Raw genomic sequence first — 1,153,433 nt, 5'->3', positions numbered from 1 at the left:
AGTAATTCATTCCCTGTTGACAGATCTCAAATCTGGCTGTGTTTGTCCTACAAATTTGAAATAACCTCCAGTGTTCTTGTGTTTGCTGCAGCACCCCAAGCACAGTCTGAGAGGTCGGACCTTAGCTGTCTCTTCTCTGTGCACTCTGTTACAGGACCCTTCCTCCTAATGTTATCCAGGCCTCAATCCCCACATCTTGTATTCAGGTTTGGATGAGGACTGAAGGGTTCTACTGAGTCAAAATTGTAGACTTGGAATTGCCAATCAACTGAATCAACATCAGTTATGTTGAACTGAACTGTACCTATGGCATGAACTGTCAAATCTGGAGGGAATAACAGAATACACTGATGACTTAAATCTACAGTCAATGCAGCTTGATGTATTTTTATTTTTCACGGTTCAGAAGCACTTCCATATCTTGAGGCCCTCATGTGATCATTTTTAACATGGTTTGAGAGAGTTCATTGGGGACAATTTATAGATTTATGTCACCAGAATGTCAGTTTTGTATTAGTTGTACTACAACAAATATCATTTCTCTAATTTGAGTAATTTCAAATTAGTTTAGAGCTGCAGATAACTTTGGAACAATGATGTTTTCTGGCAGCAGTGAAAAGGTATGAGACATAGGTTTGTGACAACAAATAATTCTAGTGCAAATGAGGACCCAATAGACGTGCCAAAGTTTTCTTTCAGGGTAGGACATGAGTAAAGGGGTTAATGTTTCTGAAACATAAAGTAGGTCTATTTTTCATTTAAGTAAATCTTGTTGCCTTGTGATTCTGCAACCATGAAATCCACAACATTCATTGGATTAGCAGAATGACAGGTACCAAACAGAAGAAAGATATAACTGCTGGGCTTTGTGGCTCAGAGAGAATATTCTGGGGCTCAAACAGCAATTGTTCTTCAACTTCACTGAACATGAGAATAACCTGAAGGTTTTCTAAGAGACAGATTACTGAGCACCATTACAGAAATCTACCGAGTTTCTGATTCAGTAAATATGAGGTAGGAATCAAGAATCTGCATTTCTAGTAAGGTTCCAGATGACACTGATATTGATGGCTTTCAGACCAAACTTTGAGAACCACACAGCTGTGAGTGACAATAGTTTTTGAAAGTCAAGGGTTGAGAAAGGAGATTTATAAATTTGAGAGCTTCATTTCCATGTCCAAAGCAAAGCCTGGAGTTCTAGAACTGGGGTTTTACCATGAATAGGCATTAGTGGTATCATAAGACAGAGGTTCTTTCTGCTGCTGTGACAAAAGGGTGGGAAAGGAGACAAAATAACATTAAAGTGACAGAACACTGTCACCTCTTTCCCTACCACCCCCTTAGAGTCTAAGTTAAATTTCAAGAAACAACTATCCTTAGATAATGGGGGCGTGGTGGGCAGAGGAATCAAATATTATCCAAAGTTAGTGCCCATTTTCCTGCCTGGAGAGATGTCTGGCCTCTCATGAAAACTACTCTGTTGAGTGTTTCAGTTGCTATTAGATTTTTTTCTTATGCATAAAATATTTATTCTTGCTTCTGAATCCAAGGCACAGCCTCAGAAAAGTTTCACATCCATGAGCAGTGAGTTAACCAGTGACTTAAAATAAGGTATTATTCTACTACTGAATAAATCACAATTTTACAAAGCATAAGGTATCTTTACCCCTATACCTTTTTGTGAATAGAAAGTGCACTTAGAACTTTTAATTATTAAGAATCTTCCTTTTGTTTCTCACCAAGGACAAAAGCTATATTCTTTTTGTAATGGGCACAATACTGTAATGGTATTCTTTTCTATTTGGGTATTACTGATACCCTTATGGGAATTAAACTCATTTCTGCACGATGTGCTTGAGACTAGAAGAAATAAACCACAATTAATCTCCTCCAAACCTCTCTCCCCAGTTTAGAGCATGAGGCAGATAATCTCAACCTGAACTTTGCCTATGGATGTTTATCTATGACCTACAAGTAATATGGATTTATCTGGTAATATACAGACCATTTTGCAGATAATGTCAAAAGAAACATTTTATTACTGATTTCTAGTAAATTACACATGGCTGTGTTTTAATGGGATTTCCTTCCAAGCCTCAGTCTCACAAGAGGAGTTATACAGATTTTTATTATGATCTTGAATACTGACTTTTAATTATGCACTGGTTAACAAAACAAACAAGGCTGGCACTTCCATCAAGGGAGCGTTAAGGATGAAGGGTATATTTTTACATTCTCCTACCGTTCCTTCCCATTACTACGTTCTTTAATATCACCCCTGCTAGGCATGAAAATGTAACAATCTTGAATTACTTTAAGGAGACCCTGGAGCAGTTTTTAATTATGTTTATCACAAAGGATACATGGCTTACTGTAATGATAAGTGAAGGGCACCTAACAGCCATATTCAAGAGTCAGAAAGATTTTTCAGTGGGGCATAGAAACAATTATTTTTGTCTTGGTAAAAAGCAGACTGGAAAAAATACCTTAAAATTGAGAAAGAAGGTAGACAATTAAATGAACTTCCTGGCCACAGGACTTCAGAGGAAACATGTCATTAAAAAACTCCACTCTTTCTGATACATTTCAGTTTTTAAAATGGCCTTACAGAAGACAGCATCTGAGAGCAATGGCCCAAGAGTCCTGCAAATCTGAAGTCAGCATCCAAAAATGGTGACCCTCTAACACTGCTCCCTTTCTAAGACTCATCCTTTGAGATAAGAAGTGGTTGTGAGGAACTTCTATTGTACGTGTATATTTTTAAATTCTGTTTTTAAGTATGAGGAGGGTTGAAAGCTTTCAGATTTCTTTCCTGGCCATTCAGACAAGAAAATAGGTCAAGAACGCAATGAGAGCAAGGAGATCAGTGGTATATTTCTGTATGGCAGTTAGCATTCTTTTTACTCTTTCTCCCAATAATATCTTTAAGTACATTCTGTGAGGAAGTGTTAGTAGTAAAGACAAATTCAGGAGATTGAGGTCTTAATGAATGTTGATTGCTTAATAAAATTTGATAGGAGATAAGAATAAGTGAATAATAAAATTGTGACAATCACATAGCTGGGATCAAATCAAGTTAATGTATTTTATTTGGAATCTCCTGAATAGGAATAGAAAAGGACTGCAGAATAGAAATCTAATATATTTTTTAAAATTCACAGGGAAATAATTTATTTATTTACTTACTTACTTGCTTATTTATTTTAGTCATCTGAATAATAGTGTCAGAACTGGAAATTTAACTTGGTACTCTGGTGTTTCCATCACATTATTTTTTTCTGAGATTTCAGCTTTCTTCAACTTGTCTTATGGGAAAATCTAGAGGTATTTTTTGTTTGTTTGCTTCTTATTCCTACTTGCAAAAATAATCATCAACACTTAGAAAAAATAGAAACTGCTCTAATGCCTTATACCATATTAAAATTCTTTCATTATTTCTGGTACCATCATGACAACTTTGCAAAGCAAGGACCACTAATAAGATAGTTTTAATTACTTTAAAATTATTACTACAGTAAATGAAATATTTGTCACCATTATAAAACAATACCTTTACTGACCATAGCCAAACAACAGGAAAATACCAACTAGTGAGTCAATGGATTCCTTTATATTTTATCAATAGACTGTTCTTTAATTTGCTGATGGAAATGAAATTAAATGCACACAGTACTGAGGAAAATTGGTGAGTCCATGGTATCTTTGAATGGAGAATGTGTATAGTTAGAATCAAAGGTAAAACTGGAGCATTTTTCTAATACAGATGAACTTTAAGGTTGTCTTACCACTTTTGGAGAAAAAGCACCTGCTCAGTAGAATTTCAGCCACCCTGGCCAATTATCAGAAATTCCTTCCCTCCTGGTGTTGGAATCAACTCCTGAGGTATGAAAGAACACAAGCTAACTGCAACCTGAGAAACCTGTTTATTTCAGTGTCTCAAAGAGCCACGTGTTTTTAAACAAAATATAGAAAATGTGCTTTCAACTTTAAGTATAAAGGACTTTGCTGGCTATAAAATTTTATTTTACTGCTTTCATCCTATGGCTAAACATGTTTAAGATCAGTAAAGTGTTAAACTATCAAGATGATAGAACCTGAATCCTAATTTCAGAACTATGGCAATGTGAATGTGTGGCAAGGGGCAGACATAGAATGTCTATGCTGTCATGGTACAAGGGCAATCATTTCAATATGCACTTAAAAGAATACAGAGAGTGGAGTGAGTGTCCTTAATTAACCATTCCTGTTACTTTCTGCACAGATACCCGTTGAACTGAGCATCACAGCTCTGAGCCAGAATCTCCTTTTTCCAATGAGTCCCATGCAGGCACTTGCAGCTGAAACACACAGTCAGGATGTTGGAGAATTTTTCTGAACCCCAAACTGTTGTTTTCATAAGTCTGTGGGAGCTCAGAAAAATACATACTGTTTTAAATTCCCTGAATGTTCAGGGAGGCAAGCATTTATATTTTAAAGTAGAAAAATCTCTTACACACTGTGTAAAGAAATCCTTTGTTAAGGAAATAAGTCTTTCTGTGAAGAATTATAGTTTTCAAGGGAGCTATCCCTAATAATCAAACTCAAGATTGATTTGGACATTGCAAAATTGTATTATATCCCCTCAGGATAGAAATTACTAAATAAAGGAAGCACTAAATTACTGAACCACTCGCAAAATAGGAGAATTGGAAAATTTTGGCTCTTCTGTTCAACTTAAAAACGTGATTAAAATGACTGCCAAAACCCACCATTTTTGTTGCTTTTGCAGTATTGTTGTTATGTTTCAAATTGATTTCCCAAGTTCCACCTTTTTGGTACGTATACTTGGTTTATTGTGGGTTTTGTTGAGATTTTTTGTTATTGTGTGTATGTGTGTGTAGGGGTCTTCTCATTATTTTATCCTTAGTTTCTAACTCAGGGGCTGGCACAAACTAGGCTTTCAATCAACATATCTTAAAGAAGACATTTTGAAACACTTACTTTTGTTCCCTATTTATAAAAGTTATATTTATTTGTTATAGAAGAAATACAAAGGGTAATAGAAAAATAGAGAAAACATTTAAATTTATTCATAATCTTACCATCCAATAATAACTGGTATTAATATTTTGGTATGATGCCAATTATCTAATTTGTATATGTATACATGTACATACACAAGCATACCCACAAACACAGAGACACACATATAAATACATCTATATTAAATACAATTGGTATTAAATTAAATATTAAGCTACATATTATGTTTTCAATTAATTTTAATGAGTTAGGAAATATTGTATCCAATGGAATACTCATAGAATTCACAGTGCCTACTCACTAGAAGCCTTTCAGTCTGTGGACTTGCAAACTGGGGTTGAGGAAGCTCTCCTAATATTTTCCTTACTGGCTAGTAGTAACGTTTATTGAGTAGTAACTAAGTTCAAGAAACTCTGCTAAGCACTTGAATCATAATATTCTCTTTAATCTTCACAATAACTTTTTGAAGTCAGTGCTATTAGGATCTTTTTTTAAAGACCTAAAAAGCATAAGTAATTTATCCAAGTTCATCCAATAAGGGACAGCAGAGCCGGATTTTGAACTCAGGCCTGACAAATCCAGACCCCAAGTTCTGAACCCCTGGACCTAGAACTACCTTTACTATTCCCATGCCTATGTTACATGTTATACATCTCACACAACTTTGATCCCTCTACCTTTTGACTAGTTGGTTCTGTTGATTCAGTTTCTGAAGCATCCAATATTTCCAATCTCCCATCAATGCCTTAACTCACTAGTTCTCAATCAGGTACAGTTTGCCCTCCAGGGGGACACTTGCAATGTCTGGAGACATTTTTATTCATTGTACCTTAAAGTGGGATACCACTGGCATGCTTTGGGTAGAGGCCAAGGATGTTGCTAAACATCTTACAATACTCATGATAGGCTCCCACAACAAAGAATTATCCAGCTGAAAATGTTAATAGTGCCAATGTTGAGAAACCCTGTCTTGGCTCATTTTCTCAGTCACTCTGGTATAAACATAAACACTCTCCTAATTAGTTTTTCTATCTTAAATTGCATCTTCATCCACACTACTGCAATGGTTACCTCTTTAAAAAGATAAAATCATGCCACTCTCTTGCTCTGTCTAGCTCTGTAGCTCAGGAGAACTGCCCAAGTCCGATACAGATTCTAATAGTTCTAGACTTTATGACTTTAGGTAAAGAGTTTAACCTCTCTGAACCTCATGCCTGCTGACACAAAATAAATATTCAATAAATATTATCCATCATTAAAAAAGCAACCTTTAGAGGTTTTCTACTGCCTGCAAGAGAAGGCCCAAACTTAGTGTGATATTCCAGACCTTTCACAATGTAGTCCCACTCAGCAGCCTCTTCTCTGGGTGGAGACTTGTATGTCTGTGTCTGTGCTCATGCTTTGCTGCAGCCTGGGAAGTCCATCTCCTTCTTCTCCACTTGAAAACATCTGTCTTTTTCAGGACTCAGGTAAAATGTCACCTTTTCTGTTTAGCCTTTTCTAGTAACTAGTCAGATTTACTCATCCATTCCCCCACATTATAACAATATTTTGCTTATTCTGTTTACCAGTCCACTCATCCATCCATCCATCTTTTCATTTACACATTTTTATCTATTATCTATCTATCTATCTATCTATCTATCACCTATCACCTGTCAACATCATCATCATCTATCTATATCTGTCATCTATCATTCAGTTATATCTATTATCTAATCTATCATCTATCTACCTATCATCATCTATCTATCATCTATCCATCAAGCCATCTATCCATTAATTGACTGTAATTCATAGTAATTAAGATCATGGCTCTGGAAACAGATTTCTTTGGTTCAAAATCAGGTTACAAAGTCAAATTAATGTAACCTTGAACAAGTTACTTGTTTTATGAAAACTTAATTTCCTTGTCTCTAAAAATAGGTATAATAATATTTTATATAATTGATAAAACTGTTGTGAGGATCAAAAGTGTATAAGCCATTTATCATATTGCCTATGATATATAAGCCTTAAATTATTAGCTCTCACCCAAATTATATTTGTGAGAACCTACTCTGTGACAGGCCCTCTTCACATTGTGCCTTTCATCATAACAGCTCGTACACATGTCCAAATCTCTCATTAGATAAGGAGTTTGTTGAGGGAGGGTAATTTTCATTTTAATATCTTCTTCACACCAACACTTGAAGGTGACAATAATTCTATTTTTGTATCAGCATCTAGCTTGTGTTTCATAAAGTTACGCTGACCAATATTTCTCTCTTTACATGCTGTGTAGCATGTAAAGGTGTGGAAAGTATGGTTGATGAAAGGAGTCTGCTATTCTTCTGCAGTGGTAGATTCCCCTCCATTCCCAACCCAGCTGCTAGGCTGTCTCTCTGGGTATGATACAATAAAAAGAAATTTCCTCATGGTTGTAATAATGGCCCTCAGCCTTCTCAAATACCTTGGAGCTGGAGAGATGATGTCAACGACATATTCCTATAGAAGGAACTCAGTGACTGCTTCATTTTACAAGTGCATTTCGAATGTTTTGTATTCTGTTAAAATCCAGATTACATTCTTCTCACTAAGCAAGTGGTCTAATCTGATTAATGTAATACATTCTCCTCTGTTGCCCAGCATTGCTGAAGGCAAGGTATTACTTAGGGAACCACCCCCTCCCCTCAATATATACACACATAAATGCAAAATAAATAGAGCTGTACAATCATTATTGAGCTAAAATAGCACTTAGAAATGTGCTTTCATTGTGAAAAATGGCCAAATAAAAGTTGCTGTTTGTAGCCCTGTAATGTAAGTCAGATAAATTGGTGCCCAGAAGTCTGACATTTCAAAAGCCTTAGAATATGTTGCATTTTTTCTGATATGCCATTTTTGTAATTCTCCTAGATATTTTCTTTTAGCAAGAAGCAATTCTTTTGTGTCCAGGCAGTTCAATTAGAGCACTGTAATAGTGGTCAGAATGACTTCAACAGAAGTACCCCTGAGCAATAGGCATGATTTTGGAGAGGAACATGTTCTGCTCTTACTACCCCGGAGTGGGCAATGGTGTTAATTAACCTGGAAAAAGAGTGTACCATCTGTACCTTCTCAACTCAGTTAACCTACCCAGGGAATTAGAAATGTACCTTCTTGCCCTGGCTGGTGTAGTTCAGTGGATTGAGCATGGGCCTGCAAACCCAAGGGTTGCTAATCTGATTCCCAGTCAGGGCACATGCCTGGGTTGTGGACCAGGTCCCCAGTTGGGGACATGTGAGGGGCAATCACACATTGATGTTTCTCTCCCTCTCTTTTCCCTTCCCTTCCCCCCCTCTCTAAACAAATAAATAAAAATCTTTAAAAAAGGAAATGTACCCTCTTTCCTCAGACTGTTATTTGGGTCAGTGTCCCATGATCTCTTTAACCAACAACAGCGCCCTCCTGAGCCTCTTCATGCACATGCACTGCGGGCTGGCTCCATCTCTCCTGGGTTTTTAAGAACATGTGCATATATCCTTCTCTTGTTAAGTATGGGCTGGCCTTAGATTTTACTTCTAGTGAACAGAATGTAGCAGAAGGGGCAGCATGAGACATTTGAGACTAGGTTGAAGGTCAGAAAACTTTTTCTGAAAATTTTCAGATAGGAAATGTTTTTGGCTCTTCAGGTCATATCTATACAGCCTGCATTGAAACTACACAGCTCTAACATTGCAGTGTGTAACAGAAATGGATTGGCTGTGTTCTGATGCAACTTTATAAAATTAAATGGAGGGTCAGATTTGATCTAAAGTTCACAGTTCGACAAACAGTGAGTTAGGGCATAAAAATGACATGTCTTCTGCTGGGCTCTTTCTCTGTTTCTTTCACTTTTTTAAACGGACTTTATTTTTTTTAGGAAAGTTTTAGGTTCACAGAAGAATTAAGCAGAAGGTAATACATATTTTTCATATGCACCTGACCACACACATTTATAACTTCCCCCCTCAACAACCTCACCAGAGTAATACATTTGTTATGATTAATAAACTTATAATGACATGTCATTGTCATTCAATATCCATAGTTTACATTAGGATTCATTCTTGGTGTTGCACATTCTAGAGATTTAGATTAATATAATGACAAGTACCCACCATTCTAGTGTTACCATTATAGTTTCACTGCCATAAACATCCTCTGTGCTCTGCTTAACCTTTCCTTCCTCTTCCTAATTCCTGGAAACCACTGATCTCTCTCTCTCTCTCTCTCTCTCTCTCTCTGTCTTTCTCTCTCATTTTTGCCTTTTCCAGAATGTAATATAGTTGGAATCATACAGTATGGACACTTCTCAGATTGGCTTTTTCACTTAATAATATGCATTTAAGTTCCCTCCATGTATTTTAATGTCTTCATAGATTAGATTATTTTGATCACTAAATAATAATTCATTGTTTAGATGTGTAACACTTTATCCATTCACTTGCTGAATGACAGTTTCAGGAATAATGAATAAAGCTGCTATAAAGATCTGTGTGCAGGTTTTTATGCAGCTATAGTTTTCCAACTCCTTAGGTAAATAGTGAAGAGTGCCATTGCTGGACCATGTGTATTTTTTTAAGAACTGCCAAACTGTCTTCCAAAGTGGCTGTACTATTTTGCACTCCCACCAACAATGAATAAGAATTCCAGTTGTTCTACATCTCCTCCAGCATTTTGTGTTGTCAGTGTTCCAGATTTTGGCCATTCTAATAGATGTGTAGTGGTGATTTTGAACCCAAGTTCAGCTGCCTGCTACTCAAAAGCCAATAATTGAGATACAAGGGTTGGTTAAAGGAATGTAGGTTTATTCAAGGAACAGCAGCCTGAGAAGATGGTGGACTAATATCACAAAGACCATTTTAACAACTGGACTTGGGCAGGGGTTTTTAAAAGGAGTAAGGAGAAAGGGAAAACAAAAAAGAACAAACAAATTAGAAAGAGGGGTTTCAGAGTTCTCTGTTGAGGAAACTACATGCAAGTCAGCACAGTCTGTTCAAATAAGTGGTAAAACAATGGTCTAGTTTGCATCATTTTGATTTTATGGTTGAAGGTCAGCAAGTCTTCCAGAGCTGGAATGTCTGGAGGTTGGAATTTGCTTCTTTTGAAGTTAGTTTCTAGGATTCTTAAGCAAACAGACAATTTATTTATCATTACAGGTTGTCATTTACAGAAACAATGTTAAAAAATGGTGGGGTGGGTTACAGTGGTATATCATTGCTGTGGTAATTTGAATTCCTCTGATGACATAAAATGTAGATCATTTTTTCACATGCCTCTTTTTTTGGCCATCTGTATATATTTTTGGTATTGCATTCACTCTACAAGCTACCAAGTCTATTCACCCTAAAGCCACCATCTAGCGAAGCCACAAGTAAAGACTACCTAGAGACATGTGGAGATGCCCTAGATGCACCAGCTATTCATGTCTTCCCTCACATGCATGTTAGGAGGACATCTTTAAACTGAGTCCAGTGTAGCCACCATCTATCTGATGGCAGCCATTCTGTGAGACACTTAAGAGACATCTTAGCTGAGTAGGTAGTCAAACTCCAGAACTGAGAGATGGTAGAATAGACATATGACCTAGTCCTTACTTATCACTATATTCTAACACCCTGCCCACACTACTTTGTGTAGGATGGACATGTGTCTCAGTTTGAACCAATGAAACTCGATTCCTTGATCTTCACAGTAAGAAAGAGTGGAAGATTTCTCTTTTTGCTGTATTTCTACCAGGATATCATGTAAGCCTAGGGCTGATGCTGGACATTTTGGCACCATATGAGTAGAGCTTACCCAAGACACGGACCAATGAAGAAAAAAGCAGGGCAGACAAGGAAGAGAGAGAGAAAGAAGAGATTACTTTTGGCATCAATTGTGTATCAGTATGGAGCTATTCCTCAGAATTAACTCTGCATATTTTAGTTATAAAAGCCAATTGTTGTATTATATATATTTATAGATCATAAGTACACAGGTTGATGGACCTTTAATAAACTGAACACAACCATGTAGTCAGAACCCAGGTCAAGAAATCAAAGTTTAAAAAACTTTCCAAACACCATGCCTCTTACATCTTTAAATTTTTTTTTATAAAGGTAGTAACTATCTGGAAATTTAACACCATATACTAGTTTTTCTTTTAGTGCTTTTTATAGAAATAATATAATATAATATAAACTCTTTTCACCTGACTTCTTTCACCCAGCATTCTGCTTATGAGATTTCTCCATGCTGTCATATGTAGATTTAGGTAATTCACTTGTGCTACTATAGTAATTTTTTATTGTGCAATTATTAAAACAGTTTTTTTTATTCAGTCTGTGGTTGGTGAACATTTCCAGTTTTTCCTATCATGAGCATTTTCCACATGTCTTTTGGTAAATATATATACACATTTCTACTTGGCATGTACCTTACAGTGAAACTCCTGGGTCATAGGGAATGCATATGTCCGGTTTTGCTACGTAGTGACAATTTTCTGAAGTGGATGTTTTTCCAGAAATGTATGAAAGTTCCTGTTACTCGGTCTACTTTGTCATCAGCACTATTTTTTGTTTTACTCATTTTAGAGTTTCCTGGTAGGGATAGTGTAATATTACACTGTGTTTTAAATTTACCTTTCCTAGATGACTCATGGAGTTCAACACCTTTTATTTCTCTTTATTCACCATTTTGATACCCTTTCTGATGAAGGGGCCAAGGCTTTTGCCCATTTATATGTGCCCTTTTCAAGGAAGTATAGGTATGTTAATATATTTTAAAATGTGTGTTTGAAATGGGACTTTGTCACTTAAAACTGTGACTTTTTTAAAAAGTTGCTTGGGTGAAACCCTAAGCTTGGACACCAGGGAAGCAGTTCACTTGCTTTTCCAGGAAGGGGAAAAAACAGACATCATGGTTTGCCTGAATGACAACTAGGAATTCCTCTGACTCTCCCAAGTGGGCCTTTACTATTAACTACAACTTCATCAGGCATGAACAAAGAGTGGCAGCTTATATTTGCTTCTCTGCTAAAGCAGGGGATTTGAGGAGGAAAAGATATGTAATTCAAAATGGATTGCAGGGGTGAATTCCGTGTTTTCTACCTTCTCTATTTGCTGAAGTAGGTTGCCCTAGATGTACAGCATTGTTGTAGACTGCTCTGCCTGGTTTTAGGAATTGTATCTCAATCCCTTGTGGCTAAGGGTGAGGGACAACCTTTGGAATTTGAGCCACAGCAGACAAAGCTTGTCTCTGGTAGCAAATGCTGCTTCAGTTTCCTCTCCCTGCCCCCAAAGCTTTGTCAGAAGTCAATGACTGGTAAGACCCCTCACAGCAGGGGGCAACCTAAGCCAGACTCCATCACTTGGGAGGCCTTCATGGAAGTACTTGGGGAGCTGCAACAAAGAGCAATGGACTCTTGCCCCCCAGCTTTGACAAAGCCAGAGTCCCCATGTTCTCTGGGAGAAGTGCTTCCTGGCTCTAATCCCCTTAAGCCTGAATACCTGATGGGGAGAGGTGCAGCTCCCTGCCTTGCTAGAGTGTGTACTGGGGAAAAATCTGGCATCACAAAGACTTCCTGATAAACCTGTGAAATCTGCTCTGCTAAGAGTACTTTCATTCATATGATAAAGGTCTGAGAGGAAATGAGTATGTCTCCCAAAGTTTCTGCAACTCTCTTCCTGACAGACACTGACTCATAGTAAGCCCTCAGATTTCTTTGAAATGTTATCTACTATTTGATCCTTGCCACTCTGTATTCCTGTGTATTACAGCCCAATAAAAAGGCTATGGAGCAGGGGGCTCAGGGCCTTTTTCTCCTCAGAAGAACTGGCTGCTACTGGCCTTTGTCCCCCCTGAGAAACTGGCCACAGCCCACTTCTCCTCCCTAAGCAGATGCATCGTGTCTCGGTCATATTTATTCACTCGTGTCTGTGGCACTCGGGGGGACTCTCGAGGAAGTTGCTCACACACAGCGTTTTTACTATGTTCCTGTGTCCACCAGAATCTCTGACAGGCCTCAGGTTGGTTCTTGATCATTCAGAAGCCAGTGTGAAGAAACCAATGCATCACTGATTCCAATTATGAAAAAGTAGGCAGCAGGACCTCTAGGTTCTCAGATTTTTCAGGAAATTGCCTAATCCTCCGACATTTGTCAAGTTTTCCTTTCTTCCATGGTATTAGAAGCAAGACATAAATCAAACACAACACTTATAATCAGTGGGAGAAAAGTGTTTTTCACTCTCTTCTGAACTCTACCTTATCTCCAAGTAAGAAATGTAAATGTGGATTTTTAAATCTTACTATCACTACACAGCCTTGACATAAATTCGCCCTTAGAGCTTTTAGGGGAGTCAATTTTTAAAAATTAGGTGGCCAAGAGACTAGAAAGAAATAGACAAATTGACTAAAATGGCAAATCTAAAATAAACAATGCATCAATAAGTAAGACCATATCTATCTTAGGATTATTAACATATTTGGCTCTTTAGAAGTCAAATATACTAAAGGGTTAAGAAATCAGATAATGCACACGAAATATTTTATTAACTACTTGCTGACTTGAATTAAATTTTACACCAATAATAAAAAAAGAAAATTGAAGTTAAACTTCAACTTGCTGTGAGAGCAATGGCTTTTAATACATCAAGCATGAAAACCTAGTTCAATTCTCCTCAACATGTTGCTTTTAAGTCTTGAGATCAAATATAGTTTTCACATGGGGTATGATTGGGTATCTTGGGAGAATCAAAAGATTTACAGAGAAATAGTCATTCTTCCTTACCTATTCTTCCCAACAAATGGATGAGCAAGCAATTATATGAGACTGACACATCCTAAAGAGATCAACCTTGTTTATGTGGTTATACTGATACTGCCTTTAGTGTACCAGGCATGGCCAAGTGCCTTGTCTTTTCCTTGGTAACAGGAAAAAGATGATCTCATTGTAAAACCTGTTTACTTTGATATGCTCATAACCAGAGAGTTGATGGCCCTGCCTCTTAGGACAACAGTTAACTGCTTTACATCAATAATTTGACAGGAGAGTATTTTTGAAATGCTACACTGACTTGTCATCCCTTGCTCTACCAAAGCTATTTTTCCATATTCATTATGACCTGGTAACTCAGGGTGTTTAGTTACACTTGGTTTAGTTAAAGTTTCTCAAGACAAAAAACAAGAAGACACATCAGCTTAAAATACTACCTGTGGACAAACTAGAAAAATGTTAACTAAAACTTAAGCATCAAAAATAGATGCTCATTATGAATTCATTATAGTATAAGTTGAAAGCAATTGTCACATCTAAGTTTGGTTAACAATTTTTAACAACCTGGTATCATTAAAATTTATAATTAAGGTAATGGTTGAAGATAGTATGATCGCTATTTGGGAGGGGGTGGAATATTAAAAATGTGAAATGGAAAAGTAGCAACAAAAGAATCAGAGTTTAATGATACCTACCAAAATGACAGTAACAATTACCCCAATACATTGGTGAACATTAATTTATGTCAGTTCTATCTGCAGCCTTTCCCTGTGGCATTTGATTGAGCAAAGAGTATTATACCCATTATATAAAAAGGGACATTAGACAATTTGACTAAATTCTTTTTAACAGCAGGGCTAGGCATAGAATTGTACTCAAACTTCTTGTCTATTTAAATACCCAATGAAAACGTATCAAAACAAAAACAAAACTTCTAAAGAACTATAATAAACTTCAGGGAAGATTTTATTATTTGTTTCATTTTTAGTTGTTAGTATCATTTAGAGCTACTTTCAAAAACTCCTCACCTGAGGTTACTTTTATTGATTTCAGAGAGAAAGGAAGAGGGGTGGGGGAAAGAGAAAGAGAGTGACCCATTGATGTGAGAAAGAGACATGTATTGGTTGCCTCCCTTGGATTTAACCTGCAACCTAGCTATGTGCCCTGATTAGGATTTAACCCTCAGCATTTTGGTGCATGGATGACACTCCAATGTCAGGGCAACCACCAAGGACAGAGGTACTGTTTTTTTAATTTAACTTAATAAATGTGACGTGTAACATTGTATAAGTTTAATATGTACATGTGTAATATGTTATATTTACATATTATAATATGAGTGCTGATATAGCATTATTTTTACATGATATAATTATGGTACAATATTATGTCTATATTTATTATACTGTGCGTTAGATCTATATGGCTACTTGTTTCAGTTTGTACCATTAAACACCATAACTGTTATCCTCCCCCACCTCTATCCCCTGGTGACCACCGTTTTACTCTCTTTTTTATAAGTTGAACTTTCTTAGATTCTACATATAGTGATATCATACAGTACTTGTCATTCTCTGACTTATCCCATAAACATATTTTTTTTATTTTTACTCTATGCATTGTGCTGGCAACTCCATTTGAAATACACAACAACATTATGATGCAGGAATTATTACTCTTATTTTCTAGGTAATTTGCCAAAGTTATATATAGTGACCATTGGAGGACACATTGTAACTCTTCCATGAACAAATACATAAGCTAACAAACATAAAAACCCTGTAGAACCTAGTGCCAGGACTTTGGTTTCTAATACTATTGTCCACAAAACGACAAGTGTTTCTCAGAAGAATCTAGAACTGGGGTAAGAAGTAAACAAGATGAGCCTAGAGCATCTTGTGGGTAAGGAAGTAAAGTGCTTTGAAAAAGGGGAAAAGCCCCCACAACAATAGGTATATGTCCAAAGGGACATGGAAGTCAAATGAAGAACTTCCAATGGGTTAAACTGGAATAATTTAAGGAAAAAAGAAAATAATACTAGATTATAACACAGAGGGTAAAATAAATACCTAGGAATCCATACTGATATATAAATGATTGGATAACTAACTAACTAACTAACTAACTAACGAAATAAATAAATAAATAAATAAATAAATAAAAAGTTGGAGAGAATAGATATATTTCCTGTGCAGAAAACCCCAAATAATTTCTATAGATACTCTGCTCTCAAGTATGTAGAGCGTAACTCTCCACTGCTTAAGTGTGGGCTGTGCACAGTGACTTCCTTCCAAAAAGGCAGTATAGGGAGGGGAAAGTTACTTTACAGTGGGGAAATATGATGAGTGGTACTTCAGCCAAGCCACCAAAGTTAACATTATTAGTAATAAGTCTTGTTCATGGCATATACTCTTGATGTGATGTGATCAGATTGACTCCTTAACTGAGTGGTCTTCTTTCTTTCTAAGCCAATAGTCCCAGTATAATCATGATAAATATGTCAGAAAAAGCCCAGTGGAGGAGCATTCTACAAATATGACCAGTACTCAGCAAAATGCTGAAGGTCATTATAAACTTTGCTGAGAAATTGTCCTAGCAAAGAGGAGCTTAAGAAGATGTTACAACTACATGTGATACAGTGACAAACATATATTGATACAAGATGTTATCAATAGGGAACAAATATGAGATATATGAAAATGCTGTACTGTCTTTGTAATTTTCATATATTTCTAAATGTGTTCTATAATACAAATTTTATTATAAAAGTCCTATAGGCTTAAAATAAAAAGTGGGAAAAGCCAACAAAGTGGAAATTAACTTACTCATCAATTAATAAATTTATCTGTTCATTAGTTAACTTGTTCATTTTTTCACTCATTAATATCTTAATTATTCAGCAAGTGTTCTTTTATGTCTATTTTGTGACAGCATAGTCCTAGGTCAGGAAGATTATTTAGCTCTACAGTTAGCATCTTCTCTACTGAGTGATTGGCATACCCTGAGGGGAAAAAAAAAGCTGTATACCATATGTGCAATTCAAAATTCTACGACAGTGCAGTAGACAAACACTATTTGGTAGAATTCATAAAAAAAGGAAGAAGAACCATTGAAGGTGGAGATGGCTACTCAAAGCCATCTAGAGATGGCTTAGTGTGGATGAAGAATTTAACACTGGATTCTGATTATAGATTTATTGCATATACTTGTCTATTGAAATTAGCTTCAATTACTTTTTTTGACTGCATGATATTCAATACACTGTAGTATAAGTACTCAGAACTTACAGTGACTAACCATTACTGGTTGGTTATAAATTTATCATTTTCTGATAGTGGCAAATAATCAAGCCACTTTAGGAAGCTCACTCCTTTTGGTCTACAACATAATTGAACATAAGTTGATGTCATTTCTTGAGGCCCATATTTTAAAAGAAATGACTGAATTATTCTTATGGTCATTTTGCCTTCCACTAGGAGTACACTTTGATCATCAAACTCATTTTCCTACTAAAAACATTGAGCACATATGTAAAGTTGTTGAAACATTTAGATACTCATTCACTTTGGAGTGACCACGGCAATGTGATGATGGCTAACTAGAAATATGCCCTCATTGCAATGATCTAAGCCATCCCCCAAGCCTGCTGCGAGAACACATGACATAAATCTATGTTTTCTGAAAATATCGCATTGTGTTCTTAAGGACTTCACCATGAAAATGATCTTCAGTGTAAAACTTATGAGATGTATGGATTTCTTTACAAGGAATATTGGATTATTCACACTCTTGTAACTTTGAAAACCATCTTTCTTGGAGGGCAGCAGAAAGCTTCAATATACTTGCATAAATTATGGATGATACCCAGTATACTTGTTAAAGTAGTTACAGGATGCTTTGTTAAGAAAAACCCTTCTTTGTGGAGGGTCTTTGTGGATTCATTATATACATCTGTCACACCGAAGATTTGCCTTTGGAAATACTTTAGCATTCTAGATATTTTTTAGTAAATTAAACATAGTACTCAAAGATTGATTTTCTTTTTTTCTGTTTTATTTTTTCTTTATATCCTGAGAATAATACAATGTATTTAACCTGAAAATGAAGTCATGGCTTTTAAACAATTAGCCCAAAAGAGAAATTGATTTTTGAGAAAGGCTGTTTGTGAAGGGGTGGGAGACAAAACCAACATTGATTCTGGAGTACAGCTTCTTAATAGTTCAGACTTCTAGGTGCCTTAAAAGGAACATCTCTACTGTCAGTAAAGAAATGGGGTAGCACAGAGATCACAGGACCCAGATCAACACTTTCTTTTTCAAAAAGGTAAAGACTTACCCCTGGCTTAATTCACATTATTTTCCATAGCTATTCTGATGTTCTATCTAAACAATACATACATTTCTAGCAAGAGTGCTTACATTTTAGCAATTTTCTTTAGTGACAGATGAAATAAGTAAATAAATAAATAATCAGTTGTATTTTAGGATGTATCTATTATTTAAAAGTTAATGAAATAAAATCAGACTCTGACTATTTTAACTGAAGGTCATTCAATTAAAAATGGGATTTTATATTGTTGATCACATTCATTTTTACTCTAGCAAAAAGCATTTTTTATACCTTAAAATGTTTTTCTCATTAGTTATAAAGTGATAGAGTCTCCAAGGAAGAGGACCAAATAAATGTGTATAATCTTGGGTTATATAGATTTACAATAATTTTTTAAAAAATAGTGCAGAAGATTAGCAGTCTTACCATCTTTTATTGTTTTCCATAGAAATTATGAACTAAAATTGCACTTGAAAGCATACAGAGACAGGGCCACTGAATAATGAGATCAGAAGATTAAAAAGATTCTAGTTTTTTTCTCTGGGGTTAATTTGTTGTGTGACTGAGGGTGTGTTCCCTCTATTCATAACTTCAGCATCCTCATGTGTAATAATTTTTTCATAGACTTTTTGCACATGATTAAAGTTTAGAATAATGCAGTTAAAAGGAAGCTGGCTATAATTACAGGGTCACCCACAGTAAGTATAACTAAAGATGAACAAATTTGTAAATTAAATAAAAAATTATAAGAGAGTTCAGAAAGGATAAAAATGAGTCATCTAAAAATGTAATTCAAGAAGTTCTGGTTTTAGTTCCAACAGGTCAAGTACTTGTCAGTCATTCATCAACTATGTCCATTTTTTTTACAACAGCAATAAAAGGCTGTAAAGACTGAAAATCTGTGACCTTTTTTAGACCCATCAGAGTATCGAAATCCCAAAGCAAACTATCATCTTGAAATCGGAAGTCAGATACAGAGAATCAGAGTCAAGATCAACTTACCTGGAGAAGACACTGGAGTCATAAACTGGAAGGAATTAATTGTTAAAGGCTGAGTGTTGACTAAGCTGAGAATACAAAACTTTTGGGGGCAGCCTTTTAAAAATATATATATTTATTTTTAGAGAGAAGAGAAGGGAGGGAAAAAGAGATGGAGAGAAACATCAATGTGTAGTTGCCTCTCACATGCCCCCTACTGGGGTCTGGCCTGCAACCCAGGCATGTGCCCTAACTGGGAATCAAACTGTCAACCCTTTGGTTTGCAGGCTGGCACTCAATCCACTCCAGCCAGGGTATGAGGGCAGTCTTAAGAGGGTCTTCACAGTTACATGGATTTTATCTTTAAGAAGCCCACTAGATTTTAATGGCAATGATCCTAGAGAAAATTTCTCTTGTTTTGTTCAGGTGGAGGAGAAAAGTAACCCTTCTCAGATATCCCCAGGGCATTATTTATAACAAAGCCTTCCTCTTCAAGGGAAACAGCTTAACCAGAACCTTATCTGACCTGGGCAAAAAGTGATGAGCCAACTCTGGCTCATTCTAGTCTTCCTTTATCACATAATGGAGGAAAAAAAGCTAAGAGACACTTCTGAAAGTCACAACCCAAAAAACTCAGACACACTAAAAAACTGAGTTATAATATTATCCCCATTTTACCACCAGATCAACAGGCTATAGGATAACAGTGGATTACAACAGAAGAGCTGCAAGACACTTTATTTAAATCATTAAGAAAATCGAAGCAGGGGTGGGGGAGGAAACAAACCAGAATACAGAGGAAACTTAAGCCCCTGATATCTTTAACTACAGATTCTGTATTACAAACAGATTAGATAATCTGTCAGTTCTTAGACAGATTGATATAAAACCTTATGCTAAAAGCCTATTAACCTTAGTTTGTATTACATGACACACCATGTTTGACTTTCAACAAAAATATTACAAGACATGTTTTAAGGAAAGTAAAGGCATAGTCTAAGACAAATCAAGCATCAGAACAAGATTCAGGTATGATACAGAATTTGGAGTAAGAATGAGAATTTTAAATAACTATCATTAATTATGTCGAGGCCTAATGAAGAAAAGCAATGAATAAATAGTACACAATAACAAATGTGTAATTTGAGCAAAGATAAAACTCTAAGAAGAATGAAAAGAAAATGATAGAAATCAAAACCACTATAAAGACATGAGAAATACACTTTAAAAAGTCATAAGTAGTCTGGACACAGATAAAGAAAGAATCAGTGAAGTTTAAGATATGGCAATGAAAACTTTACATACTAAAATGTAAAAATAAAAAGGAATAAAAAATAAACCCAGAATATCCAAGAACTGTAGGGCAATTACAAAATAAAATGTATAACATAGATATAATTGAAATACCAGAATGAGAAGCAAGAGAGAAAGAAGCAGAAGACATAAGTAATAGTGGCCACGAATTTTCAAAATTAATGACAGATGAAAAACAACAGATGCAGAAATATCAGAGAATATCAAGTAGGATGCCCTTAAGCATATCATAATCAAACTTGAAAAAATCAATACGAAGGCATAATCTATAAAGAAGATTAGGGTAATGAGGAGGAAAAACCTCACTTATAGAAGAACAAGGCTAAAAAATTCAACAGAATTTTTTCACACTTTTTTTATTATTGTTCAAGTACAATTGTCTCCATTTCTCTCCAACACTTTCCCCCATCCAGCTATCCCCACTTCCCTCCCTTAATCCTACCCCCCTTTAATTTTGTCCATGCGTCCTTTATACATGTTCCTGACAACCCTCCCCACTTTTCATTCCATATAACTTCCCACCCCCCTTCTGGTTATTTTCAGTTTGTTCTTAATGTCAATGTCTCTGGTTATATTTTGCTTGTTTATTTGTTTTGCTGATTAGATTCCACTCATAGGTGAGATCATGTGGTATTTGTCTTATACCACCTGGCTTACTTCTCTTAGCTTAATGCTATCCAGTTCTATCCATGCCGTTGTAAAGGCCAGGAGCTCCTTCTTTTTTTCTGCTGCATAGTATTTCATCATGTAAATGCATCACAGTTTTTGATCCACTAATTTACTGATCGACACATAGGCTGTCTCTAGTACTTGGCTATTATAAATTGTGCTGCTATGAACATTAGAGTGCATAGGTAATTTTGGATTGGTGTTTCAGGGTTCTTAGGGTATAATCCCAGCAGTGAAATTGCCGTATCAAAAGGCAGTTCCATTTTTAGTTTTCTGAGGAAAATCATAGTGTTTTCCACAGTGGTTGCACCAGTTTGCATTCCCACAAACAGTGCACTAGGGTTCCCTTTTCTCCACATCCTCTCCAACACTTGTTTGTTGATTTGTTTATGATGGCCATTCTGACCAATGTCAAGAATGGTGTTTCATTGTGTTTTTAATTTTCAACTCTTTGTATAACAGAATTCTTATCAGAACCATGCAAGTGGAGAATGGAATAAAGTATTATAGTTTTGGAAGGGGAAAAAAACTAAGCTACTCTTCTGTATCAATTAAAAGTATCCTTTGAAAATGAAGGAGAAATACATATTTTCTCAGACAAACACAAATACATACACAAAGAAAGTCATTATCACCAGTAGGTCTACTCTGCTAGAAATGTTAAGAGAAGTTTCTCAGAAGTAAATAAACAATATAGATCAGAAATTTGGGTTTACATTAAAAAACAGCATTGGAGAAAGAATGCATAAAAGAAAAATATGACATATTTGGAGGGTGCAGTAAAAGCAGTGCTCAGAGGAAAATTTATAGCATATACTACACATACTAGCAAAGAAGAAATCAATCATTTAAACTTATATCATAGGAAAACAGAGAAAGAAGAGTGGCTTAAGTGTAAAATAAGCAGATTAAAAGATATGAGAAAAATCAGACCACAAGTCAATGAAGTTGAAAAATAGTAATAAGTAGAAGAGGCCAATAAAACCAAAAGATATTTTTTTAAATATCAATAAAATTGATAAAACTATGGCCAGTGTAATGAAGAAAAAAGAGGAGAGGCACAAATTATTAATAACAGAATTTAAAGATGGCCCATTCTTATTGATCTTATGCAAATTAAATGGATAACAAAGAAATATTACAAACAAAATTATTTGACAAATTTTATAATTTAGAAAAAAATATACTACTTCCTTGAAAGACACAAACCATCAAAACTCATGCAAAAATTTAGATTATTTGAATACAGCTATATTTATTAAAGAACTTATAAAGAGTAACCTTTCAAAATAGAAAGCATTGGACCCAGATGATGTTACTGGTGAATTCTACCAAACATTTAAGGACAAAATGATACCAGTTCTCTACCATCTCTTTAAGAAAATGGAAGCATAATGTACACTTTCTAACTCATTTCATGAGGTAAGCATTATCCTAATATGAAAACCAGAGAAAGGTATTATAAAGAATAAAAACTAGAGCCCAATATATTTAATGAGCCTGGATGCAAAAATTCTCAATGACGTATTAAGAAATTGAATCCAACAATGTATAGAAGAAATAATGATATGCCACAATTGGTGGGGTTTTCTCAGGTATACAAGACTGGCTCAACATTCAAAATTCAAAATCATCATCAAGTTAAGTAGCTAAGGGAAATTCATGTAATTTTTATTAATTAAATATTACTTGATGTAGAAAACTGACAAAATTCATCATTCATTCATGATAAAGAAACTCTTAAAATTAGGAATAGTAAGGGGCATCCTTCATTTGATGTAGAACATCTAAACAAATACAGTTAGCAACATATTACTTGTGATAAATAGTATGTTTTCCTCTTATTATCAGAAACAAGGCAAGGATGTTCTACCTTGTCTCTCTGAGTCTACATCCTACTTGAGTCTTATATCCTAGCCACTGCAATAAGGCAAGAAAAGGGAATGAAAGGTATACAGATTGGGAAGAAAGAACCCTGTCTTTTTTCACGGATGACATGTGAATATATCTATTTAGAAAATCCTATAGTATCAATAAAAAACCTTCTGGAACTAACAGTAATTACAGAAAGATTGTAGAATGTCAACTAATATACAGAAATAATTGCCATTGTATATACCATGATCAATTGAAAATTGAAATTATTATAAAATTTATATATGCACCAAAAACAAAAAAAGAAGTAGAGCATAATAAGATATTTATGAGATTTTCACTATATATAAAAAGCTATAAAAATGATAAAAAAACAAGAAATATCTAAATAAATGAAGAAATAGGCCATATTCATGGATAAGAAAACTCAATATTGTTGAGATATCAATTCTTCACAAATTCATCTGTACATTCAATGTGATCCAAATCAATTCCAAGAAAGCTATTTTGTGCATATTGGAAAACTGATTATAAAGTTTATATGGAACTATAAAAAACATAGAGTAGACAATACAGTATGAAAACAGCAAACAAACAAAAAATAACCAGTACCTGAAGTACTACTGTAAAACAACAGTAATAAAGACAGTGTGATATAGGTATAAGAATAAACAAATACCCAATGGAACAGAAGAGACACACTTTACACTTTCTACAAAAACTAACCCAAAATGAGTCATAATTCTAAATATAAAAAATTATAAAATTTCTGGAAGATAACACATGAGAAAATCTGGGTGAACACAAGTTTGACAATGAGGTTTTTAGATACAACATTGAAATCATAATCTATGAAAGAAAAAATTGTTAACTTGGACATCATTGAGTTTAAAAACTACTTTCTGGTAGAAGATATTTTTTTAAGTTACTGAAAAGGGCACAAATATTTTTCAGAACATATATCTGATAAAACATGTATCAAAAAGTATAGAAAGAACTCTACATAATAGGCAAAATATCTGAACAGGAAACTCACCAAGTAAGATACAAAAGTGGCAAATCAGCATATGAAAAGATGTTCAACATCTTATGTCATTAGAGAATACTAAATTAAAACAAAAATGTGTTGACACTAAATACCAAATGCCTCATTCACTGCTGGTAGAATGGGAAATGGTACAAGCACATTGGAAGACAGTTTGTCAGCTTCCGATAAAGTTAAACAGAGTTTGATCATATACCGTATTTTGGACTATAAGATGCACTTTCCCACCAAATTTGGGAGGAAAGTGGGGGTGCATCTTATAGTCTGAATGTGGCTTACCTGGGTTGCTGTGGGGAAGCGGCGATGATGGAGCAAGGTCACAGGTTATTAAATATTTTACCACATTTTTTGTTTCAATTTTTTTTCTATTTTCCTCCTCTAACACCTAGGTGTGTCTTATGATCTGGTGTGTCTTATAGTTCTAAAAATACAGGAAATCTTTAATCATGTTCTTAGCCATTAATAAACTCGAAAATGTATGTCTACACAAAAACCTGCAAACAAATGTTTCTAGCAGGTTTAGTCATACTAACCAAAAACTAAAAGCAACCCAGATGCCTTTTAATAGATGAATGAATGAACCATATAGGTGTAAATCCATACAATGGAATATTATTTGGCAATAAAAACAAATGAGCCATGGCTGGTGTGGCTCAGTGGACTGAGCACTGGTCTATGCACCAAAAGGTCACGAGTTGGATTCCCAGTCAGCGCACATGCCTGGGTTCTGGGCCAGGTATCCACTTGGGGGGCAAGCAAGAGGCAATGGATTAATGTATCTCTCACATATTGATGTTTCTCCCCCTTCTCTCCCCTCTCAAAAAGTAAATAAATAAAACCTTTGAAAAAAGTTTCTAAAAAGTCCTCAGGCCTTGCAGCCAAGATGGAGGCATAGGTAGCTACACTGCCCCTCCTTGCACAACCAAAATTAGGACAACAACAAGTTTTTAAAAACAAAAAATAACCAGAACTGCCAGAAAATTGAACTGTATGAAAGCCCAGAAACCAAGGAGTTAAAGAAACATTCATCCAGATTGGTTCACCAAGACAAAAAATGGCCCAAATGAAAGAACAGACCAAAGTTCCAGAAAAAATAGAACTAAGTGATGAAGAGATAGCCAACACATCAGATGCACAGTTCTAAACATTAGCAATCAGTGGGGGTTATCCGATAAAGTTAAACAGAGTTTTATCATATGAGTGATATCATATGAGGTTATCAGTGGGGAAGGGGAGGGGAGGGAATAGGGGAAAAAGTACAGGGAATAAGTAGCCTAAATGGTAGGTACAAAATAGACAGATCAAGGTTAAGAATAGTATAGAAAATGTAGGAGCCAAAGAATTTATATCAGTGACCCATTGACACAAACTAAGTGGGGTGGGAAATGTGGATGGCAGGAGGGGTGGAGGGCAAAGAGGAATAAGTGGGGGTAATGGAACATCTATAATAGCATAATCAATAAAATATATTTTAAAAAATTTAGATGGTTTAGAAGATGGTGGTGAGATAGGTCAAAGTAGTGTGCAGTTCCCCCAGTGCAGAGGTAGAAAACCTGACCAATCTTCTGAGGAACAGAGTGAACAGCCAAAGGTATCATGGCATATATGAAGGATGGAGGTCAAAATTGTATAGGACATTGAAAAATCAGACAGTAAGGAGATTGCATTGGGATAACAAGGTTCCTAGAACCAGCTCAGGGACTGGGGCTGGGGCAGCCCTGGTCCCAGTGCCTGCTGTACCAGCAGCAGAATTCTTGGAAAAGAAATGGGTTAACAGCTCCCTCCCCTGCCAAACAGGGAGGTTTGAGCAGCACCAGGATGGACCTGGATGCTTGAAGTTGCTGAGGGGAATAGAGATGCTTGAAAGCACTTGAGGGCCAATGTGCAGTGTGCACCCACTAAGACTGTGAACATCAGCTCGGTCATTACCATGGAAATTGGGGAGCCAGGTGACATCTGGAGAAAGGAGAAGAATTGGGTCATGTTGGACCCTGACTCGGATAGTCTCTGATCTGGCTGGAGAGTTGGGCTGTGTGAGAGGCTAGCAACTTGTTTGGAGCAGCAGGCTTGAACAGGAAGAGTTTTTCAAAAATAAAAAGAAGGGATCTCAGTGGCTATTTAAGGAATTCTCCCATAGTTGCCCCCTCTGCCTCCCCCAGCTGTGCCACTGCAGCCTCTGCAGCCTCAGCAGCAGGTCTGCCCCTGCCACCAGGATCCTGGTTGTGCCCCTATTTTCCCCCCGAGCTGTAGTGGTAGAGGCTGTGCCAATGTGCGCCATTCACAGGATCCCATCACCCCCGTGTGGATCCACCCCCCTCCCCTGCTGCTGCAGCAGCTGAGGCCTGTGCTCCACCACAGCCCCAGAGGGACATATGCTCGATCCAGCTGCCCCTGCTGCAGCACCAGAGGAGCCTGTGTGCAGATTCCCACCACCCCAGAAGCAGGCACCCACATCTGCTATTGCAGCAATAACAGCATTCCTACCTGTGGGGCCAGACTGGCTGGCTAAGAGGAAGGCAGATGAGCCCCTTTCCCCTTTTGCCCTCCCCAAAGGAAAGCAACAGGGTTCAGGGAGTCAGTAGTCCCCAGAAAGACTTAACTCACTGGGGGAGCCAAACTACCCTGAAGAGACTTCAAGAGTCCCTAGCACCTAGGACAGCAAAGAGTGAGAAGGTGGTGTATGAGTTGCTCCTAACTGGTGCACCTCAAGGATAGCACAACTGGTGGACTGAAGGTGTAGGCCTGGCACAGAAGAGCACTGGGGGCCCAACAGCAAACTGAGGAACTCGGCTGGATGCTGGGCAACTGAAGAGTATAGCTCAGAACTGGTCCCCATCCACAAATTCACTGGAAGGGACAAAAGCAAAACCTAACGCCCCTCACACTTCTGCAGCCAGGAAAACCAGCAGAACTCACTTGGCCAGTTTAAAGCCATCAGGAAGCTTTTTTCTTTCTTTCTCTCCTTTTTTTCCTCTCTTTTCCCCCACAAGTGAGACAATAAATCCTAGAGTTGTGAAAGGACCAGAATCAAACCCAAAGAGGGGTCATCCCAACAAATGAGAAACTGAGACAAATTTCACTTTGCTATTTCAGAGAACTTGCAAGTTATTGTTAATTTGTATTATTATTGTTTCTATTATTTTAACTTCTTATATTTTATTAGTATTTTTATTTCCCTTCTTTATGTTTAATTTCCTTTGCTTTGTTTATTTAATTGCAGTGCTTGAATGGTTTTCCTTGTTCTCTCTTTCATAGCATATTTTTAATTCTCCTTCTTTCACTTCACTTGTGTTCCAATAGCACATTACTATAGGTCATGTACTTCCTATTCTTGTTATTCAGATCCCATAGATTCTGTCATATGAGTGTTGTTCCATTATTATTGTAAATAATTATTGTTCCATACAACTGTAAATACTACACAGCACACCTCTCAAATATCAGCTCATTTCAGTGTCTCCCTGATCTTTATTACTGTTGTGGTTAACTCTATTCTCTTGCACACTACACCTATTTTCTATCCTTTACTCTCACTATATCTCACAATCTGACCTCCCACAAGCTATCTGGATCCAACTCACAATTCTTTCCCCCACTAAAAAGATTCTTATCTTTTTTCCACCCTGTCTAGAAAGTGACTAGTTGGGTAAAATATCATAATTAACACTATACTTATTCAAAAAATCTCCTGTCTCTTCTTTATGGGTTGGTACTTTAAGTCCCATAGAATACACTCCTGCTGTCCAAATCCGTTTTGCCTTCCCACTCCACTGATCACATAGAAGAGTAGATGGGAGCTATGCACACCAGTATACCTGCTGGAAGAGAGAATCCATCAACAAAGAAACCACCAGCAGATAATAATGGAAGAAGGTGAAGGAGTGAGTGGAAGGCACACTAACTTTCACCCAGGACTAATCTTGAATTATAGCTAAATGGTGGAGAAATTACCCAGAACAAGCACTGAACAATAGTGAGAGAAAAATATCAAAACCTTGGTCATACAGAAGAAACAGCTTCATCACAACCTGTCCATATCTGCACAACAGAATACAAGATGTGGTGGGTGGAATGACCCTCAGTTAACCAGCTGGAGTGAAGGACCCACCACAGAGAGACCCAACAATAATCAAAACCCAAACACTAGCACAGAGCCAACATAAATGACAGCCCAAGACCAGTGAGCTCAGGAGATAAAAAAGATAGCACTACTGAATCTTACAGGTATTCTATCATAAAAGTTCACACTGTATTTCAGGGGATCAGAGCAGATCAATTTAAGAAGCAGAGGCTAACAAGAAGAGTCTCACAAACAATGGGAAGACAAATAAACAATCTCCAAATGAAAGGAAAGGAGGAAGCCTCAGAAAAAAATGGTAAATGAAATAGAGACAAGTCAACAATCAGATACTGAGTTCAAAGCAATGGTTATCAGGAAACTCAATGAGCTCACAGAGAATTATCAGAAACTTCTGGGGAACTACAATGAACTCACTGCAAACATATCAACATGAAAAAGGAAATAGAAACTATCAACAAGGACCAAGAGGAAATGAAGAGCACAATTTCTGAATTGAAGAACACAGTAGACAGAACCAAAAGCAGGCTAGATGAAGCAGAAGATTGAATCAGTGAACTGGAGTACAAAGTAGAAAAAAAAAAAACCCAGACAGAGTAAGAAAAGGAAAAGAGACTCAAAGAGAATGAAGACATGCTAAGGGAGCTGCAGGACAACATGAAACATAATAATATCCATATAATAGGGATACCAGAAGGATAAAAAGAAGAGCAAGTGATAGAACACCTGTTTGAAGAGTAATGACAGAAAAATTCCCTAATTTGATCAGAGAAGAAACCACACAAGTCTAGAAAGCAGAGAAGATACCAAACAAGAGGAATGCAAAGAGGATCACTACAAGACACATCATAACTAAGATGGCAAAATTCCAAGTCAAAGAGAGAATCTTAAAGGCAACAAGGAAGAAACAGAAAGTAACAGTCAAGGGAGCCTCAATAAGACTAGCACCTGACTTCTCAATGGGAATGTTCCAAACCAAAAGGAAATGGCAAATAATATTCCAAGTAATGAAAACAAAGGACTACTACCAAGACAACTATATCCAGCATGGCTCTCAATTAAAGCAGAAGGCCAAATAAGGAGCTTCCCAGACAAAAGAAGCTTCAAAGAATATACCTCCTTCAAACCAGATATGCAAGAGATGCTAAAGAGTCTGCTTTATGAAAAGGAAAAAAATAGTGAGAGAGAGAGAAGAACTCAGGTATGAAAAAATGTCAATGAATAAGTACCTACCAATAATAACCTTAAGTGTAAATGGATTAAATGCTCCAATAAAAAGAAATACAGTAGCTGAATGGATAAGAAATCATGACCCACACATGTGCTACCTACAAGAGACTCACCTCAGAACAAAAGACATACACAGACTGAGAGTGAAGGGCTAGAAATAAATATTCCAAGCAAATGCACAGAAAAAAATCCAGGGTAGCAATACTGTTATCAGAAAAAATAGATTTCAAAAAAAGAGCCATAAAAGGAACCCAGAAGGCCATATCATAATACCCAAGAAAAGAATCCATGAACAAGATATAATCATTGAAATATATATACACCCAACATAGGAGCACCAAATACATAAGGAAAATCTTGAAGAACAACTAGAAAGATATTGAAAGAAATGCACTTGTACTATGGGGATTTTAAAATTACACTGTCAAAAAGGGATAGATCTTCCAAACAAAATATCAACAAAGATATTGTGACATAAAACAAAGCCCTAGGTCAAATGGACTTAAGTGATATATATAGAACCTTTCATCCCAAAGAAACAAAATTCAGATTTTTTCAATTGCACATGGAACATTTTCAAAGATAGGCCACATCATAGGACACAAAAAAGTCTGAACAAATTCAAGAAAATTGAAATCATATCAAACATTTTCTCTGATCACAAGAGACTGAAACTAGAGACCAACCTCAAGGAAAAAAACTAAAAAAACCCTCAAACTCATGTAGATTGAACAGCATGCTACTAAACAATGAATGGATCAAGAATGAGATCAAGGAAGAAATCAAAAAGTTTATGCAAACAAATGAAAATAAACTCACAGCAATCCAAAACATATGGGACACAATAAAGGCAGTCCTGAGAGGAAAGTTCATAGTGATACAGGCCTACCTAAAAAAAGATACAAGCATTTCAAATAAACAACCTAACCTTATGCTTACAAGAACTCAAAGAACAACAACAATGGCAACCTAGAGCAAGTAGAGGAAGATAATATCCCTGATCAGAGCAGAATTAAATGACATAGAGACTAAAACACAATTCTAAGCATCAATAAGTTCAGGAGCCAGTCCTTTGTGAGATAGACAAAATGGACAAGACTTTAAGCAGACTCATCAAGAAAATAAACACAATCAGAAATGAAAGAGGAGAGATTACTATTGAAACCACAGAACTGCAAAGGATTGTATCAAATCACTATGAACAAGTATATGCCAAGAAATTTGAAAACCTACGTGAAATGGACAAATTTCTCAAAAAATATAATCTACTAAAACTGAATGAAGAAGCAGAAAGCCTAGACAAATGAATAACAGCTGACAAAATTGAAGCAGTAATAAAACTCTTGACACACAAAAGCCCTGGACCAGATGGTTTTACAGGAGAATTTTTCAAAGAATGTAAGAATGAGCTAACCCCTATCCTTCTCAGATTATCCCCCAAAATCCAAGAAGATGGGAGATTCCAAAATTCTTTATGAAGCCAGCATTATCCTAAACATAAAGACAGGTAAAGACAGAACAAAAAAAGAAAACTTCAGGCCAATATTGCTGGTGAACAAACATGCTAAAATCCTCAACAAAATATTGGCAAACCGCATCTAGCAATAGGTTAAAAAAAATCACACAACATAATCAAGTGGGATTCATCTCAGGGATGCAAGGATGGTACAATATTCACAAATCAACAAATGTAATACATAACATAAACAAAATGGAAGGCAAAAACCACATGATCATAGCAGTAGGTGCAGAAAAAGCATTTGATAAGATGCACCAGCCACTTATGATAAAAATACTCAGCAAGTCAGGATAGAGGAAGCTTTCCTCAACCTAATAAAGGCCATATACTAGAGACCTACAGCCAAAATTATACTCAATAGGCAAAAAATAAAAGCTTTCCCACTATGACCAGGAAAGGATGTCTGCTTTCACCACTTCTCCACAAGAGTATTGGGAGTCCTAGACACAGCAATCAGACAAGAAAAAGAAATAAAACCCACCAAATTGGAAAGGAGGAAGCAAAACTGTCATTGTTTGCAGGTGACATGATAGTGTATATCGAAAATCCTATAGACTCCACCTAATAAGTGAATTTGTCAAAACAATGGGATACTAAGTCAATATTCCTAAATCAAAGGCATTTTTGTACACTAACACAGAAATATCAGAAGCAGAAATCAGGGGAAAATCCCATTTGATAATAGCAACACGAAAAATAAAATACCTAGGAATAATTCTTTACCTTTTCAAAGAACCAGCTCTTAGATTCATTGATCTTTTGTGTCATTTTATTTAGACTCTATTTCATTTATTTCCACACTGATCTTAATTATTTTCTTTCTTCTACTCATTCGGGCTTTGTTTGTTGTTCCTTTTTTAAGTTCCTTTAAGTGTGAAGTTAGATTGTTTATTTAAGCTTTTTCTCTTTTTTGAGATAGGAAATTCCAATGCTTTGAATTTCCCTCTTGGAATTGCCTCCCCAGTGTCCCACAGATTTTGGATTGTCGTGCCCTCATTTTCATGTGGTTCAAGGTCCCTTTTGGTTTCTTCCTTGATCTCATTGCTGACCCATTCATTGTTTAATAACATGTTATTTAGCTTCCATGTCTTAATATGTTTCTCAGTGTTCTTGTGGTTGATTTCTAGTTTCATAGCATGATGGGCAGAGAAAACACTCAATATGATTTTAGTCTTCTTAAATTTACTGAGACTTCTTTTGTATCCTAACATTGGTCTATCCTAGAAAATGTTCCATGTGCACTGGAAAAGTATATATATTCTGCTACTTTGGGGTGAAATGATCTGAAGATATCAATTAAATCCATTTGATCTCGTGTGTCATTTAAGACTTCTGTCTCTTTGTTGATGTACTGTCTGGAAGATCTATCCATTGAAGTCAGTGGAGTGTTAAAATTCCCGACTATGACTGTGTTTCAGTTTCACATTTGATGTCCATTAAGATTTGCTTCACATATTTAGGTGCTCCTATGTTGGGTGCATAAATGTTTGCTAGGCTTATATATTCTTATTGGATTGTTTCTTTTATAATTATGTAGTTTACCTCTTTGTCTCTTACTATATCCTTGGTTTTAAAGTCTATTTTGTCAGATATAAGTACTGCTACTCCAGTTTTTATTTCTTTTCCCTTTGCATAAAATATCTTTTTCCATCCTTTTACTTTTAGTCTGTGTATATTTTTCTATCTGAGATGGGTCTCTTAGAGTCAGCATATATATAGGTCTTGTTTTCTTATCCATTCAGCTACCCTATGTCTTTTGGTTAGAACATTTATGTCATGTAATTTAAAGTGATTATTGATAGATATGCATTTAGTGACTTTTTATTGTTAGGGTATTTTCCTCTGTTTTCTTTTCTTTCTTTCTTCTTCTTTTCCTCTTTATCCTTCCTCTCTTCCTCTTTCTCCTTATCCTCCTCTTCTTCTTCCAAGTCCTTTAGCATTTTTTTTGTAGTATTGGTTTGGTATTGAAAAACTCCTTTAGCTTTTTCTTGTCTGAGAAGCTTCTTATTTCACCTTCAATTTTAAATGATAGCCTTGCTGGATAAAGTAGCTTTGGTTGTAGGTCCTTGCTTTTCATCACCTTGAATATTTTATGCCACTCCCTTCTGGCCTAAAATGTTTCTGTGGAGAAATCAAATGCCAGTGTAATTGGCCCTCCATTGTATGTAACTACCTGCTTTTCTCTTATGGCTTTTAGAATACTATCCTTGTCTAACCCTTGCCATTTTCATTGTGATATGTCTTGGTGTAGACTGCCTTAGGTCCAACTTGTTTGGGACTGTCTGAGCTTCCTGGTTTTGGAACTTCACCAGGTTATTTTTTCTTCACCAGGTTAAGAAACTTTTGAGACATTATATTTTCAAATAGGTTTTTCAATTCCTTGCTCCCTCCCTTCTCTTTCTGGTATTCACATGATGAGGATGTTGTTACGCTTCATGTTGCCCAAAATGTTTCCTAAGCTCTCCTCATTTAAAAAAATTATTTTTTATTTTTATTTTGTTTTGCCTGGGTGTTTTTTTTTTCTACCTTGTCTTCCAAACCACCAATTCGATCCTCTGCTTCATCTAATCTACTCTTTATTCCTTCCAGTGTATAATTTATTTAAGATATTTTATCCTTTACTTCTGACTTTTTTATGGTTTCTATGTTGTTTTTCATGCTGTTTAGTATCCTTATAATTGTTACTCTAAATTCTCTGTCTGATAAATTGCTTGCCTCCATTTCATCTAGTTCTTCTGGAGAATTTTCTTATTCTTTCATTTGTGGTCTGTTTCTTTGTCTTCCCATTTTGGCTGCTTCTTTGTAGTTGTTTCTAGGTGTTAGGTACATCTACAAGACTGTGGTGTACACCTATGTCAAACCCTGCCTGTCACTGGCCCTGGGCAACCTGTTTGGGGCTATCAGTGATCCACAGTGTCTCTGTCCCTCTGCTGAGTTTGGGTGTGTGCAGAAAGAATGAGGTCATGCACCAAGTCCAGCTTTTACCAGCACCAGGCCTGGGGGAAGTGGTGGAGGGGTGTGTCAGCTGAAGCCTCAGAGTTCCCAGCAATCTTCCTTTGCCTATAGGCTTTCTGTTGGGTTAATCAGTGAATGTCTTCCAGCTGTACTCCTCAGCAACTGGGCTTAAGCAGCACAGGTTGGGGCAGAGTAATTCTTGTGGGCAGGGCTATTGCTTCCCTTCAAATTGATGCCACTTAGAGGGGGATTGCTCTACCTGTGGCTCTGGAAGTGTGAGCAATGACTCAGTACAAGGATCCTGGTGGCTGTTCCTTCAGCTTTCTCCCTGGAGCCACCAGCCACAGACTGTCCTCAAGCATCTCTAGTTTACTCTGCCCTCCTTCTGCCAAGGCCCAGGGTAAGCGGCTGCAAGTAAAATTTTGTGCATTGACTCTTTAAGAACCTCTTAAAGTTTAAGAGGTTCTCTGAGTCTCCAGCTGTCTCTCCCTGGTGGACAGAAACCCTGCTGTTTTTCACAGCCATATGTTTTGGGGGGTTTGTTTCCTGGTTCTGGTGCTGTAGGTTGGGGAGGTCAGTTTGGAGTTTAGACCCCACACTTTTCAGGGAAAATCCCCCACCACCACTGAAATATCTCTGTAGGACTTCAACCTCTGCCCATGGGATCCCAGCTATCCTTCTGACACCTCCTCCAAACTCCCTACCAGTTACACTGCAGTGACGTGTCTCCTTCCATTTGTCTGTGTTTATAAGGCTTCTCTCCAGCTAGTGTTCAGTTGGTTATTCAGGACGATTTTTCTATAATTTAGATGTAATTTCAAATGGGTCCTGGGAAGAGGTTAGTGTAGCTTCCACTTATTTCTCCACCATCTTAGGTTTCCTGCAGCTCAGCTTCCTGGTGGTGGGAACATCTAGCAATATTCCTGCAGCCTCACAGCCTGTGCCAGCCTTATTGCTCTCACATCAGTTCCAAGATGCTAATAGGCTGTCACCATTCAAAGGCATAGGGAACTGAAGTCTGGTGCTGTGTGATGGTGGAGGGCTTGTGAGTAAGGTCCGGAGCGTGCGTGTGTGTGGGTACGTATTTCCTCCTTTGATGGCAACCAGCTCAGGAATCTCTTGATATTCACACTGGAATCTCCTTAAAGCAGGTGGAAGGTGGGGTGCATGTACCTTGTCTCTTTCCCCCATCTTTATTCCACAGAGTCAAAGTAATCAAAAATTTATTTACTGAGGACAATCCAAATTCCTGCAGCACTTGTCAGTATCTGAGGTTGCTTGCTATCCTCACTGGATGTTTGTGGTGTGCTCAGCTCCCCCAGTTTGAGAATCAAGGTGGTCTTACAGCAGTTACTGCCCTTATTCCATCCCTGATTTGCTTGCTTTCAATGACAAGTACAGACTCTTCCTCTCACCTTGCATTGTCTCTCCTTCTTACACACACTCACACATCCTCTGTTCTCTCTCACTCTCCCTTTTGCTCTTTAGGGAAAGGCAATTGTTTGGAACAATTAACCTTCAGGAAAGCAGCCCATGCCTCCTACTTCTCCTGTTCCCTGGTGTTGTAGATCACTTTGCCTGGTTCTAGGAATTGTATCTCAACCCCTGTGGCTAACGATGAGGGACAACCTTTGGAATGTGAGCCTCAGGAGACAAAGCTTGTCTCTGGTAGCAAATGCTGCCTCAGTTTCCTCTCCCTGCCCCCAAAGCTTGGTCAGAAGTCAATGAAGGGTAAGACCCCTCACAGCAGGGGGCAACCTAAGCCAGACTCCATCACTTGGGAGGCCTTCATGGAAGGACTAAGCGGGGCTGCAGCAAAGAGCAATGGACTCTTACCTCACTACCACCCCCGGGCTTTGACATAGCCCAAGTCCCCGTGCTCTCTGGGAGAAGCACTTACTAGCTCTAATCCCCTTAAGCCTGAATACCTGTTGGGAGAGGTGCAGCTCCTTGCCTTGCTAGAGCATGTCCAGGGGAAAAATCTGGTATCGCAAAGACTTCCTGATAAACCTGTGAAATCTGCTCTGCTAAGAGTGATTTCATTCATATGTTAAGGGTTCAAGCAGGAAACCCTAAAATTCTGTTTCTGACAGACTCTGACTCAGACTAAGTCCTCAGATAGCTTTGAAATGTTATCTAGTGTTTGATTCTTGCCACCCTTTATTCCTTTGTATTACAACCCAATAAAAGGCCCTAGAGGAGGGGGCTTGAGGCCTTTTTCTCTTGGGAGAAACTGGCCGCTGCTGGCCTTTTTCCCCCAGAGAAACTGGCCCCTGCCCACAGCCTTTTCCCTCCAGGAAAATGGCCATTTCTCCTCCCTACGCAGATCACATCATATATCTGTCATGATTACTCTCCATCCATGGCACATGGGAGGGCTTGTGAGAAAAGTTGCCCTGACACCCTGGCTTTTACAGGTCTGGGGTCTCCAACATGGAGGAATCGCTGAGGATATAAGGGGCAGGAAGGAGAGGCTCTCTCAGCTTCTTCATTTTAAAATAAGGGTATGACCACTTATCTTTGGGATGGCTATTGAGTGAGCTCATGTATATTATGCATGTAGCTTCTTGCCTGATTTTCTAAAACTGCTATACTACTATTAACAATAATGTATTGTGCTGTCTGTTTTCTTTTTTCTCTAGCCTTGTTAAAGGCAAAGAGTGAGTAGGTAATAAAGATAAAGGTCACCATGTAATTTTCATTAGTCAAGACTGAGTTTGAGCAGTGTGGCTTCCAGATCCCCAAATTGTATTTATTTGCTTAAGCATTTATTGAACATCTCCCATAGTCAAACCTAGATGAGGCATGGTGACTTATGGAAAGATGAATACAGCCTACGTTTTGCCCTCTAAAGAGAATACAACTGTATAAATAATTTAAGAGGATACAAAAAGGATATAGGAGCAGAGGAGATTACTTTGTAGTTGTATTACCGAACAGAGGTCCGGGGATGGGGAGGCGGGCAATATTTGGCCCACCTAGGGATGCCAAAAACTGCTACAGAACAACAGGGGCCCCTCCCAGTGACTCAATACTAATATCTACTGGGCTCGTCTGTCCTCTGCCAATTGGAAAGACATCTCTCAATGCCAGAGATTTGTGAAAAGGAAATGAAATGTTTATTTAATGCTATTCAGGCCTAACGCCTCCATTAAAATATCAAAGTCCTTTAGGGTATACACCTACACACACACACACACACAGTTCTCCCTTCTCCCACTGTCCCAACTCCAGGTACCGTAAATCAGCAAAAGAGCACACGTCTGTTTTTCCAGGCCACTGGCACCGTCAGCTGTGGTACCGTGCAGGCAGGATCTCTAGTTAATCCAAAGTCATGTGGTACCCTCTCATGGTCCACTGGCAAGAGTTCTTTGTACCAAGTTCCAGGCAAAGTCTCTCCTGCTTCCCAGGCCATGTGGCCAAAGGGGGTACCCCAAAGTTGCGTGGGCCTCTTCTACCAAAGCTGCAGGGGTCCGCACTCCACCAAAAGCATGTGTCTTTCTTCTTCACCTGGCTGCAGGGATCTCCATTCTGGCAAAACTGCATGGTTTTCCCTTTCACCTGGGAAAGAGGGGGTCCTCACTCTGCCCCAAACCACGTGGTTCTCCCCTCCCTATGGCTGCTGTGCTCTGGGTTTTTAAATCCTCGTGCCCACCTTTCTCTGTGCCCCTATTTCTGACTCCTTTCATGATCAGTTACACCTGCCAGTATTTCTGTATTATTACAAGTTTACTGGGCTGCCATTGTTAGTCTGGGTAGTTATGGCCCCATGTCCTAGAGCCAATCTTCTCCAAGCTCCCACACAGGCACTATAACTTGAGGGACCTGCCCCCACTTACATCTTGGGGGAAGTGACTTCATCACCCTAGCTCCAAGCCTGGCCATAGCCATTTAACATATCCAAGTGACCTGCCAAAGGCTATAGATATGTTAAATGGCCATGCCATGAATTAGCTGCAAGGCTGTGGCTATACAAAACAGCCCTGCATGTTCCTGCTCTATGTGTCCCTTCCCCCAACTCACAACTGTGGAGGAAGGGGTGAGGACATCTTATATGTCTCTTCAATATTCCTATACACTTTGAGTTCTGGACACCATTCCAAATCTTTTTTTGAGCCCCTCCCAGCTGCACCCTGTATCAGTTGTAACAGTAGAGAAAGAAAGCATGCAGGACTCATGGCACTGGAGCGGAGGACTTAAACAAAGAGTAGAATTAGGGTGGCATAAAGTTTTGAGCTGGATATCCACAATTGGGAATTTTCAATTGGGTTACAGACTGTATTTCATGCTTTTAAAATTATCAATAAAATAATTATTTTTATATAGCAAGCTGACAGTTCTGGGTGGAGGTGGTTAGGGGGTAGAGGGATGGAGGAAAAAGGACTCATAGACGTGGACAACAGGGTGGTGATTGGGGGGAGGAGGGGCTAGGGGGAAAATGGCAATGGAAAAAATACAGTAAAAATAAGTTTAAGATAAATGAACTATAAATTCTGTTCTGTTACATGTTTTCATTATGCTAATTAGTTCACACAGAATTGTTAATAAGTAATGATGTCATTTTAACATAAAGGTGATGTAGGCGTTTATGTTTTTTCCTTAAGCAAGGGAAGCTGGAATGACAGGGTGGAATGACACCAGCAGGAAAGGAAAGGCCTTCACTTCATCTGCTCTGCATCCAGGACTCCTGAAAGCTCTGCTTTAAAGAACATTAAAAATGAATCCCCACAGAGAAGGCATTGGACCTCGCCAAGTGCCGGTCCAGCAGCAGGTCCTACTTCCTCCTGAGCCTCCAGAGTCCTGCTCATGGTCCCTGACGTGAGCCCAAGTTTGCACTCTTCTTTCTTGCTCATTTCTGTTACTTGAAAGTAGTCTCACTGACTGGCAGTTTTTTGTTTTTCAAGTTCTCTTCAAAGGTACAAATTGTTTTGTTATTGATTTGGTTATAACGTTGAATAGGTTTGGAGTGACCTTAACGATATTTTTTCCACAAGTTAGTTATTTTTAATACACTATTTTATAGAAGACAGAAGTTTTGTTCAGACAGCATACCATCCTTATGCCATCTGAACAAATGGCCTCTGGGCCCCTGGGCCTCATGCTGCAGAAGGCCCACAGGCTCTCTCTGGGGTGTGGACTTCACGCAGCAAGGGACATGTCTACATGGGGCTTCTGCTCCCTTAGTCTAGGACACGCTGTGTGTGCCCAGACCTAGAGTCCCCTGCAGATGGTCCCCTTGGCTTCCAGAGCCTGTGCCAGGCCTTTTCTGAATCTCTCTCCTCCAGGCCAGACCCTGCTGCCAGTAAAAAAACCTTTAGAGCAAAGGGTGTTAGAGAGCATTATTAGTAGGGACCACCAGTGGGCTGGGTGTGCAGGCCCTGCTGAGTGTGAGACTGAGCCCAAGGGTGGGACAAAGGTGTACAGGCCTGGCTGGAGTTGGGGGAGGGGGCTGGAGTGGGGCCTCCCCATGTTACCTCTCTCTGCTTCTTAACACCAGGACTTTGATAATTTTAAATTGAAGTCTGATCTTCCAGGTCCTTTCTTTTTTAAAGAATTTTATTCATTCATTTATTTTTTAGAGAGAGTAGGAAGGAGCGAAAAAGAGAGGGAGAAAAACATCAATGTGTGGTTGCCTCTTGTTCACCCCCTACTGGGGGCACAGCCTGTAACCCAGGCATGTGCCTTGACTGGGAATCAACCAGTGACCCTTTGGTTCACAGGCCAATGCTCCATCTACTGAGCCACACCTACCACACCTGACCTTCCAGGTCTTTATGAGAACATATATGTCTCTGTAGGAAGAGAGAATATATTAACACTTAGTGTGCTATGTAAGATTTAAATATTTAGCTATATGATCTGTGACCTCCATTTGTAGTCTTGTTCTGGACTGCATAATTATTAAGGGTAGGCCTTTTTAACAGCAAAAATACCCATTGCTAGAAATTGGGCACTAGAGGCATAAACTTTCATCTGGTTTGAAAGAGCCTTCAATCTAACCAGTAATGTCTAATAGGTTTTTATGAATTTGTGATGTAAATTAGAATAATTATGTTTAATTATTCTATCATGTCAAAGCACTGTAGAGGACATTATTATCATTGCTATTATTGCGCTGATGATGAGCACCCCTCACCTTTCCCCACAATCCCCATGCTGGTGAATACAGAACTGCCATACCCTGGCCATTGGGTCCGACACATGATCCATTCTGGCCCAATCATTGTCCTTCTAGAACTTTCTTAGCTATAAGTGGCAGGATTTTTCTTTGTTGCCCATGGATTTTGGATTGTAAGGAAATGAATCTAGTTCTGTGGGACAATGTCCACTCTCAAATGAAAAGCCTGAGAAAATAAAGCAAACAAGATAGAACTGAAAGAAGAAATGGAGCAATGGAGAGACCCTAGCTGCTCTGCTTTCAGTCAGCCTAGGGCCTGCCTCGGTGCTTTGCATGCCAGGGAATGACTACATTGTTTAAATTAGTTTCAGGTGAATTTCTGTTGCTTCAACCTGAATTCTAACTAGCACAAGTACCTATTAGGCATAGAATCTTGTATAGATTGTTGCACTGGAAATGGAAACTCTTCTCTATTATTCTCACTCATTGTTCATGTCAAAAAGTAGTTCAATACCAGTCCTCACTAGTGGAGAGGTGATTTTTGTCTCCAGGAGACATTTGGCAATGTTTGTAGACATTTTTGGTTGTTAAAACTGGGAAGAGGAACATGACTGGAGAGAGACCAAGGATGCTAAATCTGACTGCAAAATTAGAAATTAGAAATGACAATGTTAAGAAACAGTGATATACAAGAAAAAACATTGGGAGGGTAGGGGAGTTATTTTCTAATCATATGTCCTTAACCATTGCCTAACCTCTGGCAACTCATTTCAACATTTTGGGCAGAAGTACTTGCCTACATCACACAAAGAGGCTGAAATAAATTATAATAGGACCTTCCTCCTCCCCAGTTCTTACTGTATTTTATTATTATTCAGAAAAATATGGTTTGTTTTTTCCTACCTGTCCCCCTTTTTTCTATCAATAGATTCTCCTTTATGAATTTTTGTTCCCTATAGATTTTCTTCAAACTCAATGCTATACAAACCAAATTTGCAATGTACAAAGTTATCTCTAAGGACTCTACATAAAACAATATTCAAGAGCTTTAAACTTGGGGTGACATTTAAGGATAAAAGTCAGATAAAAAGATAAGTTTTGATTTGCACTAAAATGAATTCTCTGAATCTGCATTTCTGAAGTCTAGTGGCAAAGTAAAATCCTATAGTCAAGAGGATTTAACAAAAATATTTCCTTGTTTCTGTGAGTTGCAAAATATTTTCCCCCTCCCTGATGATGAACTTCCCATTAAAATGTCTTTCACTTGTGATTTACATAGTCTTTGTGACAGCCTTTACTCTCCATGTCCACTAAAGATGAGAACAGTTGACAGATTCTGTGTCTGGGGAATGTGAGTGGGCTGGGTGCTGAAAGGTCATATTCAATCACGTCAGTGGAAAACCATGAGTAGCCACAGTGCAGTTGGCACTCAATTATATTTGAAAAAGAGACATGATCCTCATAAGATTAAAATATAAAATAGATCAAAGAACACTATAGAAAGGATCGTGAAATCCAGGAATTGAAATAAATCAAGAATTATTTATCTCCTGAATATTTGTAGTGTGCTTTGATCTCTGCCAGTGATGGGGGAGGGTAAAAGTTAGAACACAGCTCTTACTTTTGAGCTTCTAATTTACTTGAGAAGACAAGCCATAGGTGGGAGAATTAGAACAAAAATGAAGCAGTGGGGATTGTGGAGGAGTGCATGAATTCAGTGAAGCAGCTCTGCTTTGTGTAAAGGACTGGGCAAAACAGGACTGTGGCTTAGGCTTGAAGGAAGAGAATTGTATTAAAATTTATAACCAGTATTTTCTATTATGGAAATGCCTTATTTGTTCTTTTCAATTATTTATTCAGTCAGGTTTCAAAATGAATATAGAGTGCCTTTTATGTCCCAGGAAGGAGGAGGGAGCTTCTGGTATTTTGACATTCAAGCAGACACCTAGAGGTGGTGGGAAAGTTAGTCATGTGCATACCTTAGAGAAGAACATCAAAGATAGAGGGAACAAAAAGTGCAAAGGCCCCAAGGAAGGGGTTTGACTGGCATATTTGCACAAGAGCAGAGACCAGTAGTGGTGGAGCTGCAGAACTGAGGTGTGGAGAGTAGCAGACACAAGGTGAGACAGGTACAGCAGGAGTCAGATCATGCGGGACATGAAAAGCACTGGTAAAGATTTTGCCTTCTCCCAGTGATGGTGTTTGTTTGTCTTTAGAAGCCATTAAAATGTTTTCAACAGAGTGATGTCATGATTTAACTTATGTTTTCTTTTATCTTCCGGAATATGTATTGATTTTTTTTAATTTTTATTTTATTGATTATGCCATTATAGTTGTCCTGTTCCCCTCCTTCATTCCCCTCCTCCCTGAACCCCCCTCCCCCACCATTACCCCCCCTTCAGTTTATGACCATGTGTCTCAAGTTCTTTAGATTCTATATTTCCCATATTATTATTGCCCTCCCCCTATCTATTTTCTACCTACCATCTATGCTACTTATTTTCTGTACCTTCTCCCCCCTTCTCCTCCTCCCACTCCCCTCTTGATAACCCTCCTGAGATCTTCATTTCTATGTTTCCACTCCTGATCTAGCTGTCCTTTTAGTTTGCTTTTGTTTTTGATGTGGTTGTTAATAACTGTGAGTTTGCTGTCCTTTCACTGTTCATGTTTTTTTTTTAACTTCTTTTTCTTAGATAAGTCCCTTTAACATTTCATATAATAAGGGCTTGGTGATGATGAACTCCTTGAATTTGATCTTATCTGAGAAGCACTTTATCTGTCCTTCCATTCTAAATGAAAGTTTTGCTGGATAGAGTAATCTTGGTTGTAGGTCTTTGGATTTCATGACTTGGAATACCTCTTTCCAGACCCTTCTTGCCTGTAAGGTCTCTTTTGAGAAATCTGCTGACAGTCTGATGTGGACTCCTTTGTAGGTGACTGTCCCCTTAGCTCTTGCTGTTTTTAGGATTCTCTCCTTCATTTTAATCTTGGGTAATGTAATTATGATATGCCTTGGTGTGTTTCTTCTTGGGTCCAACTTCTTTGGGACTCTCTGAGCTTCCTGGATTTCCTGGAAGTCTATTTCCTTTGCCAGATTGGGGAAATTCTCCTTTATTATTTGTTCAAATAAGTTTTCCACTGGTGGCTGTTCCTTTCCCCCTTCTGGTACCCCTATAATTCAGATGTTGGAGTGTTTAAAGATCTCCTGGAGGTTCCTAAGTCTTTCCTCATTTTTTTGAATTCTTGTTTCTTCATATTTTCCTGTTTGGTCATTTTTTCCTTCCTTCTGGTTCACTCCCTTGATTTGAGTCCCAGTTTCCTTTTCATCGCTATTGGTTTCCTGTGCAATTCCCTTCATTTCAATGAGTTTAGCCTTCATATGTTCCTCTAATTTGTGACTAAAATCAACCAGTCCTGTGAGCATCCTGATGACCAGTGTTTTGAACTGTGCATCTGAAAGTTTTGCTATTTCTTTGTCGCTTAGAGTTATGGGCTCTGGGGCTTTGAGATCTTCTTGAGCCATTTTTGGTCTTGAGCCATGTTTGTGCCTGTTAAGTATGAGGAGCAGAGCTGTAGGGGCGGGGCAGGGCCACCAGGGCAGGGTCGCTGGGTTGTGATGCTATATGTGGGGGCGGGGTCAGAGTGGGGAAATGGTGGCCCTCTATGCTGCCTCCTGCCACTGGGGCCTGCTGGTCCCATCTCACTGCCCACTCCCTTGCCAGTCTATCTGCGCAGGAATGCACCACTACAGTCAACCCGCCACCCTGCCCGTTGCTCACTGGGTCACTCACTGGGTCTGCCCATTGCAACCCCATGCCTGGGATCCGCTCGCCTGAGTGTGTCTTACTGAGTTTTCCTGTGCAACCCTGCTCTGCCAGTGGCTGGCTTCACCCCTCCTACCAGTCAGGCTGAAGAATTTGTTATTATCAGACTTCTGAAAAGTTCAATTTTCTGTGTTCTGACTGTGTTTTCTGTTGCTAATATTTTATTGCTTTAATCTTGGTTGTGTGAGAAAGCACAGAGTCTCCACCTATGCCTCCATCTTGGTGGAAGTCTGGGACATGTATTGATTTTTGAGAGAGAGAGAGAGAGACAGAGAGGAAAAAAGAGAGAGAAACATCATTGGTTGCCTCTACCTGGGGATTGAACCCACAACCTATGTGTGCACCCTGACCAGGGATTGAACTTGCAAACTTTTTGTATACTGGATGATGCTCCAACCAACTGAGCCACCCTGCTAAGGCTGACCTACCTTATGTTTAAATAGGTCCTTCTGATCCTTTAAATGGACTACAGGGCAATGGCAAGACTGTAGATGTATTTATGAGGCTATTAGGATAATCTAGGTAAAAAATGGTGGTAGTGGCAGAATTTGTTAAAAAGTGGTCATATTGCATTAGTGCAAACAGTATGGAATTTCCTCAGAAAACTAAAAATGCAACTGCCTTTTGACCCAGCAATTCCACTGCTAGGATTATATACTAAGAACCCTGACACACCAATCCAAAAGATCCTATGTTCATAGGATGCACCCCAATGTTCATAGCACAATTTACAATAGCCAAGTGCTGGAAGCAACCTAAGTGCCCATCAGTACATAAATGGCTCAAAAAAGAGTGGTACATTTACACAATGGAATACTATGGAAAGAAAGAAGGAGCTCCTACCATTTGTGACAGCATGAATGGAACTGGAGAGCATTATGCTAAGTGAAATGAGCCAGGCAGTGAAGAGACAAATACCACATGATCTCACTTATAGCTGGAATCTAATCAACAAAACAAACAAGAAGCAAAATATAAACAGAGACAATGAAATTAAGAACAATCTGACAGTAACCGGGGGGGGGGGTGGGAGGGGATAATGTGGGGAACGGGAGAAGGGTTTTCAGGAACAACAATAAAAGGCATATGGACAAAACCAAGAGCAGGGTGTGTGGAAGCAGGGAAGGGAGGTGGGAACGATTGGAGTGGGGGAGGTTGATGGGGGGTATTTGCAGACAACTGTAATTAAACAATAAGATATATATGTATGTATGTATATATACATACATATAAACACACACACATATATATATAACAAATGTGGTTATCCCAGGTATATTTTGAAGGCAGAGATAATAGAATTTGCTGATAGAATGAGGATGAGGTGTAAAAAAAATTGAACAATCAAGGAGAAGTCCATTTTGGTGTGTTGGATATAATTTTGGAAAGTCTGACATGAAGACAAAGCAATACTTCTCCAAATGCATACTACACATATGTACACTTCTGCAAATATTCAGATGCTGTATTCATACACTAACTTTTCTTTAACATGCAGTTTGGAGCCAAGCATAAATCACTTCAGCTTATTTGCTTGTAGATATTAACATCTAGTAGTGACCCACTGAGAATTGGTAAGAATCTGAGTGTCTTTGTTTTGCTTTATTTTGTTTTTACAAGTATTCAGCCTTTTTATGACAGCTTCAAAGTTGGGGAAGGTTCTGCCTGTCCCCCTCTCTCTCAATTTCTTTTTTCTCTCTGTTTCTTGTCTTAAACTTCTTATTTTTAGAAAGTTTTGTATTCACATGAGATAATTCAGAAACCCTGTGTATCTTTTACTCAGTTCCTCCATATTGCAAAACTATCACAGCCAAGATATTTACCTTGATAGAGGCAAGCTACAAGTTCATCAACAGGAAGATCCCTTGTTTTAGTTGTCCTTTTATAACTGTGCTTATTTCCCTTCCTCACTCCCAGTCTTCAACCTTGGCTGCCATAGCTTCTTACTCACCACAGTTTATATCATACTTAAAATACTACAATCACATTAAGAAAAACCTGGTGACATTAGAAAGTGCTCACAGAAGAACCATTTATGATGAGGAAAGGCCATAAAAGAATGTTTATGGAGGAAAATAATTTAAAATGTTAATCATAAAAAAAGTTAAACTCAGAGAAAAAAATTAACTTCCTTAAAGATTTTAAAGGGCAACCATGTATTGTGAGGGTTTAGAGTGGATGCAGCTTCTTTGAAAGAGATTCCATTTTCAGTTTTAGAAAAAACTTTTTAGATGGAGGAAAACTGTCACTGATTACCTCAGGAGGAGGTAAATTCTCTCATGCTTGAAGTAATTAGAGGTTATAGCAATTACCAACTAATAATTCAAGAATTCTCTAGGGGTTCCAGCATTATAATTTCTTTCAACATCGACATTATGTGAAGTTTTATTTTTAACCTTTTACTTTTATTAATGGCTTTATTTAGTTTATTTTTAAATTGAAAAATATTTTTGTGATATTGTGGACTAAGATACAGTTGTAAGAAATAACATGCAAAGATGCCATGCACATTGCACATTTTCTCAGTTTTCCCTAATGGGAACATTTTGCAAAAGTATAGTGTAATACAATAACTAGTGTATTAACAGTGATACACCCCAATGATTTTTATAGATTTTCTCAATTTCACTTATTCTCATTTGTTTGTGTTCAATTTTATACAATTTTATCATATGTATAGGTTCTTGTATCCACCACCACACTCAAGATTGTGAGTAGCAACCCCACAAGGATTTCTTATGACACCCTTTAACAACCAAACCCACCTTACTCCTGTTATCCTACTTCCCACTTCTCTCCCCCACCAATTCCCAACATCCCATTTAAAATTTTTTTCATTTCAAAAATATTATAAAAATGAAATCAACAGAATGTATCCTTTGGGATTAGCTTCTTTTCCTCAACATAATTCTCTGAGATCCATCTAAATGATTGCTTGAATCCGTAGTTTGTCTCTTATTGCTGAATCATGTTTCACGGCCTGGCTGTGCCACAGTTTGTTTAACCATTCACCTGTTGAGGACCATCTGGCTGATTCCAGTTTTTAGTTATTACACATAGAGCTTCTGTGGATTTTGCTATACATGTTTTTTTGTTGAACATAAATTTTCATTTCTCTGAGAAATCTGTACAAGGGTGAACCACAGAGAAACATGATAATTTCATGCTAACTCTTAAAAAAACTGCCAACTGTTTTTCCAGAGTGGCTATACCATTTTACACTCAGTCTCTTTCTTCTTAATACTGTGGTTTATCTTCTGTTCATGAAATTCTAATTGGGCTAAATTAACCGCAATATGGGAATTTTAGAAACCTTGCTGAGACAAAAAGAGGTAAAGTACTCTCTATACTAATTTGGAGAAGAGAAAATTCTGTTTAACTAAACCTCTCTATTTAATAAGGTCATAAAAGAGGCTACATAATAACAAAGAATATAGAGTTCCCTTGGATTTTCAGAAATTAGTTTGTTAAAATTCCACATGACCAAACTCTACTTAAAACCAAAACTATGGGCATTAAGGGGAAATACAAAGAATCAAAGATCTAGTTTCTGTGAGTTAAACAGCCTGCTTTATGCCTGAATTTTTATGTAGAGTAGTCCCTACTTACCCCCATTGGGGGATAAGTTCCAAGACTCCCAATGGTGCCTCAAACCATAAATAGTACCAAACCCTATACATACTATGTATTTTTCCTGTATGTACATACTTATGTTAAGGTTTACTTTATAAATGAGGTACAGTAAGAGATTAACAACAATAACTTATAATAAAATAGAACAATAATATTATATTATAATAAATTAAGTGAATGTAATTTTTCAGAATATCTTATTGTATTGCACTCATCTCATAATGATATGAGATGATTCAAGGTGTATGTGATGAGATGAAGGAGTGTGAATGACAGGCATTGTGACATTGCACTGAGCTACGTAAGGGTGACTTGAACACAAGCAATGCAGTGCTGAGATAGTCAATTTGATAGGTGAGCTGGTTATTAAGTGACTAGCAGATAGCATGGATACAATGGAAAGGGGATGATTCACATCCCAGGGGGGACAGATCAGGACAACATGAGATTTCATTATGCTCATCACAAAGGCATGTAATTTAAAGCTTATGAATTGTTTGTTTCTGGAATTTTCCATTTAATATTTTCAGACCATGGTTGACTATGGATAATGGCAGGGATGGGGGGACTACTGAACTTACAGCTACTTATAGCATACTCCATTTAGAGTTGCTGAAAACTCTCCCTGAGGTTATTTAGCTTTCCTTGACCTGCCTCAGTGTCCTAGACCTGCTACTATGGGCAGGATGAGATGGGCTGCAAGGAAAGATGAGAATACTGAGAAAGAAAGTATTACACCTTCAATCCACCCCATCAGAGGAACTCTTTGGAATTAAAGATAAACTTTAATAATTGTTCCCATTCTGGAAACAATAAACAAGTGTTAGTAATTATAATACTTATAGGTAGAGCCAGCATTTTTTAGTGTCAACTATGTCAGGAGCTGTGCTAAATAAACTATATACATTACAAACAACCTCCAAAAAAAACCTGCAAAGGAAGCATTTTTTAATCTCTAATTTATAAATGAGAGACATTAAGTCATCAGAAGTTAACTACATGTACTTACTACACTAGTTCATGAAGCTGGTTCAAGAGATATTAGTAATTTTTATGTCGCCATTACTCCAAAGGACCCTCAGTTCTCTTTTTTACCTATTCTTATGGCTTCTCCATACTCTGTGACTCATTACAGACTGTGGGAGTAGTGGACAATAGATGTAGAGTGGGTTAGTGCACACAAATATAATTACCACAGTTATATTTTTATTATGTTATCATTTATTAAGGTTCTGCTGTATGTCCTTCCTTGTTATAGTATTAACATTTCCAAGAGTGCGACCTTTAAATCAGTTGACATTTACTTTTGATTTACATAAAATAATGGTATTGGTTAGAGAATGATTACACATTATGTTTAGCAAACATTTATTTTTTTACTTGACTTTCCATTCTTTACAAATGAAAGAACAAATCCCAGAGTCATATGATGGGAATAAGAAAGAAGCTAAAAATTGGGGGAAATTAGGATGAAATTCTTGAGTTGAATTTATCTGGCATACATGCAAATTGGAATAATGGGCAGCCTGCCTTCAGGCTGCCTCACTGTTGATCTCTCTTCTCCCAGTTGTTGGGTTGCCTCCACCCAGCCTCCCCTCCTATCTTCAGAGAACTTTGAACAGGAAGTGAGTATCAGTTTCTTCCTCCAGAAATGCTCCCAAACTTAAGTTATTCATGTAAAACTTCAAGAATCTTGTCACTGAACTTTGCATAGGGAGGAGCAGGGAGAGAGGACAGAAATGCTAAGACTTTCTGTAGACCTGAATGCAGTTTTCCCGGGAATGAGACCTTAGTTTTCCATCTTCTACTCAGCCTGAAATCTCCTCTTGAAAGCTCCTTTACTTGGCTGGTAGAATAGCCACTGGCCCAACAATTGTTGTGATTGAACAAATCTTTCTTAACTCTAGTCTTCTTCTTATATGAACTTGATAGGTGTTAGGGGTGAGAGTCAAAGGACCAGATTGGCCATATTTTTTAAATTAGGGGTTACTTATTGCCTTTTGGCACTTTGGGACTTAGTTGATGTCCAGAAGCTACAAAAAATTCTGCTTAATATTCTTTTATATATTTAAATTAATAATTAAATTACTCGCTAAATTGTAGCTACTCTTCTAATAACAGATTTAGCTTCTAGAATTTTTCAAAAGCCATAAAATTTTAATGTTTATTTTAATGATGTGACCCATCATGCTTGATGAAAAAAATATGTGTCCAAGAATCAGGAGACCTGTGTCATTGTCTCAGCCCTGTGACCTGTTATTAATCATTTTGCCTTCTAAGGCTTTATATTCTTAGCCATCAGATAGGATATTAAAAGTTATTTACCTATTCCATAGGGTTGTTGTAAGTCTGAACTAAAGGATAACATGCAAAAACATATTTGAGAGTGTAAAATAATAAAATGTCAGCTAAAATTAACCAAACAACTCACCTTATATCTATCCAACCAGCTGCTGTGGCTGAGACCTGACTCATTTTAGGCAAACAGATGCCATGCTAAATGATGACGAAGTGATAAACATATGTAAATATTTCATATGGAAGTGAAGTCGATATGGAGAAATGCAAAAGATACAGTTCCAAGACTGGGAACAGCAGAAAAAGACACAAGCGTCAGAGTGAATCATAAGCTGAAAAGAGCTGTGTATTGTTACTTAAAAGCTAACCAAAAATTATTAATAGGCATGGGCCATAATAATTATTCCACTTGTCTCAGACTTTATGATGTCATAGGCTGTTAATTGGGCAAGTGTATATAGTATAGAGGACAATGGGCTGGGTTCTAATTCCTTGTCCTGGTTACATCAGATGTACCATCTGCCTCGTTAGGTTCTTTGCTGGTGAAGTTGGCGTGATTATGTATGTCTGTTCACCAGAAAGTTACAGATATCATGAGATTCTATATGTGAAAGTGTTCAAGAAGCACAGCTATGCCTCAGAGGTATAAAGTAATATTAAAAGTGATGCAAAACTCTAGAAAAAAGTGAGAAAGCCTGAAGAAGAGGAAGTCAGAAGGCATCTTATTTTATCAAAACATCATTGAGAGAGACTGAGAGAGAAAGAGGGAAAGAGAGATATGGAATGAGATCATTGAGACAAAAGCAAAGATCAGAGACCTCATATTGAACTCCCCAAAGCTGCAGCTTTTAAGGAACATGTGTGCTAGTTTCACAATGTCTCACAAGTGCAGCCTTTATAAATGGCCCATGGTCAACACATAAAATCAGACATTTAACTAAAAACCAATGACACATCAAACCATTTCTGAAAAACAAAAAGCTCTTTATTGTACAAAGTAAGCAGAGTGAATATTAATCCTCTTATGTACTCATAATCCAGCTTTGATATTATCACCATTCTGGAATGACCATTCCTTTAGTAAACAACTTCTGAATTGTAAAAATTTTACTTGAAAATAATCTCAAATAAGATAGGGTAGAACAATGTAATATAAATGGGATAATTTTAAGTAAGAAACAAGTATAGTGTTAAGAATAAGCAGAGACCCTTTACCCAGATGCATCTATTAATATTTTGTTTTTTCCCTTTGTCATTGGCACATGCACCCTTTATCTTGAACCACTAGAGGATAATGCATACCTATCATGGCTATTTACCCCAAAATATTTTGCTGTGTATTTTCTAAGAATTAATATATGCTCTTCTATAATGATAATACAGTTATCATTTTCATAATTCATATTGATATAATTCTATTATATTTCAAGTATATCAGTTGGACCCAGATGTCTTTTATAGTATGTTCTCCCTCCATTACCAGGTCCAGATTAGAGTCAGGTGTTGCATTTAGCTGTTACTTCTCTTTGCCTCTTATAATAGGAAGCATTTCCACAGCTTTTCTTTGTTTCTTACAATATTGATCATTTTAAAGGGTATATTAATCCACCATGGCCATTGGTTTTGATGGAAATGTCCCTCATTTGAACTTTAAAAAATGTTTCCTCATGATTGAATTCACGTTATGCATTCTTGGCCAGAACACTGAATAGTTGATGGCATGTTTCAAGTGTCATGTTTGGAAGCAGAACACCTACCTTCCTCAAATTGGGGGAGTTGTATGATTTCTCCACTGTGTAATCAATATATTTTTATTAGCTTGCAGCATTACAGACCTTTGGGAGACATGTTAAGAGCATACACAGATTCTGTTCCTCATCGAGTTTTCCTAGATTCTAGCATCCATTCACAAGTCTTTCCTGATACAATATTTATTACAATAATTGCAAAGTGCTGATTTTTTAACCTAGTGTTTCTTTTACATTTTTGAGGTTGTTTATGGAATTCTGCTGTAAGCAAAAGCCTCCTTTTTCCTCCAATATATTTATTATTTATTTTTTAATGGAATAATGAATTTATTTTTCCTCCCAAAATAGTTTCCAATAAAGTACTATAGTTAATTATTTTGGTACTTAAATTGTCCCATATTGGCTAGTGGGAGTACCTTTAAGCTGCCTTCTAGGTCTTTAGGCACGTCCTCATCAATTGTTTGAGAACTTAATTTATATACTATAGGAGGAAGTTCTAGGCTCATTTTGTATCACTTTAGCCAATCCCTGGACTAAGCAATTGCTCTGAGGATCCTGGTTTCATTTAGTGGGGAACCAGTACCTCTAGGCACTAGGTGTGCTCTGTGCTGCTGGGGTGTTGTTTTTGGCCCTTTAAGTGCACAGAGCCAGGAAATGCATGCATGAACACACATTTATTATATAATATACATTATATTTATTGCATACCCATATACATATATGCTAATACACACACAAATATACATGCATATGCACATACATATCTTCAAAATTTTGAATTCACACCAATATCCCTAATTTCCAAACTATCCCTACAGGGTTCTTTCTTGCCTTTCCCATTTCATGTTTTATGTACTTTTTTCCTGATTGAGAAATCTGGCTCCCAACTTTATTTATTTGCTCTTATAATATATCTAAAATCATTTACCATTGCTTTGTTCATTCATTATAAAAAGCAAGTCTTATTAAAAACAGTTCAGAACTTGTTTGAAATTCTTGCCTTCACCTCATCTTATCCTATTTTGCCCCAAATAGAGAGCCCAATTACTTGGATTAGTTTCTTCTTTTATTTTTTCTTCCTCTCCTCTTCCCCTCCTCTTTCCTTCTTTTCCTTCCTTTCTGTCTTCTTTTCCATTTCACTTAGTTTGGTTATACCATTCATTTGAAATACAATTAAATTTATGTGGTTCAATTTGCTTTCCGTTTTAGGCTCCTTTTCTTTCCATCTGTATGTATATGTTTGTCTGTCTGTATGTATAAGATTAAAGACTTCAGAAAGTTCAACTATATACAAAAAGGAATATTCAAAGGTGTCACTTACTTCTATATCCCCTCCATGCCCTCCCCAGTCCAACATGACAATATATATGAACAAAAACATGCACATTTAACACAGGGATATGGTTGTCTATATGGAAATAAAAAGGGGATAATTAAGGATGAATTGATCAATTAGTCAACTGATCAAGATGGCAGCTTGGCACCCCAGGTCACTTATGACAATGTACTGTGGACTGAGAGATATGAATATTTGTATAATCATGTACTTAAGGTTAAACTAAAGTTTTCCAAAGCCCCACAGACATTCAGTAGTATTTCCCAGTATATGTTCTGCAGAACACTAGTCTCATGAGATATCCAGTAGGAGAAAAACTGTTTCTGGTCACATAATGATGAATAAAATTACATAGTTGATCTCCTTCTTGGACGTATTTCTATTAAGAAACTATACTTTTGTGAATTATACTTTAAAAAAATTCATAGAAACTGAGAGTAGAATAGTGGTTAACAAAATAAAATAAGCCAGACGGAGAAAGACAAATACCACATGATATCAATTGTATGTAGAATCTAATGAGCAAAATAAACATACAAGAAAAACAGAACAGACTCATAGACACAGAGAATAAACTGATGGAGGCCAGAAGGGAGAGGTGTTAGGGGATGGGGTAAAAAAGAGATTAAGTACTAATTGGTAGTCACAAAGTAGTCATAGGGATATAAAGTACAGCATAGGGAATATAGTTAACAATATTGTAATAAAAGTGTATGCTTCCAGGTGGGTACTTGAATCATTGGAGGGAACTCTTTGTAACCCAGATGAACAACTATCTGCTGTGATGTACACCTGAAACTAATAAAAATAGTGCTGAATATAAACTGTAATAAAAAATAGAATTAAACAGGAAAAGAAAATTGGTTACCAGGGGCTGGGTGGTAGGGAAAATAGGTACAGGTTGCTAAAAGCATACCAACTTTTAATAGTAAGATAATTAAGGTATGAGGATCTAATGTAAAACATGATGACTATAGTTGATAGCACAGTGTTTGTATAACTAAAATTTGCTGAAAGATTACAACTTAAATGTTCCTACCAAAAATAATAAATATATAAGGTGAAGGATGTGTTAATTAAGTAGATGAGAGGAATCCTTTCTTAATGTATATGCATGTCAAATCACCAGGATGTACATTTTAAATATCTTAATATTTTATGTACCAATTATAAGTCAATAAAAAAAATAAAAAGAAACTAGGCTCTGGCTGGTGTAGCTCAGTGGATTGAGCACAGGCCTGTGAACTATGCAATCGTGGTTCGATTACCAGTCAGGGCACATGCCTGGGTTGCAGGCCAGTTCCCAGGAGGGAACTCATGAGAGGCAACTGTACATTGATATTTCTCTCCTTCTCTTCATCTCTAAAGATAAATAAAAATTTTTAATTAAAAAATAAACTAAATATGCTCACTTACTTAACATGGATATCATTGAATGAATATTTACTTAACTTTTTAGAATTAGTCTTCAGAGGGACACACTTTAGAAAATTTGGGTCTATTCACTCACTCAGTAAGCATTTATTGGACACTTAATTTGAACTAGGTGCTCTCTTTGGTGTTGTGGATGGACAACCAACAAAACAAATAGAGCACCTGTCCCTGTGGAATTTATACTTTTGGAGGGTTTGTTGGGGCGGCGGAGGCAGACAAAAATATCATATCTGATAGGGACATGTGGTATCTACTATTGTATCCACTCAGGAAAGATGATGAAAGCCTGCTGGTTTCCTTTCCTACTTTGGGAAAGCTTCAAAATGACTTTGAAATGCTGACCCAAAAGGAAAGAAAATGGAGAAATATATGCCTCAACCAACCTTGATGCTAAGCATTAGGTTAAGAGGGAACATACTGAAAGCTTTCCCCTTCTACTTCATCTGCATTTATCTGCACAGGCCCCAAATTAAGGGTATAAAATTTCAATATCAAGGAAAAAATTCTTGAGTTTTGAATCACATTCCCATGTTGATAAAATATTTATGAGTTCTTTAATTAATTAGAATAAACTATGTAACATTGTAGGAAACAAATTGAAAATTTAATAAAGTAAGTTCACTTCCAATTTCTTTTGAAGAAAGAACCTAATTATATTTAGTTCTGTAATTATAACTTTAATTAAAATATAATGCAAAATATTTCATAAAGTGGGAACAGTGCTGAGTAATAAAATGAGGCCTTTAAGACAATTTGCTCTTTAAACAAAAACTTATTCTTGAAAATTAAGCCTTTAGTGTACCATTCCTCCCAAATATTGCCATTTCAGTAAAAATGTAATTTTACAGCCTTCCTATAAAGACTAGTTAATGTTTATTTACTGCTTAAAATCTATTTTATGTTTGTTCTGTGCTGAAAAATTTCTTTTGCATTTGTCTTAGTCATCTTCCTCTTAGACCAGGTTTAAAGAGACACTTATTCCCCCTGCATATCATAATTTACAACACATCCCTTTTGAGTTAGAACATGGCTTGAAACTTATAGTGACTTAGAGCTTGAAACCTCAGATTCTCTTACATGTGGCCACGTCAGTCCCCTTCACCTGGCTGGCACAGAGATGATTTGACTGCTCCAGGTAGGTAGACCGGTAGAAGGAAATTTAGATCCTCTTAAATGAATTTAGGAGGGTAATGAAATGACCTTCTGGTGATATTTCTAATAATCATAGGCTCTCAAACACTTCTCAGAAGAATAGAGTTGACTAATAGTGTGCCCAGATGTTAGACTAAATTTCCAAAGTCTACCAGAATTTGGGGCCATTTGCCAAAATATTAAAATCATATTAATTTCTAAAGGACTTTTAGATGGCTCTCCAATTTAAAAGCTACTCTGCTTTTACTGAAGTCACAGAGGTTCATGGAAGGGAAATGCCAAGCTTGAAAAATTAGTACTTTTTAAACTCAATATATCTTTATATTTCAGTATTCAATGTAGGATTCACGTGGTTTTGTCTGAATCAATTTATACAGCTAAACATATTTATTAAATGCATACTCTATAAAAATGTTATACTTTCTGGGCAAGAACATTTCTCTGAGTAGTTGCTGAAAATTAGATTTCTCAACCATCAGTGTCCCTACCCTCAGGTTCAGATCCAGTTAGTTATTCAGTAGGTTTGAGAAACATACTAGGTGTTTGCAGGATTCTAGAGTTGAGTAATACAGCCCTGACAGAACTTACACCTTCAGTGGCTGATGTTAATTGAATGAGGGAGCATACATAATCATAAACTCTTTCCACTTTTACTCGGGTAGATCGACCCTGCTCCTGCAAATGTGGAGAAGATGGCCAGGTAACAAAGGAGTAGGTAGGGAGAGGGGATTGTCAGCCTGTTGCATGTGGAAAATAAAGATCCTGTTGACTATGATTTGGGCCTCAGTACCTTGCAGGATTACATGGCCATCAAGAATAAATGTTAATTTGGAACTGCTGGGGTGCAAGGCAGTAATGCAAGGCAGTGATGCACTCAGAATTAGCTTTCACTTAGTGCTTTGCTTTAGGACCCATGATCTTGAGTGTGCATTCCTAGAATACTTCAGAATATTCCAGGAACATTCTGAGAACACTCTCTCAGCTTTTCAAACCTTCTAATTTTTCCAAAATGATTGGTGGCTTCTGACAGGGACTTTGTGTTCTTCACCATGGTGTCCTTCACCGGAATGTACACATACTGGGGGCACCAGTTTTTACTGCTGGTATAGTTGTAATCAATAAAATTATTTGAAAACATATTTGGAAAAGTTTTGCTCATCCTACTAAATCAAACCATAGCAGAAACACATTTATAGAAAGCTCATCATCTCTTCTATTCTTGCTCCAGCCGATGAATACAAACAGGCTGGTAAGCATGCTTTCCTAATTTTTTGCTGTAGGTAGGTTTTAATGTTTTTAAACCAAAAACTTTGGCATACTAAATATAATACTCTGAATCTTCCTTTCAGGCTTTGTAAAGGCATGCACTTACCTGCAGAGGCTATCTTCTGTCAGAGAACATAGAAAGCTAGTCAGGCAGTTGTAATGAGGCTGAATATTATGGTCATAAGAGCTCCATCCCAGAGCCAGAAGCCTCCTGCTCAGTGGCTCAGTGAAGTGGTGGAGGGAGACAGGAAGATAAATCTTGCCCTGCAGGGGACATTTGACAATGCCTAAAGGCATTTTTGGTTGTCACACTCATATAATAAGGGGTGTTTAGCAGTGGATAGGGACCAGAAATGCTGCAAAACATTCTATGATGCACAGATCAGCTCCCTCCCCCTAAGCAAAAATTATCCATCCCAAAACAGCAATAATGCCAGGATTAAGAAATCCTAGAATGAGAAACTTTGAGAACCCACTACCAGAAGGAGGGGTTTTTACTCATGCTTGTAGGAAATTCTATAGGGAAAAAATATACAGCTATACATATTTCATCTATACAGTGCCTTTTAGTTTATAATGTACCTTATTGTTATTGTGGATATGTTTTTGCCCCTCTTCCCAGATTCATATTTTGTAACCCTCAATGTGGTGGTATTAGGAGGTGAGGTCTTTGAGAAATAGTTAGGTCATGAGGGTGGATTCCTCATGAATGGGATGAGCTCCCTTATAAAAGGGACTCCAGACAGCTCTCATCTCTCCTTCTGACAAGTGAGGATAGACCTCACAGATCAGCAGTCTAGACTTAGAAAGAGAGCCTTCACCAGAATCCAACCATGCAGATACCCTGATCCTGGAATTCTAGCCTCCAGGTCTGTGTGAAACAAAGTTGTGTCGTTTAGGCCATTCAGTCTATGGTATATTGTTATAGCAGCCTGAACAGAGTAAAACACTTATTTAATTCCCACTTTGGGGCTTATAAATTATGTACAAATTACCTCTTTAAGCCTCAGCTTCCTCATAGGCTAAATGGACCAGCATTTACCTTACAAGGCAATAGTAGAAGTTCGATGAAATGGTGTACCTGGAAACACATAACTGGTTTTGCTCATGCCCAGTGTTCAATATGCATACATTGCTAATGTTGTTAATATTGTATGGGATTCAAACAGAAACCACTCTGTGTGAGCCCAGTATAAGGAGAAAATAATATATAACTCCCTCTATAGGGAACTAGAGGCTTGTGCAACTTTTGAAAAGTATGTGGGAAGAAAGATCAGGAAAGTCTCTAATCATCTCAGCCTGCAGCCTCCATCTGGCTGGTCTAGACACTCACTGAAAGGTGACTTGACTCTTAGGAGTCCAGGCTGACCAACTCAGCTGGCCACACCAAGGGCAGGGAGTAACAGAAGACACAGCTTTCTCCCTCAGGTACTTGAAGTGAGTGACTCATGGGGTACACTCAGCCACTGCTGCAAGCTGTGCATCTGCTGCAATTCCTCTTTAATTAGTCACCTGATTTTCCTCCTGCTCCCCACTTCTTGTACAAAGAGCTTCTCTCTGGTAGAATCATCTTGGAAATATTCTGATCTGGAGATTCTGGAAATTGCAGTTCTCTCTTCTGCGCAATGCAGAAGATACCCCAGAAGGATGTGGCAATGATGTCAAGGTGACTACATATAATTTGGCTTACTTTGTTATTCCTTTTATCTCTGTAGTTCTTTCAAGTATGTATTGTCTTCACTATTTAGGTGAGAAAACTGCCACTCAAAGAGTTGACAATTCTTTTCAAAGCATAGTTTGTGGCAGACATGGACTCCAAATTTAGTACCCTCTCCACTACACCATTATCCCCTAGATGTACTCCAGAAAATTAGCTACCATTTTGGAGTCATTAAAGGGAATGAAAACCTTATTTTTCCCAAATATCTTTTTGTCATAAGTATAAATATCTTTATTATTAATTTGATTTAAAATATTAATGCTTTAAAAGTAACAGTAAAGTAATAGAAAGGAATAGCCGTGAAGACATTATTGATTATTGCTACATTAGACAAAATTTCTTTTCATCAAATTCATATGTTATGTCAGAAAGATTCTATTGACCCTCTGGCTGGTTTCCCTACAGTAGAATGCAATGAAAAGAGAGTGGATTTTAAAGTTTGACTTGACCTGGGTTTTATGATTCACTCTCTAAGAAATTTTAGGAGAGTTATTAGGTTCCTTAGGCTCTGGTATTTTTATATGTAAAATGAAGATGATATTATATACCTCAGAGGTTTGATATAAAGATTAAATAGGGCAATATCAAGACAGCATAGAAAAAACACTATATTTCTTTCCATATCTGCATGAAAACATTTGAGGTACACTACTGTGTTAGGTTTATGCTAAGAAATATGAGGACTGATGAGGTCCTGGCCCCCATGGATGTAGTGTTTTTGGGAGGACAACATTATAAACAAATAAAATAGTAAATAAGTTAGCACAGATCCTTATGATTGCAATAATGAAATAAACAAGGTGATGAGGCAGGGGTGACCAATCTACAGCCCAGGATGGCTGTGACTGTGGCCCAACATGAAATTGAAAATATACTTAAAACATTATATGATTTTTTGTGATTATGTGACACAATGTATTTAATATATGGCCCAATACAACTCTTCTTCCAGTGCAGCACAGAGATGCTAAAAGATTGGACACCCCTGGAGAGAGTGAGGGTGTGGAAGGGCATTTTAGGTGGATTAATCTACTCTGAGGAGGTGGATATTTGATCTGAGACTTGAAGCACTGAGTTAATTTTTTGCATATGTTTATTGAAAAACATTTTAAGTGCTAGACATTATTCTAGGCACTGGAGATAAAATAGTGAATAAAACCACAGTATCTTCTCTCAGTTCTAATAAGGAGAGATAGATAATAAACAGACATGTAAGTAATTATATAGTATCTCAGAATACTATATCTCAGGTGATAAAGTCTATGGAGAAAATAAATTAAGGCACACATTGCTTCTAACAAGACATCTGAGCAGATTCTGAAGGTAGTCATAGAGGAGCCATGAAAATATCTGGAAGAAGAACACTCGAGGCAGTTGAAGAAGCAAGTGCAAATGTCCTGAGGCAGGAGCACAACTGTTTTTGAGGAAAGCTAGCAAGCCAAGTGAAAGCAGTGAAGGGAACAAAGGTAAGGGTGGTAGAGGAGAAGCTCTGAGAGATAACAGATGGTCAGATAATGTGGGCCTTTGTGGTTTATTACAGAAAACATTATCTTTTCCTTTGAGTAATGTGGATGACTCTGCCTGTGGAAAATTGACTCAGGAGCAAGTGTGAGACCAGGAACATTCACTAGAATTCTAGACAATTATTCAAGTATGGTTTAATGGTGGCTTGGGTCAGAATGGTTGTGGTGGTGGTAGAGGTGAATAGGTGGATAGGTAGTTGGATCCTAGGTGTATTTTGCAGCAAGGCCAACATGAGGCATATACTAAGAGGCTGGATGTAGAATGAAAAAAGAAGGGGGGAGGGAGTCAAGCATGTCTCCAAAATTTCAGTCCAGAGCAGTTTAGAAGATGAGGTTGTTATTTATTGAGATTTGGAAGCAAGTTTTAGGGTGAGAACCAGACATTAAGGTCTTGTAAAATGTAAGATACCTGTTAAGACATCTACATGACAATGGAAGTCTGAAGTTCTGGGAAAAGTCAAATATAGAAACCTAAATTTGAAAGTTGAAAGCATATAGATAGTATTTAAACCCATGAAAGAAAATGAGATTCCTGAAGAAGTGACTGTAGATGGGGTAGAAAAGAAGTTCTAAGTCTAAGCTCTGGAGCACAGCAATTTACATGTGGAGCACTTAAAGGGAACACACCAGAAAGGACTCATTAGTAGGTAAGGAGAGAGCCAAGGGGAGGAAGCTCTTCAAGGAAGCAGGTTGGTCAATTGTGTCAAATGCTGTAAATAACTCAAATAAGACAATGAAATCCTTTGGATTTAGCAAAGTGGGGTCATTGGTGATTTTGGCGTAAGCATTTTGATCTAGCACTATAGACATAAAGTTGATTGGTGTAGGATTAAGAAAGATTGTAAGAAAAGAAAGTAGACTCTTTTAGGAGCAAAGACATGAGAAATAACTCAGTGGTAAGTGGAAAGTTGTGTGGTTAAGAATCAGCAGAACCATAAGGTGCAAAGTTGCCTCTGAGTCACTAGGAGTGCATCAGAATCACTAGAGGGGTGTGGAATGGTGCATGTTAAAACAAGTTGACTGGGCTTGCCTCTCCTCCAGAGATTCTTATCTGCGAGGTCAAACGGATGGAAAGAATTTGCATTTTAATAATGATATCAGATGATCAGATGATGCTGGTCCAGAGAACACATTTTGATTACCACTGCCTTTGGGTATTGATTCTTTTGCCAATCCTTCTGTCCAAAGTAACACCCTATTGTCCTATCCTTTTCTGTCACTCTCTCATTGTGTAAATCTGCCTTATTTATAGTTCTTTATTTAAATTCCCATTCGTATAGTCTTTGTAGGAAAGGAGAATTATCAGAATTATCACTTTTTCACTATTGCTTCCCTTGTGTGTCACACAGTGCTTGGTATACACTTGAAACTTAAAAAAAAAAAAAAGGACAGTGGTATAAGTTAATATATATGAAGAAATGCATGAATAAATTAAAAATTTCAGAAGAGTCACCTAAAATGGAGAGACAATAAAAGAACATGCAACCAAAAGGAAGGGAAGACTCCCCCCAAAAGATCAAAATGAAATGGAGGTAACAAAACTATCAGATATAGAATTCAAAATAATGATTATAATGATGCTCAAGGAACTCACACACAACTACAAGGAACTGAGTGAGAACTACAACAGTATGAAAAAGGATATAGAAACTATAATAAAAAACCAGGAGAAATAAACAATACAATCATGAATTTAAAAAACACATTAGAAGGAATTACAAGCAGGCTAGAAGAGGCAGAGGATCTGATCAGAAACCCAGGGGACAAGGTAGAAGAAAACACCCAGGAGTACCAAGAAAGGAAAAGAGACTCAGATAAAACAAAGAGGTGGTAAGAAAGCTGCAAGACAACTTAAACTGTAATAATATCTGTATAACAGGGATACCAGTGGGAGAAGAGGAAGAATAAGGGATAGAAAACCTGTTTGAAAAAGTAATGATGGAAAACTTCCCTAATTTGATGAGAGAAGTAGCCACACAAATCCAGGAAAAAGAGAGTACCAATCAGGAGGAACCCAAAGAGGCCCACTTCAAGACACATCATAATTAAAATGGCAAAATTCCAAGTCAAAGAGAAAATCTCAAAGGCAGCTAGGGAGAAACAGGAAGTAACAAACAAGGGAGCTCCAATAAGACTAGCAGCTGACATTTTAGTGGAAATGCTCCAAGCCAGAAGAAAATGGCAATAAATATTCCAAGTAATGAAAACCGAAGGGCTGCAACCAAGACCACGATATCTAGCAAGGCTCTTAATTAAAATGGAAGGCCAAATAAGGAGCTTCCAGGACAAAAGAAGCTCAAAAAAATACACCTCCACCAAACCAGCTGTGCAAGAGATGCTAAAAATCCTGCTTTAAGAAAAGGAAGAAAAAGAGTGAGAGAGAGAGGAACACAGGTATAAAAAAAATGGCAGTGAATTAATTCTATCAATGATAACCTTAAGTGTAAACAGATTAAATGCTCCAATCAAAAAAACACAGAATAGCCAAATGGATAAAAAATCAACCCACACATATGCTGCCTACAAGAGACCCACCTCAGAAAAAAATTTACAGAATGAAAGTGAAGGGCTAGAAACAAATACTTCAAGCAAATTAATGGAAAAAATGCTGAGGTAGCAATATTCATATCAGACAAAATAGACTTAAAAAAAAAGCCATAAAAACAGACCCAGAAAGTCACTTCATCATACTCAGTGTAAGAATCCACAAAGAAGACATACATATTGTAAATATAAATGCACCCAACATAGAAGCAAACAAATACAGAAAGAAAATTTTAAAGGACTTCAAGAAAGAAATTGACAGCAACACAATCATAGTAAGGGCTTTCAACAGCACACGTCAAAAAGGGATAGATCTTCCAAACAAAATATCAACAAAGATATTGTGACATAAAACAAAGCCCTAGATCAAATGGACTTAAGTGATATATATAGAACCTTTCATCCCAAAGAAACAAAATTCAGATTCTTTTCATATGCACATGGAACATTTCCAAAGATAGACCACATAATAGTACACAAAAAAGCCTGAAAAACTTCAAAAAAATTGAAGTCATATCAAGTATTTTCTCTGGTCACAAGAGACTGAAACTAGAGACCAACCTCAAGAAAAAAAACTCAAAAAAATTCAAACTCACGTAGATTGAACAGCATGCTATTAAGCAATGAATGGTTCAAGAATGAGATCAAGGAAGAAATCAAAAAGTTTATGCAAACAAATGAAAATAAACTCACAACAATCCAAAACTTATGGAACACAATAAATGCAGTCCTGAGAGAAAAGTTCATAGTGATACAGGCCTACCTAAAAAAAAAGATAGAAACATTTCAAATAAACAACCTAACCTTATGCCTACAAGAATTTGAAGAATAACAACAATGGCAACCTAGAGCAAGTAGAAGGAAGATAATATCCCTGATCAGAGCAGAAGTAAATGACATAGAGACTAAAACACAATTCTAAGCATCAATAAGTTCAGGAGCTGGTCCTTTGTAAGATAGACAAAATGGACAAGACTTCAAGCAGACTCATCAAGAAAAAAAGAGAGAGGACCCAAATAAACACAATCAGAAATGAAAGAGGAGAGATTACAACTGAAACCACAGAACTGGAAAAGGATTGTATCAAATCACTATGAAGAAATACATGCCAAAAACCTATGTGAAATGGACAAATTTCTGAAAAAATATAATCTACTGAAACTGAATGAAGAAGCAGAAAGCCTGGACAGACCAATAACAGCTGACAAAATTGAAGTAGTAATAAAACTCCCGACACACAAAAGCCCTGGACCAGATGGTTTTACAGGAGAATTTTACAAAAAAATTAAGGATGAGCTAACCCTTATTCTTCTCAGATTATCCCATAAATATCCAAGAAGACTGAAAATTCCAAAACTCTTTTTATGAAACCAGCATCATCCTAGACACAAAGCCATATAAAGACAGAACAGAGAAAAAAAACCTTCACACCAATATTGCTGATGAACAAAGATGCTAAAATCATCAACAAAATATTGGCAAACCACATCTAGCAATAGCTTAAAAAAATCACACAACATGATCAAGTGGGATTCATTGCAGGAATGCAAGGATGGTACAATATTCCCAAATCAAAAAATGTGATACATCACATAAACAAAATGGAAGGCAAAAATCACATGATCATAGCAGTAGGTGCAGAAAAAGCATTTGATAAGATGCAGCACCCATTTATGATAAAAACACTCAGAAAGTCAGGATAGAGAAAGCTTTACTCAACCTAATAAAGGCCATATACCAGAGACCTACAGCCAAATCATACTCAATGGGCAAAAAATAAAAGCTTTCCCATTATGATGAGGAAAGGATGTCTGCTTTCACCACTTCTCCTCAACAGAGTATTGAGAGTCCTAGACACAGCAATCAGACAAGAAAAAGAAATAAAACATGCACAAAGTGGAAAGGAGGAAGCACAACTCTCATTGTTTGCAGGTGACATGATAGTGTATATTGAAAAACCCTATAGACTCCACCAAAAAACAACTCCACCTAATAAGTGAATTTGTCAAAACAACAGAATACAAAGTCAATTTTCCAAAATCAAAGGCATTTTTGTACACTAACACGGAAATATCAGAAACAGAAATCAGGAAAAAATCCCATTTGATATAGCAACAAGAAAAATAAAATACCTAGGAATAAACCTAACCAAAGGAGGTAAAAGATGTATACACACAAAACTATACAACACTGAAGAAAGAAATTAAGGAAGACACAAACAAATGGAAGCAGGTCCATGCTCATGAATTGGAAAAATTAACATCACCAAAATTTTTATAATATCCAAAGCAATTCATAGATTCAATGCAATACTTATTAAAGTACCAATGGTGTATTTCACAGATATAGAAAAAACACTTAAAATATATATATGGAATCATAAACGACCCCCAAAAGCTGCAGCAATTTTGAGAAAGAAGGACAAAGTAGGAGTGATAACAATACCTGATATCAAACTGTATTACAAGGCCAGTGTAATCAAAACAGCCTGGTACTGGCATAAGAATAGACAAATAGACCAATGGAACAGAATAGAGAGCCCAGTAATAAATCCAAGTCTTTATGCTCAATTAATATTCAACAAAGAGGGAAGCATCATAAAATGGAGCAAAAATAGCCTCTTCAACAAACGGTGTTAGGAGAGTTGGACAGCTATATGCAAAAAAAAAAAGAAACTTGACAACCAACTTATATCATACACAAAAATTAATTCAAGGTGGATAAAAGATTTAAATATAAGTTGTGACACCATAGAATTCCTTCAGGAGAACATAGGCAGGGAAATCTCAGATATTCCTTGTAGCAACATATTCACTGATATGTCCCCTAGAGCAAGGGACATAAAGGAAGGAATAAACAAATGGCATGTCATCAAAATAAAAAGCTACTTCACAACTAAAGAAAACAGCATTAAAATTAAAAGAGAACCAAATGTATGGGAAAACATATTTGCCAATGTTACCTCAGACAAGGGTCTGATCTCCAAAATAAATAAAGAACTCGCACAACTCCACTCTAGGAATACAAACAATCCAATTTAAAAAATGGGCAAGAGATTTAAACAGACACTTGTCCAAGGAAGACATACAAAGGGTCCAGAGACATATGAAAAGATGCTCAGCATCACTAGTCATTAGAGAGATGCAAATTAAAACCACAATGAGATACCACTTCACACCAGTGAGAATGGCCATCATAAACAAAGGAACAAACAAGTATTGGTGAAGTTGTGGAAAAAAGGGAACCCTAGTACACTGTTGGGAATGCTGACTGTTGTGGCCACTGTGGAAATCAGTACGGATTTTCCTCAGAAAACTAAAAATGGAACTGCCTTTTGATTTGGCAATTCCACTTGTAGGATTATATTCTAAGAACACTGAAACCCCAATCCAAAAGAATCTATAAACTTTAGTGTTCATAGCAGCACAATTTACAATAGCCAAGTTCTGGAAGCAACCTAAGGGCCCATCAATAAATGAATCAAAAAACTATGGTACATTTACACAATGGAATTCTATGCAGCAGAAAAGAAGAAGGAACTCCTACCCTTTGAGACAGCATGGATGGAAGTGGAGAGCATTATAGTAAGTGAAATAAGTTAGGTCATGAAAGACATACACCATATGATCTCACCTTTAATTGAAACCTAATCAACAAAACAAACAAGCAAGCCAAATATAACCAAAGTCATTGAAATTAGGAAGAACCTAACAGTAACCTGAAGGGAGAGAGAAGAGGATAATGGTGGAAAAGGGTGATGGTTTTATAGGAACAACTATAAAGGACACATGAACAGTAACAAGAGGGGGTGGAAACAGGGGAGGGAGGTGGCAAAGGTGGGGGATGAAGAGTGGTGGGGAGAAGAAAAGGCAGAAAACTGTACTTGAACAACAATAAAAGTCAAAAGTATTAAAGAAAGTTTTAACAGTGAAAAGATTTTTTTTGTGCAAGCTTTGAAATGTTTAAGATTTCTTTACAAATGTTTGTGAGAAAAAAAGTTTTTTTTGCCAAAAGGCAAGTCAAAATATTGAGTTAGTTGAATTTCAACCTCCAAGACATCCTGAGGGATCTGAGCTCGTTATTTGCATTTCAAAATTCATGGTAACAAGCTCAGAGATCCCTAATGTGGCTGCTGTATGATGTTTCAAATATGGTCACATAACTTAAAAAAATGCTGCTTGAAAAACAATGGATTTGTTTTGTCATTAACTACATGTAGGTCCCCATTTTAGAAAATTCCCTTGTGTAGGAGAAAACCGTGGAATTATGCTTTGGCCTTCGATGTATTAATTAGCCTATAAGTCAACCCATTTGTAGCAGGCTTCATATAACACATTTAAGTTTTACATAAGGGCTATTTAAGGCCCCTTTAGTTGGAAAACAAACAAACAAATAACAACAAAAAACCCATGGTAGCCAGGTTCCTGGTAAAGTTTTTTTCAAGAGTATTAAATGAAAATATCTGTGCTTGATATTCATCATTTGGCAATGACAGTTTCATCACTCAGGCAACATGAATAAAAGACGTTACTCTTAATCATTAGCAACTCAGTCAGGGAAAAAAGAAAAATTGGACATTTAAGAACATTTTACTTTTCTGTCATTTTAGGCTAAATGACACTCTTAAATGATGGCTAGTCAAACCCACAGAATCTATTAGTAACTCAAAAATAAATGTAAAGGGATGCCAAAACCCAAGGAAATCTTAAGCTTGCATTTATCAGGCCTGTCACATCATGGCTACTTGTAATAAAAGCATTCTTGTTTTATGTTGCAACATCTACAGAAAATAATGTTTTTTTTTAAATACCAGAGTAAAAAGTGATATTGCAACATTCATCACATTCTTTGATGTACAATAATTTTAAAAGGTTGAAAATTGAGGTTTATTATTTTAAAGGTAATCTAAAAACCTGGTGCATTTACAGAAGTTTTTCTGGTTGCTTTTTATAAAGTTCCATATTCGGTTTTCAAAATCATCACCTTACATGAATTTCATGGATTTTGTTGGGTTCCCAGGAGTAATCAGGTGTTACTGATGATGACAGAACCTGACCAATTTTCTGGTACATTTATTTTCTTATAATCACTCAGCCACTGGGTTTGTTGCACTGCAATAACTAAAGAAACAAAATATTGTCATTTCTCAGTTTCTGCAAGATTTAATCAGAGTCCAAACTTTTACTTTCTTCTTTTTTTTTTCCTCAAGAGTTCCAAAGCATTGATCCTATGAAACAAAATTCAGGGTAGGAGGTGAAAAAGAACCAAGACTCTAGGCACAGTTGACATGGACTGCCACAATCGTGTTTATATTGATTTTACATGACTGTATTCAGAAAGAAAATACCATCCTCTGTGATTTATTCAGAGTTTCTTTCTCAGATAAACTAAAGACAAAGTGAATCCAAAGTGGCCACTCTCTCTTTTAGTGAGAGTTATGAATCATTTCTCAAGAAGCAAACCTGTATTTATATGTCCCATGTTTGATGAACAGCAAGGACAACAACTGAATTTTCTAAAACTACTGAAAATTTGTATAGTAAATTAGGTAAAATTTCTCTTACAAATTAATATTTAAGACAAACTGTTATACTGGAGAAATAAGAGATTCTAATTCTGCCACTTAATTATCTTCCAAATATTAGAAAAGGAAAGAAGAGATAAAATGACTCTAATTTTTTTAGGGTACTTCAGAGGTGTTTATGTACTTCTGTCCATGACTGTGGCATTATCAAGCTAGCAGAGCAGAGCAGACATCTGGTAAAATGCAAGTTGATTTAAAGAAGTAAATGAACCAATGCATTTTACTTTACTGGTTTGAGGTTCATTTATATATAAATAAAGTATTCCTTGAACATCTTTTCTTTTTGACTTCATGTATAATATTATTAGGACAAGGCTAAGAAAAAGAATTAATTAAAATAAAGTTAAAGAAAATAATAGAATAGGGTATCCAAGATATGTGTGAAGAAGAGTGAAGAACTGAAGTATAGGAAATACTTCAGTATTTCTATTGCTAAGGTATAGTTATTTTTCTCAAGACATCAGTCAGCTGTGTTCAACATGCATAACATATTTGAAGAAGAGGGTGGGAGGAGAGAACAAGAGTGAAGGAAGGAGAAAAAATAGACCTGGCTGTTGGAGAGGTATAGCTATTAGAAATTCATCGTAAAAAAAGAGAGGAACCATTAGAAACCATACTTTGAAAAAAATGTAAATAAATACAAAAGTATGGAGAATAATATGCTGAACACCAATGTATCCATCGTACAGCCCAAGAATGATCAAATCATGGCTGGCTGTATTTAATCTCTATCTCCATTCTCTCAGATTATTTTGAAGTACCCAAGATATAATATCACTTCATTTGTAATAAATATTTCTTTATGAATATTTTAAAAAGAAGAAATATCTAAAAACAAAGTAGACTTCTTGTCTGTGTGCAGAACTTCCAAGTTGCCACTCTGTTCTCACAAGAAAAAAGCCAAATAAACTAAAGAAAATCAACTTTTCTTATTCTTTCAGGAGTGTAACTTCACAAGACAAACCATTGCCCCAAAGTTGGGAAAACAGACAAATGAATACAGACAAACAGACAAGTGAACAGAGAATCACAACTTACTGGAGCAGTAACCCACAAGCAAAAACATCCTCTGGAGCAAGTGTCAGGTAGGAAAATCTGAACAGTAATGGATAAATTGCTGGAGGCTCATTGTAGACAATTCTGAGAATTAAAAACTCCAGGGGGTCACAGTCATATGAGGGACTCTCACATTTTTATTTTACCTTCAAAAGTTCTGTTAGGTCTTCACAGTGAATATTGGAAAAATTCCCCGTATTTTTTGGCAAGAGTGATGGGGAAAAGAAACCATTTTGAAATATACCAGAATTCCCTGTTCTTCTTAACAAGGCCTGCCCTTGGTAGAAATTATTTTATCAGAGCCTAACCTACTGAGATTTTATCAGATCTGAGCAAGGAAAATACCCAACATCGCCAGCTCTAGGCTTCCACATCAGGGAAAGGAAATATAGAAGTCCAGTAACTCAAGCCATCCTGCCCCCACATACAGGTTGTGAGAAAAAACCCTGAGAAGTACTTGTGCAGTTAGTTCATGGTCCAGATGCACAAGCTTAGCAAAAGATTGCAGACTAATCATAGACTGTTTATAGACTGTTTCATACCCCCTTCTTATGATCATATCACTAAAAACCTATTTAGTGCAGTCTCTTTACCCAGCACATGATATTCACTCTTTAACAAAAACTTACAATATTTAAAATCAAAAAACAAAGTTTGAAGAGAAAAAGCAAGCATCAGAACTGGAGTCAGACTAGACAGGCATATTAGAATTATAATAGCAGGAATTTAAAATCTATCATTAATATGCTTAGGGCTTTAACAGAAAAAATAGACAACACACAAAACTAATTGACTACTGTAAGAAGAAAAATGGAAATTAAAAAAAAATCCTAAATAATACCAGATACCAAAAACAGTTACAGAAAAAAAAAATGCCTTTGACAAAAAGAGAACAGAATACCCAAGAACTGTGAGACAACTACAAAAGGTTTAACATACACATAATGGGAATACCAGAAGGAGAAGAAAGACAGAAAAGAATAGAAGCAATATTTTCCTTAAATTAATATCAGACATCAAACAACAAACCAGAAAACTCAGAGAAACACCAAGCAGGATGAATTCAAAGAAACCTATACCTAATCATATCATATTCAATTTTTAGAAAATGTAAGATAATAAAATATGTTGAAGAAAACCAGATTAAAAAAAAAACACCTTACCTACAGTGAACCAAAGGCAAGAATTAACCATAGAGAATATGGTACAATATTTTAAGTGTTGAGCAAAAAAGACCCTCACAAACCTATAATTCTGTACCCTGTAAATTTATCTTTCAAAGGTGAAAGAAAACTGAAAGCTTTCAGAAAAAAAATGGAGAGAATTTGATTTGTCAGTAGACTGTCATGGTAATTCCCCAAGCCCCTGCCTTGACTACCCAGCCTTTGGGCTCTTCCAGCAGCTTTCCACACTAATGGTCTCTCTCTTTGCTAGGTGGACTTTTCTAAAATCTCTCAAAGCTCCACAAACCCTAAGAAGCAGCTTCTAGTCTTGGTGTGTTCTGTACTTCTCACCAGCAGCCTAAAGCCCAGCACTGATGGTGGCTGTCCTTGGTTTTGAGCTTACGTCTCTCAAGCATTCAAGACAAGCACAGGTGGCAACCATCTAAAGATCATTTTGTACCTCTTGGCAGGTGGTTCCAGACCAGAGACAGGCAGTAGCTGACCTGGGCCTGACACCAGAGCCACTCCCAAGAGGCCCCACAACCCACATGATGCCTTGCTTTAGACTATACCAGATCATTACCCAATTAGCACCACAAATGAAACATGCAAAGGTAGGCTCAGCAGCTACCAGAGGCTTGATAAAGTAAATCCCACTTCATAGTTCATCCCACACACAACAGCTTGTCTGCTATAATTATGCTCATTCTTCACAGCCAGTGAGCTTGAGGGTCAATCTCTTCCACTGATGTCCCAACAACACTCAACACTCAACTACAAAAGATTTCACACACAGTGCATACAGGGACACCCACTGAGAACCCTGCTCAGGTAAACAGGCAGACTGTTTACCTGGAGCCATGGGGCTCCACAGGACAATTACTATGAAAAGCTACTCTGCTAAGACTGGGAGACATAGTAGACCTATCTAATACATACCAAAAAAGAAAAATGAAAGAAAAGAAAACACAGGGAGTTAGCAAAAATAAGAAGACAAAGAAACACATCCCAAATGAAAGAACAGGACAAAACTTCAGAAAAGAAGTAAAATAAATTGAAACAAACAATCTGCCTGGTGCAGAGTTCAAAACACTGGTTATAAGAATGCTCAATGATTGTAGAAGAAGAGTAGATGAACTTGGTGAGAACTTTAACAAAGAGATAGGTAACATAAAAATGTAGATAGAAAACATAAAAAATAGCCACTCATAAATGAAGAATACAATAACTGAAATGAAGAATATACAATAAGGGGTCAATAACAATTAGATGCATTGGAGGATTGAATCAGCAATCTGGAAGATAAGATAGTAGAACACATACAATTGGAACACCAAAAAAACCCAAAATCTTTCTAAAATTAGGATAGTTTAAGCAACCTTTGGGCCAATATCAAGCATACCAGCATTTGAATCATAGGGGTCCCAGAAAGAATAGAAAGATATCAAGGAATTGAAAACCTATTTCAAGAAATAATGATGGACAACTTCCCTATCCTCATGAAGCAAGCAGAGAGAGTCCCAAATAAGATGAATCTAAAGACACATCATAATTAAAATGCCAAAGGTTAAAGGTAAAAAGAGAATCTGAAAAGCAGCAAGAGAAAGGTATTTAGTTACCTACAAGGAAGCTTCCATAAGATTGTTAGCTGATTTTTCAATAGACACTTTGCAGGCCAGAAGGTATTGGCACAAAGTATTCAAAGTAATGAAAAGCAGGGACCTACAACTAAGATTAATCTACCCAGCATAGCTATCATTTAGAATCAAACGACTGATAAAGAGCTTTCTAGACAAGAAACCAGTATTACAAGAAATGTTAAAGGGACTTCTTTAAAAGGAAATAGAAGAAAAATATTAATATATGAATGATAAAATTGCAATTAACTATAGATCTATTAATAATTACTGTAAAAAGTGTATTAAGTGTGCCAATCAAAAGACTTAGGGTGTTCTTCAATTTCTTTTAAAAATGTTTTGTAGTTTTTAGGTGTATAGGTCCTTTACATTTTTGTTAAGTGTATTTCTAGGCATTTCATTCTTTCCGATGCAATTGCAAAGAAATTGTTTTATTTCTTTTTCTGAAATGTAATTGTTAGTACATATTAATGCTATAAATTTTTGTACATTGATTTTGTATTCTGCAACTTCATTGTAATTGTTTATTGTTTGTAATAGTTTTTTGGTAGAGGTTTTAGGGTTTTCTATATAAAGAATCATGTCATCTGCAATTAGTAATAATTTTACTTCTTCTTTTTCAGTTTTGGTGTCCTTAATTTTTTTTCTTACCTAATTGCTCTGGCTAGGACTTTCAGTAATATGTTGAATAAGAGTGGTGAGAATAGACATCCTTGTTTTGTTCCTAATCTAAGAAGTGAAAGATATTCCATGTTTATGAATTGGAAGAATCAACATAGTTAAAATGACAATATCACCCAAAGCAATATACAGATTTAATGCAATCCCCATCAAAATCCTACTGGTGTTTTTGAAGAAATAGAACAAACAACTATTTATAAAGAAATAGAGAAAATTATCAGATTTGTACAAAAACACAAAAGACTCCAAATAGAAAAAGAAATCCTGAGAATAAATAACAAAGACAGAAGTATCACACTTCCTGACTTCAAATTATACTATGAAGCAACAATAATCAAACAGTATGATATTGACAGGATAACAGACACACAGAACAATGGAACAAATATAAAAGCCCAGAAATAAACTCACATGTATGTAGGCAAATAATTGTTGACAAAGGAAGCAAAAACATATAACAGAGAAAAGAAAGAATAGTTAATAAATGATACTGGGAAAATGTAAAAGGATTTAATGAATTTTACCCAAAAGATAAAGGAAGTAAACACAAAAGTAAATAAATAGGACAATATCAAACTAAAAAGCTTCTGCACAGCAAAAGAAACCATCAACAAAACATAAAGGCAACCAACCAAATGGGAGGAGATATTTGTAAACAGCTTTGATAAGGAGTTAATATTCAATAAAACATACAAATGGCTAACAAATATATGAAAAGATATCCAATGTCACTAGCCATTACAGAAATGAAAATCAAAACTACAAAAAATACCATCTCACATATGTTCAAATGGTTATCAATAAGACAAGTAATAACAAGTATTGGAGAAGTTTTGGAGAAAAAGGAACCCTCATACACTACTGGTGTGAATGTAAACTGGTATACTCACTATGGAAAATAGTGTTAGGGCTCCTCTAAAAATTAAGAGTAAAGTAACCTTATAACCCAGCAACCTCTCTTATGGGTATTATCCAAAAAGTTTGAAAATACTTAGATGTAAAGATACATGTAGTCTTATGTTTATTGCAGCATTTTTCCCTGTGGCCAAGACATGAAAACAGCCAAAGTTTTTCCTTTGAGGATTGTATAAAGATGTGGGACATACTACTCAGTTATAAGAAGAGATAAAATACTGCCATTTGTGACAATATGAATGGATCTTGAAAATATCATGGCAAGTGAAATAAGTCCAACAAAATAAGTCAAGAACCATACAATTTCACTCACATGTGGGATATAAAACTGAAAGAAACAAAACTCATAGACATAGATAATAATTCACTGGTTACCAGAGGAAAGATATGAGGAGGGTAAAGTGGGTCAAATATGCACTGACAATATGAGATTTGACTTTGAGTGGTAAATATACAATGCAATACACAGATGATGCATTATAGCCTTTTATGTTTGAAACCTATAAAATTTTATGAGCCAATAACGTCACTTCAATAAATTCAATAAAAATTTTAACAGTATAAAAATAACAAACAAACAAAAACATAGGGTGGCTGAGTGAATCAGAAAATAAGACTCATACACATGCTGCCTACAAGAGACCCACTTCCTATTGAAAGATACACATAGACTGAAAGTAAAGAGATGGAAAAAAGTATTTCATACAATAGAAACAAACAAAAACCTGGAGTAGCAATAATTGGATTATATACACCCTAAAAAAGCTATAATAATAGACAAAGAAGGATATTACATACTGATAAATGGATAAGTCCAACAAGAGAATATAACCTTTGTAAACATTTATGCACCCAACAAAAGTGTACCTAAATTTAAACTCTTTCACATTGCTGTTAGCAACACACACATACACACACACACAGATGGATTGCTAGTACTATATATGTGTACATATGTCTATATGTACATATGTGTATATGTGTGTGTGTGGAGAGAGAGACCAGCACAAATAGCATCCTTTTTATTACATAAAAATATTTTATTACAAAATTATAAGCATGTAATTCTGTAACATAACAATATTACACTCAAACATACCATATGACATTTTAGGTGAGATGTTCAAATTGCTGTCCATCTCATGCAGAACATTCACATACCCTGCCAACCACACTAGTTATTTCTAACTATTCCAGTTATAACCAGTCCAGTTATTTCTACTGGATTCTGTATATCTCTTTGGGCAAAAAAAAAAAGAAAGAAAGAAACAGATAGGACCAGGTCAAACTGAAGAGTTTTTGCACAGCAAAGAAAACAATCAACAAAATGAAAAGACAACCTACTGAATGGAAGAATATATTTCCTAATATTACATCAAATAATATAACACCCCAAAGCCCAAACACTTAGTAAAATAAAAATGGGCAGAAAACTTGAATTGACATTTCTCCAAAGAGAATATGGCCAATAGACATATTAAAAGATTTTTCAACATCACTAATTATGAGGGTAAAACAAATTAAAAACATAATGAGTTCATATTTATTAGAATGGATATTATCAATATATCAACAAACGACAAATTCTGGTGAGGATTTGGAGAAAAGAAACCCTCCTGCATTGTTGGGGGGATATAAAATGGTTCAGCAACTATGGAAAACATTATAGGGTTTTCTCCCAAAATTAGAAATAGAACTACCATAGGATCCAGCAATTCCACTGTTAGCTATTTATCTGAGGAATCCCCAAATACTAATTTAAAAAGACAGATGCACCAATTTTTGCATTGTTATGTGTAATAGCAAAGATATGAAAGCAAACTAAGTGATAGACAAATGGATAAAGAAGTGGTGGGCTTACACAACTCAACTCTAAGAAGACAAGCAACCCAATTAAAAAGTGGTCAAAAGACTTGAACAGACATTTCTCCAAGGATGACATACAGAAGATCTAGAGACACATGAAAAGATGCTCAGTATCGTTAGCTATCAAAGAGATGCAAATTAAAACCACAATGAGATACCACTTTACACCGGTTAGAATGGCCATCATAAACAAAGAAACAAACAAGTGTTGGAGAGGTTGTGGGGAAAAGGGGACCATAGTTCACTGTTGGTGGGATTGCAGACTGGTACAACCACTATGGAAAACAGTATGGAATTTTCTAAGAAAACTCAAAATGGATCTGCCTTTGGACCCAGCAATTCCACTGTTAGGATTCTATCCTAAGAACCCTGAAACACCAATACAAAAAACCTATGCACCCCAATGTTCATAGCAGCACAATTTACAATAGCCAAGTGTTAGAAGCAACCTAGGTGCCCATCAGTAAATGAATGGATCAAAAAGCTATGGTACATTTACACAATGGAATTCTACACAGCAGAGAGAAAGAAGGAGCACCTACCCTTTGCAATAGCATGATGGAACTGGAAAGCATTATGCTGAGTGAAATAAGCCAGATGGGGGAAGCCAAATATTATATGATCTCACCTTTAACAGGAACCTAAACAACAAAACAAACAAGCAAGTAAAATATAACCAAAGACACTGAAATAGAAAACAGGCTGACAGTGACCAGAGGAGAGAAGGGAGGGAATTTCAGGGATGAAGGGAAAGGATTTACAGGAACTAGTATAAAGGACACATGGACAAAAATTAGGGGGGTGTGGAAATGGGAGGGAGGTGGGAAGCACTGGAGGGATGGTCTAGGATGGGAGTAAAAGACAGAAAACTATACTTGAACAACAATTAAATTTTTTAAAAGTGGTGGTACATATATATAATGGAATATTACACAGCCATAGGTATTATGCTAAGTGAAATAACTCAGAGAGAGACAAATTCCATGTCATTTCATTCATATGTGGAATGTATAAAAGGAAATAGACAAACAAAACAGAAACAAATTCATAGAGGGGACATTTTGATAATTACCAGATGGGCGTGGGGTTGAAAGGAAGGCAAGAAAAACAGGAAGGAATTAAGGTGTATAGGTTGCCAGTTACAAAAACAGTCATGAGAATGCAAAGTACAATATAAGGAATATAGTCAATAATATTATAATAGGTATGTAGGGTGTCAAATGGGTGCTAGACTATCAGGGTGATCACTTTGCAAGTTATATAAATGCTTAATTATTATTTATTATACCTGAAACTAGTATAATATTGTGTGTCAACTGTAATTGTATATAAAGAAAACAAATGTTAAAAGAAATTTTTCAGAGAAAAGAAAAATTATATATGTTGGAAACTTCAATCTGTGTATCAAAATAGAGAACATCAGAAAATGAAAAGGTGGATTTCCAACAAGATGGAGGCATAGGTGGAGATGCTGTGCTTTGTCACACAACCAAGGTTAGAGACAATATAATATTAGCAACAGAAAACACAGCCAGAACACAGAAAATTGAACTTTTCGGAAGTCTGATAACAATGAATGCTTCAGCCTGACTGGTAAGAGGGGTGAAACCAGCAGCTGGCGGAGCGGGATTGCACAAGAAAACTCGGTCAGACAGACTCAGGCGCGCAGCAAGGGCGCAGGGCGGCTCGTTGACTGTGGTGCCGCATTCTTGCACACATAGACTGGCGAGGGAGTGGACAGTGAGACGGGCCCAAGCGGGCCCCAGTGGCAGGAGGCAGCAGAGAGGGCTGCCATTTCCCTGTTCTGACCCTGCCCCCACATACAGTATTACAACCCAGCAACCCTGTTCTGGAGGCCCCGCCCCACCCCTAAGGCTCCACTCCTCATACTTAAAGGCCACGAACAGACCAAAAATGGCTCAAGATCTCAAAGCCCCAGAGCCCATAACTCTAAGTGATGAAGAAATAGCAAAACTTTCAGATGCACAGTTCAAAACACTGGTGATCAGGATGCTCACAGAACTGGTTGATTTTAGTCACAAATTAGAGGAACATATGAAGGCTAAACTCATTGAAATGAAGGGAATTGCACAGGAAACCAATAGTGATGAAAAGGAAACTGGGTCTCAAATCAATGGAGTGAACTAGAAGGAAGGAAAAAATGACCAAACAGGAAAATATGAAGAAACAAGAATTCAAAAAAATGAGGAGAGACTTAGGAACTTCCAGGACATCTTTAAATGCTCCAACATCCTAATTATAGGGGTACCAGAAGGGGGAAAGGAACAGCCACCAGTGGAAAACTTATTTGAACAAATAATAAAGGAGAATTTCCCCAATCTGGTAAAGGAAAGAGATATTACATTAATGTAATGTAATGTCTATTACATCAGCCAAGATTGGGGCTTCATCATTACATTAGCCAAGATTAAAATGGAGATAATCCTAGAAGCAGCAAGAGATAAGGGGACAGTCACCTACAAAGGAGTTCCCATCAGACTATCAGCAGATTTCTCAAAAGAGACCTTACAGGCAAGAAGGGGCTGGAAAGAGGTATTCCAAGTCATGAAATCCAAAGACCTACAACCAAGATTACTCTGTCCAGCAAAACTTTCATTTAGAATGGAAGGACAGATAAAGTGCTTCTCAGATAAGATCAAATTCAAGGAGTTCATCATCACCAAGCCCTTATTATATGAAATGTTAAAGGGACTTATCTAAGAAAAAAAAGATAAAAAATATGAAGAGTGAAAGGACAGCAAACTCACAGTTATTAACAACCACATCAAAAACAAAAGCAAACTAAAAGGACAGCTAGATCAGGAGTGGAAACATAGAAATGAAGATCTCATGGAGGGTTAGCAACAGGGGAGTGGGAGAAGGAGAAGGCGGGTGAAGGTACAGAAAATAAGTAGCATAGACAGTAGGTAGAAAATAGATAGGGGGAGGGCAAGAATAGTATGGGAAATATAGAATATAAAAACTGGAGATACATGGACATGAACTAAAGGAGGGGAATGGTGGGGGTAGGGGGTGCAGGGTGGAGGGGGATGAGGGGGGAGAATAGAACAACTGTAATGGCATAATCAATAACAAAAATTTTTAAAAACACTAAAAAAAGAAAATGAAAAGGTTAGTGTAAAAAACCTTATTATTTTTGATTACTCTAAGAGATGGATTTGTTCAAAATAATAATAGCAAAATGTATTTAAATATACTATATCCCATGTTGTATATTTGAATACATTTGAAAAATATTATATATATGCTTTAAATGTATATTGCAATCAAATCTAGCACTAAAATTTTTTTATGGAGTATACATGATAGGCTAAGAAAAAAAAAAAACATGGTATCATATAAAATGCTCAATTAGAACCAGAAGTGGCAGAAAAAGAGTTGAAGATAAAAATAGGAAAAAAGAACAAGCCCAACCAATATAAATCAGTAACAAATATTGTATGTATTAATCCAGCCATCTAAATAATGGTTTTAAACATCTGTGGTCTTAATACTCCAGTTACAAGACACAGCTCATCAGAGTGGATCTAAAAATAAAATACAACTTGCCTATAAAGGCACATATAGATTAAAGGTAAAGGGATAGAATGGAGAAAAAGGTGGGACAACTGCAGTTAAAAAATAAAAAATAATAATAAATGAAAAAAAGGCTGTATGCAGTAAAAAAGTAAAGGAATGGTGAAAGATATACAAGGGTAATGCTAATAAAAAGAAGATAGGATTAGCTGTATTAATTTTAGATAGAACATAGTTCGGAGCAAAGAAAGTTATCAGGGAAAAAGAGAAGCATTACATAATAATAAAGAAATTAATACTCAAAAAGAACATAAAAATCCTGAATGTGTATACATCAACAACAGAACATCAAGAACATACACTTAAAAAAAAACCTGATAGAATTGCAAAGAGAAATGGATAAATCCAATCATAGTTGAATACTTTTAACACCCCTCTATCATAAATGGACAGATACTGCAAGCAGAAAATCAGTAAAGACATAGCTGAACTCTATACTACCAAAATCAATTGGATTAAATGGACATCTATAAACTACTTCACCACCTATTACACACTGTTTTCAAAGTCATGTGAAACACTCACCAAGATAGACATATTCTTTCCAAGAAAAGATACCTTAACAAATTTAAAAATATAGATCACATGTCTTTTCTCATACCATGATGGAATTAAACTAAAAATCAATCACTGAAGGACAGCTTTAAAATCTCAAATATTTCGATATTAAATAACATATTTCTAAACAAAGCATGGGTCAAACAAGTAATGCCTAGAAAAATTTCAAATTATTCAATATTTTGAATTAAGTGACTGTGAAGATATAGCATATCAAAACTGTGGAATGCCATGAAACTAGGGGTTAGGGGAACTTCTAGTATTGAATGAATATATTAAAAATAAAAAAGATCTAAAATCAATATCTAAGCTTCCACCATAGAAAACTAGAAAAAAAATAAAGTAAATAATAAATGAGAAAAAATATCAATAGAAGTAACAGAGCAGAAATCAGTGAAATTGAAAATAAGAAATCAATAGAGAAATATCAACAAAATCAAAACTTGGTTCTTTGAAAAAAAATCAAACAGTCGATAAGTTTTTACCCAGGCTAGTTAAGGAAAAAAGAGAGAAGACACAAATGACTATGTCAGAAATGAGAAACCACTACAGAAACTATGGTTATTAAAAGCATAATAAAAGAAGCCAGGTGATGAAAAACAAATACCATATGATCTCACCTTTAACAGAAACCCAATCAACAAAATGAACAAGCAAGCAAAGTATTACCAAAGACACTGAAATTGAGAACAGGCTGACAGTGACCAGAGGGAAGAGGGGAGGGGATTATAGGAGGGAAAGGTGAAGGGTGTGCAGGAACAATTAGAAAGAACATAGGGACAACAACAAGGTGGGGTGGAAATAGGAGAGGGAGATAGGGAGGGCTGGGGTGGTGGGGAGGGGTCAGGGGAAAAGGCAGAAAATTGTGCTTGAACAGCAATTAAAATAAAAACAATTAAAAAGAATATTATGAACAATTCTATTCCTATAAATTTAATAGCCAACATAAAATTGACTAATTCCTTGAAAGCCTATCATTTACCAAAAGTCACATAAGAAGAAATAGACAAGCTGAATAGGCCAATATACATGAAAAAAATTGAATCCATAACTAATAACCTTCCAAAACAGAAAGCAGTTCTAAGTGGGCTTACTGCTGAATTCTACCAAACATTTAATGACAAAATTATATCTATTCTCTACAATTTCTTTCAGATGATAGAACAGAGTGAGTACCTCTTAATTCACATAATACCAAGATGAAGATATCACAAAAAAAATTACACACAAATATCTCATATAAACATAGCTGCAGAAATTCTCAACAAAATATTAAGATTGATTTCCACAATGCATAAAAGAATTATACACCATGAGAGTTTGGGATTTTTCCCAGTTATGTAAGGCTGGCTCAACATTAAAAAATTAATTAATGTAATTTATGACCTCAAAAGGTTAAAGAAAGAAAATCACATTATCATAACAAAAGGGGCATAAGAAGCATTTGACAAAATCCAACACTCATTCATGATAAAACCTCTTAAGCTAGGAATAGAGTGGAACTTTCTCAGCTTGAGAAAGAACATCTACAGAGCCTTGTTACTGACATCATACTTAATGATGAGAAATATGAAACTTTCCTGCTCAAGTCAGAAACAAAGCAAGGATTTCCCTTTCACCACTGCTTTTTAAAAATAATAAGTTTTATTGATTTCTCTATTACAGTTGTCCTAATTTTCCCCTTTTGCCCCCCTCCACCCAGCAACCCCCACTGCCTCAGGCAATCCCCACACCATTGTTCATGTCCAGGGATCATGCATGTTAGTTCTCTGGCACTCCATTTCTTATACTGTACTTTATATTCCCATGGCTATTCTATAACTACCAATTCATACTTTTTAATCCCCTCACCACTTCACCCATTCCCTAACAACCCCTCCTATCTGGCAACCATCAAAATGCTCTCCATATCCTTGATTCTGTCTCTGTTCTTATTTGCTTAGTTTGGTTTTTAGATTAAGTTGTCAATAGATATGCATTTATTGCCATTTCATTGTTCATAGTTTTTATCTTTTTCTTAAATAAGTTCCTTTAGTATTTCATATAATAATGGTTTGGTGGTGATGAGCTCCTTTTGTTTTTTCTTGTCTGGGAAGCACTTTATCTGCCCTTTGATTCTAAATGATAGCTTTGCTGGGTAGAGCAATCTTGGCTATAAGTCCTCGTTTTTTAAAACTTTGAATATTTCTTGCCAAACCCTTCTAGCCTGCAAAATTTCTCCTGAGAAATCAGCTTGCAGTCTTATGAGGATGCCCCTGTAGGTAACTAAGTGCTTTTCTCCTGCTGCATTTAAGATTCTCTCTTTATCTTTAACCTTTGGAATTTTCATTGTGATATGTCTTGGATCAGCCTCTTTGCATCCTTCTTACTTGGGACTCTGTGCTTCCTGGACTTGCACGTCTATTTCCTTCACCAAATTAGGGACATTTTCTTTCATTTTTTAAAAGTAGATTTCCAATTTCTTGCTCTTTCTCTTTTCCTTCTGTCAATCCTGTGATGTGAATATTGGACCTCTTGAAGTTGTCCCACAGGCTGCTTACACTGTCCTTGTTTTTTTTTGGATTTGTTTTCTTGTTGTTCTGATTGGTTGTTTTTTGCTTCCTTATGTTCCAAATTATTAATTTGGTTCTCAGCTCCATTTCCCTGCTTCCACTCCCACACATCTCAGCCATCCCCATAACCCACCCTCAATACTACTTACCCACCTTTGGCTTTGTCCATGTGTCCTTTATACATGTTCCTTGATGACCCTTCCCTCCCCACCACATAATGCCCTCCCACCTTTCCTCTGGTTCATATGAGTTTGTTCTTTATTTCAGTGTCTCTGGTTATATTTTCCTTGTTTGTTTGTTTTGTTGATTAGGTTCCACTTATAGGTAAGATTACCTATCATATAGGTAATATGGTATTTGTCTTTCACTTCCTGGCTTATTTCACTTAGCATAATGTTCTCCAGGTCCATCCATGCTGTTCTGAAGGGTAGAAGTTCCTTCTTTATTTCTGCTGCATAGTATTCCATTGTGTAAATGTACCATAGTTTTATGATACACTCATTTACTGATGGGCACTAATGTTGATGCTTCCAACATTTGACTATGGTAAATCATGTTGCTATGAACATTGGGATGCATATGTTCTTTTGAGCTGGTATGTCATGAATCCTTTGTTTATGATTAGATCTTTTTATGCTGTTAAGGTCTTTACTAAGTTCCCCGAGCATCCTTATAACCAGCAGTTTGAACTCTGCATCTGATAGATTGCTTACCCTCATTTTGTTTAGATCTTTTTCTGGAGTTTTGATCTGTTCTTTCATTTGGGCCTTGTTTCTTTGTCTCCTCATTTTGGCAGCCTCCCTGTGTTTGTTTCTGTGTTTTATATGAGCTTCTATGACTTCCTGTCTTGGTAGTGTGGCCTAATGTAGTAGGCATCCTACACAGTTCAGTGGCACAGTCTCCTTTATCATACAAGCTGGGTGCTCCAGGTGTTCCCTTCATGTGGGCTGAGTACACCCTCCTCTTGGAGTTGAGCCTTGATTGCTGTTGGCAGGTCAGTGAAAGGAATTTATCCAGGCCAGTCAGCTGCAAGGACTAGGTCTGACAGCAACCACCAACTTCCACTCTCCAGGGAGGAGGAGCTGTGCAGGGACAAGGTGGTGGTGCTCCAATATGGTCTGTAGTATTCCAACTGGGTGTGCTAGGTCTGGGGTTTCCCAGCTGATGCAGGCCAAGATCAGACCTGACCACTGTTTTGACAGGGCAACTCTGCATAAGCTATAAAGCTGTCTGAGATGGCTGGTACTTGTGCTGGGCTTGGAGATTTCCAGGTGAAGCCAAACTGTAAATGTAGGATGGCTGCTGCCAGTGCTGGTCCTTGGGCCACTAGGCAAGAAGTACAGGGACTGGGGGTTCACGGAGGCCAGCTGCTACTTATTTGATAGAATATAGGAAGTTGTGAAGCATGAGACATGACCAGCCATTCATAAGGAAAAGTCACAGTTTAGAGTTTAGGTGGGCCTGTAAGTTGGGTGTGAAGGAGTCTCAGGGGATCTCCAGGGCAGTGTAAATAGTGTTAGCCAGGTTGATGGAGTCTCAGATGTGGCATTCTCACATATAACCTGCTGACTGTGTGGCTATGTGAGGGCAGAGCTGAGAAAGGGACAATGGCCTTTGCTCACCTTTTTATATCTGAGGGAAAACTGTCCCCCTGCTCTTGTCTTGATGTTAGACACTTTAGTTCCTCCCCATATGCCATGGTGGGTTTCAAGCTGCTACCCCAGTGCTGGAGCTCAGAGAAAAAGAATCTAAGTCTATGCATGGGTTCCTTAAGGGTTAGTGGGTTCTTTGTAAACATTATCAAAATTCCAGCAAGTAATTTTGTAGATTAAACAAACTATTTCTAAAATTTATTTGTTAAGGCAAAAGACACAGAATAGTTAACTAAATGTTGAAGGAGAAGGACAAAATTGGAGGATAGACACTACCTATTTCACTACTTACAATAAAGGCATAGTAATCAAGATAGTGTAGTACTGGTGAAAAACTAGCCAAACAGTTCAATAGAACAGATTGCAGAAGCCAGAAATAGACCTACATACAAAAACAAACAAACAAACAAATAAATAACAAGGGCATACCCTGGCTGGTGGGGCTCAGTGGATTGATCATAAGCTTCAAACCAAAGGATAGCCAGTTCTATTCCCAGTCAGGGCACATGACTGGGTTGCAGGCCAGGTCCCCAATAGAGGGCGCATGAGAGGCAACCACATATTAATATTTCTCTCCCTCTCTTTCTCCTCCTCTTTTCCTCTTTCTAAAAATAAATAAAAATATTTTTTAAAAAAGCAAAGGCAATACAATAAAGCAAAGATAGTCTTTTCAACAAATGGTGCTAGGACAACTGAACATCCACATGTAAAACAATAACTCTAGGCACAGACTTTATACCCTTCACAAATGAACTCAAAATGGACCAGAGACCTAAATATAAAATATGAAATTACTAAGATCCTAGAAGACAACATAGGATAAAATCTTGGTGACTTTGTGTATAGTGATGACTTTTGAGGTACACCACAACCAAATTCACATCCATGAAAGAAATAACAAACTGAACTTAATAAAAATTAAAATCCTTTTTTCTGTGAAATACAGGATCAAGAGAACAAGAAGGAAAAACATGGGCTAGTAGAAAATGTTTGCAAAAGACACCTCTGATAAAAAACTTATGCAAAATATGTAAACAACTCTTTTAAAACTCAAAAATAAAAAAAACAATCTCATTAAAAAATGGACCTTAATAGACACCTCCCTGAAGAAGATATACAGATGACAAGTAAGCATACGGAAAGATGTTCCACATCATTGGTCATCAGGAAAATTCAAATTAAAACAACAATGAGATATCACTACACATTGATTAGAACAGCCAAAATCCAAAGTACTGACAACACCAAATGCCAGTTAGGATATGAGGCATCAGGAAATGCAAAATGGTACAGCCATTGTGGAAGACCGTTGGGCAGTTTTTTACAAAACTAAACTTACTCTTACTATAATATCTGGTAAGCATACTCCTTTGCATTTACCCAAATAGTTTGAATACTTTAAAATCTGTACATGAATATTTGTAGCAGTTTTATTTATAATTGTCAAAACTTAGAAGCAAACACGGTGTCCTTCAGTAGGTGAAAGGATGAATATACTGTGGTACATTGAGACAATGAAATATCTTTCAGTGCTAAAAGAAATAAACTATCAAGTCATGAAAAGACATGGAGGAACCCAAAATGTACATTATTAAGTGAAAGAAGCTATACTGAAAAAGCTAGAGATACATATTGTGTGGTTCCTACTACATTACATTCTGGACAGTAAAAAAAAATAGTGGATTATAGAAGGGAGAGAGACATGAGTAGGCAGAGCACAAAGGATTTTGGGGGCAGCACATCAACACTTTTAGAATGTAGAGCACCAAGCATGAACCCTAATGTAAATTATAAACTTCAGGTAATAATATGTCAATGTAGGTTCACCGATAGTAACAAATATACCACTCTTGAGGGGGATGTACATAACAAAGGAAGTTGTATGTGTGTGGGCACATGAGGTATATGGATACTCTTTTCACTTCTGTTCTATTTTGTTGTTAACATAAAATTGCTTTAATAATAAAGTTTACCAATAACAAAAAAGTACCAGTGTACAGTGAGAATGGCCATCATAAACAAAGGAACAAACAACAAGTGTTGAAGAGGTTGTGAAGAATAGGGAACCCTAGCACACTGTTTGTGGGAATGCAGACTGGTACAGAAACTGTGGAAAAGAGAATGGAATTTCCTCAGAAAACTAAAAATGGAACTGCCTTTTGACCCAGCAATTCCACTGCTGGGGTTATACCTTAAGAATCCTGAAACAACAATCCAAAAGAACCTATGCACCCCAATGTTTGTAGCAGCACAATTTACAATAGCCAAATGCTGGAAGAAACCTAAGTGCCCATCAGTAAATGAGTGGATTAAAAAAATTGTGGTACATTTACACAGTGGAATACTATGCAGCAGAAAGAAATAATGAGCTCCTACCCTTTGCAACAGCATGGATGGAACTATAGAGCATTATGCTAAGTGAAATAAGCCAGGTGGTGAAAGACAAATATGATCTTACCCATAACTGGAACCTAATCAACAAAACAAATAAGCAAGCAAGATACAATCAGAGACATTGAAATAAGGAACAAACTCACAGTAACCAGAGAGGAGAGGGGAGAGGGATAATGGGGGGAAATAGGGGAAGGGCCATCAAGGAACATGTATAAGGGACACATGGAGAAAGCCAAAGGGGGTGGCTTCCTTGGTGGGAGGCACGGATGGGTGGTTCAGAGGGTTTTGGTAGGGTGAAAATGGAGACAACTATACTTGAACAATAAAAAAAAAAATGTACCAGTGTAATTCTTATACCAAAAAATGACAATAATCCCAAATGCCATCAAACTTCAACTTAATACATGAATGTTCCTGATTGCCTTAAGAATTTATTTTCAGTTCTGAAAGTTTGCTTGAATCATGTTCTAAATAGGGTCCACATACTGCTGTTAGTTGATTGGGATTGTCTATTTATTTATAAATTATCCATTCCCTCTCTTATTATTACTATTTTTTACTCTCTGTTAAATTAATGTAGTTCCTTAGGTCTAGAGTTTGCTGTGTGCCCATGGTATCATTTAACCAGTTTCTCTGTCCCTTGTATTTTTGAATGGGTGGTGAGATTTTGGAATTATAGACTTGACTAGATTTAGTTTTGGTTTTTTTATAAGAATACTTTAGGTGATATTGGGTATGTCAATCAGTAGATGATAATAACCTGGCTTTGCATTATTTTGTGGAGTTTGTGACAACTGATGCTTATCAAAGTCATTATTTTATCAGATGTTACAAAATGATATTCTAATTTTATCAATTCTTTTACAATCATTAGCTGAAATACGTCTATAAAGGGAACTTTCTCTTTATCAACCTGGAAATAGAATTCATACAAGAAAGAATACATCTTTGATTTTTTTTTCTTCCTTATGTAGTTTCCCACATAATTATGGCTGTATGCTTAGCAAAAGTGCATGTTGGGGATTGCCCTGCCTTGTTTCAGAAGCTGTAACCCCCCCATGACTAAGGCTGGGTAAGAGACCTTGGGACCCTAAGCCACTAAGGAGACAAAGCTTACCCCCTGGCAGAGGTACCACATCTGCCCAATCTACTTCACCCTGCCTGGCCCATAGTGGATGACCAGTTAGCCAATGATGGGTAAGATTCCTCAAGGGAGGGATGACCTAAGACAGGCATGGTAATGGAGGGGCCCTCAGGGAAGGACTTAGGGGGCTATAGAAAAATGGGGTGATGGATCCTCACCCCTCAGCTTTGATATAGCCTGAGTCCTCATTCTGTCTGCAAGAAGTCTCCTAATCTCTTGGGTGCCTTACTTCCCCTGCCTGACTTAAGCCTGAAACAATGCTGGAGGTGGGTGCGGCCCTGTGCTGGAAAGAGAGGTTCCCTGGGGCAATCAGGCCTAAGAAAGAAAGCATAAAATCTTGTGAAACCTGTTTTGCTAATACCCTGAATTTACATGGTAAGGGTCCAAATGTGAAAAGAGTTTGTTTCCCTAGTTTTATGGCCCTTTATCTATCTGACCCTGACTCAGAATAAGCCCTCATAGTTCTTTGAATGTTATCTATTGTTTGATCATTACTGCCTGACAATGATTGATGAGGTTTACATATATGCCCTGCATTCCTATGCAAATAAAGCCAATAAAAACCCATTGAGGAACAGGCTCCTGGAGTCCTTCTCCTTTGAGAGTTTGGACACCTTTCCTCCCCAAGCAGATCATGTCTTGGTTGACTTATTTGCATCTGCAGCAACTGGGGGTGGGAGGGCTGTGGGAAGAGTACCTTCACATGACCAACCACGTAAGAGGTGACACTATTAATTTTTTCCTAGCAAGACAGTGTCTTTGAGCTATTCTTTGAATCAATTATTAGTTGTAGTACAAGAATTTACTCTTAGTTTTTATTTTTATTTTCATTTAAAAATAAAATGAAAAATTTTAAGCTATTGTAAGGGTCTTTAATATTAGGATTCACATTTCTCATTTTTTAGGTAGCAGACCCTCAAGTGTCTCCAGGAGCCTGGCATGTCATATCTACAATTGAAGTGTGGTTCAGGTGAAGGTTGTGGCCAACTGGGCAGAGAGTTCAGATTCTCTCTGAGGTGGCAGAAGGTATTCAACTCTGGCCATCACTGCCCCAGAGGTAATGGGGTGGGGGAAAGTATAACAAGCTATTCAAAAGAAGCTTCTGAAAATAAACTTTTCTAATATCTCTTGACTTTTAAAGGTAGCCAAATAATATAAAATTTTAAGCTACCACATCTTGTCAAAAAATCTGCAAATATGTCTAGCTGTGGCCTGCCAAAACATTTATACTTAAAGTAATTTAATGCACTATTTTGTTTCTATTTACATGTATATTTTGCTTTCAGAACCAAGGGGGCACATCCCCTTCTTCTTATTCCCCAGGGTCCCTCTCAATTCTAGACTGCAACCATCCCTGAGGAAGAGCTGATCTGGCCCCAAAACTTCACTTTCCTAACAGGACACTGGTGCTCAGAGAGGAGAAATACCTTGTGGATGATCTCAACCTTGAATCCAGATCTGGTGCCAGTGCTGAGTACCTTCCACTGAGTACCACAGCCTTTTACTAGCAAAGTGATAGTTCAGTACTGTCACCCCCCTCCCCCAGTAGAAGCATCGATTTTCCCAGGCCTTTGCCTCTCATCACTGTTCCATCATTTGAAAACAGAGACCAGGAACCTGTCTTAGATGTATATTTGTTACTTTAATAATTAACTATCACACAAAATTTCCAAGTTGTGGGTACTGTTATGTTTTAGAACAGATGGCAAAACTGAGGCTCAGAGATAAGTAACTCTGTGAGGTAGAACAGTACTAACAGACCCCTGTTAGTGTGACCCACAAGTCTGTGTTTATTCTATAACCCCAAACTGTCTCCTCTCTCCAAGCTCCCAATGACACCCAATGCCATTTTCTTAATTTCTGCAACAGCGTAACCTGACCAGATGGCTTTCACAGTCATGCTGTTTCCTAAGAGGACAGCCAAGGACCACAGTAAGCATGTGGCCCTGGAGCTTTCTCTCCCTTCACCACCTAATTACTCTTTTTCCTCCTCTTCAAACTGCTTTTCTGGAACTCATTTACTAGCCAGAACTAATTTACTACCTAGGTTAGGGTCCTGGGAGGAAGCAGGTAAAACATCCAAACTGGGTAATTGAATGGAGTATTGTATGGGGATTGTTGCTGAGGTATGGGCAGTGTTAAGAGAAGTCAGGGAGATGGTGAACCAGCCCTTGGTTAGCCCCAGCAGCTGTGGCCTTGGGAGAAGAATGTGGCCACTGCTGCCTCAGAGCTTTGCAGGGAATGAGCTGAGAAATAAATGTGATGAACAGTCCTGCTTCCATAAAAAAAATTTTAAATAAAAATAAATAAATAATAAATAAATAAGAAAAAAAATGAAAGAAGAAAGAAAGAGAGAGAGAAAGGTAGAGAGCAGAGAGACAAAGAATATGCCAAATGTTCTCCCTGCTTTTTTACAAGATACTGCCACCGAAGTAGACAGGAACCCTGTTCTGAAGGGCACCTCTGCTAGAAAGGATCAGCATGCCTCCCCAGCTTCCAGCTTCACTTCTGCCTCCCTGGCTGGTGGCCCAGCCAGCTTGCCTCGAGACAACCTCTTCAGTTCTACACTGGCAGATATGAGAGGCCCCACCATCTGGGTCAGGCAATTGGAATGTTCAAGTTTGATCTTGCGTAGCCTGAGTAGAGAAGCTATATTCTTTCCCCAGCATCTGTGCACTGTTAACACCTGCATGTTCCTGCTCTACGCAGAGGCTTGACCTGCTTTCTCACTTCACTCCTGCTTTCTCTGGTCCTGTCCTTTTTCTTGAAAATCCAGAAATATTTCTCCCACAAACCCCTCTGCTTCTAGGCCCAGAGTGCCAGCAAACCAAGTTATTTTCATTTTATGAATATGCATATACAAAACACAAGCTATTTCTGAGATAGATTACAAATTTGATCTGCAGGAAACATGTTGCCATTTCTGCCAATGGGTAGAAATTCTGTTAAATTACACCAGGGGCAACCATTTTGCCTTTTGGGGAGAACTCATTTTTCAGAGTGCATTCGCGGCTTGGAAAATGGCTTTCCACTTCCCAAACAAGCAGATAAAGTTGGTTCCCATCTTCAAAATAGAAAAGTTGATGTCCAACCTTCTTTATACTGAGGAATAAGCTAAGTACTTGCTTTAGAAATCCAAATTTCTTTCCTTGATCATCTCAGATCTAGCATTTTCTTCCTCCTCTTAAGTCTTTTCTTGTGCAGTCAGCAAAAATGCTATAAATTGACACATTCCAGGTTCCTCCCATTTTCTCCCTTCCCATCCCCATTAAGTTTGTTTGAAGCACCATTGTACAGAAAGGAGCAAATGAAATAGACCAATCTCAAAAGGTGGAATGAGTCATGGAATCACTTAAAAAATTAAGCTTATGCCAGTTGAACTTTCTTGCAGTTATTTATGTAGGCTGATATTAAGTTACTTATGTCATTGTTATATGTGCCCTCCATTTGTCTCCTAAGCAGGAAAACACCCTTACAATTTTTTTTGCAAAGGCAAAGGCATTGTTTGACACTGAAGCAGTATGCGCAGTGGGTAAGAGTACTGGCTCTGGAGTCTGATGGACATACCTGAGTCTGTGCCTTAGTCCTGCCATTTGTTAGCAGCATGACTTCATGTAAGTCCTTAACCTCACTGAGTTTCAGATGCCCACCTAAAAAATCAAGGAGATAATAGTTCCATTGCAGAGGAATTCTGTGATCGTTAAATGGACCAATGCAGGTAAAACATTTAACACCATCCCTGAACCACAGTAAGTGGTCAGTAAGGATCAGCCATTACTGCTAATTTCCCCTAAGGTAGAAAAGCAGTGCCCGTGGGAAGAGCTACCTGTAGATTCATCCTCCCACTCCCAATATGAAATGTCTTCCAAATCTGATAGTACTTACAATAAATTTCTGCTTTTAAGTATCCTATTCCTTAATGCTTTGGTTTTGCCTCATTCTCTAGGAATTCTCTAGGTTTTTCCTTTATTGAGTGCTATATTCTAAAATGCTCTGTGCTTTCATTAAAGCGACACTTAACACTGAAGTGGGTTAGCACATTTATTAATGGATAGAGTCTCCTGGGTCTTCTCTACCCAAATGGGAAAGCACCCATCTGATCTGAGGCATTGGCAGATTTGACCTTTTGTAATTGTTTTTCCAAGACCTAACACAATGTCATTTAAAAAGTGGTTGCCTCATTTTTAACATTAAATTATGTTCCCCTTTCACCTTACTGTTACCTTGTCTCGAACTACACTCTAATCATTCTTCTATGTCATCTGTACAGAAGCTGAACGTAAATTTGAATCTTAATTGCTAAATGCACTGCTTACTTTTTATTTGGATTATTCATCACATATTACTGAGAGCTATGGACTTTTTAATTTTTAGTTTATTGTTGCATTGAAAATATCCTTTAAATATATTAAAATGAAAGATTTTATTACATTAAAAAGAACTTAAAATTAAAGTAAATATTTTCAAAAGAATGCTATATTTATAACAATGTGTAAGGAATAAAGAATAATGATACAATAAATATCGGTATACTTACTACTCAGTTTATGGGTAATAAATATAACCTTTGGTTTGAAACCCCCATAAGTGCCCATCCTGAAGTCGTCTCTTTTTTTCAGAGATAATTCTGTTACTAAATTTATCTTTTGCATTTGCTTTCATTCCAATGTGTAAATGAATATATCACAATTTATTTTTACATTTTACTGATGTTGGATATTTGAGTTCTTTCCAGTATTTTTATAATTAAACTTTTTGTTTTGAACTAATAGATGAGTGTAAAGTTATAAGAAATGATACAGAGAGGTCCCACATAAACTCAATTTTTCCTATCAGAATGTCTTATAGAACTCTAAATATTACAGCCGGGATATTGATGTTTCCCTCAGCTCACAGATACAGATACTTTCACTTCCCTCAGACCCCACCTCTGTTTTTAACTGAGGGAGGCAACCAATAATCTGTTCTCCACTTTTATAACAGTTTCTTTTTAAGAATGTTACACAAATGTAAACATATAGTATGTAACTTCTCAGGACTACTTTTTTTTTCTCAATATAATTTTCTGGAAACTCATCCAGCCTGTTGCATGTAACAATAGCTCCCCTTTCCTCACTGCTGAGTCATATCCTGTGGTATGGATGCACCATACATAGTTTGTTATACCATTTACCTGTTGAAGACATTGGTTTACAGTCTGAGGCTATTACAAATAAAGCTGCATTAAGCATTTTGGTCCAGGTTTTAGTGTGTACTGGAGCCCTCATTGTCATATGATAAATGCTCAGGAAAGCATTGCTGTGTCATGGGATAATTTCATCTTTAGTTGTCTAAGGAACTGCTTAAGGTTTTCCAGAGTGTCTGTGCTTACATTTGTGCCTGCAGTGTTTCATTAACAATTTCTCTTCATCCTTGCCAGCTTTTGGTGTTATCAGTGTGTTTTATGTTACCTATTCTGTTAGCTGTATAGTGGAATCACATTCTGGTTTTGATTCATATTTCCCCAATGGCTAATGGTGTTGAGAATCTTTTCATGTGTTTATTTACCATCTGTTTATTTTCTTTGGTGAAATGTCTTCTTTTTTTTAGTCTTTTGCCTATGTTCTAGTTGAATTATTTGCTTTAAATGTTGAGTTTCATAATTCCTTAAATAAATAAAATAAGTAGATAAAGAAAGTTTCATTGTTTTACATGAAACTGTGTATAAAGTGTGTAATCCATTTTGAGTTAATTTTTGTATAAAATGTGAGACTTAGTTAAAGGCGTAATATTTTGCCTGTGCATGCCCAGTTGTTTCCAGCATCATTTGTTAAAAAGGCTATTCTTCCTCCACTAAATTATTTTTGTACCTTTGTCAAAAATTAGTTGGGCTTATTTGTGATGGTCTTCTTCTCTGTTTCCTATGCAGCTTATTTATCTATATGTTTTTCTTTTCTCCAATACTGCACAGTCTTGACTACTATGTGCATTGAAATCAGTCAGACTGAGTCCTTCCATTATTCTTTTTCATAATTGTTTTAGCTATTTGAGTTTCTTTGCTTTAACATATAAATTTTAGAATAATCTTGCCTACAGCTACAAAAATTTTGCTTGAATTTTTATAAGAATTGTGTTAAACCTGTATTAGGAGAATTGCCATCTTTACTATGTTGAATTTTCCAATATATGAGCTTAGTATGCCTGACAATTTATTTTAATTTTTGAAATTCTTTATCAACATTAAGCAGTTTTCATGTATGAGTCCCATGTATAATTTGTTTTATATATATATTTAAGTTTTTCAGCTTTTCTTTGAGCTACTGAAAATATTATTTTTTCAAATTTTGGAGTCAACATGTTTTTTGCATATTTATCTTATATTCTCCAATCTTGCCTAACTCAATAATTAGTCCTTTGTGATTCTTTGGAATATTCTACATGACAGTTATATCATCTGGAAATATAGTTAGGTTTATTTCTTCCTTTTAGGCATCTATGTCATTGATTTATTTTCTTACTGAATTGTACTGGTTAGAACTTTAGCACTCTGCTGAATAAGAGTGGTAACAGTGGACATCTTTGCTCATCTGCTCTAAATATTAAAGGGGGAAGCATTCAGTCTTTCACTATTGAGTCTAATGTGCACTGAAAGTGTTTTGTAGTTTCTCTTATGAGTCTGAGGAAGTTCCTATCTATTCCTATTTTTCTGAGGGTTTTTATCATAAGTCAGTGTTGAATTTTGGCAGATTATTTTTTTCTGCATTGATGGACATAATTGTGTGATATTACTTCTTTAGTTTGTTAACATTGTGGATTCCATTGATTGATTTTGTAATGTTGAACCAGCTTTGCATTCTGAAATAAATCCCCCTTGGTCACTGCGTATAATGTTTTTAATAAATGAATTCTGCTGTTAATGCTTTGTTAAGGTTTCAGCCTGCCTATACATTCATAGAGGCTATTAGTCTTTTTTTTTTTAATTTAAATTATACTTTTCTTTATCTCTGGTTTTAAAACAGGTTTATACTGGTTTCATAAAATGAATTAGAGAATATTCCTTCCATTACCATATTTTCAACAAGACTGAGTACAATTGGTGTTGATTTTCTTCATAATTTTGTAGAATTCTCCAGTGAAACTACTGGGGCCTGGGGATTTCTTTGTGAGGGGAGTATTTTAAATCTATTAATTTAATTCCCCAGTATTTATATGGCTATTCAAATAATCTATTTTAAGTTGGGCAAGTGGTAGTAGTTTGTATTTTTGGAGGAATTGGTCCATTTCACCTAAGTTAACAAACTATGGGAATAGAGTTGTTCACAGTATTTCCTTATTATGCTTTTGATGCCTACAGAGCTTCTAGTGAAATCAATGGTTTCATTCAATTAATATTATAATTTGATCTTCTTTTGTTTTTTCTTAACAATATTGACCAAGGTTTGTCTATTTTGTTGATTTAAAAAAAAACAGCTATTTATTTCATTGATTTCCTCAATTTATTTTTGGTTCTTTATGTCTGATTTCTTTGCTAAACTTTTCTATTTCTTCCCTGAAGAACTTTTTTTTTCCCTGTGTCTCAAGCATACTCATAATTGCTCACTAACCTATTTTTATGATGGATACTTGAAAGTCTTTGCCAGATAATTCTGATATCTCTGTCATCTTGGTATTGACATCTATTAATCACATCTTTTTATTCAGCTTGAGATCATCCTGGTTTTTGATGCAGTGAGTGAATATTTTTTGTTTGAAACCTGGGCTGTTTTATATTATTTTATGAGAATCTGAGCCTTGTTTAAGCATGCTGTTTTAGCTGCTTTCTTGACACCATTCTAGAGGGGTTAGTAGGAGTCATGGCTTTGTAACAACTGGAAGTAAATGTTCCCAACTTAGCCTCTGTTGACCCCCATGGAGGGGTTCCTCATTTGTGAATCAGGGTAATAGTGAGCACCCTGGTTCTCCACCCAGTCTCCTTTCACACCACCTCAGTGTGGAGATGGAAAGCACCTTATTACTGCCAGGTGAGGGCATATGTCCCCTCTGCACGTGGCATTCTGGGAGCTCATCTTGGTAGAGGTATTGTGGCAATTCATTACAGACCTGTGAGGGTGAAAGTCTAGACTCACCACTTGGCTTTTGATAGTGTGGGTGGAGTTGGAGCCACAGGTTTTTAATATGTTGTTTGGCTGGAGTGAAAGGATATTGTCATGTTAGGATTCTGTCTCGTTACATTTATCTTTCCCTTTGGCTAGTGAGAGCAGGAATCTCTTGAGGGGCTCCTTTTTTTCAGTCTGTTTTCTTTGGCTTTTTGGGATTGCCAGATTCTTAGCTTCAAGTCTGGTGTATATGAGACAAAAAGAAAATTCAGGAAACTAGTCATTTTTAGGTCTTTTTCTCCCAGCCAGTTTGCCTTCTTCTCTCCATTGTTCAAAGTCATATATATCTCCTCCACCTTCTCACTATAATTTTAGTTGTACTTAGTGAGAGGAATATGAAAAACTACATCTATTTTTTTTCCCAAGAAGTTTAAGCAACTCAGCTCTGCTTCTTCACCCCCAGAACTGTGCAGTCCAATACACTAGCCACTAGCACATATGGATATTTCAATCGAAATAAAAATGAATTAAAATATAATATTTATATACTTTATCACAGTAGCCACATTTCAAGTACTTGGTAGGCACATATGGCAAGTGAATACTGTATTGAACTAACAGATTATAGAGTATTTCCATCATTGTTAAAGGTCTATTGGGTAGCACTGGACAACGTGCTACCCACTTTGTCCTACCTAAGTGCAAAGTTGCTGACTTGAAGATTATGAACTTCTTAACCTTCATTAGTTAATGCTAATCTGTTTTCCAAAGCAGTCATATTAATTTATACTTCCAGTAACAAGAGATGAGAATTCCTATTATTCTACATTTGTATTAACACAGGTAATATGAGGCTTTAAAAATTTGACATATTGAATGGAATGGAAATGATGGGGTACCTTTTTCTTCATTTACTAAAGAAGAAAAATATTTTTATGTTGCTAATGACCATTATGAAATGGACTGTTCAGATCTTTTGCCCATTTTCCTATTGATATTTATCTTTTTCTTGTTAGTTTATGGGAGCTTTAAAATATATTGGCTACTAATCTTTTATTAATTAGATCTACTAAAAATGTCTTCTCTACCTTGTAGCTGCCATTTTTTGCTCTGGAGCTTCTTAAACAGTATAGAACAGTATAGAACAGGCTAAACTAGGACTAAAAAATAAATCTTGAATCTTAGTGGAATAACAAAATCTGATGGTAGTAGGGTGGTTTTCCATCTTGATGTTGTGCATTAGAAAACATATAGCCTTCAAAGTTACTAGGTGCAGTGAAGGAGAACTGGAGAACCTATATAAGATGTCTTCACATTCTAGGCCTTGAAATGGCTTTTATCAGTTACTACCATGCAAATTACAGCTATTTATGAGGTCCCAAGGGAGGGTGAGAAGTGTAGAGGGGCACATTGATAATTGGGAGTACTCATAGTCTTCACCATATGATACTTTAAATAAATGGATTTTCTTAATTATAATGTTATTGAGTTTAGCTGTCTTTCTTTATGGATTCTACTTCTATCATATTTAAGAAATCCTTCCCCACTCCAAAATCAACTCCAGAAAAATTGGAGAATTCTTCTAATGGAATGATGTAGATATTTTTCTATGTTGCCTTTTTATATTGTTATACCTTTTCTATTCTTATTTAGGTCTTTATAAATAGGAATTACCTTTCCCACTCCAAAATCAACTTCAGAGAAATTGGAGAATTCTTCTAATGGAATGATGTAGATATTTCTCTATGTTGCCTTTTTATATTGTTATACCTTTTCTATTCCTATTTAAGTCTTTTCTATTCCTATTTAACTCTTAAAGTCTGGTAAATCAAATATCTCTACTGTATAGTTCCTGTTAGGGGCTGCTTTGACTATTCTTGGTCTTTGCTACTTAAACTTCATATTTTTTGTCAAGTTTCAAAGTAAAACCCATTTGTATTGAGTATACAGATTAATTTGTGGAGGACTGATATCTTTACAATATTGAGTCATCCTATCTATGAACCATGGTACAGTTCTACATTTATTTAGCCCTCATCTAATATTTCAATAATGTTTCAAAAGTTTTTGATGTTGTTAAGTTCTTGTATATATTTGGTTAGATGCTTTCATTGGTGTTATTGCAAATGTTATTTTTACAAAATTACATACTTCAACTGTTTATCCTATGTGAAAATTACATTTTTTGGATATGTGTACCCTTTTTAATTTTTAAATATTTCCTCCTGGCTTCCATTCAGAGACAAAATGTAGATAGCTAGTTTCATTTCTTAATCCTAAAAGGTACAATTTTATTACTTATTTGCATGTTGAGGGTGTAATTTTTTAGGTCAGGTATATGTTTAGAATCTCCTTTTAGGCTTTCCTCTCTAAAAGATTTTTATTATCCTTTCACTATCTGTGAGGCAATACAAAGTGAAGCCCAAAGTTACCTGGGTTCAGAAGATACAGTTGGGGTGAAAGTGAGCTCTTGTCCTCTGCTTACCACACCAGACTCTTATTTTTTCTTAACTTCAGTTTTGTGGACAATCCATCCCTGCTTGCCAGTTTGTCATTGCAGTTAACTATGGTTTGGGAAAAAAATTTTTTTTTTCCATAAGATGGCTCTTCTAGTGCTTAATTGTTTTTGACTGTGGGGGGCTCCACCTGCAGCCCACCCCCACCCTGGCCTCCATGGATGTGAATAAGTGTACCAAGACATGATCTGCTTAGGGAGGAAAGGTGGCCTATCTCTCAAAGGAGAAGGGCCCAGAGCCTGTTCCTCAATTGGCTTTTATTAGGTTCATTTTGCACAGGAATACAGGTAAAGCTCATTAATCATTGTTAGGTAGTAAGGATCAAACAATAAATAGCATACAAAGAACTATGAGGGCTTATTCTGAGTCAGGATCTGTTAGCTAAAGAGCTTCAAAACTTTGGAAAACAAACTCATTTCCAGCTCAGACCTTTATCATTTAATTGAGAGCATTCTAAACAAAGCAGATTTCACAGGATTTTATGTATTCTTTCTTAGGCCTGATCACCTGGGGAACCTGCCCTTTCCAGCACAGGGCTGCACTGCCTTTTTCATTGTTTCAGGCTTCATTCAGTCAGGGGAAGTAAGGCAGCCAAGAGATTAGGAGACTTTTTCCAGGCAGAATGAGGACTTAGGCTATGTCAAAGTTGAGGGTCGAGGTTCCATCACCCTTTTTTGCTATAGCTCCCTAAGTCCTTCCCTGCAGACTCCCCATAATCGATCGTGCCTGACTTAGGTTGTTTCCCCTTGGCAAGTTTTACCTGTCATTGGCTAACCGATCCTGCATTGGAGGCCAGGCAGGGTGAAGTAAAGGGAACAGAAGTGGCGCTCCTCCAGGGAGATAAGCTTTGTCTCCTTAGTGGCTATGATCAGGAGGTTACTCACTCAGCCTTAGCCATGGGGAAATTACAGCTTCTGAAACCAGGCAGGGCAGTTCCCAACATTTTGTTTGGGCAAAAAGTTTGTTTGCTTTTCTATAAGATGGCTCTACTAGTGCCTAACTGTCTTTAAGGTTATTTAAAACAATTTAGTTAGATTTGTATTATGATAGCTGTCATATCAACATACATTAAAAAATCAGAATTGGTCAATTTTTGTGTAATCAATTTAATATTGAAGATGGAAAAAATAAGTGACACTTTTGGCATAATACATTTATTATTTCAATAAAGGTAAAAATGCAACTGCAACACAAAAGATTTGTGTAGTGTACAGAGAAGGTACTATGACTGATAGAATGCATCAAAAGTAGTTTGTAAAGTTTTGTGCTGGACATTTCTTGTATCATTATTTTTTTATTATTTATTGTGTGTTGAAACCAGTAAGAGGTTCCATGACACTAGATAAACCAGTTCTGAGGTTTTCCCCACAAGATAAAGTTTAACAGTTCCAGCTCTTTCAGTGTTTATCAAAATACAAAAGAAAAAAGTTAAGGTTGTTGATTTTAATGTCAAATCTGACCATTGCAGGCTGAAGGAGTGAAAGCACATGTGGATGGGGCCTCTGAAAAGCTAGGCTCTAAGATGACTGGTCACATGTCCAGCTCCTACTTGTAAGACCCAGACAAGCTATAGCAAGTGAGCAAGTGAGCGTGCATGGGGACCATGGGAGGACTCCTGCTCTGGCCAACACTCCAGATCAGTACAGATCTGTGTTGGACTGATCACTTTACAGAGTGATCCTGCAAAGCACCTACACCACCCCAAGAAAAACCTGTGGTCCCTCTCATGATTCCTTCAGTGGTGGTCATAGCCCCTAGCCCTTCACTGGGGCAGTAGTGTAAGCATAGGTACAAGCAAACACTATAGGTTGTGGAAAATCTAGTAAGAGAGTCATTCAGGGACTGTAAGTGACCATACAGAATGTTTTGTGGCTGGTTCTGCCCATTGCATGCTCCAGACTGGAGAGAGACCATGGGTAGACTGGACTCAAGCCATTACTACAGAACCTACACTAGGCACATTCCTCCCTTCTCTGTGTTCAAGTGTTTGTTTATCTTGTGTTTGTAACTACTTTAAAAAATGCACTGAATCTGGGTTAAAAACCCACTATCAAAATGGATCTCAACACAGATCTAAAGCTCAGAGGAGTGTTGTACTGGTCTGACAGCACCCCATAGGGTCCCAGGTGCCTAAATTCCCTTCTCAGTAGTAGGCAGTAGGTTGATTTGATTCTCATTTTACAGTGAAAGAAGCTGAGTAATATTGCACAGGAGTGCCAGAAACTGCCTCATTGGAAACAAGAACTATTTACATTAAATAAAAACCCAGTTGAAGGCTGCATCTGCCCATGTACAGAATGGTGAAGCACACTGGGATGGACCACACCACAGGGGCATGGCTGCCCCAAGAGAGTAAAGCAAGGGTGAAGGAGAGAGTGAAGAGGGAGAGAAGACTGCAGCTCACTTCTGGTTCCGGAGCTGATTGGACAGCCAGTCCAGTCCCTCACAGAGCCCATACACACTGGTGGCACAGGATACCTGAATGTGCCAGTTGCTCTGGCACAGAAAGTTCAGGACCAGCTTGTCCATGTTCTTGGCCATGTTCATGGCACTGGGGAGGTCCTGCTTGTTTGCAAACCTGAGCAGAACTGCCAGCATCCATATGAGCTCCTCTCAGGCCTTGTTCATGCACTCTCACTCATTGCTGTCAACCACAAAGATGAGCCCTTGTGTGCTCTGGAAGTAGTGGCACCACAGAGGCTGGATCTTGTCCTGACTGCCCACATCCCACATGGTGAAGCTGATGTTCTTATACTCCACAGATTTCATGTTGAAATCTATGGTGGGGGTGGTGGTCACCATCTCACCCAGCTTTAGTTTGTACAGGGCCTTCTTCTATAGCATCCAGGTTCACCATGGGAATACACATTTATTTTTTGTGCCAAAAGAACCCTTAAAGAGGTTTGCAAAAATATTCTCCATGCTGTAGATGGGCCGGAGAGACACTGAGCAGAGAAACCCTTTGCCTCAGCAGCATTGCTGCTCTAAGCCAGGCGGTTGTTTTTGCTCCCTGGTGCTAGAGATTTCTCACTGGAAGATCCATGGTTGGGCAGACCAGTTGAAGTTGAGAGAGATCAAATTGACACATCATTTGAGATCAGTGTTAAACTACACAGAAGATAGCCCACATACTCAAAATATCCAAATCAATAAAGTTGTCAAAAATGAAAAATGTGTCTTTCATTTCAGGAAAAAACTGAACTTTTTCAGTTCAGAAAGTGGACTTTTTGGCCATCTCACTATATATATATTAACCACATTGTTGTCTGTGTCCATAAGTTTCAGTTTTATATCCCATATATGAGTGAAATTATATGGTTCTTAACTTTTTCTGACTGACCAACTTCACTTAGCACAATACTCTCAAGGTCCATCCATATTTTCACAAATGGCAGTATTTAGTCTTTTCTCGTGGCTGAGTATTATTCCATTGCATATATATATATATATATATATATATATATATATATATATATATATATCACATCTTCTTTATCCAACCCTCTGTCAAAGGACATTTTGATTGTCTTCATGTCTTGGCCACTGTGAATAATACTGCAATGAACATAGGGGTGCATATATCTTTAAGAATACATATTTTTGAGTTTTATGGGTAGATACCCAGAAGAGGGATTACTGGGTGATAAGGTAGCTTTATTCTTAATTTTTTAGAAACCACCAGATTGTTTTCCCTAGCAGCTATAGCAGTCACATTCTCACCAGCAATGAATGAGGATTCCCTTTTCACCACAACCTCTCCAACTCTTGTTATCACTTGTCTTATTGATAGTAACCATTCTAACCATTGTGAGATGGTATCTCATGATAGTTTTGATTGGCATCTCCCTAACAGCTCCTGAGCTTGAACATCTTTTCATATATCTGTTCACCATTTGTATGTCTTCTTGGGAGAAATGCCTGTTTAGATCACCTGCCATTTTTTTTCAACTGAATTGTTTGTTTGGTTTTGAGTTTTATGAATTCTTTATGTATTTTGGATATTAAACCTTTGTCAGAGCAATTGTTTGCAAATATCTCCCATCTGGTTGGTTGACTCTTTGTTTTGTTGTTTGGTTTATTTTGGTATGCAGAAGCTTTTTAGTTTAATATAGTCCCATTTTTTTTTTACCTTGACTTTCCTTGCCTTTGGAGTTAAATTCATAAAACATTTTCCACAAACAAGATCCATCAGTTTAGTACCTATGTTTTTCTGTATGTAATTTATTGTTTCAGACCTTATGTTTAAGTCTTTGATCCAGTTTGAATTAATTGTTGTACATGGGGACAAACTATAATCTAGTTTCATCCTTTTGCATGTGGCTTTCCAATTTTCTCATCACCATTTATTGAAGAAATTTTCTCTTCCTCGTTATGCATTTCTTACTCCTTTGTCAAAAGTTACTTGTCCATATATATCCATGTGGTTTTATAAATCGGCTCTCAATTCTGTCCCATTGATCTGTGTGTCTGTTTTTCTTCCAATACCATGCTGTTTTGATTATTGTAGCTCTGTAAGATAAGTTAAAATCAGGTAGTATTATATCTCGGGCTTTGTTCTTTTTTTCTCAGAGTCACTTTGTCTATTTTGTTATTTTCATGGTTACATATAAATATGATTTTTTGTGCTATTTCTTTTTAAAATGACATTGGGATTTTGATGGGAATTACATTAAACTTGTATATTGCTTTGAGTAATATGGATATTTTAACTCTATTGATTCTTCTAATCCATAAACACAGAACATATTTTTATTTCACTGTATCTTTTTCTATCTATTTTAGTAATGCTTTGTAGTTTTCAGTATATAGGTCTTTCACACCCTTTGTTAAGTTTTTTCATGGGTGTTTTATTCTTTTGGTTGCAAATTCAAAAGGAATTTTCCCCCATTTCTTTTTCTGAAGTTTCATTGTTAGTGTACAAGAAAACTGGTTTTTGCATAATAATTTATATTGTGCAACTTTGCTGTATTAGTTTATTGTTTCTAATGATTTTTAGTGTAGTCTTAAGGGTTTTCTTTGTACAGAACTAGATCATCTTCAAAAAGTGATGCTTTTACTTCTTCCTTCCCAATTTGAATGCCTTTTATTTCTTTCTCTTGCCTTATTGCTCTAGCTGGGACTATGTTGATTAAGAATGGCAAGAGTAGACACCCTGTTCTTGATTTTGGAGGAAATCTGTCAGTTTTGCACCATTGTGTATGATATTGGTGAGGGTTTGTTATATATGAACTTTTTTATGTTGAAGTACTTTCCTTCTACTCCTATTTTATTGCATTTTAATCATAAATAGATGGCATATGTTATCCAATGCTCTTCTGAATCTTTTAATAAGATCATATGATTTTATGTGTTCTCTTGTTAATGTGGTCGGTTACATTGATTGATTTGCGTATGTTGAATTGTATATGTCAGATTTATAGTACCAGCCTAAACATTACTCCTGAACTCTAGGTCATCTGTCTGCCTTCCATTTAGAGCTTTGACAGGTTTCTCAAATGTAATGTGTCCATTACCAAATTCTTATTTTTTCTAAAGCCTGACAGTCTTTTTGTTCTATTCAGAATAAAAATCAAAGTGTAATTTTTCACTAATTCTCTGATTTCATCTCCTACCACTACTCCTTTTACTTTATCCTACTCTACACCAAGTACAACTGTATCTTTATACTTGCTGGTCCTTTGCCCGGAATTCTCTTCCCCAAGATAACAATGTGACTTAATTCTCTTCCTTTAGGTGTCTGGAGAAATAATTTTCATCAGAGTAGTGTTTCCTGACCACTTTTATAATATACAAATGTTCCCCACAACACCCTTATCACTCTTTATTCCATTTTTCTAATTTACTTGTTTTTGTTACACTTATAGTCCTAAATATAGTTTTTCTTTCTACCCCCTTCCCTATTAAAATGTTAACTCCATGTTCATAGAGACTTTGCTTTGTTTAATTCTATATGTACAACTTTTAGAATAGTCCTTGGGTCATAGTAAGCACTCAATAACTATATTTTCAGATCTTTTCTATATGTAGAAATGCCACCTTAAAAATTATTCAGATAATGTTCTCTCAGTGGTTCTGCCAGTTGCTGTTTTAGTAACATGTTCTGAAGATCTTTCAACATAAGCAAATATAGATCTAAATTTATAGATCTATAGATTTATAGATTTAAATTTTTAGATTTTAAAATTTATAAAATTTATAGATTTTATAAATCTATTTATAGATTTATTTTTTTGCCTATTTCAAAGTTCTGTAATGAATAAGCTTACAGTGAAGTCTTTTTGTAATCCAGTTTGTCACACAACTATTGAGTATCTGGTACATGCAGGTCATTGGTCTGAGCAAAGGATGCAAGCAGAAGCAAATGGACTGTGCCTTTTATATTCAGGGAGCTCCTGACATGGTCAGGAAGATGGAGCTTAATAAGTGAGAATGGGATATTTTACAAAACTGTGAATACCACAAAGTTGGTAAAGAGGTGCAACGTGCAAGTAGAATCCAAGGATAGGAACTACTGGAAGGGATAGAAGAAGATACAGAAAAACTTCCTGGAAAGTTTACAAATTTAAATGGGGCTTAATAAAGTTTTTATTCAATTAAAAGAGGGGCTGGAATAGAGAGTGTCACATATTCAGAAGATGGAGACAACTATTGCTAGGTTATCAGCTCTCAGATTTGGCTAGAACAGAAGGTGGGGCAATAAAAAGGCCAGAAATGTAGGCCAAGGCAGGAACATATGGCAGGCCCTAATCATTATCAAGCCAAAGGATCCAGGGATAGAAAATAACATAGAAATAGATCCACTTACCTATCAGACTTTCCTTTTGGGAAAAAGAATTGATGTGGACTATCCTGGTTTGTAAAACGCAGAGTCATTATTTCCAGATGATCTGGTTATTTGAAGAGAAGCTGAAAATCTGTATTTTATTGGTAGTTGCAGAATAGCCACAAAGATGTGAATTGCAGTATGGGGAACATAGTCAAAAATCTAAAGATAACAGGATATGGGACCAGGTGGGTGCTTAGAGCAGCCAGGAAACCACTCTGTAGAGTGCATGGTTAAAAACAAACAAGCAAACACACAAACAAAAAAAACTAAAGCAAAAAGAAACTAAGACATATTTACAAGACTGGTGAAAATAAATATAATAAATGTAAAAAAAGTGGGACTATTTGACATTTAACTGCTGGCTATTCATTTATATTTTTCAAAATCTTTTTTTTGTGAAATACAGAACAAAATAAACAATATTAAAACCCCTAATCCACCCAACATTAATGGGCCATATGTATCCTATGAGGTACCAGTTTGTAAACTCTGTCCCCCAATATGGTGAATTTATTCATTTTCAGACATTGAACCACACCAAAATATTCTATTTTACATCACAACCTAATATATGCACACATATAAACTTCTGTAAGTGAAGCAAAGCTTTTAGAAAAAAATACTTTACACTAACACTTTACTTAACCAAAAGGGAAGCACTCCAATCTAGTCTGGTTCAGTGTAGTCAATTCAATTGTAAAACACAATGCTTGTCTTGATGTACTGAATTAACTTCAACACTCAAAGTGGTCACAAACTTATTGAAAACACTATTTTGATTACGATGCTATTTTTTGCCGTCTAAATCTATGTTATTTTGTAGTATCTATTAAGAGGTGTTTTCTCAGATATTTAGAATTGAGAGAGCCAGGCAGAATACAAATAGCTCTGGGCAGGATCTGCTCTTTTCTCTTTGACCCACAGTCTAGACAAACATAGCAGGTATTCAACAATTGAATGTTGGGACTGGGGCCTCTGGGAGTCTATACAAGTTAGTTTTCATGCTGTGAGTCCTAGTAGCCTTGTGTCTATAATCCTATTTCCTGATTTAGCTGGTAAAATGGTCAGTGGACTTCAGTTAAACCCAACTCCCCTCTAACAATGTATCCATGAACCTCAACCAGAAATGAAGATCTTCATAATCTTGAGGCTAAATTTGATTTGATTGACCATTACTCCAGTTCCTATCCCAACCCAAGTCGATGTCCCAGTTGGTAGATTCATTATGAAAGACGAGTCATACTAGGCCCTAGCATGTTAGGCTTTCTGTGATAAGAACATTTTCTGGTTATGAAGAAACACAAGTGACTTTAGTTACCTTGGAATTAAATGTAATCTAGAACACTCAATATTTGTCAGCACATGTTGCAAATGAGCTACTGTATTCATAATGGATATGAATACAGTAGCTCATCATAAACATAGCAAAAAGACATTTTCAGAAAGATAATTATCTACAGTGACAGGAAAGAAATACAAGCTCAAGAAATTAATATTCTCATCACTTCCTGGCCTCTCTTTGATTTTTATTACTTAGGGATCTCTGGTGACTTGACTGAAATCCTCCCTGCCCCACAAATTCCCAGCTTCTGGGATATATACTCTCCCCGATATCAAAGGAAGTCTCTATTAGAAGAGTTGACATTTCCCCTCTGATCTCTGGGTTAATGGGAAGAACTGTATGCAAAGACATCTTTGTTTCAGTGGGAAAACCTTAGACATCTTTGGTCTTGATTTACATTGGTTGCCAGTATACCCTGCATCAAAGCAGCTGAGAGAGTGGGAAAGGAACCAGATGCAGAATAGATCCAGGGCAAGGACTGAAATACAGAATGTTTTACTTCTTTGTTTTGCTAACTGTGCAATAGTACGTGGACAAATTTATAATGTATTATTATATTATTTATTATACATTTATTATTTATTACCATTATTTATTATCAAGCACTTGCTGTGTACAAGACTAGTATCTCCAACCCTCTTGTTCATTTGAATCCCCTGCAGAGATTTTTAAAACTACTGCTATCATGGCCTCAACCCCAAAGATTCTGATTTACTTGGTCATGGGTGAGTCCTGGAAATGGCATTTTTTTTAAACAGCTCCCAGGTGATTCACATGTGTGGCCAGAGTTGAGAACCATTGTGTTACCTACTGTTTTAAATCTTTTCAATTATTAGCTCATATACTCCTAATAATAGGTCTTTAAAGTTGGCATTATCATTATTCTCAACTTTTGCTGCAGGAGACCATTCTGTGTGGGGTGGGCCCAGCCCCCAGTGGCAAACATTTAGTGCAAAGTAACTTTCCTAAAATCCATGCTAAACCTTCCTAGGACCAGTGTAACTGGTCCAACTGCTTTTGCCTTTTCATTTGCAAATATCCCTCTTCTGTGATGTGATTAGCAGCACTGCCTCCTTTGTTTTCTGTAAAAAGTAACTGCCTAAAACAACCCCTGCACAGTAAATGAGGACCATTATGTAATGTGCTAAAAAACTGAATAATGGTCGGTCACTGCAAGGGCCGACGCTTTTACTCCCCTTGAGAGAAAAGCCATGCCTGCCCTTCTCTTCAACCAGACTCAGTAGTCTGTATGTATGTCTCATTTCATCCATAATGCGGTCCAATGTCTGCATCATTTCACAAAAGAAAATAGAGGTAAAGAGAAGTTAAACATTATGCCTATGGTCAAACAAGCTAGTAAGGGATGTAATACAAATTTAAATTCAGGTAGTTGGATTCCAGAAGGCAAAGGAAGTTTGATGCAAAGATCAAGGGAGAGAGGAACACTTCTTGCTAAGCTTTTGGGGCAAAAGTAGCAGAAAGATGACTATTGAGGAAGATGATAAGGGGAAAAATAGGATGTTCAAAGCCTCTGTAGGAATGGCTTCAACCTGTGTATGTGCTCAGAAGGGTCCCATACTTAGTTTAATGCTCTGTTGTTGCTATTTAAAAAAATTTAAAACACTTCAAACAAAGAGCCCCACATTGTCATTTTGCATTGCACCCCCAAAGTTATGTGGCCAGTCCTGAGTCTCAGACTCATGGACATGGAATATTGGACATTTTCCCTAGTTTGAATCATGCGTGTGATGAAGCAGGTGATTGCTTTCAGGAGTTATTTCAATGAAGCAGAGACCACCTATATCCTTTTTCGAGAAAGCTTTTCTTAAAGCTGGGAAAGCAAACATCAGGTCTGACAGGGAGCAGCAGGACTTGAATACGCTCAAATGCAAAGAGGAGAGGGTTGATGTGGGAGAACCAATGGAGACATATCGTGTTCTGAATGACAACTTCTTCTATGTTCTAAGCACTGTTTTATGTTGTGTACTTGCATTTTTCCTTCAACTTTTACTTCTTTATTAGATAAATACTTTTATCCATCTTTTATGGTTCAGGGAAATGAGGTACGAAGAGGTTTATTAACTTATCCGAGGTCACAGAAAGATCTGTAAAAAGAAGAACTGAGGTTTTCATCAGATCTGTCTTTCTTCACTGCTCTTAGAACTTAATGAACCTTATATGTTCACCTGAGCTTCTGACCATTGCACTCTCTGGATATGCTTCTCAGTAATCTCCTCTTGGTAATCCCTGAATGTGGAGGGAGGGAGTCAAGTACCACATGAAAAGTTTAAAAAAGATCAGAAGTCAGGAGACCCAAGTTCTTGTTCAGTTCCATCTCTGCTGTTTACTAGTAAGAAAACTCTAACCAAGTCATACTAACTCATTTATTTTTACTCCATCATTACCCATTCAATAGTCATGGGGCACCTTTAATTGTTGCACGGAAATGAAGCGACCAGACACCGAGGGATTCTGGAGTATGAGGTTTATTATTTAACGTGCATGGGCCCAAAGGAGTCAGTCTCCAAATTCTGAGCCCCGAACAAAGGATTCTTGGGGAATATATAGATTAGGGGTCTTCCTGTGTACGTGACAAACATGGGGTAAAGAAGCAGAATGTGATAATCGTTCTATCAGTGAGGGTGCTAGTTCCAGTCCTACTGGCTATCTGCTCTCCAGACAGCCCCATCGCTCTCCTATTGCGCCTGGGGCCTGGGCAAATAAAGGTTAAACAGAGGTTTTTCAAAGTTTCCCATATCATAATAAGGTAGGGACTGTGCTCCTTTCTTGACTGTAAATGGGAAATAAGAAAGGTCTTTTTCTTCTTGGAATATACCTCATTTTGAAAAAAGATTTGAAGTACTTAACTACCAGCCTCAGTTTCCCTGTTCGTTAAAAAGGAGGTAGATGTGAGTTGGGTTGAAGATGGGGGTGAGGGAAGATAATAGCTATTTAAATTATAAATAGAAGGATTTAGTGAGATGCTTCTGTGCAAATATAATTTGTTATTACATATCCCCCCTTATACAGGTTGGGCTATTACTGAGTTCCACAAGTTTGACTTGTGATTACATTGCTAGCTACCTGCTGTTTGAATCCTACACTTCAAGACTGAAGCCAAATTCTATCTATTTCAATTGATTTATTTTTCTGGAATTTTGTAAAATTGAATCATAATGAGGATGGTGATTCTAAGAGCCTTTATGGAATACGTGATATGCCAGACACAATGATGTCAGTTATTGCGCCAGCTCATTCAATTTAACTTTTAGCAACAACCCAATGAGATAGGTACATTTTACAGGTAAGGAGATTAAAGTAGGGGAGGAGTAATAAATTATTCAGTATCACCCAGATACTAATTCTAAAGCAAGTATTCAATCTGTACTTTACAGGGCTCTTAAATACTCTCTCAATGAACCAATTATTTAGCATTTCTATCATTTAAATATATTATATATACATATTTATATTATACACAAATATTAATATTTAACTTACACTGTTGTTGCATGTTGATACAGTTCCGTTTATTTAATACCCAACTTATGTTGTTATTGAAACTTGACATAGAACACAAGTTGTGAGTTAGCCTCCAAACTTTTAGAGAAAGGAAGCTGTCATTTAAACTTAATGTCTTATGCAGCATTTTAAATCATGTCTCTTGTGGTACAGACACTAAAATATTGACCAAAATCTAACTTGAAAATGTACTATAATATCTAATCTCATTTTAGGTAAAAAAAAATCTACAAAATACCTGAGACCATGTTTCCTCTTGGTTTGCCATCAAGTCTTTCTTGCCCGAAGTTCTAGAATTTTATTTAGAAAAATAGATGAGTTTGTTTTAGTCCCAACAAAACAGTAGTTAGTGTTATTGAGCACTTTCCATATCCTCAGATATTGCCTAATTGTCTAAGTGCTCTACCTGTCTGAAGCTATTTTATCTTTATAAGTAAAGTGAATATAGTGTCCCTTTCTGCCTGACTTATTCTTTGGGATTTATAATTCTTCCTTGATGCAGCACCAGCACCTTAGGGGAAGCAGGTGTTTCCAGCTTCTGAATAAGTTTGATTTGTCTCCTATTTTCTTGACAGCAGTTAGTGTGGGAACCCAGGCCTAAGACAACCAACCATTCCTGGACAAAAGAATGGGTTCAGGAAATGGCATAGGATTCAGTGCAAGTAAGAAGACTGGGTGGGATGTTTGCAGGGGTCATGGGAAAAGAGAAAGCCATGAAAAAAGATCTCTTTTGGCTGTGGACATAGTCATGGCAGAATACACAGCATTCCCAGCACTTGCTCACAGATGAAGCCAACAGTGAGAAGAAGGGAGAGGTGAAAGACTCACAAAGAAAACAGAGCCTCGGTCCAGATTAGTCACCCTATCTGTGGAACTTTTCAGATATGTGAGCCAATAGATTCCATTTATCCTTTAAAGATATCTTGAAATGAATTTTCTGTTTCTTGTCTTCAAAACCATTGCAACTCTTACATGAATACTGTTTGTTATATTATATGAGTATTAATATAAGCAGGTATACCAAAAATTAAAATATGAGAATATAAAGATATTCTCTGAGAAATTTATATATCACATTTACCTGGTGCTTGATATTTTTAAAAGCACCTATTATACATTTTAATTTCGTTGAGTTTCTATAAGCCTAACAAGTTAGGTGACACAGATACGATTGCAGTGGAATAATATATTACTCAGAAGATGGGTTCTAAATATATGGGGTGAAAATTGTGTGTAGTCAAAATTATCTTTGGAAACTTCTACTGTTACAGGAAAATGAAGCAACCAGACACTGAGAGATTCTGGAGTACGAGATTTATTAACGTGCACTGGGCCAGAGGAGTCAGCCTCCAAATTCTGAGCCCCGAACAAAGGATTCTTGGGGTTTATACAGTCTACGGGGTCTTCCTGTCTACGTAGCAAAGCGGGATACAGAAGCGGAATGCAGAAGTTAGTTCTAGCTACTTGGCAGAAGCAGAGTACTAAGGCTAAATGTGAAAATTAGTTCTAACTGCGGAGGTGCTAGCCCTAGCCCTTGTGAATACCCTGCTGTTTGCTTTTCCCAGATGGCCTTATCGCTCTCCCAGGGCGCTTGAGGTTTGGGTGAACAAAGGTTCTTCAAAGCTTCCCATATCACTACGAGTCATAAAGAGGGTACAGAGTTATGATAAGATCTCTGATCTCATAAAATTTAGTTTTTAGTGGTTGAGAAAATTATTTAAAAAGACGAACTCTTAAAAAGGTTGGGATTATTGAGATAAATAAGAAGCAGAGGACTTGTGTTGAAGGTAGTCAGGGAAAGCTTCTATGAGAAGTAACTGAACTCTGAAGGATGAGAATGAGCTAATCTGTTGACAAGTGACCAGGGAGGATTCTAGGCAAAAGAAAGAACAATAATGACAAAGACCTTAGTTGAAAAACTGTATGATATATTGGAGAAAGAGAGCAACAGTCTACCTGAACAGTAATGAGTGATAGGGAAAAGGTAGGAAATGAAGTCACAAAAGTAAGCAATCTTTAAAATATGCAAATATTTCTGTAGGGCAAGGTATGGGAATTTAGATTTTATATTAACAGGAATAGAAGAAAACCTATTAAAAGGCTTAGAGCAAGGTAATGGGATGCTCTAATTCAGTGTTTAAAAATAATTACTATAACAAGGGATAAGAAAGAAAAACAAAATAGTTAAGTGGGTTTGAAGTTCAAAAAATATATAGTAGTGTGTGGTAGGGGGATGCTAATGAAGACAAAGAGAAGTTTTTAGAAATCAAAAGTATTTTGGAAGAAGAACTTACAGAACTCAATGGTGTTTGAATGTTGGGAACAGGTAAAGGAAAGGAAGGTGTGAATGATGATTCCAAAGTGTTTGTCTCAATTACCTGAGGGTAGAGAAATGTCATATAGGACTGCAGTATGAGCATTGGGGTGGGAACTGAAGAGTTCTATTTAGAGCTTATTAAGTTTGATATGAATGATAGACATGCTATTTTATTGTTGAGGAAGAGGACACAGAGAGGATAAAGGACCTATCCAAACTCATATGACAAATAAGTAGAGAACTTTTTTGACCTTAGGTCTGCCTGAAGACACAGGTGGCTCCTTTAGATATTACTCTACACTGTTTTAGCAGTGCTTGATGTACTGAGTTGTCATTTGATTACAAAACACCTTCCAAATAGTAATATATATGCTTACAAGTTCAACAATGGTAGCAACAGCTTTTAATTGTGAGCATTTCCACTGACAAAGCCACAGAACCAGGATGGGAATGTCAGTAGTGCTACAAGGCTAAGTTGGGTGATGGAAAGATTAGCAGATATTTCTTCCTTGGCTAATTTTTCTGTCCTCTGGGTATCATTATCTCCAGTAGTTCATCTGTAAAAATTCCTTTTGTCAGGCAACTACAGGAACTATGTATAGTAGTTACATGACAGAGTTCTATATAAGAGGATGTATTAGTGGGTGAAGTCAGATAATTATAAAAATAATTTTACCTTTCATTTGCATGCTACAACACTATTTTTGCAAAATGCCATTTTATATTTTAATCTATTCAGTTCTATGAACCTATGAGTTTGGTTATACAAGTATGCATTATTACAATTATCATTACAATAGAGTTGCATCTTACTTGGCAGATAAATTCTAATGTATATAAGTAGAAATTGTGTGTAGCCAAAATTGCCCCAGAGAATTCTGTTTTTCAAAAAGTTCAACACAGCTAATTTTCAGACGAGTATTAGCATTCATTGCTCTTTTCCCACTCACACCTGGTAAAGCAAGTGACTTCTCTTTGGGGTCATGCCTTAACAAAAAATAGAGATACACTCAGCACAGCAAAATACTATTTTCTCTTCCTTTCTTTTTACTTCCCTCCCCTCCTTCCACAAATATATATGGACTCCTACATTTCAAGTGTTATTCCAGACACTGAAATTGCAGTGATTAGCAAAAGGGATAAGTTCTTGACCTCAGACTTAGTGAGGCACACAGACACAGGAATAGTGATGCAGCCTCTACAGCACACAGCAGAATATTAATGGCTAGCAGAACTCTTGACCTAATTCAATTGTTTCTTTCTTTTTGCTGAGAACTTATGTTTGAATTTTCATAAGCTATACTATTAGATACAATTCTGTATTCCCATTATACGTGCAAATAAACAGGCTAAAAGAGATGACTTTCTCAATAGTCTTATGATTGTAGTAGAATTAGGTTTCAAATTTGGCTTCAAATTTAAAGTCCTAACTTTCCTCTTCTCTACCCCCATAAGCATCTTTCCCTCTCTTCTAACCCAGTCTTTTTTTTATTTGTTTGTTTTACTCTTATTTTTATTTTTTCAGTACCATGTATCCCCCTTCTAAACCTCTACCCACACAATCACCACACTGTTGTCCATGTCCATGAGCCCTTTTTACTTTTTGCTCAATCCCACCATTCCCCAACTCTACTACCCAGTACTGACAGCCTGTTCTCTATTTATGGGTCTGTCCCTCTTTGGCTTGTTAGTTCAGTTTGTTCTTTAGATTCCACATATGAGTGAAAGCGTATGGTATTTTCTTTTTCTGACTGCTTTTTTATTTAGCATAATGTTCCCCAGGTCCAGGGTTAATTTTTCTTTTATATTTTTATGGCTGAGTATCTTATAGTTGTTTTATCTACAGATCCACTAATGGGCACTTGGTCTGCTTCCATAGCTTGCTTGGTAATTGTAAATAATGCCACAATGTACATAGGGGTGCCTATGTTCTATAACTGGTGTTTTGTGTTTCTTTGGGAAAATTCCCAGAAGTGGAATCACTGGGTCATAAGGGATTATGTTTCTAATTTTTTTGAGGCATCTGCATACTGCTTTCCACAGTGGCTGCACCGACTCACATTCCCACCAACAATGAAGAAGGGTTTCCCTTTCTCCACATCCTCGCTAGTGTTGATTTATTGATGATAGCCATTCTTATAGCTGTGAGGTGATATCTCACAGTAATTTAATTTGCATTTCTCTGGTGATTAGTGATGTTGAGTATCTTTTCATATGTTTATTGTCTATCTGTATGTCATCTTTAGAGAATTGTCTATTTAGGACCTTTCCTCAATTTTCAATTGGATTGTTTCTATTTTGAATGTTGAGTTTTATAAGTTCTTTATAAATTTTGGATATTAACCCCTTATTAAATATATCAGCAAACATGTTCTCCCATTTGTAGGTTGTTTTTTTATTTTGTTGATGGTTTCCTTTACTGTGGAAAAATTTTTAGTTTGATGTAGTCCCATTAAATTTTTTATTTGCTTTTCTTGCTCGAGGAGATATATCAGAAAAAGTATTGCTATGAGAATATGTCTGAGATTTTACTACATATGTTACATTCTTGGGCTTTTATGGTTTTGTGTCTAACATTTAAGTCTTTAATTTATTTTGAATAAATTCTTGTGTGTTGCTTAAGAAGGGAGTGTAGTCTCCTTTCTCTGGACATATCCATCCAATTTTGCTAACACCATTATTGAATTAACTATCTTCTGCACATTGTATGTGCTTACTTCCTCTGTCAAATATTAATTGACTATAAAGGCATGGGTTTATTTCTGGGTTCTCTATTATGTTCCATTGACCTATGTGTCTGTTTTACGCCAGTACCATGCTATTAAGATTATTATGGTCTTCTTGCATATATTTTTTCTTTTTTCCACATTTTTATTATTGTTTCAGTACAGTTGTCTCCATTTTTCCCCCATCACTTCCCCCAACCCCAGCCATCCCCACTTCCCACCCTTGACCCTACCCCTTTTGGGTTTGTCCATGTGTCATTTATACATGTTCCTGAAAACCCTTTCCCCTTTCCCCCATTACCCCCTCCCACCTCTCCTCTTGTTACTGTCAGTTTGTTCTTAATTTCATTGTCTCTGGATATAACCAGAGACAAGCAAAATATAATTTGCTTGCTTCTTTGTTTTCCAATAAATACATAAATAACTAAAAAATCATATATGTAAATATCACAATGTTTATATTGATTATATATTGAAAAGCTTTCAATATGTAAGTTAAATACATATTGAACTTTGAGTTCAATAAAATTTATTATTAAAAATAAAGATTATTATGGTCTTATAGTGTAGCTTGACTTTACATAGCGTGAATTCCTCTGACTTTGTTCTTCTTTGTCAAGATTGCTATTGCTATTGGGGCCTTTTAAAATTCTATATAAATTTTTGAAATATTTGGTATAGTTATGTTAAATAAGTCATTGGCATCTTGATAGAAATGCATTGTATATATAGATTGCTTTGAGTAGTGTGGACATTTTAATGGTGTTAAATCTTCCTATCCATGAATATGGTATGTGCTTCCACTTATTTGTATCTTCTTCAACTTTTTTTCTTCAGTGTGTTATAATTTTTTGAGTACTGGTCTTTTATATCCTTAGTTAAATTTATTCTCAGGTAATTTATTCTTTCTGAAGTAATAGTGAATAGGATTATTTTCATAATTTCCCTTTTGATAGTTCATTATTGGCATATAAAATGCAGCTGATTTCTAGATATTAACTATGTGTGCTGCTACTTTATTGAATTCAGTTATCAGTTATACGAGTTTGTTGGTGGAATATTTAGGGTTCTCTATGTACAGTATCATGCCATTTGCAACAAAGGCAGTTTTACTTCTTCCTTTCCAACTTAGATGCCTTTTATTTCATTTTCTTGTTTGATTGCTATGACTAAGACTTTCAAGAATATGTTGAATAAAAGAGGTGAAAGTGGACATCCCTGTCTTGTTTCCTGTCTTGAGGGGGATGCTTGTAGGTTTTGGCATTTGATTTTGGTGCTGGCAGTGTGTTTGTTATATGTGGACTTTATTATATTAAAGTATGTTCTCTACCCATTTTGCTGTGAGTTTTTATCATATATGGGTGCTGGATTTTATCAAATGCTTTTTCTGTATTTATTGAGATAATCATGTGTTTTTTATCCTTCAATTTGTTTATGTTCTATATGACATTTATTGATTTCTGAATGTTGTACCAACCTTGCATCCTCCAATGAATCCCATTGATCACTGTGTATGATCTTTTTGTAGTATTGCTGTATTTGGTCTGCTAATATTTTGTTGAGGATTTTAGCATCTATGTTCATTAGGGATATTGGTCTATAATTTCCTTCATTTGTAGTGTTTTTATCTGCTGTTGTAACTAGGATAATGTTGGCCTAGTAAAATGAGCTTGGAGTTATTTCCTCCTGTTGAATTTTTTGTAATACTTTGAGAAGGAGAGGTGTTAGTTCTTCTCAGAATGTTTGGTAAAATTCACCTGTGAAGCCACCTGATCCAAGGCTTGTGTTTGTTGGGAGTATTTTTTAATATTCTTCAGTTTCACTAGGTGTAATCTGTCTGTTCAGATTCTCAGATTCTTCCTGATTTAGTGTTGGAAGACTGTATGTTTCTAGGAATTTATCCATTTTGTTCAGGTTGTCCAATTTGTTTGCATATATTTGCTTATATATTTTCATACAATCCTTTGTATTTCTTTGGTGTTAATTGTTATTTCTCCTATTTTATTACTGATTTTATTTATTTGGGTCCTGTCTTTTTTTTTCTTAATGAATCTGGTTAAAGGTTTGTCAATATCATCTTTTCAAAGAACCAGCTCTTGGATTTATGAATCTTTTGTATGGCTTTTTAGACTTTATTCCATTTATTTAGGGGGTTGTGTTCTCATTTTCATTTGTTTCAGGGTATTTTTTATTTCTTTTTTGATCTTGTTGACCCATTCATTATTTAATAACATGTTACTTAGCATCCATGTCTTTGTGTATTTTTCAGTTTTTTTCTTGTGTTTGATTTTTAGTTTCATAGCATTGTGGTTTGAGGAGATGCTTGATATGATTTCAATATTAAATTTATTGAGACTCATTTTGTGTCCTACAGTATGGTATATCTCACAAAACATTCCTTGTGCACTTGAAAAGACTTTGATCTATATCCATTGAAGTCAATGAGATGTTAAAATCTCCCACAATAACTGTATTTCTGTCTATCTGTCCTTTTATGTCCACCAACATTTGCTTTACAAAACAATAAGGTAATAAAAAAGTTTTAAAAAGATTTTTTTACATATATAGGTGCTCTTATTTTGGGTGCATAAATGTTTACTAGGCTTATATCTCCTTGTTGGATAGTTCCCTTTATCACTAGGTTGTGTCCTTTTTTGTCTCTTACTATAGCCTTTGTTTTAAAGTCTATCTTATCAGATATAAGTATTGCTACCCAAAGTTTTTTTTTACTTTCATTTGCATAAAATAGCTTTTCCATCCCTTTACTTTTAGACTATGTGTATCTTTCATTCTGAGGTGAGTCTCTCAGAGACAGCATATATATGGGTCCTATTTTCTTACCCATTCAGCTAAGCTATGACTTTGATTGGAGCATTTAAGTCATTTACTTTAAAGTGATTATTGATAGGTACATATTTATTGCCATTTTATTTATATATTTAAAAAATTTTTATTGCTGTTCATGTACAATTGTCTCCATTTTCATGCCACCATGCCTCCCCCACATATCTCCACCTCCCACCCTCAAACCTATCCCCTTTGGCTTTGTCCATGTGTCCTTCATGCATGTTTCTTTATTAAAAAATTATTTAATTGTTGTTTTATTACAGTTGTCTGCATTTCCCCCCACCACCACTCCCTGCCACTCCAGCCAAACCCATCTCCCTTCCTTGCTTCCACCCTTCACCTTGTTTTTTTCCATGGGTCCTTTATAGTAGTTACTGAAACCCATTTCCCACACTGTCTTCTCCCCCTTGCCCTATGGCTATTGTTAGATTGTTCTTAATTTCAGTGTCTCTGGGTATATTTTGTTTTCTTTTTTTCTTTTGTTGATTATGTTCCAGTTAAAGGTGAGATTTAGTCCCTCACTGCCTGGCTTATTTCACTTAACATAATGCTCTCCAGTTCTATTCATGCTATTGCAAAGGGTAGGAGCTCCTTCTTTCTCCCTGCTGTGTAGTATTCCATGTGTAAATGTACCATAGTTTTTTGATTCATTCATTTACTGATGTGCGCTTAGGTTGCTTCCAGCATTTGGCTATTGTAAATTGTGCTGCTATGAACATTGGGGCTCATAGGTTTTTTTGGATTGGTGTTTCAGGGTGTAATCCCAGCAGTGAAATTGTTGGGTCAAAAGGCAATTCTATTTTTAGTTTTCTGAGGAAATTCCATACTGTTTTCTACAGTGGCTGCACCAGTCTGCATTCCCAACAGTGAACTAGGGTCCCCTTTTCTCCACAACCTCTCCAACACTTGTTGTTTGTTAATTTGTTTATGATGGCCATTCTGATTGTAGTAAAGTGGTAACTCATTGTGGTTTTAATTTGCATGTCTCTGATGGCTGGTGATGCTGAGCATCTTTTCATGTGTCTCTGGGCCCTCTATAGATCCTCCTTGGAGAAGCATGTGTTCAAGTCCTTAGCCCATTTTTTAACTGGGTTGCTTGTCTTCCTGGAGTGGAGTCATGTGCGTTCTTTAAATATTTTGGAGACTTAACTTTTGTCCAAGATATCATTGGCAAATATGTTTTCCCATATAGTTGGTTCTCTTTTCATTTTAACGCTGTTGTCTTTAGCCATGCAGAAGTATTTTAATTTAATGAGGTCCCATTTATTTATTCTTTCTTTTATGTCCCTTGCTCTAGGGGACATATCAGTGAAAATATTGCTGCATGAAACATCTGAATTTTTCCCACCTATGTTCTCCAGTAGGACTTTTATTGTGTCACAACTTATATTTAAGTCTTTTATGCACTTTGAATTTATTTATGTCTATGGTTTAAGTTGATAGAGTTTCTTTTTCTTTTTTTTTTTTTTTTTTGCAAAAATCCATCCAGCTCTCCCAAAACCATTTGTTGAAGAGGTGATTTTTTGCTCCATTTTATGCTTCTGCCCCCTTTATCAAGTACTAATTGACTATAGAGACTTGGGTTTATTTCTGGGATCTCTGTTCAGTTCCATTGGTCCATGTGCCTATTTTTTATGCCAGTACCAGTCTGTTTTGATTACAGTGGCCTTGTAATACAGTTTGATAACAGCTATTGTGCTCCCTCTTACTATGTTCTTCTTTCTCAAAAATGCTGCAGGTATTTGGGGTCATTTATGTTCCATAGAAATTTCTGAAATGTTTGTCCTATATCTGTGAAGTATGTCACTGTTATTTTAATAGGTATTGCATTGAATCTATAAATTACTTTGGGTAGTATGGACATTTTGATGATGTTAATTCTTCCAATTCATGAAAATGGTACCTGCTTCCATTTGTTTGTGTTTTCCTTAACTTCTTTCTTTAGCATTGTGTAGTTTTCTGAGTACAGCTCTTTTACCTTCTTGGTTAGGCTTATTCCTAGGTAATTTCTTTTTCTTGTTGCCACATCAAATGTTTTTCCCCCTGATTTCTGTTTCTGATATTTCATTGTAGTCATACAAAAATGTCTTTGATCATATATGTTTCTTGATGCCTCCCCCATCATCCCCTATTATCCCTCTCCCTTATCCTCTCTGATTGCTGTCAGATTGTTCTTTATTTTGAAGTTTCTGGTTGTATTTTGCTTGCTTTGTTTTGTTGACTATTTTAAAAATATGTTTCTATGTTACTTTTTTCTTTTCTTCTTAAAGCAAGCCTTTTAAGATTTGTGGCATTACTGGTTTAGTGGTAACAAACTCCTTTTGCTTTTTCTTGTCTCAGAAGCTATTTATTTCTTCTTCAATTTTAAATGCTGACCATGGCAGGTAATGTAGTCTTGGTCGTAGATTCTTGCTTTTCATCACCTTGAATATTTCATGCCAATTCTTTCTGGCCTGAAATATTTCTGTGAAAAAATCAAATGTCAATTTAATGGGAGCTACCTTATAGGTAACTGGCTGTTTTCCTCTTGTAGGTTTCGTGAGTCTCTCAGTGTCTTTAAGCTTGGCCATTTAAATCGTGATATGTGTTGGTGTGGGTCTCTGTGGGTCCATCTTGCATAGTACCTCTTGAACCTATGGACTGGTATATCTTTTTTCTTCACCAGATTAGAAAAGTTTGTGGTCATCTTTTCTTGAAATCTGTTCTTTTTTTTTTTTACTTCAAACATTTTGCAGATTTTAATGAATACATTATTATATCAGCTAACAGGTTTGTCCAGGATAAAACCAAATTACTATAGCAAAGGCCTCTTATATGTCTGCTTAAGATTAAAGGCGATTTTCACTGATTATTTCCATAAACAACATATTCAAAGTATTTAAACACAGAACGGTATCTTTCATATATGTGTTTCTAGACAATGGTCAATAGCAATTTTATTAAGAAACTATTTAGTTCTGGATTTCTACATCAATTTATTTTTTTAATGAAAATATAAACATTTTTGTCATCTTTTTCTTCTTTTTTATTTTATTTTCTTTTTCTTGTTTTTTAATATATTTTATTTACTATGCTATTACAGTTGTCCCATACTCCCCCTTTGTTTCCCTCCACCCTGCACATACCCTCCCACCTGAACTCCCCCCCTTTTGGTTCATTTCCATGGGTCATATATATGTTCTTTGGCTTCTACATTTCCTATACTATTCTTAACCTCCCCATGTCTATCTTGTCCTTACCATTTATGCTACTTATTCTCTGTAACTTTTCCACCTCTCTCCCCATCCACTTCCCCACTGATTGTTATTGTTAGGGGGTGAGGAGAAGAGCCCAGATGTTTGCTTAAACTAGATGTTTATTTTTAGACTTAGGCAGAAAACCACACCTGGCCGTGGGCAGATGTTCCAGGGAGTTTAGCCAAGGCCTTGAAGTATCTCAAGACATGGCCTTGTCTTTGAAGAAAAGTATCCATTGTATATGTGCCCTAGAGCAAGAAATATAAAGGAAAGAATAAACAAATGGGATCTCATCAAAATAAAAAGCTTCTGCATGGCTAAAGAAAACAGTATTAAATTAAAAAGACAACCAACTGTATGGGAAAACATATTTGCCAATGATACCTCAGACAAAGGTTTAATCTCCAAAATATACAAAGAACTTACACGACTCCACTCTAGGAAGACATCGAACCCAATTAAAAAATGGGAAAAGGACTTGAACAGACACTTCTCTAAAGAGGACATACAGAATATCCAGAGACACATGAAGAGATGCTCAATATCGTTAGCTATCAGAGAGATGCAAATTAAAACCACAATGAGATACCACTTTACACCAGTCAGGATGGCTATAATAGACAAAGCAACAAACAGCAAATGTTGGAGAGGGTGTGGGGAAAAGGGGACCTTAGTTCACTGTTGGTGGGATTGCAGACTGGTACAACCATTATAGAAAACAGTATGGAATTTTCTCAGAAAAATAAAAATTGACCTGCCTTTTGACCCAGCAATTCCACTGCTGGGATTATACCCCAAGAATCCTAAAACATCAATTTCAAAGAACCTATGCACCACAATGTTCAGAGCAGCACAATTTACAATAGCCAAGAGTTGGAAGCAACCTAGGTGCCCATCAGTAAATGAATGGATCCAAAAATTGTGGTACATATACGCAATGGAATTCTATGCAGCAGAGAGAAAGAAGGAGCTACTACCTTTTGCAACAACATGGATGGAACTGGAAAGCATTATGGTGAGTGAAATAGGCCAGGCATTGAAGGACAAATACCATATGATCTCACCTTTGACAGGAAGCTAAAGAATAAAACAAACAAGCAAACAGAATAAAAACAAAGACGCTGAAATAGAGAACAAGTGGGCAGCGACCAGAGGGGAGAGGGAAGGGAACTTAAGGGGGAAAAAGGGGGAGGGATTTTGAGGAACAAGTATGAAAGACACAGAGATGAGGACTGGGGGGGGGGGATTGGAGGGAGGGGGGGAGACCGGGCGGGGGGGGTGGGGGGTGGGATGGGAGAAATAGATAAAAAAAAATGTACTTGAAAAGTAACTAAATAAAATTTAATATTAAAAAAAAAGTATCCATTGTAATAAGCAGAGATGTGTGTGTGTGTCCTCTCAAAATAGCCAATTGCTAACAGCTACCTCTGCTTCTGTATTTGCTTGCTTGCTTGCTCACCCCAATAAAAACCCCAGGCTGTAAGCACCAGGTGCAACTCTCATTTGCAGCCATTTTGGCACTCGTGTGTCTCTGGAGGCACCCCAGGAGTTCGCCCCTGCGCAGGTAAAACTTTGAAACTGGCCAATAAAACACCTCTGACTACCCAGCAGTCTCCGACCTTCTTGCTCGCAAGGACGGGATGTAACATTATCAGTGATCTCAATTTCTGTGATTCTGTTACTATTCTGTTGTTTGCTTAGTTTCTTTTCATTTTTGTTTTATTTTGGTTTCAGTTGTTAATAACTGTGAGTTTGTTGTTATTCTACTGTTCATATTTTTTTATCATCTTTTTTTTTCTTAGATGAGTCTCTTTAACATTTCATATAATAAGGGCTTGGTGATGATAACTTGACCTTATCTGGGGCACACTTTATCTGCCCTCCCATTCTAAATGATAGCTTTGGTGGATAGAGTAATCTTGGATATAAGTCCTTGCCTTTCTGACTTCAAATACTTCTTTCTATATCCTTCTTGCCTGCAAGGATTCTTTGGAGAAATCAGCTGAATAGTCTTATGGACACTGCTTTGTAGGTCAGTGTCTCCTTTTCTCTTTCTGCTTTTGATTTTTGCCTTATCTTTATTCTTGGCTATCGTAATTATGACGTGCCTTGTAATTATAATATGGTGTGTTCCTCCTTGGGTCCAACTTCTATGGGACTCTCTGAGCTTCCTGGACTTTCTGGAAGTCTATTTCCTTTGCCAGATTGGGGAAGTTCTCCTTCATTATTTGTTCAAATAAGTCTTCAATTTCTTGGTCTTTCTCTTCTCCTTCTGCTACTCCTATGATTTGGATATTGGAACATTTAAAGTTGTCCTGGAGGTTTCTAAGCTTCCTGTCTTTTTTTTCTTGAATTCTTGTTTCTTCATTCTGTTCCGGTTGAATGTTTCTTTCTTCCTTCTGGTCCACACTGTTGATTTGAGTCCTGGTTTCCCTCACATCACTGTTGATTCCCCATACATTTTCCTTTATCTCACTTAGCATAGCCTTCATTTTTTCATTGAGTTTGTGACCATAGTCAACCAATTCTGTTAGCATCCTGATTATCAGTGTTTTGAACTGTGCATCTGATCGGTTGCCTATCTCTTCATTGCTTAGCTGTGTTTTTTCTGGAGCTTTGATCTGTTCTTTTATTTGGGCCACTTTTTGTTTGTTTGTTTGTTTGTTTGTTTATTTTTGGCACACCTGTTAAGTAGTAAGGTTCAAAGCCTTAGGTGTTCACCAGGGTGGGGCAACCCATGTGGCTGCATTGTGATGCTGTATGTGGAGGTGGGTTCTGAGAGGGAACAATGATGCTGGCTCCACTGTCTGCTGGCTTTTAGTCACTTCCCCTACTACTCACTGTCAAATTGGTCCATTCTGGTGATGATTCCAAGATGAATGGGTTTGTATACATTCTAGGACCCTGTTGGTCTCTCCAAAAAATGCTCCTATGAGGCTGGGAGTTTATCCTGCTGCTGCCACAACCCCCACAGATGTTTTCAATTATTGGTGTGAGGCTTTATTTCCCTATGCTGGGACTCAGGATTGAGCTCCCAAGTTGTTCTTCCCGGTTTATCTGCCCATGAATGTGGGACTGCCCAGTCCAAAATCCACCATTTCACCAGGTCAGACAGCTGCCACCTTGCCTACCATCTGCAGCCTTGCCTACCCCAGTCCTCCAGCCACTACCTTGCCTGGGGTACTCTCTGCCCAGCTGCCTGTCTCAAGCCATCTTACCGGTCTGCATGAATATTTCTTCTTTAACTCCTTGGTTGTCGGATTTTCATACAGTTCAATTATCTGTCAGTTCTCATTTTTTTTAATTTTTAAATTTGTTGTTGCCCTTCTTTTGGTTGTTTGAGGAGGCAAAGGATGTCTATCTATGCCCCCATCTTGTCCAGAAGTCTCTAAAAATTTTAAAGAATTATCATTCAAGTACAGTAGTCTCCATTATCCCCCACAACTTCCCCCCTCCTGAGCTATCCCACCACCCATCCTCAATCCTATGCCCCTTTGGTGCTATCCCTGTGTCGTTTATACATGTTCCTGAAAAACCCTCCCACTTTCTCCTCTTTATCCCTTCCCATCTCCCTTATGGATACTGCCATTTTGTTCTTAATCTCACTGTTTCTGGCTATATTTTTCTTGATTGTTTATTTTGTTGATTAGGTTCCACTTACAGGTGAGATCATATGGTATTTGTCCTTCACAGCCTAGTTTATTTCACTTAGCATAATGCTTTACAGATCCATCCATGTTGTTGCAAAGGGTATGCAGACATTCTTTTTTTCTGCTCTGTAGTATTCCATCGTGTAAATGTATCTAGTTTTTGATCCATTAATTTACTGATGGAAACTTAAGCTGTTTTCAGCCCTTGGCTACTGTAAATAATGCTGCTATGAATATTGGGGTGCATGGTGAATGGGCTGTTTTGAATTGGTGTTTCAGTGTGTTTAAGGTATAATCCCAGCAGTGAAATAGTCAGACCAAAATTCAGTTCCTTTTTTCTTTTCTGATGAAATTCCATACTGTTTTTCATAGTGGCTTCACCAGTTGGCATTCCCACCAAGAGTGTGCTACAGTTCCATTTTCTTCACAACTTTGCCAGCACTTCTTTGTTGATTTGTTTATGATAGCCATTCTTACCAGTGTGAAATGGTACTTCACTGTGGTTTTAATTTTTATTTCTCCGATGGCTAGTGATGCTGAGCATCTTTTCATATGTCTCTAGGCCCTCTGTATGTCCTCCTTGGAGAAGTGTCTGTTCAAGTCCTTTGCCCATTTTTAAATTGGGTTGCTTGCCTTCCTGGAATGGAGTGATGTGAGTTCTTTATATAGTTTGGAGATTAAACTGTTGTCTGAGGTATCTTTGGCAAATATATTTCCCCATCTATTTGGCTCTCTTTTCTTTTTAATGCTATTTTATTTAGCCATTCAGAAGCTTTTTATTTTGATGAGGTCCCATTTATTTATTCTTTCCTTTATGTCCCTTGCTCTAGAGGACATATCAGTGAAAATATTGCTGCATGGAATATCTGAATTTTTCCCACCTATGTTCTCCAGCAGGACTTTTATTGTGTCACGACTTATATTTAAGTCTTTTATCCACCTTGAATTTATTTATGTGTATGGTGTAAGTTGGTGGTTGAGTTTCATTTTTATGCATGTAGCTCTTCAGATTGCCAAACTTGTTGGAGAAGCTATTTTTATTCCATTTTATACTTCTGTCTCCTTTTTTAATATTACTTGACCATAATGACTTGGGTTTATTTCTGGGCTCTCTATTTTGTTACATTGGTCTATGTGTCTGTTCTCATGCCAGTTATAGGCTTCTTTGATTACTGTGGCCTTGTAATACAGTTTGATATCAGTCATTGTGATCCCTCCTCCTACTTTGTTCTTTGTAAAAATTACTGCAGCTATTCAGGGTCATTTATGGTTCCATATAAGTTTTTCAAAATATTTGTTCTATATCTGTGAACTATGCCATAGATACTTTAATAGAGGTTGTGTTGAATTTATAAAATGCTTTGGGCAGTACGAACATTTTATTATGTTAATCCTTTCAGTCAATGTCCATGGTATATGTTGTCCATTTGTTTGTGTCTTCTTTAATTACTTTCTTCAGTGTTGTTTAGTTTTCTGAGTAGAGGTCTTTAACCTCATTCCTTATGTTTTTTCCTAGGTACATTATTTTTCTTGCTGTAGCAAATGAGATCTTCTTGATTTCTGATTCTGATATTTCATTATTGGTTTACTAAAATGCCTTTGATTTCTGAATATTGACTTTTTATCCTGCTGTTTTGCCAAATTCACTTATTAGGTCGAGCAGTTTTTAGGTGGAATATATCGAATTTTCTATGTACACTATAATGTCATCTGCAAACAATTACAGTTTAGCTTCCTCCTTTTCAATTTGAATGTCATTTATTTCTTTTGTTTGTATGATTGCTGTAGCTGAAAGTTCAAATACTGTGTGGAACAGAAGTAGTGAATGCAGACATCATTGTTTTATTCTTGAATTTAGTGGGAAAGCTTTTAGGTTTTGCCCATTGAGCATGATGTTGGCTGTAGGTCTTTTGCATATTGCCTTCATTACTTGAGGAATGCTCCCTGTATTCCCACTTTGCTGAGTGTTTTTATCATAAATGAGTGCTGCACCTTATCAAATGCTTTCCTGATCTATTGATATGATAATGTGGTTTTTGTCTTTGCTTTGGTTTATGTAATGTATTACATTTATTGATTTGTGAATATTGTACCATCCTTGCATCCCTGGGATGAATCCCACTTCGTCATGTTGTGTGATCTTTTTAATGTATTGCTGGATATGGTTTGGCACTGCTGTGTTGAGGGTTTTAGCATCTATGTTCATCAGCCATACTGACCTGAAGTTTTCTTTCTTTGTTGTGCCTTTATCCGGTTTTGGTTTAGGATGATGCTGGCTTCATAAAATGAGTTTGGGAGTCTTTCGTCCTCTTTGATTTTTTGGAATAGTCTGTGATTTATAGTGGTTAGCTCTTCCTTAATTGTTTTGTAAATTCTCCTGTGAAATGGTCAAGTACAGGGCATTTGTGTGCTGGGAGTTTCTTGATAACTGGTTCGATTTCATCAGCTGTTATTTGTCTCTTCAGGATTTCTGCTTCTTCTTCATTCAATTTTGGAAGATTATATTTTTCAAGAAGTTTGTCATTTTATCTAGGTTTTCAAATATCTTTGCATATAATTCTTCATAGTAAATTCTTACAATCCTTTGTATTTCGGTGGTATCAGTTATAATCTCTCATCTTTAATTTCTGATTGTATTTATTTGGGTTCTATCTTTTCTTGATGAGTCTGCTCAAAAGCTTGTTGATTCTGTTTATCTTTTCAAAGAACCAGCTCGTGGATTTATTGATTTGTAGAATTGTGTTTTACTCTGTATGTCATTTAAATTTGCTCCAATCTTTGTATTTCCTTTCTTTTACTTGCTTTGGGCTTAGTTGTTCCTAAAGTTACTGTAGGTGTAGAGTTACGTTGTTTGTTTGAAATGTTTCTATCTTTTTTCAGTAGTCCTGTATCACTATAAACTTTCCTCTCAGGACTGCCTTTGTTGTGTTCCATAAGTTTTTTGTTGTTGTGAGTTCATTTTTATTTGTTTTCAAAAATGTTTTTATTTCTTCCTGATCTTATTCTTAAACCATTTTTTGTTAAATAGTGTTCTATTCAATCTCCATGAATTTAAGTGTTTTTGAGTATTTTCCTTGAGGTTGGTTTCTTGTCCCAGGCCCTTGTGAGGAGATAAAATGCTTGATATGATTTCAATTTTCTTGAATCTGTTGAGGCTTGTTTTGTGTCCTACCATGTGGTTTATCTTTGAAAATGTTACATGTGTATTTGAAAAGAATGTGTATTTTGCTTCTTTGGGATGAAAAGTTCTGTATGTATCAGTTAATTCCATTTGACCCAGGATATTGTTCAATCCTGCAATATCTTTGTTGATATTTTGTTTGGAAGATGTATCCATTTTTGACAGTAGGGTGTTAAAAGCCCCTAGTATAAATGTTTCCTTTCCATATCTTTTTTGAATTTCTCCAAGATTTTCCTTATGGATTTGGGTGCTCCTATGTTGGGTGCATGTATGCTTATAATGTTTACGTCTTCTTGATTGATTCTTACCTTGAATATTATAAAGTGTCCTTCTGGATCTCTTCTTGTGACCTTTGTTTTGAAGTGTATTCGTTTCATAATAGTATTGCTACCCCATATCTTTCCCTGTGCATTTGCTTGCAATATTTGTTTCCAAATGTTCACTTTCAGTCTGTCTAGGTCTTTTGTTTTGAGGTGGGTGTCTTGTAGGTAGCATATGTGTGGGTCACGATTTCTTATCCATGCAGCTACTCTATGTCTTTTGATTGGAGTATATAATCCATTAACATTTAAGGTTATTAATGATAGGTATTTATTCATTTTCCCCTTTCTATGTGTTTCTTCTCTTTCTCACTCTTTTCCTTCCTGTTCTTATGATTCCCTTTATCATATCTTGTAGTGTTGGTTTAGTGGAGATGTATTCTTTCAGCCTTCTTTAGTATGAGAAACTCCTTATCTGGCCTTTCATTTTAATGGAGAGTCTCACTAGGTGTAGTAATCTTGGTTGCAGGCCTTTATTTTTCACTACTTGGAATATTTCTTGCCATCTCTCCAGGATTGGACTGTTTCTCCTGAGAAACCAAATGCTAACCAATCAGAGCCCCTTTGTATGTTATTATCTGTTTCTCCCTTGCTGCTTTTAAGATCCTCTCTTTGTCTTTAAAACTTCCAATTTTAATTATATGTCTTGGAGTAGGCCTCTTTGGGTTCATCTTGTTTGGGACTCTTTGTGCATCTTGCACCTCCATGATTTTTTCCCCTTCCAGGTTTAGAAAGACTTCCATCATTATTTTTTCAAACAGATGTTTCTATCCCTTGTTCTTTTTCTTCTTTTTATGATATTTCTATGATTTGAATATTGTTGCATTTTATGTTGTCTTGGAGTTCCCTTAAGCTATCTTCATTTTTTTTTTCATTCATATACTCTACCTTGGCATTTCTTTCCACCTTGTCTTCCAGCTCACTAATTTGGTCCACTGCTTCACCCAGCCTGCTCATAATACCCTCTACTATGTTCTTTTTTTATTTCTGCAATTGTATTTTTCATTTATTCCTGTTTGTTTATAGTTTTCATTTTCTTTTTCTCACTGTTGTAGTTCTCACTCAGTTTCTTGTAGTTGTGTGTGAGTTCTTTGAACATCCTTATAAACATTATTTTTAATTCTATATCTGATAGTTAGCTTACCTCCATTTCATTTAGCTTTTTTATTGGGGAGTCTTTCATTTCTTTTGATTGAAGGTTCTTTTCTTGTCTCTCCATTTTAGGTGAATCTTTTTGTTTGTTTCTACACTTCTTGATGTTCTACTTTGATAGCTGACTTTGTAGGGTGAACTATGGTATAAATTTTGTGGGATTCAGTGGTGTGGTCTCTTTGATCTCCTTGTCTGGATGCTCTAGGGTTTCCCTGTCTTCTGTTTGTGTGGGCTCTCTTGTTCTACTTGGGTTTTTACCCATCGGTGGCTCCTTTGTTGGTGGGTTCTCTCCTCCAGCAGGTATACTGATGTTCACATCTCCCACCTCACCTTGTAAGTGATCAGTGACATGGAGAAGGCAAAATGAATTGACAGTGGGAGAGTATTCTATGGGATTTAAAATGCCAACAAGCACAAAAGAGATAGAGGATCTTTTGGATAAGTATAGCATTAACTGTGATATTTCAACCAACTAACCACTTTTTATAAAAGGTAAAAGAGAGATAAGACTCTTGTTAGAGAAGAGGATAATTGTGAGGTTAATTCAGAAACAGAGTGCTTGTGGGAGGTCAGATGATGAGATATAGTGCGAGTCAAAGATAGAAAGTAGGTGTAGTGTGCAAGAGAATAGAGTTAGCCACAACAGTAATAAAGATCCGGAAGATAATGAAATGTGCGAAGATCAGGGAGGGGCGCTGTGTAGTATTAACAATTATATGGAACAACAATATTTACAATAATACTGGAACAGTAATAATATGACAAGAAATATATGGTCTGAATAACAAGAATAGGAAGTACACAACCAAGAGTAGTGTGATATTGGAGCATGAGTAAAGTAAAAGAAGGAAAATTAAAATACAATATAAAATAGAGAATAAGGAAAGCCAATCAAACAATGCAATTAAACAAATAAAAGAGAGAAAACTAAACATAAAGAAGAGGAGAAAATACTGATAAAATAAAAGAAGTAAAAATAATGAAAGAAAATAATAATACAAATAAACAATAAAATGCCAGTTTTATAGGATAGCAAAGTGAAATTTGTCTCAGTTTCTCAGTTGTTGGGGTTAGCCTTCTGCTCCCTGTTTGGTTCTGTCTTTGGACCTTTCACAGCTGCAGGTCTTATTGTCTCACTTCGGGGAGGGGAAACATAAAAGTCTCCTGCTGGCTTTCAACCTGCCAACGGATTTCTGCGCTTGTCTTCCTGGATGCTGCAGGCCGAGTGGGGCTGCACTTCAATTTTCTCCCTAAGTATGGTTTTGTAAGAAAGCAGGTCGGTTCTAGGCTATAATATTCACAGTTGCCCAGCCTCCAGCCTAGGTCCTCCATGTGATACCAGTCTTCCACCATCCATCTGCACCTGGCTGGAGCCTTTAATCCACCAGTTGTGCCATCCATTAGGTGCACTAATTAGGGTCAACTCACATACCACCTTCTCCCTCTTTGCTGGTCTAGGTTCTGTGCACTGTCAAAGTTTGTCAGGGTATTTCAGCTACCCCACTGAGCTAAGTCTTTCTGGGGACTGATAACTCCCTCAGCCCTGCTGCCCATTTCTGAACAGTCTGTGTGGGGCATCTCTGTTGGAGACTCTGTCCAGCAGAGTCTACCTATTGTGGTTGATGATGAGAATCAATGAACAGGTGACAACAATCCTGTGTGGAAAAAGGGAACAGGCAGGACTACTCTCTCAAGAGGAGAGTGCCTATGGTGCCTTGGCCACTCTCTCAGGAGGGGAGCACCCCGACCCTTGCCTATAAAGGCTTTTATTGTTTTCATGGGGTCTTACATCATAGAAAGATTTATTATCTATTACATAGAACATTATTGTCTACATTCTAGGTACAATCAAGGAAATAAAAAATAGCATGCAGAGGGGGATGGCAATGAGCTGATTAGCTCTGTCCTTGGGAGAGCTCACACAGGCTTTGGAAGTTACCTTGAGGATAAACAATATACATTTGTTGCTTTAGACCAGGGTGAGGGAGTTTTAGCAAGAGCAAGCTATAACAGGCTGTAATTATTTTCTAGGCCTGATTCCCATGGGAAAACTTGGTTTGAAGATATGGCTTCTGCCCACCACTTCACATCTGTAGGTTTTTTATACAGAGCTGAGTCACATTTGCCAGGTCAAGGCAAACCAGTCCCCTACACATCTCCTCCTTCATCTTCACAAGCCAGCCATGGTTCAAGCCAGCATCAGCAAGAGCCAGTGGCAGTGAGCATCAGCCAATGCATGAGAGTTCCTTTAACAGCTATTGAGGGTTCTTTTTTGAATAAAGATCTCTTGTTTAAGCCTGCCATTCTTCACAAGCACCTGGCTTTTCACACAGCCCAACTTTCTAACCAGAGTGGAAACTATCCTGGTCAGGGTCCGACACAGCCCGACTCTTCTCTTTTCCCTAGGTGCCACCTGGCTCCCCAGTTTCTCTGATAATGACCTAGCCAGCATCCACAGTCCCAGCAGTCCCACCTTTGTGCATCTCACACTTTCTCTTTATTTCCTCCAGTTGCTTCAAGCACTCAGGTCCATAGTGGTGCCACTCTGTCCTCCCTGTTTGGCAGGGGAGAGGGCTGTTGATTTGGCTCCCTTTCAAGGATCCTGCAGCAGGTACCAGGCCAGGGGCTGCAGCAGCCTTGGTCCACACTCTGGTCTCAGGGACCTTACCATCCCAATGCAATCGCCTTACTGTCTGATTTTTAATGTCCTTTACAATTTTGGCCTCCAAACTTCATATAAGCTGGGATTCCATTGGCTATTCACTCTGTTCCTCAGAAGATCAGCCAAGTGTCCCATCTGTGCACAGGAGGATGTGGGCTCTACTCCCACCTACCTCACCACCATCTTCTTGAAATTGATTCTTGATCCTTTATTCAATCTCTTCTCCTTTTGGAATTTCTATATTGCAGATGTTGTTACACTTCCTGTTGTCCCAGGAATATCTTAAAGTTTGCATGTTTTAAAATTCTTTCTTCTTTTTGCTGCTCTGCTTTGATTTTTTTCTACCTTGTCTTCCAAAAACACTGATTTGATCCTCTGTTTCCTCTAACATACTGTTTATTCCTTCCAGTGTATTATTTATTTCAGGCATTGCATTATTTATTTCTCATGAGTCCTTTTTTATGATTTCTTTGTCTTTATTCACACTGTCCTGCATCATAATAATCATCACTCTAAACTAGTTTTTGATAAATTGATTGTCTCCATTTTATTTAGTTCTTCTGGAGAATTATCTTTTTCTTTCATTTGGGGTCTGTTTCTTCTTCCATTTTGTGTCTTTGTGGGTTTTTTTTTCTATGTATTAGATAGATATGTAAAGACTGGTTCATTCCTGTGTCACATGCTACCTGTGACTGGCCCTGGGCAATCTGTTTTGAGTAATCAGTGATCCACAGCTTGTGGTTCCCTCTGCTGGGCCTGGGTGTGTACATAACAAATCAAGCTGAACATCAAGGTCAGCAGCATGGAGCTCATGAAAGTGTCAGCTAAAGCCTCAGATCTCCCAGAGATCCTCTTTGACCTGTACACTTTCTTTTGACTAGATAAGTGAAATTGCCTCCAGCTACTACTCTTCACCAGCCCAGCCTATGCTCTACAGGTATGTGAGAAGGATTTCTGAGGTGGGGCTATTGCTTTTTCACAGGCTGATGCCACATGAAGGGGTGTGCTCTTCCCAAGAAAGATGGCTTCTGCAGTAGGGGGAATGACTTAATACAGGGATCCTGGTAGCTGATGTTTCACCTCTCTCTCCAGAGCCATCAAATCCAGAATCTTCTCAGGTGGCTTTGATCCTCCCTATTCCAGAGCCCAGGGTATGTGGCTGCAAGTGAAATTTTGTGCATTTTACCCTTTTAGTGGCTCTCAGTGTCTCTAGTCACTGGGCTAACAGACACCTGGTAAATAGACACCTTGCTGCTTTTCACAGCTGGATGTTATTTTTGTTCCTTTCCTGATTCTGGTGCTCTCTTCTGAGGAGGCCAGCATGGTGTTTAGACCCCACATTCTTCAGGGAGAACATCCTAGCCTCTGAAATATCCACCCACTATTTCAGCTGCCACCCAAGGGAGGACAGTCAGCCATTCATGCCTCTGTAATTCCTACCAGTCTTGATGTAGTAATGTGGTTTCTTCCGTACGTCCTTCATTATAAGGCTTCTGTCTAGCTAGTTTTCAGTTGGTTATTCAGGATGATTTTCCTATAATATAATTGTAATTCCAGTTTGGTACTGGGAGGAGGTTAGTATAGCCTCCACCTACTCCAGTGCCATCTTGAATCTCGGATGTAGAAATTGAATTTTGTATAACACATTTAAAATTATTTTGAGACCTGGGATGCTGGAATTCACACACTGATGTACTCTGTCAGAAAAATTTCATGATCTTGGGGAATAAGAATGGCGTTTGGGAAGATGAGACTCTTGATTCATAGCCACTCTAGGATTTAGGTTAGCTTGAAGTTCAATGAGCTGGTTATTTTCCTTTGGCTGTTGGTCAGTCTTTTAGACCTAACGTCTATGCTTCCCTTTGTTCATCCTAAAACTGACCTCTTGTGTCTCTGCTCTTGACCCTTTTTTTTTTTACTGATTTTTCTCTGCTGAGTTATGAATTTCTGTTTCTCTTTTGGTCTTAGCCTTACAAAAGGTAGGACTTCTGATGCCTTCATTGTTTAATCTTTTGCTTTTGAGATCCTGACTCTTAGTCAATATTGCCCTAAAAATAGCTATCTAATAGGAAGGACCTGACATCACCCTACTGACATTGCATGTTTTCAACTTTCCTAGAGATTTCATTATATTCCTACAACCCAGTAGAGCACTGTCATTGTTACTTGAGGATAAAGTTACTTAAGTGAACATCCCTCTGCAGAACCATTTATCTTCCATTCCAGTTTATAGTGTGTACATGGATCTGACAAAAAACACTATGATTTACTAGGGTTCCTATTTAGGGCTGTGTTTAAAGACACTATGCCCTATATTGTGTGACTGCTAAAGTTGAACCACACATATAATTTAATTTAGAACAAAATAACTGCCGTGGGTGAGGAAAGAATGGTCTGAAATACAAAAAATTCTTAGGTTGAGGCTGTGGAACCCTTTGACTGTGTCATATCAGACTGTCCTTTCCTATTATGGGGTAAATGTAGAAAGTTTAAGCAATGTTATTTCATTTTTCTTAATGTGTTATATGATAGAACTGCTTAAATGTTTTGGAGTAGTTGCCATTGTAGTTTTATGATATAATGACCGATTTAATGTCACAATCTTTCAGTGCAGTTTTCAACTTTACCTAAGGTAAGCTATGAGAGAAAACAAATGATTACTTGAAACTTGGTTTTTAAAAATAAGAGGAATAAAATGATGTCTCCTATAAATAAAGGTGTATCTTTAGGTAGAAAGGGTTCAGGACTGCTGTGCCCTTAATTAACTGTGGAACCTTGGGCATGCTGTCACATTTCTGGGCCTCAGTTTTTCTTAGGGTAAGTAACACTAGCTGCAATAACAACCTCAAAATTTCAGTGGTTTAACATGAAGTTTCAATTGTTTCTTTGTCACTCCTTTCAGCATAAGAAGTGTGTATAAGGAGGTAAGTTCTGGCTTTTCCATGTTGTGGCTTCACCATCTTCAAGCGCATAGTCTAGAAATAATACTATTTGAAAGTTTTTAAAACGTTAACTTCATTGCCTTAATGAGGAAATCATCTTTCACAATTAACTTGTTCTTTGGTTATAGGATTTTTTTTGTCTTATGTTTCTCCTACTCTGGTAGATGACAACAGCTTTAACTTGAATAATAGTGAATCATATTCCTTTGGTACTAAATTATTAGCTTCCAAGAAAATTCTTAGGCTGCAACCATTAATTGTGTAACATTTTAGGCTTCTTAATTACTTAAATGTGTAAAATAATATATTAGCTTTTTAGTTCAATGATTCCGTATGTGTTCTTCAGCAACAAAAACAAAGATGTCTCGGTGCTTTAGAGCAAAAAAGATATTTTTTTCCAAAAATGTAAACAATTTTTACTACTACTAACTTATTATTAATTACCTGCAATAATACTTATTTAATAAAATTAAATGTGTATAAATTTAATTTTAAATTACTTATTTTTGTTTCTCTTCTAAGTAAAAAAAAAACCCTAAAATACTAGGTATTTATTTTTGTTTAAATGGAATATGTATTACCATTTCAAGAGGCACATTTTGGATAATTCCTCTGTTGGGAGTAAGGAGAATTAGAAGATTATAAAATGAGGCAAAGAGGAAATAAATAGTACTGAAGTGTATTAATTTTATGTTATGTTTAACGAGTTAATAGAGGTGGGATGAGAAAGGCAGACAACTATATTTAGAGTTTTTAGTTAAAAACAAACAAACAAAATAACCAAACACAAGTAAAAAAAGAAATAAAAAACAAGGGACTGCTGCATATGCTATTTCCTGCCCCCCCAAATAAAAGGAAAAGTATGAGAGATAATTTTGAGTAATTAAAAGGGGGGAACAATGTATAAAATTATAGAAGACAGGAAAGCAGAGTGGTTAAAGACAATGGCGTTGAGTAAACATAAAATAAAAAGGTGTTAAGTGTGACATCCAAAGCATAAAATATTGGGTGAGAGAGTAAAATTTAGAGTTTTATAATGTGTTCAAACTAAAATTGTGATCTACATAATAGAGAGATTGAGGAAAGGGGGAAAAGGACTTAGAGACATGGATGACAGTGTTATGATTCCTGGGTGGCAGGATGGGGGTATTAAGAGACTAAATGGTAATGGAAAAATGCAATAAAGATAAAAAGAATACATAAATACAGATTTTTAATTGTAAGCTTTATGGTAGCCACAAAAAAACCCTATAGTTAGTACACAACAGATAGTGATAAATGAATCTAATCATAACCCTAAAAAATTCACTGGACCACAAGAGAAGAAAGAAAGAGAAGAAAGGAACAGAGAGAAACTTACATATGAGCCAGTGAACAATGAACAAAATGCCAATAGTGTATACCTATCAATAACTATTTTAAATATATTGGATAAAATTCTCCTTTGAAAAGCGCCAAATGTTTCATTTGACTGACAGAAAAACAGGAACTATCTGCATACTTTCTATAAGAAATTCACTTCAGATATAAGGACACACAGACTGAAAAGTGAAGGAAAAAGGTGTTCCATTCAAATAGAAACCAAAAGAAAACTGGGTAGCTATCCTTAATGTCAGACACAAAATAGACTTTAAAAGAAAGACTACATAATAAAAGACAAAGAGGGTATTACATAAGGATAAAGGGTCCAATCCAATCTAAAGAAATGCAATTTATAAATATTTATGCCCCTGACATAGGAGTACCTAAATATATAAAGTAAATATTAACAGACTTAAAAGAAGAGATAGATAGCTTTACAATAATAGTAGGGGACTTTAATAATTAACTTGCATCAAGGATAGATCATTCATATAGAAAATCAGTAAAGAAATATTAGCCTTAACACAGGCCAGGTACGCTCAATAGCTATATACAGAACATACCATCTAAAGACAACAGAAAACATATTCTTCTCAAGTGTATATGGAATATTGTCCAAAATAGATTACATGTGAGACCATAAAACAAGTCCTAATAAATTGGAAAAGATTGAGATCATACCAGTTATGCTCCCTGACCACAAGTGCAATAAAAGCAAACATAAACAAATAGGACTATATCAAACTAAAACTTCTGCATAGCAAAAAAAAAAAAAAACATCAACAAAATGAAAGCCAGGATACTGAATTGTATATATTTGCAAATCACTTATCCAATAAGGGTTCTTTAAACTGAATTATAAAGAACTCATAAAAGTTAATGCAGCTAATAAAATACAATTAAAGTATGGCCAGAAGATCTAAATAGACATTTTTCTAACAGGCTAACATGCATGTAAAGAAATGCTTAGCATCACTAATAATCAGAAAAATGAAAATTAAAATAACAATAAGATAGTACCTTTGTCAGAATGGATATTATAAAAAAAGACAAGAAATAACATGTGTTGGTAAAAACGTGGAAAAAGAGAACCCTTATGCACTGTTGGTAGAAATTTAAATTGGCACAACCATTATGGAAAACAGTATGAAAGTTTATCAAAAAATTAAAAATAGAGCTACTATATGTTCCTGCAACTTCATTTTAGAGGTCTATCTAAACAAAAGAAAAACAATAATCTGAAAATAAAAATACACTTCTGTGTTCACTGTAGCATTATTCACAATAGCTAAGACATGGAAACAATCTAAGTTTCCATCAACGAATGAATGAAGAAAGACTGTTTCTTTCACACATCTATTTATCCACTTCCATCTGTACTTTCATGCAAATATTCATTCTTTTATCCTCATTCCACCATTCATTTATTCCTCTGATATTTATTGAGCATCATTAAGTGTCATGTGTTGAGGGAGTCAATAGGTACATGAGAGTAAATAAGACCCAGTATCTGTCCAATGAATTTATAATAAATATTAGGAAACAAATTTTATTAGGAATAATGGAAACAAATTCTGATATCAATAGTCAAGTATATTGCTCATTCACTCTTTCTCCTCTGTAGAGGTAGGAGTTCAGCTCTTTTTTATTTTTTGTTTCCAGATGCTTTACATTGGATAGTATATATTTATTTGTCTCCGCTTTGATGTGCTCTATTGGGAAACAGATCTCATTCTATCATGAGCTTCTCACAGGTCATCTCAGAACTGCCACTGTTTCACTGTTGTTTTAATTGAAATATAATTGGCATATAACATTAAATTAGTTTCATGTGTACAACACAGTAATTTAATATTTGAATACACTGTAAAATGATCACCACAATAAGTCTGGTTGCCACCATCTCCATAAATAGTTACAATTTTTTTCTTGTGATGAGAACTTTTGAGATTTACTTATTTAGCACTTTCCAATATACAGTAGAGTATTATTAACTATAGTCACCATGCTTTACAATACATCCCCATTACTTATTTATTTTATAACTTTTGAACTTCTTTACCCATTTTGGTCACTCCTATAACCCTCCCTTCTGGCTACCACCAATCTGTTCTCTGTATCCATGAGCTTGTTTTTATTTTGTTTGGTTTTGATTTGTTTTCTTGTGTTTTTTGTTTTGTTTTGTTTTGTTTAGATTCCACATATAACTGAAATCATGTATTTTTCTTGTTTCTAGAGGTAGGCTTGTGTTGCTAAGAACTTTCCTCTTAGAACTGCTTTTGCTGTATCCCACACATTTTGGTATGTCGTATTTTTTATTTTTATTTATCTCTAGGTATTTTTTGCCAGGGTCCAGCCTTGGCAGGTCTCAGGGTCCCCGAAGGGTGGATGGTGCAGGTGACGAATGAAGTCAGACGCCTGATTGGACGCTGGAGAACAGCCAGCCTCTATGGGTCTGACCGAACTCACAGAGTTTGATTTAACCTTTATTTTTATAGAGATTGTTACATACCATTAAGGGAAAAGGTGCATGGTCTGATCAGTTAAGTAGAAAAAATCAGTACAGGTAACTAGGAAAAGTACAGAAAATTCCATAGATTCAGTTATGCTAAACAAAGTTTATTTTGACCAGTAGAGCCATTAATCAGACAATTAGAAATAGCTGTATGTACAGAGTTTGAAATGTCTTATTGATGAATAGATGTTTATTAAAGTTCTTAGAATTTGGCATGGGTCAAAAGGATATGCTAGACTGAACAGTGGTTATAGGAAATTTATTACAAGGCCTTTGTGGTGTCTAACTTAGCTATCTATCTTCCTGTCTAGAATCTTAATGTACTTTGGACTCTAACTCCTTAGTAATTGTTTTGCATGCTTCGTTTTTAATAGTAATAGTTAACCAGCTTCTCCTGCTTCTTTACCTGTCTAATTCCATTAATATATATTCTTGTCCAAGGTAGAGGAGGGGCTGCTACTCTATCACCTTTTAGACATTCATTGGCTACCCCATCAGGGGAGACTTTTGTTCTATGGCCAAGAAATCATTTTGTACAACTTCATTGGAATTCTGTGGATCATTGGGCCTGAAATACAGGTGTCTAAAAATCCCACCACCTATTAATCACAAATACAAACATGCAAAGGAGAGATAGACGGGAAATCCAGCCACAGTTGCCTCTGCTGTGCAGACACATCTCATCCTTCCCTACTGCGTCAAGTGACAGCTGTTGGTTGGCTGCCAATAATTTTTAAATTTTTTTTTCTTTTAGGACACAATGATATGCAGTAACATCTTGTTTAATTTCCACATTTTTGTGCTTTTTTCTATTTTCTTCATGTAATTGATTTCTGGTGTCATGTCACTGTTTAGGAAAGATGCTTGATATGATTTCAGTCTTTTTGAATTTATGGAGACTTGCTTTGCAGCCTTATATGTTTTTTATCCTGGAGAATGTTCCATGAGCACTTGAGGAGAATGTGTATGCTGCTGCTTTTGGATGAAATTTTTTGTATAAATATATTTTATACATATGATATAATGTCTTTGCTTTTCTGTCTGGATAACCTACCCAATGATGTCAGATGTTAAAGGGTCTTGCTGTTATTATTATTATTGCTCTCACTTTGTTTCTTTAGGTTTGTTCATATTTGTTTTATATATTTAGGTGCTCTTCTGTTGGTATTATGTATATTTATCAGTGTTACAGGTTCTTGCTAGACTGACCTCTTTACCATTACATAGTTAATGGCATTCTTTGTATCTTATTATATTTGTTTTAAAGGAAGTTTTGCCTTATTAGTATAGCAACACTGGCTTTATTTTTATTTCTGTGAATTTTTCTCTATCCCTTCACTTATAGTCTGTGTGTCTCTAATTCTGAAGTGAGCCTGTCATAGAAAGCACATAGATGCATCTTATTTTTACCAACTGAGCTACTTATGCTTTTTGACTGGAAAATGTCATCCAATACATTTAAAGTAATTATTGACATCTGCACAGTTACTGACATTTTGTTTATTCATTGTTTTCTGGCTATTTCTGTAGTTCTTCTCTGTCCTTTTCTTTTGTTTTCCTCTGGTTTGAGGACTATTTAGTGTTATGCTTATATTCCTTTCTCATTTTCTTTTGTGTATTTACTGTAAGTTCTTGCTTTGTGGTTCCCATGAGGTTACATATAATTTTCTGTGAATATGAGTCTATTTCAAGTTTATAGCAACTTGAATATGAACACATTCCAAAGGTATATAATTCTCCCCCCATTTTATGTTTTGGATATCACATTTAACATTTTAAAATTTTATCTATCTCTTATCTATTTGTTGTACTTCTACTAGCTTTGTTTTTTGATCTCATACTAATTTTATAATTTGTTAATACACTACTTTTATTCTATTTATTTTACTTTTATATGATTTCCTGTTATTAATTAGTACCATTTATTTTCAGTTTAAAAAATACCCTTCAACATTTCTTATAACACCCATTTAGTGGTGATGACATCTTAGCTTCTGCCTATATGGATAGCTATTTCTCCTTAAATTCTTAATAATAACCCTGACAGGTACAGTATTGTTGCTTATAGGTGTTTGCCCTTTCATCATCACTTTGAATATATTGCACCACAATCTTCTGGCTTGTAAAGTTTCTGCTAAGAAATCTGCTCACAGCTTTATGGAGTTTCCCTTTTATGTAATAAGTTGCTTTTTCTTGCTTCTTTTTAACTTTTTTTAATTTTTAACTTTTCACATTTTATTATAATATGTCTTGGTGTAGGTCTCTTAGGGTTTTTCTTACTTGGAATTCTCTGGGTTTTTTGGACCTGGATGTTTGTTTGCTTCCCCAGATTAGAGAAGTTTCCAGCCATTATATCTTCAAATACATTTCCTGGTCTTTTCTCCTTTCTCCTTCTGGAATTCTATAATGCAAATGTTATTCTGCTTTATCTTGTCTTATAGATCCCTTGATTTATCTTCACTTTTCTTTTTTTTCTCTGTCTAGGTGAGTTCCAATGCTTTGTCTTAAATTTGCTGATTTGCTCTTCTTCTCCATCCATTCTGATGTTGAATCTTTCTAGTGTACTTTTCAGTTCAGATACTCATCTGATTTGTTTGTGCCTTCAGTTTGGTACTTCTTGTTTTTGTTTTTTCACTTTCTTTCCCTCTGTTGAAATTCTGTGTTTATCCACTCCTCTCCCAAGTTCAGTGAGCATTTTTAGCAATTTGTCAGGTAGATTACTTGTCTCTGTTTCAGAAGGTCTTTCTTTAACCTTTTATTTTTTTTGTTTGTTTCATTTTGTTTGGAACACCTTGCTGTTTGAATTTACCCAATTCTATGTGTTAGGTGAATCAGCTACCTCCCAGTGTTGAAGGATTTGCATTATGTAGGAGATGATGTTTGAGGCTTAGAAGCACAATACGCCCCTGGTCACCAGAGCCAGGCTCCCATGGGGTGTTCCCTGTGTGGGCTGCATGTGCTCACATGCTGTGGAGGGTCGAGGATGCTTTGAGAATGTGGGTGGGGTGCTCACCCAACTGTCTAGGAAATTGTTGTGGCATGAAGGTTGCTGAGACATTCTCACAGCTGCTAGGGATTTCAGAAGGAGAATTCTAAAATGGTGCCAGGCAGCCAGAACTAGAAAAACAGGGGATTGCAAAAATAGTGCCCATTATCATCCCTGTCCCTGAAGAGAATCCCAATAGGTTCCTACCTCTCTGAAGATGCTTTAAGATTGGTAGTTGTTTCTCTTTCGCAAGTATTTTAGGCACATTTGAAACTGCAGCTTTTGTACTGGGTCAACGGGGCAAGTGAGTTTGTATGCATGCTATTTAAGAATGATTCTCCATTCCTTATATTTCTATAATTTTCTTGGATCTAATCACTATTGGTTTTCAAAGCAAGATATTTTAGGGACTTGTCTCTGTATTGCAGGACCCATGATTTGGTGGTATCTCATGCAAGGCACAAACTCTTTGCTTCTTGGTGCAAAGTTCTATATTCTTAAGGTTTCCCCAAATTGTGGGTTGCCCCACATGGGGTGGGGCTTTTTGGCAAAAGTTTATCTTTGCTATGCTTACCTGTCTTGACATGTCTCTTTCACCCTATGCTGTGGTGTCACTGTTCATCTAGTTGTCAAGTCTTTTCCCAAGAACATTATTCCATATGTAGCTATAGATTTGCTGTGTTTGCTGTGCTTGCCGTAGGGAGGAAGCAAATTCAGGCTCTCCCTACACTGTGATCTGGAATCCCGCTGTCTCTTTCCATGTCTTTTTGTATGTAATTTTTCTAGCATTTCTGTGATATAGATCTGGGATTGGCAAACTTCTGTAGGGGACCATATTGTAAATGTTTTAGGCTTTGGGAACCATACAATTCCTGTCACAAAAACTCAACTTTACCATCGAGATGGAAAATAGATGATATGGAAATGAATAGGAATGGCTTCATCCCAACAAAATTTTATATACAGGCCAGATTTTCCAACCTCAGATGCAGATTATCACTTTAGTTTGTTGCTTTTTTATCTACGGGGACAAGATGCTAAGTCAACTCTTCTGTTCCAGAGCCTACTATCTTAAACATGCCGTTATATTGCTTGAAATCAGGCTTTAAAAGGTAATCTAAGCAGAGGAATAATGGCAGGGTTGGAAAGGAAAAGTTTGTAGTTGGAGACAGGGAGACCAAATGGCAAAAAATCCAAAGACAATCCTTAAACAGCTGAAATTAGAGTGAAAATGCATCAATGGCCAGGAGAGGATGGGTAGAGGTCCACTGTTGGAATAGAATATCAGTGATTTTGCAACTTGTTTGGATGCATGATGGTGTAATAGAATTGGAAATGCACATATGAGGGTTGCCAAAGCATTATGTGAAACCAGCTCTTGACATGGTGTATGTAAGTTATGGTTATTAGAAAAGAGAAAACACCAAGGTGAGCCAGCCCTGCCTTTATAAATGAGTTATAAAGCTGCTTCTCCCAAAGCATGAAGAAAATATATGAAGTGTGGCCTCAGTGAAAGTCTGAATAAACGCCCCGTCTTACCAGACTGGCAACATTGTGCCAGGTATAGGGCCATCTTCTTTACTTGAACCAGTCCTGACTATGCTTAATCAGGATATACTTGGGTAACCATTCAGTGCACTTGTCCACAGTTGCTCCCTGTAAATCCATAACTAAATGGTTTTGCTTACATAAATGCTCTCCTAGCTGCAGACTGTTTGTAGGGCCCAATAATATGTTTTGTATGTTTTCAGAGTAGTGCTTATGCTTTTGTTGGTCATATTGCCTATCTCTGATGCTCAAACTTTTTCTGATACTCTGATTGGGAAGAAATCCTTTATTTTCCAAGTTTCCTGCTTTTTGTACCCACCTTATAGTATTAGCCAGAGCCCTTCTTAAATCAGAGGAGTTTTTTTTAACATACATGATTGTCTCCAAAATTTGATTGAAGGTAAGTTGAGGGTCTAAATCAGTGTCTCAGTTTTCCTTCCAGTCTTTTATTACCAAAAGTGGGTCTGCTGGTTGAACCTAACATCAGATAAAAAGGCCATAGAAATCTCATGAAGATAACAGAGCTGAGGAGCCATGAGGGCTTATAAATAAATTTTTAGAACCACAGTAGTAGAGACATATTCAAGCTTTCATATGTTTATGTCCCAGAAGAATATGAGTTTAGATATAGTTTGTTGATAAAAATACTGAGTAGCAAATATTTATTAAATTTTAGTATATATATATATATATATATATAAAGATTTCAGCTGCTTGGAGAAGATAGAAAATCAGGATGCTACAGAGGTGAAAATGACATGATTACTCTCCCTGTAGAAGCTGAAACTGCCAGGCACTCAAGTTTCCCTTCCGCCCAGAAGCAAGGGCAGAGGCTAATGATTGATGGTTAAATCAGGCACATCCAACCCTGAATTTGTATGTTTCTTAGTCTGGGATCTTCCAAGAGCAACCCTTGACACATGGTTTTGACTTATTTGTTTACTTGGGAAGTATATTCCAGAAGCTCTAGCAAAGGAATTGGGAAAGTAAGAGAGGAGATGGAGAAAAGCCAATTAAATGGAGGTAGATGAGCAGATTCAACTGTAAATACCCGAGTCTCAATCTTCCTGACTACCATCTGAGGAATCTTCTAGAGAAGATTGCAGGAGGCAGTGCAATATCATCGCAGGAGTGGAAGGTTAGAGATCTAGTAATGCCAAGTTTAAGCTCTCCATGTTACTTTTAGGTGTAGAGATCAGAGTTGCCTCTTCCTGTTTCTTGGCTTGAGTTTATTAAATTGTGAAGGGTGACAATATAACATGGAGTTAAACATTGCAGACCCTGGCTTCAAAGAACTGGGTGTGAATTCTGACCTGGCCATTCACCAGGTGTGTGACCTCAGGTTAATTAAGTACCCTTTCTGACCTTTCATCTCCTCATATATAGTGAAGGTAATGATAGGATTAAATAAGGTAATAAATCTAAAGTGCTCAGCTCAGTGCCTGGCTTTAAATGTTGGATATTATAATTATTAACAAAAATTCAGGTCTAGCATAGATGATTCTAAAGAAGCTTTTCTGCTTTGGAATTTTAGGACACCTTCTGCAATTTTGTACCAGAATTTTTAGTTGCTTTCTTTTCTAAGAATTCAACATTCATCCTTATTCATTATTGAGCACCTACTATGTACCAGAACAATTCACAGCACGAGGGCTACGCCGAATATAGGAAAAACTCCTTGCCCTTCTGCAGTTTATGTGCTAGGGAAACTTATCTACCTTGAACTCTTCTAGGTAGATAGAAGTGCTAAATATATCTGGGTTCCACTGAATGAAGTTCCTTCTTTTTTGGACTGAAAAATCTTCAATGCCAACAGGAAGCTATTTTTCTTGGTCTTCACCTATTCAAAGGAATAAATTTGTTGCTTTGATGAGTGCCTTGCAACTTTATTTCTATGAGGTGATAGCTCACCTCTCAGTGAATGTGTAGAGAACTGTAGGAAGGGGGTAGGTGTCTCCGCTTCATCTTGCCTGGACTGGGGGAAGAGATAACAAATCAGGGTGGGTTAAGAAGGAGGACATGTCAGCTCAATTAACAGGGAGCAAAAGACATTTTGAAATCCATCTGTTTAGCTGTTGGTCCCTGTTTGCTGCTTAAGAAGAAAGGGGTTTTGAAATTTGGCCTCCTGTCTGTATAGAGGTATTAATCTATCTAGAGGCCTGGGGAAATATGAAATGATGCAGTTCACTCCTGTTGGGACAATGGTATTATAAAACCTTTTTGGATTCACACAGAAAATCTTCCTTCTGAGGCTTTGTCTCCACAGCACAGGACCAACCAACTGTGCCAGGTTTCAGCTGATATAAACATCTTAGGAAGGAAGCAGTGTACTTCTTTCATTTCTTACAACATAAATTAAACATCACAGCAGACATCAGCTGGAAAATATTACAGGAACTAAAGGCACTTTCAATATTTTTAATGTAGTCTGGCTAATGAGTTCCAAGGGCAGTGAGATCACCAGCAGGTATGGAGCCTGGGGTGGTTACCAGCTGGCCCCAAAGGCAGGCTAGGGCTTGGAAAGCCATCTCTGGCTCTGGATCCTATAGCACATCCAGCCCACTTAAGTCTGAAGACAGGACCTAAGAGCCTTATTATCAACTCTCAGTAGCACTGAGCTGTGGGCAGAATAAGCTGGGAAGTATCAAGCCCAGAGACCAGGTTGGGCCTGTGAGGGTAGTGGCCAGACTTAGCAGAGGGTGTGCTAGGATGCTTGTCCTTGTGGAAGGGTTGTTTAGCTATGATGAGGCCTGCTGTCAAAATAAGCTCAGGCCCAGATTGTTGGGCCAAACTGGAGACCAGTTTTTGTCCAAAGAAACATCAGGCCTTGGCAGATGCATTTAGAACTTTAGAACCATTATTTTGAATTCTATTTCGAATGCCGCTGGTAGTTTGCATATCTCCATTTCTTTAATACTTTTTTTGTTTTTTTAAATATATTTTATTGACTATGCCATTACAGTTGTCCTATTTCCCCCTTAATTCCTCTCCACCCTGAACACCCCTCCCCCATCATTCCTCCCCTTTAGTTTATGTCCACGTGTTTCAAGTTCTTTAGATTCTATATTTCCCTCATTATTCTTGCCCTCCCCCTATCTATTTTCTACCTACCATCTATGCTACTTATTCTCTGCACCTTCTCCCATCCTTCTCCTCCTCCCACTCCCCTGTTGCTAACCCTCCATGTGATCTTCATTTCTAGGGTTCTGCTCCTGATCTAGCTGTTCTCTTAGTTTGCTTTTGTTTTTGGTGTGGTTCTTAATAACTGTGAGTTTGCTGTCCTTTCACTGTTCATATTTTTTATCTTCTTTTTCTTAGATAAGTCCCTTTAATATTTCATATAATAAGGGCTTGGTGATGATGAACTCCTTGAATTTGATCTTATCTGAGAAGCACCTTATCTGCCCTTCCATTCTAAATGAAAGCTGGATAGATCAATCTTGGATGTAGGTCTTTGGATTTCATGACTTGGAATACTTCTTTTCGGCCGCTTCTTGCCTGTAAGATCTCTTTTGAGAAATCCTCTGACAGTCTGATGGGAGCTCCTTTGTAGGTGACTGTCCCCTTATCTCTTGCTGCTTCTAGGATTCTCTCCTTCCTTTTAATCTTGGTTAATGTAATGATGATGTGCCTTGGTGTATTTCTTCTTGGGTCCCACTTCTTTGGGACTCTCTGAGCTTCCTGGATTTCCTGGAAGTCTATTTCCTTTGCCAGATTAGGGAAGTTCTCCTTTATTATTATTCAAATAAGTTTTCCACTTGTTGCTCTTCTTCTTCCCCTTCTGGTACCCCTATAATTCATATGTTGGAGAGTTTAAAGATGTCCTGGAGGTTCCTAAGCCTCTCCTCATTTTTTTGAATTCTTGTTTCTTTATTCTTTTCTATTTGGTCATTTTTTTCTTCCTTCTGGTCCACTCCCTTGATTTGAGTCCCAGTTTCCTTTCCATCACTATTTGTTTCCTGTGCATTTCCCTTCATTTCAATTAGCTTAGCCTTCATATGTTCCTCTAATGTGTGACTAAGATCAACCTGTTCTATGAGCATCCTGATCACCAGTATTTTGAACTGTATATCTGATAGGTTGGCTATTTCTTTGTTGCTTAGAGTTATTGGTTCTGGGGCTTTGAGTTCTTCTTGATCCATAATGATTTGGTCTGTTCATACCTGTTACATATGAAAGGCAGAGCCCCAGCTGTTCACCAGGGCAGGGCAACTCAGTCGCTGGTTTTTGATGTTGTATTTGGGGGCAGGGTCAAAGAGGGGCAATAGTGGTCCCCTCTGCTGCTTCCCGCCACTGGGGCCTGTATGGTCTGTCTCACTGCTCGCTCCTTCGTCTGGTTTATCTGCATGTGAATGTGTGACTGCAGTCAGCCAGCCACCTTGCGCCCTCACTAGGTCTGCCTGTCGCAAGCCCACACCTGGGATTTGCTAACTGCTGCCAGCACGCCTGGGTCATTCTGGCCAAGTTTTCCTGTGCAACCCAGCTCCACCAGTGGCTGGCTCCACCCCTCTTACCGTTCTGGCTGAAGGTTTGTTGTTGTCAGACTTCCATATAGTTCAATTTTCTGTGTTTTAGTTGCATTTTTTTAAATTAAAACTTTGTTGTCTTTAAACTTGGTTGTGCAAAGAGACACAGTGTTTCCACCTATGCCTCCATCTTGGCCAGAAGTCCATTTCATTCAATTATTTTAATGGGGAGCCTCCCATTCGTTTTGATTGCATGTTCTTTTATTGTCTCCCCATTTTAGGTGACTCTTATTGTTTGTTTCTGTGGTTCTTGATGTTTCACTTTGATAGCTGTGCACTTCTATGGCAGGCATTCTATAGGGTTCAGTGGTGTGATCTCTTTTATCTTGTTTGGATGCCCTAAGTATGCCTTTTCTTCTATTTGTGTGGGTTCTCTAGTTGTATTTGGGTTTTTACCTGTTGGTGATTCCTTTTTGGTGGTTTCTCTCCTCCAGTAGGTATACTGATGGTTTCAGCTCTCACCTATTCTTGCATGTAATCAGTGGCAGGGGGTAGGCAAAATGGATTAAGACAGGGGGAGACTATTCTATGGGATTTAAAGTACCAGCAAGTAGATAAAAGATAGAAGAGACTTTGAATAAATATAGCATTTACTGTGATATTTCACCCAACTATTCACTTTTTATAAAATGTGAAAGAAAGATAGGAGTTTTGTCACAGGGGAGGAGGGTTGTGAGCTGAATCCAGAAAACAGAGCACTTATGCAAGGTTAGATGATGAGACATAGTGAGAGTAAAGGATAGAAAGTATGCATAGTGTGTGAGAAAATAGAATTAAAAAGAACAACAAAACCACTCAGGAATCAAATGAAGTGGGCTAAAATCAAGGAGAGTTGCTGTGTAGTAGTTACAATTATATGGAAAAACAATTATTTACTATAGTACTGGAACAACAATAAAATGACAAGAAACATGTGATTTGGATAATCAGAATAGAAAGTACATGATCAAGAGTAGCGTGTTATTGGAACATGAGTGAAGCGAAAGAAGGAAAATTAAAGTACAATAAAGAGAGAATAAGGAAAACCAGTTAAACAATGCAATTAAACAGAAATAAAAAACTAAACATAAAGAAGAGGAAAAATACTAATAAAATAAAAGTAATAAAAATAATGAAATAATAATAATAGAAATAAACAATAAAGTGCCAGTTCCATGGGATCTCAAAGTGACATTTGTCTCAGTTTCTAAATTTTGGGATTTAGCCTTATGTTTCCTCTTTGGATCTGTCTCTGGGCCTTTCATAACTCCATGTCTCATTGTCTCACATGGGGGAAGAAAAAAAGGAAAAAAATGAGAGAGGAAAGAAAAAAATAAGCCTCCTGCTGACTTTAATTCTGTCGAGTGAGTTCTGCTGGTCTTCCTGGATGCCACAGGAAGAAGGGGGCTGATTTTGATTTTCTACCTTCCTATGGTTTTACAAGGATGGGGGCCAGGTCTGGGCTGCAATATTTACAGTTGTCCAGCCTCCAGCCCAGGACCTCAGTGAGCTGCCAGGACCCCACTGTCCATCTGTGCCAGGCCTGTGCCTTTAATTCACCAGTTGCACCAAAGTCTATAGGGTGCATCTCCTCCTTGCTCTTTTCAAGCCCACTGTGGCTGGACCCCACCGCCAGGCAAGTAGTGCCGGTTAGCCTTCTGGGTCCGTGACAGCACCCAGCATCTAGGTGAGCGGCACCGGTCAAGTGCTGGCATGTGGCTCACATCAACCACTCAGACTCTGGGTGAGCAGCACAAGTTAAGCTTGGGTATATAGCTCGAATTACCCTTGGGGTTAGCCAGCTGCTGGGAGAGATTTCCTTACAAAGCATCTGCATGCCATTCTTAACAAGCACATGGCTTTTCACACAGCCCAACTTTCTAACAAGTCTGGAGACTATCTGGGTCAGAGTCTGACATGGCCCAATTCTTCTCCCTTCTCCAGGTGCTTCCCAGCTTCCCAATTTCTCTGGTAATGACCTAGTGGGCATCCACAGTCCCAGTGGGTATATTCCCACTCTGTGTGTCTCCAACTTTGTCTCTGTTCCCCCCAGGGATATCCAGCATTTCTGTCCCTCCTGGTGTTGGGCCCTTCTCTGTGGTCTTGCAGGGGAGGGAGCTAGTCCCTATTTAAGTTTTTAAAAATTTATATTTTGTTATGAAAAATTGCAAACTAACAGAATTAGAAAGGATCATATAAAGAACACAAATATATGCCTAGCACACATATTTAGCCTTTTAACATTTTGCTGTATTTGCTTGATCTATGTTTTTTTCAGGTATTTGAAAATAAAACACATTTATTATGACATTTTGCCCTAGTACTATATAGTGTGTCTCCTAAAAATGAGGACATTTTCCAATACAACCATCATACCATTTTCATACATAAAATTAAGTATAATTCCATAATATAATCTAATACACTGTTGGTTATAAAATTTTTTAATTGTCCAAAATGCCTTTATATCTTTTATAGTATCTTTTTTTTTTCAAATAAGAATTCAGTCAAGAACCTGAATGACCTTTGGTTGTTCCAGTATTTTAAGGTTTTTTAATCCAAATTATTCCCTATCATCTTTGATTTTCCCCTTTGGCATTAACTTATTGAAGAGCCCAAACTTGTTCATCTTTCCCCCTTCTGACTATTAAAAACCTCTTCTTGAAAGAAAATTCTCATATTTGAAATTGTTGGACCAAAAGACCATTCTGGTGGTAGGTGTGACCTCTTGGTGATTGCCTGCTACACCAAGGCTGCTCCAAAGCCAGGCCCTGCTAGATACACAGAGGTCCTTAATGGTAAAAGTTGTCTTTGGCAGGCTGCTGGGGATGCCCCTCTCTTCCAGCAGGGTTTCAGGTGTCTTTTGTTCATTACCAAGCTTCCTAAGGGTAAGGGGACCATTGTAAATTAGTACCAGAAATGACACTTTAGTTTAATGGAAAAGGTGGCCCGAAGTTGAAGATGAGAAAAGATCCTTTGAGGGATTTCATTCTACTCTATCTTCAGAGGGCAGGTGTGTCTCTCCTGGATACTTTTCTGTACTGCTGGTGGAAAGGCTGAGAGCAGATCTTAACAGTCACAGATTTGTATGAAATCCTGTTTCTTCTTGTTACTAGGGTAACCTGTTACCTTGGAAAAAAACACTTATTATTCTGTTCTATTTGGCATTCTGATATGTGCAAGGAACTGTGTCCTTTCTGATGGACCCACCTGTCTTACATGCTGCTGAGCTGCAAAGATACTGCCACAGAGCAAAGGGCAGGTCTTTTAACCTCCAAGACCGGGCTTCTATAAGCATTTACATATATAAGGATCACCCGAAAGGCAGGCAAGGCTTGCAACTACCAGAGAGTCCTCTGAGACTCTGATTCAGTAGCTGAGGCTTGAGAATCCACTTTTCAATAGGCATCCTAAGAGATATTGATAAAAAATCCTTTAGTATTGTTCAGGGATCATATTTGAATAAGCTTCATGCCAGACCCCCAGTTTACTTGTCAGGAATAGATAACACTTTATAGCAATTACTGTGTTCCTTAGGCACCCTTCTAACTACTTTATACACATTAATTCAATTGTCACAGCCACTCTCTGAATGAAGTACAAGGTACTATTTGCATCTATCGCCATAATTTACAGATGATAAAACTGATCTCACCTTTAACAGGAAGCTAAACAACAAAACAAACAAGCAAGCAAAATATAACCAAAGACACTGAAATAGAGAATAGGGGGACAATGACCAGAGGGGAGAGGGGAGGAAATTTCAGGGGAAAAGGGGAAGGATTTACAGGAACTAGTATAAAGGATACATGGACAACAACTAAGGGGGGTGAAAATGGGAGGGAGGTGGAGAGCACTGGGGGTGGGTGGGCTGGGACGGGAGTAAAAGACAGAAAACTGTAGTTGAACAATAATTAAATAAAAACTAAAAAAAACTGAGACACAGAGATTAAGTAACTTGCCCAAGGTTCACAATGCTGTAGATAACAGAGTCAAGATATGATAATACATATTTTAAATTAATTCAAAATTCACAAATTCTTAGAGTAAGAGGTTACTTTTATTTGGTGGTGTGTAAGAAATACTTCCCATTATGGTGTGGTATGTATAAAAACTATTTGTCATTCAATTGAAACTGAGCTAGACTATGTAGAGAGTGGATGAATGCTTGTAAAATAGAGAATACTCAATGCATGCTTGTTGAGTGAATGAATATATGTATTTTTATGTTTTCCAGTATACTGTAACTATTAGTCCTTGAGCACTTCCTCAGATGACACATTTCTATATGTTCTCTCCAGCTTTTTCTTCCTGTCCAGACCTGCTGTGTTCACATAAAATCACCATCTGGACGTCAGACTGTTCATTCATGGCAACCAAGGGATCTTGCTGCCTTTGTTTTCTCCTATCTGTGCTGATAGGGTGTGCGTAAAACTTTGACTGGAGCTCTTCAATGCAGAGTTCTGGTATTTATTGAGTCACTGGTCATTGTGAAATAAGAACATGGTCCCCTTAGTTATGTAAGGCTTCTAATTTGTTCAAGTAAAATATGCTGTTTAAAAGCACAGGCTTGGGTTCAAATTTCAGGTCTGACATTAGGGAAATGTATTAATTTTTTTCTCCTTCCTTCCTTCCTTCCTTCCTTCCTTCCTTCCTTCCTTCCTTCCTTCCTTCCTTCCTTCCTTCTCTCCCTCCCTCCTTTATTTATTGTTAGTTAAAGTTGTCCCATCTTTTTCCTCATGTTCACTTCTACCACATTTCCCCACCAAAGCCACAGTCAATCCCCACATTGTTCATGCTCATGAGTCCTCTATTCGTGTTCTTTTGCTTTCCCCCTCCTCTTCTGTCCCCCATTAAAACCCTCCCATCTCCCCTCTGTTCACTGTCAGTTTGTTTTTTATTTCCAAATCTCTGGTTCTATTTTGCTAATTTGTTTGTTTTGTTGGTTAGGTTCCACTTATAGGTGAAGATCATATGGTATTTGTCATTCACCAGCTGACTTATTTCACTTAGCGTAATACTCTCCAGTTCCATACATGCTGTCGTGAAGAATAGGACCTCATTCTTTCTTTCTGCTGCATAATATTCCATTGTATAAATGTATCACAGTTTTTGGATCCATTTATTTATCGATGGACACTTAGGCTGTTTCTAACACTTGGCTATTGTGAATTCTGCTTCTATGAACATTGGGTTGCATAGGTTCTTTTGAATTGGTGTTTCAGGATGCTCAGGGTATAATCCCAGCAGTGGAATTGCTGGATCAAAAGGAAGTTTCATTTTCTTTTTTGAAGAAATTTCAGACTGTTTTCCATAGTGGCTGCCCCAGTCTTCATTCCCACCAAGAGTGTTCTAGGGTTCCCTTTTCTCCACAGCCTCACCAGTGGGGAATTACTCCCTAATTTTTGTTTCTGTTATTTCATTGTTGGTGCACAAAAATGCCATCAATTTTTTAATGTTGATTTGTATCCCTCTGTTTTGCCAAATTCATTTATTAGGTGCAGTAGTTTTTTTTGGTGGCGTCTATAGGCTTTTCTATGTACACTATCATGTCATCTGCAAATAGTGACAACTTTACTTTCTGTTTTCCAATTTGTGTGCTTTTTATTTCTTTTTCTTGTCTGATTGCTGTAGCTAGGAGTTCCAATACTATCTTGAATAGAAGTGGTGAAATGGATACCTTAGTCTTATGCCTGATTTTACAGGGAAAGCTTTTAGTTTTTGCCCATTGAGTATGATGTTGGCTGTAGCTTTCTCATGTATGGCTTTTATTATGTTGAGGAATGCTCCCTCTATTCCCACTTTGCTGATTGTTTCTATTATAGATGGGTACTGTACCTTATCAAATGTTTTTCAACATCTATTGATAGGATTATGTGTTTTTTGTCTTTTGTATTATTTATGTGGTGTATTACATTTATTGATTTGCAAATATTGTACCATCCTTGCATCCCTGGGATGAATCGCACCTGATCATGTCGTATGATCTTTTTAACTTATTGCTGGATTTGATTTGCCAATATTTTGTTGAGGATTTAGCATCTATGTTTATCAGTAATATTACCTTTATTTTCCTTTTTTGTTGTGTTTTTATCTGGTTTCAGAATTAGCATAATACTGGCCTCATAAAAGAAGTTTGCGGGTATTCATCTTGGATTTTTTTGCAATATTTAGACAAGAATTTGGGTTAGCTCCTCTCTAAATGTTTGGTAATATTCTCCTGTTAAGCTGTCCAGACTAGGGTGTTTATGTGCCAGAATTTTTAGATTACTGCTTCAATTTCACTAGCTGAAATCTTTCTGTTCAGGCTTTTTGTTTCTTCTTGACTCCGTTTTGGAGGATTATATGTTTCTAGAAATTTGTCCATTTTCCCAGGCTTTCATTTCTTGGCATGTTGTTGTTCACAGTAATTTCTTACGATCTTTTGTATTGCTATAATAACAGTTGCGATCTCTCCTCTTTCATTTTCTATTTTATTTATTTGGGTCACCTCTCTTTTTTTTCTTGATGAGCGTGGTTAGATACTTGTCAATTTTGTTATCTTTTCAAAGAACTAGATTATGGATTTATTGATCCTTTAGATTGTTCTTTAGTCTCCATGTGATTTCATTCTGCTCTGATCTTGATTATTTCCTTCTTTGTACTAGCTCTGGGCTTTCTTTGTTGCTGTTCCTCTAATGTTTGTAGATTTAGGGTTAGGTCATTTATCTGAAAATTTTCTATCTTCTTTAGGTAGCCCTGTATACTATGAACTTTCCTCTCAGGATGTCCTTTGCTGTGTCCCACAGGTTTTGGGTTGTTGTGGGTTCATTTTCATTTGTTACAAATCACTTTTCGATTTCTTCCTTGATCTCATTGTTTACCCATTCATTGTTCAATAACATGTCATTCGGTCTGCATGCATCTGTCTGTTTTTGAGTTTTTTCCTTGAGTTTGGTATCTAGTTTCAAGCCTTTGTGATATGAGAAAATGCTTGATATAATTTCAATTTTCTGAATTTGTTGAGGCTTGGTTTGTGTCCTATCATGTGGTCAATCTTTGGTAATGTTCCATGTGCATTTGAAAAGAATGTATGTTTTGTTTCTTTGGGGTGAAAAGTTCTGTATATACCAGTCAAGCCCATTTGATCTATCATGTTGTCAGTGCCACAATATCCTTGATGATTCTTTGTTTGGAAGATCTGTCCATTGTGGACAGTATAAATACTGTACTATAAGTATGTTGTTGTCTATATTTTTCTTAAGTCCTCTGAAATTTTCCTTACATATTTAAATGTTCCTATGTTGGGTGTTTATATGTTTACAATATTTATAGCTTCCTAATGGATTCTTCCCTTTAGAATTATGAAATAACCTTCTTTGTCTCTTTTTATGGTCTTTGTTTTGAAATCTATTTGCCTGATAAAAGTATTGTTACCTGGGCTTTTTTCCCTCATCCATTTGCTTGGAATATTGTTTTCCAACCCTTCACTTTTCAATCTGTGTAGTTCCTTTGTTCTTTAGTGGGTCTCTTGTAAACAGCATATAAGTGGGTCATGTTTTCTTTTCCATTCAGCCACCCTGTCTTGTGGTTGGAGTGTTTAATCTATTTACATTTAATGTTACTAATGGAAGGTATTTATTCATTGCCATTTTTTCTTTTGTACCTGTGTTCTCATATCTTCTCTCTCTTTCTCATGGATACTTTCATCTTTTTAAAGTAGTCCCTTTAGCTTGTCTTGCAATGCTGGTTTGCTGGAGGTGTATGCTTTCAGCCTTCTTTTGTCTGGGAAACTCCTTATTTTGCCTACAATTTTAAATGAGAGCCTTGAGGGGTAGGAGTAGTCTTAGTTGCAGTCCTTGCTTTTCATCACTAGGAATATTTCTTGCCATTCCTTCTGGCTTGTAGTGTTTCTGTTGAGATCAGTTGTTAGCCTTATGGGAGCTCCCTTGAACGCTACTGTCTGTTTCTCCCTTTACTGCTTTTAAGAGAATGTCTTTATCTTTAAAAGTTAGGATTTTATTACTGTGTGGAATATCTGAGATTTGCCTGCCTATGTTCTCCTCTAGGACTTTTATGGTGTCATGACTTATATTTAAGTCTTTTATCTACCTTGAATTTATTTTTGTGTATGTCATAAGTTGGTGATAGAATTTCATTTTTTTTTTGCATGTAGCTGTTCAGTTCTCCTAACATCATTTGTTGAAAAGAATTTATTTATTCCATTTTATGATGCTTCCCTCTTTGTCAAATATTAATTAACCATTGACCCTTGGGTTTATTTCTGGGCTCTCTGTTCTGTTACATTGGGCTATGTGTCTGTTCCTAGGCTAGTATCAGGCTGTTTTTATTACAGTGGCCTTATAAGGCCACTTATTTGATATCAGGTATTGTGATCCCTCCTAATTTGTTCTTTCTCAAAATTGCTGGAGCTATTCAGAGTTATGTATGGTTTCATATAGATTTTTGAAATGTTTCTTCTATATCTGTGAAATATGTCATTGGTACTTTAATAGGTATTGCATTGAATCTATAAATTGCTTTGAGTAATATGGACATTTTGATGATGTTAATTCTTCCAATCCATGAACATGGTACCTGCTTTCATTTGTATGTATCTTTTTTAATTTCTTTCTTCAGTGTTGTGTAGTTTTCTGAGTACAGGTTTTTTACCTACTTGGTTAGGTTACACTAGTGAGAATGGCCATCATAAACAAATCAACAAACAAGTGTTGAAGTGGATGTGGAGAAAAGGAAACTCTACTGAACTGTTGATGGAAATACAGACTGGTGTTGCCACTGTGGAAAATAGTATGGAATTTTCTCAGAAAACTTAAAATGGATCTTCCTTTTGACCCAGCAATTCCACCGCTGGGACTATATCCTAAGAACCCTGAAACACCAATCCAAAAGAACCTATGCATCCCAATGCTCATAGCAGCACAATTTACAATAGCAAGTGCTGGAAGCAACCTAAGTGCCCATCAGTAAATGAATGGATCAAAAAACCATGGTTCATTTACATGCTGGAATACTATGCAGCAGAAAGAAAGAAGGACCTCCTACCCTTTGCAAGAGCATGGATGGAACTGGAGAACATTATGCTAAGTGAAATAAGCTAGGTGGTGAAAGACAAATACCAGATGATCTCATCTTTAAGTGGAACTTAATCAACAAAACCACCAAGCAAGCAAAATATAACCAGAGACACTGAAGTTAAGAACAAACTGACAATAACCAGAGGGGAAGTTGGGAGGATATTGGGGAGGAAGAAGAAAGGGTTTTCAGAAAAACTCTGAAGGACACATGGACAAAAACAAGAGGGGTGGGATCAGGAGAGGGAGGTGAGGATGGCAGAGGTGGGGGGTGTAGTAGCAGGGGAATGGAGACAACTGTATTTGATACAGGGTGTAGGCAGAGGGGCAAAAAAAAAGATTTGGAATAGTGTTCAGAATTCAAAGTGTATAGGAATATTGGAGAGACATATAAGATGTCCTCACCCCACCCCAGGGGGAAGGGATGAATGGAGCAGGGCCATTGAGAGCTGTTTTTTATAGCAACAGTTTTGCAGCTAACCTCTGGAATGATTATTTAACATATCTATAACCTTTAACTGGTTTCATAGATATGTTAAATTGCTGTGGCCAAGTTTTGAGCCAAGGAGAAGGGGGTGGCTTCAACCGAGGATGTAACTAGGGGCTGCGCCCCTGAGTGCGTGCACCTGTGTGGGAGCTTGGAAAAGATTGGCTCCGGGACATGAGGGAATAACTGCCCAGATGAAAGAGAAAATCACGCAGCTTTGCCAGAATGGAGATCCCTGCAGCCAGGTGAAGAAGAAAGCCACGTGCTTTTGGTGAAGTGCGAAGCCCTGCAGCTTTGGTAGAAGAGGCCCATGTGGCTTTGGGATGCTTCCTTTGGCTATGTGGCCTGGAAAGCAGGAGAGACTTTGACTGGAACTGGGTACAAAGAACTCTTGCCAGTGGACCATGAGAGGGTGCCACATGATTTTTAGATTAACTCGAGAGCCTGCACATTGACACAGGTGACGGTGCCAGCGGCCTGAGAAACAGATGTGTGTTCTTTTCCTGATTTATGGTACCCAGAGTTGGGACAGTGGAAGAAGGGAGCACTGTGTGGGTGCAGGTGTATACCCTAAAGGACTTTGATATTTTAGTGGAGGCGTTAGGCCTGAATAGCATTAAATAAACATTTTGTTTCCTTTTCACAAATCTCTGGCATGGAGAGATGTCTTTCCAATTGGCAGTGGACAGAAGAGCCCAGTAGATATTAATATACTGTCCTTGGGAGGGGCCCTCTGTTCTGTAGAACTTTCTGGCATCCCTAGGTGGGCCAAATATTGCCCCTCCCTTGGACCTCTTGTTCGGTAACATATTTGAACAACAATAAAAAAATAAAATTTAGCATTTTTATTATAATGTGTCTTAGAGTAGGCCTCTTTGTGTTCAACTTGATTTGGACCCTCCATGCTTCCTTAAGTGTTGGGATCCACCCTACGTGGTTTCAGAAGCTGTAAACCTCCCCCCCCCCCCGGCTAAGGCTGAGTAAAAAGACCTTGAGACCATAAACCACTATGAGACAAAACTTATCTCCTGGCAGGGGTATAGTCTCTGCCCTCTTCACCCTGCTTGGCCTCTCTCTGGATGGTGGGTGGATAGTCAATGATGGGTAAGATTCCTCAAAAGAGGAACAGCCTAAAACAGACACAGTTGTGAAAGAGCCATCAGGGAAGGACCTAGGGGGTTATGGAGGATGGACAAAAGACCCTCACCCCTCAGCTTTGTCATAGCCTTAGTCCTCATTTTATCTGTAAAAAGTCTCCTAATGTCTTTGCTGCCTTGCTTCTGCCACCTGATTCAGGCCTGAAACATTGCTGAAGGGGGTGCAGCCCTGAGCTGAAATGGGCGGTTTCAAGTGGGGGATGGGGGGTGATCAGGCCTCAGAAAGAATAGACAAAATCCTGTAAAACCTGCTTTGCTAAGAATCCCCTAAATTTAAATATTAAGGGTCCAAACTCAAAATGAGTTTGTTTCTCGAAGTTTTATGGCCCTCTGGCATCATTTTATCTGTGTGACCCTGACTCAAAATAAGCCTTTGTAGTTCTTTGAGTGTTATCTATTTCTTGATCATTACTGCCTGACAGTGAATGATAAGATATATATATATATATATATATATATATATATATATATATATATATCCAGTATTCCTATGCAAATTAAACCCAATAAAAGCCCAGGGAAAGTGGTGCTTGAGGCCCTTCTCCTTGAGGCTTGAGAGATTGCCAGCCTTTTCTCCCCAAGCAGATCATGTCTTGGTAGATTTGTTCTTATATGTGGTGGCTGGGAGAGTTCTACAGGATAGAGATGCTCTAGGGTTGCCCTTTATTCAGTTTGTGTGGACTTTCTTATTATACTTGGGCTTTACTTGTTGGTGGGTTCTCCCCTCCAATGGGTTTACTGGCATTCAGCTGTATTACCAGACAACCAAAGCTACACCAGCAGAAACAACCCCACTATCACATCAGCAATCTTGACCACAATTGAGCTAAGATTAATATAGGTAAAGAGAGATTACAGATATTATAAGATATGACAAAGGGAATGTAAGATGACTAAAGGATGTGAAAATGTTATTGATTGGTAAAAGGGAGGAAAATTGATAACGGTTGGGATAGAACTGAGGTGAGGAAAGGGAGAAAACAAAATTTAAAACATAAGCAAAATTAGAAAGGGTGATGGGAACAATGGGGAAAGAAAAGGAAAAAGTATACTATGAGGTTTGAAGTAAAATTTAAAAGGTATTGGACTAACAGCGGCAAAATTGCTGAAAAAAATCACAGCAAAGTTGATAGCAACAACAGCTGAATGAAGTTTAATAAAGGTGGAACAGGAATAAGAATATTGTATAAGAGAGAAAAGTGAATATGAGGTATCTAGTATAAAGAAAAATGATTTTGAGAGGATAGGGGAAAGCAAAAAGGAGTAAGAAGTAAAGCCCAAGGTGAGAGAGGGGGGGAAAAGAGACACAAAATGAAATAAAATATTTTACTCAACTGATCCAGGACAAGGGGAAGGCAAAATAGAATAATACGGAAGAAGAGTATTCTATGGAATTTAAAGTACAAACAAATAGTGAACAAATAGGAGTTCCACTGGAGAAGTACAGTATTAACTGTATTTCACCCAAATAGCCACTGTTTATAAAAGATGAAAAAGGGACTTCCAGCCAAGATGGAGGCATAGGTGGAAATACTGTGCCCCCTCACACAACCAAGTTTAAAGACAACAAAGTTTTAGTAACAAAGATGCAACCAAAACACAGAAAATTGAACTATACGGAAGTCTGACAACAACGAACCATTCAGCCAGACTGGTAAGAGGGGCAGAGCCAGCATCGGAATGGGGTCAGGCAGGAAAAATTGGCCTGATCAACCCAGGCATGCCAGCAGCAGTTGGCGGATCCCAGGTGTGGGGTAGCAATGGGTGGACCCAGTAAGGGCGCAAGGCAGCTGGCTGACCACAGTCAGACATTCGTGCACAGATAAACCAGGCGAAGGAGTAAGCAGTGAGATAGACCATACAGGCCCCAGTGGCGGGAAGCAGCAGAGGGGACCACTATTGCCCCTCTTTGACCTTGCCCCCACATATAGCATCACAACCCAGCTACTGGGTCACCCAGCCCTGGTGAACAGCTAGGGCTCTGCCCCTCATACATAACAGGCCCAAACAGGCCAAAACATTATGGATCAAGAAGAACTCAAAGCACCAGAGCCAATAACTTTAAGCAACCAAGAAATAGCCAACCTATCAGGTGCGCAGTTCAAAAGACTGGTGATCAGGATCCTCACAGAACTGGTTGATTTTAGTCACAAATTAGAGGAATAAATGAAGGCTAAGCTAATTAAAATGAAAGGAAATGCACAGGAAACCAATAGTGATGGAAAGGAAACAGACTCAAATCAAGGGAGTGGACCAGAAGTAAGGAAAAAATGACCAAACAGGAAAATATGAAGAAACAAGAATTCAGAAAAATGAGGAGAGGCTTGGGAACCTCCAGGACATCTTTAAATGCTCCAACATCTGAATTATAGGGGTACCAGAAGGGGAGGAGGGACAGCAACAAGTAGAAAACTTATTTGAACAATAATAAAGGAGAACTTCTTTTTTTTTTAAACTCTTTTATTTTATTTATTTACTTTTAGAGAGAGGGGAAGGGAAGGAGAAAGAGTGGGAGAGAAACATCAATGTGTGGTTGAAGGAGAACTTCTTTAATCTGGCAAAGGCAATAGACTTCCAGGAAATCCAGGAAGCTCAGAGAGTCCCAAAGAAGTTGGACCCAAGAAGAAACACACCAAGGCACATCATCATTACATTAACCAAGATTAAAAGGAGGGAGAGAATCCTAGAAGCAGCAAGAGATAAGGGGACAGTCACCTACAAAGGAGTTCCCATCAGACTGTCAGCAGATTTCTCAAAAGAGATCTTATAGGCAAGAAGGGGCTGGAATGAAGTATTCTAACTCATGAAATCCAAAGACCTACATCCAAGATTGCTCTATCCAGCAACACTTTCATTTAGAATGGAAGGACAGATAAAGTGCTTCTCAGATAAGATCAAATTCAAGGAGTTCATCATCACCAAGCCCTTATTATGTGAAATGTTAAAGGGACTTACCTAAGAAAAAGAAGATAAAAAAGATGAACAGTGGAAGGACAGCAAACTCACAGTTATTAACAACCACACCTAAAACAAAAGCAAACTAAGAGGACAGCTAGATCAGGAGCGGAAACATAGAGATGAAGATTATATGGAGGGTTAGCAACAGGGGAGTGGGAGGAGGAGAAAGGGGGAGAAGGTACAGAGAATAAGTAGCATAGATGGTAGGTAGAAAATAGATAGGGGGGGGCAAAAATAGTGTGGGAAATGTAGAAGTTAAAGAACTTGAGACACATGGACATAAACTAAAGGGGGGTAATGGTGGGGGTAAGGGGGGTAATGGTTCAGGGTGGAGGGGAATGAAGGAGGGGAAATAGGTCAACTGTAATGGCATAATCAATAAAATGTATTTTAAAAAAAGATGAAAAAGAAATAAGAGCCTTATAAAAGGGGGAAAAGACTGTGAGCTTAAGAAAGAACACTTATGCAAGGTTAGATGGAAAAGAAATAGAGTAAGGAATAGAAACATGATGTAGTATGAGATAAAATAAAGTTTACAATAACAGTAATAAAGCTCAGGAAGGTGGTGAAATGGATTAAGACCAGGAAAGGGTGTAGCATGGTGTTTGGAAAAAACAATAATATAATAACAAAATATATATAATCTGCACTGGCTGGTGCTGCTCAGTGGATTGAGCACTGGACTGCGAACCAAAGTGTTGCTGGTTCAATTCCCAGTCAGGGCATATGCCTGGATTTTGGGCCAGTAGGGGATACATGAGATGCAGCCACACACTGATATTTCTCTCCATCTTTTTCTCCCTCCATTCCCCTATCTAAAATTAAATAAATAAAGTGTTTTTAAAAAGTAAAAATATATACATATAATATAAATAAAAAGAATAAGAAGTAAAAGACCAAGAGTAGTGAGTTATTTGCAATATGAGTAAAGTGAAAGAAGAAATATTACAGTGCAATATTAAAGGGAGAAGATAAAACAACAAACAAACAAAGAAAACTAAAGAAACTAAAAGAAAGAGAAATTTTTTTAGAAAGCCCTGGCTGGTGTGGCTCATTGGACTGTGTACTGGCCTGCAAACCCAAAGGTCACAGGTTCACTACCCAGTTAGGGTGTGTGCCTGGGTTGTAGGTCAGTGTTTCTCTCCTCTTTCTCCCTCCCTTACCCTTTTTCTAAAAATAAATAAATAAAATCTTTAAACAATGCATGTTCTGTTGAAGAGCAAGGTAAATTTTGTCTTGGCTCTTGGTGTTCACCTTCTGATTTTTTTCTGGATCTGTCTTTGATTTTCTCTCAGCTCCAGGTCTTACTGTCTTACTCTTACGGGGTGTGGGGGAAGCTTCCTGCTGATTGTTAAGCCTTCCCAGCCAGTTTTGCAGATTTTCCTGGTTCCCGCAGACAGTTGGGGATTGTGCTCCCTTTTCCCTTTTCTGTGGTTAGGCAAGAATCGGGCATCAGTCTGGGCTAGATAATCACAAGTGCCCAGTTTCCAGCCCACATCCTCAGAACACTGTGTTGCCTGCGCTCTCCACTCTGCACAGTTGTGCTGGGTTGGTGCCAGTAAGCTACCTCCTTTGCATCCTTTTGATCAATCCATGAGGTGCACTGAGTGGGAGCAAGTCATACCCACACTCCTCCCTCTTTTTTGACCATTCCACTGCACAGGCGGTCCCTGCAGGTCCCTGCAGGTCCCTGCACAGTGCACCTCAGTTTCGTTTTTGAAAAAAGTCTCTTCGGATACCAAAGCTGCTCTGAGCCATGGCCTCACTTTCCACACACTCCAACTCTCTAGGAAGTCCGGGGTCTATCTCAGTCATGGCCAGTTGCAGCCCACCTCTTCTCCAAGTTCTAGGTGCTACCAGGATCACCCCCAGTCTCTGGCACTGTCCTGGACAGCAACTACTGCCTTAGCTTGGGTGCTCCTTCAGCTCTATGTGTGTGTGCTCATGTGCCTTCTGAGACTTTACGTGTTCAAGTCTCTCCTGGTAAGGGTATGCAATTTTCCTGCCTTGGGAGGGGAGGGAACCACTAGACTATCACTGACCCAGCTCTCCTTCCAATGTTGCCCCTGCAGCACATGTGGTTTCTGGTGCCATGCCCAGGACCTTTCCTCCATCCTCCTATAAAACCTCCTTACCGCCCTTTTTGAAGTGTCCTTTGCACACTTTGGCTTCTAAACTTCACATCATCTACAATTCTGTTTGTTGTTCACTTTGTCCTTTGGAAGATCAGCTAAGTGTTCACATTGGGTGCATGAACAAGTAGGCTTAGCTCTCACCTACTTTGCCTCCATATTCTCTCTGAATATGAAACCTTTAACTATGAATTGTCCCCTCTATCAGGTGAGGAGTAATTGTCAGTAATTAGCAATGTGGGCTTTGGGGATGTTTTGCTTCTGTTTGAAGCTCAGCTCAATTGTTTATCAGCTCTGTAAACTTTTGAAAAACAACTTGCTTTATCTGTAAAATGGGGAAAATAATAATACTTACTTTAAAGGGTTAGTGTGAGGATAGAATGAGTGAATATACTAAAGAACTTTAGCACAGTTCCCAGTGAGTAATCACTAACATTAGCCATGTTATTGCTATGAACATGAGGTCATCATACCTACTCTTTGGGGAGTTTGAAAAAATGCTTGTAAATTATTCTGATGTTTTGTAACTGCTCTATAAACAGTAATTATGACTTCTATCACTATACTATGGGGTTAAACTAAAGATTTACAATAATTTTTCCAGTGCTAACATTCTGTGATTTAAAAAAAAAATAAGGTAAGTGACCTGCCATTTTAACTTTGAGAGCTACAGTACAGCGGTAAGAAATAACCACGTGATGTTTTCAAGATTGTTTGGGTGATGAGGAACTCTGACATCAGGGCTGCCTTCAGTAAAACGAGCTGTCAATTTTAAGGTTAAGGATTAACACAGATGTTTCCAGTGAGAAATTTCAGTACCTGAAGATTAGACAAGATCACAGAGATTTTCTAGTCTTTCAACTAATGGAACTGCGAGTGCTTTTGAGTGTTGTTATATTATTCAATTTGGGGATAAGAAGCACAATCCTAAAGGATGCTTTTAGAAACCAAAGTTCAGTCTTTCACTATTGTATGCTCACATCATTCTGGTGAACTGATCCAATGTTCTGCTGAACCCTTGGAGAGAAAGCTACCTCTAGGACTTGCATGAGAATTAAATGTGTGCAAAACTACTGTTTTGTGCTTGGTGAAACATAATCACTTTATACATGGCAGATGTTTATTTACATAATTATACATTAGAGTGTGTTATCATTCTCTGCTTGTTTTAAGATTTTTTTTTCTTTCTTTGGTCTTCCTAACTGGATAACCAAAAGATGAGGTCTATTTTTAATGCAAGTACTTTTACCAGACATACTGAATAGGTCCTTTTTTTCCTTATCTTTAAGTGATAAGAAAACTGAAACCCAGTTTAAATAACTCAACCAAGGTCAACCAGCAGGTTGTGACAGATTAGAATTTGAACACAGGGACTTCCGCCAAGATGGAGACGTAGATGGAGGATCCACCTCGCCTCTGTGCACAACCAAATCTAAGAACAACTATTTTTAACAGCAGTCACAACTAAGCCACACGGAAAATCGACAATACGGAGTCCAAAGGACAACTAGATACTCGACTGGACCGGTACGAGGAGCGAGGCCAGCAGCGGAGCAGGTTAGCAAGAAAAAATTCCCGGGGCGGTGCGCGGTGCGCGCAGGGAACCGAGGGCGCGATTGCGAGCGAGCTGGCTGCCAGAGCGCACAAAGAAGGGGCGCGGTGGGTCGCTCAGTCGCGCGCATTTACGTGCGGAGAAGCCAGTGAGAAGGGAAGCCGGCGCGGGGCAGCAGGCCCGCGCAATTCCGATCGGATAAACCCCAGGCGTGCGGAGTGACTGGAAGCGCTGGGCTAGCGGAGAGGACCGCCATTGCTCCCTCTCTGACCCCGCCCCCACACACAGCGTCACAAACCAGCGACCTGGGTCGCCCCGTCCTGGTAAACAACTAAGGCTTCACTCCGCTCACTTAACAGCACGAATAGACCAAAAATGGCTCTAGGACAACTCAGAGCCCCAGAACCGATAGACCTAAGTGATGAAGAAATAGCCAGTCTTTCAGATGCACAGTTCAAATCACTGGTTATAAGGATCCTTACAGAACTGGTTGACTTTAGTCACAAATTAGAGAAACATATGGAAGCTAAATTAATTGAAATGAATGGGGATACAAAAGATTCCAATAGTAATGGAAAGAAAATTGGGACTCAAATCAAGGGAGAGAACCAGAAGGAAGAAAAAAATGATCAAATAGAAAGGAATGAAGAAATAAGAATTCAGAAAAATGAGGAGAAGCTTAGGAACCTCCAGGACATCTTTAAACGTTCCAACATCCGAATTATAGGGGTGCCAGAAGGGGGAAAGACACAACCACCAGTTGAAAAATTATTTGAACAAATAATAAAGGAGAATTTCCCCAAGATGGCAAAGGAAATAGACTTCCGAGAAATCCAGGAAGCTCAGAGAGTTCCAAAGAAGTTGGACTCAAGAAGGAACACACCAAGGCACATCATAATTACATTAGCCAAGATTAAAATGAAGGAGAGAATCCTAGAAGCAGCAAGAGCTAAGGGGACAGTCACCTACAAAGGAGTTCCCATCAGACTGTCAGCTGATTTCTCAAAAGAGACCTTACAGGCAAGAAGGGGCTGGAAAGAGGTATTCCAAGTCATGAAAACCAAAGATCTACAACCAAGATTACTCTACCCAGCAAAACTTTCATTTAGAATGGAAGGACAGATAAAGTGCTTCTCAGATAAGACCAAATTCAAGGAGTTCATCATCACCAAGCCCTTATTATATGAAATGTTAAAGGGACTTACCTAAGAAAAAGAAGATAAAAAAGATGAACAGTGAAAGGACAGCAAACTCACAGTTATTAAGAACCACACCTAAAACAAAAGCAAACTAAGAGGATAGCTAGATCAGGAGCAGAACCATAGAAATGAAGATCTCAGGGAGGGTTAGCAACAGGGGAGTGGGAGGAGGGGAAGGGGGGAGAAGGTACAGAAAATAAGTAGCATAGACAGTAGATAGAAAATACATAGGGGGGAGGGTAAGAATAGTAGGGGAAATACAGAATCTAAAGAATTTGAGACACATGTTCATGAACTAAAGGGGGAAATGGTGGGGGAGGGGTATGCAGGGTGGAGGGGAAGGGAGGGGGGAATAGAGCAAATGTAATGGCATAATCAATAAAAATAAATAAATTTAAAAAAACAAAAAAACAAAACAAAAAACAAAAAAAAAGAATTTGAACACAGGTATCTAACTGCAAATATCATCATCTTGAGTTTATACTCCTCCTGTTGTTCTTGGACTCAAGGTTTACAGTTTTTTGGTTTCAATGTTAAAAGTGATACAAAGAAAGGATGTACAACTCGCTGATGTTAACGTGGGGCAAATCATCCAGCTGATTGGTTAGTAAGTGCCTTTGTCTTTTTCATACTAGTCTTTGGCTATTGGGTCCATTAATAATTCTGCCTGAGATTTATCAGTTTTACAATTTGGAATTCTGGCTAAGATGTAAAGTCTGAATGAAGAGTAGAACAAGTCTTGTGTGCCAAATGGGGTTATGGTATTCAAAACTTCATCAGACTGGGTGCTGGAGTGTTAATGCTTTAGTTAATCTGTCTAAGTGTTAATGCTTTAGTTACCAAACTGAAAGGGTTCTGGGAAGATGGGGTAGAGGTTTGATACTTGGGAGCTTACTTAGGGCAGTGACCGTTTACTAACTAAAAATGTTTAAATCTTTTAACCACTGGCACAGCAATACTAACATGAACAGGGTGGATATCTTACCAGTTAAAAGACTAGGTTCCTAAATATCTCCATTTCTTTGGATAATTGATGAAAATTGGTGTTAGTGGTACAAAGAGAAATTTTCATCAAGATTTTTTATTTTTCTGGGTAAGTAAGAATTGTGAAATAAAGGTTAAAATTAGAGGTTTGAACTAAAAATACCAGCTATTCTTAATTAAAGGTATGCATCATAATTATCTATGAATTATTTCTAAAATATATGTGCCTGGGATCATACTGCTAATATTTTGATTTAGTAAAAGTGGCTGTGTTCCTGGAGTCTGTGTTTTTGTGTCTTTCCTGTGCATGATCCCTGATGTATTAGAGATCTACTTTACCCTCTAGATGTATGTCAACATTTTTTTTGACCATGCTCTATTCTCATGAGGTCAGGTTCTGCAGACTGCCTTAATTAAAACTCTCTTGTTTTCTGGCTATTAGGAATAGCCAATGGGAAGCCATAGAAGGATGTGGAAGGAGGAAAGAAGAGAAAGGCTAGGGAATTTTATTCTCTTGGCTCCCTCCATAAGGGATCCATTTGGACTGGGTATAACTTTGACCAAAGATCAGAGCTGTTTGGAAGGTGGTCCTCTCCATATGTGTCTTTCCACGTTATGATAACTCTTTCAGCCCCTTCCAGCTAAGAGGTGGGAACAGCTCTGTTGACACTAACATTAGGGCATTCTTACAACTTTTATGATTTTCTCACACTCTTTGTAAACAGTTCCTTTATTAAAACCCCTAATTATTCTATTTGATAGTGTCATTTATTTCCTGCTGGTACCTTGTCTAATAGACTCTGCCTTATTCATTTCTCCAACCTTTAGAGGGACTTAGAAGATCTTTAAGAAACTTTCCATTGCCAATATGCTGACTCTGTCCATAGCTCAGATAAGTCAGAGAACATTCTGTCATGGTTGTGTCTCCAAGGTAAAAGAAGAGATATGGAAAACCAGCTGGAGGGCTGTCTACCTTCTAACATCCTTCCTCCTCTGTGTAAAAACTCTGAAGGAAATATGGCCAATCCCAGATGGCAAAGAACAAATAAACTGGTGATGATCCTATGGAAAAAAAACCTAAGTGAATGCCAGAAGTCTTCTACAAATTATATATCTGATTAAAATATAAAGGAGATTGCTCCCAAGGAGAAATACTTAAAGGTGCCTTAACTAGGTCTCTGTTTGGCAGCTGGGTTTTATGCCTCTCAGAATTTTCATGGCCAATTAATCCCTTAAAGTGGTCACTAGTCAGCAATTTATTTGGATGGTAGAAGAGGCTAATTAGCAATATTGTTACACAAAATCTTGTGAGCAAAAATTATGCTTGTCTTCTAAAAATGTGCCTGTGGTATTTGAAAGGAGAGCTCTAGTGCCTTTGGCCTCAGAGGAATTCAGTCTGCTGATATCAGAATTAATGAAGAATATAGAAACTTTTGTGCAGGATAGATGAAGTGAAACCTACATTAAAGATTAATGACATGAGACTAGTGGGAGATCCATGTTTTCTGGTGATCAAAGATGCTGAGGCTTTTATGTGCAAGTGCCTGGGAGAATGTTGAACATTTTGGAATTTGTCATATCACCTTTAGTTAAGTTATATCAGCCTGCTATTCAGCAACATATTGTAAGAAAAATCTCCAGCTCTGACCTGTTCATTTAGTCAGCAAGTGTTTTTGAAGATCTACTCTGTGCTAGGCACCCTTTAAAAAACTGAAATCAGAGATGAGTCAAACACATAAATTGCCTTCTCTCAGGGAGATTGCAATACAGTGAAATGGACAAGTGTTCTTAAGTAATAGAATAAATACACATGTATATTATGAGGTAGAATATTATATTTCTTATAATATTGTGCACTAGAATAACAAGAAATCCTCCAATTTCAGAATATCCCAAACATTGGATGATATATAATAAGAAATATTTTTTATTGTTGTTAAAGTACAGTTTTCTGCATTTTCCCCAGAAACATTTTGAAAGTGACACTGAGCCCCAGAAGAGTCAGGGAAATTCTCAGAGGCCAGGAAACAAGGTGTAAATGAGAGAGTGTGTGCTAACATTCTGGTTGCCTTGTTTGTGGAGCAAGAGAGGGGAATTCACATAGATAACCACAGAAGGGGAAAAGAAACCAGGAGTACAAATTAGCAGTCAGAGGATTGTAGCATTTGTCCCCAGTAAGGTAATGTTCTGAAAGAAAGCAAGATTGCCCTCAGAGAACTGAGCTGAATAATCTAGCCTAAAGTGGGCCAGGCCTGTGGTGTGGAAGTTTCCCTGAAGACATTGCTTGGAGTGGGCTCTGAGGATGAGCTTGACTGTGGTGGGCTAGGCCACGGATGGGCACTCAAGCAGAAAGTCATCCTGGGGTTCCTCGTGGAAGATAAGAAGTGGAAACTCAGCTAGTAAAGGGTCAGACCTTAGGGGTCAGGATTTTCACCTACACCTGAAACACAACTATCAATGGTTTAAGCAGCATGATAACATAAGAATTACCATTTTAAATCTACTTCTTGCTATTTTGAGTAGTAGGGACTGTGGCAGGGCAAGAATGTATATAAGATGGTCCATGTGAGAGAAAATGGAGCCAGAACACTGTGCACTGAATGCCACCAAACATAGTCCCTAGAGAGGGATGGAGTGCTGTATTCAGTGTTTCAGTCCTATGTCTGTTGTTTAAAAAGAGTAGACAGAATACTCAACTGTGAGCAAAGAACCTGCACTATACATGCACTCATTTTTCCAGTTGAAGCATTTAAAAATAAAGCATGAAATACAGAGCACCAAAACAAACCACCACCAATAAAACTTGTTTTTATTTAATGAAAGAGAAAAATACAGCTGCATTAAGTTCTAGAGCAGAAGTGGATATAGATTGTAGCTATAAATCAATTTCAGGATTAGTGTATGGTGATTTTCTGGTTTTTACTTCTTCTCCCTGCCCTGTTTTCTCACCAGCTGAATCTCCAGGTACTTTTTTCTCTGTTTTGATCTTGTCTCTTAGTAACCCTCTTCTTTTGATACTTTGGAGGTATATGCTTACATTCCCATTTGCAGATGAAAAAATTGAGACCCAGGGAAGCCAAATAACTTGGAAAAAGGTCCAACTGTCAGTAGTGGTAGAACCATAATGGTAACTCAGGCAACCCATTAAAAAATTAACATTAGTTCTTCCTGTGGGTATACATAGACATCTATATCAGTGCTCCTTAAACTTTAAATTAGATATGTATCACCTTGATAAAATGCAGATTCTGGGGCCTGGGAAAGGAGCCCATATTTACTGGTTCATGGACTCCACTTTGAGGAGCATTAGAGCATGATAGGCATTTAGTGAATGTTTATTCAATAAAATAGTGAATGAAATAATCCAAGGAAAGAAATTTCTAAAATGTGTATACTAACTAGTATTGGTGATTTTTCTCTCTGGAGATCCAGTTGTTGCCTGACACTTGTGGTTATCTGAATAGTAAGTTTTTAGTTAAATGCTAACTGAGAAGTTATTGTAAATAGGGCACCATGGAAGATGCAGAAATAAATGAGAGATAACCTCTTTCTGGGCTGGGAGCCCAGGTGACATTTTCACAGGCAAGCTCTCAGGCACAGCAGTAGGGTCCTGGGGTACAGTCACCAACTAGCTTCTTTTCCTACCACTAGTCATCATGAAAGTAACTACCAGGGCAAATCTTAGTGCACACACATTGTTTTTCATGCACAATTTTATTCATCTCCTTCAACATCCCTACATTCAAGATGCTATTGCTTTTCCCCTTTTTTCATGTGGGGAAACTGTGGCAGAGAGTAGTGAAAATAGCTTGCCCAGAAAAACACAGCAAGGCAGATGTTGGAATCAAAGCAGTTCTAATTCCATAGTCCATTTTATTTTTACCATGGTGCTCTTTTGTGCACCCAGACCTCAAAGTAGAGAATGATGAAGAGGAAAACACTGGAGGCTGCAAACATAGAGATATATATATTTTTTTTAATTTTAAGAAATACAGAAAGTTACATATAAAATTATATAATAAACACTGGGATTTTCACATTAATAAAACTTTACTTTTTCTTAGTCTTGTTTTGTGTTTTTTTAGGATAAGAGAAACAAAATATAACATAATATTGACATTACCTTTACCTCTCCCTATTCCCACTTCTTCTCCCTCCCATTCCTAAGTTAGTGAAGTTAAATATTTTTATTTCAATTTATTACTTTCCTATTTTCTGGAAAAAAATTTACTTATATGTATATATGTAATATATGCATGTAAATATATAAGTATATATAGATACACTATTTAAGTATTAAAATATTTAGAAATTATAATATGTCATATGTAACCATCTACAATGTACATTTTTTACTTGAAATTATTATTTTACTATATGTTCATATAGATCACATAGGTACAGCTTTTTTATTTTAAATTTTGCTGCATTTTATCTTAATTATATATTTTCCTATTTATTGGTTTTTAGATTGTTTGTTATACAGTTTCATGAATGCTGGTGTAAAAATTCTTCAACAGTCTTCTGGATGCTAGTGCAAGTTCTCTGTTGAGAATATACTTAGGAATGAAATTGTTGGGGTATAGATTACAATATTTTCTTTTTAAAAAAGTACAGATATGAGGAAGTGCAAGATGGCAAAAGAGTGAATGGGAGCCACATTAACTTCCTCCCAGGATCAATCTGGAATTACAACAAAATTGTGGAGAAATCACCTGGGACAAACAAATGAACAATAGATAGAGAAAAGACTTATAATCTCGGACAGACAGAAGAATCAACTTCATCACACCCTGACTGGTAAGAAGTATGGTGGAGAATTGAGAAGGCTGGCTAGGTTCCCCCAGATGTCACAGCTGGAGGGATAATTAAGCAATTGGTTGGATCCCCCTGAAAAATTTGAGGTCTAAACCCTAAGTTGGGATCCCCATCCTAGAGTATCAGAACCAAAAAAGTACACAGATAGCACCCAGAGGTGAAAAGTGGTAGGGTTGCCTTCTGCAATATATGGACAGCTGGAGACAAAAGAGCCATTTAAAGGAACATTGCACAAATTTTCATTTGCAGCCATTTACCCTGGGCTCTGGCAAAGGTAGGGGCAGAGTGGGCTAGAGACACCTGAGGAGAGACTGGGGATGGGAGATTTGGGGAGAGAACTGAAAGAGTAGATGCTGGGATACTGGTGCTGAGTTATCACCCATATGGCAGCAGCCATCATGCTCAGTCACACCACTCCCCTACAAGAGGCAGTAGCCTGAGGGGAAACAAAAGCTCTGATCCCAGGAGGGGTTCTTCCCTGCCCTATGGGGCTTAAGCCCGACTGCTGAGTGCAGAGTGACTAGATTAAAAACTGAAGGAGTCAGCCACAGACAATAGTTCCCTGGCAAAGAAGGGCAGAGTGGACTACAGATGCTTGAGGAGAGACTGGGGGTGGAGGCTTTGATGAGAAAACTGAGAGAATAGCTGCTGGGATCCTGGTGCTGAGTTATCAACCCTACAGCAGAAGCCATCCTGCTCAGACAGAATACTCCCCTCTGAGAAGCAGCAGCCTGAGGGGCAAAATGGCCCCAACACCAGGATGAATTCTGCCTCACACTATGGGGCTAAAGAGTCACTGCTGAGCACACAGTGACTAGATTAACACCTGAAGGAGCCTGTCACAGAGAGTAGATCCCTGGCAGTCTCAGAGCACACTGCGTAAGATCAGATGGAGTAAACAGCTGACATCCCCAGAGGCCTATCCAGAAAGAAAAAAAAAAAAGGTAAATACTAGAGGCTATCAGGACAAAATACACTGTGGTCTTCTCCATGACTTGCAATATTTTCTTTCTTGCATAGCTTTTGACATTTATTTCTTGTCAATCAAGTTTATGTATATTAAGTCACTAGATTTTATACTATGGTTTATTTCTCTCCTTTATTATAATAGACTTAATCACCTTGTAGCCTTATTAATACTGATTCATTTACTACTGATAGTGGAATTGTAGTGTGGAGTTATTTTTCTGGATGTGGGTTTGTTTCCTGGGTTTTGTGGTTTTGTTCTGGCAGCACCTGCACAACAGCATACAACATATGGTGGGCAATGTTCTCAGTCAACCAGCTGGAGGGAAAGACCAATAAAGAATGAACCAGCAACGATGAAAACCCAATTACATCCAGAGAGCAAACATAAACAGCATAAAGTGCATCACAAAAACATCAAGTTCAGGAGATCAAGGAGACTGAACCACTGAAATTCATAGGCCTGCTACCATAGAAGTTCACACCAAGAGTCAGGGAGTGAAAACAGATCAATTTAAGAAACAGAAGAAAATAAGAGTCTCACAAACAATGGGAAGACAAACAACCCCCAACTGAAAGGAAAGGAAGAATCCTCAGAAAGAGTGCTAAATGAAAGAGAGGAAAGTCAACTATCAGGTATTGAATTCAAAACAATGGTTATAAGGAAGCTTAAATGAGCTCACTGAGAATTACCAAAAACTACAGGGACACTATAAGGAACTTACTGAAACTATATCAGCATGAAAAACAAAACAGAAACTGTGAACAAGAGCCAAGAGAAAATAAAAGTACAATTTCTGAATTGAAGAACACAGTAGAAGGAATCAAAATCAGGCTAAATAAAACAGAGGATGGAATCATTGTATTGGATGATAAGGTAAAAAAAAACAGAAAGAGTAAGGAAAGAAAAAAGTCTTAAAAGGAATGAAGAAGGATTAAGGGAAATGTGGGACAATATGAAACATAATAATATCCATACAATAGGGATACAAGAAGGAGAAGATGAGCAAAGGATAGAAAATCTGTTTGAAAAAGTAATGATGGAAATTTTCCCAAATTTGATGAGAGAAAAAGTCACACACATCCAGGAAGCAGAGAGGGTCCTATCAAGAGGAGTCCAAAGAGTTCCACTGCAAGACACATCACATTTAAAAGGGAAAAATGCAAAGAAAAGAGAAAGTCTTGAAGGTAACACGGGAGAAAAAGAAATTAACATACAAAAGAGCCCCAATAAGGCTTTCACCTTACTTCTCAACAGAAACACTGTAACCTGTAGGGAATGGCAAGAAATATTCCAAATAGTGAAAAGCAAAGGCCAGAAAGCAAGACTACCCCATGCAGTGAGGCTCTCAATTAAAATGGAAGGTGAAATAAGAAATACCTTCACCAAACCAGCATTGCAAGACATGCTAAAGGGGGTGCTTTAAGAGGAGGAAGTAAAAGAGTGAGAGAGAGAGGGGAACACAAGTACAAATGAAGTAAAATGGCAATGAATAAGTACATATAAATAATAACCTTAAAGGCAAATAGAAAATGCTCCAATTAATAGACATGGGGTGGCTGAATGAATATGAAAACATGATTTGCACATATGCTGCCTACAAGAGACCCACCTCAGAACAACAGACCTACAGGGACTGAAAATGACGGGTTGAAAAAAAATATTCCAAGCAAATGCACAGAAGGAAAAAAGGAGGGGTAGCAATGCTTTTATCAGACAAAATAGACTTTAAAACAAAAGTCATAAAAAGATATGCAGATGCACACTTCATAATATGCAAGAGAAGAAGCCATCAAGACATAAACATTATAAACATATATGCATCCAATATAGGAACACCCAAATATATAAGGAAAATTTTGGAGGATTTCAAGAAAGATATAGACAGCAACACATTTATACTAGGATATTTTAACAGCCCATGTCACAAATGGATAGATCTTCCAAACAAAATATGAACAAGGATATTGTGGCATTGAGCAGTGCCCTAGATCAAATAAACTAAATTAATATATATAGAAACTTTCATCCTAAAAAAGAAAAAACATTCTTTTCAATGCACATGGAACATTTTCAAAGATAGACCACATCATAGGACACAAAAAAAGTCTCAACAAATTCAAGAAAATTGAAATCATATCAAGCATTTTCTCTGACCACAAGGGTCTGAAGCTAGAAACCAATCTCGAGGAAAAAACTGAAAAACACCCAAACTCAAAAAGATTGAATAGGATGCTATTAAATAATGAATACTTTAGTAATGAGATCAAGGAAAAAATTTAAAAGTACCTAGAAACAAATGAAAAGGAACACACCTCAGTCCAAAACTTATGGGACATGACTAAAGCAGTCCTGAGAGGGAAGTTCACAGTGATACAGGCCTACCTAAAAAAGATAGAATCTTATGGAACTATAGAATATTACGCTAAATGAAATAAACCAGGCAGTGAAAAACAAATACCATCTTATCTCACCTTTAAGTGTAACCTACTCAAAAAAAGAAACAAGCAAGCAAAATATAATCAGTGATATAGAAATTAGAACAAAGGGACAATAACCAGATGGAAGATGGAAGGGGATAATTCAGGGAAAAGGGTGAAGGGTTTTCAGGAATAACTATAAAGAACACATGTACAAAACATGTACAATACAAGGGGGCATAAATAAGAAGAGGGAAATGGGGGAAAAGCAGATAACTAACTGCACTTGAACAAAAATAAAAATTGTAAAACAGATAGAAACATTACAAATAAACAACTTAATGCTACATCTACAAGAACTGGAGGAACAAAAACAAACAAACAACAAAACAAATAGAAGGAAGGAAATAACCAAAGTCAGAGCAAAGTTAAATAACATAGAGACTAAAAAAACAATTCTAAGGATCAGTAAATCCAGGAGCTGGTCCACTGAAAAGATAAACAAAATCAACAAGGCTTTAAGAAGATGTGAGAGAGAGAGAGAGAGAGAGAGAGAGAGAGAGAGAGAAACACAATCAGAAATGAAAGAGATTACAACTGATACTACAGAAATAAAAAGGACTTTAAGAAATTACTGTGCATAACTATATGCCAAGAAATTTGAAAACCTAGGTGAAATGGAGATATTTATAAAAGACGTAATCTTCCTAAACTGAATGAAGTAGAAGCAGAAAGCCTGAACAGACCAATAACAACTGGTGAAATTGAAGCAGTAATCAAAGCCCTGGCACATAAAAGCCCTGGACTGGACAGTTTCACAGGATAATTTTACAAAACATTTAAGGATGAGCTAACCCCTTTCCTCCATAGACTATTCCAAAAAATACAAGAAGAGGGAAGACTCCCAATCTCATTTTATGAAGCCAGCATCATCCTAATTCCAAAAACAAATAAAGACACAGCAAACAAAGAAAACAACAGGGAAATATTGCTGATGAACATAGATCCTAAAATCATCGACAAAATATTGGCAAGTTGTATTCAGCAATGCATTAAAAAGATCATACACATGGTCAGCTGGAATTCATCCCAGGGATGCAAGGATGATACAATATTCACAAATCAATAAACATAATATATTATATAAACAAAAAGAAAGACAAAAATCACATGATCATATTAATATATGCTGAAACAGCATTTGCTAAGGTAGAGCATCCATTTATGATAAAAAACACTTAGCAAAGGGTGAATAGAGGGAGCATTCCTTAACATAATAAGAGCTATATATGAGAGACCTACAGCCAACATCATACTCAAGGGGCAAAAAATAAAAGCTTTTCTACTAAGATCAGGAACAAGACAAGGTTGTCCACTTTTACCACTTCTGTTCAACATAGTATTGGAAATCCTAGCCACAGCAATTAGACAAGAAAAAGAAATAGAAGGCATCCAAATTGTAAAGGGGAAAGCAAAACTGTCATTGTTTGCAGATGACATGATAGCATATATTGAAAATCCTATATACTCCACCAAAAAATTACTTGACCTGTGAAATGAATTTGGAAAAACAGCTGGATACAAAGTCAATATTCAAAAATCAAAGGCATTTTTGTATACCAACAATAAAATATCAGAAACAGAGATCAGGAAATAAATCCCATTTGCCATAGCAACAAGAAAAATAAAGTACCTAGGAATAAGTCTAACCAAGAAGGTAAAAAACCTGTACTCAGAACACTACACAATGCTGAAGAAAAAAACTAAGGAGGAAACAAATAAATGGAAGCATGAACTGTGTTCATGAATTGGAAAGATTAATAGCACCAAAATGTCCATACTACCCAAAGCAATTTATAGATTCAATGCAATTGCTATGAAAATACTAATGACACATTTCACTGATATAGAACAAATGTTTTAAAACTTATATGGAATCATAAATGACCGCAAATAGACACAGCAATTTTGAGAAAGAAGAACAAAGGATCACAATGCCTAACATTAGACAATATTACAAGTCCACTGTAATGAAAAGAGTTTGGTACTGACATAAGAACAGACACAATGATCAATAGAACAGAGTAGAGAGCCCAGAAACAAGCCCAGTTTCTATGGTCAATTACTTAATATTCAACAAAGGGGGTAGAACCATAAAATTGTCTAAAAATATCCTCTTCAATAAATGGTGTTGGGAGATCTGGACAGTTTCATGCAAAAAAAAAAAAAGCCAAAGAGGAAAGGAAAGGAAAGGAAAGGAAAGGAAAGGAAAGGAAAGGAAAGGAAAGGAAAGGAAAGGAAAGGAAAGGAAAGGAAAGGAAAGGAAAGGAAAGGAAAGGAAAGGAAAGGAAAGGAAAGGAAAGGAAAGGAAACTTGGCCATCAACTTACACCACACACATACACACAAAATCAAGATAGATAAAAGACTTAAGTATAGGTCACAACACAATAAAAGTCCTAGAAGACAACATAGGCATGAAAATCTCACATATTCCATGCAACAATGTTTTCACTAATAGGTCCCACAGAACAAGGAACATAAAGGAAAGAATAAACAAATGAAACTTCATGAAAATAAAAAGCTTCTGTAAGACTGAAGAAAACATCAACAAAATAGAAAGGGAACCAACAATATGGGTTAACAGATTTGCCAATGATACATTGCACAAGGGTTTGATCTCCAAAATATATAAAGAACTCCTGTGATTCTACGTGAGGAAAACAAAAAAACTTAATTTAAAAAATGGGCAAAAGACTTCAACAGACACTTCTTCAGGGAGAACACACAGAGGGCCCAAAGACATATCAAAGGATGTTCAGCATCATTTACCATCAGAGAGATACAAATTAAAACCACAATGAGATACCACTTCAGACTGGTCAGAATGGCCATCATAAACAAATCAGCAAACAAGTGCTGATGAGGTTGTGGAGAAAAGGGAACCCTAGCATACCCTTGGGAATGCAGGCTGGTGCAGCCACTGTGGAAAACAGCATAGAATTTCCTCAGAAAATTAAAAATGGAACTGCCTTTTGGCCCAGCAATTATATTGCTGGAATTATAGCCTAAGAACCCTGAGATACTAATTCAAAAGTACCTATGCACCCCATGTTCATAGCAGTAGAATTCAAAATAGCCTAGTGTGGCAAGCAACCTAAGTGCCCATCAGTAAATGAATGGATGCAAAAACAGTGGTATATTTGTGCAATGGAATTCTATGCAGCAGAAAGAAAGAAGGAGCTCCTACCCTTTGCAGCAGCATGGATGGAACTGGAGAACATTATGCTAAGTGAAATAAGCCAGGGGGTTAAACACAAATACCATATGATCTCACCTTTAACTGGAACCTAATGAATAAAATAAACAAGGAAGCCAAATATAACCAAAGACATTGAAATTAGAAACAAGCCAACAGTAACCAGAAGGGATAGGGGAGGGAATAATGTGGGGAAAAGGGAAGGGTTTTTAGGAACATGTACAAAGGACCCCAGGACGAAGCCAAAGTGGGGTAGGATCAAGGGTGGGAGGTGGGGATAGGTGGGTTGTAAGTTGTGGAGGAAAATGGAGACAACTGTACTTGAATAACATTAAAAAGAGAAAATAAATAAAAACAAGTGTTAAAAATAAAAACTAAATTCCAGAATAAATATTAAAAAATAAAATGTACAGATATCATGCCATATTGTTCTCAATAGTGTTTGCAGCAGCTCAGTTTCCTCCAGAAGCATATACTACTAAAACACTATAGTTTCTATTAACACTCTGTGAGGTCAGATGTATGCAATAGTATTCTATTGTTACCTTAATTTTAGTACTTTTGTTGCTAGTATTTTTGGCTACTGGTTTTGTACTTTCCCTATTTATATCATTGCCTCATTTTCTTAAACTCATTTATAGAAATTCGTATCTGTACTGAATACTATCTCCCATTTGTGTATGCATAGAAATTACTATTTATATTGTTACTTATTTTTATTATCTTATATTATTCATCAGTTGATGCTTTTTATCTGTGAAAATCTAGTCTTTTGTGAATTGTAATTTTTTAAAGTTAAGGCCTTCTTTGGTGAGAGGCAGCAAGGCAAAATGGTTGGGAGCTTTATCTCTAGAGTCAAATTGCCTGAGAAAGGAACTAGATTGTAATCTGCCTACATCCTATCCTATCTTATCCTGTCCTCTTCTGGTCTGTGTTGTCCTATTCCCTCCCCTCTGCTCTTCTCCCTTTACTTGCTACCCTATTCTATCCCTCTTATCTTAATCACATTGAATTCATGAAGACATTCAATACAGCTTTGAAGTGGTGGAATCAGTGAAGTTCCTTTTGAAGCAGCAGCACTGTCTTGATTGGGAATTATGGGATTCTTTTTTAGGCCTGTCCTGTGTAGCAGGCACTTAGTGAAGGATAACTCTGTTGGTGGTGCCTAATTCTTTTAGGGGTTTGGATTAAGTAATCATTTATAGGGAGTAATAATATATGTGAAGAGAGCATACTTAAGTCAGAAATTCTAAAAACTATTCTAGGTCCCTCATGAATTTGCTGTTTGACTTCATGAGTTTTTTTTAGTTGCCATTTTATCTACTAATGCCTTTCACTAGAACCATAAAGATAATGCCCAGGTCAATATTATTGTTCTAAAAGTATCATAAATAAATATGTCATAGGTAGATACATGTCACATGTACCTGGCATAATATCTGACATATATAGGTAGATGTTTATTGAATGATTAAATGATTGTTCTCATTTTACTTCTCTGTTCAGTGATTTCTGTGTAACGGGGTCTGTGGAACTTGCTCTACCTCTCACAATGAGTTGAGAAGATTATATCAAATCATGTGCTTTGAAAACTGCCCACAGTTTACTTACTATGACCATGGATCATGGTTGACAGCAGCAGGCAAGGAAGCACAAGTAAGTGGTAGATTTGTCTGTCTCCCTGACCAGATTTTGAATTCCATGAAAATAAGAATGTTATTTGACTTGTTTATGGCTTTGACCCAAGTGTCTATGATAGCACCCAGAACTCAGATAAATATTTGTTGGATAAGTGGAGTAGAGTAGAATTAATCAAGATATTTATTTGACTCAGAGAACATATAGAAGAACATTAAGATGAATTCAAAGGTATGATATGAGAATATATATATATATGTATGTGTGTGTGTGTGTGTGTGTGTGTGTGTGTGTAAGGGTGTATATAAGAAGAGTAGAAAAGAAGAAAACAGAAAAAATGAATGAGAAAATTTTCATGAGAATGAAGGAGACGTGGTCTAGGACTTTAAAAATCCTAGACTAGACAGCCCAATTTGATGTTTGGGGTTGTCTTTCTCACTGAATAGGACTGAGTGAATGACCAATTTGATTGCATAAAACTGGTCATTAAGATGTAACTGTAAATGCTTGATTTTGTATTTGTAAGTCTGTAAAGAGAGACAAGAGTCTGAAGAACTCTGACCTTTTACACTCTACAGAAGTGTTATAAGAGTTGGGCCATTGCCTGTACTTTGAAAACAATAGTAATGTATCCTGAAGGACTTTGAATTTATACTTGGGTTTTGTCCATTGTAACATTCTCTGTATTCTTATTAGTTTTAGTAGACCTCTGTTGATTTTGCTTGTCCTGCATCTATTTCCTTCTCCCACCTCAACAAAATCTCAATTTGGACTACTATCTCATCTCTGGAGTTGCTATGTAAACCAGCTCAGACCAGTCAACATAGACCATTTTTCTGGTCACAGTGACTGAAGGTGAAACACAAAGCCCAAGACAGCCAAAGACACTCAGTCTTGGAATTTTGGTCTAACTCTTGTAGAGAAAAGTTATCTTTCAAGGAAGGCTGCTATATTGACTTTTATCCAAAGTAGAGAACCTACCCAGAGAAAGCTATCCCAAAGGAAACCAAGTCCTACTGATAATGCTTGAGTATCTGAATTCTTTCTTTCTTGAAGTTCTTCTAGCCATTTCTATTAGATCATCAGTAAATTCTGTACTTTATTTAGTTTGAGTGATGTTTACTTACAAATTAATTCAGAATTACCTGGAATAAAAGCTACTCATAAGGGGAAAAATAGGTCTCAGGTAACAAGGAGCACTGCTTATATTGCATAGCTTCTTAAATAGTTGATGCCATATAAGATATTGTCAGCTTCTATCTAGAATGTGGCCTATTTCTTAATATAGTTATTGACAGATGGAAAAAGTCTAAAATTCTAGAATGGCTTTATGTAAGAAAGACCTGGGGTTGTTATTCAGAGATGTAGAGACCAAGGTGGCGAGCATGCTTGCTCCTGCTCTGGCCTGTGGATACTTTTTACACTCAGTATGTCATGGAACTGAAGATCATTCTATCTCAAATTTGTTTCTTCTTCAGCATTCTGAAGTATAAAGGGAATACCATTGTTAATATTAAAAGAGAAAATGACCACTTAGCTCTGAGCTTGATACAGAGTAAAATCAATGAATAGTGGTTTAGAGTTACAGCGATTATTATATAGCACTTCATTTAATCTTTCAAAGTACCTTTTGTAAGGTACTAAGTGCTTCTATTACCTACATGCTTAGATGAGAAAAATTAAGTGTCATAGAAGTTAGTAATTGATTCAAGACAGCCTAGGCTTCAGAGAAGGAGGAAAACTGAGGTCTCTCTGGCTGCATAGAAAGCTTATACTCTTAACCAAAAATCTATACAGCCTCTCAAGCATGTCTAATACAATTAGATAATGACTCTGAAGTAAAGAAGATGTTATGATTTCTACATTCCTTTTTCCTTGTTCTGGAAGGTTTGCTGTTTTCCTATGGGTCTTTAAAGCTTCCGGCATCACACACTTTTATATGGAGAATGTTCTTAACTAGGTACAGAACTGCATTAGCTCTTAAATTGGATACATATTCATGTAGTATGTTCTGATTGAACTTCTTAGCACTTCAAATACCTGAAGTACTAAGTTTAATGGTGTTTTAGCTGTCACTGGAATTAAAAGTTGAGTGCTATTGTGAGCTGGTTTTTGCACTCCATTTGGTTAGTATTTAGAGAATTATTGTACTTGAGGGTTGCAAAGATATATGTTTCATGAAACAATAAAAAATAGGCCTTCTTAGGTGGGCCCTGGATTATTTATTTTTCTTTAATATTTCTCACTGAGAACAACTTGCTGCCTATGTTTTTGACCCACTGTAACTTTTTTCCTTAATAGAAAGGAAAAGAGACTTTAGATCTAACTTGCTTAAATTTATATCACCAGTAAATCACACAGTAAACAATAACAAAAAAAAAATTTCTTGTCCTTAATGTTGCCAACATGGGAGTGTCACAGACTCTGGCCAGCAGAGTCTGCCTGTTGTGATTGACGACGAGAATCAATGCACAGGTGACACTAATCCCGTGTGAAAAAAGGGAACAGGCACAGCTACTCTCTCAAGGGGAGAGTGCCTATGGTGCCTCGGCCACTCTCTCAAGAGGGGAGTGCCCCGACCCTTGCCTATACAGGCTTTTATTGTTTTCCTGGGGTTTTACATCAGAGAAAGATTTATTATCTATCATATAGAACATTATTGTCTACATTTTAAGTACAATCAAGAAAATGAAAATAACATGCAGAGAGAAATGGCGGTGAGCTCATTAGCTCTGTCCTTGGGAGAACTCATACAGGCTTTGGAAATTACCTTGAAGATAGACAATACACATTTCTTGTTTTAGACCAGGGTGATGTAGTTTTAGCAAGAGAAAGCCATAACAATCTGTATGCATTTTCTAGGCCTGATTTCCACAGGAAAACTTGGTTTGAAGGTCTGGCTCCTGCCCACCACTTACTTGGCTTCTGTAGGTTTTCCATACAGAGCTGAGTCACATTTGCCAGGCCAAGACAAACCGGTCTCCTACATGGGAGCAAAAAGCAGAGTTAGCTATTGCCAAGTGCTGAATAAACACATCCAAAGAGGTCATTTTACAAAGAAGTTCATGTAATGGACTGAGCAGACTCACTTTTGCCAGTGAGAAAGGCACATCTCTCTGTGTTCCCCCTCTTTGACCATACCAAGGAATGGACATATGTCTATGCTTAAACTTTCCAAGCATTTGTCTCATATTTTTGCAGTTGAAATTTTCTCTCCCACTTACAGCAGCAGTTCTATTTGCTTTCTTCCATTTGCCATAGATGTGGAGCAACAATTGTGTGCGTGGTACACATAGAGGCATTGGGATGAACAAGAGGCTCAGCTCCTATCTTCTGTATTCAACACAACACCTTGTTTGAGACACTTGAGAGATGTGTAATAGATACTTGTTAACCTGATATGCTTAAAAATAAGTAAGAAAGTGATGAAGCACCAATTTTGTCAAGTAATAACCATGAGAAGCTTTCTGAATCAATGCCATCTGTGGTTTACAAGAGGAGCAGTATCAGTAGAACCAATTCAAAATCAGGAATCCTTGTTGTGTTCTGGGAGCCAGGACGCAAATAGGTGAAAAAGGGGTGAAGGGAACTGAGCTTTAAGACAGGATGAAATTGTGGGGTTTGTGGGAAACCAAATGGGGCCACTACATCTAAAAGTATTCAAATCAAAAAAAAGGAAAAGAAAGGTCCACATACCTGTAGGCTGCTGCTTCTTTGATTATAAAGAAACTGAGGCAAGTTCAGAAGAAAGTAACAAGGGTCTCAGGGGTTCAATAGTGTCTTTTGAGGCACAGTTGGAGCTGGGTGCTCCTTCCTACATAAGAAAGAACTCAAATGAAAGATAATATTTCCCTCAGATATATGAGTTTTTGAATAAATTCTGATAAATAATGAGTTCCTGTCACTGAAGGCATTCAGGCTCACCATGAACTTGTATCTAGAGTGTGACAGAGGAGTTAAATTTGAGGATATTTATAGTCTTTTACCAGTTTTGCTACATTTTGATTCCTTGAGGGTCAAGGTACAAGGAGATATTCTTGGAATGATGTGAGCATTTCTGGACAGTAACTTGCACATGGAATAGATGACTATTTGTCCACTCTGCCAAAGTGCCCTGGAACTGAACATACTGAATGAAGGTACAAATGCCCTCAGTCTTAGGTTTCTTTTAAATATCAGGTGTCATATGCATAGAGCATTGAAAGAATATTATGGGCTTTGTATCTCACTGATACTCAGCACTGATGAATATTTAAAATATTATTCACTTGTGAAATCCAAGATGGCAGAGGAGTAGGTGGAGGCTACACTAACTCCCTGGGACCAAACTGGAATTACAGCTAAATTATAGGGAAATATTCTGAATAACCAACTGAATACTAGCTGGAGATAAGCCTTATAACAAAGAACATATGGAAGAAAGCACTTCTCCACATTGAGACTGGTAGGGAGTACAGAAGCACAAGAGGGCTTCCTGGGCTCTTGCAGGTGGCTGCTGAAGTTCTGGAGGTAAATTTAGTGGCCAGGGGAATTTCCCATGAGAAGTGTGGAGTCTAAATGCCAAGCTAGGCTCCCTAACCTAAGCACCAGAGCTAGAGAAGGAATGTAACTAACATCTGATTGTGAAAAACAGCAGGGTTTCTGTCCATCATAAAAAGATGGCTAGAGACACAGAGAGCCTCTTAAAGGGTCAACCCACAAAAATTTTTTTTGCAGCCACTTACCCTAGATTCTGACATAAGGAGAGCAGAGTGGACTAGAGCTGTGTGAGGAGAGCTTGGGGTTGGTGGCTCTGGGGAGAGAACTGAAGAGTCAGCTGCCAGGATCCCTGTGTTGAGTCATCCCCCTACTGCATTCCTCTTACCTGGGGAGAGCACACCCTTCCATGTGGCATGTACCTGAGGAGAAGTAATAGTCCTACCTGTAGGAATCCTTTTCATACCACTCTCTGGAGCTTAAGCTGGGCTGTGAGGAGTACAACAGAGGCGATTTTATTGATTAAATCTAACAGAAGGACTGCAGGTGAAGGGATCCCTTGGAGCTCTGAGACTTTAGCGGACACTTCTCTGGGCATGGTGCTGATAAAAGCTGGCTGTGGTCCATAGCTTGGTTCTTTCTGCACACATTCAAGCCCAGCAGAGGGAAGCAGAAGCTGTGGAGCACTAATAGGTTCAAACAGGTTGCCCAGAGCCAATCCCAAGCATGCGCCAGAGTTTTTGCAGATCTATATAATACATAAAGGAAAAAAACCTCAAAGAGGCAGCCAAAATGGGAAGACAAAGAAACAGTTCCCAAATGAAAGAAAAAGAGAATTCTCCAGAAGGACTAAATGAAATGAAGACAAGCAATTTATCAGAGAGTTTAGAGTAATGATTATAAGGGTGCTCAACAGCATGAAAAAAGACACAGAAATCATAAAAAAGACCCATGAGAAATAAAGAATGCAATATCTAAAATAAATAATACACTGGAATGAGTAAACAGTAGGTTAGATAAAGCAGAGGATCAAATTAGCAAATTAAAATATAAGGAAGAAAACACATCCAGGCAGAGCAGTAAAACACACAAAATTTTTTTTTAAATGAGCAGTTTAAGAAATCTTTGGGACAACATCATGGGAATACCAAAAGAAAAGGTGAGCAAGGGATTGAGAACCTATTTGGGAAAAAGAATGCCCCCAAATATCTCTAATCAGGTGAAGAAAAAAAACACACAAGTCCAGGAAGTGTAGAGAGTCCCAAAGAAGATAGACCCAGCTTCCAGCCAAGATGGAGGCATAGGTAAACACACCATGCCTCCTCACACTACCAAAAGAAGGACAACAATTATTTAAAAACAGAACACAACCAGAACTAGTGGAAAATAGAACTGTATGGAAGTCTGACGACCAAGGAGTTAAAGAAGGCACATTCATTTAGAACAGTAGGAAGGCCAGAGACGGGCAGCCGGGCAGAGAGGACTCCTGTCAAGTCGGCAGCTGGAGGACCCAGTGAGGCGTCAGCTGGCAGACTCAGCGGCCCCACATTCGCACACAGATAAACCAGGAGGAACAACTAGGGAGCAAGATTGACCACACAACCCAGGGTTCTAGCCACAGAAAATAAAACCTAAAACCATTGATTGAAAACAATTGTGGGGGGTGAGGCAGAAAAGGGAGAAACTTCCAGCCTCACAGGAGAGTTCTTTGGACAGACCCACAGAGTCCTAGAAAGTACACAAACCGACCCACTTGGGATTGGCACCAGAAGGGCCCAATTTGCTTGTGGGTAGCAAAGGAAGTGACCAAAATCTGGCTGAGAGCAAAGCAAGTGCCACTGTTCCTTCTCAGACCCCTTCCCCACATACAGCTTCACAAAGCAGCAATGTGGGTTACCCTGCCCTGGTGAATATCTAAGGCTCTGACCCTTACTATGTAACAGGCATGTTGAGACAAAAAATAAAAAATGGCACAAATGAAAGAACAGATCAAAACTCCAGAAGAAATACAACTAAGCAACAAAGAGATAGCCAACATATCAAAAGCACAATTCAAAACACTGGTAATCAGGATGCTCACAGAATTGCTTGAATTTGGTCACAAATTAGATGAAAAAATAAAGGCTATGCTAAGTGAAATGAAGGAAAATGAACAGGGAACCAATAGTGATGGGAAAGAAACAGGGACTCAAATCAACAGTGTGGACCAGAAGGAAGAAGGAGACATTTAATCAGAAAAGAATGGGCCCAGGCTGGTGTAGCTCAGTGGATTGAGCATGGGCCTGTGAAGCAAAGAATCACCCTTCCATTCCCATCCAGGGCACATGCCTGGGTTGCAGGCCAGTTCCCAGTGGGGGACACATGAGAGGCAACCACACTTTGATATTTCTCTCCCTCTCTATTTCCCTTCCCCTCTCTCTGAAAATAAGTAAGTAAATTTTTTTTAAAAAACAATTCGAAAAAATGAGTAGAGGCTTAGGAACCTCCAGGACATCTTTAAACATTCCAACATCCAAATTATAGGGTATTAGAAGGAGAAGAATAAGAGCAACAAATTGAAAAGTTATTTGAATAAATAATGAAGAAGAACTTCCCCAATCTGGCAAAGGAAATAGACTTCCAGGAAGCTCAGGAAGCACAGAGAGTCCCAAAGAAATTGGACCCAAGGAGGAACACACCAAGGCACATCATTATTAAAATAGCCAAGATAGCCCTGGATGGTGTAGCTCAGTGGATTGAGCTCAGGCCTGTGAACCAAGGGATCGTGCATGGTTGGATTCCCAGTCAGGGTACATGCCTGGGTTGCAGGCCAGTTCCTAGCAGGAAATGCACAAGAGACAAACATACACTGATATTTCTCTCCCTCTCTCCTTCCTTTGCACTCCAATGATAAATAAATAAAATCTTTAAAAAATAGCCAAGATAAAAATAAGGAGAGAATCTTAGAAGCAGCAAGAGAAAAGGAGACACTTACCTAAAAAGGAGTTCCTGTAAGACTGTCAGCTGATTTCTCAAAAGAGATCTTATAGGCAAGAAGGAGCTGGAAAGAAATATTCCAAGTCATGAAAGGCAAGGACCTACATCCAAGATTGCTTTAGCCAGCAAAGCTTTCATTTAGAATGGAAGGGCAGATAAAGTGCTTCTCAGATAAGGTCAAGTTAAAGGAGGTCATTATCACCAAGCCCTTATTATATGAAATGTTAAAAGGATTTATCTAAGAAAAAGAAGATAAAATATATGAACTGTAAAATAACAGCAAACTCACCGAGGGGGGGGCAGTTACAGAGAATAAGTAGCATAAATGGTAGGTAAAAAATAGACAGAGGGAGGGTAAGAATAGTAGGAAGAGTAGAAGCCAAAGAACTCATATGTAGGACCCATGGACATGAACTGAAGGGGGGGGATGTGGGTGGGAGGGGATGTGCAGGGCAGAGGGGAGTGAAGGGGGGAAATGGGACAACTGTAATATCATAATCGATAAAGTATATTTTTTAAAAAAGAAGAAGATGGACCCAATGAGGCTCACACAAACATATATCACAATTAAAACAGCAAAGCTTAAAAACAGGGAGAATCTTCAAAACTGCAAGAAAAAAGCAGTTAGTTACCTCCAAGGAAGCACCAATTAGACTGTCATCTGATTATTCAACAGAAACATTTAAGGCCAGAAGGGTGTAGCAGGAACTATTCAAGGTGATGAAAAGCTAAGAGCTACAACCAAGGCTATTTTACCCAGCAAGGTTATCATTAAAAAGTAGAAATAAGCAACTTCCCAGACAAGAAAGAGCTAAAGAGTTTGTTACTACCAAGCGGTATTGCAACAAATGTTAAAGGGGTTGCTTTAAGTAGATAATCTGAAGCAAGAAAACATAGGAAAACATTTAAAAAATAAAATGGCAACAAATATGTATTTATCAATAATCATGTTAAATGTAAATTGCTTAAGTGCTCCAATCAAAAGACATAGGGTGACTGAATACATAAGGAAAGAAAACCCATGTATATGCATCTCTACGAGACCCACCTCAGATGGAAAGATAAACACAGTGTAAAATTACAGGGATGGAAAAAGCTATTTCATGTAAGTGGAAAGGAAAAAAAAAACAGGGGTAGTGATATTTATATCTCACAAATAAGACTTAAGAGCCAAACCTATAGTATGAACAAAGAAGGATACTACACAATGATAAAGGGAACAATTCAACAAGTGGATATAAGCCTAGCAAACATTTATGTGCCCAAATAGGAGCAACTAAATATGTGGAGCAATTCTTGATGGACATAAAGGGAGAGATCCACAGATACAGTCATGATAGAAGATTTTAATGTCCCATTGACTTGAGTGGATAGATCTTTCACACAGAAAATCTGGAAGAGTCAGCAGCTTTAAATGTGACACTAGATCAAATGGATGAGATTGATACATTCAGAGCATTTCATCACAAAGCATCAAAATATACTTTCTTTTCAAATGTACATGAAATGTTTTCTAGGATAGACTACATGTTAGGACACAAAAAAGTCTCAACAAATTTAAAGTTTGAAATCATACATTGCATTTTCTTGGACCATAATGCTATGAAACTAAAAATTAATCACAAGAAGAAAAACTGAAATAATACGCAAAGACATGGAAGCCAATTGACATGTTAAAACAATGAATGGGTAAACAGTGAGGTCAGGAAAGAAATCAAAAGATACCTTGAAACAAGTGAAAATGAGAACACAACCAACCAAAATCTGTGAGAAATAGGAAAAGCAATCCTAAGAGGGGAATTGATAGCATTATAAGCTGATCTCATGAAACAAGAAAAAGTTCAAATAAACAATATAACTATACACTTAAAAGAACTAAAAAGAACGAGAGAAACAAAACCCAAAGTGAGTAGAAAGAAAGAAACAATAAAGATCAGAACAGAAATAAATGAAATACAGTCTAAACAAACAATAAAAAAGATCAATAAGTCCAAGAGCTAGTTCTTGGAAAATAAAAATAATATTAACAAATCTTTAACCAGACTCACAAGGACAAAACTTAGAGGAGGCAAACAAAAAAAATCAGAAATGAAAGAGGAGAAATAACAACTGACACCAAAGAAATACAAAGGATTGTAAAATCATTATAAATAACTATACACCAAAAAATTGGAATACATGAAGGAAATGATAAATTCCTAGAAACATACAATCTTCCAAAAGTAAACAGGGAAGAATCAGAATTAGAGTAGACATAAAATATTGAGTGAAATTGAAGGAATAATTAAAAACAAACAAACCAACCCATAAAAGCCTAGGAACAGATGGCTTCACAGGTGATTTTTACCAAACATTCTGTGAATAATTCTTGGTGTTTTATCAAACCTATCAAGAACAACTAATACCTCTTCACAAACTATTCCAAAATATTTAAGAGGAGGGAAGACTCCCAAGCTCATTTTAGAAGTCCAGCATTATGCTAATTCCAAAACCACATAAAGACACTGCAGAAAAAGAAAACTACAGGTCAATATCCCTAATGGAAATAGATAATAAAATCTTCAACAAATATTAGCAAACCACTTATAGCAGTACATCAAAAGATTACAAACTGTGATTAAGCGGATTTATTCCAGAGATGCAAGGATTGTACAATACTCACAAATTAATAAGTGTGATTTACTACATAAAAAAATGAAGGATAAAAACCACGTGAAGTCAATAGATGTAGGAAAAGCACTTGATAAAGTACAACACCCATTTGTGATTAAAAAAATTCAGCAAATTGAGAATAGAGGGAGCATTTCTCAACATAACAAAGGTCATATATGACAGACCTACAGAAAACATCATACTCAATGGGCAAAACCTAAAATCTTTTCCACTAAGATCAGAAACAAGACAAGGTTGTCCACTTTTACCACTTCTATTCAACATAGTATTGAAAGTTTTAGCTACAGCGATCAGACAAGAAAAGGAAATAAAAGGCATCCAAATCAAAAAGGAGGAAGCAAAACTGTCATTGTTTGCAGATGACATGATAGTGTACATAGAAAATCCTATAGACTGCAAAAAAACTGCTTGACCTAATAAATAAATTTGGCAAGACAGCAAGATAAGCAGTCAATATTCTAAAATCAAAGCATTTTTGTATACCAACAATGAAACATCAGAAGCCAGGAAAAAAAATCCCATTTGATATAGCAACAACAACAAAAAAATCTAGGAATCAATCTAACAAAAGAGATCAAAGACCTATACTCAGAAAACTACACAACACTGAAGAAAGAAATTAAGGAAGACACAAACAAATGGAAACATATACCATGTTCATGGATTGAAAGAATTAACATCACCAAAATGTCCATACTGCCCACAGCAATTTATAGATTCAGTGCAATACATATTAAAGTACCAATGACATATTTCACACACATAGAACAAACACTTCAAAAATTTATATGGAACCATAAATGACTCCGAATAGCTGCAGCAATTTTGAGAAAGAAGAACAAAGTAAGAGGGATCACAATACCTGATATCAAACTGAATTACAAGACCAATGTAATCAAAACAGCCTGGTACTGGCATAAAAACAGGCACATAGACCAATGGAATAGAATAGAGAGCCCAGAAATAAACCCAAGTCTCTACGGTCAATTAATTTTCAACAAAGTGGGCAGCAGCATAAAATGGTGTAAAAATAGCTTCTTCAACAAGTGGTGTTGGGAGAACTGGATAGCTACAAGCAAAAAAATGAAACTCGAACACCAACTTACACCATATACCAAAATAAATTCAAGGTGGATAAAAGACTTAAATATAAACCATGACACCATTAAAGTCCTAGAGGAGAACATTGGCAGGAAAATCTCAGATATTCCATGCAGCAATATTTTCACTGATATGTCCCCTAGAGCAAGGGACATAAAGGAAAGAATAAACAAATGGGATCTCATCAAAATAAAAAGCTTCTGCATGGCTAAAGAAAACAGTTTTAAAATAAAGAGAACTGACCATATGGAAAAACCTATTTGCTAATGATACCTCAAACAACAGTTTGATCTCCAAAATATATAAAGAACTCACATGACTCCACTCTAAGGACAAACAACCTAATAAAAAAATGGGCAAAGTACTTGAACAGACACTTCTTCAGAAAAAGAAAATCCTCAGCTCCTTCCTACTTGGCTTTGTCCCAAGGGCTGCTTGAGGGCCCTCACCATATAGAGACTGACTTTCCCCTGAGTGATTGATTCAAGAGAATGCAAAAGCTTCAACATTTGTATTGATCTCTCAATTCACACTTCTTCATTTTTGTATCCTATTTATTTTACAGGGCAGTCAATTTTACATGGTGGGAAAGGACTGACTACACAGGACATAAATACCAGGAGACAGGACTCACTGGGGTCAATTCTGGAATTTTGCTACCACATCTAATAAACCCTACCCTTGTGAATTCATCTCTCACATATTTCTCCAAGTCTGAAATATCTCAAAAAGAGCTCCATCATAATTCTCTGTTTCAGATTTCTTTTAATTGTATTTTTTTTCTCTGAAGTCACTCTTTATAAGAGTATTTTGAATGATAACTTGACGGTGATTCATTGTGGATCTCTTGGAATGCAATTCTTCAAAAAATCTTTTCTATTTAACTACCAAAATACAAATGGATTGGGAAAAACTCCTAAAACCAGTTAGTTACTAAGCAATCTAATATCACTGGTCCTTTATTTAAACATTTTTAGTAAGGGTTAAAAACTTTCAGCTTTTATAATTTCTGATATGTAGTGAATGTATATATATAAAATGCATTAAAATGTCTGTTTCCTTTCTTGGTTACTAATATTAATTAATCTACTGCCCAAATCCTGACCAACAATATTTTCTCAGTAAGAGAGCCATAAAAGGAAGATTTTATGGAGTCCATTCCAACAACTTTTTGATGGGTTTACTAAACCTATCAAAGAATTGCTGTGTCAGCACATACCACTTTTAAAAAATGGGCACTTGGATTAGGTATTTTTATTTCCCTGATTACAATTTTGCAACATGTCAGTTGCTCAATTTTTTCCTTCTACCACAGATTATTATAGTATTTAATATTTATGTATTAAATATTAAAGTACCAACTGGGGCCATGGTCAAAATTCTGATTGGGAGTGGGTAGTGAGTTGGAATAAATAAATATATAAATATAAATATATAAATATATAAATATATATGTATATATGTGCATACACACATATATATATACACATAATAGTTGGACAGCTGTGATAATCTATGTTTTTGAGGCACTAATCATGCATAATTCAAATTTAGCTATTAAAATAGAAAGGATGACATCTTACTGGGTGGGAATTTGAAGGAAAATTAGTTTTAGAGTTATAATAATAATAACTATGGCTAGGTGTCAACATTATTGACTTACTGCTCTCAGTTTGAAATAAAAATGAAACTTTTTTTATTTAATCCCTGAAGAACAGGTAATAGGGAATCCATTTGATGTTGTCTTCTCTGAGAAGTCTTCCACTGTTGGACTCTTTGAATTGGGTCAAGTGTTCCTGTTGAGTGGTCCCATAGCTTCCTGTATTTTTTCACTGTCAAAAGTATTTATGACTAGTTGACATATTGTTGAAAGCTCAGCACTGAGCATACTGTAGGTATGTTAGACAGTAGGCTTTAGTAGCAAGTGAGGAAAAAGTAACTCAAGAAGGCTTTTGCACAAAAAATCATTTGCTACTCAGTATAACTGAAACATCTCTTGGTTCATGGCTGTAGTCATGACTGGATCCAAGTACTCAAAGAGTTGTCTTCATCTCTTGAAACTTTTTCTCCTCAATGCTGGTGTTAATTTTGGGTGTCAGTATGGGTATCAGGGAGCCCCAAGCTTACTGATAAAAGAGTCTAACTCTGTAGTGTTTCAAACATAAATATAAGGTGCTAAAAAACTTTGCTTTGATGAGACCATCTGGGTCCAAATATTCTTTTGGATGATGCGCTGTCATTGGAGTGATAGAAATATAGTAACTGACAGAATTGTCTACAGACAAAAGGCCTGAAACTTAAAGTCTTTAATGATTTGGCTTAGGTAAGAAACAAAAAAGGATAAAGACATTCTGTCCAGACAAACTTCAATAGTAAATACAGAAAGGACCATGGGTATGGAGAAACTAAAGGGGCAAATAAGTTATGCAAGTAACATTTGAATCCCAGCATTCTAAACATGAATAACACCTACCATTATGCCACATTGTTCTCTTATAAATTCTTTCTTACTAATACTATTTTATGCCCTTCTTTATACCTTTATAGTGTAAAGCAATTTCAAACATTGGGTAGGGTAAGAAATCTCCCAACCATCTGGAGAAGGATGAGGGGGGTGATGGTTTTAGCACCATGTATATTGGTTTAGCAAATTTTACCTACCTAGGTAATGAAGTTAGGTATAATTCTAAAGCTTCTGAAACAAAAGAAAGATAACGAGTGAGTTAGCGTCATTTCTGAAAATAGAAAGCAGATATATTAATTTATAGAAACAGTGATTTCCCCAAATGAATCTCAAAACAGATGTTAACTTACTAGTCTTACACTAAGGATATTGACATGAGGGGAGGGGAAAGATGGCAACAGAGTAGGATGGAGTGGATTCCATTTCCCCATATGTATGGGAAAAAATCCTGGCTAATCTATGGAGGAAGAGCACAAACAGCCAACAGTTCCCCAGCATATATGAAAATAAGAGACCAGAAATCTTAATGGACACTGAAAAACCAGACAGTAAGGAGACGGCTGCAGGACAGTAGAGTCTCAGGGACCAAAGCAAATACAGGAGCAGCAGCAGCCTCAGCCAGCACCCAGCACCCAGCACGCCTACCACAGACTCTTTGGGAGCCCCGGACCTGCGGAAGGATCCTTGAGAGAGAGCTGGATTATCAGCTCCCTCCCTCCCAGGTCAAGCAAGGTTGGGCACCCAGGAAAGGCCTGTGGGCTTGAGTTTGCAGAGAGGGTGTAACAGGGCGCACCAAGAGGGGGGCCCCCAAAAAGGATTTGGGATGGGTTCCAGAGCTCAGGGTGTCCAGGAAATATTAAGATGTCCTCACTGCCCCCACCCCCGGGGGAAGGAACAAATGGAGCAGGGCCATTGAGAGCTGTTTTGCATAGCAAATTTTGCAACTAACTTCTGGAATGGTCATTTAACATATCTATAACCCTTAACTGGTTTCATAGATATGTTAAATAGCTGTGGCCATGCTTTAAGCCAGGAAGAAGGGAGTGGCTTCTACCCTGGATATAACTAGGGATTGCTCCCCTGAGTTACCGTGCCTGAGTGAGACCTTGGAATTGATTGGCTCCACGCCATGGGGGCCATATCTGCCCAGACTAATGATGGCAGCCCCGCTAAGCTGGGAGGATACGGGAGTCCTGGCAGGTGTAACTGATTGTAGGAGGAGTCGGAAATGGGGCCGCAAAGGAGGATAGGTGAGGAGATTTAAACCCAGAGGCAGCAGCCATTGGAGGAGAGAGCCATGCGGTTTCAGCAGAGTAAGGATCCCCTCTTGCCTAGGTGAAGAGGAGAGAGTCATGCGGTTTTGGCCAGAGTACAGACCCCTGCAGCCATTGAAGGAGAGAGCCACGTGGTCTCAGCTGAGTTAAGACCCCCTCTTGCCGAGGTGAAGAGAGGGGAGAACCATTCAGTTTTGGCCAGACCCCTGCAGTGAGGTGAAAGGGAGAGCCATGCGGTTTCAGCAGAGTAAGGATCCCCTCTTGGCGAGGTGGAGAGGAGAGCCACACTGTTTTGGAAGAGTGCAGACCCCTGCAGCCAGGTGAAGAAGAAAGCCGCACGCTTTTGGTCAGAGTCCTGACCCCTGCAGCTTTGGTAGAAGAGGCCCACGTGGCTTTGGGGTGCCCCCTTTGGCCCCATGGCCTGGAAAGCAGGAGAGACTTTGACCGGAACTGGATACAAAGAACTCTTGCCAGTGAACCATGAGAGGGTACCACATAACTTTGGATTAACTAGAGATCCTACACGGTGACACAGCTGATGGTGCCAGCAACCTGAAAAAGGGACGTGTGCTCTTCTCCTGATTTACGGTACCCGGAGTTGGGACAGTGGGAGAAGAGAGTGCTGTGTGAGTGTAGGTGTATACCCTAAAGGACTTTGATATTTTAGTGGAGGCATTAGGCCTGAATAGCATTAAATAAATGTTTCATTTCCTATTCACAAATCTCTGGCATTGAGAGATGTCTTTCCAATTGGCAATGGACAGAAGGGCCCAGTAGATATTAGTATTCTGTCCTTGGAAGAAACCCCTGTTCTGTAGCAGTTTTTGGCATCCCTAGGTGGGCCAAATATTGCCCACCCCCCGGACCTCTTGTTCGGTAACAAGGGTACTAGGGACAAAGGACTGGGATCAACCACTGAGTCTGGTTGCCAGCTTGGGAGAATTGAGAGGCATAGTGTTGAGCCCTGACTCTGATAATCAACAGTCTGGCTGGGGGATTAGGCTGTGCTGAGAGGCAGGCTTTCTTAAGAAGAAATTTTTTGGAAAGTAAACTGAAGGATTCTCCTGAGACAGCCTCCTGGTCTGCTCTCCACCCAGTTTAGCAGTAATCCAGAGGCTGGGCGGAAGCCTTGTGTTTCCCCACAGAACTGGGAAGGTCTGTGCCAGATCCTGCAGGACCCAGGCAGCCTGGCAGGGGCCTGTGTGCACCCCTGCACCCCAGCCGACAATGAGGACCCTGCAGGAAAGTGCTCTGAAAAGGACCTAGTTCCCTTTCCTGGGGCGCTGGGGAGAGGCACCAGATTAGCTCTTGCAAAAATTGCCCCTCATCCTGCTGCAGCCATAGAAACCAGAAAAACTAGATTGGTTGGTTTGAAACCAACAAGAGATTTTTTTTAAGTAATCTTTTATCTTTTTAATTTTATTATTGTTTTATCTCTCAATACTTCTCTCCTCTCTTTTCTTCTTTCCTCTTTTATTCCTTCCACCTTTCTTTCCAAACTTATAGCTTCTTCTTTCCTTCTCCTGCCTTTTTTCTTCTTTTACCCACAAATGACACAAACAACTTGGAACTGTTGAAAAGAATAGACTTGAAAAGCCTAGAGTTGGATTCAAAGAGGTAGACAGACAAATTTCAGTAGAGATAGAAAGACAAATTTCACTTTGCTATAGCAGAGAAGCCACAAGTTGCTGCATATTTGTATTATTATTATTTTTTCATTATTCTCACTTCTTTTATATTTGAATAGTATCTTTGTATTCCTCCTCTTTCTGTATAGGCTTCTTAGCCTTCGTTGGTTATATTATATCATTTGACAGGTTTCCCCTGTTCTCTCCTACACAGTGTATTGCTAATTTTCTATACTTCACACCACTAGTTTTTGTTTAGCATACTACCCAAAGTTCTATACTCCATACTCATGTTGTCCTGATCACAAAGAGTCTGTCATATGATTGTCGCTCTAATATTATTGTAAATAATAGCTGTTCTATACAATTATAAATACTTCACAACACATCTCCCAGATCTTAGCCCACTTCACAGATTCCTGAACTATATTACTGTAGTGGTTAACTCTATTTCCTCATACACTATACCCATTTACTATCCTTTACTCTCACCTTACCTCAGTGCTTTCTAGATCAAACTCACAAGCCTTCCCTCTCCAACGAGAGACTTATCCTTTGTCCATCCTTTCTTCAAAGTGTCAAGTTAGGTTGAAGATTATGGTTGATACTATACATAATCTAAAGATCTTCTATCTCTTCTTTACCTGTTGTGACTGTAAATATCATAAAATACTCTTCTGCTGTCATAAACCATTTTCTCACCACCTCCAACTGATCACACACACACAAAAAAGGAGTAGGTAGAAGTGGAGAACACCAGGATACCCACTGGAGGAGGAAACCCTAAAACAAAGAAACCACCAACAGAAAACAACACAAGAAAGTGAAGGAGACAGTAGAAACAACAGAAATGTCAATCCAAGACCTATCTGGAAATACAACTAAACTGTGGAGAAACCTACCCAGTACAAACAACCGAACAAGAGCAAAAGAGAATCCTCAAAACCTTGTACAAACTGAAGAACTAGCTTCAACACAACCTGCCCTCACCAGTACAACAAATTAATACAAGTGGTGGACAGAGGGACCATCAATTAACAAGCTGGTGGGAAGGACCCACAAAAGAAGGACCCCAAAACAACCAAAAACCAAGACAAACACAGAGCAAACATAAAGGACAGCCCAAGACCAGTGAGCTTGGGAGATCAAGGAGACTATACCACCAAACTTCACAGGTATTATTCCACAGAAGTTCGCACAATAAACCCAAGAAGCCAGAACAAATCAATTTAAGAAGCTGAAGCAACAAGAAGAGTCTCACAAACAATGGGAAGACAAAGAAACAATCCCCAAATGAAAGAAAAGGAGGAAGCCTCAGAAAGAATGTTAGATGAAATAGAGGCAAGTCAACTATCAGATATTGAATTCAAATCACTGGTTATCAGGAAGTTCAAAGAGCTCACAATGAGCTACCAGAAACTACAGGGTAGGTACAATGAACTCACTGCAAACTATATCAACATGAAAAAGGAAATAGAAGCTATCAGCAAGGGCCAAGAGGAAGTGAAGAATACAATTTCTGAACGGAAGAACATGGTAGAAAGAATCAAAAGCAGGATCGATGAAGTAGAAGATCAGATCAGTAAGTTGGAGGAAAAAGTAGAAAAAATACCCAGAAAGAGTAGGAAAATGAAAACAGGCTCAGAAAGAATGAAGAGGGATTAAGAGAAATTCAAAATAAAATGAAACATAATAATATCTGAATAATAGGAATACCAGAAGGAGAAGAAGAAGAACAAGGGATAGAAAATGTATTTGAAAGAGTAATGAGAGAAAATTTCCCTAATTTGATGAGAGAAAAAATCACACAAATCCAGGAATCACAGAGAGTCCCAATCAAGAGGAACACAAGGAGGCCCACTTCAAGACACATCATCATCAAAATGGCAAAATTCCAAGACAAAGAGAGAATTTTAAAGGCAGCAAGGGAGAAAAGGAAGTAACAAAACCCTGGCTGGTATAGCTCAGTGGATTGAGTGCAGGCCTGGGAACCAGAGGAAGTAACATACAAGGGAGCTCCAATAAGGTTAGCTACTGACTTCTCACTGGAAATGCTCCAAGCAAGAAGAGAATGGCAAGAAATATTCCAAGTAATGAGAACCAGAGGCCTACAACCAAGGCTACTTTACCCAGCAAGGCTCTCAATCAAGATAGAAGGCCAAATAAAGAGCTTCCAAGACAAAAGAAGTCTAAAAGAATACACCTCCATCACACCAGCTCTACAAGAAATACTAAAAGGACTGCTTTAAGGGAAGGAAGGAAAAGAGGGAGACAGAGAAGAACACAGGTACAAAAATGGCAATGAATAAATACCTATCAATAATAACATTAAACGTAAATGGATTAAGTGCTCCAATCAAAAGACATAGAATAGCTGAATGGATAAGAAAGCATGTCCCACACATATGCAGCCTACAAGAGACCCACCTCAGGACAAAAGACCATCACAGACTAAAAGTGAAGAGCTAGAAACAAATTTTCCAAACAAATGGACAGGAAAAAAAAAAAAAAACTAGGGTAGCAATACTCATATTAGACAAAATAGATTTCAAAAAAAGGGCCATAAATAGAGACCCAGAACATCACTTCATAATACTCAAGGGAAGAATCCACGAAGAAGACATTAACATCATAAGTATATATGCACCCATACATATAAAGAAAATCATAGAGGACTTCAAGAAAGATATTTCATCTAGGTTTTCAAATTTCTTGGCATACAGTTCTTCGTAGTAATTTCTTACAATCTTTTGTATTTCGGTGGTGTTAGTTGTAATCTCTCCTCTTTCATTTCTGATTGTGTGTATTGGGTCCTCTCTTTTCTTTTCTTGAGGAGACTACCTAAAGGCTTGTCAATTTTGTTTATCTTTTCAAGAGGCAAGCTCCTGGATTAATTGATCCTTAGAATTATGCTTTTAATCTCTATGTCATTTAATTCTGCTCTGGTGTTGGTTTTTTTTTTTTTCTTCTACTTTCTCTGGGCTGTCTTTGTTATGTTCCTCAAGTTCTTGTAGGTGTAGGGTTAGGTTGTTTGTTTAAAATGTTTCTATCTTCTTTAGGTAGGCCTGTATTGCTATAAACTTCCCTCTCAGGACTGCCTTTGCTGTGTCCCATAAGTTTTGGGTTGTTGTGAGTTCATTTTCAATTGTTTCCAGAAAATTTTTTATTTCTTTTGTAATTTCATCCTTGACCCATTCTTTGTTTAATAACATGCCATTCAATCACCATGATTTTGAGTGTTTTTTTTTTTTAATTTAAGGTTGGTTTCCAGTTTCAGTTCCTTGTGGTCGCACAAAGTGCTTGGTATGATTTGAATTTGTTTGATTTTGTTGAGGCTCATTTTGTGTCCTATCTTGTGATCTATCTTTGAAAATGTTACATGTGCATTTGAAAAGAATGTGTATTTAGCTTCTTTGGAATGAAGGGCTCTATATATATCAGTCAAGTCCATTTCATCTGGCGTGTTGTTCAATGCCACAATATCTTTGTTGATATTTTGTTTGAAAGATCTGTCCATTTTTGATAGCGTGGTGTTAAAATCCCCTACTATAATTGTGTTGCTGTCAATATCTTTCTTGAAGTCCTCTAAGATTTTCTTGATATATTTGGGTGCCCCTATGTTTCGTGCATGTATATTTACGATGTTAATGTCTTCTTGGTGGATTCTTCCCTTGAGTATAATGAAGTGACCTTCTGGGTCTCTCTTTATGGCACTTTTTTTTAAATCTATTTTGTCTGATATGAGAATTGCTACCCCGGCTTTTTTTTTCTTGTCTGTTTGCTTGGAAAATTTGTTTCCAGCCTTTCACTTTTAGTCTGTGATGGTCTTTTGTTCTGAGGTGGGTCTCTTGTAGGCAGCGTATGTGTGGGTCATGCTTTCTTATCCATTGAGCTGTTCTGTGTCTTTTGATTGGAGCATTTAATCCATTTACGTTTAATGTTATTATTGATAGGTACTTATTCATTGCCATTTTTATACCTGTGTTCTTCTCTGTCTCCCTCTTTTCCTTCCTTCCCTTAAAGCAGTCCTTTTAGTATTTCTTGTAGAGCTGGTGTGATGGAGGCATATTCTTTTAGACTTCTTTTGTCTGGGAAGCTCTTTATTTGGCCTTCTATCTTGATTGAGAGCCTTGCTGGGTAAAGTAGCCTTGGTTGTAGGCCTCTGGTTCTCATTACTTGGAATATTTCTTGCCATTCTCTTCTTGCTTGAAGTGTTTCCATTGAGAAGTCAGTAGTTAACTTTATTGGGGCTCCCTTGTATGTTACTTCTTTTTTCTCCCTTGCTGCCTTTAAAATTCTCTCTTTGTCTTGGAATTTTGCCATTTTGATGATGATGTGTCTTGAAGTGGGCCTCCTTGAGTTCCTCTTGGTTGGGACTCTCTGTGATTCCTGGATTTGTGTGACTTTTTCTTTCATCAAATTAGGGAAATTTTCTCTCATTACTCTTTCAAATATGTTTTCTATCCCTTGTTCTTCTTATTCTCCTTCTGTTATTCCTATTATTCGGATATTATTAAGTTTCATATTGTCTTGCATTTCTCTTAATCCCTCTTTCTTTCTGAGCCTCTTTTCATTTTCCAGCTCTTTCTGTGAGATGCTTTCTACTTTGTCCTCCAGCTCGCTAATCCGATCCACCGCTTCAACTATCCTACTTTTAAAACTTTCTACTGTGTTCTTCAATTCGGAAATTGTATTATTCATTTCCTCTTTTCCCTTGGTGATATTTTCTGTTTCCTCTTTCATGTTGATGTAGTTTGCAGGGAGATCATTTTAGTTCCCCTGTAGTTTCTGATAGCTCATTGTGAGCTCTTTGAACTTTGTAATAACCAGTGCTTTGAATTCACTATCTGATAGTTGATTAGCCTCTATTTCATCTAACATTCTTTCTGAAGTTTCTGCTTTTTCTTTCATTTGGGGATTGTTTCTTTGTCTTCCCATTGTTTGAGACTCTTCTTGTTAGTCTCAGCTTCTAAAAGTGATCTGTTCTGACAACCTGGGTTTATTGTGTGAAATTCTGTGGTATGATACCTGTGAAGTTCAGTGGTGCAGACTCCTTCAAGTATCCTGATGTTCTCTGTCTCCACCTACTCTCACACTGGTCCTTGTGCTGGTCCCCACGCTGGTCCCTGCGCTGGTCGCCTACCACTGCTGAATGTCCTGGCTTCAGTAGCCGACTCTTCCAGCGCCCAGTCCCGTGGCTATGGCAGCAGCACAGGGGCTGAGAATTTCCCAGCTCCCGTAGCTGACTCCTCTGGCACCCAGGACTGTCACAGGAGCCTCCAGTGTGCCAGCTCCTGTAGCTGACTCCTCTGGCACACAGGTCTGTAGCTATGGCAGCGGCACAGCAGCCGAGAATGTCCCAGCTCCCTCTGGCACCCAGGACCGTCACAGGGGCTTGGAGTGTCCAGCTCCCGTACCTGACTTCCAGGTTCCTAGGCCTGACTCTGTGCTATGGCGGCGGCACAGGGGCCGTGTGTGTCCCAGCTCCCATAGCTGACTCTGCCACTCTCTGGTGTTTCAGTGTCAGTCACAATCTCTGGTCTTTTAATTTCATAAATGCTGGGTAACTGATGGTTTATTGTGCTCTTTCTCTATAGATCTGCCAGGATTTTCACCCACAAGTACAGGAGCTAGAAGTCACTCCGTCCTACTCTGTCGCCAGCTTCCCAGCATCCCCCTCTATGTGTCTGTTCTTACACCAGTACCAGTCTCTTTTTATTACAGTGGCCTTGTGATACATTTTGGTATCAGGCATTGTGATCCCTCCCTCTTTGTTCTTGTTTCTCGGAATTGCTGGCTATTCATGGTTATTTATGGTTCCATGTAAGTTTTAAAATATTCATTTTATATCTGTGAAATATGCCATTGGTACTTTAATAGGAATTGTGTTGAATCTATAAATTGCTTTGGGTAGTATGGACATTTTGATTATGTTAATTCTTCTGATCCAAGTACATGGTACATGCTTCCTTTTGTTTGTGTCTTCCTTGATTTCTTTCTTCAGTGTTGTATAGTTTTCTGAGTATAGATCTTTTACCTCCTTAGTTAGGTTCATTCATAGGTACTTTAATTTTCTTGCTATAGCAAATGACATTTTTTCTTAATTTCTGTTTCTGTTATTTCATTGTTGGTGTACAGAAATGACTTTGATTTCTGAATATTGACTTTGTATCCTGGTGTTTTGAAAAATTCATTTAATAAGTCAAGTAGTTTTTTGGTGGAGTATATAGGATTTCCTGTGTACAGTGTCATGTCATCTGCAAACAATGACAGTTTTACTTCCTTTTTTTAAAATTTGGATGCCTTTTATTTCTCTTTCTTGTCTGCTTGCTGTGACTTGGACTTCCAATACTATGTTGAACAGAAGTTGTGGGTGGATGAAGTAAAATTCTTGCTGTTTTGTTCCTTATCTTACTGGAAAAGCTTTTAGTTTTTGCCCCTTGAGTATGATGTTTGCTGCAGGTCTCTTTTATATGGCTTTTATTATGTTGAGGAATGCTCCCCTTAATCCCCCTTTGCCGAGTGTTTTTTTATCCTAAATGGGTGCTCTAACTTATCAAATTCCTTTTCCTTATCTATTAATAAGATCATGTGATATTTGTTTTTTTGTTTGTTTGTTTAGGTGATGTATTATGTTTGTTGATTTGCAAATATTGTATCTTCCTTGCAGCCGTGGGATGAATCCCATTTGATTATGTTGTATGATCTTTTAAATGTATTAATGGATGTGGTTTGTCAATATTTTGTTGAGGATTTTAGTGTCTCTATTCATCAGTGATATTGGTTTGTAGTTTTCTTCATTTGTTGTGTCTGTTTCTGGTTTTGGGATTAGGATGATGCTGGCATAAAAGGAGTTTTGGCAGTCTTCTGTCTTCTCATATTTTTTGGAATAGTCTGTGAAGTATAGGAATTATCTTTTTCTGAAGTGTTTTGTAAAATTTGCCTGTAAAACTGTCAAGTCCATGGCTTTTGTGTGCCAGAAGTTTTTTGATTACTGCTTCAAGTTTGTCAGCTGTTACTGGTCTGTTCAAGCTTTCACTTCTCTTCATGCAGTTTTGGAAGATTACACTTTTTTCTAGAAATTTGTCCATATCATCTATGTTTTCAAATTTCTTGACATACAATTCTTCATAATAATTTCTTAAAATCCTTTTTATTTCTGTGGTATCAGCTGCAATCTCTCCCCTTTACTCTGATTGTGTTTATTTGGCTCCTCTCTCTTTTTTTCTAATGAGTCTACTTAAAGGCTTGTCGATTTTGTTGATCTTTTCAAAGAGCCAGCTCCTGGATTTAGTGATCCTTAGAATTGTTCTTTTAGTCTCTATGTCATTTAATTCTGCTGTAATCTTGGTCATTTCTTTAATTCTACTTGCTATGGGCTGTCTTTGTTGTTGTTGGTCCAGTTCTTGGAGAGGTAGGATTAGGTTGTTTATTTTAAAAATTTCTCTGTTTTTTTAGGTAGATTTGTATCTCTATGAACTTTCCTCTCAGTGGTGCCTTCACTGTGTCCCATAACTTGTGTACTATTATGAGTCCATTTTCATTATTTTCAGAAATGTTTTGATTTATTCCTTAATGCTTTTTGATCTCATTCTTAAGCCATTCATTGTTTGATAGCATGTTCTTCAATCTCCATGAATTTGAGTGTTTTTGATTTTTTTTTTCTTGAGGCTGGTGTCTAATTTCAATCCCTTATAGTTGGAGAAAAAGTTTGATATGATTTCAATTTTCTTGAATTTGTCGAGTCCTGTTTTGTGTCCCATCATGTGATCTGTCTTTGAAAATGTTTTGTGTGCATTTGATAAAAAATGTGTATTTTGCTTCTTTGGGATGAAAGTTTCTCTCTATATATATCAGTTAAGTCCATTTTATCCCAGGGATTGTTAAATGCCTTTGTTGATATTTTGTTTGGAAGATCTATTGATTCTTCACATTGTGAGGTGTTACAATCCCCTCCTATAATTGTGTTGCTGTCAATATCTTTCTTGAAGTACTCCAACATTTTCCTTATGTATTTGGGTATTCCTTTGTTGGGCACATGTATGTTTATGTTTATGTCTCTTGATGGATTCTTCCCTTGAATATTGTGAAGTGTCCTTCTGGGTATCTTCTATGGCCCATATTTTGAACTCTATTTTATCTGATATGAGTATTGCTACCCATCCTTTTTTCTCCTTGTGCATTTGCTTCGAATATTTTTTTTCTAACCCTTTATTTTTTTGTATGTGTAGTTTTATTGTTCTGAGGTGGGTCTCTTGTAGGTAGCATATATATGACGTTTTCTTATCCATTCAGCCACTCTATGTCTTTTAATTGGAGCATTTAATCTATAAATATTTAAGGTTATTAATGATTGGTATTTATGTTCCCCTTTTGTACCTGTGTTCCTCTCTTTCTCACTCTTTTCCTTCCTCTTCTTATAGTAATCTCTTTAGAATATCTTGTAGTGCTTGTTTGGTGAATATATATTCTTTCAGCCTTCTTTTATCTGGGAAACCCCTTATTTTGCTGGGCAGAGTACTTGGTTGCAGTCCTTTTGTTTTCATTACTTGGAATATATCTTGCCATTTTTTTGTGGTTTGGAGTGCTTCTGTTGAGAAATCAGCCCCTAGCCTTATTGAAGCACCTTTGTATGTTACTTTTTGTTTCTCCCATGCTGCTTTTAAGATTTTCTCTTTGTCTTAAAAACTTGGCATTTTAATCATGATATGTCTTAGAGTAGGCCTCTTTGGGTTCATCTTGATTGGGACTCTCTGTGCCTCCTGCACCTCTGTGGTTTTTTTCCCTCTCCATGTTTAGGAAGACTTCTGTCATTATTTTTTTGAAGGTGTTTCTATTTTTTGTTCTTTTTTTTCTCCTTCGGGTATTCTTATGATTTGAATGTTGTTGCATTTCATGTTATCTTGGAGTTCCCTTAACTATCTTCCTATTTTTTGAGTCTTTTTTCATGCATCTGTTCTACCTGAGTGTTTCTTTCCACCTTGTCTTCCAGGTCACTAATTTGGTTCTCTGATTCACCCAACCTTTTTGTAATTCCTTCTCCTGTGTTTTTTATTTTGGAAATTGTGTTTTTAATTTCTTCCTGATTTTTTGTTTATAGTTTCTCTTTTCTTTTTCATAGTGTTGTAGTTCTTACTCAATTCCTTCGTACAAAAGTGGCTTTCTGTAAGCTCCTTAAGCATCCTTATAACCATTATTTTAAATTCTATATCTGATAGCTTACCTCTACTTCATTTAGCTTTTTCACTGGGGAGTCTTTCATTCCTTTTGATTGCAGGTTCTTTTTTTTTTCCTCTTCATTTTAGGTGACTCTTGTTGGTTGTTTCTGCACTTCCTGATGTTCTGCTTTGGTAGCTGTCTTTGTAAGGTGAATTCTATGGTAGGAATTCTATGTGATTCAGTGGTATGATCTCTTTGTTCTTGTCTGGATGCTCTTGGATTGCCCTGTCTTCTGTTTGTGTGGGCTCTCTTGTTCTACTTGGGTTTTTATCTGTTGGTGGTTCCTTTGTTGGTGGGTTCTCTCCTCCAACAGGAATACTGATGTTCACACCTCATACCTGTGGGGGGTGTTCTGCCCACAGGGCCCCCCATCTGCCATGGATGAGAATAATTCTACCAAGATGTGATCTGCTTGGGGAGGAAAGGTGGCCAATCTCTCAGAGAAGAAGGGCCAGGAGCTTTTTTCTCAATGGGCTTTTATTGAGTTTAATTTGCATAGGAATACAGGCCATATATGTAAAGCTCATCAATCATTGTCAGGCAGTAATGATCAAACAAACAATAGATAACATTCAAAGAATTATGAGGGCTTATTTTGAGTCAGGGTCAGATAACTAAACGGCCATAAAACTTTGGGCAAGCAAACTCATTTCATGTTCGGATCCTTATCCAAATTGAGGGTATTAGCAAAATAGGTTTCAAAGGATTGTAAACATTCTTTCTTAAGCCTGAAGTTCCCAGGGAACCCACCCTTTCCAACAGAGGGCCACACCCACCTGTCATTGTTTCAGGCTTAATACAGGCAGCTGAGAGATAGGGAGACTTCTCACAGACAGAATGAGAGTGAGGACTCAGTCTATGTCAAAGCTGAGGGGTCAGGGTCCATCACCCCCTTTTTCTATAGCCTCCCCCCAAGTCCTTCCCTAAGAGCCCCTCCATTGCCGTGCCTGTCTTAGGTCATCTCTTTTTTGAGGAATCTTACCTGCCATTGGCTAATTGGTCATCTGCCGGGGACCAAGCAGGGTGAAGTGAAAGGGCTAGAGGTGGTACCTCTACAAGGAAGATAAGCTTTGTCTCCTTAATGGATTATGATCCCAAGACCTTTTTACTCAGCCTTAGCCGTGGTGGGTTACAGCTTTTGAAACCAGGCAGGGCAGTTCCTAACACCCACCTCATTTTGTGTGTTATCAGTGTCAGAGGGAAGGCAAAAATGGATTAAGACAGTGAGAGAATATTCTATGGGATTTAAAATACTAACAAGTAGAGAAGAGATAGAAAATCTTTTTGATAAGTATAACATTAATTGTGATATTTTATTGAACTAGCCATCTATTATAAAAGGTGAAAAAGAGATAAGTGTCCTGTTAGAAAGGAGAATTATGAGCTGAAAATAGAAAACGGTGTGCTTTGGGGAGGTCAGATGATGAGATACAGAGAGAGTCAAAGATAGAAAGTAGGTGTAGTGTGCAAGAGAATAGAGTTATCCACAATGGTAATAAAGCTCCAGAAGATAGTGAAATGTGCAAAGATCAGGAAGGGGTGCTGTGTAGTATTTATAGTTATATGGAATAATAATTGTTTACAATAATACTGGAACAACAATAATGTGACAAGAAATATATGACCTGAAAAACAAGAATAGGAAGTACACAACCAAGAGTAGTATTATATTGGAGCACAGTAAAGTGAAAGAAGGAAAATTAAAATGCAATATGAAAGACAGAACAAGAAAAACCAGTTAAACAATGCAATTAAACAAACAAATAAAACAGAGAAATCTAAACAGAAATAAGGGAAATAAAATGTGACAGAGCTGTTGATTTGGCTCTGCTTCAAGGATCCTGCAGCAAGCACCAGACTTTGGGCTGCAGCAGCCTTGGTCCCCACACTGGTCTCAGGGACCTTCCCATCCCAATGTAATCTCCTTACCATCTCATTTTCAGTGTCCTCTACAATTTTGGCCTCCAAAATTCATATAAGCTGGGATTCCACTGGCTGTTCACTCTGTTCCTCAGAAGATCTGCTAGGTGTTCCACCTGTGCACAGCAGGGTGTGGGCTCTCCTCCCACCTACCTCGCTGCCATCTTCCCCCCTCCTCACATTTCAATTTTCCCCCCTCACTTCCATAGTTGCTGATGTTCTGTCTGTCCTCCTCAAACACTCATAATGTTCATACATGGGCATAGGCAGGATACCTGATCTCCCCAGATGTGCAAAAGATTACAAAGAGCACTTTGAATTGGTGTCTTTGCACTCAGGTCATCTTCTGTGTTGCAATATTAAATGCATGAAAAATATCATCAAATAGTCTATAATATAATTTATTCTTAGTTTACCATTAAGATTTACTATAAGTTTTACTATGTGTCAGGCCCTGGTGCCAAGCACTTTACAAGTGTAATCTAGTTTAATTGACAGTATACAATTGATTATAAATTGATAATGTACAAATGTATAGCTTAATCATGGTTTGGATGTAGTGGAGAAAATTTATTTAGCCCTTCCTTGGAATTTCCATTAGGAACAAGGTTATTACTTTCTTATCTCCCTCTTGAATTAAAATAAGTGCTCAGGACATTGGTGTGTATTTCCTCCCCAGACCCATATCATTCAGAATCTGCCTGGCAACCATGAGCAAAGTAGCCATGAGTTTCTGTCCCAGCCACACTCAGGGGCAGACAAATATGTGTCCAGGGGAGCAGTCACCATATGCACTGATGACCCTTTGTCTTCTTTGCAGAGCAGAATAATTTCCTTGAGCACTTAAAGAAATGCCTGAGCTATTCTTTGTTTGGGGGTAGGAGATTGGGGCCCTCTCTTAAAAAAGCAAATAGCCCAGGCTGTGTGGCTGAGTTGGTTAGAGTGTTGTCCCATACACCAAAAGGTTATAGGTTCAGGTTTAATGCCCAGTCGGGTCTCATTCCTAGGGTATGGGGTTTTATCCCTAGTCAGGGTGAACACAGGAGGCAACCTATCAATGTTCCTCTCTCATATCAATGTTTCTCTCTCACACACACACACACATCAATGTTTTTCTCTCTCTCCTCCCTTTTCTCTCTCTCTAAAATCAATAAAAACATATCCTCAGGTGAGGATTAAAAACAAAAACAAAAGCAACCACCCCTCCAAATCTCAAACAAACAAATGTTCCATTTTAGTTCCAAGACAAAAAACCAAAAGACTGAGTTTCTAAATCATAAATATTTATGTAAAAAGTATAAATGAATTCCCTAATGCAACCAGTGACTCTTGTCGAGCTTGGAACACTTAAGTTTCCACTTAGTGAAAAGTTCTTGTACTAAAATAAAATTTACAATTTCCTAACTCCCAGTGTTCATCAAATAAAAGAAGTTAAAAAAAAAACCCAAAGAATTACTGATCTGGGGTTTTTACCTTGAAGCATAATGATCCACTCCTGTGACATGGCTTTCTTTGCAGGAAGGAGGATCACTTCTGGCCAGCTGTTGCACTGTGGCATTTTGGGTGTCTCTGACAGGAGGAAATGCTTCCTTCCTTCAGGCAGAAAAGAATTTGGAATTTGAGGATATATTTAGGAAAAGGTCAAGACTGACTAGAAAGGGATATAAAACAGCTGTTGAATGCTGTTTTGCTTTTATGAATCATTGGCTATTTTATATTCTAGAGAGCACTTATGCAAATTTCTGCAATTTACAAAAAAGTATTAGTTTTTGTTATTCAAAAATTCAGATTATAATATATGTACTGGTGAATTCAAAAGTTTATAATGGTGATAATTTTCAACTTTCTCAGATAAAGTAAAATAGTGAGTCACTTTTCTAGTACATAAACCTAGCTAGCTGTCCAGTATCAAGATTTCAATGAAACTGTGATACTTCAACTTTCTCATATTTAGAAACATTTATCAATTGATTAAAATAATAACAGCAACTTTTTTCTTTGGGGAAATGGCTACCAACTGAAGGTGAACTTGAGTAAAAGTTGAAAGGTGGGGATTTGTGGATTGAGGAAATACAGGGGAAACATGTGTTTCTGAATGTGAAGAAAAGAAGACAGTCAACCTATATTTGTCAGCTTGAGCAGTTGTGATGGTCTCATTATGTATTTGCTTCTCAATGTCAGGACATCAATGTTATTTAATGTGCTATTTAGTAGATAGTTTCATTTTAGTGTAAATTAAAAAAAAAACAAGTTTATTTACTTGTAGAATGATCATCATTTGGGATGAGGCAAAATGAATAAGAACAACTTAGCCTACAATGATTCCCATCTTCTAAACCCTGGTCAAACCTGACACTGGTGTCTTTATACAACTGTGATATTTTGTATTTTTTAGGTGTAAACTAAGGGGAGGACAATTAAAAAGAAAATGATAAGAAAGAATCAGCACAGTAAGCCAATGCTGCATTTATAGATGAAGAAAGAAGGACACATTACTGCAAATAATAGAGGTTGGAATTTAAGAAGTTCTATTCTTTAGCCCTGGTTGGTGTAGCTCAGTGGATTGAGCACAGGCCTGTGAAGCAAAGGGTCACTGGTTTGATTCCCATTCAGGGCACATGCCTGGGCTGCAGGCCAGTTCCCGGCAGGGGACACATGAGAGGCAAATGCACATTGATGTTTCTCTCCCACTCTTTCTCCTTCCCTTCTCCTCTAGCTATCTATAATTAATTAATTAATTAATTAATTAATTGAAATGTTTAAAATAAAAAAAAAAGAAGTTCTCTTCTTTATAAAAGCAATGAGAAAATTGGCAAAGATTGTCTGAACCAACTTTTCCAGAACTTTGGAAATTAACAAAGTCTTACAGAAATCTCAGGAGTACTCATTCAAGAAAAACAAATTAATCTTCATAAAAAGAGTGAGCTTTGTCAGATTTTTAATTTGCTCTAGTTGGATCTTCCTCTCTACAGCTCCATACAATGACATTGAAAACCAACAGACTTGGTGAAAACCAGTGGGCTTGCATCTGTTGGAGGAGGCAGAATGTGGTTGGAGCTTCGTTGAAGTGACATTCCCAAAGAATTGTTATTTGACCTATTTGGTCATTTCCAGGAAGAACCTACTTGCAAAAATGGAATTATTCAATCTGAGTTACATCTTATCCAGTAAAGCAAGACTTATTAAAGAAAGCCTTTTTCCTGGGAATATTTGTTTAAAATATGTAGAGGCAAATATTTTTAAATTTGTGGCTGCCTAAAGCAATTGACAGGAACAGGGAAAAAAATAGGCTAACCAAAAAGCTTAAAAAGCAAAAGGCTGGGGAGTCCATAAAGGCTTTGAAAAGCTTCAACATATATCTGAGAATTTAGAAAACCATGCACACATGTAGGGCTTTACCCATGCACAGGGCTGTGTGCATGCTCAGGAAATATGTGAGGTGCATTACCTAAGCTCTCACCTCAAGCTGATATTGAGGATCTATATGAACATAAAGTAAATAGTAAGATAAAGTTGTTAACTGGCTGGATAAGTGTTATGATGAGCCCCAACATGCACACACAGCCTCTCAGCAAAGACTGAGACACTTGTTGATTTCAAGTGCTTAAATAAATGTTTGTTTAGTAATTAGCAACCACTAAGCTAACTGAGCAGGTATTTCATTGGCCAGATAAGACAAGGTATACAGACTTTACAGAATTAGTTTCAAAAAGTCACTAAACAAACAAACATCAATTACTGATAACAACAAACCCCAGGATTGGGAGAATATCTTTTTTTTTCAGATTCCACATTATAATATTTAAATATCCAGTTTTCAACAAAAATTAGGAGACACGAAAAGAAATAAGAATGTAGAACACATGAAAAAGCACTTAACAGAAACTGTCCCTGAGGAAGACTAAATGTTAACCAAAGTAGATGAGACTTTAATCATCTCTTGAAAAATATTCAAAATAGTAAGAAAACTATGTTTATGAAAATAAAGAAAATATGAGAATAATTTCTCATGCAATAGAGACTTCCAATAAAAATATAGAAATTATGAAAAAGAACAATGTAGAAATTCTGGAGTAAAAAAGCACAATAACAAAAATTTTAAAAACATCAGAAGGGCTCAATATCAGATTTGAGTGGGTGGAAGAACCATTAAACTTGATGATACGTCAATTGAGATTATTCAATCTGAGGCACAGAAAGCAAAAGGAAGAAAAATGAACAGAGTCTCAAAGACCTGTGAGACACTTAAGTACATTAACATACACATAATAAAAATCAAAAGGGAGACAGGACAGCAAAAGGAGTAGAAATAATATTTAAAAAAAACAATGACTGAAACATACCAAATTTGAGGAAAAACATTTATCTACACATCTAAGAAGCTCAATAAGCTCTAAGATCTACTCTAAGACATTCAACCTTGACAAAACATAATTAAAATTTGAAAAGCAATAACAAATAGGAAATCTTGAAAGTGGCAAGAGAAAAGTGACATCATTTACAAGGGATTATAAATAATATTAACAACTGATTTCTTATTGTATATCATAGAAGCTAGAGACAGTAAGATGGTTTATTCAATGTGTTCAGAGAAAAAGTGTGTGAACCAATGAATTCATCAAAGCTATCTTAAAAAAACAAACAGAAATTAAGACACTCTTATATGAAGAAAAACAGAAAATGCTTTCTATGAAAATGAATTGAGAATGGATCAAAGATCTAAATGTAAGATCTAAAAACTATAAAACCCTTAGAAGATACAAATCTAAGTCATCCTGACCCTGTATTGGGCAATGTTTTCTTAGACATGACACCTAAAGCACTAGCAACCAAAGAAAAAAAGATCAAAGAGCTCCTGAAGGAAGTTAAACATAACCCCAGAATGGAAGAAAATCTTTGCATGCACACACACAAGATAATACATTCTTTACTGATATATGATGAGTTCATTTATGTGTACGGTATAAGGTGTTTTGTATGTAGATATTCAGTTTGTTCAGTACGATTTACTGAAAAGACTATTATTTTCTAATAGAATTATCTTGGTACCCTTGTTGAAAACCAGCTGACAAACATATGGGTTCATTTCTGGATTTCCAGTTCTATCCCAATTGATCTATATGTGTATCCTGTGCAATTACAACATGGTCTTGATTACTGTAGCTTTATGGCAAGTTTTGAAATTGATATGAGGAGACATTTAAGATGTTGATTTGAAGGATTTACAGGAACTAGTATAAAGGACATATGGACAACAACTAAAGGGGGTAGAAATGGGAGGGAGGGAGGGAGCATTGGGGGGATGGACTGGGATGGAGTAAAAGACAGAAAACTGTACTTGAACAACAATTAAATAAAATTTTTAAAAAGATGTTGATCTGAGGGAAGTGATAGTCAGTTTAACAAGCAGCTCCCATGAAGACACATGACAATCTTTTGTTCAATCTCCCAACTGAGGAATTTCCCAAATTATATTTTGAAAATTGGATCCCTGTCAAGACATAAAGCTGAGAATGATTGTGTGATAGGACAAACAAAAAAAAATCATGTGGGCATTGAACATTTTGGAAACTTGAGTCATGCAAGCACAACTGCAGTATTTTTTGCTTTAGTCATTTTTTAACTCCTTTCTTTTTTTCTATTGATTGGTTCACCTAAACACCTAATTGTTTTAAGTAGCCACTCTATATTAAGTATTTCATAAGTGTTATACATGAAATCATGGGCTGTAACACATATTAAAATAAGACATAATTATTAAAAATAAAGATTGTCTACTCAACACCTAAAAAAATTAGGAGCTATAAGGCACATGCAAAAGGCACCCTACTTTGGGATATATTGCTGTTTGGGGAGAACATTATATGAGGAGTTATTTGACCAGAATTCTAATTTCCATTATATCGATTTTGTGATTTTTGGTGAGCAAGGCAAATTCGGTGTCCTTATCTGAAAGCTGTGACCAAATAGGTTATCCTGTGTTAGTTATTGATTGAATCCTCCTGGAAGCAATAGTCTTGGGATGGCCTACCAGACGATACCTACTGTTGTGGGTTGGATTGTGTCCCCTCCAAAAATAATTTGAAGTCATAATCTGTTACCTGTGAATGTGATCTTATTTGGAAATAAGGGTCTCTTTAGATGTAATCAAGTTAACATGGGGTCCTACTACATAAGTGTGGGCCCCAAACCCTATGAATGATGTTCCTATAAGATGAGGGGAATTTGAATATATGAACACCCTGAGAGAGTTCCATGTGACCATGGAGGCAGAGATTGGAATGATGAGTCTATAAGTCAAGGAAGCCTGAGAATTGCTGTTAACCACAAGAACACAAAAGAGGCAAAGAAGGGTTCTTTCCTAGAGCCCTCAGAAGGAGAATGGCTCACGGAGCACCTCAATTTCACACTTTTAGCTTCCAGACTGTTGAAGGATAAAATTTTGTTGTTTTCTGCCATCTAATTTGTAGTAATTTATTACAGAGTCCTAGGGAAATAATATACCTAACTTTTCTATGAAATCAGATGATACCAGAGATATCTCATTTTCTTCACTGCTAATACTGAGATCCTGTAATAGTTTTTCATATTTAGTAAATACTCAATTCATATTTTCTTGAATAAATAAATCAATAAGTCCTCTTAACAATCCTGAAATTTATACATTTATTGTATTATTGAATAAGCTAAGCCTAGCAGAGCTTGAGAAACATGCCCAGGGGTTACACAGCTAGTAGGTAGTGAGCCAAGATTCAATCCTAGGTCCATCTAATTCCAAAGTCACTGAGATACAAAATATGGTGCTGAAATCAAATGATTTCTTAAAGTCCCTTGAAGCAGAGACCCATGGTTCTATGATAATATGCAAACCTTTTAGAAGTCATTGATCAATATGAAACCATTGCTTATAAGAATATTTATTAAAGTTGTAGCAAAATTGAGGCCTCTAGAGACAAAACTATTAACAACTAGTTTTTGTGTTTTTATTCAATAAATGTTTAGTGAGGATTTATTATTTACCAGAACCCAAATGTATTTGATTTATTTTTAAGGTTTATTTTTTATTCTTATTTAAGAGAGAAGGGAAGATGGAGAGAGACAGAGAAACATTGATGTGAGATAGAAACACTGACCAGTTGCCTTCCATACACACCTGGACTGAAGACTAAACCCACCACCTAGGCATATACCCTGGCCAAGAATCCTTCCATATATAGGATGGCGCTGCAAACGACTGAGCCACACTGATAGAAAACTTCATAAGACTTTTTACAGCAGCTGAAATTATCATTTCTATTTTACACTGAAGATTATAAAACAAAGTCAAGTCATACAAACTGCTGACATTCACAGTTATAACGGAGCCAAACCTAGATACAACCCAGACTCAAAAGGACAAATTTTTATTACCTGAAATGCTTGTATCCTCTCCTTGCATATTCCACCCCTTTGACAAGTCTGAGTTCAGCATCTTGTAACCCAGGAGCCTTCCTTTTGTGGTGTACAACTTATGGTATATCCCTCATGTGTACCACTACTCTGCACTTCTCTCTGGCAGATATCTTTTGACCTCTACAGCCATACTCTTAGCTTCCCATGCTTATACATAGCATATAAGCAATCAATGTGGCCTGAGTTTGTGATATAAATGGTGGAAAAGAAGGTACTTCATAGATACCTGAGACACATTTTCCAAATTTTCCAGGATGACCACATTCTGAACTTGTTCAAACTACCATGTTGCCTCTGACCTCAAAGTTTTTAATCACTTGCATTAGAATCTCTTGGGGTGGTTTTTCTGCCTGGGCTTATTGAATCAGAATATCTCAGGGTGGGATCTTCCCAAATTTAGCATATGTTGTTCCAAGTGTTTTCACATCATTGGAGAAAATCTCTTTGTGTTTTGGGTATTAGCTTAGAAGTCCCAGTCCCTATGAATAATTCTTTTTACCCCAGGCTAAAGGTGAAATGCCCCTCTTTTGGGATCTCATTGAGTGCATTGGTATTTAGCAATTTGCAGTATAATTGCATCTTTACTTGTAATTCTCCCTTTGAGCTCCCTGAGGCCAGTTTCTACAGGTATCAATCACAATCCCTGGTATATAGCAGTTGGTCAACAATAAAATAGACAAATACACAAATTTAGCATGGACATCACATTTTGCATGCCCCCACCCTGTCCCCAGGCTTTTCTCAGTTGCAGGATTCAAGTTACAATTACTAGTCATAGGAAAGCAGACAGGAACCACAAAAGTTGATGGAATTGTTTGTCTTACTCATCTAGTTTAAGAAGGAGACAAATGTGATAGATTTAGGTGTTAATGGGACAATAGTTCTAGCCTCTTAAATAGTTCCTGGGCAAACTTGGCATGGCTCCTGTGAAAACGGATGATGAAACCAGTAATGACAAACTCATAATTTTGCAAATCACAGTATTTCAAACAAAACACATGCCTTTGGCAATCCAAACTAACTTACAAATTAAGGGAGCCACCATCCTTTTCTTTTAAAATCTAGAATGTTTTCATTTCCTGAACATAACAGGTGCTTCATTCATTGTGCAAACACTTAATAAATGTTTATGTGCTGTAGCTAGTAGCCTTCATACTTATGTATGTGGCAAAGAAAAAAATCCTCTTGGGATTTCTATCCTTTGTGGTCTGCATGTTCACATAAACCTGTGAAGGAGAGGGAGGAAAGGAAAATTCACTTCATTTAAGTAACCAGTGAGCTGGTGGTTTTAGAAAGATTCTTGAATCACTACAGAAAACATTCTTAGGTTTGGTCTTAAGTTTATTTCTAACTAGCCAGGTAACCTCAGATAAAACACTTGGTTTCTCTTAATTTTTTAAATTCTTGTTAGAGGAGAAAAATTCTAGTTCTTTTGTTAGCTCATTGCTTTATTCTGATGATTTAATAAGACAATGTTCTAATGAGAGTTTATCTTGTATATAATAAGCAGTCATGTAACAAATATGAAGACTAAATAAGCAAATAAATGAATGCATATGAAAGATCTTTAGAGGTACTTGCCAAAAGATTAGAAATTTCCAAAGAAAATTATTCCTGAGGAATTCAGGCTTCTTCCTACTCAGCCAGGATCAGTCTATTTCATTATCTGAGCATTGTGCTATATAGAGTAGGCCATGATTGGACCACAGTTGGATAAATTTTAGTATAAATGGAAATAGTAAAGACTTACTGAAGGAAGGAATGATTGGAGCCCAAGTGGGATGTTTCAGGGTGAGGCCACAAATTGTCAAACCTTGGGACTCATGGTAACTAAAAATGGTGGTCGGTGGGGGAGAGCAGAGAGGAACCTCATCTGAAGAGCCAGCTTCTTGTGCTCCTGAAAGTTTCCTAACTATATAGACAGTTCTGTACATTAGGCATGAGGTCATAAGCAGTTGTGTGCTAGTGTTTAACAATTCATTCTTTAGGAAAAAAAACAATCCCTGATGAAGCATTAACTGATATCTATGGTGGCTGATTTCAAGTCACCAATGTTTTAACAACAGGTTCATAAAACTTCTGAAATTTAATGATCAGCTCTCATGAGCCATTGTAACCAACTCAGAGACATGGGATAAGTTAACTATAAAGCTGTAAAAAGTTATTACAGAAGATTTCGAAGAATGGAGATAATTACCTAACAGATTTCCATGTTCCCATCACCTAGTTTTAGTAATTATCAAGCGAGGTAAAATTTTGTTTCATCTATACTTCATCTTTTCCTTCCATCCCTGGATGGATTATTTTGAAGCATGTGCTTCAACATACATCTCTAAAACATAAGGACTCTAAAAATAAACCACAATACAAAAAATTCTAACAGTAATTCCTTAACACTGTGAACTATTCACTCAGTGTTGAAACTTGTCCGATTCCATACAAAGGGAGTGGTGTATGTAGAGCTGGTCTATTCAAATAGGGATTTAAACAAGACCTACACATTGCATTTAGTTGATAATTCTCTTGTTTATTATAACCTACAGGTTCCCTCTTCCTTTCCTCATCCCTTTATTTTTCTTTGCAATTTACGTGTTGGGAGAATTAGTTCAATTGTCTTGTAGTTTTCCAGTCTGGACTTTGCTGATTGTACTTCCATGGCATTTCTAATGTGTTCTCCTGTCCCTTATTTCTGTCTTTAAAGCGGTAACTGGATCTGAAGGCTATGTGCTTTATGTCTTGTGTGTGTGTTTATGCACATACATGCATAAAGGTGTTTCACAGAAAGGGTATAACTTTTCCATTGCCTCATATTATGGAATGTATTGTGTCCAGTTGTCTCTCTTTTAGTGATATTAAGATTGATCAGTGTGTTGAGCATGAAATGGATGACATTTAATGTTAGTAAAAAAAAATATCCAAACCTGAGATATTTTCTTAGTCTTAAAGATGACTTTACCACAAACACATAAATCAATGTACAAACATAAACAGTTACTAAATCAACCCATCTATTTTATTCATGATTACTCCACATTTGAAAGCACTTGCTGTCTATGTTTTCTTTGAACTAAAGTTGCAGCCTTGAGTAGCAAACCATAAATCCCATATTTTATGAAATATGACTTCATCAGTAGTGCAGATTAGAAGGCATTCCTTGCCAGTTTTTCTTAGCATTGGTTTGGTAAGTAGGAGCATTCGCTTTTATTTCTTTCAGCAAAAATACACCAAAAGTTGCTTCAATATTTAAGATACTATATTTTTTTAGTATTTAATTTTTGATGAACAATGTATTACTAGGTACATTTGAATCTGCCAGGTTGTATTGGCAGAATTTGAAGGGTACCTAAGATATGGGCAGGTGAACAAGTCCTATCACCTGGACTTTGGCTAATGCTTCTAACTTGCTCTAGCCACTAGTTATGCTTTAATACACTGAGAGTTTGCTCTTCTCATTTGAACTGTGCGAGGCTTTGGCTGGAGGGTAGTTCTATATCCTGGTGATAAAAGAACACATAAAACATCCCAATATTTGATCATTCTCCCTGGCTGTAGGGGCATCATGTCTAATAGAATCTCCATGCAGTTTGTGCCAATTTGCTTGCAATGGTTTCCTTTTCTGTGGGGTTGCTGCTCAGCAGGCCCTGAAGCAATCTATGAATAACTTCCCAACAGATGCTGTTTATGAATTGAAGCAAATGGTTTCCCTGTTTCTCTTTTTCTCACTTCAATAATTTTCAGTTACATTATGATGAATATTTATAGTCCTGTAGCAGTGCATAAAAATGGAGAAAAGCAGACCTGGGCATTGTTTCATACGTGAGTACTGTTCTAATGGGTTTTGGCTGACTGGTTTTAATAATGTTCTCTTGATGGACTGAAAAGAGGATGCAAATTGTAGATCAGTCATTATCATTCACTGTATCAGGATGGACATTGATGGAGCAGTGGTTGCATCCTCCCCCCCCACACAGCACCTAACTTACCAAACAACCTGGTGTGCTGTATGTCTGTCTCTTCTTTGCACTTCTTGTGAGCCATTTCAAATACTTGACTTCAACAGAGATTCTGACACTAATATTTGTGTTTATCACTTTCTACAGGTAGTATCATTTGTGATTTAAGTAACTAACTGCATTAGAAATTGGAGACCAACTAACATATCTCATGAATTAAAATGTAAAATCACAAGGAATTTGTGATTGGTTTTGATCTGTGGATCTTTTATAGAAAGTTATTGGGCCACATTTTACTCTAAAATATCTTTTTTAAATGTTCCATAATTTTGTGTTCTCTTCAATATTACAAAAATAAGAGGACTTTTATATAAACATATCTCCTAAATTTGATTCTAAGGAAATTACTCAAGTCTTCAGTGGCTTATATTTTGAGTAGCTGATATATCTTACTTGCATTTTCTATTTACAATAATAATATAGGTAACCAGGCTATAGTTTCTAAACAATTTACTGTAATATGTTGGCCCACAGACAAGTAATTGCCTGCTTGTCTATTTGCTTATAAGAGTGGTGAAAATTGTATGTACATATGTATACACATGCACAGTGAATGTAAATTTAAGCTTCCAAAAATATTCAAATTCCGCCATTTTCTACTCCTGTATTATGAACTACTCACCAACTGAAATTAAACCATATTCATTATGCATGCAAACCCCCAATATTGTCACCACCTATCATTTATATGCTATACACAAGTGCTGTACTGTAACACAATAATAAAAATTTTAAAAAGGCAATATGAAGAGGAATGTGCTTCTTGCTCTAACTGCAAAAGATGTAAAGAATGATTTTCCTTTGGAAAAATGAAGTATAAGCCACCATCATGATATAGTCTAAAAACTCAAGAAAAGCTAAAGAATTTAATATTTGATAGAGCAATGTAATTTTTAAAGAAACTAATATACAACATAATGCTTAAAAGTGATTATCCTGATGCAAAAATACAAAAGTAAGAAACTCTGGAAAGATTTCCAGGCCTGAAACAAAAGAGCCAAGAATAGACTGAAGTCGTACTCTTGAGAAATAATTCACTGTAGTATGTTTCCATTTGTTTTCAATAACAGCAATACATTGTAAAAGCAACAGATATAAGCAGTACCTAAAGCTAACGTGAAAATTGTTCCCCTCACTAGGATAACTATAGTTGACAGTGATTTGTATGTGATTTTAGGTGATTTATGGAATAGGTAGCATTCATGTAGGAATACTTTTCTTCATATGCAATATATTCTTTCATGACTGGACATTTTCAGATCTTTATTTCCTTTTTGCCTCTAAGTCTGTGATCAATAACTGTTCTTATTTCTAGGTAGGCAAGTCTTTTATTCAATTTTTTTCTTCTAGATTACTCCTCTACCCTAAAGTAACTTAGAGCTTCATTTTAAGTATAATTTTCAAAAAGCAGGATAAGACTTTGGGAAAACTGTCACATGCTCATAGTGGATACAATGTCAAGGAGTGAGTTCACTTCCCCATGAATGAGGGCTGCAAAATACTATTTGGATATAGAGACTTGTGTGTGAGAAACTGAGGCCTAGAGTGTCCCAAGGTCATGCTAGTCCTGCTGGGCTTTGAATGTAGGTCTCTGTGATGCCAAAGACAATCTTCTTGACCAGAGTGCTCCACCAGCTTATCTGGAACTCCCCAGAGCCTGGAAGTGGGAAGAGCACATGATAAAAGGGGCTATCCTATAGGTAGAGTGATTCAGATTAACATTCTGGTTCAACCTGTTCCTATCAACAAATCCTCCCCTTTCCCTGACTCAAAAGGGTTGCAAGTGTCCTCACATTAGGCAAAAATTGTGGCAGTATAAATTTTGAAAGTCATCTGCATAATACTTATGTATATGTTTGACCCAAAGTCTAGAAACATAAGCCAATATATCGCTGTATAATATTATCAAAGAAATTTTCAAATTTTAGGAAATAAAATATCTGTGTTTCAGACTTTATGGGAATTCTAGAGATGTTTTCTTTCTAGAGAAAAAGAAAGAGAGCTTTTCTTTTTTAAAGTATGGTTTGATACATTGTGGCATTATATATATTATTCTTTTATTCCTTATCTAATGTGACTAAATAGCCTTGTCATGTCTTTCACATCTGTATTTTCTTATCTGTTCTATCATATTCCCCCCAGTAATTCATTTATCCATTCATCTCTTCATTTATTTGACAAATAATATTCGTTGACCAATTATCGGCAGGCAGTATAGTAAGCACTAAAAATTTCTAGTTAATAAGAAAGACCTTAAATCCACCCTAAAGGAATTGTACCACTAATAGGGTTTACAGCAAAACCTAAAGCTTATTATGACACAATGAGATAAATGTTAGAATAAATGAGGGAAATATTATATAAATGTCCCTGAGGAGGTTGGCCTTGGGGTGGGAAGGCTGGTATATAAACAGAGACCTGAAGGACATATAAGAATTTGCAGTGAAAAATGCAAGAATGAGGTTAAAATGTTTTATGCAGAGGGACTAAAATATGTAAAGTCCAAGTGGGAGAAAAACCATGGCTTATGAAAGGAATGAAAGGAGGTCTGTGTGTCTGTTGCCAATGTGTAATGGGTGAGTGGAAACCTGGGTGGAAATGGAGTCAGAAGAAAGACATCATTAGAAAGCCTTAGGGAGGTAAGGAGTTGTGAATGGGCCTGGCTTACAAAGGTTGAAGAAGCCTTGGTAAATACCCCGAATCCCATTATTGAGGGTAGTGGGAAGTCAATGTAGGTTTTATGCAGAGTAATGATATTAATTTTCATTTGGAAAGATTGCTAGGAACACAGCATGGCAGGTACATTGGGAAAACAAGCCTGAAGGCAGAGAGGCCACTTAGAATGCTATTGTGGTCCAGTTGAGAGGTGACAGTAGTCAGAATTGAAAGTCTCCAGAGAATAGACAGACTAACATCCTTAGTCAGAAGCCACATCATTGCTCACTAGCATTTTCTTCAATCTGACCTTCAAGAAGATTCCCAAGTGAAGCTTGCTCCCTCAGACCTTAAAGTGCAATAGAAACATACAGTTGGGATCTGTAGGAATTCTTTATGGTCTCCTCAAAAAAAGTTCCTTTTTATCTTCCAGCCTTTTCATATTGTTCTTGTTTCCCTTGTCTGTCTTATCTATATCCTTTGTCATTCTTTCATATAAATTCATAAATTTCACATAAATTTGGCATATCTTCAAGTACTGTATTGTTGGGTACACATGGGCCTAAGTCCTGGGCTTGTTATTAAATATCTAAGTGACCTAGGAGAAGTTTCTTAAACTTCTGCACCTCAGCTGACTTACTTTTAAAATGGACATCGTCATCATCACTACCATCACCATATTCACCTTCCCACTTTAAAATCAAACATAATCCATCCCAATAACCTTTAGTGTCTGGTTCACTTGGCCTGGAGAGGGTCACATGATTTGTAACAAGCACATCCAGGGAATTCCATAAGGTAGAAATATTAGTCCATGTTTCTTTTTCATTAGGTACACATACTATTTTAAATACTTTGAGATAATATAAACTGAAGGTTCCAGTGTTGGGAAAAATCAGTTAGACTTAATAAAACATTAATGGCAATTAGCAAGATAGGTTCTAAGTTATTTTAGAAACTGTATGTAAACCTGATATTTTTTATTAATATAACTCATTAAATAGAAGTTTAGCTATACTTGCCCCAGTCATCATAAATATATACATTTTTAAAAACATATTTTAAAAAGTGCAGACAGTAACTAATGGCAATTTCTTTCTACATATATATATATATACACATATATATACATATATATATTTAATATTAATTATTGTTCAAGTAGAGTTTTCTGCCCTTTACCCCCATCCCAGCCCACTCCCACAGCTCTCCCCACCTCCCTCCCATCTCCATGCTCCCTTGTTATTGTCCATGTGTCCTTTATATTACTTCCTTCAAACCTTTCCCTCCTTCCCTCTTCCCTCTGGTCACTGTCAGCCTGTTCTCTATTTCAGTTTCTTTGGTTATGTTTTGCTTGTTTGTTTTGTTGATTAGGTTCCTGTTAACAGTAAGAGAATATAGTATTTGTTGAACAACTTGGCTTATTTCACTTAGCATAATGCTTTCCAGGTCCATCCATGCAGTTGCAAAGGGTAGGAGCTCCTTTTTTCTTTCTGCTGCATAGAATTCTGTTGTGTAAATGTATCACTGTGTAAATGATCCATTCATTTACCAATGAGCACCTCAGTTGCTTCTAGCACTTGGCTATTATAAATTGTGCTGCTATGAACATTGGGGTGCATAGGTTCTTTTGGATTGGTGTTTCAGGATTCTTAGGATATTATCTAAGCAGTGGAAGTACTGGGTCAAAAGGCATATACATTTTTAGTTTTCTGAGAAAATTTCATACTGTTTTCCATAGTGGTTGTACCAGTATGCAAACCCACTAACAGTGCATTAGGGTTCCCTTTTCCCCACAACCTTTCCAACACTTGTTGTTTGTTGCTTTGTTTATGATGGCCATTCTGATCATTGTGAGGTGGTATCTCATTTTGATTTTAATTTGCATCTCTCTGAAAGCTAGTGATACTAAGCATCTCTCATGTGTCTGTGGATTCTCTGTATGTCCTCCTTGGATAAGTGTCTGTTTAAGTCCTTTGCCCACTTTTTAATCGGGTTGCTTGTCACCTCAGACTGGAGTCATGTGAGTTCTTTATTTTGGAGATTAAACCATTCTGAGGTATCATTGGAAAATATGTTTTCCTATATGGTTGGTTCTCATTTTATTTTAAAACTGTTTTCTTCAGCCATGCAGAAGCTTTTTATTTTGATGAGATCCCATTTGTTTATTCTTTCCTTTATGTCCCTTGCTCTAGGGGACATATCAGTGAAAATATTGCTGCATTGAATATGTAAGATTTTCCTGCCTATGTTGTCCTCTAGTACTTTAATTGTGTCATGACTTATATTTAATTTATACTTGTGTATGATGTAAGTTGGTGCTTGAGTTTCTTTCTTTCTTTTTTTTTTTTTTTTTTTTTTTTGCATATATCTGTCCAGCTCTCCCAACACCACTTGTTGAAAAGGCTATTTTTGCACTATTTTAGGTTGCTGCCCCCTTTGTGGAATATTAATCAACCATAGAGACTTGGGTATATTTCTGGGTTCTCTGTTCTGTTCCTTTGGTCTATATGCCTGTTTTTATGCCAGTACCAGGCTGTTTTGATTACAGTGGCCTTGTAATACACTTTGGTATCAGGTATTGTGATCCCTCCTACTTTGCTGTTCTTTCTCAAAATTGCAGCAGCTATTGGGGTAATTTATGGTTCCATATAAGTTTTTAAAGTATTTTTTCTATGTCTGTGAACTATGCCATTGATACTTTAATAGGTATTGCATGGAATCTGTAAATTGCTTTGGGTGGTAAGGACACTTTGATGATGTTAATTCTTCCAATCCATGAACACGGTATACATTTCCATTTGATTGTCTTCCTTGATTTTTTTCTTCAGTGTTGTATGGTTTTCTGTACAGGTCTTTTACCTTTTTGGTTAGGTTTATTCCTAGGTATTTTATTTTTCATGTTGCTATATTAAATGAGATTTTTTTTCTCAATTTCTGCTTCTGATGTTACATTGTTGGTATCAAAAATGCCTTTGATTTCTGGATATTGACTTTGTATCCTGCTGGTGTGCCAAGTTCATTTATTAGGTCAAGCAGTTTTTTGGCAGAGTCTATAGGATTTTCTATGTACACTATCATGTCATCTGCAAACAATGGCAGTTTTGCTTCCTCCTTTCTGATTTGGATGCCTTTAATATTTTTTCCTTGTCTGGTTGCTGGGGCTAACACTTCCAATACTATATTGAATAGAAGTGGTGAAAGTGGACAACCTTGTCTTGTTTCTGATATTAGTGGAAAACTTTTAGTTTTGCCCATTGAGTATGATGTTGGCTGTAGGTCTCTCATATATGGCCTTTATTATATTGAGAAATGCTCCCTCTCTTTTCACCTTGCTGTCTGTTTTTTTAATCAAAAATGGGCATTGTACCTTATCAAATGCTTTTTCTGCATTTATTGATATGATCATGTGATTTTTATCTTTGCTTTGGTTTATGTGTTATATTACATATATTGATTTGTGAATATTGCACCATCCTTGCATCCCTGGGATGAATCCCACTTGGTCATGGTGTATGATCTTTTTAATGTATTATTGGATCAGTTTGCCAATATTTTGTTGAGGATGTTAAGGTGTATATTCATCAGTGATATTGGCCTGAAGTTTTCTGTGTTGTGTCTTTATCTGGTTTTGGAATTAGGATGATGCTGGCTTCATAAAAAGAGTTTGGAAGTCTTCCATCATTTTGGATATTTTGGAATAGTTTGTGAGTGATAGGGAATAGCTCTTCCTTAAATGTTTTATAGAATTCTCTTATGAAACCATCTGGTCCAGGGCTTTTATGTGTTGGGATTTTTTGATTACTGCTTCAATTTCATCAGGTGTTATTGGTCTGTTCAAGATTTGTGCTTCTTCTTCATTGAGTTTCGGAAGATTATATTTTTCTAGAAATTGGTACATTTCTCCTAGGTTTTTTAATTCCTTGGCATACGGTTCTTCATAGTAATTTTGTACTATCCTTTGTATTTTCCTGGTATCACTGTTAATCTCTCCTCTTTCATTTCTGATTTGGGTTTATTTGGGTCCTCCCTCTTTTTTTCTTGATGAGCCCGCTTAAATGCTTGTTGATTTTGTTTATCTTTTAAAAAAAACAGCTCCTGGATTCATTGATCCTTAGAATTGTGTTTTAGTCTTTATGTCATTTAACTCTGCTCTGATGTTTGTTATTTTCTTTCTTCTACTTGCTCTGGGCTGTCTTTGTTGTTATTCCTTGAGTTTTGTAGGCACAGGATTAAGTTTTTTTATTTAAAATATTTCTGTCTTTTTTAGCTAGGCCTGTATCACTATGAACTTCCCTCTCAGGACTGCCTTCACTGTGTCCCACAAGTTTTGGGTTGTTGTAAATTCATTTTCGTTTGTTTCCAGAAACTTTTTGATTTCTTTCCTAATTTCATCTTGACACATTCATTGTTTAATAGCATACTAGTCAATTTCCATGATTAGAGTGTTTTGGGTTTTTTCCTTTGGGGTTGCTTTCCAGTTTCAGTCCCTAGTGGTCAAAGAAAATGCTTGATATGATTTCAGTGTTCTTGAATTTGTTGAGGCTTGTTTTGTGTCCTATCATGTGGTCTGTCTTTGAAACTGTTCCATGTGTATTTGCAAACAATGTGTATTTAGCTTCTTTGGGATGAAGGGCTTTATATAAATCAGTTAAGTGTATTTCAATGCCACAATATCTTTGTTGATATTTTGTTTGGAAGATCTATCCATTTTTGACACAGTGGTGTTAAAATCTCCTACTATAATTGTGTTGCTGTTAATATCTTTCTTGAACTTCTCTAAGATTTTATTTATATATTTTGGTACTCTTATGTTGGGTGCATATATATTTACAATGTTTATGTCTTCTTGGTGAATTCTTCTCTTGGGTATTATGAAGTGCCCTTCTGGGTTTCTCTTTATGGTTCTTTTTTGAAGTCTATTTTGTCTGATATGAGTATTGTTACCCCAGCTTTTTGTCCTGTTCCTTTGCTTGGAAAATTTGTTTCTATCCCTCCACTTATACATTCAGCTATTCTGTGTCTTTTGATTTGATCATTGAATCCATTTATGTTTAAGGTTATTATTGATAGATACTTATGCATTGCCATTTTTCTATTTTTCTCTTTTCCTTCTTTTTCCCAAAAGCAGTCCCTTTAGGATCTCTTGCAGAGCTGTTTGCTAGAGGTGTATTCTTTTAGACTTCTTTTGTCTTGGAAGCTCTTTATTTGGCCTTCTATTTTGATTGAGAGCCTTGCTGCATAAAATAGCCCTGGTTATAGGCCTCTAGTTCTCATTACTTGGAATATTTCCTGTCATTCTCTTCTGATTTTGAACGTTTCCATTGAGAAGTCTGCTGCTAACCTTATCAGGGCTCCCTTGTATGTTACTTCCTGTTTCTCACTTTCTGCCTTTATGATTCACTGTATCTTGAAATTTTGCCATTTCAGTTATGATGTGTCTTGAAGTGGGCCACTTTGTGTTCCTCTTGATTGGCACTCTTAGTGTTTCCTGAATTTGTGAGACTTTTTCTCTCATCATATTAGGGAAGTTTTCCCTCATCACTTTTTCAAAGAGGTTTTCTGTACCTTGCTCCTCTTTTTCTGGTATCCTTATTATACAGATATTGTTACATTTCATATTGTCCTGCATTTCCCTTAATATCTCTTCATTCTTTCTGAGCCTCTTTTCCTTTCTTGCTCTTTCTGAGTGTTTTTTTTTTTGCTTTGTCCTCCAACTTGCTGATCCAATTTTCTGCTTTATTGATCCTTCTTTTGATTCCTTCTACTGTGTCCTTCAGTTCAGAAATTGTATTCTTCATTTCCTTTTTGCCCCTGTTGATAGTTTCTATATTCTGTTTCATTTTGATAGAGTTTGCAATGAGTTCCTTGTAGTTTCCCTATAGTTTCTGGTAATTCTCTGTGAGCTCATTGAGCTTCCTTATAACCACTGGTTTGAACTGAATATCTGATAGTTGAGTTGCCTCTATTAACACTTTGAATTCTTTCTAAGGCTTCCTCCTTTCCTTTTATTTGGGGATTGTTTCTTTATCTTCCCATTGCTTGTGAGACTGTTCTTGTTATCCTCAGCTTCTTAAATTAATCTGTTCTAGTTCCCTGGGTTTATGGTGTGAACTTCTGTGATAAAATATCTGTGACATTCAGTGGTGCTGTCTCCTTCATCTCCCGAGCTCACTCTTTTTGGCCTAATGTTTAAGTTGGCTCTGTGTTTGTCTTTGTGTTTTAATTCTTGTTGGGTCTTTCTTTGTTGGGTCCTTCTCACCAGCTGGTTAACTGAGAGTCACTCTGTCCACCACTTTTTGTATTTTGTTTTTCTGGTGTGGGCAGGTTGTGTTGAAGCTGGTTCTTCTGTGTGTATAAGGTTTTGAGGATTCTCTCTTTCTCTTGTTCAGTTGTTTGTTCTGGGTAATTTCTCTACTATTTAGTTGCATTTCCATATAGGTCCTCAATTGAGGTTAGTGTGGCTTCTACTCCCTTCTTCACCTTCATCTGGTGTTATTTGTTGGTGGTTCATTTGTTGTTAGGTTTCCTCTTCCAGTACATATCTTGGTGTTCACAGTTTCCACCTGCTCTTTTTGTGATCAGTTGGATGGTGAAGGCAAAATGGTTTAAGACAGCAGGAGTGTATTCTATGATATTTAAAGTAGTAGCCAGTAGAGAAGAGATAGGAGATCGTTTTGGCTATTTATAGTGGTAATCGTGGTGTTCCACACAACTAGCCACTTTTTAGGAAGGATGAAAAGAAGATAAGGTTCTTGTTGGCGAGGGAAGGACTGTGAGTTTGATCTAGAAAGTGGTGAGCTTGTGGGAGGTCAGATTCTGAGGTAAGGTAAGAGTAAAGGATAGTAAATAGGTGTAGTGTGTGAGAGAATAGAGTTAACCACTACAGTAATAGAGTTCAGGAAGCTGTGCAGTGGGCTAAGGTCTGGGAGGGGTGCTGTGTAGTATTTATAAGTGTATGGAACAGCTATTATTTACAATAATACTGGAGCAACAATCATATGACAGAATCTATGTGATCTGGATAACAAGAATAGGAGGTGTAGGACCTAGAGTAGTGTGCTAATGGAACACAAGTAAAGTGAAGGTTATTAAATTTACTATACACCATGAAAGAGAAAACAAGAGATAGCTGTCAAACAATACAATTTAACCAGCTAAGGAAAGAAGGCTAAACAGAAAGAAGAGTAATACAATAATACTATTAAAATAAAAGATAGAAGAATAGTGAAAAAATAATTATAACAGTATGCAATAACTTGCACATCCTCTGTAGTTGCAAAGTGTAATTTGTATGACTGTCTCAGCTGTTAGGATAACCCCTCTTTGGGTCCAACTCTGGTCTTTTCCCAGTTTCAGCTTTTTTTGTCCCACTTGTGGGAATTTAAAAAAGAGAGAGAGGAAAAGGAAGGAAGAAAAAATAAAATGGCAAAGAAAGGAAGAAGGAATAAAATAAGAAAGAAGGAAAGAGTGGAAAAAGAAGTTGAAAGATAAAAAAATAAAAATAAAGAAATAAAGAAGTAAGTTAAAAAAAAGTGCCTCTTGCTATCTTTAATCTGGCCATACTGGTTTTGCTGCTCTTCCTGCCTGCAGAGGCTGAAAGGCAATTGGTTTAGCTTTTTTTCCCTTCCTGATCTGCAGTCAATCAGCCTCCAGCCCAGATCTCTAGCAGCCTCTGTTTCCTCAGGTTCCACAGTTTGGGTGCACACTCTCCCCAGGGCTAGCTGGGTGCCTCTCCCTGAGGCTTTGGGTGTTGGGGCCAGGCCTTTCTCAGAGCAGATTCTCCCTGTGGTAAGGGGTATGGGCTCAGGGCCTTCCTCAGAGAGCATTCTCCCAGGGTTGTGGGCATGCTCACTCAGCCAGGCTGCCTCCATTCCCTCAGGTGTAGGTGGGTATGCACCCTTCCCAGGCCTATGGCAATGCATTCAGGGCCTTCTGTGCCACCTTGGGAGTGTAGCACAGCTGCTATAGGAAAATGCCCCAAACCGTGCATTTTTTTCAACTTTTTTTTTTTTTTTTTGAGAAATTCTCCTGCTCAAACCTGCCACTCCAAACAGTGTCCTGGCCTCTCACACAGCCCAACTCTCCAACCAGACCAGGGACTATTAGTCCTGTCATGACCCAACTCTCAACTCTCCCCAGCCAGCATCCACAGACTTTGTGGTTGTTCACAGCCCATGTGTGTTTGTCACTTAGTGCTTATTCTCCTGTCTGCGACTTTGAGCAACTAGGTCTCTCCCAATGCTGTTCAAACCTTGTTTGGCAGGGGAGGAAGCTGTTGACCCAGCTCCCCCCCAAGAACACTGTGGCAGACCTGGCAGGCACTGGGCCTGGGTCTGCCGCCACCCTGGTCCCCACAGTGGTCCCAGAGACTTTATTGTCCTGAAGCACTATTCTTACTGTCTGGTTTTTCAATGTCCTCTACAATTCTTGGTCTTTTATCTTCCTATATGCTGGGGTACTGCTGGCTATTTTCTCTGCTTCTCCATTGATTGGCTAGGTTTTCTCCCATGTGTAAGGGGAAGTAGAATTTGCTCCCTCCTAACTCACTGCCATTTTCTAATCCTTGGCAATTTCTTATAAAAATGATTTTTTTGTCCTTGGACAAAGAATTCAGAGTCAATAAAAAACTAATAAATATAAATGGTAATGTAAACCATAATTTAAAATGACAAATAGATTCCTGTATGATGTTAAATAATGCATTTGTAGAAATAAAAATCCAAAGTAACACTTAAAACCCAAACCATCAATGTCTAAAGTATGTATACTGGTAACATTCCTGCCAGTATAGTCAGTCAGCAATTGACTGTAAATGCCTTATGCAATTTCAAACACTGGCAGTGTGAGTCCTATGACATTTTTAAGGTAATTTAGATTTTCATGTACAGAAGAATTATTTTAGCCAACTCTTGATATATGCTGATTGTAGTGACAGGCTCATAGGGCTCTGAAATTGTCCTGTGGAACAGGTAGGGAAACTTCTGAGGTATATGAGTCTCTTAGAACTTGAAGGGCTAGTGGACATCTCTCATGTGATTGCTGAAGTCAACCCCTGTAAGGATTCATACAAAACATTCTGTCCTTTTCAAAATGAGGTATTATGAGAAATAAATAAAACAAGCAACAAAAGCTTAGAATAATTTTGGATAGCATGTCTAACAGGAAGCTAACTTTGGCAAGCAAACAGGGCTGTCTTACTGCTACTGGACAGCAAGTGGGATCCTGCAGTCCTTTGCTCCCCTCTAGGCAACACTCAAGAGGCAAAGCTTTGGTGATAAAGGAAAGTAATCTTTATTCAAAAGCTGCACAATTGTGGAATGACAGCTTTCCACTTGTATTAGTCACTTAAGCCTATCAATTAAGGCTAAACTCTTCCAACACCTCAGTTCTCTTATCATTTCCCCCATTAGTTTTTTTTAATATATTTTATTGATTATGCTATTATAGTTGTCCCATTTTTTCTCCCCTTTATTCCACTCTGCCCTGCACCCCCCCTTTCACCAGCATTTCCCCAACTTAGTACATGTCCATGGATTATACATGTCAGCTCTTTAGCTTATCCATTCCCCAGAATATTCTTAACCTTCCCTAGACTGTTTTGTACCTACCATTTATGCTTCTTATTTTCTGTATATTTTACCCCATTTCTTATTTTCTCCCACCCCTTCTCCACTGTTTACTGTTTAAATTTTTATCATCTTCTTTTTCTTAGATAATTCTCTTTAATGTTTCATATAATAAGGACTTAGTGATGATGAACTCCTTGAACTCAACCTTATCTAGGAAGTACTTTATCTATCCTTTCATGCTAAGGGATAGTTTTTCTGGACAGAGTAATCTTGGATATAGGTCCCTGCTTTTTATGACTTTGAGTGCTTCTTTCCAGCCCCTTCTTACCTGCAAGATTTCTTTTGAGAAATCAGCTGACAGTCTTATGGGAACTTTTCTGTAAGTAACTCTCTCCTTTCCTTTTGTTGCATTTAAGATTCTCTTCTTGTCTTTAATCTTGGGTAATGTAATGGTGATGTGCTTTGGCGTGTTCTTCCTTGGGTCCAACTTCTTTGGGACTCTCTGAGCTTCTTGAACTTCCTGGAAGTCCATTTCCTTTGCCAGATTGGGGAATTTCTCCATTATTTTTTCTAATAAGTTTTCAATTTCTTGCTCTTCCCCTTTTCCTTCTGGCACCCCTGATTTGGATGTTAGAACATTTAAAGTTGTCCCAGGGGTTCCTAAGCTTCTCCTCATTTTTTTTGGAATTCTTGTTTCTTCATTCTGATCTGTTTGAATGTTTGTTTCTTCCTTCTGTCCAAATTGATGATTTGAGTCCTGGTTCCCTTCCCTTGACTGTTGGTTCGCTGTACATTTTTTTTTGTTTCAACTTTGCATAGCCTTCACTTCATCCTCTATTTTGCACCTGTACTCAACCATTTCTCTGAGCATCCTGATTACAAGTGCTTTGAACTCTGCATCAGATAGTTTGGCTATCTCCTCATCACTTAGTTCTATTTTTAGAGCTTTGATCTATTCTTTCATTTGGGGCATATTTTTTTCTCTGTATGCCTGTTACATGGTAAGGGGTAGAGCCTTAGTTACTCACCAGGGCAGGGCAACCCACATCACTGCATTGTGATGCTATATGTAGGGAAGGGGTTAGAGAGGGAGCAATGCCCAATGCCACTTGCTCAGCTCTCAGCTGACTTTCAGTCACTTTCCACACTATCCACAAGAAAATTGGACCCTTCTGCTGCTGATTCCTAGGTGGGCAGGTTTGTATACCTTGTGGTATACATTTTAAGACCTTGTGGATCTCGCCAACAAACTTTTCTATGAGGCTGGGGGTTTCTCTGGTGGCCACAACCCGCACGTGATTTTTCAGTCAGAAGTTTTGAGGCTTTATTTCCCCAGGGTGGAGCCCTCAGTTGAGCAGTATGCCTCACTCCCTAGTTATTCCTCCCAGTTTATCTGCATGCAAATGTGGGACCACCTGCTGCACCCACTGCCACCCACCGCCTCACCTGCTCCAGTCCTCCAGCTGCTGCCTTGCCATGAGTCCTCTATACCCTGTCTGCCTCTCTCTACCCCTCCTACCTAAAGAAGAAACAATGAATGTTTCTTCTTTAACTCCATGGCTGTTGGACTTCCATACAGTTCAATTTTCTGCTGGTTCTGCTTATTTTTTGTTTTTTAAATTTGTTGTTGTCTTTCTTTTGGTTGTACAAGGAGGTAGAATGTATGTACCTGTGCCTCCATCTTCACCAGAAAATCCTCCCTCTTAGTTTTAGTTACCTTATTTCTATAAGATTAGTTTACAAACTAAAACAATATAAAATACAAAAGCCACACAATTTTTGGAGAATGGCAGGCTTCTGTCTCAGAGCTTGTCCCCTCTAGAACACCCCAAAAAGAATAACCCCACCACCCTCTGCCAGGCCATCCTGATCCTAAGCTGTGACAAAAGTTCCTTCCCATCCAAAATACTGTCCATTGGGAAATGCAGGCAGCTGCAGCATGATCATCTAGAAATCCTCCACAACAAAGAGAGAGCCAGCAAGCCAATCTGAGGGTCCAAGAGCCCTTCTTTTATTTCAAATCTTCTAGCCTATAATTCCATGTGCTCTGGAGGCATTCAGCTCCTCAGCCAAACCCATCCTAGTCTGTTTACATTGCCTTGGGCAGCCTCCTCCTATGGCCCCTATCTACTTCTCCCCAGCGATCTGATCAATCTCTCTGTATCAGTACTGCACATCTCCAGGTGGGCTCCAGTTGCACTCTTCTTCAGCAAACATCACTGGGAAACACTGGGAAATAATTATTCTCATAATACACAGTAAAGAAAATAAAGGGAAATCACCAGTGCATTCAGACCTGATAAAGCTGTCATGAAGATCAATATATTGGTAAAGGGGCTGAGCATTTGGGGAAAAAAAAGATATACATCTATTACACCTTTATATCACATAGTTTGTATTTAAATAGGAGTCGTATATGAGAAGCATAGCAACACTTCTAAGCTTTCAGTATTTTTAATGAGTACTTAAAGTTTACTTTATACTTTACTTAATACTTCTAAATATTCTACCTGATCAATAGATATAAAAGGTAACATACAAAGTTACAGCCTATATTATTAAAGCACACAAACTTAAGTTAATGACTAGTTTTATTACTTAAAAGTAAATTTCTGTTTCAAGTCACTAGTTGTTTATTTTGTATTTCACTGTTTGAAGGTAATCTCCAAAGGGCTCTGCATATCCAATGGAGGCAGTCTACACGAAGACCATTGCCTTTTAAATATTATATCTGCGTGTCTGACTCAGAATTTGCCTGTGTGAATGACTTTTAGGCTTTGGGCTCTTTGCTTTCATTAGGCATCTGGGGAGTTGAGGTCATTTATGAATCAGAGCTTCTGAATGCAGAACATAGTTGTACCAAAACTAGCTGGCAAGATTTACTTTGTCAGGAATAAGGATAAAAATACCTTGTTCCTCTCTCCCACAGAGATTTAAGTGCTAGGATCATCCCATCAATCTAGTTAGTTCTTTGCACACAGGCAATCCTGAGAACATTTGCTTTGTTCTTTGCCTTACTTGGCTTGGAAGATCTTGTTAAATAACTTGTTATTTAAATTGTAAACTGTTTTGGGTATACTTTTAACTCTCTAAGGCACATGTTCCTCATGGACTTGGTAGACATACACAGAAAATGATGAAGTCTTTCAAAGCTAGACTTCTTTGATTTTCTTCTCTCTCTCTCTCTCTCTTTTTTACTGTATGTGCAGAAATAACCTTTTATAGTGAAATGGCTATGTGGGTTCTATTTTTTTCCCAGCTCTACTCAAGCTGATAACAAGAACTATCTATTGAGTATACACTATGAGCAGAGGGCTGAGCCTTGTCTGTATAAATATATTGCCTGATTTATTTGTTTAAGAAACTTATAAAAGAAAACTCTGATGCTTCCCCTTCTTATAGATGAATAAACGGAAGCTCAGAATGATTAAATAATTTGTTCAAGAATAGAAATCCAGTGTTTTAATCTGGGTATGCTAGACCTCAAAGTTTTTCTATAACCTATGACGCCATTCTGCTAATTGTGTAGACTTGGTAGGTATTTTAATTTTTGTGGGTGCATTTTTGTCATCTATGTAATAACAGGTCACAGTAAATTATTTTTAGTGCTTCTTTTAACAATCCAAAAATCTGGATTTAATTAATATTCTTCCACAGGAGGTAATTCAGTGCAATGAGTGTCTTTATTCAAGGGATTTAGTTTAAAAAATTACTAAGCACCTTATTAGTACCTGTTATGGAGGTTAGTTTTGCCTATTATTAAATTTTCCTCATGGCAAGTATCAGGAAAACAGCATTGTTGTGTGTTTCTGATGCTTGGACAAAAAAGTCCCCCCCAAAACTGAAAATCTAGAGGTAAATTTATATAATTACAAGACTTTAAGTGCTCAAGTTTTATCACAGGAATTGTCAGTACAAAAAGTATTAAATAGGTTGTAAGAACTGATTCACAGCAAACTGTAATAATCAACTAACGTTTTATTTTTAAATGACACCTGTTGAATCTCTAGGGCCTACCCTAGAAAGATAAAAAAAAAAAATACAGAGTCCTTTCTAAACTCAATTAAGAACACCACAAGTGATATCTCCTTTTCTCTGTGTTTCCTCCCAGCATGAAACGATTCAGCCAGAAATGGCATGATAATATCACAGATGTTCCTTTGCTTGGATAGCTGGTTATTGCTTATCGCAATGATATTTTAATACAAACACACAACTGTTCATCCTGTTTTATGGCTGTCAGAAATTTACTTCATATTTAACACATGGAAGTTTGTGAGCAGATGTATTATTGAGTCAGATTCACTTTTTCCCTCATTATGTTGCATGGAAAAGCTAAATGCTGGTGAGAATTAACCACATGTGCACTGACTATGGGAAGCAGGTCATTCATTTGTCAGTTCCAACCAGTTCTATACCTCTGTAAGCTTTATTTTCCATTGTTAAGACCAAAAGGTCAAAAGCTGATTCCAGGATCCTTAGCAAAAATCTCCTCCATTCTTGATAATGAACTCTACTTAATAGCACTACATTCTCCTTTTGCATTAAGTGCAGCATTACAGAAACACAAAAATAGTTTCCTCAACCATTGTCGTATTCAAATTATATCTTTTTCTGATCTGGTTTAGTACAGTGAGCAAGGTTTGGAACCAGGTGCATGTGGCTTCAAGTTTCCACTCCCAATGATTGAGTGAGACAACATTGGTAGTTTCACTTCGACTTCGATCTGGTCCCTTTCTCTCCTCAAGTCTCATCTGGGTTCATTTAATCTTAATTTAGTCACTCTGGCCATTTATTATTATAAATAACTGGTATTATTGAAACAAGTTGTGAGGATTTGTCTTCAGGTGGGCCTGAAGCCTCAGTCCACCCACTCGAAGGTACACTGGGGATATTCCCACTGATTGGCACTGAGCAGGGTGCTGGGCTGTTAACAATGACTCTACTGGCTGGAAAGTAAGTCTTTCAAACCACTACAATGAAGCAGAAGGTTATTAAACAAACAAACAAACAAACAAACAAAACCAGTGAGACTGTCAAACAGAGACCCTTGCAGATAATCTGCTATAATTCTTACTCTAATCACAGGATTATCTGCAGCTGGGAAACTTTAGGGGAAAATTTAAGCCAAAAATATATATATATAGCTCTAAAAGAATATCGAGGATTCTGATTCCAGGTCCAAATTCGATGTATGATCTTTCATCCAAAGCATAGGCAATTACAGGGGGTTTCCTGCTGGCATCACGGGGAGTTGCCACCCCCAGTGCTGATACCTCCTGATCAGGGGCCACTGCTGAGTATTTCTTCTCCACTTGGACTTGGTGCCTTTCCACTCCAACCCCTCCCGCTCTCTTCCTCACCCTTCACTCATGGGCCCATAAACATTCAGGAGCTTCTGGTGAGTCTCCTGGACCATAGCATGATTTCCTTCCTCTGCACTGCATCTTCTTGAGCCTTGCCCAGTAACAGGTCCACTCACAGGGAAACTGAACTAGGGTCAGCCAACCTCTTTCTTCGCAACTGACTCAATCTGTCCTGAGTGAGTGAAGGCTTAACTGTCATTTTGGCTCATTGTTCTAATTGGCAAGACAAATATGTCACCATGTTTCCTGTTCTGTGTGCTTTAATAATAATAAGAGGGAAACCTAAAATTTACTAAAAATAGATTGTTTACTAGGTACTATTTCACTGCTCTATGAAAATAACCCATGTAACAAAATTCTGAGGTAGGCATTATTTCTATTCACATTTTTAAATTGAGATAACAGACAATAAGAGGTTAAAGAAATTGCCTTATCTTGTACAGATAGTAGGTGGGAAAATGAGGATATGAACCCAGGCAATATAGGCTCAGAGCCTCTACTCCTAACCTGTAGGCTTGTTTAAGTCTCTTAAAAGAACTTGTGTCATCTGCCTGTGACTGCTGACATATCTTTATCAATCAGTCATATGACTATGTTGCTGTGAAACAGACACTGCGTCACTTCCCCCCTCAGGCCTTTTGCACATCAAGTCCACCTATATAGTCATTCTGCCTTCTAGTCATGTTTGTCATATTTTAGCTTAGAAATTATTTTATCATGACTGGTGAGAATTCTACCACTGAAGCATTCTGGTTCCCACCCCACTATTGAAAGTAAACTATAAGTGAAAAAATTAAAAAATACATATTTTAGAATTCTAGGAGTTTTGGCCAAGACAGAGATAGACATAAGTAGAAACACTTTGCTTCCTCACACAACCAAAAGAAGGATAACAACAAATCTAAAAACAATAAACAATCAGAAGTGCCAAAAAATCAAAATGGATGGAACTCTGACAAACAAGGAGTTAAAGAAACATTCACCCAGACCAACAGTGGCACAATGCAGCAAAGAGGGATGCCTTGCCCTGGAAAATACCTAAGGCTCTTCCTCCTTACAACATAACAAGTGCCCAAAGACGAAGAAATGTGGCCTGAATGAAAGAACAGATCAAAATTCCAGAAAAGGAGCTAAGCAATGAGGAGATAGCCAACCTATCTGATGTAGAGTTCAAAACACTGATAATCAGGATGCTCACAGAATTGATTGAGCTTGGTCACAAAATGAAGAAACAAATGAAGCCTATACAAAGTGAACTAAAGGAAAATACACAGGGTACCAAGTGAGGGAAAGGAAACCAGTACTCAAATCAATGATTTGGAACAAAAGGAAGAAATAAACATCCAATCAGAACAGAATGAAGAAACAAGAATTCAAAAAATGAGGAGAGGCTTAGGAACCTCTGGGACAACTTCAAGTGCTCTAACATCAGAATCATAGGGGTGCTAGGAGGAGAAGAAAAAGAGCAAGAAGTTTAAAACTTATTTGAACAAATAATGAAAAAAAATTCCCCCATCTGGTGAAGGAAATTGACTTCCAGGAAGTCCAGGGAGCCAAGAGAATCCCAAAGAAATTGGACCCAAGGAGGAACACACCAAGGCACATCATTATGAAGTTACCCAAGATTAAAAATAAAGAGACAATCTTAAAAGCAGCAAGAGGAAAGAAGAGAGTTACTTACAAAGAAGTTCCGATAAGGCTATCATCTGACTTCTCAAAAGAAACCATACATACAAAAAAGAACTGGAAAGAAGTATTCGAAGTCATGAAAGGCAAGGACCAATATCCAAGATTACTTTATTCAGAAAAGCTATCCTTTAGAATAGAAGGACAGATAAAGTACTTTCCAAATAAGGTCAAGTTAAAGGAGTTCATCATTATCAAGCCCTTATTACATGAAATGTTAAAGGGATTTATCTAAGAAATTGAAGAAGATCAAAAACTATGAACAGTAAAATGACAACAAACTCACAGCTATAAACAAATGAACCTAAAAAAAAGAAAAGCAATGAAAAAAAACTAAGCAAACAACTAGAACAGAAATAGGATCAGAGAATCACATGGAGGGTTTTCAGTAGAGAAGAGGAGGGGAATAATCAGAGAAAAGGTACAGGGAATAAGAAGCATAATTTGTAAGCATACAATAGATGGGGAGAGGTTAAGAATGGTATAGGAAACAGATAAGTGAAAGAACTTACATGTAAAACTCAGAGACATGAACTAAGTAGAGGGAATGCAGGAGGGTTGGGGGTGCAGGGAAGAGGGGGGAGAAAGGGGAGAAAGAATTGGGAAAACTGTAATAGCATAATCAATAAAATTTGCTTAAGAACACAAAAATATATATTATAAAAATATTTTCTCAGAGAAAAATTTCATTGACTTACCTCTACATTTATTCATATAGCATCCTGTACCTCTTCTTTTAAAAAATAAATTAGTGAGCATTTGTTATGTTGTAGACCACTCTGCCTGATTTTAGGAATTGTATCTCTACCCCTTGTGGCTAAGGGTGAGAGATGACCTTTGGAATGCCAGCCACAGGAGACAAACGCTGTCTCTGGTAGCAAACGCTGCCTCAGTTCCTCTCCCTGCCCCCAAAGCTTGGTCAGAAGTCAATGACGGGTAAGACCCCTCACAGCGGGGGGCAACCTAAGACAGACTCCATCACCTGGGAGGCCTTCATGGAAGGACTGGGCTGAGTGCTGCAACAAAGAGCAATGACTCTCACCTCCCAGCTTTGACATAGCCTGAGTCCCTGTGTTCTCTGGGAGAAGCACTTCCTGGCTCTAATCCCCTTAAACCTGAATACCTGCTGGGGAGAGGTGCAGCTCCTTTCCTTGCTAGAGTGTGTGTGTCCTGGTGGAAAATCTGGCACCACAAAGACTTGCTGATAAACCTGTGAAATCTGCTTTGCTAAGAGTGCTTTCATTCATATGACAAGGGTCCAAGAGGAAATGAGTATGTCTCCCAAAATTTCTGCAACTCTTCCTGACAGACACTGACTCAGATCTCTTTGTAATGTTATCTACTGTTTGATCCTTGCTGCCCTGTATTCCTGTGTATTACAACCCAATAAAAGGCTATGGAGAAAGGTGCTTGGGGCCTTTTTCTCCTCAGATAAACTGGCCACTGCTGGCCTCTTTCTCCCCAGAGAAACTGGCCACAGCCGACTCCTCCATCCCCAAGCAGATCTCATCATGTGTCAGCCATATTTACTCATTCACGCGTGTCTGTGGCACCAGGGGGACCTTGCAAAAGAAGTTGCCCCCACATTGTTACAAATGTAATCAAATAGTTACTTGTTAACTAGTCTCCTGTGCTAATCTCAGGTGCCCTGTGGGTAAAGGTCCTGATTCTCCTGGTCATCACTTTTCATCTACAGTGAGGTGCAATGCAAAGCTAGCTCATCACTGAGCTCACTGTACAAACTCTGGTTGTCTGAATCGCACTTTCTGTGTATAAGTTTCCTTATTTCTAGAGAATATATCAAAACAACTGCCTTATATGGATTTAAGAAACATGAAATATGTTTCTAACAGCATATAAAGTAAGGGTTGGCATATAGTACTTGCTAAATAAATACTATTGTAGGTATTAGGTATAGTAGCAATAAGGTTTTCTTCAAAATGTTTTCTACTTTTCTCTGTGGGACAATTATACATTCCTGACTCTAAATTTAGGCTAGGCCTTATGACTTGTTTTGGCAAGTGAAATGCAAATGGAAGTGACTTGTGTTGCTTTCAGGTTGAAACTTTAAATGTCACTGTGTGATTTCTCAGGACTTCCTTATTTCCCTCTGCTAAGAGGCCAGCAAAAATGAAATATGCCGGAGATAATATGCTACCCAGGTTCAGTTGTACTGACATAGATGGAAAGCACAATCCAGAAATTAAATTTTGTTCCTGTAAACCAATGAAATATTTGGAGTTGTTTTACGGAATGGCAAACATTTACCTAAGCTAATTAATATCTTAGCCTTATGTCAGTGCCAGTAGGTTAGAGTATACATAGTGATTATTTTTGGAAGTAATTTTTGAGGGTAGTTTTCTCAGTATCAAATGCTGTCTTAACAATTTGAGGCATACATGTACATTATAAACAAAATAAAAATAATAACTAACATTTATCAAGCATTTATAATTTAAGAACTTAAATATTTACAAATATTAACCCTTCAAAACATTGTGAAACTAAGTATAAACTATGATATCTTTTCACAGATGAGGAAACTAAGTCACAGAGCACTTAGATTACATACTCCAAGGCCATACAATTAGTGAGTCTCAGAGCCAGAATCTGAGCTCCGCCATTGTGGGTTTAAAGCTTGTGTTTAACCACTGTGCTCCATTGTGTCACAGGTATATATCCACAATGTGCAGACACAAAACACCTATAGAATGCTAATAAGAGTGTATGTCATTGACTGCATATGATTTACCTTCATCATATGAAAATGAAAGGCTGGACTGTATTGAGATTCTTCCCAGATCTCAAGTTCTATAATTGAACTTTATTTTCTTCTATAAGATGAGTGTGATTCAGGCAATGAAAGGACAAGTCCCACTCATCATCATCTTCCACCTGCTGCCCTACAGGAGAGTGTAGAGGACCAATGGCTCAAATACACAGGTGCTCAGAAACAAAACCTTCATGAGGGATTATTCAACACCATCCCTTTATTTACTTATTTAATAAAATTTTTAGGGTGATATTTCACAGTAAATATCCAAACAACTAGCCTGAAATTTGTTACATAGCCCAGGGTTTTAAGAGTTGACCCTCAGCTAAACTTTCTAAGTTCATTATGATAATTCAGAAAGATTTGTGCTTTCATTTTGTTGCAAGTGTAATATATGAATAGACACACATTTTGAATCATTTAGGAGTAAATGTGAAGTTGAGGAAAAGGCAAAATATTAGCAGTGTTGGAAGAAATAAGTTTTGAGTCATCTAGACCTAGTGACAAATCTTAGCTCTTTCTCTGTGTGTTCTGAAGCATTGCTATAGTCTCAAAGTTTTAGGCTCCTTACCTGAAATTGAGAATGCTGAATTCCTAAATCATAGGGTTACTGTAAAAATTTAGCTAGCATGTAACAAATGCCTAATAAATTAATAAAGTATCTGTTATTTATGATTAATTATTAATTAGGGAACAAGTCTCTTAAAAATTATTCCACATGGTAATATGCTGGCTAGGTACTTAATAACCCAGATATCTTCCAAAGGACTTTTCCATGGGTTAATAATATCATGAATTTACTGGCTTTCTTATAGAGATGTTAGTCCTATTTGACAAACAAGTAAAGCCCAGCATGCTGGACTAGGATTGCGCTTTGACACAGTGCCTAGATAAATAGATATTCCAAGGAAAAAGCTGTTTTAGCATAATGACAAAAACAGATAAAGCAGAGACACTAAAGTTCAAGACACCATTTGAAAACTAAAGTAGGGCAAGAGAAATAGGTTCTATAAATATAAAGTAAAAAACAAACTACTCTGGCAATTTCAGCTTTCATGTGATTTATACCTTTAATTTGTCTAAATCAGTGACCCATGGAGTATTGGCATAAAAAATTCAAATTCAGCAAAACCTAAATCATGATAAAGAAATACTGAATTTTTATTAGTTATCTTTCTTTCATTGACTTCTCCCAAACAAAATGAATTCTTCTTTGAGTGAGGCAAATGAAGTATTATACTTTACTAAGATATTATCAATCTGTGATTATTAGCACCCAATATGTCATAGAAACACAGAAACATGACTTGACTGAAATCCACAGTGCAGAATTACTATTTAAAGCATTTTTCCTTTGCTCCTGTTTAACATTAACACTAGATATCAAATTCACTTGATAGAATGCAACAGAATTAGACTCTGGCTAAGTTGGGTTAAAAAAATACAACTTGGCCCTGGCTGATGTGGCTCAGTAAATTGGAGCGACATCCTATAAGGTGAAAGGCTGCAAGTTCCATTTCTTGTCAAGGCACATGCCTTGGGTTGCAGGTTCAGTCCCAGATCAGGGTACATACTGGAAGAAATTGATGGATGTTCTCTCATATTGGTCTTTCTCTCTCTTTCTGGAATCAATGAATATCCTCTCTATGAGGAATTTTTAAAAAATCTATAATTAGGAACGATAAGGTTCAAAGAATCAAGAGGATAGGCAAATATCCGGGTCTTGGAAAAGGTAAAAATCGATGTCTGGGATCTAGGTGGCATGTATAAGGAATTTCAGGAACCCTGAAATTTTCAGGAACCCTGGCATTTCAGGTTCCCTCAGAGGTGGTGAAATAGTTCCAATGGACTCCAGTCTTGAATTTCTCCATTCAGAATGTAAGTACTTGGGGAAAACTGATTTTCCTTCGCTTGCCAGAGGAGGACAAGGCACCTTGATTAACAATGTTTGTGCAGAGGAGATATTTCCCACATTGGACGTCCCCACCAGTCTGTGGAAATTATGACATTCCCATCAGCTAAAACCTTGACTTTAGTCCTGTGAGACCCATTTTGGATTTCTAATCTACAGAACTGTAGGATAAAAAAATTGTGTTGCATTAAGCTACTATATTTGTAGTAATTTGTAATGGCATCCATAGAAAACTAACACAGTGATTTTTATTATAAAATCTCTCCTAATTATTGCAAGTGACATACTTATATTAAAAAAAAAACACAATAGACCCTAAGCATCCTCATATTCTGAAATGAGAACCTGTATCACTGAAGCAGGTATGCTAAGAAATGGTTGCTCTGTATTTCCTTAGATTCTCTATTTGTCTATTTAGAATCCATTCATCACGGGGCCAATTAAATTAACTATATTTTCCTATTTTCTCTATTCTTGATGATTTGGCATCTGGGGGCCTGGAAAGAGATGCCTACCACCCAGGGCTAGATGATTCCTAGAGGTGGCATAGGGCTCAGCCACGTGTCTATCATATCCACACCACCCAACGCCTAGTCTGCAGCCCCAGTGACCTCCTTATCCAAGTCTCACACACCAAGCCAGTATCTCTCCAGCCCTAAATCATCCCAGGGCAGTACAAACAATGAGAGATGGCCTAAAAACCCACTGGAATTAAACTTTTCAATCCTAAACTGTTTACTCTGCCCTGACTGGCTTTTTCTACAGAAACCCCAGTAAGGTCTCTGGCCTAGATTTCCCCCCACCACTCTCTACTGCTTCCTACCATCCTGATGCTCCCCCCTGTAGTACTGTGTGACTTAGTATGTCCCTTTCTCACAGGAAATATAAATAATACTTTATTCTTTCTTTGACATTGCCTCTCCATGTTGTCATTCAGACCACTATACATTAAATCTCAGGTATAATTTTAGAACTATTTCAAACCTGATTCTGACAAGTTTTGGGATGACCCCTGGAGGGGAAATGGAGTCAGTCAGTCTTCCTTACCAAGCCCAATAAGCAGTATTCACATAACCTTGAGAATGGGCCTCACATGCACAGAATTGTGCTTTGTTATATAATATCATGGCATCCTGTCATCTTTGTGTGCATTTAGCATATAAGGGAGTTGGGACTTCCCAAGGTTGTGGAATGTGTAGATCACTCCACCCTTGAATAAAGGCGAGTCAGGCATTCCCATGGCTCTGCAAATTTTCTTCCATGTGCCCAAATCCTGAAAGAGATTTGCCCAGCCTTAAAAGCCTGCAAGGCAACCAACCCCTCTCCGGCTTATCTAGGCAATTAAGGTTAGAAGAAACTATAAGGAAAATCATGAGGCTGTGAACACTTTTGTTTTTGTACCAGCCCTCAGGGGGAAAGGAATGGCTATTTGTGCTTCCAACTAAACCCAGGTAAGACAGGATGCAAGGGGAACAATAAGAAACCTGAACATCTCTTCATCATATGGTGGGAGAGAAAAGAGGAAGGATGGGCTGTGACTTCACAGAAGCATTGTGAAAGACATTTCACCCATAAGAATGTCCGGGAAGGTCCAGATGAGCGAAGAGAGGGATAAATGGTCTTGGGATGGAAAGAAAGTTGAAAGTGCCATGGGAGCTGTAGTCAGAGGCTACCCAGAGGAGAGTGTCCCAGGCTTGACTACTAAAGCACAACATCTTCTTGGGTTAGCTAATTCAGACCTCAGAGCCCCATCTGGTGAAACAACTGTGGAAGGGTAGGCAGGTAAAAAAGTTGGGCTGGCCATGCCCCTTTTACTAACTACAGATATTTCTGTTTGAAGTCTCTGCTTGAACTGGGAAAAGAAAACCATGTAAAATTTAGAGTTACTCTGGGCTTTTTATTTACTGAAATAAGACAGATCTTGTGACCTGAAAGGGATGGGAGAAGCTATGAGACTTGTCTAACTTTCCAGGTATGAATGAGAAAAGATTAGCACACACTACAGGTCAAGAGAGACAGTGGAAGGAAATATAGCAACTTGTTTCATGGTTATATCCTGTTCAGTCCAGCATTTTTCATATATCAGATAAACAATAGAGTAATTAGTAAACTCAAGAAAACAAATGTAGTCCTCAATGTCATTTCAGAGAAGATGCAATAATTCCAAATACTAAATAAGGGAATTAATATTTAAAACTAAATTATTGCATATTATTGACATAGAGGGTAAAGTAGACATAATCCTAATGAATACTGATGAGATTAAAACAATAAAAGTGCTACAGATAAATAAGATGAAAACAACCAGCAAAAGAATAGCTGATCTAACTAAGGTAGATATTCCCCCAGGAGCAAAAGGAAAAAAAAAACATTCAAAGATATATTACCAAAGAATTTCTCTGAAATGAAGAAAAAGCCACCTCTGCAGGTCAACAAGAACACACTGATTCTGAAGAACAGCTAATAATTCAAGTTCTGGGTAGAAAAAGAAAATCATGCACTGGAGAAAGAAGTCTGGCTGGCCTTAGACCTTTCTTTAGAAACATCTGACACCAGAAGACAGAAAGCAACGTGTAGTTTTGACAGGAAAAAAAATACCACCCAAGGAAATATTACCTGGCCAAGTTGCTTTTATTTGTGATGGTCACAGAGAGACCTCATCAAACATAAATCAAGGAATAAGTTCATGTTGGAAGCAAATTATCTTGAAAACCCACATCCAGTTGAGAGAATAATGAGACTAAGAATTCAGAAATGACATGGGCACTGATTGCATTTGAATACAAATATATCTCTTTCAGATAGAGAAGAGTAACAACCATAATCATTGATAGTGCAAAGTTGTGGTTGTGAAGCCATCTTCTCCCAGCATCTCTTGGGTTAGATTGTGTTAACTGGTGTTACAAACCACCCTGCCTGATTTCAGAAGCTGTAATCCTCCATGGCTAAGGCTGAGTAAAAAGATTTTGGGGCCATAAGCCACTAAGGAGACAAAACTTATTCTCCCAGCAGGGGCACAGCCTCTGTCCCCATTACTTCATCCTGCTTGGACCCTGGAGTATGGCTGGATAGTCAATGATGGGTAATATTCCTCAAGGGAGGGACAACCTAAAATAGGCATAGTTGCAATGGGGTCATCAGGGAATGACTTAGGGGACTATACAGAAGGGGTGATGGAGCCTCACCCCTTGGCTTTGTTATAGCCTGAGTCCTCATTCTATCTGTAAGAATTCTCTTAATCTCTTGGCTGCTTAGCTTCTCCCTCCTGACTTAAGCCTAAAACAATGCTGGAGGCAGGTGTGGCCCTGTGCTGGAACAGGTGGTTCCTGGGAAGTGGAGGTGATCAGGCCTACAAAAGAATGCATAAAATCCTATGAAACCTGCTTTGCTAAGAATACCCTCAATTTAAATGATAAGGGTCCAAGCATAAAATGAATTTGTTTCCCAGAGTTTTATGGCCCTTTGATATCACTCTATCTATCTAACCCTTACTCAGAATAAGCCCTCATATTTCTTTGAATGTTATCCATTGTTTGATCATTACTGCCTGACAATGATCGATGAGCTTTATATATATGCCCTATATTCCTATGCAAACTAAACCAAATGAAGGCTCATCTAGAAACAGGCTCAAGGCCTTTCTCCTCTGAGAAAGTGGTCAGCCTTTCCTCCCCAAGCAGATCATGTCTTTGTAGAACTGTTCTCACCTGTGGTGGCTCAGGGTAGCTCTGCGTGTGAAGCCCCCCCAAACTGGATTCTCCAGAGGAGTGTTCAGAGAACAGATATGAAGTGTAGGTACACTTTTCTGACTTCTGCTCTCTTTGCCTGGTGGCCCCAAAGGGGAATCTTGAAAGTTTCTGTCAAGATACCCCAGGGAGTAATCATAAGGTTGTGGTTTTAGGCAGGGTGAAGGGTGTCCCATCTTGTCTTCTTCACAAGGTGCTTTTGGAAGCAGGGTGAAGCTAAGACAAATAGTTGTGATGGCAGCAATTTTTTGATATCTGTGTCTATTTCGGTCTGGATTTGGCCATTCCAATGTGGTTTCCCAATACCTCTCCTGACAGTGTAGAAGCAGTAATTCTCATTTTGACCTTCTTTTATATTCCTAAGTGTTGAGGTCCAAAACAGATGTTGAAAAGGGACAATCCCGAACAAGCCCTGGATAAAGTTAAGCTGACCAGGAACTAAAGTTAGGCTGACCAGGAGCAAGGAAATTTTTACTTCCTAAAAGGGCTAACTGCCAATTTCCCTAATAAGCCAATGGCAATCAGCTGTTTAGAGCTAGCCAATAGCTAACAGCCACATCTGCTTCTGTTCAAAGCTTGCTTGCATACCCCTATATAAGGACATAGCTGTAAGCGCCGGGGTGCGGCTCTCATCTGCAGCTCTCCTGAGCATAGTGTCCTCGGACACTCAGAGAGCTCGCCCCTGCGCAGGTAAAACTTGGCCAATAAAGTAACATCTTGAAAATTCTGAAAGTCTCCGAACCTCTGTTTCTCGTGACGGCGGATGCAACACCAAGTAATGTTTCTTAACCTCATTAATACTGACATTGAGTCAAGTAATTTTGTTCTGAGGGCTCTACTGTACTTTGTAGAATATTAAGCCTCTACCCATTAGATAATGATAGCACCTGTACCCTTCCTCCAAATATTGCCAAATGTCCCCTGGGTGTTCAAATCAATGCTTCTTGAGAACCCCTCTTTTAAAATCATACAGACTGTTCTACAGTCCTTCTGATCCTCTCGTTTGGTTTTGTGTTATGTAAGATTTAAAAATGGAAGAAGGTTTCAAATGGTTCTACTAAACAAGAATTTGGAACAAGGATCACAGCAGGACTCTGTGTCAGGAGACCGAATGAAAATCTAGCTGGTGTGTAGCATGAGAAGTGGCTGTGCACATTATTACCCTAAACCCTCATTGTCCAATTCTTTTAGGAGTCTCTTCTATGCCCACTAATTTTGTGAGGCAGGTATTGAGGGTAGTAAACAAATATAGCAGAAGCATCTCCTGCTAAACAGAGAATTTACTCTGCCTCACCCTAATGTCCAGGACATTATTTTACAAGGTTCGTCATTAGTAGTAGCACTACCCTACTAGGAACAATTCTTATGGTTTGATAGGTCATAAAAGGACTATATATTATTAGACTTCCCTCTAACCTTCCCTTTATTGAATTTTTGGAAGACTTTTATAGCATCACCTTTCAAATTATAAATTATAATATATACTGATTTTAGAACTTCTGAAAAATATAAAGAATACAACAAAAATTACCTGTAATCTAACTGGCCAAAGACACCCATTGCTTATGTTTTGTTGAATATTTTTTAAGTGTTTTCCTTTACAGATTTCTGTGTGTACATTCATATGTTTGTGATTATAAACTTTTTAAAACTAAATTGCTATGTTAGCATGTTTGTAGGTTTTATTCTGCTTATTCACATAGTATATGTAATGTAATATTTCACCTGACATTATTATAAAAATATGAATTTTCTTCCCCTAGTGCTTTTAGGGCCAATCTTCTCCATCTTTTCTGTGCCACTCATTTATTCAACAATTATTTATGGTAGATTTTGGCATAAGCACTGATGACACAAAACTAAGCAAAAGAAAAGTTGCTGCCCTTGAGGAGCTTTTTACCCTAACACACATGAAGAAACAAATGACTTTAATGCCATTTTCATTGCTGCTACTGCCACTAAAGCAGCTGCTTTGCCATTATTTTAAAAATAGGTGTTAAGCTTCTGATTGCAAAAAGGACTTATTTAGAGAGGAAGCTAGAAATCTCAAACAGACAAGCTGATACAGACAGACATCTCTACATCAGTGAGCTACTCACATCCATCAGAGGCCGAGGTCAAGTATATTTTAGCAGAAGGCTGGGGTCAGTACCTAGTGCAGAAGACAGCTGGAGAAGTGGCATGGTCACCGCAGGCCAGTCATCTGCCCAGCCAGACCCCAGAGAGGCTTTGAAGGAGAAGAATTGTAAGAGAAGGACTGACTAGTAGCACCAGGTGGTGGAACATATTTTATGCAGAACATTACCTGTTGCTTTAGATTTCAATGTCTGTGAAGATTCTTAAAAATAGAATAGTAGGAGAAGTCATTTGCATCCATTTACTGCTCCCAAGCAGTCCTGCCCCTCAGCCATCATAAGCAGAAATGCATGACTTGGACTCAGATATGCATTTGAGGGGAAGGGGTTCTGGGGTCAAAAATACAAAAGTCAAGCAAGTTGTTGAAATCTCACTGCAGTTCTCTGTATCTAGGGTTTAAATTAGCTAAACAATAGTGCAATTGGCTCTTGTTGATCATGAGATTTTCTTGCTCAAAGATACCTTAAAAAGTATCAGTGACTTGAGTCTTCTATCTGTGGGGAAGAACCACAGATAGAAGACTCCAGTTCAGGCTTCCTTACACAGATTCCCCGGGTCACATGATTCAGCTTTACATACCTCCTCATACCTGTTCAGCCTACTTGCAAACTCTTACTGTAGGTGTCAGCTGCTTGCCCAGCTTCCTGTTAGAATGGCCACCATAGAGGCTGCTATTCTTATGGTTCTAAAGTTTTTGTAGACTTCCTTCCCTTGGAAACAAAGGCTGGACTACTGCATGAACTTCACAGTGTTCACTATAGTAGAAGCCACAGCAGTTTCCCTGCTCCAGTTCTGGATCCACAAAGTTCTGGCTTTCTTAGTAGCTGCCCAGAAGGGTTTTGTATCCTAACACAAAGGTTCAGGGAAGATCATAGCCCTAAATCTCCCAAAAGTTTTCATCTGCAGAACTTTGGCCTATTATTGACAGGAAAGGGAAAGGAGTCAGCAGATAAAGTGTAGCTACTCTTGACCTTGAGGGATTGTTCTTAGGCATAGCTGTTCCATACGGTTTCTGAGTGACTGCTGTCACTATGTTCTATTGGGAGACTGAAACTGGGTGGGTAATACACCAATCAATGAATGAGTCTTGGTTTTCCTCCCTTTTCTCTCTCACTCCCCCCTTTCACTCACTCTGGCTTCCCTAGGAAAGCATGACTCCATAAAGTTGTGAAACACTGAAAACTGTGTGAACACATTTTTTAAAAAGTATATCCAACCATCAATCATGGTTGGACAGTTATATATAATTCTTAATTTTGAAATTTAATCCTTTTTAAAGCTTAAATAAGAAATGTACAGTCTATTTTCCTGAACATCAATGGAAAAACAACAGATTTCACCAGCAGTGATACTGTAACAGAAGTCAGTGCCAGCAATTTGCCTATAAGGTCAGTGTCAGTGGAGTGGGAAGGACTGGAGTTAAAGACTATCTGTAATTGAAGTTTCTTTAGAGGCGTGTGTCATAGGATGCTGTGTTAGGTCAGTGGCATCACTGTTGGGGATAAACATAAGTGTTTATAATAAGAGAGCTCAATACACCAACACATTAAAATCTCTGAGGAAAGTGGGCTTTGTGCATTCCCAATTCTTAGCATCTGTGTCTGCAAAATGAGTCATTAAAAAATGAAAAGACAAACCCATCATACTGGTACACACCATTTTCTAAACTGCCACCTGGGTATTTCAAAAAGGAAATGGCATCAAGAGGAAAAAGTCCTTAGGCATGAACTCATTATACATATTCAATACTCAATGGGATGTTTTCAAATTTTATTAGATGAAGTAAGTTGAGGATGTCAGCTGTGAGAGACTTCCCGAATTATGTAATATCAGTATAATCATATTACAATATTTCACTCCTGTTGAATAACTTAAAAAGATTTTTCAGAAGCACTGAGTTGAATCCCCTACTCTTGGAATTAGGCCACTGCTCTATCTATGGGGACAGACTTTTCAGCACTAATAACAAATAGTCTTAGTACTTGATTAGACCTAGCCCCAAGATTATTTACTGTGACTTTTCTTCGGCACCTTATTTCCTTAGAGTAGTTGTTATAAAAGACCAACGGGAAATGAATAATACATAAAAATTTAAAACTACCCTTTTCAACTCCTGCATCTTGGCCCACTGTTTCTAGAAGCATATGTGTTAATGGAGAGTTTGCAGTATTCATGACTTGAACTTTATTTTTGGAACAGAAAGCTAATTACTTTATCAAAAGGATAGTGAGGTTTAATGAAATAAATGCTCAAGTCTCCTTTTATTTCTATATAGCATTCTAATTGCTATTAAATTTGGTCATTTGGGGTAAAATGCTCTGAAACTGCATATTTCAAACCCTAATCTTCAAAAACACTTGAATGTCACAGACAAATCAATAACACTTTAAACCACTCAGCGAAGCTCATTAGTGGTCTTCCTTGGAGGGGTAGTGGCTGCATCTGCCTACTCAGTGCTAGGCCAGCCTCCAAACAGGTGTGAGCTGACCTTTCCTTCAAACTCACTTGTTCTCATATGGGTGCTTCTTTCTGTAAAATCTCGGAAACTTGAAATTGCAATGGCTGATATTTTTTAAAGATATGTACTTTATTTTTATTTTTAAAAGATTTTATTCATTTATTTATTTATTTTTAGAGAGGAAGGGAAGGAGAGAAATATCAATGTATGAATTGGCCTGCAGCCCAGGCATGTGCCCTGACTTGGAATCGAACCATAATCATCTGGTTCGATTCCCAGTCAGGGCACATGCCTGGGTTGCACTCAATTCACTGAGCTACACCACCCAGGGCTAAAATACATATTTTATTGATTGTGCTATTACACTTGTCCTTCTAACATAGGCAGGAAAACTCAGATATTCCACATAGCAATATTTTTACTGATGTGTCCTCTAGAGCAAGGGACATAAAGGAAAGAGTAAACAAATGGGACCTCATCAAAACAAAAAGTTTCTGCACAGCTGAAGAAATTGTCAGCAAAATGAAAAGGGAACCAAATATATGGGAAAATATATTTGCAAATGACATCTTGGACAAGGGTTTGATCTGCAAAATATATAAAGAACTCACATGACTCCAGTTCAGGAAGACAAACAGTCCAATTAAAAAATTGGCAAAGAAACTGAACAGACATTTCTCCAAGGAGGACATACAGAGGGTCCAGAGACATATGAAGGATGTTCAGCATCATTAGCCATCAGAGAGATGCAAATCAAAACTACAGTAAGGTATGACTTCACACTGGTCAGAATGGCCATCATAACCAAATTGACAAGCAAGTGCTGGCCAGGCTGTAGAGAAAAGGGAACTCTAGAACCTTGTTGGTAGGAATGCAGACTGGTGCAGCCACTGTGGAATTTCCTCAGAAAACTATAAATGGAACTGCCTTTCAACCTGGCAATTTCATTTAGGACTATACCCTAAAAATCCTGAAACACTAGTTCAAAAGAACGTATGCACCCCAATGTTCATAGCAGCACAATTTATGATAGCCAAGTGCTGGAAGTAGCCTAAGAGCCCCTCAGCAAATGAGTGAATGAAAAAACTGTGGTACATTTACATGATGGAATATTATGTGGCAGAAAGAAAGAAGGATCTCTTACTCTTTGCAACAGCTTGGGTAGATCTGGAGACCCTTATACTAAGCGAAATAAGCCAGGCAGTGAAAGACAAATACCATGTGATATCACCTATAACTGGAACCTATCAACAAAACAAAGAAGCAAAGCAAAATAGAATCCAAGACTTGGAAATAAAGAACAAACAAACAGTAACCAGAGGGAAGGTGGGAGGGCATAATGGGAGAAAAAGGGGGAAGGGTTTTCAGGAACATGTATAAAGGACACATGGACAAAACCAAAAGGGAATAGAATCAAGGTGGGCAAGTGAAGATGAGTGGGGTGGGGAGGCGTGGTGGTGTGAAAATGGAGACAACTGTACTTGAACAACAATAAAAATATGTGAAAATAAATAATAAAAAATAATATATGGACTAAGGGGGGTGGAAATGGGAGGGAGATGGGGAGCACAGGGCGGGTTGGCTGGGATGGAAGAAATAAACAGAAAACTGTACTTGAAAAATAAGTAAATAAAATTAAAAAATATATATATGAGTTCTTTTTTAAACTTTTTACATTTTTATTTTAATTGTTCAGGTACTGTTTTATGCACTTTGCCCCATCCCAGCCCCCCCCCCCAATATATGAGTTCTTAAAGGTACACTGACAATTAGCTCAGCAACTATTAATACTGTACTCTGAGAATTTTCTCTCCTATTCTTATTCTGGGAAAAAAGAAAACTTTTAAAAAAAGATTGTATTTATTTATTTTTAGAGAGAGGAGAAGGGAGAGAGAAAGAGAGGGAGAAAAATCAATGTGTGGTTGCCTCTCACATATCCCTTACTGGGGACCTGACCTGCAATCCAGGTATGTGCTCTGACTGGGAGTCAAACTGGTGACCCTTTGCTTTGCAGTCTGGTGCTCAATCCACTGAGCCACAGCAACAGGGCTCAATAAGAAAACTCTTAAAAGTAATATTTGACAACTTCAAGAAACAAGTCAGGTTGGAACATGGGTCATTTTCATTGATGTGTGGATGGTAGTGTATTAGACATTATTCACTACCAGAAATGCCAAACTTGCCAACGTTTAATGTGAAATGGTGAAGATGAGGAAGGCCTTATGGTGAAAATGGAGATTTATGCACTCTATCAAGGGACTAGAGAATTTTGTAATCTTAGTATTAAAATGGTTTGATTACCTAATAAGTCAGTTTTATTTCTTTTTATAATTATAGGAATTTATGAACTTCTATAAAGTTAAAAGCAAAATTTCTGGAATTTATTATATAATAATGGAGTCTACAAGACAATTTAATATGCTAAATTTATAGATTTGGGAGGAAGACTGATTTGTCTGTTGGGTCTGGGGGAAAAATGAAACAACATAATTTTTTTAATTTTTATTTTATTGATTATGCCATTACAGTTGTTCTCTTCCCCTCCTTCATTCCCTTCCACCCTGCACCCCACCACTCCCACCATTCTCCCCTTTAGTTTATGACCATGTGTCTCAAGTTTTTTAGATTCTATATTTCCCATACTATTCTTGCCCTCCCCCTATCTATTTTCTACTTACCGTCTATGCTACTTATTTTCTATATCTTCTCCCCCCTTCTCCTCCTCCCACTCCCCTGTTGCTAACCCTCCTTGAGATCTTCATTTCTATGGTTCTGCTCCTGATCTAGCTGTCCTTTTAGCTTGATTTTGTTTTAGATGTGGTTGTTAATAACTGTGAGTTTGCTGTCCTTTCACTGTTCATATTTTTTATCTTTTTTTTCTTAGATAAGTCCCTTTAGCATTTCATATAATAAGGGCCTGGTGATGATGAACTCCTTGAATTTGATCTTATCTGAGAAGTACTTTGTCTGTCCTTCCATTCTAAATGAAAGTTTTGCTGGATAGAGCAATCTTGGTTGTAGGTCTTTGGATTTCATGACTTGGAATACCTCTTTCCAGCCCCTTCTTGCCTGTAAGGTCTCTTTTGAGAAATCTGCTGACAGTCTGATGGGAACTCCTTTGTAGGTGACTGTCCCCTTATCTCTTGCTGCTTCTAGGATTCTCTCCTTCATTTTAAACTTAGTTAATATAATTATGATGTGCCTTGGTGTGTTTCTTCTTGGGTCCATCTTCTTTGGGACTCTCTAAGCTTCCTGGATTTCTTGGAAGTCTATTTCCTTTGCCAGATTGGGGAAATTCTTCTTTATTATTTTATTTGTTCAAATAAGTTTTCCACTGGTGGCTGTTCCTTTCCCCCTTCTGGTACCCCCTATAACTTGGATGTTGGAGCATTTAAAGATGTCCTGGAGGTTCCTAAGTCTCTCCTCATTTTTTTGAATTCTTGTTTCTTCATATTTTCCTGTTTGGTCATTTTTTCCTTCTTTCTGGTCCACTCCATTGATTTGAGACCCAGTTTCCTTTTCATCACTATTGGTTTCCTGTGCAATTCCCTTCATTTCAATGAGTTTAGCCTTCATATGTTCCTCTAATTTGTGACTAAAATTAACCAGTTCTGTGAGCATCCTGATCACCAGTGGTTTGAACTGTGCATCTGAAAGTTTTGCTATTTCTTTGTCACTTAGAGTTATGGGCTCTGGTGCTTTGAGATCTTCTTGAGCCATTTTTTTAAAAAAAATGTATTTAGTTATTTTTCAAGTACAGTTTTCTGTTTGTTTCTCCCATCCGAGCCCATCCCGCCCCATGCACCCCACCTCCCTCCCATTTCCACCCCCCTTAGTTTTTGTCTATGTGTCCTTTATACTTGTTTCTCTAAATCCCTCCCATTTTTTTCCCCTTAATTTCCCTCTCCTCTCCCCTCTGCTCACTGTCCCCTTGTTCTATATTTCAGTGTCTTTGTTTTTATTTTGCTTGCTTGCCTGTTTTGTTGTTTAGGTTCCTGTTAAAGGCAAGATCATATGGTATTTGTCTTTCACTGCCTGGCTTATTTCACTCGGCATAATGCTTTCCAGTTCCATCCATGTTGTTGCAAAGGGTAGTAGTTTCTTCTTTCTCTCTGCTGCATAGAATTCCATTGTGTATATGTACCATAATTTTTTGATCCATTCATTTACTGACAGGCACCTAGGTTGCTTCCAGCTCTTGGCTATTGTGAATTGTGCTGCTATGAACATTGTGGTGCATAGGTTCTTTGAAATTGATGTTTTGGGGTTCTTAGGATACTTGGATGGGAGCCATTTTTGGTCTGTTTGCACCCATTAAGTATGAGGAGCGGAGCCTTAGGAGCGGGGCAAGGCCACCAGGGCAAGGTCACTGGGTTCTAAAGCTGTATGTGGGGGCGGGGTCAGAGTGGGGTAATGGCGGCCCTCTCTGCTGCCTCCTGCCGCTGGGGCCCACTGGGTCTTGTCTCACTGCCCACTCCTTCGCCAGTCTAGCTGCTCATGAATGAGCCACCACAGTCAATGCACCGCCCTGCGCCCTTGCCAGATCCTCGGCTCACTCACTGGGTCACTCACTGGGTCTTTCCTTTGCAACCCCACACCTGGGATCTGCATGCCTGAGTCTGTCTGACCGAGTTTTCCTGTGTGCAACCCTGCTCCTCCACCTGCTGGTTTCGCCAGTCAGGCTGAAGCATTTGTTGTTATCAGACTTCCGAAAAGTTCAATTTTATGTGTTTTGGTTATGTTTTCTGTTGCTAATATTTTGTTGTCTCTAAACTTGGTTGTGTGAGAAAGCACAGCGTATCCACCTATGCCTCCATCTTGGTGGAAGTCCTGAAATAAAATAATTTAAATTCAATTATATGAGTTTCTCTAAGCAAATGTAGACTGTTCAGCTGCATTTATAAGAAATTCTAAGTGACTCACTGTACCTTGAAAGTATCATCTTTAGCAAAGTAGACAGCTTCTTCTAAGAAACTTTGCCTAAATGACCATAAAAGTATAGTTCATTAGTTAATTTTGCTTTATTGTATGTGAAACTACTTTTTTTAAAACTTTTTTATTGTTGTTCAAGTACAGCTTTCTCTATTCTCCCCCCACCACTTCCCTGCTACCCCAGCCATCCCCACTTTCCACCCTCCATCCTACTGCCCTTTTGTTTTGTCCATGTGTCCTTTACACATGTTCCTGGAAACCCTTCCTCCTCTCCCCCACATTACCCCTTCCCATCTCCCCTCTGATTACTGTTTGTTTGTTCTTAATTCCAATGTCTCTGGTTATATTTTGCTTGCTTATTTGTTTTGTTAATTAGGTTCCACTTATAGGTGAGATCATATGGCATTTACCTTTCAGCACCTGGCTTATTTCACTTAGCTTAATGCTGTCCAATTTCATCTGTGCTGTCACAAAGGGTAGGAGTTCCTTCTTTCTTTCTCCTGCATAGTATTCCATCATGTAAATTTACCACAGTTTTTTGGTCCATTTACTTACTGATGGGCACTTAAGTTGCTTCCAGCACTTGGCTATTAAAACTACTTTAAAAATGTTCCACTCAAAATATACCTCATATTTCCCTGGCTGGTGTAGCTCAGTGGATTGATTGTGGGCCTGCGAACCAGAAGATTATGGTTCGATTCCCAGTCAGGGCACATGCCTGGGTTGCAGGCCAGTTCCCAGCAGGGAACGCAGGAGAGGCAACCATACATTGATATTTATCCCCCTCTCCTTTCCAACTCTCTAAAGATAAATAAATAAAAATAAATTAAAAACTATATATATACCTCATATTTGTATATTTTATAACTTTTTTGTTTTATTTATTTATTTTTAATATATTTTATTGATTATGCCATTACAGTTGTCCCATTCCCCCCTTCACTCCTCTCCACCCTGCACCCCCCACAATTCCCCCTTTCATTTATGTCCACATATCTCAAGCTTTTTAGATTCTATATTTCCCATACTATTCTGACCCTCCCCCCTATTTTCCACCTACTGTCCATGCTACTCATTCTCTGTACCTTCTCCCCCTTTTCCTCCTCCCACTCCTCTATTGCTAACCCTCCATGTGATCTTCATTTCTATGGTTCTGCTCCTGATCTACCTGTCTTCTTAGTTTGCTTTCGTTTTAGGTGTGGTTGTTAATAACTGTGAGTTTGCTGTCCTTTCACTGTTCATATTTTTTATCTTCTTTTTCTTAGATAAGTCCCTTTAGTATTTCATATAGTAAGGGATTGGTGATGATGAACTCCTTGAATTTATCTTATCTGAGAAGCACTTTATCTGCCCTTCCATTTTAAATGAAAGCTTTGCTGGATAAAGCAATCTTGGATGGAGGTCCTTGCCTTTCATGACTTGGAATACCTCTTTCCAGCCCCTTCTTGCCTGTAAGGTCTCTTTTGAGAAATCTGCTGACAGTCTGATGGGAACTCCTTTGTAGGTGACTGTCCCCTTATCTCTTGCTGCTTCTAGGATTCTCTCCTTCATTTTAAACTTGGCTAATGTAATTATGATGTGCCTTGGTGTGTTCCCTCTTGGGTCCAATTTCTTTGGGACTGTCCGAGCCTCCCAGATTTCCTGGAAGCCCATTTCCTTTGCCAGATTGAGGAAGTTCTCCTTTATTATATGGTCAAATAAGTTTTCCACTTGTTGCTCTTCCTCTTGCACCTCTGGTACCCCTATAATTTGGATGTTGGAACATTTAAAGATGTCCTGAAGGTTGTATAATATCTTTTCATTTATTTTATTTTAAATGATTGCATATTAATTTAAATATTTTAGGAGGCTAATCTTAAAGTCCTCATTTTAAGATATGATTAAACTTGTTCCAATTATTTATGAAACATTATCATTAATAACATGCTATATGCATGTTATTTATATGAATGAAAATACTAAACCTGTTAGAAATCATTACCTGAACATTTATTTAATAACAGAAAAGTTATATGCTCTCTTCTGGAGTTATTTGCAGTTTTAGGAGATTTAGGGAAATATGCTCCCTTATCAAAGGTAAGTTCATAGATTAGTTAGAAGTTTCTGTATCTATACATAATATTCCAGTTGAAATTTTCATTCATTTCTTTGAGAAACACATTTACAGCAATGATTAAATTGTGATCTATTAAAAGTGCTAAAATAATTTAGTAATTATGGAAGGTAACTTTATAACCAACTAGTAGCTCAAAAGAAATGGAAAATAGAAAAATCAAAATTGTTCATGTTAGTTTCATCAAAGATAATCATTGTATCTTTTACAAACTAATATACAGATATTAGTTTTTATCTACACAAAGCCTGTTCTTGTTTATAATAGTGCTATGTTCAAATATAAAATAAAATTCCATTCTACATTATACTTATGCTATACATATATTTCTATATAATTTTAATTCAGTAGTGGTGGCATGAAGATGTCAGGTAATTCATACTGCAGAGAATAGTTTTAAAAGATTAATATCTAGAACTTGTCATCTGTATATCCTCTTCAGTGCAAAGTCTTTCATGTCTTTTGCCTGTTTCCTGATTATATGTTAACGTTATCTGAATGTTCTAGTTCGAGTACATCAGGAAATACAAATTAAAACCCCAATAAGCTATCACTGCACACATTTAAAGAGTAGCTAAAATAAAGAATGGTGTCAACACCAAATGTTGATGAGGATGTGGAGGAACTGGATCACTCATACTGTTGGGAATGAGAAATGGTACAGGAACTCTGGAAATATGTTTGGCAGCTTCTTTTGAAACTAAACAAGAAATTACCATATGACCCAACAAGTAAAGACTTGGGCACTTATCCCAGAGAAATGAAAATCAATGTTTTCCTACCACATCAACCACCCCCACCACCACTATCTATACACAGATGTTCACAGTGGCTTGACCTATATTAGTTAAAAATTGGAAACAGCTCATGTGATATTTAACAGGTGAATGGTTAAAGAACTGTATCATATTTATTTTATGCAATACTACTGGACAATAAGAAGGAAATAACTACTGATATATACCACAACTTGGATGAATATCAGAAATTATGATAAATGGTAGGTTTGATGGTGGGAGGTGGGGATAGGTTGGGTGAGGGGGCATGGGGTGAAAATGGAGACAACTCTACTTGAACAAAGTTTAAAAAAAGAAAAAAGCCAATCCTAGAAAATTACATAATACATAATTTCATTTGCATAATATTTTGAATTGACAATATTCTAGAAATGGAATACAGACTAGTGAATGCCAACGGTTTAAGAAAAGATGGGGTGAGAGGGAGGTGGATGTAGTCATAAAAGGGCAACACAAAGGATCCTTCTGGTGAAGGAGCTGTTGGGTATCAGGACTATGGTGGTGGGAACAAAAACTTACACTTATGATAAAATTTTATAGAATGAAATACAAACACAAACACACATGAATAAAAGTAAAATTGAGGAAATGTAAATAAAATCAATGTAATGTGTCAGTGTCAATATATGATTCTCCTAAAACGGGACTATACAGGGTTCCTATAAAACCTTTTATAAGGCAAAATGATATTAATGCAAAGAAGCAATTACCTTAGGACTCAAGTTGCTAACAGATATGCAAAATAAACTGAGATAAAGCACACATACTCACAGACCTAGTTCAAAGCTATGGTGGCTTGAAGCTGACACACTGAGTATAGTTCCAGGGGAAGGAGCTTGGTGGGGCCACTTTCTGTGCTTGGGCTGTGCATGGCCCAAGCAAAATGGGCAGCCCCCTGCAAAATGAATGCTGAACACTGGTTTTACTTTTCACCTTCTTTCATAAAACCAAAAATCCTATTTGGACTTCTGTTAATGAAAGCAGGGACTAATGTAGGTCCTTCATAAAAGTGAAGTGTTATAAAATGGACTTTTGAAAATTGGGGGTGGGAGATATCTGTATCCTTATATCATACTGTAACAGGGCACAGCCAAGAGCCCCCCCCCCAAAAAAAAAACAAAGGGATTTGGAATGGGGTCCAGAACTCAAGGTGTCCAGGAAATATTAGAAGGACATATAAGATGTCCTCACCCCTTACCGCCCCCCACAGGTGTCAGTTGGGAGAAGGGACAAATGGAGAGGGGCATTGAGAGCTGTTTTGTAGAGCAAAGGCTTTGCAGATAACCTCTGGCATGGTCATTTACCATACCTATAACCTTTAACTGGTTACATAGATATGTTAAATACTGTGGCCATGCTCTGAGCCAGGGGGATGGAAGTGAGTTCCACCCAAGATGTAGCTGGGGGCAGGTCCCCTGAGTTACAGCGCCTGTGTGAGAGATTGGAGATGACTGGCTCCACCTCATGGGGCCATATCTGCCCAGAGTCATGATGGCAGCCCAGTAAACTTGAAATAATGCAGGAATGCTGACAGGTGTAACTGATTGTAGGAGGAGTCAGAAATGGGGGTACAGAGGAAGATTGGCTCAGGGATTTAAAACCCAGATACGGTAGCCATTGGAGGAGTACCAGGCAGCTTTGCCAGAATAGGGACCCCCGCAGCCATGTGAGAGAGAATCACCATGTAGCCTTAGCAAAGAGTACCACACCGCTTTTCCAGAATGGGGACCCCGGCAGCTGGGTGTAGAGAACATCACCACTCAGCTTTGCCAGAGTGGCGACCCTACCCTCTCCATAGCTCTGGTGAAGGAAAGCAAGGACTTTGCCCGGAAGAAGGGTGAAAGAACTCTTCCCAGTAAGACATGAAAAGGTGCCACATGGCTTTGGATTAATTAGAGATCCTGCCTGGATGGCGACCCACCTGATGGTGGCAGTGGCCTGAAACATGGATATGTGCTTCTTTTCCTGAGATACTGTACCCCGAATTAGGGCAGGGGGGAAAAAGCACTGTGGGGGTCTGTGGTTATCCTAAAGAACTTTGATATTTTAATGGGGACATTCAGCCACTACTTTAAGTCTGTATAGCATTAAATAAACCTTTCCTTTCCTTTTCACAAGTCTCTGGCATTGAGAGATGTCTTTCCTCCAGCAGTGGACAGACAAGCCCAGTAGGCGGTCCAGATAGTATTAGTAAACTGTCCTTGGGGTGAGGGGTCCTGTTGTTCTGGAACAGTTTTTGGCATCCCCGAGTGGGCCAAATATTTCCCCCTTGGACCTCTGTTCTGTAACAATACGATAGTTTTTTTTTTTTTTTAATGTTACTATTGAGTGAGTATACATGGCATCTTTCTTTTATATTCCTTACAACTTCATATAAATTACAATTATCTCATTTAAAACTACCCCAACCTCTTTTACCAGTTAGGAGGAGCAGATGATGGAGTTCAGAGGACAGAAATGTTGGACCTTTAAAGAGGATACTTTGGAAGTGAAAGAGCTGCAGGAGTCTTATGTCCAAGATCAGAGTATAAACTCCTCCTAAATCTGTTGCTGAACAGAAAACTATATACACTTGTGATGTGGACATCGGCCCACAGTGTTCGTGTCATTATGGATGAAATGAGACATTCACAAGGACTACCGAGTCTGGTGGAAGAAAAGGGACACCCTGGCTTTTCTCTCAAGGGGAGTAAAAGCTGTGGTCCTTGCCATGACCGGCCTTTATTGGGTTTCTCGGCAAACTACATGATGGTCCTCATTTACTATGCACAGGTTGCTTCAGGTGGTTACCTTTTACAGAAAACAAAGGAGCCAATGTTGCTAATCACATCACAAAAGAGGAATATTTTCAAACAAAAAGGTAAAAGTGGTTGGACTAGTTACAGTGGTCCTAGGAAGATTTAGCATGGATTTTAGGAAGTTACTTTGCAGTAAATGTTTGCCACTGGGGGCTGGGCCCACACCAGGCAGAATAGTCTCCTACAACTCGGAATAAAGGAGCCCAAGGGAAAAAAGTGAACTAGAACCCAGAGGGTTAGCTACCATTAAAATTCAGAACTGCTGATGCTACTGAGGTTTGTGAGTTTGCTGCATTTTTGATTGACTGTGTTCTCCAAATTATATCAAGTGACAGAAAGTAAAATCCTTCCTGGTCTTTTTTCTATCAGAAGTAAGAAGTTGAGCATGAAAAAATAATTTGAAATTTAGAGAAAACCCCCCTATAAATAAAAGAACCAAGGAGATAGTTAACCTTAAATTCTGAATGTAAAATATTCTGAAAGCTAAACTATGCAGACATAGGGGGACACTCAGGGGGATAAGCCAAATAAGCAGCTAACTGGAAGCCAAAGAAAACTTATCATGTACCAGTGGCTGATCATAGCAGGGAGGACTATTTCATAGTTTGATTCTGGGCAAGTAAATCATCTACTATCATGACACTAAAAAATAAAACAAACAAAAAAAGAATCCTCAGAATATTCCAGAATCACTATGAGGTACAATCCACATGTAGTTTCAAACCAAAAATTATTAGATATGCAAAGAAGTAGGAAAGTGTTTCTATGTTGGACTATAAGTGATAATCAGTAGAAACTAACACCAAAGGACCCTGATGGGTACTGAGCAAATATTTCAGATGAAATTTTAAATATATTCAGATAATTAAAGGAAAATATCATGTTAATGAGTAAACAGATAGGAAATTTCAACAAAGAGATGTAAGCTATAAGAAAACATCAAATAGAAACACTTCACTGTGTGAGCTCAACCAAAAATCTGAAATAGCAGAAGAAAAATCAGTGAAATAAAATTGTGTCTTTAGAAATGACCAAATATGACTATGGAGAAAAATATTTAGCAAAAACAAACAAAGTCACAGAGAACTCTAAGGCAATATTGAAATGTCTAATAAATGTGCAAATGCTGTTCCACAGGCAAAGAGAGAGAAAAGGACAGAAAAACTATTTGAAAAAAAATCAAATCTTTTAAATTTTTCTAAGGAAAAGTCATTAACTTAGAGATCTAAGAAGCTCAGTGAAGCTGATAAGATACACACACACACACACACACACACACACACACACACACATCCAATCTCAGTACAGCATATTAAAACATCTGAAAAACAATAAATATAGAAAAATATTGAAAGCAGCAAGAAAAAAACAAATACATATTTCATGGAGAGAATTAACAATATGATCAACAACTGACTTATTACCACTACTTATATAGACCAGAAAAGATTGGGCTTATATATTCAAAATGCTGAATAATTTAAGCAAACGAACAAAAACCTGGTAGCCAAGAAATCTATGCCCAGTGCAAGTATTTTACAAGTACAAACACTAAATATAATTTCTTGACAAAAAACTACAAAATGCATTGCTACCATACTGGCACTATAAGAAATACCAAAGTAACTTTATGCTCATGTGAAATGGCAGTAGACAGTTAACATAGATATCCAGAAAGAAACAAATAGCACTGGAAGAGATACATATGTGGTGAAATGTAAAGAATTATAGAGGTAGCCTTGGCCAGGTGGCTCAGCTGGTTGGAGCATTGGCCTGTACACCAACAAGCTGTGGGTTCGATCCCTTGTTAGAGCACATATGTAAGATGTATGTTCAATCCCCAATCAGGACATGTATTGGAGGCAACCTATCGATGTTTCTCTCTCACATTAGCGTTTCTCTCTCTCGCTTCCTCTCTCTCTAAAATCCATATTCTCTGGTGAGGATTTTTTTAAAGTTTATGAGTAATTTTTTTCTCTTCTCAAATTAAAAAAAGGCAATGTAAGGTTTATAAGGCACATTGATATAGATGAAAAAAAGCACAAAAGAGGTAAATAGAATGATATTTTTTCAAGATTCTGATATTGTAATACAAATAACAATATTAAATATAAGTAGATTGTTGCAGATTAATAATGCATGTTGTTATTCCTCAGCAACCACTAAAAAATAATGCAAAGAAATGTAGTAAAAAACTAATACAAATTAAAATGACATGCTAAAATATTTCTATAAAACTAAAGAAGAGAGAAATAAAAGACATGGACAAATAGGAAATAAATAGCTCAATGGCAGACAAAAATCCTGTCATATAAAAATCTCATTAATGATAAATAGATGAAATATTTTAATTAAAAGACAAAGCGTGTTGGATTGGATTTAGAAACAAGATCTAACCCTATGCTGTCTACAAAAGATTACTTTAAATGCAGACATACAAATAAATACACTTACTTTTTGGAAGTAAAAGGGTAGAAAATGATACAGTATTAAAATAGTAAACACAAGAATGGGTGGATTAGTTAGAGTATTAGTAGAGACAAGGAAGAATTTCATCCAAAACTCTTTCAATACAACAGTGATACAAAACAATAATAGGAGTGTATGCAATTAGCTGTCTCCACAATACATAAAACAAAAACTGATGGGAGTTAAAACATAGACAATTGAAAAATTATTAGCAAGTATAATTGGAATTTCAATACTCCTTTCTCAATAACAGAGAGGACAAATAGAACATCAGTAAGGATGCAATAGACCTAAACCAAGTTGACCAAATTGACATTTGTAAAACACTACACACCTAAATAGCAGAATACATAATCTTTTCATGAAAACATGAAACAGTCACCAAGCAACAAAAAGCACAGGGTCATTAAATACAAACTTTTGAAATTATACAGAAGATGTTTTCTAACTATAGCAAAACACTCAGAAAAGGAGAAATATTGTATAATTCCACTTGGATGAGGTATCTGGAATAGTCAAATTCATAGATACATAAAGCAGAATGGTGGTTACAAGGGTATGGGTTGGGGGAGAAATAATAGTTACTGTATAATGGGTACAGAGTATCAGTTTGGGACACCAGCAAAGTTCTAGGGATGCATGGTAGTGATAGTTGCACAACAATGTGAATGCCACCGAACTGTATGTTTAAAAATGGTTAAAATGACAAATTTTATGTCATCTCTAATTCACCATATTAAGAAGAAGAAATTATAATAAAAATTAGACAATATTTTCATAGAATAAAAATGAAAATGAAACATTAAATTTTGTGGAATGTAGCTAAAGCAGTGCTCATCAGCACTTTCATAGATTTAAGTGTTTCTGTTTAAAAGAAGAAACATCTCAAATGTTGCAAGCTTGCATCATTGAAAGTTAGCAAGAAAGAGCAAATTAAATACAACTAGAGGTGTGGAAATAATAAAAATAAGAGCAGAAATCAATAAAAGGAAATATTATAAACAAGTTTCTGCCAATAATTTTGAAACTTTTGAGGAAGTGAACAAATATGTTAAAAAGTAATTTACCAAAACAACATCAAGAAGAAATAGAACATTCAAATAATCCTATGTCCATTAAAGACCTTTAATTAATAATTTAAAAATGTTAAAAAAATTGTGGAGCCATGTGGCTTCATTAGTGGAAGTCTATCAAAAATTTAATGAAGAAAGTATACCAATCTTTCCTAAATGTAGAAAAGAGAGGACTCCACTGTCCAACACATTTTTATGGGGCCAGCTATGGGGCTATCAAAACCCCCCCAAAAATTATAGACCCATAGCTGTCATGACATAGATGCAAAAATCTTTAACATAATATTAGAAAGTTCATTTAGCATTTCATAAAAATAATAGTTTATCATAAAAATGTTTAAAAGCAGGAATTCAATAGTTTTAACATTTAAATTTAAATCAATGTAATTTATCATTTTAATATAATAAAGGAAACTATTTGATCTTCTCAATAGTAGAAAATATTTTTTGAAAAAAATTGAACACCCATTCCTGACAAAAATTCTTACAAAAGAATTTTAAATCTTGGTAAAGATCATCTACAAACAATTGACTGTAGATATCCTATTTAGAATATAAAAAACTTAGAATATTTTGCCTAAAATCTGGAATGAATCAAGAATATTTGCTTTCAGCACTTTTATTTAATATTGTTTTGGAAGTTCAAATCAGTGCAATAAGACAAGAAAGAGAAATAAGAGACATCTTTATGAGAAAGGAAGAAAGGAAATTATATTTATATGCAGATGACATTAACATGTATGCAAAATCCTAGTAAATATATTTAATTGTCTATTAGAATGGGTAAATTTAGTAACTTTTTTGAGATAAATATACCAAAAAGCCCCTGCATTTCTAATATTACTAATAATTAAAAAAGAAATAAAAAATATAGTTGCATATAAAATAACACCCAAAATAATTAGGAATGAATTAACAAAGATTGATTTGTAAGAATTGCATGCTGAATATTTCAAAAAATTGCTGAGATAAATTAAAGGCCTAAATAAATGGAGATACCATGTTCACAGATGAAAGACAATATTAAGATGTCAATTCTCTCACAAGTATATAGTTTCAAAGCAAATCCCACCGAAGTTCTTTTGAATTTTGTAGAAAATGACAAAGTGTTTCTAAATTTATAAGGAAATACAAAGGGCCAAAATTGCCAAAATAATTTTGAAAAGGGGCAAAGTTAAAGGAGTTACATTACCTGATTTTAAGACTTAGTATAAATATCAGTATACATTTTCAGTGAATAAGACAGTACGGCCATATTTAAAAGGTAGACAAATAGATCAGAGGATCCAAGTAAAATCCAGAAATAGAACCATACTTACATGGCCAACTGATTTTTCAACAAAGATTTCAAGATAATTCAATGGTGGAAAGGAGAGTCTATTCAATGTTGATGCTAGGCATATTAATGACACCACACCACCTAAGATGTCTGCATCCTAATTGCCAGAAGCTATGAATATGCTTGGTTACATGGCAAAGACTAATTAAAGTTGCAAATACAATTAAGTTTGTTAGTTAGGTGTCCTTCACATAGGAAGATTATCCTGAGTTACCCAGGTGGGACCAATGTTGCTGGTTTTGTTTTATTTTTTTCATCCCACAAGAAATCATAACTTTACTGACAGAAACAGTACAAATTTCAAACCAGGCTGCAGTTACTCTTTTGAAACACAAAAAGTTCCTCATTTTTAGATTATTACATTGTTAATTCCATATAGCATTTACAAAATAATTATTGTTCTTCAGTGCTCAGAGTGCCTTTGCTCTCTACACATTCGCTTGTGACATGATCAATTTTATGTACTAAATTCCACACCTCTTTCATCAACCTCTTTCTCTTCACTCTCCTCTCATAGAGTTGGAGTTGATGTGTTTTCCTGAATGTTGGAGACAGCCTCATTTTGAACTTTGAATTTTCAGCAGCTGTTAGCTGTGTTTGCTAAGATGAATCCTCAATCTTGGTTTCCCTCCAAACTATGTAGGTATATGAAGTTGGGCTCTTGTAGACATCTGGTTTTGTGATGACAAAGAGGATATTTTTCAATTTCTGGACAGTGACTCTAATAACCCATGGAACCTGTCAAAGACCCAATATAGCCTTTCATGCCTTATTTTCACTCCAGCTCTGTTTTGCTTTACTGATTGGTTCTTCATTGATTTCAGCTGTTGCAGCTAGCTGGGCTTGTGTGGTTGCCTGTGTGGGATCTTGCTCCTGGAGCTCTGGTACTGATTCATTACTATCAGATTCTGCTTCAGATCTTGTCTCAACCTGGGGCTGTGGTAACTCCTGCTCTTTAGCAGGGATGGTTTCTGTGGCTTCACCCTGGCATTTCATGCAAGGAATGTGGAACCAAGATGGTGGTAGAAGAATAGCCAGTGAATGGTAAGTAAGTTCAATGCCACTGGTTTTAGATATGGAGGAAGGCACTGTGAGCCAAGGAATAAGGGCAACTTCTACAAGCTAAAAAGGTCAAGGAGATGGATTCTCCTGAAGTTCCCCCAGAAAGGAAGTCAGCCCTGTTGACAACTTAATTTTGACTTAGAGAGAGTCATATTGAACTTCTAATCTTGAAAACGATAAACTAGTAAATTTGTGTTGTATTAAACCAGTAAGTTTATGTTAATTTCTTACAACCATGAAAAAGTAATGTAATCAAATACAGTATAGGGATGAAAGGGTGTGGAATCACAACACTTATTATATTCCAGGGGTTTCAAACTCATTTTCACTGAGGAGCCACATCAGCCTCACAATTGCCTTTAAAGGGCTGAGTGTAATTCTAGGGCTGTACAAATATAACTACTCCTTACCTAGGGACAAGGAGCTTGGCACTGCCACGGGGTGCCAGGCCAGATAAAACAAGGTGGAGGGCTGGATTTGGTCTGCAGGCCTTATGTTTGCCACCTGTGTTATATGCCATTTACAAATCAAATGTAAATGAATCATAAACTTAAATATAAGGCCTAAAACCATAAAACTTTTGGACAAAACCAGACAAATATCTGTTCTCTTGATTTCCCCAAAGGTTACTAAATTTTGATACAAAACTTATGAACCACAATTGATAAATTGGACTTCATCAAAATTTAAAAACAATTTTGAGAAATTATTAAGAAAATAGAAAGATTATTGACAGATTTGTAGAAAATATTTGCAAAACCATATATTTGACCAAGGACTTGTATCCAGAATATGTAAAGAACTGAGAAAACTTCCAATCCAATAATAAATGAGCAAAATTTTGAATGGACACTTTACCGAGGAAGATACTTGATGAACAGTAAGCATATTATGAGGAGAGACCCCCCAAACCACAATTTATTTATAAAAAATTGTGTATTTATTTTTACATGTTTAAACTTCAGTCACATTCATAGTTCTATCCAGCTGATGCAATATACCTATCGAGATATTTTTTTCCACTGCTCAACTCAATTTTGAGGCCTTTTAGTACTGCTGTTTTTTGTTTCATCTCTTCCACATCAGCAAAACATTTACCTTTGAGGTCTTTTTTCATCCAGGGAAACAAAACAAGTCACTTGGGACAACATCAGGTGAACAGGGAGAGTGGGACATGAAGACCATGCTGTCTTTATCAAAAACTGCTGAACACTCAGTGTTTGTGTGCACCCATGCACTCATCAGTCATCCATCTTGAAGCGGGCAAATACCTTGAAGGAGTCTCTTTAAAAATTAGCTAAAGCCAAATACAGCCTTTCACAACAATGGCAACCAGTGCACTGATACAGATAGGTTCCTAAAACACTTGCTTAGTGGGGGAAGCCTGAACTACAAAAGGCCCACCCTCCAGAAAATAATTCCATTTTGGGAGGGCTCTATTTCAGTGTACATCAGGGAAATGAAAATTAGATTAACAAAGAACAATCACTGGACACCCACCTGAATGCCTAATTTGAGAAGACTAAGAATACTGAATCTTGGCACAGATGCAAAGCCAATGGAACTCTAATTCATTGCTAACAAAAATGCAGAAATGTTACAGACAATTTGAAAATCAGATTGGCAACTCTCATAAAGTTAAATACATACTTATTTTATGACCCATCATTTCCTTTTTTGGGTATCTACCCAAGAAAAATGAAACATAATTCTACAATAAGATTTGTAGTGCTCCACAAATATTTATAGTACCATTACTTATAATATCCAGAAAACAGAGTAAACCACAAATTCCAACACTTGGTAAATAGAGAAACAAAGTGGTATATCCTAATGATGAAATGATATTCAGCAATGAAAATGAGTCCACTACTGATAGATGCAATGGTATAGATGACTTTCAAATCATTATGCTGAATGATAAAACTTGGATAGAGAACACTATATATTTTATGCTTTCATTCATATGAAATTCAAGAAAAGGCAAAAGTATACTGACAAATCATTTTGGTGGTTGCCAGGGATAAGGAAAGAGAGGGATAGAGCAGGGACAAGAGGGAATGTACTAAAATGGGGAAATGTTCTCTGTCTTAGGTGTGTGGTAGTTATGACACTATGTAGTTGGGCAAAACTCATCAGACTGTGCACTTAAAATGAGTGCATTTTATTATATGTAAATTATACATTAAACAATTGAAAGATTGTTATAATGAACTTTCAGTATTTGCCATGTCTATGCTCTGGTGAAATTAACACAAATAATGAATAACATTTACTGAGCTCCTACTAGTGGGTTTTTCCTTACTCTGTTTACCTTTTTTAATTATGTGATTGCATGAATCTCAGTTGTCTTATGGAAATATTAGAAATAACCAAGATTTCTCATTCAAAATACATCAATTGTATGCATTGGAACCAGAAAAATTGAAAGGATCCCAGGGCAATTATAAAGAGTCCTAACATAAATAACCAATATAGGTGAATTGGTGCATATTATGCACCATTTTGGGAAATAATAATGGTAATGTCTACCACAAACCAGTTACAAAGATTCAATGAAGCAAGGCATGTGAAATGCTTAGCACAGTGCTGGACACATAATTAATTAGTCCTTGATACTCAGTACTTGTTATCTTTATGAAATGTGAGCATTCTCACGAAGAAGTGTGTGTCAAGCCAGGCCTTGCCAAATACTATTTCTGCCTATCCACCATATATTTCCCTTTCTTTAAGTAATGAAACATTCTCTTTTTTTTTTCCTTTGGGTAATTTCTTTGGGTAAATTACCACACCAAAAAAAAAATTGGGGGGTAATTTTTCTTTGGGTAAATCTCTTCCCCAATCAGTAGCATCCTAGTCAGGCAGTTAATCCCACAGGCTTTTAGGGGAGATTTTCTTTGCTGTGATAAGATAAGGAAAGGGACCGAGGTCCAAACCAGACTAATTAGAAATTTACTGAGATTTAGTTACTCAGTGATGAAGAATGTTAGGGTTACTTGCTGCTGTATTCAGTGCCCTGCAGAAAGGTCAGCCTCAGAATGCAGCCATCATGTGGCAGAAGAGTTAGAGGCTGAGTGCCACAGAGCCCAAGAACATTGTTCTAGGGTCAGTTGTACTTGTGCCTTTTCAGTTTGATGAGTGAATAAAGTATGTCCTTCTCACCCACTGTGCCTAATCTAGTTTTATTTGGGTTTCTGCCATTTACAACCAAAAAGAATCCAGAGTTTCAAACACCGATTTTAGCAAGAATCTATTTTCTCATCTCTGAGATGACCATAGGTAATAAATTTGTATTTATATTTTCCTAAATATCTCAAATAGTCTGTATTTTCAGTGATTTAATCTCAAGTTAGGATTTAGGGTAAAATCTTCATCAGGTCCTCCTGCAAACAGCAATAGGAGATAATGAGAAAAATAAACTATTACTTGTGTTGAGCTATATATGAGCAAAGTGAATCTCCTTTACTATGAAATACAACAAGCTATTATTTAAAATAAAGGATGAAGAAAGTTCAGTGACAATGACATGCACACCTGATTTAGAACTTCTTTTAATTTTTACTTACAGTGTGGGCTCCAGGCTATAGTTATGGGGGTTATAATGGCATTTTCATAAATGCTGGCATGCCTTCAGAGGAGACTTTCACAAAATGGACAAGTCACAACTTTCACCATTAGTTTAAAACTAAGGGATCTGATTATGTCTCCTCTGTCACATAATTTTCATTTTATGTTAATAGAGGTTGTGCCTAATTATCAAGGGAAGAGTAGATTTCTAAATTATAGTCTCTTCTAGAAGAGTTATGAGTGTAACCTCCATTAACACTGCAAAATATAAAGAAGGCAACTCTTCAAATGTTGAGATAAAAATATGTTCCTCTAGTGCAGGATTATATTTTATCCATAACTGAGTAATTTTGACTCAAGTGACCTATATTGAGAAATAGGTTTAGTAGTGGAAAAGCTGTGAATTGATGGATCCCTGCCAGGCAGGAACAGAAAGTTGAGGGCATTAATAATAGTACTAGAGGAATATAGGACATGATGTTATTCTGAAAATTATCAGGAAAAGAAAATATAATAGAGGAAAAAATAGTATAAACTATTTTCCACCTCCACCTTCCAGATATTTCCTTGAATGGAGCTTTTGTTTCAGATTTCTCTTTGGAAACTTTCACTGTTTTATAGGCTCTTGTCTATTTGAGAAATAAGCCTAAAGCTTTTGTTATTTTTGTAGCCATCACCTTGTCCACAGTGTGTAGTTCTCTGAAGCCCATTTGTTTGTGTTCTATGAAAATTTGCTGCCTCATCTGTGACAAAAACAGCATACACAGTAATTTTCAAATTGACAGTGTAGATAAGAATCTTCTCGTGCTCAGAAGCAAGCTAAAGATCTCTCTCTAATAGAGTTGCTTCATGGAGCTGTAGTTTGGGGAGTGAGATATCTTGGTTCTCTTCCTTCTTTCCTCCTCCTTCCCTCTCCCCTTCTTCCTCCCACATTAGTTCCTGTAACATTGCTAAAAAAATCTGTCCCAGATATCAAGCTCTTTGAAATTTTTATGATAGAGAATGCACCCAGAATTTAATCTGGTTATTTTAAAAAAGAACTGAAGATTCAATTTCTTATAACTTGCTACTGTTTTATTGACTTTATGTTTTCAGAACTTAGTCACTACTATCTGAAGGAGGTGGTAAAATTTAAAAAAACAACCTGTATTTTTTTAATATCATAAACAGATTGAAAACTGTTTCAAAAAACTTAGGAACTGTATTACTGATATTTTGCTGTACTGGGTGCTAAAAAGAATTTAGGTGAATTCGTGGTGCATTACACTATTTTTAAGGGTTGTTTCAAGAAGGTTAATTATCAAGCCACAAACTTTCCTCTAAAGGTGCAGAGTCCTTAGCTGTGTAAACTTCACTACTGAGTAAGCATGGTTTTAGACTTTTGGACTCAAGACTGTTGTACCCTCACCTGCACGATCTGTTTCTGGAGTTTGGACACTCGATAGCTCAACTGCTTCCTTTAGCACCTTTCTTTTAAGGGTGTAGATCGACTCTGCACATAGACATCCTTAGAAAATATAAGACTTGCTAATATCATTAAGGCAAAAAATGCTTTTTTTAAAAAGGAATTATACACTTAAAGAATATGATTCAAATTGAAGTCCACTTTTCTCTGTCCTGACAAATTTTGGGGATGATTTTATTTAAATCAGTGACTACTACTAAGCATTGTATGAATTCATCAAATGTTGGTTTAAATAGAGGAAGATAAATGGTCTGTAATGAACCCAGACTGTCTGACAATCATATCCTGTCTCTTCTGTGAAAAGAATAAAAAAAGTGAAATGTGAATAGAAAATCTGAAGCTTTAACAGTGTTCCAGTCACTAAAGAATTGTGATCACACCTGCTCAAAAGCATTAATAACTGTGTACATTGACTTGCTTATTTTGTTTCAGGTTCTGCCTTAAAATCTATATATACTGACATGTTTTGATTTTCAAAATAAACTGCTGAAAATAAATGCAAAATTTATAGGACCAAATATGCACACAGGCACACAAACATACATATTGTATATTTAATTTTGCCTGTGCATGTGATGTATACAGATTCAATATCTCTGAAAGGGTACATAAGAAATTGGCTATTATATTTCCTTTAGAATGAGACAGAGTAAGAGTATAAATTTAATTTTACTATATGTGCATATTTATTTAAATCTTAAAAAAGGAGAATAATTGATCTCAATTAGATGTCTCCTAATTATACATCAAATCTTAAATAAGGTACTTACTCCAACACCTTGACAAGAATCTTGTATATGTATGTTTATTAAATAATTTATTTATAACATGACAGATAGTGACCAAATTACACTATTAATTAGGGCTTAAGTTTGGCTTCATCACAGTAGGGCTACAGCAGCTTCATTGAGAAATAAATGTAGAAGATTCTGATGCAAGTCAATAAGAGATATTTTTATTAAACCAGCTATGGTTTTGTGTGTGCATATGTCTCACTGGAATATTATGGAATGTCTGAACATATAAGAACCCACAGGAATATTGTATCTGTACTTCAAATTGTAACTAATGTTCTAGGGTTAAAAGAAAAATTTGAAGAACTGATGAGAGACTACTTGGTCTATATTAGTTAAGTATGACTGTGTTAAAAAAAAATAAACACCCAAGCTGTGATGACTTAAAATCAGAAGCATTTATTTGGCTCATGATTCTGCTGGACAGTTCTAGTGAGGACTGGTCTCCCTTATGTGTCTGTGGCCATTTGGAGGTGACCACAATAGAGCTGCAGGGTGGCTTTGCTCATTAATTTGGGGTTTTGTACACATCTGGGACCTCAGTTAGGCTGACTTGTCACTGACCCACATTGTCTACCCTGTTCCTGCAGGGTGGCCTGAGGTTTTTCTTATGACTGAGGCAGAGTACCCAGTAGCAATATGACAGCTTATATGGCCATGTGAGGGCCAAGCCAGGAATGGGCACTGGGCCCACATCTGCTGCACTCTGCCGACCAATCCTGTCCCAAGCAAGCCTGGATCCAAAGGGCTGGGAAGCAGACAACACTTGCTGTGGGAAGGCCTTTTAAACTATGTTCCAGCCCTTGCTGGTGTAGCTCAGGGGATTGAGCGCAGGCCTGCAAACCAGAGGATCCAGGTTCACTTCCCAGTCAGGGCACATGCCTGGGTTGCAAGCCAGTTCCCTGCAGGCCAGTTCCCAGCAGGGGATGCACTAGAGGCAACCACACATTGATATTTCTCTCCCTCTCTCCTTCTCCTCTAATGATAAATAAATAAATAAATAAATATTTAAAACAAACAAACAAAAAAACTATGTTCCAGGGAAAAAGATCCTGGAAAGCAAACCACTGTGAACACATGGGCTTGAGCTTCAGGAGGATCCTAAGTTGGGGGAAATATATAACTAACATTACAAATTTCTTCCAACAGTTTGAAAAAGGGTAATTAACTTTAAGTTAAATTTGTTTTGGAAATATATCATAATAATTCTGTGTCTTTTATTTATTTTCTTATTCTTCCATTATAGTAACAATAGTTGTAATTTACTAAATACAATGTGACAGATACTATACAATATATAAGGTATTTCATATACATGTAAGGCAGCGCTACACACTGCAATGTAAGGTAGATATTGTTTCCACTTTTCAGTCAAGGAAATTAAAGTTCATCAATAGGTAGTAAGTGGCAGATTCAGCCATTAGTTCCATATCTGAGTGGCTATAAAAGTTAAACCTTTTCATAGTACAGTAGGGTCCTATATCTGAAACTCATTTATGTGAATTCAACTATGGGTGCACCACACTGGGGCCAGTGGTGGAGATTGAAAGAGAATAAAAGAGAAAATAAATAATAAATATAAACAGCCAGCTATATCATCTAATAGGTGTATATCTTATAGAAATTCTGAGTTGGGCACTATAGATCAACTGTTACTTCAGGTAAGTATAGCTCCCAGGTGTCTCTGAGGCTGACGTGATTCTGATATATTTTTTTTAATAATGTGCTTCTAAATGTAGGCCAGTTCCTTTATCTCATGTTTCATTAGAGAAAAAATGGCCAAATTAATATTAAAGGAAAAGTCATCTATCTTGTAGGGACTGTGAGTCTAAACTCAATATCTGGTGTGCCACATTACTGGGGAATTTTCAAGAATGATTTTGACTTTACATACTTACTGATTTAAGGACAAAGTTATGACTTTGAACTTCAATAGGATGCAAATTTAGTTAACTATGTCGTATTTTCTGGAGGAGTGGATTTTTAAAAGCTTTTATTGATTTATTTTTAGAAAGAGAAGGAGGAAGAAAAAGAGGGAAAGAAAAATCAATGTGTGGTTGCTTTTCATGCAACCCCTACTGGAGACCTGGCCTGCAACCCCGGCTTACACATGCCCTGACTGGGAACTGAACTGGTGACCCTTTGTTTCCCAGTCCGGCACTCAATTCACTAAGCCACACCAGCCAGGGCTAGAGAAGTGGATTTTAATATTTATGAATAGAATGACTGTGGTATAAGGTATTTATTTTGCCCTCTTTAGGTGTGTCAATCTAGTTAAGCCTATCAGGAGGAATAGTGATATCACTACTGCAGTGCTGATGCCATGCAGCGAAACCACACTGTAGACCTCAACTTTGCATCCTGTTTCAGGAATGAGTAGGTAGTTAATTTATAAAAGTTCTCTGCAAGGAGGATGATGGCTTTGTTGTTAAGTACAATTAACTGCTGATTATCATAACATTAATATGAAAAACTATATATGAACTAAAATGAACAAATGAAATTATCTTACCAGAAGAATTTTATTTTATAATACTATTTATTGAAAAGTAATTTACACAGAGATATGCACATGAACGTGTACAGCTTACTATCTTCACAAAGCGTACACACACTTGTGAACAACACCTACAAACAAGCATAATAGAAATCCCTTCATCAAGATGACAGCATAGACAGACATAGCTCACCTCTTTACACAACCACATCAAATTTACAACTAAAATTTAGAGCAATCATCACTGTCAGAAATCAAGTTAAATGGAAGTCTAACAACTACAGAATTAAGCATCCAGAATGGTAGGAGGGATGCAGATGCCAAACAGGCTGGTCCCATACCCACATGTAGTAGATAAATATTTGGGAGGATACCTCTGCAGTGATGAGTCCTAGCTCCACACCAGTGTAGTAGACCGCTCTGCCTGATTTTAGGAATTGTATCTCTACCCCTCATGGGTAAGGGCAAGAGATGACCTTTGGAATGCCAGCCACAGGAGACAAAGCTTGTCTCTGGTAGCAAACACCGCCTTACAGCGGGGGGCAACCTAAGCCAGACTTGATCACCTGGGAGGCCTTCATGGAAGGACTCAGGGGGCTGCAACAGAGAGCAATGGACTCTCGCCCCCCAGCTTTGTCAAAGCCTGAGTCCCCATGTTCTCTGGGAGAAGTGCTTCCTGGCTCTAATCCCCTTAAGCCTGAATACCTGATGGGGAGAGGTGCAGCTCCTTGCCTGGTCAGAGAGTGCCCTGGGGAAAAATCTGGCATCACAAAGACTTGCTGATAAACCTGTGAAATCTGCTCTGCTAAGAGTGCTTTCATTCATATGATAAAGGTCCGAGAGGAAATAAGTATGTCTCCCAAAGTTTCTGCAACTCTCTTCCTGACAGCCACTGACTCCGAAGCCCTCAGATCTCTTTGTAATGTTACCTACTGTTTGATCCTTGCCTCCCTGTATTCCTGTGTATTACAACCCAATAAAAGGCTATGGAAGAGGGTGCTCGGGGCCTTTTCTCCTCAGAGAAACTGGCCGCTGCGGGCCTTTGTCTCCCCAGAGAAATCAGCCATCCCTTCTCTCCAAGCAGATCACATAATATCTTTGTCATATTAATTCTCATCCGTGGCACCGGGGAGACCTCTCTAAAGTAGTCACCTCCACACACCAGGGCCCCCAGCCCAGGGTTCCAGTGCCAGGAATATAAGTCCCACAACTTCTGACTGTAAAAATTAGTAGGGATTGAGTCAATGGAAAAAACATGTGGGACCCCAAGCAGTTCCTATTAAAAAACCCACACATGGACTTACTCAGATTCACTCACTCTGAGCTCCAGCACTGGGGTAGTAGCTCAAAAGGCACCAGTGACATACTCGGAGGAACTGAAGTATCTGACAACAAGCTGAACAGAGGCCATTTTGCCTTTTCTGGGCCCTCTCCCCATAGAACAATGGATCTGGCAGGCTGGTACCAGAACTGAGACTCCATCAAGCTGGTAAACACTGTTTGACCCACTTTGGAGATCCCCAAGACTCTGCCCCACCCAACTTACAGACCAGCAAAACTGTTAACTGTGACTTTACCATATGAATGTCTGGTCTTGGCTCATGCTTCACAACTTCCTAAAACCTATCAAATAAGCAACAGATGATCTTAGTGAGCCGGAAGCCTGGTACAGGCAGCAGCCAGCTAGATGCACAGCCTTGCTCTAGCTAGGACTCTCCAAGGCCAGCACAAGTAGCAGCCATCTCAGATCACTTTATACATCAGGCAGGGTGTTCCTTAGCAAAATAGGTGGGGGCTGTTATTGGGCTGTGTCACCCAGGAAAGCCCAAGGCCAATATACCCAGTTGACAGCTGCAGGCCATGTTGGAGAACCACCACCCTACCCTTGCACAGCTTGCCCTCTGGGGGTTGGTGGTAAGTGGTCACAGCCAATGCTTGCAGCTGACTGGCCTGGGTAAATCCCCCCACTGATATGTTAATAGCATTCAAGGCTCAACTACAAGAGGAGGGTGTACTCAGCCCAGATGAAAGGCATACCTTGACTGGGGAAGCTGTGCCACTGAATGCTACAGGGAACCTACTACATTACACTGCTCTACCAAGCCCAGGAGATGTAGCAGCTCTACCTAATACATAGAAACAAACATAGGTAGGCTGCCAAAACAAGAAGACAAAGAAACATGGCCCAAATGAAAGAACATATCAAAACTCCAGAAAAGAGAAATGAAATAGAGATTAGCAATCTATCAGATACAGAGTTCAAAACACTGGTTATTGAGTGCTTAAGGAGCTAGTGAGGACCTCAGCATCATAAAAAAGATCTAGTCAGAAATAAGGAATACTGTGATTAAAATAAAGAACATTTTCCATGGAAATAACAATACAGTGGATGAAGCTGAGGATCACATCAATGATTTGGAACATAAGGAAGCAAAAACAACCAATCAGAATAAGAAGAAAAAAGAACCCCACCCCCCCAAATGAGGATAGTATGAACAGCCTGTGGGACAACTTTAAGAGATCCAACATTTGCATCATAGGGGTTCCTGAAGAAGAAGATAAAGAGAAAAAAAATGGAAATCTATTTGAAAGAGTAATGAAAGAAAACTTCCCTAATTTGGTGAAGGAAATAGACATGCAAGTTCAGGAAGAACAGAGAGTTCCAAAGAAGATGGATGCCAAGGCCCACTCCAAGACAATTATAATGCCAAAGATTAAAGAGAAAGAGAAAATCTTAAAAGCAGCAAGAGAAAAAAGTTAGTTACTTACAGGGAAGTTCCCATGAGACAGCTGATTTCTCAAAAGAAATTTTGTAGACTAAAAGGGATTGGCAAGACATATTCAAAGTCATGAAAAGCAGGGACCTACAGCAAAGATTGCTCTACCCAGCAAAAATGTCATTTAAAATAGAAGGCCAGATAAAGAACTTCCCAGACAAGAAAAAACTAAAGGAATTCATCATCACCACACCATTATTATATGAAGTATTAAAGGGACTTATTTAAGAAAATGATGAAAACTATCAATAATCAAATGGCAAAAATACATAGCAATTGAATATAAAAAAACAACTAAGGAAACAAGAAGAAAACAGACAAAATCATGGATACAGATAGCATTTTGATGGTTGCCAGATGGGAAAGGGTGTGGGGAATGGGAGAAGAGGTGAGAGGATTAAGAAGTACAAATGCATAGTTACAGAATAGCCATAGAGATGTAAAGTACAGTGTAGGACACATAGTAGCCAAAAAATTTATACACATGACCCATGAATGTGGACAATGATGTGGAGATTGCCTAAGGGAGTTGGGGGGTGCTGAGTGGAAAGAGACAAAGGGAGGGAAATCAGGACAATTGTAATAGCATAATCAATAAAATATAACCAAAAAAGAAGCCCCTTCATTTCTTTGTTCTAGACACAATTTGTCCCATCCCTAAGAGAAGCTGCTATTCTGACTTTTGCCTATACAGAGTAGATTACTTTTGCCTACATTGTATTTTAATTAGTGGAATCATATCATATGTATTTTGTGTGTGTGTGACTTATTTTATTCAACATTGAGTTTGTGAGTTGGTGTGTGAATCTGCATACCATTTGAGTTAGCTCATTCCCATTGCTGATGAGTGGCTATTCCACTGGAATGAGCATTTGGGTAACTCCCAGTTTGGGGCTATTAAAAATAATGCTGCTATGAATACTTTAATATATTCTTTTTATGAACGCATATGTACATTACTGTTGTGAAAAGTACCTAGGACTAAAATTTTTTGGTCACAAACCATATTAGTTTTCATCTTTGGGAGAAAATGTTAGCTTTCAAAGTTGTTGCCAGTTCACACTTGCACCAGAAATATATGAGGATTTTTAACATGGTATTCTCAACCTCTTTAATTTAATGTATTATGGTTAATTCTTACCTAAAACAATGTAATGATTGATGTTTCCTATAACTAATACATCTATATATATAAAATATTAAGGTTCCAAGTTAGCAAGTCTGAGACAAATAATTATTTTTTAAACACCCTCTGATTATTAGAGGGAAAATATTGTCCTTAACAGTTACACTGAAATTCACCTTTAAGGAAACAGAACAGAGAATAATTATAGAATTAACTGAAAAGTGATGGTAGTCAGTTTGGATATATTTTATGGCCTTCTCCTTTATCGCATAAAACTGTTTGAAATAACTAACCCATGTTTTGTATTCATTAAAAGAGCCAGACTTTAAATGCAACAAACTTTTTTCTACTTATCCAGTGACTTTTTTTTTCAATATGATTAAGGTCTTATTAAAGTTATAGAAAAATTCTTTCAAAGCAGTCTTGTGCATTACAATCTTAAGACAAAATTCTATGCAGTAGAAATAACTGTGCTTTTATTTTCTTAGTATATACTTGAAGAAGAGCCTTTATATATGCAAGTTTCTATTTTGTATCTCAAAAGATAAGCATTTCTCTAAACAGTAAGTCTCTAAGAAGCATGTCATTTTCAGGGAATTTAATTTTTTTAAGTATTTGGTTAGGAACCTATGATTTATAAAGTCAATAATAGCATCTTATGAGTTGCTTAATAAATTATTAATAGATAATAAAAAGTTAAAATAATAAAAATTATAGAGACATTATCACTCTACAAAATAAATGGTAGTAAGACATTAAAGTTGGTGTTTTCCGATTTTAAGTTTTGTGTTGCTAAAGGCTTTATACAATCATTTAAAAATGACTGTATGTTTTGACTTGATTGTATTAATTGGTTTCTTTCTAGTAAGTATTATTACAGTTTAATCACTATTTTTATTGTTCCTTATATGAAGAGACTATTTGTAGTTATATGCAGGTCATGAATTTTATGAAGGATGTACTGTAAGCTTATGAATGAATGGCAAGTAGTTTGTCTAAGCAGAGTTGAAATTATTAAACAACAGAAAAGCCACCTTTTAACATAACTAGATCTTCAGTCAGATGAAGGCAAACTAAACATAAATGAGGAAAGTGACTGTGATGCATGTATAAAGATATGCAAAAGGAGGCGACATTAACAAAGAAAAACTCATATTAAAGGAACTCTTGGAGATATTTCCTGACATTGTTGAATGGTGATTCATACTTACAAAGGAGTATGACTATTTGCCAAGGCATAGAGAAGATGCTGGCTCAATATCAAGTTCAACAATGAGAAGAGGAAGGCAATCACTGTTTAAAACTACTCTTGACATAACTATTTTTTATGAAGAGATAAAACATCTCTTATTGAGTTTGGGCTGCTATAACAAAATACCATAGACTAAATTGTTTAAACAATAGAAACTTATTTTTCACAGTTCTAGAGGCTCTAGGACCAAGGTACTGGCAATGTGGGTTTTATTCTGGTTCCTCTTTCCTTGCTTTGTAGGTGACCATCATCTTCTGTGAGCACAGGATCTCTTGTTTGTGTGGTTGCACATAAGAAAAAAGATGTCTTTCTCTTCCTCTTCTTATAAGACCACTAATGCTAACAAGTTAGGGCCCAACCTAAGTGGTCTATATTAGGAATGGGGACACATTTATCCATGTGTTCTCAGCTCCCTGTAGTCAAAAGTAGCCCCAGGAAGTTTAACTATCTCACACTTTCAGTAATTAAGCAGCTTGTTATAGGCACCTAGTGCCATGATCTCTTAGATTTTGGGTAAGAAATTAAGTAGGACATGGAGTGTGACAAACTACATTAAAGGGACTCTTGGAGCTATTTTATGACATTGAAAGTGCCAAAGCAAAAATGTTGAAAATTGATTCAACCTTAGGCAGTGTAGGTAAATGTGGTACTGAGAACCTCCCACACCCATATCAAAAATCACAACAAAACTACAGAACAACCATCATTCAGTGTCATATAAAATCTAAGAGAATAGAAGACCTACATCCAAGGATTTAAAGATGAAGCCACATTGAGCCCTAGCCAGGGGGTTCAGTTGGTTGGAGCATTGTTCAATACACCATAATATTGTGGGTTTGATTCCTGGTCAGGGCACACACCTAGGTTGCAGGTTTGATCCCTGGTCAGGGCATGTATAGGAGGCAGCTGATTGATGTTTCTCTCTAAAAATCAATAAATACACCTTCAGGTAAGGATGAAAAAATAAAGAAGCCACATGGAGATGGCTAGGAGGGGCAGACATGAGGACCAGGCAGGTTTCACACCCATATGTGGTGGTGATAAATTGGGAGATATATCTTGGACAGCAGAGGTCCCACCTGAGGAGAGATGGGTATCAGTCCCACACCAAACCCCAAGCCCAGGGTTCCAGTGCTGAGAAGAGAAGTCCCAATAACTTCTGGATGTAATAACAAGCAAGAATTGAGGCTGAGTGAGATGGAGGGCTTCTTAAGTCCCGGGCAGTTCCTCTTAGACCACTTACACTTCAGATTTTCCTAAAATCTTTCATAGAAACAGCATCTGTTCTCAGCATGCCTCATAACTCTTACTAAGTGGTCCTAGGCTGGGCACTAGGAGCAGCCAGTTGCAGCTCAACTTCAGATGAATACCCTAAGCCCAGCAGAAGTAGCAGCCACCAGCAGATTGCTTTGTAACTCAAGCCAGGTTGCCCTGGCCTGAACACAAGTGGTGACTGACCTTGACCTGCACCTACTGGGAGACACCAGAGCCAGCACACCTGGTGGACAGATTCAGACGATGTTGGAGAACCACCCAACCACCGCCACAGAGACACACTTAAGGGGAGGATTTAGTGGGCACCAGAGCCCTGCTGAAGTAAGTGTGGAGCTATGGGATGGGCTCCTGTACAACTGATGTTGCACAATGGTTGGTAGTCACAGCCAGTCCTGCAGCCAGTTGGCTTAAGGGTAAATCCCTCCTATTGGCATGCCAACAGCAGTCAAAGCTCAACTACAAGAGGGTGCACAGAGCCCACATGGTTGGGGTAGTGTACCTGGAATGCCCAGCTTGGGTGATTGGGGAGGTTATGCCACTGGAGCTTGTAGGGAACCTACTACTTTAGGCCACTCTACCAAGCCCAGGAGATGTAGTAGCCATACCTAATACATAGAAACAAATATAGGGAGGCTTCCAAAATTAGAGACAGAGACACATGTCCCAACTGAAAGAATAGAACAAAACTCCAGAAAAAGAATTAAGCAAAAATGGAGACAAGGAATATATCAGATACAGAGTTCAGAATACTGGTTATAGTGATGCTCAGTGAACTTAGGGGAAGAGTAGATGAACTTAGTGAAAATTTCAACAGAGAGAAAGGAAAAAAATACAGATAAAAAAAAATAAGAAAGAACTACTCAGAAATAAACAATACATTAATTGAAATGAAAAAAATATCTTACAGGGAATCAGTAGTAGAATAGTTAAAGCTTGGAATCAAATCAGAAACTTGGAATAAAAAAAGAACACATAGCCAATCAAAACAGCAGAGACAAAAAATAATTAAAAAGTTAAAATAGTGAAAGGAGCCTCTGGGACAACTTCAGACATATTGACATTTGTATTATAGGGGTGCTAGAAAGAGAAGAGAGAGAGCAAGAAATTGAAAACCTATTTAAAAAATAATAGAAAACTTACATAACCTAGTGAAGAAAATAAGCATACAAGTCCAGGAAGCACAGAGAATCCCAAATAAAATGAACGCACACCAAGACACATCATAATTAAAATGCAAAGGATAGAGACAAAGAGTGAATTTGGAACTGGAGAGTATTATGCTAAGTGAAATAACCCAGGCAGTGAAAGACAAATACCATATGATCTCTACTATTAGTGGAACCTAATCAACAAAACAAACAAGTGAGCAAAATAGACCCAGAGGCACAGAAATAAAGAACACACTTACAGTGACCAGAGGGGAGGGGTGAGGGGGATAATGGGAGAAAGAAGGGGAAGGGTCAAGTCAAGGAACATGTATAAAGAACGCATGAACAAAGATAATGGGGGGAATTTAATGTGGGAAGTGGGGGGTGGATAGGGCAAGGTAGAGTAATGGGAAAAAATGAGGATAACGTGACTAAACAAGTTTTTTAAAGCAGCAAGAGAGAAAAGCAGTTAGTTACTTACAAGGAAGATCCTATAAAACTATAAGGTGATTTCTCAACAAAAACTTCATAGATTACAAAGGATTGGCAAGAATTATTCAAAGTGATGAAAAGCAAGCACCTTCCACCAACATTACCTAGGAAGTTATAATTTAAAGTAGAAGGACATTTAAAGATCTTCTCAGACAAGGAAAAGTTAAAGGAATTCATCACCACCAAACCCATACTACATGAAATGTTAAAGGATCTTAAGAAGAATACAAAAAAGAATAAGAAGAAGGAGGAGGAGAAGAAAAGAAGGAAAAGGAAAAGGAGGAGGAGAAAAAAGATAAAAAATATGAATAATAAAATGGCAAAAATACATATCTGTCAATAAATGATTCTAAATAACAAAATAAATGAATAAACAGAAGAGAAAAAGACTCATAGATACAGAGAACATTTTGATAATTGCCAAATGGGAGGGAGTTTGGGGGATAGATGAAAAAGTTTGAAGGGATTAAGAAGTATAAATTAGTTGTTGCAAAATAGTCATGGGGGTGTAAATTATAGCACAGGGAATGTAGTCAATAATATTCTAATAACTGTATGGTATCAGGATGAATACTAGCTTTATTGGGGTTATCACTTAGTAAGATATATAATGTCTAGTCACTGGGATGTATACATGAAAATAATATAAGGCTGTATGTCAACTGTAATTAAAAAATAAAAAGTGATTTAAAAGCATTAAAAATGAAACTTCTTTATGACTCAGCAATTCCATTTGTGGGAATATATCTAAAGAAACCCAAAACACTAATTCAAAAGAATGTGTGCACCCTTATGTTCATTGCAGCATTATTTACGATAGCTAAGATTTGGAATCAGCCTGAGTGCCCATTAGTAGATCAGTGGATAAAAAAAGCAGTGGTATATTTACACAATGGAATAATATTTGGTTGTACAAAGAAGGAAACCTTATCTTTTGAGACAACATGAATGAACCTGGAGAATATTATGCTAAGTGAAACTAACCAGTCAGAAAAGGACAAGTACCATATGGTTTCACTTATATGTGGAATCTAGTGAACAACATAAACTAACAAGCAAAATAGAAACAGACTAATAGATCTAGAGTACAGACAGACAGCTGTCAGAGGGGAGGGCCACTAGAGCTGAGTGAAAAAGGTAAAGGAATTAAGAAAAAACCCTCATAGACCAGAAGGAAAAGGGGGTAGGGAATAAATAAATAAAAATTAACCATTGAGAAAAAAATGAAAGAAAATAAATTGATTTAACCTTAGACATGAGTAAACCACTGTGAGGTTGCACCAGCAAAAAATTGGTCAAACATTGAGAAAGTTATCATGTGAGTGGTTGGATTGCAATGGAACAGGAGGATATAGTGCTGTAGAACAGGTGCCTGTTACACTTAAGAATTATGTGTGTACATACTTGTGTATTGTTTATTTCTACATTTCACAAGAACATGACTGTCAAGGATGATTAGGTTAACAGAGCATGAGATTCCCACATTAGGCTTATGAGATAAAGGGGTAAAGTTGGGAAAGCTCTAATAACATAACCAATAAAATATACTTAAAAAAACTAATAACCCCATTAAAAATGACCAAAGTACTTAATAGACATCTCTTTTTTCTAATTTATTTATTTAATTGTTGTTCAAGTACACTTTTCTGTTTTTTAATCCCAGCCCAGCCCACCCTGCTCCCGACCTCCCTCCCATTTCCACCCCCCTACTTTCTGTCCATGTGTCCCTCATACTAGTTCCTGTAAATCCTTTCCCTTTCCCCCTGAAATTCCCTCCCCTCTGGTCACTGTCAACCTGTTCTCTATTTCAGTGTATTTGGTTATATGCTGCTTGCTTGTTTGTTTTATTGTTTAGATTCCTGTTAAAGGTGAGGTCATATGGTATTTGTCTTTTACAGCCTGGCTTATTTCACTCAGCACAATGCTTTCCAGTTCCAGCCATGTTGTTGCAAAGGGTAGGAGCTCCTTCTTTCTTACTGCTGTATAGAATTCCATTATGTAAATGTACCATAGTTTTTGGATCCATTCATTTACTGCTGGGCACCTATGTTGCTTCCAACTCTTGGCTATTACAAATTGTGCTGCTATGAACATTAGGGTGCATAGGTTCTTTTGGATTGGTATTTTAGGGTTCTTAGGATATAATTCTTGTAGTGAAATTGATGGGTCAAAAGTCAATTCTATTTTTAGTTCAATATATTGAATAGACATTTCTCAAAAAAAAACATATAAGTGGCAAATAGGTATATGAAAAAATGCACAACATCACCAATTATCAGGGAAATGTAAATTAAAACTACAGTGAGTTATCACCTCCCACCTGTTTGGAAGGCTATTACTTTAAAACAAAAGGTTACAAGTGTTTGGAAAAGATGTACAGAAAAGGCAACCATTGTTTAGTGTCGATGGGAATGTAAACTGGTAGAGTTACTATGGAAAACAATATGGAAGTTTCTTAAAAATACTAAATAGAACTACCATATGATATAGCAATCCTACTTCTAGGTATATTCCTCAGAGTTAGAATTGGGATCTTAAAGAAGTATCTGCCCTCTCATGTTCATTGCAGCATTATTCAGAACAGACAAGACACAGAAGCAACCAAAACAATGGTCTGTGGATCAATGGATGACAACAGCAGAATATGTACATACACTTGAACATTACTCAACATTATAAAAGAATAAAATCTTGTCATTTGTTTTTTAAGTTGCTATAGGTGTAATATTTAGTTCTAATTTTGTGAGTCAGCATGATATGGTTTGCCAGATTAAAATCAATGTCAACTGTTTCAAGGTTATCAATTCAGCATTTACCTAATTTATTTTGACAGTGTGGGGCTGTCATTGGGCAATCACAAAGCACCTTAGAAAATTCACTGTGAATGTATGTATTCTCAAAGAGAAATGCATCAAGATGAACATTTTAAAAAATTTTTCTTGTAGCAGTTAATATGCTAGGAAGTCCTATCATTTGTGACAACATGAATAAAGGACATTGTGCTAAGTGAAATAAGTCAGACACTGAAGGCCAAGTGACACAGACACTAGCCTGCTGTCCGTAGCATTATGGATGAAACACGAGACAAATTCACATGGACTGCCAAGTCCTGTGGAGGAAAGGGGACAGTGTGGCTGCTCTCTCAAGGGGAGAGTGCCTGGGAGCAGTCTGGCCACTTGCTCAAGAGGAGAGTGCTCTGACCCTTGCCTTGACAAGTTCTTACTGGGTTTCAGTTTGCACAGGAGTACAGGTAAAATTCATTAATCATTGTCAGGCAGTAAGAATCAAACAATAGATAGCATACAAAGAACTATGAGGGCTTATTGTGAGTCTGGGTCTGTTTGCTAAAGGGCTACAAAACTTTGGGAAACAAACTCACTTCCTGATCAGACCCTTATCATTTAATTGAGAGCATTCTTAGCAAAGCAGTTGCTAAGTTTCACAGGATTTTATGTACTCTTTTTTAGGCCTGATCTCCTGAGAAACCTGCCCTTTCCAGCATAGGACTGCACTGCCCTCTATCATTGTTTCAGTCTTAATTCAGGGAGGGGAAGTAAGGCAGCCAAGAGATTATGAGACTTTTCACAGACAGAATGAGTACTCAGGCTATGTCAAAGCTGAGGGACAAGGGCCCAACACTCCCTTTTTCTATAGCCCCCCAAGTCCTTCCCTGGGGCCTCCCTGTGATTGTGCCTATCTTAGGTCATTGCCCCCTAGGGGAAACTTACCTGTCATTGGCTAACCAATAAAGCACTGGGGGTCAGTTATGGATGAAGTAAAAGGAGCAGAAGCAGTGATCCTTCCAGGGAGATAAGCTTTGTCTCCTTAGTGGCTTATGGTCCAAAGGTCACTCATTTAGCTTTAGGCATGGGGGTGGTTATAGCTTATGAAACCAGGCAGGGCAATTCCCAATAACCAAGAATCAATAATACTACATACATAAAGAATTTAAAATAGGTAAACAAATAGAAGTGGAGAATGGGATGGTGGTTGCCAGGCACTGGGAGAAGGGTAAATGAGAAGGTGTTAGTCAAAGGATACAATGTTTTAGTTATGCTAGGTGAGTAAGTCCTAGAGATGTTGAGTACAGCACAGTGCCTAATAATACTGTACCATATACTTAACAATTTCATAAGAGGATAGATCTTATATGCTTTTTTTTATAACAGGCAAAAATAGGATAAAGAGAGTGGGAGAAAATTTTCAAAGTGATGCATATGTTTATGGCATAGATTGTGGCGATGCTTTTATAGATGTATTCTTACTTCCAAACTCATGGAGATGCATGCATGAAATGTATACAGCTTTTGGTATGTCAATCATGCCTCTATAAGCTGCTTTTTAAAAGTTTATTCATACATTATTCCACACTAATGCAACTAATGATAAAAACCACCTTTTAATAGATTTTAATACATGTCAAATAAGGACTTAAAATATTCCATATACATTTATGATAAAACTTTTAGTAAAATATGGATGGAAAGAATTTCTTTAATATATTAAATAGTACCCCCAAAACCTACATCAAACATAACATTCTTAACAGCAAAACAATAGATTACCTTTAAAACTAGGGACAAGACAGGATGTCCACTTTTACTGCTACTGTGCAGCATTATAATAGAAGTGGTCTCAGCCAGTGCAGCAAGAAGAGACAGATACAAAGAATACAAATATTGGAAAGAATGAAAGCATGTTCTTGTTATTTTGGCATGTGATTATCTGTATAGAAAACTGAGAGGTATAGGGCCAAGATGGAGGCATAGGTAGATAAGCTTTGCCTTCTTGCACAACTGAAACAAGAACAACAAATTTAAAAAGTAAAAACAACCAGAACGGCTATAAAATTGAATTGTATGGAACTCCGACAACCAAGGAGTTAAAGAAGAAACATTCATCCAGACCAGTAGTAGGGGCAGAGACAGACAGGGTAGAAGACTCAGAACAAGGCAGCAGCTGGAGAACCAGGGCAGGCAAGGCAACATCTGGCAGACCTGGTGAGGTGGCAGCTAGAAGAGCGGGTGGTCCCATATTTGCATGGGGATAAACCAGAAGGAATAACTGGGGAAGGAGACAGACCACACAAATGAAGGCTTCCAGCATGGGGAAATAAAGCCTCAAAACCTCTGACTAAAAAAACCTGTGGGGGCTGCAGTGGCAGGAGGAACTCCCAACCTCACAGGAGGGTTTGTTGGAGAGATCTGCAGGGTCTATCCTAGCACATACACAAAATCACCTACCTGGGAATCAACACTAGAAGGACCAAAATTGCTTGTGGGTATGTTTTTTGGTAGTGGAGGAAGTGACCGAAAGCCGGCCAAGAGCTGAGCAAGGACCATTGTTTCCTCTCAGACCCATTCCCCACATACAGCACCCCAACACAGCAACATGGGTTGCCCTGCCTGGGTGAATACCTAAGGCTCTGTTCCTTACCACATAACAGGCATGTGGAGACAAAAATATGGCCCAAATGAAAGAACGGATCAAAGCTCCAGAAAAAATACAACTAAGTGATGAAGAGATAGCCAACACATCGGATGCACAGTTCTAAACATTAGCAATCAGGATGTTCACAGAAATTGTTGAGTATGGTTGCAAAATAGATGAAAAAGTGAAGGCTATAAAATTAAAGTAAAGAAAAATATACAGGGAACCAAAAATTACTGGAAGGGAACTGGAACTCAAATCAATGGTTTGGATCAGAAGGAAGAAATAAGCATTCAACCAGAACAGAGTGAAGAGACAAAAATTCAAAAATTGAGAGCCTTAGGAACTCCCAGACAACTTTAAACATCCCAACATCTGACTCATAGGGGTACCAGAAGGAAAAGAGGAAGAGCAAGAAATTGAAAGCTTATTTGAAAAAATAATGAAGGAGAAGTTTCCCAACCTGCCAAAGGAAAGAGACTTCCAGGAAGTCTAGGAAGCTTAGAGAGTCCCAAAGAATTTGGACCCAAGGAAGCATACACCAAGGTACATCATAATTACTTTACCTGACATTAAAGATAAGGGGGAGGTTAAGAATAGTACAGGAAATGGAGAAGCCAGAGAACTTTTATGTATGACCCAAGAACATGAACTGAAGGGGGGAAATGCTGGTGGGAGGCAGGTTCCAGGGTGGAGGGAAATAAAGGAAAGAAAAAGATGGGAAAACTGTAATAGCATAATCAATAAAATATATTTAAAAAACAAAACTGAGAGGTATATATAAATAAATTAATATAATAGTAAAATTTTGCAAAGTGGATACAATACCAATAGTCAAAATTTACATTTATATACACCAAATATAATTTATAAAACATGATTTTAAGAATATATTATATTAACAAGAAAGAATATATGGTAGTTAGGAATACATTGTACCATAAATGTGCAAGACATGTGTAGAAAATTATAAAACTTTAATACTTAAAATTATAATCAGTATACTTTAATACTTTAATTTATTTAAAAAACAAATTAAACCATACAATCATTTCATGAATAGGGCAGTTTAACATACAAATGTTAATTCATATAAATTAATCTATAGATTAAATAAAATTTTATTAAAAATCCCAACTATCACCACAAGATTTATGAGGAACTTTACAAACATTTTTAAATTTTAATGGAGGGTCAAATGCCCAAGAATAACCAACACACACCTGAAGAAAAAAAGTGGAAGATAGGAAAAATATTAACTTAACAAAAAGAAAAAACTATAATAATATTACAATAATTAGCACTGAGTAGGGTAATAAACAAATTGATCAATGCAAAATACTTAAGAACCCAAAAAGAAACATTTTTATATATGGTGGAGCTTTTGCAAATTAATGGAGAGAAGATTAAACATTCAATGAACGGTGCTGGGACAACTTATTTTTCAAACAAAAAAAATTCCAAAAGAAAAAACCAGAAAAACCCAAAATGGTATTGACTCAGACACCGGCATGCAGTATCCATTGCGTTGTGGCTGACACAAGACAAACTCACATGGACTACCGAGTCCTGTGGAGGAAAAGGGACCTCACAGCCACTCTCTCAAGAGGAGAGCACACCAACCCTGCCTTGAAAAGCTTTTATTGGCTTAATTTGCACAGGAGTACAGGGCATATATGGAAAGCTCATCAATCATTGTCAGGCAGTAATAATCAAATAGATAACATTCAAAGAACTCTGAGGGCTTATCTGGAGTCAGGGTCAGATAGCTAAAAGGCCATAAAACTTTGGGGAAAAAAAACTCATTTCATGTTTGGACCCTTATTTAAATTCAGGGTATTAGCAAAGCAGGTTTCACAGGATTTTATGCATTCTTAGGCCTGATTACCCTGGGAACCCTTCCTTTCCAGTATAGGGCTGCACCCACCTTCAGCATTGTTTCAGGCTTAGGTTGAGCAGGGGAAGTAAGGCAGCCAAGAGATTGGAGACTTCCTGCAGACAGAATGAGGACTCATACTATGTCAAAGCCAAGGGGTGAGAATCCGTCACCCCCTTTCTATATAGTCCCCAAGTCCTTCTCTGAGGGCCCTCTCATGACTGTGCCTGTGTTAGGTTGTCCCTCCCTTGAGGAGTCTTATCCATCGTTGGCTAACCAGTCATGCACTGGGGCCCAGGGTGCAGAGGCAGGGTGCAGAGGCAGTGCTCCTGCCAGGAGGATAAGCTTTGTCTCCTTAGTGGCTGAGGGTCCCAAGGTCTCTCACTCAGCCTTACCTATGGGGGGTTATAGCTTCTGAAACCAGGCAGGGAGGTTCTCAACATGGTATCCCTAATTTGTGCCCATAAACAAAAGCAGTATTCGATGTGCTAAAATCTTAAATGTGAAGGCATATGTTTAAAATTTTAGTAGACCACTTATAGAGTATCCTCAATTTTAGGATGAAAAAGTTGTCATAACAAAAATTATTTATCATAGTATTAATTTCTTGTGGTTGTTCCACCAAATTGGGTGACTTACAATACAGAAATTTATTCTGTCACAGTTTTGAAAGTCTGAAATCTTGATTTCTTCAGGCCCATGTGACTTCAGAATGCTCTAAGAAAGAATCATGCCTTGACAACTCCTACCTTCTGGTGGTTTTTGGAAATCCTTCATGTTCCTTGGCTGTAGCAGCACAATTCCAATATCTGTCTCTCTTTTTAGGTGGCCTACCTCCCTGTATCCCCTTTCTCTTTGTGTCCAAATTTCCCCCTTATTAGAATAGCAGTGATCAGATGTATGGCTTGCCCTAAGCCAGCATGACCTCATCTTAACTGGATTATATCGGCAAGGATGTTATTATCAAATAAGCCTATATGCAGGCTCTGAATGGTCATAAATTTAGGAAGGAGGGACACTATTAAACTCAGTACAACTGTGAAGGAAAAGATTGATCGAAGAATGAAAAGACAAGACACAAACTGAGAAAAGACATTAGTGATATATAAAATGGACAATATTTGTATAAAAATTACATTAAAAACTATATATAAGACATGAACAACTGATACATGCCAATAAGGAAGACAAATATCCAAGAAAGAAAATAAGCCAGGATCATGAATAAACAGTTCACACAAGAGGAAATACATTTGGTAGATTTGCCTAATGAAAAGGTGCTAGCCTTTCTTAGTAAGCAGAGAAATACAAATTAATAACAAATAAAATATTATTTTGCTTCCTCTAAATTATGGGCCTGATAATACCAAGCATTGGCAAGGATGTAGCATAACAGGAACTTTCATACATTACTAGTTAGATTATTCATACAAACTACTTTTTTAATAGTAAAATTTTATACACAGCCTCATATTTATTGATACAATAATTGGTATATTGCATATATTTATTATTATACAATAAAAAGTGAATTGACTAGAGATGTGTATGACCACACAGTTGAAGTTCAACCACGTAAAGCTATTTGACATATGATTGATGTATATTTTTAAAAGCAAGAAAATGAGAAATACAAAATTTAAAACAGCAGTTACCTTTGGGGAGATAGAGAAAGTTGATACAGAGAAGGAACTTATAATGACATTGGTCATATTTTAGTTCTTGGGTGATAAATTTCTATATGTCCGTTTTTATAAGGCTTCATATTGTAGATGAATGCTACATAGGCTTTGTGCATAGCAAGTATTTTGTGATCTAATTAAACAAAAGTCATATATTTATAGTTTTAAAGTGTCATGGTCTGAGAACCCAGATATATTTAATGCTTTGAAACCAGCCCCATTTCAATGTGGTGCTGAGGATTGGGATATGAGCAGTAGATAGAATGTACTAGCAAATATACTGTTCCTGGATTCCTGCTGCTTGTACTGGAATCTACTAGCTTCAGCATTTTGGGTAGGTTTCTTACCTTCTATCTACCTCCATTTCCTTGTTTTTAAAATGAAGATTAAAATGGGCCCTTCTTCACAGGGTGGTTGTGAAGAACATATAAAAGAGTGTAGGTAAAGTTCTTAGTATATGGTTGCTTAACACATAGTAAATGGCTAGTGAATATGACCTACATTGATTAGAGCAGAGGACTGAGATGTGATTGCATTCAGGCTTTCTCACACTTCCGTCTTTGCCCTGAACAGGCCTTTCCTCCAGGTACCTGCTGCCTTCTCTGCCTGGTTTGCAGAAAGAATGAACACACATGAACCCAAATCACAATGAGAAGCCAAGGCCAAGTGGGCCTGTAGTCTAAGGCTGAGCTGCCTATCAGAGTCCAGTCTGGATGAAGCAGTCTCCAGCTAATATGAAGCTAGAAAATTGGAACTAAATAATTATTTATGAACCTATGAGCCTTAGAACATTTTTTTGCACAAGTAGTTGACTGGTACATGAGATACTATTATTGTGGTTGTTGTTACTACTCTAATTAAAGATTTGAAAGATACTTCCTCTAGGTCTGCAAAGTTTATCTCACTCAAATTGTAGCTAGGCAGGTTGAATTAGTGCTTTAAAACACTGAGAATTTTTAGTTGCTCTCCTGAGTAGCTGCCTTAAGCATAGACATCTTACTATTGTGACCTGCTCTCTCTTCCAGCTCCAGCACACACTGGCTTGAAGCACACTCAAAAAGACCCCAGGATAGAGAAGAGACACAGTATTCCTTTTTCAGTAGACAGTCAACATTGTAATTAGCTGTTTGACATCTCTGTTCTGATGTTTCCCTTTGCTGTCAGAGCACTGTACTGGCCATAAACCACCCAAGCACAGAATGTTTTGTTGATTTGCACTGCAATCTTCCTGGTAGTCAGGGTCAGGATTATATTACCCCCTGCATAATGAAGAACCCTAGTCTTGAAAAGGTTACAGTGACTTGCCCTAGGCCACAATGCTTGTAAATGATACAACTGGACTCAAACCTGCAAATTCTGGTGCTAAACACTAGGTTTCTTTCACTGTTTCATAGATGCCTTTTAATAACTCCAATTTTCTTGAGAATACACACTTTTTCACAGATTGGGTCACCAACAGATTGCACAAATCTCTTGTGTCAAAATGGTGCCATGAGAAGTGTGCTAACACAAAAACACAACAGTGTGTCATACCCATGGCATATATCACTGGAACGCAGACGAATACATAGATTCCAAACAATAGCTTCTGTATCTCTAGATCTCTGCTGATTTCTAAATGTGTCTGGTTAGAAGATCTGGGGTTAGGGTTGCAGATAATGTAGGCAAAAATCTTTTCCTAAAGTAACTTGGAAATGTCTGAACTTATTAACTATCTTATGCATTAAAAAGAGATTATACAATCAACACACCAAGTTCTCTTTTCATATACTGTACTTACTTGAAAATTAAGTTATCATGTGAAATAAATTGATAAATAAATTTATTATATTTAAAAAAATCTTCTGCACAAACAAAAAATAGTGGAGGCGTTCCACCAGATTGCCTCACAGGGTTATTCAACCTTTTGGCATCTTTGGGCCATACTGGAAGAAGATTTATCTTGGGCCACACATTAAATACAAAAACACTAATTAAAAGTGATGGGCCAAAAAAAGGTTTTAAGTAAATTTATGATTTTGTGTTGGGAGGAATTCATAGCTATCCTTTGCCACATGTGGCCCATGGGCTGCAGGTTGGACACCCCTGGATCAGATATCCTTATTTGTAAATGCTTTAAATAATTTTGTGCAATTTTAAATAATACACCTTATTTATACAAATAAGATCAAAAGAGTTTCTAAGTCAGTTCCTTGTTGTTGGAAGATAGCTGGGTTCTGTAATTGAGTGCTAGGAGTGAAGGCCTCTGTATTTGATGGCTAAATTACAATCTCAATTCCACTGCTTGCTGGTTCTGTGACTTTGGAAAAGTTACTTCAGATCTCTAACCTTCAGATTTCTCATCTATAAAATGAGACAACTAAGACATTTTTCAAAGGTTCTTGTGAAGTTTGGAAAAGAAAATTCATATACAGCACTTAGAACAGTAACTGGCACTAAGAAGGTGTTCCAGTGCTAGCAATTTATTACCAATTGTTTCTCGAATAGACATTGGTTATATATGACCTTTGGCAAGGGATTTCACCTTTATTAGTTGCTTCATCTGAGTAGTCTATGGAATTGATTGTTTTACTTGAGTATTTTATGCTGGTTAAGAGATTAGACTTGAGGCAGACTGCTCAAGTTTCAGATTCTGCAGGTAAGCAACAGAACATCTCTGGGTTTGAATGCCTGTTTTTATAAAAAAATATAAAATGCTGAAAGTAAGATAATCTATCTGATAGGATTGTTCAGAAGATTGAGATGAAGAAATGAATGCAAAACAAAACAATGTTTTACACATGTCAATACTTAAAAAATGGTTACAATAATACAACAATGAAGAAGTTGGAATAGAGCTCAAGGTGATTATCCTTGTCTCCAATGATTTTGAAGTGTTGACTCTGTAAATTTCTAACAAGAATATTTTAGAATCAAGCCATTGATATGTTTGTTCTGGTAGTCACCTGTCCCTAGGTTGTTGATCTCCAGCTCACCCTGTATAGTGCTCACCCTGTACTTGGCTTCAAGCCAGACTTCCTAATGGGCCCTGTTTGGGGCTGAGCCAGAGTCCATACACAGGCGGTGGGTCCTACAGCTCACAGCTGCTGCCAATCTGTTGCCTAGAACACACTCTCCTTGGAAAAGAGCTCCTTTGAGTTGTCATCTCTGTGGTGGCAGGAGGGAAAGATGTCCCTCAAAAGTCCCTTCTTTCTACATTATAATCCATATTTCTGACAATCCTTGAAAATCATTCCTGCACACTGCTTGCCTTACCCCTGACAGGTTTTATCACCTATGATCCCCTATCTATACCAGGAATACTTCTGTCTTTGTCCCAGACTATAATAATTTAGGCATATGCAGTTTTAAAGGTATACCTAGAAACATTTTGTCCTATATAACCAAACAGAAACTCTCTTTACTGAAACTTTTTATAACACTAAAGAAAAAACCCTGAAATTACTATGACCTGTAAGGCTACTGTGATCTTATGATTGGTTTTTTCTGCTCTCTGGTACAATCTCTTACTTCTGTGCTTTAGTCACATAAGCCTTCTGTCAGTTCCTTTAGGACTCCAAGTTTATTATCACCTTACTGCATTAGTACTTACTGTTCAACTCTGCCTGGAAAGCTTTCAACAAAAACATTTCCTGGTTGGCTTTATTTTTCTTTCATTTTTTTAAGCCTGCAAAGAGGTCTCTCCTGAACATCCAATAAAAAGGGAAGCCCCCTAAATATTCATTCTGTCATTCTGGTCACTCTTTCATAACAACTCTAAACTGGGTTGATTCAGCCCCTCCTCCCTAGAGGACATTTGTCAATATCTGGAGATATCATTGACCATCATAACTGAGAAGGTGCTCTAGGAATGCATGAGAGCTGGGGAATGCTACTTAGCATCCTACAATGCATAGCACAGCCCCCACAATAAAGAATTTTCTGGCACAATATATCAGTAGTGCTAAAGTTGCAAAATTGCATTTAGCACACAGTCCCGGGTTATTTTTGTCAAGGAATTTGGCATTCTTGGAAACTACTTCATTCATTTATTCTTTTTTAAAAATTTTGCCTGTGTCCAAAATTAGGATAAAACCTCCATGACAGCAAGAATCTTGTCTGTCATGGTCTGTGTCACATTTCCAGTGCCTATTATAGGACCTGACAGTTGGTAGAAGCTTTAAAAACATTAGTTGAATTAATAAATCACTCAGTGAATACATTTTGGCAGAAACGTCTACTAACCACATTGGGTACTTAACCACATAGGGTCGGGTCATGCATGGTGTGCATGAATGTGTGCAACTGTGTTGGTTATTTGTTGGACTATGCCAAGAAAAGGGATTATATACTTGGCAGCAGTAGTATGACCCTGCAGTGACTAGCATTAATAGGCAATACACAATGTAAGAGTACTTTGCTTCCCCTAGGTGTCTAAGTAGCCATGGACCAATCCTCTGTATCATACTGGTGGTTTTCTTAACTGTGCTCTGCTGAGAACCCTTCATGGGTTCTTAGTACATTTGATTATGATTTTATTTTGAACTATATATTTAATTACTTAAAAAAATAAAATCTTTCCTGGTTGGGTGGCTCGGTTGGTTAGAGCATCATCTCATACACCAAAAGTTTGTGGGTTTGATTCCTGGTCAGGGTACAAACCTAGGTTGTGGGTTTGATCCTGGTCTGGGATGTGTACAGGAGGCAACCAACTGATGTTTCTCTCTCTCTCCCTCCCTCTCTCACTCTAATATCAACAAACATATCCTTGGGTGAGGATTTTAAAATTATAAAATCCAACATACATTCTCATTATACCTGTGAACAAGTTTTGAACACATTGAAATTTCTAACATTGAACTTTTTTGACCAGGTTAACACACTCCTTTTGTGTAGATTTTGAAATACCACCACACCCCCCAGGTTATACATCTTATTTCCATGGATATACATCACTTGAAAATCTTGAGAACATTTTAATTAATGTTTGTGCACGGTGCCATTTAATTAAAATTCAGAAATGCTTTTCTCTTCTTATTTAAAATGAGGCAGGTGAGAAATACCTCACAAAATGCCAGTGATGTCTCTGGCATAGTTATCCTAAGGACAGAATAGCACACAGAGCAATGAGAAAAATATGTGCTATATGTACTGGCATTGTTCTGTTTTGGGTAATTTCAGCAATTATTTTAAGCATGATAGAATGTAGGATTGGTTTTGGGGTGGGCAAGATAGCAGAGAAGTAAATGGAAGCCACACTAACCTCCTCCCAGGATCAATCTGAAATTACAACTAACTTTTGGAGAAATTACCCAGAACAAACAACTGAATAGTGAGAGAGAAGCCTTATAATCTTGGACAGACAGGAGAATAAGCTTCAGCACAAACTGTCTGGTAAGGAGTATAATGGAGACTCAAGAGGACTGGCTGTGGGCATATAGGAGGCGATCCAGAAGGATAATTAAGCAGCCCACTGCATCCCCCTAAGAAGAATGGAATCTAAACCCTAAGCTGAAATCCCCAGCCTAGAGCACCATAGCCCAAAAAACACAGATAATAACCAGCAGCAAAAAGTGGCAGGGTTGCTCTTTGCTGTTTGAACATCTGGAGTTCGAGCAGAGTCAGGAGCAGAGTAGGCTAGAGATGCTTGAGGGGAGAGTGGGGACAGAAGTTTTGGGGATACACTGGAGAGAGTAGCTGCAGGGATCCTGGTGCTGAGTCATCCTCCAAATGGTGGTAGCCCTGGAGCTCAGACAGATCACTCCCCTCCAAGCAGCAGCAGCCTGAGGGGAAACAATAGCTCCATCCCAGAGAGAGATTCTGTCTTGCTTCTGTGGTGCTTAAACTTGACTGCTGTGTGCAGAATTACTAGATTAATAACTAAAGGAGATAGACACAGACAATAGATCCCTGACAAAGGGAGGGCAGTGTACTAGAGATGCCTGAGAAAGACTGGGGATGAAGGCTTGGGGGAGGGAACTGGGAGAGTGGCTGCTGGGTTCCCTGTACTGAGTTGTCACCCATACTGCAGCAGTCATCCTACTTAGACAGACCACTCCCCTCTAAAAAGCTGAAGCCTGAGGAAAAACAACAACCCCAACCCCAGGAGGAATCCTTCCTCACCCTATGGGGCTTAAACCTGACTGCTGAGTCCAGAGTGACTACATTAACAACTGAAAGAAACAAACATAAACAGCAGATCCCTGGCAGTCTCAGAGCAGGATACCTAAGGTCATATGAGGTCAACATCTGACATCACCACAGATGGATCCAGAGAGAAAAAAACAGTGGTAAACACAAGAGGCTACTGAGACAAAATCCACTATGGTCTTCTCCATGATTAGTGATATTTTTGTTTCTTGAATAGCTGTTTAACATTCATTTCTTGTCCAGCAAGTTTGTGGTTTTAAGTCACTATAGTTAATTTCTGTCCTTTCTTATAACAGTCTTTAACTCTTTACACCCTTACTGATATATTTGCTGTTGATACTGAGATTGTGGAGGGAGATATTTTTTGCAGATGTGGGTTTGTTCCCTGGACATTGTGGTTTTGTTCTGGCAGCACATGCACAACAGCATACAGGATGCAATGGGCAGAATGATCCTCAGTCAACCATCTGGATGGAAGGACTCACCAAAGAATGACCCAACAACAATCAAAACCCAGTTACATAAAGAAAACCCAATTACATTCAGAGAGCCAACATAAATGGCATCTCAAGAGCAGCAAGTTCAGGAGGTCAAGGGCACTTAACCACTGAATCTCACAGGTCTCCTACCATAGAAGGTCACACCACAAACTCAGGGAGTCAGAGCAGATCAATTTAGAGGAAAACAAGAAGAGTCTCACAAGCAATGGGAAGACAAATAAATAATCCCCAAATGGAAGGAAAGGAGGAAGTCTCAGGAAGAATGCTAGGCAAGTCAACTATTAGGTATTGAGTTCAAAGCAATAGTTACAAAGAAGCTTAATGAGCTCACTGAGATATACCACAAACTACAGGGAAAGTATGATGAACTTACTGTGAACTATATCAACATAAAAAAGGAAATAAAAACTATCAACAAGAGTCAAGAGGAAATGAAGAATACAACTGCTGAACTGAAGAACACAGCAGAAGGAATCAAAAATAGGCTAGATGAAGCAGAGGGTCAAATCAGTGAGCTGGAGGACAAGGTAGAAAAAAACTCCTGAAAAGGAAAAAATACTAAAAAAGAATGTATAGGTGTTAAAGGAACTTCAGGACATGAAATATAATATCTGTATAATAGGGATACCAGGACAAGAAGAAGAAGAAGAAGAAGAAGAAGAAGAAGAAGAAGAAGAAGAAGAAGGAGGAGGAGGAGGAGGAGGAGGAGGAGGAGGAGGAGGAGGAGGAGGAGGAGGAGGAGGAGGAGGAGGAGGAGAGAGAAGGAGAGAGAGGAGGAGGGGAGGGGGAGGGGGAAGAAAGAAGAGCAAGGGATAGAAACCTGTTTGAAAAAGTAATGATAGAATGTAGACTTAGACTTTAATTATTGTCATGGTATCCGGCCAGTATGCATCCCTATGTTATTATTGTACTAATATTATATATACCATTACTTTTTGTATGAATTATTTTTGTCTTAGACTCTATTTTATCTGATATTATATATATATTTTTCTTTTAGTTGTTGCCCACCTGATATATCCTTTGTTTTTCAATCCCCCATTTTTAAATTAGATATATCTCCTATAATAACAGATAGTTGTTAGATTCTTAAAAACCAGTAGATCAATTTTGTAAAACTAGACTAGAGAGCTCACTAGAATTTAGCACATTTATGTTCATATAATTTTTAAAGCATTTGCAATTATTGCTATCATCTTATTTATGTACTGTAGGTTTTCTCTCTTCCTCTTTCTTTTGTTCTCTCTCTCTTTCTTTTCTTTTACTCTTTCTCTCTTTCTTCTCTTATTTTAGATGGATAAAGACTTTTTTTCTCATTACATTTTTACCTCTTTACTTGTTTGGTACTTCTATGTCATTTGTGTATTGTTTTAGGAAGCTATTGTAATATAGTTTCATCTTAATGATACCCGAAGTTAAACAATATTTTTGTTATACCGCAGAATCATACAGGACCTTATAGCCATTCATTCAGATCATCTTCTCCCAACTTAAATATTACTATTATCCAGTGCTTTAGTTTTAATTCCTCCCAAATCAATTTTATATTCTATATTATAGTATTTTTCTTTTCTTTTTTCTTTTTTAATTTTTTAATATATTTTATTGATTATGCCATTACAGTTCTATTTCCCCCCTTCATTCCCCTCCACCCTGCACACCCCTCCCCCACCATTACCCCTCTTTGGTTTATGAACACATGTCTCACATTGTTTAGATTCTATATTTCCCATACTATTCTTGCCCTGCCCCCTATCTATTTTCACCTACCGTCTATGCTACTTATTTTCTGTACCTTCTCCCCCCTTTTCCTTCTCCCAGACTGTCTGTGGATTTCTCAAAAGAGACCTTACAGGCAAGAAGGGGCTGAAAAGAAGTATTCCAAGTCATGAAATCCAAAGACCTACAACCAAGATTGCTCTATCCAGCAAAGCTTTCATTTAGAATGGAAGGACAGATAAAGCGCTTCTCAGATAAGATCCAATTCAAAGAATTCATCATCACCAAGCCCTTATTATATGAAATGTTAAAGGGACTTACCTATGAAAAAGAAGATAAAAAAGATGAAGAGTGAAAGGACAGCAAACTCACAGTTACTAAGAACCACACCTAAAACAAAAACAAACTAAGAGGACAGCTAGATCAGGAGCAGAACCATAGAAATGTAGTATTTTTTATTTACCCGTGTATTTCCCAGTATTTTTTCTCATATTTCTTCTTGCAATTCAGCCCTTTCATGTGATATAATTTTTCTTCTATTTGATATACACCCTTAGAGCAGCTGACTCTAACCTTTTTGGCACCAGAGACCAGTTTTGTAGAAGACAGTTTTTCCACAGACTAGGGGATAGTATGGTTTCTGGGTGAGTCAAAGGCATTATATTTATTGTGCACTTTATTTCTATTATTTTACATTGTAATATATAATGAAATAATTATACAATTAACCATAATACAGAATCAGTGGGAAGCCTGAGCTTGTTGTCCTGTAACTAAACAGTCCTATCTGGGGGTGATTGGAGACAGTGACACCCAATGTGTGTTGCTTATGTCCACTCAACTCCATGATCTTGTTTTGTTGCTGTCACTGCAGAATACCCTCCTTCTCAAAGATAGGAGGTTGGAAATGAAAGCAGCCTTTTTAGTGCTTTCATGACAATCTGAGAATATTCTACCTTACATTTAATCCAGAACATATGGAGATTTGAAGTTGTCTGAAACATACTTTTAAGGCCACTATCATTTGTAATCTCAAGCAGATGATTCTCTTCTAGCACAAAGCTGATTTACCTGGCTTACTCACAAATGGGTCACAGATCTATTCCTTCACAATCTGGGGGTCTTTGTGCTTGGGAAGTAATGCTCAAACTCTTTTGAAAGCTGAGGTAGGTGATCATGCACCAGCTGGGAGGAAGAAGTCTCTGGCTCAGTCTCTGTCAAAATCTCTGCTATTGTTCGAAACATGTCAAAAATCCCCATGTTCACTCGTTGCCCCCATAATTCTAGTCTGGCCTTGAATGCAGCCACTTTATCTGGTTACTCCTCCAGAATTTCATGTGGTTTATTCTAGTACTTGTAGCTATTCATGTATAAATGTACAAACATAAAGAATGAAATGCCAATATTAATAATAATCTTAAAGTTGTACAATATGTTAACTTATCAAACTGCCTCATTTTGATTGGTATTAATAACAAAATATAAATTTGAACATAAAATTAGCTTGCACTAATAAAATATCAGTTTGGTTTGTTTTACATATTGGAGTTTCTACAAAATATTTCACTTGAGAAGAACTCTTCTAAGTAAACCAAATAAAAAGATGAAGGATGCATTTTGTTCTTAGATACATTACCCATTACCTGTTTGCTATTCTGATATAGATTTTTAAAATATGAGGCCTATCCATAAAAAGTCCAGCCATTGTTAATATAATGAGTATGGTTTGTGGGGCATTGATGTAACCTGGCAACAAAGGAGAGTGGACTGAAATGCACATGAATAATGATAACTTCACTGTACCAGTCAGTGGGGACAGTAGACACTGTTAAGTGAGCATGTGTACTGTATGGTCATCACATTCAAAGTGACTGAGTGAGTAGAGCCCTGAATGTGCAATAAATTTTGTGATAAACTTGAACATTCATCCACAGAAACTATTTGGGCAATTCAAAAGGTTTTCAGGGATAATATAATGAGTGCAGTACAAATAAAAGTGTGGCACAAAAACTTCAAAGATGGTCAAGAATCTGTTGAAAGTAATCCATATTATGGAAGGCCTGCAACAAGCAGAATACCTGAGAATGTTGAACGTATATGGGGTGCAATCAACAAAGAACAGCAACTGACAGTGCAAGAACTAGAGGTTGATCTGGGGGTTCCAAACAACTGTGTCTGAGATATTGACACAGGATCTAGGCATGAGACATGTCATGGCAAAACTTGTTCTACAGCTTCTGCTATCAGAGCAGAAGGACATTATGCTGCACTTGCTAATGACTTGATTCAAATTGCTATCAATGAACCAGATTTCCTCAAGACGGGTCATAACTGGAGATGAGTTGTAGGTCTATGGCTCTAATTTGGAAATGAAGGTCCAGCCATCCCAGTGGAAGTTGCCTGGTTCTCCACGCTCAGAGATGTCACAACAAATTTGCAGCAAGATCAAGACCATGTTAACTGTGTTGTTTGGGAAGGTGTCAATCACCAGTATGCTCCTCCAGGCCAAATAATTAATGAGGAGTATTACCTCAGTGTACTTTGTCAGTTGAGAGATGCAATGTAATGAAAATGTCCCCAGCTGTGGGCAACTGGTGATTGGTAGCTTCATCACAACAATGCACCCGCTCATGCATCATGTCTCATACAGAGAGTTTTGGCAAAACATAAAATCACCCAGGTGACTCAGCCCCTGTAGAACCCAGATTTAGTGTTCTGTGACTTTTGTCTTTTCCAAAACCTAAAATCACCTTTAAAAGGGAAGAGATTTCAGGCCAACAGTGAGAATTAGGAAAATATAAGGAAGCAGCTGATGGAGATTCCAACAAAGGATTTTGCACAGTAATTTGAACTGGAAGAGATGCTGGAAGAACTGTGTGAGATCCTAAGGTGCCTACTTTAAAGAGAACTGAGGCATCATTTTCCTATGTACAATGTTTCTTCAATAAAAGTCTCTATTTTTCATAATACATGGCTGGATAATTTCTGGACAGACTTCATCAGACACTCTTGTTTTTATTTTTTAGTTTTTAAGAATTTATTTATTTATTTTTAGAGAGAGGGGATGGGAGGGAGAAAGAAAGGGAGAGAAACATTAATGTGTGGTTGTCTCTCACACACTCCCTACTGGGGGACTGGCCTGCAACCCAGGCATGTGCCCTAATTGGGAATCAAACCAGTGACCCTTTGTTTCTCATTCTGGCACTCAATCCACTGAACCACACCAGCCAGGGCTAGTGTTGTTTTTAAAATAAAAGTAAATATTCTCTGCTTTACCTTGACTGATAGATACAAAACTTTTGAAAAAAAACTTGTATCAAAATGTGAGTTAATTCAGACTTTTCTCTTATACATCTAGCCTAATACTTATCTCACCAAAAGTGAAGGCTCAATACAAAGTACAATTTAAAATCCATGCTTTTCATAAAATTACTTAATTACTTCTAACATGCAATTATATACTCTTACAAGAGGATTTGATATTTATGCTAAACATATCTAGAATAAATTGTTATCAATCTAGCTGTCAGTAATTGATTAATTAAATTATTTCTTCTTAAAATTTCCTGCTTCTTGGTAAAAGATAATGTCTTTCTACTTTATATGTTTTATTGACATAAATATTAATGTAATATTTATTATAATAGCATAGTTAAAATAACTTTTCCCTTGCCTATAATAGTCTTTTCTTTCATATAACTCCTGGAAATGTATTATTATTATTATTAATAGTTATTATTATTAATATTGGCATTTCATTCTTAGTATGTTCTTCATGCTTACCTTCTTTATCTCTTGACACAGTTTTAGAACTAAAGATTTAATTTTTGTGAATAAATTAAGGGCAACTGTTAAGCAAATTCAATTATTATATAACTTGTCAACAATTCTAGTTTTAATGATTTAATAATTTAATGCTCTATATTTTAGAATTATTTTCCTTTGGAAGGATTATTTAATATAGATTATAATAAAAAAGGAACAGTGATGCTGACATTATCATCATCACTGACACTATCACAGTTAACATTCTTTGTATTGTAGTATTCTCTACAAGTTCACTTAAATTATTTTATTCAATCCTCAAAATAATCAGGGAATTAGAAAATTTAGAGATGAGGAAAATGAGCTGCATGAATTGGCATAAAATGACTTAGCCAAGCCAAGACTCGACTCCAGGCCTTCCAACTCTCCCTTTTGTTTTTTCCTCTTTATTGCAATGCCAGTGTTTGTGAAGCCCCAAACTATCACCTGTAGCAAGCAATCATTCTTATGTAAGCTAGATATACCTTATCAAAAACAATTTTTATACTCTCCAGGTACATTCATACTGTTGCAAAGAGTAAATTTTAAAAATTATTTTACTGCTGGGTAGAATTCCATTGTGTAAATGCCCCATAGTTGTTTTATCCACTCATTTATTGGACCCTTGGGCTACTTACATATCTTGGCAATTGTAAATAATGCTGCAATGAACATAGGGGTACTTATGTTCTTTTGAATTAGCGTTTTTGGGTTCCTTTAGTTATATACCCATAAGTGGGATTGCTGGGTCAAAAGGCATCCACTTTTTATTTTTTGTGGTATCTCCAAACTGCCTTTCAAAGTGACTTCACCAGTCTGTACGCCCACCAACAGTAAAAAAGGGTTCCCTTTTCTTCATATCCTTGCTAGCACTTATTGTTTGTTGATTTATTGATGATAGTCATTCTGACAGGTGTGAGATGGTATTTCACTGTGGTTTTTATTTTCATTTCTCTGGTGATTAATGACATTGAGCATCTTTTCATATATCTTTTGGCCATCTATGTGTCCTCTTTGGAGAAGTTTCTATTCCAGTTCTTTGCCCATTTTTTAATTGGGTTGTTTTTTCTTGGTATTGAGTTTTGTATGTACTTTATAAATTTTGGATATTAATTCCTTAATAGATGTATTGTTGAATATGTTTTCCTATTCTGTGGGTTGTCTTTTTATTTTGTTGATGATTTCTTTTGCTTTGCAAGAAGTTTTTAGTTTGATGAAGCCCCATTTGTTTATTTTTTTCTTTTGTTTCTTTTGCCTGGGGAGGATATATAGCTGATAAAAAATTTCCATGAGCAATGCCCAAGATTTTGCTGCTTTTGTCTTCTTCTAGGATTTTTATGGTTTTGAGTCTCATATTTAAATCTTTGATCCAAGGAGTGGAAAGACGGCAGTGAAGTAGGAGAGAGTGGATTCCACTTCCCCCTACACATGGGAGAAAAACTTAGCAGATCTACTGAGGAACAGAGCAAACAGACAACAGTATCCCAGCATACATGAAAATAGGAGACCAAAAATTGTAGAGGAAATTGAAAAACCTGATGGTAAGGAGGGTGCTTCAGGACAATAAGGTCCCTGGGACCATGGTGGCTGCAGCCCCAGGCCCAGTGCCCACTGGGTCTCCCACAGGGTTCTCCGGAGAGAGCCAGGTCGACTCGCTCCCTGGCCAAACAATATTTGAGCAGCACCGGGAGAGACATAACTGCTTGAAGTCGCAGAGAAGGGAATAAGGACTAAGTGACAAATTCACAGGGGCTGTGAAACCCACGGAGCCTGTGGATGCCAGCTAGGGAGAATTGAGAGTTGGGCTGTGTTGGGGCCTGACCCTGGTAGTCCCTGATCTGGTTGGAGAATTGGGCTGTGTGGGAGGCCAGGGCTCTGTAGGGAGCGGCAGGCTTGAGTAGGAGGAATTTCTCAAAAAGAAAAAGTGAAAAAAGAGACACCGTTTGGAGAATTCTCCTGCGGCAGCCACTCTGGTCTCCTCCCCACCTAGGCAGACAGTGCTCTCAAAGTGGCAAGGAAGGCCCTGCATACTCCCATACACCTGGGAAGAGTGTGCACTCGAACCTGTGGGACCAGAGGAAGCCTAATTAAGTGTGCACACCCACAACCCAGGGAAAGTGCACTCTGCAGACTGGCCCGAAGCCCACACCCAAAATCTGAGTGCACTCTGAGGAAGGCATAGATCCTACAACCAAAGTCCCTGGGAGAGATTCCCAGCTAGCCCTGAGGAGAGTGCATGCCAGAGGCTGACTGAGTGTGGATCAGGAAGGGAAAAAAGTGAAACCAATTACCTCTCAGCCTGCTGCAGTCAGCAAGACCAGCAAAACTGGTTTGGCCAGTATGAAACCAGCAGGAAGGTTTAAAAAAAATAATCCATGAGTTGAGTAATTGTTTCTTTTAAATATATTTTATTGATTATGCTATTACAGTTGTCTCATTCCCCCCTCTTCATTCCCTTCCACCCTGCACACCCTCTCCCACCCACATTCCCCACTTTAGTTCGTGTCCATGTGTCTTAAGTTCTAGCCATACTAAAGAACATTTCTCATACTATTCTTGCCCTCCCCCTGACTATTATCTATCTACCATCTATGCTACTTATTCTCTGTACCTTTGCCCCCTCTCCTCCTTCCATTCCCATATTGCTAACCCTCCATCTGATCTACATTTCTGTGGTTCTATTCCTGTTCTAGTTGTTTCCTTAGTTTGTTTTTATTTTAGGTGTGGTTGTTAATAATTGTGAGTTTGCTGTCATTTTACTATACATGTTTTTAATCTTCTTTTTCTTAGATAAATCACTTTAGCATTTCATAAAATAAGGGCTCGGTGATGATGAACTCTTTGAACTTGACCTTATCTGAGAAGCACTTTATCTGTCCTTCCATTCTAAATGAAAGCTTTGCTGGATAGAGCAATCTTGGGTGTAGGTCTTTGCCTTTCATGACTTGGAATAGTTCTTTCCAACCCCTTCTTGCCTGTAAGTTCTCTTTTGAGAAATCAGCTGACAGTCTGATGGGAACTCCTTTGTAGGTGACTGTCCTCTTATCACTTGCTGCTTCTAGGATTCTCTCCTTCATTTTTATCTTGGCTAATGTACTTAAGATGTGTCTTGGTGTGTTCCTCCTTGGGTTCACCTTCTTTGGGACTCTCTGAGCTTCCTGGACTTCCTGGAAGTCTATTTCCTTTGGCAGAATGGGGAAGTTCTCCTTTATGATTTGTTCAAATAAGTTTTCCACTTGTTGCTCTTCCTCTTCCCTCTTCTGGTACCCCTATAATTTGAATGTTGGAACATTTAAAGATTTCCTGGAGGTTTCTAAGCTTCTCCTCATTTTTTTGAATTCTTGTTTCTTCATTCTTTTCTGTTAGGTCATTTTTTTCTTCCTTCTGGTCTACTCCATTGATTTGAGTTCCAGTTTCCTTCCCATCACTATTGGTTCCCTGTGCATTTTGCTTCATTTCACTTAGTGTAGCCTTCATTTGTTTATCTAATTTGTGACGAAATTCAACCAATTCTGTGAGCATCTTGATCACCAGTGTTTTGATCTATGCATCTGATAGGTTGGCTATCTCTTGGTTGCTTAGTTGTATTATTTCTGGAGCTTTGATCTGTTCTGTTTCAGCCATTTTTTTGTCTTGTCGTGCCAGTTATGTACTGAAGGGTGGAGCCTTAGGTTTTCATCAGGGAGGGTCAACCCACCTGCTGGGTTGTGACCCTGTATGTGGGGGCAGGGTTTGAGAGGAAACAATGGCTCTTTGCTCTACTCTCTGTTGGACCTCAATCCCTTCCACCACTTCCCCCAAGCACTCTGGGCCTTTCTGGTGCTGATTCCAATGTGGGTAGGCTTGTGTGAATCCTAGGACCCTGTAAGTCTCTCCAACAAACTCTCCTGTGAGGCTGTCTCTTCCTGCACCTCAACCCCCACAAGTACTTTCAATCAGTGTTTTGAGGCTTTATTTCCTGGCATTAGGACCCTGGGTTGCACTATCTGTCTCACTCCCCAGTTATCTGTATGCAAATGTGAGACTGCTGCCCATTCAGCCAGCCACCTTGTGCACAGTGCCCCGCTTCTCAATCGCTGCCTTGTGGATCTGCCCATTGCCACCCCATGTCTGAGGACTGCCAGCTGCTGCCTGAGCACCTAGGGTCTGAGCGGTGCCATCTTTTGTGCCTGAGGTGCCTTGTGTGACCAGTGTCACTGCTTCCTGTCCCAAGACCCCCCTCTGCTTGGCTGTCCAAATCTGCCCCACCTACTAGTCTGGATGAATGTGTCTATTTCAGCTCCTTGGCTGTCCCACTTCCATACAGTTCAATTTTCTGTCAGTTCTGATTCTTATTTTGTTTCTAAATTTTTGTATTCCTTATTTTGGTTGTGTGAGGAGGCATGGTGCATCTATCTATGCCTCCATCTTGACTGGAGTTTCACTTTTTTTAAAGTAATTCTTTATTCTTTATTTTTTATCTTTCAACTCATTTTCCCTCTCTTTCCTTCTTTCTTTTTTTATTTCTCCTTCCTTTTTTCTCCAGTTTTAATCATTTTCCTTCCTCCCTTCCTCCCTTCCTCCCTTCCTTCCTTCCTTCTTTCCTTCCTTCCTTCCTTCCTTCCTTCCTTCCTTTTCTTCTTCTTCTTCTTCTTCTTCTTCTTCTTCTTCTTCTTCTTCTTCTTCTTCTTCTTCTTCTTCAATTCCCACAAGTGAGACAAAAAACCCTGAAATTGTGAAAAGACCAGAGTTGGACCCAAAGGGGGGTCATCCCAACAGTTGAGACAGTAAGACAAATTTCACTTTGCTATTACACAAAACCTGCAAGGTAATACATATTTGTATTATTTTGTTTTCATTATTCTTACATCTTTTATTTTAGTATTATTTTTGTATTTCTCTTCTATCTAGTCTTTGTTGCTTGGAGGGTTAAATTGTATTATTTGACAGGTTTCCCTGTTATCTCTTTCATAGAGTATTGCTAATTTACTGTCCTTCACTTTACTTGTGTTCCTTTAGCACACTACTCAAGGTCCTATACTCCCTATCACAAAGTGCTATCACAAAGTCATCATAAAGGACTCCCATCTCTAGTGCTTGATTCTGCAGGCAGTATATCATGGAATACTCTCTTGCTGTCTTAAACCATTTTGCCAACCTCCTTCAACTGATCACAATACGAGCAGGTGGAAGCTATGAACACCAGGACAGCCACTGGAAGAGGACACCCAACAACAAAGGAACCACCCACAGATAACAACAGAAGCAGGTGAAGGACTGAGTGAAAGCCACACTTACCTCAATCGAGGACCCATTTGAAAATACAACTAAATGGTGAATAAATTACCCAGAACAAACAACTGAACAAGAGGAAAAGATAATCCTCAAAACCTTGTACACACAGAAGAACCAGCTTCACCACAACCTACCCAAACCAGCAAAACAAAATATAAGAGGTTGTGGACAGAGTGACCCTCAGTTAACCAGCTGGTGGGAAGGACCCACCAAAGAAAGACCCAATAGCAATTAAAACCCAAAGATAAACACAGAGGCATCATAAACAACAGCCCAAAATCAATGAGCTTGAGAGATCAAGGAAAGAGCACCACTGATTCTCACAGGTATTCTACCATAGTAGTTCACACAATAAATCCAAGAAGTCAGAACAGATAAATTTAAGAAGCTGAGGCTAGCAAGAAGAGTCTCACAAACAATGGGAAGACAAAGAAACAATCCCCAAATGAAAGGAAAGGGAAGATTCAGAAAGAATGTTAAATGAAATAGAGGCAATGCAACTGTCAGATATTGAGTTCAAAGCAATGGTTTTAAGGAAGCTCAATGAACCCATAGGGAATTACCAGAAACTACAGGGAAACTACAATGAACTAATGGCAAACAATATCAACAAGAAAAATGAAATTATAAACAAGGGCCTAGAGGAAATGAAGAATGCAATTTCTGAACTGAAGAACACAATAGAAGGTATCAAAAGAAGTATTGATGAAGCAGAAGATCAAATCAGTGAGCTGGAGGACAAAGTAGAAAAAACACCCAGAAAGAGCAAGAAAGGAAAAGAAGCTCAGAAAGTATGAAGAGGTATTAAGGGAAATGCAGGACAATATTAAATGTAATAATATCCATATACTAGGGATACCAGAAGAAGAAAAAGAAAAGCAAGGCATAGAAAACCTGTTTGAAAGAGTAATAATGGAAACTTCCTTAAATGGATGAGAGAAAAAGTCACAGAAATCCAGAAAACACAGATTTCCAATCAAGAGGAACACAAAGAGGCTGACTCCAAGACACAGCATCATTAAAATGACAAAATTCCAAAACAAAAAGAGAATCTTAAAGGCAGCAAGGGAGAAACAGGAACATAGGAGTAACATACAAGGGAGCCTCGACAAAGTTAGCAGCTGACCTATCAATGGAAATGCTCCAAGCCTGAAGAAAATGGCAAGAAATATTCCAAGTAATGAAAACCAAAGGAATACAATTAAGGCTACTCTACCCAGGAAGACTCTCACTCAACATAGAAGGCCAAATAAAGAGCTTCTCATATAAAAGAATACACCTCCACCAAAACACTTCTGCAAGAGGTGTTAATGGGACTGCTTTAAGGAAAGGAAGAAGAAAAAAGAGAGTGACAGGAACACAGCTAAGCAAATGGCAATGAATAAGTACCTATCTGTAATAACCTTAAATGTAAATGAATTAAATGCTCCAATAAAAAGACATAGAATAGCTGAATGGATAAGAAAGCATGACCCACACATATGCTGCCTACAAGAGACCCACCTCAGGATGAAAGACCTACACAGCCTGAAAGTGAAGTGCTGGAAACAAATTTTCCAAGCAAACAGACAGAAAAAAAAAACCCAGGGGTAGCAATACTTGTATCAGACAAAATACACATTAAAAAAGGGCCATAAAGAGAGACCCAGAATGTCACTTCATAATACTCAAGGGAAGAATCAACCAAAAAACATAAACATTGCACCTAATATGAAAGCACCCAAAAACATAAAGAAAATCTTAAAGGACTTCAAGAAAGGTATTGACAGCAACACAATTATTATAGCAGGGGATTTTAACACCCCACTGTCAAAAATGGCAGATCTTCCAAACAAAATATCAACAAAGATATTGTGGCATTGAACAATGCCCTAGATGAAATAGACTTAACTGATATATATATAGAGCCCTTCATCCCAAAGAATCTAAATACACATTCTTTTCAAATGCACATGGAACATTTTCAAAGATAGACCATATGATAAGACACAAAACAAGCCTTAACAAATTCCAGAAAATTGAAATCATATCAAGCATTTTTTTTACCACAAGGGACTGAAATTAGAAACCACCCCCCCAAAAAACCCCAAAACACTCTAATAATGGAGATGGAATAGCATTCTATTAAACAATAAATGGGTCAAGAATAAAATTAGGAAATAAAGAAAAAAGTTACTGGAAACAAACGAAAGTGAACTCACAACAGCCCAAAACTTATGGGACACAGCAAAGGCAGTCCTGAGAGGAAAGTTCATAGCACAACAGGCCTACCTAAAAAAAGATAGAAACATTTCAAACAACGTTAACACTTCACCTACAAGAACTCCAGGAACAACAAAAAAGATAGTGCACAGAAAGCAGAAGAAAAAAAATAACCATGATCAGAGGAGAATTAAATGACATAGAGATTGAAAGCATAATTCTAAGAATCAATGAATCCAGGAGCTGGTTTTTTGAAAAGATAAACAAAATCAACAAGCCTTTAAAGCAGGCTCATCAACAAAAAAAAAAGAGAGCCAAATAAACACAATGAGAAATGAAAGAGGAAAAGTTACAACTGATACCACAGAAATACAAAGGATTGTAGGAAATTACTATGAAGAACTATATGCTAATAAATTTGACAACCTATGAGAAATGGACAAATTTCTAGAAAAATATAATCTTCCAAAACTCAATGAAAAGAAGCAGAAAGCCTGAACAAACCAATAACTGCAGATGAAATTGATGCAGTAATCAAAAAACTGTCAACACACAAAACCCCTGGACCAAATGGTTTCACAGAATTCGACAAAACGTTTAAGAAAGAGCTAACCTCTATCTCTCACAGACTATTCCAAAAAATCCAAAGTGATGGAAGACTCCCAAACTTCTTTTATGAAGCTAGCATCATCCTAATCCCCAGACCAGATAAAGACACAACAAAGAAAGAAAACTTCAGGCCAATATTGCTGATGAATATACACACTAAAATCCTCAACAAAATATTTTCAAACCACATCCAACGATACCTTAAAAAGATCATATACCATGACTAAGTGGCATTCATCCCAGGGATGCACAGATGGTTCAATATTTGCAAGTCAATAAATATAATATATCACATAAACAAAAGCAAAGACAATAATGACATGACCATACCAATAGCTGTGGAAAAGGCATTTAATAAGGTACAGCACCCATTTATGATAAAAGCACTCAGCAAAGTGGGAATACAGAAAGCATTCCTCAACATAATAAAGGCCATATATGATAAACCTACAGCCAACATCATACTCAATGGGCAAAAACTAAAATCTTTCCTATTGAGGTCAGGATCAAGACAAGGTTGTCTACTTTCACCACTCCCTTTTTAAAAAAATATTTTTTATTGATTATGCCCTTACAGTTGTCCCTTTCCCCCCCTTCATTCCCCTCTACCCTGCACACCACCTTCCCCATTGTCCCCACTTTAGGTCATGTCCATGTGTCACATGTTCTTTAGCTTTTACATTTCCCATACTATTCTTGCCCTTTCCCCTGTCTATTTTCTACCTACCTTCTATGCTACTTATTGTCTGTATCTTCTCCCCCTCTCTACTCCTTCTACTTTCCTGTTGCTAACCCTTCATATGATCTCCATTTCTTTTGTTCTGCTCCTGATCTAGCTGTCCAGTTAGTTTGCTTTTGTTTTAGGTGTAGTTGTTAATAACTGTGAGTTTGCTGTCTTTTTACTGTTCATATTGTTTACATTTTTCTTCTTTTTCTTAGATAAGTCCCTTTAACATTTCATAAAATAAGGGCTTGGAAATGATGAACTCCTTGTACGTGACCTTATCTAAGAAGCACTTTATCTGCCCTTCCATTCTAAATGAAAGCTTTGCTGGATAGAGCAATCTTGCGTGTAGGTCTTTTCATGACTTGGAATAGTTCTTTCCAGCTCCTTCTTGCCTATAATGTCTCTTTTGAGAAATCAGCTGACAGTCTGAATGGAACTTCTTTGTAGGTGACTGTCTTCTTTTCTTTCAGATGTTCTCTTTCAGATCATTTTTTAAAATTATTTTTGTCTTATAGTTTTATTATTGTTCATTATAATTTTTATTATATAACTTGCATAACTTAGATTTTTTAAAAATTTATTTTAATTGTTGTTCAATTAAAAGACAGTTTTATGTCTTTCAAGCCCACCTCCCCCAGTACTCTCCGCCTCCCTCCCACTTTCACCCCCCTTAGTTGTCATCCATGAGTCCTTTATAATTGTTCCTGTGAATCCTTCCCCTTTTCCCCTGAAATTCTCTCCCCTCTCCCCTCTGGTCACTGTCAGCCTGTTCTCTATTTCAGTGTCTTTGGTTATATTTTGCTTTCTTGTTTGTTTTGTTGTTTAGCTTCCTGTTAAAGGTGAGCTCATATGGTATTTGTCTTCCACTGCCGGGCTTCATTCATTCAGCATAATGCTTTCCAGTTCCATCCATGCTGTCACAAAAGGTAGGAGCTCCTTCTTTCTTTCTACTGCATAGAATTCCATTGTGTAAATGTACCATAGTTTTTAGATCCATTCATTTACTGATAGAAATCTAGGTTGCTTCCAACACTTAGCTATTGTAAATTGTGCTGCTATGAACATTGGGGTGAATAGGTTCTTTTGGATTGGTGTTTCAAGGTTTTTAGGATGTAATCCTAGCAGTGAAATTGCTTGGTCAAAAGGCAGATCCATTTTTAGTTTTCTGAGAAAATACCATAGTGTTTTCCATAGTGATGTACCAGTCTGCAATCCCACTAACAGTGAACTAGGGTCCCCTTTTCTCCACAACCTCTCCAACACTTGTTGTTTGCTGCTTTGTTTATGATGGCCATTCTGACCTGTGTGTGAAGTGGTATCTCATTGTGGTTTTAATTTGCATCTCTCCAATAGCTAGGGTTATTGAGCATCTTTTCATGTGTCTCTGGATCCTCTGCATGTCTTCCTTGGAGAAGTGTTTTTCAAGTCCTTTGCCCACTTTTTAATTGGCTTGCTTATCTTCTTAGAGTAGAGTCATGTAAATTCTTTGTGTATTTTGGAAATTAAACCCTTGTCTGAGGAACCATTGGCAAATATGTTTTCCCATACAGTTGGTTCTCTTTTTATTTTAATACTGTTTTCTTTAGCTGTGCAGGGGCTTTTTAACTTGATGAGATCTCATTTGTTTATCATTTCCTTTATGTCCCTTGCTCTAGGGGACATATCAGTAAAAATGTTGCTGTGTAAAATATCTGAGATTTTCCTGCCTATGATATTCCACAGGACTTAAATGATATCATGCCTTATATTTAAATATTTTATCCACCTTGAATTAATTTTTCTGTATAGTGTAAATTGGTGCTCAATGTTTTTTTAAATTTTTTTTGCATGTAGCTGTCCAGCTCTCCCCACACCATATGCTGAAGAGGCTATTTTTACTTAATTTCATGCTGCTGCCATTGTTGTCAAATATTAATTGACCATAGAGTCTAGGGTTCATTTCTGGCCTCACTGTTTTGTTCTACTGGTCTATGTGCCTGTTTTTATGCCAGTACCAGGCTGTTTTGACTACAGTGGCCTTGTAATACAGTTTGGTATCAAGTTTTGTGATCCCTCCTACTTTGCTGTTCTTTCTCAAAATTGCAGCAGCTATTTGGGGTCATTTATGGTTCCATATAAATTGTTGAAGTGTTTCTTGTTTGTGTGTGAAATATGCCATTGGTACTTTAATAGGTATTGCATTCAATCTATAAATTGCTTTGGGTAGTATGGACATTTTGATGATGTTAATTCTTCCAATCCATGATCACAGTATATGTTTCCATTTGTTTGTGTGTTTTTTGATATCTTTCTTCAGTGTTGTGTATTATTCTGCATAGAGGTCTTTTGCCTCCTTGATTAGGTTTATTCCTAGGTGTTTTGTTTTTCTTGTTGCTGTACCAAATGGGATTTTTTCTTGATTTCTGCTTCTGCTGTTTCATTGTTGGTATACAAAAATGCCTTTTATTTCTAAATATTGACTTTGTATCCTGCTGTTTTACCAAATTTATTTATTAGGTTTAGCAGTTTTTTTGGTAGAGTCTATAGGATTTTTTATGTACACAATTATGTCATCTGCAAACAATGACAGTTTTGTTCCCTATTTTCCAATGCCTTTGGAAATAAGGAATGCCTTTTATTTCCTTTTCTTGTCTGATTGCTGTGGCTAAAACCTCCAGTACTATATTGAATAGAAGTGGTGAAAGTAGACAACGTTTTCTTGTTCCTGATCTTAGTGGAAAAGATTTTAGTTTTTCCCCACTGAGTATAATGTTGGCTGTAGGTTTCTCATATATGGCCTTTATTATGTTGAGGAATGCTCCCTCTATTCCCACTTTGCTGAGTGTTTTCATCATAAATGGGTGCTATACCTTATCAAATGCTTTCTCCACATCTATTGATATAATCATTTGATTTTGGTCTTTGCTTTTGTTTGTGCGATGTATTTCATTTACTGATTTGTGAATATTGAACAATCCTTGCATCCCTGGGGTGAATCCCACTTGGTTATATGGTATAATCTTTTAAATGTATTGTTGGATGTGGTTTGAAAATATTTTTTTGGCAATTTTAGTGTGTATATTCATCAGCAATATTGGCCTGAAGTTTTCTTTCTTTATTGTGTCTTTATCTGTTTTGCAGATTAGGATGATGCTGGCTTCATAAAAAGAGTTTGGGAGTCTTCCATCACTTTGGATTTTTTGGAATAGTCTGTGAAGGATAGAGGTTAGCTCTTCCTTAAATGCTTCACAGAATTCTTCCATGAGACCATCTGGCCCAGTGGTTTTGTGTGTTGGCAGTTTTTTGATTACTGCATCAATTTCATCTGCAGTTATTGGTTTGTTCAGGCTTTCTGCTTCTTCATTCAGTTTTGAAAGATTATATATTTTTAGAAATTTATCCATTTCTCCTAGGTTGTCATATTTATTGGCATACAGTTCTTTATAGTAATTTCTTACAATGCTTTGTATTTTTGTGATATCAGTTGTAACCTCTCCTCTTTCATTTCTCATTGTGCTTATTTGGGTTCTCACTTTTTTTCTTGATTAGCCTGCTTGAAGGCTTGTCGATTTTGTTTGTCTTTACAAAAAAAATAGCTCCTGGATTCATTTATCTTTAGAATGGTGCTTTTAGTCTCAATGGCATTTAATTCTGCTCTAATCTTGCTTATTTCCTTCCTTCTACTTGCTCTGGGCTGTCTTTGTTATTCCTTGAGTTCTTGTAGGCATTGGGTTAGGTTTTTTTGTTTGAAATGTTTCTATCTTTTTTAGGCAGGGCTGTTGTGCGTGAACTTTCCTTGCAGGACTGCCTTTGCTGTGTCCCATAAGTTTTGGGCTGTTGTGAGTTCACTTTCGTTTGTTTCCAGTAACTTTTTTCTTTATTTCCTAATTTTATTCTTGACCCATTTATTGTTTAATAGAATGCTATTCCATCTCCATAATTAGTGTTTTGGGGTTTTTCTTGGGGGAGGTGGTTTCTAATTTCAGTCCCTTGTGGTAAAAAAAATGCTTGATATGATTTCAATTTTCTGGAATTTGTTAAGGCTTGTTTTGTGTCTTATCATATGGTCTATCTTTGAAAATGTTCCATGTGCATTTGAAAAGAATGTGTATTTAGATTCTTTGGGATGAAGGGCTCTATATATATATCAGTTAAGTCTATTTCATCTAGGGCATTGTTCAATGCCACAATATCTTTGTTGATATTTTGTTTGGAAGATCTGCCATTTTTGACAGTGGGGTGTTAAAATCCCCTGCTATAATAATTGTGTTGCTGTCAATACCTTTCTTGAAGTCCTCTAAGATTTTCTTTATATATTTGGGTACTCCTACATTGAGTGTATATATATTTACAGTATTTATGTCTTCTTGGTTGATTCTTCCCTTGAGTATTATGAAGTGACATTCTGGGTCTCTCTTTATGGCCCTTTTTTAATGTGTATTTTGTCTGATACAAGTATTGCTACCCCTGGGTTTTTTTTTCTGTCTGTTTGCTTGGAAAATTTGTTTCCAGCACTTCACTTTCAGGCTGTGTAGGTCTTTCATCCTGAGGTGGGTCTCTTGTAGGCAGCATATGTGTGAGTCATGCTTTCTTATCCATTTAGCTATTCTATGTCTTTTTATTGGAGCATTTAATTCATTTACATTTAAGGTTATTATTGATAGGTACTTATTCGTTACCGTTTTCTTACCTGTGTTCTTATCTTTTCCTTCTTTTCCTTCGAGCAGTCCCTTTAACATCTCTTGCAGAGCTGGTTTGGTGGAGCTGTATTTTTTTTAGATTTTTTTTTTTGTCTTGGAAGCTCTTTATTTGGCCTTCTATCTTGATTGAGAGCCTTGCTTGGTAAAGTAGCCTAGTCTCCTTTATCTCCCAAGCTCACTGATTTTGGGGTGTCATTTAATTTGGCTCTGTATCTGTCTTTGGGTTTTGATTGTTTTGGAGTCTTTCTTTTGTGAGTCCTTCCCACCAGCTGGTTAACTGTTGGCCCCTCTGTCCACCACCTGTTGTAATTTGTTGTGCTGATGAGTGCAGGTTGTGTTGAAGCTAGTTATTCCATGCGTACAAGATTTTGAGGATTCTCTTTTGCTCTTGTTTAGTTGTTTGTACTGGGTAATTTCTCCATTATTGAATTATATTTTTAGATAGGGCCTGGATTGAAATTTGTGTGGTTTCCACTTCTTCCTTCCCCTTCTTCTGTTGTTATCTGTTGGTGGTTTCTTTTTTGTTGGGTTTCCTCTTCCAGTGGATATTTTGGTGTTGACTATTTTCACTTACTCTTTTTTGAGAGTAGGCAGAAGGCAAAATGGCTTAAGGCAGCAAGAGATCAGCTGGCAGGAAGGCAAAATGGTTTAAGGCAGCAAGAGAGTATTCTATGATATTTACAGTAGCAGCCAGCGGAGAAGAGATAGGAGATCCTTTGGCTATATATATTATTAACTATGATATTCCATCTAACAGCCACTTGTAAAAAAGAATGGAAAGAAGATAGGTCTCTTCTTGGGGGGGGAGAGGATTGTGGGCTGGATCTAGAAAACAGTAAGATTCTGGGAGGTCAGATTTTGAAGTAAGGTGAGAGTAAAGGATAGTAAATATGTTTATTGTGTGAGAGAATATAGTTAACCACTACAGTAACAGAGTTCAAGGAACTGTAAAGTGGGCTAAGATCTGGGAGGGGTGTTGTGAAGTATTTACAATTACATGGAATAGCTATTATTTACAGTAATATTAGAACAACAATCATATGACAGAATCTATGTGATCTGGATAATAAGAATAGTGGGTTTAAGAATTTGAGTGGTGTGCTAAAGGAACACAAGTGACATGAAGGACAGTAAATTAGCAATTCCATATGAGAGACAGAACATGGGAAACTTGTCAAATGATATAATATAACCAGCCAAGCAAAGAGGACTATACAGAAAGAAGAATACAAAAATACTATTAAAAGATGTAAGAATAATGAAAAAATTATAATACAAATATGAAGTAACCTGAAGTTTTTCTGCAACAGCAAAGCACAATTTGTCTCACTGTCCCAACTGTTTGGATGCCTGTTCTTTGGGTCCAACTTTGGTCCTTTCACAGTTCCAGAATTTTTTCTTGTCTCACTTGTGGGTTTTAAAAAACAAACACAGGAGAAAGGAGTAATAAGAGATAAAACTAGAAAGAAAGGAAGACGGAATAAAAGAAGAAAGAAGAGGGAGAAAAGGTATTGAAAGATAAAACAATAATAAAAATTGGAAAAATACTAAAAAACAAAAACAAAACAAAAACCTCCTATTGGTTTCAAAGTGGCCACAACGATTTTTCTGGTCTTGCTGGCTGCAGCAGATTGAGGAGTAATTGGTTTGGATTTTCTCTCTTTCTGACTTGTACTCAGCCAGTCTTGTTGCACTCACTCTAGAGCTAGTCTGGCACTCTCCAGCACCTTTGGTGTGGGATCCAGGTCTTCCTCAAAGGCTCTTTCCCAGGGTTACCTCTCTGGGCTGGTGTGCAGGCACACTCAGGGGCTTGGCCCAGCTGCCTGGGCCCCTTCCCAGTGCTATGGGGGTATTCAGGGTCTTCCCCAGGCCTTTCAGGTGCAGCCTTCCGGGAGCAACCTTCCCTGCAACCTCGGGATCACTGCGTGGCTGGGACAGTAGTAAGCCAAGTGGCTATTGCAGGAGAATTTCCTAAACAGTTCTTTTTTTTGAGAAATCCCTCCTACTCAAGCCTGCTGCTCCATACAGCTCAATTCTCCAGCCAGACTGGTGACTACTGGGGTCAGTATGTGTCACTGTGCAACTCTCAAGTCTCCCAAGCTGGGGACGACAGACTTTGTGGGTGAGGCCCCTGTGTGTTTTCCTCTTTGTCCTTATTCCCCTTTCTGCAAGTTCAAGCAACCAGGTTTCTCCTGGTGCTGCTTAAACCTTGTTTGGCTGGGGGAGGAGGGAGCAGTTTACCCAGTTCTATCCCAAGGACTCTGTGGCAGGCCTGCAGCTCCCAAGGAGTCTGTGGTAGACCCAGCACTGTCTCCAGGTGCCGGGCCTAGGGTTACAGCCACCTTGGTCCCGCACTGGTCCCTGGAACCTTATTGTCCTGAAGCACTCTCCTTACTGTCTGTTTTTTCAGTGTCCGCTATAATTTTTCCTTTCTTATTTTCATATATGCTGGGATACTGTTCGCTGTTTACTCTGTTCCTCCATAGATCAGCTACAGTTTTCTCCATGTTTAGGGGGAAGTGGAATCTGCTCCCTCCTACTCCATTGACATGTTCTTTCTAGAATAGTTTTCTTTATTTATTTACTTTTTCTGATCTTTAATAATTATTATTTGTAATTACTTTATTTATTTTAAATGTTTCTGATATTCATGGTTGTTCATGTGCAGTTTTCTGCCTTTTACCCCCACCGCTCCTGACCACCCCAGCCTTCCACACCACCCTCCCCTATTTTCACACCCCTGTTGTTATTGTCCATATGTCCTTTTTAGTAGTTCCTGAAAACCATTCACTTTTACCTTCATTATCTCCCCTCCCCAGCAGGGAGGTTCCTCCCCTCTTTGTTCTGGTTACTGTCAGCTTCCCAATTTCAGCGTCTTTGGTTATGTTTTGTTTCTTAGTTTGTTTTGTTGATTAGATTCCACTTAAAGGTGAGATCATATGGTATTTGTCTTTCACTGACTGCTTATTTCACTTAGCATAATGCTCTCCAGTTTCACCCATCCTGTCTCAAAGGGTAGGAGCTCTTTCTTTCCTTCTGCTGTGTAGAATTCCATTGTGTAAATGTACATTCATTGACTGATTGGCACTTAGGTTACTTTCAGCATTTTTCTATTGTAAATTGTGCTGCTATGAATATTGGAGTGCATAGGTTCTTTTGGATTGGTGTTTCAGGGTTCCTTGGATATAATCCTAGCAGTGGAATTGCAGGGCCAAAAGGCACTTCCATTTTCAGTTTTCTCAGGAAATTCCACACTGTTTTTTGTAGTTTTTCTACCAGTCAGCAATCCCACCAATAGTGCATTAGGGTTCCCTTTTCTCTACAACCTCTCAAACACTTGTTGTTTGTTGCTTTGTTTGTGGTGGCCATTCTCAGCAGTGTCAAATGGTACCTCATTGTGGTTTTAATTTGCATCCCTTTCATGGCTAGTGATACCGAACATCTTTACATATGTCTCTGCACCCTCTGCATGTCCTCCTTGGAGAAGTGTTTATTCAATTATTTTGCCCATTTTTTAATTGGGTTGCTTGACTTCCTGAAGTGGAGTCATGTGAGTTCTTTACATATTTTGGAGATCAAATCCTGTCTGAGGTATCATTAACAAATATATTCCCATACATTTGGTTCTCTTTTTATTTTAATGCTGTTTTCTTTAGCCATACAGAAGCTTTCAATTTTGATGAGATCCCCTTTGTTTTTTTCTTTTCTTTACATTCCTTGCTCTAGGGGACATATCAGGGAAAATATTTCTGTGTAGAGGATCTAAGATTTTCCTGCCTATGTACTCCTGAAGGACTTTTACGGTATCGCAACTTATATTTAAGTCTTTTATCAACCTTGAATTTATTTTTGCGTGTGGTGTAAGTTGGTGATCAAGTTTTTTTTTTTTTTGCATGTAGCTGTCCAGATTTCCCAAAACCAGTTGTTGAAAAGGCTATTTTAAAACTATTTTATGCTGCTACCCCCTTTTTTGAATATTAATTGACCATAGAGACTTAGATTTACTTCTGGGCTCTCTATTCTGTTACATTGTTCATGTGTCTGTTCTTATGCCAGTACCAGGCTCTTTTGATTACAATGGCTTTGTAATACAGTTTGATGTCAGGCATTGTGATCCCTTCTACATTGTTCTTTTTTCTCAAAATTGCTACAGCTATTCAGTGTCATTTATGGTTCCATGTAAATTTTTGAAGTGTTTGTTCTATATCAGTGAAATATACCATTTGTACTTTAATAGGTATTGCATTCAATCTATAAATTGCTTTGGGTAATATGGACATTTTGATGATGTTAATTCCTCCAATCCATAAACATGGTATATGTTTCCATTTGTTTGTGTCTTGCTTTCTTTCTTTTTTCAGTCTTGTGTAGTTTTCTGAGTACAGTTCTTTTACCTCCTTGGTTATGTTTATTCCTAGGTACTTTATTTTTCTTGTCGCTATTGCAGGTGGGTTTTTTTCCTGATCTCTGTTTCAGATATTTCATTGTTGGTGTACAAAAATTCCTTTGATTTCTAAATGTTGGCTTTTTATCCTGCTGTTTTGCCAAATTCATTTATTAGGTGGAACAGTTTTTTGGCAGAATCTATAGGATTTTCTATGTACATAATCATGTCATCTGCAAACAATGAAAGTTTTGTTTTCTCTTTTGAATTTGTATGTCTTTTATTTCATTTTCTTGTCTGATCACTGCGGCTAAAACTTCCAATACTATGTTGAATAGCAGTGGTGAAAGTGGACAACCTCGTCTTGTGTATGATCTCAGTGGGAAAGTTTTAGTTTTGCTCACTGAGTATGATATTTAGGTTTCACTGAGTAGATTTCTCAATTATGGCCTTTATTATGTTGAGTAATGCTCCCTGGATTCCACTTTGCTGAGTGTTTTCATCATAAATGGGTGCTGTACCTTATCAAATGCCTTTCCTGCATGTATTGATATTATGGTTTAATTTTGGTCTTTGCTTTTGTTTATGTGATGTATTACATTTACTGATTTGTGAATATTGTACCATCCTTGCATCTGTGAGATGAATCCCACTTGGTCATAGGGTATGATCTTTTTAATGTATTTCTGGATGGGGTTTGCCACTATTTAGTTGCTGACTGTAGCATCTATGTTCATCAGCAATATTGGCCTGAAGTTTTCTTTCTTTGTTGTGTATTTATCTGGTTTTGGGATTAGCATGATGCTGGCTTCATAAAAAAAGAGTGGGAGTTTTTGATCTTCTTGGATATATTGGATAAGTCTGTGAATGATAGGGTTCCATAACTGATTCTCCAATGAAAGCATCTGGTCCAAGGCTTTTGTGTGCTGGAGTTTTTTTTTTATTAGTGCTTCAAGTTTGTCAGCTGTTATTGGTCTTTTCAGGCTTTCTGCTTCTTCTTCATTCAGTTTTGGAAGATTATATTTTTCTAGAAATTTGTTCATTTCTCCTACATTTTCAAATTTCTTGGTATATAGTTCTTCATAGTAATTTCTTACAATCCTTTCTATTTTATAGTATCAGTTGTAATCTCTCCTCTTTCACTTCTGATTGTGTTTATTTGGTCCTCTCTCTTTTGTTCTTGATGAGTCTGCTTAAAGGCTTGTCAATTTTATTTGTCTTTTCAAAGAACCAGCTCCTGGATTTATTGATTCTTGGAATTGTGCTTTTACTCTCATGGCATTTAATTATGATCTGATCTTAGTTATTTCCTTCCTTTTACTTGTTCTCAGCTGTCTTTGTTTATGTTCCTCAAGTTCTTGTAGGTGTAGGGTTAGGTTGTTTATTTGAAATGTTTCTTTCTTTTTTAGATAGGCCTGCATTGCTATGAACTTCCTTCTCAGGACTGCCTTTGCTGTGTCCCATAAGTTTTGGGTTGTGAGTTCATTTTCATTTGTTTCCATAAACTTTTTGGTTTTTTCCTTGATCTCATTCTTCACCCATTCATTATTTAATAGCATCCTATTCAATCTTCTTGAGTTTGGGTGTTTTTGAGGTTTTTGCTTGAGGTTGTTTTCTAGTTTCAGTCCCTTGCGGTCAGAGAAAATGCTTGATTTGTTTTCATTTTTCTTGAATTTGTTGAGGCTTATTTTGTGTCCTTTGATGTGGTCTATCTTTTAAAATGTTTTCTGTGTATTTGAAAAGAATGTGTATTTTCCTTATTTGTGATGAAAGTCTCTATACACATCAGTTAAGTCCATTTGATCTAGGACATTGTTCAATGCTGCAATAACTTTGTTGATATTTTGTTTGAAAGATGTGTTCATTTTTTACAGTGGGGTCTTAAAATCCCCTACTGTAATTGTGTTGCTTTCAATATCTTTCTTCAACTCCTCCAAGATTTTCTTCATGTATTTGGGTCCTCCTATGTTGGGTGAATATCTATTTACAATATTTATGTCTTTTTGATGGATTCTTTCCTTGAGAATTATGAAGTGACCTTCTGGGTCTCTCTTTATGGTCTTTTTTAAAAGTCTATTTTGTCTGATAGGAGTATTGCTACCTCAACATTTCTTATTTTTTTCCCCCTGTTCATTTGGAAAATGAACAGAAATATTTATTGGAATATTTGTTTCCAACCCTTCACTTTGAGTCTCTGTAGTTCTTTTGTCCAGAGGTGTGTCTCTTGTAGGCAGCATGTGTGTGGGTCATGCTTTCTTATCCATTCAGCTATGTCTTTTGGTTGGAGCATTTAATCCATTTACATTTAAGGTTATTATTAATAGGTAGTTATTCATTGCCATTTTTCATACCTCTGTTACTCTCTCTCTCTCACTCTTTTTCTTTCTGTCCTTTAAGCAGTCCCTTTAGCATGTTTTCAAGAGCTGGTTTGGTGGAGAATTATTTTTTTAAGTCTAAAAGACTTAAAGACTTTTGTGTGGGAAGCTCCTTAAGTCTCCTTACATTTTAATTGGGAGCCAGCTCTCTCTTGCTGGATAAAGCAGTCTTAGTTGCAGGTTTTTGTTTTTTTATTACTTGGAATATTTCTTGCCATTTCCTTCTGGCTTGGGATGTGTAGAGAATTCAGCTGCTATTCTTATTGAGGATCCCTTGTATATTACTTCCTGTTACTCCCTTGCTTCCTTTATGATTCACTCTTTGTCTTGGAATTTTTCCATTTTAATTATGAAGTGTCTTGAAGTGGGCCTCTGTATTCCTCTTGATTGGAACTCTGTTTCCTGGATTTGCGTGATTTTTCTCTCATCGAATTAGGAAAATTTTATATCATTACTTTTTCAAGTAGGTTTTCTATGCCTTGCTCTTCTTCTTCTTCTAGTATCCCCATTATACTGATATTATTACATTTTATATTGTCTTGCATTTCTCTTAATCCCTCTTCATTCTTTCTGAGCCTCTTTTTTGTCTTTCTGCATGTTTTTTTCTTCTTTGTCCTCCAACTCTCTAATTCAATCCTCTGCTTAGTACAACCTGCTTATAATTCCTTCCAGTGTGTTTTTTATTCCAGAAATTTTATTGTTTATTTCTTCTTATTTTTTGTTTGTAGGTTTTTTCCTCTTTCATACTGGTGTAGTTCTCATTAATTGCCTTGTAGTTGTCTGAGAGTTCCTTGAGCATCTTTATAACCATTATTTTGGATTTTATATATGATAGTTTGCTTGCATCCATTTTATTTAGCTCTTTTATTGGGGAGTCTTCCATTCCTTTTGATTGCATGTTGTGTTTTTTTTTGTCTCCACTTTAGGTGACTCTTTTTTTTTCTGCTTTTCATAGTGTTTCACTTTGCTAGCTGTCTTTGTAGGGTGAACTTCCATATTAGGAATTCTGTGGGGTTCAGTGGTATGGTCTCTTTGATTTCCTTATCTGGGTTCTCTACGTTTGCCCTTCTATTTGTGTGGGCTCTCTTGTTGTACTTTAATTTTTACCTGTTGGTGGTTCCTTTGTTGGTGGTTTCTCTCTCCAGCAGGTATACTGATGTTCATAGCTCCCACTTATTCTTGTATGTGATCAGTGGCAGGGGGTAAGCAAAACTGATTAAGACACAGGGAGAATATCTTATGGGGTTTAAAGTGTCAGCAAGTAGAGAAGAGATAGGAGATTCCTTGGATAAGTATAGCATTGACTGTGATGTTTCCCCTGACTAGCCATTTTTTAATAAAAGGTGAAAGATAAGACTTTTGTTAGAGGGGAGGAGGATTGTGAGCTGACTCCAGAAAACAGCACTTGTGCAATGTTAGATGATGAGATATAGTGAAAGTAAAGGATAGAAATTAGGCATAGTATGACAGCAAATAAAGTTAACCACAACAATAATAATGCTCAGGAATAAAGTGGAGTGGGCTAAGATCAGGGAGTGTTGCTGTGTAGCATGTACAATTGTACAGAACAACAATTATTTACAATAGTATTGGAACAACAATAATATGACAAATGTATGATTTGGATAACCAGAATAGAAAGTACCTGATCAATAATAGTGTGTTGTGGTACATGTGATGTGAAAGAAGAAAGATTAAAATACAATAAAAGGAGGATAAGGAAAACCAGTCAAATGATGTAATTAAACAGAGCAATAACATGAGGAAAATTAAACATAAGGAAGATAAATTAAACAAATACTAATAAAACAAAAGTGGTAAAAATAATGAAAAAATATATACATAATAATATGCCAGCTCTACGGAATAGCAAAATGACATTTGTCTCAGTTTCTCAGTTTTGGGGGTTAGTCTTGTGCTCCCCCTTTGGATCTGTCTCTAAACCATTCGTTACTTCATGTCTTATTGTCTCACTTGGGGGAGGAAAAAAAGAGGAAGAAATTTTAAAAATCCTCCTGGTGACTCTAAACCTGTTCAGGGTGTTCTGCTTATCTTCCTAGATACCATGAGAAGAGGGGGACTGGGCTTTGCTTTCCTCCCTTCCTACAGTTTTGAGAGGATGGGGAGCAGGTCTGGGCTGCAATACTCACAGCTGCCCAGACTCCATCCTCCATCCTCTGTGATCTTACAGGCTGAAATCAGGCACTCAGTCTCTGAACACACAGCACAAGTCAACCTTGGACACACTGTTCCCCTCAGCCATTCAGGCTCTTGGTGTGTGCAGCTCCAATCACCCTCAGGTGAGCCAACCGCTGCTCAAGAATTCCTTACAAAGCCACTGCCCACCATTCTTAACAAGTGCACTGCTTTTCACACAGCCTAATATTCCAACCAGTCCCCAGACTATCTGAGTGAGGGGTCTGACACAGCCCAACTTCTTCCTTCTCCGGATGTGTCAGGGCTCTTCAATTTTTCTGGTGCCAGTGTCCACAGTCCCAGTGGATGTATACCACCTGAGTTTCTCCTACTTTGTCTCTATTCCCCCAGCTGCTTCCAGCATCTTGGTCCCTCCTGGTGCTGGTCTGTCTCTGATCAGTCTTCAATGAAGGTGAATTGAAAGCATTTGGCGAACCTAGAATTGGATTGGTGACAATGGCAACAAGGAGAGGAGGCAATTCAAGCTTCATCATTGTGGAGCCCTGGGCAGACATTTGTGGAAGGCCATGATCTATTCATATCAGTGAGAATAAACATATAGGATGAGAAATTAATTGAGGGGCATGTGAATTGATTTAAGGAACAAACAGAGACAGCATGTGTAATAGACTATGAAAACGACTTTTTGCTTCCCTGTCTAGAGACCCCAGAATTTAACTTTTATCTCTCAGTGGAATCATTAAATTATAAAACAAATCTCAGGAATTTTACCCTGACTGACCCAAATTAAAGTTAACTTAATCTAGTTAGTGGATTAAAATAATTTTAAAATTGTGTAAAAGACAAACTAAATTAATTAAATAAGAGAACCAGGAAAACAACTTCTCCTTTTATTATGAAAATATTTTAAAAGTTATCTCAAGTAATTTATCTAAAATAATTTGTGATCTAGGATTCATGATTTGAACAGCCAAATTTGATTTGAAAATAAAATGACTTCTTTGGATACTTCTAGCTTGAAAAATTTCCTCCACAATTAAAGAAATCACTCAATCCTAAATTGAGAGATGCAAGGAAGAATGAAAGATAAAGAAAGTTTACTCAGCCAAAAAGATTTTCCTAGTTAACTACATCTAATGATTAAGAAATCAGACAGTTCTAGAAAATTCACACGAAAAGAGGTTACTCCTGGTATGGATGGGTCTATTGTTTCCTGTTGCTGTTATAACAAATGACCAGAAACTTCACAGCTTAAAACAATAAAGACTGTTATCCTATATTCTGTATACCAGAAGTCTCTGGATTATAAATCAGGGTGTCTGAAGGACTAGAATGCTTCTGGATCTTTAAAGGAGAACTATTTCTCTCCTTTGCAGCTTGTAGAGCCTGCCTGAATTCCTTGGCTTGTGGCCACCTTCCTCTATATTGAAGGCCAACCAAGTAGTGTCTTCAAATCACCCTCTGACTTTCACATGCATTATCTCTCTCTTTTACTTCCTTTTCTCACTTATTAGGACACTGACACAACCAGCCTTCACCACAGATATACAGTCCCCTTATGCTGTTCCTGTCTCCCTGTGAGCAACATGTCCTTCTCCCTCTCTTCTGACATCCCCTGTCATCAAGCCTTGGTAGTCGAAGATCCTGCTTTAAATTAGTGGTGTTCTTATTTAGATAACTTACCATTTTATTATACTTCATTATCACCAGAGAGGCTTTATCCACTAGGAAACAGATTTATTCAAAATGAAGTTTGTTTGGTCACCTGTCCTCTTGGGAACTTTGACAAACCTGGAATCTTGCAACAATGTCTTTGAATTTTTTTTCTGTGATGGTTGTGTGTCACCATTGGTATTGTTCATTCACTCCTTACCATATAATTTCTACAACTTATAAAGTTACCTTGCTTAATCTTGTTTCTATTTTGCCAGGTATATAGTTGTCTGCAATGTCTATGTATAGACATACACAATATCTGAACATCTATATAGACACACATATATAATTATAGGTAATTTATGGACAAAAATATATGACAAGAACATACACACTGAAAAGAAAAATAATATCTAGCATTTGTAGTATAGATTCAGAAAGTTTGGAAGATAAATAATATGGAACCAGTTATAGTGAAACTATATGAATAGTTGTCTCAGGAGACAATGTTGACAGAAGATCATTCACTCTATACAAATAGCAAACTTTGGTCTGTGGAACCTAGGCAAGTTTCACTGACAGAAAGTAAATCTTATCACAAGATCCTAGGAATATTTAATCAGCAGTGAGTCAGCTCATAGAAGCAATGCAGTCTTATATTAATATAGATGATTACCTGTGAATTAATGGTAGACACTAGGTGTTATCTTACCATGTATTTTACCACTGAATATAAACCATGTTGTGAAAAAAATAAGTCCATAAGTGTTATATTCAGATTCAATAAGTGGTAAATTTTCTTGTTGAAATTTGGTAAATCTCCTACCAGAATCCCATGGAATTCCAAATAAATCAGCAAATTTCACTTTAGCTCTTTATTACTCTCAATGAATCCTTAATGTATAACAGCATCTACTGTTTACATTTGCCTGTGGTCTCTAAAGCATTATGAAATGAAGTGATTTTCTTGTCCTTAATATATGGCTGTCATAGAATTAAAGTGCTTCATGAATTTCATGTTTGAGCAAACAACTTCCTTTCTTCATTCTTGAGGGAAAGGAAAAATAGGCAGAACTGCATTGAACCACATGCTGTCTTGTATAGATTGAGTTTGTTATGAATTCATGGCTCTCAATTGTATTCTCATGCATCCTTAAAACAAACCACAAATTCCATGGGACACATATTTTGTTCTTTGTTGAACACTGGGAGTATATAAATGATGATTTAAGGGCCATGAAACCAAACTTGGTATAAGGTTACAAAGAGTATGTTAATTTTCTTTAGAAACATAAAGAAAGCTTGCTTTGAATATCCTTAAAAGTTTAATAACAGTTCTTTTCAAGGCACTGCAGAAAAGCAGCTCTACAGAAAAATAAATATGTATCCATTACCCTTTGCTAAGTGTACCCAGATTTCCAATTAAAAATTCTTGTAAAGCTAATGCCTTTTTGTTTTTAAAATCATTTAAAATAAGTGGTAAGAATTATATTGTTATTTAAATGAGAAACATTGATGTATATAGAACAAATTTCTGTCTAAACTTAAAAGTACAAGAATGAAACATAATTTTATTTGAACGGTTTGGAGAATTCATCAAGACAAATCAAAACAGCATGGAAGAATGAGTTAGCTGGCTGGGGTCTGGGAAATAATTGGTCATTAACTTTTTCTATGAACTCAGACAATTAAGTTCATTCAGACACTCTCCACTGAGGCCCTGTTAGAGTTACATATGTCCTAGGCACTGGACATGTTAGATTATGTCCCTGCTTTGATGCCATTTATCATCTATTGCGGTGACAGTCAAAACACACAAAAACTGATATGTCATACTGTCAAGTAGTTATTTACAAGTTATATAAGACAAAATAAAGCAAGACTGGGGGAAAATGATAGGAATATGACCTACTTGTCCCAGGTTTAACTTTTCTCATAAGGAACTTTAAGATTTGCACAGGAATCTAAAGAAACTTACAAAATATAAAACACACAATACTTAAATAAATACTCTAGGAAGTTGGCCATAAGGTTAAGGAAACTATTATGTTTCAGAGTTAAATTAGATCACAGAATATAGATCTGATAGCCTGGTATAATTGCTGCACATGAGCCACAAAGTTGACACTAAACCTGTTGGCCAAAGCAAAGAAGAATATTCCAGTATTTTGTAAGACTGGCTCCCTCCAAAACATGAATACTGTCCAAAGTTTTCTGAGGAAACATTCTGCTGAAATAGTGATTAAGAAAGATTATTTGGTATGGAACAAATACTTTACAATTGAGTGGACAAACTCCTTGATAGCCAGCAATGAAGGCCAATAGTTCATCACTTTTGACCAGCTTGACAAAAGCAAAGATCATGTTATTTTAGCAAGATTGTTTATTTTCTCTTGTGTGTGTGTGTTTTTTTAAGTTTGGGTTTTGTGTGCACATGGGTGTATGTGCTGTGTGAAAATGTCTAACCCTCTGAGATTTCAGTGAAAGCTATGGATGCTGTTCCCAGATTACATCCATCCATAAAGGGTCAAAACGAATAAAAAAAGGAAAAGGAAAAGAGAAAAAAAGAAGCCCCAAGATGTTCATTTCCCCCTTGTAATATCATTAAAAAGGAGCATACAAGTTCACTGTTGTATGCTATAGTTTATTTTTAAATTTTTAAAATTTTTTGAGTTACAGTTTACATACAATATTCTGTTTGTTCCAGGTGTATGACACAGTGATCAGGCATTTATATTATAAGTGATCTTATAAGTGATCACCTCAGTAAGAAGAGTACCCACCAAACGCTGTACCTAGTTATTATGATATTATTGACTATATTCTTTATGCTGTACTTCACATCCCCATAACTATTTTTATACATGGCAGTTGTACTTCTTAATCCCTTTCACCTTTTTCACCCATTCTTCCAATCCCCCTTCCATCTGGCAACCATCAATTTTGTCTCTGTACCTATGAGTTTGTTTCTGTTATATTTAGTTTTGTTTTCGGATTCTATATATAACTGATACTATATAATATTTATCTTTCTCTTGTCTCACTTATTTCTCTTAGCATAATACCCACTAGGTCTATCCATGTTGTCACAAATGGTAAGATTTCCTTCTTATTATAATCCATATTCTACTGTACCACTTCTTTTTTCATCTATCAATGGATACTTAGGTTGCTTCCGTATCTTGGTTATTATAAATAATGCTGCAATGAACATCAGGGTGCATATATCTTTTTGAATTAGTGCTTTAGAATTCTTTGGATAAATACCCAAAAGTTAAATTGCTGGGATTTATGATAGTTTTGTTTTAAAAAATTTGAGAAACCTCCATAAAGTTTTTCATATGGGCTGTACTATTTTGTAATCTCGCCAACAGTGTATGAGGAGAGGTTTCTTTTCTCCACATCCTTGCCAACAATTGTTTGTTGATTTATTAATGATAGACATTCTGATAGGTGTGAGGTGATATTTCATTGTAGTTCTAATTTGCATTTATCTGACTATTGGTGGTGCTGAGTATCATATTGGCCATCTCTATGTCCTCTTTGGTGAAATGTCTGTTTAGGTCCTCTGTCCATTTTTAAATTAGATTTTTTCTTGGTGTTAAGGTATATGAGTTCCTTATGTATTTTGGATATTAACCCCTTACTAGATATATTATTAGTGAATACCTTCTCCCATTCAGTAGGTTGTCTTTTTGTTCTGCTGGTATTGTTCTTTGCTGTACAAAAACTTTTTTTAATTTGATGTAGTCCCATATATTTATTTTTCTTTGTTTTCCTTGCCTGGGTAGACATATCTAAAAAATATTGCTAAGAGCAATGTTGAAGAGTTAACTGCTTATGCTTTCTTCTAGGAGTTTTATAGTTTTAGGTCTTACATTTGTCTTTAACCTATTTTGAGGTTTTTTTGTATATAGTTTAAGAAATTGGTCTGGTTTTATTGTTTTGCATTTGTCTGTTCAGTTTTCCAAACACCATTTATTGAAGAGACTGTGATAATCCATTTTGTATTCTTGCCTTTTTTTATAATTGATTAGTTGACCATAAAAGCATGGGTTTATTTCTGTTTCATTGGTCTGTGTGTCTGTTTATGTGCTAGTACCATGCTGTTTTGATTACTGTGGCCTAGAGTATAGTTTGATATTAGGTAGCATGATACCTCCATCTTTGTTCTTCTTTATAAATATTGCTTTGGCTCTTCAGGATCTTTTGTGTTTCCCTATAAATATTAGAATTATTTATCCTAGTTCTGTGAAAAATGCCATTGTCATTTTTATAAGGATTACACTGAATCTAGATTGCTTTGGAAAGGATGTACATTTTAATTATGTTAATTTTTCCTCTCCATGAACACAGTATAGCCTTCCATTTATTTGTATCTCAACACAATAACATTAGTGCCTGCCAGTGCTTTTGTATCCAAAGAGAACTGCCCTGACCCCTACCCAACAATCCTCACCCTGAAGTTACTCAGTTTAGTCCTAGCTTGTATGTCCATGCCATTTTTTGAACTACAGGTCCTACACTGGAGCTTAGAGTGAGTGAGTTTGTGAGAAAATCTGTCCACGGCCCTTTAAGGGCAGCACTTTAATCTCTGGTCTCCCTTTGTTTTATCTCAGAAGCAATTATTTCTGGTTTTCAAAACCAGATATTCTGGGGACTCCTTTTCTGGGCACTAGTGTCCTGGCCTGGGAAAGCTGGTGTGGGGCTGGGACCACTTGTTCCTCAGGAGATACCTCCTCAGCTGAGATATCCTTCCAGGTTCTTAATCTCCTCATTGTGAGTGTGGAACCTGCCTGTTCTGTATCTCTGCCCTTTTTACTAGTCTCCACATGGCTTCTTACTTTTATCCCTGGTTATAGAAATTATTTTTCAACTAATCTTCAGGTGGTTTGCAGTGATAATTGCTCTATAATTTAATTGTAATTTTGATATGATTATGAGAAAAAGCAAACTCACAGTTTACCAACTCTGGCATCTTGATTGAAAGATTCTTGTATGCTCTGAGTTTTAAAAAATCATGCCTTGGCCAGATAGCTTAGTTGACCAGAGCATTGTCGCAGTACTCCAATCCCCAATCAGGACAAATATGAGAATCAACCAATGAATGCATAAATAAATGGAACAACAAATCTCTCTCTCTCTGCCTTTTCCTCTCTTTCTCCCTTTCATAAATACATAAAAATTTTAAAAAAGAAAAAATATGTTCAATTATTATCTGGAGAGATATTAATAGAACCATATGCTTTAAGATTAAGACTTTCTGATTAAAATTAAGGAACCAAGCAAGACACTGGTATCTGATGTATGTTAACAGGTTGACAAGCCAACTCTTCCATTCCATGTAAGTCTTTTATCACTTATGTCTTCACTATCTAGTGCATACTTTTCTATTTTGTTCACTTTTATATTTTTAAAGAAGACAAAGTATTTATGTGACAGTGATATCTGCTTGCCAGTATCACTTCATAGCTTGGTATACATGAATTAACTTTCTAACTAATAGAATAAGATTAAATGAAGTTTTTAAAAAACCTTTCTATTTTAGCCAAAATTGAAACTCAAACCATGGAAAGATCCTTCATGAACAGGGAGAAGATTATTCCAATCTAGGTGGATAAATGCTTTAATTGTCAATCACTTTTGAACAGTTTGTTTTTGGCATCATTAGGAGATTTCAGATTATTTCACCTACTGGGACTCATTCAACCAAGCTCACAACATTTACCCACCTTGCCTGCCTAAACAAAATTAAATGAATCAGTATAAAATGCTCATTGTAACTGATATAATTTTACCCATTATTTTTGTAGTTTCTTTTCTATTTTCTCTTGCCTTTTCATTTTCTTCCCCTTGGTATTCAGAATTTGTATTGGAAGCTAAGAAAGCAGAGAGTGGGGGAGTCATGATTTAGTTACTATGAAAGGGAAGTACAACTCTGTGTGGGGCACACCAGTCTTTGGCACTCAGGTGGTAGTGCTATGTTAACAAATTGTAAATGCCTACTTCAGTTTCAGAGACCCACAATGGTCATACCCAGCAGGAGAGAAAAATACTTTTATTTGTACATAATTCCTTTTAGAGTGGCTTTCTCTTCAGGTACACTTGTATAAGTACTTCTTTTATATGACTGCATCTTTTGTTATACAGTAGGTGATTTCTTGAAAGTTCAATACTCATGAAATATTTCTAACTTGCATCTTGTTTTTCCCAGAGAATTTGACTACATGATCAGAAAACTTTTTATTTGTTATTACTTAGTGTGCTGATCATTGTTTAAGAGAATCAGAAATCATAATTAAGTAATATATCATTATACCAACTGGTTTGGGAATATTCCCTAGGGTTGCTCATATGAGAAGCAGTTTGCAGCAAATCAGTGCCTGAGATTCAAGATGTCTTCTGTTATAATTTATGATTTGGACATTCTTTTGAACTACAGTCAGTGTTCATGTCTCTTGATCCATTAAAATGCTGGGATGCAATTTCCCTGATTATTAGTTTGCTTATTGTAAGATGGAGTAAAAATAGTGACTGGCATAAAATTGTGTTAAGGATTTAATGTACTGATACCTGTAAATCACATGGAATAGTGCTACACAGAGGCAGCACCCAATAGAACTGGCAATCATGATATGAGAATCATAGCTTCTCTCTCTCCTGATTGGCAAACTTATAGATTTCTTTGTACCTCAGTTCAGTTGTAGCAGTGCTAAAGGATGGCATCCTTTTTGATGGATCTCTCTTTTGATTACATAATCAACAGTTATTTATTATCTATTTATCTATCATCTATTTATCTTCCTATCTATCTATCTGTCTATCTATCTAGTTTCTTACCTGTATTTATAGCCATAGATGTGACAGATGGTTTCTATGAGGCTGATGCCATCCTACCTCAAATGCCCCCAGAATCTCTCTGCTCTTTTGTCCAAAGATTTTTTCCAAAGTCATGAACAGTGCTTATATTCAGGGGCTATAATATTCATAACAAAGCTCAAACACTGAAAGATGAGTGTCTATGTATAAATGTTTCCACCTTTCTGATTTGGGACGGCCATTCTGAAACACATTTTACATGGTTCTCAGATGTTACTACCTAAGAATGAGCCTAGGTGCTTACATTTATCACCAGTTCAATAATACAGCGTAATCAGCTTTCTCTCCTTTCATCTTCCTGGCTTCCTGGAATCATATCCCAAGTAAATTACCTGAGAATTTTTCTTGGGTTCTTTTGTGGAAAAATACAACTTTAGACGCTGAACATAGCCTATATTTTTACTCAGATAATTGTAACAATATTCTCCAAAACTGGTGAAAATTCATGCAGATATTTTTTATCTAGTACAATAATATTGAGACAAATTGATAGAAATCTAATTTACATAGGACATCCATAAACCTGAGTTATATTTTCAAAAAATTTAAGGGGCTCCTCATATTAAATAAATTGTCAGTAAATAAACACATCCTAATGATACTTATTAATTCTATTAATCTTTCCATCAAAGAAAAAAATCCTGTTTACAGTGTTAATTGTGTCTTTACTAATCTATTTTCTAGGTTTTGGCATTGGGGAAGTTCTTGTGACTTATGACCAATAAATTATTTCACTTAGAAGTTGAAAATGATTGGAGTCTGTGGGAAGGATGTAAATTAGAGGGAAGAAAAAGAAAATAAATTTTCACCTCATGGCCACGTTGATTGATTAGTAACCCAACCATTACTTTTGTGTTCATCATTTGGCCAATGGAACTGACTGACCAATAATTGAGATTATTTTGATTTAGGCTTAGACAGCTCAAATCTCAGTTGGCTAAAGCTCCTCTGCAAAACCAGTCTGTGTTGCTCTGTAGGCATTTTTACAGTATCTTGTGTCTGTCCTTCTGTCATTTTATTTTGAATGCTTTATTTAACTTTTACCTGCAGGGCTATGTATGCAATTAAGTCTCTTTTTTTTAATTAATCTTTATTGTATTTTTTCCATTACCACTTATTCTCCTTAAACTTCCCACCCCCCAGCAATCACCATAGTGTTGTTCATGTCCATGAATCCTTTAGAGAGAGAATTAAGTAAGATTAAGGACTCGTGTGACCTGATTCTCCCTTTATGCAATAATAATCTCTGGAGAGATAAATGCTAACCAACAATACTTTTATCATGCAAACTTCAAGCTTTTGATACATGGGAGGTACTAAAAAAACCCGAGTCTCTTTCTACAGTGCACACATAGACACAAACTAAGAAATATGTCCATCAGTCAAAAATCACCCCATCCTCTCATAGGTGAACACTTATTCTTAACTTTGGTTTTCCTGTCCTTCATCTGCTGCACCCATCTTTGCTGCTAACCTAGCTCCTTTAAGATTTGAATAAGATTTCAGTTTTAATATCAGAGAGGACACAAATTAAAATAACTTCCTTATTTTGAAAACAAAATAAATCTAGGGTACAATGACACAATTTAAATCAAGTGATGTTAGAGCCTCATCGGTCCTTTATGATTTTGACCAAACTCCATAAATTTACTCCTATGGAAACTGAGGAACAGAGAAGTTAATATTTGCACTAGGGTCACAAAGCTAATGATAAAGTATGTCAGCACTCATGTGGTCTAAATAAGTTTTGAAGATGCTTCACTTTTGCCTTTTGACTAGAAAGGTGACAGGCTGTGTCTTCCTCTAGGGTTTTGGTTATTTAAAAAATCACCTGTTTTAAAATCAAGGTATTTATAAAACCCGAATTACAACATTTAGAAGGTCTTTAAAACAGACAAGAAATGAAACATTTATGGTGTAAAGCAGTCTAGGAAAATGTTTTGAGTATATGGCGAATGATGGATCAACAGGAAGATGAGAGCACACACTGAGGGAAAGAAAATGTGTTAACTGAAATCAAATATTTTTAAAGTTTAGTTGAACTATTCTCTTCTAAATATTACTTTTTGGTTACAATTGGCCTTAGTATTTTGTTTTATTATTTACATTTAAATTTTATTACACTGTAAAATTTAATCTTTATATAAAAATTTAATATATATTCTAATATACTTTAGAACCTTCTTGAAGGTCATCCAGAGAATGATCTGAGAGCTTTAACAGGACACTCTCACTAGAGTCCTCAACAACTACTCAAACAAAATCTCTGACAATTCAAAGAATTATGAGTTGGTGTTAGGATGGAGTAAGGGGCTTTGTCTCTTTAAAAAGCAACTCAAGAAATCTAAATTTTAGTGGATATCTCACAGGGTCCATTAAAAAGTTTAAGATGTGACATGTGCTTGATTGCTGAATTGACTGTGCTTAGAGGAGAGTGCAGGGGAAGATGATGCCACTCAGAGATAATATAATTTATTTTAAATAAGTGCTGTTCTCTAAGAATGCCCAAATTTCAGGATACCAAGTAACTCAAATCTCTTATTTATATACTTTTTTGTGAACTAACCCAAATGCTCTTCTCCCTCCCCAAACACCCTGGGTCACATGTAACACATACTAGCTTATATGTACTTTTAAATAGATGCTTTACATTATGCCCTTTTTCTTCCAATAGTCTCACAACTGCTCTCTGCTTCCACCTGCTTTTCCTTGAGTCTATTCTCAACCCAACAGGTACAGTGTTCTGCTAAAACAGGTCACATAGTTTCACTAATATGCTCTAATAGTTTTTTAGCTCAGAATAAAGACCCAAGTCATTCTTATGTCATACAACAGTTGTTCTCAAAGTGTGTTTTCTGGCCCAATAATACCAGTATCAGGAGCTTGTTAGACATGCATATTCTCAGGCTTACCCCTAATCTATTTAATCAGAAACTCTGAGGTTCTGGGGGTGGGCCCAGCAATCTGTGTTTTAACAAGACCACCAGATAATTATGATGCCCAGGTAATGTTGGGCACTACTGTGCTGCAACACTTCATGCTGCATAGGTCATGTTCCCCTTGAACTTCATGGACTACTCTGCCTGTCCTCCCATTACCCCAGCTACTCTGGTCTCCTGAAAGACACATGAATACACAAGTCCACTGCTACTTTAGGGCCTTTGTGCTTATTGTTCTCTGTCCCCATGTGTTTGGCATTCTCACCAACTTTTGTTTTTTCCCCAGATGTCATCCTCACTATTGAAGTCTCCCACCCTCTACAATGGATTTGTAGGGCAACCACTTAAAGTACCACAATTGGGTGGCTGTAAACAATAGGTATCTATTTTCCTATAGTTCTGGAGACCAGAGGTCCCAAAGTCAAAGTGTGAGCAGAGCCATGCTCCCTCTGAAGCTCATTGGGGAGTCCTTCCTTTCCTCTTCCTAGCTCCTGGTAATAGTCAGAAATACTTGATGTTCCTTGGCTTGTAACTGCATCACTCTAGTCTTTTCCTCTGCAATCACCTGGTACTCTCCTTGTGTGTCTTCATGCTATATTCTTCTTAGGACACAGTCATATTGAATTAAAAGCCTATCTTACTCCATCATGAAATCACCTCAACTAACTATACCTGTAAAGGCCCTAGTTTTAAATAGGGTCACATTCTGAGGTACAGAGCCAGAGGACTTCAAATATACCTTTTTGGGTGATACAGTTCAACCCATAACAGCCATCTTTTTAAAAATTTATCCCTATCAAATCAAGAAGAGTCAGAGTATCTAAATAGACAGATTACAACTAGTAAAATTGAAGCAGTATTCAAAAACCTCTCAACGAACTAAAGTCCTGGATTGGATGGCTTCACAGGTGAACTTTGCCAAACATTCAAAGAATGTTGAATATAAAATCAGGTTTGTGAACTTGTGGAACTTGGACTAAATGTCTTCCTATGTGGTTCCTGAAAGAGAATCGCATGCCTCCACTAATAAGCATTATTTTTTTTATTTAAGGGATTAAATGTTAGTGAGTGCATAGTTGTACCACATACACCTTTTTCATGGGCTAGGACTACTTAAACTTCCTTTTTATCTACCCCAAGAAAATCAATTTTCTTCCATCCAGCCCAGACACAAAATTATGTAGTTGTTTAGAGGCCAGCTGGAAATTCACCAAAATAGGAGCATAGATTAGAATGTTAAAGGCTGTTGTTGCTCAGGCCTTGATACTAAAATCAAAGTTCCAACATCCCTCTGAATATTGGAACTGAAGAAGGAGCTGAGCAGTAAAATAGGTTAGAATGTCAGTTTTAAACTTGATACCCAAGTTTGCATTCTTGATCAGCCATTTCTGAACTGTGTAATTTTGGATATGGTACCTAATCTATATGGGACTTTGTTTTCTTATCTATAAAATGGCATTAATCTTTCAGTGTTGTGAGATTAACACAGAAAAATAATACAAACATTTAATAAAGAGGCTGTCTCACAGCACTCAATAAGCTAATTAAAGGAAAACACACATCCAGATGTGGCATATTCCAAAGTTTGGTGGCTCTTGGCTTCTTCAGTGGCATCATGTCTACTAAAAGAGATGGAGCCCTGAAGATAATATGAGCCAGAGATATGAAAATGTGAAACACCTCCAGAAATCCAGAGGTAGACTATTGTGTTAGGAATGGCACAGAAAATTTCAAACTTCTCTTTTATTTTTAGAAAAGTATCTAAATTTAAACAGTTATGAGTTTTAGATGGTAAATTTATGGTAAGTTTTATAAAAACTGCAGGAAAGTGACCTACAATATTAAAGCACGAGGTTTCATCCTGGCATTGTTAAAATAAGGCAAAATGGCTTTGGAGCCCTTCTCTGCAGCAGCTTGCTTAACCATGTTGCTTATAAAACATAGCAATGAGTTGAAACTGAACAGTAATCTGTGCTCTTACCATCTGTCTTGAAAGAAGTATGACTTAGGAATGGCTATCATTCAGACTGCTTGGGAAGAAACACATTTATAATTTTTCTGGCCTTAGTCTGAGCACTCTACAGTTGCAACCAAACAATTAAGAATGCCTCTTAAGCTTATTTCCAGGCCTGCATTTCAGCTGGACTTCTTTGACAATGAATAAAGTTTAAGCTGTTCATTGATAGTTCAAATCACTTTATTAGACTGTGCTAATTAAAACACTGAAGGTTAGAAACCTTTCATCCTCACAGGATCTGTTTCACCTTTAGATTTCTCCTAGTTGATCACTGAAATTTAGATAGCGTGTTGGGGGTTTAACCAACTGTGGTCTTTTGTTAACCTGGTGGCCTTTGAAAACCTCAATCTATAGCCACAATCAGGTTTGAAGCTGTGAAAATGATAGCATGTTTTTAAAAATTCTGGACCTAGACAAACCGCTGTACTTCTTTAGAGCTAGGACATCATCTGTGTTTCAGGAACTGAGGCACAGAATGACTAAGAGTGTGAGACCCTGCTACATGCTTTTCCTAAATTTTGCAGTGTGCTGTTATGATATCAGCTTGCTGGCCCACTTCTGACTAAACATAAAGGTCTTTGCTTACAGGCCAAGTATTGATATACATTTTTCTATTTTGGAAACATGAGAAGTGGCCTTTTCAGGTCAGTTATGTAGGTCTACATTATGGATGGCATGGGGAGTTTGCTTTGATAAACCAATTGCTCTTCTCTCCTTGCTAAGACATAACACAGAAGATGTTCAATCTGAATAGTCACCTCTTTGCTAAATGGCCTCAGCTTAGCCTCACTCTTATTCTAACTTTTCAACATGTCTACAGCATTGCATGAAACCAGGCTTAGTGTCTATTGATAATTCCTGGAGCAGCATATTTTTTTTATTTAAGGCAATACAGAAGAACTCTGTTTTTTTGCCAGTGCCACAGGGACAGTTTTATGAAGAGACATAATTTGCCTTAGAATTTTTCCACTTCTTGTAACAGTGTGCTGTATTTTAATAAAGTTCCCATATATTATGCAAATGGAATGTTTTACAGACTTGTCACAGATGGCAGTTGGAAGTGACTACTGCACAATCACTCCATGCCACCTCTTCTTAAAAATGACAAGCTTAATTTTGTCCCTATGATCCCTGAGTTGAGGAATATAAGTCATAGGATTAAAAAAAACTTCTAAAGAGTTAAATGGTGTGCAAAAGTAATGTTCTTTACAGAATGAATAGGAGAAAATGTCTTCCTATGTGGTTCCTGAAAGAGAATTGGATGCCTCCACTAATAAGTATTAATTTTTTATTAGGTATTGTGCTGGGAAGAAGGTGGGAGGAGGGGAAGACAAATGTGTAAGAGATTTGGGGGCTGTTTATCTTCTGCATAGTTAAACAATTGTAATTAGCCTCGTTTGTACATCAGATTTTCCCATCCTGGTCACCTATTTTAGATCTTCCCATACCAGTTTTGGAACATGTTTTCTGGAACCTACATTCTGCTTCAGGGGCCTTTCACATTCCTGTGCTCATGGCCATTGACCTCTATTCCTGAAAGCAGAACCTTTCCCCTATATTTATTACTCCTCTTTCTAAATCTGGTCACCATAAACATTTCCATGGAGTTTAGCTTATTAAATCAGTCACCTGTTTTTTAGTGAATACAGTTTGGCCGAAAAAAAATCTAGTTAAGCTAGTTCCAGAAGAAATGGAGGTTTTGATAGGACACAGAGAAACTTAATAGTAATCAGGAATAGGAATGCTGTCATGCCATAGCCTCATGGAAGGTGAAACTGGACAGTGAGTCTGGATCTGCACAGCTTTGGTAGTCCCAAAGGTCACAGCATCCATAGACTACATTCAGAATCTCTGTCATCATTATGTTTTGGCAGATTTTTGTACATCCTTAATTTTTGGCATTGCTACCAACCCATCAAATGTTTCACAATACCAAAACAAAATTCCTTGTCAGCAATTTGGTTGGCCTGGTTGATCTTTCCCTTTATTTCCCAGGTCAGTAGCCAGCCTATTGTTGATCCTTCTTTTGGGCTAATCAGATGAAGCTAAACTGAGATGCATTTGGGGATCTGGATGAAGAGATACATGCACTGGGAGTATCAGAAGGCATGGGTAGCAACAGGTAGTTTAAGAGAGGGATGTGGTTGTATCCTCTAAGATAAGACAGTCACACTTGTCCCCAGGTATATCTATGAAATAGAAAATGTGGTATTTTAGCAAAGATAGTTTTTGGAAGAGGCCAAAGGTGGGCAAGGAGGCTTTCACTAACAGTGAAATCATATCGAATAATCATTTCTTATTTTGCACTGAGCTATTCCTGACAACAAGTAGAAGATAGAAGACTTTTATATGTCCTATGTGTGTTTGTGCACATGCTCATATACACACACATGTAATACAAACAGGAGAGAAAGCAGTATGTATGAAATTTTAGTGCCGAGAGACCTCAGAGATTCTCTGGTCCAACCCACACATTTTGTGAAAAAATCTAGACTCATAAAGTTTACGTGATAAGCTTAAGGGCAGATAGCTATTAAGTAGTAGAAAAGAGACTTAGATCTCGTGAGTCCTCATCCAATGAGCTTTAGAACCCAGCTCCACTATATTTTATCTCCATAAACAAAGTCTTTATTAATTGAAACAGGCCCAAATATGTATCACACTTTGTCATCACTTGTCTCATTACCTTGCAGATCTAACAGAAAGGTACTCACTCCAAAGTGGTACCTGACCACTCCCTTAAGTCAGTCCCACTCCTTGTCTGCAGATTTTCTATTACCTCATCATTTTCATAGCTTTATATCACTTACTCCAATCTTTAACCACCTTACTTATTTGTTTTTTCATGTTTTTCCTACACTAAAATAGGAAATTCCACAAAAGGAAAGATTGCTTCTCTTCTTTGTGCCTATACCTTTAGCTCCTGTAATCATGCCCAGAACTTAGTTGACACATATAAATATTAATAATGTGTGTGTGCATTTAAGAATATAAATATTAAGGTAAATATTTGGGGGGACACAAAAGCTTATTTGGTTACACATACTTGCTAATTATTTAGGTCATCCAAAGTTTAAGATTCCTATGGTATTAAATTTCTCTAAAGGTGTCTACGTATTTTTGTATGCCATGTCACATTTCAGGCTAAAATCAAACATGGAATTCATAGCAAAGTGAGCCAGCAACATCTGATTCAAATGTGACTTTATTTGTGTGGGTAGATCCCAGACGAACTGTGAGTTCATTCACGACAGAGAGTAGCTTGGCTGAGAGATGCCACACCCCAACTCTCTTCTTTGTTTGTAGATGTTCCTGTGACTCTGACAGTGAGAAGTGTTCATTCTTATTCCTAGCTTCTGGAAGCCTACAGATGCTTCTTTGCGTGTGCATGGGAAGTTACTGGTGGGGCCTTTTGTTTATTGCCCTAGCTATCAAGGTCTATTTATTTTTAAAATAAACTTTAAGTATACTGTAAATTCCCCTCACAAACAGATTTTTTTCTCCTGTTTTGTACTTGACAAGCCTCTAACAGGTATAGTAACTCTGTCTCATAAATATTTGAACCTGAACCTTGTAGGAAAGAATTATATTTAAGGTATTCAAGAACAAGAATGGTCTTAGTCTAAAATCTCCCTTTCATCTACTCATTCTCACATTATCATTCTCTCTCTCTTTTCTTCCCTCCACCTGCCCTTCTCTCTCCATGCATCCTTTTTCTTAAACTGCTTGCTCTTATTTCTGCCTCCAGATTGCCCTCCCTTTCCCCAAACCATCCTGTCCTAGGCTGAATTTTCTAGTCAAAGCCACCATCCATATCTTTATCAAACACTACTTCATAATGTAAATATCCTTAGCAAACAGGTCAAAGGGCTTTCTACTTCAAGCTCATCAAGGCTAGATATTTACATCTTTTTCTTGGCCCTCCATAATGTAAACCTGCTATCCCTTTGATTAGTAAGGTCTTCTATTTCCAACACAAAGTTGAAGATAAAGGACATCAACATGGTGCAATATAAAACACTTTAGAATTTAGTCATACTAACAGGTTCAATTCAAACACTGCTATTTATTAGCTTATGGCCTTCAGGAAGTCTCCTAACTTCTCTTACTGTATTTCCTCATTGGGAAGGTGAAGACTAAAAATTCCTGGTATTCTTTAAATATTTCTAGCTTGTCTTCCTCTGAGCACATGGTAGTATTACATTCTACCAGTGCTTTTTAATGTTGGCTCAGTTATGTGATTTCTTTGGCTAGTGAAATATGGGTGGTAGTGGTATGCTTCACTTGTAGATAGAAATTTTGAGAGGCAATGTGTGATTTTCTAGGTCCCTTTTTTCAATGAGGCAAATATGGGCGCATGTGTTGAGAACAGGACTCCATCATCCTGGGATCTTGGCTGCATAATAAACAGAGGCTTCTCCTGAAATGTCATGAATATGTGGCATGAGATATTAGTGTGTTTTACTACAGCAAAACTTAACCTATTTTGGCTAATGCATTTACTTTGCAGAGTTGTTTGGTGAGTAACAATATGCATAAAGTAGCAACATAATATGCAATCAATAATTGGTAGCTCTCACCATCAGAAGCATTATTATTACCATTGGTAACATTACTATTTTACTAGGCTTATGTAGTCTTTCTATTCCATATTTTATTTTTTCTATTTTCTTATTGTGCTATGACTATGTACTTGCCTTTCTGATCTTTCAATAATATATAAGATCTTTGAATAAGACAAGCTACTCCACGTGTCCTCATCAGGAATATCTAATTAGGTGTGGTGTTTGTGCCAACTAAACTCTATCACTGTAGTATGAAAACATATGTGGACAATATATAAATGATGGGTGTATTTGTGTTCCAATAAAACTTAATTTATTAAAAGGCAGAACATAATTTGCCAACTTCTGATTTAGATTTTACTCTTTCTTTTCTTTCTCTTTCTCTCTTTACACTTTTCAGTCCTAGTTTTTATCTTTCTCTTCATGATGTATCTGTATTATCTGCTGCCACAGGCACATTATTTTTCCTTATGCCAGGTAAAAATGACCACCAAGAGCCAGAATTCCATGTTATAATGGAGGTAAATCTCTTTCTTCTCTTGCATAATATGCTCACACCTGGACCAATCTCAGAACAGGGGAATTCTTGATTGGTCATGCCTAAGTCATGTGACTACCCCTGTGATCCGAGAATGATTGAGACACTGTAATTGATGAACCATTCAAACCATCAGACATGAGGTTGAGAGAAAGAGGGATGCCTGGTAGGCGCAACAGGATGCTTGTTACAAGGCTCCTTTCACCTACATGTGTAGAGAAGCAGGAAAGAACCTAGTTCAGGTAGTCATCTATAACAATTCTTCATTGTGTAGTAGACTTGACACTTTATAGCCAATCTCCCTGGTCATTTGTTGAAGACCTCCCATGGGGTCTGGAAAACAAAAGCACTGGCTAAGACTTCTGGTGGGCTGTATGTGAGATGCAGGAAAAAGAGCAATGAAGGATGATTTTTAAGTTTCTGTCCTAAGCACTTGGGTGAGTGGAGTCACTCTGTTTTCACATGGATAAAAGTCATTTCCAAAGCTGTAGGTGGGGGGGGGGGCAGCACCATGTATAATCCCCAACTGGCTGGTAAGTATTTTTCTAATAATCTTAGAAAACTCATAAAACTTTACAAAAAGTAATAAACAAAGTAATGTGATAGTAGATGAGTCAGGACTCTCTGGAAACTATCCAAATTTCTCTCTTCAACACCTGCAAATTCCTAACATAAAATGCTATAAAAAAGAAAAAATACTTCCTTTTGTTATTCCTGGCCCCATAAGTTCTGCCTAAAGGGCATTACTGGTTATCAGGGATATGGATGGGTTGGACACTGAAAAATGAATCAGTCTGATATACCTGTACTTCCTGTATTTTTACTTGGCTCACAAAATTTAATGAAATTATACAAATCCCTGAAATCTAATATTTTTATGTGATAAGATTGTGTAAGAGGAGGGGGTGGAAGAGAAGTTTAGAAAATGTGATGACAGATGGCAAGTGGGCTCAGGCACATAGCGTTCCTATATATAGGGGAAGGGGGAGCATTTTTAAATTTAGATTCAAGTATTTTATATATTCATCAACATCATTTACTGAAGCAGCCTAGCTGGATAAAACTTTTAAATATTTTTTGGTTGAGGGTGGGTTGTGTGATATATATTTTCAACAGTTTTACATATTCTTTCATGATTTCTACATTTAAAAATCAAATGATATCTATAGGCTTTGAGTATGTCTTTTGAGAGAGGGTTGAAAATATCTATTTCTAGAGAGTGTTCCTTCCAAGGAAATTTAATGACATTTTAAAAACTAGGGTCATCACAGGTAACTTATCAACACTCTTAAAATTAAAGTGAATGGTCACAATGAAGATAATTATAGTGCAGTTAACTGGACAATGAGTGGGCTGGTGATTAGGACAGTTGAGACCGAGGCCCAGTTCTGGATAATATAAGGTCAGGTGGAATGTGTTATCTTCAAGTCACTTCATCTCTTTGGTCTTAATCTTATTTTTTAAATGAGAAGTTGAAATAAATAATCTTTGGTGTATTTTTAGTTTTATATTTTGATTGTTGTAGACAGCCTCTTAGCACTCCATTAATTAGGATTCTTTTGGTTGCAAGTAACAGAAAGCCCTACTGAAGTGCCCTAACCTATGACAGGAAAAGTCCAGTGTTCAATGGATTTTAGGGTTGCTTTGCTTCAGAAAAGACAATTTCCTTACTTGCTCACACTGTTTTTTATGATACCAGTTTCAAATTATGGTTGGAACTCCTTCAGGGTCTCTCCAAATGCCTTCAATAACTCTAATTGATGACCTGGTTGCTTGTTCAGGTCTGGATGACATGAGAAAATTATTTCCTCAAGTTGTTTTAGATAAATTAGAAAGTGTCTTTATAAGAGAACCTTTTTCAAATTCTCACCTGAGGACCTTTCCTCATTGCTTCTAGAGAGAGAGGAAGGGAGAGAGAGAGGGAGAGAAACATTGATTGGCTGCCTTCATGTACAAACCTTAACTGGAAGGTTAAACCTGCAACCTGGCTATGTGTCCTGACCCAGAAGTCAAACCCATGACATTCTGGTGTGTGGGACAATGCTCCAACCAACTGAGCCATACCAGCTAAGTCACCAAGAAACCTTTACAGATCTGTCTTCAGATATCATTAGCATGAATTGTCTTTTGTGAACATCTCTGATCATGGCTAGGGAATGGGGCTATCTTGATCCACAGGAGAAACTTCTAGAACCAACAGTTAGCTCAGCAAGGGGGAATGCGGCTAAATGATTAAAAATCAAGTAGGGAACATGTAAGGACGAACCATGAGTTTACTAACAATTGTTTGGAACATTAAGGTCCACATAATCTTATGCAGTTGGATTAATGAAATGAGGAGAAAGAAGAAGGAGGTTGCCATGAGCCAGGAGAGATTCTGTCATGCTGCCTGTAGTGAGGGAGAAGCTATGTCTGCTACTCTGAGGATTCGGCCATGTGACTTGGTGTAGTAAGGAAGCAGGCATGTGGGCTGTAGTGAAATAGCAGCCTTGCAGGAGGAAAGGTTGTAAAAGGAGAGAGCTAATGGAGCTGTGTGTGGATTCAGCAAAGCTGATGAATTACTGAGAGATGACAGATTAGTGAGAGATGTCTGGGATGCTGAACTATGACTGTAGATTGTAGACTTCTCCTTTTCTGAGGGACTTACCTAGAGGCCACTCATTTGGGACTTGTGCCTTCCCAGACTTCACTATGATCCAGTGAAACATGGCACATGTTTTCCTGGACAATTACATGGAAACTGAGGACACCATACCCCAGATCCTGAAGGAAAGAGCTGCTGTGAGAGGATGGCAACTTTGAAACCCATGAGTGTAACTTCCAGAGGGATGGAGAACTGTTTGTGCAGCAGGCTTAAGAACAGATAAGGACATGGGGAACTATTGGGCTTGGTTTTAGCTTATAGCCTGGTGGGGAGTAAGGAAAATGATGAATCTCGTGGGAGAACAGAGCTCCAAGCAGGAGTTCTCCCCATCCCTTTATGCCCCAGAGGTTGGAATTTTATAAATAAAAACCTGTTTACCCCAATACAAATTGTTGGGTCATTCACCAAGGCTCAACCTGCATGAGCCCTGCTCTGTTTGGTTACACCATTATTTATAATGCCTAAAATATTACAATTGAAAACTAAAATAAATGCTTTCAAATGATTTTTAAAAAGGGTTTATATGGCAGCTACTATTATATCGAGCACATAGTGAGCGTTTAATGAAGACATACACATTGGGCTAATCTTCAATCTGTTAAACATAGAGAATGTGCATCTTAGTTGGCAACTATTTAACAAGAAATCACAGGTATTTCTGGGGTTGCCATAGTGACCAAGGGCCTATAGTCATTTTTTGTGTTAGTGTAGTGTTTTTCAAATTTGGGTGCAAATTGAAACCCTCTGGGAAGCTTTAAAAATCTGTCTGAGTCCCACATCCAAAGATCCTTATATGATTGATCTGGGGTGGGGGTCTTTAGAGTTTTAAAACTCCCCAGGTTATTGCAATTCACAGCCAAGCCTGAGCACCTTAAGTGTAGGGCATCTACATTACCCCAGGGCAGTCTTCCTCTTCATTAAGGGATGTCCAGGTCTTCCCTTAAGCTTGCTTTTATAATTATGTTCTTCCCCACTCTAAACTAGTAGCTGCCAGATTCTACCCTCTATACTGGGACTCCTAGAGGTACTATATACTCTGCATCCCAGAATGAAAAAAAAAAAACTTGAATGTGAGGGTGGAAACCAAGAGTGGGGAAGGCCTACTATCAATATGGTGTGTTAAGAGAAGGAGACAAAAGAGTGGATGAGAGAAAACATGAAGTGATGCAAGAGTCTCTCTCTCTGGCACTGGGATATAGTTGGAGGTGTATATTTAGGCATTCTCAGACTCAGATTCCCACACAAACACCCATACACTATAGACACATCATCTGAAATTCTTCCCAGCCTTCTCCCTGTTCAGCCCACTGCCAACCACTTGCTTAGAATATTGATGCAAATTCATAAAGCACCTCAACCATGAATAAATGAGAAATGACTATATTTATTCATTTACTCACACTCACTTATTCACCTATTCTATAAATATTGATTGAGCACCCACTATGTGCCAGATACATTGCCAGATGGTAGGTGAACAGCAAAAATAGAAGAGGAGCTGTAGTATGTACAAAGGCCTTGAATCTGGAATGCATTTGAAGTATATGAGACAAGGCAATGATCATGTTGTTCTTGAGTTATTTTTTAAATGTTTTTATTTCTTTAAAAATATTTTATTTATTTATTTTTAGAGAGGGGGACATGAGGGAGAAGAAAGGGAGAGAAATATCAATTTGTGGTTGCCTCTCACATGGCCGCCAATGGGGACCTGGCTTGCAGCCTAGGCATGCACCTTGACTGGGAATTGAACTGGCAACCCTTTGGCTGGCAGCCAGCACTCAATCTACTAAGCTACACAAGCCAGGGCGAGTTCTTGAGTTCTTTTTTCTGTACCTTCTTTTGTTGAATGAATACTTGCTGAATGAATACCTGAGTACATTACTGAGAGAAGACCAGAGTGATTGGACCATGGTCAGTGTACAAGTAAAATTAAATTTAGGTTGGAAATATAGGCAAATATTTATGCTGTGTCCTGTGGCCTACATTTTTTTTTGAAAAATTAGACATTATTTTCTGTGCATCAACAAAATCATTGAATGTTTTCAGCATGAAATGATAAGGTCAGAAAAAGTATCTCTCTGGGACCAGAGGGATAAGGATGAATTATTTAAGCATAGGATGCCAATGGAATGGAAGAATATTCCAGAAAGAGGGAACCAGATGTGCAAAAGCGTATAGTCAAGAAGGGCATGTTTGAAGAACTGAAAAGCACTAGGCTTTACCCGGAGATGAAGAAATGAAAGGTAGTGTAGTGGAGAGACAGGTGCCTAGATATGGCACCTAGAAGTAGATGCTATCACAAATACAGTTGATGCTGAATCATAAAGGAATGTAGAGAATGGCTATCTAACTGAGACTTGGGGAGTCAAGAAAAACTCCACGGAGAATGAAGCACCTGAACTAAACTGAGAAAAGTGGGTTGATTTAGGAGAAAGAAGGAAGAGGAAAGGTAAGTGAAAATGGAAGGGGAAGCAAGGATGCAGCAAACAGAAAAAGGTGTTGGTGGTAAGGGGAATGGAGACAACTGTACTTGAACAACAATAAAAAAAGTTTAAAAAAGAGCCCTGGCTGGTGTAGCACAGTGGATTGAGCACAGGCCTGCGAACCAAAGAATCGCGGTTCGATTCCCAGTCAGGGCACATGCCTGGGTTGCAGGCTAGTTCCAGCAGGGGACGCACATGAGGCAACCATACATTGATATTTCTCTCCCTCTCTCCTTCCCTTCCCCTCTAAAGATAAATAAATAAAATATTTTTTTAAGTTAAAAAAAGAAAAATATCTTTTGGAGATAATTTAAAATGCCTCTGTATTTTATTTTTTAATTTGACACACTGAATAAAAATAAATGTGAATTGTAAAAACAAAACAAAAAAAGAAAACTGAATCTGCATAAGCATGAAGAGGTAAGAAAACATCTTAAAATTTAGAGATGTCTTAGTTATGACATAGAAATCAAATTTAATTTTAAAAGTTTATAGACACATAATATTCCAGGCATGCTGGTATACATTGTAACAATAATACTTTCTTGTAGGCCCTAGCTGGGTGGTTCTGTTGGTTAGAGCATCACCCTGATACACCAATGTTGCAGTTTCAGTCCATGGTCAGAGCCATACAATAACCAACTAAGGAATGCATAAATAAGTGAAATAACAAATCAATATCTCTGTGTCTTTCCCCCTTTCTTTCTCTCTCTCTAAAAAATCAAGACATAAAAATAAATAATTCTTTGATATAGATATCAGGGAGGCAACTACTGTGAAGTTATCTACTTAAGATCACAGCTAGTAACTGATGTTGAAACAAGGACCCAAGTGGTCTGACTCCAGACTCCAAGTTCTTAGCTCTTCTATTTACTCCCTCAATGACCAAGTCACAAAATAAAGAAATAAAAGGGAGGCCCAGGGACATATGCATTCAAATATATATGTATTTCTATCTTCCTATATATTTTCTATTTCTAGAAATCATCTTTAGGTTTGGCAAGCACAGATATAGAACATTTTCAGCATCACAAAAAGTTCTACTGCATAGTACTGTGAGAATGAAGCAGGTAGGGAAGGAGAGAGGGAAGGTGAGACAGGAACCTTAGATGAAGAAACTAGTATCAGTGGGGAAGGGGTTTCTTTTAGGTTCAGTATGATGGAATTCTAAGTGCTTTCATTTGATTTCTAACATTTGTCGATTTTTGTTTTTGTTCTTTAAAACTGAGCTGTGAGCTCTACCATCAGATCATATTTGGATACCAAATACTGAAAACCAGGACTGAAAATTCAGGACAGCTTCATTTTTTCTTCTAGAAAATATCCAACAGAAGTTTAGTAGCAAGAGGTATGGGTTTAAACTAATGTATTGGTACATTTCCTTTCCTTACTGTCATAGCAATAGCTTTACAGAACAAGGTGGTCACCTGAATAAGTGTTGCCACTTCACAAATGCATGCTACAGGCTAGCAAAACACAATAAACAAAAAATTAGCAAAATCTATTGAGGGAGAGTGCACAAAATATACTTATTTCTAGAAAAACAGTTCATTATGCATGCCATCTTCATAGTGAACTCATGTTTTATGTTAATTCATTCATTATTATTCACTCATTCGTGCAAACATTTGAGTGTCTACTATATACCAGATAGTATATATTATATGTTTGATTCTGAGTACAGTAGTGAAAAAGATACTGGTTCTTCTTGCTCATGGTGAAGAAGATGAAGCAAATACCTAACAGATAATTTCAGAAGTAGTTATTTAAATTACAGTGGTATTTAAAGCTATACAGATGATATTCTGATAGCTGTAAGAGTATAAACCACAGTGACTTGATCTGGTTTAGAGCATTAGAAAAGGCTACTGGGGAAAAGTTTTCTTGTCCAATTTAAGGACCCAAGAAAAGACTGTAGTAGGAACCAGGAATGACAGTATTTGTGAGAGATAAGGCTAGAAAGTAGACAGGCAATACCCTGCAATGCTCATGGAATGCCCTGTCAACAATGTTCATAAATTTGGACTTTATTTTAAGTATATTAGGAAACCATTGAGAGATTTTTAAATAACAGGAGTGACACCATGAACATGTATCTAAAACACACTCCCTGTAGCTTCAGAAATTGGGAGGGAGGCATACATTCAAAGGCAAGTGAACTAGTTAAGAAAACTTTGTCATAGTTCAGGTGAAAGATGATGGTGGCCTACGTACTGGTGTTTGAATGCAGAGGGAAAGAATGGACAGATTTAAGGAATGCACAGGAATTGAAATAAGTAGTAAGTGACTCATGGGATATGGTAGTTAATGGAGAGGAAAATGGCAAAGAGAATCTTTATTTCTGACTTGAACAAGTGAGTTGGTGAAGGTTCCATGTCTTAGAGTGAATCTGGGGAACAGTGACTATGAATACAGCTATGAATCTGAGAGTTTTATAAACCAAAGAAATCATATTATTGCTTTTATTATCAAAGCAGTCATTTTCATGACCTTTGGGTGCTCATATGTTTATACTCTTGTAATTAAGTGACAGCTTGATGTCTAACAACAATTTATCACTTTTATTAGAGAGAAGGTGGTGAAGTTCTTATGGTCTCAACTTTTTATCTATTTTAAAAAGGGGAATAAAGAAAGAAGTAGAACAAAAAAATGACCTTATTCTTTCTTTTTCTTCTGCCTGGGAGACAGATAAGATAAGCAATGAGGAATTATAATTGATAAAGTAATTGTAGAGATAGCCTGCTGGAGGTGAAAAATGAAACTCTTACATGAAGGTTATCTTTTCTTCCAGCCTAAGAAAAATCATGTCTTACTGAAAATTATGTTTTATATATTCAGATTCAAATTATAGTATTGAGTAGCACTAGGTTAATAGAAAATGATTTAGCTTCTGCTCATTCTCTGTTACTGCTAATGATTTTTATTTTTTCTTGATCAGCAGTTTTGGGTTTTTTTTATTTGTTTGCTTTAGTTATGTGTTTTTTTTTTTGTTTTTTTTTACCTTGTGGATTCTGTGTATTTAAAAAAAAAAAGCAACTGTTTCCTGATGCAGACCCTGGCTCCTTGGATCTGCCACATTGTGGATGAGATATAAGAAATTCACACAGACTACCGAGTCCTGTGGAGGAAAAGAGACAGCATGGCTTTTCTCTCAAGGAGAAAAAAATCCTCGGTCCCCATTATGACAGGCCTTTATTCAGTTTCTCCACACTTTACTTGATGGTCCTCACTTACTCTGCACGGGTTTGCTTTAGGTGGTTACCTTTTACAGAAAACAAAGGAGGTGATGCCGCTAATCACATCACAGAAGAAGGATATTTGCAAATGAAAAGGAAAAAGTGGTTGAACCAGTTATACTCGTCCTTGGACGGTTTAGCATGGATTTTAGGAAGTTACTCTGCAGTAAATGTTTTCTGCCTCAATTCAGGGTGAGGGAGTTCTAGCAAAAGCAAGTCTCAAAGCAGCCTAGGTACAATGCAGGCCTGATTCCCCAAGAGAAAACCTCTCCATGGGTGTGGGTCCTGTGTATTGGACCTTGCTTTCCCACTGGGAGCTGGGCCCACACCATATAGAATTGGTCTTCTACAGTTTCCCTCTTCCTTTCTATTGCTAGAAAGGTTACAGTCAAATACTACTTCCTCCATGTCACTTGATGGTTTATATTTTATATTAAAACTTCACATTAGACTCTTCCTAATTTGCTTACTTGGGCTTTTACCTGTAGCATGTTAAATTTATTGTTTCTTTTTAATTTGTTTGCCTGAAATTTGGTTGCTGAGAACTTAGAGCTCTGGGAATCAAAGATGAGTCTGCATTATAGTTCTTCAACTTTACTAGAGGTATTACATTAGTTCAACCTCTTAGCTTCTCTGAAATTTACTTATACATCTATAAAACAGATATCACTGTAATACAGACTTATTAGCACTTTAGTGAGTATTGAATGAGACACTGACTGTAATGGCTCAGCCAGGACTTGGTATGTAGAGAAAGTCCCCCCAAGGTAGGTATTATTACAATAGACTCCTCCTCATTATTATATGATCATCAGTCATTATCAGTATTATGTATTATTATTATAATTCAGATTCTCTTGTTATGCTTCATTGGCTTTCTCTTTATCATCCTTTTCCAATTTTTAGCTTAATTATACTTTGAAACAATGCAGGTTACAGAATAAGGAAGTAAGTAAGGCAAATATGTACACTTTATTTAGGTCCCAAAAGTAAGACTGACAAACTGGGGTTGCTGATGTGTATCTGATGTGTGGCACATACTAGGTAAGACTCCATGATAGATGGGAATATCTCAGATGACTTATAGAAAAAATGATATAACATAAATGATTTATGCAGCTGAGCTATGGGCAAACCATATGCTAACATTATTACTTAGCCAAGAGAAAAGGTCTATTGCTATCTCATGACCAGGGGTTTAAAATGGATATTGTCAATCAGCTGATGAGTAGCCCCAGTTACTGCACAAAACAGAACTTGGGCTTTAGTACTCCTGAAGATATATAGATGAGAGGTACCGTGCCATGACCATGATCCTTTTATGCATGCCTCCATTTCCATTAGCCAATTAAAATGGACAAAAAAAAACCCCATCAGGGTTGTGAAATCACAACCAAAATGTGTTATTTCAAGAAATACTTAGAACTGGTTTAAATAGTGTGTATTTAAGCCACTTTATTTTTCATGAGACTGAAAGTTGGCATGTTTCTCAGTCCAGATATAATTTATTTAAATTCCTTTAGTTGTTTTTCAAATTAGAAATATGCACAGGCATAAAATCATGCATGCTTTATTTTTTTCTGCAGATTTGTTAATTAAAATTAACCAAATTATTAGTGGATTGTTCCTAAAGATGCCAAGGAATGAAAAGTATGGCAATCAGGGGAATGAAGGGTTTATGGTGGTACTTTGGGCCTTAATGCAGAATTCAGGCTCTCCAACGGGTTTCCCAAGTAACAATACTACAAAGTATATGAGAGCGTTTTTAAAAGATTTTCCTAATCATTTGAAGAGACATAGGGAGAAATCATACTCCACAGGGTATGTTTTTTTTTTTTACCAAGAAATCCCCACTAGAAACCCCTGTCCTTGGCACTTATTTTTCTGAACCTCTAATGTGTTTCTCTCTGTCTCTGCCTCTCTGCTCCCCACCATTTTTTCTTTCCTTCAAGTTTCCACCCTATTACATACTCTATCCCCCATTCTTTATTTTTCTGCCTTTTATTATGCAGGGTACCTTGCTGAATATACTTGGTTATTTAAGTATGATGATTGTCTCAGCTTTCACCCCTATTATTTTCACTGGGCATTTCTTATGAATAAATGTAGGTTCTGGTTATTAGGATTTTGTGTTTTGTTTTGTTTTTTTACCTACACAAATGAACATTTATACAGATATTCTATTTAAAAGGTATACCTTTAGGGGTTTGGCCTGATTGGAACACCCACCTGCATAGGGTATTTCAAACTCATGAAACTGGGTGGGCTAAAATAATGGTGCTTTGGTCGTTTGCCTTTTGACATATTGTGTTATATAACAAAATGGCTGAGGAGAGCAGATCATGGCCAACATAAGTGATCAGCTTATAACTCCTGGCTTATAAGGACCCTACGGTATTCCAGGTGCAATATCAATGCTTTGGATTTCTCACTGCTCTGATCAAAAATCTCCAATGGATTTCTATTGCAGAAGGCTGTGAGAAGGTAGAAACTTGGTGTGATGTACATAATGTTAAATCTTTTCAGTTCTTAGAATAGTGGATTGAGTATAAGAATTTGTTTAATATATGAATAATACAGGTTAAACTCTTCATTAGTCAGAATCGACTTGGTTATGCTGTAATAACAAATAGCCCCCAAGTCTCAATTGCTTAAAAACAAACTATTTCTCATTTATTTTGTACTTCCATTTTGGGTTAGTACAGGATATGGGGGACTCCGCTCTTTGCATTTACCAAGCCAGGCTGAGAATGCAGCTTATCCCTGTTCCAAAGGCAAAAGAGATGTGGAGAATGTTGCTCCAGACAGAAGGCAGTACCATCAGTTCTGCTGACACCTCACTGGTTGATGGCCCACCCAACCACAGTGTGATCAAGAAGTGCAATTCTACAGTTACCAGAAGGTAGAAAGGCCCAAACTTCTTTGAAAGGTATGAAAGTAGTTTCACTTTCAGTTTGAAGAATGGGCTAAATTGCCTTAAATATCAATATGCATTATTAGGACAAATGATAATTAGCTGCAATACAATCAGCTACAAGATATTTAATAGAAAAAATGTAACTGTTGATATTCTTGTTTTATTATATACATACATACACAAAAACACATAACCCTAAAGGGCAAGTCTTTCTTCCAGTCTTTTTTTTAAATTTTAACAATTCCTGAGTGCCTTGAACATAATGCATAGAACATGTTTCAAGATTGTTAAATTGAGTTGAATTCTAGATAAGTAACAATTTCGAGCCTTAACTAATTACCAAGAAATGAAGAAAATAATAGTTAGATTTTCAAAATGATTGTCTTTATTGGCAAATATAAACTTTCTTCTCACTTCAATGCATTAGCATAGCAAAAACAAAACCAAAAACAATCATAGGTCAAAGACCAGTCTCCACACTTCTATTTTCCAAATGCCTGGAATGGACTCAACATTTGTCTCTTAAATTAGTGAACAGTTTTTTAAGACTGTTTTAATGTTAAAAATATAAGAAAATGTAATGGTTAATTTTGGGGGTTTGTTTTTTCCATTAATTGTTTTATCCCAATATTTAAGAGATGGGCTCCTGCCCTGGCCAGTATAGCAAAGTGGGTTGTGAATCCACCCTCAGATGAAAAGGTTACTGGTTCGATTTCTGATCAGGGTGCATGTCTGGGTTGCAGGTTCAGACCATACTAGGGGCATGTACAGAAGGCATCCAATTAATATTTTTCTCTTATATTGATGTTTCTCTCTTTCTCTTTCCCTTTCCCTCTCTCTAAAAAAATCAGAGAGAGAGAGAGAAAGAAAGAGATAGAGACAGGGAGAGATGGGTTTTTAATCCAGATCAATGGGGTTTGAAACCTGCTATATTTTCACTAGGTATATTACCTTGAGCAAATTTCTTAATCTCCCTGTCCTACCTCAGGTTCACCATTCATGAAATGGAAGTAATAATATGTACCTGGGGTTAGTAGATAGGGTTGATAATTGGATTAGTAAAAAGGATTTAGTTACCTTATAAGAAACACACTGTAGAGCAGTACCAGCACATGGGGAAGGCTTAATAAACATTAGTAGCTGCTACTTCTATTATTATTATTTTGATGTTGTATAGTCTGTGTCAACTTTCTACATATATTCATAAATACAACAATGATGGACCAAAGAAATGAAACATGCAATACCAACTAGAATTCTGGTGTTTCTAGCTTATTTTCAACTGTAAGATTAGTATTTACTGTTATCTTGAAATATGTTTATTGGTACGTTTTACTAAACAGTCGTTAGGTTACAAAGAGCTATTATGTGTGCATTGTGCAATGTGAATGATCAGTGGAAAAGACTGATGAGTCTGAAGGGTCCGTCACTCGCTCCTTCTGTGTAACATGAGGAAGAGAATGGCTCCCCAAGATGCACTGCGGCATCAGACCTTCTTTATAATGCCTGCAAAAAGCAAGAGAGTATTCTGAAGCATTTCAAAAGTTTTTTGAGGAAGGAAAATTATAAGAACTAACTTGATTTTGAAAATAATATCAAAGACTAGACAGTATAATCTATGACCATGGAGATCACATCCATCTTGTTCTCTGCCTTGTCCCTTTGCATCTAATGCATAGTAGGTGCTTTGTAAGTGATTCATGAAAAAACTGAATGAGTATTTCAATAATTATTGCTAGTGCAGTATCTATGTGACAGTTAGGTCACCTTATATGCATTGTTGATATTTAGGTACAATTCAAACACACTACATTTCCAAAGAAGAAAGTGTTCAAACTGTAACAGGGTGCAGTCAGGAGGGAGGCCCTAAAAAAGGATTTGGAATGGGGTCCAGAACTCAGGGTGTCCGGGAGATAGTAAGATGTCTTCACCCCCCCCCCAGGGGTAAGGGACAAACGGAGCAGGGCCATCGAGAGCTGTTTTGCATAGCAACAGTTTTGCAGCTAACTTCTGGAATGGTCATTTACTGTATCTATAACCTTTAACTGGTTTCATAGATATGTTATATAGCTGTGGCCATGCTTTGAGCCAGGGATAAGGAAGTGACTTCTACCCAGGATATAACTGGGGGCTGGTCCAGAGTTACAGCAGCTGCATGAGAGCTTGGAGTTGATTGGCTCCATGCCATGGGGCCTCACCTGCCTAGTCTCAGAATGGCAACCCAGTAAAGCTGGGAGGATATGGGAGTTCTGGCAGGTGTAACTGATTGTAGGAGGAGTCGGAAGTGGGACTGCAAAGGAGGACTGGTGCAGGGATTTAAATGCGGTCATGGCAGCCATTGGTGGAAGAGCCACACGGTTTTGGTGGAGTGCAGATGCCCTCTTGCCCAGGTGAAGGGAGAGCCATGCAGTTCTAACAGAGTAAGAACACCCTCTTGCCCAGGTGAAAGAGAACCACGGGCTTTGCCAGAGTGGGGACCCCTGCAGCCAGGTGAAGAAGAAAGCCACACACTTTTGGTGGAGTTCTGACCTCTGCAGCTTTGGTAGAAGAGGCCCACGTAGCTTTGGAATGCTCCCTTTGGCCACATGGCCAGGGAAGCAGGAAAGACTTTGCCTGGAAGAAGAGTGAAAGAAGTCTTTGCCAGTGGACCATGAGAAGGTGCCACATGACTTTGGAGTAATTAGAGATCCTGCCTGGACAGTGACCCACCCCGGATGATGGCAGCAACCTGAAACGCAGACCTGTGCTTCTTTTCCTGAGATACGGTACCCTGAATTAGGGCAGGGGGGAAAGGAAGTGCTGTGGGTGTCTGTGGTTATCCTAAAGTACTTTGATATTTTTGTGGGTACATCGGGTCACTGCTTTAAGTCTGTATAGCTTTGAATAAACCTTTCCTCTCCTTTTCACAAGTCTCTGGCATTGAGAGGTGTTTTTCTAATTGGAGGCGGACAGATAAGCCCAGTAGGTATTAGTATATCATCCTTGGGAGGAGCCCATGTTGTTCTGTAGCAATTTTTGGCATCCCTAGGTGGGCCAAATATTGCCCCCTTGGACTCCTGTTCTGTAACAAAACCATAGTACTAGAAAAAAATATTGAAGTTCTGAGTGTTTCCTCTCCCTATCCCAGCATGTTACTTGAGGAAGAGGAAAAATTTTAAAGATCCTTTTAGCATATTTCTTTGTCAAAACCCAGTTTCAATGCTAAAAATGACATTTCTATTTATTTAAAAATGTTTTTTAAAAAAACCTCAGGTTTTTATTGGGCTTATGCATATAAACATGTATATTGTATTTCAGATATAGCTATTCCCAGATTTAGCTGCCAAAACAATTGAGAGACCTAAATTTATATAAACCTAACAACATTTTTGGTTAACTTATTGGTTATAAGAACATTAAGAGGTTAAAAATGGCTCATATTTCACTTTCCCATTTACTGTTAGAAGTCTAATGCCCATTAACACTAACAATATTTTGCAGGACGTTTTTTCTTCTGTTTCTCCTTCCCTCTTTACTCTTTTGGCATATGAGTATTATCAGGCTGCTTGAGTTCTGGAAGAGTTAGTGGGCAGGTACTACAATTCACTGTAGCTGTAATAAGGGTAATGTCACTTTAAGACATGTGATACTTTACGGAGAAGGAAGGGATGTATTGAAACAGACTACTGCTACTTACAGCACCGTATAGCAGCCCAGCTCCTACATTTTGCTGCCTTACGCTGCCCTGAATGCACTGGAGAGGGGATGGTCCATCATTAACTCTAAACTGATTCTCATCAGGAAACTGCACATTATCTCATCATCACTTCAAAGGTCTCGTCAGGCAGAGGCAATGCCAGGGGATGATTTAAAGGTGAAAATGACAAGGTTTCCACCCCTCAAACCTTGGCTCCTTTTTTGACAATACAGTCTGAATGAACCCAATGTCTCTTTTATTGTGGAAATAGCATCGGAAGAGGAAAACATATTTTTTAATCCTGATAAAGAAGATTATTGGGAAGCTCTCTTTTAAAAAATCTTGAATTGTGTCACAGATGGATTTTAGAAAGTGTTAGAGCTATCCAATGAACACTAATAGAGTACTCTGCTCTTGGCTGGATTTTTCAGGTAAGAAGCCTTTTTTAAGGATTTAAGATACAGAAAGCAGATTGGTAACCTATTCAGTCATCTGTAGAGAACTATGTAAGGCTGGATGCATTATTTGGGGGGAAACACTTAGTAACATAGATACAACCTCTTGGTAAGAGAGAGAGCAATGGGAGCAATATGCAGGAACCTTGGAAGTAATGCTGAGAATTAAAAAAAGTTAAATGAAAAAAAAGTGAAATCCTGCAAAGGTCAAGTCACAGGGATCTTTTTGAGTGCTAAGATCACATGGGTGATAAAATAAGCAAAAGAAAGCAGTTACTGAAAACCGTTAAGTTTTGATTGTGGTATGTTTTTTTCAAGTTTAGATTAACTCCTAATGCATTTTAACTGAAATTCATAAGCAATCAGTGCATGCCACAGTCACCTCTCTTTTGTCTTTCTGTAATTTTCAAGGTATTTTGAAAGGCCCCAAAATGCAATCATTCAGGATTCACAGGAGGGGAGTTGCTATTTATCTACTAAACAGAATGCACCTATGCTACATTGATAGTCCTGAAGACAATGAAGCTAAATCTGTTGTACACAAAAGTAAACAGTATGCAGCGAAACTAATTATAAAGTGAATGGTCCATGTGAATCACACTGGGGCATGAAAAGTACCATGCTGTTGAAAATAATGTTTCCTACTTTGCACTTAATTATGGTTGTCACCATTTGTTTGTTATGGTCCTAAAACCCTCAAAGACAACTTCTCTCTCCTAAAACCCATAAGTTATCTTGCATCATGCCTGTTTGCACACACACACACATATAAATATATTTTTGCTTTCTGAACATTACAGTTTTTGAAAGAGTACCATTTCTATGAATAAAGAAACCACAATGGGAGGTCACTAGCATATTTTAAGTGTATAGCTGAAATAATTCGAGTGCATTTGACAGTGGAAAAAAAAAGAGACAACCTTGGTTCCACTGCTCTTCCTGTCTAAGAGAAAAGCATATAGTTTACTGGATTCTTGTATAGAAAATGCTTCCATATCACTGGCTGAGTAAGGGTGATGTTTCAAGTTGATCAATTTGGCGATATGAAATGCAGCATAAGGTGCTGTTTGAGAAATTGGACAATATATAGTGCAGCTGAGCCTTTGTAGCTCTAAGATCCTTACAGTTGCAGATAAGACTGTCAAAGTTTCAGTGCCTGTGAAAAGGTGTATGTTCATCCATAAATATATATACCACCTGCATATGCATATTCATCAGCACTATACAACAAATGCCACAATGGGCTCTTAGGAGGCAAAGCAATATTGTAAATTATGGCTTGCTCTACGACAGAACCATAAATTTTGCATTTGAAACTCATTCTGGCTGAAGACAATTCCTTCTGATTTTAAGCCCAGCCAGAAAGACTGATTCTATCAGGAGATTACAACATGCCTCTGAGAAATGATTACTTAGTTTAGAAGATAGCATAGTGATTAAAAATTCATGACTGTAGAATTAAAAAAAAAAGAATCCACTCTTTCTTTTCAGGCTTATGTCAGACTTGCAATGAAGTCAGAATGAACAGAGTAAGTAGCTTTTCATGCCTGGAATAACTATAACTTAAAGATTATTGCTTAAAACAGGATGTTTAGTTAGGATACTATGTTTTAAACTGCCTAAATGATAGACTAACTTTTCTTATTTTGGCAGTCCTTGGAGTTTGCTTCTGCAACAAACTCCAAGGGTTTTCAAAAACGAAATCGTCGTCTTCTGGAGAGTGTTTTCCTCAACCCCACTTCATGACATGACCTCTGCTGGGTCACTGTTTCTATTAGCAAAGGGACATGATGTCTGAGATCCCCTTTCTGTCATCAAGTAGAACTGACTGAGCTTAGGCTTGAAGCTGGGGCTAATCTTTCCTGTCTAATGTTCTCTTTAGAGAATAGCAATGGTCTCTGCGATGTCCTGGGTCCTGTATTTGTGGATAAGTGCTTGTGCAATGCTGCTCTGCCATGGAGCCCTTCAGCATACTTTTCAGCAACACCACCTGCACAGACCAGGTAAGCCGGGCTGGTTCCACTGCAGCCTCCAGTCTCACCACTCTCTCCTTAACAGATGGTTGACTGCAAGTGACAGAAAGTGCTATAGTCTGGGCAGCTTGCCTCTGAATTCCAAGATATATTGTTGGCTGGACGCTTTGGGGAAAAAAGGGTTACTAAAATGACTTGGGTTTTCTCTAAGAGTCTCTCTCCCCATACACAACTAAAATGTAAGAGTTGTTTGTTTTTGGATGTTTTGGCCAAAAGTGAAATATTCTGTAAAAGGTGGGATAATATTCAAGACTTAAGGATTTTTTAAGGAAGCAAAATATGATCTTTGCAACTGGTAAAATAATGTGTGTGTATTCATGCGATGCATTTTTATCTAGTTAATATCTATAATCTCAGGGTGTATGTGGCTAAGGATTTTGTAGAAATGTTAGTGCCAAAATTGAATTTGGAGGTAATTTGTCAATGAAAAAGAAATCAAAAAGCAACTTACTATTTCTTGTATGGTATTAATTTGTCTTCTTTCTTTTCTCCCTTTCTTCACTTTCTGTTCTTCCAGTTATGTTCCGTGGCTTTGCTCTCACCAGTTTCAGGGATAAGTTCTCTTTACTCTGATATATATATATATATATATATATATATATATTTTCCCTCCCTATATTGAATTTTGCGTTCTGGAAGCATTTTGCTTTCTTGTTCTTTCTGTTCAAAGTATATACTTCTTTGCCATTTCATGGCCTCGCTCTTAACTCTGGATTTTTCTCTCCTCTTTTGCCTCACCAGTCCACCAGTTCGCTTGTTACCAACGCAGGTTCTCGGAAAGATTTCATTCCATTTTCTGTTTAGCTTTATCATTTGCATCTATTTACTCCATCCTCCAGTTTCGCCCCGCCATACCCCCCCCGCCCCGCCCTCGCCAGGTCTGAGCTCTGGGGACCAGTTGCTCACCCAAGCTCCCGATTCTCTGTGCTCAAGTGCTCCCAGCCTTCCACCCCCTCTCCAAATCCCTTCCTGGCTTCCTCGCTTCCGCCAGGCTTCCTCGGGTTGCTTACGCTGTCCGGAGTACAAGCCTCTGCCTTTCCCAAGCTCTGCAGCTGGCCCAGGCACCCTAGGTTCGTCCACAGTCCTCCAGCAACACCTGCTGGAGCGCTGCCTGCAGCCTCCCAGGGATCTGCTTTGAGGCTCCGCAGGATAAAAAGAGGGCGGGTGCAGGCCGGGGGAACTCCCGCCTGCCGGCCGGGTGCTGGAGCCGAGTCATAGTGGGATGAGTGTTGGGGGAGGCCCGAGACTGGGCTGAAGCCAGAGGCTGCCTCTGGGCCCCAGCCAGCCTCACTCCTCATGCCCTAGATCGGGGAGGGAAGGCGAGTGGGCGCTGGTGCCCCTGCAGGTGGGCCTGGAAAGCGCTCTGTTGCTGGGTGCGCTGGCAATTCTGGCCTGTGTCTCCTGAGCTCGGAGTGGACACCTCCAGGGGTCTAGGCTTTAGTGCTAAGGTGGGAGGAACAGCAAACTTGGGTCTGGAAACTCCCATGTTACCTCCCACCAGTCAATCACCAATCTGTTCCTGCAAAAATGTCTTTGACTCGTTACAGAGCCACGCAAATAACGCGGGCAATCTGCATTCATTGTAATTCTTAACAATAAGAGGACGTAACAAAAACTATAGTGTTTTAGATATGCTCAAGTCAATTCCCATTGTTTGGCTTGATCCTTTAGGTGTAATCTCTCCCAAACACCCCCCACCCCCAACCTGTCTCCTTTTGCCTTGGAAACTGAAGTTCTGAAGGTGTCCGTGATTTGTGTGAGACTACACAGTGAATAACTGCCATTGGAAGTCAGGTCAGTCTGATTTCACCTCTACAGCCTACTTCCCAAAGAGGATATACCTTACGGTCTCTCAGTGCAGAGAATAATTGTGCCAAGTAGCCTTTCCAAGGAATTGGGAGTCTCTTGGCATAACTTGTGAAAACTTTTATGTCAATAAGTGAACTCATTTGAAGTGCAAACGTGTTCTGAAAGGTGGTCCCCGCAGAACTGGTGAGCAGCGCCAAGTGATGATGGCAAAGCTCAGGACTGGCCATCATCTCTGTCAGGTAACATTAGTAACAGACCTTAGGCAAGTCGCTTTTCTACTCTGAGCTCAATTTCCCCTTCAGGGATGTTGTAGAGTAAAAATGGATTAATGTTGAAAGTGCTTTGTAAACTGTAAAGCTCTTCATAAATATCAGAATTATTGACATCAGCTCACTTAACAGAGTAAAAACAGACATTAGCTGTGCAGCTAATAGTCCATCCACATAAGACAAAAACTTTGTTTTTACTCTTGCTGTTTTTTAACTGTATGATGCCTGGCTAGAATATATCATCAAATCCAATGGTGTCTTATTTTATACTCTGTGCATGAAAAACAGTATAGTTTGCAATGAGCTTTCACATAAATTATCTCTATTAATCAGTCAATATATTAGTTTTTTGGTGAGAGGTTATGGCTATTCTACTTGTAATAAGTAAACTCATGTCTTTATGGGGCTTATAATCAAAATTTTATAACTCGAAACTCAGAAACATATCATTAGGTTCTGACTGAAATTAAACTCAGAATTTGTTTTCTTTCCTTAGAAATTGCTTATTATTACCAGTGCATCTTGTTATGTCAATCTGTACTTCCAATACCCCATGAAATTAGCACCAAAACCAGTTTCAACCCCAAGTATTTATACATTTGGGACGTATTTAAGATTCATTGATAAAATGAAGAAAATATAACTACTCCTTTCTAGATACAGAAAAGTTAAAGTGATATGAAACTGATAGTCTAATTCATGTAATATGCTTATTCAACTTCTTGGGTTTTCAAGAATAGCTGGAAAGATTAAAGTAATAGATCTTGGATATAGTAATATTCTAGATTACTTCAGTCAGAAATACAATATTCTTTAATGCAGTTTTCTATTTTGATTTTAAGAGTAAATCTGTGCTTTTTTTTTTTGGATGAGAGATGGGATGTTTCCCTTTTGTGGGTCTTCAATATTCAGGGGACACTAATGAAATGTGTATGAAAACAAGAGAGAAACCAGGGCCAGTTCTCTGTGACAATCCACCTCTAAATGAGCAAATAAATAAATAATAGCTAGCTAAATGAGCAAAAGGGAAAAATAATCTCATTTTCTCAAATAAGTTAAAACAAGTGACATGATGAGGAAAAATGAGACACTAGCAGACCCCGAGCTTCACCACATTTGCCTAAGCTTGAAAAATCGCCTCTTTCACAGACCAGGAGCAAGCAGACACCATGTGCATGCCAAGTACCCAGAAAATGTGAAGATGACAAATCTTTCACTCAGAGTCCTGATGGAGGGGGAGTGAAGGCTTTCCAGCTGCCTCCTCACCTTCTTAGGAGTGGCTGGCCCCTATCACAGCCTCTTACAGGCAGCTTCGCCATCCTTTGTACAATGAGATTGATGATGCTATGATCCCAGGCAGCCAATTTCAGTCTCTCCAGAAATAATCCACTACACTGAAACAATGCTCCCCTCGATCAGATTGTGCTGCACATGGATGGCACCAGTCAGCCAGGGTCCTTCAGAAGAAATGGTTAGAGGTTTGGGCCAATTCCTGCTGTCAAAACACAAAATCAGGACAATGGTTTTGTGAGGCCATGAATCTATGGATCTGTCTTCTCAATGCGTGGGTTTGTACACAGACAGAATGAGAATATATTAACTAGAAAGCCGACTGGTTTTAATGTATTCCCTGCAGTCCCTAAGTACTTCCTATTCTTCATATTTACAGTATTAGTAATACACAATTTATTTCCAGTTGCTCAGTGCTTAAGAAAGATTAAAACAGTCAATCAAATGAAAGTGAATTTTAAAATTACACAAATGAGTAAAATGTGCTATAGATTAACAGATTTGTAATTTCAGTAATTTAATATTTGGCTAAATCAAGTTTTCATTTTGGGAATAATGCAAGAAATTACTATAACAACTTTAAGAACACTCGTGCTATTTTAAATATACAGTATAGCATAAGGAGAGCACTTCATTTAAAAAGAGACTAAACAATGAAAACTCAAAAGTGGTTCTCCATTGTTCAAGTAGTTAAAATAGCTTTGATTTCTTATAATCACCAGTTGTTGGATAACAGATAAAAATAGATAAATGGTTTGCCAAATAGAACTTTCTAATTTAGCATCAGTTTTTGCCCCTTATGAATATATGAATCATGACAGCAATTTAAATGGTTACTTAATTTCAAGTGTGAGGGTATAAGAGGATATGTTTGAGGGGTTGTCCTTGAAACTTAATAAAATATGAATAATTTTGAAATACTTTAATGAGAAAAGATCATTGAGAGTCTGTAGTAATTTAAAATTATATAGATAAATTGCATGAGACAAGAAGTTATAAGTGCCTAATGAATCATTTATTCTGCAGTCACTGCTTTTTTATTGACAAGGATGTAGGGAAATGATATATAAAAAGATTATTTTGAATAAAATCATCTGTGTAACTTACACTTGGCCTGATTTAAAACTACATTAAGCAAACTACATATTTAGAGGTATTCGTTTATGACTTAATCACTACATACTGAACATTACCATTCATTATAAAGTATATTTTTAATTAAAATATTGAGAAACATTCTTGTATGCTTTATTTTTACCTTATTGTTCCATATTACTGTATTGAAAGCTGCTGAAGGCCCATGCATTAGAATACCAAGATACAATACAGTAAAGAATTGTTTTATAATCGTAATATAAAAGAAGTAGTGCCCTGGCTCGCGTGGCTCAGTTGACTGGAGAATTGTCCCATAACTGAGAAGTGGCAAGTTAGATCCCCAGTTCAAGAACATACAATTCCCCATTAGGGTATATGGAAGGCAACCAGCATTTTTTTCTCTTTCCCTTCCTCTGTTTCTAAAACCAAATAAAAAAAAATGTGCTCAGGTGAGGAGAAGGAAGGAAGGGAGGGAGGGTGGGAAGGGAAAAAAGATGGAAGGAAGGAAGGAAGGAAAGCAGGAAGGAAGGAAGGGGAAGAGAGGAAGAAAAGAAGGAAGGAAGGGAGGGAGGAGGAAGGAAGGGAGGGAGAAAAGAAAAGAAAATACTGAGAACAGTGGATGTTACATATTGGCTTTTTAAGAATTTGTACTAGTATTAGGTTGCTAAGTGTAGTGAATTGGTATAAAGATTAGAACAGATAGGTTGTTATCTGGTGTAAACTGATGCCAGTGATAATCCATTGATGATCTGATTGATAATATTGACCTCATCCCAGAATCAGATTGCAACTATGCACATGTGTGCATTTGTGTGCGAAAATATCTGTATGCACCTGTGTGTAAAAATGCCCATGATCTACTGCTGAGTGAAGACAATAAAAAACAGAATACTCAACTTCAAAACAATTTTGAAGAAAAAAAACATTTGCACATATATAAAAATATCAGAAAAAATATTAACATTCTTTATACAGTGTGAGTTCAACATAGTAGAGGACTCAACTAATTTAGAGTTTTTTCTATAATTCTTTATTTTTATATTTGTTTTCAGTATGAGACTATATTGCTTCTTAATAAAAAACTTAAAATATTACCTACAGAGAGCTTTCTGGTAAAATTAGAAATATATCAAACATTATTTATTGTTTAAGGAGCGACAATGAAGTATAGGTAGGAAAATATCATGAAGCCCTTTTCTTTCTAAGAGCTTTCAGTATTCAATATTTAATTAACGGTTTAGCATTTCCCAATTCACATAGTCCCCCTCAAGACAATGTTTGGTAAGAAGCTGTTGGGGTAACACTTACTGCATGGTATGGTCTCTTCTTAGAGATGTGCATTGCACGTTGAGTATATGGAAGTTCTGGAAAGATTTGCAGATAGGACCCTGATTGTATTTAACTTCAATTTCCAAACATTTTTTAAAATTTGGTCAACATCGACAGTACCTATTCATATTACACGTGTGTTGAGAAATGCAGGCCAAGGTGATTCCTGAATCTTGTGCTATTCATCTTTTTATCTCTCATTTCTGATGAGGAACTTGACATATAATAGTCACTCAGGAAATGTGTGTGAAATAATTAAGGAAAGAAGGGATGGCTGTTCTGGTAAAATTTTAAACTCTGTTAGCATCTGCGTGTGAGTGTGTGTGTGTTTAGATGGATGCATATGAATCTGCTTGTGTGTTTACAATTAGGAGATGCCTCAAATGAAGAGTGATGTAAACATTAAGTCATCAGTATAACTTTTATGTATCTGTGCAATATCTTTGAGTACATAATTTGACTTTATTCAATATTTTCCAGCTACTTCATTAATCAAAATAATACAAAGAATATACTTATAAATGTAGTAAAAAAATAAATCCCAGTGGTCCTCAGTCACAGCATGATTTTTTTCCTAGAGATTTAAAGTATTATAGGTTTGGCCTTGGGGGAATGAAAAGAAAATTCACTTAGCAAATAGAAAAAGGCCTTTTGCTTTCAAATCTTTTGATATTAAAAAATTCATTTTATCTTTGTAGCAGCAAGAAAACAACACTAGACAGGCATTTTTTATTTCTTTAGGGTAAAGAGGAGATGATTCATTTTTGTAACAATTTATGTAAACTATTTGAATTCTCAAAAGATAATGTCCTTAAAGCACTTAAGCACTTTCTTGGCCCACTATATTTTCCACCTCCTATGTCTTTATGCAATAAAGTTGCAGAGAAAGAAAAAAGAAGTGATATTATCACAGTGACTTTCTCTCAGAAGATGGATAGATATGCTGAGGCATCTGCTGATTTGTGAAACAGATTCTTCATCCATGTAAGGAAGGGGACAAACTAATACTTAACAAGTGTAGAAGGGAGAAAGACCTCCTATGTGTTTTGCTCCTGGCTATGCTTGTACCCAAAGCCATTGTTCTGCTGGTGCAATGACCTGTATTCATCTTTATTACACCTCCTTGGACCTCCTCTTCTAGGCATGCTTCATTTTACTCAAGATTAAATCCAAGCTAAGAATAATACATCCATGAGATTTTTCTGATATCCATTTGTGCAGGTGAAGAATGGGCTGACAGTCATATGCTCTGAAGTGAAGACAATATTAGGGTCCAGATGTAGATGAGCCACCATACAGTGGGGGGAAAAGCACTTCAAAGCTCTTGAAATTGACAGCACACCTTGGGTTAGGATCAGCAGGCCAGTGGGTCCTTTATACTGCTGAATAAATATTGTGTAAGTTCAATAAATGTTTTCTGATTAACTAGCAAGAATTTTATATCCTTTAATAATGACAATACTGGCAGGCCAGCAGCACATGAAGCCTTTTTTTTAAGTCTAATGTTGATGAAGAGAGAGCATCAGAGTAAAGAGTAGATGCTGGAGTTTTCAGGATCTCACCTGGGGAGTAGGTTGCAACGCTCCAGATGAGAGGATTAGAAGAAATCAATGATTTCTACATCATGCCTTGCAGCTTTAAGTAGGTGAGCCATGCCTTCCACAAAAAGAAAGGTATATTCTGCAAAATAATGAAGTTTTAAGCTGACCAAGGAACTGATTCATTGATTTATCCATTTGATAGAGCAATATTTGTATATTTAAAAAATCACCTTTGTATATTTAAAAAAGTCTTTTGCTAAAACTATTTAAATCTTTTTGGATGATTTCATTGATGAACAACCAAATACCTTCAAAGACATGGCAGTTAACAAAAGTGATTCAATCAGCCTGAGGACCAGAGGTTACAGAATACTGTACTGTGTCAACTAAAAGCATGTGCACATGTCCAGGGCACAAGACATACTTAGCTACAGCTGAGAAAGGCTCAATGTAATGAGAACATTCAATGTTTTAATGCAAGTGGGCAATTTAAAATTTTATATGTAATTCCCTTATCTTTTAAATAAAGGACTGATCTTTTAAAGGTGGGCCAAACAAAACTGTTTGTAACCTCAGAAACTATTATTTTTAGCTCCAACATGTTATGATTCCTAACAAATTTATCAAATCCTTTCATGCAGTCAGAGTGGAGAGAGGTGAAGGCACTGGGGCTCAAAGAGGAATTCCTACGCATATATGTCTTGGCCCGCTTTAAAATTATGCCCAAGGTTTTGTCCTAGCCTGGGATATACCCAACATGCTAAAACACTGGGTTTCTGAAACTTTTGTATGATACTGCATGGTATCACTGGAGGGGTCATAAACAGGGAGCATTTATATAATGAAGCCAATGGCATAAACTGAGGTCACATTTGAATATTAGATAGAAAATCACTTAATTGTTCTGTAGATTAAGGCTTTGGAAAAATATTAATTTGCAAATGTAATAAAACAGGGAAGCTGCAGCCATTATAATGATGCCTATATAAAACCCTAAACTTAACACTTCATTAAAATTCTCAACATCAAGTCTCAAGTCCAGTAGTAGGCTGCAAATTAATTTTAAAACACAAGAATTTTATTGGTCATTGTTCCTTTGAGCAAGCAATTTAAGACTCTATTTGTATTCATTTTATATGTGAAAGTACAGTCTATTTATTAGTATACCAAGTCATGATTCTATCAGAAATGTCATGTAACTAAGGTGAACTGAGATTTCTTTATTTTTATTGTTTTTATTTAAACAATACAGTTTTCTGACTTTTCCCCCCACCCAACACTCACAACCTCCCTCCCATTTCCACCCACCCCCATTATTGTCCATGGGTCCTTATAATTGTTCCTGCAAACCCTTCACCCTTTTCCCCTGAAATTCCCTCCCATCTCTCCTCTGGTCACTGTCAGCCTGTTCTCAATTTCAGTGTCTTTGGTTATATTTTACTAGTTTGTTTGTTCTGTTGATGAGGTTCGTGTTAAAAGTGAGATCCCATGGTATCTGTCTTTCACTGTCTGGCTTATTATCAATTAGCAAAATGCTTTCCAGTTACATCCATGCTGTTGCAAAGGATAGGAGTTCCTTTCTTTTTGTGGCATAGAATTCCATTGTGTAAATGTACCATAGTTTTTTGATGTACCATAGTTTACTGATGGACACCTAGGTTGCTTCCAACACTTGGGTATTGTAAATTGTGCTGCTCTGAACATTAGGGTGGATAGGTTCTCTTGGATTGGTGTTTCAGTATTCTTAGGATATAATCGTAACAGTGGAATCAACAGGTCAAAAGTCAGTTCCATCTTTAGTTTTCTGAGGAAATTCCATAGTGTTTTCCATAGTGGTTGTACCAGGCTGCAAATCCACCAACAGTGCATTAGGGTCACCTTTTCTCCACACCCTCTCCAACACTTGTGGTTTGTTGCTTTGTTTATGATGGCCATTTTGACCAATGTGAGGTGGTATCTCATTATGGTTTTAATTTGCATCTCTGATAGCTAGCTATACTGAGCATCTTTTCATATGTCTCTGGACCCTCTGTATGTCCTTTTTGGAGAAGTGTCTGTTCAAGTGCTTTGCCCATTTTTTAATTTGGTTGCTTGACTTCCTGGAATGGAGTTGTGTGAGTTCTTTATATATTTTGGATATCAAACCCTTGTCTAAGGTATCATTGGAATATATGTTTTCTCATACGGTTGGTTCTCTTTTTATTTTAGTATGGTTTTCTTTAGCTGTGCAGAAGCTTTTTATTTTGATGAGATCCCATTTGTTTATTCTTTCCTTTATGTCCCTTGCTCTAGGGGGACATATCAGTAAAAACATTGCTGTGTGAAATATCTGAGATTTTCCTGACTATGTTCTCTTCTAGGACTTTAATGGTATCATGGCTTATATTTAAGTCTTTTATCCACCTTGAATTTATTTTGGTGTATGGTGTAAATTGGTGCTTGTTTCATTTTGTTGTCTCACTGTCTGATTTTTTTAATGTGCTCTACAATTTTTCATTTTTACTGTTCCACATAGGCTAGGATACTGTTGGCTTTTTGTTCTGTTCCTCAGAAGACTGGCTACATGTTTCATCCATGCACAGGGGGAAGTGAACTCTGTTCCCACCTATTTCACCACCATCTTTCTCTCTTAACTGAGCTTTCTTAATTCATTGTTTTGCTAGGAAACATTGCATAGTGCATGCCTGCAAATGATTAGATTTCATGCAATTTGGAGAAGGATAATTTGTTACCAGTGTATCATGAGTGTTGTTTTAGTTAGTGATTTTCATTTGCTGTTGTCCTTACTTTTAAATTATAAATTAGTGTAGATTAAGTTTCATCATTATCAATTTATTTTTGTGGGCTATTTTGTTAACCCTGTAGTCTGTAATAATGCATATTTATGTATTTTGAATTGAATATTTGGGGTAGATTAGACTCAAGACCTTCCTGAATTGTGTCAGAAATTATTCATGTCCTTATTGTAAAATGTGTATATGGTGACACATTGATTACCTACTTACTGCCTACGAATCTATGTGGTATTACTCTCAAAGTAAGTAATATTTTGGTTTTTATATCCATAGGGCAGCATTTTATAAAATATGAGCATGTTAGTAGGCTTGTATTATACAAAAATAATTAGTGATTCACAAATATATCCCCTGAGTATTATTACCTAAGTATTTTTCTACTGGAAAATTGAAACAGGTAGAAATTTCATATTTCACTTTCTCAATATGCTGTAGTAAGGAAGGTTTGAGCACCAGTATTTTTTGAAGAAATTGTAACTATGAGAGACAAAACCATCATAGAATTCTGAATTTTAAAATAGATGACATAGCAAAATAATAAAAAATAAAGCCATTAAAAATAAAATGGTAAGCTATAAAACAGGAGAATATGTTCATTGGAAGTCTCCCAGATGATGTCTTACTAAGTTCAATTGTCTTTGTAGGTACTTTTATCTCTTTATCTGATGAAATGCAAAATGGCATGTACCAGACATGTGTTTGAGATACTAGGTCACTGGGTGAACATTTGTGTGATAACATTTTTGACAGCGTCTCCCAGGATTGTTTAGAAGTAAAAGCAGATTTATGGTATATATGCTGCCAATCTGCTGCCCTCTCTCTGTCACAGGCTCCATAATCAATCACAGTGATTGCTCCCTCAGAGTCTAGATGTGATTTCAGAGTCTTTCTCAGTTCTTCTCCAGGCACCATCTATTAATTGATTAACACTGGCAAGCAGTGGAGAGTCTCTGACCATCCTTGATGTCACTTAATTGAATGACTTTCTCCAGCATCCCTCTCCTATCCAAAAAATGCATGCTATAAAACACTTCATTAAAAAATAAGAAAATGAACCAAATTGCAGTTAAATATAAGTTTAAATAGTAACACACACCTAGTAATTACTGTTTGAGATAGTGCAGTTTTAGACAATTCTGTTGGCTTCTGTGAGTCACAATTCTTTCTCTTCATTACTTTCAGAATTTTTTTTATTCCTTTTCTCACTCTTCTCTAATTCTGTGTTTAAGATGCAGAGCTGCTTGTGATATGAGCTCTCACCAAACAAAGTGCCCTGTGATTTTAAATCATGAAGCAATTCATTATGAGCAGAGAAGTTGGGGGAAATCCTTATGAGGGGGTAATTTTGAGTTGGGCTTTGGATGTTTGGCAGAGAATGAACTAATAGCAAAGGGTCAAGGGTTGTCTGTTTCACTAAAAGGAACAGACAAGTAAAGACTTAGTGGCAGTTAAAGGAAATAAGGGTATAAGGTGTGGGGTGGGGTGGGGTGGCAGATCTGGATTGCTGTAGGTCCTAACCTAGTTAGAGAAACTTTGTATTCCACTTAAAGAGAATATAAAAATATTTATTCGTTATTGTTTTTCAATCTAATGTGCACACATGACCACAGGTAAGATGGAAGGGAAGAGACCCACTACCTACAATAAGAGTTTCAATGGAAAGCAAGTCAGTTAATTAACATAAATGCAGCATGGGTACTTTAGCCAGTCTCAGAATCCCTTGAGGACTTCCACACTGCTTCCCTGACCAAATCCCCAGCTCTGAGTAGGGGCAGCCCAGCAGTTTGGTAGTTCTTTACACAGTGTCTGGAGCACATCATTAGTACCAAATAAACACTTGCTGAGTGAATTAAAGAATGAATGATCCCAAGTTGTTAATGTTTAGTTGAATCCTCACAATAACCTTATGAAGTGGAATGTTTTCTCATTTTACTGATAAAGAATATCTTAAAGAAAAGTTAATTGACCTTTTTGAAATCATGGAGTTTGGGAGGGCAAGTTGATAGTTTCCCCACCTCTGAATAATGGTTCAGTTTACTGAATCTGTGCTGTGCATAGGCCCCAATACATGCTGTTCCTTGAGATGTTTGATCTATACCACAACCCTACTCAGTCTGTATTGTGACTCCATTGTACAAAACACTGCAAAATGTGGACAATAATAAAAAAGCTGAGAAAAAAGCTGAGACTGTGCACCAACTCTCAGTTGAGTGCTCCTCCTGTCACACCTCGGTACTGATTTTAGGAATATCAGCCAGCTAGTCTTGGTCACTTAAACTCACAAAACACATCTCTGTGTTGAAGGACATAGTTTGGCATTCAGAGGACACTGTGTCTTAGCCATTTAGCTTAGCCATATCACACAAGAATTCTGAGTACTGTGGCAGAGTAATGCTTTAATTTTACTTTTGTTGTGTCAACAGTTCTGGCTAGAAGCATGCTTTCTTATTGGATTGATAGCACCTCATTTTCAAGAATTTTTTTATAGGCTGTTGTCTCCTAACATACTTTTTCAGAGTTTGGAGGTCCTGTTTGTGCTCCAGGCAGGGAAGCAACAGCATAGGATAAATCTACATTTATTAGACTCAGTCTTAGTGTAGATATTCTGGTTTAGTTAAAATGAAGTTATAAATCATTTACACTGGAGGAAAATTCTCTGTAACTGCAGTTTACTTTTTGATAAGTTTTTTTTGGCATCTATCATATCGAGACTTTATAAATTATATAGAATATTGTAAAGTGGGCTGACCTTTCTGGTAAGTGGTTTGATCATTTGCAATAGTGTCTTTTTGCGAAAATATGAATTTGCTGTCTTTCAAATAAAACTTTCTAGACCCATAGTCCAATAACATGTTAGGTAGAAATTGCTTATGCAATCAGACCTGAAGTCTCCCTTTGAAATTTCTCTTATCATCAAAATAAACCTCTTTCTCTCCTCTGAAATTTCCACATGGCCAATAATGGCAGATTCCTGACTCATAGTTCAGTCTTTCCATGATTATGCCATTCCAGTCACTGCTAATCAATTATGGCATTCTTTATATTTTAGTGGTTTAATCTCTGAGTCTTTCCAAGCAGTGTTTCAGTCACTTAGCTGTTAAAGGAGGAGGAATTATTTAAAAAACAATAATGACAACTACCCTCAAAACTGTTACTATGCAGCACCTACTACATCGCCTATGGTACACACTGTGTACATTGGAATTACCCGTTTAATTTTGAGATGAAACATAATGCTCATTCTTGATCTAGGGTGTGCTCATAAGTAACTGTTTTTCTCTCTCAGTATGGACCATGAAAATGATTTAAATGATTAAACAGGCTGATACATATAAACTACTTAGAATGATTCTTAGAACAGTGTAAGTACACATCATGTGTGTAGCATCTACGTATATCATTGAGAACTGACGCATGCACCAGCCTGTGGTGCCTGTAGACAAATTCACATGGACTACTGAGTCCTGTGGAGGAAAAAGGATGGCATGGCTACTCCCTCAAGCGGGGAGCTCCTCAGAATGGCCTGGCCACTGTCTCAAGGGGAGAGCATGCTGACCCTTGCCTAGATAGGCTTTTATTGGGTTTAGTTTGTATAGGACTACAGGTACAGCTCATTAATCATTATCAGGCAGTTAAGGATCGAAGAGTAGATAGCATACAAAGAAATACCAGGGCCTATTCTGAGTCAGGGTCTATTAGCTAAAGGGCTACAAGACTTTGGGAAACACACTCATTTCCTGCTTGGACCTTTATCATTTAATTGAGAGCATTGTTAGCAAAGCAGCTTTCATAGGAGTTTATGTATTCTTTCTTAGGTCTGATCACCCAGGGAGCCCACCCTTTCCAGCACAGGACTGTGCCACCCTGTCTTTGTTTCAGGCTTAGTCAGGCAGAGGAGGCAGATAGCCAAGGAATTCTTGGAGACTTCTGAACTCAGGGGAGTCGGACTTTGTCAAAGCTGAGGGGCAAGGGTCCATCACCTCCTTTCTCCATAGCCCCTCAAGTCCTTCACTGGGGCCTCCATGTGATCATGCCTGTCTTAGGCCTTTCCCCCTTGGGGAATCTTACCTGTTATTGCCTAACTGATCAAGCATTGGGGGCCAGTTATGAAAAAAGGAGCAGAAGCAGTGTTCCTTACAGGGATATAAGCTTTATCTCCTTAGTGGCTTATGGTCTGAAGATCACTCACTCAGCCTTAGTCAAGTGGGGGTTACAGTTCCTGAAACCAGGTAGGGCTGCTCCCAACAGGAAATTGCTTAAAGAGTTGACCAACTTGTAAGATTTTACATGACCTCAACCTTTTTCTCACCATTGACTCTTGGCCAAATAGTTGTAAGAGTAGGAGCAGGTTGTTGAACTAGGAAAACCATGAGTTCATATCCCAGCACTATTTCATCACACTATTAGCTATAAGTGTGGGCAATTCAGTGTCACTTTTCCTGCCTTACCCATAAAATGGGGATTCCTGTTCATAAATCCTTATCTTACAGGCTTAAGTGAGAAATAGAAATATCTGTTCTACATCTGCCATCTAGTAGGTGTCTAGTACATGGCATCTTGTTATATTGTGTTATAAATATATGAATGTCAAAGTAAAGATGGCATACATTAGAAAGATTGCTTGTTAGTAACATATCCACCCATAATATTTTACTGTATAAAAAAGATTCACATAGAAATTTTACAACTTGGGCTTATTTACTCACTTTATCAACACATCTGAGTTTTCTGATAATTTTCCATGTACTCAACACCTGCAAGAAAAAGGGATTTTTAGGGCTAATCTCTACCCTGAAATCCATAATAGTTCACCTTGAGTGCTAAGTCAGTACGAATGGGTCAATACTTACAGTGTCCTTTCTTCTAACAGCATGTTGTATATATAATTACTGAAGAAGATGTTCTAATGAATATGTTTGGTCGAGTCCGTATGATTTCAAATAATAGGAAAGTTTGGTTAATTAATTTAAATATCTGGCCAATACCTCATGAATGGGAAATAGTCCCAATATCACCATTAGTCCAAAAAGTTAGCATTGGTGCTTTGTGATTCTCAAAATCGATTATAAGTCTATTATAACTCTATTAAAAGAGCTACTAGTCAAATGAAGTCTTACATCACTTATCAGTACTTCCATAGGTGTTTTTTTCTTTTCATGAACTATGTTGTTATAATAACCCATTAACTCTTTTTTAAAAATTTTATTTAGTTATTTTTCAAGTACAGTTTTTTGTCTATTTTTCCCATCCCAGCCTCCCCCGCCCCTTGCTCCCCACCCCCCTCCCATTTCCACCCCCCCTTAGTTCTCGTCCCTGTGTCCTACCTATTGGTTCCTCCAAATCCCTCCCCCTTTTTCCCCTTAACTTCCCTTCCTTCTCCCCTCTGGTCACTATCCCCTTGTTCTCTATTTCAGTGTCTTTGTTTTTTGTTCCATTAACTCTTTATAATAGGATGCAACTACTAAAGGAAGATACCTAGGTATATACTGATAATCATATTAGTACCTAAATGTCTGCAGGTTTCATCCTAGTATACCATTTTTTGTGTACTCTTAGGTATATCCCATATTTTCTCATCTGAATACAATATGATTCCTTGGTGTATCAAGGGTTGCTTAAGCATCATGCTGTCCACTATTTTGAGCCTCAGCAAAAAAAAAAAAGTGTCAATGTTTCTTATGCTTTATGTCTCTAGGTAATTTATGTTAACGAGAGAATAGCTTATATAGATAGATTAAAGATATTAGAGATAACAATAAATTTGCATAGTGTTTCAGAGTCTCTTAAGAACCACACCCAATAGGCTAGAGCTCTCTACTGAAGAGGTCAAAGTCTTCCAGAAGCCTTGCCAAATTACTCAATAAAACTTTATTATCTCTTTTTAACTGTCCTCATTAATGTATTTCAAAAATGCTGTTAAATATTTCTGGCTAGCAGAAAATTAGAGTAATTTTACAACAGTGTAAAGAATTTACTATAATCTTTTCATGAGTCTATTTATATTCAGTTTGACATTAATAGTTGGCAAACAAACCAGAGTTACTTGTATTTAATTAAATTGTTAAAATTAAGGTTAGTTAATTATTACTGTAAGCAGAAGTCTCCATTGATGTATGTGTTTGTATGAATAAGATCTGGTGTAAAGTTCTTTCTTCTGAACATGGTATCATTTATCAACAGAAAACAATATGAAAATGCTAATTCCAGAAAGTTGTCATTATATTAGAACTGTTGGAGGTGGAAGCTTCAGATAGTATTTATAATCTTACATCCAGTGTTAGGTAAATACAGTGGGATTCCTGCCAAAGCAGACATCCCTGTTTTTATACTATGTCTCATGAAGAGCTCCAATCCTCTTTCCTTCATTGGAGGGGTTGTTTGGAGAGGAAATAAGATCTGGGTCAAAGTTTCCATTAAAATATATATATATTTCAAATGAGACCTGAGGAAATAGAAAGTGCTAAACCAAAATTAAGGGGTGGATTTGGGGCAGCGAAGAATTCTAGATGTTATGAAAGCCTGGAAGCAGACAGGAAGATACATTATAAAAATCTGAAGAAGATCAGAAGGTCAGGAAAAAGGCAGACATTTGATATTGCTTAATGAATGTACATAAAAAAATATTTTCAAGATAGCAGTAATTAATGAGTGAAAATTGACGCTGGAAGAAAAAATTAATTTAACTCTTCCTCCTCCTCAATTGTGTCTAAGATTATATATATATGTGTGTGTGTGTGTATACATATATATACACATATATATAATATTATATACCATATTTTTGGATCATAAGATGCACCTAGGTTTTAGAGGAGAAAAATCAGAAAAAAAATTTTTGAAGCAAAAAATGTGGTAAAATATTTAATAACATAAATATGTAATATTTCACCAATGTAAATGTAAACAGAACTCAACAGCAGCATTAACAACTATTATTCCGCCCAAATTTGGGGGTGTGTGTCTTATAGTCCAAAAATGCAGCAGTGTTTTATTAAGTACCACTATGTCCTGGCACTGTGTTAAGAATTCTATATTATTTCATTAATTTTTACCCTTGCCACTCACTGTCAGGTAGCTTCAGAAAGTTTAAATAACTTGCCCAAAATTCACAGTTAAAAAAGGTAAAACCAGATTTTGAACTTGGGTAATTTGGTTCCAGATCCCATGTTCTCGATGACTGTAATACTGAACTTCTTTGCCCCTGCTACTGTCATTAGTTTTAGTTGTGAGGGACAGTATTAAGATGGAAATAAGTGTACTTCAGAATAGGTTATGTCAGTCATTTCAACTGGTGCACTGCAAGAATTTTTAAGACATGCAATACCTGACTACTTAGGGGCACTAAACTCTTTTCCTTAGATTGTCAAGTAAAAAATATGACAACAGTCAACATAATGATAGCTGCCCAGTATGAATGAATCAAAATTATACCTATTTTTTTATCAGATTAGCAAAAAATATATTTTCTGGTGTACCACAGAATTTTAGTAATTAGTTTATGTGTGCCATTAGATGAGAAAGGTTGAAAATAGCTGGATTAGCTGATGCTATGGCAACCAATCTACATCAAATCTGAATGGCTTACGGCAATAAAATTTATTTCTTGATCATGTGCTGTGCACTGAAGTTGAGTGGAGAATGTGCTACATGTTATCTTTAATCCACAACTAGAAACAGCATCTATTAGAAATAGTACTATTCATTGTGACTGGAAAAAAGGGGAGTTTGAAGGTATGCGGGAGGAAAAATTAATTTCCTCTTACCCTACTAAGTACTACTGCCTGAACTAATAATCACATGAAGATGAGAAAAAATAGTAGGAGAAATTGACCAAATGCATTACATATTTACCTAAGGGGGTTTCCTAAGAATATGGGACCCAGGGACAGATCAGGCCATTAAATCTTATATGCCACCGTGCAGTAAGGATAAATAGGGGGTAGCTATCTGGGACTTCAAAGGGCAGGAAAGCAATTCAAATGAAGATGGAAAAGCAAATGTTTAAACTTAAATGTTTTCTTGGCCATCTTTAACAGAGATGACTCTAATCAAAGGGCCTTGCTACATCCCTATCACACACTAGTTCAGAGTGTATAGTGCTTTGTGATGATAGCTCCCTTCCTGGAGCTGATCGTCTATCTAATGTTTTGAAGCAGTTAAAGGGAAGTTTAGAAGTTTTTCATGAGTCTTTTGTTTCTTCAAAGTAATAAGCTTAAAATAATCAATATCTTAAAAAGGCATATTTTGGGGTGGCAAATTCTGCTATGCTTCTGTCCCACCTTTGAAACTTCAAATAAAAAGTTTCACAGTCCAAACTCTAAGTTTGTAGACTGCTCCATGTTTCATTGAACCAATTACTCATTTCCAAGAATAGGTCAGTTGCATCAAACAATTGTGTCTCATTTTAGGAGGTCATGATGCAGGTGGGCTCCCCAAATAGGCCTATATTGTGTAAGCAAGCATTCAGGTATTTAATAAAAGGCATTTCTTATTATAGAAATAAAAGAAAAATTGGAGCAAGTTATAAACTGGTATCTGAGTCCTGAGATCTACCAACAGAGACTTCTGGATGTCAGGCTTGAAGACATTTTTGCAGTTTGAAATGTCTCTGATAATGCCAGTGGGTATTCAGGCAAATGTATGAGTACCTTAACATAGCATCAGACATGGATTGTCTAAGCCTGAGATATTATGACAATTTCTCTGAAATTTATATCAAGTCTTGCTGCAGTTTGCAGGGCTTCAGGAAAAGGGCAGTGTTAGTTTTCAATGATTCCAAGTCAAAACTAGGAGAAAATTAGAAATGTTGGCTTTAGAAATTTGTAAGCAGCCATGACCAGGTAGCTCAGTTGGTTCAAGAGTCACCCTGATTTTCCAAGGTTGTGGGTTCAATCCCTTGTCAGAGCACATAAAATAATCAACCAATAAATGCATAAACGGGTGGGACAACAAATCAATGTTTCTTTCTCTCTCTAAAAAATCAATTTAAAAAATTCAAGCAAATATTTGATAAAACTAGAGAAATCTAGTTCAGTTTATAGCTAACAACAACAAAAAAACTCAAGGAAGTTAATAAAACTAGAATTTATTATCCATAATTATATATTATAGTTTCTATTGAAATGTATTTTTTCTCTCTAAAAGCATCTTCTATTTTACCAAAGAAAGACAAATTTAGACTCATTTATTTGCAAAATAAGTCTAGTTTTAATAATCCTGTCCTGGTATTTGTATAAGTACAATAAGAATAGCAATTGATCATATAGGTTCTTTTAAATCTGTTATCTATCAGACTTTGCCTGTGGCGCCTTTAATTATTTATTTTTAAATTTAATTGTTGTTTAAGTACAGTTGTCTCCATTTTACTCATCCAACTCCTCCCCACCTCAGCCATCCCTGCTTCCCACCCTTGATTCTACCCCACTTTGGTTTTGGCCATGCATCCTTTACAGATGTTCCTGAAAACCCTTCCTCCCCCTGCTCACCCCTGTCCATTATCCTCTCCTATATCCCTTCTGGTTACTGTCAGTTTTTTCCCAATTTCAATGTCTTTGGTCATATTTTGCTTGCTTGTTTGTTTTCTTGTTTAGATTCCAGTTAAAAGTGAGATCATATGGTATTTGTCTTTCACCACCTGACTTATTTCACCTAGCATAATGCTCTCCAGATTGATCCATGCTATTGCAAAGTACCTTCTTTCTTTCTGCTGAATAATATTCCATTGTGTAAATGTACTGTAATTTTTTGATCTATTCATGGGCACTTAGGTTGCTTCCAGCACTTGGCTATTGTAATTGTGCAGCTATGAACACTGAGGTGCAGAGGTTCTTTTGCATTGGTGTTTCGGGACTCTTAGGGTGTAATTCCAGCAGCGGAATTGCCAGGTCAAAAGGCAGTTCCATTTTTAGTTTTGTAAGGTAATTCCTTACAGTTTTCCACAGTGGCTGCACCAGTCAGCATTCCCACCAACAGCGCACTAGGGTTCCCTTTTCTCTACATTCCCTCCAACACTTGTTTATTGATTTGTTTATGATGGCCATTCTCACCACTGTGAAGTACTATCTCACTGTGGTTTTAATTTGCATCTATCTGATTGCTAGAGATGCCCAGTGTCTTTTCATATATCTTTGGGCCCCCTTTATGTCCTCCTTGGAGAATCATCTGTTCAAATCCTTTGCTCAGTTTTTAATTGGGTTATTTGTCTTCCTGGAATGGACTCCTGTGAGTTCTTCATATATTTGGGGGATCAAACTTTTTTCGAGTTATCATGGGCAAGTATGCTTTCCCATACAGTTGCTTCTTTTTTCATCTTAATGCTGTTTTCCTTCACCATGCAGGCAGTTTTTACTTTGATGAGATCCCATTTCTTTATACTTTCCTTTATATCTCTGGTTGTAGGAGACACCATATCTGTGAAAATATTGCTGTGTGAAATATCTGAGATTTTCTTGCCTATGTTCTCCTCTAGGACTTCTATTGTGTCACAACTTATATTTAAGTCTCCTATCAACCTTGAATTTATTTTGGTGTATGGTGTAAGTTGGTGCTCGAGTTTCATTTTTTTTGCATGTAGCTGTCCCGATCTCCCAACACCATTTGCTGAAGAATCTATCTTTATTTTTGTTGCTGCCCCCTTTGTCAAATATTAATTGACCATAGAGAGTTGGGTTTATTTCTGGGCTCTTTATTCTGTTCCATTGGTCCATGTGTCTATTCTTATGCCAGTACCAGGCTGTCTTGATTACCATGGCCTTGTAATACAGTTTGATAGCAGGTATTGTGATCCCTCCTACTACGTTCTTTTTTCTCAAAATTGCTGTGGCTATTGGGGGTCATTTGTGGTTTCATATAAATTTTTGAAATTTGTTTTTTATCTACAAAATATATCATTGGTACTTTAATAAGGATTTCATTGAATTGATAAATTGCTTTGGGTAGTATGGACATTTTGATGATGTTAATTCTTCCAATCCATGAACATGGTATATGTTTCTATTTGTTTTGTGTCTTTCTTTCTTTCTTTTTTCAGTCTTGTGTAGTTTTCTGAGTACAGTTCTTTTACCTCCTTGGTTAGGTTCATTCCTAGGTACTTTATTTTTCTTGTTGCTATTGCAGATGGGTTTTTTTCCCTGATCTCTGTTTCAGATATTTCATTGTTGGTGTACAAAAATTTCTTTGATTTTTAAATGTTGACTTTTTATCCTGCTGTTTTGCCAAATTCATTTATTAGGTTGAACAGTTTTTTGGCAGCCTACTGTTACTGGTCTACTCAGGCCATTTGCTTCTCCTTCATTCAGTTTTGGAAGATTATATTTTTCTAGGAATTTGTGCATTTCACCTAGGTTTTCAAATTTCTTGGCATATAGTTCTTCTTGGGAATTTTTTACAGTCCTTTGTATTTCTGTGCTATCAGTTGTAATCTCTCCTCTTTCATTTCTGATTGTGTTTATTTAGCTCCTCTTTTTTCTTGGTGAATCTGCTTGAAGGCTTGTTGATTTTATTTATCTTATCAAAGAATCAGCTCCTGGAGTCATTGATCCTTAGAATTGTTTCTTTAGTGTCTATGTCATTTAGTTCTGCTCTGATCGTGGTTATCTCCTTCCTTCTATTTGCTCTGGGCTGTCTTTGTTGTTGTTTCCTCTAGTTCATGTCAGCATAGAGTTAGGTTGTTTACGTGAAATGCTGCTATCTTTTTTTAGATAGGCCTGTATTGCTATGAACTTCCCTCTCAGGACTTCCTTCATTGTGTCCCATAAGTTTTGGATTATTGTGAGTTCATTTTCATTTGTTTCCAGAAATGTTTTTATTTCTTCCTTGATCTCATTCTTAACCCATTCATTGTTTAATAGCATGCTATACAATCTCCATGAATTTGAGTGGTTTTTTTTCCCTTGAGGTTGTTTTCTAGTTTCAGTCCCTTGTGATTGGAGAAAATGTTTAATATGATTTTAATCTTTTTGAATTTGTTGAGGCTTGCTTTGTGTTGTATCATGTGGTCTATCTTTGAAAATGTTCCATGTGCATTTGAAAAGAATGTGTATGTTGCTTTTGGGGGATGAAAGTTTATATATCTACAAACTTAACATATATATATATATACACATACACACACATGCACATATATATTAAAAATGCTAAATCTATTTGATCTAGGACATTTTTCAATGCTGCAATATCTTGTTGATATTTTGTTTGGAAGATCTATCCATTTTTGACAGTAGGGTGTTAAAATTCCTTATTGTAATTGTTTTGCTGTCAATATGTTTCTTGAAGTCCTCCAAGATTTTCCTTATATATTTGGGGGGGTTCTATGTTGGGTGAAAATATGTTTATAATATTTATGTCTTCTTGATGGATTCTCCCCTTGAGTATAATGAAATGTCATTCTGTGTTATTTTATGGCCCTTTTTTGAAGTCTATTTTGTCTGATATGAGTATTGCTACCCTCGCTTTTTTTCCCACTACCCTTTTGCTTGGAATATTTTTTTCCAACCTTTCACTTTTAGTCTATGTTGGTCTTTTGTTCCGAGGTGGGTTTTTTGTAGGCAGCATATGTGTGGGTTATGATTTGTTTCTTATCCATTCAGTTACTCTGTGTCTTCGATTGGAGAAATTAACCCATTTACATTAAATGATATTATTGATAGGTGCTATTCATTACCTTTTTACTTCTTTTGTACCCGTTTTCCTCTTTGTCTCATTCTTTTTCTCCATCTTCTGAAACCAGTCCCTTACCATGTCTTGCAAAGCTGCTTTGGTGGAGGTGTATTCTTTGAGGCTAACTTGTCTATGAAGCTCCTTATTTGGCTTTCCATTTTAATTGAGAACATTGCTGGATAAAGTTGTTTTGGTTGCAAGCGTTTGTTTTTCATTACTTCGAATATTTTTCGCCATTCCCTTCTGGCTTGTATTGCTTCATTGATAGGTCATCTGTGCAAAACTTTTTAGTTTGATGTAGTCCCATTTATTAATTTTTTTTGTTTCTTTGCCTGAGGACATATATCAGGAAAAAATATTGCTATGAGTAATGTCTGAGACTTTACAGCTATTTTTATGGTTTCTGGTCTAATAATTAAGTCCTTAATCCATTTTGAGTTTGTTTGTTCTTGTGTATGTAATGAGAAGGTGGTCTAGTTCACTTTTTTGCTTGTATCTGTTCAATTTTCACCACACTATTTATTGAACAGACTATTTTTACACCATTGTATCTTTTTACATTCTTCATTAAATATTAATTGACTATTAAGACATGGATTTACTTCCTGGCTCTCTGTTCTATACCATTGATTTGTATGTGTGTTTTTATGCCACTACAATGCTGTTTTGACTATTATGGATTTGTAATATAGTTTGATATCAGATAGCATGATTTCTCCAACTTCATTTTTTCTCTCTGAGGATTGATGTGATTATTTGGTGTCTTTTGTGGTTCCCTGTAAATTTTTGGAATATTTGTTCCAGTTGTCATTGGTATTTTAATAGGAATTGCATCAACACTATACATTGCTTTGGGTAATATAGACATTTCAATTATGTTAATTATTCCTATTTATAATCACAGTATATGCCTCCACTTATTTATATTTTCTTCAATTTCTTTCTTTAGTTTCTTATAATTTCTGAGTACAGGTCTTTTATGAGGGGGTGCCTCCCAAAATAGGAATTACCATCTGAAGGGTGGGCCCTTTGTAGTACAGGCTTCCCCAACAAGGTGAGTGTTCTACTAACACATCTGTATCAATGCACCAACTGGCATTGTTGAGAGAGGCTGCATTTTCAGCCTCAGTGAATATTTTCTATAGACTCTTTCAACGTGTTTGCACATTTCACAATGGGTGATTTATGAGTGTATCTGTCTGCACCACACTGAGTGTTCAGCAGTTTTTGACCAAATAATGGCATGACCCTCATGCCCCACACTCCCTATTCACCCAACTTTACCCAGAGCAACTTCTACTCCTGGATGAACAAAATCCTCAAAGAGAAACATTTCTCTGATGTGGAAGAGGTGGAACAAAACATGGCAGAAGCACTAAAAGGCATCAAAATTCATAAGTTCTAAAACTTTTGAGCTGTGGAAAAAAATGTCTCAGTAGGAGTAGTGCATCAAATGGAGAGTACTTTGAAGTGGACAAGGTTAAACATCTCAGAATAAATACATTTTTTTAATACATAAATTCCAGGTTTTTTGAGTCTCCCTCAAACACTAAATGGTTAAATTTATTCCTAGGTATTTTATTTTATTTTATTTTTGATGTAATTGTAAATGAATTTATTTTCTTATTTTCCCTTTCTGATAGTTCATTATCAGTGTATAAAAATTCAGCTGATTTCTGGATATTTATTTTGTATCTGTCTACATAGTTGAACTTTATCAGTTGTAGCAGATTTTTGGTGAAATCTTTAGGGTTCTCTATATGTAGTAACATGTCGTCTGAAATAATCACAGTTTTATTTCTTACTTTCCAATTGGATACTTTTTATTTCTTCTTCTTGTGTGATCACTATTGCTAGGACTTCCAGTAGAATGCTGAATAAAAGTGGTGAAAGTGTATATCCCTATCTTGTTTTTGATCTTAAGAGTAATGTAGGTAGTTATTGCCCATTGAGTATGATGTTGGCTGTGGGTTTGCCCTTTATCATGTTGAAGTATGTTCCCTCTACTCCCACTTGGCTGAGAGTTTTTATCAAAATTGGTGCTGTCTTGTATCATATGATTTTTCTGCCTCTATTGACATGATCATGTGGTTTTTATCTTTCATTTTGATTATGTGGTGTATCACATTTATTGATTCATGTATATTATACCAGCCTTACATTCCCAGAAAAAAATACCACTTGATCATGATGTATGATTCTTTAGTATTGCTGGATTTGGTTGGCTAATATTTTTTTGAGGATTTTAGCATCTATTTTCATTAGGGGTATTGTTGTATATAATTTATTGTCTTTGTGGTGTCTTTATCTGTTTTTGGAATTAGGGTAATGCTGGCCTCATAAGAGAAACATGGGAGTCTTCCTTCCTCCTGAATATTCTGGAATAATTTGAAAAGGAGAGATGTTAGTTCTTCTCAGAATATTTGGTAGAAATTACCTATAAAGCCATCTGCTCCAGGCATTTGTTTGTTGGGAGTCTTTTGATTACTGCTTCAATTTTGTTAGTTTTAATTTGCCTATTCAGGTTTTTTAGTCCTCCTAATTCAGTTCTGGAAGATTGTATGTTTCTATAAATTTATCCCTTTCATCCAGATTGTCTAAATTGTTTCATATAGTTGTTCATTCTTTTTAAAAAAATTTTATATTGTTTTGAGGTCAGATGTTAATTATCTTCTTTCACTTATGATTTCATTTATTTAGGTCTTCACTCTTTTATTCTGGATGAGTCTGGTTAAAGGTTTGTCAATCTTATTTATCTTTCCAAAGAACCAGTTCTTGGTTTCATTGATCTTTTGTATTGTTATTTTAGATTCTATTTCATTTACATCTGTGTTGCTCTTTATTATTTCTCCTACTCATTTTGGACTTTGCTTATTGTTCTTTCTAGTTAACTTAAGTGTGTAACATATGATTATTTATTTGAGATTTTTTTTGAGGTAGACTTGTAATGCTTTCATTTTCCCTCTTGGGACTTCTTTTGTTGTTTACCTTAGATTTTGGGTTGTTGTGTCATTTTCATTTCTTTCAAGGTTTGTAAAAATTTCTTTCTTTATCTTGTTGTTAACTCATTCATTATTTAGTAACATGTTATTTAGCCTCCATGTCTTTGTGTGATTATCAGGGTTTCTTTTTTTTCTTGTGATTGATTTATAATTTCATAGCATTGCAGTGAGAAAAAAATACTTGATATGATTTCAATCTTCTTAAATTTACTGAGACTAGTTTTGTGTCCTAGCATGTAGTCTATCCTATACAATGTTTTATGACCACTTGAAAAGAATGTATATTCTGCTACTCTGGGATAAAATGATCTGAAGTTATAAACTAAATCTATCTGATCTAATGTGTGATTTAATCCTGCTGTTTTCTTGTTGGTTTTCTGTCTAGAGGATCTATCTACTGAAGTCAATGGGGTATTAAATCCCTGACTATGCCTGTGTTTCTGCCCATTTTTCTCTTTATGTCCATCAAGATATGTTTATTCATTTAGGTGCTCCTGTTGAGCAAATAAATGTTTACAAGAGTTATATCCTCTTGTTGTATTTTTTTTATCATTATGAGGTGTCTTTCTTTTCTCTTGTTATAGCCTGTATTTTAAAGTCTATTTTGTCAGATACAAGTATTACTGCTCCAGCTTTTTTTCACTTCCATTTCCATGAAATATCTTTTTCCATCCCGCTACTTGTAGTCTGTGTGTATCTTTTGTTCTGAGATGGGTCTCTTGTCTACGTCATACATATGGGTCTTGTTTTATTATTCATTCAGCTACTCTATGTCTTGTGATTGATGAATTTAAGCCACTTATATTTAAAGTGATTACTGATAGGTACATATTTGTTATCACTTTATTCTTTCAAATATATTCTTCTCTCCTCTTTTCTCCCTTACCATACCTTCCCCCTTTCTTCTTCTTCTTCTTCTTCTTCTTCTTCTTCTTCTTCTTCTTCTTCTTCTTCTTCTTCTTCTACTACTACTACTACTACTACTACTACTACTACTACTACTACCACTACTACTATGCCTCCTCCTCCTTCGTCCTAATGAAGACTTTTTATATTTCTTATATTGCTGCTTTGATGTTAACAAACTCCTTTAGCTTTTTCTTGTCTAGAGATATCTTTATTTCTCCTCCAATTTTAAATGACAGCCCTGCTGCATAAAGCAATCTTGGTTGTAGGTCCTTGATTTTCATCATTTTGATTACTTCATGCTAATTCCTTCTTGTTTGAAATGTTTCTGTTGAAAAATCAGCTGAGAGTCTTATGGGAGCTCTTTCTTAGGTAACTAACTATCTCTTATTGCTTTTAAGATTGTCTCTTTGTCTTTAACTTTTTTCATTTTAACTGTGATGTATCTTGGTTTGGCTGTCCTTGGGTTCATCTTGTTTGGGACTCTGTGTTTCTTGAACTCTTTGTCTTTTTTCTTCACCAGGTTAGGGAAGTTTTTGGTCATTATTTTTGTTTTTGTTATTGTTGTTGTTTTTATTTTTATTTTTTTTCAATGTATGGTTTCCTCTCCTACAGCCCCTGCTTAGAACTAGCCTACAACCTAGGCATGTGCCCTAACTGGGAATTGAACCATGATCCTTTGGTTTGCAGGCCCGCGCTCAATCCACTAAGCTACACCAGCCAGGGCAAGGTCATTATTTCTTCAAATAGGTTCTTGATCCCTTGCTCTCTCTCTTCACTTTCTGGTACCCATATGATGTGGGTGTTGTTATAGTTAATGCTGTCCCAATAGTCCCTTAAACTGTCTTCCTTTTAAAAAATTCTTCTTTATTTTTGCTGCTCTGATTAAGTGCTTTTTCTGGCCTCTCTTCCAAATGACTGATTTGATTCTCTGCTTTATCAAACCTATTTTTTATACTTTCTTGTGTATTTTTCATTTCTGATGTTGTATTCTTCATTTCTAACTCATTCTTTTTCATAGTTTCTATGTCCTTTATTATGTAGTTATCATTAAGTGTTTTTTTTTAGCATTCTTATAACCATTTTTAAACTCTGAATCTGATAAATCACCTACGTTCATTTTATTTAGCTGTTTTTCTGGAGATTTCTCTTGTTCTTTTATTTGGGGCCTGTTTCTTTGCATTCTCATTTTTGCTACCTCTTTATTATTGTTTCTAATCATCAAATAGATTTGCTATGACTCCTAGTCTTTGTGGGGTTGCCTTATAGTAGGTCTCCTGTGGAGTTCAGTGTCATGATCTGCTTCATAAACTGAGCCGAGTGCTTCTGGAATCTCCCTTGTGTGAACTATTTGGATCAACCTGGTCTAATTGAGTCTTGCTTGCTATTGGCCTACTTATGCACAGCCTTGGCTATTTGGCTGGCTGACTATTAGGATCAACCCAGACCACAAAGTATTAGCTGCTATGCTGGTGCTGACCACATGATGCAGAATGTACCTCAGCAGAGTTTGTTACCTCCTGAGAATTCCCTTTGTATATGCTGCTTATGGAGTTTATTGGATAATACTCTGATGTTGTATGAAGCTGACCACTGGATATGTTTGTTCAGTAGTCTCTTGGGAGGGAATCTAGTACAAGCCAATGTCAGACACTGCCTGTGACTTTTTCTGAGTAGCATGTTTGGAGTTACAAAGTGAACTACAGTTTGTGGCTGGCCCAGTTTTCTGGGCCTGGTATGTGCTGAAATAACCAAACTATGTACCAAGGATGGCTTTTACCAGCACAGGATCCTGGGCCAGGTCAACAAAAGTCCTAAGAAACTCCAAGATCTGCCTTTCCTGTCTCTGCCTGCCAGATGCTTATTAGACTCCGTCACTGAAAGCACCTCTGGCCGTGCTGGAATTGCATGAGGTATAATCACAGTAACTTACCAGATAAGGGTGAGTGGTGTTCACCAGTTTGATGTAGGTTCAAGCTTGGTGACAGTGCTGGCCAATCAACAATTGTCTCAGTGTATCCCAATTATATCTGCCACCTGCTGGGTGTTCACACACCTTTGTGGTGGGATGAGGTTTCATGTAGTTATCAGGTTGAGGCCAGCAGAGTTTATGAGGCCCAAGTTGACCAAGATTTGGCTGTGTGAAGGGACAGCTCTGCATGGGTAGGTCATATGAGGGTAAAATAGCCCCCATCCTAGAGCCACACAACACAGTCTTTCTCAGATTTTGCCATGAGCCCAATCTCAGCAAGGCAAGGCTGCTGGGAGTCAGGAGGATAGGGTTAGGTGATCTGTGAGGAGGATGTGCAAGTCAGGCTTTGGGGAAGGTAGGAGGACTTGTCCCCATCCCAGAGCCACACAATTCAGTCTGTCCCTGATTCTACCCAAACCTTGTCACGATGGAGCTACCAGGAATTGGGAGCATGGGGTGTGCTAGGAGCCTGGAGAGTGGTGCTAGCAGATGTTCCAAGGGGAGAGGAACCACTCAGATTCATGGGAAAGTGGTCGGGATGGTCCTCACCCCAAAGTTACACATCTCGGTTAGTGACACCTCCCAAGTCTCCCAGGTCTCTACATGCTGTCCCAGGCAGGTGACAATTCAGCATGTTGCAAACTTTGCAGGGTGGAGTGAGAGGGAGTCCAGAGGGTGGAGCTCTTGCTTTTCCCCAGTTTGATGCTGCTCTATCCAAGAAAGATGGCATCTGTGGTGATACTGACTCAGCACAGGGATTCTGGCAGGTGTCCCTTCAGTTGTCTCCTTAGAGCCACAAGTCCCAGACTCTCTTCACAAACTCTAGTCTACTCTACCCTCCCTTTGCAGAAGCCCAGAGTGAGTAGTTGACAATGAGACATTGTACACTGGTACTTTAATGGGGCACCTGTTTCTCTAGCAGATTCCTGTTTCTCCCCAAGACAGAGTTCCCACTAATTTTCATAGCCATATGATATATGGTCACTCTACAACATTAGGATGGGGAGCCTGGCTTGATACCTCATGCTCCTAAGGGGAAAACTGCAACTGAGATATCCCTCTGAAACCTCACTTGCCACCCCATTCATGTTTCCACCTTTCCTGCCAGTCTTCATGTGGATTCTTCCATTGTTTCAGTATTTGTATAAAGCTCCAAAACTTCAGTGTGTTGAAAAAGAAGATAATCCAGTTAGTAGATGCAAAAGCAAAGCAAAACCAAACTAAACAAACTGAAATAAAACAAAACAATGGGACACTAGACATCAGTTTTATTTTATTTATTTTTTTGTTTTCACATAGCTAACTTTTGAATGAATAGATGCCACAAAGCCCAACTCCATACTTGAGTGAATGTGAAATAAAACTTTGGGGCTGTTGGAGTTCCTGTCATTTTCTCCACTGAGTCTTTGTCAAGATTTTAAAGGACTCCCCAGATTATCTTCATGCTACACAAACATACACACACACACACTCTATTATACATTGCTAAGATACTTTAAAATCATAATTAGGTAACATAAGAGTTATAAAATAACCTAGCAGTCATCTAGATAAAGATTACATTACCATGTTATTTTTCTCAGAACATCCCCTGTCAGGTGATGACTCATTCACTGGTTGGATCTTCTGCCACATTATTTTGGGCATGTTTAAACTGGATTCCTTCTCTGGCCTACATCAAATTTCTTTAATCGGAAAACAGGCTGACAGTGACCAGAGGGGAGAGGGTATGGAGTTTCAGGGGAATAGAATGAAGGGTTTGCAGGAACAATTATAAAGAATATATGGACAATTAACGGGGAGTGGGGATTGGAAATGGGAGGGAGGTGCGGAGGGCTGGAGTGTTGGGCTGGGGAGGGGGGGAAGGCAGAAAACTGTACTTGAACAACAATAATAAAAAAAACTGATCTGCTCCTGCCCTAAATTATCTTCTATTCATAGGGTTTTAGTTTTATATTTTTTATTTCAGTCAATGGCATTTACATCTTTCTCATTCTTTACATCAAAAGTTTGGTGTTACCCTCACTCCATTCTTTCTCTCAAATTTCAGTTCAACCTGTCAGTAAAGATATTTTATTCTAACTTCAGAATATGTTCAGACTCCAACCACTTCTCAGTACCTCTCCTGATGCTACCCTGGGTGAAGCCATTATTTCCTCTGAGGTAATTTATTGCAGACACCTAAGGTGGGTCTCCTTCTTTTATCTTTGCCCTCTGCAGCCTTCTCCACAGAGGATGAAAAAAAAAACATAAAGTGAAAAGTTATTTAGATCTTGCCACTGGTTGGTCTAAAACCCTCACTGATTTCATATCTCTATCAGGGTCATAGTCAGAGTCCTCACAATGGCTCTACACAATGTGCCTTCCCCATTCCCCCTAATATCTCTATGGCTTTTACCACCTTCTTCTTTGCTTATGCTTCTGCATGCACACTGGCCTTCTCACTTTCCTTTCAAAGAAAGACACACTGCTGTGTTTACTGGCTCTTGCTCTGCCTTGAATGTTTTTCCTCAGATGTCTACACGGTCCACATTCTTGTGCCTCTCAGTCTTTGCTCAAATATATTACATCCTCTGAGAATTCACCTGACCACTTATTTATTTTATTTTATCTTCCTCCCAGCACTCAGATCTTCCTTACTCTTCTCTGCTTTTTGAACAGCATTTGTTGCCCTTTATTGCATCATGTCATTTACTTTTCTATTAATTTTATTATTTTTTCTCTCAAGTAAAGTGTAAGTTCCACAAGGCAGATATTTTCATCAGTTTTGGTTCCTAATGTATAATTGCACTAAGAAGGCTTTTAATAAATATTTGTTGACTGACTGAATAAATGAAATAAAAATTTAGGACCCCGTGAGATATAGACCATTCTCTCCACACAACCTTCATTCAGACCTCTGTTGAAAATGGATTTTTTTCTTAACTTCAGTAGTCCTGGCCTCTTGAATTGGCATAACTCTACTGGACCATGGGAATTGGCCTGAAGCCCAAAGCCCATGGCCAAACCTTCTGACAATAACCTGAGAAGGTAGGAACTTTTATTATACCCTAATTCATCAAGTGAGAAAATAGAAGTTCAGAGAGGTTAAGTAATTTGTCCAGTGTCACATTGCTATTAAATAAAAAAGTCAGGATTCAGACACAGGCAGTATGTATAGCTCATGCTTCTAAGCATTGTCTTGTACTCCTATTTATGTCTCTTCTTTCTAGAGAAGGGTACACAGTTATCTTGGGATGTAAATCTTAAAGAACAATATTCTCAGACATGGAAGCACTTTCTGGAACCTATTGTAAGACATGAAAAGTTAATTACTTTTTTGGTAGCCTGGTTCATTAATGAATAGCCAAAATTCTTAGACTCCCCCTGATACTTAGCAGAATGCTGAGAAATTTAGGGCTAGGGAAGAACATCTGGATTGTTTTTCATTTTGTGGCAGGTTACAAAGCAAGGTGAATGTGTTTTCCATAGAACAGCCATTCAGATGTAAAGACAGTATGTTTTTCCTGGGCCATCCCTTTTCCAGTCTAATTGATTGTCAAAGGAAATGGTGCTGCTTTGGGCTAGGGCAAAACTATCACTGGTGGAACTCCTATTTTTATTTAAACAGCCCAGTGTCACAGTAGTCATTCTGGCAGTTCTACCACCTGCCAACACAGAATGAGTTTATTGTCAACAACCCCTATTACCCCCAGACCTCTTTCACACATACCATAGTGAAGTCACAGCTCTTGAGCATTTTCACAGCTGCCTATTTTTACCTAAGTGTGGACTGTGAATTTGTCTCTGTTACTTTCTGTGTTGTTATATTTCAAACTTCATTTCATCTTATTGAAAACTGAAAATTCCAGTTATTTCATTGAATATTTTAATTAGATTTCCCAGCTTAATGTTTTTGAGTGAATAGAAAAATCTACACATGAATTTATTTTTGCAGTTTTATAACTTTATTTGGCAATCAGCAGCTAGTTCTTATCCATATTAACTGTTTGTAGATGTTTGAAAGTGGTAATAGACACATAGGTAACAAACATGTGAAGTTTGTTTGGTGTAACTTCATTCATTTTATTACTTTCTCTGGACAACACCTAGATAAGGTATGGTACATCTCTAATTCCTTTGGCTCAGACACCTTTGTTGAGCCTGGTGTCAATGAGCACATCTAGAGTTCCCATGTCCTTCATGGCAAACTTTTGTAACTGTTTGAGTGCCCAGGGAGCAAGTTTCTTGAAACACATTCCATATATATGGGCTGTGAATGTCGATGGTGTGTTCTTTGTTCTCTACTTCATTGATGGCAGAATAATCCTTGTTCTTCTTGCCACCCTTCTTGTGGGAGCCATTCTGCTGGGCTGAGATTGGAAAGGAAGATATAGATACTTAAAAAAAATAATTCCAAAGCATCCCAGGAATAGTGGTAGCATGCCAACATTTTATGAGTTGTGAATTTAAGAAAGTTATTAAGTTTATTACACAGGTGACCTAAAAGATAGAAATTCTGAGAAATATATTATTTGGAAAGATAGATAAACTCTGATAGTTTATTCTACAATAGTACAATTGTAGTATAGTACAATTTAAATATAAAGACAGCCTATATTTGTAGGATATATATATGTGTGTGTGTGTGTGTGTGTGTGTATGGCTTATATTTTATAGACATATAAATAAATGTAACTTAAAATGTTGTAGTAGCCACATTTAAAAACTTTTTTTTCCTAGAAAAATACTATTTATTTATTTATTTATTTATTTATTTATTTATTTATTGTTGTTCGATTACAGTTGTCTCCATTTTCCCCCATTGCTATCCCCTGCCCTGCCCATCTCCCTCTCCCACATTCAATCCTATCCTAGCTGTCCTTGCCCATTGATCCTTTATATGCATGTTCCTTGACTGGATCACTTCTGCTACTTTCCCCTTTTACCCCCTCCCACTTCCCCACTGGTCACTGTCAGTTTGTTCTTTATTTCCTAGTCGTTGGTTCTATTTTGCTTGCTTGTTTATTTTGTTGATTAATTTCCAGTTATAAGTGAGATCATATTGTATTTGTATTTTGCCTCCTGGCTTATTTCACTTAGCATAATACTCTGTATTTCATTTCATGCTGTCGAGAAAGGTAGAAGTTCCTTCTGTCTTTTGGCTGCATAGTATTTCATTGTGTAAATGTACCATAGTTTTTTTGACATACTTGTTTATGGATGGGCATTTAAGCTGTTTCTAGCACTTGGCTGTAGTATATAATGCTGCTATGAACATTGGGGTGCCTAGGTTCTTTCAAATTAGTGTTTCAGGATTGTTAGGGTGTAATTCCAGCAGTGGAATTGCCAGGTTGAAAGGCAGTTTCATTTTTAGTTTTCTGAGGAAATTTCATACTGTTTTCCACAGTGGCTGTACCAGTCAGCATTCCCACCAACAGAGCACTAAGATTCCCTTTTCTCTTCAACCTCTCTAAAAGTTGTTGTTTGTTGATTTGTTTATAATGGCCATTCTGACCAGTGTAAAGTAGTATCTCCTTGTGGTTTTAATTTGCATCTCTCTGATGACTAGTAATGCTGAGCATCCTTTCATATATCTCTGGGCCCTCTGTATGTCCTCCTGGGAGAAGTGTTTGTTCATGTCCTTTGCCTATTTTCTTTTTTAGAATGGAAAGCAGTTTTCTATTATTGTTCTGGGGGTGATTAATAAAAATGCATTTGTATAATTTACATAGGAATTAAATACCTACAAAGTTCTAAAATGACATGTTTTGAAGCTTAGAAAATTTGTTTATCTCGAACACTTAAGTATTGCTAATTAGCCTCACTTGATAAATGCCCTTTAGACATGCACCACAAAAGTGTAAATGAGAGAAGCAGAGTATCTTTATTTTAGTGCTGAATTCTAAACAGCCTGTTAGTCATGTTCAAAATTGGTGGTACCATTAGTTTGCAAGTACAGGATTCCTATAATGTGCCAGGTCCCTCGTCAATGAGGCTGCAGTGGGGTTTTTCAAACAGGTTTTGAAAGTGTAACAAAACCAAACATTTGGTAACCAGTAGCTGTGTGTCAGTCTTCTATGTGTCAGTGGCTAGTAGTGGTTTCTCCTTGCTTTAGGCAGAGATCTCTGGTCCAAGTAGAGTTTTCCTGACAACCAGGGCATGCAGACTCCTTTGCCTATTTTTTAATTGGATAGTTTGTCTTCTGGTGTGGAGTCTGAGTCCTTTACAAGTTTTGGAGATCAAACCCTTGTCTGAGATATCATTGGCAAATATATTTTCCCATATGGATGTTTCCCTTTTCATTTTGGTGATGTTTTCTTTAGCTGTGCTGAAGCTTTTTAACTTGATGTAGTCCCATTTGTTTATTCTTTCCTTTATTTTTCTTGTTCTAGGGGACATATTAGTGCAAATATTGCTGCATGGAACATATGAGTTTTTCCTGCCTATGTTCTCTTCTAGAACTTTAATGGTGTTATGATTTATATTTAAGTATTTTATCCATCTTGATTTTATTTTTGTATATGGTATAAGTTGGTGGTTGAGTTTCATTTTTCACATGTAGCTCTCCAGATCTGCCAGTACCATTTGTTGAAGAGGCTATTTTTACTTGATTTTCTGCCCTCTTTGTCAAATGTAAATTGACCAAAGAGATATGCGTTTAATTCTGTACTCTCTGTTCTGTTCCATTGATCCATGTTTCTGTTCTTATACAAATACCAGACTGGTTTGATTATAGTGGACTTGTAATATACTTTTATGTCAGGTATTGTGATCACTCTTACTTTGTTCTTTTTTCTCAAAATTGCCACAGCTATTCAGAGCCATTTATGGTTCTGTATAAATTTTTGAAATGTTTGTTCTATCTGTGAAATATGTCATTGATATTTTAGTAGGGATTGTGTTGAATCTATAAATTTCTTCTAGGTAGTATAGACATTTTGATTATGTTGATTCTTCTAATCCATGAACATGGTAACTGCTTGCACTTATTTCCTTTTTCTTAACTTCTTTCTTTAGTGTTCTGTAGTTTCCTGTGTACAGGCCTTTTACCTCCTTGGATAGGTTTATTTCTAGGTACTTTATTTTTCTTGTTGCTATAGTAAATGGGATTTTCCCCCAACTTCTGTTTCTGATATTTCATTATTGGTATACAAAAATGCCTTTTGTTTCTGAGTATTGACTTTGTATCCTGCTGTTTTGCCAAATTTACTTATTAGGTTGAGTAGTTTATTGGTGGAGTTTAAAGGATTTTCTATGTGTACTATCATGTCATCTGGAAACAATTACAGTTTTGCTTCCTCTTTTCCAATTTGGATGTCTTTTATTTCTTTTTCTTGTCTGATTGCTGTGGCTAGAACTGCCAATATTATGTTGTATAGAAGTGGTGAAAGTGAATACCCTTGTTGTAGGGGAAAAGCTTTTAGTTATTGTCTGCTGAGTATGATATTGGCTGTAGGTTTCTTGCATATGGCCTTATTGTTGAGGCCATGTACTCCCTCTACTCCCACTTTGCCAAGTGCTTTAACCATAAATGGGAGCTTTAATTTACCAAATGTTTTTTTAGCATCTATTGATATGATCGTGTGTTTTGTCTTTGCTTTTGTTTTTGTGATATATTATGTTTATTGATTTGTAATATTGTACTATTCTTGCATCCCTGTGATGAATCCCTCTTGATGGTGTATGTTCTTAAAAAAGTACTTTTTTTGTTTTCAGAGTTTTTATTTTTTTCTTTTTTAAAAATATATATTTTATTGATTATGCCATTACAGTTGTCCTATTTCCCCCCTTTATTCCCCTCCATCCTGCACACCCCCTCCCCCACCATTCCTCCCTTTAGTTTATGTTCGCATGTCACAAGTTCTTTAGATTCTATATTTCCCATACTATTCTTGCCCTCCCCCTGTCTATTTTCTACTTACTGTCTATGCTACATATTCTCTGTACCTTCTCCCCCCTTCTCCTCCTCCCACTCCCCTGTTGCTAACTCTCCATGAGATCTTCATTTCTATGTTTCTGTTCCTGATCTAGCTGTCCACTTAGTTTGCTTTTGTTTTAGGTGTGGTTGTTAATAACTGAGTTTGCTGTCCTTTCACTGTTCATATTTTTTATCTTCTTTTTCTTAGATAAGTCTCTTTAACATTTCATATAATAAGGGCTTAGTGATGATGAACTCCTTGAATTTGATCTTATCTGAGAAGCACTTTATCTGACCTTCCATTCTAAATGAAAGCTTTGCTGGATAGAGCAATCTTGGATATAGGTCTTTGGATTTCATGACTTGGAATAGTTCTTTCCAGCCCCTTCTTGCCTGTAAGGTCTCTTTTGAGAAATCTGCTGACAGTCTGATGGGCATTCCTTTGTAGGTGACTGTCCCCTTATCTCTTCCTGCTTCTAGGATTCTTTCCTTCATTTTAATCTTGGCTAATGTAATTATGATGTGCCTTGGTGGGTTTCTTTTTGGGTCCAACTTCTTTGGGAGCTTCCTGGAAGTCTATTGCCTTTGCCAGATTGGGGAAGTTCTCCTTTATTATTTGTTCAAATAAGTTTTTCACTTGTTGCTGTTCCTCTTCCCCTTCTGATATCCCTATAATTCAGATGTTGGAGCATTTAAAGATGTCCTGGAGGTTCCTAAGCCTCTCCTGATTTTTTTTTTTTTTTTGAATTCTTGTTTCTTCATCCTTTTCTGTTTGGTCATTTTTTCTTCCTTCTGGTCCACTCCCTTGATTTGAGTCCCAGTTTCCTTTCCATCATTATTGGTTTCCTGTGTGTTTTTCTTCATTTCAATTAGTTTAGCCTTCATTTGTGCCTCTAATTTGTGACTAAAATGAAGCAGTTCTGTGAGCAACCTGATCACCAGTGTTTTGAACTGCATCTGATAGGTTGGCTACCTCTTTGTCGGTTGGAAGTATTGGCTCTGGGGCTTTAAGTTGTTCTTTTGCTTGAGCCATAATGTTTTGGTCTGTTCACACCTGTTATGTATGAGGGGCAGAGCCTTAGGTGTTCACCAGGGTGGGGAAACTTAGTTGCTGGGTTATGATGCTCTATGTGGGGGTGGGGTCAGAGAGGGGCAATAGCAGTCCCCTCTGCTGCTTCCCAGAAGCCGCCGGAACCTGCTCAGTCTATCTCACTGCTGGGTCCTTGGCCTGGTTTATTTGTGTGCAAATGTGTGGCTGAGGTCATCCAGCCACCTTGTGCCCTCACTGAGTCTGGCCGTTGCCACCCCGCAACTGGGATCTGCCAACCTCTGCCTACATGCCCGGATCAGTCTGGCTGATTTTTCCTGTGCAACCCAGCTCCGCCAGCCACTGGCTCCCCGCCTCTTACTGGGTTGGCTGAACGGTTCATTGTTGTTGGACTTCCGTACAGTTCAATTTTCTGTGTTTTGGTTGAGTTTTTGTTACTAAAACTTTATTGTCTTTAAACTTGGTTGTGTGAGGAGGGCCAGTGTTTCCACCTACGCCTCCATCTTGGCAGAAAGTCCTTGTAAGACACACTATAATTATGAAATGATGGCCTATTAGTTTTTATCTCTTATTCCTCATCTCCTCCCTTTATTGTCCTTTGCTCAGTGTAAATTGTGGACATCTAGCTCCATCCAGAAGCCCATTCCATCCTGCTAACACATCCAAAAGAAACACAAATCAATGCTATAAGTTTTAGAAGAATATATAGGTCTTTGCTGACAGTCTCACAGAGGAGATACAAAAGGAATTACACCTTATAACTTGGAGTTAGACTATTCAAATCCTTGTTTTCAGACAAGTCCTCCCTGAAGCTACCTGTGTCCTTGTCCATGTTTTTACAAACCCTAGACCACTGTTTTCCTAGGCTCTGGCTCTGTTTTCCTCCCCTCACTGCCTCTGCCTTTTCCTTTCCAGACCCTTCTGTTTCCAGCCCAGTCCTTTCTTAAGTACAGAAATCTGTTCCTCTTGAGCCTAATGCTCATACCATTTTACCCAGTAAAGCAAAAGGATCTTCTTTAGCACCCACTTACCTAAAAACTTGAGGGATATTAACATTCATAAATTAATTGCTTGCTCTGTTACCCTTTCTTTTTCACATCTTCACCCTTACTTTTCTTCTCCACTTCTAATTCTTCATTCGATTTCTAACCCTCTCTGTGTGGAATATCCTTTCATTTTTCCCAAAATTTAAGTTGGAGGGAAGTGTATGTATATATTTTATTATACATATATAATACATATATATGGTGAAAAATATATTTGATGAAAATTATATATACTCAATGGTCATTTAGCAAAGTAATGCCTTGCTGGGATGCACTTTTACAATAATGAATATGTGATTAAATGTCTTCAGTTTTCAACAAACATTGATAATATCTTTTAAAATTTGCATTGTCAGAGTTGCCATTTGTACAAAAGTTGGGACTCATACATTTTCCTGTGTCTGAGCTTTCATACTCACTTTCTTTTCTGCCAACTTGGTCAGCTGTTCTAATCTTCAATTTCTCTGCTCTCACGGTTGAGGACTCCACTCTTACTTTCAACACCTGACATATTTAGAACAATCTGTCTCCAAGTCATTCATCTTTATATCTTTCCTTCAGGGACATTGATTGACTGAGGGCTATTTTTAATTTTATACTTTTGCATGTATGTTTATTAATCCATTCACAATGCAGGTATTTAGCTTCTGATATTGAAATGGACTTTGCATTATATGTTAGGCATTTATATTTTAAAGAAGAATCTTCTTCAACCAATTTTTATATCCCCCATGACAACATAGTACCTTTGTGTGCATATAAACCAGTATGATGTGACAAATATTAGCTTATAATTTGCTGGATTAAATTGATCCTGGATACTTCTCCACTAAGGCAATGGATAGAATGAAAAAATTAATACTTAATAAAAAATTTTAAATAGGCAGCATTTATTCTTCTCAATAGAAAGACAAATACCATATTATCTCACCTATAAGTGGAATCTAATCAACAAAGCAAACAAGCAAGCAAAGGTAACCAGGGACACTGAAATAAAGAACAAACTGACAATAACCAGAGGGGAGGGGGAGGACGATAACAGGGGAAAGAAGGGGAAGCGTTGTCAAGGAACATGTATAAAGAACATATAAACAAAGCTAAAGGGGGGATAGGATCGAGGGTGGGAGATGGGGATGGGTGAGGCTGGGGAAAGTGGGGGAGAAGGAAGACAACTTGAACATCAATAAAAAATTTAAAAAATTTAAAATTTAAAAAAGAAAGTATAACAGGAATGTGTTATTGTTTAAAAAATCTTTATTAGAGGACATTTTAATCAGTGTATAAACACTGAAATTATAGTTTATAGTCTCCCTAGAGTTTGGTTAAATGGACAAATAGACGTCTTTAGTTTTCTGATAGCACTTTCCATTTTGGAGTTTGTTGTAATTTTTAAATCACTCCTTTTAATAATATGATAGATAGTTGTCAGTGTCACTATAAAACAAATGAAAGCATAATCAATCTAAAGAGTAACAAAGTGATATAATCATGAACCAGGATAGTCATTGTGAAGTGATCCCTCACCTTTGTCCTAGAAACAAGAGACAGCAGTGCCTTTTTAGGTATAGCACTGCCTACTTGCTAACCCATGTGTTTCCTACCTAGTTACCTCTAGTGTCCATGACCTCATTTATAAATTGAGCCAGACAAATACTACCTTGGGTTTACAGCAAAAATATAGCCATGTGATTTTCCTGTAAAGCAAATTTAGATCCTCTAGAATACTTCCTTTGCTTCATATATGATAAATGTTAATATAATAATAATACTTTACAAGTAATAATAACTTACAACTTACAAGTAATAATAACTAACATACAACACTAGCCATGTTCCAAGCACTACTCTAATCTTCTCGTGTAAATGTATTTAATCCCACAAACCAAAAAGATATTACTATTATTAAACTCATCTTACTTAAGAGGATCCCTTTCATGTCCTTGCTTGGTGAGTGAGAACACTTTCTGTTCCAAAATGTTAGGCCCAAGGCCCCATTCCTGTTCATGTGGCAGTTCAGAGGAGGGAGAAACATGGAATATTGTCGATGGGTGAGGATGGGAATGCAGAGATTAATGTTTGCCTCAGCAGTGTACTGAAAAATACCTAATACTTGGGGGAGAGGGAAATAATGCAGGAAAGAAAGGAAAAGGTCATCAAAGAACATGTATAAGGAGCCCATGGACAAAGCCAAAAGGGGGTAGGATGGAAGATGATGGGTTGGGTAGGGGAAAGTAGTGGTTGGAAAATAGATACAACTGTATTTGAACTCTAATAAAAGATGATAAAAAATAATCTGCTCTCAAATTAAAAAAAAACTAATACTGTCTTAGAAACAGAAAATTTTAAACAAAAACCTATATTCCAAAGCATGTATATTATTTATTTATTATCATTTGCATATCCATCTTGATAATGGGGCCCAGATTAGAAGCATCTGAGGGCTTAATCACAAATTCTCTTGTATTAAAGCTACCCCTCCAAAACTGAGAGTTCAGGCTGCTGATAAAGTAATCTTTAACATTCCCTTTATTCCTCCATGACTCTTGCTCACCTTTTTTTTTTCTACTTTTTGTCTTTAATTGTAATTACCTGGACAAATTTTTAGAAAATAGCATCAGTTAAAAAATTAGTCTGTACATATTTTAATCTTTTCCTGCAGTAGGTGGAAATGGTCCTTTTTTAATGGTTTTAGGCTAGGAAGAGACACAGTGAGAATTACGTTTTAGGAAGATCACTCCAGAGGCAGTCTGGAGAGTGAAGATCTCTAGCAAGATATACTTTATTGCTCTGGAGGCTCAGTTTAAGCAAATCCTATTAAGAACCTGATGGGCAGACAGGACAACAGAGGGAGAAAACATTGTCACTGTATTTCATTCTATGAAATCCTAAAAAAGAAATTGTGTGGTCTCTTTCTCCCTGGTATCTGTGACAGAGAAATAAGGAAAAGGAAGACAAAAAAACCCACAAAGAACTTTTTTTTATAAATGCATAAAAGCCTGAGGTCATTTGACTTATTATATTTTACATGATTCTCAACTGATTGTACCATTAACAGACCACAGAAGAAGCATTAGGATATTCCAGAACAATGCTGAACTTTGCCTACAGTATATTTAGCTTGTATTCTTATTTTGTCTTGTATACTTATAAAGTATAGAATACTTTACCATATTTTATCATAATTTTAAAGACTGTCAGGATCATATTTAAGAGCAATAGATCACTGAGTCTATAAAGTTTTCCTTAGATTTTTTTTAATGTGTCACTTTGGAAAAGTGATGGGAAAAAAAGGATTTAGGAAATTGAGGCAAATAATTGAAAGCTTTTGAAAATGAAGGTTTTGTGTCATGGAAATCTTTAGTGAATGTTGCTGGAAGGTATAATTTCAGTATAACCACTGCAGAGTTCTCTACTGAGGTCAGTGTAATTATTTATTAAATGCTTTGCTTAATCAGTCTTCTTTCCTGGACTGCAGTGTCTACACAATGAGAAGCCATCTCTCTCTCTCTCTCTCTCTCTCTGATTATAACTGAATCAACAGTACATAGCATAAAGCATGGACTTCAGCAGAAACTCAGTGTCAAGTGCGTGAGTGAATGTCGCATTATTAATCTAACATCCACAGTGCTCAAAACAATGCTGAAATTGGAGGAGGATAAGCTAAAATCTGATGTGGGGTAAGATGGTGATTGGTTAAATCTTCTCAGCTACAAAGTAGTTCAGTGTAGAGTTCATCTTTTTCAAAAAAGTTATAATCTGAATATAGCCAGAGAGATGCCTTAGAAGTGTGCACAGATAGAAGAACCTATTTCAGCACAAACTATCTGGTAAAAAGTGCAGTAGAGACTCCAGAGAGCTGGCTGAGTGCCCACAGGCAGCAGCACCAGAGAGATAATTAAGCAGCTGGTTGGATCCCCCTAAGAAGAATGGGGACTAAACCCTAAGCTAGGATTCCTAGACTAGAGCACCAGAGCCCAAAAAGTACACAGAGAACAACCAGCAGTGAAAAGCGGCAGGACTAGAGATAGGTGGCGGGAGATACAAGAGTTATTTAAAAGGCCAACACACAAATTTTCATTTGCAGCCACTTACCCTGTGCTCTGGCAAAGGCAGGGCTAGAGTGGACTGGTGACACCTGAGGAGAAATTAAGGACTGAAGCTTGGGGGAGAGAGTTAAGAGAGTAGATGCTGGGATCCTAGAAGTGAGTCATCGCCCAGAGGGCAGCAGCCATCATGCTCAAGCAGACCACTCCCCTCCTAGCCACAGTAGCCTGAGAAGAAACAATACCCCTGACCCCAGGAGGATATCTGCCCTTGCCCTGTGGTTCTTAATCCTGACTGCTGAGTGCAGAGTGACCAGATTAACACTTGAAGGAGACAGCCAGGGACAGCAGATCACTGGAAGTATCGAACAGGCTGCCTAAGGTCAGATGGAGTCAACATCTGACATCACCAGAGACAGATCCAGAAGAAAAAAAAAGTGATAAGTGCAAGAGGCTACCAAGACAAAGCCACTGTGGTCTTCTGCATTATTTGTGATATTTTCTTTCCTGCATATCTTTTTTAAAAAATATTTTATTTATTTATTTTTAGAAAGAGGGGAAGGGAAGGAGAAAGAGTGGGAGAGAAACATCAATGTGTGGTTGCCTCTCATGTGTCCCCTACTGGGGACCTGGCCTGTAACCCAGGCATGTACCCTGACTGGAAATTGAACTGGCAACTCTTTGCTTCACAGGCCCATGCTCAATCCACTGAGCTATACCAGCCAGGGGTCCTGCATATCTTTTTAACATTCATTTCTTGTCCAGCATGTTTATACATATTTATTAAGTCAGTAGATTTTATGCAATAGCGTATTTCAATTAATATAATTTGCTTCTCCCTTCTCTTAGCCCATTTTACCTTCATATTTCTTCACATTATTTTCATTTCAAATTTTGTTTTCTCTCTAGCTACAACTTGTTTCCATTCTGTACTTTTACTATTTCTCCCCTGTCCAGACACACAAAACCAATTTTCTTGTCAAGGGTCATTTCACAACTTTTTGCCCAGCTCTTAAACTACCCATTTTTCTCTATACCTTTAACAATCTTTGCTAGTTGGTTGTGGGTAGGATACTTATTGTTGTATTGTTTTTTCAATTTTTATCTCTAGAGTTTCACTAATTCTGTATTTCAAATATCAAATTTTACTGGTCCCCTCTCCTGTGAGGGAAACTTTGCCAGCAAATCCCCCTGTTCACCACAAATGAAAATGAAACTACCAAGACATGATCTGCTTGGGGAGGAAAGGTGGTCAATTTCTCAGAGGAGAAAGACCAAGAGCCTCTTCTTCAATGGCTTTTATTAGGTTATAAAACACAGAAATATAGGTAAAGCTCATCAATCAATGTCAGGTGGCAAGGATCAAACAATAGATAATATTTCAAAGAAATATGAGGGCTTAATCTGAGTCAGTGTCTGTCAGGTAAGGGGGTTGCAAAAACTCTGGGAGACATACTCATTTCCTGCTCGGACCCTTATCATATAAATGAAAGCACTCTTAGCAAAGCAGACTTCACAGTACTTTGTGAATTCTTTCTTATGCCTGATCACCCTGGATCCCGCTCTAGACAGCAAAGGGCTGCACCACCTTCCTCATCATAGGTTTTTAGGCTTAAGTGGATTAAAGCCAGGAAGCACTTCTCCTAGATGGAAGTGGGGACTCAGGCTATGTCAGAATAGCAGGGGGGCGAGGGTCCATCACTCCCTCTTTGTTGCAGCCCCCGAGTCCTTCCTTGAGGGCCTCCCAAGTGATCATGTCTGGCTTAGGTTGCCCCCCCCCCCCCCCCAGGGGTCTTACCCATCTCTGAATAACCAACCAAGTGTTGGGAGCAGGGGATGAAGCAGAAACAGTGCTGCTGCCAGTGACAAGCTTTGTCTCCTTAGTGGCTCACAGTCTGGAGATCACTCACTCAGCCTTATCCATGGGGGGCAGTTGCAACTCCTGAACCCGGGCAGAGAGGTTCCCAACACTCTCCTACTTTTTTTTAAATATCAAATTTTAATTTTGCTTTCTTAACCAGCTTTTTCTTTTTCTTTTGTCTTCTATTTGTCCTTCATCCTTCCCTTTTATTTTTATTTATTGTCCTTTTTATTTTCTTCTTTTTCCTTATCCCAAAATTTAATTTTTTCCTCTCTTAGCCCGGTTTTTGTACTTCACTCTTAGTATACCTTTTCCTGTATTATTTCAAAATCAGAGGGTAACCAGATCTTTCCTCTAAACATTTCTTAGACTTTTCTTTGTTTCTCTTTTCCCTCTTATTCTCATACCATCTATATTAATTTTAGCTTGTTTGTTGTTGATAGTACTGTGGTGGATCTTTCTCTCCCATTTGGATCCTATATTTTTATTAATTATTAACTTTTTTTTCTTTCTCTTTGTCTCTCTCACTTTGTATTAACTTCTGTTTAAACTTAATATTATTTCTTCACTTCTCATACCCCATTCCACATTCTTAATTCCCTTTTTTATTCATGAGGTAAATTAACCTTCTCTCTTTTCATTGCTCCAAACCCAACTCTTATTAGTGCTCCTCCCTCTACCCTCTCAAAGTCATTTTTATTTCAGTAAGTCATTTCATATCTGCTCTCCTTTCTTATAATAGTATAATCTTGTTACACCCTTATTAATACTGGTTCATTTGCTGTTGATAGAGGGATCTTGGGGTGAGGGATATTTTTGAGGTTGTGGGATGTTTCCTGGGCTTTGTGGTTTTTATACTGGGAGCACCTCCACAACACCACACAGGACAAGGTGGGGAGAGTGAACCTCATTCAATCAGCTGGATGAAAAAACTCAACAAAGAAAGACCTGACAATAATCAAAACCCAATTACATCTACAGAACCAGAATAAAAGGCATAAAGGTCATTCCAAGAGCATCAAATTTGGGTAATTAAGGAGAATTCACCAATGAATCTCACAGGCCACCTACCATAGAAAGTCAGAAGTCAGAACTTCTGACACCACAAAGTCAGAAGTTAAAACGTATCAATTTAAGAAGCAGAAGCACGAAAGGAGAGTCTAACAAATAATGGGAGCACAAAGAAACAACCCCAATGAAAAGAAAAGGAGGAATTCTCAGAAATTTTAAATGAAATAAAGGCAAGTCAAATATGAGATATTGAGTTGAAAACAATGGTTATAGGAAGCCAAATGAGCTCAGTGTGAATTACCAAAAACTATAGAGAAATTATGGGGAACTTGTTGCAAACTATATCAGCATAAAAAAGGACATAGAAATAATTCACAAGAGCCAAAAAGAAACGAAGAATACAATTTCTGTATTAAAGAACACAGTAGAGAATCAATAGCAGGCTTGATGAAGCTGAGGATTGAGTCAGTGAGCTGGAGGACAAGCTAGAAAAATAATTCCTAGAAAAAGCAAGAAAAGGAAAAAAGGATGATGAAGAGGGGTTAAGGGGAATACAAAATAATATGAAACTCAATACTATCCATATAATAGGGATACCAGAAGGAAAAGAAGAACAGCAAGGGATAGAAAACCCATTTGAAAAACTAATGATGGAAAACTTCCTTAATGTGATGACAGAAAAAGCCACAGAAATCCAGGAAGCAGAGAGAATCCCAGTTAAGAGGAGCTGAAAGGGGCCCACTCTAAGTTACATCATAATTAAAATGGCAACATTCCAAGACAAAGAGAGAATCTTAAAGGCAGCAAGGGAGAAACAAGAAGTAACATGCAAGGGAACCCTGATAAGCCTAGCAACTGACTTCTCAATGGAATGCTCCAAGCCAGAAGGGAATGGCAAGAAATATTCCAAGTAATGAAAAACAAAGTCCTGCAACCAAGATTACTCTATCCAGCAAGGCTCTCAATTAAAATGGAAGGCAAAATAAGGAGCATCTCAAACAAAAGAAGCCTCAAAGAATACACCTCAACCACCATCACTGCAAGATATACTAAAGAGACTGCATTAAGAAGAGGAAGAAAGACAGTGAGAAAGAAAGAAACAAAGGCACGATAATAACCTTAAATTTAAATGGTTTAAATACTCCAATTAATAGACATAGGGTAGCTGAATGGGTAAGAAATCATGACCCACACATATGCTGCCTACAAGAGACCCCTCTCAGAACAAAAGATGTACACAGACTGAAAGGAAAGGGTTGGAAAAGAATATTTCTAGCAAATGGACAGGAAAAAAGCTGGGGTAGCTATATATATATCTCATGTATATATATGACATAATAGACTTCAGAACAAAGTCTATAAAATGTGACCCAGAAGGACGCTTCATAATACTCAAGGGGAGAATCCACCAAGAAGACATAAACATTATAAACATATATGCACTCAGCATAGTAGCACCCAAATATATAATGAAAGTCTTGGAGGACTTCAATAAAGATATTGACAGCAATGCAATTATAGTAGGGGATTTTAACACCCACTGTGAAAAATGGATAGATCTTCCAAACAAAATGTCAATAAGAATATTGCATCATTGGACAATGCCCTAGATTTTATATACCTATAGTCACCTTTCATCCAGAATTGGAAAGTACACATTGTTTTCAAATGCACATGGAATATTTTGAAAGACAGATCACATGATAGGACACAAATCAAGCCTTAACAAATTCAAGAAAATTAAAACCATATCAAGTACCTTCTTAGACCACAAGGGCCTAAAATTAGAAACTAACCTCAAAGAAAAAACTCAGAAACACTCAAACTCATGGAGATTGAATATAATGCTATTAAAGAATGAATGGGGTAAGAATGAGATCAGGGAAGAATTAATTTAAAAGTTTCTGGAAACACATGGAAATAAACTCATAGCCATTCAAAATTTAAGGGATACAGCAAAGGCAGTCCTGAGAGGGAGGTTCATAGCTATACAGGTCTACCTACAGAAGATAACATTTCAAATAAACAACCTAACACAACACCTACAAAAACTAGAGAAACAACAACAAAGACAGCCCAGAGGAAGTAGAAGGAAGAAAATAACCAAGATCAGAGCAGAATTAAATGACATAGAGACTAAAAGAGCAATTCAAAGAATCAATAAATCCATAAGCTGGTTCTTTGAAAAAATAAAATTGACAAGCCATTAAGCAGATTCAACAAGAAAAAAAAAGAGAGAGGACCCAAATAAACACAATCAGAAATGAAAGAGGAGAGGTTACTACTTATGTCACAGAAATATAAAGGATTGCAAAAAAATTACTATGAAGAACTGTATGCCAAGAATTTGAAAACCTAGGTGAAATGGACAAATTTCTAGAACAATACAATACTCCAAAACTCAAGGAGAAGCAGAAAGCCTGAACAAACCAATAGCAGATGAAATTGAAGCAGTAATAAAAAAAAACTCCCAGCACACAAGATCCCTGGACTGGACAGTTTAACAGGAGAATTTTACAAAGCACTTAAGAAAGAACTAACCCCTATCCTTCTCAGAGTATTCCAAAATATCCAAGAAGAGGGAACACACTCAAAGTTTTTTTATGAGGCCAGCATCATCCTGATCCCAAAACCAGACAAAGACACAACAAAGAAAATACTGATGTGCTGATGAACATAGATGCTAAAGTCCTCAACAAAGTACTGGCAAACAGTATCCATCAATACATCAAAAAGATCATACACTATGAAAAAGTGGGATTCATCCCAGGGATGCAAGATTGGTACAATATTCACAAATGAATAAATGTAATACATCACATAAATTTTTGCAAAGACAAAAATCTCATGATCATATAAATACATGTTGAAACAGCATTTGGCAAGGTATAGCACCCATTTGTAATAAAAATGCTCAGCAAAGTGGGAGTAGAGGGAACATATCTGAACATAATAAACTTCATATATGAAAAACCTATAGCCAACACCATACTTAACAAAAACTAAGAGCTTTCCCACTAAGATCAAGAAGAAGATAAGGATGTCTTCTTTCACCACTTGTATTCAAAAAAGTATTGGAAGTCCTGTCAACAGCAATCAGACAAGAAAGAGAAATAAAAGGCATCAAAATTGGAAAAGAGGAAGCAAAACTGTCCTTGTTTGCAGATGACATGATAGTGCATAGAGGAAACCCTATAAACTTCATCAAAAAAACTACTCCACCTAATAACTGAATTCTATGAAACAGAGGGATACAAAAATCAATATTCAGAATTTGAAGGCATTTTTGTACACCAACAATGAAATATCAGAAATGGAAATCAGGAATACAAATTTAATTTGTCACAGCAACAAAAAAAAATAAAGGAACTAGGAATAAACCCAACCAAGGAGGTAAAAACACAAAACTGTACTCAGAAAACTACACAACACTGAAGAAATAAATTAAAGGAATAAATAAATGGAACCACATACCATGTTCATGGACTGGAAGAATTAACATCATCAAAATGTCCATACTACCCAAAGCAATTTATAGATTCAACACAATCTCTACTAAAATATCAGTGACATATTTCACTGATACAGAACAACCATGTCAAAAATTTATATGGAATCATAAGTGACACCAAATATCTGCAGCAATTTTGAGAAAGAAGAACAATGTAAGAGGGATCATAATACCTGATGTCAAACTATATTGCAAGGCCACAGCAATCAAAACAGTCTGGTACTGGCATAGGAACAAACACATAGATCAATGGAAGAGAATAGAGAGCCCCAGAATAAACCCATGTCTCTGTCAATCTCATTTGACAAAAGAGGAAGCAGCATAAAATGTAGTAAAAATAGCCTCTTCTTCAAATGATGTTATAGAAGATATGGGAGACTGGAGAGCTACAAGCAAAAAAAATGAAACTCAACTACCAACTTACCATACACAAAACTAAACGCAATATGGATAAAAGACTTAAATATAAATCACATCATATAATTATAGAGGAGAACATAGGCAGGAAAATCTCAGATATTCTAAGCAGCTATATTTTCCCTAGAGCAAAGTATATAAAGAAAAGAATAAACAAATGGGATCTCATCAAAATAAAAAACTTCTGCTCTACTAACAAATATTAGCAAAATGAAAGGGAACCAATGTATGGGAAGATATATTTGTTAATAATATCTTGGACAAGGGTTTGATCTCCAGAATATATGAAGAACTCACACGACTCCATACCAGGAAGACAAACAACCCAATTAAAAAATGGGCAAAGGACCTAAATAGACACTTCTCCAAGGAGGACATACAGAGGGCCTATACACATAGGAAAAAAATTAGCATTCCTAGCCATCGGAGAGGTGCAAATTAAAACCACAATGAGATACCACTTCACACTGGTCAGAATGGCCATCATAAACAAATCAACAAACAGTAAGTGCTGGCCAGGTTGTGGAGAAAAGGGAGCCCCAATACATTATTGGTGGGAATGCAGACTGCTGTACCACTGTGGAAAATAGTGTGAAATTTCCTCAAGAAACTAAAAATGGAATTTTCTTTTGATTCAGCAATTCCACTGCTGGGATTATACCCTTAGAATCCTAAAGCACTAGTTCAAAAGAACTATTGCTATTCACCCCAGTGTTCATAGCAACACGATTTACAATAGCTAACTGTTGAAAGCAGACTAGGTTTCTATCAGTAAATTAGTGGATCAAATACTGTGGCACATTTACACAGTGAAATACTATGCAGAAGAAAGAATGGAGCTCTTACTCTTTGTGACAGCATGGATAGAACTGGAGAGCATTATGTTAAGTAAAATAAGCTAGTCAGTGAAAGGCAAATACCAATGATATCACCTATAAGTGGAACATAACTAACAAAACAAGCAAGCAAAATATAACCTGAAACATTGAAATTAAGAACAAACTAACAGTAGCCAAAGGGGAGGGGGAAGAAAACAACTGAGGAAAGAAGGGAAAGGGTTATCAACTAACAAGTATAAAGGACCAAATGGCAAAGCCAAACAGGATAGGTTGAGGGTGGGAGTCAGGGGTGGGGGTGGGAAAATGGAGACAATTGTATCTGCTGTGCAGAGCATGCCTCAGAGAAGTCCCACTGGAGGGGTGAACAAACAGGTCTGAACTCACCAACTCCAGCTTATCACGGCCTCCTGGCTGCTCCCAGTGGCACTGACTCCTGGCTACTTTGACCTGGCCAGGGGTGATTTGACCATGTTCTTGGATTCCTGTCCATAGAAAGATCTTACTCACCTGCTCACAATACAAAGCATTAGTGTGCAGGAATGGAACGTCCACTGCCACATCCTCAAGTGCCTGCTTGTGTTTTTGTACCCATATTTTAATAAGTATTTTGGGGAAACAAATCATTCTTTTACCACTTTTAACTGCACCTTGTGTCTTGGCTTGTTTTATTTTCCTGTGAAAACTCTGTATTGCCAGGTCACCTTACTCACCTGCTCCGCTGTTCAGTTCCCCCCAGAACTGTTTCTATTCCTTTTTAGCTTTATCTCCGGCTGACTCAGCCATTCACTTCGCCTTGAAATGCTCTCTGGCTCTCCTGATAAATAGTTTGACTATGTAACTTTCTTCCTGGGGAGTGCACTATTCCTACAGGTTGCTTGCAAATGAACAGACTTAAGAAACCCAGTCACTGCTTTGAAGACTGAAGTTGAATGCAACCTGTGTGTTCGAGAAAATGTGTTTGTTAGTAATTATCTAACCTTCCTGATTAAACAGAGGTAATTTTTCTGGTGTTCCAATGATAAACTAATGATTTGCTCATAGCCACTAGACCTGCAGTTTGAAAAGGGTGGCATGGTTTCCTCTAGTCTAGTAGCTCAAGAAGTATGATAGTCATACCAGAAGTGTCAGTGTCACCGGGGAATTTGTTCAAAGTGCAAATTCTCAGACCTCCTTCCTCCACACACAGAGTCAGAATCTCTGGGGTGGGATTCATCAATCTGTTTTAATGGTCCTCCAGAATTTTGATGTGTACTAAAGTTTGATAACCACTGTTGTAGTCATTTACAATTTATATTTGTTCCAGTGTTAATGCCCAATCAATTTTTATTAAATATTGTTTTTTGAGCAAAATAGCACATTTCTTCACATTTTAACAGCTTATTTTTTCTTTATAATACATCACTAATGAATGTTCAGTGTCCTCAATTTATGCAAATTTATGGAAACACTGTTATTTTGAAAATCACATCAAGACAATGCCTCTGTGTCTTACAATACATCAAAGATTATTGAAATATTACAAATTAATATAATCTTATGGTTATATATTTTAAATTATTTTTAGAATAACATGATAGTATTTGCAAGTATTATGGCTAGTAATTAAAAGGCATGTACCTCACTATATAGAAATCTATAATCCAAAACAAAACACTTTCATTTCACTATGTTTTACTCAATCTTATGTGATTGTTCAAATTTCCAATGGTCTCTTTGTTGAGGTCCTTTTACATAATACATATCTTTCTTGCTTGTAAAATGATCTGGTTAAAATACAATGATGCACATTCATTTGTTTGACCAATATTTAGTTTATATGCTCTTCCAGAATTTATACATGGGCTCAAGTGAGAGAACACATACATACCTTTGAGTTATCTGGAAACATTCTTATTGAGATCTTGAAGCTGCTCACATAGAGTATTTCATGCATCTTTGCTCGTTACATCACTATTGTGTGTCTCCTGTATTCAGTGTTAGCTGAGTGCTGGGGTCCTGCATGGATATCAGGAGAGACACAAAGCATCCTCCCAGGCCTAAATGGGCAAAAACACACTGACGTGTTCCAAACTTCTCACAAGAGTGGGACCTGTCAATTCAAAATGTATCTTATATAGAAGTTTAATATCTGGAAATTACAATTTAAGTTACTCTGGTGAAATGGAGTATAGAGGACTCAAGAAGTTTGGATTACTGAAAGACATGGTTCCTAATTTGTCAATCTACTCTTGACCTTTAATGTAGTATGATTTGAGAACATTGGACCTTGACTGGAGATGGAAAGCATATTTTACAGACTGTTTTTACTGGATATAATCAGTGTTGTCATCATACTAAAAATTCTGAATTATTTGCCAATATTTTAGAAATTCAGAAAATTCAGAGTTTTAGCTTTTCTGGAAAAATGGATAGATCTGTCCACAGTAGGCTTTCATTTTCCTATGACTGGCCAAAATTCACCATAGCCCTTACAACTCCCAGTTTTACGTCTACTCCTCTCTTACCCTAGTTTAAACCATCTCCTTTGAGACTAGAGTACATTCTGTAAATAGCCTTAGCTTCCTCTCTGGAACATAAACAGCATGTAATATTCACAATTGTTTAAAATCATTGTAATCCTTTACATTTGTATAGTAAGTTTATTCTTGTGAGTTACGCGTAGGAGATATTGTTTTCCATTTTTATTAGTGAAAACATTGAAATTTATTTATTTATATTTAAATGGAACACAGTGAACTTTGTGCATGACTTGTATATGTGTGCACATCCACTGAATCCTAACAATATAATTTTAAAACAGTACTGTTTTTCTCTTGTATTACATGTGAGAGGTGCAAAGGCTGGTGACTCTGGTTCAAGTCCCAAAAATGTCAGGTGTGCATTCATTTCCATTTAAATCACCATTTACATTGTGTTGGTCTGAGTTTATATGTTAACTGAAGGAGACTGCTTTGTTTTATGTTTAGTAAGATCTGCCTTTGCCTCATCAATGGTGGAGTGACTGTGGTCTTGCATGTAGGGAGAAAGTAACTGTTAAAAGTGTCTTCTCAATAATTTTTTTATTTCTGTTAATTTGAAATCCATCTAGGTTCCCTGAGCCTTCTTCTATTTGGGGTGGGAGAAGAATTGTTTGTAAGAAGAGGAAGGGTCAAGTGCCAAGGAGCATATATATAAAGGACCCATGAACAAGGACAGTGGGCAGGGGGCGTGGCACAGGACTGAATGTAGGAGGAGGAGTGGGCAGGGGAGGGGAGAGCAATGGGGGAAGAATGTGGATGACTGTAACTGAATGGCAACAAAAATTTTTTAAAAATATTTACACAACCAAAATAATTAATTGAAAGATTAACTTGCTAAATGAATTTTCTTTGGAAGTGAAGAACTATCTAGGTAGATTAAGCAATGTTGTTCATGTTCTTAAACAATTACTCACACATTTTATTTTTGATAAAATATGTATATGCTAATTTTAATGTAGTTTTTAAGAAAGGTGATTAAAAGATTAGTCAAGTCAAAATATATATGCATTGTCTACTTTAGAAACTAAACTGACTTCTCTTAATATATATCAGAATTCTTCAAACTAGGTTGACTTTGCTTTTGTTTCTGAAGAAAAAGCTGAATTCACAATATAAAAAATAATAATGTGAGTTTATTATTCATAGAATTTTCCATGAGTATGTTTTGTTTGGTATCTGAAGTCCAAGCTATAGTTTTGCTCCCCCCCCCCCACCTCTGAATCCTAGAAGAGGCTGGGGCAACTTGTAGGATTTAAACATTTTTTTGTCTTCTAGACTTCTCTTCTCCTGGGTCATTCTACATAGGCTCTTGGGTGCTGCTTGTGAGTCAGAAACCCCCTCTATTCCTGTTGATGACATTTATTAGGAAGTAAGCTGTTTCTAAAAGTTACATAAGGGAATTCTTCGAGGAAAACCTATTCCTGTTTTCTGACCTAGAACCTCTTCCCTTTATCTCAGATACCCTTTCTATTCAGATGTAAAAGTAAGAAAATTCATAGCCCTCAATTTTAGGGTTCTACTCCTTGATGACTACATTTGGATCTATTTATGACATAAATATAATACCCTTAGACTTGAATGGGAATCCTTTCTATCAGTTCATTCATTCATTTATTGAACTTCTTTCTATTTCAGACTCTCAAAGAATTGTGTACTTTGCTCTTTGAGCACTTATGACAGTTTCTTTTACCTTTATTTTTGGTTCTTCAAGTACAGTACTGTCTTGTTCTATTCCCTGGGCTGTCAACTCAATGAGGGAAGGGACTTCTGTCCTTCAATTTATCACCATTGAAACCTTAGTGTCTGGCAAAATGTTTATTAAATATCTGCTGAATTAATTTGTGGATGAACAAATTCTGTATTTCTTGTGTGGTGCTACATTTTGTTCAGAGCAAGATCTGAACTTACTATAGTAACCTAGAAGGCCTTGGACTACCAGTCTCTGGTTACTTCCCTGACTTCATGTCCTACCACTTCCTCATTGTACACTCCACTCCAGCCTCAGGGATTAAGCCTTTATTCTATTAAAGGAATATTAATTATATTTCATTGATATATTGATATTAATAACTAGATATGGGAGAGAGAGAGAGAGAGAGAAAGTGGGTGTTTAAGAAAGAACATGAACTTCTGGTTAGATCAGGTTTCAAACAATAGACCAGCTACTTACTAGATGTTAGACTAGACTCTGGGCAAGTTAAAACTTTCTGGGTCTCATTTTTCAGTCTCCACTGTGGGAATAATAATACTGTTGCTGTAGAAATGTTGTGAGGATTAGACATACAATTGCAAAATGCCTATTATCTAGAAGTTATTTGAGATAGTAATAATCATCATCACATGCGTCATAATTATATTAATCATTTACTGCTGTCTAACAAATATTCACGTAATCTTAGGACATGAATTATGAAGGTTTTTTTCCATCAGGCTTTTTTTGATTTATTGGGGGTACTTTACAAGTGATTTCAGCTGGCCCACTTAGGCAATGAGGAGTCAGCTGATCTTGGCTGGGAAGTACTGCTCCCAGCTGTGAGACTAGCCAACTCAATTTGATTATGTATATCATGGGCACTAGAGAGGGGAATGATGGCACTGATGTTTCATATTTATTATTTTATTATCTCATATTTAGTGTTCAGCTTCCATATGATCCCCTCTCTTCCTCTGCCCTCTAATCATTCATTCTATTATTCTTCCATTTTCAAAATGAAGTGCCAAAGTTAAAAAAGGGGAATATTTTTATGGTGAGAATACCTTGTATCCTAAAGAAGATTTCATTCATAAATTGCTATAATCTGAAGTAGTACTCTAGTGATATCATCATAAATTAATTACTAAACTTTTGGGAATTAGTTTAGTGACATGTTTTAATTAACTTGCCCTATTTGCAGCATATTTCCCCAATAGGTTTACAGTAATTCCTTCATTTTTCTCTTATCTCCATTATTTTTGTAAGCCCCATTGCCATTGAAGATACTCACTTTGGCAAGTTCAGTGTTGGGTAACACAATTATTTTGGCAGTGGTTTTCAGGATTTGAAACAAATTCATATTTTTTATTTAGTTTCTGTACTATATGATAAATTGAAATAATGGTCTAGATAATATTTTGTAATGTTTTCCCTAACATAAGGTCATATTTAAGTGACTATGATTGCAGAGTATAAAATAATTTGAACTCAAAACAAAGACATGTTTAAGTAGACTCTTGAAAGTGTTGTAGCTTCCTTAATCCTGAAGTTTACTTAATTTTAACTTTATTAATTTTTTACACTATTAGAAGTTTTTCTGAATTGTCCCTGAGCTTGTCATGATAAAATTTACCTTTTTAAGCAAATTCTTGGTTATAAATAAGCATTCTAAAAGTAAATTAGCAAAATTTTCCAAGTTAGGGTCTAATTGTCTTATTGTTAAGATCAATGTTGAGTATTCTTGATGATAATAAATATTGACTATATGTTCTAGAATCATGCTATATGTGGTCCATAGATTATCTCATTCAATTCCTACAACACACTTTGTTGTAAGTACACCAGTTGATTTGTAAATAAACTTGGGTTCAGGAAGGTTAAGTGATTTAGCTGGTTAGACAGCCAACAGGTAGCAGAGCTGGGACCTGAATGGAGGTAAAAATAATTCCAGAATCTGAGCTGAGCTGCAGATGCTGCCACTGTACATAGCATGATCATAATAAAGGAAAACCTTATTATATGAATTTATCCTTGGTAAGTAGCATCACATATGGCATATTTATTTTTTTAAAAAATGCTAAATGTGAATCGCTTGCATGAGAAGTTGTTAGAAATATTATGCAAGTATTGTACTTAAAGATTAGGGGAAAACATTTGCTCATTAGTCATCCTAGTATAACTACAAAAACTGTTTTAATATTCAAATAGTTGAGCTTTATCTCTTCAGTAGTCTCTACCATGAAGGTAATCAAGCTGTGGGTTTTGTACACATTAGCTTCATACATTGCTTTCATTTAGAACAGTTTCCCTCCCCTTTAGACAACTGTAGGATGCAATATGGGTACTATTACATCCTTCAGCAGAGGAAGCTTATATACAGATTCAAAATGACCCTCTTCTGATGGTGATATAAAACCAGGTAACTGGCCCTGGCTGGTGTGGCTCAGTGGATGGAGTGCTGGCTTGGAACCCAAAGGTTGATTCCCAGTCTAGGTCACATGCCTGGGTTCCTGGCCAGCTCCCCAGTATAGGGTACATAAGAGGCAACCACACATTGATATTTCTCTCCCTCTCTTTCTCCCTCCTTTTCCCTCTCTCTAAAAGTAAATAAATAAAATCTAAAAATCAAACATGTAACTGAATTCAGGTATGACACAATTCTGCAGCTTTCTTACAATTCAAATAAAACACATAGAAAATATGAGAAAAAATAAATAAATTCAAGAAGGGGCTCGTCATAAAGGAATAACAGAAACCCACCAAATTTTCATGGTAGACCACAAGAGAAAGTTTGTTTTAAATGGGTAGCAGCTACTGTTAATGAGGACTGAAAGCCATCATCTCTGGAATACTAGAATTAATGTATTCTACTCTTTTTTGGAATGCAGTGTAATGTCAGTGGATTCAAACTACAGTGGGAGAAACATCTCTTTCTCGTAGACAATTGAGTTATTTTAGATATTTGGTTGTAAGAAACAAAAACCCACATTATATTAAGTAATGGAGGATGAGGATGCATTAGAAAGATTTACATTTACAGAACCAAGAAACAACTAGGCTTCAGAAAGGTACCAACTATTGGGTGAGTCTAGAATGTGAAAGCCCTACAAATCCAGGAAACTAAGCTTATGACTCTATTACTTTACTATAACAAAGGGTACTCAATTCCTGCAAGGGCCTTTCAGATTATGTGAATTGATGAAATTGACCAAGTGTTTATGAAGGATGATGCTTAGAGCTATGGTAGCAATATTGTGATCAGGAGGCAGAGGCAAGGTAATTACAGACAAATCAACCCAAAGCCCAGATCTAAGGTAACAACCCCTTTATACACCTTGTTTAAACAAACACCTTGTTTCCTTTTTTCAGCTTTATGAAATATAATTGCTTTTAGTTGAGAGCTCTCTTACTGCCAAATAGAAGCATTCTAATATTCTCTCAGGAAAGCTTTGATACTCAATAGTACAATGGCTATGGTTATAAGAATATGTTAGGCAAGACAGATATATAGGAGGTACATGGGACTTGGAGATGGGCTTAAGGCAAGGGTGCAATGAACAGTTGGATGGAATCTTCACTGCATAATTTTAGGGAGCACAAATCGCATACTCCACAATGCACAATTCTATGTATTAATGCTGGCTTAATTCATCATTTTCTCTTTCTATGACCATTCGTGTTATCAGAAATTTACTTTTTACAACACATAGGCCATTAGAAAAAAAATAAACTCCAATTTTTCTCCTATAGTATCTGTGGTAAGGGCAAGTCATGGGTGTCTATCAAAGAGATTTTCCCTTGGGGAGTTAGCTCTTACTCAGCCATGAGGCAGGATGCATGTGTGTCAGGTAGCATGATTTTAATGCCTCTCATTACATGAGGATTGTGGGCTGCAGATGTGGGAACTATGGTAGTAGTACATCAGTCAAATGTGTGTGTGTATTTTTTTTAATCTGTAAGAAAAAAGAAAATGATATTCTGTTTGTTTTCCATGCTGAAGAGGAATAGAAATGAGATTTGTATTAGTAGGCACACATGGATCTTGCATCTCAGTAATAGAATCTAGACAGAGTTTCTTATCTATTAAAATGCCCAGGGAAATGGTAAACCCTGGTTGTTTACTTGGAGCTTGAGGGAATATTCTGGATCAGGGCTGGTAATGGAGCACAAAAGGAGTGTGTGCATGTTACTTTCTAAGAGTAGAAAGTGGAAAGTTTGCATCTGTCCCTCTCTTGGATGTTGGCACAGAAACTGACTGCCTTTCCTAGACAGGGAGAAGAAGGAGCAGAGAGAAGGCATTGTATGCATGTTTTCCCAGGAAATGAATTTCAGAACTTCCAGAATTAATTTTGAGAGAGTGTTCATGGTTTTCTATTTTTCTTATACAGTTGAGAAAGGAGAAGAAGAATTATGTGGCACACAGATGCCACATAATTGGCTATTACTTGGGAGTTGTTTGTTTCAGAGTATGGACTATGAAGCTAGATGACCTGGTTCAAATTCTGACACCACCAATACCAGCTGTGTGTCTTTGGGCTAGTAACATAACCTCTCTGGGACTTAGTTTTCTGCCTATAAAAATGACATACCTTGGTTTTATTTACCTCTGGTATAAATTCAGAGGTAAACATTCAAGTACAGGTAGTTTATTTGGGAAATGTTTCCAGGAATAATTTCCCATAGTGAAATGGGGAAATGAGTGACAGAAGGGAGAAAGCAGATACTGGATAACTTATCCCATCACTTACCATAGTGGAGGACTGTAAACCTGGGTACTGAGTGTAGAAGAGACCCAAGATTCATCCCAGTCCAATACCAAGACTCTGAGGATTTTGTCACTAAGTCTTTGAAGGTTCCTTATACATCATTTATTCTCTGGTACTTACTACTTGCCCTGTCTTTGGTCCCCATAAGCTTCCAAAGCAAAGGAAGAAAAAGCCCACACTGTATATAGATGGGAGTACTGAAGAAATATGGGTTGGTCACCAACAGTGGTATTTATTTATTTATTTATTTATTTATTTATTTATTTATTTATTTTCCTCACCCAAGAATAATGTTACTGGCTTGAGAGAGAGACAGAGACATGTGAGAGAAACATGTATTGGTTGCCTTTTGTACATGTCCCAACAAGGGATGGATCCTGCAACCTAAGTATGTGCCCTGATGGGACTTGAACCCACTACCTCTTGGTGTACAGGTTAATGCTCCAACAAACTGAGCCACCAGACCAGGTCCCAGTAATGTCTTGTCTGAACATTATGATACTTCACTGGGATTTTCGAGTTTAAATGAATTCCCACATAGGAATGCTTTAAGTGCCTAGCACAACAATACTTTGTGGATAAGAGCCTAAAAGTGGAATTGGGCTGGATTTAAGTTCTGGATCAAATAATCACCATTTTAGCAGCTAACGTCTCAGCCTCTAACACAGGGGTGGACATAGACAAACTTTATGAAAAACACCAGATAGTAGTCGTTCTTTCATCTTTGTGAGCCCTATAGTTCCCACTACTCAATTTGCCTTTCTTGAGTGAAAACATCCGTAAGCAAAATGTAAATGAATGGGCATGGCTATGTTCCCATAAATCTTTTTTTTTAATTGTCATTCAAGTGCATTTGTCTCCCACCACCACTTTCTCCTGAAACACCCACTTCCACCTCCCACCATCAATCCTTTACTTAGTAAAACAAGTAATGGGGCTGTATTTGATCTATGGGTCATTGCTTGGCTCATGAGCCAAAGTATCTTTTTCCATAGCTGTCTACTGTGAGATAAAGACAGTGTTTACTTAGATCACTGAAGATAGTAGAGCCTAGAGATTAAAAGCAGAGTCTTTGTCAGTCAGGTGGTTTTGGATATCAGCTGGTACACTTTCTAAACCTCTGTTTTCTTGTGCTTAATATGAGCATAAGACTCCCCTCATAGGGTTCTTGTGGGGATTAGATGAGTTAATGCACATATTTGATTTTGCACAATATCTGGCACATAATCAGAACTCATCATGTTTTTACTACCTTCACTTTGATTTCTACTACTTGGCTTTTTCTTTAGAAGAAACACTGGAATTCTTTTGGGGAAAAGATAAGATATTTCTTGAGATTCTTGCTAAAATCTGGGACGGGTACAAATATGTACTAGTTAAATTTGAATAACTTATTAGAAATGCATGGGTTTAGGTTAGTGGTTATTAATTAACTAGGGGTGATTTTGTCCCCCATGAGTCATTTGGCAATGTCTAGATATTTCTTTTGTTATCATAACTAGGGGAGATAGGACTACTGGTACCTCATGGATACAGGCAAGAATGCTGTTAAACATCCTACTGTGCACAAGATAATTCTGTACAACAGATTTATCTGGCCCACATCGCAGTGTGCTGAGGTCGAGAAACCCTGCATTAGATTGGATATGTCACTTCTGAACTTTTAGCCTGTAGCATCTGGCACTGTGTATGTTATAATATTTCAGATGATTTTTAAAATTGTCATTATGATTTGTCTGGTTCACAGTCTTCAAAAAATGCATGGATATATTTTGACAAGATATATAGTTTTAGGTAAGAAATGCTATTTTTTTGAATAATACTATTATTTTGAAAAATATATGTTTCCTAACTGACAAATCATACATTTTATTTTTTTCCAAAATGATTTTAACTGTTTAAAAACCTTTTTAACAATACAAATGACACCCTTTATGTTCCATATTTTTCTATCAATCTCTGACAGTTTGAGATGACAGAAGACTGACTAACAATTCCTGCATCTTTATTATGATCTAAGAAAGAATTTCTCAATAAATTACTGAGGTATATGTCAATAAGAAGTGCACAAGGATATATTATTTATACTTTCTTCACTCTCAGTATTAAGACAACATGATTTTTAGAATAGATTTATTCCATTTAAAATGCTTTTTGCTCTGAATTTTACTACAGTGAGTGATTGTTACTAGCTCTTCACTGTCTAGAAATCACCCTGACCTCCTTTTTCTCTTATTTTTAAGTGTTTATAGTCTTCTCTCAACTTGAAAGATAAAATTGCTAAATAATTTTTATTAAAAATACTTATATAGGTCTTCTCCATCAAAATATCCCTTCTCAATGATAGTCTGTTATGTGCTCAACTTTCACCTAAATCTCCCCAGATTTTTGACTACTCTGGGTCTTCCAAGGTCCTCACAGTGTTCTCACATCCTCCCCTAGTCCATGTGGAAACTTTGGGTTTATTATAGAAAGTTATCCTTCACTTTGAAAAAATATATCCCCATAAACCAAGACACAGAACTTTGACCAGGAGCTCTTGTGTTGTAAAAAACTTATACTATCCAACCAGGCAGTTCTGAAAACTATATTTTAGCTAGGCTTGTACCTAGCTTTCTATCCTGTTGGGTAATCTCAATTTATTTTATTTATTCATTTACTTGATTATTTGTTCATTCAAGCAACAAACATTTATTAAGTTACTTCTTTGTGCCTGGCACAACATTGAACAGACATGTCTCATATCTGGTTCACTTTTTAATCTTGTGTCTAATGTTAGCAGATTTTTTAGAAAGGTAAAACCATGAATTTCAAACAAGGACAAAATAAACACATCAAAGACTTTATTTAATTCATCAATTAAAGAATAAACCAAACATACTTTACATTTGATTCTAAGAAGATTGGACTTGCAAAGATTTATACTCTCTATTGGACAATGTTTATTTGCATTGCCACTAGCAGGAGTCATTTGCTTTGCTCTCTAAATAAAATATTTATTTCACCAGCATCATAACAATTTAATTTTTTCCCTCAAAGTCGCAAAATAGATTGGCAAAAGACAGTCAAAAGTGTACACACCCTACAATCAGCTTATCCCTGGAGCACCCATTAGACATCATCTGTATTCTATAGCAGTCATTTTTGGTTCATTTGAATGCCTTTCTAACTTTGTTAGCACCAGCATAGACAATTTTCAAAGACAAAACATTTCAGATAATTATGAGTGAAATCAGAGATAAAGCGGTGTACTCTGTAAGAGGGTGGTTGGGTGAGGGTGGGAGCTTCCTAAATAGGAAGGACAAAGAGAATCCCACTGCAAATTATTTAAATTGCCTATTTAAATAGTAGATTACCTTTTTAAATTTTTTTCTCCATCCATCGTTTAAAAATATATCTTATTGATTATGCCATTACAGTTTCCCATTTCCCCCTTTCATTCCCCTCCACCCTGCACACCCCCTCTTCCTAATTCCCCCCTTTAGTTCATGTCCATGTGTCACAAGTTCTTTAGCTTCTACATTTCCCAAACTATTCTTGCCCTCCCCCTGTCTATTTCTTATTGATTATGCCATTACAGTTGTTCTATTCCCCCCTTCATTCCCCTCCACCCTACCGCCGTCCCCACCATTCCCCCCCTTTAGTTTATAACCACGTGTCTCAAGTTCTTTAGATTCTATATTTCCCATACTATTCTTACCCTCCCCCTATCTATTTTCTACCTACCATCTATGCTACTTATTCTCTGTACCTTCTCCCCCCTTCTCCTCCTACCACTCCCCTGTTGCTAACCCTCCATGTGATCTTCATTTCTATGGTTCTGCTCCTGATCTAGCTGTCCTCTTAGTTTGCTTTTGTTTTAGGTGTGGTTCTTAGTAACTGTGAGTTTGCTGTCCTTTCACTGTTCATCTTTTTTATCTTTTTTTTCTTAGGTAAGTCCCTTTAACATTCCATATAATAAGGGCTTGGTGATGATGAACTCCTTGAATTTGATCTTATCTGAGAAGCACTTTATCTGACCTTCCATTCTAAATGAAAGCTTTCCTGAATAGAGCAGTCTTGGATGTAGGTCTTTGGATTTCATGACTTGGAATACCTCTTTCCAGCCCCTTCTTGCCTGTAAGGTCTTTTTTGAGAAATCTGCTGACAGTCTGATGGGAACTCCTTTGTAGGTGACTGTCTCCTTAGCTCCTGCTGCTTCTAGGATTCTTTCCTTCATTTTAATCTTGGCTAATGTAATGATAATGTGCCTTGGTGTGTTCCTTCTTGGGTCCAACTTCCTTGGGACTCTCTGAGCTTCCTGGATTTCCTGGAAGTCTATTTCCTTTGCCAGACTGGGGAAATTCTCCTTTATTATTTGTTCAAATAAGTTTTCCACTGGTGGCTGTTCCTTTCCCCCTTCTGGTACCCCTATAATTCGGATGTTGGAGCATTTAAAGATGTCCTGGAGGTTCCTAAGACTCTCCTCATTTTTTTTGAATTCTTGCTTCTTGACTCTTTTCTGTTTGGCCATTATTTGCTTTCTTCTGGTTCACTCCATTGATTTGAGTCCTAGTTTCCTTTTTATCGCTATTGGTTTCCTGTGCATTTTTCTTCATTTCAATTAGTTTTGCCTTCATATGTTTGTCTAATTTGTGGCTATAATCAACCAGTTCTGAGAGGATCCCGATGACCAGTGTTTTAAACTGTGAGTCTAAGAGTTTTGCTATTTCTTCATTGCTTAGATTTATAGGCTCTGGGGCTTTGAGTTCTTCTTGAGCCATTTTTGGTCTGTTCGCTCCCGTTAAGTGTGAGGAGCGGAGCCTTGGACTCCCAGGTCTCTGGGTTGTGATGCTGTATGTGGGGGCTTGGTCAGAGCAGGGAAATGGCAGCCCCCTCTGCTGTTTCTCCCCCCTGTCTATTTTTTACCTACCATCTATGCTATTTATTCTCTGTACCTTCTCCCCCCTTCTCCTCCTCCCACTCCCCTGTTGCTAACCCTCCATGTGATCTCCATTTCTATGGCTCCACTCCTGATCCAGTTTTCCACTTAGTTGCTTTTATTTTAGGTGTGGTTCTTCATAACTGTGAGTTTGCTGTCCTTTCACTGTTCATATTTTTTATCTTCTTTTTCTTAGATAAGTCCCTTTATCATTTCATATAATAAGGGCTTGGTGATGATGAACTCCTTAAACTTGACTTAAAAACACTTTATCTGCCCTTCCATTTTAAATGAAAGCTTTGCTGGATAGAGCAATCTTGGATGTAGTCCTTTGGATTTCACAACTTGGAATAGTTATTTCCAGCCCCTTCTTGCCTGGAAGGTCTCTTTTGAGAAATCAGCTGACAATCTGATGGGAACTTCTTTGTAGGTGACTGTCCCCTTATCTGTTGCTGCTTTTAAAATTCTCTGCTTCATTTTAATCTTGGTTAATATAATCATGATGTGCCTTGATACTGTCCCTCCTTGGGTCCAACTTCTTTGGAACTCTCTGAGCTTCCTGGATTTCCTGGAAGGCTATTTCCTTTGCCAGGTTGTGAAAGTTCTTCTTTATTATTTGTTCATATAAGTTTTCCACTTGTGGCTGATCCTCTTCCCCTTCTAGTACCTCTATAATTCTGATGTTGGAATATTTAAAGATGTCCTGGAGGTTCCTAAGCCTCTCCTCATTTTTTTGAATTCTTATTTCTTCATTCTTTTCTGGTTGGATGTTTCTTTCTTCCTTCTGGTCCACTCCATTGATTTGAGTCCCAGTTTTCTTTCCATCACTATTGGTTCCCTGTGCATTTTTCTTCATTTCATGTAGTGTAGCCTTCATTTTTAAATCTAATTTTTGACTAAAATCAACCAGTTCTGTGAGCATCCTGATCCCCAGTGTTTTGAACTGTGCATCCGATAGGTTGGCTATCTCTTTGTCACTTAGAAGTATTGGCTCTGGGGCTTTGAGTTGTTCTTTTGCTAGAGCCATAATGTTTTGGTCTGTTCATGCCTGTTACATATAAGGGGCGAAAGCTTAGGTGTTCATCAGGGCGGGTCAATCCAGTCTCTGGGTTGTGACTGGGGGTGGGGTCAGGGAAGGAGAAATGGCATTTGTTCCACCCTCTCTCAAATTTCAGTCCCCTCTGCCACTTCCCACAAGCAAATTGGGCCTTTCTGGTGCTGGTTCCTGGGTGGGTGGGCTTGTGTATATTCTAGAACCCTATGGGTCTCTCCAACAAACTCCTATGAGGCTGGGAACCTCTCCCAGCACCTCAACCCCCAAAACTTTTTTCAATCAGTGCTTTTAGGCTTTATTTCCTGGTGCTAGGGCCCTGCGTTGAGCAGTCTGTCTCACTGTCTGTTTTTTCACCTGGTTTATCTGCACATGAATGTGTGACCGTGGTCAGCCAGCCTCCTTGCACCCTCACTGGGTCTGCCTGTTGCCACCCCATGCCTGGGATCTGCCAACCACTGTCTGCTTGTCTGCGTTGGTTCAACAGCCACCGCTTTTTCCTGCCATGACCTCTCTCCACTGGCCCCTGATTCTGCCCCTCTTACCAGTCTAGATGAATGGTTCGTTGTTTTCAGACTTCCCTATGTTTCAATTTTCTTTCTCTTTTGGTTGTGTTTTTGTTTTTAAATTTTCATTGTTCTTAAAATTGGTTGTGTGAGGAGGTACAGTGTTTCTACCTATGCCACCATCTTGGCCGGAAGTCTGCCTATTTAAATTTTAACATATGTGTTAAGGAACTTATTCCACAGATGAGAAATGTCAAAATTTAAGGCACAAGTAGAGTCCACAGATAATTTTCCAAGTAGGAATACAGACAAAATCAAGTTTAACTACTAGTCTATTCCATTTTTTAAATTTCCCCTTCCAAAATTTGCTGTCCATATTTTAATGTATGCATTTATGTTACTTTTATGTAATGGAATCTATTATTTCTGCTCTTCATTTTGTAAAATTTTATTTTTCAGTAATTTGTTTTCTGTAGAATTACCAAAACAACAATTTAAGCTTTAAGTAAAGCAGGGCCATCAAAATTATGAGAGAAAGAAGGGGAAGGGTCAAGTCAAAGAACATGTACAAAGGACACATAGACAAAGACAACAGGGTTGGGGGGAAACTGAAAATGGAAAGTGGGGGTGGGTAAGGCAGGAGAGAGTAATGAAATAAAAATGGGGACAACTAATTGAACAACAATAAAAATATATACCATATGATCCCACTTATAAATGGAACCTAATCAACAAAACAAACAAGCAAGCAAAATATAACCAGAGACATTGAAATTAAGGACAAACTGACAGTACACAGGGGAGCAGGAAGGGGGATAATAGGGGGAAGAAGAGAAATGGTTATCAAGGAACATGTATAAAGGACCCATGGACAAAACCAAAGTGGGTAAGAATTGAGGGTGTGAAGTGGGATGGGTGGGGAGAAAGAAAGTGGTAGTGGGGAAATGGAGACAACTATACCTGAACAATAAAGTAATAATAATTATTATTAAAATAATAAGAAAATCAGCTCAGTTCAGTTGGTTGGAATAGTGTTCCACATACCAAATGGTCATAGGTTTGATTTTTAGGACATGTGCCTAGGTTATGGGTTTGATTCCAGTCACAGCACATACTGGAGGCAACTGCACAATGTCCCTCACATCGATTTTTCTCTTTCTTTCTCTCACTTCCTCTCTCTCTAAAATCAATAAAAATACTTAAAAGTTAAAATAATCAGTTTTTTAAAACCATAATTTTATATTTAAAATATCAAAATAGCCATCAGAACTATTAATATAGTTAATATTGGTAATATTTTAAGTACTATCACTATTGATAAATCATATAATTAATTTTGATTTAGCCATCAGAACCTGATATCAGTAAATCAGAACTATTTCTGGACTTCACTTATTTGAAGTTTTGACATGGTTTTAATTTTTATTAGCTCTAGGGTTAGGTAGATTATGGCCTCTGGGCCAAATATGGCTTTTTGCCTTTTTTGGAAATAAAATTTTATTGGAAAATGGCTTTACTAATTTGTTTATATATTTTTCATGACTACCTTCATATTACAAGAGAAGCTAACTGGTTGTGACAGATACCATGTGACCTACAAAGTGTAAAATACTTATAATACTATTTTGCCCTTTACAGGCAAAATTTTGTCAACTCCTTAGCTACATAATTGGTGGTAGTTCATCTTTTCATTTATTCATATGTTTATTGCTTTACTGAACACATGTTTAATAAGTAGCTACTATGTATCAGATACTTTTCTAAGATCTAGGGTTATAACATAATGGAGAAGACAGTTTTATAATCCTCAAATTTTTAATCTGGTACTAAATATGTTTTCTTTTTGTAATTTTTGAGATGATAGATTAAAGAACGTGCTTAAAGTTGTACTAATCCATATTTGCCTCCATGCTTAGGTCTGGGTTCTCAGAGAATCAGACTTTCAAGCAAAGATTTGGGTGCAAACATTTTATTGGGATGGTAAAGGAAATACCACTATTTCCTTTAGAGGAGGGGAGGGAAGGGAAAACAGTCAATATAAGGTACATTACTAAGCCACCTGCCATAGCCGGTGACTGGAGCTTAATCTCATGGGGAAATTCTGGGAAATATACAAAACACATACCTCAGAAGTGGGCCATCTAAGGGGCGAGAGAATGGAGTTATTTATCAATTTTCAAGAGTCATTAATTGAGGCCTGTGTGTGTATGTATGTGTATATGAGTACTAGGAGGGTGAGTTTTAATTTCTTAGCATTTCTGGCTTGCCTTGTGTGGGCGTGTACTTTGATATGTCTTAACTCTGCTGTATCAAAGATTTTACGTCCTCTTTTTTCCTACTCTGAGGTGCAGCATCTCAAGGTCCTTTATCAGGAATCTTTACCTGGCTTCCTCAGGAACCTATTAGCCAGGGCCTAAAACTCTGCTGCTGAATAATCTTCCTTTCTGAAGCAGAGTTAGTACTTCTTCAGTCCAGCTTTACTGACACTTGACCTAGTTCCTGACCTATGTGGGAAAGTGGGGGAAGATGTTGCTGAAGGAAAGCATCATTTTGTAAGTTCTCCCAAGTGAAGATTTTGCTTGGTTTTCAGTCAAGGAGAGGAGGTTGTCTTCTGGCAATGGGACGGTGATTTCTTCAGTCACAGAGAATTTGGTGGAGTGTGAGCATTCATGTGTCCATAGTTTATTTACCCAGATGATCCATATCTCAGGGTCTCCTGGTTTCTTCACAAGTGCCCTGACAGTAACAGAGTAGGCATGTTGAACCTGTACCATATACATTCCCTACCATTTTACTCTCACATCAAGTCCTGGCCCTGAGTTTCAGCGTGATCTTTGATCAGCCTGCAGAAGATAAGAGTTTCCTTAGATGGTAGCAGAGAAGCATTTTCTCCATGCCTTGGCTTGATGTTTAGTTCACTTGAGCCTGTCATTTCATTTAAAACTCATTGGTGATGCTTGTCACAACTAGCCAAATTCATGGCCCTTGCAATGGTCATTGCCACTATACTCAAGTGCTAGGTATATTGCATAGGCTTGTGTATCCTTTTCTAGCTGTGTCCTTCCCAATTCATCATCAGTAAGAATTTTATTATAATTATAATATCATAGCACACCACTCTACTTGCTACCAGCCATGGTGACTGTATTGCCATTTTGCCTTTTTCTAGCAGCAGAAACCAATTTCAAATCCTTGTTAGGATGTTTAATGCATTCTGCTTTTCCCAGCACAGTCTTGGGTGGCAGCATGGAAAGTCCCACAACCTAAAAAAAGCCCTCAGTTCCAGGAACATGTGAGATGGCTTTCCCAGGACTTTCTTAGTTTTAAAATTCAAAGTTTCATGTCCTGGGAACCCCCTCAATCCTGAGCAAACCAGGATAGTTGGTCACCCTGCTTCCATTGTATTACTACCCCATGGGTAGATGCCAAGGTAGATCTAGGTTTATTTGAGAGGTACAGGAAACATAATGTGATACAGTAAAGGAAAGAGGAAAGACAGCCAATCAAAACATTATGTAGCCAGACACCACCATGAGCAATCAGATCTTAATCTCATGGGAAACCTGGAAGTAGGGCAAAACACATACACCGTTGACTTCCCAATGAGAAACAAGGGCACTGGACACTTGCCATTCCAGCTCAATTCCTGAAAGTCCTTGGGAAATCTACTGCTGGAGGTACCTTCTCCCTGTTGACCATGTTCAGGGTTCCCTGGCTGTGTTACCAGAAATAAAAGTCTTTTAGCCCACGGATGCAAATATTGACAACTGAAATTTGACTGGAAACACTAAAAGATCTGGAAAGTATGAGCAAAACAATATATTTGTTATCTCTTACCCCTGACAGCACTCTTATCCACTTATGTCCCATGTTAAGATGACTTTGTCACAGTAATGGGATGGCTGGGCACAACTTGCAATAAGAGGTGTAATGGAAAAAAGCTACAATCCTGACAGTAGGACTTGAGTCACAATGCTTTAGACTCCTCTCACCCTTGGCCAGAAATTTCATTGGTCTCAGTCCCCCAGGGATGGTACAGGATACTTCCTGGATCAGAGTAGATGTATTATCCACAAACATGAATGGGAGGCCAGGGGTAGAAATCTATAATTTGCAGATATTCCATTTGATAACTCAAATAGTTTCTAATAGATCCTTGCTAGAGAGACATTACAGTTAGTACATCATGAAGCCGAATACTATCACTGGAAAAAGCTCCTTTATTCATGCAAAGCCAGACTCCTCTCCTTAGTACTACAAAAGGTGGAGCTATGGATTTTCCCTTCTGTTGCTGACCTCGTACATCATTTTACTAGCTTGGTGAGACAACATACATGTTACTTACACATTTAAGCATGGATTTGTGTTGAAGAAGATATGGTAGAATAGAAACAATTTACTTCTATTACATTTTTTTATGTAGTAGAAAGAATTCTTTAGTTGTAATTTTATAACTTAGCCATTGCAGGGTGTATTAGGCAGAATTATGGCACCCGAAGATGTTCCCATCCTAATCCCCAGTATCTATGAATATATTACAGGAAATGACAAAGGGGACTTCACAGATATGATGAAATCTCAGAGGTGATTAAATTATTCTGGATTCCCTGGGTAGGCCAATGTAATCACAAGTGTCCTTATAAGTGAGAGGGGCAACCCAGGCAGAGTCAGAGAAAGATGTGATGATGAAAGCAGTGGTCCATGTCACGTGATTGCTAGCTTCGAGGATGAAGGAAGGAGCCAAGCAGTGGGAGCAGCCTTCAAAAGCTGGAGAAGGAAAATAAGGAATTTTTCTCTAGGACCCTTAGAAGGAATGTAGCACTGCTAACACCTTGATTTTAGCCTCATAAAGCCCATTTCAGACATTTGACCTCCAGAACTGAAGGTAATGCATTTACTTCGTTCTAAACCACTTACGTCTCTGGTGGTTTGTTACAACTGCAATAAGAAAGTAGTGCACAGGTTATCACAAATTATAATCATTTGGGGGTTTCTGATGGAAGTATGGTAATATGCTAAAAACCTAGTGACTAAATTCAAATTCTACACCTCTTCTGCAAATGGGAATCATAATGGTTTCTTATTTTGTTGTTCTGAGCATTGAACAATATAATCTATATACCATATGATCTCACCTTTAACAGGAACCTAATCAACTAAATAAAAAAACAGGCAAAATATAACCAAAGACACTGAAATAGAGAACAGGCTGATAGTGACCAGAGGGAAGAGGAGGAAATTTATGGGGAAAAGGGAAAGGGTTTGCAGGAACAAATATAAAGGGCAAATGGACAAAAACAAGGGGGAGGTGGAAATAGGAGGGGGTGGGGGGCTGGAGGGGTGGGCTGGGATAGGAGTAAAAGGCAGAAAACTGTACTTGAACAATTAAAAAATTTTAAAAAGATATTTTAAGGCATTTAAAAGTGTTCCTGGCACATAATAAGAGCTCAAATACACTGACTATTACCTTGGCTAGTATGGTTCATTGTACTGTACACCAAATGTTGGGGGTTCTATCCCCAGTCAGGGTGTATACCTAGGTTGCAGGTTTGATCCCAGGTCGGGATGTGTATGGGAGGCACATACACAAGTCGATATTTCTTTTTCCATCAGTGTTCCTTTCTCTCTCTCTTTCTCACTTTCTCTCTGAAATCTAGAAACATTAAAAATACAAAAAACTGACTAATACTGCCGTAACAACAATAATGGTCTTTGTGCTTGTGATAATCACACTGTTTACAAATTGTTCTCAAATGTCTTAATTTAAACAAATCAATTCTTTGAGATTGCTTCCCTATTTTTAGGTAGACACAGAGTTTTGGAGGAGATAATGGATATTGACAAGATTTCACAGTCATTTACAGGTGCAGCTAAGATTGCTCCTAACCCAGTGCTCTTTTTTGCTCCTGAATTCATGTTGAGAATATCATAAAATAGTTTTAAATTCCAAAGGTAAAGGAAAAACAAATATGGTTAAGCAATGCCACGTGCAGAGTTCCCACATTTAGTAATGTCTCAGAACACAATTGGCTTCTGTTTGTTGGACAGAAATATGTATTGATATCTTAGTTTTGGACTTTTGGAAACTTTACAGTTTAATTATACATCTGTGTGTGTGTGTTAAACATGTATTCAATCTACATAATATTCTCTAAGGCTGCTCTAGTTTTTCAGTTTAGTCACTGACTACCTAGAAATATGAACTCTGATGGCATAAAAATATAATTAATTGAGAAGTTTCAAGATCAGAAGCCACCCAGTGATTATTGAAGATGTGACCAAATTGTGGAACTGTTTCCCATTATATATAAAGTCCCACATGCTAAGTTAGTACTAAGTAATTGTTCTATTACTTTCAGGATATGAGTGATATCTAAATGTCTTTTTTCCTGCAACCTTATATTTCTTATAGGAACAGAGAAAATATTGGAGAACATTCATGCTAATGGCTTGAATGAGAAAACAATGTGATAAGAGGAATATTAAACTAGATGATATAAAACTGGTACTAATAGCTAATGCTTACTGTTTCCAAGTTGCCAGGCACTGTAATTTCATTATGTGTATAAATAATTTTACTTCCCACAACAACCCTGTGAGGTGGTAACATATGTCTGATTTTAGATGTAGAAACTGAGGCAGAGAAGCTAAATAACTTGCTCAAGATCACAAAGTTAACAAGTGGCAGAAGTGGAATTTGAGCTCAAGTGCCCTGATGCCAGAGCCTATATTCCTACCACTGATAAGTTACTTGGAAAAGTAGAGTAGAGATTTCTGAGAAGGCGAAACAAAGAATAGGTGAGTTCTGAGGGCAAGAAGAAAGAGTGCTGGGTAGAGAGTACAGGCTCAGGTAAGTTTTCAACACAGGGACTTTGATAACTGTGGTCAGCAAGGGACACTCAGTAATATTTGTGCAATGACAGAAGGACCCTGGGATAGATGAAAGCATCCTGAGAGAAGAGGTCCCATGGATAATCTTGACCTATTCTACAATTTAGCCAAGGACCAGTACAATATAAATTAATTAAAGATTCAGAGGAAATAAGGCCTTTGTAAAAATATGCTTGCATGATTACTGGCTCCATTGTGAATTATTAACCAAAATGCCATGATGGAGTGAGCGTAGTTGGTTTTATTTAGTAGAGCACCTGAGGCTAAATTGGTGAGTACAAAAAAGTCTATTTTTGTGAGGCAACAGGCTCCATGGATTTGTTCTTGGCTTCCTCATCTGGAGCCTGAATGAATCAGCTATTGATGTCCCATTCAGGAGACAAAAGTGAGAATTTGCTTTGAATGCTCAACAGGGCCTGTTCCTTAGAATAAAGGCTTACCCAACCAAAACTGAGGAGGCAGAGACGTTTATCTCTGTTGCTTCCATATTGTCTTTTAACCCATAGGCTCTCCTGCCTCACAAGTCCACAGCTGCACCAATGCCTGTATGTGCACATGTGCACGTGTATATATGTATAACAGCCCAAATTACCTCCTTCTCTCTTCATCATGGCTCTCAAGCCATGCAGATAAGGTCATTAGACTGCATATTGGCAGAAACTGGAGTACAGATGACAAAAGCAACCTCACATTGATTCCTCCAAGAAGGGTATTTTTATATCAAAAGGTGTTGTTTGAGGCCATGACACCATACTATGAAGACTAAAGCTAGAATGGAAGTTCAGGCAGAGAAGCATGTGAGAGTAGGGGAATATTTAATGGGGGGAATATTCTGGACATAGTGGACCCTTCAGGGGAAATCTGTATATTGTATTTTTATAGTGAACTTTCTTTTTTGCTAATGAGTAACATTCTCCTGGTCCATGTGAATGTGAGGAAGCAGGCCTTGACTGCCAGTGCTCCTGGGCCAGTTCTCAGCTGAGCCCTGAGTCTTGGTCATAGGTATGAGGTACATGTGCCACAGAGGAAAGGTAAAAGAGTTGGAGGCATGGGCTTGAGACAGGCTGTATAATTTTATTGAGCAATATTTCTTCTTTAAATAGGCTCATGGATAATTCAATTAGCTGGCCTTTGATGGCTCCTTTTAGAGGGTAGTCTCTATATTAATAAAAACATGGATTCTTCAAGTCCCACGATCATAAACTATCTTGTGAAGATAGGGTGATTGAACTTGATCTCATAGTATAGTTTGACAAAGGTTCAGGTTTGTACTTACTACATATTCCTCTATATTGTATATGCACTCTCTCTTTTTCTTTCTGTCTTTCTGGATTTTTAAAACTTTGTTTGGAGATGGAACTAACAGTTATAAAAAGAAAATATCTGCCTAAGCTGAGTGAAAAGTAGTCAGGGAAGAGACAGTAAAAATTCCCAGTGGAAGGCTCTGTGACAGGCATGTGAGAGCCTGTCATTCTCGTTAATGCTATGTGCACATGCATATGTCCACTAGCAGAATTTGAGGGCATTTGTCAAGTTTTGGTTGAGTTAGATTTTGCATCTTGATTATGAAAATGACATATGTATATTTAAAAAATATGGTGCTTGATAAATTTCTGTTTCCCAGGACTTTCCTTCCTAAGACTTCCATGTTCAGTTCAGTTTGTGTGCTTCAGGGAGAATGGGAAAAGCATGAAAAGTCCTCAAAAAGGGGACTGAATAAATTCAACATGAGGGTGGTTTCTCTATGAGAACAGATTAAAAAAGCACCGAGGGAATCAGCACAGGGATCCCAGGTATGAGTAGGAATGGTAAGTTAGAAAGGCGCAAGTCACGATGTGTTCCCTTGTTTATCAAATCCCTGAAAACTGAGAGTTTTGTTTGAAGCTTGAAAGTGATAATTTAAGACTAGAGTAACAAATGCATTTTGCACAGGTCATAAGCACTATTGAGCTTGTGTTGCTGCTTGAGCAAGAAGTAGGTTCCAAGACCAGGTACATAAGTGATGAGTAAAACTGTAGTTGATCATAAAAGATGTATTAAGGACATTTAGAAAACATCTATATTTTTGAGGATGAGATTATGTTTCTCCATGAAAAACCCTTCAGGAAGGAAAGGAAGTGAAATCACTGGCATAACAGAGTTTTTCTCTTTTTCTCTGGGTGTTATCTGGATATATTAAATTTATTCCTCATAAAATATGGTTTTTGCTTTTACTGGAAAATATAGAAATGATACCTCAAGAATATAGTCTCCATTTTCAAATTCATAATAGGGTTCCAATGTGTCCAGCAAACATAAGCATGAGAAAGTAGTATTTTGAAAACTGTCAATTTATCTTTTGCTATGGCATTTCTAACAGCCAACATCTTTTGGCCGACTGTCACTTATGTGTAGACTAGGTAGTCGGAAACCAAGGTGCTTTAGAGGGTGTGGGCAGGCAAGTTAATAGGCTATGAGATGGATCAGGGTAACAATAGGGAATGGTGAGGACTGTAGCAAACTGGAGGTGCTATTCCTTTGTTCAGAGATACTGCTGCTGTTCACTTTTAGCCAATAGTTGTCATGTGAAGCTTCAGGTCAACTGTTGTGATTTCTGTACAAATATCTTCAAGAGATGCAGAAATATGGTTAAAGGAGCAAAATTTTCTATCATTTAAAATAGCATAGAAGCCCCCAAAGCACTACAATATGACATCTGGAGAATGATCTATCTGGGGTAAATTAACACCAAATAAATAAACAGCAATAAGAAAGCATCATCAACAAAACAAAATAAAACAAAACAACAACAACAAAAAACAAGTTCTTCACCAAACCATTTTAAATGAAATCAACAAGTAATTCATGTCTTTCTATATGTGCATAATTCCGTATGGCTTTTCCACTGAAAAAGCTAAACCATAAGCTGGAACATGTGCTTTCTGCCAGCTGCACTGGGGATGAAGAGGAAAGGTTTCAGTTTGGAGTAAGAAAGGAGGACTAACAGAGAAGGGAATACTGGAATAATGATTTGAAATATGAATGTGACCTGGTTAAGAGCAAAAGACAGTGAAGAAGCAGCTCTAATGAGTTAAATAAAGGGAAGAAAAACTGCATGTTATGAAAATCTTCCTTTTCTGGGACAATGGTAACATCACTTTGGTTTTAGCAAGAAGCTCGCGAAAACAATTAGTTGAAAGCGCTTGTTGAGAATCTTCCCCTTCTTGTGCTGATAGTACATATCTCATCCTAGAGCATATTTTAAATATTATGGCTAGTGGTAATGGGAAACCTTTGACGCTATAACCAACTTGGCTTGCACTATAATTACAAATATGTTAAAAATATGCATTCATTTGGATAAGAAATATAAGATAAAAATAGTTTTTAAGGGTAAGTAAACTTTTCAAAGGTTATATTTAATAATTTTAGTATAAAATTTTAAATTAAGAAAGCAATAATTTAAAAATAACCAGAGGGGCGGTGGAAGGGGATAATGAGGGAAAGCAGGAAGGGGTGTCAGGAACATCTATAAAGGACACATTGACAAAGCCAAAGGGAGTTAGGATCAAGGGTGGGAAGGGAGGATGGCTAGGATTAGGGGGAATGGTGGGGAGGGAAGAGATACGACTTTACTTGAACAACAATAAAACTATGTGAAAAAAAGAAATGCATATAAAATAAAAAATCTTTTTGGAAGTTTAGAAAATAATGTCCTTGAGATCAGTAGTTGAGCTTAAGGGCATTGAGCAGATATGTGAACTTAGCCAAAAGCATAATTACACCTTTATTTTTTCATTATCCTCTAACAAAACTGTAGCATTTTCTTCAACTATGAAATAGTTAACCCACAGAAACATTAGCAGTAGCTCTCTGACTTTGTCATCATTAGAAATTTCAGGTATTTTGTACTGTTGAAATGCTTGGAGCTACTACCTTTTGCAACAACATGGATGGAACTGGAAAGCATTATGCTGAGTGAAATAGGCCAGGTGCTGAAAGACAAATACCATATGATCTCACCTTTAACAGGAAGCTAAACAACAAAACGAACAAGCAAGCAGAAAAAAAAAACAAAGACACTGAAATAGAGAACAAGGGGATAGTGACCAGAGGGGAGAAGGAAGGGAAGTTAAGGGGAAAGAGGGGGAGGGATTTGGAGGAACAAATAGGAAGGACACAGGGATGAGAACTAAGGGGGGTGGAAATGGGAGGGAGGTGGGGAGCAAGGGGTGGGGGAGGCTGGAATGGGAAAAATAGACAAAAAACTGTACTTGAAAAATAACTAAATAAAATTAATTTTAAAAAAAGAAATGCTTGAAACAGCAGTGTTACTGTAGATACTTAAAAATCATAGTATGTAGCAGCTTGTTGTTGGATCACAACAAGGAGCACATGCATTAATAAAGAAGCACATATACTTCTTCTTCCCTGTGCCTTTTCTCCCTTATTCCTCCCTTCTTTCTTCCCACCAAAATTCCTCGGTGTGATGTCCATTTCTCTAATTCTGTTCCTGTTCTGGTTGTTTGCTTAGTTTTTGTTTTCATTTTCTTTTAGGTTCATTTGTTGATAGTTGTGAGTTTGTTGTCATTTTAGTGTTTATATTTTTGATCTTCTTTTTCTTAGATTAGTCTCTTAAACCTTTCATATAATAATGGCTTTGTGATGATGAACTCCTTTAGCTTGACCTTGTCTGAGAAGCACTTTATCTGCCCTCCATTCCGAATGATAGCTTTGCTGGATAGAGTAATCTTGGATGTAGGTCCTTGCCTTTCATGACTTCCAATACTTCTTTCTATCCCCATCTTTTCTGTAAGATTTCTTTTGAGAAGTCAGCTGATAGCCTAATGGGCACCCCTTTGTAGGTAACTGTCTGCTTTCCTCTTGCTTCTTTTAGGATTTTCTCTTTATCTTTAATCTTGGGTAACTTAATGATGCCTTGTTTGTGTTCCTCTTTTGGTCCAACTTCTTTGGGACTCTCTGGGCTTCCTGACTGGAAGTCTATTTCCTTTGCCAGATTGGGGAAGCATAATTAGTAGGCATAAAATAGATGGCAGGAGATAAAAATGGTATAGGAAACGGAGGACTCATAGAACTTATATGTATAATCCATGGCCATGAACTAAGCGGGAGGATGCTGGAGGGTTGGGGGGTCAGGGGCAAGGGGGAATAAAAGAGAAAAAACTGGGAAAACTGTAATAGCACAATCACTAAATTTACTTTAAAAAGAAAGAAGAAAAGGAAGGAAGGAAGGAAGGAAGGAAGGAAGGAAGGAAGGAAGGAAGGAAGGAAGGAAGGAAAAGAAAGGAAAGAAGGGAGGGTGGTAGGGAAGAAGAGAAATAAAAAAGATGTATCTCATTGTAATAGAAATATATTTGGAACCTCATTTGAGTGAGTAGCAGCACGCTAAAATACAGTAAGTTTGTGCTTAGAACATTTTTGGTAGGACCGCCAATAAAAAAGAAACATCTTCAGCAAAAAAAAAAAAAAAAAAAAAGGAGAAGCATATATACTATTATGTCACATGTTTTAAAGAGAATTTTCACTATAATTAGTTCCATTTGTAATCCCATATTTTATTTCAAGGTTTAAAAACATTACTTTGAACAAAGGTCCTCTGCCTTCAGCAGGCCTTTCAAGCAGTCTGTGATATGAGAAAGGTTAAAAAGCCCTGCTCTGAACCAATGTGGAAGCACATAAAATACTTACCTAGCCTGGCGGTGCTAGGGCAACTTTCCTTTCCTACCTGGGACAAGGACAACCTTTCCAAGCTCATCCATCACTTATAGGAGTTCAAGAGTAGTTGGGATCACTCATCACTCTGAAACATAATAAAACTAAAATGAAAAAGGAAATTTAATATATAAAAACAGAAGAAGGGGCATTGCTATGTGGTTGTGTCTGTAGAGAACTGATGAAAACATGTTGAAGTGGGACCTAAACCACAGTCAAACTGGGTCACAGAAAAGTCATCTGTGAACATATTTTACCCAAAAAGAAACAGGGTGTCCATTCTGGAGAGTTTGCTGGGGGCAGGGAGAAGGCTCTTAGTTCTTTTAGAAAAAGTATCTTTTGAAGCATTTTTTTTAACCTGAGTAGTGAGTAAAGGACAGAGTTTCCATTCCCCAGGGAAATGTACTGATTGTGACCAAATTAGCTTTGAATTTGCTATTATTTAAATGCAGTTTCTTGTATTTATTAAAACAAAGTGACTATCATATTAAAATTGAAAAGGAGCAGTTGCACATGCAAATTATTTCTAAAGTTCAACTGCTGCTAAATGAGATGCAGTGCTCCTAAACTTAGAAATGCTTAACATAAATTATGACCTAATTAACATTTGCATGGCAATCCAGACTTCCTACAGCTTATTCTGCTAATTAACACATGACAAATGAGCACTCATTAATATTTTATTGCAGCATAAATTGTGCAAGAAAGCTTCTTAACTCCTTGAAAAATACCTTGTTTTTTGTTTTCCATTTTCTGCCTAAGAAGCATCATATTGTGTCTTATACCATTTCATAATTTAGATTAAAAAACTGTTTCACGCTGTAAATTTAACGAGACAAAGATGCAAGATATAGAAGTGTTTTTCTTCAATGATGCCCCCTGACTCTTTCTGAAAAGTACCTGCATTTAAAAAAAATTTATTCGATATGTCCATCTTAGCTAATTATCACTCGTCAAGGTGAGAGTACATTATACATGCACAGTGTTGTTTCCCAGACCTGTGGGGTCATGAGTAAATCCAGACCTGTCAAGAACAAAAACTTGTAAAATGCTATGGCTTTTGTACTCTGCAAATGACTTCCTGCTGCTTATATACTCAATTAGTTTGTGTTGTCTTTTATCCAAATTATAACAGATCTCAAGTTAGGGAGGCCAGCATGCTTCCACCTCCATCAGAGATAGCAAGCACCTATCTGAGTCCATTCTAACTTTGTCACTGGGTGGCAGTTTTCAGTTTTGATTTGCTTTCCTTGCATATTGTAGAATTTTGTTTTAGTTTGTTTTTATTTAGGACTTTCCTAGGATGGTTGCAAAGTGGTTTCTTATATGATCATATAAATCTGAATAGGTGATCTTTGAGTTCTGGAAGATTTTCTAAACTAGAATAAGAGAAATTGACTATGATTGGCAACATACTGGGTGTTTTTCAAGCACAACATAAGCGCAATACAAGCTCGACTAATGAGCGATTGACAGAGTTTCTAGTATTTTGCTCTCAAAGATACTATTGAGGAAATTGAGCAATCTCTCTTGGCTAGTTTGAATCTTACTTACTCACTGTCTCCTAAACTACTACTTTTGAGAGTGTTTTCACCCACACTTCTTAAACCAGCTATGTGGGATGTTTTTCCTCATACCAACCCAAACCAAAGTTTCTGGGAACCACCTGGGTGTCCCACAATTCAGTTCAATTCTGACACTAACTACCTGGAGTTAGTACAGACCCCATGAGTTGTGGGCCCAGTCCCACAAAACTGCTACCTATTTCATTTACCAGTCACAAGTCCCAGGCCTTCTGTACTTCTGAATGACTGACTATATAAATCATGGGTTCCCAGGACCCCATACTTGGTCCCCCAAATTTGCTGGAATTGTTCACAGAACTCAGGGAAAATTTTACTTATGAGTAGCAGTTTATTATAAAGGATATGATAAAGGAGACAAATGAGCAGCCAGAGGATTTAACAGGGTGAAATCCAGAAGGGTGCCACACAGGAGCTTACCTACATCTCCACAGAAGTTGGGTGTCCTATTCTCCTGACACATGGATGCATCCACCATCCTGAAAGACTCTTGAACCCCATTGTTTAGGGATTTTTATGGAATTTTATTATGTAGGAATGGTTGATTAAATCATTGGTTATTCATGATTGAATTCAACCCTCAGCTACTCTCCACTCTTTGGAATAGGAAATTGGGGTTCAAAGTTTCAACCCTTTAATGCCTTGGTCTTTCTGCTGTTCATCCCCTGACCTGAATCTATCTGGGGCCCCAAGGCACCAGTTATCTCAATAGCATACAAAAAGATACTCATCACTCTGGATATTTGAAGGGTATTAGGAGCTCTTGTGGTAAGAACCAGTACTGAAGACCAAATATATATATTTCTTATTGCATCATGATATCACAAATATCAACTCCCTTCTACTTAGACCTCACAAAAGAGCCAGGTAAAATAGTGGAGAGTACAAGTTGTAAGTGGAGACACATATGTGTTTTTTTTTGTCTGTTAATAATATATATGTGTGTGTCTAAATCTGTTTGTGTGCAGATGGATATAGATATTCTCATATATGGATATTGGTAGGTATAGAGAGATATATACATACAGATGTACATATATATATATATATACACATACACACATATATACGTATGCATCTGTGTATCACCTCTGTCTCTGTCTCTTTATCTCTGTCTCTGTTTATGGGTCAGTCTAACTGGAAATAGCTCAAATGTCCATCAACAAGTGGATGGAGAAATAAACTCTTTAATATCCATACAATGGGATGCTATTCAGCAATAAAAAGTGATGAACTCTAGACACATGTAACACCATGTATGAATCTGAATCTCAAAATAATTATGCCAGACAAAAATGAGTCTATACTTTATAATTTCATTTATAGAAATTTCTAGAGTGTGTAATATATATAATGAGGGTAAGGGATGCAGTTATTCTGTCCTTTTTATTGATGGCATTTAGCAAAGTGTCTTGCATCTGTTGAATGATCTAAAAATATTCATCAAATGAATGAATTAACAGTTGTCATTGTCTTCTGGACACAAAATCAGACCCAATTCTTTAGTTATGGACTATCATTTGCAAAAACCACTAACATCTTTCATTTGAGATTTTGTGTTTCCATCAATGCAACCTAAGGGTTTGCTAATTTTTTACATTGCATTTTAAAATTTATGGCCAGCTTACTAACTTACCTTTATTTCCAGTTTACATGTTGAATTTATGGCCAACTTAAGTTCTTAAATATTTATTAAAGGGGATTCTCTGAGACTTTTTTTTTTGTCTCATTCTTGTGCAGCTGAATTTGGAAACTAAAGTGTGTGATTGATAGGTATTAGAAGCACTGAGGTTTCACACATTGCCTGGCATATGGTAGGCAGCATTTCCATTATTTGTGGATATAATGATTTTACAAAATTGTTTTTATTATTTTGTTATCTCAAGTGTGAAATTTGCATTAATGTTCATTGTAAATTGCTAAGCATCATGACCATACAACAATAAACTTCTCTTCCTTCATTCCTTTCTTTTGTCCTTCCATCCTTCCTTCTTTTCTTCCTTCCCTTATTCAATACTTGTTGAGTGCCTGTTCTTTCTTAGATATTATGACACAAAATTGGGACCTTGCCCCTGCTGCCAAATAACTGGCAGACAGATGCATAAGCAATTACAGTGTAATCAGGAATGTAATTATTCTAATAAGATAATTATGAAATACTTAAACAAAAGTATAAATATAAGCATAATGACTATCATCATATTTATTTTTGCTTCCTTTGATATATCGCAATTTTGCAATTCTTTAAGTGGCAGTAATGTCTTCAATGCTCAGGAGAAAGAACTCATCACAGGTCACCTGGTTCAGGGCACTGGTGATGGGGGTTAAGAACTAATCACACTGAGCAAACTCTGACTTAATAGCTACAAATCAACTATTAGATAACATAGAAGTTAAGTAACTGGTTTCAATAAGTGATGCATATAAAGTAAAAAATACAACATGAAGCAAGATGTTGAGGTTGTGAAATATATTCTGTCCTTTAAGATATTCTGTTCATCAAGGATTTTAAGGGTTAACATTATGATAGATCATCTCTTCTAGAATCAGACACCTATTTCTAGCTCAGATAGATTTCTCTTGTTTTTATTAGCTATTTCTGCTATTCTGAGGCCTGAGAAATCATAGTATAACAATGCTGATGACTCTAAGCTTTTAAATCTTTAATCTCTCCAATTCCTGTACTTTTCAGGTCATGTTATTTAACTAGGCACCACTACTCTCAGTAATAGAACTGCTAAAATAAAAAACCTATTTGTGCCTTTTCTTTGTGGCTTACCTAAAATGAACCCCCAAAACATAAAACTGGAAACCACAAACTTCTTATTTCCTCCAAAATTATTCTTTGTCTGATCAAGAAAAATTTTATGTACTATGGTTTAAGTAGCATGACCTCCTGTCTGCCTTTTTTCACCTTATTCTTTGCTCAAACACTAGTATAGAACACCATAATAATAATAGCTAATATTTTTAGCATTTACTATGTGAGAAACCATGGGCTAAATGCCTTTCACACATTGTGAAATTCCCCATGTTGTTGATCATAAAAATCTACTATGTATGTTGCCTGTAATGCAGATTCCCAGGATTTGCCCTTAGAGATTCCAAATTAGGTCTGAAGTAAAGTGCCAGACTATGCATTTTTGGATAGTTTTAAGAAAGGGAATAGCTTGAGCTCTACAGTTTTTAACACACATGCTGTATTATTTTGATGAAAGACAGGTTAGAACTGCCCTTTAAAAAATAGTAGTATATATGTATCATGGTTGCTAAATTTCTGGGATGGAAACAAGAGCTTTGATTTTCCACTAACTATGTCTTCCCAGTGGACTGAGGATGGGTGTGATACTGGCAAATCAGAGGAAGTTTACTGGGGGAGGTGTGGTATAGTGGTTAAGAACAGAACTCTGGAGCCAGGCATCCTCAGTTCCCATTTCAGCTCTGCCATTTGCTAACTGTGTGACTTTGAGTAATTCACTTAACCATTCCATGTCTCAGGTTCCCTGCATGTAAAATGGGGATAGAAATAGCACTTGATTTATCTGGTCATTAGAAGAATTAAATGGGTTAATATCTAATTTGCTTAGAACACTGTTTGGCCCATTGTAAGTACTATTAAGGTATTTCTTCTCTTTATATCTGTATTATTCAAAGGTGTATCCTTGAACAAAAGCTTAAAGGATGAGTAGTCCACCAAGTCAATTACCAGGTGTGGTGACAGCAGGAAGCATGCCAACAGAGCAGACATGCACAAAAGCAGATATGGCAAACAGTTGTACATTGCAGGAGCAGAGAGTTTGGGATGTGAGGCTAGAGAAACAAGCAGGGGTCATGTCCTAAAAGCCTTGGGTTTATATTGTGGATTTAGAAGTGGTGGAGAACTTTCACAGGAATGTCCAAGAGTGTTTTTTTAATTAAAAATTATTTTATTATTTTTCAAGTACAATTGTCCCCATTTTCCCTTCACAGCTTCCCCCACCCCACCCATCCCCACTTCCTCCTCTCAATCCTACTCTCCACTTTGGCTTTGTTCATGTATCCTTCATACATATTCCTTAATGGCCCCTCCCCCCTCATTGTTTTTGACATCACTCTGGTGGATCTGTGGGTTTGAGCAAAACAGGATGACAAGCAGGGTGACTAGATAAGATGATCTGCAGGGATTGGGGTGACAGGTAGTGAAAAGGTGGAAAGTGGACCCTAGTGAAAGGTAGTTGAGAAGATACTGAAAAAATGATGGGAGATAAAATAAGCATGTTTTAATTTTATGAGGACAGGTTAAGAAGAAGAGAGGGGCAAAAGTCAGGTTTCAGTTTTGCGAACTGGATGAACAACAATACCACTAAATAAGATAAAGCATAAGGGAGTGTTTACAGATTCATTGTAGGAGTTTAGAACTGTGGAGTTTGTGGCACCCATGGGATGTCCACACAGAGATGTTTATAGGCAGTTGGACATTCTGGGTCTCAAGTCTGAGTCACTGGTTTGGCTTGAAGCTTGGACCACATAACCTAATACACATGAAATCTCTGGTAAACTAAACAGAACACTACAAACATAAGACATTTAGAGTGATGTCATCCTATTCTTTCAATTTTCAGCAATAATTAGTGTATGTTAAAATATACAAAGAACTCCAGTGAAATCCTTCTAAAAAGGAACAATATACTTTTTGAAAAAGTAGAACCACAGAAACTAGATGTTCAAAAATACTGATATTAGAAAAATATATGAGAAGGGACCCCCCAAAATTAGAATTATCTTCTTGAGGGCAGGTACAGGCTTTTCCCACTAGGTGAGTATTCTAAGAACCCATCTGTATCAGTGTACCAGCTAGTATAATTTGAGAGGCTGCATTCAGGTTAAGTGAAGTTTTGCTGAAGCCTCTTTCAAGGTGTTTGCCCATATCATGACGGGTGACTTATGAGTGCAACTGCCTACACTGCTCTGAGTGTTCAGACATTTTTGACCCCAAAACCACATGACCCTTGTGCCCCACCCTGCCTATATATCCAATCTTCCCTGAAGGGACTTTTTTGTTTGTTTCCCTAAAGGAAAAAAAGTTCTCAAAGGGAAATGTTTTGCAATGTGAAGAGGTGAAACAAAAAACAGCAGAAGTACTAAAAGGCATCAAAATCGATACATTCAAAAACTGTTTTGAGCAGTGGGAATATCATCTTGATAAGTGTGTTTTATCAAATGGAGAGTACTTTGAAGGTGACTGAAGTTTAAACATGTAAGAATAAATACACAATTTTTTATAAATCCATTTTACTCTTTGGAAGTCACCTACTTACAAAATGGATCTGTGTGTGGGGACAAAATACTATTACCAAATGGACCACCCCTTCTTCTGGGGTCCCCCTGTTCTAGGTTTTCCTTGCCTGCCTCTGGGGAATTATAGCTCTCACTGCCAGAGATTGGTGAAAAGGAAAGGAATTACTTATTCAAAATTTATACAAACTTAAGAGTAATGACTTAATATCTTCACTGAGATTCCAAAGTCTTTAACAATACCCACAAATGCACACAGTCCTTCCTTTCTCCTCTGCCCAGTCTTTGAAAGACCCAGTCCAGGGTCTTTCAAGTGTATCTCAAGAGAAGAAATAGAAGTCTGTGGCTCAGGTAGCCCCTCAGTTCCCAGCAATCTGAGCTCAGCTTGCTGGCTTCCCTTGGTTCTCAGCACCATCAGCTGTGTCACCACCAGATCTTCAGTTAATTTAAAACCACATGGCACCTTCTCATGGCCATCAGAAAGAGTCTCTTCACCCCTTTTCTTCCCAAGAAGGTCTCTCCTGCTTTCAAGCCACATTGCAAAAGGGAGCACCCCAAAGCTACCTGGTCCAACCTTGCATCACTGACATGCCTGGGTTTAAATCCTAGTGACAACTTTCCTCTGCAGTCCCTATTTCTGACTTGTCTCACAAGCAACTACACCTGCAGTATTCCTATATTTTTCCAGCTTTTCTGGGCTGCCATAGTAAGTCTGGGCCGTGGCATGGAGCCAATCATCTCCAAGCTCTTATGCAGGCGCTATAACCAGGGGTAGTTGCCTCCCATTTATGTCATGGGTTGAAGTCACTCCCATCTCCCTGGCTCAAAGCAAGGCCACACCTATTTAACATATCCATGAAACCAGTTAAAAGTGATAGATTTGTCAAGTGACCATGCCTGAGGTTAGTTGCAAAACTGTTGCCATGCAAAACAGCTCTCAGTGGCCCTGTTCCATGTGTCACATCCCCCAGTTCACACTTGTGGGGGTGAGAACATCCAACATATATATTTTTTAATATTTCCTGGACACCCTGAGTTCTGGATTACAAATCCCTATTTGGGGACCCCCCTGGCTACGCCCTTTATTAGCCTCATATAAAAGTGTAAATCTGACTGCTTCTTCTATATACACTATTGTATTGGAACTGGTCACAGTTGAATCCTGCTTTATGTGGATTGCATATAAAGCCTTCCCTTAATTGACAGTAAGGGTAAAATTAGATGCCTTTTGTTTCCTAATTAAGTCTAGGACCACTGTGACTCTGACTCTCACTCCTGGCTAGTAGAGTGTTAGCCATCCTCAGTGAGTTTTCTTCCTCTCTGTTCTTATTCCTTCATCTGATTAAATACCAACTTGTAGTTTGTGATACGAATATTATAAACCTAACTAGGAAGTTACATTCAACTCTACAAATAAAAGATTGCTTCACTGGAACCATTTTTAGTTCCAAGGACTTTAACAAGGGGATTGTTAAAAGTAAATGCTTATTTCATTCAGCATAATACTTTCCAGTTCCATCCATGCTGTTGATCTCACCTTTAACAGGAAGCTAAACAATGAAACAAACAAGCAAGCAAAATATAACCAGAGACACTGAAATAGAGAACAGGGGGACAGTGACCAGAGGGGAGAGGAGAGGGAATTTCGGGGGAAAAAGGGGAAGAATTTACAGGAATTAGTATAAAGTACAAATGAACAACAACAAAGGGGGGTGGAAATGGGAGGGAGGTGGGGAGCACTGGGGGGGGGTGGGCTGGGATGGGAGTAAAAAACAGGAAACTGTACTTGAACAATAATTAAATAAATTAAAAAAAGAAAAAATTAATAAAGTCAATGTTTATTGCATTTAAAAGAGTAAATAATATCTTATTACATATTATGAAGAAACAGCAATTAAGATATTGTCTAAGTTAACTTTCAAGTATCTGAAGTGTATAGAAAAGTAAAGCTGATGTCAACATTACTGCTGATGGATCAAGAACTCTTATCTTTCATAGAAAAAGTCCTCCCATTCACATAAGAAAAATCTTGATTTTTCAGATCAAGAATTAAATGAGAATCATTGCAATGTTGTGACTTATGTACATATATATATGTATATATATATATATATATATAATTATTATTATTGTCTACTGTCACTTAAATCACTCTTGCTGAAAGAAGAATGGAAAAACTAGGACTGGAGACCAAGTGTTTGACTCTTGATCTAGTTATTTTTTGAGGGGGTCAAAATTTGATAGAAGAGTCAAAACTACAAAAATCTATAAGCAATAAGTTGTCTTTGCATTATTCCTATTCCCTAATTAACTTTTTCCTTATTTTTATTCCTGAAGCAATTTGCATGAACCTTAAATATGGGAAGTACATTGATATAGTCATTATAGGCTTGAATTTTGCTGTCTGATAGACATGGATTCCTATTCTAAAGCATGACATTGTGCAGCTTTGTGACATAAGTTGTTAATCACTCAAAGTCTTGTTTCCACATCTGTAATTGGCACCATGGATAGTCCCTAAACTTTTGTGTGTTTTTTGAGGACTGAAACATAAAATTTAAGTGAAGAAAAAACATTCTAAAGTTACTTTATGTTGTGGATTATGATGACGATGGTGATTTCCTTTGTATAGTGTGTTATAATAATTTCTTTATGTATGCTTCTCTTACTAAACAGTAAATGAATTGTCTTCACGATGTGTCCTCAGAGACTGATACAGTGTTTGCTATCTTGGAGGCATCTAATAAATGTAAAACTAAATTGATAAAATTGGAGTTTAAGAGCCATCAAGACTTGAAGAACTTCTGATCCTTCTCTGTGCCCCTTCACTTCAACTTTTAGATCTCTTTTTCCTGATTGTTGTAGTTATTTTTGACTGTTGTGTGTTAAAATAACATTCTTGCTTCATATCTTTACTTATAGCCAACTGCTTAAAAAAGCAGTTTGACTATAATTTCCTTTTCTAATTTCAAAATTCATATCTGAATTATTGGTTTAATTTTCAAAATTTTTTTCTTTTTATTGATTATAGATAGAAGGGAGGGAGACACAGCGGAAGGTAAGAATGGATGTGAGAGAGAAACATTGATCAGTTGCCTTTTGGATATGCCCTCACAGGAGACTGAACCCACAACCCAGGGATGTGCCCTGACTGGGAATCAAACCTGTGACCTTTAGGTTTGAAAGAGGACACCCAACCAGTGAGAGCATTTAAAAAAAATCTTATTCTGTAATGAGAATGTAGGGAAGAGAAGATATACTACTATTTACTTTAATTTATCCTAAAGACTGAAGGAAACTTGTTGCCAATAATAATTATTTTGAAGTTGTTAGATTTGTGGCCACATACCCTATTGTGATATAAACACATTTTCCTAGATAATGGCTTGGTGAAGAGGACTTCTTTGATATTATCAGGCAACTAAAGGCTTTAGTTAGTGTTCCCTTAAATTACTTACAAAAAAAAAATTTCTGTTGATCAGGACCACTGAGATTAACATGAGACATTAGAGCATTCTTCCCCTTGCAAGATTATCATTTTATCAAAATGGAAAAGGTCTTCAACAAGAAACCCCACAAATCCCAAGATAATAATTACATTCTTGGAACTGGAAATCTTGCATGTTTGCAGACATTTTAGTGTTTGGCATTTGTGGCTTTTAGCACACTATAAAATATTTACGTATTGTTCAAATAACCCTGTCTAGTTGCCATTGAATTCCTACTCTTGTACAGGAATTGCATCTAGAAAGGAATTGAGTCTAATTTTTAAAATCCATAAAGCTGTTATTCCCAGATATGTCAGTAGAAATCTTTTAGACACAACAGTTAAAAAATTATGTGAAATAGATGGTGATGTGGTGTAGAGAGATTTTTTTTGTTATTTGTGATAATGAAAGACAACAATTACTCTCATTCTGCATTTCATTTAGATGACATTAGGTTGCCAATTAAATTTGTCTATCTCTGCTAATTGTTTTAAAACAATAATTTTTTATTTATTTTTAAATTACAGTTGAAATACAATTGCATTAATTTTAGGAGTATAACATCATGATTAGACATTTGTATTACTTACACAGTGATCACCCTGAGAAATCTAGTACCCATCTGATACCCTACACAGTTATTACAATATTATTTACTATATTCTCTGAACTTTTCATTCACATGACTACTTTTATAACTGGCAATTTGTACTTGTTACTTTCTTTCCCATTTTTCACCTATCTGCCCAAACCCCTCTCATCTGGAAAACATTAGTTTGTTCCCTATGAGTTTGTTTCTGTTTCATTCGTTTGTTTGTTTTTTGTTTTATAGATTCCACATAGTATAATAATATCTATGTTCATTCATGTTGTTGCAAATGGCCAGATTTCATCCATTTTATGGCTGAGTAATTTTCCATTGCATATATGTACTACCTCTTCTTTATTCATTTGTTTGTACATGGACACTTAGGATGCTTCCATATCTTGGCTATTTTCAATAATGCTGCAATGGACATAGGGATACATATATCTTTTTGAATTACTGTCCTGGATATCTTCAGATAAATACCTTGAAGTGGAATGGCTGGATCATATGGTTACTCTATTTTTAACTTTTGGAAGAATGTCCATAAAGTTCCCTATAGTAGCTGCACCAGTTTACATTTTCACCAACAGTGCACTAGGATTCCCTTGTCTCCACATCTTCGTCAACACTGGTTTGTGATGAAATCATTCAGGCAAGTGTCAGGTGATATCTCATTGTGGCTTTAATTTGCATTTTTCATATAATTAGTATGCTGAGCATATTTTTACATGTCTACTGGCTATCTGTATGTCTTCTTTGGAGAAGAAAGTGTGTATTCATGCCCTCTGCCTATTTTTAATTGGATTTCTGCTGTGCATGTGTTAAATTATACCTGTTTCTTAAATATTTTGGATATTAATTCCTTATATGATGTATCATTGGCAAATAACTTTTTCCATTCATTATGTTGTTTTCACTGTGCAAAACTTTTTAGTTTAATGTAATCCCATTTGTTGATTTTTTTTCCTCTTGTTTCTCTTGCCTGGGGAGATAGATCAAAAACGTTCCATGTCACATTTGCTATCTTCTAAAGCCTCAGGATTTACAATTATACTATGGGCCTGTGGAAATACTTGCCTCTAGTATTCTAGTTAATATAATGACAGCTTTTACTTATGTCAGACTAATTCTGTACTTATATTTAGATTATTGAGATTTGCAACTATTGCTTTTTGCTGACAGTTTCTTCCTCAACTAACATTTTGTGAACACAAGTACACTCAGGTGATAGCAAGTAAAGAAACAAATTAGTGGGGTATAGAGTGGTAGTTCATGTGATTAAATGCAGTGCTTCTCATACTGCAATGTACATACCAACCACAGATCTTGTCAAAATGCAGTTTTCAGTTCAGCAGGTCTGAGGTGAGCCCTCAGCTTCTGCATCTGTATGGGTGAGCCCACCGCTGCTTCTGGGCCACAGGACCACTTAGAGTAGGCACCCTTTAAGAGACCAGGCTATCTTAAGAATTAGGATTTGAGTCGTGCGTGGTATAGCTCAGTGTATTGAGTGCTGGCCTGTGAACCAAGGGGTCACCAGTTCAATTCACAGTCAGGGTACATGCCTGGGTTACAGGCCAGGTTCACAGCAGGGGGTCTGCTAGAGGCGGCTACACACCAATGTTTCTCTCCCTCTTTTTCTCCTTCCCTTCCCCTCTCTCTAAAAATAAAATAAATAAAATGTTAAAAAATGTTCCATACCAGAGAATCTACTGCCTATGTTTGCTTTTGTCTTCTTCTTTTGGCTATATCCCTGTGTGTTGCTATGTGTTAGGTGGATCTTCTTCATCTCCGAGTCTTGACAGAGTGGTCTTATGTACAAGATGTCTTATGGGGCCCTTGTAGTGCAGCCTTTCTGGTCACTTGAGCCAAATGCTCCAGGAGTATCCTCTGTGTGGGTTGTATGTGCCTCCCTATTGTAGTTGGCCTTCAATTGATGTTGGCATAGTAGTGGGTGGGGTTGACACTCAGGCTGATTGGCTATGAGGGGAGGGTATTACTATTGTAGACAAACTGTTGTACCAGAGCTGACCCTGCAGAGCAGGAGTCAGTTTAATCAGGCTTTGATACCAAGATGAGTCAGAGGAGTCTGCTTTTTAGGTATATCATTTGTGGGACTGGTTGGTTGATGTTCTGATATAGCCTTAAGCTGGTTATCAGGTTTGTTAGGTTTCAAGCCTCTTGGGAGGGGCTCCCATGCCGGCCAAAGTCAGCTGCCACTTGTGTCAGCCTGGGAGGCATTCTGGTAGGAGGTACACAGTGTTTTGATGTGGTTGTGGGAGGAAGTTAGCATAGAGATTACTTATTCTGCCATTTTGGCTAAAAGTCCCTAAGATAATACTTAATACAATAATTGATATATAAATAATCTATTTTAACAAAAATTGCATAAAAATAAATAATATATTATTGATTATTATTGCCTAGGAAAGTATTTTAGAATATACCCTTAAAATTTTTCTTCCTTTACTTATTCCCTTTTATATCTGTCTCTCTCCTACCTTCTTCCCTTTTGCCTTTTCATTTATTCTGTACTTAAAACACAGTCTTATATTAAAAAAAACTTTTTATAACTTCTTTTTGTAATGAAGCAACATATATTGAGTGTTTCCCATGTCAGTAAATATACTTCTACTTCAAGGAAACTTAATTCAAGGAAAACCTAAGTTTTCCTTAAATTATATATTCAAATTATTATTATTAGGCATTTATGCCATTTCTAATTTTGATGTTATAAACATTTCTGTTACAGGATATTCCTTTATTCAATAAGTATTTATTGAGCTCATATTATGTGCCAGCTCATAGTTGCAGCACTGTTAGACACAGCTCAATAGTTCTCCTTTCCTATGCTTCCATGTTAAATACATAAAGCCAGATAATTTAAATTTAATTTAGAGTACCATTTGTTTTGGCTGAGACAATCTTTATCATCAGTTAGAATGTTAATACTTTTGGTTATTATTTTCCAAGGTCATGAAAAGATTTTATATAAATAACACTCTAATACAGATTTGGAAATGATGATATGTACTTACAGAGCATCCATAGCCTATAGTAACTTAACTGAAAAATTACGTACCAATTATACTATCTGACTCCCTTCACAGCCAGAGTGAACTGGTAATATCACTCTGAAAGTGATGAGAAAATGGAGAGAATTTATCCTTACACTGACTTTGATTTATTGCTTGATTATTTGTGATTTTGAACATATATGGAAGTTTCCACTCATAGCCACCAGTAGATGGAAACAGGGAAATCTCCAGTAGGAAGCACTGGCCAGGAACTAGGAATCCTCAACATAAAATTAAACTCAATTACTTATTAGGTACTTTATATTTAGAAGTTATCGGATAATCCTGAGCCTTAGTTTCCTGATGTTTACTAGATAATTTGTCAGTTTCAACCATTCTAGAAATTCTGAACTTGTAGGATTTTCATTGTTTCTACTGGAAGTTGCCACCTAAATTGTCTTGGACTCTATTCTGAATATTGATTCAATATGTCAAAGCTAAGCTGAGAGATGTGGCTAACAAAATAATAAATACAATGAGAGCTTTGAATCAATGAGTAATTTGATATATATAATTTTTAAAGGTTAATATTATTATGTGTTTGAATAGACCAGACAGTGAAATGTGAAAGTGAAGACCAGTTGAAAAGCAATTAAAGTTGACAAGATGAGGGATTATAATGATGGCACTAGAATGGGGTAATATAGTCAGACATATTATGGCTCTATTTGGAAGGTGGAGCTGATTGGATATGCTGATAGCTAGCATATCCAATCAGGATGACAAGGAAAGAGACATTTAGGGTGACTCTACAGGCAAAGCCTGCACACTAGACAAATGCTGGTTGTCAGTCTCTGAGATCCTGAGGGAGCACAGGTGTTCATGGCTGTGGAGGGAAATGCGGTCCATATTTTGGTTTTGTATATGCTATATTTGAGGTGCCTATTGGACAAGCAGGTTGAGATATTCAAGTGTAGAATTGGATAGATTGGCCTAAAATTCAAGAAATGGTAGAGCTGGCAATTTAAATTTGGGAATTATCAACATTGGATAAGTGACCTTAATCAAAACAATATTTCTGTGCCTCAATTTAATCAACTATAAAATGGATGTAATGCTTTTATGTAAAGATTGAGATAGTATAAATTTTATAAAAATTTCAACACATTGCCTAATATTTATAGTAAAAAGATAATAAACATTAGCTCCTCCTTCTCATTGTAATGATGGATAGACAGATGGATGGATTGTTGATTAACTAATTAATCAATATGAACACTTTGAAGGCAATTTGGAGACTTGACCCATCTTGAAGCAGATGAAAAAAACATATATTCATCTGGCTTCAGCACAGGTAATGAACAGGGTGAGAGAAAAAGCAGATCTTAAAATTTATTTAGAGTGGGTGTTGAATAAATATGGCTTATTAATGTCACTTGGGGAAATCAAGCCATGAATCTCAAGGTCCATATTATTATTTATGGTTGACTGTTCCACAAACTTTGTGGTTGAGTGCAGTCTAAACCCTCATTGGCGTAAATGGCAATATTAACTAGAAAAGCCTGGTTTGGTCTTTAATGCACTCAGAGAGATTTTTTAATTAATTCAGTCAACTCTATTTACATGGTCCCTCAATGTCTGGGTTAGGCCTTGTTAGGAATAATGAGTAAACTATTAAAGAGAGAAATATAAACAACCCTGGCTTGAATTACAATTTCTAGTTGAAAAAAGACTGTGTTTGTGATTTACAGACTTTATATGTATGATCTCTAAAACTGAAACTGGATGGCTGACCTCATGATAGCTCCCCTTAAACACTAAGTGAATATTTTATCATAATTACCAAGATTGAGGTTAGCAGTCTGAGTCCATGTAGTCATTTAGAATCTCCTCATTCTTTTCATCACAAAAGCTATGAAGAGCAATTAATATGAGTCAGATGTCCCACCAGCTGAGAATTTCAGTGTTTTGGAGTTGGGATGGCTGAGTTGTCATTGGTTGATAATTGAAGTCTTTATAATGCAGTAGATAAATAAATTCCTGCATGATATATGTTTCATTTTTTTAAATTAAATACTTTGAGATTCTTTAGATTCACATACAAAGAGATCATGTGTATCTTTTACCCATTTGCCACAATGGTAACATTTTGCAAAAACATAGTTGCTATCATAGCCAGGATATTTATAATTAACTTTTACTTTAAAATTTGGAATCTTAAGATTGTGATAAGATTTGCATCATTGAAATTACAAATTTAAAGTTTTAAACCATAACTTTAAATATATGCAAAGATATCTACGTTCTCTATTTTGTGCCCTGTGCTCTTCCCTTTGAGCTGTGATCCATTGGTCTAGATAGGCCTTCTGTAGGTGCTCTAGTCATCCTGTGTACCTCTACTTTGTCATGCTTGGCTTGCTATTAATTCCTTGATCACTGTCAGCTTTTCTTTGTGACAACAACCTGACAGGGCAAAACTTCTATCTGCTAATCACTACTGTTTCTATGGCATCTGACAAATATCTGGCATAAGAGACAGGATGAAAGAATCAATCTACCAGCACAGGTCATGGAAACCCAGGACACTAGTGGCAATGTTACTGAAAATCAATGTCAGTAAGATCTTTGCTTCTTTTTAAAAAAAATTATTTTAACTGCTGTTCAAGTACAGTGTTCTGGCTTTTACTCCCATTCCAGCTCACCCCCCAGTGCTCCCACCTCCCTCCCATTTCCACCCCGCCCTTAGTTTTTGTCCACGTGTCCTTTATACTTCTTCCAGTAAACCCTTCCCCTTTCCCCCTGAAATTCCCTCCCCTCTCCCCTCTGGTCACTGTCAGCCTGTTCTCTATTTCAGTGTCTTTGGTTATATTTTGCTTGCTTGTTTGATTTGTTCTTTAGGTCCCTGTTAAAGGTGAGATCATATGGTATATGTCTTACACTGCCTGGCTTATTTCACTCAGCATAATGCTTTTCAGTTCCATCCATGTTGTTGCAAAGGGTAGTAGCACCTTCTCTCTTTCTGCTACATAGAATTCCATTGTATAAATGTACCATATTTTTTATTCATTCATTTATTGATGGGCACCTAGTTTGCTTCCAACTCTTGGCTATTGTAAATTGTACTGCTATGAACATTTGGAGTGAATAGGTTCTTTTGGATTGGTGTTTCAGGGTTCTTAGGATATAATCCCAGCAGTAGAATTGCCGCATGAAAATGCAGATCAATTTTCAGTTTTCTTAGAAAATTCCATACTTTTTTTCACAGTGGTTGTACCAGTCTGCAATCCCAACAGTGCATTAGGGTCCCCTTTCCTCCACAACCTCTCCAACACTTTTTTGTTTATGATGGCCATTCTGAGCTGTGTGAAGTGGTATCTCATTGTGGTTTTAAATTGCATCTCTCTGATAGTTAGCAATATTGAGCATCTTTTCATGTGTCTCTGGATCCTCTGTATGTCCTTCTTGGAGAAATGTCCATTAAAGTCCTTTACCCACTTTTTTTGTTTGTTTGTTTGCTCCTCTGTGCTCTTTTTTATTTTTTGTCTTTTTTTAAAAAATTTTTATTTAGTTATTTTTCAAGTACAGTTTTTTGTCTATTTTTCCCATCCCATTTTATTGCACGTAGCTGTCCAGGTCTCCCAACACCATTTGTTGAAGATGTTATTTTTGCTCTAATTTAAGTTGCTGCTCCCTTTGTCAAATGTTAATTGACCATAAAGACTTGGGTTTATTTCTGGGCTCTCTGTTCTGTTCCACTGGTCCATGTGCCTGTTTTTATGCCAGTACCAGGCTGTTTTGATTACAGGGGCTTTGGTATCAGGTATTGTGATCCCTTTCTCAAAGGGAACTTTGAGATCCCTACTTTGCTCTTCTTTCTCAAAATTGCAGCAAGTATATGGGGACATTTATCATTCCATATAAATTTTTGAAGTGTTTCTTCTATGTCTGTGAAATATGCCATTGGTACTTTAATAAGTATTGCACTGAATTTCTAAATTACTTTGGGTAGTATGGACATTTTGATGATGTTAATTCTTCCAACCCATGAACACGGTATATGTTTTCATTTGTTTGTGACTTCCTTGATTTCTCTCTTTAGTGGTGTGTAGTCTTCTGAGTACAGGTCTTTTACCTCCTTGGTTAGGTTTATTCCTAAGTATTTTATTTTTCTTGTTGCTATATCAAATGAGATTTTTTCCTGATTTCTGCTTCTCCTGTTTCATTGTTGGTGTACTAAAATGCCTTTAATTTCTAGATATTGACTTTTTATTCTGCTGTTTTGCCAAATTCATTTATCAGGTCAGGCAATTTCTTGGTGGAGTCTATAAAATTTTTTTATGTACACTATCATGTCATCTGCAAACAATGACAGTTTTGTTTTCTACTTTCAAATTTGGATGCCTTTATTTCCTTTTCTTGTCTGATTGCTGTGGCTAAAACTTCCAATAATATATTGAATAGAAGCGGTGAAAGTAAATAACTTTGTCTTGCTCCTGACCTTAGTGAAAAAAATTGTAGTTTTTGCTCATTGAGTATGATGTTGGCTGTAGGTCTCTCACATATGGCCTTTATTATGTTGAGGAATGCTCCCTCTATTCTCACTTTGCCCAGTGTTTTTTATTATAAATGGGTGCTGTACCTTATAAAATGATTTTTCTGCATCTATTGATATTGTCATGTTATATTTGTCTTTTTTTTGTTTATGTGATGTATTACATTTACTGATTTGCAAATATTGAACCATCCTTGCATTCCTGGGATGAATCCCACTTTGTCGTATTATGTGATCTCTTTAATGTATTGTTGGATGTGCTTTGCCAATATTTTGTTGAGGATTTTAGCATCTATGTTCATCAGCGATATTGGACTGAAGTGTTCTATCTTTGTTGTGTCTTTATGTGGTTTTGAGATTAGGATGATGCTGGCTTCATAAAAAGAGTTTGGGAGTCTTCCATCATTTTGGATTTGGGAGAATAGTCTGTGAAGGATAACGGTTAGCTCTTCCTTAAATGCTTTGTAGAATTCTTCTGTGAAACAGTCTGGTTCAGGGCTTTTGTGTGTTTGGAGTTTTTCAATTACTGCTTAAATTTCATCTTCTGTTATTGGTCTGTTCAGACTTTCTGCTTCTTCTTCATTGAGTTTTGGAAGATTATATTTTTCTAGAAATTTGTTCGTTTCACCTAGGTTTTAAAATTTTTGGCATATAGTTCTTCATAGTAATTTCTTAGAAGCCTTTGTATTTCTGTGGTGTCAGTTGTAATCTCTCCTCTTTCATTTCTGATTATGTTTATTTGGGTCCTCTCTCTTTCTTTCTTGATGAGACTGCTTAAAGTCTTGTTGATTTTGTTTATCTTTTTAAAAAATTTTATTCAGTTATTTTTCAAGTACACTTTTCTGTCTATTTCTCCCATCCCAGCCCACCCCACCTCATGCTCCCCACCTCCCTCTCATTTCCACCCCCCTTAGTTATTGTCCCTGTGTCCTTCCTATTTGTTCCTCCAAATCCCTCCGCTTTTTCCCCCTTAAATTCCCTCCCCTATCCCCTCTGGTCACTGTCCCCTTGTTCTCTATTTCAGTGTCTTTGTTTTTATTTTGCTTGCTTGTTTGTTTTGTTGTTTAGCTTCCTGTTAAAGGTGAGATCATATGGTATTTGTCTTTCACTGCCTGCCTTATTTCACTCAGCATAATGCTTTCCAGTTCCATCCATGTTGTTGCAAAGGGTAGTAGCTCCTTCTTTCTCTCTGCTGCATAGAATTCCATTGTGTATATGTACCACAATTTTTTGATCCATTCATTTACTGATGAGCACCTAGGCTGCTGCCAGCTCTTGGCTATTGTAAATTGTGATGCTATGAACATTGTGGTGCATAGGTTCTTTGAAATTGATGTTTTAGGGTTCTTAGGATATAATCCTAGCAGTGGAATTGCTGGGTCAAAAGGCAGGTCAATTTTTATTTTTCTGAGAAAATTCTATATCGTTTTCCATAATGGTTGTACCGATATGCAATCCCACCAACAGTGAACTAAGGTCCCCTTTTCCCCACAACCTCTCCAACATTTGTTGTTTGTTGCTTTTTTTTATGATAGCCATCCTGACCGGTGTAAAGTGGTATCTCATTGTGGTTTTAATTTGCATCTCTCTGATAGCTAACGATATTGAGCATCTCTTCATGTGTCTCTGGATATTCTGTATGTCCTCCTTGGAGAAGTGTCTGTTCAAGTCCTTTTCCCATTTTTTAATTGGGTTGGTTGTCTTAGAGTGGAGTCGTGTAAGTTTTGGGTTGTTGTGAGTTCAGTTTTGATTGTTTCCATAAACTTTTCAATTTCTTCCCTAATTTTATTCTTGACCCATTCATTGTTTAATAGCATGCTATTCAATCTCCATGATATTGAGTGTTTTGGATTTTTTTACCTTGGGGTTGGTTTCCAGTTTCAGTTCCTTGTGGTCATAGAAAATGCTTGGTATGGTTTCAATTTTCTTGAACTTGTTGAGGCTTGTTTTGTGTCCTATCATATGGTCTATCTTTGAAAGTGTTCCATGTGCTCTTGAAAAGAATGTGCATTTAGCTTCTTTGGGATGAAGGGCTATATACATATATCAGTTAAGTCCATTTCATCTAGTGCATTTTTCAATGCCACAATATCTTTGTTGATATTTTGTTTGTAAGATCTCTCCATTTTTTGACAGTGGGGTGTTAAAATCCCCTACTATAATTGTGTTGCTGTTAATATCTTTCTTGAAGTCTTCTAAGATTTTCTTTATGTGTTTGGGTGCTCCTATGTTGGGTACATATATATTTACAATGTTTATGTCTTCTTGGTGGATTCTTCCCTTGAGTATTATGAAGTGACCTCCTCGCATTCTCTTTACAGCCCCTTTTTTGAAGTCTATTTTGTCTGATACGAGTATTGCTACATTGGCTTTTTTTTTTTCTGTCCATTTGCTTCAAAAATTTGTTCCCAGCCCTTCACTTTTAGTCTGTGTAGGTATTTTGTCCTGAGGTGGGTCTCTTGTAGACAGCATATGTGTGGATCATGCATTCTTATTCATTCAGCTATTCTTTGTCTTTTGATTGGAGCATTTAATCTATTTACATTTAAGGTTATTATTGATACATACTGATTCATTGCTATTGTCATACCTGTGTCCCCCCCCTCTCTCTCTCTGTATTTCCCTTACATTCCTTAAAGGATTCTCTTTAGCATTTATTGCACACCTGGTTTGGTGGAGGTGTATTCTTTTAGATTTATTTTGTCTTGGAAGCTCCTTGTTTGGCCTTCTATCTTGATTTCGAGCCTTGCTTGGTAAAGTAGACTTGGTTGCAGGCCAGTTGTTCTCATGACTTGGAATATTTCTTGCTAGTCTCTTCTTGCTTGGAGTGTTTCCATTGAGAATTCAGCAGTTAACCTTATTGGGGATCTCTTGTACATTACTTCCTGTTTCTCCCTTGCTGCCTTCAAGATTCTCTCTTTGTCTTGGAATTTTGCCATTTCAGTGGTGATGTGTCTTGAAGTGGGCCTCTTTGGATTCCTCTTGATTGGGACCCTCTGTGTTTCTTTGATTGGTGTGACTATTTTCCCTCATCAAATTAGGGAAGTTTTCCTCATTACTTTTTCAAATAGGTTTTCTATCCCTCGCTCTTCTTCTTCCCCTTCTGGTATCCCTATTATATGGATATTATTACATTTCATCTTGTCTTGCATTTCTCTTAATCCCTCTTCATTCTTTCTGAGCCTCTTTTCTTTTTCTTGCTCCTGTCCTTTAGCTTGCTGATCCCATCTTCTGCTTGTGATTCCTTCCACTGTGTTCTTCAGTTCAGAAATGGTATTCTTCATTCCCTGTTGGCTGTGGCTGATAGTTTCTATTTCCTTTTTCATGTTGATATAGTTTGCAGTGAGTTCATTGTAGTTTCCATGTAGTTTCCGGTAGCTCATTGTGGCTCATTGAACTTCCTAATAACCAATGCTTTCAACTCAATATCTGATAATTGACTTGCCTCTATTTCATTTAGCATTCTTCCTGAAGCTTCCTCCTTTCCTTTCATTTGGGGCTTGTTTTTTTGTCTTCCCATTGTTTGTGAGACTCTTCTTGTTAGCCTCAGCTTCTTAAATAGATATGTTCTGACTTCCTGAGTTCATGGTGTGAACTTCTGTGGTAGAATACCTGTGAGATTCAGTGTTGTAGTCTCCTTGATCTCTCAAGCTCATTGTTTTGGGGCTGTTGTTTAAGTTGGCTCTGTTTGTCTTTGGGTTTTTATTGTTTTGGGGTTTTTCTTTGGTGGGTCCTTCCTACCAGCTGGGTAACTGAGGGTCACTCTGTCCACCACTTCTTGTATTTTGTTGTGCTTGTGAGGGCAGGTTTTGTTGAAGCTGGTTCTTCCGTGTGTGCAAAATTTTGAGGATTCTCTTTATCTTTTACTCTGTTGTTTGTACTGGGTAGTTTCCCCACTATTGAGTTATGTTTCCAGATAGGTCCAAACGTGGACTGAGGTTTGTGTGGTTTCCACTCCCTCATTCACCTTCTTCTGTTGTTATCTAGTGGTAGTTCCTTTGTTGTTGGGTTTCCTCTTCCAGTGAGTATACTGGTGTTTACCCCTTCTACCTACTCTTTTTTCATCAGTTGGAGGGGAAGGCAAAATGGTTTAAGACAGCAAGATAATATTTTATGATATTTGCAGTAGCAGCTGGTAGAGAAGAGACAGGAGATCCTTTGGCTATGTATAGTGTTAACTATGATCTTCCACCCAACTAGCAACTTTTTACAAAGAATGGAAATAAGATAAGACTCTTGTTGGGGAGGGAAGGATTGTGAGTTGGATCTAGAAAGCAGTGAGGTTGTGAGAGGTCAGATTCTGAGGTAAGGTGAGAGTAGAGGATAGTAAGTAGGTATAGTACATGAGCAAATAGAGTTAACCACCACAGTAAGAGTTCAGGAAACTGTGAAGTGGGCTAAGATCTGGGAGGGGAGTTGGGACGTATTTACAATTGTATGGAACAGTTATTATTTACAATAATATTAGAGCAACAATCATATGACAGAATCTATGTGGTCTGGATAACAGGAATAGGGGGTATAGGACTTTGAGTAGTATGCTATAGAAACTCAATTAACATGATTGATAGTAAATTAGCAATATCCTGTGAAAGAGAGAACAGGGGAAACCTGTCAAATGATACAGTATAATCAGCCAAGCAAAGAATACTATATAGAGAGAAGAGGAATACGAAAATACTATTAAAATAAAAGATGTAAGAATAATGAGAAAAATAATAATACAAATATGCAGTAGCTTGTAGTTTCTCTGCAATAGCAAAGTGAGATTCATCTTTCTGTCTTTATTGTTGGGATGCCCCTTCTTTGAGTCCAACTCTGGTCCTTTCATAGTTCCAGATTTTTTTGTCTCTCTTGTTGGTATTAAAAAAAGAAAAGCAGGAGAAGGGAGGAAGAAAAGATAAAATTGGAAAGAAAGAAAGAAGGAATAAAACGAGAAAGAAGAAAAGTAGGGAAAGGGTATTGAAAGATAAAAGAATAATAAAACTTAAAAAAAATTACTAAAAAAGGAAAAAAAAAACACCTCTTGTTGGTTTCAAACTGGCCAAACCAGTTTTTCTGGTCTTGCTGGCTGCAGCAGGGTAAGGGGCAATTGGTATGGCTTTACTCCCTTCTTGATATGTACTCAGCCAGTCTTGCTTATATTCTATAGCTAGTCTGGTACCTCTCCCCAGTGCCTTTGCTGTGGGATCCAGGTCTTCCTCAGAGGCTCTTTCTCCAGGGTTACTGCTGTATGCTGGGGTGTGGGCACACATGTGTGCTCCACCAGGCTGTCTGGGTCCCTTCCCAATGCTGTGGGGGGTATGCAGGGTGTTCCCTGAGGCCTTGCAGGTGCAGCCTTTCATGAGCAACCTTCCGTGCATCCTCGGGATCACTGAGTGGCTGGGACAGTAGTAGGCCAAGTGGCTGTTGCAGGAGAATTCCCCAAACAGGTTTTTTTTTTTTTTTGAGAAATTCCTTCTATTGAAGCCTGCTCCATACAGCTCAATTTTCCAGCCAGACCAGTGACTACTGGGGTCAGTGCATGTCACTGTGTGATTCTCAATCTCCCAAACCAGGGACCACAGACTCAGCAGGTGATCACAGTCCCTGTGTGTTTGCCTCTTTATTCTTAATCCCCTATCTTGACTTCAAGCAACCAGGTCTCTCCTGGTGCTGCTTAAACCTTGTTTGGCTGGGGAGAAAGGAAGCAGTTTACCCGGCTCTCTCCCAAGGACTCTGTGGCAGGTCCAAGGACTCTGTGGCAGGTCCGGGCCTCCCAAGGCCAGGCCTGGGAGTACAGCTGCCCTGGTCCCTGTGCTGGAACCTAGGACTTTATTGTCCTGACGCACTCTCCTTACTGTCTGTTTTTTCAGTGTTTGCTACAATTTTTGGTCTCTTATTTTCATATATGCTGGGGTACTGTTGGCTGTTTGCTCTGTTCCTCTGTAGATCAGGCAGGTTTTTCTCCCATGTGTAGTGGGAAGTTGAATCTGCTCCCTCCTCCTCCATTGCCATCTTCCTTCCTTCAGATCTTTGCTTCTTGAGCCCAGATGCAATCTCTTTATAAAGATTTCTATACAAAAAACAACCAAAATACATGTGTTACAACACATGGGGGAAAAGTTACTGTTCTTCAAAACAATCTAATCTGAGTTTAGTCAGCTACAGAAGTGCCTTAAAATCAAGTCTGAAAAGAACAACCTATTCCAGAATAGCTTTTTTGATGAAGAATACATTTTTGGTTCTCTAGGTATTTGAATCAGCTGTACAATCTTGGTTGAGTAATGTTCCCTCTTAAATGAAAATATAAGTTAATGTTTCCTGAAAACTTCCTTGTGATCACCCAGGATAACCATGAGTACTCTCTAGGGATATTGAGACATTGATAATTGGGCATTTCAAATAGCTTAACAGGTTATCTGAAACAAATAATCCAATAAAGAAATATGCCCTAATGGCTAGCTCTGAGAACATATGGCGTATGTTAACAAGTTTTCATTGAAAATTTGCTTTTTGGAATCTGGAAAAACTGGTTGACTTTTTATCCATTCTCACTTCTTTAAAGCTCTGAGCCAGAAGATTTAAAATAATTATTAGTGTCTGATTTGAAACCTTCCAAGATTCCTCAGTGTACTGGGTGCTTGTTCCTTCATTGAATAGTCCCTTGGAATAAAATGAGCCAGATAAACACAGTATCTATCTTTATAGGGATTATTTTTTAATATAAGTAACAATGAAATATCAAGTAAAAAAAACAATGGATTAAATAATTGTTAATGTTAATAAACTACTACAAATGAGTGAATGAATGAACAAATTGAGAAAGAGAAATGCAGTGCTGAGGCCAGAGCTGTCCTCATCCACACAGCGGTGCTTGGTTTCTCATGTTAAATATGAAGAATTTCACAGACCATCAACATTAGACAAGGCCTTTTCATGATGGTGAATGATTAGAGCAGTGACTCTGCAATCGTTTTTGGATAGAGACAAAAGCATGGACATTGTTCAAATCACAATGATGACCAAATGTTTCTCTATCATAGTTAATATAAGTGACTGCTGAGTCTTTCCTAATCAGTTTAGCTTTGCACTGTGTCCCCATCTACAAAGTAAAGATTATTAAAATACCCCATCACAGAATGTTCCCAGCTTCCTGACAGTGTCCAGTGCACAGCAAAATCCCATTTCTTTGAACTATCTCCCAAACACCTAATCCCTAATCCTATAATAAAGCCCTTTCAAGAACTAATCTGTGGCATTCCCGATGGTACAAACTCTCCCAATCTGAGAATCAGTAAACCCAACATTGTTCAACTAAAAGTGTGCTATTGCTCCTCTTTGATTAAAAAATTGATGAATAAATGAAAGACAGAACTTTTTTTCTGATGGCTAAATATATCATTACTGATTGAATTTCTGAGTTAAAATTTGAAATAAAAACCTACCAAAATATAAATACACATGAAGAGAAAAATAGTTTAGCTAACAGTAACTTATTCTAGAGAGAAAGTCTAGAGGCCCGGCAATGCTCAGAGATCTTCATCTGAGCAGATATACTTCAGTGAGTGATTTAGGAAGAGATCTGCATGTGTCTAGGTAGAATAAGGACCTACATGAAGAGACATTTAAACTCATTCAAAGAAGTGTTTTAAACTGATGAAAAATCTCTTGTGAGAAATGGTCACAAGAAAAGTGGAAGGAAATTTGAGTGAGGTTCTGCCAGTAAATTCTTCCTTCTATGTCAGGTAAATCTTTCATGGGGTGTATTAAACAATTTCCCTCAGAGATTTTATAGGTACATCAACAGGCAAAAGAACAGTACTTTCTTCAAAAAAGCAGCTGTCAGAAGTCAAATAGAAACTCTTAATACATGGACACCTACCAGAATAACAATTGTACTTCCCACCTGGCTCCACATGCATGCAGAATAAGGCAGGATAAATCATAATAGTTGAGTCGGTATCCCTTCAATCCAGGAATCAACATTTGTGCACTGTAACTCAGCTCTATTCTCTCTAGCTGAACAAGGTTGCCTGGCAATAGCTTAATTTTAGATACTTCATTTACTGTTAATTTTATTTATTTTTTAGTATATTTTATTGATTATGCTATTACAGATGTCCCAATTTTCCCCCTTTTCCCCTCTATGTCAGGTACCCCCTTCCCTCCAGCAATTCCCCTTCTTAGTTCATGTCCATGCCTCATGTTTATAAGTTCTTTGGCTTCTCCATTTTCTACACTATTCTTAACATCCCACTACTTTATACCTACTAGTTATGCTTCTTAATCCCTGCACATTTCCCCCCATTCTTCCATTTACCCCCCACCTGATGGCCTTCCAAATTACCTCCATATGTATGATTTTTCCTATTCTGGTTGTTTGCTTAGTTTGTTTTTGTTTTTTTAGATTCAGTTGTTAATGGTTGTGAGTTTGTTGTAAGTTTAATGTTTATAGCTCTGATCTTCTTATTTTCTTAAATAAATTTCTTTAACATTTCATGTAATAATGGCTTGGTGATAATCAATTCCTCTAGTTTTACCTTGTCTGGGAAGCACTTTATCTTCCCTTCCATTCTAAATGATAGCTTTGCTGGATAGAGTAACCTTGGATGTAGGTCCTTGCCTTTCATTACTTGGAATACTTTCCAGCCCCTTCTAACCTGCAAGGTTTCTTTTGAGAAATCAGATGACAGTCTTATGGTAACTCCTCTGTAAGTAACTCTCTGCTTTTCTCTTGCTGCTTTTAAGGTTCTCTCTTTATCTTTAATCTTTGACATTTTATTTATTATATGTCTTGGTGTGGTCCTCTTTGAATCCAACTTGTTTGTGACTCTTTGTGCTTCCTGGACTTGTATGTCTATTTCCTTCACCAGATTAGAGAAGTTTTCTTCATTACTTTTTTTTAGTAAGTTTTCAATTCTTTCTCATTCTCTCTTCTTCTGGCACTCCTTTAATTTGAGTGTTGGTATGTTTAAAGTTGTGCCATAGATTCCTAAACCTCTCCTTTTAGTTCTTTTTCTGGGGTTTTGTTCTTTTTCTTAATTTGGGCCATATTTCTTTGCCTCCTCAATTTGGCAGCCTCCCTGTGTTTGTTTCTATGTATTAGGTAGAGCTGCTTTTACTCTCTGTCTTAATAGCATGACCTACATAGAAAACGCACTTCTAAATTATATGGGGCAGAGCCTTAGGGTGAAGCAACCTCCTTTACCACTTTGTGGCCATGTGTGTGGGGAGTACACAGAGGATCAGTGCCTCTGCCTAGATTCTGGAGGCCTGAAGAACATTCACCCTGCTTCCAGGTACTTCACCCACCTCCCTTGTGCAATTGGTGCCCTTCTAGCTGCTGGATACATTCTAACCTTGGGTGGACCTTTTAATATTTAGATATTCCAGTGAAAATTTGGCAGTTTCTTCCACTGCCCCAACCTGCACTGGTTTTTACAGACAGAGGTAATGGGGGTTTATCTTTCTGGTGCTGGAATCCTGGGCTGTGTGGTCTAGCCTGGGACTGGGATCACTTACTCCCACATATCTCTTCCAATTTTTATCTACTACATATGAATGTGGGACCATCCAATCTCCCACCACCGCAGCTTCTCTGTGTTGCAGTGTGTCCCTCCACCTCAGCTCTGCAACTCTGCCCCTTCTACCCATCTGGATGAATGTGGCTTTTTAAAATCCTTGGTTATGACTTTCATACAGATTGATGTTCTGATGGTTCTGGGTGTTATTTGTTTTTAAGATCTGATTATAATTCTTTAATGATTGTATGAGGAAGGAAAGCATATCTACCTATGCCTCCATCTTGGCTGGAAGTCTACTGCTAGTTTTAAATACTTGCTCTCAAATTAGCTCCATCTCTTATGGATAAATGTTTACAAATTAATAGTTGACATTCGCTTTAATGTCAGTTTATTTCCTCTCAAAAGTTTTCCCTGTCCTTCCTAAGAATCTAAGATGTTGTAAAATCATTTTTTATACTTATAGTAATGGAGGAAGGAAAGCTAGACAGTCACCAATGTTCTTATTGGGCTCTGTTGAGATCATTTTTGTCCAGCTTGGTGGCTAAGTATCTTTCTTTATGTCTCTCAAGTTCACAGCTGGTGAGACTGTTCATTCTACACAATGGTTTTAGGCGCTCTCCATTCCTCTACCCCTTTATTATTCTATAACTTGGTCTCATTTGTCTTCTGCTGCTTGGGAGATTCTTTTGGCTCTTAGCTATGATAATGTTAAACTAATGTTTACTGCCATCATTTCAACTATGAGAGAGGCAGTAAAAATGACCCTATCAAACCCAAGGTGCTTCCTGGATCTTAAGTATCAGCTTTCATTGTTTGTGTTCAATAGATACTGGTAGATATTTCCCATGTCATTAACTATCCATAATGCACTATGGTGGGGTCAGTCTGATGGAGTCACTTTCTGACTAATTGTGCCAGGTCTTCATTTATTTTTTTGTGTGGAAGATGCTGCATATTAGAATGGCACAAGCTACTGGTAGAATTCTTCCAAGTCACAGAAGTAAAGCTTCTTATAGCATCCCATATCTATAGAACTTGTGTTTTTATTATTCCACTTGCTGACTGATCTCCAATAGTGAATAGACATCATGAGAAAAGAATGCTGGTTCTTATTTCCCTGGAAGCATTGTCTATTTCCCCCTTAGATGGGAGCTTATGTTATATTCTATGCTGAGTTTTCTCTACCCATGGCATATAGAAAAGCCTCATGGATACAGGCACCAGATTTGTGTTTTCATATGGAAAGGGAACAGGGAGATTTTTTTCCCCTCTTTTGACAAGGCCCAGCTGTCAAAAATACAATATTATCTTTTTATGAACTCACAATAAATCTAATTTGATAGTCAACATGAAGCCCATATTTTTTTAATGTAGATGATGCCTTCCCTTTCTCTGAGTGTCTGAAATCCATTGGGGTAGGGGACTCTCAAGGTATTGTGATTTTAAGAAGAAGGAAAACTATATCAACTTAATATTTTCAAAAGTATTATGTTTATCAAAGTTCTTATTCTATCCCATTTGATTTCCAACTTTGATGGTATTTCTGGATGTTTAAATTATTTATCTCCTCTGAGTCAGTAAACATTTCTTTGCTATCCTAAATAAGTTTTTAGTTTTTGAGTATGTTCTCCCTTTCTCCTGTACAATTTAATATCTACAAGGGCAGGGATCTCTGTCTTATTTACTAATATATCTCCAGTGCCTGGATCATAGTAGAGTCTTATAACAATTTTTTGAAAGAATGAATAATGAATGAATAAAAGAAAAAGACTCCCTTTTGACTATTTCACAATGAAATAAAAGACACATCTTGTTATAAGTGAGATTGTGATTTGTCTTAATAACATTTATTAAAGAATGCTTTAGAAAGTGTAAGGTACTGATGTTACAATATAAAATAATCAAATATCTGCTGGTTATCATGGAAGGAGAAAAAAGAGTAATTAAGTCAAATCCTGCATCTGCCGGTTACTAGATATGTGATATTGAGCAAATTATTTAACCCAATGAGCCTCAGTATTCTCATCTGTAAAATGGGAATAGGGTTACCAATCTCACAGTAGTATGCCTGGTACATCACAGGTACTCAGTGAATGTTAGCTTCCTTCTGTTTTACTTTCCAGGTACTAGCCTGTTGGGTAATTTGAAAAGAAAGGAGAAAAAAAAGAAATACATGAGCTCTCATTTTCAACTATAATTGGAAGCTGCTTTAAGTGTTCTCAGGTTATTTTTCTCTGGTTAACAAGTAGTCGTTTTGTAGAATAACTCTTGATAATCCCAAAGAATTACTCCTACAGCAGTATGTACAAGGCCACCCATCACAGAAAATGGGTGGTGACTCTCTCAGAGGTCTTCAGTGTCTTGGCCTCAAGCAGAAAGCATTGTGGTCCCTTGTATTCAAGCAGGAGAGATCTAATTGGCTGTTTTCCAATGTGCGTTTGGAGCTCCCTGTACACTCCTGTTCACATACTGGGTATAAATCTTAGGTTCTACATTCTACTACTTACAGAGTCTCTCTTTTCTGACTTTCTGTGAGATGAGATTCCTGAATCTTGATATTAGTTCAAATGGAAATGTGTCAGGGTTTAAGTGGTACTGCCATTTTTAAAGTTTTTATTAATTCAAAGAGTACTATTCAGAGATGTTTTTGCAGTGTGATTTCTTTTTCTAGTGCAATTCAATCCTGTGTGCACTGAGACTTGAAAAGATTTTTACATTAGTCCTGGCATTCAGTGGCCTTTCATGTTATGAGTTTAATGTCTGATTATTTAATATCAGGGCCTTCCTTCCTTGGTGGCATGCCTTTACTCTGTGGCAATTTTACCTCCAAACTTCTATGATAGCCATCTACAAATAATAAGTGGTATTTAGCTCCCAAAGATATAGGTTAAGAAATATCTGTGCCATGGTCCCTGCCCTCCAGCAGATGATTAGATGACAATGATGATGATGATGAAGATGATAGTAATAGTGTAACAACAGCACTAACAGGTAATATTTACTGAGCATTCACTAGTCTCAGACACTGTTAAACAGCGCCCATGGATTAATTAACTTAATCCTGACATATTGTCCTATAAATTAGACACTCTTAGTGTCTCCATTTTGCATAGGAAGAAACTAGACTCAAAGAGGCTAAATAATTTGCCAAAATAAGTAGAGCACACTCTAGAGAGGAAATTCTAGAGAATTTCCTGTGTCGGTGTACTAAAATGTTTTGGATAAATCATCTTATATATATTTTTGCTTCTAGCAACTCTGTGACATAGGAGCATTAGCTACATTTTCCAGCTGTGAAAACTATGGCTAAGAGAGGCTAAGTAATTTCCTTAAGGTCTCACAGCCTATAAATGGCACAGCTGGAATTTGAAACAACAAAGCCTTTAATCTTAAATTTTAGTTTAAACTCTAATAGGAGATTGATGTCTAACAAAAATACACTATCATCATCATGGAACATGCTTAGGTAGTATACAAACATATTTACATACCCTACCCCTTCACAGATTTGTAATCACAAAACAGTTTATACACATTAGAAGTGAGAGTCTGGAAAAGTTTTTCTCAGAGATAATGGTGGAGAGCAATCAGATAGATTAGAGGGGTTTGAAAATAGCTAATTACCACCCAGCAGGTGTCTGCCACCAAGCATACTCAACAGGTAAAATTGTGTCTGGGAACCTAAGTCAATACTTCTTTCACTATTGTGCCTTTCTACCTACACTGTACTTCTGTGAGCTGAGGGATTTAATAATAGATGCTCTGAGGTCATTTTTATTAAAGCAAAAAAATTATGTCTTTCATTGTGATAGGTGCTTTTCCTGCCTTTGTGTTCACCATAAGCATATCTTAAGAGAAATGATGGTCTGATACACAAGCACACTAGTGATCACAACAGGAAGCATAACCCAGGCTTGGGTTTCTCATGATGATAAGTATAGAGCCTCAGCTTCATTAACGCAGTCTTACACACAATGTTCTTCCACAATAATAACCTTTACTGTTACTGCTGTACCCAGTGCCTGACATTTAATAATTGCTCAGTAAATACTTGTTGCGTGAGTATATTCACAGTAAAATATAGTAAGGCCTATGATACAGGGATTTCCCAAGAGTCATGGTAAATGTATAGAGCTGAACAGACTTTCCCAGGGAATGGTATTAGAATATCAAGGCAGAAGCTCTGTCTGCCATTGTTGACAGGCTTTCTAGAAGAAACCTCTATGGCATGGTGGTCCAGAGCATGTTTGCACTGTCTGATAAATGTGACCTTGTAGGCATGAAGGCATTGACAGGTTATCCTTCTCAAGCCTCTCATATTTAAAATGATAAATGATTCATGGGATGTTCTTAGTGATAATTGCAAGCTAATAAGTCAATACCTGTAACTGCCACTGGCTACAAAGGACTGGTTGATTTCTCACTTCACAAAATTATGTTATTTCTTTTGAATGAAACTTTGCAGTGGATTCCTTGTCTTAACAGAATCATGAAGAAGTCAATAATTGAATGTATCAAATAGAAAGAAAAACCTCACAATATCCCAACTCAAAACACTTTAAAGTGTGACTATCTCTTAAACATACATCTATCTCATTATATAATAGACAAAAATGTATTATATTACATATGTCCAAATGATTAATGTTTTAAGAAGAGCAGAATGTTTTATTATGCTGTAGTTCTTCCTTGCTTGTGACCTGGGAATGACCATTAAAATTCCCTAAGCTTCGGTTCCCAAAACTATAAAATACAAAGCATAAAAATAAATTCATAAACACATGTACTTCTTTATCTCAGTGAGTTCTTAAGAAAACTATATATGCCTAGAATCTCCTTATTGATTCAATGAATCACTAAATATGTATTGATCACTAGTTACATGCAATGCATCATGCCAGTCCTATGATGGGGTTCTGCCTTGGAGGAGTATGGGGTTAAGAGGTGGCAGAGGCAGACAAGTATACAAATTAGTACAAGGGAGGGTAGTAGATGTTATGGGAGAAGGAAGTGCCAAGAGTGATGGGGATATAGAGAGGAGGTTTTGATAGTACGAGACTGTCGGGTACCAGATGGATTCTTTGCATTCTTATTACCAATCCCAAATTCAGTGTTTGACACTACTTGTCAATAAGTCTGCTGTGGATGTTCAGGCTGCATTTAGTTCAATTCAATTGTAAGCATTTCTTCATTGGTCAGCATTCATTATTCCAACAATCTATTTATACTACATCAAATTCTTAATCAATAAAGGAATATTCCCTTTTAATTAATCAATAAAGATATATTACCTAAGCCTCTTGTGTTTCAGCTACTCTGCTCTAAAATCAAGGATGAATGAGATTCTGCCCCTTTCCTTAAGAGACTTCCAGTTTAGAAAATGCTGTAGGAAATATTTCAGATCACTGTAGCCTGAGTGAGAATATGGTAAAGCCATGAGCATAAAGCAATGTCTGCTCATATCTTCATGCCTTGCCAGTACCATGCATATAGTTTCCTGTTCAATCACTCCAGGTACTGGAGGTTTAGGTACAGGTTACGGGAAAGGAAACAGGTGACACCTTAAAGGTAGGTGAGATCTCACAGGTTATTCAGTAGAAAGAGGCTTGACTGTTTGTGAAGCAGAGGGTGAAGGGGCTTACAAGCAGAACCAAGAAAGCAGCACTGCTCAGGTCTGCTGAGAAGCCTCGGACTGAAACCTGCCGAGTTCTGCTGGGTGGTTTCTCTTAGGGGAGTTTGGGAATACCAGAGTGGAGCCATTTCAAACTCTGTCGACTTTCCTACCTTCAAGCAGATGTTTCACTCACTTTGGACAGTTCCCAATGTGTGTGGGGTCAGGTCTCAAAGCAGATGACTCTGAGGTGGAGAAACTTGTATGAGGAGTTCTTGTGGGTGGACCTATACTTTTATTTTTAGAAAGGGGGTAGGTTCAGACAATTTTAAAATCAAGTGCCTTCTCAAAGACAAAAATGCAACACAGACTTTGCTTTACTTTTTACAAGAATTAGAGACTAGTGACTTTGACATTTCAACTATGGTAGTTACTGTGGCTTAGATTCAGTGGAAATGCCACTGAAATACCTTTTTTTTTCTGTGTGCTAATTCATTTTACATATACACATTGAGCTTGGCTTGAGCTGTGTGGCTGAGAGGATCTCTTCAAGTTAAGAAGGCTGTAAACTCTCCCATAATAAAAGTTCTAAAATCAGTCTCTAATTCTTTAAATACTGTGTTCTTAGAATTTAAAAGGCTGCTGTTTTATTACCCCTTAATTATCTCCCTCTCAGACAACTGTTATATTACAATTTTGCAATATCCTGTAGCTCAGTCCAACCATTCAATTATGTGTTTAGCTGGATTTTTATACTACCCTAATTAATAGAAGAACTGGGTAGATGCCTTAATGCCAGTTAACTAATAGTATGGATAGAAAACTAGCTCTCATTTTTTTTCTGTACAAAATTGCTATACATGCACATAAAACTTTGGTTTGGGTAGAGTCTTGGACCCCTGCTTATATACTAAAAGATTAGTCAGTTTGCTGTTATGTATTATGATTATCTGAAGTTTATTAATAAATTTCTATGAAGACAGGAGAAAGATGCTTAGACTTGAAAGTGATCTCAGTTAGTAATCTACATCTATGACTTGTTAGGAAGAAACTCACACAGCCTATTTCTTACATTTTTTCATCTGTCATTTTCAGTCAATACCACTCTCAGACCCAGGCCGACTAATCCTAATTTAGACCTTGGGCTTTGATGTCCTGCTCTGCCCCTTTCCTGCTGTGCCCCTTCCCATGGGAATCTTTGGAGCAAGGGTGTGTCTATCCACGCCTATGCCCTCCTGCTGGGTATGTGAGACCCTAGTATTCTCAGCATAAGTAACTCTGAACTTGTCTCCTGAGTTAATTACTTTGAGGTTACGGAAAGATATTGGGGATGTCTGTACATGGAGTAACCAAGCATAGGTAGCTATGAGGTGGAGATGAAGGCCTCTAGTGTCCAACACTATGTGTTCAGTTCTGCCTGGTGAAAGTTGGAGTCAGGGCTAAGGATGGCAATGGAAAGGGAGGTCTCCAACATGCTGAGGCTCTCTGTATGTTGGGGCAGGTTGGTTAGGTCATGATGCCCATTCTTTTAGAGGTGGTACAAGATATAGCATCAGAAAGGGTGGCCTGGCACTTTGAGGAGGAAGTGTGTGGGGTGTGTTTCAATGTTTTTTTGTTCTCAGTGTGCTTATTAACTATATACCACAGTAATTCTAGCCTTAACGATTCATAGCTTGAGTTTAGACATTGCATATTTATTAAAATGTTAATAATTCTTGGAAGGTACTAATACATTTTTATTTTTCATCAGTGGCATTTAAGATCTTTGTACACATTTATTCAACTACCCAGTAATCTAGCAAGGCTCAGAGGACTAGTAAGTTTAATTGGTGATGAATTGGTAAGTGGGACAGTGTTGGAATCCCCTGAATTTCTAAGCTACAAGCTTCAGTTCAGTAGTAATAACAATAACAACAAAAACAACAACAGTAGATAATATTCACTGAGAATTTTCTATGTACCAGGCTCTGTTCTAAGCATTTTACATGGATCATATCATTCAATCCTCAAAGAACTTATGAAGTAGGTCCTTTTATTTCCCTTATTATAAAGATGAGAGAAACTGAGACACACAGTATACATGATATCCCCAAATTCCAAGCTTAATAAGTAGCAGAATTAGGATGTGAACCCAGCTCTTTGATTATTTCTTCCCATTGGCTTAGGGTTCATAATTTATTTGCATGTGTCTTTTGTGAAACTAAATTTAGATTTATCATTATGTGATTCTAGAGCACTATTGGAATTTGAAGTCTAATGTTAGACCATCTGTATAATAATAATTTTTTGCTCTTATTACTATAATGGTTGCATTCTGAACTCAGTAATCCCTATTATACTAGTCTCCTAACCCATTAATTAAAAAGGTTGGGAGATTAGCAAAAATTACATAGTTTCTTATTTGTTTGTTTGTTTTGTTTTGCTTTAGCCAACTACTAAAGTAACAAATTTGCATCAAGAAATTCACTAACCATTACAGTATTCAATTAGTTCTTTATTGTTTTAAAAATGTATAATAGTAAAATATAAAATTTTAAATGACAAAAATTTATAAAAAGTATAAGATATATTAACAGGAAAAATTGATTACTTTTATATTGTGGTTAAAAATGCCACATTCCTAGGATATATGAAGTCCCTTTTAAAAGAAATGAATTACCTTTACATTTTATTTATTTATTTATTTATTTATTTATTTATTTAAGATTTTATTTATATTTAGAGGGGAAGGGAAGGAGAGAAGGAGGGAAATATTAATGTATGATTGCCTCTCGTGAGTCCCCTGCTGGGAACTGGCCTGCAACCCAGGCATGTGCTCTGACTGGGAATGGAACCATGATCGTGTGGTTCAGAGGCCTGCACTCAATCCACTGAGCTACACCAGTCAGGGCCTATTTATTTTTATAAAATTGCAGTGAAATGAGTTTTCTCTTCTTTAAGGGGATCAGAGTGAAGAGCTGTAACCTTAAATCAGGGTAGGTAAATTGTGGCCTACAGCTAAATCTGGCCCACTGCCTGTTTTTTTTTACTAAAGTCTTATTGAAAAGACAGTGAAGCTCATTTGTGTCCATACTGCTTTTATGCCACAATAGCACAGTTGTGATAGAGATAACATGGCAAGCAAAATCTAAAATATTTGCTCTCTGGACTTTTATAGAATAGTTTGAGACTCCAGCTTTAAACAATTTGTAAGAAGTGAAATGTTGGTTGATAATAACTTATAGTTCTGTAACATTGAACTTTCCAAATAAACAAAAAGATACTTTTGCAGACCCCCAATAGCTGCAACAATTTTGAGAAAGAAGAACAAATTAGGAGGGATCATAATGCCCGATATCAAAGTGTATTAAAAGACCACAGTAATCAAAACAGCCTGTACTTGTATAAAAATATGTACACAGATCAATGGAACATATTAGAGAGCCCAGAAATAAACCCAAGTATCTATAGTCAATTAATATTTTACAAAGGTGGCAGAAGCATAAAATGGAGTAAAAATAGCCTCTTCAACAAATGGTGTTAGAATAGCTGGACAGCTACACTGAAAGAAATGAAATTCGATCACCAACATACATGATACACAAAAATAAATTCCAGGTGGATAAAAGACTTAAATATAAGTTGTGAGACCATAAATGTCCTAGAGGAGAATGTAGACAATAAGATATTACTCAGATATTACACAACAATATTTTCATCAATACATTCCTATAGCAAGGGATATAAAAAAGAATAAAGAAATGGGATCTCATCAAAACAAAAAGCTTCTGCACAGCTGAAGCAAACAGCATTAAAATGAAAACAGAACTAAGAATATGGAAAACATATTTGCCAGTGATACCTTGGACAAGGGTTTGATATCCAAAATATTTAATGAATTCATATAACTTCACACCAGGAAGACAAGCAATCCAATTAAGAATGGGCAAAGGACCTGAGCAGACATTTCTCTAAGGAGGCCCACAGAGGGCCCAGAGACAGCATCACTAGCCACCCAAATAGCTGCAAATTAAAACCACATTGAGATTGTGATTCTCACTGGTGAAAATGACTGTCATAAACAAAACAACAAATGTTGTAGAGGATGTGGAGAAAAGGGAACCCTAGTATATTGTTGGTGGGAATGCAGACTGTTGCAGCCACTGTGGAAAACAGTATGGAATTTCTTCAGAAAACTTAAAAAGGAACTGCCTTTTGACCCAGCAATTCAACTGCTGGGATCATATCCTAAGAACCCTGAAACACCAATCCAAAAGAACCTATGAACCCCAATGTTCATAGCAGCACAGTTCACAATAGCTAAGTGCTGGAAATCATCTAAGGGCCCAACAGTCAACGAATGGATCAAAAAAACTACAGCACATTTACAGAATGAAATAGTACACAGAAGAAAGAAAGAAGGAGCTCCTACCCTTTGTGACAGCATAGATGAAACTGGAGAGCGTTATGCTAAGTGAAATAAACCAGGCAGTGAAAGATAAATGTCATATGATCTCACCTTTAAGTGGAACCTAATCAACAAAACAAAGAAATAAACAAAATAGAATCAGAGACTTGGAAATAAAGAATAAACTGACAGTGACTAGGGGGAGGGGGAAAGTAGGGGAAGTAGTAAGCAAAGGAACACAAATTAAGGACTCATGGGCAAGGATGATGAGCAGTATTGACTGGGTGGAGTGGGTGACAGGGTTTGGGAGAACAAGGGGGGAAAAGGTGGGACAACTGTAACTGAACAACAATAAAATTTTAAAAATCTTATGCTTTTTAAAAAACATTGTTCAGAAAATAAAAAAACAAGTCAATGATTGGGAGAAAATATTTACAATCAAATACCTTAAAGAACTTGTACCCAGAATATATTAAATTTTTTCAAAATTCAATAATGAGATAATAAAGCAAGGAAATGATTTGAAGAGATTCTTCAACAAAAAGAGAAATAAAATAAGCTGAGGCAGGTATTCAATACAGTCACTAGGAAAACTCAAATTAAAACAATAATGAAAGACATGTGCACATTTATTTACTGCTGTTTAGTAATGCTATGTGAAGTTTGACACAGGCTAGAGTGAGAGTATCTACACTACAGAATTGGCAAATGCTACAAATAAAAGACTTGGAGATAGTTATTAAGTGTTTACTATTATGGCACTGTTTATGGCCTAGTAATTGCAGTCCTAGAGAAATGAAAACGTATCCATCCAAATACTTATACATTAATGTGTACAGTAGCTTTATTCATACTTGCCCTAAACTGGAAACAAACAAAATGTCTATCAATTGGTGTTCAGAATAAATAAATTGTAGTACATCTATAAATGGAATACTACTCAGCAGCAAAAAATAATGAAGTACTAATAAATGCATTAACATAGATATATCTCAAAAGCGCTAGACTAAGTGAAAGAAGCTAGTCACAAAAGATGACATTCTATATGATTCCACATATATAAAATTCTGGAAAAGGTAAAATTATAGGAACACCTATCAAATTAGGAGTAGGGGAAGGGAGTTAACTACTGAGGAAATTATAGGAACACATATCACATTAGGAGTGGGAAAAGAGAATTAACTACTGAGGAAATTAACTTTCACAAGGAAATTTTAGCTGTTAATAAAAAAATACTATACTATATACCAACAAAATTTATAGAACTATACACTTAAAACAGGTATATTTTATTGCATCTAATTATACCTCACTAAGCTTCCCTTTGGGGGAAAATAGATTTCCTATGGGAAAATATTGTGCTTTTTGATTTCTTGTAGGGAAACTTCTGAAAACTTATATGAGAAAGCTACTACATTATGAAAAGCTGAGATTTGGGGGATTTCTCCTCTGTATAATTTAAAAATAAAACTACAAGCATAAATTAAGCTAAATATTTTATATTTTACTTGGAACCTGAATCCATAGTGTTTTCTTCCAATAGAGTACACATTGCCCCAATTCTTTGAGTGTGAAAAGTATGTCTGAATTACTAAACAGATAATAGTTGCTATTAATTTATCAAATGTGTATTCAGAGCTGTTATATCTTATGTCAGACTAAAAAGCTCAGAATTCTACCTTTTGATCAAATTCCTAGGAGTGGTTTGATCTCCAATGATTTCTGATACTCAAACAATAGCATCTAGCAACAACAAAGTCTAGTTTTAAATCAAAATCCAAAAGGCCAAAGTCTTCAAGCACATAATATGATTACTATTCAAATTTATTACTTGTGTTTTTTAATCAATTTTGGAAGGATAGTTGGAGGGTCCTGCCTAGTGATTAAGGCATTAATTCTGCTAAACACTTATTAAAACCAATATACTATTTGTGCCTAACCATGGTAATTTAGTAATAAAGTGTATGTGTGAGGAAATAAAAGATTAATAGGCTGGTTAGATTTTTTTAAATAATGATGTGTTCTAAAATTTTCATCATGTTTTTCAAGGATTTTGCAGAAGTAAAAGTAAATTTATCCTTAGTAGATAATTATTATATTATTCTATGGAATGGACACATCAAATAGAGTATGATAGCTTATTAGTTCCATCTTCTAAGTATTTATGTTATGTCATGAAATGTAGAAACTTACTTGAACAAGGTTCATGGGAATTGTTTTTGAATGCAATATACCAATTGAACTGAATTGTAATAAACTTTTCTAATGTATCAGTAGGTTCCAGTTCATAGAAAAAATACCAAAATATGTTCAAATTAGCTAACTTTTCTATCTTGATTTTCCAGTGTAATAAAGCCAAGATAAGGTAGTGGAGAAGATGTCTTATTTAACATTTTTTTAATGCAGTAGAGTTCAGCATTATGCATGCTCTAGTTGCTGGTTGCCTTGTCTACTTCTCAGGCTTGTGATATCACAGCATTGGTTGTTGAGTGATGAGTTTACTGGAAGAGCTTGTCAGACTAGACATGATGTGAGAACAAATTAATCTAGATAGCATAAAGCTTTACAGGTTTATCAGCAATTTTTGACACCTTGAGAATATCATTGCTGATTAGATGAAAATGTAAAAGTATAGTAAATAAACTGATCAATATTAAATAGAGTGTGATTTTTAAAATATATAAGTAGTTTTGTTGGTCTTTTGTTATTATGTAATATGTAAAATAAAATTTAAAAAACAAGGAAGATATGAGGAAATAAAAAATAATCATCTCTGAATGCCAATTTCACTCTATATACATAACTGATTTATATATGTTTACATTAAAAATTCATATTATGCATCTACTTCTACAATTTATTTTAATGGACAAATATATTGTTAACTTTCTCCATGAAAAATCCTGCAGGCGTTAAGGCAACATATAACTAGGCTCTAAGGTACATTGTAATGTGTTTAGCTACATTAGCTAAATGTATTTTGCTAAATATCCTCTCAAAGGATGTTTAGATTTTTCACTTTTTCCCTATTACAGTTAACATTTTGTACCCAATTATTTGCTTACTTACCGTATATGACTATTTCTTTCAATGTTACTAGATGCAGATTTTTTGTTGAAAAAGTGTTATCTTGGGAAGAAAGTTGGGATTTATCAAATGAAAAATTTGAAATTAAGGTTAAAAGAGAAGAAAATTAGGTTCTCATATGAAGGATGAATTCATAAGACCAAGACTCGATTAATGACTTATGTGTGATATTCAGAGTTCTGTTCTCAGTTTCAGCAAATATACCCTATTTAAAATATCTTCTGTGTACCACTTGTGCCACATGCTTTTATGTGTTACTTGTTTCTTTTTGTTGACTTAATTTTATATTCAATTATGACATTTATGAGCAACCTCCTTTATATGAAAAAAAGATCTTTTCACATTATATTTAGTTGAGGGTTGTTTTTTTTTTGCATAGAATAAAAAGAATAACTTGGAATACAATTATGAAAAAAAGTTATAGTCTTGGCCAGGTTTTTTCACTTAGTTGGAGTGTCATTCACTACACCTGAGGGTTGCAGGTTTGATCCCCAATTGGGTAGTATACGGGAGGCACCCATTGATGTCTCTCTCTCACATCAGTGTTTCTCTTTCCTCTCTTCTTGACCCTTTCTCCTCTTCTTCCATCTCCCCTCACTTCTCTTTTCTCCTCTTTCTCTGTCTTCTTCCTTCCTCCTCCTCCTTCTTTTATCTTTGTTCCTCTCTCTAAAAATCAATAGACGTATTCTCTGGTGAGATAAAAAGAATTATTGTTAAAAGCAGCAACTTGATGAATCACATGTGTTGTATTATTAGGCAAAGAATTCAGAAATAAACTTTTATTTTATTATTATTTCAATTATGTAAAGGTCAATAACTGTCCAAACTAAACTATAATGTAATTTGTAGTTCACAGAAGATAAAAGCATAAAGAGAAGCCAGGAAGTAATACCTATAAATATTAGAATAGTGGTTACATTTATCAGGAAGAAAGTAGTTTTAATTGGGAGGGCCAGCCAGGAGTCTTAGAATATTGGCAAAGTTTAATCCCTTGACCTGTGTAAAGGTTACATGAAGGTTTGCTATATGGTAATATATTGAGTAGTACAATTATATTTTATGTACTTGCTATGAGTATATTATATATCACAATGAAAATGTTAAAGACACAAGCAGACATCATGAAAGTTCAATAGCCTTTGTCAGTCTATTGTTGAAAAACCAACCAGCCTATTACTGCTTCCCCTGCTAAAACCACCACATCTTCATCTATGAAACAGGAATCTGGTTGACCATATGGCTTTAGTCAATCTTTCACTCTCTACAATAATGTTAAAGTATAATGCTAGTAGTGTTGACACAGTCCAAATAATAAGACTCAGAATTAATGATAAGTGACTTCTGATGGGCCATATGAAGGTTTTGAATAGCACCCACATTTCTAAGGGACCTCTTTCAGTGCTTTGTTCCTTGCTCCTAGGGTGGCTTTAGTCATGCTGAACGTATATGCCCATCTTTCAGTTTTACAGACTTATTAGAAAACACAGCAGGATGCAAATTGGAAGGTGGCTATACCTTTTCAGTTTATTCCTATAAGTGACTCCCCTCCTCATTTTTTGTGAGAGGAAGACTTTTTTTATTTAATTAAAAGTCTGCTCAGTATATCTAAGGATGATTTAGAATTAATTGTGTAGCACATATCCCATTCTCACACACAAAAAAGTTTTCTGGTAAAAGCAGAATTTGAGAATGAACCACCTCTGATATTGAGGTATGACAATAACTACTAATAAAAATATGTCAGTCTGAGAAATTTTTAAAGAGGAACATGGAATCAATAACATACATATAATACAAATATATTTAGATTTCTTATATAAGAGAGGTATAACTATCTCAATCAACCATGCTACTTATAATGTATGTGAGCTGGCCTTTGTGTGTTGAGGAAACTAATTCATTAGTAGGTCATTGATCCAATTTTGTAATATTTCTGTCTGTTTCTCTGCCAATAAAATTAACATTAATATTCTTAGTATTCACTAACATACTTACAAAAATAAATGTTGTTTGACAAGATAGCTAAACTAAAGAACTTTTAAAAAAATAATGCTCTCAGACCATATGCTAGGCCCACTTAAAAAATGTCCTACAGTTGTCATCTACTTCCTTAGTGGCCATCAGATGGCATCACATGTTGGTGAGACTTTTAGAAGTTATTAAAAACACCTTGGTTATTTCTGGGAAAAAATGTTCCAGATGAAGCCCTGTAATCTGACATTTTACAAATCCTTCTGCAAATCTATTGACACTCCATGTTTGAAAACCATTAGCTTAGAAAATGTTGGAACAATCTCTGTAAAAAGAAATAACTCATCCCTGGCTGGTGTAGCTCAATGGATTGAGTGCAGGCCTGTGAACCAGAGGATCATGGTTCGATTCCCAGTCAAGGCATATGCCTGGGTTGCAGGCCAGTTCTTAGTAGGGGACGAAAGAGAGGCCAACCATACATTGATATTTCTCTCCCTCTCTCCTTCCCTTCCCCTCTAAAGATAAATAAATAAAATCTTTTAAAAGATATGTGGAAAGGAGAGCTTTAAAAAAAGAAAGAAAGAACTCCATGTCACTGAATATCTTCTTTAATTATTTATTTTTGCTTCCCCCTTATCTCTCTGCTGGATTGTAAGCTTCATGAAAACAAGTCCTCTGGGCTTAGTTCCACACTGTCTTTCAATATATAGAACAGAAGTTTGCAGTTATTGCCTATGGACTAAAATCAGCCCATCTGCCTATTTTTATAAATAAAGGTGCATTAGAATGGAGAATTGTCCATGGATTTACATATTATACATAGCTGCTTTCATGCTATTGCAGCAGAGTTAAGTAGTTGGAGACAGAGTATGTCTGGCTGGCAAAACCAGAAATATTTATCTTTTACTCCTTACAAAAATGATCCCTGATCTAGAAGTATAATGACAATACAATATAGTGGGTTCTCCATAGTGATTGAAGAGTAAATTAATGAAATAATCATTTATTAGTGTCTCTAAGCAACTCTCTTTTGCCCAAATAAGTTTCCTTTTGCATGTTACCCTTAAGTAATGGTTTTATTATATAGTCCACTTTCTTTAGAAACTTACTTCACTTATCTCATTATTAAGTGCCCTTCATTTTCCCTTGGAACCAATCTGGGGTTTTGGTTATTCTAAAGTACAGTGAGAGAGGAATATGTGAATCAGTTTAAGCACAACTTCTCAGGAGCATATCACTTACGTACTGTGAGATTTGTTCCAGCTCTTTCATTCTCAGAAATGTGGCTACAGTGTATCAATTATGAGTTCAACAGAAAGCCAAATTAATAAGGATGGGTTATGGTATATTAGTGTGGCAAGTATGATTTGGCATAATCACCAGCTGGATATAATGGTAGCTTATCAGCATCCAAGGATGAAGTATGCAATCTTCCAATAAAAAATGCACTGGTTTCTAGTTTGTAATCCCATTAGCTAGCTACAGTATAAACTTGGGCAGTAGGCTACATCTCCAAGTGAGTGTTCCTTAGTTTCTTTCTTCAGTAACTAGAAAAATCTAGGTTAGTTGATGCTTATAGTTCCTTCTAATTCTATTGCTTTATAAATAGGAAAGTTAAAAATAAGTAGCAAGACAATACAGTAGAATCACAGCTTAGTTAGTGTAAGGGCTAGGTTTAGAGGCTTTCATCATTTCTAATGAAAAATTTCAGCCCTGGCCAGTGTGCCTCAGTTGTTCAGAGTGTCATCCCATAACCAAAGGTTGTGGGTTTGATTCCCAGTGGAGGCACGTAGGGGAGGCAACCCACTGATGTTGCTCTCTTGTACTGATCTCTCTCTCTCTGAAAGCAATGGGGAAAATGTTCTAAGTGAGGATAAAAAATTTTCATCTAGTGAAAATAACCTTTGATTTTTAAGTGACTTACACAACTTTTTAATGGTAAATGCACATCACTTAACATTTATCATCTTAAACATTTTTAAGTATTATTAAGTATTGAGCATTGCTAAATATTTTCACATTGTTGTGCAACCAATCTCCAGAACCTTTTCATTCTTAAAACCTGAAATTCCATACCATAAACAATTATTCTTCCCCTCTCTGAGCTTTTTTGCAAACATCATTCTACGTTCTGCTTCTATGAATCTGATTACTCTGGGTACCTCAAATCAGTGAAATTATATAGTATTTGTCTTTCTGTGAATGGCTTATTTCACTTAGAGTACTGTCCTCCAGGTTCTTTCAAGTGTTGTAGCATGTGTCAGAATTTCCTTTTTAAGCTGAATAACATTCTATTGTGTGTGTAAACTGTACTTTGTTCATGTCTTCATTCATCAAGGGATACTTGGATTGCTTCCATCTTTCAACTCTTGTAAATAATACTGCTACAAACATAAGTTTACAAATACCTCTTTGTAAACTGACCCTGTTTTTTATTCTTTTGGGTGTGTAATCAAAAGGTGGAATTGATGAATCATATGGTATTTTATTTTTAATTTTTCAAAGAACTACCATACCATTTTCCATAATAGATATACCATTTTGCTTTCTAAGAAGGAGTGCACAAATGTTCCATTTCTCTTGGCAACACTTCTTATTTTCTGTCTTTAAAAAAATATTAGCCATCTTAATGAATGGGAGGAGGTATCTCATTGTGGTATTTTGCTTTTTTTTCCTTTTACTTTTCTGAGAGAAAAAGGCAAAGGTAGGAAGAGAGACATCAACGTGAGAGAGAAACATTGATTAGTTGTCTTCCACACACACCCTGACTGGAGATGGAACCCACAACCCAGGCATGTGCCTTAATTAGGAATCAAACCAGTGACCTTTTGGTTTGTGGAATGATACCCAAGCAATTGAGCCAAACTAGCCAGGGCTCATTTTGGTTTTGATTTACAATTTCCTAATTATTAGCGATGTCGAATATCTTTTCATGTGCTTATTAGCCATCAGTATATCTTCTTTTGGGAATGTCTTTTCAAGTGTATTTGCCCATTTCTTAATTGAGTTATTTTGTTGTCGCTGTTAAGTTTTTTTTAAAATATATTTTGGATATTTGACCCTTTGTCAGATATATGGTTGGCAAATATTTTTCCCATTCTATTGGTTGCCTTATCACTCTGTTGACTATGTCCTTTGATGAGCAATTTATAATTTTCATGCAGTTGAATTTATCTATTTTTAATTTTGTTTTCTATTCTGTTAGCATCATATTGAAGAAATTATTGCCAAATCCAATGTCAAGAAGTCTTTCCTTATGTTTTCTTCTGCATTTTGTATTTTAGTTTGTACCTTTATCTGACCCATTTTGAGTTAATTTTTGTATATTACATAAAATTAAGATCAAACTTTAGTTATCTGCGTGTGGATACCCAGTTATTTCAATACTATTTATTTAAAAAACTCTTCTTGCCTTGAATAATATTGGCACCCTTGTCAAAAGTTATTTGACTATATATGCAAGAGTTTATTTTGGACTCAATTCTATTCCATTTGTCTATATGCCAGCAGCATACTGATTACTGTGCCTTTGTAATAAGTTTTGCTATCAGGAAGTGTAAGACCTCTAACTTTGTTCTTCTTTTTCAATATCATTTTGACTATTTGGGGTCTCCCATTCAATTTGATATGCATAGTTAATTTCAACCATATAAAAATAGGAATACTACAGTTAGAGGATTTCAGTCCAGTTTTCTTCTTAAGCAAACTATAACACCCTCAACACTGGTAGTCATGGGGGTGGAGTGAAGAATATTCAAGTGACCCTTTACCATGCAAGATTGCGCCAATCATTTGTCATAGTAAGCTTGCATTGACTTAACATTTGTTTCTAGGTTTCTTTAGCATAGTGTGTATTACACAGATGATACAGCCTCATTTTACCTAAGGTGAGGTTCATAATCTTGGGGTAAAGGACCATTTGAAGACACCACTGTAAATCTTCATGTTTCTATGCAAGAGATATTTATTTCAGAACTGCTCTTTTAGGAAAGACACATTTTTCATGAGTCTTGGGGGTTCGTTATTCTAGAATTTATGGTAAGAGATATTCTCAGGCAACTGAGTCTTCCTAAGAGAATAAAAAGAACAATGAAGTACTAAAAGGATTAATATACTTTTCCCAAGTACATGTCACCTTTAAGAATGTGAGGGTGTGGCTCCATTTTTTTTATGAACAAGTGTGTGAAAATTAAAAGACCATTTAAGAATTTCATCTGTAGCTGGGATTGAGAGCTAAATCACAGATTCCAATCCTGCATTATGTTAATAGTCTCTTATTTCTTCCAATAGCTTTTTGTTTTATAAGCTATCTCCATTACCAAGTCAGCAGTATTGGGATGACAAGGCAAGATATACATTTTTCTAAGTACTAACAAAATAGAATATATTTTAATTTCATTGCTAATAATCTTTTATTGTATGCTTAAAATGCTTTTTATAATACATTCTATTCTAAATTATTTATAGGACATAATTTGACTTAAATTTTCCAAATGTTTTACATATACATGCAAAATCTCCCTTACTAGACTTAGGAACTCAGATGAGTCAACTCAGAGTTTTCTGACTCAATAATTCTTAAATAATAGAGCGGAAAAAGAATATTTTGCTCTGTTATGAAAAAGCTTAGTAGAACTCATTATTTTGTGCAAGTGGATCTTGCACATATGCAAAGTTATTTTCAGTGTTCCGAGAAATATGAAATTCACTAATAAGGTTTTTGAAGAACACTCTTGAACTGAATGTACAGGCTGTAATTGAACAAGAATGGTATGTATTTAGAGTGCAAAAGAACCAGCTTGGATACTAAGTTCTCTGTGGTGTCCCTAATTCAATAATCATGTGTTTTCCAGTTCTTACAAATAAGAATATAAAAACACTAACATAAATATACATAATTTACTATTTTGTTTAATATCTTACCTTTGTCAAAGAGATCAATGAAAATAAAGCATATGCTATGATTTCTAACAACAAATGATAATGAATTAAAAAGGAGTGTCTTCCCCTTCAGAAGCATAAGTATGATTCTTTATATAGAGTTTGAATTTTGCAGGTAGTTATCATTTGGAAGTACAGAAGGAAGATCAATTGCAGGGTGTTTGTAACAATATTGAGTTCTTTGTATCTATTAATAATACCAATTAATGTTTACAGAGTACTCAGTGTATGCCAGGTACTCTGCTAAGCCCTTAGTTATCCTGTTCCTTTATGTTCACATCTATTTCATGAGGTAGATATTTTTATCTTCTTTTGCAGGGAAGGAAGCTGATACTAATAAGACACTTGGATTTAAACTTTATTTCATCTAACTCCAGGATTGAAATTTTACATTGTTCCTACTCAGTCTGGGCCTTGGATATAAGTCTTCTTTATATTATTTAGTTCTGAGGTATTCTTTATAATTTGACTTTACTATTGACTTTGAGGATTTTCCATTCAAGTATGCAGCCAGTGTTCGCTTTCCTCCATGATAAGGACATCAATACTTGGAGGAGTGATCCTTGTAATGTACTTGCTTAATATTTATAAATACACTGACCCAGAAGGTGTTTTGTCTTTTTTGCAAATTCTGATAAAATACCAAATAATCGCATATGTCCCAGGCAACTGCAGATTGGAAAAGAATCATAAATGAGGTGAAGATAGTAGAATGAACAGATTATATGGAGCTAAACACAGTTCCATATAAGTAAGCTCACATTAAATGGAACTCACATTTAAGCAAGCCACGTGACAGGAATACTTACTTTTGTATGAGGAAAGAAAATAAGTTAAATGTGAATTTAAGACCATGTTCTAATGAAAACCAATATCAAGATAAACCTAGTAGTTTGTCATTGGCATAATTTATGTGTTTATCATAAAATGCATAGCCTAGAAAAAGCAAGTCACTTAAAATTCCATAAGCTGAATTTGAAATAAATAAGAGATTTATTTATTTTTATATTAAGACTTTAGTTGTGTTCATTCAGTATAACTTAACTTCATGACACTTGTGTGTGTATGTTTATTTTCATAACTCATTGAACTTTCATTGGGTTGCGGGGACTGACTCAGTGAAATAGCAGTAAAGAAAATAAGAAGGGGAGAGGTCATCAAGGAACATGTATAAGGGACACATGGACAAAGCCAAAGGAGGATAGGTTTGAGGGTGTAAGGTGGGGATAGGTGGAGAGGGAGGAGTGGTAGGGGAAAAATGGGGACAACTATACCTGAACAGCAATAAAAATCAAATAAATAAAATAAAAAGAAAATAAGGTTTAGAACTTTCAAAAATATTTCTGCTCATTCCCTCCTACTTTTCTTCCCCCTTTATTGCCTCCCTCCCCCCATCCCAGAGAGCTCTGCTACAGAGTTTCTCCATTTCCATAGAAAAATGTGTTCTTTCAACACCTTGACAACTGTCTGTAAAGCTCATTCCCAGGGTCACTCCTTAGATGCTCTTTTAGAGAATGGCATATCATAGCAGGGTTGTGACAAAGCAGGTTTACTGAACCCTTGTTCAATAAAGGGACTAGAAGCTTGGGCTCTGGATTCAGACTTCCTGGGTTCAAATACTGACTAACATAAGTTCTCCAAAGCACTGGTTTCCTTATCTGCAATATGGGCATTATCATAATATCTAATGTATGAGGTAATACATGTAAGTTGTATAGCACAGTGTCCAAAACATGGAAAGCATTGATCATTATCATTATTTTCTCCACTGCCAAGTCCCTTTTGTGGAAGGAGCCCATGCTTTTAATTTAGAGGATGCTACAGAGAGGCTTCCCTCACAGTGTACATATACAAATACTTTTATACACAGTCTCAGAGACATCATAGCCCACTGAGCAGGCCCTCTAAAAATATCTCCCATATTAACCTGCCATAGGAAATCTTACCCAAGGAAGAACTGCAGAGAGCATAACATCAATTGCTAAGAGCAGCAGAAACCAAAGGAAAAAAAAGAAGCATATCTCAGTTTTTAGCCTCTGTTAATTATAAAACCTCTATTACCACTGAGTGGTGAAGCTTACAACTGGCACAATTAAAATTTCAGTTAATTAAGCCAAAGGCAGCATTAATTTACTACACACACACACACACACACACACACACAGCTAAACCCTCTATATGTGGAGATTAACATAGGTCATAAAATTAACGAATAATACAAGAATTTCAACATTAAAAGGACTCCAGACCCTCACACTTGGCCTGATTTGTCCAATGGTTCACTTAAGGGAATTGTGATGAAACCCAAAGAGAGCTGAAGGACAGTGATACCCAAAGCTTCTAGAGAATCAAACACATTTTTAAGAGTGTTTTTAATAGGAATTTAAAAGCAGTGTAAACATTCTCACAGCACAACTGGTTCAAAAACAAAGGTAGTCCATAGCATCTGTACAAATGATCAGTCTTTATTATTAAATCTACAACTAAATTTTGGGTGAACAATTATATGGATATAGAATAGTTCCAGTAGATAAACCATTAAATCATTTGGTTATTAAGCCAACTCCAGACCAAACCACTGTGTTAATTGGCAAGTAATGAACCCATGCTAAATGAAATAGATTCAACCATTTAACTAAAACTATCATCAAGAACAGACCATCTGCCATTTCAGACAAGTGAAAAGGTCTTACTGGACATGGAGGGCATTGTGAAAGCTCTGTATTATTTCAGGCAGGACTCCTCATTTTCCTCTTTCTCTGATACAGCATTCCCCTGAGGCACTCTGGTAAATATTTAAACTAAAAGGAACCTTTGACAAAACTTTAAATGATATTCTAAAGACAGCAGCTCTCTATTTCTAGGCTTCTTTGTCAACCCTGCTCCTCTTACCATTTTAACTTTCCTGCACTCAAAACACATCTCAGCATCAAAGAAAGTGAACCAGAGAATGAGCTTGATGGAGGATTTTTAAGGTGTTGAAATAACATACTTTTCTATGTCAAGGGGAAACTCTTGTGGCAAAGTTGTCTGAGATGGGTAGGGAAGCAATGAAAGGAGGAAGGAAAGTAGGGAGGAATCAGCAGAAATATTTTTGAAAGAGAAGGTTCTAAACCTTATTTCCTTTACCACTATTTCAGTGAGTCAGTCCTCATTACTCAATGAAATGTCAATCAGTTACAAAAATACACACACACACACACACACACACACACACACACAAGCACCTTGAAATTAAATTATGGTGAATGAGTGCAACTGAAGTCTTAATATAAAAAATATTAACTCACTTTTAAATGGATTAGACTATAAGCAAAATTCACCAATCATAATCTGGAGGTCCTGATCTCTAACTTACTTGGTTGCTGAAGAAGAGGAGGTTTTTATAGATAAATTTTAAAAAGAGAACAAGTCTTATTTAGTGACTATAAAATATAAAGGCCATTGACAATGAGACAAAAAATTAAGTGCAGGACATTTGAATTAAACTATCTAAAAGAGACAAAAGAAGGTGTTAAAGACCTTGGCCATCTGCCACAATGGCTTTTGCTTAATGTCTTATTAGCTTTAAACTTGCTTTAGTTGAAAAACACGAGCATAAGTGGAATGAACTTGGGAGAAAAGACAAATGTCTGGATTCAAGAATAAGAGATAGACATTAAGTGTGTCTTAAAAAATTAGGGTGATGGGTTTGGGTGGACTATGACCTTTTTGTTGTTGCTGCTGCTGCTGATAATGATAGTGATGGTTTTAGTTATATTGTTGGTACTGCTGATAGTAGTAGAGATGGTTGTGGTGCTGATGGTGACGACAATAATGATAGGGAGTATTTATGGTCCAGGCACTCTCCTTCTTTAATATTCATAACCAGTTACTCATGTAAGGTAGGCATAATTATTATTATTATTGTTATTGTTTATTTTCATTTATATTTTCAGGTTTTAAAGATAAAGAAACAGGCTTGAGGAGGTCACACAGTTAATAGTGGAGCCAAGACTCACAGTCAAGTAGGCTGATTCCAGAAGCCAGACACTTAATTCCTCATAGTCTTAAAACTAATCTAACATCTTGTGTTTCAATTTAAACTTATAAAGGTCAGAGACTATCGAAATTCAATTCTAAGAAAGACCCTACATCCCACTGCTAAGGGACTTAAGAGTGTAATGAATAGAAAACTGCACTCAGATCTTGAAGATAATGGCTAAGAGGCAGGACTTTATCCATGACTTTATTAACTAAGCAGCAATTTCATTAAGGAGACAAGCAACTCACACAGAGTACTGAGAACAAGACGATATTGTATTTTAAAAGTTAAAAACTGGTTTCCTGTAGAGTTAACTAAGACAAAAAAATAAGAGATGATCTGAAATCAGCAACATGTTTCTTTGTCAGAACAGACTGCCCCTCCCACAACACACACAGAGAGAAATATCACTCCTGATGGTCTACCATGTTTTCATGATCCACCCTCCTGTTCTCTCCCTCATCTGATAGAATGTAGACATGCTGTGTCGGGAGGAAATCTGTGATATTTAGAGCAGTACCATTGGAACCTAGACATCAGGGGCTAAAGTCTTTCTCTCACTGGGTTTCCAATTTTCTTCAGCTTACTCAGTCTCAGTGAATTTAGTCAAAATTGAGTGCTCTAAGAAAGGAAAGCATTTTATTCAAAGCATATTTCTAGAAAAGGTACAGTCCCTGAATTAAGTGACAATGAGCAGCTTTTGTCCTTTGTCAGTTAGTTCTGGACTTTGACATCAGAATAAATAATACTATCAAGAATATGAAAGTGGTGAAACTTTTTCTCAACTTTTTGTACCTCTCAACAACCTCTAGGAGCTCACTGCCCCTCAAAAATCCTAAATTACATATAAAAATGTTATATAAAATAATAAACAAGACTAAACATTTAATAGGGACTCCCAGTGTGCCAGAAGCTGGGCTAGGTACTTGACTTGTAATTCTCATTTCATCCTCACGACAAACCTCAAGGTGGGGGGGGGCATTGTTATCATCTGTCTAGTGTAGAGAAGTTAGCCAAGGCTCTGAGAAGTTAAGCACTTTGCCTGTCATCACACAGCTGGTAAATGGTAAGCCAAGATTTAAACCCCTGGATTTGCTTTTCTCTCCGCTTCTCCTTGTGGTTAGAATGGGAACATAAGCCATAGTTGCCTAATTACTGCTGCATCTAATCCTGACATTTAAAAATAGAGTCATCTGGTATCACAGTTAAAGTACACATGTTGGTTATGCATCAGTTAGATGAATTTACGTGAGTTAACCTCTTCAAACCTGTTTTCTCATCTATTAAATGGGGATTGTAATGACTGCTTCACAGATTTCTTGTATGGATTGAGACTCAATTCCCAAGAAATGTCACCTTTTCATTTTATTTTGTAACCTGTGAATTACATTTTTGGTGCCTAGGAAAGATGTTGGCTCCCTAATTTGATCATTTTTCTCTAAAACACTGATAGTTAAAAATGTGCAATATATTTTCCCTGTAGTAATATTTTGAATTTTAAAAGGCCTCTAATAGTTTTACATCACTGTAATACAGTGTTTGCCAAACTGGGTGCCACAAGAGTTGCAGCCACATGGTCTGGTTATAAACAACTTCTTGGAACAAGTTTGAGAAACACAGTATGCTATTGGCATCTACCATGCAAATTATTTCATTAAAGGTTCTGATAAGTTTAGCAATATAGAAGCCTATACATTTACTGGGACTATGGAACACTTATTTTTATATTTCCCTGAGAAAATATATTTCAGTTTGGGAAATTTTGGTGTAGATCTTTAAAACCTTTTATGTTATTTATTATTACTTAACTAATTCTCATCACAACACTGCCAGGTAGCCAGAGTTGACCACTCATTTAGGAAGTTGAAGCTGGAAGCAAAACCTGCTAAAATCTCTATCTTAAATTCATTTTGGACATAACCTGATATCCTTTAAATTATTTAACTCCTGAAATTTAAGGCACTTGAGCAGTTTTCTGCTTATAGTTGGGGGCAATGAAACTTTTGGGCAAAATGCACAGTGATTCTTTCTCAAAGACACAACCAAACCTTTTCACTTATTTCCATTTCTGCTGCTTCAAGTGCTGTCCAAACTACACTGGATTTCAGTACCACCTCTGAACTATTTGTGTTTCTCTTCTTGTTCCATTGAATACCTGTTTTTCTAAATACAATGCATGGAGGGGTATGGTGCTTTTCTGAAAACACTCTAAAAATCTTCCCTTTTCTTAGGATAAAATCCCAAGCTTGTAACCTGTACTAAAAAGCTCTTCCTGCCTGGCTCTGGTCCACTTCAGTCTCCCATCATGTCAGTTTCCCCATCCAGTCATATTTCTCTTCCTCAAGCACATCAAGCACTTCTCTGCTTCAAGGTCTTTGCACCTGTTGTACCCTTTGCCAGAAAGGTATTTTATGCCAGATCTCTGCAGAGATGCTTCCTTCCCATTGTGACGTTTTAGCTCAAATATTACCTGCCCATAAACCTTTCTTGTCACCTCTCCAGAACTTTTCTAGTTCATTGCACTGTCATTCTGTTCCATGACACAGTTATTTCTTTGTTTGTATATTGGTTGACTTGTTTGCTATCTGCCTTCCCCCAAAAAGAGGTGAGCTCCAAGAAGGCGGAGACTTTTTCTGACTGTTCACTGTTTAGCCTTGATGTAATGTAATGGATAGCACAGACTGATCTCTTAATAAATATTTTAGTAAATCAATCCATAAGGTATAAAACAATTGGTGAATCATGCCCCTGAAAGGTGATTATTTTCATTATATGTGACTTGTCACAGATGTGATCTTTGAAACCATCATTAAGTGGCAGTAGCTATTTTGCTGACTCATCAGTGATTCTGTTATTGCTTCTCTTTGGAGATCCCACATTCTCCCCCACTCTGGGTGATGTGCAATGTGTAATCTATAACCATCTGTGAACAAAAAGGCACATCCTAAAAGGAGAGTCTGGCTTTAACATGGCTATTGGAACCGTTAAACTGACCAGGTAGCCGACTTCTGTTTTCCTGAAGGAAGAGTGCAGGTTAATTACCTTCAAGTTCTCCCTTCCTGCATCTTTATTTTTGGATTCCCACCCCATGCTTCTGCTCTTCTCAATCTGCTTTCCTTATTGGTGCTACTTCAAGCTTGATTAAACAAACATCATAACTGTTTCTGTGAGCTATTAAATACACCAGGAGTCAATGCGGGTCTTAGCTACTGAGCTGGCTGAGCTGGGTAGTTTGTGAGTTCTGCTGAATGGGGCTGGGCTGCATAAAATTTCAACATTGAGATGCATGCCTTAGAATCACAGTAGTATCTCCAGTAGAGTTCAGTTTTCAGAACTCAAGGGCCTGGGTGGAAATTCTGGCCCTGTCATTTATCATATGTGGATTAGAATATGTTACTTAATTTCTGTGCCTTAGTTTCTTTATCCGTGAGGTAGGAGTAATTATAAACCTCCTATCTGTTGAGAGGCAGCATATGTAAAGCATTTAACCCAGTATATATCATCCACAAAACACTAAGATATGACAAGAAATAATAAACACTGACATTCCTCTGGAATGTGTTTCTGCTTTCTATTCACACAGAAGCTACTTTATTTCCAATTTCAAAGAAAGTAAAATTCCCAGAGTAAATAATCAAATTGTCCTCATTTAACAAAAGCTTATTGGTTATTATGCCCTGTGCCAGCCAGTGGGATCAAAGAGCAGAGGACATGGTCCTTGATCTCTTAAAGTTTTAGAAAGTAGCTGAAGAAGCATGATGTTCATATGAGAAAAAGATAACTCTAAATAACAATGCAATTATTTGGACAGAAGCTTAAGGAGCAAAGAAATGACAAAAGATGAAGATATTTCTGATGTCATAGTGGTAGGACTAGCTTCAGATAGTGTAGAATTAGGGCTGCACCTCAGAACAGGGGAAGGAATTAATTGAATTGACCAGCACATTGATTATAACTTGAAGGGCAACCTCTGATTGATTGTTTGACTGGAGTAAAGGGTGAGTTAAAATGGTTGACCTTGTTGAATTGACTTCTGATTGAGTGGTACAACCAGAGCAACCAATAATTTCTGAATAATTTTGAATACATCTCATAAAGCAGATACTATGCTAAGCATGTTAATCTATGACCTCATGGAATCTTCTCAACAGCCAGATGAGGCTGTATTCTTTGTGTTTCCACTTCTAATGGAGAAAGGTGTCTGCAGAAGAAAGTCTTTGTAATGGCACACATGCAGGAAAGAGTGAATGTGCAAACTAGGCATGGTGGAGGGAATTAGAGACTTCAACAGCAGGTAGATCCAATGATCTGAAGGGGCATAAGGACACAGTGAGTTTTGTACAGGAAGGGAGGCATTAAATCAGGAAGCCAGCACTGAAAGTTCAAATTCTTTTTTTTTTATATAAATTTTATTTAGTTACTTTTCAAGTACATTTTTTTAATCTATTTCTCCCATCCCACCCACCCCCCCCAGTCCTCATCTCTGTGTCTTTCATACTTGTTCCTCAAAATCCCTCCCCCTTTTTCCCCTTAAGTTCCCTTCCCTCTCCCCTCTGGTCGCTGCCCACTTGTTCTCTATTTCAGCGTCTTTGTTTTTGTTCTGTTTGCTTGTTTGTTTTATTCTTTAGCTTCTTGTCACAGGTGAGATCATAAGGTATTTGTCCTTCAATGCCTGGCCTATTTCACTCAGCATAATGCTTTCCAGTTCCATCCATGTTGTTGCAAAAGGTAGTAGCTCCTTCTTTCTCTCTGCTGCATAGAATTCCATTGTGTATATGTACCACAATTTTTTGATCCATTCATTTACTGATGGGCACCTAGGTTGCTTCCAACTCTTGGCTATTGTAAATTGTGCTGCTCTGAACATTGTGGTGCATAGGTTCTTTGAAATTGATGTTTTAGGATTCTTGGGGTATAATCCTAGCAGTGGAATTGCTGGGTCAAAAGGCAGGTCAATTTTTATTTATCTGAGAAAATTGCATATTGTTTTCCATAATGGTTGTGCCAGTCTGCAATCCCACCAACAGTGAACTAAGGTCCCTTTTTCCCCACAACCTCTCCAACATTTGTTGTTTGTTGTTTTGTCTATTATACCCATCCTGACTGGTGTAAAGTGGTATCTCATTGTGGTTTTAATTTGCATCTCTCTGATAGCTAACGATATTGAGCATCTCTTCATGTGTCTCTGGATATTCTGTATGTCCTCTTTAGAGAAGTGTTTGTTCAAGTCCTTTTCCCATTTTTTAATTGGGTTCGATGTCTTCCTAGAGTGGAGTTGTGTAAGTTCTTTGTATATTTTGGAGATTAAACCTTTGTCTGAGGTATCATTGGCAAATATGTTTTCCCATACAGTTGGTTGTCTTGCTAATTTAATACTGTTTTCTTTAGCCCTGCAGAAGCTTTTTATTTTGATGATATCCCATTTGTTTATTCTTTCCTTTATATTCCTTGCTCTAGGGGACATATCCATAAAAATGTAAGATAAACTTTTCTGAAAGGTCCTCTGGTATGTGTATATGTGTAAAAAGTTGTTTATTTGTCAACTATAATTTGAAGATGCACATGCTTCCTTTGATATCCACTGTAATCTAGAGAAACAAATTTAATTTTTTTTATCAGGCTGAAGGAGAGTTGGTTCTTGCTGTCAGTCAATGTTAGTGGCCTACTAGAATCTGTCCAGAATCTATTTTCTTATACTTAGAGTATTTAAATTGGGTATAACTTTAAAAAATGATATATAGAAAGTCAGGCCTTTCTCACAACTTCCTCTAAAATATCTACTAGGTTATATAAACAAGTAACTGCAGACTCTTTGCTGTTTATCTGGAAAAGATCTAAGTGTTGGAAACTTTATCAATAAAGATACAAAAGGCAGAGTTTCTAATCTCCAGGAGATTATTGTCTTTTTGGGAAAATAGAAACATGAATCCTGACTCTCTTCTTTCTTATTCTAACAAAATATGATTTTTAATCAGGGCTAGTTTTGACTTTGTATAACATAATATTAAATGAAAGTGGCTTAAAAAAGATAGAAAGTAATTTTCTTTTACATAATGTGGATTCAGAGAACCACCGTCTTCAGGTATGTGAGGTTTCTTAGTGTGTGGTTTCTAACTTCTGAGATCACTTCCTGTTGCTCACATTTCAGCCCCTGGATGGGTGTTCCAGACAGGAAGAACAAGGCAGGCAACAAGCAACTAGGACACATACCAGCCAAACTGGACTCTTTTATAAAGCGTTGCCATAAACCTTACCCCAAAAGCTTCTGATTACGTGTCACTAACCCCACATATCTTTAGGAGAGCCTGGCAAGGAAAGGTGTTAGCTGGGCACATTGTCATCAGTTAGTAAAAAGGAGGGAGAATGGACTTCATGTAGCCATGAAGCAATATCTGCCATCATACATCTTCAGGGTACCTAGATCTGTCCTAAAGAGCCTATAATTTCTTCTCTAACATGATCTCAATGGTTAGTGGTGGGGTATGTGCATGACTGAGGTTCTGCATTTGAATTTGGGCATTTCCTGATTTTCATGCAACATGGAAGAAGTACAAACTTTAGAATCTGCATAACCCAGGTTTAACCCCCCAGGGTGGCTATAGTATGAAAGAATAGGTGTGAGCATATGGATTATCCAACATAAGCCTCTATGGTCTTGTCTGTAAACTGCCATCTCATAGAGTTACTCTGAGGATCAAATGCAGTTATAAATATAAAGAATCCAGCCTATAAGTAAAACATACTAGATATTTACAAATGTTAGTGGTCTTTGTAATATGCTCAACGTTGAATGAATGCTTATTCTCTAGGGATTAGACCATTTGGGCTTGCTGAGTAGCAGTATAATTAAACAGGTCTTATTGAATCAAAATGTCTCCCCATTCCTTTCAATCTGTCAAAATTTTTCTTTCTATTTTACATTCAAACAACGGCAGATATGATTACAAATTTCACGTGTGCTGCTATGTGCATGTGCATATCTCATGTGCACATAAACTTATTTATTTTCATTAATATCTGTCAGTTATACTGAGGTCTGATAAATGAACCTACATTTGTTTCCTTATTTTTGAATAATATCCAACCAGCAGAAAAAAAGCTTGGACTTCAGAAAGATGAACCTGTGCATACTGCTCTGATTTTGATTTTAGCTAATGCTTCTTTTCAAGAATGAGAGAAAGTACAGCTAAGTCATTATGTAATGATAGATCTGTGTTTACTTTACACTGGGAAAGGTCAGAGGTTGGAATTCTACAGCTTTATCCCACTATAAGAAAATCAGTACATTGGAACCCCATTTTAACTGGCAAAAAGGCTTTAAGCAAAAGATTGCCATTAGCTAAGCGAAATAAGCCAGGCGGTGAAAGACAAATACCACTTGATCTCACCTTTAACAGGAAGCTAAACAACAAAACAAACAAACAATCAAAATATAACCAAAGATACTGAAATAGGGAACAGACTGACAGTGACCAGAGGGGAGAGGGGAGTGAATTTCAAGGGAATATGAGAAGGGTTTACAGGAACAAGTATAAAGGACACACAGACAAAAACTAGGGGGGATGTGGAAATGGAGGGAGGTGGGGAGGGCTGGGGGGTGGGCTGGGATGGAGTAAAAGACAGAAAACTCTACTTGAACAATTAAAATAAAATTTTAAAAATTTCAAAAAATTGCCATTAGGACTCTATTAAATATGATACCATACATATTTTTGAAATGTGCTTTGATTTAAATCCAAATAGTTGAGACACAGATCTGGAAAGCCAGGCACACTCACCAAGGGACAGAGCCTTTTTGGAGAATGGCAGAATTGTGTTGTATTTCAGTTAGTGAGGACATAAATTATTATCACTCTGGGGCTGCTGCAGCATTTCTGCTGACAAGTTGAATGCCACTTTCTGTAGTGATTATTCTTTACTGGTCATGGTTTCTCCATGGCAACCATTCACAAGATGCATTCATTATTTTATATGTTGGGAAGGAAGTATAATATATATGTTTTGAGTTCCCAAATGGAGAAGGGGAGGGAGCAACAGGTACTGGAGAGAGCAGGGGATTTTTAAAATCTTTTTCTTTTTTTTTTAATATATACATATGCCTTATTTTTTTTAAGATTTTATTCATTTATCTTTAGAGGGGAAGGGAAGAAGAGAGGGACAGAAACATCAATGTATGGTTTTCTTTCGTGCGTCCCCTGCTGGGAATTGGCCTGCAGGGAATCGGGCCTGCAACCCAGGTATGTGCCCTGACTGGGAATCGAACTGCAATTGTCTGGTTCGCAGGCCCGTGCTCAATCCACTGAGCTACAACAGCCAGGGCCTAAAATCTTTTTCTTAATTTATCTCCTTCTTGGATGGATATTGGTCAAAAAGAAATGATTCAAAATTGCCTGGTACATTGGATTCTCTCTTCTATCAATGAACATACTGATGAGATATGGATTGGATCAAATAATTTGCATGTCAGTTGATACTAAGTTTGGGCCCAGCAGTTTGCTAAAATTTCAAAGGATATTTCAGTCTCCTTTCATCTATTCATTAGGGCTGTCATCAGCCACTTGGGCTGCAAGATTGGGCAGAGAGGAAAATCTCTGGATAATGTTTTCAAGAATGTAAATTTTCAAAAGAGAAGAATGAAAGCACCAGGATAATTTTTCCATTAGGGAAATATTGTTTTTTGAACTCTTTTCTCAACCTCTAGAAATAGGAGTACTTTCTAGGAAAATCTCTCTTAATCACATGAAATAATTTAAGAAACTCCTCTAAACAGAAAAAAAAACATCAAATATCTGGTGACCTCAAACTATTTTATATAGAAACTCTGATTTTCCCTAATTCTTCTGTTTTTTATTATTTTTCCATTTTATGATTAAATGGAGGAGTCAGTGTTTAATAGATACTGACTTTTCCTCAACGCTGTGGCTTTCTAAAATAATTTATGCCGAGGGATTATATCCAGCCAAAGTGACTTTGTTTTTAAATCAAAGAAATATAATCCACATAGCAGCATGCCTATAATAATAGCAGTAGATGGGATTGTGCAATACTGCACTGTATAAAGTCCTAGAAGCTTGATGGGTTCCCAGAGTAAACAAACCGCAAAAGAAAATATGGGAAGTGAATTTATAGATACAGAAACTTTCCTACTCTAAAATCTGGGGTCTGAGTTTGAGTGAAGTAGACAAGGATGAAGGGGAAAGATCCCCTTCACACAAGTTACTGCCCCTGATATAGATGACCTTTGGTCTGCTGTCCCACTGGTCTGCTGGGTGTGGTCAGAAAGGAAGGACATGAGCAGGATATCATGTGAAGAGGGATGTACAGGAAGGTCCAAATAGGTCATCTGCAACCTGGATGGCAGTTAAATTTTATATTTTTTCATAAATTCTGTTGAGAGAAAATAGGAGCTATGATATTTAGCAAGAAATGCTAATGTTGTCTTGGCAGCAAGGCACCATAAATGTTCCAACCCACTTCTTGCTACTTCATTGTAACTTTATTAAAGGTTTTTTCTTGTAGCCAACCATACCGACATCTAACACATGACTAATCTTCGCTACCATTTAGAGCAGGAGTGTCAAACTCATTTTCATCGAGGGCCACATCAGCCTCATGGTTGCCTTCAAAGGGCCAAATGTAATATTAGGACTGTATAAATGTAATTACTCTTTAACAGTTAGGTGAGCTTGATGCTGCCACTGGGTAGAATCAAGGTGCTGGGCCAGATAAAACAAGGTGGAGGGCTGGATTGGACCTGCAGGCCTTGTGTTTGCACCTATGATTTATAGTAAAACAATGTAGATTCGATGAAGAGATATTGACATCCCAAAAGTTAGAGCAAAGAACTTGAAAATACCTACCAAAATATATTTGCAATGCCAGGTGTCTCTTCTTATTTAGGAATCATGATGAGAGTTACACGATAGAGACAGTTGCTGTTCATGGAATATCCATGTGACTTCACCACACAGTCCAACCCACTTGCTTCTGAGAAGAGCCAGGTGACTAGTAGTGACCAAAGGACTCAGAGCAGAACTGATGTTGTTCTTGGGAAGCGAACCATTGAAGAGCCAGTGCAAGGTCTGCAGATTTCACCTCCATTGGAATGAGATTTATACTACATGGTAGAGCCACAGGGTAATAGTATGGAATACATGCTTAAAGTGTATCCTTAAATATATATATATATATATGTATAAGTATGAAATAGAGTACTCTAGGAAAGTTGCTTGTCTTGCATTGCATTTTGTGGCTTGTGTTAATACTGAGATTACAGGATTAGTCTGTTTTGACAGCCCAGCTTCTTTTGTGCTGACTAATAAACATAAAATATTTGTTACCAAGTTTGAATTTCTTCAAACTTTGTTTAGCATAAAACACATGACAGAGCAATTGCTCAGACTGTAGAATTTGGAGATATAAACAGAGGTGGATTGGAATCTTAATCACTTATGACCTAATGAACCATGGGTGAGTTCACTGTCCTATCATGTGGTCTATATTTGAAAATGTTCCATGTGCATTTGAAAAGAGTGTGTATTTAGCTTCTTTGGGATGAAGGGCTTTATATATATCAGTTAAGTCTATTTCATCTAGGGCATTGTTCAATGCCACAATATCTTTGTTGATATTTTGTTTGGAAGATCTGCCCATTTTTTGACAGTGGGGTGTTAAAATCCCCTACTATAATTGTGTTGCTGTTAATATCTTTCTTGAAGTCCTCCAATATTTTCTTTATATATTTGGGTGTTCCTGTGTTGGGTGCATAGATATTTACAATGTTTATGTCTTCTTGGTGGATTCTTCCCTTGAGTATTATGAAATGACCTCCTGGATCTTTCTTTATGGCCCTTTTTTTGAAATTTATTTTGTCTGTCATGAGTATTGCTACCTCGGCTCTTTTTTTCCTGTCCATTTGCTTGGAATGCTTTTTCCAACCCTTCAATTCAGTCTCTGTAGGGTTTTTGCTTTGCAGGGGGTCTGTTGTAGGCACCATATGTGTGGGTCATCATTTCTTATTCATTCAGCTATTCTGTCATTTGATTGGAGCATTTAATCCATTTACATTTAAGGTTATTATCTATAGGTACTTATTCATTGCTATTTTATTTTTTTTGTACCTGTGTTCCTCTCTCTCACTGTTTTTCTTCCTGTTCTTAATGCAGACCCTTTAGCATCTCTTGCAGTGATACCCTGGAGGAGGTGTATTCTTTTAGCCTTCTTCTCTCTGGGAAGCTCCTTATTTCACCTCCCATTTTAATTGAGAGCCTTGATGTCTAGAGTTTTCTCAGTTGCAGGCCTCTGTTTCTCATTACTTGGAATGTTTCTTGCCATTCTCTTCTGGCTTGGAGTGTTTCCATTGAGAAGTCAGATGCCAGCCTTGTTGGGGCTCCCTTGTATGTTACTTCCTGTTTCTTCCTTGCTGCCTTTAAGATTCTCCTTTTGTCTTGGAAGTTTGCCATTTTAATTATGCTGTGTATTGAAGTTGGCCTCTTTGTGTTCCTCTTGATTGGGACTCTCTGTGTTTCCTGGATATTTATTATTTTTCTCTCATCAAAATTTGGAATGTTTTCCATCAGTACTCTTTCAAACAGGTTTTACATTCGTTGCTCTTCTTCTCCTTCTGGTATCTCTATTATATGGGTATTATTATGTTTCATGTTACAGTTTCTTTAACCTTTTCATTCTTTCTGAGTCTTTTTTTCCCTTTTTTACTCTTTCTGGTTTTTTGCTCTTTTCTGTGTTTTTGTTCTACCTTGTCTTCCAGCTCATTGATTCGATCCTCTGCTTCATCTAGCCTGCTTTTGATTCCTTCTAGTGTGTTCTTCAATTCAGAAATGTATTCTTAATTTCCTCTTGGCCCTTGTTGATAGTTTGTATTTCCTTTTTCATGTTGGTATAGTTTTCAGTTCGTTGTAGTTTCCCTGTATTTTTTTGTAATTCTCAGTGAGCTCTTTGATCTTCCTTATAATTGCTTTGAATCAATATTTGAAAATTGACTTGCCTGTATTTCATTTAGCATTTTTTCTGAGGCTTTCCCTTTCATTTCCTTTGGTGTTCGTTTCTTTGTTTCCCATTGTTTAAGACTCTTCTTGTTAGCCTGTTCTTCTTAAATTGGTCTGTTCTGGCTCCCTGTGTTTCTGGTGTGACTTCTATGGTAGGAGACCTGTGAGAATCAGTGGTATAGTCTCCTTAATCTCTTGAACTTGCTGGTTTGGGCTGTCATTTATGTTGGCTCTGTGTATGTCTTTGGGTTTTGATTCTTGTTCAATCTTTCTATGGTGGGCCCTTCTCTCCAACTGGTTGAATGAGAGTCAGTCCTCCCAACACATTTTGTATGCCATTGTGCAGGTGCAGTCAGGTTGTGTCAAAGCAGGTTCTTCTGTTTGTCTGAGGTTATGTTGCTTCTCTCTCACTAATATTCAGTTCTTTATTCTGGATAATTCCTCCACCACTTAGTTGTAATTCCAGATTGTTTCTGAGTGGAGGTTAGTGTGGTTTTCACTCATTCATCTGCCATCTTGCTGTATTATCTGTTGGTGGTTCCTTTGTTGGTGGGTTTTCTCTTTCAGTGGGTATATGGGTGTTCACAGCTCCTGCCTCCTTTTTTATGTGATCAGTTGGAGGGAGCAGGTGAAATGGATTAAGAGAGCAGGATTGCATTCTATGGGATTTCAAGTACAAATCTGTAGAGAAGAGATAAGAGATCCTTTGGATAAGTATATTGTTAACCGTGATATTTCACCCAACTGGCCAATTTTTAGAAAGGGTAGAAAAAATATAAGACTCTTGCTAGAGAGAGGAAGGATTGTGACTTGAATTCAGAAAACAGAGCTTGTGGGAGGTCAGGTTATGAGATATACTGAGAATAAAGGGTAGAAAATGTGCATAGAATGTGAGACAATAGAGTTAACTACAACAGTAATAAAGTTCCAGAAGATAGTAAAATGGGTTAAGATCCAGGAGACATACTGTGTAGTGTTTACTATTGTATGAAACAACAATTACTCACAATAGTATTAGAACACAAAGCATATGACAGAAAGCATATGATTTGAATAACAAGAATGGGAAGTACACCACCTAGTGTGGTATGCTATTAGAACACAAGTGAAGTGAAAGAAGGAGAATTAAAATTCACTGTGAAAGAGAGAACAAGGAAAACCTGTCAAATAATATGATTAAACAAACAGATAAAATGAGGAAAACTAAACAGAAAGAAGAGAAATAAAAAAATACTAATTAAATAAAAGAAGTAAAACTAATAAAAAATAATAATAAAAATAGTCCTGGCTGGTGTAGCTCAGTGGATTGAGTGTGGGCCTGGGAGCCAAGCAACCATGGTTCAATTTCCAGTCAGGGCACGTGCCCGGGTTCCAGGCCAGTTCCCAGTGCGCGACAGAAAAGGCAACCATACATTGATATTTCTCTCCCTCTCTCCTTCCCTTCCCCTCTAAAGATAAATAAAACCTTTAAAAATAAACAATAGCATGTAAGTTCTCTGGAATAGCAAAGTGAAATTTATCTCAGTTTCTCAGTTGGTAGGATTAGCCTTGTGATGTCTCTTTGGGTCTGACTCTGGTCCTTTCACAGCTCCAGGTCTTATTGCCTCATGTGGGAAAAAATAATAGGAAAATAAATAAAGAAATGCCTCCTGCTGACTTTAAAGCAGCCATGAGAGTTCTGCTGGTCTATGTGGCTGCTGCAGGCTGAGGGAGGTGGGACTTCACTTTTCTCCCTTCCTATGGTTTTGTGAGGATTGGGAGCAGGTTTGGGCCATAATTCACAGTTGTCCAGCCTCCAGATAATTTCTTCCATTTGTTGCTGGGTCCTCACTGCTCATCTGCACCAGACTGGTGTCTTCAATCCACCAGGTGTGCCGTCCTGGAAGTACAATAATTAGGGGCAACTCACACACCATTTTCTTGCTCTTTGCTATTCTAGGTGGTAGACATTCTCAAAATCTGTTTAGGGTAGTTCAGCTCCCCCACCGAGTTAAGTCTTTCTGAGGACTGCTAATTCCCTGAGCCCTGTTAATCTCATTCAGGGGGCCTCCTCCTTCCTCTTAAAGAGCCATCTAGGCCATTGGGTACAGGAGCACTGCCCTGGCTTTTGCAGCAGGGGCAAGTGCGTGGTCCAGGTTGTGGCTGCGATGGGGGGTGGGGCGTACGTGGGGCTGTAGGGTTGGTCGCTTTAGGAGGGTTCCCTAAAGAGCCACAGAGAGCCTTTTTCTGAACAAAATTCTCCTGTTCAAGCCTGATGCTCCTAACAAAATGCCCAGCCTCTCGCACAGCCCAACTTTCCAAACAGACTGGATACTATGTGGGTCCAGAGTCCATTATGGCCCAACTCTTCTCCCTTGTCCAGGCGTCACCCAGCTCCCCAATTTCTCTGATGATTACCCAGCCAGTGTCCACAGTCTCAGCCAGTGAACACCACCTCTGTGCATCTCACACTTTGTCTTTACTCCCCTCAGTGACTTCAAGCACTTAAGTCCATCCTGGTGCTGCTCTGTCCTCCCTGTTTGGTAGGTGAGGGAGCTGTTGATTTGGCTGTCTTCCAAGGATCCTGCAGCAAGCCCTGGGATGGGGGCTGCAGTAGCCTTGGTCCCTGTGCTGTTTTCAGGGACCTTACTGTCCCAAAGCAATCTCCTTACCATCTGTTTTTCAATGCCCTCTACAATTTTGTCCTCCAACCTTTATATATCCTGGGATACTGTTGGTTGTTCATTCTGTTCCTCAGAAGATCAACTAGGTGTTCCCCCTGTGTGTAGGGGGAAGTGGACTCAGTTAAGTTAGTTAATATTTCTGTGTCTCTGCTTCTTCCTGCATAAGACAGAAAGGTTTTACACAAGAGCAGCAGTGTATACAAAATAACTAGCATAAAGCATTAAGCACTTACTACTGAGCACACAGTGTGTATTCGATACTATAGGTCACAGGTGGCAAACACAAGGCCTGCGGACTGAATCCAGCCCCTCCACCTTGTTTTATCCAGCCTGGCACCTTGTTCACCTTGTTTTTACTCAGCGGCAGCACTGAGCTCCTTGCCCCTAGTTAAGGAGTAGTTGCATTTATGCAGTCCTAAAATTACATTCAGCTCTTTGCAGGCAACTTTGAGGCTGATATGGCCCCTATGAAAATGAGCTTGACACCCTGTTCTAGGTGGTTTTTACCATTGTTATATCAATAGCTGGTTTCTATGATAGTAGGATTGCATTTAATGAGGAAATGAATCATTCCAATTTTTTTAGGGTAGAATTAGAATATGATTGATATAGCTAGAAGTTGCCAGGACTGGTGAGATTGGGCCTCTAAATACCACCATAAAAGGGAGAAAATCCAAATGCTTCTTCTGCTTTGGGAATTACTGTCCTTGAGTGTGGACATGTGGAATCAGATTGTTACCTCCTATATTTTAGAGTTTCACTGAAGTACCTGTAGAATTATGAGAACTAGCAACATATTTTAATTGTTAAGGAGTTTCATAAAAAAACAAGTTTCGTAAAAAACGGAATGAACAATGCATTGTTTTATCCATCATTATATATAACCTTTACTTATGTTGTTAACACATGAGAACATTGGCATACCAAATACCTGGTCAGTTAACCTTAAAAATTAATTATTTATTTAAATAGTGGTAAGAAGAGAAATACGCATCATTGGAAATTAGAATTGGGAATAGGTTCTTTAAACTAAGTACTTTTCAATAATATATGGGAGTGAATAATTCTCCTTGAAACACCAAAGTAATAATGTACTGTAAGCATTGCTTTCCTCTGTAGATTTTGCCAGAAAACCAGTGGGAGACAAGTAACATTATGTGGAAATATTGATTCACTGTGGGCACGATGAGTTTTGTTACGAAAAAGACAGTCTGTGGCCATTCCTTTTCTCATTTTCTTCTATTTTAAAAACTAAATATATGGAATTGCTTATTGTTACTGGGACACTTATGTTTCTTCCTTTTACAATATGAACTTAAAAATTTATTGGGCCTTGACAATGTTTTCATGAACAGGATAACTTAAGGTCATGAAAAAGTTAAACTCATGCAATTATGCCAGACCTAGCTTTTGCATTTTTATTATGCCTGGTGTCTGGTATAAGAACCTCTTCTCAGTACAAAGGCTCATCTTTCTTATACTTATCTATTGCTCTAGCTCATATTACCATGGGAATATAGTGATTAAGAGTATATCCATCATTGGCTGGCTCCTATATTTAACTATGTGTGACCCTGGCCAAGTCCTTCAATGGGCTTCATTTTTCCTGTCTATGGAATGGGGAAAATAATAATACTTAATCCAGGGGGTGGCTGTCAAAACTAAACAAAATACTGCATGTGAAATTCTAAATAAGTCCTCCATAAATACTAGGTGTCACCCAACTTGACTTTTTGTGGTATATTGGACTCAGTTTCACACTTGCATGTCAAATTTCAGGAATAACCCATTATAGATATGAGTTAAAACAATCTTGTCTTCCAGCTTATCACACCATTTGTCTGTTCACAGCTTAGGTAAGAGGATAATTTGGTGACAAAAACACTTAACATTAGTGATCAAAGTTGATTCAGAAGATGCAGCCACATTGGGGCCCAGTGGCTGTCTTTGCTCACTGCACATAAAGGTGATCTGCTCCTACAGCTTTGAAGGAAGAGGATGGGACCTTTTTCAGAGGTAGTTGAGTATGACACTGTATTTCGAAAATATCAGAACAGATCTCCTTTATCAAGAAGTCCTTCCAGACTAAACTACTGCATTTTCTAATAAAAAATCATACCATTTCCTCCTTGGTCACCTTAAATGTTATTCACTACTTTAGGATTGCACATTTTTTAAATTATGGAACTGCATATATGACTAACTTTTCTCCTCTGTGAGCATTTTTTGATTGGCTGCTATGTACTGAATACTTTTCTGCCACTTACTGGAGGTGCAGCTTTGATAAAGTTCCTGAACCTCTGTTCTGCCATCTAAAAAAATGGAGACTAGGCTGGTATGTCATGGAGTTTGGCATGAGGGTTGAGTGCATTAAAGTGTCTATTCAGAGCTATGTGGTGGGCCTGGCTGGGTAGCTCAGTTGGTTAGAGCACTGTTTCCACACCCCAAAGTTGCAGTTCCATATACAGTCAGGGCACTACAAGAAGCAACCAATAAATGCATAAATAAGTGGAACAACAAATCAATTACTTTTTTCTCTTTCCCTACTTCTTCTTTCTTTCTAAAATCAATAAATTAAAATTATTAAACAATCTTTAGAGTAGTGTGGGGCACACTAAATGTGCCCAGTGGGAAGTAGCCAGTATTACCATGGTATCTGGACAGTTAAAGAATTTCCTGAGGGTTTTATTTTTTTAATTAAATTTATTAATTATGCTATTACAGTTGTCCCACTTTTCCCCTTTCCCCCCTCTACCCAGCAACCCCCATTCCTTCAGGCAACTGCCACGCCATTGTTCATGTCCATGGGTCATGAATGTAAGTTCTTTGGCTCCCCCCTTTCCTATACTGTACTTTACATTCCCATAACTATTCTGTAACTACTAATTTGTACTTCTTAATCTTTTCACCTTTTCACCCATTCCTACGGACTCCCTTTAGGTTTCTAGAGTCCAGTCTTTCTACCTTTGAAATCTTAGCATGTAACTTCTATACTGCCCTCTTCCTATCATTCATCTTACACAACCATGAATCCTGAGACTTTTATCCATAAAAGCCACTTATTGTTGGAGTTATTCTGGCAAGCTTCAGAAGAAACATACCAAACCAGTGTTTTGAGGAAAACATGGCAGAAATGCTCTGGAATAAATGAAAAGTTCTGCTTGCCTATGGAGTTCTTAGACCATGCCTTAGAATATTGTACCCAAGCTTGGCTCCCTTCTTGCTCCGATAGCCTCAGTTCTAGGAAGACCAAAGGTAAGTAATGGTAAGTGCTGACAGGAACTTGTGACAATCTTTTTTCATGCAGCCAAGCTTCCATACAGAAGAAAGGCAACATGGCACACATTTCCAAGGAAGTCTTTTTTAAAAAACTGAGGCCTATAAAGCTCACAAGAAAGTTCTAGTCCAACAGTATATAATCTTTTCTCTTCAATCTACTCACTTTAATTTCATTACTACCCACACAACATAACAGGAGAGAAGGAGGGAGGAAAGCCCATTATCAAGAAATAGAACTTGAGTGTTTAGCAAGTGCAGTGGATGCTTCAGTTTTTGCCATAATAGCTTCTGTTTCACCTTTTTTCTCATTACCTCTCTACTCTCTCAGTCTGCCTGGTTCAGGTGTGGTGCCAACTGCAGCAGTAGGTACATAACTCAGGTCTGAGACTTTCACCAGAGTGATTGGGAAAGGTGCATTTTGGTCTGGTAGCCTTGATGGCAAGAGGGTGTATGCTTGGAGCTCCAGGGAGGTACAACTGCAGAGGCCTTGCTGAGAGTGAAGCCAGCACAAAAGGAAGCAAAGCAAAGATATGGGAAGACAAGATTTTTGAAGATCTCTTTTAATCAACTGAATACCACTTGGCCTGAGCTTTTTACTGGGCCTCTCATATATAATGAGAGTTGATAAATATCTTCCTCTTTATTCATTCAAACAATTTTAGTTGACTTTCAACCATCTTCCATTAAAAGAGACCAGTTTAGCAAAATTTATCCTCATTCTTGGATATTTGTGTTCCTAGGTCATGTTTAACTTCTGGGAAAGCAGCAGGCATTAGATGAGACTTCATCAGTTGTCTCTAAAGAATCTGAGGTCACTGAGCTTCCCAGCTCTTGTGTTTTGCCCTCTCCCTCTACGTTAGCAGAATACTCAGACTCTGCATGTCATAATGGGAAAGGCAAATAGCTTCTAGGACAAGGAAAACAGAAATCTTGTCCAGGACAGTTCTGTTTTATGCATAATGAAAGACTTGCTCTACAATAATAGAAACTTGCTCTACATCTCATTCAAACTCCCCACAATTTCAAAAGGGAGATAATAATACCAATCTTTGTTGCATATGGAGAAAAGCAGAAGTTGGAGAAGTTAAACAAGTTGCCCAAGATCACACAATTAACAGCTGGTATATCTTGGAATCAAAACCATATTATTTGAACATGACAGAAAGGCAAGCTGGAAACCTATATCATTCCTCATGCAGGGGCACCTTCTATCCAGACCCCTTATGCTGGGGTGTTGAGCCTAGACCTCTCCCCTCAATCCTGTTTCCACTGTGCACTCTGCATCCACATTTCAGAACATTCTTACTGGGTGTGGGAAGCCTTTCTCCAGACCTCAACTTCAGATGCTGCCCACCCAGCCATCTGTGGCAACAGATTTGTGTGTTATCAATTAAAGTCAAAAGGAAGTTGGCAAAACCTCCTACTCTTAACAGGATGGGCTAAAGTGGTTCCTGTTAAAACAGAAATGGGTTGTGTCTGTGATATTGGTAGTTGGTAGCTTTCCAAGAGCACTTTAAATACACCCATGCCATAAATTGCTCGGCTTTCATTTCCTTTAAGACATGCCTTTCAGAGGTGGCTCATTTCCAAGAAGTGAACCAGTACGTGACTAAATAGGGTCGCCCCTATGGAAAGCTAAGCAACATCCACAATTTGAAGAATCTATCCCTGTGATTTTCTCATTGGAATTTACTTTGGAAACCACAATTACCTTTTAATCTACAAAATCTTCATACATATGGCATGTTACACCCAATTTACAGTCACAAAAACTCCTAGGTTTCAATTACACTGGCAAACCATCCAAATTTTTCAGATGCCTCACTGAGGGACTGCCACAATTTCAAGTACTATATACAAAATAGCCCGTGATTTTGAGATAAACCATCTCTAGCACATGCGAAAATCCATCTCACTGTTTTTACATATTTGGATGATTTAAATTTTTACATAGAGATTTGTAAAACATACATGAAGCATCTATTATATACCATTCCCTGTGGTAAGTCAGCCCTGGGGAGTAGAGATTAACTACATATGGCTTCTGCCCTTGTGAATTTACTACTGGACAGTTAAGATTAGCTATTCAGTGGAGTTAGGTAAGTTTGACTAAGAAAAAAAAAAGATTCTACATTGTCTTATGAAGCAATGTGTTTCGGAACCATGGAACCTTAGTCCCACTCTAGGCAGGTCCCTTTATTGACAAATAACACATTATCTACTATTCTGCCAACACACTGACAGCAATATGCAAGGAATGACAACCCCCCTTTTTCTCCATTATAGAGTTTCTCTAATCACTTCCAGCTGAGAACCAACACCAAAAGTAGATGAATAAGAGGAGATGAGTGTTTTAGGGTACTGATCTACAGAAAACTTTCCCAATATTTCCAACATAATAAATTTATTTTATGATGGTCCAAATTAATGGAGAAAAAGTGAGTCATTCCTGAAGACAGAGGGATGGACTAACTGATTTTTCACAATTCCTGCTGATGCTGTAATTTTAGGACCCTGTTCACCCATGCCCTGGCCTAAGTCCTCTCTCTCCCTGTCCCTGTGGGTCAGAGTAATGATAGTGCCTGTCAGGCACACTCTTCACCCAGCATGCCCTGTATGTTGACGGGAAGCCTAGAGGAGTCTTCCTTTTTTAAATAATTTTTTGAGAAAACTTGGCAGAAACATTTTTTAATAAAGAGGGAAAAATAAAATGTAAGGGTGGTGGGAAAATAACTTTTTGTGGTGTTAAGTACAATAATAGACCATTTGTTAGAATCAAATATCTGTTAAAGTGTGAAAAATTCTTGGAAGACATTTCTTAAATTTTGTTGTTGTTTTTGTATTACCAGTTTATTCCCATGAACTCTCCTTTACTGTCAGCTGTCCAGGCCAGGCTGGCCAACAGAGAAGTGTCTATTGTCTTTTAGCCTTAAAGTCCTAATATTTATTGATGCTTGAGAAGAGAGCTCATGACTTAAAGGTTTATGATTTGGTTTTGAATCCTACCACCAGGACTCTTGGGCTTTGAGGTCTTAGAAAAATTTCTTAAATTTCTTTTTTATAGTTGTTCAAGTACAGTTGTCTCCATTTTCTCACCAGCAATATCCTCCTCCCCAATCACCCTCACCTTCTACCCTCAATCCTTCCTCCCTTGGGATTTGTCCATGGTTCTTTATACACATCTCTTGACTCTTCCCCTTCTATACCTTACCTTGTCCCTAAAAGTGTAGAAGGGAAAACTTTTTACTAGACGGATGTGAGAATAAAACAAGAGAATAACCATGTATAGATTTAAAAATGACTATGCAAATTATTTTTCAACAATAGAACATTGTAATCATGTAGCAAATCTTTGTTTCACCCTTGTCTACTTATGCACAGTTCCAAATATCAAATTGGGCAGTGATAAGACTATGAACCCTAAGAATATATTCTGACTACACTTTTTATATGAGTGTCTCTCTTTAAACGGGATCCCTCAATTTTCCTGTAATTTTTCATTTCAATATTCTGTCCTATAGAATTTTTATTTTTATTTTTTGGTTGGGCTAGGTTCTTTTTCTTAACTTTTTTAATTGTTTTTTCAAGTACTTGTCTCCATTTGTCCCTGACCCCAGCCATCTCCACCTCCCACTCTTGATCCTAACCTCTGGATTTGTCCATGTGTTTTTTATACATGTTCCTGAAAAACCCTCCCACTATTCCCTCATTTACCCCCTCCCATTTCCCTCTGGTTAATGTCAGTTTGTTCTTAATTTTACTGTCTCTGCATTTTACTTGCTTGTTTGTTTTGTTGATTAAGTTCCACTTATAGATGAAATCATATGGTATGTGCCTTTCATGGCCCAGCTTATTTCACTTACAATAATGCTCTGTAGATACATCCAACCTGTTGCAAAGAATAGAAGCTCCTTCTTTCTGCTGTGTAGTATTTAACTGTGTAAAGGTACCATAGTGTTTTGATCAACTCATTTACTGATGGTCACTTAGGTTGCTTCCAGCACTTGGCTATTGTGGATGTGCTGCTATGAACATTGAGGTGCATAGGTTCTTTTGAACTGGTGTTGCAGAATTTTTAGGGTATAATACCAGCAGGAGAATTGTTGGGCTGAAAGGCAGTTATACTTTTAGTTTTCTGAGAAAATTCCATACTGTTGTCCACAGTGGCCCCACCAGTCTGCTTTCCCACCAACAGTGCACTAAGGTTCTATTTTCTCCACATCCTCTCCATACTTGTTGTTTGTTAATTTGTTTATGATGGCCACTCTCACTGGTGTAAAGTGGCATCTCATTGTAGTTTTAATTTTCATCTCTCTGATGGCTAGAGATACTGAGCATCTTTTCATATGTCTCTGGCCCTTCTCTATGTCCCCCTTGGAGAAGTGTCTGCTCAAGATCTTTGCCCATGTTTTAATTAGATTGTTTGTCTTCCTGGAGTGGAATCATGTGAGTTCTTTATATACAAAATCTTGCTCTCTGAGTTTGGAGATCAAACTCTTGTGCAAGGTATCATTGGCAAATATGCTTTCCCATACAGTTGGTTCTCTTTTCATTTTAATGCTCTTATCTTTACCCATGAAGAAGTTTTTTTATTATGGTGAGATCTCACTTGTTTATTCTTTCCTTTATGTTCCTTGCTCTAGGGGACATATTGGTGAAATTTTGCTCCATGGAATATCTGAGATATTTTCCCACCTATGTTCTTCTCTAGGACTTTTATAGTGTCATGACTTATATTTAAGTCTTTAACCCACTGTGAATTTATTTTTGTGTATGGTGTAAATTCGTGATTGAGTTTCATTTTTTTTTTTTGCATGTAGCTGTCCAGATTTCCCAACACCATTTGTGTAAGAGGCTGTTTTTACTCCATTTTATGTTACCGCCACCTTTGTAAAATATTAATTGACCATAGAGACTTGGGCTTATTTCTGGGTTCTCTATTCTGTTCCATTGGTCTCTTCTTATGCCACTACTCGGCTGTTTTGATTACAGTGACCTTATAATACAGTTTGATATTAGGCATTGTGATTCCTCCTACTTTGTTCCTTTTTCAAAATTACTGTGGCTATTTGGGGTCATTTATGTTTCCATATAAATTTCTGAAATGTTTGTTCTATATCTGTGAAATATGCCACTGGTACTTTAATAAGACATGCATTGAATCTATAAATTGATTTGGGTAGTATTGACATTTTGATTATGTTAATTATTTTAATATATGAATATGTGTCCTGCTTCCATTTATTTGTGTCTTTCTTAATTTCTTTCTTCAGTGTTGTGTAGTTTTTTGAGTACAGGTCTTTTAGCTCCTTGGTTAGGTTTTTTTCCTAGGTATATTATTTTTCTTGTTGCTATATTAAATGCGACTCTTTCTTAATTTTTGTTTCTCATATTTCATTGTTGATGTACAAAAATGCCTTTCAGTTTTGAATATTCACTTTCTATCCCGCTGTTTTGCCCTATTCATTTATTAAGTCAAGTAGTTTTTTGGTGGACTCTGTAGGATTTGCTATGTACACTATCATGTTATAGCAAACAATGACAGTTTTACTTCTTTTTTTCCAATTTGGATGCCTTTTCATTCTTTTTCTTGTCTGATTGCTGTGGCTAGGACTTCCAATACTGTGTTGAATAGAAGTGGTAAAAGCAGACATCCTTGTCTTGCTGATCTCAGTGGAAAAGCTTTTCGTTTTTGTCCCTTGAGTATGATGTTGGTTGCAGGTTTCTCCTAAATGGCTGTTATTATGTTGAAGAATGGTCCCTGTATTCTCACTTTGCTGAATATTTTTTATCATAAATGGGTGCTGTACCTTATCAAGTGCTTTTTCTGCATCCGTTGATATGATTATATGATTTTTGTTTTTGCTTTTGTTTATGTGATACATTATACTTATTGATTTGTAGATATTTTACCACCTTTGCATCCCTGGGATGAATCCCACTTGATCATGGTATATGATCTTTTTAATGTATTGCTGGATTAAGTTTGCCAGTACTTTGTTGAGGATTTTAGCATCTATATCCATCAGTGATATTGGCCTATGGTTATCTTTCTTTCTTGTGTCTTTGCCCTACAGAATTTTTAAATCTATTTTTTTGTGTTTATAGTTAAGAGCATGATCTCTGAGTTTAGATGGGTTAAGTCTCGACTCTGCTATTTTCACACTCTTCGACCTAGAGCACTATAGTTGAATAAACTTATATAGTGAGAGATTATATCTTAGAACGTAATGGTGATAATGACTGTAAGGTGGTATCAAGGTAGTTAGATGCTATTAAGTGCTCAAAAGTAACAATTATTGATAAACTTGAACTAATTAGAGTTCTTTGACAAAACTGATATACAGAGGCTCTATCTTCCATTCAGTATAGTGTCCATTATAAAATATTACTCTAGCGGGACACTGTTCACATTACTCTTTGACCAGTACTCCTCAAGTTTTACAACCACAGCCTTGACTTCTACTGCCTTTAGTAGAATGTTGAAAGCATGTCTCAGAAGCACCCACTGTTGAGTGTTGAAATGCCAGAAAAAGTTTCCTCAAAGCCAGAATGATAAAGACTATGAAGAAGTTGGAAAAAATGATGCTTTAGAGCCAGACTTCTTAAACTTTAACGTGCTTGCTTCCCCTGGGAATCCTGTCAAAGTGAAGATTCTGGTTTAAGAGGTCTGGTGTGGGACTTGAGATTCTGTACTTCTAACAATTCACCTGTTATGATGCTGAGGCTTTTGCAGGGAACACATAATGTATGGAGGCTCTATACTGGGAAGGTTGTCTCCATTGCATCTTTCTTTAGATACAAGTCTTTTACTTAAGAAGTGCCTTATGGCTCTTACTGAATTCAGACCCCATCAAAATATTTTTCTTCTTCTCTCACAATTCATTAGGTCAGTGTAGAAAAATAGTCCCAGGGGATGTTTAACATCCAAAGACTCTAAGGTAAATTTGCCAAACACTAAAAGCTATAGCTCCCTCTTTTGGAGAGCCATATGATGCATCAAGGCATTAAAAGCTACTATATAAAAAACTAACAATAATATTTTGCATGTTTTAGTGTAGAATTACCCTTATATATTCTGTCTTTAGGTTAGATCAGTTACATTACAATCTTGGATTGGGACCTAGGCATCAGTAGTTTTTGAACTTTCCCTTGTCATTCCAATGTGTAGTGTAGGCTGAGGAACACTGGGTAGGAAGAGGAGATTCTAACAGAGCACACTTGCAGGAAACCTTGTAGTTGAAATAGTTTGTCTGATTTTATCAATAAGTTGTTGGTCAAATGTTAAAGGTGACAACTCCTGAAATGTTAGGCCTACATTTATACAATAGGTTTCTTATTTAAACAGACTTAAATGTCTTACATTGGGCTGGGAATTTTGGAACACTGGAGCTGAGAGGTTGGGTGATAAAGGAGCACAAGGACTATTAAACACCTCCCATCCTCCATGCTATTGAAGTTATGTAACTATCTGTGTCTGTAATAGGCTTTGACTTGAGAGTTTTCTTGCAACCATTGAAATATTTGAAAGAGAAATATTTTTCATTGCTATTCTGGATGTAAACAAAATATTCTTATTTTGAAATGAAAATACCATTTCTGAGAATTAAGCACATTATTTGGTATCTTCAATTATGTGCTTCAGAAATTTGAGGAAATACAGGACTGTGGTCTATGTGGAAGAGGGAGGTGTAACCTTGTTGCCTGGTATGTCTAATAGTTACAGATAATTTGCTTATCATTTGCTTCTCTTACAGATTGTTGTTTCTGGCTAATCACTCACATATGATGATGGCTCCATGTTGTGCCACAAATTTATCCTACAACTTAAAAAAATATAAACCTTTAATGACCATTTAAAGTAACACAGTGGTTTATGCTTTGATAGAAGCCTTGTATATTTAACTTTCCTCTCCATATTATTTTGAACAAGCATTTTATACCTGCTGTGTTCTTTATTAATTGGCAGGAAACTTTGACACATGTTCAGATCAGTCTGTCTAAGAAATTTTGCGTTGGTATTACTGTGTATTTACACTGTCATGTCTTCCTAAACTTCAGTGATAGAAATCAAAATACTTAACACCAAGGCAGACCCTCTAGCTCTTATCTGTGACATCATGGACACTGAGAAAGTCAGTTCTGAGGAATGTCACAGAGATTGCAGAAAATCACTTGTCTTGTATCCCTGTAACTTCTCAGCTTTGTCCCCCTCACATTCTCTGCTGTGTTCAGCTTTCTTCCCAACTCTGGTAGTTTTCTAAAGAAGCCTCCAAGTGGTTCTTCATCAAGTGCAGAGAATTCCATATGCAGCTCTGGTCAGCGTCTTTGAGGAGGTGGATAGCAGGCCTCTTGACAACTCACAGAGCATCCCTTCACACAGTTTTTTTTTTTTTTTAATGGAGATTAAATTTATCTACCCTGGCTGGATGGCTCACTTTGTTGAGCATTATCCCATACATTAAAAAGGTTTCATTTTCTATCCCTGTTCAGGGTACATGCTTAGGTTACATGGGTTCGACCCATACCCAGGGTACGTGGGTTTGACCCCCTTTCAGGGCACATACAGGAGGCAACCAATTGATGTTTCTGTCCAACATCTATGTTCCTCTCTCTCTTTCTAAAAAGAAATAATAAATATATCTTGAGATGAAGATTAGAAAAATTAAATTTATTTAAGTCCAGGGTGCTTTGTAAAAATCTAATCTCTAATAGCATCTATATCAGAATACCCAAGTGAAAAAAAATTCTAAATAAGCTATAAGACCAAGATTTGGGATTTTTACACAACAGAAACTATTCAAAAAATTACCAATATCAATATATTTTGTCTATTTGAGGTACAGTTGCTGCTATTACTATGTCTGCTACTGACTAAAACATCAAATGTTCATGTGTACCTGAAAGTTAATGAGGAACTTCATATGTTTTATCTCATTTCGTCATCCTGATGACCATACGTGACAGACAGTGTTTTTACCCCCATGTTCCGGTTAAGGAAAGTGAGGCCTGGAGACATTAATAAACTATCACTGAGTGCTTACTCAGTGCCAATCATTACTCTGAACATTTTACATGCATCAACTCAATTTTAATTAACTCAGTTCTACTGAACAACCTCATGCAGTAGACACTATTGTTATCCCATTTAATAGATGAAAGCATTGAGGCACAGGGCTTTAAGAAACAAATTTCAGGTTGGCAGATTTAGGTAGCAATGTCAAAATTGACCCAGAGTATATGTTTCTACAGCTTATGTGTAAGCTCACTTCTCTACAGACAGGATCTAGAAGTTAGACCTGGGATATGGGAATGTGGATGGGCTGTTGGCAGAACTTTGGTCCTTTACCTTGAGGCCCAACTCTGCCTGAGAAACTGTCATTTATTTCATTTGAAATGCTGCATATAAAAAATCTCTTGTGCTCAAAGGTAAATATTGTAATCTTCTGCATGACTTGAATATTCCAATAATATGAAAATTGTCATTGTAGATGAATTATGGATGCTACACATACCTGTAATTTTCTGCTGCAGTTTTGTAAACACACACAGCTGCCTTTAATCTTATTTTACCCACCATGTAGTTTGTTAACACACACTTGCTGTTACCTTAAGATATAGAAACTAATGAAGCTGATTTTCAGTTTCCAATGATTGTCCCATACACCTTTCTATTTAATTACTACACTCAGGTTGAGATATCACTTAAAAACAGATGCATCCCAAGAAGGATCCTAGTGATTATCCTTTAAGAATATACTCAAATTCTCACCTCAGCCAATGATTTGGCTTAAATCATTGCCTTATCAGCCTAAGCCCAGGCATTTTGGAAAGGGGGAAAATTATAGAATTGATTTTTCTGCCACTGTTAAGTCAGCAAAAGCTCATCATTAAAAATATAGATTTGGGAGACCACACTGGAGGAAACTTAACATCAGAGGCATGGCCAGTGCTGGTGAATTCTTGCTGTTCCACCATGACCTTGGCAAAGGTCAACTGAGTCCTCACCTGGGACATGAGGTAGCTCAACACAAGATGGGCAGAAAGTCTTGTTTTAAGCCTTGCTCTTCTCCCATCTCTGCTTATTAATATTAATGGATTGAGATGTTTCTCATTGTTTCTTCTCACTGGCATGTCTAAGAATATGAAATAGTTTGTATGCTTTTTTTCTGCAATAACTTACCCTTATCTTGTCAGTTTTATTTTTTAAAACAAGACCTCCAGTAAAATGACAGTTATAACAATAATGAATTTTTTAAAGCAAATGTCAAACTTTCTATCAAACATTTTACACCAATTATTTCATTGAGTTGCCAACACAACCTGAACATGGTGGCTCATCTACACCCAGGTTTGAAATCACAGAGGCCTCGTAATAAATGAGGGCCAAACCCGGGTGTTTGGGCCTCCTTCAAAGTCTGTCTTCCATAGCAGGATGCCATACATACTTATTCCTGGTACAGACTCCTGCTCTTTAACATCCTCCCCAGTTTAACAACCTCCCCTGTTTAACAACCTCCCCTGTGTAGATATACCTGTTATACAAGCCACCAAATGTTTTCTGATGCTATAATAGTTCCATTGCCTTACTTCTATGTTTAGGCTGTTGTTATTTAATGTATAGAAGTTCTCCATGTGAGAGTTTAAACAATATTGGAAAACCTATTCCTAAGTGGCTTTTGGAAAGATAATTTTTTGTGGTATTTTCCTGTTCTTTGTACACCAGGACATTTAATCAGGATGAAATGTAGAGCCTGTTTCCTCTTTTCTACAGCAAAACTTGTCATCTTTTTTTTATGGTCTTTTTTTTAATTGATGTTGAGGTACAGTTTTCTGCCTCCCCCCCTCAAAACTTGTAATCTTATGTCTCATTCCTACAAGGTCTTATATGCTATTAGATTCTAATTAGTAATAATCAGTTTATGTGAGAAGCTAATCCATATTAATGAAGTACCTATAAATATTGTTTATTGAAGTCTTACTGTAAGACAGGCTCTGCGCTAAATCCTTTGTAAACATCTTTCAAAGCCAACTATGATGGTTTCATGATCTTAATTTGTAAATTAGAAAGCTGAGTCATAGAAAGATTAAGCCATTTGCAGGCAATAGAAACAGGATTTTAAATTCATTTGTATATGGCTTTATTCTCTGAGTTCTGATCTGCTTCTCACAGTACTATTTCTTCAAGTATGGCTACCTGAATCAGAATCATCTAGGCTGCTTGTTGAGAATGTTCATTTGTGGGATGCTCAAAAGACCTCCTACATCAGAATCTATCCATGTGGGATGTAGGAATCTGCATATTTTACAAATTTACCAACTCTCCCTGGAATCCATATAACTTTTATTCATGTAAAAATCACATGACCATTTGGAGAGTCCCTTAAGAAGTAGCTACTAGCACGGTCACTTTGGTATAAGTCAGTGAGAAAGACAATTTTTGGACAGCCAAAAGCAAGTGATGGCTACATGTACCACTTCTATAAAAATATCTGACCCTGATGCTATCCATTTCACTAAGTTCCTTGATTTTAGTCTTGATGCTTTTAAAGAAACCCAATTCAAGCTGGAGTAAGCATAAGAGGTAATTTATTTGTTTTCTTACAAAACAGCTAGATCTAGGTGGCTGAACACAATCATCATGAACACATCTCTCTTCATGTTTTTACTCTCCTTTCTCCTACCTGGATTCCATTTTTAAGTGGGCAATTTTTAATTTCCTTGTACCTTTAGGCTTACATTCTTTCAATAGAATTTCCAATAGCAAGAGTACATCTTTCAACACAGTTTCTTCACAAGTTCTTGGGCTTAGATTACTACCATAACTTCTCTGAACCAAACAGAAGCCAGGGCATTCACATGATGTTCAGGCCTGACCAAACTTAGATCCTGCCACAATCCTGAACTGGGAAGAAGAGAGAGCAAAAGAATCAGTCAGCTAGACATGACCCACATGAACTAAGAGTGCAGCTTGTTCCCCAGGGAAAGTTGGGTCATAACAATTCAAGTAAAAGGGATGAATGTTGGGCAAGCAAATAACTCAATGTTCTTCTCCCCCATGAATAGATAAAACGTACTTACATTCATTGCTCATAGTTCAGCTGTCATTTTCTCCTGAATGATTAGATGTAGCATAGTTTTCTAAGAAAACATTTTTAAATGTTACCAAATCGAATGTGATCCAGTTCTTCAACAGATGTATCTCTCTACAGGTCAATAGGAAACTATTGGCATCTAATAGTGTTCGGATAGAATTTATTTTCCAGGTGCTTCAAATCTCTGATATAGAACTTGCTGATGGTTGGGGAAAGTAGAAAGGTCATGATTAGAAGTTGATAAGGTGGCAAGATAAGGGGATGAAGAGAATGGGAACTGAGTTGGAAAAACTGAAAGATTGGGGGTAGAGATAAGGGTGTTTCTTATATGTAAATTGAAAAATCTCTCCTATAGCTTTGAAGGGCTTTTGAATTGAGATTACAGACAAGTTTATTTTTCTTATTTTAAACCTCTAGGTGTTAGCATCATATACATTTGTAAAGGGGACTTCATGGTTGGCTAAGATTCAGACGCTGGTCTAATCAGTCCATGTCTTCCTTGTGGTAAGATGGCTAAGACATAGCCACTCAGGATTCTTGAGTGAGAAAATCCTGTCATATGACTCTTCTAATTTAGTTATCAGAACAACCCTGGGTGTAAAATTCTTACTTTTTGAAATTCCTATTGCCCACATGTTGCTTACATTGCTGGGTAGAAAATCCAATTTTTGTAATAATAAAGCTATGCATAAGCCTAGTTATGAGTCTTAGTATAGTCTTTATTTCTGGTATAGGCTTTAAATTTGTTTTCCATTCTCCACTTTTTAGGACTGGTGAAAATTTTTATGCCAGGCATTTAATTAATCAGAGCAATTAATATTAGCTATTCTAATAAACAGATGCAATTCTTAGTAACTTAGTATCATAAAATTTTATTTCTCAGTCATATCATAGCCTGATTACATATTTAGCAGGTGACTTTTTCAGTGGTGGTTAAGGGCTCCTGAATGCTTCTGTCCATTTCTAAGACATCCTCAGACTCCCCAACAGCATTCTACGCATTCAATCAGCTAATGGGCAGAAAGAAAGAATGTGGCATACCACTAGAAGGTTTTAGAGGACTGGAAGTTGTATATATCACTTCTGCTCATATTCTATTGGCCAGATCTAGCTGCAAGGCCCCACCTAAACTACCAGGAAGAGTGGTAAAAGTAATTTTCCTGTGTGATCCAAGAAAAAGAAATGAGTTTGGCCTTCTACAATCATTACTTTTGGCTTCTAGGTTATAGTAAAATCCAGGGAACTTAGTTGCCAAATGAAGCCTCCTTAGCCTAATGTGATTGGAGCTAGCAATTCTCTTATCCTCTTAACCAAACCTGTGACATTTCCTTGAGGCTCATCTCTTCTTTCATCCCAACATGGGAATTCAGCTGAGGTAGAGACCATACTGCCCTCAGTTCATTATTCTTAGAGAAGCTGTCTAGCCATCTACACAGTGTTGTTGCTACTACCCTGGGCTTTTTCCCCACTCTAAAGGCACATAAGTGTCCTTTCTCTTTCTTGTCCTGAGGTTAGTTTCCACATTGTTCTGGAACTTTTGTCACTCTCAAATAACTTCTCTTCCACTAGCCTTCTACCCACATGCACACACACACACACACACTTCTAATATCTCTCCACTGTACTTGGGACATTTAGATTGACTTCTAATTTCTGCCCTACATGAAACCCTGAAGGAAGGAAGTCTTGGCTAACTAACACTGCAAAATGAAGATGAGAAAAATACCAAGAGTAAAAAATATAAATTATAATTCCAATAAAGTATCATGTCATAAACAAATGTTGAAATGTATTGCATATAGTGGTTATGTATATCAGGCCCATATCTTATTGCATTTAAGCATCAATCAACTCTATAAACTAGGTGACATTTCTCATTTTCAGATGTGGAAATTGAGACCTGAAGAACTTACATTAGCAATTCCTGAACACATCATTAAGAGACAAAAATCCATGTACAACAGACTCCAAATTCTGAGTCATTGAAAATGTATCACACTATCATGCCTGGAAGCTATAACCATGACAGAGCCTCAGTAAAAGGCTTGCCCACTTCTGAATGATGCAAAGGTCAACAGATAGTGGTGGTACTCTAGCACTGATCAAATATTGACTTGGTGTCAGACACATGTCAATCAATTTTTACACTCTGCCTCACTTTTTTCTGAATTTATACTAACCCTAGTTTACAGAGGAGGAAATTGAAGCTGAGTGAGGTTATAATTTGTCCAGTTACTTAAGGGCAAAGTGGACTCAAATGCTAATCCCTATCATCCAGGAGTGTCAAACTTATTTTCATTGGGGGCCACGTGAAATAGCTTAATGTTATATAATTAATTGCATTGAGCTTCAGTTACAATTACTAATTGATCCAGGCCTTCTAGCTTAGCATCTGGCAGCCATAGGGAACACAACAGTGATGGCAGGAAGGTGGTTGCAATAATTACATTATCACCTTTTACCCCCTTCAAGTATCATGTGGTCTAAAACCCAAGGCAAGGCAGGGTACAATTAGTCCAAGGTTACTGGTTCATATTCTGGAATTTTTTTTGAAGAAACTAAGCTTTGGCATAACAGGCTAGTATATGAAGAACCTAGGGTAAATAAAGCACAAGTACCAAAAACTGGTTTACTGAGGCAGAACTGGGGGAAAGGATCTGGGATTCTGAGATAAGGATTTGGAGAAAGGAGAGAGTATTAGACCAGGGGTCATTGTATCTGAGCCTTTGACTTTCAAGCTTACTCTTAATGGGAGTCCTGGGAAACAAGGAAGGATGAAAATCCAAAGGGAAACTTGTAATCTGAATTTATAGGCAAAATTGCTTTAATGGTCAGAAGCATCAGATATAAAATCTGAGAGTTTTGTTTGATCCATTGTTTGTTTTTTTCCCTCCTGGATTTTATTAAATGCGAGACTTTAGGAAATTTATGTGACTTTACTAGGCCTCAGTTTCCTGATCTGCAAAATAGAAATGGGTAATATGACTGTAGTACCCACTAACTGAGAAAACGTAATCATTGCTTAGCACAGTGTCTTCCATATAGTAAATGATCCATTAATGTTAACCTGTTTTACCTGTATTATAGCCAAAAAAAATAGTTCAGGGACCTACATTTTGAGCTAGGATGATTCACAACTAATACACTTCAAAATGTTAAACATTGTCATCTTCATTTTTATAGTAATAACAGCCATAGTTTATTGACATAAATTATGTGCCAGGGAAAAATTAAGTCTGATGTTAGCTTTAATTCATGTCATTAATTTGGTAAGTATTCAGGTGGATATTATTGAAGTAGATATTAACATCCACCTTCTATAGATGAAAAATTGAGACACAGAGAAATCATGTATTTCCCTGAGTGCCATACTTATTTTTAGGTAGTAAATGAGGGAGATGAGTTAGAACTCTTTTATTTCAATTCTATCACTATTAGCTACTAAGCTTTCTGACTTTATAAACTCTGAGGCAAATGTTATCAGGTTATTTTTATGCAATATTAACAAACTTTTATGTTGGAGTGCTGGCCTAGCCTGCGTAGTCAGAGTGACTTCAGAAGCAAGCAGTATGATTTTGAAAATGTGTTTAGAGCATATTCACAGAGGACCTGGAAAATTATTACTTATATTTACTTATTAAATTTATTTTTTATTTATTAGCTTTTCTCTATTTTAGTATGTTCCTGACTACACCCTTTTGAGATCCATGCTGAGGTCAATGTTCTGTGGTAGGTAAAAAATTCTGATATGTCTGTGATCTTAAATCAGAAAACTATTGCCACAAGATGTTAAAAATAACTACAATAGAGATGATTACCATTCTATCAAGAATATAATGGACAAGCATTTCTTTACTGAAAACAAATTTCTCTCAACTGCTGTAGAAGAGAGGGAAAATAAAATAAACCTTGTTTGCAAAGTATACAAGCAGGAAAAAATGTATTTTTTTTGTTCTTAAATAGTTTCAAGTCCTTCGAAGCTGCCTTCCAATCAATAGAAATGACTAAGAAATCCTATTGTCTCATCTCCCTGGTTTTATATTTCCATTTATTTAACCAAGATAATAAAAACTCATATGTGGTTTCTTCAGTTGTTTCTAAATTGGGCAAGCATCTTTAGCTTATTTTCAAATAACTTGAACTGCAATTTTCATTTTAACATTGTTTATGTCATAATCACATACTAGGTGGATAGCTAGACCTCACTTTGGTTTCCTTAGTAATGAAAGCAAGGCTCTTTGGTTTAAAGTTTTGGGTTATAAGCATAAAAAATATGACTTGTGTTTTGGCCTAAGGGGAGCCCCTGTAAAACCTGGGCAGCTGTCACATTTTGTGTTCCTTCACTCTCAGAAGCATCCTCTCAACCTTAGCTTTAAAAATTCCAAAGATCAATACTGTCAGTAAAAATTACCTAAAATCAAAATCTGTGATGAAGCTTCACTCAACTTCCTTATGAAATCTACCCTGAAAAGCAGCCTGAATATCAAGGTCCCCATCGAATGGCTTTGCTGGAAGTTTATGGTTCTGACAGCAAAAATTGATAGGAAATGGGTTTCAGATTTCAACATGTCTCTCACACTGGCATTGATCCTGCTTCAATGGTTCTGTGGCATTACTGAACCAGAGTGCCTATCCCTCTTTTTCATGGGCTAAGCATGGCATGGAAGTCATTCCATACTGATTCATAACTCTGCTAACATTGAACATGCAACACCTACAATATAGTGAAATGACATCTATTTCAGGTATTAATTTCAAATTCAACTTGTGTAAATTTATATATATATGTATATATAAATATATACATATATATATGGCCTAAAATGATTTAAATTTCTCTTTATTGAATGTTGATGGCATGGCTATTAGATAAATTGGGGCCAGATTTATGACATGTTGGAGATAGGTATGAGGACTTATTAATCAAGAAGTCCTACAGAGCTCTTTGGCTGGTGTAACTTGGCATATTGAGCACAGGCCTGAAGACTGAAGGGTCACTAGTTCAATTCCCTGTCAGGGCGCATGCCTGGGTTGCGAGCCAGGTCCCCAGTGTGGGGCATGTGAGAGGCAACCCCACACTGATGTTTCTCTCCCTCTTTCTCTCTCCCTTCCCCTCTGTCTCAAAATAAATAAAATCTTTAAAAAAAGATTTTCTAGAGTCCATTTTCCTTGAGAGTAAAGTTTACTCTTTCTAACACTGAATATAAAATGAAGTCATTGGCTTGCATAGAGGGCCATGCCATATAAAACTTACACCATTAAATCAAGGAATCATTAAGCTGAGATGGACTAAATTTGAGAGGACCTCAGTAATTTGCAATTGAATTAAGTTATATTTTTCTCTCCCATTTGCACATTTCATCTTTCTCTTTTACAAAGTAAGCACCTTTATTTCATGCAATTTAAATAAATGTAATTTCAAATATGTGTTTTGTATTAGGATAAATCATCTTACATATAGAGGTAAGGAGAGAATCTTGTAGTTTGAATGGGGAATATCTTTATCTTGGAAGTTCACCAACTTAGACACTGACTGAAGGAAGATTCCAAACTGTGCAAAGGCCCTGGCTTTTATTCAATCATCTATTCATTCAATAAGCAATTGCTGAGTACTTCCCTTACTATAACCTTTGTGCAGTTTGATGGGACAGATGAGAAGGATATAAACTCTGGTCTCAAAGAGCTCACAGTCTTGTCTGAAGGAAAAAATGGTTGGTAGACAGCAAGGAAGCCACATGACTGGAAGAAATCTGGGGGAGGTTTGGATAAAGGGTGACAGCAGAGAGCCTGGGGATGTTAGAGAAGCCCCTTGAAATTATAGTTCCCTAGAGTAAGAGTCAGCCAACAACATCCCCGTGGATCAAATCTCGCCCACCACTTGTTTTTGTAAATAAAGATTTACTGCAACATAGCCACACTCACTTGTGTATTATGAGCAGCTGCTTTCACACTACAGAGCTGAATCATTACAACAAGGCCATATGGCCCACAGAGTAGAAATTCTTTACTGTTTGACCTTTTCCAGGAAATGTTTGTCAATGGCTGGTCTAGAGACAATATGTATCTCTCATAAATTTTAATTGATAAAGTAGTAGAAGAGAGGGTAGTTAACTTCAGTTTTCTAATTTTGACTTCAGTAACAAGTATTCAGTGTTTCTCAACTCTCCTCTGTGTATGTCGTCAGGCCACTGTACTCACATCAGGACTATAATATTTCCCACTTTAATCAATAAAAGCTAAGTTTATTTTCTCCTTCCATGGCTCAAGAGTGTGGACTCTTATAAGTATTCTGATTATTAAATTACCTGAAATAAGTATTTTTCTAATTATTCTTTTGAAGTCCTATTAACTATGTGTGTACCAATCTGACATAGTAAAATTCTGAAAACAAAAATAATAATTTTGAGCCAGTGAAAGAATAAGCAAAAAAGGAATATAATATACTCTCATCTCAATGGTTATGTTATCTGAAAATCCTAAACTGCTTTATAGTGAGCTCTGTGTCAAGACTCAGAATGAGGAATGACCAACTTTTTAGATAAATTTGTTTGTGAAATATTTATGTGCACTTTAGAGACACAGACAGGAGGTAATCTGTTTTGTATTGGTTCAGGTTGGGACCAAAAAAAGAAAGCATACCATTAATGAGATTTTTTAAAGCCACTTCTAAATTCATGTTGGTAAAAGACAAATACTCAAGACTTTTCATTTCTATAAACTTAATGGTTAGAGGAGAAATAAAGCTTTATTAACTTAAATAAAAGTAATTTGTATTTCAAGGGCATGCCAATTTATTTTTCTTTCTGTGTAATCTTCTGAAGGACTACTATGGTCTGTCTATTGCTCAGTTTTTTCTGGTATGTTTGGTATGATTTTAACAACATACAGTTGATTTTTTTAATAAGCAAGAAAAATCATAGAATGACTGCAGCTTGACAGCATAGGCAAACCCTTGACCTGGGATTTAGCCAACAAGCATCTTCAGAGCAGTTCTGCAATGGTCTTGCCATACAATCAGGAGTAGATTATATAACCAGGTGGTACTCACATTCTTAATATTAAAGTAAATGTGGAACAAAATCAGTAGCAAGTAATACAAAATATTTGCATCACCAAACACAGTTTTCACTGTGGCAGACATTACTAGTCAATCCTATTTCTCCACCATGCAAACATCAATTTTTTCTTTAATTTAATTTCCTGAGCAGCTAATATCAAGAAGTAGGAGTTGATGTATAAATTAAAACTATTTTTTCAATAAACAAGTAGGTGATCTCTGGATTCTATGATGGTGCATAGACCATGTTTTTTTTTCCTATATATATTCTCTAGTTTCACCTTCTGCTAAGTACCTATGTTTTAAAGACTGAATGTGTTAAGAAGTGGATAGAACACAGAAGAATGAATAATTACCCTTTGGTTACTTTGTGGAAAAGAAAATTACAATGAGTTTTAACTTTGCTTTGTCCTTAAACAAGTAATCCTGAATGATATGAGAGATATAGCAATTACAATTGTTAAAATACATTTGCTATTGATCCTTGTTGAAGCATGATTCCTGCATGCAGCTCTGATTAAATATGATATACTCTGTTTGAAATACAGTGCATAATATATTAAAGAATCTTGTCTAACGTTCCAAAAATTGTGTGGATAAAATTATCAGTGCCAAGGTATATTAGTATCTTGGTGAAATTGTTTTTCTTATTATATAAACCATATTCTGGGACAAATATTTATGTACTTATTGAAAAATTCTTTTCACTTGAAATCTTTATAAATATTTATCTTCTTTTTTCCATGTTTTCTGTATTTTCAGTAGGGAGGCGAATCCTTTCATACCATGTACTGAAAAACCACAAGCAGATGTTGACATATCAAAAGGTGCCCCTAGAGATTTCTGAACTTACTAAATGATAATACCCATAGATGAAAGGCATATCTTCCATGTTTAAAGAATTAATACATTTTTGAATTAGTGCAAAAGCTTGAACTGAGCTATAATGTTGGCACTAATACATGAGTACTACATTTCTTCAGTGGTTCAGGCTTTTCTCTGCCTGTGATCTAAATAAAGGAGCACATTATGAATTGAAGAGAGAGAATTCCCATCATCTGAAATGGTACCATCCATGGCTACTTTGGTGCTTGCTTGCTAACTTACCCCATCTCCTCATTATTCACTGCCTATCTTGGAAGGTTGTTAGGAGCATTCTGAAAACAATAAATGGAAAATCCTTTGAGTACCTGGCAATATAAGTGCTCAATAAACAATAGCCATTACTTTTGTTGTTGATATTGTCATTCCATCTTTTGTGTCTTAAATATATCTGCAATTAGACTAGTACTTTATTATATTATACTAGTATTTTAATTCACCTTGAGATTTAATGGCTTCTTTTGACCCCTGAATCTATTGCTTTACTTGGCTGACTTTAACACCACTTAATGGGCAAGCTCTATGATCTTGAGAAAGTTATTTAACTCAGTTTTTCCAGGTGCAAAATGAAGGGTGATGGTAATATCTACTTTTAGGATCATTAGAAAAATTAAGATAGTATATATAAAGTGTCTTATCACAAAGTAAATGCTCAAATATTTACTATAATTAATAACCCATTTTAAGTATGAAAATAAGGCCTGTTAGTATAATATGAGTTATTTCTAAATCTGCATTCTCATAACACTTACTTTTGCCTTTTTAGTTTCTGTTTTCATGCTTGCTTTCTCATGATAGTCCCTGATTACAGCAGAGTGATCCTCTACATACAATCTCCTCTATATGAATTATTATTTTTTTTAGTTATAAAATAATATTTTATAATTGTCGCATAAGTCTTAACTAGGCTAAAAAATACCAAAGATTCCTTTAAGATAGAAATCAGACCTTATTTCTAGGTTCTGTTCTTCCTAAAGTGCCTAACATGGGGATACCCCCCAAGAAAAAATATATAATTTAATTAAAAACTTCAGGGCCCTTCTACAAACCCATGGCTATTGAATCAAAACATTAGAGGTGGAGCAATAGAGCAGTGTTTTCAATAGCTGCATGCTTAAGAATCACCTGTGTAATTAATATGCAAATCTCATCATTCTTTCTAGTTGACTAGGTCTACAGTGGTATATAGTTATCTTCATGTCCAACAATTACCTTAGAACTTCAATGTCCAGTTTTGTAGTCAATAGCTACACATGATTTGTCTTAGTCTGTTAATGCTGCCATGCCAAAATATCACAGATTGACTGGCTAATAAACAACAGACATTTATTACCATTCCAGAGGCTGGAAATCTGAAACCAGGGTGTAGCATGGTCAGTGTAGGACCCCTTTTGGGTTGAAGATTTCTTGTTGTGTCCTTACATAGCAAAAGGGGGTTAGGAATCTCTCTGAAACCTCTTTTATAAGGAAGGCACTAATCCCACTCAAGAGGGCTCCCTTACGACTTATGCTCCTCCCCAAATCCTCACCTACTTCTATCATCATCTTTGGGAATGAGTATTTCAACGCATAGATGTGAGAGGGGCACAACTGTTCTGACCATAACATGATTATCTAAATTCATACTTAGTTAAAATCCAATAAAATTAAAAAATAAATTCTTCAGTCATGTAGCCATTTCAAGCATCCAACAGCCTTATGTAGCTGGTAGCTACTGTTCACTACAACAGAAATATTTTCAGGAAGAACTGCCTTATACTGTTTTGATGAACAGTGTCCTTCAATCATTTACTAAGAAATGTAGGAATAGAGGCAGAGCCTGTTGGCTTGAAGAACTTGAAGAACCATAATTACTTATGTCTTAATAATAAGTAATAGTTTATTAAATAAGTTAGTTGCTTTGTAAGTATAGCACCTACAGCAGCAGAAGCAATGTTTCAGCTACCACATTCTCGGTGCTCCCATCAGGTGTATCACACATGTCTGTTTCTTCCAAATCTCAAAGATCTCAGATGAGTTAGTGCTATTATTCCTAATGCATGGGAACTCAAGTCTAAGAAACTTGCTGCAGGCCATTCATCTAGTAAATAGTGAGCCAGCTTGTAGTCTTGATGGGTCAATACTTTCTTCACTTTATCACCTGGTTCTATCATATGTAGATATTTAACTGATTTTAATGTTTAATGAAGTTGATGGTACACATTGAACCTGTTAATCATCATAGCAAAGTGTGGTAAGGTCCTTAAGTCCAGGTTTAAATCTTTGATTTTATTGACATTCCCAAATATATGTCAATTATCTTCTATGTTCCCATAGTCTGCTACTTACTTACTTATTTCTGTATCTCCTTCATTGTGTAATTCACACGATGGAGTGAAATTACTTGCTGTTCTGGCTGTATTCCTCTTGTAAATTATGACATTATTGAGCATTGAAGCTGGACCTTGATTATCAGGGTATCCCAAATACCTGGTGTGTGGGGAATGCTCAATAAATTTATGATAGATGAGCAAATTAAAGAGATTTAATTTTTGCTGTAAAACTGGAAAATATACTACAAGGATAGTCAAGACTATGTAAGTGGTGTCAAAATCTGCCAGGGACCATGTAAAAAACATTTTTCTGGAACATGGTAGGCAAAAAGAGATTGAATCCAATCTGAGTTCCATAGTTCAGACAGTTAGGTCTATAAACTATTTAAACCCTTTTTAATCTCTTGACGTTGTGTCCTAATCTTCCCACTTATGCAAAAATTCCCTTTCTGCTGACCACTAGCAAAATGCTTTAGCTTGTATTGCTGAGTATTCTTATTCTTTATGTTTTAACAGATATGTTAATCTCAGGAATGATGCATTTTAGCTCTGGCATCGTTAAAATACTGCCCCATGGCTATTCCTCTGTTTACTGCTGAGTGGGCACCTCCACTATAATCTCTCTCTCCCTCATTTTAAAGATTTTAGGCTCCGGCTGGTGTAGCTCAGTGGATTGAGCATGGGCCTGCCAACCAGAGGATCAAGGTTCGATTCCCAGTCAGGGCACATCCCTGGGTTGCAGGCCAGTTCCTGGCAGGGGACACACGAGGGGCAACCATACATTGATATTTCTCCCCCTCTCTCTTTCCCTTCCCCTCTAAAGATAAATAAATAAAATCTTTTTAAAAAAGATTTTATTTGTTTTTAGAGGGAAAGGGAATGAGAAAGAGAGGGACAGAAATATCATTGTGTGGTTGCCTCTTACCCACCCCCTACTGGGGACCTAGCCCACAACTCAGGCACGTGTTGTACTAGGAACTGAAACGGCAACCTTTTGTTTTGCAGGCCCATGCTCAATCCACTGGGCTACACAAGCCAGGACTAATCTCTCTTCTCTAGGTGTATAATTAGTCCATCAAAATCTACTCGATGTAGAGACTTGTCATAGGAGGTTCTGCTTCTGTATGGTACTTTTTTCAAACAGAATCTTAAAACTGTTAATATATGTGAATGATTGTGGACTTTTCAAACATTCTAGTAGAATTCTGAAAAGGACCTTTTAGGTGTTGTAACTTATGAGGTTAACTGAAATATTGACACTTCATCCCAGAGGTGTCATAACCAAAAATGTCTATGCTATTTTGTGCAAAAGAACCACTGGCTATGGGAATTTGAGAATCTCACCTTCTAGCTGATCAGTGAATCTATGAATCAACCAACACTTCTAACAGAAAAAATATTGATAAATTTGCAGCAGTCTTGAATATATAAGGTGGCAAATTTCAAATCCCTTCTAACACCAGCAAAACTGCCTAGTCAGCAACAATTAGGACCTTCCTCCAAAAACCACATGCAGGTTCTGTCCACTCCCAGTATGCCTAAAGTCCTATACAATAGTTAGAAAAAGACTCCTTAGGGTAACAGTTTGTTCTTAAATTGTTTCAGGATGAATAAATGTCTAACTCAGCCAACTAGCTTCAGAATATTAAGTGCATGGATGTGAATAAAACAATAATCTTAGATAGTTTTATTTATTCAAGAGCATCTTCTCTGTGGATGCAAAAGGTAAAGAAGATGTGACCTCCACCCTCAAATTGCCTACAGTCTGTTCTGCAATGTTAGTGTCTCACAAGCATCCTCTAGTAACATTTACTATTAAAATTGAGTCTTATTTATTCAGCAAATATTCATTTTCTGATTAAGTGTTTTCTATATTCTGGGCACTGTTCAAGGTTATGAGAATACAGTCATGAACTAAACAGATAAGACCTTGCCTTCTTTTTTCCTGGGAAAGACAGACAATACACAAGTAGGTAAGCTTGAGAGGCAAGTGTCCGTGTTTTACTCACTGCTCTATCCCCAGAATCCAGTACAGTGTCTGACACATAGTATGTACTTAATAAATATTTGGGAACTTAAATAAAAATAACTATGAGTAAAATAAGGTCTATTAAGTGCTTCAAAAGGGGAAACATTTACATGGTGAATGTAATCAGGGAGAACTGAAAGAGTTAGTTCCTTATGACTTCTGGGGCTGGGGAAGTCCAGCCTGACTTCCAATTGTTTGTAGGAGACAGATGAGTAGGGGGGAAGTGGCAATGCCAGATGGAAAAGGGAAATCCAAGCAAAGGCAGGTGTAAAAGATCAGAATGCATTCCAGATGCAGAAATTTAGTGTTATCCAAACTCAGAGACTAAGCAGGTGGATTGGAACTCGATCATGAAGATCTTACTTGCCAGGGAAAGCTTTAGCTGTACTATGAAGATTGGAGACATCTAAAGATGTTCAAGCAAGTAGATCTTTACCCCATCTACATTTCAGAGTTTCTTCTTTGTTGATCCACCTTTGCCACCATCTTTGCTGGTGTTTGTTCCTTCCTAATAGGGTATTTTGTCCCTCCCCTGTCAGACAAGCTATTATCCCTTTGAAGCTTTTTCAGACCAGTTATTTACAATGAACAGAGTTAAGTCATGAATCCCCTTACTGAGTAAGTAAACAATTTTCCATCTTTAGACTCTTTCAAGGTAGAACCACCTTCCTGGAGCAGCCAAGGGGTGACCACATTGCATAATGTGTGAGAGGTCAGCAACACTACACTATATTACTGTATCAGTAACATAAAAAACTCTGACAGAGTCTGACTTCCCACATTGAAAATTCCCACATATATGTGAAATATACAGCAAAATATGCCACCCTTCTCTCTTGTGAAGCCCATGATGTATGAAAGCAACTCTCCATAGAGAATGAGGAGAAAACGTTTTCATATACAGGTGCCAGTTAAATTATGAGAAGAAAGTTTTGCATATCAAGTGGAAGGCAGAAGTCCCAGGAAGAGGTTGGAGATTTAATTGCCTATTTGTGAGTCCTGAAATCCCATTATAGGCTTATATAAAGGCCAGAAGGAAAACACCTGCCACAAAGTCTTACACAAAGTAGACAAGCAGTAAATATCTTCTGAATCATAAATAAGGTCAAAGGTGTAAACTAGCCCCCTATGGCAGATGCCTCAGCTGTAAGTGTATTCTTAATATCAGCTTAGCCCAAGCTTTCCAGTTTATACAGGCTTTCACTAACATTACCTCTTTTGTCTTTATCACTATCCATCCAAAAACAGAAAGGTTCACCACAATTCAGAGGAGTCCCAGAAAGGTTAACTGACCACCCAAGGTCACATGGCTAGTTCATGGACTTAGGTCTGCTGAATCAAAATGTTCCTTCTATGCTTTGAAAGGATAATCCACATACAGGAATTCTCTAATTCTCAAAGTGTGGTATTAGATGACTGCTTTGAAATTACCTTATACAAGTTAGAATACAGATTTGAGGGCCTCACCTAATCAACCTCTCTGGAAGTAGGGTACCAGAAATATGCATTTTGACAAGAGTGCTAGATAGTTCTTACCATGAAATATTTGAGAGCTACTACTAATAAAATTATCTAAATTATTTACAAAATAATGCTTAAAAATAAAGGCAAATCCACATAAAAAATTTTAAGACAGTGCAAAGCCAAACTTCGAGGTCAGTTTGAAAGTAATTTTCAGCATCATTGGTCAACAGAGCTTTATTTCTTTATTCCTTTATTTTTATTCAGTTCTTTTTTCTTTTCACCTTTAGTCAAATATTCTGATTTTTAAGGGCAACTGATTACTATTATGAATTCATTTTTTTCTACTTATTGGTCCCAATAAACTTTTTTAAGGTTAAAAAACCCTCAATTTGTTTGGTTTAATAGCAAGTAATAGGAATCCCTAGACCTTCTGAGGGGGTTCTACTTCTCCTAGACTGGTGACATTTGCTGTAACTATGTCTTCTTTACTTTCAAAATATGTTGAATAAGTATGTGCCTACTAATCAAGTTAAACAGACTTAGCATTGTTAAAGCGAATTATTCACTGAAATAAAATTTTAGAATATTAAAGCAGATAGTGTAGTAACTACACGTTCATTCTTTGTTGTATACTTATATATTTGCCAGTTTTCAAAGCAAAACCTTTATGGAAAGATTCACAATTTAGATGATGATTGAATATAAATGATATTTGACTAATCTTTATTCCAGTTTATGAAGACTGAAATTCAGAAGACTCTGGCTTTTCTTCAGATTCTTATGGTAGATTATAATTGTCATTACTAAAGCCTAGTACCAATGGTTTAGCTAAAAATTATTTCTGATATTTTGAAGTTGTCTCACCCACCATGAGGTTGAAAGTCTTTTTATAAAAGCTTTCAAGGATTCTAAATCTTCTACTCATATAAGCAACTCAAATATAAATATATATTTCTGTCTTAAAAGAAATTCATTGGAACTAATAAACAGAAAATTGTTTTCTGATATTTTACTCATAGCCAAGAGTCTCTTCCAGTTCAAACCTCCTGTTAATGAGACTAGATGAAATCTCTACCTTCTCTTAATTCTCAGAGTATATACTCTTTCTTACACCACAGCACAACATTTATCTGTAGTAGTAGTAGCACTGTTATTGGAACATATGCCTTTTCCTCTGCAAAAGATTTGTACTTATTTCAGGCAAAAGTCATATTTATAAAAATTTATATCCTATAAAAAGTCCTAAGAAAAATAGGTACTGTAGTAATTAGCCTCCATATCTTCAAATGGTTCTTGTCTCCATGTGTTTGTGGCCCTTCCATGGTGAATCACAGTTGGCCTTGTATGACCAACAGACCATACCAAATGTGTTGATACATGACTTTCAAAGCTAGGTCATAAAAGGCACTGGCCTGTCTTTCTCATTTTCTTGGATCACTCATTGTGGAGAACACCAGCTGCTGTATTATAATGCCATTTAAACAGCCTCTCTATGATGCCCATGTGAAGAGGAACCAAGGACATGAATAAAAGCCAACACTAAGCTACCAGCCTTGTAACGAAACTCCTTGCAAGTGATTCATTACAGATATAGTCAGTACTGATTGCAATATGACTGAACACAAGCTGGGATTACCCAGTTGAGCAGCTCCAATTTCCTTCCCACAGAAACTGCATAGCAACAGCTGCTTCATCACAGAGCCCTGAGTATTGCTTAAAAGATACAATTTTATGACTATCACATGATAATCATTGCTTTAAGCCAATACATTTTGGGATAATTACTCAACAATAGATAACAAACACATAATTTTATGGTCAAAAATAAGTAAAAGTTTCAAATTATTGGATGCATGTTGAAGTCTATGAAGATCATGAGTCTGTATTTCACTCACTCTGTTGGTTATATAAATATTTTAGATAAGTGTAGTTGTTAACTAGGTTTCAAAAGAATAGATTATGGTGATGAGGTAGAGAAAAGCAACTTGTATTTGTGTTAACTTTTCAAAAGATTAAAGGTTGGCTGCCTTCAATTATTGATCAGAAAGTTTAATGTCTTGGTAATGACAGAGCTTGTCGGTTGTAGAAAATATAGATTTCGAAAGTTAAGAAAACCATTCAGGAGGCCCTGCCAGAGCAATACAGTAAGGACCTCCAAAACATGCTACTCCATGAAGGCAGTGAGAACCCTTGCAATAATTTTCTAAATCAACTTTTACAGAACTTCAGAAATAAACCAAAGTGTTGTTAACAATCCAAGGGGCACTTACTCAAGAAAAACAGCTGAAAATTGGTAAGAAAAGAAACCTTGTGATATTTTAAATTGATTCATTCCAATCTCCATGTCCCAGATCTGTGGTAGCCATGGGAACTAATGCACTTACAAACATGATATTTGTGAAAACCAACAGTCTAACAGCCATAGGAGGAGGCAAAAAAAAAGCAGCAACAAAAAACCTCTTCTGGAATTTCCTGTAAAACCTCATCCCTGAGAGTTTTCACTATTTTTTTGCCCATTAGCATCTCAGAAAAATCCCAGTTCTCAGGGATAGCTTTTATACAGTCTGAGTGTCTATGCAAAAAGCTCCATCCCAAGAGTATTTGTCAAAAACATGTATCTGCATTTGTTTAACATTGCAGCTCCCTGAGGAAATTATAAAGACGTTGACCCACAAACTTAAAAGGAAAAATCGGGGAAAGAGATAGACATAGGGTCATTTCAAATGACCCGACATTTAAAAATATTCCAATAAGTGCTTAGAAGGCAACATACATGCAGTGTTGTGCTCATGTCAGACATAAACTATGAAAACCCTAAATTTTAACCTGTAGCTCATATTGAGACTCAGCACAGAGTAAGACATTAAAGCTAAATCAGAATTGTAAAAACCAGAACATTAGAGGCATGTCCACAAAACATACATGATCTCTTGGCAAAGACCAGGAGAGTTTTTGGTTCAAGTCATTTAAGAAAATTTCTAATAACTAGCTGACAACTAAGCAGATCAAGCAGAGGCTTTTTAAAAAATACACACACACACAATAGAGACTTTATCTGGGTAGTACAGGAAACTCATTGAACCAACTGACCAATAACAATAACAGCAAGTACCGGAGAACTGCCCCTTCTCCAAAGATGTCCATGTCTTTTATCTCCAGAAATTGTTAATTTGTTATGTTACCTGGCAAGGAAGAATATGGGATGCTAACAGCTGTCTTAACATTAAAAATATTATTCTAAATTATACAGGTAGTCCAATGTTCTTTGTGGAAGAGGAGGAAAAAATCTTCAGTGTCAGTGTGATAAAATGTGAAAATGACTCAAATAGCCATTAAGAACTTTGAAGGTGGAATATAGCTATGAGTGAAGGAATTTAGGTAGCATCTAGAAGCTGGAAAAGATTATAGGTTCTGCTGTAAATTCTCCAGAAAGAAAGGTAGCCCTACCAACAGTTCTGTTTTAGCTTAATGAGATGTATTTTGGATTTATGACCTATAGAAGTGTAAAATAATTTTGTAAAAATTTAAGCCACTACATTTGTGGTAATTTATTTCAGTAGCAATAGGAGAGTAATATTAGGTGGAAGACAACTTGATTTTCAGAGTTGCCAGATTTTATATTTAAAATTTCCAATTATAGGCATCAGCCAAATCAGCTCAGTTGGTTAGAGTGTTGTCCCAATGTGCCAAGATTTGTGGGTGTGATCCATGGTCAGCACACATACAAAAATCAAACAATGAATGCATGAATAGGTGGAACCCAAATTAATCTTTCTGTCTCAATCTCTTCCTTGCTTCCTCTCTCTAAAATCAATAAATCATAAAATTCCCAATTACAAAAAAGAGGAAATTATGGCCCCTAGAAAGAAAAAAACAAGTCAATAGATATTATCCCAGAGGAAGTATAAACATTGGAATTACTAGATGAAGACTTTAAGTTATTATAAAATATGTTTAAATAACTAGTTAATATTATTTCTAAATGATTAATAAAAATTGTAAGAAAAGTATCTCACCAAATAGGTAGTCAATAGATAAACATTATAAAATAAAGATCCAAATAAAAATTTCTGAGTTAAAAAGTACAAACTTTAATAAAAAATTACTTGAGGGGTCAACAACAAATGTGATCTGGCAGAAGGAAGAACAAATTTGAATATAGGCCAACTGAAAACATCTAGTTGGCCAACTAAAGAAAAAAGAATAGAGAAAAATGAACATAGCCACAGATGTGTGGTACTCCATCAAATATATCAATATACAGAAAATTTGAGTGAAGAAAGAAGAGGGAGAAACAGAAAGAATCTTGGAAGATAATGGACTAAATAGTTCAAATTTGGTAATAAAAAGTAATCTCCACATTGAAGTAGTCCAATGAATTCAATGTATGATAAACCCAGAGACCCACAGATAGACATATAATCAGATTGTCTAAAGACAAATACAAAGACTAAATCTTATAAGAACCAGAGGGAAAACAACTTATCATGTATAAGGATGCTCAAAAAGATTAAGAGATGACTTATCAGAAATTAGGGAGGCTAGAAAGCAGTATGATGATGTGTTCAAAGTGTTGAAAGAAAAAGACTGTTAACTAAGAATTCTGTATCCAGCAAAGCTATACTTCAGAAATGAAACTATGGCATTAAGAAAGTAATACATTCCTAAATAAGCAAAAACTGACAAACTATTGCAAGCAGACCTTTCTATAAGAAATATTTTTTTCATTTTTTTAATTTTTTTATTAATTTTATTTAGTTATTTTTCAAGTACAGTTTTTTGTCTATTTTTCCCATCATAGCCTCCCCCGCCCCTTGCTCCCCACCACCCTCCCATTTCCACCCCCCTTAGTTCTCCTCCCTGTGTCCTTCCTATTTGTTCCTCCAAATCCCTCCCCCTTTTTCCCCTTAACTTCCCTTCCTTCTCCCCCTCTGGTCACTATCCCCTTGTTCTCTATTTCAGTGTCTTTGTTTTTTTTTTCTGCTTGCTTGTTTGTTTTGTTGTTTAGCTTCCTGTTAAAGGTGAGATCATATGGTATTTGTCTTTCAGCACCTGGCCTATTTCACTCAGCATAATGCTTTCCAGTTCCATGCATGTTGTTGCAAATGGTAGTAGCTCCTTCTTTCTCTCTGCTGCACAGAATTCCATTGTGTATATGTATCACAGTTTTTTGATCCATTCATTTACTGATGGGCACCTAGGTTGCTTCCAACTCTAGGCTATTGTAAATTGTGCTGCTATGAAAATTGTGGTGCATAGGTCCTTTGAAATTGATGTTTTAGGATTCTTGGGATATAATCCTAGCAGTGGAATTGCTGGGTCAAAAGGCAGGTCGATTTTTATTTTTCTGAGAAAATTCCATACTGTTTTCCATAATGGTTGTGCCAGTCTGCAATCCCACCAACAGTGCACTAAGGACCCCTTTTCCCCACAACCTCTCCAACATTTGTTGTTGGTTGCTTTGTTTATGATAGCCATCCTGACTGGTGTAAAGTGGTATCTCATTGTGGTTTTAATTTGCATCTCTCTGATAGCTAACGATATTGAGCATCTCTGAATGTTCTGTATGTCCTCCTTGGAGAAGTGTTTGTTCTTTTCCCATTTTTTAATTGGGTTGATTGTCTTCTTAGATTGGAGTCGTGTAAGTTCTTTGTATATTTTGGAGATGAAACCTTTGTCTGAGGTATCATTGGCAAATATGTTTTCCCATACAGTTGGTTGTCTTGCTAATTTAATACTGTTTTCTTTAGCAACACAGAAGCTTTTTATTTTGATGAGATCACATTTGTTTATTCTTTCCTTTACATTCCTTGCTCTAGGGGACATATCAGTAAAGAAGTTGCTGCGTGAAATATCTGAGTTTTTTGGCCAATGTTCTCCTCTAGGACTTTAATGGTGTCACGACTTACATTTAAGTCTTTTATCCACCTTGAATTTATTTTGGTGTATGGTGTAAGTCTGTGCTCAAGTTTCATTTTTTTGCACGTAGCTGTCCAGTTCTCCCAACACCATTTGTTGAAGAGGCTATCTTTACTCCATTTTATGTTACTGCCCCCTTTGTCGAATATTAATTGACTGTAGAGAGTTGGGTTGATTTCTGGGCTCTCTGTTCTGTTCCATTGGTCTATGTGCCTTTTTTTTATGCCAGTACCAGGCTGTTTTGATTACAGTGGCCTTGTAATACAGTTTGATATCAAGTATTGTGATCCCCCCTACTTTGTTCTTCTTTCTCAAAAGTGCAGCTGATATTCTGGGTCGTTTATGGTTCCATATAAATTTTTGAAGTGTTTGTTCTATGTCTGTGAAATATGCCATTGGTACTTTAATAGGTATTGCATTGAATCTGTATATTGCTTTGGGTAGTATGGACATTTTGATGATGTTAATTCTTCCAATCCATGAACAAGGTATATGTTTCCATTTGTTTGTGTCTTCCTTGGTTTCTTTCTTCATGGCTGTGTAGTTTTCTGCATATAGGTATTTTACCTCCTTGGTTAGGTTTATTCCCAGATATTTTATTTTTCTTTTTGCTATATTGAATGGGATTTTTTCCTTGATTCCTGCTTCTGCTGATTCACTGTTGGTGTACAAAAATGCCTTTGATTTCTGGATATTGACTTTGTAACCAGCTGTTTTGCCAAATTCATTAATTTGTTCGAGCAGTTTTTGGGTAGAGTCTATAGGATTTTCCATGTATACTATCATGTCATCTGCAAACAGTGACAGTTTTGCTTCCTCCTTTCCTATTTGGATGCCTTTTATTTCCTTTTCTTGCCTGATCGCTGTGGCTAAAACTTCCAATACTGTATTGAATAGAAGTGGTGAAAGTGGACAACCTTGACTTGTTCCTGATCTTAGTGGAAAAGCTTTTAGTTTTTTCCCATTGGGTATGATATTGGCTGTAGGTCTCTCATATATGGCCTTTATTATTTTGAGAAGCGCTCCCTGTATTCCCACTTCGCTGAGTGTTTTTATCATAAATGGGTGTTGTACCTTATCGAAAGCTTTTTCCCCATCTATTGATATGATCATGTGATTTTTGTCTTTGCTTTTGTTTATGTGATGTATTACATTTACTGATTTGCAAATATTGAACCATCCTTGCATCCCTGGGATGAATCCCACTTGGTAATGGTGTATGATCTTTTTGATATATTGTTGGATGTGATTTGCCAATATTTTGTTGAGGATTTTAGCATCTATGTTCATCAGCGATATTGGCCTGAAGTTTTCTTTCTTTGTTGTGTCTCTATCTAGTTTTGGAATTAAGATGATGCTGGCTTCATAAAAAGAATTTGGGAGTTATCCATCCTTCTGGATTTTTTGGAATAGTCTGTGGAGAATAGGGGTTAGCTCTTCCTTAAATGCTTTGTAGAATTCTCCTGTGAAGCCATCTGGTCCGGGGCTTTTGTGTGATGGGAGTTTTTTGATTACTGCTTCAATTTCTTTTGCTGTTACTGGTGTATTTAGATTTTCTACTTCTTTTTCACTGAGTTTTGGAAGATTGTATTTTTCTAGAAATGTGTCCATTTCCCTTAGGCTCTCAAATTTCTTGGCATACAGTTCTTCATAGTAATTTCTTACAATCCCTTCTATTTCTGTGGTATCAGTTGTAGTCTCTCCTTTTTCATTTCTGATTGTGTTTATTTGTGTCCTCTCACTTCTTTTCTTGATGAGCCTACTTAAAGGCTTGTCTATTTTGTTTATCTTCTCAAAGAACCAACTCCTGGATTCATTGATCCTTAAAATTGTGCTTTTAGTTTCTATGTCATTTAATTCTGCTCTAATCTTGGTTATTTCCTTCCTTCTGCTTGCTCTGGGCTGTCTTTGTTGCTGTTCCTCGAGTTCTTGCAGGCATAGGGTTAGGCTGTTTGTTTGAAATGTTTCTATCTTTTTTAGGTAGGCCTGTATTGCTATAAACTTCCCTCTCAGGACTGCCTTTGCTGTGTCCCATAAGTTTTGGGTTGTTGTGAGTTCATTTTCATTTGTTTCCAGAAACGTTTCGATTTCTTCCCTAATTTCATTCTTGACCCATTCGTTGTTTAATAGCATACCATTCAGTCTCCATAGTTTTGTGTGCTTTGGTTTTTTTTCTTTGGGGGTTGGTTTCCAATTTCAGTCCCTTGTGGTCAGAGAAGATGCTTGGTATGATTTCAATTTTTTTGAATTTTTTGAGGCTCATTTTGTGTCCTATCATGTGGTCTATCTTTGAAAATGTTCCATGTGCATTTGAAAAGAATGTGTATTTAGCTTCTTTGGGATGAAGGGCTCTATATATATATCAGTTAAGTCCATTTCATCTAGGGTGTTGTTTAATGCCACAATATCTTTGTTGATAATTTGTTTGGAAGATCTGTCTATTTTTGATAGTGGGGTGTTCAAATCCCCTACTATGATTGTGTTGCTGTCAATATCTTTCTTGAAGTCCTCTAAGATTTTCTTGATATATTTGGGTGCCCCTATGTTTGGTGCGTATATGTTTACAATGTTAATGTCTTCTTGGTGGATTCTTCCCTTGAGTATAATGAAGTGACCTTCTGGGTCTCTCTTTATGGCCTTTTTTTTGAAGTTTATTTTGTCCGATATGAGAATTGCTACCCCAGCTTTTTTTTCTTGTTCGTTTGCTTGGAAAACTTGTTTCCAGCCTTTCACTTTTAGTCTGTGATGGTCTTTTGTCCTGAGGTGGGTCTCTTGTAGGCAGCATATGTGTGGGTCATGCTTTCTTATCCATTGAGCTATTCTGTGTCTTTTGATTCTAGCATTTAATCCATTTACGTTTAAGGTTATTATTGATAGGTACTTATTCATTGCCATTTTTGTACCTGTGTTCCTCTCTCTCTCCCTCTTATCCTCCTTCCCTTAAAGCAGTCCTTTTAGTATTTCTTGTAGAGCTGGTTTGGTGGAGGCATATTCTTTTAGACTTCTTTTGTCTTGGAAGCTCTTTATTTGGCCTTCTATCTTGATTGAGAGCCTTGCTGGGTAAAGTAGCCTTGGTTGTAGGGCTCTGGTTCTCATTACTTGGAATATTTCTTGCCATTCTCTTCTTGCTTGAAGTGTTTCCATTGAGAAGTCAGTAGCTAACCTTATTGGGGCTCCCTTGTATGTTATTTCTTTTTTCTCTCTTGCTGCCTTTAAGATTCTCTCTTTGTCTTGGAATTTTGCCATTTTGATGATGATGTGTCTTGAAGTGGGCCTCCTTGGGTTCCTCTTGATTGGGACTCTCTGTGATTCCTGGATTTGTGAGACTTTTTCTCTCATCAAATTAGGGAAATTTTCTCTCATTACTTGTTCAAATACGTTTTCTGTACCTTGTTCTTCTTCTCCTTCTGGTGTTCCTATTATTCGGATATTATTACGTTTCATATTGTCCTGCATTTCTCTTAATCCCTCTTCATTTTTTCTGAGCCTCTTTTCATTTTCTTGCTCTTTCTGTGAGATGCTTTCTACCTTGTCCTCCAACTCACTAATCCTATCCTCCGCTTCATCTATCCTACTTTCGAAACTTTCTACTGTGTTCTTCAATTCGGAAATTGTATTCTTCATTTCCTCTTGTCTCTTGCTGATAGTTTCCATTTCCTTTTTGATGTTGCTGTAGTTTGCAGAGAGATCATTATAGTTCCCCTGTCGTTTCTGGTAGTTCACTGTGAGCTCTTTGAACTTTGTAATAACCAGTGCTTTGAATTCACTATCTGATAGTTGATCAGCCTCTATTTCATCTAACATTCTTTCTGAAATTTCTTCTTTTTCTTTCATTTGGGGATTGTTTCTTTGTCTTCCCATTGTTTGAGACTCTTCTTGTTAGTCTCTGCTTCTGAAATTGATCTGTTCTGAAACCCTGGTTTTATGGTGTGAACTTCTGTGGTATGATCCTTGTGAAGTTCAGTGGTGCAGACTCCTTGAAGTATCTTGATGTTCTTCGTCTCCACCTAGTCTCATGCTGGTCCTCGCACTGGTCCCTGCATTGGTCGCCTACCACTGCTGAATGTCCCGGCTCTAGTAGCTGCCTCCTCAAGCACCCAGGCTCATTACTACGGCAGCGGCACAGAGGCTGGGAATGTCCTGGCTCCCGTATCTGGCTCCTCTGCCGCCCAGGGCCGTCTCAGGGGTTTGGAGTGTCCCGGCTTCCGTACCTTACTCCCCAGCGTCCAGTCCAGTCACTATGGCAGCGGCACAGGGGCTGAGGACTTCCTGGCTCCCGTAGCTGGCTCCTCAGGGCCCAGGCCTGTCTCTATGGCAGCATCACAGGGGCCTTTGGTGTCCCAGCTCCTGCAACTGACCCTTCCGTTGCCCAGGCCGGTAGCTATGGCATCAGCACAGGGGCCGAGAATGTCCCAGCTCCGGTTCCTGACTCCTCTGTCTCCCAGTACTGTCACAGGGGCTTGGAGTGTCCGGCTCCCGTATCTGACTCCCCGGCTTCCAGGCCTGTTGCTCTGGTGGCAGCACAGGGGCCGCGTGAGACCCAGCTCCGGTAGCTGACTCTGCTGCCGTGTGGTGTTTCAGTGTCGGTCACAATCTCTAGTCTTTTAATTTCATAAATGCTGGGTAACTGATGGTTTATTGTGCTGTTTCTCTATAGATATGCCAGGATTTTCACCCATGAGTACAGGAGCTAGCATCAGCTCCATCTTACTCTGTCGCCATCTTCCCAGCATCCCCAGAAATATTTTTTAAAAAGCTCTTTAGGCTGAAATGAAAATGCAAAGACAGTAACTTGAATTCACAAGGAAAAATTAGGAACACTGATACAAGTAACTACATAGGTAAATATAAAATAAAGTATAAAAGCATTTTTGTAACTTCTTTCTTCTGTCTGATATAAAAAATTATATAATATAATGAAGTACTGTGTTGATGAGCTTATAGTGAGTAAATATTTTTTCATGAAAATAGTACCACAAAAGAGTGAGATGAAATTAGAGCCAAGCTTTTCTATATTATTAAATTAAGAATTATGCAGAGTAGATTAAGTCAGGATGTTAGTTGTAATCCTAGGACAACCACTTACAGAGAACTAAAAACAAATGTGGTAAAAGAAACAACAGTTTTAAAATTTATACTAGATAATACTTATTTAACATAAAAGATAGAAACGGAGGTATAGAGAAAACAAAATGAAATGTCATTGAAAACAAATAGCAAAGTGATAGACATGAATTTCACCTTATCAGTAATTATATTACATGAACATAAACTTATCACTTTAATCAAAAAACAAGGATTGACATATGGATAAAAAACATGATTCAATTACATTATATTTCAAAGAGATACACTATAGATCCAAAGATACAAATAGATTGAAGGTAGATGTATAAAAAAGATATGCTGTGCAAATGTAAACAAAAGAGTTGAAGCTGCTATATTGCTATCAGACAAAATAGGTTGCAAGCAAGAATTGTTAGCAGAGGTGAAAAAAGATATTTTATAATGATAAAGGCATTAGTCCATTTAGGAGACAGAACAATAATAAATACATACATACTTCACAATGGAAGCCCAAATTACATAAATCAAAAACTGACAGAATTGAAGGAAGAAATAGACAATTTAGTAATAACAGTTAGAGATTGTAATAGCTCACTACTAATAATAAATAGAACAACAAGGAAATAGAAAACTTGAAAAGTATTGTAAACCAGCTAGAACTAACAAGCTTCCATAGAATACTCCACTTAACAACAGAATACCATTTTTCTCTCAAGTACATTGGCATATTCTCCAAGAGAGTCCATATATTAGACCATAAAAGAAGCCTTAATAAATTTAACAGAATCAAAATCATACAAAGTGTGTTATCCAACCACAAGAGAATAAATTTAGAAACCAACCGCAGAAAATAATTTGGGAGATTCACAACTATGTGAAAAATAAACACCATGGTCTTAAATATTCAGTGAATCAAAGAATTTCTGCTAATAAAGTTCTGCTACATGCTATAACATGCATAAACATTAATAACATCACACCGAGTGAACACAGTCAGTCAAAAAGGCCACATAATATGTGATTCTATTTCTATAAAATGTCTAGAATAGAGACAGAGAGTAGATTTGTGGTTTCCAGGGGCTGGAGGTAGGGAGAAATAAGGCATGGTTGCTACATGATAAGGGGTTTTTCCTGATGATGAAGTGTTATAAAATTGGATAGCACTGATATTTGCACAACTTAATGAGTATACTTCAAACCACTAAATTTTATACTTTGAAGTGGTGAATTTTATGGTATTTAGTTTCCTCATCTGTAAGTCTGAGCTAATTGGAAATTAGCAAGTAGTATTCAAAGAGAGGCTTAATAAGTGCTTTCACCTTAGGGCTTGTCCTCTTGAAACACCCCTTCTTGAAAGCCAGCTGTCATGCTGTAAAGACATTCAGGCTAGACAGAAAAATAATGAAAGGCCAGATGGAGGGTTTTTGCCCAGAAGGTGAGAGGCTGTAGGAGATATTCCAGCCACAATAGCTCTTCCAGCTAAGAGTACCCATCCGAGGAAGCTCAGCTACACTGTGTGGAACAGAGGAGCCATCCAACTGATCCTAGTAAACCCACAGCATTATAATAAAACATTACCCTTTTCACTAATGAAAAAAACAGAAGAAAATAAAATCTGAGTGAAACTGTTATTTTATAAAGCCTTTCAAATTCTTAAGCAAAATACTCTTAAAATAGTAGTTATTTGGGTTGAATAGCTAAATGTAGTAGTCTGAGTTCAGGAAACAAAACAAGGCTATGAAATCATTGCTCTGGTGTGTACATAGAGAAAAATGCTTTACTTATTCTCATTAGAGATAGCTCACTGTCCTATCAATGGGGCAATGCAGTATCATGGTAAAGCACTACTGCGGACCAAGGAAAACCCAGCTAGAATTGTAGATCAAATTCTCACAGCAAGCACATGTGTGCTATTTGACAAACTATTTCATATTTATGGAGTAAAATGTGGGGACTGAATTAGACCAGTGGTGAAACAGTCTTCTGCAGGGTACCACCTTTGGGAGTTCCCACAGGTGTCACATTGTAGGGGAGCATGAGAGGCCCAGAGAACAGAGAGACCCCAACCCAAAAATAGAATTTTATCTGTTTTTTATACCATACAATGTTTTGAACTCATCAGACTAGATGATTTCTGAAAGTGGTTTTCTGCCATATGGCTCTAAAGTTTTTAGAGCATTCTCTTTATTAAGGTAGTCTGGAACCCAGCCCGTACTACCTATGAGGTGTTCCTGTAGGACTTTGTATTTAAATGAAGTTCTCTGTGTTTCTTAAATATCTTCCTTGACCTCTGCATTCCTCTTCTCCCCAAGAAGATTGCGCTTTTCCTGAAAGGTAAATGATAAACTATTTGACTTACCATCACCTTTGAGTGCACATAATTTCCATTAGTGAACATGTTGCTTTATCACTAACATTTCATTTGATACAATGCCAAAGTTATGAATCACATACATCATTCAAAAGGCACTTGGCAAATACTTGAGTGGCACTTCATACCTAGAAATATATGTGCTTTCTAACAAGTTGGAGATGTAATTATCTAATACATATGATAGAACATATATTCATTTCTAAAGTGCCTCTTCATATTCTTGTGGTTGTTGATATTTGAATCTCCCAGTACATTTTAATAAAGGTACATATTTTGAGCAAATTCTCCTAGCATAATAACAATATTCTGTGTTTACTATTTTTAGATTTTTTTCGAAGTAAATATTGGAATCTGTAATCACATAATCTGGCCTAATATCTCTTATGTGATGCTTTTTTGTATTGAGCTCAAGAGCTACAACTTTTCCTTTTAAATCCTTATTTAAGGACATGTCTATTGATTTTAGTGAGGTAGGAAGGGACAACAGAGGGAGATGGGGAGGGTGAGAGAGAGAGAAATGAGAGAGAAACACCAATCAGTTGACTGCTGTATGCACCCAGACCGAGGATCAAGACCAGGAATTAAACTTGCAACCCTTTGGTGTATGAGATGATGCTCCAACCAACTGAGCCACCCAGCCAGAGTAGGACTGGAGCTTTTTAGCCAACCATCCTCCTCTTCCAACTTTCCTTAGAGAAAATGGAATATCCTCATTCTGCAAAGACACGTAGATAGTCATCTTGAGTTGTCAGACTTGAAGGAAAACAAAGAGAATCGGGAAAATAATATATTGTTAGGTGCCTTGTTTTGTCTTCAGCTAGATTTTAAATATGTAAAGATTCACATATTTATGCACAGGTTGTATTTTGAAAACCTCAAACACTTAAGAAACTTGCAGGATTTAAGACTCACTTTCCTAAGAGAGTACATTTGAGAAAAGGAAGCTGTAAATCTAGAATTACTTGCTTTTATGCTGATTTTTGTCTTCTAAGCCTTAAGTTTGATATTTCTCAGGATTCTTTTTCTAAATTACTAATATGATATTTTATACTGTTGTTTTCCCTTTTTTCACATTTTTTATTGTTGTTCAAGTACAATTGTCTCTATTTGCTCCCCATCACTCCCCCCACCCCAGCCATCTCCATTTCCCACCCTGGACCCTACCCATCTTTGTTTTTGTCCACATCTCCTTTGTACATGTTCCTGAAAATCCTTCCCACTTCCCCGCCCCATTCTTTACGGTATTTTAAGCCACTGCCTTTGTTTCTGAAACCATTACTTTTCAGAAGCTTTTCAGATTGTATAAAGCAATACTAGAATCATTACTTAAAACTGTTTAGATAATTTAGAGATATTTAATTTTTTCAATCCTATCTCTGACTTGCAAGAAAATCTATATTTCTGCATATTAATCTCTCACCCAACATATTTTCAAAGTGAATTTTGAATGTTATTTAAAAGCACAATGGGGCCCTGGCTGGCACAGCTCAGTGGATTGAGCACAGGCTGTGAATCAAAGAAAGGGTCACAGTTCAATTCCTAGTCAGGGCATATGCCTGGGATATAGGCCAGGTCCCCAGTGGGGGCCATGTGAGAGGCAACCACACATTGATATTTCTCTCTCTCTCTTTCTCCATCCCTTCCACTCTCTAAAAATAAAATCTTTAAAAAAAGTACAATAGTAACCAAAATCTCTTGTAGAAATTATATTCCAAAGATACAGTAATATGGACCAATACTTTGTGAGAATGAACAATCCAAAGCTCCACTCCAGGCAGCCAGAATGAACATCCAAAATTTAAATGAATTGTGCTTAGTGAGCACACGAAATTTTGAGAAGCTCTGGTTGGCATGGAACTGAAAAGAGGATGGAATTTCAGTTTGAAATTAAAAATATTGCTGTCAATAGCAATAGAGGAAATAATGTAAATAAAAACACCATTACAGAACATTTTGTCTCCTTTTAGGAGTATAAATAAAAGTTGTAGCACTGTTTTTACTTACACTCATTGAAATTTACATAATTCCTATTTGCACTAAAAGCTAACACACACTCTCATTTGCATGCACAGATATTTACCAATACTCCATCCCCAAAATATCCTCCTAAACCCTGACCAGTGTGTTTGTACCTTTAGATAATATCCTTCTGGGATTCCCAGGCCATAAACAGCAAAGAGCTCATTAGAATGGTGTCACCAGCACAGCAATAATTAAAGTGGTATCAGCAATTTAGAGGCTTATAACTGCTGCAAAGTTGTGCTCTGGGAGGACTCAGCACAAAAGCTTAACCTAGGAGTAGATTATGTGCCAAATCGGGGAGGAATGTGTGGGGAAATTTATTTGGTTTTATATGATTTGCTACAGTGCTCAGATATCTGATGTTTGTGGCACTTGAATTAAGATGTTTTATGGACTGTATATCACTGAGAACTGGTATTTTTCACTGATGCCTTCATAGACTTTATTCAGACTGTAGATATTATGGTATCTCAGATAGTGGACTGCTTATATTACATAAATGAAGACATATGCATAAGAATGCAATTAAAAAAGAAAAATAACACTCCTTTTAAAAGATATTTTATTTATTTTTAGAAAGAGGGGACAGGAAGGAGAAAGAGTGGGAGAGGAGCATCAATGTGTGGCTGTGTCTCATGTGGCCCCTCCTGGGGACCTGGCCTGCAACCCAAGCATGTGCCCTGACTGGGAATCAAACCGGTGACCCTTTGCTTCACAGGCCCATGCTCAATCAATCCACTGAGCCACACCAGCCAGGGCAAGAGCACTTCTAATTAGGCAGAAATGGTAATATATTCATTAAAGCAGGATGCAGGGAATTCCTTAGTTTCCAGTATATTTCTACCAAAGAGACACTGAGGTACGTTCCTGTGAAATGCTCTGAAATATTCCATCGGTAAATCAACATTAATGCTCAGAAAAGCATAGATTCAGTTATTTCAGAAAACTGCTATTCACATTAGACCTCTCTTAGATGTAGCTACAGGGCTAGTGGCTAAAAGGAAGACCTCACTAAGTGAAAAAATCCTGAGATTCTGTGTTCTTTTATATTATTTTGCTCTTTTGGAGAGATTTAGCTTCCTGAGACTTGTAGATGTTGTAACCAAGAATATAATAGGAACAAATTCTTATTATAGTCAATTTGTAGTTAAATGCATTCTCATCTTGGGTACATATTCAAATGTGATTTTAGGCAGTAATCTAAAATGTAGTCCCAATCTAAATAATTAAAAACTCCTGATTCTCAACAAGGGACTCAATATTAATGGTTTATAGACTAGTTACAAACTGGAACTCTGAAGACAAACTGGGTTCAAACACTGTTTCTCCCCATGTTTACTATCTGGGCTCTGGGCAAATAAATTTACATCTCTGAGCTTCATTTTTTTTCCATAATATAATGGTGATAATAGTAGCTACTTCAGATGGTTGTTATAAATTGTAAAAAGATAACCTTACAAAACACAATGCCTAGTCCATAGTGGCTACTATTATGTTAAATTATTCAGTAGCATAATCAAACAAGATTGTAATTTGTCTTTTAGTTATTCATTCATTTACTCATGTACCACATACTTATCAATTGCTTCCATTATTTCAGACACACTGATTAGATGCTGAATACAATGGTGAACAGGGTAGACAGTCCCTTTCTCATCTAGATAATAATCTGATAGAAGGAAGTAATCAAATAATCCCTAGTTATGATGTGTTAGAAAGGAAACAAGCAAGAGGTTAAGATGGAAATTAACAATGGGGAGAGGGGCATGATAATTAATTCAGGGTGTTCAGAGAAGCCTTTCAGGAGGCAGTATCTATAAAGCTAATATTTAGGGACAAAGAGTATTTGGAAGACCAGCTCAGGTAAAAAGCATTCCTGCTCAAGGGTTAGCTCATGTGTATTCCTTGAGTCAGAGAGAGCTTGGTGTGCAAAAGGATCTGAATAAGGCCAGCTGACAAAGCTATAGAGAGGGTGAGGTAGAACGGTGAGATTAGCTTAGAGAAGCAAAGGCAAGATAGCACAGGGCTCCATTATCCTTCTTACACAGAAGTTTGGATTCAATTTTGAATGTAGTGAGAAGTCCTAAAAGAAATTATGTTATAAGATTGATATTTTAAGAGGGGCCTCAAGCTACCCTATGGAGAATGGTGTTAAGAAAATCAAGTGTCCTCCTGAGCTTTCCTCTTACTGATTACAAAGGAAACCCCCAAACTTCCATGTCTGGGACTATTTTGTGGTTGATGAATTCTGAGATGTTAGGTATATTCATTATCCATATGTCAGGGAGGTGATTCTCAACAGGCACTTATTTAGTAAGAGTAGCTTTTTATAGCAGAATCATTCAAGATCACACTTACCATTGCTTTGAAACTCACTTCATCATTCATAATTTCATTTGGTTATAACTTACTTTCAAGGAAACTATATTTTATATCTCCCCTGCATGAAAACATCTCTTTAAGTATTTTTAAAATTTGAATTTCAAATATGTGAACCAGATCAGCATATTTCTATGATTTTCTCCTCTCTAGGGGCAAAATATTTTAGGCATGTTACAACACTGTACTACTAAATGATCTTCAGAACATAATTTGAGTGCCCCTGTCTCATAGAGTGAAAAGTAGAAATCTCATTAAGATATTTTGATTTGCGCCATGCTTTTTTCTGCTTATTTTGTTCACCCTTCCAATTTACTCATTTTACTTTGGCCTGTGTTTTTAGAGTAACTAAAGATATAAATATTGAACTGAGAGTTTTCTTTTTTGTGCTGCTATGTGTTGCTAAATTATTAAGTAATAATGTCACATCCAGCACTTACCTAGGACTTTATTTAAGGACTTATTTGCAACTCTGCCCCTGTGGGAGCAACTTTGCTGTCAAAGTCCCCCCATCTGCCACAGATGAAAGAGAAGCTACCAAGACACGATCTGCTTGGGGAGGAAAGGTGTCTAATTTCTCAAAGAGGAAGGACCAAGAGCCCCTTCCTCAAAGGGCTTTTATTGGGTTCATTTGCACAAGAATACAGGTAAGGATCAAACAATAGATAGCATTCAAAGAATTATGAGGGCTTATTCTCAGTCAGGGTCAGATAGCTAAAGAACCACAAATCTTTGAGGAACAAACTTCTTGCTTGGACCCTTATTATTTAAATGAGAGCATTCTGAACAAAGCAGCTTTCACAGGATTTTACATATTCTTTCTTAGGTCTGATCACCCCAGAGAACCCACCCTTTCCAGCACAGGGCTGCACTGCCTTCCCCATCATGCGTTTTTTTAGGCTTAAGTGGATTACAGCCAGGAAGTGCTTCTCCCAGAGGACATGAGAACTCGGGCTATGTCGAAATAGCCAGGGAGGGGTGGGGTGAGGGTCCATCACTCCCTCTTTGTTGCAGCCCCCTAAGTCCTTCCATGATGGCCTCCCAAGTGATCATGTCTGCCTTAGGTTACCCTCTTCTGAGGGATCCTACTTATCATAGACTAACCGACCAAGCACTGGGGGCAGGGGATGAAGCAGAGGCAAGCTTTGTCTCCTTAGTGACTTGCATTTCAGAGGTTGCTCACTCAGCCTTAGCAATCGGGGGCAATTACAACTCCTAAAACCAGGCAGAGTGGTTCCCAACATGCCCCTGGAGAACACTGAAAATATTTGCTCTGTAAAGTTTCCAAAGTAAATTAGCTAATCTGTAGCCTCACGATGCCAAGACTTTCCATTTATTAGTTTTCAAATCTGTGAGTTGGATTATATACACTTGTGAATTAGAAATTAGCTTCTCTTGAATTGGGTTTTAAGTTAAACAAGACAAATTTGCTTGAATGTATCTCCTGAAATTTGGGAAGACAACTTCCTGCATGTTCTTCATCTATCTTACGCATTCATGGTGTGCTTATGTAGTTACAAATACGTGATCACTCTAAGCAAACTAACCTGTGTACATCAAATTTTGACACTTGTCTAAGATTTGTTCCTGCCTATAACTTAGGACATATAATATTTTTATTGTAACTGTTGGACATATTAAACAGGACAAATTATACACACAGATGGCAGAGGGTCTTGCAGCAAATAAGTGATAAAGGATACTGAACAAAGACCAGTAGGCATATTTTATATGACGAGTCCATGTTACCCTGACATTTGAAAACCAGATGATAACACAACAACTCGAATTTACACAGTCTTCCTTGAAAAACTGGCCAGTGGGCAAAATGGACCCTCTTCCTTCCTGACAAAAATCAGCAGGAGGTGAGCAGGGTTTGCCCTTCTAAGGAAGGCACGTGCTCCCTAGGTTGCCACGGTCCCACTCATATCTTACTTCTCTAAGCATCTGAGATGCTTTAGTTTTCTACAATATGCACTAGAACCCTGTAGCCTTTTAAGTATGTGATCACCAGAAGAGTAACATCACCTATGTGGTACACAGCTTCTAAATGACACCCCAACAGTTCCTTCCTCCTAGCTGTTATGGCCTCGTGTATGGGCTAGACCTAGTGACAGTCTTCTAAAAAAATAAACAGAACTCAGAAAACATGATGGAATCTTCTAAGATTGTTATAAAAGGCTGTGCCATCCATCTTCTGAGAATCCTCTGTCTTAGCTTGTTAGCTTGTTTGCCTCCACAAAGCAAGCTTCCATGATGGAAAGGAACTGAGAATAACTCCTGTCCAAGGTCCAGTTAAGAACTAAGACCTAAGAAACCGTAGCTCTGGCCAACAACTTCACTGCAGCCCCGTGAGAGGCCCTGAAACAGAGGACCCAGATAAGCCATACTCAGATTCCTAACCCACAGAAACTCTGTGTTAAGCTGTGAAATTTCAGAGGAACTTTTATGCAATAATGGATAAATTGTATGCCTTATTACTTCAAAGAAAGCACATTGACTGGCACATAGAAAAAAACTTTCCTTGGGATTAAATTAAGGTGTTGAACTTTTCTATTCCCATGACCATAGTTTTAGGACGATGGCTGGTATTGAAGGTACACCAATTATAAAATGAATAAAGGTGACTAATCAGGTAGCTTTTGTGAGAGACTGTTAAACTAAAATGTAACTTACATAGAAATTGTTACTTTTTCAGTAATGTTTGAGTTATTGTTTTCAAAATCACTTCAGATGCGTTTCATGTATTGTTTATCAAAAGTACACATCATGCACAAAAATGTTGGAAACTCTTAAGCATGATAAATTCCCTGAATAGGACTACCAGAACAGACTACTAAAAATGATGCAGACATCTGAGATGGGCTCCTCTCAGTAAGCACTGGGAGAAGAATGGAGGTTGCAGCTCCTTCAATCTGTAAAAAAAGGTGAGATCTAATTTGTGAAAGGAGAGGGACAGGGCTAAAGCAATCTTCAGTGATCTGGAAGTGACTCTTTACTGGTAAGCTATGGAACTCTTCATGGACTGTTCAATATCACTTTTTCAGTAGGAAAATAATGTATTGGTAATCTCTGCATTCAGCAAATTTTGTTAAAACACTGGTATTGTACCAGTTATTGTGCTCAGTTTGGAAAGAAAAAAATGAATTAAGATATACAGTGCTATGTATGGTGTCTTAGCTTCTGAGGTTGTGATATTTAAACTTTATCTTTTTTAAAAAATTATTTATTACATTTATCTCAAATTTTCCCCTTTTGCTCTTCTCTGTTCAGCCCATACCCCTGCTCCCACAGTCCATTCCCACTGTGTTGTAGATATCCATGTCCATGTGTCATTTATACATGTTCTTTCACAAACCCCTTCCCCATCTTTACACTTCCCCTCCCACCCCTTTCCTCTGGCAACTTTCAGTCTCTGAAACAATCCCTGTTTCCATGTCTCTGATTTGGGTCTGTTCATTAGTTTATTTTGTTCAACAGATTCCACTGATAAATTATATCCTATACTATTTGTCTTTTACTACCTGGCTTATTTCACAGCATAATAGTCTCCAGTTTCCTATCACAAAGGGTAGAAATTTCTTTTTTTTTTTCTTTATGCTGTATAGTGTACCACTGAGTAAATGTACTACAGTTTTTCAATCCATTCACTTACTAATAGACACTTAGGTTGTTTCCAACACTTGGCTGCTGTAAATAGTCATGCTACAAACACAGGGGTGCATAAGTTCTTTTGAATTGCTATTCCAGGATACTTAGTGTATAACCCAGCAGTGGAATTCCCAGGTTAAAAGGAGGTTCTATTTTTTCAGTTTTATGAGGAAGTTCATACTCTTTTCCAAGGAATTTCCTACTGTTTTTCACAGTGGCTGCACCATTCTGCATTTCCATGAATAGTTCACTAGGTTTCCCTTCTCTCCACAAGTTCACCAGCACTTATTGTTTATCTGTTTATGATGGCCATTCTGACCAGTGTGAAGTGGTATCTCATTGTGGTTTTAATTTGTGTCTCTGATGGCTATGATGCTGAGCATACTTTTGTATGTCTCTGGGCCCTCTGTATGTCCTTTGAGAAGTGTCTATTCCAGTCCTTTGCTCATTTTTTAATTGGATTGTTTGTTTTCCTAGTGTTAAGTCATATGACTTCTTTACATATTTTGGAGATTAGACCTTTGTTCAATGTATCATCAGCAAATATGTTCTCCTATACAGTTGGTAGGAACTCTTTATTTTGATGATGGTTTCTCTAGCCATGCAGAATCTTTTTAATTTCATGTAGTCCCATTTGTTTATTTTTTCCTTTATTTTCCTTGCTGTAGGAGATATATCAACAAAAATATTGTCATGTGGGATATCTGTAATTTTACTTTCTATGTTTTCTGTTAGGACTTTTATGTTATCACAACTTATATTTAAGTATTTTGTTCATTTTGAGTTTATTCAGATGTGTGGTATAATTTGGTGGTCTAATTTCATTTTTGTATATACTAGTCCAATTCTCTTAACACCATTTATTGAAGAGGCTATTTTTACTCCATTGTATTTTCATGTTTGTGCTCCCTTTTCCAAATATTAATTGACCATATTAACATAGGTTTTTTTCTGGGTTCTCTATGCTGTTCCACTGATCTATGTGTCTGTTCTCGTACCACCAGTACCAGGCTGTTTTGATTACAGTGGCCTTGTAATATAGTTTGATATCAGGTATTGTGATTCCTCCTATTTTGTTCTTTCTCAAGATTTCTGTGGCTATTCAGCATCTTTTTTGGCTCAGTGTAGATTTTTTAAGTATTTTTTCTAGATCTGTGAAATATGCCATTGGATTTTAAAAGGAATTGCATTGAATCTGTACATTGTTTGGGGTAGTATAGATGTTTTAATGATGTTAATTCTTGCAATCCATGAACAGGGTATATGCTTCCATTTATTTGTATCCTTCTCAATTTCTTTCTTCAATGTTCTATAGTTTTCTGAGTACAGATCTTTTATTTCCTTGGTTAAATTTATTCCTAGATACTTTATTTTCTTTGTAGCTGTAGTAAATGGAATTTTTTCCTAGTTTCTCTTTCTGATAGTTCATTATTATAGTAAAAATGCCATTGATATTTGAATATTGACCCACCAATTTGTTGAATTGTTTTACTAGGTATAGTAGTTTTTTGTTGTAGACTATAGGGTTTTCTATGTAAACTATTATGCCATCTTCAAGTAATGACAATTTTAATTCCTTCTTTGAATTTGACTGCCTTTTATTATTTCTTCTTCTCTGATCACAGAAGACCTCCAGTACTATGTTGAATAAGAGTGGTAAAAGGAAATGCCTTTGTCTTGTTCCTGATCTTAAGGAGAATGCTTTTAGTTTTCACCCATTGAGTATGATGTTGACTCTAGGTTTTTTGTATATGGCCTGCATTATGTTGAAGTATGCTCCCTCTATTCTGACTTTGCTGAGTGTTTTTATCATAAATTGGTGCTGGATTTTATCAAATGCTTTTTCTGCATTTATTGATATGATCACATGATTTTTGTCTTTCATTTTATTTATATGATGTATCACATTTATTGATTTTCAAATATTGTACCATCCTTGCATCCCTGGAATAAATCCAACTTGATCATAGTATATGATCTCTTTAGTGTATTGTTGCCCAGGTTTTGTAGAACTTTGTTGAGGATTTTAGCATCTCTGTTTATCAGAGATATTGACCTGCAACTTTCTTTCTTCATAATGTCTTTACTTGGTTTTTGGTTTAGGAAAACACTGGCCTCATAAAAAGAGTTTGGGAGTCTTCCCACTTCTTGAATTTTTTTAAGTAGTTTGAGAATGTTAGGTGTTAGTTCTCTGAATGTTTGATAAAATTCACCCAAGAAGGCATTTGGTGCAGGGCTTTTTTTCATGTTGGTAGTTATTTTTTATTGTTGTTCAAGTGCAGCTGTCTCCATTCTCCTATCAATACTTTTCCCCACCCAACCCACCTCCACCTCCCACTCTCAGTCCTTCCACATGGCTTTGTCCATGGGTTCTTTATACATGTTCCTTGATGACCCTTCCCATTCTTTCCCCTATTGTCTCCCCCCTTCCCACTTCTCTGTTACTGTCAGTTTGTTCTTTATTTCAATGTCTCTGGTTATATTTTGCTTGCTCATTTGTTTTGCTGATTATGTTCCACTTATAGGTGAGATGATATGGTATTTGTCTTTCACTGCCTGGCTTAATTCACTTAGCATAATGCTCTCCAGTTCCATCCATGCTATTGAGAAGGGTAGGTGCTCCTTCTTTCTTTTTGTTGTGTATTATTTGCATTTTCTAAATGAGTTCCCAGAGAGTGGGCCTCCATGCAAGGGCAGACTGGGCAGGAGGTGCCATGGATCCTTCTCTGTGTTGGTAGTTTTTTAATTACTGCTTCAGTTTTTCTAGTTCTTATCAGTCTATTCAGGTTTTCTGTTTCTTCCTGATTCAGTTTTGGAAGACTCTGTGTTTCCAGAAAGTTATCCATTTCACCCAGGTTGTCCAATTTCTTGGCATATAGTTGTTCATAGTAATTTCTTACAATCTTTTGTATTTCTGTGGTATCATTTGTTACTCTTCTTCTTTAATTTCTGATTTTATTTATTTTAGTTCTATTTTTTTCTCGATGTTAAAAGTTAAAGGTTTGTCAATTTTGTTTATCCTTTCAAAGAACAACCTGCTGGATTCATTACTCCTTTGAATTGTCATTTTTCTAGTCTCCATGACATTTAATTCTGCTGTGATTTTGATTATTCCTGTCCCTCTGCTTCCTCTTGTCTTTGTTGTTGATGTTCCTACAGTTCTTTTAGATGTAAGGTAGAGTTGTTTATTTGAGATTTTTTTATCTTCTTTAGGTAGGCCTGAACTGCTATTAACTTCCCCTCGGGACTGCTTTTGCTGTGTCCCATACATTTTGTTTGTTATATGATCATTTTCCTTTGTTTCCAGGTTCTTTTTAATTTCTCCTTTGATCTCATTGTTAACCCATTCATTTTTTAATGAAATATTATTCAACCTCCATATATTTGAATGTTTTTGAGTTTTGTTTTGTTTTTTTTTTCTGAGGTTGGTTCTTATTTTAAGCCATTGCAACATTGTGATCTGAAGAAGGTGCTTGATATGATTTCAATTTTCTTGAATTTATTAAGGCTTGTTTGATGTGCTACCATGTGGTCTATCTTTGAAAATGATCATGTGTGTTTGAGAAGAATGTGTGTTTTGCTTCTTTGGAGTGAAGTATTTTATAAATATCAATTAAGCCCATTTAACGTACAGTGTCGTTCAGTTCTGCAATATTTTTGTTGATTTTTTGTTTGGAAAATCAATTGTTGTTGACTGTGGGGGTGTTAAAATCCCCTACAATGACTGTATTGCTGTCAATCTCTTTGTTAAATTCCTTGAGTATTTTCTTTATATATTGAGGTGCACTTATACTGGGTGCATACATGTTTACAAGACTTATATCCTCTGGTTGATCTACTCCCTTAAGTATTATATAGTGACCTTCTTTGTCTCTTGTTATTGACTTTGTTTTGAAAAGTCTTTTGCTTGATATAAGTATTGCTGCTCCACCTTCTTTTTCATGCTCATATGCATGGAACAGTTTTTCTTATTCTTTCACTTTCAGCCTGCATGTATATTTTGTTCTGTGGTAAGTCTCTTCTAGGAAGCATATATGTGGGTCATGTTCTCTTATCCATTTAGCTACTTCTATACCTTTTGATTGAAACATATAATTTATTTACATTTGACATTATTAATTCATGGGACTTATTAATTGCCATTTTTCCCCTTAATACCTCTGTTCTTCTCTTTCTCTTTCTTCTTCTCCTCCTTGTTCTTCAAATAATCCCTTTAGCATGCCTTGCAATGCTGGCTTGGTGGAGATGTACTCTTTTAGCTTTCTTTTGTCTTGGAAGCTCTTTATTTCACCTTCAATTGTAAATAAGAGTCTTTCTGGATACAGAAGTCTTGGTTGCAGGTCCTTGCTTTTCATTACTTGGAATGTTTTGTGCCAATCCCTTCTGGCTTCCAGTGTTTCTGTTGAGAAATCAGCTGCTAGCCTTTCAGAGCTCCCTTGTGTATTACTAGTTATTTCTCTTTTGCTGCCTTTAATAGTCTCTCTGTGTCTTTAATTTTTGCCATTTTTATTGTGATGTGTCTCGGAGTGGGCATCTTTAAGTTTATCTTGATTGGGACTCTCTGTGCTTCCCTGGACATGCATGACTTTTTCCCTCACCAAGTTGGGGAAGTTTTCTGTCATTATTTTTTCAAACATGTTTTCTGTCTCTTCCTCATTTTTTTCTTCTGGTATCCCTATGTTGCAAATATTGTTACATTTTATGTTGTACCAAAGCTCCCTTAAACTATCCTCATTCTTTTTGAGTCTTTTTTCATTTTGTATTTCTTATTGGGTCTTTTTTTTTCTACTTTGTCTTCAAGGTCTCTGATTTGATCCTCTGCTTTTTTTAGTCTGTTTTTGATTCCTTTTAGTGTATTCTTCATGTCAGATATTGCATTCTTCATTTACAACTGGTTCTTATACAAGGTTTCTATGTCCTTCTTCATGCTGATGTAGGTCCCACTAAGTTCCTTGTAGTTCTCACTAAGTTCCTTGAGCATCCTTACAACCATTACTTTGAACTCTATGTTTAATAAATTCCTTGCCTCAATTTTATTTAGCTCTTTTTCTGGATTTTCCTTCTTTTTTGTTTGGGGTTGTTTCTTTTTCTCCCTATTTTACTTGTCTCTTTGTATTTGTTTCTATTTATTAGATTGAGTTTCATTAACTTTCTGTCTTGTGGAGCGGTCTTCTGTGTTAGGAGTCCTGTGGGATCCAGTGATGCCAACTTATTGTTCTCCTGTGTGGGATATGTGGACTCTGCTATTGTATTTGGGTCTTGATTATTATTAACCCATTCATTGCTGGGAACTCCCCTCCAACTGGCTGGTTAAAGGGTTCACCTCCCACCACGTGTTATACATTATTAAGTAGGTGCTGGCAGAACAAAAAAAAACAACACAAAACAAGCAACCCACCTGAAAACCCCAGCAATGTCAACAAGATAGCAAATGATAATAAAAGCAGAAAGAAAACTGGAATATTAGAGAAAGGGGAAAAGAAAAATGAGAAGACCAAAGAAAAGAAAAATAATTATGAAAGGAGAAATGAAAAGAGAATTATTAATTATAATGAACTGAAAGAAGGAAGCAGGGAAAAGGAACACAGAAAAGGTAACAAAATTTTTTTAAAAAACTTAAGGGAACAGTGGAGTAATCAAAGAGAAAAGGAGAATAGGGATATGAAGGAAAAATAGAACATCAAAAATAAAATTAAAATATAGATAAAATAAATAAAAAGGCTATGAAGAAGAAAAATAGCTAAGGTAATAAAAAAGAAGGGGGAGGTCAAGTCTAGGCAAGGGGTGGGAAGTATAGGGGAGAGTAATGGGGCAAAAATTAGGATAACTGTAATTGAACAACAACAACAACAAAAAGAAAGTAATGGAAATTTAGAAAGAAAGAACCAGGTGGGTTTGTCTCAGTTTCATTTAGATCTTGCCATCTGGTTTCTCCCTTTGGATATCACTCTGATGTCTGAGACTGGTGTAAGGCAATGTCAGGTGCTGTCCACATCAGACTCTTGGCCACCATTTTGAAGCTACAGGTGATCAACAGTTTGCAGCTGACTCCTCTGGTTTGGCTGATTCCAGGCTTGGCCAAACTGCTTTGCAAAGCTGGCTTTTATCAGCACTGGATCCAGGGATATGTCAATAATTGACTTAAGTCTGCACAGGATCTGCCTCTGCTTGTCTCAGCCTGCTGGCCTGCTCTCAATTTTAGTGTAGTTGCATACCAGACTATTTCTCAGAGGGCTTCTGGAAGAAACAGGGGGCTGTGATTCCTGAGTGTCCAATGGCAGGTATTTTTCAGACTTAATGAAAAATGGTGGGTATGTTTCCTCTCCCCCAAGCCACTAGTCTGTGTCTGTCTGGGATTATTTCCCTATACTTGGCAGGGCAGGGTCCCTAGTAGGCATCCAAAGCCCAGATTTTGGGTCTCCTGGGCACTGTGGAGGGTATTTCTGTGGCTCTCCTGTGAGGAGAAAGCACCAGTCTGTTTCCCAGGATAGTGTATGGAATGGTTGCACCCTACCACCAGTCTCTATAGCCCCTGAGTCTGCTTATGTTGCTGTCTCCTCAGGAAGTTTTAAGATGCAGGATGGGAGAAAGGAAAGGAAAAGAAAGAAAAAAAGAACACTAAGAGAGAGCATAACTGTGGAAAGAATAAAAACAAAGTTGCTGTGTAGAAAAAACAGAATTTTAGAGGCTGTCACAGGGGAATTCTAGAGGGTGGGGAAAGCGGTATCCAACAGGGTAAGATAATTAATTTTCCCCTGGGAGGGGCTAGCTTTCTCAAGAAAGATGGCTGCTATGGAGCCCAAGTATAACTGAGCCCTGAAAATTACACAACCACACCCTCAAGACTCTTCCCAGTGCCTCCCTCTCTAAACTCTCCTCCCATGCCTCCAGTCTGGGAGGCAGTCTCTCCAGCACAAAACCCGTGCTTTTCCCCTTTAAGGAAAAAACAGAAGGATTGTGGGTTTGTTTCCAGTGGTTGTACCCAGAGCAGAGATCCATTGCCCCAGTGTAGAAACCTTGATCTCCTAATCTGAATACTCTAGGAATGTGCCTTTGTTTGGGTTATGTGGACTCTCCTGTTGTAGTTGGGTCCAGCAGCAAAATTATAACATACAGTGGTGGCAGGGTGCTCACACTGCTCCCTCCAGTGAGTCTCAGCCACAGGCTTCCACCACTTTACTCCTGCTGCAGTCTCTGTAGTCAGAGCAGCCCCAGCTGCCTTTCTTCACCCCTGGCACTCCTGACTCATTGGCCGGTCTGCAGTCTCATCACTCAGACTTGATCCCATTTGTGGTGCCAGTGGTGCCTGGGGCTGTGGAAATGACAGCCCCCTCTCTAGCAAGTACCACAGTTGTCAGACCTTGGCTTCTGGTGGTGGTGTGTTGCATGGCCTTGTCCGAGCAGAAGGCACAGAGACAAGGCTGGGTACTGAGGTACTACTGCTCTGGTGGGTTCTTCCTGAAGAGGATATTGTAGAGTCCAAAAAAGCCTGCTCCAAATCTGCAGCAACCAGAAGTGCCAAGCTGGGTGGCAGTGGCAGTGGCTCTGCCAGGAAAGCCCGGCTGCCCACCCCCAAGTGCCTTCCCAAGTGGACAGGTACTTGCACACTCACACACACCCATACATTCATCCACACACATGCTCAGTCATACCTGCTCTTACTCAGACTTAGCTGGATTTTCGAGTTGATTGCTCTGTGGTTTAACTGCAAGACTGGTCTGAGGCTGAGAGCAAGTGGACAGAGCTACCAGCTACTCTGCAGCCATCTTGGACACCCCTAATGATATTTAAATTTTAAAACCTATATACAGTGCAGAAGGAGAATTCAAAACTACTTTAACAGCTTAACATATTTAAATATCAAAACAAATATTAAGTATTATTAGTGCAAGGTTGTTGCTTCAAGTTATACCTCTATTATTAATTTGTTCTTACAGAATATTAAAATTTTCAGATTAAACTGAACATACTTTTAAAGTGTTTAATGTATATACATATACATACATATTCTAATGTGTCTTATTAACTTTTTACTTATTGATTTTGAGAGACAGAGAGGGTGTATATATATATATAAAAGAATGACATGTATCACATGTAAGAATCACATATAAAACAATTATATATTGTATATATAATATATATACAACAGTGTGTGTGTATATATACATATACATATATATGGAGAGGGAGAGAGAGTGACTGATTTGTTGTTCCACTTATTTAGGGACTCATTGGTTGATTCTTTTATGTGCCCTAACTGGTGATTAAACTCATAACCTTAGCATATCAGGTCATCACTAACCAACTGAACCACCTGGCTAAGGCCTCTTTAATGTATTTTTTAATGTAATGTAATATCTTAAGCCATTTCTTTGTATGACCCTTGCATTCCTGTAAGCCTTGTAAAATGTATGTTGCTTTATGTATTATATACATTTATTTTGCTAATTCAGACTCTTATTTAGTAATAGTTATATTTTATAAAAGTAGTTTATATATAATGCATATAATGGTGATAAATATGGATTGGACCTAATATGAAAATAAAAAGAAATATAATTTCTATCCAGGTTCAAGCAGTTAATAGATGAATTGTTAAAAATATAAATAATCAAAATAATGTTTCTATACTATCTATGGGTTCCACAAACCCTTCAAAATAATCATTCCATTATCAAATTCTTGAAATTTTTTATTTTTACTTTTGACCTGAGAGGTATATCTGTAATTTTATCATCAATCAATTGTATCACCTGCCCCTTGCTTCAGATTAAAATGGTGGTTTGAGAGTTTTTACTCCTCAAAAACCTCCATTGACTAATTTTGCCAAGTTTACCTTCTAAAGTTTTTTTAGGACCACTCATTGTCTGTTAAGCATGCAGAGTAGATAAAAGGTTAATGATTCTTAATTGGACTTCATTAAGTGATAATACAAGATCTCAAGTACCTCCTTATAACCCAGGATTGTATAGTAATGTCATAATAGGAGGAAATAATGAACTAGGAGGCAAGCATCATCATGTATTAGAAAACTCCAGCAACTTGTTATTTTACAAATGTATTATCTCAAGAGAGGTATTAAGTGAGGTGCATACTAATAGCTTTTTCCAATTCCCATTTTAAGAATGAACTATATTTTTGTCATAATGAAGGCTTTCTGATTTGAATTGTTATAATTTGGAAGACTATTGGATTCTGTTTGTCTTTTACTACTATTTATTAGCTGCCCTTAACTATGAGAGACAAGGTTATTTAATCATTCCACAGCTTCTGCAGTCTACCTGAAACCTAGGTTTTTGGTTATGCATCACTTCTAAATCTAGGGATTGTCCTTTTCTTCATTTTCTGTATGGTAATTTCAAACACCACTTTGGTTACATAGGGAATTAAGGCAACATTTTTGCTAAGGGCATTTTACTATTCTCTTTAGATCAAGGTCAGTTCTATACTTTTTATTTTTCTTCAAGAATAGGAATCACTGCAAGTAGAAGAGTCATAACTGTAGTGAACATGTCAGGAAAAATTAATGCCCAAATATATAATACAATTCCAGGTACTCTAGAGATAACCACAATGAAGGATAATGAGCTGAACTTGGTTTCTGTAACACAAAGCTAATATACTCAAAAACATATTGCCCTTCATCACAATTTGATATAATTTCTTCTAATCCATTACCTGAACAATAAACTCAAATATCTTATTCAAACACTAACATTAAACTGCTTTTCTCAATATGTCAATATGAAAATTTACATTTATATACCTCAAGGGGAACTGGAGAGTAAAAAGTAACTTATATGTATGTTCTTCCTGAACTTTTCTATAAATTTCTATGAATAAGAAACCAAATGACTGACAATGGAATTCTATGCAAAAAAAGAAAAAAGAAAGAAGGAGCTCCTACCCTTTGCAACAGCGTGGATGGAACTGGAAAGCATTATGCTGAGTGAAATAAGCCAGGCAGTGAAAGACAAATACCACATGATCTCACCTTTAACAGGAACCTAAAGAACAAAACAAACAAGCAAGCAAAATATAACCAAAGATACTGAAATAGAGAACAGGCTGACAGGGACCAGAGGGGAGAGGGGAGGGAATTTCAGGGGAAAAGGGGAAGAAGGGTTTACAGGAACAAGTATAAAAGACACATGGACAAAAACTAAGGGGGGTGGAAATGGGAGGGAGAGGGGGAGCACTGGGCGGGGGTGAGCTGGGATGGGAGTAAAAGACAGAAAACTGTACTTGAACAAACATTAAAATAAATAATTTTTTAGGATTCTTAGGATATAATCCTAGTAGTGGAATTGCTGGGTCAAAAGGCAGGTCGATTTTTATTTTTCTGACAAAAAACTGTACTTGAAAAATAACTAAATAAAATTATTGAGGAAAATAAATAAATAAATAATTGTTTAAAGAGAAACCAAATGACTGAGTAGACACTAACATTTATAACTCAGACGATTTATGAAAGATAGATGTGACAGTGAAATAGATTACCTCCACAAGATACATGACAGCAATTTTGTCCTAAAACCTACATGAAAGTGAATATCAAGTTCAATGGTCCTTACAGGGCTAGAGGCTTAAGAGAATTATTAGAGTTTATTCTTTGAAAACATACTAGCTGGAAGAATACCAACCAATGTATTTTTCACATTTAAGATGATAAGCTTTGTGTATGTACATGTGTTTATATGTGTGACTATGTATATGTAAGATAAACAGAATGAGAGTTGATTTTATCCCTTAAATATTAAAATTACTTTTTACTACAAGAAACTAATTCAAAATTGCTACAAAGATATTTTGGAGGAAGTCTTTTTTCTGTCGCTAAATCAAAACTACTGATTAACTCAAATGTATACTGGGAACATGGAAGCTCCCATTTGCTAACAAAGCAATTGTTAAATAAATATTAGATTTTAGTAAATGACTAAAGATTATCTACTCACTCAAGTGGAATTGCTCTGGGAAAAAAAAAGATATCAGGCCCAAAGGATATTGACTGTTATATGTATAGACTTAATATTTCTCAGAGTGGCTTATGGACTTCCACTTATAAAAAACATTGGCTCCTCAATCCAATGTAATAAAAATAGATTCTCAGGGCAACAGGATGGTAAAGGTGTATTCTACACAAACACCCAGAAAATTGTTCTGAATCCTTCATTTGAATAACCATTTTCATCAACTCCATTTCCTGCTTGGTATACTGTTTTCCCCCCATTCAATTCAAATCATTAAATATTTAACTCTGTAATGTAATAGGAATTCTCTCTGGATATTTGTCCCAAAATCCCTTTTGTCATGAAGCTCCTAGGCTGTTAGGAAAGATGCATGTGAACATGCACAAAACATACACAAGCACTAATCTGAATCAGGAAAGCAGGAGAGGCAGCTCGGAGGATGTGGCATTGGAAGGGTCCTTGAGGAGTGAATAGAGTTAGTCAAGAGAAGTCAGGGAGACAAATAGAGAGAAGGGACATTTCCAAATTATAAAACTCATCTTGTGGGGCCATTTGTTTCTTTTTTAAATTTCTTTCATCATGTGTTACGTAGTTTTTAGTGCATACATCTTTCATTTCCTTGGATAACTTATTCCTAGGTATGTTGTTCTTTTTGATATAGTCATTTGTTATTATTGTATAAAAATGCCATAGAGCACTGGCTGGGTAGCTCAGTTGGCTAGAGTATTGTCCTACTATGCCAAAACTGCAGGTTTAATCCCAGCCCAGAGCACACACAAAAATCAGCCAATGGATTCATAGATAAGTGGAACAACAATTAGTGTGTGGCGGGGGAATGGAGACAATTGTTCTTAAATAAAAATAAAAAAGAACAGATCAAGTTAAAAAATAAGTGGAACAAAAATTAATATCTCTCTCAATCAATAAATTAAAATAAATAAATAAATATTTCATGGATATATTTATACATTAATTTTGTATTCTGCCACTAAATTAATTTATTAGTTCTAAAAGTTCCTTTGGTGGCAAATTTGGCATTTCTAAATAGAGTTTAATGTTGTCTGTGACATGTTTATTTCTTCTTTTCTGATTTTAGTAGTTTTATTTCTTTTCCTTTCCTAACTGCTTAGAACTTAACTAGTTAGAACTTCCAAAACTATCTACATTCATTGGAAATGTTGAGAGTGGGCATCCTTGTCTTGTTCCTGATCATAATGAAAGCTTTCAGCTTTTCACCATTCAGTACGTATTTACTGTAGGTTTGTTGTAAATGGCCTTCATTTTGTTGAGGTACATTCTCTTTATACCTACTTTATTGAGGTTTACTTGTCTAATAAGTATATGTTAGATTTTTTTTCAAATGCCTGTTATGCATCTATTGAGACAATCATATACTTTTTAAATTTCTTTTTTCTTATTGTTCTTCAAGTACAATTCTCTCCATTTTCCCGCTGCTACTTTCCCCTCCCTACCCACTCCCTTCCACCTTCGACTTCCACCTACATGGGTCTTGTATGCATGTTAAAGGACTCATGTAAATTTTATTTTTCATTTTGTTAATGTATCATATACATTGATTTGCAGGTGTTGAATTGTTCTTGTGTCCCTGAAATACAACTCACTTGGTCATGATGTATGATTTTTTAAAATATATTATTTCTAATATTTTATTGAAGATTTTTCTTTTTTAATAGAGGCCTTCAATTTTCTGTGTGTGTGTGTGTGTGTGTGTGTGTGTGTGTGTGTGTGATATATCCTTGTCTTGTTTTGGTATCAGGGTAATCATAAAACAAGATTGGAAGCCTTCGCACCTCATTAAATTTTTAGAAGAGTTTAAAAAAAATACATATTACAACCCTGGCTGGTATGGTTTAGTGGATTGAGTGCCAGCCTGCAAACCAAAGTGTCTCCCATTTCATTCTCAGTCAGGGCACATGTCTGGGTTACAGGCCAGGTCCCTGTTGAGGGGTGTGCAAGAGGCAACTGCAAGTTGATGTTTCTCTTCTCTTCTTCCCTCTCTTCCCCTCTTTAAATATAAATAAAATATTTTTTAAAAGAATCTTTAAAAATTAAAAATTATTTTTTAAATACATATTATATATTTTTTTGAGTTTTGGTAGAATTTTCCACTGATGTTGTCTGGTCTTGAACTTTGTTAGAAATTCAAGTTTGCTGGGAAGTTTTGGTTACTAATTTAATATTCATCCTTTTTCTTCTAGTCTTTATATTTTTACATTCTAAGATGGGTCTCTTTTACACAGCATATGTATAGGTCTTGTTTCCTAATTTATTTAACTACACTATATATTTTCATTGAAGCATGTAATCTATTTACATTTAAAGAGATTATTAACAAGTATGTATTTAATGCCATTTTATTCTTTATCATTATGTTTATCTTTTATTTTCTTTCTACTTCTTAACGAAGTCTTTTAAATATTTCTTGCAGTACTGGTTTGATGGCTATAAACTCCTTTAGCTTTTTCTTGTCTGTGAAACTCTTTTTTTCTGCTTCAATTAAAAAAATGTCTTGTTGGGTAGAGTAATCTTTTTTATCACTGTGAATATTTTTTGCCAGTCTCTTCTGGCCTGAAATGTTTTTGTTGAGAAATCACCTGACAATCTTATGAAAGCTCTCTTTTGGTGACTAACTTTCTCTTACTGCTTTTAATATTTTTCTTTTTGTGTTTCATCTTTGAAATTTTATATATTTACTTATTTAATTTTAAAATTGTGTTGATTGATTAATTTTAGAAAGAAAGGGGTAAAGAGAGAGATAGAAACATCAATTTGTTGTTCTGCTTATTTATCCATTAATTGGTTGATTCTTGTTTGTACCTTTACTGGGAATTGAACTGGCAACCTTGACATAGAGGGGTAATTCTTTAACAAACTAAGCTACCCAGACAGGGCTAACCTTTTCCATCTTAATTGTAATATGCCTTGGTATTGACTTGTTTGGATTCATCTACTTTTAGACTCTCTGTGCTATCTGAAATTATGTGTCTTTTCTCTCACCAAGTTAAAGAAGTTTTCAGTAATAATTTCTTCAAATAAGTTCTCAACTTTTTGCTCTCTCCCTTCTTCTGGAACACATATGATGTAAATGATGTTATGTTTTCCCAAAGATCTCTTAAACTATCCTTATTTATTTATTTGCAGCTCCATTTGGGTGTTTTCTGCTACATGTGTTTTCCAAATTGTTAATCCAGTCCTCTTCTTTGTCTAATCTGTTGTTGATTTATTGTATTGTATTTTTAATTTAAGTTATTGAATTCCTTATATCTGACTACTCTACTTCTATTTTATTGTTCCTATGTCCTTCTTTATGCTTGCTGTCTCTTTGTTGAAGTTCTCACTGAGTTCATTCATTCTTTCCCTAAGTTATTTGAGCATTTTTACAACCATTGTTTTGAACTCTGTATCTGGTTGATTGCTTGCTTCCATTTCATTTAGGTTTTGGCAGGGAGGAATTTTTTTCTGTTCTTTCACTTGGGGTGTTTCTTTGTCTCCCCATTTTTACTGCATCTTTGTATTTCTTTCTGTGTATTAAGAATTTTTGGTATGTTTCCCAGTCTTGGTATAATAGCTTTATGTAATAGGCATTGTTCAGTGCTCAGTGGTACCACTCAATGCTCAGTATTCCTGGTCACCTGAACTAGGGGCTCCAGGAATATCCCTTGTGTGGGGTATGTATGCCCTCTTGTTGAAGTTTAGTTTTGATTTCTGTTGGCCTGTGCATGGGTCAGGTTGACCCTCTGGCTTGCTAACTATGAGGATTGGCCTTGACCACAGAATGGGTATTGATCTCATGGAACAGAATTTTCCCCAACAAGATTCAGAGACTGCTGAGATCTTCCTTTGGATGTATCAGTTGTGAAGGTATTTGATCATGCTTTGATATGGTCTCTTGTTGCCAGCAAACATTTTGGTTTTAGGGCCTCTTCTGAGGAACTCTGGTGCAGATCAATATCAGACACTATGTGTGACCAACCATGTAGCTACCTCTTTGAAGCTACAGAGAAATTCACAATTTGTGGCTGCCTTTGCCGGACCAGGGTACAACTGGGAATGGCCAAGCTGTGTACTAAGTCTGGCTTCCCCCAACACTGAGAAGGTTAACAAAAGGCCCAAGGCATCTCAAGATCTTCTCCCTGGTGGTTGCCTCTTAGGCTTAGTCACAGAAAGAACCTCAAGTGGTACATGAGTTGCATTAGGGAAGTTCATATTCAGTCACCGGGTAAGTCCAAATGGTGTTAACCAGGTTGAATCAGAATCAAACTTAGCACTAGTGTTGGGTCTGAAAAAGTCAGACAAAAAGCAAAAGTCTCTGTGCACACCAAGGCCAGCTGCCACTAGGCTGGAACATGTGGACCTGTGTTGGGGTGAGATCTCAGATACTTATCAGGGTAAGTCCAGCAGTGTTCATCAGGCTAAAACAGAGCAAGATTTGGTTTGTGGAGGGAGGACTATACTCAGTAATGGTGGTTCTGATCAGGGGAAAGTTGGTCATTGCTCAGAGCCCACACACCTCAAGCTCTCCTTATGTATCTCTGCATCCCCTGAGTCTATCTGGACCTCCTTGTGAGCCTTCCAACTAAGCCTACACTATGCATTCAGTCCAGCTGCAGCCAGTTGGCTCCTCTGCAGAGTGCAAGCTTGGCATGGCAATCTCACTGGAAGTTGGGAGGGTGGTGCTAGTGTATCCCCCCAAGCTGATGCCATGTAAGGGTAATGCTTGACCTAGAAAAGATGGCATCTGTGGGCATTGTGAGAGAAGGACTCAACACAAGGACCTCGTTGGCTATCCCTTTAGTTATCTCCCCCAAATCACACATTTCAGTCTCTTCTTTTAAGACTTTAGTCTGCTTTGAGGCACTTTTACTCTGTTGCAGCCCAGAGTGAATACCTGCAAATTACATTTTTACAGGCTCTTTAAGAGGACATCTGGGTTTCTAGCAAACTTCTATTTTCCCTGGTGGATGAATTGCTTTCAGTTTTCACAGACAGATATTGGTTAGGCTCTTCTTTCAAGCTGTGGTATTCTGGGCCTGACATGGGATTAAGATCTCTTGATGTTCTGGAAGGACGATTACAGCTTAGATACCCTGCTAAATTCTGAATGACCATAAGTAGTTGTGGGGTCAGCCCTTTTCATGTCTCCACCCTTCCCACCAGTCTCAATGTGACTTCTGTAAACCCTCTGATATAGTACTTCTGTTCAGCTCATCTTTAGTTGGTTATTCAGGTTGATAGTTGTATAATTTATTTGCACTTCTGGTATGGTCTTGGGAGGAAGTGAGTGCATCTTCCACTTAGTCCATCACCATCTTGAAAGCTGTTTGATTTCTCACTTTAGATCAATTAGTATTTACTCTCTTTATTCAGGTGCTCTAATTTGGGGGAAATACATATATTTAAAAGGTTATATCTTCTTATTGGATTGAAATATTTATTACTATGTAATATCCATCTTTGATTTTAATTATAGTCTTCATTTAAAAATCTGTTATCTAAGTATAGCTACTCCACCTTTCCTTCGGTTTGCATGTAACATTTTTTCATCCTTTCACTTTGTCTGTGTATGTCATTATATTTAAACTGTGTCCCTTTTGTGCATCATAAAGATGGGTCTTTTCTTTCTGTTTGTTTTTTAATCCATTTAGCTGCTGTACACCTTTTTATTGAAGAATTTAGCTTATAAAATTTAAAGTAATTATAGATAGGTTAGAACTTGTAGCTTTTTTCTGACTGTTTTGTAGTTTCTCACTCTTTCTTTTCTTGTTCTCTTTTCTTATAATTTGATGACTTTCTTTAGTGTTATGTTTAGATTCCATTCTCATCTTATTTAGTGAATCTGCTATAGGTTATTGCTTTCTGGTCACCATAAGGCTCACATATGTCAGCCTACGTATATTTTGGTTTATTTTAAGTTGCTAACTAGTTAATTTCAACATTTTAGAACTCTACTTTTCTACTCTAACCTTTCACATTTCATGTTTTTGATTGCACATTTTACATATTTTTATTTTGTGTATCTATTTACTAATTGTAGTTGTTACTTTTACTACTTTTGTATTTTAATCAGTAGACTATCACTTTTAAAATGAACTACACTGTTTTAAGGTGATTACTTCATAAGATCCACAAATGTCTAATCACTATGTTGTACACATGAAATAAAATTATATTGCATGCCAAATGCAATTTAAAATAAATTTTAAAATAATTTAAAAAACAAACTGAATTAAAATAACATTGTTAAATTCTATCTCAGGGTTTTGTTTTGTTTTGTCATCAGATGATGCTGAGCCTGCTTTGTCAAAAACGAAGGGAGCAAGTGTTAAGGAGGAAATAAAGCTCTTCTAGTGACTTTACACTTTCTCCTTAGGAGTAAGGTGGAAATCAAAGAACTTTCCCATTATATAATTCATGTGTATTTAGTGCCTTTATCATCTACTAACCCTTTGGAATACTGTCTAGTATCATCTTGAGAGTTTTCTAAAACACATCTATTTGAGATCTATTTGGGAATAATTATAATAAATAATAACAATTATAAATGCTGCCCTTAGGCCAATTAGAGCCATTAGATAATTTTGAAACAATTCACAGTATGCTTTCTTAACTCTTTCATATAAGTACCCAGACCAGCCTGAAGTGAAAGCAGCAAGTTCAGATTTTTTTAGGCCACATGCTCTGTGTGATTTTGTGCTTTAAGGAAAATACAGACACCATTTATCATTATCATAATAGACTATTGAGTAAAACCTATTGCACTAAAATGTAAAAGCAGAAATTAGGCTACTTTTCTTCTTTCACCATTGTATCCCTCATCACATATACAAAAAGAGGCACGCAGTATGTATATACTAAGTATAGGGACTTCCGGCCAAGATGGAGGCATAAGTAGATACACTGTGCCTCCTTGCACAATCAAAAGAAGAACAACAATAACTTTAAATTGAAAAATAACCAGGACTGCCAGAAAGTAGAATTGTATGGAAGTCTGACGGCCAAAGAATTAAAGAAAAAACTTTCATCCAGACCAATAGGAGAGATGGAGAAGGGCAACAATGGGTGAAGGAGACTTGTAGAAAGGCAGTGGCTGGAGGACCTGGGTGGGCAAAGTGAAGGCTGGCAGACTGGGAGGTCCCACATCTACATGAGGATAAACCAAGAGGAAAAATTGGGGAGCAAGACATACCTCACAACCCAACCTAGGGTTCCAGTGCAGGGAAAGAAAGACTCAAAACCTCTGACTGATAAAACCTGTGGGAGTTGCAGTAGCAGGAAAAACTCCCAGCCTCATGAGAGTTCATTGGCGAGACCCACAGGGTTCTAGAACATATACAAACCTACCCACCCAGGAAACAGCACCAGAATGTCCCAGTTTGCTTGTGGGTAGTGGAGGAAGTGACTGAAAGCTGGCTGAGAGCTGAGCAAGTGGCATTGCTCCCTCTTGGACCCTTCCCCCACATACAGCACCACAAAGCATCCACATGAGTTGCTCTGCCCTGGTGAATACCAAAGTCTCCAATCCTTACTATGTAACAGGCGTGCCAAGACAAAAAAAAATGGCACAAATGAAAGAACAGATCAAAATGCCAGAAAAAAATACAACTAGGTGTTGAAGAGATAGCCAATTTATAAGATGCAGAGTTTTAAACACTGGTAATCAGGATGCTCACAGAAATGATTGAGTATGGTCACAAAATAGAGGAAAAAGTGAAGGCTATGAAAATCTGAAATAAAGAAAAAATGTACAGAGAACCAACAGTGATGGAAAGGAAATCAGGACTCAAATCAATGGTTTGGACCAGAAGGAAGAAATAAACATTCAACCAGAAGAGAAAGAAGAACGAAGAATGAAGAAAGACGAATTTAAAAAAAAAATTAGGAGAGGCTTAGAAACCTACAGGACAACTTTAAATGTTCCAACAATGGAATTATAGAGTTGCCAGAAGGAGAAGAGGATGAGCAAGAAATTGAAAACCTATTTGAAAAAATAATGAAAGAGAATGTCTCCAATCTGGCAAAGGCAATAGACTTCCAGAAAGTCCAGGAAGCTCAGAGAGTCCCAAAGAAGTTGGACTCAATGAAGCACACACCAAGGCACAATATAATTACATTACCCAAGATTAAAAATAAGGAAAGAATCATAAAAGCAGCAAGAGAAGGGAAGAGAGCTACCTACAAAGGAGTGTCCATCAGACTGTCAGCTGATTTCTCAAAAGAAACCTTATAGGCAAGAAAAGATTGGAAAACATTATTTCAAATCATGACAGTCAAGAATCTACATCCAAGATTACTCTATCCCACAAAGGTATCATTTAGAATGGAAGGGCAGAAAAAGTGCTTCCCAGGTAAGGTCAAGTTAAAGAAGTCCATCATCTCCAAGGCCTTATTATGTGAAATGCAAAGGGGCTTAGATATCTAAGAAAAAGAAGCAGATGAAAAATACATACAGTGAAATGTCAACAAACTCACAACTGTCAACAACTGAACCTAACCCCCCCCAAAAAAAAAACAAAGGAAACTAAGCAAACAACTAAAACAGGGACAGAATCACAGAAATGAAGATCATAGAGGGTTATCAGTGGGAGTGGAGGGAATGGGGGAAAAGGTACAGGGAATAAGTAGACTAAGTGGTAGATACAAAATAGACAGTGGAAAGTTAAGAATAGTATAGGAAATGGCAATGACAAAGAGCTTATATGTACAACCCATGGACATGAACTAAAGGTAGGGAGAATGCTGGTGGGAGGGAAGTTGCAGAATAGAGGGTGATACAGGGGAGAAAAAATGGTAATGTAATAGCATAATCAATAAAATATATTTCAAATGTAAATATATAAATACATATATATTTATAGATATCTATATAATATTTATATACTATAGATATAAATAAATACATATATATGTATATATCTATAAACATATAGATAAGTAGACAAACTCATTGTTTTTTCAGGTTTGAAAATCATAGATTTAATGCATTTAATGCCCTCTTGAAGAAAAATATTCTTTTGAATAGTGAATAGATATAGATTGATATTTTTATATTCAAAATATGTTTGTACAAAGTCTTTGGTAGCATCAGTTACTAAGATAGCAAGATTCTCAATTATCATTACTCACTTTAACCAAAGCAACTCAGCATTTGTTTGTTGGACATGTTGAACTCTGGGTCAGATTTTTATTGCTAAAAGAATCATTGTCTGATTCCCACCTTGAGCTGGAATTCATTGCTGGTCATTTTTCTAGGTTTCTTTACCTCACTATTTACTTTACTTCAAACATCAACTCTACCTAAGTTATTTTCTTCCCTTTCTTCTTTAACCCCTTTTCTCCTCTTGCTCCCTCCCCTTTTCTATGCTTCCTTCCTTTCCTTTCTCTCTGTCTCTCATTCATTAATTCAAACATTAGTGTGTATAAAACTCTTTAGTAAATATTCAGAATATATTGAATTGCTGTAGGCTGCCAAGGAAGCTCTAACTTTTAGAAATAGATATAAATTTTTCACCTGGCTAAGAATTGGCCTCTTTAAAATTCACGAGTAGTAAATTTAGCCCATATAGTAGGCTCCTAAAAGTTATTTGTTCTCCTGTACTCTGTAGATAATTAACGGATTTTTGAAAATATGTAAAACTTGTATAGACAATGAGTCAGGAGAATTTCCTAGATATTCATTACATTTTTATGCTTGCACTCTGTTTAAGGCCAAACTTTTGTAAAAATTAGAAGTATCTCAGAGACAAAGCCCTGAGTCCCATGCTAAATTTATTTTGCCTGTCATTATTTGATATGGATATAGAGTAAAACATAAGTGTTTCCTTGTTGTCTACTCGCCACACTAGTTTGCATAATTTTCTGTGTAAGCACTCTCTAGACGTATCCTTAAATTTTTGTTCATGGAATTATAATACACAAAGAGAGAAGTTTACAAATCACAAATGTACAGATAAATGAATTATCAAAAACCCTACACACACTGATCAAGAAAATAAATAAGATCAACAATCTTTCTCCTGTCTCATCTAATCACTCCATTCCTTACCAAAGATATTATTCTAAATTTTAACCCTACATATTAGATTTGACTATTTTGAACTTTATATGTTGCAATAATATACTGTGGCTGCTTTTATTAAACAACATATTTATGAAATTGATTATGTCGGGTGACAGAGTTTTTCACTGCATGTTATTATTACATGAGAGTTTTAGAAATCCTCTGTAATACTCAGTTTCAGTTGGGGATTATTATAAATAACAAATCCATAAACTTTATTGTATGTGCTTTGGGAACATATATTTCTATTGAGTATATATTTAGCATTGGGATTTTGGATCATCATCTACAAAGCTTGACATTTACTAGAAAATGTCAAGTACTTTTCCAACATGTTATTCAACTTTATATTTATGCTAAGAGCAATATATGATGGCAATTATATCTCCTTTCCAGCACATATTTCTGTCAGCTTTTTAAAATTTTCATCATTTTTGTGAGAACTCTTATAGCATTTGCCTTTAATTTGTATTTTATTAATTACTAATGAAGTTGAGCACTTGTTTGTGTAATTTTGGCCATTTAGATATCCTCTTTTGTGAGGTTTCTGTTTAAATTTTTTTGCCCACTTTCTACTGGGTTGTCTAGCTTTTGCCTTATTGATTTATAAAAGTTCTTTAAATTCTGGATAAAACATCTTTATTATCTGTTTGGCATATACTATTCTGTTGATTTTCTTTTCATTGTCCTAAGGGGGTTTGCTTGCTTTTTAAATGAACAGAAATTTTAAACTTTAATGTAGTTAACTTTCTAAGTATTTTTCACACCTTATTCAGGAAATCTTAAATTAGGGAACACTAAAGTCTATGCAGCCTTACCTAAACATTGGTAAGAGCAAGTTTACAATGTCGATTTCCCACCTGATTGAATAGATTAATTATTTTATAGTCATTTGGCTTTAATAAAATATTTTAAATGGGGTCTTTATACTTATTCTGCATGTTTTAAAGTTCTTTTCTGTTTTTAAGCAATTTCTCTAAATTAGTATATCCTATATCTTTGTTAATACATGTAGATACAACCCTGGCTCTTGCGATGCAGTCTTTGCTTTTCCATTAAGTGTTCAGTGGTTTAGAGAGAAAGTACAGTAAGTTTTCTTCACCGGGCATTCTATGCTTTTTTTGCACTAAGCACAGACCCATGATGGGTAGGTAAAAATGACATTTTATCACTGGCTATCATTTATGTGATGCTTCTTTTTGTTATATTTTATTATTCATGATAATTTTGGCCAAGTATATGCTTTGTGACCTGCCATGTCTATTTCCTTAAGCTGTGGAACCAGGTGTATGCCCAGAGAAGGGAAGGACTGAGACCATGATCAAGTCTTTCTAGCTCCAAGCTGTAATCATCAGTTTTAGACAGTCAGATTCTCAAGAGGAATTACTTCTGGTGATTATGTTCTCAGGGTTGGTTGACACCAAATAAAATCCTTGGAGAGTGGTCTAAAAGCTTGAAATGTAAATTTATAGAATGGAAGTAATATGAAGGCAGGGTCTCTGTCTTGTTCATCATCATATTCACAGTGGGTATCTGCTAAATAAAAGTTAGCTTAATTACAGAAAGAATGATGCACAAGATCCATCAACTAACAGTGTCTGTCCTAGCCTTGTCTCTTTCAATCCAGCACACTCACCCACATGCCACTGTTATCTGACAAAATAAATACAGTCCCAGACAGCAATTTTGTTTTAAATTCTATTTCATCTGACTTTTGATAACATTTAAACCTGCCCTTGTTGTCACTATCTGTTTTACAAATTCCTGGCTCTGTGCTCCCAGTTTAAATATCATTTAAGTTACCCTTTGGCATATACCAAATATAGCTATCTCTCAAAACTCTACCAGGACTCTCATTTCATGGCCTCAGTAGGAGCTGCCCACCTCCAGCCCTGGCCCTATAGAAGTTCACCAAGTCATCCAACAACAGGTACTCTATTAAAGAAAGTAAGCTAAAAATTATAGGAGAAAAGTTCTATATTCGGATACAATATCCTAAAGTGACCTTCATTCAAATTGTTTAATCTCTCATAGCCTTAGCTTCTTCATCTCTAAAATGAGGATAATAATTATACCTGCCTTAGAGGGATGCTTTGAGTAGGAAATGAGATAATGCAGGATAAGGGCTTGGCATAAAGGGAGCTGCTATGAACATTGTTCTAGTCACTTTTATGATTCTAGTGACAGAACTGGTGTTATCAGTCATCTGCACCAGGGAATTTCTCCTGGTGTGTGAGTGAATTTTGAAAACCCAGTTATAGAGGAGGTTGTTTGGTGAGCATAAATTGGAATAAAGGAAGCTGGAGAACTTCACAGATATTTATGTCAAGCTACAGCAGGTTAATGAATTGTCTTTCTCCTCTTCAAGGAGATTCTGTCAGAAGAACCGTTATTAGTCATGAAGAATCAACTTGCTCTCCCCTTTGGTGTCAGAAAGAGATACTGAAGGATTCCAAAATGCACTCATTCATTTTTTTCTTTATTTCTCCAGTATGCTTTGTCAGGCACTCAAAAGATTCTTTTATGGCTACATTGCCTGACAGTGAAAGACATGATTGATTAGATCACAGCTTATAGTGTTCATGGCATTACAGCCTGGTGGAATTGCTAATATGCAAAGGATGGACACACTTTGGATAATATTTGGGTGATATCCATGTCATTCAGAAAACATGTTCCAGTGTTTCTTGAAAATGCATTCACTCATTTATTTAAAATTGATTTTCATGAATTTTTATTTTTCCTGAAGATAATACTTTGATATGAGGAAAGCACCCTCTCAGTGTGTGTCACCCTATTGCTCCATGTTTCTCAAAATCTCCTCTCCACACCCCAGGATCACTGGGACATGGGTGTAGCATGTGAGTCTGCACTGTGCCCTGTCTCCTTGTTTTCACTCTGTTAGTGGGAGGGGCTGCATTTTTAGCAGGCACCCAATATGATTCTGCTGCACATTAAATATGATGAGCCACAGCCTTAACCCTTGTCTCTGTAATAAAGAAATGTGTGTCTGTTTGGAGAAGATTCTGAGAACAGAATAGGAAATTCACCACTGGGCTATTGATGTTTTTCTTACTATATGTCAAACAAAGTAACATGAACTCCCAACGAGACCAGATTACAAACAAAATAAAGTACCTGTCCCAAGGTACAATTTTGAGAAATACCTTTCATCTCACGTTGCCGTCTTAGTAATTTCAGGTACTGCTTATACAAGGTGGGGCAAAGGTAGGTTTACAGTTGTGAGTACACAAAACACAGACTTTATTCTTGTATTATTTGTTCATTATTGTATTATTTTCTATACAAACAACTGTAAGCCTGCTTTTACTCTAGCCTGTATTATAATGCTTTAGGGAAACTGTGAAACTCATGAGGACAGCTGATTGAATTTAGTGATTTGAATTATGTTAGCCTGTGGTGGGAAATTCAAACCTGCACTAAAGGAAATCTCATGTAAGTAGTTCAAGGACCACCCATAGTGAAGGGAAGAATGAAAGCTTTTTTTTTTTTAACTCTGTAATTCCTTTTTTAAAATATATTTTGTTGATTATGCTATTATGGTTGTCCCATTTCCCCCTTCATTCCCCTCCACCCTGTACACCCTCTCCCACCCACATTCCCCCCCTTTAGTTCATGTCCATGTGTCTTAAGTTCTTTAGCTTTCACATTTCCCATACTATTCTTGCCCTCCTCTGTCTATTTTCTACTTACCATTTATGCTACTTATTCTCTGTATCTTTCCTCCCTCTCTCCTCCTCCCACTCCCCTTTTGCTAACCCTCTATGTGATTTCCATTTGTGTGGCTCTGTTCCTGTTCTAGTCATTGCCTTAGTCTGTTTTTGTTTTAGGTGTAGTTGTTAATAGGAAATAGTCTTCCAGGAAGTCCAGGAAGCTCAGAGAGTCCCAAAGAAGTTGGATCCAAGGAGGAACACACCAAGGCACTAATAATTATATTAGCCAAGGTAAAAATGAAGGAGAGAATTCTAGAAGCAGCAAGAGATAAGGAGACAGTTACCTACAAAGGAGTTCCCATCAGACTGTCAGCTGATTTCTCAAAAGAGATCTTACAGGCAAAAATGGGCTGGAAAGAAGTATTCCAATGCACAAAAGACAAGGACCTACATCCATGATTGTTCTATCTAGCAAAGCTTTCATTTAGAATAGAAAGACAGATAAAGTACTTCCCAGATGAGGTCAAGTTCAAGGAGTTCATCATCACCAAGCCCTTATTTTATGAAATGTTAAAGGGACTTATTCTAAGAAAAAGAAGATAAAAAAACATGTATAGTAAAATGACAGAATGAAAGATTTTTTAAAAGAGTGTACAGTGTGTTAATTTTGTTTTTGTTTTGTTCTGTTCTTCCATTTTGTAAAATTAGTGGCAAACATAATGTATCACTTCTTATCTCTATAGGTATTTTCTCTTCTAATATCCCTCCTATAGAATTCCCAAATAAACCAAAGAGATGAGTATGTACTCCAGGTAGCATGTATCATTAATTTAGAGTTTGAAAGCATTTCCAACAGTTATATAGTTGATATAACTATCAACATACAAGCATTCATTAAGCTTGTTCAAACAGCAGAAAAGCATGACTATACACAAAAGAAAGTGAATCATGTTCACAGGTAAATTTAATTTTAAACTTATTGTTTCACTAAAGATGCTAAGTTGAAGAATCCAATTATTTTTCTCTTTCTTTCTGTCTCTACTGGTTTGGTTCTAGTGTACTCACCTGTAGAACTGATGGAGTGAAATATCTGAGAAAATGCATATGGATAGGTCAAGTTCCATACTTTAAGTTGGACTTCACTCATCAGCTCGGCCTAAATCTATAGTTGCCGCATTTTTTTTATTACAGCAAATACAGTAGTATCAAGAAAGGGAAAAGAGAACTTTTATAACAGGGCCACTACTTTACTTAAGGTCACAACATGATAGGTAAACTATTTAATGTAGGTTTGCTATAAATAATCTCAGGATTGTAAGCAACACAATAATAGACACTTGGTTTGTTTTTACCATGGGCAACTTAGGAGGCCTGATTGATGTAGCCATTATCCAGGACATGAGCTGATAGTGTTTTATTAATTTCTTCAGTGTCACAAGAGCTGTTGAATGAATTGTGCACTTCTTTTGCTTCAACACTGTTATGTGAATTATTGTGAGAACTCCTCCCATATTCTTGTTTCTGTGTTTTTGCTCTTATCCCCTTTTCTTTTTAAAGGTATCATTAGCTTTAATTCCTAAGTATTGGTCTTCTGAGATATGAAGTTCTGTTCACTGTAGTCCAACAAATATTTATTGAATGACTACTTTGTGCCATATTCAGGGGCTATAAGAAAGTAACAGATATAGCTTCTGGTCTCATGTAGATCACTATCACTGAAAATTAACAACTATCATTTAGTTACAAGATGAATAAGTTCTGAAAATTGATAGTGCAGACTCATGACCATGGTTAATAATTCTGTATTGTATACTATAAAATTTGCTCAGAAGGTAGATCTCAAACATTCTTTTAAAAAATAACAACTATGTGAGGTGATAGATGTGTTAATTAACTTGATTGTGAAAGTATTTACAATGTATACATATATCTAATCATTCCACTGTATATTTTAAATATATATAGATTTTTTTGTCAATTATACTTCAATTAAGTTGGGGTAAAAGTAAACAAATGCAATTAAAATTAAAATGAATGTTTTAGTAAAGAGTACTCTGGAAGAGTATAGCAAAAAACTTTATCTGGTCTAAGGAAGAAAAAGATGTGGTCTTTGGGGTTGTGACGGATTATCTGAAACCAAAAGTTTTGCTAGAAATTGCCTCAAAAATAGAAAGACCTATGATATAGCCCAACAGAGGGAACAGATGGTAGGGATGTGTCCAAGAGGTCCAAGATGGCTGAAAAGCAAATAGAACAAAGGGAAATAGAGCATATTTTAGGATGAGCCCAAATGGTGGTTGGGGCAGTTCATGTAGGGTTTCTTAAACCTTAATAAAGATGCTAAGCTTTATCGTATGGGAGATGAGAAGCCATTAAAGTGTGCTAAGCATGAGAAATTAGACATAGTACCTGCATCTTTCTGCTAAAAAAATAAACTATAATCCCTAGCTATACTTTACATCTCCATGACTACTCTGTAATGTACTTTGTAATCTTTTCACCTTTTTCACTCATCTCCCAATCCCCTTCCTATCTGGCAACTGTCAAAATGTTCTCTGTATCTTTGACTCTGTTTCTATTCTGTTTGCTTGTTTGTTTTAGATTCCACTTTTAACTGAAATCTTATGGCATTTGTCTTAATTTGACTTATTCCACTCAGCACAATACCCTCTACATCCACCCATGTTGTTGCAGATGGCAAGATTTTATTCATTTCCTTTTTGTGGCTGAGTCATATGGCATTGTATATATGCACTACTTCTTATCTACTTATCTACTGGTAAACCCTTAAGTTGCTTTCATATTTTGATTATTGTATACTGCTGCAATGAACATATGATTGCATGTATCTTTTTTATTTAGTGTTTCTGGCTTCTTTCGATTAAATACCCAGACATAAAAATTTTGGGCCCCTCTTTGTCTCTTATTATAGCCTTTCTTTTAAAGTCTATTTTGTCTAGAATAAGTATTGCTACCTCCATTTTTGCTTGTGTGTTTGTTTCCATTTTTATAAAATATCCTTCTCCATTCCTTTGATTTGGGTCTGTGTGTGTCTTTTGATCTTAAATGAGTCTCTTATAGACAGCATATATAAGGGTCATGTTTTCTGACCCACTCATTCATCTTACACCTTTTCATTGGAGTATTTAATTCATTATGTACTTAGCATTTATAGTTACCATTGACAGATACGTATTTCTTGCCATTTTATTATTCATATTTTTTATCATTTTCTTCTTTTTTTTAAAGAAAACTCTGTACAATTTCTTAGTTTGGTGGTAATTAACTCCTTTAGGTTTTTTTTTTTCTTGTCTGACAAACTTTTTATCCAGCCCTCAATTGTAAATGCTAGATAAAATAATCTTGGTTATAGGTTATTGCTTTTCATCACTTTGAATGTTTTGTGACAATCCTTTCTGGCCTGCAAAGTTGCTGTTAAGAAATCAACTGAGAGGCTTATCAGAGCACTCTTGTAGATAACTAACTGCTTTTCTCTTGCTGCTTTTAAGATTCTTTCTCTTCATCTTTTGCCATATTAATGATGATGTGTCTTGGTGTGGGCCTCTTTGGATTCATCTTGTTTTGGACTCTCTGTACTTCCTGGACTTATATGTCTTTTTCCTTCACTAGGTTAGGGAAGTTTTCAGTTATTATGTCTTCAAATAATTTCTCAATTGTTTGCTCTTTTTCTTCTTCTCTTGGACCCCTATGATGTGGATGTTGTTATGCTTTATGTTATTCAAGAAATTCTGTGAACTATTCTCATTTTTTAATTGAATTTATTTTTTTCTGATCTATTGGGTGTTTTCTGCAATCTTGTCTTCCAAATTGTTAATTAAGTCCTTTGCTTCATCTAATCTGTTGTTGATTTCTTCTACTGTATTCTTCATTTCAATTATTATATTCTTCATTTCCAATTGGATCTTTTTTATGGTTTCTATGTTCTTAGTGCTGTTAAAGTTCTAAGTTCCTTGAGCATCCTTATAAGCATTGTTTTGAACTACATATCCTGTAGTCTGCTTACCTGTATTTTATTTAGTTATTTTTCTGAATTTCTCCTATTCTTTCATTTGGGACATGTTTCTTTGTCTCCCCCCTTTGGCTGCTTATCTGTGCTCATTTCTACATATAGATAGATCTATGTCTTCCAGTATTGGTAGAGTGGCACTCCAGGTTTGCTCTCTATGTGGGCTATATATATATACCCTCCTGTTGCAGCTGGGACTTGATTTCTGTTGGCACATCAGTGAGAGACATTGGCCACCAGGCCAACTGGCCATGAAGACTGTCCATAACTATAGCAGAGTATCTGCTGTTCAGGGATGGACTTCACAGAGAAGAACTTATTTCAGTGGGCCTCTGGTGTCTACCAAGTCAGTCCCTTGATTGTGTCACTTGTGCAGGTGGTTGGGTGGTACTTCCATGTGGTCTGATGCTAGCCACCAGGTGCCCTGGCTCTGAGGCCTCCTGAGAGTTGCAAGCTAAGGTCAGCCACTGACTGTGCCCTGTTCAGACCTACTTGGCATGAGCTATGAAGTGATCAGCGAACAGTTGCTACTTGTGCTCAGCTTGAAGGTGTCCAGGAGAGGCCAAGCTTTAAACCATGTCTGGCTACCACTAGTGCTGAACCTGGAGCCAAGGGGTATGGGGCATTCCTAAGCCAGAAGCTGCTTTTGTTGGGGGGGGGGGGTTATGAACCTTTAAGAAAATTTAGGAAAGTCTAAAAACTAAGCCAAGACAGGCTATTTGTCTAGAAAAGATACTTGACATGGCTTGGATCGGCCTACAAGTTGGGTGGGGCAGGAGCAAGGAATCAGGGCAGGGAAAATGATGGTAGCCAGGTTGATGAAGTTTCAGATATGGTGCCCACCTGTTTGATCTGTGGAGGTGAGGGGTCTTGGGAAAGCAACAATTGTCCTTGCCAGTACTTCTGTCTGGAAGAAAGCTGCCCTCACCAAAAGCCAAACAATTCAGTTCTTCCCTGTATGTCCCTGGAGACTTTCAAGTTTCTTTCCCAGTGATGGATCTCAGAGGGAGTGAGTCTGAGTTAGTCCATGTGGAACCAGCCTGTTCCTCTCTCTGTCTCTCCAACAGTCTCGATGTGACTTCTATATACCCTTAGTTGTAGGATTTCTGTGCAGCTAGACTTCAGGCATTTCTGAATGGTGGCTATTTTGTAGTTTAGTTGTAACTTTCATGTGGCTGTGGGAGAATGCTGGCACCACATTTACCTATACTACCATCTTGACTGGAAGCCTGAAAAAGCCTATGCATCAAGTTGTTAATTGTGGTGCTTAAGGGATGAGATGTAATAGCAGACAGATATTTTATTTTTATTTTAAGTGCTTCCCTATCATTCATACACACATTTCTTTTGCATTAAAAGTGTTTTCAAATGTCAGGTAAAAGAAATAGTAAAGCATTGCACTCTAATTTCAATATTTTTTCCTAAAATGTCAAGAAAAGGACCAAGAAGTTAAAAAGAATTTAAAGGGAAAACCTTATCTAAAACAGTTACCTTTGAAACTTAAAATAAACAACAAAAAAATGAAAAACAAAAAAAGCCAGACTAAGTCTTTTTTCCAATGAATCTTCTCCCCTTGGCAAATATTGATGCTCAACAATTTCTTGAAGTCAAGAGTGGGACTTCGGCAGAGTTTTATTTCTTGACTCTGCTCCATTATTGAGAGTGGTGACTTTCATTATCATTTTGGAGGCAACACTTTTCCCCAGGCAAAAACATCTCTGAAATGATTATTTGAGTCAATAGGAAAATATTGTTTTATTTACAGAAATTTTGTCTTCCTTGTTTCTCAGGTTACTTATGTTACCTTGGTTTAAAGCTATATTGCAAAAAATAAACAAGTCTCCTCTGTTTCTATCAAAATGCTGGCTATGTTAGGCAGGTTTCTACTGCTCTAATGCCATGTAACAATCAACCCCCAAATCCTAGTTTCTAACAACTATAAATGTTGATTTATAGGTTCATGGGTTTGCAGTTCAGTTATGGTTCAGTTGATCTTAGCTGAATTTGGGCTAGGCTTTCTGTCATGGTTTGAGTCAGGTTTTGGGCAGTTTCAGTGTTTTCACTTTAAGATTCAGGCTGAAAGATCTGAATTATGCCCTTCTTATGGCAAAGGCTGGTGAAATCTTACAATGCTTTCTAAAACCATAGTTCAGAACTGGAAGCCTGTCACTTCTTCCCATTGATTGCAGCAAGTAAAATGGCCAAGCTTCTTTCCCTGGCCAGGCAGCCCAAGTGGTCGGAGCATCATCTCATACACCAAAAGCCTGTGGGTTTGATCCCCAGTTGGGGATCATATTGGAGGCAATCAGTAGATCTCTCTCTCTCTTTCTCTCCCTTCTTCTCTTTCTAAAATCAATAAACATATCCTCAGATGAAGATTAAATTAAAAAACATGGCCAAGCTCAATCTGAACAAATAATAAAGGCGAATTTCCCCAATCTGGCAAAGGAAATAGACTTCCAGGAAATCCAGGAAGCTCAGAGAGTCCCAAAGAAGTTGGACCCAAAAAGGAACATACCCAGGCACATCATAATTACATTAGCCAAGATTAAAATGAAAGATAGAATTCTAGAAGCAGCAAGAGATAAGGGGACAGTCACCTACAAAGGAGTTCCCATCAGACTGTCAGAGGATTTCTCAAAAAAGACCTTACAGGCAAGAAGGGGCTGGAAAGAAGTATTCCAAGTCATGAAATCCAAAGACCTACATCCAAGATTGATCTATCCAACAGAGCTTTCATTTAGAATGGAAGGACAGATAAAGTGCTTCTCAGATAAGATCAAATTCAAGGAGTTCATCATCACCAAACCCTTATTATATGAAATGTTAAAGGGCCTTATCTAAGAAAAAGAAAATAAAAAATATGAACAATGAAAGGACAGCAAACTCAGTTATTAACAACCACACCTAAAACAAAAACAAACTAAGAGGACAGCTAGATTGGGAGCAGAACCATAGAAATGAAGATCACATGAATGGTTAGCAACAGGGGAAAGGGAGAAGGAAAAAGGGGGAGAAGGTACAGAAAATAAGTAGCATAGATGGTAGGTAGAAAATAGATAGGGGGAGGGCAAGAATAGTATGGGAAATATAGAATCTAAAGAACTTGAGACACATAGTCATAAACTAAAGGGGGGAATGGTGGGGGAGGGGTGTTCAGGGTGGAGGGGAATGAAGGGGAATAGAATTGTAATGGCATAATCAATAATATATATATATAAAAACTTACAATAACTAGATTAAAAAAAGTCAGTAGGTCAGGGATGCTTACTCTGCCTTCAGTAAAGGAAGTCACTACCAAGTCACATGACAAAGGGCATGCAAATTCTAACACTGGTGGAAAGTTAGGCATTAGGAACAATAATGCAGTCCATGTTGGTGGCTAAAATATCCTTAAATAGGAATCTCCATTGCCTCCTCCACTTAGATTATACCAATCTACAAATGAAAATTCTTTACCATGCAAAAACTTAAAAGGATCTGACTACCCATGAAATTATTTTTATAGATATTCTAATTAAAACAGGTAACAATTGATTAAATAACAAAGGCTGAGCTATCTAAAAAGCTATATGGAGCTCATATATTTATCAAATTATATGATCAAGCAATACGATTTTACTTTGCCATATAGTGTCCATTTAATAAAAAATGCTCTTTCAGGAATAAAGAATATTTGTATGTAATAAGCCAACTAGAAATGTAAAATGAGAAATAGTTATTTTCAAAAATCATATAAACAGGAACTTATTTTTGTCATGTTTAACTAATGCAGGCCTTTTTACTAGGATTAAGATTGAGTTAGACTTCCCACAGAATAATAAATAAAGTCAAAAGTATTATTTTTGAATGAACAAAATATGCGTAGACTCTAGGAGTACTCAATAAATTTACTCCTTAATTTTTTTAAAAGAGAGTAATGCTGCTTTTCAAAATGGGAATGGGTTCATAGGGACTAAACTTGACTTTATGGCTTAGCTGAGCTAACTGAACAAAAAGAATTAAGTTTTTCGATATAAGCCATATATCTCATGTACCTAGATACTCTTATTTTTGCTTTTGCAAATACATTTTAACCTGAGATAGCCTCTAATTATATTAGAGGTTTCAATTGTAAGTTACAACTCATGCAAATTAGGAAGTCAGGATGGCAGAGTGAGTAAGAGACAGATTCAGGGTTCCTTTGTTAAATTCTGTAATTCTCTGTGCCTTTGAGACCTCCTGTGTACAGTGGGGATAATGATAGTGCCTGAGGCTCTGAGCCTCAGGTGTGAGATTAACAGAATGAATACGTAGAACACATTTAGAAAGTCATTGAATATGTAGTGAGTGTATCTCAAAAAATAAGCACTTGTTAAAAAATAGGGCTTACGAATAAAGATGAAAATGGATTATAAGTAGGAGATGAATTTCTGCCTTTCACTTGCTGTATCATTTCCACACCAGGCTTAATCTCACACTTAACAAATATTCTACCTTTAGGCTCCAAGGTTCAACTTGTTTCCAAATTCACTGATAAAAGAGAAATGTTTGGAAAGCTGACATACATAAGTTACATAGTGTTATTTTGCATTATGGGTTTAATTGTTCCTGAATATAAGTGGATTAAACATTTCTAAAACTTGAGTTATATATAATTAAGTATGATGTAACTCAGGCCTTGCTAGAATGTTAGCTCAGTGGGTGAAGACATTTTTGTCTGTTTTGTATAGTACTGCATCATTACGGCTTAGCATGTAAAAATTGTCCAGTCAACACTCAATGAATAAATAAAGGAATGGTGAGTAATCTTCAAAATTCTTCACATGTTTCTTCACATTGTAATTTAATATAAATAATCTAATTTAAACATTGGATATACATGTAGTTCTACAATCATAGAACTATTCATAACATATATTAATATATTCAATTTGTCAATGCATAATTATTGAGAAAGTATTTTATTGTAGCATCATACTCTCTTCTGGAGATTAAATAACAATTTCTGGATATATTGATATTAATCAGAACTCAATCAGTATCAAGTGACCAAAACCAAATTCAAATTATCTTAAGTTATGAAAGGGAGCTTATTGGGGTGTGTTTTGGAACTCCAGGGGAATAGATATGATCTCAAGTATAGCTGGATCCACAGGTTCTAATGATACAACCTGGATTCTGCCTCTCTCCATTTTTCATCTCTTCTTTCCTCTGGGTTGGCTTACTTTTTAGACAGAATCTATTCACCTGATGGTGAAGATGGTCATAAGAAGACTCAGTATATTGGCCTTACAGCTAGTGATCCCCCTGAAATTAGTCCAATTCTTCATCCCCCGTTGATATGAATTTTCAAAAGTGACTCTGATTGGCCCTATTTGTGATACTGTTCATCTTTAAACAACAACAGTGTCCAGAGGAAGAGAAGGAGAGATATCCCGATAGGTCTGCCTGAGTCCTGTGCTGCCATTGCAGCAGGAAAGGTGTAACTGGGACTGGCAGCCCATGGGATCTTCATGGAGTAGAAAAGAAGTGGAGCCCTAAAGGAAAGACCAAGTAAAAGTAGGAAACACAGGTGTCTATTTGTTTTATTGCACTCCCTTTAACAAGATTCCTATATAGAGTTGTATTTGATTCCAGTGGTAAACTTTTCCAACTCCCTTTGGAGCAAACTGAAATCATCTAGACTGCGGTGAGTTTCTCAGGGTTATCCAGTGAGTTAATGACTAATCTATGAGATAACTAAGATCTACTGCTTCCTAGTCTAGACCTGTTTCTTTACCCCTTCACTTCAAGCATAGCTATTTCCTTTTAGTGAAACATATCACAGAATTATAAAGTAGATTGGTCAATTGCAGTTCCACATACAGTACAAAACTGACTTTGTATATAATACATTGGCATTCCACAATTTGGGTAAGCCCAAGAAAATTAACCACAAATTAATAACACTGGGGTGCAAAGTCATGTAACAAAAAATTTATTTTAACTTATTCTGTAAGATATGGGTGATTTTTAGACATAACATTCTTTTTGAGATGCTTTAAATTAGTTCAATAACAGAAGTTTGTGCTTTATGAACTGAAACTCTTATTCAATAAATCCAATGGAAATCATTACAGAGAATTAGCTCCAGCTGTGTTCATTTCACACACACTCCCACCCACCCCGGCTCTTAACACAGTCAGTCTGCATACTCTAGACTGTCCTCCAACCTTGAAGAGGTAAATGACCATGAGGGAGTGTGAGGAATAAGAAAGAAGGTCAGGACTCTGTGACTCTGGGCAAGGCACATCATCTTTGAGGTGCCACAGAATCTGAGAATTTAGAGCACATGTACTGACCAGTTTTATCAGTATTTGGTAGCTAAGTTACTATAATTGAGCCAGGGTGACCTTAGCCTGACATTGGACTCAAGATTGGAAAGTGCCCCAAGATAATCTTTTCTTCAAATTACTGCATGTGTAATTGGTATGAATTGTCACAGGAATAGGTTACAAGTGAAATATAAATTACTATAAACTATGTCCCAGAAAAACAAAATTACTGTTCACCTAAGGATGAATGAAGTAAAAAGAATAATCATTCATAGAACTGGTCCTCCTCGCACTAATAAGAAAGTGTATTAAGTAGTAAAATATTAACCTGGAGTAAGGCAAAAATTAAGTATTGTAAAAATCTTCTTTCCAGTTAAATTGAGTTTTCCAGAGACTTGCAAAAACATTCTGTGGTTTTAATGCATTAGAATCTTTTGCAGTAAAAGTGAGTATACAGTCAGTCTGACACAGCAATTATATGATTAAGGACATGTCCAAAATTTCTTTATTATTCCATGTGCCAAATGGAGATTGGAATTTTATTTTAAGTGTTTTTATTCTTTGTTCTGTGTTTTATTTTAGAATTAAAGATTTACACATAAATAACCAGCAGTCTTTGGTGAGTAGTGAAGAAATTTTGGGCAGGCTTCAAACTATATAAACATTATGATATAAAAAAGAGATACACTCTGCGTTTGTTGAGCTAGTAGAATAATGGCTGATTTGAATTTACTTCTCTATTAATGTAGCAAATACTGTACTTTCTCAGGAAAAAATGTAATATGACAAGCAATGATAAATAATAAATTGACAGCCTTAAAATGAAATAAATGTCTTTTTCTTTAATATGTCTCTTTTGCCATAAAATGCTACAAAATATTATCAGCTATGTGTTAATATTATTAGTCATTTCTATAAAAATAAAATAATTTCCAAATGATATTATTTAGGGTTCTTTAAGTCCCACATAGAAAAATCAACTGACATTAAAAAAGGGGATTTATTGACTCATATATATGAGACAATGATATCATGGCTTCAGCTATCATTGAATCCATTTGTTCAACAACAGCATTAATCTTGCTTTATTTCTAAGTTCTGCTGTCCCCTGAATTGGCTTTGTTGTCTGGTAAGGTCCCTCTGTGTGGAGACAAGAGAGCGACCCCCTGCTCCTGACTTACCTTCAGCTCAAGAAAATTTTTGTAGTTGGTTCCAACCAAAATGCTAGTGTTGAATTTCATTGGACCAACTCCAGCTACATGTGCATACCAGAACTTGTCACTTAGTCAGGAGAATGGATTATGGTAATTGGCCAGTCTCATGTCACACGATCTCCACAGACTCTGGGAGCTGGTATAAGTCACATCCAAAGCAAGTGACAAAGCATGGAGAAGGCTTGACTCTCAAAGTGATTGAAATACTTTTTCAAAGAAGGTTGAATAGTTTGACATCAATAAAACTCAGAAATATTTTATATGTATTATATAAAGTTTTAAGGTCGAGGTTAATAACAAGTTGCATTTTAAGGTATTCACAGAGTTACAAAACTGAAAGACCAATCATTTTTAAGAAAAAAAATTTTTCAGCCCCAATTAGCAAAAAAAAAAAAAAAAAAAAAAAGAGGATACTGCCTACTATTGACTGACATTGGGTGACTTTCTAGTAACCAAGATCCATAAATTTATTTTTGTTGTAACAGGACTTCGAGATCTTACATATTATAGTTTCTGTGTGTTTTCCAAATTAAATTATATTAAAGTGTCATGATTAATTAAAATTGGTATTGTTTTTGTACGCTTTTATATAAACTCATAAAAGTGAAAAATATGATCACACGTTAAAGGGTTAACTATGCAGTAAAATATCATGTAACTACTTAGACTGACTATTTTTCTTACCACCTTAGTAAAATGACAGACTCACAGAGTAGACAGTAATCATGAGCACGTCACTTCAATTCTCATGTCCCTACCCCACACTTAATCCAAAACTCTGGAAGTGGATCCCATCAGTCTTTGTTGAATCAAGCCTTCCAACTGACTGATGCAGCAAGTATAAGAATCACCAACTGAGCATCCACAAGTAAATTTGCTGTCAACAACTTTACAGTCATCAAAACTTTATTCTGATGGTACTAGCAGTATATTAGCAGCAGCAGTAGTAATTTCTATTACTTGGTAGTCTCTTACTATGCTCTACATACCTAATTTGATGATTGCAACTCTAGAAGTTGGGTACTCTTACTATTCTAATTTTACAGAAGAGGAAATTGATGAAGGGAAATGAAGTATTTATTCAAGGTAACACAGCTAAGAAATAGCATCCATACCATTCTGTAATTTGGTCACTTGGAAAGATGTCTTCCCAGGTAGCCATAGACAACAACTGACCTAGAGATTTTTACAAATAGAGAAGGCCTTTATTGTTTTGCTTCATATTCACATTAATTTAAATCGTGTTCATTTTTATTGTTAGCTCTACATAAAGAAAAGAGATAAAGTTATTTTTTTAACTCTAACATTTTTCATGATAACATTTTGCCAAACACAGCTGTGTAAAGAATGCAGAGGTTGGAGCAATTTGTTCCACTTATCTGTGACTCACCTATCAGGACAAATCTAATCCTTTTATTTTGGTGACTTGCAATATCAGTGAGGCCCATCATGCATTTCTTTATAACATTGGAGCTCACTATGTTGATTGGATCATGATGTTGGCTTTCCTTTCAGCAAGGTGGTATAGAAACCAGCACCGGTACTATGTATCTGGGCACAGCTCTTCTCCTGGCCCTGAGTCTGCCACAGGACACACAGGTTCAGAGAACCCTGTCAGAGCAGGTAGGGTCCTGCCAGATCTGAGGAAAAACCTGAATCCCATCTGCATCACTGCCCTTTTGTAGTCACTCGTATGTCACCAAGTGGGAGAAGTTATTCAAATGATTTGGGTTCTTTCATAAAGGGAACAGCTTGTTCTTGAGCTGAATTCCAGCCCAACAATGCCTAATTCTTGTTCTGAGAAGAAAGCAGTGTCAGTGGTCCCTGAATAATATTAGAAACTCCATCTTTTCAGTGTCCCAAGAAACTCATTTCCCTGCAGAAAATAAAAAGACCAATCCAAGTCTCTTGGTTGCATGCACATGCCTTAGCCCATGCTGTTTTTTTGCACAAAATTTTCTCCTACTCTATGCCTGTGTGCTAGGCATAGTTTTCAGATGATCCTTAAAATTCCCCCTCTTTGGTGTGCTTGGCCTGAACAATACCCTCCTCCTGGGTGTCAGTGGAACTTACCTAATCAGATGAGACCTTTAAAAGAGCTATTGGTCAGAGACTGAAAACCTATGAAATTGAAAGCTACAGAGACACCTCCTGTTTTTTAAATACTACTTAATATATAGGGCAATGTGGAAATGACCTGAGAGTGACTGACCTCTAGTTGCTGAAGTCCCCAGCTGACACCTAGCAAAACGATGGAAACTTCAGTCACACAGTTGCAAGTAAGTGAGTCCTGCCAGAAACCTGAGGTAGCCAGGAAGCAGACCTTCACCTAGTTAAGCTTCCAGGTGAAGATATAATCTACTGATACCTTGATCACATCTGTGTGAGACCTTGAGCAGAGGACACAGCTGAAATGTGTGAGTCCTGACATACACACTGTGAGGTGAAGTTTGCATGCTTTTAAACTTCTATGTTTGTGGTAATTTGTTATGCAAGAACAGAAAACAAATAGACCCAGAAACATGCTTTGTTCACTATTTGGAATACTACTTTGTGTAGCAGTAATTTTCAAGATCTTATACCAAAACTAGATAATGTGATTTTTATAGCAAATGAAAAGTAATACAGAAATGTTGTGATTTTCACAGACAATAAAGTTGAGAGATTGATATATCATATTATTATTGTCCCTTCTTGCTTCTTGACCACTTCATTTGTCTCCCTCCACATGCTCTATTGTATTATCTGTCTCTTCTCTGGCATTTCAGTCAGTGATTAGACATTGACTCAAAATTGAAGTCCTATTGTTTTGTTTTTTAAATTGTTGAAATATTTACTATCATTCTGTCAACAAATACTATAATATTGCTTATGTTTGCTGTGTTAGAGAATTTAATGTTCTTGTTTTATAAAATGGATGCAGCTATAATAAAAAATATTAAAGAAACACAATTTATTTATAATGCATAGTCTCAGATTGAAATTCAAAAATTCATGGTTCAAATCATTAGATAGAAATCTTATAGTAGCTGAAATTCTGGGCCAATCTTTTAAACTCATTAACATCAGTTTTAATTTTTTCTTAAGCATGTTTAAACAAAATATCCCACCAGAAAAGTCTGTCATGAATCTTTTTTTGTTGTTTTTGCTGCCCTGGCTTTGTAATGAACTGGTGTTTGAGAAAAAGATAACAGGAGAAAATGACTTGAACTATCTGTCCTATTGTCACCAAGTCCTATTGTATTTTTGAAGATTTTTTTTGATTATTTAACACTTTCCATTTGTTTTACCTTTGAAGCATGATTCAGTTATCAAAAACTGAAGAAATGGAATCTCACTTAGAGGTTTCATCACAAATATCTTGACTGAAGTTGGGAAAATCAAGCTGCCACAATACCTATTTCTTAGGGTTTTTCCTCTAAAATGAAAGTTTGCCTGTATAGACACTAATTCAGAGGACTGTCCTAGGTTCCAGGACCACCATTAATACACATTAATTAGGCACATTGGTAAAGTCCGATGAGCAAATCTAGGGACTTGCTCCCCAGGTGAAAGTATCCTATGTGACAACCCAACTAACAGAGCCGCCTCAAATTTCCACAGTGACTGACAGAGTAGATCCTGAACTGATATTAATCAGATTATGTCACATTCAGATCACATGTGATTACATATGTACCTGCTTGAAAATGTACATTTAAAAATATTTACTGTTATTCTACTATTTGCCAAGGATACTGTGGCAAAGATACTGTGGCAACTGAAGTGAACAGAGCTTTGGCTCTCATGATGCCTATATTTGGGTGGGAGAGATTCTTACTAACAATTAAATAAACAACATGATGACCATCATATTGAAAATGAATAGTCACTGACATAAAAAAATAACTGGCAAGTAGAGGTTACATAGATAGAATAGGGTAGCTATGGATGAAGAGATAATTTTTAACTCAAGATCAGAAGCATGATTAAGGAATCTGTGCTGTAAAGATAAAAAATGGGTTGGGGGAAGGGACAAGTAGGAGGAAAGAGCAAAGGCATGAGCCATTAGGGGAATTGCCTAACTTGTTTAAGAGTTGATAAAATGATCAGAGTGACTAAAGCACAGCGAGTTGGGAAGAGAGGTGCAAGAGAGAAGACTAGAGAGAGAAAAAGGCCAGATTACATAGGACCCCGTGGGTCCCTTCTAGATGCTATGGGAGCCATTAAGAAGTTTTTAGTAGAAACACAACTAGCAACTTGCTGCTTTATTATGTTTTGGGTTGATTAGTCTTGCCACTAAGTAGCAATGGATGGTTTTAATAGTTGTTATCTTTGTTTCTCTTTTTGTTGTTTTTTTTATAGGTCCATGTCTTTAGTTTTATAAGACATCTTCATCTTGCAATGTACAATTACTCTTGCTTCCTCCACTAGTACAGCATTATAAAAACACAAAATCACTTATACAATATGATAAATGTGTGTACATTTATTCATTTATTACATTTTCTCAGACTCTACTCCTCTTCAGAATTGTGCTTTACCTGGAGTTCCTTTTCTTAGTGTTATTCATATAATTTGTTAGTCACTTTTGTAAAGTATGTGCAAGTGAGACTAGACAAAGTGAAAAGTTGAAGGAATGGTGAGAAGGCTGGAGAAAGGGGATGGTTGCTATGGAGTTATTTATACTTTAATCAGGTAACAGCTCTGCTTGGTTATGCATGTGCACACTCAGCCCTCTGGTTGAATTAGACATTGAGATGAGAGTGCAGCACACCAACCTAGCCATAGAGGGCTGTCATCTTTAGAAGCTATTAGAATATCTCACAATCTCCCTCAATAACCTTCCTCAGGGTTAGCAGTCTTAATGTGTAATAGTGGTATTTATTATCTTAATGTGTAATAGTGGTATTTATAAAACCATTTTAAACAGAGAAAATATATAACACGAACCTGGTAAGGTTACCAGTTCCTCTGCACCTCAGCCAAACTTGGTAACTTATTGTTTTTGGTGATATCATCAATTATAATACCACAGTGTAAGTGAAAAAAAAAGAAACCTCCTCCTGCTAATATAAATAGAAGATGACCTTATTGCATGACTATCAGGAGGCTTGGGAAATTGAGGGGAATCGTGAAAAAACAACTTTCAGGAAGAAAAAAAAAGAAAAGAAACAAGCATGTGTTCATGATTTAAGATGTAGTATCTGGTTTATGTTCTTTCCTAGTTGTCAATTCTGGGATGAATGGTCTCCATCAGTTTTTGCATCATTCTGTTTAATATTAAAAATCCCAATAGAGAACTCATTGATCTAGCTTGACACTATGGAACTGGAGAAGTAATATTTCAGAAAAAAATCAGGGTGCTTTTAACAAAAGTGATCTTTTCTCTTTAGTTCTTACAAGGCAAGGGGGTAGGTTATTCCATATATGAAAGGTTTAAATTTTAGGAGAAATGTCATCAAGCCTGTAGATTCTATTAGTAGCATACCCAGCCAAGAAGATGTGAAACTTACATGTTCCAAGTAATTTGATCAGTAAATTATAAAAAGCCATATACCACATTTTTCTGTGTAATAATCTTCAATTTAGAAATTATATCCTCAATAATTGTTAGAGACCAAAGGATAAGCACAGTGTAAATCTCATTATTGTCAGTGCCATCCAGAAGTTCTGCTTAGCACTTTCTACTATTGAGTCAATTCAAACTTGACTCTATTTTTTAATGTATTTGAATTTTGCTTGTCTTGATCCCAGATGGGCATTATTATACATAAACCATATGACTACATGTTCCCAATATCATCTATTTATACATGTGTCTACTGTGCTACCATTGGGTGGCACTGAACTGTTTCTCAATTGATTTTGACTATTCCAGTTAAACACATTAGCACTGATTTCTAAGGTTAGCTTGTTAGAAAGAATAGATAGGCTAAGCTTTGGTCTTTTTCTTTGACACAGATTGACGACTCAGAATTCAACATGTTTCAGACACTTTTCTCTATCCTCCTCATTTCTATTTGTAGAATACAATCATTTTTTAACCTGCCTATCATTCTTAGAACAATATTGCGTACTTACTAAACTGATCAGGAACTGACCCGTGTTTATAGAAGCTATGATTCTTGGTTATTCTTCTTGCTGTGTGAAATAAATAAAAAATTCAGGATAGTCATTCAAAATTCTCCCATCCTATTCCTTAGGTGCTATGAAGTATTTCTCTTTGGGGAAAAAAAAACTGCCCTGAAGAAGTTCTAGGCTTCTAACTACATGATTGCCATTGGGCAAAATAAAAGGTGCTTCAGAGTACAGGCTCTGGGTTCAGAGAGATCTAAATTTAAGTCCTCATGACATTTCTTTTTTACTCTGTGACCCTGGATGAGTTACTTAGTTTCTCCAGGCCTCTGTTTCCTGGTTTTAGAATAAAACATTAATAGTAACTGAGATTAGGTATATAATATGTGTTAAGTTCTTTTTACTGTGTCTAGCACACAGTAAGAGGTCAAAGAAATGTGTTTTTTTAAATATTTTATTTATTTATTTTAATGTTTAAATTTAATTATTTCAAAGAAATGTTTTATCATCAACAGCTTTAGTTTTCCCTTAGAATATGCTTCACAAAATGTCCCCAGTCTGCTCTTATATGAACCAGCTTTGATTATTTATTGTATTCATAAAATAATCCATTGCACCTGCCTTTTAAATTATATATACCAAATATTTTCTTTGGAAGGTGGTAAGGAGAGACAGACCTCAGGCAGCAAGTGGGGACTTCTCCATAATCTTAGCTAAAGCATCTTATAGAGGAAATAAGTTACAGTTTTGCTTACAGGTTGTATATACTGTTACTGATCTGTGAAATGAAAGGCACTCAGATTTCTGCATTATTTAATCACATCAGTATGAAGCTCAATAAAAGTACCTTAAATTCAGTGATGCATTACTAGTCCAGTATACCAGGAGGATACTCTGTGAATTACTGTGCTTATAACTGAAGTCAAAACCTGAGGTAATGGGCATATCTAAGAGTAATAATAACAACAAAAACAAAATGATAACAATACATAGACAAATAGATTGTACTCAATAAACTCACAGTACTTTCATGAATTATTTAATCTTCACACCAAACAACAACTTTCTTAAGAAACAAACATAGGGTCTGGAGGTCAGATGATCTGAGTTGAAATTCAGGCTATGTGACCTTGGCCCAGTTACTCTTCAAATCCAAATTTTTCCATTGAAAAAAAAGGAGTATATAATTCTTGAAAACTTCAGGGTTGAAGAAAATCTGGTGAAATTGGGTTTAGTAATGATTTTAAATGCAAAACTAAGAGCATGACCCAAGGAATAAAGTGTTGATAAACTAGACTTTATTAAAAGAATAGAAAGACAAACCATTGACTAGGAAGAGATAGTAAAAGACAAATATTTGATAAAAGACAACAAACCATTAGAGTGGCTAAAATCCTAAAAACCGACAACAGCAATTGCTAACAAGAGTATGGAACAACCAGAATTCTCCTCTATTGCTGGTGGGAATGAAAACTGGTGCAATTGCTACAGAAGACAGTTTGGCAGTTTCTTACAAAGTTAAGTGTAGTTTTATCATATGATTCAGCAATCACACTCCAAACTGATTTGAAGGTTTGTGTTCATACAAAAACCTGTCCATAAATATTTGTAGCAGTTTTATTCATAATCACCTCAAACTGGAAACAACCACAACATTCTTTAACAGGTGAACATGTAAACAAATTATGTTATATACAGACAATGGAACATTGACCATAAAAAAACTGAGCCACTAAAATCATGAAAAGACATAAAGGAAAGTTAAATGCATATTTCTAAGTGAGAGAAACCATTCTGAAAAGACTATAAAAAGTGTGATGTCAAATATGTGATATTCTGGAAAAGGAACTTAAACAGTAAAGAGATCAGAAGTTGCCATTAATTCAGGAGAGGGCCAGGTTAATAAGTAAAGCACAGGGGATTATTGTAAGGCAGTGAACTATTCTGTTTAATATTGTAATTGTAGGGAGATAAAAATATGCATTTGTCAAATCCCACTGAACTTTACACAACAAAGAGTAATTTTTTAAAATATATTTTATTGCTATTAATAGCATATACTTAATATATGCTATTACAGTTGTTCCATTTCCCCCCTTTATACCCTTCTACCCTATACCCCCTCCCACCTACATTCTCCCCCTTAGTTCATGACCATGGGTTGTACATATAAGTTCTTTGGCCTCTACATTTTCTATACTATCCTTAACCCCCCCTATTTTGCAAATCTTAATGCATGCCAATACAAAAAAAAACAGAGGTCATGGACATCCTGGATGAATGCAGCATGTGACCAAGAAAACACACTAAACATATTAAAATATATGAGAGAGCCTCATTAAAATAAATGGGGAAAAACAACTATGACAAGTACTTTTGAAAATAAGTGGAGTTTGTAAAACAAAAGGTAAAATAAGCGGTACATAAACATGGCTCTAGCTGATAAAATTGTATCCCATAAGACTTTGGGTTAAATGTGTATATGAAGGGTTGGGTTAATATATACAGATATGTTTTCTTGCACCAGCATTGAGCTCATAGCTCATCTAGTGCCCAGATCTTGATTTCTAATATTGTTATCTAAGGAAAGAATCCAGGGATAATTCAAGGACTTGGGTGGGATACACACAAGATAAGTCTGGAATATATTGTAGTTCCAGAAAGTAAGGATGTGCAAATGAAAATGCCCTACGTTGATGAGTCAAAGAGACACTGGCACCAACTGAAAGAGTTCTCAATGACCAAAACTCAAAAAAGAAAACTCGAGCGTCAAAATAAAATAGTAGTGGGTTGTAAACCAAAGTTTAAAATATGTATCATGAGTCCATATTGATATAAAGAAATAATTGAATACATAGATAAATAGAAGAGAATAGACAAAATTATATAGAGAAAAATTCCAAATAACTGTTGTAGGCATTCCACCCTTAAGGAGATATGGACTGTAATGACATTTGTTCCAAGTGAACAATATGGATAAGTTAAAAATGAAAAACAAATTTATCACATTTATAATGTTTTAAATGTCTTAAAAGGAGAAAAAAGGTAATTTTACAGTTGAGAAAGCTGACAGACATTACCACAGCCTGGTAATTAGAGTTAACATAGACAGTGATGTTATGGTGATAGGATGTACCTTTGATATAATAAATGAAAATGGTATGGTCTTCGTGGTCTTCCTCTTTAAATCCCACAGTCTGTCTAATCATGAGAAAAAATCAGATAAGTATAAATTGAGGCATGTTCTACAAATTATATGACCAATACACCTCAAAACTGTCAAAGTCATTCAAAACAAGGAAAGTCTGAGAAACTGTCCTAGTCAAAAGCAACTTCAGAAGATATGATAACTAAATGTAAAATATCCTAGATGTTAACCTGGAACAGAAAAGTGGCATTAGAAACAAACAAATAAAAAATTAAAACATCTGAATAAAGTGTGGATTTAGTTAATAATTTTTATCAATATTGAATCATCAATGATAATAAGAACTTTATAATAAGGAAAACGGGTGTGAAGTATGTAAGAACTCTGTACTATCTTCATTATTTTTCTGTAAGTCTAATACTGTTAAAAAGACTTATTCTTACCACCCTAAGTCAAAGTTCCTTCCATCACCATTTATCCCCCATACAATACACAGCTGATGTATTGTAGAGTTGTATACCTGAAATCTACATAATGTTGTTAACCAATGAAACCTCAATACATTCAACTTAAAAAGTTAAAAAAATAAATTTATCACATTTGTGATGTTTTCAGAAGTTATTTTTATTAAAGATGGAGAGTTGATATGATAATATGTATTCCAAACATCTTACATGTATTGATTTCATTGTTACAATTACCTGAGATTAGTGCATTTATTATCTCATGTGATTGTCACATTAACCCTTTGTATTGCCTAATATGTTAACTTGTATTATTATCATCACTCTTATTTTGAAGGGTATTTAGATTTGAAGAACATGTCCTGTGAGGGAATGGGTAGACATCAAAAACTATATGCTAAATTCTATATAGTGATGTGGCTTTCTGGGGAGGGTGTCCAAGCACTGACCATGTCTTCAGGTCATTCTGGCAGATGGATCTTTACACAATATATTCCCTGGGGGATTTAGTCAGCATCCCATAGGGTTTTTATTTCAATTTTCCAACAGTAATTCAATGAAAAAATTTCAGCCCTCTGGTCACAACTGTAGAAACTCAATGAAGTGTCTCAACATTTCCATTTCTATCTATTTAAGTAGACATACACTTCAGATTATGCTCTCAACATTGAATGATAAATGGCTTTAAGATATATAAATGTTGTTCTAAAGTCTTAGTTTAGAGTATGTTTTGATGTAATGATGTGTTCAGGAGGCTCAAATATGACTTCTAAGTACATAAGTTAATTAATCACAGTTTTATTTTTACTTATTTATTCATTCAAGTATTTATTTTTCAGTCTGTCTAGATTTTATTTAGGGTTTTTTTCTTCTGCTTTTTTTATTGTTGTTCAAGTACAGTTTGTCTCCATTTTTTCTGCCACCACTTTCCCTCACTCCACCCACCCACATCTCCCACCCTCCATCTTTCACCCATTTGGCTTTGTCTGTGGGTCCTTTATATATGTTCCTTGATGACCCTTACCCTTCTTTCCCCCATTATCCTCTTTCCCTCTCCCCTCTGGTTACTGTTTGTTCTTTATTTCCAAGTCTGATTCTATTTTGCTTTGTTTGCTTGTTTGATTGATTAGGTTCCACTTACAGGTGAGATCATATGGTATATGTCTTTCACCACCTGGTTTATTTTGCTTAGAATAATTGCTCTCCAGTTCCATGCCATCACAAAGGGTAGTAGCTTCTTCTTTCTTTCTGCTACATAGTATTCCATTGTGTAAATGCACCACAGTTTTTTGATCCACTCATTGACTGATGGGCACTTAGGTTGCTTCCAGCACTTAGCTATTATAAGTTGTGTTGCTATGAACATTGGGGTGCATAGGTTCTTTTGAATATGTGTTTAAGGATTCTTAGGATATAGTATACAGTATTGGTATAATCCCAGCAAAGGAATTGCTGGGGCAAAAGGCAGTTTCATTTCTACCTATTTGGGGAAATTCCATACTGTTTTCCACAGTGTGTGCAGCAGTATGCATTCTCATCAACAGTGTACTAGGGTTCACTTTTCTCCATAAGCTTGCTAATATTTATTGTTTGTTGATTTGTTTATGATGGCCATTCTGACTGGTATGTAGTGCTATCTCATTATGGTTTTAATTCCCATCTCTCTGATGGCTAGTGATGGTGAGCATCTTTTCATGTCTCTGGGCCCTCTGTATGTCCTCCTTGGAGAAGTGCCTGTTCAAGTCCTTTGCCATTTTTTTAATGAGATTGCTTGTCTTCCTAGGTTTGTAATTGTATGAGCTCCTTATACATTTTGGAGTGCTTAAGCCTGACTGCTGAGTGCAGAGTGACTAGATGAATTAACCACAGTTTTAAAAGGGGAGAATTTTGTTTCTGATAATCTAATTCTCTGTTTTACTGTGATTACCATGAGTTGGGTGGGGAATAAGAAGGAGCTGCTCCTTTAGACTGTTTGCCACACTGCTCATCACTCCCATTGTCTCATGTTTTCATATCTTACATCTTTAAATCTATGTTTAAATTTCATGCTTGGCCTTATATGTATTCAAGTTCAAATATTGGAACTGTATCCAGATAGAAGAGAAGTGCAACTTACTCTCTGACATGCCAGAGAGCAAAGTTTATGTAAAATTAAGCATTTATATTGAATCAAATTTCTGCCTAATTAACCTAAAGAGTATGTAATGTTGTGAGACATTAGATTTCTGTCTGCAACAGCAGGTGTGAAGGGCTGTCTGAATTTGGGTTAGACCAAATGAAGGGTCCCTGCATTCCTCTAAAGTTTTCAGGGTATACAGTTGCGTTTCTCTGGTAACTGGAGCTTCTTACTGCCAATCAACATCACAAACATAACTTCATTTTATCTTCTTAACTCTAAATGTAAAATCCTTTTGAATGTCCCTGGTATTGCCAACGAATTTAAAAATATTACTGAATTCCTAAGCATGTTCCTTGTTTTTTGGAAATCCTCTTCATTGAATGTTAGCCCTTTAGGATTTTGTAGGGATTACTAAGGGGATTTCTTTTTATCACTTGGGAAATATGGCTATAGCTTTGTACCTTTAAAAATAACCCTTAAGCATAGCCTGATGGTAAGAAATGAATTTATATTTCTCTCCAGAACCATTCTCCTTACACCCAAAGACACTATTAAAACTATTTTAATTTGACAAAAACTATAATAAAATAAAAATGAAATGAGCTCAATCTACCTTTGAATGTATTTTACTAATATAGACATCATTGAATATCAACATAGTTTAGAAAGCACATTACTTAGGAAGAAATTATATTGTAGTATTCAGTCATGCTTTTTTTCAGCTCTGCCAACAGCAATTGTACATAAATATGGTGTCTTTATAATCTTACTCTAATCTTGCTTATACATCAAGGTCCATTTGACCAGCTTTCTTGCTGGCTGCCAGCCATAGGTTGCCCTCAGTCCTCAGGAGGACCCCTCTTCTCACACATGGCTGTTTGCTTTCTTAGGCCTTCCAGAGTGTGCCTCTGCCTCGTTTTTTAGTGGTGCAGCTGATCCAGGCAGGCTCATCCAGGATAATCTCCCTTTTGATTACCTCCCAGTCAACTCATTAGTCACTTAACTAGAGAATGCTATCCTATGTATTTACTGATTCAATTCACATTCAAAGGAGAAGATTCCATAGGTTGTATACACCAGAGTGTGAGCACCTTAGAGCCACTTTCAATTCACCTATCACAAATGAGTAGCAGGTTTGGCTAGGACTGGTTATGAATCTAGGTATTATAGTTTGTTGCCAGGTCAAAAAGAAGATGGAAATACTAGTCAAATATAAAACAAGGGTACCACAGGTATAACAGCATGAGAAGCTTTTGTCCTTCTCGGATATTTGTGGATTTAATATACTAAATTGATTTGTAACTTTGACATGGCCCTACTTAATTATGAAAGTCACAAATTAGATTTTTGAAATAAAGCATTCTTAATTAGAAAAGAATACCATTTAGTTTCTAAATTTAGTAATTTATTAACTCAGTAATATAAAATATTATATGATTGTTGGGATAGGTACCCTAAAAAAGTATAATTTCCTGACATAGGTAAATAGATATTTCCTGCAATACAGTGCTGAATGAAGTCAGTGATAAAATAAAGTGATATCTCAAGAATATCAGATGAGGAAGTAATTAATTCAAACTGAGTTTATTCTCACAGATGTGGGGGCATTAGTGCTGAGGCTGGGAACAGAGCAGAGTAACATATTTAATACTCACTAAAACTTGAATGTGCAGAGAAGGTGTAATTTCTTTAGTTTGTCCATAGTGAATATAGTCTTCTTCCTAAATCCTTTATCCACTCATTAGTAAAGTGAAAGAAACAACACTCTAGGCGAATGTCCAATCAGGTTTACAGGTCTTTTTGGGGAGAGTTCTCTGGCTGACTCAGCCTTATGTTCTCTCCATTGGTACCATAGATGCCTCTTCAGACTAGCTATAACTTTCATCAAGACCTGGTTTCACATATACCTTGTTCGTGGATTGGAAGAATTAATATCATCAAAATGTCCATACTACCCAAAGCAATATACAGATTCAATGCAATACCTATTAAAGTACCAATGGCATATTTCACAGACATAGAACAAACACTTCAAAAATTCATATGGAACCATAAATGACCCCAAATAGCAGCTGCACTTTTGAGAAAGAAGAACAAAGTAGGGGGGATCACAATACCTGATATCAAACTGTATTACAAGGCCACTGTAATCAAAACAGCCTGGTACTGGCATAAAAACAGGCACATAGACCAATGGAATAGAACAGAGAGCCAAGAAATCAACCCAACTCTCTACAGTCAATTAATATTCGACAAGGGGGCAGCAACATAAAAGGGAGTAAAGATAGCCTCTTCAACAAATGGTGTTGGGGGAACTGGACAGCAATGTGCAAAAAAATGAAACTTGAGCGCCAACTTACACCATACACCAAAATAAATTCAAGGTGGATAAAAGATGTAAATATAAGCCGTGACACCATTAAAGTCCTAGAGGAGAACATTGGCAAGAAAATCTCAGATATTTCACGCAGCAACTTTTTTACTGATATGTCCCCTAGAGCAAGGAATATAAAGGAAAGAATAAACAAATGGGATCTCATCAAAATAAAAAGCTTCTGTGTGGCTAAAGAAAACAGTATTAAATTAGCAAGACAACCAACTGTGTGGGAAAACATATTGTCCAATGATACCTCAGACAAAGGTTTAATCTCCAAAATATACAAAGAACTTACACAACTCCACTCTAAGAAGACATCCAACCCAATTAAAAAATGGGAAAAGGACTTGAACAAACACTTCTCCAAGGAGGACATACAGAACATCCAGAGACACATGAAGAGATGCTCAATATCGTTAGCTATCAGAGAGATGCAAATTAAAACCACAATGAGATACCACTTTACACCAGTCAGGATGGCTATCATAAACAAAGCAACAAACAACAAATGTTGGAGAGGTTGTGGGGAAAAGGGGTCCTTAGTTCACTGTTGGTGGGATTGCAGACTGGTACAACCATTACGGAAAACAGTATGGAATTTTCTCAGAAAAATAAAAATCAACCTGCCTTTTGACCCAGCAATTCCACTGCTAGGATTATATCCCAAGAATCCTAAAACATCAATTTCAAAGAACCTATGCACCACAATGTTCATAGCAGCGCAATTTACAATAGCCAAGAGATGGAAGCAACCTTGGTGCCCATCAGTAAATGAATGGATCAAAATATTGTGGTACATATACACAATGGAATTCTATGCAGCAGAGAGAAAGAAGGAGCTACTACCCTTTGCAACAATATGGATGGAACTGGAAAGCATTATGTTGAGTGAAATAGGCCAGGTATTGAAAGACAAATACCATATGGTCTCACCTTTAACAGGAAGCTAAACAACAAAACAAACAAGCAAGCAGAATAAAAACAAAGATATTGAAATAGAGAACAAGGAGACAGTGACCAGAGGGGAGAGGGAAGGGAATTTAAGGGGAACAAAGGGGGAGGGATTTGGAGGAACAAATATGAAGGACGCAAGAATGAGAACTAAGGGGGGCAGAAATGGGAGGGAGGTGGGGAGCATGGGGTGGGGGGGTGCTGGGATAGGAGAAATAGACAAAAAACTGTACTTGAAAAATAACTAAATAAAATTTTTTAAAAAGACCTGGTTTCAAAGGTTCGCTTTCTAGCATTAGCCACAGAGTTGCTTTTCTTCTACTACAGCATACCTGTCAAGTGGAACCTAATCAACAAAACAACCAAGCAAACAAAATATAACCAGAGACATTGAAATAAGTAACAAACTGACAGTAACCAGAGGAGGAGAGGAGGGGGATAATGGGTGAAAGAAGGGGAAGGGTCATCAAGAAACATGTACAAAGGACCCATGGACCAAACCAAAGGGAGGTAGGATTGAGGGTGCATGGTGGGGATGGGTAGGGTGGAAGAGAGTTGTGGGGAGGGGAATAAAGACAACTATTCTCTAACAACAATAAAAAAATTAAAAAATAAAAAGAAGCTCCCCAGTCAGATCCTTAGCAGCTTCTAATCCCACCTCTCCCACACAAATATCAAGTGTGCTCCAGGATTTTCCTCTCCCTGCCATTTTGCTATACAATGTCCTCAAACTGTATGGAAATGGCCCAAATGACCATCTCATTCCAGCTCCAAATGCTCTTTTTCATTTGTTCCTTTGGGTAACTTCACTGATTAGGCCTTGTCTCCTACCCAGTATTTCTTAGTGCCCATTCCTGATCTTGTCTGGATCTGTCTTCTATAAAACCCTAACACAAAGAGATTAGATTGTCTTCTGATATGTTAAAGAAGGAATGAAATAATGTTCACGTATATTTTCTATAGAAAATAGCCTGGATCTTATGGCAATTGATTTTTCAGCAACATTGATTATTATTTTAATGTTAGAAGCAAAAAGTAACCTTTATCCTTATCTTGCTTCTGTTCCTGTACTCCTACTATCGTCCTCTTCTACTTCAGACAGATGGGTGCCCAGAAATCTAGGTGAAAGACAAAAAGCATTGTCATATTTTTAAAAATCATTGCAAAGAATGTTAAATAGTATTTCAAGTAGCTGGGTATCTAGATAGAGAGAACAGAATGAGCAAATATGAGATGCGGAGATTCAATGACTCCAATACACAAATACGATATGATTGTGCTATTTTGTTTTAATTTCTTAAGATGAACCAATAAATATCATATTTGCCATATAATTTGAAGATAAAAATTATTACGTATTTATGTAGTAGAATGAGAATTCATAGCATATTTGTTGAACACTAAAATATAATAAGGAATGACACCTGGAAGGTGCTTTAGGAACCACTGTGCAGAGCTTATTCTCTCAAGATGAATAACTGTTGGTCCTGAGCAAGCCAAAATTTTTCTTACTTCTTCATTTTACTTTCATGATTTTATTGAAACTGAAAGGAATACAAGGAAAAAACCTGACTTATTTACGTTTGTAGTTCTGATTTACAATTGAAAAGTTAACATGTGTGTTTTTAGAACTGCGACACACTTAAGGAGTAAAGGCTGATGTACTGTATCTTGTCCTTTTAGATCAAACTTTATCAAATGTCATTGAGAAAAAAGTCTGCCTTTAGATCATTGTTCTTTTCACAAGATAAATTTCACACCAGATAGAACACTATATTGTCCTTTCTGTCTCCTTGTCTGATGGATCTTTATTTGCACAGTTAACACAAGGCAATTAGAGTTGGCCACTTACCTGGTTGTCTCCTTTTCCGGCACCTTCAGAATTCTTTGAAGAGTCAGGCTATTTTTTTCTGTATTTCCATACCCTCTCACCCTTACAATTCCTAGCTGAGTTATTGCCACCCACCTGGAGGGTATTCAATATCTATTTGATTCATTAATTTGATTGCATTAACTTTCTAAAGTTTATTTGTATAGGATCTTTGTTCACTCACAATGTAGCAAATTAAACACCCTTTCTGATGAAAGGATCATTGCTCTAAATCATACCTTAGGGATTCTTTTTTAAGAAGTGAGGAGTATTGCTTTCTAAAATATGACTCACATTTTACTGAGCATCCTTCATATGACATTTTTATTTTTTAAGGCTTGTTATTTCTTTTTGGAAGACCCAAGTTTGAAGACTAATTAAGGTGGGTGGTCCTCTTTTCACATAAAATTCTTAGTCCAATTTTCTCAAAAGCCTACTGAATAATTTTAGACACTTCAAAGTGCTGCAGGATGAGATAGTTTTCCAAGCCTCTCAATATTTCCATTTACACTTGAAAGGAAATAATAAGCAAACTGGACTTCCCACTCAGTTTTCTTTCAATGAATGATTACTGTGCCCCAGGCTCCATGCTAAGCACTTTATATACATTAAGCTATTCAATAATGTCAGACAATCTTTATAATCAAGGTAGCTGAGCCATAGAAATAACACAAACTTAAAACCATTCCTAATTTTCTTCAAGGAATGTGTGTATGCATATGCGTGTAAAACTCTCATGTACATTTTATATTATCACCATGCCTGTGTAATAAAAAATAGGTCTTCACAGAATTTTACCTACAAAGAGATAGATAACACACAATTTTTGAGAGACCATCCAAGCTTCCTAAGTAATATCCTAAACAGTTAGTCACCTAAAGGTTTTCCCAGGCCCCTTAATGGGATGGGGAAGTTTAGGTAAATGGCAGAGTCTCACAAATAATGCTTATTTGGCTGGGGCCATAACACTACTGTTCAGGGCAAATGTAAAGCACAACACACCTAAAATTATTGGCAGTCTTGGGCTGAAATCTGTGATTGATCAAAGTGTTATGGATTTCATCTGCTTTAACTTCTGTTTGTAAAGTTGAATACAAGCCCACATGGCCATGTTTATGTGAATGCCTCAACATCCGCCATATTAATTTGACTAAATTTGATCCATTGTTTAATTTGTCCAGAATTGAGTTCACAAAGAATACAATTCATTAAATACAAATTTCATCATCATCAACCACATGAGTTTTGGCAAGCTGCTAGTATTTCAGGGAGTTTTATGTCTCATCCCAGAACAACACTTTCTCATTTGCTGTTCATATTCCATATAAAATCTAAATACCTGAGAAAGCTTTAAATGTATATCTGAATCACCTTAGTGGATCAAGGTAGGTGGAGGCAAATTTAAAACTGTACAAAAGAATTCAGGTAAAGATGGTCGCTGACATCTCTTTCAAATGGGTTTCTTCCCTTTCAGTACTCTGACCCCAACTTATTTAGCTCAACTTTAAATATTAGAGATAGTGATCTACCCACTCCTTAGAATCAGGTTCTGACAGAAGAAATAAACTTATTTTACATTTTAACTCTTTTTAAAAAATTGTCATTTAAGCTGAAGGGCTGCTAATTTAATTTTAAGTTTCTGTGGCAAACACTTTAGCATTCTAGAAGTCCAGAAATTAGAGTGCTCTTTCATTTAAGATATGTGTTTCTTTCTTGAAAGTTTTGTGGCCTGTGGCTGTCATCATGAGAGACAAGATACAGTATTGTTAAAAGAGTATTGGACTAAAAGAGTAGCCACCAGAGGCATTACCTTGGCTAAGGTTTATAGGCTATCATTTTCGACAGTTTCTTTCATTGCTCTGGCCTCAGTTTCCCTATGAAATGAGGCATTTAGCCCAAATGATTCCTGAAATGCACTAGCTCATATTAGTAGTCAATAGTAGAAAAGGGGATTTTAGACTCGTAGTGAGGTAGGTGGTAGAAGACAGGGGCGAGTAGACCTGGGATTGTGTTCCTTGGTGTTTTGCATTTCACAAAACTTTGAGGTGCAGCACTTTATTAGTTTTTTGGATACAGTTAGTGTTGCTGGGTTTAACCCACTGTGGTCTAATGTACAAGAAAAATATGAGAGGGAAGTTTTCAACCACCTATAATACGAATATGGGCATAGGCTGATCCTGTCTCTACCATTTACTAACTATGAAAACTAGCCTGATTTTCCACATTTTCAATTCTTCTTTGTCTTTGTTTTTACTTTGCAACTATGAATTTTGAGCAAGTTTCATAATGTTTCTGAGCCTCAAATAACCACTCTGCAAAAAGAAAACAATAATAATACCTGTATTTCTCAGGGTTGCTGTAGCATTAAGCAAACATAATTCATATGAAAATACTTAAAAACCATCTAAGAGTATGAAGAGAAAATGTATTATTATGTCTAAATTTGTGGCATAGAGTGGAAACATGACTGAAAATATAATTTCACAAAAGGATTATTTATATCAAAACACTCATTTGGCATGTACTCACTAGAAGAATTGAAATTCAAGTTCTGTTTTCAGAGTTCAACTAATGTTGAAAGAAAGACTGGCCAATTGATGAAAAATTTTGTGGTTTTCTTAGTCTCAAGTGTTCCACCTTTCCCAATGTCCCTTGCTGCTCCTCCATCAGACAATTAAACACAAGAGCTCAGGTCGTAGCTCAAAATGAAATGATTCTGGGACATATAAATGCTTTTGCTCAGAAGCAGACTGATGTGCTCAGTAAAGCTTGGTGAGTTTTCATGCCCATGAACAGAGGAAGAGGGACAACCATATATTCACAGCCATGAGTTTCCTGTCCCTCTGTTTCACATTCAAATGAACGGCCCTCATGCTTCTTAAGGACATGAGTTTTAAATGCACACATGAATTATCATTTCAAAATGTTTATTTTCCCTTCCACACAACCACACCCACCATTTAATCTCACCTCTATCATGCCTTTCTCTGAGGTCCCAATATGAGACACAAGGGGCAAACAAAATTTAAACTTGAGATATGTCTTCCTTGGCCTCAAGGAGTTCGTAATCTAAATGGGAGAGGAGGCCTAATCATTTCTTCCCTTCTGCCTTGCCCTCTTCTTCTTCATATTAACTTCCATTGAGTATCACATTTTACAAGATATTTTCATGTATATTATGTTACTTAACACTCTTAACTGCCCTGAGATGTAAGCAGAGCATGAATTTTTTTTTTCTTTTAAAGTCTGAAAAAAACAAAATTCAGAAGTGATTTGGCCAATTTGGCCCAAGTCACAGGACCTATAATTATTAGATACTGGTCACTTCCCAGCTTGGCTCCTTCCTGATGCCAGTGTTTTTGCATTTTATCACACCCCATGTACAAACTTGGGAAAACAGGTCTTAGAAAAGCCAGTGACTGCCAGTGAGGGCCACCAGAAAGTGACTAAAAGTTGGAAGGAGCACAGGGTACCCAGCCTTGTCCTAGGTATTGTGGAGCATGTAAGAAAAGCTGATTTGGACTCTGTCATTTGGAGAACATTTATTACCATGGGGGAGTGAAATTGCATACATAGGGAATAGTGAGCTGCTGCCAGTTTGGAGTCATGTCATCATTGTCACAGCTGCAGTTTGTTATTTAAATATTTCAAGATATTTTTTAATGAGAGCCAAATATTCTCTGTAGGTGTAACTTACATGCAAATATTGAATATAATGTATAGTACTTAACTCATGTGTAAATTTTCTATATTTTATATAAAATATATGTTTTAAATGTAGATTAGCTTGTATCCTACTAATCTCTGTTTAGATTTCATCTAACAGGAGTAGAACTAAACATAAATCATATGTCATTAGATAATCTGACAGTATATCCGTTAATTTTCCTTCCTGCTAAAAAGTAATAAAGTTGAGGTTTAAACTGTATTAAGAACAGTACATGAAAAATGAGGAGAGGAAAAAAAGACAGATTAGAACATAAATATGTGGTCTGGGATTGAGCCAGGTCCTTTTAAGCCTTGCCAAGTAGGAGGCAGCTGTTCTCCAGGTGAACCTGCAGGAGTAATGCTTCTAACTCAGAATGCCACCTCCCACGTAGCAAGACTCCATATGGCAGTTGGGGAAATATTGAATAATAAAAAACCTCCAAATGCAAGGGGAAAATTAAGTGAAAGGCTGAATGGAATTGGATAAAATAATGTTGGTCACTTCTGTGTTATAGAAGAGAAAGCTGTGTTGAGCTTTTATTCCCAACGTTGATCAGAAATACTAACTTTCTCTCTATATATCTGGCCTAAATCTTTTATGAATTTCCAAACAGGATGTGAATTTATCACTCAATATTGGGAGCATCTGAGACTTTTCATTTTATTAAAATGGTCCTTTTTTTCCTACAACATATGCTCCAAGGAGCAAGGTCTGTACATTATAAGTGAAAAGTGATTCCCCAGAAGAAAATCTTTTATCACTGGCTGTAACTTGAGCTTGCACTTTATTTTGGAGGCTCCTTTTGGAGAAAAGAGCAAAGGGTTAAACTTGGAGACAGGCTGACAAGTGCATAACAACCACCATACAGGTGGGCCTCCAGGATGGAAAGATAGAACAGAGCCTAATTCACCAGGTGTATTTGAGGTTCGCTCATCTATAAAAATGGACCAAAAAGAAGCAGTGACCTGATTGGGTAATTGTGAAGATAAAATGAGATCAAGCATATAAAGCACCATCTCATCACCTGGTATATTGTAAACCCTTGGTAAATATTAACTAGTAGTGTATCAGGGTTGCCAGATAACCAGACTCAAAAAACTTCCTATAGAATATTAATACACTCCTATGTATCTTTTTTGTCCTATAGAGCAGTGACATTGGGCTCTGTACTTTTACTTGTTTCATTTGCTCTGGTTGGACTGGTTAGTCATTAATTTGTTTATCTGCTTGTCTCTCCTATTATTCTACACATATCTTCAGAGCAAGGTTTATTCTTGTGGTGTCTCCTGGTCTCCCCAGTCCTAGTGTCTAGAGCTCAACATTTACTTGTTTTCAGGATACACAGAATAATTGACTTGAAACCAGCATTTCTTTGCTTCTTGGTAAAACCTGCTTTGGGAAATATGCCAGGACTTGAACAACACTATCTGATCTAATGTCAAACTTGCAAGGGAAACAGACCAGGATGACACCCTTCCTCCACCTACATTGTGTCTCATTCAAAGATATGAGGTTAGGTGAAGGTTGAAGGAAGGAGGAGAATTGGGAGAAAAAAAAGGAAAAAGGGAAAGTGTGGGGGTAAAAGTAAAAGGATTGTGTCAAAAGAGTACATTTTGCCCAAGGCAGCTTCCCACTTGTTTCTCCTCCTCTAGACTCATGGCCCCCTGTACTTCCTGACCCCTCCAAATATGGTATCTGCTTCAACTTTTGTAGAACAGGTGGCTTGATAGTCATTAAAAGTAACAAATCTTGGCTACTAACTTGACATTTTTGAACCAAATAGTCTTAGCAACAGTTTGTGGTCTTCTTACTGGTTTTCTTCATTGGCAACCAACCAGAGAAATAAGATTTTTTATTGTTCTTTCTTATTTTTTTCAGGGTTCTACAGGGTTTAAAAAACAACAATTTTTAAAAAGATTTTATTTATTTATTTATTTGTTTATTTATTTATTTACTGAGAGGGGAAGGGAGGGAGGAAGAGAGGGAGAGATCAATTGTTGTTGCCTCTTACATGCTCCCTGCTGGGGACCTGGCCTGCAACGCAGGAATGTGTCCAAGACTGGGAAGTAAACTAGTGACTCTTTAGTTTGCAGGCCAGCGATCAATCCACTAAGCCACACCAACCAGGGCCAAAACAACAGTTTCACCACTGTGAAATAAACATGTATAATAAATCTTATATGATAGCTGCAAAAAATGTAAATTTTTACTCAGATATCTTACTATACAACAGAAAAATATCTTCTGCTCAATAATCTAAAATATCATCTTTTAACTATTCTCATTGGTTTGTGATTGAAATAGGAGTAAATACCCCACAATACTTAAAATGCAGGCAAAAAACACCATACTATTCTTTGTTTTGTTTTGTTTTTGTTTTTTTGCAAATGATTACAAAATATTTTTCTAATATAGAAAATGTAGAAGCATAGGCTGGAACTACAATAATTATATCACAGATAGTTTGAGTTGGTTTTTTTTTTTACATTATTATACTTTTTGGTGGGTGGGGGGAGTACTAATAAAATTATGATCTATATTGTTTGAGTAGCTTGCAATGTTTATTCTTTCAGGTCAGATCTATTTCAGATTCTAACTCCCTGACTTACATGTGCATTTCAATTCCCTTAAACCTCAGCTTCTTCCTCTATATAATGAAAATATTTATAAGGCCTGCCTCAAATAGCTATTTAGCTATTTTGACAGCTAAATGTAATAGTTAATGTCTAAAGTCCTCAGGGAAGACCAGAAGATCAGGCAGCGGCTTACTAGTGATGTTACAGGGTAAAGCCAAGGGGGGGGGTCCCTAAATAGGGATTTGAAATGGGGCCCAGAACTCAGGGTGTCCAGGGAATATTAGAAAGACATATAAGATGTCCTCACCCCTTCCCCACCACAGGTGTGAGTTGGGGGAAGGGACACATGGAGCAGGGCCATTGAGAGCTGTTTTGCAAAGCAACAGCTTTGTAGCTAACCTCTGGTGTGGTCATTTAACATATCTATAACCTTTAACTGGCTGTATAGATATGTTAAATAGCTGTGGGTATACTCCGAGCCAGTGGGATGGAAGTCACCTCGACCCAAGATGTAATTGGGGGGGCAGGTCCCCCAAGTTACAGTGACTGCTGAAAGCTAGGAGATGATTAGCTCCACGCCATGGGGCCACACCTGCCCATACTCAGGATGGCAGCCCAGTAAAGCTAGAAGGCTACGGGAGTGCTGGCAAGTGTAGCCAATTGTGGGAGGAGTCAGAAATGAGGGCACAGAGGAGGACTGAGTGGGGTTTTAAACCCAGAGGCGGCAGCCATTGAGGAGAGAGCCATGCGCAGCTTTGGTAGGGGAGAGGACCACTGGGCTGTGGCCGTGCAGGGGGAGAGCCACGCACTTCTGGAAGAGTGGGGACCCCTGCAGCTTGGGTGGAAAGAATCACTATGCAGCATTAGAAGAGAACCACCACTCAGCTTTGGCAGAGTAGCAACCCTCTGCTCCCCACAGCTTTGCTGAGAAGGAGCACAATGTTTCACCAGAGTGCAGACCCCTGTAACTTTGGTAGAAGAGGACCATGTGGCTTTGGAGTGCTCCCTTAGACTGAATGGCTTGGGAAGCAGGAGAGACTTTGCCTGGAAGAAGGGTGAAAGAACTCTTGCCAGTAGGCCACGAGAGGGTGCCACATGACTTTGGATTAATTAGGGATCCTTCCTGGACAGCAACACAGCTGACGGTGCCAGCAGCCTGAAACACAGACAGTTTGCTTCTTTTCTGGAGTTAGGGTACCCTGAATTAGGGCAAGGGGATAAGGAAGCACTGTGGGCATCATGGGTATCCAAAAAGGACTTTGATATTTTAATGAAGATGTTAGGTCACTACTTTAAGTCTGTATAGCTTTAAATAAACATTTCATTTCCTTTTCACAAATCTCTGGCATTGAGAGATGTCTTTCCTATCTGGCAGTAAACATAATAAACCTAGCAGGGGGTCCTTTTGGTAACAGTATATCATGACCCCCCCCCTTGGCCGTGTGTGTGTGTGTGTGTGTGTGTGTGTCCTTTCTGTAACAGTTTTTGCCATCCCTGGGTGGGCCAATAATTGCCCCCTTGGTCCCTTGTTTGGTAACAGTAACTGTTAAGTATCATTCATTTACTGTTTCCTGAGTGCCATCTCTAATCACAAATATCTTACCACACTTAGTGCATTTTTTCTCAAAGACATAAGGGCTTATTTCTTCATGTTTTTTAATTTAAATACATGAGTGTTTGCACACTTATACAGAAATACATAAATTGGAAGGTTCATTCGTGTCTGGCATGCCCAGATACACCAATTTTTGTACAGATATATTTCATGGCATTTTATAAACATTTTAAATGCTGATAAAATTCTACAGTGAACACTCATTATCAACACTTAGCTTGCACAATTAGCATTTTATTATATTTGCTTTACTATATTTCAATCAATCCATCTGTCCCTCGATCTATTTTATTTTTGCTAACAGCTTTATTGAGATTTAAGTTATATGTCATAAAATGTACTTTTTTAAATGAATTGAATGATTGTTAGTAAATTCACAGAGTGTACAACTATCACCACACTCCAATATTAGAAAATTTCTGTCATAACCAAAATATTCTTCATGACTATCTGAAGTCACTCTGTCTTTTCACTTTCAACCCAGGCAACTATCAGTCTATATTTTGCCTCTATAGATTTGAAAGTCTGTAATTTTTAACCAAAGTAACAAAGATTCATCGGTTATTCTTATACTATAACTTCCAGGATGATAAAACAGAGGTTACATGGCACAGAAAAGTCTCCCTGAAATTTTGTTATCTTCATGCTCACTCTAATTCCTAATGCCTGGAACACTAAATTATTCTCATTTTACTGATAGGAAAAAAATGAGGTGAGACAGAGGAGGAAAGACTGAAAGTGACTGGAAAGCCCTGAAAGGGTTGAATCAAGCCAGGAGAGACCCTTGCTGTTAATTGCTTCGCTCACTGCTCTGAGGCTGGCCTTTCTGACAATCACTGTACCTCTGTACACCACCACCGGAGAGGGCATGCACACAGGTTTCCCTGCAGCTGAGATGTCCATAGGTTAGCCACCAGGGTGATGATTGCTTGAACAGATTCTCCACTATGGCATTTGAGAGTGAAATCAAAGAACAGCAGTGGAAAGTGTTTGGAAACTGCATTTGGAATTGGCCTCCAGAGAAAGGAGTGGTGACTTCCTGGAGGATGAAGGAAGTTGACAGAGTTCTCAGAAGGAAGTTAATTCTGTGGCAGGTTTCTAAGCAAACAGATTTAGGTTTCCTTCACATTGAAATTCCCTGAAGATATATGGGAGAGAGGAATAGGAATGCCACCTTTGTAATGGGGTACAACCAGGGACCCCAAAATGAAGGATTTGAAACAGAGTCCAGAACTCAGGGTGTCCAGGAAATATAAAAATATAGGATGTCCCCACCCCCACAAGTCTGGACTGGGGGATGGGACACATGGAGCAGGGCCATTGAGTTATTTTGCATGTCAACAGCTGTCCAGCTTCACACCTGATACGCAAAAATGGTTATTTTGCATATCCATAGCAGGCTACCTGGGGAGATGGGTGTGCCTTTAACCTGTGCTGTCACTGGGAGGCAGCTCTGTTTATAGCTGCTGCATGAGGTGGTTTGCTTCACACCATGAGGCCATACCTTCCTGGCCAAACTATGGCAGCCAAGAAAGGCTGAAAATAGGGGAGTGCTGGCAGGTGTAGCTGATTGTGGGAGGAGTCAAAAATGGGGTTGCAGAGAAAGATTTGTGCTGGGATTTAAACCTAAGCAGGGCAGCCCTGCAGGTTCTGAACCACAGTTTTGGGGGGGGCAGAGAGGAGCTCCCTTGAACCACATGGCTTTGAAAGCAGTAAAGCAAGATGTAGCAGACATGCAGAACTCTCTCTTAGAAGTTCAGAAGAATGCAGGAGAGACAATGGGGGAAGGAAAGGGATAGAAGGACTTTTCCTGGTGGGGTGTGAGAAGGTGCCATGTGGTTTTGGATGAAGAACTGGAGATATGCTGACCTAGCTGATGGTGCTGGGAACTGGGAGAGGCCTGCCAGCTGAGCATGAATTACTAGGAAGAATCGGGAGTCTAGCTGAGCTATGGACTTCTATTTTTTCCTGAGATAATGGTACTGCTGACTGGCCTGACTGGGCAAAGAGAGGATAGAAGGACTGTGTGTGTTTGTGGGTGTTTTAAGGTACTTTGAGATTTTACAGCTATGTTCTACTATTACTCTAAATCTGTATAACTTCTGAATAAATATTTCTTTTCCTTTTTACCAAACTTTGGCATTGAGTGAGAGCCATAATTCCTAACACCTGGTCACAGGCAAAGAATCCACAGTGACAGAAAGACACCGTGTTTGGGCCGTCCCCCACCACGGGTCCATTCTGTAACACTCACATGTTGAGTGCTAACTGAAAGGAGAGTATTTAGGATTCATCACTCTGGGTGTGATTAAAGTATTAAAAAGCACCAGTCTTTCCAACATGTTGTAAAATCATAGTTAATATTTTTTTATTTACTTCCAAAATGATTGGCTCCTACTCATTCACAGATGATGTTACAGAACAGGGCTAAGGGGGGTATGATATACTATTACTGAAAGGACCCCCCCACTAGGTTCATTATGCCCACCACCAGAGGAAAGACATTTCTCAATGCCAGAGATTTGTGAAAAGGAAAGGAAATGTTTATTTAAACACATACAGACTTAAAGTAGTGACCCAATGTCTTCATTAAAATATTAAAGACTTTTAGGATACCCACAGATGCACACAGTCCTTCCTTCTCCTTCTGCCGTAATCTGGGGTACCACATCTCAGGGAAAGAAGCAGAAGTCTGTGATTCAGGCTCCTGGCACCATCAGCTCTGTCACCACCATGGTCTCCAGTCAATCCAAAGCCATTTGGCACCTTCTCATGGCCCACCAGCAAGAGTCCTTTCACTCCTTCTCTTCCAGGCAAAATCTCTCCAGCTTCCTAAGCCATGTGGCAAAAGAGAGCACCTCAAAGCCATGTGGTTGTCTCCTGATAAAGCTGTGAGGGTCCCCACTCTGGCCAAAGCCCTGTGGTTCTCCCTTCAATGGCTGCCACATCTGGGTTTAAATCCTCATGCCAGTCTTCCTCTGCAGCCCCATTTCTGACTCCTACAATTGGTTACATGTCCCAGCATTCTGTATCCTTCTAGATTTACTGGATTGCCATAGTGAGTTTGGGCAGGTGTGGCCCCATGGTCTGGGGCCAATCATCTCCAAGCTCTCATGCAGGCACTGTAACCAGGGGGAGTTGCCTCCCAGTTACCTCTTGGGTGGAAGTCACTTCTATCCCCCTGGCTCAAAGCAGAGCAACAGCTATTTAACATATCTATGAAACTAGTTAAAGGTTATAGATATGTTAAATGATGATGCCAGAGATTAGCTGCAAAGCTGTTGCTATGCAAAACAGCTCTTAATTGCCCTGCTCCACGTATTCCTTTCCTCAACTCACACCTGTAGGGGGGGGGGGGTGCAGGAGTGGTGGTGGTGAGGACATTCTATATATTTATCTAATATTTCCTGGACTCCTTGAGTTCTGGACCCCATTCCAAATCCCTATTTTGGGCCCCCCTCTTGGCTGCACCCTGTTATAGTGACACTGTTTTGGATTCTCTTTTTATGACTTTTACTCTGCTTGGCTTTCTCAGATTGAATCATTCTTGACTACATTTTCCACTAACAGTTATTATCTCCTACATTTTACTTTCAGCCTTGGGAAACTATCCTCCTCCCCCCATACACACGCATACACCATCACCACCACCACCAAAAAACACCCCAAAACCCAGCATAATTGGTATTTGCCATATATGTACTTAGATTTCTTCTGACTATTCAGTTCCTGAAAGTCATGTAGCTAAAGGCAAAGTGACAGAGCAAGTCACTTTTATTTCAGATGATGTAGATTTCATGTCTGTTTGGTACAACATGTTTCAAATTCCTGGCACAGTGTCCATGCTCAGTAAATACCCTTGAATGAATGGATGAGGAGAACAGATCAACATTGCAGTCCTAAATACATATTTGAATCATTCCCAGCTCCCTGTCCCACCTGTGTGTGCATATGTGTGCATGACTGCACACACAAACTCCCTGGAGTATTGAAGGTCTTGCTCTTTGAAGTCAATATGTATTTTCATCTCAGTTCAGGGTGAAGGGTATTTGCTGCTTTGGTTAAGAGTCTTAAGTATTTTACTGTCTCAAATTTGGCAACTTTGTGAAAAAGATTTTGAGTTCAGCTAGTTAGGTAGAAATCTTTTTTTATTCAAATCAAGCCGGGTGAATCATTTGTGTTAAACAACTTTCCCTCCCATATCCTACCACACTAGTCACGGAAAACATTTTTTTAAAAATTTTTATTGATTTTATTTTTAGAAAGAGGAGAAGGGAGGGAGAAATAGAGGGAGAAAACATCAATGCGTGGTTGCCTCTCACATGGCCCCCACTGGGGACCTGGCCTGCAACCCAGGAATATGTCCTGACTGGGAATCGAACTAGCAACCCTTTGGTTTGCATGCCTGCACTTAATCCATTGAACTACACCAGCCAGGGCGGAAAACATTTTAGAGATCGTGTCTTAATAGACTAGGGGTCTTCAGGAGTAATTACTTTGTCTATATTATATTGATAGCAGCTAAGGGTATATTCATAGCAGGTGTAACACCTGCCAGCTATAAAATCCCAGGCATGTTACTTATTTTATTTTAGTACCAGCTGTCTAATCTGTAAGTCACATATAACAATTCTAATAAATAGATGGTACTGTGAAGATCGAATATTGCTTTATAGGTTAGTTCTTTGCTCAAATAAATACCAACTACTACAGATGGAGCACTTTTGTGTATGTCTTTTCAACATCTATTTCCATTTTCCCCAGAGATTCTGGAGAGTCATTATGATCTCGTTGTTGCTAACCCTAGCCCATGCCTTTTAGGTGAAGTATGACTGGCTAATCAAATTCCTGTGACCCAGAGTAGCCCAGTGAAATTCATACCTGGGGCCCTGGCAAAGAGAAACTATCTCAGCTACACTTAACACTGGGAGAAGAGAAACATGTTGTTTTCAAAACCACCACCCACATTGACATTTCTTGACGGTGAATATTAAGCTAAGAAAATTAGAGCTGAGATAGGCAAAGGGATGGAGTTCTTATCACACAGGTTGAGTATCTGGTTTGTTTGTTTTTTTTTACTTGTTGTTCTAGTACAGTTGTCTCCATTCTCCCACCACCACTTTCCCCCACCTAACACACCTTCACTCCCGACCCTCAATCCTTCCACCCTTTGGCTTTGTACATGAATCCTTTATACATTTTCTTCGATGACCCTTCCCCTTCTTTCCCCCACTATTACCCTTCTTTCTCTCTACTCTCTGGTTACTGTCAGATTGTTTTTTATTTCAATGTTTCTGGTTATATTTTACTTGCTGTTTTGTTGATTAGGTTACACTTATAGGTGAGATCAGATGGTATTTATCTTTCACCTCCTGGTGTATTTCACTTAGCATAATGTTCTCCAGTTCCAACCATGTTGTCACAAAGGGTAGGAGCTCCTTCTTTCTTTTTGCTGTGTACTGGGTTGAGTAACTTTTATAGCTATTCCTAAAAGTAGAACCATTCCAGATTTCCAATAAAAGAACTATAAATTTCCCTTATTTGTTTAAGTTGGCTAGAGTTGGATTTTTGTCATCTGCAGTTGGGAGGCTTGTTTAATATACAGCTGTGATTATTGAAAGTAAAACCACCACTACACCTCTTTCCTCTGCCATCCTATCCTATGAGGGTAATGCTCAACACAGACTATGTAACTGAAAGCTCATAGTTAAGAAGAGTAAAACCAAAGGGAAAACGTCACTTTACAAAAAAGGTGGTAATTCTGGAGCTGCAAAAATGTTTATACCTCTAATTCCTCAGGACACATGAGATAATATTCTAAGTTCTTGTTAAAAAATTAAAAGATTGTTTTGGTTATAGGTTAATTTCATATATTTTTAAAAGTATATTTCCATCAACCCTCTCATTCAGAGTAAAATTATAAATTATTATCATTACTAGAATTAGAAAATGGCTTTCTCTCAGAAATTGAAATACTGGGCTAAGACCAGTTAAACTCACTACCTTTCATAATTTGATGATGTATTCTGTAACAGAGTTATACTAAGAACAAGATGTGTTGAAAAGAGATACTAATGGACTCCAGCTACTCGGGAGACTGATATAAGCTACTCAAATACAGGATGGAAAAAATGACAGAGTGGAGTTATTGAAGCATCTCTAATGCAGCAAATGTTTCAGTTGCAGTCTTTCATATGCAGAATGAGTTAATATTACTTATGAAAAATGTATATTTTAAGTGGATTTTAATTCTTTCTGAAATTAAGTGTCCATTAGACTATCCCCATCTGGTCAAAAATGTGACTTCACAGAAGGGTGTCATCACTTAAACTGCTTCTTTGGACCTCCTGGCAGAGTTTTGTTTGAAATGTGGCACCTTATCATAAGATCACAATCAAGGAATTCTGTGTAGAGGATTATTAATAGCACATCAATAGGAGCTCATAAAATATGTGCTGGAATTAATGTGGACTCAACAGTAATCTCAGAGATGAATTAGCTGCTCTAATCAAAATTAGATTGTGTTCACTAAACAGTAAACCATTGAATATTATCACAAGCATATGTTTGTATTGTAAGGCTGGTTACATAACATACAGACTATTGATTCTCAGGTAACTAGCTAATAGTTCACAGTTGGTTTATTTGAATTGTCACCCACAGATCAGATACAAATGAATAACTAGGCATGCACATATGAATTCATGTGGTAATGAATGTGACTCATGACATTCTGCGGAATAACATTTTATAGATGAGTTATCTTGTAACAATAAATAAATGATTGGTATATGTATTTGCCTACCTACACATTTTTTTTGCTCTAAATTTTTTGTTGGTTTGTGTTTTATCACAAGTATATTCCTTACTCATTGTAATAATAAAATTACATACAAAGATACTATATTAGTCAGAGCCCAATTAGAAGAGAGAAATCACACAGTAGTTGGAATAGGATATTTAATTCAAAAATTTATGAAATTCAATAGATTAGTGTACCAAGGTGTTAACTAAAAACAGCACCAGGTATAACTGGAAAAATTAGACCCCAGTCCTTGAATTCAGCTGAGAAATAATTCAGAAACAAGAACTCTAATTATAAGAGAAAATTTGTTTAAAATGTCACAGAGATAGAAGATGTGAGCCAGCTGTGCTGCATGAACTCAGTAAAATAATTACACAGGCAAAGGAAGTTCCCTTGGAACTTAAGAGAAAGAAAAAAAGAGTATTATACCTTAAGGGAATAAAAGGAGAAAGAAGGAAAGGTTCGAGCATGCTTGAGAGAGAGAGAGAGAGCGTCGCTGAGGTAAGGAGGTAATGGGAAAGAAAGGGAAGGGTTGTCAAGGAACATGTATAAGGGACCCATGGACAAAGCCAAATGCAGGGATGATTGAGGGTGGGAGGTGAGGGTGAGTGGGGCAGGGAAAAGTGGTGGGAGGAGAATGGAGACAATTGTACTTGAACAACAATTTCAAAAAGGTAGTGGGGAAAGGTACAGGTGCGCTTGAGAGAGAATCTAGGCTGGGTCCTTCATGTTAGGGTTTTTATCTGTTTCCTTAAGGTGTGGATTTTAGGGTAGGTCTCGGAAAAGGATCTCAATGGAATATTCATCAGTTTTTCAGGCATGTCCATCCAGAGTCATGGGCTATACTGATTGGTTGGTGCTGGGGAAGGAGGTCATTAGTCATTTCAGCTGGTCCAGATGTCAGCCATGGCAGCATTGCACCTGGTTTTGCTGCTTTTCTGAGCCTAGAGCTGAAACACAACTGAGGCCTAGTTAGTAGCTCTAATTTGACTGAAACTCTCTCTCTGAGGTCAACAGACCCCAGGCTTTGTTCCTAAAGTTATTTGAAGGCTCTAGCATATCATTGTCCTGAGGGCTTAATACTCAAGGGAGTGGCCCAGCAGGGCTTTTATATGGGAGACACAGGAGGTTATTCTCCAGCCTCTGCTAAGGGGGTCTACCACATGACCAGTGATACCCTAGGGTAGTAAAGCTCACACTGTGGTTGAAGTCCTCCTCTACAATACTTGTTTTCTCAGTTTTGCCCATTGCTAAGCACCCAAGGTTCTCAGTTCTGGTGACCTTCTGTACCTGGCCTGTCCTTTCTACTTGCTCATGTTTGTCTAACTGCCTACCATATCAAAGAGATTGGCTACTAAGAACTTAAAAGGACCTTAAAAAATATCAAAATAGCAGATATAAGGAGCAGTTACTGCCCTTAGGGCTAACATGGAACAATCTAGTAGAACCTCCCTTAGGCTGAGACCTAAACCTTGTTGTGTTTTATGTACCTTCTTAATTGTACCAGCTTATTTTCTTTAATCATTACATGTGCTGGAGAGAGAAGATATTCAGGATTTTCTCTGAATAGAGATTAGCAACTTGAGGGCAAATGTTGGGTCAGACAGCAAGAGTCTATAGCAAGTTAGCACAATTCCTTCAGGTAGTTTGTCCAGAAATGAAGCTTTGAGTTTTCCCTACATAACACATTATATGATTCAGTATTTCAGTTAAATTTTGAAAATTTTATTTTTCTGGCAATGTTAAGTACTTACTAAGAGTTCCAAATTGGAATCAATCAGAAAGTGACTAAATACTAAAAGGAGTGGATTTATTTTGTTAATTCTTTCCTTTGCCAAATTGATGGCTAATGATTAAATATTTTATATCATAATGGAAACCTGGGTATTGCAGATAGCTGTAGTATTAAATACAATTTAGTCTCTCTTCTTTCCATGGACCCCATCATTACATGCCTAATTTTATTGGAAAATTTTCACAGTGCAGGAACATGTTACATATCAATGAGTATTTAAATTCATAGATTATAGTTAGTTTGCCTTAAATAAATATTTTTAAGTTTAAAACATGCTATAATTAATGGTCTATGAAGTTTTTTGGTAGTTAAAACTTTAAAATTTATACAGTTTTTTAATTTCTTGATTCATTTTGGCTAATTTTGAAGAAGGTTTCCCAGATGGAAACTTAAACTAAATATTGCCTTTTGCAGATTAATTTTGCCAGAAAGTGATTTTGCAAGGCACAGATTTGAATCATGATAGGGGTGTGTCTTTATACCTATTTGAAATTAAATTAACTTTCATGAATGCATAAATCAAATGGGAAGTAAGGAATTTTTCTAGTTTTTCATCCTTTTTATCTCACTTTCTATTTGTTAAAGATTTAATATTAATAAATATAATAAAGAAGAAAGTAAGGACCAAGAATTAGTACAGTGCTGATTTAAGCTGATGTTGAAAGTTTGTCAGTAAGTTATTAGCACATGAGACAATTCCTAAGACAGTTATTTATAATTAAGGTGCTTAAGTTTCTATATCTCGGTTAGTTGTACTGAATTTCTAATTTACGGTACAAGATATACTATGATTTCTTCCCTAATGTTTGGTAAAAAGATGTTTTTCCAGTCTTCAGCTCTTTTCCCTGTGTGCATTGCACTCCCCCTCACCCCAGGCCCAAATAAAAACAGTAACTATGATGACAACATTACTAGCATTTGAAGATGGTCCCAGGCCTCTTAATTCTCAAGTCACACATGGAAGACTTCAAGTAGTATTTAGTGTAACTTCTAATCTCTCTGAGGCTTGGTTGCCAAAACAATGAGCAGGTTTAGACAGTGGGGAGGAAGCAGTCCATTTGCCTCTTTTGTGTCATTTATAGTAAATAGCCAACTGATCAACTGAATCCCTCTGTCAATGAGTCAGCACCCTTTGCAGCCCCCATGTCCCAGTGACACCTTATTGACACATTCATAGATGAAAAGACAGATGGTTTCATTGGAAATGAACTTGTTTTTTTTAAATATATACTAATACCTTACAAATAAATAGTGCTTTACTGCTAAAATACTTTCTTATACATTCTGACATCTGATGCACATGGCAACTCTTTTTAATGGGTAATTTTTACAAATGAGGCAAAAGAGTATTACAGAGACGAGGTGATTGCCCAGGTTTACATATGAGCTTGGATTAGAATATCCCATCCTTTTTGACTGCCAGTGCAGTGCTCTCTCTATGTTTTTAAAAATGACAGAGTCAATGGGATGCTCTTGGATATTTTATGCTAAAGGATCTAGGAATACTCATATCTTTTCTTCAACTATCCCACCCCACTTTATAGTGCCCCCTTAAGACAGATGAATAAGGGAAGTTGCTAAGAACACTTTGTGTGTAGCTGAGCATGTGCAAAACAAGGGAGAACTCTTATTAACTAGAGACAAAGGGATTTTTTCCTCTTTCTTAAACACAAACATAAGTCTCACGCTATTGTCATTGGTCAACTATGTGGGAGTGTTGCTAATGGAAATGGGGTCCTTGCAGTGTTGCAAGAAAAGCATTTCCAACCACCCACGTGGGAGAGTAAGATCTAGTAATAAGGTTTATTTGGGTGGAAACAGAAGGCTGTTGCCATGTTCCAAATGTTTCATCTCTGTTCTGAATGAAAACAAATCCAACATTTACTTCATCAAGCCCAGTACAAAGGGCGAGGTCAAGATATTCTGTGCCTTTTATTCAGTCCAGTTCAGTCCTGGGCCTCATCTGGTTAGCTTAGTCTGTGTTCCTAGCTGAATTCCAGCTGGTGTTGCATTGTCATACTCAGGCTTGTGCTTGGAGCCACGGCCCCAGGCAGCTGCTAGAGCCACATGGCTGCTATCTAGAGAAAATGTGCAAACGAACCTGGCTTAGCACACATTACAAGTAAGAGGGCGTGAGAGAGCTCCTTTGCTAGTCTAATTATATTATTTGGGCTTGGGAAGGGCTAGGCAGTTTTTCAAAATAATGAATCAATTTCCCAGTCTTTCATAGGCTCATGTTATGCATGCCCCCAACCAGTCTATTTCCTTGATCTTCCAGGTTTATATATCCCTTAACCAAGCCGATCCTTTTCTCAGTGTAGACTGACAGGCCTCTATTGTCATCATCTTGGCTTCTACTGTGCATACCTCATAGTACAGGCACCTCTGCTTGTGCTATCTTGGCTTCTATGAGCGTGCTCCCACCAGAAGAATTTTTTTTGCTATGTTATTCCCCCCAGGTAATGATCAGAAATAATCCTTCCTGCCCCCTTTCTACTCACTTACATGGTTAGGACCCATAGGCAGAGTTGCCCTGGGGAATATGTGAAAGGTTAGGTACATAGTGAAGCAGGATTCTTAATGTCTTACTTAGTTTGTCCCCTTCCTTTATTAATATCTAGCTACCTACACTTAGGAGAGCACAAGGAAACAGAAGAGCAAGCCAGAAAGACTATCATTCAGAACATCACGTAGCTCTTTGGTTTTACTCCAGCTGCACAGAGATAAACATAATGTTCACATTGTGTCTAATTTATATGATCTTGTACTACAGATCAACCCTGCCCACTGGTGAGCAGAGTTCATTGTGTGACCTAGATACCTATGGCCTAGTATCTGAGCATTGGGTATTTATCACTCTCTTAGGAAAGGAGCAAGGTAAGAGGAAACAAAAGTGTTGATTATATCCCTCCTTTAGAGTCAACATGCTTTCTAAAGCTGCTATGCAGTTTAAGAAAGATTTTTTCTAAAGAACTCATGAAAAGTTTCTTATTAATTTGTACTGCTAAGAAGGAAAAAAAGTAGACATGCCTCTATTTCTCAATCTAGGCTTCATTGTACAGAAACAGAAAGCAACTTAGCCATGAACACAGAACCCTAAGAGGTATTAAATAAGTCTAACTTTTCAACATACTTACCTCTGCCAAAGAAAGCTTGGAGGCTATAAAATCAGCTCTGGTGTAGATATTCTCACATCTTTCTCTGGTTGAGAATAGGGGGAAGATATCCACAGATATAAATCATCACAGGACATTTTTGGCTCGTCTGTTTGGAACTAGAATATAAAGCTTTATGTCTTCACAATGATTAGGTCAGTTATCAGGCGTCAGGAAAAAGTTGGGGTTGGTGAAATAATACTTATATTTTTTATAAAATTTGCCATATCTCATAAAAAGTTTTGCTACTTCATCTTTTTGGAAATAGCACAAAATAAATAAAGTCTGATTATTACAGATTTAAATAGAAGAAAAAAGAATATAGCAGTTGCTTAATGATCTTCAGTATTATTTTTCTGCACACTCTGTCATGGTACAATTATCTCCTGGGGATGTTTTTGACAAATAATATGATTTCTATGTGATTTTGTTTTTAAGGCTCTATGGACTCAATACAAGAATGGGCAAAAGTAGCTTTACAGTTGTGGGTACACAAAATACAGAATTAATTATTGTATTATTATTTATTAAGTTCTGTATTATTTCCCATATGAACAACTGTAAAGCTACTTTTGCCCACCCTTGTTTGTAATGAAAAAAACTGTATTTCAAAGCTCTTCTCTTTATGACTTTTAAGAAATATTTTTCAGCTTACACGTGAATTAGTGCAAAGAAAAATAGTATTTTAAAGTGAAACAGTGAAAGGACAACAAACTCACAGTTATTAACAACTACACCTAAAACAAAAGCAAACTAAAAGAACAGCTAGATCAGGAGCAGAGCCATAGAAATGGAGATCATATGGAGGGTTAGCAACAGGAGAGTGGGAGGAGGAGAAGGGGGGAGAAGGTACAGAGAATAAGTAGCATAGACAGTAGGTAGAAAATAGACAGGGGGAGGGCAAGAATAGTATGGAAAATGTAGAAGCTAAAGAACTTATGACACATGGACATGAACTAAAGGGGGAGAATGGGGGGGAGGAGGTATACAAGGTGAAGGGAAATAAAGGGGGGAAATGGGACATCTGTAATGGCATAATCCATAAAATATATTTTAAAATGAATACATTATTTCCTGTTGGAAAAAATAAGAGAAATAAGGATATAATCTTTAAAAAGTAGCATATTAAAAGAACCCTTGTTCAAAAGCATAAAGTCTGAGATGATAAATAGGATTATATTACTTGAGAATCAAAATTTCTACCTAATTGTCTAGATAATTAAAAGCTATATATCAATGAGGTGCTATAGTTTCCTTGCTGAAGGAAAAAAACACTGGTTATGATGTCAGAAAAATAGTTCAGAAGTCAGGGGATAAAAAGTAAAGTGAAACACTGAACACAACCCTAAACTCCAAGTGAATGTGATTTTCTGTGGGTATAGTCTTCTCCCATAATTACTTGGGTGGGATATTTTTGAATATTAATTTCCTGTTGAACTGATTATTATACTTCTCTGTGACTCTTCTCAGAATAGCCCAACTTTACTCCTCTTTGGGGGCAGTGGCTAGGTGAATATGTGAATGGGCTGAGGAAAGAGTGGAATAAGCATGTGGACATCACACTCAATTCAGTGCTTAATTCAAAGCTTTTATTTTGTTCCTCCCCAGCAGAACATAAAACTCAAACGTCCAATTAATTTTGGAGCCAAATCCAAAGGCAAAACTAGTAGGAAGCACAGGATGTGAGAAAGACATTTAAAAATGGTAACTGGAAAACCCTGTGTCTTTGAAAACTTTCTGAGTAGTGCCCCATAAAAATTTGGACCCAGAGATTTTGTTTTGCCATTTTACCATATTAATTTGTTTTCTGTCATGTTAGTTCCTGAGTCTTAACTACCCCCTTCCTCTACCTGAATGTGTAGTGATACAGCCTAAGGACAGGTTCATAGGTTGGCAAGCTGGAGATAACTGTTCAGGGCAGCAGGTGGAAGCTAGTAGGGGATTCCCTTGGCATGAATGGGTTTAGGGGAATCTCTTGTTAAGGTGTAATTCCTGCTCCTCCACTATCCCAAATCTCCCATGACTTGATGGGTAGATAAGAAGGATTTCTAATAACCCCCTCCATTCTTTCACATACATGAAGACTTGTAAAGTATTCATTGTTACTTTTAAAAGTATGTGCTGTTGAAATATTTTTCTTAGACACTTCTTTACAGTTTCTTTACATAGTAAATCTTTCCTTTTAAAACATTAAAAGTAGTCAAAAGATGTAGACACTTCTTTACACAATTTCTTTACATAGTAAATCTTTCCTTTTAAAACATTTAAAGTAGTAATAAAACATTAAAGCAGCCCCCTTAAGTTGTACAAGTTCTAAATTAGTGGAGTCTAAATTAATGAGGTTTTACTGTATGAAGTTTTCTATTTTATATTAAATACATTATATATCTAGCACTTGGGCCTAATGAATTTTTGCTCCTAGTTATTAAGTATTATTTAATTATTGTTAGAATCTCTAATATCACATACTTTAATTACCATATTAAAACTATTTTAAAAGTTTAAATGATTTGCCTAACATGACAAATTTATATAACTAAAAATATTTTTCCTATTTCAATGTTATGGGTGAGGATTAAGTGCAGGTATATATTGCTATATAAACTGAAACTTTGTTGTAGACTACATAAAATATCTCTTGATATATGTGTTATATGTAACACTTAGCATATGGTGACTCTAACAATGTGAGATGTATGTGTGTGTACAATGGAAGAAGTGTGATGAAATAACTCCATCTCTGTCTCCTATTTCCTAGGAAGCATTTTAAATTGATATTTACTTGCCTGAATAGCATAGGCAGCAGTGAGCTTCAGGTTTTATACTGCAATTTTACATAAGGAGGAGAGCTTTAAAAATACCTAAAATATGAAAATCAGCATAGTTTTTTAATTTTTTATTTTGAAATAATTATAGATTCACAGAAAGGTGTAACAAAATTTACAGGGATGTCCCCCACCCGCTCCCCCATTGTTAACCTCGTGCATGTTTATAGCACAGTATTAATACCAGGAAATCAACACAAGTACAATTCACAAAGTTAGATATGTGTGTAGATCAATTTTATCACATGTAACTTTATTAACTACCACCACCACGAAGATACTTAATTCACCACAAGTTTTCCTTGTATTGAAATACTACCCTTTTATAGACACACCCACTCTTCCTCCCATCCCAAGCCCTCCCAACTGCTACTAATGTTCTTTATTCTATAAATATGTTACTCCACACATATTATATAAATGGAATGATGCAGTATGTAAGTTTTGAGGTTAACCTTTCATAAAATTTACCAGTGAAACTATTTGGTCCTGTACTTTAGTTTTGGGGGAGAATTTTGATTATTGATTCAATTTTCTTACTAGTGAGCAGTCTATTCAGGTGCTCCAATTTTTGTCTAGGAAGGTTGTATACTTCAAAAAATTTGTTCTTTTCTTTCAGGCTGTCTAGTTTGGTGATGTATAGTTTTTTATAGTACTCTCATATAATTATTTATATTCCTGTGGTATCTTTTTGTAACTTTTCATCTTTTATTTCTGATTTTAATTATTAAAGTCTTTTATCTCTTAGTCTAGTTAAAGGTGTGTCAATTTTTTTCAAGGAATTGGCTCTTCGTTTCATTATTTTTTATTTTCTTTTTATTCATTATTTTATTTACTGCTGCTCTAATTTTTATTGTTTTCTTTTTTACAAACTTGGGGTTTAATATGTTCTTTTTTCTAGATTATTGAAGGTATAATATTAGATTATTTGAGATTTTTTTTTTGGTTCTGAAGGCAGACCTGTAGTGCCATGAATTTTCTTCTTAAAACAGCTTTTGCTGCATCCCAGAAATTTTTTTAATGTTATATTTTTATTTTGTTATCTGTGTTTATCTTTTTTTATTTTTTATTTCTTTTTTACTCAACAGTTGTTCAGCAGCATGTTGCTTAATCCTAACATATTTGTGTTTTTCCATAGCTTTCTTCTTATAGTTAATTTCCAGTTTTATACCATACACTAGCAAAAGGTGATTGACATAATTTCAATTTTCTTAAATTTTTTGGGACTTGTGTTCTGTCCTAACATATGGGATTTCCTTGTGAATGGTTCATGTGCACTTAAGAAGAATGTGTATTCTGTCATTTGGGGCTGGAAAATTTTACAATCACCTAGTCTAATGTGTCTTCTAAGACAGATGTTTCATTGTTGTCTTTCTGTCTTGAGTATCTACCTACTGATGCAAGTCAGGTATTAAATTCCCTTGCCTTTTTATCATTGTTATTTCTCTCTTTAATTCTGTTAATAATTGCTCTATTTATTTTGGTGCTCTCAGTTTGGGTGCATATATATTAAGAAATGTTATGTCTTTTTGATGTATTGTCCTCTTTATTATTATAAAATGTCTATCTTTGTCTCTTTTTACATTTTATTGTCTTAAAATCTATTTTGTCTGATATAAGCACAGCTATACTAAATTTTTTCTGAATGACATTTGCTTGGAGTAGCAAAGTGAAACTATGCTTCACTTTGAGCATAGGTTTAAGTTAGGAACCGAGATGGGTTTATTGCTACTCTGTGTTTTGATTGGTCAGTTTAATCTATTTATACTTAGTGGGTTTATTGACATATCAGGACTTATTATGTATCTCCATTATTTTTCCCATCTTTTTCTGTCTGCTATTTTAAACTGGTGCTTTTTTATAGTGTTTTTCTTTTTCCTCTTTTTTATGTTTTATGTCTCAGCCCTTGATTTTATCTTCTGGTTTCCATGAGAATTCTATAAAATATCTCATAAAGTAGTCCTTGTCTCCTGATTGCATCTTATCTTCATTCACCTGTAAAACTTAAGTCTTGAGCCCTGGCTGGTGTAGTTCAGTGGATTGAGCATGGGCCTGTGAACCAGAGTATCAAGGTTCGATTCCCAGTCAGGGCACATGCCTGGGTTGCAGGCCAGTTCCCAGCAGGAGACACACAAGAGGCAACCATACATTGATATTTCTCTCCCTCTTTCCTTCCCTTACCCTCTAAAGATAAATGAATAAAATCTTTAAAAAAATTTTAAAAAATGTTTTCTTACCAAAGAAAGGTCATAATCAAGGATTTTATCTCTTAAGTCCTTATTATAGTGCTCAGTCAAGATTGATTGACCCTTTTGGCATACCTTTCAAAATACAAGGTGAAAAAAGTAGGTTTATAGTTATTCATATGGAAATGATACAATGTTTAATAAATAATAATACAAGAATAAACTCTGTGTTTTTTTACCTCCAACTATAAACCTACTTTTGCCCCATCTTGTACATTTTGGCAGTTCAAGAATTCAGCTGGAAGTTTAGAGATTGCTCATAAAATTTGACCAAGCATATGACATTATCTACCATCATTTTAGAACAAGAAATACTACCTTCCTCCAGAATCAAATTTTTAGCAATACTCTCTGTCCTGCCAATAGTTACATCCACAACATCTAATGTATTTTTGCTCCCTTATATTCAGTTTTTATTTAACATAACTTCTTCCAGAGCCATGTTGATTTTTAACAAAGGTCATGTAGCTAAGAATGACTTTCCTAATTTTTTGAGTCTCTAATTCCTTTTAAGAATTTCGATAGGCTGTTTTCCCAAATATTTCCCATATATATATATATATTTCTAATGTACTGCTTTTCATTTCCTGGAGATTGTGTAGCTGTTGTATATTAAGGCAAAATGAACAAGAAGGTCACCTAGTATTTTATGTTGCTTAGAAGGGAATTGATAGGGGATTTTTTTTTACCATAGTTATACTTTATCTCCTAAAGATTTAATACTTGGTTACTGTTTGCAAATAAAAAGTCTTGTGGGTAGGGCAAGAATCAGAAGATAAATTATTTTGCTTCCTCTACTGATTACCTGCTGAATGAACTTGAGCAGCCTCCAATTCTATACCTGACATCTTGTGAGTGCAGAACACAAAGGAAATAAATGTTATGCTTTTGAGGGTTAGGATTTATTGTTTTCTTGTTTCATGAATTGTACGGGCTGGTCTTTTGTAAGCAAGAGTAAACATGTGGGTATTTTACAAGAACCAAGAGAGGGCCCATCTGGAGCAGACAGCAATATAGAAGTATGAATTAAAACTAATAGGCACAGAATGGTATACAGTAATGAAAGCTCTCAGAACAAAGAATTTCTGTGTTTTATTCCATGACTTATCTCCATAGTCAACAACTGTCTGTGGTATTCTTTTGGTTCCTGTTTCCATACCTTGATGCAGAGATTGTAAGATAATGAAGTTAGCAAGCTGTGCCTTGGACTACACACTCCATTCATCCTAAGGCAATGCTCCCAAACCCCAGGCATCTGTTGCCTTCAGAGCTCTAGCCCCAGGATTACTTACTCTGAAATGGGCAAAGCCTCATTTTCCCTATGGGTGTAATTGGGGTAAGTTTGGGTGACTGAGGATTCAGAAGGATGATAAATATTAGAACATGAAATTAGGAGGATTGGGTTCAAATTCTGGCTCTACTGATACCGAGATTTCTATTGCCTCAGTTTCCCTGTCAGTTAAATGTCATATGATAATGATTCTTACCTCATGGGGTTGATTTAAGAATGAAATGACAACTTCTCAGGTGGTGGTTTATATTCTTTATAAAATAAAAAAATGAAGATAATTTGAATATCAAACCACTATTTGACTAAATGGCAGAATTAAGCATGATCCCCATTTGGAGTACTGGTTGCAAAACTGTTAGGGGAAAAATATAAGCCTAATTTCAAGATACCTTTAAGACTTGGACATTGAGACTGGAGTGAATGTGAGCCTTTGGGTGTCCAAACTTTTGGTGTCTCTGTGACACACTGAAAGAAGAAGAGTTTTCTTGGGCCACACATTAAAACACTGTGACACATAATCACAGAAACATCTCATAATGTTTTAAGTAAATTTATGATTTTGTGTTGGGCCACATTCACTGCCATCCTAGGCTGCATGCAGCCCGTGGGCCTCAGGTTGGACACACCTGCTTAGAACACAGCAGACTTTCCATGCATGATTGTTAAAAAGAAAAGCTAAATTTATTATAAAACATCAAAAATATTCATTATATCAATAAGAATTTCTAATAACCATTACATAATGGCAATACCACATAAAGATTATTTGTAAGGTCTGAAGGTGGGACTTCTTATTTTATAAGTCAAAGAAATTCCCAGTTTGGTTTATTCAAAATCCTACAAGTACCCACTAAGTGGAAACATTTGACAAAGTTACTTAATTGAGATCATTAGTGCAGACATTTCAATTTTCCTTAGGCTTGATGTTCCTAGACATAAAATTAAATTATTAAGAAAAGATTAAGGATGAGATAAATCATTGGGAAAAAAAGATTAACATTGAGTGAATCCAGATGGCAAAGTAAACATTTTATTAAAGTTGGCATGCCTAATGAAAAGGTAACCCACACACATGCCACCTGCCTTCCAAAACCTGATTCAAGTTGGCTTAAGCGGCAAAAAAAATGTAGCAACTCAAGTGACTAAACTGATCCAGAAATAAATCCAGATCCAGGAACTTGATGGTGTTATCTGGACTTGATGTTTTCTAGTCCCTTGAGTGTCAGTTGTCCTACTGAGCAGAACCTTCCTATCAAGTCAAGATATTTTGGGATTTCCAAGCCTCAACACCACTAGCTCAACAGTTTTACTTGGAACAAAATCTCTTTTCCCAGGTGTATCAGTAACAGATCTGAGACTAAGTCTTAGATACATGCTTTGGATCAAATGACTACCCCCAAGAGAATCATAGTTGCCAGGGCTTGATTTCCATGCTGTTTGTCCTTTATATAACAACACAGGCTAGCATTTCCTGAGAAGAAATTGTAGTTCTGTCAACAGAAAAGGGAAAATGATTGCTCAGGAGACAAAACCACATGGTGTCACCCACCACGCATCTACCAAGGCTGGATTTGACAGGCACAGGTTAGGAGAAGGTAGGACTATGAGCAAGAAGGAACAAAAAAAGAAAAGAAAACTGAACAGGGAAAACCCCCTCACTGAGGTCTATTGTGCCCACTCAGTCATAAAGAAGCAGAAATAAATTAAGGCTGCCAAGGATATAAAAAGCACATGACTGCCCCCATATGAAGCCCTAACTAGATTTGTTGAGCATTTTGTGAGTATCCTCTAGAACCAAATGTGGAATACTTACTTCAGGGTGGACTTTAGTGTGATGCATGCATGGGTCTCCATCACATATCCTCCAAAGTCCGTCTACCTGAATAATGCCAAACAATGAAAAACTGCTCTCTAAACATTTATTTTCTTTCACCTTTCTCTGTCTCCCAAATGTATATTGAAACTATTTATTAATGTTAAAGCATATAACTAATTCATTTGGGGGAAAAAGTATTTCAGTGAATAAACAATATACTCTCATCACCTATAGTCATATTCCTGCCTCATTGTCTAGTGTAATGGTTATAATTCAGACTTTTCCATCTGCTAACTGTGTAACCTTGGGCAAAACTAGCTCTGTTTACTTATCCATCCAATGCAGAGAGTAATAATACCCCCTGTGGAATTTTGTACCACAGTACCCAACAGAAGGTAAGCACATGTTGTCTGTAATTATTGTTGGGTCATTTTTACTTCATTTGAAAGTGGTCTCAGAACTAACCTGACATACTTGCTTACAGTATTCCAAGAAAGTATAATACACCAAGAATCTGGGAACTATGTCAGGAGTTATAGTTCTCCTAGCTCAACCTGGGTCCTCATACACATTTTATCCCAAGGGTAAAATCTTCCCACTTTATCTGTCCAGGCTTACTAGTAATAACCCATAGCACTTTATTTTCTCAAAAGACTAGCTCTTATTGTTGAAACATTGACAGACTCAGCTACAAGATATCTTTCATACTTTAAAATTTCTACCTATGAAGTCTTTTTCCAGATGACCAGCCCCTGGGGCAAAATGAAAATTGCTTGAGTAGGGATTCAGATAGAAATTCTGAGAAGAAAAGGAATTTTCTAGCTAAACTGGGCAAACTTAAATGATCCTCTTCTTTTCCTAGCAAATTTCTTCTTTCCTGGAACCTGACTCCATAGGACAAGAATCTATTTTCAAGTAAATTACTATTCATAAAGGGCATAATTACATAAAAATCAGAAAAGGGACCCTATTTATCTTATTATGGTAATGTAATGGTAATTTTTGAAAGAACTACAATACATAGGAGAGAAAGAGCATTTGCTTTCTTTTGACTTCTCATTGCTTTTAGTTTAATAACATACCATTCCCAAATCTCCAATTTACCAGCAAAGCAGCAAGTGGCAGTTTATAGATTATCTTTATACAAGAAAATAAAACAAATTGTAACTCACCATTATGACCAATCAGCTTCTCATTGGATAGCATTCAAAAGTTTCTCCAAGAAATCAGAGGATAGTCCACTGAGAGTTTGTGTGATGACAGTGGGCACAGATTATCTGCTCAGAAACCTGTTTACAAACTCAGGCTCCAACCCCTGAGGCTCATTTCCAGTTCCCTACCTCCTATCATTTTAGCAGCATTTATTAATGTTTGCTATGGCTTTGTACTAAGTGTTTTACACCTATTATATGCATCATTTAATCTACATACACTTCTCTGGTAGAAGTTGTATTATTCCCTTCCTTTGGCATTTTTAGTCCATTCATTCATACCCTTCAGTGAATAGTCACTGAATGCTCACTCAAGGCTAGGCAGTATTCTAGGTGCTATGGATATAGCAATGAAAAAAATAAAGACTTGCATTCTGGTGTGGGAAAAAGACCAGAAGTGAAAGGAGAAGCAGGTAGTGGTGGAGAAGGCACCCATGGAAATGATATTTGAGAAGATACCTAAGTGAAGCCACGATGTGAGCTCAGCGGGAAGTGTGAGGTATAGGCACTATCATGTGCAAAGTCCTGAAGAGGACATGGTTGTGAAGAACAGAGTATGGCCTCTGTGAATGGAATGTGCTGAGAAGGGTAGGAAGGACATGAGCTAGAATAGGTGGCCAGGGACTTATAGGCCAGGTAAAGACTCTGGATTTCTTTCTGAGGATAATAGGAAGCTATACATATGTGACAGCAAGAGAGTGACATGATTCACCTGCTAGGAAACTGAAACTAAGGAGATTAAATAACTCTTTGATATAACTCATCTGGGAAGCCATAACCAAGGCAAGCGTCTATCCAGTTCTAACGCCTTAATTATTTTTTATCACAACATAGCTTTTCAGTTACTCAGTAGATAATTTCATGTAGTATATGTGCTCTGTTACTGCTTTTATTAATCTGCTGAGCCCTTGAAACTAACTTCTATTGAGATCACCTCACTCAAAAAATCTCAGCTGGTTTTCTCATATTATTCCTGGATCTAACTTTCCCCAAATTTCTCCCTTCTTTCAGAGATCCAATTAATTACCCCTTGTAAAGTTTGTGGATTGTATTCCTTCTTCTCCATTGGCCCTGCTACTATTTGAGCTTCTAGCTGTGTATACTCTATCTTCTCCAGATTTTGGAACCCTTAATAATCTGGTACCCACCTACCTTTTCAATCTCATCCCTCATATTCTTCCATATCTAAGTTAGTCACCTGTAGGCAATATTTTGACCCTATGTTTTTTTAGAAAAATACATATGAATTAAATGACTGGGTTTTGTTTTTTAAAGATCAAATCCGAGAATACTAGTCCTATGTTCCCACAAGGCTGGAGCTGAGCAGTGGTTATTCATTCTGTATAGGGCATGAGCACCAGTCTCCACTAATCCCTGTGGCCAGACATCCACAGGTCTCACAGTTAACCTGTCCGGGCCTTGCATGCAGTAGCATATATTTTAGCAATAGTGAGGAATAGTGGCTGTTAAGGGATTGAAACAACTGGGATTGAAAATCCAGCTCTACCACTTACTATCCTTGTATTGCTGACTGGTTACTTCCTCTCTATCATTGCCCTGTAAAGTGTAGCTAATAATAATTATCTCACAACCCTGGGGTGATGATTAAGTGAATTAATACATGCAAAACCATTTAGAGCAATGGATGGACATAGAAAGTACTTAATAAAGGTTAACATTTGAGTTTCTTTCCATTTATAACTTTTGCTCTGTATCAGTTAAATACTTGTCAAATTTGCTATACTTGTCAAATCAACATATCGTATATAATCCCATCTCCCTGCTCTTGTGTGCCTTAATTCTCATTCTAAAATGGCCTGTCCAGGATTCTGTGATCACTGAATCCTGTTCATCTCTTAAGATCTGCTTCAAATCTCACCCTTTTAGTAAGCCTTCACTGGCCACTGTGGCTGAACATCGTTTCTTACTGCTCTCCATTCCTGTAGCTCTGATTTAATTGTATACTTACTTACTCTTTTGCATTGCTATTTAACTTTCTTGGCCTGATGTTTTCTCTCTCTAACCAGACTGGAACATCCCAATGGAGAAGCAAGGCAGGTGATGTTTGGGTTATGTTTCAACTTTCTGGCAGAGAGTTGACACAAGCTATACAGTGCAAAATTCATTTTATGAAATTCCTCGAGGAAAATTTTATCATGACACTTTTCTTGACCAACAATATCAAGTTAGAAGGTCATGTTTCTATCTAATCAGTTATAAATAATACAGTTATGGAGTTAAAACAGTTTTTTCACCCCTTTTACTATAGGTTGTTGTGGATTGAAGGTCATTCCTGTGTGACACTAGTTCCAAAATGAAGTTCATTATTATGTGGCAAGTCTGTTATGATTTATTTCTCCCTACCTTACAGAAGCTACAAACCTATTTTGCAACTTTTAAAAATTATCAGGGAGTTTTGAGCGTTATATAGGAAACTATATCTCTATCTATCTCTATATCTTTATCTATATCTGTATCTATCATATATTACATTTAAAATATGTTTTATATCATGTCTTGGTCTTTAATATAGATAAAAAACAAGATATGAAAATTCAAAATATACTAGGTTATGTAATGGAGATGATGAAAATAGTTGTAGGAAAGTATGAAAATAAATTATATCAAGGTTGAACCATCTAAGATAGATTGTTAAGGGAGACAAAATGTTCAAAGTATACTTTTTCATTAATGTAATTTAATGCCTATCTAAAATTCAGTCAAATCTCAGAAGAATTTTTTTAAACCAGAAATAAGATACTCCTGTCATCATTTGCATAAATTTCTTAAATAAAAACACTTTTCCATATACCATCATGGTGAGGAGTGAGGTTGTAATTACCGTGGCTTTCTGGATACCACTGCTAAAATCCATCCATATGGGAATCAAAGAGATCCTATGATGGATAGTTATTACCTCTGTGGAGGAAAATTAAAGATATGTAAGAATATTATAAATAACCCCAGATTTTATCAATGGGTCTACCACAACTAAATCCTAGTTTTCTGAAAAATGAACTTCTGGAATGTTCACATATTGCTCAACCCTACAAAGGCTCCTGGTATCATGGAGGCAGAAGGGAGTAAAAATCATTTGATGGGCAGAGAATCCCAAATTAATCATGCTTGCAGCAAGTGAACCCACAATGCTAGTCTACATAGTGCAATAAATAGAAATATTAATTTGATCCTCTTTCTAAAACTAGCCCTGAAGTGGCAACCATGTGGCCTCATTGAAAAAATGGGGAAGAAGTAAAGCCCTGGCTGGTGTAGCTCAGTGGATTGAGCATGGGCCTGGGAACTAAGCAACCACGGTTCGATTCTCAGTCAGGACCCATGCCTGGGTTGCAGGCCAGTTCCCAGCAGGGGACACACGAGAGGCAACCATACATTGATATTTCTCTCCTTCCTTTCCCCTCTAAAGGTAAATAAAATCTTAAAAAAAAAAGAAAAAATGGGGAAGAAGTGATTTTTGTAATTAATTACTTGTCACTCAAAAAAATTTGGTTTTACAAAAGGAAAGAATCACCCCACAAGAGTGGCCAATTTGTCAAAAAGGAAGCAGTAAATTAATAAGAGCAATCAAACAGATGATGAATAGTCACTAATCTTGAGGTCATCCACAACCCCGAACTATTTTAATAACAAAGAATGATCCAATCTGAGAAATGTGACTGGGTAAGGAAGAAACAAAGAAAATCCATCAGTTCTCAAGTGACCTTCTATTATTCTCCTTCTTTTATTGGCTGTGATTTACAAATCTATATTTTGAATCTGATTTTTGTCTAGTATAGAAAAACATAATCCATTTATATTTTTTGGCTTGGTTCTGATTGCAAATAATCATCAAATCTGGATAGTGCAAAACTTTTTTCAACTCTTCCATGTACTAAAGTATTGTGAATAGAAGACCTTATTTAAGGTCTTGGTGTAAGATCAGCAATCACGAGCACTTTTTCCTTAATTGTGATGTTTATTGGGAAGGGACATATATATCCCTCTCCATTTCTAGTATTGTGAGCTAACTATTGTCTATATGTCCATTCACAGAATAGCAGGATTGATGTCTACAGAACAGATCACTAAAGTAAAACTAAAGCCATGCTATAGATCTTTATCATTTTTGTTTGTTTGTTTGTTTTATGCCTGTTGTTATATGAGGTATAATGACATACTTATCAAAAGGGCCTGGAGCTTCTTAAATTTTCTTTGGTCTCACATGTCTGCAGAGGGGATCCTTGGAGGCAGGCTGATAGAAAATGAAAGACCATTTTCTCTGGCTGACCAGGCAGTTAAAATGTAAAAACCTGAGATTTCAATTTTAACAAATATGTTTTAAATAACAAAAAAAAGGAATCATTTACTAATGATTCAATTTGTTAATGAATCCACTTACTAATACTGCTTTCTTTCAGAATACTAGCTCTAACTGTTATAATATATACTATTTATCAAAGATAGAAAATCATATGAAAATATTTTCTAAATATTCAATTCTAATATTAAGCCAGATGGCTACTCTGGCTACATTGTGGGTATATAACAATTTGCTATAAATTGTTTTCTAAAATACAAGAGTTTTTATTCTCACTTGGTCCTAGATGCCCTCTGGCAGTAGTTCCTAGTGTCCAGTTGCTAAAGTGTTTCCACATTTTCTAAATATGTTTCTGTAACCTCAAATGTTTTCCTTTAGCCCCAGGAAAAACACCAGGAGTTCTCTCAACCCAAAGCTCCCTTAGCACTGAAATATATCATACTGCTTCAGAGCAAGTAGATTGATTGTGAGGTCAAGATATTAAGTTACCTAACATGCTTGTACCTCAGTCATCACATCTGTGAAGTGGGGTGATAACTGTACCTATCTCCTATATAAAGTCGCATTTCAAATAGTTATGACCTAGGTGTCATTTATGTACTGCTACTGTCTTTTTGAGAGAATAATTTCTTTTCCAAATAATTAACAGCACTCTCTGTTAAGACTCAGGTGTCTAAGCAATAAAGGTATCATTGAAAGCATTGTATTTGTAATTTTTTAAATTTTTAGTGTACATAGTCTTATATATATTTTAATGTACATGGTCATAGAATTATGAATAGTTATTTGGAGACCATGCAACAGTATGATGGCAAATTCAACTGCAGGGTTATAAGCCTGGAGAATTAATTATAATATAAATTAAGCTATATAATGTGGGAAAAGAAGGAGTTTGTAGATTTTTAAAATTTTTTAGTTATTTATTTGTAAAGGGGAAGGGAAGGAGAAACAGAGAGAAATATCAATGTGTGGCTGCCTCTTGCATGCCCCCTACTGGGGTCCTCGCCTGAAACCCAGGCATGTGCCCTGACTGGGAATCAAACCAGTGACCCAGTAGATTGAGCGCCAGACTTTACAGGCTGGCACTCAATCTACTGAGGCAAACCAATCAGGGTAAAGGTTGGAGATTTGATGTGTTTATGTTTACTGAGTGGGTACAACCCCTTCTCCCTCTCCCTGTTGCTTTCACAACTCCCATGAATCTGTACTAGCCATAGTATTACAGTATTACAAACTTCTTTTACCTCATCCAGCCTGTTTTCCATACTGCAGTCCACCTGGTTTCTAGAATGCTGGCTCACCACCTTATGTCACTCCCATACTTAGCAGCACTCCTAGGTCGGACTTCGGATACTTAGAAAATGTCAGTATCTGACCTCCCTCCCTAGCTTCATCTCCCATCTCCCACTGGTCCTCGATTTCATGAAGTATGTCCAGCCCCAGTGTATGTGCACACACAGTGGTCTTTGTGTAACATCTTTAATGCACATTTTCTCTCTCTGGTTTCACATTTCAGATCTATGCTAAATATAGCTTTCTTAGCACTTCTTTGAAGCACAGCCACCCTATCCACCAGAATTTAAATTAATCTCCTCCCATTATTAATCTAATTTTCTGACATAGCACACTGACTTCATCTTTTGAATAAGTTATTCCAGTTTGTAGTACTATGTTTTTTAGTATGTTTGTTTCCATCTACTTTCCCCGATAGATAGTTAACTCCATAAGCGCAGCAAACCTGTCTGTTTTATTTTTTTAATCTTTTCTGATTCCCAGGATAATGCCTCAGACATGGTTGGTGGTTGATAAATTGAATGCATTCAACTGCACTGAATGCAATTGTTGAACCAATGAATGCATGAACAAATAAACACTGTGTGTCAAACACTGAGCTAAGTGCACACTACTCATGATTTTATTTCATCTACACAAAACATTTTTGAGGTAATTACCATTAGAATCATCATTTTACAAATGAGGAAATGATCTGTCTTCACATAGTGGTCATTAAAAGGGACTGTTAGATCTCTCTAAAAAGTGGCTACCCTTCTTCCAAAGTATGGGCTAAACTTATTGATTTGCTTCCAAAGAACAGAATATGGAAATGGGAAAATGGTGAAAACAGTAACTTTAAAGCATATAAACCTGAAAGACACTGCTGGCACCAAGTGATCAAGGTTAATATAACCAATGTTAAAACATTGATATAATCCCTCTGATATGATGTGATAAGAAAGGTACCTTACCTATAGGATATTATTCCCCAAATTCATAGCCCCAGACCAATTATTAAGAAACATTAGACAAACCAGTTTGTCTGGATAAACATCAGTTTCAGGGATACTGTACAAAATACCAGATCATGAAAAACAAGGAAAGACAAACAGAGATCAGAGGAGACTAAAAAGACATAGGTAGTCAATACGATATGTGATCCTGGAAAAAAAAGATAAAAATAAAAAAGTGTTGAAATTTAAATAAAGTGTGTAGTTCATTTAATGGTAATATACTAATACTTCTTAGTTAACTTTTAAGTTCTGACAAATGTTCCATGGTTATATAGGATGTTAATATTATGGCAAACTGAGTAAAGCTCTCTATAACATGTTTGCAACTTTTTATAAATCTAAAATTATTCCAAACTAGAAACAAAGTTTGATTGGTTCAGAAACCAGTGATGGCCTTTAGCTATATGCACTGATTGCTTAACTAACATGATATGGTCACTGTCACATCCTGGTTCCAATGGGTTGTGGCTCATGAAGGCATATTGTTGACTATTTTGAATATAATGAGTGTACTAGCCTGTCTCTGTCTCTTAAAAAACCCTATAATCAACTTTCTATTTACTCTTTTAAATAATTTAAAAATGTCTTCTAAACACATTCTTTTCAGAAGAATAAGAAACTTATGCTATTGTAGTCATTCTGTTTAAATGAATGGTTATAATGCTTAATCTGTGTTCAGTGAATATTTTCAAATCAACACTTCAGATAATGTTAATGCCATAACACAATAAAAATCAGCTGTTGATAGTGTGGATGCAGAGTCATACAACAACTTTGTAGATTTATTCTTTAATTGGAATGCTTCTAGTCCCCTTGGGGCATGTTTTGCTTAGGATATCCTCAAATATATCCAACATCTATACACTGAAAATGAAGTCCAGAAACCACCAGCATCATTTGGGAGCTTTTAGAAATTAAGACTCAGGTCCCACCCCACACCCACTGAGTCAGGGTTTTCAGTTTATCAATAAGGTTTGAGGATCTAATGTATAACATGGTGATTTTAGTTCATAATGGTGTATTGTGCAGTTATCAATATGTGAAGTGATAGATGTGTTAATTAATTCCATGGGGGCAATTCTTTCACAATGCATACACATCATCATATAATTATGTTGAATATTTTAAGTACATTACAACTTTATTTATTAGTTATACCACAGAAAAAACCCTGAAAAATGTTGATTTTATTGACCATTAAGATCTGCTATAATAACATATTTCACCATATAAAATTAGCATATTTACATGAAAATATACACAAAAATTGATGTAATATTGAAGTTAGAAATTCATATGCTGCTTAGCTAGCATTGCAAGAAACATGCTCAATTTAGTATTATTTCCCTAACACAATGTTTATTTTCACCTCATCATTACCCTGTTTAACTTGGAAGCTCTTTTTGAAAGAGTCACATCAAAAACCCTTCCATGAGATCAAAGCTGGCAGAGGAGTAAGTGAAAGCTACAACCAACCTCCTCCCAGGACCAATTTGGAATATCAACTAAACTGTACATAAATCACGATGAATAACCAACTGAATTCTAGCTGGAGAGAAGCCTTATAACCAAGGACAGTCAGAAGAAACTACTTCACCACAATGTGACTGGTAGGGAATGTGGAAGAGGTGTAAGAGGGCTGGCTGGGCTCCCAAGGGTGTAAACTGCAGTTCTGGAGGGATATTTTAGTGGCTAGAAGGTTCTCCTGAGAAGTGTGGGGTCTAAAGTCTAAGCTGGGTTCTCTAGCCTATAGCACCAGAGCCAGAAAGGAATCCAGATAACATCTATCTGTGAAAAGCAGCAGTGTTTCTGTCTGCCAGGGAGAGATGCTCAGAGAGCCTTTTTAAGGGCCAACCCACAAAATTTCATTTGTAGCCACTTACCCTGGGCTCTGGCAGAGGGAGAGCAGAATGTACTAGAGACCCTTGAGGAGTGTTTGGGGTTGGTGGCTCTGGGAGAGAACCGAAGGAACAGCCACTGGGATCCCTGTGCTCTGTCATTCTCCAAATTATAGAAGCCATCTTTCTCAGGCAGAGCAATCTTCCAAGTGCCATCAGCCCAGGAAAGCAAAGGCCATGGCAAAAGGAATTACTCTGCTCCACCATGTGGCACTAAAGCCAAGCTTCTGATTACAGCTTGATTCATTTAACAGCTAATCTCTTTAATGAATGATTAATTTAACTACTAAGGCAGAAAATACAAAGAAGTAGCCCAAATGGCAGGACAAAGAAACAGACCCAAAAGGAAAGAAGAGAATTCTCCAGAAGAAAAACTAGATGAAGTGGAGGCAAACAACTGAACAGATGGGGAGTTTAGATTAACGATTATAAGAATACTCAAAAACATGAAAAAATACATTGAAATCATAAGAAAGGACCAGTCAGAAATAAAGAATTCAATATTTGAAATAAATAATGCACCAGAAGGAATAAACAGCAGGTTTGACGAAGCAAAGAAATGTATCACTGATTGGAAGATGAGGTAAAATAAACAAACAACAACAACAAAAAACAAGGCAAATCAGCAAAAAGAAAAAAAGAATTTTTTAAAAAAGAGGAGAGCTTAAGAAACATTTTAAACAACATGAAATGGAACAATGTACACATCATGGGAATACTAAAAGGAAAAGGCAGCAAGCAAGGGATCAAGAACTTATTTGAAGGAACAAAGACCAAAAACCTCCCTAATCTGGTGAAAAAAAAAAAGACACACAAGTCTAGGAAGCTTATTTGGATTTGCATCCCAAGTAAATTGGATGCAAAAAGGTCTCCACTGAGACAAATCATAATTATATTGAAAAGGCTTAATGACAATGGTAGAATTTTAAAAGCTGAAAGAGAAAAGCAGGTAGTTACCTACAAGGAGGCATCAATTAGACTGGCATCTGATTACTCAATGGAAACACTTCAGGCCAGAAGGGAGTGGTGTGAAATGTTGAAGGAAGGACCTACAAAAGCAAGGACCTACAAACAAGGCTACTTCACTCAGAAAAGCTATCATTTAAAATTGAAGGGGAGTTAAGGAGCTTCCCAGACAAGAAAAATCTAAACAAGTTTATTAGCACCAAACCAGCACTGCCACAAATGTTAAAGGGCTTGCTTGAAAAGAAGAAGGAGGAGGATAAGAAAAAGAAAAGCAGTAACAGGGGAAAACAGTCTAAAAATAAAATAGCATTACATAAATATCTATTAACAAATTATCTTAAATGTAAATTACTTAAATTCTCCAACCAAAAGACACAAGGTAGCTGAGTGGATATGAAAACAAGACCCATGTATATGCTGCCTCCAAAAGACAATCTCACATTGAAAGATACACACAGACTAAAAGTAAGGGGTGGAAAAAGATATTTCATGCTAACAGAAAAGAAAAATAAAGCTTGGGTAGCAAAACTTGTATCTGACAAAATGGACTTTAAAATTAATGCTATGGTAAGAGACAAAGAAGGACACTACCTAAGATAAAGGGAACAATCCAACAAGAGGATATAACCCTAGTAAACATTTAAATACCCAACATAGGAGCATCTAAATATGTAAAGCAAATCTTGATGGACAGTAAGGAAGAGATCAACACAAATACAGTCATTGAGAGTTTTAACATATCATTGAGTTCAATGGATAGATCTTCCAGGCAGAAAGTCAACAAGGAGACAGTGTCCTTAAATGACACACTAGATCTAATTGATTTAATTGATATATTCAGAATATTTCACCCCAAAGCAGCAGAATATACATACTTTTCAATTGCACATGGAAGGTTTTCTATTATAAGCCTTGTTAGAATATAAAACAAGTCTCGATAAATTTAAAAGATTGAAATCCTATCAAGTATATTTTCTGATATTGATGCTATGAAACTAGAAATTGATCACAAGAAGAACACTGAAAAGCATGCAAAGACATGAAGGTAAAAATATGTTATTAAACAATGAATGGGTCAACAAGGAAATCATGAAAGAAATCAAAAGATGCCTTGAAACAAATGAAAATGAGGACACAACAATCCAAAATCTGTGGGACACAGGGAAAGCAATCCTAAGAGGGGAATTCATAGTATTACAGGCCTATCTCAAAAAAAAAAAAAGCAAAACAAAACAAAATAAAAAAAAAAGAAAATGCTCAAATAAACAAACTTCACACTTAAAGGAACTTGAAAAAGAACAACAAACAAAACCCAAGGTAAGTAGAAGGAAGGAAATAATAAAGATAAGAGCAGGAATAAATGAAATAGAGTTTTAAAAATATTTTAAAAAATCAATGAATCCAAGAGCCGGATCTTTGACAAAATAAACAAGATTGACAAACCTTGAACCAGACTCATAAAGAAAAAAAGAAAAAGGACCCAAATAAATAAAATCAGAAATGAAAGAGGAGAAGTAACAACCTGCATCAAAGATATACAAAGGACTGTAAGAAAATATTATGAACAACTCTATGCCAACAAACAGGACAACCTAGCAGAAATGGATAAATTCCTAGAAACCCACAATCTTCCAAAACTAAATCAGAAAGAATCAGAGCATCTGAATAAACAATTACTCCAAGTGAAAGTGGTGTAATTTCACAAGTAAAAACAAAAACTCACAGCAAACAAAAGCCCTGGAACTTCAGAGGTGAATTTTACCAAATATTCTGAGAACTATTACCTTTGCTTCTCAAACTATTTCTTAAAATTTAAGAGGAAGGAAGTCTTCCAAACTCATTGTACTAGGCCAGCATTATCCTATCCAAAACCAGATAAAGACATTACAGAAAAAGAAAATTATAGGCCAATATTTCTGATGAACATAGATGCTAAAATCCTCAATAAAATATCAGGAAACTGAATGCAGCAAATGCATCAGAAAGATCATACACCATGATCAAGTGGGATTTATTCTGGGAATATCAGCTTGGTACAATATTTGCAAATCAATAAATCTGATTCACCACATAAACAAAGTAATGGATAAAAACCACATGATCATATCAATAGATGCACAAAAAGCATTTGATAAAATCCAGCACTGATTTATGCTTAAAAAAACTGTCAGCAATGTGGGAATAGAAGGAGCATGTCTAAACATAATAAAGGCCATATATGACCAACCCACTGCCAGCATCATACTCAATGGGCAAAAACTACAAGTGTTCTCCTTGTGATTGGGAACAAGACAGGGATGTCTGTTTTGACCTCTCTTATTCAACACAGTACTGGAAGTCCTAGCCAGAGCAATCAGACAAGAAGAAGAAATAAAAAACGTGCAAATTAGAGAAGTAGTAAAACTGCCTTTATTGTTAGATGATATGGTTCTGTACATAGAGAATTCCAGAGATTTTACCAAGAAACTACTAGAACTGATAAATGAATTCAGCAAAGTAGCAGGATAAAAAATTAATATCCAAAAATCAGTTGCATTTTCATATGTCATAACAAACTAATAGAAATTGAAATCAAGAAAGCAATCCCATTAACAATTGCTTCAAAAAGAATAAAATATCTAGGAATAAACCTAACCAAGGATATAAGAGACCTGTACTCAGAAAGTTATAAGATACTGAAGAAAGAAATTGAGGAAGGTACAAATAAGTGGAAACACATACTGGCTTATGCACAGAAAAAAATAACATCATTAAAATGTCCATACTACTGAAAGTAATCTATATATTCAATGCAATTCTTATGAAGAGTCAGTGACATATTCCACAGCACTGGAACAAATATTTCAAAAATTTATATAGAACCACAAAAGGTCCCACATATCAACAGCGATCCTGAGAAAGAACAAAATTGGAGGAATCATGCTACCTAATATCAAACTGCACTATAAGGCAATGGTAATCAAAACAGCATGGTGCTGGAACAAAAACAGACACATAGATCAATGGAACAGAATAAAGAGCACTGAAATAAATCCACACCTTTACAGTCAATTAATATTTGACAGAAGAAGCAAGCAAATACAATGGCCTATTAGTTTATTCAATAAATGTTGTTGGGAAAATTGGACATATATGTGCAGAAAAATGAAACTAGACCACCTTCTTACACCACACACAAGAATAAGTTTAAAATGGATCAAAGACTTAAATGTTAGACCTGAAACCATAAATATTGTAGAAGAAAACAGAGCCAGTAAAATCTCAGACATTGGTGTAGCAGTTTTTATTTGATATGTCTCCTTAGGCAAGGGAAATAAAAGAAAAAATGAACAAATGGAACTACATCAAACTAAAAAGTTTTTGCACAGCTATGGAAATTATTAACAAAATAAAAAAACAACCCCCAGAATGGGAGAACAATATGTTCAGTGAATATCACCAATACATCTGATAAGGGGTTAATACCCAAAATGTACAAAAGACTTACACAGCATAATTTAACACCAAAAAACCAAACAACCTAATTAAAAAATGGGCAAAGGACCTAAACAGACACTTCTCCTAAGAGGAGATGCAGATGGCCAGCAGACATATGAAAAGATACTCAATATCACTAATCATCAGAAAAATGTAAATTAAAACCACAATGAGATACCATCTCACACCTATCAGAATGACCATCATCAATAAATCAGCCTTTTGACACAGTGATCCCACTTCTGGGAATATATTCAAAGGAATCCAAAATGCTTATTTGAAAGAACATAAGCATCCCTCTGTTCATTGTGGCATTATTTACAATTGCCAAGATATGGAAGCAGCCCAAGTCTCCATTAGTAGATGAGTAGATAAAACAACTATGGGACATTTACACAATGGAGTACTACCTGTCCATAAAAAAAAAATCTTACCCTCTGTGACAGTATGGTTGTGCCTGAAGAACATAAGCCATTCAGAGATAGAAAAATACAATACAATTTCACTCATATGTGGAATCTGTTAGACATGCATGAGAGAGAGAGAGAGAGAGAGAGAAGGAACCAGATGATCTGACCCAAGTGCTGTAATGTAATGCTGTGCTTACAGGCAGGTTGAGTCTGGACTGTGGCCCTGGGGGAAGGCAAGAGTGGACTGTTTTAAAAGAAAAAGTGTGGAATTTGTCAGGGGATGAGGGAGGGGTTAGTGTTTTGCTCTTCTGGGTGGGTGCCTCAAGTCTGGTGCCAGGACAATGGGTTAGGTAAGGGGCTGGGCTGTTCCCTGGTACAGGAAGGTCAGTCTAACCACTGACCACTGTAGCTGGTGATAGATGTCTATTGTGAGAATTGGGAGAGAGTTTTTGATTAAGCTGCAGGCTACCAAGTAAGTCAAGATAACTGAGTCATGGGCAGTCCCATGGGGTTGGAAAACTGGCCTAACTCGGTCATGAGCAGTCTGGTGGGTTGGGAAACTGGACTGACTCTTTCAGAATCTAATGAACAAATTGAACTAACAAGGAAGCTGGGGATAGACTCATAGATGGACAACAGGATTACAGCTAGTGGGTTGGGTCCAGTAGGGGGTAAAGGGATTTAGCAATAAAGACAAAGAGCTCATGGATGTGAACAACAGTGTGGTGATTGCTGATGGGAAGGAGGTGTGAAGGGACTAAAATGTAATGTAAAAAAGGTACAGTAAAAATTTTTAAAAATATACCTCTTGAGACTCTAATTACTTAGATCTCAATCTTCTATTTAATTTTCCTCAGCCACTATTAGCATGTGTTGATTTTATTTTCTTTGTTTTAATTACTTCTTGCTAGAATATCTAACCATAGTTTCACTGTTCTCACTATATGCCCCACAGGAGCCCTGGTCCAACTGCTTTTGACATCACACTAATTTGGGAGGTCTTTTCATGTGAGAATGATTCTTCATCATCAAGGGCAACTCCATTTTTATTAAAGATGATTTAGCACAGTGGCCCAGCATCCTAACAAGACCACTGATATGACTCCTGACATGATTTGGCCATGTCCCCATGTCATATTTGATGTTCCCAGTAGGAATTTCTATGGGTTACTAAGCTCCAGAAAGATGTTTTAATTTGTCCCTTGAGGAAGAGAAGCTTTTCTGTGGTACAGATGCAATGTGAAGTCTGAACTAACTGGGTTCATCTCCAGGCCTGAGAAAGATCATGTAAACAGAAAAGCACATCTTTGCAGCCAGTTTGAAGGAGCTGTCTGCATAATGAGGTATAACCAAACTGGCCCAAGACACGTAAGTCCCTTTATTCCCATGGTCTGTAAGCACTGCTAAATGAGCCTCCATAAAGTCTTGGGCTGCATGGCTCTGAGAGAGCTCATTAATGTGCCAGGTCTAAGAAGCATCAGGCTGCTTCTCCAGGACACTCACAACTTCAGTGTATCATCTTAAAGGGCTTATACCTAGAGGTAAAAGTCCTGAATATTAAGAAGAAAAATATATACAATAATAAAATGTTAATGTCTTGAGTTTCTACATTGAATGATGCTGTTAAATTAGGCTCCCCAGACACAGTCAGCAAGTTCTTATTCTTTTTGCCTCAGCCTGGATGCTGAGTTTTAAAACATAAAATGTTTTCTTTGTAGGGAAAAGAATGTATCCACGATAAAGAAAATGTTAAAAAAAGTGGTCAGTGTTGGGGTTGATTTGAGACAGAAGTAGAATGTCATCTTTTTCATGCAGTGCAATCTAACCAATAGCCAGGATGGTCATTTAAACTTTTACACCCTGTGATAAAGGTGCCCCTGAAGTTAGTGGAAAGTGAAGTTTTATCTTTGGCTTAAAAGTATGAAATTGAGATATAAAAAAATATCTTTAACTGAACAGATCTGTATGATATCTGCTCTGAAGTTGAAGGTTTTATAAGTACAGCTACTGTTTTTACCTAAAAGAGATGTGAACAGGCTGACTGGAGTAAATCTCTGCTGCCCATCAGTGTCATTGTTAATGGTATTGACATTTGACTTGCTTTTTGTGGTTTACAAAGGTTTTTCACAAGCAGAAATTCATTTAACCTTTACATCTCTCTGGTGTGCACAGTATTGTTTACCAAGACTTGCTTCAGGTATGGAAATCTGTATTTCTACAACAGGCCTGCTAACTATCAGATGTGGTCTTGGAGCAGGGCACATTCCAGGAGAAACACAGTAAGGGATCCATGGATAGAGCCTAGAAAGGCTCAGTTCCCAGATGATTGGGGATATGCAGAAGGTGGGGAAAGGAATTCCAAAGAGTCTGATTGCCCTTGTCCAGCAGTTTGTCTGCCTTCTGCATCCCTCCTCTCTAGGGAATGCTCCCAGATCCCAGGGATAAGTGTATGGATTTAATTGGCTTGCTATCATAATTTGGAGCTATGACTGGTCCTGCCTGGCTGGTCTTTAATGAGGCACATCTGCTCTTGGGCTCAGTCATGAAGAAGAGGCCTCTGTGAATTGATATACTCAAGTTTCTTCTGTGAATATTGCCAAAGGTGCAGGGAGCTTTGTATATCAATAAAAAAGATTTCTCAGTGATAGACTTCCCACATGCAAATGATTCTCCTTACCTAGGGATACATTAACAAGAAAAGCTGAATTCCCTCTCACAATAATCCAAATAAACCTGGATTATTCACACCTATTAGTGCAAACTGGACCACCAGAACACAGATTCAGACTTACTGAATTTATATGTATATACTAAGCACTTAACATGTATGATTTTATTCAAATAATACAGTTCTGGGCTGGGACTAAGGAAGGTATATCATCATCATTCCGGATGATGAAACCAGTCTCCAAAAGCTCCAGTAACTTGCACAAGTTACACAGAAAATCAGGTGTGAGGCCAGTATGTGAAGTGAACTTTGATGTCTTGAGCCTGTGTCTCCAGTGGTCACAAGAATTCTGCCACCCTACAGAGGCAAGATTCTAGTCACCACCTTGACTTAAGTGAATTTTGTAGCATATTTGCAGGGATTTTCCTTCAGAAAAGGATAATTGATTCTGTTAATGTTTCTGTATTGACTCCTGGAAATTTTCTTCTACCCTGTACAAATTGTTTAAAGAATTTATTTTTTAATGCTTAAGGGGTGGAATGGAGAGATACAAGCTTTATAATACTCTGTGTATATAACTTTCAATTCTGCCTTTTCTTTCCTTTCTGAGTGCTTTTTCTGTTACTCCTTTTATTTCTGCAATGGGAAGACAGCCAGCATGAGATAAATCTATTCTAGACAATAGTCAAATGGTATTAAGGTTGCTAGATGCTGTTATGAATATGAACCAGCAAAGATAACTTAGTTCCAGAGTTTTTCACGTTTATGTACTCATTAGAAGAGCTGTAGTCACTTACCACTGGCAGACTAAACAATGCACTGTACTTGTTCTTCATGTTGAAATTTTCCAACTCTGAGGTATTGGGAGGTAAGGCTTGCTTTCAGAATCATTTGTTCTTAACAAAAATAAAGTGTTAAGGTATTTGACTGTCACTGTGGATCCTTCTCATTCTGAGAAGGTGCCCAAAGTTTCTGCTCCAAAAGATAATATCCTTTTAAAAAAAGACATGTTATAAGAAAATAAGGAAAGACAGCACCATTTCAGTCCACAAAGAAATACATTTTAAGCTGTTGCCTAACTTTTGACATTTTAAGGTTTAGCAGATCCAAACCAGATATCAAAAATATTTAGCCCTCATGATGCAATGTACTGTGAGTACTGAGAAGTGTATAGGGGTGGGAGAGAAGACAGTTCAACTGTCAGCTAAATATTAGAGCTCCTGAGATATTCCCTTCTGTACACCTTGACCTCTCCTAAATAGATGTTATCATTGCCCCCAGGAGAAAATATAGCAAAGAAAATGAAGGGTGAGAGGGATGGAAAAGAAAAGAATGGATGAATACTGGGGAAAGGTCCGACACCTGACACTGGGAGAGCAAGTAAAGCCCTTTGCTTTTCTTCCAGAAACCTAAAAATATCCACATCTCACCTGATAGACATTTCACTCTGCTCTTATTATATGTGTGCTGTGGGGGCTGCTGATGCTGCTTAGATCGCATGCTCTCTGCACTCTCAAGCTCTTAGAAAGAAACAAGTCAACTGGGTAATCATGATAATTAAAAAAGATGTAAACTTTTGGAGAGGCTGACACTAACTCATTACACTAAGCTATCTTGTCTGACTGAATAACATTAATTCTAATACCATTACATCAGATATGTAATGGTTTCTAGCTAATGCAGAGATGGACATTCCTCCCTCCCTTACCCCACTCTTCCTACCCTCTTTCCTTCCCTTTTTCCACTTCTATAATATGCTCTCATTGATGAGAATGCAGCTGTCCAAGGAACAGGGTTTGAGAGCTGGTTCCAGATCAGTATATTTCAAAATTGAATGTCCATCTGCATCACTTGGGGGTCTTACTAAAATGTAGATTCAACAAGTCCAGGGTGAGGCCTGGGCTTGGGCTTTTCTATCAATGTTCCAAGAGATGATGATGATAATGATGATGATGACCTAAGAACCACACTTTGAGAAGTCTCAAGACAATAGTCTATTCATTTCTAGTATTGTTAGACCACTACTGCTGGAACCTGTTGCTCAGATTTTCACTTGGTGAAATAATCCACATGCCAACACTGGGAAGGCTGCAACACTTTCCCCACTACTGAAAGGCAGGCTGCAGAGAGCCATGCCCAAATCCCTTCTGTTGTGATGCAGAATGGAAATGGCTACAACCTCTATATTCAGGCAGAAGTGGATTTGAGTCTCTGCTCCATCACCTTCTTAACCTCTCTAAATCCCTGTTTGTAATGGGAATAAAAGTAGTAATTACCTGATGGGGTTGTGAAAGAGCCTCAGTGAAGGGCTAGCAAGAATCAGAATATGGTTGGGAGCTTAGAAATGTGATCTGAAGTATTTTGAGGTGATCCTTATTACATTTGGCATATTTGTGTCCAGTAATAAGGTAAGAAAACATTCCCAAATTTCTTGAATTGCATATACTTGGAATTAGAAAATATTTACTGCTATCTTATGTACAGCAATAGTTAGATAAATTTCAACGTATTCCAAAGTTCTTTCATGTTTCTATGTAGCATTGATTCCCCTGTCAATACAACCCTTTGGAATTTGGTTCCTTTAGGTACAAAGGATTTTCCAAGAGGTCCAGGTATCTGTGGTTTAGGCACAAAAGTATAACCTGGGACTGCCAAAAGATCTCTCAACCCAAAGCATCCTTCCTCTTAGCCCAGAGCCTCTATCAGAGAGAGGCATCAGGGGATAGTTCAAAAGTAACTTTATTTCCCCGGGGTGTTTTGTAGACTTATGCACTAACAGTTATAAGACATAGTATGGACTTAACAGTTGAGGAAAATCAACCCTCAGTTTACAGTTTATTAGGGAAACACATGGGAGCCATTTAACATATATAAATTTTTTATAAAATGAGCTCACAGAGTGATGAAAAGTGAACTGAATTTATTATTTCTATCAAAGACTTTTTAAAAATATTAATATTCAATCTATGTTAATCTAGATTTTTGTTGAAAATGATAGGAATCCAAATGAAATAACCAAGCCCCCCCCAAAAAAGAAGAGGGAGCAGAAACTGTTGCATTAAAAAAAACTGAAGTTTGCAAGGATGTACTTAGTTCGGGACATGGCAGGTTGAAGGAATCAAACCATATTGTATTCCCCCCACTCAATCCCCTCTTCTCCTCTTTCTCACCCTTTCTACCTTTTGGTGTTGCTTTTTTCTGACTGGTAACAAGGATGGCCTCTAGGCACTCCAGGTCTATTTTCCACTGTGTCATAAAGTTCCAGTGAAATGCATCCTGCTTCTCAGATGGGTCCACAGAAGTCCTGGCATCAAATTTCATAGGCCTCGTTTCGTCACTTGTTCAACCCTGAGCTAAATATGTGATCCAGGAATGAAACTGCCAGCCTCTAATTGGCCAGGCCTGGGTATGTAGACCACATAATTGAAAAGGCAGCAGAGATGATTCCCTAGTAGAATTGGGCCGTTGTTCAAAGAATAAAGTGTGGGTAAGAAAAACAATTGATATTTAAGACCTAAAGGGAAATAAAGGTGATCTATTCCTTTAAAAAACTGGACATGAATCGAAGGGTACAAAGTTTTCCAACACAGAGGATGAGCAGCTTTCCCAAATGTCTGTCTGAAATAGGGGTTTTAGGCAAATAATTTATAGCTTCCAAATAGTTAATAGTTTAGAAGATGAGTAGGGGAAACATTTAGATAACAACTTCCTGTATCTTGTCTGTCACGTTCCATATTAGATTTTACTCCCACACTTATGTGTGTGTATAAACACAAGCATACATATGCACTCCTTGAATATGTAGAACAGCCTACTCACCTCAGAAATGGGGATGTGATATCAGCCAGGGGTTGTTTCTCAAATGATTGGAATGTGGGTGAGTGATTTTCAAGCACACAGTGATTTGTGCTATACAACTATAAATAGATGCTCAGGGGAAAACTCTCTCCCCCAAATCCTATTGACTTATAGAGATGTATAGGAAGATCCAACCTAAAGCAGAGTAAAATATGACTTTGTATTGCAGTTGCTTTCTGTCAACTGCAGATAAAAATCACTTTGCATAGAGTCTTCTTCTGAGTGAAAAGTTGCTTTTTTGTAATAAAGCATAATAGTTTGTAAAACCACATCACATCTGTGAGCACTGGAGCACCATTCAACAAGGTAGAGAATAGGGGCTTTAAAACTATCTACTTTAGCACCAATCTGCCCTTGGTTTGTACTTGTGCTTGGCCATTTCTTACTTGGGAGACCAGCTTCATTTGCTAAACCTTATTCCTCACCCCTTTGGTGACTATGACAAAGTTACCTGCAGCATGAGGAGTTAGAACAAAATGATATAAAACCCCTAAAACTTGTAATAGATGGGACCTGGCATATTATGAAGGCACAAACAACTAGTGGTGAGTGAGTGTGTATGTGGAGCAAATGCAGTAAATGGTATGTAAGAATTCAATGCAAGTTAGGAAAAATGGTACTTTTATTCTATTTATAGAAAAACTGGATTAAAAAAACAAGACTGCACATAAGGTATGAGAGTAATCAGTTTTTGTGGCACTTGTCATTAATTCATCTGTCTAGGCAGTAGTTTCTTCATTTATTAAGTAATATTCCAATGAGATCTTTAGGATCCTCTCAGACTTTAAAAGTCTAAGACTCTCAGTAAAACGTTTTGGTAGTATTCATTATTATATACTTTAAGACCATGCTGAAGGTTTTTGAAACAAAGCTAACCTTTATGTTAAGCTAACCAATAATTTGGTAGTGGCTGAAACTAAAATATCAAAGTTACATTTTAATACCTTCATCTTCATACAGTTGGATATGCATTTGGTGTGGAGGTTGGAGCTTTGGATTCAAGTCACATTTATTCTTATTCCGCAAGGATGAACAGAGAGCCTACTCTTTCCCTTGCTGTGTCCTAGGCACAGGAGTTATGTTTTAACAAATGAAAGGGAGTAAAATTGTATCACAAAAATAATTATAATCTGCTATGTGTTATGAAGGTAAGAAACAAAGCAAGAGAAACAAAAATAATACTAATACAGGCTGTCTGGTTTTCATATAGCAAGGACTATAAAGGAAGTAATTAATGTAATCTATATACTTAAGTAATTAGACACAACCTAAATTATAGAGTGTAAAGAATTTGATCATGCACAAGAGAGAAAGAGGAGCATTTCAAACAGAGGGGGAGCAAGTGCAAAGGCCCTGGGGTAAGTGAGATATGAATATATTTGAAGAACTGAACAATAATATAGCTGAAGCATATTGAGTGGGACAAAGTAATATGATATGTTATTGGAGAAATAAAGGAGCCAGATCTTGCATGATTTTGTTTTGTTGTCAAGAGTTTGCATTATTTTCCTTATGCCTTGAGACACTATTGCAAGGGACTAACATAATGTAAGCTATAATATAAAACTACTCTTGCTACAGTAGAGAAACAAATTGGAGAATATAAAAGTGGAAGCATGGAAACCAGTTAGAAAGCCACTAGAACAACCAGAAAAGAAATGCTGGTGGGCTAAACTAGTGGTAACAGTATAATGCACAGGAAAAATCTTTTAGCCATATCCTTGTCTGTGTGACTTGCTTACATTCATTTCCACTCTGAGACTCAGTTTTACTGTGACATGAGCATGTAGAACATAATCTCTAACAACTCTTCTGGATTAATATTTTAGTCTAGTTTACAAATAGCCCAGAGCCAGACCAACCTTTCCATCCATTCCACTGGCTTGGGTAGGATGCTCTGACCAGTTTTCCATCTCATTCCACAAGGCAGAGATGTGGGAATATTAATGGGGAAAAAAGGTATTGTAGGGCTTATTGAGAGCTGTGGGAGTTGGCTGATCTTGAAATGGTATTATCTCTATTTTACATTCAGAATGGCTTCAAAATGGTCTACTCAGTCAGGTACATAAATACAATTCCAATTTTAAATCCAGACTATAAATTTTCTAAATCCAAATTATGAATATTAAGTTTTATTCTGTAGTATTTAGGATGATGGTTTTCATGAAGAAGTTCCAAATAGTAAAGAGAAATAGGATAAAAGTTATGTAATGAGGGATTCAAAAAAGAAAATTCTCTAATCCTTCTTCAATATTTTTCTTTCTAGTGTCCAGATTTTTTATTTAAAAAAATGAAGTAATAGAGGAACAACAGTGTGGGGATGCCCTTATTCAATTAATCGAAAAAAAAGCCAAAGTTCATTTCTGTCTTCAGATTCAATGCCAGCCCATCAACACAAGCTTCAGAGTGTGGTTTGAAAAATTTGTTCTATAGCTAATATCCTCAAGGACAAGCCCCCACCTGCTTTGGCTACTGCATGAGTTTGCCTAGATTGCTGTGGGAAGAGATATTTTCCACTGAGAGGATTTTATGGGAATATGTGGTTACACAACCCATAAATTCTTTCATCAGGGCCTCACAAAAGTAGTGAGGGGTTTGATGTTTGTAGCTTGTTCAACTTGAAAGCTGTGGGAGTGTAGGGGGTATCCCCAACCTCAGCCAGAAGTCTGACTGTGGGCCTCTTTTGATTTAATGATGTTAGCCATATTATGACTGCTTGTGCATGCTTTTTCTCTTTCTTTCTTGTTTCGTTATATTCTCCACAAAGGATTCTATTAGCAAAGGACCTTGTTTGCATTTTTGTTATTGTTGTAAAGTTTATATTTAGACCATATGCAATTTCCAGAAGCACAGTAGAGATGGGTCTGTAAAGTTAGTATTTCTTGAGAGAAGCAGTCAAGATAAAAGTGTTATTAAAGATTTTACTAAATTTCAATATTAAAAAAGAGTTTCAGTTCTGCAGGATGCAGTGAGTACTGCAACCCAAGTGGTGGGAAACCTAAGTGGACAGGCAAGAAATTGTGTTTAAAGATAAGGGCTGATGGGTGAATAGTTACTAGCCAAGATGTGGACAGAGAGTTTTAGACAGAGGGAAGTGTCCAAAGGCTCAGAGACAGCATGTCGTGGTGAAGAAACAGATGACCAGTGTGGCCAGAAAGAGGAGAGAAGGAAAGGCAAACTTCAACAAGACAGCCCACATCCTCAGAAGTCACCTCATCCAAGGCCTTGAAGAACTATGGAACTTTTTTTAAAAATTATAAAAAGTCACTATTGTAGAGACAAGTACTAAACAAGTAAACAAGATAACTTTAGATAAGGAATGTGAAGCAGGACAATGATATAGAGAAAGCTTAGAAGAGACGGTAGCCAGGATGATGAGGGTTGTCCTCTATGAGGGAGGAGGTGACATTTGAGCAGAGATCAGAATGGCACAGAAGATCCATCAAAAGAATAGATTTGAAGAAAGGGCATTTCCAAAATTGAATAAATGGTGTGAAGTGCAGGACACAGGACTACACTGTTTGTTTAATGAACAGAAAGAAGGAAATGGTTCACTGGAAATTAGATATCTAGAAAGTCAAAGCAGTCAAATTATTTATAGGGGTAGATACAGCCTAAATTACCAGAAGAAAAAAAGTCCAGTAAAGCAGGGTTTTCTCAACCTCAGCACTATTAGCATTTTTCACCAAATAATTCTTTGCCGAGGGGACTGTCCTGTGCATTGCTGAGCAGTGTTTCTAGCTCGTACCCACTGGATACAAGTGGCATCCCTTCAGTGGTGACAATACAGAATGCCCAAGATGTTGCCATATGGCCAATTTTGAGATCACTGGTATCATAGTATTCACGCCATGACACTTTCTAAAATGTTGTGAAAGTTGCATCACCCAGAGGGGTTTCAGTTGATTTGAGTGGAAAGTTTTCCTGAGAGGTATGATAAATATGTCCCATGGACTGAAATACTATACATCATACATGCATTCTTAACAGCAGCAAAAAAAATGCTTAATTTTTTATTATTTTTATGGTTAGTGTTGAGATATCCATCAATGTAAAAGAAACTGCTTTCAAAATTATGCTTTATAAATATGTAATAATTGTGAAGTAAGCCTCCTTTATCATTGTGATGGGTGATCAGACTAATACTTGTCTTATACATTGAGTTTTATAAGAATTTTATTTTATTTTTAAGTAGTTTATAGAGGAAAGAAAAAGGGGAAAATATTTTATTTGCAATGTTGAAATCTGTGGAGCAATATAATTCTACTTTGACATCCAACCATACCATACAGAGCTCCTAAACAGTTTTAATAATATTTAAAAATAACTTTGTTTTTTGCCCTGATTTTAAATAGATAATATAGGCAAGTACACAAAAGAAAATTAAAATCATCCATAATCCTACTATTTATTTTCTCACCATTAAAAGATATGCCAGGCACTGTGCTAGGGCTGGGGATTCATGATGAACCAGGTCTACAAGCTGCCTCTTCAGGAGAGGACGGATTGCATTTATATTAGTATGTATATTCCACCAGCTGTACCTCAACATCTGGAGAGTTGAGTAATGCTTTGGCCATAAATAGTTTGGCTGTGAATGACAAAAACCTCAAAAAATATTAACTTAAAGTAATGGCTTTATCTATTTACATAACAAGAAGTTTGAAAGAGAAACATTCATGGCCTATACAGTGAGTTCATACTTTCACTGGCTCCTCCTTGCTTTCCATTGTGCCAGTTCTAAGCATGGATCCATTGGCCCAGTACTTATGGAACAGCTGCTCCTTAAGGAATTCCTCATCCACATTCAGAAATGGAAGAGGTGGAGAAAGGGTAAAGAGCAAAGGCAGGCACCACCTGAATGTGACCCTGTAAACAACCTCTCTTAGAACTTAGAGAGCTTTCCCATGGATACCCACTTATGTCTCAGTGGCTGTAACTGTGTCACATATATGAAGATACAAAAGTTGAAAATGGTGCAAAATTGTACCAAGTTAAAAGGGGTACATTGTGGTGTGGGGGGCTCTACCTGCAGAGTTCCCCCTGGCTGCTGCGGATGAGAATAAGTCTACCAAGACATAACCTGCTTGGGGAGGAAAGGCTGACCAGTCTCTCAGAGGAGAAAGATGTTTAGCTTCTCTCTCAATGGACTTTTATTAAGTTTATCTTGCACAGGGATGCATGTCAGAGAAAGGAGGTATGGTTTCCAGATAACATTTGTGTGATCAAGCGGGTCCTTTTGAGTCAGGGTTTGGTAGACAGGGTGGCATCAATCAGCTGTAAAACCTTGGGAAACAAACTACTTTTGTGTTTGGTTCCTTAACATTTAAATTGAGGACATTCTTAGCAAAGCAGGTTTCACAGGACTTTATGCATCTTTCTTAGGCCTGATCACCCCCTGCTAGGAACTGCTGGTTGTAGTGCAGGGCTGCACCTCTTTTCAGCACTGTTTCAGGCCTGAATCAGGCAGGGGAACAAAGGCAGCCAAGAAATTAGGAGACTTTTTAGAGATAGAATGAGGACTCAGGCTATGATAAACCCTAGGGGTAAGGGTTTTTTATCCCTTCTCCACAATCCCCTAGGTCCTTCCATGATGGCCTCTTAATGACTGTGCCTGTCTTAGGTTGTTCCTTTCTTGAGGAATCTTACCCGTCATTGAGTATCCAGCCATCCTCCAGGGGTCAAGTAGGGTGAAATAAAGGGGGGAGGATAAGTTTTGTGTCCTTAGTGTCTTATAGTTCCAAGGTCCCCTAGCTATGGGACCTTTTCTCCTGTCAGCAGGATTATAGCTCCTGAAACCAGCCAGGATGGTTCCCAATAGTAGACATCTTTCCAAAAGTAAACATAATCTTTCCCCAAGGTAACCATTAACCATTTAGTATTAGATTCCCAGATGCTTGCCTATGTACCTACAAAGAGCCACACATATAAGCATTAAGATTGTTTTTTTTCTTCCCATTAAAAGGGTAATAGACATTTTCCTCTTCTCAACAATATATCATTGATGCCCTTCAAGATCAATATTTAGATGTATCACTCAGAAATAATAAAGTGTACAATAATAAATTTTACAAATAATAATTGTTCAATAGACCATACTATGAGCATACTATATTTATTAAACTGTCCCATTTTAGTACATACATAGATTCTCCAAATTGTTGTGTTTATAAATAAAGCCACAGTGTACATCTTTGTACTATATCTATACACAAATGGGTGACTTCTTCTGCAGATAAACTTTCTAGAAATAGAATTATTGGATCAATATATGTGACACATTTAAAAACCTTTTAATAGTTTGACAATAGTCAAATCACTTTTAAAATATTATAATCATTTACACTCTCACCAAGAGCATATGAGAATCTTCTTTTTCTACTTTTATCAACAATGGCTATTATCAATCTTTTGATGTTTTCTAACTACATAGACAATGATGTACCTCTGCATGGGTTTATTTTTACATTTGTTATAAAGAAATTCACAAACTCAACAATAGAATGAATATTGTAATAAATTCTCATTAGCCATTATCCAACTTCAACAATTACTAATATATTGCTACAATTGTTTCATCCACATGAGGTGAATTTCTTTCTTATTTTTCCTGCCATCCCCTAATACTTATCTTGCACGTTCAGTTTTATTAGGGTCTTACTCTATTTTTTTTAAGTAGTTTATCAAAGGAGAAAGGAGAAAAAAATCAGTTCATTGGTTTTCTTTTTTGATTGTTCATTTTTTTTAATTCCCATTCTAGAATCAATTTTGATTTCTTCCAAAATCCTATGTATTTAGTGTTGAAACTTCATCTCCATGAATTAATTTTTCTACCTAGAGCACAGATAAAGAATACCTGGATGAATTTCATAACGTTTCTCCTTCTGTACCTTGGTAGAACTAGTAATTGATCAATATATCATTTTTCAGTAAGCTTGGGTGTATCTGTACAACTCTTTTTAGTAGAGTGCTTTAGACCACTAGTTCTTGAACTGTACCATGGCAAACATCACCTAGAGAGCTAAAAACACATTCTTAAATCCTCCCATATAGATTGTTTCTCATTCAGTCGGTCTGAGATGGCACTTAATATTCTGTGTTTCTAGTAAGCTAGCAGGTGACCCTGGTGGTACCTGTCTACATATCATACTTTGTTAACATTGCTTCCAAAGTTAACATGCATATGATCACTGGGGATCATGTTGAAATGCAGATTTTGATTTGGTAGTTCTGCTTTAGAATACAAGATTCAAGTTTTCTAACAGCTTTCTAGGTGATACTGATTGTCCAGGGACCAAATATGAGTATCTAAGTCCTTCAGGGTCACTTCAAAAGATGGCTTGTGAAGTAAAATCAGTTGGCTATGTCTGATCTAGAAACTGGGTCTTCCTTGGTTACAAAGATTTATAAATGTCACTTTACACACTAGACCTGACTATCTGTAAAATACTCAACTAAGAGATTTTCTTAAAAATTAGATTTCATGGTTCTATATTAAACAATTCTAATTCACTGAGTTTTGAGTGGGGCCTGGGAAACGCTATTTTTCAGACAACTCTGTGTCAATAGATAAGTAACTGTTAGAGTCACTAGTTTGCATGCCATGGATGTAATACACAGGTGTTCTTTCTTGGACTCACCTCATCCCTCCTCAAAATACCCACCTTACCTAGACACAAGCATTTGTACTGACCTTTTATATGACTATGCTGGTGGCTGTGGGCCATGCAGAAATAAATCAGTAGTTGAATCAGAGATGATCATATTCTCTGGACCTGATAAGCTAGTCCAAAACATACGGATATTAAAACATCAATGCCTATAAGAAGTCAGAAATAATATATTCACTTTTTTTCTGTTTCCTCCTTTTGGGAAGTTAAATTCAAAACATTTACTTAATTAAAAACCTAAGCATTATGGAGTGATGAGGATTGAGGAATCTATGTCTCCCGAGGAGTGATTAGAATAGAATAAAAAGGGATAGAGAGGGACCAGAGGGGAGAGGGAAGGGAACTTAAGGGGAAAAAGGGGGAGGGATTTTGAGGAACAAGTATGAATGACACAGAGATGAGGACTTGGGGGTGGGGGGAAAAACCTCTCATTTGAAAATCTCACAAAAGCATATAAGTAGCAAGGTGATGTTTTTCGAGTAACATTAAGTCATAATAAGGGATTTGTACCTGGGTTTTATACCCAATTATTAGCTAGGTTTGTAAGTATAACACAACATGTTCATTACACAGTAATTATAACACTGAGGAAATGAACACCACATATAGAACTATAACTTTTTTCATTCTTTGGGGGAATTTCTTTTTGTAGTCTTAATGATGTACAACTTACTGTTTGCATTTTAAGTAATGTGCCAACTTAATGCACTCTTGCACAGCCTTATTGTTTTTCTAAAATCACATTCTGTATAGCTTTCATGCAGGTCATGAAAATCACCAAATGCTAATAATGTATGTGATATGTTTACCACATGCTGGATGGTACTATTCACTGTCATTAAGATTCTGAAAGAACCACTTGAGAAAACAGATTAATGGAGAGGAGGAAGAAATGTAATCAAGCATAAAGGACTTTTAAAAGGGTGAACTGAGACATTTTTCAGTAGTGACCTTTATAACACTGATATTGGACCGAGACTGTAATTGTCCATCACTCTTTTCAATGGTCAATACTCTACTCACCACAACTCATTCTTTTGACACCATCGATCCCTTTAACAGCGGCTGGCTAGCAATCTCTCTTTGTAAGTTACAAAGGTAGTGGTATACCTTCTACCCTATTTTGTGGTTCACTGTTAGGCAGTCTTAACACTGTATGCCTTGATGAATGGACCCTGGTAAATGAATTTGGAAATTCCTCAGGTGGTAAAGAGTGGTTTTTAAGCAGAACATTATCTGTTTAAAGGGATGCATGGGTGGAAGCTGGCAGGCTCACATCATTAAAGACCTTTCCCTCCACTTTGAAAGGAGTGGACCATGTGTCGCCTTTCCCTGCTGCACAGTGGGACACTTAGAAATATTTTCATGCTGTTATGCAACTTAACTCTTAGTCGTTTGTGCTATTATTACAGAACAAGACACTCATATAATTTATAAAAAATATTTTATAGAATGTTAGTATTTTAAAGTTTATATTTATTATTCACTTCAATTCTTACAACAGTCCCATATGATAGGCATAATGAATGTTTTATTTGAGGTTTTAGAGGTGAATAAATTGAGGCTTATGGAAACTGGCAGGCTTATACATTACAAAACAACTTAAAGTTGCACAAAAAATAAATGATATTATGACACTAAAACCATTGTTTTCTGACTAGTGCTTTTGCCACTACACCATTTTGCCCTTGAGATAACCTATACATCATATTAAGATTATATTTTAGCATCTTTCAAGTCAGAAATTCTAAAAACATCTTGCAACATCAAGCCACAGAATCTGTTATTTAAGATGTTTTGATTTATCTGGGCATCATTTTCCACATTAACCATAGTAATGAAACATATACCTGTTGTTGGAAAAGGAAAACCAGGAGAATATAATTTTTGACACTTAATTCTATTTATTTACAGCACAAGAGTGATATAGGTGAATTGCAACCAACTTAGAGTTTATATTCTGAATCTTCAACCATCTGGGTTATTGTTCACAGAGTCTAAAACTCAGTTAAAAGCATGGTGATCCTCTATTTGATTTTCACACAGCTCTATAACTCAGTTAAAGGCATGGGGATCCTCTATTTGCTATAATTTCTCTGTTGGAATAGACAACTTGGTATTTTTCTTCTGTGGGAAGTTTTTATATTACTTGGGAAAGTAAAAGAGTGAGTGCATTTTGTAGGACTGTTATTCTGCCTCTTTGAATTTCTTTAGAATAATCAATATTATTTCTGATCCCCACAAGAGAATGATATCACTTTGCTGTCTGTTCCTCTTCCTGATGGTGATGATCATAAGAAAACGTACTGAGAACTTACCTGAATCAGCCACTGTTCTGAATTCTTTGTGCATATTTATGCATAATCCTTTCAACTACCTTATAGGGCAATTAGGGTTATTAATACCTATTTTACAGATGAGAAAACTGAGAATCAGGAATAGTTCTGTGACTTGTCCAAGTCTACACCACAAGTAAATGATAGAATTGGGATTTAATGCCTTGTTCCTCAGTTCTAGCACCCATTCACGTAGAGGTTAGGTGATGCTGCCTCTCCTGATGTAATATAAAGCAAAGGTATGTGTATCTCCCATATTCACAGAAGAAATCTCTTCTGACGCTAATATGCTATGAGGCCTCATGACTATATCTTACATTACTCATTTTCTTCTCATCTTATAGGTACACCTTTGTGCATCAGGGTAATAAAATTATTTTAAGAGTGTTTTCAATTCATGGGCTGCCTCTTTAATGCTGAAGTTTGCTGGCTCTTAACAGTGTACACTGGTATGTTATATCAGTTTTTTCTTCTTATTTCTTTAAGTGTTTTCGCTTGTCTTCCATTTTCTTACATGTCACATTTTAAAATTTTTTCTTTCTTCCTCCCTCTCTTTCTCTGTTTCTCCCACCCTCCCTCTTTGCCTCCCTCCCTTCCTTTCTACCTTCCTTTCTTTTCTTTTAAATTAAATTTATTGGAGTAATATTGGTTAATAAGATTATATAGGTTTCATGTGTACAATTCTAAATACATCATCTTTATATTGTATTGTGTGCCCACCACCTAAAGCCCCTCTGTCACCATATATTTGACTTCCTTTACTATTAAGCCCCTCCTCTTCTTTCTGGTAACCCATATACTGTTGTTTGTATCTATGAGTTTTTGTTTGTTTGTTTTCTTTATTTGTTCACCTGTTGATTTCCGCTTTATATTCCACATATGAGTGAAATCATATGATTCTTAACTTTTTCTGTCTAACATGGATGGATCTTGAGAAGTTTATGCTAAGTGAAATACTCACCATATTTAACACTAGGTTCTCAGTACTTTGAGCATGTTATGTATGTTATCTTATCTCTGTACCACTGCCTTATAAATTAGCAATGACTGCCATCCTCATTTTACAAGGTAAGAAAACTGTGACTTAGAAAGTTTAACTAAGATAGGCAACATCTAACAGATAATGAAAAACAGCTGGAACTTAAACCTAAGAAGTCCAACTCTATTCCCTCTTCTTTAGTTTATCCTCAAAGGATTCATGTTTGCTCACTTAAAATCTATATAGGAGTCTCATTATCACAGAAATTATGGATGTGTCACAAAGAATAATCTCATGGAAGTTAAAAGCTGGACATTTGTGAAAGACTCACTTCTTTTTTTAATTAATTTATTTTTTAATTGTTGTTCAAGTACAGTTTTCTGTCTTTTACCCCCATCTCAGCCCAACCCCCAGTGCTCCCCACCTCCCTCCCATTTCCACCTGCCTTAGTTGTTGTCCATGTGTCCTTTATACTAGTTCTTGTAAATCCTTCCCCTGAAATTCCCTCCCCTCTACCCTCTGGTCACTGTCCCCTTGTTGTCTATTTCAGTGTCTTTGGTTATATTTTGCTTGCTTGTTTGTTTTGTTGTTTAGCTTCCTGTTAAAGGTAAGATCATATGGTATTTGTCTTTCAATGCCTGGCTTATTTCACTGAGCATAATGTTTTCCAGTTCCATTCATGCTGTTGCAAAGGGTAGGAGCTTTGTGAAGGACTCACTTCTTAATACAAAACTGAGAACATTCAAGTTTCTGTAAATGATGTTGTTTTTTTCCTTAATCTTTACCTTAGGATATGTTTATTGATTTGAGAGAGAGAGAGGAAGGGAAAGAGAAAGAGAGAGATCTATGCTGCAAACTTTTAGTGTATAGTCCAACCAACTGAGTCATCTGGCCAGGGTGTAAATTATTTTGTTTTAACTACCCTGAGTTCTGAAGTGCTCTCTTGAATGTGAGGAAAGGGGCTATAGTTAAAACAAATTTATGGAATCCACAACCTGAGCACCATCTATTATGAGTGTCATCATGAAATCGTGGCTGGGAAGAATGTTCCGAAAACATCTCATTTGTGAACAGGAGAATTATTGACCTTCATTCTCTAGTGAGTCAAGTATTTTCCCAATGTGTACAATAATTTTTATTTTGCCAGTGAGACTACCTGAAGTATAATACATTCAGGTCAATTGATTCTAGGTCTGGTATGGCTAAGCCATTGACCACATGATTCATGAAAAAGAACTTCAACTTTCAGCTTATAGTGCATAAACTGGGTTCCTCTCTTATCTATCATATACTCGAGCTTTTATTTGTTATGTGGCTGCATAAGTTATGAAATATTCATTGATTAGTTGAATCATCTTGAATAAATGGTGTGTAGTTTTCAGATCTTGTCAAGGTAGGTAGACACTAATATTAACTTTAACCAGAAGCCAAGACCAGAGATTCTCCTGAGAGAAAATCTGCTATGCTGTGTGATGTTATTTACAACTGACCAGGCTGACATTAGATTTTTAATGTTGGATCTGCACAGATGCCCACTTTGACAAAGAATTCTGAAGGAGGAAAGAATTAGATGAGGTTTGAGTTTTTCTCTTTTTGAATTGTTTGGTTATTCTTATTTTTTTCAGAGCTTCAGAAATTAAAAGTAAATGCTAGCACTGTATATCCATCAAGCATTGAACATTCTTCAAAATGACCAAAATTTAAAAGGTTGATAATACTATTTGTTGGTAAGGATATGGAATAACTGGAACTCTCATGCTTTGCCAATAAGAATAAAAAGGTAAACCATTTTGGTAAACTAACAGTAACAAAATTTATACCTTATTCACAATAGTCAAAATTGGAAACTATTCAAATGTCCATCATTATAAGTATGGGCAAATGAATTGTGCTATGTTTGTATGATAGCAAACTACACAGCCATAGGAAAGAACAAACTATGAATAAACTCAACAACATGGGCAAAACTCAAAAACATTATGTTGAGTGAAAGAAGCAAGGTACAGAAGAGACTTTCTTGTAGCAAGGTATATTACAAATTTTATTAATATAAAGCACAACATTAGGTAAAAACAAGCTATGCTTATGGCAGTGAGAATAATGTTTGCTTCTAGAGAATAGCTAATGACTGGGAAGAGGCACAGAGAACTTTCTGGGGGATGGAAATGTTAATATTGATCTGAATGAGGTCAATATTATGTATATATATGTAAAAGGCAGGAAAATGTGCTTTATAGATTTGGAGATTTTATTATATTTACATTATACCTCAAAAATTCTAAGTAAACTATATATTTATTGGAACAGATTTATGAGTATGTTATGTAACAAAAATTAGCAATTTTATATGAAAAATCTTCTGAATACCCAGTTTCTTTAACAAATGTGTAGCATGAAAAAAGGGAGTAAGAGGTAACTATGACAGACTAAGAATTACTTAATAGACATATCAGTCGAATGTGAATGTTCCTTGGGCTCTGATATTTTTATCTTTTAATAGTCACCTGAGGATATGTTTATTGACTTCAGTGGGGGAGAGTAGGAGAGAGAGAGAAACATCAATGTGAGAGAGAAACATCAACTGATGGCCTCCTATATGCACCTCAACTAGGGATGGAACTCACAATGTAGATATGTGCCCTGACCAGGAATTGAACCAGAAACTTTTTGGTGTATGTTGCATCTGCCGTCACGAGAAACAGAGGTTCAGAGACTTTCAGAATTTTCAAGATGTTACTTTATTGGCCAAGTTTTACCTGCGTAGGGGCGAGCTCTCTGAGTGTCCCAGGACACTATGCTCAGGAGAGCTGCAGATGAGAGCCGCGCCCCAGTGCTTACAGCTATGTCCTTATATAGGGGTATGCAAGCAAGCTTTGAACAGAAGCAGATGTGGCTGTTAGCTATTGGCTAGCTCTAAACAGCTGATTGCCATTGGCTTATTAGGAAAATTGGCGGTTAGCCCTTTTAGGAAGTAAAAATTTCCCTGTTCCTGGTCAGCCTAACTTTAGTTCCTGGTCAGCCCAACTTTATCCGGGGCTCATTCGGAATTGTCCCTTTTCAACATCTGTTTTGGACCTCAACAGTGTATAGGATTACATTCCAAGCAATGGAGCCACCCAGCCAGGGCTGAGCCCTGATTTAAAAAAAACAAACATGCTACATTTACACAATGAAATTCTAGGAAGTTGAAAAAAAGAAGGAATTCTTACCTTTTGTGACAGCATGGATGTAACTTGTGAATATAATGCTAAGTGAAATAAGCCAGTCAGTGAAAGACAAATACCATATGATCTCACTATATATATAAGAAAACTCTAATGAAGAAAATGAACTAATGAGAAAGATAGAACCAGAGACATGTAAATGTGGAATAGACTGAAAACCACCAGAAGGGAAGGGGGAGAGGGACATTGTGAAAAGAAGGGAAAAGGATCAGTCAAAAAACATATATAAATGACCAATAGATAAGGAAAATGATGTGGAGATTGATTGTGGAAGTGGGGGGTGAGCTTGGCAGAGGAGGGTAAAGGGGAAAAATTGGAACAACTGTAGTAGAATAAAAATAACAATAAAATAAATAAATAATGATTTAAAAAAGAAAAAAGCTATGAAGATATTTTTTGAGTCTCTGGGGGAAAATTGAACATGGGCTGGTTGTTAAATAATATTAAAGGTTTGTTGTTATTTTTCTATTTTATTGATTATGCCATTACAGTTGTTCTAGTCCCTCCTTCATTCCCCTCCACCCTGCACACCCCACACCCACCATTCCCCACTTTTAGTTTATGAGCATGTGTCTCAGTTCTTTACATTCTATATTTCCCATACTATTCTTGCCCCCCTATCTATTTTCTACCTACTGTCTATGCTACTTATGTTCTGTACCTTCTCCCTCCTTCTCCTCCTCCAACTCCCCTGTTGCTAACCCTCCTTGAGATCTTCATTTCTATGTTTCCACTCCTGATCTAGCTGTCCTTTTAGTTTGCTTTCGTTTTAGGTGTGGTTGTTAATAATTGTGAGTTTGCTGTCCTTTCACTGTTCATCTTTTTTATCTTCTTTTTCTTAGATAAGTCCCTTTAACATTTCATATAATAAGGGCTTGGTGATGATGAACTCCTTGAATTTGATCTTATCTGAGAAGCACTTTATCTGTCCCTCCATTCTAAATGAAAGTTTTGCTGGATAGAGTAATCTTGGTTGTAGGTCTTTGGGTTTCGTGACTTGAAATACCTCTTTCCAGCCCCTTCTTGCCTGGAAGGTCTCTTTTGAGAAATCAGCTGACAGTCTGATGGGAACTCCTTTGTAGGTGACAATCCCCTTATCTCTTGCTGCTTCTAGGATTCTGTCCTTCATTTTAATTTTGGCTAATATAATGATGATGTGCCTTGGTGTGTTCCTTCTTGGGTCCAACTTTTTTGGGACTCTCTGAGCTTCCTGAATTTTCTGGAAGTCTATTTCCTTTGCCAGATTGGGGAAATTCTCCTTTATTATTTGTTCAAATAAGTTTTCTACTGGTGGCTGTTCCTTTTCCCCTTCTGGTACTCCTATAATTCAGATGTTGGAGCATTTAAAGATGTCCTGGAGGTTCCTAAGTCTCTACTCATTTTTTTTGAATTCTTGTTTCTTCATATTTTCCTGTTTGGCCATTTTTTCTTCCTTCTGGTTCACTTCCTTGATTTGAGTCCCAGTTTCCTTTTCATCAGTATTGGTTTCCTGTGCAATTCCCTTCATTTCAATTAGTTTAGCATTCATATGCTCCTCCAATTTGTGACTAAAATCAACCAGTTCTGTGAGCATCCTGATCATGAGTGTTTTGAACTGTGCATCTGAAAGTTTTGCTATTTCTTCATCATTTAGATTTATGGGCTCTGGGGCTTTGAGATCTTCTTGAGCCATTTTTGGTCTATTTGCGCCCGTTAAGTATGAGTGGAGCCTTAGATGTTCACCAGAGCGGGCCACTCAGATCCATGGGTCGTGATGTTGTATGTGGGGGTGGGGTCAGAGTGGGGAAATGGCGGCCCCCTCTGTTGCCTCTTGTGGCTGGGGCCTGTTCGGTCCTGTCTCACTGCCCACTCCCTGGCTGGTCTATCTGTGCAGGAATGCACGACCACAGTCAACCCGCCACCCTTCACCCTCGCTGGGTCTGCCAGTTGCTCACTGGGTCCCTCACTGGGTCCACCCGTTGCAACCCCATGCCTGGGATCTGTGTGCTTGAGTCCGTCTGACGGAGTTTTCCTGTGAAACCCCGCTCTGCCAGCTTCTGGCTTCGCCCCTCTTACCGGTCAGACTGAAGAATTTGTTGTTATCAAACATCCGAAAAGTTCAAGTTTCTGTGTTCTGGCTGTGTTTTCTGTTGCTAATATTTTGTTGTCTCTAAACTTGGTTGTGTGAGAAAGCATGGTATCTCCACCTATGTCTCCATCTTGGCGGAAGTCCTCTCGGTTTGTTGTTATTTTTGTTGGGTATGATAATGATATTGTGACTCAAGTTGAAATAATACAATGTCTAGGATTTGTAGTAAACATTTCAACCAATAAACTGAGAGCAAAGAGATAAAGTAGGAATGGCCAAATTTTGAATTGTAGAAATGAAGCCCAGTTTTATAACTTAGATGGCTGAAATAGGTAGTACAAAAATTAATGAATCTGTATTAGAGTGAGTGGGGTGAGGGGTGAGCTAATGAGTCCATTTTCTGAAAGAGTCTGATGTTTCAATGAGCCATTCAAGAGGAGATTTTTGGCACTGACTTGTGGCCTGGACTAGAGAGAAGGATATGAGAATCTCTGGTCATACATGGTGCTGCTCTGAGTTTGAAAGAGATCACATAAAAAGAATATTTGGAGTGAGCAAAAAAGGTACCAGAAGCTAAATACCTTCAACACACAAGGAGTGGACAAATGGAACAGAAACTTTAGAGATGCTAGGAAGGATTAATAAGGGAGAACATGAAGGGAAAAAGGCAGAAAGTCCAAGAAAGTTGGGAGTTACAAATCATCTTTTTAATTTCATTCAGCAAATATTTTCTGAACAATATTACCTGGGTATGGGACTTGGGAAGCTGAAGAGGTCATGGCTGACATCTTCCTGGGGCTATCCCAGTGGAGTTTTAGGGGACTAGGAATGAGCACAAGGTTGCAGTAATGTAGAACAATTAGGGCATTGAATGTTAACTCTTACCAGAGGGTAGGAGAAAAAGAAGATGGTGAGGGAAATTGGACAGAGCTCTCTATTCCTTGTGTTGATACACCAGAGAAAATCATCTTACTTGGACAGCTGGGCCCCTTGGCATCATGCTTTCAACAGAGCCATCCTCAGTGCTCTACAGTTAAAATAGAGGCTCACTGCCCTTTACACTCAGCAGTAACAGGGCCCTGCGGTCTACTGCAGAGAATAATGCCAGAAAACAGTCATACCTCCTGCCTAGAATTAAATTATGCTTTCATAATTCCCAGAGCTTCAGATGCCCAAGTGGAGGCCCTATGTGCCAAGTCTCAGCCCACAGTTCATTTACTTTCATTTTATTTTTCCTTACTCCAGAATTGAATAATCACCTTCCTGAAAAGTGCCATGTGTAATGAATAGAAAAGCTGACAGCAGCCAAAGTGTAAAATAGGGCCCAAATGAGGCTCCCCTCATGGCCCAATCATACAAAAAGCAGATCTCTCTCTGCCCTTCATTCATCACCTGCTAACTATAAAAACCTAATCCAGCTGCTTTGTTTTAGTGGCAGCTGCTCTGCCCTTCACTGCTCTGCTCTCCGCCCTACTCCAGGAGCAAACAGATTAGTTTCATTTGGAGTTGAAGTTACTGTGCAATAAAAATCAGTCAGGGGAAGATTTTTTTCCCTGCCTTCATGGGACAGGGGGTATTAAGCACTGCTCTTTGTCCCTTGAAGTCCAAATCATGACACCTGGCTAACTATCTTATCACCCTCATCAGACTCAAGCACTCCAGCTTTGCAATGTCCTTATTGCTAAATAAAGACTTTAGAGATCCCTTCTGATGTTTCCAAATGTGTTTTGAGTGTGTTAAAAATATATTCGAGGGAATGATTTGTAGTGGATGTTTTCTAGCCTGTGTTGCACGTTGTACACACTTCCAATTGGAACTATTTGTCCCTCTTTCCATCTTGTCCTGAGGTAAAGCCCACTTGTGAAATCTAATTATACCTGCTTGTTTCCTTAGAATGAAGGACATTTTTAGATCTTTTCACACTTCTCATGTCTGGAAGATTTTTGTTTGGTGGTGGCTTTTGGTTTGTTGTCTTTTATTGTTGTTGCTCTGAGAGTCCTCAAACAATTGGAGATCTTTGGTTTATTTTTATTGCACATCAGTTTTCACTAGACATTACAGGAACCAATGCTTTAGTGAAGGCCTTTCCTCGAGTTCTGAAAGCTCCTTTGCTCTCAATTCCCATTACCTTTCTCTCTGTTCAGGCTGATCTCCTCTCTCCTGTAGGGTTGAGAGGTCTTGGTGTTTCTAACTCAGAGTTAGCAGGAATAGAAAAATATACTCCTCATGGTAATAATTCTCTTGCTTTGCTGCTGCTCACCTGTCACAGTGTTAAGAGGAACATGGTTCTAGGCCTACATGTGATCCCTGACTTTGCCACAGGCACAAGAACATTTATTTTTAAAGCAGCTTTGCCAAGTTGGAGCTATTCTTGCACTCATATATGTGCCGAATCTAAAAAAGCCAGCAAAAGCACAAATGAGGCAAATAAAATGCAGATTTGGTCCAGGAAATTTCTATTTCATTGGCTCAGCTTCCTGGAGAATTGGCCCATGGAAGAATAAGTCATCATTTGCACTGAGTTAATGTGGCTGTTTGTCAAGTGACACTAGAATTGTTTATATTTGTATTCTTACCTAGCCTACATTTTTAATGATGTCTCTTCTTCATTTCTCATCTAGACATTTTCCCCTATCTGCTTTCAATGCTGATGTATTCCCATTTTGTTTCTCAAATTAAATCTCATACTTAAAATATTAATGCCCCTTGTTCTTTGATTCTTTGTTTATTCATCTTATGCAAAACAAAACAGCAGTCCCTCCATCTGTATTAAATGTATGGGCAGATTCAGTGACTTATTAATGACTGCTCCATGATATGGAGAGCTAGAGCTTTATATAATCATGCAATTCTTATTCAAAAATGTTCTGCTAGTAATACCCTGAAGGGAAAAAATGAAATATGTCTATCTTTTCCAAGAAAAATGACTTGTTTTACAAAGACCATTGTAGAGATAAGTAAGTATTGAAACTAGGTCAAGTTACCTCAGTCTTTAAAGACATTACCTCATGTCTTGACATATTTGGATATGTAAATTTCTTTTACATATGTTGAAGTATAAACCATATAACATAAATGTATACTTCAATGAATTATCAAAAAGATTGTAACTTGGAATTTCCAGTCAAGATGGCAGTATAGGCAGACATGGCTCACCTCTTCACACAACCACATCAAAGTTAAAGCTAAAATATAGAACAACCATCACTCTGAACTATCAGAAATTGAGTTGAATAGAAATTTGATGGCTACAGAATTAGAGAAACCATATCCATTGAAACTGACAGGAGGGGCAGAGTTGCAAAATGGAATGGTCTCTCACTCATGTGTGGTGGACAAATATTCAGGAAAAATATCTCAGGAACAAGGAATCCCAGCCCCACACCAGGCCTTTCAGCCTAGGGTTCCAGTGTCAGGAAGATAAGTCCTCAAAACTTCTGGCTACAGAAACCAGAGGGGATTGAGTCAATGGAGGAAACTTCTGGAGCCCTAAGGAGTTCCTCTTAAAGAACCCTCACATGGACTCACCTGATCAGACTCACTCTCTTGGAGCTCCAGCACCAGTGTAGCAATTTGAAAGGCACCAGTGGTCTACATGGAGAGACTGAAGTGTCTCTCATTAAGGTGAGAAGAGGCCATTGTCTCTTTTTTAACCCCTTCCTCCACAGAGCTGGCAAGCTTGTGCCAAATCGGTGACTCCATCAACCTGGCTAACACTATTTGACCCACCTTGGAGCTCCCCAAAGACCCCACACCACCCAAATTACAAGCCCACTCAAGCTCCTTTTCCATATAAATAGCTCATCTTGGCTTGTGCTTCATAACTTCATAAATTCTATCGAACAAGCAACAGCGGGCCTCAGTGAGTCCCACATCTGGCCTAGTTGTGGCCTACATAGATTCACAGCTTGGCTCTGCCTGGAAATCACCAAGCCTAGCATGAGTAGCAGCCATCTCAGACTATTTTAAGCTCAGTAAAGGTGGTCCTAGGCAAAACACCCTGTGTTTTATCAGATGTGGGCTCACCTTGGCCTGTATCACCCAGGGAATACCCCAGGGCCAGTGCACCCAGTGCACAGCTACAGATCATGTTGGAGCACCACCACCCTGCCCCTGCAAAGCTGATCCTCCATGGAGGGTAGAGGTTAGTGATAAATTTTCACAGCAAATCTTTGCAGCTTACTGGTCTGGGTAAATCCCTTCAATTGATCTTCCAACAGAAACCAAGGCTCAACTACAAAAGGAGGATATACTCAGCCCACAGGAAAGGCACACCTTGAATACCCAGCTTAGGTGATAGGGGAGGCTGTGCCACTGGACCCTACAGGGCACCAGCTACATTAGGTCACTCTACCAAGCCCAGGAGATGTAGCAGCTCTGCATAATACATTTTAAAAAACCACAGGGAGGCTGCCACAATGAAGAGACAATGAAACATGGCCCAGATGAAAGAACAGATCAAAACTCCATAAAAAGAGCTAAACAAAATGGAGATAAGCAACCTATCAGATATAGAGTTCAAAACATTGTTTAAAAAATGCTCAAGGAACTTAGTGAAGGCCTCAACAGCATAAAAAAAATCCAGTCACAAAAAAATGAAGAATACACTAATTGAAATAAAGAACAATTTATAGGAAAAAAACAGTAGAATAGATGAAGCTGACAATCAAATCAATAATTTGGAACATAAAGAAGAGAAAAAAAGCAATAACCAATCAAAACAACAAGAAGGAAAAAGAATAAAAAAATTAGGATAGTATAAGCTGAGATGACTTTAAGAGGTCCAACATTCATATCATAGGGGTGGCAGAGGGAGAAGGGAAAGAGCAAAAGATTGAAAATTTATTTGAAAAAATAATGAAAAAAACTTCCTTAATTGGTGAAGGAAATAAACATAAAGTTCAGGAATCACAAAGAGCCCCAAATAAGATGAATGCCAAGGGGCCCACTCCAAGACACATCATAATTAAAAGGCCAAAATATAAAGATAAAGAGAGAATCTTAAAAGTAGCAAAAGAAAAGCAGTTGGTTACCTACAGGGAAGTTCCCATAAAATTGTTGGCTGACTTCTCAAAACAAACTCTGTAGGCTAGAAGGGATTGGCAAGAAATATCTGAAGTTATAAAAAGCAAGGACCTACAGCCAAGATTGCTCTATCCAGCAAAGATATCATTTAGAACTGAAGGACAGATAAAGAGCTTCCCAGGCAAAAAAAAAACAAACAAAAAAAACCCACCAAAACAACAACAATAAAAACCTAAAGGAGCTCATTATCACCAAACTATTATTATATAAAATGTTAAAGGAACATATTTAAGAAAAAGAAGATCAAAACTATGAACAATAAAATGGCCAAAAATACAAACAAATAAATATTTTAATCCAAAAAACAAACTAAGTAAACAAGAACAGAGATACAAAGAGTAGATCATTGATACAGAGAGTTTTTATGGTTGCCAGATGAGAGTGGGGTGTGGGGGAATGGTTGAAGAGGTGAGTGGACTAAGAAGTACAAATAGATAGTTACAGAATAGCTATGGGGATGTAAAGTACAGGATAGGAAATGGAGTGGCCAAAGAACTTATATTCATGGCCCATGGACGTAGACAATGGTGGAGGAATTACCTGAGGTGTGGGGAGGGTGGTTCTGGATAGAGGGAGACAGAGGGGGGAAAACTAGGAAAACTGTGATGGCATAATTAATAAAATACAACTTGAAAAAAGTGTATAACTATTGATGTGATCAAGACACAGTATATATATATTTTTAAATTTTATTTAGTTATTTTTCAAGTACAGTTTTCTGTCTATTTCTCCCATCCCAGCCCACCCTGCCCCTTGCTCCCCACTTCCCTCCCATTTCCACCCCCCTTAGTTATTGTCCCTGTGTCCTTTATACTTGTTCCTCTAAATCCCTCCCCCTTTTTTCCCCTTAAATTTCCCTCCCCTCTGGTCACTGTCCCCTTGTTCTCTATTTCAGTGTCTTTATTTTTATTTTGCTTACTTGTTTGTTTTGTTGTTTAGCTTCCTGTTAAAGGTGAGATCATATGGTATTTGTCTTTCAACAGCTGGCTTATTTCACTCAGCATAATGCTTTCCAGTTCCAGCCATGTTGTTGCAAAGGGCAGTAGCTCCTTCTTTCTCTCTGTTGCATAGAATTCCATTGTGTATATGTACCACAATTTTTTGATCCATTCATTTACTGATGGGCATCTAGTTTGCTTCCAACTCTTGGCTACTGTAAATTGTGCTGCTATGAACATTAAGACACAGTATATTTTTAAGATGCCTCATTCATGATTTAGCCCCCCCCCCATTCCATTGGATTGTTTCCATTGTTGTCTGATTTCTAGTTGTTTATGTACATTTTTATAAGCAGTAGATACGACTGCTCTACCTAGTGAATGTACTAATATAATCTTACTATGTAGACTGCACTTTCACTCCTTTTATATATCTTCTGATGAATAGAAGTTCTTAATTTTAATGTTGTCCAATTTATCAAAGTTTTCTCCTATGATTGGTGGTTTAGCTGACCCTGTTCAAAAAAATATTTACTTGACCTGAAGGCATCAAGACAGTCTGTAGTACTACTTCTTAGAAGGTTTACTGCTTGTCCTCCATAGTTTTGCATTCACAAGAAATTTATTCTGGTAGTTGTGTGAGAGCCATATGAAACCTCTAGAATAGTCTTAGGATAGAAATGGGCTAGCTTTTATTTAATGAAGACCTCTGTGGCTGCTCTATGGAAGATGGATAAAAGTTGAGGCAGAAAAAACATTTTGAATATTCTGCTTCAATATTTCAGACAAGAATAAAGTATGGGTAATAGGATTATGGGTATAATTGAGTATGGGTAATAGGGTTTGGGTAATAGCAGTGAAAATAGAGAGCAGTGGTAAGATTTAAGATATGTTTCCAAAGTTGACTTGCAGATTTTATAGATGGGAAGTGAGCAAAAAAGGGAGATTAAGGATGTGTCCTTGGTTCTTGACTTGAGCAACTGGCTGAGTAATAGTATTATTCAGAGCGATTGACTGAGCAGACAAAAAAAAAAAAGAAAAGAATTTCTTTTCTTTATTCTTCAAATGAAGAATTCTATTTCATTCAGATTAGGTTTAAGGTGACTCATCTAAGTGGAAATTAATGAATGAATAAATGAACCAATGGACTTGTTCATGATAAATAAATCAGTGTCAAAATTAAAATTCCTGGGTAATTTTACTGTGAGTTTAGGATTTTTACTCATTATTCAAAGCCAAAAATATTCCATTGAACTCTAGTTTTAAAGTATTATATTGTAAAAAAACAATGTAAGCGTCCTCTGGTCAAGTCATTTGGTTTATTTTATATAATAATTCCCCTGATGATTTATTGTATACTTGGATCTCAGATTTTTTTTAGGAAAAACAAACAAACAAACAAGCTTCTTTAGCTTTATTTAACCCAGTATATCTCAAATTTATTTTTCATAAAAAGTGTTCTCAAAGTCATACCTGTTAATATTCCACAATGCTAGTATTAATGTTCCATGGACTAACCTTTAGGAAAAGTGGGTCTTTAATTTACCATGTTAATATGTTAAACACGCACACACACACACACAAACATACACACTCTGGAGACTTTATTGCCTTACTGCAACACTCAAAAAATACGAACAAGTAAACATTATTTCTTGTTCAAGTTTGTCTATATGCAATCTTATGTGAATGGAAAATGTCTTTTAATTGCCTTTTTCTCAAGGGCAGTTCCCCCATATCAAAATAATTGAAAATTAAGAAGTTACAGAGTCTTAATTAAATTGTCCCCTTTGAACCTTTGTTGACTGAAGCCACATATAAACCACATCCCATTCAGACAGGCATAGCAAGAAATATACTGAACACCAGCTGCTACAAGATAACATAACAAGCTTTGACAGCTTCCCAATTACCTGAGTACTCAGTATTTAAAAACTCTTTAATACAGTAGCAATTCTCTTCATTGCACATAAATCAAAAGGTATACATAATTTTCTATTTAATTAACATCTGTATTGCTACTTTAAGAAGAATGCATATTCCCTCAGTATATTTAAGTATTAATTTGTAATATTTTATCTGTATGTGAGAAATAATTATACAAAGAAATTATATTATCAGTGATCATATTAAGAACAGATAAATGTAAAAACTAACTTCAAATATATAGAACCCAACTTTTTAAAAACAAACCCTCCTTTTGCCTCAAGATCTAAACCACTTTCCATTTCAAAACCATATATTTTTGCAAACTTTATTTTTCGCATCTGTAGAATGGGGAAAATAATAGCCACAGGATCAATGTTGTGAAGGGCAGGGGAAGAGGAGCAGAGGCTAGGTGAAGGTGGGCATAGAGAGGGAAAATGGGGGACATTGGTAATACTGCCAACAATAAAAGTATATTTTTTAAAAAATGATGCATGTGAAAGGACTAGATCAGGATTTGGCCCAAACAGAATGTTGAAGGTATGTTAGCTCCGTGTCAGTTTAAAGGCTTTTGAATCTGCCAGTAATACAGGCTCATTACATGTATTGTTCAATTGGAATAACATGTAACTCACATTGAAGTTTCCATTACTACATTAGTAGAATAAGATATTTAGAACAAGAGTCATGAAACATGACTTAGAATTGGCAACGTAATGCAAACAATTTGGAAGGTGCTTTTGAAAACAATGCTATACCTTTCACAGAGTGCTTTTTACTTGCCAAGTGTGGTGCGAAGTCCTTTAACCTTGACAACAGGTCTGTGAGGTGAACAATATTTTGGATCCCATTACAACAGTAAATTAGCCCTATAGACTCCAAGTAGTATATCCAAGACCAAACAACTAGTAAGTGTTGGAAGTAGATTTTGACCTAAGTCTGCGCCGACAGAAACCATACTCTTAACTACTCTACATACTAACTGCTATTGATAGAATTTTCTGAAAGTAAATTATTGTATAAAAGAAGGAATGGAAGCAGAGAAGGATCTACATATTCAGGTGATGCAAATGGACATCATATAGTCATTCTCCACTGAAAGAATCTGGATCACATTTAAGGAATTTTAAAGTATTATAAATCAAAATATCATTTAGGGACACAAAACCCATAAATCCCATAAATGAAGTATTTCTATTTTTTCACATTTTTATTGTTATTCAAGTACAGCTCTCTCCATTTTCCCACCACCACCACCACTCCCCTCCACCCCAATAATTCCCACTTCTCACCCTTGATCCTACCCCTCTTTGATTTTGTCCATGTGTCCTTTATAGTTGTTCCTGAAAACCCTTCCTGCTTCCTGCCCCCATTATCCCCTTCCACTTCCCCTCTGGTTACTGTCAGTTTGTTCTTAATTTCCATGTCTCTGGTTATATTTTGCTTGCTTATTTGTTTTGTTGATTAGGTTCAACTCATAGGTGAGATCATATGGTATTTGTCTTTTACCGCCTGGCTTATTTCACTCAGCATAATACCCTCCAGTTCCATACATGCTGTCAAAAAGGGTAGGAGCTCCTTCTTTCTTTCTGCTGCATAGTATTTTATTGTGTAAATGTACCACAGTTTTTTTATCCTTTCATTTACTGATGGACACATAGGCTGTTTTTAGCATCTGGCTATTGTAAATAATGCTGCTATAAGCATTGGGGTGCATAGGTTCTTTTGAATTGGTGCTCTGGGATTCTTAGGGTATAGTCCCAACAGTGGAATTACTGGATTAAAGGCAGTTCCATTTTTAATTTACTGAGGAAATTTCATACTGTATTCTCCAGTGGCTGCACCAGGTTGCATTCCCAGCAACAGTGCACTAGGGTTCCCTTTTCTCCACATCCTCTCCAACACTTGTTTGTTGCTTTGCTTATGATGTCCATTCTGACCAGTGTGAAGTGGTATCTCATTGTGGTTTTTGCATCTCTCTGATGGATAGTGATGCTGAGCATGTTTTCATACACATAGAATAAATATTTCTTAATGAGTAAACATGTTTATTTAGAATATCCTGGATCAATTGTCATGCAAGGAATAGCAAAAATAAAATGCATTTATTCACTTTAAAAGCTAATTTTCTAGTGATGAGATAATATGGTGTCATGAATATAATATTTTCTTCATAAATATATGGGAGATGGCTATATAAATTAGATAATTTTAATCAACCAATTTAGAACACAGGTAAAATATAAGGTAGCAAAGCCATTACTGAGGAAAGTGAATAAGGAGAATTGGGACGTTTGCTGAAGGTGTTTTAGAAAAGATAGCTTTGTAACTGCTTGGAATGAGAATAGGTTTGCTAATTAGAATTTATCTACTTTTGTACACAAGAGGATGAGTACAGTATATACTAATCATTTGTTGCAAGTGAAATCAAGGAAGCCAGTCTGACTGGAAGTAAATCTACCAGGAAATGATAGAACAAGTCAAGTTCCCAGGATAAGGAGATTATACTTGATGGTAAAACAATCTATCTGAGATTCTGAAAAATTTATGTGACTCCTTTGGTTTTTAACTTTGTAAGGGTTCTAAAAACAATTTCAACAAAATTTCAGGGAAATTTTTCTTTCAAATTTTGAGATGTCATTTCTCTATTGGTGCAAATATGGTTTCAGTTTTCATCCATATTATATACTCTCATTTTTATTTTTTCTCCCATCCAAAATCAACCTAAGCATCAGTCATAGTTTTTTCCATGCACATTACATCAAATGTTGTATATTCTAAACATTCAATTAAGCATATTTGAACCATATTTAGTTTGCATAGTATACATAGTTCATAGTAGCTGTGTGGACTTATTTAGTTGTGCCTTCCTAAAGATTTAAGAGATGACCAGACATCTGTCCTTATTTCCCTTACCATCTTCTCTATGGCTTTTTCCCTCACTATTCTTTTGCTCTTTTACCATCTATCTTCCAGAAATGGTTCAAATTTTGAGATTCTCATAAACATGTAGTTTGAGTTAAATTTAAGAATTTGCATAATCTTTTGCTTCTCTCTTCATTTCCAATTTGTAAGAGCTCTGTGGAAAAAATAATTACTTCCTCATTCACATCCACAGGTTGGGTTAAAGGGCATTTCATTGATTAATTCCCTTCTACTCACTCATGAATTCCAAGAATCTATATATTCAATCTTGTACATTTTTAAGGTGTTAGTATAAAAAATGACCTTTTAATGCCTTAGGTTTGTACTAACAACTATAACCTGATAGCTAGAAAAGTCCACATAAAGTTTCACTTCTCTATATACCGAACGTGCTTAACCCTTCCTAGTTGATTGGAGACTTTAAGAGTGCACTAAAAGTTATAGATCCTCTCCCCAGGGAAAAATGACCATGCTGACAAATGGAACAATACCACTGGGAGCTTCATGTAATTTCTGGCATTTATCTGAGAACCTAGACTAAAAATCTCTGTGTAGATCACCCTTCAGTTACCTCATGGAATGACTAGAGTGCAACAGTACACGGTATATACACAGATTCAGGTGAACAGCTCAAACATCACTCTTGCTTCTTTCTGGATAGATGGTCACAGGCAAAGTGCACATTCCCAGTCCCATGGTTAATATTAACAGGTCTTCATGAGCACTAAATTAGATATTGCATATAACAGGACATGTCATGTAGCCTAGCACACAGGCTCAATCAATGTTAGCTATTACTCTCTTCATAAATCATTTGTATTTATTTAGTGGCTTAGGCTTTTCAGTGGGAATGGAAGCAAAAGTAAAGAAGCTGATATTTGAAGACTTTGAGGGGGTGGGGAATCTGAAGAGCAATTTCCAGGTGGAGAACTGTGGTGGGAAAAGCTGTTTTCATTTCAGTTTGAGAACCACCAAAGGACTGCTTCCTCCAGCCCTCTTATGAACAAGGTCAGGGAGAAAGGCAAACCTTGTCAAGAAAGACAAGGCAGAACCTGATAAAAGCACAGTACCTCTCTGCAAAGCTAGCAATTAAGATTTAGTATTTTTGTTCATTTGCCTTGTTCTCATTTGTTCTCATTCAGAAGAACATCACCAAAATACACTGAGCAGTTAAAAATGTTTCTGATTTGCTCCTGGCATAGGGTTTCCCTTATTTTAGGGAATATTTCAGTATATCTGTAATTGTTAAAGTATGCAATAACTAACAACAAAAACATAAATTTTAATATACTATGCATCATTCTCCCCATGCTCAAGGAATTGTAGGATAATGTAATTCAGAGCAACATAACCCAAAATAAGTGAAATGCAAGCCACATATATTTTAAATTTTCATGTAATCAAAACTTTAGAAGTTAAACAAAGTGAAATTTATTGATAGTTAATCCAGTATACCCAAAATATCATTTCAACCTGCACTTAATATAAAAATGTGTCAATGAGTTTTTTATTTTCTTACTAAGTCTTAAAATTCAGTGGGTCTATTATACTTATAGTGCATTTAAGTTCTGATGCTAAATTTTTTATGGTAAAAGTAAAAGGCAGTTCTGCCAAAACAATTAAATTGTGTCAAGAGGAAAAGTATTTTATATTATTTCCATAAAAATTACATTTAAAATAAATAAAATTAAAAATTTCATTCCTATTTGATAGAGCTACCACATTTCAAGTGCACAGTAGTGAATGTGGCTAGTGGCCATCACATTAGACAATCCCGGTTTACAAGAAAGAATGTAAATTTTGAATTAGAAGCTAGGTTCGAATGCTGTCTCTCCCATTATTTTTTGTGTTCTTGTGCAAATTGTTTGCCGTCTCTGAGCCTCAATTTCCTCCTTTATCCAGGTCCCTTAGTTCATAAATTTATTGTGCAAGTTGAATGAGGTGATATAGGAGAAAGTTCTGTAAAATAAAATGTAAAGTATTAAATAAAGTGTGTTTAATTTAATAATATGGAGAGAGTCAATTATTTAATGATTTTAAATTAGGTTCCACATTTGTAGAGGCAGAATGTCTCTACATTCTTTATTGATGCCAATCATCTTTATTGCCACCAATAATTATAAATTGTAAAGTTAGTATTTCATAGGTTGACACCCTCCTAAATCAATATTTTTAATACTTTATGTTAGAAAAATCAATGCTTTGATCTTAACTATAAGGTCTCAAAGTGTATTTTTATTTTTTTAAAGATTTAATTTATTTATCTTTAGAGGAGAAGGGAAGGAGAGAGGGAGAGAATATCAATCTATGGTTGCTTCTTATGTGTCCCCTGCTGGGAACTGTCCTGCAACCCAGGCATGTGACCTGACTGGGAATCAAACTGAGATCTCAAACCATATTTTTAAAATTAAGAAAAACCTAGGACTTCCGCCAAGATGGAGAAGTAGGTGGAGGATCCACCTCACCTCTGTGCACAACCAAATCTAAGAACAACTATTTTTAACAGCAGTCACAACCAAGCCACACGGAAAATCGACAATACGGAGTCCAAAGGACAACTAGATACTCGACTGGACCGGTACGAGGAGCAAGGCCAGCAGAGGAGCAGGTTAGCAAGGAAAAATTCCCGGGGCGGTGCGCGGTGCGTGCAGGCAACTGAGGGCGCTGATCGCCAGCAAGCTGGCTGCCGGAGCGCACAGGGAAGAGGCGCGGTGGGTCAGTCGGTCGCGCGCATTTACGTGCGGAGAAACCAGTGAGAAGGGAAACCCGTGTGGTGCAGCAGGCTCGCACAATTAGGATCGGATAAGCAAGCCCGAGGCCTTTGAGTGACTGGATGCGCTGGGCTAGCGGAGAGGAACGCCATTGCTGCTCTCTACACCCGCCCCCACACACAGCGTCACAAACCAGCGACCTGCGGTCGCCCCGTCCTGGTAAACAACTTAGGCTTCGCTCCGCTCACTTAACAGCACGAATAGACCAAAAATGGCTCTAGGACAACTCAGAGCCCCAGAACCGATAGACCTAAGTAATGAAGAAATAGCCAGTCTTTCAGATGCACAGTTCAAAACACTGGTTATAAAGATCCTTATAGAACTGGTGGATTTTAGTCACAAATTAGAGAAACATATGGAAGCTAAATTAATTGAAATGAATGCTGATACAAAAGATACCAATAGTAATGGAAAGAAAATTGGGACTCAAATCAAGGGAGAGGTCCAGACGGAAGAAAAAAATGATCAAACAGAAAGGAATGAAGAAATAAGAATTCAGAAAAATGAGGAGAGGCTTAGGAACCTCCAGGACATCTTTAAACGTTCCAACATCCGAATTATAGGGGTACCAGAAGGGGGAAAGGCACAACCACCAGTTGAAAAATTATTTGAACAAATAATAAAGGAGAATTTCCCCAAGATGGCAAAGGAAATAGACTTCTGAGAAATCCAGGAAGCTCAGAGAGTCCCAAAGAAGTTGAACCCAAGAAGGAACACACCAAGGCACATCATAATTACATTAGCCAAGATTAAAATGAAGGAGAGAATCCTAGAAGCAGCAAGAGCAAAGGGGACAGTCACCTACAAAGGAGTTCCCATCAGACTGTCAGCTGATTTCTCAAAAGAGACCTTACAGGCAAGAAGGGGCTGGACAGAGGTATTCCAAGTCATGAAAACCAAAGATCTACAACCAAGATTGCTCTACCCAGCAAAACTTTCATTTAGAATGGAGGGACAGATAAAGTGCTTCTCAGATAAGATCAAATTCAAGGAGTTCATCATCACCAAGCCCTTATTATATGAAATGTTAAAGGGACTTATCTAAGAAAAAGAAGATAAAAAAGATGAACAGTGAAAGGACAGCAAACTCACAGTTATTAAGAACCACACACCTAAAACAAAAGCAAACTAAGAGGATAGCTAGATCAGGAGCAGAACCATAGAAATGAAGATCTCATGGAGGGTTAGCAACAGGGGAGTGGGAGGAGGGGGAAGGGGGGGAGAAGGTACAGAAAATAAGTAGTATAGACAGTAGATAGAAAATAGATAGGGGGGAGGGGTAAGAATAGTAGGGGAAATACAGAATCTAAAGAATTTGAGACACATGTTCATGAACTAAAGGGGGAAATGGTGGGGGAGAGGTATGCAGGGTGGAGGGGAAGGGAGGGGGGAATAGAGCAAATGTAATGGCATAATCAATAAAAAAAAAAAAGAAAAGTGAAAAAAAAAAAAAAGAAAAACCTAAAGATTTTGAAGATGAGATTAAGTGATAACATGGACAACATGGAAGGTGTGTGTGTTTGAAAAAGATACATATCAAACTGTCAAGACTGTTTAGTCCCAGAGAGAGAGATGGAAAGAAGAAAAACTTTCCCATTTTATTTCAAAGACCTCTGGAGTATTTCAGTTTTGAACAAAGAACATGGATTATTTTATAATAAAATCCATACATGTGAAAAAATTAACATCATACAAGGCTAAGGGCTCTGATTCCATATTGATTAAGAGATCAAGTCAATTCTCTTTGGAAAATGAGCTTCATTATTGTTCATAAGAGTTACTACAGAGAAACCAATGAATCATAGCTACTTGATGACATTGAAACTTATATAGCTCTATAGATGATCTGCATGCCCTCAAACAAATCAGCACTGGCACTTTGGATCACTTGCCCTCATAACTTTTTGTTTGGGTTCATATTTGACATCCACATTTGCTGTTCCCACCTATGGTCATATGTCTTTTAAAAACATATGACATGTCTCTTTAAGTCCTGAATTTCAGTTGTAGCCTGGAGAATTATTGCCTCTTTGGTTTCATTGCTACTAAAAACCCCTAAATGAATTTCTGTTATATTTTTATATTCTTTATATAGACCCCATAATTCCAAATATTACCTCAGAATTTAATGAAAATTGTTGTAAGTGCTTTTATGCCAAACATTCACAAGAAGATGGAGTCAACTTTATGTACTCAGATTATTCTTGAAAAGAACACAAGGTAGCAAGTAATTTTTAAAGGCTCATAAAGACATCTACTCAAAAAAGTCTCCTGCACTGGCTTGCAGCCAATGCACTCTTAGGTCTTTGTTGAACTGACTTGTCTGGATGTAAACTCTTCTGATTCAACATACAAACTGCCCACCTGTGGGCCTTTATATTAATATACCAAATAGTTATTGAAAGTTTACTGTCTTAGTTTGGGCTGCTATAACAGAATTCTATAGAATGGGTGGCTTAAACAACAGAAACTCATTTTTCACAGATCCGGGAGCTGGAAGTCTGCAGTCAGCATACCAGCATGGTCAAGTTCTCGGAGAAAGCCCTCCCCTGCTTCGTAAATGGCTATATTGTCCTTGTATCCTCATGTGGCAGAAAGCATTGAGGGCAGTCATTTCTCTTCTGTCTCTTCTTATAAGAGCACTTATCCTATTTATGAGGGCAGAACCCTCATGATCTAATTACCTTCCAAAGGTTACACCTGAATACCATCACATTGGGGATTTAGGCTTCTATACATGAATTTTGATGGAACACAAACTTTCAGTCCACAAGAATTACCATAAATAGACACTGGTAGGTGCTCAGGCTACAAAGATGAACAATGAGACATGGCTGCTGCCCCTAGGGAGCTTGTTAGCACTGGGAGCACTGTTCATCAAATAATAAAATGAAAAAATGTAACCATAGTAAGTAGCATGTGAAGATGAGGAAAGCAGTAATATTGAAAAATTTAGAGGGGAAATGACCTAATTTGAGAGGTCAGGAAGGCTTTTTTTTGTTCAAGTACAGTTGTCTTCATTTTCCCGCCACTACTTTCCCCCACCCCACCCCCACCTCCCACCCTCAATCCTACCCCACTTTGACTTTGTCTATGTGTCTTTTTTACATGTTTCTTGTGACTCTTCCCTTTCTTCTCCCCATTATTTTCCTTCTCCCCTTTGGTTACTGTCAGTTTGTTCTTTATTTCATTGTCTCTGGTTATATTTTGCTTGCTCATTTGTTTTTTTGATTAGGTTCCGCTCATATATAAGATCATTTGGTATTTGTCTTTCACCTCTTAGCTTAGTTACTTAGCATAATACTCTCTAGTTCTATCCATGCTGTCATGAAGGGTAGGAATACAGGAAGACTTTTTTGATTGAATTGAGATCCACAGTATGAAACACTGCTAAGTGTTTCCTGTACTCCTAGGCCATAGGTGAGAGGAGGGTGGATATTCCAGGTGGAAATACATGTGCCAAAGCTCTGAGACAGAAAGTAGCTCTGAGACAGAAAGTAACAGCATATCCAAAAAAGTCAAAATGAGCCCATGTAGCTGGAGTGTAGTAGAGAACAAGCAGAATATAACACAGGGTGATACAGAAGGGATGGGCAGGAACCAGATCCTGCAGGACTTGGTAGGTTCTGTCACAAATATTAATCTTTATTCTTAAGCCTTTAATGTAACTCTGGTCTTATGTTTATTCTAATACCCATTCTAATAGGGTATCCCTTTTTATTAACTAAGGTTGTGGAAACTCAGACCTTCATTTTCTTTAAGAAAGCTAAGAATTAGGGTGGAATCTTCTTCTTAAGTCTTCAGAACAATCATTCTCAATTTTAAATCTTCATCCTGAGCCCCTGTGAAATTTAAAACAAATTAGATAGTAAGACTTTCTCCCCAATTCATGAAAAATCTGATTTCATACTTTCAGGGTGGGGCACAGCCATCTTTATGTTTTACACCTTCTGTTAGTCACTCTGATGGACAATAAAGTCTGGGAACTATTGCATTAGAAGTTCAGTTTTACATATCACTCTTTGATTATAGATAATATCATTTTAAGTAGAATACATAATATTACCAATAACTTTTGGAAATGATCTAATAGAGAAGAAAGCTTATAGAGAGATTTTACTCTGTGATTTTTTTTGAAGTTTCTGGATCTTCTGTATTAAGAATATTTCTATATATTCTTATTTCTTCCTTTGCTTTCCTCCTTGCAAAATTTTTATTCTTTGTAGTTTGGTGTTTCTATCTAATCTGATACTTAATCAATTATTACAACAAACTCAGTAAGTCCAGCATTTCAGATATTGCCATATTTAAGTTGGTTCTCATTCAATAAGAACTTACTATTATTCAAATATTTTCTTGCAATCAAAATTGTTTATATTTCCTGAAATTTCAGAAGTGAGACAAAAATGTTTCTTCCCAGATAAATCAGTTCATTTTATCTGGAGATTTTTTCATGCCTTTTATGTGTTAGTCCTTTTCCATCTGTTAGACTGAGGTGTTTGCTCTTGCTGTAGCCTTCCCTCAAGAGCCTTTACCCACATTCCATGACAAAGAGTGAGACAAAAACACAATTATCTCAGAAGCAACCAAAAGTGGACATGAATTCTAGCACATACACATACACTTGCAGGAATCTGAAATAAGATCCAACAAATCTAACTAGTGAGAAGCCATGTAGAACTAGAACCAGAAAGGCTGTCAGTAGCCATGGACAAATATGGCATATGCTGAGAAGTTTTGGGGAAAAGGGAGGCCAAGTGAAGAAACAAAATGGAAAGGACAGGAAGGAAGAAATTGGAGGAGTTGCAACAGTGGTGGAAAATTCTGTAGCTTTGAGTGGTGGAATGGAGAGAGACAGAGAGAGAGAGAAAGAGAGAGAGACAAATATACAAGGGAGGAAAAATGAGAGAAAAGGGGAGATGGAAAGAAAAAAGAAAAGAGAAAGAAGAGATGCAGAGAAACACTGGGAGAAAAGACATAATGATACAAAGAGAGAACTGGGAAACAGGGATGGGACCTACCAAAAAAACAGATTAGACCACAATTGCTTTTACTCTGAAGACATCTCACCATGAATCCATCGAGCTTTTCTTCTTTATTTTCATGAATTCTTTATTGGTTTGATATGTAGATCCCCCCTTTTCTTCCAGATATTAGTCTATTTATTTTTCTTACCTATTTCATTATTAGCTGTCTTTTATTTCCCTAACTCTGTAACTTCTGGGGTTTTTACTTTATTTTGAAATAATATTAGGCTCACTTGCAAAAGCAGAACAGCATTCCCACATACCCCTGACCCAACTTCCCCCAAAGATAACTTTTTATACAAATAGCACAATTATTAAAACCAGAAAGTTGATATTGGTGAAATACTGTTAACTAAATTACAGATCTTTTTTGGATGTGATTGGTTTTTACACGCACTCATTTACTTTTTTAGTGTATAGGTAAGTGCAACCACACTCATACCTTCATGTAACCACCACAAAAATCTATCATTTTTAAAGGTAATTCATTCATGTGGTTAAAAAAACAAAATACCTTTAAAACACACTCAATAAAACATTTAAACCCTTACTCTGCTCCCCAATTCATCCTGTTCTCGGTCCCATAAATAGTCACTTTTACTATTGTTTTCTCTTTCCTCACATTCTTTTTCAAAGTGCAAGCAACTTAAATATAAATTTTTCTTTGTATCTTCTTCATATAAAAGTTAGTTCACTTATGTAAACTATTCTGCCCCCTCACTATTTTCACCTAATATATATTGAAGATCATTTCATATCCTCACACGAAGTTCCTTGTTTTTTTATAGGCATATAGTATTCCATTGTATAATTAGTGCATCTTTAATTTACTCTAGCAATCTTTGAACAGCTTTTCTATTAAAAAAAGACATGTTACACAACAAGAATCTCAGGAAAGTTCCAGAGAAGATGTCCAAATGTGTACAGTAAACTGGGACAATTCTACCAGATGCAAGAATAAACTGGTCACCTGGCTGAGAGCAGGAAATGTAATGCAGAGTTACTGGCAAAGTACACTTCTGCACTGAAAGATAAGATTTCTTTTAAATAAAAGACATCACCTGAACTATTTAAGAAAATGGGGTCATAACAATTACAGTCCAGCATCGGGGACTTGACAAGCTCTCTGAGAATTGTCAGAAGTCTGTTAGATGACTGACAGTTCATGCTTATTTGAGAAAGCAAGAAAGACCACCACTCAACTGTCTAGGCCAAGTTGAAAAAGAGATATTTCAGAATGATAGGATTAATTAAATGTACCTATTTTAGATATATATTTTAGTAAGTTTATTCAGCTTTACATTTTAGTACATTTTATACTAGTCCACTTTTTGTTAATTACTCATTCCATTCTTATTTTACTATGTTTTCTTTTGTGATAAAACATATTCAGAATTTATTTTATAATTTCTCTTGGAAAAATATATTTACTGCAATCCTAAATCCATTTAAGATACTTTTAATGACCAATACCAAAGATCAGATATTTTCTTTCATCCCAATTCAGAGAAAGAAATAAATATTCTTTGTTGAACTTCAAAAAACCAAGAAAACACTTCCATTAAACATCAACTCAATAAAACTACTAGACACATAGGTGTTTACTCTCAGGCCAGCCCAGTAATCTTTTCCTGCTTTAGAGATACCAAGTGGTCCCTAGAAAGGCAGTTAAGTTCAAAGAATATTTTTTGAGCATCTCTTGAGCCAGGCACTGTGCATATGTCCAAGAGGAACTTTCCTACTCTGCGAATCTCCTGATCTCCCATCAAAATTTACTAGGACATCTTGATGTAGAACATTTCCAAATAATAGCTGACTACTCTGAAAAATGAATAGAGCCTATATGCTAGTGGGGACATGGCAGTAAGCATTCCCAGCCCCTCTAATGTGTAAAATCACCTTTTCTCATTTTAGCTTTTAAAAAAACATCTGTTTTTTACTCATTATTTACTTGTACCTATGAAAATAAAAGTATCAATAGTATAAAGTTCTTGTCTTGTTTACTATCATGTCCCACACCTGGGAAAAGTGTCTGGCACATAGGACTACCCTGTAAACCCTTTTGAATGAATGGGACAGAGGTGGCAGTCTAGCCTATAGGAGAGACCATGTGACCTGAAGCCAGGGAGGCCTGAATTCCCTTCTTTCCTTTGACATTTGCTAGCTGTATAAAAACAGCAGAGAAAATAATACTATCTAAGCTACAGTTTCTGCATTTATAAAACGGGACAAATGATTCAGGCCCAAAACACAGGTTCTAGAGTCATAAGGTCTATCTGAGCTCCACTACTTACTATCTGCGTATAATCTTGGACAAACTATTTAAACCTTTGTACATCAATTTTCTAATTTTTAAAGTGGGAAACTAGTAAGTCATAAGATTGCTGGGAGGACTGCCTAATTCCTTCAGAGTACATAACCAGGAACCTGGTAGCTATTAAATACTCAACACATTTTAGTCACTTCTATCACCAGCGTTATTATGAGAATCAAATGAAAGCTAGTGAAGGAGAGGACATTTGCTGTATAAAGAGCTACCAGGTAGATAATTCCAGATTTGCTACCCCCTTGAAATATACATTTTTCTTCTATCAGGATGCTTTCTAGGAGCCACGGTGCTTTTAACAAAATTCATAGGTTTAATAAACATCTTTGCAAATGCTATTCTCCTGATGAAGTGCGATATGGGGAGAAGGGACTTCTGATTGACCCTAACATATTCTTTTTAAGTTAGCCATTTACTATGTCTAAAGAGGGAATAAAGCGAGTGTTCTTGGTCCAAATCTCTTGGTTATAGAAATTCTTGAGAAGAATTCAAAAATATGTCAAAAGTAGGCAAAGTTTTTATAGAAAGCTACTGATTTGCTGACAAGTATCTAAAAATAGTTAAAGAACTAGAGTCCCCACCCCCTTATTAAAACATTTTTAAGAACAAAATAAAAGCATTTCATTTCTTTGTGTTACCTTAGAAATATAGCCATTGGAATTTTAAATAGTAGGGCTGTACCCATAATATAGTGCTTGCTTAACAAACATAGACATTACATTTGTGGAAAATCAAAGTGTATGGTAATAGTTTTACCCACAAAGAGTAAAGCAGATATGTTCAAAATGATAGAAATCTGAAATTGGATATTTAAATATGGCAAAATGAAGGTTTCTAAAAGCATGCGGAAGCATTCTAAACATATTCTCTTCTTGCTGCCTATTAAAGCAGAAAGTATTCAATAACTGTGTGATTTAAATGACAGATTCCTGATGTGAACATATGTCAAGGAGTTTGCATTTAGAACAACCTATTCAAAACTAAAATGCTGTAGCATTTTGTTGGTTAAAGCCCAAACCAACACAAGCAAATATCTAACCTAGTGAGAAATCTCTGAAGTTTTCTTTATATCTTAACTGAACTAAAAGTTTGTCCTATTCAACATTTTATAATTCTATCATTGCTAATTTTTTAGTATGCAACTCTTCTAAACAATATGAATGCAGAGTAGGATGTGGACCCGCATTATGCCCTGTGCTCCCTCCATGCATCAGGATGTGCATGAAGTTTGAAGGCGATATCTTATTCTCAAGATTTGTACTAATATGGAGTGATAATCACTCCTGTGTTACCCAGGAAGTGAGGTGAACCTTATACAATGTAATAATAATGTTATTATTTAACAACATTAACATTAAAATTATTATTATGTTATACAATGTTTTCAAACAGCAGCTGAGATATAATATAGTGTACTTACTTAAAGAAGTTTATGTGTGATTTGGGAAGGCCACAGTTTTTAAATAAAGAACCAAGAAGATAAAATTAATTTTGATGCTAATGAATTATTGGTTCAGTTCATGAGACAAAGTAAGTGATGTCACTGGGGAGAAAGTTTGCCAAGGAAGTTTTATTTATTTGGTTGCTTAGGTATTTTCATTTGTTGTGACTTTTGGCTGACTAAACCAAAAGCCACTGGGGTAGACCATATAACTACATAGTAGTGAATCCCCCATCAGGTCTCATTTCATGCAAACTGGAGTAAAAATAAAATATGAAAGACTATATTAGTTCCCTAGGACTGCCAAAGCAAAGTACCATTTAAACACAATAAAATTTTATTCTTTAATAGTTCTGGATTTGAGAAGAATGAAATCAGTGTGTCGCAGGGCTAATCACTCTCTCAGACTCTGGAAAGCATTCTTTCTCCTCTCTTCCTAGCTTCTGGGGGTGGCCATCTAGTTTTGGAATTCCTTGGCTTGAAACTGCATACTCCAATCTCTGCCTCTTATCACATGGAGTTTTTCTTATGTGTCTGCTTCTTCTGGTGTTTTCCTGTTTGTATAAAGATACCAGTCATACTGGGTTACCCTAATGACCCAATGACCTAATGACCACCCTAATGACCTCATCTGAACTTGAATGTATCTGCAGAGACTGTATTTCCAAGGCAAATCACATTTACATGCACCAGGTTTGGGGACTTCAACATATCTGGCAGGGAGTGGGGGAGAGCACAATTCAACCTATGATAAAGACATAGAGAAAAAGAAAATTCCTGATACAGTAATTTTCTAGAGGGAACAGATCAGTAATTTAGGTCCCTGGGAATTACAGGAATACACTACAGTAAATAATTTCAGTGATTCCTATGTGGGAAGTTGGGTAAAGGTGTCAAAGACTTACATACTACCTGTTTGAGCTTAGTTTTCAAACTTGCAGAATCAATCCCTTTAAACTCAAACATCCAGTTATATATGTTTGTGTGTGTTTAAATTTACCTGCTGTCAAACGTATGTTTTGGCTGAATAGTTTAAATTTGGCATCATACAAACTAATTGTCTCGCCAATGGATAGACCCGTATCTCAGAAGAGCTACAGCTGGCCTCTGGAAATATATTATATGAAAACCTATCTTGACTATAGAGTTATTTGTTTCCAGTGTCTGAACCAAGTTTCAGGCTTTTGTGGACCAGGTGGCCCAAGATTGTAGCTATGGCACCTGAGTTGCTGTTCTTAATGCTGAATCTTGACTATACAACAGAAAGCATTTTTTCTCTAGAGTCCACATTTCAGTACCTGCCTTATCCCATGCTTCCCCAGGAGACCAATTATGTCTTAATTCACATACTTTCTTTTTTTCTGCCAAATATTTGCACACATATTTTTCTGTAAATATTTGGTGACATTTAAAGGCAGCATTATGTAGTGGTTAAGAATGTGATCTTTGGAGCAAACAAGAACTGCTCAAATGCCAGCTGAACCAAAAGACTTTGGAAAGCTATTGAACTTCTATGGACTTCAGTTTCTTAATTTGTAAAATGCTAGTAATAACAGTATAATTGGGATAATAGATGCTAAAAATTTACTACATTGCCCAGCAATCACAATGTATCTAATCAACATTGCTAAATTTAGCTATTATTTCTCATCCCACATTTTCCGAGACAAAAGTCCATTTTAAAATACAATGAAGAAAGCAAATTGCTTAGTATATTTATTTGTATGTCATTACACAAAAGTTAAGAATTATTTGGGTTAGCTTGATTAGAAATAATTGTACAATTTTAGAATTCAGAATGAGAAAGAAAATGGACAATTTGGATAACTTCTCTAGTACCTCATTGCTTAATAGAGTGATCTTATAAGTAAGGTCGTCTCCAGGTATATAAATACAGAATAGCTACAAGTTCAAACAGTTTCAGCAATCTGATATTTGGATCAGTGTTACATGCTACCCTTAACAGTAACACATGACAATATGACTAAATTTTTCACATTTACTGGATGTATGGCTTTGTCTAGTTCTCATTTAAGGCTTTAATTGGATATTTGCCTTTACTTTTCCTTGAAACAATTTTTGTGTTTTGTGCTTTTCCTTGAAACAATTTTTGTGTTTTGTGTTTTAAATTTATTATCTGATTCTTTGACTTTGCTTAGCTGAGCAGGGCAATTTGAAGTATGCTCTGGACATTTTCCTTTATGTAGCACATTAGTTTCATTCAGAGACTTTAAGAATTCAGCAGCTTCACCAGGACAGGAAAGATGTAATGACAGATGTAAGAAGGTAAGCATGAGGCTTGCTTTAGGAATATGTTAAGATGCATAAGAAATAGCTTATCATTATATTAGAGACTCATAATTGCCCTTGCCAATGCATTGGTGTCCAATATGACTATGGTGGCCTTCAATAATGTTCAAAAATATTTTTAAGAGAAAGAACTAATTTTTTAATATTAACAATGTTAAATAAATACATGCAATTATTCTTCAAAATACCAAGTAGGGTAATCAATTAGCTGATGTGAATGGAATATTCAATTCCTAATTTGAAAATGAGCTAAATAAAATAAATCAGTCTGAGAAAAACAAATGCCATATGATTTCATATATGGAATCTAGTGAATGAAATAAACTAACAAACAAAATAAAAACATATTCATAGATAAAGAGAACAGACTAACAGCTGACAAAGAGGAAGGGGATTGGAGGCTAGATGAAAAATGAAAAAGTTGAATGGAGTAAGCAAAAACAACAACAACAACTCACAGACATAGACCACAGTATGGTGACGACCAGAGGAAAAAGGAGATGGAGAAGGGGGGAAGTAGAAAAGGGTAAAGGAGGGATAAATGGTGGCAGAAGGAGACTTGATCTAGTGTGGTGAACACACAATACAATGATAATTGTACACCTGAAATGTATATAATTTTATTAACCAAATCACCTTAGTAAATTCAATAAAAATTAAAAATACATCTGTAACTAATAGCAATTTTAAAATGAAATAAATGTTGAGCATGCCTTTCTTAAAAAAAGGAAAGAAAATGAGTCTCAAAATGACAGCATATTCAGGCTGAAAGGTAGAATTTACAAACCCATGGTATTGTGTGAATCAGAGGCTCCAGGGGGGTTTCATACCTAAGGTAATTAATTGTCTCACATACATTGTTTGATATCCAAAATTCCACCTTCTCTGTTGCATTCTCTGTTCATTAAAATGCTGACCCCCCTCAAGTGACCATACTGTAAGTTTCTGCTCTTCTATTTTACTTCTTTAAAGAGGTGTTTACATTCATTTTGTAATAAGATATAAATACTTTTCCTCATTTTGTTTTCCCCTATATTTCCTCCTACCTTTTCCAATGAATTTTCAATATCTTGTACAGACCACATATAATGGAGAGTGTAGTAAGTAGATGCCTTTATAACACTGCAGAAAATAAAAGCTTCTAATTTTCCAAACTTCATAAAACCCTATGATCTATTTTATAGTCAGCAATTTCCAGTAACCCCCACAATGGCACAGGAAACTGGTCAATCCCATTAAGTGATTATATCAAGAGGATAATGCTCATTTATTTTGAAAATACGCTTCTCAATGACAGGAGAAGCAAAGTACTATAAGAAGGTAGTAAGTAGCCAGACCTATCATACACATACACACATACACACACTCTCTCTCTCTTCTAAAAGTAAAATGTAGAAAGTAGAATGCTCATTGAACAGCATTAATGAATGCACTAAAACAAAATCCAAATTGAGTACCCTAGCTTACGTGGCTTTAATGATCTTATTCCTGACCACGGTTCTTATCTTTACCACTTGGCTGCCTCAGTCTGCCCTTGCCAAATCAGTCTCTCCTGTTCCTAGAATGTCAACCTTTCTTCAGAGCTCTGGAATGTTCTAAAATGTTCTCTTCATAAATCTTCACATGGTTAATTCTTCGTCATCATTTATATCTAAGCTAATTTAAGCTATCCCTTACCCCATACATCTGACTCCCTCAAACTTTTTTCATTGTCTTTATAGTACTTATCACTCTTTGAAGTTTTGTTAATTTTTTTTCATTTTTACCCACTTTAACATAAGTTCTGTGAAAGTTGGAAATGTGTGTGGTCTACTATATTTACCATATATCCTCAGTCCAAGACACACCAAGCATACAGTTGGTGCTCAAGAAATATTTGTCAAATGTAGTAATACATTTATATTTCAGTAGTAAAGTAAGTAATTAGTCATACATGTATAAAGATACCTAGTATCTTGAAGAAGAAGAAGAAAAAGAAACTCTAATAGTGATTTGTCATTTACAAATAAACTCTAATAATGATTGTCATTTAAGGTATTATGCTTAAATTATTTCATTAAATTCTCACATCGACTCTGTACCATAGCACTAATAAATAGTCAAGAGGGATTTGAACCTATGTGTATTTCACAACAAAACCATGTTATTAATCATCATGTACAAATGGAAAGAAACTCAGATTATATACAATGGGACACTCAAAGACAAACTTACCTACATAGTACTTTTCCCTCTGGAAACCAGAAATGGTTGTTTGTGAATAAATGCTCCCTATGAGACTTGCATCACTTATATTTTTTGTTAGCAATGACAGAAATTTCTACTTGAATCTGCTTGAGTAAAAAATATAAAATAAAATAAATAAATGTATCAGCCCACAAATTGAACAGATTGAAGGGGTGGCTTTAAAGAGATTTCATCTAGTGCTCAAATGATGTCACCATGACCCAGTCTTTCCCTCAATTTCCACACTCCACTTCCTTGGTTTTAATGTGGCAGGTGGGTCATTCTGGCAGCTCTGGACATATTTATTCTCTTTTAGGTCAGTGGGAAGAGGAAGTTTGCTTCCCTACTAGGCAAGGCTCCTGCCAGCTCATATGGCACATTTGTGCAAATTTGACAAAGGTACCCCTTTCTCAATAAAATGTCAAGGTTTGTGCGTGATTTAGCAATAATGATTATTGGAACATAAAGCACTCTAAAAAGTAACACAAATAATACTATTGAAAATTACATAGTAGAAAAATGTAAATTTTTAATCACAAAAAATTGTTAATCAAAATACACTACCATGTATTAATTGGTATAAAACAATTACTTAATCTTCCTTTCAGAAAAATAAAATATGATAGTTTCAAAGCTTATCTGCACCAACAATCAATTAATAGACTTCACCATCTTTCTAGTGAGAATGGAAACTGTTGTTTTTATTATAATTTTGAAAAGTTAAGTTCTTGACTAGTGAACAATACTGACTGAAATATATTTTAAATATTTAACAACAAAAGCATCTGGAATTTTTCAAGTGAATTATTACAATGAATATTTCAGTATGGCTATGAGAGACATTTTAAATATTAGAAAACTATATAAATTTAGCTCCTCATGTACTGATGTCTCTTCAGAATCACGTTCCTTACTATTGTATGTTCCTAGGTCAATTTCAAGTTTATACTTTATATTGTCAGAGTAGTCAAGTTCATTGCAATTTTTCAAATTACATCTCATCTAACAATATCATTATTATAAACTTGTATTTTAAAGGTGATATAGTTAATGTAAAATGGAAAGTGTAAGAAGTATTTTTAAATTAATTCTGGAATATAAAAGGTATTTCATGGTATTCATACTTAAAATGGGTCTAATATGTTTTATGCTGGAGAAGTCAATGTTAATGTTAAAATATTTTACACTTATGTACCTTTAATTGTATATATTTTTAAAACATCATTTTATTCAAAATTACCCTTAAATGCTGATTTTCTTAGAACAAGAAAACCTTGCACCATTTACTCCAAATTTTAAGATAAATATATAAGTCACCTATGCTGGAGTTAACTAACAAAGTTATGATAAAATAAGAAAATAATGTCAAAATAATGAGATGTATCAATATGAATGGTAACCTCTCAGATCTAATTCCCTTTTTCTATTGCATACAAATACCCTGAAATAGTGTAATAAAAGCCCCAATACTCACGCTACTTGGCCCTAAATGGCTGGACATGCATTCTTTGCCTAAGTCAATCACTGTGGCTGGGTCATGAACTATTCTGATGAGCATTACCTCTATTCTAAAGGCCTGGGGTTAAAGTTGGTTTCAATAGAAGCCTATGGGAGGAGAGTGTAGGAGGGATCAGCTTTAAGAAAGGGGTGTGCTTTACAGTTCCATCCATGTTGTTGCAAAGGGTAGTAGTTCCTTCTTTCTCTCTGCTGCATAGTGAAATAAGCCAGGTGTTGAAAGACAAATACCATATGATCTCACCTTTAACAGGAAGCTAAACAACAAAACAAACAAGCAAGCAAAATAAAAACAAAGACACTGAAATAGAGAACAAGGGGACAGAGACCAGAGGGGAGAGGGGAGGGAATTTAAGGGGAAAAAAGGGGAGGGATTTGGAGGAGCAAGTATAAAGGACACAGGGACAAGAACTAAGGGGGGTGGAAATGGGAGGGAGGTGGGGAGCACAGGATGGGGTGGGCTGGGATGGGAGAAATAGACAGAAAACTGTACTTGAAAAATAACTAAATAAAATTTTTAAAAAAGAAATGGGTGTGAATATTATTAGCCTGAAGAAATCACAAATGTGACTTGCATGTTTGATTACAGAAATAAGAAAAATGTAGGAAGAGATCTGTTTTTCAACATTAAGCAACAGTATAATTTTCACTCCGTTATGTCTGAGTATCCCTGAATAGGATTAAAATGACTCCAGTTTTTTTTTTTTATTTTTTTAGGCTTTAAGGGCTTATTTAGTTTGGTGTTTGGTTGTTTTTCCTATGATACCCTGTGGAAGATCTTTCAGAAGAAACCCCACTTTTATGTATTTTTAAATTATTTTACTGTTGTTCAATTACAGTTGTCTGCATTTTACCCACACCACTCCCCACCACCCCAGCTAAACCCACTTCCCTCCCTTGCTTCTACACTCCCCCTTGGCTTTGTCCATGTATCCTTCACAGTAGTTCCTGAAAGCTTTTCCCCCGATCATTGTCCTCTTCCTGCTCCCCTCTGGTTATTGTTAGATTGTTCAGCTTTATATTGAACACTTGGCCCAATTAGATAACAATCATTGACAGGTGGGTGAGTAGGCACATGCACATTTCTTCATAAAGCTCAAATAGAACCCCTGTTCCTATCCATGGAGAAGTTGATCATATGTTGAGAGCTGAGCTTTATTCAGATACTAATTCTAAAGGAAATTAATATCTGCCTTTTTGTATCCAAGGCCCACTGCCAATGTCTAGTCATTCCTGTCACTTCCTCAGTCCCCTACACTCTGGTTCTTCTGCTATTAATGTTCACAAACTGATATCTGTAAATTCTTCCCACATCGAAATCACATATCACTGAATAAAATTAAAACATTTCACAAACGTCTCTTTTGATGGGATTAAGTTTTGAAGGAGAAATCATTACAGCATGCACAAGTGTGGGGATGTGCACACACATAGTCTCTACTTGTGATGGTGACTAGTCAACAAATGAAAGGCACTTTTTCACTGATACTGGAATTGCATTTGTAAGTTCATTTAGCAGGTGCTTTTAGATTTAATCTTAAAAGTTCTTTTCAAATACCTAATGTACAATGAGAGAAAGTCAGACTGGCCCCTGAATCTTAATGAAATAGGAAAAACTCCGGTACAGAAAAGATCACAAATAATACTTAAAGGTCCATAGTTTAAAAGGTGTGCCTAAAACTTGACTTTGACTATTCTTGGGTCTCAAGATAGTTATATGGACCATGATGCTAATGATTACAGTGATGTACTGACATTGAATAAGAGAATAAATATGTTATATCATCAATTAGACATAAAAAGTTTTTGCCTATTAAATAGAATTTTAATAAGTAAGAAACCATTGATTATTCTTCCTCAAAATCCTGAAAACCAGATTTTCTAATCATTTTTCTTTAAAATGTTAGTGTGAGAGAAAATACCAACATATGTCATTTATCAGTTCCACTGAGCAATTAGATTTTATGATTGCTGATTAGAAAGCAATAGACTAGAGAGCTGTAGAATTATAGAATTAAACCAAGCCAAGAGAAAACTGTCAGAGACAGTTTAAATGGTCACCAGATTGGTGAACACATCCTTGATTATTACCCGTTCAGTCACTGAGATGAAAGACCACCATGCCCTCTGGCACTGAGTTGAGAATGGTGTACCTGAGTCATCTTGCTCCACTGAGTTGTGTGTGGAAAATATGTGAGTCTTACTGGCAACAGGCACTTAGTTTGCCCTGAAGACCTTCAGAATTGACTGGATGATGAACTCTCATGCCTTAAGACCCGAATTATTTCTCCTGAAGATACATTATTCACTTCACTTTATTCTTCTTAGGCCGTGTGTGCTCGGATCTAACAATTAAAAAATTCACTAAACTTAAATAATTTTGACATATAATTTTCAACTGTTATAGAATTTGATGGATCAAATCATTTTAAAGAACCAAAGCAAGTGGATCATGTTGAAACAGCTGTAAACACAGTATGCAAATTGTGTTTACTGGTAGCTTATGCTCCAGAGAAATAATTGTTTTATGACTGCTTTATTACTTACAGTACTTTTGAAATTTAATTTTTGTCAACATTCACAGATGTCATCCATGTTAGTACTTAGACTGCTATATGGAAAAGGCTAAGCATATGTAGAGATCTCATGTTTGTGAGCTGATAATGTGATTGACAAATAGATTTAACAATAGTCATTCGTTGCTGAGCAGTTGATGAAATTCACCTGAGGTCTGCTCAGAGCAAGAGCAGGAAGTCAGAGGAATATGAATAACATAAGGAAGGAAGAAAGAAATGGCTCTGGAAAGCAAGGTACATAATTAAAGCATGATAGAGGATGATTAATTATATTTCAGAGCCAGATAATCCCCAGAGAACACTTGTGTATGATAAAAGCTTTCAAACCTTTCCGATCGTAATTTAAGGAGGGATTCACTAATCTAAGCTGAGTAAAGACTTTGTTCCATAACCATACTAATACATGTATAGAAATAATTGATTGCAAATATGCATTTTACTGCTTGGCTTGTAAACTTGAGAAAGCTGAAGACTGGGGTTGAGCATGTAGAGACCTTAGAAATTATCAAAATGCTCACATAAAATTATAGTGGCTTGGAAGATTCACCTGCCCTAAAATATCTCAATATTTACCTTCAGGCTAAAATGAAAGGGAATTAATTATTTACCAATATTGTTTTATGTTGTTTTACATTTAAATCTTCCTTTATAACATTTGGGTTTTCACACTTGGTGTCTTTCAGGTTGCTAACTTGCAGTGACCTGGACTTTTCTACTCTCTTTTTCTTGTCATTTTCTTTCAGACAAAAGAATGAAATGGGTCTAAAATACATATTGCAAACTATAGTTTTTTTGAGGGGTTTGGATACATACTAAATTCAGTAAATTTTGATTTTTACAACAAATATTTACTGACTACTTTGTACATGTCTGAAGCTACTCTAGGTACTGGTGAATTCAATGTCTGTAACAGTGCCTGGTACATAGTATGTCTCAGTAAAAATTTGGAATGAATCTGTGAAGTAGAACTATGTGTCTATATTTTAATTCAGTGGCATTAGTTAGTTCTTGGTCTGCTTTCCAAAAATAGGGAGAAAGAGTTGAGAACATAGTTAATGAATTAACATTTAAGTGTTTTGATTAATGGAAAAATAGCCTTATACCTCCACTATTTTCTTAATTTTTTCCATCATATTGTGATGGTGGTATGTGCATGACTGAGTCAAATTAACATTTGAAATAGATGGTACCAGATAAGACATAAAATTAGTCAAATTACATGCACATTAATTGAAGAGTCAGTAATTTGGTAATGATGGTGGAAGTGGGTGGTTATAAAGATGATTGTTGGAAAGTCAATTATTAGAAAAAAGAATTCCAATGATCTGTTGAAAAAATAGTTGTTTTTCTGGATATAGTAGAGATATCATGTGTTTAGAGGTCCTGTCTTTCATGCTGAATTGCTGGGGAATTTTGTAGGGTTTCTTCTGCCTCAAGTGAAAGACCATTGGTAGATTAGTGAGAGTAGTTTAGATTATGTTGCATTAACAGGCAACTCCTATGCTTTAGTTACCTGCCACAGCTGAGGTTTGTTTCTCAACTAGGCGACATGTCAGTGGCCACTTCACTCTCTGGTGCTTCCATCCCAAGACCCAGGCATCTGGGTCAACATCTATTAAGAGTATGGCCAGTCTGCAGCAGGAAGAAAGAGAACTGATAAACTGTGTGCTGGCTGTTAGAGTCCCTGTCCCCAAGTGACACACACACTTCTGCCTATGTTTCATTGGTCAAATCAATCTACATGGTCACTCCTGCACTTACTAGAGAGAGGATGTATATCCCTGTCAATGGGTTGGGATACCCAAGGATAGAAATTAAAATATTCAATAAGCTAATGACTCAACCTAAATAACTGATTTTGATAATTTCTCACCAGTATATAGAAAATACAGGGTCTTCACAAATAACAACCCTTTTTAATTACAAAATATTTTATTACAAAATCATAAGGATATAATTCTGTAACATAACAATATCACACTCAAGCATACCATATGGCATTTTAGGTGAAATGTTCAAATTAAAACTATAAATTATTATATTCATATAGTTACCTTACCAACCATGCTTAAGCAGTCCTTATTTTTGCCAGACCCTGTATCTTTAAAGGGATCTTGACAAACAGTGCCAGTGTGGGATCCCAAGGTAATAATGGTGACGTTCCGAAGGCTGGAGTGTGCTTTTGCTCACCACAAGGTCCTGTGGATGTAGCACAGTGCCTGGAATGTGTTAGGTGCTCAGTGAATCTTTGTTGATTATAAGGTCAGCTACATTTGTGGGATTCAGTGCTAAATAGAAATGTAGGGCCTGTATTTAAAAACAGGAGTAAAAGTTCCATTAGAGTTATAAAAGAATGAAATTTCTCTCTCTCTCTTTCTCTGTCATGGTGTTTTTATTTGCTATCTAATGTCAAGTTTGATCAGGCAGAGGGATTCTTGCTGGTGAATGCAAATTTGCATGTATGCTTGGGAATCTCACTCCATGACCTACCAACTGCTTGGATCCTCTCTTCCCAGTCTTTTAATCTGACTTTATCTGACTGCTGAGGAAGTGAAGCTGATAGAAAGAGTGACATGTTTGTGGTCAAATGACAGTATACTGGTACAGACTTGATAGAAATCCAACTTTCCTGACCATCTCTCTAATATAATTACATATTTTTATTTCTTATTATGTTTTTCTTCCTCCTTGTAAGTTTACATAATTTGATTTTGGTTTCCAGTTTCCATTAGAAGTTGTAGGAGAAAAAAATGTCTTCTGAAACTGAGAAATTTGTTTGATGCGAAACTTAGTTCTCACATCTGAAGAATATCTCTTTCCTCATGATTACTAAAAATTTCTAAGGTAATATGACCAAAGTAGGTTTATTTACCCGAGAATTAGTTGAATTTAATTCTTCTAATTTATGTCCTCTTCAATAAAGAGGTACCATGTAATTCACCTACTAATAGAAAGAGAAAGTTGCAATATTTAAATTCATAGCTAGAAATGAAATTTATAATATGGATGAATGCCCACTTTTTAAAGGAATTATTCTAATGCAGATAACTCAGAGACAACATTTTATTTGGACATTATTCTTTCTCCTTCTCCTCCCCCTTTCATACTAGCTCATCTTTGGCAAATATATCCTTTTCACAATGTGCTTGAGGTATCCTGTACATTGGACATATTGAAACTAAAATTGTGGTTTGTTTTAAGAATGTATAAGGTAGTTAGGAAATGATTTAATCCCACAAACAGATTTGATCCTTGGATATTACTTCCATACTAGTACAACCCAGTAAAATGTTTATGATTTTTTAAAGCTAAAAGTTGAATCAGTTCGGCAAAACTATCAAACAGTAACAACCAACAATAAACATAAATGAAACAGATAACTGTACATATCTGCAGCAATAATTCTCAGGTGGGTATTTTACCTCACTCTCCTGCACAGGGGACATTTGACAATGTCTAGAGAAATGGATGTCATGATGAGCTGGAAGTGTTAGCAGCATCTCATGGACAGAGTCCAGGGATAAGGGAAACATCCTATATTACAAAGGGTAGCACCCAACTCCAAAAAAATAGCCATCTGGCTCAAAGTGTTAATACTGTGAGTTTGAGAAACCCTAACCTAGAGACCCATCCAAGGCATTTAGGAAGGTGGGTAACTCATAAAAAAAGCAGTCAAGTTTCGTCTAATGTTATCATATGGACATGCATTGCTGGACTCTATCCTTGTTAGCATTAAATATTTGAGTAAGTTAAATTCATTCTGAGTTTTGTTCCTCAGGTAAAAAATTTTTTCACATCTCTTCCCCAAATTAATTCATCATGCTTGAAATAGAGTGAGAAATGCTTTTTTCTTTATACTTCAAAAGAGATGTTTCCATATTAGGATTAAATCCTTCATTTTAGTTTAGTATTCCAAACATGGAAGGAACCAGTTAAGCCATGTTTAGATCTAATTTATCCTGCTGAGCTATTTAAAGTCTTTATTATCATAAAAATAATTGGTATTTTCATAGTAACTTTGAAATGGTTTCTAGGTTTGGTAAATCAAGTAATAAAAAATAGTAGAAAAGTGTTTCTTCTAAAGTGATGACTACATGAATACTTCCTGTCCAATTTGAATATATAGATGTATGTGTATAAAAAAGAAACAGAAATCCTTTAGTGCTTACAATTTAATGGTAAATTTGACCATTTGGGTTGGGGATGAAAGGTAATAAAAGCCTTTTCTCTAGCCCCCCAAATTCCAAGTCAGTGAGAGAAATGCGAATGAAGATATAACAATATTTTAGCTTTATTCATGATAAAGCCAACTTGAGAACAGACTTAGGTAAGTAGCCACAATCTGGTTTCTGTGTGTCTTTCCCTCTAAGTTGAACATGCCCACTGAGTGGGTCTGGCTGTTCTGCACCGCCTCCCCCCATCCATCATTACCCTCCCATTGTTCTGCTCTGTGGAGTGTGGCAGTCTGCAGCAGGCTGCATTTCCCTTGCTCCTGTGCCAACTGGGTACAGACAATGATGTGCACCAAGGGCAGGTTGGAAGATGGTTGGAAAAAAGAATTAGGGGCATTTCTCCCTCTCTGCCTCTCTAATGTCTTCTGCAGCAGTTCCATACCCTCTGTGCTTCCAAACCCTGTTGCAGAGGCTGCCCTGGTTCCCTCTTCCACAGAGAGCCCCAGTGAAAGTGTCTCCTCCCAGCCTCCTTCTACCCCAGGGCCAGAGGTAGCTTCTTGCTTTTGTGAGTCCCCACCTCCTTTTCAGCTTCACACCTCTGCTCTCACTTCTGTAACCAGTTTTCTGATGAATGCCTTGTTCTAAAGATCCTCATGCTAACAGACACCAGAACTACAGGGGGCCCACCAGGGGCAGACATTTGAAGGAAGGAAGCGCCCACTTGAAAAGATGCTCTCCCTCCCTGAGGCTGGAAGTGCTTCTACTCCTTTCCTCCCTTCTACCAGGCCTGCAGTCAGTTAACACCCCCTCTTCCCACGGGGACTGGGAGAGAAGGTGCCAGGGAGGCACTGAAGAATCTACCTTATTTACCTCCTTCTGGAGGGTGGAGTAGAAGTTTGCACTTTGGAGGCAATATAGGTCACAGTTACAGTAATGGGCTCCAGAACCATACAGTTGGGTTCAAACCTCTGATCTGACATTTGCTGGCTGTTTCTTTGTAAAGAAAGTCAATTACCCTTTCTTTACTCAAAACCTAAATCTCTTTCTATAAAATGAGGGATGATAAAACCTACTTCATAAGATTATTATGATGTATATGTAGTCTAATACACAAATGCTGTTAGAGCACTGCTCAGCACATGGGAACCTGTAACATTAGCTATAATTATTATCCTTCTTGGGCATCCTATAAAACAGGGATACAATAGACCCTACTTCATAGGTTAAAAGTGAGATTTAAAGGGATAAAGCATGTGACTGGCATGTAATGAGTGCTCAGGAAACTAGCTAGTATTATTGTAACCTAATCTGGAAGTGTCTTTCATCAATGTTCACCTTGATGGTGGCACAAGAGGTAATTTAAAGTTAATAAACAAGTAAATTAAAATATTAAATATATATTAACCAAATATTTAATACTTTGTGTCTTATTTCTTTTATTTTGAAGGTATAAGAAATCAGCCCTGGTTCAACTAACAATAATGAGTAAACAAAAGAATATATGAAATTGAGATTGAAATAAAAAATGCTAGAGATTTTTTAGGATGCTTCAACCTTTCCAAGTATTTGTTTAAGAAAAAGCCATTGTTGTTCTTATTTATCTATTGTCTCCTCTTCCCTGACCTGGTGCCTTCTTCTCTGGCCCACCCCCACTCATTATTTATCCATCCCCATGACCACCTCTCACCATGCCTTCAAAGTTTTATTACCTCTGCCCACCTACTCTAGTCTACAACTTGACCTCAAGGCCATTTTAAAGGACATAGCCAACTATAATCTTCAAGGTGTTCTGAAAGACACTAAATATAAGTAATCACTTTCTTCTCTCTGCAGTAACATCAGTCATAAGATATATATTTCCATCTTAAGAGGAGTTCCTGGGTATTTCAACTATATCCATTCCCAGTGGCAGAGAGATTCTTATCCACAGTGATGTAGATACATCAGGATTGTTCTAGAATCTCAGAGAGTACTTTATAAATAAAAAGTAATATTATAAATATTAATTTGTAATTACTACAAAAATAATTTGTAATTATTAATTGGGAGGAGAAGCTATTTTTCTAATTTCATGGGCTTGGGCCCTAAGTCAAAATTACCTATATAAGTTAAATTTTTCTATGAATTTATTGAAATTATTCACTGTTTGTTTCAAACTTTATAATAATTGTTTTAATACAAAAATAATATTTTAACATATTTACTTATTAAATTACTTGAAGCTCATTCTTTAAGTAAAATTAATGCTTCATTAAGATTTGCTCCCTTTGTGCCCATATCTTCCTGTTCTTCTCACCACTGGCATATGCCCTTAGAAGGACACACCCTTCCCCACAAAAATGCAGAGAATCATGTTAGTTCATTGTCACAATCCTAAGACATCAGTGGAAGAGTCTATACTTTATTAGAGACCCCAAATTTGGAGGAGATACTTGGCTTGACCAATCAAATTCTCATAGTTAGAGACAGAGTTTGAATAAGAGTTAAGTATCTAGCTGTAAGTACCATGTCCTTCCCATTACACCACACAGACTCACTACCTCCAGGAAAATCAGTGTCAGTTGGGGTTTATAATCATATTCATAATTTCTGGGAAGAAATACTATTGCTTATATTAAAAAGTGTTTTGAAAAATAAAGCTTTCATACATTCCCCATGTAGTTTTGCCAAGTATCTCACTTTAAAAATTGGCTTCAGTATAACCAGGGCTGTCTGCCCTAGTTCCAGGTGAACTAGATATACCCCAGGGAGAGAGGATGTCTCCTCCAGAAGAAATGGATCAGAATTTAGGCAGCCACCTGTATAACACATTAGCTGCCACCTGCAGACCTACCCAGCTGTGTAAAATTCACTGGAATGAATAGATTCAAGTGGCCAGAACTTGGAAACAGATCGAAGTTAGGAAATAGAAGCCAGCATAAATGCAAAAACAAACAAACAAAAAAAAACCAGAGGGGAGTTAGAAACCAAACCAAACAAAATAAAACACTGAGTTCTATAAAGAAAGAAAGCAAGAGCATTTGAGTTAATCACAGGATAGTGACTAACAATTCTCTAAGCCAAAATGCATTGAATTGTTTGTCTGTGTATGTGTAACTAGGTAATTTGGGCCATCAAAAGTATTATTTTTCAAGGCACAGATGCCCATTGTTGAAGCTGAAAGGGAAGGGGAAGAATTGTCAACTGTCAGATAGTGCAGGTGAACCAAATAATACAAATATTTATTTATTCCTTTAACTTTTGAGATCAGTTGGAATTCAGTTCTTGAAAAGTAATTCTCAAAAGCAGCATGACATAAGGAAATGCTTATCAAATGCCAGCATTTGGTGAGTATCCTATGAAATGTTAGCTTTGGAACACAGCATGTGAACAGACCCCTCTATTGAGTTCTGGGTCTGGAGGGGAAGCTGGGTTGCAACCAGGGTAATTTCTATGTGAACATTTCAGATAAAATATATAAGAGGATACCAGAGAAGGGCACCTGCATCTCCAAGACTACAGGAATTATTGTATTAATTTCCTTATTCTTAGTAACCATTAACTTTTGAGCTTAAATTTTGTATTTTTCTTAAAGAGCTTCCCCCTCCTCCCACCCCAAATTATATAAGCATTAACTTTCCCAAAGTCCAGAACTTCCTGGCAGTGCTGGCCCCTGGCAAAGATTTTGATAGTCTAAAATAAAATAGAAAAAATGAGAACAACATAGAAACTTTATCATAATGCTAAATGAATAAGTGACTATAGTCTTATGGCACTTATTTGGCAGGAGGGGGAGAGAGTACTTCCTCACTATTGCTGCTGATAAATTCACTTTCTTTTAGGAATTATAGCTACAGATAAATGATAATGGTTTAAAGAAACTACCCTCACCTAATAAAAATGTATTAAAAGACACTATATTAATGCAGCCAAAGAGCACCAAATAATATCAGGAACACCACAAGAATACCAAGAGTATCAGAAGTCAATAAAAGTTGGGCTTTTGACATGTCATAGAGAAAGCAGCATTTCTTAACAGCACTTTTTGTGGAAGTGCAAGGAGTTGCAGTATAAGGAGAGTGAATTATAGGACTTGGATTGTTAAGTATCTGGGAGAGGTTTCTTGACTTTGCTCTGGATTGGGTGCTTTCAGAGAGTAGAAGTGATTCTATGATCAGGTATCTTGACAACTGTTATAAGTAGGTGGGAGTAGCAAAATGGGGCTAAAGCAGTAATTGGTAAAGAAATAACAGTTACTCAGGCACAGAGGAGTTTTGATCATGTTCTTGTTTTAGTCTGTGCTCAGATATGATTACAAAGTGCTTTCTTTTTTCTTTCTCTTCATCATGGTCACAGAGTAGCCATAGCTGGTGTTTGTTGGTGTTCTATGAAATTGTTTATATACAACAGCAAAATATGAGACTCTGTTAGAGCCAGATATGCTCCAAACTGACACCAGTACACCTGTCAGGGGCCCTTTTTCTCTTCTATCTCTCTCCTGTCAATGTCAGAACTATTAATGAGATGCAAATGTTTAGATATCATTGCAACAAAGTATAGAGACCTAGTTTTACAAGACATGATTTTGAGTCCCTGTTTGTCCCATACTAGATGTGTGACCCTAGGAAAAATCACTTAATTGCACCATATGTTAGTTTCATCAGTTGTAAGAGGGAGGTGGAGTTAAACATAGTCATTAGTTGGAAAGTCCTGTGATTAATCTTGGCCCTCACATATTTTGTGACCTTTGGGCTAGTTATTCGACCTGTTCCTCATCTTCAAACTGAGGAAACTATTATTATCTATTTCTAAGGACTGCTGATGATTCAGTTAGGCAAAATATGTAAAGATTGTACAGCAGTGCTTAGTATGCATTTGTATCTACTAGCACAATGGTGATTATGAATATAACTATCATTATGAAGATAAAAAATTCATTATTAATTGTACACCTATTGTGTTTCAAATGATGGCCTGGAAATCACAGAGAATTTCCCACTAGGAGCTGAGATGGCATTGAGGTTTTTGATGAAAAAAGTTCAGTTTTGAGATCCATGGTTATATTAATCATATGTAAGAAGCGATGTGTATTTATTTAGTTCTCATCACTTTACTCAGTTCTCATAACCCTATGAGGCTCCAAAAGTGTCTTCAGAGCTACCTATTTTGAATGAGGAAACTGAGTCTTGAGAAAGATTAACTAATCTGCCTAATGACACATACCTTGTTAGTGATGAGTGAGAATTCAACCCAGATCCCAAACTCTCAATCTCTCCTCTGTGACTGGGGACCTACAATACAAAGGGTTCACATTTTTTTGTCTTAACTGTAATTTCAAATGTGCCCTGAATAACCTGCCTTAGTCTAGGCCACTCTTTAGGTAAAGGCCCTATCTACATGGCCAGTGTGTTATCAGAATCTGATGTTTAAAAGGATGTATACACTTTATTTTATTATTACTTATTATTATTATTTTATAATTATTTTTCTGAATGTCTTTTTCTTTTTTAATTTTATTTTTAAATTATGGTCTCCATTCAATATTATTTTGTATTAATTTCAGATGTGCAGCAGAGCAGTTAGACAGTCGTGTACTTGTGTGTTCTCTCTAATATTTCCATTAACCACCTGTCACTGTACATAGTTATTACAGTGCTATTGACTATATTCTCTATGAGGTACTTTATATCTTTGTGATTACTTTGTAACTACCAATTTGTATCTCCTAATAACTTCATTCTTTTTCACCCAGTCCCCCAAATCCCTCCCCCTCTGGTCATCCATCAATCTGTTCTGTGTATCTCTGATTCTGTTTTAATTTAATTTGCTCATCTATTTTTTTCTTTAGATCCCACATATAAGTGGAAACTTGTAATATTTTTATGTCTCTGACTGACTTATTTTTCTTAGTGTAATACAATCTATATCTAACCCATACTGTCACCAATGGTAGGCTTCCATTCTTTTTTATAATTGAGTAAAGCCCACTTGTGTATTTATGGACAATTCAGTTGCTTCTATATCTTGGCTATTATAAATAAGAATGCAATGAATGTAGGGGTGCATATACTCTTTCAAAGTATTTCAGGATCTTTCTGATATATAACCAGAAATAAAATTCTTGGGTCATAAGACAGATACATTTTTAAGTTTTTGGTCTCTTTTAAGTTTTTGCTTGTCTTCCTAAAGTGGAGTTGTATGAGTTCTATATATATTTTGGAGATCAAACCCTTGTCTGAGGTATCATTGGCAAATATGTTTTCCCATATGGTTGGATTTCTTTTCATTTTAATACTGTTTTCTTTAGCCATGCAAAAGCTTTTTGTGAGATCCCATTTGTTTATTCTTTTTTATGAGATCCCATTTGATGAGATCCCATTTCTTTATTCTTTTTTAAAGTTTTTAATACTTTATTGATTATGCCATTAGTTGTTCTATTCCCCCCTCATTCCCATCCACCCTGAACCCCCTCCACCCCCACCATTCCCCCCTTTAGTTTATGACCATGTGTCTCAAGTTCTTTAGATTCTATATTTCCCATACTATTCTTGCTCCCCTATCTATTTCTTACCTACCGTCTATGCTACTTATTTTCTGTACCTTCTCCCCCCTTCTTCTCCTCCCACTCCCCTGTTGATAACCCTCCATGTGATTTCCATTTCTGTGACTCTGCTCCTGATTTAGCTGTCCACTTAGTTTGCTTTTGTTTTAGGTGTGGTTGTTAATAACTGTGAGTTTGCTGTCCTTTCACTGTTCATCTTTTTTATCTTCTTTTTCTTAGGTAAGTCCCTTTAACATTTTATATAGTAAGGGCTTGGTGATGATGAAATGTAGGTGTAGGGTTAAGTTGTTTATTTGAAATGTTTCTATCTTTTTTAGGTAGGCATGTATTGCTATGAACTTCCCTCTCAGGACTGCCTTCACTGTGTCCCATAAATTTTGGATCATTGTTTTTTCATTTTCATTTGTTTCCAGAAATTCTTTAATTTCTTCCTTGATCACATTCTTAACCAATTCATTGTTTAATGGCATGCTATTTAATCTTCATGAGTTTGGGTGGCATTGAATTTTTTCCTTAAGGTTGGTTTCCGGTTTTAAGCCCTTGTGGTTAGAGAAAATGCTTTGTGTGATTTCAATTTTTAAAAATTTTTTGAGGCTTCTTTTGTGGTCCTATCATCTGGTCTATCTTTGAAAATATTCCATGTTCACTTGAGAATAATAGTATTTTGCTTCTTTCGGATAAAAGGCTATATATATATATATATATATATATATGTCCATTTAATTGAGGACACTGTTCAATGTCATAATTTGTTGATATTTTGTTTGAAATATCTATCAATTTTTGACAGTATGGTGTTAAAATACCATACTATAATTGTGTTTCTATCAATATCTTTCTTGAAGTCTTCCAAGACTTTCTTTATATATTTCTTTATATATTTCAGTGCTCTTATGTTATATGCATATACATTTACAGTGTTTATTTCTTCTTGATGGATTCTTCTCTTGAGTATTATGAAGTGCCCTCTTGGGTCTCTTGTTATGGCCCTTTTACTGAAGTCTATTTTGTCTGGTATGAGTATTGCTACCCCGGCTTTTTTTCCCCTGTCCATTTGCTTGGCATATTTGTTTCCAGCGCTTCACTTTCAGTCTGTATAGTTCTTTTGTTCTGAGATAGGTCTTTTGTAGGCAGCATATGTGTGGGTCATGTTTTCTTACCCATTCATGAATTTTAAGTCTTTATATTGGAGCATTTAATACATTTATGCTTAAGGTTATTATTGACAGGTACTTATTTGTTGCCATTTTTTCATACCTATGTTCCTCTCTCTCTCACTCTTTCTTTTCTGTTTCTTAAAACAAGACCTTTCACATCTCTTGCAGAGCTGTTTTGGTGAAGGTGTATTTTTTCAGACTTCTTTTGTCTGGGAAACTTTTCTTTTTTGGTATTTCATTTTAATTGAGAGCCTTGCTGGATAGAGTAGTCTTGGTTGCAGGCCTTTGGTTTTCATTATTTGGAATACTTTTCACCATTCTCTTCTGGCTTGGAGTGTTTCCATTTAGAAGTCAGCTGCTAGTCTTATCAGGGCTTCCTTGTATTTTACTTCTTGTTTCTCCCTTGCTGCCTTTAAGATTCTCTGTCTTCGAATTTTACCATTTTAATTATGAAGTGTCTTAAAGTGGGGCTCTTTATGTTCCTCTTGATTGAGACTCTTCATGTTCCTCTTGATTGAGACTCTTCATGTTTCTTGGATTTGTGCTGCTTTTTCACTCATCAGATCAGGGAAGTTTTTCATGATTACATTTTCAAACAAGTTTTCTATCCCTTACTCTTTGTTTTCTCCTTTTGGTATTCCTATTATATGGATATTATTATGTTTCATATTGTCTTTCGGCTCCCTTACAACCCCTTTATTCTTTCTGAGTTTCTTTTCCTCTTCTTTCACATTCTGGGTGTTTTTTTCTACCTTGTCCTCCAACTCACTGATTTGACCCTCTGCTTCATCTAGTCCGTTTATAATTCCTTCTAGTGTGATTTTTATTTCTGAAAATTTATTGTTCATTTTTTCCTGTTATGTGTATAGTTTCTATTTTTTTATACTGTTGCAATTCTCACTCTGTTTCTTGTAGTTGTCTGAGTTCCATGAGCATCTGTATAACCATTATTTTGAATTCTATATCTGATAGTTTGCTTACCTCCATTTCATTTAGCTCTTTTAGTGGAGAGCCTTCTGTTCCTTTTGATTGCATGTTCTTTATTTGTCTACTCATTTTAGGTAACTCATTTTAGGTAACTCTTTTTGTTTTTTTCAGCACTTCATGATGATTTGCTTTGCTAGCTGTCTTTGTAGGGTGAACTTCTATGGTAGGGACTCTATGCAGTTCAGTGGGTGTCATCTCTTTGATCTCCTTGTGTGGATGCTCTAGGGTTGCTCTGTCTTCTGTTTGTGTGGGCTCTCTTGTTGTACTTGGGTTTTTTGCCTCTTACTTGGTCTTTTATTGGTGGTTTCTCTCCTCCAGCAGGTATACTGTTGTTTGCAGCTCCCACCTTTTCTTGTATGTGATCAGTGGAAGTGACTAGGGAAAATGGATTAAGACAACAGGGGGGTATTTTATGGTATTTAAAGTACCAGCAAGTAGAGAAGAGATAGGGGATTCTTCGGATAAGTATAGCATTAATTGTGATATTTCACCCAACTAGCCCCTTTTTATAAAAGGTGAAAGAGAGATACGACTCTTGTTAGAGGGGAAGAGGATTGTGAGCTGAATCCAGAAAACAGAGCACTTGTGCAAGGTTAAATGATGAGATATAGTGAAAGTAAAGGATAGAAGGTAGGCATAGTGTGTGAGAGAATAGAGGTAACCACAACAATAATAATGCCTAGGAATAAAGTGAAGTAAGCTAAGATCAGAGAGGGTTACTGTATAATATGTACAATTTATAGAACAACAGTTATTTACAATAGTACTGGATCAACAATAATATGACAGGAAATATATGATTTGGATAACCAGAATAGAAAGTACCTGATCCAGAGTAGTGTGTTATGGGAACATGAGTTAAGTAAAGGGAGGAAAATTAAAATACAATAAAGAGAGAATAAGGAAAATCAGTCAAACAATGCAATTAAACAGAAATAAAATGAGGAAAACTAAACATAAGGGAGAGAAATAAAAAAGAATACTAATAAAATACACATGGTAAAATAATGTAAAAATAATAATAATGCACATAAACAATAAAATTCAAGCTCTATGGGATAGCAAAGTGACATTTGTCTTTGTTTCTCAATTTTTGGTGTTAGCCTTGTGCTCTCCTTTTGGATCTGTGTCCGGACCCTTCATAACTCCATGTCTTATTGTCGTCTCACTTGGGGGAAGAAAGAAAAAGACAGAGGAATAAAAAGAAACAAGCTTCCTCCTGAGTTTAAATCTGTTCAGTGAGTTCTGCTGGTGTTCCTGGATGCCACAGAAAGGGAGAGGGTGGCTGGGCTTCGGTTTTCTCCATTCCTCTGGTTTTGAGAAAATGAGGACCAGGTCTAGGCAGCAATATTCACAGTTGTCCAGCCTCTGTCCTAAGTCTTCTGTGAGCTGCAAGGCTCAAATCAGCCACTCAGTCTCTGGGCGTGCAGTGTGAGACAAGCTTAGGTATGTGGTTTCACTTAGTCACTCAATCTCTTGAGTTTATGCTTGAATATAGGGTGGGGTTAAAATAGGTTTACACTTGTGAATATGCAAAACACAGTTTATTATTGTATTATTTATTAATTATTACATTAATTTCTATACAAGCAACTGTATAGAAAATAATACAGTTGGTTCCATACAAACCTACATTTGTTCCACCCTGCATAGTGTAAGAAGGTGGTCTAGATTCACTTTTTTAACATATCTTCAATTTTCCCCAAACCATTTATTTAATAGATTGTCTTTACCCTATTATGTTTTTGCTTCCTTTGTGAAATATTAATTGACCATATAGGTGTAGGTTTATTTCTTGGCTTTTAATTCTGTTTTACTGATCTCTGTGTCTGCTTTTTATGCCAATACCATGCTGTTTTGATTACTATAGCCTTGAAGTATTGTTAGATATCAGTTAACATGATTTTTTCAACTTTGTTCTTTCTCAAGGTTGATGTGGCTATTCAGGATCTTTGTGGTTTCAGATAAAAAATTTTTAAATTATTTATTCTAGTTCAGTGAAAAATAACAGTGACATTTTATAGAAATTGCGTTGAATTTATAGGTTGCTTTGGGAAGTATGGACGTTTTAATGATGTTAATTCTTCCTATGCATGGAATGGTATATGCTCCCATTTATTTGTATCTTCTTCAGTTTTTTTCTTCAGTGTTTTATCATTTTCCCAAGTACAGGTATTTGATTTCCTTGGTTAAAATTATTCCTAGAAAATGTTTTTGGGGCAATTGTGAGTGGGATTATTTTCTTTGAGTCTATTGTTGCTTCAGCTTTTTTTGTTTCCATTCATAAGCAACTTTTTTTCCCATTCCTTTACTTCCAATCTGTGTTTAGCATATGTGCAAATCTGGTGTGTGTGTGTGTGTGTGTGTGTGTGTGTATTTTTATTCATTCATCTAATATATACCTTTTGTTTGGAGCCTTTCTCATTTACTTTTAAAGTGGTTAATGATAAGTTTGCATTTATTAACACTTTATTTTTTATAATTATATTTTCCTGTATATTTTTCTTCTTCTTGGTTGTAAGTACTTGCATCACATCCCCTACAATCTTTTTGTACCAGTTCTTGCTGGCTTGAAATGTTTCTGCTCAGAAATCAGCTGACAGTCTTATGGTGTCTCCCTTGTAGGTAATCAACTGTCTTTCTCTTGCAGCTTTTAAGATTCTCTCCTTGTCTTAAATATTTGCTATTTTTATTTATTTATGTGTTTGTTTCTTTATTTATTTATAGAGAGAGGAGAAGGGAGGTAGAAAGAGAGAGAAATATCAATGTGGGGATACCTTTTGGGCACACCCCACCAAGGACCTGGCTGCAACATGGGCATGTACCCTGACTGGGAATCAAACCAGTAACGATTTAGTTCACAGGCCAGCCCTCCATCCACTTAGCCAAACCAGCCAGGGCATTTGCCATTTTAATTATGATGTGTCTTAGTATGGCCTCTTTGTGTTCATCTTCCTTGTGACTCTGTGCTTTCTGAACTTGCACGTCTATTTCTTTTACTAAGTTATCAATGTTTTCAGTCATAATTTCTTCAAATAGTTCTCAATCCCTTTTTCTCTCCCTCTCCACTTTCTGACCCCTATGATGCAGATATTGTTATACTCTATGTTGTCCCAGAAGTTTCTTAAACTGTTCTCATTATTTTATTTTTTCCTCTTCTGATTGGATGTTTTCTGCTACTTTGTCTACCAAATTTCTGATTCTGTCCTCTGCTTCATCTAATCAACTCTTGATTCCTTATAGTGTATTCTTCATTTCGGATATCGTATCCTTCATTTTTGACTGGTTCGGTTTTATGGTTTTTTATGTCTTTTTTAATTGTTACTCCCTCTTTGTTGAGTTTCTCACTGTCCTCACCAATTCTTTCCCTAAATTCCCTGAGCATTCTTATAAGCATTGTTTTGAATTCAGTATCTGATAAATTGCCTGCCTCTGTTTTCTTTACTTCTTTTTCTGTGATTACTGTTGTTCTTTTATTTGGTATATGTTTATATTTGTATCCCCATTTTGGCTGAGTCTTTGTATTGTTTTCTATAGTTAGTTAGATCTACTATGTTTTGGCACATCAGCCTACAGAGTCTACCCTTCATGGCCTTATGTTGTAGGTGTTCTGTGTAGTTCAATGGCAGTCTCTCTGATCAACTGAGCTTGGTGCTCCAACAATCTTTCTTTTATTAGTTATGTGAGTCCCCCTATTGCAGTTGAGTCTTGGTTGTTTTTCGGTCATCCATGGGTTGACCCTCTGGTTGCCTGACTATGAGGATTAACCCCTACCACAGTATATGAGCTCCTGGGAGGGTCTGACTCTACAAAGTGGAATTCACCCCAGCAGGGTCTGGTGCCTGCTGAGATCTCCTTTTGTGTGTGCCAATTTTGGAGCTAATTGTGTCATGCCCTGATGTAGTTCGACCTTACCATTGAGTGTGTTGTTTCTGGGGCCTCTTGAGAGGGACTCTGGTGAGGGTTAATGTTAGACACTGCTTTTGACTGATCCCAGGCTACCTCTGGGAGGTTTGTGGCTGTTTCAGCTGGTCCTGGGTATGTGGGGGAGGTGCAAAGCTGTGCACACAGGCTTGTTTCCACCAGCATTGGATCCAGAGTCAGGTCAGAATAAGACCCAAGATGCCTCCAGATCAGGCTTCACCTGCTAGTTGCCTCTTATGTTCAGTCACTGAAAGAGCCCCTGGTGGTGTGTAAGTTTTATGAGGTGGGTTCTCTGTGAGTCACTAGGTAGGGTTAAACAGCTTTCAACAGTTTGATACAGATCCAAATGGCATCACTGCTGTGTCTGAGGCCACTCAGCAAAAGTCTTAGTATACACCAGAACTGGTTATCATCAGCCTGTGGCTTGTGGAACACCTTTGTGATACAGTGTGGTCTCAGGGAGTTTTTGGAGTAAGGTTGGCAGAGTTTATCATGCTAAGAGTGACCAATATTTGCCTATGTGGAGGGAAGGTTTTGCATCAGGAGCAGTCATGCTAATAGAACATACAAAGCAAAAATGACCCTTACCTTAGAGACACATAACTCAGTCTGCCTCTGTGTGGCTCTAACAGACTCAGAGGTCCTGAGTCTGACTGGACCTCCTCAAGAGCCTTCTAAGAATGTCTACACCATGGGCCCAGGTTAACATCAGAAGATTCTTCCACAGGGTTTGAACCTTACAGGACAGGACCACAGAAATTCAGGAGGGTGGAGCTATGGAAGCTATCCCCACAGGCTAATGCTTTATGGAAGGAAGTGCTTGGCCTAGGAAATATGGATTTTGTGGGAAGTGTGGGAGAGGGACTCAGCATGCTTGGTGGCTGTCCCTTCAGCCCTCTCCCTGAAGCCACACAGCCAGTCTCTCAGTATGATTACAGTCTACTCTGAGCCACTCTCCTTGCATTGTGGCCCAAAGTGAGTGGCCAAAAATGAGATTTTGTGTATTGACCCTTTTAGAGAGTACTTGAGTTTCCAGTAGACTCCTAACTCCCTAGAAGACAGAATCCCTGCTGATTATCATAGCCAGAAGTTATTTGGACTCCTCTTTCAGGCTCTGGTGTTCTTGGCTACAGAGCCCAGCTCTGGGTTGAGACCTCATGCTCTCCAGGGATGACTGCCACATGTGAGTGTAGGGCCAGCTCTCATTACATCTCTGCCCTTATTTCCAGTCTTGATGTGGCTTCTTTTGTAAATCCTTACTTACAAGGTTTCTGTTCAGTTAGTTTTCAGTTAGTTATTCAAACTGACTATTCTATAATTTAGTTGTAATTCTAGTTTGGTCCTGAGAGAAGGTGAATATAATTTCTATTTAGGTCAACACCATCTTGGATCTCTGACATATATAGTTTTAATCATGATGGATAAGTATCTTCATGATAGAAAAAAAAGAAAATTAAAATTTAAAGATCTTTTATTACTGGATACATACAATAACCATAGAAATTCATAAATATTGTCCAATTTAATCCTGATAAATCTGGCAAATGGATATGACCATCTTCTTCAGAGAACATGGAGAAATGGGGATTAAGAGATATTATGTGACAAATTCAAAGCCTTAAGGGTTTGGACATCTTCAGATAGAGAGTTTTAACTTCTGACTATAGTTCATGTTGCTAAAACTGCTGCCTCTTTTAAGTTTGTTTGGTTATTAACAAGGTGGCTATCTCAGAAATTTTATGCCTACCATTTATAGTTTTAGTAGAAAACCGATTTTAACAAAGTTTGAAACTAAGATGGATGTATAACTAAATATAAGCAATGTGAGATAAATATCATTGTTTATATTATACCTACCTGGGTTCAAATATTGGTTTTGCCACTCATTAGCAACATGAAACTGGTCAAAAACTTAACATAAATATGCTTTAATTCTCTTGTCAGTAAAATTAAGATATGAATATATCCATTTTGAACTATGAAGCTAGTTTATATCAATACTAACTTCATACGCTTATTGAGAAGATTAGGTGAGTTGATTTCTATAAATCCGTGGTACAATGCTGGGCATAAAATAAATGTCAACAAAGTATTTTAGATTGGTTATTATTTCACTGTATACAGTTTTATGTTATTTGTTTGCAATTAATTAAAATGCCTGAGAACCTCCAACATCATATGAATAATAGAAATTTTCATTGAAGAAGTCTTTCAAGTAAATTATGCTATCAAATCAAGATTTAGTCTCCATGAGAAGAAATAAATAGACCAATATACAAACTATATACCTTCCTAATTTTTGAGAATTATTACTATAGCTTTTTATAATATGAGAAAATTTTAAATGGACGCCTCTGGTATTGAAACAATTAATTGATTACAGCATTCTTAACCATTTAAATATGGTATCTTTAAGGGAATATTTTAAAGGGCATACCCATTGTTCATCTTAGCTGACATAGATTATGACCTATTAATCCACTGGTATAAAAAGATGTCACTCTTTGATGCTGCCTAGAATTTCTCTTTTTTTTCATGTGGCTGAACTGAAAATTTAGCCTCGACTTTTTAATTTTCTACATGTCTACAGTTCTCATAAATCAGCTGGTTGGTGGCCAACTGGGATTTTGTGCTACTCTAAAAAAAACATTTCCATGTCTGGCCTGGGATGTGTGGAATGCTGAAATTACCAATTTCAAAATATTGGTTTTGATGTTGGGTAAGATGTTATGTTTATTGAATACAGCACCTGCTGCCCCAATTTCAGAAGGACAGTCTCTTCTTCTTGATGATCCTATTTAGTTTCAGATTTGTGTTAGAGGAAAGTAGTTACTATACTGCTTTGAAGCCCCTTGAGCTGAAATTTGCTAAGTGTGCTTGTCTAAGCATTTTGGTTGTTTCCTGAGAGGCACTAACAAACTTGTGTGATTGCCCTGTGCACATTTCAATTCGGTGGATTACCACAAGTTCTTTAGAGCATTTTCCAGGGACTTGCATAAACCAGCAACCTAACATGATACATGAATACATTACCCAGTTTATATTGCACTATTTACTTTGGAGTTTATTCTGCCTGAGTACCAACTTACAAATAACTCTGTTTTCTGTACACTGTTTTTTCACTTCAGGGAATAAGTTCTTTATATATAATGAATGTGTACATAACCTTACAGCTCCAAAGAGCAAAAAAAGAAAAGAAAATTGGACCAATAATTAGAGCTTAATGGTAGGAAACAATGACACAGTAGCTAAAATGGATGACAAATGTAATGACATTAAAAAAACAAGTGGGAAGGCAAAAACAAAATGCAAGTTGGTTCCAAGCTATGTGAAAAAATTTTTTTAAAAACATGACATAATCTTGTGATGTTGCTGAGCATATGTGCCCTTAGTCACTTTTTTCAAGCCTCCTCAAAGGAGTAGAACATAGTTTTACCTGTGACCACTCTTAAGTACTCTTCTACCATTTTTTGGCACATCAGCCTCCAGAGTCTGCCTTCCTGGATAATCTGAACCAGCAAAGCCATTCAAAGCAAGGTCTGTCATAGGATAAATCTGCCCTAGGTGATGATAGTGAATGGTATCTTGGAGACTGGCTTTAAAGCTCAGGGAGACAGTTTTTGACTATCAGGTTTTTTTCCTTTATTCAAACAAAACTCCTATGTGTTTTCTGTTTTTGTTTTGAATGCCTTTGGTCTCATGTGTTGGATATTGGCTTCCTACAAGCCCCAAGCACACATCTTCAGCACTAGCTGCTGGTAACCCCTATGATATTTTGGAAGAGTTTTACATGCATGTGTAAAGTTGGAAACAAGAGAACCATGGACAGCTGGTGGTAATGGATTTATGATGATACTCTGGGCAAAGAGAAGGAGGAATAGCAGGTTCTCATCCCTAGTGAATTTAGAATTATGTAAACAAGTTAATTTACCTGGTTTGTGTTAAATTTTTCTTTAGTCTTACCTTTTTAAGTTAAAAGTGACAGAATCCCAATTTAAGTTTGCTTAAGCAAAATCAATAATTAGATAAATACATACACACATAAACTCAAGTACTGAAGTATCATGAGTATCTAATTTCAGGGAAACAGGGTCCAGAGGCACAAAAGATGTCCATAGATTATCTCTCCACTTTTCAGTTAGACTCCTGTGTGGGTGTTGGCCTAATTCTTTTGGACTGCAACTGCCTTTATCCACACAGCATAAATAAAATGGACCAAAAAAGTTAATGATACATCGTCCTTATGGCTCCAGATGCTAAAGAAGACTTTCTCAGCCAGCATTCTTTTTTTTTTAATAAATTTATTTTTTTTGAATTAATTATGCTGTTACAGTTGTTCTATTCCCCCCCTTCATTCCCCTCCACCCCTGCCCCCCCAACCCCACCATTACCCCCCTTTAGTTTATGTCCATGTGTCTCAAGTCCTTTAGGTTCTATATTTCCCATACTATTCTTGCCCCCCCCCATCTATTTTCTATCTACTGTCTATGCTACTTGTTTTCTGTACCTTCTCCCCCCGTCTCCTCCTCCCACTCCCCTGTTGCTAACCCTCCTTGAGATCTTCATTTCTATGTTTCCACTCCTGATCTAGCTGTCCTTTTAGTTTGCTTTCGTTTTAGGTGTGGTTGTTAATAACTGTGAGTTTGTTGTCCTTTCACTGTTCATGTTTCTTTAACTTCTTTTTCTTCGATAAGTCCCTTTAACATTTCATATAATAAGGGCTTGGTGATGATGAACTCCTTGAATTTGGTCTTATCTGAGAAGCACCTTATCTGTCCTTCCGTTCTAAATGAAAGTTTTGCTGGGTAGAGCAATCTTGGTTGTAGGTCTTTAGATTTCATGACTTGGAATATTTCTTTCCAGCCCCTTCTTGCCTGTAAGGTCTCTTTTGAGAAATCTGCTGACAGCCTGATGGGGACTCCTTTGTAGGTGATTGTCCCCTTAGCTCTTGCTGCTTCCAGGATTCTTTCCTTCATTTTAATTTTGGCTAATGTAATTATGATATGCCTTGGTGTGTTTCTTCTTGAGTCCAACTTTTTTGGTACTCTCTGAGCTTCTTGGATTTCTTGGAAGTCTATTTCCTTTGCCAGATTGGGGAAATTTTCTTTTATTATTTGTTCAAATAGTTTTTCCACTGGTGGTTGTGTCTTTCCCCCTTCTGGTACCCCTATAATTCGGATATTGGAGCGTTTATAGATGTCCTGGAGGTTCCTAAGCTTCTCCTCATTTTTCTGAATTCTTATTTCTTCATTCCTTTCTGTTTGATGATTTTTTTCTTCTTCCTTCTGGTCCACTCCATTGATTTGAGTCCCAGTTTTTTTTTCATCTCTATGGTTTTCCTGTGGAATTCCATTCATTTCCCTTAATTTAGCCTTCGTATGTTTCTCTAATTTGTGGCTATAGTCCACCAGATCTGTGAGGAAGCTGATGACCAGTGTTTTAAACTGTGCATCTGAGAGATTTGCTATTTCTTCGTCACTTAGATTTATCTGTGGGGCTTTGAGGTCTTCCTGCGACATTTTTGGTCTGTTCTGGCCCTTTAAGTGGGAGGAGCGGCGCCTTGGATTCCCAGGTCGCTGGGTTGTGACGCTGTATATGGGGGCGTGGTCAGAGCGGGGAAATGGCGCCGCAGCATGTCCAAGAGCTCACTCCCTCACCCGCGTGCAACCAAGCAACCTCAGTCAACTCGCTGCCACCGCCTCCCCACTGACTCCTCCGTAGTCGCTCACCCGGTGGGCCGCTCGGTTGCTCACTAGGTCCAATCCTGGGTTTGGAACCCGTGCGACTGGATTCGCGCGTCTGGATTCCGCGCCCGGGTCGACTCCTTTGTCACTCCTCACCCAACGCAGGTTTCTCCCCTTACCAGTCGGGCCGAAGAATTTGTTGTTAGCGGACTTCCGAAAAGTTCAGTTTTCCGTGTTCTGGTTGTGTTTTCTGATGCTAATATTTAGTTGTCCCTAAACTTGGTTGTGTGAGGAGGCAGGCACATCCACCTTAAACCTCCATCTTGGCGGAAGTCTCAGCCAGCATTCTTATAAGAAAAAAATCTCACCTTAGACTCTGGTTGTTTTGGGTCACATGCCTTTCCCTGAAGCAATCATTTTGATTCCATGATAGAGTCCTCAGACTGATTAAGCTGACATTGGTACCCATCCCTGTGACTGGAAAGTGAGGCCAGCCTGACCCAATCTCATACAGTGCATTACTTTCTGAAAAGAGAACTATAGTAATCAAGTAAGGAAAGGACTCTGGAGAGAGAAATACACCAGGTCTCCTTCATATGTTTTTGCTTTACCTTGTTTATACCTCATTTTGCTTTCAAATGCCTATAATAATAATGTACACTCACTGAGCTCTTACAATGCTTTGTCACATTTAATTTCCCAAACAATCCTATGAAACAAGATATATTATCATTATTCCCATTTTTATAATAGGAGATTAAAACTTGAAAAAAATAAGTAAATTACTTAAGGCAACACAACTGGGATTGGAATCAAGTGTAACTAAATTCTAAGCCTACCTACCTTGTTTTGATTGTTCATTTGTTTAAGTTAACTTCGGAGATATTTTGGCTCTGAGATATTTAACTGAAAAACTACCTAATGGTCTTAGTCTAAGACAGTACAATTTTAATGACAGTTTTATTCTGACATTTTCTGTTTATAATAGTTAAATATGTTTTCCTTACTAGATTTAACTCTTTGAAGAAAGGGAATTTCATCTGTATGTTTCTCACAGTTAGTTCCAAAAATGGTTCCATATCCAAAAGAATTTTCAACAGGTGCTTAGATAAAAACTTGAACAGAACATTAATAGCACAATTCACAATAGCCAAAAAATGCAAGCGACCCAAATACTCATCAACTGATAAGTGTATAACAAAAGTGAATATATTCATACAATGAAATATTATTCAACCCCAAAAAATAAAAGGCTAACACATGCTACAAGGAACATACTAGAAAAAAAACATTATGCTAAGTGAGAGAAGCTAAACACAAAGGCCACATATGGTATTACATTTATAGAAAGTACTCAGAATAGGAGACTTCGGCCAAGATGGAGGTGTAGGTGGAAACACTGCACCTTCTTGCACAACCAAGTTTAAAAACAGCAATGTTTTAACCACAAAAACACAGCCAAACCACAGAAAATTGAACTATACTGAAGTCCAACAACAACACACTGTTCAGCCAGACCAGTAAGAGGGGCAGAGCCAGCAGCTGAGTGGGGTCGGGCAAGAAAGGTCCACCAAACCGACCTAGGCATGCAGGAAGCCCTGGGTGGATCCCAGGTGTGGAGTAGCAATGGGCGGACCCACTGAGGGTCCAAGGTGGCAGGGTAGTCACAGTCACACATTCGCACGCAGATAAACCAGGCAAAGGAGCAAGCGGTGAGACAGACCACGCAGGCCCCAGCAGCCAGAAGCAGCAGAGGGGACCAACATTGTCCATCTCTGACCCCACCCCCACATACAGCATCACAACCCAGCAACCTGGGTGGCCCCGCCCTGGTGAAAAACTAAGGCTCCTCTCTTCATATGTAACAGGCATGAACAGACCAAAACATGGGTCAAGGAGAACTCAAAGCACCAGAGCCAATAAATCTAAGTGAACAAGAAATTGCCAACCTATCAGATGCACAGTTCAAAACACTGGTGATCAGGATGCTCACAGAGCTGGTTGATTTTAGTCACAAATTAGAGGAACAAATGAAGGCTAAACTAATTGAAATGAAGGGAAATGCACAGGAAACCAATAATGATGGAAAGGAAACTGGGACTCAAATCAAGGGAGTGGACCAGAAGGAAGAAAAAAATGACCAAACCGAAAAATATGAAGAAACAAGAATTTGAAAAAATGAGGAGAGGCTAAGGAACCTCCAGGACATCTATAAACGCTCCAACATCCAAATTATAGGGGTACCAGAAGGGGAAGAGAAACAGAGTGGCATAAAGGGTACAGGGTTTTTTGTTTTGTGAATTGGGAAGTTGCTCTTGAGGAAGATCATAGTGTTGGTTGCACAACTGCTGAATGCCACTGATTGAACAATAAAGTGGCTGAATGTGTGAAATTTAACACAATAAAAAATGTTCAGCTTTTTACATTTTACCCCCATCCCATCAGAAAACTGTACTTGAACAACAATTAAAATAAAAATAAATATTCAAGCATATAATAGGTACTCAGAAAACATGTATTGAATAAATAAATGAATGGATACTTGGAGGATAGCAGACTTCATTTTTTAGTTATGGGTGAGTTGGTCACTAGGACTCTACTCACCTCTGTTGCAGAAAAATATTGTTTGTGATAACCTGAAGAAAAAATTACTTGTCTTATAAGAGGTAATTAGGAAGTTTGTAAAAGTAAGGCCACTTGTATGTTTTTCTCCTTTGATTCTTCAAGATAGGAATGGAAAACACTGATACCACTAGGTAGGTTTTGGTGCACTGCTGACGTGATAAATTTCACTTATTTCTTTGTTGCATTTGTTGTATTTGTGAGACAGCTTTGGAACATCTTACAGAAACTCCTTAAACAGAAAAAAGTTAATGATTATTATAAAAGCTCAATCTTTCAAGTGACTCTATACAGGACAAATTACTTAAACATTTTATAAATTAGAATAGACTCTCAGCAGTTCTCAAACTTTAACCTGTATACAAATCACCTGGTGATATTATTAGAATCTCATTAGAATCAGAACCTCTTACTCAGTAGTTCTGGGATGGGGGTTAAGATTCTGTATTTTTTCTCATTTTTAATTAATATGTAGTTGACATACAATAGCATATTGGTTTCATCTGTACAACACAGTGTAACCTTTTTAAATAAGATTCTGAATTTTAATAACTTCTCAAGTGATACTGTTACCAAACAAAAGTGAGGTTTGGCTGCCTGCCACCACCTACAGGTAAATTCTGAAGACAAAGGTTGGTGGGGAAGGAAAGGGGTCTTTATTAAAAGTTTGCACAATTGAAGAGGATGGAGAACACCCCGATTCCAGGGCAAACTCTTCCACAAAACACAGATGAAACCCAATCATCGCCAGAATCAGAAACAGTGCCCAGAATTCCTTCTTCATCCTTATATATATTTTTGGAGCCCAAAGCTGTTAAGCAGATGGCTCTCCAGCTTCAGGCTTTTTCCCAGAGTCCATGAGTGGGGCCACATTGCCATTGCCATACAATTTCCAGGATGTAGCTGATCCTGCAAAGGCTCTAGCCTGCACATCTGCATTAGTGGATCTCAGAGGGAAAAAAGGGTATATTTTCCCTTCCCTCCATTTTAATCTTCTAGCCCAAACTTTTGTGCACTCTGGTAAGGTTTAGTACTCCTAGTCAATTCTGTTCTTTTCCGTGGCTAGTGTGACAGGTCAGCACCTTCCCCTGCTGCCATGTTGACCTTTATAGTACATGTGTAGCTGTGCCCCTTAGGACCAGAAGGGAGTAGGAGGGCTTGTCCCTCTGTCAGTCACTCTCACTAGCCTCAAGCAGACTCAGTGTAATGACTTCTTCCTCCTGCACTGTATAATCTGTAGGCATGTGCTTCACTAGCTTGGTTATCCAGGCAATGCAATCCTGCCCCTGCTCAGGATTGCCTCTTTGCTCCCACCAGCCAAGCCACTGGTATCAATACCAATACTACTAGATCATATACCACACTTTTGTGTCTTGTTATAGAAAGAAATTAACTCTAAAATCCCACTATTTGACCCTTATATGTCTTCTTATTCATGCCCTATGTCATACATGTTATATGCTGAATGCAAGTTCAATGAGATACTCAGCTCTACAAGGACGATAACCTACCTAAGGGACCTGTATCAATGGAGGACGATGATACCATAGCTGAACCACCTGAGGAAATGAGAGGTTGGAAAACTGAATGCCAGCAATTAAGTGCTTTGATTTAAAGATACCCCTGATCATTTTTAATCAAGTTTCATCAGCCATAGCTGGCCCATTGAGTATAAACTGTAAGTAAAAAATAAAATTAAAAAGGGGGTAAACATACCAGTTATTCACAAGTTTTATGAGAAGGGCATTTGCTTGAAGGCTTTAATTACATGCTTTCTATTTACAAAAGAGTTCAGAGTAATATTTCTTTCTCCTCATAGGATAAGCTAATGATTATTATAAATTAATAGGAGTTTTGGAGCTGAAAAAACTGTGAAAGTTATTTCTAATCCTCTTATTTATAATGGCATAAAAAGAAGATAATCACTTTTCCTTCCAGTTATTTTGACCTCCACTCTGTGAGTTTTTTCATGATGCCATTGCCCATTTCTAACTCTAAAATATGGCAAACTATAAATTGATTATTCAAACAGACCAACTTATCCATACCTATGTTTAGTACATGTAATCTTATATAGAATTTTGTGTACAATTTAGTTTTGAAACAGTTACATTAGGATGGAATTTAGATGCTGAATAAGTGAAATTTCCAGGCCATTCCAATAGTTCATGGGCACAATTTGATCTTTTTTTTTGTTGGAGGAAATTCTTCAAAATTTAAGACATGATTTCACAAACACATACAATGTTGTTAGAAGATACATAATCATATTCCAATCTTGAAAAAAATCCATTAATACTAAAAATTACATGATAATAATGGATGGTACTAATAGCCAAAACAAACACCAAGTTGTCTTTGAATTATTTGCTCAAATAAAAATGTCCTTATAAAGGAAGAAAGTCAGATGATATATTGCTGACAACATGAAAGGTTTACTTATAGAAAATATTTTAGTTGCTTTATCAAATTTTAATTGGTAAAACTTCTTTGCAATTCTTGGATCACAGCCTACTGTTTCAACATTTGTTCTTTGCTTCTCTTTTTCCTTAATATACTGAGTTGCAAAAGATCATTGATAAAGGGGAGCATTGGAGCCAGGCAGACTTGGGCTCGAAGCCCAGCATCACCATTTTCTTGGTGTATGATCTTAAAAAAACCACTTAATCTTTCTGATCACTGGCTTTCTAATCTTAAAGAACATAATATCTACTTTTCAGGGTAAGTGTTAGGATTAGAAAATATATGTATAAAACATCCAACAAAAGGTCTAGCTTATTGAATGGATATTTTAAATGTTCACCATGGTTATTATAATCCTATGTGGTCTGAGCTTTCAGCCTGAAGGTCTTAGCTTTGACACCCAGCTCTGCCAGGATATCACCTCTGATCTCTCATTTTTATTCTTTCAAGATTCTCCTACCTGATCTTCTTGCCATAATACTCATTCCTAGTATATTTTTTGTCCTGCAGAAACATCGCTTGGGAATAGCCATATCTCCTTATTTTTTAAGAAATAGGTTTATATGAAATTTCATACCTTCTGGCAATCACCAAATAAAACAAATCTCTGAGCCAGAGAAAACACATCTTTGGCCCACAGATCACCAGTCTCTGACTTCCCATCAAGCTTATTTTAATATTCTTCAAAGTATGGTCCTGAAAATGATCTGCTTGACAATCACCTGGTACAGTCATCACTCTAGACCACTGAACTCCAGACCACTGAGTCAGGAGATCTGACTGCTGGAGATAATATGCATTTTAAGTAAGCTTTTTGGGCAATTGTATACCCTCTAGTGTTTGACAGCATAGAATAGTTGAAGTACTAACTTTTGAATTTAATCATGAAATCGCATCTGGGAGACATAGGGGTAGGGACATTGTGGCTTCCAAGGATAATTGCCACTGTGTGAAGTAAAGTCTCTATCCACCTAAACTTTACTTTTTTTTTTTTACTATTTACCTATTTTTTTATCATCCAGCTATAAAAGAGTATTAGGGGATGCCTGAGATGAGTCCCAGCAATTTCATTAATTCACTGAAGACCACACAGTTGAGTTTTTCTAATCACATGGGGGATTTCTGTCAAATTAACCTAAGTTCAAGTACAAAGTTTAAGGTTCGTTGGCTTGGAGTTCATTTAATGCTGTGAGTATTTGTTTTTGTTGTACAAGTTTGTGTTGAAAACTCTCCTCCCTGGTGAGCGCTGGGCTACCTGTTGTGAATATTAGTGCCTAGCAACACTTGGATAAGGCCATGCCTTAATTTTTACTTTTGTAATAGAACTCATCCATCAAATTTTACATGATATTTTTTGGTCACTGCTTCATGGTATTCAAAATAAGTTTCTGTTCCAAACCTCTGTTTAATTCCAGAGCAATTCTAAGGTCAGTATTGGATATGTTGCCATGCCAGTGACTTTATTAGAAATTTCTGACTGTAATCCAAAATATATATTTTCATTTGCTCATATTTCAGTTAGTATTAGTGCTTTTGTCAATCATAAATGTTGAATAGATGATATTTAATTAAAATAATGCTTATAGCTCTCCATTTTTATCTTTTATTATGTGCAAGATTCTAGGTCAAACTCTTGGTAATTGGTCATTGTGTGGTGATTCTCAGTTCATCCTCACCAGAAACTTGTGAAAAACATATTATTGTCCTTTTTTTTAAATAAATGACAAGTGGAGGCTAGAGGGGTTGTAAATAATTAAGCCAGGATTCAAAACTTTTCTTCCTCATTCCAAAATCTGTACAAGGCTGATTTATATAAACTGTCATAAAGAAAGGTTTAAATATTTTTCCTGCTGCTTAATGTCTGATAACTATATTAATCAGCTACTGCTAGCATACTGCTGCATAACAAGTTATACTTAAAAATTCATGGAGTAAAAATAAATAGTTATTGTTCACTTGCAGGTGGGTGAGTTGCCTAGAGTTTGGCTGATCTCAGCTAGGCTTGTCTGAGTTCAGATCCAGACCATAGGCTGAATTCAAGTCTGTGCATGTTTCTTTTTGCAGGACTTAGGTTTAAGTGTGAAGGTGTCCTAGGGCATAGTTTTCTGAGACAGGGTCTGGAACAGAGGAGAAATACATGGCTCTTGAGCATCTGGACTTAGAAGAGACATACTATAGGTTCTACCCACAGTCCATATGGTCAAGACCCAAGTCAGTGTGATGGGAAGTATGGAGAAGAGTGTGAATTTTTGGAGAGCAGCAGGTGTGGAAAGAATCACAACATTGATTAAATACACCAAAATAATCTTTTTTTTTTTCTCACTGTCAAAGACATGGAGTTGGATTCTACTGATCATAGCATTTTAAAAAAAAACTGTATTTGTCTACAAAGTATAACAGAATTTTTCTATTATAATTAAAGTTATTTTATCATTTTATAGCATTTTACCACAGAACATTTAGTCATGAAGATAGAGAGAAGTGTATTATTAGAAATAGGGGCTCATTATATGCCATGATTACTGCTTAGAGATGATTATGACAATGTGAATGATAATGGCCAATGAAATTTGAGAGAAAAAAGTAAGTTTAAGGTTTATTCATTCTTTGAATGTATTATATATACTATAAGAAGAAAGTATGAATTTTATGTATGAAAGAGGTATTTTATTTAAAGATTTTTGATGCTTTAATTTGGCAGAGCTCTGACTTATACTTCTCTTGTTCTAATCATAATCAGACTTGTGCAGTATGTAGAGTTCTGCTTAAAAACTGTCAGTGCTTTTGAATACGTAGTTGCCAATATTGTTCCTAATGAAGATTTTTGAGGAAACAAAACATCAATAATAATGATATGTCTACTTTTTTTCCTTGCAAACTATGACTGTTATCACCTCTATTCAGTGGTGTATTGGTAAACTATCTCTCAAAAAAAGGCTTTGACTTGTAGTGTTTGCCAATTTCTATGGTGTAAATATTTCCACCATGGATCTATCAATTTACCAATAGGTTTATAGCCAGTTCACAAAATTCTGCTGTAAGCCAGCTCCCAGAAATCTCTCCTAATATGGACAGTACTATTTGTTCTATTGAAAAGTTTCTTATCTCTTTTATTCTAATTTCTGTCATATCTCATGAGTTTGTTTTCACACACCAACAAAATAAGGCATCAGGCTTAAGTGACTTTTAAAAACCAGTATGAAAATATTGTGTTTAAAGCCTTGAAAACAAGCCACTGTTTTTTGATGTGCATGCAAATTACATATTCTACATTAATAGGTAATATAGAATTATAAGATATTACTGCATATCACCTGTTACATGTTTCTCATGGTACAAGAAAAAAAAACTAATGTACTCTTTGAACTTAAATATCCAAGATTTCAGGGACTAAAAGAGGACATCTTCTTACTACCTGCCACTTCCATCTGAGAGGGGCTACATGAAACCCAGGAAAGTGACTCTGATGATTACCTTGGGGAATGTGGTCAATGTGATATATATCAATGGCTTCTTGCTTTTTTATGTGAATGGGCTGGGATTGTGTGGAGAAAAATAGTCCCTCCTTTGCTACATGTTAAGTGAAACTAATTAAACACAGGATGCAAAGTGAAATAAATCTTTTGAAATGTTATAACCTAAAGGAGAAAACATAAATGTTACCTATACCCACACTTTCATAATATTAGTAGGAAAGTAATGGGTACATTGATATTAGTGCTGTGGGTCCAAATCAAAGAAAACAGACTTCTTCAGCAGTGGTGCTTAGAGTCAAGAAAGCCTTCCTGGAAGAAGGAGCAAATAATGAATAATACATTAACATACAGAAGTTGGGAAAGAGGGGCATAGTCTTTCAGAGTAGAAGGGGTCACAGAGGTAAGGGTCCAGAAATGGGAGACCAGAGTGTAACATCAAGAAATTTTGATTATTTGCTTCAGCTGGAGCTTAACAGGGGCAAGAAGAAGACATGAAATGAAAGCTTATTCTTGATAAAAGTGCCTTAAGTCCAAAGATAGTTTGGGAATGAACAGCACTGGGAGCTAAAAGTTGAATGAGGGCACATTTCAGAGAAACTTTTGCTAAAGAAAATGCATTATTAACTTGTTACCACCTTCTCCTAAGGCTGGTTAAACTTGGAGACTAGCTCAGCTATGGAAGAATGGAAAGTCTCTACCCTTTTTATTAATTCTTTTGAAAGCTGGAGGGGAGGGGCAAAGAAATGACAACTGATCCTGGCAAAAATAAAATAAAGAGAATAAACCCACAAAATAATGCTGCCTCTGGCTTCCAAGTCCTTGGTAATAATATGTCAGCAGAATTTGAGATCTGGGCCATTTTGGAAGTGAACATAAGAAGATACACTATTTGTGGGAATACAGACTACTACAACCACTATAGAAAATAGTATGGAATTTCCTGAAAAAATTAAAAATGGAATTGTCTTTTGACCTCACAATTCCATTGCTGGGAATATACTCTAAGAATCCTGAAACACTAATTCGAAAGAATATATACAAGCTCTGGCTAGTGTAGCTCATATGATTGACCGTGGGCCTGTGAACCACACAATTGCTGTTCGATTCCCAGTCAGGGCACATGCCTGGGTTGCAGGCCGGTTCCCTGCAGGCCAGTTCTCAGCAGGGGATGCATGAAAGGCAACCATACATTGATGTTTCTCTCCTTCCCCCTTGCCCTCTAAAGATAAATAAATAAAATCTTTTAAAAAAAGAACGTATACAACCGTTATGTTCATAGCAGCACAATTTATCATAGCCAAGTGTTGGAAATAGCCTAAGTGCCCATCGGTAGATGAATACATTAAAAACTGGTACATTTACACAAAGGAATACAACATAGCAGAAAGAAAGAAGAAGAAATTCTTACTTTTTGCAACAGAATGGATGGAACTGGAGACTCTTTTACTAAGTGAAATAAGCTAGTGAAAGACAAATACCATATGATCTCACTTATAAAAGGAATCTAGTGAAAAAAATAAACTAATGAGCAAAATAGAACCATGTATGAATGAATAACCCACGAATATGGACAATGGGGTGAAGATGGATTGTGGGAGTGGGGTGTGGACTGAACGGAGGAGGGCAAAGGGGGGAAAATTGGGACAACTATAATAGAATAAATAAGAATTTTTTTAAAAAAAGATGTTAGAAATAAATAATAAGGTTTGCCACCTCTATGCAGGACAACAGAGTGGTTACCCTGTTGGTTTTTGTTTGTTTCTCTTTTCTGATCCTGCTGGGAACTGCTGAGAGCTTGGTACAGGGTCTTTAATTAGCTCCAAAGGCTGTGAACTTGTTCATTCTTGTTTTGCTGAAGCAAGATGGAGTTAGTTAAACTCAGCTAAAACATTAAGTACCATTCGAATATTTTCTCTTTTTCTAACTATATAAATCCTGTAGAAAATAAGATTTTCATGTCTTAATTGTGGTACTAGAAGCGTCTTTTATTCTCAGTATGCTTGAGGTAGGAAAGTAATTTTTGAGCTGAATGTGATTGTCTCAGCAATTACAATTCAAATATTTAATCTAAAGGAAAAATCCCCAGAGTGCTTCTCTAATCATTTCTCAGTTCTTTGGGAAATAAAACCCTCAACTTTACATGATCTGATAGTATTCCCCTCATTGGCATTATTCTGTAGGCAAATATCCTTCAAGGGGCAAAGTCTACTTCCCTTGTGCTTAGTATGTTCTGCATCATGAAAGCCTAATCTAGCCTGTACAGTATGAGTTCACCCCTACCTTGTAATCTGTGGAGAATTTAAAAACAATAATTGCACGTTTTGGGGTTCAGCCTTTAAGATTTAATAGATTCTTTAAACACTTCAAGTACCTTTTTTGCTTTCAAGAGCTTTCTTTATCCATGGATCAAATTTCCTATAGGTTAGTGATTTTAACAAAGTGCTGTCAGTTGGCCCATGCAGCAGTGGGTGAGAGAATCTATAAACTGATCACCTAGGGAACAGCATGGAAGAAATTTACTCAGCAAGACTCTGGAGTCATTTTGAGCTTTCTCATTACCCATTAATAAGAAAATGTCATAACTTAACTCTCTTCTCTAAATTGCTGGCATTTTCATGCATCCCTAATAAATAAATCTTACATTTGAAGCAGTTTTTCTGCAAGTGTAGTCTTCAGACCACCAAATATAAATCCCCTAGTGAGACTCGGGGGTAATTCCCAGCCTAACAAAACAGTTTGTGAGGACAGGGAACCAGTAATTCACATTAAAAACAGAACTCATGTATTCTTATGCTCACACACTAAAGGTTGAGTCCCACTGATTTCTGTGCTCGGCAATTTCACTGTTTAATTTTATCCTCACAAACACTATATATATAGTAGTCTCCCCACATTTGTAGGTAAAAATAATGAGGCTAAGAGTGCTTAAAGCTATGGTTCTCAAACTGTGTCCTGAGGTAGCCCTGCACATTATGGTAATCTTACAGAGTCTTACAGGATATTTTAAATTTCTAGGAAGATACAATAATACTCAACATCTCTTGAATACTAAGCCAACTGCTAGCTCAAGGTAGTTCAATTTCAAAGTATATACTTTTTTGTAAATTTTGCTACATATTTTTGAGGATGTATTATCTTTATTTAGCTAGGTTTTTAGCATTTGCTAAGATTAAAAGCATGTCCCATGAGAAAAACAATGTGGAACAAGAAATAAGAGTGATAGTGGCTAATCTGATAGCAATGTCTAAAAATTTGTGCAGCAGTATTATTTAAAAATATTGTATGGTATCTACATATTTTCATTAATATACATTTACATAGTCATATATTTAAATATACATAAATCTGTAAAATATTATTTTATTATATATAAAATATGACATTTTATACTATATTATCTTTCAGACTACATATATTTTCAAATGGTTGATAAGCTATTAGAACATAGTTATCCATTGTTATTTGTACTAACTACTTCATAAATGGAAAGGTTAAGTACTCTTTGGGCCTAGCACACACTGTGAAGAAAATACTAAGATACTAAGGATGCCACATGACCTGACAAAATTTAGGAAACTCTGGCTTAAGGCATGAATTTGTGGTAGTAAAATATAAATCCAAGTCTACCTGTCTCTGTATGCTATGTCTATTCAACAAAACTTCTTGGATCATAATCTTTCCAAGGAATTCCTGAGTACAAGTATGTGTGTGAGCCAGGTTGAATGTCACATACTTTTCAGATCTGATCCATTAGCATAAGAATTGTCATTTTACTACAAATGGTCAAATTCAAGCATCTCAAATAACCTTCATTCTAGCCCTGACTTTGCCCCGAACTAGCTATGTGACATGAGCTAGGTCACTTTGCCTCTCTGTGTTTCTAAGTTTTAGTCAAGTCTACCCTAGCTAATATCATAGACATGGAAGAAGGCAAAAATAAGTATCAACACAGCCTTTAGCTAGCAGGCATTCTGCTATGTGTTTTGTGTCATTATTTCTATTTAATCTTCAAATATCTCTGATTTAGGTTCTTTTGTTATAACTATTTCACAGATTTGTAAACTGAGATATAGGGAGGTGAGGGTAACATAGGCAATTCAAGAGCAAAACTTATGTTCTGAACCACTGACTAAAATAGTGATAAACTTTTCCATTCTTAAAATTAAAAAAGTGAAATGAAGTGTTCATCCATATTTGGAACTCAGAAGATTGGTGTCACATGGAGTCTAATAAAATGTTAATCTTCACTGACAGTCTACATCCAAGGTCTGGAACAACCCACATTTTGGATCAGACAAACTGAGGATTCCTTGAGATACTGTATCTCCTGCTAAATTTCCACAGACCTGTCATCAAGGCATCAGGCCACAGAAAATTGACAGAAATTGGGCAATCAGGGACAGATAGAAGAAGAAATCTGAATCCAGGGCCTGCGTGGCTCTCATCACTGCTCCCTCCATTATAGATCAGTAAGAATATAGAGAGAGAGCTACTATTTTACAGTGAAGATTCCTCTGAATTGAGGAAAATAGAAGAGAAATGAAGAGCAGTCAAGGTGTAAAAAGTCAGAGAACTTGAGAAATCAGCAATACATTGACATGAACAGTAGAGTGATTTAAGCTTAGCAGGGAGACCCAGGAGATCATGTTCAATCATTTTGTTAAAGCATAGAGATATCATCTCTTTCAAGTTTTTGCTCTTGCCTGGAAAGTACTCTTATAGCTAGAAAAACAAAACAAACAAACAAAAAAAGGTGTTGTGTTTACCAGACAGTAACAAATTTTTTTAATGAAGATTCAGGAAAACTAACAGTATCTGTTGGAAATTTGTAGCAACTCATGGGGAGATAGGAAAGGGTGAGTCAGAGACTACTGAGGACACTTAATAATGAAAGGTACATTTCCTTTCTTAGAGACAACATGAGAAAAACTGGCAGGAGAGAATCTTCTTGACTTACATAACTCTACCAGCCAACTAAAATTCTGTTTAGAATTCTCCTAGAAGGAATGACTGGCTGTTTAATTGCTGTTCTTTTTACACAGTTTCTCTGGGTCCTTATTTGTTGCACACAAATCAGATCTCTCTAACTGAGAAACTAAAATATTTAAAAGTACTAGAAAGTACTTTTAAAAGTTCTAGAGCAATGGGTGGCCCACTAAAATGAAATTAATCTTTGTATATCAGTATTCAGCAACAAATGTTTACTTGGCATTGTCCTCTGAGCCCCAGAATCTTCACCACCACAGTCAATATCTCCAAGGGACATTACTTGGATAGAGTCTTTAAATTATGATTGTTAAAAAGACAACACAAAAGTTAATTGAGAATGATTTCTCATTTTGACCATTGCTGCACATAGCACTTGATATGTATTATATAATTAAATGCCAAAGAGCTTGTAGAGATTTGAAGCCACAAACTAATTTGTGCATGTTCAAATTTTCTGACTACAGTTATTCTATAGTCTTAAATGAGCTATACTAGTTTTCTGACATTTTTTCTGCCATGAGAAACAATAAAACCTATATTTTTATTTTAAAGAATATATTTATATAGGTATTATTCATATTCATTTTATTGTACATATTATACTCATATTTTATCATGTTATAAATAATTTATTATATGAAGTACATTTTAATATACTGTATATTAAAATATAGCATACAGTATATTGGAATATATAGTATATATGATATGCTATATATTAAATACTATATATTAAATATATAGTATTTATGATATCTACTATGTGGTATATATTATATATACTATATAGTATATTAAAATATATAATATAAATAATGTGTATTACATATAACACACAGGGTCTGGCACAAATAATGCCCCTTTTTATTACAAAAATTTTTATTCCAAAATTATATGTATGTGATTCTATAACATAACAATATCACACTCAAGCACACCATGTGATATTTTAGGTGAAATATTCAAGTTAAAACTATAAATTATTACACCCATATTATCACCCTACCACCCATACTCAATCAGGCATTACTTATGTTGGGCCCTGTATATTATATATAAGAATTCATATTTATATTATATTGTGATATAATATAAATATTAAATTATCTACATTATTTAGTTATATATTTGTATATTTTTATAGCATGCTAGGCTAAAGTCGTGTACTTGGTAAAGACAGCTGGAGGGCTAATGACATTGATGTAACCACATAAGATCTGTATAATGTAACTTCCTAAGTTCTGAGTTCAGGCTCAGAAAAAAAAATAAACAAAATTACTATAAACATTTTACTTTAAGTAGCCATGTACAGAAATAATCAAGGTATAGGAAACATGTAACAAATTCTGGTAAAAACCTTTAGATCTTTCTAAGAGGGAACTGGAGCAATCCCTTACCCAAGGGAGGTCTTTGCATTGGTCCATCCTGTTTTCTCTCCTGAGCTCTGGGACCTTACTCTCATCTCATACCACCTGTACTGAGGTATCCAATTCTTGAGTCATGGCTATTATTTATACAGCATATCCATATGGATTATCCTTAGTGCTCACACTTTTACAGAAAGGATGATCCTCACTGTCATATATTTGTAAAAGTTTTTTCTCCCTTCAACATATTCTACAAATACAAGCTACCACTTGACCCTTTCATTGGGGGACCTGAGTGGTACCACAGCTACAGAATTCATTCTTGTCTCTCCTGCTCTCTCACTCTCCATCTATGGAGGCCAAGTCCTCTCCAGGCCTCAGAAGTTAGGGTATTTGATTCTGCTCTTGTTTGCAGTAAACCTCACTGGCCTCTTCAGGCCCATGTTGGAAATGTGCCCCCATGGTGCAACACCACACTGTTACCAAACAGAGGTCCAAGGGGGGGGCAATATTTGGCACACCTAGGGATGCCAAAAACTGCTATGGAACAACAGGAGCCCCTCCCAAGGGCGGAATACTAATATCTACTGGGCTCTTCTGTTGGCCACCAATTGGAAAGACATCTCTCAATGCCAGAGATTTGTGAAAAGGAAACGAAATGTTTATTTAATTCTATTCAGGCCTAATACCTCTGCTAAAATATCAAAGTCCTTTAGGGTATATACATACACACACACAGCTCTCCCTTCTCCCACTGTCCCAATTCCAGGTACTGTAAATCAGGAAAAGAGCACATGTCCATTTTTCCAGGCTGCTGGTACCGTCAGCTGTGTTGTCAGCTGTGTTGCCGTCTGGGCAGAATCTCCAATTAATCCAAAGCCATGTGGTACCCTCTCACAGTCCACTGGCAAAGAGTTCTTTGTACCAACTCCAGTCAAAGTCTCTCCTGCTTCCCAGGCTACGTGGCCAAAGTGGGCATCCTAAAGCCACGTTGGCCTCTTCTACCAAAGCTGCAGGGGTCAGGACTGTGACCAAAAGCGTGTGGCTTTCTTCTTCACCTGGCTGCAGGGGTCTGCATTCTTCCAAAACAGCATGGCTCTCCTCTCTACCTGGCCAAGAGGGGATCCTTACTCTGCTGAAACCACGTGGCTCTCTTTTTCACCTGGCTGCAGGGGTATGCACTCTGGCCAAAACCACATGGCTCTCTCCTTCAGTGGCTGCTGCGTCTGGGTTTAAATCTCGACACCTATCCTCCTTTGCAGCCCCATTTCTGACTCCTCCTACAATCAGTTACACCTGCCAGTATTTCTGTATTATTACAAGTTTACTGGGCTGCCATCGTTAGTCTGGGCAGGTATGGCCCCATGTCTTGGAGCCAGTCAACTCCAAATTCTCACGCAGGTGCTGTAACTCAGGGGACCAGCCCCCAGTTACATCCTGGGTATAAGCCACTCCCTTATTTCTGGCTCAAAACTTGGCCCCAGCTATTTAACTTATCTATGAAACCAGTTAAAGTTTATAGATATGTTAAATGACCATTCCAGAGGCTAGACTGTTGCTATGCAAAACAGCTCTCAATGGCCCTGCTCCATTTGTCCCTTCCCCCTGGGGGGGGTGGTGTGAGGACATCTTAATATTTCCTGGACACCTAAGCTCTGGACCCCATTCCAAATTTTTTGGGGCCCCCCTTCTGGCTGCACCCTGTTACAACACTACTCTTGCATGACAGTTAACATTTCTCTATGAACAAGCTTGGTAGCCTTAATTTGTAATGGATCAGGCAGTAAACATGAAATGTGTCTGGAAAAAGTCCAGTCATTGTTAATATAACAAGAACAGTTTGCACAACAATGATGTAACCTGACAGCCAAGGAGAGTGGACTAGAATGCATACATGTGAATAATGATGACTTTACTGTAACAGTCCATAGATGCTGTTGAGTAAGCATGTGTACTATGTAGTTTTGGCATTCAAAATGACTGAGTAAATTAAGCAACAAATCTGCATCAAATTTTGCATTAAGCTTGAACACATATACAAAAAATATTGGTATATAAATAGCAAACTATATTTTAAAACTTCAGTGGGCCAAAGTCAAGATGGCAACACTAAAGTTTGGAAGAATTTATATGTACTCATCTGGTGACTAAATTGACTTTGTTTGATAGAGCATTACTTTAGAAGCTGTGCATATAATCTTTGATGTAGAAGAGCTGATAATTTACTATTCTGCACAAATTGGGAAAAACAAATGTTGAGTCTTGTGTTATATATTAAGAAAACTAGATGCTGTGTTTATTTAAGTATTTTACAGCAGTGTTAGGAATTAAGTGGTAGGGCAGACTTTCTCAAAGTCTGGCCCCTAGACTATTTGCATCAGAATTACTGGGATGATCTCTAGGCCCACCAGATTTCCTGAACCAGTCTTCCAAGATCTGCATTTGTAAAAGATCTCAAGGTATTTCTTTTGTGTTGTAGAATTTACATAACTCTTCCTTTAAAACAAGAACAAGAATGACACTTTCTGTTTGTTTATTGAATGTAATCTAATAAACTAATAAACAAAATAAAACCGTGTAAAAATGGAACAGACTGAAAGTGAACAGAGGGGAAGGGGAGGAGGATAATGGTAGAAAGAAGGGAAAGGTACTAGACAAAGAACATTTATGAATGACCCATGGACATGGACAATGATGTGGGACTTGACTGTGCTGGAGAGAGGAGTTGGATAGAGGAAGGCAAAGGGGGAAAATGTGGGACAACTGTAATAGAATAACAATAAAAATGATTTAATAAAAAATTAAATGTAACTCCTTTTTTAACAGAAAAGCATCAGGACACCTCTTCAGAAAATAGTCAATTACAAGTTAAGAACATTTCTTCCAGACATAATTAAGCACTGATGAAGAGGTTGCTTATTTGTGGTGGAAATAACTCTGTGCTGGGTGTTCTAATAAGGCTGTGTAGCCTTAGAGCAGCCACTTAACCTCTCTGGCCTCAGTATACTAACCTCTGAGCAGAAATGAGGACATTGCTGCATGACCATGGAAAACCCCATGTAACAGGAGCATTGACTTTAAAATTCTGGGAAAGAATTCCTTGCTGGAGCATATGGTACCTGTCCTATTTTGCTAGTAAGTTGGAAGGACATTATTCCTTCTTAATGGATGGCTCACCTTTGTGTCAATAGAGCAAGAATTCTCACACTTGGCTGCTCACCAATGCCATACAGGAGCTTTTAAATTCTGATGTCCAGGTTGTGCTCCAGATCAGCTGAATCCAGATTTCTGGACCAGAGACCAAAGGCATCTGTATTTCTCATCACAACTCCCAGGTGTCTGTAAAGTGGGGCAGAAGCTCCTTCATGACAGGGGTCAGCTAGGATGCTAAAAGATGGCTCCCTGAATAGTCTAATAGTTTGAGCCTAGGGTGGGTCCTGGGCTAATAAGCTATGAAAATGATTATTGTGATAAGGTAAATTAAGGGTAACCCTACCCAGAGAATTGCTTAGTAAGTCAAGCAGATTTCAATGTGGAAAGAACTCCCAAGAGTATTAAGGAATAAGGATTATACAATTGTGGGAGAAGCTGGAGATGTGCAGGTCTGAAGGAGTTGGAAGATTTGGGAAAAGTCACGAATAGCCCTCACTCTGTTAAGGGTGGACTGGAGGCACTTGCATGAGGGATGGGTAGAAAGGTGCTGCCCCCGCTACAGAAAATCCCAGGGAAGTCTGCCTCTCAGGGTCTGCTGGTGGGCCTTGTCACTGGAGTCAGCAGGATCAGCAATTGGGAAGAATCTCTGGACGCAGAACTGGAAAGAGTGAGGACAATCAGGAAACCATGTTTGTCTTTGGCCACCTCCAACAATGACAGTCTTAGAATCCCATTCATGCTTTGTTTCATCTCACCAGTTCTTACTCAGACACAAAGTAAAGGAGAATCTATAAGATATAGTGCCACATTAGCCATATTGATTTGGTTGCAAACTGGCACATTTGGAAAATCTGGATTCAAGGATTTTGTCCCTCAAGGATCATGCCTTCACACAATTCAGCTCTTGCATTGTGCCAGTGGAGAGAAAAGCACAGGAATTAAGTCATTTACCCCTGGCTCTTGTTTTTTACTTAGCTCTAAGTCTCACCTGCTTTATGCAATGCACTTGAATACTTTGGTCCCTCTTTGGACAAACAGGAAGTCTGTAGCTCTCCTCTCTTAAATCTCCATCCCATAAGACTCACGTTGTCAAGATGGGCTTACATGCTGGCATCTTTTTGTTTTGTAAGTGAAGACACACACATCCTATTTATCTTTTATAGGTGATCCGTGCCTTATCATTTTATGCTCTGATGCACAGCTATATGATGTGACCAGTGTGGCATGAACACTCTAGTAGTAATTCTTACTTGATGATTTGAAAAGTTGATGCTTTACTAGAACAGATTTTCTGAACTAGGCTTGTGCATAAATACATTGCTTTGTATTCATGGCTACTATTTGTTGCATAATATGGCTTTTCATGCAACATCAGCTACAAGGAGGTAGGGAGCAATATAATAAAACTGTAAATACTCAGGAAAAGGAAGTAAAAAGAAAAACCAAGCCTGAGATAGAGTACAGGAGAGGAAGGCCAGTGGGCAAGAAGAGGAAGCATCTTCATTAATAGCAAAGTGACACAACATTTTGATCACATACCTTACCATGTGTGATGAACTTCACAAGTGAAATCTATAAAGCTTACTTTTTGTCAGTTGTGGACTAAAAAACAGACAGGTCTGTTATATTTCTATAGTGAATCATCCATGGCCTGAGCCGTACAAAATGGAATTTCTAGACAAAACAGGACAACTAATTCATATGACTTTGAGCAAAGTGTTTTTAACCTTTGGCCCTCAGCTTCTTCATCATTAAATGTGGTCTCGGACTAGATTAGGTATGACATATTGACAGTCCATGGGCTACACATGTAATAACTGACCCTCAGGTTTTGGCCATTTTTAAAAACTTTTTAAAAAACTAATCTCCAGACTTCTATTGAATTTTTTTTCAGTAGTATCCTTTGCCTATTCTAAGATCTAATCTAGGATAACACTGTGCATTTAGAACAGACTAATTTTTTTTAATTAAATTAATTGTCAATATTTAAAAATGGAAAATTTACACATAAAACATCTGAATTTTACACTTTCCTTTAAAACTCAGGACAAGAGTCCTGTGTGTACAGTTTGCTAACCTCATGCTGATGTACCACCAGCCCTTAGGGCTCTCTGCCCTCCAGTTGCCACAGTCTTTTTTTCTGTCAATTGTCACCCAGAAAAAGGGGCCAAATGACAATAACCATAAGCTCACTTGGCATTTCTAATTGTAATACAGTCAAGAGGCTATGGACCATTCATTGTACTCATAACTCTATGAAAAGTGAGAAATCAAAAACAAGTCAGCTGAAAGTACAGCAACTTTCCAGAAAATAATGGGGGCCCTGGCCAGGTAGCTCAGTTGGTTAGAACATTGTCTTGATACACTAACATTGCAGGTTTGATTCTGTCAGAAAAAACACAGGAACACAGGAATTAATCAATAAATACATAAATAACTGAGACAAAAAAATTGATATTCCTCTCTCTCCCTCTCTCAAATCAATAAATAATTTTAAAAATAGGCAAGAACAATTTTGAGAGAATAGATACACTTAAATAACCAACCTGGCCTCTATAGGTATTTTGCTTTGAAAACCCTAGACAAAGGGCCCTTTTCCAGTTCCTTTCACTGTTCCATTCGAAGAAGTGGTACTTGTGATCAATCTAGGGTTCTGGGGAATATAATGTTCCTGCAAGCCAGCTCTATAATGCTTTCTTTTTAAACCCTCTCTTACTGAATATGAGTTCTGAGTTCCAAGCCTTCAAACAATGTAGTACAATTCTTAATGCTTTTTTTGTTCCTAGAACTTGGGTCTTGAGAGGCCATATTGCAGTGAGGTTAAAAGTGTGCTTTGTACCCTGGCTGGTGTGGCTCAGTGGATTGAGTGCTGGCCTGCACACCTCCAAAAGGTCACCAATTTGATTCCCAGTCAGGGCACATGCATGAGTTGCAGGCCAAGTCCCTGGCTGGGAGCATGCAAGAGGCAACTGATCTTTGTATCTCTCACACATTGATGTTTCTCTCCCTCTCTTTCTCCATCTCTTCCTCTCTCTCTAAAAATAAATAAATAAAATCTTTAAAAAGTATATACTGCAATTAATATTAAAATATATGAACTTTGAATTCAAACTACACATTCTTAAATTCCAGTTTCACCATTTCCAAGGAGCATGACTTTGGTCAATGCACTCAACTTTCCTTTATCTCAGTTCCTTTTTCTAAAAATTGAGCTAATAAATGGAACCTAGTATATAAGATTGCTCTCATAGTAAGTGTTTAGTACATAACAATGTCTATTACCATCAATATATCATCACCTTCCCAGTATGATGCATCTCCACTCTAGCCTCAAACAAACAAGCAAAAAACAATACCCTGAGGATCTGAATGTGGTAAAGGGTATTAGGGGACACCATTGCATGAAATTGATTGAGCATGCTTCATGTGGTGCTTGTGGGAAATTGGACCAAATAAGTAAAAGTTAGAGGGAAACAGATGTTGGTTCAATGTAATGAAGATCTTTTTTACAACCAGAGACAGAAAATAATTTGAATGGGCTGCCTGTCAGCTAATGAGCTACCTGTCACATTGTTCAAGCAAAGACTGAATGATTGTCCACTGGATATATTGTACATCAGCTGTCCATATTGGTAGTCATGAGGTATTTGTGAGTATTTAAATCTATTATTTAAAATTAAATAAATTTTAAAATTCAGCTCCTTGGCCAAGCTAGCAAACCAGTAGCAAAATAGTTAAGGGTGACATCACAATGATACTGTAAATTCTTAGTAGATAAGAATTATAGCAATAACATTTGTTTCTTCATTGTCTCCCAGAACTGTGTAGGGCATAGAAGAATTAAATACTGATTTGCTTAATTAAATGAAGGTAAATCTTCAAAAGGCACAATATGACAAAAATATTTTTTCAGCAACTGACTTCAATGGACCTTGTTTATCTTCACAAAGCAAAGGAAGTGCCCATTATGTACATATTTACCATTTTAATTATTGCAAAGGTGGAAAAGGTCTAGTTGTTCTTAGAAAGATAATGAGAAATATATATGAATGGAGTATGGATAACATGACTGATACAGAACCTGAAAGTATTTTAATGTTTAATTTTACTGTTCTTATTTAATTCCTTTGAAAGTTATGATACGGTTTATTTACTTTTAGGCAATCTCCATCCCTTCTGCTGTGAAGATAGAGCTCCCCACACTAGTCAATGTGAGTGTCTCTGCTAAGCCAACCACATAGAAAATTGCAATCTGCTATACAATTGGCTAGAGATGCATTACTGAGACTGAACACCAGGTTAGAAAGTGGCTGTTGGCAGCTGCATTCTTTTCAAGCATCCTGATTCTTGTCTGGTGGCAAAAGGTAGCCTGAAGCAGGATTGACCAGTTATTCTTATGTCCCTGCTGAAAATGTAAGTGTTCCTCCAGCTTCTGAGTTCTCAAATGTATTTGTTCAGGTTCTCCAAGAGTTATAAGATTCTCCATTTTATTTTACATTTTACATCTTTGAAATTGAGGAGAGGGTTTTTCTTTGGAAGATGATAGAATATATGATTACAAAAGCTTCAAATATTACACAAAGTTGCCTAGACATACATTACATGTTGGCTTCTGTATTTCATTGTTGTTCTTAAAGAAACATTATGGCACTTGTTAAATAAATTATCTTATCTGCAGGTAGTTTTGGTGATATTTTCAGGGAGCCACTTTTCAACAAAGTTGTTTTTCTTACTATGGTCATAAATCTGAAAGTCAGTCATATGTGTCTCGGATCCTTCTGCTAGAAATATAATTAAGAGGTGTGTATATTTTCAGACATTTTCTATACTTACATAAATTCTGCATATAGGATTTTGAACTGTTCATACAAAAAATTAAATTATTCTAGTTCTATATCTTAATTTGTCTTATTTTTAAATCTTGAATATCTGTATTTTTTAATTGAGTTAATAATAACATTCAAAGTCATTATGCCAAAAACAGCCATTAATTACTGAGGACACAACATATCTCAGATTTTATGCTAAGATACTTACATCAGTTATCTCATTAACATTTCAATAAATTAGAGGCCCTACCACAGTTTTTTTATTATCTCCATTTTACAGGCAAGAAAACTATATTTAGAGAGGTCAGGTAACCCGCTCAAGGATGCACAGGTGGTAACTGATGGACTCTTTCAAACACTACAGAATATGGCTTCATTTAAAAAAAAGATGAACACTTTTCCCCCACAACTTGGACTGACCCAATTTCTGTCCTGATTGCCCTCATTCCCCATCCCTCAAGTCTGTCAATTCTCTGTCCCCTTTCTTACGGCCATCACAGCCCTCAGCTGCAGTCATTGCTGATAGAGGAATGCTGTCTCTGTTTTAAAATAAACTGTATACATTCAGAATTACAGCTTTGGTGGCATGTTAATGGTATTGCATGGTTCTTAGTTCAGATGCAGAAACCTCACAATAGCATTATGGATAAGACGATAATCCTCCCATAATTGTTAATTTAAGATTTTGGCACCCTTTGATCAGTCTTCATTGATTTTCTGCTTCTACACCTCCATTCAACTTTAGTCCTGTCTGAAGCAGAAGTCTCTTTAACATATGGAATTAATCAGGGATTCTGTCAAAATATGGCTGATCCACCACTAATATAAAGTCGGCTCTTACCACCTTAACAAAAAGTCTTTTTTTTGCATGGATCTGATTGACAGCTTAAACTTCACGGTTAATGTACCACTGCCTACTCTTGGGCCAGATACATATCAACTATGGGACCGTTGTACATGATATATCTATCTCCTTTTTTATTTTCCATGCAAGGTGCAAGGCTGTGAAATAGTTCTTGTATATTTTGTGGCAAAAGGTAAAGATTCCTAAAGTCATATTTTAAGAAACTGCAGAATATTTTCCGTTAACTCTTGTGCTAGCCACTGTCATAATCAGAGTAATGGCTCCTCAGTGATGTTCACATCCTAAGCCCCAGAACCTGTAAATATGTCATTACCTTACATGGCAAAGGGAAACTAAGTTCACAGATAAAATTAAGGGTGCAGAGAGAAAAAGAAAAAGCTCCTACCCTTTGCAACAGCATGGATGGAACTGGAGAGTATTATGCTAAGTGAAATAAGCCAGGTGGTGAAGGATAAATACCATATAATTTCACCTTTAACTAGAACATAATCAACAAAAAAAGCAAGCAAAATATAACCAGAGACACTGAAATTAAGAACAATTTAACAGTAACCAGAGGGGAGGGGGGAGGAGACAATGGGTAGAAGGGTTTTCAGGAACTACTATAAAGGACACATGGACAAAACAAAGGGGGAGTGTGGAAGCAGAAGAAGGAGGTGGGTTTGACTGGGGTGGGGGGAAAATTCAGACAATTGTAGTTGAATAACAATAAAATAATATTTAAAAAATTAAGGGTGCTGATCAGTTGACTTTTTTTTTTTGCCCTGGCTTGTGTGGCTCAGTGGATTGAGTGCAGGCCTATGAACCAAAGGGTTGCTGGTTCAATTCCCAGCCAGGTCACATGTCTGGGTTGTGGGCCAGGTCCCCAGTAAGGGGCATGCAAGAGGCAACTACAGAGTGATGTTTCTCTCCCTCTCTTTGTATCTCTCTTTCCCTCTCTTTAAAATAAATAAATACAATCTTTATTTTTTTATTTTCTTTAATTATAGTTGGCTATATTATATACTACTTTCAGATATACAGCATAGTGTTTTGACATTTACAAAGTGGTTTCCCTGATAAGTCTAGTACCCACCTGGCACCATAAGTAGATTACCTGGATGGGCCCAATGTAATCACAAGGGTACATTAAAATTGAACAGGGAGACGGAAGAGAAGATTGTAGCGATCTGTTGTGAGAAAAACTTGACATGCCCTGGCTGGTTTTGAAGACAGAGGAAGGGGTTATAAGTCATGGAGTACAGGCAGCCTCTAGAAACTGGAGGGGCAAGGAAACATATTCTCTCCAGAGACTGCAGGAAGGAACACAACCTGCCCACATCTTGATATCAGTCCAGGGAGACCCATGTGGGACTTCTGAAATACAGAATCATATGATAATAAATTTGTGTTGTTCTAAACTTCCAAGTTTGTGATAATTTGCTATAACAGCAATAGAAATATAATACAACCACCAAATATTTCTTCATAGATTACCAAATCATGGCTGGAACTAAAGTTTATTTCAATATCAAAGTAGAGGACTTTTTATCAAAGGATCACCTTTCTACTTTCTTAATGAGCCATTTTATAGGCTCAACTAGTGGGGACTTTGATATGAGACATATTAACAACACATGGATAAATTAAATAAGAACATTCAATTATTTGCTTCCCTTTCATTTCTTACATTAAAAGAACTCAGGAGTTCAATGCTCTTGTTGGTAGTTGTGTATGTTTTTTAGGCCCCTAAGTCTTATTCATTCTGTTTGTCACAGCTATAATTGCAGCATTGGGACAGGTTTTACCCCTTGAACAACAAGAGTAAACAACTAAGTTCAATGGCTCTTCAATCCCATGCTTCCTAATGCTAAATGTCATGGTGATTTCATGGAGAATATTTATTCAACAGATCCTGATAGAAGTCTACAACTTCCAGAGGAGAATCCTTTCACTGTGCCAGTAATATCAGCCTTTTTGAACAATCACTTTAACAATGGAATACTTTTATAAGTAACCAGTTAAAAACTTAGCAAAGCATAGGTGCTCATCCTCTGTAAGAATATTCGCCTCCTTACAGACATATGGGACATGATCTACATTATGGCATCTCAGCACTGTTGTTGGCATAATGAAGTCAAGTTTTCCTCCCTAGACGGACGCCAAGTCCACATGTTATTGAACACACATTCACAGACAAAGGGGCTGTGAATAGAATGAAAGGGACAAAATTCACCTTATTACTTACTCAGTAAGTATGTCATTTAATATAGATTTTTAAAATTACAAGTGTTCACTCAGCAGGTTAAAAATTTCAAATTGGTACCGCTAATATTGTCATAGTCATTTGAAATACTATTTATACATTTAACTATGAAATATGTTACTATTTACATTCACAACTTGGCCTCATATGAAGATACAATCATGCCAAAATTACTGACTCATATGGAAATGTTTTCATTTTATGCTACAACAGAAATCATTGTACAATATACATTAGCATGTTGGCAACATATTGCAACTATGAAAAAAGTTTTATAGTACTCTAATAAAAACTAAAATGTGTTAATATCATTATCATTCACTGAGTATTAGAAAAATCTGATGAGAGGCTTATGTTTAATATTATAAGTTTAATGTTATAAGAAATAAATGTTGTGTCCAATCTTTTCTATTATTATGATGGATAAAAGTATAGTACAGTTTTATTTTAAGGATGTAATGAGCCATGTTACAGTTTTGTTGGAAACTCAAATTAATTACTAAGATCTGGAGAATGATCTCACAAGTCTTTTAAGTATTTAAATAATTGTAGATGGGTGGTCAGTAACCTTTGGGTGACACCTAAGAAAGAGAGAAAAAGAACCAATACTTTGTGAGTGTACACTTTTTATAACCTATTGTGTTGGGTGACTTTGTACATTATTTCTTTTATTTGTCATGCAAAAAATTTTGTGGAGTTTGTCTTATTATTCCCATTTTGTATGTGAAACTTGGACTCCAAGAGAATAACAAATTTGATTTCATGGAGCTAGTGAATTAGAGTTGTCTAAATCCAAAATAAACTCAGACAAGTCTTATGAGGTACATAATATTGTTTCCACTTGATGGATGAAAAAACAGATCTCAGAGAATCTGAGTGATTTCTCTCATAATGGTTTCATATCAAGGTCATTCTCATATCAAGGTCATGGAAATACAGCATCCTCCTGACTTCTAGGCTATATTGTTTCTATCCAGAACAAGTCTAAGATATCCTTACCTCTTAAAATTATTTCCCGAGGAAAGGCAAATTGAAGGAAACATCAACAAGAAAAATATTTATAATTTATAAAGTTCCTTGCCTGATTTTCTTTAGAAGACCTATCCAGGTTTTTATCCTGGTTCTTTTTAAAGCAGTGGCTCCTTGTCTTGCCTGGAAAGAAAACTTTCAAATACTTCAGAAAAAGTAGGAAAGTGATGGCTTTTTCCTTATGAGTACACAAACTAAGATATAGGTATCATCACTGCACTTCTCAAAGCAACAGTGATGTAAACATAAGATTTTAACTATTTTCCTCTTCTCTGCAGAGTCTTGAGAGTCACATTGTCTCTGCCTTGTTCAACATGCCATAAAAAGTATTTCCAGCTGATGGATTTGAGGTGCTTGAAACATGAGCTACTAGATGTTAGGAAGCTCAAAAATAAAGATATAAAAGTGTTTTTGAGAGTATTTTGCCATGTATAATGTGCTCCTGTGTATAGTGCTCACCCACATTTTTGGCTCAAATTTTCAGGAAAAAATATTACATTTTAATTTTTAAGTCAATTTTTATGTATTTATATTTAGAAACAAAACAAAATAGTGTATTGTGGGGTTTATTTTGCATATGGATATCGTTATTGCTTTCTAGAGTTACACTTTTAACTCATAAGCATAAATAAAATCATTAAAAACATTTTAGTATTAAACATGTACAATGTGCATACTTTTTTACCCACATTTTTGGGGAAAAAATAAGGATGCACATTATACAAGGGAAAATATGATAACTGCTCACAGGAAAAAGCTAAGAAATTGACCCCTTGGTGCTGGGAGGAGTAAACACAGAAGGTGAAATGAGCATGAAGTATAACTGAGGAGTTGGTTGGAATTTCTGCCCTCACCTCCAAGTCAGAGTTTCCAAAGGTGAGAGCCAACAGGAGGAATGTCCTGGAAACTTTGTTTAAAACCCAGATTTCTGGGCTCCAACCCAACTCACCGAGTTCAGATATCCTAGGGAGACAGGTGATCTGAGTACTTCCAAGCACTTTCAGTGGTTCCCAGAAGAGGTCTTCAATAGGGTTCCACAGTGAATAACATGCATTTTGAAGTCTACAGTCAGATACACATACCCTTATCTGGATGACAATCAGCTTTTCTTTTCTTTCCTTCTTGCTTTATTGTTTTTTTTATTACAATTGTTCCCATTTCCCCCCTTCATTATTTTCCTCTGCCCTACACACCCTCACCACCCACATTCAATCCTCAATCCACCACCTGCCGTTGTCTATGTCCACGGGACCTTTACATATGTTCCTTGATGACCATTCATCTTTTCCCTGTTACCCACCTCCACCCTCCCATCAGCTCACTGTCAGTTATTTATTACCAGGTCTCTGGTTCCAAGTTCCTCATTTGTTTGTTTTCTTGATTAGGATGAAATTATACATGAGATTATATGGTATTTGTCTTTCAACACCTGGCATACTTCACTTAGCATAGTGCTCTCCAGTTCCATCCATGTTGTCATGAAGGGTAGCAGCTCCTTCTTTCTCTCTGCTGTGTAGTATCCCACTTTGTAAATGCACCACCCTTTTTTGATCAGATCACTTGCTGATGGGCACTTAGGCTGTTTCCATCACTTGGCTATTGAAAACAATGCTGCTATGAACACTGAGGTGCATAGGCTCTTCTGAATTGATGTTTCAGGATTCTTAAGGTATAATCCCAGCAGTGAAATCACTAGATCAAAGTCACTTCCATTTTTAGTTTTTTTGGGGGAAATTTTTACTGTTTTCCACAGTGGCTGCACCAGTCTGTATTCCTACTAACAGTGTATTAGATTCCCTTTTCTCCACAACCTTAACAGCACTTGTCATTTATTGATTTAGTTATGGCCATTCTGACCAGTGTAAAAAGCTATCTCATTGTGGTTTTAATTTGCCTGTCTTTGATGGCTAATGACATTGAGCATCCTTTCATATGTCTCTGGGCCTTTTGTATGTCCTCCTTGGAGAAGTGGAGAAGTGTCTGTTCAGGTCTATTGACCATTTTTTCATTGAATTGTTTGCCTTCCGATGAAGGCATGGAATCATGTGCATTCTTTATATTATTTTGTAGAACAAACTCTTGTCTGAGGTTTATTTGAGAAATATGTTTTCCCATATAGTTGCTTCCAATTTCATTTTGCTGATGTTTTCTTTAGCGTGAAGAAGCTTTTTATTTTGATGAGATCCCATTTGTTTATTCTTTCCTTTATGTCCCTTGCTCTAGAAGACATATTGGTGAAAATTTTGCTGCATGAAATATCTGAGATTTTCCTGCCAATGTTTTCCACTAGGACTTTTATGGTGTCATGACATATGTTTAAATTTTTTATCCAACTTGAGTTTATTTTTGTGTATGATATAAGTTGGTGGTCTAGTTTCATTTTTTTGCATGTGGTTGTTTAGGTCTCCTAAACACCATTTGTCGAAGAGGCTATTTATACTCCATTTTATTCATCTGCCCCTTTTTTCAAATATTAATTGACCATAGAGAATTGAGTTTATTTCTGGGCTCTCTGTGCTGTTCCACTGGCCCATGTGTCCATTCTTATGCCAGTACAAGACTGTTTTGATTACAGTGGCCTTGTAATACATTTTGATAGCAGGTATTGTGATACTTCCTACTTTGTTCTACTTTCTCAAAACTGCTAAGGCTATTTGGTGTTGTTTATGGTTCCATATAAATTTTTGAAATTTTTGTTCTATACCCGTGAAATACGTCATTGCTAGTTTAACAGGGATTGCATTGAATCTATAAATTGCTTTGGTTAGTGTGGACATTTTTATGATGTTAATTTTTCCAATCCATGAATAGGGTGTATGCTTCCATTTATTTGTGTCCTCCTTAATTTTTTCTTCAGTGTTGTGTTGTATCTGAGTATAGGTCTTTTGTCTCCTTTGTTAGGTTTATTCCTAGGTACCCCAGCCTAACTCACCTTCCTCCTGTGCTTTCACCCTCCCCTTAGGTTTTCTCCATGTGTCCTTTGTAGTAGTTCCTGAAAACCATTCCCCATTATACCCTCTAACCTCCCCTCTGGTTACTGTCAAATTGTTCTTAATTTCAATGTCTCTGCTTATACTTTGCTTGGTTTTTACTTTTGTTGATTAAGTTCCACTTAAAGGTGAGATCATATGGCATTTGTCCCTTATTGCTTGGCTTATTTCACTTAGCATAATGCTCTCCAGTTCTATCCATGCTATTGTAAATGGTAGGAGCTCCTTCTTTCTCTCTCCTCCATAGTATTCCATTGTGTAAGTATACCATTGTATTTTGATCCACTCATTTACTGATGAGCACTTAGGTGGCTTCCAGAAATTGGCTATTGTAAATTGTGCTGCTATGAACATTGGGGTGCATAGGTTCTTTTAGATTGGTGATTCAGGGTTCTTAGAATATAGTTCCAGAAGTGGAATTTCTGTGTCAAAATGCAGTTTCATTTTTAGATTTCTGAGGAAATTCCATACTGTTTTCCACAGTGGCTGCATCAGTCTGCATTCCCACCAACAGTGCACTAGGGTTCCCTGTTCTCCACATCCTCTACAACACTGGTTTGTTGCTTTGTTTATGATGGCCATTATCATCGATGTGAACTGGGATCTCATTGTGGTTTTAATTTGCATCTCTCTGATAGCTAGTGATGCTGAGCATCTTTTCATATGTCTCTGGGCCCTCTGTACATCCTCCCTGGAGAAGTGTCTGTTCAAGTCCTTTGCACACCTTTTAATTTTTTTTTTTTTTTGGTCTTCCTGGAATGGAGTCATGTAAGTTCTTTATATATTTTGGCGATCAAACCTTTGCCCAAGATGTGATTGTCAAATATGTTCTCCCATGTAATTGGTTCTCTTTTTATTTCAATGCTGTTTTCTTTAGCTATGCAGAACCTTTTTATTTTGATGAGGTCCCATTTGTTTATTCTTTCCTTTATATTCCTTGCTTTAGGGGACATATCAGTGAAGATATTGCTGCATGGAATCTCTGAGATTTTCCTGCCTATGTTCTCCTCTAAAACTTTAATAGTGTCACAGGTTATATTTAAGTCTTTTATCCACCTTGAATTTATTTTCATGTATGGTGTAAGTTGGTGCTGGAGGTTTTTTGTTTTTGTTTTTGTTTTTGTCTTTTTTGCACATAGCAGTCAAGTTCTCCCAACACCATTTATTGAAGAGGCTATTTTTGCTCCATTTTATGTTGCTGCCCTCTTTGTCAAATATTAATTGACTGTAGAGTCTTGAGTTTATTTCTGGGCTCTCTGTTCTGTTCCACTGGTTTTTGTGTCTTTTTTATACCAGTACTAGGCTGATTTGACTACACTGGCCTTGTAATACAGTATAGTATCAGGTATTGTGATCCCTCCTACTTTGCTCTTCTTTCTCAGAATTGCAGCAGATATTCAGGGTCATTTATGGTTCCATATAAGTTTTTGAAGTGTTCATTCTATGTCTGTGAAATATGTCATTGGTACTTTAATAGGTATTGCATTGAATCTATAAATTGCTTTGGGTAGTATGGACAGTTTGATGATGTTAATTATGCTGATCCATGTAAACAATATATGTTTCCATTTATTTGTGTCTTTCTTGATTTCTTTCTTAATTTTTGTGTAGTTTTCTGCATACAGTTCTTTTACCTCATTGTTTAGGTTTATTGCTATGTATTTTATTTTTCTTTTTGCTATATCAAATGGGATTTTTTCTTGATTTCTGCTTCTGCTGCTTTATTGATGGTATTCAAAAATGCCTTTAATTTCTGGATATTGACTTTGTATCCCACTGTTTTGCTGAATTCATTTATTAGATGAAGCTGTTTTTGGGTGGAGTCTATAGGATTTTGTGTGTATACTACAACATCATCTGCAAACAATGAGAATTTTGTTTCCTCCTTTTCTGATTTGGATGCCTTTACTTGTCTGATTGCTGTGGCTAAGACTTCCAATATTATATTGAATAAAATTGCTAAAAGTGAACAACCTTGTCTTGTCCCTGATCTTAGTGGAAAATATTTTAGTTTTTGCCTGTTGAGTATGATGTTGGCTTTAGGTCTCTCATATATGGCCTTTATTATTTTGAGAAATGCTCCCTGTATTCCCACTTTGCTGAGTGTTTTTATCATAAATGGGTGTTGTACCTTATCAAAAGCTTTTTCCGCATCTATTGATATGATCATGTGATTTTTGTCTTTGCTTTTATTTATGTGATGTATTACATTTACTGATTTGTGAATATTGAACCATCCTTGCATCCCTGGGATGAATCCCACTTGATCATGGTGTATGATCTTTTTAATGTATTGTTGTATGTGGTTTGCCAATATTTTGGTGAGGATTTTAGTGTCTATGTTCATCAATGATATTGGCCTGAAGTTTTTTTCTTTGCTGTGTCTTTATCTGTTTTTGGGATTGGGATGATATTGGCTTCATAAAAAGAGTTTGGGAGTCTTTCATCATCTTGGATTCTTTGGAATAGTCTGTGAAGGCTAGGGGTTAGCTCTTTCTTAAATATTTTGTAGAATTCTCCTGTGAAACCATCCAGTTTAGGACTTTTGTGTGATGGGAGTTTTTTTTATTACTGCTTCAGATTCATCTGCTGCTATTGGTCTGTTCAGGCTTCCTGCTTCTTGTTTATTAAGTTTTGGAAGATTATATTTTTCTAAAAATTTTTCCATTTCACCTAGGTTTTCAAATTTTTTGGCATATGGTTCTTCATAGTAATTTCTTACAATCCTTTGTATTTCTGTGGTGTCAGTTGTAATCTCGCCTCTTTCATTTCTAATTTTGTTTATTTGTGTCCTCTCTCTTTTTTTCTTGATGAGCCTGCTTAAAGGCTTATTGATTTTGTTTAGTTTTTTCAAAGAACCAGCTCCTGGATTCATTGATTTTTAGAATTGTGCTTTTACTTTCTATGTCATTTAATTCTGCTCTGATGTTGGTTATTTCCTTCCTTCTACTATCTCTGATCTGTCTTTGTTGTTGTTCTATGAGTTCTTGTAGGCATAGGATTAGTTTTTTTTGTTTGAAATGTTTCTCTTTTTTAGGTAGGCCTGTATTGCTATGAATTTCCCTCTCAGGACTGTCCTCGCTGTGTCCCATAAGTTTTGCATTGTTGTGAGTTCATTTTCGATTGTTTCCAGAAAGTTTTCAGTTTCTTCCCTAATTTTATTCTTGACCCATTCATTGTTTAATAGCATGCTATTCAATCTCCATGATTTTGAGTGTTAGGGGTTTTTTCTTTTGGGGTTGGTTTCTAGTTTTAGTCCCTTGTGGTCGGAGAAAATGCTTGGTATGATTCCAATTTTTTTAAATTTGTTGAGGCTTGTTTTGTGTCCTATCATGTGATATATCTTTGAAAATGTTCCATGTGCATTTGAAAAAAAGTGTATTTAGCTTCTTTGGGATGAAGGGCTCTATATAGAACAGTTAAGTCCATTTCATCTAGAACATTGTTCAATGCCACAATCTCTTTGTTGATATTTTGTTTGGAAGATCTGTTTATTTTTGACAGTGGGGTGTTAAAATTTCCTAGTATAATTGTGTTGCTGTCAATATCTTTCTTGAAGTCCTCTAAGATTTTCTTTATATATTTGGGTCCTCCTATGTTGGTGCGTATATATTTTTGATGTTAATGTCTTCTTTGTGGTTTCCTCCCTTGAGTATTATGAAGTGACCTCCTGGGTCTCTCTTTACATTTTTTTATTTCAAGTCTATTTTGTCTGATATGGGCCTTGCTACCCTGGCTTTTTTTTTTTTTTTTTGTCTGTTTGCTTGGAAAATTTGTTTCCAGCTCTTCACTTTTAATCTGTGTAGGTCTTTTGTCCTGAGGTGGGTCTCTTGTGGGCAGCATATGTGTGGGTCATGCTTTTAATCCATTTACGTTTAAAGTTATTATTAATAGGTACTTATCCATTGTCATTTTCATACCTCTGTTCCTCTCTCTCTCTCTCTTTTCCTTTCTTTCCTTAAAGCAATCCCTTTAGTATGTCTTGCAGAGCTGGTTTTGTGGAGTTGTATTCTTTTAGACTTCTTTCTCTGGAAAACTTCTTATTCGGCCTTCTATCTTGATTGAGAGCCTTGCTGGGTGAAGTATCCTTGGTTGTAGTCCTCTGGTTCTCATTACTCAGAATATTTTTTTGCCATTCTCTCGTGGATTGAAGTGTTTCCATTGAGCAGTCGGTTGCTAACCTTATCTGAGCTCCCTTTCATGTTATTTTCTCTTTGTCCCTTGCTGCCTTTAAGATTCTGTTTTTGTCTTTGTATTTTGCCATTTTAATTATGCTGTTTCTTGAAGTGGGCCCTTTAGATTCCTCTTGATTGTCACTCTCTGTGTTTTCTGGATTTGTGTGCCTTTTTCTCTCATCAAACTAGGAAAGTTTCCCATCATTATTTTTTCAAATAAGTTTTCTATCCCTTTCTATTCTTCTTCTCTTTCTGGTGTCTCTATTATTTAGATATTATTATGTTTCATATTTTCTTTTTAAAATTTTTAAATTTTTTTTATTTATTTATCTTTAGAGAGGAAGGGAAGGAGAGGAGAGAAATATCAATGTATGGTTGCTTCTCATGACTCTCCTGCTGGGAACTGGCCTGCAACCCAGGCATGTGCCCTGACTGGGAATCAAACCGGGACCATGTGGTTCACAGGCCCAGGCTCAATCCACTGAGCTACACCAACCAGGGCTGTTTCATATTTTCTTGCATTTCTCTTAATCCCTTTTCATTGTTTCTGAGCCTCTTTTTCTTTTCTTGCTTTTTCTGGGTTTGTTTGGTTTTTTTTGTACTTTGTCCTCCAGCTCACTGATCCTATCTTCTGCTTCATCTATCCTATTTTTTATTCCTTCTACTGTGTTCTTCAGTTTAGATATTGTATTCTTTAATTTCTCTTGGCTCTTGTTGATAGTTTCTATTTTCTTTTTCATGTTGATATAGGTTTTAGTGAGTTTATTGTTGTTTCCTTGTATTTTCTGGTAATTTGCTGTGAGCTTATGGAGCTTCCTGATAACTATTGCTTTCAACTCAATAGCTGATAGTTGGGTTGAGTCTATTTCATCTAGCATTATGCCTAGGCTTCCTTCTTTTGTTTCATTTGGGGATTGTTTCTTTGTCTTCCCTTTTTTTTTTTTTTTGATAGCCTCTGCTTCTTAAGTTAATCTTGTGTGACTTTCTGGGTTTATGGTGTGAACTTCTGTGGTAGAATACCTGTGAGATTCAGTGGTGGAGTATCCTTCAGGTATCTTGGTGCTCACCACTTCCACCTCCTCTTTTTTGTGATCAGTTGGAGGGGTAATGCAAAATTATTTAAAACAGCAAAAGAGTATTCTATGATATATACAGTAGTAGCGAGTAGAGAAGTGATGCTGATACCAGCCCGAAGTGCCCATGGCATCATTGATGAGATATGAGACAAATTCACATGGACTATTGAGTCCTGTGGAGAAAAAGAGATTGCACAGCTACTCCCTCAAGGGGGGAGTGCCTCAGAATGGCCTGGCCACTCTGTCAAGGTGAGTGTGCTATGTGCCCTTGCCTAGACAGGCTTTTATTAGGGGTTTTTTTGTGTGTGTGTGCACAAGTTGAGATACAACTTATTAATCATTGTCAGGCAATAAGGATTAAAGGATAGATAACATACAAAGAACTGTTAGGGCTTATTCTGAGTCAGGGTCTATCTACAAAACTTTGGGAAACAAACTCATTTCCTGCTCTGGCCTTTATCATTTAACTAAGAACATTCTTAGCAAAGCAGGCTTCACAGGATTTGACATGCCGTTTCTCAGGCCTGATTACCTGGGGAACCTACCCTTTCCAGCACAGAGCTGCACTGCCCTCTATCATTGTTTTAGGCTTAAGTCAGGCAGAGGAAGCAGATAACCAAGGAATTTTTGGAGACTTCTTGAGGACTCAGGGGAGTCAGGTTTTGTCAAAGCTGAGGGATGAGGGTCCATCACCCCCTTTCTCCATAGCCCTCCAAGTCCTTCCCTGGGGCCTCCACGTGATTGTACCTGTCTTAAGTCATTCCCTTCTTGGGGAATCTTACTCATCATTGGCTAACTGATCCAGCATTGGGGCCAGTTATGAAAAAATGATCAGAAGCAGTGTTCCTGCCAGGCAGATAAGCTTTGTCTGCTTAGTGGCTTATGGTCCAAAGGTCAGTCACTCAACCTTAGCCATGGAGAGTTTACAGCTCCTGAAACCAGGCAGGGCAGTTCCCAACAGAGAAGAGATAATAGATCGTTTGGCTATGTATAGTGTTAACCATTATACTTCACCCAACGAGTCATTTTTTTAAGAAAATTTCTAAAGAAGATAAGATTCTTATTGGTGGAGGCAGGATTTTGAGTCCTGGAAATCAGTGAGCTAGTGGAAGGTCAGTTTATGACATATAGTGAAAGTAAAGGGTAGAAAATAGGTGTAGTGTTTGAGAGATTTGAGTTAACCACCACAGTAATAAAGTTCATGAAACAATGAAGTGAGCTAAGATCCAGGAGGGTTCTGTGTGGTATTTACAATTGAATGTAGTATTTACAATTTACAATTGAATAGCAGTTATTTATAATAGTAATGGAAAAACAATCATATAACAGAATCTATGTGATCTGAATAAAAAGAATATGATGTACAGACCACAAGTAATAATACTCATGTGTTATTATAACACAAGTAAAGTGAGAGATGGTAAATTAAAAATACACTATGAAAGAGAGAACAAGGGAAACCAATCAAACAATGCAATTTCACAAACCAAGCAAATAAGACTAAACAGAAAGAAGAGAGATTTAAAAATAACTACTAAAATAAAAGATATAAAATAATGGAAAAAATAATAATACAAGTATACAATAACTTGCAAGGTCTCTGGAGTTTGCCTCACTGTCTCGGTTGTTGAGATGACCCCTCTTTGTGTCTAACCCTAGTCCTTTCACAGCTCCAGAATTTATTGTCTCATTTGTGGGAATTAAAAAAAAATGAAAAGGAAGGAAGGAAGAAGAAATACAAGAAAGAAAGAAAGAAAGAAAGAAAGAAAGAAAGAAAGAAAGAAAGAAAGAAAGAAAGAAAGAAAGAAAGAAAGAAAGAAAGGAAGGAAGGAAGGAAGGAAGGAAGGAAGGAAGGAAGGAAGGAAGGAAGGAAGAAGAGGGAGGAAGGGGGGAGGAGGAAGGAAGGAAGGAAGGAAGGAAGGAAGGAAGGAAGGAAGGAAGGAAGGAAGGAAGGAAGGAAGGAATTTAAAAAAGAAGAAGAAGAAGAAGAAGCCTCCTGCTGGCTTTTAACAAGCCAAGCCATTTCTGCTGGTTTTCCTGGCTGCAGCAGGCTGAGGGGGAATTGGTTTCACTTTTCTCCCTTCCTGTGGTTTTTTGGGAATGGGAACCAGGTCTGAGCCACACTCTTTGCAGTTGCCCAGTCTGCAGCCCAGCTTCTCAGTTCACTGCCAGGCCCCCAGTGCCCTTCTGTGCCTGGCCTATGCCTTCATTCCATGAATTGTGCTGTCATTGAGGTGCACCAATTAGGGGAAACTCACAAACAACCATCTAGCTCTTTACTGTCCTAGATACTAGGGACTCTCTGAGTCCCTTCAGGGTAGTTCAGCTCCCTCACTGTGGTAACTCTTTCTGTATATTACTGATTCCAGGAGCACTGGTGCTCTCTTCTGAGGGATCGTCTCTGCCTTTCTCTTGAGAGTCAGTCATCCCTGTAGAGCAGAATTGTCACAGTGGCTGCCAAGGCAGATATGAGCATGTGCTGCCACTGCTGCTGCACCTGGGGCAGTGGGATTGGATGTGAGGTGACTCTGGTCAACGGGGTCAGGTGCCTCTGTCCCCAGAGCTACAGGTGTAAGTGCTTGGCCTCTGTTGCTGAAGTGGGATGGGCAGCTGGTGTGCTGCAGGGTCAGTTATGCACTGTCCCTGGATCTACTGGCATGAGCACTTGACCTCCGCTGCTGGGGTGCGATTGGCAGCTGCTGGCCGGTGGATTTGGGTGTTATTTCATACTCTTGTTTGATGGGAATTGAAACTGGCTTGAGCTAGAATAAAACACAAGAAGGAAATTCATTATGAAAATATACAGTGTCTCCCTGACCAGAGAACAGAAATGCATCTAAGACTCAGTAATAGACTAAAGACAAAGTTACTCTCTTCTCTTTCCCTTTACTCTGAAAACTAGCTTTCTCTGCATCAAAGCCCACACAGTGAAATAGCCATCTACAATTTCTGTGAGTAAATCCAGTTATTCAGGAGACCAACCAGACAAATGAAGATGGACCATTTGGCCTAGTTTGGGTCAGTTGTCCAGTTCTAGACAATCAACTGAAACTATAGAGGCAGGGCTCATATTCTGAAAAAATGATTGCTTGCACTGTAAACATGTGAATAAAGCAGATGAATAATTAACTTGATACTATGAAAAGGAGAGTTGAAGGAGAGTGAGCTCTTAGCAAATTAACTACTCTCGGTTGTCCTATATTTGTATAAAAAGAAAAATATCCCAAGAAAACTAGGAGAGGGAAGACTCCCAAACTTTTTTCATGAGGACAGCATCATTCTACTGCCAAAATTAAATACAGCACACACAACAAAGAAAGAAAACTGCAGGCCAATATTGATGATAGAGTAGACACTAAAATTCTCAACAAAATATTGACAAACCTCATCCAGCAATACATCAAAAAGATCATATACCATGACCAAGTGGAATTCTTCCCAGGGATGCAAGGATTATATAATATTCACAAATCATTAAATATAATACATCACATAAACAAAAGAAAAGACGAAACTCTCAGGGTAATACCAATAGATGCAGAAAAAGCATTAGATAAGGCACAATACCCATTTATGATAGAAACATACAGCAAAGTGAGAGTAGAGGGAGCATTCCTCAACATGATAAAGACCATATATGAGAAACTTAAACAGCCAACATAATCAATGGGCAAAAACTAAAAACTTTCCCACTAAGATCAGAAATAAAACAAGAATGTCTACTTTTATCACTTCTATTCAACATAGTATTGGAAGTCCTAGCAACAGCAATCAGGAACTAAAAAATAAATAAAAGACATCCAAATTGGAAAGGAGGAAATAGAACTGTCATTGTTTGCAGATGACATGATAGTGTACACAAAAAACCCTATAGACTCCACCAAAAAACTATTCAATCTAATAAGTGAATTCAGCAAAACCACAGGATACAAAGTCAATATTCAGAAATCAAAGGCATTTTTGTATACCAATAATGAAATATCATAATCAGAAATCAGGGAAAAAATCCATTTTCTATAGCAACAAGAAAAATAAAGTACCTAAGAATAAACCTCTCCAAGGAGGTAAAAGACATGTATTCAGAAAACAACACAACACTAAATAAAGGAATTAAGGAAGACAAAAATAAATAAAAACATATACCTCTTCATAGATTGGAAGAATTAACATCATTAAAACATCCATACTACCCAAAGCAATTTATCGATTTAGCCCAATCCCTATTAAAATACCAATGAAATAGTTCACAAATATATAATAAAGATTTCAAAAATTTATATGGAACCATAAATTACCCTGAGTAACCTCAGCAATTCTGAGGAAGAGGAACAAATTAGGACAGATCACAATACCTGATATCAAACTGTATCAGAAGGCCACTGTAATCAAAAGAGTGTGGCACTGGCATAAGAACAAATACATGGATAATGGAACAGAATAGAGAGTGCAGAAATAAACTCAAGTCTCTGTGATCAAATAATATTTGACAAAGGGGGCAGAAGCATAAAATGGAGTAAAAACAGCCTCTTCAACAAATGGTACTGGGAGATCTGGACAGCTACATGAAAAAAGATGAAACTTGATCACCAACTTGTACCATACACAAAAGTAAACTCAAGATGGATAAAAGACTTAAATATAAGTCATGACACCATAAAAGTCCTAGAAGAAAACATCAGCAGGAAAATCTCAGATATTCTATTCAGCAACATTTTCACCAAGTACCCTAGATCAATGAACATGAAAGAATAAACAAATTGGATTTCATTAAATTAAAAAGCTCTGCATGGCCCTGGCTGGTGTAGCTCAGTGGATTGAGCACGGGCCTGCGAACCAGACAATCGTGGTTCGATTCCCAGTCAGGGCACATGCCGGGGTTGCAGGCCGGTTCCCTGCAGGCCACTTCCCAGCAGGGGATGCATGAAAGGCAACCATACATTGATGTTTCTCTCCCTCTCTCCTTCCCTTCCCCTCTAAAGATAAATAAATAAAATCTTAAAAAAAAAAAAAAAGCTCTGCATGGATAAAGAAAACATGAGCAAAATAAAGAGAACCAAATGTATGGGAAAATATATTTCCCAATGATACCTGGGCCAAGAGTTTAATCTCCAAAATATATAAAAAATGTATCCAACTCCACTCCAGGAAGACAAAAAATCCTATTTAAAAAAAAGGCAATGGACCTGAACACACACTTTTCCAAGGAGGACATGCAGAGGGCCCAGAGACATATGAAAGGATTCTCAGAATCATTAGCCATCAGGGAAATGCAAATTAACACAGCAATAGGGTACTACTTTACACCGGTGAGAATGGCCACCATAAGCAAATCAACAAACAGTGTTTTGTTTGATAAATAGTGCAAGGTTGTGGGGAAAAGGGATCCCTAGTACATTTTTGGTGGAAATGCAGACACCATGAGAAACCATATGGAATTACTATAAATGATTTAAAATGGAACTGCCTTTTACTCCAGGAACTCCACTGCCAAGATTATATCCTAAGAATCACAAAACACCAGTTCAAAAAAAGCTGTGTACCCCAATGTTTGTAGCCCCACAATTTACAATAGCCAAGTGCTGGAAACAACCTAAGTGCCCATCAGTAAATGAGTGGTTCAAAGTACTGTGGTACTTACATAATGGAATACTGTACAACACGAAGAAAGGAGTGCCTACCTTTGACAAGAGCATGGTTGGAACTGGAGAGCATTATGCTAAGTGAAATAAACTAGTAGGTGAAAGACAAATACCATATGATCTCACCCATAAGTGAAAACTAATCAACAAAACAAATAAGCAAGCAAGATATAACCAGAGACATTTTAAAAAAGAACAAACTGACAGTAACCAGAGGGGCGGGGGGAGGGGGATAAGGTGGGAAAAAAGGGAAAGTGTGGTCAAGGAACATGTGTATAAGACCCATGAACAAACCAAATTAGGGTAGGATTGAGGGTGGGAGGTAGGGGTGGGTGGGGCAGAGGAAAGTGATGGCAGAAAAATGAAGTCGACTACTTGAACAAAACTAAAAGAAAAATATTCCTACTGTTTACAATCAAATACAAAGCAGAATTTAGAGTGCAAGTTTTCTTATTGTAAAGGTTTTAACAAACTAGTATTTATTACAATAAATTAACTCTGACAACTCAACAATTCAGTACACCTTTATGCATACAATGACTTAAAAACTCCTATAATAATTCTTTATTGTATAGCTGCATCCCATCTCTTTCTAAAAATCACAACATCCCGGCACCACATTCAACATTCATGTTATGATGATTTTGTGTCAATGAAAATCACTTTCAGGCTGCTGATTATTAAATTACTTATTATACTTTCTTGTAATGGAAATGTCCCCATTTCTTTATTTTTTTATGATTTTATTTATTTATTTTTAGAATGAGGGAGAGGGAGAGAAACATCAATGGGTAGTTGCCTCTCATGTGTCCCACACTAAGGGCCTGTCCTGCAACCCAGGCATGTGCCCTAACTGGGAATTGAACCTGCAACCGTTTGGTTTGCAGGCCAGTGCTCAATCCATTGAGCCACACCAGGGAGGCTGTAAATGTCCCCATTTCTGCTAGAAACTCCAGCTTAACCTTTTCACATTATTTCTGTGATTTCAGGGGCTGTGTATGGATCCCATTACTTTCAACACTCCTTACCTCTTTGCCTGCAAAATTATCCTCTGGAGATAACATCATTATCTCCAACCACCTTTTTTCTCTTGATGATAGCATCGTTCACTTTCCATAGGAAAATCACATTTTGGAATAATTTTATTTGGGAATAAATATGTCCATTGCCGATCTTATCAAAATCAAATCTTTGCAGAAGATCCTCTTTTGACATGACTACTGGATTTATTTTTATTGCTTCCAAATGAACTCTAATCCTCCCATATACAAATAGCCTCTTGCCCCTTGTTTTTTACTTTGTTGGCTGGTCAGTCATTGCCATGAAATTCAAGAGCTTCCTTTTTTTCCAAACAGGACTGGATTCTGTTTTGTATTATACCCCAGACAATGATGTTATCATATGACAGTATGTTGGACTTCCTATTTCCATGCAAATAATTCTTAAAGTACTTTGATTGAAATGTAGTTCACTGAAATCATAGGTTCTAGCTTATCTATGTAAAACACTTTTGGAATCAATTCAGCGAATACATATTGTGTACTTACTTCACACAAGTCACTGAGTAAAAGGAGGTGAATCAAGAGTTGTCCCTGATCTTAAGTCAGTTACAACCTATACATGGCTGAGAAATGTCAACATCAGATTAATTTATAGATAATTTCCAAGGACTGCTAAAAATCATTTTTCATTGTTTAACTCAATTCATTACAACAAATATGAAATCTACTTTGTCACTTTTAACATCCTTAGCTAACAATAACAGCTAATATTCTTTTGAGTGTTCTTTACAAAACATGTGATTCAAATATGTGTCCAGGTTTAAAACATGTCCTGTAGCTGATTTTTTTATGTACCCATATATAAAGATCTCCTAGGTGGTCCAATATACAGTTGAGGGTGAAATCTCTTCTTTTAGCACCACTCCAGTCGAAAATGAATGAGAATCTTTGAACAAGCAGTCCAAGCATCCATACATTTTTGAAGCTTTCTAGAGATATTGCCCAGGGAGTGTCTTATAACTACCTTCTAAATTAGATGAAGTTTTTTAATGACCTTTCATTCCATGCCTTTTGTTTGTTTTCTGATCTTAAGCAGGACATGGACCATTGAGCCTCAGGTTCTCAATTTATGTCAGTTATATGACATTCCAGAGCTGGGAAGGGGCACTTCAGTACAGAGTTTAAGTGACTTCACATTTAACCTTGAAATCTAATATCTTAGGGTTGTTTCCTAGTGCTCTATAATTTACTAACTCTGTGAGTTTCAGTAAGTTAACCTCTGAACTTCAAGTTCCTGATCTGTGAAATGGAAATAATAATACCTTATGGGGATTTCCTCCCTGAGAATTAAATGAGCTAATGTATGTATGTATGCTGTTCTGAAGAACAGAGAAAAAACTATCTATTATTTACCATTAAAGACAAGTCTTTTACTTGTAATTTTGGGAACTTTTCCAATGACTGTAAAAACTAGGGTGTTTCTCTAGGATAAATCTGGACAAAGAATTCTTTGTCAATCAAGTGATTATATGGTTTTTTTCATTTTAAAAAAATGTATTGGTTTTTAGAGAGAAAAGGTGGGAGGGAGAAAGAGAGAAACATTGATTTGTTGTTCCATTCATTGATGCATTCATTTGTTGGTCAAATCCATATCCTAGGCACATTGGAACAATGCTCAAACCAACTGAACAACTTGCCAAGGCAAGTTACTGCTATGTGTTTGTGACTGAATCATCAACTATGCAATACATCGTTTCATAAGTAGGTATATTCCATAATAAATTATTCTTAAAGTTTTTGGGGCCTAAATAATATAGATTAGCCCTATCTATTTTTAATATCACCATGAGTTTATTTTTCTTCAAATAATTTCACAACATTGAGATAATCTAAATGATGACTTTGGTAGAACATATTGCCAATAAAACTATATATTGATGGTAGAAATCAAAGATAAAGCTAATTGAAAAATTTTTAAATCTGCTACCTTCCTAATCTTGACCATGATTTTAGATGGTATTATCTTTTCAAAATTGAAATACATTCATGTTTTATTTGAACTGTAATTACAAACTGTTATTTACCTGGCATTTAGTTGCATTCTAATAGAGAACTTAATAGATAATAGTCAGCGTCATAGCCAGTGGCTAGAAGGACAGACTCCAAAGCCTAAGGACCTGGATTCAAATACTGACTTTTTGACTTTTTAGTTGTGTTACAGTGAGTGGATTGCCTAATGTTTCTGGGTCCATTTCATCTTGTCAAAATGGAGATCATTACAGTTTCCACCTTATGACAACTGAATACATTAATCCATATGAAGCACTCACCATACTATGTGTCATATTATAAGCAAATCCAAATATTGGTTCATTCATATATTATTATTAAGCATATCTGTAAATCATTATATATTATGCCTCTGAGCCAAACCCAGTTCACCTCCTGGCTTTGTAAATCAAGTTCTATTGGAGCACAGGCACACTTACTAGCTTGCATATTTTCTTCAGCTGCTTTTATGCTACCAGGGCAGCCTGAGTAGTGGTGAGGGAAACACATAGCTGCTGAAGTTTAAGCTAAAATACTTAGTGTGTGGCTGCCAATTACAGAAAAAGTTTGCTGACCTCTGCTATAAGCAATGCCTTGTGCTAAATTTAATCCCCACAACATAAAAATATTTCTGTCAATAATGCTAGTTAGTTACCATTGTTACCCCCAAAAGAAGAAGCAAAGACTCAGAGTTATTAAGTTTCAAAGTCACACAAAATAACAAAGTTGAACCCAAACCACTTTTATTTGACTCCAAACACACATTTCTAATCGTATTTTCAGCTTAGGTTAGGTAGTTTTTTGATGATGTGTAGTAACTGTGGTGGTTACCAGTTGCTATCGCATTTTGTCTCTAATATTATATGTAGATGGCAAAAATACATATTTGAAAGCTCCATATTCAGGCCAATCAATTCCATTTTGCCTACACTGAAAACTCATACAGGATGCTATGCACTTGACTTAGCCTGACAAACCTGGGTTTGGCTGTCCTGGCTACAGGTATGTTTTCATAGCCTCATCTTTATTGGCAACCATCCTTCCCTTCCCAGATAGGAACTGTTTGCCTTCACCAATAGTATTGCCTGAAGAAGGCCAGATATGTAGCTGATGGGCTAATGTTGCAGACTGTGGCTTTCTTTCCTCTTACATATTGACCTCTTGGATATCTTCTTTGTAGCTTGAAGCTGTAGAGCCAGTTGAAAAGCTAAGTGTCTGAAACTTGGCTGCCAGAAGTTTATTTGGCCTGAAAAGGTACCATATCTTTGATGTACTTTTGAAATATCTTATACGCATAAGAACTATGTTGTAGGAAAACCTTCCCATGATATCAATTTGCAAGATCCTTTACTTTAGAAAGGGAGATCATTCTCTAGAGTGTATTTTGGTTTGATATAAAAATATGTACACTTGTCCTACATCTAGATTGCTAGTGTGCTCAGAATTTTCTTTGCAAAATCAGAAATTAAATCCATACATTGTGCTTCACTGTTCCTTTTTTGGTGTCTGCCTATAGACTGCATACATTTTATTAAGGATAAGGCCTTTAAGCAAAAGATGAGCATGATGGAATGAATCTTCAATCTACAGCTTCCAAAATCTGTCTTTGTTGGTGGCTGAAAGCACAGCTAAAAATCCTGGTGGCTATAAATCTAGACATTGCACTTTCGATGATAATTTGGTTTCTTACAGATCTGATATTCTCTGTGCTAGACTAAATAGAAAGACATTGTTAGATTGTCAAGTGGGTTTGGGGTTTTCTAGTCACATAAAAGTATTTCTTTAAGGTTATTTTTTAAATGAAATGTTATAGGCCTTATTTATATTTATATATATTTCTATATGATTTCTTATATTAAATAACACCGTCCAGGCAACTTCTGTGCACAATGTGTGCCACTGTACCTTAGAAATTTTATATCTCAGTGGAGAGTTATGGTATGATTTTACCCCGTGTTTAACTATCAACAAACATTAACTTCGAAATGACTCTGCTTGGCATTTTGATGGGTACTGGGGTGACAAAAGCATGAAGGTACATTAGGTTGACCTCTTTTCCCAGGTTTTCTGTTTTGGGGGTTGTTTTTTAGAGAATCTTTCTCCTCCTCTCACTCAGAACATTATTTGCAGTTCTGTGCCACAGTTAAGGATTCCCATAAGGGATCATGAGTAGTACATGCAGTCTCTGACAGTGAGATAAAAAACTTAATTTAAAAATTTTTTTCTTCTTTTTTCCTACTTCTCCTTCTTCTTCCTTTTTTTTCTGGAGAAGCTCAGGGTTGCTTTCTGACGACAGCAGCCTTGGAGGATTATTTAAAATATAGACTCCATTCAGGCCTAAGACAATTACCATTGTATTTATTCAACTGTCTAAACCCTTTCTGACTATATTGTTATAACTAATTCTTGAGAGTCAAACTAACAATTCCTCATTCTACTAAAGAAAGTTGTGTTATTTTATGAATGGATACCAATCATTAAACACATAATGAGCATATTCTATATAGTTTTAAAAAGCATATTTAGCACTTCAATATAATATTATTGTTAGAAGGCAAATAAAACTCCTGATGTCCTCACTCCCATTACAAAAAGTTAAGTTCAAAGTAATCTTGGCTAGAAGAGATATGCAGAGAAATAATGGTATTTATCAGAGATTTGGAAGGGAATATCCACTAATTGAATTCATATATAATCACTAGATTTAAACCTTCTGATTATAAAAAGTAGTATGCGTATAAAGAAAAAATGGTTGGAATCATTAAACTTGGTACCAAACTTTTATTAATCAAGCCCAACAGCACATTAACAATTATAATAAATATATCACAGAGAGGCCTCATTCTGAATTAACAGTCAATTTAAGCCTCTTTTTTTTTAACTGTTGCTGCAGCTAAGCCTGTTTCCCATCTGTACCTGTGTACTTTTTTCTAACATGCCATATCTAACATTGATCTGTATTACCAACTTCTTGGTAGATTCCGTTTATTTTCTTAACTATGAACTTCTTTGTAGATTGTATCTACCAGCACCCAGTGTATTTGCTCTCCTTAATAAATCTCTATCATCTTCAGAATTAGATAAAATGCCAACTGGATTTTCATTGTACCAAAGTCCCTCTAATTCCTTTGCACCTATATTTCAAAATACAGGAAACTAGCAAATAATTATACCCGGCCAAATCACTCTTAGTAAAGATGTGCTTCTTTTTAAAGAGTTTATGGCCATCTGATTTTTTTGTGTGTGGAAGAAATATAAATTTAATGGACAAAGGTGGCATTTCAAATAGTCTTCCTAAACCTTAACAGCCAACAATTCTAACAAAACAGCGTACATCTTCATGTGACTAGCCATCACTGCTTTAGCTTCACTTTGAACACCTGCTTTGCATAAAATGACATTATAATTTTTCCCGCTGTTAAGTGATACTTATCTGGGAACCCAGCCCAAGAGTGTCATTACACATTGGTGGTTTGGAAAAGGATTTTATTATTGTGAACTTAATAACCCATGATACAGGTCACTTTATGTTGAGAAAACTTATTTCTACAATGAAAATAAGAAAACTATTTTTGACCATAGGTCAAAGAATACATGTAAGTTTTTAGTTAAAAATAAAATTGTTGTTACATGTTGATAAGAAAAATTCTGTATTTTCAAAATTTATACTTGTAGGTAGCTATCCTGAAAACCCTGCCTGGATAAGCCCTTTCTTTTTTTTTAATAAAGATTTTATTTATTTATTAATTTTTTGTTTGTTTGTTTATTTTTTAGAGGGGCAATGGACAGAGAAAGAGAAAGAGAAACGTTAGTGTGTGATTGCCTCTCACTTGCCCCCTACTGGAGACCTGTTCTTAAACCCAGGAATGTGCCCTGACTGGCAATCTAACCTGTGACCCTTTGATTCACAGGCCAGCACCCAATCCATGGAGCCACACTAGCCAGAGCTGGATAAGCTCTTTCTTGAATCAAGGAGAACTCATATATAATTATGTCTATAATATAACTTGCCTTGATTTTTCAATTATTCCAGCTGTCTAAACTTAGTAGGTATCTGACGGGGTGTTTTAAGTGTGTGTGTGTATGTGTGTGTGTGTGTGTGTGTGTGTGTGTGTGTGTGTGTGTGTATATATATTTTTTTTTACCAGAGGACACATGTAAAACACTTTCTTTGGGATGCCTTCTTTGTAACGAAAATATTTTATTCATTTTTATATCATCTTTAGTAATGATCCCTATCTTTTTCTATCTATTATGAATAAGGCTGCTTTGACACAGATCTTTGTACCCAGAGTTTTGTAAACTTCTACAAAGATATTGATAGAAGAGACTTTTAGAGTTCATAGTTCTGGGTCAAAGGGTATGTCCTTTTAAATATTGATAAATACTGCCAAATTATACCCTTTTCAGAAATGTCTGTTAACATTCCCCCAATTTTCCATAGAAGTTTAAGGAATTCTACTAAAACATTGCTTCCATCATCTCATTTTATTCAATGTCCTTAGAATAAAATGAGCACATTTTAACATAAATTCTAATAATTTAACACCAGGTTATCTTTTCACTCCTTCCTTTATTTTCATCCCTAATGTCACCTACTTCCACACTGAGCTCAGCCCTCTAATCTCCAACTGTACCAGTGGCTTGCCATTTTGCTCGGGCAAACCTCTTTGACTACTACTCCTGGGAAATCCTCAACTCTCCTTCACCCTCTCTGAGAAACATCTTGCTCATCTTTCAGGGCTTACAACATCTGAAAGCCTTCTCCCATCCACTAAGTTGGAGTTAGTTTCCCTTTCATGTGCTCTTCAAATCATAGAACTTACATCGCTGTGTTGAAAATGTTTTATTTGCCTGTCTTTTCTTCTAAACTGAGGATATTTACAATGTCATATAATCCAGCCTAACTCAGTGGTTGCAAACAGTGGGTCATCGAACTATATTTGATATGAAGAAATGTTTGAAACAGAGATGAAAGCAACATATATGTTTCAGTACCTAGAAATGCTGGCTAAATTAAGAACCTATAAAATCTCAATTCTTCTGTTTGAGATTTTAGAAACTTACACACAGCATATCTCTTTCTATATATTCGCATCTGTCTTATTCTTCATTCCATCATGTCTACCAAACAAAAGTGAGATTTGGCTGCCCACCACTACTTATAGGCAAATTCCAGAGACAGAGGTTTGGTGATGAAAGAAAAGAGGTCTTGTAGTCAAGAGTTGCACAATGTGGGAGGATATCAGGCTCCTGACTCAAAGCCCATCCCCTCCAGAAAACCCAGAGAAAACCTTGCTAATCTCTGCCAGATCAGTTCAAGGCTGCATCCAGAGTTTCTTATCCCATTTTTAAAAGTGTGCCTTCTTCAATCACAAGTGGCTGCTGCATGATTACCCAGGTGGTTCAGCTTGTTCCTGGTCGCAGTCAGACTTTGGGGTCCACATGTGGGGCTAGCACTGCCTTCAGCCATGTGGCTTCCATGGTCAAAGAGATGCCACAAAGCACCAGCCCGTACAACCACACTGTGGATCCAAGAGCAAGTGAATGCTGTTTTTCCCTTCCTTTGGTTTAAATCTGCTGGCCCAAAATTCCACATGATTCATGCAGGTCCATCCACTGCCCCAGCCAATCCTATAATTCTTCTCCCAGGCTACACAGATAAGACAGCACCTCCAACTGCTTCCATTTGGACCTCTATGGTTATATGTGGCTTCATCCTCTGGTCTCACCTTCACCCAGGGACCTGAAGGGAGTAGGAGTCCTTTTTCCTTAGCCCCCACCCCCTTGCATAAGGTCAGTGCAAATCTTCCTCCTGCCACATCTTTGCCTGGGGGTGAGAAGTCTGTCATCCTGTGAACACAATGTTGCCCCTGCCTCAGGGCAGTTTCTTCACTTGGCCCTCCTCAGCTTCCACTTGCACTCCCAGTACTAGCCATGTCTGTCCAAGTCTATTTGTATCAACATGGCTTACTAACTATGCTCTGTAACTCCCAAACCTATTCCCACTAAAACCAAAAACATCCTCTGCACAAAATAAGTGCTAAAAATTTTAGCCCAAAGGGGAAAATAATTTTGTTCCACTTCACTACCATGAATGGTTGGTTGTAGATGGAAGACCCGGATTAGGTCTCAGTTCCAGTTCTTACTAACAGTGTCCTTGAATGCGTCTTACTGAGTTTCAGTATTCCCATTTATAAGAGGATGATAACAGTAACTAAGTATTAGGGTTGTTGTAAAATTAAAAGCACTAGAGTCTGAAAAGTTATGCCATCTGATGCACCAGTTTTCATGGCCATATTGCTCCCATAGCTTCAGGCACACTATCTGAGAGGGAGGAAGGGTAGGACAGATCAGATGGGTTTTTTTTTTTTTGCTTAGCAGAAAAAATGCTTATTTCCTTCTGTCCATCACCCCATTTTCCAGTGCTTAAGGGCAAAGAATTTGAATTCAGAACAGAGATTGTTAAACTTTTTCTGTAAAGGGCAAGAAAGCAAGAGTTTAGACTTTGTGGGTCAAAAGGCAAAATTAAGGATATTATGTACATACTTTAAATAACACATTAAAGAAAAAGCAAAGTTCCACACAAATTCTACTGCTAAAATTTAAAATATAATAATAGAGCAAAATATTGATTATTTCTAATGTTCTGACATAAAGAACAAAAATGCCTCTTTGCTTGCATTTACCTTAATTCAAACACTTGTGGTTGAAAAGGTGAGAGCTAAAGCCACACCTTTAGCAAAGAAAAACAATTTACATGGGGCTAACCCTTCCATTCTCTGAAATGCCTACAGTGAGCAAGGTGGTCAGTCCTAAGTCCACTCTGCCTCATAGTCTTCATTCTTGTTGCCTCCTATACCATCAGCATCTTTCCAGTCTAGTGACAGGATTAATGATTTTCTAGGGTAATTCTGATTGCCTTTCTATTTTGTCTGTTCCTTTATATGCTTTTAAAAACCAACTCCATTAACAAATAAAGAAACAGGGTTAGAGTAATTTATCAAACATTCCACAGTTAAATTAGCCCCTGAACTCAGTGTGAAACTGGTAGGTGAAAAGTGGTCGAGTAGGAAGGTAAACATCCTAGACTGAGACAAAGTGAAACTATGGAGTAAAACTAAGAGAAAGATCTTCCTTCTACAGGAACTATTGGTGAAGATCTTGTGTTTTCACAATACTGTCTGGAAATTGCGCCCCTCCACATGTCCTTCCTACATTACTGACCACTGTGGAAACATGGTGTGAGCAGATTAGGTGACCCCAATAGATTTAATTCCCATGCTGACCCTATTAACCTGAATGTAATTGGCTGTGAAGAAGAAATTTAGCCTCAGGATCATATTTGTGTACTTTTTGGCTAGTATTTCCATAATGTTATTTCATCATTAACTTACATGACTATTTCTTTAGGGAACTCAAAATTCCAGTAAGCATACCCTGCTCATCAGATTATCACTCATAAAGTGTGTTCTGACAAACTGACATCTAACCAAAGAAGAATGGGTTTTTTTTATGTTTTGTTCATTATGCTATTACGGTCATCCCATTCCCCCCTCCTTATTCCCCTCTGCCTTGCACACCCCCTCCCACCCAAATTCCCCCTCTTTAGTTCATGTCCATGGGTCATACATATAAGTTCTTTGGCTTCTACATTTCCTACACTATTCTTAAACCCCCACTGTCTATTTTCTACCTACTATTTATTGTACTTATTCTCTGTACCTTTTCCCACTTTCTCCCTGTTCCACTCCCCACTGATAACTTTCCATGTGATCTCCATTCCTGTGATTCTGTTCATGTTCTAGCTGTTGGCTTAGTTTGCTTTTGTTTTCCATTTTGTTTTAGGTTTGGTTGTTAACTGTGAGTTTGTTGCCATTTCACTGTTCATAGTTTTTATCTTCTTTTTCTTAGATAAGTCTCTTTAACATTTCAAATAATAAGGGCTGGGTGACAATGAACTTCTTTAACTTGATCTTATCTGCCCTTCCATTCTAAATGAAAGCTTTGCTGGATAGAGTAATCTTGGATATAGGTCCTTGCCTTTCATTACTTGGAATACTTCTTTCCAGTCTCTTCTTGCCTGCAAGGTTTCTTTTGAGAAATGCGCTGGCAGTCTCATGGGCACTCCTTTGTAAGTAACTGTCTCCTTTTCTCTTGATGCTTTTAAGATTCTCTCCTTATCTTTAATCTTGGGTAATGTAATTATGATGTGCCTTGGTGTGTGCTGTCTTGGGTCCAACATCTTTGAGACTCTCTGAGCTTCCTGAACTTCCTGGAAGTCTATTTCCTTTGCTAGATTGGGGAAGTTCTCCTTTATTATTTGTTCAAATAAGTTTTCAATTTCTTGCTCTTCCTCTTCTCCTTCTGGTACCCTTATGATTTGGATGTTGGAATGTTCAAAGATGTCCTGGGGGTTTCTAAGCCTCTACTCATTTTTTTTTAATTTTTATTTCTTCATTCTGTTCTGGTTGACTTTTTTTCTTTCCTTCTGGTCCACACTGTTGATTTGAGTCCCGGTTTCCTTCTCATCACTCTTGGTTCTCTGTACATTTTCCTTTATTTCACTTAGCATAGCCTTCATTTTTTTCATTTAATTTGCAGCCATATTCAACCAATTCTGTTAGCATCCTGATTATCAGCATTTTTAACTATGCATCTGATAGGTTGGCTGTCTCTTCCTGCTCAGTTGTATTTTCTCTGATCTGTTCTTTGATCTGGGCTTTGATCTGTTCTTTCATTTGGGCCATTTTTTTTTTTTGTCTTGGCAGGCCTGTTACATAGTAAGGAGTGGAGCCTTAGTTGTTCACCAGGAAGGGACAACCCACATGGCTGACTTGTGATGCTGTATGTGGGGGAGGAGTTGGAGAGGAACAGTGCTGCTTGCTCTGCTCTCTGTGGGTTTTCAGTCACTTCCCCCTTTACCCACTATCAAACTGGGGCCTTCTGGTGCTGATTCCCTAGTGAGTGGGTTTGTGTACAATCTAGGACCTTGCTGGTCTCTCTAATGAACTGTCCTGTGAGGCTGGAAGTTTCTCCTGCTGGCACCTCTTCCCCCACTGATGTTTTCAGTCACGGGATTTAGGCTTTATTTCCCTGTGCTTGAACTCTGGGTTGCTTGGTATGTCTAGCTCCCCAGTTTTTCCTCCCAGTTTATCTGCATTGCAATGTGGGACTTCCTAGTCCACAATCCACCACCTCACTGGGTCTGCCAGCTGCTGCCTTACTGCTGGCAGCAGCCTGTCTTCCCAGCTGTCCTCTCTGCCCAGCTGCCTGTCTCCGCCCCTCCTACTTGTCTCGATGAATGTTTCTACTTTAATTTCTTGCTTGTCAGAGTTCCATACAGTTCAATTTTCTGCCAATTCTGTTTGTTTTTTGTTTTTAAATTTGTTGTTTTCCTCTTTTGGTTGTACCAGGATGTACAGTGTGTCTACCTACACCTCCATCTTGGCCAAAAGTCCCTCTTTTTTTTACAGGTTTCTCAAGTACTATGTTATCCATTATGTATAACTTGTTTCAAGGAATAAGTTTAATATTTATTGTAAAGATTAAATTCTTTTACCTTAGGTGGGGAAATTTTTCTCTCAGTCCAACTTAAATTCTAAATTAATTTATTTCTACATGTTGCTTCCATATCATTCAAAAGATATGGCTAATCAATATTGTTTGGCCATAAAAATGTTAAGGTCTAATTTACATCACTTTAGAGTTGAAAGAGTTTATTCATGTTAGTCAATCTAATTAAAATATCAAAAGTAATGATGACTACACAGTCTTACAATGTGAGTCAGTCTCTATTGAGCTGTTTATATTTAGCCCCCTTTTATTTTTTATGGTTTTCTTATGAAGAAGGTGTTTTCTGTTTTACAAAGCTCAGCAAGTTTAAGAAATGTATACACTTTACAGGACTTATAAGCAGTGAAATTGGGATTTGAACCCATGCTTGTCAGATTACTGAGCCCAGAAGACAATAGTATTTTGTCTGTCCTTCCATGGCTCTGCCATTTGGGATTTCTTAACAATAGAGGCACAAACACCCAGTTGACTATGAATCAATTCAATTGATTGTTTAACTATCAATGGCTAGAAACCAATATGGTGAGTTATTTGGACTTCACCTGCAGTGGATGTCTCAGAAAATCAGGATCTAACTGATTCTCTATCCCAATTACTGTCACTAAAGTTAGATGTATTCAACAGTTCTTGCAGACTCACATGAATAGTCACATAAGAAAATCCCTTTCACTTCATAATGAAGGGCATGAGTAATGATGACTAGTTATAGTAATAATGGTAACAAAAATGACTAACAAGCTTGAGTGCTTATTATATTCTAGGTATTGTTCGATGATCTCTGTGATGTTTTATTCAAACCTCAAAAAGATGATGAAATACACTAGTCCCCCTTTATCCCAAGTTTTGCTCTCCAAGATTCTGGTACTACCAGTCAGCGGTGGTCTAAAAATACTAAATGGAAAATTTGCAGCAATAAACAAAAAGTTTTCAATTGTACACCATTCTGAATAGCATGATGAAATCTTGCCCTATCTTCTTCCATCCTTGGTGGGACTCGGATCATCCCTTTGTCCAGTGTATGCATACTATATATATAGTACATATAGTAAGATATTTTGAGAGACCACATTCATAGAAATTTTATTATAGTGTGTTGTTATAATTATTTTATTTTTTATTAGTTACTGTTATTAATCTTCCACTGTGCCTAATTTATAAATTAAACTTTATCATGGGTATGTAGATATAGTGTATATAAGGTTCAATACTATCCATGGCTTTAGGCATCTACAGGGTGTCTGGGAACATATACTCCAGAAATAAAGTGGGCCTACTAGTCAGTGTTATTTTAATACTTGTGGTATCATAAAAAAATATTTGGTCTTTGTCACTAGTTCTTGATGCAAAGCTGTTAAACCTTTGAAGTCTCTGAAATAAGTATTTTTTCTAGGCTAATGAGGTGAATGGTGGCCAGAGGCCCCTAGATAGCTTCAGGATAGGAGATGGTCACCAGAATGACCAAGGTATAATCAGAGGCCTGGAACCATCAAACTTATTCCACCCGCTCTGAAGAAGGGTGGGGTTGGAGGTTGATTTAATCACTGATGATTTAATTAGTCATGCTTAATGAAACCTTCATAAAATGACAGGAGAACTTCTGGGTTGGTGAACACACTGAGGTGCTCAGAAGGTGGTAGCACCTAAAGAGGCTATAGAAGTTGCACTTAACCAGTACCCCAACCACTATGCCTTGCCCTTCCATTTAGCTACTCCCAAGTTGTATACTTTATAAGCAACTACTAAGCATAAGTAAACTTTCTTCCTGAATTCTGTGAGCCATTCCAGCAAGTTATAGAACCTAAGAAAAGGTAATGAGAACCCTGGAGTTTATCACCACACCAGACAGAAGCGTGGGTGGTTTGGGCACTTCATTTGCAACGAGTATCTAAAGCAAGGTCAGTGTTGTGGGACGGAGCCTAAAACCTGTGTGTCTGCACTTACTCCAGGTTTTTAGTGTCAGAATTGTGTTGACTTGTTGGATATCAGTTGGTGTCAGAGATTTGGAGAATGGCATGAGAAAAGAGTCACAGAATTCTAAATGACTAAAGCAAATGCAGTAAAAGCAATAGAATGTATTGACACCCTTACATAAGAAATCCAGAGGTACAGGTTGCACTGTTAGATTTGTGTCAAAAATGTCAAAAGGGCTTGGTCTTACTCTATTACTTCTCTCCACTATTTTCTATGTTAACTCAATGTCATTCATCATTTCTCCAAATGCCAGCTCCCATCCTCAAGTCCAGCAGGAAAGAAAGGTTTTTTCCAGTAGTTTCACACAGTCTCCAAGTGGAGACTGATTGAACCAGCTTATGTCACAAGCTCATCCTCAAGCCAATCTTTGTGGCTGGTAAATGCCTATGCTGTTTGACCAGGTCTAGGTCACAATCCCACCACTAAAGCCTTTATTTACCTGCACAAAATGGACTGAAAATATACTTGTGGTGGTACTTACTCACAGGAAACCTGGCATGCTGTTATCGGAAGAAGAGATGAGACATACATCTGGGGATAGTCACCACTATCCCCAATTTAACAGACAAGTAAATTAAGGGTCAGGAAGTTTAACTGATGTGTCAAAATGTGCCAGTTAGTAAGACATACAGCCAACATTCCAGCCAAGGACTCTCAGGGTAATAACAAAGCTATTGTACATCTCTAGAAACTAAGTCTATACAAGAAAATTTTCAAGACAACATCGTTACTTCTGCTTCTCATTCCAACACTGATAAGGTATCAACAGCACTTGAGCCCCAGTAGTGTGACATTCCATTATCTTATTCCCACAACTCTAAAAAGAACAAACAAATATATATTTAGATTTAGTAAGGTAAAATTACTAAATTATTTTCTTACTTAATCATATTTTAAGAATAAAATCTATATTTTAATATTTATAAAAATTATATAAACATTGATTCTTGGAAGATGTACTTGAAATCAAATATGAAATGCAGTGGTGATTTTTACCTGTTATTACCTAATTAATCTCTAAATATTTAAGGGAAAATGTTCTTGTTGGATGTGAGATGGAAGACACATAGACTCTTATCAGAGGATTCACCGAGAAATATCCACTTCCAAGTTTCTTTAGATTGTTGGAAGCCTTCATGCCTTGTGACCCTCTTGGCCAGGGGCCATCAGCTCTTAGAATCCACCCACAATTCCTAGCCATGTGGGCTTCTCCATAGACCTTCTTACAGTTTATTCCTGTAAAGCCAGCAGCTGAGAGACAGTCTCTCTAATGCATACTAACAAGATTTTACATATAGAGAGACAGATTAATTATGGTAGTGACATCACAGCATCCTTGCCACATAATGTAATGTAATAAAAAAAGTAACATTCTATCACCTTTACCGTATTCTGTGCCAGAGACCCATCCTCACTAAATGGGGAGGGAATTAAAGCAATAGGAGGCCACTCTAATGTCTGTCTGTCACAGTCCTCATCCTTGGGCATTAACTCAATGTGTTTCCTCTACTTAAAATGCCCTTGCCTCATCACCACAAAAAACAAATGAAACTTGAAGGACCAAGGATATGAATAAAATTCTTCTACTTGAAGAAGTCTTAGTTAATCTATTAGGATGGATATAGTATCTTCCAGTTCCTTAGAACCTCCAATAATGGAGAGAATCTTCACTCTCAATACATTTATTACTTTCTACTTTGAAGTATTTATTTTTTCTGTCTTAACTCTCTGACTATATCTTTGAAGCCAAGGACCCTTTCTCCTTTTTATTTATTCATACATCTTTAAGTATTATCAAAATCATGTATCAGAGTGTCAGGAATGCAAGTAATAGAATTTCCAAGTGAATGGTGAGTTAAACAATTTGTCAGGCAGTTTATTTTTTTCTCATGCGATACAAACTTTGGAGGTGTAGGTTGGTGACTTTGGCTCAGTGGCCCAACACTTTCTAGGTAAAAGTTGCTATGATTCTCTTGGGCTTTTCCTTTGACCTTCTTTCTTCTCACCAGCACAAGATGGCTGCCATATTTCCAGCTATCAAGCTTGTATGACAGGCATCAAGCAACAGAAAATGGTAAAGGGGAAAGAGCAGTAATTCTGTAAGGAAAACGAAGTTCTTCTAAATAGCCTCAGCAGACTTTCATTTATGTCCTATTGATAAGTATCATGTGCCCATATGCAGCTGTAAGGGGACAGAAATATATTTGGAATGTGTGAGCATATAGCCCTCTGATCAAAATTATTCTAGATCTATGAAAAAGGAGAAAATGAATATTGAGTTTGCAAAAGTAATTTCCCAAGTTAGGAAATGTGCTAGGCACTGAAGATAACATGGTCAAAAAAAGAGATATGGTCCCAGCCTCCTAAAGCTTTTTACTTATTAGAAATAAACAATAATAAAAAGTATTTGACAAACACATGTAAAATTACAGTTGTTAATGGTCTAAGATGGAAAAAGTCACGGTGCTGGGAGAGTCTAGAACAGGAGGGAGGAAATGTGAGTGACCTAGTCAGTGAAGTTAATTTAAGAAAGGCTTCCCATAAAGGGTGGCATGTAGACAAGCATATCTGATTTAAATTTGGCTCCTACCATATGGTCCTGCACATAAAAAGTGTTATAGAAAACATCCTTGCAGAGAACCTTCTTGACACCCTTAGTATAACTGCATTTCATGATTCTTTTTATTCCAAGAGGCAGAAAATCTACATCAAACTCAATTAAAAAAAAAAAACCCATATACTGGCTAAACTTCAGTCCACCTTCAGGCACAACTGCATCAAGTAGCACTACTACTATCAGAAAGTGCTTCACTTTTTCACTTGACTTTCTTCTTTGCTGACTCTATTCATCTGTCAGCAAAGGATTTTCTATCCTGGTACTATGATAATTGCAAGCTTCAGATTTAGATTCAGATTCCCATTAGAAACACATATAGAATTATATTTTCTCAATAATAAATGTTTTACAGTGAGATTTCACTGTGTATCACTTGGGCCAGATACCAGCCCCTATAGTAATCATGTGGCCACTAGAAAATACATGATCCACTTAGCTAGTCTTCAGTCCTGTGTCATCAAAATTCCATGAGCTGACAGTAAGGAAGAAGGCCATTGGTTTTTACAAAAAAACTACAAAACAGTCACCAGTAGAAGTAGGAATGTTGGCTAGGTGAGCAGAAAGAACAGGGGTCTACTACAGAGTAGAAATGATTAATGACATTAATGACTGCCACAGTCAACAACAATAATAGTAACAATAGTAAGAGCTAACACCTATGAGTGTTTCTTATTATACTTACAGATTCTCATTTCCCATTACAGGCATGTTGAGAATTTACACAACGTGCTTTACCCAACCCAGAAAGTAGAATAGCACTTTGGTTTGAAATTAGTGAGCATAGTTTCTCAGAATGCAGGGAGTCTACAAGGACCAATACCGTTTCTCAGCCACCAAGTCCTGACAGAATGCCGCAGTGTTTATGCACTCATGGAGACATACCTCCACTCACACTGCCTTGCACAAATACTGTCCTTTAAGTGAAGCTCATTTCAAGCACAGATGGTCCTGAGGACCCCAATGTCTCATTGGTGGCCAGACTGAGTGATTTTGGATGTCTTTAGACTTCTGATCATATCCAGGCAGCTCAGGAGAAAATGAAACCTTGCTTATCATTTTGATAAACAGTCCCCTTCAGTGCCTCTGGATGCTTTATATAACTTGGTAGAGTCAAATACTATTAAAATGTCATCACTGTCAAAAAGAGAAGTAATACGTTTTTTCTACCTGAGCCATAGTTAATGATTTCCACAATGTGTAACACAAGTCAGTTTCAGTTTGTGTTCTTTTCCCCTAAGTGTGTGTTTTCTGATCTTCCTAGCTATGGGTATGAGGCAAAATCTCATTATATAAATAAATACATACTTTTATTATTACTTCTCTGCTAGACCAATAAAATGCCAAGATGACAAGAGCTTCGGTGAGGTATACGCACAAAGGAGAAAGTTAAGCAGCTTTATTTCATCCTAGTTTTTCATGGAAGGCATAGATTTGAAGGACTGTATTTTATAGCCTCGATTGTTAAACATACTTAAAGAAGTTATTTAAGTATTCTTAAGGAGGTATACCTCACTTTCATTCTCATAGTCTTAAAGAATAATGTATTAGTCAGATAAGGCTGTATTGGGCTGCGATAAAAAAAAAAAGAAAAACCAGCCCTGGCTGGTCCAGCTCAGTGGATAGAGCACTGGCCTGTGAACCAAAGGATCCTGGTTGGATTCCCAGTCAGGGCACATGCCTGGGTTGCAGGCCAGTTCCCGGCAGGGGACACAGGAAAGGCAACCATACATTGATATTTCTCTCCCTCTCTCCTTCCCTTCCCCTCTAAACATAAATAAATAAAATAAAATAAACACCTCAAATCTAATAGGCTCAAAACAACAAAGGATTTTGAACTTGCAACATGCCCATTTTGGTTCAACAATGGAGTTGTGTTTACTGGAGTTACTCAGACTAGAGCTTCTACCTTTAATAGGGAGCATATACTCTTAAAATAAAGGAAGGAAATTAGGGCCTGCTGGCCAAATTTGCTCACCATTTGCTTTGTATGGCTCACAGCTAAGAATGGTCTTTACCTTTTACAATGGCTGGAAAAAAATAAAAACAGAATATTGTGTGATATATAATTACTACATGAAATTCAAGTTTCAGTTTCCATAAATAAAGTTTATTGCATATAGGCACACTTATTTGTTTACATATTTTTTAAATATTTTATTGTTGTCCAATTACAATTGTCTGCATTTCCCCCCCAACACTCTCCCCCACCCTAGGCAAACCCACCTCCCTCTCTTACTTCCACCCTCCCCCTTGGTTTTGTCCATGTGTCCTTTATAGTAGTTCCTGAAAACCCTTCTCCCCTCTGTCCCCTCTCCCCTCCCCCCTCCCCTCTGGCTATTGTTAGATTGTTCTTAATTTCAGTGTCTCTGGTTATATTTTATTTGCATTTTTCTTTTGTTGATTATGTTCCAGTAAAAGGTGAAATCCAGTAAACTCATCTGGTATTTGTTTCTCACAGCCTGTCTTATTTCACTTAGCATAATGCTCTCCAGTTCCATCCATGTTGTCCTTCTTTTGGTTGTGCGAGGAGGTACAGTGTGTCTGTCTACCTATACCTCCATCTTGTCCAGAAGTCTCCTATTTCTCTCTTTTTTGGTGATATCATTTTTTATTTTTATTTTTACACAGTGTTTAAATTTATTACTTCCTTTTTTTACTTTTTTATTTAATCTTTATTGTATTTTTTCATTATGATTTAGTCCTCTTATGCCCCCTGCTCCCCTCCCAATCACCACATTGTTGTCAATGTCCATGAATCCTTTTTCCTTTTTGCTCAATTCTTCCAACCCCTAACCACTGCATGTATTTCTGCTTATGTGACATTAACTAAATGGCATCAAGAAACACAGAACAAAAATAAATAAAGAAATAAGAAGAACAAGCAAGGATGAAATGTAGAAAGCATTATTAGACCACTCACCATTGTATGAACAGTTCAGACATTTGACAAGATGGTCCTGGGGTCTTACAGGTAAATTCCTTCATTTTCCAGCCTTTCAGAGTTCTATCTTCCATCTAATCTCATCAGATTTCCAGCACTGTCTTTGAAATTGGATCACATTTTTACATTAATAGAATTATACCAGTTCTTATGTATAGTGTAGTTACTGTGTGCTGTTTGGTGCATTAATTACTTTTAATGCACAATCTCTAATGGTCACAATATCCCTTAAGTTAGATATTTTACTTACAAGGGACCAGGGCTCAGAAATTACAACTTTCTCTAAGTTAGCCAGCTAATAATGCAAATGATCCTAATTATTTCAAATATCATTTAAATATTAATATATTCAACCTTCATGCCAGTGTTTCAGATAATTTTATAGAAATTAATATAGCTCAAGAAGTGGCTTATATAAAATAGGATTGTCTGCCTCTTTTCTAGAAAGTGTTTCTAAATTGCTCCTATCCTTGAAGGCTAGCAAGAGGGAAGTAAAACTTGGTAAGCTCTTGCCCAGATGGACCAGTGATGTTGGTTGAAGCTTTGAGTTGGGAGAGATCTAAGCTGGATTTAGATTGAGAATGTTGCCCCTTAGTGGGAAGCAGTGGACACAAATATTTTTCTAAGTCTTATTTTATCCCAACTCTTTCCCAATTGCAATAATAGAATATTTGTTTGTTTGTTTGTTTTAGACCATGGCCCAAGGAAGCTGAAGGGAATTGATGCTGTGATTTCATTTCCAGAAACTCAAATCCAGGGTAAATGTCCCACTTTGACGTAGAAGCTTCCCTTTATATTGTTTTGGAAGCCACCCAGCCTTTGAGTGACTTTCTTTTTTGGGCAATAAGTCGTTTCTGTGGTTGCATTAAGTTGTAGTGTATTGAAAGCAAGTCCAGATCAGGCAAGCAAATTTGGATACAGAGAATAGATAGATGGAGATGTTATGTCCTTATTTTATTCTAGCAAAAGTATTAGAAAGAGCTGAGAATAACACAAAAGCAGTCTGATATTTAAACCATTGCTCAGGTTCCTCTCCCTAATATTATTTTTTATTGGAAAAGAGTAAAAGTTTTAAAGTATTTAAAGACCAGAGAAGAATCAATAATATTCTTGTGAACCCATTAGTGCCTCTTTGAGTAAAATTCATTTCCATGTTGTTAGTGCAGTTATTAAAAATAATTTCTGCAGTAAGTTTCAATATATGCAATGTTTACGTCATTTTCTTCTTTAAAAAATATAAAGAGAAATCTAGGGGATAGTTGTTGAGTTTATTGTGGTATAAATTACTTTAAGCAATCTTATTTTAGGGGAATAATAAAGTTTAAATATCGTTCCCAAATCATTGGCTTAGGGTGAGAGTAGTCATTTGAGTATGAGGAAAAGTCTATGTTGGTGAAAAGAAGAAAAGAAAATCAGTTTGTTTTTTCCCACTAATAAACATGGTCTGATCAAAGATGATGTTTCTGGTAGTATTATTCACAGAAGAATATCTTTTAGTGCTTACTCTAAAACAGCTAATATTTTAACTACTTTCCTTATACTTATATAATTTTCATCCCCATTTAGTCCTCAAAACAACCCTATGAAGTCAATGCTATTATCACCCATATTTGACCCCCCCCCCAAAAAAAAAAACTCTGAGACATAGAATGGAAAACAACAGGATTTAAATCTTGATGGCCTGGTCTTAGAATCTGTGATTGTATTCATTATGCTATTCAGCCTCAAACATGACTGTCTGGCCCAGAATTTTTTCCATTTGTCCATTTGTCTGTCTTTTATGTATCCCAGAGCCCTAGGAAGGAGAAGATGGTAATTTGTTTAAACAAGAGCATAAACAAATCAAGTAGCCATTTTGCCCTCCTCAACCAAGTCATGCTTAAAGATTCATTAGTGTCTCTCTTGTCAATGATTTACAAAGACACTTAGAGCTACCTTCCAGTCCAGTGGGTCAATTTTTAACACGGTCTTAAATATTCATTTCTGACATCCACAACAATAGATTCCAAGAGAGCTATTTATAAGGCCTTGATCAAAAAGTTCTGTAAAAGTGAATCTCAAAAAAATATGTGCTTTGTCTCACAGATAACAGCTTTTAAAGAAAAGAACCATTTGCAATATAGTGAAAATGCAAGGGTCAGAATAAGCACCACCAGTCTTACATTCTGTAGTCACATTGTATTCATTTTCTCAAAAAGTTGGTATAAAAGCAGGTATGTCCTGGCTTATTAATTAGTCCTTATTAATTAGGACTGAAGTTCCCTTATGGTTTCTCTTAATTGTTATTTCATTTTCCAGTCATTTTATTTAGAATAAAAAGCTTCTACTTGTGCATTTTGGCTCTACTACAAACCAAAGTCTAAGATGCTTTTTCTTGAAGATATAGAAGATCATTTCTTTGCAAAGGCTACATTTATCATTCAAGTTTGTTTCTGAAAAGACTACATATGGATAGTCAGGGAAAGTTCCACTAAAAGAATCAACTGATATTCAATCTTTTTTCTTTTCTTTTTCCTTCTCTTATTTTCCTTTTTTTCATTTCCCCTTCTCACTGCTTCCCTTCCTTTTTTCCTCCGCTTCTTCCCTTTCTTTCTTTCTTCATATCAATTCGTCATTTAATCATTCAGTCATTTACACATGTGTGCCTGTCTACTATTATGACAGGCACTGGGGATAAAGAAATAAACAGGACATGGCCCCTGCCATGGTTGAGAATCCAGCCCAACAGGACAGGCAGGCAGTGAAACAGTTGTTTCAGGAGACATACCACAAAAGCACACAATGGGGGTCAAGAGATTGTCTCTGAGAAATGGGCTAGTTCAACAAATATTTACAGACCAGTCCCAGGCCCAGTAGAAGGACAAAGTGGTGAAACAGAAAATTGCTACCCTTACCCTTGATAATAAAGTAAAACATTATTTAAAAGGTCAAAATAATGCAATGAGAATATTATTGCAGGATGATTATAATAGGTTGTAGGATCATGTAAGAGGGGTCTCTAACAGGAAAGAACTAAATAGTGAATACAGGGGCAAAAAAGTGTACAGGTTTAGTCTTACTTTCCTTTTAAAAAAAAAAAAGACTATTTCCTTCTATTCCAACTTTACAATTTCCCCTAGCATCTTCTTTCTCAGAAAAGTTGGTGCTGTGATAATTTCTAATTGCTTGACTATGCTTAGTCATGGACATGACCATCAACAATAAAATATACTGCTGAATGTCAAATTCCTTGGCAGATGAAAAGGGTTAGATATTAGCAAATTCCCACAAGTGCCCATTCTTAAATGGCTGACCCAGATGGTAGCTCAGAGTAGTCCAGTGGGTGGATATAAGCTATTTCTACTAGATGTGTATTCTGGGGGCAAACTATTTTATGAAGCTAACCTTCAAACTTTTAGCCATCTGCCTGGCAGTCATACCTAACCTTATCTTTCCTTTCCATTATCACATATAATTGTCATCTCTGAGGACTCTTTAAGAGAAATGTGACCCTTATCAATTTATCTTCCTTGTGTTCCCTCACTTGACTGACACCAGACAATGATCCAATTATCTGGGAAGGAGGGTTCAGTGCTAGGACCTTACTGGGCTTGGCATTTTTTTTTAAGTTATCCAGTTCCAAAAGAGTTGATGCTGCCAGAAATAATCTTGAAAGGTTGTGGGGTTTTTTTTCTTTTTGGATATTAGAAATTTTATCTTCCTTTAAAAAATAGGTTTTGATAATGTACTCAAAGCTTTGACAAACCAAAGAGAAAAAACAGAACAGAAGGTAGACAGCTGCGCAGAGAAGCTTCCCTGCAGGGGGCCTTCCCATCACCACCTGTGGGGCATGAGCAACGTGGGTGAGAAGCAAGACAATCGTTCTCAAAATGCGTGGTGGCAGGAGAACTTGTTAATTGATGTCCATTTAACACATTTAATTATTTCAGATAACCTGAATTAGCCAGTTTATTACTGCATTTCCCTTATAATCTGAAAGAACAATAGAATCTCTTAGAAGACTAGAGTCAGGGTTTGAAGCTAATTTCTTACATTTTACTGAGGTGTTTTTTCCACAGACAAAGAAAAGTGAGATAGAGACAATAATCTGAAAAATCTGAGTAGTACAGACGACCTTCACACTGGCTGTTCCTTGTGCCACATTCTCTGCCATTAACTAGTAGGTTACCTCACCTATCTTGTTTGCTAGCTCTGCAGATGCTGTGTGAAATCCAGAAAAGAAGCCATTTTACAGATAATCCATAAACAAAAAAATGGAAAGCTCAATTTCCCCAGGACTTAAATAACCACTTTGAGAGACCATAGATCATCTTGAAATCATTTTGACTTAGATTGAGATAAAATTTAGGAATGGGTTGGCATTGGCACCAAAGAAAAGTCTAAAAGTTATTTCATGGCATATATTATCATTTTGATTTTGTAGTAATCTTGACAGGTTTCAAAGAATAGTTCACTAGGTAGTCTTTAAAATGCAGATAAAATTAAAGGGATAATTGTCCAGTTCCCAGAAAGAGTTATGAGAAATCTAAATTTACTTTGCTTTTATTGGGTAAAAAGCTGGAAAGATGTTTTGGTTTCCAGTCACATTTTGAAACAGCCAGAAAATGAGGACAATAGATAAGTAAGACTTAAAAGTCTTTTCCATAGGGTTTTGAAAAATTCTATCCCTGTGATTATAATACAGGTCCAAGATTTTATTTCTTCTCACAGAATTTGAACAGTTTCTCATTGTGTCTTGGGTAGACATAGTCATCTTGGGCTCATGATATACTCAAGAAGTAAAAAACAGATAGAATTTGGAGGAGGAATGTATCTTACAAAGTTACTATATACTACAATACCAAATTCATCCAACCTTCTCAAGAAACAGTTCCGCACTGTTTGATTGTACAAAACTCCATGGCAAATTTTTTGTTTATTTTTCATCTTGTTCAATCAACCATCTATGCATTCATCTACCCATCCATCCATTCGACAAATACTTTTCAGTATTTTAAGGAGCTGATCATCACCTGAGTAGAGTTGTTTTCACTTTTTTCTTAGCAGAGCAATCCACAAAGAATAGATTATTATACTGAATGTTAACAATTAAATAATTAGAGTTTTTTATACTTTCCTCCAGTGGACATAACTGAGCCCTCTCAAATAATCTATAGAGCCCCACCAAGCATAACTTGAAAATTTCCAATCAAAGGGCTACTGACGTGAGTCTTGTTTTGTCAAAGATCCAGTATTTTTGTTCTGTCAATATAAGTCAGTAGACCCAGATTTCATGATCAGGATAGACTGAAAGATTAAATTTTTATGATTAACTATGGCTAGATCATTTACAAATGTAAACCCTGGGAATCGGGAGATCTGGGTATGATGGCACCAAACACACTTTCTAAATGTTTGGGTCCTGTGGGCCTCCAAGACCTGGTCTAGTTTCCACACTGGCATACCTGAGAAGTAGGTATTATTGAAACCATAGTTCAACTCAGCATGACCACATGGGCTTGTTATTTAGAGCAATATGCCTCTGGCCTCCAGTGAGCAAATCCATCATTCATGAGCCTGAGGAAAATGTGGTCTGGCATCACTGACTTTATATACAAGGTTTTAATGAAAGCAGAGCACTTGTCAACTCCCAATCACTGAGTTCTCCTCCCCTTTTCAGAGAAATGGCAGTGTGAGTGTGAAGGTAGCACTGGGGAAAAAGCACTCTATATGAGGTCGGTGGGTTTGGGTTCTGGTCCAGATGCTGACAGCTGCTTACTAAATAAAATGTGGACAAGTCTTTAAGTCCCTCTGGATCTCAGTTGCCTCCTCTATAAAATGAGTAATAGTAAACTCATTGAGCAAAAAATACATTGAAGGTTTGTAATGTGTCTGCCATGGAGTCATACACATAGTAAATATTCAATACCTGGTCAGTTCCTATAATATTATTTTCACCACTAGTTACGTGGCTGTGTCACTTGTCAGTTTCAAGTCTGCATCCTCACTAGAAAATGGGGATGACAAGGATCTGTTCTATCTTTAAATTATCTTGCAGATTAAATGAAATGTGTATTAGAGTCACTTTTTAAACCCTAATAATAATATGCCAGAAAATATTAAATAAAGAAAACAATAGCAACCCCTGTCCTTGAGGAGATTATATTCCAGGGGTAAAACACACAGACAATTAATATAATTAATAAATAAATTTTATACCAATGTGGACTCTGGTCTGCAGTGTCCATGGTGTTGTGGATGAGATGAACAAATTCACATGGACTACTGAAGTCCTGTGGAGAAAAAGGGATGGCACAGCCAAACTCCCAAGGGAAGAGCACCTGGATCCTTGCCTTGAAAAGCTTTTATTGGCTTTCTTATAGCATACATACATCAAAGAAGATTCTCATTCATTATGCTCAGGTTTGCTTTAGGTAATTACTTTTACAAATAACAAAGGAAACAATGTTACTGATTACTTCTTACAGATTAACAAGGAAAAATGTTGCAAATGCAAGAGAATGATAAGAGTAATAGGTCTGGTTATACTTTAGTCCTTGGGAGAATTAGCACAGACTTCAGGAAGTTACTTTAAAGTTATGCAGTAAGCATTTTCTGTTTAAATTCTGGGTGAGGGAGTTTTAGCAAGAGCAAGTCTCAAAGCAGCCTAGGTATGATGCAGGCCTGGCCTTTCGCGGGAAAACTGATCCATGGGTTTGACGTCCTGTGTGCCTCCACCTGCCTATGGGCTTTCCAATAGGGCTGGGGTACTTTTGCAATTGCAGGGCAGATTGGTTCCCTACAACACACTATATTTGAAAGTTACAGGTACCCTGGAGGCAGGGGCATAGAGAAAAGTGCTACTAAGGGAATTATGATTTTAATATGGTGGTCAAATGTGTCTTTGATAAAACGACATATGGATAAATATGTGGAAGAGGTGAGAATATAAGCCAGAGATCTGTTAGAAGAGTGCCCACGGAGGTGCATAGTTCAACCTGTCAAAATAAAAAATTCCTGTTATTGGTAGCAACACCTCCCCGGGTTTAGGGCACACTCAAGAGAGATCATGCCTGCCATGCTCAGGCCAAAGCCTACAAAGAAACCATGTCCCTGGAGCAGAGAGAAGGGTGGTAGCAAGTGAGGTCAAACTTGATTAGGGGTTGGCCAGGGCAAGTTAGGTACTTATCCTTGATAACTATTCTAAGCAAAGCGTCATACTTTGTTTTGAATATTTCTCATCAACAAGGAATGACTGCTTGTGACATGAGCAAAAAAGCATGAGTTTTAAAGTCAAACACACATGAAATAGCACTTGTGTGATAGTAGGAAGAATGTTCAATCTATCTAATCATCGAGTTTTTATCTGTAATGCAAGGATAATAGCTATACAATTGCCGTGAAGTTTATAATTAATGTAGGTCAAGTACCAAGTACAGTGCCCAGCACCCATTTCAGGACTTACTAAACAGCAGTGAGTGCTGACACAGAAATGTCTCTTTGTCTCATCTATAATTAGGCTATGAGGGACTGGCTTTGGGCTTCCAGTTGGCCACCTTGTCTATTATTTAACTCAGTGCAGTAACTTGGACAACCTGGCATGCCTATCACTGGTTCTGCTAGACTGACTATAAATCAAATAAGATTCGAGATATGTACTGAAGTCTTAATATGCTCTGTGCTGTTTTCAGTCATAGACATTGCTCCAGTCTTATATTAAAGTCAAATAGTTACTTTTAAATTAGTGGTATTTCATGAAGTGTCAAACCAGTTATTACTGATTCGACTGAGGGAATTTGCAGCTGATAATACAAGCTAAAGTGACCTAATTGTAGGTGTCTGTGTTAAAGAGTATAATGTGTTATTCGCGCTGTTGTTACATTAACTCTAATCTCAATTACAGGCATGTGATGAAACTGAGATTCTCTTTCAATGATCCAAATTCAAATCTTACTTCCTGCTCAGAATCTAGTAATGGCCTTTTGTTACCTTTGTTGCTATTTTGCACTTCTGTAGCCACTCCTGAAAACAGCAGCCTACTTGGTCACTCTAGAACAATATCGAAATCACATCAGTACTTGACTTGACAAGAAATTAAAAACTTGTTTGGACAAATAATGGAGAAATTCCCCAATCTGGCAAAGGAAATAGACTTCCAGGAAGTCCAGGAAGCTCAGAGAGTCCCAAAGAAGTTGAACCCAAGAAAGCACGCACCAAGGCACATCATAATTACATTACCCAAGATTAAAGATGAGAAAATCTTAAAAGCAGCAAGAGAAAAGGAAAGAGTTATGTACAAAGGAGTTCCCATAAGACTATCAGCTAATTTTTCAAAAGAAACCTTGCAGGCAAGAAGGGACTGGAAAGTATTCCAAGTCATGAAAGGCAAGGACCTATATCCAAGATTACTCTATCCAGCAAACCTTTCATTTGGAATAGAACAGCAGATAAAGTGTTTCTCAGATAAGGTTAAGTTAAAGGAGCTCATCATTACCAAACTCTTATTATGTGAAATGTTAAAGGGACTTATCTAAAAAAAAGATAAAAAATATGTACAGTATAGTGACAACAAACTCACAGATAACAAAAAACCTAAAAAAAAAAAAGAACTAGGAAAACAACTAGAACAAGAACAGAATCATGGAAATAGAGATCACATGGAGGGATATCAGCAGGGAGGAGTATGGGACAATGGGGGAAATGGTGCAGTGCATATGCATAAATGGTAGATACAAGACAGACAGGGGTAGTTTAAGAATAGTATGGGAAATGAAGAAATCAAAGAGCTTATATGTATGACCCATGGACATGAAATAAGATTGACAAATGGTGGTGGGAGGAGGTTCCATTGTACATGGTGGAGAGGAATAAAAGGGAGAAAAAGTGGGACAACTGTAATAGCTTAATCAATAAAATATATTTAAAAAAGAAAAATCCTTAAAAAGAAGATGTGGTACATATGTACAATGGAATTGTACTCAGTCATAAAAAATATGAAATCTTATCATTGTGACAACATAAATGGACTTACAAGGTATTATGCTAAGTGACATAAGTCACATGGACAAAGACAAATACTGTATTATTTCACTTAATGTGGAATTTTAAAAAACAAAATAAAAATGAAAAAAAAAAACAGAAACAAACTCATAGATACAGAGAATAAACAGATGGTTTCCAGATGGAAAGAAACTTGAGGAGGTGGGTAAAAATATGTGAAGGGATTGAGAAGTACAAATTGGCAGTTACAAAATAGTCATGAGGATGTAAATTACAGCATAGGAAACAGAGTCAGTAATATTGTAACATCTATTTATGGTGTCAGGTGGGTGGAGGCCTATTGGGGGGATCATTTTGTAAATTATACAAATGTCTAATGACTGTGCTATACACCTGAAACTAATAAAACATTGAATATCAACTTTAATTGAAAAAATAATATTTTATAAAATTAAGTAAGTAAACAAACCCTGACAAGCTTCTAAGAGAAATGGCTGATTCTAGGACTAGGTTAGGACTTTAAAAAGGTAAACTTGGAGTATCTTGTAGGGTGAGAAAGTAAGAAAGTGCTAAAAAAAAGTGGGGGAAGGGCTATACACAGAAACCATCTGGAAAAAGCTCACAATGGCCAAAGTTAGGATGTTCTGAGCAACATAATAAATAGAACAATAATGGGTTATCACCCAAAGTATCAATATAAAATAAATATCCATGAGTCCACACCAATACAAACTGAAAAGGGAAATAAAATGGGAAAGAAGGGATCAATATGCTGTGCAGAAGAATTCCCACTGATGTTAGTAGATACACCACCCTTAAGGAGGTGGAGCATAAGTCCCCACTTCTTGAGTAAGGACTGTACATGGTGATTTTTTGCTAAAAAGGGCTATGTGGAAAAGGGCAGCATTAGGGATAAAAAAAAGTACCTTTACAGTGAAGAAATTTAACAAATGATCAAGGTCAATATCAACAGTGATAAGTCATGTTGTCAGTGCATACTCTTGAAGTGATGGGACTTCACCTCTGTGATCTTCCTCCAAAAACACATCACCTCAGTCTAAATATCAGAAAAGCATCAAATGAGTCTTATTTAAGAGACATTTTATAAAATACCTGACCAATACTGCTCAGAACTCTCAAGGTCATAAAAAAGAAGGAATGTCTGAGAAAATAGCACAGCCAAAAGTAATGTAAGGAGATGAGAACTAAATGTAATGTGGTATCCTGTATGGGGATCTTAGAATAGGAAAGAACATTAGGTAAAAGTAAAGTAAATCTCAATTAAAGCATAGACTTTTGTTATAATAGTGTATTTGTATTGGTTCAAATTTAGCACACTAATATTGTATTAGATGTTAACATTAGAGGAACAAAAATAGGAAATAATAGCGTGCAACACAGATGAAAACTCAGAACTATCTTCATCAGCTTTCTATAAATCTAAAACTGTTCTATAATTAAAATTCTGATTTAATAAATATGTCCCAGCCTTTCATGTTAGTTAAAAGCCTCTCCTCATCTTCCCCTGTTGAAGCCCTATCCTATCTTTCAATTCATAATATGAGAAGCTTTCCTAATTCTTCAAAAATGAATTTGTCTCCTCTTCCACGTATGCCTCTAGAACCTGGTGCTTATATTATGTTGTTAATTTTTATTCTTTTTTATTATTTCATTCATTCAAACAATACTTAAGAATACCTATACCAGTTTTTGACAATAGGCCTGTGGGGAGAAAAGCAACAACCTTGACCCTGAACAAGCTTGTGGTTTACGTGGGGTCACAGGTGATGTGGACACTGGCTCACAGTGTCCAAAGAGATATGGATGAGATGAGATAAATTCACACAGACTACCAAGTCCTGTGGAGGAAAAGGGATGGCATGGCTACTCTCTCAAGGGGAATGTGCCTTGAAGTAGCCTAGCCACTCTCTGAAGAGGAGAGTGGCTCAATCCTTGCCTTGAAAAGCTTTTATTGGATTTCTAATAGCATACATCAAAGAAGGTTTTCATTCATTATACTTAGGTTTGCTTTAGGTAATTACTTTTTACAGATAGCAATGGAAGGGGTGTTACTGATTACTTCTTACAGATTTACAAGGCAAAAGTGTTGCGAATGCAGGGGAATAATAAGAGTAACAAGTCTTGTTACACTTCAGTCCTTGGGGAATTAGCACAGACTTCAGGAAGTTACTTTAAAGATATGTAGTAAGCATTTTCTGCCTGAACTCAGGGTAAAAGAGTTTTAGCAAAAGCAAGTCACAAAGCAGCCTAGTTATAATGCAGGCCTGATTTCCCACAGGAGAACTTGTTTGTAGGAATGGTCCTGCATGCCGACTCACTCCCCACTGGTCTTCCACGTGGGTGCTGAACTACATTTCCATGCCTTGTGAAGTGGTTCCCTACACACAGTCCTTAAAATTTCACAAGGAAATTTCAGATAATGAGAAGTGGTGCCAGTGAGGGTATGTTTTCTAAGGAGCTGACCTTTGTGTTTAGTTCAAAGGAGAGTTAACTGGGTGAATGTATTTAAGCTGAGGGTGGGGTGTGGAGGGATGGGAGGGGGAGAGAGTATTTCAGGAAAAATTGTATTTGCAAAGTTTCTGAGGCAGAAAGAAGGGTGGCATCCCCAGAGAAATACATTAATGTGACTGGGTATTATTACTATAGGTAGCATATGTGGTCACTTTACTCTATGCCAGTAGCAGTGCTAACCCCTATTCATGTGTCATTTTGGTTTATACTCATACTAGCTTACTAAGCAGGTTTATTATTGTTCTTATTTATAGATGATGAAACTGAGGTACCCAGAACATAAGAGACAGAGCTGAGATTCAGACTAAACCAAGCTTGTTCAAAAGCCCAAACTCTTCCCTCACCCCTTCCACCATTGAGGGAGGCAGGATTAGTCTACCTTAAGTCAGAAATTATTGTGTGTTTCTATTATTTTAAACTAGGGTTTCTCAAACTCAGTGCTATTTGCATTTGGGACAGATAATTATTAGTTGTGGGAGGCTGTCTTGTGCATTGTGAGTTTAGCAGCATCCTTAGCCTCTGCCCATTAGATGCTGGTAGCACCCACCCTTCACCTGTAATGAGGATTAAAGATGTCTCCAGATTTTGCCAAATATTAGCAGGAAGGATACAGAGCCAGACCACCCCAGCCCTCGCCCTGCTCTGAGAAACACCACATTACACTGAAGTTCTCAGGACAGGGTGGAGCTGCCTTCAGTCTCCCTCCTGCCTTGTTCCCTCCCTCCTCTCCTTTTTATCAATGTTTCCAAGTACTTCCATGTGTGGGCTGGATATACATTCTTTATAGTCTATAACACAGTAACTTATTTGTAGTGGTTACTTAGCAAATGCTTGCTGCAGTTCTGTGAACTGAATCCTAAATGCCAAGAATCATAATTGTTATAGGCTGATTCTTTTCAAATGAAAAACGTTTCTCCTGAATGAAAAAATTTATGTTGGGAAAGTTCATTTCTGGTTGCTGGTCCTTTGGGGTATCTTTTGTGTCCCTGGAGAACTGCCTCAGCTGATGTCCTACAGGCTGGAAAGACCCACCTGACTGCTCACCAAACCCCTAGACAAACCCAGCAGTGCACCTATGAGGAACTCAGTGGAGAGTGACATACATCATTAGGTTGCCAATAAATGATGATGAATGCATGGCTGACCCATAACAATTAAGTGAAGCCATAGGCCTTGGTCTCCAGTTTGAGGTGCCATTTAAAGCATATATGTACTTGCTTCAGTGATTATTTCTATCATTTCTGGAGGGCATCAGAATTTGGGAAATGACTCCCAGTTAGATTTTCTATTTAGCCCCATTTGAGAGTGGACAGACAGTATGAGGGAGAGCTAAATCCTGGGCAGCTTTCCTGACTCTGCAGGTCTATATCACTGGAGGATCAGGTGTTTGCCATTGATGGGAGATCAGAGAATTATAAATCAAAGTTAACATGGGAGTGAGCACCCAAAATATAATGCACTTAAATCAGGCAGTGTCTTTATTTTGTGGCAGCTCCAGGTATTCATGGGGCCTTTGCATCAGTGCCAAATCATCCCTCTTGAGAGCCCCTCACAGGTGCCTGCATTGCATGTAGAGTGTAATGCTATACTGCCCATTGTCTTTGCCAAGATCACACAGACCTGGTGATAATACATGTTATACATACACATTATAGACAGAGAGTGGGAGAAAATCCCATAGGAATTAGGCCCCATGGAAACTACTTCTATCATTTCTTTCACTTTCACCAACCCTTCCACACATATCTCCACAGGCCTAAAGGGCTGCTGAATTATCTCTAAACAGATTCTCTATTCTTTCTTTCTTGCCAGAAGGAGGGACATGTGAAGTGATAGCAGCGCACAGGTGTTGTAATAAGAACCGCATTGAGGAGCGGTCACAAACAGTCAAGTGCTCCTGTTTACCTGGGAAAGTGGCCGGAACAACCAGAAACCGGCCTTCTTGTGTCGATGGTAAGTAGGTGGTTTTACATTTCTCTCTAGGTGTTCATCATGCATAATATGTGTTTTTGTTTCATGTAAATATGGTTCAGGATAATGAATGAGGCATATCCAAAGTGCTGAAAAATTATACAAAGGCCAGCCCTCAGAATAGATTTTTGAATTCTTATTTCTCTGGCTTTTAGATTTTAAATAGCTCTATTTTTATATTTTTTTAGAAAAGAAATATGAGGGTCTAGCTCATTTGGCAAGTGATTTTGGATTGAGGTTAAACGTAATGATGATGTTGAATGGTAGTTAAAGAAAACAAAACACCTGACATTCATTTAGCACATTTAATTTAATGAGCATTTACTATATTCCAGGCACTGCTGAGATGCTTCACATAAATTCATAACAGAAGTGCTCCAAGCACTATCCTAAATACTTCTCACACATTAGTTTATGTAACAAATTATGACCGCCCTCCCAACTTAGCAGCTTTAAACAGCAAACATTATCTCAGTTTCTGTGGGTCAGGAATCCAACTTCTCTGGATGTTTCTGGCTCAGGTCTCTCATGTGGTTGCAGTCAAGATCTGACTGGTGCTGGAGGGTGGTTTTAACATTACTCACTCACATGACTGTTAGCAGATGGCCTCAATTCCTTGCCACAGAGACTTCTCCATAGAAGCTTACTGTTCTAACACCATGACATCTAGCTTCCCCCAAAGTGAGTGATGCAAAAGAACACAATGACTTTTTCCTTTATAATTTAAACTTAAAATTTACACTTCACAATACCCTAATTGTTATACATGTCAGCCCTAACTGTTCAATGTGGGAGTAGATTATAGGACTTGAATACCAGGAAACAGAGATCATTGGGCCAGAAACACTTGCCCTTGATTTTAAACATCAAGAAACTGAAGCTTAGGAGGGCCAAGTAATGTTTTATTGGTACCATGGCTGGTAAGGCATAGCTCAACTAACTCTTGATTCCAGAGTCACTGGCTCTAGGAATACTGACTTGAACACCAACTTTAAAATAATTATATATCCTCTGTCAAACAGTGAAGCTAAGGTTCAAAGGAACCATAAATTTCTCTTCCCATTTTTATCTTTTATAATTTTAGAGCCAGGTGTGAATTGATCTTCAAACTCTTCAGTCTGAAAATCAGGACTCAGAGAAGTAAGTCATGCTCAGGTCACACAGCATCCCAGACAACACGATGAGGCACCTCCAGGGCAGGGAAGGCAGACAGCTAGGCCAGAAAAGCCATTTCACCCTCCTATAGAAGAAAACTCTTAGCCTATAAACCAATAAACATTATGAAACCATGACATTTTCTCATGTTCTCTGCCAAAGAAAGCACTGAGTCTGTTAACTATAAATCTCCATTTTGTTTCCAGTTCATTTTTATCTCTAATGATCTAGAAATAGAATTATCATAAGGATTTGGAAGCAAGACAAAAAAAGCAATGCAATTTCCTTGGTGACAGAGGAGAAATGACAACTGGCCCTAAGTTCTCTGAGAAGCTAAGCAACATAATGGTAATATTTTATGTCTCAGAACAGTTTTGTTTGACTTCAGAAACTCTGAACTCTTTAGTGCGTAGGTTCAGGCAAGAGAGCTATTACTTTCTATCTTCCAAGTGAAAGTCAATAAAGTATAGAGTGTTCTGTAATTTCAGGCTGATTGTATATAGTTTCCTTTAATTCACTGGCATGCATATTGTTATAATCAATTGATTTAGTGGCTACAATGTCTACATGCAAATTAAATATGAAGTATATATAAACTAATATTTCTAGCATAGGTACTAATATCATGAACTGTAAAATAAGACAGCCATGACCTTGGGCAAGTTACATTTGTTTTTAACCTGTTTCCTCATCTAAAAATTGGGATAATAATTTTTTCTACTTCATGAGATTGTGATGAGGATTAAAAAATCATGTGTGCAATATGTTTTGCATAATATCTGGTTTCCATCAAGTGCTCACTAAGTGATGATATATATTTCCTACTTTACTAATACATGTTGGTAATGCTTAGAAAGAGACATTGTTTTATGAAGTTGTTTTTTATATTAATTCAACACACTAGCATTTTAGTCACTGTCTTTTCTTGGAAATGCTTCTAACTATTTATGCTAGATATAGCTAATGACATATTCAGGAATACATGTTCATTATAGGACTCTTGAAAGCTAAAGAAATGCATCTAGACATTAAAATCATCCATAGCATTCTTGATCAAATAATGAATTGCTTTGTAAGCTAACATGCATACGTCTTCCCAGGCTTAACCTCTCTTTAAAGAGAAACTTACATATTTAGTATTTTATTGAACTATAATATTACAGTACTGTCCTATCAACAGCTTGTTTCACTTCTTATATGATGAGCATTTTCCAACATAATACATAATCTTTGAACATCATTGCTAATAACCACATAGGATTTCAGAGGTGGACACACCACCATTTATCTAACTATCCCCTTCACTTTGGCACATACATGTTTTGTGCATTTCCCTTTCTCTGCCCAACATGGATAGAAACCAGCTTCTGTCCTTGACAGCAGTTGACACCCCATGAACCACATTTGTCCTAAACATACTCTGTCACACATAGTGCATTTCTCAGAGTATGTGCCCCAATGGCTCTTATTTGCTTTCCTCTAAAATCCCTAGTCAGTGGCAATTTCTACAATGATTTTAAAAGCAGAGGAACAGCAATGATCTTAAAATAAGCATATATTGGATTGTTTTATGATTCACAAGGAGACCATATTATTTGAAATGGGACATAAATTCTGCAGTACAGTCTTAGCAACTTATTTTAAAGTATGATATGTGATATTTGGAGAAATTTTTAAGTAGTGAATTTTAGTTTTAAAATGATGTTGCTTAATAACTGAAAATACCAAAATACATACTCTATAACTTAAATTTGAAGATATTCATTATAAATATTTATGAAAAACATTATACCCTTGGAGCTGTGTCTAGCACTATTAAGAAGGAATATGTCATTATGCTTTAATTCACACCCTGTTGTGTTTTATTAATTATTCTATAACCCAAACTAGGGGTGGGGAAACACCTTACTCAATATCTTTGGTTGAGATCAATGAAAAATATAACCCACAACCTTTTAGTAATATCCAATTACAGTTGACCCGTGAACAATGCTGGGGTTAGGGCACCACCCCCCAACCCCAAACCCTATGTAGCTGAAAGCCCACATATAATTTTTAACTCTACATTCTGCCCTTCACTTCTGGGGATTTGACCAAGAGTTGGAAACCATGGCTGGGAATGCAAAAACATTCTAGATCTGTAGTTGATTTAACCCACAGATAGAAAACCTGTGGATATGAAGGGCTGACAATAAATCCATGTAAGTGGATTGGCACAGTTCAAACCAGTGCTGTTCACAGGGCAATTGTACTTTCCAGGGACTACATTTAAAATAAAATAAAGGCTCATAAATAAAAGATGATGATTCAAAACATGATTATTTACTTAAGGGAAGAATTTTTCTAAGCAAAACAAACAAAATATGCAAAAAAACAAGATATGCAAAACAAACAAAAATAATTTACTAGGAGGCTTGTTAAAAATCATGTTTTATTAGTCTCATTGATCTCTAATGACATAAAAAGTGTATCAATATCAAGGTTTAAAAATAATGGAATACAATTAAGAACAATAATAGTAACAATAATAAAAATAATGGCTGACTTTTTTTTAGAGAGAAGGCAAGAGAAGGAGAAAGGGAGGAAGAGAAAGATTGATGTGTGAGAGAATTGAACCAGTGAGCTTTAAGATTGCAAGCTGACACTCAGTCCACCGAGCCACACCAGTCAGGGCAGCTAACATTTTCTTGAAACTTCCTATGTACCACTTTTCCAAGTCCTATAAGCCCGTACATTTATTTAATTCTAACTCCAACAGCATAAGGTATATCCTACTATTATTCCATTTTACCCATCAGGAAACTAAGGCACAGAGATTTGGAAACTTGATCAAAACCACTCAGCCAATAGTGGCAGAGACTGCTGGGCTAACCAACTCCAGGGCTTCCCATTATCAATCACAGGCAAACCAGGATCCAGCATAATCAGATGTTATATTTTAAAGGCTTAGATAAAAGGAAGAAAGTTTATCCATGTGGATACTGAAGAAAATATCTATACTTTGGGCAATACCTGCCCCTTCCTTTTTTGTGTCTTAAACATGATTATTGACTCTGACTAGTGTGGTTCAGTTGGTTGGATAATGTCCAGCCAGGAGAAAAGTCACTAGTTCAATTCCCTGTCAGGAACTATGCCTAGGTTGCAGGTTTGGTTCCCAATCAGGGTGCATGCAAGAGGCAATCAATTGATGTTTCTCTCCCATGTCAATGCTTCTCTCCTCGTTTTCCCTCCCTTCTCCTCTCTCTAAAAATAAATAAATAAATTTTTAAAAAATACTTTATTGATTGTCTTTCCTAAGGTCATGGTCATTGAGTAATTAGAATCATTTCGTAAATAATGGTTTCAGTTTTATAGAATACTTGAAGTTTCATTATGTAAGGCATGGAGGATAAATTACTTTTCCTGGGGAAATTTTCATTCAATTTTTCTCTAGGGTTTCTCCTCATGTAATTTATGTCTATTCTTAAGTTAAAAAATTTATAAAAAAATATTACAACTACCGATCATTAGAGGAGGGTTTTTGTTGTTGTTGTTCATGGTAAATTTTAGTATGAATCTGATTAAGAGAAATCTCCCCAGATAAGTTCATAGACCTTTATTTACCATTCAGTGTAAATTATGACCATTAATGATTCTGATTGTTAACAAACTTTATTTGGTGTTCTTGTTTACTGGGTTACCAACCAGAGGAAACAACCAAAAGAGACCACCTTACAGCACAGAACTTTCTAATTTTTGTTTTTAAATATTAGGGTACAGTTAACATAATGGAAAAAATCACGTTGGCTATTTCTGTGAAGGAAAAAAACACAATATATCAAGATCGTTTGCTCCGTGCTTATCATACTTAGTCTCCGAGATCAGAGCAAAAAAAGTGGGGGGCAAAAAAAAGATACTCAAGACTCAACCCAGGAAGACAAACAGACTTACAGGGAAGGAGAGACAGACAGAGTGTGCCATAGAGGGTTATGGAAAGGAGAGCTCAGAAAGAAAAGTAATAATAGAGATATAAGAGAATACACACTTAGAAGGAATACTAAGACATCTATCCACAGAACTGCTTCATTCATTTTACCAAACTGTTTGTATTCAGTCTCACAGTTTACAACTAAATTTAACTAAATACGTCTATTTAGTAGATTTAGACTTTAACTTTTTTGTGTGTTGCATTATATAGAGTCTAGAGCCAGAATCCACAAAAATTGCTTCTGGAGATTGCTCTTTTGGAAAATACATGATAAAATTTTCTTGACCACATACAATTATATTCCTCAGAGAGGTGTAGTATGGTGGAGAAAAAGTTCCGAAAGTTGTAGGAAACTAAAAATTCAGCAACAGTTCTCAGTCACAAAATATATATGACAAATATGGCACATTATAGCCCTTTCTTAGTCTTCCAAGACATGGTAGTATATTCAAGGTTCTGAGAAGTTCTACAGACAAGAAACTTGTTAGACTTTTATGCAGTATCTTCCAGACATTTTTGTTTTCATTTCTAAAATTTTATTTTTTTAATTACAGTTTATTTTCAATATTATTTTGTGTTCATTTAAGTTGTGCAGCCTGGTGGTTAGACAATCAGATATTTTATATAAGTGGTCCCCCTGATATTTCAGGTACACATTTTTTATGATGGAACCTTTTTCTGTGTAACACTTATTCACATCCTGCAGACCCAGTGTTCAGTGAATTATTTTTGGACCATAGTATAGACTACATGAACTACATTTTTGTTTTTAATTTCTCAGAACTTTTTTAAGGTCTTCCAAGACTGACTGATAATTATTATGCCAATGGATCAGTGTTTTCTTCCTAAGGCTGGCTGACCAAAGACTACTGTGTGGGTTGTGGTAGTGATGTGATTTATAATGTCTCAGTGACATGTCAGATTCAACTGTAGTTTGGAAATCATCTAGAGACCTTCCAGAGCAAGCATAATATGAAAAATCTTAAGCCCTTCCAGATATTAGACATTTGAGGAGACAAGGAAACTGACCTGTTTGGTTTCTGCCATTTGTTATTTGATGTTCCCATACAATGAAATACCAGATAATGAATTGTTGTGGTGGGTCCAGGACAAATGCCACAGCAGTCCTCTTTTCTTCATCCTTTCATACCTTCTTTCCTTGTTCTCTCAAGGAAGATTTTAGTTTGTCTAATAGATGAATGTTCACCTTAACTGGCTTTATCATGAGGCATTTCTGAATGGAGATCCAAAAGATTCTTCTATAACTTTGTCAGTAAAATGGTGGAATTTTTCAGATATAATTTCTGAATTATATATGAATTTTCTTTTGCTCTCTTATTTGGCACCTAATACTGCCTAGGTATGTGAGGGATCCAAGTTTGCATTAGTAAGAGAAATGAGGAAGGATGTACAAAAAAATGATGACAGAACATTCATCCTGTCTAATAAAAGGTCTGTCTCTGTATTTGTTCCTTCTCATAATAAAGAGAGCAAGAATCCAGTCTTCCACTATTTTCCTGCCCCTAAGAATGAATGTCATTTTTTCTTAAGTTTAGAGCAACAGTTGCCAACAAACAGCCCACTAGCAGACACCATCCCCAGGCCTATTCCTTGGGTCAGCAGAGTGATGAAAAATTGACTTTGTATGCCTCTGGATGGGACAATCCAGTCCCTACAGGCCTCACCCCTTCTTATGATCACACCTAGCTCTGGCACATTGATGTTACCTGACTGAATCCTGAAGACAGTGGAATGTAAGGCTCTGGCCCACAGAGATTTTTCCCCTATTGTAACCAAACACGGGACCCACTACCTACAGCTACAAAAGCCAGTACTTCAGAGGCAGGTGCAGACATAAACTAAAGTGGTTTATTTTTAGGTGCCAGCCACCTGGAAGATGGAAGACTTGTGTCTGAAAGCCCCTCTCTACCTCTCAGTAGAAGCAGAAGTTTTTATAATGAGGGAGAGGGGAACAGAACTAGGAAATCAAAGGAGTGGGCTGAAAAGCTCCCTATGAAGTTTTCTATGTGCAGATGAGCACAGTCCATTCCGATAAAGCAAGTGATGGTCCAGTGTGCATCATCCTAGTTTTGTCATCCTGACTTCACATCGTCCTGACTTCATGTCAGCAAATCTCCCAGAGGCTGGGATGCCTTAAGGTGAGAGTCTGTATCTTTTGAAATTAGTTCCTAGGAGTTCTATACAAATATGCTCTTTATCTACAAGCTACATATTAATCAGAGTCAGCACTTCCAGAAACAATGTCAAAAGAGTGGTGGTGTGGGTTACAATTTCTCATTACAGTTTTCTACTGTTATACTACTATTCTCAAGTTAATAAGCAAATTAATTTTTGTAAAAAATATGTATGGTATAAAATATTATATGTAACATGGTATAAAGAGAAATGCAAGTATACAAAAATAGCAAAGAAAATGTAAAAATATCAGAAGTCCCCTTTTTTCCACTACCCCACCAATACTCTCATATCTTAATTACCAAAAGGAATAACCATTACCATATTTCTGTGTATCTTACAGAACATACCCATACACATGCAAGCCTATAGATGCCCACACATAAACTTCATAAATCAAATTGGTGTCATTTTATATAAAATGTTCTGAACTTGTTTTGTTTTGGTTTTTGTTTGTTTTTAGTATAAGGAAATATCTTAAATAGTTCCCTCATTCAGTGAATGGCTGGTAAACATGGAGAAAATGCTCAACACCACTCAATTGAAGAGATATAAATTAAATACTAAAATACAGTGTTTCATCAATCTAATAGGCAGAGATAAGAAGTTTGGTAATCCCCATTATTAAGGAGGGAAGGGAGAAAATTACATGTAAGTCATATTGAGTGATAAATGGCTTACAAACTAAATTATTTAGCCACTTGATTTGCAAATAAATGCAAATTTTAATGAGACCATATATTTGGGGAACATAATATAAATTACATGCATTATATCTACTTGCAATGATTTTATGTAGTACCAGTTATTGGACATATAATTCCTTACATTTCCTCAACAGTATCAGGTTAATTAATTTCAATATCATCTAAGAATTGCAAGGATTTTTATGTCATTTCAGTTGGAAAACTATATGTTAAAGCATATTTAGTGCACATACTTGGGCCTAACTAAATACAGCAAGTTCCACCATAAGCCCATCTATGTAGCTACTTGGGAGGTACAAATTTCTCTGCACAAATGTTTGTCACAGTGCATTTTTCATGTGTGTGCGTTATCATGCCACAGCACACACAAACCTTGTCACTTATCTAGCCAGAATGTACTTGGTGACAATAATTCTAAACTTGTCAACAAAAAATGTCCCTAAAGTAGCTCCAAAGTCATTGGTTGCCATTTATTTCCAAGGACCTCAAGTGTTTTCAGAGACCTGTTCTTGTTTGATCTGAGAGCACTTTTATTCAATTATTTTTTTATTCAGAAATGGGGTAAATGTCATTCTAAATCTAAGGATTCAGCTCCCCATCCCTCTATCTGGACTCCAGCCTAAATTAGAAAAGATTTCAGGGTCCTGTGCTTTTCCTATGAATAAGGAACAAGGCATCTGAATTATTTCATACTTCTAGGAAAATCTATAACCCTGTCCTTCAGCAATAGCACTGGAAACTGCTGAGGATATCAATACATTTCTATGTGAAAGATTCTGATAATTCATCTAAGGGAGTGGTGAAACTATGTCCCCTTTTGAGGCCTATGTAGAAAGTTATGAGGTTGAATATTATTTTGTAAAACTAATGGTGTGTTTCTTCATCCTCTCAAGATCCTTGAACTTTTGAGGGTCTATTTCAAGAAAAAGCAATAAAACATGAGTCACCCACTAACCAAAAAACAGAGTCCTAAATATTTGATGTTTAAGTTCTAAAGCCATTTAAAGACTTGGACATAAATTTGAAGAATTTCTTTTTCCTATCTGCAAACTCGTATTAGTCACAGCATCCATATTGATGCTGCAAGCTAAGGGAGGATGATAAAGAAAAAAACCCATGAGTAGGAAAAGTGTGGTCCACTGGGGCAAAGGCTATCTTCCACCATTATCAGAGAGATGTGTCAACTCTTCTAGATCCACCTCTCCATCTGCCAGCCAAGAGAGCACTATATATTAGAGCCTGACACACCCTCTTCATGTTCCTTTGGTTGCCTTCCATTACACCATCCATGAGCAGCATCTAGCATATGGCTCACTGATTGTCCAACAGAGATCATAACCACCATTGTCTTGAGGTCTCCTTAGCACTCCATCCTGAATAGATGACCCTAAACACTATGAAACTCAGGAAGCAAAAGAAGAGCCCTGGACTCCTGGGGAGCCCTGAGTGGGATGGGCATAGAAAGAAAATTCCATGTACCAATTACACAGAACAGGTGGAGTTAAGAACTCCAAATGACCTAGGACATTGGTGGAATATTCTCACTTTCCCTAACGTACCTATTTCACTTATAATCCCTAATGTTATTTGACATTTTTGTTATTGCATTATTTTAAAATTTTAATATACAATGCAATGGACTAAATTCTAATGTCAACTAATATTACTTAGGCTGGTAAAATGACTAAGTTGTTAAACAGCTACTCACTCAAAGGAGGGTCACATCCCTTCAAATTTAGAATTGCCTACATATGCAACTTAAAAGTTGTCATTCATGATCTCTTTTGTTACTATAAAATAATTTTGCTTTATGATTAATGCTCTTCTCATCAACATTCTTCAGGATGCTAGAAACCTAAATTTTCTCAATAGTGGCTCAAGTGAAAAGAGACGTTATTGTGAGAATATATTAGGGTCACAAAATACAGGAGCAGTGATTTCTGAGAGCAGGCCTCTAGGCAGCTGAAACTGGGCCAGGCCATGTGTGTTCACTATGGCTCTGTCTCACACACAATGCCACCTTTCATCTTGGGTTCTCTCTAAATGTCTGCCTCACTCTCTTTTCTTTACAGAGAAGATTAAGTTTGTCCATGTCAGCTGGCAATGGTCTTCCCAACTGCATGGGACACTAGTTAAAGTACTATGTTAAAACTGATAATTGTGCTGGTTTATAATTATTAAGCCCTTACTATGTGCTGACTTTGTGTATTGTATGTATTATTACTTCAGGTCATTTTTTACAACAGCAGCCTCATAAGACAGGTACTATTAATATCCCATTTTGTAGAGGAGGAATCTGATGGCTTAGAGAGTTTATTTATTCAAGAACATGGTAATAGTATATCTGGGATCCTATATGAGGAACTTTTAGACATGATGGGTAAAAGATAGCATCAGAAGTATGTCTAGAAAAGGTTCAGAGAAGCTGTTCACTTTTTGTATTCCCTTATTTGCAGAAGGACAACACCACTCAGTTATGCTAGACTCTTACTTAAGCCTCCCCTTCAGCGCACACATGCCATCATCGTCCATGTCCCATATAGCTCAAACCATCCAATCTCTCACTGTCTTCTAATTATAATACTTCAATAATCTAGAGCCTTATTTAATTTAAATGTGGCCTCAGCACCCCATCTGACTCTGACTTTATTTGCCAACTTGTATCACTAACTCCAGACGTCCTCCTTCAACCTACCATGCATAAAGCTAGTATATGTCCTCCTCTGCATCTCAGCAACACCCTGGACAGCATTTATCATAACTTGCCAAAAGTACTATAATATTTTGTTGACTTATAATCTTTTTTTGCTAAGGAGACTTGTCTATTTATTCACTTATTCAACAATTATTTTCAGGGAATTGACTGTGTGCCAGAAATTATGCTAAAACTTGACCACATGATAATGAGCAAAGATAGTCCCTTGTACCCATGGAGCCTACAATTCAGCAAAACAGACATTAATCTAATTAGACATAAAGATATACAATTAGAAACTACACTTCAAAAAGAAAAGAACTCAGTTGTTGGAAAGGATATAATAACAGAATCTGAAGGAGGCTGAGCGGTGCAACTTCTGTGAAGAAGTGACAGGGATCTGACATGAGGCATGCCTCAAGCTAGCTGGTGAAAAACATTCCAGGAAGAATGGTTTGGGGAAAAGCCTTAGGCTTTGATTGAGAATTTGAGAGAAAGCCACTCTGGCTGAAACCCAAAGAACAATAAGATCATATGTAATAGGTGGCTTAAAAGATTCTGGAGCCAAGTAATAGTGTTGTGATTGAGCTGTGTATCTCCAGTTCCTAATACAGTTTTTATAACTCATGAGATATGCTAAAAATACTTTGAAAAAGCAGCAATGCAGGGATCTGCTGTAAAAAATTGGATGGTAAGTTAACTTGGAATTTTATGAGTGAAGAGACACTATTGAGAGTCCTCTACTGAGAAAAAACTTCCTGCCTAGTGTCTGAAAATAGATTTCAAAGCATTATGCTAATGCTTCAGATGATGCCAAAGCAAAGCAAATCAAATTGGCTTTTTAATATTATTGCTTCCATATGCACTGTTAATGTCTTCTGACCATCTCACCCTCTCAATGAGATGTGCTTGTTTTCTATTCAAAAAACATCATCTTCTTTTTTAAATTTTATTTTATTTTAATTGTTTCTCAAGTACAGTTTTCTGTCTTTTACTCCCATCCTATCCAACCCCCTCCCAGCCCTCCCTACCTCCTTCCCATTCCCCATCCTAGTTTTTGTCTATGTGTCCTTTATACTTGTTGCTGTAAACCCTTCCCCTTTTCCTCTGAAATTCTACCCCCTTTCCCCTCTGGTCACTGTCAGCTTGTTCTCCACTTCAGTGTCTTTGGTTATATTTTGCTTGTTTGTTTGTTTTGATGTTTAGATTCCTGTTAAAGGTGAGATCATGTGGTATTTGTCTTTCACCACCTGGCTTATTTTGCTTAGCATAATGCTTTCCCGTTTCATCCATGTTGTTGCAAAGGGTTCTAATGCCAGTGCAAGTAAGAGAAAGCAGTCATTTTTCAAGTGCCTGTTGGCACATTCACAAGCATTTCTGAGACTGAAAGATCTCATATGGATGATGGGTTTTAGAAAGAAACAAAGAGGGTGCATTTTATTAAAGATTAGGTACAAATTGGCTTGCCTCTGGCTTTGGTCTTCTCTCAGCCTTCATGTGAGGGCTGCCATTTCTCTTCTTACTATAGACACTCTCTGGGGTAGCTTCACTCATTTATTCTCATGGTTTAAGAGACCCAAATAACTCCTATTGAACTTAATCTGTACCTCCAAACTCCACACCCTCAGTTCAGGTTAGTATCGGGCATCTCATTTTTGATTTATCAAAGAACACATAATTCAGTATTCTCTACATGGAGCACACATTTTTACCAGCCTTGCTACTCAGGCGTGGTTCCCGCATCAGTAAACATCACTTACATGGCAATGAACTAAATGTTTGTGTTTCCTCAAAATCTACATGATGAGATTCTAACCCCTAGGTGATAGTACTAGGAGGGTCATTTGGGAAGTTTTGAGGCCATGAAGAACTCTTATGAATGGGATTAGTGCCCTTGTGAAAGAGAGCCAGAGAACTCCCTCACCCCTCTGTCATTTGAGGATACAATGGCAAGTCAGCAGTCTAAAGCCAGTAAGAGAGCCTTGACCAGAACCTGGATGGTTTCAGTGTCCAGGACTGTGAGAAATAAAATTTGACCCTTTATAAGACACTTGGTCTATGGTGATTTGTTATGGTGACCTGAAAGGGCTAAGACATACAACTACTCCTTATTCCAGCCGGCCTCTTGGGAAAAACCTTTGCCTCTTATCACTTCCCAGTGGCCCACATATGTTCTATCAATAGACATCTTTAATTCTGCAGCCCAAACATCTCTCTAATCTTTTCTATTTTTTTCTATCCCCTGCTTCCAACAACTAAGCTCAATCCCTATGTTTATTCTGAAAAATCTCCCTTCTTATTGCCTGAAGTCCTTATCATATGTGGCCCCCAGAAACTAATATAAGTCCTCTTGATGTATGCTACTGGTATGTTTTGTTCTTCCTTTCTTGCAACATAGTTATCACTTTCAATTACATCCTGATAGTATTTCCACTGCCGTATAACAGATGCTACATGAAGGTCTTGCCTCAGTACCCAACACAACACAAGGTGCAGATGCTCAAATATTCATACCTTTTGCACCTAAGTGGTGACATTAGACAAATTTGAGTTCCAATCTCAGCTTTAGTATGATCCTAACCCTCAGCATCCACTTCTGAAAAACAGATTATAAGAAACAACTTCAGCCCTGGCTGGTGTAGCTCAGTGGATTGAGCACGGGCCTGTGAACCAAAAGATCACAGTTCGATTCCCCATCAGGGCACATGCCTGGGTTGCCGGTCAGTTCCCAGCAGGGGATGCACCAGAAGCAACCATACATTGATATTCCTCTCCTTCTCTCCTTCCCTTCCCTTCTAAAGATAAATAAATAAATAATTTTTAAAAAAAAGAAAACAACTTCACAGTGAGATCACGAAGACAATTTGAAGAAATGCATATGGAATACAACACAAAATTAGTTTTTAATAAATATTAGCTCTCATAATTTAGAGGACTTGTATGAGATTAAGATTTAGTGGACCATCTCTGAGGCTCACTACATGTCACATGGAGCAAAAAAAAAAAGACAACACAGTAAGAGCTCCCAAACTTACACATGAGCATGCATTATTTAAGCTAACAGGACATTCTCATGGCTTAAGTATACTTCAAGTTCAGTGAAATAGCACATCTAACTTTCCTGTGGTGAAACTAAAGGAAATATGATGTCCTTTTACTGGGTGGAACCCATCAAAAAAGCAGGTGTTTTTTAACTTAATATAGGGAGTAATAATCACTGTCGATAAAACTAAATTGGTGATTCTTTTAAACATCTATACTACATGAAATAAACAAACAAGTTTTTATGTTTATTACTTTTGAGTTGAGGGTGTTGTATGCTGTGGTAACTTGTAGCTGATATAGACTACGTTAGGTTTATAGCAGTTAAAGTACTCTGCATCCTCTTCTAGCTATGAGTTTATTACAAGCAAGACTCACTAGAAGATAACATAATATTCTCAGCTGCTACTTACAAGAAACAAAACATAAAGAATCCAACCGTGGAAATTAATCAAGATTCTGCACTTAAAATGTAAAGTATGTTAGGGAGGTTACTATTACTTTCCCTTTCCTTGTGTTCATATGCTAAAATTTTTATTCCATTTTAATGCTAACATAGAAGGAGACCTCACACAGAAGTGTGTCACCTCCTGCTTGTTACTTAGGTTTTGCATGGAGACAAAATATATAAGGATGAGTTTATATGGAACTTCTGGTCAAAAGTGGAATGATTTAACATAGTCAATGACTTTTCAGATGGGAAATTCTACAAACGGCCTTACCAAACTACAGACTGACTAACGGGATTTTGGTATCTCTTTTAGAGCTAATACCTTTTGTCTAAAACCTGTCATTTTTGAGACTTTTATCTTGCAGAATCTGTAGAATTCAAGAGAAATATGTGTAATGCTATTTCCTATCTAAACTGAAAATGGTGCATAAAATGATCTAAAAATGCCCAAATCAGAAAATTCATTCCCCAAAAACTGGCCCATCCTCTTTAATACTGAGTATTAGATACAGAGTAACCAAGAGTACATGGTCCCCACTTTTAGTGATCATGAGGTCCAGGAGAGATGACAGGAAAATGAGTGATTCCAGAAATGTGGTGGAATTTGTGCTGCGAGAGGAACAGTGCAGGGTGCTCTGAGAGCAGAGGCGAGGGTGGCCCATGGTGGGGAGAGTTCCAGTGGCTTTCCCAGGGAAGTTAGCATCCACACTGAAAGCCTATATAACCAGCAACAAAAATAAGATTATAGAATGTTTGAGACAGAAGGGAACAGTATATGCAAACATCCAGGCCATTCAGTGTGCTTGTATGGAGAAGAGCCGGGGTAGTTTTAGAAAAAGATGAGACCGAAGTGGTCATGTGGGTGAGCTCATGCAGCACCCAGTAACCATTGGCAGGGGCTGGGATTCTGTCTGGGAGCAATGGAATGGGGCATTGAAGGGTTTAGATTAAATATCCAATAAATAACATGGCTTAATTTATCCCAGAGTTCAACACTGCCTCACTAAGATATTTTTAAAACCCTGCTTCTATTATAACTGATGTTCACTGTACTTTGACCCATATTGCTAACAAATAGAGAGAATAAGTCCAAGAAATGCCAGAAAGGGTTTAGGTCAATTCTGATATTTAGGTCAATGCCCAGACAGCAAAAGTATATTACAATTTTGTTGGCAACTCAGAGTGGAGATTATGCAAGAGAAAATACATAAATACCTCCCGGAAGAAATCCTAGCATCTAATTAGCTATATCATTGGAAAGCAAGCCCTGCATTGTGTATATTCAGAAGGTATAGAAAGCAGTTTCAAGGTTGTTCAGGGAAACTGTTGGTAATGTGTCAGGATCACTATGGCAAGCAGAGAGTCAACTCCTCTAAATGAGAAAAAGTGCAAGTGGCTCGAATTAAGATATTTTAACCATAGAAAGAAGAGTCACTTCATGCTGGGTAGATTAAAGAGTACAATGAATCTTCACCCAGCTGCACAACAGCATCACCCAGGGATATTCTTAAAAATATCAAGATGTTGAACGTGCCTGTAGGTATTTTCACTTAATTGGTCAAGGGTGGGCCTGACATTTTTATTATTTAGAACTCCACAAGGAATACTAAAAGGTAACCAGATTTTAGAACCAAAGATGTGGTGCCCAAGAGCAAAAGCCCTGTCCCAAAATGGAATTAATTTTTTGTCTTTTAATTTCCCATTTGTAAACATTCCATAAATGCTGGCCTGTCTGGATACATCTAACACAACAAAATAAAGATAAAATATAATAGACATATGAAAAGATGTTTACTGTCACTAATCATTAGATAAATGCCAATTTAATCCACAATGAGCTATCATTTTAAACCTGTCAGCATGGCAATCATCAGTAAATCAACAAACAACAAGTGCTGCTGAGAATGTGGAGAGAGAGGGACCCTTTTGCACTGTTGGTGGGAATGCAGACTGGTGCAGCCACTGTGGAAAACAGTATGGAGATACCTCAAAAAAAAATAAAAATGGATCTGCCTTTTCACCCAGTGATCCTACTTCTGGGAATATATCCAAAGGAACTCAAAACACTAATTTGAAATAACACAAGAACCCCTATATTCATTGCAGCATTATCTACAATTACCAAGACATGGAAGTAGCTCAAATGTCTTTCATTAGATGAGCTGATAAAACAACTATGGGTCATTCACACAGTGGAATACTGCTCAACCATAAAAAAGGTGAATTTTATGCTTTGCCAGCATATGATGGACCTAGAGGACATTATGCTAAGTGAAATAAGCCAGTCATAGAAAGACAAATACCATATAATTTAACTCATATGTGGACTCTAAGGAAAAAAAACTGAACTAACAATCAAAATAGAGACACACTAATAGAGAACAGGATGATAGCTCCAAGGGGTGAAGGGTAGGGAGTGGAGGGATCAAGCAAAAAAGAAAAAGGACTCATGCACATGGACAACAGTATGGCAATTGCAGGTAGGAGAGGAGTGTCAGGACACTAAATGGTAATGTATTCTTTCGAATACAATAAAAAGTAAAAATATAAAAAATGTAATATAAACATGAAAAGAATTTAGCTCTTATCTGCCCTAAGTTTTCTCATCTGTGAAATGAGAAAAAATAATCTAGCTGATAGGGTCAGTGCAAGTGAAGAGATTTACAAATACCTGGCACATAACTACTCCATAAATGTAAGCTATTGTTCTTAACTCAGGTGCTGTTAATAGGACACACAAGCATAGAGAGATGAAAATCACAATGCATGTTTCAAGGGCACCAATTAGTTTGCCTGGTGCCTCAGAGAATAATAGGAAAAAAAAACAGTAAGGCAAGATGGGGCCAAATTGCTTTTTTGCATTCTAAATTAATGTTTAAATTTGAGCCAAGTGTTCATTAACTGATCATTTAATAATGTAGGTCCCAAATGTGAAGCAAACAGGTGTATATTGTACAAAATAGAATAAATTACAAGATTGGTGAGAGTCAATTCTAAAACTTTGGCTCTAATTAGAATTTAACACAAATGTAGAACAAACACATGTCTCTTTGAAAAGTTAAAATTAAATAATCATAGAGTTTCAACAATGAACAACAAATCACCAGGTGTTAATAATCTCTGGTTCTCAGAGATACAGGTGCTCATCTTTGTGGCACCAAAGCTATTTTACATGTACAGCCAAGACAACTTCTGTTGTCCAGATGCAGCACACTTCATTGGGAAACAAAATAGTGCTAAGAATTATTTGTGTTCTTTTCATTTTTCATTTATAAATATTCCAGAAAAGATCAAATATAACTTATGTGGATATAACCCATACAGCAGGGAAAGATAAAATATTATATAGACATAAAAGAAGTGGATAAAGGGGAAATGAAAAGGAAAGACAAAGAAGAGACCCATAGGGATGTAAACACACAGAGAGGTCACTGAAGCTTTCCAGTAACTGCTACACCACAGTAGGGAATACCAACCTTTAGTGAAGGTCTGACCATTGAATGCTATTTCCCTGAGAATCGTTGCAAGAACGTGAATATTTTACTATGTGTGTGTAATATAAAATGCTATTGCTTCAGCTCTTCTTTTTAATTAAGACAAATCTTAATTAAAGATTCATATTAATAAATCAGATTCCACCTTTATCATCTGTAGCCCCTATGACCTCAAAAATGATCTCTTCTCAGTGTTGCAATTTGTTATTTATTGACAGAGCATTCATTTTACAAATTTCTATATGGAATGGTATATTGTGGCTCAGCAGATTGACTGTCAGCCTGTGAACCACAATTCAATTTGTTCACTAGTGTTCAATTCCCAGTCAGAGCACATGCCTGGTTGCAGACCAGCTCTCCAGTAGGGGGCAGGCAAGAGGCAATTGCACATTGATGCTTTTTTTTATCCCTCTCTTCCCTTCTCTCTAAAAAGAAAGAAATAATTTTAAAAATAATGTATTTATTTAACCAATAACTGTCCAGTAATTTAAAATGAGAATAAAAGATTATCTAGATAATTGTAGCACTATTTCTGTTCATTTTTTTTTTTGTAGCAATCTAATGATAATTAGACAAGATTCAGGCAAGCTGATATATATATCTGTAAGGTATTTTGTGCTTTATGAACTTTGCATTTGAGTGTTTTATTTTCTTTACTGAAAAACTGGATGATTTACTAAGATATCTGCTCAGGTAATTATGTATAATACCTCATCTATTTCTGCCATTTTTAATTTTATGAAAGTAATATCAACCACTTCAATCTATTTAGAAGAAAATCTGACTTTGCACCAAACAGTGCATAATTTGATCTAAATTTATGTGCACCTTTGTATAATTTAGCACTGAAAGATTATCTGCTTTACAAGATTATTGTTTTAATTAGTCAACAAATGAACAAATGATTTATGCAATGAAGTATGGGCAAACTAATTTTCTCTGAGGAATTACCAATAGTTAATTTATATTGAACAAATATATAAATGTCAGTGCAATTGCAGACATTAAAATCAGCATTTGGCATGAAAATTTTTTGAAATGAGTTCTAGCTGTAAACTGGGTTGGAGGGAGTTCTGTTGGTATTAGAAATATGGCCCTTTAGGCTAAACAGTGGTTCTTATGTTACTGAATTACCTAGAGGGCTTCTCAGAACACACATTACTGGATCTCCTCTTCAAGGTTTCTGATTCTGCACGTCTAAGCTTAGAAATGTGCATTTCTAAAAAGGTCTCCAGGTGATGTTGCTGTGGCTGCTCTGCTCTTGAGATCCCACTCCAAGAACCACTAGCCTAAAGCAGAGGTTGGCAAACCACATCTTGCAACCCCAATCTGACCCACCTTCTATTTTTATAAATAAAGTTTTATTGGAACACTGACACTCTAATTTGTTTATTCATTGTCTGTGGCTGATTTCATACCGCAATAGCAGAGATGAATCATCCCAACGGAGGTCATATAGCCTGCAAAGACAAAAATATTTAATATCTGTTCCTTTACAGAAAAAAAGTTTTCTGACCCTTGTTTAAAGAATAGGCAAGTGAATGTGGAATAGAGTGAAAGAAACCTAGTCCCTTCCCTTCCACCTGCTCCTCCTATAAGTTCCCTTTATTGCCTTGAGTTAAAGGTTAGCTATGAGCTCACCAGCCACATAGTCAATTATAAGGAAAAATATGTTATATATGCCTGTCATTAAAGAATTAAAATGAAAGAAAACTGAATTACACATTTCAGTACTCAATTTATACTAGATGGATATCTACTATAAATGGATAGGTGAATTTAGACTTAGATTTTAAAATAACCACAAGGTCAGTTTTCATTTCAAACCTTTTGCTCCTGGAAAAGACACAGTGGTTAGCTCTCCCTTCTGTGATGACAAAGGGCCTCCATCAGTGTGATGACTGGCTCAGTGCCATGTCCAATTAATTAGATACACCACTCATTTGGTGTGGAAGCTTGAGAAGGGAAATAATGTGTCCACTGGACAGAACCAAATGTCTGAACACAATCACTACTTGAGCAGGTCCACTTCAGTGGAGTGAAGTAGTCAGGAGGCAGAGATCTATATCATTCTGGTGACTTCTTGGCTTTGATCACTGCATTTTACTTAGCAGCAACAAATATCAGTCTATTGCATTTCTAAGTTTGTCCAAAAGTAAAGGTGAGGAATCAGATTAGATTCTTTTTGGTATTGTTGGATCATTGCTGTCAACATTTGGATGAGAAATTTTAAAAGAATTTATGTGGTATTGGAATCATGTCCCACATCTTAAAAGTGAAGAAAAGGAAACAAGCATTTGTTGAATATTCCTAAATGTGCCAATATATTGTTCTTATATTTATGCTTATTATCTCCAGCACACATCATGGCAGCCTTGTGACAGTAACAATGACATTATTTTATTGTATATAAAGGAAAACTGAGCTCTTGAGAGCTAAAAGTATTTGCTCAAATTTATCCAGTCATGAAAGCCAAAGTGAGGATTGAACCATGGACCAGCAGCCAAACTGGTGGCTACTTCACTCTGCCAATTGCAAACCCCCTCCCCTAAATTTTCTTGGTGTGGTGATCAGATTCATTCATAATACATATGTTCTGGTTCCACTTGCTCCCTAGAGAGCCTCTTGTTTATAGAAAATATCCTCGTCCAAGGTCCCTGTGACCAGTGCTCCTATACTTTATGTTCTGATCTGAGCATTAAGAGGCCAAAAGTTCATTTCAAAGTTGATGGTAATTGAGAATAAAAGTTTGGTTTTATTGAGTTTTAGTTGAAACCTGTATAATTTTGGGAACCAATATCACCCCAATAAATTCATTTTTAATGTGTATATTTGCATGGAGTAGAATAACTCGAAACATGGAGAAGCATGCTCAGGCCCATATACTGAATAATTCCAAGACTGACAATAATTTCATCCTCCCAGTAACCTCTGATCAATTGCTAGTAGCTATTATGGTGCTGTACCGAAAAGGATTCTAAAACTTTTTCCTGCCTTGAAGGAAAGAATGTTGTAAATAGTAATCAGAAGAATCAACACATGCAGCATGATTTTCCAGGTACCAAAATAAGTTTGGTTAATACTGCAACAATCCACAAATGAGGGAATTAAAGTAATAGGGTTAAATGATTTGACCAATCAATATATTCAGTATTGTTAGGCAGGTGAGCTAGGATGTGAGCCCAGGTAGTCTGCTGCACAGTATGTGGAGAGCATGATCATTTCTGCTGAAGAGAGCAGGGTATTCCTCTGCATACCTGGGGACCCCTCCCAGTGAAGGGGCAACATAACAAGGAAGTCTTAGGGCATCAGACCCTATTTTGTGCAGTGAAGCCTTACCAGTCTTATAACACCCACAGACCCTTTCTCAGGACAATGTTATACATGCATAAAACAAAAGTCATGGGCTAACTAGAAACTCAGATATATTGAAATGTTAAAGTATTTCACTAGTAAATTAGTAATAGAGTAATATGCACACTTCATTATTAATGAAGTGAATAACAAGATTTGTCAGCAAATCTAATAGCAGCCATAATGAATATGTTTTAAATATATTTATTTTATTAAAAAACATATATAGTAACATAATGTTCTAAGTAGAGAGAGGTAAGCTTTGAAAAAAAGAGCAAAACTGAACCTCTGGAAAGGGAAAAATTGAGGTGTGGATGTACATGTGTATAAAGACACTGAATGACAAGTTGAGAAAGACCATACTGGTGAGTTACACCTTTTCAATGAGACAGAGGTCAGAGTTATCTGCTAAAAGAGTTGCTGGGGCTAAAGGAGGAAGGTAGACGTATGGAATAGTCAGTGACCACTCCAAAATGAGATAGAAGATGATAAAAGAAAGGTCAGTTCTGATGGCTTAAATGAGGTAGGAGAACAGAAATTTTATGGTGAAAACATAAGTTTGATTTGTTTCTGCATTTAATATTGTTTTCTAGCTGTGTGTGATGGCAAATAGAACTGTGAGGGAATCCCAGATGGCTCACAAAAAAGTATTTCAGATGGCCACTCAAGAACCAATGAGAAGCCAGGAGAGAAATGAAGGGCTGGGAAAAATGAAGGGACAGAGTACCTGCATGATTTGATGATGGTGAAGAGTAAGGGTGTGAAAAAAAAAGTGTCTGAGAAAGCCTGAAAGATAAGAGGCTATGGTCAGAGATTAGGAACTTAATTTCTAGAAGCCGAGTTCCTTTCTCCCTCCCCCATTTGTAGTGGACTGTGTCTACTACTATCCTCACTAAGCATAGTAGGCATACTCAATACTAAACTTGTACTCAGCTCCAAAGCATACATCTTAAAGTCTAGGTAATGCCCCACATTGTGCACTGAGCAGCCATGTGAGTTTAAATTCTGAACCAAAAGGAAGATTTCAGATTAGTGTGCCTCAATCAGAGAAGGCTTTTTTTTTTTTGGAATTCCATCAAGGAGACATTCCTCCTGTGTGTGAAATTGATTGTAAATCATTTGTGTTGTTTTGTAGATATTGAACATGTTTATTTAACATATTCAATGTGATTCTGACATTTACAAAGTGTCTAGCAAGCTTTGGACAACCACTATTTAAAGTGTTTTAGTGAAAGCACCCCTGAGTAGTTTCTACACACTGCACTTTTTTTCAATCGATTCTGAATAGCTCTGAAGAGAGAATAGTAAATGTCAAATACTATAGTTGTCAATCATGGAATCATCTACTTACCTTTTTGAATGATAATATAAATTTATCTGAAACATTACAGGTAGCCAGATACTCATTTTCCCCCCTTCACTGCTATGGCATTGTTTTGTTTTTGTTTTTTTTTTGTCTGAGATTGAAAAACTGCATTAATCTCTAGAGACATAAGCACTTGCTAACCTTGAGAGTTACTATACTCAAGATATTCAAATTCTTTTTAAGAATCTTGGGGTCTGAGTGTGTCAGAGGTAATGACCCAAACCCTCTGCCTTGATGAGAAAGGCATTGAACACTCCTCTCACCATCACATAAAATTTGTGTTGGGAAGTGACAGGTCTTATATTATGATGTGAAAATGTCTCCAATCAGAAAATATAGCATGTTTCAAAAATGACATAAATGGTGCACATTATGCACACAACTCTTCCTCAAGCCACTTTTCACTCCCATTCTCATTAAAAGGCAAGCTAGAGTTCTATACTCAGTAACTTGTGCATTCTGGATTCCTGAGACAAGAGGATGGGGTATGTATAGGCTGGCTTGAATAAATAGGTGAATGGAAGTGTGGAGTGGCAACAGGCATTGTAAGCATAAAAGAAAAAAACAAATCTCTGTCCTCAATTATATTTAATACATTCTCTGCACAGACTGTCAGTGCTAACTAATGAGGTAATGTAGTCAGGCCATTCAGCAATGGGCAACAGATTTTGAGTAAGCATCTGGCATAGTAATAATTTGACAAACAAGAACGTGCCAAATTTATTAGATAAATAATTTTAAGGAACTATTTGTGAGGCTGAATATTCATTATTCCTGGGATGTTATTCATTAACCCCCGATTTAAATGACAATTAGCTACAAGGTTTACATTGCATTCAAGGTGTTCACATTCCACATAATCCTCTTGAGTACTTATTCTTTATTGGTAAAGAAGCACTAACTTTATGGCTTCTTATCTTGCCACTCTGCTGGAAATAAGAAGTTCACTTTCAGCAGCCTCTGAGTATATAAAGCTTTAGGAGCAGTACTGAAATGAAAAATTAATTCTTTGCACATCTCTTGGAAGTACAGGTAGGTTAACAGATGTTTGGTACCAATGTGGCACTGATAGCAACTTGTATAATTTATAGCAGTGATTGCAATTGTGTGGTTAAGTGAGCATTCTGCAGCTTCCAAATGTGAGATCTACTGGAGTTGAGCCATGAATTGCAAAAGAATAATTGTAGCTTTTCCAGGCTTCTAGCATTATCTTTACAAGGAATAGGGTTACCCTATGTGTTTTGTCTCTTAAAAATTCTTGTCTGTCTTATTTTTCCATGTTCATTTTGATATTTTTATTTTAATTACTTTATTGTTGTTCAATTACAGTTGTCTGCATTTTTCCCACCCCTACCCCCAACCCCAGCCAAGCCCACATCCCTCCCTTGGTTCCACCCTCCCTGTTGGTTTTGTCCATGCATCCTTTACAGTAGTTCCTGAAAACCCTTCTCCCCACTGTCCCCTCTCTGCTCCCCTCTGGCTATTGTTAGATTGTTCTCAATTTCAATATCTCCGGTTATATTTTATTTGCTTTTTCTTCTGTTGATTATGTTCCAAAGTTCATAGCAGCACAATTTATAATAGCCAATTGCTGGAAGCAACCTAAATGCCCATCAGTAAATGAATGTATCAAAAAAATTTGGTACATTTACACAATGGAATTCTACTCAGCAAAGAGAAAGAAGGAGCTTCTACCCTTTGCAACAGCATGGATGGAACTGGAAAGCATTATGCTAAGTGAAATAAGCCAGGTGGTGAAGGACAAATGCCATATGATCTTGTGTGTCTTTAAACTTTTGTTCTTTTCATCTACTTTGTCATTTCCACTGAACTTGACTTTGCCACTACCATGACCCCTTTGGTCCCTCTTTATTTCCCTAGTCTATCAGCTTCCAACTGGTCTCTGTGTCCTTCCTCCCCAGTCCTAGATGGTAATATCAGTTGTTTCATTACTATGAACTTAGCAGCATGTCTACATTTCTTTACTGTATATCCTATTTTATGCAGGCCCAGCACTGAATTAATAGAGGACTTCATTGCCTCCAATACCATTCCTGAATATCTTAAGAACTGGAAATCTTTGGCTGTGCCCATGCTGTGTAAAACAATTTGATCCCTCCTCACCAAAGCTCTTAGTGACAATTCTTTGTCATTGTTAGTAATCCATAGCAGCTGCTGTTTCAGACATTCTTTTCACTCCTTGAGCCCCCACATTCAGCCCTCTCTGAACCACTTTAGTACAGGTTTCATGATAATTACAAAAAATGTTTACTGAATATACAGGATCCCTAATGCTTTCTTCCAGAGATCTGATTCAGGAGGCTGGGGATAAGGTTCCAAGAATCAGCATTTTTAAATTTTTATTGAATTTATTGGGGCAACACTGGTTGACAAAAATTATACAAGTTTTGGGTGCAGAATTCTACAATATATCATCTGTACACTATATTGTGTGTTCACCATCCCAAATCAAGTCTCCTTCCATCACATTATCCCCCCTATACCCACCTCCACACCCACTCCCAGTTCCCTTCCTCCTGGCAATCACCACAGAAGTGTCTGCATTTTTTTTTAACAAATATACTGGGTGGTATTTTCCCATGGACCATGCTTTAATATAGTTTACCTTGTCATTCTTTGGTTAAAGAGATGAATCCATGAAGCATCTAATCAGCTGGCTTTATTCTATGACAGTAGTACATTATATGAAATAGTCAATAGATATCTGGTAAGACAGAGTTAAAGCTTGGTTTTTCACAGGGATTCATTCTCTTGTTCATTTCCAAGATAGCTCAGGAAGATTAAGTAGTCTGTCCAAAGTAATTTACTCAGAATCCAACATTAGGACTCAAGCTTTTGATTCTAAGGTTATTATTCATCCTAGTCTTCATAAGAGGATCTAGATTTTCACCTGGAAGTAAATAACATAACAGCAACTGCTACTGTGACATTTCCAGATGTATTATATGCCAACACTCCATACATAGGTTACATTTAGCTGTTTGAGTAAGAATGTTATGTGGATGGAGTAAACATTTTTGAAAATATTATTATTTTGTAGAATTGTCTCACTACTCCTAAAGGAAAAGCTAAATCATGTTATATTTAGTAGTATCTTGAGTGGGTTCTGTGGAAAACATACTCTAACACAGTTTTGCTTTCAGGAAATATAGTGATTGATAACTTCAGAATCACCATGTATGGTAGAGGTGAGGCAAGGTGGGCAGACAAAAGAGTGGGGCTGTGATACACATTTCACAGCTACAGAATAAACATTTCAAAAATTGATATGGAACTATAAACAACCCTAAATAACTACAGCAATTTTGAGAAAGAACAACAAAGTAGGAGGGATCACAATACTTGGCGTAAAATCACATTACAAGGCCACAGTAATCAAAACAGTCTGGTACTGGCATAAGAACAGACACATAGATCAATGGGACACAATAGAGAGCCCAGATCTAAACCCAAGTCTCTATGGACAATTAATATTTGACAAAATGGGCAGAAGCATAAAATGGAGTATAAATAGCCTCTTCAACAAATGGTCTTGGGAGACCTAAACAGCTACATGAAAAAAAAAATGAAACTCGTTCACCAATATACACCATACACACAGAGAAACTCAAGATGAATAAAAGACTTAAATATAATTCATAACACCATAAAAGTCCTAGAGGAGAACATAGGCAGGAAAATATCAGATAGTCCATGCTGAATTATTTTCACCAATATGTCCCCTATGGCAAGGGACATAAAGGAAAGAGTAAACAAATGGTACCTCATCAAAATAAAAAGCTTCTGCAAGGCTAATGAAAACATCAGTCAAATGAAAAGGAAACCAAATGTATTTAAAATTACATTTGAAAATCATATCTCAAACAAGGCTTTGATATCCAAAATATATAAAGAACTCATGTGACTATACTCTAGGAAGACAAACAACCCAATTAAAAAATGAGCAAGGACCTGAACAGATACTTCTCCAAGGAGGACATACAGAAGGCCCAGAGACATGTGAAAGGATCACTCCACATCACTAGCAGTCAGAGAGCTTCAAATTAAAACCACAATAAAATACCACTTCACACTGGTGAGAATGGCCATCATAACCAAATCAACAAACAACAAGTGCTGGGGAGGTTGTGCATAAAAGGGGACCCTAGTGTGCTGTTGGTGAGAATGTTGGTCCAGCCATTGTGAAAAATAGTATGAAATTTCCTCAGAAAACTAAAAATGGAACTGCCTTTTGACCCAGCAATTCCACTGCTGGGTTGTACCCAAAGAACCCTGAAACAACAATTCAAAAGAACCTATGCACCCAATGTTCATAGCAACACAACTTACAATAGCCAAGTGCTGGAAACAACCTAAGTGCCCATCAGTAAATGAGTAGATCAAAAAAACGATGCTACATTTACACAACGGAATACTACGCAGCAGAAAGAAAGAAGTGCTCCTACCCTTCAGAGCAGCATGGATGGAACTGGAGAGCATCATGCTAAGTGAACTAAGCCAGGAGGTGAAAGTCAAATACCATATGATCTCACCTATATGTGGAACCTAATCAACAAAACAAAAAAGCAACAAAATATGACTAGACACGTTGAAATAAAGAACAAACTGACAGTAAGCAGAGGGAAGAGGGATGGGGCTAATGGGAGAAAATAGGGGAAGGCCCATCAAGAAACATATATAAAGGACACATGGACAAAGCCAAAGGGGTGAGTTTCAGGGTGAGAGATGTGGATGGGGTGGGCAGGGGGCCATAGTGGGGTGCTTCTGCCCATTTTGTCAAATATTAATTGTCCATAGAGACTTGGGTTTAGATCTGGGCTCTCTATTGTGTCCCATTGATCTATGTGTCTGTTCTTATGCCAGTACCAGACTGTTTTGATTACTGTGGCCTTGTAATGTGATTTTATGCCAAGTATTGTGATCCCTCCTACTTTGTTGTTCTTTCTCAAAATTGCTGTAGTTATTTAGGGTTGTTTATAGTTCCATATCAATTTTTGAAATGTTTGTTCTATATCCGTGAAATATGTCATTGGTAATTGAATAGGGATTGCATTGAATCTATAAATTCCTTTGGGTAGTATGGACATTTTGATAATGTTAATTCTTCCAATCCATGATCATGGTACATACATCCAATTGTTTTCATCTTCCTTAATTTCTTTCTTCAATGTTGTGTAGTTTTCTGAGGACAGGTCTCTTACCTCCCTAGTTAGGTTTATTCCTAAGCACTTAATTTTTTTTCTCTAACAAATGGGATTTTTTTTCTGATTTATGTTTCTGATCTTTTATTTTGGATGTATGAAAATGCCTTCAATTTCTGAATATTGACTTTGTATCCCACTGGCTTGCTAAATTTATTTATTAGGATTTTTTTGTGTGTGTGTTGGAGTCTATAGGATTTCCTATGTACACTATCATGTTTTCTGCAAACAGTGACTGCTTTGCTTCCTTCTTTCCAATTTGGATGCTTTTTTCCCCCTTTTTCTTCTCTGACTGCAGTGCCTGGGGCTTTCAATACTGTGTTGAACAGAAGTGGTGAAAGTAGACATCCTTGTCTTGTTCCTGATCTTAGTGGGAAAGTTTTAGTTTTCACCCATTGATTTGGGCAAAACTAAAGCTCTTAGTTTTTGCCTATGATGTTGGCTGTGGGTCTCTCATATATGGCCTTTATTATGTTGAGGAATGCTCCCTCTGTTCACCCTTTGCTGAGAGTCTTTACCATAAATGGATGCTGCAACTTATCAAATGCTTTTTCCACAACTATTGATATAATCATGTGATTTTGCCTTTCCTTTTGCATATATGATGTATTTAATTTATTGATATGTGAATATTGTACCACCCTTGCATCCCTCCAATGAATTCCACTTGATCATGGTGTATGATCTTTTTAATGTATTGCTGGAAGCAGTTTGGGAATATTTTGTTGAGGATTTTAACATCTATGGTCATCAGTGATATTGGCCTGAAGTTTTCTTTGTTTTGTCTTTATCGCATTTTGGGATTAGGATATTCTGACTTCTTAGAGTTTGGAAATCCTCTGTCTTCTTGGAATTTTTGCAATAGTCTGTGGAGGATAGGGATTAGCTCTTCTTTAAAAGTTTTGTAAATTGTCCTGTGAAACCATCCTCTCCAGGGCTTTTATATGCAGGATATTTTTTATTACTGCTTTGATTTTGTCAGTTGTTATTGGTCTGTTCAGGCTTTCTGCTTCTTTTTCATTCAGTATTGGAATATTATATATCTCTAGAAATTTGTCCAATTCACCCAGGTTTTTAACTTTCCTGGCATATAGTTCTTCCTAGTAATTTCTTACAATCTTTTTATTTCTGTGGTATCAGTTAATCTCACCCCTTTCATTTTTCTTTTCATGATTGTGTTTATGTGGATCTGCTTTTTTTTTCTTGATGATTCTGCTTAAAGGCTTGTCAATTTTGTATATCTTTTCAAAGAACAAGCTTCTGGATTCATTGATCCTTTGAATTTATTTTTAGTGTCTATGTCATTTAATTCTGCTCTGATCTTGGTTTTTTCCTTCCTTCTACTTGCTCTGGGCTGTCTTTGTTGTTGTTCCTTCAGTTCTTATAGGTGTAGGGTTAGGTTGTTTACTTAAAATGTTTCTATCTATTTTAGGTAGGACTGTATTGCTATGAACTTCCCTCTCAGGACTGCCTTCACTGTGTCCTGTAAGTTTTGGTTTGTTGTGAGTTCATTTTCACTTCTTTCCAGTAACTTTTTGATTTTCTTCTAGATCTCCTTCTTGACCTATTTATTTTTTAATAGCATGCTATTCAATTTCCATGAACTTGAGTGTTTTTAAGTTTTTTTCTTTTTTTTGAAGATTAATGTATGTAAATACTATTTTCAGCTTTAGCTTTACAGACATATTATATAATCTGGAAATATTTACTTTTTTTTAATTTTCTCAAGTTTATTTTATTTTTTAAATTTTTTTAAATTTTATTTAGTTATTTTTCAAGTACAGTTTTTTTGTCTATTTTTCCCATCCCAGCCTCCCCCGCCCCTTGCTCCCCACCTCCCTCCCATTTAAGTTTTTTTCTTGAGGTTGGTTTCCAGTTTCAGTCCCTTGTGGTCAGAGAAAATGCTTGAAATGATTTCAATTTTCTTGAATGTGTTGGGCCTTTTTTTGTGTCCTATCATGTGGTCTGTCTTTGAAAGCGTTCCATGTGCATTTGAAAAGAATGTGTATCTTGCTTCTTTGGAATGAAAGGCTCTATATATGTCAGTTAAGTCTGTTTGATCTAGGACATTATTCAATGTCACAATATCTTTGTTGATATTTTGCTTGGAAGATCTATCCTTTTTTTTTTTTTTTTTGACAGTGGAGTGTTAAAATCCCCTATTATAATTGTGTTCCTAACAATATTTTTTGAAGTCCTCTAAAATTTTCTTTATTTGTTTGGATGCTCCTATGTTGGGTGCATATATATTACAATGTTTATATCTTCTTGATGGATTCTTCCCTTGAGTATTATGAAGTGTTTTTCTGGGTCTCTTTTTATAGTGTTTATTTTGAGGTCTATCTTCTCCAGCATAAATACTGTTATCCTGGCTTTTCTTTTTCTGTCTGTTTGGAAAATTTGTTTCCAGCCTTTCATTTTCAGTCTGTGTAGGTCTTTTGTTGTGAGGTGTATCTCTTGTGAGCAGTATATGTGCAGGTCATATTTTCTTATCCATTCAGCTACCCTGTGTCTTTTGATTGGAGCATTTAATCTATTTACATTTAAGATTGTTACTGATAGGTATTTATTCATTGCCATTTCACTTCCTTCATACCTGTTTTCATCTCTCACTCTTTTTCTTCCTTTTCTTGAAGCATTCCCTTTAGCATATCTTGCAGTGCTCTTTGGAAAGGTGTGTTCTTTGAACCTTCTTTGTCTGGGAGACTCCTTATTTCACATTCCATTTTGATTGAGAGCCTTGCTGGATGGAGTAGTCTTGGTTGCAGGCTTTAGTTTTTCATTACTTGGAATATTTCTTCCCTTCCCCTTCTGCTTTGCAATGCTTCTGTTGAGAAATCAGCTTCTAGTGTTATTGAGGCTCTCTTGTATTTTACTTACTGTTTCTCCCTTGCTGCCTTTAAGATTCTCTGCTTGCCTTTGAATTTTGTCAATTTAGTTAATGTGTCTTGGAGTCATCTTGTTTGAATTTCTCTTGCTTGGAACCCTCTCTGCTTCCTGGATTTGTGTGACTTTTTCTCTCAACAAATTAAGGAAGTTTTCCATCATTACGTTTTCAAACAGGTTTTGTATCCCTTGCTTCTCTTCTTCCCCTTCTGGTATTCCTATTATGTGGATATTATTACATTTCATGTTCTCCTGCATTCCCCTTAATCCCTCTTCATTCTTTTTGAGTCTTTTGTTTCTTTTCTTGCTCTTTCTGGAAGTTTTTTTTTCTACCTTGTTCTCCAGCTCAGTGGTTCTATCCTCTGCTTCATCTAGCCTGCTTTTGATTCCTTCTACTCTGTCCTTCAATTCAGGAATTGTATTCTTCATTTTCTCTTGGCTCTTGTTGATATTTTCTATGTCTTTTTTCATGCTGATGTAATTTGCAGTAAGTTCCAGATAGCTTCCTTCCAGTTTCTGGTAATCTTCAGTGAGTTTATTGACCTTCCTTATAACCATTGTTTTGAACTCAATATCTGATAGTTAACTTGCTGCTATTTCATTTAGTATTCTTTCTGAGGATTGCTCCTTTCCTTTCATTTGGGGGTTGTTTCTTCTTCTCCTCATTATTAGTGAGACTTATTTTGTTAGCCTCTGCTTCTTAAATTGGTCTGTTTAGACTTCCTGAGTGTGGTGTTAACTTCTATGGTAAAAGATATGTGAAATTCAGTGGGGCATTCTCCTTGATCTCCTGAAGTTGATATTTTGGGGATTCACTTTATGCCATTTATGTTGCCTCTCTGGATACAATTGGGTTTTGATTGTTGTTGGGTTGTTTTTTTTTGATGCATCCTACCTTCCAGCTGGTTTAATGAGGTTCACTTGGCCTACCACATTTTGTATGCTGCCAGAACAAAACCACAAAGACTGAGGAACATACCCACATTTAGCAAAAATATCCCATGTACAATCCCACTATCAAGAGCAAATGCACCAGTATTAATAAGGGTGTAAACAGGTAAGACAATTATAAGAAGGAAGAAAAGTAAAGTACAGTATAAAATCTATTGATATAATATGCACAAATTTGCTGGAAACAAAATGAATGTTAAAAACCTATGCAGGAAGGAAAACACATCAAACCATGGAGAAGTCCTCAGTAGATTTCATCTCGGTAGTCTTTTGTATGTACCATGGTTTTTTATTTCTGGGTCTGCCTCTGGGGATGTCAGATGTTGACCCCATCTGATCTTAGTCAGCCTGCTCTGAGACTGCCAGGGATCTACTGTCTATGGCTTCCTCCTTCAGTTTTTAATCTAGTCACTCTCTACTCAGCATTCAAATTTAAGCCCCATAGGGTGGGGCAGGATCCCTCCTGGTGTTGAGGCTGTTGTTTCTCCTCAGGCTGCTGGTACTGGGAGGGGTATAGTCTGCCTGAGAAGGATGGCTGCTGCTGTGTTGGTGATGAGTCAGCACCTGGATCCCAGCAGCTATTCTCTCCCCAAACCTTCTGTCCCCAGTCTCTCTGTAGGCATCTCTAGCTCACTCTACCCCAGCCTTTGCCAAAGTCCCAGGTAGGTGGCTGCAAAGATACATTTGTGCTTTGGCCCTTTAAATGGCTCTTTGCAACTCCAGCTGTCCATTTCTTGTGGATAGCAACCCTGCCTTTTTTTATCTGCCAGTTGTTATCTGTGTACTTTTTGGTCTCTGGTGCTCTAGGCTTGGGATCCCAGCTTAGGGTTTAGACCCCATGCTTCTCAGGGAGATCCAACCCACTGCTTAATTAACTCTCCTGCACTGCCACCTATGGACAGCCAAGCAGTCCTCTCATGTCTCCACTGAACTCCTTAACAATCAGTTAGTGCTGAAGATTATTCTTCTGTTTGTCCAAGGTTTCAAGGCTTCTCTCTCTCTTGCTATTGTTCAATCATCTGTTTTAGGTGATTTCTGTACAATTTAGTTGTAATTTTAGATTGGTCCTGGGAGGAGGTTAGTGTGGTTTCCATTCACACCTCCATCATCTTGCCTCAAATCACAAATAATTTTTTATGTTTCAGAAAGACAAGAAAAAGGTTATTTTTATTAATGCCTCCTCTTCCTATAGGAAAATAATGTTAGCTGCCCTGGCTGGTGTAGCTCAGTGGATTGAGTGTGGGCCTGAGAACCAAACAACTGTGGTTTGATCCTCAGTCAGGGCACATGCCTGGGTTGCAGGCCAGTTCCCAGAAGCAGATGCATGAGAGGCAACCATACATTGATATTTCTCTCCCTTTCTCCTTCCCTTCCCCTTTAAAGATAAATAAATAAAATCTTTAAAAATAATAATAATTTCAGCTGAAAATTGATTAGGGGTAGCAGGATTGAAGTTAACTAAGGGAAACAACAAATGCATATTTTTAGATCTCAGTATTCTAGATTTGGAAGGAACATCAGAGCCAACCTGCCCTGTTTTGGCTCACCTGACACATCAAGGTTCTCCCCTCTTACCTTGTGAAAGAAATCAATGCAGGGATGGCAGGATGATTTTATTTCCCTTCTCACCACTGTCTTTCTAAGGTTTGATTTCCTCATGAATAAAGGACTTTTATTTTTCAATATTATCATTCAGGTCTATGGAAGAGAACAAAGTTTAGCATAATAAGGTGCAGGATGAATGTTGGAGGGATCATAAGCATCCCAGGAAACCAAGTCAACCTATATTGTTAGATATTACATTCAAAGACAAGATCTCTATAAGAATGTCTACCTCTTCATCATTTACTGGGCTCAAAGCCTACACTTTCCCAAGCCTGTAGCCTGGAAACACAGAGAATGAATAGTCACCTGCACAGATGCCAAGGAAAGAGGAGGCAGCATGTTGAGTGGCTGTGAACACGCATGGTACTGAGGCCACTGCCAGAGTTTCTGATTCTTAAAAGTTGGGCTGGGCCTGAAAACTTGCATTTCCAAGTTCTCAAGTGATGTTGATGCTACTGCTCTAGGGACTGCACCTTGAGAACCATTGTACTGGAAACTTAAAAATTTAAAATATATATTTTAAAAAAGGGAGAGCCCTGGCTGGTGTAGCTCAGTGGATTGAGTGTGGGCCTGTAAACCAAAGGATTGTGGTTTGATTCCCAGTCAGGGCACATGCCTGGGTTGCAGGCCAGTTCCCAGCAGAGGACACACGAGAGGCAACCATACATTGATATTTCTCTCCCTCCCTTCTTCCTTTCCTCCTCTAAAGATAAATAAATAAAACATTTAAAAATTAAAATTAAAATTAAAAAAATTTAAAAAGGGAGATATCTTGAGATAAAATCTTCTCCAAAACCCAAGGTATAAAACAAACATAGATGAGTTGTTCTCAGTGCCCAACATGGAGAAAAGAAAGAGGAAAAATAACTTGGCCAGAATATCCCAAAGTAGCTCTCACTAGTTTTGTTGCATGTATGTACACACTCATTTGAAGATTGATAGCTAGTTGGACCTAGCTGTGTGACTCAATTTTTTGTCCCTATCATCATTAAATAAACCTACTCTCAGTCTCTCTACCTGTTCCTACTGAATCCTGAGTCTTGGTCAGGATTGGCAGCATGGAGAGGGATTGAAATGTTGATCCCAACACCTCTGTCACCTTATTTTTACTCCCTTTCATAACAATGGCTTGTGGTTTTGTGGAAACTTGAGTGTTAACAAACAAATATACCACAGCATATCATCCCAGTGTTGTTAAGAATGAAAACCGATCTCACTTTTATCCTCATCTGTTCTCAAGCACTAGACAGTCATCCCTGTGGTACTATTTGCCTTTCTTCCCCTGGAATCAAGGTGGGTGAGTCCAGGATTTTGTCCTGTGACTCAGGCAGGAAAAATGCATTTATTTCTGCTTGGTTTTTTTGGTTATTATGAAAACCATAGTTCAGGGGACACTAATGGCTCTTAATGCATAATGTTATAATACCTTGGAAGCAAAGAAAGTATCACTCCTAGAGCTGTTTCTTGGGTAGCAAAAAGGAAGTTCATGGTAGCAAAAGTGGAAAAATCACACTGCGCAAGACAAAGAAAGTTAATTATTGTTAAGCATTAATAACAGAATGTATTTTGATTGTGAAAAGGTGTACATTTGACGATTTGGGGAAAACTCAATACAATGATAGATAAAAAACTTAGAAAGATAGATTTTGTAACCTTTTTTTTAATCATTATTCAAGTACAGTAGTGTCCAATTCCCAACCAACACTCCTCCCACCCCAGCCATCCCCACTCTCCACCCTTGATTCTACCTGCCTTTGGTTTTGTCCATGCGTCCTTTATACATGTTCCTGAAAACTCTTACCACGTTCCCCCCATTAACCCCTTGTACCTCCCCTCTGGTTACTCTCCATTTGTTTTTAATTTCAATGTCTCTGGTTATATTTTGCTTGATTGTTTTGCTTTATTACTTTTTTTGTACTTTGGAGTATTTATGAATAAATAAATAAATATAAACTTAACTTTTAATAAAATGTAATTAAAAGAAAATAAAAGTTAGATAAACTTAATAGATAGCAAGTTCCACATACATTTTGTGAAAACATATTCTAGTTTCTTATATCTAAATACCATTAGTTTTGTCTTGAATTATATCATGAGGAAAGTTCATTGCCATAGAATGAATTGTTTAAGCTTTGGAATTAACTAATATACTAGGATCTTAGGGTAAATGAAATAATCTCCTTTTAGAGTCACCATGCCTTTTTTCAGATTAAATCATGACATAGTCATGTACCCAGGACTTGCATTCATTGCCTGACAAGGAAATTGAAATTCTATGGCACATACATATTTTAGCTTTCATTGGTTTGAAAAATTTAGCCAGGCTTATGTACTATTTAGTTAACTCTAATGCTGGTAAGTACTAAGATAAACAAAACAACAAAAGTTTTTTTTTTAATTTTCAATTTCTGTGGCCTCTTTAACATATAGATTAAACTGTTTCAGGCAACTGTAGTCACTCTCTCAACTCTTTGGTACCTGCTTCTTAGTTCTTTGGTGTCTTGTGATTATTATAATTTTAGATGAAAGGGCATCATAGAGCTTTTATGGCATGGAGGGGAACATAGATTTCCAACCAGGGTGATGCATTGATTGAGTTAGCTACTAAAGTCACAGCAGCAGAACACCATCAAATTTTAAACTTAAGAGCCTTTTTCTCTTTACTTCTATGGATATAATCAATATATGTCAGGGAAAAGTTAAAGAAATTATTTAGCAAACATCTATTTCCTGTAGCATGATGGAAAAACCACTGTTTCATCCAGGAGTCGATGCAAACAACTTGCATTTTCAAATGTAGTCATTTATAAGATTTCTATCAAAGGTTTCATTTTATTTTTTTTTTTTGATTAGCACTTTTTCTTGACAACCAAATGGGAATTTTAGTTGTATAATTAGTTTGTTTTTCTCCCTGGATTTTCTCCCAACTAGCCTTGCTCATTTTATTGAATTATATAGCTCACTTTCTACATCTTTGTCACTAGTTCTAAACTCTCTACCTCCATGTTTGAATCTGTGTCCTGTGTTGCAGATTACACAGAAGGAGCAGGTCAATAGAAAGCACAAGAATCATATACCCAAGAGCAAGCCTGCCAGTTGACGTTGGGTATCAACGTTTAATTCACACTGAGTGAAGTAAAATCTGATGACATATTTTTATTCCTAGGATTGACATTCAGTTTTCTTTTTTTTTTTAAGTTTCATGTACTTTTTGTTGTGGATGTTCCATAGTATTTTATTTTTAGAATTTTTTATTGTTGTTCAACTACACAGTAGTTGGACACACTCAGTTTTCTTTTCCCTGAGCTACATGTGCTGAATTGTGAACCATAGTTTAACTGGCAATGCCATAGCCTCTGAAATAACCATTATGAGTAAGATACATATTGTTACCAAAAATTGACTATTGGATTTAAGACAAATTCAGTGAACTACATTAATTAACAACAGTGTTATTCATTAAGTGAATAGATAGGCTTATGTTTTTTACTTTATTTAACAAAATAACATTTTACTTTGGCAGCACATATACTAAATACTGGTAAAGAGAAGAAAAATAAAAACTCTGCTTTACCTATCTCTATAGATTTGAGTCAGCACACTCTTATTTTTATTTAATTTATTTTAATTATTGTTCAAGTACAATTTTCTGTCTTTTACTCCCAACCCAACCCACCCCCCACTCCCTACCTCCCTCCCATTTATAACCGCCTTAGTTCTTGTCCATGTGTCCTCCACACTTTTTCCTGTAAACCCTTCCCCTTTTCCCCTGAAATTCCCTCCCCTCTCCTCTTTGGTCACTGTCAGCCTGTTCTCTATTTCAGTGTCTGGTTATATTTTGCTGGCTTGTTTGTTTTGTTGTTTAGGTTCCTGTTAAAGGTGAGATCATATGGTATTTGTCTTTCACCGCCTGCCTTATTTCACTCAGCATAATACTTTCCAGTTTCATCCATGCTGTTGCAAATGGTAGGAGCTCCTTCTTCCTTCCTGCTGCATAGAATTCCACTGTGTAAATGTGCCATAGTTTTTTGATCCATTCATTTACTTATGGGCACCTAGGTTGCTTCCAATTCTTGGCTATTGTAGATTGTGCTGCTATGAACATTGGGGTGCATAAGTTCTCTTGGATTGGTGTTTTAGCGTTCTTAGGACAGAATCCTAGCAGTGGAATTGCTGGGTCAAAAGGCAGATCCATTTTTAGTTTTCTTAGAAAATTCCATATTGTTTTCCATAGTGGTTGCACTAGTCTGCAATCCCACCAACAATGAACTAGGACTGCCTAAGACTCCAGAAGTTTCCATATTCCTCAACCTCAATCCCAACTGATTTTCATAGCCAGAAGTTATGGGAATTACCTTTTCTGGTACCAGAACCCTGAACAAGGGGTCCTTGTGTGGGGCTAGAATTCCATGCTCTTTAGGAGGGTGCTCCAAAGCTGAGATATTTCTCCAAATCTTTTCTGCCTCACGTGGGTGTAAGACCAACCTGTTCTGTGTGTCCTCCCCTCCTACCAGCCTCAATGTGGTTTCTTAATCCCATAGTTGTAGGATATCCATGGAGCTCTCTTTCTTGTGGTCCTGAAGATGGCTGTTCTGTGGTTTAGTTGTAATTTTGATGTGTTCATAGAAGAATATAAGTATTGTCACCTATGCCACCATCTTGACAAGAAATCCATTCAAGGTTTTTAAAATATGATATGACGTATTTTATAATAATGCTGTCCAGCAGAAATAATTGAGTAACAGCCAAGATTTTCAATTTTAGTAGCCAGAAAAAATGAATAAAAATAAATAGGTAAAATTGACATTAATAATACATGTTTAACCCAAATTCCTACACAATATTAAAATTTCAACATGTAATATGTATAAAATTATTAATGAGATATTTCACATTATTTTCTCTGTAGTAAGTCTCTGAAATACAGTATGTATTTTATACTTATGGTACTTCTCATTTGGAACCAGCCACATACCCATGGCTTGATAGCTGCTTGCTTAGTGGCTACTATAATGGACAGTGCAGTTTTAGAGAGAGCCTCTGACTGCTGTGTAGGGACTGGATTGTTAAGAGTAAGAATGGAAGCAAGGGGTCCTGTTAGGAGGTCACTGCAGGAGTCTAGATGGAAGGGCGTGGACCAGGGCCACAGTAGCAGAGATCAGTTTAGTATGTGTTGTCGAGATAAGGTCTAATGAATTGGACAGGAGTTGGTATAAATAAGAAGGTCATTGGTTTCATTTTCTGAATGAGCCAAGCTGAGGAGAGAATGAAGCTGGGCAGACACAGGAGGAGAAATTTTAGTTTAGATATGTTAAGTTCAAGATGCCTATTAGGCATCCCGGAAAGCAATTAAACAGTGTGGTTCTGTCTCAAGGAACCACCATTAATCTTAGAGGCAGAGATAGTTTCCCATATTTCAAAATCTTTGAAAAAGCAAGTTTAATCTACATATGCTTGGCCCCATTCTCCCCTTTCCCTTCTCCCCCTCCTATTTCTAAAGAGATTGATTTTACTTTGCAAAAGATGCTACAGTATTTTCAATTTAAATAGGAACCTCAAATAAATTGGATTTAAAATCTTCTCAGGCAAAAAGGAAACAATTTGTTTGCCAGGGTTCAATTTCAAGGCAAGAATTATAACCAGGGACATTTTAACCCATCTGTTTATTACCTTCCATGAGAACATATGCTCTTGCAAAGGTGGGGTGATGGAAATTTCTAGGAGATAGAGGTGGCTGTATCTATACATGGAAGAAGCCCTAAAAGGCCCATTGGTTGCATGCCCAGCTTCTAGGGCTTCTGATACACAGAGAACCACTAACTACCTTCTTTCTTCTAAACAATTTTTGTAAGCTACAAAAGCTCTCTAGATAGTCAGCTCCAGAACCTTATTACACACAAGCCAAATAAGGAAGAAAGTAAATGTCAATTCACCAGCTGGCCTTACTAGATGTTTAACTTAATTTCGGCTCTTTTTTTTTTCAAAATAACTACTTGTCTGAATGAAGTTGCTCTACTCCAAACCACATTGTATATGTAATGGTGGCCTCAATAACTCTGAATGATTTTCTACTTTGCCACTGGCTTCCTTAGAGAATTAGGAAAAGTCAATCAATGCATTTTTTTCTACTACTGACAGAGTCAGGACTTAAATAATAAAATCTGATGGAAATCTACTGGACTACTCTTGGTGTAATATCAAAACTAGTCTGTACTCACCACATTTACCAGTTAATATCTAAAATCTTCTCTGTCTCAACACACCAATAAATGTAGTTATTGTGAAAGCCTTTTGGGTATAACTTATAAAAAATTTAAATAGACAAAAAACTGTACTTGAAAAATAACTAAATAAAATTTTAAAAAAAATAGAAATTGAAAAAACAATACTATTTATCATTGCTTCAAAGGAATAAAATACCTAGAAATAAATTTAACCAAAGATGTAAAAGACCTGTACATTGAAAACTGTTAAGTCACTTATGAAATAAATGGAAGAAGACATAAAAAAAAAAATTTTATATTGAGTACATTAAATTTTAATGCCCTTTTGTTCATTCATTAGATGATTAAGACCTCCACATTTGCTGCTTGCCTGAGGACAGTTGACCACTAATTTGCACCTTGAACTATAATTTCTAGGAAAATTTAAATACTGAAATGTGCATTTGATATAATAAAAAGCTAGTGTAAGAATTTAAGAGGAGAGTTAGAATCACTGGCTCCCATCCAGGCACTGCTTTAAAAAGTTGGGCCTATATTTTATTAAAATTCAGTAACATGGAAACATTCCATTCTTTGCTAAGCTCTTATTGAAAGAGATTTCAAGTGCCTAAACAACTAGTTGTTAATAAAAAAAGAAATTTATATTCATAAGATTGTTTTTGCTTTGTTTCTATCTACATCAGAGAAGCAAAGTAAAGAACTGGGAAGAACAGGAGATTATGTTCTGTTTTGCATACACAATGATTTTTAGAATTTTGGATTTGAAAGCTGTCAGCCAAGGTATGCAATCTCCAGTTCCTTATAAGCCTAGGCACTCCCTATGGTCTGAAGGAGAACACTGTTCCCAATGTAAGCCATCTGCCTGGGTCCTGAGAGTGTTTCCATTTGTAGCCCATAAGCCATACCATAGCTTGGGCTTTGAAATTGAATAGACATGGGCTCAAATCTCAGCCTTGCCATTTACTATCTCAGTGATTTGCAGAAACTCTTAATCTTTCTAAGCCTCAGTTTTGTCATATATCAAATGAGGATAATAACTCCCCTTGTCACAGGGTATTTGTGCCATAGTTGTTGTAGGGATGTTGTATTATACTTACCCAATACATGGCACATAACAAAGAACAGTAACGACCTCTTAAGTCTCTGCAATGAAGCCTTGTTTAATGCTGTCAACATAGCTATAATCTTTATAAAAGGTAAGGATTACATTAATTATCCAGATGTCTTCACATCTGGCCATTCAGACAATTGAGTTACCTGTGTCTCATCTGACTGTTCTGCTGGCATCATAAACTGCGCTCTACACAGCTTGCCAGAGGTTGCTTGACATCAACCTGTGTGTTCATGGTATGCTTATTTTTGAAGCCATTTAAAAATGAATATGAGTTTATTGTGATGTTTTATTTCCAATAAGTTTTGACAATAAATCAAGGACAAAATGAAAAAGAATACCAAAAATCACAGTCCTTTGGCATGCAATTAACCCAAGCAAGCTCACTCTTAAACTTAGGAAAATATGGAAACATTATGGTGACTCAGAGAGTGAAAACTTCAGAATTTAATTGCAAATAAGAGAGAATGTCTAACTGTCCATTCTAGAAATGTGATCTAATTCCAAAATATTATAGGATCAGGAAAGATTTGGGGATACATGATAGTATTCTACAGCAAATCTCAGGTGATTCTAATTACTATCAGAAGCAAGCAAGATTATGTTCAACATACTGTGATTTTTTTATTATTATTATTATTTTTTTAATGCCAGCTTGGGATCTTTTTATTTTTTATTTTTTTTAATTTTATTTAGTTATTTTTCAAGTACAGTTTTTTGTCTATTTTTCCCATCCCAGCCTCCCCCGCCCCTTGCTCCCCACCTCCCTCCCATTTCCACCCCCCTTAGTTCTCGTCCCTGTGTCCTTCCTATTTGTTCCTCCAAATCCCTCCCCCTTTTTCCCCTTAACTTCCCTTCCTTCTCCCCTCTGGTCACTATCCCCTTGTTCTCAATTTCAGTGTCTTTGTTTTTTGTTGTTTTTTTTTCTGCTTGCTTGTTTGTTTTGTTGTTTAGCTTCCTGTTAAAGGTGAGATCATATGGTATTTGTCTTTCAATGCCTGACCTATTTCACTCAGCATAATGCTTTCCAGTTCCATCCATGTTGTTGCAAAGGGTAGTAGCTCCTTCTTTCTCTCTGCAGCATAGAATTCCATTGTGTATATGTACCACAATTTTTGGATCCATTCATTTACTGATGGGCATCTAGGTTGCTTCCAACTCTTGGCTATTGTAAATTGTGCTGCTATGAACATTGTGGTGCATAGGTTCTTTGATATTGATGTTTTAGGATTCTTAGGATATAATCCCAGCAGTGGAATTGCTGGGTCAAAAGGCAGGTCGATTTTTATTTTTCTGAGAAAATTCCATCCTGTTTTCCATAATGGTTGTACCAGTCTGCACTCCCACCAACAGTGAACTAAGGACCCCTTTTCCCCACAACCCCTCCAACATTTGTTGTTTGTTGCTTTGTTTATGATAGCCATCCTGACTGGTGTAAAGTGGTATCTCATTGTGGTTTTAATTTGCATCTCTCTGATAGCTAATGATATTGAGCATCTCTTCATGTGTCTCTGAATGTTCTGTATGTCCTCCTTGGAGAAGTGTTTGCTCAAGTCCTTTTCCCATTTTCTAATTGGGTTGGGTGTCTTCTTAGAGTGGAGTCATGTAAGTTCTTTGTATATTTTAGAGATTAAAACTTTGTCTGAGGTACCATTGGCAAATATTTTTTCCCATACAGTTGGTTGTCTTGCTAATTTAATACTGTTTTCTTTAGCCATGCAGAAGCTTTTTATTTTGATGAGATCCCATTTGTTTATTCTTTCCTTTACATTCCTTACTCTAGGGGACATATCAGTAAAGAAGTTGCTGCGGGAAATATCTGAGATTTTCTTGCCAATGTTCTCCTCTAGGACTTTAATGGTGTTAAGACTTACATTTAAGTCTTTTATCCACCTTGAATTTATTTTGGTGTATGGTGTAAGTCTGTGCTCAAGTTTCATTTTTTTGCATGTAGCTGTCCAGTTCTCCCAACACCATTTGTTGAAGAGGCTATCTTTCCTCCATTTTATGTTACTGCCCCCTTTGTCGAATATTAATTGACTGTAGAGAGTTGGGTTGATTTCTGGGCTCTCTGTTCTGTTCCATTGGTCTATGTGCCTGTTTTTATGCCAGTACCAGGCTGTTTTGATTACAGTGGCCTTGTAATACAGTTTGATATCAGGTATTGTGATCCCCCCTACTTTGTTCTTCTTTCTCAAAAGAGCACTGCTATTCGGGCTCGTTTATGGTTCCATATAAATTTTCGAAGTGTTTGTTCTATGTCTGTGAAATATGCCATTGGTACTTTAATAGGTATTGCATTGAATCTGTATATTGCTTTGGGTAGTATGGACATTTTGATGATGTTAATTCTTCCAATCCATGAACAAGGTATATGTTTCCATTTGTTTGTGTCTTCCTTGATTTCGTTCTTCAGGGCTGTGTAGTTTTCTGCATACAGGTTTTTTACCTCCTTACTTAGGTTTATTCCCAGATATTTTATTTTTCTTTTTGCTATATCAAATGGGATTTTTCTCTTTATTTCTGCTTCTGCTGATTCACTGTTGGTATACAAAAATGCCTTTGATTTCTGGATATTGACTTTGTAACCAGCTGTTTTGCCAAACTCATTAATTAGTTCGAGCAGTTTTTGGGTAGAGTCTATAGGATTTTCCATGTACACTATCATGTCATCTGCAAACAGTGACAGTTTTGCTTCCTCCTTTCCTATTTGGATGCTTTTTATTTCCTTTTCTTGCCTGATCGCTGTGGCTAAAACTTCCAATACTATATTGAATAGAAGTGGTGAAAGTGGACATCCTTGTCTTGTTCCTGATCTTAGTGGAAAAGCTTTTAGTTTTTTCCCATTGAGTATGATATTGGCTGTAGGTCTCTCATATATGGCCTTTATTATTGAAAATGCTCCTTGTATTCCCACTTTGCTGAGTGTTTTTATCATAAATGGGTGTTGTACCTTATTGAAATGGGTGTTGTACCTGATCTGTCCATTTTTGTCTTTGCTTTTGTTTATGTGATGTATTACATTTACTGATTTGCGAATATTGAACCATCCTTGCATCCCTGGGATGAATCCTACTTGATCATGGTGTATGATCTTTTTGATATATTGTTGGATGCGATTTGCCAATATTTTGTTGAGGATTTTAGCATCTATGTTCATCAGCGATATTGGCCTGAAGTTTTCTTTCTTTGTTGTGTCTCTATCTGGTTTTGGAATTAAGATGATGCTTGCTTCATAAAAAGAATTTGGGAGTTTTCCATCCCTCTGGATTTTTTGGAATAGTCTGTGGAGAATAGGGGTTAGCTCTTCCTTAAATGCTTTGTAGAATTCTCCTGTGAAACCATCTGGTCCGGGGCTTTTGTGTGATGGGAGCTTTTTTATTACTGCTTCAATTTCTTTTGCTGTTATTGGTGTATTTAGATTTTCTGCTTCTTTTTCACTGAGTTTTGGAAGATTGTATTTTTCTAGAAATGTGTCCATTTCCCCTAGGTTTTCAAATTTCTTGGCATACAGTTCTTCATAGTAATTTCTTACAATCTCTTCTATTTCTGTGGTATCAGTTGTAATCTCTCCTTTTTCATTTCTGATTGTGTTTATTTGTGTCCTCTCTCTTCTTTTCTTGATGAGCCTACTTAAAGGCTTGTCTATTTTGTTTATCTTCTCAAAGAACCAACTCCTGGATTCATTGATCCTTAGAATTGTGCTTTTAGTTTCTATGTCATTTAATTCTGCTCTAATCTTGGTTATTTCCTTCCTTCTGCTTGCTCTGGGCTGTCTTTGTTGTTGTTCCTCGAGTTCTTGCAGGCATAGGGTTAGGTTGTTTGTTTGAAATGTTTCTATCTTCTTTAGGTAGGCCTGTATTGCTATAAACTTCCCTCTCAGGACTGCCTTCGCTGTGTCCCATAAATTTTGGGTTGTTGGGAGATCATTTTCATTTGTTTCCAGAAATGTTTTGATTTCTTCCCTAATTTCATTCTTGACCCATTCGTTGTTTAATAGCATACCATTCAGTCTCCATGTTTTTGGGTGCTTTGGGTTTTTTTCTTTGGGGTTGGTTTCTAATTTCAGTCCCTTGTGGTCAGAGAAGATGCTTGGTATGATTTCAATTTTCTTGAATTTATTGAGGCTCCTTTTGTGTCCTATCATGTGGTCTGTCTTTAATAATGTTCCATGTGCATTTGAAAAGAATGTGTATTTAGCTTCTTTGGGATGAAGGGCTCTATATATATCAGTTAAGTCCATTTCATCTAGGGTGTTGTTTAATGCCACAATATCTTTGTTGATAATTTGTGTGGAAGATCTGTCCATTTTTGATAGTGGGGTGTTAAAATCCCCTACTATAATTGTGTTGCTGTCAATATCTTTCTTGAAGTCCTCTAAGATTTTCTTGATATATTTGGGTGCCCCTATGTTTGGTGCATATATGTTTACAATGTTAATGTCTTCTTGGTGGATTCTTCCCTTGAGTATAATGAAGTGACCTTCTGGGTCTCTCTTTATGGCCTTTTTTTTTGAAGTCTATTTTGTCCGATATGAGAATTGCTACCCCAGCTTTTTTTTCTCATCCGTTTGCTTGGAAAACTTGTTTCCAGCCTTCACTTTTAGTCTGTGATGGTCTTTTGTCCTGAGGTGGGTCTCTTGTAGGCAGCATATGTGTGGGTCATGCTTTCTTATCCATTCAGCTATTCTGTGTCTTTTGATTGGAGAATTTAATCCATTTACGTTTAAGGTTATTATTGATAGGTACTTATTCATTGACATTTTTGTACCTGTGTTCCTCTCTGTCTCCCTCTTATCCTTCCTTCCCTTAAAGCAGTCCTTTTAGTATTTCTTGTAGAGCTGGTTTGGTGTAGGCGTATTCTTTTAGGCTTCTTTTGTCTTGGAAGCTCTTTATTTGGCCTTCTATCTTGATTGAGAGCCTTGCTGGGTAAAGTAGCCTTGGTTGTAGGCCTCTGGTTCTCATTCCTTGGAATATTTCTTGCCATTCTCTTCTTGCTTGAAGTGTTTCCATTGAGAAGTCAGTGGCTAACCTTATTGGGCCTCCCTTGTATGTTATTTCTTTTTTCTCCCTTGTTGCTTTTAAGATTCTCTCTTTGTCTTGGAATTTTGCCATTTTGATGATGATGTGTCTTGAAGTGGGCCTCCTTGGGGTCCTCTTGATTGGGACTCTCTGTGATTCCTGGATTTGTGAGACTTTTTCTCTCATCAAATTAGGGAAATTTTCTCTCATTACTCTTTCAAATATGTTTTCTATTCCTTGTTCTTCTTCTTCTCCTTCTGGTATTCCTATTATTCGAATATTATTATGTTTCATATTGTCTTGCATTTCTCTTAATCCCTCTTCATTCTTTCTGAGCCTCTTTTCATTTGCTTGCTTTTTCTGTGAGATGCTTTCTACCTTGTCCTCCAATTCACTAATCCTATTCTCTGTTTAATCTACCCTACTTTTGAAACTTTCTACTGTGTTCTTCAATTCGGAAATTGTATTCTTCATTTCCTCTTGTCTCTTGCTGATAGTTTCCATTTCCTGTTTCATGTTGCTGTAGTTTGCAGAGAGATCATTATAGTTCCCCTGTAGTTTCTGGTAGTTCACTGTGAGCTCTTTAAACTTCGTAATAACCAGTGCTTTGAATTTACTGTCTGATAGTTGATCAGCGTCTATTTCCTCTAACATTCTTTCTGAAGTTTCTGCTTTTTCTTTCATTTGGGGATTGTTTCTTTGTCTTCCCATTGTTTGAGACTCTTCTTGTTAGTCTCTGCTTCCAAAATTGATCTGTTCTGAAACACTGGTTTTATGGTGTAAACTTCTGTGGTATGATCCTTGTGAAGTTCAGTGGTGCAGGCTCCTTGAAGTTTCTTGATGTTCTTAGTCTCCACCTACACTCACGCTGGTCCTCGCACTGGTCTCTGCGTTGGTCCCCTACCACTGCTGAATGCCCCGGCTCTAGTAGCCGCCTCCTCAAGCACCTAGGCCTGTTACTACGGCAGCGGCACAGAGGCTGGGAATGTCCCGGCTGCCGTATCTGGCTCTCTCTGCCGCCCAGGGCCGTCACAGGGGCTTGGAGTGTCCCGGTTTCCATACCTGACTCCCCGGCGTCTAGTCCTGTCTCTATGGCAGTGGCACAGAGGCTTAGAAAGTCCCAACTCCCGTACCTGATTCCCCAGTGTCCAGTCCCTTCGCTATGGCAGCAGAACAGGGGCTGAGACCATCCCAGTTCCCGTAGAGGGATCCTCTGCCACCCAGGGCTGTCTCAGGGGTTTGGAGTGTCCTGGCTTCCGTACCTGACTCCCCGGCATCCAGTCCTGTCGCTATGGCAGCGGCACAGGATTTGAGAGCTTCCAGGCTCCCGTAGCTGGCTCCTCTGCTGTGTCACAGGGGTTTGGAGAGTCCCGGCTTCCGTGTCTGACTCCCCCGTGTCCAGTCCTGTGGCTATGGGAGCGGCACAGGATCTGAGAACTTCCTGGTTCCCGTAGCTGGCTCCTCTGCTGCGTCACAGGGGTTTGGAGAGTCCCGGCTTCTGTACCTGACTCCCCGGCTCCAGTCCCCTCGCTGTGGCAGCGGCACAGGATTTGAGAGCTTCCAGGCTCCCCGTAGCTGGCTCCTCAGGGTCCAGGCCGGTCTCTATGGCGGCGTAACAGGGGCCTTTGGTGTCCCAGCTCCTGCAACTGACCCTTCTGTTGCCCAGGCCGGTAGCTATGGCATCGGCACAAGGGTGTCCCCGCTCCGGTTCCTGACTCCTCTGTCTCCCAGGACCATCACAGGGGCTTGGAGTGTCTGGCTTCCGTACCTGACTCCCCGGCTCCCAGGCCTGTTGCTCTGGCGGCAGCACAGGGGCCGCATGAGACCCAGCTCCAGTAGCTGACTCTGCCGCCGTCTGGTGTTTCAGTGTCGGTCACAATCTCTGGTCTTTTAATTTCATAAATGCTGGGTAACCGATGGTTTATTGTGCTGTTTCTCCATAGATCTGCCAGGATTTTCACCCATGAGTACAGGAGCTAGTATCAGCTCCATCTTACTCCGTCGCCATCTTCCCAGCATCCTCTGATTTTTTTATTATTGAAAACCCCTAGATTTGACAAAAGAAAAATAACCATGCCGAGTTTTAATTTTTCACAGCCAGTAAATTATGCTTCATTATAAATGATTCACAAATTGTGGTATATTTGTGAAGATGAAAGTGTTTGTTTATTCCTAAATATGTTGAAACTTTTGTTAATATCAAACTGTTTTGTCTACCAAAAAGGTGGCATTACCAACAGAACTAATATGTATTATACACTTATAGATTTGACAGACTCTGAGAAAAATTCTTTACTTTCCTAATTGCATTTAATCCTCACAACTTTTATACTATAATATTATTATCCCCATTCAGAAGTTAAGAAAACTGAGACTAAGAAAGACTGAGCCAACTTCACAAGTCACATAGCTATTATGTAGAAAAGTTGGGATTTTAACTCTTGCATATCCAACTTCAAAGCCTTCGCTTTCCACCATTTTATTATAATAGCAGAATTTGCAGACTCAGATTGCTTTGTATCTGGTGAGGTAAACATAATGAATGAAGTAAGATGAGTGGAAACTATGGCAACTGGGAAGAGCCTGCTTCATGTAAAAGGGTAGACAACACTCATTGTCACCATGAAGGAAGGAAGGTCTAATGTTATCAGGTGTGTCATCTATGAAGAAAGGTCTGGAACCCAGATTTTAATAGAAACCTCCTGATTATCAAATGTTTGTAGCTAATTCAGTTTATTTTTACATTCTGTGATAGCCAAAGGAAATGTCTGCAGGCCAAATTCAAATGATAGTGTCAGTTCTATTTCTCCAGATCAGTGTTTCTCAAAGGGTGATCTGTAGAAACATGATGGTCCCCTAAGACTCTTTTAGGGTGACTACATGTTCAATACTATTTTCACATTAAATGTTTTTTCCATTGTGTTGATATGGGTACTAATGGTGAAAAAGCAATATTGGGTAAAATTGCTGTTGTCTTAGTAGAATTAAGGCAGTTTTTCCAAAATATGTCAGTAACCATTGTTTTACTTATTATTATATTCTCGCAGTAAAATAAATCAATTCCAGTTTCACTTAAGTCCATTACTCTAGGAGAAGGACTAAACTAATTGATCAAATGGTAAGCTGAAGTAGCACCTTTTTTATGGTTATTCAGATTTGGTATTAGGCAGACATTTTCTCAAAAAGAAAAAAAGGCAAGCTTATCACATCCAAAGAAAACAACTTATAATACTCTTCATCAAAATAAAGCTTAAGTTTCAAGTGCAAAATAAAATTTTAGAAAACTTAAGCTTGACAGATGTCCAATACTTAAAAGATTTCATGCTGTGATTATAGTTATAGTAACAATTGTGATTTTTAAAAAGATTTAATTTTATTTATTTTTAGAGAAAGGGGAAGAGAAAGAGGAAGAGAGAGAGAGAAACATCACTGTGTGGCTGCCTCTCGTGCACCCTCAACTGGGTACCTGACCCACAGCCTATACATGTGCCCTGACTGGGAATCAAACCAGTAACCCTTTGGTTCTTAGGCCAGTGCTCAATCCACTGATCCACACCAGTCTAGACAATTATGATTTTTTTTCTGTAGCATAATATGTCAATACTTGGAAAATTTGCCTAACTCAGTAAACCAGTATTTTCCAGTAAATGAGTCATGATATCACAGAACCTTTCATGGAGATAAGATCATTCAAAGCAGGACATTGACCAACAAATTCTCATGCTCATTGATATGGTTTCAGAGCTATATCACAATTAAATTTTAAGAAAAGACTATCTTTTGACCTTTGAGAATCAAAGAACATACACAATTACCTTAAAAGGCCCTATGATACTATAATATCATCATATAGTACAATATTTCCTCATTTTTCTACTGTATATGGGAAGCCAGATTTTCTTTCTATACTTCAAGCTAAACAACATATCACAAGATATGACTATGAAAGCAAATATGAAACTACAACTTTCTTCTATCACCCAGAGAGACATTAAAGAGATTTATAAACCATAAAACAAGCCACTCTTCCTACTAATTATTTTGTTTTAGAAAATATTGTTATTTTTCATTAAAATACGCTATTTATTTTAACACGTGGAGTTTATTATTGTAATGTTTAAATGAATAAACAAATAAATGTATTTTTCAATTTCTCAGTTTAATTTCTAATTCAGTATCAATAGATCTCAATAGATAAACAAAGTTTTAGGGATCCTCAACTCATTTTAAGAATATAAAAATGATTCTGAGAACAAAACTTATGAGAAACCCTGCTCTAAAATAGTGCTATTCAAAGTGTTTATGGATGAGCTGTGGCAGAACTCCTGGGCAATTGTTAAAAATGCTGTTTTGTGGGTCTCACCCTAGACCTGCAAATCAGAATTTCTGAATGTGGGTCATCAAGTCTTTTGCATCAAGCCTTTTGCAAAATACTAAGGGCAGGTGTCTTTGTTACTGAGACTCTCTTTTATAAAGTAGTCAGAGAGCCCAGGGAAGCCAGACTACAGAGAGAATTTCTGAGTGAACTGCTTCTCTAAAAGTCTGTATTCCCTTGTTTTTTTTTTCCCCTTGAGTTCATCTAATTTCTCCATGAATGAAAGAAGAAACCAATATGTGGGGGCAGGACAATGGCCTTTGTTCCACTCTCTCTCAGATTTTGGTTCCTCTGCTGCTTCCCACAAGCAAACCGGGCCCCCCTGGTGCTGGCTCCCAGGTTTGTGGGCCTGTGCACCCTCCAGGACCCTGTGGGTCTCTCCCACAAACTCTCTGTGAGCCTGGGAGCTTCTCCTGGCACCTCAACCCCAAAAGTTTTTCTATTTGGTGCTTTTAGGCTTTAACTCCCGTCACTGGGGCCCTAACCTGCCCTGTCTGTCTCACTGCTTGCTCCTTTGCCTGGTTTACCTGCATGTGAATGTGTGACCTCAGTTAGCCAGCTGCCTTGCACCCAACCGGGTCTGCCTGTTGTCACCCCACACCTGAGATCTGCCAACCACCACCTGCGCTCCTGGGTCAGTCTGGCTGATTTTTCCTGCCTGACCCCGCCCCACCAGCCAATGACTCTGCTCCTCTTACCGGTCTGGCTGAACAGTTCGTTGTTGTCAGACTTCCATACAGTTCAATTTTCTGTGTTTTGGTTGCATTTTTGTTACTAAAACTTTGTTGTCTTTAAACTTAGTTGTGGGAGGAGGCACAGTGTTTCCACCTACGCCTCCATCTTGGCCGGAAGTCCCCTAATTGCACATTTTAAATCTGTAATATTTCCTTCTACTAAGCAACATTCCCTGGGGTCTTCATGCACAGAAGGATGAGGTTCCATCTGGAATTTGTATCCATTTTTCTCAAAACCACATAATGGAATGAGTATAGTATCATGGTTTGGAGCTCCCACTTTAGGATCTGGTAAACCAAGATTCCATGTCAGTCTCTGATGTCAGTTGACATGTAATTGTGTGTGGGCTTAACTTCTTTGAACTTGAGTTTCTTAAAAATTAAGGCAGATACTATCAGCCCTGCTGGGTTAGTGTTAAGGGTTAAATATAACACCACACTTGATCTAAATTTCAGACCTGTCACTACCCTGGTGATCAAGATCTTAACTTTGACAAACCTCAGTTCCCTGGTCTATAAAAAAGAGATAGTAACAGGTAACAAAAACTGTCTGGGTCCTACTTTGGTAGCTGGTCCCCAATATCCACTCTTTTTCTCCTTTGTGAAACATCCCAGTTTTTATGCCAAATATAAAATTACACAGCTAAAAATACATAGTAACCTCTCTCACAGAAGTGTGTGGTCTTTGCAATGTATATTCTAGAGCTCAGAACTTTCCTCCCTTCTACCATTTGCTGCCAGAAAACAGGTATGAAGATACCAGTAGTCATCTTGGATCATGCAATACTTTTGCAAATGGAAGTCCCATGTGAATGAATTCCTGATGACACTGTCTAAACCCTGGGCTGTTTGATTTTGTCAACACCTTAGAAGAAAATGAAATGCCTTTTTAAACTCCTTTATTTCTGCACTAGCAGCTTCATTCAGTTCCTAACTAATGTACTACCTTGTATGGCATTTTATATGATACAATTAGATAAAGCATGTCAAACACCCAGAACAGTGCTTGGCACATGGAGTGTGCTTTAAACATGATAATTTTTATTTAAACTGGGCTTGGATTCCACAGGACTTCACAAAGGGATCATGCTGATTCTCCTCTGGACTATGTACAATGTGATTTTCAGTGAGGTTAAGTGACAGCTACAGTGGAAAACAAAGGAACACAGAAGAAACTCTGTTAATGTATCTCTAACCCACATACCAGGTGAACAGGTACTCTCCATTCCCTCCATAAAACCCCTATAGAGAGCAGCCACACAGTGAGACTTCAGACAAGTAGGCCACATTTTATTCCATCTGAGTACTTCTGTTATCACCATTTGAATTGGTATATACTTAGCAAGATTGTATCCAAACCTACTGAGGCTTGTTGTATACATTATTGAAATATACAATTTAACTTTTATATAAAATGCATCATTTCATATTAGGAAAGGCTAAAAAAGAAACATTACCTTTTGGCATGTTGGAAAAATATTTAAAAACTTAGACGTAGTCTATGATTTGCCTTAAATTCTCATTTTATGTCAAATAAAACTGGGCAAAAAAGAATGGTACATAATAAATGTGAGTCATACAAGACTGACTAATTGGAACCTCAAAATCTGGACTCTAAATCCAGGAAAAGTCCTTGGCCTTACATTTTAAAATTACCAAACACTCTACCTACATTTAGTTGTTTTAAGATTCAAAGAAATGTATATGAAGTGTATGTATCAACTTGTCATTTATTGTTTTCACTGAATTTTTCAACTCACCAGCTACCATTCTCAATTATTTTAGAATAGGAGATGCATTCTCAGTCCCATCCAAGGGCCACACTGCTGGAAGCATAGGTCAAGGACAGATACTTAACGAAGTTCAGGGTTGATTATGGGGGTGCAGAAAGATACAAGCTCCCCTGCCTCTCATGAAGATCCAGAAAGAAAGGAAACCAAGGAAGAAATTTACATTAAAACAAGTTAGGTGATGCCAGCTGGCTTCCTGCACAGGCTTAAAACGAGTGATCTCTGTGGATAGTGATTTAAGTGGCATTCTTTGAAGTGTTCCTGTTTGTTCTGCAGGATTTTCCCACTTGCTTCTTGAAATAGAATGAGAATGAACCTTCTTTCCCTCAAGCAAAAAAAAAAAAAGAAAGAAAAAAGACAAATAATAGATCTCAAATCAAATATCATTGTTTCTATAGTTTGTTTAAAAGTTGCCTGAAGTTGTTCTCCCTTGAAACCTAGAAAGAGGAAATCGAGGCCTACCTTCTTACCTGGCACAATCAGTGTTAATGATTATCAGTATCAAGTGTGAATAAATTAGGAAAAAGACAGCATGTTGAGTTAGTTGCCAAGATAAGCTTAATCAATTCCTTCTCTTTCTGTGCAAATACACTGTCCTCCGTGTTGAGTTTAATTCCTCTCCCCTTCATCCTGGGATATCCTTAGTGTTTGCTTGACCAATAGAATGTGAGAGAAATCACATTCAGAACTTCCAAGGCCAGGTCATCAGAAGCTCTGCAGCTTACATTGGTATCAGGGAATGCTACCGTTGTGATGACCCGTATCCTAATTCAGCTTCAGTGCCATTAGACCCCCAAGCCATATGGAGAAATTGTGTTGATCCTCCAGTCAATGATCTCAAAGAGCTCCAAGATAACAGTAACAGTAACGCTGGCCGCAGCCCTTGTGAGTAAGCCATCTTGGATATCCAGACTAGCCAAGGCTTTAGATACTAAAGACCCCAACTGACTGCAGTCCAACAGGAGACCCCAAGGGAGAGCCACACAGCTGAGCACACAAAATTGAAATATTGTGTTATTTTCAGCTACCAAATTTTGAACAGTAGAAAACTGGAACAGATATTGTCAAGCACAGTGGTTAAGAGTGTGTATTCTGAATGTCAAGAACAGATCAATATGATCCTGGCCAGGTGGCTCAGTTGGTTGGAGCATAGTCCCACACACCCAAAGTTTGGGGGTTTGACTCCTTGTCAGTGCACATACCTAGATTGAGGGTTCAATCCACAGTTGGGGACTTTACAGGAGGCAACCAATCAATATATCTCTCTCACATCAATGTTTCTCTCTTTCTTTCTTCCTCTCTCTCTAAAAACTCAATAAACATATCCTCAGGTGACAATTGATTTTTAAAAATTATGCCCTAGCTGGAGTGGCTCAGTGGGTTGAATGCCAGCTTGAGAACCAAAGGGCTGCCAGATCAATTTCCAGTCAGGGCACATGCCTGGGTTGTGGGCCAGGTCCCCAGTGGAAGGCACACAAGAGGCAACCACACATTGATGTTCCTCTCCCTCTCCTCCCTCCCTTCCTCTTTCTCTAAAAATAAATAAATAAAATCTTTTTTTTTTTAATTTTGAAAACCAATGACTAATCTTTTAAAAAATTAAAAAAGAATACATTGATGCGGTGGTGGTGTCTGGTGGGCACTAGACTAACCAGGGAACCACTTTGTAAGTTATAAAACTGTTTAACCACTCTGCTATACACTTGAAACTAATATTGAATGTGAATAGTAATTGAAAAATAAACAAAAATTAAAGAGTAGATTGATGTCAATTCTGACTCCACCCTTATTATCTACATAAATGTAAGCAGTTGCTTAACACCCCTGTCCTACAGTTTCTTACTGTCTCATAAAGTAGTCCTTAGAACAACATGCAATCATACTGCATACAAAAAACGTAACATAGAGAAACCCACAACAACAATACCACTGTCATCACCATCGCCATCATCTTTACTATTATCAGCAACATGATCACACAACATGATTACCACCAACATATTGATCTTGTTTCTTACAGCTTTTAGGAGTAGAAAAAGAAAGATCTCTCAGTGGAACATCATGAAAAAAATGATGAAAACCAAAACAAAAAAAATGGCCACTTTATACAGTGTTTTTTTTTTTAATCCTATCTTGTTTAATCCTAGAAACAAGATCTTGTTTTTGCACTTTGAACCAATAGATTCTGTACAACTATATTCATGGGGTATCTATAATTTGTTGTTTTTACCAAGACTATTTAGTAAACAAACTTTAGATCTTACTAGAGTAAGAAAAATAAGTTTTACATATAGTAAATATTTAAATTTATCATTGATATTCTATTTTTAATTAATTTTATTTAGCTATTTTTCAAGTACAGTTTTTTTGTCTATTTCTCCCATCCCAGCCTCCCCCGCCCCTTGCTCCCCACCTCCCTCCCATTTCCAGCCCCCTTAGTTCTCGTCCCTGTGTCCTTCCTATTTGTTCCTCCAAATCCCTCCCCCTTTTTCCCCTTAACTTCCCTTCCCTCTCCACTCTAGTCACTGTCTCCTTGTTCTATATTTCAGTGTCTTTTTTTTTCTGCTTGCTTGTTTGTTTTGTTGTTTAGCTCCCTGTTAAAGGTGAGATCATATGGTATTTGTCTTTCAATGCCTGGCCTATTTCACTCAGCATAATGCTTTCCAGTTCCATCCATGTTGTTGCAAAAGGTAGTAGCTCCTTCTTTCTCTCTGCTGCATAGAATTCCATTGTGTATATGTACCACAATTTTTGGATCCATTCATTTACTGATGGGCACCTAGGTTGCTTCCAACTCTTGGCTATTGTAAATTGTGCTTCTATGAACATTGTGGTGCATAGGTTCTTTGATATTGATGTTTTAGGATTCTTAGGATATAATCCCAGCAGTGGAATTGCTGGGTCAAAAGGCAGGTCGATTTTTATTTTTCTGAGAAAATTCCATCCTGTTTTCCATAATGGTTGTACCAGTCCGCAATCCCACCAAGAGTGAACTAAGGACCCCTTTTCCCCACACCCTCTCCAACATTTGTTGTTTGTTGCTTTGTTTATGATAGCCATCCTGACTGGTGTAAAGTGGTATCTCATTGTGGTTTTAATTTGCATCTCTCTGATAGCCAACAATATTGAGCATCTCTTCATGTGTCTCTGGATGTTCTGGATGTCCTCCTTGGAGAAGTGTTTGTTCAAGTCCTTTTCCCATTTTTTAATTGGGTTGGGTGTCTTCTTAGAGTGGAGTTGTGTAAGTTTTTTGTATATTTTAGAGATTAAACCTTTGTCTGAGGTATCATTGGCAAATATGTTTTCCCATACAGTTGGTTGTCTCACTAATTTAATACTGTTTTCTTTAGCCATGCAGAAGCTTTTTATTTTGATGAGATCCCATTTGTTTATTCTTTCCTTTATATTCCTTGCTCTAGGGGACATATCAGTAAAGAAGTTGCTGCGGGAAATATCTGAGATTTTCTTGCCCATGTTCTCCTCTAGGACTTTAATGGTGTTAAGACTTACATTTAAGTCTTTTATCCATCTTCAATTTATTTTGGTATATGGTGTGAGTTGGTGCTCAACTTTCATTTTTTTGCACATAGCTGTCCAGTTCTCCCAGCGCCATTTGTTGTAGAGGCTATCTTTACACCATTTTATGTTACTGTCCCCTTTGTGAAATATTAATTGACTGTAGAAAGTTGGGTTGATTTCTGGGCTCTCTGTTCTGTTCCATTGGTCTATGTGCCTGTTATTATGCCAGTACCAGGCTGTTTTGATTACAGTGGCTTTGTAATACAGTTTGATATCAGGTATTGCGATCCCTCCTACTTTGTTCTTCTTTCTCAAAAGTGCAGCTGATATTCTGGGTCGTTTATGGTTCCATATAAATTTTAGAAGTGTTTGTTCTATGTCTGTGAAATATGCCATTGGTACTTTAATAGGTATTGCATTGAATCTGTATATTGCTTTGGGTAGTATGGACATTTTGATGATGTTAATTCTTCCAATCCATGAACAAGGTATATGTTTCCATTTGTATGTGTCTTCCTTGGTTTCTTTCTTCAGGGCTGTGTAGTTTTCTGCATACAGGTTTTTTACCTCCTTACTTAGGTTTATTCCCAGATATTTTATTTTTCTTTTTCCTATATCGAATGGGATTTTTTTCCTTGATTTCTGCTTCTGCTGATTCATTGTTGGTATACAAAAATGCCTTTGATTTCTGGATATTGACTTTGTAACCAGCTGTTCTGCCAAATTCATTAATTAGTTTGAGCAGTTTTTGGGTAGAGTCTATAGGATTTTCCATGTACACTATCATGTCATCTGCAAACAGTGACTGTTTTGCTTCCTCCTTTCCTATTTGGATGCCTTTTATTTCCTTTTCTTGCCTGATCGCTGTGGCTAAAACTTCCAATACTATATTGAATAGAAGTGGTGAAAGTGGACAACCTTGTCTTGTTCCTGATCTTAGTGGAAAAGCTTTTAGTTTTTTCCAATTGAATATGATATTGGCTGTAGGTCTCTCATATATGGCCTTTATTATTTTGAGAAATGCTCCCTGTATTCCCACTTTGCTGAGTGTTTTTATCATAAATGGGTATTGTACCTTATTGAAAGCTTTTTCCGCATCTATTGATATGATCATGTGATTTTTGTCTTTGCTTTTATTTATGTGATGTATTACATTTACTGATTTGTGAATATTGAACCATCCTTGCATCCCTGGGATGAATCCCACTTGGTCATGGTGTATGATCTTTTTGATATATTGTTGGATGCGATTTGCCAATATTTTGTTGAGGATTTTAGCATCTATGTTCATCAGCGATATTGGCCTGAAGTTTTCTTTCTTTGTTGTATCTCTATCTGGTTTTGGAATTAAGATGATGCTGGCTTCATAAAAAGAATTTGGGAGTTTTCCATCCTTCTGGATTTTTTGGAATAGTCTGTGGAGAATAGGGGTTAGCTCTTCCTTAAATGCTTTGTAGAATTCTCCTGTGAAACCATCTGGTCCGGGGCTTTTGTGTGATGGGAGTTTTTTTATTACTGCTTCAATTTCTTTTGCTGTTATTGGTGTATTTAGATTTTCTGCTTCTTTTTCACTGAGTTTTGGAAGATTGTATTTTTCTAGAAATGTGTCCATTTCCCCTAGGTTTTCAAATTTCTTGGCATACAGTTCTTCATAGTAATTTCTTACAATCCCTTCTATTTCTGTGGTATCAGTTGTAATCTCTCCTCTTTCATTTCTGATTGTGTTTATTTGTGTCCTCTCACTTCTTTTCTTGATGAGCCTACTTAAAGGCTTGTCTATTTTGTTTATCTTCTCAAAGAACCAACTCCTGGATTCATTGATCCTTAGAATTGTGCTTTTAGTTTCTATGTCATTTAATTCTGCTCTAATCTTGGTTATTTCCTTCCTTCTGCTTGCTCTGGGCTGTCTTTGTTGTTGTTCCTCGAGTTCTTGCAGGCATAGGGTTAGGTTGTTTGTTTGAAATGTTTCTATCTTCTTTAGGTAGGCCTGTATTGCTATAAACTTCCCTCTCAGGACTGCCTTCATAAGTTTTGGGTTGTTGTGAGATCATTTTCATTTGTTTCCAGAAACGTTTTGATTTCTTCCCTAATTTCATTCTTGACCCATTCGTTGTTTAATAGCATACCATTCAGTCTCCATGATTTTGGGTGCTTTGGATTTTTTCTTTGGGGTTGGTTTCCAATTTCAGTCCCTTGTTGTCAGAAAAGATGCTTGGTATGATTTCAATTTTCTTGAATTTTTTGAGGCTCATTTTGTGTCCTATCATGTGGTCTGTCTTTAAAAATGTTCCATGTGCATTTGAAAAGAATGTGTATTTAGCTTCTTTGGGATGAAGGGCTCTATATATATCAGTTAAGTCCATTTCATCTAGGGTGTTGTTTAATGCCACAATATCTTTGTTGATAATTTGTGTGGAAGATCTGTCCATTTTTGATAGTGGGGTGTTAAAATCCCCTACTATAATTGTGTTGCTGTCAATATCTTTCTTGAAGTCCTCTAAGATTTTCTTGATATATTTGGGTGCCCCTATGTTTGGTGCATATATGTTTACAATGTTAATGTCTTCTTGGTGGATTCTTCCCTTGAGTATAATGAAGTGACCTTCTGGGTCTCTCTTTATGGCCTTTTTTTTTGAAGTCTATTTTGTCCGATATGAGAATTGCTACCCCAGCTTTTTTTCTCATCCGTTTGCTTGGAAAACTTGTTTCCAGCCTTCACTTTTAGTCTGTGATGGTCTTTTGTCCTGAGGTGGGTCTCTTGTAGGCAGCATATGTGTGGGTCATGCTTTCTTATCCATTCAGCTATTCTGTGTCTTTTGATTGGAGAATTTAATCCATTTACGTTTAAGGTTATTATTGATAGGTACTTATTCATTGACATTTTTGTACCTGTGTTCCTCTCTGTCTCCCTCTTATCCTTCCTTCCCTTAAAGCAGTCCTTTTAGTATTTCTTGTAGAGCTGGTTTGGTGTAGGCGTATTCTTTTAGGCTTCTTTTGTCTTGGAAGCTCTTTATTTGGCCTTCTATCTTGATTGAGAGCCTTGCTGGGTAAAGTAGCCTTGGTTGTAGGCCTCTGGTTCTCATTCCTTGGAATATTTCTTGCCATTCTCTTCTTGCTTGAAGTGTTTCCATTGAGAAGTCAGTGGCTAACCTTATTGGGCCTCCCTTGTATGTTATTTCTTTTTTCTCCCTTGTTGCTTTTAAGATTCTCTCTTTGTCTTGGAATTTTGCCATTTTGATGATGATGTGTCTTGAAGTGGGCCTCCTTGGGGTCCTCTTGATTGGGACTCTCTGTGATTCCTGGATTTGTGAGACTTTTTCTCTCATCAAATTAGGGAAATTTTCTCTCATTACTCTTTCAAATATGTTTTCTATTCCTTGTTCTTCTTCTTCTCCTTCTGGTATTCCTATTATTCGAATATTATTACGTTTCATATTGTCTTGCATTTCTCTTAATCCCTCTTCATTCTTTCTGAGCCTCTTTTCATTTTCTTGCTCTTTCTGTGAGATGCTTTCTACCTTGTCCTCCAATTCACTAATCCTATTCTCTGTTTAATCTGCCCTACTTTTGAAACTTTCTACTGTGTTCTTCAATTCGGAAATTGTATTCTTCATTTCCTCTTGTCCCTTGCTGATAGTTTCCATTTCCTTTTTCATGTTACTGTAGTTTGCAGAGATCATTGTAGTTCCCCTGTAGTTTCTGGTAGTTCACTGTGAGCTCTTTGAACTTTGTAATAACCAGTGCTTTGAATTCACTATCTGATAGTTGATTAGCCTCTATTTCATCTAACATTCTTTCTGAAGTTTCTGCTTTTTCTTTCATTTGGGGATCGTTTCTTTGTCTTCCCATTGTTTGTGAGACTCTTATTGTTAGTCTCTGCTTCTAAAATCGATCTGTTCTGAAACCCTGGTTTTATGGTGTGAACTTCTGTGGTATGATTCTTGTGAAGTTCAGTGGTGCAGAGTCCTTGAAGTTTCTTGATGTTCTTCGTCTCCACCTACTCTCATGCTGGTCCTTGCGCTGGTCCCTGCATTGGTTGCCTACCACTTCTGAATGTCCTGGCTCTAGTAGCCACCTCCTCAAGTGCCCAGGCCCGTTACTATGGCAGCGGCTCAAGGGCCAAGAACGTCCCGGGTTTCGTAGCTGATTCCTCTGCCACCGCCCAGGACCGTCACAGGGGTTTGGAGTGTCCCGGCTTCCGTACCTGACTCCCTGGGGTCCTGTCCTGTCTCTATGGCAGTGGCACAGAGGCTAAGAATGCCCCAGCTCCGGTACCTGACTCCCCAGTGTCCAGACCTGTCGCTATGGGAGTGGCACAGGGGCTGAGAATGCCTGGGCTGTGTAGCTGACTCCTCTGCCTCCCAGGACCGTCACAGGGGTTTGGAGCACCCAGGCTCCCGTACTTGACTCCCCAGCATCCAGTCCCATTGCTATGGCAACAGCACAGGGGCTGAGAATGTCCCGGCTCCCGTAGTTGGCTCCCCAGTGCCCAGGCCCGTCTCTATGGCAGCATTACAGAGGCCTCCGGTGTCCCAGCTCCTGCAACTGACTCTTCTGTTGCACAGGACTGTCACAGGGGCTTGGAGTGTCCAGCTCCTGTACCTGACTCCCCGGCTCCCAGGCCTGTTGCTCTGGCAGCAGCACAGGGGCCGCGTGTGTCCCAGCTTCAGTAGCTGACTCTGCAGCTGTCTGGTGTTTCATCATCAGTCACAATCTTTGGTCTTTTAATTTCATAAATGCTGGGTAACCAATGGTTTATTGTGCTATTTCTCTAAAGATCTGCCAGGATTTTCACCCATGAGTACAGGAGCTAGCATCAGCTCCCTCCTACTCCGTCGCCATCTTCCCAGCATCCCTATACAGTATTTTGAACAATGCCTTTTACATAATATATGCTTGGATCTATTATTATAATATCACCTTTTTCTGATTGTGTATGTTCTTAGGTACGCTATTCTAGTGAGCTACCAACTATTTAAATTTTCAAGATATGTTTTAGAAACTATCACCTCTAAAGTAATGGTTCTTAGAAGTAATACAATTTTAGTTATTTAGCATATTTTCATTAATTCATTTGGCATCTATGGAGTGTCAACAATATGACAGACCCCTTGGTAGATACTGGTAATATGGAGAAGGCTGGCAGATATTCAGCAAGTAATTATATGGGAACAATGAGAGTTGAAAAAAGAGAAAAGCAAGACAAGGTTATGCTGTATAAATTAGAAGCATATGATCTGAAATTGGAATGTATCCAGAAAGTCCTTTAGGATTAAGCTGAGACCAAAAGAAAGAATGAACAAAAGTATGTCAACAGTCAAAGTGACACATTTGAGTAGGTAGAAGCATGGGCTGATAGTGTGTCTTGGCAGAAGACTCAGCCTAAGAAAATATCCTGGGCTAGGAAAAGTATGGCTCCTCCAGGAATTGAAAGTAGACAAACTGTTGCTGAATATAGGGAAAGAGTTTGAGAGGAGCCTGGAAAAGTAGAAGGGCCACTCAGAAAAAACTTTCCATACTCAGATGAGAATTTTGACATTTTCATAAGGGTGTATAGTGAAGGCTTCAAAGTGGGGAAGTGACATAGAGTGGTGTGTTTGCATGTTAGGTTGTTTAGATGACTCTGACTACTGCGTATAGAAGGTACCGGAGGGATATATGTGTGAGAAGAAATAGCTATGGCCCAGGAGAAAGGGGAGAATAACTTGGATTAGGGCACACTGCATGGCTAGAGAGAAATATTCAGGAGTCACCTGCCATTGGATAATTGTCCTTGATTATTAGACAAATAATTGAACAATTCTGAAGGATTTACATGGGTCTGATTTCACTCTAAAAAGCATCACCTATCAATGATTCCAGTCACCAATCCCTTGCTTGGTACTTAGTACACTCTTCATTTGCAAAGGCTTGAGGTTCAGTCCTTGGTGCAATAAAACAGATTCTTCATCAGAATTCATATCTTGACTCACCAATTACTGGTAGCCATATGACCTTGGAAAAACCACTTCTTTGTGCTTCTGATATATTATCTGTAAAATGGGCATATGAATAGTGTTTACCTCATGGGGTTGCAGTGAGGATAAAAAGTATTGGAAGTACTTATAACACCTGAAATGGAGAGAATCTTTAGTGACAATTATTATCTTCTAATCCTTCATTACACACATGCGTATTGGGACAGGCACTGGTATTCAAAGAAAAATTAGTTAATGTCCCCTCTCTCAAGGGTACTTATAATCTATAAGAGATGGATTATACATCACAGAAATAAATGGGTGCTGGGGACCAACAACAAACACTTTTGCATGTGTGCAAAATACAAACACCAAATTAGAAAAGGCACACTGTGACTAAAGAGTCCAAGTAGCTTCATCTGTATAAAGCAGAGAAGTTTTTTTTTTTTTAAAGGCCAAGGTGACTCCTGACTAAGAACATGGTAGTTGCAGAGCTCAATATGTCACTGGAAATGCAAGACAACTTGAGGACACAAGATAGTTTTCCTTCAAAAGCTGAACCAGTGCAGGGTATTCAAAAACCTATTTTGGATCATAACAATGCCTCCAAAGTTTTTTGGTGGCTTTTTTTTAGGGAAAACTCTTCAAGTAGCCACCATGAAGAAGTGAACATTTGAAGTATTGCTTGTGTCTGTAGGGTGGACTGCCAGGGTGATTGACTTTGAAATAATCCCCAAGGACTTTCATGAGTTCAGGAGATATTTTTTAACACTTACTGAGAAGCAGAGCCTTAAAAGCCTGTCTCCAGAAAACAAGATTTTTGACATGTACTGGCTGGAGCCTACAAGTAAATTTTCTCTCTCCTGCTTTTGTAACAATCCCTTCCCTTTATTTATTATCATAGAAACCACAGTAGTCAACTTCATGTCATTAAACTGGAAACTTAGGAAATCATTGAAGAAATACATTTTCTCCAAAATCTCATAAAGCAGATGGGGTATTAAAATATTGCTACAGATCTGTGAATAGTTTTCATTTATACTAAGCAACTGATTTTATTTGACAGGGTCAAACTGATAGAAATAATGAATATCTGGGGCAAAATTTTCCAATGATTCTTTTTACATGTTAATTTTAAAAAACACTTTATTGAAGTATGCATGTCATTCTTAATATAGTTTGACAATGACATGGCAACTAAATCTTGAATTGCCAGGGTGAGGCATTTTTTTTGTTTTTTTTTTTAATTATTCAAGGGTTCTTTCTTTCTTTTGTAGAATACACACTACAAACTAAAATTCTTGAATTCACATTTTAAATTTAGAACATGAATACAGTCAATGCGATCATACAAATATTTGTAATAAAACATTTTAAAGTTCTAATAGAACTAAGGTATTATTTAATAAAACCCCATATTTTTAGTTGAGGAAATGAATAAGGGAAGCAAAAGGTAACAAAATATGTATTTGTCAGGATTATTTTGCTTACAAGTGACAAGAAAACAATTCAAAGTGACTTTTTAAAAAAGGAGTAGGAAGGACTCATTGCTTACACACAAGTAGAGTCCAGTGGTAGAACTTAATTGGAGAAACAGACAAAACATAAACAGCCAATAATGAGTAAACTGCAGGTTTTATTAAGGTATTCTCTCCACTGATGTCATTGTGCTCAATTTCTGTCTACCTTTTGGTTGTGTCTTCTCACTCTCCTTCTTCTTAGGTTCTTTGAGGTGACTCTGGAAAGATCTAGGCCCACATTCTTCTGGGTTTCAGTGGGATGAGAGAAAATAATTTTCTTTTATTTATTTATTTATTTAATTTTATTTAGTTATTTTCCAAGTACAGTTTTTTTGTCTATTTTTCCCATCCCAGCCTCCCCCGCCCATTACTTCAACAGTGGCACAGAGGCTGGGAATGTCCCAGCTCCCATATCTGGCTCTCTCCGCCACCCAGGACCATCACAGGGGTTTGGAGTGTCCCGGCTTCCGTACCTGACTCCCCGGCATCCAGTCCCATTGCTATGGCAGCAGCACAGGAGCTGAGAATGTCCCGGCTCCCGTAGCTGGCTCCTCAGGGCCCAGGCCTGTCTCTATGGTGGCGTCACAGGGGCCTTTGGTGTCCCAGCTCCTGCAACTGACCCCTCCGTTGCCCAGGCCGGTAGCTATGGCATCGGCAAAAGGGCCGAGAATGTCCCCGCTCCGGTTCCTGACTCCTCTGTCTCCCAGGACCGTCACAGGGGCTTGGAATGTCCGGCTTCCGTACCTGACTCCCCGGCTCCCAGGCCTGTTGCTCTGGCGGCAGCACAGGGGCCGCGTGAGACCCAGCTCCAGTAGCTGACTCTGCCACCGTCTGGTGTTTCAGAGTCGGTCACAATCTCTGGTCTTTTTAATTTCATAAATGCTGGGTAACCGATGGTTTATTGTGCTGTTTCTCTATAGATCTGCCAGGATTTTCACCCATGAGTACAGGAGCTAGTATCAGCTCCATCTTACTCCGTCACCATCTTCCCAGCATCCAATAATTTTCTATATAATTTTTGGGATTAGGTTGATTTAGGTTAATGAATTTGGCTGGTCTTGTTATTTTTCTAAACCAGTGCTTTCAAACTCTGTTTTATGAAAGATTTTTTATTATTTTTTTAAATAACCAATGTGTCATAGACTAATAATTCCATAAAATACAATTAGAGTGAATTCGTATAAAATGAAAGGAAAAGAAATGGTTACAAAATACAAGCTTGGATTATAATTAGATTTCACAGACACAAAATGACTGCCAAACTGGCATAAAATTTTCTAAACAACTACACTAAATATCTGCAATTACTCCTAGTGGAGCAGAGCTGTCAGGCACCGGCAGGAGACTTCAGCTCACACACTCAGTCTGGTCCACCACCAGTTATTAGGAAAGCTATATTGAAACATACCCAATGCCCACTTGCTTACATATTTTCTGAGCTGTTTTTGTGATATAATGGCAAAGATGAGTAGTTGGACAACACTATGTAGCCTGTAAAGCAGGAATAATTACTATCTGGCCCTCTACAGAAAATATTTACTATCTGGCCAGTTTTTATTTCAGACAATCACTATAACCCAAAGACTATGATTTTTTGATCGGGCAAGAAAGAGTCATATAGTCACTCCTAAAGAATGAATGAAGTGAAGAATGAGGATTAGATGATTCGCCAAAGGAAATGGAGATTCAGCTATCAAAAGAAAAGGGAATTATTTTAGGAAGCTAGGAACTTTCAAATATCTAGTACAGATTCTAGATCTTTCTACTCTTAATATCCTCTTTTCTTGACTCTACTTGAAATTAAATTACTGTTAAAAGAAACATTGCAAACTCTAAAGATTCCTAAAGTGAATTCAGGCCATAACCAAGACTCAATAGAACTGTTACTTCCAATGCTTTGAAGAAAAAGGAGGAATTAAATATGCAAAGGAATACATAAATAGTTTTAAAATGTTATTATAATGAGAGAATTGATACCTACCATAATAGCATATCAAACATGATAGTTTGCAATCACACTTACAAAATACTATATAACTCAGCTTTTCAGAAATGGAAATAAAATGTATTTGAATGTTATATTTATTTAGAAAATAGTTAATGAATTTATACCATGATAACAAAACAGTGGGCCAAATATCTGTCCTTTACAACAGCTTGGAAGGATGAACAAATTGTAGTCAGTAGGGAATTAAATAAAGTAACTTCAGGTTAAAATTAAGCTATCATTTGACTGTAGCAAATAGAAGTAGAAATAGAAATTAATAATGGAGAGTCTCCTTAGCAAGGAAGGCATCCAAAGAAAGCAGTTTTGAAGCAAAGTTCCACCAGAAGAGGAACAACCAGCCAAGGGAAGTATAGAATATTCATCCCCACATATGGAAAAGCCAGTGTCCTGTCTCTAGGACAGGGAAATCTTGATCTATTCTAATGGAGAAAATCTGTATGGCTGGAGCAGAGTAAGCAAGATGAAAAATAGTCCAGAAATCTTTAGGAAGTTAAAAGGCAAATTGTGTAGGCAGGGCCTTTGCATGTGCCAATTTTTTACTGAGTCAGTAAAAAGAAAAGACTTTGAATGGGAGGACATGATTTGATTTGATTTTTAAACTAACACTTTTGCTGCTGTGCATTGAATGAGCAATAATGATGATAAGAACTGAATAATATTTAAGGCAATATTCTAAGCAATTTAAACAATAAGTCAATTAATCCTATATTAACTCCATTTTATAAACAAGAATTGTAATTATTCCTCTTATTGTATGGTGGGGAAAATAAATTTGGATTTTCTTGTGCTTTAGAATAGAAAGAAACAAAAATTGTCATTAAACACAAAATAGTTGTAATGGACACTTCCGGCTAAGATGGAGGTATAGGTAGATACACTTTGCCTCCTCACACAACCAAACTAAGGACAACAACAAATTTAAAAACAAAAAATAACAAGAACTGCCAGAAAATTAAACTGTATGGAAATCTCACAACCAAGGAGTTAAAGAAAAAACATTCATCCAGACTGGTAGGAGGAGCAGAGATGGGCAGCCAGGGTGGAGAGGACTTGTGGCAAGGCAGCAGCTGGAGGACTGGGGCAGGCATGGTGGCCACTGGCAGAACAGGCAACCCTACATTCACAGGCATATAAACTGGTAGGAACAACTAGGGAGTGAAAAAGGCTGCTCAACACAGGGTTCCAGTGAGGTGAAATAAACCCTCAAAACCTCTAACTAAAAAAAAAAAAAAAAACCTGTGGGGGTTGCAGTGGCAGGAGAAACTCCCAGCCTCATAGAAGAGTTCATTAGATGACCCACAGGGTCAAAGAATGTACACAAAACCACTCACCTAGGATCAGCACTAGAAGGGTCCAATTTGCTTATGAGTAGTACCAGAAGTGACTGAAAGCTGGCAGAGAGCTGAACAAGTAGCATTTTTTCCTCTTGAACCTTTCCCCCCCCATACAGCACCACAATATAGTGACTTGGGTTGCCTTATCCTACCTTGGCAAATACCTAAGACTCTACCCTCACTATGTAATAGGCACACCAAAATAAAAAATGGCCCAAATGAAAGAACAGATCAAATCTCCAGAAAAAAAAAAACACACAACTAAGTGATGAAGAGATTACTAACCTAGCATAGGCATAGTTCAAAATACTGGTAATAAGGATGCTCAAAGAAATGGTTGAGTATGGTCACAAAACAGAGGAAAAGTGAAGGCTATGAAAAGTGAAAATGAAAAGAAAATGTACAGGGAACTCATATCAATGGTTTGGAGCAAAATGAAGAAAGAAGCATTCAATCAGAACAGAATGAAGCAACAAGAATTCAAAAAGGTCAGGAGAAGATTAGGAACCTCCAGGACAACTTTAAGCATTTCAACATTTGAATTGTATGAGTGCCAGAAGGAGAAGGGGAAGAGCAAGAAATGGAAATTTTATTTGAACAAATGAATGTTAAGAGAACTTCACCAATCTAGCAAAGGAAATAGACTTCCAGGAAGTCCAGAAAGCTCAGAGTCCCAAAGAAGTTGGACCCAAGAAGGAACACACCAAGGCACATCATAATTACATTAGCCAAGATAAAAATGATGGAGAGAATTCTAGAAGCAGCAAGAGATAAGGGGACAGTCACCTACAAAGGAGTTCCCATGAGACTGTCAGCTGATTTGTCAAAAGAGACTTTGCAGGCAAGAAAGGGCTGGAAAGAAGTATTCCAAGTCATGAAGGGCAAGGACCAAGGTTACTCTATCTAGCAAAGCTACAATTTAGAATAGAAGGGCAGATAAAGTGCCCCCCATATAAGGTCAAGTTAAAGAAGTTCATCATCAGCAAGCACTTATTATATGAAAAGTTAAAGGAACTTATCTAAGAAAAAGAAGAAGATCTAAATATGAACAGTAAAATGACAACAAACTCACAATTATCAACTACCAAACCTAAAAACAAAAACAAACTAAGCAAACTAGAACAGCAACAGAATCACAGAAATGAAGATCACATGGAGGGTTATCAGCAGGTTGAGGAAGAGGCAGGAGAATGAGGGAAAGGTACAGGGAATAAGAAGCATAAATGGTAGGTAGAAAATAGACAGAGGGAGGCTAAGAAATGTAGAAGCCAAAGAACTTATATGTACAACCCATGACCATTAACTAAGGGGGGAGGGAGTGTGGGTGGCAGGGGTGTGCAGGGTGGAGGGGAATAAAGGGAAGAAAATGGGATAATTGGAATAGCATAATCAATAAAATATATATTTAAGAAATACTTGTTAATGGAATCTGGGCTACAGTTGGCAAATATTCTAATTTGAGATCATTAGGTTCAATATTTCAGACAATTGATAGATTTCTAAACATTAAAATGTAATGTTAGCACATATTATTAAACACTGAGTGACTGGAGAGAAACAGAATATATTTCTGGAAACACAGAAGAATATAGACAGATCAATAATCATAGACAAGTAAGTATAATCTCAAACACTACCACTAAAGCAGATGATGAGGAATTATAATTACTTCAGAGAAGAACAAACTTCTTGTCCTGCACTCTTCTTTCTCCTTGACTCCTCCATGTGTACTTCCACCTGCCATAGTTACCTTCATCAACCAAATCAAACAGCTCCTTCTTGAAGTTCTTAGAACTATAACATTTAAAAAGCTATGGTGTTGTCAAAACTTGCCATCACCAGGTACAAAAACTGAAAATGAAGTCTTTTTTTTTAATTTTTTTATTGATTATGCTGTTACAGTTGTTCTATTCCCCCCTTCATTCCCCTCCACCCTACCCCCCATCTCCACCATTACCCCCCCTTTAGTTTATGACCATGTGTCTCGAGTCCTTTAGATTCTATATTTCCCATGCTATTCTTGCCCCCCCCATCTATTTTCTATCTACTGTCTATGCTACTTATTTTCTGTACCTTCTCCCCCCATCTCCTCATCCCACTCCCCTGTTGCTAACCCTCCTTGAGATCTTCATTTCTATGTTTCCACTCCTGATCTAGCTGTCCTTTTAGTTTGCTTTCGTTTTAGGTGTGGTTGTTAATAACTGTGAGTTTGTTGTCCTTTCACTGTTCATGTTTCTTTAACTTCTTTTTCTTAGATAAGTCCCTTTAACATTTCATATAATAAGGGCTTGGTGATGATGAACTCCTTGAATTTGATCTTATCTGAGAAGCACCTTATCTGTCCTTCCACTCTAAATGAAAGTTTTGCTGGATAGAGCAATCTTGGTTGTAGGTCTTTGGATTTCATGACTTGGAATACCTCTTTCCAGCCCCTTCTTGCCTGTAAGGTCTCTTTTGAGAAATCTGCTGACAGTCTGATGGGGATTCCTTTGTAGGTGACTGTCCCCTTAGCTATTGCTGCTTCTAGGATTCTCTGCTTCACTTTAATTTTGGCTAATGTAATTATGATGTGCCTTGGTGTGTTCCTTCTTGGGTCCAACTTCTTTGGTACTCTCTGAGCTTCCTGGATTTCCTGGAAGTCTATTTCCTTTGCCAGATTGGGGAAATTCTCCTTTATTATTTGTTCAAATAAGTTTTCCACTGGTGGCTGTGCCTTTCCCCCTTCTGGTACCCCTATAATTCGGATGTTGGAGCGTTTAAAGATGTCCTGGAGGTTCCTAAGACTCTCCTCATTTCTTTGAATTCTTGCTTCCTGACTCTTTTCTGTTTGGCCATTATTTGCTTTCTTCTGGTCCACTCCATTGATTTGAGTCCCAGTTTCCTTTCCATTGCTGTTGGTGTCCTGTGTAATTCCATTCATTTCAATTAGTTTTGCCTTCATATATTTGTCTAATTTGTGGCTATAATCAACCAGTTCTGTGAGGATCCTGATGACCAGTGTTTTAAACTGTGCGTCTGAGAGTTTTGCTATTTCTTCATCGCTTAGATCTATGGGCTCTGGGGCTTTGAGAACTTGTGACATTTTTGGTCTGTTCTGGCCCTTTAAGTGTGAGAAGTGGTGCCTTGGACTCCCAGGTCACTGGGTTGTGACGCTGTATGTTGGGGCGTGGTCAGAGCGGGGAAATGGCGGCGCCCTCTACTGCTCCTTGCCACGGGGACCGCCGGGCCCCGGTCCAACCGCCCACTCCCTCGCCTGTCCACTTGCACACAAATGGGCAACCACAGTCAACACGCAGCACCGCTTCCCTGCTGTCTCCTTCGCGGTCGCTCGCCTGGTGGCTCGCTCGGTTGCTCACTAGGTCCAACCCTGAGCCTGGATTCCGCGCGTCTGGATTCCGCGCCTGAGTCCGTCTGACTGAGTCCTCCTGTGCAACCCCTCACCAGCCGCTGGTTTCGCCCCTTACCGGTCAGGCTGAAGAATTTGTTGTTAACGGACTTCCAAAAAGTTCAATTTTCCGTGTTCTGACTATGTTTTCTGTTGCTAATATTTAGTTGTCTCTAAACTTGGTTGTGTGAGAAGGCACGGCACATCCACCTATGCCTCCATCTTGGCGGAAGTCTGAAAATGAAGTCTTAAAATGATTCCAAGACCCCCAAAAATTGAAGACATATTCAAAACAAAACTTCTACATAATTTTTGTGTGTATTCAAACCAAAACTCTTACACTAACGTCTATAATAGCATTATGCTTAAAGAAATAACCCTAATGTTTATCAATGAAAGAATAAATAAAATGTAATGTCCACATGCAATAGGTTATTCAGCCATAAAAAGAAATTACATGCTACAACATGAATAAACTTTGAAAATATTATGTCATGTGAAAAAAACAAATGCAAAAGGCCACATATTTCATTCTTCCATTTATCTCAAATAGACAGAATAGGCAAAGCCTTCAAGACAGAAAGAAGCTGCTGGTTGCCAGGGGTATAACAAGAGAGGAATGGAGAGTGTTGCTTTATTGGTACAGGGTTTCCTTTGGGGATCATGAAAATGTTAGTTAATGGAGATAATTGTACATTGCGAATGCACTAAAATCCTCTAAATCATAGTTTAAATGGAAATATGTGTTTTCTTTATGTGAGCTTTACCTGTAATAATTTTTTTTAATTATTCCTGATAGGAAGGCCTTTCTGTCAAAAAAAAGATGATGTGTGACACTTCCCCCAAAAGAAGCATTATTTTCTAATAATACATGTTTAAAAAGAAAGCCAGTAAAATGGCGCTGATGGGTTTGTTTTTGTATTTGAACTAATTGTTCAATACTACTAACATGATTAAGTAAATAGATGATGATGATGATAATGATGATCTCATAACAATAATAGCCATCGTGACCATAATCATTATTACACCATCATCATCATACAGTCTGGATGAAGTTGATAAATCAGAAAAAAATAGTCTAATGTACAGCAAAATGAATTTTAGAGCATACTTAACTGACTGCTTTTTGTTCCCAAGGGTTATTTATATAAATTTGTGGTGAAGGGATAAGGAAAAGGTGAAAAATTATATTTTAGCCTCATTTATGTACAACCAGACAAAAAGCAGAGAGTGAACTTTTGCAGCCATGGAGCTTGTGTATTCCCTTAGTCTGCCACAGTCATTTTTCTCATAAAGATCTTTCATGTACAACCACACATCCCTTACCATATTCACCAGGTTGAACTAGAGAGAAGCTGCTTTCTGGGCTTTTGTTAGAACACTGGCAGGGCCCATTCACCAGCATGATAACCGAAGTTGCTCTGAGCACAATCTGTTCACAGAGCAGACAGTGTTCATTTGCCTGCTGTGGCACTGTGAGAGCTATCCCTGGACTCAGGGTGCATTCTGGAGCACCTTAACTAGGATTTTAATGAGGATCCAAGCATGACAGACACATTGTTCCTGCAGTGCCTGCCACAAAGGCTTTCAGCTGACTTGATTAATTTCACCTTGTTCACACAAAGGCACAGTTACAAGACCCGCATCTTCCCCTGCCATGTCATTATATTTCTAGTGTTCTCACATCTGATTTACTCTCTAAAAAGACAAGGAAATCCTCTACCAAATCTGAATTGTGGTTAGCAATCCTTTTTTTTACCACTATATTGCAAATTCACCATCCAACCCTTAACATTTAAGCTAATAAGCTTTAAAATGTTCCCCATCTGCATCAACAAAACTATCAATGGATATTTAAAATGAAAGTCTCTCCAAAGGTAGCAGGGTACGATGGTTTCAACCTTGTGGTATGGTGTACAGGTATATCGCAGTCCTTTCAAAGGATCAAAAACATGACCAAGCAATAAAAATGACTTCTGTTAAAACTGAGCATACCTGCACAAAAACAAATGTTATAAGAAAAGGCTGTAAGGTTATAAAATTTGTGGGTTATGTGAAATAAAAAAATGAGTGCATCTGGGTGCGAGTAAAAGGTAAGAAGTACTGCATTCTGTTAAAGAGACAACAAAGACCAAAGTATGGGAGAGTTTTTGCCTACACATAAAAGGGCAGAGTCAGGGAGCAAATGGTTCTACTCAAACAGTGACAGGGTTTGGGAGGATGCTGAGTATAAAATGAGATAACTGCAAAAATACAAACAGTTTAATCCTTTAGTGTTCAACCAAAATTTCTAGTGTTTAGAGGTGTTTAGCAAATTAAAAAAGTTAGAAACCACTGTCCAGAGGATACTCACACATGATGCAAGCTTTACTCTTCCAGTGTCATCTGCTTTTGTCCTTTAACAGGTTCTCTCACTCTCTTGACATTTTGAGGGTGGCTATAGCCTTATAATCACCTTCTTCAAGTTCAATAATCACATTTTAAATACTTTCCCTCACCTTATTTTTCTATTTCTGTGTAACAAATTATGCACATCTAGTAACTTAACAGACATTTATTAACTTGTCTGTGTGTCAGAGTTCAGGCATGACTTAGCTAAATATCTTACTAGACAGCAATCAAAGTGCCAACTGGTCTATGTTCTCATCTGGAGGCTCAATGAAGGAACAATTCACTCTCATGTTTAGTCAGGCTTTTGGCAGGATTTGTTTTCATATAGTTATCTGGCAGAGGACACTAACTTCTAACTGGATGCCAGGTAGAAGCCACCCTCAGATTGCACCCTGCTTGCAATTCCCCATCATGTTGCCATCTATAGGCTGTTCACAGCATGGTGGCTGCTTCAGCAAGACCAGCAGGAGAATCTCTCTGTCTACTAAGATGGAGTCCTATATAAGGAAATGTAATCATGGAAATAGCACCTCCATCACTTTATGGTTCCTGATTTGTTCATTAGTGCCCACTAATTCAGGGTGAAATAATTGTTCTTGCATTGTGAAAATGTTTTACATGTATTTTTTACATTTTTCATAGAAGTTAGTTTTTCAAGGTGTTCTTAGTACCTAACAATGACCATATCAGTGAATTCGCCAGATGAAACATTCCTGAAAATGTCCTTCCTTTTGAAGTGACTAAAATATACCTATTCATTTCATTTGAATCCTTCCCAAAAGCAGCCATACTAAAAATGAATTAGAATCATGTATTCCTATAGCAGTAAATACTCTCCATTGTTTTCCTGGTTTGGAACAGTGTTTTCTATAATTTTCTGCAAAGTGTGAGGTCCAGGAACAGTCTTGGATATTTGAAGTTCTAAACCATGCACGGCAAATTCATAGCTGAGTTTGCCATTCCACCCTTGTCCAGTATGGCAGACACTGATACCCAGTCAAAATACTAGTTGTCTTTAGGTTTAGATCCAGCTTTGAAATCTTAAACACTAGGTCCTGGACAATGACTGTACTGGAATTTCAGAGATCCAACTCTGGTTCCCAAAATTTCACTAAAAATGAGATAATTGGTGCAAAAGCAAACACCAAACATAAGCTGATAGAGAAAAATGATGAGATGGGGTAGGGGTAGAGGTCCTTGTTACTGGTGTTACTGAGATAAAAAGGTTTGTTGAAACAATATATGGAAAAATGAGATCAGTAGTAGTCTTTATAAATTATAATCTATGATCACCGGATAGTCACATCAGAGCAAACAAGTTTGATGAAAACTAGGAGCTAAAATTTTTCAGCTCTTCTCCATTTCATCTACCCTTTAAATACACTTAATATTTGACTGAGCTATAATGGCAAACCAAATCTATAATGGTATAGATTCCTCAATGTCTATAATGAGAAACAGATATTGTTCTACTAAATGATTTTGGAGCTCACAATATTACTAAATTCTAAAATTGTTATATTTTCAGTAAGAGTAGATTTGGCCTTGTGAAGTATTGTGGTGTGATGAGGGCACCTGTGAATGAGACACAGGATTCTTAGCACATCTCATTATGTGATCTTATATGAACTTCTTAACTTCCCTGAGCCCATTTCCCCATGTGAAAAAAAGGTAGTAAGGATAAAATAATGTGTGACCCCTAATAGTAGATGAGGAGATGGTGAAAGTACATAAACTAAGTCATGAGAAAGTGATCTGGCCCCACAAGAAACATGATATCATATTATTACAAAGTAATATTTATTCAAATGTAAACTCCCCTTTGCAAAAATATCTAAATATGTATATATTTTTCCATTCATGCTTCCATAACAATATACCCAGACTTGGCAGCTTAACCAAAAGAAATTTATTTTTTCACAGTTCTAGAAATTAGAAGTCTACAACTAGGCTCTGATTTCTGGTAAGGACTCTCTTCTTAGCTTGTGGATGGCCCTCTTCTTGAGAGATATAGTGAGCTCTTTGACACTAATTCTGTCAGATCAAGGGCCAGACTCACAATTTTCATTTAGCCTTAGTTACTTACTCAAAATACAGCCACACTGAGGGTTGGGGCTTCAAACTATGAAATTTGGGGCTACATAAACATTCAGTCCGTAAAAACACAGAAAATGCCCAATTGTCCAGAAAAACACCTTGAGTTTTTAAATATATATTTGTAGTAGACCACTCTGTCTGATTTTAGGAATTGTATCTCTACCCCTTGTGGCTAAGGGCGAGAGACGACCTTTGGAATGCGAGCAGCAGGAGACAAAGCCTATCTCTGGTAGCAAACGCTGCCTTAGTTCCTCTCCCTGCCCCCAAGCTTGGTCTGAAGTCAATGACAGGTAAGATCCCTCACAGTAGGGGGCCACCTAAGCCAGACTCCATCACTTGGGAGGCCTTCATGGAAGGACTGGGGAGGGGGCTGCAACAAAGAGGGAGCAATGGTCTCTCACCCCCCAGCTTTGACAAAGCCTGAGTCCCCATGTACTCTGGGAGAAGTGCTTCCTGGCTCTAATCCCCTTAAGCCTGAATACCTGATGGGGAGAGGTGTAGCTCCCTGCCTTGCCAGAGCATGCCCTGGGAGAAAATCTGGCACCACAAAGACTTGCTGATTAACATGTGAAATCTGCTCTAAGAGTGCTTCCATTCATATGATAAGAGTCCGAGAGGAAATGAGTATGTCTCCCAAAGTTTCTGCAACTCTCTTCCTGACACTCACTCAGACTGAAGCCCTCAGATCTCTTTGAAATGTTATCTACTGTTTGATCCTTGCTACCCTGTATTCCTGTGTATTACAACCCAATAAAAGGCTATGGAAGAGGGTGCTCAGGGCCTTTGTCTCCCCAGAGAAACTGACCATAGCCCACTCCTCCTCCCCAAACAGATCCCATCTTGTCTCGGCCATATTTACTCATTCACATGTGTCCATGGCACTGGGGGGACTCGTGAAAGAAGTCGCCCCCACATGTATTTTGTAACGTTTCTTGAGCATTCACTGGATGTCAAGATCCTCATTATCTCATTTAATTTCCATAGTATTAGAGAGTATGTTTGTTCCTCTGTGCCAGGAACAGACCTAAACACCTGAGACACATACATGAATAAAACAGAAAAAAACATTTGCTCTTGAAGAAATTGCAGTCTAATGGGGGGAATCAGACCAATTTAAAAAAAATACTGAAAATAACATACATTAAATTTAGAAATTATAAGTTCATGCAAAAATAAAATAGGTTATATTGGGCCCAGAGTGCTGGGGGAAAGAGGGCTAAGTGATGATAGTAAATAAAGTGGTACAAATAGAGCTCATGGAACAAGTGAGAGCTGAGCAAATGCTAGGAGATGAAAAACTTGGCCAAGCAAAGGCATGAGAAAAGAGATAGAAGTAACACAAGTGCGAGGGCAGAGGCCTGATAATGGGAGCTCAGTGGATGTTTTTGATCATCAGTGAAGACAAAAATTAATTCTGGTCTGTCTGACCCAAGAGTCAAACATCCTCATCACTGTCACATAGGTCTGTAGGTAGTGATATGTCCCTGTAAGTCTCTGTGTATAAAAGAGAAGAACTAATATTTATTACCTGGTATGTACAAGTACAGTGCTAGATATTTTATATGTACTCCTATATTTAACTGTCACAAAAGGTTACCAAAGGGAGCCTGAGGAAAGTCTGTGTTGTATGATCTAATTGGATCTAATGGTCTAATGGGAAGAAAGAGGACTTAAGTTAATCAGTGAGATGTCATCCATATACACAGAATTCATTTCATGTCCATTCTACCCTCACAAAGGCAGAGGGACAGGCAGTTGTGGATTTAATTGAAGGACACTGACCAGATTTCCCTCAGTATCCTATTTAGATGTATCTCCCTTGCAGCCCTATCTCCTGAAATTCACATTCCACTCTTTTACTAGGTTAACCCACTCTTAAGAAAAAGGAATGTCTTCCTGGTTTGATGTGAACAAAAAAGATTCCAGTATTATCTGAATTTCAATTTAAACTATGTAAGAATTAGATACACTTATGAGCAAGAACTAGTAGAGCCATGAAAATGGAAGACATTTTTTTAAAAATTACTATTAAAATCCTAATTGTTTTTAAAATCCAAGGCCACTTGAAAAGATAACGCATGTAATCACTACTAGTCATTACCCCATGAGTAACTTACTGATTCAATCATTTTCAGAAAATGATAGAAAATACTCAAAGAAAAGCAAAGTCAAGTCCTGAGAATGTGGACACTACCTGGGAGGCAGAGGATAGAAGATACACCCAAGAAAGAGTGAATAAAATTGAAAGAGAAAAGAAAATGGGACTGAATGAAACTGAACCATTTTTAAATTCAAATGGATTCAAAACTGAATCCATTTTATTGAAGCACTGGGTTCCAGAGGGCTCTTACAACAAGGTTATGCACTTTCCGGACTCATAGTGGGAAAGACCCATATTGTATGTAACGTTAAGTCCCCATTATCTCAAAATGAAGTCCAATGCCATTTTTTTGCCTGTATGACCTTTAATGATCTGTCCCCATATCCTTGCTCCATATTTCCTCTAATGTTCAAGCATTTGCAAAGGCTGGTCCCTCTGCCACTCCTGCTCTTTCCTATCCTGCTTTGCTTTACCAGCCCCTAACAGAAATCTTCATAAATTACTCTACAAGGCTGGGAGTGTTGCCTCTCACCTCTGCTTTTGTGGTTTCCATTGCTCAATCTGCAACAGGATGTGATACAGTAGACCACGAATGCGCACTACCTTGCAATGCCCACTAGATTCTGGGCACTTCAAGGGAAAAGAACAGACAGCACTTTGACAGTCTCTGTATTCCCAATGCTTAGCACTTTGCCTAGATCAGTAGGCTTTCAGATGATGAAATTATAGATAGCATTCACATGCACACACACTTATGCTCAGATATATACATACCACTCTACATAGTCCTCTTTGATATTTTTTCTTTCACTCAGAAAATGGACTTTTGTGAAGTGAGAAATCAGGCTCAGTAATACCACCTTGAGTATTAGGATGCATAATTTTGGATTCAGTCTGCTGAACAGTGCTTGCATCTTTGCTAACCCAGAGATCACCTCTGGTTGACTGGGCACAACGTAACATTTCCCAATCATTTATCTGAGGGCATAAGCTTCAGCCATACATGCTCTTTACTATTCATAAAATACTACCAAAATTTACACTGCATCTAAAATTTAGAGTTCACACACTTCTTAGGATAAAGAAACTGAACGCAAGAAAATCTGAGTTAGTCAAACCAGATGACAAAGTTAATCAACAAGAGTGCAGACTTACGCTGGAGAATTTTGACTCCCAATTCAATGTGCTTTCTACTGTATTATTTTGCATAGCAAAAAGACATAAGGGGGAAAAGGAAAAGACATAAAAATAAAGAAGAAAGAAGGTGTTAGATATATTGGGCTCCACCAAATAATAAAGGGAAGAAATTGGCAAGTTATTCCTCTTTGGCTTTCAGGTAAATATCAATTAAAAATTTTCTCATTGATATAAACAAGCTCAGTACAATCCTTAAGATTTTATACCTGTTGATTTCAGTTTGTTCTTTCATATTTAGAAGAACAAGAGAAGAGTCAGGTATCTATAGTGTTGATGTTCCAGAGCAAATAATAAGAAGATACAAATGTAAATGCATCTCTCCACTTTGCTAGTTGTTTCTTTGCCCCTGAAAGGGGAAAAAATTCATTAGATCTTTTGCAATCATGTTTTATTTGCTTTCCACATTCAAGATTATATCTATTGCTATTATTTAAATAAACATATAGTATAAATAGCTGGATAGCAATAAATATGGAAATAAGGTTCAGCTTCTTGAGATGTTAAATATAAATATGAAGTAAAAGATATAAAAACATACGACAATATTACTCTTAGCAAATGAAGTTGCCATAAATGTTATTGTAATTATCTTCATAAATTTAGTAGGCTTCAAATATATTTTCACTAGCAGACAAGCTGAAACAACCAATTCCTTCTAAAGCTCACTTAGAAATACATTTTTCTTATATCTAAATAATAAAACATAAATTAATTGAATAGAGTCAATAGTATGTATGCTTGGTAAATATCATTAATTTTTCATGCTATAAAATGATTATAATGAATCTCTGATTCTAAATATTAAGAATGTTTGGTTAAATATACATATACTTTTAAATTTTAAAAGAATACTATTTTTAAATACAAATAATATTTACCAGACTTTTAATCTTTTTCTACTAGTTAGTTACCATAGATAATTTATTGAAATCACTTGTCAGTTTTCTCAATATAGTTTACTCATTCAAATTCAAATCAAATATATCATTTTATATTTGAAGAAGAATTACAGAAGAGTCTATAAGCAATATCCAGCATTTAATTGAGTACTTGTTATATACCAGGAATAGTTCTAAGGAGTATAAGTGATAATGGTGACCATCATCATCAATAGCATGCATAGCACTTATGTATGAAAAGTCCTTTTTCTGGTTCCTTCTGTGTTGCCTATTTATTATATAATCATCACAACTGTAAGTAGGGACACTATGATTATTCCCATGTGAATGAGAAAGGACACCAGCACCAAGATTTACAGAAGTTATATAACTTAGTCAAGGCTCCATAAACCTGGGCCTCACCCATCCCACACTTCACTTTACAGTTGAAGTTCTCACACACTTCACAGTGCTGCCACAGAGCAGAGCTGCAATAACAAGGCCCAGTCATTTGCTTATAAACTTCACTCTGCCTCTTTTATTATTTATTTATTGCCAAAATATAGAATTGAGGCACTTTTAAAAGTGACTCATTAACTTTTAAAAGTGGAGACTATTTTATCAACATGAAGAATAAGGAGTAGCCAGCTTAAGAAAATTTCCTTTAAAAAAATTAGATACTAGCATCTTAGCTCTCTTCAATTTTCTTTACCCACTATCAGGACTACAGCTTCATTCTCATAATAACCATCTTCCATAAGTATCAATTGAAGGCCATGTAGTGGTCTTCTAACAAGATGGCTCAAGATTCCCAGAGAGAAGTCCAAGGGGCTTGGGTGGAAACTGCAAGGCTTTTTATGACTTGTCCTGAGAAATCAGAATGTCACTTCTGCTGAATTCTGTTCATCAAGAAAATGACTAGGACCATTCTAGTTTCAACAAGAAGGAAGTGAAACTTTACTTCACAAGGGGAGGAGCAGCTAACTTTTTGTAGCAGTCTTAATTCTACATGTTGCAAGGGGTGGGGGTCAGCTCCATCTGCAGTATCTGATTAATACTGTGAGACCCCTAGTTTCCCCCCAAAAAAATTAAGGTGTTATTTTTTAATATATTTTATTAATTATGCCATTACAGCTGTTCTATTCCCCCCTTTATTCCCCTCCATCCTGCACACCCCCTTGCCCACCATCCCCCCTTTAGTTTATGACCATGTGTCTCAAATTCTTTAGATTCTATATTTCCCATACTATTCTTGCCCCCCCCCATCTATTTTCTACTGACCATCTATGCTACTTATTTTCTGTACCTTCTCCCCCCTTCTCCTTCTCCCACTCCCCTGTTGCTAACCCTCCATGAGATCTTCATTTCTATGGTTCTGCTCCTGATCTAGCTGTCCTCTTAGTTTGTTTTTGTTTTAGGTGTGATTGTTAATAACTGTGAGTTTGCTGCCCTTTCACTGTTCATCTTTTTTATCTTCTTTTTCTTAGGTAAGTCCCTTTAACATTTCATATAATAAGGGCTTGGTGATGATGAACTCCTTGAACTTGACCTTATGTGAGAAGCACTTTATCTGCCCTGCTAAATGACAGCTTTGCTGGATAGAGCAATCTTGGATGTAGGTCTTTGGTTTTCATGAGTTGGAATACTTCTTTCCAGACCCTTCTTGCCTACAAATTCTCTTTTGACAAATCAGCTGACAGTCTGATGGGAACTCCTTTGTAGGTGACTGTCCCCTTATCTCTTGCTGCTTCTAGGATTCTCTCCTTCATTTTAATCTTGGCTAATGTAATGATGATGTGCCTTGGTGTGTTCCTTCTTGGGTGCAACTTCTTTGGGATCTCTAAGCTTCCTGGATTTCCTGGAAGTCTATTGCCTTTGCCAGATTGGGGAAGTTCTCCTTTATTATTTATTCAAATAAGTTTTCCACTGTGGCTGTTCCTCTTCCCCTTCTGGTACCCCTATAATTTGGATGTTGGAACATTTAAAGATGTCCTGAAGGTTCCTAAGCCTCTCCTCATTTCTTTGAATTCTTGCCACTTCATCCTTTTCTGTTTGGTCATTTTTTTCCTCCTTCTGGTCCACTCCTTTGATTTGAGTCCCAGTTTCCTTTCTGTTACTATTGGTTTCCTGTGCATTTCCCTTCATTTCAATTAGTTTAGCCTTCATATGTTCCTCTAATTTGTGGCTAAAATCAACCAGTTCTGTGAGCATCCTGATCACCAGTGTTTTGAACTGTTCCTCTGATAGGTTGGCAATTTCTTGTTCACTTAGATTTATGGGCTCTGGGGCTCTGAGTTGTTCTTGAGCCATGTTTTGATCTGTTCTCACCTGTTACATATGAGGAGCAGAGCCTTAGTTGTTCACCAGGGCAGGGCCACCCAGGTTGCTGGTTTGTGATGCTGTATGTGGGGGCAGAGTCAGAGAGGGACAATGGCAGTTCCTTCTGCTGCTTCCTGCTGCTGGGGCCTGCGTGGTCCATCTCACTGCTTGTTCCTTCACCAGTTTATCAGTTTGGCTAAAGGGTTCATTGTTGTCAGACTTCCATGTAGTTCAATTTTCTGTGGTTTGGCTGCATTTTTGTTGCTAAAACTTTATTGTTTTTAAACTTGGTTGTGCAAGAAGGCTTAGTGCTTCCACCTACGCCTCCATCTTGGTGGAAGTCAAATTAAGGTGTTATTGCCAGAAGACAAGGAAGTAAAGAGATGCCACATATGTAGAAACAATAGCCATGTTACAAATTGATACTGATATCACCAACCATTGATTCAAATAGACGTATCATTTACTGGGGCTAATTACATAAGATTAGAGATTACCTTCTTTATCCATAAAATGTGGATAATAATAACCTTCCCAGGGTTTATGCAGGCATTAGATGAAACATTAACTTTTATTCAACAAATATCATCATGTTCCCTTTTTTTTTTCCTTGTGAAACCTCTTAAACTGTAGACTACACTTGCTACACTTGCAAGTAGCACCCTCTTTGAGAGTGGCAGGAATGTAGTAACCTAGAAAGTTTCAAATGTGTTAAAACCAAATATTGTTTACAGGCTACACTAGCCATTAGTTTTCAAAATGTAATTCACATTATTCACTATGATAAATAAAAGCAGATACACTTTTGTCTCTGTTCATGTGAGAGAGTACCTCTGTGTATCTTCACAGTGACATACTATTCCCTAGTTCATCTTCAGAATTCATTTTGCTCAGAATCCTAAGCATTCAGTGCCATCTGTCTTTTGAAGAATCTTGAAGGTCACCCAACCCATCTTAATAATGAAATTTAGGGCTGAAGTTAACTTTTCTCTTTTATTAGTCATCACTGATAAAATTTGATTGCTTAATATTTTTTCCTGGACATTTAGATACTGGAAGCTGTCTTCCAAATTCACTGATAAAATGTGTCTTAAAATACTAGAAAGATGACTTCTCCATCTAGTGGTTTTCATCATGGAGACATGGCTGAAACTGAGCTGTTCTTCAAGTAATATTGGCCTTGGTTTAAACAGTTTATGATTTGAATGCTAACTGAAAAACTTAAACTACTCATGTTGCAATTTACTAATATTTTATAATTTCATTTATTTATATATTTAGTTGATATGTCTAATTCTTTGTCTCATCAGTTAATATGTCTAGTTATTGAACCTAAGTAAAAGTGTTCTTAGATTGAAAGCAATCACAATATTGTGCAGCTTCTAAGGACATCACTAGTTCTTTCTCCCTCCAGCTACTAGAAGAAACAATAAAACAGATGGAGAGGAAGAGAAAGAGAGAGCAAATGCGATTACCTCATTGTTTTCAATGTGTAGGGGTTACACCAGTAATGATAAACAAGGTCATTTGTGGTGATTACAGATATGGCACTAAATAACACTGAAGTACAGAGTAAATAAATGTTCCTTCTCCAGTTTCCTTCAGTTGGTCTGATATCTTTAAGGAAAATTCCCAGTTTGGTACTATTATGTCTTTAATACCTCTCTAAAACTTTTACTCATCACTAAATTTTAAAACATGCTGAGGACCTCACCTTTGGAAGATGACAGTATCTAAATAAAGTAACCTTGTTTTTATGTTGCATTTTTTATACTTACCTTAAAGCAAATTATGTCACTTTGCCACTTATAGCAAGGAAGTGAAGTTTAATTCTTACACAATTTCATGTAAGCAAAAGAATCAATTCCTAGAAGTGACAGCTTATATATTAAAACCCAGGGGAGCCCTTTATGTAGAACATGGCCCTTTTGCTGTTTCTCTTGCCCTGGCTCCCGTGTATGAACAAGGATCCCCAGTCTCTTGTGTAGCCTGTGTGCAGGGAAAGCTGTAGAAGCCTATAGTCAAGTGCTCTGTGTCTGCAATTGAAAGAGGGATGCAAAAGTTGAGCCAGCATCTTCCAACTGCCTCTGATGGAGATGGGAACTGAAGGAAATATCTGAGGAGAACACACTACTTACTTCTGCCATATGGATTCATTCATTCCCAGAGCCATCAACTAAGTTGCATTTTGCAAATACAGAACCATGGCCCAGGAGGGCAAATTCACTTGATGAGAAACAGTATTACCTGAGATGATTACTCCCCTCACAAATTACCGTTTTCCTTATCTGTATCACATTTTTGGCCACAGCAACTGCATTTAAATAAAGTCTATTTAATGAAGAAGACTGCGATCAAATTTTCATAGTACCTAAAATACACCCAGCCTCATCTACCTTTACTCACTCACAAACAAACTACACCTTTACTCCAGAAATACTGAACCACAAATAGTTCCCAAAATGCAGCATTCTAGCTCATATTTCATGTCCATAGCTTTACCTCCATGGAGATTATTTAACTCTACTTTGATTTACTTTGCAAATGCTATTCATTCTTCAGCACTTATCTCAGATACCACTTTTCAACTTCTAGTAAGATCTAGAAACAGTTGCTTTGCTGATTCACAAGGCTGCCCCTTACCAGCTGGGTGAGCATAGGCAAATTATATTGTCTTCCTTTGTTTTAATTTCCTCCTCTCTAAAATGAGATTAGGTTCACATCCTAGGACCATTATGAGATTACATTATAGGATCAATGCAATTCAATGAGCATAGCACCTGGCCCACAGTAATACTCCATAAATGTTATGATTTCAAAGTATTTATTTTATCACTACACTGACCACATTGATTGCAATTAAATTATAATTTTTTAAATTATTCTAAGAGCTCCTTAAAGGCATGGACTAAAATTTATTTAGTTTGTCCCTAGTTCCAGCACAATACCAGGAGGCATTATATTTATGTTTAATTGAATTACATCAGGATGAGATGAGCTGATGCTTACTTGCATAATAATAACAAAAGCTAAGGTTTTTGAGACCTTACTGTGTGCTGAGCATTGATCTGGGGCTTTATGTGTGTTAAGTCCTTCAATTGTATGATCCTTTAAGCTAGGTCCTATTACTATTACCATCTTAGAGATTACAAAACTGAAGCAGAAAGATGTTAATTATTTTTCCAAGACCACATAGTATCTGAATGTATGGATTTGAAAAAGGAATCTAACTCTAGAGATCTCTCACTTTTAACAACTATACTTTAATGATTTGCTGCTCAAGAAATTCATATAATAGGTATGTGTCTCTGTGGATATGTATAATAGATTGTTGTCAGTTTACTTCATATAATAAGCTTTTAAATAAAGCTCACAATCATACCTCTGCTTTCTTCAAAACCATGTATAAATTATGTTAATTTCAATTCTTTCCATTTGTTTGTTACAGAAGCACCTTTTAAACTGATTTAAGCAAAACAGAAAATTTAGTGGCTTTCTACTGAAAAGTCCAAATGTCAAGTTAGCTGCTATTATACCTGGATTCAGGCTGTCAAAAAGAGCTCAAGACTTGGTCTCTTCATCACCATCTCTTTGCTGTGATTTTGTGCATGTTGTCCTTATTCTCAAGCAGAACCACTCTATATGACAGTCCCAGACACTTGAAATTTGACTTAAAAGTTCAGCAATCTGAAGGCAAGACAGCCTCTTTTTCCCAAAAGAGCCAATCAAATTTCCACAACTAACTCATTTGCTAGTTTTATTCACATCTGAACCAATTACTGGCAAGGGGAGGGAAACCCCCAGAAGGTTGGAACCTGAGGGAAGGTTATTTCCCAAGTATCACTATTGTGGGGAGAAAGTAGAATTATTGCTATGGATGTCAAATAACAGATAAAAGCACAATGGTTTCAGATTAATTTTTACTTGTCCAGAAAGCCTGCTTTTTGGAGCTTTATATGACAACAACCTTAGCAATGAATATTGATATAGGACTAAGAAATTGAATACCAATTCTTCTCCAAAATAATGAGTCTTGGTCTAAACTACAATCTAGGAAGGGGCTCATTGAAAGGTAACTGATGATTCCCTCATCTTTCTGCACAACTACTTGGCAGAGCATCACGCATTTCAGAAATGCATCAATACTAAGATATGTGTATCAGGGACTTGCAGACTATATATGATTCACCCTTCTACTTTAGAGTGGAATATGGCTCAAGAAATGGTGCATAATAAGATTCATAATTGAAAGGGGGTAATTTTGGTGTATTTATTTTTGTAGAACAAGATTCTATAATACAAAGCTGTATGCCTTGGCTCAGAATTTCATGTTAAGTCATGTTGCAATGGTGATTGGTTTTTCTTTAAGAAAAGTTATCCTCTCAGAAAGTGAAGTGAAATGGTTTTTAAACTTGGCACTTGGGTGAGAGCCAACCTAAAAACTCAGAACATAAGAAAAAATCTACTGTACACCTGTCTTCTCATTAAATATTATCAGTTCATTATCATTTTCAGACTTTTTCTCCAAGGCTCATATTCAGGATCATAGAAATTTCTGCCTTCTTCACAAAGGACAGATTATAGTATTAAATCAACAACAAATAAATATTAAAACCCCTTTCTTTAGTAACTATATTTTGCTTTTAATTTGAATGGCTGATTTTCTCTCAATTTCTTTTTCTGGGCTACAGCAAGCCTCAGAAACACACTTCACCATGACAGCAATTTCTACATACTCTCATCTTCTTGCCCAAATAGCACCAGAGACATCCAAATGAATCTTAATAGTTTAGTAAAATTGAATTTAGCTTCTCTAGACCATAACAGTTAGTATCACTCCATTGTGAGCATATCTGGATTGTAATCAAGAAAACTCAACATTACCTCTGGCACTGAAGGGCTCCGGGAAATGCCTGATTTACATACAACTATGCCAGATTCACATCTTCTGCATCTGGTGTGTTGTAAAGGATTGTGTGGTTGTGCATGCAAAGTAGAGAAATACATAATGTGAGCAGAAAGCCACTTTCAGGATATAAGCCATCTGATTTTTTTAATTTGAATGCAAAAAATACTATTTGGTTATTGTGAATATTTATACTAAGTGGATATAAATTGCAGTGATCTGGCATTGGTGCAGTCAAATATTTGTATTTATTCATTCATTTAGTTAATCCACAAATTATACATATATGTATATATGTGTATGTGGTATATATATGTATGTATATATATATACCTATATATCTATATATATACATATGTAGATAGATAGATAGATAGATAGATAGATAGATAGATAGATAGATAGATAAAGTAGATAGATAGGTAACCTCTGGTATCACATATTACTTCAGAATGTGTTAGGCAGCAAGTTGGGCAAGGATTCTTAACTAAAGTAGCTTGAATAATAATAATTGGTTTTACTTTGATATAAGAAGTCCAAAGGTATTGATTTTTGCCATTGGTTCAATGGCATAAATTCCAGTATTGCAGTAATTTTCCTGAACTTTCTTTTATGTTAGTCACTGAGATTGCAGCTGTCATTTTCATGTTTAAGGAGGAAGTCGAATTGAGGATCAGGCCAGCAGTGATGTTTTACAGCTGGAGCCTTGCATAACCTTGGTTATATGCCTGATGTTTGGCAGGCTAACCAGTCCAGGATAACCTCAGATGGCATAGCTACTCTCTGGCTCCATGTGACCTTTTATTATGGTCAGTCCCCAAGCATATGTTTGCTAATGTCTGGCTGGCAAAGCAAATCACATGGCCAAACCTAGATAAAAGAGTGGAAGAGGTAGACTTCACTTACTGATGGGAGAAAAGGTATGGATAAAAAAGAGAAAGGAAGAATCTGTGGCCATTTCTATAATAGAAAATGAAAAATTAGTATCGCCTGGAATAAAAAGATGGTAAATACAAAAAACTGAATCAGCACAACTAAGTTGCTATTGCTATTACAGTAAGCTTTTCAAACCACCACAACCACTTCAACCCTCCTTACCTTGTTCAGGGATCCTCAACCCTCAAATTGAGAATTACAATTCTAGAGACTTTGGAAGATAGCCTTAGATAGGTCCAAGATAGGTGGGAACAGAGTCTACTTCCCTCTGTGACAGGCTGACCTTCGGAGGAACAGAATGAACAGCCAATGGTATTCCAGCATATATAAAGGTTGGAGGCCAAAACTGTGGAGGACATTGAAAAACAGATGGTAAGGAGATTGCTTTCGGACAGTATGGTCCCTGGGACCTGTGTGGGGACCAGGGCTGCTGCAGCCCCAGGCCCCATTCCTGCCGGACCTACCACAGGAGTCTTGGAACACAGCCAGGCCAACAGCTCTCTCCCCTGCCAAACAGGGAGGGTAGAGCAGCACCAGGATAAACCTAGATGCCTGAAATTGCCGGCGGGGGGAGAAAAAGTCACAGATGCACTGGGGCAGTGTTCATCTGCTCAGATTGTGGATGCTGCCTGGGTCATTACCAGAGACATTGGAAAGCCAGGTGGCACCTAGAGAAGGAAGAAGAGTTGAGCTGTGTTGGACCCTGACCTGGATAGTCTCAGATCTGGTTGAAAAGTTGGGCTGTGTGACAGGCTGGGCACTTGTTGGGAGCAGCAGGCTTGAACAAGAGGATTTTGTTGAAAAAAAAAAAAAAAGCTCTCTGTGGCTGATTAGGGAATCTCCTGCAGCGGTCACCCCTGCCACCAGCAGCAGCAGAGACTGTGTCCCCACCACTCCCATAGTTGGTGGTGCTTCTGCACCTGTGCCACCACCTTTGCAGAGCCCCCACCCTTCTTCAGCCTGACCATCGAAAGCCAAGGTGTGCCCACAGCCAATGGTGTAGAGGTGTAAGATTGCCAGTAATGCTGCACTACACCCCCCACACCAGATGGGGCTACACTGGCTTGCTAAGAGGAAGGAGGAGGCACCCTGTGCAGAGGACAGCAGCAGACACAGGCAGTTAGCAGTCCTCAGAAATACTTAATGCAGTAGGGGAGCTAAACTACCCTGAAGAGACTTTGAGAGTGTCAGGTACCTAAGACAGCAAAGACCAAGAAGGTGGTGTGTGAGTTTCCCCTAATTGGTGCACCTCAAGGACAACACATCTGGTGGATTGAAGGTGCTGGCCTGTCACAGAAGGGCATGGAGGGCCCAGCAGCAAACTGAGGAACTGGGCTGGAAGCTGGGCAACTGTGAAGAGTGGCCCCCATCCTCACAAAACCATAGCAAGGGAGAAAAGCAAAATCCAACCCCCTTAAGCCAGTTACAGCCAAGAAGACCAGCAGAACTCACTTGGCCAATTTAAAGTCACAAGGAGGCTTTTCTTTCTATAAGTTTTTTTTTAATTTTTCCCCAAGTGAGACAATAACACTGCCTACAAGAGACACATCTCAAACAAAAGACCTACATGGACTGAAAGACAAGGGCTAGAAACAAATATTCCAAGCATATAAACAGGGGGAAAAAAGCCAGAGTAACTATACTCATTCCAGACAAAATAAACTTCCAAACAAAGACCATAAAAAGAGACCCAGAAAGTATTTCATAATACTCAAGGGAAGAATCCATCAAGAAGACATAAACATTATACCTAACATAAGAGCATCCAAACAAATAAAAAATCTTGAAGGACTTCAAGAAAGATATTATTAGCAACATAATTATAATAGGCGGTGTTAACACCCCACTGTCAAAAAGAAAGATAGATCTTCAAAGCAAAATATCAACAAAGATGTTGTGACATTCAACAATGCCCTATGTCAAATGGACTTAACTGATATATACACAGCCTTTTATCTGAAAGAAGCAAAATACACATTCTTTTCAAATGCACATGGAACATTTTCAAAGATAGACCACATTATAGGACATAAAACCAGCCTCAACAAATTCAAGAAAATTGAAATTGTGTCAAGCATTATCTTTGACCACAAGGGACTGAAACTGGAGACTAACCTTGAGGAAAAAACTCAAAAACACTCATACTCATGGAGATTGAATAGCATGCTATTAAACAATGAATGGGTTAAGAATGAGATCAAGAAAGAAATCAAAAAGTTTCTGGAAACAAATAAAAATGAACTCACAACAATCTAAAATTCATGGGACACAGTGAAGGCAGTCCTAAGTGAGAAGTTCATAGCACTACAGTCCTACCTAAAAGAGATAGAAATATTTCAAATAAACAATCTAACCCTAGACCTACAAGAACTGGAAAAACAACAACAAAGAGAGCTCAGAGCAAGTAGAAGGAAGGAAATAACCAAGATCAGAGTAGAATTAAATGACATAGACACTGAAAGCACAATTCCAAAGATTGATAAATCCAGAAGCTAGTTCTTTGAAAAGATGAACAAAATCGACAAACCTTTAAGCAGACTCATCACAAAAAAAAGGGGCTGATCCAAATTAACACACTCAGAAATTAAAGAGGAGAAATTACAACTGATACCACAGAAATACAAAAGATTGGAAGATACGACTATGAAAATCTGTATGCTAAGAAATTTGAAAACCTAGGTGAAGTGAACAAATTTCTAAAAAAATATAATCTTCCAAAACTAAATGAAAAAGACGAAGAAAGCCTGAACAGACCAATAACAGCTAACAAAATTGAAGCAGTGATCGAAAAACACCCAACATACAAAAGCCCTGCCCCAGACAGTTTCTAGGAGAGTTTTGCAAAGCACGTAAAGAAAAGCTAACCCCTATACTTCACAGACTATTCCAAAAAATCCAACAAAAGTTTTGAGTCTCTTGAGTCTTGACTCTGAATTATTTCTTAGTGAGAACTCAGGTAATAATGTTGGGGAATAGGGGTCTAACACCTGGTGCTGTTTCACCATTCACAAAAGGATGCACATGCAAACATTTTTTCTAATAGCAAACCAGCAGCCACACACACACACACACATACACACACAAACTTAAATTTTCAATAAGATGGGACTAGTAAATAAATTAAGATACAGCCCTGCTATGGATATTATGTAGGTGTTAAAATCATGATGCATTCATTTTATTTGTAGACAAAGAAAAACATGTATGTTCAGTGGTTAGGTTTTAAATTAGAGTACAAGACAGTATATGTGATATAATTTTACTTTTATGAAAAATTTATACTAAAAATTGTGTTGGTGTGTGTATTTGTTCGACCACTTAAAAAATAAATATTGATTACCTACTATGTACCAGCATGTTCTAGTTACTTGGGAATATAAAGTTCAAACCTCATGAACCTTACAATCAAGTGGGAGGGAAAAACAAATACCCAGATAAACCAAAAATGTGTGAATTTGGGTAGTAGTGCTATAATGAAGAAAGCCAAAGCAGGCTAGAAGGAGAGAGAAAGTAGTAGGTCAGGTGGGTGCAGATTATTTTAGATAAATAATCAAGAAAGGGCCACTCTGAACAGAAATAACTGAATTTTGGCCAGATCTGTGTCGACTCTGGGAGAACATGCTTGACACAGAGGATGAGCCAAATCAGAAACAAGATTGAAAAGTTCACTGAAGAGCTACAGGTTTGAATGATTGGAACAAAATGTGAAGTAGAGTGGGGATGGTAGAAAATGTGATTGGACAGATGGAGGGGTCAAATGGCATGGGTCTTTGTAGGCTACATAGTGAGATGTTTACAATTTATTCTATGTGATTGGAAACATTGAAGAGCTTTAAGTACAGGAGTGATATGAAGTTATTTGCATTTTAAAAGATTGCTCTGGATGCTTTGTCAAGAAAACTCAAAGAGAAAGTCTGAAAAAAAAACATACCCAAATATAAGTTTCCCTCTACTTAATGAGGATATGAGTGATGCATATGATCCTTTTGGCAATCATCTGTATGTCTTGAATTGTAGAAAAGAATATATATTACATTTAGAATTAGTGGGAAAATGTAAAGATTTCTGTAAAAAATAAGAACATCAAAGTGTTTCCATCTCAATAAAATTACAAATTACTATCTATTATTAACTTCAAGTTCATACAAGTATGTTAAACAGAGAATGTTAAGTATGAGAATATGGGCCATTGTATGTATTTGCTTCCTCTTTTGAATTGACTACAAAGGAATGGATTTATTTCTGGACTCTCTATTCTGGTCCACTGATCTGTGTCTGTTTCTATGCCAGAACCATGCTGTTTTGATTACAGTGGACATATAATACAGTTTGGTATTAGGTAACATGATTCCTCTAGCTTTGTCCTTGTTTCTCAGGATCACTGTTGTTATGCGTGGCCTTTTGTGATTCCATATAAATTTTTGAAATATTTGTTCTAATTCTGTGAGACATGTCATTGGAATCTTGGTAGGAATTGTGCTGAATCTATAGATTGCTTTGAGTAGTATGGACATTTGATGATGTAAATTCTTCCTATCCATGAACATGGCATGTGCTTCCACTTAATTGTACCATCCTCATTTTCTTTCTTCAATGTCTTAATTTTCTGAGTACAGGTCTCTTACATCTATGATTAGGCTTATCCCTAGGTATTTTATTCTTTTTGAAGAACATGTTAATGGGATTGCTTTCTTGATTTCAGTTTCTTTTTTAAATTTATTTAATTGTTGTTCAAGTACAGTTTTCCGTCTTTTACTCCCAGCCCAGCCCACCCCTCCAGTGCTCCCCACCTCCCTCCCATTTCCACCCCCCTTAGTTGTTGTCCATGTGTCCTTTATACTAGTTTCTGTAAATCCTTCCCCTTTCTATTAGTTTGTTATTGGCATATAAAAATGCCACTGATTTCTGGATATTAATTTTGTATCCTGCTACTTTGCTGAGATCATTTATCAGTTCTGGTAGTTTCTTGGTGAAATCTTTGGGGTTTTCTATGTACAGAATCATGTAAATCTAAGAAAAAAAAGTTTTACTACTTCCTTTACGATTTGGATGATTCTTATTTCTTCTTCTTGTCTGATTGCCCTGGCTAGGACTTCCAGTACTATGTTGAACAAGAGAGGTGAAAGCAGACATCCCTGTCTTGTTCCCAATCATAAGGAAAACATTTATAGTTTTGTCCATTGAGTATGACATTGGCAGTGAGTTTGTCATATATGGCCTTTATTATGTTTAGATATGTTCCTTTTATAGCACATTCAGTGGGTTAAAGATAGTTTATTCAATAAATGGTATTGGGAAAATTGGATAGATATGTGCAGAAAAATTAAAGGAGACTGCCTTCTTATACCACAAACAAGAAAAAGTTAAAAATGGATCAAGACTTAAATGTTAGACCCAAAACCATAAAATCCTAGAATAAAACATAGGCAGCAAAATTGCTTGAACATTGCTTGCAGCAATATTTTTTCTGATATATCTCACCAGGCAAGGTAAACATAAGAAAAATAAACAAATGAGACTAAATCAAATTAAAAAGTTTTTGCACAACAAAGGAAATTATTAGCAGAATAAAAACACAACCCACAGAATGGGAGAACATCTTTGCTGATACATCTGACAAGGAGTTAATAACCACAATACAAAGTACTTACAAAATTCAACACCAAAAAACCAAACAACCCAATTTTAAAAAGGGCAAATTACCTGCATGGACACTTCTCCAAAAAGGACACACAGATGGCCAATAGACATATAAAAAGATGTTCAATGTCACTAATCATCAGAAAAATGAAAATTAAAACCTCAATGAAATATCATCCCACACCTGTCAGAATGGCCACAATCAATAAATCAACAAACACCAAGTGCTGGTGAGAATGTGGAGAAAGGAAAACTCTTTTGCACTGTTGATGGGAATGAAGACTGGTGCAGCCACTGTGGAAAGTGGTATACATATAATTCAATAAATTAAAAACGGATCTTCCTTCTGACCCAATAATCCACTTCTGGGAATATATCCAAAGGGAACCAAAACATTAATTTGAAAGAACATAAGCACCCCTATGTTCATTGCAATGTTATTTACAATCACCAAGATATGGAAGCAGCAGCCAAATGTCCATCAATAGATGAGTGGATAAAACAACTATGGATATTTACACAATGGAATACTACTCAGCTATAAAAAAGAAGAGAAATCTACCCTCTTCAACTGTATGGATGGACCTGGAGAACATTATGCTAATTGAAATAAGCCAGTCATAGAAAGACAAATACCATATGATTTCACTCATATGTGGAATTTAATGAACAAATTGAATTAACAAGGAAAACAAAGACAGACTCAGAGATAGAGAGCAGGATGACAGCTAGTATGGGGTTAGTTCAGAGGCTAAAGGGATTGAGCAAATAGGAAAAAGGACTCATTTACATGGACAACAGTGTAGTGATTGCTGAGGAGGAGGGATGTAAGGGGACTAAAAAGTAAGGTAAAAATACAATAAAGATTAAATTTGTAAAAAAAGAATATAAGGAATGTAAAGCAGGGGACTTATTTAATAAGCATAGTTCTCTTTTTAACCTTATATAAAAATTATGTATCTATACAAATGCAAAAATATGGTGAATTTAAATCCAAAATGAAACAGTCAATTTAGTGAAAATGTGACCACATCCGGTGTGTGACTTGTAAGTACATAAGATGAGAGTGATATCACATACATTTGTCTCCCCTCATCTAAGACAGATACATTCCAAGACCACCAGTGGATTCCTGAAATCACTAATAGTACCAAACTTTATATGTACTTTTTCCTGTGCATATATACTTATGATAAAGTTTAACTTACAAATTAAAAACTATAAAGGATTAACAAAAATAACTAATAATGAAATACAATAATTGTAACAATATACACTTGATCCTTGAACAATGGCAGTTTGATCTGTGCAGTCCCACTTACATGCAGATTTTTTCAATAAATACTGTTAATGTATTTTCAACCACAGTTGACTGCAAGTAACTGAAATTGCAGAAAGCAAAACCATGGATAAGTAGGGACTACCATATTGAAAATTCAGAATAAGCCAAGGGCTCCAGCCCAGGTGTCCAGCTTAAGAAGAACAATATTAATATCCCTGAGTTAGTAAAAAGTCTCTAAAAATTTCCTCTCACTAGGGCAGACAATGTTTGTCAAAGAAGAAGAATGTATACCCTTGACTTTTGATAAGATAGGTTGGACAAGCAAAAGATTATGTATTGTATATTAAAATTTCTGTGAGTTTAGCCATATATTTACACATGTATGTATATATATGTATATATACATATATATGTATATATATGTGTGTGTATATATATATATGAATGAGATAAGGTCTGTCCAGAAAACGTCCAGTCATTGTTAATATAATAAGAATGGTTTGTATGACATCAGTATAACCTGGCAGCCAAGGAGAGTGGACTGGAATGCACATGTGTGAACAAGGATGACTTTATTGTACTAGTCAGTGGGGGCAATAGTTGGCATTGAGTGAGCATGTGTACTCTGTGGTTGTCACATTCAAAATGACTGAGAAAAAAACAAAGATAAAATGACTGAGCAAGTAGAGCAATGAATCTGCATCAAACTTTTCATTAAGTTTGAACATTCCTCTGCAGAAACTATTAAGATAATTCAGAAGTCTGCAGCTATGGGCAACTGGTGATTGACGGCTTCAACACAACAAAATGCCTGCTCATGTATCATATCTCATGAAGTTTTTTGTGAAACATCAACTCACCCAGGTGACTCAGTGCCCCTAAAGTCAAGATTTGGTGCCCTTGTGGCTTCAGGCTTTTCCCAAAACCAAAATCACTTTTCAAAAGGAAAAGATTTCAAACCACTGATGAGATTCAGGAAAATGCCACAAGGCAGCTGGTGGCAATTGGAAGAACTGTGTGAAGTCCCAAGGTGCCTGCTTTGAAGGGGACTAAGATGTCATTGTTCTATGTACAATGTTACTTGTATCTTCTTCAATAAATGATACCTCTTGGACAGACCTTGTGTAAATATACATATACACACAATATAATATATAAAATTATATTTAATGTAATTATATAAATTTTTGTTGATTTCTTTTTAAGACATTTTTTATTTATTTTAGAGAGGGGAAGGGAAGAAGAAAGAGAGGGAGAGAAACATCAATGTGTGGTTGCCTTTCACATGCTGAAAGGGACATGCTCCCTACCAGGGACCTGGCCTGCAACCTAGGCATGTTCCCTAGATGGGGACTGAACTGGCAACCCTTTGATTCACAGGCTAGCACTCAACCCACTGAGTCAGACCAGCCAGGGTTATTTTGTTGATTTCTTTGTTGTTAAATTATTATACCAATGAGAATTCTTACCACCATCACCCTGACAACCTAAATCATATCCACATTTTAGTTTCCTTTATAGCACATTGTATATTTTTTGCACATCACAATTTGTTAGTATATATTATTGCATCATTAAATTTAGTTTATATCTCCCATAAGAATAGAAACTGTGCCTATTTTATGCTCAGAACAGCAGTTAACAAATAGCTTTTGAATGAATTAAGGATAACTTTTATCTTTAAATACTTTCAAGAAAACTCACCATTCAAGGAAATTGTATCATACTGGTTTTAAATATTGCCCAGTTCACAATCCACATCCTCACCTGCACCCTCACCAACATAAAATCACCCCAGTTTGAAAAGCACTGAATAGTATTTGTACAGTAGAGCAATGCTAATAATTCTATCATCAGCTGTTATGACTTTGAAAGATCTTGTAAATTTCACAAAGAAATACAGTTTAATCAGTAACAAAATTAATATATGCATTCCAGAATTAGTATAAACTTCCATTAAATATAAGGCATTAACTCTTTAGAACAGCAATTGGATGGATACAAACATAGCTAGCTGGATAGAGGATATGTGAATAAATAATAGTAATAACTGCTGTATGTTGAGTAAAAAGTTTATTAGGTAATATGCTAAGTACTTTATCACATCTAAAATTCATTATAACCAGTTGTGGTATTAACTCTATTTATAACTCTGGATCCTGAGACAAGAACTGAGGAACTTTTCCAAGATATACTACCAGGAAATGGTGGTGTATAAATGCAAACCCAATTTCTTCTATTACATACCCAAGAGCTTAGAGTCTTAATCATTATGCATGCCTCTACACCAGGTGTGTCAAACTCAGTTTCACCAGGGGCCACATCAGCCTCACAGTTGCCTTCAAATAAGCCAAATGTAATATTAGGACTATATAAATGTAACTACTCCTTAACAGTTAAGTGAGAGCTCAGGACTGCTGCGAGGTTGAAACCAGGTGCCAGGCCAGATAAAACAAGGCAGAGGGGCTGGATTCAGCCTGCGGGCCTTGTGTTTGCCACCTGTGCTCTACACTAAATTCTATCCTTAAATGTGAGCTCACAGGAAAGAGAAAGTTTGAAATGACTGAGGCAATGGTATTCAATGAATTTAATTTTTTGTTTGCTTTGATGAAGATAGCAGCACAGAGAGCCACTGAAGGTTTTTTGAAAAAGAGTGTTGTAACCTAACACCTGTTCCAACAACCTGTACAAAAGGGAGGCTAGAGAGCTGTCCCAGTCCATTAATGGAGTTCCATTGCTTTAAACTGCATGACAGGTTGCAACAAAGATGAGCTTGGAAATTTATCTTTATTGATGAACTTATAAACTACTTCTAGGAACATAAATGAAATTATATGTTGAACCATTTAATTTATGCTCAATCTCTCATAAATCAGAGAAGTGAGCTGAGAGTTGGGCATAATATTGAAAAACAATGATTTACTCTCTAACTTTGTGAAAAATTGCCTTTTCTGTTTTGGAGTGACTTTATTCCTTAGAGTAATAAAAACGATGATGATGACAATGATGATTATAGCTAATATTTATTGTACATTTACTAAAGCCAGAAACTGCTCAGTGTTTCGGCCATTTTTTATGTAATCCCCACTATCCTTTGATATAGGTACTATTTTTCTCTTATTTTATTTTTATTAATTTATTTATTTTGAAATTGCAAACCAGTCTTGAACTACTCTGTGTATTTCAAAGATGAATGCAGTGTGATCCCTGTCCTCAAGGAAGTACTTCACTGCTTGGTGAGTAAGCTAATAATTGAGTCCAATGTGGTTAGGGTTACAGTTAATATAGTTGAGTTTCTGGTCATAATGCTTCCTCAGTTGCAAATCCACCCTTCTTCACAATTGTAGAGAATGCATCTAAAATCAAGACCTTATCCTGTCTCTATTTGAATGCTATGGCATTTCATCTGCTTGCTTATTTCTTCTTCTATCTTATACATCACTGCAAAATTCACCTTCCCTATCCTGATCTGAGCTGTAATCAGATCTTCCCTTTGCTCACCAAATATGAATAATTTCTTTAGTGATTTACCACCCTTTAAAAAAATAAAAATTAGCCCTGGTTGGTGCAGCTCAGTGGATTGAGCACGGGCCTGCGAACCAGACAATCCCGGTTCGATTCCCAGTCAGGGCACATGCCTGGGTTGCACGCCAGCTCTCAGTGGGGGTTGCACAGGAGGCAATCATACATTGATGTTTCTCTCCCTTTCTTTTTCCCTTCCCCTCTAAAGATAAATAAATAAAATCTTAAAAAATATATAAATAAATAAATAAAAATTAAGTTAAAAGAGAAAAGCCCAATTCCCTTGCTTTTCAAACTTTATTAAGGTTTTCTCTTCCTACTCTCCACTGCAAGCCTGCTCTTCAGGCCCAATGAGGGATCTGCAGCTGTAGCAGTACTCCGCTCATTTATGTTCCCTGACCATAATTTATTCCTCAATGCCAACAGAGCCCATGTTGAGACATGTTGAGCTAAAGTGTAAGTTCTAAGGGCAGGGCGGTGTCATATTCATTATTTTACAGTCTTTGCAAATTGGGCAGTGCTTTGAGTATAGAACGTGCTGGATTGAGACTTAATAATTTTTTATTGAAATTATACAAATGAACTACAATTCTTCGACATTATAATGTGTATTTGCTATATTTATTAAGGTCATTACATATTAGTACTTTGATCTGTTGCCACAGGAAAATGCCTCAAAGTGAAAGACAACAATAAAATAAAAAGGATTTCTGTCCTATTTACGATTTATCTTTGAAAGATGGATAGATTCTCCTTTTCAGTCTCTCGTTTTTTCTCTACAACAATGTTACCTGGTATAAGAGTAAAATCAAGATACATGATTAAAGTGGCTTTAGTGATTTTAAGAATCTCTCAAGGGAAGATGAACATTCTTTAAAAAGTTGAAGATCAGCTATTTTCCTGAAAATGGCACAGTCGTTGTGTGAATCCCAGGACCTCAGGGTTAAAAATGACTTTAAAACCGTCTTTTGTAATCACCACAGATAAGAGAGAATCTGTTTTGCAGCTGATATTTAATTAACTGGTTCTTTTGGAGAAAAGTCATTACAAAATTATATATCTACCTCACAATTTTCTCATGTCTTCAAGACTTTTCGCTAGTGGGAATTTTATGAAACCCAGATATGTGTAGCTCAAACTAAGAATAACTAAGTGTAATATACATTGCCTTCTTGCCCAAATTATTATTATTTTTATTGTTGTTCGAGTTCAGTTGTCTCTATTTTCACCCCACCACACAACCTCCCACACCCATCCCACCTCCCAACCACAAACCTACTCCCTTTGGTTTTGTCCATGTGTCCTTTATACATGTTCCTTGACGGACCTTCCCCTGTTTCCCCCCACTATCCTTCTCCCCCCTCCCCTCTGGTTACTTTCAGTTTGTTCTTTATTTCAGTATTTCTGGTTATAATTTGCTTGCTTGTTTGTTTTGTTGATTAGGGTCCACTTATAGGTGAGATAATATGGTATTTTTCTTTTACCTCCTGGCTTATTTCACTTAGCGTGATGCTCTCCCATTCCATCCATGCTGCACTGAAGGGTAGGAGCTCTTTCTTTCTTTTTTTCTGCATGGTGTTCCATTGTGTAACCGCATCACAGTACTTTTATTTACTCATTTACTGCTGGGCATTTATGTTGCTTCCAGTACTTGGCTATTGTAAATTGTGTTGCTATGAACATTGAGGTATATAAGTTCTTTTGGAATCGTGTTTCAGGATTCCTAGGGTATTATCCCAGCAGTAGTATTGCTGCGTCAAAAAGCAGTTCCATTTTTAGTTTCTGAGGAAATTCCATACTATTTTCCACAGTGGCTGCACCAGTCTGCATTCCCACCAACAGCACACTACATAAATATAAAGAATTCACATGACTCTACTCTAGGATGACAATCCAATTTTAAAAATGGGCAAATGATTAAACAGACAGTTATTTAAGGAGGACATAGTGAAGGCAAACAGTCATATGAAAGGATGCTTAGCATCACTAGCCCTCAGAAAGATGCAAATTAAAACCACAAGGGGATACTGCTTCATACCAGTCAGAATAGCCATCATAAACAAATCAACAAAAAACAAGTGCTGGAGAGGTTGTGGAGAAAAGGGTATTTATTTATTTTTTTGAAAAAGGTATTTATTTTTAAGTAAGTTTAATTTTATAAGAAACCAAATGTACCCTCAATATTACTTTTCCATAAGTATGTTGACATGGGATTTATTTCTATACTAATATAGCAGCAAGAATTTATTCATTCACTCAGAAGTCAATAAATGCTTTGTTGTAGTTCTTTGAATCCTGAACACAAAACTAGAATGAGTTGACATTATATTGATGGAAAACATGGGTTTTGTGATATAATATTCTCAAAGCACCAAGTACAGAAGCATATGAAACATACAAAAAGTCAATTATCTTTTTTATTATTGTACTGACATTATAATTTAAGACATCTAAAAAATTAAGTATTTAAATTTTTCTTATTATAAGTGTACCCACAAAAATATTATAAAAATACTTAAATAACATTAATATGACTTTCTTTTATTAATCTGAAGTTTTTAGGTAGCTTCCATTTTGGAAGAAGAGGAAGAAATTTTTAAATCCTCTCTTTGTGAGTTTTTATTTATTTATTTTTTTGAAGATTTTATTTATTTATTTATCTTTAGAGGGGAAGGGAAGGAGAGAGGGAGAGAAACATCAATGTATGGTTGCCTTTCATGCATCCCCTGCTGGGAACTGGCCTGCAGGGAACCGGTCTGCAACCCAGGAATATGCCCTAACTGGGAATAGAACTGCGATCCTCTGGTTCGCAGGCCTGTGCTCAATCCACTGAGCTACACCAGCCAGGGCTTCTTTGTGAGTTTTTAAAGATATTTCAGCAAATACAAGTTTATGAAAATGATTAGAATTGAAGATTAATGTTTTATCTCAAGCACAAAGATATATATATGTGTGTGTATATATATACATATATATATATATATATATAAAGATGGCCATGTAGTGCACAAATCAGAAACAAAATAAATGCAATGGCATCTTTAGAAAAGCAAGAATGAACTGGGTTAGATAAGCCGGAGGCAGTGCCAAGTCACAAAACTCTACTTAGAGAGGCAAGTGTAATGGGAATTTTTAGAGTGTATAGGCAAGGCTGAAGACATTTTTATTCTTAGAAAGCCTTTTATTTTTCCCTATGAATCAGCAGATCTTTACAACCTTGAATTACAGGGGATATGTGGGTTTTGAAATGTATTCTTTTTCTGACTATGTACATTGTCATTTAGAAGATAATCATGTTTCAGAGAGAGGAACTCTTTTGTTAGCTTGCAATGAAGTAGATCACTTTGGAGAGGGCAAAGGGAAACCTAAAAAAAAGGAACAGTGTCCTCTGCGAGTAGGCTGAACCCTAGCTGGCTGTCATTCATTTTTCCCATGCAGAAAAAATGAGGAAAGGGTGATGAAATGCTTAACTGGAGACTGTTGGTAAAGAGAGTTACCCCTCAGAGCTAAGATCAGAGGGTTTCCATTCTCAAAGGTGTAGACTCAGGGCATTAATACTGAAATATTAGACAGGCTTTAAGGGGACAGCATAGCTAATATGGCAGGTTGAGCACTAGCAAAAGGGAACTTCAGATTGCAGCCTCTCAATAAACACTGCCGACACTGGCTTTTCTCTTACATGACCCAAAGCTGTGTGATTTACTGTTGTTCCCTTTCAGCACTGTGTATGTTTTTCTTGTTGCCAAAATATACGCCTCTCTTATTTAATATTGTCACCTATCAATTCACATAAATAAGTACTGTTTTACCCATGACCAGAATCTTTCCCTACGCCCTGCCCAGGTACACAGCACTGCTGTTAAAAATGAAAACATTCAGAACTCTCACAATAATTTTATACCCTGTGGAGGATTTGTGTTTTCTGTTATTACTGTGTTTTATGAAAATATCACACTGACTTGCATATGGATAAAACTATTTAAAAGATTTTACATCCTATACTTGGTTGCATATCTAATGAAGTTACATTTTACATGATTTGGTCTGATCCACATGTAAAGCTTCAGTCAAATATAAACAAAATTACTAATTAAAAAAGCCTTAACTTCCCATACACTAGAGTAGACATCATTTTGCATATATAACCCTGCATAGCGATTTTTACTCAAAGATTGAGGAAAATGGCATTCTGAAGGCGAGAAAAACTTAAGTAGGAAAAGTATAGGAGGAAAACCTGAATGCAGATAGATATCTGGGTGTTTGAACTACTCTGCTTCTAAGTCAGCAAGCTAATCCTCTAATGAAGGCAATATGGAAAGAGCATTTTAATGTGCTCCTGCATCACCATGGGGTTTTCTCCACTCTGTTTTATTTTATTTTATTTTTATTTTAGAAGTAGAGGGAAGAAGAGAAAACGAGAGGGAGAGAAACAGTAATGTGAGAGAGAAATATCAATTGGCAGCCTTCTGTACGTGCCTAAATTAGGGAACAAATCTGCAACCCAGGCATGTGCCCTAACTGGGTATCAAACTGGTGACCTTTCAGTTTGTGGGATGAAGCCCAACAAACAGCCACACTGGCTGGTGCTCCATCCCATTTTCTTATTAATTCTCTGTGATGTTAACAGGCAGCCTTTGGTTTCCTTGTTGTTGTGAGAATGAAACATTATGGTGGAGACTCATCTTTGCCATGTCAGGAATCGAATGATGGTGATGTAAAGGACTAGATTTCTAGCCCAATGTAAAAACATTCAATCAGAAAGTATCACAATAAAAGCCTTTGTTGAAAAAGTTGAGGAGCATTTGTGTAAAACTAATGCCTTGAGGAGCTTCGGAAATAACTGATGCATGTACAGAAATAACTTTTCACCCAAGGCATCAAGAAAAATGTGAGCATCTTGATTTGAACTGAGTGAATCTAATCATTGGTTTTATAAAATTTCATTATCAAAAACAGTGTGCTATAAATATATTCCCTAAATCCATTGCCAGCTTCCTATTGCGGTCAACCTTGATACCACCCTGGAATACAGGGCTGTTTTATCAGGGACTCAACTTTTGAAAGTCTCAACCATGTGATATCAAACATATTAAAAAGAAACCACAACCTGTATCAAATATATTTTGACCATAAACAAATATTTGCATTTATTATTACTCCTTTTTTATTTTACAGGTTTTCTTTTGTACTTTTAGTCAATTCATTTTTTTTCTTTTGGTAGGCCTTTAAAATTCTCAAAGGCCCTTGGCTGAGGGGTAATCCCTAATGCTGGGTGGATTATCTGGCCTTTCTGAAAAGAATAGCTCAGTCATTCTGAACAGCATTTAGAAATTTGTCCCCTTCACTGGAAATAGTAAACAATTTTGGTTTACAAAAAATAACAAAATAAAGTCTTCCAATAGGCAAGTCTTTCAAGTTCATATAATTCTATCACACTGTGGGGGGGGGTTGACAAAATGCTGCTTAATGAAACTAGAGAACATAATTATATTTGCATTGTAAAACTTATAAATTAAAATATTATTCTTCTAAATATGGTGTTCTTAGCCAGTTATGGATGGTTAAAGAGGACTTCACTTCAATGAGAAATCACATCTGCAGAGGAACACAACAGCAATGCCCAGGTTGTCTGAACAAATGCAAACATTTGTTTTCTGCTTCTATACAGCCTCCATCGTGATTGGGAAATGGTGGTGTGAGATGGAGCCTTGTCTTGAAGGAGAAGAATGTAAGACACTCCCTGATAATTCTGGATGGATGTGCGCTACAGGCAATAAAATTAAGACCACAAGAGTAAGTTCACTTATTTCTAATGTCTGGCGAATATTACTAACTGGACTGTTTTCCTTTGTGTTGTACAAAGATCACCCAGGGAAGCTTTGAACAGGAAAGAAAAAGCCTTCCCCTTATAGAAAGCATTCTTAACCATCCTGATCAGTGTTCATCCACCAACAAGAACTTAGATTGAAGTTAACTTTTCTACACTGAGCAGTTTAGTGTTTCTGCTACTGGCTCATAAATACAGCTACATTTAAGTAAAGTAATTATTTGGATAATTCATCCAATATCTATGGTGCTCAGAATAGATAATAAAATGAAGATGTTGTGTAATTTGTCCATATAGTTTGTTGAAATAGTCTCCATTTAAGTACAGATCCTTTAAAGGAATTCTCTCATGATCTTATAGGGAAATATAAGATTTCTGTAATGTGAATAATCATGTCCTGATTACTCTGGTTAAATCAAAAGTTGTGTTAAACATGTATACCAACCTGTATTGTGAGACTACCAACCCATCAGAATTTGTGTCATAATGCTAGAGCAGGATGAAGTCCAGCTAGGCTAGCCATTGACCTTCTGTACACTGGACCATAAGAAAGCCTAGGAGTCCTAAAAGGGGTCAGGGGATGGTGGGATTCTCATGACACTTAAGGCAATATTTATTTACTAGTACAAGGTTATGTTACTATTTTAACAATCAATATGACCACATATATGTGCATCATGTGAATATCAGCCCTGTTGTGTCTGTATATAGCTTAATGTATTATATATTTTTAAAGGAAGCTCCAGCAATTATACATCTCAATGTGCTGACCTTGTAATCTTCCAAAAGAGTGACTCAAACTTAAAAAAAGCAATTCTGATTCCAATTCCTGTATTATGAATCATAACTTGATTTTTAGTACTATCTTTTCAAAAATTAAAATTGGTTCTTGCAGCTTTGTGATGCAGAAAACAAAATAATGTTTCATATCATGTTAAGTGCTTAATTTTTCACATATAAAATGGGTTGAGATGTTTGCATGTCAAATTTAGTTTCCTATATTAATCGCTTTAGCTAGTAAATGGCCATACCTCCCTGGCTTGCAACCAAGAGATTTCTGAACCATCCAAGTTTAACATACATTTTTAACTACCCAAGAAGTTCAGCTTGTATTATTTTATTTCATTTTAATGAAACACCTAAAGAAATAAGCCCAGTTTCTGCAAATTATCCACAGAAATTATCGATTTAATTACCTGGTACCATTTGGATTTCAGGTTTTCCTTTCGTTGCAATTTGCCAGAAAATGATTTTACTAAGTAATTTGAAGAAGCTCTTACAAGTTACTTTTAAACTACCCTGAATTATGGCCAGTATGATTGAAATCTGATCAACATTATTTTAAACATGTTGCTGATTTACAGGGTGGGCAAAGGTAGTTTACAGTTGTGAGTACATGGAACAGAGTTTATTCTTGCATTATTATTTATTGATTATTGTATTATTTATGTGTGTTACAACTATAAACCTACTTCTGCCTACCCCTGTATTTTCTGCTAAACTCTGTTTTCTATTCCAAATGATAACTGATTACCTTTTATTGATGGTAATCCCTGCTCTTATGGTGCCTCCAGACTTGAAACTCAATAAAGAGCAACATGCAAGTCAAGTTATTTCAGGATTTAAATAGGTAAAATTCTAAGAGTACCTATGAGGAGACTCTTTGGAAGCTAGAACATAAACAAAAACAAAACACAGAAATTGTTGATGCTCTCTTTATGTGACCTATGTGACTTGCTTCAATTCGTCCTCTGTAGAGTATATTTTTAAAGCATAGAGCATGTAGTAAATACATCCTAGATATTTTTCAACATCACAGAAGTGCAGTGCAGTATCTGATCATGATAATAGAGGCTGGAGCACACTGTGTCTGCTAGTGCCCTAGGTGGGCTGAATGTAGCCCAGACAGTTGAGTGTAGAAAAGAAATAAATCTCCCTTGCCTTGGGTTTGAAAGCAAAGATGTACCTGTTCTGATGTGTGTATGTAATTCAAGCAAGGAAATGAGAAACTATTCTACAGCTTTTGAGGGACATGTCAGTCAACTGAGAATTCTCAAGTCTGTCTTTAGAGAAGGAAAAAGAAAACACTAGAAAAAGCTGTACATTTTAAATTTTTAGAGGACCCAGACATTTCTACTGACTTACAATTTCTGCCCCCCCTCCACTTTTATCAAGAAATGCATAATAAAATAAACACTTTAAAATACAAAGGCACCAGTTAAGTCCAGATGATACATACAGGATCTTTCCATTATGTATAAATGACATGCAACAACAGTCTTTAGATCATATGCTCTGAGAATATGTTTTATATCAGTTTTTCTAGTATGCCCTATGTATTTTCCCCATTAGAGAATGATGTGTCTACCCACTTCAAACACTGAGTCTACCAAGTTAAATTTTGAAAGAGTTTAATTCACAGAAGTACTTCAATTTGAGTAACATGTTTTTATTTTTCTGTTTTTACCTAAGAGGTAATCTTTAGGATAAAAAAATTTTTCAAGTTTCTATTATGATGAAAGGGAAAATAAAGATAAATTACCTTTCTTGTTCTTATGCATAAGATTTATTCAAATTTTCAAAGAGAATGTTTTTGGGGGAAAAAATAAAGAAACATACCCAGATTGTTAATGACAAACTGAGAGTTTCCTTTATACATTATTTTTAAAATTAACTTCAATGTAAAGAGATTTTGCAAGAAACATTCCTGGCACGTCATTGTTTTTCCCTATGTAGGTTTTTAAAAACTTTCCTGTTAGAAAGATTACTTCCCAAATAATCCTCCTAAACCAAAATTCTCAGCAGTCTGTGAAATGTAGATGAAAGACACCTCAAAGTATAATCTAATTCATATTCTCATGGGTTTTTTTGAAAAGGGTAGAGAGTAGAAATTCATTGTTTTATTCAGACATGCAGACACCCCAGATTGAGAAGTAGCCGAGGTAAGAGGCCACAATCTAATGGTAAATGATAAATGTTAGGAAATTTGATCTCAGTGACAATATAACACAAAGAAGGAAAATAAATAGAATTAGACAAGGCTTTCCTTTTAGGAAACTTGAAGGAATAAATCTTAGGGAAAGAGAAAGCTTCCTAAATGAATGCCACCTATAGGGAGCTTCCAGTAGAATAAAGCTGGTGACACCCTCCTGAAGAGGTGCTTGGTTTTCTGGATGAAGTGCCATGGCTAAATTTTAACCCTGTCCCTGCTTGATCATTGTTTCAATTATTTTATTAAAATTACTTCATTGGTAGTTTACGGCAAGACTAATGTACTTAAATATTAACTAGAGAACTTTTCCTATGGTTTTAGATACCTATTGGTTTTTTTTTTCTTTAAACTTATATAAAAGTATAAGTTTGAAAGTTGAAAGGCAATAGCTCATACATCCAGGAACAAATCTATATAGTGTGTATTCAGTAACAATGGCTTTCTTTAGAAAGACAGACCTCTCCATAAAGGAAATAAGTTGTTTGACAAAGCTGTAATAATTCACAGGTAAAAAGTGAACATTGGTTGTTTGGGGATAAGAAGAAGAAAATGAAATGAGGAGAAAATCAAAGTCACTTGAAAAGAAAAATAAGCAGATTAAAATAGAACACAATTTGGTATAGTACCTTGGAAAGTATTGTGCAACTTTGGGCTTTATACAACTCAGTATGTTAATGTCTTTCAGAAAGTGATAAAATAAAGTTAGTGCACAATTAGAAATCAACTTTCATCCCCTAACAAGGTGAATGGACAGAACTCAGATTGCACACATAACCACTAATGCCATCTGGCCAATTCCCTGTTTTCTGTGATCAACTCAACACAAATCCACCACAATCATTTGTTTATTAGTCTCTTGGGCCCATCCCACTAATGGTGATTCTGAATTTGCTTATCTCCATGATATATATATTTTTATTACTGAAGGTAAAGTACTAGCTTTGACATCCTTTAGTTTTTTCAATCAAAATCCCACTAGGTCTTAAGTGCTCTGAGAGCCTTTACAATCATGATCTATTCCATTTTGCATCAACTGTCTTTAAAATAGAGGAGTTGGAGGTGTGGCAAGAGGCAGGAAGAAAGAAAGAGATGGATGGGTATCTGGAGATTGCAGAAAGAAAAAAATGAACCAGCTTATGCTAGCACAATATCACAATTGCCCATGGCTCCAAGTGAACTTATCCATTTCTTTAGCCAATTAATATGTTTAAGCCTCTACTCTGTAAAGTTAATGTGTAAAGTTGTTGAGGATGTGATGGTAGACGTGACAGAATCCCTGGTCTTCCTGGGGGACAGGACCCAAGGGTGAATGGTGTGATGCTAGAAATTTTAAAAAACAGCAATTTTTGTGAATATCACTTTCTCTCTCCTTTGGTGAAAAAGAAGACAATAAAATCAGAAGGTTATATATGCCACTAGAATGTAGGTAACAAAGGCTTGGCAGCATTTATTATTTATATACAGAGAGGATTAAAAAGTGTGTGAAGATTTCTCACATATTCTACTCCTGGCCCAACCAACTTTTAAATATAGACTTTTATTATTGTTTCTACACAGCCCTGAAAACTTCCAGTAGACTCCTAAACATACTCCCTGGACTCAGGCACTGAATTTATAAGAAAAATGCCTTATGCTCTAAATACTTTGGCAATGAGTTCACCTTATGCCACTCCTCTATACCTTACCACAGGCCAACATGACAAAAACATGGAATGACCTACTCAGTTCAAGTTCTCATCAGACACAGTACTGACAGTGTTATATGCAGAACCGAGCCCAAAATAAAAACTAATAATTTCAAGATGGCAGCAAGAGGTCATTAACCCAAGTATGGGACCTTTTCAGCACAGAGCTTTGTGTAACTGCACAGATCTCATGTCTATGAAATCAGTTCCAGTCACACCTGGCTTTAAAACTCTGTCTCCTTAGTGTGGCAAAATTAATTTAATAAGTTGATAAAATATATAGTAGTCTGTCGATGTTCTTTGATCACCATTTGAGAACTATTGTTCTAGACATTAACATTTTTTTACTTCAGGTCGCTTGAAAGAAGCAACATCCTAAAAATTCAAGATGTTCTCAATTTTCTGCCTGATCATCTTTTTTTGTGCCTTCATTTTTTTTCTTTTTTCCCTGAAATTTCTTTCTTTCTTTGGTTACAGATCCACCCAAGAACCTAACAGAAGCATTTGTTGTAGTAATACAGGAAAATCAACTCTGCGGAAAATACATTTTAAGAATTTAAAACATCTAACACATTACAAGCCAAATGGATTTATTTGCACTTTGACTCATTACCAGATAATCACAGTACTTTAACTGTGTGTCATGAAATATCCTATAGTGGGAAGACCAGAGTTTTTGACCAACATCATGGAAATTGGGTTTTTAAAAGATTTTCTCAATGAAAATTTTGGGGATTATGAAGAATGATCAACTGTCTTCTAATTTGGATCTATACTTACTTTGTACTATTTGAAATATATGTATATATAATATTTTGAAATATTATATATTCTCTTCAAGACATGAACTACCACAATTTGAGGCACCTGGTGTATCTCTTTGAATTTTGGATGCTTTGTTTTGTTTCTTTTTGTCATTTTTTTCTATTGGCAAGGAAGATGTGCCCTTTTGAAAGTTCAGCGGGGCACTTGCACTGGAAGGCCAGCTACAGGTGGACTCCTGGAATCTGAGGAATCATATTACTGAATCAAGAGCTTCCTTATGTTTCTACCAGATGCCCAAGGAAGCAAGTGACCTGTTTTATTGCTTTCTGCCTTGTGTGATATTAGCATGCAAGCTTGGCTTACATAACCATACTTTAAAGTCAATTGATATATAATAACTGTTTTAACCTCTTCCAGGAAAATATTTTTAGAACTACTAGCTTCTACACAAAAAGAAAGAGAGGATGTTAGAGGGAGCTACTCCACCATGCTGTTAACTCCAGCAGAGTTGTGGTAGGATATGGATCCCTGTATTAATAAGTCCTGTAAATACAATGTCTGGAGGGTTTGTATAACTGTCCTAGACTGCAGAAATGCACTCTGATTAAGTCCAAAGTCTGGCATCATCAAGTACTTAGTGCTGTAGCAACAAGTCTTATCATAGCATCTTTTTCTATTTTGCTTTTTCTAAGAGTATTCAGATCTCTTCTAGTGAACTAGGAAGACCATTAAAGCAATTGGGTTTCAGAATAATCTATGTGACCAAATGTTGGATGGCCCTATTAAAGTGGTAAATAACTTCTTTCTAGACTTACTTGTCCTCTTTGTTTGCCAGTTATTTTTCCTGAGTCCATTATGGCTAAATCAAGAGAATACCCAAGAGATTTGAAGTCAGTCAGAATTTTTTTTCGTGAAATCTTCATTGCCATTACAACTACACTTTCCAACCCTGATATTGGGAAACTCAGAAACCCATTATTATAACTGCCAGATACTCAACCAGCAAGATGAAAGTCAAATATCATTTTAGGGCTTTCACAGTGAGCACTTGGATGATACAAATGGGGCACACCTCCCAAAAAGTACCTGTTGCCCATCTTCTCTTTTTGAGAGTTACTAAGCTGATACATATATGAGGGAAATACCTACTTAAGTTCTAGTTTAACTGGAGATAGAGTAATAGTACTATATGCTCCAATTACTTATCATATTGCAATTATATCTATTTTTTTCTCCCAAGCCATTTTCCTGAAATGTATGTTGTTTAGGGCCTCTTATTAGATGAGCATCACAGTGAGTCCCTAGTCTGGACATTTTAATGTTAAGCCTCAGGTAAAATCCCAAAATTTCTTCATCTCTGCTATGTACATTGAGGTCTCATTTAATGTGTGAACACTCCAACTAGATAGATTCTACCTCTTGAATGGTTACAAAACCATCCAGAAATGGAAATAGAATTATCTTTGCAAAATTTAGGCTTCCTAAATATTTTCAGTTACTTGTTAGAAAGTAGCATAACATTTATACCAGAAAATAAGAATTACTTGAATTCATGGTTCACAGACAACTACCAAGTAATATATTAGAAATTTCCTTTCATGTGTACACTTCTGAGTAAAAGTTGTAATTGATAATTCAAAGACTTATCTACAATAGTATATTCCAAAATATACTTGGGACCAACTTTTAAACAAAATAAAATAGAAATATTTACTGAGGGAATTTCTGGAGCCATTAATACATGAAAAGATACTGTACGTCTTCTAGAAAGACTAGAACAGTGGGAGCCAAGTAAAAATCTGCCAGAATCCAGGCATGTTGGGTAGTCATTTGACTAAAGGAGAGCTCATTTTTGGCCTAATTAGAAGGTACAAGAAGTTATTTCTGTGTGAAAATATGGTAACTGTATTAACATACCTTTAATTTTCAAGAGAACCACAAATGTGAAATTTTACATAAAACCTGATAATATTCTTAAATATGATAACTAAAATGAGATTACTCCCATTAAAAAGTCCTGCAACATTATTATTGCTCCAAATTTCCTGATCACATTGCCTTTTCTATAAGATTAGTGTTTTTTGGAATACCCTTTAAAAAGTGTTGGTCTTGAATGAAAAAAGCCAATGAGAATAAAAAAGATATTCTCTATTCTGTGGCCTCATACATACAGATCCTTTTCATAATTTAAAATATGCAGAGGTGCAGCTTTTTCTACTCTGTAACCAGAGCCTATAAGTCAGTGAAAAGGCTTGTTAGAGGTCCAGGTCTGTTAGTTCATTTCTTATTTGGTCACTTAATGCAACAGACTCCCTTGGAGAGACCTGGAAGAAGAGAGGAGCAAAAAAAGGACACATCAGAATCAATCAATTATCTAATAGAACTGTTCAAATATTTTTAAATGTCATCAAATTTAATTTATATTTATCCAAGTTCTTTACAAAAATGGGTGAACTATCAAATTCTGTTTAAATTTGACTAGCCCCAGTTTAAGATATTCAGTAGCTACCATCTGCCTAATGAATCTGAACATTTATGGTTTTAAGACTATGTATTTGTGATAATAAAGAACTCAGTGTGGTACGACTAATGTTGGTTTGGGGCTTGTGCATCAAGTATAATGCTATACCAAAATTATAGCAAATACAAAGCATTTCATCCAGAGCCCTTCTTTTAGTAAAAAGGAAAATAATTTGTTCCATGAAACAATTTTTGTAAGATAAAGTTTATTAGTGTTTGTGTGTGATTAGGTTTATGTATTAATGGACTTTGCAAGTACATTGAAGTTTCACTATTTGACTTTCTTCCATGATAGAATGATGAAGAATGTTTCACCAATACACAATTCAGCATTTTTTTCTGATCAAATGCAATGTAATTTTCACAAAGCAATATAGTGATTTTATTGTGCAGTATATTGTGCCATCTTGCTGCTGTCACTGATATGATAAATTATGACAGGTATAAATATGTTTATATGAGGAGATTCAAACATTTCTCACCTTTGTGGCATGTTCACTCCCTCCTGGAAGGTTAAATGTCATGTCAAAATATGAGTTCCTCTTCTAATTATAACTGACAGCCTCGTTTTAGAAATCTATTAGGACCTGACTGACAGAGAAGTGTGTTATATCTCCTTGCAGGAGCTATCTACTTTCTAAATAAGAGATCAGTGTCTAGCAAATTCTAGAGCTCAGATCACATCCATCTAGTTTATAAATATCAGTAAATAAGATAAAAGTCACTGACTGAGGAATGTAGGGACTTAGGACAAGAATATGATCCTAGTACCCATAGATGCAACAAAAAAGTGACAAAATAGAACTTTATTCACTCTTCAAAATAAAAGAAGCAATTTGCCATGTGTACACACGTACCCCCTAATCCTCTGCTACTGAAGAGTTAGAGATTTTAAAGGGGCAAGATGGCGGCAAAGTAGGAGGATAGGTAAGAGACCTCCTCCCAGAACCAAACTGGAAATAAAACTAAAGAGGGGAGCAATCACCCAAAATAAACTGAATACCACCTAAAAAAGAGACTTTTAATCACCTTGAGATGGGTAGGAAGGGTGGGGTCAATTATGAGCTCATTTTCACAAAGACAGTGGACAAACACTGTGGGAACTTCCCCTTGAGAGAAAAGAAGCTAGATCCACAAATGGGGCCACCAAGCACAGAGCGTGCCAGTGCTGTGATCAGCTGACCAGAGCAGCATGCTACAGTGAAAGGGTGTAGTGTTTTCCTCTGCGGCGGAAAGACAAAACCTGTTGGAGACAAAGCTATTATTTTATTTCTTTAACCTTTAAAAGGGCCGAAGCACAGGTCTTGCATTCACATCTGCTCACCTTGGGCCCCAGTGAAAGGAAGGCAGCATGATCTGCAGTCTGGCAAGGAAAGTCTAAATGGGAGATTCTGGGGAGAGACATGGGGGAGCAGCTGTGAGGCTTTCATTGCCAGGGTGTACCTGGATTCTGCAGGACCATCTTGCTTGAGAATACCAAGACCCTCCCATGGGGAAAGCAATTACCAGACCCTATAGGATATCACCTATCCCACCTGCCCTATGGAATCCTGCTCACCACAGACTGAATTGTTTTCCTTTTATTTGGTTTGTTCAGGTTTTTGTTTTGTTTTGTTTTGAATTTTTTTCCTTTTATTTGGTTTGTTTGGGTTTTTGTTCTGTGTAGGGCTTTTTTTTTTTTACTCTTTCTTTTTTCCCCATCCTTCATTTTAACCCTTGCTGAAGAGACAGCAACATATACAAGCTCAGGGGGTATCAGAGACTGGTTGTAGGGCACAGCCATGCCATACACTCTGCCGGTATATAGATGGGTGCTTCCTCCTCAAAGAAGAGCTATAGAAACATTCTTGGTTCCTGGCAGTCCCAAAATCTCGACTCTGGAGGCCCCATCCATTAGCCTACTTGGGCGCTGCCACCCTGACCCCCAACCAAGTATAGGGAAATAATCCGGAACAGACTCAGACTAGTGGCATGGAGGTGGGGGACCACACCTACCATCTTTCCTGAAGTCTGAAAGGCACCCGACATGGGAGATCCAGGAGTTCCCTAACCCCACCAGAAGCCCTATTAAAAAAAAGTCAGGTCCATGACTAGGCTAAGGCTGACAGAGGTAGATCAAGCAGTTACTTGGGTCATTTGCTGACATACCCCTAGAGCTATTATTGTTAAAACCTAGCTGTGCAGAGTAGCTTGGCCCATCCTGGGTACAGTCAAGCCTGGAGGAATCAGCCACAAACTGTAGATAACTGACAGCTCTGAATAGGTTGCTGAGGGCTAAATGTAGACAACATGTGACACTGGCTTACACTAACCTCAGATACATCAGAGCCATATCCAAAGGGAGAACCTAGCATGCATGTACGGAACTCTGAGTGAGATGCATCTCACTTTATTCTTGTAATTATTTTCATTATTTTTTCTATTTCATAGTTTTGTTATTCTCTTTTTCTTTTATTTTTGGTTCTCTATGTTTTCTTTCAAACCCTTATTTTACCCTTACCTTTGATTACCTCATTGTTCCCTTCTATTTTCCTTTTCTTATATTTGTTATTCTTTGTCTTTCTTTGTCACTTTCCCCATTTTCCTCTTTCAATTTACTAGTTGTGTTCGTTCTCATCTCTTTTTTCCTCTCATAATCACTTTTCTTTTCTTTGGTCTTCTTTTATTCTATTTATTTTTTCTTTTTAATTTTTGTCCCATTCCTCTACTATTTCACTTCTCTTCCTGCTTTTATTCTTTTTGGCTCTTTTGTCATTGATATCACTGTTGTGGTTGCAGGGTGGTGCTTGTTTGAGTTTTGTTTTCTGTATTGCTTTGCTTTGTTTTGTTGGTACCTGCACAACAGCATAAAAGATATGATAGGGGTAGAACTTCACAAACAACCAGAAGGAAGATACAACCAAAAATGGGCCAACAAGAATCAAGGCTCAACTATAACAGGAGAGTCCACAAGAGCATCCAGATAAAGAGAGAAAGAAGACTGCACCACTGAGTACCACAGTATACCTACTACGTAAGTCTACCCTACAAGACAGGTAGAAAAAGTAGATCTATCTAATACATAGAAACAAAAATGAGACAGCTATTGTAAAATGGGAAAATAAAGAAAGAACCTCCAAATGAGACTCTCCAGATAAAGAACTAAATGAAATTAAGGCAAGCAAATTATAAAAAATACAGTTCAAAGTAATTGTTGTAAGAATGTTCAAAGAACTTAAAGAGAACTATGCCAGCATAAAGAAGGACATAAAAACTATAAATAAGCGTTGGTTGGCATAGATCAATGGGTTGAGTATGAGCCTGCAAACCAAAGGGTGGCCAGTTTGATTTCTGATCAGGGCACAGGCCTGGGTTGCATGCCAGGTCGCCAGAAGAGGGTGCACAAGAGGCAACCACACATTGTTGTACCTCTCCCTGTCTTTCTCCTTTCCTTACCCTCTCTCTAAAAATAAATAAATAAAATCTTTTTAAAATAAAAAATAAAAGCTGCCCTCTTTTTTAAAAATGATAAATAAGAATGAGACGGCAATGAAGAATAGAATATCTGAAAGGAAGAATACACTGCAAGGTATTAAAGGCAGGCTAGACAAAGCAGATTAAATCAGCAATTTGGAAAACAAGGTAGAAAAAACACCCACGTAGAGCAACAAAATGAAAAGATTTTAAAAGAATGACAATAGATTAAGAGAGCTTTGGGATAACATGAAACATAACAATATGCATATTATAGGAATAGCAGAATGAGAAGAAAGGGAGCAAGAGATAGAAAATCTATTTGAAAAAATAAAGAAAGAAAACTTTCCTAACTTGGTGAAGGAAAAAGTCACACAAGTTTTAGGAAGCACAGAGTTCCAAGTAAAATGAATCTAAAGAGAAATCCTTGATGTACAGCAAGGCACACCACAGTTAAAATAGCAAAGTTTAAAGAGAAAGAACATCTTAAAGGCAGCAGAAGAGGAAGTTACCCACAAGGGAGCTCTGATAAGGCTGTCAGTTGATTTCTCAACAGAAGCACTGTAGGCCAGAAGGGATTGACAGATAGTATGGCAAGTAATAAAAAACAAAGACCTGCAACCAACATTACTCTATCCAGCAAGGCTTTCATTTAAATAGGCTGACAAAATAAAGAATTTCCCAGAAAAAAATAAAAAGTTGAATGATTACATTTCCACCAAACCAGCATTGCAAGGAATAATAAAGGAACTGCTTTAAGAAGAAGATATAGAGGAATATGAGTACAAAGGAAAAAGAGGACAATAAATAAGAAACTATAAATAATAACCTTAAATGTAAATGGATTAAGTACTCCAATCAAAAGACTTAGGGTGGCTGAACACGGATAAGAAAACAAGACCAGAATATATGCTATCTACAAAAGACTCACCTCAGAAGAAAAAAATATACACTTAGTGAAAGTTAAGGGATAGAAAAAAATATTCCATGCAAATGAAGAAAAAAAAAACCCTGGGATGGCAATACTGTCTGACAATAGATTTCTAAATAAAGCCCATAATAAGACAAAAAAGTCACTACATAATTCTTAAAGGTTCAGTTCAAGAGAATATAAATGCTTGTAAACACTATTCACCCAATATACAATCATCAAAATATATAAAAAACATCCTGGAGAACTTCAAGAAAGATATCAACAGCAATATAATCATAGTAGGGGATTTCAATACCACACTGTCAACAACAGACAAATATTCCAGACAAAAATTGATAAGGATACAGCAGCATTAAACACTACACTAGACCAAATGGATTTAATTGTTATTTCAGTATATCAACTCAAGCAAAATATACATTCTTTTCAAATGTGCATAGACCATTCTCAAAGATAGACCACATCCTATGTTTCTCGAACTAACATCTATCCTTCTCAAACTATTCCATAAAATTCAAGAAAAAGAAAGACTTCCAGACTTTTTTTACAAATATTATTCTAATTATAAAACCAGCTGAAAACACAAAAAAAGAAAGAATTACAGGCCAATATCTCTGATGAACAGAGATGCTAAAAACTTCAACAGAATATTAGCAAACTGAATCCAGCAATATATCAAAAAGATCATACACCATGATCAAGTGGAATTTACTCCAAGTATATAAGGACAGTATAACATTCACAAATCAATAATTGTGATACATCACTTAAGAAAAATGAAATACAAAAAATCACATGATCATATTAATAAATGCAGAAAAATAATTTGATAAAATCCAGTACCCACTTATGATAAAAAACTCTCAGCAAAGTGATATTAGAGGGAGAATACACCAGTGTGATAAAGGCCATCTGGCCTTTATGAAAAAACCTACTGCCAACATCATATTCAATGAGCAAAGCTAAATAATTTCCCTTAATATCAGGAACAAGATGGGGGTGACCACTTTCACCACTTTTATTCAACAGTTTCAGAAGTCCTAGCCACTGTTATCAGAAAAGAAGAAGAAACAAAAGTCATCCAAATTGGAAAGTATGAAGTAAAACTGTCATTATTCACAGACAACATGATATTGTACATAGACAACTCAATAGCAAGACACAAAGTTGGTATTCAGAAATTGATGGCATTTTTATACACCAATAATGAACTATCAGAAAGAAATTAGAAAAAAATCCCATTTACTATTGCAACAAAGAAATTAAAAATAAAGTACCTAGGAATAAATTTAATCAAGGAGGTAAAAGACCTGTACTCAGAAAACTTTAGTCCTCTAAAGAAAGAAATTGAGGAAGGTGAAAATATGTGGAAACATATGCCATGTTAATGGATTGGGAGAATTAATATTAAAATGCTCATAATACCCAAAGAAATCTATAGATTCAATGCAATTCCTATGAAGATATCAATGGCATAATTCAGAGAACTAAAACAAATACTCCAAACATTTATACAGAACATAAAAAGACCCCTAAGAGCCCAAGCAATCTTAAGAACAAAGTTGAAGGGATCGCCATACATCGTATCAAATTATACTACCAGGCCACTGTAATCAAAACAGTCTGGTACTGGCATAATAACAGGCACATAGATCAATGGAACAAAATAGAGATCCCAGAAATAAACCTATATCTTTATGGTCTATTAATATTTGACAAAGAAGGCACAAGTGTACAATAGAATAAAGACAGTGTAATAAATGCTATTGGGAGAACTGGACTGGTATATGCAAAAAAAAAAAAATGAAACTAGGCCACAATCTTACACTGTACACCAGAATAAACTCCAAATGGATAAAAGCCTTAAATATATGTCATGATATCTTAAATATTCCAGAGAAAAATATAGTTGTAAAATTTCGGCTATCCCACATAGCACTATTTTTGCCAATATATCTTCTAGGGCAAGGGATATAAAGGAAAGAATAAACAGAAAGAACTGCATCAAATTAAAAAGCTTCTGCATGGCTAAAGGAACCATCATTGAAATGAAAAGGGAACCCACTGTATGGGAGAATATATTTGCCAATGATACATTGGACAAGGTTTTAGTCTCCAAAATATATAAAGAACATGTATGACTCAACACCAAAAAGACAAACAATCCAATTTAAAAATGATCAAAGGAACTGTTCTCCAGGGAGGACATACAGATAGCCCATAGAAATATGAAAAAATGCTCAACATCATTAGCCATCAGAGAGATGCAAATTAAAACCACAGTGGGGTATCACCGCACATCTGCTGAATAGCCTTCATCCATAAATCAACAAATAACAAGTACTGACAAGGATGTGGGGGAAAAGGGAACCCTGGTGTACTATTGGTGGGAATACAGATTGATGCATCCACTGTGAAAAACAGTATTGTATTTCCTCAAAATAAAATCAAAATTGCCTTTTGACTCAGTGATTCTGCTGCTGGAATGTACCCTAAGAATCCTGAAACACTAATTAAAATGAATTTATGTGCTTCTATGTTCTTAGCAGCACTATTTACAATGGCCAAAATCTGGGAACGGCCTAATTGCCCATCAGTAGCTGTGTGGATAAAACAACTGCAGTACATTTACACAATGGGATAATCACAGCTGAAAGAAAGAAGGAATTTCTACCTTTTGCAACAGCATGGATGTAACTGGAGACTGTAATGCTAAGTTAAATAAGCCAGACAGTGAAAGACAAATACCATATGATTTCACTTATAAGAGGAATCTAATGAGCAAAATAAACTAATGAGCAAAATAGAATCAGAGGCACAGAGTCATGGAACAGACAGTTATAAAATAGGAGGGGGTGACTGACTGAAAAAAGGTGAAGTGATTAGTCAAAGAACATATATGAAGGACCTATGGACATGGACAGTGGTGTGGGAAATAGCTTTGGGAATGGGGGGCAGGCTGGGTGGAGGGGTGACAAAGGGGTAAATACTGGGACACTCTAATAGTATAAACAATAAAATATTTTTAAATAATTAATAAATAAATAAATAAAGATTTTAGGCTGAATAGGCCAGGATTTTTTCCTTTTTAAAGATCTCAGGGACATAGCATTAGATGTTGTGGTATGCGCATATCATTGACCAACAAGTGGCTCTCATTTATTTAGATACTTTTGTTTCATTTCAATAAATATCAAGCTCTCATGTTTTTATATTGGTAGCTAGTTACATTACTAAAATATAATAAATGATTACTAAATATGAAAGCCAGGTACCCCTACCATAACTCACTATATTTATAAACTAGTGATATTTATCCAGTCCTAATTCCCACCCGCTCAGAGCGGCTGCAACTCAGGAGTAGTGTCACATGAATGCTATGAGAAAAACCTGAGGCAGGCTTACCAGAACACAGTCATTCTCCATAGTTTGGCAAGGGCACATGGATATGTGACCATACCTCATGCAGTGCATTGGAAGTGGCTTCTTACTATTAATAAATTCTGCAAGTTCATTTTTTAAGGAATTAATTGGTTAAGGGTAGTTCTTTAACAAAGCCTAAAAGGCAGGTAATACAAGTTAGTTAATGAGATTCACCTGTCAGTGCCTAAGCACACAGTGACACAGTGATAAAAGCAGAGAGACATAGCTTCCTGCAGGGGTTCTAGCTGCCATTATTTAGTCCTAGTTTATTGTTGCCATTAAGCATTAGGGAGCCTGTTTGGCCCAATTATTCCATCTTTTCTTTTTTAGGAAAACTAGAGATTCATAAATCTCCAAATTTTATATATTTATAACCCTTTGATTTTTTGTTAAAAGTTATGGCTGAAGACTCTTCTGTTTACAAGACACAAGTTTGAAACCTGACCCTAAAATTACACTATTCTCATGGACTTTATTCTCATATGTTTCCTCTGTAGTTGAAAAGTGGTGGGGATAGAGTCAATTTACAGTTCATTGCACAGAATCTGCAGTCTATCTTACTTTTGCTGCTGAGAATACTATAGGTACAGAAATAGACATCAGTTATCCTTGATTGAAGGCATGCAAGGGTGCAATAAGGTGTCAACCACTGTACTCCAATAGAATAAATGGATTAAACTTCCATAGATTCCAACTTTGGGGTCACCAATCTAGTGTGGGAGATAAATTTAGGGACTAGAAGAAAGCAGATCCCACAGCCAGTACTGAAAGAGTTGAGAAGCTTGTACATTTAGTTAAAAGAATTCTGGATACTGGCTGCCCAATGAAAAATGGCCTCTTCTCCCACCTTCCACACACACCTGTCCACATTGTGAATTCTTCATTTCTTTGTCTCTTCACCTGTATCCTCCTCAAGATAGACTGAGAAGCTCCCATAGTTTTTCATCCCTCTCACCCTTGCCATTTACCTCACCACTGTCACATTTCCCCTTTTTCCTTTCACATTTCAGGATTAAAAAACCCTGTATATACTGAAAAGAGCTCTACAATTATAATTCAAAAGAGCTCCCCCACAAAACTCAAGTCTTTGCTCTTCACTTGTAACCTCTCCCTCTGAGTTTTCATGTCTATAAAATGGAGATTGTTATACAAAGTTGAAAGGTGATGGGAGAACTAGGAAAACAGAAAGAAAATGAAAATGTTTTTTAAAATATAAAGCAGTAGGTAAGTTATTATTATTATTATTATTATTATTATTATTATATTTTCAGATTGCTCCTGTGTGTCACCTAAAAGCTCCATGTGTCTGTGCTAGCCCCACTCAAGGCAAACAAAAATAAACTCAAAAAAGCCAAAGTATCATTTTATAGTCTCTTTCTGGAAAGCTCAAAGACTAGACAAATACTTTCTCAACTCTGTAGAAGTCCCCATTTGTCATTGCTAATATTTTTAAACCACTGGCAAAATGCCAGTATAATCCACACTTGAGTGATGCCATTGACACAAGCAAGAAATTGCATGCTGGAGAAGGTAACTTGCTGGTGTCCAGAATGTTTATTTGTAAGTTGAATTGCTAATAGCCTGAGCCATCTGGTGTGTAAGAAAATTTTCAGCAACTACACACGATGTCATCACCAGGCTACACTTTCTCCACACCAAGCCCTCTTGTAGTCCAGGCTAATCGTCTAAGGAAACTCACAGGTAACCCTATCACTGCAGAGTTGTGACCCTTCATGCCTGGTTTTACACACGACTCACTGGTAATGTGACGAAGTATAGTTGCAGTTGTTAAAAAATCAGGAGTCTAAAGTCTATACTGGTGACCTTAAAGTCAGCCCAGGACAAGACTCCAAAGTAAATGGTTTAAGAAATTTTTGTGAACATTTAAGGAAACAGTAGTCACCAGGAACCAGCTTGGGTTCACTGAGAAAAAAATCATACTTAGACACCTTTTATGATTAGCTTCACTATTTTTTAACTAGTCTGAAGGACTTTAAAAAGATGATGAACATGTCTAGACTTTTGCAATGTGTGAGTTCAGGCCAAAGATTAGCAATCTTTGGCCCTTAACTATGGCCCTTAACTAAATCTGATCAGTAGCTTATTTTTGTAAATGAATAAAGTTTGATTATAACTCAGTCACTTGTTTACATGTGACTGAGCTGCTTTTGCACTACAACAGTTCAATAGCTGCAACAGAAATCTAATGGATAAGGAAGCCTAAATTATTTTCTCTTTGCCCTTTATACAGTTTGCCAACCCCTAGTCCATTATGGAGAAGGCTGAATGATATTTAAAAGTTGTGAGTTGTTTGCAAACATAATCATAATGAATAATCATGTTCAAGTGTTTCTAATTTGTGGAATAATTGTATTCTGGAGAAAGATTTCTAATAGCAGAAACCCAAATTCTGTCCCAGCCATGTCCTCTGAATTGTTTCATAATCAACTGTGTGAAAGAGGGTATCAATATGGTATGCAGACAGTTGAAGGATTCAGTGTTCAAATTCATGGAAAAAGAACAAATGGATCAAGAATGAAAGCATAATTTAAATATTGAAGTTCTTTCATTTAGAAGAGGGATTAAATTAGCTTCTGAATAGTGCATAGAATTTATAACTAAACATATTTTAGTTTAATATAAGAATAATTTACCCAATACACTTTCACATTAATGAGTTTCTTGCTATGAATGGTGTCCTGCAAGCATTCCAGGCCAGGCAGATTAACGTGGGATTTGGGCAGCCAGAAGAAAAATATGCCTGGATATCTGACATGCCTTTATTTCAGAGCGGGGCTATCTGAGCAGGTGGAAAGTCCTGACTCCCTTATATACTAAGTGAATACAAAGCTGGCTGGGTACCAACATTGGTTATATAACAAAGCTTGATTCTATGCACTTGGGCCCTTGCTCAAGTTTATATGAACAGTACCGAGTCATGGTTGCCCAGATATCCTGGTGAGAGAGCTGACTGACTCCATGGTTCCTACAAATGGTACTCAAAGATAGAACAGAAGAACTCTTAGTAGTGACATATATAGAAGGACTCATGCCTAAGCACTCTTGTACTTCTCAGAATTTGTGATTATCTGAGCCTGATTTCTTATCAGTATAAAGAGAACAGATAATTAGAGATACTCTAAAATGGCAAATTCTAAAATGTGACAAATTCTTAAATTCTGAAGAGTGATTTAAACTGCCTATATCCAGATCAGACATGCAGATTTCCCTTAAATGCTCCAGAAGCATTTGTCACCAGCAAAGATAGGTCTTCCTTCCCAATTTCAGCAGCATCTGTACCTGCAAAGTACAAAATTTTGCCACACCTGGAGCAAGCCAGCTCCATTGCTAATCAGTCAGGTTCAACAACAATGGCATGCAGATGGAAATGACTCGGTCTAAGGAATTCTAGAATAAACACTAACATTTCCTCATGGAGACTGGCTAAAAGACGTTAGGGATGTTCAGGCAGGAATAACTATAACTGCAATAAGCCAGCTGGAAGTTTGCTAACAAAGAAATAGATAGAAAACAAATAGGTCAACAACAAAGGGCTGAGGGCAGAAATTGGTTCAAATTGTAACATAGAGCAAGCCACTGAGTATTTTAGCCAGGATGTCTCCACATTTACAATGGCTTATCATATCATAGATGCCATCTAATTCTATACTAGATTTTAAAAGATAATAACATGTATGGGTAGTAAGATAGTCAGTAAATGAAAATTCATCTAGAGAAAAAATTCTCAACTATATTTTACATTTTATTTTTTAACTTGCTACTTATGATCTCAATTTCTCGACAGTCTTTAGACAGACATTCCAGGAATATTTAAATAAAAGATCATTAAACATTCCCTTGCTCTGCTGCAAATTTTGTTTTCATTCTGTGACAGAAAATTGTTAAATGGGAACAGCCAGCACCAACTGAAAGGTTCCATGTTCTTTGGTAATTAATTAGTTGTTGCAGGAAATTTATCAGAAGTCTGACAGCAAAATGCAGATCATTGACCCAAATACCCTAAGGATCTGAGCAGTACCTACATAGATATAAAAGCCATAAAAAAATGTGTGGCCTATTTGGAGGGACATTAGCTCGATAACGTAATACCGCCCCTAATACAGTGGTTACCAACTCTAAGAGATCCAATGTCCTCTTTGGAGGTCACCTTACCCTTCTGAAACAAAATTCATAGGTAGTATAACCTCTCTATATGTGCAATTCCAAAATATAAACAAAATTCACAAATGAAATAAAATAAAATAAATGTGCTGGCACACAATGTCGAAGATATAATGATATACTTAAAGGTTTGCACATACTCATAATGACTAAGTTTAGATGTAAGAGAAGAGAAATCTACCCAAATGCTGTTGTCAAATATTATTTTAGAGGACAGAATGAGTAAAAGGATAGACATGTATATATAAAACCAAGGATGCAACATCTGTAACTAAAAAACAACACATAAGTGTATTGCTGACTCAAATCCACATCATATTCCTATTGGTCATGTGATTTGTCTAAAGTGGTGACAAATTCTTGGTAAAATTTAGAACAAAACAAAACGGGACAATCTTTCCCCTATTCACATGACAATTGCACTACTGAGTAATATTAGTATATATCAAAATCATACCAGCCCAAGTGTCCATCAGTTGATGAATGGATGAAACAAAGTGTACTTTGTTCATGCAATAGGTTATTCTATCTCTATTCATATAAAGAAATGAAATATTAATACATGCTACAATGTTGATGAATTTGAAGACATCATGCTGAGTGAAAGAAACCAGACAGAAAAGGTTACATATTGTAATTCATTTATATGAAATGTCTAAAATAGATGAATCTATAGAGACAGAAATTGAGTTAATTTACAGGGGCTCCAGAGAAAGGGAAGTAGGGAGTGACTGGTAATTAACAATTTGGGGTTAATTAAAATGGTCTGGACTTAGATAGATATGATGGTTGTATAACCTTGTAAATATACTAAAACCTGTTGACTTCCATATCACTTTAAAAGGATAAATTTTATGGAATGTTAAGTATACTGCCACTTAAAAACAAAATGCAAAAATTAATTCTGTATCTATTTATTTCAAGGTTCAGGTCATTTAAAACAGGTTTTTCTGTTACATTAATATTCAGTACTTCATCAGTAATTCATTTGGTTAATAATTCTCCCTTAAGCATAAATATCTTATGCCCTTCATAATATACAGGGGCTGTGGGCTAGGGTAGTGGCAGCCCATAACCCCTGTAACAACTAAGGAATCACTGCGCAAATTTTCACATGATCCTTAAGAGTATAGTATTTTCCTTATTGAGAACTACAGTTGTAATTGCATCCAAAAATAATCTAAATATAAACACTTTGCATTACAACTTTATGAATTTCCAAACTGACAATTAGCTACCACATATATCAATTCAAGAAAATTCGAGCTCTATTAGTCGATTCTTTCTCCTGCCTCTCCCACCTAACCCACCCAACTTTTTAAATGGATTTCATTGATTATACCATTATAGTTGTCCCATTCTTTCCCCGTTTTATTCCCCTTCACTCTGTAACACCCCTCCCACCAGCATTCCTCTACCTTAATTCATATTTGTGGGTCATACATATAAGTTCTTTGGCTTCTCCATTTCCGATAATATTCTTAACCTCTCCCTGTCTATTTTGTACCTACAATTTATGCTTCTTATTCCCTGTACCTTTCTTCCCATTCTCACCCCTCCCCCTCCCCCTGATAACCCTCCATATGAGCTCCATTTCTGTGAATCTGTTCCTGTTTTAGTTACTTGCTTAGTTCATTTTTATTTTTGTTTTTGTTGGTTGTTGATAGCTGTGAGTTTATTGCCATTTTATTTTTCCTAATATTGATCTTCTTTTTCTTAGGTAAGTCCCTTTAACATTTTATATAATAATGGCTTGGTGATGATGAACTCCTTTACCTTCACCTTATATGGGAAGCACTTTATCTGCCCCTCTAAATAATAGCTTTGCTGGATAGAGTAATCTTGGATGTAGGTCCTTGCCTTTCATCACTTGGAATACTTCTTTCCATTCCCTTCTTGCCTGCAAGGTTTCTTTTGAGAAATTAGCTGATAGTTTTATGGGAACTCCTTTGTAGGTAACTTTCTCTTTTTCTCTTTCAGCTTTTAAGATTTTCTCCTCTTTAATCTTGGCTAATGTAATTATGATGTGCCTTGGTGTGTGCTTCCTTGGGTATAACTGCTTTGGAACTCTCTGAGCTTCTGAACTTTCTGGATGTGTATTTCCTTTGCCAGACTAGGGAAATTCTCCTTCATTATTTTTTCAAATAGATTTTAAATTTCTTGCTCTTCCTCTTCTCCTTCTGGCACCCCTATGATTCAGATATTGGATCATTTAAAGTTGTCCTGGAGGTTTCTAAGCCTCTCCTCAGTTTTTTTAATTTTTGTTTCTTCTGTTCTGGTTAAATATTTATTTCCTTCTTCTGTTCCAAAGCATTGATTTGAGTCCTGGTTTCCTTCCCTTCACTGTTTGCTCCTTGTACATTTTTCTTTATTTCACTTTTCATAGCCTTCACTTTTTCCTCTATTTTGCAACCATACTCAACCATGTCTGTGAGCATCTTGATTATCAGTGTTTTGAACTGTACATCTGATAGGTGAGCTATCTCTTCATCACTTAGTTGTATTATTTCTGGAGCTTTCATCTGTTCTTTCACTTGGGCCATATTTTTTTATCTCCACATGCCCATTACATAATAAGGGGTGGAGGCTTCGGTATTCATCAGCGCGGGGCAACCCACGTTTCTGCGTTGTGGTGCTCTATGTGAGAGAGGGGTCTGAGAGGGAATAATGTGGCTTGCTCAGCTCTTAACCAACTTCACATCAGTTTCTCCACTATGCACAAGCAAATTGAACCCTTCTGGAGCTGATTTTCATGTATGTGGTTTTGTGTGCATTCTAGAACTCCTTGGATATCTCCAACAAACTCTCCTGTGAGGCTTGGAATTTCTCCTACCACCTCAACTCCCACAGGTTTTTTCAATAAGAGATTTTGAGGTTTTATTTCCCCATGCTGGAATCCTGCAAGATCTGCCTCACCCCCAGGTTGTTCTTCTCATTTTATCTGCACACAAATGTGGGACTGCCTGCTCCTCCAGCCACTGCCTCTCCCACCTCAGTCATCCAGCTGCTGCCTTGCCACTAGTCCTCTCCACCCCAGCTGCCTGTCTCCACCTCTCCTACCAGTCTGGATAAATGTCTATTCTTTAATTCCTTGGTTGTTAGAATTCCATAAAGTTCAGTATTCTGGCAGTTCTACTTTTGTTTTTTAAATTTGTTGTCCTTCTTTTGGTTGTGAGAACAGGCAAAGTGTATCTACCTATACCTCCATCTTGACAGGGAGTTCTAATCTACCTGACTTTTAAGACAGCAGTGGAAACTGTTCTCTTGTCCAGTGACCCATGAACTATTTGAAGGATTGTTTGTCTTTTTTTTTAGTGAGTATTATGCCCTGGCTCATGTGGCTCAGTGGATTGAGTGTCATTCTTCAAAGCAAGGGGTCACTGGTTCGATTCCCATTCAGGGCACATGACTGGGTCGCAGGCCAGGTTCCCAGTGGAGGGCATGTGAGAGGCAACTGTACCTTGATGTTTCTCTCCATCTCTTTCTCCCTCCCTTCTATTCTAAAAATAAATAAAATATTTTAAAAATAAATAAAGTGTTATTAAGATGAACAGTATTTCTCAGAATTTGCAGTATCCTTTAGATTCAATAATTATATTTCTCAAAGAGGTCAACAACTTTATAGTTCAATAATACATGTAAGTAGAGGGTGAACAACAAACAAACAAAAAAACCCTTCCAGCTATTTAGATATTTTCTTTTTCTAAAAAATTTCTTATTCTTACTTCTTTTTCATTAGAAACAGTGGTTAAGGGAGCCTCAAGACACAAAAGGGCTTCAAATGTCTCACTGCCTGCAGAGTTAAAGAAGCACCACGGGCTGCAAGTGTCACCAAAACCAGCAAAGAATCTTCTCAGTTTTCCTTTTCATGAACTGGCCCCTTCCAAGTTCTAAAAGCTGAAAACCATAATCTAAGTCAGTAGTTTCTAAACTAAGTTTTGGCACACATGAGGATATCTCTAATGGTTCCAAGGAGAATCTAAAATTCTAAAAATGCTTCATTTTTATTTATAATTTTTTCAAAATAAAGTTTAATGCTAGAGTAATTTAAAAGGGATGATCAATAGAACTCAACATTTCTCAAAAGCAATATTCCAGCCCGCTGGTCACTGGACACATACTGTGAGGATGAGCTCTGCAACCTCCTATGAACCGTTTCCACTTGTGGAATGGGATTTTGATAAAACAATTATTTAGCTTAAATATTGACTATATGACTCCAACAAGAAGAGAAGACATTTTATTTTAAAATACCTTTCTCTTCTTAAACCCCATAGAGAATTTTTAAATGCCATAGTATAATTAGAGACATGTCCTATATTTCCCAGTAATAATAATTCCATTTGTTTTTTCTATTTATTTACACATTCATTGGTTTATTCTTATATGTGCCCTGATTGGAGATCAAACCTGCAACCTTGGCATATCAGAACAATGCTTTCACCAACTGAGTTACAAGGCCAGGTCTAAGCCTTATTATTAAACTAACATTAATATTACTAATGTTAATATTACTATCATTCATTACTCCTATTACAGTCTTGAGAACAATCTTAGGCACTTTCTAGTCACCTGAGAACACAAATGTGGCATCGTATAAACAGTGCTACTGCTTCCCACAGAGCATTTTTATGGCAAGAGACCACATGGTATATTTTCTCTTGATTACAACCACAGTTCATGAAGCTCACCAAAAAGTTCATTCCCCAGAATGGAGGAAGTTTGTGAAGGTGGTGCAGAGTAAATACCTTATAAAGGACAAATCTTATTTTAACAAGCCCTTTTTGGTTGAGCAGAGGTAGAAGGCAAAGATAAAAAGGAGACTTTTTAAAAAGTTTTTCTCAGGTTAGACTAGCTTTTCCTGGGAGAGGATTAAGCCCATGTAGGTATCTTAGCCACTGTCAAGCATTTTGCTGTAACCCAATAAGTTATATTTTTTTCCTGATGAATGGAAACATAAAATAAACACAATATCTTAAGCATGTTCCAAGCAGAGAGCTGCAATTGTAGTGTTTAAAATGTCCTAATACTCTTCAGCCATTAGCTGTTTTCATCTATCACAGCTCCTATTACAGTATGATTTAATGGAGTTGGAAATAAGTGGGAATTTGCTGGAAACTCAAGCAATTATTTTGTTCTTTGAATAAGGTAATAACATTTACATAACAAAACGAAACAAAATGGTCTCTTAATGACTCTTTAAAGAAACAATTGATTGAAAAAATGACTGTGACTTAAATTAATATAAAGGAAAAGGTATTTCAGAAAAAGAATAGCACACCTGTGCGTGGTGTTCCCTCTTCCTAAAGCCGCACAGGCAGGGACCGCTGGGGCTATGTAATACAGGTGGGTGCCACAATATGAAACATCTGAATGAAAAGCTGTACGTGCAATCAGCCAGGTTTTAACAGTTTAGATAAACAAGTTTCTTATGCCAAATAGGTAAATCATGGGTTAATAATTTCTTTCCTGTAAAGGGCAAAAAAGTATTTATTTTAGACTCCGCAGGCAACTACTGAACTCTCTCATCACAGCATGAAAGAATGCATAGGTGATACATAAACAAAGGCACAGGGCTGTACTCAAATAGAATGGACTTACAAGTTATTTACAAAAAGAATCAGTAGGCTGGATTTGGTGTGTGAGCCATAGTTATAAGCCTCTGATATAGATGAAGACGGATTACCTTACTTTCATGTTAGAAGCTGGCACATAGTTGCAGATGTGAGAGGAAGTATGGAGGTGATAGAATAGTTTTCTTTAAAAATGGCTCTGGTATGAGGTTAAAGTTCAAATTTCTAAAGAGCAAAAACTCTTAGTTACATAAAAACACAGGTGTATAAACACGTTTGAAAGCGCTGAGTGTAACTAAGTAGAAAGAACCTGCCTTCCAATGTAAAAGGTCCCTGTTATCAGTTTTACCTGATTGTCACCAGCTCAAAATGCCCAGTAACTCCTCTGATGGTTCAGTGAAATCTCTGTTTTTAAACAGTGAAAAAATATTTGAAAATTTTTAAGACAAAACAAAACAAACCTTGGGACATCCATGAACATATTAGTAGGCACATAGATTCCCGATAAGTAAAGGGTGAGCATAAGTACGTTTATCGTTTTTTGTATATAAAAAGACATGCAGGCCCTGGCTGGTGTAGCTCAGTGGATTGACCATGGGCTGCTAACCAAAGGGTCTCTGGTTTGATTCCCGTCAGGGTGCATGCCTGGGTTGTGGTACAGGTCCCTAGTGTGGGGCAGGCGAGAGGCAATCACACATTGATGTTTCTATCCCTATCTTTCTCCTTCCCTTCTTCCCTCTCTAAAAATAAATAATTTTTAAATGTGTCAAAAAAAAAAAAGAGACATGCTGGCCCTGGCTGGTGTGGCTCAGTTGGTTGGAGCATCATTCAGTAATCTAAAGGTTGCAGATTCCATTCCCTATCAGGGCACATGCCTGGAATACAGGTTCGGTTCCTAGTCAGGGTACATTCGAGAGGCAATCTATCAGTGCTTCTCTCTCACATCAAGTTTCTCCCTTCCTTCCTTCCTTGCTCTCAAAAAAACAAAAAGAAAAAATATCCTTAGGCCCTGACTTATGTAGCTTAATGGATTGGGCATCATCCCATAAAGCAGAAATTTACTGATTTGATTCCTAATGAGGGCATATTCCTGGGTTCTGGGTTCAATCCCTAGTTGCTGTATATGGGAGAGGCAACCAATGTTTCTCACACAAGTCAGTATTTCTCTCCCTCTCCTCTTTCTCCCTCCCTTCCCTCTTCCCCTCTCTCTAAAAATACATAAATAAATAAAATTTAAATGTTATTGGGTGAAGATAAAAAAGAAAAAGAAAAAAACATGCAGGTTATAATTATAACAATAGCTTTATTGACTCTGTTTCAAGTACTCATCACTATAAACCTACTTTTGCCTCACCCTGTATTATATTGGAAAGAAAGGATAGGGAATGAGGGAAGGAGAGAAGAATGGAGGCAGAAGCCAAGAGGGGGAAAAATGAAACAGGCAAAGGCAGAAAAAGTCAAAAATATAAGTAGTCAAACCTACTTTTAACCACCAGTTTTCAAATTCTGGGCAAGATGTTACATCTTGTCATTTATATTTGGCAACAGCACTGTTATGATGATATGGTGTGCCTTAGGAAAAAGATGGTTTATATTCATTTAACGAAAATAGCATGTGCTATTTTAAACCTAATAAAATGAAATAAAATGAAAACCAAGACCCTAGTGGGTGAAATGTTGCTTTTCATTCCTGATCTCCCTACTCCTCAATCCCACTCCACTCATTTGTTGGACACAATTACAATCCCTAATCCTTCCCACTAGTATCATGTGACCCATGCCTTAGATCCATTGTTGGCAAACTACAGCCCACTGACTGCTTTTTATGGTCCTGAACTAAAAATGTTTTGTTCTTACATATTTAAATGATTGAGCCCTGGCCAGTGAGGCTCAGTGGGTTGGAGTGTGGCCCTGTAGGCAAAAAGTTTGCTGGTTCCATCCCTGGACAAGGCACATATCTAGGCTGTAGATTTGATCCCAAGCAGGACATATGAAGAGGACAACTGATCAGTGTTTCTCACATCCATGTTTCTTTCTCTCTCTCTCCCCTCTCCTTCCCTCCCTCTTCCCTCTCTCTGAAATCGAAATGAAAAAAAAAATGCCCTCAGGTGAGGAAAAAAATAAAAAATAAATGGTTGGAAAAAAATCTTTTGTCATTTTTATACAATCTTTGTTGTATTTTTTCTATTACCATTTAATCCCCTTCTACCCCACTCCACCCAGCAAATCACTACACTGTTGTCCATGTCCCTGAGTCCTTTTCCCTTTGTGCTGAATTACTCTACACCCTCACATCCCACTCCACTAGCTGTCATCTGCTCTCCATCTATGAGTTTGTCCCCATTTTCCTTGTTAGTTCAGATTATGTATTGGTTTCCATATATGAGTGAAATCATACAGCATTTGTCTTCTCTGACTGGCTTATTTCACCTAGCATGATGTTCTCCAGGTCCATCTATGCTGTTGCAAAGGGTAAATTTTTCTTCTTTTTTGTGGCAAAGTAGTATTCCATTGTGTGAATGTCCCATAGTTGTTTTATCCACTTATCTACTGATGGATACAGGCTACTTTCATATCATGATGATTGTAAATAACACTGCAACGAATATAGTAGTGCTTATGTCTTGCAAAGTAGTGTTTTGGGTTTCTTTGGATATATTCCCAGAAGTGGGATAGCTGGATCAAAATGCAGATACATTTTTAATTTTTTGAGGTATCTATATAGTGCTTTCCACAATGGATGCACCGATCTGAATTCCCACCAATAGTGTGAAAGAGTTCCCCTTTCTCCATATCCTCACCAGCACTTTATTTATTTATTTATTGATGAAAGCCATTCTGACAGATAAAAGATGGCATCGAACTGTGATTTTAATTTGCATTTCTCTGATGAATAGCGACATCGGGCATCTTTCATATATCTATTGGATATTTGTATGTCCTTTTTGGAGAAGTATCTATTCAAATCCTTTGTCCATTTTTAAACTGGATTGTTTGTTCTTTGGCTGTTGAGTTTTGTATGTTCTTTATAATTTTTGGATATTAATACCTTATTGGCTGTATAAGCAAATATGTTCTCCCGTCTATGGGTTGCCTTTTTATTTCGTTTATGGTTTCTTTTGCTGTGCAAAACTTTTTAGTTTGATATAGTCCCATTTTTTTAATTTTTTCTTTTTGTTTCTCTTGCATTGGGAGATACATCTGATAGAAAATTGCTACAAGCAATGTCCAAGATTTTGCTGCCTGGTTTCTTCTAGGATTTTTATGATTTCATGTCTAACACTTAAGTCTTTGATCCATTTTGCATTTATTCTTGTGTGTGGTATAAGAAGGTGGTCTAGTTTCATTTTTCTATACATATCTGCCCAATTTTTCCAACACCATTTCTTTAATTGAATATCTTTAGCCCAATTCATTGTGGTTGCTTGCTCTGTCAAATATTATTTGACTATAAAGATGTGGGTTTATTTCTGGGCTGTCTATTCTGTTCCATTGATTTATGTGTGTTTCTGGTTTTATGCCAGTACAACGCTCTTTTGATTACTATGGTTTCATAGTATAGTTTTATATTAGGTAGCATGATTCCTCCAACTTTGTTCTTCCTTCTCAAGACCACTATTGCTATTGTGGCCTTTTCTTGTTCCATATAAATTTTTGAAATATATGTTCTTGTTCTGTGAAATGCATCATTGGAATCTCAATAAGAATTGAGATTGAATCTATAGATTGAATCTATAAATTGTTTGGGGTAATATGGAAATTTTAATGATGTTAATTCTTTCTATCCATGAACACAGTATGTACTTCCACTTATTTGTATATTTTTCTATTTATTCCTGTAGTGTCTTATAATTTCCTAAGTACAGGTCTTTTAGATTCTTGGTTAGGTTTATTCCCAGGTACTTTATTCTCTTCATAGCAGTTGAGAATTATATTGTTTCTTAAGTTCCCTTTCTGTGGGTTCATTATTGACATATAAAAATGCATCTGAATTTTGGATATTAATTTTGTATCCTGCTACTTTGCTGAATGCATGTATCATTTCTAGTAGTTTCTTTGTGTATGTGTGTGTTTAATTATGTTTGTTTTCTTTTTCTTTTTAAAATATATTTTATTGATTATACTATTAAAGTTGTCCCATTTTCTCCCTTCACCCCCTCCACCCTGCACACCCTCCCCCACCCACATTCCTCCTCATTAGTTCATGTCCATGTGTCATACTTATAAGTTCTTTAACTTCTACATTTCTAGTAGAAGAACTTATAAGTTCTTTAACTACATTTTTAGTAGTTTCTTGGTAAAACCTTTGGGGTTCTCTATAGACAGAATCATGTAATCTGCAAATAATGACAGTCTTACTTCTTCCTTTCCAATTTGGATGCTTTTTATTTTTTCTTGTCTAATTGCTGTAGTTAAGACTTCCAGTGCTCTGTTGAATAAGAAAGGTGAAAGCAGGTATCCCTTTCTTGTTCCCTATCTTAATGAAAATGCTTGTAGTTTTTGCCTGTTGATTATGATGCTGGTAGTAGGGTTTTAATATATGGCCTTTGTTATGTGTAGGTATGTTCTTTACAATTCCACTTTACTGAGAGTTTTTATCAGAAATCAGTGCTTGATTTTATCAAATGCTTTTTCTGCATCTATTGCTATGATCGTGTGGTTTTCATTCTTCATGTTTTATGTGGTGTATCAAATTTATTGATATGCAGAAGTTTTACCAACCTTGCATTCCCAGAATAAATCTCACTTGATTATGGTGTATGATCTTTTTGATGCATTACTGTATTCGGTTTCCTAATATTTTGTTGAGGATATTAATGTCTATACTCCCCATGAATATTGGCCTATAATTTTCTTTCTTTGTAGAGTCTTTATCTGGTTTTGGAATTAGGATAGTGTTGGCCTCAAAAAATGTTTTTAGTAGTCTACCTTTCTCTTGAATTTTACATAATAATTTGAGGAGAAGTATTAGTCTTCCCAGAATATTTTGTAAAATTCATCTGTGAAGCCATCTGGCCCAGGGTTTTGTTTGTTGTGAACTTTTTTATTTCTTCTTCAATTTAACTAGGTATAATCTGTCTATTCAGATTCTCTGATTTTTCCTGATTTATTTTGGAAGATTGTTTGTTTCTAGGAATTTATTTATTTTATCCAGGTTGTTTTGTTTGTTGTCATATAATTGTTCATCACATTTTCTTAAAATTCTTTGTATTTCTTTAGTGGCAGCTGTTATTTCTCTTCTTTCATTTCTGATTTCATTTATTTATTTTATTTTTTTTTGGTAATCCAAAATATTTATTTTCTTTTTTAATCTTTATTGTATTTTTCCATTACCATTTAATCTCCTTATAACCACTTCCCCCCAGCAATCACCACACTGTTGCCCATATCCATGAGTCCTCTTTCCAATCTCTCCATCCCCTATGTGTGTCCTTTTTCATTTTTTCTTGATGTGTCTGCTTAAAGGTTTGTCAGTCTTAATTATCTTTACAGAGAACCAGCTTGGTATCATTGAACTTTTGTATGTTTTTTAGATTCTATTTCATTTATCTGCTCTGTTCTTTATTATTTCTTTCCTTTTACTCACTTTGGCCTTGGTTTACTGTTCTTCAAGTTCTGTCAAGTGTGACCTTAAATTGTTTATTTGATCATTTTCTTGTTTTATGAGGTAGGCCTGTAATGCTTTGAATTTCCCTCTTAAGTTTGCTTCTCCAATTTCCCACAGATTTTTGGATTACTATGTCCTCATTTTCATTTGTTTCAAGGTATGTTTTAATATCTTCCTTGATATCATTGTTGGTCCATTCATTGTTTAATAACATGTTATTTAGATTCCATGTCTGTGTGTTTTTCACTTTTTTCTTGTGATTGATTTCTAGTTTCATAGCATTGTGGTCAGAGAAGATGCTTGATATGATTTCAAACTTCTTAAATTTATTGAGACTTGTTTAGTGTCCTAACATGTGATCTTTCCTAGAAAATGCTCCATGTGCACTTGAAAAGTATGTATATTCTGCTTCTTTGGGGTTAAGTGCTCTGGAGATCAATTAAATCCATTTTATCTATAGTGCCATTTAAGACCACTGTCCCCTTGTTCATTTCTGTCTGGAAGATCTATTCACTGAACTCAGTGAGGTGTTAAAATCCCTGACTATAACTGTATTCCCATCTATCTCTCTTTTTATGTCCGTTCAGATTTGCTTTACATATTTAAGTGATCCCATGTTGGATGCACAAATGTTTACTAGGGTTATATCCTCCTTTTTGATGATCCCCTTTAACACTAGGTAGTGTCCTTCTTTGTCTCATACTAGAGCCTTGGATTTAAAGTCTATTTTGTTGGATATAAATACCACCACCCCAACTTTTTTACCCTTCCATTTACATAACATAGTTTTTCCTATCCCTTTAGGTTTAGTCTGGGTGTATCTTTCTAACAGATATGGGTCTCTTTGAGGCAGCATATACAAGGGTCTTGTTTTCTTATTCATACCACTCCCCTATGCCTTTTGGTTGGACCGTTTGAGCCATTTAAAATCAAGGTGATCATTAATAGATATACATTTAATACCATATTATTGTTAGACTATTTTCATCTAATTTTTTTTTGTTTTTCTTCTTCTTCTTAAAAAAGCCCTTTAACATTTGTTACAGTATCATTTGGTGTTAACAAACTCATTTGGTTGTTTCTTGTATGGGAAATTCCTATTTCTCCTTCAATTTTAAATAATAGCCTTGCTGAATAAATTAGCCCTGGTTGTACATCCTTGCTTTTCATCACCTTGAATATTTCATGTCACTCTCTTCTGGCCTGAAATGTTTCAGTTGAGAAATCAAATGACAGTTTAATTGGTGCTCTCATGTATGTAACTACATGCTTTTCTGTTCTGGCTTTTAGGATTCTCTCCTTTTCTTTTAGCCTTGCCATTTTAATTATGATATATCTCAGTATAGGCTTCTTTGGGTCCAAATTGCTTAAGACTCTAAGCTTCCTGGACTTGTGTTTATTTTTTTCACAAGATTAGGGAAGTTTTCACTCATTATTTCTTCAAATAGGTTTTCAATCCCTTGCTCTCTTCTGATATTTCTATGATGTGGATTTTGTTACACTTCAGGTTGTCTAAAATATTTCTTAAGCTCTCCTCATTTTTTAAAATATATTTTATGGATTATGCCATTACAGTTGTTCTATTTCCTCCCCTTCATTCCCCTCCACCCTTCACACCCCTCCCCCACCATTCCCCCCTTTAGTTTATGACCATGTGTCTCAAGTTCTTTAGATTCTATATTTCCCCTACTATTCTTACCCTCCCCCTATCTATTTTCTATCTACTGTCTATGCTACTTATTTTCTGTACCTTCTCCCTACTTCTCCTTCTCCCACTCCCCTGTTGCTAAGCCTTCATGTGATCTTCATTTCTATGGTTCTGCTCCTGATTGAGCTGTCCTCTTAGTTTGATTTTGTTTTAGGTGTGGTTGTTAATAACTGTGAGTTTGCTGTCCTATCACTGTTCATCTTTTTTATTTTCTTTTTCTTAGGTAAGTCCCTTTAACGTTTCATATAATAAGGGCTTGGTGATGATGAACTCCTTGAATTTGGTCTTATCTGAGAAGCACTTTATCTGTCCTTCCACTCTAAATGAAAACTTTGCTGTATAGAGCAATCTTGGTTGTAGGTCTTTGGTTTTCATGACTTGGAATACCTCTTTCCAGCCCCTTCTTGCCTGCAAGGTCTCTTTTGAGAAATCCACTGACAGTCTGATGGGACCTCCTTTGTAGGTGACTGTCCCCTCATCTCTTGCTGCTTCTAGGATTCTCTTCTTCATTTTAATCTTGGCTAATGTAATTATGATGTGCCTTGCTGTGTTTCTTCTTGGGTCCAACTTCTTTGGAAGTCTCTGAGCTTCCTGGATTTCCTGGAAGTCCATCTCCTTTGCCAGATTGGGGAAATTCTCCTTTATTATTTGTTCAAATAAGTTTTCCACTGGTGGCTGTTCCTTTCCCCCTTCTGGTACCCCTATAATTTGGATGTTGGAGCATTTAAAGATGTCCTGGAGGTTCCTAAGCCTCTCCTCATTTTTTTGAATTCTTGTTTCTTCATATTTTTTTGTTTGGTCATTTTTTCTTCCTCCTGGTCCACTCCCTTGATTTGAGTCCCAGTTTCCTTTCCATCACTATTGGTTTTCTGTGCATTTCCCTTAATTTCAATTAGTTTAGCCTTCATATGTTCCTCTAATTTGTGGCTAAAATCAACCAGTTCTGTGAGCATCCTGATCACCAGTGTTTTGAACTGTTCCTCTGATAGGTTGGCAATTTCTTGTTCACTTAGATTTATGGGCTCTGGGGCTCTGAGTTCTTCTTGAGCCAAGTTTTGATCTGTTTGCTCCTGTTATGTAGGAGGAGAGGAGCCTTAGTTGTTCACCAGGGTGGGGCCCCCCAGGTCGCTGAGTTGTGATGCTGTATGTGGGGGTGGGGTCAGACAGGGAGCAATAGTGGTCCCCTATGCTCCTTCTCACCACTGGGGACTGCCTGGTCTGTCTCACTGCTCACTCCTTCACTGGTTTATCTGCACGCAAATGTGTGACTGCAGTCAGCCAGCCTCCTTGCTCCTTCACTGGGTCCGCCCGTCGCCACCCCACACCTGGGATTCGCCCTTGGCTGCCTGGGTCAGGAGATCTTTTTTTCCTGACCTGCTCCACTTCTGGCTCTGCCCTTCTTACCGGTCTAGCTGAGTGGTTCGTTATTGTCGGACTCCGTATTGTTCAATTTTCTGTGGTTTGGCTGTGTTTATTGTTGCTAAAACTTTATTATTTTTAGATTTGGTTGTGTGAGAAGGCAAAGTGTTTCCACCTATGCCTCCATCTTGGCAGAAGTCCAGCTCTCCTCATTTTTAATTCTCTTTTCTTTTTGCTACTGTGCCTTGGTATTATTTCCTGTATTCCCTTTCAAATCACCAATTTGATCCTCTGCTTCATCTAACTTATTATTTATTCTTTCCAGTGTATCATTAATTTTAAACATTACATTGTTTATTTCTGACTGATTCTTTTTATGATTTCTATGTCTCTCTTTGTGCTGTTGATTTTTCTTATAATCATTACTCTAAACTCTGATAAATTGCTTGACTCCATTTCAACTGGTTCTACTTCTGGAGAATTTTCTTGTCCTTTCATTTGGGATATGTTTCTTTGTTTTCTAATTTTTAACTGCTTCTTTGTATTGTCCACTTTAGTTGTTAAACTGATCAGAGATATAGCTTCAAGCTGTAATCAGCAAACTGACTTAAGCATCACAGGTGAGTGTCTGAGTTATTTCTTTATTGGGGCTATTATTTCCCCCCAGATTGGTGCCACCTGGAGAAGAGTGCTCTGCCTAAGAAAGATGACTTCTGCAGTATAGGGAATGACTCAGCACAAGGATTCTCATGGCTGTTCCTTTAGTTATCTCCCCACAGCAACTCTCCTCAGGCATCTCTAGTTCACTCTGCCCTCCCTCTGCTGGATTCTACATAAGTGGCTGCAAATACAATTTTGTGTCTTGACCCTTTAAGAGGCTCTCTGCATCTACAGCCATATCTCCCTGGAAGACAGAAACCCTGCTGCTTTCCAGCTCTGTTGCTGTGGACCGCAGAGCCAAGCTTGGGATTTTGACCCCACACTTTTCAGGGTGAACACCCTGGCCACTAAAATATCCCTATGGAACTTTGGCTGCTGCATGTGGGAGCCTAGCTAGCCCTTTGGTATACTGCCTCTACACTTCCTACCAGTCTCGTTGTGGTGAAGTGGTTTCTTCTGCCTGTCCTTGATTATAAGCAGAAAAAAATTAAAGAATAATGTTAGTGATACATCAAAATTATAAAAAATTAAAATTCTATAAATAAGTGTTTAGTGGAACTCAGCCATATGCTTTCATTTACATATATAGCCTGTGGTTACTTTGACACTTCAAGAGCAGGTTGGAGAAATTGCTACATAAACTGTGTGGCCTGCAAAGCTTCAACCCTTTACAGAAAGCCTTTGCCCACCAATGTCTTGAATGTTGTAGACTCTTTTATTTGCAAAGAATAACAGATATAATGAACACCTTCAAAATCCCAGTAGGTAACCCAACAAATGTATATGCCACTCTCATGTCATTGTCTCTGTCCCAGAGGCACTGGGAATTTTTTTCTGGGCCTTGGACTCTTTGGGCAGTGTGACAAAATTTGTTAGTACTTTTCAGGATAAATAAAAATGAAATACATTGGATTTTAAAAAAGGTGTATTAAAATTCAAGATATTTTAAACTGTGAGATAGTAATGTATGTACCTCTTTGTTAAAGCCTTAAATAACAAAATTTAAGGCTTTGTTAAAGCCTTAAATAACAAAAGCCTTTAATAACTGTAATAATTTTAAAGGAGTGTTAAGTGTAAAAATTTTTGAAATATGTGCAACAACTATAGAGTGATTTGAAATATCTGTAATTTTTCTAGGTGTCAAAGTCGTAGGTAATGCATAAATTATTATGGATATTTTTCTACATTTATAATACAGGGCAATTTTAAGTTACTATTTCATGAAAATATAAATGTAAGGTTTTTCTAATGTAGCTCATGGACTCCTTGAATTTTATCCACAGAGCAGAGCATGGGTTCATGGAATTGAGAGCCTCTATCATTTCTTGGCCCATGGAACCTTCCATTTGAACCTCTCCATTTACCAGAAGGCAGAGCAAGCACAAAGATCTGTTCTGGAGGTGTTAAGAAAAGCAGTACAAAATCCAACAGCCCACATTCCATTAAGCAAAGCCGTTTCTGTACCCACCTAACTGCAAAGGAGGCTGGGAAATGAAGCTCAGCGCTGTGCCCAGGAAGGAGCTAAAACTCATTTGGTTAACCGCAGCTGGTCTCCACCACAGCCTCTTCTCCAGGGCACTGCACAGAATACCTTTGGAAGCCATATTCATCAGCTTGGGCTGCCATGAAAAAAATACCACAGATGAAGAACGTTAAAAGAGAGAAATTTATTTTCTCGCGGTTCTGGAGGCTGGAGGTCCAAGATCAATGTGCTGCTGATTCCTGGTAAGAGCATGCCTCCTACCTTGTAGATAGCCACCTTCTTATTGTGTCCTCACATGGATAAGAAAGAGAATGAGCTCTCTGGTATCCTTTCTCAAAAGGAAACAAATCCTATAGGATCAGGGACCCACTGTCATGACTTTATATAAATGTAATTACCACTTATAGTCCCTAACTCTAAACAGAGTCCTTTAACAAGTAAAATGTGAAGGAATGCTATTATTCATAGCAACAGCCATGATAAGTTCTGCTTTGAGATTTAAACAAAAAACAATGGTTTTTTCAGAGTTTTCTTGACTGCTTGATCCCAATATGGTAAACAACTCCACATTTTTCTGTTTTTGTGTATTATCCTAAAGCAACAGAGAAATACATTAATTGACTTGTTTTATTAATTCAGTAAGTTTCTTCCAAGATAAAATGTTTAGCTTCTTCTGGGTCCTCTTTTATTATTGGGAGAAAGCTTCAAGGCTCAAACCACTCTGCTATTTTTCACAGTCACTGAAAATTTTTATGCGCTGGTGAAGATTTGCCACATTTGGAATTACTACAAATTGTTACTTTCTTATTGTATTATAATTTAATTCACATTAATTAGCAAGATAAGAAAATATTTGGCAGTTCACATATTGTAGTAAAATATTTGCTCATTTATAGTCAAGACTGTGTCTTAGCATTTATTTTATTTTTAATTGTTGTTCAAGTACAGTTGTCTCCACTACCTCCCACCACGCCCCAAACCACATCTGTTTCAAATATAGTAAATTTGATAGTTTCAATTAAAGCCAAAGGAAATTCTCATGTGACAATGCTAACTATAGTCTAAAGCAGTAAAATGTGCATTTCATTCAAATATTTTTTAAAAAATAAAATAGGCAAATCAACTGAGTAGAAAGTAAAAATTTTCAAGAATCCAAGATGACAGCAGGGTAGGTAGCAGCCAGGAAATAACTTCCTCATAGGACCAAATTGGAATTACAAATAAATTATAGAACAATAATTCTGAATAGCCAACTGAACACTAGCTAGAGATAAGCCCAATAAGTAAGGAGTTACAAACAAAAAACAAAAAACCACCACAGCAAGACTGAGCGAGGCACAAGAGAGCTGGCCGGGCTCCCATAGGCAGCAGCTGAAATGCTGCAGGGATATTTCAGCAAAGGGAATTTACTCCTGAAAAGTGTGGTGGGCTCTAACTTCAAGCTGGGTTCCCCAGCCTAGAGCACCAGAAGCAGGAAAGAAACCAAAATAATGTCTGGCTGTGGAAAGCAGCAGGTGTTTCTATCTGCCAGGAATAGATGACTAGAAATGCAGAGGGACTCTTAAAGGGCCAACACACAAAATTCTATTTGCAGCCACTTACCCTGAACTCTGCCTGGGAGGGAGGACAGAGATTAGTGCACATGAAAAGTCTGGGGATAGTGGCTCTGGGGAGGGAACTGAAGAATCAGTGGCCAGGATTTCTGTGCTCACTCATTCCCCATATTGTAGAAGCCATCTCTCTCAGGCAGAACCTCCTTTTCATGTAGCATCAGCCTGCAGGAAGCCATAGCCCACCTGCTCCAGAATTACCTCTCACCCCACCCTGTGGAGCAGCTACTTCAGGCTGCTGAATAGTACAGATGGAGGCACTTTCACTAAATTAGACTAACAGAAAACCTACAAGAAAAGGTGGATGTCTGGGAGCCTTGAGACTTTATCTGACCCTACCTTGGGTCCTGTGCTGACAGAAGCTGACCTTGGTGTACAGCTGATAAAGGCCCAGCAGAGGGAAACACAAGGTGTGAGTTGCTGATACATCTAAATGTGTTGCCCAGGGCCAGTTACAGGCAGCATCTGACATAGGACTGAACCAGAGTCTTTGCAGATCTACCTAATACATGGAGACAAACATAAAGAGGCAGCCAAAATGTGGAGACAAAAAAATAGTCCTCAAATAACAGAACAAGGGAATTCTAGAGAAGAAAATCTAAAGAAAATGGAGGCAAGTGATTTCTCATATATAGAGTTCAAAGTAATTATTATAGGATGCGCAATACCAAAAAAAAAGATTTAGAAATAATAAAAAGAACCAGACAAAAATAAAGAATGCAATATTTGAAATAAATAATACATTGGAAGTAATAAAGAGTAGGTCAGATGAAGCAGAGGATCAAATCAACAATTTGGAAGACAAGGTAAGAAAAAACATTGGGGCAGAGCAGCAAAAAGAAAAAAAGAATATTTTTAAAATGAGGAGTGCTTAAGAAACCTTTGGGAAAATGTGAAGCATATAAACATCCCCATTATGGGGACATCAAAAAGATAAGAGAGTGAGAAAAGGATTGAGGACCTATTTGAATAAATAATGACAGAAAACTTCTCTAACCTGATGAAGGAAAAAAGATACACAAGTTGAGGAAGCACAGAGAGTTCCAAATAAAATGGATACAAAGAGGCCCACACCAAGACACATCACAATTAGCAAACCTTAAAGACAAGGAAAGAATCTTAAAAACCATAAAAGAAAAAGCCATAGTTACCTATAAGGGAACTGTACTTGAACTTTGATCTGATTTCTCAACAGAATCATTTCAGGCCAGAAGAATTGGCATAAAGTATTCAAGGTGATAGAGAGTAAGGACCTACAACCAAGACTACTTGACCCAGCAATGCTATCATTTAAAATAGAAGTTGAAATAAGAAGCTTCCTAGATATGAAAATGCTAAATGAATTTATTACCACCAAACAAGTGTTGCAACAAATGTTAAAGGGCTTGCCTAAAGAAGAGGAAGAAGGAAGAGGAGGAGAAATAGAAAATTAGTTAAAAAATAAAATGGCAATAAATATGAATGTATCTATAATCACTTTAAATGTAAATGTCTTAAATGCTCCAATCTAAAGATATAAGGTAGCTGAATGAATAAGAAAACAAGATCTATATATGTACTATCTCCAAGAGACACACCTCAGAATGAAAGATACACACAGATTAAAAGTAAAGAGATTTAAAAAACATATTTTATGCCAATGAAAAGAAAAAAGCTCATGTAATAACACTATGTCGGAAAAAAATAAACTTTAAAACCAAAACCAGAGTAGGAGACAAAGAAAGATACTACATAATAGTGAAGGGAACAATCCAACAAGAGGATATAACCATTAGAAACATTTATGCACCCAAACTAAATATGTAAAGTAAATCTTGATAAACATAGAGGGAGAGATTGACAGAAATACAGTCATAGTAGAGGAAATTAATACTCCACTGACTTAAATGGATAGATTTTCTAGACAGAAAATCAACAAGGAGACAACAACTTTAAATGATACACTAGATCAAAGGAATATAATTGATATCTGCAGAGTATTTCAACCCAAATCAGCAGAATATACATTCTTTTAAAATTCACACGGCTCCGAATAGTAGCTGCACTTTTGAGAAAGAAGAACAAAGTAGGAGGGATCACAATACCTGATATCAAACTGTATTACAAGGCCACTGTAATCAAAACAGCCTGGTACTGGCATAAAAACAGGCACATAGACCAACGGAACAGAACAGAGAGCCCAGAAATCAATCCAACTCTCTACAGTCAATTAATATTTGACAAAGGGGGCAGTAACATAAAATGGAGTAAAGATAGACTCTTCAACAAATGGTGTTGGGACAACTGGACAGCTACCTGCAAAAAAATGAAACTTGAGCACAAACTTACACCATACACCAAAATAAATTCAAGATGCATAAAAGACTTAAATATAAGCCATGACACCATTAAAGTCCTAGAGGAGAACATTGGCAAGAAAATCTCAGATATTTCACACAGCAACATTTTTACTGATATGTCCCCTAGAGCAAGGAATATAAAGGAAAGAATAAACAAATGGGATCTCATCAAAATAAAAAGCTTCTGCATGGCTAAAGAGAACAGTATTAAATTAAAAAGACAACCAACTGTATGGGAAAACATTTGCCAATGATACCTCAGACAAAAGTTTAATCTCCAAAATATACAAAGAACTTACATGACTCCACTCTAAGACAACCAACCCAATTAAAAAATGGGAAAAGGACTTGAACAAACACTTCTCCAAGGAGGACATACAGAAGATCCAGAGACACATGAAGAGATGCTCAATATCGTTAGCCATCAGAGAGATGCAAATTAAAACCACAATTAGATACCACTTTACACTGGTCAGGATGGCTATCATAAACAAAGCAACAAACAACAAATGTTGGAGAGGTTGTGGGGAAAAGGGGACCCTAGTTCACTGTTGGTGGGATTGCAGACTGGTACAACCATTATGGAAAACAGTATGGAATTTTCTCAGAAAAATAAAAATGGACCTGCCTTTTGACCCAGCAATTCCACTGCTAGGATTATATCCCAAGAATCCTAAAACATCAATTTCAAAGAACCTATGCACCACAATTTTCATAGCAGCACAATTTACAATAGCCAAGAGTTGGAAGCAACCTAGGTGCCCATCAGTAAATGAATGGATCAAAAATTGTGGTACATTTACACAATGGAATTCTATGCAGCAGAGAGAAAGAAGGAGCTACTATCCTTTGCAACAACATGGATGGAACTGGAAAGCATTATGCTGAGTGAAATAGGCCAGGTGCTGAAAGACAAATACCATATGATCTCACCTTTAACGGGAAGCTAAACAACAAAACAAACAAGCAAGCAGAATAAAAACAAAGACACTGAAATAGAGAACAGGGAGACAGTAACAAGAGGGGAGAGGGAATGGAATTTAAGGAGAAAAAAGGGGAGGGATTTGGAGGAACAAATATGAAGGACACAGGGATGAGAACTAAGGGGGTGGAAATGGGAGGGAGGTGGGGAGCATGGGAGGGAGCTGGGATGGGAGAAATAGACAAAAAACTGTACTTGAAAAAAATAACTAAATAAAATTTTAAAAAATTCACATGGAATGTTTTTGAGGAAAGACCATATGTTAGGACACAAAACAAGTCTCAATAAATTTAAGAAGTTTGAAATCATATCAGCCACCTTCTATTACCTTAATGCTAGGAAAATAAAAATCAATCAAGAAAAATAAAAAATATACAAAGACATGGAAGCCAATAACATGTTAATAAACAATGAATAGGTCAACAATGAGATCAAAGAAGAAAATAAAAGACACCATGAAACAAGTGAAAATGATAGCACAGCAGCTCAAAATATGTGGACAAGGGGGAGAGCAATACTAAAATGGAAATTTATAACATTACAAGCCTACCTCAAGAAACAAGAAAAAAACTAAAAAAAAAACCATCACTTTGTCCTCAGAGAAATTTGAAAAAGAACCATAAACAAAGCCCAAAGTAAGTGGAAAAAAGAAATAATAAAGATCAGAGCAGATAAATGAAATAGAGCCTACAAAACAATACAAAAGATCAGTGAATCCAAGAGCTGATTCTATGAAAAGATAAACAAGATGGAACAAAACTTTAGTCAGACTCATTAAAAAAAAGAGAGGGAGGACACAAAAAGTAAAATAAAAAATGAAAGAGAAGAAATAACAACTGACACCAAAGAAATTCAAAGAACTTTAAGAAAATATTACAAAAAAAACTATATGCCAAAATATTGGACAATATTGAATGTAGTGGATAAATTCCTAGAAACATACAGTCTTCTAAAACTAAATCAGGAAGAATAAAAAAATCTAAATAGAAAGATTACACCTAGTGAAGTTGAAACAGTAATCAAAAAATTCTCAACAAACAAAACCCTGGACTAGATGGGTTCACAGGTAAATTTTATCAAACATTCTCAGAAGAACTAATACCTTTCCTTCTCAAACTTTTCTTTCAACTTCCTTCTCAAATTTTTCTTTCAAAAATTCAAGAAAAGAGAAGACTTCCAACCTAATTTTATGAGGCAAGCATTACCCTAATTCCAAAACCAAAAAATAAAAGACTCTACAAAGAAAGAAAATTATTGACCAATATCCCTAATGAACATAGATGCTGAAATACTCACCAAAATCCTAGCAAACTGAGTACAGCAATATATCAAAAATATCACACATCATGATCAAGTGTGATTTATTCTTGGGATGCAAGCTTGGTGCATTTACAAATTAATATGTGTGATATATCACATAAACAAAATGAAGGATAAAACTGCATAATCATGGCAATAGATGCAGAAAAAGCATTTGATAAAATTTAGCACTAATTTATGATAAAAACTCTCAGCAAATTGGCAACAGGAGAAACATACCTAAACATGAAAACAGCCATATGTGACAAATCCACTGCCAGCATCATATTCTAGGACAAACACTACAAACATTCTCCTTAAGATGGGGAACATGACAGGATGTCTGCTTTTACCTCTCTTATTCAACATAGTACTGGAAGTTCTAGACAGAGCAATCAGACAAGAAGAAAAAAATAAAAGGCTACCAAATTAGAAAGCAAGAAGTAAAACTGTCTTTATTTGCAAATGAAATGATACTGTACATAGGGAACCCTAAAGTTTCCACCAAGAAACTACCGGAACCAATCAATGAATTCAGTAAAGTAGCAGGATACAAAATTAGTATTCAGAAATAAGTTGCATTTTTATATGCAAATAACTAACTAAGAGGAAGAAAAATTAAGAAAACAATTTCATTCACAATTGCTTCAAAAAGAATAAAATACCTAGGAATAAATCTAACCAAGGATGTAAAGGAGCTATACTAAAAAAAATTATAAAACACTGAAGAAAGAAATAGAAGATACAAATAAGTGGAAGCACAAACTGTGTTCATGAAAGGAAGAATTAACGTCATTAAAATGTCCACACTACCCAAAGAAATCTACAGATTCAATTCAACTCCTATCAAGATACCAATGTCATGTTTCACAGACTAAAACAAGTATTTCAAAAATTTATGTGGAACCACAAATTGCCTTGAATAGCAACAGTGAACTTGAGAAAAAACAGTTTGAGGAATCACAATATCTAATATAAAACTATACTATAAGGCCATAGTAGTCAAAACAACATGGTACTGGCATAAAAAGACATATAGTTCAATGGACCAGAACAGAGAGCCCAGAAATAAACCCATGCCTTTAGAGTCAATATTTACAGGGGAAGCAAGTACATAAAATGGGTCAAAATAGTTTATTCAATAAATGGTGGTGGGAAAATTGGACAGAAATGTGCACAAAATGAAACACTATGTTCTTATACTGCACACAAGAATAAACTCTAAGTGGATTAAAAACTTAAGTGTTAGACCTAACACCATAAAAATTCTAGAAGAAGACATAGGCAGTAATATCTCAGACGTTGCTCATAGCAATAGTTTATCTATCTCCTTGGGCATGAGAAAACAATGAAAAAATAAACAAATGGGACTACATCAAACTATAAGGTTTTGCACAGCAAAGGAGACCATCAACAAATTAAAAAGACAACCCCTGAATGAGAGAACACATTCACTGATACATCTGAAAAGAAGTTAACATCCAAATTTTTTTAATTATAAAACTCAACACCAAACAAACAATCCAATTTAAAAATGGGCAAAGGACCTGAAAAGACTCTCCTCCAAAGTGGACATACATATAACTAATTAAGCATATTAAAAAAGTCAACTTCTCTAATTGTTAGAGAAATGCAAATTAAAATCATGATGAGATACCATCTCACAACTGTCAGAATGGCTAACATCAATAAATCAACAAATTATAAGTGCTGGTGAGGCTGTGGAGAAAGGGGAACCCTTTTGGACTGTTGGTGGGAATGAAGTTTGGTATGGCCACTGTGGAAAGCAGTATGGACATACCTTATAAAATAAAAATGGAAGTGCCTTATGACCCAGTAATTCTACTTCCAGAAATTTATTTGTAGAAACCCAAAACACTAATTTGAAAGAATATATGCATCCTTGTGCTCAATGCAGTATTATTTACAACTGCCAAGATTTGGAAGCAGTCCAAGTGTCCATCAGTAGATGAATGGATAAAACAAGTATGGTTCATTTGTATTATGGAATACTATTCAGCCACAATAAAAATTGTACCCTTTTTGAAAGCATGGATTGACCTGGAGAACCCTCTGCTAAGTGAAATAAGGCAGTCAGAGAAAGACAAATACCATATGATTTCATATGTGGAATCTAATGAACAAAACTAACTAGCAAGCAAAATATAGACAGACATACATGGAGAGCAGTTGGCAGCTGCTCTCTATGTGGGGCTGGAGAGGTGGTTAGGGGGTGAAGAGATTGAGAACAAATGAAGAAGGACTCATGGACATGGATAACAGTGTTGTGATGGCAGGGAGGAGGGTGATGGGTGAAAGTGGAAAATGGTATGAGGAAAATAAATAGTAATAAAAATACAATTAAATTAAAAATATATTCAATATCTTGCAGCCTCATTGCATACCCAAATTCACTGCATCCTTTTGCAAGTGCCACTGGAGGGAGAGACAAATCATCTTCCCTAATCTTTACAACAAGTCTCCTTCCAGCTGGCTTTTCCTTACCAAGCACCCACATACCTGGAAACCCAGACTTTAGCCTTCCTCTTTTTCTATCATATCTGCCTTAAAAGCAGAGTGAGGACAGATGTGAATTTTTTACAGATATTTTACAATGAAATAGTCATAGTTTCTTTTGTTCCCCCAAACTCTTCTATTAATCCAGTGAACAAACTTTTTTTTTTTGCACTCACTGTGCTAGACACAGGAACACTGCAGTGAAGGACAGACAGTAAACAAGAATCAGTACACTGTGGTCAATGTTATGAAGATGACAAACATGATGAGCTTGGTGAGGCAAGTAGGAATGGATCAATTAAGGAAGCCCTCTCTAAGCAGGTGATATTTGATCTGAGACCTAGAACATGAGAATTAGTCAAAATTTTTCATTTTTTCCATCTTGCAAATTTTCATTTCTAATGAAATAAACATCAATCTTAAACAACAATAAAAATATTTTAAAATATTCTATCTTTTAAAGAAAACTTTTGGGGGATACTTTTTTCCCTAGAGTAAAACTTCCATGAGACCAAATAGTGAAAAAACAACTGTAGTTTATCCCAAACCATGATTGTTCTATATCTTGCTCCCACCTCAAATGCACAATTGTGATGAAATTACATACCACTCCTATATAAGCTCCTAACTAGGCTGAGGATTTTGTCTGTTATTATAGCCCAGAAAGCTGATTTGTGGTGATGTGTTGAATTTGGACAAGTTTGTTTATTTTCTTGTGTTTTTTTTAATTTTATTTCTTTTTTTTTCCATTTTGGTGTGCTTTCTTTTACTTTTTTCTTTGTTTAGTTTTTTTTCATTGTTTTAAGGTTTTATTTATTTATCTTCAGAGGGGAAGGAGAGAGGGAGAGAAATATCAATGTGTGGTTGCCTCTTATGTGTCCCCTACTGGGGAACTGGCCTACAACCCAGGCATGTGCCCTGACTGGGAATCGAACCACAATCCTCTGGTTCACAGGTCTGCACTCAATCCACTGAGCTACACCAGCCAGGGCAGGGGTTTTTTTTCATTATTTTAATTTTGTTTTTTAAATTTGTTTCTCAATTTTTCTTTTTTTATTTCTTTTTTCAACTTTTTGTTTTTATTTATTTTGTTATTTTTATATTTTCGCGGTTTTTTGAAATTTTTTTTGTTTTTATTTTCAAGTCACCATGTCTAACAACTTTGTAGCCATCTCTGCCAACGAGGAATACTATATTGTCAATTACATACTTCTAAACTCATTCGTAAGGGGTCTTTTGCTGAGGTGAGTTTGGCCCAGCACATTTTGACTGGCACACAGATGGCTGTGAAAATTATGAGAAAAGTGGGGCTTCTCTGAAGTTTTTCAAGTTTACTGTCTTAAAATCTTGAATCAATCCAACATCACCAAGTTGTTTGAGGTGATGACCACCCAGGACCAACATTTTCTCCTCATGAAACATGTGAGCAGAGAGCACTTATTTGACTATCTTGAGAACTATTGCTGCAGAATTGAGGAGGGAGTCCAAGCCATGTCTCTGCAACTGATATGAGAAGTACAGTACTATCACCAGAGAAGAATCATGCACCAGGATCCATAGCCAGAGACCATATCTCTCTATGGTGAGCTAAATATCAAACTAACAGACTTTGGCTTCAGTATAGAATTTCAAGACCATAAACTGTACACCTTTTGTGGCACCATCTCCTATATGGCCCACACAACTTGGAGCTCCAACTCTACAACAGCCCAAAGGTTGATGTTTGGAGCCAGGTGTAATTCTTGGGATGGCAATGGGGAAACTGCCATTTGTGGGGAAGAACTTTGAGGAACTGAAGCAGCATATATTGAGTGGGCAGTTCCATGTACCACACTTTATGCCTCTAGGATATAAAAAACTGCTTAAAAATTAATGACTGTGTACCTCAGCCAAAGAACAACCCTGAATGGTATGATGAAACATCCATGGGTTAATATTGGCCAGGAGGAAGAACTGGGATGACATTAGCCCCCACATAACAGAAATAATGAAGAACCTTAAATTTAATCAACATAAGATACAGGAGTCAGTAACAAAAAGACAATATAACAATATTATGGGAACGTATCTGATCCTACACACTATAGAAAACAAGATGAAGGGCCACACCCTCAAGGTAAGGCCTTGCCCCTCCCTTAACTCCACAGCAGTCTTTCCACACCCCAAGAAGTTCAGGCATCAGGGTAGAAAACCAGTAAGTCTGCAAGTCCTCCAGACAACCTGAAGTCAAGGATGCCCAGTCCCCCACCTGCATGGAAACAAGGATGATCATCATTCCCTCAGCCAGCCTGGATTCAAGGATGACCATTCCTCCAGCCAGCCTAAAGTCAAGGACTACCACTCCTTTACCCTGTCTGAAGTCCAGCAAAGCCTTTGGGGCTCCTTTACACCCAGAAGTGGTTGTGGGGCCCAAGCGGGAACCATTCATGAAAACAACCTTGAAGATGATTAGCCTGATGGTGGAACTCCAGCCTGTCCCTCTGGCCTCAGTCAAGGCCAGCATGGGGTAGGCAGGAGGATCTTCAGGTTTTTCTTAAAATGTATATGCTGTAGGCTGTCCACTAAGAAGCAGCATCTCAAAAGGATAGGAGCCAAGCCAATATCATTTTTTTATTTCATATTACCTTGTTATTAAAAAAAACATTTCATTGTTTATATTATTATAGTTATCAAGCCAATACAATTTTAAAATGTGGATGGCCAAGGCGGGGCCACAGTCAAAAATGCTGGGGAGATCCAGCCACACTTCTTGAATTTTAAAAGCTGAACCTTAAGGTGCTGAGCTCCCCAGAGGACAGCCACATGATTTGGCAGATGAGCCAGAGGCTGGACACAAACAGCTGCAGATGAGATCATTGCCAGAAATACACATTGTGTATGTAGGAGAGGACTTGGTCCAGTGAACAATGGAGGTTTGCAAACTGCTGAAAAGTTCTCCTGCATGGGATTCACATCATGAGGGAATCCAGCATCTCCTGGCCTTCAGAAGCATCTTATTCAAAATGTCTGCTGAGTTGGAGGACAGCCTAGAGCCCCCTGGCCATCCGGAAGAGAGGCTGCTTTCATCGTAGTCCACCTCTCTGCCCTGACCTGAATGAAACTTCAGAGACTGAACTGTTTTTCCTGCCGTCTTTCTTCCCCTCCCCTGTTCTTTGCTCGCATGTTTGTGGAGTTCTTATTAATGTGCTCTTTGATTCTCCCAAATTTTGTAATAAATTTGATGCTCCAAAAAAAAAGTAAAAAGGGTGAATCTAGATATTTAATTATTATATTCTATACCTTAAACATACATAATGTTATATGTCAATTATATCTCAGTAAAACAGGAGGAAAAATTTAGATATTTAACAGATTATTTAATTTCTATATAAGAGGAATTAAAATAAATCTTCATAGTGACTTTTATAGGGCTTCCCAGGCTTATATTGTTGCTTTTGTTTTTCTCAAAGTCCTTTTGTAGAGCACCACAACAGTCCAGATGGATGCCTAAATATAAACTTTTAATGAGATTTATATTGATGATGATATATATGCTATTTTTTGAGACCACATGGGATAGTTACTAAAGCATGGTAACAAGGTGTTTTAAACAATTATTAGCAATTTAGACACTAATCTCAAGGACAATTGAAATTTACATTATATATATATAAATATATTTTTATAATACTTATATAAATATATTATAGATAATATATATAAGTCATAGAAAAAGTAAAGACAGTCTCCTGTCTCCACAAGGACATGAATGTGCATTGATTTTCTTTTGCATCTTACAAAGACATCATTGCACAATAGGTTTTTGTAAAATCCAAGAAGTTTCAAAGTGCTTATTCTATAAAATGTTTGATATATTGAGACTGAAAAGGAGCTCATACCTGGAAAAGTGGGTTTCATATGACAAATATTTATGGCCCAATGCCAACTTAAGCCTGCAACAAAACATGGAAGTAACCAAATATTATTCTAAGCTTTGCCTTGTATATCGTACCAAAACTAGATAGAAATCAAAGATTAGTACAATAGGTAAGCACGGTTTTATCATAAAGAATTGAGTTTTAACAGGTTTTTTAGTACTAATGTAATGAGAACTGATAATGATGAAAAATTTAAAGTCAGCAACTTGGACTGTGAATCCTGTGTGATCTTTTTTAGGACATGTTCTGTTAGCCCTAGAACTTCAGCACCTACTTCCTTGCTTCTACACAAAACATAGCAAAAGGACTGAAAACACATGAATCCAGTCATTTATTTGCTTATTTGAACATGTACATATTTATATTTTATTTAAATAAATTTAATTCATTTAAATTTTTAAAAAATTTATTCATCAAATATTTCCTTAATACCACTATGTACAAGTTTTTTGCTCATTCATTTATTTTTATTTTAAATTCTATTTTGTTTACATTATTAGAGTTGTCCCTACTTTTTCTCCATTGATTTATTTTATCACACATTTTTGCCCATATATTTCAAAAATACATTCCCTGAAAAATATAATTCAAATAATAGAGAGCATATAAAAAAACTAAAAACTAGAGTCTCCCCTGACTCTTCAATGCCACTGCCTTCACCTTAACTAACCAAGCCCTATATGTGAAGTCAATTACCACGGGCCTAGATTTCATTTTTGTACATTCCATAAGCTAAGATTTCAAAAAGATTGTTTAAAACCAAAACATGGAGAATTTGCAACAAAACTGTTATGTGATTTGCAAAGCCTAGTCTCAACCTTTACAGAAAATAGTATTTGACTACTGGCATACACTTCCAAACCTTTTTCTAGGAATGTATCTGTATGTGTACATATAATTTGTTGTTTTCTATTTTACATCTTACAAATGAGTGAGATCATACAGTTCTTGTCCTTCCTTATCTTATGTATTTACAACAAACTAACAAACAGAACAAAAATAAACACAGGCAACAGAAGGGTGGTTATCACAGAGAAAAGAGAATGAGGGGACAAGGAAGAAGTAGAGTATCAAATATACAGTGATGAAAGGAGACCAGACTTTGGATGGTGAGTACACAATGCAATATACAGGTGCTGTATTATAGAATTGTACACTTCAAACTTATATGATTTATTAACCAATGTAACTCCAATGTTATAAATATCAAGTCATAGAGCAATGAACAGATATAACCTTATTTCTATAAACAAATAAAAATAAAACTATATATTTCTCTCTATTTCAATATTTATATATGTACATATACAGATACATGCCTAGAAAAAGGTATGAATTGTATGCCAGTAGTCAAATACTATTTCCTGTAAAGGTTGAGACTAGGCTTTGCAAATCACATAACAGTTTTTGTTGCAAATTCTCCATGTTTTTTTGGTCTGTGTTTCTACTTTTCTGCCATTACTATACTGTTTTAATTATTGTGGCTTTTAGCATAATTTAAAGTCAGAGATACCTTTGGCTTTGTTCTTTTTTCTCAGATTGCTTGGACTTTGGGGGTCTTTATGGCTTCATATAAGTTTTATAATTTATTGTTCTATTTCTTTCAAAAATGCCATTAAAATTTTGATATGGATTGCATTTTATCTATATATTGCTTTAGGTAATATTGCCATTTTAACAATGTTGATTTTTCCAATCCATAAACACAGAATATCTTTCCATTTCTTTGTTTATTCTTGAAATTCTTTCAACATTGTCTTGTAGTTTTTGGTGTACACAGGTTCTTTACATTCACAGTTAAGTTTATTCCTAGGTATATTATTCTCTTGTTGAAGTTGCATATGGAATTGCTTTTCATTGCTTTTTTGATATTTCATTATTAGTGTATAGGAACAGAATAAATTTCTGTATGTTGATTTTTGTATCCTGCAACTTTACTGTATTTTTATTGTTTTCTAATAGACTTTTGGTGAAGTCTTTATCATTTTTGTATATAGAATCATATCATCTACAAAATTCTACTGTTTCAATCCTAATCTGGATTTCTTTTATTTCTTGTTCTTACCTTCGAGGTCAAGTTCAAAAAATTCTCTCTGAGCCCTGGCTGGTGTAGTTCAGTGGGTTGAGCGTGGGCCTGCGAATCAGTATCACAGTTCGATTCCCAGTCAGGGCATGTGCCTGGGTTGCAGGCCAGTTCCCAGCAGGGGATGCATGAGAGGCAACCATACATTAATATTTCTCTCCCTCTCTCTATCCCTTCCCCTCTAAAGATAAATAAATAGAATCTTTTTAAAAAATTCTCTCTGAGACCAAGTTGCGTAAGTTTAGTACCTATGGTTTTTTGTCTAATTGCTCAGGGTAGGACTTCCAGTACGATGCTTAAACAGTGGTGAGAGTAGACATCCTTGTCCTTTTCATGATCTTAGAGGAAAAGCCTTCAGTTTTTTTCACCACTGAGTATTATATTAGTTGTGGGTTTATCATATATGGCCTATATCACACTGAGGTACTTTCCTTATATACCTATTTTATTGAGTTTTATAATTGTAAATGTATGTTGTATCTTGTCAAATGCTTTTTCTGCATCTATTAATATGTTCATATGATTTTTATCCCTTATTTTGTTAATGCGGTATACCATATTATCAATTTGCTTCTGTTGAGCCATTATAATGCCCTTGGAATTAACCCCACTTGATCATGATGCATTATCTTTTTAATGTATTATGATATTTAATTTGCTAGTATTTTGCTTTAAATTTTTGCAGTTATATTCATCACAGAAATCGATCTGTACTTTTATTTTTTTTGATGGGGGGAGGGCTCTGCCTGCAGGGCTTCCCCAGCCACCATAGATGAGAATAAGTCTACCAAGACATTATCTGCTTGGGGAAGAAAGGTGGCTGATCTCTCAAAGGAGAAGGGACAAGAGCCTTTTCTTCAGTGGGCTTTTATTGGGTTCATTTTTCACAGTAATACAGGTAAAGCTCTTTAATCATTGTCAGGCAGTAAGGACCAAATAGTAGATAGCATACAAAGAACTATGAGGGCTTATTCTGAGTCAGGGTTTGTTAGCTAAAGGGCTACAGAACTTTGGGGAACAAACTCACTTTCTGCTTGGACCCTTGTTATTTAATTGAGAGCATTCTAAACAAAGCAGGTTTCACAGGATTTTACATATTCTTTCTTAGGCCTGATGGCCCTAAGGAACCTGCCCTTTCCAGCACAGGGCTGCACTCACCACCATCATTGTTTAAGGCTTAAGGCAGGCAGGGTAAGTAAGGCAGCCAAAAGATTAGGGGACTTCTCACAGACAGAATGAGGACTCAGGCTATGTCAAAGCCAAGGAGCGAGGGCCCATCGCCCCTTTTGCTATAGCCCCCTTAGTCCTTCCCTGGGGCCTCCCCATGGGAAGGACTATCTTAGGTCATTCCTCCCTTGAGGAATCTTACCCATCATTGGCTAATCGATCAAACATTTGGGGTCAGGAATGGTGAAGAAAAAGGAGTAGAAGCCGTGCCACTGCCAGGGAGATAAGGGTTGTCTCCTTAGAGGCTTATGGTCTGAATATCCCTCTCTCAGCCTTAGCCATGGGGTGGGGTTACAGCTTCTGAAACCAGGCAAGGTGGTTCCCAACATCTTTTGTCTTGTTCGTGTCGGGTTTTAGTATCAGAGCAATGTTGGCCTCATAAAAACAAGTTATAAAGTATTGCCTTTGTAAATTTTGGGGAAGTGTTTGAGAAAGATAGGTATTGAGTCTGAGTATTTGGTAGAGTTTACAGTAAGTCATCTGGTCTTGGATTTTTACTTTTGGGGAAGTTTATATTGACCATTTCAATTTTGTTACTGTTGATCAATCTGTTTAGATATTCAAGATGTTTATGATTCATTCCAGGAAGGTTATCTATTTCTAATAACTGCAATTTCTTCTAGGTTGTTAAATGTGGTGGCACACAGCCTTTCATAGCACTCTTGTATAGTTCTCTGCATTTTGTGATGTTTATGAAAATTTCTGTTTGATTTATGTTTGAGTCTTTTCTCTCTGTTCTTACTCAATCTAGCCAGTAGTTTGTCAATTTTCTTAATCTTTTCAAAATACCAGCTCTTTGTTTCATTAATTTTTCTATTATTTTGGTTCTCTACTTTGTTTAATTTTGTTCTAATTTTTATTATTTCCTCCTTTCTATGGACTTTGGGCTTTGTTTGCTCTTTTTTTTTCTAGTTCTTTAAGATGAAATCTTCAATTATTAATTTGAGATTCTTCTTGTTTCTAGAGGTATGCCTATAATGCTAAAAACTGCCCTCTTATTACTGCTTTTAATATATCCAAAATTTTTGATGTTATATTGTCATTCTCTTGTCTCTATGTATCTTTTTTATCTCCTCTTTTGTTTCTTGTTTGACCAATTATAGTTTAGTAGCATACTGTTTAATGTCCACATATTTGTGGTTTACACTGCTTTCTTTTTGTAGTTGATTGTGGTTGAAGCATTGTGGTTGAAGAATATATTTTGTATAATTTCAATCTTCTTAAATTTGTTAAGGCTAGTTTTTTTAACCCTATATATGCCCTGTCTTTGAGAATGTGCCATGTACACTATAGAAGAATGTTTATTCTGGTGTTCTGAGACAAAAAGCTCTGTAAATAATGATTATGTCCATTTGATCTAACATGTCATTTAAGGCTGATATTTTCTTACTGACTTTCTGTTTGTATAATCTATCCATCACTTTCAATGAGGCCTTTGAGTACCCTACTGTGATTGCATTTTTGTCAGTTTCTCCCTGTAGATATGTTAGTAGTTGCTGTATACTTGTGCTCTTATGTTGGGTAGATATATATCAATAAGGTTTAGCTTGATGTATTATCTCACTTATCATTATAAAATATCCATTTTTGTCTCTTGTTACTTTTTTATCTTGAAATCTATTACCTGATATAAGTACAGCTACACTTATTTTTTCTCAAATGATTGTCTCAGAGAATCATTTTCCACCCTCTCACTTTGAATCTACCTTTGCAGCGGAGATGTGTTTCCTGAAGAGAGCATATAGTTGGGTCTTGCTTTCAAATCTGTGGTGCTACTCTGTGTGTTTTAGGTGGGTTTAGAATATATATATTTAGAATGATGATTGATATATGAGGATTTCCTATAGTCATTTTATTTTTTGTTTCGCAGTTGCTCTGCATCTCCCTTGTTTCTTTTCCTTTGTGTTTTTGTCTGTTATTTTAGCTTGTTGGTATTTTACAATTTTCCCCTTTTTTCCTTTTTTTATGTTATGTGTCTCAGTTCTAGATTTTTGGGTTTTGGTTAACATTATTTTTATGTAAAAAAATTATATTTACAATAGCCTTTTTTCTACTGATTGCATCTTATCTTTATTCACCTGGGCAAAGTTGGTCTTTCCATGTTCCCTTCTTATGATTTTGTTGTCACGAATTATCCCTCTTCATGCTGTGTGTTTATTTCCAAATTGTAGTAGCTATTATCTTTTTTAAAGACCTTTATCTCCTTAGATCTTTATATAATATATATGTGTTTAATACCCTGTTCTGAGCAAGAGTCGCAATTTTTTTTATTTTGCCTGTTTGTTAGTCATCTTACTTATAGTTTTGTATCTTTCTTGTCTTTTTCTTTTAAGTAGAGGAGCGCCTTTCAGCATTTGTTGTATTACAAGTCTTGTGGTGGTAAATTCCTTCAGCTTCTATATGTCTGGAAAAGCTTTTCTTTCTCCATTACCAAAAGGATAACTTTGCTGGCTATATTATTCTTGACTGGTGATTTCTTTCTTTTAATACAATGGGTAATTTATTCCACTCTTCCCTTGCTTGTAGGGTTTCTGCTGAAGTATCTGAGGAAGAAAAAATGTCTGTTGTATAAGCCACACAGTCTATGATAAATGTCCTATAGCCTGAACTATTTATGATAGGATATTAAGAAATGGATGCTATGAAAAGCCAGAGGAAAGGAAAAGCACTTGTGAGACTCTGGCACACTTATCAGTAGGTAACTCCCTCCCATTCCAAAATGATGAAAATATATTAAAAGAAAAAGAATCTTCAGATCTCAGGGAAGGGGCATGGTCAGCCTGGACAATAAAATTTAATATCTGTGATCATGTCATATATGGGGTAAACACCTAAGGCAGGGTTTGTTAGCTATTTCAAGATGAAGGTCATGTTCTCATGATGGCTTCTTATTAGTTAGTGTAAGCTCTGTTGTAAAACTAGTCAATCTGAGGGAAGGAAATAATGTTTCTTTTTGAAAATGTTCTAAGAGAAGGAGCAGCCATTTGAGCAATTTTTTAATAGAAAAATAAAGAGTCTGAGTCTAGGCCAAAGAACAAGGATGTTTTGAGAAAGTGGAACTTTTTGACAGCAAATTTTAAATGGATAAGAGCACAGCCTAGGGGGCCCAAGAAACTGAAATCATAGCCGGCTCCTGGCTAGCCCCCAAGTGTTAATTTTCAACAGATTGGGACAGCTCTGCTTGTCACTCATGAATCTGCTCTTTTGGGGAGCTGACTTCCTCAGTTCTCAGTGGAGGCCACACACCAGTATCCCTCTTCTTCTCCAACTGAAGGAATATCGCTTTTCTTTCTCTTTACAAATTCCAGAATGTTGAGGTGCGTTTTACTGCACTGAAATGCCTTCTCTGAGGTGTAGTCTCAGGGACAAGTTCTAAGCCAAAAGTGTCAAGAACACTGGGGTAATGTAAACCCCAGATGTTTCTGTGACTTTTTTAGAGTTTTATCTACCTTTAAAACAATAATAATAATAATAATAAATATAGAAATTAGGCTTTTTGTATGCTAAGGCATATAAGATCATTCTCCCTTCAATTCAGTGAAAGCCACAATGAGAGGTCAGAAGATAATTAAGTCAATTGTTATTTAATTCCTGTTTCCAACAAAGAGGAGAAGCCCAAGATATATTTCAATCTTTGGGAGGTAAAAAAGCTAATAATTTTATATATAGTAACATTAGTAATACCATTATATTAATTAGATTCTTTTGGTTACATATGGCAGAAAAATGACTAGAACTAGAATGTATTGATTGACTCACCTAACTGGAAGTCCAGGAGTGGACACAAGCATAGAATACATTTTGAGCATTCCAAATTTTAGGGGTTGAGATAGTAGTGAGTTGCCTTTCTTTGGCCATTTCTAGTTCTACTTCCTTATGTGTTGGCCTCATTTTCATTTTTCCTGCCATATAATTGAATAGATGATAGTTAACCTTACCATATATGCATCAGTCTTTATTCCTTTCAAATTTAAGCAGATGCATTTTCTCTAAAGTTCTAGAAAAGATCTCCAGGGATAACTGTGATTTGCCTGTTTGAGTTGAGTATCCATCCCCAGTCACTGCAGCCAGAAAAAGGGGTACATCGGCCAGAAGTGATTACATGCTCATAGTTGTGTTTGGGGAACAGAGACAACCATGTGCAAAGTTATGTAGAAAATAGGAGGAATGATCTTCAAAAAGTATAAAATTAAGATGACAAAAATTTATGTTTCTATCAGAGACATATATTCTTAGATTATCAATATTAAAATACCCACATTTTAATGTTTTTAAATTTTGTATGCACATATTTCATGAGGAAACATCACTTTTTAAAAGATAACCCTCTTAACTTTATTTTTCTTCTTAAATTTCTACTGATGTATTTTCTTCATAAGAGTACAGCTTAATAGCCCTGACTGGTGTAGCTCAGTGGATTGAGCGCAGGCCTGTGAACTGGCGGATCGCAGTTCAATTCCCAGTCAGGGTACATGCCTGGGTTGCAGGCCAATTCCCAGCAGGGGACACATGAGAGCCAACCATACATTGATATTTCTCTCCCTCTCTCCTTCCCTTCCCTTCTAAAGATAAATAAATAAAATTTAAAAGATAAAAAATAAAAGAATGTTTCTGAAAGTAAATGAACACTTGGTTTAAATCTTCAATTTAAAAAAAGAGTACAGCTTAATAAATTATGTGGCAGTATTTCATTTCTTATCATAAAGTTGAGAAGTGATTTTTTTTTTGTTCAAAAACAGCTATATGGCCTAAAAGAGACAATGGTTTGGTAGAAATATGTGGAGAAAATCTCCAAGAAGCTTGGGCTAAAGGGAGATGGAAGTGGAAACTAATGGTCTGCAGCTCATGAACTGTCAACTCTTGAAGGAAAGTAGGTCCTGTAACTTATTCAGCTTGGTTTTCTACCAGCTGAGTCTAACTTCATGTTTATCTCATGCATAAGAGTTAAATCTTTGTCACCAAATATTTATTGAGATAAATTGAGAATCATTGGCCTAAAAAGAGAGAAGCTCCAGATTGCTACCTGATTTCCCACAAGTAAAATGAGAGATGTTACCAAGAATAAGTCTCTACCCTGGAGTCACCGGTTTATCTATCTGGGGTACACCCAGGCCTTTTACTGCACAAGGAAATCAGGGACTCTTTTTAATTGTTAGACTAGATATTAATTTCCCACCACAATGTTGTCTATAAGGTTTGTCTGGAAAGCGTCCAGCCATTTTTAACATAATGAGAATGGTTTGCATGAAATGGATGTAGCCTGACAGCCAAGGAGAGTGGACTGGAATGCTCATGCATGAGCAATGACGACTTCACTATATTAGTCAGTGAGGGTACTTTATATATTTTTATTATTTTATTGTTCAACTACAGTTGCCTGCATTTAGCTCCCACCACACCACCCCACCCCAGCCAAACCCACCTCCCTCCCTTGCTTTCATTCCCTACCCTTGGTTTTGTCCATGTATCCTTTATAGTTGTTCCTGAGAACGCTTTCCACCATTATCCCTTCCCACCTCTCCTCTGGTTACTGTCAGATTCTTCTTAATTTCAATGTCTCTGGTTATATTTTGCTTGATTTTTTCTTTTGTTGATTAATTTCCTGTTAAAGGTGAGATCATGTGCTATTTGTCCCTCATTGCCTGGATTATTTCACTTAGCATAATGCTCCCCAGTTCCATCCATGCTGTTGCAAAGGGTAGGAGCACCTTCTTTCTCTCTGCTGCATAGTATTCCACTGTATAAATGTACTAGGTTTTTTGTATTTCTTATTGCTATAGTAAATTGGATTTTTTTCTAGTTTCTCTTTCTGATAATTCATTGTTGGTGTACAATAGAATGCCATCTATTTCTGAATATTAATTTCTATCCAGCTACTTTGCCAAATTTACTTATTGGGTTGAGTAGTTTTTTGGTGAAGACTATAGGGTTCTCTATTTATGCTATCATGTTCTCTGAATATGACAGTTTTACTTCCACCTTTCCTATTTGGATGCCTTTTACTTCTTTTTCTTGTCTAGTTCCTATGGCTAGAACTTCCAGTACTGTGTTGGATATGACTGGTAAAGCAGGCACTCTTGTCTTGTTTCTGATCTTAAGGGAAATACTTTTAGTTTTTGCCAATTGACTATTATGTCTCATATATGGTCTTTATTATGTTGAGGAATGCTCCCTCTAGTCCCACTTTGCTGAGTGTTTATATCATAAATGCATGTAGATTTTCTCAAATAGTTTTTCAGCATCTATTGATATGTGATATTTGTCTTTTACTTTGTTTAGGTGATGTATTACATTTATTGACTTGCAAATGTTACACCATCCTTGCATCCCTGGGATGCATCTCATTCAATCATGGCATATGATCTGCTTAGTGCATTACTGAATCCAGATTGCCAATATTTTGTTGAGGATTTTAGCATCTATGTTCAGCAGAGCTATTGGTCTATAATTTTTTCTTTGTTATATTTTTACCTGGTTTTCAAATTAGGATAATACTGTCTTAGTAAAAAAGCTTTTGGAGTCTTTCCTCTTATTGAAATTTTTTAGAATAGTTTGAGAATATGTGTTAGTTCTTTAAATGTTTGGTAAAATTCACCTGTAAAGCCATCATGTTCAGGGCTTTTGTGTGCTGGTATTTTTTAATTACTGCTTCAATTTCACTAGCTGTTATTGGCCTGTTCTCTGCTTCTTCTTCATTCAGTTTTGGGAGACTGTGTGTTTCCTGATTTGTCCATTTCACCTAGGTTGTTCAGTTTCTTGGCATATAGTTGTTTATAGTAATTTCTTACAATCCTTTGAATTTCTGTGGTATCAGTTATTACTTCTCTTTCATTTCTGATTGTGTTTATCTGGGGTCTCTTTCTTTTTTTCTTGATTAGTCTGGTTATAGGTTTGTGACTTTTGATTATCTTTTCAAGAACCAGCTCCTGGATTCACTGATTCTTTGGACTTTTTTAGTCTTCATATAATTTAATTCTGCTCTGATCTTGATTATTTTCTTCCTTCTACTCACTCTGGGCTTTGTTTGTTGTCATTCCTATAGTTCTTTTAGATACAGAGTTAGGTTGGTTATTTGAGATTTTTTCCATCTTCTTTAGGTAGGCTTGTGTTGCTATAAGCTCCCCTCTCAGGACTGTCTTCACTGAGTCCCATGGGTTTGGGGTTGTTTCTGGATATTTTTTTATTTCTTTCTTGATTCTCATTGATGGGTTCATCATTATTTAATAACATTTTATCCACTCTCTATATATTTGAATATTTTTTGTATGAATCTTATTTTACTTCCTGTGTTTTGCATTTTGACATTGTTTTTAGGAAAATTCCTCCAGATTTTATCCTTGTTCCTCAATTATGGTTGAACAATTCTGGTGTATTGGGTTTAGTCACTCAAAGGAAAAACAAAACACTTCAGCATTTTTATATAACGTATTTGGAATCATGGTGAAGAAGACAAATGCAAATACCCACACGTCAACCCAGTGTGTGAGGATAAAACCCCAAACTGTAAGGGTCACATTCATGCCTGTGAGCAGAAGGGGTGGGGTGGCCTCTGTTACTGGTATGAGTAGCTCTCATCATCGTATTCCAGCTCATCTTCATCATCATCATCTAGCAGCCCATACTTAAATTTCCGGTAGACAGTGCCATCTTGGCCTATGTAGACTATGTCATCATCGTCATCCTCATCATAGTCACAGTCCCTGTACTCAATCACCTGATCCTCTTCAAAGCTGGTGCTCTCACGATGGTTGCTCTTATAGGAGTAAGACTTGCTTGGGTTGGCCAGCTTTTCATAGCCTGACTTCTCTGCTGGCTGAGCTCGGCCCCTCGATTTCCTCCAGACAATCACAGCTACCCCAAGAACAAGCACCAGCATAATGAAGGAGCTGATGAACAAGGCTGTCTTGGAATGCTCAGGAGCAGACTCGATCTCTCTTGCTGGAAGGATGCACTCATCCGTGGTATCCTGGCAGTCAAAGCACTCTTGGGCATTACTGGGATCATTGGTGCCACAACAGTGCAGGCAGCAGCTGTCATCCATAAGCAGCAGCAGGTTGGCAGGGCACACAGTACAGTTCTTGGCACCAGGTCCTTTGCATTCTACGCAGCTCTCATGGCATTTTTCACAGTTAAATTTCTCCCCCAGTTTGGCTGAAGGGTTCATTGTTGTCAGACTTTCGTGTAGTTCAATTTTCTGTGGTTTGGCTGCATTTTTGTTGCTAAAACTTTGTTGTTTTTAAACTTGGTTGTGTGAGAAGGTGCAGTGCTTCCACCTATGCCTCCATCTTGGCAGAAGTCATATTTGAATATTTTTAAGTATTATTCTTGAGGTTGTTTTCTAGTTTCAAGCCATTGTGGTCAGAGAAAATAGTTTTTATGATTTCAATTTTCTTGAATTTGTTGAGGGTTATTTTGCATCCTATCATGTGATCTATCTCTGAAAATAATCCATGTGCATTGAAAAGAATGTGTTTTTTCTCTTTTGGGGTGAAGTATTCTGCAAATATCAATTAAGTTTATTTGTCCTGGTGTACAATATCCTTGTTGAGTTTTTGTTTGGAAGATCTGTTCATTGTTGACAGCTGGGTGTTAAAATCCCCAATGATGACTGTATTGCTGTCAATCTCCTTCTTAAAGTTGTCCAAGATTTTCCTCATATGTTTCGGTGCTCCTATGTTGAGTGCATATATGTTTACAAGGGTTATATACTCTTGTTGGACCACTCCCTTAAGTATTATATTATGACCTTCTTTATCACTTTCTCTGGTCTTTGTTTTGAAGTTTATTTTGTCTGATGTAACTAGTGCTACCCCAGCTTTTTTTTCTGTACATTTGCTTAGAATATTTATTTCCAACCCTTCATTTTCAGCCTATGTAAATCTTTTGATCTGCAGTGGATCTCTTATAGACAGCATATGTGCAGGTCATGTTGTCTCATCCATTTAGCTACCTTATGCCTTTTGATTGGAGCGTTTACTCTATTTACATTTAAGGTTAGTATTGATAGGTACTTGTTCATTGCCATTTTTTCCCTTTGTACCTGTTTTCCTTGGGAGAGTATTCCTAAATGGAGCACAGAGGTTAGTCAGGCATAAGGTTAGTCAGCTCTTTCCCTTCCCCTGACTAGCATGGAAGCCACAGGGAACCTCACTTCCTGTGACTGGCAGGTTCCCCATCAACCACATGGCCCTTGAACCCTTCCCACACAGAAAATGGCAGTTCTGGCTGAATTAGGGCTGGAAACCTGCTGTACTTATCTGCATTTCACAAAGGATGGTATTTTTAGGAGTTGGAAAAAGGATTTCTGGTGCATTCTTGAGCTGGCAGAGGGTGGCAGCGCTGTTTGTCTTTGGATATTTTAAAGGGACTGGGCCCCTGAGGCAGAAATCTACCAATATTCCAAAACTATATAACCTTCAAATAACCCCCTTCCTTTTCACCAAACTCCTGTCTTCAGAGTTATGCCTCTAGGCAGTGAACAATAGACACTTACTGACTGTTCTGGAACAGAATGAAGCTGTCTGGTAACAGTATAATTCCCACTGTTTGAGGGTCTTTCACCGATATCCTATCTTACCCATTCCACACAAGAAAAGATTCTAAGTCACTATCAAAATACCTTCTGCACCCAGCAAGGCAGATATTATCTCTGATTCACTTTACAAAAGTGCAAGCTGTTTGTAGATTATATTTATGTCCTATACCAAGAAACAGCAGTCACTGTAACCAGTAACAGTTAACAGAGTGCTTATTTCTACCCAACAAATTTAACTGGCTGCATTTCTAGAGTGCCAATATCAGCAGTGCTATGCTGGTTTATCAGTGCTGTTATTTCATCTGCCAAACTTAAAGAGGGCATAAATTTATAGTAATAAAATTGACCTGTGTTAAATAGTACCTAGCACATATGACTGAGAGGTTGAAGAATGAGGTAATAGAAATACAGTTATATAGGGAAGAGCCTTAGATATTCACCAGGGCAGGTGAACCCACATGGCTGTGTTTTGGTGCTGTATGTGATGGAGGGGTTTGAGAAGAAACAATGTTGCTTGTTCAGCTCTCTGCCAGCTTTCAGTCATTTCTGCCACTACCCCAAGCAATTTGGGCCCTTCTGGTGCTGATTCCCAGGTGGGTGGGTTTGTGTACATTCTAGGGCCCTGTGGGCCTCTCCAAGAACTCTCCAGTGAAGCTGGGAATTCTTCTTGCCACCTCAACACCTACAGATTTTTTCAGCCTGAGATTTTGAGGCTTTATTTCCCTCCATTGGGACCCTGGGTTGCTCGGTGTGTCTTGCTCCCCAGTTGTTACTCCTGGCTTATCTGCAAGCAAATGTGGGACTGCTCATTATGACAGCCACCACCTTGCCAGTAGTCCTCTCTGCCTGGTTGCCCGTCTCTGCCCCCCTTACAGGTCTGGATGAATGTTTTTTCTCTAACTCCTTTGTTGTCAGACTTCCATATAGTTCAGTTTTATGTCATTTCTGGTTGCCTTTTGTTTTTAAATTTATTGCCATTCTTCTTTTGGTTGTGTGAGGAGGCACAGTGTATCTACCTATGCCTCCATCTCAACTGGAAGTCCTAACTATGTGTAATTTTAATTTAGGGCAATCCTCTGCCTTCTCTGGATATCAAAAACAATTCATTACTCAATATAGCAGACTAATATTTTAAACTGCTAACTTAAGTATTACTTACTAACTCCCAATGCTGTTGGTGACAGTCCATCTTGGGCAGACAAATAGTTGACAACCCGCTGCAGTAGAAACAGTCCACTAAGGGCAGAGGTGTCATCCTTAGCCTCCAAGTGAAAGAATGAGCAATAAAAGATGTTTTTGTCCTGCCCTCATCTTCTTTAAAGATCCTCTAAGCAGCATACAGAAAAAAGAAATAAAACTGGAGGCATGGATACATGGAACAGACTGACAAATCTCAGAGTGGAGGGGTTGGGAGGACTGGAAGACATTAGCCAAAGGACAGATATGCATATATGCATGGCCCATAAACACAAACAACAATGTGGTGAAGGCTATGGTGGAGGGTGGGATTGGGGGAGGGGTGCCAAGGTAGGGAGACATAGAGGATATCTGTAATGTCAAGAATAAAAAAAAGAATTTGGATATGAGGAAAGAAAAGGTATCCAGAGGCCACTTCTTTTTTTAAAGATTTTAGTTATTCATTTTTGGAGAGATGGGAAAGGGAGGAGAAAGAGAGAGAAAAAAACATTAATGTATGGTTGCCTCTCACTTGCCCCCAACTGGGGACCTGTACCACAACCCAGGCATGTGCTCTGACTGGGAATCAAACTGTCAACCCTTTGGTTCACAGGTCCATACTCAATCTACTGAGCTACACCAGCCAGAGTCCACTTCTTTCTCCTCTCCCTGGTAATGAAAAGGGGAAACCAATTCATAATTTATTTTAATTTGGGAATATTGGAGTAGAGAGTATTGGCACCCTGCCAGCTGTGTCTCAAACTCAGGTCATTAGTAGTCACAAAGGGTTGACTAAGATGTGGACCTCTAAAAGATGAAAAACAACAATTAGAACCATGGGCTATATCTCAAAGGACTTAGTTTAGGCAGCATAATCTGAATGAGCATAGAGACACCTGTGAAGGACAGAGAATAACCTGAGGCATAACAGTCCAAAGTCGGACAAAACCTTGAACATCTTAGGGGACAGAGTAGCTAACTAGAAGCCAATGACCAATAAGCCATGAAGTTGAAGTGAAAGAAGGAGTTTGTGGAAAAAGAGAGAGCCAGGGGTAGAGGGAGAGAGGCAGGGAAGTTGATTTGAAGATTCGATGCTGCTAAGTAAGTCAGGCAAGACAATTTTTGCATATTATAAAAGAACAAAGTACCGAGATAGAGCAAGACCAAGATCATGATTGCCTCCTCAGTGGAATCTTACAGCAATTGTTTTAATTAGCTCTGGGACACTTAGAATCAGGAATTAGGGGGAAAGAACCAACTTCAAGATGGTGTAATGAAACAGAGTTTTTGCTCAGAAGTAACAAATAAAAATCTCTGGGCTGGATTGAGGAAATCCTAAAAAGGACTAGATTAACTTTTCTCTCTGGGGAATTTTTGAGTCAGAAAATCAGTTTCATAGAAATAAATTTATTTTTGCACACCTATAATTGTCTTCTTAGGTACGTAACCCACAACCACTTGTGGGCAATTTCAGTGAATTAAGCATATTTGTGACAACTGTGTTTATGAGTACTCAGGTTGTACTTTATGTTATATGTATTCCATTGGCTGTACCACAAGTACTGAGTTACTAAAAAGATTTAATGGAAGGTTGTATGATTTAATACATAGTTCTTGCTTAAGAAATTATGACAGGCTAGTCTGATAAACTAACTGCCATTTGTTCAGGTATACTCCTCAGATTAGACCTGGAGAAATGGAAAAGGTGAGTAAAGAGCTGAGAAAAACAATTCTCCAGGTGCTTCCTTAGTCCTAGGAGATAAAGTGATTACTGTGTAGTTCAAAAGTTGGCAATTTTTTTTTTGCAAACGTTATGTCTAAGCCAGTGAGAGTTGCTCTAACAAAATACCATAGACTGGATGGTGTATAAACAACAGAAATTTATCTCTCACAATTCTGGAGGCTGGAAGTCCAAGATAAGTGTGCCAGTGTAGTTGGGTTATGGTAAGGACTCTCTTTTGGGTTGCAGACTTGTCTTTGTTATCATCACATGGTAGAAGGAGTTAGGGAGCTCAGTGGGGCCTCTTTTTTAATGGGATTAGGATTCCAACATATGAATTCTGGAAGTACACAAACATTCAGACCATAGCAGGTCAAAGAGTAAATATTTTAGTCCTTGCAAGTAATAAGATCTTTGTTACAGCTACTTAACTCAAACACTAGAGCATGAAAACAGCCACAGACAATACAGGGGAGGGCAAAAGTAGGTTAATAATAATACAATAATTAATAAATAAATAATAATACAATAATAAACCCTGTGTTTTGTGTTCTCACAACTATAAACCTACTTTTGCTCTCCCCTCTACATAAACAAGAGTATGGATGGGTTCCTGTAAAATTTTATTTACAAAAACAATCAGCAGCTGTATTTGGCCCAAAGTCCATAAACTAACCAACCTCTAGTCTACCTTATCTGCACATAAGAAAGTCTATCAGGCCATTAGACATGGCACCTGAGGGCTAAAATATGGGCATACAAATTACTTGCCTGGTGGGTATTACAGACATAGGTAAGAGTGGGCATCATTGCTTTTGTTTTCTGAGCTTCATTTCCCTTGATGTCTCTTGGGACCCATCATTGTCCCACCGTCAGTTCACATGCTTTTACTTGGGATGGATTCTTGGCCCCATGGTTAGGGAATGTGATCCAAATATAGCCAGTGAGCACACCTATCCCCCTAGCCACAATAACTGATGCAGTGTTGGTGATTTCAACTTGTCCAATCTGGAATAGGTTCGTGATGTGTTCAACCAGAAAAAAATCACTCAGGAGCATAGTCACAGACAAAGATTTGAGTATAAACGTTTTTTGAGACTTGGTCCCAGGAAATACTGGTTGATGTTATCAAGCAAGTTACAACTATGGAGAATTGGAGACTTATCCTCCTAGGGTGTCTAAGTGCGAAGAGAAGAGAATGCTCAGATTAGCCCACAGGGGAGTGCATACCGGCCGCATCAGTCATGGTGGAGGGCTGCTCCCTGAGGTTTGTCCCAGTCACTATGGCCCATGCCAAGTACTAGCAGAGTGGACCTTAGGCAAAGAGGTACAGGAGCCAAGATTTGGAAGTCAGACTTACTGCCTGGCTTGGATCTTACTAAAATAAGATCCAAGAGGGATATGCTTGTGGCACCCGCAGATTTTCTACCAGCCACAGAATTAGGTTAGTATCTCTACTAGTATTCTTAAGAAACTGGGAGCTTATTTGACTCAGTTTGAACCTTTGAATCATGCTGGAACTGACTTCAGTCCCATGAACATTCTAATAATGTGAGCCAACAAATGTCCTTTTTCTTAAACCTGTTTTCTTACCATATGACTCAACAAGGACTAGATAAAGCACCTGGGAAGCTGGAATTTATTCTCTACTGATATTGATTCATCACAAAGTCTGATAAATATTTGGGCTGTATATAATTCCTAAAATTGTAGGTATCAGTAATATCAGTAATATAAGACTTAGATTCAAATATGTTATCTATATTAGAGATTAATGTGTCATATACACGCACCTATATTTATATAGGGGAGTAGTATGGTACTGCATTCAGGAAAAAAATGCATAAAATGTTGGATTTTAGTAGTACATAAAGAGTTAAATAATATAATGAAAGTTCTCAGAAACAAGTCACCAAATCCATGGTGACTGACTCAGAGGGGCCTTGCAGTCCCTCCATCATCCATGACATGTAAGCCCATGTATATCGGCTTCCATAAAATGAAGCCACTATGCAAAGTTGCCCAGCATATTCCCAGAAGCTGTTTAAGAAGAGGCAAATATGTATTCATTGTGAGAACTCATTTTTAAATCTTTTTTAAAGATTGTATTTCTTTTTAGAAAAAGGTGAGGGAAGGAGAAAGAGGAGAGAAAAATTGATATGAGAAAGAAACATCAGTTGGTCACTCCTCACACACCCCTAACTGGGGACCAAGTCCATGACCCAGATATGTGCCCTGACCAGGAATCAAACCAGCAATCTTTTGTTTCACAGGTTGATGCTCAATCCACAGAGCCACACCAACACTAAGTGAGAACCCGTTTTTTACCACAATCTCTGTGATTGAGGTTTATCTCTCTTTTGTATTCTTTCCACTCCAGTTTGCTAAATGGAATTAAATAATTAGGATTAGATAGCCTGGACAAATAGAAGAGGATCAGAAGATAATAAGATCAGGAAAACCCAATGTAGTCATTTCAGGGAAAGTCATAGAGCTGGGGATTAAATAAAGGATGATACCTGTGCTCAGTAGAAGGGTCAAAAAAAGATTAAAGAAAAATTTTTAAATGCCTAAAGAATACACTTTTCCTTTTGTGTGTTCTCTGTGGTAATATATTTTTGTTCAGGCTGCTATTTTATTTAATTCCATGCTGATCCACATTTACATGGGTTAATTAAATGCATGAAGCCCTACTGAATCTGTGACCATGTGGTTCAAACTATGGTATCTTATTCAGGAGGCAAAATTCAGCAGTCTAGAAGTAGATGAAGATGGGTTCCATTCACTCACTCAACATTTCTACTGGACATCTTCTATGCCAGCCACTACTCAAGGCACTAGTGATTCAACAGTGAAAAAATAAAAGCACACTCTCATGGAGTTTACATTGAATGGATAAAGATATATGAGAATCAAAGTAAATAAAATATTTAATACGTTAGATGATAATAGGTGATATGGGGGGAGCATAGCAGGAAAAGGGACTTAAGAGCATTGGGGAGAGAAGGTTTCTTTGAGATGATGACTTTTGACCAAAAACCTGAAGAAGATAAGGAGAGCACCAGGCAGATATCTGCAGGAAGAGCAGTACAGGCAGAGGAAACAGCAAGTGCAAAGGCCTTGACATATGAGAGTGTTGTGCCTTTCTTAGAACCACAATAAGGCCAGTATGAGAAAAAAACAGGGGTCAGCACACTTTTTCTGTGAAGAACCATACAGTAAGATTTTCAGCTTTGAGAACCATACAGTCTTCATAACAACCACTTGGCTCTTTCATCTGCCACTGTGCTATGACAGCTGCCACACAAAACAGGCCAGTTTGTTGACCCTGGTCTAAAGAGATGAGCAGGTGGTAGTGAGGTTGGCTTTGCACAGCCTTATAAATCACTGCAATAGTTTTGAATTTTACTTTGTACATTAATCAGGGTTCTACAAACAAGTAAAACTAACAGAACCAGAAGTGTGTATGTGTAGAGAGACATTATAAGGCATTGGCTCACATGATTATAGAGTCTGACAAGTGTCCAGATCTGCAGCTGACAGGCTGAATACCCAGGAAACCAATGGTGCAGTTCCAGTCTGAAGACCAGCAGGCTCAAGACCTAGGAAAATTCAATATTTCACTCTGAGTCTGAAAACAGGAAAGAACCTCATTATCACCCAATTCAAAGGCGGTCAGGCAGGTGGAATTCTCTTTTAATTGGGGGAATGTCAGCTTTTGTTCTATTTAGGCCTTCAGTTGATTGTATGAGGACAATTTCTATTAGGGATGAAAATCTGCTTTATTTAGTCTACCAATATTAATGTTAAACCCACTAAAAATACCCTCAGAGACACACAGAATTATATCTGACCAAATATCTGGGTACCCTTTGGCCTTGTCAATGCATAAGATTAACCATCATATTTTGCATGGGACGAAGAACTATTGAAGGTTTTTTAGCAGTAAAATGATGTAACCTGACTCACGTATTGGCCATATCTCTCTAGTGTGTGTTGAGGCAGACAGAGGAAACTTTTTTTTTAAAGGCCATGAGCCTTTTTTAAAAAATTATTTCAGAAGACTTCCGCCAAGATGGAGGATTAAGGTGGATGTGCCTGCCTCGTCTCACAACCAAGTTTAAGGACAACTAAATATTAGCACCAGAAAACACAACCAGAACACGGAAAACTGAACTTTTCGGAAGTCAGCAAACAACAAATCCTTCGGCCGACCCGTAAGGGGCGAAACCGGCGAAACCGGCGGGACCCGGGCGCGGGCGCGGAATCCAGACGCGCGAATCCAGCCGCACGGGTTCCAAACCCAGGATTGGACCTAATGAGCAGCCCACCGGGTGAGCGACTACGGAGGAGTCAGTGGGGAGGCGGTGGCAGCGAGTTGACTGTGGGTGCCCGGTTACGCGCGGGTGAGGGAGTGAGCGGGGTACCGGCTGCGGCGGCGGCGCCATTTTCCCCGCTCTGACCACGCCCCCATATACAGCGTCACAACCCAGCGACCTGGGACTCCAAGGCGCCGCTTCTCTCACTTAAAGGGCCAGAACAGACCAAAAATGTCGCAGGGGGACCTCAAAGTCCCAGAGATAAATCTAAGTGACGAAGAAATAGCAAATCTCTCAGACGCACAGTTTAAAACACTGGTCGTCAGCTTCCTCACAGATCTGGTGGACTATAGCCACAAATTAGAGAATCATATGAAGGCTAAATTAAGGGAAATGAATGGAATTCCACAGGAAACCCATAGAGATGAAAAAAAAGCTGGGACTCAACTCAATGGAGTGAACCAGAAGGAAGAAAAAAATGATCAATCAGAAAGGAATGAAGAAATAAGAATTCAGAAAAATGAGGAGAAGCTTAGGAACTTCCAGGACATCTATAAACGCTCCAATATCCGAATTATAGGGGGTACCAGAAGGGGGAAAGACACAACCACCAGTGGAAAAACTATTTGAACAAATAATAAAAGAAAATTTCCCCAATCTGGCAAAGGAAACAGACTTCCAAGAAATCCAAGAAGCCCAGAGAGTACCAAAAAAGTTGGACTCAAGAAGAAACACACCAAGGCATATCATAATCACATTAGCCAAAATTAAAACGAAGGAGAGAATCCTGGAAGCAGCAAGAGCTAAGGGGACAATCACCTACAAAGGAGTCCCCATCAGGCTGTCAGCAGATTTCTCAAAAGAGACCTTACAGGCAAGAAGGGGCTGGAAAGAAATATTCCAAGTCATGAAAACTAAAGACCTGCAACCAAGATTGCTCTACCCAGCAAAACTTTCATTTAGAACGGAAGGACAGATAAGGTGCTTCTCAGATAAGACCAAATTCAAGGAGTTCATCATCACCAAGCCCTTATTATACGAAATGTTAAAGGGACTTATCTAAGAAAAAGAAGTTAAAGAAACATGAACAGTGAAAGGACAACAAGCTCACAGTTATTAACAACCACACCTAAAACGAAAGCAAACTAAAAGGACAGCTAGATCAGGAGTGGAAACATAGAAATGAAGATCTCAAGTAGGGTTAGCAACAGGGGAGTGGGAGGAGAAGACGGGGAGAGAAGGTACAGAAAACAAGTAGCATAGACAGTAGATAGAAAATAGATGGGGGGGGGGGGCAAGAATAGTATGGGAAATACAGAACCTAAAGGACTTGAGACACATGGACATAAGCTAAAGGGGGGGTAATGGGGGGGTTTGGGGGGGCAGGGTGGAGGGGAATGAAGGGGGGAATAGAACAACTGTAACAGCATAAACAATTCAAAAAAAATAAATAAATTTATTTAAAAAAAAATTATTTCAGGAAATGGTGGTTCAAACAAAGGTAAACAGTGGAGGTGGTGTAAATTATCAGATTGTGATTATTCGGAGAAATAATCTGGTTTAAGATGGTAAGGAAAGCTGGTTTAGGGGAAGATTCAGAATTCAATTTTGGACAGGTGATTTTAAAATGCTTGTTAAAATGCCTATTAAAGTGCCACTCAGATATATGAGTGGCAAAGCAAATACTGTGGTCTGAGTGTTTGTGTGCCCACATATTCTTATGTAGAGGTCCAAACCCCCGATGTGATGCTATTAGGAGGTACAATCTCTGGGTAGTGTTTAGGGCATGAGGGTGGAGCCCTTTTGAATGGGATTAGGGCTCTTCAAATGAAACCCCACTAATATTCCTCAAGCCTTCCACCATGGGAAGGTAGAGTGAGGAGGTACCAGCTATAAACAAGGAAGAGCACTTCACCGGAAAGTGATCAATGCTGTCACCTTTATCTTCCATCCTCTAGAACTTAAGAACTCTTGCTGTTTATAAGAAACCCATTCTGTGGTATTTTGGTATAGCTGACTGAATGGACTAAGACAGCAAAGCAGGCAGCTGCATCTTCTTATTTGGTTCACCCTTTACCTAAATTCATAAGACAATTTAAGAAATCCAATTCAAAATTTTCAACATTTGCTATAAAGTCATACCTAGGTACTTGTCAGCTTCAGAACTCATCAAACTCTGTACTCATCGCATTTTGATGAGAAAAAAAATATTTCAGCATTCATGCTTGCTCACAACTCATTGCACTTGCTAGAACTTGTACACCACCTTGCGAAAGAAAATGTTTCATCATTAGTTACTTGTCAGTTTCAGCACTCGTCATGAGCTCTGGAACAAATTAATAATGAGTACCAAGGTACCTCTGTATTTTCTTTCCTCTTCTGTCCACAAGCTTGAAATTCCTAAGTCCTTTCTTCTGCCTAAAGTCCAACACCCACCCTCACCTTCTGCACACCCAGCCTTCTCTCTTCCCTGTGGTTTCACTGTGGAGATTCATGGAGAATCTCACCAAGTCCTATTCTTCCACCTGTGCCCCTCTGGGTCTGCTGTTCTTTGTCCTTCACTAGACCTGCATCTGCAGGTTTCTTGGATGGGGAAAGGCAAGGAGTAGATTAAAAGGAGGAGAGATTAAGAGAAATTTGGGCTATAAATTTGGGCTGGAATTACCATATTTTGTGTGTAATGCACACCCATGTTTTTGTGCTCACTATACACAAAGTTATATCCATGGTCTGTAATCATTATACCCATGTATAATGTACATCCTATTGTTCTCTCAAAAATTTGGGCAAACAAGTGCACATTAAACACAGCAAAATACAGATATATATAAAAATTCATAAGTGGATACTATTTATTATTTAAAGGTTCATTTTATAGTATCATAGAATTTTAGGATTTTAGCACTTCTGAAAGTTTAAAGATCATCTCATCCTACCCTATCTTTTATAAATGAAGAAACCAAAATCAATAGTCATGGACTAACTTGTCTGACCTTGTCCTTTCCTCAGCAATATATTTCTCTATTAATCACTATATCAGTATAATGTTGTAGAGAGTTATGTTTGTCTAATCAGTGTAATTTATGGATCATCTACAACATGTAGCATTATGAAAAGTGCTTTAGATCTACTATTTTATTGAATACTCACAACTCTATAAAGTAGTAAGTTAGCCCAGTTTTACAAGTGAGTATCTAGGCGGCTCAGAGAGGTTAAGTTAACCCTGGGTTAGGCAGCTAGAAAATGACCCAACCAAAACTAGAAACTTGTCTAACTCCAAGCCTTGTTTCTGAACAAAGCTGCCTCTCAATCATAAATCACTGCATGTGTTGGGTGAGGGTGAGGGTTAAGGAGGATTCATTCATTCACATTAGAAGATAATATATTCTCTCTGAATCTGTTTCAATCTGCTAAGAACACATTTTGGTGTTCCAGAGATTAAGCTACTATCTTAATAACCTCTAACTTTCTCTGGATGATATGGTTTTGTCTTCATTCATAGTTTTATTCTTTTGTTTGCAAAAATTTGCGTGTTCTGTAGGTGGGAGTAATATTGAGAGAAAGATAGATAAAATACCCATCCTACGCTAAAGGTAGAATATGAGAGCTCTGTTAGCTAAAAGTATTATAATGACATGAAAATCAATTATAAACATAAATTTGACATGAATTAATGTTAAGAGCGTGTGACAATCAAACATAAGGAAGTAATTATTGCCTACTCTTAACTCAATATTGTTAATCAAGAGAAAGCACAGACACACCATGTCTCTCTGCCATGTAAGGTGATGTATTTTTCAGACATACAATTTCTCCAGAATGAATTCTTAAACATCATCCTACACACGAGAATTCTAAAGAATTCTTACTCATACGTACTAAAAATTTTGCTAAGAAGGAGAAGTAATAGAGCTATCCAGAGACACAAACTTTTATTTTTAGTTTAACAGATGCTAAATTCACATTTTCATTCATTGCTCCTTCTGTTTTATGCATTCGACTTTAAAAATACTTCCTCTTCAGAAAAACAGTGAGAGAGAGGAACACAGTTACAAAGAGAGTAAAATGGTAATGAATAAGTACCTATTGATAATAACCTCAAGTGTAAATGAATTAAATGCTCCAATAAAAAGACATAGGGTAGCTGAATGGATAAGGAAACATATGCTGCCTCTATAAGAGAGCCACATCAGAACAAAAGGCCTGCACAGAGTAAAAGTGAAGGGTTAGAAAAAAATATTCCAAGCAAATGGACAGGGAAAAAAAGCCAGGATAGGAATACTTATATCTGACAAAAAAGACTTCAAAACAAAGGCCATAAAAAGAGACCCAGAAGGACACTTCATAACACTCAAGGGAAGAATCCACCAAGAAGACATAAATATTGTAAACATATATGCACCCAACATAGGAGCACCAAAGAAATTCTTGGAGACATCAAGAAAGATACAGACAGCAACACAAAGATAGTAGGGGATTTTAACACCTTACTGTCAACAATGGATAGATCTTCCAACAAAATATCAATAATAATATTGTGGAACTGAACAAAGCATTATATCAAGTGGACTTAAATTATATATATGTATAAAGATAGACTACATGATAGGACACAAAACAAGCCTGGACAAGCTCAAGGAAATTAAAATTATATCGAGTATTTTCTCAGAACACAAGGGCTTGAAACTAGAAAATGACACAAAGGAAAAAATCTGAAATATTCAAACTCATGGAGACTGAATACCATGCTATTAAACAATGAATGAGTAAAGAATGAGATTAAAAAAATAGACCAAAAAGTTTCTAGAAACAAATGAAAATGAACAGCAGTGCAAAACCTATGGGCCACAGCAAAGGCAGTCCTAAAAGGGGAGTTGATAGCAATGCAGGCCTACTTAAAAAAGATAGAAACATTTCAGATAAACATCCTAACACTAATCTATAAGAGTTGGAGAAAAAATAACAAAGAAAGTCCTGAGTGAATAGAAAGAAGGAAATAATCAAGAGCAGAATTAAATGACATAGAGATTAAAAGAAAAATTCAAATGATCAATGAATCCAGGAGCTGGTTCTTTGAAAAGTAAACAAAATTGACAAGCCTTTAAGCAGAACCATTAAGAAAAAAGAGAGAAGACCAAAATAAATAAAATCAGAAATGATGTACCAATGGCATATTTCACAGACATAGAACAAACACTTCAAAAATTTATATGGAACCATAAATGACCCAGAATAGCAGTTGCACTTTTGAGAAAGAAGAACAAAGTAAGAGGGATCACAATACCTGATATCAAACTGTATTACAAGGCCACTGTAATCAAAACAGCCTGGTACTGGCATAAAAACAGGCACATCGACCAATGGAACAGAACAGAGAGCCCAGAAATAAACCCAACTCTCTACGGTCAATTAATATTTGACAAAGGGAGCAGTAACATAAAATGGAGTAAAGATAGTCTCTTCAACAAATGGTGTTGGGAGAACTGAACAGCTACATGCAAAAAAATGAAACTTGAGCACAGACTTACACCATACACCAAAATAAATTCAAGATGCATAAAAGACTTAAATATAAGCCATGACACCATTAAAGTCCTAGAGTAGAACATTGGCAGGAAAATCTCAGATATTTCACACAGCAACATTTTTACTGTATGTCCCCTAGAGCAAGGAATGTAAAGGAAAGAATAAACAAATGGAATCTCATCAAAATAAAAAGCTTCTGCACAGCTAGAGAAAATAGTATTAAAATAAAAATACAACCAACTGTATGGGAAAACATATTTGCCAGTGATACCTCAGACAAAGGTTTAATCTCCAAAATATATGAAGAACTCACACAACTTCACTATAAGAAGACAATTAACCCAATTAAAAAATGGGCAAAGGACTTGAACAGACACTTCTCCAAGGAGGACATACAGAGGATAAAGAGACACATGAAAAGATGCTCAATATCGCTAGCTATCAGAGAGATGCAAATTAAAACCACAATGAGATACCACTTTACACCAGTCAGGATGGCTATCATAAACAAAGCAACCAACAACAAATGTTGGAGAGGTTGTGGGGAAAAGGGGACCCTAGTTCACTGTTGGTAGGATGGCAGACTGGTACAACCATTATGGAAAACAGTATGGAATTTTCTCAGAAAACTAAAAATGGACCTGCCTTTTGACCCAGCAATTCCCCTGCTTGGATTATATCCTAAGAACCCTGAAACATCAATCCAAAGAACCTATGCACCCCAATGTTCATAGCAGCACAATTTACAATAGCCAAGAGCTGGAAGCAACCTAGGTGCCCATCAGTAAATGAATGGATCAAAAAATTATGATACGTATACACAATGGAATTCTATGCAGCAGAAAGAAAGAAGGAGCTCCTACCCTTTGCAACAGCATGGATGGAACTGGAAAGTATTATGCTGAGTGAAATAAGCCAGGCTGTGAAAGATAAAAACCATATGATCTCACCTTTAACAGGAAGCTAAACAACAAAACAAACAAGCAAACAAAATAAAAACAAAGACACTGAAATAGAGAACAGGGGGACAGGGACCTGAGGGGAGAGGAGAGGGAATTTCAGGGGAAAAAGTGGAGAGATTTATAGGAACTAGGATAAAGGACACATGGACAACAGCTAAGGGGGGTGGAAATGGGAGGGAAGTGGGGAGCATGGTGGGAGGGGGTGGGCTTGGGTACTAAAACACAGAAAACTGTACTTTAAAAATAATTAAATAAAAAAAGATTAAAAAAGAAATGAAAGGCGAAATTACAACTTATATTACAGAAATACAAAAGATTATACAAAATTACTATGAAGTATATGTCAAGAAACTTGAAAACCTGGTTAAAATGGACAAATTTCTAGAAAAATATAACTGAACCAAGAAGAAGCAGAAAGCCTGAACAGGCTGATAACAGCTAGTGATATTGAAGCAGTAATCAAAAAACTTCCAGCACACAAAGGCCCTGGACTGCACGGTTCCAAAGGAGAATTTCACAAAATATTTAAAGAGCTAACCTTTATACTTCTCAGACTATACCAATAAATTCAAGAAGAGGAAAGACTACCAAATACTTTTTATAAGGCCACTATCATTCTAATCCAAAACCAGATAAAGAAACAACAAAAAAATTATAGGCCAATATCACTGATGAACCTAGATGCTAAAATTCTCAACAAAGTGCTGGCAAACTGCATCCAGCAATACATCCAAAAGGTTAAACATCATGATCAAATGGGATTCATCTCACAGATGCAAGAATGAAGCAAATTGGAAAGGAGGAAGCAAAACTGTTATTGTTTGCAACTGTCTATGTACATAATAGTGTGCACAGAAAATTCTATAAACTCCCCCCCCAAAAAACTACTTTACCTAATAAGTGAATTTGGCAAAAAAGCAGGATGCAAAGCCAATATTCAGAAATCAAATGCATTTTTGTACAACGACAATAAAATATTAGAATCACAAATCAGGAAAAAATCCCATTTGATATAGCAGCAAGAAAAATAAAGTACCTAGGAATAAACCTAGCCAAGGAGGTAAAAGACCTTTACTCAGAAAACTACATGACACTGAAGAAAGAAATTAAGGAATATAAAAACAAATAGAAACATATACCATGTTTATGGATTGGAAGAATTAACATCATCAAAATGTCCATACTACCCAAAGCAATTTATAGATTCATTGCAATCCCTATTGAAGTACCAATGACATATTTCACAGATATAGAACAAACACTTCAAAAATTTATATGGAACAATAAACAATACTGAATAGCCCTAGAAGTTTGTGAAAGAAGAACAAAGTAGGAGGGATCACAATACCTGATACCAAACTGTACTTCAAGGCCACTGCAATCAAAAGAGCCTGGTACTGGCATAAAAACAGGCATATGGACCAATGGAACAGAACAGAGAGCCCAGAAATCAACCCAAGTTTCTGTGGTCAATTGATATTTGACAAAGCGGGAAGAAGCATAAAATAGAGTAAAAATAGCCTTGTTAACAAATGGTTCTGGGAGAGCTGGACAGCTACATGCAAAAAAAGAAAACAAACTTGGTCACCAATTTACACAGTACATAAAAATAAATTCAAGGTGGATAAAAGACTTAAATATAAGTCATGACACCATAAAAGTCCTAGAGGAAAACATCGGCAGGAAAATGTGAGACATTCCATGCAGCAACATCTTCACTGATATGTCCCCTAAAGCAAGAGACATAAAGAAATAAATAAACAAATGGGACCTCATCAAATTAGAAAGTTTATGCATGGCTAAAGAAAACAGTATTAAAGTGAGAAGAGAACCAACTATATGCGAAAACATATTTGCCAGTGATACCTCGGACAAGGGTTTGAGCTCCAAAATATATAAAGAACTCACACAACTCCACTCCAGGAAGACAAACAACCCAATTCAAAAAGTGGGCAAAAGACTTGAACAGACACTTTCCCAAGGAGGACATACAGAGGGCCCAGAGATATATGAAAGGATGCTAAGTATCTCTAGCCATCAGAGAGATGCAAATTAAAACTGCAGTGAGATACTACTTTATACTGGTCAGAATGCCCATCATAAACAAATCAACAAATAACAAGTGCTGACCAGGTTTTGAAGAAAAGAGAGCCCTAGTACACTGTTGGTGGGAATGCAGACTGATGCAACCACTGTGGAAAATGGTATGGAATTTCCTCAGAAAACTGAGAATGGATCTGCCTTTTCACCCAGCAATTCTATTGCTGGAATTATGCCCTAAGAATCCTTTAGCACTAATTCAAAAGAGTCTATGCACCCCAGTGTTCATAGCAGCACAATTTACAATAGCCAAATGCTAGAACTAACCTAGGTGCCCACCAGCAAATGAATGAATCAAAAAACTGGGGTACATTTACACAAGGGAATCCTATGCAGCAGAAAGAATTGGCTTCTATCCTTCACGACAGCATGGATGGAACTGGCGAGCATTGTGCTAAGTGAAGTAAGCCAGGCAGTGAAAGACAAATACCATATGATCTCACCTGTAAGTGGAACATAATCAACGAAACAAATAAGCATGCAAAATGTCACCAGAGACATTGAAATTAAGAACAAAGTGACAGTAACCAGTAGGGAGGAGGGAAGGAATAATGGGGGGGGAACAAAGGAGGGGTCATCAAAGAATATGTATAAATGACCAATGGACAAAGCTAAAGGGGGTAGGATTGGGGGTAGAAGGTGGGGGAGGGTGGGGGAAGTGGTGGTGGGAAAATGGAGATAATTGTATCTGAACAACAATTAAAAAATGATTAAAAAGTAAAAATTAAAACCCTTCTTCTTTTTCCTTCCACCTTTCCTAATTTTTCACTCAAGTTTGGATATAGAGTCAAGATGACCCATTGTAACTTCTGAAAATAGACCAGGGTTTCTCATCCTGAACACCATTAACCATTTCAACCAGATAACTCTGCTGGATCTGACTGTGTGTGTGTGTGAAGGGAACTGTGCTTTGCATTACAAGTTGTTTAGCAGCTTCTCTATGTTCTACTCTACATGCCACTTGTACCCTTCCTCTAATCATGATAATCAAAAATGTTTCTGGAGAGATGGCTGATTCTATGACTCCATGGCAATACACAAGATGATCCTAGTGCATCACTTACTGTCAAAAAAGGGGAAATTATTAAAACACACACATACAAAATCAATGATGGCAGAATAGCAAAGGGACCAGGAGTCACTAAAGAGCTCTCAATGGCCAGACTGAAACAATTGGAGAAACAAAATAAAGTTGTGTTGGGCTATAATCCAACGTATAAAATAGATATTCCTGAGTTCAAGTTAATATAAATAAATAATTGAGCAATTAAATAAATGGGGACTATAGACACATCTTCTCTGCAGAAGAACCCCAAATAATTTTAGCCCTCAAGGAGGTTTTATAAGTCTCCACTCTTTAAGTATGGGTTGAGCATAGTGACTTCTCTCCAAAGAATATGGTATGGAAAAGGGACTTTAAAAGTATTACTTTGCAGTGGAGAAACTTGACAAACACTACTCAGCCAGGCTATCAAGGTCAATATCAACAGTGTTAAGTCATGTTACCAGCATGTAACCTTGATATAATGTGATGAGAATAACACTTTACTTTTGTGATCTTCCTTCCAAAACCAACTACCCCAGACTAATCATGAGAAAAACATAGATAAACCCAGCCATGGCTCATGTAGCTCACTGGTTTGCGTGCAGGCTGCAAACCAGAGGGTCACCAGTTCTATTCCCAGTCATGGTGCAAGCCTGGGTTGCAGGCCAGATCCCCAGTAGAGTCATGTGAGAGGCAACTACACACTGATGTTTCTCTCCCTCTCTTTCTCTCTCCCTTCCCCTCTCTCTAAAAATAAATAAATAAAACCTTTAAAAAACATAGACAAACCCAAATGTATGAATACTTTACAAAATATGTGACCAGGACTCCTCAAAACTCTGGAGGTCCTTAAAAACAAGGAAAGTGTGAGAAATTGTCACAGCCAAGGAGAGCCTAAAGTGATAGGTGACGAAAAGTGACATGTTATCCTAAATGGGATCCTGGGGCAGAAAAGTAACATCAGATTTAACATTAAGTCTAATTAACATTAAAACTAAGGAAATCTTCAGTATATAATTAATTTTTAACAAGAATTTATTTATTTCTTTAGAGAGAGAGGAAGGGGAGGAGAATGAGAGGAAGAGAAACATCAATGTGTAGCCCTCATGTGTCCCCAACTGGGGACCTGGTCCACAACCCAAACATGTGCCCTGAGTGGGAATTGAACCAGTGACCCTTTGGTTTGCAGGCCCGTGCTCAATCCACTGAGTGAGCTACACTAGCCAGGGCCTAAAGTATATAATTTAATAATAATATGTCAATATTAGTTCATTAATTGTTACAAATGTACCATATTAATTATTAACATGAGAGATGTTATTAATAGAAGAAACAGGAAGTGAAATATATGGGAATTATATATTCAATACTATCTTCAAAACTGTCTTGTAAATATCAAACTAATCTAAAATAAAAAGCTAATTTACAAAAATGTCTCTGAATATTATCCAATGTCCCCTAGGAAGCAAAATTGTCTCCAGCTGAGAGCCATTGCTATAAAGTATTTGGATTCAAGTCCTATCTCTATCACTTTTTAGCCGTGTGACCTTGGAAAAATTTTTCAATATCCCTGAGCCTCTGGAAAATGGGCATAATAATAATAATCTACCTCAGAAGACTAATGCATACACTGGCGCTTTATAAGCACATGATAAATGTCGGCAGTAATAACTGTAACTGCCACCGTTATCATCATAATCAATTTACCTTGCCTGAGTGGTAGCCTACTGACACATTTCTCTCTGTTCCTAACCCATCAGGCTCCAGAAAAAAAAATTATCTTAAGGGCAATCTGGGTTCAGACAAATACTCATTCCTGCCTTGAGGAATAGAATGTGCCTTTCAGAAAATGACAGACTGTCCCCTTAACCTGCAGGCTTTCTCAGCAAAAGCCCAAAAGTGATGGACAGTGGATTTTCCTACCCTAACTCTGAGCCAGCCTAGCAGCCCACCTCAAATTTACTTTGTTTAGATTCATTTGTTGAATTCCAGGATGAAAAAGGCAGCATGGGAGGCAGAAGTGGAGAAGAAGCCATCTGTCTAAAGGGAAATAGCACACTCCCAACAGATCATTTGACTAGTCTATGTTGGTTGGAGCTTTTTAGTCATCTAACTCCCCACATTAAAAACTAGTCAGATATAAAGGAAAAGGCAGAAACCAATATGATAACAGTGTTAAAGGACACCAATTGAAGCAGGCCAAAGGCTGCCACGAAGCCCCTCATTGTAACTGAGGCTAAAATGAAAAGTTCACTGCCAGGCAGTCATGGGTACATTTTCATATGCATCAGTCTTCTAAGGTAGATTATTATTATTATTATTATCCCCATTTTCCAGAGTCTCAGGGATATCGAGAAATTTTCCCAAGGTCACACAGCTTTCCATTTACATGTTGATTTAGAAAAGGATGATCTTTGAAGTCAAGTTGACTTGTATTCAAATTCCTCCACTCCACTTTCCAGTTGGGCAACTGTGGGCCAGGCTCTCCTACCTCTCTGAGCCTCTAAAATGGGGGTGGTTGTGAGGAATATTTGAGAAAATTCTTATAGAACACCAAAAGGACCAGAGTGGTCAGGGAAAAGATGATGATCCTGGATGGGCTGATCCTGAAGAATGATACAAGAACTACATGCTGTGTCTCCTAAGAGATTCTTAGTTCCCTCCAATTAGGAAACAGCTGGACACCTTATCACCTTTGACTTGATGCAAGGAGAGGTTGATATTGTAGTATGTGATCGGTCCCATTACCTTGCTGTGTTCTATTAGGAAGAAATCATTGAAAAGGCCTAGTGATAGAAATAGTTCAGTCCAAGTAGTCTTCATGGGAAGGAGACAATGGAGAGCAGGATAACTTCAAAAGAGGGTTTAGGGTGAAATATAGTTCCTCCAAAGGGGGAAGCTCAAAGAGGGACAGGTATGTAACCCCTGGAGGATCAGATATATGTTGTTGCATTATTTAATTTTCAGCTTCTTAACCTCAACACTTCTCTTGGACGTTGACCTCTGAAGTTCTGATTGGAGCCCATTTTCCAGGATTTGACTTCATTAACTCAAGCTGTAATTAAGTGTTTACTATGTGCCTAGGCCCTGGAGACAGTGGTAGAAGCAAGAATGAACAATGATTGAATTATGTCTTACATGATATGGTCTACCAAATATCAAAGCCAGAAACTACTACATAGTGTTATCCAACAGCATTAAACTACCCCTCAAAGCAGTTTACCTCTAATTAAGAAAGAAAACAGGTATTTCTAGTTCCGGTCTCTCACACATCCTACATCTGCCAATGCCTTCTATGGGCTTGTGTCAGGAGACTCTCATGGAAGAAAGAACTGTTGGGTTTCTCGATCACCTTAGGAATAAGGATCAGCACTATAAATGAAGAGGTGTTGTATGAAGGTAAATTTCTAGTTATGTCCTGCATCAGCCCCTAACTGGCAGCAGGGAGCAACACTGATGATTTGTACCAAAGCCCTGGGAGTTACTCAGCTGTATTAAACTATTAGGAATAAGAATGAAAGTTGAAATAGATAGCATCCATATGAGGTGGGCTACTCAAAATGTGTTCACTGGGATTGTTAAATTCAATATAAATGACAAGTTTAGATGAGATCCACCACCTTAATCCAAGCAGATTAATGTTCAGGTGCTCACCATAGGATATTACTGCACGCTTCATTAGGTTATACTTCTGACCCAAAACAATAATTGTTAAATTTCAAACTACATCTGCGTCTCAGAAATCATGCTGCAGAGATACCTTAACCTTGGGATGAGTAGCTAAATGGGAATTTATTTGTCATCTCCTAAAACTCCCTAGAGCTAAGAGTTTACAAATTGACACTTGGAAAACATTCTGAATTCTGCAGTGGTTTGAACTTAGTTAGATACTTGTATAGTTCTGTGTCTGGCCAAAATCACTGCAGCCTTTTAAAATATTTCATTGGAACCACACTCACAAATATGATACTTCCCTCGCTAGGGAAGATTGTTTACATTAAAAATATGTCTGCCTTGTGGCCCCATGGCCAAATTTGTCATCAGTTAACTTCAGCCAAAATTCATTTTTACCAGTACCATTTTGAGGTCATAAAGTTTAACCAGGCCAGTGAGAATATAACCACACATTTTCAGCCCTTTCAATTCTGTGTTTGCACTTCATCTTTCTATGCCTTATTCTTATAGGCTAGGCTGTTATGTTCCTTGATCGATCTTATGCTTTTTTAAAGTGACAACATGTTACCCAGACATTATTTCTCATCTCCCTAGCCCTCCAAGGTATAATCTGTTTTCCAGAAAAAAGAAATGTTTCTATGATTACAACCAGCACTCAACTTTTGCTTCAGGAGATGAATTCATTCATTCATTTAACAAAATTAATTGATTACCTACTATATGTCAGGCATTATTTTAGAGCCTAGGGCTGCAGCAAAAATACCGAAGGAATATGAAACTCACATACTCCTAGGAATGAGAAAAAATAAACAAGTAAATGAAACACCTAATTTTAGATATTAAATAACAGTAAGGTGAGGAAATAAAACATACAATTAGACAAGGGACCACTGGATGCCTTTCTAAGAGGTGGGGTTTTGTGCAGAGACATGAAAAGATTTGGAGAAATAATATGCCAGATAGATGACAGCAAATGCAAGCCTCTAGGTCAGGAACAGGCTTGGTTGGCTAGAAAAACAGCAAGAGCCCAAAGCAAAACATGCAAGGACTCAGAGGTAGGCAGCAGCCGGATTGTGTAGAACCATCTCTACCCTGGTCAGGAGTGAGGGATTGTGGGTTTCATTCTCTGAGTACTTAGAAAACATGATAAGGCTTTAGCAGGAGAAGGATATTGATGCAGACACTGGCCCACAGTGTCCGCAGTGTTATAGATGAGATACGAGACAAATTCACATGGACTACTGAGTCCTGTGGAGGAAAATGGATGGCACAGCCACCCTCTCAAGGGGAGAGCACCTGGTGCCCTTGCCTAGACAGGCTTTTATTGGGTTTAATTTGCACAGGAACACTGGTAAAGCTCATTAATCATTGTCAGGCAGTAAGGATCAAACAATAGATAGCATACAAAGAACTATGAGGGCTTATTCTGAGTCAAGGTCTGTTAGCTAAAGGGCTACAAAACTTTGGGAAGCAAATTCATTTCCTGCTCAGACCCTTATCATTTAATTGAGAGCATTCTTAGCACGGCACGTGTCACGGGATTTTACATATTCTTTCTCAGGGACAATCACCTGGGGAACCCTCCCTTTCTAGCACAGGACTGCACCCACCACCAGCATTTTTTAAGGCTTAAGGCTTAAGGCAGGCAGGGGAAGTAAGACAGCCAAGAGATTAGGAGACTTTTTGCAGACACAATGAGGACTCAGGCTTTGTCAAAGCCCAAGGGCGAGGGTCCATCACCCCTTTCTCCATAGCCCCTCATATCCTTCCCTGGGGCCTCCTGTGATCATTCCTGTTTTAGGTTGTTCCTCCCTTGAGGAATCTTACCCGTCATTGGCTAACTCATCAAGCATTGGGGGCCAGTTATGGATGAAGTAAAAGGAGCAGAAGCAACACCCCTGCCAGGGAGATAAGCTTTGTCTCCTTAGTGGCTTCTGGTCTGAATGTCGCTCACTCAGCCTTAGCCACGATGGGGTTACAGCTACTGAAACCAGGCAGGGTGGTTCCCAACAGGATATAACCAGGTTTAACCTTTCCAAAGGGTCAATTTTGGCTGATGTGTAGTAAAGAGATCTACAGCCTTTTGCTTATCAAATAATAGCTTAGTGGAATAGGTTTAAGTGATTCAGTAATTCTGAGTTTAAATCCCAGCTCTACCATTTACTATTTTATGTTGAACAAATTATTTAATTTCTTGCTTTGTACCTTTAATGGGAAAATGGCCGTAACAATAAGATCGTATACATACAGAGTAAATCTACAACATATGGTAATTATTATTTATTTATTGACTAATTCATTCATCTATTCAACAAATACATATTAAGCCACTGGTATTCTACCCTTTCAAAGTCCTACATGTAGCAATTCTTTATTACCTGAATATCATTCCTTATTATTTTTAGAGCATTTGATTTCTTTTTAATTTTTTTCTTTTTTATGATTTACAATTGTTCCGATTATTTCCCCTTTGGCCACCTCCCCCCACACCTTGACCCCCACTTCCACAGTCAATCCCAACCTCATCGTCCAGGTTTATGGGTCCTTCATATATGTTCCTTCATAATCCCTTCACCATTTTTTAAATAGTGACCCTCACCAACCTCTCCCCTCACCACTGTCAGTCTATTATGTGATTCTATGCCTCTGGTTCTATTTTAATAATTATTTTATTTTGTTCATTAGATTTCTTTTATACGTGAGAGATTATATGGCATTCATCTCACCAACTGGCTTATTTCACGTGGCATGTTAGTCTCCAGTTCCATCCATGTTGTTGCAAACTGTATTCCTTCTTCACTGCTGTGTGGTATTCCATTACATAAATGTATCAGGTTTTTTTCCACTTTTTTTATTGTTGTTCAAATACAGTTGTCTCAATTTTCCCCCCACCACTCCACCCCACCCCAGCCATCTCCACTTTCCACCCTGGTTCCTACCCTCCTTTGGATTTGTCCATGTGTCCTTTACACAGGTACATGACAACCCTTTAATGCCCCTTTTTCTACCATTAACCCTTCCCACCTCCCCTCTGGTTACTGTCAGTTTGTTTTTAATTTCAATGTCTCTGGTTATATTTTGCTCACTTGTTTGTTTTGTTGATTAGGTTCCACTTATAGGTTAGACTATATGGTATCACAGTTTTTTTTTATCCACTCATCTACTGACAGGCACTTAGATGTTTTCTAAATCTTGGCTAGTCTAAATAATGCATCTATGAACATAAGGGTGCACAGGCTCTTTTGAATTAATGTTTCAGGATTCTTAGGATATATTACCAGAAGTGGAATTGCTAGGTCAAAAGGTAGTTCTATTTTTAATATTTTGAGGAAATTCCATGTTTTCCACAGTGGCCACACCAAACTGCATTCCCACCAACAGTGCACTAGAGTTCCCTTTTCTCCACAATGTCCCCAGCACTTATTGGTGGATTTATTAATGATAGCCATTTTAACAGATGTGAAGTGGTATCTCATTGTGATTTTAACTTGCATCTCTCTGATGGCTAATGATGTTGAGCATTTTTTCATATGTCTATGGGCCATCTGTATTTACTACTTGGAGAAGTATCCATTCAGGTCCTTTGCCCATTTTTAAATTGAATTGTTTGTCTTCCTTGTGTTGAGACATATGAGTTCTTTATATATTTTGGAGATCAAACCCTTGTCTGATGTATAATTGGCAAATATGTTCTCTCATACAGTGGGTTCCCTTTCGATTTTGATGATGGTTTCTTTTTTTTAAGTAAAATATATTTTATTGTTTATGCTGTTACAGTTGTCCCAATTTTCCCCCTTTACCCACTCCACCTGGTTACCCCCCTTTCCTACAACAATTACTCTCCCCTTAGTTCATTTCCATGGGGCATGCATGTAAGTTGTTTGGCTACTCCATTTCTGTTCTTAATGTCCCCCTGCCTATTTTGTACCTACCAATTTGTGCTTCTTAATCCCTGCACCTTTTCCCTCATTCTCCCCACCCCCAACTGATAACCCTCTGAATGATCTCCATGATATACGATTCTGTTTCTGTTATGCTTGTTTGTTTACTTCTTTTAGATTAAGTCATTTATAGTTTTGAATTTATTGCCATTTTAATGTTCATAGTTTTGATAGTTTTCTTAAATAAGTCCCTTTAGCATTGCATGTAATAATGGTTTAGTGATGATGAACTCCTTTAGCTTTACCTTGTCTGGGAGGCATTTTATCTTCCCTTCAATTCTAAATGATAACTTTGCTGGATAGTGTAATCTAGGTTGTAGGTCCTTGTTTTTCATGACTGAAGATTTCCTGCTAGTCTGTTGCAGTCTGCAAAGTTTCTTTTGAGAAATCAGCTGACAGTCTTATGGGAACTCCTTTGTAGGTAACTTTAGCCATGCAGAGGTTTTTTAACATGATGTAGTCCCATTTTTTCCTTTTATTTTTTTATTTTTTGCCCTAGGAGAGATATTGGCAAAAATATTGCTGCATGAGATATTTGAAATTTCACTACCTGTGTTTTCTGCTAGGATTTTTATGCTATCACAACTTATATTTAAGTTTTTTATCCATTTTGAGTTTATTCTGGTTCACAGTGTGAGTTAGTGGTCTAGTTTCATTTTTTTGCATGTACCAATCCAGTTCTCCCAGCACCATTTTTAAAGAGATTATTTTTTACTCTGTTGTATGCTTATGCCCTCTTTGTCAAATAATATTAATTGGCCATAGAGACATGGGTTTATTTCGGGGCTCTCTAATCTGTTCCATTGACCTGTGTGTTTGTTCTTATGCCAATACCAGACTGTATTGATTACATTGGCCTTTTAGTATAGTTTGATATCAGGCATTGTGATTACCAACTTTGTTCTTCTTTCTCAAGATTGCTGAGGTTATTCCAAGTCTTTTTTGTTATCATATACATTTTTGTAGCATTTGTTCTAGGTCTCAGAATTATGCCATTGTTATTTTAATAGGAATTGCATTGAATCTATAGATTGCTTTGGGTATTATGGACATTTTAATGATGTTAATTCTTCCAGTCCATGAACTCGGTATGTGCTTCCATTTATTTGTATCCTCTTTAATTTCTTTCTTCACTGCCCTAAAGTTTTCCAAGTACAGGTCTTTTACCTCCTTGATTAAATTTATTCCTAGGTACTTTATTTTTCTTTTTGTTGCTAAGGTAAATGAGATTTTTTCTTAGTTTCTCTTTCTGATAGTTAATTGTTAATGTACAAAGAATTGCCATCAATTTCTAAATATTGACTTTGTATCCCACTATGTTGCCAGATTCACTTATTAGGTCACATACTATTTGGTGAATGCTAGGGTTATCTATGCACACTATCATGTTGTCTGCAAATAAGAATGGTTTTACATCCTCCTTACCAATTTGGGTGCCTTTTATTTCTTCTGGTCTTATTGCTGTGGTTAGAACTTCCAGTACTATTGTTGAATAAGAGTGGTGAAAGTGGACACCCTTGTCTTATTCCTGATCTTAAGGAAAACACATTTAGTTTTTGTCCATTGAGCTGGCTGTAGGTTTTTTATATATGGCCTTTATTATATTAAGGTATGCTCCCTCTCTTCCTACTTTGCTGAGTATTTTTATCATAAATGGATGCTGGAGTTTATCAAAGGCTTTTGCAGCATCTATTGATATGATCATGTGATTTTTTCCTTCATTTTTTTATATGATGGGTTGTGTTTTTTGATTTGTGAATGTTATACCATCTTTGCATCCCTGGATAAACCTCACTTGATTGTGGTGTATGATATTTTAAGTGTATTTCTGGATCCAGTTTGCCAATATTTTGTTGAGTATTTTAGCATCTATGTTCAGAGACATTGGCCTGTAATTTTTTCTTTGTTGTGTCTTTACCTGATTCTGGATTTAGGATATTATTGGCCTTATATAAAGAGTTTTGGAGTCTTCCCTCTTTTTGAATTTTTTGGAATTGTTTGAGTGAGATAAGTGTTAGTTTTTCTTTGAATGTTTGGTAAAATTTATGTGTGAAGCCATTTGGTCCTGGGTTTTTGTATGTTGGGAGTTCTTTATTACTGCTTCAATTTTTCTGCTTGTTATTGATCTATTTAGGTTTTCTGCTTCTTCCTGAATCTGTTTTAGAAAATTGTATGTTTCTAGAAATTTATCCTTTTTTTTCAGTGGTCCAATTTTTTGGCATATAGAAGTTCATAGTAATTTCTTGCAATCTTTTATATTTCTGTGGTATTGGTCATTATTTCTCTTTCATTTCTAATTTTATCTACTTTGGTCCTTTCTTTTTCTTGATAAATCTGATTAAAGATTTATCAATTTTGCTTATCTTTTCAAAGAAGCTGCTCCTGGATTCACTAATTTTTTTTGAACTGTTGTTTTTGTCACTATGTCATTTAATTCTGTTCTGATCTTGATTATGTTCTTCCTTCTACTCACACTGGTCTTTGTTGTTGTTCCTCTTGTACTTTTAGATGCAAGAGGTAACCAATTGAGCATTTGATTTTTTATGATAACTTTTTAATATAATGTAGTTTCAAATTTGGTATTCTTCATATATTTTTGTGTTCCCTCAAATCTCAAAGCTCTGCTGAGAATAAGAACATTCCACACATAAGCACATAAGTCCTAGATTCCCATTCTCTGGGAAAATTCTGGGTTTCTCTCCCTACAGCATTTAAAGAACAGGGTTTTGTGTCAAAACTTAGTGATTTACAACCTTTAAATTATCAGAAATTTTGGCAACACATCAAAGCAATTAAGAGATTCAAAGCAACAATAGATAAGTCTATAATAACTACAGTACAACTTTATTAAAATAGGATAATGCTTCATAGTATCTACTAAAATAAGATTATTTTATCTTTTGTGTTGGTTGTACTTCAACCCAATACAGATTGTTTTAGAACAATTTACTTTCCTAAATTCCCAAAGTATCCACAGGGCAAAGTTCTTGAGTTTTCCAAGAAATCCAAGTTTTTTCTTGATGCTGACTTGATGTCATGGTTAGCCTCTTCTCACTGTCAGCAGATTCTCTCTACTCTGTAGGGCTTTCTCTAAGTAAGACTCAGTCAGCACATCCTTAAGTTTGACAGAAATCATTATAATAATATATTCCCCCACTCGAAGCAAAAATTAATTGTACACATTGATCAAAATTTCAAGGGGAACACAGGAAGGATCCACAGCACTCTAATATTATTATGGCATTCCTTTTGAGAGCCACTGAAATAAGGAATGTCATTGACTCTTCACTTTTATTTCCAACAGCAGTAATTGCTCCTGAAACAAAACCACTGAGGCTGTGAAATGTCGGTGCACAAAACTCTTCACCTAGCATTTGATCAAAATTTTGCTAAGTTTAAGAAACCTCTGAGATTTGCTGAGATCGATGCATGTCCTAAGTGATGTTATCCACACCAGTTTTTGACTTACAAGATTTCCCAGAATGATACTTCTTACAAATTCAGACTAAGAATTCCGAAGCCTTATGCTCAGAGCATGACTAAATAAAGTATGAGGTGAGAGATCTTATGAACAAAACTTCCAGACATCACTTTTTTCTTCCAGTGAAACCATGATGGCCTGTCTAACAAACATTTCCTGAAGAGACCATGAGACAAATATGGAAAATAACAGTGCAAAGCAGAAGTCAGAAGCAGCCACACTGAACTGAGCCTCTGTATTTTGATATCCATTTTGTTCTATTTTCAGACAATATCATTTAAAAGTATCATTTGAGTATTCCTTCTTCTCCAGTCATCTTGAGAATTTAATACAACATGCTCTGAGATGTCTTCTTTTGTCCATCTCTAGGATGTAATTCCTGAGCATTGTTTTAATAATAGTAACAAGAAAATCATTTATTGAGAAATTATTATAACAAGTGCTTTACCTGCATTATCTTATTATTTCTTCTCAATAATCCTGTAAGTAGATGCCATTATTAGACCTCTTTAATCAGTACAGAAACTGAGTCATAGAAATATTGACTAACTTGACTCAGCTAATCAGTGTTCTGTTTTAGAAGTAAGGTTTAGATCACTGAGACTAAACAGGGTTGAATTTTCCAGTTCGCTGAATGAAACTTTATCTCATGTTCACCTATATGTCATATGTTAGCTCTGGGGAAATCAATCATGACCACCAGAGTCCAGATCTGGCAATAAAACTAAAACCTAATAGAAAAAAATCAAGTCACTGCCTTGGAAAAGTGTCCTTTCTTAGCAGCCTACAAGACAAATTAACTCACCAAGCAGAGTTTGGTCCTTTTGGCTTCTAAAACCTTTTCTACCATGGTGTACCTTAACTGTCTCACCTGTGGTAGTAGAAATTATTAATCACAATCTTTTAACCACGTGTATTAGAATACTATACAATGCTCTTGTCATAACCTCATGATAGTTGGAATGCATTTCCCAGCCTTTGGCTTTGTGCTTGGCTATTGGACATGTTTGTAAGATAGGCCATTAATGATGATAGAAGCATGAACTTGAACTGTGTTTTCATGGCTTGGCTTGCCATCTTGCATGAAAAGCATATGTTCCTGGTAGCTTCTGCCCTTGACTTTGCGCTTGGCCATTGGACCTGTTTGTACAATATGCTATTAGTGATGATAAAACTTGAACTGTACTTTCATAGCCCGACTTGTCCACCTGAATGAAAGGAGCATGTCCCAGTTAGTGCCTGCCTTTCATACTGGCCACAGAGCAAACTAAGCCAAATCCCTAGCCTATATAGCCAAGCTTCATTGATCTACAGTTGAAGGCAGAGCTACCCAGATGACCACAGCCTAAATCAGCTAAGCCACTGACCCAGGTACATATAAATAAGTGATTGTTATTTTAAATCGCTGAGCTTGGGGGTAATATGTTATATGGCATCATTACAGTCATAGCTGACTAATACTACAAACATAAACAACAGGTTCTTTTTCAGTTTCCCTGAAAATTTTTAGGCAGTGTCTCAGTATTCTCCTACTGAACTTGCTGGATAACCTAAGCACAGTATGAAAAAGAATTCTGCCACTAAAGTCCAAGTCCTGTGCTGTTTACCCAATGTTTTAATGTGTGGAGTCGTTTGGTTGAAAGGGAAAAGCAAAGCATTAAAATCAGTGTGCTAAAATAGAAATTATGACTTATCAGAAATACCCTTGACAAACTTGCAAGTTATTCCCAAAGCTCACATTCATAATTTTGTGTACACAATTCTGTAATTATATGTTTGCCAAAGTTAAAGAATCTCCGAAGCAAGAAACAAAAGTCTTTATGTGGATACTTGGACATTCAAACCCTTTAGCATTTAACATAACTAGAACATCCTTAGCAGTAAATATGTGGAACAACTTTAAAACAATCCTACTGTTCAGAGTTTGAGCCATTTTCCCATTAAAACTCCCAAATATTAACATACTTGAGAGATGATAAAGTAGAATCTGGATATGGCAGGCAGGTGGGGCTGGAAAAGTTAGGTCTAAATCCAGATTATATATCAAATGTATTTATGCTATGTCCCAACTTTACCTGCTAAACCCATCAAAAATTTAAACAACAAATAAAATAATTCTCTCTCATGTTCCCTGTGCCCCAGAATTGTCTTTAGTGCTCACTCTCAGGTACTGTGCTGTGGGTAGGAATGAAGGCACAGTAAAAAAGATACTTTGAAAATGTTGAACTTCACCTCAAACTACAAAAGGACAATACCTAGAATAACATCATATTTGCTAGTCTATGGAACAACCACTAAAATAAATAAACTAACAAATTATTAATTAAGAAATAAACTGTTCCTACCAAGCATCTGTGGGAAGTTTGAAACTGGGTCCACCTGACTTGCCGTCGGAGTCTGAGTCAGAGTCTTCTTCAACAGAGCGACTATGCAGTGAATTCCTCATAAAGCCACCTTTAACCTATCAAAGAACATTTTACTAAGGTTATGTTCTTCCTACTTTTTTGGCATCCAAATATTTTTCTATATTAAAAGACTGGTCAGGACAGACAGGAATGTGTGTATGCATAGACACAAACATCTATGTGTGCTCTGTGTGCAAATGTGATGCACTTTTTTATGACCTATTTTGACATAAAAAGTTGTGTCTAAAATTTATCTTGACCATTTACTTGTCTGAAAATTTAAATGCCATATGAATTTTAACTTATATAATAAAATGGTGTGGGGCAATTCATTTAGCTAATGAACTTCAAAGGAACTTTCAAATGGAAGCCACTATCCCCCAAAATATCCAGAATGGACTTGAGGAACAAACCTTCCAAAAGAAATAGTAATTCCTTACATTTGCAACCCATCCACCTATTTTATCTCATTTGAACCTCTCTAAGAGTTGGAGGAAGGTAGGACAGAAATTATCACAGCTTTACAACTGGAGGAACTATGTTTAAGAGTAAAACATTTTTTAGAGTTTACACTCTAGCAAACTGCTCGGGTAAAACATTTTTTGTTGACAAAGAAGATGCTTGCCTTAATGGGGTAAGTTTCTCCCAATTAAAATCACATTTTTGTGTGGGATACCACTGATAAGAGTTTTGTTATTTGACATCTTGGAATACTGCCATTTTTGCCTGGCAGGATTCTGCCTCCCTTTCAAAGCACAACTCAAAAACAACCTTTTCCATGAAGCCTTTTGGGAATCCATCACTTCCACCCAATCATGTATAATTTATCTTTGCTTTAATGACCTGTTGAGTTGTGTTCCCCATTTGGGCAGCTGTGTAGATGGTCTACACACATCTGTCATTAGTTTGCAAACATCACCAGGATGCTCCCCACCATTAACATCACTCCTCTTTCCTTTTGCCAACACCTCACAAATTAGATTAGTTTCAGCATTAAAGAAGAAAAACTTAAGCTCCCTCATCCTCTCAGCAAAAACAGGTCATTCTGTGAGCCCTGAGCCAACACGATCTTCCCTCACATTAGCCCTGGAGCCAGAAACCTAAGGCCGCCATTCAAATGTTCTTGAGAACTTTTTTAAGAAATATATTTTATTAATTATGCCATTACAGTTGTCCCATTCCTCCCTTCATTCCCCTCCAACATGCACACGCCCTCCCTCACCATCCCCCCTTTAGTTTATGTCCATGTGTCACAAGTTCTTTAGATTCTATATTTCCCATACTATTTCTGCCCTCCCCCCTGTCTATTTTCTACCTACTGTTTATGCTCCTTATTTTCTGTACCTTCTCCCCCCTTATCCTCCTCCCACTCCCCTGTTGCTAACCCTCCATGTGATCTCCATTTGTATGGTTCCACTCCTGATCTAGCTGTCTCCTTAGTTTGCTTTTGTTTTAGGTGTGGTTAATAATTGTGAGTTTGCTGTCCTTTCACTGTTCATATTTTTTATCTTAATTTTCTTAGATAAGTCTCTTTAACATTTCATATAATAAGGGCTTAGTGGTGATGAACTCCTTGAACTTGATATTGTCTGAGAAGCACTTTATCTGCCCTTCTATTCTAAATGAAAGCTTTGCTGGATAGAGCAATCTTGGATGTAGGTCTTTGGATTTCATGACTTGGAATACTTCTTTCCAGCCCCTTCTTGCCTGCAAGGTCTCTTTTGACAAATCAGCTGACAGTCTGATGGGAATTCTTTTGTAGGTGACTGTTCCCTTATATCTTGCTGCTTCTAGGATTCTCTTCTTCATTTTAATCTTGGCTAATGTAATTATGATGTGCCTTGGTGTGTTCCTTCTTGGGTCCACCTGCTTTGGGACTCTCTGAGTTTTCTGGATTTCCTGGAAGTCTATTTCCTTTGCCAGATTGGGGAAGTTCTCCTTTATTATTTGTTCAAATAAGTTTTTCACTCATGACTGTTCCTCTTCCCCTTCTGGTACCTTTATAGTTAGAATGTTGGAACATTTAAAGATGTCCTGGAGGTTCCTAAGCCTCTCCTGATTTTTCTGAATTCTTGTTTCTTCATTCTTATCTGTTTTGTCATTTTTTTCTCCTTCTGGTTCACCCCCTTGATTTGATCTCCAGTTTCCCTTCCATTACTATTGCTTTCCTGTGAATTTCTCTTCATTTCACTTAGTTTAGCCTTCATTTGTTCATCTAATTTGTGACTAAAATCAACCAGTTCTGTGAGCATTCTGATCACCAATGTTTTGAACTGTGCATCTGATAGGTTGGCTATCTCTTGGTTGCTTAGAAGTATTGGCTCTGGGGCTTTGAGCTCTTCTACTTGAGCCATAATGTTTTGGTCTGTTTGTACCTGTTTAGTATGAGGGGCAAAGCCTTAGGTGTTCACCAGGGCAGGGCAACCCAGTAGCTGGGTTGTGATGCTGTATGTGGAGGCGGGGTCAGAGAGGGGCAATAGTGTTTGCCCTGCTCTCTCTCAGACATCAGCCCCCTCTACTACTTCCTGCAAGCAAATTGGGCCCTTCTGGTGCTGGTACCCAAGTGTGTGTGCTTGTGCACCCTCCAGGACCCTATGGGTCTCTCCAACGAACTCTCTGTGACCCTGGAAGCCTCTCCTGGCACCTCGACCCCTGAAAGTTTTTCCAATTGGTACTTTTAAGCTTTAATTCCCATCTCTGGGGCCCTCGACCCCTGAAAGTTTTTCCAATTGGTACTTTTAAGCTTTAATTCCCATCTCTGGTTGCACAGTCTGTCTCACTGTCCATTTTCTCACCTGGTTTACCAGTCTGGATAAATGGTTCATTATTGTTGGACTTCCATACAGTTCAATTTTCTGTCTGTTTTGGTTGTGTTTTTGTTACTAAATCTTTGTTGTCTTTAAACTTGGTTGTGCTAGGAGGTACAGTGTTTCCACCTACACCTCCATCTTGGCCAGAAGTCCTCTTAAGAAATTCTTGATACTCCACAGGTGTAGCACAGGTGGCAAACATAAGGCCCATGGGCTGAACCTGGCCCTCCACCTTGTTTTATCCAGCCTGGCATCTTATTTCTACCTGGCAGCATTGCTGAGCTCCTTTCTCCTTGTTAAAGAGTAGTTACATTTATACAGTCCTAAAATTACATTTGGCCCTTTGAAGGCAACCACAAGGCTGATGTGGCCCCTGGTGAAAATGAGTTTGACACCCCTGCTCTATAGAATGGTAAAGTGGAAAGACCCTGAGCTGTAGGCTAAGATGGACCTGGGTTTGAATCCCAGTTCTGTATCACTCTAGTTACATAACTTTGAGTAAATCACTAAACCTCTCTTTACCTCTATTTCCTCATCTGTGAAAATCTCACATGGTTTCGGAAGCAATAAGCAAGTTTATGTATATCATGAAACTTCTACAGTATCTGACACATAGTAGGCACTCAATTAAGTGGTATTCTGTTTTTATTGGTGTTGCTATAATGGGGTATAGGCTGAGAGGGCTCAGGGCCCTTCACAAACCTAGCTTGGGGGCTGCGAAAAGCAGCAGCACAGGGATTGAGAATTATTTTTGCATATCAATAACAGCAGGGAGAGAGGCATAACTTTGGCCTGTGATGTAGCAGGGAGGCAGCTCCCTCCACCCTCTACCAGTTAAAGTACCTGTGCAAGATTGGAGATGGTTTGCTCCACTGTGCTGGGCCATACCTGCTCAGACTAACTATGGCAGCCAATAAAGGCAGAGGATACAGGAATGCTAGCTGGTGCAGCTGATTGTAAGACCAGTTGTCAATGGGGTTATCAAGGAGGTTTCAGGCTGAGAGTTAAACAAAAAGGCAGACCGTCATGTGGGACAATGTGAGACCATGTGGGAAGAAGAGGGGTGAAAGGACTCTCACTGGTGGGTCACCAAAAAGGGGAGGAAGTGCCACGTGGTTTTGGATTAACAACTGGAGATCACAGTGACACAGCTGATGGTGCTGGGTACCTCAGGAGACTGCTCAGCTAAGCAGAGATTACTGGAACAGGGAGAAGTGAGCTGCAGACTTGTTTTTTTCTTCTGGAGGGCAGTACTCCTGAAAGGGGGGCAAGCCAGACTATGTGTGTGGGTGTATCTTTGTTTCTAAAGGGGGTCAAATTTAACGGTAGAATTATGCCATTATTCTAACCCTATATAACTTTTAATTAAAATAGTTCCTTTCCTTTTTACCAAATTCTGGCATTGAGGGCCACAGTTCCTAACATGGCAATGGGCAAAGAAGAACCATAGTACAGAAAGACCCTAAAGGGGGAGGGGGTTCTTTCTATAACATTTCTCCTATTTTTGTTACTGTTCTTACTGATGAAATATCTGGCCCATACCACTTCCTGAGAAAACATTACTTCTAATTTACTATGCCTCTTTACACAGCATCTTTCCCTTCTTTTATTTCTAGTCCATTTCTTGAGGCCACCAGCAAGTTTCTTAGTGCAATATAGAACTAGTGAATATTTCAACCAGAGTGTCAACTTAGCCTACCTTTATTCCAGCTTTCCCACTGGCCTGCATTCTAGATGGATGAACTGGAGCAGAAATAAAGAGGCAATGTCTTTTCTTTATATCACATACCTAAGGAATTTGTTTTAGTCCTTTGAGAACATTGAAATCTACATTAAACTCAAAGTAACCCTCAGTGAGAGAAATCATTCATAGGAAACATGGGAACTCTACTGATCATCAAATCAGAGCAAACTACATCTGGTATCCCCAAAAATTCTTTCAAGAATGGGAAAGCAAAAGTTGGAAAGCTAGAGTGGTTGGATGGTGGTGGGCATCAAAGTGAACCACCACTTTGGAATTTATATAATACTGGCAAATTAAAATCAAACCATCATTTCACAGAAATTACAACCTAAGCCAACAGAGGCAACTTTTCATACTTTAAACAACTTGTCATTCTCATATAAAACTTGCAAGTCCATATTAGGTGGCTGTTGCATGAAAAGTGGAAGTGTTAAAAATGATGAATAAAGTTACCTTAAAAGGAAGTCTGAGCCAATACTAGCTTTTTTATTCTGTTTATCTTGTAAGCATGCTAAGAATAGATTTCTGGCTTTTAAATATGGTCTTATGGTTTGGTTGGTTATGCACAAGTTGTTATTTGGGACTCTCTCTGAGTTTCTGGCTTTCTGATGGGAAGTTCAATAGCTCATTAAATGGCATACCCACTCATTTTTTCTAGCCATACTTTCTGCTGTTGTAATGTATGCTGAGGAATTTTGAGATATACCCTCATTTTAACAAATAATGATGGATGAAGAGCCATGCTCAGCCCAGAACAGAAGAAAGCTTTGTTTTTATAACATAAATTGAGTTTGTAATAGGTATATGAACAATTATTGAAACAGTACTATATAGTTTCCAAATTTCTTTACTTGCCCAATCTCACTTGATTTTTTACAAGATATAAAAGTATTCATCCATTGAAAAAAATACCTTTTAGTTCTTATTAAGTTCCAGACATTGTGCTAAAATACCAGGTCTGCAATTCTAAATAGCATCATTTATTTCTGTTTTTAGATGAGGAACCAGGTTTCAGGAACACTGAGTGACTTTATCAAGGTCACAAATTAGTGAACAGATGTATCAGGCCCTCTAATTCTAAACCCCTTGTTGATTTCCACAGAAGAAATTTATAGCTGAGTAGGGCTTTGGAATTAATACAATTCAATGTTTTTATTTTGTACATGAGAAAAAAATAAGAATTCTGCCCAAGGTTACAGTTTAAAAATAGTTGAATGGGAATGGGAATCCAAGTCCCTCAACACCTAGTGTATTCTTCTTACCCAAAAGAATAACAAGATTTATTGTTTATTTTTAGGTCATTTCTAAAACACATGCTTTTCACTGGAGGACATACTCTAAAATTCTTTCTCCCACTCACATCTCTTCAGAAGAGCTCATCTGATAATATAAAGGAAAATAGAAAACTGACAATAATTAATAATAATGAATATTTATAGGAAGTACCATTTACTAATACCCCAATGTAGTTGTTAACAACTAATGAATTTGCTGCACCCATGGGTTTATGTAAAAGGATTTCCATGCTGAAGAGTATTTACAAGCTCTGAATAAATTGTGAGGCACACAAAACCACTTAATCAACATTTTAGGGATGGAAAGAGGAAGGGGGGGAGGGGAGGAAGGAAGGAAGGAAGGAAGGGAGGGAGGGAGGGAGGGAGGGAGGGAGGGAGGGAGGGGAAGAGGGGCTAGGAATTTTTGTCTGTTTCATGTACTTCTGTTTTCTTCAGTGCCCAGCATATAAGAGATATTAGTAAATAATTATCAAATAAATTAATTAAACATTCTGGCCACACTTGTGTCCAACTTGACTTGTAGTGCTTTAATTGCTGTTGAAACTTCTTGAAGAAGATGAACATGACAACTCCTACTGGTCCTCTGCCTTGCCTCTTGCATCTTTCCTGTCTGTAGTCAGAATCAGCTTTTTTAAAATTATTTTCTTTTATTTTATTATTGCTCAAGTACAGTGTTCTGCATTTTCCTCCCACCACTCCCCCACCCCAGCCATCCCACCTCCCTCCCCTGATCCCAACCCCCACCTTAGTTTTGTCCATGTGTCCTTCATAGTTGTTCCTGAAAACTCTTTCCCCTTTCCACATTATCCCTTCCCATCTACTCTCTAGTTACTGTCAGATTGTTCTTAATTTCAATGTCTCTGTTATATTTTGCTTGCTTTTTTCTTTTGTTGATTAAGTTCCACTTAAAGGTGAGATCATATAGTATTTGTCTTTCACCACCTGGCTTATTTCACTTAGCATAATGCTCTCCAGCTCCATCCATGTCACCACAAAGGATAGGAGCTCCTTCTTTCTCTCTGCTGTGTAGAATTCCATTAAGTAAATGTACCATAGCTTTTTCATCCTTTCATTTACTGATGGGTAGTTAGGTTGTTTCTAGCACTCGGCTATTGTAAATTGTGCCGCTATACACATTGGGGTGCACAGGTCCTTATGGATTGGTGTTTCAGGGTTCTTAGGATATAATTCCAGCCATAGAATTGCCAGGTCAAAAGGTAGTTTCATTTTTAGTTTTCTGAGGAAATTTCACACTGTTTCCCACAGGGGCTGCACCAGGCTGCATTCCCACCAACAATGCACTTGGGTTCCCTTTTCTCCACAGCCTGTCTAACACTTATTGTTTGTTGATTTATTTATGATGGTCATTGTGACCATTGTGAAGTGGTATATCCTTGTGCATCTTTCTGATGGCTAGTGATGTTGAGCATTCTTTTACATGTCTCTTGGCCCTCTGTGTGTCCTTCCTGGAAAAGTTTCTGTTCAGGTCTTTTGCCCACTTTTTAACTGCATTTTTGTCTTCCTGGAGTGGTTGTGTGAGTTCTTTGTATATTTCAGTGTCAGCTTCTTAAAGTGCAGAATGGACATGTGCTTTCCCACTACATGTAGAAGAAAGCGCAGACTCAGGAAAGGTCTTACATGGTGCTGTCATGCCAGCTGCCTCTGCCTATTTATCCAGCCTCACATTGCTTTTCTCTCCTCCCTCACAGCCTTCAGAATCCACTGACCTGCCTTCGGCTGTTGGATGTTTCAAGTGTGTTCCTGCCTCAGGTCCTCAGTGAGTCCCATCCTTTCTTCCTGGACTGCTTCATCTCTTTATATAAAAAAAAACCTCTCATCCTATGAGAAATAAATGTCCCTTCTTTAAATTAGGTCTCTGTGACCCCATTCTCAACCAGGTTCCCCCTTTTTCTTCCTTAGAGCCTATCTACCATTCATGGCACACATGAATTTGCCATCACATGTTTATTTGTATAATTGGTTATCTAATAAGTTCAATTCAAGGGGAAACTATATTTATTGTTTTCACCATAATGGCCTAGCACATGATAGTGGCTTAATAAGTATCTATTAAATGAATATATTAAAGACCTACTAAATTCTTTAAAACCTTGTGGAATTATTATGTTAGTTTTGTACTGCATTAGATCTCTGGAAAGTAGGCACTTGTCTTATTTAACTTTGTTATTCTGATGGGGCCCCTGATACAAAGCAATTGTGCAGTAACATTTATAGAAGAACCATCCTGTAAAGGAATAAAATTCAGTACTATTACTGATACCAAAGAACAGGTACTCAACAGAAGCTGCTAACATCCTCATTCCAAGAGGAATAATTCTCTATCTTCCTGCCTGCCTTATTAGGCAGGCTAATGTGCCTCTGTAGCTTTGCTGAGTTTCTATTTGTGTTTAAAGCTGTGTTTGTGAATATTATTTTAATATATAGGTGTCATCCATCTGAAAAACCTCTTACCAGCCCCTGCACAGGAGTCTCTGAAAATATCAGCAACCTAACTGATAATGGCTTCCATGGAGACTAGATGTCTTAAGAAATTTAAACATAAATCAAGAAAAAAACATAATAAAAATGGCAGTGACACCATTCTGGCCACCAGCTATATCCCTGGGTTAGTAAGTACTTCACAACTGCAGTTTTAAATATAGAAAATTAAATGGATGGTGGAATACCAGAATAGTGGTAACATCCTAAGTTATCAATGTAGTACTCACCCCAGGAGGCCCTCCCTGCCTTCCCTATTATCCTTCCCCAAAAAGAAATTAAGGGAGTTGCACATACAGGAGATTGAAGCAGAAGAAACACCAAATAACTATCAGGTGGATTTGTGCCTGCTGCCCTGGCAGAGGCCTGCAATGGCTGGTGAGCCAAGCCCAAACCTACGTCTGTCCTCTGTGTGTGGGCAACAGAACAGCAGCTTCTGCACCACCTGAGAGTCTGTGAGAAATGCAGAATTTCTTGTCTTCCAAAAGAATCTACTGAGTGAGAATATACATTTTAATAGATCTATTATGATTAATGAAACCCATGTGCCACCAGTTCCCCTTAGTCAATGTCCTTAAGAAAGAAGCCAGAAGGTTGGCAGAACTTGGGATTTTTCTCTTCCAGTATGGCATATCCCTTATCATGAGAGTCTCAATTCCAGGCCAACTCAGAGAGAAGGGCTCTCATAAGGATAATATGAAGCCAAAATGGTAAGTAATAGACTCATACCCACTAATTCCTTTAGCCAAAGACCGTAAATGCTGTGTCTCCATGACACAACAAAGAGAAGTTATCACTTAATATTTCAGAATATGAAAATAAACTCCTAGAACCCAATAATAAAAGTTCAAAAATATAAATTCTTAGGAAACATTTCAATTCACCTTTCACACCTATACTCATGCTTATGTGGGCTTTAATGATTCCCTGAACTGAAAGTATGAACAAAGGATAAACTCAGACCCAGCATCTGGGAGGGAAAATAATAAAATTTATTATGGCATTATCTGACTAGGAAAAGAGACATAGTTTTGTAGACGTGAGACAGATGTTAAGGAAAATTCTAGAGTAAGAATCTACTTTAATTCAAAGTCTGTTTTAACTTTAAACTTTTTTAGGAGTTTGATATTATGCTCAATGCTATTATGTATATAACTTCTTAATTTGCAGTTACCCCATCAACTAGTAAATTCATTCTAAATTATCCAGAATCTGACAATAAAATGAGTATTCTCTTTTCTCGGAGAGAATAACAAAACAGGTGATAGAGAGAGCTGGTAAGCTCTGTCTGATATGCAGGGACACACTCACACAAGCAGGCTTAAAAGGGAAAATGTATCCCAAAGGGCACCACAGGGGGTGTGTGTGCATGTGTGTCAGTGTGTTCACATACATGTGAAAAGGAAGAATTATAGAGTCCAAGTGATAGGGGAATGTCTATTGATATCAGACTCCTGGTAAAGCCTTCAACAGCATCATCACAATTTTCAGTCTTTCCCAAGCAGAGGAAAATACTGTACCTTCTAAATATCTTTTCAGAGTAGTAAACCTGTATCACTTTCCGAACATACTTTTTTATTCCCAGCTGAGTGAGAAGCTGCCCCAGGAAGCATTTTCTCTCCCTCCAGGATTGTTACACATAGATACATGAATTCCAATTATCCTAATTAGCATAGTTTTACCTTCTATTAAGGTTTTCAAGGCAGGATCTTAAATACTGACTTGGAACCCTAATTACTGATTTGGAACCTTAAATACTGACTTGAGGAGAAGTAGCCAAATTGAACAGAGAGTTTTTTACTCCTCCCAGTTTAACTCTGAGAGATTTAAAGCCTAAAAAAGAAAAAAAGAGACTTTGGGCCAAGATGGAGGCACAGGTAAAAACACTGTACCTCCTCACACAACCAAGTTTAAAGACAACAAAGTTTTAGTAACAAAAACGCAGCCAAAACACAGAAAATGGAACTGTACAGAAGTCCGACAACAATGAAGCATTCTGCCAGACTGGTAAGAGGGGCGAAGTCAGTGGTGGAGCGGAGTCAGGCAGGAAAGAGATCTGAGAGAGAGCAGAACAAACACCATTGCCCCTCTCTGACCTCACCCCCACATACAGCATCACAACTCAGTGACCTGGGTGGCCCTGCCCTGGTGAACACCTAAGGCTCCGCCCCTCATACATAACAGGTGTGAACAGACCAAAACATTATGGCTCAAGAACAACTCAAAGCCCCAGAGCCAATAATTCTAAGTGACCAAGACACAGCTAACCTGTCAGATGCACAGTCAAAACACTGGTGATCAGGATGCTCACAGAACTGGTTGATTTTAGTCACAAATTAGAGGAACAAATGAAGGCTAAACTAATTGAAATCAAGGTAAATGCACAGAAAACCAACAGTTACATAAAGGAAACTGAGACTCAAATCTAGGGAGTGGACCAGAAGGAGAAAAAAATGACCAAACAGAAAAGAATGAAGAAACAAGAATTCAAAAAAATCAGGAGAGTCTTAGGAACCCCCAGGACATCCTTAAACATTCCAACATCCAAATTATAGGGGTACCAGAAGGGGAAGAGGAACAGCAACAAGTGGAACACTTACTTGAACAACTAATAAAGGAGAACTTCCCCAACCTGGCAAACAAAATAGACTTCCAAGAAATCCAGAAAGCTCAGAGTCCCAAAGCAGGTGGATCCAAGAAGGAACATACTAAGGCACATCATAATTATATTAGCCAAGATTAAAATGAAGGAGAGAATCCTAGAAGCAGCAAGATATAAGGGAACAGTCACCTACAAAAGAATTCCCATCAGACTGTCAGCTGATTTGTCAAAAGAGACCTTGTAGGCAAGAAGGGGCTGGAAAGAAGTATTCCAAGTCATGAAATCCAGACCTACAACCAAAATTGCTCTGTCCAGCAAAGCTTTCATTTACAATGAAAGGGTAGATAAAGTGCTTCCCAGGTAACGTCAGATTCAAGAAGTTCATCATCACCAAGCCCTTATTATATGAAATGTTAAAAGGACTTATCTAAGAAAAAAGATAAAAAATATGAACAGTGAAAGAACAACAAAGTCACAGTTATTAACAACCACACCTAAAACAAAAGCAAACTAAGAGGACAGCTAGATCAGGAGCAGAACCATAGAAATGGAGATCATATGGAGGATTAGCAACAGGGAAGTGGGAAGAGAAATGGGGAGAGGGTACAGAGAATAAGTAGCATAGACAGTGGGTAGAAAATAGATGGGGGGAGGGCAAGAATAGTAGGGGAAATATAGAATCTAAAGAACTTGTGATACATGGACATAAACAAAAGGGGGGAAATGGTGGAGAAGGGGCATGCAGGATGGAGGGGAATGAGGGGGGAAATGGGACAACTGTAATGGCATAATCAATAAAATATATTTTAAAAAAGAATATTTTTAGTTTTAATCTCATAGTTATTGTTAGTGCATAGGCAACTTCAGAAATAAAACAATGACCTATTTGAAAGAATTCTGATTTGCGATCAGTTTCAATACTCTCTGCCCACATAGTTACCATTGCCTAATGGACTGGTCAGTTCATACTAGGGTTTGTGGGGTCATTGTTGTCATAACACTCTTAAATTTTGAAATATACGGAATTTTGTTACTTAGCAAAATAAGTTAAATTATGTTTATACAGCAATCAGACATAATGTTATTATGTTATTTCCAGAATCACCCTCCAAAATAGGAAAAGAAATATCACTAAATTTTTTCTCACATGAAGGAACTAATGTTAGTGAGTAAGATTAAGTTATTGTCCAGGTTGTAATCCAGATCTAAATTTATAATCCAGATCTCCTGACCCTTATGCCTATGTTGTTTCTCTTCTACAAAGTTACCACATTGGCTGCAAGGAGAAGGCATGTCTCTACACCCCATAACCTGTATTGACATGAACCATGGCATCCAAGGCATCGCTCAATGAATATGATGTTCTGCAATGGGTGAAAAAACAGCTTTGTAAATTATCTTTTATATTTTACCTGTAACTCTTTAGTAACAAGTATCATTCAGATCCAATATTGAAGCATACTGTGTGAAAGAGCAATGTCCATGCAAAGGCATGGAGAAGAAAAATCTTTTGAGGAGTGGCATTCAGCTGGAGAGTTAGATAAAGTATAACACATAATCAGAAAAGTGGCAACAGTTGAATTTATCCCTAACCTTTTTTGAAACTTGGAGATTTCCAATAATAACATTATTGGAAAATCAGTTTTACAACATGCTATTTTCTGTGCAATGTTTTAATACTTTGAGGTACTATAAATTTAATCCTCTCAAGTCAGCAAAGCAGTGAGGTGTAGTGACAATGACTTGGGAAGAGGAAATGCCAGGTTCACATTATGGCTCTGCCATTTCCAAGGGTTTGACTTTGAACAAGCTATCTAAATGTACTACAAATGTTTTCCTACTGATAAAAAACAATATTATATTAGTTTATTCAAGTTATATTACCCTGATACTTATCAATATATTGGGATAATATTACCTGTCTGGGAATTATACTAAATAATGTGCTTAATGCACCTTGCCCACACATTGCCAATATACAATATATGTAAGTGTCTGTATTTCCCTGGATTCAAAAAAACCCTACTATCTATGCCCTAGGATTTGATAGATTGGAATTTTCCCTTTGCATACTACATCTTTAATAATTTTATATATCCTCATTTGTATTAGTTCAAAATGACTTTTGTTTAAAATGTGTGTTCTCTTTAGCTTATCACTTTAGTTTATGAGATTTAAGTACTCCTTAATCCCAATAGATAAGAAAGCCTGTACAAGGAAAATATAAAGATGAAACTGATATCTCAGACCCTCCTCACTTATCAGATACACCCTGACTCAAGACAGAAGTCCTGCACAGGAGACACAGCTCTGGGGTTCCTTCCCATAGTGCTTTGTTTGACTAATGGAAAATGCTACGTTAATTTTAAGTACTTTCTGAAACACTTGGGTCCTTGTCTTTTCCATCTAGGTAGAGCCAGAAAGAAAGCACTGGTTCTTAGATTATTGCTTTAATGGTTGGTTAGAATGGCAAAGATGTAACCACGATCTCTTCCAAGGCTCAGAACCATTAGGGTGTTTCTTTGTACTTCCTTTTATAAAAAAAAGACCAGCTATCCTATGTCCCTCCTCAAGGCAATTTACCAGAATGGGGAGAGGACTTATCTTTCACTAGATTTCTTTTTCTTTTTTTAAATATATTTTATTTATTATGCTGTTGCAGTTGTCCCATACCCCCCTTTATTCCCCTCTATCCTGTGCACACCCTCCCACCCACATTCCCCACATTTTAGTTCATGTCCATGGGTCATACATTTAAGTTGTTTGTCTTTTACATTTCCTATTCTTAACTTCCCCCTATCTATTTTCTACCTAGCACTTATGCTACTTATTCTCTGTACTTTCTCCCCCTCTATCCTCCTCCCACTCCCCCACTGGTAATCCTCTATGTGATCTCTATTTCTGTGATTCTGTTCCTGTTTTAGTTGCTTGCTTAGTTTGTTTTGGTTTTATTTTTAGGTTCAGTTATTGAAAGTTGTGAGTTTGTTGTCATTTTACTGTTCATATTTTTTATCTTCTTTTTCTCAGATAAGTCCCATTAACATTTGATGTAATAAGGGCTGGGTGATAATGAAATCTTTTAACTTGACCTTATCTGGGAAGCCCTTTTATCTGCCCTTCTATTATTAATGATAAGTTTGCAGGAGAGAGTAATCTTGATGCAGGTCCTTATCTTTTCTGATTTCTAATACTTGTTTTTAGCCCCTTCTTGCCTGCAAGGTTTCTGTTGAGCAATCAACTGAAAGTCTTATGGGAACTCTTTTGTAGGTAACTCTCTCTTTTTCTCTTGCTGCTTTTAAGGTTTTCTACTTATCTGGGAACCTAGGACTTCTGGCCAAGATGGAGGTATAGGTAGACACACTGTACCTCCTTATACAACCAAAACAAGTACAACAACAAATTTAAAAACAAAGAACAACCAGAACTGACAGAAAAATCAAACTGTATGGAAGTCTGACAACCAAGGAGTAAAAGAAGTAACATTCATCCAGACCCGTAGAGGAGCAGAGACAGGCAGTCCAGTGGAGAGGGCTTGTGGCAAAGTGGTGGATGGGGGACAGGGCAGTCCAACATTCCTGTGCAGATAAACCAGGATGAACAACTGGGGACTGAGACAGACCAAGGAACCCAGGGTTCCAGCACAGGGAAATAAAGCCTCAAACCTCTGATTGAAAATACCTGCAGGGGTTGATACAGCAGTGGGAGAAACTCCCAGCCTCATAGGAGAGTTCACTGGAGAGACCCTGTGGGTCTAGACTGTACACAAACCCACCCACCCAGGAATCAGCACCAGAAAGGGCCCAATTTGCCGTGGGTAATGGGGAAAATGACTGAAAACCAGCGGAGAGCAGAGCAAGAGGCATTGTTCTCTCTTGCACCCCTCCTGCACATACAGTGTCACAACACAGCAGTGTATTGTCCTGCCTTGGTGAACTCCTAAGACTCTGCCCCTTACTACGTAATAGGCATGCCCAAACAAAACAAAATGGCTCAAATGAAAGAACAGATCAAGGCTCCAGAAAAAATACAACTAAGCGACAAAGAGATAGCCAATGTATCAGATGCCCAGTTCAAAACACTGGTAATCAGGATGCTCACAGAATTGCTTGAATATGGTCACAAATTATACGAACAAATGAAGGCTATACTAAGTGAAATAAAGGAAAATGTACAGGAAACCAACAGTGACAGGAAGGAAACTGGGACGCAAATCAATGGTGTGGATCAAAAGGAAGAAAGAAACATTGAACCAGAACAGAATGAAGAAATGAGAATTTTAAAAAAATGAGTAGAGGCTTAGGAACCTTCAGGACTCCTTTAAATGTTCCAACATCTGAATCATTGGGATACCAGGAGAAGAGGAAAACCAAGAAATTAAGAACTTATTTGAACAAACAATGAAGGAGAACTTCCCCAATCTGGTGAGGGAAATAGACTTCCAGAAAGTCCAGGAAGCTCAGAGTCCCAAAGAATTAGGACTCTCTGACAAAGAAGGAGGAACACACCAAGGCACATCATAATTACATTACCCAAGATTAAAGATAAGGAGAGAATATTAAAAGCAGCAAGAGAAAAGGAGAGAGTTACCTACAAAAGAATGCCCATAAGACTGTCAGCTGATTTCCTAAAAGAAACCTTGCAGGCAAGAAGGGGCTGGAAAGAAGTATTTGAAATCAGGAAAGGCAAGGAACTACATCCAAGATTGCTCTATCCAACAAAGCTTTCATTTAGAATGGAAGGGCAGATAAAGTGCTTCCCAGGTAAGGTCAAATTAAAGGAGCTCATCATCACCCAGCCCTCATTACATGAAATGTTAATGGGACTTATCTGAGAAAAAGAAGATAAAAAATATGAACAGTAAAATGACAACAAACTCACAGCTATTAACAACTGAGCCTAAAACAAAAATGACCTAGGCAAACAGCTAGAGCAGGAAAAGAATCACAGAAATGGAGATCACAGGAAGGTTTATCAGTGGGGAAATGGGTGGGGAGAAAGGGGGAAAAGGTACAGAAAATAAGTAGCATAAACGGTAGGTAGAAAATAGACAGAGGGAGGTTAAGAATAGTATAGGAACTTATATATTATATAGGAACTTATATAGGAACTTTGTAGAAGCCAAAGAACTTATATATATGACCCGTGGACATGAACTAAAGTGGGGGAATATGGGTGGGAGGGTATGTGCGGGGTGGAGGGGAATAATGGGGGGAAATGGGGCAACTGTAATAGCATAATCAATAAAATACATTCTAAAAAAAGGTTCTCTCCTTATCTTTTATCTTGGCTAATATAATTATGATTTGCCTTGGTGTGTTCCTCTTTGGGTCCTACTTCTTTAGGACTCTGTGAGCTTCCTAGACTTCTTGGAAGTCTATTTCCTTTGCCAGATTGAGGAAGTTCTCCTTTATTATTTGTTAAATAAGTTTTTAATTTCTTGTTCTTCCTCTTCTCTTTCTGGTACCCCTATTATTGGGATGTTGTAACATTTAAAAATGTTCTAGAGGTGAAAGTGGACAACCTTGTCTTGTTCCTGATCTTAGTGGAAAAGATTTTAGTTTTTGCCCATTGAGTATGATGTTGGCTGTAGGTCTCTCATATATGGCCTTTATTATATTGAGGAATGCTCCCTCTATTCCCACTTTGTTGAGTGTTTTTATCATAAATGGGTGTTGTACCTTATCAAAAGTTTTTTACGCATCTATTGATATGATCATGTTATTTTTGTCTTTCCTTTTGTTTATGTGATGTATCACATTTACTGATTTGCAGATATTGAACCATCCTGGCATCCCTGGGATGAATCCCACTTGGTCATGGTGTATAATCTTTTTAATGTATTGTTGGATGCAATTTGCCAATATTTTGTTGAGGATTTTAGCGTCTATGTTCATCAGCGATATTGGCCTGAAGTTTTCTTTCTTGTTGTGTCTTTATCTGGTTTGGCAATTAGGATGATGCTGGCTTCATAAAAAGAGTTTGGGAGTTTTCCATCATTTTGGATTTTTTGGAATAGTCTCTGAAGAATAGGGGTTAGCTCTTCCAAAAGAACCTGTGTACCCCAATGTTCATAGCAGCACAATTTACAATAGCCAAGAGCTGGAAGCAACCTAGGTGCTCATCAGTAAATGAATGGATCAAAAAATTATGGTACATATACATAATGAGATTCTATGCAGCAGAAAGAAAGAAGGAGCTCCTACCCTTTTCAACAGCATGCATGGAACTGGAAAGCATTATGCTGAGTAAAGTAAGCCAGGCACTGAAAGACAAATACCATGTGATCTCACCTTTAACAGGAAGCTAAACAACAAAACAAATGAACAAGCAAAATAAAAACAAAGACACTAAAATAGAGAACAGGAGGACAGCGACCAGAGGGGAGAGGGGAGAGAATTTCAGGGGAGAAACAGGAAGCATTTACAGGAACTAGTATAAAGGACACATGGAAAACAACTAAGGGGGTGGAAATGGGAAGAAGGTGGGGAGCACGGGGGGTGGGGGTTGGCTGGGATGGGAGTAAAAGGCAGAAAACTGTACTTGAAAAATAATTAAATTAAATTTAAAAAATAATAATATTAATAAAATAAATAAAATTTAAAAAATGTTCTGGAGGTTCCTAAGGCTCCTCATTTTTTTTTATTCTTTTTTTTTTCATTCTGTTCTGTTTCAATGTTTCTTTCTTTTTTCTGGTCCACACTGTTGACTTGAGTCCTGGTTTTCTTCCTGCCACTGTTGGTTTCCTGTAGATTTTCCTATATTTCACATAATGCAACCTTCATTTCTGCCTGGGTCTTTTTCAAGCTGTTGAAGTATCCACTGAGTTCCTGGAGCATCCTGATTACCAGTGTTTTGAACTGTGTATCTGATAGGTTGTCTATCTGTTCATTGTTTAGTTGTAATTTTTCTGGAGCTTTGTTCTTTTATTTGGGCCTTTTTTTGTTTGTTTGTCTTGGCATGCCTGTTGTGTAGTAAGGGACAGAGCCTTAGGTGTTCACTAGGGCAGGGCAACCCATGTCACTGTGTTGTGACACTGTATGTGGGGAAGGGGTTCAAGAGGGAACGATGACTCTTGCTCTATTCTCTGCTGGTTTTTAGTCACTTCCCCCATTACCCATAAAGAAATTGGGCCCTTATGGTGCTGATTCCTCGGTGGGTGGGTCTGTTTACATTCTAGGACCCTGTGAGTCTCTCCAGTGAACTCTCCTGTGCAGCTGAGAGTTTCTCCTGCTGCCTCAAAAAAACCCCTAGGTTTTTTTCAGTCAGAGGTTTTGAGGCTTTATTTCCCTGTGCTGGAACCCTGGGTTGCTGGGTCTGTCTCACTCCTCAGTTGTTCCTCTCAGTATATCTGTACATGAATGTGGGACCACCCAGTCTTCATGGTACTTCCTCACTTCCTCACCTGGCCCACCATTTGATGCCTTGCCACAAGTCCTCTCCACCTGGTTGCTTGTCTATCCCCCTCCTACGGGTCTGAATAAATGTTTCCTTTTCAACTCTTTGGTTATTGGACTTTCATACAGTTCAATTTTCTGTCAGTTCTGGTTGGTTTTTGTTTTTATATTTTTTAAATATGTTATTTATTTATTTTTAGAGAGAGGAGACGGGAAGGAGAAAGGGAGGGAAAGAAACATCAGTGTGTGGTTGCCTCTCATGTGGCCCCCACTGGGGACTTGGCCTGCAACCCAGGCATGTGCCCTGATTGGGAATCAAACCAGCAACCCTTTGGTTCCTAGCCCGTGCTCAGTCCACTGAGCCAGCCAGGGCTGGTTTTTGTTTTCAGATTTGTTGTTGTCCTTTTTTTGGTTGTGCTAGGAGGTACAGTTTGTCTACCTATGCCTGCATCTTGGCCAGAAGTCCTGGATTTTTTCTTCTTAAGACTTGGGCAACAGACAGGGAAAATACTAATACATCAACTCCTTTATTTTAATTAAGAATACATTTAATTAATTATAAAATTCATCTGGCTGTTTAACCTGACCAGCACAAAGTTGTAGACTGACTTGCAATATTGAGCTAAAAACAAACTTGCAACCTCTACACTGCACATTAGCAGCAAGTGGATTTATTTGTCAACCTGTCAAGGTTAGATAATCACAGACAACCTGAGGAATTACCTCCTACACACATTTCACCTATCTTAAGACTAACATTTCTTTTATGTCAGTTCTGTGTAGACAGGCCTTGTCCTAAGATGGAGTAACAGGACTGATTGCCAAGACACATTTATTTCTTCATGAAATCACCTACCATGTGGCACAAATGGCCACTCTAACATTCACTTAACAAATACGTGTTGCATGACTTCTCCATGCTAGACACTGTTTTAGGATAAAACAATACACAAAAATATTTTTAAATCTCCTTATTGGGGGATCTTACAGCCTAGCTAGCAAAATCTTTATTATTATTCAATATATCAATGTTCATTGTTATATTGGATAATAATGAAGAAGAAATTAAATAAACAAAGCAGTAAATGAAAGTGAGACATGTTGGGGAATAAGGCAGGCAGTTACAGTTTTATATATGGTGGCGGCCATGGAAGGCCAAACAGAGGGAAGCATGTGAATATAGACTTCAAGGAAGTAGAGAATGAGTCATGCAGATATCTAAGGGAAGAGCAATAGGGTGGAGGAGTTAGGAAGTTCAGAGTTCCTGGGGGAGGAGCAACTTGGTGATTTTGAGAAATAGAGAGAGGGCTGTGTAGCTGGAAAAGAAAGAACAAGTTAAGGAATAAGAGAAGATAGATGAGAATAGAGTTGCAGTTCAGGGTCAGACCATGTAGGGCTTTGAAAATTATCAAAGGTAGTTTAAGTTCATCTTTGGCTGAGGTGGGAGCAAGGAAGTGACATGAGAGGGCTTACAGTTTAACAGTTTGACTCTGGCTCCTGTGTTTCCATTTAACACTAAGGGAGAATATACCTGAGTATCAGGCTTGAAGCCAGGTATTGGGAACCCAAAGTTGAATGAAATCTGGTCCCTTCTTTCAGTTCACAAACTCTGCTGTAGCTATTTTTACAGGTTGCCATGAAAATGAATAAATGTCTTATTTAATTCAGTCCATGGGCACAGACCATGGGTTATAAGCAAGGCCGTAATTTTATTCTACTGCTGAGTGCTTCTACCATTCCTATATATTATCACCTTGTGTTTGCTTGGTGACAAACACATTTTTTACAGTCTTATTCATTACTTTCCCTGATCTGACCAATAACTCCTCTGTTAGGGCTGAACCAGGACTGGTATATATTTAACTAAAATTGTGCCATAACAAGATACATTTAATCAGATTTCCCAAATTCAGTTTCTCTCTAAAGAAAAATGCAAATTATCCAAAGGAGACTTATCACTAATTGCAACAATAGGTTGCTTTATTGAGAAGAGAGCACATAAAAAGAGCAAAAATCACTTCCTTTATCCCTTCCCCTCCAAATTGTCAGTTAAATCACTGTACATAAGGTCTGAGGGAGAATAAATGTTCTCAGGCTAATCTGGGGGTAAATTATCTGGCACAAGAGCCAAAAAAAACAGCCTCTCTAATAACTTCCAGGACATGAAGTCATTTCTTATTGTTGGTATATCTATATAGTTTGCAAATTCCCTTCCACCAAAAAGAGAAAAGGAGGGGGTTTGCACATGATGTATTAGACTTTGTTGCACAACAAGCTACCATAATGTCTCAGTGATGCACAAGAATCAGCATTACCTCTTGTTCAAGTTTTGGTAGATCAGTTGGTGTCATCTTATTCAGGCTGTGGGATGGACTCACATCTGGAGAATGGGGCACATTCTTGTCATCAGAAACTCCCAAAGTGTAATGAGTTTAATGTGACCCCCAATATTACATATGCATGACCTAACCACTTACCTATGAGTGTGAACTTATTTATAAAAAGGGTCTTTGCTGATATACTTAAGGAGTTTGAGGTGAGGTCATGATTTGTAATCTAGAAGGGGATCATATCCAGTGACCAAAAGTCCTTATAATTATGAAACAGAAGAGGAGAAGACAAGTAGAGGAGAAGGTTATGTGCAGGGTGATGCAGTTGCAAGTCAAGGAACACCTGGGGCCATAAGATTAGAGAGGCAGAAATGATTCTTCCTTAGAGAGTGGAGAGGGAGGCCAGCATTGCCAACACCTTGATTTCAGACCTCTGGCCTCTGGAACAGGAAAAGAAAAAAATTCTTTTGTTTTAAGCCACTCGGTTTATGACAATTTGTTACAGCAACCACAAAAAACTAATCATACAGTGATAACTAGAAACATACAGAATCTTATAGTATAGGCTTAGAATTCACATATCATCACATCTACCCACCTTACATCAGCCAAAGCAAGTCACCAGGTCAAACCCAAATTCACAGGGCTTGGAAATACCCTGTGGTATTTCCGATGGAGGTCAGAGAGAAGTGAAAGGAGGTGATTTCTTGAAAAAATCCAATCTGCCACCCTTTGGTTTTTGTTGCTTTGCTAGCATTTGCACACTAGAATTACAATCCTTCTAAATCCAGAATTTCAAGAGACAACTCAGCACTTATTTGTGGATTACCAGGCAGAGCAAAATGTGTCCCAGGATAAAAAAGGACTACAAATTATTCATAGAAAATACACTGGATTCGAGATAGGTCCTCAAGAAGGAGATGGTAGAGGACCTACCATCTCCCATCACTATGCAGGTTTCCAACACTGTAGATAGAAAAGATATGCCATGTAAATGCATCTCTTTATTGTTACCTATATAGTTTGCACTAAAACCTGATGCTCTCTGGTCCAGGTGAGCTAGGTTGAGATATACTGAGAGGCCTGCTTTTTACCTCTTTGATTTCACCATGTCTTTTTTAGAATGAGCCTGGGACCACTTTCATCAGAATTTCTTAGTGTGCTTATTACAAATGCAGATTCTTGGATCTCACTTCTTATCCACTGTGTCAGAATTTCAGAATTCCAGCACACATGGAAGAGAATTTTGATCCCCAGTAAGCAGCACTGTTGCTTCTCCACTTATACAAAATTGCACACTTGGCCTCTACCCGTCAGCAGCTGTGAACAGTCCTCTTCCCTCTCAGGTCATGGGAGAATTGTCCTGAGCCATCATGGTAGAAAATTTCTTTGAACTTTAGTGCTTTTTTTCTAAGGTTCATTAAGTATTTTGTCTTCTATTCCACAATACATTTGATCCAATAAAGATGAATATTATCCCCTGGTCTTTTAGTTCAATCAATAATTCTTTGCTATGTTGAGTCACAGCTTTGAGCCTCTCTTTTTGGGCCACTCTTCAAAGGCCTCATTTGTCTTCACATTGATAAGTGAAGATGGGTGGGAGATGGAAGGGGTTTATCACACTGTCTTTTCTATAGAAATCTAGATATGTTTGTCCTGAAAGTATTTGGCATTCACAACCCTAGTCAACCCTTTTATGGGATCTTAGGTGAAAAGACTTCAGTCTAAAGCAGCAGTATCCATCCCATGGCCCATGGGCTGCATGCATCCCAGGATGGCTATGAATGTGGTTCAACACAAAATTGTAAATTGGCTTAAAATCATTTTTCCTCATCATTATTCATGAGTGTTTGTGTATTTAATGTGTGGCTCAAGACAACTTTTCTTCCAGTGTAGTCCAGAGATGCCAAAATATTGGACACTCTTGTCTAAAGCTTACGTCAGAGTATATAGATGATTTGTTTGTTTAATAGAAATAATAAAAGTGGCAACAACTAACCTTTTTTTTTAGCACTTTCCACATGCCAAGCCCTAGGCTAATCTTTCTATCGGCCTTATGTCATTTTACTCTTTTTGTAGCCCTGAGGGTTGCATATTATTATTGGCCCCATTTTGCAGCTGAGAAACATGGGCCTCTCAGAGATTATATATTCAATAGCTGACCCTAGCTCAATAATTTCAGATCTCATTCTCTCAGGCCACATGCTCATTTTGCTCAGCTTTCCCAGGATTCCCTTGCTGAGGGCCAAGGTAAAATTACCTGGCTTATTGTCAGACCATGAAGATCACCTGAAATTTCTTGCTGGGAAGAGGAGATTCGGAGACATTATAATAAGACTCAGCTTTGTCCTTGGGCATCCCACTGCTTTATCTTACCTATACATTACTTACCTGAGCATTTTCCACACATTATTTATACCTTCATTACACTGACACAAACTTGTGTCCCTGGAGTCCAGTGGAACAGTCTAACAGTATATAACATGGTGGTGGTGATAAAACAATGAGGAAAATTAAGTAGAATGAGAAGAGTAATGTACACCAAATATAATTTTAAAATTTAGAAAGTATAAAAACACTTTTAAAAAAGAGAGTGGTGGTATTGATGATGTTATTTTAAATAAGGAGTCAGGAAAGGACTCCTGATAAAGGCACATTTGAACGAAGACGTGAAGAAAGTAAGGAGGGAGCCATCAGAATAACCAGGGGCAAAGTTTCTACAGCCAGTTCAAAGAGGAGACAGCCAGTTCAAAGAGAAACAAAGAGATCAGTGCGGGGATCTTCAGTGGAGCCATCAGCAAGAGTGAGAGATATAGCAGGTGCAATCTGTGGAGATGGAGAAGGTAGGGAAATGGGGAAGGGAAGGACTGATCACAGAGGGTCCTGTATAGACCATGGCAGAATGTCTAGGTTCCATTCTATGATAGATATTGGGGAGTATAGAGAAGATAGGGAGATGTTTTAGCAAGCCTTGGACAAATGAGGTTGTAGTACAGAGAAGAAATAATAGAGTACAGATGAAAACAGAATCCAGGAAGAACAGGGAGTTAAACTTTTTGTGTCCCTTCAGCTTCTGTGCTCACCTCAGAAAAAGGTTTTTGAACACTTGCAAAATACATGGGATTACAAAGGAAACAGATCTATGAAATGAAGTCGATCAAATATTAAAACTACCGTTAAGGAAAATATGTCTCTATGAAGACATTAAATACCTGAATCTAGTGGTTATCCACTATAACTTCAACTATGTGATGAACACAAAAACTATTTCAAGATATTTTCAACATCTGTAGTATGTGAAGAGTTCTATGACTTATAACAAGCCACAGATTCTACCTGGAGTGTTGTGGTTTGCTACATATAGACATAATTAAAGGAAATGCTCAAGTTCAATTAAAGGTTAGTGACAATGAAGATGTATATTTTTTCTTCAAAGTTTATAGATCCCCCTTCCACCCCTGATTTCTATGCATTCACCCAGGTTAAGAATCCATTAGTTAGACTTCTATTGCATTATTCCAGGTAGATGATGATGGCCTAGATTATGGTAACTTTAATGGGATTAGGGCAACAATGAGAAAAACTCAAGTAATTCTAATGTAATACAGCTACTTTTTAAAACCAAAATCCCAAGGCATCTTTAAATTAATGAACTAGGCCTTTTGCTCTAAAAAGACAGGAAAAACATATATGTATATGTATATATAGTCTAGTGAGCTAACTAAGCACTGGGTTAATATCTTGATCTTCTCCCTATCTCCACAGTGCCTAAAACAGCTGTGAAACTGATTTGAAGTAGAATTTAGACCTTGCTTCCAGTCCTGACTATATAACTTCTTTTTGTCATGTAACTTTTTTTAAAAGTTGTTTTCCCTTCCAATAAAATGGAAGTAGTTAAGTACATCCTTAGGAATCCTGGTACATAGATAGCAACAAAGGTTAATTGTGTTTTGGCCAAGCCAGGTTTAACAGAAAGAAGGATGCTGCAATTGACTAACTCTGTCTGTCATGGCCATGAGCACTGCATTTCCCCCATCTTAATGACAGGGTGCAGGGTGTTGAGAGAAGAAGATGCTAGTATATGTTGTTTAAAGAGAATTTAGGGGGGTAGATTTGACTCTGACAGATGACAATGATCCTTATAAATATTCAAAGGGTGGTATGAGAGTGAGCTTGCTCAGGATTTTATTTGTCCATTCACCTTATCTTAAATCTTATATAAAACATATTCTATAATTCTCCTTTGTAATAAATTATCTTGGTTTTATTTTGAGAAAATGCATGCTTATTCCAATTTCTTTGTCTGTAAACATTGTGTGCATGGGAATTTAAATGCAACTGTGGAGAGGACAATTTTCTTTGCTCTCTACTGAGACATTGGTGATTTTTGTTATAAAATGTCATTCTCATCAAGTTTGCACTTGTTATAATTTAAAATGGTCAAGTGATCCACAGTCAGGGAGGAAAAAGAAGCTCACAATCTATTGGAAAGGCTGTTAGGCCGTTAAAAATAGCATTGCTACCTGACATTAGTACTGTCATTTATACATAATTCATTAATTACACGGCTTTGAATAGTACTATCAAATCCCACTAGAAGAGGTAGCAAATTATTCTTCAACACAATCATTTGTTTTTAACCATGAAAAATAATGTGCATCAATGCCATGGCAAATAAGAACTGAAATTACAACCAGGTAATCTATTAGAAGAGTTTTGTAGATCGAAATCTGTGGCATACTTTGTAAAATTATCTCTTGTATGTCTCCACTGCATGGAGTCATTGCCCTTGTTAATTTTATTAATTAGTAGGTTTATCAGACAAACTCAGAAGTGGTCCTGAAATTCTGCATCATACTCAATAAAACAGTATAGCAGTCCTGGCCAGTGTGGCTCATTTGGTTGGATCATCATCCCATAATTGAAAGGTTGTGGGTTTGACCCCTGGTCTGGGCATGTATGATCTTTAGTTTGGGTGTATAAGGGAGCAAACCATTGAATGCTTCTCTAGCTCATTAACATTTCTCTCTCTCCCTTCCTCTCTCCCCTTCTTTCTCTCTGAAAACAATGGAAGAATGTCCTAAGTTGAGGATTTCAAAAAAATGTTTTAGCGAAAGACTAACAAAAACATAGTTGAATCGGAGTGCCTAGAAGGTTAATTATTAACCCTATGAGAAAAGCATTTCTTAGCAAAAGACTAACAAAAACATAGTTGAATCAGAGTGCCTAGAAGGTTAACTATTAACCCTATGAGAAAAGCATTTCTTTTACCACAGTTGGTTTAGTGTATGACTTTGTTTTCTTATCTGGCCATTATAGAAATAGATATATAATTACAGATGATAGGTAGATAAAACAGGAAAAGGAAGGAAGGAAGGAAGGAAGGAAGGAAGGAAGGAAGGAAGGAAGGAAGGAAGGATACCATATGATCTCACCTTTAAGTAGAACCTAATCAACAAAACAAACAAGCAAGCAAAATAGAACCAAAGACATTGAAATTAAGAACAACCTGACAGTAACCAGAGGGGAGGTGGGAGGGGATAATGAAAGGGAAGAGGGGAAGGGTTTTCAGGAACAACTATAAAGGACACATGGACAAAACCCGAAGGAGGTGGGATCAGGGGAGGGAGGTGGGTATAGTGTTAGGGGGGATAATGGAGACAACTGTACTTGACAACAATAAAATATTTTTAATTAAAAAATCAAGAATAATTCTGGCCAAGATGGAGGTGTAGGTGGAAACACTGTGCCTCCTAGAACAACCAAGTTTAAAGACAAAAAAGTTTTATTAACAAAAACGCAACCAAAACAGACTGAAAATTGAACTGTATGGAAGTCCAACAACAACAAACCATTCATCCAGACCAATGAATCAGGCAAAGGAGTGAGCAGTGAAACAGACTGTGCAAGCCAGGGCCCCAGTGATGGCAATTAAAGCCTAAAAGCACCAATTGAAAAAACTTTAGGGGTTGAGGTGCCAAGAGAGGCTCCTGGGCTCACAGAGAGTTCATTGGAGAGACCCATAGGGCCCTGGAGGGTGCACAAGCACACACACCTGGGTACCAGCACCAGAAGGGCCCAATTTGCTTGCAAGAAGCAGCAGAGGGGACTGAGGTCTGAGAGAGAGCAGGGCAAACACTATTGCCCCTCTCTGACCCTGCCTCCACATACAGCATCACAACCCAGCTACTGGGTTGCCCTGCCCTGGTGAACACCTAAGGCTTTGCCCCTCATACCTAACAGGTACAAACAGACCAAAACATTATGGCTCAAGCAGAAGAGCTCAAAGCCCCAGAGCCAATACTGCTAAGCAACCAAGAGACAGCCAACCTATCAGATGCACAGTTCAAAACACTGGTGATCAGGATACTCACAGAACTGGTTGATTTTAGTCACAAATTAGAGGAACAAATGAAGTCTAAGCTAATTTAAATGAAGGGAAATACACAGGAAACCAATAGTGATGGTAAGGAAACTGGGATTCAAATCAATGCAGTGGACCAGAAGGAAGAAAAAAATGACAAAACAGAAAAGAATGAAGAAACAAGAATTCAAAAAAAATAAGGAGAGGCTTAGGAACTTCCAGGACATCTTTAAACATTCCAATATCTGAATTATAGGGGTACCAGAAGGGGAAGAGGAAGAGCCACAAGTGGAAAACTTATTTGAACAAATAATAAAGAAGAAGTTTTGTTACAATTGTTTTCTATTTTCTTGTGATGAAAAATTTTAAGATCTACTCCTAGCAACTTTAAATATGCAATGCAGTATAGTCACCATGCTGTATTTTACATCCCCAGGACTTATGTTGTAGCTACAAGTTTGTACCTTTTGACCATAAGGTCTCTTTCTACCTTAGTGTTAGGGAGCAATTAAGCCAGGAGAGGTAAGAATTATCTTGAGTACATGACACCCACTTAATAAGTGAGAAAAACAGAGCAGAATTCACACAAGCACAGCTAGTATCCTAAGAGGAGTCAGGTGCATCTCCTATAGGAATTCCTAGTCTAAAATAACCTGAATGGCAAGGGCTAGCTCTGGCTCCAGTATGAGCTTTATTAAGGGACCACATCATCTTATAAAATTGTGGAAATAAGTTGTTTTTCTCTCCAATATCTATCTCCATTCCACCCACAAAAAAATTGAGGTCCCTCACTTTTCTTTGGGGAATTCATCCCTCAGCCCTTTCAGCTATATATTTCAGGTGGGGTTCACATTAAACCTCTGTTTCCAGTCAGAGTCTCTAACTGGCCTAAATCACACTGGATCAAGGATGAGCACCCAACCAGATGAGAGCCAATAACATACAGGAAACTTATTATAAATGAATATTGTACTCTAGACTCCTTGTGTCAGAACTCTGAGCACAGGCCCAGTGATCCATAGTTTTATATGGCCTCTGCGTGATTTGGACTTGCACTAAAGTTTAAGCACTGTTCTTGATGATATAGTAAGAGGTTAGAAAATGAGGTATTATAAGTCAAGTACAATTATTCTACAGTTTTTAGTACCACAGGCCAATCTATACCTTTCTTAGTAAAGATGGCCTGAATTTGGATTTTATATTTCTCATTCCAGCTTTAATCTTTGTGTTCTAATAGTTGAAAATTCAGATGAGTTGGCTTAATTAGAATCCTTCCTTTAATTTCCAAAACATATTGACCTTTATGATGAATCTGTCTCTTGAGACATCTCTGTAAAGGGCAAAGAGAGTAAACAAGGACATTTTGTATGCAAATTCCTTACTGCAGGGATGAGAAAATTTAAAAGCTGTCCCTTAAACCTCCCTAGCCATCTAAAATCCTTCTGATCTGGTTCTTTCCACTATACTTAGCCATTAGCGAGTCTGAGTACTCAGACTCACAAGTGGCTAAGATAGAATTATGACACTGTTTCATGGAGTATTCAAGCCTTTGTGTCTCAATTTCCTCATCTGTGAGATGGTGAAAATGATTCTAGTTTCTTCAGATGGCTGCTGAGAGGATTCAGTGAGAATTAGTATGGAAAGGACCAAGCACTTAGTAAATGCTCACTAAACAGTATCCATTAAGAATGACTATTAAATCCATCATTGCTACTGCACTGGTTATAGGAGCAGCTATATGCTGTAGCTACATGTGCAGTGGGTTGCATAAGCCAGGGAATGATCTAGGAGAAGCAGAATCATATTTGCACAGTGAGTAATCCAGCCACTAATTTCTAGGAACCCCCTGAATTCTCTCAGCCAGTCACCCTAACTAAAGCAGCTCCAATCAGCATTACAGTGTAACCTCTCATTTCAGCTTCATATCAGAGCTGTGCTCTTCTCCTTTGAGATCTTCTTTCTTCTTAAGGGAGTGAGGCTCCTGCTGATTAGAAGTCATTAAAATACCATCAAAACAATTCAAACATTTGGTCATTCTTGCTGAAGAACCAGTCTGTGTAAATCAGTGGGTGTCCTACTCATTTCTACTGATGCTTAATTCATGGCTGTTCCAGGCTGAGGAAACTAATTTATTAAGGATTTTGACTTCCTGTCTTCTCTGGGCCATCCAGATGGGGTGCTTCTCTGAAAGGGGGAGCATACAAAGCCCAGTAATATTTTATAATCTTATTTATCTTGCCTGGCCCTAGATAATGTAACTGGCCTTTTAGCATAGCCAGTGACACACCAGAGGTATTTTCATAATATATCTTGGAGCAGAATCTTGTAGCCGAATGAATAAAATGATCTGTTTAATAACTATCTGGATTCAAATCCCAGTTCTGCCACTCAGTATCTGCGTCACTTTGAGCAAGATGTTTAGCCACTTGGTGCCTCAGTTTATGTGGTGGCGACTTTCCTCACAAGTACCCCCCGCCCCGGGTGCCACGGATGAAAGTAAATATGACAAACATTATGGGATCTGCTTGGGGAGGAGAAGTGAGCAGTGGCCAGTTTCTCAGGGGAGACAAAGGCCAGCAGTGGCCAGTTTCTCTGAGGAGAAAAAGGCCTCAAGCCTCCTCCCCCAGGGCCTTTTATTGGGTTGTAATACACAGGAATACAGGGCAGCAAGGATCAAACAGTAGATAACATTTCAAAGAAATCTGAGGGCTTACTATGAGTCAGTCTGTCAGGAACAGAGTTTTAGGGCTTCCTGCTCGAACCCTTAACATATGAATGAAAGCACTCTTAGCAGAGTAGATTTCACAGGTTTATTAGGAAGTCTCTGTGATGCCAGATTTTTCCCCAGGACATGCTCTAGCAAGGCAAGGAGCTGCACCTCTCCCCATTAGGTATTCAAGCTTAAGGGAATTAGAGCCAGGAAGCGCTTCTCCCAGAGAACATGGGGACTCAGGCTTTGTCAAAACCCCGGAGGCAAGAGTCCATTGCTCCTTGTTGCAGCCCCCTGAGTCCTTCATGAAGGCCTCCCAAGTGATGGAGTCTGGCTTAGGTTGCCCCCCGCTGTGAGTGGTCTTACCCATCATTGACTTCCGACCAAGCTTTGGGGGCAGGGAGAGAAAACTGAGGCAGCATTTGCTACCAGAAACAAGCTTTGTCTCCTGTGGCTTGCATTCCAAAGGTCATCCCTTGCCTTTGCCCACAAGGAATAGAGATACAATTCCTAGAACCAGGCAGAGCAGTCTACAAGTTTATCCATTTTTGAATGGAGATTGAAAGAGCCAGGACAGTTTTCCAGTCTGCCAGACTGCTCATGACCCAGGCAAGCCAGTTTTCCAACCTGCCAATTACCCATTACTCAGTTATCCCAACTGGCTCGATAGCCTGAGGCTTAATCGAAAATCTCTCCCACTGCACACAATAGACATCTGCTGCCTGACCACATCTGGCTGGTGGTCAGATTGACCCTCCTTGTATCTGAGAACAGCCCAGCCCTTTAACTAACCCATTGTCCTCGCTCACATCCTGAAACTCTGAGGCACCAGCCCAGAACAAGAAATTAATCTTTCCCCTTATCCCCTCAAAAACCCCATGCTTTTTCTTTTAAAAAACCCATTCCTGCCTCCCCTACCCCAGGGCTGCAGTCGGTCCTGACCCAGCCCACCTATAAGCACAGCATCAAATAAAGGCACTTTATTTAATCACCTGGTCATCTGGTTCTTCCTGCCTCTATTTCTCTCTCACATTTCTAACAGGGATTATGCAATCTATTAATGGATTAATAATTAAATAAGTTAACTTTCTTGTGTGTGTGTGTGTGTGTGTGTGCGTGTGCATGCATGGGTCAACTCTGTAGAGGTAGGACAGTTACTAAAAGCTTTCCAAAGTCTGGAATATGTAACTGGGTTTTGAAAGATAAATACAAGTTTGCCAGGCAATAGAGAAAATGGCATTCTTGACAGACAAAAGAGCTTGTAAAAAAGGTAAAGACTTGGAGCTCCAGTGGTATAATCAGTTACTGCACAGTACTTATAAAAAGGTAAAGAGTGAAGAAAAGAACAAATATTTCTAATGGATGAAATTAGGATGCCCAGGTGTCTGTGGCTCTCCCTCAGCACTTACATCTATATGGAATCCTTATTGTCAGTGCACTGACCCACTACTTTATTATAATCCACTTATATCAATGTCCTTCCCACCAGACTTGAGAGCAAGTACCAGTGAGCTCTTTTTCTCTTTTTTCTTTGTCTTTTTTGTTTGTTTGTTTTTATTCAAGAACAGGCTAAAAAAAAAAGCATGTTTAAATTAAGTCTCATCCTAATAGAAAAAGACATGAGGTTAAAAAGAATTACCTTTGCCAGTCCTCATCACTTTTTCAAATGTTTTTATTTTTAAGGTAGTAATGTTTATATTTTTTAAAAATTTTATTCCCGGAGGATGCTGGGAAGATGGCGACGGAGTAAGATGGAGCGGATGCTAGCTCCTGTACTCATGGGTGAAAATCCTGGCAGATCTATGGAGAAACAGCACAATAAACCATCGGTTGCCCAGCATTTATGAAATTAAAAGACCAGAGATTGTGACCCACGCTGAAACACCAGACGGCGGCAGAGTCAGCTACTGGAGCTGGGTCTCACACGGCCCCTGTGCTGCCGCCAGAGCAACAGGCCTGGGAGCCGGGGAGTCAGGTACGGAAGCTGGATACTCCAAGCCCCTGTGATGGTCCTGGGAGACAGAGGAGTCAGGAACCGGAGCGGGGACACCCTTGTGCCGATGCCATAGCTACTGGCCTGGGCAACGGAAGGGTCAGTTGCAGGAGCTGGGACACCAAAGGCCCCTGTGACGCCACCATAGAGACAGGCCTGGACCCTGAGGAGCCAGCTATGGGAGCCGGGAAGCTCTCAAATCCTGTGCTGCGGCCATAGCGACAGGACTGGACGCCGGGGAGTCAGGTACGGAAGCCGGGACTCTCCAAACCCCTGTGACGCAGCTGAGGAGCCAGCTACGGGAGCCGGGAAGCTCTCAAATCCTGTGCCGTTGACATAGCAACGGGACTGGATGCTGGGGAGACAGGTACAGAAGCCGGGACTCTCCAAACCCCTGTGACACAGCTGAGGAGACAGCTACGGGAGCCGGGAAGCTCTCAAATCCTGTGCCACTGCCATAGCCATGGGACTGGACGCAGGGGAGTCAGGTACAGAAGCCGGGACTCTCCAAACCCCTGAGACAGCCCAGGGTGGCAGAGGATCCCTCTACGGGAACTGGGAGGGTCACAGCCCCTGTGCTGCTGCCATAGCGAGGGGATTGGACACTGGGGAATCAGGTATGGGAGTTGGGACTTTCTAAGCCTCTGTGCCACTGCCATAGAGACAGGACTAGCCGCCGGGGAGTCAGGTACGGAAACCGGGACACTCCAAGCCCCTGTGACAGCCCTGGACGGCAGAGAGAGCCAGATACGGGAGCCAGGACATTCCCAGCCTCTGTGCCACTGCCCTAGTAACGGGCCTGGGTGCTTGAGGAGGCGGCTACTGGAGCCGGGACATTCAGCAGTGGTAGGCGACCAACGCAGAGACCAGTGCGAGGACCAGCGTGAGTGTAGGTGGAGACGAAGAACATCAAGAAACTTCAAGGAGTCTGTACCACTGAACTTCACAAGGAACATACCACAGAAGTTTACACCATAACACCAGTGTTTCAGAGCAGATCAATTTTGGAAGCAGAGACTAAAAAGAAGAGTCTCAAACAATGGGAAGACAAAGAAACAATCCCCAAATGAAAGAAAAAGCAGAAACTTCAGAAAGAATGTTAGATGAAATAGACGCTGATCAACTGTCAGACAGTGAATTCAAAGCACTGGTTATTACGAAGTTCAAAGAGCTCACAGTGAGCTACCAGAAACTACAGGGGAAATTATAATGATCTCTCTGCAAACTACAGCAACATCAAAAAGGAAATGGAAACCATCAGCAAGAGACAAGAGGAAATGAAGAATACAATTTCTGAATTGAAGTACACAGTAGAAAGTTTCCAAAGTAGGATAGATGAAGCGGAGGATAGGATTAGTGAGTTGGAGGACAGGGTAGAAAGCATCTCACAGAAAGAGCAAGAAAATGAAAAGAGGCTCAGAAAGAATGAAGAGGGATTAAGAGAAATGCAAGACAATATGAAACGTAATAATATACGAATAATAGGAATACCAGAAGGAGAAGAAGAAGAACAAGGGATAGAAAACGTATTTGAACGAGTAATGAGAGAAAATTTTCCTAATTTGATAAGAGAAAAAGTCTCACAAATCCAGGAATCACAGAGAGTCCCAACCAAGAGGGAACCCAAGGAGGCCCACCTCAAGACACATCATCATCAAAATGGCAAAATTCCAAGACAAAGAGAGAATCTTAAAGGCAGCAAGGGAGAAAAAAATAATAACATACAAGGGAGCCCCAATAAGGTTAGCTACTGACTTCTCAATGGAAACACTTCAAGCAAGAAGAGAATGGCAAGAAATATTTCAAGTAATGAGAACCAGAGGCCTACAACCAAGGCTACTTTACCCAGCAAGGCTCTCAATCAAGATAGAAGGCCAAATAAAGAGCTTCCAAGACAAAAGAAGTCTAAAAGAATATGCCTCCACCAAACCAGCTCTACAAGAAATACTAAAAGGACTGCTTTGAGGGAAGGAAGGATAAGAGGGAGACAGAGAGGAACACAGGTACAAAAATGGCAATGAATAAGTACCTATCAATAATAACCTTAAACGTAAATGGATTAAATTCTCCAATCAAAAGACACAGAATAGCTCAATGGATAAGAAAGCATGACCCACACATATGCTGCCTTCAAGAGACTCACCTCAGGACAAAAGACCATCACAGACTAAAAGTGAAAGGCTGGAAACAAGTTTTCCAAGCAAATGGACAAGAAAAAAAAGCTGGGGTATCAATTCTCATATCAGACAAAATAGACTTCAAAAAAAAGGCTGTAAAGAGAGACCCAGAAGGTCATTTCATTATACTCAAGGGAAGAATCCACCAAGAAGACATTAATATTGTAAACATATATGCACCAAACATAGGGGCACCCAAATATATCAAGAAAATCTTAGAGGACTTCAAGAAAGATATTGACAGCAACACAATCATAGTAGGGGATTTGAACACCCCACTATCAAAAATGGACAGATCTTCCAAACAAATTATCAAAAAAGATATAGTGGCATTAAACAACACCCTAGATGAAATGGACTTAACTGATATATATAGAGCCCTTCATCCCAAAGAAGCTAAATACACATTCTTTTCAAATGTACATGGAACATTCTCAAAGATAGACCACATGATAGGACACAAAAGGAGCCTCAACAAATTCAAGAAAATTGAAATCATACCAAGCATCTTCTCTGACCACAAGGCACTGAAATTAGAAACCAACCCCAAAGAAAAAAACCCAAAGCACCCCAAAACATGGAGACTGAATGGTATGCTATTAAACAACGAATGGGTCAAGAATGAAATTAGGGAAGAAATCAAAACATTTCTGGAAACAAATGAAAATGATCTCACAACAACCCAAAACTTATGGGACACAGCAAAGGCAGTCCTGAGAGGGAAGTTTATAGCAATACAGGCCTACCTAAAGAATATAGAAACATTTCAAACAAACAACCTAACCCTACGCCTGCAAGAACTTGAGGAACAACAACAAAGACAGCCCAGAGCAAGCAGAAGGAAGGAAATAACCAAGATTAGAGCAGAATTAAATGACATAGAAACTAAAAGCACAATTTTAAGGATCAATGAATCCAGGAGTTGGTTCTTTGAGAAGATAAACAAAATAGACAAGCCTTTAAGTAGGCTCATCAAGAAAAGAAGAGAGAGGACACAAATAAACACAATCAGAAATGAAAAAGGAGAGATTACAACTGATACCACAGAAATAGAAGAGATTGTAAGAAATTACTATGAAGAACTGTATGCCAAGAAATTTGAAAACCTAGGGGAAATGGACAGATTTCTAGAAAAATACAATCTTCCAAAACTCAGTGAAAAAGAAGCAGAAAATCTAAATTCACCAATAACAGCAAAAGAAATTGAAGCAGTAATCAAAAAAACTCCCATCACACAAAAGCCCCGGACCAGATGGTTTCACAGGAGAATTCTACAAAGCATTTAAGGAAGAGCTAACCCCTATTCTCCACAGACAATTTCAAAAAATCCAGAAGGATGGAAAACTCCCAAATTCTTTTTATGAAGCCAGCATCATCCTAATTCCAAAACCAGATAGAGACACAACAAAGAAAGAAAACTTCAGGCCAATATCGCTGATGAACATAGATGCTAAAATCCTCAACAAAATATTGGCAAATCGCATCCAACAATATATCAAAAAGATCATACACCATGATCAAGTAGGATTCATCCCAGGAATGCAAGGATGGTTCAATATTCAGAAATCAGTAAATGTAATACATCACATAAACAAAAGCAAAGACAAAAATCACATGATTATATCAATAGATGCAGAAAAAGCTTTCGATAAGGTACAATACCCATTTATGATAAAAACACTCAGCAAAGTGGGAATACAAGGAGCATTTCTCAAAATAATAAAGGCCATATATGAAAGACCTACAGCCAATATCATACTCAATGGGAAAAAACTAAAAGCTTTTCCACTAAGATCAGGAACAAGACAAGGTTGTCCACTTTCACCACTTCTATTTAATATAGTATTGGAAGTTTTAGCCACAGAGATCAGGCAAGAAAAGGAAATAAAAGGCATTCAAATAGGAAAGGAGGAAACAAAACTGTCACTGTTTGCAGATGACATGATAGTGTACATGGAAAATCCTATAGACTCTACCCAAAAACTCCTCAAACTAATTGATGAGTTTGGCAAAACAGCTGGTTATAAAGTCAATATCCAGAAATCAAAGGCATTTTTGTATACCAACAGTGAATCAGCAGAAGCAGAAATAAAGAGAAAAATCCCATTTGATATAGCAAAAAGAAAAATAAAATATCTGGGAATAAACCTAACCAAGGAGGTAAAAAACCTGTATGCAGAAAACTACACAGCCCTGAAGAACGAAATCAAGGAAGACACAAACAAATGGAAACATATACCTTGTTCATGGATTGGAAGAATTAACATTATCAAAATGTCCATACTACCCAAAGCAATATACAGATTCAATACAATACCTATTAAAGTACCAATGGCATATTTCACAGACATAGAACAAACACTTCGAAAATTTATATGGAACCATAAACGAGCTCGAATAGCAGCTGCTCTTTTGAGAAAGAAGAACAAAGTAGGGGGGATCACAATACCTGATATCAAACTGTATTACAAGGCCACTGTAATCAAAACAGCCTGGTACTGGCATAAAAACAGGCACATAGACCAATGGAACAGAACAGAGAGCCCAGAAATCAAACCCAACTCTCTACAGTCAATTAATATTCGACAAAGGGGGCAGTAACATAAAATGGAGTAAAGATAGCCTCTTCAACAAATGGTGTTGGGAGAACTGGACAGCTACATGCAAAAAAATGAAACTTGAGCACAGACTTACACCATACACCAAAATAAATTCAAGGTGGATAAAAGACTTAAATGTAAGTCATAACACCATTAAAGTCCTAGAGGAGAACATTGGCAAGAAAATCTCAGATATTTCACGCAGCAACTTCTTTACTGATATGTCCCCTAGAGCAAGGAATGTAAAGGAAAGAATAAACAAATGGGATCTCATCAAAATAAAAAGCTTCTGCATGGCTAAAGAAAACAGTATTAAATTAGCAAGACAACCAACTGTATGGGAAAACATATTTGCCAATGATACCTCAGACAAAGGTTTAATCTCTAAAATATACAAAGAACTTACACGACTCCACTCTAAGAAGACACCCAACCCAATTAGAAAATGGGAAAAGGACTTGAACAAACACTTCTCCAAGGAGGACATACAGAACATTCAGAGACACATGAAGAGATGCTCAATATCATTAGCTATCAGAGAGATGCAAATTAAAACCACAATGAGATACCACTTTACACCAGTCAGGATGGCTATCATAAACAAAGCAACAAACAACAAATGTTGGAGAGGTTGTGGGGAAAAGGGGTCCTTAGTTCACTGTTGGTGGGAGTGCAGACTGGTACAACCATTATGGAAAACAGTATGGATTTTTCTCAGAAAAATAAAAATCGACCTGCCTTTTGACCCAGCAATTCCACTGCTGGGATTATATCCTAAGAATCCTAAAACATCAATATCAAAGAACCTATGCACCACAATGTTCATAGCAGCACAATTTACAATAGCCAAGAGTTGGAAGCAACCTAGGTGTCCATCAGTAAATGAATGGATCCAAAAATTGTGGTACATATACACAATGGAATTCTATGCTGCAGAGAGAAAGAAGGAGCTACTACCCTTTGCAACAACATGGATGGAACTGGAAAGCATTATGCTGAGTGAAATAGGCCAGGTGCTGAAAGACAAATACCATATGATCTCACCTTTAACAGGAAGCTAAACAACAAAACAAACAAGCAAGCAGAAAAAAAAAACAAACCCAAAAAACAAAGACACTGAAATAGAGAACAAGGGGACAGTGACCAGAGGGGAGAAGGAAGGGAAGTTAAGGGGAAAAAGGGGGAGGGATTTGGAGGAACAAATAGGAAGGACACAGGGACGAGAACTTGGGGGGGGGGGGTGGAAATGGGAGGGAGGTGGGGAGCAAGGGGCGGGGGAGGCTGGGATGGGAAAAATAGACAAAAAACTGTACTTGAAAAATAACTAAATAAAATTAAAAAAGAAAAAAAAATTTTATTCCCATCCCCCATCTTGGTCCCATTTGGCAATCATCAGCTTATTCTTTATACCTATGGGTCTGTTTCTCTTTGCTTATTCATTTATATATTTTTAAGATTCCACATATAAGTGATATTATGTGGTAGTTGTCTGTCTGACTTACTGCACTTAGCACAATATCTTCTATATCTATCCATTCTGTCAAGCATGGCAAGATTTCTCTTTTTTATTGCTGAGTAATATTCCATTGTACATATGTACCACATCTTTCTTATCCATTCATCTATTGATGGACATCTAGATTGCTTCATATTTTCACTATTAATAGTAATGCTGCAACAAATGTAGGGGTGTATAATAAGTTATAACAAAGTTATTGATTATAAAACCCTTATCAAGTAAAAATGAATAATAATAAAAAATAATATTTGCCTTTTACAAATAATTTCTTTGTGCCAGATTTTATGCCAAGCTCTTTACAGTTAACAGCTAAATTTCTTCCAACCACAAATCAACATAGTAGTGTAATAGTAATAATAAATGATAATGATAATATTATTAACAAAAATGGCAGCAATGATAATAATATCACTAGGCACTATAGTACTATGTCTAATCTTACAAAAGCTTATTATCAAGGTTCTATTATAATCTCCATTGAGCAGATGGGGCAACCGAGATGCAGAAAGGGTAAGTATCTTGCCCAAAGCCATACAACTATTAAGTGGTAGAGTTGGAAATCAAATTCTATCCTCCCTGATTCCACATCCCAAGCCCTCAATTGCACACCAACTCAAAACCATATGAATATTGCATCATAAAATGAAGATATCAGTGATTGAATTTTCTAGAAGCATGGGATGGATAAAAATGTCAATGCCATTTTTTTCGTCAGAGAAAATAATACCAAACAGAGGATGCCCAAGTGGAATGAAGAGGGATAAAAGCTCTCAGGTGGCTGTATGGCCAGTCTTCTGTGCTCCATGAAATGAGGGACTGTTTCCACAGTGAAAAATGATTCCATTAGTAATGTTTTAAAAACTAGAGAGTCAGCACCTTCTAAAAGGTAGTCAATTGTGTAATGATTTTTTTAAGTGGAGGGTTTCATAGCCCTCAATTATATGAAAAATGAGTTACATTTAAAGGTATAGAAAAATTATCTTGCATGTGAACTGAGGAATGTGAGCAATTTTGTAACTGGTCCGCATATTAATCTCTCCCCAAAACCTATGGGAGAGGTAAAGAAGCCACAAAGGAATCAGTCCACATGTAAGCAATGTGTCTAATGACCAGAGACAGAGGGGATAGTGGGTTTACAGCCATCAGTAATCCATCACTTGTTATATGCCTGCTCCTGTGGACAGTCCTTCCCAACATTGTTCCTGGTCCTTACAAAAGGTTTTGGTTGGAACCCTATTATCTCTATTTTATGAATGAGGAAACTGAAACTGGAAGATAGTAAACAACTTTTCCAAGTTATGACTGCCTGATGAGGGGCCAAACTCAAGTTCCTACTGAGGTCTGTGTACTTGCGAGCCAGAGAGATTTCTACTAGGACATGTTTCATTTCTAACAGAAAAGCACAAAGGAAATTCTAGGGTTTGAAAGCTCAGTTATAGAGAAAATGACTTTTTATTTTCTTTGCACAATGACACACTTAGGTAGAGGTATAACTTTTCTTAAAAGTAGAAAAAAATTGAAGACTTGCTGTTATGGGAATACCTATGAAAAGAGAGACTAATGACAAATTTAGGACAAATCTGCTCTGGGTACCAAATTCAAGAGATAAATTTGTATATTTACCTTTATATATTGGTGTTTTATGCCAAGCTGGTGTAGAGTGCATGTTCCATAAATATTCACTCAGTTGCTTTGAATCTTGTTTTCCTAGTTTCCAAATTCCATAGGTGGCAGCAAAGACAGTTTAAATTCTGTGAACTCTGGGAGAATGTCTGGCATTTCTTTGGTATGAACTGTTGCCCTCCAAAGAACAATGGTGAGCATGTATTGGCTCAAAACAATGCAATTAATACAGGCCCCCCCCAGAAATTGTTATATTAAGCTTGAAATTCAACATCTCATATTGGGAGGTCATGAAGGACTGAGTTGGATAGTGACTCCAATTGAGACAAAAATAGTTGCTGTATTCCTGGAAATTTTGATTAAGTAGGATTAAGGGGGGAAAGTCTACTATAAATTCAAAATTTAAAATTAAGACTCTGGACATTTTTGTCAGTGGGATGTTAAAATTCCATACTATAATTATATTGCTGTCAATATCTTTCTTGAAGTCCTCCAAGATTTTCCTTATATATTTGGGTGGTCCTATGTTGGGTGTATATATATTTATGATGTTAATGTCTTCTTGGTGGATTCTTCCCTTGAGTATTATGAAGTGACATTTTGGGTCTCTTTTTACAGCCCTTGTTTTGAAGTCTATTTTGTCTCAAATGAGTATTGTTACACTGGCTTTTTTCTTCTTTATATTTGCTAGGAATATATTTTTTAAACCCTTCACTTTCAGTCCGTGTAGGTCTTTTGTTCTGACGTGGGTCTCTTGTAGACAACATATGTGGGGGTCATGATGAGAGACTTGCTGGATACAGTAGTCTCAGTTACAGGCCTTTGGTTTACACTACTTGGAATATTCCTTGCCATTACCTTCTGGTTTGCAGCATTTTCACTGAGAAGTCAGCTGCTAGCCTTACTGGGGCTCTTTTATATGTTACTTCCTCTTTCTGCCTTGCTGCCTTTAAGATTCTCTCTTTAGATATGGAAAAATAATTTGATAAGGTACAGCACCCATTTATGATGAAAACACTCATCAAAGTGGAAATAGAGGGAGCATTCCTCAACATAATAAAGGTCATATACAAGATACCTATAGCCAACATCATACACAATGGGCAAAAACTTAGAGCCTTCCTACTAAGATCAGTAACAAGACAAGGATGTCTGCTTTCACCACCTCTATTCAACATAGTATTGGAACTCTTAGACACAGCAATCAGACAAGAAATAATATAAAAGGCACCTAAACTGGAAGGGAGGAAGCAAAACTGTCATTGTTTGCAGATGACAAGATAGTGTACATAGACTACAGACTACAAACCATATAGACTACAAAACAAAACAAAACAAGTACTGGACCTAATAAGTGAATTTGACAAAAGAGTGGAATACAAAGTCAATATGCAGAAATCAAAGACATTTTTGTAATCCCACAATGAAATATCAGAATCAGAAATCAGGAGAAAGTCCCATTTGCTATAGCAGCAAGAAAAATAAAATATCTAGAAATAAACCTAACCAAGGAGGCAAAGGATCTGTATACAGAAAATTACACAACACTGAATATAGAAATTAAGGGAGACACAAACAAATGCAAGCATGTACCATGTTCATGGATTGGAAGAATTAACATCATCACACCCAAAGCAACTTATAAATTTAACATAATCCCTATTAAAGTACCAATGACATATTTCACAGATATAGAACAAGCATTTCAAAAACTTATATGGAAACATAAATGACCCCAAATAGCTGTAGCAATTTTGACAAAGAAGAACAAAGTAGGAGGGACCATAATACCTGATATCAAACTGTATTACAAGGCCACTGTAATCAAAATGACCTGGTACTGGAATAAGAATAGACACATAGACCAACAGAACATCATAGAGAGCCCAGAAATAAACCCAATCTCTATGGTCAATTAATATTTGACAAATGAAATAGAATCATAAAATGGAGTAAAAATAGCCTCTTCAACAAATGGTTTTGGGAGAACTAGAGAGCTATGTGCAAAAAAATGAAACTTGAGCACCAACTTACATCATACACCAAAATAAATTCAAGGTGGATAAAACACTTAAATATAAGTCATGATACCATAAAAGTCCTAGAGAAGAACATAAGCAGGAAAATCTCACATATTCCACACAGCACTATTTTCTCCAATATGTCCCCTAGAGCAAGAGACATAAAGGAATAAATAAACAAATGAGACCTCATAAGAAAAAGCTTCCACACAGCTAAAGAAAACAGCATTAAAATGATAAGAGAATCAACTCTATGGGAAAATGTATTTGCCAATGATACCTTGGATAAGGGCTTTATCTCCAAAATATATAAAGTCTCACATGACTCTACTCCAGGAAATAAAACAACCCAATAAAAAAATGGGCAAAGGACCTGAACAGACACTTCTCCAAGGAGAACATACAAAGGACCCAGAGAAATGAAAAAATGCTCAGCAGTGCTAGCCATCAGACAGATGCAATTTAAATTCACAAAGAGTAACACCTTCACACTGGTGAGAATGTCCATTATAAACAAATCAACAAATGACAAATGTTGGACAGGATATGGAAAAAAGGGAAACCTGGTGCACTGTTGGTGGGAATGCTGACTAGTGTAGCTGTAAAAAACAGTATGGAATTTGCTCAGAAAACTAAAAATACAACTAACTGCCTGTTGACCTGGCAATTCACTGCTAGTATTATATCCTAAGAACCCCGAAACACCAATAGAAAAGAACCTTACTTATAGAGTAAGAGATGATTTCAAAATTATTCCATGAGGTCAGGATTACCCTGATACTAAAACCAGACAAAGTCACTACAGGAAAAGAGAGAGAGAGAGAGAATTACAAGTCAATATCCCTGGTGTATATAGGTGCAAAATCTCTCAGCAAAATACTAACTATTCAAATTCAATTATATGATGAAAGATTATATACCATGATTATGTGATATTTATATGATGGGAGTAGGATTTAATATTTGCAAAACAATTAATATGATACATTACATCAACAAAACCAAGGGAAAAAATTACATTAATACCTCAATAGGTGCACAAAATTTTTGACAAATTCAACATCAAGTTATGACAAAAACCCTCAACAATGTAAATATATAAGAAACTTACCTTGATAATAAAAGCTATATATGTCAAGCCTACATATAACGTCATATTCAATGTGGTAAAACTGAAAGGATTTCCCTAAGATCAGGAATAAGAAATGAATATCCACTTTCACCACTATTACACAATTTAGGAAGGAGGAAGTGAAATTTTCACTATTTCAAAATAATGTGATATTTTATATAGAAAACTCATCAAGAAAACTGATAGAATTAATAAAAAATTCAATAATGTAGCAGGATACAGTTCTGCAAGAAATGCTAAAAGAACTGCTTTAAGGAAAGGAAGGAAAAGAGACAGAGAGGAACACAGGTACAATAATGGCAATGAAAAAGTACCTATCAATAACAACCTTAAACAAAAATGAATTAATGGTCCAATCAAAAGACATAGAATAGCTGAATGGATAAGAAAGCATGACCCACACATATGCTGCCTACAAGAGACCCACCTCAGGACAAAAGACCTACACAGACTGAAAGTGAAGGGCTGGAAACAAATTTTTTAAGTAAACGGACAAGAAAAAAAAGCTGGGGTAGCAATACTCATATCAGACAAAATAGACTTTGAAAAAAGGGCCATAAAGAGAGACCCAGAAGGTCACTTCATAATACTCAAGGGAAGAATACACCAAGAAGACATTAACATTGTAAATATATATGCACCCAACATAGGAGCACCCAAATATATAAAGAAAATCTTAAAGGATTTCAAAAAAAGATATTGACAGTAACACAATTATAGTGGGGGATTTTAACACTCCACTGTCAAAAATGAACAGATCTTCCAAACAAAATATCAGTGAGCATATTGTGGCATCGAACAAAGCCCTAAATGAAATGAACTAATCTGATATATGTAGAGCCCTTCATTCCAAAGAAGCTAGATACACATTCTTTCCAAATGCACATGGAATATTTTCAAAGACAGACCACATGACAGGACACAAAACAAGCTCCAACAAATTCAAGAAAATTGAAATCATATGCACCATTTTCTCTGACCACATGGGACTGAAACTAGAAACCAACACCAAAAGACCCAAAATACTCAAAGTCATGGAGACTGAATAGCATGCTATTAAACAACAAATGGGTCAAGAATGAAATTAGGGAAGAAATCAAAAAGTTTCTGGAAACAATTGAAAATGAACTCACAACAAACCAAAAGTTCTGGGACACAGCAAAGGCAGTCCTGAGAGGGAAGTTCATAACAATACAAGCCTACATAAAATACATAGAAACATTTAAAACAAACAACCTAACCCTACACTTACAAGAACTTGAGAAACAACAACAAAGACAGCTCAGAGCAAGTAGAAAGAAGGAAATAACCAATATCAGAGCAGAATTAAATGACATAGAGATAAAAAACACTATTCTAAGGATCAATGCATCCAGGAGCTAGTTCCTTGAAAAGATAAACAAAATCGACAAGCCTTCATCAAGAAAAGAAGAGAGGACCCAAATAAACACAATCAGAAATGAAAGAGGAGAGATTACAATTGACACCACAAAAATAGAAGGGATTGTAAGAAATTACTATGAAGAACTGTATGCCAAGAAATTTGAAAACCTAGGTAAAATGGACAAATATCTAGAAAAATATAATCTTCCAAAACTCAATGAAGAAGAAGCAGAAAGCCTGCACAGACCAATAACAGCAGATGAAATTGAAGCAGTAATCAAAAAAATCCCATGACATAAAAAGCCCTGGACCAGATGGTTTCACAGGAGAATTCTACAAAGCATTTAAGGAAGAGCTAACCCCTAGCCTTCACAGACTATTCCAAAGAATCCAAAATGATGGAAGACTCCCAAACTCTTTTTATGAAGCCAGCATCATCCTAATTCCAAACCAGATAAAGACACAACAAAAAAAGAAAACTTCAGGCCAATATCACTGATGAACATAGACACTAAAATCCTCAACAAAATATTGGCAAACCACATCCAGCAATATATCAAAAAGATCATACACCATGACCAAATGGAATTCATTCCAGGGATGCAAGGATGGTTCAATATTTGCAAACCAGTAAATGTAACACATCACATAAACAAAAGCAAAGAAAAAAATCACATGATCATATCAATAGATTCAGAAAAAGCTTTTGATAAGGTACAACACCCATTTATGATAAACACACTCAGCAAAGTGGGAATAGAGGGAGAATTCCTCAACATAATAAAGAAATGTGGGAGACCTACAGCCAACATCATACTCAATAAGCAAAAACTAAAATATTTTCCACTAAGGTCAGGAACAATATAAGGGTGTCCGCTTTCACCACTTCTACTCAATATAGTATGGAAAGTTTTAGCCACAGAGATTGGACAAGAAAAGGAAACAAAAGGTATCCAAAGTGAAAAGGAGGAAACAAAACTGTCACTGTTTTCAGATGACATGATAGTGTATGTAGAAAATCCTATAGACTCCACCAAAAACTATTCCACCTAATAAGTGAATTTGGCAGAACAGTGGGATACAAAGTCAATATCCAGAAATAAAAGGCATTTTTGTATACCAACAATAAAACAGTACAAACAAAAATCAAGAAAAAAAATTTCATTTGATATGGGAAAAAGAAAAATAAAATACCTGGGAGTAAACCTAACCAAGGAGGGAAAAATCCTGTATGCAGAAAAACTACACAACACTGAAGAAAGAAATCAAGGAAGACACAAACAAATGGAAACATATACCATGTGCATGGATTGGAAGAATTAACATCATCAAAATGTCCATACTACCCAAAGCTACTTACAGATTCAATGCAATACCTATTAAAGTACCAATGGCATATTTCACAGACATAGAACAAACACTTCGAAAATTTATTTGGAACCATAAATGACCCCAAATAGCAGCTGCAATTTTGAGAAAGAAGAACAAAGTAAGAGGGATCACAATATTATACCAAACTGGTATAGGGCCACTGTCATCAAAACAGCCTGGTACTGGCATAAAAACAGGCACATAGACCAATGGAACAGAACAGAGAGCCCAGAAATAAGCCCAACTCTCTACAGTCAATTAATATTCAACAAAGGGGGCAGTAACATAAAATGCAGTAAAAATAGCCTCTTCAATAAATGGTGTTGGGAGAACTGGACAGCTATGCTCAAAAAATGAAACTCGAGCACCATCTTACACCATACACCAAAATAAATTCAGGGTGAATAAAAGACTTAAATATAAGCCACGACACCATTAAAGTCCTAGAGGAGAATATTGGCAAGAAAAATCTCAGATATTTCACACAGCAACATTTTTATTGATATGTCCCCTAGAGCAAGGGACATGAAGGAAAAAATAAACAAATGGGATCTCATCAAAATAAAAAGCTTCTGCATGGCTAAACAAAACAGAATTAAAATAAAAAGACAGCCAACTGTATGGGAGAACATATTTACCAATGATACCTCAGACAAAGGTTTAATCTCCAAAATGCACAAAGAACTTACACAACTCCACTCTAAGAAGAAAAGCAACCCAATTAAAAAATGGGCAAAGGACTTGAACAGACACTTCTCCAAGGAGGACATACAGAGGATCCAGAGTCACCTGAAAAGATGCTCAATATCACTAGCTATCAGAGAGATGCAAATTAAAAACACAATGAGATACCACTTCACACTGGTCAGAATGGCCATCATAAACAAAGCAAATAACAAGTGTTGGAGAGGTTGTGGGGAAAAAGGGACCCTAATTCACTGTTGGTGGGATTGCAGACTGGTACAAACACTATGGAAGACAATATGGAATTTTCTAAGAAAACTCAAAATGGATCTGCCTTTTGACCCACCAATTCCACTACTAGGATTATATCCTAAGAACCCTGAAACACCGATCCAAAAGAACCTATGCACCCCAATATTCATAGCAACACAATTTACAATAGCCAAGAGATGTAAGCAACCTAGGTACCCGTCAATAAATGAATGGATCCAAAAACTATGGTACATATACACAATGGAATTCTGTGCAGCAAAAATAAAGAAGGAGCTACTACCATTTGCAACAGCATGGATGGAACTGGAAAGCATTATGCTGAGTGAAATAAGGCAGGCAGTGAAAGACAAATACCATATGATCTCGCCTTTAACAGGAACCTATACAACAAAACAAACAAGCAAGCAAAATATAACTAAAGACACTAATATAGAGAACAGGCAGACAGTAATCAGAGGGGAGAGGGGAGGGACACTTAGGGGGAAAGGGGAAGGATTCACAGGAACAAGTATAAAGGACACATGGACAAAAACTAACAGGGGTGGAAATGGGAGGGAGGTGGGGAGTACTGGGGGGGAGGTGGGCTGGGATGGGAGTAAAAGACAGAAAACTGTACTTGAACAATAATTACATTAAAAAAGGAGTTGTGAAAAAATAATGTAGCAGGATACAAAATTAACATACAGAAATTCATTGCACATCTATAATAATACAAAAGAAAAATTAAGAAAACAATCCCACTTACAATGTCATCAAAAGAATAAATACCTGGGAATAAATTCAACCAAGGAGGTAAAAGACCTGTAGTCTAAAATCAATAAGACACTAACATAAATTGAAGAGAACACAAATAAATGGGAGGATATATCATTATCAAGGATTAATGTCATTAAAATTACCAAAATATCCAAAGCAATCTACAGATTCAATGCAATCCCTATTAAAATACCAATGGCATTCTTCTCAAAACCAGAAGAAATAATTCTAAAATTTATATGAAACCACAAAAAGCCAAAGCAATCTTAATCCATTGAGCTACACCAGCCAAGGCAAGCCAAAGCAATCTTGAGAAAGAAGAGCAAAGGTAGAGGCAATATGCTCCCTGATATCAAATTATTGTACAAAGCTATATAATCAAAACAGCATGGTCGTGACACAAAAACAAACATACACATTTGTGGAACAGAATAGAGAGCCCAGAATAAAATTTCCCTTATATGGTCAATTAGTCTATGAAGACAAGGATACACAATGGAGAAATAACAATTCTTCAACAAGCGATTTGGGAAAATGGGAAAAATACATGCAAAAAAATGAAAATGTACCACTTGCACCTCATAGAAAAATAAACTCAAAATAGATTAAAGATTAAATCATAAGACTTAAAACTATAAAACTTCTAGAAGAAAGCATAGGTAGCAAACGATTTAACAGCAGTCTTAGTAATATTTTTTGGATGCATCCCTTTAAGTAAGAGAAACAAAAGCAAAAATAAAAAATGGCACTTCATAAAACTATATAGGTTCTGTACAGTGAAAAGAATTATCAACAAGATGAAAAGGCAACATAATTAATGACAGACTATATTCACAAATGATATTATGATAAGGAGTTGATATAGAAAATATATAGGGAACTCATATATGTTAGTAACAAGAAATGATCAAAAACTGGGCAGAGCACATTGAGATGTTTCTCCAAGAAAACATACAGATGGACAACAGGCACTAATCATCAGGGAAATTCTAATTAAAACCACAGTGGCATACTACCACACACCACTCAGAATTCAACAAACAAATGTTGACAGTGGTATGGAGAAGGGAAAAGGGACTATAAATTTACTCAGCCATGTGGAAAGTAGTAATGAGATTCTTTAAAACAGATCTACCATATGTCTCACCAATTCTACTTCTGCGTATTTCTTTAAAGAAAACAAAAATAGTAACATGAAAAGATATGTGCACCCCTATGTTCATTGCAGCATTATTTACCGTAGCCAGATATGGACACAACCTAAAAAGTCTATTCACAGATAAATGGATAAAGAAGAGGTGGTGCAAAGAAACATTACTCAGCCACAAAAAAGAATGAAATCTTGCCAATTGCTACAACATGGATTATCCTAAGTTAAATAAATCAGACAAAGACAAACACTGCATGTTTTCACTATATGTTTCACTGCATGTTATTCTATATGTAAAATATTTTAAAATCAAAATGAGCAAAACGAAAACAGACTCATAAACCAAGAAGAAATAGATGGTTGACAGAGGTGAAGAAAGTAGAAGAATGAGTGAAAATGTACAGGAGAAAATAGTCACTTTGCATAGTAACTGATGATTATTAGACTTCATGTAGTAGTCAGATAGTAAAATATATACATTTTGAATTACTATGTTATATACCTAAAATTAATATTGCGTACCCACTATAATTTAAAAACAAACTTATGGTAAAAGGGGAATGACCATATCTTTCTATATGTTCACTTACGTGCTTTTTTTTTTTTTTAGAAAGGGGTAATTGTGATCATTTGGGAATCAGTAGGTTGTCTTTGATCTTTTTTTTTATTATAAACATATGTTTAATTCCGTTCACTTGGTAAGATCTAGCTCTCCAATAATGATACAGAAACATTTTCAAAGAAATAAAACACTAAGAAGCCATAGCTCTAACTTCTTTTCTATCATTATGTTTGTATTTCTTTTTTTTTATTTTATTTAACTATTTTTTAAGTACAGTTTTCTGTCTATTTCTCCCATCCCAGCCCATCCTGCCCCATGCTCCCCACCTCCCTCCCATTTCCACCCCCCTTAGTTATTGTCCCCATGTCCTTTATACTTGTTCCTCTAAATTCCTCCTCTTTCTCCCCTTAAATTCCCTCCCCTCTCCCCTCTGGTCGCTGTCCCCTTGTTCTCTATTTCAGTGTCTTTGTTTTTATTTTGCTTGCTTGTTTGTTTTGCTGTTTAGCTTCCTGTTAAAGGTGAGACCATATGGTATTTGTCTTTTAACACCTGGCTTATTTCACTCAGCATAATGCTTTCCAGTTCCATCCATGTTGTTGCAAAGGGTATAGCTCCTTCTTTCTCTCTGTTGCATTGTCTGGGAAGCTATTTATCTGTCCTTCAACTCTAAATGATAGCTTTGCTGGATAGAGTAGTCTTGGTTGTAGCTTTTTGCTTTTCATCCTTTTGAATATTTCCTGTCAACCCTGTCTTTTGAGAAATGAGCTGAAAGTTTTATGGGAACTTCCTTGTAGTTAATTAACTGCTTTTCTCTTGCTGCTCTCTTTGTCTTTAACTATTGCCAATTTCATTATGATGTCTCTCAGTGAGAACCACTTTGGGTTCATTTTCTTTAGGGCTCTTGGGGCTTTTATGTTTATTTTCTTCTCCAAGTTAAGAAAGATTTTCATCATTATTTCTTCAGATATGTTTTCAATTCCTTGCTCTCTCTCTTTTCCTTCCGGTACCCTTATGATGTGAATGTTGGTACACAGGATGTTATTGAAAAGGCCCCTTAAGGTACCCTCATTTGGGGAGATTTTTTTTTCTGTTCTAATTGGGTACTTTGTGCTGCCTTATCTCCCAAATCACTGATTCAGTCCTCTGCTTTATCTAATCAACTGTTTTTGTGTTCTTTATTTCTGACTAGTTCTTTATTATGTTTTCTATCTTTTTGTTGAATTTATCAGTGAAGTCATTGGGCATTGTTACAACCAATGTTTTGAATCCTGAATTTTGTTTGTCTATGTTATGTTTAGCTTTTTTTCTGGAGCTTTGTTGTTGTTGTTTTTTATTGAGGATCTGGGTGGGTTGGGTTTTTGTTTGTTTGTTTGTTTGTTTGTTTTTGTCTCCTCATTTTGGCTGCCTCCCTGTGTTTGTTTCTATGTATTAGGTAAAGCTGCTGTGTCTCCCAGTCCTGGTCGAGTGATCTTATGCAGTAGGTATCCTGTGAGGGCCAGTGGCACAGTCTCCCTCGTCACCTGAGATGGGTGATCCAGGTGTGTCCCTTGTGTGGGTTGTGTGTGCCTCCATGTTGTAGTTGAACTTTGATTGCTGTTGGCACCTCAATGGGAAGGACTAACCCTCAGGCTGATTGGATGTGAGTACTGGGTGTGACTACGATGGAGGAATCATTGTGCAGAGGCTGACCCTAAGGAGTAAAATGTTCTTTAGCAGGGCTCTGGTGCCTGCTGAGCGTGTTGTTTGTGGAGATGGTTGGTTGGTTGGTTCTCTGGTTTGGATAAAGCTGGCCACTGGTTGTGCTGGTTCTGGGGCATTTGGGGGGCCCTGGTACAGGCCAAGGTCAGTATCTGTGCCCTGCCTGGGGACACTTGATATGGGATACAAAGTAATCTGCAGATAGGTGCCAACAGTGGTGGGTTTATAGGTGCCTGGAAGAGGCTAAGGTGCAAATTGATGCTTGCTGCCACTAGTGCCAGGCTTGGTGCTGTGCAAGAGGTACAAGGCATGCTAAGCCAGATGCTGCCTCTTTGGCATTTGTGAACCTTTGAGAGATTTTAAGAAAATCCACAACATGATCCAAGATAAGTCTTTTATATGTAAAAGCCACTGGAAGAACTTGGGTGAGCCCAAATGTTAAATGGAGTAAGGTCTCAGGGAATCACCAGGTTGGGCAAACAGTGTTAGCCAAGTTGATGGAGACTCAGATATGGTACCTGCTTCCTGCAGGGGGTGGGTAGGGAGGCTCAACAAAAGAACAAAGCCCTCTACCTGCACTCCTGTCTAGGAGAAAGCTTCTCCTCCAGTCCTCTCCATGAAGCCAGACAATTCAGTTTCTCCCCGTATGTTCCAGGTGCCTTTCAAACTGCTACTCCCACACTGGAGTTCAGAGTGAGTGATTCTTAGTAAGTTTTTGAATGGGCCCTTTTACAGGAATGCTTGGGACATCAGAAAGCATTCTGTCTCACTCAGCCACAATGCCTGCTGGTTTTCACAGTCAGAAGTTATGGGGACTTTTCTTCTTGTAACTAACCTTGGGCTGTGGAGCCGTGTGTGGAGTTGGGACCCCTTGCTTCTTATGGGAGACTGCCTCAGCCAAGATGTCCTTCTTGATTTTTAACCACCACAGGGGCCAACCTCTTCCACATCTCCATCCTTCTTACCAATCTCAACCTGGCTTCTTCTGTATATCTTTGTTATAGGAGGACTTCTGTTCAGCTAGACTTTGGGTGGTTCTCAGTGATGGTTATTCTATAGTATAGTTGTAATTTTCATGTGATTGTAGGGGAAGGAGAGCACAATATTTACCTACTCTGCCATCTTGACCAGAAGGCCCATGACATCTTTTTAGTGGTTGTGCAACAGTGTATTGTAAGAGATTTTGCAATTTATTTAACCAGACCACTCCTGATGGACTTTTTTTGCTACTATAAATAACACCAGGAGGAATATTGCTGTCATTCACAATTATGTTATTTATAAACAGGCTTGATCCTGTTCTTACCCTCTAGTCCTCTCTAGGGCTTTCTTCTTATACGCACATTTTCAAACAATATCTATACTATGGGCGTTCCATAGTCATCATTCATTAAAACTCAAAGTTTAAATAAAGCAACGGTACTTTATGACCATATTTGATGTAGAAACTGGGGATCCTGATCTAAATGCTGTTCTATTGGTCAGAAGAGGATAAATTTAATTATCACCTGTTGGCTTAAGTCATGGCTCCAGCCAGCTGTTCCCATGTGAACCAAGAAGACACACTTTAATTCTCAGTTATATGTCTCCATGTAATGCCATACTTCTCTGGGCTCACATAATATAGTGGCACAGTTAGTCTGAGAAGGAATAGTGGGAATTGCTTATACATTATCTGATTATCTTCTGCATCCAATAAACAAGATGATGAAGTTCCAGGAAGGTGAGGCCATGATGTACAGCAGCATACTATTAAAATGAAGATCCAGAAACACACTTTGAGTGGACTACCTGGGACCCTTAATAACTGCATCCAGTGAGCATATTAGTCAAATTCTAAGCCTCAGTTCTGGAAAATGGAGTTATAACACCTACCTCATAGGATTGTTTAAAGTCCATGGAACCTAATGAGTTCTCATACAGGTTTTATATTTTCAGCAGTAGTGGGAGAATAGTAGAGATAGAGTAGATTTGTTACTGTCCTTGTAGGTGTTACTATTGCATCTGTACTTATTGTGTCTGTGTAGTAAAACAGTTGTAGAGTAGAAGTTTGTAGTGCTAGGGGTAGTTCTTGTGGTAGAGGTGGGCACTGTTTTTGTAGTATTGTAGCTATTGTTGATATTGCAGTTGCTGCTGATGTTACTACATTAGGAACTGCTGTGGTGGTCAAATTGGAACAGAACTCAAGCTAGAGCCTCTATTGAGTATCTCTTTCATTTTAACTATCTTGCTACAGTAATAAAGTCCCCAACTCATTATTCTGAATGTCAAGTAAAAGGAAGAATTCTGCTTTAGAGACATATATCCCTGTGTGCTTCCATGAGGATACTAATCCTATTTTTTTCCTATGAAGAAAGTACAAGGTTACACTTACTTGTATTTCAAATCACAGCCTTGGTTGTCAATTGCCCTTGGCCTCAGGGAATGTCTGATGTTGGGTATAAGCTATAGGAGTGGCCATATGTTTAAAGAATGAAGTGAAAATAGAGTTTATTACACTACTTCTATTTCATATTTCTATTTGCTTTCTTGACAAAGTGATTTCCTTTTGCAAAATGTGTGTGGCTTTAAATTTTTAAAAAACAGGGAGGAGAAGAAAATGTGTCCATATACAGGCAATCAATTATAATTCTCATGAATATAACAAGTGGATCAAATCTGAGGTTACATTTTCAAGACTTATATATGTATTTATTCATTGACTCTCCACTGGCTTAATAGGAATCACACTGATAAATTATGACACATAACTTTTCTTAATTAAGGGCCAGAGATCCACTAGGGATGTTCAAAATCAAATTAATATTTTTATGACCATGCTTAGATAACCATTCTGAAGGAGAAAAATAATTATCTAAGCTTACAAGAAGGTTTGAAGAATTACCATACAACCCTTTTCTCTGAAAAGTTTAAGTCTGAGTTTTCCTATCTGCAGTGATTCAACATCCAAAATAGTTTAAGCTATAGCACTAGTGTTCGTTCAATTCTTAAGTGCCATGTATTGCGCTAGGATTTTTTTCTTATGCTGTTGCATCAATCTAGGATAGTTGTTCTTTTGGTTTTTAGTGTTGTTCAAGTATAGTTGTCTCCATATTTACCCCATATTGCCCCCCTGCCCTACCTGTCCCCACCTCTCACCATCAGATCTACCCCCTTTGTCTTTGTCCATGTGTCCTTTATATACCATATTTTTCAGACTATAAGATACATCTTTCCCAAAAAAGTTAGGAGGAAAAAGGGGACTGCGTCTTATTGTCTGAATGTAGTGTACCTGCCTCACTGAGGCAGGGGGGACCAGGGGCGGGGGTGGCAGCCTGTGTTATTTATGTTATAAAATATTTGACCACATTTTTTGCTTTAAATTTTTTTCCTATTTTCCTTCTCTAAAACATTGGTACATCTTATGCTCCAAAAAATTCAGTGTGCTCCTTGATAGCCTTCCCCTGTTATCCCTCTCCACCATCCTTTCTAGTAACTGTCAGTTTGTTCTTTATTTCAATATCTCTGGATGTATTTTTCTTGCTTCTTTGTTCTGTTGATTAGGTTCCAATTATAGGTGACAACATATGGTATTTCTCTTTTGCTGCCTGGCTTATTTCACTTTAGCATAATGCTCTCCAGTTCCATTCATGCCATCTCGAAGGCTAGGAGCTCCTTTCTTTATGCTGCATAATATTCCATTGTATAAATGTAACACAATTTTCTGATCCACTAGTTTACTGATGGGCATTTAGGTTGCTTCCAGAACTTGGCTATTCTAAGTTGTGCTGCTATGAACATTGGGGTGCATAGGTTATTTTGGATTGGTATTTTAGGATTCTTAGGATATAATCCTAGCAGTGGTATTGCTCAATCAAAAGGCAGTTGCATTTTTAGTTTTCATCTTTCTGATGGCTAGTGATGCTGAGCATCTTTTCCTATGTCTCTGGGCCCTTTGTATGTCCTGCTTAGAGAAGTGTCTGCTCAAGTTCTATGCCCATTTTTTTAAATTGGGCTATTTGTCTTCTTAGAATGGAGTCATGTTAGTTATTTAAATATGTTATAGATCAAACCTTTGTCCAAGGTACCATTGGCCAATATGTTTTCCCATATAGTCGGTTCTCTTTTCATTTTAATACTGTTTTATTTAGCCATGCAGATGCTTTTTATTTTCCTGAGATCCCATTTGTTTATTCTTTCATTTATGTAACTTGCTATATGGCAGGGGTGTCAAACTCTTTCACTGGGGGCCACATCAGCCTCACAATTGCCTTCAAAGGTCCAAAAGTAATTTTAAGACTGTATAAATGTAACTGCTCCCAGGGGCAAGGAGCTTGGCACTGCCACTGCATAAAACAAGGTGGAGGGTTGGCTTCACCAGTGGGCCTTGTGTTTGCTACCTGTGCTCTAGGGGGCATATCAGTGAAAACATTGCTGCATGGAATATCTGAGTTTTTCCTGCCTATGTTCTCTTCTAGGACTTTTATGGTGTATTATATTTATATCTTTTACCTACCTTGAAGTTATTTTTGTGTATGGTATAAGTTGGTGATCAAGTTTCATTTACTTTTGCATTTAGCTGTCCATATCCCTAACACCATTAGTTGAAGAGGCTATTAATACATCACATAAACAAAAGGAAAGACAAAAGTCACATGATCATATCAATAGATAATCAAAAAGCATTTAATAAAGTACAGCACCCATTTATGATGAAAACACTCAGCAAGGTGGGAGTAGAGGGAGCATTCTTCAACATACTAAAGGCCATATATGAGAAACCTACAGCCAATATCATACTCAACAGGCAAAACTAAAAGCTTTTACTAAGATCAGGAACAAGACAAGGATGTCCACTTTCACCATTTCTACTCATTATAGCATTAGAAGTCCTAGCTATAGAAATCAGAAAAGAAAGAGAAATAGAAGGTGTCTAAATTGGAAAGGGGAAGTGAAACTGTCACTGTTTGCAGATGATATGATAGTGTACATGGAAAACCCTATAGACTCCACCAAAAAACTACTTGACTTAATAAGTGAATTTGGCAAAACAGCAGGGTACAGAGTCAATATTCAGAAACCAAAGGCATTTTCATATACCAACAATGAAATATCAGAATCAGAAATTTAAAAAATTCACATTTGCTATCCCAACAAGAAAAATACAGTACCTTGGAATAAGCCTTACCAAGGAGGTAAAAGACCTGTACTCTGAAAACACTTAAGAAAGAAATTAAAGAAGACTCAAATAAATGGAAGCATATACCCTGTTCATGGAGTGGAAGAATTAACATAATCAAAATATTTATATTACCCAAAGCAATTCATAGATCCAACCCAATCTCTATTAAAATACCAATGACTTATTTCACAGATATAGAACAAACACTTCTAAAATTTATTTGGAACCATAAACCTGAATAGCCCCAGAAATTTTGAGAAAGAAGAATAAGGTAGGAGGGATCACAACACCTGGTATAAAACTATATTTACAAGGCCACTGTAATCAAAACAGTATGGTACAGATACATATTACATTTATTGATTTACAAATGTTGTACCATCTTTGCATGCCTGAGATGAATCCCACTTGGTCATGGTGTATGATCTTTTTAATGTATTGTTGGATGCAGTCTGCCAAAATTTGTTGAGGATTTTAGCATCTATGTTCATCAGTGATATTAGCCTGTAGTTTTCTTTCTTTGTTGTATCTTTATCTGGTTTGGGGATTTAAATGACAATGAAAAAAAAAAGAACAGACGCATAGAACAATGGAAGAGAATAGAAAGCTCAGAAATAAACCCAAGTCTCTATAGTCAATTAATATTTTACGAAGGGGGAAGAAGCATAAAATAGGATACTTGTTTTAACCTGGGAATGATTTGCCTTCCAGGAGGTGTGGGGTAATGTCTGGTGATGTTTTTGATTGTCACAACTGGAGGGAGGGCTACTGGCATCTAAGGGTGTAATTCAGGGATGCTCCTAAAAGCCTACTATGCTCAAGACAGCTCTCACTACAAGAATTATGTGACCCAAAATGTCAGTACCACCGAGGTTGAGAGCTCTGATTTGGATTAGTATTCCTTTTTCACTCAACTGTTCATTCCTTCAATCATTCATCAAATATATGAAGAACTACTATGCGGCATGCTCTGTGCTAGCCACTGAGGATACCCAGAAGAGTAACATACTGACTTTGCAGTAAGAAGTTTTGAATATATATATGCACTGTTTTCAACAGGTAGATCAGGCATCATCAGTGTTGTTAATCTGGATCATTTCCAAAGTGCAGGTTCCTGAGGGCACATTCTGCAGCTCCTGAACTGTTAAAATCTCTCAGGTTAAGGCACAAGCAATTACCTTAACTTTTTCCCATTTTAAAATTTAAAGAAGGTATTGAGAAGGCAAAGGCAGGAAAGGGAAGATGGCGACAGAGTAGGGTGGAGAGGATTCCATTTTCTCATACACATGGGAGAAAATCCTGGCTGATCTATGGAGGAACAGCGCAAACAGCCAACAGTTCCCCAGCATATACAAAAATAAGAGACCAGAAATTGTAACGGACACTGAAAAACCAGACGGTAAGGAGACGGCTGCAGGACAGTAGGGTCTCAGGGACTGGAGCAAAGACAGGAGCAGCAGCGGCCTTGGCTGAGGCTCAGTGCCCAGTGCCCTGCACCCAGTGCATCTATCTCAGACTCTTCAGGAGCCCCAGGACTGCTGAAGGGTCCTTGGGAGAGAGCTGGGTCATCAGTTCCCTCCCTCCCTCCCCAGCCTAGCAAGGTTGAGCACCACAGGGGAGAGACCTGTTGGCTTGAGTTTACAGAGAGGGTGATAAGGACAAAGGGCCATGATAAACCTCAGACTCTGTGGTCAAAAGCTTGGGAGAATTAGAGGCGCAGTTTCGGGCTCTGACTCCGATAGTCACGATCTGGCTGGGGGATTGGGCTGTGCTGCGTAGCAGGCTTTCTTAAGGATAAATTTTTCGGAAAATAAACTGAAGGTTTCTCCTGCAACAGCCACCTGGCCTGCTCCCCGCCCAGCCTGGCAGCAATGCCAAGGTTGGGCTGAACCCCTTGCATTCTCCCACAGAACTGGGAAGGGTCTGTGCCAGATCCTGCAATACCCAGGCAGACTGGCTGGCGCATGCACCCATGCACCCCAGCCCACAGTGAGGACACCCGGGGAAAGTGCTCTGAAGAGAACCTAGATCCCCTTTGTGGGGCTCTGGGTAACGGCACAAGGTCAGCTCTTGGGAGACCGCTTGCAGAAAAACCATACAAATTGCCCCGCAGCCAGAAAAACCAGTTTGGCCAGTTTGAAACCAACAAGAGATTTTTTTAAGTAATCTTTTACATTTTTAATTTTATTATTGTTTTATCTTTCATTACTTTTTCCCTCTCTTTTCTTCTTCCCCGTTTTATTCCTTCTTCCTTTCTTTCCAAACTTATCACTTTTTCCTCCCATTCTCTGCCTTTTTTTTTTCTGTTACCCACAACTGACACAAAAAACTGGGAACTGTGAAAAGACCAGAGTTGGACCCAAAGAGGAGGCATCCCAACAGTGGAGACAGAGAGACAAATTTCGCTTTGCTATAGCAGAGAAGCCACAAGTTGCTGCATACTTGTATTATTATTTTTTTCATTATTCTCACTTTTTTTATATATGAATAGTATCTTTGTATTCCTCCTCTTTCTGTATAGCCTTCTTTGCCTTGGATGGTTATATTGTATCATTTGACAGGTTTCCCCTGTTCTCTCCTTCATAATGTATTTCTAATTTTCTATACTTCATACCACTAGTTTTTGTGTAGCACACTACCCAAAGTTCTATACCCCTATTCATGTTATCCTGATCACATAGAGTCTGTCATATGATTGTTGCTCTAATATTATTGTAAATAATAGCTGTTCTGTACAACTGTAAATACTTCACAACACATCTCCCAGATCGTAGCCCACTTCACATTTTCCTGAACTCTATTACTATAGTGCTTAACTTTATTCTCTCACACACTACACCTATTTACTATCCTTTACTCTCACCTTACCTCAGAATCTGACCTCCCCCAACTTCACTGCTTTAAGATCCAACTCAGAAGCCTTCCCTCCCCAACAAGAGACTTATCTTTGTCTATCCTTTCTTAAAAGTGGCAAGTTGGGTTGAAGATTATGGTAAACACTATACATAGCAAGAGATGCAAGAGATGCTAAAAGGACTGCTTTAAGGAAAGGAAGAAAAAGAGAGAGACAGAAGGGAATACGGGTACAATAATGGCAATAAATAAGTATCTATCAATAATAACATTAAATGTAAATGGATTAAATGCTCCAATCAAAAGACATAGAATAGCTGAATAGATAAGAAAGCATGAACCACACATATGCTGCCTACAAGAGACCCACCTCAAGACAAAAGAACTACACAGACTGAAAGTGAAGGGCTGGAAACAAATTTTCCAAGCAAACAGACAAGAAAAAAAAGACAGGGTAGCAATACTCATATCAAACAAAATAGATATAGAATAGATATGGCCCTTTTCAAAAAAAAAAGGGGGGGGCCATAGAGAGAGACCCAGAAAGTCACTTAATAATACTCAAGGGAAGAATACACCGAGAAGACACAAATATCATAAATATATATGAACCAAACACAGGAGCACCCAAATATATCAAGAAAATTCTAGAGGACTTCAAGAAAGATATTGACAGCAACACAATTATAGGAGGGGATTTTAACACCCCAATGTCAAAAATGAACAGATCTTCCAAACAAAATATCAATGAAGATATTGTGGCATTTAACAAAGCCCTAAGTTAAATGAACTTATCTGATATTTATATAGAGCCCTTCATCCCAAAGAAGCTAAATACACATTCTTTCCAAATGCACATGGAATATTTTCAAAGATAGACCACATGACAGGACACAAAACAAGCTTCAACAAATTTAAGAAAATTGAAATCATATGAACCATTTTCTCTGACCACATGGGACTGAAACTAGAAACCAACACCAAAAGACCCAAAACACTCAAAATCGTGGAGATTTGAATGCTATTAAACAACAAATGGCTCAAGAATGAAATTAGGAAAGAAATCAAAAGGTTTCTGAAAACAATTGAAAATGAACTCACAACAACCCAAAAGTTCTGGGATACAGTGAAGGCAGTCCTAAGAGGGAAGTTCATAGCAATACAGGCCTATCTAAAAAAGATAGAAACATTTAAAACAAACAACCTAACCCTATACCTACGAGAACTTGAGGAATAACAACAAAGACAGCCAGAGCAAGTAGAAAGAAGGAAATAACCAAGATCAGAGCAGAATTAAATGACATAGATACTAAAAGCACAATTCTAAGAATCGATGAATCCAGGAGCTAGTTTTTTTGAAAAGATAAACAAAATCGACAAGCCTTTAAGTAGGCTCATCAAGAAAAGAAGACAGAGGACCCAAATAAACACAATCAGAAATGAAAGAGGAGAGATGACAACTGATACCACAGAAATACAGAGAATTCTAAGATATTACTATGAAGAACTGTATGCCAAGAAATTTAAAAAGCTAGGTAAAATGAAAAAATTTCTAGAAAAATACAATCTTCCAAAACTCAATTAAGAAGAAGCAGAAAGCCTGCACAGACCAATAACAGCAGATGAAATTGAAGCAGTAATCAAAAAATCCCATGACATAGAAGCCCTGGACCAGATGGTTTCACAGGAGAACTCTACAAAGCATTTAAGGAAGAGTGAACCCCTAGCCTTCACAGACTATCCCCAAAATTTCAAAATGATGAAAGATTCCAAAACTTTTTTTATGAAGCCAGCATCATCCTAATGCCAAAACCAGATAAAGACACAACAAAGAAAGAAAACTTCAGGCCAATATCACTGATGAACATAGATGCTAAAATCCTCAACAAAATATTGGCACACCACATGCAACAATACATGAAAAAGATCATACACCATGAACAAGTGGGATTCATCCCAGGGATGCAAGGATGGTTCAATATTCACAAATCAGTAAATGTAACACTTCACATAAACAAAAGCAAAGAAAAAAATCACATGATCATATCAATAGATTCAGAAAAAGCTTTTGATAAGGTACAACACCCATTTATGATAAAAATACTCAGTAAGGTGGGAATAGAGGGAGCATTCCTCAACATAATAAAGGCCATATATGAGAGACCTACAGCCAACATCGTACTCAATAAGCAAAAGCTAAAATCTTTTCTACTAAGATCAGGAATAAAACAATGTTGTCCACTTTCACCGCTTCTATTCAATATAGTATTGGAAGTTTTAGCAACAACAATCAGACAAGAAAAGGAAATAAAAGGTATCCAAATCGAAAAGGAGGAAACAAAACTGTGATTGTTTGCAGATGACATAATAGTGTACATGGAAATCCTATAGACTCTACCCCAAAACGGATTGACGTAATAAATAAATTTAGCAAAACAGTGGGATACAAAGTCAATATCCAGAAATCAAAGGCATTTTTGATTACTAACAATGAAACAGCAGAAACAGAAATCAAGAAAAAAAATCCCGGACTTCCGCCAAGATGGAGGTGTAGGTGGAAGCACTGTGCCTTCTCACATAACCAAGTTTAAAAACAACAAAGTTTTAGCAACAAAAACGCAACCAAACCACAGAAAATTGAACTACATGGAAATCTGACAACAAACCCTTCAGCTAAACTGTTAAGAGGGGCAGAGTCAGTAGCACAGTGGGGTCAGGCAGGAAAGATCCACCAGACCGACCAGAGCTCACAACCCAGGCACGCCAGCAGCTGTAGGCAGATCCCAGGTGTGGAGTAGCGGGCGGACCCACTGAGGGCAAAAGGCGGTGGACTCACTGAGGGCTGACCAAAGTCACACAATCGAGCGCAGATTAAGTCGGTGGAGGAGCAAAGCAGTGAGACAGACCTTGCAGGCCCCAGTGGCGAAAAGGGGCAGAGGGGACCGCCATTGTCCCTCTCTGACCCCACCCTCACATACAACGTCACAAACCAGCGACCTGGGTGGCCTCTCTCTGACTGCCCCCCCCACAGCATCACAAACCAGTGACCTGGGTGGCCCCACCTGGTGAACACCACCTCCTACGTAACAGGCACAAACAGATCAAAACATGGCTCAAGAACAACTCAGAGGCACAGAGCCAATAAATCTGTGATGAAGAAATAGCCAAACTTTCAGATGCACAGTTCAAAACACTGGTGATCAGGATGCTCACAGAACTGGTTGACTTTAGTCACAAATTAGAGAAACATATGAGGGCTAAACTAATTGAAATGAAGGGAAATGCACAGGAAACCAATAGTAATGGAAAGGAAACTGAGACTCAAATCAAAGGACTGGACCAGAAAGAGGAAAAAAATGACCAAACAGAAAAGAATGAAGAAACAAGAATTCAAAAAAAATGAGGAGAGGCTTAGGAACCTCCAGGACATCTTTAAATGTTCCAACATCTGAATTATAGGGGTGCTAGAAGGGGGAAAGTAACAGCCACCAGTGGAAAACTTATTTGAACAAATAATAAAGGAAAATTTCCCCAATCTGGCAAAGGAAGTAGACTTCCAGGAAATCCAGGAAGCTCAGAGAGTCCCAAAGAATTTGGACCCAAGAAGGAACACACCAAGGCACATCATCATTACATTAGCCAAGATTAAAATGAAGGAGAGAATCTTAGAAGCAGCAAGAGATTAGGGGACAGTCACCTACAAAGGAGTTCCCATCAGACTGTCAGCTGATTTCTCAAAAGAGACCTTACAGGCAAGAAGGGGCTGGAGAGAGTCATTCCAAGTCATGAAATCCAAAGACCTACAACCAAGATTGCTCTATCCAGCAAAGTTTTCATTTAGAATGGAAGGGCAGATAAAGTGCTTCTCAGATAAGACCAAATTCAAGGAGTTGATCATCATCAAGCCCTTATTATATGAAATGTTAAAGGGACTTACCTAAGAAAAAGAAGATAAAAAAGATGAACAGTGAAAGGACAGCAAACTCACAGTTACTAAGAACCACACCTAAAACAAAAACAAACTAAGAGGACAGCTAGATCAGAAGCAAAACCATAGAAATGAAGATCATATGGAGGGTTAGCAACGGGGGAGTGGAAGAAGGAGAAGGGGGGAGAAGGTATAGAAAATAAGTAGCATAGATGGTAGATAGAAAATAGGGGGAGGACAAGAATAGTATGGGAAATATAGAATCTAAAGAACTTGAGACACATGGTCATAAACTAAAGGGGGGGATGGTGGGGGAGGGGTGTGCAGGGTGGAGGGGAATGAAGGGGGGAAATAGAACTGTAATGACATAATCAATAAAATATATTTTAAAAAAGGAAAATATCCCATTCGCTAGAGCAAAAACAAAAATAAAATATCTGGGAATCAACCTAACCAAGGAGGGAAAAAACCTGTATGCAGAAAACTACACAACACTAAAGAAAGAAATCAAGGAAGACACAAACAAATGAAAACATATACCGTATTAATGAATTGGAAGAATTAACATCATCAAAATGTCCATACTACCCAAAATAACTTACAGATTCAACGCAATATCTATTACAGTACCAATGGCATATCTCACAGACATAGAACAAACACTCCAAAAATTTATTTGGAACCATAAACAACCCCAAATAGCAGCTGCAATATTGAGAAAGAAGAACAAAGTAGGAGGGATCACAATACCTGATACCAAACTGTATTATAGGGCCACTCTAATCAAAACAGCCTGGTACAGACATAAAAACAGGCACATAAACCAATGGAACAGAACAGAGAGTCCAGAAATAAACCCAAGTCTCTATGGGCAGTTAATATTCAACAAAGGGGGCAGTAACATAAAATGCAGTAAAAATAGCCTCTTCAATAAATGGTGTTGGGAAAACTGGACAGCTATGTGCAAAAAAATGAAACTCGAGCACCAACTTACACCATACACCAAAATAAATTCAGAGTGAATAAAAAACTTAAATATGAGCCATGACACCATTAAAGTCCTAGAGGAGAATATTGGCAGGAAAAATCTCAGATATTTCACACAGCAACATTTTTATTGATATGTCCCCTAGAGCAAGGGACATGAAGGAAAAAATAAACAAATGGGATCTCATCAAAATAAAAAGCTTCTGCATGGCTAAATAAAACAGAATTAAAATAAAAAGACAGCCAACTGTATGGGAAAACATATTTACCAATGATACCTCAGACAAAGGTTTAATCTCCAAAATGCACAAAGAACTTATACAACTCCACTCTAAGAAGAAAAGCAACCCAATTAAAAAATGGGCAAAGGACTTGAACAGACACTTCTCCAAGGAGGACATACAGAAAATCCAGAGTCACCTGAAAAGATGCTCAATATCACTAGCTATCAGAGAGATGCAAATTAAAAACACAATGAGATACCACTTCACACTGGTCAGAATGGCCATCATAAACAAAGCAAATAACAAGTGTTGGAGAGGTTGTGGGGAAAAAGGGACCCTAATTCACTGTTGGTGGGATTGCAGACTGGTACAAACACTGTGGAAGACAATATGGAATTTTCTAAGAAAACTCAAAATGGATCTGCCTTTTGACCCACCAATTCCACTACTAGGATTATATCCTAAGAACCCTGAAACACAAATCCAAAAGAACCTATGCACCCCAATGTTTATAGCAGCACAATTTACAATAGCCCAGAGTTGGAGGCAACCTTGGTGCCCATCAGAAAATGAATGGATCCAAAACTATGGTACATTTATACAGTGGAATTCTGTGCAGCAGAAAGAAAGAAGGAGCTCCTACTCTTTGCAACAGCATGGATGGAACTGGAAGGCATTATGCTGAGTGAAATAAGCTAGGTGTTGAAAGACAAATACCATATGATCTCACCTTTAACATAAACCTAAAAAACAAAACAAACAAGCAAGCAAAATATAACTGAACATACTGAAATAGAGAACAGGCAGACAGGGACCATAGAGGAGAGGGGAGAGAATTTCAGGGGAAAAGGGAAAGGATTCACAAGTATAAAAGACACATGGACAAAAACTAACAGGGGTGGAAATGGAAGGGAGGTGTGAAGTACTGGGGGGAGGTGGGCTGGGATGGGAGTAAAAGACAGAAAACTGTACTTGAACAATAATAAAATAAAATAAATAAAATAAAATAAATTTAAAGAAATATCTTTTGAAAATTCTACATATGTATCACATGCCATGTAAACATTTTGATGATATAATGAAATATAAAATATTATAAAATGATATAAAATATTTGAAAAATTAGAAATAAATGAATCTACAAAACCTAATTGACCTTCATTCCACTAAGCTTCCTAGATGTTAAGTCACTTAACATCTATAGCAACCCTTTTGAGTAAATGTTACTGATATTAATACAGATAAGCAGTACTGACATTCAGTAATAAGGAACTGACATCCAGAAAAGCTGAGGACCTAGCACAATGTCACATAGCTAGAACGTGGCAGAGTTAGGACTCAAACCCCACAGATACTGCAGGATTCACACTTCCCACCATAAATTTGTCCCATCAAACTCACCTGGTCCTACTCCTTCTCTCCTCAATCCATCTGTCCAATTAATTAGAGGCTCCCACTCAATCCCTTTGCTAGCTATCTTAGATGAACTAGGGTCAGGATCTTTACCTGAATAATATTCTAATTAATTTATCATAAGTTAAGATAAATTAATATTTCTGAGAGTAAATTGCTACTATTTGCAATCCCCAACTATCTTCTTAAAAGAATATAACCCAAAGAAAACTTCAAACCTGGTTCTGAATCTGATAAGGCACATAAATAACTAAGAGTACCCCAAACTATACTTATGGTATATTCCCTTGATGATTCTTGTACTCACAAATTTTAAGGCTCACTTTTATAGGAGGAGGGAGTAACATGTAACCAGGTAAACTAAGGTATAACCAGTGAAATTTGAAAGTTGGTAAATAAAGTGTTTATCTAAATATATTTAGCTTTCAATGGTCAATTTATTTTACTCCATGAAATATTTTCAGTTGCCCTAGAATGCAATGATCTAAAATATTCATAGAACATACCTCTTCTCTAATTGTTTCTAAGATTTTTCCTTTTCCATCTGGACGAAATTCTTTTCAGGATCATAGTTTGGTATCCTTAGAGTGAGTAGGCTATTCTCCTGAAAGCTCAGTCAGCCAATAATTATAGGCTGATTTTAACAATTAAAATTAATACTAATTTTAACTATTGAGTAAAATAAGGTATCTGCTTCTGTCAAGGTACCGGCAGAAGAAAATAAAGATAAAATCTCACTGAAACAAAAAAATAAAAGTGTTTTCTAAGCACTAAGATAAGTAGTAGGTTGGTGTCTATCTAAAACATGAGCCCACATGGTCCTATCCCTTTACAGCAATTAGCCTATCTCAGTACTTAAAATATCCTTTTACTAGAGGGCAGAATTTTTTCCTTTTGACACTTTCCTAAAGCAAAACTAGCATAATCAATTACCACTTTCTTTAACAGGAGAATTATTACCAAGCCATCAATGTTGTTCTCATCTGCCATGGTGAAAATCCCAGCTGCTAGAGCTGCGCCTTTCTGTCACTGTGATCTGTGGTTGAATTGTGAACTTGAACCCAATATAATTTTATTATCCAATGTCATCCCAATAAATTTAATTTAAAATTTTTAAATAAATATGTTTTTAAAGGCTAAAAAAAAACAATGAACTTTCCTGAGCTGTTCCGGAGAAGCAGAGGAGGTAAATTAGTGCCTGCTCCAAGTAACTCTGGTCAGTTTTTTTGTGAAAATCAATTTCTGAGAATTGACTCTGGGGCTCAAAATGGTTCCTGAACCTCCAGAGCTTTTTTTCCCTAATATTTCACATTGAGTAATATGGGAGCTGGTGATACAGTCTCTTTTTTACTCACCTTTAATTGAGTGGCTGTTGGTGAAGTTAACATAGAGTGCAGCATTAGAGATTGGCAACAGCCAAAGTTGACTGAAGCACTTGCAAGTTTTGCTAACTTTACAGTCAACATAGAAACTAAAGAGGTGTCATGAGTTTAAGGTCAAGGAAGAGAGACCATGAGGGAGTACATCCATGTCCTAAGACCTTGCTTCATAATTTGGAAAAATGTAGATAATTTTCCAAAGCAAGTATCATATGCCACTATTTCCCTTCCTTGGCTACCTTAGCACCCAGACACCAGTATTTTTCTCAATATGTGGCTGGTCAGTATAATGGGAATGACAAACAGAAAATTACTCCATTTGGTATTTTTTTATTGCTAGTAAGTAGTGTTCAGAATGATTCTTTAGGTAGCTAAAATAAATGTGAACTTGGGTGAAAAATTTAGAAGACATGCATGACATGTCATGCAAAGCCACAATCACTTGGGATTTATAAGAGATTGTTCTGAATACATATCCAGGTACTCGTGTACGAGTAGGGGCGAACACTACACCCTGGGCCTCCAGGACAGCTAATGCCAAAGTTCATGTTTGGATATATGTGTGTTTGTCATTTTAGCAGTCTGCAGGGCCTATATCAGATAGGAGATAGTGTGGATATCAACATGATCATCTGCTGACATACAGAACAATCTTTGTCAGAAAAACACCTTGTGCTGAAAGAGTTGTGCAGATCCTTATGGCCCATACCTGTCTGGTTAAAGCTCTAACAAAAGAGAAAAAAACTGAGTTGTTTGTAGTAGTCACTATGATTTGTACAGACCAATTTCACCTTGATAGATCAATTTTGTTTTTCACACAAACACTTAAAATAGGTGATTAAGCAATGATGATTCTATCTGACCCATACAGGAATATAATTCACTCAGTGCAACCCTAAAATGAATTTTAGAAAGTTGAATATAAATGCAAGTGATACCAGAAAAGGACATGTACATCACAAGAGAAAAATTTTGTCACTGTATATAATGACAGATGCTCACTAGACATTGTGGTGGCCATTTCACTACATATATGCATACATACCAAATCATTATGTTGTACACCTGAAATTAATACAATGTTAAATGTCAATTATACTGTATTTGAAAAATATAACATTTTGCAATGCTTTAATATTTACCTATTGCATAAACGATTCCAAATCAACTCTCAAACTATATTAAAACAACTCCTTCCAACACCATCAACCAAGTCTTCCCCTCCCAGCCTAGTGCACAGGTATAAGACTTGATCACAAAATGTGAAAAGTCAATGCAAATTAAACAATTGTGGGTTTGGTACAGATGCAAATAAGGAGTGAAACCAATCACCAATTTCCACTTTATGAAATGCCTACAGCTATAGTTCTCAAAACTGATGAGATGTTCAGACACTATACATTTTTTCTCATAGTAATGAGGTAAAAAATGGAAAGCAATACAAAAGGCTTTTATTGCAAATTTCTTTCCAGAAGTTTGGTAAGGCTTCAAAATGTTTTGTTAAAAAATGTTCAGACAGAGTCCATAATTTGGAAAAATGTAGATAATTTTCTAAAGCAAATATCATATGCCACTATTTCCCTTTTTTGGCTACCATAGCACCCAGACACCAATATTTTTCTCAATATGTGGCTGGTCAGTATAATGGGAATGACAAATAGGAAATTACTCCATTTGGTATTTTGTTATTGCTAGTAAGTAGTGTTCAGAATGATTCTTTAGGTAGCTAAAATAAATGTGAACTTGGGTGAAAAATTTAGAAGACATGCATGACATGTCATGCAAAGCCACAAGAGAGACATGGACTTGGACCTTGCTTGGAGCTTCCCACAGGAGAGGTTTTGCTAGAAATGTGATAGTACTAAGAGAAATGTCCTTTAAGGCAAACTCTGGGCTTTTTTGACAAATGTTTGTGTCAATTTTCCAAGAATTGCCTAGATGTGTGTTGCTCTATTTGGTAAAAAACCTTGCTTGAAACTATCAGACAAATACATATATTTTCTTGAGATTCCTTCTGAGCAGGTGAGAGCTCAAGCTGACAGCTAAGCCACAGGAGAAATGCTTACCAGTGGCTCCTGGTCTTTGAAAGCAGCAAGGAGAATTGAAGTAACCATTTCTCTCACCCTTATAGGAAAATTCCCTCACTTCATCTTTGACCTCCTGATATTTCTCAGTCTCACAGCATTTCCTTATTTGCTGTTTATTCTCATGAGGTTCCAAGTAAGCACTAAATAACTGTCACACGAGAAGAGATAAAAACCCCAGCTAAGCTATAAGAATGGTATTTCTGAATAAAATGTATGAAACTTGCATACAGATGGAACATTACTTTTTATGCACCAAGATGTCAACAAAATCAGGATTAAGTGGAAGGAAATCTCTTTGAAATAACAGTATTTGTGATTTATTCTCTTCTCCTGTACTTCAAGCTAATTATCTTTGTTTGAGATGAAAAATGAAAAAGGCTTAATCTGTTTTTGAAGTTCAGTGCTATCAAATTAGGCAGAATATATATGTAGCTTCTTACTGATGGAACTAGGATCCAGCAATTATTTAAAAATTAATAGCAACTGCCTTTGTAATGTTTCACTTTTTGACACACTTCACCATTTACTGATTCTTTAGAGGCTTATAATTGTTCTAACAGACCCAGCTTTACCTGCCACTGAACTAGTTACCTCAGTTTAAGATCAAGAAAGGAAAATTGAGACTTCATTTTAATGGTGTCATTTTTAGGTTAAATGTGTAATGTATGCAAAATGTCTTACATATGCCAATGATTATCAAGGCATTAAATGGTAGTGGCTAAAAGATGAGCTCTGGAATAATTTAAACATGGGAAATAATAGGAGCTCTGTGCTTGCATTTACCATTTGAGTGAGTTTCTTATCCCCTCCAGCCTTTTTTTTCTGATTAATAAATTTGAAATAAAAAAACTTTTCTCATTGGGTTGTTATAGGTAAAAATTAAGTGCCTGGCATGCAAATGAGCAAGTGTATGTTAGTATTGTTCCCTACTTCAAGGATATTTTCCTCCTGACAAGTAAGAAGAGGGAGGCTAAATGACTGACCACCCAACTTTCAGACTTTGTAGTGTATATTATCTACTCATTCACTATGTACCTAAAAAGTAGGGGGTATCTGCTTTGCTAATTACAACAAGGAAAAGCAAAGAGATTGATTATATGACTGCCTATGGCCCCACAGCTACTCTGTGCCAAATAAGAATTTGAACTAAAGTTGCTGGAAACCAATCCCAGGCTCTAATCCAGGACTAGGCACTGATATATGTGTTCAAAGGCTCTTTCTAGGATCTCTAGAAAGTGGGTAGTGACAATAATTGAGAAAACCAGGTCCCAAAGAGGCTATTTAACTTTCACAGGGCCACCCAGTTGACAACACCAAAATTGAGATTAGGCTTTTGATTCTTGCCTGTGGGAGTCTCAAGTCTCCCAGGCCAGGTGAAGCTTGCAACTTTGCTGGACTTTTGAGGTCCACATACATCAAAATAAGTGCCTTGTCTCAATTATGTAAGTCTACTCTTGCACTTCATTGTCATTCATAAAATAGGAATGATCCTCACTCATTAAAGTATAAGCAATGCTTTTCTAAGTGATGCTCCCCACTACATGAACTCAACTTAATAATTTTTTGTATTTTTTAACATTGTTATTCAGTTGCAGCTGTCCCCATTGCCTCCAAGGCCCTACTTAGTCCCCCTTACTCCCATTTAATCCTCCCCTCTGTTGTCCTTGTCCATGGGTCCTTTACATACATGTTCCTTGACTTGACCATTCCTCTTCTTTCTCCCATTATCTCCCTCCTGCTTCTCTCTGGTCACTATCAATTTATTCTTTATTTCCACGTCTCAGGTTCTTTTTTGCTGTTCTGTTTGTTTTGTTGATTAGGTTCCACTTACAGGTGATATCACATGTTATTTTTCTTTCACTGCCTGGCTTATTTCACTTAGCAAAATATTCTCCAGTTTCGTCCATGCTGTCACAAAAAGTGGGGATTTCTTCTTTCTGCTGTGTAGTATTCCATTGTGTTAATGTATCACAGTCTTTTGATCCACTCATCTACTGATCAGCAATGAGGCTGTATCCAGCACTTGGCTATTATAAATAGCGCTGCTATGGACATTGGGGTGCATAAGTTCTTTTGAATTGGTGTTTTAGGATTCTTAGGGTATAATCCCAGCAATGGAATCACTGAATCAAAAGGCAGTTCCATTCTGAGTTATTCTGAGGAAATTCCACACTGTTTTCCACAGTGGCTCTACCAGTCTGCATTCCCACGAACAGTGCTCTAGGGTTCCCTTTTGTGCACATCCTCACCAGCACTTGCTTACTGATTTGTTTATGATGGCCATTCTGACCAGTGTGAACTGGTGTCTCACTGTGGCTTTAATTTGCATCTCTTGATGGCTAGCGATGATGAGCTTCTTTTCATATGCTTATGGGCCCTCTATATGTCCTCCTTGGAGAATTGTCTGTTCAGGTTCTTTGCCCATTTTTTAATTGGATTATTTGTCTTCTTAGTGTTGAGTCATATGAGTTATTTATATATTTTGAAGACCAAACCCTGATTTGAGTTATCATTTGCAAGTATATTTTCCCAGAGAGTTGGTTCCCTTTTCATTTTGCTGGTGTTTTCTTTAGCTGTGCAGACAGAAGCTTTTCAACTTGACGAAGTCCCATTTGCTTATTCTTTCCTTTATATCCTTTGCTCTAGGGAACACATAGGTGAAAATATTGTTGTGTGGGATATCTGACACTTTCTTACCTGTGTTTTACTCTAGGACTTTTATGGTGTCATGACTTATATTTGTCTTTTATCCATCTTGACTTTATTTTTGTTTATGGTGTAAGTTGGTGGTTGAGTTTCATTTTTTTGCATGTATTTGTCCAGGTCCCCCAACACCATTTGTTGAATAGGCTATTCTTACTCCATTTTGTGCTCCTGCCCCATTTGTCAAATATTAATTAACCATAGAGTCATGAGCTTATTTCTGGGCTTTCTGTTCTGTTTCATTGACCTATATGTCTGTTCTTATTCCAGTACCAGACTGTTTTGATTACAATGACCTTGAAATATAGTTTGATATAACTATAGTTTGATATCAGGTATTGTGATACCTCCTGCTTTATTCTTTTTTCTGAAAATTGCTGTAGCTATTAGGAGTCATTTACAGTTCCATATCAATTTTTGAAATGTTTGTTTTATATCTATGAAATATGTCATTGGTACTTTAATAAGTATTGCACTAAATCTATAAATTACTTTGGGTAATATGGACATTTTGAATATGTTAATTCTTCCAGTCCATGAACAGGGTATATGGTTCCACTTATTTTCATTTTCCTTAATTTCTTTTTTCAGCGTTGTGTAGTTTTTGGAGTACAGGTCTTTTATCTCCTTGGTAAGGTTTATTCCAAGGTACTTTATTTTTCTTGTTGCTATAGCAAATGTGAATTTTTTCTGATTTCTGATTCTGCTGTTTCATTGTTGGTACACAAAAATGCCTTTGACTTCTTTTTCTTTCTTCTCTTTTGTTTTCTTTTTTATTTAATTATTGTTCAAGTGCAATTTTCTGTCTTTTGATTATTGAATATTGACTTTGTATCTGACCATTTTGCTAAATTCACTTATTAGGTCGAGTTGTTTTTTGTTCAGTTTTATGGGGCTTTCTATGTACACTACCATGTCATCTGCAAACAATGACAATTTTGCTTCCTCCTTTTAAATTTGGACAACTTTTTTTCTTTTTCCTTATCTGATCACTGTGGCTAGGACTTCCAATACTATATCAAATAGGACTGATGAAAGCAGATGCCCTTGTCCTATTCCTGATCTCAGAGGGAAAGCTTTGTGTTTTTGCTCATTGAGTATGATGTTTTTAAACAACTGCTTTGAAGTAAATTTACATACAATACATGTATATTTTAAGTGTGTACTTTTATTTTATTTGACAACTGCAAATATAATCCCATGTAACCACCACAATCTAGATCAAACTATCACTTTTTACCTCAAAATGTTCCTCTGTCTTTTTGCAGTCAATCTCCACCACTGCAAGCAAATATTTTCTAGCCTTCTCTCATCATTATATTTACCTTCTCAAGAATTTCATACTAAGAAGTTTTTATGTAATATCAGCTGTTAGCAAAAATATAGAGCAATTAGAATTCTGAATTATTCATGATTGAAGGTGAAATAGTAAAATACTTGGGAACAATTTAGCAGTATATACCTAAAGATAATTATAGACATACTACAGGGTGGGCAAAGTAGGTTTATAGTTATTTGCGTGGAATATAATATAATAACTAATCAATAATAATACAAGAATAAACTGTTTCTGCATACACACAACTGTAAACCTACGTATGCCCACTGCTTCTATAATACAGCAATTCAATTTCTAGTGTTTTGCGCAAGAAAAATGAAAATACGTGGTCACACAAACACTTATACATTAATATTTACAGTAGATTTTTTCACTATCATCCCAAAACTTTAAATTAAGCCAAATGTGTAACAGCAGAACAATGGGTCCAAAATTGTGGGATAGATGGATGGATGGATGGATGGATGGATGGATGGATGGATGGATAAACAGACATAAAAACAAACAGTGGAGTATTACTCAGTAGCAAAAAGGCACTAAGTATCAACGCTGTCCTGTGTAGGACTCTCACATTGTACTAAATAAAGGAATCTAGACTAAAGAAGTGCATTCTATTGAAACTGACTGAATTTATTGATCTATTTAATGAGAATATCTTAAAGTTCTGAGACTTCTAATTCAGAAACCTGGTATATCTTTCTAATTATGTTGGTATTCTTTAATTTCTCTTAGAAAAGTTTATTATTTTCATATCTTGCATACAAATCTAGTGCAAGTTTAATAAACATATATCTATGTATTTTGTGGTCATCTGATGCTACAGTACATGGTATTTTTTAATTTTATTTTCAATTATTTCTACTTATGATATTATAATACAATTAATTTTGTACATTGACCTTGGATCTTGTGACCTTGTAAAATTTACTTGGTATTTCTTGTAGTCTTTATTTATTTAGATTTCTTAGTATTTTCTGCATACTCAATCATGTAATTTGCTAATATATATTTCACTTTTTTCCTTTTTTCCAATATTTATTACCTTTATTATCCTACTTTCCAGATTTATTGTACTGGTTAGGACCTTCACTGCATTGTTTAATATAGAATGGTGTGAGGAGATATCATTTTCTGTCTTCAAATTTAGGAGGGGAGCATTGAGTCTCTCACTGATAGATAAGATGATTTATTGGGGTGGGAGTGATATTTATATTTCTAATATATTATATATACTAACTTCATGTATTAAAATGTATCATTTTAACAATGTGTATAATTTAGAAGCATTAAGCATTTTGCAATGTTGTATAATCATCACTATTTTCTAAATGTAGGACTGTTCATCATCCCAAACAAACTTTGTACCCATCAAGTGATAACTCTTCATTTCCTCCTCCATGCATACCCTAGTATCCTCTATTCTATTTTCTGACCCCTTGGATTTGCTTATCTTAAGCAACTGACATAAGTGAAATCATCCAATATTTGTCCCTTTGTGTCTAGTTTATTTCACTTAGCATAATGTTTTCAGGGTTCATCGGTATATAAGGATTTCATTTCTTTTTATGGCTGAAATATTCCATTGTATGTATATTCCACATTTTGTTTATCCATCCACCCACTTTTGGACATTGGGTTGTCAACATCTCTTGGCTATTGAGAAAAAACTATTAACATGAATGTATACATACCTATCCAAGTCTCTATTTTCAATTCTTTTGGGTATATAAGAGTAGAATTGCTAAATCATTTGATAATTCTATGGTAATAGACTAGAATGTTATTTGTGCTGAACCACCAGACTATTTTCTATATCAGGTGCGCAATTTTACATTCCTACCAGCAAGGCAAATGGTTCAAATTTCTCCACATGTTCACCAACACTTATTTTCTGATTTTTGAATAATAGCTATTCTAATATGTATGAAGTTCTGGCTCGTTATATTTTTTATTTAAATCCCTTAATTATTAATAATTTGGGTCATATTTTATGTGCATATGGGCCATTAGCCTATCTTCTTTGGAGATATATCTAATAAAGTTATTTGCCATTTATGAACTGGGTTGTTTGTTTTTTCATTGCTGAGCTATAGGAGTAGCTTGTATATTCTGACTATTAATACAGTATCAGATATTATTTGAAAGCATTTTCTTCCATTTTTTATTGCTTTTTCAGTCCCCTGAATAGTGTCCTTTGATCCAGTGTTTCATTTTTATGAAGCCCAATTTATCTATTTGTTCTTTTATTGTTATCTGTTTATCTATTTGTACTTCTGCTTCTTTATCAAAAAAAATCAATCCATAACAAATCCAATGTCATGAAGATTTTCCCCTCTATTTTCTTCTAAGAGTTTCATAGTTTTAGTTATTATGTTTAGTGCTTTGATACATTTTGAGTTAATTGTGTATACAATAGAAGGTAAAGGTCCAACTTCATTCTTTTGTGTGTGGATATCTAGTTTTCTAGCACCACTTACTGAAGAGACTTTTTTCCTCCATTGAATTGCATTGATATTCTTGTCAAAAATCAATTGACCATGCATGTGAGGATATAGTTATGGCTCCTTTTTTCAATATTCCATTGGTCTTGTCTGTTGTTAAGCCAGCATCATGCTGTTTTGATGACCATAGCTTTGTAGTAAGTTTTGAAATCAGGAAATGTGAGTCTTCTGACTCTTCTTTTTCAAGATTATTTTTGTCTATTTGGATTCTCTTTAGATTTCATATGAATTTTGGGATGGGTTTTTCCTTTTCAAAGTTAAAACAATATACCTTCATTGTGGTCTTTATAGGGATTGCATCAAAGTGGTAAATTACTTGGGGTAGAATCATTTTAGCAATATTAAGTCTTCTAAACCATGATGCCTTTTTCATTTATTAATGTCTTCTTTAATTCCTTTCAGTAATGTTTTATAGTTTTAGTGTACAAAGTTTTCATCCTTTTGGTGTCAAATTTATTCCTAAGTATTTTATTCTCTTTGATGCTATCATAAAGTAATTGTTAATATCATACATGGGTTATTTATTGCTATTGTAGGGAAATACAACCAGTTTTGTGGGTTGACTTTGTTGTGTGCTGCAAATTTTCAGAATGTATTTATTGGGTCTAACAGGGGTTTGTTTGTGTACATCCTTGGGGTTTCCTATGTATAAAATTATGTCACCTGAGAGCAGAGATACTGTAATTTTTTCTCTCCTATTTGGATGGTTTTTCTTTTTTGTGCCTAATTACTCTGCCTAGAACTTCTCATACCATGCTCAAAAGAAATGGCAAAATCAGACATCCTTGTTTCATTCCTGATCTTGGAAGAAAACCTGTGAGGTTTTCTATTACCAGAAATAAGATTTGCTAGTATTTTTTCCGTTCTAGAGGGGCATTGTTTCAGTGACATCTGGCCATTTCATTTCCTTCTTCTCATAGTCTATCAGAACTTTGATTATTATGCTAGTTTCAGAAAACATGTTGAATTCACTTTTTTGTGCCCCATATGTTCATTTTAGCCCTTTCATAATATTTGTATTTCCTGAAGGACTATAACTAAAGACTGTAACTGTTTTCTTGATGCTAAATGTAATAACTCTTGAATATTTTTTAAAGAATGAAAAAAAGTGCTTACATCTCTTTGGCCTAAAGATATCTGCAATGAATATGTTAGTGCATTTCATGCCAACTGTTTTCTTATGCAGGTATATGGATGGACTAACCAACTGACTAAGTTTAATAGGAATCATACTATTACACCTACTTTGTTGAATGTGGGAGCTACTAGCCACATGAAGTTATAGAGTATTTGAAGTGTGGATAGTCTTTTTTTGAAAGAGGCCATAATTAAAATGTGCTCCAGAGTTAGAAGACTTTTTATGAAAAATATATAAACTATCTCATTTATAATTTTCACATTGTTTATATGTTTAAAATAATATGTTGGGTTAAATAAATGAAATTATTAAAATTAATCCATTCTTTAAAAATAATTAAACATGGCTTCCAGCACATTTAATATTATTTATGTGACTCAGATATGTGTCTTAAAATAATCCTATTGGACGAAGCTGATATATACTGTTTCATATACTTTTTTCCTTAACATTAAAGCATAGGCAAATTTGCATCTCATAAATAATTAAGATTATTATTTTAATATCAATTTATTTTATTATTTGGATACTAGACAAGTGTAGCAGGAAATACAGACACTAGACAAGTTACTATAATTATGGTAAGTGCTGTGGAAGGGCAGTCTCTGAGAGATAAACCAATTAATAAAATATGTTCAATGTCCTCAAGTAGTTCACCACAGTTAATGGAGAAATACATGAAAACAAATAATCCTGATGCCATTTGTTAAATACTAACAGAGGTTATGCTCAAAATGCTACAGCAAAGAGGAGGAATTGGACTCACTGTCCTGGTGGTTTATACAGGCCATATTCCTTCAGTTGAGCTTAGAAAGGTGACTTGTTTTTAACTCCAGTCATTTATTCATGTGTAAGATTCATGGAAGATATTAACATTAGTCAGCAAAATAAAATGCCTTCCATTTTTTTAAGTTTGTTAGCAGTTGATTGAGACTAGCTAACTGCATTTTTGTAAGAAAGCAAATCACATCAGTACTTTCATCTACTGACACTTGGAATAGAGGCAGGGGAGATACATCAGCAAACAAGGGATTAACTTTCACAATACAAGTATGAACAGAATGCCAATTTAGTGCAGAATCATTTTCTTCTATTGCATATGCCTGATTATCAATCAAAATAACAAAATGCTTTAATAAAACAGTCCACAATGTTATCAACTGAAATAAAATTATTTCCCTTACAATATAAAAGAACTGAAGATCGACTACTGAGTTTGAGAATACATTTAACTTGGAAAGAAAGTGTCCTTGCTTTACAATGTGAGAAATAAATATAATAATTAAATTTGATAAAATTACTATTTACTCAGTTAAATTATTTAATCTAATTTGAGGTGACTCAAATGTTGAGGTGACTATGTATGTTTCTAACTCTGCTTTTCTAGTGATAAAAGCTATAGTTAAAACAATATTTATTCAAGCCATGGATCTGACAAATTCAAAGTCAGTTTACTTGGCAAAAACAGTTTGACTAACAACTTGTCTTTTGTACTGGAGAAAATACATCATTGAATTGGAAAGCTTCCTTAAAGTCATTTGTCCATCTTTGTCCTTTATTCATATCACAGCTATCTAACACATTAATTAGTACAATAGTAGCCAACTCTGAAAAAAATTGAAGTGCCTAGTAATAAAAAGTATAAAGATTTTGATTTGAAAGCTTGCGATATGGTGTATATTTAACATTGTTTTATCATTCAATTAATAATGGTAAGGATTTCATTTATTTTTATTCATCTTTCATTGGGAAGTCTTTCATTGGAAAGATGTTAACAAATTCAGACTAATAATGAAAGCAGATAGCTACACCTGCTCATAAATTTATTTGTGTTAGCATATTTTGACAGTTGGAATGTATTTTATATCCAGCTCCTAATGTATGCATTTATATTTTCTTTCTGATTTCTTATAATCAAAGAAAAGAATGTAGTAAGGTACATACTTATTTTATAATTTTTTGTGTTTTCATGTATTTTGTTGGCTCATTACCAACTTACGCTACCAGCTTTGCCATGATTTATAGCTACAACGTCTTTGTTTGAATATATATTTATATCTGCATGAAATGCTCCCATTAATGTAGGCTGATATGTTTCAAAATAAAAACCCTATGTTATTTTCAAGTATGTATAACACTAAAGACATTCTTAATACAATTGCTGCTTGAGACAGACACAAATTTCTCCTAAAGCAATGCTGAGTGATAAAATAGAAGATGCATGTATATAATTTGTCATACTAGGTCACCAAGTGGTCCTGTGTTGATTTGATGTCTCTCTTACCACCAGATAAAAGAGAAAGGTCAATGGTTCTCAACAGTTGATGATTTTGCCCCAGGGAAAGGACAGTCAGCAATATCTGAAGACAGTTTTGTTTATCACAACTAAGGGGTGGGTACTGCCAATATCAAGAGGATAGAGGCCAAGGATGCTGCTCAACACTCTACAATATAGAAGACAGCATCATTATAACAAAGAATTATCTGGCTCAAACTGTTAATAGTACCAAGTATGAGAAACCCTCATCTAGTCTGAAGAATGTAAATGTCTTTCATATCCTTTAAATGTGAACATCCATATTTCTCTAGCTATTAGCCCTTATCAGAGGTACCCAGGTGACACTGCAGTTACTTATTCAATTAATGCACCCTCTCTGGCTTGGGGCTTGGTCCTGAGAAGTTGAGGGGACTGACCTGATCCTATTTGCACCTTCACTGTAGACATATACAGACACATGCACATACTCTTACTCACTTACTTCGTAAACCCCAACATAGAGTCTCTCCCCCTCCCTCTCTGACCACATACATACATCTCTGTAGACCAAAAGTTGCCATAGTTACTCTGACTTGACCCTACCATGTTGGTTCATTGTGCCTTTTTAATGAACCCAAGGAGAGAAACAATGGGGAATAGGAAAAGTTAAATGGCATCATTGCAAGAAGTCAATTGCTTTCCAAGTTAGCTGTGATTCTTGCCTAGCTTAAGCTCTTGTGTTCCCTAGTTTTCAACAGCTTTTCAGTGTGGCTCCTGTATAAAGGAGCAGATGTGCATTCTCTTTCAACACTTCTGCTTTGTTCCAGCCTCCGTTCCCAGTAGCTTTCAAGAGAAAATAATACTGAATTATACTGATTCAGTAATTCTGTGTTCCAGAGACTAATTAGTCTCTGCAGCTAGGAAAGCTGAGACTAGACACAGCTTCCTTGCCAGATGTAGGGTATATATGAGTATCTCCCTTTGAAAAGTAACAAGGAAGCTGGTGAGATTTTACAATGTGGATGTTTAGAGGAAAAAATCTAGAGAAAAGAAAGCAATGCCCTGTGACTGCCTGTAGTCACTCTAACATCTTAATTTCTGCTTTTGGGTATCAATCACTCAACATATAATTACCACATATTTACAGCATGCAAAGCATTCATGTGGAACAGTTAATAGAAGAGAGGGGTAAAAACTCTTGTTCTCTGAATTCCTCAAAAAAATTCAGGGATAGTTGAAATGATTTTACACAAGAGTAAGCTCAAGGACAGATAGAATTCATAACCAGTTAAAGTAGTGATATGGATGATAAAGATGATGAAACAGCGATGCATGGTAGTCTTACCTCCAGCCCCCCTCCTATGCTTAAAGCAGATGTAACATGCTACTCTATTCAGACATGAATTCAGAAATCTCTTCCACAGAGAAATGCAAGAGGCTGTTGCCACTTTATGGGAGTCAGTATCAGAACTGAACTCTATTTTTCATCCTTGGCTTTTGGACCCTAAGAAATAACAGTGGTTTGGAGAGAATAGACTAATCAGTAGATGGGATTTTGATAGTGAGAAAGATATTTTAGGTCCAGCTGTGACACTGTTGAAATCATAGTGACAAGAAAGTGTTTGGAGAAAACATGATAGCAGAAATCTAGGGCCACATTAATATAAGCAGAATATTAAGAGAAACTGCTGGCTGAGGAACAAGATTAGAATTATGTACCCTGAGATCCAAGATAATGGAGGAGTAAGTAGAAGCTACACTAATGTCCTCCCAGGACCAAATGGAATTACAACTAAATTAGAAAAATCCCCAGGAATAACCAACTGAACACAAGCTGGAGAGAAGCCTTATAACCATGGACAGACAGAAGAAAAACCTTCACCACACATGCAGAGGAGACTAGAGAGGGCAGGCTGTGCTCCCACTGGTGGCAGCTGAAGTGTAGGAGGGATACTGCAGCAGCTGTGGGGGTTCCCTCTGAGAAATGTGGGGTATAAATTCCAAAATGGACTCCCCAACCTATAGCACCAGAGCTGGAAAGGAACCCAGGTAACATCCAGCTGTTCCCCCTGAGAAGTGTGGGGTATAAATTCCAAAATGGGCTCCCCAGCCTATAGCACCAGAGCTGGAAAGGAACACAGGTAACATCCAGCTGTGAAAATCAGCCATGCTTCAAGGTCAGCCAGAGAGAGATGGCTGAAGACACAGAGATCTAATTAAAGGGCCAAAGTTCAAAGTTTCATTTGCAGCCCTGGGTGCCAACAAAGGGAAGACAATGTGGAACAGACACTTGAGGAGAGTCTGGAGTTGGTGCCTCTCCTCAAGCATTCAGGGAACAGCCACCAGTTTTCACGTGCTGAGTGATTTCCTATACTGCAGGAGCCATCTCTCCCAGGCAGAGAACTCCTCTCTGAATAGCATTAGTCAGAAGAGAAGCAATAGCCCTGCCCACAGGAATTACTCTGCCCCTGCACTGTGGTGCTTAAGCCTGACTGTTGATTACAGATTGATTAGTTAACAGCTAATGGTTTTGATGGCTGATTAGTTTTAAAACTAAGGCATAAAATACAGAGAAACAACCAAGATGGGAAGACAAACAAACAGACCCCAAATAAAAGAACAAGACAATTCTCCAGAACTAAATAAAATGGAGGTAAGCAATTTATCATATTAAGAGTTCTGTGTAATGCTTATAAGAATATTCAATAGCATGAAAAAAGACATAGAAACCTTAAAAAGGTATCAGTCAGAAATAAAGACTGCAATCTCTGAGATAAATAATACATTGGAAGGTATAAACAGTAGGTTAGATGAAGCAGAGGCTCAAATCAGTGTTTTAGAAGACAAGATAGAAAAAATAATCGTGCAGAGGAACAAAAAGAAAAAAAAATTCAAATGAGAGGAGCTTAAGAAACATTTTGGACAACATGAAGGGTAACAACATCCATATCATGGGAATCTTCTCATCCATATCAGGAGGAGAAGAGAGTGCACAAGGGACCAAGAACCTACTTGAAGACATAATAACCAAAAACTTCCCTAGTCTGATGGAGGAAAAAGCCACACAAGTCCAGGAAGCTCAGAGAATCTCAAACAAGTGAGGCCCAAAGAAGCCATACCAAAACACATCATAATCAAAATGACAAGGCTTAAAGATAAGGAGAGAATCCTAAAAGCTGCAAGAGAAAAGCAGATAGTTAACTAGAAGAGAGCACCAATTACACTTTCATCTGATTATTCATCAGAAACATTTCAGGCCAGAAAAGAGTGGCATGAAATGCTCAAAGTAATGAAAAGCAAGGACCTCCAAACAAGTCTACTTTATCCAGAAAGGCTATCATTTAAAATCGAAGAAGAAATAAGGAGCTTCCCAAACAAGCTAAAGGAGTTTGTTATCACCAAACCAGTCCTGCAACAAAAGAAGGAGAAGGAAAAGAAAAAACAGAGGAAAACAATCTAATAATAAGATAGCACTACGTGCATATCTATCAATAATCACCTTAAATGTAAATGGCTTAAGTGCTCCAACTAAAAGGCAGAAGGTACTTTATTAGATAAGACCCATATAGATGTTGCCTCCAAGACACCCATCTCAAATGGAAAGATACACACAGACTAAGAGTAAAGGGTTGGGAAAAGATTATTTATGGAAATGGAAAGGAAAGACAGCTGGGGTAGCAGTACTTATATGTGACAAAACAGACTTTAAAACCAAACCTATAAGAGACAAAGGAGGACACTACATATTGATAAAGGAAACAATCCAACAAGAGGGTTTAACTCTGTAAATATTTACACACCCAACATAGGAGTATCTAAATATACAAAGCAAATCTTCATTGACATAAAAGGAGAGATCAGTGGAAATACAGTCATAGTTGGATATTTTAATACCCTGTTGGCTTTAATAGATAGATCTTCCAGACAGATATCAACAGCGGACAGAGGTTTTAAATGATACACTTGATCAAATGGATTTATTCATATCTTCAGAGCATTTCACCCCAAAACAGCAGAATACACATACTTTTCAAGTGCACATGGAATGTTTTCTAGGATATACCACATGCTAGGACACAAAACAGGTCTGAATAAATTTAAGAAGATTGCAATCATATCAAGGACCATATCACAATGCTATGAAACTAGAAACCAGTCACAGAAAGAAAACAAAAATGCACAAAGACATGGAAGCTAAATAACATGTTAGTAAACAATGAATGGGTCAACAATGAGATCGAGGAAGATATCAAAAGACACCTTAAAACAAATTAAAATGAGGACACAATAATCCAAAATCTAGGACACTTGAAAAGCAATACTAAGAGGGAATTCAAAGCATTACAGGCCTATCTCAAAAACAAAACAAAACAAACAAGAAGAAGAAAAAAATCAAACAATCTAACTTCACACTTAAAGGAACTTGAAAAGGAACAAGAAACAAAACCCAAAGTGAGTAGAAGGAAGAAAATAATGAAGATCAGAGCAGAAATAAATAAAATAGAGTCTTAAAAAAGATACAAAATGTCACCGAATCCAAGAGCTGGTTCTTCCAGAATATAAAAAAGATTGACAAACATTTAACCAGATTCATCAAGAAAAAAAGAGAAAGCACCAAAATAAATTAATCAGAAAGGAAAGAGGAGAAAGAACAACTGACACCAAAGAAATTCAAAGGATTGTAAGAAAATAGTATAAACAATTATTGCCAACAAACTGGACAATCTGGATGAAATGGATAAATTCCTAGAAACATACAATGTTCCAAAAATAAACCGGGAAAAATCAGAGAATCAGAATAGACAGACTACACCTAATGGACTTGAAGCAGGAATCAAAAAACTATTCAACTAAACAAACAAATGAGCAAAATAGAACCAGAGAAATGGAAATAAAGGACAAACTATGGTGATCAGAAAGGTGGGGGAGGGGGGTAACAGAGGAAAGAAGTGGAAGGGTCAATTAAAGGAATATGAAAAGAGGACTCATGGGCACTGACAATGGTGTGGAGGTTGACTGTGGGAGCAGGAGTGGTTGTGGGACAGGGGAGAGCAATGTGGGAAAAGATGGAAAACTGTAACTGAACAACAATACAATTTTTTAAATGAAATAAAGTTATAAAAAAATTCTCACCCTGGCTGGTGTAGCTCAGTGGATTGGGCACAGGCCTGCGAACCAGAGGATCGCGGTTCAATTCCCAGTCAGGGCACATGCCTGGGTTGCAGGCCAGTTCCCTGCAGGCCAGTTTCCAGCAGGGGATGCACTAGAGGCAACCATACATTGATGTTTCTCTCCCTCTCTCCTTCCCCTCTAAAGATAAATAAATAAAAAACTTTAAAAAAATTCTCAACAAACAAAAGCCCTGGTCTGGATGTCTTCACAGGTAAATTTACCAAACATTCTGAGGAATAATGCCTCTCTTTCTGAAACTATTTTATGAAATTCAACAGTGGGGAAGGCTCCCCAACTCCTTTTATGAGGCCAACATTACCTTAATTCCAACACCAGATAATGACACTACAAAGAAAGACAATTATAGGCCAATATCACTGATGAACACAGATGCTAAAATCCTCAACAAAATATTAGCAAACTGAATATAACAATGCATCAAAAAGATTATGCACCATGATCAAGTGTGATTTATTCTGAGAATACAAGTACGGTACCATGATCATAAATCAATGTGATTCAACACATGAATAAAATGAAGGATAAAAACCATGTGACCATATCAATAGATGGAGAAAAAGCTTTTTTATAAAATCCACCACCCATTTGTGATAAAAACACTCAGTAAAATGAAAATAGGTGGAACATACCTAAACATAATGAAGGCCATATATGACAAACTCACTGCCAGCATCATACTCAACAGGTAAATACTATAAGAGTTCCCCTTAAGATAAAGAACAAGACAGGAATATCTGCTTTCACCTCTCTTATTCAATATAAAACTGGAAGTCCTAGCCACAGCAATCAGACAAGAAGAAGAAATAAAGGGCATCCAAATTAAAAAGGAAGAAGTAAAACTGTCTTTATTTACAGATGACATGATATTGTACATGGAGAAACCCAAAGATTCCACCAAGAAATTACTAGAACTGATTAATGGATTCAGTAAAGCGGCAGGATACAAAATTAATACTCATATATCACTGGCATTTTCATGTAATAATAGTGAACTAACAGAAAGAGAAATCAAGAAAATAATCCCATTCACAATTGTTTCAAAAAGAGTAAAATACCTAGGAATAACCAAAGATGTAAGAGACCTGTACTCAGAAAATAGTAAGGCACTGAAGGAAGAAATTAAAGAAGATACAAATATGTGATAGTATACATCATGTTCATGGAGACAAAGAATTAATATCATTAAAATGTTCATACTACCCAAAGCAATCTTTAGATTCAACACAATTCCTACCAACTTTCCTGTAGTAGACTGCTGTGCCTGATTTTAGGAATTGTATCTCTATCCCTTATGGCTAAGGGCGAGAGACGACCTTTGGAATGCCAGCCACAGGAGACAAAGCCTGTCTCTGGTAGCAAATGCTGCCTCAGTTCCTCTTTCTGCCCCCAAAGCATGGTCAGAAGTCAATGACGGGTAAGACCCCTCACAGTGGGGGGCAACCTAAGACAGACTCGATCACTTGGGAGGCCTTCATGGAAGGACTTGAGGGGGCTGCAACAAAGAGCAATGGACTCTCGCCCCCTGGCTTTGACAAAGCCCAGGTCCCCAAGTCCTCTGGGAGAAGCACTTCCTGGCTCTAATCCCCTTAAGCCTGAATACCTGATGGGGAGAGGTGCAGCTCCTTGCCTTGCCCGAGCGTGCCCTGGGGGAAAATCTGGCATCACAAAGACTTGCTGATAAACCTGTGAAATCTACTCTGCTAAGACTACTTTTACTCATATGATAAGAGTCCGAGAGGAAATGAGTTTGTCTCCCAAAGTTTCTGCAACTCTCTTCCTGACAGACACTGACTCAGGCTCTGAAGCCCTCAGATTTCTTTGAAATGTTACCTACTGTTTGATCCTTGCCGCCCTGTATTCCTGTGTATTACAACCCAATAAAAGGCTATGGAAGAGGGCACTCAGGGTCTTTTTCTCCTCAGAGGAACTGGTCACTGTTGGCCTTTGTCTCCCCTGAGAAACTGTCCACAGCCCATTCCTTCCACCCCAAAGCAGATCCAGCATGTCTCGGTCATTATTCACTCACTCATGTCCGTGGCACTGGGGGGACTCATGGAGAAGTCGCCCCCACACTTTCCAATGACATAAGTTTTTACTGAACTAGAATAAATATTTCAAAAATTTATATGGAACCATAAAAGGCTCCACATATCAACAGTGATCTTGAAGAAGAACAAAGTTGGAGGAATCATACTACCTAATATCAAACTATACTACAATGCCATGGCAATCAAAACAGCCTGGTACTGGTATAAAAACAGACAGCTCAATAGAACAGAATAGGAAGCCTAGATACAACCCATACCTTTATAGTCAGTTAATATCTGACAGAGGATATAAGCACATACAATGGGCTAAATATAGTTTATTCAATCAATGGTGTTGGGAAAATTAGATATGTGAAAGAAAATGAAAATATACCACCTTCTTTCACTATACACAAGAATAAATTCAAAATGGATCATAGATTTAAGTGTTAGACACATAACCATAAAGATCCTAGAAAGAAACATAAGCAGCAAAATCTCAGACATCACTTGTAGAAGTTCTTTTTTTTTATCGGATATATCTCCCCAGGTAAAGAAAATAAAAGAATAAACAAATAGGACTTTATCAAACTAAAAAGTTTTTGCACAGCAAAGGAAATCATCAACAACATAAAAAGACAACCCATGGAATGGGAGAATATATGTGCTGATACATCTGAAAAGGGGTTAAAATCCAAAATTTACAAAGTACTTACAAAACTCAATGCCAAAAAAAACCCCAAATAACTAAATTAAAACATGGGCAAAGGGACATAAAGGAAATAATAAACAAATCGGACCTCATCAAAATAAAAAGTTTCTGCATCACTAAACAACACAGCATTAAAATAAAAAGAGAATCAACTATATGGGAAAACATATTTGCCAGTGATACTTTGGACAAGGGTTTGATCTCCAAAATATATAAAGAACTCACACAACTCCACTCCAGGAGGACAAATAATCCAATTAAATAATGGGCAAAAGACTTGAACACACATTTCTCCAAGGAGGACACACACAGGGCCCAGAGACATATGAAAAGATGCTCAGTGTCTCTAGCCATCAGAGAGCTGCAAATTAAAACCAAAATGAGATACCACTTCACACCAGTCAGAGTGGCCATCATAAACAAAGAAACAGACAGCAAGTGTTGGAGAGGTTGTGGAGAAAAGGGAACCTTAGTGCACTGTTGGTGGGAATGCAGACTGGTGCAGCCACTGTGGAAAACCACATGGAATTTCCTCAGAAAACTAAAAATGGAACTGTCTTTTGACCCAGCAATTCTGCTGGGATTATATCCTAAGAACCCTGAAACACCAATCCAAAAGAACCTATGCACACCAATGTTCATAGCAGCACAATTTACAATACCCAAGTGCTGGAAGCAACCTATGTGCCCATCAGTAAATGAATGGATCAAAAGACTATGCTATATTTGTGCAATGGAATACTATGCAGCAGAGATATAGAAGGCGCTCCTTCCCTTTGGGACAGCATGGATGAAACCAAAAAGCATTATGCTAAATGTAATAAGCCACACGGTGAGGGACAAATACTGTATGATTCCACCTTTAACTGGAACATAATCAACAAAAGAAAAAAGCAAACAAAAATATAACCAGAGACGGTGAAATTAGAACAATCTAACAAAAACCAGAGAGGAGGGGGAGGGAACAGTGAGGGGAAGGATTTTCAGGAACTACTATGAAGGACAAATGGACAAAACCAAGAGGGAGGGTGGAATCAAGGGAGGAAGACTGGTTTGGTTGGAGTGGAGGGGAATGGTTGGGGGGAACTGCAGACAACTGTAATTGAACAACTATAAAATAACTGTTTAAAAAACATGGGCAAAGGACCTGAATAGACACTTCTCCAAAGAGGACATATGAATGGCCAATAAACATATGAAAAGATGCTCAATGTCACTAATCATCAGATAAATGTAAATAAAAAGCACAGTGAGATACCATCTCACACTTGTTGGAATGTTTATCAGCAATAAATTAACACACAACAAGTACTGGTGAGTATGTAGAGAAATGGGAACCCTTTTGCACAGCTGGCAGGAATGCAGACTGGTAAGACACTGTTGAAAGCCATATAAAGACACCTCAAAAAATTAAAAAATGCATCTGCCTTTTGACCATTCCCAGTGATTCCATTTCTGGAAATATATCCAAAGGAACACAAAACACTAATTTGAAAGAACATAAGCTTCCCTATGTTCATCGCAGCATTATTTACAATCGCCAAGATATGGAATCAGCCCAAGTGTCCAACGATACATGAGTGGATAAAGCAATTATGTAACACTTACACAATGGAATTCTACTCAGCCTAAAAAAGAAGAAAATTTTACCCTTTGCAACAGTATAGATGGACCTGGAGAACATTATGCCAAGTGAAATAAGACAGTCAGAGAAAGACAAATACCATATGGTTTCACTCATATGTGGAACCTAATGAAAAAAGCAAACCAACAAGCAAAACAGAGACAAATTCATAGATGGAGAACAGGTGACAGCTAGTGTGGGGGGTACAAGTTAGGGGGTGGAATGATTGAACAAAAAGAAAAAGGACTCATGGACATGAACAACGGTGTTGTGATTGCTGGGGGTAAGGGGTTATAAGGGGACTAAATGGTAATGGAAAATATATAATAAAGATTAAAAAATAAAATTATGTACTCTATTCAAGTCCTTTCTTTCTCCTTTCCCACACTCTGAAATTCTCCTCCATTTCATGTTATTACTGTTTCATTTTTTTCACCTTTCCTCCCTTTGTTTTACCCTCTATTTTTGACATCACCAACCCTTAACACTGGCTACTGAAAAAAGGAGTGTGTTATGAATAAAGAGGATTCTCCTTATCTTCTTGAGTTTTGTAATTTAGTACCAATTTCTGCTTCTGTAAATGTAATTTCTTATTAGCTTGATGATTTCAGATCTCAGTTTATTGATAATTATAATGATGGTAAACAATCATAGCTAACATTTAGTGAAGCATTCTATATACTAGTTACACATGCATAACTTCATTTCATCTTCAGAAATACTCTGAGAAGAAATAATATTGACATCACACTTTTGCAAAAGAGATTTAGTTGTGTGACTTTCCCAAGATCACCTAGCCAGGAAATCATGATGCTTCCTGGCTCTGAAGTCTATGCTATTATTAATAATGTTATTCACACTAGTAAAGAAAAGTAATTAAAACAATAATTTATTGGGATAAGAAATACAGATGTAGTTAAGGAACAATGAGAAAGTGAAGTGTGCTGTTTGTATATGGAGACATATGAAATATGGGCGAGAATGTGTGTTCTATTCAAGTCCTTCTCACTGTTCCAAAGGGAAAAGAAAGTTGTAAGTCTACTAGATTAAGAAAATACTCATGTCTTTCCATATGGATCAGTGTGGGAAAGACCTCACTGACAATTAGGAGTGAACAAACATGTGGGAGAAGTAGGCTTATTTAGCTGTACAATCATTTGTTTGGGTGCATTATTATTTCTGAAAAATTCTGTTCCAGATGTCATCCACTTGGTATGGCTGCCCATCCTATCACCTCCAAAGGATTTAAAAAATATATTTATCTGTTTTTCTGTCATAGTTTTTGGTCATTAAATACCTTCTACAGGAGATAAATATATCTTCATTTCTTTCCCTCTGTGCAAGAATGAACATGATAAGGTACAATTGACCCTTAAAACAAGTTTGAACTGCACAGGTCCACTAATATGCAGATTTTTTCCAATAAATATGTGTAGTACTATAAACATAATTTATCCTCCTTTTGATTTCCTTAATAATTTTTTTCTCTAGCTTATTTTAAGAATATAGTATATAATATATATAACACACAAATCAACTGTTAACTGTTCATGTCATTGGTAAGTCTTCCAGTAAACAGTAGGCTGTGAGTAGTTAAATTTTGGAGGAGTCAAAAGTTATATGTGGATTTGTAACTGTGCAGGGATTGGCATTCCTAAACCCACCGTACCACCACTCCTATTGTTCAAGGGTAAACTATCAAGTTTTTCAGCACCTTTCGCAGCAATCATGGAGTTGTTCAATGTTGCTTATTGAGCTTCTTTTTAGTCAATGCTATGCACATGCCATCACATTTGGAATTACTCTGAGCATTCCTGAAGTCTGCAAGTAGACCATCCTAATTTTTTCACTTTGACAACAGGACAGCTTACAAAGTCTAATGACATTCATAAAAAAAATTGAAAAAGTCCTCATATCTAGCTCAAAATAGAAGCCAAAGAATAACACAACAGAGAAGCTTTTAATTAACTACTGTCAGCTATTATTTGCTGTCAGCTTATAATTTAATTCAAGTACTCTCATTGTGAGAACACTGGGTCAAGAATCCTTCCTCTGGAGTCTTGGGGAATACAATCATTCTTGTTCAGTGCCAGTCAGCTTTTGTTTGGAGGCCATTCCCATTGCTGTAATTAGGGGGGGAAATTTAATGTTGTAAATTTATAGACAGTCACTCTTAATTTTTGTACAATCCATCACACTCTGAACTTGTGTGTGGCAGCTTTTTTTAATAAAGGATTTTGCAGAGCACCTGCTGTGGCTAAAACATTTTATCATCTTTACTAGCTCCAAGATTTCTAGCATTATATCATGTTAGATTCCAAAAAAAAATATTATCATAAGCCCTGGAATTAAAAACACAACAATGTAATTGGCTGACTTCAATTGCCCATGAAGCTATTATATTTTGAGGAAAAAAACTTGGAAAGTTTAATGAAAAACTATAACAGGACAAGAGGTGCTTGTCTGAAATGAATAATTTTCACAATTTAGATACTAATGAATAATGGCATTCTCATCATGAATTAATTATAAAACTAGAAATACTCTAAGAATATCAAATTGGGTCCCCCATATTTCATTTTAATGATAACTTTACATTTCATCAAATTTGAGTTTAAAGGATGGAAGTGAAGAGCATTCAAGAGCCAGCAGATGCAGCACCTGAGAAGGTCATCAGGATTTGCTATGTCCCAGTATCACCCTTGTGTAACTGGCTCATTCAAGAGTCTCAAATTATAGGGATGACTTTTAGGGGAAAACTTTTTCTTAATAATACTCTTTCAAGAAGTATACAATGAGGTCTGTACAGAAAGAGTCCAACCATCGTTAATATAATGAGAATGGTCACATACGTGAACAATGATGACTACATTGTATTAGTCAGTGGGGGTGGTAGATGCTGTTGAGTGAGTATGTGCACTGTGTGACTGTCACATTCAAAATGACTAAGCAAAAACAGTAACAAATCTGCATCAAATTTTACATTAAGCTTGAACATTCCTCTGCAGAAACTACTTGGATGATTCAGAAGGCTTTTGTGGACAATGCAGCACAAATAAAACTGTGGCACAAAAGCTTCAAAGATGGTCGAGAACCTGTTCAAAGTGATCCACATTCTGGAAAGCCTAGAAAAAGCAGGACACCTGAGAATGTTAAATATGTATGGCTGCAATCAACAAAGACCAGCAACTGACAGTGTGAGAACTAGAAGCTGATCTGGGAATTCCAAAAACTACTGTGTCCAAGATTTTGACACAGGATCTTGGCATGAAATGTGTCTTGGAAAAATTCATTCTGAGGCTTCTGCTGTCAAAGCAGAAAGAACATCATACTGAAGTTGCTAATACCTTTATTCAAACTGCTACCAATGAGCCAGTTTCCTTCAAAAAGGTCATAACTGGGACTAAAGATAGCAGCAAGGTAGGAGGGAGCAGATTCTACTTCCCCCTACACATGGGAGAAAAACCTAGCTGATCTACAGAGGAACAGAGCAAATAGCCAATAGTACCCCAACATATGTGAAGATAGGAGACCAAAAATTATAGAGGACATCGAAAAACCAGATGATAAGGAGAGTGCTTCCAGACAATAAGGTTTCTGGGGCCAGCGTGGGGGACCAGGGGGGGAGCAGCCTCAGGCCTGGCCCCCACCTGTTCTGCCACAGGGTTCTTGGGAGAAAGCCAGGTCAACAGCTCCCTGCCCTGCCAAAAGAAGATTAAGCAGCACCGAGAGAGGCCTGGTTGCTTGAAGTCATGGAGAGGGGAATAAGGACTAAGTGGCAAACACATAGGGCCTGTGAGCACCTACAGAGTCTGTGGATGCTGGCTGGGGAGGGTTGAGAGTGGGGCCCTGATGGGCCCTGACCTGGATAGCCCCCAGTCTGGTTGGAGAATTGGGCTGCGTGAGAGGCCAAGCCTCTGTATGGAGTGACAGGCTTGAGAAGAAGGAATTTCTCAAAAATAAAAAGTGAAAAAAGAGACACTCAGCTGCTGTTTGGGGAATTCTTCTGCAGCAGCCACTCCAGACTCCTGCCCACCCAGCCACGTGGCACTCCCAGGGTAGCAAGGAAGGCCCTGCACACATTCCAGTAGCCCTGGGAAGAATGTGCACCTGAACCTAAGAGACCAGAGGCAGCCTGACTGAGTACACGGGTCCACAACTGAGGGAGAGTGCACTCTTCGGAAGGTGTGACACCCATCCAAAACCCCAGGGAGAGGCACCTGGCACTCACACTCATAGCCACAGGGAGAGTGTGTGCCAGGACCTGTGGAACATGAGGGATCAGAAGTTGTTGGGGAGCTGGGCTGGAGGCTGACTGAGGGCTGATCAGGAAGGGAGAAAAGCTAAATCAATTGCCACTCAGCCTGCTGCAGCCAGGAAGACTAGAAAAACTGGTTCGGCCAGTTTGAAACCAGAAGAGGCTCCTTGGTTATTTTTTTGGGAAAGTGATTCTTTATTTTTGTATTCTTATTATTTTTTTATCTTTCAACTCCTTTTTCCTCTCTTTCCTTCTTTTTCATTTTATTCCTTTTTCCTTTCTTTCCCATATTATCACTTCTTGCTTTCTTCCTTCTTTTTTTTTTAATTTTCAAAAGAAAGACAAAAAAAACCTAGAACTGTGAAAACACCACAGTTGGACCCAAAGAGGAGGCAACCCAACAGCTGAGATAGTGAGACAAATTTCACTTTGGCACTACAAAGAACCTGCAAGTTATTACATATTTGTATTATTATTATTATTATTATTATTATTATTATTATTTTCAGTACTCTTACATCTTTTATTTTATTAGTATGTTTGCATTCCTCTTATTTCTGAATAGTCTTCTTTGCTTGGCTGGTTAAATTTTATTGTTTGACTGGGTTTCCCTTGTTCTATTTCAGAGTGTATTATTAATTTACTGTCCTTCACTTGTGTTCCATTAGCACACTACTCAAAATCCTATACTTCCTATTCTTGTTATCCAGATCACATAGATTCTGTCATATTATTGTTGCTCCATTACTGTTGTAAATAGTAGCTGTTCCATACAATTGTAAATACTGCACAAAACCCTTTCCAGATCTTATCCCACATAACGGTTTCCTGAAGTCCATTACTGTTGTCATCAACTCTATTCTTTCACACACTACACCTATTTTCTAACCTTTACTCTCACCTTAACTCAGAATATGACCTCCCAAAAACTCACTGCTTTCTAGATCCAACTCACAACCCTTCTCTCCCCAACAAGAGTCTTATCTTCTTCCCATTCTTTCCAAAAAGTGGATAGTTGGGTGGAATATCATGTTTAACACTACACATAGCCAAAGGATCTCCTATCTCTTCTCTATGTACTGCTACTGTAAATATGATAGAATACGCTCTTGTTGTCTTAAACAATTTTGCCTTCCCCCTCCAAATGAGCACAAAAAAGAGTAGGTGGGAGCTGTGAACACTAGAATAACCAATGGAAGAGAAAACCCACCAATAAAGGAACCAAAAACAGATAACAAAAGAAGAAGGTGAAGGAAGGAGTGAAAGCCACAATAACCTCAATCACAGACCTATCTAGAAATACAACTAAATAGAGGAGAAATTACTCAGAATAAACAACTGAACAAGAGCAAGTGAGAATCCTCAAAACCTTGTACACATGGAAGAACCAGCTTCAACACAACATGCCCTCACCAGCACAAAAAAATACAGAAGGTAGTGGATGGAGTAACACTCAGTTAACCAGCTGGTAGGAAGGACACACCAAAGAAAGAACCAACAAAAATCAAACCCAAAGAAAAAAACACAGCCAACTTAAATGATAGCCCAAGACCAGTGAACTCAGGAGATCAAGGAGACTACACTACTGAATCTCACAGGTCTGCTACCATAGAAGTTCACACCATAAACCCAGGGAGTCAGAATACATCAATTTAAGAAGCAGAGGCTAACAAGAAGAGTCTCACAAACAATGGGAAGACAAAGAAACAATTCCCAAGTGAAAGGAAAGGAGGAAGTCTCAGAAAAAAATGCTAAATGAAATAGAGGCAACTCAACTATCAGATACTGAGGTCAAAGCGATGGTTATCAGGAAGCTCAATGAGCTCACTGAAAATTACCAAAAATTGCAGGGAAACTACAATGAACTCACTGCAACTATATCAACATGAAAAAGGAAACAGAAACTATCAACAAAGATGAAAAGAAAATGAATACAATTTCTGAACTGAAGAACACACTAGAAGGAATCAAATTCGGGCCCACTGAAGCCGAAGATTAGATCAGTGAGCTGGAGGACAGGGTAGAAAAAAAACACTCACAAAGGGCAAGAAAAGGAAAAGAGGCTCAGGAAGAATAAAGAGGAGTTAAGAAAAATGCAGGACAACATGGAACATAATAATATTCATATAATAGGGATACCAGAAGGAGAGCAAGACATAGAAAACCTGTTTGAAAAAGTAATGATGGAAAACTTCCCTGATTTGATGAGTGAAAAAGTCACACAAGTTCAGAAAGTACAGAGGGTGCCAATCAAGAGGAACACAAAGAGGCCCACTCCAAGACACACCATAATTAAAAGGGCAAAATTCTAAGACAAAAAGAGAATCTTAAAGGCAGCAAGGGAGAAACAGGAAGTAACATGCAAGGGAGCCACAATACGGCTAGCAGCTCGCTTCTCAATGCAAATGCTCAAAGCCAGAAGAGAAAGGCAAGAAATATTCCAAGTCGTGAGAACCAGAGGCCAGCAACCAAGGCTACTTTACCCAGCAAGACTCTCAATCAAGATAAAAGGCCAAATAAAAAGTTTCCCAGACAAAAGTCTAAAAAGAATACACCTCCACTGAACCAGATTTGCAAGACATGCTAAAGAGACTGCTTTAAGAAAAGGAAGAAAAAGAGAGATAGTGGAACACAAGTACAAAAATGGCAATGAATAAGTACCTATCAATAACAACCTTAAACAAAAATGGATTAAATGCTCCAATCAAAAGACATAGAATTGCTGAATGGATACAAAAGCATTACCCACACATATGCTGCCTACAAGAGAAACCCCTCAGGACAAAAGACCTACACAGACTGAAAGTGGAGGGCTGGGAACAAATTTTCCAAACAAAAAGACAAGAAAAAAACCTGGGGTAGCAATACTCATATCAGACAAAATAGACTTCAAAAAAAAAGGCCATAAAGAAAGACCCAGAAAATCACTTCATAATACTCAAGGGAAGAATTCATCAAGAGGACATAAATGTTGTAAATATATTTGCACCCAACATAAGAGTACCAAAATACATAAAGAGAATCTTGGAGGATTTCAAAAAATATATTGATAGCAACACAATTATAGCAGGGAGCTTTAACACCCCACAGTCAAAAATGGGCAGATCTTGCAAACAAAATATCAACAAAGATATTGTGGCATTGAACAATGCCCTAGATCAAATGGAATTGACTGATATATATAGAGAGACCTTCATCCCAAAAAAGCTAAATACACATTTTTTTCAAATGCACATGGAACATTTTGAAAGTCAAACCACATGATAGGACACAAAACAAGCCTCAACAAATTCAAGAAAATTGAAATCATGTCAAGAATTTTCTCTGATCACAAGAAACTCAAACTAGAAACTAACCCCAAGGGGAAAAAAAAACCCAAACACTCAAAATCATGAAGATTGAATAAAATGCTAATAAACAATGATTGGGTCAAGAATAAGATTAGGGAAGAAATCAAAAAGTTTCTGGAAACAAATGAAAATGAACTCACAATAATCAAGAACTTCTGGGACAGAGCAAAGGCAGTCCTGAGAGGGAAGTCGATAGCAATATAGGCCTACCTTAAGAAGATAGAAACATTTCAAATAAACAACATAACACTAAATCTACAGGAATTGGAGGAACAAAAATAAAGTCTACAGCAAAGAGAAGGAAGGGAATAATGAAGCTCAGAGCAGAATTAAATGACATAGAGACCAAAAGTACTATTCTAAAGATCAGTGAATCCAGGAGCTGGTTCTTTGAAAACATAAACAAAATCAAGAACCATTTAAGCTGGTTCATCAAGAAAAAAAGAGAGAGGACCCAAATAAACACAATCAGAAATGGAAGAGTAGAGATTACAACTGATACCGCAGAAATACAGAGGATTCTAAGAAATTACTATGAAGAACTGTATGCCTAGAAATTTGAAAACCTAGGTGAAATGGACAAATTTCTAGAAAAAATTAATCTTACAAAGTTCAGTGAAGAAGAAGCAGAAAACCTGAACAGACCAATAACAGCTGATGAAATTGAAACAGTAATCAAAATGCTTCTGACACACAAAAGCCCTGGACCAGACGGTTTCCAGGAAAAATTCTACAAAACATTTAGGAAAGAGCTAATCCCTATACCTCACAGATGATTCCAAAGAATCCCAAATGATGGAAGACTCCCAAACTCTTTTTATGAAGCCAGCATCATCATAATCTCAAAATCAGATAAAGACACTGAAAGAACACTTAAGGCCAACATTACTGATGAACATAGATGCTAAAATCCTCAACAAAATATTGGCAAACCACATCCAACATTACATTAAAAAGATCATACACCATGATCAAGTGGGATTCATCCCAGGGATGCAAAAATGGTACAATATTTGCAAATCAATAAGTGTAATACATCACATAAACAAAAGCAAAGACAAAAATCATATGATCATATCAGTAGATGTGGAAATGGCATCTGATAAGGTACAGCAACCATTTATAATTGAAGCACTTAGCAAATTGAAAATAGAGGGAGTATTCCTCAACATAATAAAAGCCATATATGAGAGACCTACAGCCAACATCATACACAATGGATAAAATCTTACTGCTTTCCCACTAAGATCAGGAACAATGCAAGATTGTCCACTTTCACCACTTCTATTCAACATACTATTGGAAGTTTTAACCACAGTGATCAGACAAGAAAGGGAAATAAAAGGCATCCAAATCAGAAAGGAGGAAAGAAAATTGTCATGGTTTGCTGGTGACATAATAGTGTACCTAGAAAATCCTATAGACTCCACCAAAAAACTGTTCAACCTAATAAATGAATCTGGCAAAACAGGAGGATACAAAGTCAATATCTAAAAATCAAAGGCATTTTTATATACCAACAATGAAACAGCAGAAGCAGAAATCAAGAAAAAAATCCCATTTGATATAGCAGCAAGAAAACCTACACCTATCCCATTTGATATACCTATGAATAAACCTACACAAGGAGGTAAAAGACCTGTACTCAGAAAACTACACAACACTGAAGAAAGAAATCAAGAAAGACACAAACAAATGGAAATATATACCATTGTTCCATGGTGGAACAATTTACACCATCAAAATGTCCATACTACCCAAAGCAATTTACAGATTCAATGCAAAACCTATTAAAGTGCCAATAGCATATTTCACAGACATAGAACAAAAACTTCAAAAATTTATATGGAGCCATAAATGACCCCAAGTAGCTGCTACAGTTTCAAGAAAGAAGAACAAAGTAGGAGGGATCACAATACATGATATCAAATTGTATTACAAAGCCACTGTAATCAAAACAGCCTGGTAGTGGCATAAAAACAAGCACATAGACCAATGGAACAGAACAGAGAACCCAGAAGTAAACCGAAGTCTCTATGGTCAATTAATGTTTGAAAAAGTGGGAAGAGAAATAAAATGGAGTAAAAATAACCTCTTCAACAAATGATGCTAGGAGATCTGGACAGCTACATGCAAAAAAAACAAAAAAACAACAACAAAAAAAACTTGATTACCAACTTATACAATACAAAGAAATAAATTCAAGGTGGATAGAAGACTTAAATATAAATCATGACACTATAAAAGTTCTAGAGGAGAACATTGACAGGAAAATCTCAGACATTCCACACAGCAACATCTTCACTGATATGTCCCCTAAAGCAAGGGACATAAAGGAATGAATAAACACATGGGACCTCATCAAATTAAAAAGTTTCTGCACAGCTAAAGAAAATCATATTAAAACAAAAAGGGAACCAACTGTGTGGGAAAATGTATTTTCCAATGATACCTCAGACAAGGGTTTGATCTCCAAAATATATAAAAAACTCACACAACTCCACTCCAGGAGGACAAATAACCCTATTAAATAATGGGCAAAAGACTTGAATACACGCTTCTCCAAGGAGGACATACACAGGGCCCAGAGACACATGAAAAGATGCTCAGTATCTCTAGCTATCAGAGAGCTGCAAATTAAAACCATAATGAGATACCACTTCACACCACTCAGAGTGGCCATCATAAACAAAGCAACAGACAACAAGTGTTGGAGAGATTGTGGAGAAAAGAGAACCCTAGTGCACTGTATTTATAAAAAAGAACAAGTATTTTGCTTCTTTGGGATGAAAGGCTCTATGTATATCAGTTAAATCCATTTGATCTAGGGCATTGTTTGATGCCACAATATCCTTGTTGATATTTTGTTTAGAAGATTTATTCATTTTTGATGCGGGGTGTTAAAATCCCCTAGGATACGTGTGTTGCTGTCTGTATCTTTCTTGATGTCCTCTAATATTTTCCTTATATGATCACACTCCAACAGCAGGGTCCATGTGTTGTGGCTGCAATGAACAAATTCACATGGACTATGGGAGTCATGTGTAGAAAGGGGATGGCATGGTCACACTCTGAGTGAGAGAGCAACCCACCCCTTGCTTTGGCAGGCTTTTCTTGCTTTTCTGGGCACATTACATCTAGGATGATCCTCATTTACTATGCACAGGTTCACTTTAGGTGATTACCTTTTACAGATAACAAAAGAAAGGATGTTGCTGATTACTTCAAAGAAAATGATGTTGCAAATGCAAGGGGAAAAGTGGTTGAACTGGTTACACTCAGTCCTTGAGAGGATTAAATAGACTTTAGGAAATTACTTTAAAGATATTCAGTAAACATTTTCTGCTTCAATTCAGGGTGAGGGAATTTTAGCAAAAGCAAACCTTAAAGCTTAGGTACAATGCAGGCCTGGTTCCTCATGGGAAAGTTAATCCATAGGCCTGGCTTCTGTATGGCGCCTCATGCCTGTTGGTTTTCTGAACCAGGACTGACCTACATTCACCACTACCCTGCAGATCAGTTCCCTATACTTATGTATTTGGATGTTACTATGCTGGGTGTGTATATTTATAATGTTTATGTCTTCTTGATGGATTCTTTCCTTGAGTATTTTGAAGTGTCCTCTGGGTCTCTTTTTGTGGCCTTTGTTTTTATGTCTACTTTGTCTGATATTAATATTGCTAACCTGGCTTTTGTTTTTCCCCATGCATTTGCTTGGAATATAAACTGTGTTCTTCAGTTTAGGAATTGTATTCTTTATCTTCTCTTGGCTCTTCCTGATAGTTTCTATTTCCTTGTTCATGTTGATATAATTTACAGTGAATTCCTCATAGTTTCCCTGTATTTTTTGGTAATTCTCAGGGAGCTCATTGAGCTTCCTTATAACCATTGTTCTGAACTCAATATCTGATAGTTGACTTGCCTCATTTTCATTTAGCATTCTTTCTGAGAATTCCTCCTTTCCTTTCATTTGGGGTTTGTTTCTTTGTCTTCCCATTGTTTGTGAGACTCTTCTCGTTAGCCTCTGCTTCTTAAATTGATCTATTTTGACACCCTGAGTTTGTGGTGTGAACTTCTATAGCAGGAGAACTGTGAGATTCAGTGGTGCAGTCTCCCTGATCTCCTGAACTTCATGCTCTTAGGATGCCCTTTATGCCATTTATATTGACTTTCTGGATGTAACTGGATGTAATTCGGGGGGGAGTAGTTTTTCGGTTAGCCTTTTCCTCCAGCTGGTTGACTGAGAGTCACTCTGCCCACCACATCTTGTATGCTATTTTGCTGGTTCTGCCGGAATAAAACCACAAGGCTAAGGAAACATAATCTCATCCACAAAATTATCTCTTTCTGGCAATCCCACTATCAACAGCAAATGAACCAGAATTGATAATGTTGTAAAGAGATTAAGACCAATAAGAAAGAAGAGAAATAAAGTATAGTATATATTCTAGTGACTTAATATGCACAAACTTGCTGAATAAGAAATAAATGTTAGAAAATTATGCAGGATAGAAAATATCACTAATCATAGGGAAGACCACAGTGGATTTTGTTTAGGTATCTTCTAGTATTTACCACTGTTATTATTATTATTATTATTATTATTATTATTATTATTTCTGGATCCACCTCTGGCAATGTCAGATGTTGACCCTATCTGAATTTAGGCAACCTGGTCTAAGACTGTCAGGGAACTATTGTCTGTGGCTGTTTCCTTCAGTTTTTAGTCTAGTTACTCTGCACCCAGAAATGAGGTTTAAGCCCCATTGGACCAGGAATCCTTCTGGTATTGGGCTATTGTTTCCCCTCAGGTTGCTACTTCTCAGAGGGGTGTGGTCTGCCTGAGCAAGATGGCTGCTGCTCCAGGGGTGATGACTCAGCACTGGGATCCCCATGACTGCTTTCTCAGTTCTCTCCCCAAAGCATCCATCCCCAATTTCTCCTCAAGTATCTCTAGCCCACTCTGCCTGCCCTTTCCTAGGAATTTACTGTCTGTGGCTGTCTCCTTCAGTTGTTAACATAGTCACTCTGCACTCAGCAGTCAGGCTTAAGCACCACAGAGCTAGGGCAGAGCCTCTCCTGGGACAGGGCTATTGTTTCCCCTCAGGCCAGTGCTGAGCAGAAGGGAGTCATCTGCATGAACAAGAAGACTGAACAAGACTGTCCCCAGTCTCTCCTCGGGTGTCTATAGCCCACTCTGCTTCTGCCTTTGCCAGAGCCCAAGGTAAGTAGCTACAAATGAAATTTTGTGCATTGATCCTTTAAACAGCTCCCGATATCTGTCTCTGGCAGAGAGCAACCCTGCTGCTTTTTGCTGCTGGTTGTTATCTGTGTACTTTTGGGGGATTTTGGTGCTTTAAGTTGGGGATCCCAGGTTAGGGTATAGACTCCATTCTTCTCAGGGGAATCTAACAAGCCACTTAATTATCTCTCTCTGACACTTGTGGGTGACCCAATAGCCCTCTTGAGTCTTCACTGTACTCCTTAGGAAACAGGTTGTGCTGAAGCTGATTCTTCTGTATGTCTATGGTTATAAGGCTGTCAGGTTTTTAAAAATTAAATATATACATTTACCATATGTCCCAACAATTGTACTCCTGAGCAGTTGCTCTAGAGAAATGAAAACCTAATGTTCACACACAAAAAAAATTATACATGATTGTTGTTAGCAACTTTATTTGTAATAGCTGAAAAATGAAAACAATCAAAATATATTTTAATAAGTGAATGGCTAAACAAACTGAAGTCCATCCATATCATGGAATACTACACAGCAATAAAAGGAACAAACTATTGACATGTGAACTTGGATGGATATCAAGGGCACTATGCTAGATTTTTATAGAGGTGGAAGATACATTAGTGGTAGTCAAGGATTAAGAATGACGGGTGTCAAAGTGGTGGTGTCACTAATAGAATAACAGGAGGGAGATCTTTGTGGTCAATAGTTTATATCTAAAACTATACAGACAAATGTTCTTCCAATGTTAAATTCTTGGCTGTGATATTTTGTTGTAACTATGTATAATAGAACCAGTGTGTGGTATGGGTGAAAGGGAAACATCTCTTTGTATTATATTTTCAAGTTCTGTAATTATTTCTAAATAAAAGTTTTAAAGAGAAAATCCAAGATGAACCATTCATCCTGGTGGAGCTACATTTTCAACATACCATCTTATTAACAACTCTCACTATCATTTAAGAGTCAAGTTTCATGAGAATGATCTGTCTACCCTTCAAAACATTAGAGTCTAATGTCTCCTTTGGTAACTTAGGGCTGTCTGGACAACTAAATTTCAAATACAATTGGAGAACAAAAACTTCAGAAAAATTGAAGCTTATGTGTTATGGTATCTTAACCTCCAATATGAGCACAGAATTATTCTTAATGACTGAATTGATGTACCTATTGAACACATCTGATGTTTAAAAGCATCTCTCGCAATTGACCTGTACCACACCACAGATATTCCAAAGATCAGAAGAAAACAAAAGTAAACATTTTTTTGTTTCTTGACCTTTTCTGTTTCTAAACTGTGAATAAAAGCATTACTATTGATTTTACATGTTCATTGAAAAACTAAAACAAGACTCAAACATTGCATATGATCAAATGTCTAATTTTATCATTAGGTAACTTTACCAACAAAGGCTTTACTTTGATTCAGTAAATTAGCATCCACTAGAGCCCCTCCATGAGGTTGCCATAAAGCAGAGCTGGTTTTATAATTTGTCTTTCTGATACTGATATTTCATTCTAAATGCAGTAATTAGAATAGATTTGATACTGTTTGTGATAACACAATACTTCCTATCTTTTTGAAAAGATTTCTTCAGATAGAAACTTAAAGGGAATTCTCCTTAGTTGAGAAGGAATATGAGAAAGTAGGATGAAAATATTTATTGAAGAAATATATGACTTCCAGGCTTCATTAGAGATTAAATGAAGATATGACTCCTTTTCTCCAAGACCTTGATTTAGTTATTTTTAATCTGAGCCACTGCATGGAGCTTTAAAGGATTTATTTCTCTACCCTGAAGAAACCTGAACTGGCCAAGGTAATCCTGTGTCTAGCAGATCAGAAGGCAGTTGGTCATCACTTGCATAGGTGCAAAACCAAGAGAAATTTCCCCATAGTACCTGCCTGTTTCTCCTTTTAACTATGAAAATCCTTCTACCTAACAGCATCCTGTTGGCTCCAATTTTCTGCTAAGACAGCGTCTTAGCAATGGGATAATGTTACATTAAACTCCAAGACACATACTTTCTCATTTTATCAGTCTGGCTGACTATACTTCAAATATCTCTATTCCTAAAATCAATTAGTATCTTATCAAACTTTTAGTTAATTAACTCTCATTTAAATTTATTTATTTTTCTAATAACTCATTTTCCCAGTTCTGGACAATCTTATATAATTACAAAATTAATATAGCATTTGGCTCCAAATCTTTCTCCTTTTCACTTCTAATATCACCATTCTGATATGGCTTTACTTATACAATGCCTTGAAGTAGGGAGGTGCTCAACCTTTAAGGCCTTGAGAATGGCTTGTGCTTCCTGCGTTAATATTTTCTAACTTATACTCTCAAATAGCAAACCTGAGAAAGACTTGGGAGGCATGATAAGAGGTGTGAATCTCAGTTCTGGCACTTATTTGTGAGTGTTAGAGATTGTTTTTAATTTTCCTAAGAGTCAGTATTTTCACGTGGAAAATACTGGCAAACTACTATGTTGTCCCTTACATGTCATGGGTGTTGAATAAATGTCAGTTCCCTTTATTTCTCTAGAAATTTCAACACAGTGAAGCCACAAACGTCTCAGGCTTGAATCAAAACCTAGAATGTGGGGTACCACACAGAAAGGTAATAGATCAATTCAGATGCCTGAACAAATCTCTCTCAAAACATTCTGATACATGACATTTCTGAGTTCGTCAGACTCACATCTGAGAAACCAAGCTGAAAGAGTAATCATCTCAAAGAGTTTTGACTATAAAACAGAATGTCATTTCTAACTCTCTGGATTGTCCTCCATTCTCTGGAATAATAGCTCAGTTTAAATTAAAATGGCTAAGAAAGCCAAGAGAATATCTTAAGGGAGCCCAGTTAGAGACTAAATACATTAGTAAACATGTCTCAGAGGACACTGTAAAGAAAGAAGTTAAAATCACACATCATCCTCCCCATTAACATAGTTTTTATATTTATTTGTTTATTATTTATTTTTATTGTTGTTCAGGTAGAGTTGTCTCCATTTTTCAGGTAGAGTTGTCTCCCATTCCCCCTGACCCCAGCCATCCCCACTTCCCACCCTTAAGACAAATACCTGTGATCTCACCTAGAATTGGAACCTAATCAATAAAACAAGCAAGCAAAATATGACCAGAGACATTGAAGTTGAGAACAAACTGATTCCCCCTTAACATTTCACTAAAGAAATCTCTACATGTATTATTAAAATGGAACTATACTAGATAGTTTCAATATAAATCAATATCATTTCAATTCCTTTACAATAATAATGTTTGGAGATACCATAAAATATTTACCCACCCCCTCCTTTATAAGAGCCTTTTGTTTTGAAATAGTATGACTCATAGAAGTTACAATAATACTAGAGTTTATATGTACCTTTTGCCCAGAATTTCCACTAAATGTCATACATCACTGTGATACATTGTCAAAACCAGAATACTGATAATGGTATAATCAGTTCTTGTTATTCATGGGCTTTATATTTCTGAATTTTTCTACTTGCTAACATTTATTTGCAACCAAAAAATCAATATTCACAATGATTTCACAGGCATTTGAATGTGGGCCTGCACAGAAAAGAGAAAAGCTTGAATCATCCAATGTGAACATTTGCAGCTGAGGTTAAACAAGGTGACACTCTACCTTCTTATTCTGTTCGCATACTGTAAACAGGTGTTCTTTATGTGGTGCTCTATTTAGCACTACATTTTCTTGCACTTTTGTGCTTTTTGTAGGTGATCTCACTGTTTAGGATAAACCCCAAGCATAGTGATGAAGCTCTGGCTAGTGCTTCTAAGCACAAGAAGCTTGTGATGTGCCTTATGGAGATAATACATGTGTTAAATAAGTTTTGTTCCAGCATGAATTATAATGTTTTAGGCATGAGTTCAGTGTTAATCAATCAATATTAATATATGAAACAAGTTATATTCAAACAGAAACATATAAAAACAAAGTGATATAGTATTGATAAGTTGTGACCAGAAATTCATAGGAACATAGCCCTGTATTTCCCATAAGAGCAATGATTCAGTGTTCATACATTCAGTATTTAGGACAACTTTGTAGATTATATTACTATGAATACCAAGAATCACCTGTACAAAGCTGGTGGGAAAGTAGATTGCTACTACAACTATGAAAAAGTTTGCAATTTTTCTTAGCAAGTAAAACATACGTTTACTGTACAACCCAGTAATTGTATTCCTGAGCATTTATCCCAGAAAAATGAAAACTTATGTCACATATGTATTCTTGAATTTGTAGGTTTCCATTTTTGCCTGTTCAAAATTTTTTCAGCCTTTTTTTTACGTTTCTCCTTTTTTTTAATTTTTATTTTTTAATTGATTATGTTGTTACAGTTGTTCTATTCCCCCCTTCATTCCCCTCCACCCTACCCCCCATCCCCACCATTACCCCCCTTTAGTTTATGACCATGTGTCTCAAGCCCTTTAGATTCTATATTTCCCATGCTATTCTTGCCCCCCCATCTATTTTCTATCTACTGTCTATGCTACTTATTTTCTGTACCTTCTCCCCCCTTCTCCTCCTCCCACTCCCCTGTTGCTAACCCTCCTTGAGATCTTCATTTCTATGTTACCTGGCGCTGCCATTTCCCCGCTCTGACCACGCCCCCACATACAGCGTCACAACTCAGCCTTTTAACAACTATTTTTTTGAGCTCCATATTCTTTCTCTTCTTTGTAAGACTCTGAGGACATAAACATTATATTTTGTGTTACTGTATCAAAGGCTCCAAGGCTGTTTATTTTATTTCGATCTATTTCCTCTTTGTCATTCAGGTTGGATGATTTCTATTGATCTGTCTTCAAGTTCACTGATTGTTTTGTATTTAATTTCCACTGTGCTATGAAACCCATCCAGTGATGGCTTTTTTTTTGTTTTGTTCTGATTTTTCTTTATCACATATATTTTATTGATGATGCTATTACAGTTTTCCCGTTTTTATTTTTCCTTCACTCTCCTCCAACCTGCAACCCCTCCCAGCAGCATTCACCCCAGCCCTTACTTCCTGTCCATGGACTGTACATATAAGTTCTTTGGCTTCTACATTTCCCATACTATTCTTAACCTCCCCCTCTGAATTTTGTACCTACCATTTATGCTTCTTATTCCCTTTACCTTTTCTTCCATTCTCCTCCCTCATTTTCCCCACTGATAACCCTCCATATGATTTCCATATCTATGATTCTGTTCTTTTTATAGTTGTTTGCTTAGTTTGCTTTTTTTTTTAGGTTCGCTTGTTGATAGTTGTGAGTTTATTGTCATTTCACTCCTCCTAGTTTTGATCTTCTTTTTCTTAGATAAGTCTTTTTAACATTTCAAATAATAAGGGCTTATTGATGATGAATGACTTTAACTTTACCATAACTGAGAAGCACTTTATCTGCCCTTCCATTCTAAATAATAGCTTCTCTGGGTAGAGTAATCTTGGATGTAAGTCCTTGCCTTTGATGATTTTGAATTCTTCTTTCCAGCCCCTTCTTGCCTGCAAGATTTCTTTTGAGAAATCAGCTGATAGTCTAATGGAAATTCCTTTGTAGGTAACTGTCTCCTTTTCTCTTGATGCTTTTAAGATTGTCTCCTTATCTTTTATTTTGGCTAATGTAATTATTATGTGCCTTGGTGTGTTCCTCCTTGGGTCCAACTTCTTTGGGACTCTCTGAGCTTCCTGGACTTCCTGGATATTTATTTTCTTTGCTAAATTGGAGGAAGTTCTCTCTCATTATTTTTCAATAATAAAGGAGAAAACTTATTTTTCAAATAAGTTTTCAATTTCTTGTCTTCCTCTTCTCCTTCTGGCACCCCTATAATTCAGATGTTGTGATGTTTAAAGTTGTCCTGGAGTTTCCTAAGCCTCTCCTCAATTTTTGAATTCTCATTTCTTCACCCTGTTTGGTTGACTATTTATTTCTTCCTTCTGCTCCAAATCATTGATTTGAGTCCTGGTTTCCTTCTTGTCACTGTTGGTTCCCTGTAGATTTTTCTTTATTTCACTTTGCATAGCCTTCACTTTTTCCTCTGTTTTGTGACCACACTCAACTATTTTTGTGAGTATCCTGATTACCAGTGTTTTGAACTGTGAATCAGATAGGTTGGCTTTCTCCTCATTGCTTAGTTATATTTTTGGAGCTTTAATCTGTGATTTCATTTGGGCCATATTTCTTTGTCTCTTTGTGCCTGTTAGATTGTAAGAGGTGGAGCCTCAGGTATTCATCTGGGTGGAGCAACCCTCTTCACTGCACTGTGGCACTGTATGTGGGGGAGGTTTCCAAGAGAGAATAATGCTGCTTGCTAGGCTCTTGGCCAGCTCTCAGTCACTTGCCTCAACTACCCACAAGCAAATTGGGCTCTTCCGGTGCTGATTCCAGGTAGAGTGAATTTTTGTACATTCTAGGACCTTGAGGGTCCTAGAACTCTCCAATAAACTCTCCTTGAGGCTGAGAGTTTCTCATGCCATCATAACCCTCACAGATTTTTACAACCAGTGGTTTTGAAGCTTCCTTTTCCTGAGCTGGAACCCTGGGTTGTGTGGTTTGTCTAGCTCCCAAGTTGTTCCTCCTGGCTTATCCTCACACACAGAGTGGGGCCATTCTGTCTTCCAGCTGCCACATCACCACCCAATCCTCTAGCCACTACCTTGACGCACATCTTCTCCACCCGGACTGCTCATCTCCACCCCTCCTACCAGTCTGGATGAATGTTTCTTCTTTACCTCCTTGTTTGTTTGACTTCCATACAGTTCTATTTTCTGTCAGTTCTGGTTATTTTTTGTTTTCAGATTTGTTGTTGTCTTTCTTTTGGTTCTGCAAGGAGGCACAGTATATCTACCTATGCCTCCATCTTGGCTGGAAGTCTGTTTGTCTTTTTTAAATTTCAGTCACTGTATGTTTCAATTCTAACATTTAAATTTGGTTCTTCTTCACATTTTGTCCATTGTTGAGGTAATCTATTTTTTAAATTTGTTTTAAGACTATTTATAGCTGCCTATCAAAGCATTTTTATGATAGGTGCTTGAAAATCCTTGTCTAAAATTGCAACATTTGTATCATTTCAGTGTTCACACCCATTAGGCCTATTTAATCACTTAAGATTTTCCTTTTTTCTTGGTATGTGAGCAATTTTGGACTATATTCTGGATACCCTGAAAACTATTTTCTCATACTCTGGTTCCTACTTAAATCTTGTTTTTTATCAGCTAGTCAGCCTACTAGATTCAAAATGCATGCACTGGTTCACTCTTGTGTGTCATGCATGGTTCATTTTGTAAAGCCTCACAGTACTATTTTCTTCCACCCCAGTTGTGTGTTACCTAGAATGAATGACAGCAGTCAACCCTAAGTGGTGGTTGAGTGGTGGGTGGGAAGGTGGAAAACATGGCTTATTACTGCAGGACAACTATAGAAGACAAGGTTTTATGCACTAACACATCTGGGGGTGTCTCCTTGTTCCTGCAGAGAGGATGGAATCAAAAGTCTCACAGGGCAGGGGTGCCCTCTCATTATTCTTGTGGTAGAGTGGGGGTAGAAATCAGAATTCTGCCCACAGGAAAAGGAATGTCACCTCATTACTTAGGGCAAAAAACATGGAATTTAGAGTTCTTCCTGCAGGCTGTCAGAAAGGGGTGCTGCTTATGGAAGACAGGCTCATCCCCTGAGCCACACAGGGGAAGAGCTTACCTCTGTGCCACTGCAAACGCATAGGGGAAGCCCCAGTTCATCCACAGGCCTAGCAAGGGTGCAGAGACTCAGAGTTGTGTGAGAGGGGCATAATGAAGAGTTCCACCCACACACTCCCCTGCAGTGATACCCACTGGGGTAAAGTGTTGCTACATTGTTGTCATGGTGTTCTCTCAAGAACAAGCAGATATAGTTAAAGGTTTATGCACTCTTGTGTTGCCCCATCTTGATGCTTTGTGCAAAAGGAAGCTGGTTTTTAGGGGCTTTTTCTGTGTGTACCCTTAGGCACTTCTGAGTTACAAGCTTCTTAAATACAAAGACACACACAACAAAAACCAGGACCTCATGCTGGGTTCTTTAAGTCCTAAGGTCCCTAGCTAGTCTGCCTTTCACCACCTTTGAGTCCTCTGCTAGATGGTTTATGTATTTTGTGCAGGGATTTTGTTGTGACTAGCAGCAGTAAAATGGAATGCACCTTGCCCAAAACTGAGGTACAGCCCCCTTAGATGGTTATTTGTAATTTTTTATTTTTTGCTCTTATGAACAATTCTGTAATTCATATTTTCCCTCATGTATTAATCCCTAAATTTCTATAGTACAAATCTTGTGTCAAGAAACACTACACTGCTCAGGTGCTTGATGTGCAATTTGTATAATGTAACGCCATGCCCCTACCACTGCTGTTTAATGTTCTTTTTAATTTTAACATTGGCCGTGCTAATACACAAAAGATTGTTCAATCCAAACTATTCATCAAAAATTGCAAACCACTGGCATTTTATATTTATTCTTTTTTATTATTTTATTTATGTTTGAATACAGCTGTCTCCATTTTCACACCACCACTTTCCCCACACTCTATCCACCCTGTCTGACCTTAGGCAGCCTCTTCAATGCTTCCAGGGATCTGTTGTCCCTGGCTGTCTCCTTCAATTGTTTATCTGGTCACTCTATACTCAGGAGTCAGGTTGAAGCACCTGGGGCCAAATCCCTCCTGGGGTGGTGGCTATTGTTTCCCCTCAGGCTGCTGTTGCTTGGAGGAAAGTGGTCTCCCTGAGCAGGATGGTTGCTACATATGGAGGTTGGCTCAGCACCAGTATTCTGGTGGCTACTCTCTCAGTTCTCCCCGCAAGGCTTCCATCCCCAGTCTCTCCTCAAGTCTCTCTAGTTCACTCTGTACCTCCTTTACCAAAGATCTTCTGTCTCTGATTCTCTTCTTCAGTTGTTAATCTTGTCACTCTGCACTCAACAGTCAGGCTTAAGCACCACAGGGCCAGGGAAGAGATGCTCCTGGGGTCAGGGCTATTGTTTTCCTTCAGGCTACTGCAGCTTGGAGTAGTATGCCAGAGTATGATGGCTGCTGCCTTTTACGAGCTGACTCGGCACCAGGATCCTAGCATCTACTCTCTCAGTTCTCTCTTCAAAGCCTCAGTCCTCCATGTCTCCTTAGTTATCACCAGCCCACTCTGCCCCAACCTTTGCCAAAGCTCAGGTTAAGTGGCTGCGAATGAAAATTTGTGTGTTGCCCTGTTAAACAGTTCTTGTGCCTCCAGCAGTCTGTGTCCACAACCCTGATGATTTTCACTGCTGGTTGTTATCTTTGTACTTCTGGTGTTCTGGTGTTCTGGTGCTCTAGGCTGGGGATCCCAGCTTAGGGTTTAGACTTCTCCCTTCTCAGGGGGATCCAACCAGCTTCTTAATTATTCCTCTGGTGCTTCCTCCTGTGGCCACCCAGCCAGACCTCTTTAGTCTCTACCACACTCCTTACCAGACAGGTTGTGCCAAAGCTGGTTCTTCTCTCTGTCCTAAGTTATACAGCTTCTCTCTGGCTATTGTTCAGTATATTGTTCCAAGTGGTTTCTCCACAATTAAGTTGTAATTTCATATTGACCCTGGGAGGAAGTCAGTGTGACTTCCATTCACTCCTCTGCCATCTTAGCATTCTGTATTTATTTTTTCAGAGTTATTATGCTACTTGTTCACTTTTTTATTATTAATAATATTTTATTGTTGTTCAAGTACAGTTTTTACCCCACCATGTTCCCACCATTTTTACCCCACCACTTTCATCCACCCCCACCTCCCATCTTCACTCCTTCCCCTTTTTGGCTTTGTCCATAGAACAAGGGACATAAAGGAAATAATTTTTAAAAAGGGACTTCACCAAATTAAAGAGCTTCTGCACAGCTAAAGAAACATCAGGAAAATGAAAAGGGAACCAACTATATGACAAAATATGCTTGCCAATGATACCTCAGACAAGGGTTTGATCTCCAAAACATATAAAGAACTCACTTTTCTATTGAGGTGTTCATCTTTTGTTATCTAGTTTGTAAAAGCCTTGTTTATATGATTATTAATGTTTTGTCTGCCAGTTTGTCCTTTAGTCTGGTTTGTGTAATTTTGCCAAGTACAGGTTGTGCTTTTTATACAGTCAAATCTATTAATTTATATATATATATATATATATATATATATATATATATATATATATATATATATATTAGATAGATAGTTGTTCTTGTTGTCGTTTTTGTTGTTGAGTATAACAGCCTTGTAAGTCATACTCTGATCCTGAATAGACTGTTCCCCACTTTGGACCCCTTCTTTGCATTGGAGATATCAGGAGGGAAAAGAGAGACCAACACATCTCTCATTAAATCACAAAAAGATGAATGGAGTAACAAATGGAAGAGATCTTCTATGCTAGCCTCTTGTCTAAGCAGAAGTAAAACAAGAGTCCTCCAAAAACACACTGACATCTCTTTTTACTTCCCTCTCTCTGACCACAGCCCAAGTGCATACATCACCAAATCACAGCCATCTACACTGATTTTCTGTGGGCTAAGTCCATTTCCCTTGAGAATATCAGACACTGTATCTTGTAAAGTTCCCCTTCCCATTCCCACTCTTCATCTGTGCTCAAATAGTGAATCAGGAAAAAGGGTGATTGAAATAGCACATGGCAGCATCAAATACAAATGTTTAACTTTGAGAGTTGCACGAGTTGTTACTAACTTTTTCTCAAGCTAAGACTTCGTGGTTCTGCTCTAGCTTCTTTACTGTGGCATTAAGAATCAGTGTCAGTCTTCTGACAGATATACAGCACTCATAAATATTTAAATATCCCTAAGTATTTTCTTGATTCCTATTTCAACCCATGCCCCACTGAGCTGATCTAAGCAGTCTCCTCTATTGATTTGTGTGTGAGGGTATTTGAGAGAGAAATTGTGGGGAGTTTTATGTTTTCTTTTCAGTTATTGCAATGCTCAAATAGCAAGGACATGATTTTATTTTCTATGATGTTCCTGAGTGTTGAACTTAATATATGTAACAAAGAAAGGGTAAAGATGAAATTCAAAAAGAGGGCAGAAAAGTTCTGAGACCCACACTGAATGACTGAAAATAGAATTTAGGGTTTGGAAGCAGAGGACCAAAGTTCACTTGCTTGATCCCATTCCCTGATAATTATTATAGTTATTCAATTAATAATTGAGTATCCTGAACTATTTTGATAACTCCTCATTAGAATCAAAACTGATAGTTAAAGAATGGGTCAGGGACCTTATCCACAGAGAGCAAAACCCAAATGAAAAACATGAGGAAAGTATTTCACATTCCTAATGCAAACCAGGCTATGAATATTCACAGCACAAAACTGGAGAGGAAAAGACAGAAGCATGAGCTTGCAAAGACAGGTTTGTTCACAGCCCAAAATCAATATTGTAAAGACTGCCCACCGTGCTTCAGTAACTGTCATCAATTATTTAATAGTCTCTTTTGTTCAAAGTTTCTATTTACAACATTCCTTTGTAACTTGAAATGATCACTTCCATTCATGTAACTGCTGGATGGGGCCTGAGTTTTTTACTAGATGAACTTGAAGAAGGGTGTTTCTGTGTATGTGCTGCATTTCTCATCTCAGCTCAGATTCATTTCAAAATACCTGTGTACTGTCTTTCTTTCCAGAGCTACTCCAACTTCCACTGGGCGGGTGGTACAGGCCCAAGACATTCACCCGTCCATGAAGAGAGAACAGCATTTTCAACAATCTGCCATGTTGACAGCAAGATCAAGGGAAAACTATGCTACTTGAGTTGTTTCCTGAGTTTGCCCTAGCTATTTTATCCAAGTTCTCACTGACTTGGAAACAAGGAGAAAATACTTTAAGGTCTAGTGCTATATAGCCCCAGTGTTCTGTCAGTTGTGTCCACTTAAACTTTACATCTGAGTTTTGAAGCAAGGGCCCACTGTGTTGTTCTCTTTCTATACGAAGTGACTACTTAGACTACAAATTCTCATAAGAGAGGCACAACTTTATCAAGAGCTAATTAATTTCTAGTCACAATGCTAAGAGTTTTTGACACAAAATTGTTTTAAGAATTCTTGCAAGATATACATACACACAGACACACACACACACACACACACACACACCAATATGCCCAGTTTATAAAGGTGTGAAGGGTAAGTAGCAGAGCTGATATGTGTTTGCCTCCTGGAACTGAACTTTTTGTCACTATTTCACAGTGCTCCCATGAACTCATAAAGAACATCATGTTGTTCCATTGTGTAGAACAGGAATTGGCAGACTTCTCTGTAAAATATCAGAAAGTAAATGTTTTAGGCTTTGTGGACCATGTGGGCTCTGCCACAGCAACTCCACCCTGCTATTGTATCGCAAAAACAGCCAGAGGCAACACATGAACAAAGGCCATGGCTATGTCCCTGTAAATCTCTGTTTATAGAAACAGAAAGAATGGTTCTGTCCTATGAGCTGCAGTTTGGCAACTCCTAGTGTAGAAGAATTCACATGCTTTAGGTGCAACTGTTAATAATGATTTACCTATTTCAGAGATGCCCTAAGGGATGACATTAGCATTGGATTCATCCTTGGTCAATGGTTTTCTACAAGCCCATTGCAAATAGTTCTGTGCAGAAACTTTTTCTAATCCTGGAAAATTTATCTATGAAACAGGCATTTTAGTGAGATTGTTTGCATCGACACTTTCAGAAGTCAATTTCCAACCTGGAGCACTAACACATTCTTTCCAAAAATTCCAAGACCAAGCATTTAAATAAGGGGAAATGGCCAAGTTGTCATGGTGTTGGACTGGGGAATGAATGCACAAGGAGGGCCCACTGACTCTCTCCATCTGATGGTGTTGGCCTGGGAGAACAGGGTGTTGGTGTTACGGCAGTATTTCTTTAAAAGACCTCGGAAATCCATGTGACATGCTGGGGTTGCATCTGCCCTCATGTGGCATCTGAGCAAAGATTCCACAGAGAAGGGCCAGTGGTCTGCCAATGCACACAATGGTGTACACAACCTAAGAGCTGCTCCTAGTCTAAGTCCAGCTACTGAGCAGTTCCATTTTTTTTTTCATTTTACCTTAGGCCAATAGTCTCCCTTAAATAAATAAAAGAGAATATAGTTACTCTGTTAAATTCATGTACAAATTTAATAGTGAATATTTTACTCAATTTTAAAATATCATCAGCATGACATTTTTTATGAGTATATTGACAAAGAGTGCAGATGCAGGACACAAACAGATCTGACCTGAGGAAACAGGACAGATATTGGCCAGACCCTAAGGCTAGCTCATTTTCCCAGCACCTACAACACAGGACAGTGTATGTTATTCAAGGAACACTCAAATATACAATTTTATGTCTTTTAAGTGCTTCTTTGTTGCATAATTTCCAATAGTAACTGTCTGTGTCAGTTTGGGCAAGTTTAATTTTATTGGGTCCTACATTCTCTTCTCTAAAATGGGAGTATTTATAAATCCCTCCAGATTGAGAAGAAAAATGGACTTGTGTATATAAGGGTAAATAATTTCCCCAAGAACTTCGTAGGGACTTGGAAAGGTTCATTAAATGTCTGTTAAAGAAGTGAACACAGTTCCACTTTTCCAAGGGTGAGCACTAGAAAAGTGTATATGGTTTACAGCAGTCATAAAAATCTAGGAGGCTGTCAGTTTCCTTGGTGAGACTCAGGATGAGTCATCAGCCCTCACTGGGTATCTCCCTGTTTGAAGGTGTGAGAATTGAGGGGTCTCAGGTATTGAGACCACATGTGCCACAATTAATGGGCCTAGTGCTGGCATGACCGATAGCCTCATGAATTCCTTGGTATCTTTGTTTTAAGTTCTGGAAAACCTAAAAGAGTGCCTTATCTCCTTCCCTACAGAAAAAGATTAAAATGATAACATTAAAATGTTTCTCATGAAAGCCTCATTTCAGGGCTAACTTTCAAAAAAGATAAAAAGTATACTTTGAAGCAATAATAGATAAAATAGCAGCTTGGTATCTGCCATTTTCCCAAATAGACCATTTAATCTTTGGAAGTAGTTTCCACCCAAGAAATGTACCTCAAGGTAAAGCAGTGTCATTTTTACTTGATTTTATTTGGGGTACAAGATCAGATGTGTGGGCAAGGACTAAGATATTGTTTTGCATACTATAAAATTTAGTTATTTTTTAACTTTCTCTTCTTGCAATGGAAGGTCTTATACTAAAGGCAGCAAAGTATACATAAAACATCATAAATGTGCCTAAGCTTAATTAAATCTCTCTAGATTTTATCTCCTTAATGCTACATAAGTTTGGAAAAAGAAATAGAATAGCAATCTATATTTAGGTCTGAAGTTTTTCATATAGTTCACATGACCAATATTAAATGTTATTTTAAAACCTATTTTTCACTTTTGCATTTAAAATTTCAAGCCTAGGATGTTAACACAAAGTGATAAAATAATCTCAAAAATTTATATATCATAATTCATCAGAAGAATGAACTTTTTACTTACTTATATGATGGTAACAATTCTGGCAAGCATCCAGTCAAATTCAAACAAAATTTAGCAAACGAATGAATGTCATTGATGTCAATTCTTTTGGCCAGAATATAATTAATGTCATTGTTACCAGTATAAACATTTCCCCCATAATTGTGAGAGGACAGGAATAATTAATAGTGTAGAAATTATGTTTTGGCATTTTTTAATGTATAAAATTTATCCTGTATTATAGTAGTATATGTTTTCATATCATTATGCATTTATAATCTGGGTCAGTTGCTTCCATCTGCATGATAGCTTCTAGAAATATGTGGGTAAATGTCTGCTACAAAATCATTAAGCCAGAAAAATGATTCATATTTTACTTACATTTAAAGAAATAAAATGACTAACAAGTAGGGAAAGCACTAAGTTAAGAATAAATTATTTACAATCTAAAAGTTCAGCATTTCAAGACTCCTATCTAGGAGTTAACAAAATATTTTAATATAGTTGACAAAAACTAGGTCTAAGAAATTACCCTTGATCTAAACAGGAACTATTTTATTTTTTAAATGGTTTATCTCTATGACTACACTACATATTAGCCATAAAAATCCCAACAGGTTTTATTTCTTTTGTGAATATGTCATAATAGAACTTTGGTTATGAAATATCAGCATTTGCTTCCTTAGCACTCCACAAAATGGTGCACAGAAAAAAATGCTCACATTGTATGTTGCTAACCTGACAGTGGAACTTAAAAATACAAAAACTTCAAATCATCAAAAGCAAAAATAAAATGCACACATAGTCACTCCAATAAGTCCTACTGTTCTTCAAAGTTTATAAAATAAATTTTCATCAGCAGGTAATCAGAGTTCATCTGCAAATAAGTTTTGCCAAAATGTTTGTTATTTAGATCCCTCACAAACCTTAATGCAAAAACTAAAGGAAAAGTTCAAAAGAGTAAAGATGAGGATGTGAAACTTATATTCACCTATATCCACAATCCTTTGTAAAAGCAAAAAAACTGAAGACCCGATATTCCTTCAGTGGCAATCCATTCTGAAGTCTGCAATGTGTTCCTCCAGGGTTTCTTGATGGTATGTTCCTGGAGATCCAGATAGGATGTCAATTGCATGGGGGCTCATGGTTATAATTCAATGTAATAAAATATGAAGCCAAGAGGGCTGGGGCAGTTAAATAAAAGACACTCCTCACAGCTCATATATGCACCTATGATTTTGCTGAAATCCAAGACAGTTTTCCCACAACATGGCCGGAAGGTAATCCAAACCAGAGAGCTTTGCATCCTGCTACTTCTCCAAGACTGAAGCACACTTCTTATTCAACTGCTATTGGGTTACCTAAAACGAATCATGTATGTGAGCATTCAATACCCCATGCCCATTAAAGATAACCTTTCCTGCCTCCAGACCTTTGTCTGTGTCATTGTGTAGAGTTTAGCAGTTTGTACCTTTATCCATAACAAAACTCACCAAATAAGTTACTAAAATTCTTCTTTACACTTCTTGTTTTAGGTTACAAATAAAACATATCCTCATTTCGTATTTTGTAGAGTGGAAAAATCCCATAAGATTATAAACATTCAAGGCCCATCGGGTTAACTAATACATGCTGATCATGCTTTGGTAATGGTGCTAAAATTTTTTCTAATGAATGCTGATTAAAATCAATCTGTGTCAAGATCAAATGTTGCCCTTGTTACTTTTTAAAATGTAGTTAACTCACATTTTTAAAATATGTTATTTTATACAACTGCTATATTTACTGGAAACATACACCCATTAAAAACTTTATTGTTGTTTTTCCCATTTTTAAACATCCCAGGCAAATTACTTAAAATCTAAGAAAATAGGTCAGCAGTTTCTATTGTTTGATGTTACAGATTAGATAATCGACACACCAGCTAGAAGAGAAAAATAAAACCTTAAAACTTTAACATGTCTTCACCATGAAGATATTGTCAAAGTAAATTATATTCTTTAACAGCATAGTCATCATGCCTGGTCTTTAGATAGAATCAGATATTTACCCAGCTTCCAGATTCATTATTAACTGACAGTGGCCTTCAGTTATGTGTTCTGCCATGTAATTGCTCTTTTGTTGGTGTTCAAATACTGTAGCAAACCAAAAAAAACCCTGTCTGTCCTCAAAGAGCTGTCCTGGAGGAGGGCTGGCACACTTTCTATATGGACTAGACAGCAAATATGTCCACCTCTGCAGGCTTCATAATCACTGTCTCGAATACTCAACTCTGCCTTCGCACCACAAAATCGACATAGGCAATGCAATACATAAGCTAGTGGGCACAGCCTTGTCCTGATAAATTTTATTTATGGATACTGAAATTTAGATTTCATATAATTTTTATGTGTTATGAAATATTATTTTCTTTTTTTAAACATTTAAAAGCGTACAAGCCATTTTTAGCTCATAGGCCATATAAAAGGGGGCCAGAAGTGGGACTGGGCTGCTAAACCATAGCTTGCTGATTCCTCTTCTAGAGGAAAGGACTGGATAAATAGGCAAATGAATGTTATGTCAGAAGGTGACATGTGCTATGGAGAAAAGTAAATCAGTATAATGGAGAAAAGAGTGGAACAAGGAAGGTAAAAGGCTAATGTTTTATAGAGGACTGTCAGGGGAGATATTTGAGAAGACAGTTGAAGAAGTGGAGGGAGCCCAGACTATGTGGGGGAAGAACCTCCTAGGAGGAGAAAAAAGTGAATGCAAGGGGGACCCAGGCCAATGCACAGAATGTGGCCTTTCTCTGACTGAGGTGCAACGATGACACATGGAACATATGGCAGGTGCAACTTAAAGGAACCACTTTCACTGAAGTGATGAAAGGCAAAGCCAGCAGGACTTGTGACAAATAGGATGAAGCATGTGACATAAATAGAAATCAGTCTTTGGCTTGAAAAACCTGACTGAGTTGGTCATTTTCTGAGATGGGGAGAACTGTCTCTGTGTTTCTTCATCTAGTAAATGTAAAAACAGCACCTGCTCCCCTCAGCTGCAGTGAAGAGTGAATGAAGTAGTGAACTGAATGGCATGGCCCAGTGCCCAGCATGTGGTTAATACTCAGGAAATGGTGCCTCTCTCTCCGGATCATCATGCACCTGTATATGACCTAACAGTGATTATAGCCAAGTACTGATTTAAATCTAGGATATAATTCTCAAAAGCATCTTATTTAAGGAAGCTCATTCTCCATGCCCTGCTCATTTTGGAGCCTATCTACACTAAAAGTTGGTAAAGATACTTTGGGATTTATTTTTCTGTAAAACATTGATTTTGCTGATTATATAGGGAAACCCCATTGTTATTTTGGAATTTTGGTGGGTAAAGATTGCTAATATGCCGATATCAGCTCCACTCTCACATGGCAGATTACCCTGAGTATTTTATACTCTGGCTGTGGGAATAATGGAAGACAAGATTTCAGGGAAAAGAAATCTCAGCTGAACCTGAAAAGATAAGTGGAATTTCAGAAAAGAGAAGAGATGAAAAAGAAAGCAGTGCGGCATGGAAACACATAACCTATTGGGTGAGTGGCAGTGAAGGCCCATCCCAAAATGCTTGCCCTCTGTATTTTCTACCTGTTACCAATGGGGATCCATTAATGGTCTCTCATCAAAGAGGAACCTGAGCAGAAAGCAGGTGGCACAGAAGGCAGAGTATAAGCCAAATAAAAGTGAGAACAATGAGCAGTTGGGGAGGCCAGAGAAAACAGTGCTTCCCATATATAGCTTGTCCATAAGAATCAACCTAGCAACTTTGTGAAAGTGTGATTTTCTAAGCCCCATCCCAGGCTTACGATACCAGAAAATCCTAGAGGTGAGGCTCAAAACAGTGCATTTTTAACAAGTTCCCATGATGATTTTTTTCTGTAGCCACTGACAGCAATAAATTATTATGACATAGTGTCAAAAGAGGATGAGGGTAGCCCAAGGCAGCAACCCAGGAGACAGAGAGAAAGGATCCTTTAGAGAAGTCCATGGAGGACAAACCAGAAGGACTTGGTCATCTAAGATTTTGAGGTTGATGGAGAGGTTGAAGAAATACCCTGTTGTTTACATTCCTAATTCCTACCTCTAGTTGTCCAATGTAAAATACTGAAAACACTTAGATACTTAGTGGTAACCTTGAAGAACAAAGTGAAGAGAATCAAGTGGGATGCTTACAAAGAGGTACTAAAAAATATACTTTCTCTAAAGCAGGATTTTCCAATCCCAGCACTACTGCCATTGGAGGCCAGGTAACTCTTTGTTTGGGGGGTTCTCCTGTGCATTGCAGGGTGTTCAGTTGCAAGAGGCCATATCCTCCTCCTTCCCAACATGTGACAACAAAAAATGTCCCCAGGCACAGTCAAATATCCCCTGGAGAGCATAATGCCCCTGGTTGAGAACTACTGATCTAAAGATATAGTTCTTCACCCTTAGTAGATATTGTAAAAATCACAAAATTTAACAAATCTAAAGCTCCTTAAATTCAATATGAATTTTACTTCTATTTTCTAATAATAAGAAGCCCTCTCAAATGGTTGGCTTTGATGCTAAGAGGACATCAGGCCCTTGTGAGGAACCTTAATATTGCACAGAGAATGCAGTAAAACTCAGATCTGAGGAAATGAAAATTGAGACCGGATGACAGAGAGAGTGTTATATTTTTCCACGAGAAGAAATTGCTGTACACTCTCTGGGGGCCTGGAAAACTACACAGGTAGAATAAACTCAACGCCAACCTTTTATAATCAGGAAAGACAAGATGACTGGTTAAGGAATTGTCCCCTCTCATTTTCATATCTTCATCTTAAGGCTCATCTAAAATCTCAAGTTAACTGCTAACTCTTTCCATATTTGCATTTAAATGGACAATAAAATTCTGACATAGGTGACTTATTAATCATACTTTTTAGCCTTTCCATGTTTTGATGCTGTTGTGCATGAACTGTCTAAGGAAAATGGAAGCTATTTTGTTAAGTAGTTGATATCCCTCCTCTAGGGGAGGCCATTGCTCTACTTTTATAGGTCTGCTGTCTCACCTGCCATGTAAGGTCAGCACTGATTTTAAGAAAAAGAAATAGTTTCTGTGGGCACCAAGCTGTGCACAGAAGCCAGTCACAGTTCCACAAATGAATTTACTGTATCTGCATAAGATCCATAAAAGACAGAAAATGTTTTATGCAGTACAAGTCATGCTGACTTGGATTAATAAAGGAAACAAAGTTTTATTACTTCAAGATTATTCTCAGGTGTCGTATCACTAAAAAAAAAAAAGGCAGCTAAGTATCATGATATCTTAGGGAACTGCATTATGTTTCTACAACTTCCTGAAGTGCCAAATGAAATGTCTCTACCATTGAGGATTTAGCTAGAGCAAACTCATATCCCTAGCTCACAGAGCCAAAATGCCCCTAAAGATTTGCTTCCTGCAAATGCCCTCTCTAACTGCACATAAATAGAGAGGGAGTGCTGTAGCAAGAGGCTACTTAGACACATTCTTTTCTGGAACATAGTTTGCTTGAGCTCATGGTTTTGTTTCATATTTATCTGTAAAAATCAATACAAGTATAATCTTCCAAAATGTTATTTTTTAGTTTTTAAGAAATACAATAAAAAATTTTATCAATGATGAATTTAAGTAAGACCCTAAATCACTGGGAACTAACAAAAATTTTTATTTCAGAAGGGATTAGGAAAAATGGCTGAAAGGGACCAGTGGGAACAGGACAGTGGAATTGTATTAAGGCAGTTTGCTTAGCAAGCACGCTGGGTTTACATAGATTGAAAGTGAATTGGGATTGGCTTAGAGGAAGAACCATAAAAATGATGGAAGTGTTAACCTCTTTCTTCCACCAACAATGACTCCATGAACTTCCACTGTCCTGGATATAAAATATTACATCAGGCCATTTGTCTTAGTCACCTTGATAGCACTAAAAAGAACAAATTAGTTAATAATTGCAATTAATGTTGAAAATAGTCTTTATTTTGAAAATATGTTTTAAATAGGTAATAAGGATCTTAATCTGACTTAATATACATCACAAATTCTGGGTATAATGTCAGCAAAAACTTACATTTCCTTTAAAGTTTATTAAAAATCATTACTTTATTTTTATAGTTTCGGTTTAATGTCATGTTAATGGCACATAAAATTATTTATTTTATAAAATCATATTTATTATAATATCTTACACATACATTTGGGAAAATTCACCTGCTTTTGACCTCAGTGGTTGGAAATGAATAATAACTCTGTTTAGTAACTCAAAATACTCTTAAAGGGAAAAACATAAGCAAGATGAGTAGCCATTCAATACTTATATTTCTTAAAAAGCCAAAGCTCAGATAGCAACCAGAACTAAAAAGCCACTTCATTACAGTGTGTTTAACTCTAATAATCCCAGCATAGGGATTATTAGAGTTAAAATAGTTAATGAGTTTTATAAGTTTTCACTCAAAAAATAGTTAATGAGTCATTCAACAGGTTCTGGGATTACCAAGGCAAGCAAAAGCAGACATGGGCTCTGACTTCACAACTGTCCCTTACACAGAAAGCTGTAAATGTTACACATACACATACAAGCTGACCCTTCAACAACATGAGTTTGAACCATGTGAGTCCAGTGACATGCAAATAGCTTTCAATAACTACTTATACTGCTTTCTACCATAGGTGGGAGTCCACAAATACAGAGGGATAACTGTATGTATCTATTTACACTGTTTTATATAGGGAACTTAAGCATCAACAGATTTTGCTATCCACAGGGGACATGGAACTGATCCCTCACAAATATTGAGGGATGACTTAAGTTTTGGGGGAGTCAAGTTATATGCGAATTTTCAAGAATGTATGTGAGGCAGCACTCTATGGTGGACTTGACAGAGTAGTAAGTACAGCAGCGTAGAGGGATGAAGGAATTTGGGAGTGAAAATCCCAAGGACATAATAATGGACTGGATGTGGGAAGATAAGAAAGAAGTTAGATTTCTGGCTCAAGGACTGGGTAGACAGTGGTATTGTTTCAGAGACAGAGACAACTGTAAGGAGATCCATTTGGGGAAGAAAGTTTTGACTTGTAAGATCTGAATTACAGTATTCAACATTGGACCTTCTTATAGGCATGGGTATTTCAACTTTAGTAAAGCACCGTACAAGGATTCTTGCCATGCTATTTTAATACACTGGCTTGTTGACTCTTGTAAACCTTTACTTTCAATCAGGCTCATGAAGGGCCTGAAAAAGACCAGTAGCTCTGCCTAAAATAAGGAGTTCACCTACCACATCACTGCTCAGTAAAATCTGACATAAAGAGTGATACTGGGAAAAGGACTTTTCAGAAAGGTCAAAGTCACAGATTGGGTGGCATTGCCCATGTCAGTTTGCCAATATAACAAAATGCTGCCTTCTTGATGGCAGGCTAAAACAAAGAGGGGACTGATAGTTAATGGTGCTGAAGTTATGCATTAAAGTTGTTTTGTCTATACTAGCCTTTGTAGTTTTGACTTTATTGCCACTGCTACAGGATCAACCTGAGTTATCTGGCAGCACTTTACAATCCTCTCCTTCCAAAGAAGAATTAATGTGACATCACCATCTCAGAATCATGATGGAAGCTAGAAAACAAAGGGCAAATATTTATGATACTATTTCTTCCTCTGAGTGCAAACATAAAGCTCATATAGATCAGTACACCGACTTTGCTGATTATAATATAGATAGGGGGATCTCAAACTTTGGGATAGGCCTGAATGGGTTTGAATTTGGTTGTACTACTTTTTACAAATGACCTTGAACCCATTATTTAACTCCTCTCCTCCTCAGTTTCTTCATCTGTAAAATAGGGGTAAAAATAGAACCTTGCCATAGGATGTGCAGGATAATGCTAATTCGTGTGACAGTCTTGGCTGACTTTGGGCCACTTACATTCTCAGAAAATGTTAGCTATTATAATGATCTTCATCTTTAGCTGTAGGTTGTATAGTAATAGTGCAAAGTTGTTATGTTTGATGCTTTTTGTTGTCAACACAAAGACTAAAAGCTGTCAATGTTTCCCTCACATGTGGTATTCATCTCTACACCCTTTTCGGCAAGTGCTGAGCACTCTACTCACATGCCCACATTCTAGATGCACTCACTCACTTGTGAATTCACTGTCTCCCACACCTCACCATGCCCGTAGCAGTTGACCAATAAAATGATTTGTGTTTTAGCCCATGAAGCAGGAACTGGCACCTCAGTTCTCTAAGTTTGGAGGCAAAAGAATGGGAGTGAAGGAACGACTATCAACTCGGCTGATTATTCCCACAGATTCAAAGAACAAAAACTATTGGGCTGACTGTTAAAGGTGAACCCAACCAATAGGCTGGTACAGGAGGACAAAGCGCTGGAGCTGGGGGCTTGGAGGGTAGAGGCAGAGAGAAATGGAGAGGATCTTAGCCCTGTTTGTCTTGTTGAAACAGTAACACTAATAGAAAAACATCATCCAATGCATTTCACTCAAACTACTACTTCCTGAGAAGTCTGAAATTCAGGTTCAAGCAAATCTTTAGAGTGGCTGGTTGGCGGGGGGGCGCGGAACGAAAAGCGTGGCTTTCCCCCAGGCAGGCACTCCAGGGTTGGGTTGGTTCCCGGTCCGGGGTGTGTTTCTCCCTCTCTCCCTCCTTTTATTAATCATATATAATAATATAATAAATCTGAATAGTTACTTTTTCTTGAAGGTCAGACGTTCTGCTAATTGCCTTCCATGCATTTTTTAATTTCATTTTCACTGCAACTTTGAGGTTAGAAATTGTTATTTTCTTGCATTCTGTAGAGAGGAGAAAACCGAGACCCAGACATATTACATGATTTGCCCAAAGTCACATAGTTTGAAAACTATCCAGCAGCATTGAATGAAAACAGTCTGATACCTACAGTTCATGCTCTAACTTTTTTTTTTTTTTTTTTTTTAAATTTTTTTTTTTTTGAATTGATTATGCTGTTACAGTTTTTTTTTTTTTTTTCTTTTTTATGCTTTTTTTACATGAGCAAAAGCAGGTCTACAATTATGAGGATGTGAAACACAGACTTTATATTTGTATTATCATTTATTAATTATTGTGGTTTTTTCATACAAACAACTATAAACCAACTTTTGCTCACCCTTGTATATTACCCCTCCCTCATACCAGGGAACTCAAGTAGAAACAAGTCCTTGTATAGAATCAGTGACAACAGTAGGTAACACAGCAACCCAGTACCTGCAAACTTCTCTCCTGCCAAATAAGTGAAGTGCGGCACAATGAAGCCACAGGATGAGTTCATTATCAGCTGAAGTGGCCAGATATTGTATCTACCCAGATGCAGAAAAGTTGTCACCACTCCTGATTCTGGCCAAATACTGAGCTACTATCTCATTAGTCCCATCAAAACCAATAATACCTGAGTAAGGCTGGGTTGTGATCGAAGATAACTATTTGCTATTTAAATCAGAAGATGCTAACACTGAAAGAGGAATATAGCTAAATGGGCTATTTGTTTTATCAGAAATTAATACCAAATTTGAGTGGATGGACACACTGAGGTGAAGTCTGAGGAAATTTATTCTGTTCAGCCCCAAATGTCACAGTAACCTCATCTTTAGGCCAGATAGAGTTTTGTCATTTTCTAAGTACTTTTACCTACTATTCCTCTTTTGATTGTCCCAACAACCTTCAGAAGCAGGAAGGAGAACAGAGGGTACCAGAAATAAACACCAGAGCTTTCCATAAAGTAAATCAAGTAAGAGAGGAGGTGTTAGAATTTAATCTTCTCTCTCTCTCCACCAGGCTTTCTTCTAAGCCACAATTTAAAACAATAGTTTAAATTAATAGGTGCTCCATGGCATCTGACCATATTTATAGTGCAGACCACTCATTCATAATTTTCTGACTACCTTGGGTTGATCTCAAGTGGATATAAAAATAAGTAAGAGATGGTTCTCAACCCTCAATTTAAAATACCATCTGCAGGACTTGAGAAGTTTTATGAATGTTGACCAAGTTTAGTTATATTTACGCAGAGTTAAAGCTGAATTTAAAGTACCTTTTTTAATCTTTAAAATTGTTCCTTAGGCACTTGCTTTTATTCATCAGGGGGAACTATTGTCTCTTGAGTGGGAGTGGTATCAGAGCCACATGGAAGAGTCAAAAGAAGCCTTGATAGACAGATGGTTAGTGGTCTGCCCTAGTGGAAGCAGGAGGAGCAGTGGGACATGGAGCGGCCAACCTGGAAACCAGTAGACCCATGTGGCCCAAGGGAGGGCTCACCAAGAATTACCCCCTCCAACAGAACACTAGCTAAGGAGGATGGTCTAGAAAGCAATCTTTAGAGGTTCTCAAGGACAGTTTAAGATTGGATTTGATTCTCTAAACAGTAGAGAGCCATGGAAAGTTTGTGGACATAGTAGTGCAGTAAGCAAGGGAAATCTCTGCACCTAAAAGAGTGAATCTGTCAGGGGATTATAAAATGATTTGGGCAGAAAGGAGTCTGAAAGAGAAGTGTGAGGTAAGAAATCTGGGAATAAATTCTTTGCAGAGGAAATAGAATGAATCGCATTATCTCAGCTTCACAGCAGAGAAATATCAGTGCTTCTTCAATGGACATATGGGGACCAAGATAATTCTGGTGCCAAACACTAGAAAAGAAGCTTGGGAGGAAAATGACAGATTCAGGCATCCATCACAAAAAAAAAGCCAATTCTTAACTATAGAAAAGAATATTATTGGCCTAGTATTTTGTTTAAAGATTTAAATTTAATTTATTTAAATAAATTTTAAAAGTATATACATACTCTTGTGAAATTATTTACTAGTTTTCTTTCATTTAATTGGAAAATGTTAAGTGATTTTCTAAAGACATTTTCACAACAGCCTCCTTAAAATAGCAAACTGCCCTGGAATTTAAAATATTTCTATTTTCTTAAATCCTTTTCATCTTTTGTAAAGAATACATTGAGTGAGATGCTCCTAGAAGATACTTTATTCAAGATGAAACTTCATTGTGAAAGACTTGATAGTAAATGTCCTTTCAGAAAAGGCAGGCATGAAAAGATACACCACAACAGGTAAAAAAGTTGCAAATTTCTTCATGAGTTAAAGAATTGATTAAGGAACTCAGGTGAGAACCAGCCAAGAGTATGACCCAGGGTGATAAAAAACCAGAAAGTTGCAGCTTCGAGTGCATACTGAGTCAGGCTAAAGCTGACAGAAGTATGATTATACTAAAATAACTGGTTTTTTAAAACTTTTTTTATTATTGTTCAAGTACAATTGTCTCCATTTCCCTCCCACCACTGCCACCCACTGCAGCCATTTCCAATTCCCACCCTTGATCCTATCTCATGGTTTTGGTTTTGTCCATGTGTCCTTTATAGATGTTCCTGAAAACCCTTCTTTTTTCCCCTTCAGAATCCCTTCCAACCTCCCCTCTGGTTACTGTCAGTCTGTTCTTAATTTCAATGTTTCTAGTTATATTTTGCTCGCTTGTTTGTTTTGACTTAAATATAAGTTGTAACAACATAAAAGTCCTAGAGAAGAATGTAGGCAGGGAAATCTCAGATATTCTTTGCAGCAATATTTTCACTGATATGTCCCGTAGAGCAAGGGACATAAAAAAAAAAGAATAAGCAAATGGGACATCATCAAATTAAAAAGATTCTGCACAGCTAAAGAAAACAACATTAAAATGAAAAAAGAACCAACTGTATGGGAAAACATATTGGCCAATGATACCTCAGACAAGGGTTTGATCTCATACAATTTCACTCCAGGAAGACAAGCAACCCAATTAAAATATGGGCAAAGAATTATTGAGAAAAAAATATGGGCAAAGGACTTGAACAGATACTTCTTCAAGGAGGACATACAGAGAGCCCAGAGACATATGAAAAGATGCACATAGACTTCCGCCAAGATGGAGACGTAGATGGAGGATCCACCTCGCCTCTGTGCACAACCAAATCTAAGAACAACTATTTTTAACAGCAGTCACAACCAAGCCACATGGAAAATCGACAATACGGAGTCCAAAGGACAACTAGATACTCGGCTGGACCGGTACGAGGAGCGAGGCCAGCAGCGGAGCAGGTTAGCAAGAAAAAATTCCCGGGGCGGTGCGCGGTGCGCGCAGGCAACCGAGGGCGCTGATCGCCAGTGAGCTGGCTGCCAGAGCGCACAGGGAAGAGGCGCGGTGGGTCGGTCGGTCGCCCGCATTTTCATGCGGAGAAACCAGTGAGAAGGGAAAACAGCGCGGTGCAGCAGGCTCGCACAATTAGGATCGGATAAACAAGCCCGAGGCGTGTGAGTGACTGGATGCGCTGGGCTAGCGGAGAGGAACCCATTGCTCCCTCTCTGACCACGCCCCCACACACAGCGTCACAAACCAGCGACCTGGGGCGCCCCGTCCTGGTAAACAACTAAGGCTTCGCTCCACTCACTTAACAGCACGAATAGACCAAAAATGGCTCTAGGACAACTCAGAGCCCCAGAACCGATAGACCTAAGTGATGAAGAAATAGCCAGTCTTTCAGATGCACAGTTCAAAACACTGGTTATAAGGATCCTTACAGAACTGGTTGATTTTAGTCACAAATTAGAGAAACATATGGAAGCTAAATTAATTGAAATGAATGGTGATACAAAAGATACCAATAGTAATGGAAAGAAAATTGGGACTCAAATCAAGGGAGAGGACCAGAAGGAAGAAAAAAATGATCAAACAGAAAGGAATGAAGAAATAAGAATTCAGAAAAATGAGGAGAAGCTTAGGAACCTCCAGGACATCTTTAAATGCTCCAACATCCGAATTATAGGGGTACCAGAAGGGGGAAAGGCACAACCACCAGTTGAAAAATTATTTGAACAAATAATAAAGGAGAATTTCCCCCAAGATGGCAAAGGAAATAGACTTCCGAGAAATCCAGGAAGCTCAGAGAGTCCCAAAGAAGTTGGACCCAAGAAGGAACACACCAAGGCACATCATAATTACATTAGCCAAGATTAAAATGAAGGAGAGAATCCTAGAAGCAGCAAGAGCTAAGGGGACAGTCACCTACAAAGGAGTTCCCATCAGACTGTCAGCTGATTTCTCAAAAGAGACCTTACAGGCAAGAAGGGGCTGGAGAGAGGTATTCCAAGTCATGAAAACCAAAGATTTACAACCAAGATTGCTCTACCCAGCAAAACTTTCATTTAGAATGGAAGGACAGATAAAGTGCTTCTCAGATAAGACCAAATTCAAGGAGTTCATCATCACCAAGCCCTTATTATATGAAATGTTAAAGGGACTTACCTAAGAAAAAGAAGATAAAAAAGATGAACAGTGAAAGGACAGCAAACTCACAGTTATTAAGAACCACACCTAAAACAAAAGCAAACTAAGAGGATAGCTAGATCAGGAGCAGAACCATAGAAATGAAGATCTCATGGAGGGTTAGCAACAGGGGGAGTGGGAGGAGGGGAAGGGGGGAGAAGGTACAGAAAATAAGTAGCATAGACAGTAGATAGAAAATACATAGGGGGGAGGGTAAGAATAGTAGGGGAAATACAGAACCTAAAGAATTTGAGACACATGTTCATGAACTAAAGGGGGAAATGGTGGGGGAGGGGTATGCAGGGTGGAGGGGAAGGGAGGGGGGAATAGAGCAAATGTAATGGCATAATCAATAAAAAAAATAAATTAATATAAATAAATAAATAAATAAATAAATGAAGTCTTTTTAAAAAAAAAAGATGCACATAATCACTAGCCATCAGAGAGATGCAAATTAAAACCACAATGAGATACAATTTCACATCAGTGAGAATGGCCATCATAAATAAGTCAACCAACAAGTGCTAGAGAGGTTGTGGAGAAAAGGGAGCCCTAGCGCACTGCTGGTGGGAATGCAGACTGGTGCATCTGCTGAAATAACTCTTGAGAACACCTGTCCACTAGTCTGACTGACCCTTTTCTCCACAGGAAAAGAAGTTTCTAGGAAGCATTTTTTTCCTGTTACAAAATACCATAATACCCTTTAAACGAGAATGTGTCTTGTCACTTCTATTTTGAAAATAAAAGTCTTTACAAACAGACAGTAATCAGAAGGGAGGTTGGGGGTGATAAAGGGGAGGGGAAGAAGGGTTTTCAGGAACAACTCTAAAGGACACACCACATGGACAAAACCAAGCAGTGGCGGGGGTGTGGAAGCAGGGGAGGAAGGTGGGTATGACTAGGTTAGGGGCAAGTGGTGGGGGGTAAATGCAGACAATTGTACTTGAACGACAATAAAATAATTTAAAAATAAAATAAAATTATTTTAAAAGCCTAATGCCTTCTTAACTTACAAAAACATAAAGATGTTAACCTGTAATAAACATCTAGCTTTATGGAAGAAAGGAAGAAAGAAGACAGGTGAAGCCCTGGTTTTGTGGTAGTGACTCACTTTCTGTAATGTTCTAGGTGAAAATGTAATGTGCCAAAAAGCTATTTTGCTTCTGGTGTATTTTCTATACTCTCTGATGTCTAAAATAGATTTATGGTTTGTTTTTTTTCTAGCCCTCATCCCAAATAAATACCACTTATATAATACATATTTAGATAAGCTCACCTTTGAATAAGACTAACAAGGAACAAGCTCAATTCTCAAGAGTTTGTCTCTCATTTGTTGATTTAATGTAGTTTTATTTATACAGAGTTTAGGCTCTTCCAAAAAATTAACTTTTACACTGACACTATAGACAGAAGGATTAAGAAAACATGTTACTAGAATATATGTAGCCTAGAAAATAGAAATGGCCACCAGAATAGTCTCTGATATTCTAATGTATTTTGCCTTTAGCTACATTTGCTCTTACCACTGCTAGTTCAAGATGCTCACAATGTTCTTTAAAAATTAAGTCATTTATCGATTTTAAGATCACTAGACGGAATTCCTCATCAATTTGTATTTCTTGTTTTTCAAGACAAAAAGCCATTCCAAACTGACCTAGTAACTTGCATAAAAACAGTCATTAGTGAAAAGGTCAGGCCATTTTCCCCACCCGCCAGACTGCTTATAACTCAGTCAGACCAGTTTTTAAACCCATTGGACTTCTCTTGATTCAGTTATCCCAACTCACTTGGTAGCCCTCGGCTTCATCAAAACTCTCTCTCAACTCCCACAATAGACATCTGGCATTAGCCATAATGGCAGGTGGTCACACTGATAGGGGACTCAAGAGTTGGGAAATTTTTGTTTAAGGTAAGTAGTTATAAGCCCAGTAAGTAATGCACATGTTAAAACTATTGTTTCAAACTACAGATAAGGTCCAACCTGGCTCCTGGGAGAGACAGCTGACCTCCTGGGGCACTGCTAAAGATTACTGCCTGTGGACAAGTGGAGACATCTGGGCCATTGTGTTCCAGGGAGAGAAAGACAACCACCTGTCCCCAGGAACAGCTAACTGTCCAGGACAAGAATGCTGCAGTTTCTTTCACCTAATTCTCCCTGAATTTCAAAACCCCTCAGCATACCTTGTTTATTCCCCATTATAAAAGTCTGGCTTGGAAAGAAAATGTAAGACAGTTTTGTTAGGGTGCAAACCCACTGTCTTCTAAGATCACTGGCCATCTGAAAAAAGCACCCATAAAGATTCAATCCCTGTCTCTGCTTACTGGATTTGGTATGTGACAGGCAGCACAAGCACCGTGTCTTTTCCGATTTCAAGATTTACCTTCCTGTACCTGGAAACAGCCTGTCCCTTTACCTAACCAATTATCCCAGCTCACATCCTGAAACTCTGAGGCAATAGCCCAGAAGAACAAGACACTAATGCCTCCCTCCTTCCCCAACACATCTTACTGTTTTTCTTTTAAAAATCCAATTCTTGCCTCCCCCCGGGGGCTGTAGTAGGTCCAGACTCAGGCCACCTGTAAGCACAGCATAAAATAAAGGCACTTGCATCACATCATCTGGCTCCTCTCACATCTATCTCATGTGTATTTCTAACAGAGCACTGCAATGTTTAATTTCAGGAATCTCTTACTTGGTCACACATTCCACAAATAGCACAGTGTTGTTATTTCCACAGTGTACACACACTACTGAGTGAGGCAGTAAATGAGTATGTATAGACTGATCTTTTGTGATCTAGTTTTGCCCTCCTCGGCTAAATGCCATCTACACCTGCAGTGGGGAACTCTGAGGCAGGTTTCCTTGACCTTGGCACTGTTGACATTTTAAGCCAGATAATTCTTTATTGTGAGAGTACATCATGTGCTTGTTAGATGTTTAGCAATATACTGGCCTCTACCCACTAGAAGATAGTAGCAACCTCTACACTAGAGTAACCACCCAAAATGTCTCCAGACATTGTCAAATATCCCCATGGGGCAAAATGGGCCCTGGTTGAGAAGCACTGACATGTGGTTATGTAGATGTACTCAGACAAAAATGAGATGCTGACCTAGTTCATCATATCTTATTAAACTCTGGTTTGTGAAAATACTATGAATCCATGATAAAGGTCATGCCACCACTAGCTCAGGGTCTTCCTCTGTGCCCCACGGTGGGCAATTCCACAAGGTAGACATTTGTATTCTATCTTTTCTTCTTTTCTTTTATTCTCTCCCCTCCTCTCTTTTCCTTTCCCCAATTCCCCCCTCCCTCCCCATCCTCCTCTTCCTCTTCTTCCTCCTTCCCTTCTAATTCTTCTTCTTCCTCTTATCTATCTCAATCTCTCTCTCTCTCTGACATATTTTGTCCTCTCAAAAATCTTCAGTTATTTTATATGAACTTATTTTGTACTGCTGCATCCCTTTCTTATTGGTATACCCTGCTTCATCTAATCTAAAATACAAAGTTCCAGAAAATAGGAATTTATCTCAAAAATGTTATTTCATCCAAGGTCTTCAGGATCAATGGCTCTGTTCACAACTCCAGCCTCATCTTTTGCCATTTCAAAGCCAGATCCCTAAGTGACCCCACTCATTCTTATTCAGTTCATTCAGCTGCACTGCCTAGTTCCCTCCTACTTAATAAAGTCACACCATTGTTTCCCATGGACACCATCCAAGACCCTTTCTCTGACCTTCCCAGAGCCCTTCATTTACTAGAATTTAATTGTCTATCTTTCCTAGTAAAGTGTGGGTTCCTTGAAAGCAGGACCTGAGCCTATTTATCATCCTTCCCCCAGCATCTAGGACATACCAGGCACAAAAGTACTAAATTAAAAGTTGATGAATGAACCAACACATGCAAGGCACACATTCTTCCAGCTCACAAAGTGCTTTTGCAAAGTACACCTTGCTGTCATTCCCCTGTCTGCCACTGAAAAAACTCAGAAAACTTCACTTGTGGGTGGCACAGAAACCACACTCAGAAAGAAAGCCTTGAGAAATCACATCTGAAACTTGTCACACAGTCAGAGAACCACAAAGGTTGTTTATAGTACAAATACTAACTCTCATCCTAAACTAAGCAAAGTTTGAGAAAAGAAACTTTGACATCTGAGAAAAGAAATTCAGGCATCATCAAAAGGAAAAAAAGTTTTAAAAAAGTAACTGCCTGCCATTCCTAATATTTTGTCTTATTAATATTTTTAAAGCTAGTGTTTAGAAAGCATTCACTTTGACAAAAAAATTGAGATTCATTGTACTACTCATTTACCTCATTTTACCATAAAACCATTCAGCATTATCTCTATGGAGATGTATTTTGAAAAAGTATAGAATGCAATTCCCACCACTAAAGATCCTTGCATAAGCCAGGAGAAGATTCAAAGGAAAATGCTTACCAGCTAAACAGTTGCCTGTTTTAGCACCCAAATAAGGACAGCCTCAATCAAATAACTCCCATCTCTTCTCCCAAACCCCAAATGTGTATTAAAGACACATTTCAATAATCCAGGGAGATTCACAAATTAATTATAACAAAACAGCTTGGTCAGGAAAAACAGCAATTTCTCTCCCTACTTAAATAATAAAAGCTATGATTTTTGTGGAAAATCAATGAAAATGCCAGATAAATATCTGTGGCGTGAATTAACAAAAATGCACAAGGATGGTCCAATTTCTATGCCAACATTAATTAGTGCCTGCTCTAACATGTTTTCTCCTTTGTTTTAATTTAAATGTAAATTCAAATGAATTTTGTATTTCAGATCCTCTCTATTCTTATTGACAAATAAGATAAGAGGAACATATCAGCAGAGACTAGGTCTTCCCATAAGCCATTAGCAGCATGATACTGCATAATTATCATGGGATAAAGATTAAACAGTAAAGCTTAAAAGCCCTAATAAAAACATATTCAGATAAGGACTAGAACATCAGGGGATGGGAAAACAGATATATACCATAACTGAAGCCTAAACTACAACTTCCTATACCTCCTCAGTGACTTTGATCCAATAAACATTTATTGAACGCCAACTTTTCCAGGCAATGTGAAGTGCAGGGAACACAAATATAAAGACAAATCACAATCCAATCTTTCAGAGTTTTGTTATTTTATGGCCACCAATGTTTCTCTAACTTATATATTTACATAAAGCTTATACTGTATTGTCCAAAATAGGCACATCTAGTCACAAGTTCCAATTGAAATTTAAATTTGCACTAGTCATATCTCATATGCTCAATTAAACTAATCATATTTTAAATGATCAATAGCCACATGTGGTTAGTCACTACCAACCACAGCTGTACTAAACACACATGCATCATGACATATGCAGAGGTACACAGATATAACATTTGCATCATCACAGAAAGTTCTACTGTATAGACTTGCTCAGACACTAAATAATTGGTCTCCATCATTTGCTGACTATATGACTATGGAAATCATTTACTTAGCCTGTGGGCCTGTTTGGCCATAGACACAACCAAAATGTCCCTTCAGGAGAAAAAGTCTAAATGCATATGACCTACCCATTCAAAAGAACACTCTGAAGCAATTAAGAAAGCAAATTAGAGTAATGTGTACTAATGCACAACATCACAATGTAATATTAATAGAAATAAAGCAGGCTGGATTAAGAAGTATCTAATGTGCCCTGGCTTGTGTAGCTCAGTGGATTGAGCACAGGCCTGTGAAGCAAAGGGTCGCCGGTTTGATTCCTAGTCACGGCACATGCCTGAGTTGCAGGCCAGGTCCCCAGTAGGAGACACATGAGAGGCAACCACACATTGATGTTTCTCTCCCACTCTTTCTTCTTCCCTTCCCCTCTCTGTAAAAATTAATAAATAAAAATATTAAAAAAGAAGTATCTAATGTGATACCATTTGTATATAATAACACAGTCATATCAAAGTCTACCACATTTTCTACAAACTATCTTAAATACACAAATATATAGAAAACTACATTGACCAAACAGATAAATGTAGTTATCCCAAAAACAGTGGCCAAAGGGGATTTTGTCCAAATATAAAACAAACTAGTTTAGGATAAGGCATTAGTATTTCCTTACTAAGAGAAAGGTGCTACCCTATTCCTACTATTCAGGTACCAATAAAAGTACTTAGAGTATTGTAAAATATGATTTAGGTATATAAGATTTGATATCCAAATATTTAAGGCTAAATAGTATAAATACGGTTTATGTCATGATTTATAAGTTTCTGTAGTAGTGTTAAAATCTATGGAGGCGAGAAAATACAGTTATTGTCTTTAGAAAACAATCCATTATTGAGAAAGATGAATCAATTCTCTGCTAGGTTAAAACTTATCCCTGCTAGGTTAAAACAAAGAGGGGAAGTAGAAACAGAGGGTCAGTTCCTGCCCTCCAGCAACTGCAGATACAGACTCAGGGGGAGACACATATTCAACACGTTTTACAACAAACTGGGATGCATGTGATCAACTAGAAGTAGAGGGAGAGAGGAGAGTGAGAATTAAGTAGACAAAATGTGTGTTGTGGAGAAGAGGGCAATGACTCAGACAAAGGCTGTGGATGGGTGAGATGAAAGGGAATGCAGGAGCTCCAGCTGGGGAGGGATAGAGTAGGTGAAAAAGAAGGGAAACAGCCATTATGCAGGTCTTCATAAACCATGGTAAAGACATCAGATTTTATTTTATTATGCTTTGTTTTTAACACTTTATTTTTAGAGGTTTTTTTATTACCCATTTCTAAAATATATTTTATTAATTATGCTATTACAGTTGTCCTATTCCCCCCTTTTATTCTTTTCCACCCTGCACACCCCCTTCCTTCCTGCATTTCCCCCCTTCACTTCATGTCCATGGGTCATACATATAAGTTCTTTGGCTTCTACATTTCCTATACTATTCTTAACCTCCCTCTGTCTATTTTCTACCTACTATTTCTGCTACTTAGTCTCTGTACCTTTGTCCCTCCCCCTCCCACTCCCCCGCTAATAACCATCCCTGTGATCTTCATTTATGTGATTCTATTCCTGTTCTACTGGTTTGCATAGTTTGTTTTTGTTTTTAGGTTCAGTTATTGATAGTCGTGAGTTTGTTGCCATTTTACTAATCATATTTTTTATCATCTTCTTTTTCTTAGATAAGTATTTTTAACATTTCATATAATAAGGGATGGGTGATGGTAAACTCCTTTAACTTGACCTTATCTAAGAAGCACTTTATCTGCCCTTCTGTTATAAACGATAGCCTTCCTGGATAGAGTAATCTTGGACGTAGGTCCTTGACTTTCATGACTTCGAATTCCTCTTTCCAGCCCCTTCTTACCTGCAAGGTTTCTTGCAGCTGATTGAGAAATCAGCTGATAGTCTAATGGGAACTCCTTTGTAGTTAACTGTCTCTTTTTCTCTTGCTGCTTCTAGGATTCTCTCCTTCATTTTTATCTTGGTAATGTAATTATAATGTGCCTTGGTGTGTTCCTCCTTGGTCCAACTTCTTTGGGACTCTCTGAGCTTCCTACCCTTCCTGAAAGTCTATTTCCTTTGCCAGATTGGGGAAGTTCTCCTTCATTATTTTTTCAAATAAGTTTTCAATTTCTTGGTCTTTCTCTTCTTCTACCAGCATCCCTATGATTCAGATGTTGGAATGTTTAAAGATTTCCTGGAGGCTCCTAAGCCTCTCCTCAATTTTTGAATTCTTGTTTCTTCACTCTGTTTTGGTTGACTATTTATTTCTTCCTTCTGCTCCAAATCATTGATTTGAGTCCTGGTTTCCTTCTTGTCACTGTTGGTTCCCTGTAGATTTTTCTTTATTTCACATACTGAAACATTCATTGCTGCCTGGGTCGTTTTTTATGTTGTTGAAATACCCAGTGAGTTCCTGAAGCATCCTGATAACCAATGTTTTAAACTATGCATCTGATATGGTGGCTATCTGTTGGTCGCTTAGTTGTATTTTTTTTGGAGCTTTGAACTGTTCTTTCCTTTGGGCCATTTTTTTTTTTTGTGTCTCAGCACACCTGTTACATAGTAAGGGGCAGAGCCTTAGGTGTTTGCCAGGGTAGGGCAACCCTTGTGGCTGTGTTGTGATGCTGTATGTGGGGGGGGATGTGAAAGGGAAGAATGCCACTTGCTCCACTCTCTTCTAGTTTTCAGTCACTTCCTCCACTACCTACAATCAAATCGGGCCCTTCTGGTGCTGATTCCCAGGTGGGTGGATTTGTGTCTATTCTAGGACCTGTGAGTCTCTCCAATAAACTCTCTTATGAGGCTGGGAGTTTCTCCTGCTGCTGCCTCAACCCCCACATAAGTTTTCAGTCAGAGGCTTTGAAACTTTATTTCCCAATACCAGAACCACGGGTTACACAGTCTATCTCACTCCCTGGTTATTCTTCCCAGTTTATCTGTACTTGAATGTGGGACCACCTAGTCTGCAAGTTGCCACCTCATCTGGTCCACCAGCAACTGCCTTGCTGTGTGTCCTCTCCACCCAGCTGCCATCTTTGACCCTTCTACTGGTCTGGACGAATGTTTCTTCTTTAACTCCTTGTTTGTTGGACTTCCATACAGTTTGATTTTCTGTCAGTTGTGGTTGTTTTTTGTTTTTTAAATTCATTGTTGTCCTTCTTTTAGTTGTGCAAGGAGGCACAATGATTCTATCTATGCCTCCATCTTGGCCAGAAGTCCAAAAAATTTATTTCTTATGGTGTGGAGGCTGGAAATCTGAGATCAGAGTACCAGCATGGTTGGGTTGTGTGGGAGCCATCTGCCAAATTGCAGACTTCTCACTCTGTATCTCAGTGGAAAGGATGAGCTAGCGCTCTCTCTCTCTCTCTATATATATATATATTTTAGTTTTTTAATCATTTTCATTAATATTTGATTACAGTTGTCTCCATTTTCCCACCACCACTTTCCCTCACCCTACCCACCCCCATGTCCCATCTCCCACCCTCAATTCTACCCCCCTTTGGCTTTGCAGTTGGAAGTCACCAAACTGTGGTTTCAAGAATGAAAGTGACATTATCAGTTCTGTTTTTATAGAAGTGTCTTTCTTGCTCTAGGACAGAAAATGGAATACCAGGAGTAGTCAACTTGGCAAGATGTAATGCTAACCCCAAGACTATGAAGGTAACAATGGAGTAGAGAAAAGTGGACTGATCTGAGAAACAACAAGGACACAAAATGGGTATGATTTGGATTCAACTGGTGGAGAAAATATATTGTAAACTGTCTTAGTTGTGGGCATAGGAACTTAGCAAATTTTTTTTCAATGTATTTTTAATTCGAAAGATCTTTATCTTTTTTACAGGTACACAATCCTTTACCTATAACCCCTAAATCCAAAAAGCTTTGACAATGAAAAGGATTACTGTAAAATGGCAGCAAAACCTGACTTGAATTAACATGAGGTTTTTCATCCTGCCTCATCCCATTCAGCATGAATATTCACATATCTCATGGTAGAAATATTAATATCTGTGATTATGGAGAACAATCAGAAAAGACAGAGGGCTTATTAGGTAAAAGATGATATAGTCACTGTTACCTTTATAAAATTTAAATTCAGCAACATATTTGGCCCCAAAATTTCTGATAAGGAAATGTATATGGGGACTTCCGGCCAAGATGAGGTCATAGGTGAAAACACTGTACCTCCTCGCATAACCAAATTTAAGGACAACAAAGATTTAGAAACAAAAACACAACAAGAACAAACTGAAAATTGAACTGTCCCAAAGTCCGACAAAAATGAATCATCCATCCAGACGATAAGAGGAGCAGAGTCAGCATCCAGCAGAGAGGAGTCCTGGCACGAAGAGTCAGTGGCTAGCAGACCCAGGGATAGGCGAGCAGACCTAGTGACGCACACAAGGTGGTTGGCGGACTGGGGGCACACATTCACATGTAGACAAACCAGGCAAAAAACAGGCAGTAAGACAAACTCCACAACCTAGGGCCCCAGTGTTGGAAAATAAACCCTAAAAGCACTGATTGAAAAAAAACTTTCAGGGGTTGAGGTTTTCAGGGGTTTTCAGGGGAGAGGCTCCCAGCCTCACAGGAGAGTTCAATGGGGAGACCCACAGAGTCCTAAAATGTACACAAGCCCGCCCACCCAGAAACCAGCTCCAGAAGGGCCCAATTTGCTTGTGGGAAGTGGCAGAGGGGAACAAAATCTAAGAGAGAGCGGAAGAAGTGCCATGGCTTCCTCTCCAACCCCTCCCCCACATACAGCATCACAACCAAGCAACTGGGTTGACCTACCCTGCTGAAAACCTAAGCCTCCACCCCTCATATATAACAGATGTGACCTGACCAAAAATGGCTCAATCAGAAGAACAAATCAAAGCCCCAGAGCCAATACTTTTAAGTGACCAAGAGATAGCCAACCTATCAGATGCACAGTTCAAAACACTGGTGATCAGGATGCTCACAGAACTGGTTGATTTTGGTCTCAAATTAGATTTAAAAAATGAAGGCTACACTAAGTGAAATGATGGAACCAATAGTGATGGAAAGAAACTGGGACTCAAATCAAAGGAGTGGACCAGAAGGACGAAAGAAACAACTAAACAAAAAAGAATGAAGAAACAAGAATTCAAAAAAAAAATGAGGAGAGGCTTAGGAACCTCCAAGACATCTTTAAACATCCAACATCCGAATTATAGGGGAGCCAGAAAAAGAAGAGAAAGACCAAGAAATTGAAAACTTATTTGAAGAAATAATGAAGGAGAACTTCCCAAATTTGGCAAAGGAAATAGACTTTCAGGAAGTGCAGGAAGCTCAGAGAGTCCCAAAGAAGGTGGACCCAAGGAGGAACACACCAAGGCACATCATAATTACACTAGCCAAGATTAAAGATAAGGAGAGAATCTTAAAAGCAGCAAGAGAAAAAGAGACAGTTAACTACAAAGGAGTTCCCATCAGACTGTGAGCTGATTTCTCAAAAGAGACCTTATAGGCAAGAAGGGGCTGGAAAGAAGTATTCCAAGTCATGAAAGGCAAGGACCTACACCCAAGATTGTTCTATCCAGCAAAGCTTTTATTTAGAATGGAAGGGCAGATAAAATGCTTCTCAGATAAGGTCAAGTTCAAGGAGTTCATCAAGCCCTTATTATATGAAATGTTAAAGGGACTTATCTAAGAAAAAGAAGATAAAAATATGAAGAGTTTAAAAGACTGCAAACTCACAGCTATTAACAACCACACCTAAAACAAAAGCAAACTAAGCAGACCATTAGATCAGGAGTAGAGCCACAGAAATGGAGATAACATGGAGGGTTAGCAACTTCCACAGGGGAGTGGGAGGAGGAGAAGGGCAGAGAAGGTATAGAGAATAAGTAGCATAGATGGTGGGGAGAAAATAGACAGGGGAGGGTAAGAGTAGTGTGGGAAATGTAGAAACTAAAGAACTTATGACACATGGACATGAACTAAAGGAGGAAATGTGGTGGGAGGGAGTGTGCAAGGTGGAGGGAATGAAGGGGGGAAATGGGACAACTGTAATAGCATAATCAATGAAATATATTATTTAAAAAAGTGTATATGGGAAGTTTTCCACATTCACTCTCCAGCTTTAGAGTAACTGAGATTACACTGATACAACACTACTGGTGATCTAACAGCCCATAAAAATATGTTTGATAGAAAAAATTATTTTCAATTGTTCAATCAGGTCTGCAGTTAAGAATGTGTGTGTGTGTGATAAGGTGGGAAGAGTTCATTTTCAGGGAGGTTTTATTCCCCTGTAAAGAAACTGCTGCAAGGCTTACGCTCATATATCTGTTCTTCCAGGGACTAATACTTGTTTCCAACAAGGTGTCTGATGCAAAAAGGCAGGGACATCAAAAGGAATCAGTCCCAGGACTCCACCTACAACCATCAATGTCCACTCTTTCTTTTAACCATTGGCATAGCACTCTGCTAGAAAATTTGGAGACAATATATGAATAATACATGATCCCAAACTATTCTCTAAGAAGTTATGCCAAAGATGTTTTATAAATTTTTGTTAAAATAATACTAAGGTAGAAATTAAGAGAATATATATTTTGTTATCACATTAAACATAAGGTGAGAAAAACCAGGCTGAGTCCTCCAGAAGTTGAGTTGAGTATGAAGAAGAAAGTGTCTAAGGAAGGAAATGCTTTGATGGGCAAGATCTAGAGACACAGTTGCACCAGAAGAAATCAAAGCACAACTTCTGTCAGTAATGGAACTCCCTACTGGTACATCTTCAGAGACATCATAAACTTACCTTACTCACTATGAAATCTGTGGAGTTACATTTATGTTTATTTTGGGGATGGCACTGACCTAGATAAATCTAGGTTTTGGTTTTTGTTTCTATTTCTGTTTTTGTTTTTTGTTTTGTATTGCCAAGACAGTAAATTTGGGAAATTCTTTGTGGTTGTGTGCCCTTTTGCAATATTAGAGAAATTGACCAGAAAGTTCCTACCTTCAACACAAGAAGGCTGAGCCCAAGATGTGCCAGCAACCTGTCCTGGGAAGCAAGAACACTTGGCTGTTTGTGATGGCTCTTCTATGTGGTTTTTGTTACAGCATCTGTGTGTAGCAACCATCTCACAGGTCCCCTGTTTGATTTGATGCTGACCTGGTAGGTAATGGGAGAGAAAAACAGACCCAGTGCTGTTAGAAGCTAATGACACCATCAAGAACATGAATGATGCCATGAGTACATTTTCCAGCTTCCTGTGCTGCCTAAGAATCTTCACAACTTTTACTTTGATATAATTTTGAATATATATAAATGTGTCAGAGGCGGGAGATGGGGTGAAGATGGCAGAACAGGAAAATTCTTGGTTCACCTCCTCCACCAACACACCAAAGCTACAACTAATTATAAAGTAACTATTTCTGAGGACAACATGCAGACTTCCAAAACAGATCCTCTACAACTAAGAATGTGAAGAAAAGCCACATTGAGATGGATAAGGAGGTAGCAGAGAGGCATTTCACAATGGGAGGGGTATCACAACCCCAGGAGGACCCCCTGAAGAGCAGGGCATCTGGCTTACCTTGGGGTCCCCAGCCTATGGGACCTATTCCAGAAAAGGAACCCCATAACATCTGGTTGTGAGAATCAGCAACCATATTACATCCCAGAAACTGAGGGGCTATAGGAAAGCAAGCATCTTCTCTTACAGTGTGTGGGCACAAACTCACTCATTCTGAGTCAGCACAGAGACAGCACTGTAAGAGGTGGCTGGTTCACATGTAAAAGAGATATATTGACTCATTTTAGGATGTGTGCCAGGGGGATTTGGGGGGCTTTCTCTGAAATGGAGGCAATGGCAAGTGCCTTTCTTTCCTCCAGTGCTTTGCTTGCTCTTTTTTTTATCTCTCCTGCCTGAGCTGGCAGGCACCCATATCTGACACTCTTCATTAAGCTGCTAACCATTCCATCCACCCAGCTTTCCCCTGAGGACCCACCCAGTCCAAACTCCTTCCAAAGGAGCACTCTGCTCCCAGCCCCAGAATCCAGAGGCAGCTGAGTGTCCCTTGAAAGTGGGTCCCTGCCCACCAAAACCTTGTGGATGGCCCTGGAAGATCTCTAAAATAGTGCCCTGTCTTTAGCACCTGATAGGTGGCCAGAAGCATCCATAAAGTTGGGTTGAAGGGCCAGACCCTGCCAACCAATGTACCCACAACAGTTGAGACTGAGCCTTGCATCCATCCACGCTGGAGGCCTATCCTATACACCAGCACACCAGTAGCAGTGGCAGCCAGGTTTTACTGCTAGACAGATCAGAGGCCAGACCAAACCCCACAGTAGTCCAGACCAGGCCAATGCACCTATAGCAGTCCAGACCAGGCCTTTCAGACAAATGGGCTGGAGACCAGCCCCACCCAACAGAGTGCTTCAACATTTGCAGCCCACCTACAAAAAGAGCATACACAGAGCCCACATAGGTGATGTCCCTGGAAAAACTGTCCCTGGTAACCAGGGCAACTAGACCCCACAAGACACCTTCTACATAAGACCACTCTTCTAGTACCTAATACACAGCAACAAAGAGAGTCTTATACAAAATGAATAGACAGAAGAATACCTTCCAAGTTAGATAACAAGACAAACTCCCCCAGAAAGAACTAAATGAAATGAAGAAAAACAATCAATCAGATAAAGAGTCCAGATAAAGGAATGGTCAGAAGGGTGCTCACAAAACTGAGGAGAAGAATGAATGAACACAATGAGAACTTCAACAAAGAGTTAAAAGTATTTTTAAAAATCAGAACTGAGAAATACAATAAATTAAAGGAAAAACTATACTAGAGAATATCAACAGCAGATTAGATAAGGCAAAAAAAAAAAGGTTGGTGAAATGGAAAACCAAGTAGTGGAAATTACCCAACCGGAGAAAAAAACAAAAAAATAAATAAATACGTTAAAAATTTTTTTTTAATGAGGAGAGTTTAAGGGACCTCTGGGACAACATCATGCATACTAACAGTTGTATTATAGAGTCCAGGAAAAAGAAGAATGGAGAAAAACTTTCTTAACTTGACAAAAGAAATAGATATCCAAGTCCAGGAAGCATGTGGTGCATTCTCCAGGACTGACCACATTAGGCCACAAGACAATTCTCAATGAATTGAAGAATAAAATAATATCAAGTGTCTTCTCAGACTACTAGAAACCAACTAGAAGAAGGAAACTGAAAAAGCACAAACACATGGAGACTAAATAACATTCAACTTAACAATTAATGGATTAATTAAAAAAATCAAAGAAAAAATACCTTGAGATATATGAAAATAGAAACACAACATTCCAAAAATCTACAGAACATTCTAAAACAATTGTAAGATTGAACTTCATAGCAATACAGGCTGGCCTCAAGTAACCTGAAAAATCTCAAATAACAAATCTAACCTTACACATGAAGGAATGGAAAAATAAAGAAAAAACAAAGCCAAAGTTATTTGAAAGAAGGATGCAATAAAGATCAGAGCAAAAATAAATGTAATAGAGACTTTGAAAGACAACAGAAAAGATCAACAAAACTAGACTTGTTTTTTTTTATTTTGAAAAGATAAAATTGATAAACCTTTAGCCAGAATCATTAAGAAAAATGAGAGAGGGCTCAAGTAAATAAGATGGAAATTAAATGGGAAACTTTCAACTGACACCACAGCAATACAAAGAACTATATAAGATTACTACAAAAATTACCCTCTCAGTATCTGCAGATGACATGACATTATATATAAAAAAACCCTAAAAATTTCACCAAAAAACTATTGGAATTTAAAAAAATGAACATGTAAGTCATGGGGATTATTTGAGGAACTTCCATACTGTTTTATGGAATGAGGACATTCACTAAAGTTTAAGAATACAGAATTCATATAAGAAATGAGTTGTGGTTTCATTCACTAATAACAAACCATAAGAAAGAGCAATCAAGAAAAATCCCATTTACAGTTCAATTCCCAGTCAGGACACATGCCTGGGTTGCAAGCCAGTTCCCTGCAGGCCATTTCCCAGCAGGGGACGCACTAGAGGCAACCATACATTGATGTTTCTCTCCCCCCCTCCTTCCCCTCTAAAGATAAATAAATTTAAAAAAGATACTTTAAAAAAAAAGAAAAAAAATCCCATTTATAAGTGCATCAAAAATAATAAAATACATACGAATAAATTTAACCAAGGAAGTAAAAGACCTATACACTGTAAGCTGTAAGCTTACAAATAAATGGAAATATATGCCATGCTCACTGAAAGATCAGAATTGTTAAATGTCCATACTACTCCAATCCATGGAGTCAATGCAATCCTTATCAAAATACCAATGGCGTTTTTCACAGACCTAGAACAAATAATCCTAAAACTTATATGAAACACAAAAGATCTCAAATGGCTAAATCAATCTTGAAAAAGAACAAAGCTGGAGATGATTATACACACATACACACACACTGATTTCACACATACTGATTTCAAACTATACTACAAAGCTATAGTAACAAAAATGGCATCATACTGGCACAAAAGTAGACACATAAATCAATGGAACAGAATTAATCAGCTGTAAATAAATCCATTCTCACATGGTCAGTTAATCTATGCCAATGAAGCCAAGAACATACAATAGGGAAAAGAGAGTCTCTCCATAAATGGTGTGGAGAAAACTGATAGCTAAATATTCACTAAATACACATTAAAATAAGAAACTGGACTATTTTCTTACACTATATTAAAAATAACCTCAAAATAAATTAAAAATGTAAATGTAAGACCAGACAATTTTGAAATCCTAGAAGAAAATATAACTAGTAAACTCTTTGACATCAGTCTTGGCAAGATTTTTCTGGATATGTCTCCCCAAGCAAGGGCAACAAAATAAAAAATAAACAAATAAGATTATATTAAACTAAAAATTCTGTGCAGAAAAGAAAACCATCAACGAAGTGAAAAGGCAACCCACTGAATAGAAGAAGACATTTGCAAATGACATGTGCATCAAGAGTTTAATATCCAAAATATACAATGAACTCATATAATGCAACATAAAAACCTCTGATTTAAAAATAGAGGATCTGAACAGACATTTTCCCAAAGAGGACACACAGTTAGCTGAGAAACACATCAAAGGATGCTCAATATCCCTAAACATTAGCAAAATGCAAGTCAAATTACAATAAGTTAACACCTCACACCTGTCTGATTAGCTATTATCAAAAAAACAACAAATAAATGCTGGCAATATGTAGAGAAAAAGAAAACCTCATGCACTGTTGATGGGAATGTAGATCAGTGTAGCCAATATAGGAAACAGTATGGATATTCCTCAAATAATTAAAAACAGAACTATCATATGATCAGCAATTTCACTTCTGAGTATTTATCCAAAGAAAACAAAAATACTAATTCAAATAAAAATATACACTACTATGTTCATTGCAGCATTATTTAAAAGAGGCAAGATTTGGGAGCAACCTAGGTGTTCATTGATAGACGAATGGATAAAGAAGATGTGATATACACAGACACACATACATACACCATGGAATACTACTCAACCATAAAAAATAATAAAATCTTACCATTCATGACAATGTGAATGGAATATAATGCTAAGTGAAATAAGTCAACAGGGAAATACAAATACTATATGATCTCATAAATACATGGAATCTTAAAAAAACAAAATAAACAAATAAAACTAAAAAAGACTCAGACATAGAGAACAAACTGATGGTTGTCAGAGGGGAAGGAGGTAGGGAGAAGAGTGAGACATATGAAGGGGAGTAAAAAGTACACATTTCCAGTTATAAAATCTATAAATTACAGGAATGTAATATGCTACATAAAAATATAGTCAATAATATAAAAAGTAATTTTGTAGGGTGTCAATTGGTTACCAGTCATTGTGGTAATCACTTTGGTAGGCACATAAATGCTGAATAAACATGTACAACTGAAACTAGTGTCATATTATATATTAACTACATTTTAATTTTAAAAACTCTTTAGAGAATGAATTATCAGTGAGAAAGATGAGACTGTAGTGATCATTCGATCATTTCTTCTTCTACCATGTACTCTTCAGAGTTGTTTGACTTTTTGTCAGTGACTATGTTTTGTTTTTCATATAAAAACAATAAAGCTAAGTTTGAGCATTTTTAAAAGCTGTCAAAAACAGTACAAAACATTCTATAAACATGTCAACCCTGGGGATTATTTAAGGACTGTTTTCCATATTGGCTATAACCAATCTGCATTCCCACTAACAGTTCATGAAAAGGCAACCCATTGAATGGGAGAAGACATTTGCAAATGACACATGCAACAAGGGTTTTATATCCAAAATATGTAATGAACTCATACAACTCAACATAAAAAATTCTGACTTAAAAATAGAGAATCTGAACTGACATTTTTTTTCCAGAGCACGTATAGATGGATGGCCAAGAGACACAAAGGATGCTCAACATCCCTAAACATCAGAGAAAGCACAGTGTGGGGAATACAGTCAATAACAGTGCAATAACTGTATATGTATAGAACTTTCAGGGTAATCAATTTGTAAGGTATATAAATGTCTAATTATTATGTTGTACACCTTAAACTAATATAGTATATATAATATTGTATGTCATCTTAAAACTTGATTTTAAAAAATAGGTAGAGGGCTTGAGTAGACATTTCTCCAAAGATGATAAACAAATGACCAAGAAGTATTAATAATGTTCAACATTACTAATCATTAGAAAAATGCAAGTCAAAACCACAATAAGATATCACCTCTCACCAATTATGATGGCTATTGATAGAAAATCAGAACATATCATGTTGATGATACAGAATAATTGGAACACTTGTGTACTGTTGGTGAGATTGTAAAATGGTGCAAACTGGTATAGAAAACAGTATGGAGTTTGCACCAAAAAATTAAAAATAGAACTACCACACCATTCAGCAGTCCTACTTCTGGAGAGTGTGTGTGTGTGTGTGTGTGTGTGTGTGTGTGTGTGTGTAATCACATACATATTAATCAAATTGAACTGAATTAAAATCAGAGTCTCAAGGAGGTATTTGCACACCCATGTTCATAGCAGTGGTATTCAGTAAAGCAACCTGGATAAACAAAATGTGATCTATACATACAATGGAATGTTATTCAGCTTTAAAGATGAAGAAAATACTGTCAGGTGCCATCCAACATGGATGAACCTTGAGGACATTATTCTAAGTGAAATTATTTAGTCACACACAAATACTGCATATGATTCCACTTGTATGAGGTATGTAAAGTAGTCAAACTCATAGAAACAATAAGAAAAATGGTGGCTACCAAGGACTTGGGGAGGGGAAAAGAGAAGTTGTTCTTCAAAGGGTAAAGGGTCTCTGTTTTGCAATACTAAAAGGTTCTGGAGCTCTATTTCACATCATGTGAAATATACTTAACACCAATGAACTGTATACTTAAAAATAGTTACAATAGTAAATTTTGTTTCCTAAAAGTAAATAATGTTTTAAATTAAAGAGATCATTAGGAGCTAGGAAACAAACAGAAGGAAAAAAGGGAGAAGTTATCCCAGATCATCCAGGTGGGGCTCTTGTGATCATGTGAACCCTCAGAGGCAGAGCAACAAGGCAAAAGGGAAGTTGAAGGTAAAGCTTGGGGAGGACTCAAAGTGCCATTGTTGACTTGAAAGAGGGCCAAAAACTTATGAAATTAAGACCTCTGTTTGACCACCACAAGGAACTGATTTTTTCCACCAACTTGAACACAGTTGGAAGGGGGCTCTTCCCCAGGGTCTCCATAAAGGAAGATATTCCTGCTGGTACCTTGATTTTAAACCAGTGGTAAGACGCTTGGTAAGACACTGAGCCAGACTTCTGACCTACAGAAACAAGCCACCAAATTTGTAGGAATTTGTGATAGCAGCAACAGCAAACCAATACATTGGCTTTTTACACAGACTCATTACTTGTAAACATGTGACCCCATTGGCTTTATCATTCATTCTCTTTCACATATTATTCTGAACTATTTGAGAATAAGTTGTGGACTTAACCACTTTACACCTAAATATTTCAGTGTCTATTTCCTTAGACAAAGATTCTCTTACAAGTCAGAAAACTTACATTGACACAGCACTATTATATAACCAACAATCTACAGTCAAATTCTGTTATTTTTCCAAATAACATCCTGTATAGCCATATCTCCTCACCCAGGATCCAAATCAGAGGACTATATTACATTTAGTTGTAATGATTCTTGAGCTTTCTTTAAGTAGAAACTATTGCTTAGCTTTTATCTTTCTTAACCTTGACATTTAAATTTTTTTCATGCTACCTATTTTGTAGAATGTTTCACAATTTGCTTTTGTATGACATTTCTTCTTGACTAGATCCAGGCAATAATTTTATAGCAAAATACCACAGAAGTAACACTGTTATGCTCAGTGCATCATATCTGGAGGCATGGGACAGCCACTTGCCCAATTATTGATACTATTCCATTTAATCCCATGGTTAAGGTGGTATCTGCCAGGTTTTTCCATTTCCAAAGGTACTAGTTTTTTCCTTTATAATTAATAATCATTTTAGAGGGAGTTTTTGAGACTATGTAAATATCCAATTTTTTAATCAAATCTTTATCCATTATTTTTGGCATCCATTAATGATTTCCACTTTAATAAATTATCAGTGTGATGGTTACAAAGCTGATTCTATATCATTGTTCATATTATCTCAGATCTAGATAGAAGACCCTTCACATGGGCAGCCATGTCATTCTGACATATCCCAATTATTCTATGAGACTTTAGTAACTTTCTGGCTCAAGAGATATGCCAGGATGATGTCATATCTTCCCTGTTGTCATCATTTTTCTCCAAGAAGCCCTGATTATTTTTTGTGGGGCATTAGCTTTAGAAACCAAGACCTTGGCACATAGGTTCACTAATTGCTATGAGGGAGTGATCTGAGACTGAAGGCATTTGGAGAACTGTGTGTGTACATATACAACATGAATTCACAGTAATATCTCCAGTTCCAAGCTAGCACCCATCTTACCCATCTCTCCACAATTCTGTTTGTAATTCCTATCAACGACAATGAGAAACTTGGCTTCCACAATTATTAACAAATATTAATTTGTTTTTTAAATTTATATTGGAATACATTTCATTTGTTGGTAGTCTTTAGCTGTAACAACAGAAACTGATTTGAGCTAAATCAATCCAAAGAGAATTTATCAGAAAATTATCAGGACATTGCAGATCCAAGAAAGAACTTAGCTTTGTGATATGCGGAATGTTCCTCATGGCTGGCCCTGAGTGAATAATTCCATTGTATGAGTCTGTCATACTGTTTTAGTGTCAGCTGTGAAAATCACCATCACAGTCTGCAATCACCCCTGACTCCTAGTATCCACAGCTTTGTGCAGTCCCCTCCCACATGCTAACAGGCTGGTCTTTATGATAAAGAGCAGGCAACAGAAGTGATGGCATGTCACTTCAAAGATTGGGTAGCCACATGCTCTATGCCCCTCAGGGGACTCGCTCTGGGCAAACCATGGCATGAGCTACTCTATAGAGAGGCCTATGCAGCAGGAAATCAGTCTTCAGCCCACAGCCCTGGAAGCAAGCTTGTAAACAGACTCCCTTCCACATTGGGCCAGTGCTGGTCTGTGTGCCAGAGCACAACAGCAGTGATGGCCTGTCACTTCCATGGGTAGGTTATAAAAGACAGTGGTTCACCGGTGTGCTTGCTCATCACTCACTCTGGGGGAACCATGTCATGTGCAGCTCTATGAAGAGGCCCCTGGGACTAAGAACTGAAGTCCTACTGCCATCAGTCAGTTGCATGAGTGAACATGGAAATGAATCCTACAGCCATCCTCAAATCTTCAAAGACTGCAACACCAGTGACAGCTCAACTGGAACCTTGCAACTGAAGCAGTACCACCCAGCTGAGCCTGTCCCAGATTCCTGATGCTCAGAGTCCATATAAAACAACACATCAATTGTTTTAAGCTTCTAATATTTTGGCTAATTTGTTGCATACAAACAAATAACTAATACACCAAACTTGGCTACACCAGGATGCAGGGACTTACCTTTGCTCTGATAAAAACAATGTAAACAAGATTGTGACGAGGCCATATTTAGACATTATTAATAAAAGATAACCTTTTTGAGCACCCTCATGATTTTCAGATATACCATTTATATATAAATTATTCTTTGAATTACAACAATCTCATCTACTCATTGAAACAGGTTTCATCAAGGACTCCCCTTGGAAAATACTTTCCTTGAGTTCTACTGTTTGGTGCATGTGCCTCAAATAATCAGTTTGAAAATATTCCATAATATTCTGATTTTTAATCCATAAAGATAGGCCTCCCACAAAAATAACCTTTATATTATTCTGAATTTTTTATGCCTCTCCTGGTCATATTATCTACTATCTTAAATATCAGTGGGAGCACAATTCAATTACTGATAAGAACAAAGTTCCATTTGTAAAAAATATAAAAGAATAACCAGTATTCAGAGAATCAAACCACCAGCATGAGAGTTTCAATCTAGTACTGAAAAGCAAAAATATATGAAGGAAGTAATTAAAATTACAATCTTAATTAAATTTTCACAAGAGTGTTAATTTCTCATAGGTAGTTGTATACAATTATAAAATAGAAATAATAATAATAATGACTTCTGGTCAAGATGGAGGTGTAGGCAGATACACTTTGCTTCCTTGCAAAATCAAAAGAAGGACAACAACAAATTAAAAAAAAAAAACAAGAACTGCCAGAAAATCAAACTGTATGGAAGTCCAACAACCAAGGAGTGAAGAAGAAATAGTCATCCAGACCAGTAGGAGGGGCAGAGACTGGCAGCTGGGGCAGAGATAATGCACAGCAAGGCAGCAGCTGGCAGTCCCACATTTGTGGGCAAACTGGGAGGAACAACTGGGGAGTGAGACAGATCACACAACCCAGGGTGCCAGCATGGGAAAAGAAAGCTTCAAAACCTCTGTCTGTAAAAAATTGTAGGAGTTGTGAAGGTGGGAGAAACTCCCAGCCTTGAGAGTTTTTAGGAGCGACCAATAGGGTCCTAGAACATACACAAACGCACCCACCCCAAATCAGCACCAGAAAGGCCCAATTTGCTTTTGGTTAGCAGTGGAGGTGACTGAAAGCTGTCTGACTTTCAATGACTAAGAGCCAAGCAAGCAGCATTGTTCCCTCTCTGACCCCTCCCTTACTTACAGTGCCACAATTCAGCAAAGTTCATTGCTTTGTCCTGGCAAATACCTAAGGCTCTGCCCCTTACAACA

General features: G+C 37.1%; 1 protein-coding gene and 2 pseudogenes across 1 annotated transcript; 1 reads left to right on the top strand and 2 right to left on the bottom strand.

Moving 5' to 3' along the window:
* Nucleotides 1–267,427: 267,427 nt before the first annotated feature.
* Nucleotides 267,428–268,058, bottom strand: LOC119038288 (nascent polypeptide-associated complex subunit alpha-like; annotated as a pseudogene).
* Nucleotides 268,059–361,984: 93,926 nt separating this feature from the next.
* On the top strand, nt 361,985–914,647 carry TAFA1 (TAFA chemokine like family member 1). Its single transcript, XM_037130762.2, has 5 exons — nt 361,985–362,045; nt 363,952–364,072; nt 806,104–806,244; nt 909,272–909,396; nt 914,585–914,647. The coding sequence occupies exons 2-5, from the start codon at nt 363,961–363,963 to the stop codon at nt 914,600–914,602; spliced, it is 396 nt and encodes a 131-aa protein (XP_036986657.1). The 5' UTR covers nt 361,985–362,045; nt 363,952–363,960; the 3' UTR covers nt 914,603–914,647.
* On the bottom strand, nt 396,733–402,547 carry LOC119038298 (60S ribosomal protein L31-like; annotated as a pseudogene).
* Nucleotides 914,648–1,153,433: the final 238,786 nt, after the last annotated feature.

Source organism: Artibeus jamaicensis, unplaced genomic scaffold (assembly GCF_021234435.1).
Source record: "Artibeus jamaicensis isolate MK-2021 breed Jamaican fruit bat unplaced genomic scaffold, CSHL_Jam_final contig_1157, whole genome shotgun sequence".
Classification (NCBI taxonomy): Eukaryota; Metazoa; Chordata; class Mammalia; order Chiroptera; family Phyllostomidae; genus Artibeus; species Artibeus jamaicensis.
This window is presented reverse-complemented; position numbering and strand designations above follow the sequence as displayed.

Excerpts from the sequence above, each read along its gene's own strand:
- TAFA1 (XM_037130762.2), top strand. The coding sequence starts at position 363,961 with ATGGTCTCTGCGATGTCCTGGGTCCTGTATTTGTGGATAAGTGCTTGT. Across the intron at positions 364,073-806,103 it reads ACACCACCTGCACAGACCAG|AAGGAGGGACATGTGAAGTG; the intron begins GTAAGCCGGGCT and ends CTTTCTTGCCAG. Across the intron at positions 806,245-909,271 it reads CCGGCCTTCTTGTGTCGATG|CCTCCATCGTGATTGGGAAA; the intron begins GTAAGTAGGTGG and ends GCTTCTATACAG.